Source organism: Leptopilina boulardi, unplaced genomic scaffold (assembly GCF_019393585.1).
Source record: "Leptopilina boulardi isolate dan_hultmark-lab unplaced genomic scaffold, ZJU_Lbou_2.1 LbouV2_123, whole genome shotgun sequence".
NCBI lineage: Eukaryota > Metazoa > Arthropoda > Insecta > Hymenoptera > Figitidae > Leptopilina > Leptopilina boulardi.
This window is the reverse complement of record NW_026137667.1, coordinates 3,587,056-4,624,811: the sequence shown is the minus strand read 5'-3', so window position 1 is coordinate 4,624,811 and position 1,037,756 is coordinate 3,587,056. Positions and strand designations below refer to the sequence as shown.

The window sequence follows — 1,037,756 nt, the reverse complement described above, 5'->3', positions numbered from 1 at the left end:
TTTTATTTATTTAGTTAAAAACATATATTATTATTATAATGTAGAACCTCTATTATATTATACCCTTGGCACTTTCTCCCTTTTTTTCACTTCAATAACACGCTGGCGTGCATTCTCCCTCCAACCTGTTGGAACCTGCACGGATTTCAACGTAGCGCTCTCGGGTTTCGGGTAACAGCTGCATCCTTGTTTTCTTATATGAACTTTGCCCTGCACATTTCAAACATGTTTTTTCTTTTTTTTTAAATTTGCTCTATTTTTTCGCAAGCAATTTGATTGTGTTTTCATCATATTTTGTTTTGGCGCTGTGTTTAGAAGGAATTTTTTTATATATACATGAAAGAAAGATTTATATACAAGTTTTTTTTCTGTACATTGAACAAAATTTTGCCATGTAATATTTTTGAAAATACTGTTATTGGTATTCAGCTATATTCACAAGTATAATGCTGACGCAAGTCAGTGTGAATAAGCCTTTACATAATTAACGTAACCTCACTTTATTGACAGTTTCCGACATCGTTATGATTTGATTATTTATTGATAAAAGTTGTTATTGTGGCATTTATTTATTTGAAAACATTTGTCTTTATTAAAAGACAACTTCAATACTCAAACATAGTGATATTTTTTATATCTTTGTATAAAATGTGGTTAAAAATGCCTTTAAAGTTCAGTCAACTATAATCGACAAATTTTGAGGTTAAGCAAATTTTTGAAGCATCAAATATTATTTCACAACGATTTAAAAAAGTTCCTTCTTATAGAAATAATTTACGTAAGTCGAATATTATAATAATAATAATTATTATCAATTTTATAATGATTTTTTCGAGATATTTTTAGTATCCAATAATTGGTAATATTTACAAATGGATGTTGAGAAAAATTTTCATTTAGCTTTCTCGATCAATTAAATTAAATCAAATATTATTAATTATTTATATAAATATAATTAAATATTTTTAAGTAAATTGAAAATAAATTTTTTGATAATTTTTGTGTTGAAATTTTAAAAACATTTTTGTAATACTCTTGCGTATAGTTTTTAATGTTATAAGAAAACATCTTTTGAGAGTGAAAAATTCTTTGTGATTCTTGGATGCTGCAGGTCTGAACACGAAAGTTTTTCTCTATTATGTGAATTTTCTTTTTTGTGTGAATTATCAATAATGACGATTTTTTATTATTAAATTATTATAATTTCTCGATGTATGTCATATATAATGAAAGAGAATTAATTAGCTTATCATTTTTCCAGGAATCATATTAACATTGCGCGCCTTTCGCTTATTGTTTATAATGTTCAGTTTCTGTATATACATATATATATAGGGAAGCTTATTATCAGCCCTTGACACACAAAACAATAAGTTACACAAGACGTGTTTTATAAAATTATTGTTGATAACGTTACGTCTCGTTGGACAAGTGCCGTGAAAAAAGTGAACGCTGAACTTGCCATCTTTGTGTGTGACAAATCACAGGGAATCACAGAAATGAATATACCATCGATGCCTGTATATATATATATAACATTCCCACGCTATACCCAATTCTCACGAGACCCTATTTCAGTTCAAACCTTATCAATAGTTCATTTTCTTTTACCATTCATTTTTTTTCTCTTCTTTTTTTTTAGTTCAAATGAATTTTAAATTTCATAATCGGAGAGACCATTGAAAAAAAAAATTGTCGATAGCTTTTTTTTATGTATATTTAAAAGAAAAAATAATTTAATTTCAAAATTAAAAATATTTCAGTTTTATAATTGATTCATTTAAATATGATTTAATTATTTTATTTTACTTATTCAATTTTTTTTTTTATTTCGTTCAATTTTTTGTTTACTATTTTAGTATTAAACAAATTGATTGAGATTAAGAATTTTATTTTAATGTTTATTAATATTTGTTTAAAATTAATTAATTTTATCTAGTTTACTAATATTGAGTTAATAGTTTTTAAAACAATTTTTTAAATTTTCTATAATTTAATTATTTATTATAAGTTATTATATAACTTATAATTGAAAGTTATAATAATTAATAATATAAATGACAAAAGTAAATAATATTTTTTTTTTAAATTTTTTAATAACCGGAAGTAATTTTAAATAGAATGAAGAATGAAATATTAAAAAATAGTGATTAGAGTTATTATTTATTTATTTTTTGCGAAAACTCAGGGATATTTAAATTGAAGATACGAGTCTGAAAGCACGCCGCGTAATGAGCAGCATCGGATGCCGCGCCCGATTTATACTATTCCATAATGTCGTTATTTATGCGAAATATGCGAATTTTTTATTCCCAATTTGGCCCCTTATGTTTTATGTCTCAATGGAAATGTGAAATTAACAAATTTCATAATTGTCGTTACGTACTTCGAGAGATTTTTAGAATTCCCATAGTTTGCAAGGAACTATATCGTGAAGGCGAATTAATTCAAGTTCTACGGTCGATAGTACGGCGGTAAGCCGGTCTCGTGAAGGGTATTCTCTCTCTTTCTTTTTCTTTCGTTCGTTTCAGTAGCCACAGCATTTGGACGAACAAAAGCATCACTTAATTTCATTCTCGCAGCTTCCTCGAAACACTTAATTTTTCCTACTAAATGCATTTATTAACTCTAATTTTTCTAATTCGTCCCCCCCCCCAAAAAAAAGAAAGAAAAATTATCCTGTCTATCAATAATTTATTTACAAATATTATTAATTTTTAATTATTTGAAAAATAAATAAAATTATTAAATTATGTTATTTAACGAAAGTTGTTTAATTATTTTTATTTAATTGAAAATTTGTAATTTGAATATATTGCACTTTTCTGGCGCAAATAAGTGCGGTTGACAGAAGAAAATGAATATATACATTTTACTATATATATATATAAAAGCGAACCTTTTTGCAATTAGTATCCGCAGCTAATTGAATTTCTTTAAATTATATAATCTTATTTGTCTGAAATTTATAACAGTCTTTTAATAACTTTCTAATCTTCTATTTGCGAAAATTTAATAGATAGTTATAATTAATTTATTATTAAATAATTTTTGATATAGAGATAATTGTATGGAACTTATATACACACTTATTATCTCTTTATGGAAAAAATAATTATTTTCTAATGAGGAAAATTAATTTAACAATTTTTTTTTTTTATTCTGTCTTTTAATATATATAGTATAATTTTTGAATAAAAAGTAATTTTTATAATTATAATAGTAATTATTATTAAACGCATTACTTTTTTTTAAATATTTTTTTAAAAATTATAAATTTCTTGTTGCAGATTTTCCGATAGTGAGATGTAAAATTGGAACAAAATTGTGCTCTATATTTGAAGTTAAGAAATCGAATGACCTGAATCAAGATTAATCTTCTTTTCTCAAGGTATAATATTGAGTTTTCTTTTTTTCGTTATTTTTAGAAACAACTTTTCAAACTCAATATTTTCCTTTAGTGAAAAAAATTTCGCATAAAAAAATTCTTCAATAATTTTTAAATTGATACTATTTGGAAAGCATTTTATAAAACTTTTTGTTTTTTTAATCGGATATAAGAGGCAAAAAATGAAAAAAAATTTTTTTTTAGTGAAAATCACAGGAATATAATAGTACTTGACATATTACACATGATTGCGCTTCTTTCGGAAGCAATAAAGGTAGTAGCATATCAGAAGCAAAAAATGAAATTTGATAGGTTTGTCGATTTATTTATTTCGAGATAAAAGGAAATAGTTGATGCATAAATGACTGACAAGAATATAAAGAAACTATTTTTTTTTATGTTTAAATAGCCAATAGAATCATTTTTGCATTTTTTTTATACCTGATTTTTTTTTTCATTTAATACCAAGAATGAAATACAATATATCTATATATATAGATTCACAAACATTTTTTAAGCTATATTTGTTTAAAAAATGTTTATTTAAATTAAATATATAACTGTCCAGTAGTAATTTGCTTGCAATTATTCGTAAAATTTTTTTTATAGATTTTTTTTATGGGTTAACAATTTCTTATTAAAAAAAATTGAGATAAGAAACAAAATTTAAAAAAAAATTTCCTTTATGATATTAAAATATTGTAAAAATACATTTTAAAATTACAAAATGCAAATCAATTTTAATGAAAGCAAAGTTTTTGCATTTATTATATATATATTTATGTATATATGTATATATAGTATAAATTATGTTCCAAAATGACATTTCAAATATTAGAAAAGAATTTTGTTTTTAAACTTTCATAACTGCGATAGAGTTTTATGAAAAAATTTGCAATCCAATTCTCACATGGCAATAATGTGATGAGTATGCAAAAATGAAAACAATCATTGACAGTGTAAACAAAACACAGGGAACAATATATATATATATATATATATATATATATATATATCAGCCTATTGAAGGATAAAAGACAAAAAAAATTTATATATTTCACACATTGCAAAACTAAATAGTTGAAATTCCTTAGTTTGATAATCGAATTTGAATTCAAAGCAAAACAAATTATTATCTTGAAAATTATCATTTTGAAAGTATAAATTATTTTTATTAAAAAATTATTATTATTATTATTATCAAGCTTATTTTTAAACTAACAAGTATTTTTAAAAACAAAAAAATCGGATTAATTTATTATTATTAATAATATAATAATAATTATATTTATTTCATTAATAAACAAATTTTAAACTAATGTTCGAATTAAAATTAAAAATTAATTAAATTTCATCAATGTATAATTAAAACTATAATTAAAGTCTACTAATTTACAGTATAGAAAAAGTAAAAGAATCAGACATAATTATAGTAACTAATTTTATATAGAATCACGTCTAGACGTATAATTTGCTTTATACTTTGTCAAGAACAAATATTGACTTGATCCTTTTATTGTAGAAAAGAGTAAAATATATATATATAGATATAAAGAGTAAAATATAGATTAATATACATTTACATTGCAATTATATTCACATTTGTCTGTCTATTGTTTGCTTATTAAACATTGAGAAATTTATTATTGCGGGATTCACAAATGCTATATATATATTATATTGTCCCTGATTTATAATTATTCATAAATATATAATATATAATTAACATGAGAAGTTGGAGAAAAGCTCAATGAACTTTATATTGAATGCTTAAATTATGTAAACTTTTCATAAATCAAATTAATTTGCATCAGTAATTGTATTTAATTGACGAATGATAATACGATGAAGCGATCAAAAAAAAAAAAAAAAAAAAAAAATGGTTAATCGATTTAGAATTTTTTTTTTTAATGAAATGAATGACAATTTTAAAAAATATTAAATAAGAATATAAAAATAAATATGTGTAAAAATCTTTTCTCAAATTTACACATTATATATTTGTCGGAAACGATTTATAGTAAAATTTGAAAAACATTCCACGTAAAAATAATTTCTGAAATATTTTAATTTTGTAACGAAATTTACGATGTGAGGATTATTTACATAGTTTTCATATGTGGAATGAATTCCAATTTCGAAATCATTAAAATATATATATATATATATATATATATAGGCAATTCTTTAAATTCTTTCTAATATAAGAATAACTTTATATAACTTAAAAGTAATTTAAAATTATTTAAAAAATTTTTTTTTGACGTTCTCGAAAATTATAAGTCATATTTTCAAGATTTTTGTGTTATTCGATTACTTTAGGTTTAGTTTCGATTTTTGTCAAATTTGGAAATAAATAAATGACATTGTATTTTAATTTTTCTTTTCGCAGATTTTATCCTGGATGGAACATACTTGAAAGATATGGGCGAAAGTAAAAAAGGATTATATTATTTTGAAAGGACATACAGAATTCTTCATATTCTTCAGTTGCTGAGACTTTTTAGAAATTGAAAGATCTCCTTTTAGCTGAAAATTCATTATCAAGGTAAATATTTGAATTTATTTTTTGAATTTATTTTCTAAATTAGAAGAAATTTTATTATTTTTTGTAATTATCAATTTTGATACAGGTACATATAATTATAATATTTTTAGAAAATTCTACAGTCTCTTTGTTTTAATTAAAATTAAATAATTTCCAAACATATTCGAAATAATATATATAATATATAATTTTATAAATAAAAATTCATTTTATTTTCTCTTAGAGGAAAAAAATAATGATAATGGAAAACTGAATTGTTTGCCAAAACAATGTTTTTACTTATATATATATATATATATATATACATCGTTTCACACTTTGCGGGGGCGAACATATATATTATTTTTGATGGAAAATTACAAGGAAAATTGTTGAGGAAAAGCAAGAAAGAATAGGTACACTAAGGAGGTAAAGACACACACATAGGAACAACATTTACCTCAACGACTTTACTGATGTGGAATGTCGTTACGGGACTGTCAAAGACACGAGTAGAATAATCCATCAAGTTAAAGTCACTAGATCGACCTTTCTTCTCTCAACTCCTTTTCCCATTCGTGTCACCACAAAATCTAGATTGTTAGATATTAAAAATATACACATAATTTCTTTGCATCCTTTAACACTCAAAAAAAAATGTGCTAGAATATATTTTTCTTTCGAGAAGTAAAAGAAAAAAAAAAACTTATTTTTCTTCTACTGTAACTAATATTTGACCATACAAACATCACCTTTTTCTATTTGTGTATATATATATAGATAAAAACTCAAAACCCCATGGAGATACTCTAGTTATAATACAATTTTCTTGGAAGTACTTTCAGTTTTTATATTTTTCTATTCTTGGCGCCTAGGCGCATAAACGTCACTTTTCTTATTTCTTTTGTATATATATTATATATTATATTCTAGAGGATCTTTTATGCCACTCACCTCATTAATGCCACATAAAATATAATAGTTAAAAAGGAAACACGAATATAAAGTTATATTGAATCACTTGTATATTGTAATTTGAAAAACATTTAAAAAAATAGAATAGTGCATAGAAATCGATATTTTTCGACTTTAAAAGTTCTTTAATAATAATGAGAAATTTTTTTCTATAGACTTATATTTAAAGAATTCTATATACAACGAATAAATAAATTTTTATTTGTATTAAATAATTATTATTTGAGGTGGTATTTGTTTTAAATACATAAATTATTATTGTTCTAAATACAGTTTATTTAATTCAAATAAAAATAATTTGGTTCAAGTAAATATTTATTTGATAATAGTATAAATTACCCACTTGGAAAGATTCCCCGGTAAAGTGCCCCCTGGAGGTTCTATCACACTGAAAAAAAAATTTATTTGATTCAAATACTCAATTACTTGACAATTATCAAATAAATATCTTTTTCTATCAAATAATTATTATTTGAGTCAATTAAATGATATTTGTTTCAAGTACAGAAATTATTAGTTCAAATACAATTTATTTAATTCAAATAAAAATTATTTGGTTCAAATAAATATTTATTTGTATCAAATAATTATTATTTGAGTCAATTAAATGATATTTGTTTCAAGTACAGAAATTATTAGTTCAAATACAATTTATTTAAGTCAAATAAAAATTATTTGGTTCAAATAAATATTTATTTGATAATACTCAAGTAATCGAGTATTTGAATCAAATAAATTTTTTTTTTAGTGCAGAATTCCGCCGGAACTCCCAACGTAATTCCGTCGGAATTCCATCGGAGTTCCAAAGAATTTCCTATGAGATTCCGACGGAATTCCGATTAATTTTTTTTCAAAATTTTTAGAGCCCTAATTCCGTCGGAATTCCATCGGAAATTCTTTGGAATTCCGACGGAATTACGTTGGAAGTTCCGGCGGAATTCTGATAGAACCTCCAGGGGGCACTTTCCGGGGAATCTTTCCAAGTGGGTAATCGATTATTTGAATCAAGTAAATTTTTTTCAGTTTATAAATTATTAGCTAACAATTAGCTATCCATAATTACAATTGGGGTTGGTTAAGGTTACTAAATATTAGCTGAGACAGCTAACTTTTTTTCTCCGCGTGGTATTAATTTTCAAAAGTGAATTAATAGTTCCCCAATTATATACAAAGTGATGCGCTCATATTCAACAATTCTCAGAATATTATTCTTTTAAATTGGCACTTTTTGTCTCTCGTTTTTTTTTTTTTTTTTTTTCAATGAGGCACATAGTTGAATAGTGATTTTTTTTTTAATGCCCGTTGGCCTTTTTCCTTGAAGCAACACATCTAGATTAGGTATTTTTGGGAAGGACAGGATAGTGAAAGGTGAATGAAAAGAAGGGGTTTCATATCAAAGAGTAGAGTTCGGAAAGATATAGGATATTTCTTTATCATCTTTCTCTCTTTTTTAACTCTCCTCTTATCTCTATTCAACTTTTTTTTTCTATTCTCGATCTCTCTCTCTCTCTCTCTTTTTTTCATACAATATACTTTGTATGTCGGCTTCGTTCTTTTTTCTCTCGTCTCTTTCACATATACGTATAACCAATACTTTATTATGCGCTTCTAAACTCTCGCACCGTGTGAATAAACGTATTGTCGATGACCGCGAATGCAAGGTCAGTTCTTGTCTGCAGCGATGAATTTTACCGCCGGTAGTGATGTCACGAGAAAACGTGACTAACGTTTGAAGACCCTTCAACGGATTTCCCGTGTTGGAATAGTGCAAAACGATGATGTACTTCACAGGGAGGAAACGGATATCGTGATTTTGCACATTCGATATATTTTATAAAAGGTTTAAATTCCGAAAAAATTTATTATTTATATTGTTTTATGGATAATTTAGTGTGATTCTTGGAAGGAAATTTTGGTATATTCATTGTATGAAAAGGGGTACAAGTAAACATATATTGATCTTTCAATTCGTCTTCATCAGTCAATTTTTTATTTGTGCGCTTTCACCACCTGTTTCTCTTTTCATTGTTATTTTCACAACTAGGAGAGGCTTTTTAAAAAAAAATTTACAGGTTTCATATAAAGACACAGAAAGCATTTGCTAGAATTTCTTTTTCTAATAATTTTTACTTAACGAAATTTTTAACTATCGAATTTTCATTTGTCCATAAACAAACAATCGACAGAAAGATTTTGGTGTAATTTTAAAAATTCTCCAATTAGAAATCAAGAAAAATCATGATTGGTCAATTTTTAAAATTGCACCGAAATTTTTCTGTCATTGTTTTGTGTTCAGCTCTATTCGTAATTTCGGACAAATGAAAATTCGACGTCTTTAAAATTCTATCAATAAAAGATTCGTATAAATTAAAATTCTGTTAAATAAAAATTTTCGCTTAAATTAAAATTCTTTTAAATAGTCATATAATAAAGAAAATGACTGTTAAATAAAAATTCGGTAGCTATATAGAGAAAGTTTGAAACATTTATATTGTATCACAATTTATTATGCGTGAAACTATTGTGAATACATATATTTTTGCAAGAATTTTTCGAAAAATAAAAATATTCAAATGCATGATGGGAAAATCCCATAATATTGTAAACAGCAGCTTTTGTTATTTTAAATATAATAGAAGTGGTTGTATACAACTGTATGGCGTTTATATATATGTATATACCTAAAGAGGAAATTCCAACCATATATTCATTTAAGTTGTTAGGATTAACTGCGCGGCATCGCATCCATTCCTATGAGTAAGAAAAATGCCCAATTTTGCGGTGCTACTATATAGCTTTAGGTTTTGACAATTTTGTTTTGTAAACTTGACGAATTTGGTGATTTAACAGCATGACACTTTCCAGGATAATACAATTTTAAGCCAGGAAATTTTTCAAAATAATTCCTCTTGGCAAGTAAAGAGTGGAATTACAGTACCAGCCGGAAGTTTTAGGCTTTATTTTCATATTAAAAATTTTATAAAAAATTCTAAAAAAGTTCTTATATAAAAAATAAAATTTTTTAAATATTTAATAATTTTTTTTTAATTTTTCAGATCAACAACAATGGACAGGAAGAATGTGTACGAAGAAAAGCGGTTCAGCATAAAAGTGCAATCTTCAGGAGTGATCCAGAAATCTCCTTCCAACGTGGGATTCAACGATCGGTGAGTCCTTTCTCATTCTCTGAAAAATAAGTTTCTACTTTTTAAACAAAATATTTTTCTATACTGCCTATTGTATATTTATCAAAATTTGGCTTAATAGCTGTATTTTATTAAATTTCGAGGTTATGTTTTGTTTCTTGACCTTCGATCTAACTCGAGTTTTGAGGTTAATTTTACCTGAGTTTAATTTTTGCGGTTATATTTGACAAAAATTCCTCATTTTTTTTATACATTCTAAATTTAAAATATTCGGCCTTATATACAGGTGAAAATAAATAAAACCCTTAGTAATCGTGCAGGGAAGTAAACAAATAATTGCATTATTATATATACACCTGATTTTATGATTGTTTGACAATAGGAAATAAAAGTGGTAAATTGTTCATAGAAATCCTATATTTTTTGTTTATTTACAAAAAAAAAAGATGAATGCCGAATTTGGAAAATTAAACAAACTTCTATACAGTGGATTTAGTTATCGTTGAAATATATATAACTTGGGAAAAATAAAGATTTCCTTAAAATCTGAGACCCTTAGAAATGATAACAGTTGGAATTTTAAGAAAGTAAAATTTTAGAACCACGTGTAGATTGACATAGAAGTTATCATTAACGAGCGATAGTAGTATTAACATAGGTTATCTCCATTTTGTTGTAGATGGGCTTTTATCTTCCCCAAAAAAAAAACCTTACGCAAATGATTTATCTCATCAATTATTTGGAGAGGGACTTTAATCCGAATCCTTGAAAAATATAAATTTCATAGAATTTTATTTTATGTCGAGCACTTTTTTAAATGTTTCTATAATTATTGTTTTTTTGGCCCCTTTTTCCTAGAAATAAAAATATGGTATATACAAATTTTAAATGATTTTTGGTAATTTTTGAGCAATAATTTTGTTCGATTCTTCAGTTTCCCTCTTGAGATTCGTCCTTAATAAATCTTTTTTTTAACTAGATTCTTCTTATAATAGGGCACGTGTTCTCTCGTAGAGTAAAAGAAAATGTATTAAAGAATATAAGTATAGGGGAACTTAATAGACTCGGATTGTCAAGCTAAGATCAAAAGTGTCACTTTCACCTAAGAACTCCATTCACATAATGTGGAAGAATCACACAAGGATTAGATTATAGCGTAAAGCAAGATAGGGAGAAAAGAAAGACAAGAACTAAAGGGTAAATTTATGGGGTTATGTTTATTCTAAAATTTGCTACACTTTCAGATTTTAAATTTATTTTTCTAAAGAATAGATACTCTGATTTTGCGACTTTGTTATACACTTTTGTTATATATATTTAAGTCAACTTTAAAGGTTAAAGATAGGAAGAGTAAAAGAATGTAAAGAAAGGAAGAAAGAAAAAAAGAAAGAAAGGAAGTAGAAAAGAATATTGTTTATGTGCCCATTTCTATAATTTACAAGATATTTAGTCCTTAAATCTATTCTCATATTATTTAAGTTTTATTTTCCGTAATATTCTTACTCAACAATTTATGAGAAAACAAAAGTAAACTATCGTAAATGAGTTTCAAGGAGGAAAACTCTTTTTCAAATTTATCCCTTATAAATCGTCGTAATTGGAAATAAATTCATGAAATATTTTTGAATAGGATCATGTTCAACTATCGCCGCAGGTAAAAGGAAATTTATCCTTAACCCTATATATAGACACCAAGAACCGCCCTTTATAAAATTTTATATAACATAAGCTGTTAGAATAGCAAAAAGGGTTTCTTCAAGTACATAGTTGACGGCGTTTTGAGAATTGAAAATTTAGGTGATGATATGTATACTATGAAACGAGAGATGCTAAAAAAAAAAAAATTGTGTGTATTCCACCATATTGAGCTCATTTTTTTTGTATATGTGGTTCCAAGATTTTTAGGGACGTTTCAGGTATAGAAATCATAGAATCATCGAATCATCGAATCCATTGAAAACCATTTTTATCCCAAGATCTTGTTTCCTATGTAAATTCTTTTCAAGATATATAAAATGTCTTCTATGTATATATGTATAGAAGAGGAGGGCTGGATATATAAGTTTCACGGGAAGAAAGGTTTAGGCGGAAGAGAGAGATATATTCTCATTTTGAAATTGTATTCGAATTCCTGAATTTCAATTCAATTTTTCTGAATTGTGAAATATTTTCTTATTTTTTTTAATTAGCTCTCTAAAAATCTCAATTAGCGAAAACAATCGGCAATAGATTTTAGAGAGGCTTTGGAAATTTTTCAAAATTATTAGAAGTTAAATTGTTTTTTGGTATTTGCGTAATTTCAAAATAGGTTTTTTCTGTGTTAAGGAATATAATTGGATATTCTTGTGCATTAGGTTTTCAAATATATATCCTTTATGGATGAAGGAGATTCAATTTTTTGAAACAATAGAAAGAATTCGGAGACATTTCCGGGAACGATCATCCCGAAACAAGTTAACTGGAATTTGCGGATTGTGTGCGCTAGTTAAAGAAGCAGGATTGGTGTACAAGGGGTCTATAAATTTTGCTACAACCCACTCGGTCCCGGAAACGCCCGAAGGGCCCGACAAAAGAACTTAACGATGAATAACACTGCAATGCGATGCTCGTGAACGTGAAATAAGAACGAGAATGAGAAACCTGAAATTCGAAGTCTTCCATCTGCTGTTAGTGTATTTAACTTTTTATATTCTTTTACTTCTGTATACTTTTTTTTTGCCCTCTTCTGGATGTTACTTCCTGAATTAGTATTTGGATTCTATATATTTTTGCACACATGATGTTTTCAATTATTCATGGAGGGATGTATAAATGCAAATGTATTTTGTACGCCCCCTCCCTCTCTCCTTTTATTGTCTATTAAGCCATAAATATTGTCTTTGATCCGACTCGGGGAAATTCGATTTTTAAAGAGATGATGGTTAGTAGACAAAAAAGGGAAGTAGCATTGGGGATTGCTTTAAAAAAAAAGTTGTGTGTGATGTTTGAGAAATGTCCCTTGGCTCCTTTTTTTTATTTTTCTATATATGTTTCCATAAATACATCTCCGATTACAAAAATAAATGTTCACGCTCAAATGGCGTATTCTGCGGATACGCATGACGAATTCCAGTTAATGCCCATGTGGGAGTGAAAAATTTTCCATTCAACTTATTTCAAGTATTGCTAATATTTTGAGATACACATATTTTTTTTCCCCACTTTCTCTCTTTCTCTATATGATCCATTGGCGATTCTTTGAAAATCTATCAGGTATTTTTTTTGTATTATACAATAATAGTCTTAGAAAAATTTTGTTTTTTTTTCAGCAAAATTTTAGTTGCTGTAACAAATTTTTTCGTTCATTTCTCTTCCATGTAGATTATATTTCATAGGTTAAACAATTTTTGATAATTTTCTTGCAGTAAAGCATTTAATATTCGAAATATTTCCATGGATTGCATTTTTATGCAGATCTATAATGAAAGGTATATTATATGTACCTCCATTATATGTTCTGAATTTGTACAAAGGAAAATAGTTGAGATAATATTGTTTTCAATATACAGGCATATCAGTAGGCCTGTAAAAAAAATTGTTTTTTCAAGACATGCATTATTATTAGCAATTAGGAGATAATTTAATATTATAGAAAAATTTATTTAGAACTTAGAAACTTTTCAAAATTTTTGAAATTTAAATGCCCTTTCGAAAAATTAAATTTCTAACCTATTCTAGGTTATACACATTTAAAAATTAAAGATCCATTTCTAGTTTTGATTGAAATAAATTTAGAAGGAAAGAAATACATTCATCTTTTTTTTTTTTTTTTGATGCTTTGTCGGTTTTTGTAAAGATTACATTTTTCGGGGGGGTGAGAAAAAAAAAAATTTATAACAGGTAGTAAACAGTTCCTTGTACGAATTATTACTTTTTTCCGCTGAGGACACGGAATACTATATATTCTTGAAATACCATTTCCTTAGAGAGAATTTTTCTAAACTTAACAATGAGGAACCTTACCTTATACCTTTTATATAATTGCATTACCTGTGTTAAAAATTTATGGGAATTTTAACATGAAAGATCTGATTGCAATATAGAAAAAAGTTTAGATTTAAATTACTCTATTTTTTGCCCAAAAAAAAATTGAGGTTTAGAAACTTGTAATAGAAAACCCATTTTCAATTTCTCTGACTAATTTTTTATTATAAATTTTTTTTTTTTAAATTAAGTTATTATATTTACGTAAATTATTTTTATTTACTATATATTCTTGAAATGACTAATTTTTTTTTTTCTGTTGCAAATTGCCAATTATTGCACATATTTTTTAAATTACCACATTTATTCTTTTACAACTCGTTCACCACGTGTTTAAAAAAAAAAAAAAAAAAAAAAAATGCCTACCTTTGCCAGGTATAAGTTAATTTAAAAAAGAAAATTTTACAACCTTTACAAATAATAAGTTCTACACTCTATATTTATTGGTTGTCAACGCTTTTGTGATTTGACTGTCAATATAAAGGAAAACATAATGAAGATGTTATCAATATAGAGAAAAAAAAAGGAACGATTTTTTTTTTACACACGCATATTTAACTTGTACATGCTCACTTAATTTGTTTAAGTGTTATTATTAACGAATGACCTCGGGTTATCATAGGATCAACCAGAATATAACTGAATAGATTATAACATAGGAAATCATTACGGAAATGCTGCAACGCTTGTAGTGACCTTCGCAACCGGAAATATGAGATATATTTCTTGGGCCGCGCCACTGGCCTTTTCTATAATATATAATATGTGGTCGTAAATTTTTACAGCAAAAATTATAATACGGATTATTAAATTGATATTTGAGAAAAAGAGAGAGAGAGAGAGAAAGTGAAATAATTATGCAATAAAAAATTATTAAAGGGTGCATGATTAATTGATAAATATAACCGTAGAGTGGGAACTTCACGGTAATTAGGCTTATAACTTGAAAAATAGGTAACTCGCAAAAATTCACCGTCAGTTTGGCGCCTTCAATATTCAACTGATAAAGGAAGGATAAATGTATCCTGATTTCTTTTTTTTTTTTTTTAATGTTTCCTTTCATTCGAAAGCAAATTAAAATTCAATTTTTCAACTAAAGGAAATTAAGTTTCTATCTTGAATAATTAATTAGTGTCGATAGAGTTTAACCTTGATCCTTCATTGCCCTTTGTATAATTTAACGGTTTATAAAATATTCGCGTTAGGTATTCCTTTTCTATTGTAAATGCGAAACTTGACTTTAAATATTTAAAAGAAATTATAAAAAAAAAGTATTTGGGTATATATATTGCAAGATACATAATGATTATTTTTAATGGATATTGTATATGAAATTTATTAAATGTCTGCCTTTATGCGACCCAAATTAACATTACTTAATATATATGAATATCATTGTAATCAATAAAAGCCATTAAATTTAACAGATGTAATTAAGGATGTATTCATAAAAATTAGTTTGTGATTGTTTCAAGTAAATCAGCATCTGCACCTCTTCGAAGTTGTTCCAATTAAAAGTGAATGCATCTCTTGACTCGAGATAAATAAAAGCATTTTGAATTAAAGAAAGGTTTAATGGACGCGATCGTTTTAAACGATTCGAATATTGGTATTACGAGACGGAAAGACAATAAGTGAACAATTTTTGACAGTGACACTTTTTCTTACTGCATACATATATTACAAAATTTATTTTATACATATGTTGTAAATAATTCATATATATATAGCACACAATGACCGACAGAGCATGACCCCGTGTTTTATATAACAAGCGAAGCTCCTAAAAACGGCGCCTCGTGCAATATAATTAGAGGTCTTTATGAATTATCCAATTAAGTACTTGACGATCTTGATCCTTGGTGCATCCTGCTGCGCTTCGTTAAAGGACGTGATTCGCGCTCACCCCTCGTATCGGAATGAGAAGGGAAGTTCACGAAGGTTACTATATATATATATATATATATATATAGGTGCAGGTGTATCGACAAGGAATTAATTTTCATTCTTCAGTGAAAGTGCCAATTTGAATAATATACATTTTAGTGTAGGGATATTCGCAATTTTATTTTTTATGCACACATATATATATACTCTTATAAAAGAAATAAATTCCTGGCAAACGTTTAAAGACATTGTAATTTACATTCGTTTTCTATTGAGATTAAAAAAGTATATATATATATATATATATATATATATATATATTGAATTAATATAGTAAACGGTTTTCAGAATTTAAATCAATTATATAGCTTTGCAAATTATAGTATATCCTCTTGATATTTTTAAATTTATTTCTTGTTAATATTTTTTTTCTGTATAAAAATAAAATTCTACTTGTTTATGTTGTTGTAATCTATAGTTTATGTTGTTATTCTTCTTAATATTTGTTTATGTTGTTCTAAACTAGTTTGTATTGTTGATCTTCTTCTTGTTTTTTGCTATTCTTTTTGTTCTAGTTGTTTATGTTGTTCCTCTCGTTTTTGTTTTCATAAAAAGGTACACCTTTTTATGTTTATCTTATTTTTCATTTTCTTCTTGTTATATATTTGCTTATGTTGTTTCTCATCTTGTATTTGTTATTGTTCTCGTGTTTTATTTTTATACACTGAGAAAAATATGCTATTGAATCAATAGCATTTCTGCCAAAGGTATAAAAATTATTGATTTAAAAGCAGCTATTGAATCTATAAAATATATTACAAATTTTATAGCATATGCTTTAGAATCAGTAATTTTTATACCTTTGGCAGAAATGCTGTTGATTCAATAGCATTTTTTTCTAAGTGTACTAATTGTTGTTGAAAGTATTCCTATAATTAAAAGTGAATAAAATTTTTTTACACGAATATTGTAAAGATTTTTTGTATAATATAGTTATATTAAAGAAATCTCATTTTCTATTCATTATAAGAATATTGCATTAAGAGTATTAATTATCTGCGCATTCTGCATACAGCTTTTTATTAGATGAAGTGTAGAGCCGCGCGCGCGTGTATAATTAGTGTTATTCTTAATCTTATATATACTTGAATTTGTCTTGAATCTTAATTATAACTATTACTTTCATAAATATGATTGCCATCATTGTGGTATATATATAAGCAGACGCATATAATGCAATTGTGTATAATAATTATAAAAGACACCTTTTTAACGACTCTATATAGTTTTACAATATTATTACTTTTCTTAGAAATTTTGTAATTCTACTATTGTCTTTAATAATTCTTTTGAAAGTCATAATAAATCTTTAGGTATATTAGGATTTACTATGCTTATTTTGTTGGTTATTCATTAAAAAATCAATTATAAAAAAATGAGAAATTTTGATGTTTTATCAATGTTAAGCTTCTAATTTGTATTATTTTCATTTGTTGCGAGTGTTTACCTTCAAAGATTGTGTAAGATATGTTTTTTTTTTAATATTCTTTAGTTTAAAACAAAAACAGTAAGAATGTATTTCTGCGATTGTATATATACAATAATTATGGCAATTGTAATCAGAAAAATGCATATATGTGTAATTATCTTTTTTTTTCATAATAATATATTAAAACATCGAATACATATTGTTGATGATTGGCAGTTTATTAAATAACAAAATTTTAAAAGTTATAAATTATGTTTAGGCTAATTTTGTCTTTCTTTGATTTTCGTAGTTTTAGTTAATTAACAACACAAAAAATTAAAAGGCATTAAAATAAGCTGCAAATTATTTTAATTCAATTTTGCTTATTTTAATATCAAAATGGATTAAAATAAGCAAAATTGGATTAAAATAATTTGCAGCTTATTTAAATGCCTTTTAATTTTCTGTGAAAAATTTTTTTTTTGAGAACAATATAGGACAAAAAAATGAAAAAAGCGAGTCGAATTTCTTTTTTTGTTGGAATAAAACATGAATTGAAATTTTATCATAATGAGCATATAGGCAGACGGTACTAAATTCATATACATATAGTCGTTTTAGATATATATTATGCTATATTGCAATGCAAAAGAAACGCCTTTATTCTTTTTATACATTGCACCAAAAAAAAAAAAAAGAAAAAGAAAGAGTACGGTTGCATATGAGCTAGGACGATGCACTTTATAAGAGGTAGTAAAATGTTTGAACTGAGAAGCATTTACGATATATATATATATATATATATATATACTATTGGTACGTGTCAACGTATTTTTGCAGGATATGCGACCTCGTCTGTGATGCAAAAAAAAAAAATCTCCTTCTTTCTCCGCACCTCGGTCGTATGTGCGTCTCTTCTTTTATATGCACGCGGGAACTTCTGGTCTGCCTCCTTTTTATCCCTTATCCTTTATATTCTTTATCCTTTATCCTAAACTAGTAGGTATACATATACATATATTTGGCGCGACGACGACGACGGTCCCGGGCGTTTCGGTCATAACACGCGGCCTTTCGAACTGGTTTTCGTGTCTTAGTTTTTCTCATTGGTCCAAATTGTGTTACCCTTCTTCTTCATCATCATCAGTTTCTTCTTCTTCTTCTTCTTTCTCTGTTTCACGTTCAAAACTACTCTCACATATATATATATATATGCTTCTCTCTTTATCACTCTCCCTGCATCCCGCGATGAAAAGAGTCTAGACCGGCACCTGTTCGTCCTGCTGCAGCCGGATTGCCATTTGTTTCTTCGCACAAGCACCTCTGACCACTGAACTGTTCAAAACTCAGGGTGCATGCCAATTTTTATTATTATTGTCCCTTTTTTTTTTAGTTTATTGTAATTTAATCTCTTTTCTATATACTCTATATATAGGGGTTGGATGTAACAAATTTTTGAGAAGAAATCTTTTTTGAGTGTTTTTTGTACTCTCTAAATTTGAATTAGTAAAAATTTTAACTAATTTGAATTACTTTTTGCTTTTGAATTAGTAAAATTTAACTCTTAGTTAAAATTTTTACTAATTGAAATTTAGAGAGTATGATAATTGATAAATTCATCATCAATAGATTTAAAAAAGATTTTTTTTTTTCTCTAATGAAATTGACAGAATTTTAAAGAAAATTTAGTTTTAGCAGTACTGTTTGCTTTAATAGATTGTCATCCACTTTATATTTGAAGTAAGATTTCACAAGAGAGAGAGAGAAAAAAAATAGGGTTGGGAGAATCACTTCGAATGAGATTGAAATTGCATTTTATCAAAACGAGTTTTCACTCGGAGTAATTGTGATGAAGGGATCTTATATATATATATTGAGTAAATAGGCAAATCAAGTAAAGTGTTGTAATTAAGTAAATTAAATCAAAAAAAGTGAAGTATAAAATTTGTAAATAATTTTTTTTATTTTTTATCTTTTAAAAAGCTTACAAAAATATATTATCTCTAAATTTAAATTAGTGAAAATTTCTACTAATTTTTAAACTAAAACTTTAATATAAAAAAATATTATTAAATCGCAAATATAATAATATACTTTACTAAAAATTAGTGAAAATTTTGAATTAATTCTCACTAATTCAAATTTGGAGATAAATTTATCAAACATAGTTTATAACCTGACAAATAGTTTTATGTTTCTTGAAATATATTAACAACTCTTACCTGACCTTAATGTGCGGACAAAAGTCAAGCGAGTTAGAGAATATTTTTTTAAAAATGAAATTTGAAAAGCAGAAAAATTCCATTTGCAAGACAATGTGAGAAAAATCCTAAAATTTTACACACATTTTCCGCAGTAAATACCTAAATAAAAATTATCATTTTTCTTTAAGACTTTAAAAAAAAAAATCCCAAATTTTTATGATCGTATATTTTGAAAAAAATATGGACGACGTTTATAGTGTTTCCATATGTTAAACAAAATATATAAAATAATAATTGCATTATAATTTCAATTGAACAATTTTGACAGTTGTAAATTAATAATATAATTTAATAATAATAACAATTATCAAATAATTAATTTTTCCTATATAATCTATATATATATATAGCTGTAATATTATTTAATAAAAGAGAGGAAACAGAAGTTAATTAAAATTTGTTTCCATATTTCTATTAATAATATAAAAGCTGCTTTATTATTATTATTATTTTTTTTTGTCAAGTTATGGTATAAATAAAATTCACTTTACCAGAAAAATAAAAAAAATATTAATCGCGTAAATTAAATTAATTTGACATAATAATAAATTAAAAAAATTATAAAAATATAATTTACTTCTTTTCTGACAGAAATATAATAATATAATTTAAACAGCAAATTTTTTTAATTGGATATCGCAGTAACGTTTAAAAGCAGCTGCTTCCTATTATTATTATTTTTTTTTAAATATATACTTTACATTTAATTTGATAAGATTTCTTTGCATATATTTTTTAAATTATGAAACAATAAGCTACGAAAAATAATGTTTAAAAAAAAAGATTTTTTTTACAACCGAAACATATGGATTTTCTGATGCTTTAAATTTCTCTACTAAAAAAAAAAATATCTCATCACACTTGTTTAAGCTCTCATGATGGCAAAGTTTTTGTGTTCATTAAGAAGCTTATATAGTCAGCCGTCAATATAGCAAAAGGATAAAACAGGGTCACAAAAGTGAGTACGTTATTTTAACTAAGTGTATGCGGCATTATGCACATGAGCAAACTTTTAAGAGAAGGTTACTTGTTTAAAATAGTGTGAGAGTGTGGGGTGTAACAAGACTGTCGAAACATTATAGCACAAGTACATATACTATAGGGAAAAGAAGTTAGGTGTCGAAAAAAAGGGGGGAGGGGAATCTCTCTCTCTCATAGTATGAGGGTCGTAAAACACTTGAAAGCCACGAAACAATATGGCATTGCTTGGAATAAACCCTTCGTTATATTATAAGTCAGGAAGAGAGAAACTTTTGCCTGGCAAAAAAAAAAAAAAAAAAGTTTACGTTATATATTTAACAAAAATGCGTATTTTTGACAAATAGAAGCAATTTTTCTCTTTATGTCACCTGTTGAAAAATGTTTAAGTCTCCTAAATTGTGGTTTAACGCATCATGGGGGGTTTTTCAAAATTTTCAATGCCTCTTGAAATGTTTTTCCTCGTTGTTATTCTTTTGAAATATGCATATAACCGATCTTCTTTTAAATATATATGTATACACTTTACTTTCTGACGCCTTTGTGTTATTATTTGAGAGAGTTAAAAGTGAAAAGTGTAGTAGTAGTATTTGTCAAACAGTGTATTATATCTATTTTCCGCATCCTTGAATTTCTCTCTCTCTCTCTCTCTATCTATCTTTCTCTGGGGTGAGAACCAGCTTTGTCCAAATGTTATTTTAGTATTACCATAATCGTTTGAGGACCTATCATATCACGCATAAAAATGTTGAACCCTTGAAGAGAAAAACAATTTTCCGCAGAATATAGAATTTTTTTCTTTACTTTATGATAATCCTAAATCAACTATATATTATAATTTCAATCGAATTCGATGAAGTAAGAAAAATAATTGTTTTTACTTTTGTATAAATAAATCTGTTTTGAAAATAATTAAAATCAGTTTTAAAAATTTTTTTCAGATAATTTTGAAATTTAAAATGTATTTTTCTTTTTTTGTTTTCTTCTTTATCAAAAGTTCATGAAATGTTGTGGTATTTCGTATGCATAAGGCGTTAAGTGATTTAAACTTAGACAATCAGAACTTCAGGAACATTATGTATATATATAGTTTCTCTTTATTAAATTGAAAACTCTCGCGATCTTGTTTAGCTGACTCTTCCTTCTCGTCTCTAGTATATTCTTGTTAGATATTCTCCTTTTGATATGCAATTCGTAATGTTGTATAAAAAAAAATTTATTTGATTCAAATAATCGAACTATTACTATATTTAGGTATTTGTATCAAATAATTATTTATTTAATAAAATAATAACTCTAAATTTTAATTAGTCAAAAATTATCAAGTAAATATTTATTTTAAATAATAATTATTAAGTCAATTAAATATTTTTTCAAATACAGAAATTATATATTGATTCAAATATATATAAATAAGTGTTTCAAATAAAAATTATTTGGTTCAAGTAATTATTTATTTGATAACACACTAATTTAAAAATATCAAATTGATACCAAAAATTTGTATCAATTTGATATTTTTGGTATCAATTTAATACTTTTAAATTTGTGTGAATAGTCGATTATATTTGAATCAAATAAATTTGTTTTCGGTGCGTATAAATAAATAATTATTATTCACTGTTTCATAATATATATTTATGTGAATTTAGTATAATATATATATACATTTTTTTACTTGTATTGAAATCTGTTTCTCTTTTTTCTCACAAAGCTTCCGACAGGTGCTATCCCACCTTATTAAAGTTTGAGGTTAAACACGAGGCACCTCGAAAAACTGACTCGTTCGGCAACTAATGAACGGCCGTGAAGGCACATAATTAGTATTCGCATATTTTAACGAAAAAGTCGCCGTCTCCCCCCTTTAAAAACGAACAAAATCACGAACAAGGAAAGAAAGAAGAAGACACTTATCCCTCTCATTAGATGTGTGTGCCCTAAATATTCTAAATCCTTGACCTACGCACCTCATAAGTCTTATATGGATGAGATTTGTGAGCCCTATGTCATTGTCTATTTGTGGCGTTGACAATATAATGATTTCTATTTTAATCTCCATCCCCAAAGAATTTTTTCGTTGCATTTGTTATACAGTTTCTTATATTCCATTTCATTTTTTTTTTTTGAGCCAAGGATTTTTGTGTACATGACGTGTTAAGCGGCGATTTTTTTTTTTATTGAAAATTCTTCGCATATGAATGGACGATAACCAGAATTATGTATATAGAGATTCGTATCATATATGTGAATGGCTATTATTTAAATTAGAGAAGATGAGTGGAAATTTTCGTGTCATTTTTGTCTCGTTGAAGAAATTTTTTTTTCTATAAATTTCTTTTTTTCTGTGTTAATAACTTCACTTAAAGGATAATTTTTGTAAATTGTATAATTATTATTATATTCTCTAAATCTAAATTAGTTAGCTACAAATTTAAATAACTATTTTTTCTAATTTTTAGTCACTTTTTACTAAAACTATAAATTAAACTATACTATATTATTATTAATTAATTATAAATTAATTAAATAATAATAATAATAATAATAATAATAATAATAATAATAATAATAATAATAAAATATAATTGTATTCTACTAAAATTTAGTAAAAATTCCTATACTAATGTGAATTAGTAGCTCACTTTTTACTAATTTAAATTAAGAGACATTAAATTTAAATTGTAATAAATTAAAATTTTTGTTTTATTCAAAATTTAAATATTTTAATTGAAATTAAATTAAAAATTGGTTTTTCAATAATGAAAGAACAATGAAGTGAAAAAAAAATCAGATTTCTTGTTAAAAACAGATGGCACAAGGTTGTTGAAAGGGGTGGGTTTTTGGATGTACCGTTATACATTCGCCTCATGCCACTGTTTGCAAACATGTATATATATATATATAGAATACACATGAATCAGAAGGAAGTTACAAGCAACAAGCCACTTAAAGGGCCGGCTGCAGAGCGCTAATTTGAGATGACTTTTTTGATCTTCCAGTACTTTGTAAAGACTTTTATATATATATATATATATATATACCTATATACCGATAAGAACTTGTGATTATACCTTTTTGAAATGTAAAAAGCAAATTTCGTAATGTGGGTCCTTAAATTTTAAAAAAGACATAAAACCCTTTTTTTATCATTAATATCGATCTGAAATTTTTGTATTTAGTTTCTTTTTCTTTTACAATACCCTAAAACCACAAAAAAAATTTAACAATTTCATATCACCTGGGCCACAAAATAATTACACTTTACATTATTATTATTATTATTATTATTATTAAAAAAATTATTAATAATTTATTAAACGATAATTTTAAATGTATATTACGAATAATAAGAATCATATCTACAACCAAAGAAATGATATATATTTGAATCAGAACCAATTAAATATTTATTTGATTCATATATAAATTTTATTTGTTTCAAATAAATTTTTATTTGATTTAAATAAAAAACTTTTTATGACAAAGAAAATTTTTATTTACGCCAAATAAATGCGGGCTAATAAGCTCTGAGACAAATATATACATTTATTTAATTCAAAAATAAAATTATTTGAATCAAATAAATTTTTTTTTTTTCAGTAGGATCACAGAAAATTATAAGGTATTAAAATAAGCTATTATTTTTATCCAATTTTCCTTATTTTAATACCAAAATGGATTAAAATAAGCAAAATTGGATTAAAATAATAAGCATTGCAGCTTATTTTAATGCCTTTTAATTTTCTGTGATAAAATTAATTTTTTTATGAATGATAATTTTTTAAAATGATTTCTATATTATTTGAGAATACGTAAATGTAAATTTACGTTAGTTATAATATTGAGAAATTTTTATTCGCGATAACTACAATATAATGTAATTTATATATCTAAATATGAGAGAGTGAGAGAAATTTCGAATACAGAGTATAGACTGTAGAGACTATAAAGTCTCCTTTTCAAACCCCAGAGACTGGTTCTTTTTTTCCTTCCCCTCGCGGATTCAGACGCACCTGGCCTCTGTGATGAGTCCTTAAGAGCAATTCTGACCAACGAACCTTAAATTTCGGTAGTAAAAATTCTTACGCGAAATTAATCCATTCTTATAACGACATATATATGTATAATATATATAGTATATGGTATATATAGTATATATGTGAATCATATACGATTGATGTGTGTTTACTTTTTTATATTTTCTGTCAATATTGTCCGACTGCTGGAATATAAGTATTTTATTATATGTATATGTTCAATATAAGATATATCATTAGAAAATCCCCGTGCACTTGGCATATATTGATTTTTATATTTTATCAGACACTTTCAAGATTATTAATCTTGTGTCTGAAAAAACATTATTCCTTTCTTTTTAGTTTTGAAATTTAAAAAAATTAAATTCTTTTATTTGAATTAAATATAATTTATTTGAATTATAATAATATATTTGCGTTTGTTTCTAGAGCTAAATAAATTTATTTGTTTTAAACAATTTAATAAATGATTTAAATAAATTTTTGTATATATTTGATCAAATTTAAATTTTAAAAAAATTTACCTTTAAAATCGAGTTTTTTTTTTTGCATATTAGTCGCTTTATTTTAAATAATTTCATCGGAATTTTAATTTCATTATGGAATTTTCCTTTAAACGAATTTTTTTTGTTCTTGCAAATTTCGAGGGATTTTTTTTTAATCGCAAATTTATGGGCAGAAATTGTATTAATTAAATATCCTTTTATAGTTAAATATATAATAAAGCTTTTTCTTATATGGAAGGAAGAATTGAGAAAATCTCGATATTGTATCGGGAAAAACAATAATTTATAATATATATGGAGAGTGCATTCACATTATTTGTATATAGGCACATGTCAAAACTCATATGTCATTATTACACCTCATTCTAAGGGTTGGATTTTCATATCATTTGCCATATGTTGTCCATGACGTTCAAGAGTAATAAAATGCTAAATAATGATAGGTTTCAGAAACCCGTTATTACTGTATATATATAGCGAGGGCGAATTGTATATATATTTATATATTTATAATTTAGAATTATTAAATACCTTTTTTTGCAAATTTTTTTATATATTTTTTTTTGTCAATAACATCTTTTTGACAGAAGATTATTTTTCTAATATTCACAGAAAATTAAAAGGCATTAAAATAAGCTGAAACGCTTATTTTAATGCCTTTTTAATTTTCTGTGTTGGATATAGTTTCAAAATTTTATTTGTTTTTTCCTCTGAAAGATTAGAATGTTTTCATTGAGGTTCTACTGTAAAATTACATCTATAGGGATATGACACATTTGCCCCCAGAGCTAAATAAATTTTATTTGTGCTATATATAAAATTTTTTATTTTAAGCAAATAAAAAGTTATTAGACTTTGAGACAAGTATATTCACAGAAAATTATAAGGTATTAAAATAAGCTGCAACGCTTATTATTTTAATGCCTTTTAATTTTCTGTTCTCTAAATCTGAATCAGTCATATTTTACTGATTAGCAGTAGAAATCTACTAATTGCCATAGCGAGAATTGAGCAACTGACAATTAGTATAGAAATTTACTGATTCAATTAGTGAATTATCAATTACTGATTGAATCAGTAATATAAATATATGGCGGCGGCCACAAAATCTACTGATTTAATAGTTTATTTTAAAGGTTATGTTATATACAAATTACTGATTTACATAAGTTATTTTCTATATTGCTTGCATATTCACTAATTATATTAGTAAATTTCAAAAAATAACTGAAAATTCAGTTAAAATGAAAAGTACTGATTGAATTAGTAAAATTTCTACTGATTCAGATTTAGAGAGTGTGTTTTTATTTGATTGAAATAAATGTTATTTGTCTGAAATAAATTATATTTCTCTGGGTATAATGAAATATTCGCACATGCACCCATTTTAGGAGGGCTTATTATCAAAAAAAGAAGAAGATTTAATATAATCCATTTATAATATTCTGATACCGATATAATGTATATGTTATAAAGAAAAGGCAAAGTCACACCGCAATCTTGTCAGAAATCTCAGTCTGGTTTTGATCCGGTCATTCCAGTGAGCTCGCGCGACCGAATGGCGGAAGAGTTAACACCGGACAGTCTTAGGTGCGGGTATGCAAATACAATGATAAGTTGGTTCGTATATATATATATGTGTGTGAGCAATGCGGTAAAGTGTACCTGTTATCTTGTGCACATACGCATCCGCAGGTATTTGCAGTTCAGTTGGTTCTCAGCGAGCTAAACTTTGCAACTGAAAGAGAGGGCTAATATCGTAGATAGTCTCAGATATAAATATATATATATATATATATATGCATAGCATTTGAAAAAAAAGAAAACAAAAGAAAAATTGTTCACTCTACACATGCACCTACACACAAGTTTTGCTCCAGATCGCCAGGGTCTCGGGTCAATAAACTTGGAGAGAATCCTGCTTTGCAAGATGACTCTCGAGTCCTGGGCCGATGAGGAGGCAAGTGCAATGCGAGCTGAAAACTTGACCAGGACGAAATCCTTGGGCCCTTGGGGAGGTGATATGCTCTTTACTCAACCACACAGCAGCTTCAGTTTTGCTATATATACAATAATGATTCAGCTTTTTGGAACCCCTCAAAAAAAAAAAAAAAAATTCGACTGTCGACAAATATTTTTTCATGTCACTTGGGTGTGAAAATGTTTTGTGTAAGTGTGCGTGGCACATGATGATTAATATATTTTTCGTCTTATAATCTCTTTCTCTAGGACTTTCAAATTGGGCATTTTCAAGAGGTGTTAACTTTATAACAACTGTTCTCTTCTTCCATCCATTAGGAAAATTATTCTATTAGAAAGGTGCTTTAGAAAAGTGGGTATAGAAATTCACACCTATATATAAATGAATAGACAAATCATCTACTGTGTATACTAATACATATATACTATATTTACTATATACTATATATTCACTATATACTATATATAATACATCTAGAGATAGAGTATTTTTAAAGTGTGCTCTGTGTCCACTTTTTAGTTCGCTAATTTTCACCATACTATTTCGTAGAAATTCTTTATTAAAGATCTTGGTTATTTTTTACTTTTTTTTTCTAAATTTGTTTATTCTATTTATTTGTATTTTTGACAGTTAAAATTTTGATATTTCAAAATTATTAAAATTATTTGATTCAAATAAAAATCGCCGCACAAAAGTTATTAAAAAGCACTGCAGATTTAAACTAATATACCATAAAGGATTAAATATTTTTTTTTTTGCATTAAGTAATTATAATTTGAGTCAAATAAATGGTATTTGTACCATGAAATAATTGGTATACAAATAAAATTTATTCAATTCAAATAGAGAAATTAATTGGTAGAAATAAAATTTATTTAATTCAAATACAGAAATAATTTTGTTCAAATAAAATTTATTTGATTCAAATAACAATTATTTCGTAAAAATTAATATTAATTTGAATGTTCTTAGTTTTTAATTGTTTTTAATTTTAACTGATTATTTGAATCAAATAAATTTTTTTCAGTTTTAATAATTATATCTATTCCTAAAAATTTTTAAAAAAGGATTAATAATTATAAAAAAATGAAATAATCAAGATCATAATATATTCGATAATTTTACATTATATCGCATTATATATATATATATATTATCAGTGTTATTATATCAGTATCATTATGTCAGTATATATTATATTGTATATATTTTACTGATGTGATTATAACGACGCGTATGAATTACATTTAAACCATATAATTAAATACGATATTTAATGAGACATAATAAATCATACTGTAATTATTCAAATATATATATATATATATATTAATTTTAAATATATCGTTACAAAATTTTATATATATCTAAAGTGACTAAAACATTGTATAAGGTCAGATATTGTAAAATCATTTTAAAAGGTGTTTAAGTAAATGGAAAATTAATTTTTGTTCCCAACAATGTAGAACTATTTTTAACATTGTTCTATTAAAATTCAAGAAAAGGTGAAAGTTGAAACATTTCTTATAATGGTCAAAAGGTTATAGATATTTAAATAATAATTTATCATATATCTTTTTGTCAAATAAGTATTTAACTAATCGCATTTAAAAAAAAATTATGATAATACAAATTGAGTTCGTAAAGTATTTTTTTAATTTTTATAAAATTTTTTAAAGGAAAAGTTTTTTTTTTATAAAATTAATTTTTTTATTTTTAGAGAACATTTGGGGGGTGGGGGAATTATATTTTATAAAATCTTATTTGGAAAAATAATATTCGTCCTTTTTTAAGTGCCTTTTTTTTTATAATCGTTCTTTTTCGATCCTGCTTTGACTGCAGTTAGACTTGTCTATATAATTTCTCTTTTCTTTTTCTTTACTGGCCTCTGTGGTTTTCCTCCGCAAAGTGGTCCATATATGTATGCGTGTGGATGTGATCGGATCGAATGTTTTACTCTTATTCTCATACATGGATCGTATTTTAATCGATATCCAACGCCCGCCTAATTTATTTCGAACATTCCGTTTCGCCTTTTTAATCTTGATCTATACCATTATATATATATATATATATATATATATATATATATATATATATATATATATATATATATATATATATATATATATATATATATATATATATTTATTCGCAAAATATACGAGGCTGAAAAAAAATTACGTCATTTTATTCCCGCAGTCGCTAATCACGTGCACGCATAGAAAAAATTAGTTGTGGCAGTGAATTTTTGGCAAACTTTATTCGTTAATTTAGATACAGCGAATAAGTTTACTGTGGGGTTTAAATTCTCGATTTTTTGTTTTTTTAAACGTCATAGCAAATTTTTAGGTATTGGAAACATATTTTATAATTGTTGGTAGTATCTGTAGTATCTGTTAGTATCTGTAGCTAATTTATTCTTTTTCATTTATGTGTGTTAGTCGCTACTTTTCACTGTATAATATAGTATACTGAAAAAATACCGAAATGATAATAATTGACTTTTAAGCATTCTTGAAACAAAATATCATATATTGTACAATTTTTTCAAAAATCGACAAATTAATTTTTACTTTGTATTATATATAATTATTACTATTATATTATTATTATTATATATATATTCTAAAATAAGAAAAGTATATATTCAAATGATAATTGTCTTTTAAGCATGTTAAAAATTAATTACTGCTACTTTGTATAATTTCCATAGAAATTAATTTTAATTACATTCCTCTGTCTGTACTAATTACTATAGTAATCGTATTATAAAAAGTATAATAATTCTTATTTGATTCTTATCAAGTAACCGATTATTTAAAATAATCTTTTTTCAATTTATATTATTAATATAATAATAATAATAATAATAATAATAATAATAATAATAATAATAATAATAATAATAATAATATAATAATAAAATGTTAATAAAAACATAAAGATAATTTTCTCTAATATGTACGATTGATAAAGAAAAAATTGAAATAATAATGAAATGAGAGTTTTTGTAAATATGGTATAAAAGTTATCTACTCTCTAAATCTGAATTAGTAAAAATGTTTACTAATTTGAATTAGTGACTCACTTTTTGCTTCTGAATTAGTAAAATTTTACTAATTTTTCGTAACTTTTACTAACAATTAGTAAAATTTTACTAATTCAGAAGCAAAAAGTGAGTCACTAATTCAAATTAGTAAATATTTTTACTAATTCAGATTTAGAGAGTACAAAGAATATTTTTGAATATTGAGAATAAGAATATTCTAGATTAAGATCATTGATGAGATTTAGTTTTAAAAATCTTTTTTCCCGAATTTTTTTTTCTCCAGACGTCTATAACCTAACTATAACTATATAGTAGTGGCGTCAGAGAGTTTGCACTTCCAGTTTGATTAAGTATATACATATATATATATATATATAGTAGTAAGCTCCAGACTGCAGAGGTTACGTGAATGGAACCTCTGTCTACCTGAAAAGGATTAGTCTGAGGATTCTTATTTCGGCTTGCGCCAATATTGAAAAATGCCAAAGAAACCGAGACAAAAAAAAAAAAAAAATCTTTACAAAAAAAAAAATATATGTGCAATGTGCGATGAAAATTGTTTTGTTAAGAAACTATGATCAAAAAGATAGAAAAAAAAAATACAAAAGCTTTATTTTAAAAATAATTTTTATTTTTCGCAAATATTTTGCTTAATTTATTTAAATTTTTTTTTTGCTTTTAAAAACTATTTTTTCGATTTTATGTATATCAAATTTTCATAATTCTCTGTTTTTTTTTTTAAAAAAGACAAAATCAATTATGAATTTTTATTTTTAGTTAATAATTTTTTTTCTCTGTTTTTTTTTGACAATGTGGTTGAAATAAAATTCACATATCCTTCCTTTAAAAGTGCACATTTCGGAATTATGACTATATGTGGGATCATGCGAAATTCATAAACTTTGAAATAGCGAAAGTTATTTAAAAACCGCACATATATAATATTTTATGGAAATTCTCCGTATATTTTAAATGCGTCCCCCCCCCCAAAAAAAAACTTATTTAGATAAAAATATAATTGAAAGACATTTTTTAAGTTTATCTTTTTTTCATTAACAATATTTGCTCAATTTTTTTTGTATACGATAATAAAAGATTTTTTTTTTTTTGAGAACAATTTTTTTTGCTTTCTAGAGTATATTTGAAGAGGGTGTGAAATTGTTTCTCTGAATTTTGTGAAGAGGTATGCTTTTATCTTCTCTCTCTCTCTCTCTCTCCTCGTTTGCTAAATAGAAAAATGAAAAGAAGTTATGAAATTGCCTTTTTACTTAGTCCCTAAAACGATAATCGAGAAGTGCGATGGAAAAGTAGAGAAAAAAGTGGGCCATGTCGAAGGTTTTCGACGTAAAACGACGCGTTCGCCTTGAACAGGTAGAGAGAGAGTCTTCTCGACCATTGAATTTTTTTATTTTTCACAGACGGGTTCGCTTATAACCTAACGGCAAATTTCTGCCCCCCCCCCCTTCTCTCTCTCTCTCTCTTTCTCTATGCTATTCGCTCTTTTATTCTAAAAAAAATCTCCCCTCTTTCTCTAATACATTTCATCTCACGCACTTCCTTTGTTCCGCCGCTCTAGGTCGAAGGGTCGATTCTCACTGTTAACGAAATATTTCTCAGTATCTATATACCTATACATATATATATAATATAGTTTCAAATCACTTCATATTTGCAAAAATTTAATTCATTCTCGTTTGTGTCAAACTTTTATCATAATTTTTCGATTTTTTTTTTGTCTCTTTTCAAAATCATATCGATGAAAAATTCACCCATTCAAATGTCACATACACAATAGGTAAATGTCAAATTTTTTTCTTTCACAGAAGGTCAAAATGACATGATCACTATATAGTATAATTTTTTTTTTCATATAAAAATTATAAGAAATGAATTTAACTTGTGATTTTTGACATAAGTATATTTTTTGAATTTAAATAAATAGTGATTGGCTTTTTTCAATATAGAGATTTTGAAAAGAAGCGTGCGCGTAAAGAAAAAAAAATAGATATTGTATATAGAGAAGAAAATAAAATTGCTTTTTCAGTTTATTTCTTTTGTGGTTGCTGGAGACTTTTATACATATATATACGCGAAACCAAGAATGAAACCACAAAGATTTTTGTGTAAAAATGAACAATAGAAGTAATTTTCTGACTAAATATTTATAAAAGAAACTCTTTGAAAATATCAATCTATATAAATTTTTGAAAAATGTCAAAAAAAAAAAAAAATTGACTGATACAGTTAATCAAAATGAATAAAAATTCACGGTTGTCAAATTTCAATATGTAGTAGGATACAAAAGAATTTTTCCCTATTTCTTATTTGGCCTAATCTTTATTTAATCTTTATTTGACCTAATTTTCATTTAATCTATTTGGCCTAATTTTTTATTGTGTCTAATTCTTATTTGGCCGAATATTTATTTAACTTAATCCTTATTCGTCAGTTTTATCATTTGACAACATTCTAATTTGGCCAAATTTTTAGGTAATCTAATTCTTATTTTTTCCTAATAAATATTAGGCTGAATATTGTAGATATAACCTATTTCTTATTTGACTTAATATTTAATAAACTATACTTCTTTTTTGGCCTAATTTTTTATTGGGTCAAATTCGTATTTGGCCAAATCTTTATTTAACTTTTCATTTTTGCATTATCATCATCTGGAATAATTTTCATTTGGCACAATCTTTAGCTAACCTAATTCTGATTTAGCCTAATTTTAATTTTATTTATTTTTAATCATTTAGCCTATTATTATTAAAATTATAGTTTTTAAAAATAAATTTTTTAATGAAAAAAAATTACTAAATAAATTTTCATTTCGTTCTATTTTTTTTTTGGGTATTTTTTTGAAGGGTAAATATTTTCCTTGTATTTTATAGTGTCATTTTTTTTTTCATTTTTCACTCATTCAGTCACTCCCTCTCTCTTATGTATGTATGTATATATATATATATATGGACAGGCCAACAGGTGCCCACCACGTGCCTTGGTCGTGATCCCTTATACCCTTTGACTTAATAAGATTGCAGTCTGCTCTCTCTCGCAAAGTGTGAATTCCTTGTAACTGTATCCCACCTCTGCGCAAGTTGAGCGCAGGGGTCTCAATGCAGATTGCAGATATTACAAGAGATATAGAGCTAAAGCAAACATACGAGATAAAAAAGAAAAAAAAATAAGAGTAGGCCTTCTATATCTCTGACGTCGAGATTTCTAAAGCCAATCCTGATATTTTTATTTCTTATTCAGGAGATATCTTCCTTTTCAAAGAATTTTTTTATATTTATATATATATATATATGTATATATATACTGGAAATAATCTGTAATCTGACTCTGTGAAATACGTTGTACATTATTTTTAATTGGATTTTTTAATTGAAATTCGTTTATTTTGATATTTTTTCGTTATTATGTATATTCATTGCAGTTTTTGGAAAAATAATATTGAGACGATATTTCGTTTTGCTAGCCTCTCAAATTTTTTAAAATTGGAAGATTTTATTTTTATTTTGAAAGCTAATAGAAAGATTATTAATTTTCGATTAAAAAATTTTTTTTAGTTATTTTATTCATTATTTTATTATTATTTATTATTAATATAAATTAATTATACCCATTTTAAAAAATCTATTTAAAAAAAGAAGTCAATGAACTTAATAAAATATTGAATACATTATTTAAAATTCGTATTGTGAATTTAAAAAAAAAAGTATCCATGATTAGATTATATATAGGCGCCAATTTTTTTTTCAAGTCTGCAAATAATTTTAGATTGCTTTATATATATATATATATATATATATATATATATATATATATATATAAATGTGTGTGTGTAAATAGATTAATACGATATTTGAGTGCGTTGACAATTGACAAATTAATGTTTTCATTAAAACTGGCACGTGTAAAAATAAAAAGTAAGAACATTTTTCACGCAAGGTGGCAATATATACTTATATATTTAAAATTTCCACAGGAATTTTGCTTTCTCATCAATATTTTACTGTAAAAATCTTTGTGTAATTTAATTTTTTTTGTCATCGCTGATGTGATCGTAAAAATTACTTAATTAAATTACTTTTTTTTTATATAATAATTATTTGTTATAAATATTTATTTGCTAATAGTCAAGTAATCGATTATTTGAATCAAATAAACTTTTTTTTTTTTTTTTGACTTTTATAACATGGGAGAAATGAAAAAAAATATAACATTATTCCTTTTTGTTTTCCGGTGTAAATTAATTGCTAATATAGTAAAACGTGTTTTTTTTTGCGTTATCATATATAAATGTAAATATATTCTTTCTAAAAATAAACGCTCGCCTCGCACTTGAGGATAAAAATGTAATTATTTCTAACATTGTTGAAGCGCGCACGTGCCATTTTTCATTGATGCATACGAGCATGGACCGTCCTAATTATTTTCCTTAAGGCTCTTTTCTAGTTCTATTGTTGAGGTATTATAACTATGGGGCCCCATTTTCTATATGTATAAGATTCGTGCAAGAAAAAGTCCCCTTCTTCTTCTTCTTCTTTAAAGCAATTTATGATTGTAGATGTGCAGCCGCCTTTCTTAAACGAGGGGGCCTGCTCTAAAAATTGAATAGCTATATAGCAATACGGTATATACGCAATGCACATTTCTTTGTCCTCAAAAATTTATTTGTCGAAATGTACCAAACCATTGCCCATTTATATATATAGGGTGATTTACTTTATTGCGTTACACGAGTTTAGTTTTAATAATAATTCACTTCGTAAAACTCGATAATTCTCCGTGAAAAATTGGAACAGGGGATATCATATAAATTTAACTATTTTTCCTTGTTTCTTTATTGGAAAAATTTCGAACAATTTTGGTGGTGGAAATTACATTTTGGTTTAGTGTCGATTCGGCTTAGTGGCAATTTGATACAATATGGATGTATTATTATTATTTCATTATTATAACAATAATTAAATAAATTATAAATTAAATATAGGGCGCACTTTTTAATTAACCAAAGGATTAAATTAAACAATTAACAATTAAATAAATTGTATATGCGTAAACAAATAGGTTACATAGAATAAAAATTCAAAAAAATATTATTCGGAGAATTTTCCTGATCCTTGCTTCTTACAGAGAATTCTTCAAAGAAAAAAAAATGCTAAAAGTATATATATATATATATATATATAATTATTTTGTGCGCCTTTTTTCTTTTTTTAAATCCACTGATAGGAATCTTTATTCATCACAAATTCGAATATTGTTCGCAATCAAAAAAAGAAGTACTCTTTTATGAGTTTAAAATTATGGATGATTTTGATACAGGAAAACTCATCTTAAAGATCGTTTCCCCTTTTTCTGTGTCGTGATCATATCATAGTTAGACCATAAAACACAACTTTGTGTTATGTGGTTTGCAAAAAAAAAATGAAATAGAATTTTCCAGGAACGAATTGCGCGAGGGCGTTTTCCCGCTCAAGAATATATATATATATATATATGATGCTCTTGTGTGACGAAACCGTTCGATGAGATCTCCATGGAGACAGACACCCCCATACCAATACACCCTCGTCCAGGAGATTCTCCCCATGAAAGTTACTCCTTGTCCCGCTGGTCCCATATATACACCAAAAACTTTCTCGCTCGTTTCTAGTCTCCCTTTCGTTGAACGCTTTGCGAGCGCGAAGGTCATTGTGCATTGAGCTAGGTCACTTTATACCATACCGAGAGATCACTGACTTTCAAGAAAAAAAAATACCCTCATTTCTGAATCTTACGGATGATTTTTCATTGACTTAAATATTGGTTCAATATTTAAAATTAGCATTGCAATGCTACCATGGTTTCTACACTCCCAGCTTTAGGCAAAATATTCACAACGAAAATTGGCCCAATATTAAATTTTTTTTAAAAAGGTAGTACATTTTTCCTTTAATTTTACGGACAGTTTTATCAAGCACTAAATATTTATATGAAAAATATAACTTTTGTGATTACAAGCAAAAAATAAATTAAATAAAAATATGGTTCTTTAAATGTGTTGGTATTTAATTTAGGTGACGTTAATCATGTTCAGTATATATATGTGTGAACAATAATTTGTTTGGAAAAGTGTATGAATTGCGTAACATCATTTATATGTGTGACTATATAACTTTGTTGAACATATAATGACAAAACATTAGTATAACTGATACTACAAAAGTTTTGTTTATTCAGTCAAATATTTGTAATTTACATCTACGTAATAATATACAATTTCTAATTTTTAGAAGCTAATTTACTTTCCTTGTTTTCCATGCATTTTATTACCATAGTTATTTGTAATAAAAATCTAATATAATTCAAAAATGTATAGGTATTAAATTTGTAAATCTTAATACCTTAAAGAATTCGAAAATTATTGGGAAAAAAAATTCCTTTTGACCTAGAGCAACATCCGTTGGTCCAATCCAAAAACACGCCATACATTTATTGTTCGAAACTTTTTCCTTATTTCTTTCGTAGTATTACGGAGCGGTTATATCGAAAATTTAATTTTTTGAAAATTTTTCGGAACTTTATTTGAGTGTAGCTCAGCATCCGCTGGACCAATCAAAAAGTACGCCATACATTTTTTGTTCGAAACTTTTTCCCTATTTTATTGGCGGTATTCCGGAACGATTATCTCGCAAATTTAATTTTTCTAAATTTTTTTCAAATTTATTTTCTAGTGTAGCTCAGCATCCGCTGGACCAATCAAAAAGTACGCCATACATTTTTCATTCAGAACTTTCTTCTAACTACTTTGGTGGTATTCCGAATCGATTATCTCGAAAATTTATTTTTTCGAAATTTTTTCCGAATTTATTTTCACTGTAGCTTAGCATCCGCTGGACCAATCAAAAAGTGCGCTATACATTTTTCGTTCAGAACTTTCTTCTAACTACTTTGGCGGTATTCCGGAACGATTATCTCGCAAATTTAATTTTTCTAAATATTTTCCAAATTTGTTTTCTAGTGTAGCTCAGCATCCGCTGGACCAATCAAAAAGTACGCCATACATTTTACATTCAGAACGTTCTTCTAACTACTTTGGTGGTATTCCGAATCGATTATCTCGAAAATTTATTTTTTCGAAATTTTTTCCGAATTTATTTTCACTGTAGCTCAGCATCCGCTAGACCAATCAAAAAGTGCGCCATACATTTTTTGTTCGAAACTTTTTCCCTATTTTATTGGCGGTATTCCGGAACGATTATCTCGCAAATTTAATTTTTCTAAATTTTTTTCAAATTTGTTTTCTAGTGTAGCTCAGCATCCGCTGGACCAATCAAAAAGTACGCCATACATTTTTCATTCAGAACTTTCTTCTAACTACTTTGGTGGTATTCCGAATCGATTATCTCGAAAATTTATTTTTTCGAAATTTTTTCCGAAATTATTTTCACTGTAGCTCAGCATCCGCTGGACCAATCAAAAAGTACGCCATACATTTTTTGTTCGAAACTTTTTCCCTATTTTATTGGCGGTATTCCGGAACCATTATCTCGCAAATTTAATTTTTTTAAATTTTTTTCAAATTTGTTTTCTAGTGTAGCTCAGCATCCGCTGGACCAATCAAAAAGTGCGCTATACATTTTTTGTTCGCTACTTTTTGCTAAAGAATTTGGCGGTATTCCCGAACGATTATCTATCGAATTTAATTTTTCGAAATTTTTTCCGAATTTATTTTCACTGTAGCTCAGCATCCGCTGGACCAATCAAAAAGTGCGCCATACATTTTTCGTTCAGAACTTTCTTCTAACTACTTTGGCGGTATTCCGGAACGATTATCTCGCAAATTTAATTTTTCTAAATATTTTCCAAATTTGTTTTCTAGTGTAGCTCAGCATCCGCTGGACCAATCAAAAAGTGCGCCATACATTTTTCGTTCAGAACTTTCTTCTAACTACTTTGGCGGTATTCCGGAACGATTATCTCGCAAATTTAATTTTTCTAAATATTTTCCAAATTTGTTTTCTAGTGTAGCTCAGCATCCGCTGGACCAATCAAAAAGTACGCCATACATTTTACATTCAGAACTTTCTTCTAACTACTTTGGTGGTATTCCGAATCGATTATCTCGAAAATTTATTTTTTCGAAATTTTTTCCGAATTTATTTTCACTGTAGCTCAGCATCCGCTAGACCAATCAAAAAGTGCGGCATACATTTTTTGTTCGAGACTCCCGGGTTAAGACTTTGACGGTATTCCCGATCAATTATCTGGCAAATTTAATTTTTCGTAATTTTTTAAAAAATTTATCTGAGTTTAGCTCAGCATCCGCTGGACCAATCAAAAAGTACGCCATACATTTTTTGTTCGAGACTCCCGGGTTAAGACTTTGGCGGTATTGCCGATCAATTATCTCCCAAATTTAATTTTTCGAAATTTTTTAAAAAATTTATCTGAGTGTAGCTCAGCATCCGCTGGACCAATCAAAAAGTACGCCATACATTTTTTGTTCGAAACTTTTTCCCTATTTTATTGGCGGTATTCCGGAACGATTATCTCGCAAATTTAATTTTTCTAAATTTTTTTCAAATTTGTTTTCTAGTGTAGCTCAGCATCCGCTGGACCAATCAAAAAGTGCGCCATACATTTTTTGTTCGAGACTCCCGGGTTAAGACTTTGGCGGTATTCCCGATCAATTATCTCGCAAATTTAATTTTTCGAAATTTTTTAAAAAATTTATCTGAGTGTAGCTCAGCATCCGCTGGACCAATCAAAAAGTGCGCCATACATTTTTTGTTCGAGACTCCCGGGTTAAGACTTTGGCGGTATTCCCGACCAATTATCTCGCAAATTTAATTTTTCGAAATTTTTTAAAAAATTTATCTGAGTGTAGCTCAGCATCCGCTGGACCAATCAAAAAGTACGCCATACATTTTTTGTTCGAAACTTTTTCCCTATTTTATTGGCGGTATTCCGGAACGATTATCTCGCAAATTTAATTTTTCTAAATTTTTTTCAAATTTGTTTTCTAGTGTAGCTCAGCATCCGCTGGACCAATCAAAAAGTACGCCATACATTTTTTGTTCGAAACTTTTTCCCTATTTTATTGGCGGTATTCCGGAACCATTATCTCGCAAATTTAATTTTTCGAAATTTTTTAAAAAATTTATCTGAGTGTAGCTCAGCATCCGCTGGACCAATCAAAAAGTGCGCTATACATTTTTTGTTCGAGACTCCCGGGTTAAGACTTTGACGGTATTCCCGATCAATTATCTGGCAAATTTAATTTTTCGTAATTTTTTAAAAAATTTATCTGAGTGTAGCTCAGCATCCGCTGGACCAATCAAAAAGTGCGCCATACATTTTTTGTTCGAGACTCCCGGGTTAAGACTTTGGCGGTATTCCCGATCAATTATCTCGCAAATTTAATTTTTCGAAATTTTTTAAAAAATTTATCTGAGTGTAGCTCAGCATCCGCTGCACCAATCAAAAAGTACGCCATACATTTTTCATTCAGAACTTTCTTCTAACTACTTTGGTGGTATTCCGAATCGATTATCTCGAAAATTTATTTTTTCGAAATTTTTTCAGAAATTATTTTCACTGTAGCTCAGCATCCGCTGGACCAATCAAAAAGTACGCCATACATTTTTTGTTCGAAACTTTTTCCCTATTTTATTGGCGGTATTCCGGAACCATTATCTCGCAAATTTAATTTTTTTAAATTTTTTTCAAATTTGTTTTCTAGTGTAGCTCAGCATCCGCTGGACCAATCAAAAAGTGCGCCATACATTTTTTGTTCGCTACTTTTTGCTAAAGAATTTGGCAATATTCCCGAACGATTATCTATCGAATTTAATTTTTCGAAATTTTTTCCGAATTTTTTTTCACTGTAGCTCAGCATCCGCTGGACCAATCAAAAAGTGCGCCATACATTTTTCGTTCAGAACTTTCTTCTAACTACTTTGGCGGTATTCCGGAACGATTATCTCGCAAATTTAATTTTTCTAAATATTTTCCAAATTTGTTTTCTAGTGTAGCTCAGCATCCGCTGGACCAATCAAAAAGTACGCCATACATTTTTTGTTCGCTACTTTTTGCTAAAGAATTTGGCGGTATTCCCGAACGATTATCTATCGAATTTAATTTTTCGAAATTTTTTCCGAATTTATTTTCACTGTAGCTCAGCATCCGCTGGACCAATCAAAAAGTGCGCCATACATTTTTCGTTCAGAACTTTCTTCTAACTACTTTGGCGGTATTCCGGAACGATTATCTCGCAAATTTAATTTTTCTAAATATTTTCCAAATTTGTTTTCTAGTGTAGCTCAGCATCCGCTGGACCAATCAAAAAGTACGCCATACATTTTTCATTCAGAACTTTCTTCTAACTACTTTGGTGGTATTCCGAATCGATTATCTCGAAAATTTATTTTTTCGAAATTTTTTAAGAAATTATTTTCACTGTAGCTCAGCATCCGCTGGACCAATCAAAAAGTACGCCATACATTTTTTGTTCGAAACTTTTTCCCTATTTTATTGGCGGTATTCCGGAACCATTATCTCGCAAATTTAATTTTTTTAAATTTTTTTCAAATTTGTTTTCTAGTGTAGCTCAGCATCCGCTGGACCAATCAAAAAGTGCGCCATACATTTTTCGTTCAGAACTTTTTGACTATTTTATTGGTGGTGTTCCAGATCGATTATCTCCCAAATTTAATTTTTCGAAATTTTTTAAAAAATTTATCTGAGTGTAGCTCAGCATCCGCTGGACCAATCAAAAAGTGCGCCATACATTTTTTGTTCGAGACTCCCGGGTTAAGACTTTGGCGGTATTCCCGACCAATTATCTCGCAAATTTAATTTTTCGAAATTTTTTAAAAAATTTATCTGAGTGTAGCTCAGCATCCGCTGGACCAATCAAAAAGTACGCCATACATTTTTTGTTCGAGACTCCCGGGTTAAGACTTTGACGGTATTCCCGATCAATTATCTGGCAAATTTAATTTTTCGTAATTTTTTAAAAAATTTATCTGAGTGTAGCTCAGCATCCGCTGGACCAATCAAAAAGTGCGCCATACATTTTTTGTTCGAGACTCCCGGGTTAAGACTTTGGCGGTATTCCCGATCAATTATCTCGCAAATTTAATTTTTCGAAATTTTTTAAAAAATTTATCTGAGTGTAGCTCAGCATCCGCTGCACCAATCAAAAAGTACGCCATACATTTTTCATTCAGAACTTTCTTCTAACTACTTTGGCGGTATTCCGGAACGATTATCTCGCAAATTTAATTTTTCGAAATTATTTCCGAATTTATTTTCACTGTAGCTCAGCATCCGCTGGACCAATCAAAAAGTGCGCCATACATTTTTTGTTTGAAACTTTTTCTCTATTTTATTGGCGGTATTCCGGAACGATTATCTCGCAAATTTAATTTTTCTAAATATTTTCCAAATTTGTTTTCTAGTGTAGCTCAGCATCCGCTGGACCAATCAAAAAGTACGCCATACATTTTTCATTCAGAACTTTCTTCTAACTACTTTGGTGGTATTCCGAATCGATTATCTCGAAAATTTATTTTTTCGAAATTTTTTCCGAAATTATTTTCACTGTAGCTCAGCATCCGCTGGACCAATCAAAAAGTACGCCATACATTTTTTGTTCGAAACTTTTTCCCTATTTTATTGGCGGTATTCCGGAACCATTATCTCGCAAATTTAATTTTTTTAAATTTTTTTCAAATTTGTTTTCTAGTGTAGCTCAGCATCCGCTGGACCAATCAAAAAGTGCGCCATACATTTTTTGTTCGCTACTTTTTGCTAAAGAATTTGGCGGTATTCCCGAACGATTATCTATCGAATTTAATTTTTCGAAATTTTTTCCGAATTTATTTTCACTGTAGCTCAGCATCCGTTGGACCAATCAAAAAGTGCGCCATACATTTTTCGTTCAGAACTTTCTTCTAACTACTTTGGCGGTATTCCGGAACGATTATCTCGCAAATTTAATTTTTCTAAATATTTTCCAAATTTGTTTTCTAGTGTAGCTCAGCATCCGCTGGACCAATCAAAAAGTACGCCATACATTTTTTGTTCGCTACTTTTTGCTAAAGAATTTGGCGGTATTCCCGAACGATTATCTATCGAATTTAATTTTTCGAAATTTTTTCCGAATTTATTTTCACTGTAGCTCAGCATCCGCTGGACCAATCAAAAAGTGCGCCATACATTTTTCGTTCAGAACTTTTTGACTATTTTATTGGTGGTGTTCCAGATCGATTATCTCCCAAATTTAATTTTTCGAAATTTTTTAAAAAATTTATCTGAGTGTAGCTCAGCATCCGCTGGACCAATCAAAAAGTGCGCCATACATTTTTTGTTCGAGACTCCCGGGTTAAGACTTTGACGGTATTCCCGATCAATTATCTGGCAAATTTAATTTTTCGTAATTTTTTAAAAAATTTATCTGAGTGTAGCTCAGCATCCGCTGGACCAATCAAAAAGTGCGATATACATTTTTTGTTCGAGACTCCCGGGTTAAGACTTTGACGGTATTCCCGATCAATTATCTCGCAAATTTAATTTTTCTAAATTTTTTAAAAAATTTATCTGAGTGTAGCTCAGCATCCGCTGGACCAATCAAAAAGTGCGCCATACATTTTTTGTTCGAGACTCCCGGGTTAAGACTTTGGCGGTATTCCCGACCAATTATCTCGCAAATTTAATTTTTCGAAATTTTTTAAAAAATTTATCTGAGTGTAGCTCAGCATCCGCTGGACCAATCAAAAAGTACGCCATACATTTTTTGTTCGAGACTCCCGGGTTAAGACTTTGGCGGTATTGCCGATCAATTATCTCCCAAATTTAATTTTTCGAAATTTTTTAAAAAATTTATCTGAGTGTAGCTCAGCATCCGCTGGACCAATCAAAAAGTACGCCATACATTTTTTGTTCGAAACTTTTTCCCTATTTTATTGGCGGTATTCCGGAACGATTATCTCGCAAATTTAATTTTTCTAAATTTTTTTCAAATTTGTTTTCTAGTGTAGCTCAGCATCCGCTGGACCAATCAAAAAGTGCGCCATACATTTTTTGTTCGAGACTCCCGGGTTAAGACTTTGGCGGTATTCCCGATCAATTATCTCGCAAATTTAATTTTTCGAAATTTTTTAAAAAATTTATCTGAGTGTAGCTCAGCATCCGCTGCACCAATCAAAAAGTACGCCATACATTTTTCATTCAGAACTTTCTTCTAACTACTTTGGCGGTATTCCGGAACGATTATCTCGCAAATTTAATTTTTCGAAATTATTTCCGAATTTATTTTCACTGTAGCTCAGCATCCGCTGGACCAATCAAAAAGTGCGCCATACATTTTTTGTTTGAAACTTTTTCTCTATTTTATTGGCGGTATTCCGGAACGATTATCTCGCAAATTTAATTTTTCTAAATATTTTCCAAATTTGTTTTCTAGTGTAGCTCAGCATCCGCTGGACCAATCAAAAAGTACGCCATACATTTTTCATTCAGAACTTTCTTCTAACTACTTTGGTGGTATTCCGAATCGATTATCTCGAAAATTTATTTTTTCGAAATTTTTTCCGAAATTATTTTCACTGTAGCTCAGCATCCGCTGGACCAATCAAAAAGTACGCCATACATTTTTTGTTCGAAACTTTTTCCCTATTTTATTGGCGGTATTCCGGAACCATTATCTCGCAAATTTAATTTTTTTAAATTTTTTTCAAATTTGTTTTCTAGTGTAGCTCAGCATCCGCTGGACCAATCAAAAAGTGCGCCATACATTTTTTGTTCGCTACTTTTTGCTAAAGAATTTGGCGGTATTCCCGAACGATTATCTATCGAATTTAATTTTTCGAAATTTTTTCCGAATTTATTTTCACTGTAGCTCAGCATCCGTTGGACCAATCAAAAAGTGCGCCATACATTTTTCGTTCAGAACTTTCTTCTAACTACTTTGGCGGTATTCCGGAACGATTATCTCGCAAATTTAATTTTTCTAAATATTTTCCAAATTTGTTTTCTAGTGTAGCTCAGCATCCGCTGGACCAATCAAAAAGTACGCCATACATTTTTTGTTCGCTACTTTTTGCTAAAGAATTTGGCGGTATTCCCGAACGATTATCTATCGAATTTAATTTTTCGAAATTTTTTCCGAATTTATTTTCACTGTAGCTCAGCATCCGCTGGACCAATCAAAAAGTGCGCCATACATTTTTCGTTCAGAACTTTTTGACTATTTTATTGGTGGTGTTCCAGATCGATTATCTCCCAAATTTAATTTTTCGAAATTTTTTAAAAAATTTATCTGAGTGTAGCTCAGCATCCGCTGGACCAATCAAAAAGTGCGCCATACATTTTTTGTTCGAGACTCCCGGGTTAAGACTTTGACGGTATTCCCGATCAATTATCTGGCAAATTTAATTTTTCGTAATTTTTTAAAAAATTTATCTGAGTGTAGCTCAGCATCCGCTGGACCAATCAAAAAGTGCGATATACATTTTTTGTTCGAGACTCCCGGGTTAAGACTTTGACGGTATTCCCGATCAATTATCTCGCAAATTTAATTTTTCTAAATTTTTTAAAAAATTTATCTGAGTGTAGCTCAGCATCCGCTGGACCAATCAAAAAGTGCGCCATACATTTTTTGTTCGAGACTCCCGGGTTAAGACTTTGGCGGTATTCCCGACCAATTATCTCGCAAATTTAATTTTTCGAAATTTTTTAAAAAATTTATCTGAGTGTAGCTCAGCATCCGCTGGACCAATCAAAAAGTACGCCATACATTTTTTGTTCGAGACTCCCGGGTTAAGACTTTGGCGGTATTGCCGATCAATTATCTCCCAAATTTAATTTTTCGAAATTTTTTAAAAAATTTATCTGAGTGTAGCTCAGCATCCGCTGGACCAATCAAAAAGTACGCCATACATTTTTTGTTCGAAACTTTTTCCCTATTTTATTGGCGGTATTCCGGAACGATTATCTCGCAAATTTAATTTTTCTAAATTTTTTTCAAATTTGTTTTCTAGTGTAGCTCAGCATCCGCTGGACCAATCAAAAAGTGCGCCATACATTTTTTGTTCGAGACTCCCGGGTTAAGACTTTGGCGGTATTCCCGATCAATTATCTCGCAAATTTAATTTTTCGAAATTTTTTAAAAAATTTATCTGAGTGTAGCTCAGCATCCGCTGGACCAATCAAAAAGTGCGCCATACATTTTTTGTTCGAGACTCCCGGGTTAAGACTTTGGCGGTATTCCCGATCAATTATCTCGCAAATTTAATTTTTCGAAATTTTTTAAAAAATTTATCTGAGTGTAGCTCAGCATCCGCTGCACCAATCAAAAAGTACGCCATACATTTTTCATTCAGAACTTTCTTCTAACTACTTTGGCGGTATTCCGGAACGATTATCTCGCAAATTTATTTTTTCGAAATTTTTTCCAAATTTGTTTTCTAGTGTAGCTCAGCATCCACTGAACCAATCAAAAAGCACGCCATACATTTTTTGTTCGCTACTTTTTGCTAAAGAATTTGGCGGTATTCCCGAACGATTATCTATCGAATTTAATTTTTCGAAATTTTTTCCGAATTTATTTTCACTGTAGCTCAGCATCCGCTGGACCAATCAAAAAGTGCGCCATACATTTTTTGTTCGAAACTTTTTCCCTATTTTATTGGCGGTATTCCGGAACGTTTATCTCGCAAATTTAATTTTTCTAAATTTTTTCCAAATTTGTTTTCTAGTGTAGCTCAGCATCCGCTGGACTAATCAAAAAGTGCGCCATACATTTTTTGTTCGAAACTTTTTCCCTATTTTATTGGCGGTATTCCGGAACGATTATCTCGCAAATTATATTTTTCTAAATTTTTTCCAAATTTGTTTTCTAGTGTAGCTCAGCATCCACTGGACCAATCAAAAAGCACGCCATACATTTTTTGTTCGCTACTTTTTGCTAAAGAATTTGGCGGTATTCCCGAACGATTATCTATCGAATTTAATTTTTCGAAATTTTTTCCGAATTTATTTTCACTGTAGCTCAGCATCCGCTGGACCAATCAAAAAATGCGCCATACATTTTTTGTTCGAAACTTTTTCCCTATTTTATTGGCGGTATTCCGGAACGATTATCTCGCAAATTTATTTTTTCGAAATATTTTCCAAATTTATTTTCACTGTAGCTCATCATCCGATGGACCAATCAAAAAGTGCGCCATACATTTTTCGATCAGAACTTTCTTCTAACTACTTTGGCGGTATTCCGGAACGATTATCTCGCAAATTTATTTTTTCTAAATATTTTCCAAATTTATTTTCACTGTAGCTCATCATCCGATGGACCAATCAAAAAGTACGCCATACATTTTTCGTTCAGAACTTTCTTCTAACTACTTTGGCGGTATTCCGGAACGATTATCTCGCAAATTTAATTTTTCTAAATATTTTCCAAATTTGTTTTCTAGTGTAGCTCAGCATCCGCTGGACCAATCAAAAAGTACGCCATACATTTTTTGTTCGCTACTTTTTGCTAAAGAATTTGGCGGTATTCCCGAACGATTATCTATCGAATTTAATTTTTCGAAATTTTTTCCGAATTTATTTTCACTGTAGCTCAGCATCCGCTGGACCAATCAAAAAGTGCGCCATACATTTTTTGTTCGAAACTTTTTCCCTATTTTATTGGCGGTATTCCGGAACGATTATCTCGCAAATTTATTTTTTCTAAATATTTTCCAAATTTATTTTCACTGTAGCTCATCATCCGATGGACCAATCAAAAAGTACGCCATACATTTTTCGTTCAGAACTTTCTTCTAACTACTTTGGCGGTATTCCGGAACGATTATCTCGCAAATTTAATTTTTCTAAATATTTTCCAAATTTGTTTTCTAGTGTAGCTCAGCATCCACTGGACCAATCAAAAAGCACGCCATACATTTTTTGTTCGCTACTTTTTGCTAAAGAATTTGGCGGTATTCCCGAACGATTATCTCTCAAATTTAATTTTTTGAAAATTTTTCCAAAATATTTTTAAGTGTAGCTCAGCATCCGCTGGACCAATCAAAAAGTGCGCCATACATTTTTCGATCAGAACTTTCTTCTAACTACTTTGGCGGTATTCCGAAACGATTATCTCGCAAATTTAATTTTTCGAAATATTTTCCAAATTTGTTTTCTAGTGTAGCTCAGCATCCGCTGGACCAATCAAAAAGTGCGCCATACATTTTTTGTTCCAGACTCCCGGGTTAAGACTTTGACGGTATTCCCGATCAATTATCTGGCAAATTTAATTTTTCGTAATTTTTTAAAAAATTTATCTGAGTGTAGCTCAGCATCCGCTGGACCAATCAAAAAGTACGCCATACATTTTTTGTTCGAAACTTTTTCCCTATTTTATTGGCGGTATTCCGGAACGATTATCTCGCAAATTTAATTTTTCTAAATTTTTTTCAAATTTGTTTTCTAGTGTAGCTCAGCATCCGCTGGACCAATCAAAAAGTACGCCATACATTTTTTGTTCGCTACTTTTTGCTAAAGAATTTGGCGGTATTTCCGAACGATTATCTATCGAATTTAATTTTTCGAAATTTTTTCCGAATTTATTTTCACTGTAGCTCAGCATCCGCTGGACCAATCAAAAAGTGCGCCATACATTTTTTGGTCGAAACTTTTTCCCTATTTTATTGGCGGTATTCCGGAACGATTATCTCGCAAATTTAATTTTTCTAAATTTTTTCCAAATTTGTTTTCTAGTGTAGCTCAGCATCCGCTGGACCAATCAAAAAGTACGCCATACATTTTTTGTTCGCTACTTTTTGCTAAAGAATTTGGCGGTATTCCGGAACGATTATCTCTCGAATTTAATTTTTTGAAAATTTTTCCAAAATATTTTTAAGGGGGGAACACCAGTTGTAACTTTCGAAAAATCGAATTTTTTTTTTGTGCATTTTCTTAAAGTATACATATTTAGAAATGTGTCTGTAAATTTCAAAGTTGATCCGGTGAAAAATAAATGAGATATACAGAACACTGCAGCGGCGCGTCCCGTGGCTTCATACAAGGTGGCCAGCCATACCTGACCCTAACGACACATGGCCTTTTCCTATGATTTAGAAACGGCAACCACTGCGGAAGAGTTATTATATGGTCCAGGAATCGATGACTCTTTGTAACTTGGAAACAAAATTTCTCCTGAACAAAAAAAAGTAAGTTGAAACTTTGAATGCGTTTTTCTCAAAATGACATTTTCCAAGTCGGTGACCACGATTACTCGAATACCATTAAACCGATTTATTTAAAATTTAGTGTGCTTCATTTACACATATAAGTCTAGTTCGTGATCGAAGGATTTTTTTTTTTATGCAAAACTTTTTTTTATATAGCTGAAAATCGACCGTATTTTTTTAACGAAAATCATACTTTTGACTTTGACAGGTCGACAATTTGTCAAATTTTTTTTTTTTTTTTAAATCCTTCGATCACGAACTAGATAATCTTATAATAAATGTAAATCAATTTCATTTTTGTATTTCAGACGAAGTATACTTGCAGAATGCTGGTCACCGCAATTCGCCTTTTTTCTTAAGGCGCCACTTCAATGGCTCATATCTCCAAAAGTTTTTGTTAAAAAAATTTTTTTTTTCTTTTAAATTACAGCTTTTTACATGTACTTTTAACTAATAAATAGTATTCTTTAAAAAGATTCATTGTTCTTTTGGAAAATATTCTTGTAAAAAGCATTATTTTTTGAGTTACAACTGGTGTTCCCCCCTTAAGTGTAGCTCAGCATCCGCTGGACCAATCAAAAAGTGCGCCATACATTTTTTGTTCGAGACTCCCGGGTTAAGACTTTGGCGGTATTCCCGATCAATTATCTCCCAAATTTAATTTTTCGAAATTTTTTAAAAAATTTATCTGAGTGTAGCTCAGCATCCGCTGGACCAATCAAAAAGTGCGCCATACATTTTTTGTTCGAAACTTTTTCCCTATTTTATTGGTGGTATTCCGGAGCGATTATCTCGCGAATTTAATTTTTCTAAATTTTTTCCAAATTTGTTTTTTGTCTACCTCAGCATACGCTGGACCAATCAAAAAGTGCGCTATACATTTTTTGTTTGATACTTTTTTTATATTTTGGATGATAGATAAATTTAAATCATGATTTAACATTTTTATTCCCTTTTGCATTAAATTGTGAAATAATGTCGTCATAGTTAGCAATTAAACGTAATGAATTTTTCAAGTATAACTTTATCATTATTTTCAATAATTATAGTACTTGTTCTATTAATAAGATGTGTGAAAGAAAAGTTACCTTTTATTTAAAAATTTATTTCTTGTATAATTTCCCCAAATAAATGTGATTTTTTTGGGTTCCTCTTTTATATATATATATATATATATATATATATATATATATATATATATATATATATAAATGTTTTAATTTTTTTTATTTTGTTTAATTCACCCTTAAATTATTACGGACTATATCCTAATAAAAGGTCCATATATACAACAGTATATAAAGGGAATAAATAACCCAGAACATATATTACCTAAAGTTGCTTAATATCATACAGGCTAATTTATTTAAGGGGTTTTTGTTTGCGTTATTACATTTATTATATTTCTTTCTTTAAGCGGATTAACGTCGTCTCTTTAAGAAATTATTGATTATTAACGAGCCACTTTAGTATACTTCTCTTATTCTTATATGACTCTTCTTAAATATACATATATATACACGGAGAGAAAAAACGAGCCTTTACAGCATGGACCTATATATGCTCTCTTCGTACGCGCCTCTACCGTCCATCTTCGGTACGACCTTATACTATATTTTCACTTCCCCGTACTAAAATAGTAAGGAGCCGAGCTACTACAGCAAGAGATGGTACCGAAGAAGGACGATAGAGGCGCGTACGAAGAGAGCATACATAGGTCCATGCTGTAAAGGCTCGTTTTTTCTCTCCGTGTATATATATATATATATATATATATATATATTTATTTTTTTCACATTCATTCCACGTTAAATTATATATTGTCTAATGAATAAGTTTTCAAGTTTTCCTAAAAACATATATGTATATATATATATATATATATATATATATATATACAAATACACAAATCAGGTAAAATTGTTTTTGAATTATAATGAACTTTCAATTATTTTTAAGAGGCAATAAAAGGAAAAAAAATTTCTTTTCACTTGAAATTGTGTAAGGCTTATTTGTCACATGTGCATATAATCTGTAATTAAAATGAACGCACATCTATTTGCAAGTAAACGGTATACATATACAATTGTGCAAAAAAAATAATAAATGTAAAATAAAGTGTGTATAAATATAGATGACTGAGTTCATGCCAATTTGAATCGGAAAGTTTTTCCGGTAATTTCCCGTTTTAAAATAGAGACATCGAACGTGACAGAAGCTTTCATTGTGTTAAATCGCGATCGCAATTACATTGCTTCACGTTGCATCATGTTGCACTAATTGTAAATTGAGAAAAAAAATAATAATAATAAAAAACAGCGGGAAAGCGGTTGTTACGGTCTCTCTCTCTCTCCATTGCTTTTTATAAAATGATCTTCATGCGCAAAAAAAGACGCAAGCGTTCTTCGCGCTTATTCCCGCAAGTGGTACTATTAATCTTCACGGTTTAAAGGTGATAAAATGTTCATTTTATTCAGTTTCTACTTATATATATATATTTTTTTTTTTCAAGTCTCCCCAGTATAATTACATTTCATACAAAAAAAGAAATATACTTTTTGCCAATAAAGTTATATTTTTGTCTGATATCTTTATGGGAAATTATTATTTTTTAAAAAGAAATATACATCTGTATAAATAACAGCTTTTGTTATAATATTCATTAAAAATTCATTAAGGTTTAAAGGATAATATATATATATAGGAAGAATTTATGCCCTCGTCCCACATATATATGTATATTATTCTCTCCCCGTGGATATATATAAGGAAGGAAATTAAACTACTTCTTATTCTCTTTTTAAATATTCCCTTCGCTTTCCATCTGCAGACCGGAAGAGAAGATTATATTCTAATGGGATCAGTTTATATACTTTAAGTATGATCGTTTCTATTTTTAATACATTTAATCAAATGTGTTTTTTCATTTCAATAAACGATGCATATATTTCTTTTCTTCTATATAATACTTTCTATAGTATTTAATAATACAATTATACTTCTTATATTTTTCAATATATTTTGGTAATTTTTTTCAATAAATAGGCGAATGAAAAAAAAATTAACCCAATTTTTTTGTTTTGGTTATTTTAAACAAAATTTTTGTTTAATTTAAATAAATATTTATTTGATCTAAATAAAAATTTTATTAATTGTATAGCAATTCATTTATTTGGTTGTTTCAAAGAAAAAATTTTCCCAGTGTAAATATACGAAAAAACGAAAAATAAACCACTTGTTAGGAGAATTTTCAATAAAATAGATAAATTACTTCTGAATGGGCATAAATTTGTTTCGGATCATTATAGAAATTATTTCCACATACTTTGATAAGATATAGAAAAAGAGAGTAAAAAAAAAAAATACCGAATGACCGTAACGCAGGAGGCGAAAAATAACACATTTCTCCTCGTCTCACATGAAGTTAAAGTTCAGAGTCCAGGGGATCATCTAATAAGCGCATCTGCTACCATCTTGTCGTTTGCACCCTGAGAAAAGTTTCTGGATAATTTCCAAAGTTTTTGACCCCCCCCCCTTTCTCTCTCTCTCTCTCTCTCTCTCTCTCTCTCTCTCTCTCTCTCTCTCTCTCTCTGTCTTCCAAGAAACTTGTGTTGTATATGAGGCGTGACACATGGGAAAAAAAAATTTTTGAGAACAAAAAAAAAATGCGTTAAAATCATCCATGAAAAGGAAAAATTAAAGGACCGAAAAAAACTGTCAAGCTAAAAGGTACTTTAATCACAAAAATTCCATTTTTCGTCTATTCAGTTTTAGGTGGATGTCAAATATTCCAAATTTTTAAATATTTAAAAATTTATATAACTGAATAGTTGATTTTTAAATTATTTATTTTTTATTACTTTTTATTTTATTTATTTATTTTTAATGGAGAAAAATCGTTTTTTTTTTTGTTTAAAAAATTTTCGATATTTAGAAATAGTTTTTTTTTTTTTTTGAGACAATTTTTGAATTGCATATTCTTTGTATAGGACAAAATAACCTATAGCGAATGCTACCTTATAATGAATTTCAAATGAACTCGAAGCTTTCACTTGTAACATTCAGAGTCTTTCTATATTCGTCCTTTATTTTCTATTTGTATAAATATATATATATACACAAAAGTCCATTTTTCTCTCAGGTGAATATTGACGGGGTATTGTCAAAATAAATAATTATATATATATGTAGTTTGAAAAATAAATGTGGTGCTCCTTTTGTGTGCATTTATTCACAGACACTTGTTGACTCTTATTAGTATATGTATATAAAAACCTGTCCTAATTTTATATTCTCTTTCATATACAATCAATAGAATTTGAAGGTAAAGGACGCACTCAAAAAAAAAGAAGAGCTAGTTCAAGTCTATTTTCATGAAAATTTTTCCCCAAAATTATCATGACAATAATAGGAGGAAAAAAAAAGTAAAAGTGAATTTTTCTTCGTTTGTCATGTTCCCTCAATATTATAATTTCCATAAAGATAAATTAGCTAAATATTTATTTGTTAGTCAATTTTTGTAAAAAAAAAATTTCCCAGAAAATATTTTGAATATTTTTTTGAAAAATTTTCTAATTTATTATAATTTTTGTATTTAAAAAATGATGGAAAATTCTCACGATGGACGTTTAAAATTATTTTTCAAATTAACAGTTTTTTTATCAAATTTTGTTTTTTTATTTGTAAATATATTTAATATATTCAGAGAAAATTATAAGGTATTAAAATAAGATGCAACGCGCTTATTATTTTAATCCAATTTTTTCTTATTTTAATACCAAAATGGATTAAAATAATAGCAAAATTGGATTAAAATAATAAGCGTTGCAGCTTATTTTAATTGCCTTTTTAATTTTCTGTGTTATTTAATATTCAATTTCGAATTTCTTTTGAAAATGATAAACGTAACATGTTTTTATAAAAGAATTTGCAGAATTCTTGAATGATATAAAGTTATGGGTTATATGTTATATGATATGCAATGGCTTCTTCTGTTGAAAAATACATTGACTATTAGAAATTAAAAATAAAAAAAAAAAAAAAAGTAAAGAATATACTTTCCCAAGGTAACCAACACATATATACAATTAATGTTTTTTTAAAAAACTATGTAACATTCGCGAACATACAGAGAGTTAGATATATATATATATGTTGGTGTACATCTTTCGCGGTGGTAGAATGAGGTCATGTGGAAAAATATCTATGAGCTGACGACGTTCAACTCTGACAGACACTTCAACGATCATGGGTTTGACCTGAATGGTACACAGTGAAAGGTTGCGAAAAGGTAGTTATACCTTTCCTGTATATAAGGGTCAACCTTTCAATATATACTCATTCCATCATTAAAATTTCCAATTTTATTTATTCAACAGTAATTCAAATTATCGTTAAATCGTTCCTTTTCATATATTTTACCACATTTAGAGATTAGTTTCTTTGATTTAAATATATTTTTTAGACACTTGTTTTTAAAATTATTATTATTATTATTATTATTACTATTATTATTATTATTTAATTATTAAAATTTAAAAATTGTTTTTTCAATACCGAAATTCGAACCCGGGTCGATGATTTACAAATCGGTTACCTTAACCTCGAGACCGTTTTTCAATTCCCAAAAAACGTGTTTCATTTAACTGAATATATATATTCTTATTAATTCTAATAATAATTATTAATAATAATTATTATTATTATTATTTATTACCAACTTAAAATCGTTTTTTTATAAAAGACTACACTCAGAGAAATGGTATATTTGTCTCCGAGCCTACTAACTCATTTATTTGTTGCAAATATATTTTATTTCATTGAAATAAAAAATTTATTTAAGCCAAAGAAAAATTTATTTCTGACAAATAATATTTTTATTTACGCCAAATAAATAAGTTAGTAGGCTCTGAGACAAATATACGTTTATTTAAATCAAATATATTTTATTTGGTTCAAATAAATCATTTCTCTGCGTGTATTTAGAGAAAAAAAAAATTCTAAAAATATTGAAAAAAATGTTATTATCGGAAAAAAGTAAATTTAATCTTTACCTGGTATAATATTACATAAGAGAAAATGTTATAGAAAACCGAGAAAAAAAAATGCAATCACTTCTATGATTCAAAATTCTCCTTAATCCTAATGCAAATAATTCGTATGAAATTGTGGTATAAAGAGATTTTTTTTTTTCATATATAAATGAAGAATTATATTTTTGATATCACCAAAGAGAAAATATTTGATCATTGTAAAATCCTGGTGTATATATATATAGCAACTTGGAAATTCCCGAGAAAGTGATAGTGTATGCAAATATTAAACATCAAGTTTTCGCCTTGTGAGTAACTCGTTCAAGAGAAGATAGTTAATATCTTTATGCAGAAGTCAAAATAACTTCTTTTTTTTCCTCTTTATTGAAAAAAAAAAAAAATTGAAAAGATAAATATATTTTGATTTATTATAGGTAATTACTACACTGAAAAAATGTTTATTTGATTCAAATAAATATCTATTTTGTTCAAAAAAAATATTTATTTTGTTCAAAAAAAAAAAAAATTTATTTGATACAAATAAATATAAATAATAAATTGAAATTTGTATCAAATAAATATTTTTTTGAATCAAATAGATATTTATTTGAAGGAAATAAATTTTGTTTTCAGTGTATGAATTAATTTTTATTCAATAAATTTAATAATTAATAATTTTCAAAGAAGAAAATAATTTTTTATTATATAAATAATACAAGATTACACGCAAATATATACAAAAGTTTTGAAAGGTTTAACGAGAAGCTTAAAAATCTTTCACGTATATATACAAAGTGTTTTCTGACGAGACATTTCGCTTATCTTACATATCTAGGACCAACTAAACATTTATCTGAATTTGTGTGTGTTAATGGCTGAATAAATTACAAGATAAAGCTGTTGTCTCCTTAGATGATTTTTCATTCAAAAAGTCTATAATAACAATAACACGTAGGAAAACTGAAAGATTTTTTTTGAAGATTCTTGTCTTGAATCCCTTCATTAGAAGAAAACTCATTAAAATAATGGTATACAAAATAAATAGAAAGAAGAACATTTTTAAAACAAATATATAAATAAATATTAATAAAAAAAAATATAAATAAAAATTACTATTAAATTTAAAAAAAATTAATATTAAATATATTTTTAAAAAAGGAAACTAGAAACAAAGAATGAACTTGACTTTGTCTATACGTGATTTCTGTGGATTTATTAGCCGCGAGTATAGAATTTGTGATTGTGATAAGTAATGTTTTTTTTTTTAGCAAGAGGACACAAAGTTGTTGCGTTAAAAAAAAAAAAGAATATATAAGGAAAGGAAAAAACTATCGATCGCTCGCATGACACGACTTGGCCACTTGCCATTCCATCCACCATTTCCTGTGGATATACGTGACGGAAATTACATCTTCCGCGTGTTACTTTAAAATTGCTATGGACTATCCGGTGCAATTAGAGAGATGAGCGTCGTGCGTGTTAAAAAAAAAAAAAAATTTACCAAGAAATTTGACCCACTTTTCACTTGCAAAACCATGATCTTGACCCTATTGTACTTGACATATAGTGAAAAAAAAAGTTTTATTTGAAATTTCAACTAAAAGCTTCATATTTTTTTTAAATGAAGATTGATTGAAAAAGAATTTTTTCGCATTAGGTGTCAAACGTTCACCCCTTAAGGGTGTTTTCTTTTTTAACATTCGCTTAATTGAGATCTAAGGAAAATGCCACAACTATTTTTTTCGAATTTGGAAAATTTTTAGTTTAATTTCTTCATTACCGACAAAATTTTTTTTAAATTCGCAACTAATTTAGAAAAATAAATTTCAGTTTCTTATACAGGATTTATTATTCCATCTTTTTGACAAATTTTGAATTATGGAAAAATTTACCCCAAAAATGGTGACAATATGTATACCACACTAACCCCCTAGCGAGAAAAGTGATTGATATATTTAAGTCAAAACGGAAATGAACTATTAGTCAAAAAAAAATAAAAGCAAGTGGATTTTGTTTTTCTCCTTTTTTTACCCCCAGGATAGGTCAAATTAGACGAAATTTTCGAAAATTTCTAAATATTGGTTTTTATGGTGTGCAAACAAAGAAATTGGATTTTGTTAATTGCAAAGGAGGAGGGGTGTTTTTTTTTTTTATATTGTTTTAGTCGATTAGTGTGGATTTCTTCACAAGCACGAGCCATAGGCGCACATGAAGAGAGCAAAGCACTTGACATGAAAGTAAATTCTCTTCGAAATCATGCGTCTGCGTTCTTCACCTGTTGGCTTAATTGCTGACTGCTGTGTGCAACCTGACCATCAATTGGTCGAAAATTTCTTTCGGTCTTCTTTTGCTTGCTGATCCCTGCGGGATCCTAATTTCGCATCGTGTGCATCCCCCCCCCCAAAAAAAAGAAAACATCAAAACGAATTTCATGAATCTGTGTGAACCAGTTTGTTTGAGGAAAAAAAAAAATTTTTTTGTCAGATCGTTGAATTTTAGAAAAAAACTTGTGAAAAAAAGAGATTATAGTAAAGAAAACAAATTTTCATCACCTTTCCATAGGCTCGAAATTTTTTATTTTTACTGTTATTTTAGATATATTTTCTTTGTAAATTTAATTTTAGAATACTTAAAAGGTTTGAAAATAAAGGAAAAATATTTTTCCAAAGTTGAAAATCTGTTTGTTCGCACTTCAGTTTCACATGGTGGGGAAATTTTTCATTTTCAAAGAGAACTTCAGAAGATATATTGAATTTCGAGAGTCAAGAATTTGTACTAATTTTAGAAAATACTTTTATATATTTAGAATCATTTAGAATCAGCTGTTAGCAGATGACCTTGTCCTTTTGTTGAGATGTCTGTCCAGGAGGTTCATTTTCTTAGAAACTTTATTTACAATAATACTATTTTAAGAAATTGTCCTTAAAAACGTGAAATTTAAATCCCCCCCCCCCCAAACAAATTGTCTTTTCAATTACCATTTTCATAAAAAAAATTTTTTGTTTTAACAGTTTCTGTTAAAATAAATTAATAGTTTGGAAAAATTTATTTTTGACGTAAAGAATTTTGCGAACACACACACACATATATACCTGAATGTCGAGAAATTTTAATACTTATTACCTTATGCTATGGGGCATTTTACTTCACTATATAATATTATGCTCGTAAAACTGACCCTAGGGAAATACAAACTTCCCGCACAATCTGTTGACCAGATCTCAAAAATTTTTCATCTGGACAAATATGTTAAGCTTCAATTTGCATTCTTTTGGCGTCTCTTAGCATTAAAAATCTCATGCGGAGTGTTCAAATTTATTTTTCATGTTGTAAATCAAATATTATATACTTTTAAGATTATATTTTAATTTACAATGTATATGAACATTGTATATGTATATAATGGGCATCTGCGTCTATTAGTTATACTTTTAAAATTCCCCTAATTATATATTTATATTCCCGCCTTAATTTTATATATTTATTATATAACTCTCCCCTGACTAATTATTGTTATTCTTGTTCGTAAGATTACTTTATTTAATAATAATATTAATAATAATAATAATAATAATAATAATAATAATAATAATAATAATCTTAATAATTAAGAAAAAAATTTAATAACCAAAAAAAAATTTCTTTGTTACACTGAAAAAAATTTATTTGATTCAAAATAATCAACTATTATCAAATAAATATTTACTTGAACCAAATAATTTTTATTTGAATTAAATAAACTGTATTTCTGTATTTGAAACAAATATGTACCATCTCGAATAATAATTATTTGATGCAAATAAATATTTATTTGATAATAATAAAGTATAACTGATTATTTGAATCAAATAAATTTGTACCTCTAAAAATTATTAAAATAAAATAAATATTTTTTTCTTCTATAAATACGTATGAGTTTATAAAAAAAAAAAAATATCAATAGAGAATTGAAAAATGGAGCAATTTTTTCATAGATTATACAATGTTTGCCGAAGATATTAATCTGGCCCATTTGAAAAGCGAGGATACGCATAATATAGTAAAAGAGATGATTTGTCAAAAAAAAAAAAAAAAAAAAAATGTTGCGTGAAAAAGGGACACCTTTTTCATTCATTATGTTTTCTTTGTTCGGGGTGGCTTTTTCCTCTTTTTTTTCGAAACCTAAAAAAAAAAATCTTTTTGCGGAAATTGAACTTAGAGATGATGAATAAACCGAGCGCCGCCTGTTGCTCCGATTTTATGTGATCGCAATCATCACGAAAGAGAGTCTTGCGCACATCGTGTAAATAAATTCGTGCATGCACTATATATATACTATATAAGCGAGGGGAATTTTTTTTTCCTTCAAGTCAATCGGGTATATATATATATATATATATAAGAGAAAGAAGACGAGGTAAGGTGGTGAGCATCTGCCCTCAGATTGCGCGTCCCTCCAGTTTCGCGCAACGAATAAAAATCGAGTTCGAAAGCATTACCAGCTGGCACGCGTCTACCTTGGCGCTATTATCGCTGAGGAGGATCACATCGCGGTGGAGTCGTCCGATTTTCTTATTCTTTCTTTCTTTCCTTCCCAATTCCTCTTTTCTCTCCTCTCTCTATATACTGCGCGTTCAATGTAATTTTTTTTTCTCTTATTCGCTTAAAGCACCTGCCGCCGCCGACGACGACGACGACCACGCAGTGTTTTGATTTTAAACCCTGAAGGAAAAGATTTCTTTCGAGGAAGGCGCAATGTACTTTTGAATCGTGTGCCACGTTCTTTTTAGTATATATATATATATACGATTTGTTGTTTGGCGAATTATTTCGACCGGACCAGCAACAAAGCCTTTTGTCTCCCAGTATTTCGACTTTGTCTTCGGGGATAAAGCTGCTCGTTGTTTAACTCGTTCAGTTATAAACGAAGTTCAAATCCTTAGAAGAAGAGAATACATATATATATATATAAACACGCGCACATGAATTAAAGAAAGAAATTTTTCCACCATAACCCTTTTGACAATTGAAATATTATATTAGTTTAAAATTCTAGGAACCAGTGCCTTAATCCCCAATTATTATGTAGAAAATTTTCATTTTTTGTAGTTTGAATATATTTTCTATAACTCAGACATTGTTTTTTTATCAATTCCAACATGTTTTAACAAGATCAGATGTGTTTTAATAAGTTCAAATATGTTTTAACTGATTTAAATATGTTTTAACTAGTTTAAATATTTCTCAACCCTTTTAAATCTGTTTTCAACTAGTTTAAATAGGTTCTAACTTGTTCTAAACATGTTTCAACTGATTGAAAAATGTTAAGTTTGGTTCAAGTATGTTTAGAATTAATTTAAATATGTTCTAACTAGTTCAAATGTGTCTTAGTTAGGTTCAAATATGTTTCAAATTACTTTAAATATGTTTTAACTAGTTCAAATAATTCTTAACCCTTTCAAATCTGTTTTCAACTGGTTTAAATAGGTTCTAACTTGTTCTAAACATGTTTCAACTGATTGAAAAATGTTAAGTTTGGTTCAAGTTTTGTTTAGAATTAATTTAAATATGTTTTAACTAGTTCAAATGTGTCTTAGTTAGGTTCAAATATGTTTCAAATTACTTTAAATATGATTTAACTAGTTGAAATATATCATAACCCTTTTAAATGCGTTTTAACAAGTTAAAACAGCTTCTAAATGGTTCTTTTATGTCTCAACTGGTTCGATTATGTTTAGTTTGGTTTACGTATGTTTAGAATTATGTAAATGATTAAAAAATTAACAATATGGTAAAAAATTTTGAAAAAAATATTTAAAAATACCGACACAGAAATCTACCTTACCGACTGATAGTAAAACAATTATTTTGAAAAATGAAGATATAAAAATTACCGACATAGAAATCTACCTTACCGACTGATGGTAAAACATTTTTTTTTGAAAAAATAAAAATTACCAACATAGAAATCTACCTTATCCACTGATGGTAAGTTTTTAAAAACAAAAATATAAAACATTACCGACATAGAAATCTACCTTACCTACTGATGGTAAAGCAGTTTTTTGAAAAATGAATATCTGAAATATTGCCGACACAGAAATCTACCTTACCGACTGCCGGTAAAAAATTCTTAAAATGTACACAAAAATTTTACCATCAGTCGGTTATGTAGATTTCTGTGTCGGTAAAATTTCAGATTTTCATTTTTCAAAAAACTGCTTTACCATCAGTCGGTAAGGTAGATTTCTATGTCGGTAATTTTTTATATTTTTGTTTTTAAAAAATTACCATTAGTGGGTAAGGCAGATTTCTATGTCGGTAGTTTTTTTATTTTTTATTATTGAAATTTTTTACCATCTTGTTAATTTTTTAACCATGTACATAATTCTAAACATACGTGAACCAAAGTAAATATTTTAATATATATATATATATATATATTTAGTTTGATTTAAGTTTATATTTTATTTGATTAAATTAAGTTTAAATTAGTTTAAAAATACGTTTTAACTAGTTAAAATATGTTTCGTTTATAGTGTCTCTTTAAACTTTTAAAAAATTAAATTTTATAATTATTTTACATTATATAAAACATTTATGTTTTTAAAATTAATTTGAATAAAAAAATTGTGAAGTTATTTTTTTTTTAAATAAAGATTCACCCAATTAGAGGTTATTAACACTATAGATTGGACTGAATATAAACGTGTAAATGAATATCAATAATAGAATTTCAGGCAATTGGACAGAGACAGTGTGAGGAGAAATATAATTTTAAGTTTGACAGCATCTGTTAAAACATGCCTGTATAGTTTATTGAATTATAGATGAGTTTTATTTACTTGCGTAGAACAAGAATATATTTTTTTTCGAATGAAACTTTTGTGTAAAGTAGAGGAAATTTTGTAATATACGAAAAGCTTGAGTTAGCAGAAAATCGATGTATATATATATATATATATATATATATATATAGTATGAACCTGGGGCTTAGATCGTTCTTTGTGCACTCCTCTCTTTTATGTCCTTTTCATCGAATCTACAATGTATGCACCTCTTTATATATATATAGAACCAACCCTCTATGTCAAGGAAGGAATCCTATTATAACTTTTTCATGTGTACGTATGCAATTCATAGCTACTTGTATTAATTCCTCAATGAAGAGCGACATACTGGAAATAGGCATTATTTTCAAAAAAGTCCTTGCCTTGTCCATGTCCAGTAATTCAGGCAATAGAAAGAATTAAATTTACGGCTATATATATATTATATATTATAACCTTTTAGAAGAAAGACTAAAAATTATTTGAAGAAACTTTTCATAGGAACAATGAATTTTATTTTTCTTCGGGAAACATAAAATATATTTGTTTATATAAAATTATATTCAAATAAGAATTTTTCATTAAAAGATAATTTTTAATTATTTTGCATTTAATAAAAATTATATATTATACATTAATTATAATTATATATATACCTAATATTATGCTTATTTATAATTTGTCCACTTGAAAAAATTTATTGGATAATAATAAGATTATTATATATTTGTATATAATATATAAAAGTATAATTTTAGGGATCATTAGCTCTCTAGGGCTCAAAACGATTTAATATATAGTAGTAGTAGTAGTAGTAGTCCTTGAAAGAAATTGATGAAGTTATATTTGGTATACATTTTATTTTGACTGATCTAATGTATTTTTTCGGAAATAATGAATAAGAAAATCCCCATGGAGATTATTTGATATTCATTCCATAGAATTTGACCATGGCTGAATTACAATCATTAGTCAACAATAACAACAAAATATTGTCACAAAAGTTTTCTTTTTTTCTTTATCTCCCAAGTGTGAATTTGATTGAAATCAATTTTTCTCACTTTTTTTTTTTTTTAAAAAAAGAATACCAGGAAGAGAAAATTGAACCACTTTTTGTACATTACGTACATAATAGTTATATTATCCTGACATGTGATCATATATAATTATTATCTTTTATTTTTTACATCAAAGTGGTAATTTAATAGGGTGTGCGATGTTATCGAACTTTGTGTATGCGCAACATGACTTTGGGTTGAATTTTTAAGAGGGAGAGTTCTAAACATTGCATCGCGCGTCCTTGTGCGGTTTTAAATTGAAGCCAATGTATATATATATACACACACACACATAATGATTATATATTCGAGAGAGAGAGAGAGTCGAAGGACATATACCTATCTCTTAAAACGACATCATTTGAGCATTATTGCGAGAAAGGGACGCGCGGACGACGCCTCGATGGGGTCCCGGGCAGAAGAGCTAAAGACGAACGGGTTAAGACCTTAGATCGTAAAGGAACACCGCGAATATATACGCGCAGCTGTCGTCCTTAGCACCTGCCTCCTGCGATCAATCTCACACACGCGCCTGATGTTTCATATATATATGTTGCACACAGCAAAAATGATTTTGCGCATTTACCGCTGCACGCACTCTTTTATATTCGTAAAACTACATACTTTCGACTCACGTTACTTTTTTTTTATTTTATTACTTCGCTTATATACTTCTTTTACTCTTTTATTTATTGTTTTTTTTGTTCTACTATGTTCTGTTCAGTTGAAACATGTTTTGACTATTTTAAATATGTTTCAACTAGTTTAAAAGTACTTATTTAACCAATTCAAACATGTTTTAACTGGTTTAAACTAGTTGAAACATATTTAAACTGGTTAAAACATGTTTGAACTGGATGAAACATATTTGTACTCAACAGAAACTAGTTGAAACAAATTATGACAAAACATATTTGAACAATTTAAAACATGTTTAAATTGGTTTAAGTGTTTTAACCAGTTTAAAAATGTTTTAACTGGTTCAAATATGTTTTGTCATTTGTTTCAACTAGTTTCTGTTGAGTACAAATATGTTTCACCCAGTTCAAACGTGTTTTAACTGGTTTAAACTAGTTGAAACATATTTAAACTGGTTAAAACATGTTTGAACTGGTTTAAACTAGTTGAAACATATTTAAACTGGTTAAAACATGTTTGAACTGGATGAAACATATTTGTACTCAACAGAAACTAGTTGAAACAAATTATGACAAAACATATTTGAACCATTTAAAACATGTTTAAACTGGTTAAAACACTTAAACCAATTTAAACATGTTTTAACTGGTTCAAATATGTTTTGTCATTTGTTTCAACTAGTTTCTGTTGAGTACAAATATGTTTCGCCCAGTTCAAACGTGTTTTAACTGATTTAAACTAGTTGAAACATATTTAAACTGGTTAAAACATGTTTGAACTGGATGAAACATATTTGTACTCAACAGAAACTAGTTGAAACAAATTATGACAAAACATATTTGAACCATTTAAAACATGTTTAAACTGGTTAAAACACTTAAACCAATTTAAACATGTTTTAACTGGTTCAAATATGTTTTGTCATTTGTTTCAACTAGTTTCTGTTGAGTACAAATATGTTTAACCCAGTTCAAACGTGTTTTAACTGGTTTAAATATGTTTTAACCAGTTCAAATATGTTTCAAATAGTTCAAACCTATTTCAACTGGTTCAAATCTGTTTTAATTGGTTCAAATGTTTTGTCATAATTGGTTACAACTTCTTTCTGTTGAGTATAAACATGTTTTAACTAATTTAAACATATTTTAACTGGTCCGAATATGTTTGATCTTTGTTCGTTCCACTGGTTTCTGTTAAATGCGCAAATATATTTTAACCATTTGAAATATGTTATAATTGGTTTAAATAGATTTTAACTCTAGTATTTCAATAAAATTGACAAGTGATTTCGTACAATCTGATAAAGTCGCTTTTACTAATAGGATTTTGGGCCATTGTGTTTGTCCTTTTTTTTTTTGCTTAGATATATTGCGTGCCGTTAAATGAATGTAGGAATGCTTTATTTCAGTATAACAGTTGGCGAATGTGAATAACTTCAATGCTATAGAGACCACTTACCAATACACGCAAAATATATTATAAAAGAAGAATCCAATTTTTATAGCTTGTTTTAATTTTATGTCATAACACTTAAAAGTCACAGAGTAGAGAAACCTATAGTCATAGACATAATTTTATTTTAATAATCTTTAAATCCCCTCGCTCTTCCAATGTTAATTTTTCCCTTAAAATTCAAACAAAAAAAAAAAAATTGTTAATTTGTTATCTGTTTTTGTAAGGACTGCGCAAAAAAAAGAGAAATGAGAAAGAACCGATATATTTGTGAAGTGCATCTTTTATCCTTTCTGAAAATTTCAATCGTTGTGCGACAGTCATCTCCAATAATAGTACTCAACTCCACAGACTCTACAAGTCATTCATATATTTCATATATATATATATATAACCACACACATTCTATAGTCTGTGAAGAGGCTGACTTAATTCTTCCCGAGTGGCTCGCGTCATAGTATATAATACACACACACACATATATGTATACAATACGCCCCCTTCTCTCTTGTGAATGAAAATGAAAGAGTGTGTGCGGTCTATATGGTGTTGAGATTTTCATTTTGACCAATGCGCACAGTGTGATCCAAATAAATGACTTTGCGAGTTTACAATGGAAAATATCCCTTTTTTTACCCACCTCAAGTTTAATGATTTGGCAAAATTAAAAAAAAAAATAATGTAACTATTCATTAAAATAGATCGCATATATCAATGAATTTTAATAATGAATAAGCTGTTCCTATAATAAGGTGAAGAAAAATAAAAGCGGCGTGAGCTATAAGAAAATTGTGTGTGACAATTAATCACTGGATTATCGTTGCGGTTACATGGGACACGTGGAGAGAAAAAGTGTCGGGATTCGCTTTGAATAAAAGAGGGTATATATATAGAAAAAGAAGAAGAAGGTTATACCAATCTTTTCTCTCCTCCAGCTGGATAAGCCGAGCGCAATCCCTGGCAATAGCACATTGCGGGATTCGCCCTTATACCACTGTGTTGCAAAAGCAGGGTCTTGGTCCTTTTGACTTGTTTCTTTTCACCTGCGAATGCGTTCACCAATTCACCTGGACGCAGTTTCCATTATATATCTTTCAGCTTCTTTCTCGTAAAAAAGTATCGACCTGGTTTCTATTCACAAAATATACTCTAAAAAGTAACTATCAAGAGAAAGAAAGATGAAAAATAATGATGCTAATATCAAAAATTTTTCAAAATTTTGCAGGTGCAAAAAATTGCTATATCATTTCTTTAACAGTAGATGCATCCATTTGTGTCTAATGACAAGTATGGTGAGATGCCATTATAACTGAAAGGGTGTTCATGTTCAATGAGCTACGTTGACGTTAAGACAAATTTATTGTGTAAATTAAATGTAAAGTGTGGTTTTCCTTCGTTAGTCCTGCTGGTCCGGCCTTCAATATTGCTTTCTTCTTCTTCTTCTTGTTTCTTTATCTGATTTTTTTTACCCTGTGGTGAACGATGCGGGCGCCACCTGCCATGCCCGTGTTCATGTGAATATATATACATATACATGTGCGGATGATTCGAGGACTCGTGCTGACGATGTACAAAGAAACGGAGACATCCCGTGTGTAGCAGTAAAGCACCCTCTATACATATATACATATGTTATGTATTATTACTCGCGTGAGTTTCGATGAATAAGCAGTATAAGCGCACTTGATGTGCGGGAGAGAGACTCTGTAAACGATATCCTTTGCATCAGCATGACAATTTCAATGTAATTAAAGCCCTTTGGCAAGCAAGGACCGACTCAATTTCCTCTTTCACTCATGTGCATATATATATATACATATATACACGTGCGACTCAACAAGCAGGTGCAACAGACTCACTTATTTGATTTGTAACACCGCTTTTTCTTATATTCTCTGCACTCTGCAATTTTCAAGATTTTTTTTATCGGTATTTGAAGTCTCTTAACTCTTCAACAACACAACTGCTCCGAAAAAAGTAGCTTTGATTCATTAATCATCCGTAGATTCGTTCTTGGCTTATATTACCCAAATAAAAGGCAGAGTTTCTATTAAAAAGGCCAGTTTTCCCCTTCTTCTTGAACTGTTATTTTTAATTTTTGACACATATGGTTTGGTAAATTAAAAAAAAATAATCATTTGTACCAACAAATTCAAATTTTCATACAATAAAACATAGTTAATCTACTTGAAACATGTTCAAAAAGCAAACAAATCTCGTTTGGACCAGTTGAAACATGTTAACAAGTAAATAAAATCAGTTTTGAAAAGTTAAAACATTTTAAAAAGTAAATAAAACCATTTAAAACAAGTTAAAATATGTTAAAAAATAAAAAAAAACAGTTTGGACTAGTTAAAATATGAAGAAAAGTAAATGAAACCATGTTGGACCAGTTAAAATATGTTGAAAAATAAATAAAACCAGTTTAAATAAGTTAAAACAAGTTAAAAAATAAATAAAACCGTTTTGGACTAGTTAAAACATGTAAAAAAATAAATAAAACGAGTTTAAATAAATTAAAACATGTTAAAACGAAAACAAAACCAGTACGGACTGGTTAAAACATGTTAGAAAGTAAATAAAATCATTTTGGACCCGTTAAAACCTGTTGAAAAATAAAGAAAACCAGTTTAAATAAGTTAAAACATGTTAAAACGAAAACGAAACCAGTACGGACTGGTTAAAACATGTTAGAAAGTAAATAAAACCGGTTTGGACTAGTTAAAACATGTTAAAAAATAAATAAAACCAGTTTAAATAAATTAAAACATGTTAAAACGAAAACAAAACCAGTACGGACTGGTTAAAACATGTTAGAAAGTAAATAAAACCATTTTGGACCAGTTAAAACCTGTTGAAAAATAAATAAAACCAGTTTAAATTAGTTAAAACAAGTTAAAAAATAAAGAAAACCGTTTTGGACTAGTTAAAACATGATGAAAAGTAAATGAAACCGTGTTGGACCAGTTAAAATATGTTGAAAAATAAATAAAACCAGTTTAAATAAGTTAAAAAATAAATAAAACCGTTTTGGACTAGTTAAAACATTTTAAAAAGTAAATAAAACCATTTAAAACAAGTTAAAATATATTAAAAAATAAAAAAAACAGTTTGGACTAGTTAAAACATAAAGAAAATAAATAAAACCATTTTGGACCAGTTAAAACCTGTTGAAAAATAAATAAAACCAGTTTAAATAAGTTAAAACAAGTTAAAAAATAAATAAAACCGTTTTGGATTAGTTAAAACATGTTAAAAAATAAATAAAATCACTTTAAATAAATTAAAACATGTTAAAACTTAAACGAAACCAGTACGGACTGGTTAAAACATGTTAGAAAGTAAATAAAACCATTTTGAACCAGTTAAAACCTGTTGAAAAATAAAGAAAACCAGTTTAAATAAGTTAAAAAATAAAAAAAACCCATTTTGGATCAGTTAAAACATGTTGAAAAATAAACAAAACCAGTTTGGACTGCTTAAAACATGTTAGAAAGTAAATAAAACCAGTTTGAAACAGTTAAAATCTGTTGAAAAATATATAAAACTAATTGAAATTTATTTAAACGAACGTATACGAATTAAAGCAAAAAAATTTTTTTTTATATATATGAATATTCTTTTTAGTAAATCTACTAAATAAGGCTATTTAGTAACTTACAAGTCGATTAGAAAATTTTCTAAAAGTAAATATGCAATTTTCTTTTAGTTTCTTTTCAATCGTTTAATTAAATGTACGTTAAAATTAATTAACTCTTTCACCACTTATACGTGTTGTATATTATTTAAGTAATGTCTATATGGAAAACCGGATTTACAACACGTGTGTCGATATTTTCAAATGAATGAGCGGTTGATGTCTGTTGAATGAATAAAAAATGTGTACCAAATGCTCTGTCATTATATAGAATGTTTTTTACCTGTGGAAAAATTCGATAAGGCATTTAATTTAGACATTAAATATGTGTATGTGTATACATGTCACACGGGAGATGTTTCTTTTTTAAAAAAATATTAAAAAAATATTAGCAATCGCAAACTATTTTTCAGAAAGCACCAATTTTGTAAATTATAGATCTTAAATAAATACAGGAGTTATGTGAAAGTGAATCTAATTGAATAAGTGGCTGTTTTCATGTTAAAAAATTTTCTACCTGTCCAATCATAAAATTTTCATATACATATATGAAAAATAACAAACTTTTTTTTTTTTTTGAAAAAAAGTTTCCTATTAAATTATAATCAAATTATTATAATTATGCTTCGCGTAACAACTAATTTATAAACTTTTCTTGTACGGGGAAAGTTACGATGTATTTGAAATTTTATTCTTTGAATGAAAAGTTCTTCGTGCTTCCCTCTATGATAAAACTGACGAACTTCGCAGAGTTTATTCAGATTATCACCCACAAGATTTTTAATTGTCAGTCGGTAAATAGGAATAACTGTTTATTTTAAATACTTTTTGTAAAATAATAGCAATTTCAATTATTTTATTAGATATTTTTTTTGTCAATTAAATTAATTTTTATTATTTACTTATTATAAATAACTATTTAATACTTTTTCTCAGTTCTTTGTGAATTATTTAATAAACTCTATGGCTTTTAGAAAATTCATAGATATAATTTATTATTTATTTAATAATTAATTAAAAACTAAACGTAGGGATGGGATTTTAAACAAAAACTAGGTTTTTTAAATCAATTTTTTTTGTATTAAACAAATTAATAATATAATTACATATATTTTGTGAATTTAATTTTTTCGGTTTTAACAATAATACAAAACCGTTTTGAATCATAAAAAATCAAATTCGTCGAAAATTTTTTTACATAAACAGTTTTCTATTTTAACAAAAAATCTTTCTTATTGCATTTGAAAAAATACAAATACACAATGTAATTGATGATGAATAAATGCAACGATTGGAGAAATCGTTTTATTAAAAATATCCATGAAGATAATATGTAACTCAAATAATTGAGTATATTAATTACAATGATTAAGATGAAATATTATTTATTAATTAATTAGTTAGCAATTTTTCTTTAATAATGGGTAAAAAGGTTTTTTTTATATTAATGATGAATAAACGTTGCGTTGAATTAAGTGAAAAAAGGAAGTGAACAATAGGTGAATGAATAAGTGAACAATATTTTGAAAAAATGTTCCATACTAGATGATGAATAAATTCAATGTTGAAAAGATTAATTGATAATTCGTACACTGTATAAAAAAAATTTTTAAATTGTTCCAATTTTGCCTTATAGCAATCTAAAATTTATGTTCAGTTAATAAAAATGTACGATCGAATTGGTTTTGAAAAAAGAAAATAATAAATTATTATGAATAATTATTAAATGAAACCAATAACAAAAAAAAACAATTTGATTTTTAATACGATCGAGTATTGTTGAAGGAAAAAGTTAATTTTTATATGATTTATAATTAGTAATGATTCTTTTATAAATTGAATTTTAAAAAAAGACTATTTTTATTTACACAATCGAATTATGTTCAGGAAGTATACGACAATCATATGTCGTTCTAAATAAATTTTATGAAAAATTCAAAAAGAAATTAAAAGGTATCTGACGCCCAGTCTTTGTAGTGACAACTGCTACACTAGCAAAAACATTAATAAGTTATTTTAATATGAAGAATATGACAGCCATTAAGACTGATGAAATATAATTGAATAAATTTAATAGCAATTAACACTACTATTAAATATTTGCGTCAATATTTATTTTAATATGACACAATATTAATTTTTAAGTTCGGAAGTTTTTTCTAAATCCTTTTTTAAGGAAGGAGGTGTTTTACCTTTTTGAATAAAATATTTCAAATTAAAGTGAAAATATACTTTGTTTGAAATTTTTATCTCTTTTCTCACCTCGAAGATTATAATTTATGAAGAGATTAGAAGTTCTGAGAATTCCTTTTCAAAAGTGTTATCCAGTGAAGCAGGAAAGTTGTTGATGGAAAAAAATCTCATTCTCGGAACTCCTCAGCACTGCCTTATATTGCTTTAATATGCAATGCATGATTCTCCTAAAGCAAAAAGAAATTATTATTATTATAAGTGTAATTATGTAAATTATAAATATATACAATAATTAGTATTATAAAATGTTCTGCAGTTGAAATTTGGTCAATTTTTTTATGAATAAAATAAACCATTAACACTACAATTCAGATGATAATTTAAACATTTACAGATTCCAAAATGGGTATCATAACCTTAAAGTTGACAAATGGTTTGAAATCTGAAATTTTTTAATTCTCACCTGAATTTTAATGTTGATTAATTTTATTCGTAACAAAATTGACCATGTTTCCACTATAAAACATTTTATAAAAACTAATTGTAGATTTTCAAAACAATTTTTTTTTATGGCGTCACTTTTTAGAATATTATTGTTCTAAATAAATAAAATATTTTGCAAAGTAGAAAAAAGAAAATGCTGACTCACCTTGATAAATTCCATTCATATTTTCATTTTAAACGTTGAAATATTGAAATTCAGTTTTCTATTTCAACAAAAAGTTTAGAAATGCTCCCATTCTGCAGAAGAAGCGAAATTGAGAAACTAAATGTTGATTTTCTCTCGAAACTTGATGATTCATTTGATGTAGAATATTCGACATATAAATGTCAAAAATGTATTTCTCAATACGTTTTTCTTCATTCTAATGATAAAATAAGAAAAAATTATTAATAATATTGTCCATTTCTTTTGAATTTGTGTAAGAAATTGTCGATTTAAAGAAAAAATGCCATGTCTATAACCTAACGAGCACGTTTTTTTCAGGAAGTGAATTTTATATTTTTAAAAAGGCAGAAAAATAATTGAAATAATTGAAATGCAATTATTTAAATGAAAAATAATTTTAAACAATTAGCTATTAAAAATATAATTAAATTACTTACGAATTTCGATGGGAATTAACGGCTTTTGAGAGGCACTTTCACTGCTGGACTGAGCGACGAATAATGGCGGAGCTAACGCAACTGGAAAGAACACGCCAAGCAATGACGCCAAAGATCAGTTTAGGGAGAGGGGAACGGAAAGAGAGAGTCACGCGCTTTCCCTTTCGAGCCAATTTGGGGGAAAATGTTTTCAAAAAAAAAAATCCCTATACTTTTCAATAAATTTTAATTGTAAATAAAAGAATTTTAATAATGAAAACTAAATTAAATGTACAGTCAACAAAATTGAAAAATATTTATATAATAAAACAAGATAATTTATTATTTAAAGGAAATTTAAAGAAAATTATTCGAATAATTATTTTAAGAATTAATGGTCACACTGTTAGCATTTCCGTGGGAAGAGAAGTACAACGAAAGTCAAATTATTTTTAATTTCATTCATAGTTGTAATTAACTTAGATAAATATATAATTTAGAAAGAATATATAATAAAATAATTTTAAAATAATAATTTCAATTAGGAATTATATATTTAAAAAGCATTTAAAGAAAAGATAATGGTACAGACTTTGGTGTCGAGATTAAAATATGCGCAGAACTGTACGTAAAGACTGACAAATTTTAGCGCGTTATATTTAAATTTAACCTATTGGTAAATAATATAATTTTTATTTTTCAGAATAGTGACAAAAATTGGAGTCCCTGAGAGATGAAGTGATTCCACAGCATCCAGAAATCATCAAAAATTGTAAGTCCCTCTTGTCTTCATAAAAAAATTAGCCGAAGGCAAGTTGTAACAAATTAGAAAAATTTCATAGTGACAGCAATTAAATCGATTAATGATATATAATTTGTTTTTTTCAAATTATTTTTAATCTATTTAATTAACTAGTGGATTTTTTGTAAAATATTTCTCAACTTTTCTAGGATTTATTTTATCACATTTAGTAAATTTAATTGCATAATTAATTTTTAACAATTACGAATTAATTTTCTTTTTATGTATATAGACTTTGATTCTTTTCTTTTTCCATTAACTTGAAACTTAATAATTTAAGACAAATATTAATTATTATTTATTTAGTAAATTAAATTCTCAAATTTTAATCTAGAGTAGGATGTTTTCTAATCTTATATTCTTTTAGGTTTTATAAAGGTATGTGCTGATTTATTTATATTATTGAAAATCAATTATTTAATAATTAATTATTATTTATTATTAATTTTCGTTATTTTTTATTATACAATAATTGATTTTTGATAAATAATTTATTCACTTTGTCACTATGTATTTTTCAGATTTTTTTTTTTTAATAATTAATTTTATGAATTAAGAGAATTAAAATAAACGATTTTTCGAAATAGAAATTTTTTTTTTCTCTTGTGAGCCATCTGTTTTGATTAAATACTGAGTGTTGAAAATAATTAAACAAAAATGCAAAATGAACGGCAGTCGACATTATCACAATAATATAACACATATATTGACTGCATAATGAGTGAGTCCATCGATCATTCCAGATTTGGACTCGGTACAGTCATTTTTTGTTTAAGGTTGCAATGGTATTTTATTCTTTACAATATGTGTACAAAAGCATTATATACAGGCAGAGATAATATAATACAGATTCGATTATTTGTATATCTATATAGCTATAGAATAGGTATTATTATTCTAATCTTTTGTCAAATTGAAGGTTACTTGAGATACAAAATAAAAACAAATCTATGACGATGAGAATAATTAAATTTCCGTTACAATTTCAAATTAATTAATTTTATTTATTAAAATTTATTAAATTATAATTTATATACAAATTTTTTTTAAAAATAAATTAAGATTATTTTGCACTGAAAAAAAGGTTTGGTATTAACAACTAAACGTTTGGTTGGTATTTAAGCAACCAAAATTTTTTTGTTGAATCAACAAAATTTTGGTTGTCTCAATTAAACTTTAGTTAGGACAACAAAAATCGTTTTTTTCTAATTTTGATTGTGTCAAACAAATTTTGGTTGAGACAATTAAAATTTTGTTGATTCAACAAAAAAATTTTGGTTGCTTAAATACCAACCAAACGTTTGGTTGTTAATACCAAACCCTTTTTTCAGTGTGAATAACAAAAAAATTTAATTTAAAAAACTAAAAATTACAAAAATAATTTGTTTAGTATAAAAAAAACTATAGATAAGTAAATAAATTTTGAACAGTTTCGGCTGATTCATCCACACATTCTGCGTTTAAACAGTACTGAAAAAAGGAATTTATAAAAAACAAAGCATTATTCAAAAAGAATGAATTTTTTTTTTTTTAAATTAAAAATACCTTCTTATATCCACATTTTGATCCTTCTGCTGCCGGTTCAAAAGCAGAACAAATTTCTTTATTATCTTTTATTTCTTTACAGTGTAACTGAACACAGTGTTTTTCGCCATACTAAAAAAAAAAATTTAATTAATATCAAAACTCTTTTCTATATATTTAAAAAATATTTTCATATTTACATCACAAGATGTATGTCCCGTTTTTTTCATACATTGTTCATCTAATGACATATATTTGCCTGGCAAAATTTTTGATATTGGTTCATTTGCAATTGGTGAATTTCGAAGACACAATGTTTTATCTGAACTGCAAAAAAAAAAAAATTATATTTTTATTCCTGGCAAAAATTAAATTTTTTCTAATTTCTGCTATGTAAAATATTATACTTAAGAAAATCACGCATTTGTTTTTGATTGCAACGATTTAATCTAACTCTTCTCTCAGATCCATTTACATAGCTCATCATATATCCTAAATCCCATTTACAATCATTGTCTGAATAATCAATGTCATGTGGTGCACCCAATCTAAAAAAAAAAAAATTTTTATTTTTTAATATTTTTTGATTTTTTGATATACATACAAATGACCAATTTCATGAGAACCGGAAGTTAAACCTTGAAAACCTCCATTATCATGAAAAACTCCTACAGCAATGGAATATGTGAAATTGCAAGCTCCTTGAAAATAAGCACCACCTAATAAATAAAATAAATCAGTGGAAAATTTATTTGTCTAAAACAATAAAAATGTTATAAATTTCTAATTAAATATATATTTTTTTTCTATTAATAATATAGAAAAGAAAATTCTACCTTCATCTTTTCGTGTCACGTTATTTTGAATTTGATTCAACAATTGGTATCTGTAATAGAAAATTTATTTCAACAAAAAAATATCCAATATAATTTTGGATAATTTTTTTAGAAAAATGGTGTAAAAAAAATTAACAAAAAAATATTTTATTTAAACATTAAAAAATGTATATAATAAAATTTTTTATGAAATAATTATTTACCCAGTGGTAAGAACGACCATATCGAAATATGCTTCATTGGCTGCGGCCCATCTATGAATAAAATAAAAGCCAGTTTGTGGTAAAAGTAAATTCAATATATAACTTTTATCTCCATTTTTCTCCAAATAACCATTGGAATATTCGAGGGATCCCTTTAAATTAAAAAGAAATTTTTAATTAAAAATTTTTAATATAAAAATAAATTTTCAATAAAAAAAAACGATTATTTACCTCCATTAAAACAATTCCTGCAATATTTAAACGCACTTTTGGACTATTGAGATTTCTATATCGTAAATCGACTGCATTCCAAAAAGTTAGAAGATAACTAACTGCATTCTTCACGTTTTTATCAAACTTACTAATAAAATTAATTTAAAAAAAACAAAATTATTATAAAAAAATTTTTAAAAAATAATTATAAAATAATTATAAAATGATTTTCAAAAAATATAACTTTAAAAAAGGAAATTAATAACAAAATTTAAAAAAAAAGGAAATTAATTAAAAATTAAATAATAATTTTAATAGATTTTATTTTTCGCTTAGTATTTTTTTTTTACCTGAAAAGTGCTTCGTCGACGACAACTAATATTTCGGGATAAACAACTGATGGTGGTCCAGAGTAAATTTCCATTGGGACATTATCTAATTTGGAAAAAAAAATTGCTAAAATTTTCTAAAAATAATATAATATATTTATTGTTCAAAGTAATTAGTAAAAACAAAAAATTGAACTTACAATATGGCGTCTCAAAATTTTCTTCTAAAATATTTTCTATTTTATAAATAATATGATGATACGTAGTCAAAAAATCATTTTTATCTTTTTCAAATGATGTAAAATTACATGGTACAAGAGTACAATTTTTTCTATGACGTTCAGGCAGAGAACGTATCATATGATCAGAACCAAATGTTCCATCCTATAATTAATTAATAATTTTAATTTATAGAACAATTAAAAATTAAGTTTTTTTTTTACATTTTGACAATGATTTCAAATATTTTTTTTTTTTTGCAAATGGAATAAAAAAAAAGAAGTAAAATAAAAATTTTCAATTTCTTTTTTTTCTATTTACTAATTAATATTAAAATATACCCAAAGTGTGTGACCATTTAAATCTCTTCTCATTCGTAGTGCCGCTCCATTATTTAAATCATGAAAAAATTCTCCCACATCATCCATTATCTGATTTAAAAAAATGAAAATGGTTTACAATTTTTTTTTATATTAAAAACAAAAAACTTATTTAATATTAAAAAATTTTATACTTACATTTGGAATTATTTTGAATTTAAGATCAGACAAAGAATCATCTTCAATTTTTTTTGTTTTACCAAGCCAAACTTTTGTATTTTTTCCCGCTAAAAAACCTTCAGTTGGATTCAAAAAGAGTGTTTTCTTTTGATTTGAAATTTGAGCTTCAATTATTTGTTTTTCACTTCTTTTGTTAATTTTATGTTTTACAGAAACTAGTTCATATTGTGGAATTTCTGAAAAAATTTAATCTCACAATATTATTTAAAAACAAAAACAAAAAAAAAATATTTATAAATAATTTAATATTTGTTAATTAACAATTATATTTGAAATTATATTAAAAATAATAGCATGAAAAATTATCTTAAATACCTGAAGTATGACTGATTTGAAAAATATCCTTTAATTCTACATCAGACATATGTTTGTGAACCTGAAAGAAATTTTTTTAATAAAATTAAAATTTTTTAATAATTTTAATATATTAAACTTACTTGATGGGCATGTATCGTTGAAATGAGTAATAAAATAAGGTAAACCATTTTTTTTTTTTTTGAAGAATTCCACAAATTCAGTCTAATAAAAATGTAAAAAAATAGGAATAAATAAATTTTTTATTTTGTAATTTTTTTTAATAATTAATTATATTAAAAAAAAAATTTCTCATTTTCCTTATATACAATAATAATGCAAAACTTGGAATGTGAATTTTCACTTGAAAATTTCTCTTTAAACACCTCTCGCGATGCAAATAAATATATGCACAATTTTTTTTTTTTTTTTTTAACGGGAAGTAAAATTATCTGTTATATATAATTCAATATTAAATGATTAACAATAAACTCGATACCTTATATGTGTTCAGTTGTTATCGTATGAAATCAGTAAAAAAAAAAATTTGCATAAATTTTTATTTATATATAAGTTTTCCCTCTCATGCAATTAAAAATTTAATTACATTATGTTGCAATGACTTTGTAAATAATTTTTTTTTTTAGCAAATTTTCATATATAGAATTTGGAGATAAATTTTTCTTTTCTGAATCAATCAAATTCAAATCAGTTTGAATTATAATTTATAAACAATAATAATATATAATAATTCAAAAAACGGAAAGTGATTATAATTTTAAATTTTTTTTTCAAGGAAATTAACAATGAGAAGGAATAAATGAATTTTTGACTTGAAATATACAATTTTTAATTCGAAATTTTTGAAAATATTCTTGACTTCTGATTCTGATAAAAAAGTGAATAAAAAAAAATTCTCGATAAAAAAAAAAAAATTAAAGAGAAATGGAGAAAATTTTTTGCACAACTGCACAAACATTTTTCTACTTTGATTTTTAAAGGAGAATCCTTATCTAGATTCAAAACGCGATATCAAACTGATTTATTATTGTGTTGACTTTTTCTGACACATATACCTAATTTCATACTTTATAATTCACATAGTTGACCCAATTTTTCTTTACTCTACGTGCAAAATTTTTTATTGAGTATAATATCATAAAAAAAAAATTGTTTAAAAAATATTGCTTTCTTTTTTCAAGGTGAATTTTTATTGTATTTACTATAAATATATGCAAATATTAAAGTTCCTCAAATATGATTATAATTATCAAGTGAATTTACTATATATATATATATAAAGGAAGAAAAAATCTTTCATGCTGTACTGACTTTTATTATTAATATTGTTTTAATCAATAATTTAGAATATTTTTTTTTAAATATTGGATTCTGTATCGTGCAGGAATTTTTTTTTTCATTTAACGAATAATTGGAGAAAGTTTTGATTATAAAATAAAAAGTTTTGAAAAAAATTTGCAATCTCTGAAAAATATAGGTATTCAATATTAAATAATTATAATTAAAGCGAGAAAATCCCTTGGAATTTACGAGTATGACTTTTTTTTAATAATCTTTCAATGTAATTAATTGATCTAAAGGAAAATCCCGTGGAATTTCCAGGTGACAATTTTTGCGATGAATATATTTTATTGAAAAAAAATTAAATACGTTTGATTTTTATTTTCTATTAAAATTCTTTTTTTTTAATTTTTCGAACTAAAAATTCTATAAAAATTAATTTCATTTAGGTCCGTTATATTTTCTCCCTATTTTACTTCTAGAAATACAAACAAAAACCAAATTTCAAATCCTTGGATCAAAAATTATAAAAAAATAAACACTTTTTTAGAAAATTTTTTTCGAACGCCTAAAACTATTAAAATTATTTTTAATCATAAATTTTTTTCCGTCTATTATTTAATTTTCAACTCTCTAAATTTTTGATGAAATATAATTTCAATAATTAAGATTATTTTTTGTTACATTTGATAATTTAATAATAAATTTCTATAGATGGCAAATTTTTCAAAACTAGAATTAGAACATTGTTGAGAAATTTGTTTATTTTTTGAATGTTTTATATAATTAAATATATTTAATTGTGAATATTGGATTTAAAAAAAAAAATATTAACTAAATAACGATTTTTTTGATCCGTTTTTGCTTGGATTACTAATGAATTGACTTTTTTTTTTTTTTAATTTTTCGAACTAAATGTCATCGAAGCAAAATGAATAAAAAAAAAGTTATTTAATTAATAATTTTTAAAAAATTAAATTATATATTTAAATAAATAAAACATTAAAAAAAATTTCTCAACAATGTTACACGGATAAATAAAATCTAAAAAGGAGATCGGTATTTCGAAACGTTAATATTTTTTAACGTATTATTTGTAAATATTATTTTTTTTTTTAAATTTGTTTTTAAATATTTTTTATTCTAGTAAAAAAAAAATTTGCCATTTACTAGAAATTTATTATAAAAAATACTTTAAAAATTACACATTAATTTAAAAAATATTTTTTCATTAAAATATTTTATTGGAAATCACTTATGAAAATTCCTTATAAGAAAATAATGTTAAAGCTGAAATGTTTTCAGTATAATGTTTTTTGTATAATATTTTCGCGATTATAGGTAATTTATTATAAGAAATTCATTATAAAATTTTTTTTTCGCAAATAATTATAAAAATATAATTATTAGAGACTCTGTAATGAAATCATTACAATTTTATAATTATGAAAATGTAATTATAGAAAATATAATTTTTCACGTGCAAAAATTAAAATGTCATAAAATTAAAATTATAAAAATTTAATTACAGAAATTAATTAATTTTGTATTTTACTGATAACTATATATAGTTTTGTAATTTTGTATTTTACTGATAACTATATATATAGTTATCAGATAACTATATATATAGTTATCAGTAAAATACAAAATTAATTAATTTCTGTAATTAAATTAAATTTTATAATTATGAAAATGTAATTATAGAAAATATAATTTTTCACGTGCAAAAATTAAAATGTCATAAAATTAAAATTATAAAAAATTAATTACAGAAATTAATTAATTTTGTATTTTACTGGATAACTATATATATAGTTATCGCAGTAAAGTACAAAATTACAAAATTATATATAGTTATCAGTAAAATAAAAAATTAATTAATTTCTGTAATTAAATTTTTATAATTTTAATTTTATAATATTTTAATTTTTGCACGTGAAAAATTATATTTTCAATATAATTACATTTTCATAATTATAAAATTGTAATAATTTCATTACAGAGTCTCTAAGAATTATATTTTTATAATTATTTGCGTAAAAAAAAATTTTATAATCAATTTCTTATAATAAATTGCCTATAATCGCGAAAATATTATACAAAAAAACATTATACTGAAAACATTTCAGCTTTAACATTATTTTCTTATAAGGAATTTTCATAAGGGATTATTATTATTTATTTATTTTTTTTTTTTAATTAAAAAGACTAAACTTTGCAGACGAAAGGGTGGCGAATCGTATGTGAAAATGCAAGTTTTGTTATATGTATACATTGAAACAGAAATCTTGCCTGTCTGTCTGTCCGTCTGTCTGTCTGTATATTATGTGTATGTACCTCGAGGATCGACCCTCCTCGTGGTAATATATGTATAGCAGAGGGGCGATCAGCTGACTTGCGAAGAGGGACTGTTGAGTTGGGGGCTCGAGTCTTTTCTATACCATGAAACCTACACCACACTTTGACAGTTAAACGTCAGCTGCCGAGCAGCGTGTTTCATAAAGCATTTATCAATTTTTCCATTTATTCCATTTAACATATTTTATAATATAAAAATATTATATAATATTATAAAAATAAAAAAAAAAAATCTATTTACAAAAAATGTTAATTAAAAAAAATTATTTAAATGTATTGTAACATTTAAAAAAAAGGGGAGTTTATAAACAATGTGTGTGTACGTTTTTTTTATCAATATATATACATACATAAGTACCCCGTTCTGATAACGTTATCACACGTGTTCCAAGTGCATCTTTTTTCAAAAAAAAAAAATAAAAAAAGGAACAATTAAATTTTTTTTTTCTTCAAATTTGTGATTGATGAAAGAAGAGAGAGAGAGAGAGAGAGAGAGAAAAAAAAAGGGTTCAATGATTTTTCATGAGACATTATGGATATAATACGTTGTTGTTAAATTCGACCGGAAGTTTAAATAAATGGCGTGGAGAGAACAATAGTGTGCAAAGATCTTTTGAATTCTACAGTAGTGTGTTGCACAATTAACCTTGTTTTGCCTCATCCTTGAAGTCAATTTGATGTTGAGTCATGTTACGGGACGTTCAGTTTCTTGAAAAGGTAAATAAACTTTACTTTCAGTATTCCGTTCATTCAGCATAAAAACTGTTTTATAATATATATTTATAGTTTTTTATGCTGAATAATAAGCAAAATTTTATATTTTCTTTTATATTCATTAAAAATTAATTTCAAATTTTATTTTTTTTTTATTTTTTATTTATTTTAAAATTTATATTATTATATTGTTTATTAATTAATTTGTTAATATATTATAATAATTATATATTAATTATAATATACAATTTATAATATTTATTATAGGAAATATACTTGAACTCGAGATATTGATTTATCTCACTTGTCTCATTAACTGAGGTTCTAGTGTATATCCATAATAAATAAAAAAAATGCTTCACGTTTCTCAGTGTGCATTTTAATATTTAAAAAATATATTTAAAAATTCTTTAAAAAAAAAGAACAGTTATTATTTATATAAAACTAATTTAATTGAATTTTTATATAAATTATTACGATTTTTTTTTATTAGTCACAGGTGTCACACTGCATTTCAATTGAAATTCTTTTACGTTGATTTGTCATTTTTTAAATAAAGCAAAGAGAAAAAAAAATAACCGCAGGCAAAATAATAGCAATTTCTATTAACAAAATATAAAGAAATAATTAAATTGTTTCTTGCACTCTGTTTTTTAATTATTTTCGTATTTTTCTATCACTTATCACTATTATCATTTTTTAAATTTTTATTAGCAATAATTAATTAACAAATTAAGTAACTAATTATTATTATTATTATATTATAATTAATAATTAATTTTATGATATTAATTATATAATTAATAAATTAAATAATATATTAATTATATAATTAATAAATTAAATAATATGTTAATAAATAATAATTAATTATATTTTATTATAAATATACAATATATTATAATACACTGGAACTCTAGTTAATGAGAATCTGTTTCAATAACTGAGGTTCCAGTGCATTACAAATATTATTTTTTCGTATATAAATATTTAATTTTTTTTTTTTAACACATATTTTAAGGTATGTACTTTTTAAAAGGTAAAAAGGAAATAAAAAGTACATACCGCCATACCGTAAAAAGTATATGTAAGAAATTTTTTAATTATTTCTTGAAAATCATTAAAAAGGAACTTGTGGAGCTTGTTGAATTTATGGTCAATGCTCCTTTTATAAAAATTGTTCAGAATCACGCGACCTATAAAAAGAAATATATATATATATATATATAATAAGTTTAGAGACTGCTCGCAAAAATACTTTGTATAGTCCGGGAAAAAAAAAATTTATATGAAGAGAGAATAAAAATTCGTTCCTGTAGACTAACTTTTTGTTTATATTTTAATTTATTATTGTATATGAATATATATATAAGTTACTAGTTTGGACGAAAGGAATTTTCACCCTAATTAATTGTCTGATGTTTATCTATTAGATGAGTCCCTGTGTGACTTGAAAAGGAAATTTTTAATCAAGCTTATTATGAAAAATATATATATATCCACTTGATACTTATCTTCTTTTTTTTTAAATTAACAACTTCATTTTCTTTCTATATATATATATATATATATATATATATATGTAAAGTTCTCTCTATATTTTAATTATTTTAATTAATTTTTTCTTATCTCATTATAATAATTGCTAAAGAAGCTATAGTACTTAACGTTTAATAATTATTTGATAGAAATAAATATTTATTTGATAATAGTCGATTATTTGAATCAAATAAATTTTTTTCAGTGTATCATATAAATATTACTTTTTAAAAACTTTATTTATTAAATAAATTTCAATAATTAAGATTCTTTATTGTTTTTTTAAAATTTTATTTATTAAATAATAAATAAATAATAATAGTAAATACTAATAAAATAATAATAAATAATTTAAAAATTTATTAATAATAAAAAATAAATAGTTTAAATAAATATAATTAATAATAAATAAAAAGAATAAAAAACAAATTGTTTAATAAAAATAAAAAGAGTAGAAAAAATGAAACAAATTTACAGAACAAATGATCATTTAATATTGTATGTATGTGTGTAATGATCGCGTAAGTGCTTAAAAGGTTAATGTATAGTGCTCAGATTACTCCAACTAGAAATAATAGCATTATTTTGTTACCGAGAATCAGGGCATGATGTAAACAAATTACTGTTAAATTAACAAATTTTTTAAATTAAAAGAAAAAAAAAATCTTAAAAAAAATATTGAAAGTTGCTTCTTGTATTGCGGATCAAAAAATTCTCCATCGACAGTTGCTCTAATGCATGTGGGAGTAATAACATGTTACCTAATTATTCGCGCTCATTACTATAATAAAGAGAATGTGGTATAGTTTAATATATAATTATATATATTAGTAATCAGGTTGCACGCCTCTTTGCAGATTTGGAGAACTAGAAAAGAAAAGGAAAGTCTCATAAATATTGTTATGAGATGCATATTTATCATTTTGCTATTATTCATCCATTTTAACGAACCCATTATATTGAAATATTACTTTTTTTTTTCTTCTAATGAGCTGTTCTTAAACTCGCGTTTTTCATTCAATTAAATTTAAAAAAAAAAATTATTCAGCTTTTATTTATTTTTTTATATAGGCAAATTTATTTCAAATGACAAAAAAAAAAATTAAACACCTTTTTTGTTGTTATTAAAGTTATATTAAACAATTTTTTTTTATAAATAAGAAATAATTATTATTTTTAAATTATGAAAACTATGAAATTATTTTTTTTTTTATTTTTATTCTTATTTATTTAGTTTAATAGTACTTCTGTACTATATTTTTTACATTGTTTTTTTTTATTAGAAAATAAAATATTTATTTATATTTTTAAAAAATTTCAAAAAAAAAATTGAAGCAAAATTTTGTAAAGTTAAAATTCAGTTTCATGTGATTTTTTGGTATATCCGTGTTTTTTATATAAAAGAGGATGAATATCAAATTTCACGTGTACCTGTACATATATCGATTACTGTTTGTAGTTGGTTCGAAATATCATCAACCCATCCCCTATTTTTTTTGCATGTGGTTGTGTTACAAAAGAAAAATATATGCATATATATATATATATATATATAGGGAGAGAAAAGTAAAACATTGACTATATAACGGATGCAAGGGGCTCACGTGTCGTGAGAAATTGTTTCACCACACGTGCATGTGTGAGATGCGTCCTTGTCCCCTTAACCGTGACGCAAATATACTTGGAAAATAAAGAAGGATTATTCTTTAAAAAAATAACCCCCAATTGACTTTTTTTTTGTCCTTTCTATATTCGCATTTATAAACAAAAATTTCCCTCCCTTTCAAATTTAACTAAATATTATGCAAAATTTTAAAAACAGTGACACGAGAGTCAAAAAATTTCGAATTCAAAAATAAAATAAAATTTGTCTGAGAGCTAAATGAATAGTTTATTTTTTTATTTATTTTATTATATTTATTTATTTTATATATAAATAAATAATATTTAAATAAAATATTTCGCGAAATGGTAAATTAAAATTTGCATTGTTTTTTTTGGTACATAATTAAATAATAATATAATAATAATATAATAATATAATAATAATATAATATAATTTTTTATAATCAATAATTAAAATTTTTTTGAGTGATAATATATTTTTGGGAAATTTTCGATTTTAAAATATAAAAGCGTTTCGTTGTCTATCGACTATATTATACGATTGAAATCGCGATTTTTCCATTATAAGATTGAAGTAGGTCTTGCTTTTCAAGTCGAACTGGAATAACGAGTTCCTTCTTCCGTATATCTCACATATATATACACTTTTTTTCCCATTTGTCACAAAATGTTTGCCTCTTTCCTTTTATTTGTACTCTTTCGGAAGTAGGCTAATCCCTCTGTCAGTTACAAAAAAAGAAAAAAAAATCGAAGAATATAAGTTTCAATTTTCTTGTCAAAAAAATTTATTTTTTATCATGCCGAATTTTTTTTTTACATTTTATCATACATATCTAAATAAATATTTGTTTCAAATTTTATTTCTTTTAAATAATTATTTATTTATTTCAAATTTTGTTTCAAATTTTATTTCTTTTAAATAATTATTTATTTATTTCAAATTTTGTTTCAATTTTTATTTTATTTTTTATTTATTTCAAATTTTGTTTCAAATTTTATTTTATTTCTTATTTATTTCAATTTTTTTTCAATTTTTATTTTATTTTTTATTTTTTTCAAATTTTGTTTCAATTTTTATTTTATTTTTTATTTATTTCAAAAAATAAAAAAAATTTTTGCTTACAATTGAAACAAAAATATTTTAGTTGATTGAATACATTTTTTTTGGGGGGTACATTAATTTTTTTTTTTTTTTTTTCTATGGGGTGATAAATGAAGGCGCGCATTTTTATTTGTTTTACATATTAATCCGCAGGCACGGGAGCACCATAAAGGGTCAAAAGGACAACAATGAATGTCAATTGATTCGCTGGAATTAAAGTATAAAAACGACTTTAATAGACGTTCATTATTGTCGCCTACGATTTCCGACAATTGTCCACATATATATTTTAATATAATATAAACTCGTTTTGTATTTTTTTGTTTTTATCTATTTTTTTTTTATTTTTTTTTTTCAATGTGCAAAAAATATTATTTTGAGATTGGAAATGTATATATCAAGTTTTATTTATAACCGTCCTGGTTTTTAACGCTTTGTGGCCAATAAGAGCACGAAACCATGAAATTTCCCTTGACGTTGAAAAAAAAAAAAATATATATATATATGTATACAGAGATTCCAGGACATATAACCCTTACCGCATCTAATTACGTCAGAAAACTCTTTAACTTTTCTCTATATAGTTGTTGGCTTTGTTTCCGGTTAAATGACCACCTGCCATATCATATCATTCCCACGGTAGACTGAATTTTGAAAGACAAGAATAATGGGGTGAATATATTTCAAAAAGTATATATACACACTTGCCCAATTTGAGTAAATCCTCCTCTCGTGCTTTAAACATCGACTAATTTTAAACCACAGGTCAACAGGAAATGGGTCGGAAATAATTCGCACATATATTTTTTATGGGGGACTATAACTATTTTGTTAACAAATTATAAACATTTTTTGTTTCTTTTATATTTTTTTAACTAAAAAAAATATTTAAAAAAAAAATCTTTTTATTTATTTATAATTTAAATACAAATATATGTTTTACAAAATTAAATTATTAATTATAATATTATCTATAATATTGTAATAATAATTTATAATTTTTAATTTTGTTTTTATTATTAATAAACTATTTTTGTAAATAAAATTTTTTCATTTATCGTAAAGAATCAATTTAATCTGAAACAAATATAAATTATACAAAATTAAATTATACTATTAATTATAATATTATCTATAATATTATAATAATAATTTTTAATTTTGTTTTAATTATTAATAAATTATTTTTGTAAATAAAATATTTTCATTTATCGTAAGGAATCAATTTAATCTAAATTAACACTTTAAATAATTGAATTTGTACTCGCAGACAAGAGTTAAAACAATAAAGTGGCTTTTTTTTCGAGACTGCTCGAAAAGAAGTATATATATGTTAATTGAGGTGTCAGATGTTGTCCGATTTGGTCCCCTAATCTAGATTATAAAAGCCCACATGAATCAGAAGCTATGACCTTGAGGCAATTCACTTTATGGAGGCAGGTCACTATCTTCAAAAAAAAGTAAAAATAAACTATTGTCTTTTTTTGATTTAGAAAATAATTTTATTTAGAAAATAAGAAATACAAATAATTTTAATAATAATTAAAAATAATTTGTATTTATAAAAAAATTTAATGAATTAATAATTAAAAATAATTTATTTACAAAATAATTAATAATTATTATTTTATAATAATAATTAATAATTATTATTTTCATCATAATTAAAAATAATTATTTGCAAAATAATATTCTAATAATACAATATAGTGAATAGCATTGAGTAATAATTACATTCTTCAATTATAAAAGAATAAAAAAAAAAAGCGGCGCACCTTGTCTTTAAATAAATTTGATGCGCCATGAAATTATGTTAATGGCACTGACATGTCAAATAGTTTAATGGCCCCAATCGAATTCAACTTTGATATCATCTATGCCATTATAGTTAATCCAAAATTTACTCCACTATATAAATATAATATCACACCCTAAATAAAGTGGTTTAAAAAAACTTGGAAAAATCTATCCCAAAATGTCTATTATTATCTCTTTCTACCAAAATTAAAATTATAATTATTATTAATTTTTTTAATTAGATTAATTTTTTTTTTCAATTAGAACCAAAAAAAATTTCTCAAATTCTAAAATTTAATTATATATATATAAAAAACCAGTATAATTTTAATTAATTTTTTTTTATTTAAAATTAATTAATAAAATTTTTTAAATATTTTTTTTATTATTTAAAATTAATTAATAACATTTTTTTAATATTTTTTTTCGAATTTGTAATTTTATGTTTTTTTTTTATGTTCATATGTGTTGAGATTAAATAATAAATGACAAGTTGTGAATTTACTATGTATAGAAAGTGATAATAATATATACGTGAGCGAACACGTTTACTTTTAAACTTTCATTCAATAATCGTAAATAAAATTTTGTAGTTTACTGATGCATTATATATGCATATCTGCATTTATTATCTTTTGTTTACATTGAAACACACACATATATATAATTTATATCGCGCTCACGCTGTTATAACTATATATAATATTTGATAAGCATATACGTGGTGTGAAATTCATATAAACATGCAATTATTTCTTGATTACATATATGTGCAAATTTTAATTGAATCAAAAAAAAAAATTAAATACAAAAAATTCTAAATTAAAATTTAATAAAATACAAGAAATTAATTGATAAAAAAAAAATTTATGTTTGGAAAATAATTATTATTTCGTATAAATAATTGTTTATAATATACCTATACGAAATAATAATTCATTTGTTAATTAATTTACTATTAATATTAATTTTATTATTATTAATAATTATTTTTATATTATTTTTATATTATTTTTATATTATTTTAATATTATTTTTATTTATTATTAATTACTTTTAATACTATTAATTAGTTAACATTTTTTTATATTTAATTAGTATTATTATTACACTAGTTGAAAAAAAAATTTGTGTGAAAACAATTTTTTTTTTTAAATTATTTAGGAAATTACATTTTTTTTTTTTAATTAAAAAAAAAATATTGGGGTCAAAAACTTTTTGGAAGATAAAAATCAAAGATTATAAAAGTCTGAGGGTACATTGGCGTATATAGTGTGTATAATATATCCACGTTGAGAGTGTTTGCCGCTCATTTTGGTAGACAATAACTTTTTACCCCCGGCGTGCTTGCTGAGTCAGACCTCCAGGGTCGTTCTCTAAAGCTTATGACGAAGAATTTTTTCTTTTTTTTTTTACGTAAAAGTTTTTAAAAATTTGGGTAAATTTCTCTCACGAATCCGTGTAAAATAAAAATTCCAACACTTAAAAAATTATTAATAACAAAATTGAAATTTTCATTTTATAAACAAAATAAATTTTTTTAATTTTTATTATTTAAAAAAAATAAAAAAATTACTGGAATAATTTTTTTTCAATTTATATTATAATTTTTATATTATAATTATGTATTAATATTTTTTTTGGGTAATTTTTATTATTTAAAAAAAAGAATATAAAAAAAAATTACTGGAATAATTTTTTTTCAATTTATATTATAATTTTTATATTATAATTATGTATTAATATTTTTTTTGGGTAATTTTTATTATTTAAAAAAAAGAATATAAAAAAAATTACTGGAATAATTTTTTTTCAATTTATATTATAATTTTTATATTATAATTATGTATTAATATATTTATTTTTGTAAATAATAAATTTTTTTTCCCCAAAAAATTTTAATAATTAACGCCTAAAAGTTTAGGTTGAAATTCTTGAACACATAAATGCTATTTTCGAAGTAAATTCACTTCCACTTTGCGGTTCTTTTTTTTTTCATTGCATATAGTCATATGGACTTTAGCCAATTTACATGGAGAGAGACAAACATGAAAATTCCACAAGAAAATTTCTAAAATTATCTAAAATTCCTATATAAGTAAAAAATAGTTCGGTTTTTACTAAATCAAAAAAATTTACATTTTTACTTTAAAAAAAATTAAATTTTAAATTTTTATTTTACTAAATAAAATATAAATTTTTAATATATAAAAATTTAGTATATATATACACTAAATTCAACAGTCATGAAAAATTTTTGAATTTTCACCGCCTTTCCCTGTAAATAATATACAGCGCTATCTGAACGAGGGGTTGACGAAGTAAAATCCATTGATTTTTCCCCTAACGGTATATAACGTATATTATACCCCCTCCCCCCCCTCGTTTGTCCTTTGACCAAATAAGGAAATCGCACGCCGCGATATTAATCGCGGCATTTCTCGTCATGATCGCGCGCTGAATAAAACCTTTCGATATTTTATAGAAAAAAAAAAAAATTTGTTTATATTAAATTCAATGATAATTATCAAATACAAAAATAATAATTTTTATTATTATAAAAAAATACAACAAACTTATCATGATAGTATTTTTTTGACAAATACAATTTAACATTGGTGCGGGGATATTTCTATTTCAATTTTGGAGTCTGCAATGCTGTGTATTATTTTCTTATAAGCTTCGTCTGCGGCGAAAGAACGTGAGTTTTTTTCTTTGTGATGAATTATTTATATTTATTTTTATTATTTTTATAATTTATGTATTTTTTTAGTGTTATAGAATTTTTATTATTTTATTACAATTTAAATCCGTTTGTTTACGAAAAATGATTGTAGCATTTTTTTCTATTAAGCTCAGATTTTTTTTTTTGTTATAATTGTGTTAGATCCGTAAAAATAAATAATTCTATTTTGTTTATTTTTTTTCTTACTATATTCTTAATTATTTAATCTATTTTTCTTTTCCAGTTATTTATATGTTTTTTACTTTCAAATTTTTATTTCGATAATTTTGATTCTGTGTTTGATATGTTTTTTAATTGAAACTTTAATATAAATTGAGATGATTAAAAATCAAACTTTATAGAAAGTGCAAACAACTCTTTAAGTTGCTCTATAATTTACTAATGTTTAAAATAAATTTAAAAAAAGGATATTTTTAAAAAATTTAATTAATCGTTTACAACTAGATTTTAATAGAAACCGGATAAACAACTTATTTCCTGTATTTCCAGATACAATTTCTATTTTTATTTCAGTTATGAATTTTATAATAATAATTTATATATTTTTATATAAAAAAAAATTTTTTTGCTTATTTTTTTGAAATTATTTACAATTTAAAGAAAATATAAATATTTGCTGATTTAATTATACACTAAAATTAAAATTTTTACAAAAAAAAAAAAATAATTAAAAAAAAATAAGGAAATTAAAGGAGAAAAAAATTGTAAAATAGTAATAAATAATAATAAATAATAATAAAAATAAAATAAAAATCGTGGATGAATGAATTAATTTTAAACGAATGGTGCAACGAAAAATTTATTTTTTCATATAGTTTTTATTTTTATTTTATTTTTTTAGAAGTTTTTTTTTAAGTTTAGTTATAAATAAAGAAAATTGAAAAATTTTTTTAATCAAGTATATAATTAAGAAGAAAAATGAAGAAAGCATGAAAATAAACCTTACCATTTCCTCATGTGTTTTCTCGCGAACTCATGAATTTTAGTTCACCTTTCTAATTTTAATTTTTTCTTTCAAATCAATGAAATCAGTGAATTTCTTTTATTTCAAATTCTAAATGAAAATAAAAATTCTCATTATATTCATATAAATTTATTGTCATATTGCGCTAGAGACAAATTATAATGTTCAGTCAGTTGGATATCCGCCTTGTTGTCACTTATCTAATAATATTATATAATTATCTGCTCAATCAATTCGATCAAAACTTAATGAATTAGTTGTTATTAAACGTTAATTTGAATATTATTCTTCAATTAACAATTTTTATAAAATTTTTTTTTATTTTTTCTATCAAAATAATAAATAGTAAAATGTAATCTAAAAATAATATAATATAATATAAAATAATGTTATATAATATAAAATAATGTAATATAATATAAAATAATATAAAATAATATAAAATAATATAAAATAATATAAAATAATGTAATATAATATAATTAGTAGAAAAAATTTTCATTAAAAATTTATAATATTATTTCTAATTATTAATTATAATAGAAAAAAAAGTTGTAAAAAATTCGATGAAAAGATAAAAAAAAATCTTTTGGAAAAATTTAATTGAATTTTTTTCTAATAAAAAAAGTAAATAAAATAACGCAATATAACATAATTAAATAATATAATTATATATATAAAAATAGAGATTATTAGGTAATTTGAGATCCGAATTATTTTGAAGGCGTAATAAATAAAGAGTATAAAAACGTCAAAGGGTTCCAAATAGAAACCTTACAAAGTATATCAAATCCCCTTTTATTTGAAGACTTTCGAATACTGTATTAATTTCATTAAATCGAGTAATCTAACATTATTGTGAGTTCAATGACACTCAATTTTCCGCAGTAGTAGAATCTACATTTTTAGATTTGTTGCACACTACTGTACTATTTCATTATATATTGAAATTAAATAATTGATAAATTTTCCATCGCGATAGCTCGAAATATATATATATATATATATATATATATATATATATTTCAAACAATTTTTCAATTTACTGACTTTTAAGTATTTTTGTTCAAATATATAAAATTCAATTTCAATTATTTATCACATAATTAAATAAATATAAATAATTACAAATAATAATAATAATTTTTATTTACATATTATTTTATTTTATTTTTTTTTTATTATATTATTTTTTTTATTATTTTCTCCATTGGTACTTATTACAAAGTTTTACAATTTTTTTACCCCCTCAAACTTAAAAAAAACTAATAGCGAATATAAATTAGATGGTTAAAAAATTAACAAGATAGTAGAATTTTTGAAAAAATATAAAAAATATCCAACATAGAAATCTACCTTACCGACTGATGGTAAAACAGTTTTTGAAAAATAGAAATATAAAAATACCGATACAGAAATCTACCTTGCCGACTGATAATAAAAATTTTCGGAGAAAATTCTAGAATGTTTAACCATCAGTCGTTAAGGTAGATATCTATGTCGGTAATTTTTGTACGTTCATTTTAAAAAACAACCATCAGTCGGCAAAGTAGATTTCTGTGTCGATAATTTTTTTATATTTTTATTTTTCAAATTTTGTTACAATTTTTTTTAACCATCTAATTTATATTCGTTATTAGTTTTTTTTTAAGTTTGAGAGGGTAATAATAAAAAAAATAAAAAAAAATAAATTGATTTCCTTTACTATTGTAAATATTTTTCATTGTCTTCAGAAAAGAATATCTTTGGCATTCTTTCAACAAAATAAAAGACCAACTTCACAATGAAAAATAAATGAAAAAAAAATGTAAAAATATAATACTTTATCAATACTGCGAGTATTATTTTTTCAAAATATATAAAATTAACTTTATATATTTAATGAAATTAAAAGTTAAATTTTTAAATTTAAAAATTAAATTAATATAATAATTAAAATAATAGAGAATGTAGAAAATTGTAAATTTGAAAAATAAGTAAAAAAAAATTATCTAATTTAATTTTTTTTTTGGTGTCCACAATTATTTTCGAGTATAAAAAATTAAAACTAAATTCATAGAATTAAGTTCGCGATTTATATACATAATATATACAGATACGACATTAATCCGTTGGACATGCTCTTCAGTCTCTTCATTTGCACGCATGAATTTAATGGTATGTGAGCATGACTATATATGCTTATATATACATGTATATATAATTGTCGTTCGCCTGGAATTGACTCTTCACCATATACCACACGTGAATATATAGGTTTAGCCACTCTGGCCTCGCGGTACATCGAATTCCATTGGCCAAGCAACTCTACTCTATCTCGAGCTTGAGTCGCGAAACCACGACCCAACTTCCTTCATCTTATATATATTTTAATATATTTTGTTATAAAAAAAATAAATCTCCAAAAATATTAAATTTTTTACCTTTTGATTACTAGAATATATATTTCAATTATAATTTTTATTATATTATAATTATTGCCTTTTAAATATTATAATTAATTATTATAACAAAATAACAATTATATATTATATAATAATAATAACTATTATATAAAAATAGTAATTATTATTATATTATATAATAAATATAAATAATATTATATATATATATATATTAATTATAATAATTATTATAATACATATATATATTTATATACAAAAATTGATAATCGAATCATTATCGTGCTAATTATTTTATCGTATTTTTATATTTATAATCAAGGTGAAACCTTGTCTTTTATTATCTATATACAGAGTGAGCGAGAGATTATTATTATTATTATTTTTTGATTTTAATTCGTGAACACGTTTTGAAATTATAAAACTTCATTGTGTTAATATTTCAATGAAAAAATAATTGCGAATTTTTCACGTGCACACGTTTTTTTACTTTTCTTTTTAATCAAATAGAAAAAAAAATTACCATTTAAAATTTTTATTACAGATACTTTTTGTCATGTGATTTAATCCTGTTGCTGAGGAATTTTCATATTGAAAAGAAAAAAGAATACAAAAAGAAAAAAAAATGGGCAAACTTCTCAGTCTTTTGGCTCGGGATGAATCGACTTGCTGCACTCCGCAAAAATACGATGTCTTCTTAGATTTTGAAAGTGAGTTTTTTGTTTTGAAAAAAAATTTTAACTCAATTTTTAATTTATTTATATTTATATTTATTTATTTATATTTATTTATATTTATTTATATTTATATTTATTTAGGTATATTTATTTATATTTATTTTATTTTTATCTTATTTTTATTTTATTCTTTTTTTTCAATTATTTTCTGTTTCTGTTTTTTCCAAAAATCAATGAATATTGAAATATTTTTAGATGCTCAACCATCGGAAAACGAGAGAGAAATCTTTGAAACGGTGCAAAGAGTTTTAAAAAATTCCGAATCAATTTTAGAAGACATTCAATGTTATAAAGGAGCTGGAAAGGAAATAAGAGAAGCCATTTCGGCACCAACTGAAGAATGTCAACGAAAGGCTTATCTAACAGTAGCACCATTGGTAGCGAAACTCAAAAGATTTTACGAATTTTCCCTCGAACTTGGTATGTATATTTATTTGCCCCAAAAAAAACTAAAAAAAAAAAATAGAATAATTTTATTTTAATAATATTTATTTAAGAATATTTATTTGTATCAAAAATAATTATTTGATACAACAATTTTTATTGAAAAAAAAATTAAAAAATAAATAGAAAATTAAAATAAATGGAAATTAAAATAATTTATTTTTTTATTTATTAATAAACGAAATAATATTAATAAAATTATTATTAAAAATAATTATTATAATTTAAATGAAATTTTACAGAGGGTGTTGTTCCAAAAATTTTGGGTCAACTTTGTTCGGGTAATATGTCACCAACTCAACATTTAGAAACTCAACAAGCACTTGTTAAGCAGCTTGCTGAAATTTTGGAATTTGTATTAAAATTCGATGAACACAAAATGAAAACGCCAGCAATACAAAATGATTTTAGTTATTATCGAAGAACATTAACGAGGGCATCATTGTCACATCAGGGTAGCACTGAGAAAGATCTTGTTGTTGGCAATGAATTAGCAAATCGTATGTCATTATTTTATGCACACGCAACACCAATGCTACGAGTTCTCAGTCATGCAACAATTGCTTTTCTAATGATGGTAAAATATAACAAAAAATATTTCAATCATAATTATTTATTTTATTTTTTTATTATAAAATATTTTTTATTTTATTTATTTAAACAAAATAATTTTTCAGCCAATAATCAGAAAAATATTATTTCATAAATTTAATAAAAAAAATTTAATAATTAATAATTTTTATAGAAAAAGTAAAAATAAATAAATAATAATAAAATAAATAATAATAATTATTATTATTATCGTTAATTTACAAAGAATTTTTTTTTCAAGAACAACGACATACCGAGAGAGAATATTACTGAAACATTGGGTACAATGGCCAAAGTGTGTCTTAGAATGCTAGAAAATCCGTGAGTATGAATAATTTTTTTTAAAAATTTTTTCTGTAATTTTTTTTTTTTAATTAATTAATAAAAAAATTCAATCTTTAATTTCTATTAATTCTATTAGCATTTATTAACATAAAAAATAAAATTTTTATTGTTCATTAAATGATAATAGAATGATACGAAAAATGATACGAATTTGAAAATTAAAAATTATTTTTAAATAATTTTGTGACAATTTTTTTTTTCTATTTTCACAGTAACTTATTGGCTCAATTTCAACGTGAGGAAACGCAACTCTTTGTTCTGAGGGTGATGGTTGGACTTGTCATTTTGTATGATCATGTTCATCCCCAAGGAGCATTTGTTAAGGGATCAAATGTTGACGTAAGTGCATTTTAAATCATATACAATATTTCTCAATATGAAATACAAAAAATATATCAGAAAAAATTTTTTTTTCTCCAATTCTTTTATTTTACCTTTTTTTTTAAAAAAAAAAAAATTTTAATATTCTCAAAAAAAAAAATATAAAAATTAAAATATTAAGGAAGGGAAATTGTTAAAAATAGAGGAAACAATATTCAAAAATAATTAATAAAAAGTTAAAAATTGTTTTTAAAAAGAATTTTAAAAAAATAATTTTAGAAAATATTTACAAAAATATAATAACAAAATTTTTTTAATTATTTTAAGGTGAAAGGCTGTGTAAAATTATTAAAGGACCAACCGCCTTGTAAAAGTGAGGGTCTTTTAAATGCACTGCGTTACACAACGAAACATCTAAACGAAGTGAATACCCCAAAAAATATAAAAAACTTATTAGCAGCATGATTACCAAAGCAACGTGGCTGCTGTATTAGAAGTTAAAAGCAAAATGCAGTAAGTAAAAAGAAAAAAAAAAATATATTGTCGCCGAAAGAAAATTTTGAAGGTTTTTTTTTTTATTTTTATTATTATTATTATTTAATTTAGAGTACTGCGCAATCAGTTGTTGATTTTGACGAAAAAAGAGCAATGCAAAATCCATGACTATTATATGCAAGGAATTGGAATTTTGATACCATGAGGTAGAAATTCGAATCTGTTATTTCCATTTTCGCTGCTATTACTGCAATATTCATATATAAATATTCTTACAAATAATTTTTTTTCTTTCATTTATTATTATTTTCTCTAAGATTATGCACTGTTCCATGACAATCAATAAATCAATCGTAATTAAAAAAAAAACAAATTTCGATCCATTACATTATAATTATTTTCTTGTTGGAGAAAAAAATTCTTGGAAATTATAATAACATTATTATTGACAATAATTTAATAATAATAATAATAATAATAATAATTATTATTATTATTATTATTATTATTATTATTATTAATATTATAATAAATTTATTATTCCTAAAGTACACTGATAGAGAAAATAATGTAATTTTTTTAAAATTAATTTAATTAAAGAATTATTATTTATTTCAAATAATTTTTATTAAAATCAGTGTCTATATTTTTATAATTTACTTTTTTTTTTACATAATAAATTACAAAAACCGGTAACAAAATTAAAAAAAAAAAAAATTAAATCAACATGGCGACTAAATCAGAATTTTTTCACAAATTTATTTCACAAAATGAAAAGCACATATAAAATAAAAAAGGCAAAGAAAATGCAAAAGAGATGTTTAATCGCACGTTGTAAATTTCACAGATGTTTAGCATCTTGTTTTCTCTGTTATTACCTGAGTAAGTTATTATAAATATATAAGTCAGTAATAGAAATTAAGAAAACTGCAAAAAAAAAAGAAAAAAAAAAGAAAAATTGTGAGATTAATGTTAGTCAAAAAAAAGAGAAGAAAAAAAAATATGAAAATTTGCAAAAAAAAAAAAATGTACATAAGTGCTCGAAAGTGTAAACATAATAGAATTTATATAAATATATATCTATTAAAATATATTTCGTCACAACTGCCGTAAAAAAAAAAATTGTAGTCGACGAATAAACGCGATTATTGTAATTTAAATTAAAAAAAAAAAAAAAAAAAAAAAAAAAATTGTGAATTTGTAAAATTTGCAAATCACTTATGTCAAGATATATAAAGTAATATGATGGGAGAAAAAAATCTAATCAAGTATTGACACAAGTACCAAAGATATTTTTAATTGTATATTACAAAATTATTATGTATTACCATTTTATTACTAAAAAAAAAAAAAAAATGTAACTAATGTTACTATAGTGTAACTATGTTGTAACTAAAGTTACCACAATTGTAACGGCGAATACTATTTAAAAAAAAAAACAAGTCTTGCTCGATTTTATGACCATATCCGCGCAGAATGGAGTAATAGTGTGTAATTTAAAAAGGAAGTCAATTTCCCTAGATAACGTAATTCAAACTCAATGATAAAAAAATACAGATTTTTTAAAAAAAAATAATGAAAGTACGTCTTTTAGACTTGCATTCTTTCAACTTTTGAAAAAAAAAAAACTATATTTAAAAAAAAAAACAATTTGTAAATGTTTTTACCAATATTTACGAGGACTGAATTCAAGACTGGCTGTAAACCAGGTTAAATATTCCTACTTTTATTATTATTATTATTATTATTATTATTATTTTTATTATTATTATTATTATTATTATTATTATTTTTTTTTTTATTATTATTTTTATTTCTATTATTGAACGATCAAAGCATGATCATGTTTTAAACAGAAAAATTTTTATGAATGTAAAATCAAACTCAAATTTAAAATTTTAAAAATAACAATCTGTTAAGGAACCATTTTTAAAAAATAATCACAAAAGGAATTAAATTTTTTGTCGATAAAGAACATTTTTTTATATTATTATTTTGTATTCAATTTTAAATATAAATCAAATAAATGTTTTTACGAATTTATTATAATGTAAGATAAAAAAAAAATTTGCAAAAGTAGTTCTTTTTTTAAATAAATAAATTTTTTTTATAAAATCATTTTTGAATTTTTTTTTTTTTTATATTGGAATTTTGTAGTTAATTTTTTAATATATTCACATTTCCAAATAAAAGAAAAAAAATAGGTATAAAAAAAAAAAATAAAAATACTGTCAATATTTGTATAAAAGACAGTTTTCTTTTCATTGAACGAAAAAAATATTTTTAATTCAATCACATTGTGTGGGATATTGAAAAAAAAGGGTGTTAATAAACAGTATACAATAATGCTTTTATTTAATTATAGAAAATAGTGTAAAAAGGGGAAAATATTTAAAAAAAAAAAAAAAAAAAAAAAATTGCAATTGTGCGAATAATATATTCCTGGTATTGTCTGATAACGAAAAAGGATTTTTTTTTTATCTTCAATACTTGTAAATTCTCTTCCAAGTACAAAGGGCAAAAATGTCCCATTTGATGCAATTAACAATAATAACAATTATACTCACACGTCTTTATATATATATATTATAAAATTAATAATATCTGCTCCGAAAAAAAATATCTTTGCACCAAAACAAAAAAATAATAACATCTTGCAAAAAAACATATGTGTAAGTTATAAGCTATAGAATTGTAACAAAAAAAAGAGGATGAAAGAAAAAAAATCTGTAATACTTCGAATTACACATTACTTATTAAAAAAAAAAAAAAAAAAAAATGGAATTTTTTATACACATCCCCAGGTTTTGTTGATATTTTTTTGTTTCATAAATAATAATACTCGGTCTGATTAAAACACTTTTACCACTTATGAACAAAAATTACAAGATTTTAAAAATAAAAGAATTAAAAAAATAAAATAATTCGGAAACCGATTTTGAATAATAAATGTTTTTTTGTTTTTTCTCTGACGAAAATTGATTTTTTTCTGTCAGAGTAGAAATTTTTTTGGAATTTTTATTATCAGTATAGAAAGTCAATTTTATCCAGACAGAAATTTATTAAATTTTTTGTTTGATACATTATTAATTGAAATAATTAAATTTTATTTATTAATTATGAAATTTCTTACACGGATTTTTTTTCTAGTAGAAAATGTGAATTTCCGTCAGACAGAATTTTTTTTACATTTTTATTATCAGTAGTGAAAGTCAATTTCAGCCAGACAGACCATTATCAAAATTATTTGTCTTTTACTAAATTTCATTAAAATAATTAGTCTAACTGAAATTAAATTTACTACTGATAATAAAATTGGCAAAAAAAAATTTTGCACTCTGACAAAAAATGGCATTTTCTACTAATATAAAAAAAAATTTTCTGTCAGGTAAAATAATTTTCTCTTATATTTCAACAAAATTTGAAATGTTATATTTGAAAAAAATACAATATAAAATAGATAAAATTTTGACAATTTTTTTTTTATTTTTTGAATTTTTAATGGAAAATTTTGTTTTTCTTAGTTAATGGAAATATCAAGAGATGGCAGCGTATGTACAACAGAGGGAGGAGTCTCTCTAGTTATACGACGGGGGTAGTTTATGTCGACTCTCCAAGCATAGTTCTTTAGTAATACACACGGAATTTTCAACTCACGCCAAAATGTATTTTTTCATCAAGACCGTGAGTGAAAATAATCTAATTGAAAATCAAAATTTAATTATCTAATTCAAATGGATAACGAGGAAAAATTGGAGAATCCGGCATCGGACTCTCCAGAAAGGAAGTAAGTGAATTCGTTTTTCTTCTTCTTCTTTTTTTTTTTTTTTTTGATTTAAAGAAAATAATAATGTGAAAAACACGAGGTATCACAGATCGATATGAAAGCATCAAGCTGAAACGGCCTTTTAGTATATATGTGTGATGTAAAATTCATCCCCTTGCACCCCCTTCAAATACCTTTTATTGTAAAAAAAATTGTTTTTTAAAAATAATTTTTTTTTCACATAGATATCACAGAAGGTATTATATAATTCACTGAGGTTTTTTTTTAATTCTTTAAAGTGGTTGTTTACAATTTATATATATATGTGCAAAAATTGCATTCTGGAAAAAATTGCCCAAGGTAATTTTTTAGCTTTCGTTTTGTTTTTTTAATAATAATTATAATAATAACTAAAATAAATTTTTAAAAAATTAAAAATTATTAAATGTAAATAAATATTTAATTAATAAAATATTATTATTAATAATATAAATAATAATAAAATTATTAATTTTATTATTTAATATTATTTATTTATAAATATCATTTTGAAAAATATTTTATTTAAAAGAAAAAGAAAATTAATTGAATAACACTTTCAGTAAAGTTTGTTTTATATGAATGAATATAATTATGTAAATGCATCCAATTAACAAAGAGTAGCTTTTTATAATTTCAAATGTTTTTTTTTTCTTTCTTTTTTGTGTATATATATGTAATTCACTGGTGGCATTCGAATTATAAATTGTGTAATTAATAATTTTTAAAAGAAGTGTATTTTATTTAAATTAAAAACAAATTTTTTTAATACATTCTGAAATTAATAATGTATTCTTTAATTTTTAAATGTATAAAGTAGTTGTTTTTTTTATTAAAGAATGAATGTAATTTAAAAAAAAAATGCAATGTGCACGGAAAGAACATTTTTAAATACATAGTTTATATTACGAGTATTTTTTTTAAAAAAAGGCAGAGAAGCATTGAGGATTTTCTTTTCTAATAAGAGTGATGTTTACATTCACACATTCAAAAAGTATATGAAGCCTTTTTCAGTCTTCAAAAGACACGTATATTTTATGAACTCTCAAAAAGCTTTAAGATTTTCTTCTTCAAGATGAATTGAACTTTTTTTTTTTTTTTTTAAATTTTATGCATACACACAAAATAAATATAGAAATTCCATATTAAAAATAAGATATTTTTTAAAATGTTTTCAAAAATCTGTAATAGCTTTCATGGTGCTAATAGGGGTCTTCCTCTACTCGGATCGGGATGTCAATTTTTTTCTACACTTTTAGGTGTATTTTGTGCCAGAATATGCAATAAAATTTTCTGCCTAAGAAAAATTGAATTTTTTTGGTAAGTTTTTTTGCTTTTGGATGCGTTTTTGGTCATAAAATTGGTGTTCCTCTACTCGGATCGGGCTGTCAATTTTTTTCTACACTTTTAGGTGTATTTTGTGCAAGAAATTGCAATAAAATAGTCCGCCTAAGAAAAATTGAATTTTTTTGAAAATTTTTTTTGACCAAAAACGTTTTAATGGTCATAAAATTGGTGTTCCTCTACTCGGATCGGGCTGTCAATTTTTTTCTACACTTTTAGGTGTATTTTGTGCCAGAATATGCAATAAAATCTTCTGCCTAAGAAAAATTGAAATTTTTTGGTAAGTTTTTTTGCTTTTGGATGCGTTTTTGGTCATAAAATTGGTGTTCCTCTACTCGGATCGGGCTGTCAATTTTTTTCTACACTTTTATGTGTATTTTGTGCAAGAAATTGCAATAAAATCTTCTGCCTAAGAAAAATTGAATTTTTTTGGAACGTTTTTTATGCTTTTGGATGCGTTTTTGGTCATAAAATTGGTGTTCCTCTACTCGGATCGGGCTGTCAATTTTTTTCTACACTTTTAGGTGTATTTTGTGCCAGAATATGCAATAAAATCTTCTGCCTAAGAAAAATTGAAATTTTTTGGTAAGTTTTTTTGCTTTTGGATGCGTTTTTGGTCATAAAATTGGTGTTCCTCTACTCGGATCGGGCTGTCAATTTTTTTCTACACTTTTAGGTGTATTTTGTGCCAGAATATGCAATAAAATCTTCTGCCTAAGAAAAATTGAAATTTTTTGGTAAGTTTTTTTGCTTTTGGATGCGTTTTTGGTCATAAAATTGGTGTTCCTCTACTCGGATCGGGCTGTCAATTTTTTTCTACACTTTTATGTGTATTTTGTGCAAGAAATTGCAATAAAATCTTCTGCCTAAGAAAAATTGAATTTTTTTGGAACGTTTTTTATGCTTTTGGATGCGTTTTTGGTCATAAAATTGGTGTTCCTCTACTCGGATCGGGCTGTCAATTTTTTTCTACACTTTTAGGTGTATTTTGTGCCAGAATATGCAATAAAATCTTCTGCCTAAGAAAAATTGAATTTTTTTGGAACGTTTTTTATGCTTTTGGATGCGTTTTTGGTCATAAAATTGGTGTTCCTCTACTCGGATCGGGCTGTCAATTTTTTTCTACACTTTTAGGTGTATTTTGTGCCAGAATATGCAATAAAATCTTCTGCCTAAGAAAAATTGAAATTTTTTGGTAAGTTTTTTTGCTTTTGGATGCGTTTTTGGTCATAAAATTGGTGTTCCTCTACTCGGATCGGGCTGTCAATTTTTTTCTACACTTTTATGTGTATTTTGTGCAAGAAATTGCAATAAAATCTTCTGCCTAAGAAAAATTGAATTTTTTTGGAACGTTTTTTATGCTTTTGGATGCGTTTTTGGTCATAAAATTGGTGTTCCTCTACTCGGATCGGGCTGTCAATTTTTTTCTACACTTTTAGGTGTATTTTGTGCCAGAATATGCAATAAAATCTTCTGCCTAAGAAAAATTGAAATTTTTTGGTAAGTTTTTTTGCTTTTGGATGCGTTTTTGGTCATAAAATTGGTGTTCCTCTACTCGGATCGGGCTGTCAATTTTTTTCTACACTTTTAGGTGTATTTTGTGCCAGAATATGCAATAAAATCTTCTGCCTAAGAAAAATTGAAATTTTTTGGAACGTTTTTTATGCTTTTGGATGCGTTTTTGGTCATAAAATTGGTGTTCCTCTACTCGGATCGGGCTGTCAATTTTTTTCTACACTTTTAGGTGTATTTTGTGCCAGAATATGCAATAAAATCTTCTGCCTAAGAAAAATTGAATTTTTTTGGAACGTTTTTTATGCTTTTGGATGCGTTTTTGGTCATAAAATTGGTGTTCCTCTACTCGGATCGGGCTGTCAATTTTTTTCTACACTTTTAGGTGTATTTTGTGCCAGAATATGCAATAAAATCTTCTGCCTAAGAAAAATTGAAATTTTTTGGTAAGTTTTTTTGCTTTTGGATGCGTTTTTGGTCATAAAATTGGTGTTCCTCTACTCGGATCGGGCTGTCAATTTTTTTCTACACTTTTAGGTGTATTTTGTGCCAGAATATGCAATAAAATCTTCTGCCTAAGAAAAATTGAAATTTTTTGGTAAGTTTTTTTGCTTTTGGATGCGTTTTTGGTCATAAAATTGGTGTTCCTCTACTCGGATCGGGCTGTCAATTTTTTTCTACACTTTTATGTGTATTTTGTGCAAGAAATTGCAATAAAATCTTCTGCCTAAGAAAAATTGAATTTTTTTGGAACGTTTTTTATGCTTTTGGATGCGTTTTTGGTCATAAAATTGGTGTTCCTCTACTCGGATCGGGCTGTCAATTTTTTTCTACACTTTTAGGTGTATTTTGTGCCAGAATATGCAATAAAATCTTCTGCCTAAGAAAAATTGAAATTTTTTGGTAAGTTTTTTTGCTTTTGGATGCGTTTTTGGTCATAAAATTGGTGTTCCTCTACTCGGATCGGGCTGTCAATTTTTTTCTACACTTTTAGGTGTATTTTGTGCAAGAAATTACAATAAAATAGTACGCCTAAGAAAAATTGAATTTTTTTGGAAAGTTTTTTTGCTTTTGGATGCGTTTTTGGTCATAAAATTGGTGTTCCTCTACTCGGATCGGGCTGTCAATTTTTTTCTACACTTTTAGGTGTATTTTGTGCCAGAAAATGCAATAAAATTTTCTGCCTAAGAAAAATTGAATTTTTTTGGTAAGTTTTTTTGCTTTTGGATGCGTTTTTGGTCATAAAATTGGTGTTCCTCTACTCGGATCGGGCTGTCAATTTTTTTCTACACTTTTAGGTGTATTTTGTGCAAGAAATTGCAATAAAATAGTCCGCCTAAGAAAAATTGAATTTTTTTGAAAATTTTTTTTGACCAAAAACGTTTTAATGGTCATAAAATTGGTGTTCCTCTACTCGGATCGGGCTGTCAATTTTTTTCTACACTTTTAGGTGTATTTTGTGCCAGAATATGCAATAAAATCTTCTGCCTAAGAAAAATTGAAATTTTTTGGTAAGTTTTTTTGCTTTTGGATGCGTTTTTGGTCATAAAATTGGTGTTCCTCTACTCGGATCGGGCTGTCAATTTTTTTCTACACTTTTAGGTGTATTTTGTGCCAGAATATGCAATAAAATCTTCTGCCTAAGAAAAATTGAAATTTTTTGGTAAGTTTTTTTGCTTTTGGATGCGTTTTTGGTCATAAAATTGGTGTTCCTCTACACGGATCGGGCTGTCAATTTTTTTCTACACTTTATGTGTATTTTGTGCAAGAAATTGCAATAAAATCTTCTGCCTAAGAAAAATTGAATTTTTTTGGAACGTTTTTTATGCTTTTGGATGCGTTTTTGGTCATAAAATTGGTGTTCCTCTACTCGGATCGGGCTGTCAATTTTTTTCTACACTTTTAGGTGTATTTTGTGCCAGAATATGCAATAAAATCTTCTGCCTAAGAAAAATTGAAATTTTTTGGTAAGTTTTTTTGCTTTTGGATGCGTTTTTGGTCATAAAATTGGTGTTCCTCTACTCGGATCGGGCTGTCAATTTTTTTCTACACTTTTAGGTGTATTTTGTGCCAGAATATGCAATAAAATCTTCTGCCTAAGAAAAATTGAAATTTTTTGGTAAGTTTTTTTGCTTTTGGATGCGTTTTTGGTCATAAAATTGGTGTTCCTCTACTCGGATCGGGCTGTCAATTTTTTTCTACACTTTTATGTGTATTTTGTGCAAGAAATTGCAATAAAATCTTCTGCCTAAGAAAAATTGAATTTTTTTGGAACGTTTTTTATGCTTTTGGATGCGTTTTTGGTCATAAAATTGGTGTTCCTCTACTCGGATCGGGCTGTCAATTTTTTTCTACACTTTTAGGTGTATTTTGTGCCAGAATATGCAATAAAATCTTCTGCCTAAGAAAAATTGAAATTTTTTGGTAAGTTTTTTTGCTTTTGGATGCGTTTTTGGTCATAAAATTGGTGTTCCTCTACTCGGATCGGGCTGTCAATTTTTTTCTACACTTTTAGGTGTATTTTGTGCAAGAAATTACAATAAAATAGTACGCCTAAGAAAAATTGAATTTTTTTGGAAAGTTTTTTTGCTTTTGGATGCGTTTTTGGTCATAAAATTGGTGTTCCTCTACTCGGATCGGGCTGTCAATTTTTTTCTACACTTTTATGTGTATTTTGTGCAAGAAATTGCAATAAAATCTTCTGCCTAAGAAAAATTGAATTTTTTTGGAACGTTTTTTATGCTTTTGGATGCGTTTTTGGTCATAAAATTGGTGTTCCTCTACTCGGATCGGGCTGTCAATTTTTTTCTACACTTTTAGGTGTATTTTGTGCCAGAATATGCAATAAAATCTTCTGCCTAAGAAAAATTGAAATTTTTTGGTAAGTTTTTTTGCTTTTGGATGCGTTTTTGGTCATAAAATTGGTGTTCCTCTACTCGGATCGGGCTGTCAATTTTTTTCTACACTTTTATGTGTATTTTGTGCAAGAAATTGCAATAAAATCTTCTGCCTAAGAAAAATTGAATTTTTTTGGAACGTTTTTTATGCTTTTGGATGCGTTTTTGGTCATAAAATTGGTGTTCCTCTACTCGGATCGGGCTGTCAATTTTTTTCTACACTTTTATGTGTATTTTGTGCAAGAAATTGCAATAAAATCTTCTGCCTAAGAAAAATTGAATTTTTTTGGAACGTTTTTTATGCTTTTGGATGCGTTTTTGGTCATAAAATTGGTGTTCCTCTACTCGGATCGGGCTGTCAATTTTTTTCTACACTTTTAGGTGTATTTTGTGCAAGAAATTGCAATAAAATAGTCCGCCTAAGAAAAATTGAATTTTTTTGAAAATTTTTTTTGACCAAAAACGTTTTAATGGTCATAAAATTGGTGTTCCTCTACTCGGATCGGGCTGTCAATTTTTTTCTACACTTTTAGGTGTATTTTGTGCCAGAATATGCAATAAAATCTTCTGCCTAAGAAAAATTGAAATTTTTTGGTAAGTTTTTTTGCTTTTGGATGCGTTTTTGGTCGTAAAATTGGTGTTCCTCTACACGGATCGGGCTGTCAATTTTTTTCTACACTTTTAGGTGTATTTTGTGCCAGAATATGCAATAAAATCTTCTGCCTAAGAAAAATTGAAATTTTTTGGTAAGTTTTTTTGCTTTTGGATGCGTTTTTGGTCATAAAATTGGTGTTCCTCTACTCGGATCGGGCTGTCAATTTTTTTCTACACTTTTAGGTGTATTTTGTGCCAGAATATGCAATAAAATCTTCTGCCTAAGAAAAATTGAAATTTTTTGGTAAGTTTTTTTGCTTTTGGATGCGTTTTTGGTCATAAAATTGGTGTTCCTCTACTCGGATCGGGCTGTCAATTTTTTTCTACACTTTTATGTGTATTTTGTGCAAGAAATTGCAATAAAATCTTCTGCCTAAGAAAAATTGAATTTTTTTGGAACGTTTTTTATGCTTTTGGATGCGTTTTTGGTCATAAAATTGGTGTTCCTCTACTCGGATCGGGCTGTCAATTTTTTTCTACACTTTTAGGTGTATTTTGTGCAAGAAATTACAATAAAATAGTCCGCCTAAGAAAAATTGAATTTTTTTGGAAAGTTTTTTTGCTTTTGGATGCGTTTTTGGTCATAAAATTGGTGTTCCTCTACTCGGATCGGGCTGTCAATTTTTTTCTACACTTTTAGGTGTATTTTGTGCCAGAATATGCAATAAAATCTTCTGCCTAAGAAAAATTGAAATTTTTTGGTAAGTTTTTTTGCTTTTGGATGCGTTTTTGGTCATAAAATTGGTGTTCCTCTACTCGGATCGGGCTGTCAATTTTTTTCTACACTTTTAGGTGTATTTTGTGCCAGAATATGCAATAAAATCTTCTGCCTAAGAAAAATTGAAATTTTTTGGTAAGTTTTTTTGCTTTTGGATGCGTTTTTGGTCATAAAATTGGTGTTCCTCTACTCGGATCGGGCTGTCAATTTTTTTCTACACTTTTAGGTGTATTTTGTGCCAGAATATGCAATAAAATCTTCTGCCTAAGAAAAATTGAAATTTTTTGGTAAGTTTTTTTGCTTTTGGATGCGTTTTTGGTCATAAAATTGGTGTTCCTCTACTCGGATCGGGCTGTCAATTTTTTTCTACACTTTTATGTGTATTTTGTGCAAGAAATTGCAATAAAATCTTCTGCCTAAGAAAAATTGAATTTTTTTGGAACGTTTTTTATGCTTTTGGATGCGTTTTTGGTCATAAAATTGGTGTTCCTCTACTCGGATCGGGCTGTCAATTTTTTTCTACACTTTTAGGTGTATTTTGTGCCAGAATATGCAATAAAATCTTCTGCCTAAGAAAAATTGAATTTTTTTGGAACGTTTTTTATGCTTTTGGATGCGTTTTTGGTCATAAAATTGGTGTTCCTCTACTCGGATCGGGCTGTCAATTTTTTTCTACACTTTTAGGTGTATTTTGTGCCAGAATATGCAATAAAATCTTCTGCCTAAGAAAAATTGAAATTTTTTGGTAAGTTTTTTTGCTTTTGGATGCGTTTTTGGTCATAAAATTGGTGTTCCTCTACTCGGATCGGGCTGTCAATTTTTTTCTACACTTTTATGTGTATTTTGTGCAAGAAATTGCAATAAAATCTTCTGCCTAAGAAAAATTGAATTTTTTTGGAACGTTTTTTATGCTTTTGGATGCGTTTTTGGTCATAAAATTGGTGTTCCTCTACTCGGATCGGGCTGTCAATTTTTTTCTACACTTTTAGGTGTATTTTGTGCCAGAATATGCAATAAAATCTTCTGCCTAAGAAAAATTGAAATTTTTTGGTAAGTTTTTTTGCTTTTGGATGCGTTTTTGGTCATAAAATTGGTGTTCCTCTACTCGGATCGGGCTGTCAATTTTTTTCTACACTTTTAGGTGTATTTTGTGCAAGAAATTACAATAAAATAGTCCGCCTAAGAAAAATTGAATTTTTTTGGAAAGTTTTTTTGCTTTTGGATGCGTTTTTGGTCATAAAATTGGTGTTCCTCTACTCGGATCGGGCTGTCAATTTTTTTCTACACTTTTAGGTGTATTTTGTGCCAGAAAATGCAATAAAATTTTCTGCCTAAGAAAAATTGAATTTTTTTGGTAAGTTTTTTTGCTTTTGGATGCGTTTTTGGTCATAAAATTGGTGTTCCTCTACTCGGATCGGGCTGTCAATTTTTTTCTACACTTTTAGGTGTATTTTGTGCAAGAAATTGCAATAAAATAGTCCGCCTAAGATAAATTGAATTTTTTTGAAAATTTTTTTTGACCAAAAACGTTTTAATGGTCATAAAATTGGTGTTCCTCTACTCGGATCGGGCTGTCAATTTTTTTCTACACTTTTAGGTGTATTTTGTGCCAGAATATGCAATAAAATCTTCTGCCTAAGAAAAATTGAAATTTTTTGGTAAGTTTTTTTGCTTTTGGATGCGTTTTTGGTCATAAAATTGGTGTTCCTCTACTCGGATCGGGCTGTCAATTTTTTCTACACTTTTAGGTGTATTTTGTGCCAGAATATGCAATAAAATCTTCTGCCTAAGAAAAATTGAATTTTTTTGGTAAGTTTTTTTGCTTTTGGATGCGTTTTTGGTCATAAAATTGGTGTTCCTCTACTCGGATCGGGCTGTCAATTTTTTTCTACACTTTTAGGTGTATTTTGTGCAAGAAATTGCAATAAAATCTTCTGCCTAAGAAAAATTGAATTTTTTTGGAACGTTTTTTATGCTTTTGGATGCGTTTTTGGTCATAAAATTGGTGTTCCTCTACTCGGATCGGGCTGTCAATTTTTTTCTACACTTTTAGGTGTATTTTGTGCCAGAATATGCAATAAAATCTTCTGCCTAAGAAAAATTGAAATTTTTTGGTAAGTTTTTTTGCTTTTGGATGCGTTTTTGGTCATAAAATTGGTGTTCCTCTACTCGGATCGGGCTGTCAATTTTTTTCTACACTTTTAGGTGTATTTTGTGCCAGAATATGCAATAAAATCTTCTGCCTAAGAAAAATTGAAATTTTTTGGTAAGTTTTTTTGCTTTTGGATGCGTTTTTGGTCATAAAATTGGTGTTCCTCTACTCAGATCGGGCTGTCAATTTTTTTCTACACTTTATGTGTATTTTGTGCAAGAAATTGCAATAAAATCTTCTGCCTAAGAAAAATTGAATTTTTTTGGAACGTTTTTTATGCTTTTGGATGCGTTTTTGGTGATAAAATTGGTGTTCCTCTACTCGGATCGGGCTGTCAATTTTTTTCTACACTTTTAGGTGTATTTTGTGCAAGAAATTGCAATAAAATCTTCTGCCTAAGAAAAATTGAATTTTTTTGGAACGTTTTTTATGCTTTTGGATGCGTTTTTGGTGATAAAATTGGTGTTCCTCTACTCGGATCGGGCTGTCAATTTTTTTCTACACTTTTAGGTGTATTTTGTGCAAGAAATTGCAATAAAATCTTCTGCCTAAGAAAAATTGAATTTTTTTGGAACGTTTTTTATGCTTTTGGATGCGTTTTTGGTGATAAAATTGGTGTTCCTCTACTCGGATCGGGCTGTCAATTTTTTTCTACACTTTTAGGTGTATTTTGTGCAAGAAATTACAATAAAATAGTCCGCCTATGAAAAATTGAATTTTTTTGTCGATTTTTCTATTTCGGTAAATGATTTAAAGATGGTAATAGGGTTCTTCCCCTACTTGTATTTATTTATTTACTTAAGCAAATTCTCCGCAAACAAACAAATTGTAAAACATATATTTGTAAATAAAAATAACAAAAAAAAAAAAATTTATGCACTTAACCCGTTTTTAAATGCACTTGCCAGAGTGCAACACCCGCAAGACAGTGAATTTCTGCATTGGAACGCGAATAATATGTGAATTTGGACAATTTCCAAAGATGTTGACCCTTGGCACAAACGGTAATATTGACCCTTCTGTCGGCTGAATTTCAATTCAAATGGAATAAATGAGAGACTTTATTGTGAAGGCCGCTGTGAAATGTTGAGAAGGTTGTGTGAAAATTTTCGATTCTTAAAGTGACAAAAGGACATTTTACAATATACTGATAGGAATTTTTTTCTATTAGTAGAAAATGTCATTTTTCGTCAGACCAGAATGCAAAATATTTTTTGCAATTTTATTATCAGTAGTAAAAGTCAAATTCAGTTTAGACAGACATTTATCATTAATTATTTTAATGATATTTAGTAAAAAGACCATTTTAATAATGATATGTCTGATTGAAATTGACTTTTACTACTGATAATAAAATTGTAAAAAAAAATCTGTCTGACAGAATTTGACACTTTTTACTAATAGAAAAAAATTCCTATCAAAAATTTAATAATTAAATAATGAAATTTAATTATTTTAATTAAATTTATTTAAAAAATCAATTTTGATAAATTTCTGTCTGACTGAAATTGACTTTCACTACTGATAATAGAAATTTTAAAAAAATGACTACTCTGACGGAAAGTTACATTTTTTGCTGACAGAAAAAAATCAATTTTCGTTAGACAAAAAACTGTTTTGTTTGGTAATTTTATAATTAGTAGTAAATGTCAATTTTAGTCAGACTGAAATTTTCAAAATATTCACGTGTATCAGTAGTAGAGGTTAATTTTAGCTAGACATTTTTAAATTTTCTTTTGTTTCTAATATTTGTAAAGAAGGACAAGTTTTGTCACACAAAAAAAATTTGTCAGTAGTAAAGGTTTGATTTTCGTCAGACATTTTTAAATTCTCTTTTATTTTCAATATTAGTAAGACAAAATATTCTTGAATCAGTAAAAAAAACGACAATAGTAGAAAATAGCCAAATTTTTTAAATTACCATTTTCACAATCAGTAGTAAAATACATTTGTAGTCAGACAAAAATTTATAAAATTATTTTAAAAAATAATTTTTATTTTTACCATTAGTAGTAAAAGTGTATTATAGTCAGACTTAAGCTATATATATATATATATAATAAATTAATATTTGTAATTAAAGAAATTATTTATAAAAATATTTGAATGTTTTTGATAATGTGAAAAAAAAGAAAAAAAAAGCCGTATGTACATACACACATTTATGTACATAAAAGTGTGATATCCTTGTCCTTTAAAAGTGCAAATCATAAAGGTGACATGCGAATATTGCCATTGTTTCGGACCAGTGATAGCTAAGTCAGCTGACCTCTATATTATATCCAAACCCTCGATGCTCGACTGTGAAAAACCACTTGTCCTCAAAGAACCTCCTTCTCGTTATCTTCTATCCCTATCGTATGCCAAAGTGTTGCTCGATACCTTCTTTTCTATCATGTATCAATTTTAGAAAAATTGCTTTTTTCCATATAATCAATAATATTTTTTTTATTTATAAAAATTATTTATTTAATTTATTTATTTATGTATAAGGAAAAAATTTTTTTTCTTGAACAGCAAAAAATTTCACTAAAAATAGGAAAATATTTAACTAAAACAATTCGAAATTTTGCTATTCTAGTGAAACCTTTCGTTGTTACAGATAAATTTTTATTTTCATGTAATTTATAATATTAATTTTTTTTTCAATTTAATTTTTATTTAAATTAATTTAAATACTGAAATTTAATTTAATTTAAAAATCAATAACTAATTTTTTCAAAACAAAAAAAAGAAAAAAAAAAGTTCAGTTTAGCAAAAGAGTGATATTATTTGTGTCAAGTATATACATAGAAGAAATACTTATTCCAAACAGGTCGTGATAAAGAGGATTATATTCACCCCTTTTACGGTTTCCTTTTATGGTTTATTTCTTCTCATTTTTTTTTTTTTTTGCCCTCGCGTGTTAATAAATGGGCAATACATATACATATTATATCTAAGTATTGTTCCTTTTAAAAACTTTCTGGGGAGAAAAAAAGAAAATTAGTATGAATAAGAAAAGGAAGTTCTTTTAATATAATTTAAATGTTAATTAAAAAAAAAAATAACACTAGTATAATAATATTATTTTATATAAAAATAAATTAAATAAATAAAATTTAAATTAAATAAATATTAAATACACAGAAAATTAAAAGGCATGAAAATAAGCTGCAACGCTTATTATTTTAATCCAATTTTAATTATTTTAATCCATTTTGGTATTTTTGATATTTTTGCAAATAAAAAAAAAAAAATAAAATAAGCAAAATTGGATTAAAATAATAAGCGTTGCAATTTATTTTAATACCTTATAATTTTCTGTGTATTGAAAAAAAATATTGACTTTGCAATTGTATTATTTTATTTTTAATAACTTAAATCAATTATTAATAATAATATCAATAATAATATTATTAATAATAATAGAAATAATTTATTTATTTATTAAAATAATATTAATAATAATAAAAATAATATAATAACAATATAATATGCGAAAGGGCATTTTTAATTTTGTAAATCTATGTACATTACTAAATAAATAAATAAATAATATTAATAATAATAATAATAATGGAATGACTGCAGGAAAAAAATAAACATAATTTTTTTCCTGGATACAAATTTATATTATAAAATTTCTTATAGCAAATAATTAGACTAATTAAAAATTAAATTATTATTATAATAATTAATTAATTATAATTAGGTATTTAATTTAATTTAATTTAATTTAATTCTTCAGTATTAATAAATTGCCTTTTTTCGTTTATTTTTGTAATAAATAAATAAAATTTTTCAATAGCTGTTAATTTTTGTTTTTTTATTTCATTTTTTTTTTTATTTATTGAAATCAAAAATTTTAGGATTACGATGATGATTTGAAATTTACTGGATACAATTCTGAGCGCAGCTCTTTAAATGTAAACCAATGAGAATTGAGGAATAACTTCACGTGGTGTATATCACGTGACTATAGAGAATCGCGAGGCGCGATGTCAAGGGTCGTTTTCTGCCGGCTGACACAGTTCGACTTGAATCTTTGCGGTGTATGTTTTGAGTTAAATTTTCCTTCTTTTTTTTTGAGTATAAATACATATATATATATAAATTACCTCCACACGTGTATAAAAAAAAATTTCCTTTTTTTAAAAATTAATCTTATAAATAATATTAAATAATAGAATTTTTTTTTTTGTCTTTCATGAAAAAAAATATATATATTTCTTTTTTTTTCCTAAACAAATCTACTCAATAATATTGAAAATTTTTTGCCAATATATGTGTTTCAAATTGAAGTGACAACAAAAAAGTGTACTTGTGTATGTGTACATATAATCACGTGGAATTGCATAATGCATTTCGGTAAAGAAAAAGACAAATGATTTTTCTTTATAGAGATGGAAAAATGATAATTGCAAGTGTTTTTTTAGATGTATGACAAAAAAAAAGAGCCGGTGAGTTCTTAAAATTTTTATTACACCTGAATGAAAAAACGATAATTAAAAATAAAAAAATAGCAAAGGAATAAATAAAATTAAAAAAAAAAAAGTAATAAAAATACAATTTATAAAAATAAAAAATTTATATATATAATTTAAAGATACTTTTTTCAACAGTAGGAATAAAAAAATTCGTAAATTATATAGAATATATTTTTTCAATGTTTTCTCATTTATATAATTTTTTTTTTGAAAAATAAAAAAATATGAATAAAGCGACGTGTAATATTTTAATGCAAAAAATTAAAAAATTCTTGTTAAACGCAGGTGGTGAAGCTCGGGGAGTTATTTTTGGCACTTTGCACAGTACTATTGTGTCACAGAAATATTCTTGTATTCTTATATATAATTTTTTTCAAAATTAATACAATTTTTAAATATACCTAATTTTTCTAAAATGAAAAAAAAATTATTCCATTATATATGTATATTTTAATATTATTATTAATACACTAAAAAGAAACGATATTCTAGATCGAAGATTATAATTTTAACTCTTATATAATAAAAAAATAATATTTTTTAATTTATTATTTATTTATTTATAATAATTTGTTTATTATTTTATTAATAATTAATAATTAATAAATAATAATTAATAATTAAGAAATTAATAATTAATAATTAATAATTATTATTATACCTAATGTTCTTAATATGAGAATAATTTTCGAAAAATTAAAGATTAGCCAATAATTGGAAAATAAATTTTTCACTATAAGCAAAAAAAAAAAAATGGGAAATACGAAAATTTTTGTTTTAAACTAAATGGATTCTAAATTGAACTAAATGAACATAGATTCTAACCGTGGAGGCGGTGAATGATTGTTTAAAACTGAAATTATCTGCTTAAAAATTGATATGAATAGAGTTTCACTTTCCCGCATATAAATGGTCATAAAATTATAATATCTTTTTTTTACATATGTATATTAATACATTGATAATTATTATCAACATATTATGGTAATTAATATACTATTGTATTCAAAAAGTATTTCACAAAAATAATTAGCATTAAAAAAGATTTTTATATTTGTAAAAATAATATTTTTGATTAGATTCGTAAATTTTGAATAAAAATTTTTTTTTATTAACATGCCTAACAGTATTAGTATAATTAAATTACATTTAGAAATTTAATTATTATTTTTATACATGAAATTTATTTATTAATAATACTTTTTTTTTATTTTTTTTTTTTTTTGTATTAAAAGTGATAAAAAATGACACGAGATTTTTGCGAGCTTAATTACGATGATATAATTAATTTAATTCAACCGAGAAAAATGAACTTATTGAGAGAGAGAGAGAGAAAGAGAGGTATATAAATCGAAATTGCTTTAAAACTTTTAATTAGAAGATATATATCTAAACTGAAATACTCGTCTCACTTTGATGCACTTTCAAACGGGAATGTGTGCCAAATTAGAAACACAATCTTACTCATTGGGTATCCCAAGCATACATACATACATTTCATTCTAATCGTAGATTATATCCGACACAAAGGAAGCCCAATTTAATTACGTTTACTGTGTAATTCAAAATCAAGATGGACAATCGAGAGAGGAGAATTTTTTTTTTATTCATTTACATTCCATTTTTTTTTAAATTCAAAAATCCAAAATTATTCTAAAATTGAGAATATATTTTCATATATTTGAGATTTTTTTTTTTATGCAATTTATCAGATATTATAAATTCCAGAATATACAATAAATCGATTTAATAAATATTTTCAATCTATATAAAGAATGTTTGAAATTGTTTTATTAAAAAGTTTATTAAAAATTTAATTAATAGTTTGTTTTTTTTTAATTCTTGAATATTAAAATTTTTATTGAAACTTGGTTTCATTGAATCCCAATATTCTTGAATAAAAGAATTATTAAATGTTTTTTTTTCCTTTTTAAACAAAAAATTATTATTTTATTTATTTCTTTATTTACGGGACTTCAAAATTAAAGTAAAATTAAAGAATTATTTGTTTATAATTTTTTAATTTAATTTTTGGCCAAAATAAATTATTTGCATTTTATATATTAGAATATTCTATTAATATTATTAGAAAAAATATATTAATAAATAAATTAATATTACAATAAAGAGAAAAATAAATTTTTCTTTAATTTAAACGAAAAAGAAAAGAAATAAAAAAAAAAGTTGAATAAAAATTATAAAGAAATTTAAAAAAATCGAAATTTGAAATTATAAGGAGAGAAAAAATACACATTGGACCATTTTATCGTTTTTAGAGTTGGCATCGTGCCAGTATGGCATATATGTAACATTAATATGAGTATTACATTATACTGTATGTTCTGGTTTTTTTATTTTTTTTTATTACAGACAACAAAATGAGGCGTTGGAATGAAAATATTCTAAATATTCCATTAAATTTGCTTCTCAACGCTATTTAATTCTGAATTTAGACTGAAAATTTCATCTCGAAAAACGAAATGTAAAATTATTATTTTCACCCGTGAAATGACAAAAACTTTTTATTAAACACAATGTAATTATTTAATGTATATTAAAATTATGCTCACTTATAATATTTTCCATTATTTCCATTTGTAATTATTCTCCTTAATAGTAATATTTTATAACGAATAAGCTTTTGATATATAAGTAATGAGAGAACGCTTTTGAAACAAGATCTTCCAAAAGTTTCGTTAATTAAAACTTTTGTAATTATAATTTTTTAATGAATAATAAACATTAGCTTAAAAAATTCAAGTTTTTATTCAATAATCTAAAATCAAATTATAGGAATTATTATTTAATAACTAATTTATAAAAATAATTTTTTAATTCTAAATAAAATTTCAAATTAATTTTTTCCGATAATGTAAATTTTTTATCACAAATTTTATTATTTTTTTTTGAAATTACTTTAAAATTATTTACAATTTAATTATTAATTAATTATTATTTATTTATAATTTTTTATAATTATTTATAATTAAGTGAAACGTAATAAAATATTGAAAAATTTATTTTTATAATTATAGTAAATGGAATATATATATAGTGATGTCTAAAAAAAAGTGAAGTTAAAAAAACTGTTTCAATATATCAAAGAGTAACTTTGGCTTCTTGGAAACTGGTCATTCACTCAAATAGAAAAAAATGGGTCGAATAAAAAAAAAAATGATCTTTTTTTTGGGTATTTTTCAGATTGGCGAAAAATGGATTATCCGGTGAACTATAATTCTCAACTGAGGTAAGTTTTGTTATAATTATAAACAATATAAATATTGTGTAATTGAAATTCAATTTTCAATTTAAATCATCGCTTTGATAAATGTCTTCTGCGAATCGTTTAAGAGCTTCATCTTAAATCTGTGTAATAAAGAATATGTTTCTTGGCACAACATTAATACAGTCAACATTCGTTTGCTTCATGAATATAATATTGAGAACTCTACTCGTAATTTTTAATAATTTAAAATCATATTTTTTTTATTAATAATCATTTTTTATTTATTAATTTATTTATTAATTAATTTATTAATTTATTTATTAATTAATTTATTTATTAATTTATTAATTTATTTATTAATTTCTTTATTAATTTATTTATATATTTAGTTAATTATTCATTAATTTAATTTATTTATTTACTAAAATTGATAAAAAAATTTTTTTTTCAAATTTCCATAATAATAATAATTGCTTGTCTTTTTTGTAATTAATTAATTTTTTAATATAATTGTTTTCTGTTCTAGAAAATTTACTTAGAGAGATGTCATTATGAGAGGTAAGTTGACATTTAAAATCCATATCATATAAAATATAAATAATTTTTTCTTTTTCAAAAATCTTTTGCCTCGAAACAAAAAAAAATATAACCATTTCTATTTCAAATTTTTTATATTCATTGTCATTCTTTAATATTCAAAAAATTTATTTCCCAATTTTAAGAATACACACGAAAAATACGATCCACTTTATCGCGAATAAAATTTATTCTTTTCTTTTTGAAAAAAAATTATGTCTCTCTTTCTACTTTAAAAGAAAAATTTTAATATTTCACTGAAAAAAAAAATTTATTTAAATTTTTTAATAAAAAAAAAATGCAATTTGGATTAAGAAACTTTTCTGTTGAATTTATTTTCCATAATTTTTTATATACACTGACATCCGTTTTAATATCTCCGACAAAATTTATCAGAGAGAAAATTATTATTATCATCATATCATTAACAGACGCATATAATACCACTTTAAATAATAATAGAGGATCAAAATTTATTATCAACTGTTAATAAAATTTTATCGCATATTTGTCATTAGAAACTAATAATAATAATAATAATATAATTTCACGTTAAAATTAATTAAAAAAATTTTTAATTATATTTATTGTTTAAATTACTATAACTAATTTAAAAAAAAATTTTTTATAAATTAAAAAAAGGGATATTTAAATTATTTTTTTTAACATTTTTAAAAATGGATCAATTTTCTCTCTCTTGTATTTTATATAAATATTTTAAAATACCTGCATAAATTCGTCAGTACTGGAAATAACTTTATAGCAAGAGTACATTTATGCTTAACTTGCATATATATATATATAAAATAGAGTTACAGATGTCGACATTTGCAATACACTTTCCTGAGCCTCACAAGAGTTTAAAGGAAGTGACGTGTTATATTTAGGCGCCTACTGATTTTTTGCGCATTTTTTACCCTCCCTCTAAAAAAAATAAATGTATTAACACAGTTTATTCATTAATTTTTTTTTCTTATTTTAATATTAATACTATATTGTGTAATTTATTATTATTATTATTATTTATAATAATTAAAATTAATTAAAAATTTAAAGAAATAAAATTTATAATATTAATAATAATATTTTTTTTTATAATTATAATATTAATCGATAAAAAATTCTTAAAATAGAAACAAATAAATTTGTTTTTTTTTCACTCTATGAATTTAGATATGACGACACACTGAATTATAAATTACAATTATCATGGACGATTTGAAATAACCAATAAATTGTCAAACACACGAAACAGAAATAACCCACCAGAGTATCATAATAAATCGATTATATTATTACATTTAATACGTGCCATATGACGAATAATAATTTTACTCTTGGAAGTTAATCAAGTTAAAAAATATTATCATTCAAAAAAATAATATTTAAAATTCCATATTCGAAACAAAAAAAAATTGTTTAATTAAAAATTATAAATTTGCCATCATTTATTTCAGTTTTAAATAATTTCTATAATTGAATATATGCATTTTATTATTCTTTAAAAAAAAATATGAAAATGCAATTTTTAAATTCCGTTTATTTTTATTTTATTTTAGCCTCGTCAATCATTGGAGTAGGCAAAACATATCGTGGGGCTCTCTCGAGAACTTTGGTCCTTGTGTTTTTAGCGACATTTTTATGGCTTCAAATTCACGTCATCAATCTCACAACTCGCGATTGGTCCAGTCAAACATCATCAAATGAAACTCTTTATTCACTAGTACCACAAGAATTACACAGGTAATTAATATAAACAATATACAATATTAGACAAAATTTTTTTTTCTTATTTTTTTTCAAATTATTTACAGATTTTTAAAAGAAAGACAAAACAACACAACAACAATAACAAATTTAACATCAGGAATTTTAACTAAAATTGAAATAAACGAAATACGTCGCAATATTGAGAAAATAAATGCCGAACAAAAAGTAATAAATGATGATGCTTTTGGTCCATTGGCATCGGATGCACCTGTAATTGTTGTTCAAGTTCATACAAGATTGACATATTTGAGACATTTAATTGTATCGCTTGCACAGGCAAAAGATATTGAACAAACATTAATTGTGTTTAGTCATGATGTTTGGAATCCGGATATTAATTATCTTGTGCAAAGTGTTGATTTTTGTCGTGTGATGCAAATATTTTATCCGCACAGTATACAAACGCATCCACGCACATTTCCTGGTGAAGATCCACACGATTGTCCAAGGAACATAAGAAAAGAGCAGTAAGTGTTTTCAAAAATTAGAAATTTATTAATAAAAATTATTTTTAAAAATGAATCCAACTTTGTGAATTTTGATAATTTAACAGCAAATTCGTAATCAGCGACCTCAAAAACCCCCAAGTGACAAGTTTCAGGCAAATTAATTGAAAAAAATTTTTCGTACCGCCATATTGAAGCCGCCATTTTGAATTTTGAAAATCGGACGTCAAATTCGTAATCAGCGACCCCGAGAACCCCCGGGTGACAAGTTTCAGGCAAATTAATTAAAAAAAAATATTTCGTACCGCCATATTGAAGCCGCCATTTTGAATTATGAAAAATTAACGTCAGATTTGTAATCAGCGACCCCAAAAACCCCCGAGTGACAAGTTTCAGGCAAATTAATTAAAAAAAAAAAATTTGGTACCGCCATATTGAAGCCGACATTTTGAATTTTGAAAATCGGACGTCAAATTCGTAATCAGCGACCCCGAAAACCCCCGAGTGACAAGTTTCAGGCAAATTAATAAAAAAAAATATTTGGTACCGCCATATTGAAGCCGCCATTTTGAATTTTGAAAAACTAACATCAGATTCGTAATCAGCGACCCCAAAAACCCCCGAGTACCAAGTTTCAGGCAAATTAATTAAAAAAAAAAATTTCATACCGCCATATTGAATCTGCCATTTTGAATTTTGAAAATCGGACGTCAAATTCGTAATCAGCGACCACAAAAACCCCCGAGTATCAAATTTCAGGCAAATTAATTAAAAAAAAAAATTTCGTACCGCCATATTGAAGCCGCCATTTTGAATTTTGAAAAACTAACATCAGATTCATAATCAGCGACCCCAAAAACCCCCGAGTATCAAGTTTCAGGCAAATTAATTAAAAAAATATATTTCGTACCGTCATATTGAAGCCGCCATTTTGAATTTTGAAAAACTAACATCAGATTCGTAATCAGCGATCCCAAAAACCCCCGAGTACCAAGTTTCAGGCAAATTAATTAAAAAAAAATATTTCGTACCGTCATATTGAAGCCGCCATTTTGAATTTTGAAAAACTAACATCAGATTCATAATCAGCGACCCCAAAAACCCCCGAGTACCAAGTTTCAGGCAATTTAATTAAAAAAAAATATTTCGTACCGTCATATTGGAGCCACCATTTTGAATTTTGTACGGTTTAATAAAAATTTGACTAAACAAGAATACGGCTTAATAAAAAAAAATCTTTGGTTTATAAAAATTGGGTTTAATATAAATTTTAATTTTTGAAATTAATTTGAATAGAAGTTCTGTTAAATGAAAGCTATGTAAAATGAAAATTCAGTTAAATAAAATTATGCCAAAAAGAATTCTATTTCTTCGGTTATGAAAATTCGATTTTATTAAAAAAATAAATCTACTTTCTAAAGTTCGGTTCAATTGACATTTGATCTTATAAATTTTTGAAATATTGAAAATTTGAACTAATAATTTTTATGAATTATTCATGCGTCCTTAATTTTTGAGCTATTAATATACTTCAATTGTGCCAATTTTTGAAACTATAGAGATAATATTGAAATAATGTTTCAAGTAATTTCTTTCTAATTTTTATAATATTCTATGAATAGAAAGAAAAAGTTATTATAAAATAAGAATAAAAAAAATACTGAGTTAAATAAAATAAATAATAAAATATTAAATAAATAAAAAAAAAAAATAAATAAAAATAAAAATTTAAAGATTATTAAAATTTGAAAAATAATACGAAGAGTAAAATTAAAAAAAATAAATTCTCCTTTTTCAGAGCATTATTGTTAAAATGTACAAACGCCCAGCATCCAGATTTGTATGGTCATTACAGAGAAGCAAAATTTACACAAACAAAACATCATTGGTGGTGGAAGGCAAATCGTGTTTTTGATCAATTGGAAGTGATGAAAAATCATACGGGAATGGTTCTTTTTCTCGAGGAGGATCACTATGTTGCTGAAGATTTTCTTCATGTTTTGAAATTAATGGAACGCACCAGTAAACATAGTTGTGAACGTTGTAATGTTCTTTCATTAGGCACATATCTGAAAACCTACAATTACTACGCGGACTTTAGTCGTAAAGTAAGTACCGTTTTTTTTTACAAAAAAAAAAAAAAAAAATCATTGAGACTCACATAATTATAATATTATCATTACCATCGCACTTTTAAAGAACATTATATTGATGTGGGAAATTTTTTTTATTTTTAAATCGCTCCTTTTTACTAATAAAAAAAAATTGATTTTTTTTTTACTATTATTTATAATATTATTTACAATATTATTTATAATATTAATTATAATATTAATTATAATATTAATTATATTATTAATTATAATATTATTTATAATAATATGTATAATAATATTTATAATAATAACATAGATAGTAATGTAGATTTTTCCTTTTCTTTTTCTATTAATAATTAGTTGTATTTTTTAATTATTAATAATTTAAAAAGTAATTAAAGTATATAAATTAATAATTCAATTCTTAAGAATAAAATGCGATAAAAATTCAAATTAATACTGTATATGTATATAAAAATGCTGGATATAATGAGTAAATTCCGCTTGAATTTCTTTTTATGGAGCACAATTTGAGCTATATAAATCATAGTCATCTGATTAGAGGCTGTAATGCACTAGTCCCTTATTATTTTATAAAATATAGTGATTACGTTTATATATATATATAGAAAAATCTATATATTATAAGAATTAAAATTCATTTTATATAAAAATCCTTCTATATCAATAGTAAACGTAAATATTTTATTCGAACAAAAACATTTTTTTTTCTATTACTATAAAAATAATTTTTGGTCGCAGATTGATTTATTGTAATTTTTCTAATTAGAATAAAAAAAAGTATAAAAAAAAATCAAATTTTGTCCTAAAAAAGAAGTTTTTTTAAATTTCGAATTTTTTTCTAACACTTAAAAGATGTGCTAAAAAGAACTATGTGTTGAAATTGCATGCTTTGTTATTTTTTTTTTTTTTTTGATTTAATAATATAATAATTGGTATGAAAAATTTCGTGAATTAAAAAAACGAAAAAAAAAACTGAATGTTTCACGTGTGCAACGCTATAATATAGCATCTGGGTATCAATGCTGCAATGCAAAAGGAGCTTCTTCGTGGAATAAAGAAGCGCGAGACACCTTCAATCAACTTGCCCACTACCTATCACAACGCACAGTCGGCACTTGCTGCTCCCAACTGGGCTTATCATCTTTTGCCCAGTCTCTACAATCATTATCAAAAGGTCTTTTTTTAAATGCTTTCTGCAACCAAGACCTTTTTTTCAATATTCGTTATTTTACAAATAAAAAAAAAATCAGAAAGATTCAGAATAAAAAATTGTTTACTTCTTTTATTTTTATAAATTAAAAAAAAATTTTATATAAATTAAATTTAAATATAAAAAAAATTTTGTAATTATTTTTTTTTGAGGAAAAAATTGCATGACTACTTTCTGATTTTTCTTTTAAAATTGTTCATTGAATTTTTTTTTTTTTGAGAAACAATTCCTGGGATGCATTATTAGAGTAAATAGTAGAAAATATTTATAGTAGATAAAAAATGTAGTATTTTTTTTTGCAATATGTAGAAATATTTATTATTTATATTTTTTTTTATTTAAAAAACTTATAAATTTTTTTATAACAATGAAACAAAATAATTAATAATTAAAATATAAATTTTTCAAAAAAGAATAACATATTTACTGAAAAGACTGTAAATACCAAAGATCTTAAAGAAAAAGTCACACGCAAGAAATGTTTTTTTTTCTGCCCCGGTATTATATCGTGCAAAATAACAACTATTTACGTTTTACTTACTCGTTCCCAAGATACTTCTTTAAATATATATATATATATATACTTTACTGTCGAGTAAATCGTGTGAATAGCCATATTTTACTCTGGGATGTTTCCTTCCGCGCTCACCTTTTTAAACGCATATATAAACACAACTAATTAAGTAGCACCTTGAAATTATAATTACCGTAAAATATTTAGTTGGCGAGCTGATTTTATCTCTGCACTAAATATTTCTCGTTAAATCGTATATAGATACATATAATGCATAAATATATAGAAAAAATTTTCAATATTCTTAATTTAGAAATTTTTACTTTAAAAATATTATTGCGCAATTATTGAATTTTTTTTTTAAATTGGTCATCTAATTAAAATTTCCATAATTATCGAAATAATTTTATTAAAAATTTATACATTAAAATGAATATATTTATTATCAATAATATATTAAACAAATTATTATTTACTGTTTAATATTATTATTAGTATTAAATAATTGTTTTTACTTAAATTTTATTAATCCTTAAAATAACATTAAGGTAAAAAATTTTTGAAAACAAATATAAAAATACCGACACAGAAATCTACCTTACCGACTGATGGTAAAACAGTTTTTTTAAAAATTAAAATTTAAAAATTACCAGCACAGAAATCTATCTTACCGACTGATGGTAAAACAGTTTTTTTTAAAAAAATACAATATAAAAAATTACCGACACAGAAATCTACCTTACCGACTGATGGTAAAACAGTTTTTTTAAAAATTAAAATTTAAAAATTACCAGCACAGAAATCTATCTTACCGACTGATGGTAAAACAGTTTTTTTTTAAAAAATACAATATAAAAAATTACCGACACAGAAATCTACCTTACCGACTGATGGGAAAACAGTTTTTTTAAAATTACAATATAAAAATTACCGTCACAGAAATCTACCTTACCGACTGATGGTAAAACAGTTTATTGAAAAATTAAAATATAAAAATTACCAGCACAGAAATCTATCTTACCGACTGATGGTAAAACAGTTTTTTTAAATACAATATAAAAAATTACCGACACAGAAATCTATCTTACCGACTGATGGTAAAACAGTTTTTATGAAAACAAAAATATAAAAAAATACCATCGGTCGGTAAGGCAGATTTCTATGTCGGTAATTTTTTATATTTTTATTTTCAAAAACTGTTTTACCATCAGTCGGTAAGGTATGTTTCTACGTCGGTAATTTTTTATATTTTTCCTTTTAAAAACTGTTTTACCATCAGTCGGCAAGGTAGATTTCTACGTCGGTAATTTTTTTATATTTTCCTTTTAAAAACTGTTTTACCATCAGTCGGCAAGGTAGATTCCTACGTCGGTAATTTTTATATTTTAATTTTTTTAATAAACTGTTTTACCATCAGTCGGTAAGGCAGATTTCTATCTTGGTAATTTTTTAGATTTTTATTTTTCAAAAACTGTTTTACCATCAGTCGGAGAGGTAGGTTTCTACGTCGGTAATTTTTTTATTTTTTCAAAATTTACCATCAATCGGTAAGGTAGATTTCTGTGTCGGTAATTTTTTATATTTTCTTTTTTCAAATTTTTTTTTAATTAATAGTTTTTTATAATTAATAATAATTTATTTATATTTATTTAGTATTATTATTTTATTGACTTTAAGTTGTAATTTAATAGGAAAAAAATACTTTTACGATATACGTAGGTTTCACTGTATATTATATTTTTTCAATAAAATATTTTTTTTGTATTGGGATCTGAAATACTGCGATACGCCATCTGGTGACGACCTCGTTGTGTCAGCCATTTTTCGTTTCATCTTTTTTAAAATATATGTAGAAGAAAGAGATAAAAAATCAAGATGGCTGACGCAACGAGGTCAGTTTCCCCATAATTCCCTATGATTTCAGATCCCAATATTATAATAATATTTATTTTCATTATATTTATTTATTATTGTTATAATTAATTAGAAGCATGCAAATTGCTTATACGTAGGTATATATGAATAGTGATATCTGTAATAAAATCTGGTCTGTAAATAACCACTTGTCTAGATGGATCCTTAACATTAAATGTTTGCCGCACGAGAGAGAAAAAGAGGGATATATATATATATATACATACATAGAAAAATGAATATTTATGTCTACATTTTAATGACATGTAAAATCGATTCTAAAGAATGTGGATAAAGTGACGTAGAAGAAATGAAACATTTTTTTTTACTTGACAAAATTAAAAAAAAAGAGAGAGAGAGAGATCGATAAATTGTAATTAAAATTATCATATATAATCATTCTCGCTAACACTTAAATATTATATACACATATTTATGCATGTGATTAAAATTATAATTTCCTAGAATATATTTATAAAAATATGTATTTTATATAGTTTTTTTAATGACTCATATAAAATTTATGAAATTACTTCCATTAATTTCTTTATCGAAATTATTTTCTATTTTTGATAAAATTCGTGCAAAAAATTATTTAATAAATTATTTTCTTTTTGGCCTGATTTAGCACGTTGCTTGAAAAGATATTTGCATTTTGAAATATTATTTTTTATTTTATAAATGGTTTTTTTTAATTTTCTTTTTTTTTTGTTATGAAAACTACATTTTCTATACGAAAGTTATTTTACATTTTTTATTTTTGAAAGAAAATAATATAATATTATTATTGTATATATATTATATTATTTAATATTTAATTGTTTTTTTTTCTTTTTTTAATGAAAAAAAAAATAAGTCTCTTATCGTTTTTTGTGATATAAAATAATAATTATATTGCGACAATTTCAGGCGGAAGTAACACCATGGATATCAAGTAAACACAATATGGGAATGGCATTTAATCGTGTGACATGGAATAAGCTGAGAAAATGTGCTAGTCAATTTTGTTCGTACGATGATTATAATTGGGATTGGAGTCTTCAACATGTGGCTCAAAGCTGTCTTCCACCGAGTAAAGGCGCTGGCACTATTCCTAGGGTTGAATCCGGCTTAATTGCTATGATGATGCGAGCTCCTCGTGTCTTTCACATTGGCGAATGGTGAGCCATAATTTTTTTTTTCGCCATATTAATTTTATTTATTAGCTTTGAAAATTTTTTTTATTAAATAGAATTTCTATATTTAATCAAGATAAAAAATTAATGAAATTAATTAATTAATGAAAATTCGATTCAAAATAGAGAATTCCAGACATTATAAAATTTGATAAAATAGAATTACGACTAAAAGAATTGAATAAATTTTCAAATTAAAATATATTATCTTGAAATGAAAAATTGTATTAATTTTTTTTTTATTATATAATTGAAATATTTGGAAATTATTATTGAAGAGAAATGACAAAAAATAATTCATCACACGAATGTTAATTTAAGTGATAACGTATGTGCTCTAAATTTCTGATGTTACCGCCCACTAGTGATTGTCGTAATTATTGTTCAATTCGAATGCTGTCATACACTAGTCCCTCAGATTGATTAAAACAATTCTAACTATCAATAAGTACCACTCAATTAATTCAATATCAAATTAACACTATATATTTATAAAAACTGTTTAAATATAAATAATATATTATATATATATAATATATATAATAAATTTAAAAATTAATTTTAATTGCACAAATAATAAAATTTAATAATTAAATTAAATTTTCAATAAAAAAATTCGTTTAACTGAATTTTGAATATATAGAAACTTTTTTATAAAAAAAAGTTCATTGTTCGATAAGAAAAAATTAAATCATAAATTATAAAAGAAGCTCGTGATTTGAAATTAATATATATATATTATTTGATATTTTCCAGTGGAGTTCATCACAAGAAGACAAATTGCGAATCGACAGCAGTGATAGCAAAAGTTCGTAATGTTCTTAAGTCTGCTCGAAATCATTTATATCCAACAAAACTCACATTGACTGTTGCTGGAGTGGCAAAAAAGACTAAATTAAAAAAAGGTAATGGAGGTTGGGGAGATATTCGTGATCATGAACTATGTCTGAATATCACTTTAAATACGGATCTGTTATTAAATTAAAATCAGTGAATTATTTATAATATTTAATTACTTTACGAATTCTCAATTTTGATATATTTTTTTTTTAATAATTTCTCATAGATCTGAATAAAAAAGAAAAGTTTTGAGCAGGGCTCAATTTTTTCTTTTTTTTTTTTTTTAATTTTTTTTCTATTCACTCTCAGTAAATTAATTAAATGAAAAAATTGAAGGGTTTTTCATCGGTGCAAAGAATTTTTTTTTTAATATTCATTTTTATATTCTCTTGTATTTTGTAAATGTATAGTAGTTTTCTATGTATTAATGTTATTTAAATTAATTTATTCTTATTTTCAATAATTTTCAATTCTAATTGAAAATATTGCTGTATGTAAATTTCATAATAATTTTTACAATAATTTAATTGTAATTGATTATGAAAATATAACCCTTCAGTTTTTTTTCAATTTTCTCTAATTTTTTTTTTTTTTTTTTTTTAATTTAAGGCGCACACGAAACATACTTTTTCCGTGCTCAAATATTTCCTTCCACTAAAATGCGTGTTGGAAAATGTTGAAATCTTATAAATGTATATTGTATACGTGTGAAAGAACTGATATATTATTATGATCAATTATTATAATTGATGAAAAATACTATAACGAATTCGTCCTTTCACTGCTCTAGCTTTTTACAAAAAAAAAAAAAAATAATAATAAATATTAATGGGCTACTTATAAAAAGAGATTTTTGTTTATAATATCATCATAGATTTAAAAAAAAAAATTGTTTTCAAAATTTAAATGGCGTAAATGACACGTTACATAATGCTCAATTTTTCAATATAGTTTTGAAATTTGTTTAAAACAAATATCGCTTGTAGAATAATAAATTAAATAATTAATAATTAGTTACTATATATAAATATATAGAACAAATTTTCGAATTAAGCCTAGTAAAAAGCTATGTGAATTGGTGAAAAATATTTCAGTATAATTTGGAATAAAATTTATCAATTTTTATTTTTTACAAGATGGTTTTTTTAAATTTTTGTTTTAAAGAATCTCAAAGAAATATTCTTCACCAAAAATGTGATTTTTAATGTGTGAATTAAAATGTGTACGATTTGTGACATAGTGATTGGTTTTCTTTTTCTTTTTAGAAGAACTCAAATGTATTTTTTAATGTCTTTTATCAAAAAATTGGAAAATTGAATTGTCTAAAAATTTTTTAAATTGCACCCGTATGTTATTTTCTAGTCACTATTTTAAAAAAAAAATGTATATCGTTAAAGAAATATTTGATATCAATTTGCCATAATTGTATATAATATTAAATTAAATAATTAGATATTCTACAAAATTATTTGTTAAATTGAGATTAATTTAGAAACTATATTATTTAAATGAAATGAAAAACTGCTAAAGTGTTTTTTTAACACTTTTAAATATCAGCTGCTGTAGAATCAATGTAATTATTAAACAAAAATTTTCTTTTCAAAAAGAAAAAAATATGTTTTATATTTTACAAAATGATTATAATTTCACAAAATAATTGTTATATATAAATGTTAGCAAATTTTAATTTTAAACAGAAAATAAGAAACTGATAGTTTAATAAATGTTCTATTTAATCATTATTAATAATGACATATATAAATGAAAATATCAATTGAAGAAAAATTTATTTTCTACTTTATATATATATATATATATGACTAATAATATAGAAAAATATAAACATGATGCTTTTATGTACATTGTGATCTCATGTTTTACTATATTAAAAAAAAAAGAAATTTAAACATATATGATTTTATCTCAAACGTATTTTATCGTTATTATTTTATTATTGAATATAGTAATTTCTATATAAATATATATGTACATTTAGAAAATTGAAATTTAAAAAAGTGAATGAGTGTTTTCTAAAGATCTATATGTTTTTTGCAAGAAATTTTTTCATATTATAATTGTTTAGACTATAGAATACACTTTTTTTTGAGAATGTGTGTATAGAAATTCATAAATATTAACTTTGTTAATATTTCATTATAAGTATAACATGGTGATATTCATTGCGATAGCGTAACAAAATAAGTGTTTTATATCAAAAAAAAAAAATAAAATAAAAGTGAATGTTCCTCAATTATTTTGTGTCTAAATATAATTCATTTGATTTTTTAAAAATTAAAAATATATCAAAGAAATTTAAAAAATACCCAATTGTTTGAGAGCAGTTGGTACATAATCATCATATTTTGCTCTCATAAAATTTCCGGCAATTGGTCCTTCCAAATTGTACTTTTCAGCGAATTTCTTTATCGAAAATCTATTTCTCATTTTGTCTCTGTTTTTTGAAAAAAAAAATTGAATTTGAATTTCAAGAGCAAATAAAAAATTTACAATTCTTTAGGATGATTTACAAAGAAAAAAAAAATTACCTGTTACTAAGACGCCTTTCGTCGAATGTGATGGCACCTTGATTTTGTTTAAAAAGTAAAAAAACGTATCTATGTGGTTTGGCATTTTTAGGCGGCGCTGGACCAAAATATTCTGTTAAAACTTCTCCTTTTGCCACACTATTTTCGGGAATGTTACCAACAAGCCAATGTTGCCATTCACGATTATAGCCCCTAACTGGCGCATCAAGATCTGCAAAATAATTTAAAATTATGTTTTAATTATTTAAAACAAAAATTTAGTTTATCAAATAAAGAAATTATTGTAAGTAAAAAGAAAATAACAAAAAATTGAGAAATCAAATAAATAAATGAAAAAAAACATCAGAAAACAGGTTTATTATATATATAATAGTGAAAGTTGACTCTTCATTCACAAAGATTGTGAAACGTAGATAAATTAACATTTCGGTGATGTTCTTTCTTTTCTTTTGTATTAAAAATAAAAATTAAATTCTCAAAATAAAAATAAATTTTGATATTATATTTCATTTTTCTCTAATTAATTAAATTTCAAGAAATATAATTTTTAATTTTTAAAAATTTCCAATTTTTAATTAATTATTATTTTTAAAACTGAATTTTTATTACCTGTCATTGACAAAGTATAGAGAAGACCTCCGTCATGCTTGTAATCAATATGAGGGATATTTTTTGTTTCCGTTGGTGTCAATTCATTTCCAAGGTCGACTGTTATATTCCCATATTTTACCTGAAAAGAAAAGAAAATTTTTTTTTATATTAACTGTTAATGATCGAAAAAAAAATTGAATTATACCTCAATTAAATCAGTCGGTGCTGAGTCCAAAATGTCCGAAACAATTTTTGCATCCTCAAATTTTGATTTTACGTCTGCCACTACGAGACTGACTCCAAAGAGGAGAAATCCTTGAAAAATTACATTTTCAAAAAAAATTATCATTAAATTAATATTTATTAATTCAAAAATTTATTTATTTTACAAATATAAAAAAAAATTTATATTAAATTTTCGTCCTTCTATAATTTAAATATTTCCTTATTTTTACATTTATTATACTTTAAATTTATTTTCATTATCTGATTTTTTTATTGGCCATGAAATTACATAAAAAAAAAAAAAATGAAACCTTCGACAAATTATAAACTTCCTGTGACCTCAGGAGAATTTTATATTTACAAACAATGTAATAAATTAAAGAAATTAAAAAATATTCATTAAAATAATTTAAAAAATTGTAGTTAATTTAAATTAATATGCAGAATTTTTAGTAAAAAAATGTTTTTTAACTCACCTGTGATAAAATACTTCATTCTTGTTTCCAACTTCAAAATAGACTGACACTTTTACTTTATATTCTCCCCTCCAATTAAAAATTATAAAAGTACATTCACCGTGCATTCTACATTCACACATTTTATAGTATTCAAAAAATAAAAATGCATTTTTTTTAATAATAAAAAAAGTTTTTTTAATCACTAAAAAAAGAAAATTATGAACTAAAATTAATTAAATATAAAGTACAAAAAATTAAAACTCAACTATTTATACAAATAGAAAGAAAATAAAAATTGACAAAAAAAGGGAGAATATAAAATATGACTTTTTTTTGATGTAAAAGATATTGTTTCTTTATTATATATACTCTTATGGATAAATATTACATTATTACAAACTTGATAGAAAAATATTTATAAATTCTAATTAAAAAGATTTACATTTTTGACAAAATTTGCATCTTATTTATAATAATTAAATATAGCATTGTGTTTATATTCTAAAAAAGCATGATTATGATAAAAGAAAAGATCTTTTATTTTAGAATGCATTTGTATGTGAAAAGTACTTTAAAAAAAAAGGATGTTTAATTAGAAACTGATTGATCCCATTCAGCTTGGAACATATTTCCAGCAATTGGATCGCCAAGATTATATTTTTCCACGAATTTTTTTGTGGAAAATTTACGACGACCTTCTTTTCCATTACTTGTGAGTTGAGATTCATTGAAATTTATTTTTCCCGATTGTTTATAAACTAAGAAAATGTATCTATGAAGACCCGTTCCTTTTGGTGGTCCAGAGCCCACATATGATGCCAAAATCTCACCCTTGGATACATCATCTTCAGGAATATTTCCCACAAGCCAATGTATGAATTCTCGATTTGTGGGATTTTGTCGACTTGGCGCATCGGGATCTATTTTTAATAATTTTTTTTTAAATTAATTGTGTGTTTATTTTATTTAAAAAAAAAATATTTTTTAAATTATTAACATTTTTTTTTATTTTGTGTGAAATAAATATAAATTTAAAAAAAAAAATGCATACCTGTCATAATCAAGGTGTATAATGCATTATCGTCATCTTTATAATCAATTTTTGGCATATTTTTCACTTCTGTTGGTGTCAATATTTCTCCAACACGTACTTTTTTCTTTCCATATTCGACCTGAAAGATAAATTTTTAATTTATCAGAATAAATATTCTTTAAAGAAAATGAATCATTATTCTCATTATCAAATTCCTTTTTATTGAGATAATGAGACTATAATAATGCTTCAAAAATGTAATCGAGGAAAAAAAAAATGTTCAAATTACCTCAATTTCATTCATAGGAGCTTTATTTACAACATCAGGAACAACTTGATTTTTCACTAATTCAGAAGAAATATCGGCCAATGAAATACCACTCATAAAGAGCAAAATACCTGTGAAAAATAAATTCAAAAAATTAAATTAATTAAAAATAAAATAAATAATAAATTTTATTTTTATTTATTTTTAAATTTATTATTTATTTATTAAAAAATTTAAATAAATATTATGAATATTATTTATTTTTATATAGAACGGAAAGAAAAATTTGAAAAGAAATTTAAATTAAAAATTGAAATAAAATGTGTAATTAAATTTCAAATAAAATATTTGTTCATACCTGTTACTAAAAGATTCATTCTGGCTGGTGTCGAAATTATTACTGTGGCCAAGCAGCTCATTCTCAGGATTAAGTAATTTACGTTCCTACTCTTACCAATTTCCACCACCACTTTTTTCATTCTTTTCCATTTACAGTTAACAAAGTAAAAAATCAATTTATGCTAATTATATAATTACCAGTAGGAGAAAAATTCATAATTTAAATACATTTTCTTTTGATTTAAAAAAAATCGCTTTAAAAGACAAAATGTCCCAAAAATTGCAATAAATCCAAAATGATTGTTTAAAAATACTAAAATTTAATTTTATAAAATTGTTTTCTTGCTAAAGAAAATTAAAAACTTAAAAGAAAATTGCAAAAAAAATTTAATTAATTCAGAAAAAGAAATATCTTTTCAGCAAAAGTTAAACGAAATAATAATTAAACGAGGCCAATTCCTTGAAATTAGAAAAACGGAAACTGGCATTAGTTACAATTTCAAGATAATCACGTAGACAATCATGTAATCACAGTAATTCTAAACCCGCGGAAAATACAATTATTTTCAGCCTACTTCGTTTAATTCAGTAAAAAAAACTATTTTTCTTACATATTTTATTATCAAATATTTTCAAATTATAATATTTATTACCAAATCACCATCAAAAAAAAAGATCTTTAACAAAAAATATAGATTAAAAATTTATTTAACTAGATTTTAACACAATATATAAGAATTATTACCCAAATAAATGATATTTTGAAAAAAAAAAAAAATCTATGCTCTAAATTGATGATATGCAATTGTTACATAATCATCCCATTGTGCTTGAAACATATTCCCTGACAATGGTTCACCAAGATTATATTTAATAGTGAATTTTCTTGTAGAAAATTTTTCATGTGTCGCTTCTTCATGATTTTTTAAATGTTTCTCATGAAATTCCATTGTACCATTAGGTTGTTTATAAATCAAAAATATATAACGATGAAAACCACTTCCTTGAAGGGGACGTGCACCAATATAATCAATTAATGATTCACCTTTAGAAATATCCTCCCCAGGAATATTGACCACAAGCCAATGAATCCATTCAGCCATAATTGGTGCCTTTCGTGTTGGTGCATCTGGATCTAGAAAAAAAAAATTTTTTTTTACATAATTAAAATTATAGAATAAAAAAAGGTTTTTATTATTTTTTTTACCTGTCATTATCAAAGTATAAAATTCATTGTCTTCATGTTTGTATTTTATATTTGGAACATTTTTAACTAAAGTAGGAGTCAATTCTTCTCCATAATGAAGTTTTCTGTCTCCATAAAAAACCTGAAAATTTAAATTTTATTTAAAAATATAAAAAAAATTGAATATAAATTTTCTATAAATACCTCAAGCTTTTCTTTTGGCGCTTTATCTAAAACATCAGGTACAACTCTTGTTTCTTGAAATTCGGATAAAATATTAGCGATCGAAAATCCGATCGAAAAAAGCAAAATGCCTGTTTGAAAAAAATATTTTCATAAAAAAAATGTAAAAATCGTTATTTAAAATCAATAAATTTACCTGTTAAGAAGAGATAAATTCTGAATTCTATCATATTTGATACTGAAGCTTATTAAATTATCCTAGGGAATAAATACTTTTCTTCTCTATTAAATTATACAAATTTCAAATCTCATTGTCATGAAAATTAATCATACATTTAGAAAGGAAACAATGTATTCTTTTTTTTTCGTTCACTTTACCATTATATTAAATTTTAATTTCGTTTTCTTAATATAAACATACCTTAAGTATTTAATTAAGAAAAAAAATATACTGTTAAGAGAAAAAAAAAATATAAAAAGCAAGGTCAATTCCTTGGGATTATGGAAAAGGAAATGCATTCGTTATCTCTACAATTATTTCATGTTTCTATTGAGCGTAAAAAAAAATTATACAATTAACTTGTTGTCAATTCAAGACTTAATTTCTTTTTTAAAAAAATAAAAAGTTATTATCTAAAAAAAAAGTAAGATTATGAAAAATTTATTCAAAAATCTTGAAAAATTACTTTCGTAATATACAGATATATTTTATAAAATATATAATTCTTATATAATTTATATATAAACACTGGGATAAGGAAGAACATTTTTATATTGATAAAAAAAAAAGGAAGTTTATCCATCAAGTTGTTTATAAAGAATTGGAACATAATCATCCCATTCAGCTTGAAATACATTTCCAGATATTGGTTCACCTAATTTATATTTAGCGGCAAATTTTCTAATAGCAAATCCTCCACGATTATCGCCACTTCGATTTGTTAAATGTTTTTCATCGAATACCAATTTTTCCGATTGTTTATACAAAAGAAAAACATAACGATGAAGACCTGTGCCTTTTGGTGGACCGGCGCCAATATATTCAGAAAGAATTTCTCCACTTTTAATATCATTTCCAGAAATATTTCCAACTAGCCAATGATGCCATTCGCGGAATTTTGGCTCCTTACGACTTGGAGCGTCAGGATCTTAAAAAAGAAAAAAAATTATTATTTTTTCTATATATATATATATATATAATTAAAAATAATTACATACCAGTCATGCAAAGAGTGTAAAATACACCAGCTTCAGCATTCCACTTAACAGACGGAGGATCTTTAACTTGTGTAGGTGTAAGAATTTTGCCAATTTCAACTTTTAAATTATTGGAATATGTCACATCAAGCACTGAATCGGGAACTTTATCAATAACATCAGGAATAACCTCATGAGTTTTTAAATCGGCTGCCATTGTTGACATTATTCGCGTTCCAATTTCAATTGTCGGTTTTTTGAAAAATAACTTTTGAACTAAAAAAAAAACCGAGAATAATATTTTCAAGTTGTGCGCATAAAAAAAATAATAATAATGACTCGTCAATAATAATTCTCAACAATAGACAAATCTACTTCCTATTGTTTTGCATAACACTTTGCGAATAGAATGAAATAAAATTCTAAAAAAAAAAAACAAAAGAATCAAGACAATTCTAGAGAAATTATATAAACTTTTATAGAAGAAAGTTGATTTAAGAAAAAAAAAAATAATTTATTTACTTGCTCCAAGTGTAATAGAGATCATGATCAATGGCGAAAGAAGCTTCGAGAACTGCTTATCAATTAACTGCAACAAACCGGATTGCCGGCACCCGAACCGGCATTTATTTTCGAAATTAATTTCATTTAGCCAAAAGTATTCTACCTAATTGATTTATATAAATAAAGTAGAAATTAATATATTAAGATTTTCACTTTTAAATTGAATTTTAAAAATAATTTTTTAAATAGTAGAAAACTAATACACCGACAGAAATATTTATTAGACAAAAATATGTTAGAGAATTAAAGAAGTTATATTAATTTTAAATTATAATCACTTTCTACTTATAAATAAATTGGTAAAATATACAAAAATGTGATACCTTATTTAGAATGTTTAGAATTTATATTTTAAGGTTATGTTTTCTTCTAAAGCGATAACTGACAGTAACTAATGTTTTTTTTTTACAAAAGTATTTTAAGATCTTTATATATTTATTAAATACTTACATGCACAAATTTCCTTTTATTTAATCCAAATAGATCAAAAAAAGGAAAGAATAACCTAAAAATTAAAATTAACGGAAACCGGAAAACGAGAATATATTATATATTTATAAATCAATAATAATTCCCAACCTTACCGACTAGATGTCGATGCTATCACTTTTACCTCCATTATATACATGTCTCTCTTCTACACAAGTATATTTCCATTGGTTTACCTTGTTTCATCTCTCGACTACAAAACAGCGCCACGGCCCCTCATGTAAACGACCGCCATCACCGCCATTATAGATCCCGTTGTGTGTGACCGAGTCACTTTGCTCTCTACAATTTTCACCGGAAAATAGTGCTTTTCATCAAGAAATTTCTCAATAAACGTGAACAATTTTTTAGCAGTGAAATGAAAACATACAGTAGAAAAAAGGGCGATAGCCCAAGCAATGTGATAATTCATGTAAATGAATTGTGCCGACTGTGTTTGGCTAAGGAAGAAGAAATGGTGCCGATTTACGACGATGACGCTATTCCCTTACCACTACGTATCATGGCTTGTGTTAATCTCGAGGTAAGTACATATACATATATATATATATATATTAAATAGAAAGAAAATTATAAAAATTCGCATAAATTTTCGTTAATACTTTTATAAGATAAAAAAAATGTAATTTCCCCTACTTTTTATAATCATTTATGACCGATTGAAAAATAGGAATCTAGTTTATCCCTAATTGTGTGCCCTTTCTCCTTTTCATTTCACTTGGTGTTGGTTTTTGTAAATATTCTCTAAGTTCAATTTTCCTTGTACATACATATATATATATACATAGACATATACAGCATAGAGAATCTCTTTACCGAGTTATCGACTTTGTGTGCGCGATGGCTGAAATTCTTGTTACAGGAATCTAGAATGAATTTCAACAAGAAATAAATAGATTTGACTCTGCAGATTTATAGAAATCTGCAATTGAATATTGCGAATATTTGTTTCTTGAATTATAGTTTTAATGTAATATATATATATATATTAATAAACAGGTGTTTGAAGAGGATGGTCTTCCCAATATGATTTGTTATCCGTGCAAATATCAATTGGAAAAATCGTATCAATTTAAAAAGAAATGCGAAGCAGCAGATGTGAAATTGCGTAAACATATGAGATTAATTAATCAAATGACTGGCGAAGAAGACGACGAAGAAAGTCAAGATAGTATGAGTATGGATCAACCATCGAGCAGTGGAAAATCAAAACAAGTGAAACAATTGTTAGCTGATTTAGTAGCGAGTAAAGAAGGTATTGAACTCGATACAGAACCAATTGAAGTCACTGAGGAAGAACTTGTCGGTGGATACATATTGGGTAAATTAAAAATTTTCAAAAAAAAAAAACTTTACAAATATTTTGAGAATTTACAATTTTTTTTTTCTTTTTTTTTCATTAAGGAATGTCTGCAGAAAATCCTGATGCTGATGAAAATTTTTCGGAAGGACCTGAAAATATAACATTAATGCCAGCTGAGGAAAGAACAGCGAAAGCAAGATGTACAATGCGTACAACACGCATAAAACAAGAACAAGAAACAGATGATGAAGCTGAGGAACATACACACACACTTCAAAGAACTGTTCCAAATCCAGATCACAAAAATGTCTACTTGATGGAACTGAGTAGTAACAGTGCTGGTGGTCAAATAATGAGTCAAACAATAGGTAAAAAAAAAAAATAAAATAGATTTAAAAAAAATAATTTTCCTAATGAGAAAATTTAAAATTTTAAATATTTTTCCAGTTGGTGAAGCTACAGAAGAATTGAAAGTATTCCAATGTGATAAATGTCCAAAAGCATTTACACGACGAATTATGTTGAAGAGTCATCAATCGGTTCATTCAACACAAAGAGGATTCACTTGTCAAGCATGTGAAAAATGGTTCCCAACACGATCAGCTTTAGTTAGACACGAGCGAACTCACACTGGTAAAAAAAATCAAATTTAAATTAAAATTGTAATGCTTTTTTTAATATATTAATTTTCTTTCTTTTTTCATTGCAGGAGAGAAACCATTTGGTTGTAATATTTGTCATCGTGCTTTTGCACAAAAAGAAATTTTACTTCGCCATTTAATGACACACTCGGGACAAAAACCCTTCCAATGTCAAAGTTGTGACAAGAGTTTTACTCAACGTGAAGCATTAAAAGTACACATGCGAAGACATCAGAAATTAAATCCCAATGATATTCAATTGCATCATTGTCAATTGTGCCCAAAGGCATTTTGTCATGCTTCCGGTTTAAGTAGGCATTTAGTTACTCACACTGGTAGGACATATAAATGTGTTGAATGTGAAAAATCATTTACTGATAAAAGTTCACTTCTCAGACACAGTAGAATTCATGCACCCAAAAAACTTGTTCTCAATTAAATTTTTTCAAAAAAAAAGATTTTCAGTTCTATACTTCATGTCAATATTAATTATTTTTCTTTAATGAGTATAATCGTGCAATTTTCATGTTCAACACATTTTAATCAAATACTTCCATTCCTGTAAATAAAACAAAAAAAAATAATGTTATTTCAATATTCGTGAAAAAAGGAATATTAACTCTTTTTCTGAATGTGTATGAGAACGTCAAAATTTTGATTTTTTTTTCTTCCAAAATGTATTCAGTTTCAAACTTTGTTTTTTTAAATTTCAGATATAAAAAAAATGTAAAATTGACGTTTTCATACTTTGAATTATTGTGTGTGGAAAAAAAAACTTAGTAATATTAGTTTACTAGATTTTTGAAATCCTTAAAAATTGACGATTTCTCTATTTTACATTAAAAAGAACGTATTTTCTAATTTTTAACTACAATTGAGTGATTTAGAAAAAAAAAATATATATATATTGATAGTAATAATTTTAAAAGTTTAAATTTTAGTACTGAGTGTACTATTCTTTATATATATATATATATATTATAGATCATTGGAAAAAATGAAATCATTAAAATTTTGTACATATAAAAAAAATGTATACCACAAATATTTTTTAGGAAGATCGTTTCGAATTATTTAAATTGAAAGAAAACTTTTTTTTCTTTTTTTTAACCAAAACATTGCATTTTGAAAAAAGAACCATTGTGTAAAAAAAACAAAACATTAAGTATTACAATAAAATTATTGTTCAAATTTGTAATTTACTTTTTTTATTTAATTTTCAATATTTTGAATGATTAAAAAAAAAAAAGTTGACAATTTTCTGTCAGATAATTTTTAATAATTCAAATTGTTGATAAAATTGCCCATTAAACTTTTTTTAATTACAAATTTTATTTTATTTAAAAATGTGAAAGTGGAATTAATTTTGTTCTGATTAAATTTCAATTAAATTGATTACTATTTTATATTGTTAATTAAATAAACTACAATTCACAGAAAACAATTTTAATGTGTACATACACAATATACAATATTCACAACATTCGTACAATAATATCTTTACATAACTCTTTGAAATTAATGATTATCTGACTTCACGTCAAAAAAATGATCTCTTTTTCTTTTTTTTTAATTAAAATATAGAAGAGTATATAAAGAATGTGTAACTACATTCATAAAAATATAAGGCTTTTGAGTGAAATAAAATAATCAATTTATTTAAAAAAAAAAAATGTTACAATGTTCACATGCATACGATGATTTTTCATATTTTTACATAGTCGTCCATTTTACGTATGATCATATGCACTTCAATCTGACAGAAGAAATAATTAATGTCTGTATAAACGGAATATCAAAATGTTGCATTACACCACAGACCAAAAATGAAAGCATTTCACAGAAATACTTAATTATTGTAAAAAGATAAAATCAATTCTCTAAAAATTAAAATAAAAATTAAAAAAATATATAATATCTTTGGTTATTTTCATTTAAACGTCACAATGATCTCTGTTCGTCATTATATTTTTCGTAATTTACAATTTAAAAATAAACGCTTTTCAGGCGTGATTTATTTTATTGACATAAATATTTCAAATGGATATAAAATTTGTATATATATATATATTATTATTTTTTTTTTTTTGCTCATTTGAATATTAAAACAATGAGAGATAAAATTTCTTACTGTCAGTATCACGAAATACAAATGTCACAAATAATATGTACGTTTTTCAGAAAACGAATGATAAACATTCTAGTTTTCACATTGGAAAAAACACTACTTTAGTGCAATTCCTAAAAAAAAAAAACAATCTTTATAAGGGTATCCTCAAATATCGCATAAAAGTATAAACAAAAAAAAAAAAATTTACAAGAGAAAATGCATTCCTGATTTCTTATAATATTCTCACTTTAACTATTTTTTACGCGATACTTGAAAACTACTGCAATAAATTCAATTTCTTGCCAATATATACACAGATTTAATTAGTTTAAAAAAAAACTCTTCTTAATAGAAGAATTTCTTTAACGCAAATGAAAAAAAAAAAAAAAAAATTTGAGACCCAAAGTAAGTCTTTCTACCCTTACTTCCGAGATTCTTTCCTATGCAATTTTTTTTTTCTTTATGATACTATTTTTCCATTACTCGTTTTTTTTAAAAAAACTCGTCGCTGATCCAATAACTGGGGTAGGGGGGGGGGAAGGATTAACATTATTTGGTGAAGAAAAAGATAAAAAAAAAAGAAACAAAACTTGCTCACACTCGCAACACGTTATTTACCAAATAATATTTGCTTTACAGTCGACAAAACTCATGTGTGACCACGTGAAAAAATAAAATGCCAGAAATTGGCATCCTTCGTAGCAAACATCGATTGAGGATTTCTGTTTTTTTTTTAATCGTTAATTTCCTAAAGGGGCTTCGAGGAAAATTAATCGAAAGTTTTAATAATAAAACTTTCTAAATTCGACGAAGGTCACATGAGGAATCTGTTAAAATTCAGAATGGTATAGGTTCATAGATTTTTTTTTCGGGGAGGGATTGATTTTTGTTTTGTTTTGTTTTTTTTTAAATAAGAAATGTTCAAAGGGATTTAGGCAAACTTTCTCATCAATCAAGATTTAGGGTCTTTGGTTGTTCCCAACTGAATCCATCACGACCAAAATGACCGTATGTGCTTGTCTGTTGATAAATTGGATTACGAAGATCTAATTCTTTGACAATTTTTCCTGGACGCAGGTCAAAGTTTTTCTTTACAATTTCCAAGAGTTCCATTTGCGAATGCTTTGAAGTACCATAGTCAAAAACAGTAATTGACAAAGGTTCTGCCACTCCAATTGCATATGAAACCTAAAAAAAAGAAAAATATCTCAATTTTATTATATTATTAATAATTAATTGATTAAAAATTTGAAAATTGAAGTATCATCTTCAGAATTTTGTTTTTAACATCATGGCAATCAAGAGTAGCAAATACATAAAGGACATCATTGAAAGATACTTCGTTGCATTTTAATAAGATATTTTATATTAAAAATTTCATGTTTACCTGTACTAGACAACGTCTGCAGAGACCAGCTTTTACCAATGATTTTGCAACCCATCTTGCTGCATAAGCTGCCGATCTATCGACTTTGGTGAAATCTTTTCCAGAAAATGCTCCACCCCCATGAGCACCCCAACCGCCATACGTATCGACAATTATTTTCCGACCAGTAAGACCAGCATCACTCTTAAATAAAAAATAATAATTAGAATATATTTTCTTTAATTTTAAAATATATTCTAATTCTAAAATATCGTCCTCAGAATTGTTGTTAACATCATAGCACTCAAGAGTAGCAAATACATAAAAAAAGACATCATTGAACGATAAGAAATTTTTATTTCTCTGTAAAAATAAAAAAAAATGTCTTTACCTGTGGACCACCAATGACAAAATCACCGCATGGATTAACGTGGAAAATAGTTTTATCGTCCAAATATTTTGCGGGAATAACTTTCTTGATTACTTTTTCCAAAACGTTTAAACGTAATTCATCTAACGTTACTTTCTCGCTATGTTGCACGGAAACAACAACTGTGTGAACTCGCCGTGGTACACAAGCTCCATTGTCCATGATATATTCACAGGTCACCTAAAAATATATATATTTTTTTTTTAAATTCAAATTTCAGTGCTTAAAAAATCTTTACAATTTACTCTTTATAATTTACATTTACGTCCTCAGAATTTGTTGTTAACATCATGGCACTCAAGAGTAGCAAATACACAAAAGACATCATTGAACGAGAATTTTTCAAGAGTTTATATCTTTCTTTCTTTTTTTTTTCTATTTTAAAATTGTTTTTCAAATATTTTTTACAATTGATATATTCAGAATAAAAAGTAAAAAAAATATAATTTCAATTTTTGGTACCTGCGTTTTAGAATCAGGACGTGCCCACCATAATTCACCGCTTCGTCTCAATTCTGCAATCTTCTGGTTTAGTTTGTGCGCCAAAACAACAGTAAGAGGCATACATTCGTCAGTTTCATCAGTCGCGTAGCCGAACATCAAACCCTATTTTATTTAGGAAAAAATTACATTATTTTCAAATAAAAAAAAATAAATATTATTGTAGAATAAAGAAAAATCTATTTAAAACTACAGTGGAAAATAATTTAATTTAAAAATTAAATTATAAAGATTTATAAATTTAATAATTTAAAAAAAAAAATCATTTTGAGTGTCTAAAAAAGTATTTTTTTTCAAAATAAATAAATTTATTTACTGGTCATTCCATTATATTTTCTCTAAATTTGGACAATTTTTAGAAAAATTTTTATATACTTTGTATAGGAATAATTCCAATTTTTCGATTGTCAAATAATTTTATTCTGTAAATGTAATAAATGCCAACAATGTATTATAAAGAGATTGTAAAATTATTCCAACAAAAAGAAAAAAAAAAATCGGAATTTTCTTAAAAATAGACCGCGATAACTTTGTTATTGAAATATAAATGAAATGACCCTGATTGAAATTTTAAATTTGAAAAAAATAAAAAAGAAAGAAAATAAATATTTCATCAACTAAAAAAATCATGCATAGCCTAATAGAACAGAGCAGCAATTGTAATGATGATATGTTATGAGTATTTACAACTATTTACTACAAATTTTAAGTTTCACTACTAGCCATTGCCAAATAAACTGCATACACTAAACAAATTACATAATTATTTTTCTACAAGGAGAACAGAGTTAGTTAACTACAGTTATCTACAAAATTATAATATACAAACTACTTGTTATTAATCTACAATATTTCATTACTCACAAGGTAAACATAAAACTATTAGATTAGAACCTACACAGATATAAAAAAAAACTTTTCCAAAAGAAGATAAATAAAAAAACATTCTTATCAATGAGTTACCGAATTTTTTCAATATACTTTATAATTAAATTAAATAAAAAAATTTCTAACAAATTTGTAAAATAAATACATTTAAATTATTCTGAAATACTTTTGGAAAAGTTTAAGGATGCAATCTATATTACAAATAAATTAACTACAAGAATTTTAAAGAAGAATTTAAAAAAATTAAAATCAACAAAATTAGATTAACAAAAAGAAGACAGGAACTGCTTTTTCTTTTTGTGGAAAAAAAAGCAAAAAAAGTAAATAAAATCAGTGCACTGCTATAAGAAAAGAATAGATAAATTAAAGTTAAACACAACGAGGAAGAGAAAAAAAGAAGACGAAGAATTTAAAAACCAGATTAAATTCTGGATTTACAAAATAACCTGATCGCCAGCACCAACATCTTCGTCATTACGATTCTCGTGTACACCTGCTGCAATATTTGGTGATTGAGCATCAAGTGCCAATAAAATGCTGCACAGCTTGTAGTCAAAACCTATGAAAATTATAATAACAAATTGTTGCTAAAATTGATTTGAATTGTTTTTTTCTCTCTTTTTTTTTTAATTAAAAATTAATTCCAAAACTATCATGTCCTTAAAAATTCTTTTTTTTTAGAGCTTTCAAACTGTCAATAGCGATCTAATTTCATCATTTATGTTGACTCTTGAGGAGATTCATATCAGGATTCCTAATCTATATTTGTTTTCTTTTATGTCCGCTCGTTTTTTTTTCCAAATATTATGATTTATTGTTCTAAAATGTTGTTATAATTGTCATTAAAATGAATAGAATAAAATTTTAAAAAAACGGGTACAACGAAATCAGTATATTTATCTTTTTTTGTTTCTTTTTGTATTTTTATAATTCCTACTATCCTAAAAACTTTCTTTTTTCAATTTTATTAATTCTTTTTATGTGGCAAATGACTATGATTTTTCATTTTTTGTTTGTTTTAAATTAATTTAAAAAGCATATATACCTGAAAAAATGGATTAGTGCGAGAGAAAAAAAAAGGTGAACAAAATATTTTGATATAGTCGATTTTGTTTTGTTCTTTTTTTTTTTTTGATAAAATTTTGTTGCTCTGAGCCATTTGGCTTGAGAATTTGGTTATGTACCTGATCACCTGCACCCAAATCCATTTCTTCCCTGCCGACATGGACGCCGCTAGCAATATGCGGACTTTGTTGTTCGACTGCCACCAAAAGGTTCAACGTACGCCAATCGAATCCTGCCACCACCATGATACGCTTACGTTACATATTCTTGTTATCTTGGATTTGATCGCTCGATTATTCATCCAAGAGTGACAATGGGCGGAATTCTAATGCTCCTCAGAGACCAAATAAAAATAAAGGACTTTTTCCAAACTAAATTTTCTCTTTCTTTATTTTTTTTTTGTTTTCTTTACTCAAATCGCCATAGTCAGTTTCATCAACTCGTTTTTCTTTTTCAATCAATAAACTCGATCAATTCAAACTTTCAATTGAAATTTGTTGCTTTAATAATATAATTTAAAAAAAAATTTAATCTTCATATTTATAAAAAAAATTTATCTTTGTTTAATTTCTTTTTTTGTTATTTTATTTCATTAAAAAAAATGTTCTGAATAAACGAACAAATGTTATATTTTTGAATAAAAAATTAAAATATTATCTTTCTGAATAAATTTTTTTTCCCTTCTGAATAAACAAAGGTAAATAAATTTTTTCCATCTTTAAATTAAACTGTTACTTTGAATTTAAATAAAAAAATTTATACTAATTTTATACAATATTGTCAACTTGAATTGTAGATAAAAAATAAAAAAAAAAAGCAACTTTCAAACGAAAGCAAATTGAAAGAAAATTTATTTAAAAATTGAAATTTTACCGTTCAAATTATTTTTTTCTACTTTAAAATTTTAAATTTCTGGTAATAATAATAGAATAGGGATTGGAAAATGAAATAGTTGTGATTTAAATAATTCTAACTCACCTTTCGAAGAATCGTCATAGCCTATGTGATTCACGGTGTCTCGTACAATTTTTTGATAATCCACAACTGCTTTTGATGTAATTTCTCCACACAGAAGAATCATTCCCGTCTTCGTTACCGTTTCTATATTAAAAAAAAAAGAAGATAAATTAATTTTTTTTTCAAACACAAAACGCATTCTTTTTACATTTAAATTCCTCTAATTTCTATTACTTAAAAAAAATAATCTTTCCCTCTCAAAGTGATTCTTACGTAATAAATTTTGTCGTATACAATTTTATGACATATGTATACGACAAATAAAATCAATTGTTATCTTAATGTTAGCATATTTGCACTATTCCAAAGTAGTTCAAAGTAACTCAAGGCTCAAATGACGAATTTATAAATAGAGACTACGTTGGATATATTCAAGTAAAGAAGAAATTAACAGATAAAGATGTAACTTACCACAGGCAACTTTAGCATCCGGATCTTGTTTCAAATGGGCATCTAATATGGCATCACTTATTTGGTCGCACATTTTATCTGTGTAAAAAAATTTAAATTAGTATACAAAAAAAAAAAAGAAATTATATAATTATTTGGAAAGTAATCAAATTTCTTTTTAATCATCTGATTTCAATAATTGTAAAAAAAAAAAATTGAAACCTTCAATACAACCATCTATGTCTATTTCTATAAATGTTAATTATTTTTTAATAAAATAGAAAAATAAAGATTTTCTATCACAGAAGTTTATAATTTGGATTAAGGAGACATTTGATTAATGACATTATTAGTCGGGAAAACAACTGATTTGTAATGAGTCATAAATGATTATTTTCCTTGGTAACATATCACAAAAGCTAATTTACAATTCTCATATTATTATTAATAATAATAATCTTCTGTTCAGGGACAATTTGCAATTACTATGAGCTCATCGAAATTATCGATAACAACTTGATAAACATATTTGTGTCCTAGTGTTTAATTTGTTTTAATTCAGCTAATTTTTTTAAGAATATTATCCCTACCGGTGTTTCTTGGCAAAACTCAGTGGCGCCAACGATATAACATTACAAATTAACCTCAAAAAAAGAAAAAAGAAAAGAACTTTATCTATTATAAAAGTAACAGAGAAAATTAACATAATTAATTTGAAAGGAAAATTTTCTCATTTTTTGGTTTATTTGTAAAAAAAATAGTGTTATTTTTTCGGATGATTAAAAATTTACAAAAAAAATTACTTCTTTTAGTTTCAAAATAACAAAAAAAAAAAACTATCATGAAAATGTAACAAAAGGCATGACTTTCAACATAGACTCCGAAAGGAAGATGATGCAAAAATGTAATCGGAAGTGGTGAGCACATGGCGACAAATATAATGCTTGGTAAAATAACCTAAAAAAAAAAAACGCCATGTAAATATGTTTTAATTATACAAATAAACTCCCGAATGAAAATTTAATTAAATAAAATTATTTTAAAAATATTTATCGAATTAACACTCTCTTAAAGTGTAAAATAATTCATATTCTTAAGAAAGTTAAATAAAAGCATGCGCATAATATTCATCGGCTTCAATGGAGGAACAGTGCACAAAAAGAGAAGAAAGAGAATACACACACGAGAAACTAATATGAAAATGAGTGAAAAATTAGATTTCTGAGTTGAAACCCATGTAATTTCAATTGTTTTAGATAAAACAACAACAATGATTAATATAAATAACAAAGAAATTGAAATGAAAATCAAAGAAATGTGTTGACTCGTGTTTTTTTTTCGGAGCTCAAGTTCGGCGAGCGTGTTCATGCATGTCCCAGTTTCAACGGTCCATTATAGAATTTGAAAAAAAAAAAACAACTCACCAGGATGACCCTCGCCAACGGATTCTGAGGTGAACAAAAAATTGGTATTTTGATGAAGTTCCGGTGGTGAGTGGCCATTTGCGTATCCATTCATATGATGTGCTGTCTCCGGCATTTTTCCTCTTTTAAAAATTGTCGACTTTTGTATTTCAATACTATTGAATTGTGCTAGCAACTTCAATCGTCTCACGAGTGTCGTTGAACAAAATCTATTGAGCGAGTACACGCTAGAACCGTATACTGCTCCTGTGTAGAAATGTCGAGCTGCGATGATTTCTGTTACACGTTGTTATCTTCGCGCGAGATGAGGCGCTATACACAATCACAAGTACACAAACGTTATGATAATAACGTTAAAAAAAAAGAGGGAATGCACCACTGAACAGTGTTAAGATGTAAAAGAGACTCCCCACTTGCTGACGCTTGATATTTATAAGCACCGTCAGTAACACTTCAACCTCGGGTATTTTCGTGTCACGTGATCAACAGTTTTCTAAGGGAAACTATTAGCAGCGCCAAATCCAATTTTAGCAGACAATTCAGCACTTTATCTGTAAGTTTATTTCACAAAATGTTAAATTATATCTTTTATTAATTAATTTTAATGTAAAAATCACAGAGAGGACTTGTTTAATTCCAAATCGAGTGGTGTTTTAACGTTATAGGTTAGGTTAGGATTAACCTATAAATTTTAGTGCGCGAAAAAAAAGTATTGGAGTGATAACAAATTGACTTTTAATTACATTTAACCTAAAAATAGACAAATTATTTGGAAAGAAATTTTTTTTTTTATTATTGAAAATATGTGTGCACTTTTTAGGTTAGGAATGTATATTATTTTTTATAGTTTTTCATCTGCTTAGTGAAAATAACCTAACTCAACTTGATTTTCGTGCAATCTTGACAGGGAAATTATAATTAATTTAAAAAATGTAATCAGTAAATTACGACTGAAATGATTGCTCAATTATATTAATAATCTTTATACTGAAGTGAACAAATAAACAATATTGAATTTATTGATAAATCTACGCGTAAATAACTGATGATAGTTATTTTCATTTAACGAAATAATCAATGATCTTGATTGAAATAATAGATTATGAAAATAATAGTGAAATTCCAATGTATTAGAAATTTACTATTTGAAATAATGAGAAAATTATTAAAAATATCTAAATAGTAAGTATAATTTATCTATAAACGTGTGTGGTTGAGAAAAAGATTATCATGCAAAAATGAATTAATTAAATAAAAAAAATGATGAAATTTGAAAGAAGAGAATTCACTCGTTATGTAATTTAACAATGCTATTCATATTACATTATTATTTTGTCTAAATAATATGCTGACAAAAAAAAATAAAAATTGAGTCTTATAATTGATGACTCAAAAAATTCTTATTCTAGAATATAAAACATCTAAAGTACATAATATTGAAAACAAGATTTAAAAAATTATCAACATTTTTTTATCTTTAAAGATTGGATTTTACATTTAATGTAACAAATGATTTTCATTAAAATGAAAAAAATTAATTAATTTCCATTAAAATACAACAATTAAAATATTTTTTTTGTTTTTATATTTTTTAATTTCAAAATATGACCATGATTTATTTTTTGCACAAAACTTTATCTAAACTGATTGCTAATATCATTTTTGTTTCATGTAAGACTTAAAGATAACAGACTGGGGTTTTGTAATTTGAAATTTGAAACAAAAAGAAAAGTAAAACTTAAAAAATTGGAGTCAACTGTCATTATTAAATTGATTTGTACACATATTGTGATTTATCATTATCCAGGCGAAGTTTCTAGAATAACAAAATCATTTTGAGAATAATAAATACAATAAGATTTAAATTTGTTGTTCTGTATATCTATATATATATATATATATGCGAGATAACTGTTTTTATTAAGATAAAAGTTCTACTTTATATAAAGCCTCATGTGATTTATTGATATTTATTAAATTTTTTTTACCGAATCACGAGTGTTGCCTAACAACTTCCAAAATTATGTTTAAAAACTTCTTTTTTTTTTTTTGAAACTTTTAGATACAAAATATTAAATTAGTTGAATATCATGAATTTTGGTTTATAAAAATAAAAATTTTGTGTAAGCAGATGTGAAAGAAATATGAATATATATATTTTTTTTAAATCTACGTCGCAAATAAATTGATTTTAATTAGCATTATAATAAATACATGAGAGTGTTAATTTTTTGATCCTAGAAATAATAATACAAGTTTGTAACACTTGTTTCAATAAACAATCAATGTCAAACAAAATTTCGTAAATTTCAAAACGTATATGTTGTTTTTAATAATAGAATAACAGTTTAGTTTTATATACTTAAATATTTATTTTGTTTCCTATATTTGTATTTCTAAATTCTTGTAACTTATAAAAAAAAAAAAAAATTGATAATTTATTATCTTTCAAAGACAATTCGTTTGGATTAGTTTCTCAGAATCATTATAATGATTTAAAGTTTATTTTTTCTTTTCCTTCTTTTTTTTTTTTTTTTTTTTTGGAAACAGATACGAGAGAATGATAGCAGAAAATTACGAAATATTTGTTCAGTGAATTAATATGAGAAAATGGAAGAAATTTCATCATATTATTCAATTAATATAGACGTATATATATATTTATAAATGTAAGCATGATTAGTCTGAAAATAATGTTGATATGTAATTAGAAAACTATAGTAACATTTTCCTCTTTTTAAGGAAAGAATATTAAATTCTTTCTCCAATAATTATTATAATACCAAATATATATATATATATAAATGCAAATCTTCCATTTCTCAAGGATAAGAAATAAATAATCAAAAATGTAATTAATAATTACAAATTAAGCTTGTCAATAATAATCAAATATTGCAAGTTTAATTTTAAACTTTCCGATGTTATTTATTCCACTAAATGTATAAATTATTTCCTTGACAATGAATTGTAATAAAAGTGGGATTATCAATTATAAATGACAATCGACTTAATTTTATATGAGAAAAGAAAAAATTTATTTTGATAAAATAATTAATTTTTTATTTTAGAGAAACTAATTTGTGAATTTTTTTTTTTATAGATCGCAACAATATATACAGATGCACTTTGAAACGAGTACAGGAAACAAAGATAATTAATAACAGCCTCTTGTGGGTTATCGATTCACTTTTAGTCTATACCACACTCACAACTGCAAAAGCACTGAACAGATTTTACTCATCTGCCAGTTTTATACGTAAGAATCGATAAATTATTTGATATGTGACTCCACCAGAAAAGCCACGATTTTAATTAATTAATTTTTTTTTATTTTTATTTTACTTTAAATTTCTAGGATCAACGCTTCTTTTTCTATTTTTGCATTATTACGCTTCATTTTCTCTAAAAAGAATTTTTCATATGAACCAAAATCTCACAATTAAATTATAAAAATTAATTAATATAAAGTACACTAATTGTTGATTATAAAAAATTTTTAATTCAGAATGAAATTGCAACTTTAAATTTAAAAAAAAATAAATCATATAAATATGAATATCATTGATCTACTGATATTCTGTGCTACTAACACAATGACTTTATTGATAACCTCAGTTGGAAATTTAAGTTCAATCATTACTTTTCCTCAATTTCATTTGAAAGAACAAGTCATGGTCATTTCTTTGCCAGAATTTAATACGAGGATTTTCATTTTTTTGCAATTTCTCAATAAAATGTAATAATAAAAATAAGATTGACCTAAAGAAGTTTCTTGACCTGCTCATCGTTGTTTTAGAATTCCGAATGTATAACAAAAAAAAAAATTCTTCATTAAGAATCAATAATTGTCAATCTTTGACTTGTTCAATATTAATCTGCATAGGAATAACAGATTAAATGTGACTATTTTATTATTATAACAATGAAACTTCGCCAGGAGAATGTAATAATAAATCATTTTCCGACTTCCGCGTGATAAACGATATTAATAATTAGAGTCATACAACTGTTACAGTTTTTTTAATCTCACATGGGAAAAATCTGCGATAATAATTGCAAAAAAATTTTTTTGATAACAATTAAACTATAAATATAATAAGAAAATTTCTTTGACTCATTGAAATTTTTGTTGATTTATTTCATTGGGAAAAATTTCTTTGACATAGAGTAATTTTTTTATTTTTCACAATAAACATTTTTTTTAATGATAAATAAAAATTTGATTAATAGAAAATATTAAAGTGAAATTCGGTTGAATAATTGAAGAATAATAAACAAAAATGTAAAAAAAAATATGAAGGAAACTTTTAAACGACAAAAGCATATATATATATAATTTTTTTTGAATGATTCTGACATTTCAAATATCATCGTTCAAAGGAAGAAAAGTTCGGTGACCGTTGACATATGTTTATAAAGAGCAAAAATCTCTTTTGACTTATAGTGACGCATCAACCTTGACCTCGTCACACATGACCCTTTCTCACACCTCTTTCTCATCATTTCTTTTGAAAAATTATTTCTGTCTCTTTTATTTTCTGCTACTTTAACCGCCTTTTCACTCATAAAAAAAATACATCAACTACATTCAATCGATATGCAAAGAGAGTATGAAAATAGATAGGTTATTTCTCTATTAATATTATTATTTTTGGATAAATGCGCGCATAAAAAAAATATATATATATATAAAAAATAATAAAAAATCTAATAGTCACTTTTATTTATCATTTCTCAATATATTAATTATGAAATTAAATACTCAGATGTCAATTATTTTTTTTCTACATAAAAAGAAAAATTAAAAAATAAATTTTTTTAAATTAAAAAAAAATAAATAATAACAAAAAGAAGTAGTCAGGGTTATGAAATAATCAGACATTGTCGGATGCAAGCGTAAATTCGACTACTTATGGCATTTGCAGCAAAGATAGAAAACTGCAAAATTAAAATTTGTATTCTATGAAAAACTATAAAAATTAAAACAACTTTATCAATGTTAAATGTGAAAGATATCTTTCTAATTTACGAAAAATTATTATTTATTTATGTAAATTATGTTGACAGTCATTTTTTTTCAAGATTTTGGACCCGTGTCACGGTATTTTACATAGAAAAACACATTACGTCACATTTGGTAAAAAACATTATTTGTGAACGTTCTATAAACAATACCTTGGCTTTGAATATGGTTTTTTTGTTTTTTTTGGAGTAAACTGGTTTTTTTCTCAATTTCAAAGTATTTAAGAGTTCAATAATGTCTTTAAGAACTCAGATGAAATTTTATTTTTGAAGAAGAATTAGATACTTTCTATAATAAAAAATGATCCAAATGCATAAAATTTTTTTAATGATAATTCCCTCTATTTTTGTGAATTGTGAACAAAATTTAGACAATCCCAATTACATTTATCTTTACAATTCTGCACGGACTCTGTACTCTCGATTTTTTAGTAAGTTTCATTATTAAAAACACAGAAACAATCCTTTCCAATTGTTTTTTTTTTCTATTTTAATTAAAATCCAAAAAAAAAAATTTTTTTATTTAATATAAAAAATTATTTACTAGATAAGATAATATAAATTTGAAATAATTTATTATTTTATTTATAATATAGTTAATAAAAATGAATTGGGAAGATATTACAAAGATGCTGAGAAAGCAGGAATTCTCCAGCCACGTATACCTGACAATGTACCTTTCCCCTGTAATCTTACAGGTGAATTTTTTCATATTTAATCTTAAAATTTTTTTTATAAAATTATTTTGCAAAAATTATATAATCAAATAATTGTCAATAATTTATATTAATATAATGTTATATTTTTAAGGTGCGAGGTCAAAAAAAGTGCCATCATCTATTCATAAATTGAGACCAGGTGATATTGACGTAATTGGAGCAATTGGAGATTCTATAACCGCAGGGATGGCTATGCTTTCAACAAATCCTATTCATTTATTTTTGGAAAATAGAGGATCAAGTGCGATAGGTGGAGGTCAAAATTCTTGGCGAAAATATTTAACACTTCCGAATATTCTCAAGGTAATATATAATTAAAGATAAGAAATTTTAAAATTATAATTTTTTTTATTAATTTTATAATTAATAATAAATTGAAAATTTTACAGGAATTTAATCCAAATTTAATTGGCTATTCACAATCGGATTCTTTTGAATTTGATGCATCGTCTGAATTTAATGTCGCTGAAGCAGCTGCATTTTCAATTAATTTACCAACAATGAGTCGAACATTGATAGAAAAAATGAAAAATCATTCAAAAGTTGTCATTAAAAAACATTGGAAGGTTAGTTAATTAAAATTACATTAAAGAAAATTTTATTCGTAGAGCATGAAAAATTATATATATATATATGCTTTATAGATGATTTCGATTTTTATTGGATCAAACGATTTTTGTACCTTGATGTGTTATTTACCATCACCGTGGTCAATTTTAAAAAATCACAAGAAAAATTTGATACAAGCTTTACGATTGCTTCGTGATAATTTACCAAGAACTTTTGTGAATTTAATTCTACCTCCTAATTTGAAAATCATAAGTTTTATGAGAGAAAGATTACTTTGTGATTTATATTCGAAAATTGTATGTTCTTGTCTATTTGGACAAAGATGGCTCAAAAGGAGAGAAGAATTTTTTGATATTATGACTAGGTATTGTTTTTTCAATAATATTTAATCTCAAAATTTTTCTTAAAAACTCTAATTCTTATGTTCAGTTCAATAAAAATTAATCAAAATATTTTGAAAATAATATGAGAGAAAAATAAAGATAATTTAATTAATTAATTTTCAATATTTTTTAGATATCAAGAGATAGAAAAAGAAGTAGCTCAATATTCAGAATTTCAAACTGAAAATTTTACTGTTGTAGCACAACCGTTTTTGGTAAATTTAACGTTACCTTCGAAAAAAAGTGGCTCTATTGATTTAAGTTTTCTTGCAAATGATTGCTTTCATCTCAGTCAAAAGTCAAATGCTCGAGGTAAAATTTAGACAATTATTAATTAATAAAAATAATTAATAATTTTAGTTATAATATTTCTAAAAAAAAAGGAAACAAAAATATTTTAAAAATATGTTTAAGCTGCTGTGGCTATTTGGAATAATTTAATGGAACAAGAAGGACAAAAGTCAATGAACTGGGGTGACACTTTTAAAAGATTTATTTGTCCAACTGTGAAAAGGCCTTATTTTGCCACATGGAAAAATAGTAGAAAATGAAAATTATAAATTTTCAAAAATAGGTACTTAAATTAAAATATAAAGTAATATATATTAATAAATTATTAAAATTGAAAAGTGATATAGTTCTTTCTTAAAATTACAAATTTATACTGCAATAGAGAAATTATTTTCTCATAAGAATAACAATTAAAAGTATTTTTTTTAACTCTTCAAAAAAAAAACTTCGCAAAGACAAGAAAATAAAAAATATTTTACCGAATTTTTATTTGCGGTTTTAAAATCAATATTCCCAGATACTGACAATATAAAACCAAATGCGTAACACGTGTGTTTTTATCCCTCTACTGAATTTTAATGTACAGAAAATTTGCCTTCTGCAAAACATTAAAATAATGTTTGACGTGTTGGTATTTTAATTATTCATGAAAACAAAGACAACGAACATGTGTTATTATTTTATTATTCTATTCTTCTATCATTTAAAGGAAGTTAAAATATTATTTCATCAAAAATGCTTTTTAAAAAAAGAATTATTTTATTTCTTCTTTAAAGAATTTTTGTTTTAAAATATTTAAAGTACTTTTTTTCCTTAAAGAAATTTTTTTTTTTTTTAAATATTAATAAACACTTGCGTTAACTCCAAATTTATAATCAGATATACAAAAATGCAGATAAATTAAATTTTTATACTGTTGTCACGATTCAACTTTTTTTTTTTAAACTTGTTATTGAAACTTTTTTTTTTATATTAAGGATAACAAAAATTTTTCTTGTTAATTAAAGTAAGTGTCATCTTCTAAAATAATTTAATTATAAATAATTTTTAATCGTTTTATGATTGCAATTTTTTATGTTTAAAAATTATATACCAATATTGAGTCTATAAGACTATTAAAATTCTATTAAAAGAATTTATTTACATTATGAAATGCAAATTAACATTCACTATAATATAAATTATAAATTGGCAAATTGTGAATGAAGAATATTTATACACACAAATTTCTGAAAAAATATTTATTAATTTATAAACAATAATTATTTTTAATGCGATAAATATTGACTTTTGTCTCAATATTCCTAGTATAAAGAAATAGTTATGAAATATTTAATTTTTTTATTATTTAATTATATGAAAAAAAAAAAATTTTAATTTGTTTATTTTTAAATCAAATTATTTTAACTTTTAAAATTAAATCCGCTCTATTTGAATGATTTAAAAAAAATCTTTATTTTAAAAGTGTGAAAATATAAAATTCATCACATAAAGAATGAGAATTTGCCGTGTGTATATATGTACAAGAAGTTGAAGTTTAGTTCTTTTTTAGCGTATGATCAATAATTAGTGGTTTCCTATAGAAAAATTTTAGCGCCATTCGAAGAACTGGTATTATAAGAAGCTTGTTTTATGATAATAAAGAATTTTGCCGGCCTTGGAATAAGGCTCAGTCAGTAGTGGTACAGCAGTGGTGGAACACATCAAGGTTCATGATCCTTTAATCCATCTGCATTTTATTTTTCCTTCTTGTGCTATGTATTTCGAAATAACCGCGATGTCAGAATACATCCTAAGCAACAGACTGAATTCAACCACCTTCCGATTTGGTGCATTCAAAGGGATTAATTATAATAATAATAATAATAATTTGTGTATTAAAAAAACTTAAAAAATTTAATTTTTATTATTATTATCATCATAATGAGAAAATTTATTATTGTGATTTTTTATCTAATTGTGCAAATTTTATATGTAACAAGTAGAACTCAAAAAACTGCACTCGATTCACAAGAAAATATTCGTACATGGCAAAATATTCGTGCCTTCTTTTCCAGTATTAATAGTGAGTATATATATATTTTTATTAATATAATTATAATATAATAATAGAATTAACAATTAAAATTTCATTGATTTTTATTTTGTCGATTAAAAAATTAATTGTTTATTGAAAAATTATTTTTCAATTAATTAATTGAATTAATTGATAGATTAATTTATAAAGTGTTAAATTTATTAATTAAAAATCATTTATAATTAGTTTCATTTGTATATTTTAATTATTTATTGAATTGATTTTCTTTGTAAATATATGAGTTACTTCAAATTCTAGATTACTAAATTATATAAATGTCCGGTTTTGCTTTTCTCAATGTAATTTAATCAAATTTAGGAATGTGCGCGAACTCACTTATTTTCTTTTGTATTAAAATCACAGCTTTCTATTTAATCCATTTAAAAATAAATCTTGACTTTTAAATGAATTTTTAATATCGAAAAAAAGTTAAAAATTTTTTTTTTTTGCAAATATTTTGTAATGATTATGAAATTATGATTTATAAAATATAAAGAGCAAATGCTTTTCCTTTTATTGAAAATATTTTCAAACAAATAAATGTAAACTATAATGAAATTTAATTTAATTTATGTTTCAATTATAATTTTTAATTAAAAACGTTTAAAGATTAAATTTTGAAAAAATTAAAGATATAGAAATAATTTGTTTGTTTGTTAGATTCTTCAATTAAATTAATAATTTATTTTTAATCTAATAAATGAATTTAAAAAAAAAAATTTATTTACAGCTCTTCCAGCAAGAAGCCAGAAAATACTGCAACGTGCACGGAATGCACGACGGCTACAGGATCGAGTTCCAGATTATGTACCATTTCCATGTGATGTAAAAGGTAATTTTTTTTTTTTTGTTTAATCAAATATCTTAATAATTTTGTAATACAGAAAGAAAAATGTTTTTTTCTTCTGTATTTTTAATTTTTTAATTAAAAAAATATAAATTATTATTACAGTAATTAATAATAATTTAATTATTAAAATAATATTTTTAATTAAAGAATTACAAAAAAAATTATTATTTATATTTAAAAAAAGAAAAGTAATTTTTCTTTTTATTTTTGAAGGTGGAAGATCTCCGGTTATACCAAATAGTGTTCATAAATTAAGGCCCGGTGATATTGACCTGATTGGATCATTGGGAGATTCATTAACAGCAGGATTAGGTATTTTCGCAACAAAACTTGTAGAATTACTCACCGAAAATCGTGGTGTGAGTGCCACTGGAGGGGGTCAAGGTTCTTGGCGTGAATTTCTTACAATTCCTAATATCCTTAAGGTTCGACAATTGATTTTTACCTGTAAAAAAAAAAATTTGCAAATATTTATTTAATTAACATTTTTCATTTCATTATATTTATTTTTATTTCAAATTAAATTATAACTACAATAAAAGTAGAATCTATAATTAATAATTAAATAATTGAATTCTTTAAATTTTAGGAATTTAATCCCAATTTAATAGGGTATGCCGTCTCGGATTCTTTATCATTTCAAAGTGGATCGAAATTTAATATAGCAGAATCTGGAGCTATATCCGGTGATATGCCCTTCATGACGGAACAACTAATTCGAAGAATAAAAAACGATTCAAGAGTTGATATTGAAAAACATTGGAAGGTAAGAAAAAAAAATGATTGAAAATTAAAATTAAAAAATTTTCTATTAGAAACACTTGTTCAATTTACACCTTAAAAAAAAATAATAACAATTTCTCCTTGTGACAATTTTTTTCTAAATTTAAAAAAAAGAAATAATCATATAGTTCTACGATTGTAAAATAAATATAGATCAGACAATTTTTTACTACCAAGTAAAGGATACACTTATTATATTTATTACAGTAAAAAAAAAGTTAAGTAATTAAAATACGAAACTAAAAGTTCTATTCTTGACCCCATTGTCAATAAAAAAAAAATAAATAATTCAAACTATTAAATTTTTTACTAAAAATAAAAAATCAACTAATATTCTAGATAAAAAAATTTATAATATGATAAAAATAAATATAATGAAAAAAATTCATTTTTTTTTTCCAGTTAATATCGCTGATGATTGGAGCAAATGATTTTTGTTCTGAAATGTGTTATCTCCAATCACCCTGGACAATAGTAAAAAATCATCGAGAGGATCTTTTAGAAACATTAAGAATTCTTCGTGACAATTTACCACGAACACTTGTCAATATTATTCCGCCACCACATTTAAAAACACTTTTTAATATTAATAATAAACCACCAATATGTGAATTAACAACAAGCTTCTCTTGTCCATGTATTTTTGGTTTAAGATGGCGAAATCAACACGAAGTCTTTTACGAAATAATGACAAGGTTGAAAAAAAAAAAATTATTTATTAGTTTATTAAATCAATATTCAAATCAATGGACAAATTTACTTATAAATATTTTTCTCTAACATAGATTTCAGAACATTGAAGAGGAAATTGCACAATACTCAGAATTTCAAAGAAACGATTTTGCTGTGATTGTTCAACCATTCACGACTAATTTATCATTTCCAATCGGAAAGGACGGTAATTTTGATCTCAGTTATTTATCAGCTGATTGTTTTCACATCAGCCAAAAGGCAAATGCCAGATGTAAGTTAAAAAATCACAATTTTATTTTTAACATATAATTTTTAACGAATTATAATATAAATTGAACATGATGTTTATATTTTTTTTTTCAAATTAAAAATATTTAATTTTTTTTTTTTATTCCCAATTTTGAATAATTTGAGTAAAATTGATTAAATAATTCATTTTTCATATTTATAGTTATTTGATAAAACAAATCTTTTTTTGAGGAAAATTATAAGAAAAAAATAAATTTTTATGAATTTTAGGTTTGACTTACTACTATTTGAAGTTTAAAATCACTTTTTCATATAAAAACAGATAAAAATGATTTTTTTTTTTTTTGTCAAGAAGAAAAAAAAATCAACTTTTTGAACTTGATGTAGGAAATGTAAAAAAAAAGTCACTTTTTCCTTGTCAGCTCTTTTATAATGTGTCAAGTTTCCTCAATTTTTGTTTATATTTTATACGTAAATTAAAAGCGTATATATTAATGAAAATATTGTTTTAGGCACAAATGCAATATGGAATAATATGTTTCTTCCGCCTGACGAAAAAATACGTGATTGGGATGAACTTTTTAAGAATTTTGCATGTCCAACAACAAAAACACCATATATAGCAACATGGCAAAATAGCCAAAAAAAATTTGGAAATTATTAATAGAAAAAAAATTTCTAGCTGCTTTTAAAATATCATCTTCATAATCATCATTTTTAGTATTTTATAATTTTTTTTTTTTTTTTTTATAAAAAAAACAATCATTTCATGTAAATACACTCATTATTTTCACTTAATTCATTATTCAATTTAATTGAGCTTCCGGATCCTAAAAGGGCACACCGCTCGTATTTGCATAAAAAATTTGCTTCCTGGTATTAAAATTTGGAAATTATTCAAATGTCAGATTTTAACTGTTGACTCTTATCATTGGAATTTGACATTGAAAATTTCAAAATTTTAAAAACAGAAGCAAAATGTTGTTATGCAAATTTGAAAATGTGTCCTTTTAAGATTTAGAACCTGAATTAATTGAATATAGTAATAATTAAATTATTAAATTCACAACTCGATTCTCAATAAACCGGATGTTTTTTTAGAGGTTTTCTGTAGTTTTCCTCTCCCCTGGCCAGGCAAATGCGAGTGTTTCTTATAAAAGTCGGTTTATAGCCGAAAAAATTTAACAGTTTGTCAATTACCTTTGTAAGGTTTAATAGAGTTGTGAGAAAATTGTAAAGACCCCTAAGGTATATACAATGAAATCAATATTAATTAATTAATTAATAAAAACCATTAGAAGTAAATTATTAAAATATCCAAAGTTCTTATATAAAAAAAAAAAATATTTAAAAACTAATTATTGCAAAAAATTATAATTGAAAAAAAAAAAATAAAGAAATTTGAAATATTTTTTGTTAATTTATTTCGTTACGAATCAATTAAAAAATTGAGTGCTTTCATATATAAAATTATAATTGTTTAAATTTGCACACTTTCGATTTTTGAAGTAGAAAAGAAATACCGCGCTCGTTGGAAAGAAAAAAAAAATTTTTTTCAATACACATCACGTTTAAATGCAATATGCACTCTCTTGAATCTTAATAAATTCTTTCTATATAGTTATATCGAGGAAGCTAATAGGTACTGTTATTTAAATCCAAATTATTTGCATAAAAAAAAAAGTCCGTAATATTACATATATAGAATACCGTAAAAGTAAAAGTTTAAAAAAAAAAAAAAAAAAAGAAACACCAAAATATTTGATTCAAAATTTTAAATCATATATTTTTTCATTATTTATTTAATTAAATTATATTATTATTTCTATTATTATTATTATTATTATTATTATTATTATTATTATTATTAACAATTTAATTAGTAAATTGTAATGGAATATTTAAAAAAAAAAACACAAGAAAATATCTTTCAAAAATTGGGAAATATAAGGAAGTCCTTTTAATTTTCAATGTTAAAAAAATATTTCATTATAGATATAATAAAAATAAATAAATAAATATTTATATATTCTATTTTGAATATATAAAGAACACATGAATTTTATCCGATTACGCAATTATCTCACAAACATATAAAGTGGGGGATCCCTTAAGAGAATCGATGTCTCTTCTTGTCGTCGATGCTTCATTCAGTTTTCTATCCAACAATCTCCCAGGCGGTTTATATAAATTGAATGAAACGTGACAATCAGTTTTTTTACTATAAAATAAATAATAATCTCGTAAATCGGAATCATTAATTAATCAAAAAAAACAATTACATACATAATTAATAATAAAAAATATTTAAAAAAGTGTTATAACAAATGAAAAAAAAATGTAACCACTTTTTTACAACGGAATCATATAAAAAAATTTCCTAACAAATAAAAACTGTAAGTGTAGAAAAAAATATATCTAATTTTTCTTTTCTTTAATAAATGGTCCTACAAATTATTTTGATTTTACAAAAATTGTAATTTTATTTTATAATTCAATTTTTTTAATTTAAAGTTTAAAATAACGTAGATTATAATTTTCCATTTCTTTTAAATTACTTTTTAATATTAAACTATAATTAATAGTTCAAAAATAATAAACTGTTTTTTCAATAATGTGGATTATTTTAATAATAATTTTGATAATTAATAATAATAATAATAATAATAAAAGAAATTATTTTTATTATGATAAATAATGAGGTAAATATTTAAATTATTATTGACATAAAAATGAAAAATTGAAAGCAGTGGGTCATTGTGCGCGTGTAAATGATGAGTGTTATATATTCAAATTCAAATTGTAAATTACGGAAGAATAGTTATTTCCTAGTTGTCGTTTGTGTTTATATGAATTATCGGCAATCACATCACACTTTGCATTTGGTACTTGACATCCGAACTTAGACTCAAGGGAAAGTGCATGGCCATATATAGAAAGACTTATAACATTATATATAGAATCTACCACGAGAAGGAATTGCAGTTTGTTTACACATAACATAAATTTCGAATCCTATTTTTTTATATATATATAAAATGTCAAAAACTTAAAATATAAACATATACAAAAATATTCATCTATTATTTATGAAAATATTTTCATATAATCCAACTTTTAATTTATTAATTGTAAATAAAAATTTCTAAAAAACAATTTGATAGTAAAAAAATTTTAATTTGTTAATTATAAAAAAAAATAAAATTTTTCATTCAATTATTTATTATAATAAACTTTCTTCGGTAAATAAATATTTGAAAGCCAAGAAGATAAAATGTGCAATTTTTTTTTTACACTAATCTGAAAATATATTTAATGTAAAATATAAAATGTAATTTAGAACGTATAAATTTTGTCTTTCGACATCTCATTCTCTTTTTTTTTCTCCTGAGATGACATTCTTTTTATAATTTACCTACATGTTACGAAATAATTACGAAATTTGAGGTTGAACGTTTTTTGCGATTCAAGGATGAAATATAGTATTATATATAGTGAGAGAGAGAAAGAAAGACGAAACAATGTATGTGTGTGCAAATTTCTAGCTTTTAAAATGTTATCGATATATTTCGGATCATATATATATATATATACTCGCCTCACTTGGAAAGTACACGTGTCGCGAATTATAATCATTAAAATGTCAAGTTTCAGATCGCCAAATTACAGTTTAGAAAGCAAATACAAGAAGTGATGCCAAAAAGAATCCCTGCCGGTTAGAAATTTGATGGAAAAAAAAATCGCGATTATTTGTACATAATATTATAATAATTTATTCATTTTTTATCTTGAAGATTGATATTTTATATGCGGAAAAAAAATATATTTTATACAACATTGTTAATGTTATATCATTCCTAGAAATATCCTTTTCTTTATATCAAATCATAAAATGCAAATAAAAAAAATTATAAAATAATAAAAATTTTAAATTAAAATTTTCTTTTTCTCAAATACTTCTAATATTCAAAGGCTTAATTTTTCTGTGATATTATTAAATCACAAAATTTAAGAAAAAAAAAAACATTTGAATATTAAAAAAATATTACGATTTAATAAAAATTAAATTATTCAAGGAGTATTTATAATTTCGCGAATTTATAATTGCGCGACAAGACTGAAATCGTATGAAATTTGTAATGAGGAAATGACCTTTAACCTTCTTTTATAATTACCAACTGTACAACTTTTAAATAAACTTTCTATTAAATTCTGTCTTTTAAGTTCAACTGGATTGCTTTGACAATTTAAACGTATATTTATTTTATCATTATTAACCAAATTTTTATTTGAAAAAAAAAAAATATATTTTTCGATTTAACATGAAAATAAATATTTTCTTTTTTTACACAGATTGAATATTTTAAAATGAGAGCAGTGGAAAAGTGAAGAAAAAAAAATATATATATTGGTACATTCATTAAATGGAGCGTTGTGGAAAGAAAAAAAGACGGAGAAGAAAACTTTTATGACAATACGATATGAGGAATCACATTTTTCAAATTTACTTAATAATAATTTTTCATTTTTATCAAAATCATGCAGCTACATTTTCCGACGTAATTTATCAATTATTTCAAACGGCCAGGGTAAGTGGATTTTTATTTTTTTTTTTTTTGAAAACTTGAATTTTCATTTACTATTTAATAATATAAAAAAAATTTTCAGGAGGATACTTTAGAAAATGGTATATTTTATCCTAAAGCTGAAAATGATTTACGAAGACAACCAAAAATTCCACGAGAAATTCCATTTCCCTGCGATTTACGAGCAGGAAGGTAAAAAAAAATTTTTTTTTGAATAAAAAAAAATAATTTTTAATATCAGTAATATTTTTTTTTTTAATTTTTTACGCAAGGTCCTCAACACCACCTTTAAGTGTTCATAAATTGAGACCAGGTGATATTGATGTTGTTGCTGGTTTAGGAGATTCTTTGATGTCCGCAAGTGGTGCAATGGAAGAATATGCAATTGGTGCTTTTATTGAAGCTCGGGGTGTAAGTTGGTGTATTGGTGGTCAGGGTGATTGGAGAAATTATTTAACAGTGCCAAATATTCTTAAGGTATTAAAAAAAAAAAAAAATTAAAAAATTTAATATACATTGAAAAAAAAATTTATTTGATTCAAATACTCGAGTATTATCAAATAAATATTTTTATTTGAACCAAATAATTTTTATTTGAATTAAATAAATTGTATTTGAACAAATAATTTTTGTATTTCAAACAAATACCATCTCAAATATTAATTATTTGATACAAATAAATATTTATTTGATAATAGTCAAATAATCGAGTATGTATTTGAATCAAATAAATTTTTTTTCAGTGTAATTAAATTCTTTAGAAAGAAAATAAAAAAATTTGAAATAAAAATTTAATTTAATTTACTTACAGGTTTTTAATCCAAATTTAACAGGATACTCCACGGGAACCGGTGAATTTATTTCAAATAAAGCGAGACTTAATGTTGCATTTCCTGTTGCTGCCACAATAGATAGTTTTCATCAAGCCAAAATTCTAGTTAACAGAATGAAGAACAATCCCAGTATTGATATTAAAAAGCATTGGAAGGTATCTGAAAAAAAAATAATTTGTAAAAACTTATTTTTTTTAAAAAATCAATTTTTTAAATATTTTATTTATATTTCTATTTTTACAGATGATAACAATATTTTTTGGAGCAAATGACATTTGTTCTGCTCAATGTTTTAATCCTAAGGATTTCTCGCCATTAAAATATTCACTATATTTAAGGAGAACTCTAGACTTTCTTAGAGAAACACTACCTCGTACTCTGGTGAATTTAATGCCAGCAATTGGTGGGAAAATAATTTTTTTAATTTTTTTGTTTTATTTTTACAAAAATAAAAATTTTTTCAATTTAATAAAAATAATTATTATTAAAATATAAAATAATTAAAATTTTTTTTTCTAGATGTTACCGTATCTCTTAGAACATATCGAAGTACAATGTGCAATATTTTACATCCTCTTTATTGCTCTTGTTTGCATCAAGGAAAACGTGCAGATATTTCCACTTCAAAAATGTCACAAATGTTTCAACAAACTGCTGAAGCTTTAATCGCATCTGGGAGGTATAATATTTTTAATAAAAATTGTTCAACAACTTCTTTTCAAAAAAAAAAAAAAAATTGAAATAAAATTTTTCCAGATACGACACAACTGATGATTTTACTGTGGTCTTGCAACCATTTATAAAATTGTTTAATTCCCCAAAATCAAATCCAAAAAATGCACCTCCAATTGATCCCTCTCTAATTACTCACGACTGCTTTCATTTTAGTCAAAAAGGACATGCACTTGGTAAGTTGTTTTTTTTTTTAATAATAAAAATAAATTTACTATTCTAATTATTTTTCCTAATTTAATGAAATTTAAGTTACAGCGCCTTTAAATATGCAACCAAACATACAACAGAATATTGAGAAGATGCATTCAGTTTAATTATAAAAATAATATAATAGAAATATTTTTTTAATCTGATAAATAAAAATTAAATATTATAATCTATTCAATAAATTGCTGTCAAATTACAATTAAAAATATATTCTAAATAAAATATTGTTTTTACTGACAAAAACTTTGCCGTGAAAATGGTTGCATATTACAGGCGTTTGATTTTAAATCTACATTAAAATATTTTGAAGAAAAAACAAGATAAATTATTTTCTAGCTGCAAATCTTCTTTGGAATAATATGTTGGAACCAGTTGGAAATAAAACAGAAATAGGATCACCGAAAATTTTTGAAACAGTATTGTGTCCTAGTAAAGAAAAGCCATATATCTTTACAAATATTAATTCGAAAGTTTATTTTTTACATGAAAATTAAGATAAGGCTTTCTAAATGTATAATTTATTTTTTTTACTTCTCTCTATGTTTGAAAATAAAATTTATATATAATATTTTAAAATATTAATTTAAAATTATTTTAACATGTCCGCTAATTTTTAAAAACTTAATCGAGAACAATCGATATATATCGAAAATATTAAATCAATAATAATTTCAAACTTTTTTCGCAAAAAAAATAAAAAAGAAAATAAGTTTTTAAGATTAATAAACACATAACTTTATTAAAACAATTTCAATGAGAAAGAAATAAATTAAGTATTAATCTATTTTTAATGAAAAAAGGGAAAAAGTATCAAAAATCTAACCTCTAAAAGTAAGAAACAACACTCGAATACAGAGATAACTAAAAAGAAAAGTTCTTGACTATTAAAATAATAATTATTAAATAAAACACTTTTTATTAATTTTATTCTACTACTATAATTATTTAATTATCACTATTAAATAATAATTTAGTACTATTTTTCACTTTTTTGTTTCTCTATTACGATATTTAAATTTAAATTTCGCGCTAGTTATCTGATCACATGACTAAACACGTGACTATTGCAGAAGAAAAGGTTCGACCTCAAGTGCAAGTAGTTTGTAATAAATTTCATTACATATTTTTTGGAATTTCAGTGATAATTCATTTATTAATTTATGATGTGACATGAAATTATAATACTCTAAATCTTTATAAATGAAATCTCTTGGAAAAATATTAAGAAATATGTGAAAATAAATTGTATGAACTAAAACTAACCTTAATACGGTGATAGTTTTTTTTTTGCCAAATGTTGAACCGTTTGAACACCAGTGAATTAACAACAAATTGAAATGTCTCTTGTCGATTTTTTTGTGCAATAAACCATGACCAATCAAGGAGGAAAAAAAAGTTTTTTATAATTTAAATGTGTTTCTAGTGTAAATACAAAAAATAGTTTTATTATTTTAAGAGATAGAAAAACTTTTAGTGATTTGCTTATATAGACACATGGTGAATCTTTTGCCTTTGCATTCTCCATGTTGCTTTTGAAGGGCTAGAGGGGAAAGTATCTAAGCATGAATCGGGGCAGTTGCCCGTGCGCGAAGCTACGTGTAAGAACAGAAGTGTCGTATGTCGTGCTCCTCTTCTTTCGTTTATTGTCCTCTTATCATTGATAAATACAAGCAGAGCCAAATCATGGCTTCATTAAAAACTCTTCGCATCAGGATCTTCCAATTAATACCAGAGTAACATTTAATTATTTTTTTTTGTGTGTGTGTCGTGTATAGCGTTTTTTGTGTGTATAGTGTGTTTAAAAAAAAAAAAAAGAAAAGGTGCGCCACCGTCCTTTCTACGAGGACGAATCATGGGATCTAAGTTTGATGGACACACTGCTTTTGAATCTCGTTTTGGGACATATCTACGAAAAGACATGAGCGAAAGGAGTGACTCGGATTTTCAATTTACAAGTCCACCGGAGGCTCCAGTCTTTGAGCCCACTGCCGAGGAGTTCCTGGATCCATTGGGATACATTGCCAAGATTCGTCCAATTGCTGAAAAATCGGGAATCTGCAAGATTAAACCTCCTCCTGTGAGTTTTCCCTTTAAAAAAAAAAAAAAAAAAAAAAAATTCAATGTTTTCAATTGATTTTATTTTTACTTTAAGTAAATGAAATCAATGTCTACTCCTTTAAGGGAAAGTGCACAGAGGGTCGACCAAAAAAAAAACTGTCGATCGTCTTTTTTCGTTCAACGACCTCAATATTCGTAACATTTACCACCGACGCACTGTAAAATTTAATCCAGGATTTTTTTTTTTTAATTTGTGACCTATCTTTTTGGAAATATATTCAATTTTTATATTGGCTAATTCAAGGGTTGCATTGCGTCTTATTCAGCGAAATTTGACAAAAATGATATTTGAATATTATTTCTAATTACATCATGAAGAATAATTGAGAAATTTGTAGCTTTTTAAAAGGCATTAAAAATATGAAACTCGTGGGTGTAAATCAATCATTGAAGTCTGTATATGTGACAATTTGTCACAAGTTGAAAGAATAGAAAAGAAATTTTTGAAAAATAAATATCAAAGAATTTTTTAGTGAATTAATTTTAAATTTATAAATTTTAAATAGTGTATATTTGGAGGGATTTTCATTTCTATTTCTAACAGTGAGAACTGTATATAGGCAATACTGGAAGGTACGCCATGCAGTTTGTCGTTGTTGAAACGATAAAATGGCCGGAACACTAAGAATTATATGTTATACGCTGATTGGGAAATGATTTTCCCGTTACTAATTTTGACATTTTGTCATAAATATTTTTTTTTTTTAAAATCCAATACATTCAATGATTTTATTTCTTCTAAATTGAATTTCAATGAAAAAAAAATTAATTTAAATTCCTGAAAATAATTGTCTAGATATTTAGGGAAAATTAAATTTACAAAAATTGTGTGACGTAAATAATAATATTGATGACACTTGTGTGTTTTACTTCTTTATAATTTCGTAACAGTTTTTTTTTTCTTTTGCAAAGTGTTAATTACAAAGAAAAAGAAATTACAGCCAATATAATATATAAAAAAGTCGCCATGTTTTTAGGATCATTCTTTTTTTTTCTTTTTTTTTATTAATAAATTGAAATTTTTAATTATTCATGAGATTCGTTATATTATGATGAAATAGTTTTGCCATAATCGAATCCATGATTATGTAATACATAAATAATTGCTATATCAAATAACGAGAACTAAAGTCATTGTGTTTGTAGGCAATGGATAGCGTCGTTTGCATGTACATCATATATACGCCATAAGTTTATATGATAGTAAATTTAATTATAAAAAAAAATAGTTAATTTCAAAAGTGTATATATATATTCTTTTAAAGTTTCACTAAAAAAAAACAAAAAAAGAAAAATATAACAAAAAAAATGACAAGATTTTATAGAATTCGTTTAATTATAAACAAATAGGCTAATGTCAGATAACAAAATTAAATAGTCTCATCGATCGTTTATATGAAAGTCTGTTCCAAAATACGTCAAAGCTTTAGTAAGAAAAGTGCACTCCATTATGAAACCTTTCAATTATTTCCATCATTTATTTTATTCTTAACAAATTTTTCTTACGATTGTTTAGAAATTATAAAATATTAGTGTAAAAAAAAGTTAATACTCTTTCGTTTATAAGGATACACTTTTATCAACCGATAATACCTTGACAGATTGGTTTTTTTAAATAATCTACTCTTTGATAAAACAACAATGCGTCTTAATAATTGTTAAAAAAAAAAAAATAATAATAATATCAATTTTCTTTTTTTTTTTTAAGAATAAATTTCCAAAGGTTAAAACGGAGTTTTATTATCTATTTTTTATAATATTGATTTCTATTTACCATGGGGAAATTTGAAAATGATTTTAATTTTTATTTACCTAATGTCATATGCATCTCATTTTAAAATCATTGATCTATAAATTAAATATTTAAAAATGATTTCTATTATGTTAGTTGAATTGAATATTTATTTGAATAATATTTTTTCGTTTTATATTAATTTTTTTTTCCAATTGTTTATGTGTATTTGTGTTAAATCTTAAGAGAAGGCTAAGCTACAATAAGTTTACGTAACACGTCACTACAATTAAAATGCATCACAATTCTTATATATATATAGTTTGTAAATTATTGCGAATTTTTGAAAGAAAAATCGTACCAACAATTAGTTGAATATTTTGGGAAATTTAAATAAAAATTATATTAACTAATTCGATTTAAAATTCGATTCGATAGTTTAATTCGATTCTTTAAAAAAAAATGGTATTACGTTTTTTTATTGATTTAATAAAAATGGCGAAAGTAAACTAAATTTTTTTTTTTTTTGTACTTTAGAATTGGCAACCCCCTTTTGCTGTTGACGTGGACAAATTTAAATTCGTCCCAAGGATACAAAGGCTAAATGAATTAGAGGCAAAAACAAGGATAAAACTAAATTTCTTAGATCAAATTGCTAAATTTTGGGAACTTCAAGGATCGTCATTAAAAATTCCACTAGTTGAGCGTAAAGCACTTGACTTGTATTCTCTACATAGAATAGTGACTAGTGAAGGTAGGCAAATAAACATTTATGAAAAAAAAAAATTTTATTCCAAAACAAAATTTAATAATATTTAATTTTAGGCGGAATAGAAAATGTGACTAAAGAAAGAAGATGGGCAAAAATAGCAAATAAACTTGGATATCCTTCTGGTCGAAGTGTTGGAAGTATTCTTAAAAATCATTATGAAAGAATATTATATCCCTTTGATGTTTTTAAACAAGGGAAAACTTTAAGTGATATTGTAAGTTGTGAATTTTTTTCTCTAATTGTATTTTTTTTTTTTTTTTGTTTTTAATAATTGTAATTTTTTGTAGAAAATTGAACCGGAAATCGAAGCTAATGAAAGAAAGGATCAGGATTATAAACCACATGGAATTATATCGCGACAACAAATTAAACCACCGAATGCAAAATTTTCAAGACGTTCGAAACGATTTACCGGTCAAGATGATAAACAAGATCCATTATCAATTAAACAAGAAGACTGTAAGGAAGAATGTGATTCTGATAATGAATGTAAAGAAGGCGTTAAAAGTAAAAATACATCGCCTGATAAAGTAGCGGAAAACAGTAAAGAATTGAAGAAACTTCAATTTTACGGTGCCGGTCCAAAAATGGCTGGATTTAATACCAAAGAAAGCAAAAAGTCTAACAAAACCAGAGGGATTAAACTTACCTACGAATTCGATCCGGTAAAATCAATTGATTTTTTGGAAGATAAAATTTTTGCAAAAGTAAATTGATAATAAAATAAAATTTTCATTTACAGCTGGCTAAATACATTTGTCATAATTGTGGGCGAGGAGACAATGAAGAGAATATGTTGCTGTGCGACGGATGTGATGATAGTTATCACACCTTTTGTCTTTTACCGCCTTTAACTGAAATTCCAAAAGGTGATTGGCGTTGTCCAAAATGTGTAGCTGAGGAAGTTTCAAAGCCAATGGAGGCATTTGGTTTTGAACAAGCTCAACGGGAATATACACTTCAACAATTTGGAGAAATGGCCGATCAATTTAAAAGTGATTATTTCAATATGCCTGTTCATGTACGTATTTACTTTTTTATTATTAAAAAACAAAATTTATCTCTATTTTAAATTTAATAATACATTTCTAATTTTTAAGATGGTACCAACCTCACTTGTTGAGAAAGAATTTTGGCGAATAGTATCGTCAATTGATGAGGATGTTACCGTTGAATATGGCGCTGATCTTCATACAATGGATCATGGTTCAGGATTTCCAACTAAAACAAGTGTCAATCTTTTTACATGCGATCAAGAATATGCTGAATCATCGTGGAATTTAAATAATCTTCCCGTTTTACAAGGAAGTATATTGGGTCATATTAATGCCGATATCAGTGGAATGAAAGTACCTTGGATGTATGTGGGAATGTGTTTTGCAACATTTTGTTGGCACAATGAAGATCATTGGAGTTATTCAATTAATTATTTACATTGGGGTGAACCAAAAACATGGTACGGTGTACCGGGCTCATTAGCTGAGAGATTTGAAGAATCAATGAAATCAGCGGCGCCTGAATTATTTCACAGTCAACCTGATTTGTTACATCAATTGGTGACAATTATGAATCCTAATATTTTGACAAATGAAGGTAAATATAACTTTTAATTACTTTAACTGGCTTAAGCAGAGATTAATTAATTATATATATTTAATTTAAAACAAAAGGTAAAGTGAATTAATTAATTTTTTTTTATGCAGGAGTGCCAGTATTTCGAACTGATCAACATGCGGGTGAATTCGTAGTCACTTTTCCCAGAGCGTATCACGCTGGTTTTAATCAAGGATATAATTTTGCCGAAGCAGTCAATTTCGCACCAGCCGATTGGGTATGTATTAATTTACAAAAATGGATGATTACAATTAAAAGGATTAAAAGGACAATTTATCTTTTATTTTCATTTTATCTAAAATTGTAATATGAAAACGATAGAAATTAATTTTTTGAAAAATCAAGAAAGAAAATTAACAAAATGATAAAAAAATTAATTATGAAAATTCCTTATAAGAAAATAATGTTAAAGCTGAAATGTTTTCGGTATAATGTTTTTTCTATAATATTTTCGCGATTATAGGTAATTTTTTATAAGAAATTCATTATAACATTTTTTTTTCTCAAATAATTATAAAAATATAATTATTAGAAACTCTGTAATGAAATCATTACAATTTTATAATTATGAAAATGTAATTATAGAAAATAAAATTTTTCACGTGCAAAAATTAAAATATTATAAAATTAAAATTACAAAAATTTAATTACAGAAATTAATTAATTTTGTATTTTACTGATAACTGTATATAGTTTTGTAATTTTGTATTTTACTGATAACTATGTATAGTTATCAGTAAAATACAAAATTAATTAATTTCTCTAATTAAATTTTTATAATTTTAATTTTATAATATTTTAATTTTTGCACGTGAAAAATTTTATTTTCTATAATTACATTTTCATAATTATAAAATTGTAATGATTTCATTACAGAGTCTCTAATAATTATATTTTTATAATTATTTGAGAAAAAAAAATGTTATAATGAATTTCTTATAAAAAATTACCAATAATCGCGAAAATATTATACAAAAAACATTATACTGAAAACATTTCAGCTTTAATATTATTTTCTTATAAGGAATTTTCATAAGGGAAAGTATAAATATTAAAACTAAAAAGTATTAATATTAAAAAAAAAAAAATAATTTTCATTGAAATGATAATTAATTTTCTGTTATTTTTTTTTTGTGTTTACAAAATAGTTAAAAGTGGGAAGAGAATGCATTTCACATTATTCGAATTTGAGAAGGTTCTGTGTTTTCTCACATGACGAATTGGTCTGCAAAATGTCTTTAGAACCCGATACATTAGATATTGGCGTTGCTACATCAACTTATCACGATATGTTACAAATGGTAGATGATGAGAAAAAATTGCGAAAAAATCTTCTTGAATGGGTAAGTTTAAAAAAAATTTAATAATTCAATTGATTTTTAAATTTAACATCAAATAAAATAATAAATAGTAACTACTTAATTATTATTATTAATTAACTTTTAAAAATTGCATTATTAGCTTCTATTATTTTTTTTACTTTGCTACAAGTATAAAATTTGTTTTCTTTTTCAATCGATCGACTTTTATTTAAAAATTAAAAGAAAAGAAAAAGAACGATAATAATTACTATTTTCGATTTAAGTGTTAATTTATCAATAATAAAGTATTAAAATACAAAAATGATTATTATTGGAATTTTCTGGTTGGCAATATAATTTTTCAAGTAAAAAAAAATATTTCTTGGCATTTTGTGTTTTTTTTTAAAAAAAAGAGTTCACTAAACTGTAGATTTTGAATACAATTCGCGGCGTTGTGATTGTGGAGAAATGGCGGGAGTTAGGATGAATAGACTGTAGCTTATAACATAAAAAGGGCAATATTTTTGAATCAAGTAGTATATAATTCTACTACGTCACACACATGTACGAGTTATACTTAAAGGCAAAGTGAGCATGTGTGAACATATTGCCAGTCCGCCGGATTTTATGGCTGTGTTGTCCACGTTTCCAACTTAATTCTATTCCATATTTGTTCATCTTTCTCATTTAATTGCAAAATAATTATATTTAGGGTAAATTTTCATTATTAATTTAATTATTCATTAATGCGGTACGCGTACGGTTAAGCATGCTTATAATTTTGATTATGTAACGTGTGTGTGAGAGATATCTAACAGTGATTAGAGGTTATGTTTTCCAATACTTATTTATTCTTTATAGTGTTGTGTGTTGTATATATTTCTTTCTTGAGAAAATATTATTCACTTTCTTTTATATAGTGATTCATTACGCACACTTTTTCACAATTATTCTTTTGATTAAAACGCAATTCTTTTTTTTTTCTTTTTTTTTTCTTTTTTTTTTTTTATTTCCGTTTATAATTTCCATTCGCAATATCGGTTCGCGATTGTGCGAAAATATATATAATGATGCCGCAGATTCTGAATATTGTAGTCCGTATGGCAACAATATTAAATGAAATAAAATTCTTATTGTTGACAAGTTGGCGTTAAATTAATAATAAAATTGATTTTCTTTAAATGCTTTCATTAATAATGAATTTTAAACTCGTTTATAAATTGTCTTTCAAATATCTGATAATTGTGCGTGTTGTAAACTGTTTACAAGCCATAATGAAATAATTGTGAATCATTTTGTGTGTATACAATTTTATTATTCTTTTAAAGTAAAGTTTTGAAGTCAAAGTTTTGAAAATATTTTTTTTTTTTTTGAAATATTGTTTTTCTATATTGTATATATTTTTTTAGTATCTATAAATAAACTGTGTATGAGTGATTTTTTTTTTTTTGTTTTAATGTATAGGGAGTGACAGAGGCAGAACGTGAAGCTTTTGAATTACTTCCCGATGATGAGAGACAGTGTGAAGCATGTAAAACGACCTGTTTTTTAAGTGCTGTTACTTGTTCGTGTCAAAGTTCGCAATTGGTTTGTCTAAGGCATTTCACTGATCTTTGTGAGTGTTTGCCTGAGAAGCATACATTAAGATATAGATATACGCTAGATGAATTACCCATCATGTTGCAAAAGTTGAAGCTTAAAGCCGAGTCTTTTGACTCGTGGGTTGCAAAAGTAAAAGAGGCAATGGATCCTGATGGAGAGAAAATTGAGCTTCATGAATTAAAGGAACTTTTAACCGAAGCCGAAGCTAAAAAATTTCCTGAAAGTGAACTTTTGACTGCACTTACAAATGCAATTCAGGATGCCGAAAAATGTGCTAGTGTCGCACAACAATTGTTAAGCACTAAACAACGCACGAGGTTAGTATATCTATTTTTTTTTATCTATTTTTTTTCCAACAAAAATCGAGTTCAAAATATTTATTTCAAAATTTTTTTTTAAATTTTCAGAACAAGACAATCAGTCGACAACAAGTACAAATTAACTGTGGAAGAATTAACATTGTTCTACAAAGAAATATCAAATTTGAGTTGTGAACTTAAAGAAGCAGAGGGCATTAAGTACATATTAGATCAAGTCACGCAATTTCAAAAAGATGCGGAAGATTTAGAAGCGGCTGAAGATGATTGTGATATTGATAAACTTGAGAATTGTATCGATTTTGGAGAGTCAATTTGCATTGATTTACCACAGCTCGTCCGATTGAAACAGGTAATTGAAAATAATAAAATTTGATTTTCTTCTCTTTTTTTTCGATTTTTTTGTATTAAATTGCTTAATTATAGATTAAAAAAAAAAATTGGGGAGTAAATTTTTTATTTAAACTCTATTAAATGATAAAAGGACAATATAATTATTGTATAGAAAATGTCGCAGATTCGTTGGTTGGAGGAAGTGAAGACAATACAAGAGGAGCCAAAGACAATTACACGTGAGGATCTAGGAAATTTAATTGAAAAAGGAATGACAATTCCGCCACATTTCAGTATTGAAAATACACTTTCTAAATTGCAAGGACTTTTAAACAGTATTGATAAATGGGAGGAGAAGGCAAAATTATTTATACACACCAAGGAACGACAATCAATAAAAATAGTTGAGGAATTTGTTATTGAAGCCGATGAAATTGATGCCTATTTACCAAGTTTAAATATATTACAAGAAGTTTTAAATAAAGCAAAAAGTTGGACAAAAATTGTTGAAGATATTCAAGGAAAGGATAATATTGCATATTATGATACACTTGATGAACTTGTTCGTAAAGGACGAAACATTCCACTACATTTGGACGCGTTACCAGTTCTTGAATCAATTCTTTCGCAAGCAAGATTATGGAAGGAAAGAACAGCGAGGACATTCCTGAGAAAAAATTCACATTATACATTAATGGAGGCATTATCGCCACGTGTTGGCGTTGGTGTACAATCAATGAAAACAAAGAAAAATCGTGGCGATGATACAATAAACGCTATTTATGTTTGTGATACAAAACTTGACGATTCAAGTAATTCGGCGGCGGTTGTTGCCGCTTTTAAACTCGCTGAACAACGTGAAATGGAAGCAATGAGAAATTTACGAAAGAAAAATGCAATGAAGGCACAACTTGATGATTCAAAATATTGTGTTTGTCGTAAATCAAGATTTGGCACAATGTTTCATTGTGAATTGTGCAGAGACTGGTTTCATTGTAAGTTTCCTTTTGTTTTGCAGTTTTAGATATTTATTAAGATAATAATGAATTTTTTTTTTAGATCACTGTGTACCACTTCCAAAATTGGCTGTCAAGGGAAAAACATCCGTATCGCCGGAAATGAAATTTCTCTGTCCTTGCTGTTTAAGATCACGAAGACCACGTTTGGAGACAATTTTATCGCTTTTGGTTAGTCTTCAAAAAATACCAGTACGTTTACCGGAAGGAGAAGCTTTACAATGTCTTACAGAACGTGCCATGAATTGGCAGGTAAGTTTTTTTTTTTTTAATTTCAAAATTCTGATTACTAATAATGTAAAATAAATAAAAAATTTTAATTACATTATTTTAATTTACTTTCAAATAGGATCGAGCAAGACAAGCATTGGCTACAGAGGAGGTTAGTTCGGCTTTGTCGAAATTATCGGTCCTATCACAAAAATTGGTGGAAGCTGCTGCTAGAGAAAAGACTGAGAAAATAATAAGCAGCGAATTGAAAAAGGCCGCGAATAATCCTGAACTTCATCAAAGGGTACAGGCAATTGCACCACTCAGTGGAGTACATTCGGATGATAGTGCTCTCAGCGCACAGGTAATTGAAAATAGTAAATTATAATTTTTTTTAAATTGTTCGATCCAAAAAGACTATAGTTTATTAATATTAAAAAAAAAGCTTGGTTCATATTTTCATGTTTGATAAAAAATTTTTTTTTTTTTAGGAGGATGACGACGATGTAATTCCACTCGAAGATGATGAACCTACATGCAGTACATTTAATAGTAATGAACACGCTTATTCCTATGGTTTGTAAAAATAAGCTAGATTCATAATTTTTATTTAAAAATTTTTTTTGTAGTGCATTTTTGATATTGTTATTTTTTAAAATAGATAATTTTCCAGGTATGTTTTTTTTTTGCTGATTTTATGTTTATATTTTTTTTCCCCTTATGTTATTTTTTTTTTGATTTATTTAAAAAAAAAGTAATTTAATTTTTATAAATTTTCGATTTTAGTTTCCAAATTCAATCCAAAAGGTGATGGAGTAAAAGATCCGGAATCATCGATTAATTTATCAGATACGGTTAAATCACATCTTGATGATTTAATGATGGAAGGTGATTTATTGGAAGTTGCATTAGATGAAACGCATCATATATGGCGAATTTTAAGTCATACGGCAAGTCCAAAAAGTGTACGTAAATATGCGGCATTAGATGAAACAAAAGGTAATCAAGATTTAGAAGTAAAGGAGGTGAAAAAACGTGGTCGTAAACGAAAATCAGATGAATTTGATCTTATGAAAATGAATCGTCAACGTTCGGAGGAGAAATTATTGTCGAAACAACAACGTAAGGGATTTAATAAGGAGAAAAAAATTACGTCTGTCACTGGACAAGTAAAACGTGGACCACGTAAGGTATGTGTATGGGAATTTTTATCATGTGGATTATTTTATTGGTCTCGAATTAAAATTGATTTTCCAATTTAAATTCTAGAGACAGTTTTTTTTTGTTTTTTTTGTGGGTAAAACGTAGGGGAACCACGACTATTTCGATTTCAGTTAAATGTGTATTGTAGATGAAACGAAAGGATGGGGAGGAAGTTGCGAAGAAGAGGGCAGGACGTAAGAAAACAAAACAGGATACTTCTGAAGATGAGGAAGATTGTGCTGCGTATAGCTGTTTACGACCCAGTGGTAAGAAAAAAAAAATTAAATTTTTTAAAAGTAAATTTTTAATTAAATTTTTCTCTCTAATGAAAGCTAAATATTTTTGTAATATTTTACAGGACATGAAGTCGATTGGGTTCAATGTGATGGTGGTTGTAATGGTTGGTTCCATATGCATTGTGTTGGTCTTGATCGAACTGAACTTGCTGAAGAAGATGACTATATCTGTGCTAATTGTAAAGACACGGATCAAAACACTACGGTATGATTAGTCAAACAGATGAAACTACGTTTTTTTTTTTCATACACACATACAATTTCTTTTAGTTTCTCGCATCTCGTTGTATATATCGCTATTGTTAGTCGATTCTTGCATGAAAAAAAAGCCTATAAGTCTCTTCAATTTGTATCTTTTTTTTTTCTTTCATTTTTTTTTAGAAAAAAAAATCATGCATACGAACACAACGATAGTGCCGTAAATTTCTTGAGTAGACGCATCATCTTTCATTTGTAAATTTTTTCCAGTACATATTATATAGAAACGCACTGTAAATACCAGTTAAAAAAAAAAAAAAAGAAAACTTATGTTTTTGATAAGAGATAGACGAAGAAAAAAAAGTATCTTAATGTTTAATTTTATGCTATTGTACAGGAAGAAAGAGAAGCTTTGTTTTTATTTTATTTTTTCATTGTAATATTTTTTTTTTTTTTGTCACGCATTTTACTTTTTTTTTGAAAACGTTCTTTAATGTAAATGTGTGTGCTATCTATAATATTAATTACAAATGCACTAATTAAAAAGTGCATTTGTAAACATCGGAACATGACGTAATTTTCAAATTTCTTTTTTTATTTATTTTTTTTTTTTTAATCGGATGTACCTTTTATTTCATTGACTATAGCTATTCCTCAAAGAGTAATAATCTGTGACTTTTGAAAGATGATGTTTCAACATTCATAAGTTATCAGAGAATATATCGGGGATTATGTCTGTTCCTATTTCATGGAATAATTGTCAAATTTTTAATAATGTTTATTTGAACAAAAAAAAAAAATTGAGACTTCTTTTTTCAAAAAATAATGATGAACACATGTTTATTTACTGTTTTTTCTGAAAATGTAGAATAAAATAGCAAAAAAAAAAAAAAGAATCAAATTTTTTCTTTATCTAAAAGGCATATCTATTTTGCACTATTTTTTTTTTTTTTTTTATTTTTTTTTTGTTAATATAATTAATGATATTTAAAAAAAAATCTATGATATTGACTTCCATCTTCGATTTTTATATAAAAATTATTATTTAAAAAAAAAATTTAATTTGCAATGTCCACAATTCTTATATGTTAATAAAAACTTTTTTTTTTGTTTTATCACAACAAATTTTTATAAATGTAAAAAATGGATTTTACTCTTTGTTAAGTTGTATTTTTTTTTTGTGATGAAACAATATGTCATAAAATATATTTTATTTTTTACTAAAAGAGAAAAAAGAAAACGAAAAAAAAAAACAAAAAAATTATAAAAAAAATTTGTGGACAGTGATTGAGAAATTTTGATAAAATTATTTCGTCAATTTGTAATGTTACTTTAATATTGTACATTACATTTTATTATGTAGCTCAATTATAAAGAAAAGAAATTATCTAACAAAAAGGGCTCGACAATATTATTAAATTGTTTTCATTTTCTTTATTATTCAGAATTTAGTTGATTCTTTTGCAGCGCTGTACTTTTTTTTTTTGTAGTTTAATATTCTGTATGATAGTTTTGGTGTATCAATTCAAATACTTTATATACTAAAATTGTAAAATATAGATGATAATACAAGCTCTGTAAACAATTCACGTTTTTTTTTTTTTTATTAGAATTTTGTACCTTGAAAATTTTCAGTTTTTCAATAATTTATTTTCAATTTTTTCTCAGTGGTGATTGTAATTTTGTTTCAAGTCGTAAATTTATTTTTATATTAATGGTATAAAATCTTTGGTTTATAGTTAGAAAACAATAGAAAAATATTCAATGTGCTTGCTTTAGAAGAATAGTATCTTCATTACACTATTTGATTATTTCGGCACGTATTTTTTATTTTTTGCAAGTCTAGAAAGATTTAGTGTCTCTTTTTGTACATCTTTTTGAGATATAAAAAAAAAGAAAGTAGTTAGAAATCCTGACGAATCTTGAGGTTTTGGATAAACTTCTATTCTCAGGGATACCAGAGTGCGGATGCTGACACAGATGCTGACAGTCAAGAGATGACATCTTTCGTCAGAACTTGTTAAATTGAAGGTCATATAGACACAACTATAAAATTGCACAAAGGAAACATTTCCCGTATACTGGAAAATCAATCGAAGGAAAAAGTGATTTGAATTTTTATTCAATTTTAGAAAATCTTTGTAAATTTCAAATACGCTGGGAAAAATTGGCAAAATTTTGTTTTTGAGAGAAAAAAAAAAAGTGAATGAAAACTTGAGATATAAAATGAATGTGTGAAGTAAAAAAAGGATCATTTCTTTTTTTTTCAATTAAAATGGCAAATGCAGTGAAAATAATAAAAAAAAAATAAGTGGTGGTTTATGGCCTTCGAAAATTCTTCGCGCCTTGCGTGGTGTGTAGAGATAGACTGAAAAATGATATATATGTACTAAAAACTTAAAAAAATAGATAATTATTATGTACACCCTTTAATATATTAATTATATTATCATCTCATACGCGACTTGACTCATTCAAGAGAGAAAAAAGAAAAAAAAAACCACTGAAATAATTATCTACAGAAAGTACAATTTTTTTTGAAATCTTAAAATAATTGTCAAAAAAAGAAATTCATAATCTTGAATGATTATTTTTTAAAATCACGTCACTTTCTTTTCTATAATTTACTGGAGTCACTTTTATAGATAAAAAAAAATAATAATAAGTAGAGGAGAGTCCTGTGTATATAATATTATATCATAGATCCTGTTTGATAGAATAATTTAAGAAAATCGTAGTTTTTTGTAAAATATATTATATATCATATTGTGCTACGAAATATCAATGTTTGTGCAGAAAGATTTTATTCCAATAAGTCAATGGCTAAGGTGGGTAATGATTTTTCTTTTTTTTTTTTTTTTTAACTTTTGTCGTTGACTACTTATGGCTTTTTTTAAAACGATCTTTGTGTGTTTATTGTATGCGTTACCGAGAGACATAAAGATCACACACAGTGTGTTTTAAATGTCTTCAATATTTAATAAATGTCTCATTTAAAACAGGCTGTGAAATATTCAAGAAGGATCGAGATGAAAAAAAAAAAAAAAAACACATATATGTATTTATATTTTTATATAGACACACAGCCTGTCGACTTTTTCCACCACATTTAAAAAAATTTTCGTTAAAAGTCGCATTGTTTTTTACTTTTCTTTTTAAATTTTTATTCTTTCATTTGAATCATTTTCTCCTGACAAGTGAAATAATTTGAAATTTATAATGTACATAAAAAAAATAGAATTATCATTATGTAATTTTAGTTTATGATTTTTTTTTAAAAAATAGATGCGTGACGTGTGTTTAATTTTAATGGAATTATCCAACAAAAAAAAAATTGTACTTCGATATTTTTAGCTTCCTATTATATACGTTTGTTGTAGCTTCGTTATTTTTTTTATATATTAACTTTTTTTTTTTTCTTTTTAATTATTTTAAATAATGAATTTTGTTACAAAAGCGTTCTGTTCCCTTTGATATGTTTAATATTTCATCCCATTGTTGTCGCAATCAGTTTGTTTTTAAAAAATCGATAATTTAAAAATTTTGTTTTATTCATATATAGAAATTATTGAAATACTGCGATGAAAAAAAAAAAAAAAAAAATGAATGGATTATGGTATATAATGAAAATTTGTATTAAATAATTATCTGGTACGAACAACTATTTTAATATGCCAATCAGAATATAGATTTGTTCATTGTACACCTAAAAATATTATGTAGACGATTTACAGATATTTATAAATCTTAAGAAGGAATTTAAAATATAAATGTAGTAAAAGAAACAAAAGAAAAAAACAAAAAAAAAAAAAAAAAAAAAATTTATTTGTAAGATTATAACATAACTCATTTGCAAAAAAGTATAATAAATACTATGCGTACAATGAAATGTGAATTGAAAATTTGTTTTTAAATTATATTTTTCTTTTATTTAATTGTTAATTAATAAATTAAAATAAGATTTTTTTATTATAAAAGGTATTTTCAAAGTAAGATCTAAAAATAGAAATCTCGTTCACTACAAAGAAGTGTCGTCAGCTAAAATAACAAATCTTTTGAATCTATTATTTAAAAAAAAAAAATCAAATGACAATATAGACTGACGAAAAAGGATAGAATATGATTCACTCGATTAATGACATGAATGCATTACTTGTTTAACGATTACTAATGTAATGATTCATTGGAATTTTTTTTAGTTTATTTGATTTTACAGTTTATCATTCCCTCTCGTGGTCAATGTAAAAAAAAAAAGTAAAAGAATGATTCATTTATTAGAAACACAATTGCCGCATCAATACTTTATCAAATACTGCAACTTTCATTTTTCTCTCTTTTTTTTTTACTAAACAAAAAATTGTCATTTTATTTCAATTTTCATGGAAATGAAAATAAAAAAAGAAATTAAATAAATAAAAATAATAAATTGATACGCATATTGTAAATAAATGTGTAGAAATTAAATGACATTTAATTTGTGATGAAAGGTAAATAAAAAAAGAAAATTGCATTCGATATCAATATTCACTTTTTAATTAACTTTTACCAATTAATTGTCATTTTATCAAAATTGTATTTTTTAATAATTACTCATTTTTTTCACAATTTATATCAATTTATTATATTTATGAATTTATAATGTTTATTTAACTAACATGAAAAATTTATTAACTATATATTTAATTAGAAAATTTATTATCATTAAACTAAAAAATTAAATAAATAATAAAAGAAAATAGTTTATTTAAGAATTTGAAAAATCACAAATACAATTGAATTTTTTTCTCATTAAATTAAAAAATTTAATTTAATTATTATAGGTTTCAGAAAAAAATTATTATTCAAATATATAATTTTTGTATACTGAAAAGATTGATCGAACATGAGTTTGACAATTTTTTTTTTTTTTTTTTTTTTCTTTATATATAAAAGAAGCCCCCCTCCGTTTGTGCATACTTGAGATAGTACCGTGAGAGCAGAGTTCATTCTATCCCGCATAATTATCTTTTTCGTGAAACTAACTCCTTTGCAAGTCGGGCTCTTTAAAGTTTCCCCTATATATATATATATGTACAGTTGTTTCCTGTCACAATAAAACAATGATGTTTTTAATTTGAAATTTCTCGTCTATTATAAATATTACACACTATGATTTTCAGAGAAAAAGGATATTTAATTTTTTAATATCAAATGAGGAAACTAATTAAATGAAAAATCAAACTAATAAATTAGGGAATTTTGAAAAAATCATAAAAAAAAATATCACATAAATTCTATAAAACACATATCTTTTTAGTTCTTTTGATGAAAAATTGACTGAGAATTTTTTTTTCCAATTTTCCATCAAATCAGTAAAAATATATATTATATTTTACAGATATTATGTTTCATTCATTATTAAATTTCTCATTAAATTTGGAAAAATCTGAATATTTTTAAGCTATCAAAGGTGATTTGTTTTAATAATTTCAATAATTCTGTAATATAACTTTTAATTAAATTATTCATTGTGAATACTTTCATTCCATTTTTGAGAAAAAAAAGGATCACAATTTTATTCCCTTTTATAAATAATTAATAAATTCACATTTAGAATAGTAAAAATTTAATATACTGAAATTTAAATCTATTGTTGAGATTAAAATAAAAGGGTACAATTAAAAATTCCCTTTAATAAAAAATTCATATTCAGAATAATAAAAATGTAATTGAAAATTAATCCATATAAAAAAAAATGTCAATTGTTGTATATTAAAAATTTAATTATCTTTAAATTTATAAAATTAAAAGACATTAAAATTGTATTTTAATTAAAAATTAATTTTTGCTTAATTAAGGAAAAATGTAAAGATTGCAGTATATAGAAAAGTTCTGTTTTATGTATTTTAAAACGGTTTTTAATTTAAATTGAATTGAATCTAAGTTTTTTTAATTTAATTTTTTGTTTCTTTTAATTAACATCTGTTTCTTATATATATTCTTCAAGATTCATACATATATACTCAAAAGGGATATGTTTCTCTTGACACCAAATGCTAATTACACATTGTACTACGTTTTTCTATTATTTTCAAACTAAAAGTTTAAACATTATTTATCCGTTTATTCTTAAATTAAAAAACACATTTTTCCAAATTTTTTTAAATTTGAAAAACTGTTCCTTACGATAATAAAATTTAACTTTATATTCTCCAAAAAAAAATTAGATATCAAAAGGTAAAATATTTTTTTGATTTTTTTTCAACAATTTTTAATTGATTTTTAAGAAATATTTCTTTATATAAATTTAAGTGAACTGAAAATTATTTTTTTCTTTAACTGAAAAATTTCAATATTGTACATATATATTTTACTAAAATATATTAAAAATATCAAAAATATTAATAATATTAAAAATATTAAAATATTATTAACAGAAATATTATTTAAAATTAAATTTCTGATTTAATTAATTTTTTACATAAGTCAAAAGAATATTTTAAATATTTTCAATTTATTATTATTTATTATAAAATTTCAGTCAAAATTATATTATGAAAACTTAACACTTGTTAATAAAATAAAAAAAATAGGTATAATACATAGAATGTCAGAAAATGAAAATTTATTTGAATATATATACTATATATATTAGTATTTATTTAGTATTTATTTAGTATTTATTTAGTAGTTATTTAGTAAGTAAGCTTACTAAATAACTTCTAAAAGCTAATTAATTATTAAATTCCAAAAGTTAATTAATTATTTCTCTATAATTAATTAATAATCTAATTAATTTTTTAAAATTTCAAATTTTCAGCTATTCTCATTTTTTTCCAAGTAAATTTTTAATTAATTTTAATTTTTTTTTTTAAATATAATTTTCAAACGAAAAAATAACAAAATTAATAATAATTAAAAATATATAACAAAATCCCAGGGTTCAATGAAGTTTGAAGTCATCCCTGGTTTTTCTCTCACACTCCACAAATGCTGTTTGCTACCTAAGAATTCGTCAGACTAGTGTTTCAGTCAGTGTTAGCTGAGCTCCACGAAAGTAGGGACTGTTTTTTTTTTAATCATCATCATAATCATCATTATTCTGACGTCGCGTATCAACGACGACGCGGATACTGGATGATTAAAGGATATCCTGTGTTTGTAGTTAAAAGAAGAAAAAAAAGGCCGGGAGTGTTTTTAATATTTAAATTTTATTGATCGTTCAAAATTCGATCATTTTCTCAAAAAAAAAAAAAAAAAAATTCTTTGAAAACAAACAAGAATAAAAATTAAAAAAAAAAAAAAAGTGTACTTATCCGGATTGTTTATAGAAGTATAAAAACCCTGTTATAGGAATTTGGGTGTGGGACAAAGTGATTTGGGAGAGTGTACAGGGAAGAATCCGGGCAACATGGCCACCGCCATTGACGACCGGCAAGAATTGTTGGAGCAATTTCAAACGGTGAGAAAAAGAAATAAATCATCATTATTAAATTTCATTGATAACAAAATTTTTCATGAAAAAAAAATTAAGTAACCTGCGGAAGGGAGGGGGGGGGGATAGAAAATAGAAAAAAAGAAAATTACATACTGTCTAAAAAGAAAAAGATTGTCCATGCCCTTTTATTGATTTACTTCATCTAAAACCCTCTCAACCCTATTTTGAGAGAGAGAGAGAGAGAAGTTCTCAACCCGCACCCTCGTGGTTTATTTTATATGCCGGGTGTCATCACCCCCTTATATAAATTTTTTTTTTTCATAAATTTATTCTCCGAATAAGAATAACCTGTTCTTTCCCCACAGAATGATAATTGAAAAAAAAGAAAGATTGAATTTGTTTATTGATTCAAATCACTTTTTTTCACTCAAAAAAAATAAATACATGCGAATTTAATAATTGGTACTTGAGAAAGAGATGATTTTATAAATTATTTGAATTTTCAAGTACTCTCTTCTTTTCAAGGATATATATATATATATATATATATATATATATATATATATATATATTGATGATTGAAAATTATATTTAATGGATACAATCAATGATTTATTGTAATCAATGTCTACAATAACATAAAAATTTATTACCAAAGACAGAGAACACTAAAATTTCTTTATACTTTTTTTTTTACTAAAACGAATCCTGAAGTATTTTCCATAAAAAAAATTGCTAATGATATATTGTTACTTTTGATAAGAATACAATAAAAAAAAAAATTTATTTGATTCAAATAATCGATTACTTGACTATTATTAAATAAATATTTTTAAATAAATAAATTTTGAAACCAAATAATTGAATTTTTTTTTTTTATTAATTAAGCTTCAGCCTTTCGGTTCAGAAGTGGAGTTGGTTTAATACAAAACCAAATAATTGAATTAAGTAAACTGTATTTGAACCAATAATTTCTGTATTTTAAATAAATACCATTTAATTGACTCAAATCTAATTATTTGATATAAATATTAATTATTCGATAGAAATAAATATTTATTTGATAATAGTCAAATATATAATTTATAATTTTTTATTTATTTTTATTTATTATTATTGTTATTATTATTATTTCTATTTATTATTATTATTATTATTATTATTAGTAGTAGTAGTAGTAGTAGTAGTAGTAGTAGTAGTATTTTTTTATTTAGATTTAGTATAATTAAATATCTAAAAAATTTTAATAAAATTTTAGTACATTTACAAGATTAAAGTCGCGAAATAAAATTTTATTTATCGGACAATGACATTTTCATAGAAATCGGGAAATATTTTTTTTATCATTACGAATTATATAATTAAGAGTTTATTTCTCGGAAAGGATGTGACAAATCAGTTACGAGTTAATTGATTTCATTTCAGATTCAATGTAAAAAAAAAAAAAAATTACGCATAGTTAAAAGTGACGTAGCACCGCTTTACAAGTCTCCAATAAACAGGTGTTTATAGAATAGTAAAATACAAAAAAACTATAGAATAGTAAAAATAGTAAAAATACTAAAAATACTAAAAATTCTAAAAAATACTAAAAATACTAAAAATACTAAAAATACTAAAAATACTAAAAATACTAAAAATACTAAAAATACTAAATATACTAAATATACTAAAAATACTAAATATACTAAAAATACTAAAAATTTAATAATTTATTTTCTTTCTTTTAATTTAATTTAAAATTTCAAAAGAGAAAAAAAGAAAAGTTAAATTATCAATTCTTTAAAAAATTAAAATTTCTATTTTTGACCAATTTTCTTATGGTTAAATTATTGAATTTATTATATACTAATAGTTATAATGTATGTACGTGCATCTTTTAGACAGGATTTAATTATTATTTATTTATTTTTTTTTGAAGTTTAGAAAAATACAAGTCACACTTTATAATAATTTAAATAACCGCAAAGTAGAGTCAATGAATCATTTCCTTTTATGGGACAAAATGATTTACTTATCTGTTTATAAATATATATTCTTTTATTTTTTTTTTCTTTTTATGAAAATGAAATTTTCTACCACTTATAAATTTATTTGTTCGATAATGAAGGTCTTTTTCTTTTATACATATATAAGTAGATTTTAACAGGTGATGAGATTCTAAAAAGTAGTTTAGAAATTATATTGCTTTCTACTCAATTTGGTATACAAAAAGTAATTTACCATATTGGGAGTTAATTTGCTTCTAAAGAAAAGTCGAATTGGGCTAATAAGGCCTTCCCTTGTGTTAATGATTTCTTTCGAATTCTAGTTTAATGACAAAGATGATGATAATATAAAAAATAAGAATTAGTAAAAATAATAAAAAAATATTTATAAAAAAAATTTTTTAAAGAAAATATTTAAAAAATATATTTATAAAAATATAATAATATAATAATATATAAAAATAAATAATAATAATATAAGAATATTATAATGATATAAAAATATAATAATCAAATTAGTGATATTAATAATAATAATCGAAAAATCAAGTAAAACTGGAAATTATAATTTATGTGGTAAAATTACTGAAATCTTGTTTTAGGCCTTAATGATATAATTTATGCCATAAAATCGTTATTAAGAAATAAAATACACCAGATTAAACATTTTTTTTTTTGAAACGTTATAAATAATTTCAAAATTTGAAAACCTTGGAGATGACACACTTCATAAAATGGTTAACAAACCTATTTACAACACTTGTAAAATTGAATAAAATTTTCCTCTGAATTGTTATCTCTCATAAAGATAGAATTATTATTTTATGATATGCGTATATATATATATATATTTTTTAAATGTGAATCAGTATAACGAGTGCGTTTAATAAATGAGGCCTCTTCGAACAAAAAATTAAGCATATATATATATACCTCCTCTCTTATATTTCTATATAACGGTACATATAACCAAGATCTGAAAACACAATCTCGTTCTCAAAATCCTCCAAATATCTTGGAACCACACCTTTGATTTCTCAGATTATACCGTTGGCATATATATATATATTTTAACATCAGCTCAAAGATATCGTTGCGTATGCGTAATTTTTTTTTTAATCATTTTTTCCAATTTGTGGATTGCAAAAAAAAATTGCGTTTTTTTTTTCATTAATTCGGATAACAAAAAAAAGGAACTTAAAATTTAACTGAAATTTTTTTTAAATATATCCCTTTCAGAGTAAAATTAAAAGGAAGTTAAAATTTGTGGAGTTAAAATTTTAATACACAGCATTTTATTTAAAAAATTAAAAAAATTTAAATTGTAGAAAAATTAAAAGAAAAAAAAAATTAACTCCTATTTTGGAGTTAAATTATAAAGGTGTAAAAATTTTAACTCCCAAATTTTATTCCCTTTGCTTCAATTTCCAAAGAAAATACAATTTTTATATATACAAATAAATAAACTTTAAACTTAAATTTGTACTTTACAAATTTTTTTCTATATATATTAATATGAATTTGCAAAATTACCTATATATAGCTGAATCAAGCTAAATCAACAGATTCATCATATAATTATATATAGGTATATATATATACGCTTATTTAAAATAAGTGGAACTCGTTTATTGCTGATTCAAATTTATAATAGACAGAAATTATTTTAATAAAACACATTGCATTTTTAAATTAAATTTTTCTTTTTCTTTAATATATAAAGAAAAATTAATTTTTTTTTAAAACTATGTTAAATTGAGCACTGCTAATGTTTTACCTTCATAAATTTTTATCTATAATACAAAAAGCCTTATCGGGATATTTAAATATATTGCGCGAACAATTTTAATTTATTTGCCATTTTTTGCACAATTTTAGAAAAGTATTTTCCTGTTTTTTTTAGAAGGATTATAATTTTATTATTATTACTTATTATTATTATTATTATTATTATTATTATTATTTATTATTATTATTATTATTATTTATTATTATTATTTGTACACTGAAAAAAAAATTTATTTAATTCAAATAAAAAATTATTTGGTTCAAATAAATATTTATTTGATAATACTGAAGTAATCGAGTATTTGAATGAAATAAATTTTTTTTTTCATTGTATATTAGTTATTTTTTTTTTACTATTATACGATTTTTATAATTATTTTTAATTAAAAATTTTTATATTTTACTATTATTACAATGAAAAATCGCAAATTCTTAATTTAAAAATAATAATATTGTTAAAACTGAGAATATGCTCTCTTAAACTGACCTTATTCTCATAATTGCAAAACAATAAATAACAAATAAATCGTCAGTACTGTAATAATTTAAGTGTAAAGTATCTTTTTTTATTTTTTTATTTTTTTTTATAAAAAGCGTCAATTATTTTTTGCCCTTCATGTTTTAAATGATACTTAAGATGAATTTATGGTTATGAGTGTGACATAATAATTGGTCTCTTTTTTCTCTCTCACTCTCGAGTATATTATATTTCTCCAATTTTATTCCATCAATGCAACAATTTATATATTTCAATAATTATATTCAACTTTTAATTATAAATTATAATTTTTTTTAAATTTATAATTAAGATTATCAATTTTGCAAAAATTTTGAATTTTGAATTTTTCTTTTTCAAATGGGACATTTCATGTGAAATTTTCCATAAATTATATTAATTTGTCGTATTGTGAAACGAGTGTAGTTTTTGTTATTTTATTATTGTCATATATCACTGTTCTTAACATAATGAGGAATATTTTTTTGCAATATTTACGTATATTCTCTGATAACTACTGGTATCATTTATATGATAGCGCGACCATATATATATATATATATATATATATATATATATATATATATATATATATATATATATATAGTTACGTAAGATTTTCTATTATTATTATTATTATTGGAAAACTCGAGTCTGTTCACTACATTCTATTGGCGTTTAATTGTATAATAATTATTATTGGCATTCCGTTGTGTGTGTCTTTACCATGGGAAACAATCTAATTTGAAACAAAAGGAATTGAGAGCGTATAAAATTCTTCTAATAAAGGGAATGGCGTTAAAATCGGTTTAAATTATCCTAGAAACAAGTGAAATTAATTATTTAGACTACGATGAATATACCAAAACTCAGAAATTCCTATATATATTATCGAAAACAATATTTTGAATTGAGAGAAATAAAAATGTAGAGAATTATATCTGAATTTAATGAAAATTATTGTCGAATTTGTCTCTAAAAGACAAAATTATAAATATTATTATTATTACCTATTATTAATAATATTTAATAAGATTTGCAAAAATTATAGTTCAATTAATTCTGAATATAGAGGAGCTGTTAATAACTAATTAATTGATATTAAAATTCAGAATTTTTTGAAACTGTATTTTTAAATAAAAAAAAATTAATAATCAATAATTATATTAAATTATTAATTATACGAGAGAATATAATTATTATTAAAAGAGAGGAAAAAAATAATTTTTTTTTCTCAAAGCTAAATAAATATTAAATCTATATTATAATCATAAAAAATAATAATAAAGTAATATTTGACTTACCATATAACACGTGTAGATTCTTGATTATTTAAAAGAAAATCTGTAACAGAAAGAAAAAATAAATTAAAAATTTTTTTTATCATTATTTCAATATTATAAAAAAGTGGATTATTTTTGATTATTTAAAAAAATAAAAATATATTACAAAAATTATCATGTTTTAAATCAATATTATAATAGAATTAATGATAAATTCTCTGTTATACGGTTCTATTAAAAGCTATTAAATCCTAAACAAAATGGTTTTTATTGTATAAAGACAACAGTTAGTCTCCTTATGTTTTTTATATACCAATGAAAGAATTGTATATATATATATAAAGCAAAGTCTCATAATTACATTTAATTATGTCTCTAAATCTATTAAGTAGAAATAATCCCAACAATTTGTGACAAAAAAAAAACAATAGAAATAATTTTTTAAATTTTCTGCAAGATTTTTCATAACAAAAATTTTACTAAATAAAAATATCTGCTAAATTAATTTAGCTAACAATGCAAATTAATTGGTACACTGTTTTCTTGAAAGGATAAAATTGCAAATTGATCCTTTCAAAATTAATAATTTAAAAAATTTTTTTTTTAGAAACAAAAGAACATTCTGGTTTTTTAAAATTAAAAACAGAATTTTTTCATTTGTTCTCTATTATTTCCTTTTCTGAATTAAAAAAAATATATCAAATTAATGATTTTTTTTTGAAAAAATACTTTGTTGGTTTATGAGCAATATGCATTCAAGTTATGCGTGACATAAGGTTTCAATATATTATATCACGGTCTATAATGGACGTTTATATACCATTGCACCAAGTATTCCTTTCGCGTGTGAGAGGTCACCGGGTGAACAACCTATATAATTTGCATTATGGCTAAGAAAATACACTTAAACCTCCTATATATATACATATTATAATAACAAATATAAAAAAAACATCTGTTCCCAAAACATTTCGTACAATCACATTTTGAGTTATAAAAAAAAAATATCTTCATTTTTATTCAATTTTTTTGGCAATAAAAAGTTTTTAAATTAGTTTTTTAAACTCAATAATATATAATAAAAGAAATAATATATAAAAAAATAAATAATAATATATTAAAAACTAAATAATAATATATACAAAAAACTAAAAAATAATATTAACAAAATTAATATTAATATAAAAAATAAAATAATTTTGATTATTTCAAATCAAAATTTGCTTGAGCATAAAAAATTGTTTATTTGTCAAAGAAAAATATTTTTTCTCCTTTTTATTATTAAAATATATATATATTGTTGGATGTGTGTATAGAAATTTTATCAAATTAATTTTTTTAAAACACGGAAATTATATCGTTGCGAGTGCATTAAGAAAAAATATAAACGTTGAACGTGACTTTTTTGATATTAAAATTTAATTTTGCAATTAAAAAATAATAATATAATTTTTCGAGATCATAATTTTTTTGTATATATAATTTCTTTGTTTTCTTGCAACAATTTTTTTTTTTTGTCAAAAATTATACGAACTGACTCTGTCAATGCCATTTCCTGAAATTTGTTTCATGGTTCAAGTCCTGTAACCAAGGTCAGAAACTTTCATTGTTCCTTATAGATTTTTTTCTTTTCATTTCTAAAAAAACATTGATTGGAATATTTTTTCATATTTAAAAAATTTTTTTTATCTTAAATATAAAAACTAATTTATTATTATTATTATTATTATTATTATATATTATATATTATTATTATATTATTATATATTAATTAATTAATTATTATTATTCTTTGAACAAAAATATGAATATTCAAATTATAAATAATTTTTTCTAAATTATAGAATGAATTTTATATAAATTTCTATATAAAATATATTCTGCCCTTGGGGACAATTGCAAAATAGGTGTAAAATAATTTTATGAATAATTCGGCGTTTTTTTTTTAAAATACGGAAATATTTTTTGCTTGAACTGCATAATTTTTTTATGACTTGACACATTTTCATGTTCAGTGCCTTTTACTGGCAATTTGATTGTATTGCTTCTCTTATATTTTATAATATTATATTTTTTTGCAAAAAAAAAAAAAAATTCAACTAAAATGGTTATTTTAAATTTAATGGTTATTTTAGTTTTAAACTAATTTAAGAGTATTTTGCTATTTTCTCAAGTGAAACAACAAGATGTACAACTCGACATTATAAAATATATATATATAAATGGCATACAGTTGAAGATTGAGGAAATAAACTACAGTTTGTCGCAATAAAGAAACGACCGCATTACAATTTACCTCTATGTCATCTATTTCAATGAACTTTTGTTCCGTTTCTATATATATATATATGCATGATTTCTATTGTTTTGAATATGTAATTAAATTTTTTGTTCAATTTTGATGTTTAAAAAAAAATTGCCAAGTTATTTTTAATAATTAATTAAATAATTTTTAAAAAAAATTATGGTATTTTACACGTTTTGTTAAAACTAAATATATATAATTTTTTTTTCCGTATATGGAAATTTTATTGCTCTTTGAAAATATTCATCTCGTCATATTACGAAAAAAAAAAAAAGACATTTTAGGGCTTCCGAAGATGACTCACACTTTTTCTGTTGTTAATCATATACTATTACAATCAATACAAACTATACTTTTATATTAAATGATGATGACGAATATCGAATAATAATTAACGTTTCTTAATTATATTCCTAAAAGAAAATTTTTTTCAATTTTATTTATTTAATTTTATAAACAATTTAATTGTTAAAAAAAAAAAATAAGGGAAAATAAATAGTAAAACTTCAAAAAGTGTAAAAAGAAATTTTAATTTCAAATTTTAGTTAAAAAAAAAAAAAAAAATTGAAAGTGAAAAGAATTATTTTTAATACTTCAGACTTTCGAGTTTTGTTTGGAAATATTACAGTCCAGGTGGTTAACCCCGCATGTGGTATATTATACCCCACGCTTGTAAATTTCTGCTTTCCATTTTCAAAGTCTCTTCGAGGCTCATATAAATATATACATATATATAACACTTGAATTGCCTCTGATTTCCAACACGTGTCCCCAAACCCCCTGGCTTGTAATTTTTTTTGCTTTTATTCGAAAAATCAATTCACTATATAAAAGCCAAAAAAAATTAATGAGCAAAAAATAAAATTCTAAAAAATCGATGTTAATTTTAAATAAAAAAAAAATAAAATTATTTACAACGAATCGTAAAAAGAAAAAAATTGGTTTAACAATAATTGTTTCGTGACTAAAAGATAAAATTTTTACGAGGATTATTGACCCGTAAAATAAAATGGTACCTTGGAGTTCATGACTCAGTACGGAAACATCCTTTTTACCCGTGTGTTGTAAAGAGTTGAACTTATTATCGAGTTGAGTCAACTTCCAGCAGTTATTTTTAACCCCATAAAGTGTTAATTATTTTAAGTGTCCAATTTTTCATTGAAATATATAAAACAACAAAAAATTTTGCCAATTGTCCCATTTTTTTTAAATGCTGCATATTTTTATTTATTTATTTTAACAAAAAAAAATTAATTTCTAATTTAATATTTAATAATACAAAATTTTATTAATATTAATATTAATAAATTAATTTTATTAATATTAATAAAATACTAATTAATTAATATTAATTAATAATATTTCAAATAATTTACAAATAAAAATTTGTTGATAATAATTTCAAAGTAAATAACCGATTATTTGAAATAATTTTTTTTTCTCTCCTAAAAAAAATTCAAACAAATACCGGAAATGTTTACCAGATATATATAATATTATAACTAAAAATAGATATATATGAGAAAAAAAAAAGATGGCTCATTTTCTATCAGATCAGTCAGACTTTTTCCTGTCTTTTAACGATAATTAGATATATACATATGTGTGGGTGAAATGAATCACAGTATTATCATAAAAAAATTCAAAGTATATAAACATTTCTTGAAAATTTTTTTTTGTCACTAAAAAAAAATAATAAAAGAAGATTTGCCAATATTAGAACGAATTAAATTAAATAATTTCCATTTCAAAATAATTGATTTTAATCTACATTTACTTTTACTTCATAAATACATAAAATGATTAACACCACAGGATAGCCGTTATATGGCGTTAAATTATCCGTTCATGCTAGAATGAAAACCCACAAGAATTAAAATGAATTATAGAGGACATTTGATATTTATCTAAACAAGATATTTTTTTTTTTTTGAAAAAAAGTGTTTGTTGAAGCTTTCGATTAATGTATAATTATAGAGTCATTGCATATTACAATTATATATAATATGTAAATAAAAAAATAGAATATTAAAAATATAAAATTTTTGTTATTATATTTTTTTTATATTAATATAATTATTATAATTATTATTATAATATAAAAAATATAATAATAATTTGATTTGCGATAAAATGAAGAATTTCAAGAATTTAACATTATTTCACTACCGGTATATAATATTATAATGATTCCATCATCATATAGTAAATTAATAACATAAAACGTCATATTCAAGAATGTATACTTCCATACAGTCACTCCTACGTATTTATACTATCAAAGAAAAATTGTGAATAAAAATTGCACGAGTCTATAAAGAAATCGCACATTAAAGTGCAAAAGTCTGATTCATCAGTTGAAATTGTTAGCAGAATAAAAAAAAAAAAAATAAAAAAAAAAATTTGATTCTTTTGTCTTGTTTTCACTTACGTGACATGGATTTTGAAAAGAAAATAATATGCGAGATGCACATCGCACGCCCTTGGCCACATTATATACAGTTCAACGTGATCCAAACGTTCTGAATTCTTAATCAACTTTCATTTTTATTTAGACTTTTTTTGTATTAAAATCTGATTTTTCTAATTTTTTTTTTCGTGACTATTTTTGGATTTTATAGAAATATTGGTTAATGTTATTCAAAATTTTCTTCCCACGCTTCTGACAAAATCAAAAACAGAAACATAATTTTTCTATTTCAAAATTGTTATTGTTTTAAAATTAAAAAAATGTCGTAACGAAAAAATAAAAAGTTGTTTAAAGCCAATATAAAAATAAAAACTAATTATTTTAACTGTGATATTGAATATTTATCTTCTAGGGCAAAAAATTAGAAAGTAAAATAAATTTCAAAAAAAGTATTAATGCAAAACCAGTTGCAATATCGCATCCAATATATAAAAGATTCATAGCAATGTAATGCGGTTGCATTACGTCATTACATCTATTAAGTGAGTGAAACAAGATTCTATTTCGAATTCATCCACGTTTATAATATTTTCAATGCAAAACTGCTTTCAATCAAAATTTTTTACTAAAAATTAAATTTTTAATTTACAATTTGCAAACAAAAAAAAAATATATATATAAAATTTTATATATTACTATAAATTAATAATATTATTACTGCTAATAATAATAATAGTACTAATAGTACTAATAATAATTTAATAATAATTTAATAATAATTTTATATAATTTTAAATATTAAAAAAATATAATCAAATTCAAAAGAATTTTTTTTCCTTTTTTTGCAAAAAGAATTCAAAGAAATCCTACCAAGTCAATATATAAACAACTTCCGTTGTACTTTCAACAAGGAGAAATATATTTTATAACCGATGATCATTATATTTATGCATGCTGGAAGTACCTATACCTAAATATAAGTCTTTTCGCTCTATCAATTCATCTACCTAGCGTAACGTTTTTCCGGATTCCAAAAACATAATATCTTATACACTAAGAATCAAAGAAAAAATCCCGTCATTTTTATTATTTTTTTTTTTAACAATAAAACAAAAATTTCTATGGCTTTTTAATTATAATTAAATTTACCTGCTATTTTATAATTAAAATTTTTATAAATTTTATTTCAAACTTTTTTTCGTAATTATTTTTCAATCTTTGCCTTTTTTATTTAATAATTATTAATACAATTATTAAAAACCTTTTAGAAAATATTTAGCAAATTAATATCAAAAAATTATGAAGAAAAATTACAATTGTTTTTATTAATTAAATTCTTGTAAGTTAAAAAAATTTCTGATTTTTTTTCTTTGATTTAATTTTAATTAATTAAATTTAAATTTTTTAATTTCAAATTTTTTTTAAATACAAAATCAAGAGGCAAGAGAAGAATTGATAACAACATGAGAGTAACTTATTGCTTTCTCTAATTTATAGTTTTATTGTTTAAAAAGTATGTCATTATATATATTTAATATAATATTCCCTTAAATTGTTTTAATGAAACTAAATTATTTTTCAATAATTTCTAAGTTTAAATCTTAAAATTTTAATTTTGAAATCTCATTGCTTATTTAGAATGCGTCATTCTTATCGCAATTAATATTTATAGTCATTATATTGTCTTTAAACGTTATCTAACTTTCTTTTCCATGGTCACGTTGAATTTTTATACGCGCGAATGTTGAGAAAAATGACGTCAGAATGTGACAAATAATTTTATAATAATAACCTACATTCTCAGACTTACATTGTTTTCCTAATAGGACAAAAAAAAAAAAAAAAAAATTTTACAAAAATATTTCAAAAGAAACAGCAACATTAAACAGGCAAACAAAACCATTGTTAAAATAATCATAAATACAATATCTAAATTCCCATGCTTTAAATCAGTATTTCTCAAATACAATTTGCAACTAAAAAGAAGAATTTTTTTTTATCAACCTTCGGGAGGAATATTTTGATTCGTGATTTTGGGTTTTTAAGCCAGAATTTGCATTGACTATGTCATGAAGAGAAAATTTTTGTAGTATCACTGAAAAACGGTTTTGGTTTTGACAAAAAAAAAAAACGTTTGGTTGGTATTTATAATTAAAATTTGTTTGTTGCATCAACAAAATTTTAATTGTCTTAATCAAAATTAAAGTTGTGTCAATTGAAGTTGAAACGATTTTACGGAAACTACTCCACGGAAATTCCACACGGAATTCCGTAAAACTTATATACGGAATTCCGCAAAATTTTTGAAAGAAGTTCTTTTGTAATTTTGCGAATTTTTTTATAAGAATTACACACATAATTTCTATACAGAATTGCACAAAATTTTTGTTAGAATTTCACAACTGTACACTGAAAAAAATTTAGCCGAAATCCTCAACTACCTTTAGTTAACTGACTTAAAAGTAGTAAAAGTAACTACTTTTTTGATTATTTTAACTATGTGCGTGTAGTCAATTTAACTATTTTTATGGAGTTAAGAATTAGTAGTTAATTGTACTTAACAAAAGTAGGATTTTCAAAAATTAGAACAATTACAAAATCTCCTTGACCCAACTAAATTCTTAGTTCTTTTATCTACTTTTTAATAGTCCATACAACATTTTAAATTCAGTTAAGGACCTATTGAACTATGAAGGGTAGTTAAAAAGTAGTCAAATCTACTAGTTTTTTTATTGGGTGTATTTTTTACTAATTTTTTTGTAATTTTAAAATAACTGCTGGTGGATACACTGAAAAAAATTAGTCGAGAAATTCAACTACCGTTAGTTAGTTAGTTGACTGAAAAATAGTAAATTTCTTTTGGAAAACGTTTTATTGACCTCTCAAATAAGTTCGACTAGATATTAATTAATCTATCATAAATTCTATATTATTATATCCACCAGGAACATCATCGTCGACTAGTTTTCGTTATAGTAGCAGCAGTTATTTTAAAATCACAAAAAAATCAGCAAAAAATAAAGTTGTGGAATTTTATTGAAAATTTTGTGCAATTCTGTATGGAATTCTTCCAAAAAAAATTCGCAAAATTACGAAAGGAATACTTACAAAATTTTGCGGAATTCCGTATAGAATTTTTGCGGAATTCCGTATGAAATTTCCGTAGAATCGTTTCACCTGGGTGACACAACCAAAATTTTGTTAACGCAACAGAAAAATTTTGGTTTAAATACCAACTAAACGTTTTGTTGTCAAAACCAAACCCTTTTTTCAGTGTAAATATGAAAACGTAGAAAGAAAATACAAGGTAAATGTAGAATCATTTGTGATGCTCCACTAGAGAAGGGACGTTATTTACATTTGAGTTAAAGTCCCTTTTCTCCTGGAGCGTTACATTTGATGATTTAGTAGAATTTAATTAGTATCCTTGTCAAACTTTTAGCAAATACTTACTATTTGTTTATTCAATATCAACGATTCTGTTTAACGATATACCCCTTTTCTCAGTGAAATCCTAACCTTTACCTTTCCTAAAGGTAAAACGCCATTTAAAAAATTTCTAATTCTGTTTTATAATGTTAAACATTCTTTTAAATAAATTTCGAGAAATAATTTTCAATTTTCAATTACAGATAGATGAAAATGGTGATGGATTCATTGACTTGGCAGAATTGCGAAATGCATTAGACGTCTGTGGTTTTAAAATGCCAGGCTATAAGGTTCGTCAAATGATTGAAGAGTACGATGATAAACAAAGAGTAGAGCACAAAGGTCGTCTTTCATTTGAGGAATTTGAGAAATTATGCAAAGAACTCAAGGCAAATGAACTTGGTTCAACATTTAAGCAAGTTGTTTCAAAAAAGGAAAATCTTGAAACTTTAGGTGGTATTTCCGAAGCGTCAAGTGAAGGTACAACACATTCCGTACGACTTGAGGAACAACTTGCTTTTAGTGATTGGATTAATACAAATTTGGCACACGATCCCGATTTAAAACATCTTCTTCCAATTGATGGCGAGGGTAAAGCACTTTACGATAAAGTCAAGGATGGTATACTCCTATGGTAAATTTAATAATTAAAAAAAAATTGCCTTTAATCTTTAATGGATCTAATTTGTTTTTTTTTCTCTCTTTCAGTAAAATCATTAATCACTCATGTCCGGACACAATTGATGAGCGCACAATCAACAAAAAGAACATGACCCTCTACAAGAAACATGAAAATTTAACACTAGCCCTATCATCAGCACAAGCAATTGGTTGCAATATTGTTAATATTGATGCACACGATCTCACCAAAGGTTCACCACATTTGGTTCTTGGTCTTCTTTGGCAAATCATTAGAATTGGTCTTTTTAATCAAATTACTTTAGAAAATTGTCCTGGTCTCGCTACATTACTTCAGGAAGGTGAACGAATTGAGGATCTATTGAAACTATCACCTGAAATGATTCTATTACGTTGGGTTAATCATCATTTGGAAAATGCTGGCATTGCAAGAAGATGTACTAATTTTATGTCAGATATTACCGATTCAGAAATATATTCCCATTTAATAAAACAAATAGCGCCAAATTCAGCTGAAGTAACACTAGAAGCACTAATGGAATCAAATCATATGACAAGAGCCGAGATAATGCTTCAACAAGCTGGAAAATTGGGTTGTCGTAGTTTTGTCACACCAAGTGATGTTGTTAATGGAATTTATAAATTAAATCTTGCCTTTGTAGCAAATATGTTTAATAATTATCCATGTTTAGATAAACCCGAAACGAATATTGAGGGTCTTGAAGCATTGGAAGAGACACGAGAGGAAAAGACTTATCGTAATTGGATGAATTCATTGGGTGTTTCGCCACATGTTAATTGGCTTTATTCTGATCTTGCCGATGGATTAGTTATTTTTCAGCTTTATGATATTATTAAACCAGGTTCAGTTAAATGGAACAAGGTTCATAGGAAATTTACAAAGCTTAGGAAATTTATGGAAAAATTGGAAAATTGTAATTATGCAGTAGAACTTGGTAAAAAGATGAATTATTCTTTAGTTGGTATTGCTGGTCAGGATATTAATGATGGTAATGCAACTTTAACATTGGCTTTAATCTGGCAGTTAATGAGATCTTATACATTGTCATTATTGACCTCTCTTGGTGGAACACAAAATAATACAAGTGTAGAAAAAGAAATTGTACAATGGGTTAATTCAAAATTACAAACTGCTGGTAAAACAAGTAGTATTAAGGGATTTCAGGATTATGCAATAGCTGATGGAAAAGTTTTACTCGATCTTATTGATGCAATTAAACCAGGAACTGTAAATTATGATCTTGTCAAAGAAGGAGGAAAAGATGAGGTAAATTAATTCTGTTTCTAAAAGAGTAAAATTTTTTAAATTCTTTGTCAAAAATAAATTTTCATTATCTGTTTTTCTTTTGTTTCTAAAGTGAAGGAAACTTTTAACTTTATTTTCTGTTCGCTACATTTCAGAATTATCCTTGGAATAACTAATCGATGGGGGGATTTCTTTTTTTTTTTTATAGGAAAACTTGGATAATGCAAAGTATGCGATATCCTTGGCTCGAAAATGTGGGGCAAGAGTCTATGCATTGCCTGAAGACATTACTGAAGTGAAACAAAAGATGGTGATGACAGTATTTGCCTGTCTAATGGCTATGGACTACATTCCAAATATGGATTCAAAATCGAACAACGTTAATAATGTTCAATAATGAAATATTGCTTCTGGTTTTTTTCTCTACACTCTCTTTTTATTATTCTATCATGTGTATACAAAATTATATTCTCTTCGCCGAACGTTTTTGTTTTAAACGTTATAATCTACATATGTAAATATTTTAGATTAAGGTAGCTGATTTACAAATTTAATGGAAAGATTCTCAAAAAAAGAGTCATGAAAAAAACTGCAATTTTTGACCATTACGTGCAATATCTAATAATCACAACTTGAAAAGTTGGAAAAATGAATTAAACAGAAAATATAAATAATTGCACGTTCTTGTCAGGAAAATTAACAACAAAGTTGTATTTGTTATTTTACAAGGGGGGTTTTTTTTTTGTTTTCAAAAACTTTTTAATATCGGTCTATTATTGTACTATTAAAATAGTATTCAAAATACAAAAATATAAAATATTACGTAAGTATCGGAAAACTTGCGTAGTTTTTTTTCTTCTACGCATTTATCATTTATTTAATGATATTTGTTTTGTGAATTAACTTTATGGTAATCTATAACTCGATTCGAGTTGAAAATTTTGCGCCTAATATATATATATACTAAGATAAAAAATAAACAAATAAATTTGTTTATACACAGTCATAAATTAAATAAATAAGAGTATAATATGCAATAAAGTATTTGGTAACTATATATATTATAATCAATCAAATTTTTGAATAATTCGTCAAAAAAATCAATTCATATAAAATCGATACATTCTCCTTTTTACAAGAGAATAATCGATTTTCATTTTTATACGGGATATATTTTTCAGCGAATATTGTGTATTTATAAAATATATAGTAATTATATTTGCGAATAAATTATCTACAACTATTTAATATCAATTTACGCACGTAATTTTATATATGTCATATTTCGATTTTTGAGAGAAAGAAAAACTGTCTCTTTTTTTTTTTTTTTTTATTTCTCAACAAAATTATATAATAATGTGAGAATTAAAAATGCAACGATAATATGGCTGAAATTCTATTGAATAGACGCACATCAGTAATTAATATTAATAATAATAATAGTGTGCCATTATCAATTGTTGGGACTGCATTAAGCATTTCAGTGAATGAATCTATTTTTTTTTTGTTAGTTTATTGAAACATACGTACTTACGTAATTTTGTGATTTGTTTTTAGTTAAAATTATTGGAAAAAAAAGACATTAGAATTTTTTAGAAGATAATAAATAAAGTTTAAAGAAAAATTAATAACGGACCAAATAATTTTCTCATTTTTTTTTGAAAATTGGGCTTAAAAATACAAAGAAAAAAGAAAGTAGACATAAGAAAATAAATCATTGAAAAATGATTTTATTGTAAAAGAAAAGAAAATTTTCTTATAATGGACAAGGACTTTACAAAGCCATGTCGATAAGATAATAAAACGTTATATATAAAAAAAAAAACTAGTTTATATTTAGTACATTTGCCAAGCAATTGTTTCTGTAACGATAATTTTAATGTATCGTTATTCGGTATTATAAAATCAGCTTCTACGAAGGCTTTATATTTTAAACTTTTTTTTTTCTCTATTCATTTGCTATTGCAAATTTAAAAAAAAAAAATTATTTTTTCGTTATATATAGATGAAATTTTTTTTTTTTAAGTGCTAATTATTGGAAATATTATTATAAACGCGCTTGAAATACGATATGTAGAATGTGTGAGTGTAAATAGAATTTGTATTTATGCAATAATTTTTTTTTTTTTTTTCTATAGGAAAATCGAGACATAAAGTGCAATCATTTATCAAGAGTAATTTCTAATTTTTTTGAAGAAATTCAAATATAATTGATTTATGTCCATATAGCCGGAAAATTAACTTCTCGAAAATATATGAAATATTTAATCAAAATTTATAGTAGTAATAAAATTTTATTACTATAAATATTTACGCAAAAAAAAATAATAATAATCGAGAAGTAAATATTATGGGCTATTTTAATTAAATAGCATTTTAAGTAAAAATTGTACCATTTTGTTTAAATAAAAGAATGGGTCATGATTCTGATTCTAATTTAATATACTGTAAGCTTGAAAATAAAAAAAAAAAATTTACCAAATTTAAATATTGAGAATATTTATTTTTTTTTGTTCCATTTAATTTTTAAGTTCATTTCCAAAAAAAGAAATAAAAGGTTTAAAAAGAATTTATTTTTTATAATAAATGAATGACAATTAAAAAAAAAAATTAATAGAAATAGAAGTTAAATATAATTTTCTTTTAATTTAACAAAATAGAACTAAACATTTTTGATAAAAAAATTTTCGACAAATTTTTTAATTAACAAAATTAATCTCTAACCTTAATCTGCAACCGATGTATCAGACGAGGAAGATGTGATGGAAACACACGCGATTTAAAAAATTTCGAACACTGAAAAAAGAAAACATGTTTACTAAATGAATAAAATACTTTTTTTTAAAAAAGATTTAAGAGATCGCGATTTTAAAAATTTCAATCACTCTTGGAACAAAAAAAAAAAAAAAAAAAAAAAAAAAAAAAAAAAAAAAAAAAAAAAAAGAACCAAAAAAAAATTTAGAAAATATATTTTTAACACAGATAGCAAAATAGCTTTGATATATATTTCAAATAAATTATAGAGCCAGCGTTAAAATATTTTTAAAATACCTGGTACAAAAAGAATTTAATTTAATTTTTAGTCGTTTCTCACTAAAACTTTAGTAAAAATAATATAACAAAAACTTATTTTTCTAAAAAAAAAAAAAATGTTACTAAAATAGTGATTTTTACTAAAAATTAGTTAATGGAAATTTCTACTAATTTTTAGTCATCTCTCACTAAAACTTTAGTAAAAATAATATTACAAAAACTTATTTTTATAAAAAAAATTACTATATGATTTAGTAATAGTTTTTTTTACTAAAGTTTTAGTGAAAAATAACTAAAACTTTAGTAAAAAAAAAATGTTACTAAAATAGTGATTTTTACTAAAAATTAGTTACTGAAAATTTCTACTAATTTTTAGTCATCTCTCACTAAAACTTTAGTAAAAATAATAATATTACAAAAACTTATTTTTATAAAAAAAATTACTATATGATTTAGTAATAGTTTTTTTTTTTTACTAAAGTTTTAGTGAAAAATAACTAAAACTTTAGTAAAAAAAAAATGTTACTAAAATAGTGATTTTTACTAAAAATTAGTTATTGAAAATTTCTACTAATTTTTAGTCATTTCTCACTAAAACTTTAGTAAAAAAAAATATTACTAAACCAAATTGTAATATTTTCCTAAAAATTTGTGAATATTAAAATTAAAATTGCAAACTTTCAATAAGTTGACTAAGAAAATTTTAATTTTAGCAAAACAAAAAAATGGATTATTTTATTTTTTTATAGAATTAATTTAATCTGCAACATTTTTTAATACATATATAGTATTTTACTGTGATGAATATTAATTCTTGAAAATATTCAATAAATTAGTTTTATAAAGTTACATATGAGTAATTTCGAAATTTAATAATTCTATTAAAGGTAAAATTTTGTAACGTAATTCTCAACCTATAATTAAATTATTTCTCGATGTATTATTAACCATTGGAATTTAATAATTAAGGGAAGAACGCATGATATAAAATACTCTTGATTTTTTTTTACGGTTTTGTAACGTAAATCTCACAATTAAATTATTTCCTGATTATATTAACTGCTAAAAAAAATTCAGTAATAAATGTAAAGGAGAAACCTTAATTATTAGCAAATTAATTAGATTGGAAAATTCATCATAAAAAATAAAAATTAGAGCAAAAATTTGTATTTTTCAATATAAAAAAAAGACAATAAGTAATATTTTTTTATATGGTTTTTATTTGTATCCAGGATAAACCTAGAAACATTACAAGTTAAACTTATATAAAAAAAAAACATTAGCGAGTAGATAAATTTTTTAGAAAAAAATAAAACTAAAATTTTTCGATGACTTATTTTCTAACTAATGTATAAGAAAAATATTTTTTTTTTAAAAATGAAATCAAAATTTTTGAAAGTTTACGAAACTTTTTTTACTTTATTTTTTTTTTTTGTTTTTAATTTATTACTATATTATTTTTTTCAGACTTTATACTTTGAGTTCTTGAACGTTCATTTTAATGAAAATTGGCGTCGTTCCAGGATTTGGAATAACAGGCAACTTATCCTTAGCAGCTTCAATAGTTTTAAGGGTAAGAATTATTTTTTCCGTAATTTTAAATTTCTTATTATCGGATTCAAAACTTTTTGTCGCTTCAGTATGTGTGCATGATGAAAAACTAGTATCGGTTATATTCATTCGTGCTGTCACTGAATCCTAAAATAAAAAAGAATTTTTTTTTTTAAACAAAATTAATAAAAATAGAAAAAAAAAAATTCAATTTTTTTTTGTTGAAAACTTACGAGTTGTGTATTTAATCCAACTTCAGTTGTATTTTCCTTTTCATCACCAAAATTTGCCCACAAATAATTAACAAAATTTGTGCATTCCTTTAAATTTCGTATTTTTTCAATTTCAATATTACCTTTTGATACTTTATCCGGCAATGGTAAAACATCCAATATAAATGGATTATCTTTACGGATATTTTGCTCTCTTGGAATGTGATTAATTTTAAAATTAACTTTACATTCACCAATTGTTGAATTTTCTTTATCATCGAAATTCGATTGATTTTGTTTTTCATTGAGATTTGCGCCAATATTTAATTGATTAATAAATGCCTTGATAATATTTAAATTCCAATTTGATATATTTTTTTCAACAATTAAATTATCAATACCTGATTTATTAAATTTTATTTCAAAATAATTGAAATTCAATGGAATGCATTTAATAACATTCGTTGTATTGATTTCTGATGCTTTGTCATAAGAGCTTTTACAAGTTTCTGGAATTTGAAGATGGCAGCTTAAGGCTTCGGAATTTTTAGGTCGACAACGAAGTAATGCCGTTGTATTTGACGATAATCGAATATAATTTTCAGAATTAGCTGTTAAATTTGCTGTCAATTGAAATGTATATTCGGGACCAAATTTCCAGGCATTTTCCTCGACTGGTATTTGAGCAACTAAAAATTTTATATTAAATTAAAAAATTAAGAAAATGATTTTTTTTTTAAAATAAGGAATTAAATTGTTATAGAAATTAATTTTTTGCAAAAAAAAAAAAATTTACGTTAAAAAATATTATTTTTCATGTATACGAGAAGCAATTTGGCACATTTCTTATAAAAGGTTTCAAAATACTCTATAAAAAGGGGCAATAAAAATTGATTTGAATTTCTTATTTTGGTATTATTCCAAAAATCGTTTACACGAATTATTTTCATATTTTGTATCTTCAAAAAACATTTATTCTAAATATTTTATAGTTTATTGATTTTTGATCAATTTTTTAAAGAAACTAAAATTCATTACACAGAAAATTATAAGTTATTAAAATAAGCTTATTTTAATGCCTTTTAATTTTCTGTGATATTTAAATTCTTAAAAAAAATTCTGAATGCAGCAATTACTTTTTTGATTTTATAATGAGAAAAGCAAAACGTCTGTTTTCTTTATTTATTATTATTCACTGTTAAAAAAAAACTCATTCAATTTTTAAAATAATTTATACTAAATTATTACTAGAATTTTTAATTTAAAAAAAACACAACTAAAATTTTAGAATAAAATAAAATTATTTTAAAATTTATTAGCTAAAAATCGCTTTGTAAAATTTGACAATAAAAAAAAAAATTGTTAACTAAGTTTAAAATTTAGAAGATAAAAAGAACAAATAAAAAAAATGAAAATAATAAAAGTATAAAAAATTTAAAAATTTATTTGAAATTTTAATTTTTAAATTAATGAGCCAGAAAAATAGTTTTGTAAAAATTTCCTAACTTTTATATAAATATGTGTCTGTATATAGTAATTGTTGGTTGTTAAGATTTATTTTGTTAATTTGTTCAATAAATCTAATAAAGTAAAATAAAAATCTCCTTTCGAGTGTAAACTTTTAATGGGTGGATTTAAATAAATGTAAATCTATTAGCTTCACGTAGAAAGCAAAGCTTGTGATATCAATTGATAAAAAACTCGGTATTCCCGTTGAATACAAAATAAGTAGACAAAAACTCATCAAACGTTATATCGGTTTTTAACTCTATACACATTTGAGAACATTTAATATGCATCTACTGCTTTTCCATTTCTCTTGTGAATAAAATTTTTTTATAAAAAAAAAAATATATTTTTTTTATAAAAAAAAAATATGTTTTTTTTATTACCATTATTTGTATAGAGAATTAAATACTCCATTTAAAAATTGTCAATATGCTTCTTTATTCATATGAATATTTTCCCGAAATATAATAAGTACATTTTATTTTCTTAAATAGAAAATAAAATTATATTTTCAAATAAATAATAATTTTTTAAAGCAAAAAATTCAATTTAAAACAAAATATTTTGCACACACATTTAATAATAATAAAATATTTTATAATTATTATTATTTTTTTTTGTACTTACCCAAAAAGAATGGTATAAGAATGACGATCATCTTGTCACTGTATGATGAAGAGATTTAATGTTGCTCCCGGTCACGACCGCTCTCTTATATCACTGATAATGTGTTCACAAACTGACCTCACCGTTGGTAGGTAATTTAAATAATTCACTTAATATCATTTCTACGTCGTTTGTGAGACTATTATTTCATGAATAGCAGCTTTTGACCTCTAAAGAATTAGGTGAAGTGCAACATATAGCGACAACATTTTAAGGAAATAAACACTCATCTCTCGAAAGTTTTTTTCCAGTCATCACAATTCATTAATATATTATAAGGGGGATGTGAATTTCAATCGCAATGGCACTTTCCATATTGAAATTTATTAAATCAACATTTCATATAAACATTAACGAAATAAAATTTCAATAAATGTTTATTAAAAATAAATATTAATCTTTTGACAAAATTAATTAAATTAAAATGTATACAAATAACAAATGTTAAAACAATGTTATTTAACCATGTCTTTTTTTAATTAATTAAATTGATTATTATTATTTACAATATATAATAATATTATATATATTATATAATAATATAATAATATATTAATATAATAATATAATAATATAATAATATAATAATATAATAATATAATAATATAATAATATAATAATATAATAATATAATAATATAATAATATAATAATATAATAATATACAGTTAATAATAATATTTATAATAAATAATATAAGTTAATATTATTTATATTTATATAATAAAAAAAATAGTTTTTTAACCGTTGCATAAAATATATAACAGGAATTGATAAGCAAAAGTTTCTAGCCTGTTATCATTTTATTCTATAACGGCATTTTATTAGATTAGTCACTTTAATACCATTGCACTTAAACGATTATTTAATCTCTGCTATTCTGACAATTAAATGAGTTCTTTAGAAATGCCATTAAATAATCTTTGGAACTGACCTGTAAGAAACTATAATAAATAAAATTTTTCAATATTTTTTTACTAAAAAAAATTATTTGATTCAAATAAACGACTATTATCAAATAAATATATAATTGTTTCAAATAATTATTATTTGAAATGGTATTTGTTTCAAATACAAAAATTATTAGTTCCAATATAGTTTATTTAATTCAATTATTAAAAATTATTCAGATTAAGTAAATATTTATTTGAAAAATAGTCAAGTAACAGATTATTTGAATCAAATATATTTTTTTTCAGTGTAAAAAAATGAATTTTCAATTTTATATATTAAATATCTAGTTTATTTTTATATTATTATATAACTTTTTTTAAATAAATAATTTATTTATAATTTATTAATAATAAATAAAAATTTATTAGAGAAATTTTTCTTCTAAAAGATAAATTTTTCATTTAACGAAGATAGAAAACTTATTTGTGATGTTCAGAGTCTTTTGAATGTTAAATATTAATATAATTTAATATTTAATCTGTTGATACTTAAAATGATTCAATTTAAAAATTCTTTGAAGTAGAAAATTTTCTTTTATATATTGAATATAGCTTACAACATATATTATAACATTTTCTTTTTTAATTAGTAAAAATTAGAAAAAAAATTCTTTTCAATTATTTCCTTATTAATTAATATTTTATTAATGTAATACCATAAAAGTTGATAATTTCAATTTTTTAGACTTGTTGGAAAATTTCCTTGTAAACAAAAAAATCTACTTTTGTCATGCGCGAAAAATTCAAAGATCTAGATTCTGAACGTGCCAAGTAGTAATATTCCAGTCGCGTCAGTCAGGCCGACGAAAGTAGTAGTGCTCTACTGATAAAATATCAAGAGCTTAAACATTATTCACTACGAAATATTTTTAAAACCAATAAAAAAATTTTAAAAACGATCTAATATAATTTAATAATAATAATAATAATTAATAATAATAATAATAATAATAATAATAATTAATAATAATAATTAATAATAATAATTAATAATAATAATAATAATAATAATAATAATAATAATAATAATAATCGTGATAACATTAATTATTATAATTAATAATATTTAAAAATTCAAGAATTTTTTTCAAATTTTCGTCCAATTTATAAAAAGAATTTACTTTTCGACAACAAAAGGAATGTTAATTTTTTATTTCAATTTTTTTTTTTTTTGAATACTAAAATTTAAAAAAAAACTTCGGCTACAATTTAAAAAAAATGGTTAAGTGGTGTTATTAAAAAAACAAAATAAAAATTGTGTTCAAGTGAGTATGTATTACGTTAAATAAATAAATTAATTTTTCTCTTAAATTTATTTCATTTTAATTTTTGCGTTTAGTTTTTTGATAAAACCGTTTTTAATATAATTCACATTATATATAAAAATAATTTTTTATCAAAGAGGTTAAAATTTAAAAAAAAAAAGTTTTTCTTTATATCATTTAAAATTTTCCTCAACTATATATATATAAACAGATTTCAAAGAAAAAGAAAACATTCTCTTGAAAAAGATATTAAAAAAAAATTATTCTCTTCCTTTGAAATTGTTTTATATATATGGTTGGAGGGTATTTTTTTTTTTTTAGAGCGAAAAGAAAAATAAAGTTAAAAATTACATTTTAACAAAAAAAAAATTATATCCAATTATTTTTATTTTAAACATCATCTAATTTAAATAAAAATAAAATTTATAATTTACAGATATATAAAAATTTTTGTAATTCGAATGATTTTATTATTTTGTATTATTTTTATATAAATTTATTATTTATTAAATTATTTTTCAAATTAATAAATGTATAAAATTATTGTCAGCGTTTAAAAAAAAAAAAAAAAAAAAAATATTTTTAGACATTCAACAATTTTTGGTGAGAAATTTTTTATTCGTAATAATTTTTTAAACTCACGTATTAATATGATTCGATTGGAAAAATATTTTTTTTCAATATAATATGTCTACCCACTCGAACGAGATAATGTATTGAAGGTTAGTGAAAGAGAAAATTTTTTAACAAATATGATTTGTCATTATTCTCCCCTTACACCATATATTTCTTTATAAGAAAGTTTTTTTTTTTCATTTTAATGATAAATATAATATAACAAATGAAAAATAATGATATCGATAAATCATTCATAGAAATTGAAAATATTATTTTAAACGAAACTAAAAAATTGAAATTTAATTTAAAAATTTCATTTTTCAAATAAAGAGAATATTTTTAAAAAATATAATTAATTTTATCCACGTTCTAAATTTCTTCTACGCAATATTTCAGGCATTTCCGATAGGGGCGAACCATTAAATTAAATCTAAAATAGAGAAAAAAAAATCTAACAAATCACACATGAAGATTTGACTTTAATGTAATTACGATAAAATCTTGAATTATTAATTTTTCGATAATTCAATTTTATAAACGGAGATTATTGGAAAATATGTCCGAAGAAGAAGATGAATCATCACCATATAAAGATCATTTTCTCTATAGGATCAATGAACGATTTAAAAATCCAGGAAATTATACAGAAGATTTTTCAAAACCATATTTAAGGCCAATTTTCTATAAAATTTATCCATTAATAATATTTATTTATGCAATATTAATAATTTCGGGAATTATCATGAATTTGTCAATGGCATATCATATATGTAAATTTAAATTATATAAAGATCCAACATATGCATATTTAATAAATATGATAATATCCGATATTGTAAAGTGTCTATTTTCACTACCATTGTCATTAGCTGTGATATTGATTGACAATTGGATATTTGGAAAATTTCTCTGTTATTTTCTTCCAATGTTACAGGTAATTAAAAAAAAAACATATATAACATATTTTTCAAATTTAAAAAATTTTTTAAATGTTTTGTCTGACATAAATCATTTTTTACTACTGTTAGTATATTTTTACATAAGAATTAAAAATAAAACAGCGTACTGAAAAAAAAAAATTATTTAGTCAAGTTATACTTGACTCAAGTAAATATTTACTTGAATTAAAAAAATTTATTTGATCTATAATCGGTTATACTTAACTCAAATAAATATTTCCTTGAATTAAGTATAATGACTCAAATAAAAATATTATTCGGTTCAAGTAAATATTTATTTTGATAACATAAATAGTAACGGATTATTTGAATCAAAAAATTTTTTTTCAGTGCAGTAAATTTTACTATTTTGAAAATAAAATCCTTATCATATGTTGTCTGCCTGTATCTGTTTTTTTCTACTGAAATACTGAATTGTAAAAAATCGATCCCACTTTGTCTGACTAAAATTTACTGTTTCTACTAATTTCTGTTATTTTTACTTTGTCTGACTAAAATGTACTTTTACTACTGATATTATAAAGAAGTCATTACATTTTGTCTGACTCGAACTTATTTTTCTACTAATGTCAAAAAAAAAGAATTTTTAATCTAAATTACACTTAAAATATTATATTTCCTTTAGATTTATTTAAATATTCTAGTAATGAAATGAAATAAATTAAAAGTTGTCTAATGATAACTTAAATTTTCTACTGACAATTATTTAAATCATGAACAATTTAATATATACTGTCTGACTAAAACTGCATTAAACTACTTATTATAAAGTTACAATAATTTAGAGTCATGTCTGTCTGAATTTTACCACTTATAGAACTTAAAATTATGACGTCTGACTGAAACCCCTCAGAGACTACTAATATCAAAACAATTTTTAATTTTTACTAAATTTTTACTAAAAATTGTTTTTATTTAAATACTAAAATTATAAAAATTCAAACCATTTTGATAACTTAATTTTAGTATTTTCTATACAATTATTAGAATTTAAAAAAACATCGTAAAAATAAAAATTTCCTAAAAAAAAAATTCACTTTTAAATAATCGGTTACTTAACTATTATTAAACAAATATTTTCTTGAATCAAATAATTTTTATTTGAATTAAATAAATTATATTTTCATCAATAATTTTTGTATTTGATTAAATGTAAATATATAAAGTAAATAATTAATTATTAAGTAATTATAATTAATTATTAATTAATTATAATTAATTATTAATTAATTATAATTAATTATTAATTAATTATAATTAATTATTAATTAATTATAAGTAATTATTAATTAATTAATAAATAGTGAAAAAAAATTTATTTAATTCAAATAATTGGTTAGGTACTTGACTATTATATTATCAAATAATTTTTATTTAAATGAAATAAACTATATATTTAAATCAATAATTTCTCTATTTGAAACAAATAAAAATTTAATTGACTTAAATAAAAATTATTTTAATCAAATACATATTAGACTAATTGATAATGCGGGGCAATTAATTGTTCCAATTAAATTTTATATAATAAAACAAAAATCTATAATAAAATAAAAAGTACAATAAAACAAATCATTATCTTATCAAAATATACGATTAATATACGAATATTGTTCAGATATAATGACTTTTTTGTTTTAATGCACTCATCGAATATTGAATAATTGTAATATATAATAATGGATTAATTATTAAAAATAAAAATTTCCAAATAGTTAATAAAAAAAATTTTTCAACATTATTTCGAGATATAAATGTGTAAAAAGAATTTAACAAATTTTTTTTATATTCAAGCTAATTGATAGGGATCACAGAAAATTGTTTTACAATATATATAGTTGATAGAATATTGGGATGAAAAATATGTGAAGTATCCAAGAAATATATGCACATCATTATATTTATGTGAAAACAATGACTATGTGTGCGAGTGAGGAATGTTGGAAAAAAAGCAATAAATTATTTTCCTAAGGGAAATATTATTTTCACAGATGAAAGCAATAAAATCGAGGTATTGTTGAAAAAGGGATATATTAATTGGACAAAATTCAATAATTTTGAAAACTGTTTTATACACTATAAATTCAATGAAAAAATGATGATATACAAAGATTTTGTTTCACCATATCTGACTTATTGTATATTAATATGGAATTAAATTAAATTAACTTTTTTTTATCGCGTCTTTAAATTTATTTATTAATAATGTTTTTATATAAAAAAAAAAAATTTTTTTTGTATGTTATAGGATATTCCATTTCATATATCGATGTTGACATACTTGTTAATAGCAATTGATAGATTAAAAATGATCAGTGAACCAGGAAAGCCAAGAATACCAGCATTTGTTTTTGCCTTAGGGACTTGGTTTTTTGCTGGATGCATCGTTTTACCATATCCAATTTACACTACTTATTTGGATTTAAGTGTAAATAAATAATTTAATTATTTAATTTATTTAAATTAAATAAATTTAATTTTAATTTAATTTTAATTTAATTTTAATTTAATTTTAATTTAATTTTAATACTAGTTTAAATCGATATTAGTTATAATCGATATTAATTACCAGCGATATTAACTATTAGCGATACTAGTTATCGATATTAATAATTTAATTTAAATAATAAAATTATTATTAAATAAGTAAATTTATTAAAATTACTTTTAATTATTTTTGTATAATTGTAATTATTATTACACTGTTAATTTGAATGTTTCATATTACAACGAATTAATACAGATATTTGTATTAAAACATATAATTTGATCCAAATATTAATATCAATTTCATCTAATTCGGTATCAAATTAAGGGGTGCATGATTATCCCATAAAAATTATTAGTGAGAATTTTCAACAATTTCATTACATATAATTATTTTTTACACGAATTTTCATTTTTTCAAATTAACATTTGTCAGAATTTCTTTTTTTTAATGAATTTTTAATTAACAGAATTCTTAGGCACCGAAATTTTATTTGTCAGAATTCCGAATTTTCATTTGTCCGAAATTGCAAATGTCCGAACAAACAATCGATTTTGGCGCGATTTTTAAAATCAACCAATCACAATTTTATGGATAATTTTTGATTGGTTGATTTTAAAAATCGCGCCAAAATCGATTGTTTGTTCGGGTATTTGCAATTTCGGACAAATAAAAATTCGTCGTTTTATAAGAATTCTGCCAAATAAAATTTCGATATATAAGAATTATGTTAAGTAAAGTTTAAAAAGTAATTCTGTCAAATGTTAATTGGAAAAATAAAAATTCGTCTAAAAAATAATTATATTTAATAAAATTCTTTAAAATGTAAATTTTAACTAATAATTTTTATGGGATAATCATGCGCCTCTCAAATTGATATACCTTCAAGAAAACAGTATAATTATTAATTTACTGTAATTATTGCAAATAAATTAATTACATATAAAATAAATAATTATTCATAAATAATAAATATTCCCTTTTGTAACGATCAAGTGAAACTCATTAATAATTTCAGATTACACTAAAAAGCCATTTTGAAGGATTGGAATTATGCTTCGCAAATTTGGTAGATGATATGAGGGATTATATGCGAGGCTTGTTTATTGGCACGTAAGTATATTATTTCTCAAAATATATTAAAAATAAAATTGTCACGTATATGAAATAAATATAAGAAAAAAAGTATTTAATAATAAAAACTAATAACGAAAATATAAAATAAAATCGTTATTCATGAATAATAAATAGGAAAAAAATATTTAATAATAAAAACTAATAATAAAATAATAAAAATTATTTCTTTTTTTTTAAATAAATTTTAGAATGTAGATATTTCAAAACATAAAATATAAATATTATTGCTTATATATGGAGAAAATATATTTGTGAACATTTCTTAATAAAAAATTGAAAAAAATTTTAATGGATTTTAAAAAATTTCGCGAACATTTTTTTTTTTTCAAAATGAATGAAACATAAAATAAAATCTGTGATAATCTTTTTATTTTCCATGCAAATTAATGGTTGAGAAGGTGGGTATTACCATGGGTGGGATTTAGAAAATAAAATAAAATGGAAATTTAAAGTAACTTCAAATGTTCGAAATCTCCTTCCTCTCTTGAGAGAAGGAGAGACATGAGAAGAAGCGAATAAAGTTGAGAACCATGGGGGTCACATAAAATAGAACAATTTATTTCTTTAGGGATAAAATAAATTATAGGTGTGTGTGTGTGTAAGACTTATTTAATGTTACCACAAATTTTTTTTATTTCTCATATTTCTATTATCATAATAATATTGAACTATATTTCTTTCTAAATTATAATTTAATTATCAAATCTAGAAAATTTAATTAATTTTCTCCTTTTTTTTGCAATAATATATTAAGCGATTTGTAAAAAATTTGTTCTAAATTTTTTTAAAAACACCCTAGAACTTTTTAAGTGCATATATATATATAAAAGTACAGTACTTTTAGACGGAAATGGGAGTTCTTTAACGTTACGGTTAGTGATTTGAAGACTAATGTCTTCGTATTGTTATCAGATAGATAAAAATTAAAGACATTAATCACAAAGTCTTTTAAGAAAAATGGTTTTTTTTGTATTATTTACACGATATTGATTACTATTTGTATAACTGTTTCATATTGTAAAAGTATTTTTTTAAAAAATGTTTCAATTATTTTCAAATCGCAATTCAAAAAAAAAAACTAACTTTAAAGTAATTTTATTTTTATAATGTTAAATATTCAACCATTCGGCGATAAAAATAAATTTTCAAATTTTCTTATAGTTTTTAATTGATTTAATTTTGTAATATTATCGAAAAAAATGAATTCAATGAATTTTTATAAATAACTTATAAATAATTAATTCTTTTTGAATATATATATACACAGAAAATTAAAAGGCATTAAAATAAGCTGCAACGCTTATTATTTTAATCCAATTTTGCTTATTTCAATAACAAAATCGATTAAAATAAGCAAAATTGGATTAAAATAATAAGCGTTGCAGCTTATTTTAATGCCTTTTAATTTTCTGTGTATATATATATATTTTCTTTAATCTCTCATGCATGTGAAATTTATTCTGAAATATTAAAAATTTCTTTATTATATAGAGTTCAACTTAAATATTTATCATTCTGAATTCATTTTTATTATCCAAATAAAAAAAATTATGTAAAATTCACTGAATTTACTTTTTCTGTGTAGAAAAAAGAAAATTGCACATTTAATTCAAGAAGAAATGAGGTCAATTTTTCTTTATTTAAAAAAAAAAAAAAAAAAATCCCATTCTCTGTTTTACAGATATGCAGCTCCTCTAGCAATAACAGCGTATTTGTATGTAAAAGCAAGCAAAGAATTGCAATATGCAGAAGATTCTTCAGGAATAGGCTTGTCAGAAATTCGAGATACTCGCTTGAGAGACAACAGTAATACAAGTAATGACAGTCCGTAAGTTTTGTTTTTTTTTTTAATTGAAAAAATTATTATAATTAAATCAAAGATATAAATTTTGTTTTTTAATTAATATAATTTCAAAAATATATATAATATATACTTCACAGAAAATTAAAAGGCATTAAAATAAGCTGCAACGCTTATTATTTTAATACCTTATAACTTTCTGTGTTATTACGATAAAAATATTTTTAAAATAAATTTTTTTTTTAAATTATTAACATATACTGAGAAAACAATCTATTTAACTTTAAAGTAGTCCTTTTATCCTAAACGAATTTTCCTTTTAATATTTATTTAAAAGGATTTAATTGTTTTTTGATAAAAGAAAAGTTCTTTAAATTACATTCTTTACTTACAAAACGAAATTATTTTACTAAAACTAAAAATTTTGTAAAAAAAACAAAAATAAATAATATATTATTAATTTTTTTATTAATTATTTAAGTAGGTAATTAATTCATTTATTATTATTATTATTATTATTATTATTAAAAATATTTTCTATTATTTTTTCAAACATTTTTAAATTTAAAAGATGACTTAATTTAAAAGAAAAACTTGTTAAGTTTAATAGATCATTTTTCTCAGTGCATATATAGTATATTTTTTATGTTATCAAAGTAAAAGAAAACTATTTTATCTAAAAAAAAAATCAAATATTCTCTTTGAAGAATCACCATAATTCCAGTTCCATTTACAAAAACAAAAAATAAATAAAATTCCACAGTTCTTTGTATATATTTTATAAAAAAAGATTTTAAAATTGGAAAAAAGAATATCAAATTCGTCAGTCTTGGACAATATAAATTTTCTTTTCATATTTTTATCACCGAATTTAAAAAACTTACAAAATTTCTTTTAATCTCAAATTTACAATAAATATAAAAATGAATCTAAATTTTTTTTAACTGAATAAAAAAAAATAATAAAATAAAAATATTTCCTTTATACAATTCAAATGTAATACGTAAAAATAAAAGAACAAGCGCAACTTTAAATTATTGTATCGAATTGATACAGAGTTTTAAATTGCATTGTCTTTCTATGTGAAATTGTACTTTTACAACACACACATGAAATATTTATATATATATATATATATACAACATGTTCTCAATAATTTACAACTCAAAATGTAATTTTGAAAAAGCAATTTGAGTGTTAATGGAATTGTCCGCCAATGAAAATTTGTTTTTTAGAAATACGCGAGATAGTAAACGTGAGAATATTGTGAGAAGAGATTCACTTGGTCTACCTATTGAATATGATGACATAGAATTGGATATTCCAAAAGAAACAAGAACACAAAAATATCTTATATTTATGGTATCAGTTTACGCTACTTGTCTCTGTCCTCTCATGATCCTAAGGTACAATAAATATATATATATACAATAATTAAACTAATTGCTTGTCAGAAATGCGATAAGTTGTAATATAAATAATTATATAGATGAGAAAAAAAATTAATTATCAATCAGATAAAATTTCATTACAGAAATATTTTTTTTTCGAAAACATAAAAAAATTTCTTAATTCAAATTATATTTTTTTTTTCAATAGAAAACAAAGTGTAAATAATTTATTTAAAAAGTATTTAAATTCTAAGTGAAATTTTTCAACATAAAGGAAAGAAAAAAAAATTGTAGCTTTAGAATTAGGAACGAATAAATGTTAAAAAAAAAAAAGGGAAATGCATAGAAATTGAACAAAAGAAATCCTCTGAATGGAGAACGACAAAAAACTTCATTTTGTCAGAAAGGAAATAATTCTATTTTATATACTTTTATAAGAAAGTTTGTCAATAAGTATTAATTAATGAAAATTTCGTCGCTTCACATATTCATAAAAGGTTTATTGAAATATACGATTATAAAATAATTCTAATTGAAGTTTATCCGTACAATAAGATTTCTATTTCTATGCAAAGTTGCTTGCAAAGTGATATGCGTATTTAATATTATTCCTATTGTTCTTATTATTATTATTATTTTGATTAATATTTTTATTATTATTATTAATTTTATTTTAAAATAAAAATTTTATTTGTCTTTAATTTTTTAGTTTTAATTTTTTACTGTGAAATTAATTAAAAAATGTCTGTTGTTTTTTTTTAAATTAAATATTAATTATATTATTATTTGTAAAAAAAAAACATATAAAAAAAAGTAATATTCTTTTATAAACCTATAAATGATATTATTTTGAGATGGAAAATTTTCTTTAAAAGTCAAAACGTTTAAGTGCACGTGCTTTTAAAATATATCTTATCACTTTAATAATAGTAGAACAGCTTCTAATATATAAAACCTCATAGAAATTTTCAACGCAATATTTACATAATTTTATAGCTTAATTCCTTTAATATTGCAGATTAGCAAAACTTGCTCTCTATGAAACTTACGAAAATAGTGGATATTTCGACATTTTGTATATTTTGTTCGTTTGGATTGCATTTTTACCCACTGTAACAACACCTGGATTTTATGCTTTTTGGCAAATGACAAGGTAAGTTCATTTTTTTCATTAGAGTCGAAAAAAAAAATATTCTCAAATTGAAAGACAAATATTTTTAAAGGGATTTTTTTTCTCTCTTTAACAGAAAAATATTTTTTTTATCGAAAAAATAAATTAAAAAATAAATTTTTTTTTAAAATTGTATAAAAAAATATTCCAAACAAATGTATAGAATCTGTTTTTTTTACAATAAATCGTTTCTTCATTGTTAGTTATAAAAAACAATATTTTAATTAAAAAAAAATGTCTATTAACGTTTGGGAAAATTTATTTTTTGAAACATATTTTACTCGATTTTTCATAGTATATATAAATATACATATATAAAGATATACGTTTAAAAATAATTGACAATCAAGTTAATTTGCCATGAAAAATGTTATACGCCTTTTCCAAGTATAATCTCCACCCTTGCATATAAAAAGAGGGTAATTCAAACAAAGAATAAAACTGAATAGTTATACGATTTTACATTATTATTATCTTTCTATATAAACGGTATAAAAAAAAGGAAAAAATTCGTGAAAATATTTAAAATAAATAAAAAAGAGAAACAACTGAGAGTCTATTGTACTTTATTAAAAAAAAAAAAAAAAAAAAAAAAAAAAAAAAAAAAAAAAAAAAAAAAAAAAAAAAAAAAAAAAAAAAAAAAAATACTGAGGTTGGCAAACTGATGTGTGTGAAAAGAAAAAGAAAAAATCACACGAAAAATCCTGTCTGAAACTATTACACAATCCTGAGAGTAGTGACCCACTTTTAGGAGCAGAGGACAAATTCGATGAATAATGTATATGTTACGTATATATATATATAGTGAGAATAGATTCATGTGATATTAGTCCTTTGACATGACTAATGATAACTATTGTTGAATATCCATACATACACGGAAAACAGTTTGGTCCAATCGAAAAAAAAATTTTCCCGTTATAATTAATCTATACAATTTAATTAATTTGTTTATTTTGTTTATTTTTTTATTTTATTTATATTCATTAATTTAATTAATTTAATCACTAGGTCTAAAATAGTCTTTTTTTAACACTTTCAAATTAATGAAACAAATAATGACCATTTTTAGCCTAAGGGATTAAAAAAACATTTTTTCTTAAACCGAGGAAGTAAAATGAATAAGTTCTAAAAAATCAGTTAGAATTTTCATTTATCAGATATATATATATATAATTTTCATTAACCGAATTTTTATTTGTACGAATTATTATTTTGCAAAAATTTTCATTAAATCAATTTTCTACCCCAGGGTGTCTACTAAAAATCTGAATTAAAATTCCAGGACTTTTCCAGGACTTTCCAGGACAAATTTCTTATTTTTCCAGGACATTAAATTAAATAACTTTAAGGATGAATAAAAATTTTTTTAGTTTAACTATTGTTTTTAGAAATTATTAAAAAATTAATTAATTACTTAAGTAAATTTTCATTTTACTTATTTAATAATTTTTTTTTAACTTGATTGACAAAATTAGAAATTTTTGAAAATTTAAAAGGTCTTTCAAGGTCATTCCAGGACATTTTTTCAAATTCTAGGACATTTCCAGGACTTTCAGGACTAATAGACACCCTGTACCCAATAAAAATTCATTAGTCTATATTATGTGAAATAAAAATACGAGAAAATAAAAATTATATTAAATAAAAATTTGAGCAAATAAAAATTCTGTAAAATGAATTTTCTGTTATATATAACAATTCTGTAAAATCGATTTAATGAAAAATCCAGCAAAATAATGATTCGAATAAATAAAAATTTGGTTAATAAAAATTATATTCAATTCTATTAAATGAAAATTGTAACAATTGATTTGTATAGAATCAAGTAAAATAATTTTTTTTTAACTCTATGAAATAAAAAAAAAAATTTAATTGAATCAAACTATTTTCAATCACAGAAAATTAAAAGACATTAAAATAAGCTGCAACGCTTATTATTTTAATCCAATTTTGCTTATTTTAATACCAAAATGGATTAATTCGTATTATTATTTTTCGCTTATTATTTTAATCCAATTTTGCTTATTTTAATACCAAAATGGATTAAAATAAGCAAAATTGAATTAAAATAATAAGCGTTGCAGCTTATTTTAATGCCTTTTTAATTTTCTGTAATATGATTATTAAAAAATATGTTGTTTTTAATAACAATTTTTCCTCAAAAAAAACAAATTAGAAAAATAAATGCATATATAAACCTCTTAATTATTAAAAATTATTAATGAATGCAAAATGTTCTCTCTAATGAATTACTAAACCAAGTTGTAAGTAGAGATTATTATTCTATATAACGAATGATGCTTTCATATAATTATACCGAAATTTGTTTTCGTTAATTTACTATATTTATATGTAAAAGTTTAATTATCTATATATAGATATAGTGAAATAGTAAGTTAGTGAATTTTGCTCATAACTTAACTTTGAAAAGCACTCAGCTGTAGTGGTTAATAATTTTATAAGTCGTTGTTAAAAGGAATTATTGATATTGAAAAATTTTAATATAGAAATATATTCTTCAATTAAGAATAAATTCTCATATAATTAATTTTGTCTTATTTTCAATTTAAAAATATTTTTTTCCCTAATGCTAAAATAATTCAATGTGAAATTAACATAAAAATAATTATTTTTTTGTTTATATAGAGCAAATAAGGAAAGTCTTCGCAACTATTTTCGTTCTTATTGTTGTAATACTAGAATAAATAACGAAAGTAATAGAATTCCTCAAAATGAATTAGAAACAGTGGATGAAGAGCAACACTGCCGAATAGCAAATATTACCGGAAATTATAGTGGTCATCATACAGGAAGTCAAAGAGGAAATGTCAGAGGAAGCTTCCAGACAAACAGTAACACAAATTGCTCAGATTTATAAAGTGCGCGAATATATATAAAAAAAAATAATAATAATAATTCAGTGTTCATTGTCTAAGTGTATATTTCTAAATTTCACACGATAAAAAAAAGAACATTTTTTTTTAAACAAAAAAGAAAATGTTTTGTTTAAAAAAAAAATATATATCAATCTGTTTTTTTGTAGAAGTTAAAATTATTTTTTAATATTCTATGTTTAATATAAATAAATGGCCCCTTTTTTATTATCTCATATGTAAAAATAAATTTCGATATATTTTTCATATTGTCGCATATTTTAACTTTAATTAAATAAATTTCTATATTTTAAACGTATTAAAAATGTAAATATAGATTTAATTTCATCGAATAAAAATTAAAAATCTTTTTTTTTAAAAAAAAACGTTTCAAATTAAATAAATTTTAATTATTTTAATTATTATTTTATTTTATTTTTATTTTTAATTTAAAAAAAAATTTTTTTTCTCATTCATTTTTCGCGTAACTAATTCTTCTTAATTTATATTCATTATATTATTTAATTTAAAAAAAAATAACATTATCAGAATAAATGTTGATAAAATATAATTTATATACATAAATATAGTAAAAAAATAAAACTAATTATACATATAAATAAAATAAAAACTCACCCCTCATTATTTCAGTATATAAAAAAAAGCCACCGGTGGAGGTTATATTTTTGCAAATTGTATTCCACCCCTCTCACATATATAACGAAGTATTGGATCTGAAACAAAAATTTATTATAATAATAAAAGTAGATAATTAAATTCGCATCTATTGTAAATTATATATATGTGGAAAACAAATAATCAATTCAATTGGTTTCATTATTCGTTAAAATTTAATATTATATATATGGGTGAAAATTCCTGAAGTGGCCCCCTATTTGCCAAAGGTCGAAATTTTTTATCGAAACTTCACAAAAATGTAGTTCCAATATATTTAAAAACATCCCCTAAATTTTTTTGAAAAATATCCATTTGTTTATTTTTTATAAACAATTGAAATTTTATGCATAACATTTTTCAAAATTGCATAACTTTGACAAATATTGACGAAATTTTATTTTTTTTTTTTAAATTACTGATGAAATTCTAAACTTTTTGAAAATAATTTTTACAATTTTGAAACTTTTCATTTGTTATAAAAAAAAACTTTTTTTTATAAACAAATTAAAAAATAAACGTGTTCTGGATGAGTATTTTCAATTTTATAAACATAGACTTGATAAGAATTTATTGAGGATTTATTTAAAAAAAAAAAAAAACGGTAATGTGGAATAGTTTAATAACAATGAATTTTTTTTTAAAGCGCGCTCGCACCCCGTGCAACGCGCCTGAACACGTTGCACACTGCACTGCCCGCGTATACCGTGACTTTAAGAAGCCGTGGTCTAAAATTAAAGTAATAAATTGAGTATTAGTAAATTATTTATTGTTTGTTACATATTGTTAAATAAAGTAATATAATTTTTTTACACAAACATTAATTTTAGATAATTTTTACAGTAACTGATTCATCATGTTTCCCAAATATTTTACATTTTATCTCGTTCTTTCCAGTGGGCACAAATTGATGAAATTGCCTAGTATTTTTTATTGTTTTTGCAGTTAAGTATCGCTGTTCAAGTTTTTTGGCATGAGTTTTGTGTTCTTCTTTAGAACAATAATCAAATTCAATAGATTTAAAATATGCCTTTGCCCACTTAAATAACGATAATGGTCCCGTAATTTTTTCCTCACTTCGGTTTTGTAAGGTTGAACGATAAGCATTTCTTTTTACAACCCCACCAATGCCGTCACATGCCCCTTTGCCATGTGCTGAAGCGAAAAAATTCCAATCGGCATCAATTTTAAAATCCTTCTTATGATATAAAAGGTTTATAAAATTATATTTATTTTTGTATTGCGAAGCGGCTCCGTCTGAGAAATAATGAATTTTTTTAATATTTCGCTTTCCAAAAGACTTCACCATGAAAAATATTAATTTGGTGTTGAATAAATTTACAGCAGAGCTGTCGTGTTCCAAGTCCTCAGAAATTATTACAAAACTTTTATGTTTTAATTCGCCATTTTTTTTATAATATGTAACGTATGGATGAATAGTTGCTTGCTTTGTACTCCAATATTCAGATTGCACCGAATTTTGAAGACGACAAGCATAATTTTCAGAAAAATCTAAACATACGATATACTCTTTGTCCCCTAAATTATTTTTAGTGTCAGAAAGAAATTGAGCTTGGACTTTTGAAAGAAAATCATGTTTTACGAGAACATGTAAATCGCGCGTCAAGTTTTTAATAAATTCTTCTGATGATTCTTCTTTGGCTTGTAGAGTACATCTGTTAGATAAAAAAATTATAATGAAATAAATATAATTTAATTTTATTTAAATGCGAACAAATATAAAAGCTAAAAATTTCAATTAAAAATATTATTAATAAAAAATTATTGAGCAGAGTTTTTTTTTATGAAATACTAATTTTGTTTACCTGTCAGTACTTTCCCATTGATCAAACCTTATAGACAAAATATTATTCTTCTGAAAAATTAATGTCATATTTTCTGAACTTTTTTTAATTCCAGGACAGTTTGGACATTTTAGTAAATAACAATCGGACTCCGGATTTGAACAAATCATTTTCTTCAAGGAATCATGATAATTTAACTCAATTTCCGTTCCGTTTAATATTTTTTTAATACCCGCAAATTTAAGGCGTACATTTTCGTGAATTTTACACACACACACATTGTGTGTTTCTTTTGGACCCGCAAAGATACACTGCGCTGGTCGAAGTTTTCTGAACTTTGATAAAGATATTTTTAAATTTGGAAATTTTTTTTCATATTCTTCATGCAATGTACGGATATTTCCTGATAATAATCTTTTTTGTTCTTGGTACCGAACTCCGTCTTTTTTGAACGATTTAAAATCTTTGATACCAGGTAGAATACGACTAACTTCGTCCGACAAGTAGAAATTTTGAACTTTTTGTTCAATGGCAGGATCCAAAGAACGACCTTTTTTTTTATTCGGGCGAGATCCAACACCTATTTTTTTTTGTTTTTTAGCATTTCTAGCCATACGTCGAGAAACATTAAAATATTCTCGAATTTTTTTAATACTCCAAGAATCAGGAATTAACGTAAGCACATATATTTTACCTTCACGGTTTGTTTGAATATTAAATAACTTTTTTATCTCTTCAATAAATTCACTGTCGGGGTTACTACTGCACTTTTGAGAATCACATACACTACCTATTGTGTCATTTTTTATTCGATTGAAACTCTCTTCCAGTTTTTTTTTCTCACTATCAGACACATTAGAAGTACGTCGTATTTTCACAGGAGTTTCACCAAATTCTTGAAGTACGCGATTCATGGTATCTATATTCAATGATTTATCAACAGCATCACAGACAAAAGTAGGATCTGATTTAAAATCGTCTTCAGAATCAGAGACAGTTTCTGAATTTTGAAATTCAAAATTTTGAGATATATTGATTTTTATATTATCTTCCATTCGATACAATTCACTTTTACAGGAAACACAAACGTAATCTCCTATAAGTTCCTTAAATCTTTCATTCCAATTTTCAGTAACTTTTATTAAATTTTTATAAATACACTTATGTTTCTTTTTCTGTAAAGGGTTACAACATTTATTTGGATTAGGCATTTTCACTACACTAAAAGACTTTTTCCTTCAAAAATTTATATAATTTGTTTCAAAATAAGGAAAACTCTGTTTTTGTACTATTTAGTCGTATGGACGTACTAGTTTCTGACCAGACAATACTGAAAATTAGTTTGAACAAGAAATAAAATAAATTTTATTAAAACTGTTTATTATCATTTAAAAGTATATTTTTCTAAACTTGACGTTTTAAGAAAAAAGTTCTCAAACGGTAGCTCGCGGGCTCAACGCGTTATCTCTCGAGTTACATTAAGCCTTATAATTATTACATTTAGTACCTTATAAATAAAAAATAATTGTTTTTTTTAAATAATACCATAAAATATCGAATATATAAAACTTAAATTTGTAACGCTTATTAAAAAGCATGGAATTTTTTAAAACAGTGTACTCACAGCAAAGGCGTAACAAAGCTGTGCAACGTGTTCAGACGCGTTGCACGGGGTGCGAGCGCGCTTTAAAAAAAATTCATTGTTATTAAACTATTCCACATTACCGTTTTTTTTTTTTTTTAAATAAATCCTCAATAAATTCTTATCAAGTCTATGTTTATAAAATTGAAAATACTCATCCAGAACACGTTTATTTTTTAATTTGTTTATAAAAAAAAGTTTTTTTTTATAACAAATGAAAAGTTTCAAAATTGTAAAAATTATTTTCAAAAAGTTTAGAATTTCATCAGTAATTTAAAAAAAAAAAAATAAAATTTCGTCAATATTTGTCAAAGTTATGCAATTTTGAAAAATGTTATGCATAAAATTTCAATTGTTTATAAAAAATAAACAAATGGATATTTTTCAAAAAAATTTAGGGGATGTTTTTAAATATATTGGAACTACATTTTTGTGAAGTTTCGATAAAAAATTTCGACCTTTGGCAAATAGGGGGCCACTTCAGGAATTTTCACCCATATCAGATATAGGGGAGATTGAGAATTTATTGCAGAAATAAAAAAAAAAAGTTTATATTAAAATATAATAGATTCTTTGTATATTTTCTCGTGGGAGATAAAAATAAATTGAAGCTATATTTTTTTAACAGTCAATATATATATATTATTAAATATCATTTACAATTTTGTTAATAAATTTTTTTTAATTTCAAATGTCCTTGAACAGGATATATTTTTTTTTTCTTTATAAAAGCTTTTATATATCTTTATCGCGTCACAAAAGCATTATTTTGCAATTTACGAGGAGCCTGCTTCGAGAGAGAGCTATTATCTATAACCATTCACTTTATATAATATACTAATAGAGACATTTAACTTGGTCGTGGTACACTAATCTACCTCCCAGTGTGATGATAATTTTTTAAGAAAAAAAATATCACAAGTTATTAATAATATAAAATATATTTTGCTGTGGAAATTATAAGAGTTTTAATAACAAATTTCTTTTTTTTTTTTAATCAATTTAATTATTTTTTATATTTCTCTTATGAAAAATAAATAAATTTAAATAAATAAATAAAATATAAATAAATATTTCCGGTAATTTTTAAATAAATAAATTTATTTTTAAATTTAATTTTAATTTTAAATATAAATAAATTTATTATTATTTATTATTCATTATTATATTATTCTATCAGTATTATATTCACACAAAATTAAAAGTATCAAATTGATACCAAAAATATCAAATTGATACAAATTTTTATATCAATTTGATATTTTTGGTATCAATTTGATACTTTTAAATTAGTGTGTATTAAATTCTATAATTATAGAATTTAATATATGTAATATTATGGTTTATTCAGAATAATTTATCAAAACCAAAACTTTATCGATGAATCTAATTATTAATTTAAATGGGACATATAAACTTTCCTTTGATATATTATTAGAATCATGATTGAAAGTCGAATAATAAGTTTGGGAACAAACAGTTGCGCGTGATTTAATTCACATTAGCCATACTTGACATATGCATTTAAATTCAATTCTCTTTATATACATTATAATTATAGCATAAAATATAATTTTGTTAATTAGAAAAAAAAAATTACAAAAAAAAACTGTTTCATAAAAAACAAATATGTTTATTTTCTGATGAATTTTTTTTTTTTACTTTCGACCTTTATTTTATTTCAATTTCAATTTATTTCAATAAATCCACTCAGAAAATGTAAGTAATTATTTTCATAACATTTTACTATATTTTAATTATTTTTCTTTTTATCCAAATAATAAAATTAAAACATTTTAAATTTCATTTATAAATTAAATTTAAAAACAATTTTAATTTTATTTAATAAAATAAATAATTAATAAAAAAAAAAATTTCATAATTCCGAAAAAAAAAATTCACGCAAAACAAATAAAAATAATTATTTCGAAACACTGTTTGATGATTGAATTTTAATTACTAATGTCAAAGGGAAAGTATATATATATAAATAATAATTTTCAATCTAAATATAATCTGGTCACGTTTTGAAGTAAACGCTTCCGTGGTATATAACTCCAGTAAGCGAAGTTTTAAAGTTGAAATACTGTTATGTTTTTGATCAGAGAGAGTGACAAACCGATATAAAAGTGTGATTATTTTTCTATTTCATTTACGTATACCGCAAAAAAATGCCGGTGAGTGATTGTGAATACAATTTTAAATTGCGTATACACAATAAATCGTGATTTTTTAAAAAAAAAAGAAAGTTTAAAAATAAAATAATGGTAAATAAAAAAAAAAATAAAAATCCTTTTTGCGCACATTAAAATGAAAAATAATTCAAGTATTTAAGAAATATCATTTTTAAACTATCACAGAGAATGTAAAATTAAAATAGCAGCATTCTTTTCACTTTATATTGTAATTTTTTTTTTTCTGCATTTTATTATTATATTCACAGTGAAAAATTAATTTACTTTCAACGGCAATTTAAAATGAAATTTTTTCCTTACTATATATTATTATTATTATTATTTTATAACATTTTTTTGCGTGTTTAAAAATTTTGTAATATTATATAAAAATATTTATAAAAAATATTTCTTGAACTTTATTGTTAATTGCACGTATGAAAAATTATTAAGTATTAAAATAAAATGCAATGTTTTTTTATTTTGAATCTTATTTTGAAATTAAAATTTTTTTTTAAAAATTAAATTAAAAAAATATAAAATAATTATTACATTAAAAATATATATGCAACAGATTCGCATCGTATTATGTTGCCTGATACTGACATTAGTATCAGGAGAAATTTCAGTAAATGGAATTAAACAAACAAATATTTTGGGTGGTGCTGAGCAACATGCGTCATTTAGTTTTGTGAGACCAGGATTAACGCAAACATCATTTGCCTTTCATGGACCAAGTTCTCATCAAACATTCAGTTCAAGTGTTGGAAATCCTCATTTAATCCACAAAGTCCAACCAAATGTGGCACAAGCACTTAAATATAAAAATCCTGGTTTAGGTATTTTTTTTTTAAGTTTTATTTAAAATTTAAATTTCTAAAAAATTTACTTTATATAAATTTTTTTCCTTATATTGAGATTTCAATGATTATATATAATAATATAATAATTATAGGAAAAAAAAATTTTCAACAAAAACAAATCGCGTATAAATTATTAATTTTCATATATATATTTTTTAAATATAGGATATTTGTCAAATGTTCCTATCTCAACAACTTCTATGCAACTACTATCTCCTTATTATTTGTCTCAAAATTTTGCTCCTATCGGATTATCACAACAAGTACAACAACAATTTCCATTTTCAATGGATACTCAAACTGATTCTATCTTTCAAGATCAATTTACCAAACATTTGGCTTTTAAACAAGCGCAATTACAGAATTTTCAGGTAAATAATTAAAAAATATATTCTAATGCAAAAAAAAGAGAAAACAATATTTACATATCAGTAAAAATTGTTTTTTTAATTTTTTTTTATTTTCCATTAAAAAAATGTTTCTAATTTAATTTTCTTAATCTATTAAATAATATTATTTTTACCTTTCTTTGAAATAAATAATATAATAAAAAACAAAAATTTATAATTATAATAATTTATATTTGTCTATATCGTTTGAATTAAATGATGTTTAATTAATTCAATTCAATTCAAAATATTAAATTTCTTTTTTTAATCTCTTTTCTGTATTCATTTTAATAACAATTTTGATTTTATTCTGCCTACATAAATTGAAATATTATTTCAAAAATGTGAATTCAGAATTTATGAATTGTATTTTAAATACTAAAGATTTTTGTTAAATATTTTGTTAAATTTATATATTTAAATATTTATTAAATAAAGATTTTTGTTAAATATTTTGTTAAATATTTTGTTAAATATTTTGTTAAATATATTTAAATATTTATTAAATAATGTTTTTTTTTTTTTTTTTTTTTTTTAATATTTTGTCATTTAAATCTTTTCACAGATTCCTGAGCAAATGCAATTACAACAAGAACAATCGTCACAAAATTTATTAGGAATTGCTTATTCCGTCGCTCCTTCTGTTGCTCGTGTAAAAGTTAGCGGAAATGGCTACAAATTCGATTTTTAATATATAAAAAAAAAAAAACTTATATGTATGGGTGTAAATACGTAAAAAAAAAATTAATAAAATAAAATTCTGAGTAAAATTTATTTTTATTATAAAACCAATTCTTTTTAACTTGATGAGATTCATGCGTCTAGAATTTCGAAAAGAATAAAAATAATTGTATGTACTTTCTGTCAGTGTTAGCGCAATAGTTCTCGAATTCTCAAAGGAATTTTTATATTGAACTTTTGTAAAAATATATTGACAGCTACTTTATTTGAAGTAAAAATAAAAAGAAATATATAAAATATACTTTAATCTTTGTTTACAATTGCTTTTTAACTTTTTTGCTGACACAAAATCAATATTAATCTATCTTTTATAAACTGTTTTTAATTAAAAGTTTATATCGGAATATTATTTTCATAAGCATCTTTATAAGTTTTACACACTTCGATCATTAATCTGTAAAATAAAGTTTCTATCTTCTTCTGTAAACTTTTAGATAAAATTTCAACAAATTATTATTATTATTATTATTAACAAAGTTAATTTAAATAAAAAGTACTGGTATTTTCCTGAATATTTTTTTTTTGGCAAAAAAAAAAAATATTGTACAATAAGTTTTCAGAGAATGTACATTTAAATAGTCATAAAAATATTAATTTATATCCGAAAAAATTATATTCTATTTTAAGAATATAAAATACAATTATTTACTCTTTTATTTCATTAATATATTATTGTTATTTTTTTTTTATTTAAATATTTAATTATTATATTTATTATATAGAAGTAAATATAATTATATTTAAATGACAATTAGCAAGCTATTCAATAATAATTTTGTGAAAATTATATCCTATATATTATTTTGTTGACATATTGAAAATGTTAATACGAGTTTAAATATTGTTTGACAAACATTAATTGAAACACATTTTCGAATTGAAAATTTTTCTCTTTTAATATTTTAGTCAAATACAACTGTTGCAAGATTAATGCAACGAGAGATGCAGTTTATTAATGACTCTCATAAATGTACTTCTTGGCAAGATGAAACTTCTTAAAAGAACTTTGAATCTTAAAGCACTCACTTGCAGAAGTTATATATATACCAGCGGAAATTAAAGTTAATTAGGATATATAATATTATCAAATGTCATCAAATCGATATTTTTGACTTGGATTAATAATTATTTTTTTTTATTTTTATATAAAAACCAATTTTCAAAATCAATAATAATAACAACAATATTAATATTAATAATAATAATAATAATAATAATAATAATAATAATAATAATAATAATAATAATAATAATAATAATAATAATAATACACGAATTTTCACACTTTTATAAAAAGTCACTATTGATACCAAATGAATTCTGACTTGAATTCGTATTATTGAACTTTCTTCAATAAAAATAATTAATTAATTAATTATTTTTTTAAAAAAAATATTTAATTTTTTTTTGTTATATTTAATAAAAATGAATGAAAAAAAAACGCTTTTCCCATCTGACACCTAGTGCTATATCATGAAAGTCCGGATATTTGCTGTCAAGAGTTAGCCATCTAGATTCATTAGTATATCAAAGATAAATGATAAATCATGTTGTAGCTCTACAATCATCATCAATAGTAATATACGCACAAAATATATAATTCAAATGCAAATTTTCCTTAATTTATAAAAATAATATAGAGAAAATTAATTAGAAAACAAAATAACAATGATAATTATAAATTATAAAAACTGAATTAAAAAAAAATTTTTTAAATAATTAAATTTTAATAATAATAAAATAATAATAAAATAATAATAAAATAATAATAAAATTAAGAAATAAAATTTTGTTACTAACAAAATAAAAAATAATTCTCAATATTTACATTATTTTTGCAAGTATTGACAAAAATTTTTTTCGCGATAAAAAAATTTTTTATTGTTTTTTTAAATTTTATAAATAATTTAAGGACAATAATTTTTCTACCACTACTCAAATAATTAACGCTTGGCTAACCAAGAAAATCGGGACCAACTATCATTTATACTTTGTTGTTATCGCCTTTCCTTCATGCAATAAACCTCGAGTTCTATTTTCCTTCTCTTATAATTATTATTTTCTCAAATACACATATATAAATATAGTTTATAATAACGCGATCAGTTGCTTTCTAATCATAGTAGCCAAAAGACATATTTTTCATTTGTGATATTAGTTGTTTAATTATTTATATAATTAAGAGTTTTAAGAATTTTTTTTTAAATATTGTGAAGTGTTTTTTTTGTATTTTAAAATATTTATTAATTAATAATTAATTAATTAATAAAATAAGTGAATATTTTAAAAAATAATAGAAATTAAAAAAAAAAATGTTTTCGCATATTTTTAATGAAGAGTATATTTGTAAATTATTATTATTTGAATTATTATCAGAGGATCTATAAAATTATATACGAATTATCTACATAGGATAACATATCTAGGAGATAATAGAATATAATTTTAGTAGAATTTTTTTTAGAATATAATATAGTGTACAAAAAAGAATATAATTATATAATAAATACAATAAAAAGTGTAAAATTTACAACAACAAAAAAATAAACTAAATGCTTGTGATATTTTTTTTAAAGTTCTCAAAAAGTTAAAAAAACAAAAATGTTTTTTTTAAGACGGAAAATTTATTTTAAAATAAGACATTTGATTTCACTTCGTGTTTCATTTTAAAAAAATTAAAGGTGACTCCATACATTTAAATGGGAAATGAACGATTGGTTCAATAATTGAATTATTAAAAATAAAATAATAATTATTAAAAAATAATAAAAATAAAATAATAATGATTAAAAAATAATAAAAATAAAATAATAATTATTAAAAAATAATAAAAATAAAATAATAATTATTAAAAAATAATAAAAATAAAATTATTTTTTTAATTATTCAAATTTTTAACATTGGCTTATTTATTGGTTGCCCGCATAATTTTGTCAATGATGATTGCCAATCATTGACCGATGAGTATATGAAAAAGTCTATTCGTTGATTTCAATAATTTCAAAAATCGAAAAAAATTAATAAAAAGTAAAAAATGAGATTGAGCTACGTCAAATTATTTAAAATTCTCTGTGCAATATGTATTGTAACATATATATTTCTAAAATTTAATTTAATTAAACAAAACACTAATCAAACTTCATCGCTTGATTTTAATTATGAACCTAAAGTTTCTACTAGTTTTGAAATGAAAAAAAACTTCACTACAGATGAGGTGAGCAAAATATATTAAAGTTATAATTAAAATTTTTATTTCTAACTCTGAGGAACTTTTTTTTTAATTTGTAAATAATGGATTTTTTTTTGTTAATTTACACTTTTCCCCAAAAAGTGTCAAATTATTATTTTTTTCAAAATTTTTCTCTTATTATTTTTTTTTTGTAGATTAATAAAATGTCTGAATTGGGAAAATGGTTAATTTCACCTGAAGGAAGTCCTCCACCAAATAAAAATACAAAAACAAAACTTCATTTAATTTTAATATGGAAACATGGACCATTTTTAGAAAATCGACATATCAAACGATTTTCATCAAAAAGGTAAAATTTCAAATTATTTTTTTTTTCGATTTTAATAATAAATTTCCTTTTTTTTCTTAGATTTTCACCTTGGGAAAATTGTTCCGTTCAATGTCGATTGTCATACAATTCAACAGATATAGAACAAGCAGATGCTGTGATATTTCATCTTCATCGTATTAAAAATGTTAATGAGTTACCAGTAATAAGAAAAAATTATAATCAAAGATGGATTTTTCTAACTGATGAATCACCATTGAATACCTTTATTTATAAATCACAAAAATTATCCAACTATAATAATCTTTTTAATTGGACAATGACTTATCGAATGGACAGTGATATTCCCGTACCATATGGAAGAACAATAAAATTATCAACGATATTAACAAATGAAACGTTTATCTATAAAAAATTATTAAAAAAAAAAAAACTCCTGGCAATATTGGCAAGTAATTGTGGTGGTAAAAATAATCGATGGAATTATATACGTGAATTAAAAAAAATACTTGCCAATAATTTTGATATTTTTGGTCATTGTTTAAATGGTAATAAAACAGTGTGTTTTTCTAATTTTAAAAATGATTGTCCAATATTAAAAAATTATAAATTTTATTTATCATTTGAAAATTCTAATTGTCGACAATATTTAACTGAAAAAGTATTTTGGAATGGTTATCAAAAATTTGCAATACCAATAATTATGGGAGCATCAATAAATGATTGTCAACAATTATTACCACCAAATTCATTTTTACATGTTAATAATTTTTCTAGTCCACTTTCATTAGTTAATTATTTATTATATTTAAATGAAAATGAAAAATATATTCAATATCATATGTGGCGTAAACAATATCGTGTTATTAATGAACATGGCTATTTTGGAAGTTCTTCAATACATTATTGTCGAGCATGTGAGGCTCTTAATTATAATTCAATGGAGAAAAAAATTTATAATAATATTGAAAATTTTTGGAATAAATCAAAAGATTGTAATTTATGACAAGAAAATAATATTATTTTGTAAAAAAAATATGTAAATAACTTTTACTTTTTAATAAATTCTAATTTTTAATATAAAAAAAAAAAAATTTATTTAAATAATAGAGAAAAAAAGAAAGATTAATATCTAATGCTGGAAAATCTAATGATAAAGAACGGTCATAGCGTTACGTAAAGAATTTATATACGCCAGTGAGAGACTGAATAGCGAATCGTAATGATTGTCATTGTGAACGTTATATATTGTTAACAAAATGTATGATCGAAATTTAATATTTAAAGTGAATTTTATGTGTTATAAACTTAATTGAGGTGAAAAATTTCATGTTTAAAATAACAACATTCATTCGTTGTACATTAAGTGAAATTGTACAGCAAACAATTTTATTAAAAAATTTAAGGTTCTATTCAATAAAAATGAATAAAGAATATTTTGAAGGTCAATTGGATCGTTATAATGGAATAATAGTTGATTCAACAAAAGAATCATGTAAAGGGGATATTTTTTCAAATCGACTTAAAGGTAAATATTCGTTTTAAAGACTTTTTTTTTTAAAAAAAATAAAATACACAATTTTTTTTCTACACTCTGGTTATTATACGTCACTATTTCTCTCTCCCTCTTGACTGTTTACAATCTATTTCACACAGTGCGCAGGCTTGTACATTGAGTCTAAAGGTTTAGCGCAAAATTTAATTTTTAAAAAATTATAAGCCAAAAGTAAAAACGAAATTCAATTAAATAAAATATAATTAGTTTTTGAAAAACAAATATTTTATTTTGTTTATTTATATTAACTATATTTCATTTCAATGTTAATATTTACTACAAACGAAAATTTAGTTTATATTTGACAAAAAAAAAACATCAAAGACAATGCTCAATAGGCAAATTACAGAAGAGAATAAAAATTTAATTGTGTATTTTATTTTTCATAAATGTTGAAAATTTATTGTAGAATAATATTTAAAAAAAAAATTGTCATTTAAATAATAATAATAATAATAATAATAATAATAATAATAATAAAAATAATAATAATAATAATAATAAAAATAATAATAATAATAAAAAATTTAAAGCTTCATTAAGCAAGTGGTTAGAGGAAAAAAGACGTACAATTTGGTTTCGTGTTAATTTGGCACAAGCAGAATGGGTACCAATTTTAACATTAGAAGGATTCAAATTCCATCATGCCAAAGAGGATTATGTGACATTATATCGATGGTTACCTAAAGATCAAGAATCAAATATTCCACCCTATTCTCATACTAATCTTGGAATTGGAGGATTTGTTTATAACGAAAGCAAAAATGAAATTCTCGTTATCAAAGAAAAATATATAAAACAACCAACTTGGAAATTACCTGGAGGATATGTAGAACCAGGTTTATTAAAAAAAAAGAAAATTATTTTAACAAAATACACTTTGCAAAATTAAACCATATATAAAAAAAAACGAGTCTTTTTTTTTAATTTCAGGAGAAAATATAAATGTTGCTGCCGAAAGAGAAGTTTTAGAAGAGACAGGAATTCAAACTAATTTCAAATGTCTTATTGCATTTAGACATGCACATCAATGTGCTTTTGATTCTTCTGATATTTATATGATTGCCTATTTAACTCCATTGACATTTGATATAAAAAAATGCGAAAGAGAAATTTCTGAATGCACCTGGATGAAGGTAAAAAAAAAAATAATAATAATAAAGAATTATTTTTATTTAATAGTCGAAAAAAAACAATTTTCTAATTTTCAGGTAGATGAATTTATAAATAATCCCATTGTTCACGAAAATAATCGATTTCTAGCGAAAAAAACTTTGGAATTTTTAAAAAAACGTGTAGGATTTGGAATACACAATGCTATTCATCCGATTACAAAAAATCCTGTATGTATTTATAGTCTTGAAAGCATAGAATAATTATTATTATAATATATTAATTCAAAAATTTTTCCTAAATTATAAACGAACAATGGATTCAAATTGTAATTATCGAATAATCGCCGCAATGTACGTCGTTAAAAAGAAAATCATTTCTTTGCACAAACGACTTTCTATTTGTACCTGTGATATATATACATAATTATATTAAACTTGTTAAATAAATAGCCAAAAATGTAAATTGTTTACGTAGTTTTTGCCCACTCACATAGATTAAATATTGTTATACTAAAATTGTATTTTTTTTTTAACAAAAATTAACTCCCAGCATGGTCACATAACCTCAAAATTTACATATTATTTTGTTAATAATTTGTAATCAACTTTTTATATCAATTTGCACTATTAAAAAGAATACAATTATTATTTGTCTATAACCTTAAAAATAAAGATACTTTGTAGTTCTATAACCTTTATAAAAAGTAACAACCAATAGAACATAATTTTGCACAAAATATATCAGTTTTTGGATAAAAAAATTACCAACTAAATTTCGTTATACATTAGCACTTAAAATTTCCCTCTCAAATTCCCGGCTTAAATCAAGAAACATGCAACAAAAATGTAAACAAAAAATTCTAACCTTGTTTAACAGGTTGCTCTTGAAAAAAAACGGAGTCCATCTTGGAGACATAAATCACATTTTAAACGAATTTTTTCACTCACTATTTATTTCACTGTAAAATCTAAACACTTTTTTTCACAAAATTTATTGAAAACATTTTACTTTTAAAGCACTGTAATCATTTGAAACTGTGTACACAAAAACACACTCCCGGTGACAATGACCTATCACCACAACTTTCAAAAGGAGAATGTTCTCGAGAGAGAATATTCTCGAGAACTTAAAAAAATTTGAATTTTGTTTTATTAATCACTTAACCACATGAATTAATGACACATTATTATATATATTCTAAAAACTTATATCAATTTATGTTTATAATTAAAGATTATCACTGATTATTTTTCGCAATGCAAGCACAAAACTGCAACTGTAAAATTTCCGTTTGCATAATGAACATAGCTGATTATGGTGAAGGGAATATGCATTAAAGGCGCATTTTCACGACACTATCGCGCTTATTGGCTAGTTATCTGCGCGCGCAAATTTAAAATAGCCAATGAACTATTTTAATTTAGTCCGATTTTTTGTGGCGCCACTTACGACCAAATTTGAAACTAAACGCTCGGATATAAACAAATACTATTTGACAAGTGTAACTTGAAGAATTTTATTTTGAATTAAAATACTAATTTTCTCTATATTTCTATAAATTTGGGTAATTAATTTTTGTGATATTAATAATCAGTGATTAAATTATTAAAAGAATTTTTATATAAACTTAAATAGATATATTATTACGTTGTTAATCTGTAAACATAACCTATAAATATTCTAATTTTAAGTTTATTAGAAATTTTTTTTTTGCCTATTAATTTTTAATGAAAACATATTTAATTAAATTTCTATTTAATTTTTACATATCCATGTACTAAAATAAGAAATGTATTATCAATATTGATTGTCAATAATAATTTCCAATGGAAGTAAAAACTGATTCGAAAATGACTATTGATCAACAAAATATTAAATTACCAACACTTTCAAATAAAAATAGTCAAGGATATATTCAGGATTTAAGAAAGCTTAAAAAGTTCGAATTAAAAGATCTCTTGGAAAGACAAGATAAATTACTTTCTAACAAGTAAGATAATATTCTTATTAATTTCTATATTGTTAATTTTATTATTAAAAATTTATCATCTTTTTACAGATTTGTTATTTCCAAACTATCTGATAAAGGTGAAAAGATAAGAAATTTAAAGGAAAAAATTTTAAAAGAACTTGATCATCGCAATGAAGTTGATGATGCAGCTCGTCTTTTATCAAAATTAAATATTGCTAAAGATGGCAAATCAGCAATGAATCAATTAGAATGGACTGGAAAGTATTCTGATGCAGATGTCGAGGAAAAAATTGTTGAATTAGACAGCGATGATGATGAGGATCCAATTAAAATTCTCGCTCAGGTTTATTTAAATTTCTAATATAGATTTAAAAAAAAAATTTCCTCTATACGGAAAGCAATAATTTTTTTTTGATTATCGTAACTAATTTACAGCCCACAGGAACTGGTGTTCATAAAAAGAAAATTATTCATTTACCAAAAGAAGAGGAAAGTTTAATAAAACCAGAAGATTTGAAAAGAATTGAATCATTCAATTTGAATAAATCAGATGATTTAGAACATGTGAAGCATATTATTAATATTGTTGAAAATCCTGATAATGAAAATACTAGAGTAAAATTTATGCCTTATAAAACAACAAAGACAAATGTCCACGATCCAATGAAGGAAAAAATACGTAAAAAAGGCGAACATTGGGAAGTTACAGCAGCTACACCACCACATATTATTCATGGAGCTGTTAAATGTCTAAGTATAAATGAATCTATGCAATTACAAAAGGAACAAGCTGAAAAACTTACCGTAAGTATGATATTAAATTTTTTTTTAGCTCTTGAATTTACATTAAGTTTGAAAAAATTTCAATTTTTTGCAGGTAATTCAATTGGAGCACGCAGCAAAACGTCTTGCGGAGAAATTTGAAATTCAAAATATTCCATCAGTGCCAACTAATTTGGAAAATTATCGCACAAAAGTGAATTCAGACTCCGAATCATCAGAAGCATCTGCAGATGAAGATGATGAAGTATACGATGAAGAAGCAATCGAAAAAGAACGAGCTGTCGTCTATTCTATTTCTAATTTTGATTAATTATAAAAAAATCACGTTTTAAATTTTAATTATCAATAAAATATATTTTTATTAAATCACATTTTTTTCCTCAATTAAAATAATTTTATTTTTAAATTTTTAAATAGGAAAAGGGAAAACTCACTTTGGCAATTTTTTTTTTTGTATAGAAAAAACAGAATTTGTTTAAAAGGCTTTATTATCCTCGTAATGTCTTAATTATATCCAAAACTGTTGATAATCTTAGTATAAGGTGCAACTTGTGGTGCGACTTTCTCTCCAGCTTGTTTCGTCAGTTTCTGTAACAAAAAAAAAAAATTGATTAACCATCTTGTTGAAAGTGAAAATTTTCCTTTTTTAATAAATTTGAAAATAATTTCTCAGCAAAAAACTGTCAACAATGCAAAAGTTTATCTTTTGCTCAGTCGCAAATTACCATAACCATCATTGAGTATTTAGAATTAAATTAGAAAAAAGAATCTTAATCTAAATTCTAGATAGAAAATAAAATTTACCTTTAGTTTATCCCTCTTTTTAACTTCAACAATAGACCTAACGCGTCTCTTGTTTTCAAGTGTACGTACAACAGACTTGTACTTCCAACCGACTTCGTGAGAAAGTCTTCCAACGTGACAGTACTGTAACAAAAAAGGAAAATTTATTAATTTATTTAAAAAAAGAACAGACTATTATAAAAAACAAAAAAAAAGGAAAGCAAATGCATTACCTTCCTTCCTGGTTTCAAGCACATAACTCTCATTGCACCAGGAACAACAACACGTTTTCTTCGGTCATAAGGTGGTGGACATCCTTCATAGACTTTCAGTCTTCTCAAAGCATCCTTTCCTCTTTGCGTTTTATGTGGAACCATTCCTATTTAAAAATAAAATCCAAATTTACTATTTTTCTTTCTTTCTAATTTCTTACAAGTATTTAATTATTAAACATCATTTACAATTGTTTTTTTTCACATTATTCTCAAATAATGTAGGTAAGAATATATTGTAATCATAGTCGAAAAAAAAATAAAATCTATTAACGATTTTTTTTTCTGTATGCATTTTACTCACCACGAACTGTTTTCCACAAAATTTTACTGGGTGCACGGAAGTGGAATGGTCCACGTGCTGGATTGACATTACATCTTTTGCGGAGGAATGACATAAACTTCAGTTTATTTCTGCAAAAAAAATAAATAAATGGAAAAATTAAATTCACATTCAAAGAAGATTTAAAAAAAAACATATTTTTAATTAAAAATATTCATAGCATAAGATTTGTTTCACAATACATCAAATAATGTAGGTAAGATTGATAATAATCATTTAATATAATAAATCGAAAATAAATTTATATTTATACGTTAAGAATAATCAATATATTTACCTGAAAAAGTTTCCAGAAATATTTAATTGTTCACTGCGAACAACAATAATTCTGTTGCCTTCAAGAGTTTTCTTGGCAATAATAGCTGCCAATCTGCCAAGGAGATGGCCACGGCCATCTATGAGAATAGGCTGTAAAAAAACGGGGTTTTAATAATCGAAATTATCAAAAATGCTTTTTGTACTCTACTTTTAATTCACAATATTAAACACAATATACCGGTCAAATTACAAAAGAATCCTTTTTTTAAACTAGGCAAAACATTCACAATTTTTAAAAAACAAATTAAATCCTATCCATAGAATTCTAAATAGCATCAACGCCTTTACATTAAAACGAATTCTAACCTCAAAATTAGTACACGTGTTAATTATCTTGTCAAAACAATTTTCTTCTTTAAAAAAACACTGAATTTAATTTAAAAAAAGAAATCTATAACATTAGAAAGTATCTTATTATATTAATAATAAAGGAAAAATAAAAATTTAAACAAAGAATAACATATAAACTAGAAAAATGAACACGTGTATGAAACAGCTTTTCTAAAGAGAATGTAAAATGTTGAAAAAATTATAAAAAATATAAAATAAAACAATTGACAATAAAGTGTAATGTTTAGAGAATATTGAAAATATAATTAATTTACCCATGTTTGCCTCTTTGAATTATAAAAACTATAATAAACTCAACACAAACCTTTTCACTGAAGCCCGTCATTTTGCGACCCGACCGGAAAAGAATCCATAAAGGTTTTACACCGGAAAATGCTGCGCCGAAAGTGGCTAAATGACGAACTAAAACAAGTGTTGCCAATGTGACAAAAAAAATGCGCTTCATTTAAAAGTCATAACTGTCACATTTTTTCACACTTTATCGTTTTTTGATACAATGCAATGATTTACGGTAATATAAATCAACTAATTATTGATTAGTTTATTATAACTACAGTGTTATATGAAAAAAAATTATATTATAGTACAACAAAAGTATTTTAAATATAAAAATTTGAAAATTTATTTATTTTTATTGATAAATATTTATTTATTAATTATTTATTAATTATTATTATTTTTTATTATTTTATTTTTATTTCTTTATTTTTATCTTTATTAATAAATATAAAATTAGGACAAATAAAAATTTAACTGAAAGTAAAAATAACAAAAAAATATCATTTTTTTTAATAAATTAAATAGAAATATGAGTATTGTATATACTTAATCGAACTCGGATGTAACTGTCAATTTTCACTAACAGTGGAAAAAAAATATGAGACGAATTTCCGGTAATTCCATTAAAACCAAAGCTCAACCATCTGCTCCTGAAGTCCTTGGCACGTGCGTCTTTTCTATCTGTATATACGCACCCAGAAAAAGAGGGGGGCCCATCCTATCGTTAATTTTTTAACGAGAAAGCATTGGAGCAGTAGAAATTTATTTTTCCTTTATGCTAAAGAATATAATTATCATAATGCTTCGAGAGCAAAAAAAAAGGGAAGGTACATAAGATACAATTTTTTTTTTTTCTTCAAAACCTAATTAAATTATGTGAATTACTAATTATTAACATAAAGAAAAAGAGTGCATAATTTTTTTAATTAAATAATTTTTAAAAAAAATAGTAACAAAATAAAAAGAATAAAAAAAAATATTTTTTTTTTAATTTTGAAAAAATAGTAATAATAAATAATATAATAATATTTATATAATATAATAAAATAAAATAAAATAATAAAAAAAAATTTTCTTTAAATTTAATTCAAACCGGTTCGTTATTTTGATATTATAGGGTCCTCTTGCTGCGCCATTGTCGTGAAGAAAGTATACAAAACATGTGTGATTCGACTAATAAAATACATTCGAAACACATAGGATTAACATTTCCAGTCACAGAAAAACAATATAGAAGATATATTCCTACATAAAAATGGTAAATATATTCTTTGTATTTTACATAATTAAATAGGACACTATAAAAAAAAATTTACCAACTCTGACTATTTTAAAAAATCATTTAAAATTTATTATAATTAAATAGATTTTCATAACTATTTATTTGTTTTTATAATATTATTATTATATTATTATAAATTAAAATTAATTTTTTTAATTAATAAAAATAAATAAGGTAATTAAAACTAATTTTTTTTAATCAAATAAATTAACTATTACTCTCTAAATCTGAATTAGTAAAAATGTTTACTAATTTGAATTAGTGACTCACTTTTTGCTTCTAAATTAGTAAAATTTTACTAATTACTAGTAACTTTTACTAACAATTAGTAAAATTATAAAATTGTAAAATTAATTAATAATAATAATAAAATTAATAATTAATTAATTATTAAAATATAAAATTAATAAAATTTTACTAATTATTAGTAACTTTTACTAACAATTAGTAAAATTATAAAATTTTAAAATTAATTAATAATTAATTAATTATTAAAATATAAAATTAATTAATAATAATAATAATAAAATTAATAATTATTAATAAAATTTTACTAATTATTAGTAACTTTTACTAACAATTAGTAAAATTATAAAATTTTAAAACTAATTAATAATAATAATAAAATTAATAATTAATTAATTATTAAAATATAAAATTAATAAAATTTTACTAATTATTAGTAACTTTTACTAACAATTAGTAAAATTTAACTAATTCAGAAGCAAAAAGTGTGTCACTAATTCAAATTAGTAAACATTTTTACTAATTCAGATTTAGAGGGTAATTAATTATTATAAATAATAATAATAATTAATGTAATAAATAATAATTAATTATAAATATTAATTAATTAAATATTAATTATAATTATTAATTATTATTAATATTAATTAATTTAACTATTAAAAATAAACTTATTTGATTTTGAAAATCTAGACAGAAAAAATAATTTCACTTTCAAAATATTAAATATTTTAAAGTGTACATAAAAAAAAAATGCAATTTCTTTAAAATATTTAATAATAATAATAATAATAATAGATTATTGGTGATATGCAAATGCAAGTATAAGAGTCTTTTATGCATTTCTAATATTCAACGGTTTATGAACATTAACCGTTTTATTCGTGACCTTTTCTTATTTCAAAGACCATTCGATAATATATCGAATTGAAAGGAATTTTATTACAGAACTATTTTATCGTTAATATGGAGAAAGTATATATAAAAAATTACAATAGAAATAATTCAAAAAAACAAAAATTCTATTGCAAAACATCATTTTTTTAAAAATTTAACTTAAATTTTTTTTTCCTTATGAAAATTTTTATATTCTAATATAAAATTTGATAGAAATTTTTTTATAATTTGAATAATTACCAATTGATAAATTTTGTTTATAATAATAATAAATAATAATAATAATTATTTATTTATTTAATTAATAAAGTATAAATAATAATAAAATTAATATTATAACAATTTATTTACATCTAATTTCTTTTGTAAATTTTTTTTTTTTTAATTTCAATGGAAAGGGAATAATTATTTTAAAAAAAATTAATGTGCGTGAATGTTCACATATAGTGTCCATGACCGTAAGACTTTCATATATATATGTACGTCCTCGACCTTGACGTTTTGTTGAAGAATTCTTCACATTGCATTTTTCCCTTATTATTTTATTGAAAAATTTTTTTTGTTTTTTTAAATTGAATGTAATTAGCAAAAAAATGTGCTGCAACTATTTATATACTTGTCTATGAAAATTGTTTTAAAATGAAACATACACATATGTAACTTTTATAAGGTAAGACGATATCTTATATTGAATATATATTAAGACGAATAGCTTATATAGAAGTAGAATAATTCCGTTTAAGAGGAAGGAATTTATTTCAACTCATATTCCTTAATGCTTTGAAACGAAACTCGAATCCAATGCTCTTCATATTATAACAAATATATGATGTTTCTAAAATGGAAATTATGAAAGTTTCACAGTAGCTTCAATAATATTAACATTTATTATTGAAGTGAAGTCATTGATTTCGTAAGGTGGAAATGATTTTTGTTTTATATATATATATATTTTTTTTTAAAGATATTTATTAAGTTATATATAACTTTCACATCACGGTGAAATGATTTTTTTCCAAGAATTAAAATTTTTTCAAAAAATTCTCACTAAATTGTATTGGTAATTTACAAATTATTTATTTATTAAATAATTATTAATTAAATTATTTATTAATAAATTATTAATTATTTATTTAAAAAAATATTTATTATTATTAAATTTTTATTTAATAAATACAATCCAAATTATTTATTCCAAAAAAATTTATTTATTTGTCATACACCCATCAAAGAAATGATTTATTTAAATCAAATAAAATATATTTGAATTAAATATAAACGTATATTTATCTCAAAGCCTATTAACTTATTTATTTGGCGTAAATAAAAATTTTATTTGTCATAAATAAATTTTTCTTTGGCTTAAATAAATATTTTTATTTAAATGAAATAAAATATATTTGCAGCAAATAAATGAGTTAGTAGGCTCAGAGACAAATATACCATTTCTCTGAGTGTAAGAAACAAAATTCTAAATTTAAGAATATTAATATTTGACTATTTGAAATAAATTTTTTATTTCAAATAAATATTTTATTTATAAATAAATTAGAGAATAAGTATAATCAATATGCAATTTATTCAATAACTATAATTTATAATTGTAGAATAAAAGTTATAAAGTTAAAAGTAAATGAATATGAAGATATAAAATTTAATTAATGATGAAGTGTAAAAACATGAACTAAAAAAAAAAACTAGTAGTTTTTGATGCGTGCAAAAAAAAAAAATCCGTACTTTTATGTGTTGTCATATCAAGGTTTAATGCTTCCTGTATGAAGGTCGTCTCGTAATCGAATTCTCATATACTTTTGCCTGTTTATGTGTATATAGATACACCTTATTTATTTTGACACAGATGTATGTTTTCATTTTACAATTCGTAACCATATGTCTCTGAATCATAGATGATTTTATATATCCACTGACACAGTTTACTCTAAAACTATATTATAATATATGAAAAAAAAAACTATGGGGAGAAAAAAAATAGTGTCAAGTTCTTTATATTACCAATCAGTTTTTTTTAAATAATTAAAAAAAGAGGGAAATTAAAATTTAATTCCCCAAAAAAAAGTTACAATCTATTGATGTTTATTTAAAGGAGTAGAAATTTTACTCCAAAAAAAGGAATTAAAAATCCCATACGGGGAGTTAAATTATTAAATAATTAATTATAATTATATTATTAAACAATTAATTATAATTATATTATTAAACAATTAATTATAATTATATTATTAAATAATTAATTATTAATTAACTCCCCAAATAGGAGTGAAATTAAAATTTTTCTCCAGCCGTTTAATGAAAAAAAAAAAAATTGTTTTTTCCAAGTGAAATTTTAATATAATTATTATATTAAAATAAAGGTTAAATATGAAAGACAATGTTCCCTTTTTTTCTTCCTATATATGGGCACAGACGAACCATGGGAATTGTGTATAGAATCGCGTTGACTTATATATATACAGCACCCTACAAAGTTTATTTTTTTTTGCACAGTATGAATTCTAAAACTTCCGGTTTGAAAAACCGTGTGATGGAAACTCATTACCACAATTGCATACACGAACTACCTCTAATGTATTATTTAATTTGCGCACTTGTTTTTAAATGCATATAGGGCAAAATTAAATAAAAAATATATGCCAAATTTATACTCTTTCAAGAATTAAAAAAAGAAGAGTGTAGAGTATTAAAAAAAAAAGAAGAGTGAAATTATATTTAATTCCCTTTGGTATTTTGAAATACAAAAATTTCACTCATTAACTCCATGAGGAGTTAAATACTACTCCCCAGTGGAGTAAAATATTTATTTGCACAAATTTGATAGTCAATTTTATTTATGAAAATTTTACTCCGAATTGTTAATTTTCCACAGAGGGGAAATTTTAGAAACATTCTATTGGGAGTTGTAATTTTAACTCCCTAGGTGTTAATCTCTGTGATTTAATTTCGAAAAGAGTGTCAATTTTAAGAAGAAATTCTGTCTGAAAATTAACTTGTATTCTGGGAGTGAAGATCGAATTTCTTTAATTTAATCTCTACTCTTTTGTGGAGTGAAAAAAAAACACTCTGTGGAGTGAATAAAACCCTAAACATGATAAATTCTTTTAAGATAGATTATATACTCTTTTGTGGAGTGAATAAAATACTTTTTTGGAGTAAACAGTGTGATAGATGCTTTTAAATTTATTATACTTTTTTTTGGAGTAAATAAAACTCTTTTGGTAGTGAATAATACACTCATGGGAGTGAAAAATGATGTGGAGAAAAGAAAATTTATGTATTTTAATTCAAAAATACCTTTTTGGAGTGAACAGTGTGATAGATGCTTTTAAATAAATTATATTCTTTTTTTGAAGTAAATAAAACTCTCTTGGGAGTGAATAAAACATTCATGGGAGTGAATAAAACACTCATGGGAGTGAAAAATGATGTGGACAAAAGAAAATTTATGTATTTTAATTCAAAAACACTTTTTTGAAGTGAACAGTGTGATAGATACTTCTAAATAAATTATACTCTTTTTTGGAGTAAATAAAACTCTCTTGGGAGTGAATAAAACACTCATGGGAGTGAAAAATGACGTGAACAAAAGAAAATTTATGTATTTTAATTCAAAAACACTTTTTTGAAGTGAACAGTGTGATAGATACTTCTAAATAAATTATACTCTTTTTTGGAGTAAATAAAACTCTCTTGGGAGTGAATAATACACTCATAAGAGTGAAAAATGATGCGAAGAAAAGAAAATTTATGTATTTTAATTCAAAAACACCTTTTTGGAGTGAACAGTGTGATAGATACTTTTAAATAAATTATACTCTTTTTTTGGAGTAAATAAAACTCTCTTGGTAGTGAATAATACACTCATGGGAGTGAAAAATGATGTGGACAAAAGAAAATTAATGTATTTTAATTTGAAAAATGCAAAATATGACAACCCTCGCTTAAGGAATTTTAGAGAGTGATTATTTCTCAATAAAAAAAAAGTTTCACTTATATTATTGAAGATGCTGGAGAGTATTATACTGTTCTCTTCTCTCTGACAATGACGTCATCTCCGGGACCAAGTGGAGAACGGAGGTCACATGACATTTCCAAAACTCAATACCAAACGAGAGAGACGTTCTCAGAGTTTAATACATATATATATATATACAAAACGGGCGGGGAGTTTCCAGAGACGTTGTCGCCGGTTCACATTGCTCGAGGGATCCAGTACAAGTGCCGCTATCGAAGCGTAAGCATCTCATATATATATGTTTCATTGAAAAAAAAATTCAGTGACGTTAACCACCTGCAAAAAAAAAATTTACAAAAAAAAAATTTTCTAGTGCTTGACCAAAAAAAAAAAAAAACAAAAATAAATTACAGTGCATTTGGAGAATCATGGCTTGTAATAGAGCTACCAAATCTGGATTTGCTGCTGAGGCGCAACGTAAAGTAAGGACCATTTTTGGTTTTTTTAATTTTTTTGCCAAAAAATTTGAACTGATAAATTTTCTTTAAAAAAAAGAAAATTTTCTTTCTCTTTTTTTTCCTATTTCCAAATATGGCTTTAACTTGCATTGGCATAAAATCAATGCAGGTCCATTTGCAAAAAAAAAAAAAATTTTTGCATTCTATTTTTTAAAATTATTTAATTAATTTAAAAATATAATTTGACAATTTTTTTTTCGGTAATTTATTCTTTTATTTTTATTAAAATTATAATTAGTGCAATTATATTATAATCATTAATTACTAAACCCATCAAGTGTGTGTGTGTGTGTGTAATGTATGAACTTTTGCGCGAGCGCCCTGACCCACATTTCCCGGAATTCAGGGATATTTTCCCGCGCTGATAAAAGGACTGCTGCTATTATAAAGGATTAATTTCGAAAAAAAAATTTCCTTTTTTTCTAAACAGAATTAAAAAATTTTTTAATATTACGTAATCGTCTAAGAAAAAACAAATGATTACGTTTCATAGTCTATATAGAGTTCAAAAAGGTAATTATTATGCACCTGTTGAATATATATATGTATAGGACAAACAAGAATGAATTAGCTGCATAATTGATTAAACTGTACATATGTGCGCACACACAGTTTGCTTATAAATAACGTTTAATTTTCTTCCGTGATGAAAATAAGAATTTTTGAAAAAAAAATCGCAAATTCGATTTAAAATTTCATATTAGGAAAATTTTTGAAAACAAACTTTTTTTTTTAAAGAAAAATTTTCATTTAAAAAATTGGTAAAAGAAAAAGATTTTTCAGCATTTTTTTCCTTTTTTTAGTCATTTGATGCTCAAAGGGTGGTTTTAAATATAGGTCAATAAAAGTTTTTTTTTTTAATTCACCCAGAGAAAAGATTTCTTTGATTTAAAGAAACCAATTTCATTGACTTGTTTATCTTTTATTCAAAATAAAATTTTCTTTGAAACAAAAAAAAAAAGGTTCTTACTGTCAAAAAAAATTTCTTTGTTTCAAAGAAATTTGTGAATTAAATCAAAGAAATTCTAACATTGATATAGGGTCAAAGAAACATTTATTTGAATTAAATAAAAAATTTTTTTGAAACGAAGATAATTTTTTTTTTTGAGAATTAAAGATAATTTGTTTTGAAACAAATAAATTTTTTTTTTTGTATCAAAGAAAAATTTGTCAATGAAATTGATTTCTTTGAATCAAAGAAATTGATTTCTTTGAATCAAAGAAATTGATTTCTTTGAATCAAAGAAATCATTGTTCTGGGTGTAGACTCGTTCAAAAAAAAAAGTTATTTATCTTTGAGACAAACATATTATATTATTTAATTCAAATTCAAATATGTAAGATTTGAATATTATTTATCATTTTTATTTATTTATTATTTATCGATTATTTATGTTTAAGACAAATATATTTTTATTACACTGAAAAAAAAAATTATTTGATTCAAATATTCGGTTACTTGATTATTATCAAATATAAATATTTACTTGAACCAAATAATTTTTATTTGACCCAATTAAATAGTATTTGTTTCAAATACAGAAATTATTGGTCCAATTTATTTAATTCAAATAAAAATTATTTTCTTCAAATAAATATTTATTTGATAATATTCGATTATTTGAATCAAATAAATTTTTTTCTCAGTGTACGTTTTTTGTATATTATTCATCATTATTATTTTTTGATTATTATTATTATTATTATTTTGATAAATAATAATTTATCGATTATTTATCTTTGAGAGAAATCAATTTTTATTTAATTCAAATTTGAATAAATAATTTGAATTGATATTGAATTGAATTAAAAAAAAATTTTCTCTTTGTAAATGATACAAGAATTTATCAAAAAAAAAAAAACAAAAAATAAATAAATAAATAAATAAAAAAAAAATCGATTTTGATAATGCAGGTCAAAACATGTAGCACATATATAGGTATATATAACAGCTGCTAAACCTTCCTCTTGGAGTCTTCTCTCTGTTTGGAAGAGAATTAAAATGAGACCCAGTTGCCAAGGAAGGGAGCGTCCTGCAAAACTGGCTGGCCATGGTATACTTCTCTGTTCTTTGACGTTCCTTTGCACCTTAATTCGTATTAGTATTCCAACATACATATATATGTTTCTTCTACATATATGCTTCCTCACGAAAATATATCAGAAGCTTATATATATATACAGTTCCCTGCTGCTCATACAGGGTGGTTTTTTAACCAGCATTGTGCATTATATTCTCTCTCTCTCTGCGCACGTGACTCTACATTTCTATTAAAATCCATTCTATTCATAAGAGATATAATAGACAAAATTATATACACAAAAAAATAATATATTTGTCTCAGAGTCTAAATTTAAATTATTTTAAATTTATTTCAATTTTTTATTAATTTATTTATTTCAATTTTTTTTCAAATTTATTTACATTAATTTTTTTTTCAATTTATTTACTTTAAAATAATTTAGGTAATTTATTTTAAATTTATTTAATTTAAAAAAATTTTTAATTTATTGTTTATTAATTATTTAAAAATTAATTTATTTCATACACTCAGAGAAATGGTATATTTGTCTCCGAGCCTACTAACTCATTTACTTGTTGCAAATATATATTTCATTTCATTGAAATAAAAAATTTATTTGAGCCAAAGAAAAATTTATTTCTGACAAATAAAATTTTTATTTACGCCAAATAAATAAGTTAGTAGGCTCTGAGACAAATATACGTTTATTTAACTCAAATATATTTTATTTGGTTCAAATAAATCATTTCTCTGGGTGTATAAAAAATGTACTATTTACAGTAAAATTAAAATTTTTTTCATTTTGAACCAAATTAAAATAATTTTTTTTTAGAATATATAAATAAATATTGTGTTTATTTTTTTTTTTATTAAAAACTATTGAAAATTTTTTGTAAAAAAAAAATGACAATAAATAAACCCAGAGAAAAGATATATTTTTTCTTAGAGCCAAATAAATATTTATTTGTTTCAAATAAATTTTGAGTTAAAAAAATTTTTTATTTGCTCTAAATAAAAATTTTATTTCCGCTAAATAAAATTTTATTTGTGTTAAATAAATTTTTTTTTTCATTAAAAAAAAAAAATAAAACATTATTAGGCTCTAATAGAAATATATTTTTATTTGCTTGAAATAAATTTTGTCTCAAATAAAACGGCAATAAAATATTATCTCTAAAATGCAATTCAATTTTTTGTGAATTTTCAAAAATAATTTTTTTTTTTTTTTTTTTGACGATTGTCAATAACAATTTAACAATTTTCTCATGGTATAAATATTTGTTATTTATGAAAGTGGAAAATATGAATTTTGCGATTCTATAAAGTTTGGAATGCGAAGTTTGAGATCTGGAATAGTGAAATGCATCATAAAATTCCCAGGGACGGCTTTTATCCAGTCAAACCAGAAAGAAAATAACAATTCAAATATATTACTTTTCTAGTTAATTTTCCTTTTGCGCGGATTACGGTAACAATATATATATATACCTTCTTCTTATGCTTCATTGCTTTCAAAGATGTTTTCCTAAATTGATCTTTTCTAGAACCTATACATTTTAGTTTTAAAGGCTGTAAAAATATTTATATGACGTGTATATTGTGCCGGGGAAAGTGCTTGAACATCGTTCAAATTCTTAGGCTTTGCTTATTAAAATAATGAACTTTAAAAAGCAAAAGTATAATAAAATTTCACTACATGTGACAAGGCACATTTTTCAAAACTTAATTTTTCACAATCTTTTAATATTTTATTTCAATATTTTTTTTATTTTATTAACCATGTGATAAATTGTATTATGAATCATCAATCATTTATCATATTTGTTATCAACGTAAAATTGTGATTGTTTACGTTTCTTTTTTTTTCATTTTTCAATTCTACTTTACCTCTGATTATTTTATCGACAATTAATTTATGCTTTTAGATTAATTTATCTTTAGTCGATTTGTCTTCAATCAATTTGTCTTTAATTAATTAATCTTCAATTAATATTGAAATATAAATTATATATCGAAAAAAAATTTTTTTTTTCGTTTACTTAACTATCATTTTTTTTGAACCTAATAATTTTTATTTCAGCCAATTAAATTTTATTTGTTTCAAATATACAGAAATTATTGGTTTAAATAAAGTTTATTTGATTTAAATAAAAATTATTTGATACAAATAAATATTTATTTGATAATAGTCAAGTGAACGATTATATTTGAATAATTTTTTTTTCAATATACCAACACGCAGAGAAATGATTTATTTGAACCAAATAAAATATATTTGAGTTAAATAAATGTATATTTGTCTCAGAACCTACTAACTTATTTATTTGGCGTAAATAAAAGTTTTATTTGTCAGAAATAAATTTTTCTTTGCCTCAAATAAATTTTTTATTTCAATGAAATAAAATATATTTGCAACAAATAAATGAGTTAGTAGGCTCAGAGACAAATATACCATTTCTCTGAGTGTATTAATTAATTTTAATTAATTATTATTTCAAATAATTATTAATTATTAACTAATTCATTTCGATTTCTATTAAATTCATAGAATAAAAATTTTAATTTGTAGGTTTCAATTTTCTTTCTTCATAAAAAAATAGGTTACAATATTTATTTAAAAAATATATATATATATGTTTAGGAAATTAAGTTTCGATGATAGAAAAAAAAAGGAAAAACTAGTACTTTGTGCAAAAAAAAAAAAAAAAAAAGTATACTACACTCGTCCATGACGAAAGAAGATATGGTTATCGCCTACTCTAGAAATGTAATACGTGCCTATTATATTTTCCTGACTCCTAAGTCGCGCTCATATTAATGAATTACATTATAACAAAAGTTTTACAATTTATATATACAATATATTCCGCTAACACGTTTTTGTCCATAAATTACTCAATTTTCATTTTATTGTCGTTTTACGATAATATTATTTTGCAAAAAGAAAAATATTTTACTTTTACATGTTTATTTCGCATATATAATATATATATATATACCGGAAATTATTACAAGATTAAAAAAAAAAATTTTTTAAATGTACCAACAATAAATAATAGTGAATAAACTAATTTTTTATTAATCATTTTATTTCACTATAGAAAATAATAATTGTATTTAAAAATTATTCGTAAATAGTAATTTAATTATTATTATTATTTATTACAGTAAATAATTTAAAGTTTTTTTAATTTATTTTTTTTTGTATAATATAAAAAAAAATCAAATATTTAAATAATCGGATAAAAAATGAAATTTTTGTTAAATATTTTCTTTTCGAAAAGAGGCAGAAAGTATTTGCGCTAATTTTCGTTTTTTTCTTTTTTTTACTGATAACAAACTGACTTTCTTTGTTTTACTTTCACTCGCCTAAATATTTCAATTCTTAATCATTCTTCCCCATATGCTATTATACCCACATGTTGAGGGCATGTCGATTTTATAAATTCAGTAAATTTAACTTTTAAAGCTTAGCTGATGAAAGATAAATTTATATTTGCACTCAGACATTTGAAATTGTGCTTCGTTATATTATTATATATTATATGAAGAGGAAATCAATCCCTAACGACCGGAAAGAAACTTGAAGAAACCACAAGCGCGCACTTTCCATTTCAAAATCATTTATTATAATCTCAGATAAAATCCAAGTGCTTTTTTTTTGTCTTTTGTCACCTTTGTATAATTTTTAACTAAAGGAAGTTATTATTATTTTAACAATCGAAAAATGCGAAAAAAAAAATTTTTTTTTTTTCAAATCTTATGACCTTCGTGATCATTAAGAGAATCTTTAGAGTATATATAATATTGGACGAATAAGGCAAACAGAAAGTGAAAATCGAGGGTCAAGTCAACCTTATACGGCAGCACTTTCTGGGTATAATTTGTATAGATTTTATGACTCATTCGCCAGCATATCTTCTTCCTTATGTCATTATATATATTTATTCAAACTGACGAATATGTGAATCGTATTTAAACTATAGTTAATTGTACATAGATTTAAAATACGTCATATTAAAAAATAGGTTTCCGTAAAAAAAAAACATAATATTTGGAAATTAATGAAATTCTTTCTCATTGCTTATGTACAAGTGTGTTATGTAAAATTTTATAACTATAATAAACATATATTTTCTGCAAGAAATTCTCCATAATTCTACAACCCTGGGGGAAGGGGCAAGTAACACTTTCTAATCTTTAATTATCTCCTTCACCTATGAGATTATGCGCTATTTTTGCTATATATATAATTTTATTGTCAATTTTTCAAAAATTGTTAATTTAATTTTTAAAATAATATAGAATCTATTTTTTTATACATTATATAAAACACAGTGAAAAAAAAATTCAAATAATCGATTACTTGACTATTACACGGAAAAAAAAGAAAAAGTAATTTTTACTATTTTCATAGTAAAACGGGAAGTTTCTGCGCATCTCTGGCAACTTTTTTACTCCAAAAATAGTAAAATTTACTTCAGAAATAGTAGAAATTACTATGGAACAGTAAAATTTACTACAAAAATAATAAATTTTACTATATTTTTGGAATAAAAGTTGCCAGAGATGCGCAGAAACTTGGGAAAGTTCCCGTTTTACTACACGCAGAGAAATGATTTATTTGAACCAAATAAAATATATTTGAGTTAAATAAACGTATATTTGTCTCAGAGACTACTAACTTATTTATTTGGTGTAAATAAAAGTTTTATTTGGCGTAAATAAAAGTTTTATTTGTCACAAATAAATTTTTCTTTGCCTCAAATAAATTTTTTATTTCAATGAAATAAAATATATTTGCAACAAATAAATGAGTTAGTAGGCTCGGAGACAAATATACCATTTCTCTGAGTGTATGAAAGTAGTAAAAATTACTTTTTCTTTTTTTCCATGTATCAAATAAATATTTACTTGAACCAAATAATTTTTTATTTAAATAATTCTGTATTTCTGCATTTAAAACAAATACCATTTAATTGATTCAAATAATAATTATTTGATACAAATAAATATATATTTATTTGTTTAATAGTCAAGTAACCAATTATTTGAATCAAATAAATTTTTTTTTTTACTGCAAATTAAATCAATTATTGAAAAACTACAAAAAATATATATAATTTAAGGATAATAACACGATAACTTGTCACGAGACATATTTTTAAGTAATAAAAATTTTTGTACATTGCACACAGAGAAAAAATATAATTTTGTCTTAGAGACAAATAAATATTTATTTCAAATAAATTTTATTTGAGTTAAATAAAAATTTTTTATTTGCGCTAAATAAAAATGTTTTATTTGCGCTAAATAAAAATTTTATTTATATACAAATAATCGTTTACTTAATTATTATCAAATAAATATTTTCTTGAACCAAATAATTTTTATTTGAGTCAATTAAATTTTATTAGAGTTATAAAAATTTTAAGTTAAATAAAAATTTTATTTCCGCTAAATAAAATTTTATTTGTGTTAAATAAAAAAAAAAAAAATTTTTTTTATTTAAAATAAATAAAGCATTATTAGGCTCTGAGAGACAAAATTATATTTTTATTTATATTAAATAAATTTTATTTGTCTCAATAAAATATTTCTCTGTGTGATGAAACTGAAAAATAAAAAAAAAAATTTTCATGTACAAAAAAAGGATTTCTTAATAAATTTATTTCGAATTTAATTTTTCGTACATTTTTTTTGGTTGATAATTTGATTAAGATGAAATTTTATCTCAATATTAAACTATTTTATAAAACTACCAATATAGAGAATAATTTACATTTGGATAAACGTGATCCAATGTTTCATGCCCTTAATTTAATGTGATTATTCAATTTGTCACTCTTGACATAAAGTCAATTGCGGTTAAATAAAATTTTTTTAAAATAAACAAAATTATTTATTTCCTTCGAATAGAATTATTCTACATTTATAATTTATAAATTATTTTTTTGTAAAAAAAAAAATTTTTTCAGCGAAAATGACCTTGAGTCTTTTTTTTGTATCATAAATATTATGACACATCATTATAATTGACGCATTGATTATATATTTACTCATTCATCAAATTTTCTATAAATATCCCAGACTAATTAATTAATTAATTAATAGTAACATTTTTGTACTAATCATCAATTCTTGACCTTATCAATACTTTTTTTTTTTGTCCTTCGAAACAATTCCCGATTTGGATTTGCAAAATCACTTCATTTCAGGCATTATTATATATATATCGCATTTTGAAACGTGATCACTACCGAAGGATTATCGAGAAATAAATATGGGTACAAACTTGTTGCTCTTTATGTATAGTGTCCATACATGGACAAACTGTTGAGCAGCCTTCAGAATTAGTATTTGAAAAAATAAAAAAAAAAAAAAAAAAAATGCCACGTTGCGGTATTACCTGTTCACCACAGTAAATTGGCTGACCATGCGAAAAAAAAGTGGGTCGGTCATCAAGAATCTCTTAATTCATCATTTTTTTTTTTTTTTCAAATATAATGCCTTTATAATTTTTTTTTTCAAATTTTTAATTAATTTTCTTCAATTTTTAAAATATTTTTTTTACTAAATATTCGAATTTGCGAATAAAAAATTTTTTCACACTTGAGTGTGAAATATTTTTTTTTTTTTATTATCAGTCTTATCTTATCTTTCGCAAAGTAATAATCATTAAATTTAAAAATGGAAATGCAACAGACACCTGGTTATCCTTGCGAAAAAAAAAATAATCGAAATCTGAGCAGACAAAAATATATAAAAAAAAAAAGAAGTCGATTTTCTATAATGTATAAAATCCGCTTTTATAATTCTAAACTTCTATACATCCGTTTTGGAATTGACCCAGTTTCTATTAAGTTTTATCGACATTGAATTTGATCGCTAAATAAATAGTATTTTAAAAAGCAAAAGTGCATATCGATGAAAGTGGTCAAACTACAACTTGAAACTTTTCCATTTATGATATAGAGTTTTATGGCTTCGTTAAACATCTCCGCGTGTGTTACGCAATATTAAATATTATATGCAATCAACGTTTATATAAACATGATTAATTTTCTTTTTTCTCCTTATGTCTAGAAACTTCTTTTTTTTCAAAAAATAAAATTTTAGATAATTAGAAAGATTTTCAAAAAGAAATTGAAAATAAATTGAGTAAACTGTGATTTTAGGGAGAAATGATTTTTTTTCCAAAAAAATATAAATTTCAGATAATTAGAAAGATTTTTAAAAAAATTGAAAATAAATTTAGTAAACTGTGAATTTAGGGAGAAATGATTTTTTTTCCAAAAAAATATAAATTTCAGATAATTAGAAAGATTTTCAAAAAAAAATTGAAAATAAATTTAGTAAACTGTGATTTTAGGGAGAACTTCTTTTTTTTCCAAAAAAATATAAATTTTAGATAATTAGAAAGATTTTCAAAAAAAAATTGAAAATAAATTTAGTAACCTGTGATTTTAGGGAGAAATGATATTTTTTTTGGAATATTTTTAATATGAAAGTGAATTGTTTCGCGCATTGAAGGTAAACTACGTGTTGGCCTTAACGTATTTTCTTTTTTAGTTTGGGGCGACATTGCACGGCTATGTCATCGAAGAAACTTTCGTTCATTGAATTTCAGTTTCAGGGTAGGGCATTTGGGTGCGACCCCACAATTTTTTTTTTTTTTTTTTTTCTCTTTTTTTTTACACAATAGCTTTCTTCACGTATCTATAGAAGATTATAAACGCGCAAAGACTTGAGATCTCGTGATAGATGTTGTTTATCGGTTTTTTTTTTCAAAACAATTTCATATATAGGAAAAGTCTGCGGATAATGACAATAAATTTTCATCTTCCCAAAGTCTCAAGGATCCGTTATAATATTTATAAATTTAAAAAAAAAGATTAAATAATTTTTAGTATAAAATAAATAATAAAAATAAAAATTACAAAAAATTTTTTAGAGGTACATTATTTAATATTCTAATTATCTAGTGGAAAAAAAAATGCGTCATAATGTATGACAACAGGTGATTTTACACGTCTATATTTTAATATGGAAAAAAATGATTCATCTATTCACTCAAAGAAAACCTTCGCTATGTTAGAATTATAACTGTAAACTTGCATTCTGCACAAGGAGAGGTCACAAGTTGACTATAGTAATCTAATTTGTTCCATTGGATCATCATCATTTAGTTTCAATAATCCCGCATAAAACAACCCCATTCTTTTTTCTGTTGCATTGTATATAGAAAAAAAATATATATTCTAAATCAATTAAGTATTAATTTCTGAATTTAAATTTAATTCTAATTTTTCAATTGAATAAATTAAATAATGTATAATTTTCGAAATGAAATAATTCTAAAAAAACATTAATTAAATTTTTTTTTTTATTATTTAATTCTAATTTTTATTTCAAGTAAATATAATAATCAATTAGTTAAGTAATCAAATTTCCCAAAAAAAATCGATTTCCAATAAAAATAGAATATTTAAAAAAGTCAATTCAATTACTAAATTATAATTTATCGATGATAAATACTTAACTGATGAATCATAAAAAAATCATAATTTGATAAAAAAAAATTTTTTTTAAAAATATACAAGAAAATTATTTGTTCGTATTTGCTCATTTCAATTCAAGAAAATTTTAAATACAATTTTCTTGGATGAAAAAAATATTAAATCAAATAAATTTTCTTGATACAATACTATTTTTTTTTCTTCTATATATGTAAAAGAATTTTAAAGTAAATGGTTCATTGCACAGTTTAAGAAACAATGAACTTGTATACCGTCCAAGGAGAGATTGGGTCGATGACTTTCATCGTATATAAGTACAACACTATTCGTTTTACAAACCCTATATATATATATATAAATAATATACAGGATGTGTTAGATGAAATATTATATATATTATAATTAATATATAGCAGCGCACAAACCAGAAACTAATTCGTATTTTTCGAGAGCTTAAGAATAATTGAAGCAAAAAAAAAAAAAAAGAGAAAAAAATACCTCACATTTTACCGATGACGTAACATTTATAAATTGACTCGCAAAACAATAATGTATATCTAGTGTAGATTTTTTTTTATTGGCAAAAACTGATTGATTCTGAGAATTTCTAATTAGATAATTATAACGAGAACGCGGTTATTGTAAGTCTTTAAACAATTTTATCTAATTTCTAATATTTTACTGTTTTCTTTTTTTTTTTCTCCTATTTCTCTCATGAGGAAAATAATTTTTCTTCTAAATTATATATTTACGTATATATTATTAATGTATAAATAATAATAATAATAATATTAATAATATTAATAATATTTAATTAATATCAATATAATTGAAAAAATAAATTATAATCTTTGCCTCTCAATATTTTTTCAAAGTATATATATACGTATACTTAATATGTATATTTTATTATATAATATGCTTAGGAATTTTGAAATTTATGTATTCGCTATTTATAAACGTGAAATCACCGGATAAGGAACTGATAGAGATGAAAGACTAGGAATAATATGAAAAAGTCTGAGAATGGAAAACCAACACAAGAAAACATTTTCATAATTTTTTTTCCTTTTTTTTTAATTTTTTTTTTTTTATATTGGCCTATAGTAATTATATCAACTGAATGGAATTTCGCACGTGATATAGAAATTTGATAGATTTATGTATTATTCAAGTGTACGTGACAATATTTCTTGCTTATCGAAGCACTTATCAGTTATAAAATATGTATATATATAAGATAAAAATAGTAATGTTTTCTGTCTTTTTTTCTTTTAAATTTATAAATTTCATAATATATAATTAATAATATAGAAAATAGAATTTGTAAAAATTCAATTTTTTTTTAAATCAAAATTCTATGAGAAAATAATTTTAATTCCTTTTTTTCTTGTTACAGATTAATAGTAAATACAGTGAGGAATTAGCTCAGGAATGTTTAGAATGGATAAAAACAATTACGGGAGAAAATATCAGTACAAATGGAGATATGGACAATTTTTACGAAATCTTAAAGGACGGTGTTCTTCTCTGCAGGTATATTTGTTTCTAATTAAAAATTTTTTTTATCAAAAACATTAAATATGTTACGATTATAAAAAAAAATTTTAATTTTTTAAACTTTTTTTTATTTTAATTTGAAAAAAATAGTTTCAATAAAATTGGAATTTAATAATTTTTTTTTTTTTCCTAAACAATAATGTTTTGTTAATAATTACAGGCTGGCTAATAACATTAAGCCCGATTCTGTTAAAAAAATTAACCAGACGACCATGTCTTTTAAATGCATGGAGAATATTAATGCATTCTTAGAAACGGCACGAGCACTTGGAGTTCCAGCTCAAGAAACATTTCAAACTGTCGATCTTTGGGAAAGACAAAATTTAAATTCAGTTGTAATTTGCTTACAATCCCTTGGCCGAAAGGTAAATATGAAATTTAAATTAATATCAGGGGAAAAATCACATTTTTTTAATTATAATTTTGAAGAATAAAATTAAACACAAAAATTTTTTTTTCTAGGCTGGAAATTATGGTAAGCCCAGTATTGGACCAAAAGAAGCTGACAAAAATGTACGCACATTTTCGGAAGAACAATTAAGAGCAGGTCAAGGAGTAATAAGCTTGCAATACGGTAGTAATAAGGGCGCAAATCAAAGTGGGATCAACTTTGGAAATACTCGACACATGTAAAATGATAAAAAAAAAAAAAAAATTTTCGTTTCATCTAACACAAGTTAAATATACTTAAATATATTTCATCGTTCTATTTTCCAAATTATCGCAATCAGAAATATAATGTTGAATAATTTCATAGAAAATATAACAACGAAATTAAGGGAAATATTTTTGCAAATTAAAAATCCAGATAATAATTTTACTAAATGTAATTATGTAAAATTTTCTTATTTTTAAATCAAAAAAAGAAATAGATTTAAAAAAAAAATCCCTTAATTTCGTGATGGTTGCTGAATAATAAATAATAAATGGCGTAAATTGAAAACACGGTCTAAGAACGTTACAAATTATATTATATATATATATATAATTATAGTAAGATAGAAATTTGATTATATTATCAAACTTAAGACTCAAAACATTTCACTCGATCCTTCACTAAATGATTATTCGACCAATATATAATAATTTAATGATTCTATATAAGGATTTAGTGATAATTTTGTAAATTTTATTTTTTTTTTTTGGTTATTGTACGACAAAGACTGTATTGTCATTATAAAAAGAGTAAAACGTTTATATATATATTTTGTTAGACGAAACCATTTAATTATATACGAAATCAAATATAGCGTATATTCTTTTTCATACAAAAAATAGAATATGTATGAAACATTCAAATATAGATATTTTATTATACTGTTATTATAATAATTCTATATTTTTTGGTGAAGTGTAACAGAATTGATTGAAAAAAAAATAAAAATTGTTACACGGGAAGTAATAATTTATGTTACTCTATATATTAAAAAGTTTCGAAAAATTTAGAGAGAAAAAAAAAATTATATTCCATATTTTGTACAAATGTATTTTGATTAAAATATTTGTAGGATCTTCAAGATACCAATGAAAAATAAAAAAAAAGAAAAAAAAATGAAGTGTCAACTAATAAAGAAAATTTATCTACACAAAAATTTAAAAATTTTCCTTTTTTTTTAAACCAAAAAAACATCTAATTAAGGTTTGTATTTTTATTTCATATCTAAATATTTCCTATTAATAATTTGTAAATTATTATTATTTTTTTTTTAAATATTTATTTTATTTTTATTATAAACAATATACTGTACTAATAACAAAATTAAAAGAGAATTACCTTTGGAAAGGATAGTACGAGAGTCCAGAATTATGTTTGAATTTATATTTTTCTTTCTTTTTTTCTTCTCTTTCATTAATTTTCATTAATTTTTGTACACTCGGTCTGTAAATAAAAAGAGATTATTAAATCCTATAATATTTGTTTTTTTTTCAATAATAAAAATTATTTTTTAAATTCCGAATCATAAAAAAGGAAAGAAAACTAATTACAATTAATATATATATTTAAGGTTATAGTTTATTTTAAAATACCTGTAAGGTGGTGGTAATAATTCTTCATTCAATGTGCAATCAAAAGGTGTTATTTCACCATGTTTAAGTATATTACTTCTGACAATGTCAATATCACGATTAAATTCATCTTGAAGTTGACAAGTTAACGAAGGTGGTACGTCAAAATAAAAAACAAAATAACTGCAATAAAAATGCTTTGTTAATGAAAATAAAATAAAATAATATTTACAATTTTTTTAATTAATTATTTAATAAAAAAAAACGAAACTTACTTTGCTTCTTTATGTACACGTTCATGTACTGACATTCTATAGGGTGTTGCTTTTTTGCCAAAATTTTCCATTTTTCTAATAAAACCACCTTTATCAAAAATCATTTGAGCAACTCTTTTTAAAGTAGTCGTGAGTTCTGGCTGTAAAATTTAAAAAATTATTTTGTATATTCACATATAAAAAACAAAATAAGTCTTTACAAATAATTTTAGAAAAACCAATTACCTTAGCCATAATACGTATTAACAGTGGCATTTCGTAGGTCGGCATTTTTGTAAATTATTAAATAACACTTTTATTAACAACAATTATTACCTATCTTGTTTGTTTATTTAAAAATCAGTAATAATTATTAGAAAAATATATTTCTAATAACACGTTACAAATTATACTTTGAATAACCTAACCTAAAAGTGGTTCTGGATTGTTTGCAGGGATGGGTAGTACATAGAATGTCCATTACGTTAAATGACGTAAAAGAAAATGCGCGCGACTAATTTAAAAATTTAAAATCTTGCAAATTTACTAAATTTTGCAAAATTACACCACAAATATATATTTCAGTTTTCATTTAAATTATCATTGAATATATTTATAATAAAACTAATGTAGAAAATTAAAATTTTGTAAAATAAATAAAACTAAAGGTAAATTCATATATATAAGATAAATCCAACCTCAAAAAATACATGTGTCCATGTGTCAAATTTTTTTTTTGTCTGCTACTGTTTTGTACATTAATTGTCGGTTATTATCAATTAAAATTGTCGCATAATGGTTGAATAATAAAAATTGTTTTTGTTAGTTAAAAACAATATTTTTTTTTAACAAAGAAGTATTTTTTTTTTTCATGGAATATTGTGAAATGTGAATTAGAGCTTAATTTTATGAGAAAAACAACGGCTGTCAGCTGTCAGTTATATGTATATACAAGCCTCTGTGATAAAGAGTGCGAATGTAAATAAATAATAATTGCTATAAATAATTTAACGTGATTAACCTATTATTATACAATATAGAATAGGTTAAGTCATCTAATAAAAAGCGCAAATGTGAATTCTGCATAAACCCCCAGGGAGAAAATCAATACTGAGCATATAAATTTGTTGTGCAACACAATATATCGTTTGTAGTGCTTCGTTAACTAAATTTTTATAATAATTTCATACATTATCATTGTCAGTGAATATTAAAATTATAATTATGAAGAATGGTAGTAGATTGTTGAGATCATTGTTAAAAGTATCAGAGAAAGCGGCAAATATTGCCCGTGCTTGTAGACAAAATGAATCTCTTTTTGAATTATTGATACAAGAAAAAACTAGTCATGAAAAAAATCCAAGATTTTTTCAAGATTTTAAAACACTTGCTGATGTTCTTATTCAAGAAACAATTAGACATGACATTGGCATTGAGGTATGTTTTTTTTTTTAATGAAAGAAATCATTTTTTAAATTCTTTTCTGTATTTTTATAAAAATAAAAATTTTTTTTATTATTTACTGTTGATGAGTTTTTTTTTTTCAAATTCTATACAATTGGATTTTTAATTGAAAACCTGTACAGAGAAAATTAGTTTCCAGAACTTGCAAAAATGATAAAAGGAGAGGAGAACAATACATTTAGTAATACTTTGGGTGAAACAATCACAGTTGAGGTCTGTTCAACATTAGCAGAAACAACAGAATTATTGGCAAAAGTATTAGATAACGATGATAAAACGGCTCACTTATTATCGACAGAAGTTCATCGTGATGTTATTTTAACTGACGTACCTATTAATATAGTTGATGTGCCAACTGATTTTGAAATTTCTATCGACGATCTCAGTATATGGGTAGATCCAATTGGTAATGTTTTCTTTTTTTTTAATTTTCTTTGAAATATTATTAAATCTTTAGAATTTTTTAAATATAATTCACGATGGTAATTGATTTTTAATAATCATTTCAGACAACACTGCTGATTATATTAATGGAAATGAATCTATAGATGAAGAATCAGGTATGCATTTAACAGGTTTACATTGTGTTACCGTTTTAATTGGAGCTTATTTACAAAGCACTGGATTACCTGTTATGGGAGTTGTTAATCAACCATTTTACGAAAAGCGAGATTTATTGTAAGTAAAAAAAAAAAATGTTCACAATTTATTTTATTAATTATGAAAAATTCTTTTAAAAATATATTTACAGATGGAAAGGATCTTGTTATTGGGGATTATTTGATAATGGTATCAAATATTGTTCGATTAAAACAAATGATGATAATGATGATATTAAAGAAAATTCAAAATGTAAAATTTTATTAAGTCGTTTTGAAAATCATGAAATAAAAGCAAAACTTATTGAAAAAGGTTTTACACCAATTGAAGCTGCTGGTGCTGGTTATAAAATTTTAAGCGTTGCCACTGGACAAGTTGATGCATATATTTTATCAAGAGGTTCCACATATCGTTGGGATACTTGTGGTCCACAGGCAATTTTACGTTCTTTAGGCGGTGGAATAATAGATTTTCAAAATTGTAAAGAAAATTTCAATTCAATGGATTTAGAGATAATTTATTCAAATTCTGAAATTGGAAATAAAGGTGGATTAATTGCTTACAGGGATTCAAAAACATTGAGTAATCTATGTTCAGCATTATTCCAATAGGTAACAAAAAAAAAAATTAATTAGCTGTCAAAGAAAAAAAGTTTTTCTGTTTTTTAATTTTTAAATACAAAAGTATAGATTTTTTTTTTTACTTCTGTGTGATATTTTTATCAGTGATTTTGATTTTATTGAAAGATTTTTAATTAATATACATGTATAAGTATATGTGATGTTAGATATCCGTATATAATTATAAAAAAAAAGTTCTAGGTGCTATAATTTACAAAAAAAAAATAATATCTTTTGAACAAGAATAATTCTACCTCGACAAATTGAAAACCAATTTTAAATCATGTCAATTTTTCAACCTATATATTTTATCGAAAAAAAAAGTGAAAAGAGAATTTTGAAAATATATTTTTCTATATTTAATAAAATGATAAACTTCCTGCGATATATGTTTATAATTAACATATACATGAAAGTACTTAAATATATTTATATATATATAATTTTATCCCATATGTGATATACAATACTGTGGTTAATATTATTATAAAATATATTCTTCATTTTATTATAATGTAGATTTTAGAAAAGAAATAGAAATTAATGTGAAACTGTTTCTAAATGTTAAAAACAATCGCCATATAATTGACTGTGCTTCCCCTTTTTCTCTAATTATTATATTTTTCCATGATTATTTTGGGTTATGAAAATATTTTTTTTTTTTTGAGATATATTATAAGTTATTTTGTGTTTAAATAAAACTTGTTTCTTCGGATAAAGTGTCTGAATAAAAAAGGTACTTATTGTTGAGAATAATGTTATTTATTATGAAAATCTGTATAATAGATTTTTTAATCCCATATTTAAGGAATTTAGGAGCTAAATAATTAGGCTAAAATTAAATTAAACAATTGAATTAAAAATTGAATAACTAATTAATAATAATCAACTTAAATAACAAATTAGCAAATATAAAATACTAGCTGTCGCACCCGTCTTCGACGGTTATAATGTTTAGATTTAATAAATTTTGAAATTTATAATTACATCCAACTATACGTGTTCTCCTGTATTAAAATATCTTTTTATAAATTTTTAATTATTATTTATTCAATTCAATTTAATTTTTTCACTGCTTTTAATAAAATTAAAATAATTTAAAATTGTATTTAATTTTATAGTATTGAAAATAAAAATTATTTTAATCAATACAATTTAAATTAAAATTTTAAAAAACTTTAAAAATTATTTGAAGAATAAATTTTTAATAGAAAAATTTCTTTTAAATAAAATGAAAATAATTTAATTTTATTATATTTATTATATTATATTTAAGTTTATTTAGTTTTATTATATTTAAAAATAATTTGTATCTATAATAATAATAATAATAATAATAATAATAATAATATTCAATAATAATAATAATAATTTAAATATAATAATTGTTAATTTCAAAGAGTAAAAAAGTAATTTTCGATTTTTTATTTTTACAATATCTGATTTCATATTCAGATTTGCAATTATTAATTTTAAAATTCTGCTAAAATTCTTAAATTAAAATTCTTAAAATTTCTTGTTAAAAGCATACTTAATTGGTCACAAAATTTTAAATAAAGAACGTTTAGTAAAGAATTATCAAAAAATAAAAAATGTTAAATTTTTTAAATTTTTTGAAAGTGTCATATTTTTGTTTAAATTAATATTTTTCATTGGTGTGCAGCTAAGATTGCGTTTAATACCCAACAGACTAAAAACATTATTGTTTTACTTATAAAAAGTTGAACATAACGAATTCTTATATTACAATGTTATTAAAAAAATTGGAAATTCAAAAATTTGATTTAGACTTTTAAATTCAGACTATTTACTTAATTTAATAAAAAAATTGATTGTATTTATGTGAAAAAATTAGGTACAAATAGTTTCAAATCAATCTGACAAAAAATAAAAAATTTGCATTTTTTTGATTTTTTTAAATTTTTTGAAAAAATGTCATAACTTTCGTTCATGTTAATATTTTTTAATCAAATATGGCTAAGATTTTAAGTTACGTTAAGACTGAATACACTGCCAAGTTTCACCTCAATCGGTTGAGCCGTTTTAAAGTTGTGCCGGTACAAAATATTGACGACAGACAGACAGACAGATAGACAGACAGAATTTTTATTTATGGCATATTTGTTATCTTTACTACTTAAAATGATAAACTATGCAAGAAAAAATTAATTTGGAGCAATGTACAGACAAAAGTCTGATTTTATTAATATAGATTTAGAATTTAGATAAAATAAATGAATTAATAAAATATATATTAATTAAATCAGAAGTTAATTAATATTTAAATAGTTGCTAATTTACAATTCAAATTTACATGGATTAGAGAAAGATTAATTATGACTTTGTCGCTTAATTACTTTTTGAGTAAGCATCTATTAAATTCTATATTGATAAATATAATTAAGGGATAATCTTCATTTTCTTGAAAGTGAATTTTAAATGCAAAACTTGAAAATAAGTTTCTGATATTATAAACTAGTTTAAATATTTATAACGCTCTTTAGTTGGAGAATAATTTTTTATTTCTAAATTATAATTTAAAAGATGCTTCAATTTTTAAGAATTTTTATATAAAATATTGAAATAAAAAAAAATTGAAAAGTATAAAATACAGTCGAACCTGGATAAGTGGGAATCCTTTGAGATTGTGGTCCGTAATGTAAAATATAAAAAAAAAAACCTCTATGAGTAGAAAAATGTTCCATCTTTTTCAAAATATTTCGACTTTTCTGAAAAAAAAAAGTTAATTTGTAATAAAGTAGAAAAATTGTTTAAATGAAAAATAAATTGCAAATAGATTTTTACATAAAATTCCTTTTTAATTCAATAATAATTCGCTTATTTTTTTTTTACACATACTTATATAATACATTCACTTTCAAATACGAACAGTTATTTTTTTTTTTCATTAATTAATATATAATTTTTAAAATTTTTTATTCAACTTTCATTGTCTTTTTCTTTTATATATATTATTATTCTATTTTATATATACTTTCCATTATACATTCACTTTTAAACGATTTTCATTCACAATTATATTTTATATATATCACATATTTATATTTACAATTTTAATAAATAAAAAAAAAGAAGAAAAAATCACAAAGTCTTTTTGGTATATAATTAAATGTAGATTAAAGATGATTATATAAAATGACATATAATTGCATTTTATATTTGTTCTTCAGGTTGTGATGTTATATTCAAAAAACGACGATGAGGTTGTTGATAGGTTGTTTGTAAAGAATCATTGTAGCGAAAACTTGCGCTTCTAGCGACAGGTGTTTCACTTCCATTTATCTTTCGTCGCATACTAATATATGTGGTACATGTGTTCATTCTTCTTAAACCAGGATAATATTGTCCATCAACACCTGAAATGTGAAAGGCCATTTTAAATATTAGAAAAATTTTTTCTATTTTTTAAAACAAAATTGTTTAAACAAATTTTTATTAATAAATTAATTTAATAAATTTTTTTTTTCTAAAATAAATTTATTTTTTCTTAAAATTGTTTGAAAATTATTTTTTATTTAGCAAAAAAAAATTTTTTTTTAAAATAATTTTTTCAAATGAATTTGGCGAATAAAAATGAGAAATGACTTTATATCTATGTCAATAATGTGTTCGTTAATTAACATTTGAATATACGTAAATTCACTGTAATTTGTGGCTTGTTCCAGAGGGTTAATTTCATTTAAGTCACTCGATATTTATGCAAATATAATAAAATTACAGAAAATTTGCGAAAAAAAGACTCTTTTAAATTATAATATCAAAAAAAGTATAAAATAATCAAAATGGCAAATATTTGGAAAATAGAAATAGAAAAAAAAATTTATTTTCTTAAATAAAATAATCATTTTTTTTATAGGAAATTAAATACTTTTTTTCTAAAGCAAAAATGTAGTATAATTTTTATTTTTGATTATTTTTTTTATAAATGTATGATTTTTTTGAAAAATGAATTATTTTTTTCCAAAGAAAAGAAATTGAGTGGTATTTTTTTTTTTTTGGTAATAATTTTTTGGATAAATTAAAATGTACCGGTTAATGGAATACCCGCTGTGCTGGTAAATGTTCTTTGCTCAGAGTCAGGAATGCAAAGTCCAACTCCTGGAAATCTGCTGAGAGCGGCCAGAAAACCTGCTCTAAATCTGGCGTTCATCCAACAATATATTACAGGATTGTAACAAGAATGTGACATTGCAAGCCAATGAAGTGCAGTGAACAGGAATGGAAAACCTTGCCATCTGGGTAGAGATTCGTTTCTTTCAACTGCCAACTATAAACAAATAATTAATTAAATACAGGTATTTATATTTTTTTTTTTTTATTTCTCTTTTTACCAAAATAAAAAATAAATTTATATATTTAAAAAAAAATGATTTTTTTTATTCTGCTGAATAATAATTATAAATAATAATAATATTAATAATAATAATAATAATATTAATATTTATAATTATTAATTTTCAAAAAAAAAAATTTTTTTTACATTTTCTACTAATTTATTTTGTAATATTTTTGTAAGACTACCTTTATTATTAATAAAAAAAAAAAATGTCTGACTATAACTGCTAGTAAAAATTTTACAGGATATTAAAATAAATTTTTATTAGATTTAAAACTTTGTTGTAAAAATAGAATATTAAAATTAATAATTTATTATATTATTTTTTTTCATCGATTCTATGTATAAAATAAATTTTTAAAAATTCAATATTTCATAAAAAGGAATGCACTCAATATATTAAAATTTTTTACTTATATATTTTTTATATCTAGTTTAGATTATATATATATATTTCTTATGTGATCATCTAGTTTATTTGCTGAAGAAATTTAGTGATAGAGTAAGGAATGTCATTTATTTCAAAATCTTGAGGGGATATTCTTTGTCTTCAATTGTTGACCTCATTTTTATAGATGACCCAGACTCAGATTATTTATTGAAATTTATTGACGACATTGATTAATTTCGTTTCAACCCCCATGTTTATAAATATACTCTCTTTTTATATTCATCTATTGAATGCATTTTTTGTCTCCCTTTTTTTTTTTTTTTAATTGAATAATAATAATAAATTTAAATAATTTCAAATTTTATTTTCAAATTTAAAAAAAAATCTATAATTATTTTTCATTGTAGAATTTCTTTTCAAATGAACCGAAGTAACTTTATTATAAATTTAAAAATCTAAATAAAAAACATTTATTTTATTTTTAGTTAGAAGTTAGAATATAATATTTTTAAAATAGAAAACAGAATTTAATAGAGATAAATTAAATAGAATGCTAAAATTATAGAAGAAATTAGAAATTATTTCTCTTTTGTGTAAAATTATTGATTAAAACCAAAAAAAATGACTTTTCTCTTTTAGGATCAAGTATCTCATTAAATTGTAAAGTGTTACACAATATTCACCTCGTTCTCTCATGAGGCGCATATAAGAGTACTTATCACTTTTTTTCAGAATTCATTATCGACTTAATATTGGATCATCAATGGGATATTATAAAACCTTTTATCAACTTCGAAAAAAATTATATAATGGCTTTTAAATCTCCCGTAAATTCAAAAGTGAATCAAAGTGTGACGAATTTTAAATATATATCGCGGATCATTGCACCGTAAAAACGATTTTATATAAATTTAATATAAAAAAAATCATCTTTACTAATTATATTAAAAATATTATATTATATTAAATAAAAAAAGGCAATTTTTATTAAATAAAGAAAAAACTAAATCAGTTTTTATTTTAATTTGAAAAATAAGTAAAAAAAAAAACTGTCGCTGACAAGAAATTTTTTTAATCAAATATTTAAATAAAATTCAGATTTAGAGGAGTAATAATGCTTTTTAGAAAATAAAAATTTATTTATTCATGAACAAAAAAGTTTTTGTTTCAAAAATTCAGGGTTGTTAATTTTTTTTTCTTCATTTGACTCTTGAAAAAAAAAAAAATTGTGTAATAAAAGTTTTTGTCATCAACAACTTTTTTTCCATCCACTTAACGTTCAATTTATTCTTATTATGAAACTTGCACCACTTTTATTTTTCAATAAAAATTAAATTTTTTCCCTCCACTGAGATTTAATTTTCTTTTTTTTTTCGAAATTTTTCTTTTTAGAAATTTTATATTCTTCAAAATGGTATTACATGCAATGTGAAATTAAAATAATTGGAGCAAATTTCAAAATGTACTTGGGGAAACATATATTCAACCGTGTCAGTCAGTTGAAGCTGGAACACGCGTTGAAACTTCGTAGACAAATTAAACTTAATTTCACTTACAGTAAAATAGAACTTAGATCTATATTATACACTTCATATAACTAATTTCAATAGAGTTTATCCTATATATATATATATATATATATATAAAGGTGTACTAAATATAATTTATCAAAAGACTTACAATCAAAACATTGAAGGGCAACCAACAAATTGTAAAGACCGTCACGACAGTCATCATCATTTTTACCATCTGAAAAATAGATTTTTTTTCATTAATTATTTTTTTTTTCTATTTTTGTTTTTTATTTTATAAATTAAATTTATTTTCTCCATTTTTTTTTTATTTAATATTTATTTAATATTTATTAATATTTAATTTATATTTTTAATTACTGTAACCAGAAATTAAAAATTAAATAATTTTTAAGCCTGACATAAACTGTCTTTTTACTACAATTTTTTGAATTTATTTATTTATAATAAAATTATAGTAAAAAAAAATTTACTGTTAGACTTTAATTTACTTTTTTATTATCGAATTTAATTGAAATATAATTGAATAACTTTAATTTTATATATTTAATTTTTCGATAATAAAATTTTTTTTTATGAATTTAAATAAATTAGATAAAAAAAAGAAAAAAAAATATTTATTTTTCTGATGAAATATTAATTTATTGTTAATTGTTTTTGGAATAATTAAGTTTTTATTATATATTTAAATATAAAATTATGAGCATAAAACAAAAATCGTTTAATTATAAAAAATTATGAAATAAAAATGATAAAAATATAATAATTATATTTTCAATTTTAATTATTAAAAACTGAAATTTTGTTTTTGAAAAGAATGAATTTTTGATAAATTGTGTCAGCTTTTAAGTATAGAAAACGTTTTCATTATTATATCTATCATATATAGTTTATACTTTCCTCGTATGTTCGTCAACGAAAATCAAAATTAAATTGCGCGCAATGTATTTTCTCATTTTATTCCCCAAGAGAAATGCATTCATCAAAATAATTTCTCTTATTTATTGTTGTGCGCAATCTTTTATTATTATATGGTCTCAAGCGAGTTTTCAAGTACTTTTCAATCTACTTTTTTTTTTTCTTTCTTTTTTAAAACTTTTGTTGAAAACTTTTTTTGTGTGATATTATTGTTTTGGAATTCACTTTAAGAAAAAAAAAATGCGACTCCACAAGAGTTAAAATGATAATTTACTATTCCTTTTCAAATAACAGAAAATGGAAAAAGTACTTAAACAAACTTCTACCTTTTTTCTTTTAATAGTTTTCAAACAATTCAAGAAGCATAATTTATTATCACCTTTTATATACATTAGGAAATGAAAAATTCCTTTCTTAATCTCATTTCTTTAATAAAACGTTTAATTAAAAATTTGCTTTTAAAAGACATGAATTCTTATATTATTTAATATAATTTTTCTAAATATATATGTTAATTTAGATTTTTAGAAGAATTCACCAAAAAAAACGATAATTATAAAAAATAAACTACTTTTTATTTCAATTAAAAATGAAATAAAATTTTATGGCTTTTTTTCATTTTAACTATGCATCAAAGAAAATTTTATTTTTTTATTTTTTTTTTAGTAAAAAATTTAAAAATAATTTTTTTTTAATTTTGATGCAAAAGTTATGTGAATGTTTAGTATCACGAAACACGCAGTTTTTTTTTTCATCATGGAACATAAAAAAAAGGGAATTTTTCTGGATCCTGTAGAATCTACTTAAAATATTTATCTTAATTTCTAACGTTGAGTTCCCGAGAGAAAAATTAAAGGGTAAAAAAAAATTCATTTTTTAAATATGTAAAAAAATTATAGCATTATATATACGTATATTAATTTTTCTTTGTAGGCATTTTTTCACCTTTATAAAAATGAAATTTTTTAGCCACAAAAAAAAAAAAAAAAAAAAAAATCAAAGAAAATATGATAAGGCTCTTATGAGAAAATATTGAACAAGTCATTTGAAACCGTAACGTGACAATATATGCAAAATATCTAAGGATTTTCTACTTTTTTTTTTTTTTTTTTTATTTCTTTCATTCCTTACAAAAATCCTCGACCTTATTTCTTTACCAATGACAAGTTGAGATGCGCTTCTTATTCTCAAAACTTGAATTAAAGGGTCTTGTGAAAATCTGGAGAGATATACGGAAAATTATCTTCAGTCGCATCAAAAAATTCATTCAAATATTTTTACAAATTTCCTTCAAGTATATAAAATTTATTTTTAAATAAAAGAAGAAGAAGAAAAAACAAAGAATGAATATTGTTGGCGAATATAAAATAGAAGACTTTTTTTTTTATTATACACTGAAAAAAAAATTTATTTGCTTCAAATACTCGATTACTTGACTATTATCAAATAAATATTTATTTGTATCAAATAATTATTATTTAAGTCAATTAAATGATTTTTGTTTCAAATAAAAAAATTATTGGTTCAAATACAATTTATTTAATTCAATTAAAAATTATTTGGTTCAAGTAAATATTTATTTAAAAATACTCAAGTAATCGAGTATTTGAATCAAATAAATTTTTTTTTCAGTGTAATATATATTTTCAGGGGAAAAAATAATTCAATGAAAAAATTTCACTAAATAATATTTAAACACAAAATAATTATTAAAAAATTATTTTAAAAAATTGAACAAAAAAATTATAAAATAATATAAAAAAAATTATGAAAAAATATTTTGAAAAAATTTGTTTATAGGTTTAAATTATTTAAATTCAAATTTTTTTAACAAAAAATATTGTTTATAGTTATATATATATGTATATTAGATTTATATAACTGATAAATGAGGAAAATTTCGTGTGACAAAATAAATGAAATTATTAGCATAAATTGATCTTTTATATGAAAATTAATGATATAGTTAATAGCCTAGTTTTATTATAAAACTAAATTAAGTTTATCTCACCTTTCTCTTTGATTTAGCCATCCTTTGATCTCTAGTATTTTCTGCCTCACCTGGAGGTCGTTTACCCCACACCATTATTGCAATACTTGTATATGTAAACATCATTACTAAAAGGGGTACCAGATATTGTAGTACGAGTAGGGAAATTGAATAATAATACCTAAAATAACGAAAAAACAATTAATTAAATTTCTTTTTTTCTTAATTAAATTATATTCCTTAATTTTTTTTCCTCTAAAAATTAATTAATTAACTAATTAATTAATTAACTAGTTAATTGATTAATTAAATGATTTACTAATTAATTTATAAATTAATTTTATCATGGAAATAATATTTTAAAAAAATATTATTTTTATTAATTTCTTTTTATTTTTATTTATTGAATAATTTTTTATTATTATTATTTTATTATAAAAGGGCTAACGACATTTCGCACATAAATATTTATATTACAATGTTTTTTTTTCTCGAAATATAGTAAATTAATTAGTAATAACAATAAAAAATTTTTTTATTAAAATTTTTTTATTTTATAATTTTATTTATAATTTTTATTAAATTTTTATTTTGAAATTTTTTTTTTTTTGACAATAATATTAATAATAATATTACCTTTGTTGTGGCGAGGGCCACATTTCCTCACACATGTAACGATCACAAGCAATATATCGATCAGCTGGCTGATCTAACTTTGAAACAACAGCGATTGGAAAAGAAACAATTAGAGCAAGCAGCCACACCGCAAGGATAAGTAGCTTAGCATGTGTTTTCGACATTCGTGGCCTCAATGGCCACATAATCGCTATATAACGATCTATACTTATGGCAACCAGTGTATAAGCACTGACTAAAACCGATACTGCCTGCAAAAAATAATAATTCAAAAATCAGGTAATAATAAATTTTTTTTTTAAATCTACAAAAAAATTCGTAATTTTTTTGTTTCAAAAAAAAAAAACAAACAAATTAAATTTTTCGCAATAATTTTTTTCCTCTTAAAAATTATTTAAAAAAAAAAATAAATCTTAAAAATTATCTTATTTGAATTAAAAAATAATATTGTGTAGATTTTTTCTCTACCGACAAAATGTAAAGATATAAATAAAAAGAAGAAAATTTTTTTTAAAAATACTTTTCTATTTTCCATAAAACTATATATATTGTACACTTGAGGAAAAAACATTTTCACTCTATGTAAAATTATAAATCAGAAAAATGTGTTTGAATTGAATTACACAAGAAAAAATACGCTTCAAAATCCTTTATAGAGAATAATAAACGAAAAAAAAAAAAAAAATTTACTGTCAGAAAGTATAAAAGATTTGCTTTCTGTTGGCTTTTATATTAAAAGGTATGAAGAAAATGCTTTTGACATATATAAATATTTTTAAATACTTTGTGAATTTTATTTAAACGACAAACAGAATCCTGATTTTTAAAAATCGCTTGTAAAAGCTTCTTTAATACCTCTCAGAAAAACGTTTTATTAATTATTTTTTTCCATTTTTTTTGTTGTTAAATATTAAAATTTATTGTAAATTTATTGTGTTTGATTCTTTGCGAAATTCGCAATTTGAATTAAAAAAGAATGAAAATAATTCAATTTTGAATAGTTAATATTATATAAAATAATAATAATAATATTTAAAAAAAACAAATACACCTTAGGGGATATAAATATTTTATTAATAATTTCATCAAGTTCTTGCTCAGCTAAATGTATATATTTCAAGTCAAATGCAAAATTCATGCAGTTGACAAGTAATATCATTATCATCAAAATATTGTATGCGCAAAACTTGAGACAATATTCTAAAGTTCATATATTAATTTCCCACTAATAGTAATAGTTTCATAATAATAATTAATTACATATTCAATTTAGGGTTGAATAAAAATTTTGCTATTTTGCTAAATCACAATTTTTACTAAATGATAATAATTTCATGAATTTCCCATAAAAATTAGTTAAAATTTTTATTTTAATTAATCTTATTAGAAAAAATTATTTTTGGAGCAAAATTTTCATTTTTTGAATTAGCATTTAAAAGAATTTTTTTTTAAACGAATATTTACTTAACAAAATTTTTATGCACCGAAAAAAAAATTTAGAATATTAATTTAGCAGAATTTTTATTTAATTTTAAATTATTCGAATTTTCAATTCACCGAATTTTCATTTGTTTAAATTTTTATTTGATCGAAATAATATTTGGTTCCCGATTTGGTTAAAATAGAATTTTTTTTTTAAATAAAAAATTGGCAAAGAGAAATTCAGTAAAATAAAAATTTTTGTTAAAAATTCGTTTATAAAAAGAAATTCAATTAAATGCTAATTTATATAAACTAAAAATTTCTTTAAAACATAAATAAAATTTGATATTTAAATAAAAATTATAATCAATTATTTCTTATACGGAATTTAAGAAATAAAATTAAACCAATTTTACAAAGTTTTGAATAGTAATAGAATTTGTTATAATTTAGTTAAAGGAGAATTAAATTAATATATGAAATTTATTGAACAAGTATATACAAGTTTATATACCTGAGAATAATTGACGCCTGGACAAAGTTTCGAACCAAAAGGCCAATATTGAAGTACCAAAGTGCTGATGAAAGTTGTTGGTACGCAAAATAAATCCATGAGTATATCTCCAACAGCCAAATTTACGATAAAATAATTTGTCACTGTTTTCATTCGTGGACTACTAATTACAACATAACATACAAGTCCATTGCCAACTAATGCAACGAAAAATATAGTTGTATATAAAAAATAAATTGTCATCTGAAACCATGTGACTGAAAGTACAGTTTTACTATTTGAAAATAGTTCCTCACATGAAATATTATTACTCCAATTTTGATATAATACATTTGTGATAATTTTATCATAATCATATTCCGTGAAGTTTGCCTCTGTGGTCGTTAACATTATGTCCTCCATTACATTTACACAACATTCATCTGAAAAATTAAATTAATTATTTTTTTTTTATTCTATTTAATTCTAAATTTTTGTTTTTTCAAATTTTCAATTATTATTATTATAAAAAAAACAAAAGTTAAATATTAATTTATTTTTCGAAACTTTTTTCCCTATACAAATTTAAATATATATAATAGTTCACAAAAATAAAAAATTTTCCAACTCCTTGACGTTTTCATGAAAAATACCTCAATTTTCACGAAACAACTTATCCGATTGTTTCAAGTATTCTTAATACTAAATATTGAAAGTTTGAAAGATTGAAACCTCAAGTTGAATTAATTAATTAAAAAGTTTTGTTTTTTTTTAATATCCAAAGAAGAAGAAGAAGAAGAAAAACAAAATTTTTTAATTCCAAGTTTTCGTCTTAGAATTAAATTTGAAATTAAATTTTCCCCAAGTTCTTAAAATATATTACATAAACATAACACGAACTGAGGAGTTTCACTTTAGTGGAGCGTGAATAAATAATACCACGAATGGGCAAGTCTGAAATATTCAATTTTTTTGTTTAAACTTTTAGAAAAAAAAAATTTTTTTTTAATAATTTTTTTATTTTAAATTTTAAAGAAAAAAAAATTAATTTTTTCTACGCAAAATAATTTTTTTTTCTGAAAATTGGACGGAACTTGAATATTTCAGAAAACCACTTACTTAAATTGTTTGTAATTATGTTTGAAATTCCGCAATGCAGTAGAAGAAAATAAGGAAGAAAGTTGGCAATAGAAAGAAGAAATCAAATGAGTCATAAAATTTCTGTCGCGGAAGATTAAAATATTATTGTAGATTACTTTTCTTAAAAGTATATATATATATAGAAAAATATGGTTATTATTTTATGTTTCTAATGGCATAGTTTTATTTAAAAAAAAAAAAAAATCCCACAACATTTATTGAGATAAAGGGAAAAAAAAAATATTTCAATTAAAAAAAACCGGGACATTTAATTAAAATTGTTTTTTTATTAGATGCTATAAATATTTTTCTTTTTAAAATAAAACAAATTGAAAATGATTTTTTAATTGAAATTTTTATTATTATTTGTTTTTTTATTTTAAATATTATTTATTCTTTTGTTTTTTATTGATAACATTTTTTTGAAAAATGTTTTAAATAATATTTTTTAAAATATAATTTGTTTAAATTATTTTTATAATATTTTTATAAATAAATAAATTTATTTATTTAAAATTAAAATACTATTTTCAAGTTTAAAAATCTAATATAAAAATTTTCATAAAGAATAAAAATATCTATATATGTATTTAGATTTTAGAAAATGTTGACTATGACATATATGACAATAAATAAACACTTAAATCTTTATAATTTTTCTATCTTACTCTCTCTCTCTCTCGTTTATATATTGATTAATAATTTATCAATTCGTAAAAAAAATGAAGGATGCGACAGCAGATTTATTATCGTCATGTTTTAGGCCACATATTTCATCACGGATTTTTTTTTAAGCAAATAATTTTTTTATTTTGTTAATTAAATATTTATTATCGTTAAATTTATCTAAGATATAAATAGACATTTTTCATTATTTATCAGTTAAAAAAAAAGTATTTTTTTTCATTGCAACTAAAATAATATAAAAAAAACAAGTATATAATATTTTTTTATAAAAATTATTGTTAAAATTATAATTATTTTTTTATACAAATTTTTGTAAATAACAAAAGATCAAAGATAAAATAATAATTTTTTTTTTTCTAAAGAAAATAAAGATATTTTTAAATTTTCAATCGATAAAAATGTTGAATAAAAAAAAAAAGAAATTTTTCAACTAATAAAAAGAAAAAAAAAATGTTTACCATTCTCATTTCTTTAAATAGATAAATTTTTTCTTTTTGTACAAAAATCATATGTAGTAAACTATGAATAATTGAGAAATCGATATTTACGGATGCATAAAATAATTTTTGAAAAAAGCAAAGAATCCATTTGAAAAGTAAATAAGGGGAAGAATTATTTTCTTTTTTTTTCTAGAGTTTTCTATAGTTGTGTAAAATATCCGATTGTTTGACAAAGGAAAAAAAAAAGTGTGGAAAAAACTTATCGAATTATTGACTTTTCTTGCATAATTGAGCCGCGACGAGAATCACCGCGGGCGTGTAAATAAAAACATATATATTTCTTTCTCGCGCGCATCAGTATTGCATCAAAAAAAAAAAAAAAAAAAAATTGGAACGTTAAAATTTTTAATTAAAAATATACAGATTATCTACCCTGTCTTTTTTTTTCTTTTTTCTACTTTTTTTTTACACCATAAATCACGATTTTCATATTTTTAGCGAAAAATTGAGAAATGTAAATTAGTAACTAAAATTCATTTTTGTAATTGGCAATCAACGCAAATGGATAATAATGAAAGGCAAAATAAATATTATGCATTCAATTATCTCAAATTATACGCATTTCTTCTTTTTTTTTTCGAAAAAAAACTTTCATATCTTCAAGTAAATTTAATATCCAAATGAGTGACTCTTCCTTTTGGTGAAAAATAAAAAAATGATAAAAAATAAAAATAATAAAAATAATAATAATAATAAAAAATTTAAACAACTTTTTAATTTCTCTTATAGAAAAATTGTTCTTCCGATGAAAAGAACATTTTTTCTTTATTAAAGTATTAATAAAATAAATTTTTAATTTTTAATAAAAAAAAATACCGATAATTAAAAAATTACCTATTTTCTCTTTTGTAATTTTATAAAACAGTTGAAAATTAAATATTTTCTTTTGAAAGTTTATTTTAACAATTTTTCTTTTTTCTGTTAATTAAAAAATTTTGTTATATTGATCTTGTATAATTTTTTCTATAATATTAAATATTTTTTTTAGAGTATCAGAATTACTTTTTTTTTAATATACAGTTTCCACTATGTTTGTGTATACATATATTTGAAAGGACGTATACAGAGCGAAAGCAATCAATGTTTTTGACTCTTAGAGTCTTCGATATTGAGACACATATATATAAACTTTAATTAAAATTTTCTTATAAAATATATATCTAACTTTTGTTTTTATAAATTTTTTTTTCTTCAAACAAAAAAAAGATAATTTTATCTGTAATAAAATTTTGTATTGCGCGCATACAGATTTCATTAAGGAAATAAGCTTTTTTACACTTGACATCACAAATTATTCAGAATCGCATAGAAAACAGAGAATCTTACACTGAATTTACTCTATCTCTCTGAATATTTGTTTCTGGCACTAGCAAATATGTTCAAGTAGACAAACTATTTCACAGTCTAATGGATTAAATTTACGAAATTGTTATAGTAAATTTTGTAATCTATATTTAATTTTTTTCTTTTACAAAATAATAAATGAATAAATTTAATTTTTAATACTCTCTAAATCTGAATTAGTAAAAATGTTTACTAATTTGAATTAGTGACTCACTTTTTGATTCTGAATTAGTAAAAGTTACTAATAATTAGTAAAATTTTACTAATTTTACACTAAGCAAAAAGTGAGTCACTAATTCAAATTAGTAAACATTTTTACTAATTGTTAGTAAAAATTCAATTTCAATTGTAATAATTGTTAGTAAAAGTTACTAATAATTAGTAAAATTTTACTAATTCAGAAGCAAAAAGTGAGTCACTAATTCAAATTAGTAAACATTTTTACCAATTGTTAGTAAAAATTCAATTTCAATTGTAATAATTGTTAGTAAAAGTTACTAATAATTAGTAAAATTTTACTAATTGAGAAGCAAAAAGTGAGTCACTAATTCAGATTAGTAAACATTTTTACTAATTCAGATTTAGAGAGTACAATGAAAAAAAATTTATTTAATTCAAATAAAAAATTAATAAATAAATATTTACTGGAACCCAATAATTTTTATTTGAATTAAATAAACTGTATTTGAAACAATTATTTCTTTATTTGAAACAAATATAATTTAATTGACTCAAATAATAATTTTTTTTAATCCAAATAAATATTTATTTGCTTATATTCAAGTAAACAATTATTTAAATTTAATTTAATTAAAAAATTATTATATTATTATTTAATTATTGATTAATTAATAATAAAATATAATATTAATAATACATTTTTTTAAAAATATTTATTTGAAAATAATTTTTAATTTCAATTGAAGTAAAAATGTGTCGACACTGCGTTGACTTTTGTGATATTAAATAATGATTAGAGTATATATATATATATATATATATAAGTGTGATAAGAATAAATGAATGGATATCCCCTCTTCTCATTGACAATCTGAGACACGATTTTCTCGTCTCTTGACTCAAGTCGACAGTACCTTTCAATGACATTCCTTTAAACTTAGAAAAAAAAAATTTACATACTTAAAAGTGAAATAATAATTGCCAATAAATTAATACTTATACTTTTTAAACAAAATAATTTAAAAAAAAAATATAATTTCTATTTTAAAATTATTTTGAAAATTTTTTTCAATTTTAAATAGTTTTTGTAAGAAATTATTTTTGTGCGATTTCTTATATAGAGACTGTTGATAATTATTGATTATAAATTTGAACTTTTAGGGTAAACATAAATATACCATTGAGAATCATATATATAAAATATTATGTGTGTATAGTGAAGTAAAGTAATAAATCTTTTTTTGAAAAGAGAGAAAAAAAAAAAAAAAAATTTATTATATGTCTTTCTTGAAGAGGTGCAGCAGCTCTTTTGAAAAGTTTGTTACATACCCCAGAAGTTTGTATGTACTTTTCCGGGAAGATGATACACAGTCTTGCAATTTTGTTTCTTCTTATACCATTCGCAGTCTTGGCAGACAGTAAACCGCATATCATTTTTATTCTCGCGGACGACTTGGTAAGTTTTACTATTTTTTTTCTTTTTTTTTTTAATTTACAAATTGAAAATACATTTTTTTTTTTAAATCGAGGAATTAATAATAGAAAAAATAGAATTTTTTTAAAGAAATCTTTTTCAAGTCTGAAAAAAATGAATATATACCCGTGTAGAAAAATCTTCTGGAACGCCTAGAGTCAAGTCTGGCGCAATCTTGAAAGCGTCTAGCATCGCTAGTCTGGAAGGTCTGGCTTGGTCCAGTTCTGGTACTACTCAGCCACTAGTCAGACTCTGAATAGCGTTGCTGGTCTGGAAAGTCTTGCCAGACCCAGCTCTGGTGCTAGACAGAAGGTCTAGATAACTAAAAAATTTTATTTTATAATTTCTAGACTGTGTCTAGCGATGCTAGACTAAAAGGTCTAGACAGACCCAGCTCTGGTGCTAGACAGAAGGTCTAGATGACTAAAAATTTTTATGTTATATTTTCTAGACTGTGTCTTGCGATGCTGAACTGAAAGGTCTAGCCAGACCCAGCTTTGGTGCTGGCTAGAAGTAATAGATAATTAAAATTTTTTGGTTTCTGGACCTTGGCAGCTTTCTAGAGCTAAGTATCTTTATCATGTTATTTTGAAACTTTACCATTTTATTTTACTTAATTAAAATTCAAAGTTTTAATTATTTCTAAAATTATGATTAAAAAGTTTATAATCATTAAAAATTTTTTTCGTTCTTTTTTATAAATTTTTAAAATTCATAAATATCAAGGATATATAAATAAAAATTTTAAACATTGAAAATTCTATGTGATGATTAATTTATTTTTATCTTCGTAAAGAGAAATATAATTATAACAAATACATAACTGAAATCTAGATCTTTACTACAAAAATATGATGTAATTAATATGGAAAAATAGTATTTTCCATCTTAGAAAAAGATATTTTGTAAAGTATCTTATAATAATTTTAACAATAATTAAAATATTTCTTTCATCTTAAAATAGTTAACCTAAAAATTTTTTTGATCAAAAATATGTGAAACACTTTGGTAAAGCTAATATAAACATTTTAAACTAAGATATTTCTGATAACTAAAAAATGACTACCAAAACATCTTATATTGAGATTCTTCTTTTTGCAGTGTTCATATTTAAATTATACATGAAGAAGAGGTATAACAAAAATTCGCTCATTTTCATTTTGTCGCATTTGAAGGCGAAGTTGAACAAATTTTTGTATAATTACATTTATCGGTATTTGAATGACACTCTCTAAAGGCGTTTTTTGTAACTCCCACATATTAATTTCACTAGACGGAAATGGATAATCAAAAATGGGTTGTTTTGGTTTCCAAATTCTACCCGTAAGAGTCACAGAGCGAAGAAATCCAGAAATTTTTTCAATTTTAAATATTTTCTTATTATTTAAAAGAATCACATTATCAGGAAATTTGGGTGATAGAATTTTTCCTTTGCATTTCACTTTCAAATGGTTTTCCCCTTCGGATTCCAATATTTCTATTTCAGATGGTATTTCCGGTTTTGTTGTTTTTATCATATACTCTTCGTGCAATCTCCTACATAATTGCGCAAGTGGCCGATTGTATGTACGCAGTTTTCTTTTAATTTTACCTAAAAGATTTTCAAATGGGAACGCCATAACATGGCTTAAACTGCAACCCATTTTTTGAACATCATCCGCTAAGTGAATCAGATGATGAAAGTTCAAAACTTGGGATTTTTTTCCGTAAAAGCTCGGCAAGGCTACAAAAAAAATCCTAAGGTATTGTTTTGCTTTGCTAGTGTATTTTAAGCAAAAAATGTCGCAACATAAAATCCGGCAAGCAACGTGAAGCAACAAAAAGTGCTGATATGTTCGTCTTTGTAAAATATACTTTAATACAACTGGACCGCAATATAACAAGAAAAAACGAAATTCAGTTGCTTTCCATTTTAGGAAATATTTTGTCGACCGCGTTTTCCTTTGAAATTCTGCAGGCACACAGCTTTTCAAAAGTTCCATTCGTTTCGACAATTCCTGGCGCAAAACAAATTGAAGACGTGCAGTTGATCCAACTGATAACCACCATTCTAACAATTTTTTCATTACTCCCAAAAAGCACAAATGCATCATGTCCAGTACAAAAGCGAAAATCATATCGATTGGTGGGGCTATTCGTGTTAATGGGGATGGTCCATGATGATGATCTTGTTGTTCCATATTTCTAAAAGATGCATCTGTTCTTTCAGCTGATCGAACAGATGGATAAACAGTGCTTGGAACGTTGACTTTTGAACCCATCACCGTGCATCTTTCGCATGCATACCTTCCTGTATGACCAATTGTACATTTTAAAAATGCCCTCGCTGGTGTATCGCAAGAAAAACATTTCAAAGATACATTCATGATTCTTCCAGATACTTCTAATCCATTTTGTAAAATGTTATTGAGATCGGTAATAAATTCTTCCATATATTCATCAACGTCAGCCGGTTTTCCATTTCCATAATAAATTCCTACTGGAAAAGGCTTATAAACATCAGAAGTTGAGTGAATTTTGCAGGCGTTTACCCACATCTGCTTTATACCAGATTTCGACACCGGTAACCCATCCACATCGATGATTAATTCAATAAGATTATTCGAGTGCAGATAAACATTAATACATCTTTCTAAACCGGGTTTCAGTCCAAAATGAACAAATTCACCTGTACCGCCATGACTGTCGCTCATAGCTGTTATTGTGTACTTAGCACTTGAAGTTTTCAAAAATGTCTTCGATGATTTTGGAAGTTCGGGAAGTAATCTTTGTCGCAAAATAAGCAACAACTTGTCCAAATGATTTTGCTGAATATTTGACTCAAGTGCCCATTCACGTAGTTCTTCAAATTCCCTCCTGACAGCAACATCATCAGAGATTTCACTGTCATTAGTCGAAGCACTCCATTCCGAAACTGATGTTAATGACAATTCTTCCTGAGCGCCAATTTCATTTGATGAGGAAAAATCACCTGTCAAATCATCACTATAAATAATTTTTAAAAAATGAGTTTTATTGTAGTGTGTAACTATCTAAATCTGTTTTACTAAGAAACTAATAATAATAATAAAAAATTATTACTTCAATTAATAAATTTTACAATAATAAATTAATACCTTTTTGTATAAAAATGTATAATTATTTAATATTAAATATTATTTATATTTTTAAGAAGTTGTTTTGCATTTTAAAATATTATTGCGTATTGAGAATATTTTGGTCCATTTATTAAAGTTACTTTTTTATTTAAATTCCAATTTAAAAAAATATTCACATACAATTTTACATTAAATGAATAATATATTGGTCAAATTCTCAACTACTTATTAAATAAGAATTAATTAGGTCCGTAAAATAAAAAAAATAAGTTAAAATTGTACTAATTTAAATTTGAGAGATATTATTATAGATAAATTTGTATTCTTACTTCTATCATGAACGATATTTATGTTGTCATCATTTGCCTGGACAACATTTATGTCATCGTTACTGGAAACAATATTTGCATCGTTATCCAATTCGGAAGTATTAGTGTGATTACTCACATTAGAATTACTTCTATTGAAGGTATCAGGATCAGATTCAATTTGTATTTGGTTCGCTATTAAAAAATTTTTTACTAAGTAATGAAAGTCAATTTTATTTATAAAATTCTGTAAACTTAAAAAATTAAAGAATATATATATAATATTACTTAAAAGTTAAGAATTGTTTTTACCTTCATTGTTTTGTGGTAAAGACTCATCGGATGTACTAGAACTCAGCGGTTTTGTTGAGTGAGATTGACAAAATCGCTTATGAGCTCGAAATTTTCGAACTCTCAGGGCAGTTAACCTTCGTTTTCTATGTTCCGAATCACCCATTATTTTGCACCAGGAGTGTCGAGACAATTGAAAATTTTCAAAGTTGGTCAAAATCACTTTAAACTTGTTACTCGACGCTTCTTATAGTGGCTGAAATCGGTTCTGACGTTAGATGTTTTATTGTTTGTTTTTGTACAGAAATAATTACAAATTTAATTCAATTTTTACTTGCCTTCTTTTCATGTATCGTTAAGCAAAAACTTTTCACATGTTATTAATAAACGTCTACTTATAGTAAAATTCTCTAAACAATATTTTTCAATTTTAACAAACATACAACTCACATAAGTTACTATAGTATACTTTATGCTACAGTCACAGAATAACACGAAAAGCAGGGAAACGCATGCGTGCTTGTAAGTAAGCAACGTAAGCAAATATTTCAAAACTTGAGTCCAATATCTAACCTTCACTTGTTCTGAGAGGTTTCTTTTGATGAATTTATGAAGAAAATTTTATTTTATAGTTTCAAAATTAAAAATTTTTTAAATTGTTTATGTACATTTTTAAAAATAAATATAATTCCTCAATTAACGGTCATAACAGAAATGCTAATATCTTATTGGTTTGAGGCAACGGAATCATCCAATGAGAGAATATCACGTGATGGAAGTCACGTGACTAACGCATGTTGAGGAACAGTGAAACCATGATCGCCATGATCCAACAGTGATTGCCGTGTTTGCAGTGGTGTGAATATAATATAAAGTGAATACATCGATTTAGAACGCGAATAAAAATGTCGACAAAAAAAAATAAGAAAGCAGGTAATTTTTATATTTCCTTTAAATATTTTATAATGACTTTTTTAACGATAATGCAGTTCTAGGTTATGTTAGGAAATACATTATTTTTAACAGTTTTTTTAAAATAGGTAATGTCTTCTATTTAATGTCGATAGGTATAAATTCATTCCCCACGTGGAAATATAAAATTAAATAAAATGAATATTAAATAATTTTAATATTCTCTTTTATATAAATTGACGATATACTTTTTTTTATATTGTTTTTTTTTATAAGAAGCAAAACATGTGTTTAAAACTTTATAATAACTTTTCTAACGATACTGCAGTTTTAGGTTATGTTGAGAAAAACTAACTAAAAAAGCGTTTGAATTTAATTTATGAATATGTAACACTTGTGCATTTTACATTATTTTTAACAGTGATTTTTTTAAATCGGTTAAGCCTTCCATTATTTTATCTTGACAAGGTTTTATCCCGATATGTATAAATTTATTCCTCACGTGGTCATCTTCAAATATAAAAAATTTTTTACGATTCTATTTTATATAAATTGACGATATATGTACTTTTTTTTATTTTGTTTATTTTATAAGAAGCAAAACATGTCTTTAAAACTTTATAATAACTTTTCTAACGATACTGCAGTTTTAGGTTATGTTAGGAAATATAAAATTTTTGAATGAGGCAAACGTTTAAAAGAATCTATTATCGTGTAAAAGTCGTGTATTTTAAATTAATTTAATGAGTGAACTTATCTATTTTTAATTTTCAAATTTGTATAAATTCAGTCTTAAAGAAAATTAATTGGTAAAAATTTAAGGTTACAACTTTTTAAAGCATTTTAATTAAAACAATATTTTCATATTAAATTTTTGCCATTTAGGTAATTCGAAGGCTGCTAAAAAAGTCCATGTCGAAAAAGAATATACTTACGACATTATTTTGTTTGTTGAACAAGACAATGAGTTCAGTAAAAGCAAAAAGTCGATTGATATTGTTCCTGGAATTTGGGTTAAATTTAATAAAGCTAGAAATTGTTTAGTAACTCGATTTCTTCCACCTCCATATACTGAGGTTAATCTTCGCGACTTTCATAAAATGGTTAAAAATTGCTCACAACCGTTAGAAATTTGGCCAGAATATGCTGTAGAATTAAGAGGAGGTGCTGGTATGTTATTATATTTATGATTTTTTTTTATTTTTCAATTCAGTTTTTGTAGGTACATATTTTTTAATAATTTTTTTTCTGTATAGATGTATACTCAGAAGCATTAAAAAGAATGGAATTTTTAAAAACCACTAAAGAATACGCATACACCACAGACATAGAAAAAACTGCAGAAACGATAGCAGATGAATTAACAAAGAAAAAAATGAAATATAAGAGAAGTAAAACTGATTCTGATACTCAGGAAAAATTACTAAGATCAGCACCTACATTAAATAATCAGAAGGAACTTTTGAGTAAAGACATAAATGAAAATCAATCGTCGCTTCATTTGTCAAAAGAATTAAATGTTGATGATAGTTTAAATTTTCAGGACATGTCGATATCGATTGAACATAGTGGTAAGATTAATCATAATATTTATAAATTTTTTTTTTCATTTCGTGAATTTTAATATTTATATTAAAAAAGTAAAAAAAATATTTATCTATGTAAAAATTAAGGTGTTTATTTAAATTTAATTTTTCAGTATCTAATGATTCTCTAATGTCAGTTGATGAAAGAGATAGTCTTTTAGAGAAAAACATACATTCAACGTTACAAAATGACGAAAATGAAGATAAATTAGGTTCAAATAATACTCAAAAAAAAAATGATGATGCTTTTGCAAAGAAAAGTACTGTAAATTTGAACGCGTTCGCTTTTAATCCGGAGACAACCGAAGAGGAACGGGGTATGTGCTTTAAATATTTAATTTTTGTTTTATAAATATTAATATAATTTTTTTTAATTACATTGTAATTATTATTCAATTTGTTTCAGATAATCCTATATTACTTTTTGAACGAATTGTAAAAGCCATTCATTTATTGTACCTTGAACAAAACGAGCTCAAAAGGCTGATTATTGACTTAACTCCTGTAAATGCTAACCAACCTTTACAAAAATCATTACCCGAACTATTGGAGGAAAAATATTGTTTGTATATACCAGTCAAAACTATGGAAGAATTTGAGAAATTAAACCAGTTGATTCTTCTCGAGAAACCATTTCGGAAAGAATTTGTAAGTAAAAAATTTGCTCTTAATATAATATATTCTCATAAATATAAATAATAGGGGGGCGCATGAAAATCTCATAAAAATCATTAGCTAGAATTTTCATTCGTATGAATTTCATTTGACAGAATTTTCTTGTAGACGAATTTTCATTTTTCGAATTAGCATTTGAGTTATCTTCTTTGTAAACGAAATTCCAACTTTGTGTTTTAAAGCATTATAATTTAAAGCAATTTTAATTTATCAAAATTTTAATTCAACAGAATTTTAGTTATTTAAATTGTTTAATGTTAGAATTTTTAATTTATCGAATCTCCATTTGTTTGAATTTTTATTTACACGAATTGTTATTTGATAGAATTTCTAAAACACTGAATTATCATTGGATAAAAATTACAAATGTCCGAACAAATAAAAGTCAGAAAGATTTCGGCGCAGTTTTTAAAATTGATCAATAAGAAATTATTAAGAAAATTGTGATTCATCTATTTTAAAAACTGCGTTGAAAACTTTCTGACGTTTGTTTGTTCAGTCAATTTGTAATTTCTATCAAATGATAATTCGGTGTTGTAGGAATTCTATCAAATAACAATTCGTGTAAATAAAAATTCGAACAAATGGAGATTCGATAAATTAAAAATTCTGACATTAAACAATTTGAATCACTAAAATTCTATAGAATTAGAATTTTGATAATTAATAAATTAATAAATAAAAAACAATAAATAAATAATTTTCTAATTTTTTTAGAAGTCTTCAGTGTTAGTTTTACTGAACAAAGATAATGTTTTGTCGAGAAGTTTGAGAAATGTTTTAAAACAATTCATCTCCCGAGATGTAATCATCAATTACACAGCTCAAAAACAAGTAGAAAATAAAGCCATATTCAAAAGTACAGAATTTTGCAAAGTGTTAAAAGGTAAGATCCTATATTTCCAAAGAAATTATTATTGTTATCATTATTACAATTTTCTAATTTTATTTCAGCTGTTTTGTTTGCGAAATATAATTCCGCGACAAACATACAAATTGATGAGCAAAAATTTTACAAGGAGCTTGGAAGTACGATTTCCAACGCAGTGGATTGGGACGGATTCCGTGCTTTCAGGAAACAAAAAAAAAGTGTTGGTAACACTTAGAAAGAGGAGTAACATTCAGAATTTACGTATCTTACCGTTTCGTTTGAATATTTATAAATTTTAAATTAAAATATGTTAAATATTTTATCATTTAAATATTTAAAAAACTTTTGTTAATATTGTTCTAACAAATGTTGTATTAAAATTATCAAGAATATGTTTATTTTTAAAGAATTTTAAATTGTAATAAAATTAATACCAAATGTACTAAATTTGAATTTAAATAATATTCCTTATCGCTCGCGTTATATTTATTGAAAATCGGTATCAGATTTTTGTTAAAAAATACTAAATGTTACTTAGATTTTTTCATCTGATTCGTGTGATATTTATTGTTTTTTTTTTGCTAATGGATAGTCAGAAGCCTGCTAGTTTCTTTCTAGCAATCAATTAATTTCTGACTAGCGGCTAAATAGCGTCTGATTAGACCGTCTGACTAGCTCGGCTGGCTAGCGTCTGGTCGCTTTCAGCGTTACACTTTTGGCCAGCCGCTGGCTAGAGTTTCTAGCCAGCCACTAGACTGGAATCTAGACTCTCTGGCCAGAATCAGGCCTGCCCCAGAAGATTTTTCTACACGGGTAGCAAAAAAAAAAAAATAATAATATTCTTAATTTAAGAATATATTTTTGTCACCTATAGTAAAATTTTTGCATTTTATTCTTACAATAAAACATAAAGTTCCGAAAATAAAAAAATAAAAGAATTATTTATTTGATATTTTTTGTTGATTCAAATATTTGATTATTATTAATTATTAATTTATTTGTTATTTATTATAATTATTATTAGATATACTGTTTTCGACCTAAATATTCCTTATAATTTTCGTTATAAAAAATTATTCTTATTTTGAGAATAATTTTTTTTTCCACTATTTTTATAAATAAATATTTTTTCAATAAATTTAAATATGAAAAATATTTGTTTAATATTTAATAAAAAATTTATATTGTTTCTAATAATTTAAAAAGGGATGGAATGACGTTGGATTTCATGGATCGGGTCAAATTTTAACACCCAATATTGATGCACTTGCATACACTGGACTTATGTTGCACAATTATTATGTTACGCCAATTTGTACACCTTCAAGAAGTGCCCTAATGACAGGCAAATATCCAATTCACACCGGTATGCAACACAGTGTAAGTTATCATTTTTTTTATTTTTTTTTTATTTTATTTTTTTAATAAATAATGCTTTCAATTTTTGTATAAAATAAAGGAAAATATTTGTATTGTCTCTTTTGGTTAAATTAATCAAAATATTTCTTTGTATGAAAATTTTATTGTTTATTTTAAACAATATTTGATAAAAGAAATAAATTTTTCCAAATTTCTATACAATTTCTGTCAATTAATTTTTTTAATTGGCAAAAAAAAGGAAATAATAAAATACAACCGTGACTGGCACTCATTATTATTATTTTTATTATTATTATTGGAAATCGATATAAATCGTTTTTTTTTGCTTTATTATTTAAGAACGCTAAATCCATGAAAAGTATCAGAAAATAGAAATTTGACAATTTTCACAGTATGTTACGTAATTTCAACCATCTGTGTCCCGGAAATCGCGAATAAATTTTCAACACATTCAATTCACATATGCAGTAAATATAAGAAAATATAAAAAAAAAATTTCTTTCTTTTTTTTAAATTAAAAAAAAAAAATTATAAATTTTCTGATTGAAATTAATTAAAAAAAAAAAAAATATTAAGATATATAAATTTTAAAATAATTTATTAATTTTATAAAATAGTGACTTATATATATATACTTTTTGAAATTTGTGCGCACGTACTTTATAGAACATCAGTAGAAAAGTCTCTGCAAGATCAGACATTCCCAAGCATTTGTCTTACCCATTTTATTCTCATATATATATATATATATATATATATATATATTTCCTTTTTTTTATGGATTCCCAGGGTGAACACATTTATATTATTCTTCGCACGGAATGTTGTTCATTTTTATGATTAATAAAAAAAATTTTATTTTCAATGGAAAATGTATATTTTTTTATACACAAACTTCATGAAAGTAAAAACTGATAATTTTTATATTGACTCATCTTATTAACCATATGTATTTTATTTTTTTACAGCATACTTAAAACGCACATAAATAATTTTAATATTAAAAGAAAATTTTTTTAAAATAAAAAAATATTCTTATTTTAAGATTAAATTTCAAAAAATGGTTTTCAATTTTTTTTTCATTTTTAGTTTGAAAATATTAAAAAAAAATATTCTCATTTAAAGATTATTTACTATAAATAGAGTAAATTAATTTTTACAAAATTTAAATATTAAAACAATAATATTATTTTTCAAAATTTTTGAAAATAATTTTCTTTCACACAATATTGTATTAAAAAAAAAAAATGTAGAGTGTATATAAAAAATTATTTTTATCTTCCTTTTTTTTTTTATTTGAGTTTGTGTTTTCTTTAAATATTAAGGTTCTTAAAGCCGCTGAACCCAGAGGACTGCCACTTAATGAAAAATTACTACCACAATATTTGAAAGAACTTGGCTATAGAACGCACATTGTTGGAAAATGGCACCTGGGACATTATAAAAAAGAATATACTCCACTGTATAGAGGATTTGACTCTCATCTTGGATTTTGGACTGGTCATCATGATTATTTTGATCATACAGCAGTCGAAGAGGTAAAAAAAACAATATTCTAAATTTAAGAAAATAATAATAATAATATTATTTTATTTTTTATTGTAAAATATTTTTTTAAAAAAATTTTTTTATCTTCCATTATTTTTTGATATAATAATTTTTGCTCATGTTATTCAAATGGGATGTAACAACATATAAATTTTATGCCGCGTATGTAACAAAAACATGAGAGGATATTTTACTATCTACATTAAATTGTGCAAGAAGAAGCGATTTAATATTCATTGAACTGAAACTGATAGCAAATTAAGTATCTTATTTTTTCCCTATAGAAGAAAATAAAATTTAGTTTTTATGATTAGAAACTAATTTGAGTATTTATTTTTTTTTTTGTTATTTACTTATACTCTAATATATATATAAGGTATATTTATTTTATTTTAATATATAGGCAATATTAAAATCTATTTTATGTCAAAATTAGTAATACACCGAGAAAAAAGATTTCTTTGATTCAAAGAAATCAATTTCTTTGACAAATTTTTCTTTGATTCAAAGAAAATTTATTTGTTTCAAACAAATTATCTTTGATTAAAAAAAAATTATCTTCGTTTCAAAGAATTTTGTTATTTAATTCAAATAAATGTTTCTTTGACACTAGATCAATGTTAGAATTTCTTTAATTTAATGCACAAATTTCTTTCATTCAAAGAAAATTTTTTTGAATCAAAGAAATTTTCTTTGAAACTAAAAAGCTTTATTTGTTTCAAAGAAAATTTTATTTTAAATGAAAGAAAATAAGTCAAAGAAACTGGTTTCTTTAAAGCAAAGAAATCTTTTCTCTGGATGTATATTAAAAATAGTATTAACTCTTTTTGAATAAATTAATTTTTAATTAAAAAGATTCTCTTTTATAATATAATTTATGTTTTTTTTTCTTCTCAGGTATAGTATATAAAGAAAAATATAATTAAATTAAATAATAATTCTCGCATCTTTTTTTTTTGGGGGGATATATGACTTTTATATTTTATCACTTTGTCCTTTATTTCTTAGCCCCAAAGGCTCTTTTCCCGTAGAATCTGTAAATAAAGGGTTTCATATGGATGATAAATAATTCATCTCACACGATTCTCGTTTGAAAATTATTAATCAAGATAAATATATATATATTTTTTTTTTACTTTTAATTTTTATTCTATTTATTATTATTATTATTATTATTATTATTATTATTTTATTATTATTATTATTTATTAATATTTATTTCTTTATTTTAATTTATAATTATACACACAGAAAAATATTTCTTTGAATCAAAGATACGTATTTCCCTGTATCAAGAAAACATTTTTTTGAGTGTAATTTTGTGTTTAGATTTTTTTTTAAATTTGATAAAAAAAATTTTTTTTTCAGGAACAATGGGGTTTCGATATGAGACGAGGATTAGATCCAGCGTGGGATCTTCATGGGAAATATTCAACTCGTATTTTTGGCACTGAAGCAGTGAAAATAATAAAGAATCATACGACAAGTCAACCTCTTTTTTTGTATATTGCTCATGCGGCAACACATTCTGCAAATCCATATAACCCATTGCCAGCACCAATAGAAACACTTTCGAAAAATATTGCCTGTGACACTGTTAGTCATCGTTGTAATTTTGCAGGTAACATTTTACAGTTTCATTCAATTCCATTTTTTTTTTTTTGATTATTATTTTATAATAATATAATAATTATTTTAAAATAATAATATAATAATTATTTTATAATAATAATATAATAATTATTTTAAAATAATAATATAATAATTATTTTATAATAATAATTTAATAATTATTTTATAATAATAATATAATTATTATTTTATAATAATTAAGAAAGATAAATTCCGTTTATATAAAGATACATTTTTTCATTATTCATTTCAGTATAGTAAGGGACAGTTATAGTCAAGACAGAAATTGAATTTTTTATTACTTTGACTTAACGAAATATCGCGAAAATTCGTAACAGTAGAAATAAGTAGAAAAAGTAAGGTTTTGGTAAGACAAAATAATAAATATAATTTTAAGTATTAAGGGACAGTTATAGTGAGACAAAAATTAAATTTTTTTTTAAATTAAAGAAGAATTATTGTAACTGTAGAAATCAGTAGAAAAAGAAAGTTTTGGTCAGACAAAAAATGTACGATTTTGTTTCCAGTGGTAATGGACAGTTATAGTCAGACGAAAAATAAATTATTTTTTTCTCGTCTAGTATCAACAGAATAGTAATAGTAAAAATCAGTAGAATAAATGATTTTTAGTCAGACGAGAAATGTTTTAAAATCCCTTGACATTATAATCAGTAGTAAAAGACAGTTTATGTCAGACAAAACGTGTTGAATTTTTCCAGTTTGTATTAAAATAGATACTCAATTTTTATGTATTCCTTGTTGAGTAGTAAAACCCACGTGTAGTCAGACAAAGAAAACTTTGACTCATTTTTTTCAGTAGTAAAATACAACTATAGTCAGACGAAACTTTTTTTTTTTTATTACTGAAAGTGGTATCAGAAGAGTATTAAAATTTAGTAGAAAAATTAGTTTACTATCAGACGCAGAAATTAGAAATTCTTTCAAAATACTGAAGAAAAAAAAATAATTTATTTTTAATTATATTTTTTTACATGTTAATTATTGTTTTCTTTGTTTTTCTTTTAAAGCCATGGCTCAAGAAATGGATACAACAGTTGGTCAAGTTATTAAAGCTTTGTACGATAAAAATATGCTAAATAATAGCATCATTGTATTTTCAACTGATAATGGTGGTCCAGCTGCTGGATTCAATTTAAATCACGCTTCTAATTGGCCTTTAAGAGGTGTAAAAAATACTCTATTTGAAGGTTAGTTATTTTATTGAATTAAAAAGTAAAATAATTTTTTTCTTTCTACTTTATTTTTTGTTTATTACTACTACAAGAAATATACAACAATATATGTCATAATAAATTTTTATTTTTTCCCTCCCTCTTTTATAAGATACTGAACTTTACGAGCTTATGGTTACATTATATTGTTGTAATATTCCTCTCATATATAGTTATTATATGACCATTACAACCAACATTAAGCAAGATTTAAGATTATAAACTAATCTATTATATATTATTATTATTATTATTATTATTATTATTATTATTATTATTATTAGAGAACATTATTTTCAAATTACATGTAAAATAATTGCTCCAATTCTATATATATCAATAATAATAATAACAACAAATGTTTTGTTAATATAAAATATTAATTATTTATTGATGTATTAAATTAATGATAATTTTTTTTATTAAGAAAATTATTTTTTAACTTAATTTAACGATAAAATAGATTACACAGAGCGAATTAAACTAATGGCTAATTGTTCAATAATAATTAAACTCTATTATTGTGTATTGTTGTCCAGGAGGTATTCGAGGTACTGGAATCCTTTGGTCGCCATTGTTAACTAGAACAGGACGTGTGACTAAGCAATTGATGCACATCAGTGATTGGTTACCAACTCTTTTAGCCGCTGCCAATAATACCGTAACTAATTTAAATATTGATGGAATTAATTTATGGAATTCATTAAAAGACGATCGCGAATCGCCAAGAAAATCTATACTTCACAATATCGATGATATTTATGGTAATTCAGCAATAACAATTGGAAATTTTAAGCTTCTCAAAGGTATATACATATTTTTTATTTTTTCATATATAATAAAGAAAATTTTCTTAAATTTTTAAATTTATTTAATTCAAAAAATTTTTTTTTTTCAAATTAATAAAGTAATATTGAAAATACAAATATTTATAGATATTTTTTACTAAAAACAAAGTCTTAGGGATAAAATTAATTATTAAAAAAATATTAAATTTTCTTTTTTAAGGATCAACGTACAATGGAACATATGATGGTTATTATGGACCAGATGGGAGAAAAATCCGTTACAATGAAGAATTAATTATAAACGATATGACGGGTAATTATCTTAAAAATATTGGAATGAACCTATCGGCGAAAGGAATATTAAGTTTGCGAGAAAAAGCAACTTTAAAACAATGTCCTGATAAAAATAACAATCTTCCACGATGTAATCCCATCAAAAAGCCATGTCTTGTGAATATTTCTGAAGATTATTGCGAGCAAAACGATCTATCTACTATGTAAGTATAATATACATTATGTCACTTACTATACTGAAAGGGGGAAAAAAAATAATGAAAATACAATATACATTGTGTCTGACATTAACTGACTTTTACTACTAATTAGAAAGTTGAAAGAATTTTTAATTTCTTGCCATTGCAAAATAATTTTTCCACTAAAATAGAAATTTTCTCCTAATACCACTTTTAGTACTAATTAACAAAAAAAGTTTTGTCTGACTATATTTGTCTTTTACTACTGAAAAATTATAAAATTCAATTTTTTTTTGTCTGACTACAAGTGGGTGTTACTACTTAACAAACAGAAGCGTAAACATTGAGTTTAGCCTTACATAAACTGTTTTTACAACCAAGTATAAAGTTGGAAAAGATTCAATACGTTTTGTCTGACATAAACTGTGTTTTACTACTGATTAAACTGTTACGGGATTGCAAAACACTTCTCGTCTAACCAAAACTCACTTTTTCTACTAATTTCTTATATAATAAAAAAATATATATTTCCCTTTTTAATTTAAAAAAAAATCTACTGTCTGACTATAACTGTTTCTTACTACTAAAAAAAAACAACGAAAAATCGTTCATATTTTTGTCCTACCAAAACTTACTTTTTCTACTGATTTACCTAATATTTTCTTTTAATTTTGTATGAACAAAAATTTAATTTCTGTCTGCCTATATAACTGTCACTTACTACTAAAATGAATAATATTTATTAAGAATAAATTATTTATTTAAATTAATATAAAAATGATTTAAAAATTCTTTGCTGTTACAATAATACTTGTAACAATATTTATATACAATTAAAACAACAAAACATTATTATATAAGAGATTCTTTAAAAAGGATTTTTCTTTATTTTATTATTTTTTTTTTAAAGAAAATATTTTTCTCTTGATCCTCAGGTATCCTGAAGTCTTAAAAGAGCTTACAGAAGAGTTGGAAAAATACCGAGCATCAGCATTACCGCCCGGAAATCTTCCACTAGACAAAAAAGCTGATCCAAATTTATGGGATCATACGTGGACCAATTTTGGAGATTACAATAGGACATCAAATAAAAATACACATATTTTAACATATTAAATATTATGTAAGTGCATAAATTATAATTTCTTTAATTATGTGAAATTTTTTTTATCAATTTAAAAATTATATCAACAATTAGTAATAATTTTTTTTTTTATTGGATTAAATAAATTATATTTTTTTCAAAAAAGATAAACAATATAGTCTATAATAATTATGTTAGAAAATATAATGTATAAAAATTTATTTATTAATTTTTTTTATATTTATGATTAATTAATTAATTAATTAATACTATTGAAATACTATATTTATTATTTATTAATCGAATAATTGAGTAATATTCTATTAATTTATTATGTTTATCAAATATTTATTTATTATATCAATATAATTTTTTTATAATAATTTTTTTGATATATTAGAGAAATATTTAACTATACATTAGTAAATGTTTAAAAAATTTGTTTTAGGTGCAAATTTTTTTTCAATTTTTATCGTTAAATTTTAAAATCATTTTTTATATTCTATATATGGCAAAAGTTACCATGCGAAATTTATTTATATAAATGGCTTAGTGTGAATCTAGACAAGTTGAAAAATAGAGGCGTTTAAAATCAGATTTCGAAGGACCATTTTTATCATTGAGCACATCGAGAGAATATACAGTATGTGAAGAAATTATAGTTATAAATTTCATCGAGCGGAAATACTATAAGCTTTTGTTTTTAGTGACCTGAATGATTTTTTTTTTTTACTTTTTTTTTTTTAAATATTTTTTTCTCCTTCGGGGAATCTTTTATATTTTGTTATATTTATACAATTATTATTAATAAATATTTATTTATAACATTTTTTTATAATAATTTTATTATAATTTTTAATAAATATATTTATTTATAACATTTTTTTATAATAATTTTATTATAATTTATAATAAATATATTTATTTATAACATTTTTTTCTAATAATTTGATTATAATTTATAATAATTATATTTATTTATAATAATAATTGTTAATATATATTAGATAATGGATTTTTTTCGCATTTTTTTAAATTAAATAATATAGTGTTATTTTATTGATCAGAGTAAATAATTAATATCAGGAATATTTTTTTTTTAATGTAATAATTTAGTTAAAAATAATTATTTAAAAAATTTCTCAAAATTTATAGAAATTCTTTTTTTTCATAGCTTTTTTTTTAATTAAAGCATTAACCTGAACTTTCTCTAAAGCATTACAGCTTTTTCTGTCATTAAAGAGGACTAAAAATGTAATATATAGCCGCGGTTACGTATAAATAATGTTGTATACAGTGTTTATTGTTTTCTTTCAAGATTTAACTTGCTTTAAACAAAGAACGCACTAATTGAAAAATATCTTCGTGTCAATAAGCTTTTTTTTTGGGAAAAATAAACAATCGCATAAGCCACGCTATTAAAAACTTCGTGTCGAAGAACTGATTCTTGTGGATTAAATATTCAATTCTTTATTTCTAAAAAAAAAGAAAAGTTCCTTGCATTTTCTTTTTTTTTTTATTATTATTTTTTAAATTAAATTAATCAATTTTTTTTTAAAAAAAAGGTAAGAAAAGAAAAATTGGTGTCAAGTTACTTATATAGCGAAGAAATGTTGAAGGATCGATTATGTACTAGTTTCGTGCATCTTAAAAACTGAAGAATACTTAATTTGATATTCAGATTAATTTTCCTTTTTACAAACCTTTATGTATATAACTATATAGTCATGATTTATATTCGGTAATTTGATGGGGGAAAAAAAAAATCATGTTTATATTATACTTTACTTTGTGTTTAAAAAAAAAAAATTTTTTTTCATATTCAATTTTATTTAAATTCTCCTATGTTATTATTAAATATAATATTTAAAAATAAATAAAATTTATAATCACAGATGTATTTTTTAAATTAATTAGAAAAAAAAATTCATTTTAATGCATTGTCGTGATTGAAATTCCATGATGTATGTATACTATTATAAGATTAATCGTTACACGCAAACCGTTTAGCAGTAAATAATTGATGACCGCAGGAGGAAAATTTTTTTATTTTTTTTTTTTAAATTTCGATGGGAAAAAAAAATAATCTCAGCTCAAAAGTTGAAATATTTTTTTTATTTTTACAAGAATTGGAAAAAGAAATTAAAATAGTAAATAAAGGAATAAAAATAAATAAAATAATGTAAAATTTAGAAGAAAAACAAATTTTCCATTTTATATCAAGAGACTAGTGAATGAAGCAAATTATAATCGCGAGTACAACGAGATGAAAATAGATAAGTAGTATATGAAAGTAACTTTATATCTTAAAAATATAAAGAATCGTATTTCAATTTTTCTTTACATATATACAAAAAAATCAAATTAAAATATTCGAAAACCTATTTTGAAATCTTTGAAAAACTTTGATATTTTTATTTCCTATTCTTTAGAATTTCCCAAGAGACTTTCACTTGCTACAAAGTAGGAAGTAACATGTGTATTTTCCTTCCATATATATATTTTTTATTTATGTCAATCCTCCATCGGATTTCTTCTTTTCATTTTGAAAATTTTTTTTTTTTTTTTCTTTCACTTTTATATTTGTTTCATCAAGAACAAAAACAATCAAATTTCTCTAATCGTGGATTTATCAAAAGATATATGACATAAAAATTTCTTTTGTAAGATTTATCATTTTTTTTTTTTTTCATTTCAGAAAAAAATATATCCTATTTTTCGTTAAAAATTTATTCCTTAATGAATATTAAAAAAAAAAATGTAGGTTTTGAAATATTTTTTTTTTAAAATAATTTACATGCTTCAATACACTGGTTTATTTTATACCGATGCATTTACTTAGCCTCTTTTTCTACACTAACATCTCATATTATTTATTATACATTTCCAACTCGATAAATCTATTTTTTTTTATTGATAAAATTATTGATTAAATATATATGAAATAAAAATATTTACTGTTATAAAAATTAAAAATTATTTTATTATATTATTTAATAAATTTAAAATTATTTTATTTTAATTTATATAATTTATTAAATAACAATAATGTTAAAATAAAAAAAAAAAAAATTCTGTCCTACAATGGAAAAACATACGTAAATGACATGTAAATATGTACGTGACACTTTACATATGTTTTTCCATTGTGGGTCAATATTAATAATAATAATAATTATTATTATTATTAATAATAATTTATAATTAATAATTATTAACATTGCCACTAATAATATCAGTTTTTGTACAATAATAATTATTATTATTATTATTATTAATAATAATTTATAATTATTAATTATTAACATTGCCAATAATAATATCAGTTTTTATACAATAATAATAATTATTATTATTATTATTATTAATAATAATTTATAATTATTAATTATTAACATTGCCTTTAATAATATCAGTTTTTATACAATAATAATAATAATAATAATAATAATAATAATAATAATAATAATAATAATAATAATAATAACAATAAATAATAAAAAATAATAAAAAAAATAATAATTACTAAGAGGCGAAAGATTTATTTACGATTTCTAAATATATGCAAAAAAGTCACAGCGAGTGCTTATAGGTATTTGAAAATTGTATTTCAACGATGTGGAATATATTATTGAAAAAAAAGAATATATTTATATATATATATATATATATATATATATATATATTCGTCCAATCGGCAAATATTTAATGGAAAATAGGGAAGAAAATGGAATTCCAGATTGGAAATATACTTGAAAAGGTGTATTTCTGTTTGATAGCAAAAGTTACTTATTGCATATCAATAGTATGGGTTCAAGTGAATTTTATGCTTCTTACTTTTATATAAGATTTTACTTTTCAAATACACATTTTTTCTTCATAAATATCAAGAAAAAAAAAAAATTTATTTTTTATAACACGCGAATATATAAAATATTATAATTAAAGCGCAAATGTATTTTTAATATTGAACGCAAAATTATTAATAAATCAATGAATTTTTAAATAATTTATTTACATTTTTAAATGTTTACTAATATTAATTTTCATTATTATTTTCAATAATAATAAAAAAAATTATTAATCCTACATTTGTCAAAAAAAAAAATTTCTTAATAAATAACTTGATTTTTTCAAATTAAAAATATAGAAAAAATTATTTTTTTCTCCGTTTCTTTTTTAAATATAGAATTTTTGATATTCTCTATTATAATTTTCTTTGCGAAATAAATAAACGCAAATTCGTTTTCAAACATAAGAACGTAGTTTGAGAGAAATAGTCTATCTTAAATAATCATTCGTTGAAATGCAAAAACTTGAATAATAGCGAAAGAAGCCAGCTGCGTGGAAATATATATATATATATATATATATATATATATATATATATATATATAAATGTATATATGTAAATCTATATAGCAATTGTCTTATAACGATCAATATTTTTATAATCAACGTTCAAACATTTCGTTCATATATGAATTTCTTTAATGTAAGGTATATATTCTACATATGTGTCTATATAATATATGGAAAAATAAGGAAGAAAAATTGTAAGTTTTATCATAAAGATGAAGTTTTTTTTTTCTTTTCTTATATATATTTGAATAAAAGGACCAATTTTATATTCCATCAGCATTTCAAATTGACTTTCTTGTTATTAGTATTATTATTATTATTATCATCATTATTATTATTTAAAACTTGAAAAGAATCAATGAACAAGGAAAAATCCTTTTATACAATTTCTTTTTATATCAAATACTTCTAACAATAGATTCATAAGAAATTACTTATCAGAGGTCCTCTATTTCATGTACCTTTATACGAATATACTTGAATTAAAATCCGTTATAGAGGGAAAGCTTTTTTGTGAAATAAAAATTTAAATGTATTTTCAAAGAATAGCATTAATTTGCAATATCTATATATATGTATATATATATAGAGAGAGAGAGGGGGGGGGTGGTTACTTATAGGTGTAAAAAAACTTTTATCGTATAATATTCCACTTTTGAATGAAATACATCTCATTTTATAGAACAACATTTTTATGCAAAAAGAAAGGTCAATTTTTATATATATATATTTACACATCCATTTACTTAACAAATTTATTTCAATGAAATTCCTTCCGAGTCATTTCATTTACAAGCATTAAAAATTTAATTTTATTGATACTAAAACAAAAAAAGATATTCTAAATATTTTTATTTCCATTTTTATAAGATAAATAATTATAAAATTAAGAAATATTCTTATACTTCAAGAATATTTATTTCAATAATTCGAGAATAAAAATAAAAAATTTAAGTGTTTAAAATAAAAAAATAATAAAATAATAAAAAATAGGAATATACAAAAAAGTAAAAAAGAATAAATAAATAAATTTTATAAATTTATAAATTGTGAAACAAAAATTCAATAATAAATTAACTTTTTGTACTTTGAAAAAATAATTATCTTTTGACTATTTGCACTATGGTTTAAACTGGATTAGCATTATTTCCATTTTTAATCTTTTTTTAATTTCTTTTCCACGCTTCTTCTTCTTCTTTTTTTTTTTACATATACAGCTTCCGGAAAAAAAACGTTCATTTTCGTTATATAATTCTCTTTGTTTACTTTCTTTTATATCCCGCGCCGCACATTCAAAGAACAATGCGAAATTTACAGAAAAAAAATAAAAATTAACAATAAAAAAAAATCTATCTATTTTTATTATACAATTTAATTGTGTTAATTGCTCTCTTTAAAAAAAATACAATTTAAAGAAATTCTCTTTTTTTATTAATCAATTTCTTTTTTTTTTTTTTTGCAAAAATCATAATTAATTTTTGTAAATTGGCAAATATAAAATTTAAAAAAAAAATTAGTGCAATAAATTAAAAGATTTAAAAGGATTTAAAGCTATATTTGGAAGAAGTTGTTAAAAGGAGAATTTGCCATAAAACATTTATTGTTATATTAATATATATTTTCATCAGGTGGTAAATCATTCTTTTATTAACGACATTATTAAACGCTCTTTTTATATACTATATGGAATTATTGGGATACGAAAACTATCTGCAATATATATCAGTCAAACAACCCCTTACACTAAGTAGGAAACTATAAATAATTCTCTTTGGGAGGAAAACAAAAAAAAAAAAAAAAAAAAAAAGTTTTATCTCGATCAACAAAAATAATGAATCTTACTTTTGTCTTTGTCTTGAACCGAAAATTAATTTCATCATATTATAACAATTACAATGATTCGCTTAAAGTATACCGTAAATAAACACGCATTTTATTATTCCATACTAATTTATTATAATCATTCAATTAATTTTGCTTTATTCTCTCAAGAAATTTATAGCCGCAAAATGTTTTCATTTATCTTTCATAATATTATTTTACACTAAATAAATTTATTATTTAAAAAAAAAATTATTAAATAAAATACAAATCAAATTCTATCAAAAAAAATTCTTTTAAAAAAATTTCTTTTATAAAATTATTTGAAATAAAATAATTTTTTTCTAAATTCAATTTTACCTGTTTCTAATTCCAAGTGATATAAATCTCTTGCATATCCTTTCTTGGGAATAAATCAAAAAAAAAAAATTTCTAAACTATACAAGTACTTTTCTCTAAAATTAATTTCACTGTTGTAATTGAAATCCATTTTCGTGATTGATTTAACTGATGAAAAAACACATTTTCACTGGAAATTTTTTTTTGACACACAAAACAAATAGATAAATACATATTTGTAAAATTTGAAGAAAAAGAAAAATTAAATATCAATTTTTCTCGAAATCATTTTTCGAATTTAAAAAAAAAAACAAAAGAAACGAAAATTCAAAAACAAAAAAAATGTTCTCTAATAAAAAAGAAGAAAATTATTTCTCATAACTTTCTAACAAAGTTTTATCTAAAAGGACGACTATCAACGACTGCGGCTCATCGCAAACTGAATGGAGCTTGCGAGCTTTTTCCTATATGTAAAGCTCCCTTGGAATGCGCGTGAGACGTTAAACTGTTTAGGCAAGTCTGTTTTCAGAATTTCAAGAAGGGGTTTCTTTTTTTTTTTTTTTTTTTTTTGATATTACCCACCAATGTCATATACACATATATAAAATATGTAAAATTCTTCTCTGACACAGAAGAAAATTTTTTTTTGTTTTTTTATAAATATAATTAGAAAATTCTTTTCCATCAACTTAATTACTTTTTTTTTTAAGGGTAGGAAAAAAAAATATTCTTTTATTCTGTTTCTTAATTCAAAATTAATATAATCAACTTCAATAAATATGTAAATTTTAATAATATAACTTTATTGGATAATAAAGAGAAAAAAAATCAAGTTATTTTTTTAGCCGTAAAATAATACTATTTCTTTTTCATATCTTGTCGTCACAAATATATAACTTTATGAAAGTATCATGAAAAAAAAATTTTTTTTTTTATATTCTTTTTTTTCACTTAACTAACAGAAAACATATAAAGAAAATTTATTTGAGAATTACAAGAGAACAGTAATAAATAAAAAAAACTGTTTTTTCAATAAAAGAATATTTTTTTTAGTAAAAAAAATAATTTCTAATTGATAAAGTTCTTTAATTCATGTATTTTATATTTCCCAATCTAAAATCTATCTCAACAAAGTATCTCTTATATTTTTATTTGCAAAGAGAGCATTTTTTTTTTTTTTTTTTTTTTACAAAAAATACCCTTGTCACTCAATCTTTGTCATTTGTGAAGAATTTAACCCTTAGAACCTTTATAAATATTTGCCTCCATTTTTCCCAATACTTGCGTATATATATATACATCGCACATATGTGTGATATAACACGTCATAATTTAATCCCTGTCTTTTAGTCAACATATTTTGATTTTACATCTGCAATTCAGTAAATCGAACGATAAATATAATATTCTGATAATAACGAATATCAAATTATAAATTTGCAAACAGAGACAACAATTTCAAATAATAAATTTTATAATTACACCAAATTGTGTCATTTTCATACTTTCACTAGATTATATAGAGTAATAAAATGAAAAATTTAGTAGAATCAATTTTTTTTTCTAATTGACAAAATTTTCTTTAAATTAAATTTTATAATTAACCAAATTGTCATCATTTAGAATTTTCATTTAATATCTATATAGAATTTCCATTATATCTAATTTATTTAGCCAAATTATCATTTAGCAAAATTTTCATCTAATCGAGTTTCCATTTAGCAGAATTTTAATTCAATAAAAACTTTTCAATCGATTTTATATTTAGCCGAATTATCATTTAGCAGAAGTTTTATTTAACTGAAAAATTAATTAGTGGAATTTCTATTTATCACAATTTTAATTTTAAAAAAAAATTTCTTTTAATCAAATTTTTACTTAGCCGAATTATCATTTAGCTGAATTTTCATTTAATCGAATTTCCATTTAGCAGAATTTTAATTCAACAAAAACTTTTCAATCAAATTTTTATTTAGCCGAATTATCATTTACCAGAAGTTTTATTTAACCGAAAAATCATTTAGTAGAATTTCTATTTAACACAATTTTCATTTAACAAAAATTTTCTTTAATCGAATTTTCATTTAGCCGAATTATCATTTAGCAGAAGTTTTATTTAACCGAAAAATCATTTAGTGGAATTTCTATTTAACACAATTTTCATTTAATAAAAATTTTCTTTAATCGAATTTTCATTTAGCCGAATTATCATTAAGCAGAATTTTCATTTAATCGAATTTCCATTTAGCAAAATTTTAATTCAACAAAAACTTTTCAATCGAATTTTTATTTTGCCGAATTATTATTTAGCAGAAGTTTTATTTAACCGAAAAATCATTTAGTGGAATTTCTATTTAGCACAATTTTCATTTAACAAAAATTTTCTTTAATCGAATTTTCATTTAGCCGAATTATCATTTAGCGGAATTGTCATTTAAACGATGTTCCATTTAGCAGAATTTTAATTTAACAAAAATTTTGCTTTTAATTAAATTTCCATTAAGCCAAATTATCATTTAGCAGAATTTCCATTTAAGTGAATTTTTATTTTTTAAAAATGTCCAATTAGCAGAATTTTTATTTAATTCTTTAATAAATAATATTGTGATGAAAGCTCAAGTTACTATGAAATTAGAGATAAGATGTTACCTCAATTATTCTTAACTATGTACTGAGTGAGAAAATCGATCAAGTTGACTCAGCGACAAATCCAAATCTCTCAGAATTACTGAATTCCACCGATTTCAGTCAGGTTCAAATAAAAAAGTTTACTTCTTATACAAATAGTTCGAATTTTTTTTTTGATAATTATAAGTTAGAAAAAAAATAACTAAATTTTGAAATTAAAACCATTTTAATAATTTAATTTAAAAGAAAAAATTTGACCGAAAAATTTCGCAGTAATTCTTTTTGTATAGTAATTAAATAGTAATTAAATTAAATTAAAATTATTAATATATATATATAATAGAAAATTTTAATTAATTTTTGTCTAAGCGATATTTTTAAAAACCGCTTTCAACCTATATATATATATACATATATTTTTTTTTAAGAAAGAGAGAGATGCTTTCGTGCAAAAGAAGAGAAGAAATTTGTTTCCAACGTTTCTAGACCAGGTAGCTATTTATCATCAAAGAGTAAAAACGAGGTTCCATAATCCACTAGTTCTCTTTTATATACCTCTAACCCAAAAAAAAAAAAAAAAAAAAATTGTCTTATATATGAAAATGATACTAATTGAAAAAAATTTTCTCTACCTTGCGCACTCTCATTATCATATTTAAATATGCGCGGGAAAAAAATTTATTCAAATTTCTTTTATTAAATATAATTAACAAAAATTTATTTCACGTAAAATAATATAATGAAATTCGCATTATAAAATTTTGTTTTCACATTAAACAAAATAAAAAAAAATTTAAACTGCCAAATAAAATAGCAAAAAACAAAATAAATGCAGTAACAAAATTTCTGGGACAATGTTTTATTTTAAAATTTCACTTTTTTTTTTTTTTTATAAAGTGAATTGAATACATTTTAGTATTCCGAAGAAAGAACTTTAAGTTTATATATAGAAAAGTTTGCGTGAAACATAAAATTCCTTTCAAGTTTGTCAGTCTCATGGAAAGAATCAATAGATATCGACGCAAAAAAAAAAATTTTAATTTATTTTTTAAAAATTACTTACTTTTTCTTATATAATTATTATTTAAATGGAATTTTTATAATAATTTTTACTATATATATACTTTTTTTTTATATGAGAGGAAGCGAAAATTATATATGATTTAGCATATTTTTTTTGAAACATAGGTATATATGTATCGAACGAACATTGACGTTTTTATAATCGAAAAAATATAAATTGAAGAATTTCACATTAAAAAAAAAATATATATATATATGTATAAATTTTTACGTAAACGTAAAAACATATATGTCAATCAACATCCCATAACTTTACTCTTCCTCTCTGGTAACTTATTGAATTTATTTTTTTACTATAGCAATCTAAATTATTTTCGAATCGCTAGTTTGATGAAATTTTTTTTTTTTTATTTTATTTTATATGAATGCAAATAACAGAAAATTTTCTGAGGCATTAATAACGAAAATCCGTTTCTAACAGTCAAATAATTCTGGAATTTCAAGATTTCATAATATATAAGCCTTCAAATATATGTCTACATACTGAATTGAACAAGTTTTGGTCTGATTTCGAAACCACTGAATCTTATATATATATATACATCTTCTCCAACGATGTATATAAGCAATAAATTTACATACTTGTAATGTATACGTCAAAGATAATATCAAAGAATTAAATGATATTCATATATATATATATATATATTAAAAAAAAAAAAATTTTCTTTATAAATAATAAAAAAAAATGTTTTTTTAATTTCCTAAATGAAAAATATAAATATAAACTAATAATAGATTATTTAAATATATAATAATTATAATATAAAAAAAATATATAATTAATATCGAAAATTTCGATTAATTTTTAAAATTAGAAAATTCTTTTTTAATGTCCAATATCACTATAGTATCATTTTCTTCACACGTTGGCAAAATTATAACAAAAATTAAATTATAAATAATAGTTTACTGATGGAAGTTTCAATTTCCCATAAAGTATAATTATATCGTATATAAAATTTTAATTTAAAAAGTTATTATAACGACAAACATGTTTAACTTTTAAATAATAAAATTACAGATTTCAAATAAAAATTACCTCTATCGAAACTTATATGAAAATTTCATTTAAAAATAATTTATACAATTTTATTAATTTATTTAAAATATTTAAATTTTTAACATTATATATTTATTTATTATTATTTAATTATATATTATTATTATTATTATTATTATTATTATTATTATTATTATTATTATTATTATTATTACTTAATTATAAATTATTATTTTAATAACAATTTAAAAAATATTTTTTCATATTTTTATTTCAATATTTATTTATAATTTATTAATTTATAAACAAGTATACAATTTTTACTTTTCTTTTTATAAAATTTGAAAAAGAATGTTTTTTTCGATCTTATATAAACTTAACTTATTTTAATAAAGAAAATTTTTTTCATATAATGAAGAATTTCGATATAATATAGTCTATCATTGGACTTGTTTGATCCCTTAATCCCTCGTGAATAGATTTCTACTTTTCACCCTACCTATACATTTTTGTCATGATGCGTATGATTAAATATAAGGTTTTTTTTTTCCTTTCCTTCTTTAACCCTGAATGCGACAAGTTGAACACAAATATTAATCATTTCGATAATTGATTTTTTACATTAATTCTCAAAAATTTCTTTTTTATTCTCACCTTTTCTGACCCATTTGCTTTCTTACAAATATTTATATAGAAAAAAAAAACAATTTCCTTTTTTTTTTATTAAATATAATTTAACAAAAGTATTTAAATTATTAAATTTTTTAATTATTAAAAAAAGTGTATAATTTTAAATAATTAGGATTTAAAAAAAAAATTTACCAATTTTTGATGAAATATTTGTATAAAAAAAAAAAAATATTCTTTATATAATAATTTTTGTGTACGATTATTTTTGCATAAAAATTTTGTAAAGAATTCTAAGCGAAAAAAAAAAATTTTTTTTCAATTGAATGTATAATAATTTTTTACTCTCTAGAAAAGGAATTATTTTCTTGGACAATAGCTTCATTATGATATTGGTCTATATATTTTTCGTATATTCACAAGAAAATCGGTAGTTGTACATTATAACAAAAGAAAAGTGATGGATAGTCAAGGTGAGCCAGAAAATAAATTGGTCCACTTCATTTTTATCGCAACTTTTTATTCTAAATTTACTTTATCGATAGACTCATTATTGTCGTTATACATATATATATATATATTGAAAGAATATTTTTCTCATTGTTTCTATAAACTTTAATAAGAAAATTTTTTTTCCCAAAAATAATATCAAATAATCCGTTACTTGATTATTATCAAATAAATATTTACTAGAACTAAACAATTTTTATTTGATTCATGTAAATCGTATTTGTTTTAAATACAGAAATTATTTGTTAAATATTTATTTGATAATAACTAACCGATTATTTGAATCAAATAAATTGTTTTTTTTCACTGTATAGAAAATTTTACTGCGCATAATTTCATTTAAAAAAAAATTTATTGACAAATTATATTTTCTTTTACATCTATTTATGTAGAAGGACTTTTTCTGCTTTTTTATTTAAAAAAAAAAAAAAAAATCCTTTGAAGAAAAAAAATTTAATTTACGGAAATGAATTTTAGTTCCAATTGAGGGAAAAAAATAATCTTTTATATTAAATAATCCACTTTAAATCGTTTCTATAAACATATTTGAAATACATAAAACCGAAGTAGAAGTATATAGAGGAGAACAGGAAATATATAAATGAAAAATAAAAATTTACAATTCTTATTCTCAAATATAAATTCTACATCAGAAATTAAGGAATCTATAAATTTTTTTTTTTTTATTACTTTGTCGCCAATTAACTATATTATAACAATTGAAATTATGCAATAAAAAAAAGAAATTGTCTTTATTTTCTTTCTTCGTCATCATTATTGCTATTAACTGTCTCTCTTTTTCACTGAACACAGCTGTGTGTCTCTGACGTCTAAAGAAAATACGATGTGACTTTGGATTTATGTCACAGATAAACTGAACTTGTGAACTTAAAAGATTTCATGTTATACATAGAATATCTATTAACCAAGACTTAAAAAAGGATAAAATATAAATTAAATATAGATTAGTCAGGCTTTTTTTTCTCTCGAAGACAGAATGAAAAAAAAAAAAAGAAAAACTTTCAACGTCACGCCACAAGAAAAATTTAGTCAGATTAATTGTCACACAAAGAGATAATGAAAATTTCCAAAGGAAAATAAATTGTTTCATAACAGAGTTGCAAATTCAATTAAATTCCCTGCGTTTGGAAAAAAAAAAAAAGAAGAAGAAATTTTCTTCGTTAAAGAAAATTTAAATTGTATTCGGTAACAAATTGTACATTATTAACAAAAATATATATAGATATACAGTAGGACAAGATTACAAGCAATTAAAGATTAACTTTGATTTCAGTCAAGTCATTGTCTAAAAAAGAAAAACGGATTTTTTATTTCAAAAATTTTTTTTTAAATCGTTTTTCCATTCAGTGCAAGAAAATACGAAAGTGATTGCAATTTAAAAAAAAAAGATTAAATTCAACAAAAGATGATCTAAAAACGTGATACTTTTTTTTTATTTATTTTCCTATATAGTGGCATTAAGGAAAAACATAAATGATTTATATGTGATCGTTATCCTGGAAATGCACCTGTTCAACAAAACCCTTCACTTATTTCAATTGTCGTTTTATTGAGCTGAAATAAATCATCTCACTTTAAGGTTGTCTGTTAACGTATACCATTAAAATAAATATATGATGACATGGATATTATAGTATAATTTTATCGACATTCAATGACCAAACCAATAAGAATCATTTCTAATTTTCCCCTAAATATATATATATACTGAGGGACTTGATTTTAATTGATAAAGCCATTGTCCAATAATTATTATTGACATTTCTTTTTTAAACTTTTAGTATTTCTCAAAAAGGAAAATAAGTAAAAAAAAAAATTTTTTTTCTTAAATTATAGTTTTAAATCCCCTAATTATATAATTTACAATTTATTATGTAAATTACAAAATAAATTTTACATAACTCTTAATTATTGACTGAAGCTGATAAAGTACGCAAATGCGCTTAATTATTAATTATCAATCTTATACAATCACAAAATTATACACGATATTTCGATGGAAAATCATTAGCAATCAAAAACTATAGATTTGTTTTAATAGTGAAACAGTAAATTAAGAGAATAATTAATAATTAACATATTATTGAGGTATTTGTCATAATTTACAATTTATTTCTAATTGTATCTATTTGCATGAAGGTTTGTTTTTTAATTAAAATATGAAATATAAATTTCATAAAATAGAAATAAAATTTTTTTTATATATATAAGGACAAATTCATATGGCTAGTTGCAAATTAATATTCAGCATACGTATACATCAAAATTGATAGAGCAGTTGATATGACTATTAGACTGTCATGTCGGTTGGTATTAGGACTATATGTAGTGAATTTTGACCTAAGGTCTGTTATTAATATGCACTTTGCCAGAAACGCTTACTCTGCTCTCAATATATTTATGATACCATTCTAATATAGTGAAAATGAACAAATAATATTATTTATCACCAAATTAATAAAGTCCAAGAATTGACGATATTAGAAAATATATTTATTAATTTTAAATATTTATCGATCAATCGACTATCATCAATACTTTTAATTCTATATATTGATTTAAAATTTATTATTTTTTCAAAATAAAAACGATTGTAAATATCGATTTTGATTTCTATTGATTTAAATTACCATTTATTCTAATTGCTATTGATCCAAACTACCGTCGATTCTATAATTTGATAATAATTCTAATTCTATTGATCTAAATTTTAATTTTTTCTTTATCCGAAATTTCTACCTGATCCAAAAATAACATCAATTTTGATTTATCCTAATTTCTATTTATTCTAATTATCACCAACTTTAATTCTATTTATCCTAAACTGCTATTGATCAAAAAATAAATAAAATATCATCGATTTTGATTTATCCTAATTTCTATTTATTCTAATTATTACCAAATTTAATTTTTATTGATTTAAATTATCATTTATCCAAATTATCTTTGTTTCAAATTTCTATTTATCCTAATTGCTATATTAATCCAAAATACAATCACGTTAAAATTTATATATTTATCCTTAATTGCCATTGATCTAAAAATATCATCGATTCTTATTTTCATGTACACAGAAAATTAAAAGGTATTAAAATAAGCTGCAACGCTTATTATTTTAATCCAATTTTGCTTATTTTAACCTATTTTGGTATTAAAATAAGCAAAATTGGATTAAAATAAAAAACGTTGCAGCTTATTTTAATGCCTTTTAATTTTCTGTGTATCCTAATTTCTATATTAATTATAATTACCATAAATTTTAATTTCTATTGATTATATTATCATTTATCCAAATTATCCTTATTTTAAATTTCCATTTATCTTAATTGCTATTCATCAAAAATACCATCGATTCTAATTTGATAATAGTTCTAATTATAATACTATTTGATCAAAATTTTAATTTTTTCTCTATTTTTTTTCTAATTTTTGTATTTTTTTGTAATATACACTGAAAAAAGGGTTTGGTATTGACAACCAAACGTTTGGTTGGTATTTAAGCAACCAAAATTTTTTTTATTGAATCAACAAAATTTTAATTGTCTCAATCAAAATTTGTTTGACACAACCAAAATTTGTTTGACACAACCAAAATTAGAAAAAAAGGATTTTTGTTATGTACTAACTAAAGTTTGATTGGGACAAACAAAATTTTGTTGATTCAATAAAAAAAAATTTGGTTTCTTAAATACCAACCAAACGTTTGGTTGTCAATACCAAACCCTTTTTTCAGTGTATATTTGACTACACTGAACAAAATTTATTTGATTCAAATAATCGGTTAGTTGACTATTATTGTGTCAATATTGAGTCAATTAAATGGTATTTGTTTCAAATACAAAAATTATTGGTTCAAATAAAGTTTATTAAGTTCAAATAAAAATTATTTGATAATAAGTAATCGATTATTTGAATCAAATAAATTGTTTTATATTTATTTTTTTTAAATAAACTAATAGTGAAGAATGATGGTCTATATTTCCTTTCAATATATATGTTTCTTATCAAATGAAAAACCCTTCATCTTCTTCTCACTATATAAAAAGATAAGTGTCCTTGTTAATATTGACAAACTGACAAAAAATTAAAAGCATCACATCGATCTTCGACTCGGCCATAATGATGAGTTTTCAAAATATTCAATGTTTAAAGAAGAATATTATATAAATATATTTATTTTCTGTCCTATTTTTCTTATTCCTTTAAAAAAAAAAAACTGTACAAGGAAATGCATATAAATTGTTTTATAAACGAATCATGTTAAATCTGTATTGAAAAATGAATATAAACCAATAAGCACCCCTAATAGATAGGGTCGTTCTTCATTATTCAATAAAGAGAGAGAGAGAGAGAGAGAGAGAAGAAGTCGTTGTTGAAATGTTTACATTGTTACAGTGCAGTAGAAGACAAAAGTTAAATTTTAGTCACGAAATCCATTAATCAATCTAAACTCGATTTAATAGAATGACTTTAGAAAAAAAAAGTCTCTGTATAAAAAAAAAGCGAGAGAAAAAATATTATGCATACTTTCTGAACTTCCAGCTTTTAAACTTTTATATCCTGATGTTTTTTTATGACTCGTACTTTATGTATGATCCTGCTGATTGTATTACTATCATTTCTTACTGAATTTTATTTACTATTTTTATTTTCATATTTATTTTTAGCTGATTAAATTTTTTTTAAATTTATTTTTTTTAAATATCATCATTTTGATAATTTAAAAAATTTAATTTATTTACTAAAAGAAAGATAAATAAATAATAAATAATAATAATAAATAATAAATAATAAATAATAAATTTCGTTCTATAACGAAAGATTTCGCTATTTAGTAATTTTTTTTTTTATATAAACTTGCGGAAAATTTGTAAAGCACTACTTATACGTAATGCAAAACCTATTTCTAAATTTATAGAAAGTTTATAACTTCCTATGTAATTACTATCGATTAACAGCTTCGAATTTCAGAATTAAACGGAAACTAATTAGGAGCATGAAAATCATATATATGCGAAAAATTTCAAAATTTCTTAAAAATTTTTATTTTCAAATTATTTTCTTTATATTAAATTTTAAAATTTTAATTAATTGTAATTCACTATTTTTAATTTCAATTAATTAATTGTAATTAATTAATAGTTTTAAAAAATATATTGAAAAGAATATTAACAAAATATTTTTGCAAAAAAAAAAGTCTACGAAAGAAATATAAACAATTCTTGGTTATATCAATCAGAAACTTTTTTTTTTTTTGTTCTGAATGAAAGTTAAAAGCCGATAACATTAAAAAGTCCTTTGGATTTGAAAATTGATTAAAAGCAAACCATTTCGTCTGCGTAAAATAGACTTTCTCATCGATTTGAAACTGGTATATTTACAAAAGTGTTGTGCATCGCAAATGCAAAATTTCGTGATTAAAGCTCCGTTGAAACGTCAAACATTGATCCTCGAATGTTATCCCTTTGCGATGGAATACTTGACGTTTGCGATATACAGGTATATATATATATTTAATTAAATAAGTAAAATTAAAATCAGATAAATGCAAAATTATATAAGACAAAAAAGGAATTTTTTTCAACGTCGTATTAAAATTATATTTAATTTAATATTATAAATTACATGTATATAATATAAGAAAATTAAAATTTTCATATTTACGTAAATTTATTATAAGCAATACAATCCATTAATTTAATTATTAGTCAATATAATAATTATAAACAATTTTATTTTTGATTCAAACTAATTAATCGTAATATCACATATAATTCAAATGGAATTTATTTATAATCATTAGTTTTTTTTTTCTTACATTTAAATACGCTATACAGTTGATAATTTTAAGATCATAGATTTTCTTTGAAACTGAAAAATATATTTAAAAAATAAAATATATTTTTTTTGAAAATAGTGATAATTTTTCGAAATTTCTTGCGCGATTCAACCTTCACAAATATTGAAATTTTTTTTTTTTTTAAAGCTGAACATTTACATAAATACTATATAGAAAATTATATATTAAATTGTACATAAAATTACAATTAAAAAAAAAAAAAAAACCTCAAAGAATGTTGAAAAAATTAATTAATTTTCAGGGATATTTACAAAATTAGAAACACTTAAAATTCGTCTTAAATATTCTCAAGAAAATTAACATAACTTTATATTTTTTCACAACTGAAAGTTTAAGAGAAAAAAATTTTATTTTTTTATATTTCTCACATTTATTCAGTCAAATAGTATAAATAAAAGAAAAGGGATGATCTCTCTCTTATTCTCGACGGTATAGTGTTTTTGAATGTACAATATTTTTTTTTTTCAATTTCACAAAACACAAAAAGCAGTATAACTATTTAGGATATCATTTATTTCAGGAAATTTTCTTTTTCTTTTACAAAAAAAATTCAAAATCTAATTTTTAAATATAATTTTCATGATAATAAATATAGAAAATTCACTTTTTCGCAATAGAAATATATAAATCTTTTATAAATTCAAAAAGAAATTTTTTTTTACAATAATTTTTTTTTTGTATATATATGTTTAGAAATATTGCACATAATATTATATATGAATATATATATATATATATATATATATATATAAAAATGATATCCTTTAACGCTCTACTTACGTTTCATGGATTGAATATTCGTCTTATCTCATTTGATATACAATATTTTTTTTCCCCTATTTCGATAAAAAGAGATTTCCCAAGAAAAAGAGATTCAAGAGTTTTCTGCATATGTTTTAGATACTTTTTGCTTATGATTTCCTATAAATATATAATATAGCATATATATGCCACGTTTGAAAATTTATTTACATTCAAATTTGCAATGTACTTAACTATTTTTCAAATAGTAAAACAAATTTTCAATAAAAAAAAAATTAATTACAAAATAATTACAAAATAATAAAAAATAAAAAAATAATTAAATAAAGATAATAAAAAAAATAAAATAAAAGAATAGTAATTGAAATGTCATTTTTTTGTAAATTTTTATGCATTATGGCATATTTCTATACACGCAAAAAATTTTTTACCTACAATAGCGATATGTTTCACTAAAACAGGGAAAGTTTTCGCTATTCTAGAGAAATATTTCGTTGTTCCAGAGAAAATTATCGCTGTTCCAGGTGAAGATTTTTTTGCGTGTAGTTTATTTTAAAATTTTTTTTTCTAGTTATATATATAAAATTATAATCTTCCAAGTTATACCAGATTCAATTTAAAAATTTCAATCACAATATTTTTTTTTTTTTTAATTAAAAAACAGAGCAATAAACAAAGTTCAATCTTTTGAGTATGCATGAAAATACATAAATTTTCTATATAAAGCCTGAAATTTCACTCTGTTTCTCTCAGATGTATATATAACATCCATAAATTCAGTACTATCAGGTATATCACCAGATTCAATTTCTTGTTTATGAGTAATTAAATACAAAATCTCGAGATTATCATACTTGTATAAATATCTATATATATACATATTAAAAAATAGAAAAAAAAACTTATTTTTTAAATAAAAAGAGAACATAATTATTTTAACCAAAATTATGTGCCTTGTGAAAAGATAATTTTTTTTTTTTCCTCTCCCAAAAACAAATAATTATAAAATATTCATCTTAATTAGTTATATATATATAATCATACATATATAAACGTATATACAATTCAAATTATATACATATAAATATCTACTCATAAAAATGTCAATTTTATAAAAAAAAAAAAAAGAAAAAAAAAGTAAATCTGGAATTTCTAGGAAATTAACAGTAATTTTTTTTTTTACTAAACAATTTTTTTTTGTCATGTTTATAAAAAAAAATTTTTTCTCACGTTTTTTTCGGCACTGGCGTAACATTTGATTTTGCTAAAGGAAATCCCATACGATCAAGTGTATGTCCCAAAAATTGACTATGACAGCAACAACTAGTTGGAAATCGAAATAATTCCTCTTCAATTGACTCACCATCGTGTGCAACTACAGCTAATTTTTGAACAATGTAATTTTGTTTACAAAATGTTTTATAACCATCTATAAAACTTGATCCAATTAAGTTACATCCACTTCCCTCGTCACTAAAAAAAAATTATTATTATTATCAATTTTTAAACATCGCAGTAATTCTCAAAAAAAAAAAATAATAATTACCTGCATGTTTCGACTCTTACACCTTGAGTAAAATTTTTTATATTTAGTATAAAATACCATTTATCATTTTGTGCTTCCGCTGCTCTAGGATAAATAATTCGTTCCTGAAAGAAAAAAAATTTCAATTGTTAATAAAAACGAATAAATAATAAAGATTTTTATTAATTTTAAAAAAAGAGGATAATTACGTTTGAATTGCAAAGTGAATAGTCCGCCTCAAAGTCAACTCTCTGCGCTATATCCAATTTCTGAGATCAATTAAAAAATTAATAGATATGAAAAATAATTTTTTTTTTCAGAAAAAATAATTTTATTAATTAAAAATGTAGAAAATACTCACAACTTCAGATCCTGTAAAAATTTTCAAATCTCCTGATTTTTTAATAATATTATTGAGCAAATCTTCTGGATAATTTGTGACATTTTCACAAAATGTTTTTTCCTTACAAACAGGAACAAGATTATTTGTCGCTGTTCGTACTGGAACATTTTCTTGACCAGGAAATATTATTCTCGAGCTTACATCATCATATGTATCCTTATTTATTGCTGTCAATTGAAAAGAGAAAACAAAAAAATTTTTTAGTAAAAGAAAAATGCTTTTTTTCAATTATGAAAACAATTTTTTTAAAGCGGTCAGGTTGGCAATAGGCACATTCAAAAATTTATTAATATTTAAAAAAAATCCTTTTTTCTAAATCAATGCCATAATTTTGTTTTTTAATGATTTAGAAAAATTCGAGAAAAATTTGATATTTTCAAACACTAAAAAAAAATTATTTCATTTTGCATTATTACCAGGAATTCTTTTTTGATTTGTTATTTTATGCCGATTGTTAATGCCCCAATTTAATCTTGGCCTTTGCGTTGTCGAGGATATTTCCTTACTTGAGAAATCATAACGAGAATTAAAATAAACGCTCAAGGGAGAGGCAAGAGTTTCCTCAAATTTAATCATGTTGTACCTATTATCACCTGATGATAAAAAGAAGAAAAAAAAGAAGCTTATTATAAAAAATTAAATGTTAATATTTCAATATTGTTTATTAATTTTTATTGTTATATACGAAAATAAAATACAAAAAAATACCATAAAAAAAAAAAATTTAATATACATGCAAACATTTATTTATTTTGTTAGTATAATTTTTTTTTTTTTTTTTTTTTTATTATTTTACCACGTTGCGTTTCATCACTTGTCAGTCTTCCCTGATTGGAATTATTTCCATTGAATGAAAAATTTTGTGTTCTTTGTTGAAATTGTTGATTCATTCGTCTATAATTATTATTATTAGATTGATACATGTATTCAGTCTTTTGGGGAAAATTCGAGACCCTTTGAATCATCTAAAAAAAAAATAAATAAATTTGAAAATAAATTAATTGAAATAATTATATATACACTCAGAAAAAAGATATGTTTGAACCAAATGTACCATTTTTTTTATATTTATTCAATTTTTTTTGGTTAGTTCAAACAAAATTTGTTTGAAAAATAAATATTTATCAAATAAATATTTATTTGATCTAATAAATAACTGTTTGGTTTATTTTAATAAATTTTTTGAACAAAGAAAAAAATTGAGCTAAATAAACGTTTGGTTTATGCAACCAAATATTTGGTTAACTGTATATCAATGCATTTATTTTGTTGATTTAACCAAAAATTTGGTTGCTTCAAACTAATTTTTTTCTGAGTGAATAAGAGAGAGAGAGAAAGAATATAATGCGCGCGAGTAATCGAGGAGAAAAACTTGTTGACATATTAATCAATAGTTCAATTTATTTTCAAAAGAATTCACTCTTCAAAGTAAAACTTTATAAATTTTGAACGACTTTTTCATTCACCGTTTAATTAATTATGAACTATATAATATAATCTTAATTGATTTTGCACTTAAATGAGAATATAAAGTTTTTCGAAATGAATTATTAAAATTAGGAACAATTTTTATTTTTGGAAAATAATATTACAAAAAAAAAAAAAAAAATGTATTTAAACATTAACTTTCATCAAATGATTTACTAATAATTTTGACTATTCATCGAGGTCACAATGTCTCAAAAGAAGCTTATATTAAACACACGTGAGAATTCGAAATGAAAATAGTTTTGCTCGTTCTGTCAAATCTTTCAAAATTCTATCGAATTAATAATAAGTATAAACTCATATATGACGTTTTATATACAAAATTTTTCTTTCAAAAAAAAATTTCTCAATTTTCTAAATTAGAACAATTTTTACAAATAATTTTTTTTTTTATCCTTGTAAAATAGAGGAAAAAGATTATTTTTCCAGAACGGGGAAAAAAAAGTTTTTTTTTTTTTTTTTTTCTTTATATGCTAATGAAAAATTTGAATATTAGATGAATGAGCAAACAAAAGTTCCATCATATATTTAAAGAGTCATTTAACTTATGTATAGAATTTAAAATATTCTTACTATGAAGTCATCTTTTTAACATATAATGATACATTTTCTCTCGCATTAGAATTCTAACAAAACTTTTTACTTAAATTTATTTTTTTCTAATCATTTTATGGAGAAATAAATATAAAAATTTTCCGTTATATCGATATGCAAAATCAATCAGACACTGCAGTTTAAAATTGAAATATATATTCATTTAAAATGTCATTGCGTTATACATACACGTTTAATAATGAGGAAAATAGTCGTTCTCAGCAAAAAAAAAAAAGAAAAAAAAAAATGTTTCAATCACAATTTTCAACCAATTTCATTAATCATGTTCTAAAAATGATTAATATTCATTTATATTATTGTTTATTTCTTCTTTTACTCCAATTCATTAAAATGCATTTATCTCTCTTTGTCCATAAGAATAATTTACATCACTGAATGACAAACTTGTTTCAACAGTATGTATATATATATATAATAAAGGAAGGTCAAGATGGTTGAAAACCGGTCAAAAATCCGGTTTTATTAAAATAATTAGCATTTTATAAATCTAGATATATTTTTGTTAGTTTTCAATAATTTAAAAATTTTACAGGAAAATGTATATTGAAACCGGTCATATTACGATAAAATTTATCATGGCATTCATTTACATAAAAATATATATATAATTTTCTTTCAAATTTCATTTTTATAAAAAAAATATTAAAAAAAATTAAAAAAATTAAAAAGAAATTTTGTTTTCATTGTACATAAATTTTTTTGTATGTTTGTAAATAATCATTTTTTATTTTCTAAAAAAATCTGCTCTAATTGTATTTTCATAAAAACATTTTATAATTTAAGAAAACGCAAATTTCGTTATATGAAGAGAAAAATGGAAAATCTAAAGAATAGGATATAATCTGGATTATACAATTTATGCATTCACATTGACTTTGAAACGGTTGAGGATTATTAGATTATAAATAATATGGTATATAATCAAAAGTATATCATTGACCTGCTTTTTTAATCGCATGTAAATTTTTGTCCATTTTTTCATCTTCACATCATTCGCTTAGACAAATATTAATTTTTTATACTATTATATTATATATTAATTATTAATTATTAATTATAAAAATAATTATATATTAATAAATGATTATTTCTCAAATAAAAAAATATATAAAATTTTTTTCAAAAATATTAAAGTTAATAAATTAAAAAAATTCGTTTCTTTTTTAAAATTAATAAATTTGAGTAAAATTCGAAAAAAAATTTAATGTTATTAAAAATATTGTAAAAAAAATTACAATATCTAAATCATTTAACTGTTGTAATATCAGTAATGATTTGCTATGCCAGTAATAAAATTTAAATTCCAGTCAATCGAGTGAGATATCATTTGCAAGTAATTCTAGTCCCGTTATTACTTTTTTCCTTCTTTTCGAAAAAAAATAAATAAATTTGTCTCTGCAATTAATTGCATTTAAATATATACATATATACAAATAATTATTTCATTCAACTTCAATGTAATATTTCTCTCACTTTATTATATAGATAATTAAAAGTAGAACAAAATTATTATTCGATTTTTAATTAAAACTTCTTTCCAATCAGAAATAACAATTAATATATTAAATTTCATTTAATAAAATATATTAATAAACAAATTTTCCAAGAAAGAAAATATATAATGTTTCTCTGAAATTCTAACTGGAAAACAATTTTCTTCTATGTATATATATATATATATTATCTTTACTCTTTTCCCAGGGTTGCTATATAAAGGTGCACCTGTGAAATTTAAACTCTTAATACCCTTTGTAACTGTAATTGCTACCTGAGAAGATGGGATAATTTTTGTCTTTAAATGCTATTCACATTTCTGAATTGAATGAACTTTACCTCTTGTCACTTTTACTTTATTTTACCTCTTTCACACAAGATTTACAAACTTTTTCATATATTTCCACTTTCCGTAATAAAATTACAATACAAAATAAATACGAGAAATTTTAGTTTTCAAAAATTGTATTTTTATAAATTACACATCTATTGTTAAAATTCAACAAAATTTTATACTTTATGATATTTTCCTTAAAATGAATGCAGAAATTCTTTGTATATTAAAAAATTTATGTCTATAATGAAATTTGAAAGAAAATTTTCTTAAAAACTCTATTTTATCATCCTTCATGAAATTTTAATTTGTTCCACTTTAACCTCTCTATTCATTTATGAAATATTCAAATTTTGATAATTAAAATTTTATATTAGAAAATTGAAAATTATCAAAAAAAAAAAATTATATGCAAAAAAGCAATGTAAAATGCGCCTTTTAATGGAAATAAAAACAAAATTATTTTGTTAGAAAAATTAAAAGAAGAAAAAAATACTTACCACTAAAATAAATAATGTCGTAAACAACGGTATCCTCAGAAAACAAACCAATTTTCCAAACATTTTTGTTTGTACGTACACAGTTTTCAAAATTTACAAATTTTGCTTATCGCAATTTTCACGAAAATCAATATATTTTAATTAAAATCAAAAAGATCCATTAACACAAAAACTGTTTTTCTTTTTGTTTTAGTAGAAAATAATATCACGCACCATATGATTAGAAAATATTCCTTATTATCACTATTATAGCACTCATCAGCCGGATGTTTTATATATATATATATATATATGTATATAAATACGCTCGCACTGAAGCACTTCTTCTTATTCACTGACTTACTTTTCTATAAATTTTATATCCCGTTTTTAAACCGGCTTTTTATATCTAGCGGTTTACTTGTCGTGTTGCGAAATATATATATATATATATATATATATATATATTTATAAATGAAAAATAAAAACATCAGGTGACAAAAATTAAAAACGATCTTATACGTACGGAAGATCGTACCTGATTGTACCTACGGACCCAACTGAGCATTCATGTTGTTGGTTTAAGTGTATATAAATTGTCTTTCGTAGTGGGGACTTGCTTTTGCTTTACCAGGGAACTCTTTATAATACCACACTTTGAAAAAGTTCAAGTGGGGAATACCAGGTATATAGTTGAATATTCCAAAACAAAATACAGTTTTGCAATATTACCAAAATAATTCAAATTTTTTTTTTTTTTTTTTTTTTAAACAAAAATATAGAATCATGCCAGAATAAATTAAAATGTTTTTATAAAAAAATTTTATACAATTTTTTTTTTTGTTCAAAAAGACAAATTTTTCGCAAACATTTTCAATTTTTAAAACATAATAATAATATTCAAAGCTATGGTTTCATTTTTAGAATTATTATATTTAAATAATAAATTATTAATAACAAATTATTATTATTATTATTACTATAAAGTAATTATAATAATAATAATAATTTGTCAAATTAACAATTAAATGCATTTTTTTTAATTAACAAATTTTTAGATAAATCCTTTTTTTTAAACAATGTGGTGACATTAATTATAAATAAGTAAATTTTTCACTGAAACCGTTAATAACAATAACGAATTATTCATACTTAGACATAAAATTTTTGTCTCCTTCATAGAAAGACATTTCCTGAATTTACGGTGAAAATCAGATTTAACACTCAAATGTCACACAATTCAGAAACTATTCTCTATATTACAACGCAAGTGCTGAACATTTTCCTACATGCACTGCATATAAAGTGAAATTGTACAGCACTAGTAAAACGATATATAATAATAATAATATTCATTTTTTTCGTTAAATACTTTAATTTTAATTTATTTTTAATTATATAATGTTAAAATAAAATACCTATTTTCATATTGAAATATATTGTTAAAAAGCCAAAAGCATATAAATTTGTGTCTTATGAATATTGTTAGTTTCAATTTAACATTCGTGTATACATAAGTATAAAACTTATAAATTTATCCACCCAACATTAATCATATTCCAGATGTGTATTGCTAAAAATAAATTTGACTTCATCAGTATGGAAAATCTGTTTAATATAGATACAGTACGTATATTGGAACCGCATAATTCGGAAATTTTGAAAAATAAAAATATAAAAAATTACCGACCTAGAAATCTACTTTACCGACTGATGGTAAAAAATTTGAAAAATAAAAATATAAAAAATTGTTGCCACAGAAATCTACCTTACCGACTGATGGTAATTTTTGATATAATAAATTACCGTCATATAAATCTACTTTATCGACTGACGGTAAAACAGTTTTCGCAAAAATACCAGCACAGAAGTTATTTACCATCAGTCGATAATGTAGATTTTTATGTCGGTAATTTTTTTATTTTCATATTTCGAAAAGTTGTTTTACCATCAGTCGGTAAGGTAGATTTCTGTGTCGGTATTTTAAAAAATATTTTTATTTATAATATATGTCAAATAAATTTCTATTTATACACTGAATAAAATTTATTTGGTTCAAATAATCGGTTAGTAGCCTATTTTCGAATAAATATTTACTTGTATCAAATTATTATTATTTATTTCAAATACAAAAATTATTGGTCCAAATACAGTTTATTTAATTCAAATAAAAATTATTTGGTTCAAGTAAATATTTATTTGATAGTCAAATAACCGATTAATTGAATCAAATAATTTTTTTTTAGTGTATCGCGCAAATAATTATTATTTATTCCTATATAATTCTCTAAAATTTCAATTAGGTTAAAAATAAAAGTTAAAATAAAAATTCGCTAAAATATTATTTGTTTCAATGTATTTGCAATTGAAATAATATGTAATGATAATGAAAAAAAAAATGTTCAACAAATACAAATCTCCGAAAGGAAGTATAAAGATGAACTTCAAATCAATTTTCACACAAAATATTTGCACTAAAGAAATGAAAATAATCCCGCGTTTTCAAACCCACGCGACTAAAACTCCGCACGGAAATAGTTGTTGTCAGTGTATAAAGATAAAGCTTCATGACCTAGAAATTTTTTTTCTTTTTTTTTTATAAGTTGCAAAAGTTATATACTAATATATAGTAATTAAGAAAAAAAAACTAATAAAGAAAAAAAAGTGTTATCAAAATATAACATTTTTTCATTAAGTAGGTGTGTGTTACAAAAAACGGAAATATTAATACAGAAAAAAATTATTTTCTACTTTTTTATAAAATGTAATTACAAGTTTATAATTAGTTTATATAAACTAATAAGCTGTTTTGCTTAATAAGCCACGCAAAGCAGTAAATAACAACTTTGAGTTTATACTTATAAAATCTTTATAATAATATATATAAAATAATTTGTCTTTATTGATTTTGTAAAAAAAAATAGTTTTCTTTTTAAATATACCATATGTACATATTTGAAATATCAAATCCGTTGTTCCACGATCTCGAATTATATATTATATGCAACGCCGTATGAAATCTCTTCCTTCCTTTCTTTGAAAAATCTCTCAACGGAATATCAAGTACTGCAGTTTTTTTTTTTTTTTTATTTCATTTGCAAAGAAGCCATTTGAAACTTTATTTTATGTTTCTCAGAATGAACAGTAATTTAAAAAATTTTTTTTTTCTACAGACGTGTAATTTATTTTTTTATAAACAATGATGTCTATAAATAACAACAATGTCTATATAAAAAATATCAAAAAAAAAAAAATTAAAACATTATTTAAGAAAAATAGTTTCACATTTTTAATCATAATAAAGAATTTTCAACATATTCAAATCATTATAATTTATAGTAAAATTCAGAAATAATCACGCCTATTAAAAAATAATCATATAGATATAACAATAAAAACTTATATAAGTAGAAATAAAATTCCCATTCGCTCGTTTGCTTTTGTCTCTGTATATTTTCTATATATATACTAATTTCTGCGCAATACAATACGTATCGTACTAAATTTTTTTTTTCACACTTAAACTTTATATTTATTTTCACAATTAATAAAAAGTTATAATAATAACTAATAATTGTTATTTTTCAATTATTCGATTATTTATTATTTTTTTATATAAGAAAAATGTATTTGATATTAAATTATGAACTATAAAATAGTTATAATTTGGTTTAAACTACCATTAATTGCTACAAAGTTTGAAACAATCAAAAACTTGAACTGCTTGAGAAACCCGTCTCTATAGACTTAGACTATATAGAAGTTTCTTATTATGCAATATTCAAGAACAATACGTTATTAATAGCATATAGACTAACATAAAGCACTTAATAGACTCAAATCCGATTTACATGCTTTTATTTTAAATTACTGATAGTTAAATATACGTAATATTGTAAATAATAATGTTACAATTTAAAAAAAAATCGTTTTTTCATGTTTCAAATTATGTTAAAATATCACCAATAAAAAAAATACTGTGATTAAATTAACCAAATATTTGATTGAATTAGCAAAATATTTAATTATGAATTGAACAAACATTTGGTTCAGTTAGACAAACATTTGGTTGAATTAATCAAATATTAACTTGGTTTAGCCAAATAGTTGATTGTGTTCGTCAAATTTTCGGTTAAATTAAAATTAATATTAATAATAATAACAAATAATAATTAATAATTTTTTTTCGGTTTATTAATCAAATATTTTGTTAGCCAAAAACGTTTGATTCCTTCAGTAAAATATTTGATTTAATTAATCAAATATGTATAGTTAAAATAGCTAATTATTTGATTACATTATAGTCATTAACTAAACATTTTGGTCATATTAATCAAATATTTAGTTGAATTAACCAAATAATTGAAATCGATTAGCTAAATGTTTGACTAAATCAACTAAACAAAACAATGAAAAATTTATTTCATTCAATTAAACTGATGAAATCAAACCAAAAATTTTCGTGCTTTTGATATGATTTACAGTCAAACATTGTTCACGGTATTAATAATTTATCAGGATATACAATCAATAAAATGTAATTATACATTATTAAAAAAAAAGTCAATATCAAAAAGAAACAATTATTGATTACTTATACCCGCTTTTTTTTCTTATTTGAACAATAACTTCAACGAAGTCATAAACAAGTCTTAAATAAAAGAAAAAATATAGTTATATAGAAACTATTCTACATCATTCGTGATGCTGGAGAAAAAACTTGAAATTTATTATGAGAAAAATTTTTTAAATTAAAAAGAAAAGGAGTTATATATATGAAGGAAATAAAACTATATTAAATGAATAATTATTATAACATCAAATACAATTATGTACAAGTGTACAAATATTTGCGTATAATAAATTTATATATGAATGTTATATAATTATTAGAATATAAATAATATAAAAATTGTAATAAAAGAAATTTAATTTATTTTTATATTGTTATCGACTAAACAAATAGATGTAAAAAGTTCAAGAATTTCTCGTTGACAGCGTTACTAGTTAAGATGATTGTAAATATAAATCCATTCACTTTTTTATATATATATATATATATATAATATATGTAACGTAAATAAATTGTATTAAGTACATTTTAATTTCAATACGATAAATCAAATGGATTATTAAATATATTTAAAATTTTATTCAAATTAAATTAAAACTCGATAATTTTTTTAAATAATAATTTTGATAGATAAACATTAAAGTTTTTTTTATCCGCCGAAAAAAATTATTCTCAATTTGAGAATATATCCTTATCACACCTGTTTCAAAAATACTTAAATGTAATATATTATTCTCAAACTCAGAATAAAAATAAATTAGAATAAAATAAAATACATTATATTCTAAAATTTAGATTATCGTTTTTTATTGTAAAGATTGATAAAATTTTTTTTTTAATTCGTTATTGTAGTAGAATGTTTCTTAAAATTTTCAAAGAAATTTTTTTCTTATTTTCAAATATAAATTTTGTACTTTTTTTTTTTAAAGGAATTGCTATTTATTTATATACAATATAAGATAATCAACTTTACGAGAATATTATCCTCTAAAAAATCATTTTTATATTTATTTCGTACATTTTCTTTTTTGAATTTATATGATAATACAAGGATTGATTATTCGATTATCGTTGAATTTATTTGGTACATAAAATATAGACTGTATATATTGTATATAAGCAAAAAAAAAAAAAAAAAAAAAACAAATTCCACATGATAGAAAAACTGTCATATATAGTGATTGTTTCTGAAATACGTTGTAAATTTGATATTAAGAGAGACTGCTTTATATTCCAATTACTCCGAAACCCTTATATTATTTTACTCTATATATTGCTATAAAACTGGAAATATTCAAAAAAGAAATTTTTGCAAAATAAATGTAAAAGTAAAAAAAAAATCAAAAATATTTTAGAATATTTTTAGGATTTTAATTATTTATAATTTTTCTTGATATGCGATTAATATTTACAGAATATTATTCTCTTATTAAGATTATTATTCTCAATTTAAGAAAATGTTATAAAAAAAGGCTATTATATTTTGAAAATAAGTGCCAAAATAATATTCTCAAATTGAGAATATTTTGAAATACTTCCGGGGTGTAAAATAAATTTTTAATACCTATCTATTTTTACATTTTTTTTTTCTATTTTTTTCTTTTCTTTTTTCTTATATGGGCTTTATTTTTTCCGAGACTATATATTAATATTCTTTAACATTGTTAAGCTGTATATATAAAATGTAATCAATAATTTTTAAATTGATTTTTGAAACCACCGATTATCATCATTATGGTATATATATATATATATATATATATATATAAAGAAAGCTTTCGCTGACAAATATAGGTATATAATTAAAGTATATAATTGAAAGTATCAGGAAGTAATAAGATCAAGTTAAACTTTCAAAGAATTCAGAAATATGTTTGAAAGTGGAGATTTCATTGAAAAAAAAAATATATATATAGATGAATGCGCCCGTGACGAGGTCGCATCCATATAACGTTTCTAAAAGGAGAGCTAATTATATTGGTGTATAATCAGATTTCAAATATAAATTACGGAATACTTAACTAGACAAAAATCGAGAAATCGAATTATAAACAGAAAAATATACATTATAACGAGTATTATTATAACTATCATTAATATACAGAAAAACGCCTCTGTGTTTTAAATAATATAATACTCACAATATATTAATGTCATTATCAATATAATATTAATTTAAAAATGAAAATCACTTTCTTTTTTTATTTCCTGCCGAAAAAAATAACGTTTACGCAATTTTTTGACTAACAAAAAAAAAAAAAAAGAATTTTTTTCGCCATTGACATGAAAAAGTGTCTTTTTTGTGCCTGTTTTGGGCAGATAAAGTAGCACTTTTTAAGGCAGTTTGGGCCAACTGCCTAAAAAAGACTTTTTTAGGCAGCAAACTGCCGTATAAAGTCTTTTTTAGGCAGTAAACTGCCCTATAAAGTCTTTTTTAGGCAGTTGTTAATTTTTGCATAATTTTTTTTTTTGCTTTTATTTTATTTATCAATTTTTATTATTTTTTTTCTTTAAAATTGTTTCACTTTTTCATAACAATGGCGAAAAAAATAGCGTATGTGGCTCGCACGTAGTAATTTTTAGGTTCGGATGATTTCAATACTCGCTGTCTGTGCGACTTCGGTTCGACTCGGCTCGCTTTCGGCTCGACTCGACTCGCCTTCGGCTCGTCTTCATCTCACCTACAGCTCGCCTTCGTCTCACCTACGTCGCACTAACGACAGCTCGTACTGAAAATTACATCCTCACCTAAAAAGTACTACTTTACGTGCTTGCCACATAATATACTATTTAAAGAAATTTAAAAAATCTTTAATCTTTAAGTAAAATAAAAAAGTGAAGAAACTAAATAAAGAAATATGAAATTAATTTTTAAAAAACAAATATTTATTTGTATTAAAATAATATCAATTTATGTTTTTTTGTATACCTCGCATAAAAACAAGAAATTTAATATCATTTTAATGGCATCAAAAGAAAAACTGGTATTTGAATAAATTTCCAACATTAAGATTTTTTTTCATAACATTTTTCTCTTCCCATATTTTTTATTATTATTATTTTTTTTTTGTATACCAGTGAATAATAAATAATAATATTTTGATGAAAATTCTTGCAAAACGTCTAAAAATGCGAATAATGAAAAATAGAAAAATTTCCATAAGTCATTTTTTTCACGTATCAGAAAAAAAGGAAAATTAACTTGGCCTACGAATGAGATTTAATAAAGTAGATAAAATAAAAAAAAACTTCTTTTCGCGAATACATAAAACGACATTTCACCCGCGCTCGTACTTTCATTTTATAAGCTCTCCACAATGCTTTGCATTGAGAATTTCAATGGGAACTTATATTCTTGTCATGTAAAACAAAAAGATGATTATCAAAGGCATTTAATAGTCACTGAATTAATTTTACACTTGAATATATCACTATCATTACGAGACTTAATTATTTCTAAAAGTTTCTTCATTAACCATAATAATAAATAATTTCATTTAATTTTATTAAATAATCTTTATAAAAAAATTATTTTAATAATTTAATTACTAATTAAATTATTGTAATTATTCAACTAATGTCTAATAATAATTTTAATTATTAATAAATAATTACAATAATTCCTAATTATTAATTAAAGTATTGAAAATATTAATGAAAAATTTCAATTATATTAAATAATAATAAGGAGAGAATTGTATTTTTACCAAAAGAGTTTAGGATAACCTAATTATTTTGCTTGGTGATGTAATTAAGTTTATTAAGGAAAAGCAATATATTAATTGCCAAAGATAATTTCTTTTTATATAGTAAATTAAGAAAAATTAAAAAAAAAAAAAATTTCGATTAGATCACTAAAAGCCACGTGATTTAAAATTTTCAAGAGTGGGAATCGGTATATAGTGAGAGGAAATAGTCTTTAGCGACAGTCAGTGAGTTCAGTGAGAGTGCTGAGAGGTTTCAACTGATCTGCGAAAGTTTATACCATGAAGTTTCATGTACACACGTTTAACCATCGATTAATGTGTCTTTTTTTTTTAATTCGTGAGTGAAGTGTCAAAAAAAAAAATAAATAAATAAATAAAAAATTGAGGATTTAACAACAAAATATCACTGGAGAAAATTAATTTACCGCTGTCGTCATATTTTTTTTTAAAAAACATTTTTTCCACCTTCATTACACGGAAATGGAGAGAAAATTCAAGGCAAAATTTATCATTTTTCCAATATACTTTTTTTTTATTGACCAGTTAAAATCAAAAATTTATTATAGTCAATAAATAAATTCTTTTTAAAAAAAACTTGTAATCAAAAAATTATAAATTTTCAAAAACTAATTTATAAACTAAATTTAACAAACTAGGAAATTAATTAATTGAAAAAAATTCTAAAATATGAAGTTTGCAACAACCTGTTTGCAACAACTTTCGTTATGAAAATCAAGTGGAGAAATTGTAGAAAGAATTTTTTTTACATTTTTTTTGTTATTTATCCAAAAGATCAAAGTCGATTAACTGACATGTTTAAATGAGAATATATTCCATCAAGAATCTGTGACTTTCGACCGCAAATCAATTCCGCTCAATTTATTCCAAGAATGAATTAAATTTTTTTTTTTTTATATATATATATATATTTATTTATATAAACGATTCAAGAGCAAAATGCGTCAACATGATCGTCTTTTATATATGTGAAAGTTACATTCATCTGCCCGTAACCTTTTTTTTTTCTTCCTTATTGCAATATGACTCTGATTTTGTGTGTGCGAATTTCTCACACAAATTGCACAAAAGAAAAATTATTAATTTTAATTATATACCCGCGACACCGCAAATATTGTCTCTTTTAATGACAATGAGAAGAAAAAAATTAGTATTCATTGCTTCGTTAACAAACAAAATATTATCTTTTCCGTTATATACCTACATATATATATGTATAACCGGAAGTTTTTCGAACGTTGCATCATTTCTTTTATAATTTACATATATTGATGCGATTAGTCCACTTTCGTTCAAAAAAAAGAAAGTTCTTCTAAAATCGAAGATTTTTCTCTTTTTTAATTAAAGTTTACAAATTTTATTTAATTTAAATTTAATTCAACAAAAATCGGTAAACAAGAAACAATTTTTAAATTAAAAAAAAAATTTTAATCGATATCATTTTTTTAATTATAAAATAAAAATTATTTGGTTCAAATAAATATATTTATTTTCAAGTAACCGATTATTTGAATCAAATAAATTTTTTTATTTATTCTTAATTTGAAAACCTTTTTTTAAAATCATATTAATTTAATTAACAAAATTCTAGTGAAAATTTTAATATTTTCTAACCGCGGCATAAACAAATAAAATTGTATGGACCAATAGAAATATTTATTTCATAATAGTTGAAAAATATTTACTTCAAACAACTAAACTATTCACTTTCGCTATTTTAAAGAAAAGTATTTATTTATTCACAGTATAAATATTTTTTTTTTAAGCCTGTTTTAGGAATATAAAATGTAATTTCACTTTCTAATATTACTGTATATATTGGCAATGTTAAATATTCGATTTTGAAATTTTGAGAAAATAAATGTATTGTAAAAATTTCTCTTTAATGCGCGCCTGAAGAAAGGATTTGGGTCACGTGTCAAACCCCGCGTGGTAATACAAGATCAAGGACGCTTTGAGCAATGACTTTCGTTTCTTGAGCTATGAACCTTTGTCTTATAATAATGAAAGTATATAAAATAATAAAGGAAATAGAATTTTATCGATGGAATTAATTAAATTAACATTTTTTTTTTTTTTACTAATCCACGCAATAAATTATTATTATAAATTGATGAAAAATTATTAAATTAAAAATATTTAGAGTAGAAAAAAAATAATAATTAAAAAATCATTTTTTTCAAATTTGTAATTCATTTAATAATTAAAAAAATTATTATCAATTAATTTAATTTTTCTTTTAGAAAATAAAAATGATAAATATTATATAATATTTTTTCAAGGGAGCTTTTTTCATCAATTTATTTTACGAGATTATTTTAATTTCTGATTTTTAATCTCGTTTCTCGTTTATTCGTGTGAATAAAAAAAATTTGTCTGTTACATGCTTTAATGTATTAAGCCATGTGCGTAGATCTTTTGTCATAAAATATTTAAAAAAAATATACGTATATGATTTTATTTTGTGTTTAACTTTCACCAGTTTTGCTCCACTTGTTTTAAAATGCACTTTAAGTGCTTATAACGTCAAAGAAATTATATATATATATATATACCCCCTATATAATGTTTATTTCCGTCATTATAATATATAATAATTATCAAATTATTAAATGACCCTATAACATGATTACAAAGTTTGTAAAAATAATTTAAAACAATAAAAGTTAATAACATGATCATAAAAAAACAAAGAAAAATTAAAATAATATAATTTTAATTAGAAAATTGGGGGAAAAAAATATTCTGCAATTAAAAATAATGGGAATATATTAATTAATGTAATAATAATTTATTCTTAAATTATTTCTCTTATTAAAAACATAGATATATATTCTTATTTTAAGAGTATTATATAATACTAAATTTAAGAATAAATAAATTATTAATTAATAATATTTTTTTTCAAAAACTTATTGTAATTGAGAAAACTTTTTTCTAGAAGTAAAAAATTAATATTATATAATGTTGCAGTTTGCCCTATTGTTGACATTAACATGTACAAGTGTAAGATCATTGGATGAGAAAATTTTAAAGGAAGAATTATTAGAATCGGCAGCAGCACAATTGGAAAGACTTGCACCATTTCGTCAAGCTAAACAATTCACAACTAATGATTTAATCGATAATTCGAGAAATCATTTTTTTTATCATTCCAATAAAACAAGAAATCGTGAAAAAGAAAAAGAAATGATAAATGAAAAAAATGAAAAATTAGATGAATTTCAATTTCCTCTTCAACTTTTAAAAATACTTGGTGGTGACATTAATAATAATAATAAAAATAATAACAATAATAGTCCAATAAAAGAACCAATGGGTTTTCAATTTGAAAGAAGAGGCGACAGCAATACATTTGATGCAAATCCAAATTCCCTACAGGATGCAAATTTCGATTTATTTTTACAAGAAAGAATCAAACGTTCCGGATCCAATTCGGGAAGTTTCATTTCCGGCATTGCTTCCAAAGTTATTGGCGGCATTGCCGGTGCATCATCAGGTCTCTCTAAAGGTTCATCAAGTTCATCTGATTCATCTCATTCATATGGTAACACTGCCTATGGACCACCAGTTTATTCAGTAAGTATCACAAAAGTCAAATTAAAAAAAGAAAAATATTAAAATTTTAAAAAACAATAAAATGTAATTTTATTTCAAAATGAAATTTTAAAAAATTGACCTTTTAGCAAAAATAACTAGAAGAATATTTTTTCTTTTTTTTTTTTTTTTAATTTAACGCATGAAAGAATAACAATATACAAAGCTTGATATTGCCATTTGCAGATCATGCTCTACATTCTAGTATGTATGTAGAAACATTTTGCTATTATGGAGGGAAATCCGGGCAAGTTTTTTTTTTAACTTGCTCACCTTGCAAGCAGATTCCCTCTATATATACAAATAGGTAACTGCAAACGTCAATTACAGGTTTAAGTCGTAATGAAAAAAAAAAAAAAAAAACTACATCAGTTTAAAAAAGGAAAGGCTTTCTTGTAATTCTTATAAAAATTGCCTGTTACATTACAAACTCATTAAAAAAAAAATGTTATCTAATTTTTTTTCCAGAAAAAAAAAATGCTCTACGAAATCTATTATAGAACAATTTTTACATATCTAATTCAAAAAAATGAATTAAATTATTCTTAATTTTTATCAAAAATTTATTTTCTTTTTTCCTAAAAAGTACGAGCAACAATCGTTCAATGCCTGGGACTTTAAGAAAGCAATTTTGAATACTGTTTTTCAAGCAATCAAAGCCATTAGTGGAGGTGTTCTCGCACTAAAAGGGCAATTAATTAAAGGAGGTGGATTTCTTATTTCAACAAAGGGACGTCTTATCAGTAGTACAGGGGAAGCTATTTCAAATTTAGGACGTAATATTGCAAGCAGTACTTATGTGGTTGCACCAAAACCAGTTTACACTCAAACTGGATACGCCTATAATCCACCCTCAAGTCAAAGTTACAGTAAGTCACATTTTTTATTACATTATTATTATTATTAATATTTTTTATCATTATTTTCTTATTATTATTATTTTTATATTTTATTTTTATTATTATATTTATTATTTTTTTTCACCTCATTTGATTTATTATATTTAATTTTTTTTTTTTTTTATAAATGGAATTTTCAATAACTGCATATATATATTTAAAATAAAATATAATTCATTTTCAATATATTGGAATTTTTAATAAATGAATGAAATATTAAACTTTAGGGGGGAAAATATCATAATCGAATTTTTATATACTTATATGGTATTTTTTTTAACTAGGTCACACTGATTCTTTCGAGGGACCACCCCCAAGTTCCCACGATTATTCATCTGCTGCATTTGAAGACAGCTATCATCCTCAAAACACCTTTGGAGCAGCATCCGATGGTATGCATTTTTTATTTTTATAAAAATTTCATTAGTTCAATAAAATAATAATAGTAATAATAATAATAATAATAATAATAATAATAATAATAATATCAATAAAACAATAATAACATTAATATAATAATTTGTAGTTTTGTAGTTGTAGGTTTTTCGTATTTTATAAAATTAAAATTTTTCAGTTATAATTTATATAATTTTTAAATTTGGATTTCTAACGCATTAAATGGGAATTTTTCACTGTTAAAAATGTATTGCTGTACCATTTTTTACTTTATTTATTATTTATTTATTATTTATTTATTTATTTATTTAAATGAGTAATTTTCTTTTAAATCGTAAAAAATTATTGAAAGATTTAGCGTGAAAATATATACAATTTATGTTAACATAGAACATATTATATGAAGAATAAAATTAAGGGATAAAAATTAGGTTCGTGAAAATATTTTCATGTCTCATATTCACACCCAACCCTCTTCTGTATATATATATAAAAAAAGTGGAGATGATAAATATGATAGGTCATAAAAGAAATGTATATGCCAGTCCCTCAATTTGCTCCCACATTAATTTACCGATGACGTGAACTAACTTTTTTTTTCAATATATATACTTTATTCTTATTCGACTTTTATTTTTAATGCATATTATACGCTTTTATTGATCTCAAAAAATATTTATAAATTATAATAATTTTTTTAAACATTTATAGATAATTGTTGATTTATTTATTAATTTATTTATTATTCAAAGAAAATAAACGTGACAAAATTTCTATAAAAAAAAGTAAGAGAAATTTAATAGATATTCCGTTATTTATTTTTTAAAAAAAAAGATTTTATTATTATTTGATTTTTATTATTATTGAAAGTAATTATTATGAAATATAAATGAACAGCAATTAAAAAGTATGGAGTTATGTTTTGTATTTTTTTTTATCATTTTTAAAGTAATTTAATTTTTTTTTATTTTTTATATTGGCTTCATTTTTTCATTGTTGAAAAATATAATATATTGAATAACGCGATATATTTCTAACAGAGAAATGGAAAAAAGTTTGTTTTTTTTTTTTTAATTATTCCAAATTCATTAGGAAAGAAATTTTAATTTTGATTTCGTCATTTTTATAAATTTAGCGTATCAATATATATATATATAGTATCGAATGGAAATCCTCACTAAACTTTCTATTTAGTTTACTACCTTTCTTCCAAGAGGTTGTTGCTTTCAAACAACCGGATATGATAAATTAGATACTGAAAAAATTTTTTCTCTTTCTTTTTCAAAAAAAAAAAGCTAATATTTTTTACATTAATTAATTATTATATTTGCGACAATATTAACAATTATTAATTTCAATATATATATAATTGAAAATAATTTTATAATGGTGTTTGTATTTATCGAATATTTTTATTTTGTATATATAACATATTTGACAAAACTAACTTTATTCTATAATATTTCAGGACATGTACTGTAGAAACTTAAAATTTACCATACATGTATGTTGGGTATGGTAAAAATTACTCAAACGAAACATTAATTTATGATTAATAGAATCGTTACTTTTTCCAAAAGAGTAATTTAAAAAAAAATTAATTTAAAAATAAATTATTCTATTTATATAATTAAATTTCAAAATTCAATTTCTAGTACTATTTTTAAAAATTTTCTAAAATATTGATAAAAAAATATTTTTTCCAATAAATTATATATTAAAAGTTTTTTTTATCAATTTAAAATTAAGAAGTTTTTAAATAATTATTATTTTTGAACCGATTTTAAAAGAGTAAAGCTTATCCAACATTACATGTCACATTTAACATTAACAAAAGGAAAAAAAAAGAAAAAATACTATACATATACTAACAAAATACAGTTGACAGGACCTGACAGACGTTACATTTACAGACGATGTACAAGCTGGCCTGGTGATAATGACTCCAAGTCAATCTAATCAACTTCATCATGATGATTTTTCAACTGAATTGGATCCCCGTCATCCAAATATTCAACAAGCACTCGAGGAGAGTTTTGGAGGTTCACTAAAAGGCTCATCAACATCTGATATCATTGTGAACAACAACAACAACAACAATCTCCATTCAACTGATGATCAATTTTCACTTCAAGAATTACAACAATTTCAATTGCCAACAACAAAACCACATTTACCATTTGTCACATCGTTGAAGCAACATAATGAATTATTACCTGACAATAATAAACATTCATTGGAATATGATTTGAAAAATCAAAATTCCAATTATAATGTGGAAATTCCAAAAATTTCACCATTACCAATTTCACCAACAAATCCTAGCAATAGTTTACACATTGATTATCCACCTCACAATAATCATAATTCAAATCAAAAGCCAATAATTAATTTTGCAAATAAATTTCAAGAAATTGATTTTTCAAAATTTAATCAATTAATTATGAAAAATCAAGGATTTTCTTTGGATAATTATCCACAATTGATTAATGATATTAAAGCAGAGCCACTTGTTTCTGGAATACCAATTACATTAAATCATCAAGAATCATTGAAAATACCAATTCTTAATAATGAACTACCAAAGGAACATCGTTTCTATGAATATCAAGATATTGGAAATGGACCATTTCCATTGGAAATGTTTGAAACTCTCGATACGAAGAAGCAAAATGAAATATTTGGAGGAAAATTAATTTCACAGAGCCTTCAAGTTCAACCGGCTATTGGATATACTCTACAGAACACTGGACTACATAGGATATAGAATTTGAGACTGAGATTTTGAGACTAAGGTATAACTTACGATATAGACCTTTGACGTTGACATAATATCGAAAAAGATGATATTCTAAAATTAAGAATATTTTTTAACTTTTATTTCTGAGAATATACATCCAAATGAAGTTTTATTCTCCAAAATATATATTCTTTGAATAAAAAAAAAAAAACAGTATTAAATATTCTTATTTTAAGAATATTTTCTTTTCTTTAATTTATTTATTTTAAGAGTATTATTCTACTTTAAAAATATTATTCTTATTTTAAGAATATTATCTACTCTCTAAATCTAAATTAGTAAAAATGTTTACTAATTTGAATTAGTGGCTCACTTTTTGCTTCTGAATTAGTAAAATTTTACTAATTATAAGTAACATTTAACTAATTCTAAAGCAAAAAGTGAGTCACTAATTTAAATTAGTAAAGATTTTTTCTAATTCAGATTTAGAGAGTAAGAATATTTCTATTTTTTAATAGAAGAATTAAATACCTAATTAGATAATTACACGCAAAAAAATTTTCACCTAGAACAGCGATATGTTCCACTAAAACAGCGAAAGTTTTCGCTATTCTAGAGAAATATATCTTTGTTCCAGAGAAACTTATCGTTGTTTCAGGTGAAGATTTTTTTGCGTGTATAATTTAAATTTGGAATATTGTTTTCGCAGTGTATCTTTTGCTATAAATTATTAAAAAATTAACTAAAAATTTTGTAAAAAAAAAAATTGTTTTACTAGTTACCTATATGAAAATAATTTATTAGTCTTAAGTAATTCATAGCAAGAGTTAGTTAATTAATAAATCTACTAATTAACTCACTCTCTAAATATGAATTAGTAAAAATGTTTACTAATTTGAATTAGTGACTCACTTTTTTCTTCTGAATTAGTAAAATTTTACTAACAATTAGTAAACTAATTTACTAATTAGTCTAACTAATTTAGAAGCAAAAAGTGAGTCACTAATTCAAATTAGTAAACATTTTCACTAACTCAGATTTAGAGAGCACTTTTTGCTATTAAAAATAAAAAAATATTTAAATAAAAATAGTTTTGCTAATTAAGTTTGACTAATAAATTAATCAAAAAAAATTTGTTCTGTTAATTTATTAATTAAACTTTTGTAATTTATAGCAAATAGTTAGTTAATTAGCAAATCTATTAACTAACTTTTTTTTGCTATGAATTACTTAATTTACTAAAAAAAAATTTTACTAATTGACTGGATTAGTTAAAATGATTTTTATTATTATTACTATTATTATTGCATAAACGATTGCTTTTTTTCTATTATCTTCTTAAACGATATATATATATTTATAAAAAAAAAACTTTTACTAAATTCAATAAAAAAAATTTTTTTCGTGAAAAAAAAATGCATTTAATAACAAAGAAACAGTCTTTACGCCCGTGACACCTGTTGTAGAACATTTAACTTTCGTTTTTCATTGCCAACCATCTAAATATTTAAAAACAGTAATCAAGCGCAGTTCACTGAATTTGTCGGTTAAATTCTTATTAAAAACACTTTGGGTCCATCGCAGGAGGCGAAAGTGAGAAATTTTTCTTTATGAAAAAAAAAACTAAACATCTTCTGCGCGTAATAAAAAGAGAGTTTCGTAATCAAATTATTATTTTTTTTTTTTTTAATGAAAATTATACCATAGTTTCTGTAATAATAAATTAATTTACATATATTATTTCACTCGACTGCCACCTGATAAAGCATATGTATAAGACGTCATTTTTAAAGGATTATACTTTCACGAAAGCTCGACAACAAATTTTTTTTTTTTTTTATTTTCATTAAGCGCGTACATAAATTAATAACAAGACAGTTTTCTAATTGCTTGCAATTAATTTAATCTACATTTACTGCGGAGAAAGTATTTCGTATAAACATTTTAATCAATTAAAAAAAATTCAAAATTTTATCATTTTTATTACCTAAAATGTTAAAATTTTAAGCGTAAAAAAATTTAAAAAAAAAATTTTATAGAATAATTTTAAAAAGTAATAAACAATAATAAAAAAAAATTATAAATCAAAATATATAATTAAAAATTATTATATTATAATTATTTCTAATAAAATTTCTCTAATTTTCAGTGGTCTATGCTTACGCTTTTTATCCAACCCAACCGAAGTTTTGGATAGGAAAGAAATAATATTTATTCCATCACTATATGAGGATCAACGAAAGAAAAAATGTTTTCAGTCTTTTGCAGAAATAATATTATATATATTTTTCTGTAACAATTTCTGTTTTACGAAAAAAAAAACAAAACAAAAACTCTTAGTTAATTATGTGTGCACTAAGTGTTGCGTATTTTTAAAAGTATTTTATTAAATTTAAAAATATGTGTTTCAACATTGTTAATAAAGCATTTTTCAAATTTTTCAAATGTAATTAAAAACGAAAAATTCAAGTATACGCTACTTGAAATAAATTAAAAAGTTAAACTCATTAAAATTAAAACAGTTTCACAGAAAATTAAAAGGCATTAAAATAAGCTGCAACGCTTATTATTTTAATTCAATTTTGCTTATTTTAATACCAAAATGGATTAAAATAAGCAAAATTGGATTAAAATAATAAGCGTTGCAGCTTATTTTAATGCCTTTTAATTTTCTGTGTTCATATAATATTTAAACCTTATATAATGCTTTTATTACCGACACACGTTTTATTTTACTTGTAAATATAATTTTCTTGATTTTGTAAAAATTTATTTTTTAGATATTTGTTTCTTCTTTTTTTATAAATAAAAAAAAAATATTTCAATCAAGAAACATTTATAAGTAAAAACAATATTATATTGTGACGGATAAAACTGCGCCTCAAATGTTTAGTTAAACTAGAATAATAATAATAATTTATAAATGTGAAAATACATTAGAATAGTATTATTATTTTCTTTATAAATATGTTATTTTTAATTAATTATATCATTTCGTTACGTTATAATTATTGTTATTGCTATATATTATATTTCCTAAAATTTCACCAGATATTTATTATTAATATTATTATTTAATTAAGAGTTTTGAGTTACTGTACAAAGATTTAATATGATGTTAAATTAATTTACGCGTTGATTACGAATTTTAATTAGTAATATTTCGTCGATAATTAACTTTATGTTTTATAATCTTTTTTTTATTGTATACATGTAATTATTATTAATTCAAAGTGATAAAATTTTGTAAAAAAAAAATGTATAAAACATTGTTATATTTGTTAGATAAATAATTTTATAAATTGACGATTAATTATTTTCACCTTCAATTTTATGAATGTTCTCTATAATATGTATATTAATTATTTATAATTGTATAAATAATAATATAAAAACTATAAATAAATTTTTTTCTAATTTATAGAATTATATAAAAATTATTTAAGAATATATTTTGGCTTCTAATTAAAAATAAAATTATAAATTATTCTCCAAATAGTTAGAGTATATTTTTTTAAATTAAAAAAATAATTAATTAATATATTATAATTTATTAATAAATTTAATTGAATAAATGTTATTTCTGTAAGTATCAGAAGCTAAGAGAATTGAGAATAAAATTTTTCCACTTTTTAAAAAATAAGTAATAATAATAATTCATTATTATAATGAAATTAAAGAATTAGAAAATCTATAAATTATATGTGTACTATTAAATCATTATTGGGATCAATGATCCTTCTTGGAGCAAATGAAATCAATTACAGAGATTAAGCGGAAAGTTTCACAAAAGTCAAGTCGGTCAACCGGACTTTAAAGGTACATTGCTTCAATATCAAGGCTTTCATATAAAAGTTGAAACTCTGGGGTATTCTTTAGTATATATATCCATTCACCTGATACACATTGATGATTAAAGTGCTTGTTCATTATTAAATCTTTCAAAGTACAATGATTCTATTTTTCATGTCATTTGAAAAAAAAAAAAAATGTCCCGTCATTTTTATCCGTGAGATTATAATACATATATATATATATATTTATACGTCATTTCTTCATCATTTATTATTATAACAAACGTTAGTTTTTTTTCGTCTCAAAAAAATTAAATTTGTTCAAAAATATATAGCACAGAATATTCCCAAAGAAAAATTGTGGAATATTTCTTAGGAATATTCCACAATAATTCTTGTGAAATATTTCAAGAAGATTTATTTTTTACTATTAATATGTTTAATATAAAGCAAAATTAATTTAATAAATTAATTTAGAAAAAAAATTCTATTTTATTTAGAGGTTCAAAAAAAAAATTTTTTTTTCTATATCTAAAAAGTTTAGAGATAAGTGAGATGTAGCTCTTTAAGGGATATTAAATAAGCCGTTCCATTTAATTGTGGTTTCACTTAATTAAGTTTGATTGTACTAGATTTTTTTTATTTATATAAAAACACAAAATACCAAAACATGAAAAAAATAAATAATAATTTTTTTTTTTCTGTCAATTTCAAGTTTTTTCTAAAGAATACCGCGAAATAATTCTCTTTTAAGAATTAAGATTCATTTTTCGGATTAAAATCACTTTTCAGCGAAAAAGAAAAACTTTATATATTTAAAAATTATTATTTGCAACTAAAACAATAATTTGTCTAGAAGAATGACAAGTGTAAAAAAAAAAGTTATAAAAGAAAGGAAAAATAATGAATGAATGAAAAAATTAAGAAAAAAAAAAAATATATAATGAGATGCAAGGAAAGTTTAATAAAGTGTTAGACATTGTTATAGTTGTAATTATAGTACAAAAGAGAGCACCTGCAAATGAATTCAATATAAAAGACAGCGAAGAAAGTATAATGTGAATAATAAATGATTAAACTACTTCCGTGACTTTGAAGGAGGTATTAAACGATTATTTTGTCATTAGACACGAGGACATTTTCATTTTGGAGACACCAATTAAAAAAAGGAAAAAAAAATTATTATTATTATTATTATAATAATTCGCAAAGCCATTACTTCCTTACGCACTTAAGATGCTTTATATATATATAAAACAGAGATGGTGAATAAAAACCTTTCTCTGGCTATATATATATATATTTCGGAACCATTGAATAGGTAAATGGTGTATACATATATATACAAGGTAGGAGGCATTGCTTCGGACTTGAAAGAAACATACCAACATTCCCCAGTCGAGAGTATAAATGAAGGACAATGACCTAATTGCGTGCAGAACAGTCAGTGCTTCCTTACCGGTCAATCTTCATAGGCTATAGATTCAAGTAACGCGTTTTTGCCCGCCTTCCGGTTTTTTGTCACAGTGTGCGATACAAAAAAAAAAAAAAAAATAATCCGCGGATAACGAATTCAAAATCATTTATCATTATTATCACGGAAACATGAAGGTATGCTATTTAATTTTTTTTTTAAATTTCTCTTAAAAATAAAAATAAAAAAAATTATACGCAATCACTGAAAAAACGATATTCTTAAAATAAGAATATTTCTATAATATTTTATAATGTTCTTTATAAGAACAAAAAATTATATGTATTTTTAAATTTATAATACAAAAAGTACGAAAAAGATTTTTTTTTAACTTGACTACAGTGAACAAATATCGTTTATTTTAGTGCAAAACTAAAAAAAAAAAAAAAAAAAAAAGTAAGACCAAAACAAACGTATATTTGTTTTATTAGAAAAATATTTCACTTTTCTGAATTTGTTTGTTTTACAAATAAAAACTAGGAATAAAAATGTGTGTTTCTGTTATAAAAGGAAAAAAAAATGAAATAATTATTGCATTATATTATTAAATAAAAATATATATTTATTGAAAAAAAAAATTCCTCATATTTGTGGGATTCAATTAATTAAAATTTCCACTTCGTAAATTACTTTGACATCTTATCTCATGAATTTCAAATTTATTAAATCATTGAATTCGATCCTTTTTCAAATGCAAGGATTTCTTTTTCAATAAACTTGGCACAGTGAGAGTTTTCTTCTCGACTGATAAAAAGAAAACTTATTTAAAAGCATCGGGATTCCTGTCTATGTTAATTCTCAGAATCAGTAGAAATGCCTCTTTATAGTCAGACAATTCATTGCAATTCTTTATATATCGTGGAAAAATTGAATAAATTTCAAAATTTATATATGTTTATTAAAAAAAAAATTATATTTAAATAAATTATTTAAAATTTATAATAAAATATAATGTTACTAATATTAGAAATTAATTAAATTTTACCAACGAATTAGTGAAATAATTTTTTTTTTTTTGAAAAATAAATAATTAATAACACTGCTTGATTAGTAAAATTTAACTAATTGTAAAACGAATTTAATACCGACTTTAGGTACTAAATTGTTATTTGGTTCTATTTTGATACCTAAAATCGGTACTGTTTTAACACCTTCATTTGCAGTCTAAAAATTGTTTAAAATTTTTTTTTAATTCAAATTTACATTATAATTTTTTGTTTATAAATTAATAAATACATTATTTTTACAGTATATATAATATTCTTAAAATAAGATTATTTCTCAATACTACCATTATTATTAAAATAAAGAAATATTCCTATTATTTTTAGAATAAAATAAAAAAAAAAAAATTTTAAAGCAATATTATTTTAAAAATATTATACTCTGATTTGAAATAAAATCAATTATATTTTTAGAATATCATTCTTTCAGTGAATAAAAAATTTTGTAATTTATTTCTAAAAAAAAAGTTATAGTTTAATATTTTTTCTACTATTTTTTATAAAATAGTTTTGTTTTAATTATTTTTTTTTTTTTAATAGCTCCAGTTTCTTTTGAAGTAGATTTTTATTCATATTGCCTGATTAATATATGCAAGTGGTTCGCTTTCAATTTTCAATGTAAGAAAGTTCTTAGATATTATAATTTAACCGAGAAGAAAAAAAAAAGAACACAACTTATTTAATTGGTTTCTGATTGCAATTTAAAGACCTTATTGAATGGACGATATATATATAGAAAGCAGTTGATGCATGTAATATACATGTTTGCACTTCTAATTCATTATAAATCTACAAACGGATACTGCTTTCGTATTCATGAATAATCATTATACCGATCACTTTGTATATAAAGAATATACGATTTTCGCTTATAGTGTGTATATATATATATAATTCTACATGAGCAGTTTTGATGAGAATCCTGTTTTCTTTTCTCGAAAATCTAGGTGAACTGGTCCGCGATATATACACACATCGTCTTTGACTCTTTTGCAAAACTTATATATACATACTTTCCTCATATATTTCAAATTACATTAGGCTCTTATTTTTCATTCCTGTCTTTTCAAATATATATTCCTTCAAAAAAAAAAAAAAAAGAAAAGTTTTTTTTTCTTTTCTAACATTATAGTTTCTAAAGAATATTCTATATATTTTTTTTTAATCTTACTTTTCAATGGAAATTTCTATTTTGCATATCACAATATTTAATAAAGGTTTTATTTTTTATTAGATTTTACTTTTTACTTATAGCGTAGAAAAATGATAGCAAAATCTTGTTTTATAAGTCTCAAAATTATTTGAAAGTAAAGTTTAATGAAAATTTTAAAAAAGAAAAAATCAAATTTTTATATAATATAAAAAGTGAAAAAAAAATTTTAAAAACGAATACGTGTAATGACATTGTTTTATAAATTACCATATATGAATCAAGGAAATAGAAATTGTCGTACAATTATAATATAATTTCAAACGTGGGTAATAAATCACAATGGTCCCTTAAAGTCAAACATTCTGCGAAGCGTAATTTAACAAAAAAAGATTTATTCATGACTGGGTTGGAAATCGAGAATAATAAACCCAGAAAAGTAAATTTCTAAGCAAAAAACAAGTTCACTCGTTATATATGTATATTTCAAAAAGGGGGGTAACTCTCTTATTCTAATAGTGACTTTTTTTTATCTATACATCATACACTCAGAAAAAAGATATGTTTGAACCAAATGTACCAATTTTTTGGTTAGTTCAAACAAAATTTGTTTAATTCAAATAAATATTTATTTGATCTAAATAACTGTTTGGTTTATTTTAATAAATTTTTTGAACAAAGAAAAAATTTGGTAAAAACTTTGGTATATGCAACCAAATGTTCGGTTAACTGTATTTATTTTGTTGATTTAACCAAAATTTGGTTGCTTCAAACGAATTTTTTTTTGAGTGTAGTTTTGACAAATCGAACTTTCATATTTTGACAATTCCGCAATTTTATTTCTATTTATAATTTTTTTCAAAGTTTTGTATTCCTTTTTTATTAATATTTCAAAAATTAATTCGTTTTATATTAGAAGAAAAAAAAATTTGTTTTGATAAAAGTTATTCTAACTGTATAAAAATAGAGCGTGTTGAATGGTGAGTAATTAATAAAAACCGTTCATTTAGAAAGGATAGGTAAATATAGAAATATTAGTGTTAAAAAGTGATTTATAAAGTAGCTAACAAAAGGCGTGTTTGATGCGTTAATTTCGATCTTACACGTCCTCTAAAGATCGGTCAAGGTTTTCTAATCCGTTTTGAACGAGAGGTAATTTCTTGGGACTTCCTTCTTCTCGCCACATAATCTCTATTACTGTATCTTTAACAATTTATATACACTATACAACTATTGGCGGGTTATCCTCGCTTTTCCCCGTGTGTCGATGTGGCACAATGTTCCACTTTATATCCACGACTGAAACATGCTTCTTTGCAAGACATATGTATAACTATACAGACTGATACTTGACCAGTTTGTTTGGCATTACCACGTGGTTAACTTGTAACACATTACAATGCTATATGAAACCACAAAGATAAACGAACTCGAAAAAAAATGTATATTTCTCCATACGTGAGAATATGCAGTACCGTAAAGTCACCCACACAAAATTTTACTAAAAAACTATTATTCTTTTTTCTTTTCTATTTGTTTCCCTCAAAGAAAGTTTTTTTTTTTGACTTTATTTAATTTTCACACATGGTATTTTATTAACTTTCATTTTCACACGCGCATTCAAATAAATCCATTTAACACTAATTAAATAGACTATAATGAAGTTACTATTTTATTTTCACTTTTTTTTTTTATTTTATATTTGATTATGCAAAATTCATTCATTGACATAATAAAAGAAAAAAAAATTGTGATAATTTATCAAATCAGAGAGAAACTTGTATATATTTAATAAAAATTTGTCATTAAATTTCTAGAAAATGTTAAATTAGCCATAACGAAAAATACATAAGAATATTTTGACCATTGTTTCTTTCATTTGGTAAAATTAGGTTTTATATAATCCACAAATGTCTTTCTATCAATCAAGATGAATCTCTTTAGAATGTGAAACAATACGTAATTTTTTTTTTTCTTTATAAAACAGGAAATACTTAAATTTTTCAAATATGATTTATTTAATCAATTATTTTATTTTCTATTTAATTGAATTTTGTAGAAAAGTCAAAATATTATTTTTTCAGAATTTTTTAATTAGCAATATTACAGAATTCGTATTTAATTAAATTTTTTTATTTCTTTGTTTTTTATTTATTTGAATTTTTATTTAGTAGATTTTTCTTTTAATTAAATTTTTTATTTAGCCAAATTGTCATATATTTATTATTTTAATTTAATTCCCCCCTTATTTGTACAATACGATTTTAATTTTCAAAAAATTTTTATATAGATAAATTAATTTATTGAAAACGTTATATATATCTCGATTGAAGTTATAACTTCATTTTTCTTTAAAAAAAAAAAAATTTATATCGTCCTATAAAAAGTGCCACAGCAAATGATAATTGATTTTCAAATGACAAAGATACCAATTTTGAAAATCAAATTCTTGTAGCTTATTGATTAGATATTGCATCACAGACAGCGAACTTTTAATTCATTTACATTTTGTTCGAGAAATTATTGCCCAAGGGGTTTTGCAATAATTGGAAGTTTTTTTTTTTTTTTTTGTCTCTATATCACTTTGACTAATGAAAAAGACATTCTTTTTTGAACTTTATGTATTTTTTGGGAAATCCACTTTCGTGTCATAAACAAACATTGTGTGCGAATTATTTAATGAATTGTATTACTAACTCTATTTAAAGTACGATTAATGAAAAAAAAATTTTTTTGAATATTTCATTGTTAATTTCTGGAAATTATAATAATCTAAAGTCATTCAACATAAAAAGACAATCAATTTGCTTTCACAATAAGATTTCTGACTTTTCCACGTCACCATGAAACGTCTAATTTGACAGTCATGGATAATAAATATGCGTTTTGATCAACGGAATTTTAATTTCGTTCCACTTTCTATGAAATGATTGGTATAGGTATATATATATAATGAAAACGCAACATAATGCGTATATCAATTTAAAGCTAAAATTAAATATATTGTGAGCGGGTGAGAGATTCTTAATTTAAAGTGCGTAAGATTGACCTAAATTGTATATTCATTCATCATAATTTTCTCTAGATTACTCTCTCCAATCATTTTTGGCATATTATAACTTGAAAACTTTTTTAATTAAATTCTTTTCTTTTTAATTTCAGGTAATTAGATGGATTGGCTGTATAGTAGCATTGTGCATTTGCCTTTCAGAAGCGAGATATAAAATTCGAAGACCACTACCGGCACCACCACCACAAATTTATAAAAAATCATGGCCAATTGGCTCAAGAATTTCCATGGGAAATACCATTCATATAAATTCAAATTTCCCACCAAAAAGATCACCACCACCACCACCTCCTTATAAAACAAATAATTATAGGTAAGTGCGTAATAATTAACTAAAAAAATTTCCAGAAAAAAAAAAATTTTCTTTTTCTTCCTATCGCTAGAATCAGAAGGCCTCCTGTTTTTAATGTTGTACCAAACGGATGGAAGTCTCATCAGATTCCAGTTATTTTAAATAATCATGCAGTTTTACCACAACGACAATCAATGAAAGAATTTCATTCATTGAATAAAGCACCTGAATACAGTCCCGAATATAGGCCAGAAAATGTTATAATTCCATCCGCCCATCGTGGAGCTATTGATGATGATAAAGGACCAATTCACACAATTCCCGCGCCGAATTTAAGTCTCGCGGATAAACCCTACAATTTAATTAAAGCAAAGGCTGCTGAAAAAATTCACGATGACAATCAACAACGACATCACTATGAAACCAAATACAATATCAATTTTCCAGGTAAAAATTTATTATAAATCCATTTTTTTTGGGAAATTAAAAAAAAATTCAATTATTTAGGTACAAGTGTAACTCCTCAAAGACAAGTGACAAGTGCAACACCAACACAACATCAATATGAAGTAACAGAAGCAAATGATATCAATATAAAAGACTATCATACAATATCACCAAATTATTTTACACCTGAATTTGAATCAACAAGAATTTCCTCTGCTCACAATCCTGAAGTTCAAGCAAATGAAATTTATTTAAGTCATACACCAATTTCAAATAGTGTCAATCAAATTGGAACAAATAATAATAATAATAATCCCTTTGGACAAGGAAATATTCCAATGCAAACAAATTTACATAGTTCACTTGCAGTTGGTTTCCCAGGTACGGCAAGTCAAGCAACATCAATTGGTGGTGGCCATCAACAATTGCCTGATCTTCATGTTGGTCATCCAGCACCAATTGGTCCACCATTGTCAGCGCCACAATTATACGATTTATTAAATTCCCTTCCACAACAATTATCCGAACAATATACAAATGGCCAACAACCACAATTACAACAACATTTACTACAACAACAATTGGGACAATATTTTCAAACTGATGTCAATGGAGTGACACGTTTCTCACAACCACAAATGCATTCATTTAATTATGATGAGCAGGCAAATAAAAATCAACAACAAATTCTTATTGGACAAAATTATGGTTCTGGTAAAGTGACAGCTGATTATAATTTAGAACCAGAATCATCTGATGATACAATTAAAAATATTGTCCGTCCCAATGAGGAATTAAATTATCCACCCGAAGTATCTGAACAACAGGAAAATAATATTGAATTTGAACAAACATTAAATCAAAAGGGCCAAACGACACATTTTCAAAAAGTAATTATTTAAAAAAAAAACTTGGTTAATTAAATTTTTGTTAAAATTTTAATTAACTTTCTCTTTTTCTTTTTTTTTTGAAGGTAAAAAATCCCGGTAGTATATCGAGTCAATTTTACACAACACTTCCTAATAGAGAGGCAGCTGAAAAACTGGCCGCTCTCGCTGCAGCCGGTAATGTCAATAGTCATCTTATAGATCAATTAAAAAAGCAACAAGAAATTCAACAAGACGAACCATTGCCAGAGAATCATAAAGATGAAGATTTTCCAAAACCTGAACAACAACAAGAAACAGAAGAGGAATTACAACAAAAACAACGTTTAGGTGAAAAACGAAAGCAAATATATCAACAACAAAGATTTAGAGAACAGCAAATAAAAAAAGAACAGGTAATCATTCACTTTTATTTTATTAATTTAAAATTTTAAATTTTTAATTTTAAATTTAAATTTAAATTTCTTTTCCACAGGAAAACGAACAATATGAACAGAGATATAGACAACAGCAACGTTATAAAAAACAACGACAAAATAATCAAGAAGAAAATGAAAATAATAAACAATTGAGAATATTTGTTCCCGATGTGGATAATAAGGAAATTAAAAATCAATCAGCTACCGAAAAAGAAACATTCGAAGAATACGAATATGAAAATGATGAACCCGAAAGTACGGATACAAATCAAAATAATGATGATGTCTCATATGGTCAAAGTGGTAAATCCGAATTTGGTTCGCGATTAAAAAAAACAGGCAAATAATTTCCTAGATTCATATTTTTTTTTTTTTTGTAAATACAGTTCATAAGCATTTATTAAATAAGAGAAAAACTTTTTTTTTATCAAACTATAAAAACAAAATTCTAATAATACAATAAATTAAATATTGAATTATTATTATAATTATGTTCATATTACCGAAAGACTGTAAAAATGAAGAAAAAAAAATTCCTCTATATTTATTTAAACATATTTGCTTTAGATATAATATTATTTATTTTCAATATTGTTAATAAAGTATTTTTTCTATGAAGAAAAAAATATTTTCTATATTTTTTATTTTTGCTTTTTATTTCACGTTATTTTCTTTCCTTTAACGTGTTATTTACACGAGAATTAGTGCTTTTGGAAGGATAAATCAATTATATATGATATTAATTAAAAATCTTACCGGATTAGAATTTTTATAGTCTATGAAATCCTTCTTTCACACAAATACACACGAAAAAAAAAATGGTAAGTCCTATTCCGATTAAATTTTATCCATAAACCATGGTTTTCCATCGTGGGTACGTCGTTTTGTTAGAATATCACATCCTGTTTCTGTGACCAATAAAGTTTGTTCAAATTGTGCAGACCATAAGCCATCGGTTGTAACAGCTGTCCAATTATCCGGCCACGTATCACTTTTCCATGTTCCTTGTGAAATCATCGGTTCAATTGTAAAACAATGTCCCGCTTTCATTACACCAACCGCTTTATTTTCTAGAAATCAAATTTCAATGTTCGATTACATTTTTAAATTTTAAGACTATTAATAAAATTTTAATATTTCTTTCTATTTACTTGCGTAATGAGGAACATTTGGTGCAGTATGAAAAAGACGATGAATTCCATGGCCGCAATAACTTCTAACAACACTAAATCCATGTGCTTGTGCATGTTTTTGAATAATATTACCAATTTCTCTATATTTTTCGCCAGGTCGCACAATGTCAATTGCTTTCGAAAGACACTCGTGTGTGACCTCAACAAGTTTTTTCACCTCTGGCTTAACGTTACCAACGAAAAATGTTTCATTCAAATCGCCATGAAATCCATTATGATAAACTGTTACATCAACTGAAATTGAAAAATAAATACATTAAATAAAGATTTGGAATTTAATTTTTATTAATAAAATAAAAAAAAATAATATACCATTGCAAATATCACCATCTTTTAATGGTCTATTATCAGGAATACCATGACAAATTACTTCATTAACAGAAGTACAACAACTAGCGGGAAATTCATAATAATTAAGAGGCGAAGGATAGCAATCTCTTTCGAGGCATGCTTCATGCACAATTCTATCGATCTCTGCTGTTGTAACTCCAACTTCAATAGCTTTTGCCGCTTCGTCAAGAACTTCCCTACCAAGCTGTAAATAACAAAATTATTATAATATAAATAAAAAATTTATATTTTAAATTAAATCTAATATTTAACGTAAATTTAATAATTTATTCTAAAACATCCAAAAGCTGGGAGAAAGTAATTTTTTTTTAAATTACCTTACAGGAAATGCGCATTCCCTCAATTTCCTCATCATCTAAAACTTTAATTAAAGATGAACCTCTAACTTCTTGTTCACCTAGAGGAATTCCTTCAGGATGTGTAGCATAATCTGGACGTGCAATTGATGGAGGTACTAAACGACGTGATTCTTTTTTAAAAGGGCGTAATTCCCCAGTAAAACGATAATGAGGCCATGGATTATAATCACCAGATTTATTTGTTCCTTCTCCCTCTATAATAGCATATACATTAAAATTAAAAACAAAATCTTAAAATAGAATTTAATTTATGTATCTTACTTACTTGCAAGTTTATGTAAAATTTTATGTTCTTTCCAATTGGCCTTGAAACAATCCTACGAAAAAAAAAAAAATTATTTATTTAAAATACAATTTTTCCAATTAAAATAAAAATTAGAATAAAGATATTTTTAGCTTCAAAAAATTCAAGCAAAACATACTTTTTTTTTCATTAAGTTTTAACAGTAAGAAATATAAGAAAAAAATTTATTTTTGTTTTTTAGTAATAAGATTAAAAAGTAAACTATTTAATAAGTAAAGCTAAATTAGAATCTTATTTAGAAAAATTTTTCTCTTTTTAATAAAAAAGAAAATTTAAACATGGCATGTTATCTAACCTCAAATTTTTTTTAAAAATTCTCACCTGAGTACAAAAAAATGAATCTTTTATGCCAATTTTTATACAAGTTGGACATTGCAAAGTTCCAAGTTGATTGCAATTTATTGAATTACACGGACTAAAACCAAATGACATTATTTAAACAAAAATTAATATTTTTTTTCTTAATAAACAGTAGTAGAAGTTTGCAAATTTTACAGTGATGAGAAGGTAAGTTTTCAAGGATTTAACGTATTTTTACCGATTATTTACGTCACTATTTACGATAGATGCGATTTTTTGGCGGAGAATTTAAAATTAGATTTTTTTTTTAATATTTCTGAAAAATACAATGGTATGAAGTATAAATATAAATAAATTAAAATTATAACATATAATAAATTTAAAATTAATTTATACTTCCAACCATTTAATTTTTCAAAACTAAAATCTAATTTTAAGGTGTGCAATTTACTTAATTTACAATAAATAATCTGAAAATTGTACTTACTCAATATTAATTACACTCACAGAAAAAAACTAAAACAGCTGCGATTTAAACGATCGCAACGCTGAATAAAAAAATTTACAGAAAAAAATACCCGAAAAATATGCAATAATAATTTGCAATAAAATAAAACAAAAAATTTTCAATAGCAGATAAATAAAAAAATTCGAAAGTATTCTCTAAATTCTCAAATAGTTAACATTTTGATATAATTTAATTTCAATTTATACTAAAAATGTTTTAAAAAAATAAATTAAATTAATTAAAATGTTAACTAATTTAAGTAGAAATAGTAGGACATAATTTAATTTTTTGTAATAGTAATAAAATTTTCATATATGATAAATATAGATTAATAGATTAATAATTATAGATTAATGATAAAGAATATATTAAATTTCCCATTTCCTGAAAAAATATGTGATTATCAAAAATGAAAAGAAATATTATTTCTCACCACGTTGATTCATCTGAAAATAATAAACAATTAAACAAAACATGCACAAAACACTTACAAAACATACACAAAACATGCACAAAACATTAAAATATAAAAGACAACATAGTGACAAAAAAAATTAAAGATTAAAATAAAATAAATTTTCACTGGTACTCCAGTTACTTATTTTTTTACTTACATTTTTTTTTAAACCGATTTCCCTACCTATTGCTATATTTGAAACGAACAAAAATGTCTATTTTTCCCGAATTTCCTACCTATATTTATATTCTAAACGAAACTAATACCGCCCAGGTGCAAAATGACCTACACTAGGGTTAACGTCCCGGGACGCAACCGTCACCTGAGCGATCTTTTCTGAAAAGAAAATATTTAATTAATTCATTATTAAAAAAATTATCAAAAAATTTTAATTTTTAATTCTACATGCATTAATTTTTAACTTTTAAAAATTAAATATAAAATTTACTATGCAAAATTGAAAAATAGTTAACAAAATTAATTAATTGAATTATTTAAATTAATTAATAAAATTTTATAAATTTAATTTAAATTATTTTTTTTATGATAAAAAAAATATTAAACATACAGTAAATAACATATATAAGAGAAACATTTTTTCAAAACTTGATAAATCCATTTTCAAACATTTTTTTAGCAAACATAATTTCTATTCAAAATTCAACATATTATTGATAAAAATTTGTTTAAAAAAAAATTTCAAAAATGAATATATCAAGTTTTTGATATAAACAATAAAAAAAACATTGACAATTATATTAATTTCATAGTATTAAGGTAGTAATCTACAAAACATATTATACTTTAGGATATGGGGAGTGTTAGAAATGTTGAGAACTTAAATTTCCAAAAATATAACATGCTTAACATGCTTATAGATTACCCTTAAAAAATACTAGAAATTAATAAATTTTGTCAATGGTGTCACCATGTTGTCACAATTCCTTCCCTGTTTTTTTTTTTAATTTTAATATTTTATTTTAAATTAATATTATATATTTACTTTTTTAAAATAAAAAAAAATTTCAAAATTTATAAATTAAGAATATCTAAAAAAAACATTTAATTTTCAATTTATGAATCTATTTTAATTGAATTTATAAATAAATAACTTTTTTAAACAGGGAAGGGTTTAAATAAAAAATGACTCACCGACCGGCGAATCCCTCGTCGGGGCAATAACGTCATCGCCACTTCTCGAGCGCTTCAGGCCAACTCCCGAGGATCCCTCTTTCTTGCTCGCACTTCTGCGCGAGGCCGGGAGCGTTAAAAAAAATTTTATAAAAAAAAGAAAAACGAAAACAAAAAATTTTATTAAAAAAAAATATGCAGGGACCACTTTTCTTCTTCCACATCCTTCCTGTCCTTCAGGTTGTTTATTGGGAATGGACTGAAAAACACTGAAAAAATAAAAATTAATTAAAACTTAAATAATTTACAACTATATTCTAAAATCCTACTAAAAATATTGACAATATCCTACAATATTTACATTATTGTAATAATGTTTAAAATTAATCAACTTACCTATTGCGAATTTTTTCGTCGTGTTAAAGATATGATGACACCATACTCTCTCTGTATCTTTAAATAGAGGAAAGTTTCTTCCCTGGAATAGACTGAAAATAAAAAAAACGTCTTGTAAAATAAAGGATTCCTAATTTGATTGTACAGTTAATTATTACAATTGATCCCAAAATTATTTATTTAAAATAACAAATAAAATCATCAATCAATTAATTTTATTTATTTTTATCACAATTAATATTTCTAAAAAGATTTTAAAGTATTAAAAACTATATTTCTAATTTTTTAAATTTTGTTCAAAATTAACCAATGAAAAAGAATACTTACAATTTGCGATTTTTCGCGATGTGTTAAAGGTACGATGACTGATAAATCTTCCTGATACTGGACCAACTGCCTGAAAAAAATAATTCATTATATTATATGTGTAATATAAAATAAAAAAAAAATTCTGAATATTGTCAATTGTACTAATCGTCATTTACAAATACTAAAATAAATTTTTATTATACATATTGTTATTTCTAAACATTTTAAAAAAATAATTTTGTTAATAACATTCATCAGTAAAATATACATCTTAAAATATACATAAATTAAGAGAAAAAATTTAACAACATACATTGAACTGCGACTCAGCAAGACCAGATCTCCTCCAGGAGCAGCTCCGCAACAAACACCCATCCTTCATGATTGGACACCTATAAATTGAGAAAAAAAAACAATTTTATTAAAAAATTTAAAATAAGATTTTTAAGAAAAAATTAATTTAATTATTTCTTAGGTCAATTTTATAAAAATTAAAACATTTCTTATTCTCAGTTTTTTTAAATAAATATTAATTAACGATATGAAACTATGAACTATGTAATTAATTAATAATTAAGTACCTAAAATAATAATTTTCTCTATCAAGGGAAGGAAATTCTTGCGCTAAAAAAAGTAAACAAAAAAAATACAAAAGAGACTCACTTGTTCGTAGATTTAGTAGAAACTGCCATTGTCATCTCAGTTATGGAAATCTCATCCAATTTTTCTCCTCGTCTGAATTCTGTAAAGACAAATAATAAACAAAAATTGTCTAAATAAAAATCGAGACTTTATTTTTAAAAATAGATATTAAATAATTTACTGTAAACTTAATACTTTAATGTAAAACTGCTACTTTCGAATGTTAAAAAACTGTGTAATTCAAAAAATTGCTAATAAAATGCAAAATATAATTTTTAAATAATAAAATTTTATTTATGCAAAATATATTTTTTTATAATTTTTTTTTTATTTAATTTTCAAAAAATGTTGAAAAATTCTGTAAAATCTTAGTTTTTATAAACAAATATATTCACCTGAGTTGAAAAGGGTTGATACTCCGAAAGGATAAACATTTTTGGCCTTTTTTCCTGAGATGTCATTATTCTTATATTTTTTTGGCCCTGTAAATAAATAAACAAAAGTTAAATAAACGTAGAATACAAATTTTAATATTAATGAAATTTTGCTTTTAAATTTCGTCTCTAATTTACGAAGGACAAGTATCAACCGATGTAGGATAGAAATACGAAAATGGTTGTGTAGTAATTTTTAGGTTAAATACCAAAGCGTCATCAAATTTGCCAAAATATGAAAAATTCTGATATTTACCAACAAAAATTAATTGAAATCTGGAAAATTTATATCACACTGAACATAATTATTAACATATATTTTTAATTTGTATTAAGATTAAACGATGTTCTTTCTTATTCACAAAATTTTCCATCACTTTCAACCGCTCTTTTTACAATGTCTACTATAGTGAGCAGTGATACCAACTTGAACGACAAAAAATTACCAACCAATTACACTCCTACCAACATAATTAAACTTTTTTTAAACTACTATTTTTTAAATGTAGTAACCTTCTTTTTTATTAATTTTAATTTTATTAATAATAATTAAACTATTAATCTAATAATTATTAATAAATTTTTTTTCTAATAATTTTTTTTATATCAGTTTAAAAAAATAATTCAAATATCGTGAAAGAATGCCACCTAGCGTCGGTAATGTGAAGTCATAATACATTCAACAAGTCGCAACAAGTTGTAATGTCAAAATTTTTAGGTTATGATTTTAGTCGAAAATATTTTACCTGAATTTATTATTTTTCTTTTTAGTTGCCATGAAACTTTCATACGTTTTCAATTATTCATATATTACTGAACTTAATTATCACAAAGAATATATAATTAACGCTATGATGCTAATAATATCACAAGATTAAAATTTTGACGAACGACATGGGTTTCTTCTACTTTCTGACGCCATTTGCAATGAGGCGTAATGCCAACCCAAGATAACAAAAAACTAAACTTTTCTACCAACATAAAAATTTTCTTTGGACAAAAACCTAATTTTTATTTGTTATTAATTTCTTTTTCCAAAATCATATTAAATATTAATAAAATAAAATTTTAATATTATTTAAGATTCGAAATATACAATTATCTTTATATCTTTGTTTAATATTAAACGATGCTAAACTTTTTAGGTTATATTTTTTGTCAAAAATGTTTTACCTAAATTAATTATTTTTCTTTAAACCTGCCACGAAAATTATATGTATTTTCAATTATTTATATAAAACTGAACTTGTGTAACATAAAATATATATAATTACCGATATAATGCTAATAAAAACACAATATTAAATTCTCTCCTACAAAAAATTGTTCTTCTACTTTCGACGACGCAATTTGCAATGAGCAGTAATGCCAACCCAGGGTTACAAAAAACCTTGTTTATTATTTTCAATTTTATTAATAAAATTTGTAATTATTTTTTTAAATATTTCATTAATATATATGTATAATAATAATATTTAATGGTTTAAAAAAATTCAAGTCAATTTAATTAATTTTAATGACTATATTAACAATTTAATTTTATTTATAATCTTTAGCTTTAAAAAATTGGACAGATTAATGACGCCAGGCTAGTTTTTTTTTAACCAATCAAAATAATCTTAGACATTACAGTACGCATTACTTCCGTCATGTGAACTTTGCAAAATGGTGTTTGACTTTTCAGATTGTTTACAAGCAGTTTGTAAAGCAAATAATTACGATTTTAGTGGTTCCTGCCTGTTTGTGTGTTATTGGATTAGTGTTAAATTTAGTGAAAATGTAAAAACTCACATTATTCAATGTGTTTTTTAATGCAAAACAACGAAATTAGACCTTTTCATGACCCACTTGTTGCGTTTAGGTTATGATGTTATAAACAAAGCTACGATGTTTCTAAAAGTACGCTTTATCTCATAAAATTGTTTTTCTGATCAAAAAAGGAATGGAGGCTCCTGGATTGAGCCTTTTCCAGGCCTCAGACATTATACAAATAGGTACAAATAGTAATCCTGGTCAGGAAGAAGAGGAGGAGCAAGAAGATTTTAAACGACGTAATGAAGAGGTAAGCGAGAGTTTTTTTTTGTTGCCAAATTCTATTGTATTTTAGACACAAATGAATTGAAATGATTTATCATAAGTAAATGTTTATTTTATTGATTTTGCCTTTATTCAATGATTATCTGCTTTTGAATTTTACCAAAACCTGTATTTAAAAGAAATTATTGAACAGGTTTTAAAGATTGGCAAATAAGTGTATATTTCAGTAGAAACAAGCTTTTATATATCAAAAATATTGAATTTAATTAATTTATTATTTTGAATAATTGTACTTAAAATATAAGCTTTTGTATTGCAATGATTATAGATAGTTTTCTTTTCTTGTAATACTTGGACATTTTATAGTCTTTTGTTTTTCGTTTCGTAAAAAAATTATTCAGAAAACTTGAAGAAGAATTGTTCTTAGTCTAATCAAGTTTTCATTCTTAGATTTCATACAATATTTGATTTCTAATAAATTATTACAAGCATGTATTTTTGAATAAATGGCAATATAAAAATTCGTGTATTTGTTAAAATATAAATTTTTCTTTAATAAATATTCAAATTCAAATATTGGGAAAATTTGATTTTTAATTGAATTTTTATTTTGCAAATTAAATTTAACAGATAAAAGATCTTTTAACGGGTGCATTTGACGATTTGGAGGAAGATGATGCTAGTTCGATTAACAGTAGTCATTATCATGATAATTCTCACTATAGTGATAATACAAATTCGGTAATAAATTCATCATACCAACCAAATTCCAATGAAAAAGGTCCAACTGTTTCACAATTACAAAAAGATTTTGGTGTTTATGCACATAATGATGAATCTTATAATCATGAAGCTTCTTCATTTCATGAAACAACACAAGACGAGATACGAAAAAATTTACCCGATATTCAAAAAGAATTTACCTTACGTGATACATCTTCAACTCCATTTGTGAAAAATAATCGAATTAACAGTACGGAAAAAAAGACAGTAGATTCCCCATATGATTTGCCACTTCCAACAAATGTTGGCTTCAATCATGAACGTCGTGCTCAAATTAATGACGAATATTCATTTCGAAATAATTATCCCTACAATTATGACACACCATCGAATCATTATGATGAGGACAATAATTTCCCGAATAATGGTTATATCGATGGATACGATGAAATACATCATCAAACAAATCAAATAAGTGAATATGGCGGTGGTGGTGATAATGAAAGAGCTTCTGATCATTTTAATCATTGTTATGAAACAAGTCCTAATGGAAGACCCGTGGACGATCGTAGTGCATACAAGACTGCCGAGTACAATAGTAAAGAACAATTGGAGGTTTTGTATTCTGTGAGAATGAGAGAAATTCAAAGATTGACAGAAGATTTACAACAGTTACGCTTGGAGAAGGAAGAGGAGAAAAATCAGCTGAATAGGAGATTAGCCTTGGCGCAAGCTGAAACCGAGAGATCAAATTTATCACGAAATCAGGCTCAAAATGCTCTTGGTAAGTGATAATATATTTTCTTTCGTAATTTTAATTTTATTTAACGTATTATTTTATTTAAAAAAATGTTTTTTTTTTTTTTTAATGTTTAGTTGATGCAAAAGCTGAAATTGCCAGCCTTCAAGGACAGGTGAAATCCTTAAAGGAAAGAACTACTATTTTAGAGAAAACCAACGAAAAGGTGAGAATTTTTATTTAATTAAAAATTTTTGAAAATTTAATAAAAAAAAAATTTATTTGTTTATAATTTTATAATATTTTTAGCTTAATGATGATTTATCAGAAGCGAGGAGTTTGGTTTTTGATCTACAACAAAAGATTTCCGTTCTCGAGAGAGTTCAATCACTTCAAGCTAATGATAAAGCCGAGGCAAAATTTCTTGAGCAGGCTCAAGAGAAACATGCCATCGAGGTGAAAAATATGCAAACTCAAATCGATGTACTTACAGAAAAATTAAAAACAAAGGTATTCTTCTTTTCATTTAATTTATTTTTAAATTTATTTATTTTTAATATTATTAATATACCTTATTCGATTATTAGAATTGTTTTGTGAAATATTAAATATCTGATTGCAATTGAAATTTATTAATTAATGAATAATAATTTACAGGAAGAGGCTTATAAGTCTTTCGAATATAAATTAGAGGACATGAGGAGAGCTCATGAACAACTTATGGTAGACAAAGCAGATACAATGAATCGTTTGACGCAAGCATTGGAAGAAAGTCAAGCTCAATGTCATAATTTAATGGCAAATAATAAGGGTCAAGAGTCATTAAAATTGCAAGCTGAATTAAATTTAGTTAATCGACAAAAAGAACAACTTGAGAAAATTATTGACGATTTAAAGGTAAATAATTTTATTATATAAAAATATAGAATAAATTAATTTAAAAAAAAATGAAATTAAAAAAATACGATTTATCAATTTCCAGCATAAATTAGAATTAGCCAAAAGTGATGCGGTGCAATACGATTCATTGCTCAGTCTAACAATGGAAGATGAAACTGATTCCATGAGACAATTGAAATTAGGCGAAATTCACAATAAATCAAAGAGCAAACCTTGTGACGACGTGACAAATAAACTAAGAAGCGAATTGCAAAGGTAATTTTTCTAGCAAATTTTTCTTTTTAAACAATTCTTTAAATAGTTTATCTTATAAAAATATCGAAAAATAAATTTTTTAGATGCATAGCTGGACAAGCAGTGAAAAGAAAGGAGATTAATCGACTGGAAAATACACTTTCTCAAAAGGAAAAAGAACTCGATAGAGCAACAACTGTCGCTGAAACTTGTCGTCAAGAAGCTGCACGTTTTGCAAAAAGAGTTAATGAACTAGAAATTGAACTCAAGTCATTATTAACAGAACAAGCAGCAAAGGCAAATACTGAAATAAAAAAATTATCCACACATTTAAGTGATGTTCGAAAACAATATGAAACGTTAAAAACCGAAAAATATGAAGTTGACAAGAGATTAAATGAAGCATTAAAAGACAATGAAGAGATTATTTCGAAAATTCGTCAAGACACTTTAGCGCAATGTGAAAAAGAAGCTGTTGATGAATTCAATAAGGAATATCTTGAAATTCACGATAAAGCTGTAGAAAGAGTTAGACAAGAGGCACAAGTTGAAATAGTGCAATTAACGTAAGTTTATAATTATTCAAAAATATAAATTTTTTTATTAATTAAATTTATTGAAAGCCAAATTTGAAATAAATTCTATATATATATTTGTTTGTTTAATTCTATTTAGAGTGCAATTGGAACAAACACAAAAGGAATTAGATCGAGTCAAAGAATTGTACATAGATGTTTGTGGTACAAAAGAGCAACTTATAACAGATCATAAAAATGAAATAGAAACCCTCAGAGAGGAATATAGTAGTATAGAAATGCGTAAACAAGAATTTGAAAAGACAATTAAGGATTTAGAAACGCAGACGAAAGTTACCGAGAGATTGACAAAGGAGTCTGAAAGCTTTAGAAACAGAGTTACCGAATTAGAAAAAGATTTGGCTTGCGAGAGAAAAAGAAGAGATGAACACGTTAAAAAAATACATGTCGAAATTGAGCGTGGTAAGTTTTTTTTTTTTTTTTCTAATTAAATTTAATTACAAATTGTATTTTTAAATAATTTAAAAATTAATTCACAGCAAAAGAAGAGGCTTTGAAAGAACTTCGAAATTCTCATCCCGATCATCAGATTAGCCTTCTTCTTCCTGATTGTTCGGAACATTTGGATAAAATAACACAGGTAGAATCATTTTTTCACAATGAAAAAAGTATTTTTTTTTTTTTTAATTAATTCAAAAATAATGAAATTTTATTATTGACATAGCTCGAAAATGATTGCAAACGATTGGAGGAGAAATTATCAGCAGCCATGGAGGAGCAAAAAAGAATGACAGATTTACAAACGGAATTGGAGAATCTAAGACTGAAGCTCGCACAAATGGAAATTTCACAAGAATCATGGAGACAAAAGTACGAAAAAACATTGTCCGATCATAGTCAATATCGATCAAAAATAACAAAATTAGAAAATGCATTGTCAAATTCAAGAAAAAATTCAACTCTAGAAGATTCAAATGACAAAATCCTCACGAGTATGTTACAAACAGAAAATGAAACTTTAAAAAATGAAAAAGGCACATATAAGGAAAATATTACAAAACTCGAACTCGATTTATCGGAGGCAAAGAAAACAATTTTAAATCTCGAATGTAAATTAAGAAGAAGTAGTGACATTTCAAAAAGTGAATTAAAAAAAGAATTAGCCAGATATAAAGAAATAGTTGCCCAAACAACAATAACAAATAAATCAAATAATTCCCGTGACGAGAAAAATAATGATTCACCCCTCGAACAACGTGTAAAGCAACTTGAAAAAAGTTTAGAAATTAAAGAACAAAAATTACAACGATTAAAAGATTTGGAGAAAATAAAAGAAGACAGAGATTATCTTATTGTGAAATTAAAAAATCAAGCACAACAATTTGAACAATTTATCAAAAATCAAAAACAAGTATCAGCTGAATTAAATCTTTCACCACGTAGTTCTAATGACTATACAGATATGCAAAAAATTAAAGAAATAACAACAAAAGAAGTACGCGAAGAAATGGAACAACGTGTTGCTGAAGAATTAAAAGCAATTGAACAAAAACAACGACAAAATTTAAAAGAAATTGATGAGAAAAATCGACAAAAACAAAAAGAAATCGATGATAAATATAATCATTCACTTCTTGATTTACGAATGAAATTGCGTGATAAAACGAAAGAAACAGAAACATTACGTGAAATGATGCTTGCTGAAAAAATGAAATTACACAATTCATTTAAAGTACAAGAGCAAAAAATTACTCAAATGATTGAGGTAAAATTGGAAAAATTTAATCAAGAACTATTATCGCGTAAATGGCAAATACAAGAATTACAAGAAAAATTGAAATCAAAAGAAAATGATGTTGAAGAAGAACGAAATACAATGGCGCAAGTTATGACTGAATGGGCTGCAGAAATACGTCAAGTTAAAGCAAAAGAAGTTGAAGCAACGGAAGAATTACGTAAAATGAAAGAACGTGAAGATCAATTAAGTGTCGAAATTAAAGAATTGAAAGAAAAAGAAAAAGAATTGCAAATAAGTGTAAAAAATTGGAATAAAAAATATCAGTCGGCTAAAGAAAGTGCAAATAATTATAAGGTATGTCGGAAAACAAAATTTTTTATTCAAATTTCTATTTCTGAAGAAAAATAAAGAAAATTTCATTTATTTTTTTTTCAGGAATATGCGGCAAGGAAAGAAAAATATTTTCACGATGAATGCAGACGTTTAGATGAGGGCTACAATAAAGCAATGAAAGAAGTGGAACGAAAAGTCGAGGCAAAAGTGGCGTTACAGGAAGAACAGGTAGCATTAAAGGTAAAAGAACTCGAGAGTCAATACGAGGAGGAAGTAGAAAAATTGCAACTTAAAATGAAGTACAAATATAAATGTTAAATAATGTATGAAAAAGAAAAACAATTAGCATGCAATATAGCTTTTGTAGTTTAGGGTAAATTGTAGTTAGAAGAGGCTGTTGAGGCTAGTTACGTTATTAATTTAAAAAGCACTTCATTGTACAACACTTGAAATAGGCGGTTTTTATTCTCATCGGGACCAGTGAGTCAAAAAAAAAAAAAAAAATCTAGAAATACTTTCGATTTTACTCTTATATGAGCTCTCTAATTTTGTAGATAAAAACAATCGTATTATCGAAAGTGAGATTTTAATGTACAAGTTTTTCTGTATAAATATTCCAGTAGAATTAAAGCTCGGTGTTAATCTATAATTAGAATTTTATCTGAGGGAAAATATATATTTGAAGTAACTTTTCTCAACACGTTATTTGTAGAGATCTGACATTTGAAGAAAGAAATTACAATTTATTTTTCTTTTTGTTTTAAGCAAATTGCTGTTGATAAACTATTGAATGAAAGAAGAAAATAAGTTATATATATAATAATTGACACGGCTAATGTGGCTATTAATTTTGTATATATATATACATATTATTTAAAGAAAAATCAAAAGAAGTTTTAAATTATATTAGTCTTTTTTTTTTTAGTTGAAAAAGAGTTAATCGAATTTTCTATTTCGCAGTGTTCTTAAGTATATGTAATCATTAATTATATTAATATTGAGAGAAACATTATTTATGCATACTTCATTTTGACAGTATGTGACTCTCGAAGATCTCCATTTTGTATTTTATATACATAGTTTTATCACTTAACATGACATAGAAATAATTGTCATTTAACCATCAAGATTATCATTCATTTTAATTGATCAGTAATTAAACATTAAATACTCGAGTCATTTTTGATTTACATAATTATTATTTTTAATAATCTAAACAGTGCTAAAATACTCATAATATTGCTAAAATTCTCTTTGAGATTTGTCCACAAAAATGTGTGTATAGAAAGAAAAAAAAAAAAGTAACAAACGAAAAAGACTAATGACGATTTTAAGAAAAGTAAAGCAAGTACAAAATAGATTTTAGACTTTAATGAAGAAGAAGAAAAAAATGTCGTTACCTCGAAAATTATTATTCGTCGTCGAGATAAAAAAAATTATTGTTAAAAAAGACCAAAAAAGATTTTACAAAATTTATATTTTCGGGAGATAAACAAATTTTCGAAATAAGAAATTTTAGCAAAGAAAAAATATATAGAATATATTTCCTTTTTTTTTATAAATAAGGTAATGATACCAATAGTGAGTTACCCATATTTTTTTTAAATGACTATAATAACTTTCATTGTACAATGGACAATTTGTAATTTAAGAATTATTCAAAAGTCTGTTACATACTAAATTTATATTTACTGTCTATTTCGAGTGTTTTTTTTTTATTAATTCTTTTTTAACAAAAAAACAAAAATTGTGCATAATTATGTAATATATAGTCATTAATTAAGTTGCTATTAATCGAATTCAGGTAAACATTTAAAATTTTATATTTCGCAAATTTTATAAAAATTTTATTTTTGTTAGACATACACCTGAAGAGTTTAATTTACTCATTAATTTATGCCATAATTTATTTTAATTTTTTCTCTTTTTTAAGTTTCCACATATATTGTAAAATGTATAGTTATGAAAAATTTATTTTTTAATCAAATTATTTTTACAAAAAGAAATTATTATTTTTGTCTTCTCAATTTCTAATATAATCAATTCCATTTTCCGATGAAATAACGATGATTAATTTTGAAATAGTAACTCGCTATTGCTGACTTTCCCTAATTTATTTTCTGTTTTTTTGATGATGATGAAAAAAAAAAAAAAAAAAAAAAATGTTTTTGTAAATATTAGATGAGAATTTCAATACATTTCAGTCATTAAAAAAAAAAGTATATTACACGTTTTAATCTGTAATTTTATAGAGAACTTCCAATTCCAAGAAGATTTATATTATAGTATAGTAGATGTGACATATAGTATTAATTAATTCAATAACTGAACACTTTGATTAATTTCGTCGATTATAATTGCAATAATTTTTTTTTTATATAATTTAGAAAATCTCTTTATGGGCGAGTAATCAAAGTGTTTAGAAAAAAATAATTCATGTACTCAAAAAAAGAAAAAAGTAAATTTTCAGTAATTTGTACAAAGTATAATTCTATAAATAAGCTCTATATATATCCAGATATATATATAAATATATGAACATGTATTTTATTTTTACGTACAAAAAATTGTACAAAAATGAGAAAAAAAGCTCTCTAATTTTTTGATTGTACGCGGTCATGTTTCGTTTCATTTTATAATTTATGGAAAAACTCTAAATTTTTACAATTATTATATTTTCTTTAAAAATTAATTTTTATCTTCGAAATTTCAAATTTAATTTTCCTTTTATAATTTTTAGTTTAATTTAAATTTATCATGAAAAATTTATTTCTGACAGAATATATTTGTTTCATTAAAAAAAAAAAAAAAAATAGTCGATTACATTTTCTAATATAAAATTTAAAAGCAGGATAAATATATAAATTCTGAAATATTGTACAATATTTAAGATCTCTGACATTGAATTGTATTTTAATTTTAATTATAATAGTGTATAAAGTCATTTACATTATCCAAATCTATCAAAAAGATAAAAAGAACTCATTTCATTTAATTTAAAGTGCATTTTAAATTTCCTTATTAGCAGTATTTCTTGATGTATGTGACAGTAAAATGGACTTAAATGAACAAAATATTTATATATTACATTTTATCACTGAAAAAACACACAAAAAAAGTTATTCAATTGATTTTTGCAATTTATAATTTTTTATTTATAAATTAGAAACTTTTCTTTACTCTTGATTTTTCATACCATTATTATTATATTATAATAATAAAACGTAATAAGATGTATTTTTATCATATTTGAAAATATTAAAAATCTTACATCTTATTGCTAAATATTATTCTCTATACTCTTATTTATATATATATCTATCTAAATAAAATCATCATTTGATAGAGAGTATTATTATGTAATAATTAGTTAGTTGTGTATTTTTGTACGTAGATTAATTTATTTTTTTGTAATAAAGATTATCTTGCCGAAATATTTACGATTATTTTTTCCTTTATGTTTAACAGAAGAAAATAAAAAAAAAAATATCAAATTCTTTTTTGGTATACATATATATATTATATCAAGTATTGTATTATTTTTATTGTCATCAAAATATATATGGTTATAATAATGGAAAAAATATATTGAATTGTAAATTGAATTTCAAATGTTAAATTATTTAAAAACCTTTCAAAAAAAAATTTTTTTTGAGAATTTAATTTATTTTTCATTATTAAGTAAAAAAAAAAATTAAATCAAATTAGTTATTTAAATAAAAAAATAATAAAATGTATTTATTTTTATTATATAAAGTATCCGGTATAATTAACATTTTTAAAATCTAATTTGCATGAGTTGATGTAATTCTACTTTAAAATATCTGGTCTAAGCAAACAAGTGCTTAGGTATTTCATAATAAAATGACGTACAAAAATTTTTTTATGAATTTTATTAAATTTTTATTATTTTATGAAAATAAATATAAAATTTAAAAATCAGTCTCATATATTAATCATAAAAACAAAAATATAAATCTACGTCATTGGAACAGACCTGATTGAAGGACTTGGATGAAACAATGCCCTTGCGTAACACGCATTCCCTAAAAGGCCGAATGACTTTCTCGAGTGTGTATCCCATTGACTTGATCTTTATTTTTTTTTTTGTTTTATTTGTTATTTAAAACTTGTACACTTCCATTTTTGGATGAGCTGCCGTTAAAGGTCATCCACATCTGAGCTTAGTTTCAATGACGCGTTGAATCAATTTAATTACATTAGAACTTTATTTTTTATTTAATTTAATAACTATCAGAATAAATAACTAAAAAAAAATTAATCGAATTTGATTTTAATCAGAAAAAAATTTAATGGAACTACAATATTATAAAATTGGATAAATTTTAATTATCGTTTATGTAATAAAATAATAATTTATTTAACATTTAGATAAAAAAAAAATTTCTCTGCTTTAAATTTAGAGACGGACGATTCTTAAATTTTGCGAAATTTTTGCTGACATTTTCAATTTGAAGGGTACCATTGACATTTGACATTCGACATTCTTCTTAAAAGAAATTTAGTATAAAGAATTTAATTTGAAAATTTATTTGTAATATTCTTTAAAAACAATAATTAATATTAACAAATTAAAATAAAAATAACACAATAGCTTCTATAAATTAAAATTTAAAATTTTAATTTTTGATTCTAATTTTTAAAAAGATAATTCCAAACAATTTGAGAAAAATGTTTGAAAAACTTTTTTTTGGAATATTTTATAATTTAGATAATCAGTATAATATATCAGTCTTCTCTTGACGTCATTAAAAAAACGATTCTATAGTAGAAACTTGTCGCATTCCGATAACTTTTTTTTCCCCATTTTTATATAGATATATATTTTTTTTTACAGTTGTTCCCAACTCATTAAAGAATAAATTAAAATAAAGTTTGAGATTTTAGAATATTAGGATTAAATTTATAAATTCTAGTTCCTACAACTTCTTCAGAAGAAATAATATCTATTGCTAATTTTTAATAAAACAATAATTTTAGTAATTTTTAATTACTGAAAAAAAAAAATAATGTAAATTCTTTAACGGTGATATCAATATCAGAATTGATTGCAAAAGTCCTGTGTGCATTAAGGTCGTCGTCGCTGATGTCATAAGCCTGACATATTTAAATGAGCGAGTATATGTCTAGATGATATATCTTTAATAAACACGAAAAATAAAATCAGATAAAAATCACCAATTCTCACAAATCCTGAAAATTTCAAATTTTTTTTTTTTTCGTTTTTAATTTTATGGACAAGGTGGACAGCACTGACTATTTGAATATTCAAATATTTCGTTTATGAAATTATAAATTATTCTATATTATAAAAGAAGAAAAATCGGAGAACCTATTCGCAAATGAAATTTTATTTAAAATTTGAATCTATAATTGAAGATAAAAATAAAAATTGTTTATTTCACTGTATATGATAATTAATCTTGGTAATAAAAATTCGAATTAATTAAAATTATCATCGAAATAATTAACGATAAAAAATGGAAAGGTCTATCGATAATCTTTTAAATAATAAATTTAATTTTTTTTAGACTTCCTTTTTACTATAAAAGAAGATTAATGAAAAATTACAAAAATTTAGAATTTATTTCAAGTGAATATCGAAATATTTTTGATGAAATGTATAAAGAATGGAAATAATAAACAAAATATGATTTAGAAATAAAAAAAAAAAATCAAGATTGAACCTTGCTTGATGAAGAAAAAGAACCTTACACTTGACCTTGCAACAAAAACTCCCTACTTGTCTATCTCACCTTGTGTCAGCGCGAAGAATTCTTGGAGTAAAAAAAATTAGAAATGATCATGAACAAGTGGGATCAAAATCGATATTCACCCAATCGATTTAATCAAAGTAGGCGAATTCTACAATTTCCTGACTGATTAATCAAGGTTGTGCGTGGGTTATTTCCAAAGTAGGGAATCGAAGGCTTTATAAAGAAAAAAGGTGGGATTTTACTGCTCTCCGCGTTTGATTTTGCTTTCATCATCATCTCAGTTCGCTTTGCAAACTGATCAGTTTATTTTGTCCCTCGACACTATTTACATCTTCGTTAAAAAAAAGAAGGTATAAGAAAATTAAAAATTTTTAAATAATAAACAATTACTTTCACTACGATTATTAATCATTAATTGGATAAAAATATCTTATTTCAATTTTTAAAAATTTGATTTAATTTAAAAAATAATGTTTAAAAAATGTATTTGAATTAAATTAGTTTTTAAAAATTAAATTTTTAAATTAATTTATATTTAAAAATATATTAATTAACAAAAAATTAAATTCTTTAAATAGTCAAATTATGATTTAAGTTTTAATATCAAAATTAATAAAATGTGTTTATGTGTGAATTGCAGAATTTAAAAAGATGAAAATTAAGCAGACAACAGTTCTGCTGTTAGCAGTGTTATTTTGTAGTTTAATTGAAAATGGTTTTGGAATAACTCTAACAGGTGAGTGAATTTAAATTAAAAGATATTGTATATTGTAAATAATTTTTAAATAATTAATAGTAATTTAATATGTGGAAAGGAAAAATTTTCTTTTTAAAATAAAAATTGATTAAATTTAAATATTTTAAAATTTTGCTAAAGTGTTTTTGTTTATCAGAGAGATCTTGAAAATTAATAACATGATAATTATAAAATTTATGTAGGTGGATGCGATGCTCATAAATGTGGTTATAATGCAAAGTGCACATTAAGCGAAGGACGAGCCGTATGTTCTTGTATTAATTTACACATGGGAGACCCATTGGTACGATGTACAAAAGTCGAATGTTTAGGTATATAAAATTTTCTTTTTTCTAATTTTTAAAAACCATTTTTTTTTCTAATTAATATTTCTTTTCTTTGAAAGGAAATTTTTTGAATTTTAATGTAAATTTTTTTTTTCACAGTGAATGAAGATTGTTCATCAAATACAGCTTGCATTAACAATCGATGTGTTGATGCTTGTGCCGGTACTTGTGCATCAAATGCATTATGCAAAACAATTAATCACGTACCTGTTTGTTATTGTCCACAAGGATATACAGGTGATCCTTTCACGCGTTGTGAACTTGAAGATCCATGTAAAAAATCACCATGTGGTGTAAATACAAAATGTGAAGTTATCAATACGGTACCAACATGTTCCTGTTTACCCGGTTATATTGGTCAGCCATTGAGTGGTTGTCGACATGAATGCGAAAATGATAATGAATGTCCTCAAAATAAAGCATGTTCAACTTCTTTTCGTTGCGAAAATCCATGCAAGTGCGGCGATAATGCAAATTGTGAAGTCATCAATCATCAAGCCAAATGCACCTGTCCACCTGTAAGTCAATTTTCTCAATTATATAAAGCAAAAAAGGATAATATTGTATGCAAATTAAATATAAATAAAATTATATTTTTTATAGATAGAAAAATGTTACTGTTTTTTGTTTCAGAATTGGCAAGGAAATCCTTATATCTCATGTCGAGCAGAATGCACATATGATTCAGATTGTTCCAGAGGTAAACCAGTTTGCTATTACTCAAAATGTGTAAATCCTTGTGAGGGTGCTTGTGGTGTTAATGCCAATTGCGAATTACGTGGTACAACCCCAGTTTGCAGTTGTCCCAAGGATATGACTGGCGATCCATTTACATCCTGTAGACCTTTTACACCAGGTAATATAATAATTTATTTTTTTTTTAAATCTTAATAATAATTTTTTAAATAATAAAAATATTTACCTTTTTTAACAGAGGATCTTTGTGAACCAAATCCTTGTGGTGTGAATGCAAAATGTACTCCTGGACACGATAATACAGGAAAAGAGAGACCAGTATGTACTTGTCCTCAAGGATATATTGGCAATGCTCTATCCAGTTGTCAACGAGGTGAATGTTTCACGGATAATGAATGTCCAAATAATAGAGCTTGTATCGATTATTCCTGTCAAAATCCTTGCCGAGGTCATGAATGTGCAACTTCAGCTATTTGCGAACCAAGAAATCATATTGCCGTTTGTACTTGTCCTGATGGAACTCGAGGTGATGCTGTAGTAACATGTAATCCAATTGTTGGCACTCGATCAAGAAATTATAGATTAGGATAAATATATTCCTATTGATATTTCCTGCAAAAAAAAAAAATTATTAAATTAACTTCTTTTACAAAATTATACAAAATTTAACTTTGATTTTAAACTAATAGTTGTTTTTTTTTATTTAGAATTATCTTCGATGTTATAGCTCCTAACTTATTTATAAAATATAAATTCATATTACCTGTTATGTTACACAATATCTTGTCATTATTTATATATTCTATAAAATGACATAATGCTAGACTGTGTTAAATTAAAAATAAATTTTTTATTGTGTGAAAGTGTGAAAAATCTGCGGATGTACTCTGAAATATTTACATTTTAAATTTATTTATATCACCATCAAACCACTAGATTTGTACAAAGTAAATAATTAATTACTTTATAGAATAAAAATCCTTATAAACATATTTAACTTATTTTAATATTAACTAATTTAACTTACCTTAAACATTTTTCTGCTCTTCAATTTAATTCAAAAAGCAGGAAAAAAAAGAGTAAGTAAAAATAATATTCAATTTGCAAAACAATTTATTGATTTGATATTTTCATTATACCTGTGTTTATAATAGTGACATATAATTAATTGTAAAATGTTATTAGCTTTAATGCAACAATAATAACAATGTTTAATATCTGTGAAATCGAGTCTAGGTATGCTTTGTCATCTTTTCGCAACAATTCACAATCCCACAATCAAAAAAAAAAAAAATAATCTAATAATCCATTTTCATTTTATTAATTATACTATAAATAATAATTATTACAATAACGATGTTAAAATCTCTATAAAGTTGCTACCCTTGCTTGCTATACATCAACATAAAAGTACATAATATATATTTTTTTAAGAAGGTAACAAAAAAAAAAGTGTCATACACAAAATGACCCAATTTCCATTAAACACCAGTTTATATAATAATTTGTTATTTCTTAAACAAAAACAAACAAAAAAGAAGAAGAAAATTGCTCTTGTTAGACTTAACATTAGTCGTGAGCAAAAAATTAAAAAAAACAATTCACAATTTACAAATAAACTAATTCGATGCCACCTATATCTCGATTTTGAAATTGGCGAAATTCAAAATTTATATTTTACATATTTTACAGGCCTAGCAAAGAACATTTATATTAACATACGTAATATAATTGTCAGTTTTATATTAAATAAGCTCAGTTCTCGTTAAAAATGCAATTAATCCGCCTAAATATCGAGACAATGGTTAAAAAAATTATGCAGGAGTTTGTCGATACAATTATCCTTAATTAATAATTTCATTATTATATCTACACTGATAACAAAAAATTGTCAATTTTATAAATGAATTAAAATAAAAATCTAAGAATTTGAATGAATTCTTGATTTAAAAAAAATTATTATTCACAATAGAGCACTTTCTTTTACAATTACAATATAATTCTTAAATTAAATTAACAAAATTATAATTTCATCATGAAAAATTGTTCTTCAGTGTAAATATATATATTTCGCATATAAATAAAACAATGGACTTAAAAATCCAGCAAATACAATTTGCTCGGTAAGAAATTTTTCACATAATCGACAGAATACGCCATTTACTTGTCGCTTCGCCATAAATCTAGCAAAAATTTACAAAAAAAAAAAAAAGAAAAAAAATACGTTTTAAAAACAATACATTTTACAACATATCAATTTGGTATCATCTATTTAATTTGATTATAAAAAAAAAATCAATTCAATTCAAACTCCTGAAAGAATTATGTACACAATATATAAGTAAAAAAAAAAAGACTAAAAAAAATCCATGAAAATAAATTTTTCCATCATTTTACAAAATTAAAAACCTAAATTTGATTTACAATTTACTAAAAACTAGGGATCTCATGCATCCTGACAATATGAACACACTTGGACTTTTAATTTCACAAACAGACTCAAGACTTTGGTTTTTTTTTTACGGTATTTTAACCAGTCGCTTTTTTAAATTAAAAAGTGCTCCCACTTGTCGCAATTATATCGGAGTGAAATATTTAAAGTACAGTAGTTTCTTTTTTTTTTACGTGTCAATAATCAATACTGAAATAACGGGAGCGTCCTATACGAGTACAATAATAATCAATATATACCAATCATCTATTATTGAGCAATCCGTTAAGTTCGATTTATTAATTCTATATATTTGTAAGTACTTCATCGCTCGCTTAAAACGCAAAATATTGAACATTGGCCCTTTCGACTGTCTTTGAATTTTTTTTTTTTTTTTGGTTTTTTTACCATTTTTTTTTACATATATGATTTAAAAAGACAGAATAAAAAATTTATTCATAAGACTTGCCAAAAATTGTTTTGGTCCAACATTCACCTATTAAATATCTTTATAAATTACGATAATAATTATTTTCTTTTTTTTTCTTGAAGAATTTGTTTTTTTTTGTTATTAATATTATTTTAGATAATCTTTATTTTGACATGAATTTAAAAATGAAAAAAGTATGGGATCCCTAAAATGTTATCACTAAATTAAAAAAAAAAAATTTTTTCTTAAGAGACGTAAAATTGGATACTAAAAAACAATAATGCAAAATAAATAGTTGAAAGTAAATAGAAGCTAGAATAATATGTAAAGACACGAGTAAATGTGTAACAACTATTCGAGTTTTTTTCTATTAAATAGACTTGAATCAATATTGTTATATAATATTATACAGATAATGAACACTTGATAATATATATTTATATATATATAATTTCAAAATGTACTTAACAATTTTACGTATATGTTTATTATTGAAAAATGAACGCAATTGGGCCTCGATGTTTGACAAGAAAAAAATTCTTTCTCATTGTCCACATCGTCTCGAAAAAGTCGGATTAAAATTATTTTTAAAAATTCTATTACAAAAATTTGATTTATTAAATATGAAAGCGATATATCGTATTCTATAAATTTAAAGAATTATCATGGCCCAGATTTATTTGACTTTACATCTAGAAATTACACGTCTGATTAAATATATACTCTATAACGTTAAATATTTAGCAGATACTTATTATTTTATTCATAATTAAATTGAAATGAAAAAAAAAATTAATAAATCACAATTTTTTTCATTTTCCAAAAATAGTGTAAAAAAGAAAAAGAAGAATAATTATTTATATGAAGGACATCAAGATTTGAAGAAACCCAGAAATATTGTAAATAATAATGAATACTTGAATCAAGGTGATAATGATTCAGAATCATTAATTAAAAAGAAAAAAGGCATAGAAGCGTTCGTCGTTGTCTTCATACTCTAATAGCAATTATCAAGTCTCAAGGGAGAAAAATAAAAAAGAAGATACAATTTTTTTTGCCTATTGATAGACTTTTTATAAAGAAGATATCAAAAATAGGATTAACAAGAAGCTGCTACAAGTGAAGGACCTACGTTTGAAATTAGTGGCAAAAATTTAAATGCAGAGGTACAGGAAAAATCTACGTTCCCAATTTTTATTTCCGAGACTTAAGACGTTTAGAAAAAAAAAAGTTATAATAAAAGAATGAGAAAAAACATTAATGAGCAACTGATAAAAATAAGAGGATTATAATCAAAAAGTACAAGAATTAATAAAATCTTCTCACAAACAGAAAAACGAAAAAAAAAAAATAGTTGACAAAGTGATCGAAGATCTTTCGCAAAAAAAAAAAAAAAAATCTACAAATCTCATATATAAAAGACAGAAATGCTTATTGTGCGACATTTAAATAAATTCAAACCATTTCAAAATGAGTACCACTATCACATCGTCTCGAAAAAGTCGGATTAAAATTATTTTTAAAAATTCTTTTACCAAAAAATTGATTTATTAAATGTGAAAGCGATATATCGTATTCTATAAATTCAAGGAATTATCATGGCCCAGATTATTTGATTTTACATATCTAGAAATTACACGTCTGATTAAATATATATAGTCTATAACGTTAAATATTTAGCGGATACGAGAAAGGAAACAAAAAAAAAAAAAAATAAAAAAATAAATGTGAAACTTATCGACTGATACGATGAAAAGTTAAATTCGCTTCGTCAATATTAATGAATTGTATTTTGTGAATATTTACAATACAAGAGTGTTATATACAAATATTTTGATCCTTCAATTCTTTATTTTAAAGCGTGGAAAGTGCATAACGCCAAGAACAAATATATCGTTGAAAAAAAAAATGTATTTCTTTACAAAAATTTGCGTTGCACTCAAATATTTATTTATATATTCTGATTAGTAATTAAAAAAAAAAAAAAAAAAAAAAAGAGAAAACTAACAATCTGGCAAAGGATCACGTAATCACTAAGATTAATCAGTCGATTAAGAACTTAATACAAAGCTATTACGAGTCAGCAATGTTCTTGCATATTATTGCAGGAGATGCATAACATGTCTAACAAGCGATTAGTACTTTTGGTTAAACATTTAAAAATTAATAATTAATAATAATAATAATAATAATAATAAAGAACAATACATCGATTAGCAAACAGAGAGCTTATAAACTCCTAAAAGTGGGCATGAAAAATATTACACAGTAAAATAGAAAAAAAAGAATACCCCTAACAAGAATTTTTTTTAACGTATATTTATATTATAAAATTCAACAGATTTAAATTTCATTAATTTGAAAATCTAAAAAGATATTCAAATTTAAATTTTACTGAAAATAAATATCTAGAGATTTAAATTTTATTTGGAATTATTTTATATTGATTCCATTGTAATTAAATGTCAAATATTGTACGAGAATAAAAATTCAATTTAAATATTACATATAACAGTTCATATAGTCGTACATAGGAAAAAAATTTTTGAATTAGAAAAATAAAATATTTATTTTGAAAAAATGTCTAAAACTCTAATTTATTGCAAAAAAAAAACGAAAAAAAAACAACGAAATTCGCAAAAAAATTGATATTCAACATATTGTGTAAATAAAACATTATTAATTCTCTTCAAATATATACGTATATAACAATATAATAAACTCTACATTATAAAATGCAAATGCTTCTATACAATTTGCATTCTTTGTATACAGTTAAATAAATTTCTATTTCATGCAACACTATATGTAACATACAATAATACATATAGTAAATTCATCATTAAATATTAAGATCAGAAGAATTCTCTTTGCAGAGATATAATTAATCAATTAATCGTTATTGTTTTATTTTTATATATATAAAAGTAGAGAAATCTGGACCTAATGTTAAATGTTTCTGTTTTTTTTAGCATATATATGTTTCTTTATTTTTTTTTTTATATTTTAGAAACATCTAATTTCAAGGTTTATGAATATTTTAAATCTGTTGATTTATTTTTTGACAGCTAATAAGAAAATTGTTTCTAATATATTAAATAGTGAATCGTTTAACCATTAAAACTAGAGGAAAAATTTGTCAAAAAGTTTTTTCGTTCTCTTGACGTAATTTCTTTTTTTTTTGATTAATTAATTTTTTTATTAATCAATTGAATTGATTTGATTTAGAACGAGCGATGTGCGAATTTTTTTGTTATTAGGAACAGATTTCATTTTTAGTGGGTCGGCATTGTTCTTTTAAACTTTAAGGGTTGCTTTTGGTGACCAATGATGAAATCTAGCGGGTCCAGTGGGATAAGAGGGGCCCCATTTATTTCCTCGATGGCCCATAAAAGGTGGCGGTGATGGGCCACCCAAAAAATGTGGGGGCATAATATTATACCATTGATTCATTGGATGTGGACCGTAACCCATATTAAAAGAATGATTGAACCATGAACGATTTCGATTTAAATGTAACCTTGGGCTGTTTAAATTGCGTTTCCTACCTGAACCACCACCACCGCCGTTGTTGTTGTTGTTGTTGGAGTGCTGTTGATTTTGGTTTGTTGAACTTAGAGGTTTTGATTTTGTTTGTTGTTCCGAAGTTGGAGTCAAGGGACGTTTCTAGAAAGTCGTAAAAAAAAATGTTACTTCACAAAAACCACAAACACGTGCATATTCACGAAGTAAGAAAAAAACCACAAACACACTAAAGAAAATATTAAAAAAAAAATTCGAAAAAATATTTGTTTTACGATAAAAATTCAAACAATTGCTGAAAATGAAATTAAAAATTAATACAAAAAAATTTTTTTGGATAATTAAAAAAAAGTCTTATTTTAATGTGAAAGAAATGAAATTTGAGAAATAAACGAACCTGAACGCCTGAATCGTTATCTTTTTCTTCCTTTTCCTCGGATTTTTTATTCGATTTAATAATGGGAACGGTGTTTTCTTTCTCATCGAAGGAAGCGAGTGTACAAAATGAACCTTTACTCTCACCAAAACGACAGCATACTTCATTTGGATCAACCCATAATGTTAATTCTATTGGTAATGTAAGATCTTCATATTTAACACCAGCAGCGGTTGCAGCACTCTCTAAAGTTTCATCTCTACGATTATTACCATTAACACGTATACAACGATATCCTTGGCCCTTAAATGGTTTATCGGGGAACCAATGATTTTTAAAACGTTCCGTCAATAATTCAACCAAATGACGCCTAAAACATTCCAATTGATCAGGACTAAATTTTTCGTTTTTTTCTATCAGCTGCACTAAGAACAGAACTGCGGCTGTGATCTCGTTGCGCATATTGACGTTTAAATAATTTTCGAAATTTATTTTTTTCTAATTTACTCTTTTCAGAGTATTCAATTATGACGTTCTTGAAAACTAGGATATCGTTGAAAATCGCCGATTTGGAGCACATAGAGCCCTTCTGCACTTTAGCAGCCTCAGGACAATTATTTGAAAGACGTAAAACTGATAAAAAGTTATTTTCAATCGTAATTCTTTTTTTCGTTTATCTAAATTATTAATAACAGTCGTTATAGTTTCGTTTCCAATCTGTAAATAAATATATTAATAAATTGTTTGCAATTCATAATTATTAAATCAAAATAAAATTTTAATCAGAATTTATTTTAAAAATAAGTCCTATTTGTTTAATTACCATAATTTTTAAATATATATTTGTTTACAACTTGAGTTCAATGGAAAATTTTGAAAGAGTAAGCGAATTTATAGTACAAAGTTCGTAAATAATTTTTTTACAATTTTTCAATTGTAGATATTAACTATTAATTAATTTGGAGAAATGCTTTAAATTCTCAACTAGACTAATAACGAAATTAAAAATAAAATTCTTTTAAGATACTTTTTAGATAATTATCTGGAAATTACGCACAATGTGTAATTTTTTTTTTTTTTTAAATTCTAATGAAAATATATACAAATTTGTTTTTAAAAGAATTACTCATGTTTAAAATGTATCTTAATGCGTACTATATTGGAATGATGAAATATTTGTAAATGAACGACACATATTGTAATCTGTTTACTTGACTTTCCATACAGATTTGTTTAATATTTTTCTAAAAGCAATAATCACTAAAGCAAGACAGCACTTTACTGCGACGAGTGCACTATTAAATTATTCAAAACTAACTAATGAAAGTTCAAAATGCTATTTATGAATGTTTTACGATAACAATATGTTGTTTCATTCACAAATGAGGTTATGATGTGTGTTATATTAGGAAAATCTAGAGCAAAACGAAACAAAATACGAGAACAATTTACAAATTATCAACACAATTGAGGATAAATTGAACGATATTAAACGATAAAGCAAATATTGCTGGGTTATTTTCATGCCAAATTCTTTAAAAGAAAAAAAGAAAAAAAAAAAAAAAAAACTGCCAGCTCATTCTTGAAATATCGCAACCTCAATTTTTTTTCTTTATGAAAATATACATGAAAAGATGAAAATTTACAATTGAATTTCTGATGAAATCAAAGATTAACATTCATATATTTAGACTAAATGAATTTTTCTTACGTTTAATGACGAATCTTGCGAATGAAAATAACTTCTACTCCGTTTTTTGTAAAATAAATTGTACGTATATAAAAGACTAACACGTGACCCCTTGTGACGTCGCAATGGCTCTTGATGGCTCTTCTGAAAGCATAAATTTATTTATAAATAGATAAGAAACTCGAAAATTAATTCTAACTATGAATAATACTCACCAGATGGCTTTAAGTCACGTTCACAATCTCTTTTTTGAATTTCAATTTTCTTATATAAAAAAGATATGTAATTATAAAAAATTAATATAATGTAATAAAAAAAGACTTTTAATATTAAGAAGTTTGAATTTATTATCACTCTGCACAAAATGTTAAATTACATTCTGTAAGTATAATTAGATTGCTAAAATAAATAAGTAAATTGAAAAATAGGAATGTCACAGAAGGAACGTGATCGTCGATTAACAAAATAAACATGTGATTAACTCAGTATTAATTTAAATTATGATTTACTTGCCTTACATATTTTTCATACCTATTTTTTTTCATTATTTATGTTCGCTAAAGTAAAAATATTGTTGAATTTTTATTTCACAACTTTTTATTAAAATAATTGTAATATTTTATATATAAACTTGTATGCAAAATCCCTGAGATAAAAATTTGTTTTGTCGGAAAATTTTTAACTGAGCCAATCACAATTTTTTTTTTTTTTTTTGAGACATTCAAGCTTAATTAATTGTGCGATAGAAATGCGGAAGACTTAATTAATAATAAACAGACACACGCTTGATAAAAAAAAAATTAATATTCGAGTGGTAAAATTTTTAAAATTATGAAATTTTTTTTGTTATTCAAATGATATTGTACGAGAGCGTACAAAAGTTTATTTACACAAACACTCTTTAATATTATCGAGTTATATTATAAAAATTGTATTAAAATGAAATTAGTAATTATTTCTCCATAAAAGACGTCATATTTTAAACATTTTTTTTTTTAAATCCTTTCCCTTTTTTTTTTTTTTTAATAAATTGTTATGAGTTTATCAAAATTTTAAACGTCCATCACTATTTATCATTTAAGGGAAATCCCGTATCATTAACATCATCTTATCTTAAAATCTCAATTTGTGAAAAAAAACGTGTAGTTTTCTTTAATTTTGAAAATTCCTGTAAAGTTGTTTTTTAAAAAATAATATTTATATCTGTAATTTAAAAAAAAACTTTACTTCAGAAATAAATTCAGAAAATGAAGAAAAAAAAATTCCTAAGGCACTACATTTATATATTTAAAAAAAATGAATTTTTTATACTGTAGAAAAAAAAGGAAGAAACAATTAAAAAACCTGAAATCTTAAAAATTGATCTAATATAAAAAAAAAAAGGTTAATGCTATCCAGTCTTTTCAATTGGACAAAGAATATAGATGAAGTTTCGAGCAACAATTGTTGAACGTTATTAAAAAAATAAACGGAAGAAATGCTCTGATATCTTTAAAATTTGTTTGTGCTTTAAAATTCCTCTGTTCAAAATGTCAAACGTGAATTTATCACCGTGTATTTATGTGTGTGTGTGAGAAAGAAAGAGATGAAATTGAATAGAGAAAAAATCTATCAGAGCAATTCAAATTTTATAGCCTATATCAAAACCTTAATCAGCCTTTCTTGGTTTACGTTTGCGAACATTGGGACTACTTGTATTTGTTTTTGTTTCTTTGTCTTCCTCGGATTTTTCAGATTCACTGCCCTCTTCATCAACAAGATCGTCTTTAACATTTTCCACCAATTCTTCATCGCCCGTTGTCTTTCCTTGTGTACTGTCACCAGAACCATCCTTTGTTTTCTTTTTAGATTGTGTTTGTACATCTTTCGGTGGATAAAAGAAGTCAATAAGACAAACAATTATCTGTAATAAAATCAAGAAAATTAAACCTCTTTTTCGTTATTTAGTGTTTAGTAAAATTGACAGAAAAAAAATACTTACGAGACCAATAATAGCGCCCAAAACAATTGTAGCGATTGCGAAAATTAAATAAGTTCCCCATGTTGGCATTCCAAAATCTTCCATCAATTTATTGTGAATTCCCTAAAAAATTAAAAAATATTTTTTTACTAAAATTCTAAAATAACTCAATTAATTATTAAATATGAAATCATTTTCACTTACTCTCAAAACTTGAGACATTCGGAAAAATTGACTAATAATCGACATTTGAATGGAAGTTGGACTCTTCCAACTTGAAATTGGTTCTATTTTCTTCCAAGTTTTTTTAGCTACAAATTCTATTAGCGAATCCCTATCTCTAGGACTCTTATATTGACGAAATACTCCATCCTTAACGCTGAAAATTTAAATTTAAAAATAAAGAAAACTGTCAATTGTAAATAAAAAATAAAAAATTGTAATTCAATTTAAAAACAAACTGATAAATTGTAATTAAATAAGTTATATACTTACTGATAAATTGTCGGTAGAGCAGTTACCATAAATCGTCCACTGAGTCCTGGAGCATCAGTAACATCAACTTTACCCACATTTATGTTAAGATCCTTTTTTCGTGACGCCAAAATTTCCCAAACTGGTTCAAGAGACTGACACGCAGGACACCAAGGTGCATAACTACAAATTGTTTGTAACAAATATAAATTAATAGTTTTTTCTCTAATAATAAATATTTACTTCTATACTATAAAATAATCAATTTTATTAAAAAGTAACTTATTCAATAATCTAAAAATTGGTTATATTTAAATTAACCATTCAGTTGAAAAAAATTCCTAATATAAAATATTTAAATTTTAGGACCACGAGGAAAAAAATCGAATAAAACATATTTTTACGAATAATGCAAGAAAATGTGAAAAAGAAACATATTTTCTTGAATGGAAAATTTTCTCTCCATTCAATTGGAAATAATTTTGAAATACTTTCGTAAACTTGAGTGGGAAGATGGTATAGATTTATGAGGCATTGCACCATAAAATTTGCAAAGTTGACTATAATTATTGCATGAGTTTATACACTTACAATTCCACCATCCATTCGCCTGTCAACATCCGATCCCAATTATCTTCATTTAATGGTTCCACCGATGATGCTTTTGATCGGACTAAATTGGCATTTGAAAGAGTGAAAAATAAGCAAAAATATGCAATATTCAAAAACATTTTGGCTTTAAATGAAATTTTATTTAACTAAAAAACTGCCGGTAACTTTATTTCTTACGCTTACTACCGGTCAACACACAAGCGGGGTTGCCATATTTTTTTATTTACGTGGAAAATGATGGCGCCACATTCGCGCGCCATTTTGTTTGAAATTTTCAAATAAAGGTGATAATAATTTTCACTTAATAAATTTTATTTTTAATATTTGAGAAAATTATTTTTGTCAGTAATATTTTTTATAGTTTAAACTTATTATATTCAATGTGATTAATAATTAAAATTTATTACAATATTTTATATCATTGCTTTTGTTTTCCCGCCTTTAAAAAAACACAACTGTTGCGCCACCAAGAGTTTAAATTTAAAAACACATGGAATTTACAGTAACATAGAAAGAATTAATAGAACCCTGTAGTTTTAATAATTATTTCATAATAGCTAAATTTGAAATATAAATTTCATAAAAAGAATGTGTTTTTATTACTTCTTGAATCTTATTTATAAATAGTTTTGATAATTTTAAGAGTATGAGATTTTTTTGTTAAAATTTCCACTTTTTTTTTAGGTGTTGTATTTTGGTTACGTACCTGTAGTTTAATATCGACTGCTAAATTTGGTACATATGCGACGTGTATTCAAATAAATGATTATAGAATGTAGTGAATTAAAATAATTGTTTTCTATACAGAAAGAAGATCAAAATAAAACGTGAATTTTCATTTTCATATCTCATCAGGAATAAATAATTATTTTCGTAAGGAAAAAAATCACCTAACCTCTATTGTTTATATTCTCTTTTTTTCGTTTCTATTGTTTATCTGTCACTTTTTACATATATAGCTTTTTTTCAATAATTTTATTTATTTTTAACTACTTGTTACTGTTTATTAATAGATAAATTTTTTGTTTTTATAATGCTTAACATTTTTCAGACAATGCCGAACTTGCAAAATAAATTACCACGGCTTGCTGTTCGAGACAGTTTTGATGATGAGGATTTAAGCGATATAGACGATGAAGTTTTTATTCGCGATGGAAAGAATGGAATTTTAAAAATAGATGACGATTGTGTTGTTAAAAGACCATTAATGGCGCCTCGGCGAAAATTTAGAAATGTTCATGAAAAGGTTGTTTTGCCTTATAGAGCATTATTAGTTCCAATTTGTTATGGATTAATAGCATTATTAATTTTACTTGGACTTATTTTCCTTTGTGCATTAACTGTCAATTTATTTCCCATGCCATTAACAATAATAAGAAAATTTTTATCGCATGGCACAAAAAATCATATTAACAAAACAACAACAATTCCATGTACTTCATTGTCTTCGAAAATTGTTTGGACGAAAACATTACCAAAATTAACATCAGAAGCACCATTGAGAAATAATGATGTGAATGGTGATAATATTGATGATATCATTGCAGGATTTAGCACAGGTTTTTAAAAAATTTTCTATAATGAATGCATTTTTTTTTTATGATTTAATTAAATTATTATTCTTTTGCAGATTTTTATTTCATCTTCTTATTTGTTATTATATTTGGTTTACTATTATTGAGGTGATTATTTTATTCTTTTATTTATAGGCATTATTTTTTTTGGCTTTTTATAAATTGATTTTAATTTATTTATTATTTTAATATTCAATTTTATTGTTTAGGATTGGACGCAACGGATTCACCGGATTATGTTTGCAATTTATATTTCAAAGATCAAAAACCCTGTTTTGGTGGTGTTATTGCATTAAATGGAAAATCAGGCGACATTATTTGGACCCATTGGACGAGTCATGCAATATTTTCCGTTGATTGTAATCTCGATTTAACAGGTGATTCAACAAAAGATTGTATTATATCAGGACGTGGTGGAATTTTGCATGCCGTGAATGGTCGTGATGGAATTAGTATTTGGGAAATACCAAGAGCCGATAAAGGACAATTGACATCTGATAATCCAGATATTTATGATGCAAAATATATTGTTGATATTGATAATGATAAAATTGGTGATGTTATAGCATCGCATATTCTTCAAATGGATGAGAAACTTGTTTCTGAAATTGTAATAGTCTCGGGAAAGAGTGGCAAAATTATTCGCAATGTACAATTACCCGATACAGAAGAATTATTCGTTGCTCCTCAGGTTCTTGTTCATCCAGATGGGGAAAATATTTTCGTTATTGTCACCAATAGTCAAAAACAATCCGGTGGACTTTATGTTATTCGTCAAGCTCAATTAATGCAAGGAGAATTGGTAATTATAATTGAATTTTTTTATAAAAAAATTTTTTAATTATTTTCTAATAGATTTAATTTTTTTTTTAGAAATTGCGCAAGTTACATCACAGTGCAGGGAAGGGTGTTCTTTTGGCACCAATTTTAGTTGATATTAATTTAGATGGAACGGAGGATATTGTCGCTGCAATGTTTAATTCGACAATAGTTGCATATGATGGAAAATCGTTTCAACAAATTTGGAATTACACAATACCTGATTCGGAAGTGATAAGTATTCCAATTCCGGGTTATTATGATGACGATAATATTCCTGATTTTATGGTGAAACATCAAATTGGTGCTGGATTTCCAGTGTATTATTATACAGAGGCGACAATTATCAGTGGAAAAACAGGAAAACCATTAATTGACGAGCCAATGAGGGATAGTATGAGTGGACAAATGTCAGGATTGTCAATATCGGTACAAGGTTATGGAAACGATTGGTTTTTACATTGGTCAGCTGATTGTTTGAATCATGAAGGCTCGCGGGATAAATATCAATTTTTTAAAGGACAAAATGACAATACACAAACACGTGCCGATCTTTGTAAATTGCGATTTAATTCGACATTGATTACCTCGTTATTTGCTTTTAGTCAACATGTTGCACCACCAGGTATTCCATTGTATAAGTCTGAGGATTGGAAAAAATTGGAATTTAACAATTCATTTGATCCGCGACAAGCTGCGGAGAATTATTTTGAAACTCATCCACTCGATGAAATGATAGAACCTTTAATTGAAAATGACGATGTATCGGAACGTTCGCCAAAAATACGTAAAAATTCACAATTAAGTGATAAATTTGAATTAGATGATGAGAAATATGATATTGAAGATTATAAAGATGAAGAGCGGCAAATAATAGGTTTTGATGATAAAGTACCAGATGATATGAGTATTGCTGAAGAATTAAGAGATTTAGATGAGGAAATGAGACCGAAAAAAATTTACGACGTTCTTTATGACGATGGCAGTGAACGTTTCTCGACAAATGAAATGCGTGCACAACGCAGTGATAAATTAATTGCAAGAATAAATAATGATACAAATGATGTGCAAAATAAACTCGATCCAAATTTAGATTACACTAATGGACAATCAAAATATTCATTTGAACCAGTGAACAGAACAAATTCCCTTGATGAGAATTCTGATTATTTTAATATGCCCGATATTGATTTCACTGATGATTCTGAGGAAATAACTAAAATTTTGGAGAGAAGAGATACTCAAAATGTGAAAGAGAAAATTCCAACAAAAAAATATAAAACTGTAAAGAAGAAAATTAATATTGAAAATAATGATGATAAAACACTTTTTCGATCTAAACGAATTCGCAAACGATCGACAATTGATTTGAAAAGAAATGTGAATTTTAAAAATTCTGGAATTCAACGACAACCACCAACTGGAATTTTACTACCTTCTTTAAAATCGACACAAAAACGATCAATTGATCTTATTTTTTCGACATATTGGCTTCCAGCGACTGAAACACCGATTATTCTTCTTGAACAGGATTTGAATTGTATACGAGGAAAACAAAACAATCAAGCAAGAAATGTAGATCTTTCAACATATGAGGATATAGTGAAAGAATGCCTCGCAGAGCGTGGTGTTGATTACAAATATTTCGAAGAAGTTAGTGATCGAGAAAATATGAAAATTTCCCTTGGACAAATGACAATTTATCGAATGCAACTTCAATGTTCTTGTCCTAAGGATATTTTACCAGGTGACACATGTAAAGATATTTTACGTCGTCAGAGTTGGCCTGCGCATCTTGGCGCAGCTGGAAATGGTTACTTTCGACCATAACGATTTTAAAAGAAAGAAAACAAAAAAAAAACTAATATTTGAAAGGAATGCTCAGAATTTGGTAATCAATGGGAGGGATATTTAGTAATTGAAAGTCGGGGAAAAATTGATTTAAAGTTATATGTTAATTAGAATTTTATTTATTTAAAGATCAATTAATTAACGAGATTTGAAATTATATTTATTTGTTTCGTTCCAGATTTTTTGTTGTTAAAATTTAAAATTTTAATTTTCAAATTTGATTGTAAAGAACATTTTATTGATTGTTAAAACAAATTGAATGTTCATAAGCAGACTCCTCGCGAGACAATAAATCCGAAGGGCCTTTTTAACAATTGATTGAAAATTATTATTTTTTTGTTATTCAAATATTTTCTTTTTGGCTCTTAGACGAGTTGAGAAAAATGTGATTTGTCCCAAATACAATTGAAAAAAGACTAACTTGATCATTATGCGAAAAATTAAAATCAAAATCTAGAAGGCTTATCAGTTTAAAACTATATAGCCAATAAAAAATGTGTTCAAGATTAATTTTTCTTAATATTTAAAAGAAAATATCAAATTTTACACAGTTCGATTTTAAAGTACAAAAATCATTTTCGTAATATAGTTTATAAATGGTGCACGCATTAAGACTTGTTAGATCAATATTTTACACTCTTCTGTATAATACACTCCCGTGCACAATTCGTTTGATTGCTATTTATAAAATAAATATTTTTTGTCAATAATTTTATATTAAATAAATAAATTTTTAATATTTTAAAGGTAGATCATCATCTGTTTTAAGTGGACACTTCACATTTGTCTCGTAAAAAAAAAATATAACTGTATATATATAATAATATATATTCTCTGATAATATAATTCTACTCTCTTTAAGAAATAAAAAAAAATGTGTAATTTCTAATTGTGAAATATTGTCAGTGATTATCTGTCGAAAAAAAACGTGGTTTTAAAGGTAATAGAAAAAATGGCAAATGTGGTGGTCCAGTGCATACAATTGCAAAAGGTTAGCCAAATGCATATTGTATAAAACAAAAAATATTGTATATCAAAGTTTCATATCAAGTGATTTAACATTTTTTTATTGCACTTGTCACAAAAGAATTGTTACTTCGTTTCAGAAATTCTTTTACAAAACTGTACAGCCAACGTTTTATTATAATTAATATCTTTGTTTCACCATATAATATATTGAATAAAAATGTATCACATTTAATTAAGTGTTTACATTTTTTTTTTAATTTGTAAATTATAATTTTATTTTGCAATTAAGACGCTGTGCTTTTTTTTTAATGTGAGTATAAGTTTTTATTTCAGAATGAATTATATAGAATCAATCCAAAATTAAGACTCTCTAGTCATCGAAGCCAGGATTTCGTTGGAAATGAAGAAATTGAAAATGGGGAAAATTTTTCTCACGCATTACCATCTAGACTGGAATATGTTCAAGATCGAGGAACTCAAACAGATTTCAGGGAAAGCGAATGTCAAACTTCTCCCTGGGAACCGCCTTATAAAATAGTTTCAGGCATTTATTTTTTTTTTCATTTTCTTTGATTAATTCAATAATTGAATATTTAATTTGACTAATTAATTGTTGTAAATAGGTCATAATCCAGAGGTACTGAATTTAACATGGAAACATGGTTCATCTATTGGAATGCATGATATCGAAATTATCAATAGAATGAGAATAAGACGAGCTTGGGAGAAAATTCTTCCACCTATGGATACTGAAGCTAATATTAAATTAAGAACAAATATTGTCGCAGCTTTGGAAGCTGACGAATGGGCTTATCGAGAATCGGTAATTTTTGTTTTTCTTTTTTAATTTTATGAATTTAAATAACTTTTGGTTTTTCTCTAATAGGAAATTGAATTTATAATGAAGATAAGAATGGATTTAGCTGAAAAAGTGATGAAAACTAGGAATGACGAATGGAATAAGAAGAAAAAGAATCGTTTCATGAGACTTGGAAGTAGTTTAGAAGAGAAACGGGATAAGGAAATAAAAAAAATAAGGCACAAATTTGGACGTGAACTTCGTAAATTAACAATGAAGCATAGAATTGGAAATCGATATAAACATCATGATATTATAAATAAACATGAGGATCGAGTATCTGAATTTTTTTCTTCACAAATGCAATATAGACAAAAATTTTACAAACAAGGACATTTTGAAGAGAGTATGTTTAAAAGTTTATAATTTTCTTTACCCTGAAAGTCTGATTTATTACAAAGATTAAGCTTATTTTATTGAAAACCTTTTCATTTATAGAAAAAATGAAAGAATTGTGCGTTCGAGAAACAAAATGGAACAATGAAAAATTGGAAGAGCTTTATGAAGAATTGAAAAAAATTCGTTTAAATGTACAAACGTCAGGTTCCATTTGTAATGTGGAACAAAAATCAAAACCAATTGTTTTGCCATCGACGCCAAATGTGAGGGATGATAATTTGATATCGAATATTGAAGATGAATCTGCCACACTAATTCAAAATGCAATAAGAGGAAGAGCAATTCAGTATATGGTAATTTTCAATTCTTAAATATAGTTGAGATTATTTTTTTAAAATAACTATTGTTTTAGATGTTCGAAGGTCGTGAGAAATGTAGAGATTTAATTAAAGAACTTCAAACGGTTTATGCTATTCATGATGAAGATAAGGAAAAAATTGAAAAGAGAAAAGCGGAAATTTTAAGCAAACAACAAGAGGAACAATTAAAACGTCAACAAGAATGTAGATTAAATGAAATTCTCTCATCTTTAGAAGGAATGACTGTTTCTGGAATGATGGATTTTTTGAGCAAAGTTAGTTATTTTAATTACAATACTCTTCAAATTTCGTTAATATTCTTTTAATTTTTTAGAATTCATTAGAAAATAAAAAATTAATTAAATTTTTCAGGAATTAATAAGACTTGAAGATGAGCGAAAAGCTCATGCTTTTGCTTTACTTGCTGAAAGAGAAAGAAGTAAACGAGAAGCAGCTGAAATTGGACGAAGACAAGATGAATTTCAACGTCGAAAAGAATTAGATCAAGTTTTTCGACAAATTGTGAAATTAAATCAAAATACTGTTGAAGCTTATCTTGAAGATATTGTAAAGGAGGGTATTGATTGGGTTTCAGAAAAAGAAGCTAAAGAATACGTTTTGGCATTAGCTGATAAAATAGACAGTGTTTCAAAATATGCAGCTGAAAAGTAAGTTACAATATATGATTTAAATTATGTAATTAATTTATTTTGATTAATTGAAATGAGAATTTAATTTTAAAAAATGTATCGCTTATTTAGTGCTGCAGAGATAGATGAAGAAGAAATGGTCTCGGATATGGTTTACAATTTTGTATTACCGGAAGTTGAGAGGGAAATCATGAGAAAGAAAATAAAAGTGAAAGAACATGAATATTTAAATACTGCACACGATGAATTATTAAATTTTTCATTAACCAACGAATCAGAACATCAAAAAGAAGTTGAAATTTTAGATATTAATTTACCAACAACATCGGTATTTAATTTTTTTTTTTCAAATTACAGATTTTAAAAAAGAAAAAAAATATATTAATATAATCCGTTTTTGGGAAACCTTTTTTTTTATAGACTCAATTATCATTCAGCGAATCAAAAATTATTCAGGAAGATTACAGGAATATAATTGACACTATTATTGATAAAATTATGTCTTTTGTCATTCCAAATGGTAATTTTAATTTTTTTTGTAAATTCTATAAATATTTTACAATTGAAAAATAATTACAGTTAATTTTTAGAAAATGAAAATACTATTCGTGAAATATTAAACGATGTAGTAGTGGAAATTGTTCAGGATTTTCAAGATAAATTAATACACGAAACTTCATATTCATCTTCTTCAAGTTGGTCAGGTATATAAAAAATTCATATTTTAATTCATTTTGAAAATAAAATTTATGAATTCAATTAAAAAAACAAAATTAAATAAAAGAAATTTAATAACAGTTAAAAAAACATTAGTTGTAAGATTATACCAAAAATAAAAGAACAGCAATAATAAGTGGATTTCCTTTATTATTATTTTCATAATTATTTCTTACAAGAGAGTAAAATTTATTTTTAATCAATTTCTAAGTGTTAAAGCGTAACTAATGTATATACAAACAATTTAGTAAAAGCTATTTTAATTTAATGATTTAAAATAAAAACCCATCTATAAATGATCTAAGTTACTAAATCTGTATCTTAATCACTTGTTTAGATAATTCCAGAAATTGTGTAATACTTATCAATTTTTGGCTTATTTCTTAATACTTATATCAAATTGAAAATTCTTTTTTTTTTTTATCTCATTTCTAAGTTGCCCTTTTTATCAATGTAAATAGATATGAAAATTAGCACAAATCAGACTTTTTTTTTGCTTATAGTATTACGTTAGTGAAATACATTTATGAGTATTAACGTGTTTTTGTTTTATCTATTACAAAGACATGTATTTAATTTTAAAATTAATTTTTTTTCAGTAATCTCGAATTTAAAGTGAACACGATATAATTATTTTATTTTTTACAAAAACAAATAATTGATTATAAATTTATATAATATAAATATATAATTAGAAAACTGTATAGTAAATCCTTAAAAAGATCTCCATATATAAAGAGAATGAGAAATTTGAAACAGTTTTTTTTTTTTCTACTTTAGAGATGTGAATAATGTTTTTCAACAATAAACTTTTAAATTTAAAAAAATTGTTATATTTAATATGATGTTGATTCCTCAGAAAGAAGAGATGACATAAATTTTTTGAATTTAACATCTTTTGCATCGTTTGATGGTTTTCGTTCAACAATTAATTTTCTTTTTTTTGATTGTAGATCTTTATTTGAATCACGGCCAATAACATCAATATGTTTTCGTTTACAACCATCGATATTGTCTGGTTTTTGTGTTTCTTCACGTGCTCGACTTAATTCAGCAGTGAGATCACCAATTTTTTGTTCCCATTCTTCTAAATGTTTTTTTAATTCCGCAATTTGTGTATCTTGTTCACTAATTTTTTTAACTTGCTCATGTAATTTTGAACTTTGCAATTGCATTTGAAGACCCTGTCTATTCATTCGCTGTTTCATTTTTCGCATTTGACTTTGTACTGTTACAACTAAAGTTTTATTTTTTCTAGTACGACTGTAAATTCTTTTGAATGTTTGATTTAATCGATTACTATTAAAACCATGTGATAAAACTGAACTTGAACTTGAATGCGCCAATTTTAAATTACCAGTGGGCAATTCATATGAACTTACATTATTAACCACAGAAGAACAAATGCTGTGCTTTAAATCGGGTAATATTTTTTCATCAAAATGTTCCATTGCCATACTACTAATATCACGAAGTTCTTGAAGAATTTCATGAGCACGTGGTGGTGATTTTGAGTCTGTTACCAATCGAATAACACGAAATATCTCGTCAATTACCTACGAAAAAGAAATTAATTAGTTAAAAAATAAATGATATTGAGAAGTTAAGAAAATCTTACCTTTCCGGGAATGAAGCAACAGAGATTAAGATCCACGTATTTAATAAAAGTCATATTTAACATTGAAATTCTTGTTTCAATAGCTGTTAAAATATCACAATGACGTGCCAAAGGATGACTTCGTCTTTCTGATTCTCTTCGTGGTAATTGACTTTTTACAGAGCGCAAACATTGAGCGTGATATTTTTCAATTAAATTAAAACCACGATTTAATAATTTCTTACAAATTCTATCAAATTGTTTACAAACCTAAAAGATATTTTAACAATATAATTAATTAACGAACAATTTTTTTTCGCAACAAAAATTGTTTAAATATAAAATTAAATTGTTGAATTAGAATTTTTATTTATAAAACATAAACAAAAGAAAACTAAAGGCTTTGTTATATTTTCTAGATGACTAATAATAAATGGATATCAAAGACAAAAAAAAAATCTTGTCAATTTAAAGGGAAAAAAGAGATTCCGGGTAAAACAAACTGATATCATAATTGTAGAAAATTTTCAAATATTTAAAGAAAATTGGAGCAAATTATATACAAATGTTAAAAGTAAACAGAAAAATGCACAAAAGTCAAAGACGATGACGTTTTTTTTTTAAATTATAAAAACTTGTAATATTAAATTTAGTAAAAAAATAAATGTTCTTTTATATTTGGAAGGGTAAATTATCAATTTTTCAATTACTTACAATTCGATTTTTCGCAATTTCATCAAAGGTGAGGTTAGAAAAAATCGCCTCCAAAACAACATCTGGTAGAAGAGCTAAATTTAATTCTTCATTCGAAATGTAAGACATTTTTAATAACTTATTTCTTTCGCGAATCTATCACAAAAAACTACAGCTCACTGATTGTTTTTAATCAATTGTTTTAAACGAATTAACATTTGCGTATTATGCCATGAAATATTAGAAGAAAACAATAACAAAGGCCAACAACGCCATTTTTAATTGTACTACGCACGCGTTTAAAAAGCAACTCTATTGGTCGTTCATTTTCCGCCATTAATTTTAAATATTTAAAAATAATAAAATTGAATATATATTTTCGAAAATTTTTATTGAAAGCCTTTGTTAAATTACAATGTAATGCCTATTGTCTGTCTCCTTCAGTTTTGCTTTTTATGAATCAAAATCATATACTTATGTGTACAATAATCGTGAAATCTGAGGATCATATACATTTAAATACTTTTTTTCTTTTTTTTTTTTTAAAGAAATACTTTTCATTTTTCCCTGGTAATATCGCGCGATGAAATAACATTTGCATATACGTTTAATTTTAATCAATTACTTTTCATTAACTGTACAAGATTTACCAGTTTAGGTGAAAAATGATTGCAAATAAAAAAAAAATAAATAAAATGAACAATTTAATTAATGAACGTCGATTATTGTTCTCTGAATGAATTACTATCAATAATATTAACTTCTAACAATCATTCAATTTAATAGATTCACACACATCATTCAAATTTTTTTTTTTTTACACTTGGCCAATAATTTCTAGTGAAATGCTTTCCTAACCGAAGAATAAGAATTTTATCGTGGAAATTGATATCCTCCAGTTGCATAACCAAGTCCTACGCCACGTTGCGTATGAGTTGTTGCTCTTGCTACTTCATATTGTTGCTCCATATTTGTAAACATTTCTTCTTGTTTTTTTAGAATATCAGGTTTTGAACCTTCTGTGTTTGCCGCTGGCATATCACCTTTGATACCCATTAGTCGTTTAAATTTAGCCGTTACCTTTCCATCTTGATCGTGCGTAAATGTCGTGCCCACCCACGTGTTTGATGTTGCTGTCGTTGTTGTAGAAGTTTTACTTTCATCTGGTTTCTGAAAAAAAATTAATTGTTAATACTTTTTTTTTTTTAAATAAATATTGCAAATTTCTTACCTTATTAGCCCAAAGTAATTTTCTCTTTTGTATTTGCTCGGCATATTTTCCTTGAGTTGCTGTTGTAAGAGGATTATAAAAATGTTGTTCTTGTGGATTATTGACACCACTTTCATCCTCGGGAGTTTTTAATTCAATTCCTAATTTCTCCAATTGAGCGAGTTTGCTTCTATTTTTTTCCTCTCTATAGCTCAACGATCTATAACTCGATTGATTTTTGTCTCTTGATCTCGATCTCGATTTTGTTCGATCTCTGTCCTTATTGTGATGACTCGATTTTTCATCGCGATGCCGATCCTTTGAACGATCATCTCTTGAACGACGACGATGATGATCACGATCACGATCTCTTTCTCTTCGTTTCTCTCTACCACGATCACGATCCCGGTCTCGATCTCTGTCTCTATCCCTTCGATCATCTCGATGATGACTTTTATCACGTTCATCTCGACTTGATGATACCCTGTCCCTTCTTCTTTCATCGTCGCGTGACCTTCGATCATCGTCACGTGATGATTTTTTATAATCTTTACTATCTTTATAATCGCTCCCTCTTCGATCATCGTGAGAGGATTTACGACTTTTCTCAGTAGAATGTTTACCTTTTCCATAACGATCACTTCGTTTTGATTCTTCTTGAGTATTTAAAGTGTGCTTCTCATGTTCTGGTTGCCTGTAAAAGGATTACGTTCTGCAGGGGTATACCACACAGATTTTGCATTATTATTCAGCTCGAAAGCAAGAATACTTTTTTTTGTGACTTTTTTTTGAAACATTTGGAAAACTTTAGAAAGTAAATTTAGTTTCTAAAGTTTTCTAAAAGTTCTAAACTATTTAATTTTTTAAAAAGATTGAAAAATTTGTCTCTTTAATGACAAATAAATTAAGATAAAACCCCCACGGATATTAAATGAATTTGCCACTTATAATTATATTCTCAAATCTGTATTTGAAAATAAATTAATAGTGAAAAAAAAAAAAATTTGATAGTAGTGTTATACCTCAATGGTGGAGATCTTGTAGGAGTATCTCTTTTTGGTACATTTGCATCTCGTCTATTTGGTGGAGAATGGTTTCCACGCTCGCTATTTGATTCGTCCGATGAATTATTATTGTTGCTTTCCTAAAGAATGAAAATAAAAGTTATTTAATATGTTCCTCTTTTAAAGAAAAATCGTAATTTAAATTATGTCACTTTCAAATCTGTTTTATTTTTCAATTTCTTATTATTTCTTCTCTATTTACACATTTGAAAATTCTGTCATTATTAATGAGGTCACGTAACTTTAGTAATTTTCTTAATGTTATGTAATATATAAAGAATTAAATGTTAATGTTTGTATTTAAAAAAAAAAAAATTGAATAAAGAACATTCATTACGAGATACATGCAACGTGTAGACTGCAATTTTGCAATTTCTGAATTAAGAATAATTTTATGTAATTCTTGAATTAAAATAATAAAGTTAAATTATTCAAAATAAATCCACCTTGGGAAAATATAAAAAAAAAATTCAAGGGTCTGTCAATTTAGCTCCGAATCGAGCAAAAATTTGCGTGTCACTTTATTTCAGGCTTAGCGGTTTTTTTTTTTTTTTTCATGTTAGTGTTACCTTTTTCCAGATTCCTCTACTCACCTCAGTCTTCAGGTTAGGACTTGGGGGGTAGTCTTGAAAGACCCTCGCACAGCATTGACCTTGCCGAGGTGCGTAGATGTATTATCATGTATTACCAACAGAGCTACGTGTTAATATTTTCTCACGAAATGGCACTAATCCCATTTACTTATAGTTTAAATTTTTATAATAATTCCTGTCCTAGTTATGTCAATTGTCTTTATAAAGTCATAAATTTTTTTAAGGCCACATTTCTTTTCAATCATTACCAAGACATTAGATGTCATTTGTTTTTAACTAAAATTTGGAATTTGAACCTTCTATTTTAAAAAATAAATTACATTCTTTCGAAATTTAATAAAAAAAAATTTGTCTCTAATCTAAATGATTAAAACAAGTAAAAAAAAACTCGTCATTTCTTTTGGTAATCACGAAAAAAAAATCATTAGTACAGCCCAAAAAAATGCCGAAATGGGTAGAGGAAAATCCTAATCATCATTTATATTATATTGACTTGGTCAAGGTCCAAAATATTATTCCATTATTTATAAACTAAGTATAGAGAAAAAAAGAAAACTTGTATACTCGTTATACCTCACTCATGTCCATTTGTACTGGATCGTAATTTGCATCACTAGCCCTTCTGTTCGTTAGACTGCCACTTTCTTCAGCAAACATCTTGAAAACAGAATAAATACTATCCAATCAGCCTGTAACTTGATCTCCTTTACCAAAATTAGATTGTCTAAATAAAAAAAATTTCTTTATAAATATTAAAAAATAAAATTTGCAAAATTTAATTAAAACTTACACAACTCAATCAAAAATCAGTATAAGATAAAATTATCGATGATACTTTATACCATTATTAAATAAATTTTATGTATACAATATTGATTTTGCGTAACATAATGTAAATATTCAAAAAAAAAAAATTACCTAAAACTAATCTGAAATAACATATTTAAGGTTATGGAACGATATATATTTAATTTGAATTATTTTTGATTCATTAAGAAACTTGAGAAAATTAATTAAATAATGACATTTATATATATATAGGTGTGTAGTGAAAATATACAATTTACTTACTCCATGTCATTCATGATTTTAAATTGACAAATTCATTAAATACTTCAGTTGTATAAACATAAAACAATTTGATCCTACTAATTTAGATATTGTTTTGATATTAAAAAATACAATTTTTTAATGAGCTTACCTTTCCATCGATAGAATTATTACTTTTTTCACCGTCACTAGCATAATTTAATAAAGAATCCATAATGGCGTATGTTATAACAGCAAAAAAAAAAACAGGAAGTACTAGGATGATGAGAGGACATGCGCAGTATATAGCGTGCGCAGTTACTAGTGCGCAATATCGATTGTGTTTATCGAATATCGTAAATTTAAATTTAAAAAAAGTTTTCATTGTATAATTTTTGAAAAACATAATTGTTAAAATATGTTAAATAAAATTTTCTTATATTGAAGGAAAAAAGAAAGAACAAACAAAATTAAGGTTAAATTATTGTGTATGAGACGAATATTACTTAAATATTAGTAAAAACTTATTTTTTTCATTGACGAAAATAAATTAATCGTTTAAAAAATGATTGAGAAAATGAAAGGAAAATTAATAAGTTTTTCAATCAGATCAACTTTTTACTGACATTTCTAAGAAATATTAATTTTTACTTATTTTTACTCAGAAAAATTAAATTATAAATATTATAATGTCCAGTACTTTATAGGTAATTTTATTACCTTTTTATTACCAAAATATAAATTTTGTATTTAATAATCATAATTACTATTAATATGATTAATTAATAATTAATAATTAATTATTATAAGAATGTGAAATTAAAATTTTAAGGAAATATATTGTAATTTAAATATTTAGAATATCAAATATTATTTAAAAAAAAAAAATAATATAATTTTTCTATAAAGATTTGTTGCCATCGACTTTTAGATGCAGAGAAGAACGACTCAGTAAAAGCCGGGACGCAACAGTCTTGCGGTAGATTTGCTACAGTACACATCGTTTCTCGTTGCTTTCGCAGTGTTTATTATATCAAAGTGCGCGTTTTCAAACTTTTGCCACAGCTGATTTTAATAATTAGTGCATGAAGACATTAAATTATTTAAATACAGTGCAATCAAATTTTTGGATTATTTTTTATTTATTCACATTCTCAATATCCAAGTAAGTCATATATTATTTTTAACTTTTATAATTTTATTACTTACTTCCGTATTTAATTTTTGACCATATTGTTTATGGGTTTGATTTCTTTTAATATAAACAACCATTATTTTTTTTTAAATATAATTAATTAATTTTTTTAAAAGATTTGATTTAGTTTTGAAATTTTAAATTCAACGTATTTAATGTTTTCATTTTCGTTCTCTTTACATTATTTATTATATATGATTAATTAGTTTCAATTAATTATTAATATTAATTATTTATTTTAATTATTATTCTTTTAAATGTTTTATTTTTATTATTGCATTATACATTTTGAGATTTTTTTTCTTATGAATTAATTTTGTATTAAAATTTCTCCAAAATTATGCAATATTCTAATTTTAAATGTAAAAAAATTTTTACTGACCAAATAATAAGAAAGCAATATTTTGCAATATATAACTAGATTGAGAAAAATGTTTTATACTTCTATTACAAAAGGGCAGAAAAAATCCACTATACATATATGTATAGGTTTATCGTTTATATATAAATATTAGAAATGTATAACTTTCGTTCGAATTTAAAATTCAAATTCAATGTCGCAAACTGTTTTTTTTTTTTTTTTAGCATTCTTAATGCTTTCTTTTCACGAAACAGTATATGTATAAAATGGAAAAAGCGATTCACTGAATATCTTTATCATTTTCTTAAAAGTCCTTTCCCCTATTTGAATCTACTTTGACACGCAAAGTTCTATACGTGCAACGACGACGGTTTTTGCGAGTCTACAAGCGTCGAAATTCCGGAAGCACATACACAACCCCTCCAAACAGTGGCAGCAGTTGTATTATTGCACGAGGGGTAGTTTTATTGGATTCTAGATTGTGTCGAAATGAACTTCAAAGAGAATTGTATGAAATTTATTATTATTCAACAATGGATTCTCATACTTGTAATTTTAGAGTCGAGTCTCACACGTCGTTTTATCAGATGTGATTATAGTGAAAAAAGTTCTCAGGTCCATTCAAACCACTGATTGACAGTAATGTGATGATCACAATCTCACGAATTATTATCAATTTATAACTATTTTAAACTCTCTGTTTGTCTTTTTCTATTTATAATAATTACAAAAAATACATTTTTCACAATTTTTTTTCAATCATTTTACAATTTTTAATTATTAATTATTAATTAATTTAGATTTAAAGAAGAACGATTCTTTTGTTCATGAAACATTTAAAGTTGTTATTTTAATTTCCATTATGAGTGATAATTTTATAAGTGACCTCTTTTATATTTATGAATTTAATATGAAGCGATATGCATCAGATTAATTATAAAATTATCTTCCTTTTAAATGTGACGATTTATTTTTTAAAAAATAAATCAAATTTGAGTGTCAAGTAAAATAATTAATTTTTTGGTTCTTCTTTTTTTCTCGAGATTTCGAGTCAGAAACTTGAGACAGTGTTATCTTTTGTTTTTAAGCTCGCTTCAAGATTTTCATCAAACTGCATTTTAATTTACAACCCCTCTTTTTTTTTTTTGCGCAATTCAAAGGGTTCTTTGCCCGTCGTCAACGACGACATTCACTCGTGTAATAAAAGTTTTCGCACAAATGCGCCGTTTTTACGTTCTCTGAGTTCGAGTAAAACATTTAACCATCAACATTTGTGTAAGCATTTTTGTGGCCTATGAATTTCTTGAAAATTTTCAAATTGAAATTTCAAATCAGAAATATTTGTATATACATAATATTATAGAGAGCAAAATAGAGCGATATAGTTTCTGTAGTAACGAAGCGAATATTGTAGAGTAGCGGGCGCACATGTTGCTGGCTTTTATTATTATCTACTCTATCTAACTATATACAAATGTCGAATACCATTGTAGACCTCAAAAGGGGGACGAATTCTAATTGTAAAATGTCACGGTGTTCTCTCAACTAATTTGTCATTTGGCTTTTTTTTTTTTTGAAAATGATCCCTGAAATAAAAAACAAATTTCATTTAAATGAAATAATATCTTTTATATATTTCTTTCTTTAATTAAATTAAAAATTTTAAATTAAAATTTTAATTTAAAAAAAATTTTTTGATAATAAAATTATTTACTTTACAATTAGAATAAAAAAAGTTACCATTTAAATGAGACTGGTGAGAGAAATTTTCCAAATTGTTTTTCTTGTTCTATTGTGGACGAATGGGAGCTTCTTCGGTATGATGTAAAAAATTGTAAACGCAAAGCTTTATTCAAAATGTAAATGTAGTAGCATATTGTAAAAACACGGAAGAGACGGTTAGAGATCTTGAAATGTTGTTAAGCCATTTCCCAGAGGTTCTTTCTCAGTTGCTCTACCTCCATAATTCTTTGTCCTTTTTTTATTCTCTTTCCTGGTCACTTGCCCTCGCGGTACCTTTCGCGTATGTAGACCTCTCACCATATATATATATATATATATATATAAAACGCATCACCAATTTACAGCAGATAATCGCATCGTTCAAAACATAATTTTTTATTTTTTTTTTTTATTTTATTTTCATCTGTAAGTTTATTTGTTACGCTTGAATTAAAATTTCCGAAGAGATAATAGAAAGAAGAAAAAGGATGAAATTTTTTTTTCTTATTTCTTTTTCTATTATTATTTCTTTCTCTGATTATTCCTCTTCTTCTTCTTCTTCTTCGTTACTCTGCAATTAAAAAATTCAACTATAATTATTTTTTTTAATTGTTTTTATAATCTCATTAAAAACACCTTAATGTCTAAAAATAAAAAATTAAATAATAAAATCAGTTTTAAGATTACAAAAGGAGAAAATTTGTCATGGCTCAGCTAGGGGATAAAATTTATGAATTGGATGAATTTCATTTTATATATACCGGAAGGGTTTACGCAAAGAATTCAGACGAGTTTAAATTCATGGATTCCCCTCGAAAGAAAGAAAGATTGTATTGCTGAGGACGTTTTAACGGTTGAACAAAGATGACGTGAGCACATTTATGGTAGATAAAAAAAAAAAAAAATTCAAATAATTTCGTTTACGATCTCGAAAATTACACTGATACGAATTGTTTCAAAACGAAAAAGGGTTTAGTCACAAGTATATAATAATAATAATAATAATAATAATTGCTTCGAAAACAATAGACGGAAAAGAAATAAATAGTACGATTTTTAAATATCTACATCCTCACTGCTATATAATTTTTTCATTTGTTCAGTGATATTTTTATTATTCACTTAAAAAAAATAATTTACCATTTTAGGACTTTTTAATTATATGAATTAATATAATTAACTATTTTTAATAATTAATTTTTAATTAATTTTTAATAATTATTATTAAATATAGTAAATAATATTAATTAAAAATGTAAAATTTTTCTAATTGATTTTGCATAGGAAAAAAAAAGAATTTTATTTTTTCAAGACTATTTGAGTGTTATAGTGCGATTTGTCCAGCCCTGTATATATATATTTCTCTTTTACTCTTGCCAGGAAACTCTTGAGTATTCGCGATTCCGTTATAGTATATCCACGAGTGTTTATGTCTGAAGTAACTTTAATGTTCTTACATATATATTCATTGAAAAGGGCATAAGAAAGGGCGATTCCTGCGGGAATTATCCTTTTTATTTCCCTAAAGAGCAAAAAAAAGCGGAATTATAAAATTTTTAAGCTCAGCTATTTTATGGACGTAGAATATAATAAAATAAATAATAGTAATAAAAAAATTTTACTTTCTTTTCGCAATAATGAAAGAAAATGATATAATAATTTATTGATAAATACCGTTATTTATATTGTACATATATGAATTCATCTCTCAAATTCTGATTTCAATCAATGAGGTAACAAATTTAATTAGGTCATGGTCTGTAGATGTAGAAAAGCCTTGATGGCAATAGTTTCATTAAAGTCTTCCTGGGAGGCGCGCAGAATGATGGTTCATTAGAATCTAATCATTTGCAAGTCACCACAGCATTTGTGTTTCTTATTTTTGTTAATTAATTTTTATTTACTCTCTATCGTAGAAACTTTTTCATTAAATTTTCATAATGAATACCATCCAAACTAGAATTCAAAAATAATGATGATAGATTTATATTTGAGTGAACATTTCCGCGCGCCTTTTAACCCGCATGTGTTCGTCAAACATGATGATATCGTCATCCGGCTAACGGAATGAGCTTGTGTCTCATTGTCAGGATTTATACTCCAGAGAATACATCGTGTCCCAACAAAGAAAGCATTAGCTCAAAAAGCTGCAACTGAAGGCCTCCTTTTTCAATTTAATGTTGCCTATATTCTATTGTGGCGGACAACTTTTCTCTCTCAAAAAAAAAGATATTGATGGTCTCGTGCGTGCCCACTAAAAAAGAAAAACATTAAATTCGCATTATTTTCTTTGCACATTTTTCATTAGACTAAATAATAATTATATTTGAATTATAAATATAATTTGCAAATAAATTTAAAAAATAAAAGAGAAATTGAAAAATTATTTTCTGAAAAAAATTTTCGGATAAAAGGAAACAATTATTATAAAAGATTAAACCGAATCGCGAAGCAAAAAGAATAAAGAGAAAAAGGAACGTGATCAAAAAAATGTGTAAAAAACGAGTCTCTAAAGACCCTAAAAGAGGGGCATAGAAATTGAAGGTATTGTATTTATAACTTGGTGCATAATCAAAAACTGCAACTCGTATATTGTCCAAATTCACGGTTTGAATGAAGGATCAATATACAAATTGAGCAAATGTGTGTATATATAGCCCCATTGAATAAGAAACTGGTTTTCTTTGAAAAAATTCTCTTCATCACAAAGCGACATTATTGCAGAATGAATTTTATTTTTCTATATATATATATATATATAAAGAGATGTATTTAATCTCTGAGAAAATATTTTATTTAAAAAATTAATTCAATTATTTATTAATTTTAATTTTTATTATTATTTCTCAATTTTAATTTTAATTATAAATTTCTGACTCCAGACTCTACTCCTTGTTCAGGGTATAATATGTCTTCGTGTTTTTGACTTATTGTTTTTTATTTTTTATTTTTTATTTGTATTATATTTTATTTGGTTTTGTATATTTTTTTTATAGACTCCCTGAAGAGGAAATCATTTCGATTTCGAAACTTTGGAGTAAATTAAAAAATTTTTTATTCTTTGTCCGAATGTTTTCATTTTATTTGCCCTATTTAATAAAAAATATTAATTTAAAATTAGAAATAGGCGATAAAAAAATTTTGTAATTAGAAAAAATTGCAAAATTCTTAAGAATATTTTCTATTTTTCATTTCTTTTATATTCATTCCTTTTTTTCAAAAAAGGAAAATAATATTTTCTATACAAATTTTTTTGTTTTCTATACATCTTTACGCATGACGTGAAAAGTTGAAGGAGATTTTTTTAAACTTGAATGAAGCTTTAGAAATCAGAAGAATATCTTCTACTTTTGCTTTTGCGGTTGCTCACACCTGGCAAATCTATACTTCTATTTCTTCTAGTATCAATAAAATTTATCCACAAGGCATTCACAAAAAACTAAATAAAGATCTAAAAATTTTTTTTTAAATGTTTATAAAAAAAAAATGAAATATTTTTATATTTTCAAAAAAAAGAGTGTAAAATTAATTATTTAATTATATTATTAAAAATATATATTACATATAGTTATAGTATAATATTTGTAATAAACTAGTTGTATATTTTTCTTACAAACAGTAATAGTTTGCATGCAGTTTACACTATCTAAGAACTAGAATAATTACGTATTTATGGGTTTTTTTTTCAAACCGAGAATGAATAAATATGGAAATTTAACTATCTATGTAACGTCATCGCTGGGTTTAAACTACTCGAGTTTGATATTTTGCACTCACCGAAAATCGCGAGTAAATATTCACTTTCAGACCAAATATTATCGCCTTGCTTATTTAATATTTCAACTAAAAATAATTTTTATGAATTTTTTTTTTAAAGTCTACTTTTTAAGTAAGATTTGAAAATTTTAATTTAATATTAATTAAATTGCATATATCTATAGTTTTAGAAAAAGTGAATAAGGAATTTAAAATTCTAATAATGTTGAAGTATGTGCTCTCTTTTCATAAACAATTACTCTGTAATGTAAATAATCATATTGCCTTTCACAATTTTTTTTTCTTACGGTTCTACAACGAAAAATGGAATATGACATATATATTTAATCGTTCTCAGAAAATCAAGAGAAATTACTTAATTTAAAATTTTTTTATGTCAGCATAATTGTACTTCTGACGATAAAATATATCGTTTGGATTATTGTTTAAAGACACATTTTTGTGAAAAAAAATTTACATTTATAAAAATTTTGAAAATATCTTCAAAATTGCTAATTGAGATCAAAATAATGAAAAAAAATTGTTATCTTTTTTTTGTTCAAAATTCTAAATTTTAATAATAATATAATCGGAATTTTAATTTGGGAAAATTTGAAATTCACAGTAATCTATAATATTTGATGAAAGCACGCATTTCGGTAATAAATTTACTTTTTTCACGCACAATAACGTGACATAAAAGATATCTTTCAGAATCGTGTATTTTTGTGAGATGTTTATCTTTGATTTCTTACTATAGACCACGCAAATCCCCCAACCGAATTGGGTTAATGAGTAAAACTGAATTTCTAAATGGATCATCCAATTTAATATTAAATTTATTTACTGATAAATCAATATATTTAATATTTTAATTTATGTTCAATTTAGAATATTTATTTTTTTTTGAAATTAAAAAATGAAATTTATTACGATAAATAAATTTTTGTTTTTACCTCAATTTTTATCGGTTCATTATTTTTTTAAAATTAAGTTAAAATTGCAATTTTACTCAGGAAAAAAAAAGTAATGAGGCTTCCATACACAACATCGTTAACCTATTTAGTTAATTCTTGTTCGTATGGAGGTAATATTTTCTTTTATCTGACATTTAAAAATAAATGTATAAAATTATTTGCCCAATAAATAAAAAAAAAAAAAAAAAAAATGTTACGTTATTTTTATTGTGATTTATTGCATTCCAATTGATTAATATGAATTTCCTTTCCCTTTGTGAATGTGAATGTTAATCGTTGTAAATGACTTTTAACCAGATCGTCTGTTCATGTTGATTGAATAAAAGAGGCGGACATTTAATTGTAAATAGAGAAGAGATGAGACAAAAAAAAAAAATAGTGATCTCGTATGTCAATTATGTCGCTTCTGATTCTTATCTCAGTACCAATCACATCCTTGATGAAATTGGATACTAAAGGATTCAAAAGATAACTTTTCATAGCAAATTATTTAAATATTATTCAAATAAATAATTATTTAAAAATTTTTTCAATTATTTACATTAATTGTTACTAATTAAATTTTTCCAATGAATTTTTTTTTTCATTTTACTTTTCAATTTATATGTTATACAATTCAATTTAGTTCTTTGAAAGAGATTGCATTGAAAATCAATTAGGAATTCTGCCATCAGACATTTTCAAACATTTGATTATAAATTTTCCAATTTCTTTTTCTATTATTATTTTAAATTTCTGTTAGTATGGATGGATTTGTCAATATGTTATTTGGATTTTTAACGAAATCTCCACTTTTTCCCCCCGAGGAGAAAAAAAAAGATCAAAATTTTCTTTCGCAAAATTAAAATGAAATTAATTTTGCAAATATTTACCTCTTTTTTTTTAGTGAAAGTAATTCCATACTTGAAAATAAAGCCTAAGCTGAATGACAAGCAATACTGCTTTTTAAGAGAGAGACACAGAGACGTTCTCAAGTTTCTTCTTCGCAATTTCGAGATTCATTTTGAAATGTTTACCCTATCCTTCCATTCAACGTGAAAAGATAGATAGTCTAGAGCCATATTCATCTATTTCGATATATTTTAGATTCTTTAAGGTACTGTGTGTACTCACGTCTTCACGTGTTCGCCTTGGCTTCTATATTGTGTACAAAAGCCAATGTGATTCAAAAGAAAGTGGGTTACATAGTAATTTCATTTACCTAGTCAGTATCAGTGCTTAAGTCTTAAGCCAATTTTTCCATCGACGTTCAGTATATTTTTTCTTTCTTCCTGTAATCAATTGACGAAACTTTAATGAAAATTAATACAAAAATTAACATAGAAAAGTCATTATTTGAATAAATAAAAATACGAAAAAAAATAAATTTGTATTCAAATTATTTTTAAAAAATTATTGCATTTGAAATATAAATTAATTAACAATGAACAACAAAAACAGATTGTTTAAAAAATATTAATAATGTTACCTTAAAGCTTTCATGATCATTACGGAGAAATTAAAAAGTGGAATCGAGAACTGGTTTGACAAGTTGAACCAACAAAGTGATACAATTGTATATGTTTGTTAGTTCCAGTCGATTACAGACCAGTTGTGAGTTTGATTCGAAAGAAGAGAAAAATTCACTCTTTCATTTTTGGCCTCTCTTGCAAAAATGAATGGTGAAAGTTGATTATTTTTTCGGAAAAATATTAGATAATAGATTTGAATTAAAATATTTCCAATTTCTTGTATATATATTTATATCTTTTATTATTATTATTTTCCTGTAATTTTTATTACTAATCACGGATACATCAACAAGAAAATCAAGTTTTCTTCTTTTTCTTTCTGGTTGAATAACTCTTTTCTGACCTGAAAATTATTGAATTATTCTTGTTGTTTAATAATAGTGTCAACATTTCAATTTAATATCTTGGAAAATAGTCCACATCATTTATGTTTTTTACCTCAATTTACACAATTATGTCTGTGAACTACTTGTTTCATTAATAAAAGTGCATTATAGAAAAAGTTTATCTTTATTAAATGAAAAATTTAATTTAATTAATATTGAATTAAAAAATTTAAATAATTTCAAATCGATTTATTTTCAAAATAAAGTTTAAATCACTCTAAGGACATTAAAATTTTTTACTTACCTTTTTGTATGGCATATAAAAACTTTTACAGCTTTCTTACCGGAAAATAATTATAAAATGATTTCAATAGAAGAAAAAGAACTTTACACTTTCTTTGAAAAAATTGTGAGAAGTTGAGTTTTCTCAACAAATAAAATGAATCTTCAGATGTAGGAAATAAAATTGTCGTTAGTTAAAAATGATAATAAATTTAATAAAAAAATTAATGATCCATTTTGTTCATCTTGTCATCGACCTCTTTCACTTCCTTTATTTCTAGTTCATATAACGCTTCGTTGCTTCTTCTTCCCTCTGATACTTCATAATACAAAAAAAAAAATCTATAATGTCCAACAATTCTCTTTAAAGTTTCATATTTTGAGATTTAAAAAACAAACAAAAAGAATTTTTTGAATTCAATAAAAGTACGGAAGATTAATCAACAGATTCTTTTTTTTTATACCTTTTGCTTTTTATTCTCCTCCTTGGAAGTGTATATATCTCCTTTCATTCTTATTTCTATCCAAGTAAACTTACACTTGTGCTTTCTATATCAAAAGCCCTGTGAGAGGAAATCTCGTCTTGCAATTCAAGAAGAGCGTGCTAAAATATTGAAGAGCTGCGACAAAATAAGGGATGGATCAACTGGTCGTCCCTTTATTGTTTCGAATTCTATAAGCACTTAAAGACCTTAAAGCAGAAAAGACACTGTATATAAGCGTAAGAATTTTTTTTTTCAATTATTTTTACAAATAATTTTATTAGAAAGTTTATTATAATAATATAAAACATTTTTTAATAAAAAAATGTTTTTATCAGAAAAATTATTTCCGAAAAAGAACGTTTGTATTTTTTTGCAAATATTTTTTTTTTTTTTTATCAGGCAAAATATAATTGTGAGAAATTTGAGAAAGGTATAAAAATGTTGGAAAATATAGTGTAGGATGTAAGCTTGTTAAGATCAACACTTACCCGTTATGTTGCGTACTTCCCCTCAGTTGTTAAAATTTATGAAGCACTGTCCAATTTGTATAACAATGCGAACGACTCTTAATTGGAGCAGAAATTCTGGGTAAAATTTAATAAAACAAAAAATCCCTTTAAGAGATTTTATTATTTTCTACCTGCGCCTGTAAAATTAAAAAATTAATTATTTTTTCAAAAATATAAAATTTATATTAAAAAAAAAACTGCATTTTGAAATGAAAGTTTTATAACGAGTTTTATAATGAATAAAATGAACATAATGTAGGATATTAAATGTTTATTATATTCACGTGTTTATTAAAAGGCTAGTTTTATAATTAATGACATAATAATCATTTTAAGTTTGTGATCATTTAAATATAATGACAGGTATCATAATTTCTTCTCATAAAATTATAAAAGTCATACATCCGACTATAAAAAGAATCAAAAGTGTTATTCGGTGATTACGTAATTCGCAAGTTTCGTCATCTTTATTCAGAAGTCGCTATTAATAAATTCAATGATATTATAGAATACTTATAGAAATCAAAATGTCAAAATCAATTACTTTATTGAATATTCAAATGCTTTAAATTGTGTTTTAATTTTGAAATTAAATTAATTTTTTTTTATATGACAATTTTGTTTTTTTACAATTAAAAGAAAATAATGTCAATGATGATAATTATTTTACAAAAAACAATTTTTTTTTTATTACAGATAAGCAGTTCAACTGTGAAGATGGAAAAAAGAGAAAAATCGTCAAGAAAATTAATAATGAATTAATTCGATCAATTTGAATTGTTTTAAGTAATATTGTATTGGGATATTTAAAAAATGACGTCGACTACAGATTTACCTAAGGAGCCAATTACACGCAAGAAAATATTCAATCCAAATCTGATATCATTAAAATGTCTTCTCTTCCTTTTTTTCGGAGGTAAAATTTTTCAAAATATACCGCAAATAATTTTTATTTAAAATGAGAAAAAAATATGTTCTTAATTTTCTTTTTAAAAAGTTTAATAATAATATTAATAATTTAATAATAATTTAATGATTTTTTCTAAAAAATTGCATACATAATTTTAAACGCTTTTTTTTTATTTCCTAGTACATTGTAGTGTATTATTTATGAAGAACATTCTTCTTCGAGTTTATGAAGTAGTAATAAAAATTATTTCCCTTTAACACACACTTACTTAATGTATTACAGCATTGTGTTCTCTTTATGGTTTGAAGTTTCAACACCCCTCGATTATTAGTTTCTAATGGATTACTTCCATATTTAGCACCCACTTCAAATCAATAATTAATTAATTACAGTAGCGTTATGAAAAAATTTAAAAACTCATCAATCAACATTGATTTTGGCGAGAAAAATAAAAAATATTTCTTTACATTTACAAAATTATTCAAATATTCAAAATATGTTTATAATATTAATTTTTTACAATAAAATAATAAATTCTGTTTAAAAAAAAAATAATAATTCTTTAAAAATGAAATTTTTTAAAATTCAATTAAATTTCATAGAACAAAATTCGAAACTTACAGGAATGGGATGCCTTTTTCCTTTTCTTCCACTGCACATGACAGAGGTGGGCCTAACGAGAAATAAAATAGGAATAGTTTCAATGGCCTCAGCAGTGGTAGCAATTTTGGGACCATTAATTGCAGGACCATTGGCTGACAAAATGGCAGGTCATCAGGGTTCAAATGACAAATCATCAACTGGTCGTTATCTTCGTGTAATGATAGCAGTTGTTTGTGTTTTTTCAGCACTTTTTTATTCCCTTCTATTATTAGTGCCAGCAACAAAAATTGAACTCTCACAAGAGCGTAGTCCATCATTAAATTTTTCTTGCGATCAAAATGGAGCAATTGTCTATCAGGAGAGATGTAAAGACACAAAAGATTGTCATCGTTGGATTGAAGAACGTCTTGGAACAATTGTCTTAACAAAATGTCAATATGTCTGTCATTCAAAAAAATTAAAAACTTCTTATCGACAATTCTCTCATTCATCGGATAGTAACACAGAATATTCACTCGACGACGGAAGTGGCGATATCACTGTTGCACCGCTCATTGTTCCCGAATCTTTGTTACAGGTCTGAAAAATAATTCACACATAAATTAATAAATAATAAAAAATATTAAAATATAAATAATAATATAATAATTATTTTTTGTAAAAAAAAACTGAATTCTTTTTGAGATTGTAGAAAATAAAATTAATGTTAAGTAAACTTGGCAAATGATAACATTTTACAGGAACAATATGATAAAAAGTCGCTACTATCTGTCAACATGGATAGAACTCCACCTCATATATGTTATAAAAATGCTGAAGAGGGAAAACTTTGCCATGCTTTTACCAATAATACAGAGAGAATTGCAGTTAATGCTACCCTTGGGCAACCGACCAACACTGAAGAAGTTGACGAGTGGTGTGCTTATCCGGTTTCTGATTACTTCAGTTGTCGAATTCCTTCCAGTCTACAAACTATGGAAATTAACAAGTCTTGCTCAGTTCAATGCAAATTGGAAAATCCTTACACAACACCTGGTAAATTATTACAATTATAGTATACTTATAAAATTCCAAAAAAAAATTTTTGAATTTAAAATATATATTTTTTCGAAAACTATCAATTTTTCAGGAAACGTACTTGAAGAGAGTTTATGTGGTCAAATAATAGGAAATCCACAGTTAACTTTTTGGATGTATCTGGTGATTCGTTCAGTGGCTGATATTTTTCCAACAGCTGCAGTTGTTCTTCTTGATGCGGCGGTTGTTATAGCAACACGAGAAACGTCTTGTGGAAGAGGCGATGTCGGTCGTCAACTTGCTTTTGGATCATTGGGTTTTGCTCTTTTTGGTCCATTAACAGGATATTTGACCACTATTGTTCCAAAAAGCTCAGTCTATTATTTGCCAATTGTTCTTCATTGTTTGATGGTTCTCCTAGCAGCATGCGTGGCCCTTTCTGCAAATGGTGTGTATAAAAATTAAATATAATTATAAAAAATAAAAATTTAAAAAAAAAATCTTCTTTCATTTTTAGGAATGCCATTGAGTCCTCCCGAATGGTGGTGGCAAACAAGATGTGGAATGCTTGCTCTTCCAATGAGTGCAGTCAAAAGATATGGTAGCGAAACAGCAGCTCTTGTTTTTGTCCTCATCATTATGGGAATATTCTGGAGTGCAATGGACACCTATCTTCCTTTGTAAGTAATAAAAAAAAATTCCAATTCCCTAGAAAATTAATTTTTATTTAATGAAAATTTAAAAAAAAATTGGTTCTTTCATGTCATTTTGAAAATTTTCAGACAAAAAAATAATTATCTATTTGTTACGATTAGATACCTTACACAACTCAATGGCGATGAACTCTCAATAGGAATTGTCCTAACAGTTGGCGCCTTACCAACTTTACTTTTTCTTTGGAAGTCAGAACACCTGGTTGATTATTGTGGACATAGCAATCTTTTTATTTTAGCATTTACCATTTACATAGTCAGGTAATTTAATTATTTTAAATATTCTCTAATATTTTACGCTATTATAAAAACAAAAGAATGGGAAATTAATTCATATAAAAGTAATTTAAGACAAAAATTTCAGATTCACTGGTTTAAGTCTGGTACCTGATCCTTGGTGGGCCTTGATCTCAGAAGCATTGGAACTTTTCACCTTGGGCATTATGTGGGTGACTGCAATTCTCTATTTAAGACACTTAGTACCTCGCAATATGACAGTTACTGCACAAGCATTGCCTGTGATCGCCCATTTTTGTATTGGTAAATTTTTTTATTGTACTTCTTTTTTTTATTTTTTATTTTTAAATAATAAAATTTTAATTTCTCACAGGTCGTGCACTTGGAGCTGTAATTGGTGCATACGTCGATATTAACGAAACAAATATCGTTGAATCTTTGAAGTATGTTTATCGTTGTATGGCTGGATCTGCAGCTATAATAGCAATAATTTATTTTATTCTTTATCATGGACTATTGAAACCAAAATGTCATGCCCAAAATGTTCAAGGAACGCGTCAACAACCTTCTGTTGTTCAAGGTACTGAAAAATTAAACAATTATTATTAATTCACTATTCATTTCATTCAAATTATCATTTTTTCTCATTTTTTTACCATTCAAGCTGCAATTGAAGAATATGAACAGAGTAAGTTAACATAAAAGAAAATGATTCTATTAAAATAAAAATCGATATACAAATTAATTGATAATGAACGAAAAACTTTTAAATTAAAAGAAATTTTTTTTTAATTAATTAACTAATTATAATTTTTTTTTTTTAGCAATGAATGGAAATGGAAGTTACACACCATTGAGAGTTTATCATAATGGTATGGCGAAAAAAGGAGAATTTCGATACTGAAGAGGCAATTAATTTTAGTTGGTGCTAAAGCTTTTTCTTAATTTACTTCTTTAAAATATTGCAACAAGTGATCAGTATACCAACGATTTATAAATTATGTATTAAAAAAAAAGTTAAACTGTGTGTAATTTTTTTCGAAAAATGATCTTTTTAAGTTTGCGTTTATTGAAAAAAATTGCAATTTTCAAATTTGCACGATTTTTTTTTTTTTTTTTAATAAAATAGGTACATTTTTTTTTTTTTTCAATAAGTGCATTATTTATAACAGAGTCATAAACATAAAGTGCTATTTTGCAAGAGAAAGAATGAATGTTTCAATGCGGAATGAATGGAAAATTTGTGAACGAATAGATAGTTATTTTCTTACTTGAACAATTAGATTTCATACAGTTTTGTATACGTATAAAAGAAAAAAAGAATCTCATAATATATTGACCGTAAAAGTATAGTTTAAAAGGCTCGTATTCTAATTTATTATAAATGTTTTCATTTAATTTTTTTTTTTTTAATTTAAAAACAATTTTATAAAAAAATACGAAAATTTTAAATTGTAAGCCTTTCCTTATAGAATTTTTATAAACATTTTCTTGCCCCTTATTTGTTTTCGTTAAAATGCATTTACATAGTAAAAAAAAGCGTTAATATATTAATGATTAATATATATATATATATTATTAATTATACATTAAGTCAGGTACATATCTATGTATTTATTGTATGCTTTAATATTTTTATACTTTCCACTTTCCAAAGATGGAGAAGATAGCACTGCTACTTGATGTCGATTATTGGATATGTACTTGAATATCTCAGTGTGCCTGAATGAATTTTAAATCTAAAGTAATATCATGAAAAAAAGTTTTCCATTACAAAAAAAATCTTGAATCCTATAATTAGTTTTAAAATTTATTTAGTTACACTGCATAAAATTGTCAACATTATCAAAATGATGACTTTGGTGCATTCACAACGAATTTAATGTACTTGATTCTTCAGTGTGTAAAAAATTGTGTTCAATAAAGAAGATTTCAAGAAAAAAAAAATTAAAAATTGAAATCTAAATTTTTAAATTATCCAAATTTTAATTTTTAATTTTAATTTTTTTTTTATTTTAAATTAAAAATTCAAGCATTTGTAGTCTTTTTTTTCTAAAAAAAAGTAATGAATAACACATTCATTTAATTCATAGTAAATTTATTAAAGAAGAGCAAGATTCTAATATTTCTATAGGCCTAAATTTAAAAAAAAAAATTTTTTTTTTTGAAACTAACAAAAACAACCTCTTGCTTTTACTATATATATATATAGGCCTGCTTTATTTCTCATGCAGACTTGCAACACATATCCTCCATTATTATTTGACAATGTAACTAAGAAAACAAAATAAATTTAAATATTTTTATCAATACTAAACACTCTCTCATTTTTTTTGTATTCATACACTTTTTTGTTGATGAAGAGAATTAATTCTCAACTTTATTTTTACACGTTCCAGGTATGAAATATCGTGTGCATACCATCTCATTTTATATATAATTCTCCTTACGCACATATATAATAATGTATATTTCTAATTATGTATATATTTATATATATATGTTTATATATTTAGACAGAAAAAATTATCCTTTTTAATAAGTTGCACATTATCAATATTTTTCATTAAAATAGTGAAATGGAGGGCAGTGAAATATGAATTAATTTTACGTTATATTAATAATATGTATAGAATGCAGTAATGAAAAAAAAAAAATTCACATTATTTACAAAACGAAATTAATATAATATAAGAAAAATTGAAACGAATGAGTGCATTGACTCATGACTGCGAATAATTTACAGCGATTTTAAAATCTTACTTTTTATGCACAAACAGAATGTCAAAAAAAAAAAACAATATTTGGAGTAGAAAAGTGTGAAATATTTTAAGGCTATAAATATTTTTTTTTAATTCATTTTACATCATTCATCTTAACTCACAATTATTATTTATAAAATTGTAAATTCTGCGAATGAAATTATTCATGTCCGACATTCAATTTTTATACGTACAAATTCAAAACGATTCTTTTTTAAACAACTTGTTTTAATAATACATACATGTTACCAATTCTCTTTTTTACTTCCCAGACAAATATTTTCTTCAATACCAAAATTCAAATATGAAAAATAGTATTAAATTTAAATTAGATTTTAAATTAAAAACAAACCTTTCCCGATTATTTGTAATTGTTATTTTTTAGTTTCCTTGTTATTTGATGAACATTAAAATAAAGAAATCGATATTATTGAATTTATAAAGAAATGGTTTTATAAACATAAATTTAATTATTTCCAATAATAAATTTTTAATTATTATAAACGTAAATAAAACGTCAAGGAAAGTTGTCATTATGATAAAGTATCGTTGGTTATGCAAAAAATACAGCAAAAGAGAAGCTAATTTAAAAATAATAATGAGTTCTCAACGTTTCTTTTTTCCGCAATAACTTGTGCAACTTTCCTATGCAAACAAAATTTTCAATAAACTTAAAATAACGACAACATATAAAAATATTTAATATTCATAATTTTTTCTACAGTAACATTATTAATGAAAATTGAAAACTTAAGTTTTTTTTTATTTCATGAAAGTTTTACTTTACTAATAATATGTTATTTTATAATTGTAGCATTTGATAAAAATATTATACTTCTATTTTTATTTTCTTTCTCTATGTACATGTTTTTTGATTTTCTTCTTTCATTGTCCACGAAATATTTTTTTTTTTTTTTATGTACAAATTACTTATTTCGTGGAATAATTTTCCTATGAAATGTATTAAAAATCACAATTTTAATTAAGGAACAATAAATTTTCGTTTGCATTAGAAAGATTACTCTGATATTTTAGATTTAAATTTTTATTTTATCATAAAAAAAAAAAAATAGAATCTAAAAATTCTATTCGAATATTTACAATCATTTATTTATATTTTTCAAAATTTTATTATTATTCATTTTTAAATTAACTCCTTATTGCTGATTCATATACCAGAGTTTTGTCAGTTTAAAAAAGTGCGTTTTTTTTAATTTTCAAGGAATTTTTTTTTTACAATTCAGATAATTATCGCAAAAAATCTGAAAAAATAACAGATATCGGAAATTTTTATTTTCGTATAAGATGAAAATTTATTCACACATTTATTTTATTTATGAATGTTAATCTGGTATTTTTTCAAATTTTACGTTAATCCATATGACGATAAAAATATCCTTTAATATTAAATGTACGTACATTTTTTGTTAGACAGTTTTTTTTTAGAATAAAAAAAAAAAACTTTTAAATGTAATACTTTTTAATGAAAGTGTGAAGAATATTTTTAAAACTTTAAACACTTTTCATAACGTACTTTCAATTGAAAGAGAAAAATATGAAGCCAAACTTTTTTGTTTAGACTGTGTCCAGTTTCTTACAGTTGGTTCGATAAAATTTGTGTGTGTGTGTGTGTGTGTTTATGCTAAGGATTGATTAGCATTCGATTCAAGTCGAAAAACTGGTAAATCATTTATTACCAAAAAAAAATCAATAATCACTTAGATATCTTAACATGTTTTAAGAGACATAAAAATTCTTTTATATATAAATTTTACGACTATTTTTTTGTTTATAAATCACTTTCTTAAATTAAATTTTCGTTTAATGTCATCAATAATTAATTTAGAAAGTTACATTCCTTAATCGCACTGGTTTCTGTTGGTGATTTATTATAGTTGTTATCACTACTGTTTTCTTCTTCAATAAGTGTTCTAACAGCAAGAACAGTTTCCTCATCTTTTTCATGCTCGACTTTTCTCGTATTTTCCGTTTTATTATTAATCTCCTCATCATTTTTTTCAATTACCGAACTGAGAGTTGTATTTTCCGGGGAATTATTACTCGATTTCAATTCATCCGAGAGTTTTGTCACCATTTTCACTAATTCTTCAACAGCTTTTGAAGTTGCGGCTGTTGAATCTGTATGTGTAAATTCACGATTTTCATTCTCACACTTTTCTTCTTCTTCATCTTCTTCTTCGTCTCCTTCGGATAATTCTTTTTCTCGACTTACATCCTTGGTAAATTCTTTCTCTCGAACTATCTCATTGGAGAATTCTTTTTCAGGAATTTCTTCCATCGGCATTTCCTCATCAGAATTATTATCCTTATCTCTTGATGTTTCTGTTTCCATTGTTTCCGATTCGGTGGCTGTTCCATTAATAACCGTTGGTGGTGGAATGTTTTCCAACATTTCGGCAATAAAAGGTGAATTCGCATCAATGAGATCCTTAAGTGGAGTTTCATTTGGATCGGGAAGATTTTCTAAATCTTCAGTAGTTTTAATTCCATTTTCCTCAATATATTGCAAATGAAAAATATATTGCTCCTGAAATTTGCCAAAATGTTCATTTAGCACTTCAACAGGTTTTAAAACTTCTTTCTCAGTCTTTGGATCGTATTCGGCTTTCATAAGCAGAGAATAACCAATTGATTTTTCATAATCTCGAGTTCGAACATCATAAGCTTGTATCGCTTTATCTATTTTTTCTATTGAATCATCACCAACGCCCTGTTCGACTGTACGTTTTTTTCTAAATAGCGTGAGATTACTGTAACAATTTAATTGATTTGCCTCAAAATTACTCGCCTCAAGAATAGTCCCCTCGTTTGATGTTTCATTGTCACTTTCTTCATTTTCCGATTCAGAATCACGAACACATAACATTTCAAGTGTAACATCGGGATTTTTTGTTGGGAAATAATCGACATCTGTCGATTCATTATTTTCATCTTCGGGAGTTGCTTTCTTCCAACTGTGATATTCCCTCACAACTCTATCATTAATTTGTGCTAATCTATATAATGTTTTTCGCATAACTTGCTGGAATTTTTTCATCTTCAATGATGCTTCATCGTTTGTTACTTGAGGTGTTTTACTCGTTGAATCGGATAAAACATAATTGAACTTTTTCCTGAGCGATTGTAATTCAATATCAATATCATGCTTTTGATTCAAAATTAATTGTTCGAAATTTTTATTTGTTTTTTGATCTTCTTTATTCATTTGTGCACTTTTATTTCGTGTCACTCTATCACTAGCACCAATAACTTCGACACCTTCATCGGAATCACTTTCTAAATCGATAATATTTGGAGCTGTGGAAATATTGGACGTTCGGGATTTTGGTAATAAAATTCGAGGTTTATTTTGTATTGGAGCTGGTGTTCGGGGTTGTGGTATTGATACCATTGGTCGATTTGCACGTTTTTGAATTAACATTGTTCTTGGTTGTAGATGAGTGATAGGACGTATTACATTTGGTCTTATCTGAATTTGTGATGTTGGACCTATTATATTTGGTCTCAAATGTTGTTGAGACAATGGATTTATAAGGGTTGTTCTCAATTGAGGTACAGGTGATATTGCAGTTAATCTGCGTATTTTCATTGGTTTGAGTAAATTTAATGTGTGTGATTGATTAAGTTTCGAATTGTTAGTAAGAATTTGCGTTTTAAGTTTGTCAGTTGTTATAACTTTAGAAGGTTGTGTTTGTACCTTTGTTGGACTTCCAAATGGTAATGCAGTATCACCTTCAGTCATTGTTTGTTCACAGGGTATCATTGAAGGGAGTAAATCATTATCACCAGCGAGAAGTGAACTTTCATCGTCTGATTGATTATTCAAAGAACCATTGGTATGTATATTTGTGACCTGACCACTTTTTCTCGTGCGACGTCTTTTAACTTGTGGCATTTCACTGAGTATAGGATTATACGTTTCATCGTCTTCGTCCTCGGAACCCGATCCAGTTTTTCGTCTCTTGCGTTTTCTTTTACGACTGCAGCATCGAGATTCATCCAAATTCATTTTCTCATCAATTTCATCCTGCGTCATTGTCTTGTCATTTTGTAGAATTCTAAAATTCATTAAATTTAATTTAAAAAAAGAAGAATTTTTGTGGAAAAAAGAAAATATAAATTTATCGACTCACCTGCACACAGTTTGTACATGTTGAATAATTGCTCGACAAAGTGATCTCGCTGGATAAACGTCAGTTGGATCGCAAACGAAACATTTCCATGATTCGTCATCCTCTATTTTCTTTGCTATTACTGCGTCAAAATTTCTTTTGACACATTTTGAACAAAATGTGTTACTACAGTCAGAACAACAGTATAAATTGCCACCATTGGCACACCATCGACAAAACATATCGGTCTGATCATCTCCTGTGACATAATATTTTGACATGAAAAAAATATAAATTATTTCAAATGTAATATTTAAAAAGATTGTAACCTTGCTCAAAGTCTCCATCGCCGTAAAATTCATAGCATTTTAAGCATAAAAGAGTTCTTAATTTTGGATGTTCGAACATATTGGTAACTTGTGCGGGAGCTGAACCAAGATGAATATCACAGCCTGTGCAATGAATTCTCGAAAACCTGACCGATGATATGTCTGTGAATAAACAGGTGAAATTAATATTTTTTTAAATAATTATATTGTTTATAAAAATTATTAAAAATGTTTTAAAATAGAAACATTGTTGATTTCATGTTTTTTTATTCGTTTTATTTTTACAAAATATCAAGACGTACAAATTTTTCCTATCAGTAAATTTCTAAATCAATATTTTTATTCACATTTTCTTACCACTTGATGCACTTAAATTATTTGTATTTCTTGCTTCGTTCTCAAGTGTTTCCTTTTCATTTTGAGTATTTTTTGACGATTCATCAGATTCCTTTATTAATTCAGAATTATTAGATTCCTCCTTTGGTTTAGAATTAGATTCTTTTAGCCTAGTTTCAGCACTAGAATCTTCTTTCTTTTGTTTATAAGCTTCTATTTCAGTTAAACATTCCTCAGAATCATCATCATCATCAGTAGAAGTTTCTGGTTCTTCGAATAAATTTTCATTTTTCTTTAACATATCATTATCCATTACTCCTATAAATGAATTAAAAAACAAACTTTTATTTAAAGGCCAAATACCACCGTCTTTAAAACAATGAGAAGCAGTTTGATTTGCACTTAGTTCCTCGTAAGCTTCAAGTAATAAATCCGTAGAGGTTTTCAATGACAATGGCTGTTGAGTGTTTTCATAACACCAAATTTTCACATTTTTAGCATATTGAGTGATAAAAGATTTTATAAGCTCCATCAAAAGTGGCTGTAAATGCATTGTTTTATAAGTGGGAACTTGTATTAAAAAAATTCCATTATTTTTAGCTAATTGTATAGTTTTAAAGTATTTACACTTTGAATTATTTTCATCGATATATAAAACAATTCTCTTGTCAAGTGTCACTTTAAAATTTACTATGAAATTTTCTAACCAAATTGTAAATAATTCTTGTGTCAAGTGACCTGATGAAGATATTGTTATACAACATTTTTGCGATAATTCGAAATTTTGTTTTAAATCTTCAGCTTCTTGTGATTCTTTCAAAATAATCATTGGATTCTGTATATAACAACCAGCAGCATTTACACAATAAATAATCATAATTTGCGCGGCAACTTTTGTAGCTTCCAAATAATAAATTCTTGTAGAATCAATATTATGAGTATTGTAAATATTTGTGAATGTATCAAAATAATCATTCATTTTTTTAAATAAATATTCTTTTGTCATGGGAATATTTGTGGGAGTTGGTTTTATACTTTTATTTTGTTTAAAAAATGTTTTTTCCCAAATTTTTCCCACTTCTCCTTTCACAGAGGACTTGACGAGAAGATTGTATTCTGAAAGCATTTGATATGCTAATCTTTTAATATCCACAACTTTCACATCAAACATACCCTTTTGTAAATATTTTATACAGGCAATCAATTCCTTATCAGGTTTTGTATTCTTTAAATCCATTTCGTTATTTTCTTTCTCTATACTAGTTACAAATTTTTTTCCAAACATTTATTTGCAATTCCACTTAAAGCATGAGCTTCTTCCTTTTTTAGTTATATCGTAATTATTTTTAAAAAATTCCTTTTTTTTAATTAAATCCATTTTTGAAAAACTTGTAGTTTAAATTAACTATTTCATATTTTTCACTTTCACTGTTTCACTTTTAGTTTTATTACATATTCAACAACGTTCTTCTAGAATTTTCTAGTTTTATTCTCTTATTCTTTCCTTTATTTTTGTTTCAATGTAGTATTTAATGAAAAAATCTTGAAAATCCATTTACTGCTTCTAAAAAATAAATAACAATAAATTTATTATTTTCACTCAACAAAGATTAAGAGCTAATTAATTCTTTTGTCACGTTTGTCATTCAAACATACCTGTTTTTTAAACACTCATTGTAATTTAGAAATAATAAAAACCAATTTTTTTGAACATTCTTTAATTCACTTTATAATTTCTATTAGTTCTTTGTAAACAAATCTCATGATGAAAGAACATTGACAGAATTCAAACAAATTTTCATAGATACGAAAAGATATAACTAAGTTTTTTTTTCAATTTTGAGGTTAGAAACCCAATTGGAAGAAATGAAATTAACCGCAAGGCGTTGAAAAGCCTATAGGGTTATATAGTGACGCGTCACTTGAGTTTTTATGCAAAATAAATTATTTTTCTATTTAAAATCAAAAAGAAAACTCATTAAATATATATATATATAAAACAATTACTCGAGTTAAATTTACATTTGTTATAAAATCTTTGACAAAAATCCACACATAACAGAAATTAAAAGTTGATAAAAATTTGTTTGTTTAATAATGAAAATTCAAAACAATAAAACAATTATTAACATTGGATTAACAATAAAATTAAATTTTTTTATTACTTACCTGGTGTTTAAATATTCACTTTTGAAAAAATATTCAAATATCAATAGTCACTTTCTAAATTTATTTCTTTGCATATTTTTAGTATAATTGACAAAAATATATCCGATGTCAAAACAACTGATTTCACAATTATTAAATAACTGCAAATTTTATGAAAAAAAAATAACTACAATTGAAATGATTAACATATTTTGTTAAATTATTTCCGATCTAAAATATTATTCCCGAAAAAACTTAAATTTCTCTAGCTATTAAAGGGTTAAAATAAATCATAATGATTACAATAATTTCATATTGTTTGGAAATAATCAAATGTGTAGCTATTATTCAATTGTAAATTTATATCCTCTTTAATTATTGAATAAAATTAATACATATTTTATTAATATAACAAGATTTGAAATCAATTTAATCCTATTAAAAAATAGGATGTATATCACAAGTACCTAAGAATTGAGTTCATTAAATTTGTTTATGAATATCCTTATCACTCTAATTGATGTAAATAAAATATTTTTAAATATTCTTTCTGAAACTGTTATCATTTTAATTTATTTGAATCAATTACTTTTGATTGAAAAGCTATTTGGCAAATTAATCATTCTAAATTGAACAATGTCTATTGAAGTGTAAATAAATTTTTTGATAATGATTATCCCATTTAAACAATAATATTAAATCATAAATATAAATTAGGTACCACCTGGCGGATGTGGTTATCATCGAACAAAGAAATTCATTTTATCATTAAAAATAAAAATTTTAATGGTAAATTAAAATATGAACCCACCTAGACCATACATCATATTGAAATAGTTGTTTTCTTCTTCAGAATAAGGTTTCAAGGGAGGTGATGGAGCCCTTGAAAATGTCGCACTGGGTGTTACTGTAAAAAAATAAAGGTTAGGTTTTTTGTCTTGATGTTATTTGATTGTGTATTTTAGAAAAACTTACAATTTTCCTTGATATCGGGCTCGTTCACCTCATTCACTTGCACTTCAAGCATACTCGCGATATCCATGATGATGATGATTTAAAGTAAATTAACACGAAAAGAACCTTTCAAAATAGAGAACACACCGCCATTGCCGAGGAGACTGACCGGTCGAGAGTATGTGCAACTTGCACAAAATCAAGACGTCTAGATTTAAGGCACATTTATGTTTTTCTCATAAATCATAGCACACAATTGAATGGTCATATTACACATATTTATCCTCGATTATAGTGGTTCAAATGAACCGATAAAAACCATTAAATTCTACTAAACTTCTGCTTTGAAGCGCGAAACGGATTTTCGCTGAAATCTCACAATGCAACTGCGCATTCAAGAGAGTTTGCGCGAGAAAGACGCGCGAACTAAAATGTTTGAAACTTGTATACGTTTTTTTAAAAAATATAATTAAGAATTTAAAGACTATTAATTATTATACAGACAAAACGTGATTTTCACTAATTCCATGGCAGTTTTCAGTAATTTTTTCATCATAGATGGCAAACGTGTCAATGGCTTCCAATTCTAAACTTCTGCGCATTTACTTGCGCATAATTAACTTTTCTTAGTAACAGCGGGAAGAAAATTTATTTACAAATGGCTTCTGATTTATTTACATTAAAAATTTGGTAAATTCGATTAAAATGCACAATACAGAAGATAATTTGGATAAAAGTGACAAAAAATTAACTGAAGATATTCAAAATATGGAGAATTATAAAAGTCTCTATAAAGAATTACAGGTAATTATTAGAAAATATTTATTTATTTAATAATAATTTATATTTAATTGATAGAAATTGGTAGCATCAAAATCGGTGCAAAAGGAAGATTTCAGAAATTCATTATTAGATGCAATTAAAACAAATGGACTCGAATCAGAAATACGAAATACCGTTTTTCATTGGGCTAGATCTAAAGTAAGTCTTTCTTTATTATTAAAAAAAAAAAAAGTGTACAATATATTTGCGATCTAAATTCCTTGATTAAAAATCCCAAATAAGAGTTTAAAAGATGTTTAAAGAATTTTTGAAAAATATATTAAAATGTAAAAATTCCAAGTGGAGGAAAATTTATAATTTCAAAATGGCGTAAAATTTTTGGAGAAAAGTTTTATTTTTTTTGAATATAGCTTGACTGTAACGTAATTAAAAATATAATAAGAAAAACGATTTAAAAGTGCGGTAAATTTAAAAGAAAAAAAAAAATAACTAAATGTTGATTTGACTCATCGGAATTTGGCAAATTTGCAGTGAACGCGAATAATTCCCCCCCCCCATTACCTATTTGGAAATTGCGCGTCACTTGGAGTGCGCAACGACCCCAGCCGGAGGGTCTATAGTAAACGAGGGCATAAACGTGGCATCAAAAATGGCGGAAAATGGAGAAGTTTGTTGGTGAAACGACGCTGTAGCCACTTTGCGTGAATGGACGCCATGATTGGCATGATGACTAGCAAGTTTTAACAATTGCGCAAGCGTACATTATTATAGGCGCCAAATTAGTTGCGCATAATTGAAACTCAAAAGGAGATTAGTTTTTTTTTTTTAATTGCTTATACAGTAATTGGAAAAAATATCACAAAAACTTTCTTCAAAAATTATCGATTTTAAATAAGGAAAATTAAATTTTTGCCACGATAAAGATTATTTTAATCTTGGAATTAAAAGAAATAATCAAATATTGTAAATTTTGTTTAAAAATAAAATTTTCAAGTGGGACATATTACTTTTAAAAATGGTAATCGTAATATTCTCATTAAATTATGATAATATATATTTTTTAATTATAAATAGAAAATAATTGTTTTTAAAGGGGCCATTACAGCCAAAAATAGAGACACCAATTGGCGATGCTGATTTAAGTTATTTGAAGAAAACTCAAATACAGTGGGAACGTAGAATACAAAAATCTTTAAATTCTATGTGCAATGAACTTAATGTACCATTGGCGCGAATTCGACCCAATTCAGAAAGGGAACAATTGTTGGAAAAATGGAATGAACTCAGTACCTATGACATTGGTATAACAAATTTTCTATTTTTAAACATTAGAGAACTAATTTTATTTTTTTTTAGATTTATCGCAATATAGACCTCTATATGCTCCAAAAGATTTTTTAGAAGTTTTATATTCAATTAGGGATCCGGCTTTTAAAAAGCAGTTGTAAGATTTTTAAATAATTAATTTTTTGGGTATAATTAATTTGTGTATATTAAAAAAAAGATTTCTATTTATAGAAATGAGCCTAATTGGGAATTTAGTCATATACAAATTAGAGTTAAGAATTTGGAGGAATTGGTGAGTATTATAAAGGAAACAAAATTCTAGAAAGTTATAATTTGCAAAGTAAATTTGCATAAATTATATAATGAATACAGAGAGCGATATATACGGATATATCCGATGGGGCACCTTTGTTGGGTGTCAATCCAAATATGCCGGCTATTGGAAATTATGCAACTTATGAAGATGAAAGGACTGAATTGGGAGAAAAAATTTTAAAATCAAATCACTCGCCACTTGCTCAAGAATTTTTAAAACGCGGTTGTCCCATTGCATTGAGAAGTCGAATTTGGTCCCTTATTTTGGGGACAATTATCAAAGATAATGTATATTTTTTATAAATTAATTTTATTCATTTTTTTTAAATGTTACTTGAATTTTTACAGGACATTGAATATTATAATGAATTAAAAGGATTGGTTGCGCAATATGATATAATGGTGGATAAATTAATAATTAAGGACGTTCAATTGACAGCAAGAAATGATGATCAATATTTTGTATTTGAAGATATTCTTTATCAAACAATGTTGTGTTTCTCAAGGGATTCAGAAGTCTTGGCACCTGTAACAACGGATCGAAGTGCAGGTGGTCAAGTGATTCATGCCGTTTTACAAGGGAAACCCACCACTCTTGAAAATACTTTAGTTTTCCCGCCTAGTGGAGTTATTCCATTTCATGGTTTCACTATGTATGGTTAGTGTATAAAAATTCTCGAAATTTTAAATTATCTAATTTGAAATTAATTTTAAATAATTCTTTTGTTATTATTAATAAAGAATTAAAAATTAAATTTTCACAGGAAGTCCTTTCTGTTATTTATACGACGATCCTTGTGCAATGTATTATACATTTCGTGCATTTTATTTGCGATATTGGTTTCGCCTTCACACTGTATCATGTCATGGACAGGGTATTGTGGCTCTTTGTCTTCTCTTTGAACGTCTTTTACAATGTCACGAGCCTCAACTTTGGTCACATTTCAAAAATATACACATTCATCCGTAAATTATATTTTTTTTAGTACCTAAATAAATAAAATCTAAATATTTTGAATTTTCATTTTTTTTTTCATTTACAGAGTTAAAATTGTATTCAAATGGTTAATGAGAGGATTCAGTGGTTACTTACCACCGGAACAACTTTTATATTTATGGGACTTGATTCTGGGCTATGATTCCTTGGAAATTATTCCACTATTTGCAGTAACAATTCTCAGTTTCCGGAAAGAAAATATAATGCAAGTTAATACATTAAGCAATGTTGAGGTAATGTTAAACTTTTTTCCGAAAGTCAAAACCCCTATTGAATGTTTTAACGTCATACTGATTAATTCCAATTTTTTTTCTCTCTAAATCTGAAAAATAATAAATTATTATAAAAATTTTCACTAACTTTTAATTATTAATTGACATTGTAATTATTAATATAAAATAACCCAAATTAGTACAAAATAACTCAATAATCAGTCAAATTAACAAGAATGAAATGTCAGTTATTTCAAATATAGCCTAAAAATGAATTTAACTTTGATTATAAAAAAAAGGGTGAAATCATATAATTTAAATAATTTTTTTTTCAATTACAGGCAATTTTAGCTGATCTTTCATCTTTAAAAGTGATGCCCTTGCTGCAGTTAGTTCTTCTGAAAGAATAATAGTGTACCAAACAGAAAAATGTTTAATTCAAAATAACCTATATAATTAAATGTTTTATAACCTTAAAAAAATAAATAAATTCACCTATTCATCACTAAATTCACCTTCCTCAAGATTTATATTATTTAAAACTATTTTTAATTTATTGTAAACACATTTTCATCGATAGGTTACCAATCTTATTACCAACCAACTGTCGATAAAAATGAAATGCATTTAATCATTGTTACCAACGTAGTTTTGACAGAAAATGAAAATAATATTGTGATTTATAAATATGTTCACGTGTCGGTGATTTTCCTTCCGAGTAAGGTTCGAAACTATGATTCGAGGGTGGGGTTTATCGCACGTGGGACAAGGAGAGTTGCGATTTTCCCATTGTTTTAAACGAGGATAGAATATGTCTCTAAAGAAGGGGAGGTTTCCCGTTTCCGGCTGTCATCCCGATAGACGCCTGCCACTACCCGTGTGTTTATACTCGATTTTTTTTACTGAATTTCCAAATAATTTGTACAAGTTTTGTCAATAGTGTGCCATTATTGTGTATAATTAATAAATTGTGAGTAATATTATTAATTAAATATGATTAATTGCATGAAAATTTCTTGTTACCAAGTTTATGTTTAAATTGGTTGTCAGTGTAAGAAATTTAAGGGTGGGGTGCACCCTCACCCCAAAATTATTAGTCATGCAGTTTTTCCTGCTGCCGGCTCTGTATTTTATAAGCTTCACTAGTTTTATTAGATTTTATATTATAACAATAAATTTTTTAATTATTTTCATTATTACCATTACTTTGTTTTTAAATAAAGTTTTTGTTTGTAAAAATCTAAAATATCTGCTTGAAAAACGGTTTTATTTTTTGATATATAAAAATTTATTTTTATAAAATATTGATTCATTTTTGTGTTTGCAAAATATTGCATGTATTTTGCATAAATAAAGGTTGTTTATAATTATTACAAGGTTTTTTTTACTTATATTGGAAAATTCTTTTTTTAAAATTCATTGGCCTGTATATGTGTATAATGACAATAAATTAAAACTTGTACAAGAAAAAGATTAAGAAACAGGTTTTTTATATTACAAAAAAGAATAAAAAATTTATGTTTGATGAAAATAAAGAAATTATTCCAGTGTAAAAAAAAAAGTTAAAAGAAAATTTTATTTTACATAATAATTAAAGGAAATAAATTGAAGGTCATGGTCACTAAAAGGATTAAAGTGAACTTATTCACGTGTAAATTTACTTACATAATAATATCGATTTCTTTTGTGTTATCGAAGAAAAAAAATTAAGCTGTGAACTAAAGATGTTAATTATCAGACTTGGAATTTAACTATCGTGCTGTTTATTATTAATTTTGTTCATTAATTTAATTTCTTTTTCATTTTTTTTTGTATTATATTTTGTTTTTAATATATTTTGAATTAAATGGTTTTAAAATTTTATTCTATTTTCACAGATTACATGAGTCAAGAAGAGAGTGTTAGGTTGTAAAAAAAAAGTGGAAATCGCAACATGGCTTGGCGATTTAAGGCATCCAAATATAAAAATGCTGCGCCTATTGTACCTAAATCGGAATCTTGGATCCGCGATATTTTCGTCGGATCATATCAAACTTATGGCAATAATATTGCAGCATCTGCCGCTTTTATGGCATTTAATGTCGATCACAATGGTAAGACTTTTTTCAATTTTTTAATTAACATTTTTTTTTTTTTTTTTTTCATTTTAAATTTATGTAATTATTAAATTTTCTTTTTAACAGGATCTAGTTTAGCAGTGTTGCCGTTAGAAGATTGCGGTAGAAAAAGTAAGACGATGCCTTTATTACATGCCCATGCGGATACAGTAACTGACATGGATTTCTCACCATTTCATGATGGTTTACTTGCAACTGGTTCACAGGATTGTCTTGTAAGTGATAGAAAAATTTCTTATAAAACGAACAAAAATTAAGTCTTTTTTTTTTAAATTTAATTTTATATAATATAGGTAAAATTATGGCACATTCCGGAAAGTGGATTAGAGGAATCACTTTGTAATCCGGAATGTACATTTTCTCATCGACAACGACGAGTTGAAGTGGTTCGTTGGCATCCTACAGCAGAACATTTATTAACGACTGTTTCATACACAAATCTTTCACTTTGGGATGTTCTTTCACAAAAAGAACTTTTCTGTAGGTTTTCAAAAGAATTTTATTATATAAATGGAATGAAAGATAATTTTGTAAATTAAATTTTTGATATCATTTTATAGCCACTAATGAGCATTCAGATGTAATTCAATCTGTAAGTTGGAAGCAAGACGGTACAATGCTTGCAACATCTTGCAAAGATAAACAGATAAGAATTATTGATCCTCGAGCTCCTAAAAATGTTGTTAATTCATCACCGAGTCATCAAAGTATAAAAGATTCAAGAATCGTTTGGTTAGGCAACGGCGATCGTTTATTAACAACTGGTTTTGATTCAGCACGACTTCGTCAAGTTTGCATAAGAGATTTGAGAAATCTCAATGATCCAATCAAGACTTTAGAGCTCGATTGTAGTACAGGGTAAAATTTTTCTTTTTTTTTAATATACAATTTCCTTGTTTTAAATATCAATATTTCATTAAAAGAGAAAGATTTTTCAATTTGAGAAATATAAATTTATGATTAACAGAATTTTAATGCCTCTCTTCGATCCGGACACAAATATGCTTTTCCTGGCTGGCAAAGGTGACACGACTATTATTTATATGGAAGTAACGGAAAAAGATCCTTACCTTGTGGAGGGAATTCGTCACAGTGGAGAACAAACGAAAGGTGTTTGCTTAGTGCCAAAACGTGCATTGAATGTGATGCAGGCAGAAGTTAACAGATTATTGCAGTTAACGTCCAATATGGTTATTCCCATCATGTATCAAGTTCCACGAAAAGTAAGCCTATTGTCAAAGAATTTAATTGTTTAAATAATTTTGTATAATTAAATAATTAAAGTTATTAAATACTAATTAAAAATTTTGTAGACATACCGAGATTTCCACGCAGATATTTATCCAGATACGACTGGATGTGTTAGTAATAATACCGCAGCTGCATGGATTAAGGGAAATGATGAACCAGTTCCAAAAATTTCACTCGATCCTTCCAAGAGAACAAAAGGCGAAGAAGCAATCACGGTAAGTTAATTTGACCTGTTGTAAAAAAAAAATTGATATTTTTGTTTGTGTAAAATTACAATTTTTAGTGAATAGTTTATTTTTGAAGCAAATATACAATCTTTTTTTCTATAAGATTCCTTTTAGCTCGTATTCAATAAAATTTAGTGGTTTTGTCGCATAATAATCTCTTTTTTTTAAGGAAATTATCTTAATTTTCACATTTTGCATGTTTATTTTTTAAATTCAGCTTAAATGTATATAAGATTTTCTCTTTTTCATTAATTTTCCATTTTTAATTTATTTCGTGTGGGTAATTGGTTGTACGTATCTGATTAGTGTTATTTTATGTGCATAACTAATTATATAAAACTGATATTTTTGAAAATATGCATTAAGATAAATTACATTCAAAAATATCTTCATCTAAAAATTATCTTATCAATAATGTAATTTATGTTTATTTCTCGACACATTTTATTTGCTTTCATTATGTTTTAGATTTTAAGAAACTTAAGAATCGTGAAATTTGTGACTATTATAATTTGTAAATATTTATTGTACATATTGTTTTTATGATTTTTTTAGTTTTATGATTTTGTAAATGTTGTGTGATTTTGTTTTATGTCATAACTATTTCCTCTATAAATTGTGTGAAAGTTAAGTATTTAAAAAAAAAAAAGAAAAATTTGTTGCCGCCAAATCATTGAGGAACTTAATTACGTTCAGGTACACAAAGGGAATTTATCATCGCTGAAAGATAATCAAATGGAAATCAAAATGGAGATGACACGACAACAAAAATCAATAGCAATTACTGCACCAAAGGGTTATTCAAAAGTACAAGCCATCATTCAAGAAAAGGATTCAAAAATTGAAAAATTTTCTGAAGAAATGGATGAAGCAATTATAAAAATGGAAAAACAGGAAAAAACTGAAAAACCAGAGAAGCCGGAAAAATTGGAGAAATCTGACAAGGAAGATGAAAAATTTAAATTACAAAATGGAGCTTCTCATCCGACTCCACCGAAACCACTACCTCGTGCTTCCAGAGCAAATAGTCTTTCTGAAGAGGAACCAAAACCCGTTGCACGTCCTCGAACAACTCCAAGTCCTGGATCGGTGGTAACATCCGTAAATCCAAACATTGTTGGAGGATACAAGGTTCGACTGAGGACAAAATTGATTTTGTATAATTGTAGTAGGAAATTGAATTTTGTGTGTATGTGAATGAGTGATAATTTAATAAAATAATTCGTCCGATAATTATATTTATAAATATAAATTATTAATTTGATAACGTTTTTGTTAAGAGAATTTTTTTTTTTTTCATTTTGTCACAGCCTCGTCTTGGACCAAAACCATTTCAAGCGAAATCTGGTAATCAGGAATTTTCATTTGACAAAGTATTTTCCGTGCCAGTTGCACCAACGAATGAAAATAATGGCTATTTAAACGACTGTAATATACAGACGGAAGCCAATTCAGAGAAGACTGATGCCGAAAAATCTCCAACACAGGAAAATGATCGTGTCAAGGAGGCTGAAAATGGAAAAAGTGATTCAAGTTCCATAGAAGAAGATGCGAATTCCAGTGATTCTGGATATAAGCCAAAAACACCGAGCACTGCCGAGAGACGTAAATTGTTTGAATCTAAAGTCAAGGATGAATCGCCAGAGAATGAGGATTCGGGAAATTTTGAAAGAGGAAATGTTAATAGAAATTCAATCGCCGAGAGAAGGAGATTATATGAGAGTCGTTCAGTGTCGGTAACAGATGGTAATTTGGCGGAGAAAGCAATGGGATCACCAACACCATTGAGACGAAGGGATTCATTTAAAACGAAAAATGAAATTATCAAAGAGGAGGAAGTTAAGAAAAATGTACCAATTTTACGACAACAAAGCATGGATCCAAGGTTAGAGAAACCTGAACCAACGCCTACTCCAAAAAGAACATCTACTGTTTTTGGTAAGTTGAAAATTTCAACTATTTTCTTTATATCTCGTTTAATTTTTAATAACTTTAAATTATAAACTTATTTTTAGGTCGAGTTTCGAAATTTAGACACTTGAAAGGTACTCCTGGTCATAAATCTACTCACATTGAAAACATTCGAAATATCAGTCGACAAATATCTGGAGAGTGCGATGGATTTCATGGTCAGTAATATATTTAAAATTCATAATTAATTTTTATTATTGCAATTTATTTATTTTATAAACAATTAGAAAACTAGTAATAAAATTGGTGTTTTAATTTTTTCAGCAAATGCAGATCGGGTGGCGGTACCTTTAAGTGGACCAGGTGGAAAAATAGCAGTTTTAGAATTAAAAAAAACCGGAAGACTACCAGATGGTGTTATGCCTGCATTAGTGCATGGTGCAACTGTTATGGATTTCCAATGGGATCCGTTTAATAATCAACGACTTGCAGTCGGTAAGTGATTTTCTTCTATAATAATTATGAAATTGAATTTTTTTTTCTAACGAATTATTTAATAAAATTGTTTTTTTTTTTGCAGCTTGTGACGATGGAATGATTCGATTGTGGGAAATACCAGCAACAGGTTTAACGGAGCCAACTAACGAGCCGGCTTTTACTGTTGAAGCACACACAGACAAAATTTATCTTATTAAATACCATCCGTTAGCACTGAATATTCTAGCTTCTGCTTCCTATGACATGAGTGTAAAAATTTGGGATTTGGAACCATTATCTTCCGGTGAATTTGTTAAGGCAAAAATTACTTTAATGGGACATACAGATCAAATTTTTAGTCTCGCGTGGTCTCCATGTGGTCAATATCTTGCGAGTACTTGCAAAGATGGAAAAATTCGAATATATAAGCCGCGAAGCAATGACACTCCAATTCGTGAGGGAAAAGGACCGGTGGGCACAAGAGGAGCACGAATTGTTTGGGCACTCGATGGTCGATATTTAGTTGTGATGGGTTTTGATAAGTATGTACAACAAATTTTTTTAATTTTTAAAACTATAATTTTCACCGCTAAAAAATTGAATCATGTTGGAATTTTTAAAAATAATTTAAATAATTACAGAGTTTCAGAAAGACAAATCATGGTTTTCAAAGCGGATAATCTTAATTCTTCATTGAATACAGTTGGTTTAGACGTTTCGCCGGCAATTTTAATGCCATTTTATGATGAGGATAGTTCAACATTATTCCTGACTGGTCGGGTATGTGTGATGTATTTAATATTTTATCAAATAAAGTCAATTATGTAAATGATTAAAAATTATTTTCAAATTTTCAGGGGGATTCGACAATTTATGCATTCGAAGTGACTGAGGAAGCTCCGTATTGTTGTCCTCTGAGTCATCATCGATGTGCAACTTTACATCAGGGATTATCATTTCTCCCAAAAAATAAATGTGATGTTGCAAGTGTTGAATTCGCTTCTGCTTTGAGGCTTACAAATAATACTATTGAGCCATTGAGTTTTACGGTGCCACGAATCAAAGTAAGCACTGATTTTAAAATTAGAAAATTTTTCATCTATAATTATTTTAAATGAAAACTTATTTATTCTTATTTTCAACAGAGTGAACTTTTCCAAGATGATCTTTTCCCACCAACGAAAATTACTTGGAAATATACAATGACTTCCGGTGAATGGTTTGAAGGAGGAAATAAACAACCAACAAGAATCAGCCTCAAACCACCGGGAATGGATTGTTGTTAGTATTTTATTTTTAGTTTTCTAGAGTTTTTTTTTCATATTTATAAATGAGAATTTATTGAATATGTTTAAAATTTGTTTGTGTAGCCTTTTAATTTTATATATTTTAATTTATGTTTGGGTTCTCATTTTTTCACTAGTGACTGAAAATCAAGGACAAGCTGTTGTCACAGCTCCTGTAGCTGCAAAACAAAATTTTCATAATTCATCTCAGCCGTACAATAGGTCAGGATGGAACCAAGATAACACTAGTCACTCTAAAACAAATGAGGTTTGTTAATTAAAAAATATTCAAATTTTTCTTTTTTTCGTAATTTTTTTCTTATTTTTCAAATGTATACAATTTTTTTGTATTAGATTCAAAAAACTTTGAGCAATCTTTTGGGAGAAGTTATTCAGTGTCCTTTGGAGCAAGATCAAATGGATGGTGTGGATGAACACGAATGGGTACACCACTCTTTTTTTTAAAATAATAATAATTTTCACAGAAAAAAGAATTTCAATTAAAATTTATTTTACAGGATGATTGAATGCAGCATGAATTCTAGAGAGCAAGTCACGAAATTCGGTGATAGATTAATTTATCTTCGATTAAATTGATTGACACTTAATTATAGTAGAAATTACTATATTGAATAATCTAATTTTTTTTATGCTAATGAATGGTTCTGTTTTTTGGGCCATGCCATAAATGTATTTTTCTATTTATTCTGCTTTTTTGTGAATATTATTTTCAAATGATTTGTGTGTAATGTAAATGTATTTTTTTTTTAATTTACATTTGTTCCATATTGATTGTGTTATTTCCGAAATAGCTAATGATGATTTTTATGCCTAATTGAATTGTAAAACTACCAACGTAATTATAGCTTAAGAAGTTTAGTTAAAATATTTATTAATTTAGGTATATTCAACTGTTAGCAAATAATTATATACATGTCCAAGACAAACTTTTTATTATTGACAATTTGTTGCTCAATGATTGAAAATTATATTAGACAAAAGTATAATTTTTCTTTATATACATTTTTTTCGGCGTATTTTTTTATTTATTATTATTATTTTGTTTTTTGTTTTTTTTTTTTTTTTTTTATGTAACGGACGAAGTTTTGAAAATGAATCATGCGTGATTATAGCTCTAGTCTGGAGGTGATTTTTTAGTATTTTCCATTATGCCTAATCTTAAAAAAAAAAAAAAAAAACCAGTAACTCATTAATATAGTGTACGAATCTTATACACTAGTATATTGGACTTTTTAGATTATAAAAATCAAATGATATTATTTAAAATAAAAAAAGGCGACTCATAATCTGAATTAATACATTAGAAACAAAAAAGTTTACATTTTCAGGTCTTTCAAATCGATTATTCTCGTCTTTCATATGTAAAAATTCAAACAGGAATTGGAATCAGTTTTGTAATGATATAAATTAGTAAAACTAATGTCATAAAATAATAAAACAAAAAAAATGGATTTGAATTAAAAATTTAAATATGTAATTTAAAAAATCAGAATGTGGAAATATTTAAAGAATTAAAAAGGTATGTGTGCAATTGAAAACGCAATTTTAATTCTTAAAAAAAAAAAAAATTTTCTCCATATTTATTATTAATTTGTCAATCGTCGAATAAATGACAAATAGTTTTGTTTTTTTATCAAATTGATATTTAAGTTAGTTTTTTTATATTAAAATACAAAATGTGCATCATTGCAATCACATTGATGTAAAAAAAAAACGTTATATCAAATGTGTGATATTAATAATTGTTACTGGATGATGAAAATCTTTATACCATTATTATGAACTCTCCACGCACATACTGAACTAAAAATTAATTATTATAAGAAGGGAAGATATCGATAAATAAGATAATAAACGAGAAATATTAAAAATTATCAATAATTAAGGAAATACTGATAAAAATATTAGAGATAATATGCTTTAAAAAAAAAAAAAAATAATCATAAACTGTACCACAATATACAATTAAGAATATAGATAAAGAGTGGACCGAGTCAAGAGTCGCGTCTATTTTCCACTTTTTTATATTGTTTCAAAACAATACATTTTTGAAAACATGTAACCATATATAAGATAAAAAAATTTTTGCTACGAAGTATTTTATTATAAAAAAAAAAATAATTTGATTTTCATGCATTTGATAGTTATAGCGGTATACCGTATAACATAAAACAAGTGCCAAAATTTGATGGTACTCAGATCTGAGAAAGTATTTCATTTTATTGTATAACTTTTAATGCAATACATTAATAATTAATAATTTCTAATAGAAATTATCTCAATTCTATAATATTATGTAAAACGTAAGATTTTTCACTATATTCCTTATTTATTGTAATTTTTTGAAATCAAAATAACAGATGAAAATTTAGAAATGCAAAAAATAGATTTTGAAATATTGATTATAATTTGAAAAGGCTTCGTAAGCTAAAAAAACATAATTTATAAAAAAAGACACTACATTTAATAATATTCTCATTAATATTAGTGTCTTAAATCGTAATTAAAGAAAGACATATTTTATACCTTTTTTTCCAAATAAGGAACAATTTCCTTCTGTAAAGACTCATATTGTCTAATAATAATTGCATAATCCAGCACCAACTTTATAAAGGCAATGCTGAATTATTACCTGATTCAACTTTTTATATAAAGTTATGTATTTGTATTGACTTTGTACCCTAAATGTATTTCATCTATAAAGTATTCCTACCACTATATTTGTCTTCTAATTTTTTTTCCCTTCATATAATTTTAAAAAAATATATTTATAATTTAATTATAATATTAGTTAAAAAAATTTATAAATATGAATGATTTAAAAAAAATACAATAGTTTAAAAAATGAATAGATATTTATTTTAAGTTTTTAGTAAATAATAAATTTAATGGAATATTAAAATAAAATTATTTCATTTATTTATTATAATTATTTAAATAATTTCTATAGTCAACTAATTCCACCAACACGATCTCTGGGTATTAATCTAAGTTCTGAGCCATGCTTCAAAAAGATGTTTCCTGCAATAAATGGAAACAATTTTTTATAAAATTTTAATTATGAATTCTATTGTTTCTTTTCTTTTAAATTTTTTACATACCCGCTGTTTGCTGTGGATTAATTCCCACACCATCGTCAGTTATTATTGCTGACGTAGCTGGGGTTACTTTGAACTCCTCAGCAGCAAACTTTAACACCGCTGTGAAAGGTGTATTTTCTGGCACGCTCAGTCTGTAACAAATACCCAATGATTGCTCAAAAAAAACTCGGTTATTGTAAAAAAAAAATTTTTTTTTTTATTTAATTAAATAACATTATATGTTATTAAATAATTTTATAATAAATGTTTAAAGATAAGTTTAAAAATTATCAAATATAATAATTATTAACTGTCAAGGAAAAAAATATATATAATTTTTTAATTAAATATTTAAGAATTATTCAAATATCTTGAGGTATTTTTGCAGTAATTATTCTTTGTATACATGAAACTTAATCGACATTATTTTTTACACTATATAAACGAATACAGTCTCTTTCAATTTCCTCCCAAAAATCTCCGTCCTCCATTTCCTTAGCAATATTTAATTGTCTTTGTGTCCGACAGCTAATGTCATTTGATTCCGTTAAAAGGGTTCGAAAAATTTGCGCAATATCTTCATACTGAATACCTTCCTCAGAAATCCAATAACCGTCCTTATAAATCATAGAACGTCCAAAATAAAAGACAGTATCTAAAAAATTGTCACAAAATTTGGAATTCTCGCTGAGAATTTGAATAAGTGATTGTGAATGAATTTTTATAATTTCTTGAAAAAATTTGACATTATTCTCAAAGGCTCTCAATGTAAATCTTTCCATAATTAATTTCTTTGTTTTTGATTTCATTTTAATGTTTAAAATGGCATTAACGAGTTTTAAAATTTGATGATCGTCTAACATATTATCTATATATTCAGTAACCTCAATTAATTTTCCATTACAAATTTGTTTGTCCCAAGTGAAAAAAATTGCTTCGTCGTGTAATTCTGAAATGGGAATTTGTTGTTCCACTAAAGAATTTAGAATTAAATTAAAACACATTGCATCTTTTATAGTAGTGTTGAGAAATTTTTTAAATCTTTCCTGTCCAAAACGACGGATATAGATGTTAAATAATAAATCAATTTTTTTTGTTGAAATACGAGAATCTTTCATAAAGATTTCAAGCATTTTGTCACAAGCTTTCTCAAAATCTGAACACTCGTATGTAGTGGATAGTCGGTAATTTAAATATTTTTCAAAATCTACTTCTTTTTTTTGTTCATGAACATTTGATATAAAGCTTTCAATAAATGTACAATAATCATAAGCTTTATTTAAGTCTTTTTCTTCCATACTTTCAGCTAAATAGGGCTTTTCAAGTATTTGCTTGTATGCCATAAATACTGTCACAACTTGATCAAATTCAGAATCACTCATGATTAATTAGAATTTTTGTTCCAAATTTTAATTCAGTTAACAATTAATTACAATATTAAACGTGTAAAAATCCAACTTACACTTTAAATGGCAATTTAGGATCGGACGTCAAAGTAATTTTAAAAGTGACTTTTGATCTGTAAATAAAACAAATAAAATAAATTTCAACGTCGGTATTATATTTATAGTAAAATTTGTAACACAGCATATCGTTTTAAAAAATATCTATTTACAAAAGCATAAATTTGAAAAATCACATGTCCAAAAACATATGTTTCCAATTCAATGTATCAAATGTAAGTATTTAAAAACAATATTTTAAGTATTTTAAATTATAAAAAGAGTCAAGAAAAAAAGTGCTATTACTTACGCCATGATTTACTAACAAAATGGTAAATAATTGTTCAAATTGAATAAACTTGTTTTCTTTTAACAAGAATACAGAACAAAGTTAACCTCGATTCGCCTCAATTTTTACCAGCTGTCAGATTAGTAAATCTGCGCGTTGTATCTGCGCATGTTGCAGAGGTTAAGTTTCTACTCCGTTTTAAAACGTTAAATAAAATTATCTCATTCAGCAAAAATAATATAAAAATACTTTAAAAATTAAAGCATTAAACTTTAATATTTATTAAATGATTGATTTCAGTGACGACAGTGTTATTATGAATTGATTTTATTGAAAAAGAAATTGTCTGCTCGTCACGTGACCTTTGGAATCGCCATGCGTGTTTTAACTAACATGGCTACCGGTAAAGGACTAACGGCGATTTTTAATCCGAAAAATGTGAATTTAATAACGTGCTCCAAATCAAATAAATTAGGAAGTGGTATTTTACAACGTTGCAATTCCTGTCAACGATATTTTGCTACTATAGCATTGGGTGACGATGTCTGGAATCGTCAAAAACTAGAAAAATGTAATCACTACTATACGTCGTGTCAATGCACGAGTTTTTTTTAGATTACATCATATTTAGTGAATGTTTCCTATTTTCTTTAATTAAATATAATTAAAAGTTTTAAATTAATTTGCATTCTTTTATACGATTATTTTGTTAACAAAGAAAAATGTTGACATTTTTTTTGCATGTCTAACCTTATACCACGTTTCTTGCATGATTGTGAAATTTAAGATAATTACTTGCAAAACAGAAAAGAATACTCCAGAATAAATATAAAAAAGCTCTGGATTATAATTCACTTTTGTTTAATAATATTAATAAGTTAAATTATTATTTAATGTGAAAATTTATGCACATAACCTTAAATTCTTCTTCTATATGATTTTTTTCGCTATTAATAGTTTTGTTTAAATTTTGTTTCAGATCCAATAGGAAAATTTACACAACAAAAAAGAGAATTTCATGTAACTAATAGACTTTTAAAGAAACGTGACTATTATGAAATTTTGGGTGTATCTCGAAATTCTTCAGCAAAGGACATAAAGAAAGCTTATTATCAATTGGCAAAAAAATATCATCCTGATACAAATAAAGATGATCCAAATGCGAGTAAAAAATTTCAAGAAGTTTCTGTGGCCTATGAAGTATTGAGTGATGACGCTAAAAGAAAAGAATACGATGCTTGGGGTGCAACATCAGAGCAAATGGGAATGGGATCTAGTGGAGGGCATCAAGCAAATCAAAATACCCGTGATTTTAATTGGCAATTTAAATCATCAACAATTAATGCCGAGGAATTGTTTAGAAAAATATTTGGTGAAGGTGGTTTTAATAGTTCAGCATTTAATGATTATGAGGATTTAGCGGATTCAAGATATGGTTATGGAGCAGCGCAAGAGGTAAATTTTGATTAATTAAAAATTTGATTTTTTGAATGAATTTTAAATTTAAAAGAAATCTTTTTTTCTTTTCAGGTAATAATGAATCTTACCTTCTCTCAAGCAGCTCGAGGAATTAATAAAGACATAGAACTAAATGTAGTTGATACTTGTCCAAAATGTCAAGGTTCTCGTTGTGAATTAGGAACAAAGGCGATTAAATGCCATTACTGTAATGGAACGGGAATGGAAACTATCAGTACCGGTCCTTTTGTAATGCGTTCTACTTGTCGTTATTGTCATGGTTCTAGAGTATATATAAAATATCCTTGCAATAATTGTGAGGGTAAAGGACAGGCGGTAATTATTTTTTTTTTTTCTACAATAATTATCTCATTTTTTTTATTAAATTGATTTTTTTTCTTTATAGATTCAACGAAAAAAAGTTACAGTACCGGTACCAGCTGGCGTTGAAGATGGACAAACAATTCGAATGGCTGTGGGAAATAAGGAAGTTTTTGTAACATTCCGCGTGGAAAAATCGAGATATTTTCGAAGGGACGGCGCCGATTTACATACAGACGCTCAAGTTTCTCTTTCACAAGCAATTCTTGGTGGTACAATAAGAATTGAGGGTATTTATGAGGATCAAACAATTTTAATTAAACCAGGAACTTCGTCTCATACGCAAATTCGATTAACCGGAAAGGGTTTGAAGAAAGTAAATTCTCTAGGATATGGTGATCATTATGTTCATATAAAAATTACAATACCAACGAAATTGTCAACAAAGCAGAAAGCACTTTTACAAGCGTACGCTGAACTTGAAAGTGATACGCCTGGAACAATTCAGGGTGTGGCATCAAAGAAGGATGGTAAGAAAAATAAATAATACAATTTTGTGGTTACGAACATTGTATAGCTGAAAGAAAAATTGATTTTTTTTTTAGTTTGTTATTATGATTAACAGCGATGCAATGATCGTTACTTTTACGAGATCTTTCAAATATATATTAGAGCATCGCTTGAGTTTCCCAACGTGTATGTTTTTTTTTTGCTTTGAAATAAAGCAGTTTTTTGAAAAAAAATGTATCTGTGCCTTTAATCTCATCAATCTTTTTTTAATAAAAAAAAAAAAAAGAAATACGAACTTTAAAACGAAAAAAAAAAAAAAAATAGACAAAATCGATCACAAATTGCTTTTTTTAGGCACGTCGGAGAAAACTCAAGCGAATCGCCCTGAAGGTCTACTCGATAAGGTCAAGAAGGCAATATTCGGATAAAATTTTATAGTAGGTGAGTGTTTATTTCCGGTGCAGGTACAATTTGTTAGTCAACGTGTTTCCCGAGAGTTTACTGCTTTTTAATTTTATCCCTCATTGAAGAAATCAAAAGAAAGATTTATGGTTAGAAAAATTTCGACTTTGAGAAATAGGAAGTAGACGTTTTGAGAACCGGAGATGCAAGTGATTTTTTTTTTAAACTCATATTTTTTAAATTCTTTTTAAATTTTAATATATAAATGGAAAAATTTTTTCTTTAGGAACAAAAGAAATTTTTGAAGGACCTATTGAACTTGTGAAGGCTTTAAGGGCAGCTTTAGACGATAAGACAATTTCAAAAAAACCCTTGGAATCATTACCAAATGGTCCTGGAGATAAACCGCAGGGTACATTTTCGGAAGCTCAAAATAACAGAGAGGACGCCATGAAGAAGGAACGACGAAAGATGCCCTGATTGTAGATACATTTAAAAAGCAATTAATTTGAGAATTTTCCAGTGAATCAAGAAAGCATTAAGTATGTTAGAATTTACATTATTATCAACATTTATATATCGTTCGTGCTATTTGTAAATGGTTTTATTCTTGTTTTTCGATTATTTTTTTTCTTCAAATTAAGAGTTAAATTTAAAAAAAGAAAATTTTGCTAAAATAAATTAAATTAGATATATAAATTTTTGCAAGACGGCATTTTTCATCTGGTCCTTTTTATTAGACTCTTCTAGTTATTATTGTTTTTAGAAAAATTCTCTTTTTAATAGAAAATAACTGATAGAATGTTACCAAAAAAAAAAAAAAATGTCTCTGAAAAATAAAATCCAGAGTTTTTATGAAAAAATATTTTTCAATTCAAAATACCGTTCTTTCAACAAAAAGCACATTTTTATTTATAATGCAACTTTACTTAATATCTACATCTTTTACAATTATTTCTGTTTGTTCTATTTTTTTTCACGTTTAATTGCGTTATAAAATAATAAATTCGCTATATTTGAGTCAAAGCAGCTGAAAAAAAAAAAAAAAAAATGTGATTCTTTGTGTCAAAATTTTTTTCAAAAATTACAGAAATTGGTCTTTTTGAAACAGTCTTGTGTTTACAGAAAATTCTTGACTTGGAATTATTTTGAATTTTGTCAAGTCATGATTTTGTGTAATTATTATTTTTTTTTTTTTTGGTGAAATATCGGGAGATATTTTAATATACATTTATGTGGAAAATTTTTATATTCTAAAAACACTTTTCTATGCATGAGTTAACAGGCCATATTTCAGTCCAATATTGGTTAAACTTTGTGTAGCTGAAACTTTTAGAATAGCCACTGCTACAGCTGCTATCGTCACGGCACCTTCAAGATAGAGAGCATATAATATTCTAACATGACCGGAAGTTGTTGCTAATCCACCGGCCGCTGTGAAATCCAAAGGAAATAGAAGACTGGCGGCAACCGGTCTCATTCTTGCCGCTCCAAAGCATATTATCCCCATTAAATAATACAGAGCTGACAATTAATCATTCGTCATTAAATGTGAAATTTAAATATTTAGGGGGGGAAAAAAAAGGAAATTTTCTCACCTATACAACAAAATGGTACTGCTTTTACCCATCTTGGAATTGATAATGTGTCCATTATTTCTACATCTTTTTCTTTATTTTTTCGTCTTATTGCATATCTTTGAAGTCGTATTGCCAATAAAAGGCCAAGATTTAATACTAATAGGAAGTGAGCTGGAATACCAATAGCGGCAAAAATCACTGCCACCGTACGACCTGCAGTTGTACGTGGAACTGGTGCTCCAAAACCTATTATCAAAATCTACTTTTACTAAATTTAACAATTAAATGTGAGAATATTGTCGCTTATTTCAAAATTAAGAAAAAAAATGTGACCAAGATAAATTACCGAGCGTTGTAATAAGTGCAATTGCAAATAGCACACAACCGGAAAAATTCCAAAGTTGTCCACTTTGACCACCCTCACCATAGCCGGCATTAACAGCGAGCAATAAAACTTTTTCATGTTTATTCACATATTGTTTAACTTTGTTACTCCAAAGTGGCTCCATTTCTTCTTCCTTTGCTTTCAATTGTCTTAATTCAGTCGCTAAACCAACTGCCAGGTCACGTTGAATATTTTTCAATTTTAAAACTTGCTCTCGTTCACGTGGTCCCTCTGTGGTGTAAAATGCCGCTGCTCCAGCGACTACCCAAAATGTCAAAAGCCAAGCTAAACCTTTACCAAAAAAAAAAATACTTTTTATTTTATTAGTTTAACATTTTTTCTTGTTTTTTAAAAAAAATCAGTTTTCAACATTAATTTTACAAATGTGATAAATTTATTTATATATATTTAAAAAACAATTATTTCAATTGAAAAAATTGTTTTTAAAAAGAAAAACATTTCCAATTCTAAAATGAAATCTTAATTCCGTTGTTTTTTTTCAAGTTAAAAAGTAGAGTACAATTTTTATGAAGAACGTTTAATGTTCGAGCGGGTAAAACAAGTTTTAAAAAAATTATTAATATTGATTGACACGAGCAGTTTGAAACTATACCTGACTCATCATTGTCAATCAATTGAATATAATATATATAAAGAAACTATCCCATTTTTCAAGATGTAATCAATTTTATTACCTAGTAAAAAAAAAAAATAATAAAATCCCAGCGATTTTTAAATATATATATATATTTTTAAATAATAATTGAATTTACCAAATTGCGATAGAGAGAGTCTCCCCAAAAATCTGAGATGCCTACATAGTATCGAGGATTTTTTTGGATCCGCCGAATTTTCTTCATCGACAATATCTTTCACTTTTGGCAGGACTCGTAGCATGTAAGGTAATCCATGAATTGTTTGAACTCCTGTTGATTTTGTCGCAGATGATTGAAAATGATTAGCTTCACAATCTAATCGTGAGGAAATTTCTTCGGAAATTGTTGTAGGTGTGACTAAATAAAAATATTTTTCTTTTTATAAAAAAAAAAATAAATAAATAAATTCTTTCCTTTAAAAATAATGAAAAAAAAATTTTTCTTTTGGTCTTTGAAAAACCAAGAAAAAAAAAGAATCCATAATTTTATTGATTGAACATAAATTTCTTTCAATAAAAGTATTAATTGAAAAAAATCTTTTTTTTTCTTGCTTAAAAAGAACAAAAAACTTTCGTGATTTTAATTACACTCTTAAAAATAAGAAATATGCGCGGTCTAATTAAAACATGTAAATTGCATTAGTATTTTGTATATATTTATAGTGTGTATAAATATATATATATATAGTTATGTACTCATACAAATAGAATTGTTGATATGCACGTGGTGCGAGAAAATAATTGCACATATAAAAAAAAATTGCACAAAAAGAATGTTGCTTCAGTAAACTTTATTAAATTTCAGTTTCATAATTGAATAATAAGTAGAAGATGTTTTTAAACTTTGTTTTTGCTTCTAATTCTTAAAATATCTTCTACTTAATATTTTATCTCTTATTTACTAATTAAATAATTGAATATTGAAAAAAAACAAAAAAAAATTCTAATCAAATTAAAGCAGTGATTAGTGAGAGAAAATATAAAATTATCATTGCATTATGTGCCATCATCGAGAATTTCAATAATGGGTCCTAAATATTTTTACCTTCTAATATGTTTGGTTGACGATCAAGCTCCAATGTAACATGATCTTTATCGATAATGCTAATAGTTACTAAAATATATTAAAACATAAGAGAAATTAATTGCAAATCAAATAAAATTGAAATAAATTTAATTTACAAATTAAATTTAATTTGAAATAAATTTAAATTAAGAAACAAAATTTGAAAATTGTATAATACAATTGAATTTTTATAAAAATTAAATTATTCAGTTTCGCAAATTTATTTTAGAAAAAATTTTCTTTCGTACAAAAATAAAATTTATTGATTTTTCCTTTGTACTCTATCAAACAAAATCCATATAAAAGGATTCATATTTTTTATATTGAACAGATAAAAATGTTGGTACAAAATTGACAAAAAAAAAAAAAACAATTTCCAAAAACAAAAATATTAATTTTAATTAGCAAATAAAATTGAAACCTTCAAAATAAAATATTAGTTTTTGTATTTTACAAATCGTATTTACAAGAAATTCTATTTAATTATAGTATTCTATATATATATGACGTTACATAACACTCTATTATTTAAAGTTATTTTACTATATGTAAACTTTGTCTCTTAAATGATGATTACATATCAGCTGTTCAACACTTGTTGCTAACTTTGACGAATGCTTTTTTTTTTTTTTCCATAAAATTGAACATAAAATGTTACAAAATACATTCGTCATATTTCCTTAGTACATTTTTGTATCTAAATTCTGCTTTTTTTTGCAATTAATTAATAATTTTTTATTAATTACATTAATAATTAATTTTTTTTATTCCAACGAATAAAAATACACCAAAAATTTGGTTTTCAATTTTTGTAATTTTAATTCTTTACTAAAAAAATTCCTCCAAATAAAAGAAGAATGTTTTTTTTATGTTTATTTAATGATATACGTTTTTTAATATTTTTATTTAATTTATTTTCTATTTAATAAACATTAGTATGGGGAAATTTTTCTTCTTCTTTTTTGATATACTGAGTGATAATATAATTATTTTTATTATTCAATTCAAATATCGTTTATAAACCTGTATTGAAATATTTCTTCATTTTCTATTCAATCGAACTCAATCAATAATATAATAACAAAAGCAAATAACAATTTTTTTTTTTCTAATCCCTTGAAATTTTTACTGTTCAAACACACAATTCGTTTTATATAAAAAATTCTTAGCAGTTTAAATAATAAGAAATAAAAAAAAACTTTTGTAATTATATTTAAAAATAATTTATTTTATTTGCATTATTGTAAATGATTTTTATTAAATTGTAGATATTTTTATTATTATAATTATTAAAAAAAAAATTAAAATTAAAATAGTAATTTAAAAAAAAAAAATTTTAAAAGAAAATATGTAATTATAAAATTGTTTTTTTTGGGAAAAATTAATTAAATTTGTAGTTGTAATTTAAAAAAAAAATAATAATAATAACTTGCGATATTATCTACCTGTGGCACATATGACATCAGCATCATCTTCATCGTCTTCTTTACTTCTTCGTTCCGTCATTGTAAGATGAAATTCCGTTACACGTCGTCGTAAATTTTTTTTTCCACTTTCCTTCGACACTTGCCGGGGATGTACAAGATTTTTTCGAAAGTAACAACGTTTTTTTCGTGTAAAATTCGTGGATACCGGTTTTGTTCTTTCGATGAGAGCATGACGTCTGCGCGATACAAATTCACGCGGCAGAGTTTCTCTGGACGTCAGGACGTCCAAAACGTCTCTGCGCGTCAGCGTCGAGACGTCCCGCGTTGGCGGTGCCGGAAAAAGGGGGACGTTCATATACTACCCCTCTTTTATTTATTTTTTTTTCTCTATATACGTATTTAAAATTGAAAAATTAAATTTTTTCTTTCTCTAAAAATATGATTTTGTAAACATTTAATTTTTCAAAAATCCTTCAATGATTTTTCGGTTTTAATTGAATTTTCTTCTTTATTTCCCAAAGGTATATAATATTTCCGTTACGTAAGATTAATCTGCGTGAATAAATTTCTAATTTAACATTTTTTTTTTGAGGTAAATTTTTCTAATTTAGTTGAATTATTTTTATATTATACTTTTTATTTACAATTTCTATCAGAAAAATAATTCAAACTTTAAATTGAGAAAATTTTATTAGATACGTAAATTAAATTTCTATATTGAAAAAAATATTTAATACAAATTAATCTGTTACACTTTAATTGTTATCAAAATATATTTATTTGTATAAAATAATTTTTTAATTGGATCAAATAAATTTTATTCGAATCAAATAATTTCTGTATTTGAAACAAATACAGTTTTTGTATATTTATATTTGATATAAGTAAACATTTATTTGATACAAGTAAATATTTATTTGATACAAATAAATATTTATTTATAGTAACCAATTTTTTTAATTAAATTTTTTTTCTCATTGCATATGGAAAAAGTAAACTTTATCTGGAACGGCGAAAAAATTTCTCTAGAATAGCGAAAAGTTTCTCTGTTTTAGTGAAATATATCTTTGTTCCAGTGAAACTTATCGCTATTATATACAGGTGAATATTTTTTTTCCATGTGGCTAAATACAGTTAATCAAATTTTTGTTTGAATCAATAAAAAAGTTTATTTGTCACAATCAAATTATTCTTTGTTCGTAATATTTATTACAATAAAAACATTTATTTAGATCAAATAAATATTTAATTGAATCAATTAAATTTTATTTAAAATAATAAAAAAAAAAAAAAATTGGGTTAATATTAAGAAAATTATATATATTTGTAAAAGCAATTTTTTTCTGAGTGGTTTAATTAAAATTTGTAATTATTTTTTTGAATTTAATAAAAATTATATGTGTAAAATTTTAAATTACCGGTATAATTAATAAGAAAATGAATTTTCTATTTTTAGTTTTTCAATTTCATAAATATACGATAACAAAATACACGTGTCAGAAGAAACTTTTATCAGGTATTGTGACACGCGTGGATCGAACAATGTACCTCATCATCTCATCTCACAATGTGCAATTGGTACTTGTAATATATATTTCTTTATAAAAAAAATCGTTTTTTTAATAATTAATTTTCTAAATTATAAATTATATACTTGGAAATTATTTTTGTACTTTATTTCTTATTTTTTCATATAATTTTATTGAAAAATTTATTATTTATTGTTATTATTATTATTATTATTATTATTATTATTTAATACTTTCTACGTTTAAAGAGATTTTAAATTAAAAGCATATTTTAGTACAAAAAAAATATTATAATTAAATAAAAAAAAAATAATTATTTTTTTTTAAATTAAAAGAAAATATTTGAATGGTAATTGTAAATAGTGACTAAAATATATGATAATATAATACCATTCATGAATGTTTTGTATGCACTGACTAAAATAATATTTGAAAACATGAAAGAAAAAAAAAAGAAAAAGATTTATGGAAACAGTGATAATATAATGATTTTTTTTTTTTTAAAAAAAGTATAAAAATAGAGTGTTATGAGAAAGTGAGAGAGGAGATAAAAAGAGTGAGAAAGAATAAAGGAAAAAAGTGTGCGGAAAGTCCGCAAAACGCGTTAATTCAAATGGCTCGCGATTTAACGACTGGCATCAGTGAATTCGAAGTTTATGCTTTTGGCGCGTGATATGAAGGAGGGAGTCAGCTTTTCTCCTCCTATCGGCTTACTATAATTAGCTGCGGACTTATAATCAATGCAATGGAACAACGCTCGGTCTTTAGACTATATGCAACTATATATAAAATGCATATATATATATATATATATATATATATATATATATATATATACATATATATATATATATATATATATATATATATATATATATATATATCTTCTAATCTTTTATACATAGAAACATTTTATTCACAATTTTTCAATGACAGAGTTAGAACCCCTGTGTGCGGTCACTTGTCCAAGGTTTCATATTTTGTCATTGAGGAAAATTAATTTTTTTTTTTTTTTTTTTTTTTTATAAAAATTAAGTTTAATTTTTTTTAAAGAATTTAATTAAATTTTTAAAAAAATTTAATTAATTTTTTTACTATATTTATTGTAACCTCGTTCAATTAATTTATTAATTATTGTCATAATTCATTATATTTTAGATAAAAATATTGAAAATAAAAAAAAAATTTTCTTTTAATTATGGAAAAAAAAAATTTATTTCGATACCGCACAATTGTGGGAGAATTTGTTGTTCGTTTTCCTTGTCAAGTTTCTTGACACTAGAGTCGTGATTGCGTCAATTTTTTTTTCTTCTTTTTTTCTTTATCGATTCCCGTTTCTCTGATAATTACTTTTCTCCGCGTATACAATATATATATATATATATATATATATATATATATATATATATATATATATATATATATATATATATATATATATATATATATATATATATATATATATATACGCGGGTAAAAATGCAATAGACCATAAAAATATGTTTTTTTAAAAATTTTATTATTAGACATACTTTGAAATTCAAAATTTCAACTATTTAAAAATAAGCGAAGAAGAATAAATTCTAGTGAAACAATTATTAATATTTACTTAATTTATTTAAATAATATTGAATTATTATTTTGAATATTATATAAATTATTATTTACAATTATTGAATCGGTAATTTGATAATTTTTTTTTTTTTTGAAAAATAGCGACACAGAAAATTAAAAGGCATTAAAATAAGCTTATTATTTTAATCCAATTTTGCTTATTTTAATCCATTTTAGTAGTAAAATAAGCAAAATTTGGATTAAAATAATCAGCTTATTTTAATGCCTTTTAATTTTTTGTGGAGATATTATTAATGTTTAGTTGGAAACCTTTAGAGTTTATAAATTATTTCTAAATTTTCGTTGCTGACCTTTGGAACCAGTAATGAGCTTGATTTATTGATCGTCGGGCAAAGACCTCAGATCAATGAAATAGTATTTATAAACCTCTTACAAGTCATAATCTCTTGCACATATATATATATATATATATTTTTATAATATATTTAATTACAATTACAATTTATAAATTTGAAAAAAACAGTAAAGTTTTTAACTAATTTGAATTTAATTAATTAGTGACTTTTTCGCTTTTTAATTAGTAAAATTGAACTAATTTGAAAACAAAATGTGAGTCACTAATTTAAATTAGTTAACATTTTTACTAATTCTTTAGATAGTAGGTTGTTTTATATATATATAAATAATATTATATTTTGTAATTGTAATTAAGAACAAATAAAATACTGAAATTATGTAAAAGAAATTGAATAACTCTCTAAATCTGAATTAGTAAAAATTTTTACTAATTTGAATTAGTGACTCACTTTTTGCTTCTGAATTAGTAAAATCACAGAAAATTAAAAGGTATTAAAATAAGCTGCAACGCTTATTATTTTAATCCAATTTTGCTTATTTTAATCCATTTTGGTATTAAAATAAGCAAAATTGGATTAAAATAATAAGCGTTGCAGCTTATTTTAATGCCTTTTCATTTTCTGTGATTTTACTAATTATTAGTAACTTTTACTGACAATTAGTAAAATTTAACAATTAGTAACTTTTACTAACAATTAGTAAAATTTAACTAATTCAGAAGCAAAAGGTGAGTCGCTAATTCAAATTAGTAAACATTTTTACTAATTCAGATTTAGAGAGAACTTAAATAATTAAATAATTAAATAAATTTAATAATTTTTGCTTTATTAAATTATTATACAAAATATAGTATAGCTTTGTTATAATGACTATATGCTTCCCTTTGAATAAATTTGATTGATTAGTTTCTTCATTAAAAATTGAACAATATCACTTTGACTTTCTTTAATTACATTTAATTACATTTAATTACATTTAATTACATTTAGTTACATTTATACTAAAAAGACTTTTTTCCAAAAATTTGAATAAATTGTCAAATAAATATTTATTTGTATCAAATAATTATTATGTGAGATGGTATTTGTTTCAAATACAAAAATTATTTGATTCAAGTAAATATTTATTTGATAATAATCAAGTAAACAATTATTTGAATGAAATAAATTTTTTTTTTTCAATGTAAATTAAAGAAATATAAATAAAACATGCGAGTTTATGTAGATATTTATTGTTTAGGTAATAATTATAATTATTAATAATAGTAATTAATAACTAATAATCAATAATAATAATAATATTAATAAAAAATAGTAATAAAAAATAGTAATAAAAAATAGTAATAAAAAATAGTAATAAAATAAAAAATAATAATAAATAATAGTAATTGTAAATACATTATTAATTTTAATATAATAAAAAGTAAATTAAAAAATTTGGTACAAAATCAAAATTTTTTTTTTTTAAAAGACACAATGTGAAGAGTTTATTTCCACGTCCCTGAAGGCAAATTGATAGGAGCATGCGCAAATTAGTATAAATGTAAAGTTTCTTAAGAGAGGATTTAATATTTTTTTTTATTTTTTATTTGCGTACGCGACAGTGAAATGATAAGAAAAACTTTAATGGATTGACACATTACACAGCATCATCTTATCATAATATACATGATTCTGATGATGTGGGAATCTGTAATAATCTCAGGACATAAAGTCACATAGGACATGCGCAAACGATGGTACAGATTGTTCATTTGGTTTGTTTTTATTTTTTCCATTTTCCTGTCAACTCGATTGCTTCTTGGTAAAGGCCTCAGTCGATCTATTCCAATTTTCTTCGATGGTGAACATTTAGAGAGATCGGAAAATGCGCATCTGCAACAGGAACTACCGACTGGTGCGCGCTTCAGAAATATATGTTAAATTACCGTAGTTAATAGACCACCCCCCCTCCACCCCTAATTACCGCAGTAATTACCAAACGCTTATAAGATTTATCGCAATTTAATATATTAGATAGCAATCAATATGCATGGCAAATTAAAAAAAAAAAAAAATTTTTTTGCACCATTTTTTTTCGCAAAAAAAAAATAATTAAATTATATGACTGAATTAATTACAATTAGTTATAAAAATTAAAAAAAAAAAAATTTTTAGCAACAATTTGGTGTATTTTTATTTCGAAAAAAAGAATTTAAAAATTTTCACATTGCTTGTCTGACCTAACTCAAACTTTTTCTACTGAGAATAATAAATGGAGAAATCGTTTTTGAAATATTGTTTATTTTTTTTTATATATATATATATATATTAAAAGATTTAATAAATTATTATATAATATAATATAATTGATAATCGTTTTATTTGAATTATATATTGTCTGACCAAACTTGGATCTTTCTACTTAAAGGGACTGTGTTACATAAAATAACATGAGACCATCTTTGCAATGTTTTGTCTGACTATAATTAGATTTATCTACTGAGGGGCACTCTCCTTAGATAATATTAAACCATCTTCACTGTATATTTTGTCTGACGACACTTCAATTTTTCTACTTCAAATTCGATATTGGCAAAATTAAAGATTGTGTAGAAAAAACAGAGTTGTCAGAAAAAAATTTATTAATTATTATTATTATTATTAAAATAGGTTAAATAACAAAAAACCTTCGTACAATATGATTTTTAGTAAAAAAATTTTTTTTTTAATAAAATCCATTTATCTAAATGTTTTCGCATTTTGTTATTTAATCTATTTTAATATATATTTTGCGCAAAAAAATCTTTACCTAGATCAGCGATACATTTCACTAAAATAGTGAAAGTTTTCGTTATTCTAGAGAAATATATCGCTGTTCCAGAGAAACTTATCGCTGCACTGAAAAAAAAATTTATTTGATTCAAATATCGGTGTATTTGGTTAATTAGCAAATAAATATTTACTTAAATTAAATATTTCTTATTTGAATCAAATAAATAGTATTTGATTCAAATACTGAAATATTTGATACAAATATTATATATTTGATTCAAAATAAGAAATATTTGATTCAAGTAAATATTTATTTGATAATAACCAAATACACCGGTATTTGAATCAAATAAATTTTTTTTTTTCAGTGTAATATTTATTTGTATCAAATAATTATTATTTGACACAATTAAATGGTATTTGTTTCAAATACAGAAATTATTGACACAGAAAATTAAAAGGCATTAAAATCAGCTGCAACGCTTCTTATTTTAATCCATTTTGGTATTAAAATAAGCAAAATTGTATTAAAATAATAAGCGTTGCAGTTTATTTTAATGCCTTTTAATTTTCTGTGGATTCAAATACAATTTGTTGAATTTAAATAAAAATTATTTGGTTCAAGTAAATAATTATTTAAAAATAATTAAGTGTTCTAGATTAAGATTTTTTTGCCTGCGTACTCGGACGTTAAAATTATTTATTTATTATCAAATTAATATTTTAAATATAATTATCATTTGAGATGGTATTTTTTTTTAATAAAATAAAGTTTATTTAATTCAAATAAATATTTATTTAATATAAGTTGTAACGTTTGTAATTTAAAGAATCAATGTTTTAGCTCGCCGAGCCAGGGTTCGTTTTGATTCCAAAAAAACAATGATAACAATAATAACTGGTTAATTACAAACTGATAACAAATTATTTATTTACAAAGGTATTTACAATGTCCAAGTTGTACGAAGATTAAAGTAAATCGCGAAAGTCGGTTTCGAGTAACGATTTTTCGGCGTCTATCAAAATAAATGTTGAGCCGCGGAAATCGAAAATCGGCATCAATCGGGAACGTCGTATATTTGAGCCGCGCATTAACAAAATCGGCTTCAACTCGCTATGATGAGCCATAAATCAGTTACTTTACTGCCTAAAAATTCGCGATACACCGGTGAACCACGAGTAAAACTCGTGTTCCATTATACAAAGAGTAACACTCTAAGTATATCTAAGAACGGAGATTAAAACGGTAATAAAACAAAAGATCTACTTAAAACTTCGAGATTCAAATTTACGTTACTATACATTTCATTATTTTCCTATACATTTCATTATTTTACTATACATTTTGTTACGTTATATTACAAATCGTTACTATACACTATATACATTAAAACCGATATATGTTCGACAGGTAAAACCCGACGAACGAGAGTAAAACTCTCCACAAAGATTCTCGGAGTAAAACTCCTAGTCAGGTGGGTAAGACCCACCCGGACTCCGTGTAGCACGAGAGTGACGGTCCTCGCCGAGAGCGCAGCTTATATAGCCGCTGGGTGGGCTGAGCGCACGCGAGTGAGCTTTGGCGATGCGGCCCGCGCGGCGAAATCGGGTACTACGTCTTTAAGCTCTGCGGTCGGTAACTTGTTTATCGACGCGCGATAATATTTAGTACAAATATTTACCGGCCGATTTCTAACTATCATTACACCCCCCTTTCTTTAAAGGAAGAAAACTTTCGGTGTAGTTTTCTTCATACACTCGTCCGATTTTACTTACAAGATACAATACAAAATATTGGCAGAAAATACGTTACAAAACAAAGTTTAGACATACGATATAAAACGGTATTCATGACATCTTTGTTGAACTGGAACTGACTGGACTGGATGTAGCTTCTCTGGATTCTTCTTCGTTTTTTTCTTTTTACGATTTACAACGACGGTACTTATTTACAACTAAACGAATTATGTACAAAACTTTCGAACGATACGACGATACTAAGAAAAGACAGATAATGAACCAGTGTTGTTCATTCGGTTAAACGGTTACTGTGGACTATATATTTACAAATAAAAACGGTGATAATTACATAAGACGACGTACTTATGGAATTTTCTTGACGGCGACAGGGTTTCCATTTCATGAGCGACGAACAATGTCAGTGAGTATGTAATTCAAACGGAATGTTGCAAGTTTCTTAACAAAATGGTCAGAACTAGGACCAAATGTTTCTTGATACAATTCAACAAACTCAGATGTATGTTTAGGCTTCATGAAACGAAACGAAACAAAACGTTGAAGACGTGTTAAAGGAAATGTCTGTAACGACGACCAGACATTCCTTTTTCGTAACGTGCAAACAACTTCGGTGGTGCACTATGGCACCCGGGATGTACTAATTATATCAAGCACTTCTGATAACAAATTTGATAGACTCGTTCGGTATGTGTTCGATTATTTCGAGTTTAGACACACGAGTTATCACAGGATACGGAACTGATCATTCTAAGATGCACGCATAGTTCTCCTTATGCACTACATTGCATTTCTCGAGTAACAAGAAGGCTATCTTAGAATCGACGGTATGGGTTAACGAAATTTCTATCGTAACAAAAAAAATTATATAACGGGGTCTATTTACATGAATGTATGAAAACGAAAAACGTATATTACGGTGCGCGTGACAATTTCTCGGATAGTCGACCGGTTTACAAATTTACATAGACGTTACACGGATACAATAAATCAAAAGCGAAAAATGACGTTAATTTTACGATATGCTAATATACTATGGAATTTACAATTTTTAAATTAACGGTTGTAACAATTTCAAATGAATTTAACTTTAAAGGTACGAGGAAACATTTCTAAAACGCGATCGGATAAACGGAGGTGACAATTAATCGAAAGAAAACGCGATACATCGGTAAAAATGAAATTACTACGATCGTTTTTTGATTAACTGTCCCTGTTCGGGCGCCAAAATCTGTAACGTTTGTAATTTAAAGAATCAATGTTTTAGCTCGCCGAGCCAGGGTTCGTTTTGATTCCAAAAAAACAATGATAACAATAATAACTGGTTAATTACAAACTGATAACAAATTATTTATTTACAAAGGTATTTACAATGTCCAAGTTGTACGAAGATTAAAGTAAATCGCGAAAGTCGGTTTCGAGTAACGATTTTTCGGCGTCTATCAAAATAAATGTTGAGCCGCGGAAATCGAAAATCGGCATCAATCGGGAACGTCGTATATTTGAGCCGCGCATTAACAAAATCGGCTTCAACTCGCTATGATGAGCCATAAATCAGTTACTTTACTGCCTAAAAATTCGCGATACACCGGTGAACCACGAGTAAAACTCGTGTTCCATTATACAAAGAGTAACACTCTAAGTATATCTAAGAACGGAGATTAAAACGGTAATAAAACAAAAGATCTACTTAAAACTTCGAGATTCAAATTTACGTTACTATACATTTCATTATTTTCCTATACATTTCATTATTTTACTATACATTTTGTTACGTTATATTACAAATCGTTACTATACACTATATACATTAAAACCGATATATGTTCGACAGGTAAAACCCGACGAACGAGAGTAAAACTCTCCACAAAGATTCTCGGAGTAAAACTCCTAGTCAGGTGGGTAAGACCCACCCGGACTCCGTGTAGCACGAGAGTGACGGTCCTCGCCGAGAGCGCAGCTTATATAGCCGCTGGGTGGGCTGAGCGCACGCGAGTGAGCTTTGGCGATGCGGCCCGCGCGGCGAAATCGGGTACTACGTCTTTAAGCTCTGCGGTCGGTAACTTGTTTATCGACGCGCGATAATATTTAGTACAAATATTTACCGGCCGATTTCTAACTATCATTACAAAGTAAATATATTTATTTGATTCGAGTAAATATTTATTTGGATCAAATAAAAATTTTTTTTTTTTTTCAATGGCTTTCTCTATATATAGGTGCGCCTCTTTACGCTGCTGGTTCCTATATGGCAGGAAAACAGATGAAAAATTTGAGTTTCTGCAATTGGCATTACAGTCTACCTCATGAATTTTTCTATTCATCGTCAGAAATTATTTTTAGTCCTGAGGCTGGTGATAAAGGGCCTTATAGAATTCTTCCATTAATTATTGCCTATAAATCAAAAATAATTGAACAACTTCCTCAAATTACATTATGTACCCATTCGACTGCCGATCAAGTTTATTCAATTGTTGAACTTGCAAGACGATGGGAAGGACCTTTAAGTTTTTCAATATTTGCACCTGGCCTCGATGCCGGTTTAGCAGTGGCACTTTTGGATCGAGCCTGCCATTGCGAACCAACAATGTTCAAGGTTGTTTTTTCTATTTCAATTTATAATAATAATTATAATTTTTATTATTATCATTATTTTTTAAATTTTTATTATCATTTTTATTATTACTATTATTATTATTATTATTATTATTATTATTATTATTATTTATTTTATTAAATATTCTTATTTTGTTGCTTTTATTATTATTATTATGGGAAATATTTAATAGGTTTCAGTTCATCTAATATTCCCAACTGGTCGTCCACCGGCTTTAGGCGACTTTAGTCAATACAATAAGGATGATTGTGCGGCTTCAGATCTTCAATGGAGGGAAGCTGATACTGAAAGAAAACAAAGAAAAATGACGTATCCAATAAATGTTGCTAGAAATATTGCACGATTAAAATCAAAAACTGAACGTGTACTTGTCTCTGATATAGAATTATTGCCAAGTTTAAATTTAGCATCAGGATTTGAGGAAATGTTAAAAGAACGTATAACAAAAATTAATGTTGTTTTTGTATTACCTGTTTTTGAAATTGAAGCAAATCAAATGCCGCCCGTAAATAAAAATCAATTACTCGATGCAATTAAAGACGGTTCAGCTGTTTATTTTCACAGGCATGTATATATATATATATATATATATATATTATTTTTATAAGCAATATAATTGAGGAAATAATAATATTTATTATATTTTTTTTTTTATTTTATAATATTTACTTATTTCTTTGTAATAAATACACAATGGAGAAATAAATCCAAAAATAAAATCTACAAAAAAAATATATATATTATTTATATAATAATAATAATAATAATAATAATTTTTGTGAATATATAGATATGTGTGTCCGCACTGTCAAAGATTTCCGGGACTTACACGTAAATGGCTACTTCGACCCAATTCTGGTAAAGTAAAGCCTCTTATTGTGACAAGAGAATTTCCTAATCACAGATGGGAGCCAGTTTTTATTGGAACTAAAAATGATCCACTTTATACGGAAGATATGACATGGGAGGGTCGTCAAGATAAAATGGCTCAGGTATAATTTTAATTTTTAATTAATTTATTATTTTATTTAACAATTAAATTTTTTTTTTTTCAATAAAAAATTAACTATTTTTTTTTTATTTTTAATTAAACAAAAAAATTTGTTTTCTTTATTCAAATTATATTGTTTATATAATATAGATTTTTGAAATGTGCCTCATGAATTATCGTCTTATTATTCTGGATGGTGCTTTTTTGGTACATACACCTGGAATTAAACGTAAAATAATTTCAAATAATAATAAAACACCATTAATTCGTGCTCAGGAGAGAAGAAATGGGAGAATTTATCAAAATGTTATAAAACGTTTACTTAAACAATTTCATTCAAATCGAAAATGCAAACAATAATTACTGAAAAGAAGAAATTAAGAAAAAAAAATAGTGGATATAATTAATTGACAATATATCGAAAAATAATGGTAAAAAAAACAAACTTTTATATAATTGAAAATAAAATGCTTTTCGTATTTTTTGCATAGTCTATTTCTATATATAAAATATCTATTGTTATAGAGTTAAAAAAAAAAAAATGAAAATTTTCTTCCTGATAGGAAAAAAATTAAATAGATTTTTAAATAAATTTTCTTAAAATACAGTTTAATGAAATATATTTAATTATTCAATTTTCAAATTTAGAAATAATAATACAACAACTTTAGATTTAAAAATGTACAATATATTTTTCTTTTGCCGAAATAAAAAATTGCCTTATAAAAATTCTCTGTTTAATTCCAAAATCGAATAATTATCAAATTTTTCTTAATTATTGTTATTTTTTGCCTGTTAATAGGTTTTTTTTTTTTAAACGATTTATTAATTCAATTCAATTATTATCTATTAGTTAATTTATATATTTTTAATAATTTAAATATTTTTAAATTTTTTTTTAAATTTTTTGATTTAAAAAAATTTAATGATACTTCTTTATTTGTATAAAATTATTCGATATTAAAGGATTCTTTATTATCAACTGGGGTGAGTTCAGTTTATAATTCAACCCCTCTATATAGGTGTCACTAAAATACTCAATTTTTTAATAAAAAAAAAAAAAAAAAAAAATTTCAGCCGAGGGAAGAAGGGTTACACTATTTCCAAAAATTTGGATTTTAAGTCCCTATTTTTTGGAAAAGATTTTAATCTAGAAAATTGCATAATATCACAGGAAATTAAAAGGCATTAAAATAAGTTGCAATGCTTATTATTTTAATTCAATTTTGCTTATTTTAATACCAAAATGGATTGAAATAAGCAAAATTGGATTAAAATAATAAACGTTGCAGCTTATTTTAATGCCTTTTAATTTTCAGTGATTTTTTTTAAGTTTCTTTTTTATACGGTATAATTTTTAATTTTTTAGTATTTTAATATTTTAATATTTTAATTTAGGTACTTAATTTATCAAAATAAATTTATTAATATTAATTCATTAAAAATTTTAAAAATATTTATAAATTATATATAAACAGTTTTTATTAAAAAAAATTTTTCGTATTTATAAATGATACGAGGATTTGGTAAAAAAATGGAATCCTGCAAATAATTTTTAATTTCTTAATATTTTAATTTAGGTACTTAATTTATCAAAATAAATTTATTAATTTTAAATTCATTAATTTTAATTAATTCATTAAAAATTTTAAAAATATTTATAAATTATATATAAACAGTTTTTATTAAAAAAAAAATTTCGTATTTATAAATGATACGAGGATTTGGTAAAAAAATGGAATCCTGCAAATAATTTTTTAATTTTTTAATATTTTAATATTTTAATTTAGGTACTTAATTTATCAAAATAAATTTATTAATTTTAAATTCATTAATTTTAATTAATTCATTAAAAATTTTAAAAATATTTATAAATTATATATAAACAGTTTTTATTAAAAAAAAATTTTCGTATTTATAAATGATACGAGGATTTAGTAAAAAAAATGGAATCCTAAAAATGTAAATGAGATTCTGAAAATTTGTCACAATTTTTTATTCGTTTCTCATAATATATATATATATATATATATATATATATATATATATATATATACGGATTGCTGTGTGACTTTAATAATGTAAGGGAACGAAAAATCTCATGAATAATAAATATTTGCCAAAGTTTTTTTTTTGAACAAATTTTGCTGAATATACAAGAAAATTTGTCCTTAGGGACAGATGAAAAATTTCTTTATTGTGTATATTATTTCTATAGAATTAAAAAAAAAAACTATAAAGTATTTATTAATTAGTTTAAAAAAAAAAATTGCCAAAAATAATAAAAATTTACAGCAATGAATTTTAGTTTGAAAATTTTTAATCAAATGAAAAATTTTAATAAATGTAATTTTTTAGATAAAAGCATAAAATTGGCGACATGTTAATAAGTAGCTAAAATGCTTTTAACATCCTGGTGGTGATGCATTAAATTCAAAAAATCTATTATAAAAAAATGTGAATTAAAGAACGTAATTCATAGTGCAATAAAAAATTATATATAATTATTAATTAAATATGAGAAATTTATTTATTTGCTTTCTCCAATAAGAGGTCAATGAAATGAAAATTTTCAAAAAATTTCCTCTTTACCAAAAAAAAAAAAAAAAGAGTGAAAAAAAATAAAAATTGAAACAGGATTTTTTTTATTTCCCACTGCTTGAAATGCAAATAAGATTTTATGATACTTGCAAATATGAAGAAACAATAGGAGGCCAACCGACAGGAGATATTCGCTTTAATCTGCTGCTGGCATTAGGGGACGTTCTGAGCTTGCGCGGAGCTTTTGAAAGGCGCGTTCTAGGCTCTTCTTGTCCGGATCGAGACGAATTTACTCGTCCCTAAACTTCCGAGAGGGACAGAACGCGCACAAAAGGGGGGGCTAGTGTTGGGAATTGTAAATTAAAACCAAAAAAAAAAAAAAAAAAAAACAAACAAAACCAAATAAACAAAACGGAAATAAAATACAAAATAAGGACAAAAAAAAATAATAATAATCCCAATTTCCCTTTTTTTAACGTGTGACAAAAAAAGTTCCTTAGATATTTAAAAAAAAGAAAAAAATATTGTTTATTGTTCCAAAATCGAACTAAGAATTATAAAATTTGGTTCAATGCGAAAAATACCGGTTAACGTGGAAATGTAAATTTCATTTGCGAAAAAAAGGCGTTCGTTCTACGCAGTGGTGATTTTTTTTGTTTTTTTTTGTTTTTTTCTTGAAGCTCATGGCTTGAAATCAAGAAAACGCAAGAGCCAAGTTTTTAAGTGCCAAGTTTATCGTTAACAGCCAGGTGAGAATGTTTATCAAAAAAAAAAAAAATAAAAATTTTGTTTCGGAGATGAATATATTCTTTTTCTTATCAGTTGGAATAAAATTTATCAGAAGAAAATTTTCAAAACGTTTAACGTCGTTTATGAAAGAAAAAAAAAAAAAATTTCAATGATTTGAAAGACGAAATAATATTTTGAAAATAATTTTTTTCATAATATTTTTTGTAAATTTTACATATTTATTTATTTATTACATATGAAAAATTTATCAAAATTTTTGGTCTGAACAATAAAAAAAAATACAATTATAATAAAATGTTAAAAAAATTTAAAATTTTTTTCAATTTTTCCTATCTTTAGGAAATAAATAAATACTAAATAAATAAATAAATAAATCTTTAATAAGATTTTTAAAGAGAAATATTTTTCCTCTGCAAAATTTCTTTGAAATTTCCAATTTATTTTTCATAAACAGTAATTTGTTAAAAAAAGAAATATTATATGGACATTCTTCGTATAATGAAATGTGAAGTTTTTGTATTGATATCTCAACTCCGAAGCAAACTTCTATTATTTATTTGTCTGTTATAAATGGAATGAGTGAATGTTTCATAGTGTTTATGACGTTTTTCGCAAAACAAAAAAAGAAGAAAAATTATTTAATCGATTCTTTCTTCATAGGAAATTTAAAGTTAAATAAAAAAAAAATAAAAAAAAATTTTAATAATTTATGGGAGACATTTTTTTTTTGCAAATTGAAAAAATTCTTTACAATAAGAAAAAAATTGGAATTTAAAAAGAGAATTTGAAAATTAATTACTACAGTTTGGAATTTATAAACTTTGTACGTCTAATGAAAGTAAACAAAACGCAGGAATGATAGCTATAAATTCTTAAATCAGTTTCCGCACCGTTTCACAAAACGTTTAACATTTTAGTGAATTCCATTTAACGTAATTAATTCACGTTAATTTGATTGTACTTTTTTTTTTAAAGAATTTTAATTTTGATAATTTTTATTATTATTTTACTATTTGTTTCATTATTATTATTATTATTACATTATTTGTTTTATTATTATTATTATTATTATTTCATTATTTGTTTTATTATTATTATTATTATTATTATTATTAACGAATTATTTACAATAAATTGATTGATATTTTATCTCCTTAATTAATTAAATAAAAAAATATATATTTGTGAAACTTTCGATATCAGAGCTAAAGTGATTTAGAAACTATTCATTAAACACCAAGGAGAGATAATTGAATATCATAACAAGCTTTAGTTTCAAGTTTCTGAAAAGTTCTTTAATGTATTGTTCAAACTTGTTAGATATAATAAAATGATAATATTCCAATTAAATTCCAATTATAATTAGAAAATTATTCGTTTTTAAATTATATATTATGCATATTCTGCTATTAAATTTGATTTCTATAATAAAATTTTTTTTTTATAGTGACTGTATTAATCTTTGAAATTAGAAAAAAAAAATTACTGCGTTTTTTCAAACATTTATAACGTCTAAATTTATAAATTAAAAATTCTAATTTTAATTAAATTTTAATTAAAATGAAAATTACTAAACAAAAAATAATTATCCAAAAAAAAAAAAAAAAAAACAATTAAGAATAATTTTCTCCTGATAATTTATTGTTGGTATTTGAATTTTTTTTCGCGTTTAATTTTTATCATTATCACACCACCCTAAGAGAGAATTATCAATTTTAGTTAAATTTATTATCGTTCTTCAAAATTTTTTTATTTATTTATTTTTTTTTTATTTTATTTTATTTTTTTTTCTATAAACTAAAATGTATGAAAAAAAAAGAAATGAAAATTTTAATTTGTGTTTATTAAAAAAAAAAAAAAACACATGAAAGTGAACTTAGTTTTAATAGACAGGAAAATGCAATTTGTCTCGTAAATAAGGGAATGTAATATGTTTTTTAAAAATTAAAATTGACTTTAATTAAAATTCACATTTTTCAAGTATTCATTATTTGAGAAAAGTAAATTTTTTAATACATATGCAATTAATTTTGTATAACTATATTTAAAAATTAAATATCAAAAAGTATAGAGAATATAAAATGTATATCAGAGGGAAATTATAATATGTTCTGAAGGGTTTTAAAAACAACCAAACAGACTTTGTCTTACTTACTTTACACAGTTTCCAAGTTTAAATTTAACGTCATTCTTGGAGAAAATTGTGTGAGGTCAACTTTACTTAGTGCTCAAGTTACAATTGTGTCAAACCTCACATTTTTTTTTTTTTTTTTTTTTTTTTTTTTTGTTTTTTAATAATATAACCGTCATTACACACTCTAATTATCTTGAAAAATTTTAATTTCCTTTTTTGCAATGAGAATAAGTCGTTTGAGTGGGAACTTTTTAAAATTCCATTCGAGTCAGTTTCATATAGAGTCATAAAAATGGAACTTCATTTCAACTCACTAAACTTTTCATTTTGAATTTTTTTTTTATACGACGTAGTATTTTTAATTTTTAGGTCAAACAGTATTTTTATTTGAAATTTTGACAAATAATATTAAGTTATTTAGGAACCTCAAAAAAAGAAATTATAATTATTTGTAAAAAAAAGTCTTTTCATAGAATTTATTTTTCAAAACCCAACTAACAATTTAGCTTCTAAATTTTAGTGTGTATTTTTGAAAAAATTTAGAAAAATTATCTATCAATAAAAATGAAATTTTTTGACGAGTTTTTTTCAAACTCTTATTTTTGATCTTATATTTTTGATAATAATAATAATAATGCGAAGCTTTTGCCAAGCAATCTTCTTCTCTTCAAGAACACTCAACTTTTAACCAGGCCCGAGTATCACCTCTTTATGACATTAAAAACAAGTGGCTAATTAAATTTTCTAAAATTACGGATTTAAAAAGGAAAATTTTTTTTTAATTAATTGTAAAAAAAATCTATTTATAATTATTTAGTAACGGATGTATTAAAAAAAAAATTTCGTCTGAAAAATTTAAATTCCAAAAAAAAAAAAAAAATTTCATTTTTATTTCGAAAAACGTTAACAATTAATAATGATGGGATTTCTGCGATATGTGATGGAATTGGCGAATTATATGTTAATTAGGTTTTTGGAATTGAAATTGGAAAGGTCAATCGCATGACCTATTTATGCCGGGCAAACATGTCTAGAGAGATACATCTTCCGGTGCCAGTTTTCATAGTGTTAATTGAATTGATTATAGAAGCTAGAAACACTTTATGGATTTTGAATCAAAGTTCTGTTTACAGAAAATTTATTTTCAATCTGATATCACCGGAGATATTGCACACACAGAGACACATTTAAATAGAAAATAGAAAATTTCTTCGTGAAAAGAAATCGATATTTAATTCTGAAACCAACTGTATTTCTTCTTTATTTTTTTTTACATTAGTAAATAAATATAAATAAATATAAAAAAAATATATATATATAATAAATATAATACAATTAACATAAATATTATTATTATTATTTTTTTTTTTGAGAAAATATTTCATCCAATGTTTACTGTATACGTTTTAATAAAACCAAATTTTATTTTACATTTTTTATTCTACCTTTCAATATTCATTAATGGTGTCTATAAAAATTAAATGGAATATATAAAGTTTAGTAAAAAAAAAGATTTATGAATATTTGATAAAAAATTTACATTTTATAACATTCAACTATATATAGTTTTCACTAAAATGAAAAAAAAATTTATTTGATTCAAATACTCGATTACTTGAGTATTTTCAAATAAATATTTACTTGAAGCAAATAATTTTTAATTGAATTAAATAATAATTATTTAATTAATTTAATTTAATTAATTAATTAAATTTAATTTAAATAATAATTATCTGAGACATTTGTCTCAGTGCCAAATAAATATATTTGTTTCAAATAAATTTTTCTTTTCGCCTAAATAAATTTTAATTTGTGCTGAATTTTTTCATTTAAAACAAAAATAAAAAAGAAATAAAGAAACAATTTCTAATAAACTAAAAATAATTAAATTATTAATAAATATTTCAATTATATCTTTAGGTGGAAAAAAAAGAAAGGGGAATAAATTAAAAATAAGACCCTTATCACTAAAATGAATTAATAAATGAAATAGATTTTATGATACATATATAATTTCAACTACTGCGTCTGACTAAAAATTACTTTTACTACTGATGACAAACTCCAACACACAATATAATTTTTGTCTAACTGTAATTTACTTTTTCTACTTTTATCTTTATTGGCTAAAACTTATTTTAACTACTAATATGAAATCTATATAATTTAAAATATTTTGTCTGACTTAAAATATTTTTTACTACTGGAAATTAAGAGGAGTGTTAAAAAAATTTTCTTTTTTTTTTATCATAAAATAAAATTAGAATTTTTTTATACGAGCATTATTAAATTCAATTTTCCAGCCTTTATTTTTTATCATAAGAATATTTTCATATCAGTTATACGTCATATACATATTATATTGGATCGAAATAAAAAAAAAAAAAAAAATCTAACATTTACTGAAGAGGAAGAGAATAACGAGAAGGAATTGCTCGACAATAACCTTTGATCTCTGTAACGTATTTTCCGGGCATATTGTATAAAAGTTTTCATGGATGGAAAACTATAGCGGAATTCGAAATAAAGTTAATTTTTTTTTTTCAATAAAAACTAATCATTATTTCATTTTTTTATTATTAGATTATATAATAAAAAAAAATTAAAAACAAAAAAAATATTTAATTTTATAAATAAAAATATTTTTCGATTAATTTTTGGAATATTAGATTTTTTTGTTTGATTTTTTCCATGCGGAAATTTTAGTGATAAATTATTATTTTTTCAACGAAAATAGTAGTAAAATTCTATTTTAAAAATAATACTCTTAATATGGAAAAAATGAATTATAAAAAAAATACTTGCTAACAAAATTTTAATGTTTTTGTTATTCATTTACTTTTTTTTTTTTAATTTATATTGTTGCGTACAAATCACTCTCAACAGGTTGCTTTGTACAAACAGTTCAGTTTATTTTACCTATATGCAACATTTACCTCTTCAAGTGTCATCTTCACAAAAATACCTCAAAAGCTCTCATACAAAATAAACTTTGTTCTATTTTTGTAATAAAAAAAAAAAAACTTTCGAAAAAGTATTGCAAAAAAAATTTCGCTCACTTTTTATAAAAAAAAAAAAAAAAAAATTCTTATAAATCCTCTCAAAAATTAACTAAAACTACACGCAGAGAAATGATTTATTTGAACCAAATAAAATATATTTGAGTTAAATAAACGTATATTTGTCTCAGAGCCTACTAACTTATTTATTTAGCGTAAATAAAAGTTTTATTTGTCAGAAATAAATTTTTCTTTGCCTCAAATAAATTTTTTATTTCAATGAAATAAAATATATTTGCAACAAATAAATGAGTTAGTAGGCTCGGAGACAAATATACCATTTCTCTGAGTGTAGAAAAAAAATATACAATTTTTATCTTTCAAACGAGAGAATAAAATTTTCTTTAAATATTTTCTTATTTCGAAAATAGAAATAGAAAAAAAGAAATTTTCCTCTTAAAAGTATAACGATATGAAATAAATTTTATCTTAATAGATCCTGGATTTGAGAAAAAAAAAATCACCTACAAGTTCTGATATAGAATGTCGCTTTTGGCATCAGTTCAAAAAATTTCTTCACTTAGTAAAAAGGTTTTAAAATTAATTATCCCTTATAATATACTCTATAGTAGTATAATAATAATAATAATAATAATAATAATAATAATAATAATAATAATAATAATCTCAGAAATCTTTTTTACGAGGAATTTTTTATGTGCAGAGAAAATTTCTAAGCCTTCAAATAAATCCTCAAGAGATATCAGACGACATTTATCTTAAAGAAATTCTAAATAAATTGCGTTGAAAGAATCTTTCAAGGGCTTTTTAAAGCATAAGTGTTCGTTAGCTTTCATTTCTCGCGAGTAAATATAGGATAAATTTAAAAGGAAGGTAATTACAATTTAATTAATAATCCTATAAAAAATTTATTCTGCAATTATTATTATTAATTATAATAATAATAATAATAATTATAATTATTAATATTAAATTTAATAATAAATTAATATTAAATTATTAATAATAATATTATTAATAAATAATAAATTATTATTATTATTAAATAATAATAATAATAATGATAATAATAATTATTATTATTATTATTATTATTAATTATTGATATTATTATTTTATTATTATTAGTATTATTATCAGTATTAATTGTTAAGAATAAATAAATTTAATAAATATTTTGAAATAAGGGTTAAAATTTAATGAAAGTATGAAAAAGATTTTATACGTTTTTCATTGTAACCTATATATGCAAGGACTTTATAACAAGTTCACTATTGTGTTCCCATTTCTTGGCGTCCTGCCGTCGTTATGCTCATTTTTTTTTTTCACGCATGCGACGGAAAAACGATGCGTCTTGGCGCCGTGCAAGCTCGATACACATAAAAGTCAACATTGTCATAGTCTATATAGATATATATATATATATATATATATATATATAGTATTACATTGCACGTGCTGCTTGCGTTCTTTGAAAAAGGACGGGATAGGAAAAAGGTTATTGATCAGGCTCGCACCAGTAAAACTTTTTCAAATGGTGATTGGGGTAGTGTCCGCAGGTGTGTTGAAAAATTTATTTCTCTCGCCTTTAATATAATTTCCAATTTATCATAATAATTAATTATTTAAATTATTATAATTATAAATTAATAATTTAATTGTTCTAATTAATAAATAATTATTAATTAATTATTTAAATAAATAAATTTAATTTAAATAAATTAATAATTTAATTGTTATAATAATTAATAATTATTAATTAATTATTTAATTGTTATAATTAATTAATAATTATTAATTAATTATTTAAATAAATAAATTTAAATTTAATTTAAATAAATTAATAATTTAATTGTTATAATAATTAATAATTATTAATTAATTATTTAATTGTTATAATAATAATGGAAAGAAATATTAAAATATTTTTTTATAATTAATTTTTTTTTTTTTTTTTTTTTTAATAATAAAACTATTATGTTTTGACTCAGCTGCTATTTAAGTCATTATAATGCTTTCATATTATTCGTTATTGAAATAAATTATAAAAATTTTGTCAGTTTAAGTTAAAGGAAACTGTTTTTTTTTTTTTTTTTTTAATTAAAGATGTAGAAGTAAAAAGGTATGGCTCATAAACAACTCATCATAAAATGGGTTGTAAAATAAAGTGGGGCAATTTTACTTTAATTTTCATATGAATCAATAAAATTTCATATCACGTTTCAGATTTCTTTTTAAATAATATAAAAATTCTTTGATAAATTCGAACTATATAGAAAAATGGTATATTTGTCTCCGAGCCTACTAAATCATTTATTTGTTGCAAATATATTTCATTTCATTGAAATAAAAAATTTATTTGAGCCAAAGAAAAATTTATTTCTAACAAATAAAATTTTTATTTACGTCAAATAAATAAGTTAGTATAGGCTCTGAGATAAATATACGCGTTTATTTAACTCAAATATATTTTATTTGGTTCAAATAAATCATTTCTCTGATAATACTTGGACTTTATATTATAAACAATTAAATTGTTATAAATAAGGGAGAAATTTCAAATCTTTAAATTACTTATTAAAAAAAAAATTAACGAAATTAACAATAATGATAAATAAAGATAAATATGAATTAAATTATTCGTAATGAATTGTAAAATTGCAGGTTTTTTTTTGAAATAGACTTTTTTTTTTTGAAAGACAGATAATTACTCATGTTGGACAATGAAGCAAGAGTCGACACGTGTCGACATAAAAAACATCACAGTATAACTGAACAACAATGAGTCTTTTGATGAACGAGTTCGTGGTCCTCCTCTCTTATATTTTATATATATATAATATGGCAAAAAAGAGCTAAAATGTGGCTGGAGACAGATTATTATTCCCCAATATAAGAAAAGAAAAAAAATGAATAGAACAGTCTCATTATAAAAAAGAGACTCGACCCATTTTTTCTATAGATGATGGACACTCTTTTTTTTCTACCATTTGGGACGTTATCTCAATTTCAAATTTTCTTTCACATTTTCCCAAAAGTGCGTTTGATAATTCTCAAAAGAAACTTTTCAAGATATAAAAAAAAAAAATTCATTTTTTCTTTTACTTTTTTTAAAAATCAGAAAATTAGTGTAATTTATTTTTCCTACAAAAAATTAAAAAAAAAAATAAATTGTCCAAATGAAACTTTCCTCGCAACAGTTTTAATCAGATAAATTTTCATTCACATAACTCCATTGTGATATATTAAATAGAAAATTTGAACTTAATTTTTTTTTTTTTATTAATAAAAGTTGTAAATCTGATGCATGAATTTGTGTGTATATTTCTCATGTAAAAAGTGTAATTATGTGTGAAAGAGAAATAAAAGATTTTAATGAATAAATATTAAATTCATATATATATATATATATGCGTGATGTATATAGAAATTAAAAATTTACTACTAATCGTTGCAGAAACAGCATAATCAATTACATCGCAGTGCATCCTGTAAACGCCGAGAACAGGGCAAAAACAATTCATATTCTTAAAACTTGACATTTTTACAAGTCCCTATCAAAAAAATAATTCAAATTTAAATTTTGTTCTTTAATATATTTCAAATATATTAGAATTATTTCTATTTTATCTTAATTCTCATTTTTAATAAGCATGACAATTTTCGCCACAAACAAAGAATTAAAATAATTATAAATAATAATAATAATAATAATAATAATGAAAAAAACAACAGAAACTGAGAAATGTATAAAGTTGTCATTATTAAAACAATTGGTACATAATTAAAAATAAGAAAAAATTTCTTAATTAAAAAAAATATCGAAAATTTAAAATAATGTTTTTAATAATTTTAAAAATTAAAATAAATTAATTATAGAATTGTAAAATTATACCACATATACAAAATATCTGGGAGAATATTAATCAATGTTTCAATATGCATTTGGCAGTTTCTAGATTGAGTCTCACTTAAAATGTTTTAGTGGCACTTGATGGATATGTGCAGTTCTAAATTAATATTTTAGTAAGAGAGAACAAAATTGGAACTCAGTCTCAATATTAAATGAAAATTCATATTATTGTAATAGGAAAACAAAAATTTTAAAAATTAAATATATTATATTTGTTAAGGGAATAAATTCTTTCCAAAAAAAAAAATTAAAACCTAAAAATATAATTCTTATATAAAAAGATATTGTTATATAAAAAAAATTATTAAAGTTTTTTAATAATTAAATTTTTTATTTTAATTTTAATCCATTAAAACTAATTAATTTTTAACAAAATTTTATCAATGGTAAATATTAAAAATAATAAAATAAATGTTTAGCTGTAGCAATATTTATAATTAAATTAAGTAAACTTTCAAGTATACAAAAATGTACTCAAACCATGAAGATTCTATTTTTTACTTTTATTAATAGTTTCACCATAAAAATCGATCACCCTGTGCAAAAAATTATATTTATAAATATTTTATTGTAGAAATTGAAAAATAGAATTCCTTACAGCAGAATATTAAAAAAAAATTTTTTCCCAATTATTAGTCTCTATGATTAATAATTTAATTACTAAAAAAATTTTTGAATACTTTTTTATAGAATAAAAATATAAATTCAAATCTATAATAACAATTTCAACCCAATTATGGTGATCTTAACATGATCGTGAAAAATACATATTAGAAATAAAAAAAAAGGAGAAAAGAGAATATTTCTAACAGACAAAAAGAAATGTAGAAGCAAATTTTTTTTTTAGTGGAAATTTCACTCTTTTGTATATAAAAAAAGCGAAGATGTTCTTTTTTTCACTTGACATATTGTCAAAAATCAAGTGAATGAGAATCGATAAAAACGATTCTTTTATGATAAAAAAAAATCTTCTATTCTTTTTTTTTATTCTTTAATATATTTAGAAATTTAAAATTTATTTAAATATATTAAAAAGAAAATTTCTCTCTCTTTTAATTTCAATTATATGCAATATGGAAATTACGGAATTCTAAAATTCATAACACGATTTCTCATCATGATAAAACTTGATTTTAATATCGTAAATATTGACTCAATAATTTAATATTCATTTTCTTCTTGTTTTTTTTTCAAATAAAAATTCACATTTCATTAAAAGTTTAATCAACAATAAAAATAAAAATCCTAATAAATTATTAACTCTTCCTTTACATTATTGAAAAAAAATGAAAAAATTTTTAATTACAAATTTTTTTTTTATTATAAATTTATTATTATAAGAAATAATAAAAAAAATAGAATTAATAATTTGCAACTTCTAAACAAATCGAAAGCGTGGCAATTTATATTGACTTTTTATATATAATATAGAAAGCTTGAAATTCTTTACATTCGTAAAAAGGAATTCCTTCGCTTATAAATTCTAGTCTGTGGCTATTCAGAAAAATTCAATTTCAAATACCTGACCATTTATTTCATTTCAAATTCCTGTAACTGAAGTTTTGAAATAGCTCGCAGTTTGAAAAATAATTTGAAAATTTCAACATTTCCTGAATCATACATAATAAAAATTGAAAATTACGTCTTTGAAATTATTATTCTCTTTTTTTGAATGAAAACTGTCAAAGATAAACGAAATTGTCAAAGATCACCATAATTTTGTTAATATTACATCATTTTTGTCTCAAATTTACAAAACAAAAAAAAAATAGGGGACGCATGAATAAGTTCTAAAAATAATTAAAATTTTCATTGAATAGAATTTTTTTTCAGAAAAAATTTTTCCAAGTATTTTCAAGATTTTTTATATAACCGAAAAAATTAACATCACAGAATTTTTATTTATTCGAATTTTCAGTCGTAATAATAAAAGAAATAAATAAAAATTTGCCTAAAAATAGTTCTATCAAATGAAAATTGTAAATATTTTTTAAAACTTATTCATGTGTACCAAAAATAGAGATAAAATGATGCGCATGATTATTCTATAAAAATCATTAGTTAGAAATTTCATTTTAAAAAATTCTATTAAAGTATAGTTTTTAATTTTAGACGAATTTTCATTTTTCAAATAAAAAATTTGATAGAATCTTTTTTTTAAACGAATTTTTAGAATTTTATTTGTCCAAAATTGCAAATGGCCGAACGAACAATGGACAAATATTTCGGCGGTATTTTTAAAATTCACCAATCACAATTTTCTTGTGGAAATTTTAAAATTGGCGCCAAAATCATTGTTTTTTTCGGTCGTTTGCAATTTCGGACAAATATATAAAAATTCGGCGTTTTAAGAATTTGTTTAAATAGAAATTCTATTTGGAAAAATGTAATTTCGGCTGAAAAATAATTATATCTGATGATTTTTATGGGATAATCATGAGGAACAATAAAATTGATAAATTAGTCTATTTCCCTGGGGAGATTTGGAATTGAAAAAAGAAAATTAAAAATGACCAAAAAAAAAAAAGTGGAATATCCGCGAAAACCCTGAGATTAGATACACTGGATTACAAGTTTGACTGAGAAGACTGTGTTTCCGGTGTTGCAGGATGCACGCGGTGGGATTGCATTCGGCCTTGGCCATCAAGCGTCAACGAAAGCGTCGTGATGAGCAGCGTCGCGCTCGAGAACGTCGTTTCAGCATTCAATCAGGCGAAAGTGGTTTAACATCACCAAGAGCGTCGACCGGTTCACTGGATCATCATCCAAGACATCAGAAAATTGCCAATTCACATCGTGCGGCCGGACAAAGTATGGTTGACTCAAAGGTTGTCACGTCAATTGGCATGCTTCACATTGGCGTTGTTTTCGTTGTTCTTGGAGCATTTCTCTTAGCCAGTGGACTACTACCAGGTGATCTGTCCTCCTGGGGTACAAAAACAACTGGCAACTGGTGGAACGAATTGGTAGCAACTGGTCTCTTTGCCGTGTTTATTGGCATTTTTCTCATCATTTTGAATCGCGTGATTGCCCGCCGCGAGGAAAATGATCTCGAAGAATATGTCCAACGACAATTGACAAGATCAAGATCGGGTCATCGTCTCGAAAGAGACGTTGAAACTGGTGGTCTCACCACACGACACGCACGTCGTGCTAAGCAAATGCGAAGCACCACATCGTCGGGATCAATTCAAACCCAAGACGATGATAAGAGTTCAATGTCATTGCCAAGAAGTCCACCGCCAGCATATTCGCCAACATCGCCATCAGTCTCAAATGGGGACCATCAAATTCCAATACAATCAAACTTATTTCTCGAGCAAATCACCGAGGAGGAGGCAATCAGCGATCGTTTTGAGACATCGACGACAAATAGCATTAGTCCCGGTTCTCCCAGCGAAACAAGGGAGCTTATACAGGCAAACTCGAAGCATTGCAGGCAGAATGGCACTCACAATCCACAGCGGCAGTCTACGGAGCATTTGCCACTTTATGTACACGTTTCTAGAATTTAAATTATTGACAATGGTGAATGTGAATTAAAAAAAAAAAAAAAAAACCACTTGGGGCCGGTTTTATCAACTCGCTGATCTCATTCACTGAAATATATATAGTGCCTGTTCCAGTAGTATCGGCAAAATTCGAATTGCATAGGCATTTCGGGTTTTGCCTATGATTTTAGGAAATACCCGAATTTCCTAAAGATTTCCTAGACATTTTTAGAATTGCCTAGGTAATACCCGAATTTCCTAAAGATTTCCTAGACATTTTTAGAATTGCCTAGGCGTTTCGGTGTTTGCCTGGGTAATTCGGATTTTGCCGAGGCCGTTTTAGTATACAAATATACAAAATAAATGGCTAATGGTTTCAACCGAACTAGTACATACTTGCAAATGAAAAAGTTTTTCTGTTATTATATGACCAAACATATGCATTTGTGTAGTAAATTTTAATCATTTTCAATTTGCCTAAAACGGCCTCGGCAAAACCCGAAACGCATAGGAAATATTTCTTAAAATCATAAGCAAAACCCGAAACGCCTAGGCAACTCGGGTTTTGACGGTAATATATGTTCCTAAAATCATAGGCAAAACCCGAAATGCCTAAGCAATTCGGGTTTTGCTTGATCTTCGAGTTTTGCCGGTAACTTATGCTTCTAAAATCATAGACAAAATCCGAAATGCCTAATCAATTCGGGTTTTGCCTTGTCTTCGGGTTTTGCCGGTAACATAAGCTCCTAAAATCATAGAAAAAATCCGAAATGTCTAAGGAATTCGGGTTTTGCCGGTAATATATATTCCTAAAATCATAAGCAAAACCCGAAATGTCTAAGCAATTAGTGTTTTGCCTGGTTTTCGGGTTTTGCCGGTAATATAAGTTCCTAAAACCATAGGCAAAACCCGAAATGCCTAAGCAATTAGGATTTTGCCTGGTTTTCGGGTTTTGCCGGTAATATAAGTTCCTAAAACCATAGGCAAAACCCGAAATGCCTAAGCAATTAGGATTTTGCCTGGTCTTCGGGTTTTGCCGGTAACATATGCTCCTAAAATCATAGACAAAATCCGAAATGCCTAAGCAATTCGGGTTTTGCCCGTAATATATATTCCTAAAATCATAAGCAAAACCCGAAATGCATAGGCAATTCGGGTTTTGCCTGGTTTTCCGGTTTCGCCTGGTAACAAATATATTTCAGTGGATCCCATCATCATTATTCACACATTCCTATAGTTAATCATTCTGTTCGCAGTAATACTATTTTCTTTTTATTCCGCTATTTTAATTGTACACTTCAGAACAGATGAATAAAATTGCGCGCGCTGGTGAGATTAAGTTAATTCAAAGATGGTGGGACATAAAAGACTGATTAAATTACATCGGGAATTAACTATAATTGGAGTTGGTGAAACAGGCCCTTAATATTTCCCTCTTTTGATGTATATCTCTAACAACGAATGTCTTCAAAAAGCGTCACTTTCATAATACATATAATAAAATATATTTCTCTCTCGATGCTGGTGAATTTCTAAAAAACAAAAAAAAACATGGGAGGATTTTAAATTCTTTATGTCACAAAATATCGAGGTGCACAACTGCCATAATGTTAGAATTTGTCTAAGCTATATAATGTCTCATCACTATTGTGATAAGCTGTAATAGGAGATATGAATTGACGATTTTTTTTCGAGATTGACAATGAAAAAAAAAAAAAAAAAAGATTCTGATCGTAAAAAGGCTGAAAATTTCGTCCAATTAGGGGCTTTCGGTTTAAGATTATTAATAGGGATAATAAATTACAGACTTTATTTCGTTTTAAGAACGAACTTTTTTTTTCGAATATGGAATTGTATTGAGAAACTATATTGCTTCAATTAAAAAAAAAAAAATCATAATTCGTAAATTTTGATTTTGATAGAGAAACGCCGAATAACGCATTAATCGGTTACTTAATTATAAATATTTACGAATAATTTTTATTTGAATTAAATAAATTGTATTTGGACCAATAATTTTTTGTATTTGAAACAAATACCATCTCAAATAATAATTATTCAGAATATTTATTTGATATAATAGAAAAGTAATCAATTATTTGATTTTTTTTTTTTTTAATTAAAATCAAGATTTTTTTATGAATTAACGGCAAGTTTATGGAATGATTCGGATTTGATAATTCTATTCTAAATATTTTATTCTATTTTGATAAATAAAAATAAAAGAATCGATAAAAAAAAAATTAAATAATAATTTTAATATTGGAGAATTTTTTAATAATAATCTTCCAAGTATCATAAGTAGCCTTCTCGTTTTATTATATGTAATATCCATTTTCTTAGATTAATGTAGGAAATCTAATGCAAATTGAAATTTGTGCCTTGCCGTTAATTAACCATTATTAAAACTACATGCAATAGCGTTTTAGATACGTACATTAATTATTAAAAGCGACAAAGGGGATTTAATAGAGTTTAACCGATTTATGTTGCAATGCTTTTTAAATTAAATTACAAACAAAAATTTATAATTATAATAAAATTATTATTATTATAGAAGACGATATTCGGCGCTTTTCCACTTTCAAATTAATGCGTGTGTTTAATTTAATTAAATTATTAATTAAAATTTCAATTCTACTCACAATCATTTTTATAATTACATTTACAATTTTTTTTTTTTTTTTTTTTTTTTATAAAAGAGAAAAATAAATGTTTTCTCTTTTCTTTTCTTCTTCAACTTTCAATTAATTTTATATTCATATCATCATAATAATAAAACTTTTTCTCCCTGTTATTTGTATAATGTCCAGGTGTATAACTGAACTTTGGAAAAAAAAAGTTTCGTCAACAGAGCTTTTTAAGTTTACGTCGAGTTTTGTAATAAAAATAAAAAATAAAACTCTGTAGCCTGTAATTTGATTAAAGTTATATATGTATAAAGTAATGGAAAAAGATTCCATAAAGCTTTATAATTTACATGTTGAACGATGAAATTATGCTTATTTACTCCGCGAGGGGGATAAAAATAAAAAAAAAGAAGAAGAGAAAATTCTTTAGGAAGTGATATAGGAGTAATATTGAAAAATAAATCGCGTTTTGCTCTATTAGGGTTGAGAGAGAAGCAATCGTGCGCTGTAACGAGAGGCAATCAAGGACCAAGACTAATTAGTTTCTGAACGATGATTGAATGATAGTTTACAAAATTCAAAGAGTTAAGCAAAGAATAGTATCTCGAGGGCCATTCCATGTTATATATATATATATATATATATATAGTGTTTCTATCAGAATATTTCTCACTTTTTAAAAAACAATATGTAAGTTTTTAATTTAATTAATTAATTAATCTACCTTAATAATTTAAATAATTAATTATTAAAATAATCAGAAAATTAATTATATAATTGTGTAGATAATTAAAATTATTAATTATATATTTAATTAATATATTAACTATTAATATTATAATTGTTAATAAATTAATTAATAATAATTTCACATGTGCATTTTTTTTTTGTAGAATCGATTACTTTTTCATTCACGATTTTCAAATGATTTAAAGTATTAGGATGTCTCAAAACTTTTAACTTTCACCAATATTTTAAATACTTAAATTAAAAATAATTTAATTTAACGTCAAAATATTGATAAATTATTGTTTTGTTATTATTTGTAAAATAAATTGAAAATAATTATTTTTTTCGATTTATTCCACTTTGGGGTAGTAGTATAAATGTATAATATCGTATATAATTTTGTTTAATTATATTTATTATATAAAATATTTATAATATTATTTTCTTTGTAGTTTTGCGCCAGAAGCCGAAAAAATGTCTGTGATAAATTACAAAGTATTAAATTTAATTACATTATTCATAAAACTAGACTTAGGTTTTTAAAATACAACAAAAAAAAAAAAATAGTAAACTGTCTTTTTTTGGTGCATTTTAAAAAATAAAACAGAATTTCTTTGAGACATTCTAACTTTTATCAAAAAAAAAAAAAAAAAAAGAAAAAAAATACACTCGTGGTGTACATACACAAGAAAAGGGACCTTAAAGGCAAAAAAAATTTAGGTTATGTCAAGTGAAAGTTTTCGTTTTGATTAATTTTTTTTTTTTTAATTATATGTAAAATCAAAATCATTATTGAATATCTTTTCCAGTGATTTGTATTAAGATTTAGCTTTCTTTATTTTCTATTTAAAAATTATACAAACATAATCTAAAAATTTTTTTGCCTCTAAAGTCCCTTTTCTCGTGGAGAGTCACAATTAATAAAACTTATTAAAATAAGAATTCTTCACTGCGTAATAATTACCATTTAGAATTATATTCCAAACATTTTCGATTATATATTTAACTATAATACCAGTATTTTAAGAAAAATTTGCCAAAACATACGAATCGCTTCCTATTTAATTAATTTAATAATTGTGTCACATTTTTTTTTTTAATTTGTCTTCCATACCCTTATAAAAATTAATATTGCTTAATCGAAACGGACATATTCTATGCTTAATAATTTGCTTCTTCGAAACATATTTCAGGGTTCGAAAATGAAAATGCAAAATAATCACAATACCAAATATTCTTGTACGCATTTATCATTCAAATTTATATAATGTAGGCGTATATACATAAATTGTATATAATCCTTATTCCTTCTTATAAAGAAGGCATGGTTAAACCATGTTTAATATATAGATCACATAATATTATGTAATAATTATATTATTAAAAAAAATCAAATCTCACTTAGCAAAAAAAAAAAAAAAAATCACTATCTTTTTTCTTGTTATCAATTTTTTTTTTTTTTTGATAAAAAAAAATAAAACAAAAGCATTTTTATCAAACAAAAAAATACTATTCTAAATTTTAAAAGAACAATGAAAAAAAATTTTTTAAAATGGAAAAAAAATTTAGTGAGGTTTTTTCAAAGGTTTTGAATTTCACATACTTTTTATGAGATTTTCTGCGATATTGTTATAGCTTACAAATTTTCGAGTAAAAATTTTTTAAAAAAATTTTATTGTGCTCTTTAGTGTTTTATTGTATATTCAAAAAAAAAAACGAATTATTTTATTCTTTTGAAAATTTTTAACACAAAGAATTAAAAAAGAAAAATCACCTTTCAATATAGAAAATATATACGTATTGCAGTGCTTTTATATGAAAAAAAAAATTCAAAAGTATTATATTATATAATAAGAGCACAGTAAAAAAAAAATATACGAAAAAAAAATAATTGAATTTAGAACTTTCGAAACGAATTTTTACTGCATCTGACTTATTTGAATCAGAGAAAATTTTGCGCATTTTCCCCTTTTCTCCTATTATATATACGAACTAAAATTATTTATATAAATTAATGTAAGATGTATATTAGACTATTTCTAATAACATTATTATATAATCTACAATCTCTTTCTATATATACAAATTATGTATACTTATATTGAACTAGAAATTTTTTACATTTAATAAATTGTTAAACATTATTATTAAATTGAATTGCTATAATATTATATATATATATAAATTAAATTAAGAATTGTACATTCCTTTGACATTTGCGAGCACATTGTACATAAACTTCTGTTCATGAACTAATTAAACTTTCTCAAAACGTATATCTTGAAGTAGATTCACATGAAAACGAGATTTTGTCTATTATATCTTTCACTCGTATTTTCTTCACAATAAGTGAAAAAAATTTTCATAAATAATTTTTAATACAAAAATTTTAATAAACAATTTTTTTAATAAAAAAATGATTTATAATTTTTATTTTCAACTTGCAAATTTAAAACTATTTTATTTAATAATTTTTAATTATTATTATATTTTTGAATTTTATTTATTTTTAATTAAAATAAATAATGAGAGATAATTTGTTCATCAGACAGAATCGTCTTCGAAAATCTGGAATAATTAAAGAAAAAGAAAAAAAAAATAATAATAATAATCATGCTCGAGCGCTACAATTCTGTGATCCAAAAAAAGTTAACTCGCACCAATTAATAGTGTATTATACAAAATGAGTAAAACTCGAAATATTATAAAGAAATTCGCTTCAATTGGTCGAGAGCAAATTTTTCTTAATAATTATATTTGCTTGACCAAATTTAAGCATCAATTTTATTAGATTTTTTTTTTTTTGTAGGTATATAATTCACAAAAGGATCTCTATAATATTTTTAAGATAACCGGCAAATAATGATAATTAAATGATGAAAGTTTTTTCTATAAAGAAGACAATTTTTATTTATTAACTCAATTTCATTCATTAACACATAAGATTTTCTCAAAGTTTTTCTTTTATTTTACTTTTAAAAAAAAATTTTTTTTAACTTTAATCATTGGACTAAAGAAATATATATTTAAAATATATAAAATTTATTAAAGAATTAATGAATAAGACAAAAAAAATTTTTTTTTAAAGAAATTCTATTGCTATTTAAGACTGTGAATTTCAACAAAAACAATCAACACATTTTAACTTGTGTTTAATGAAGTTTTCAATGAGCAATTTTAGCAATTACTTTTGCATCAACAAGCCAATAATCAGTTGATACTTATTTTGTGTTTTAATAATCAAAGGTAAAATGCGTTGATACACCTGTTGCATATGACATTATATATATTCTTATTTTCTTTAAATGAAAAATTTAGAAAAAAAAGTTAATTAACTAAATATTTACTTTTTATTTTAATCAAATAAATTATAAAACTAAAAATAACAATGTGAAATAATTATTTAAATTATTTTAAATTTTAGAAATAAATTATTTTTCTATTATTTTTGGTTTATTATTTTGAGATGATGTTCAAATAAAAAAAAAAAAAAAAAAAAAAAAAACAAGCAGATTTAGTGCCAGAAATATAAGATCTAAAATTTACCATATCATAGGTGAATTTCATTCTGGATCGGACAGTCAAGTCCATTATTAGAATCAGTTTTCATATATGTTTCTATTCATGAGGGAATTTAAGTTTCTCACATATGTCTATCTGATTTAACAATTCACTGATTTCACTATATATTCATAAGTCAGTGCATCACAAAAAACACATATTACAAATGTTGTATAAACTCAAACTTGAGTATAATATAGTTTCAAAAAATTAAATAAATATTTTTAAAGTCAAAAGTTTTTTTAATTGAAAAAAAATTATTCTTATTAAATTAATTCAATATTGACTATTTACATGATAATACCCGCCTATTAAAAAAAAATTATTATAATAATTATATTATTATAATTATAATAAAAAAAACCCAAATTTTCAAAAAAGAAAAAAATAATTTGTTAGCAAAAAAAAACTAAAAATATTTACGAATTTTATTAAATTTTTAAAATTTTATTTAAAATTTTATTCGCTAAATTTATTTCAAATAATTTAATTTTTACAATAAACATTAACAAAAAAAAATTTATAATTTAATTTGCAAACAAAACAGTTTCTTTATAAAATACGATTGATAATAAAAACAAAATCGTTTAATCAGACTGTGAAAGAAAGAAACGAAAAAAAAAATTGAAAAATCTTATTTTATGATCAACAGCTAATTATTATAATTGTGATTCTAAAATTTCATTTTAATTAAGAAGCTCTATCCTTAGTAATTAGTTTAATGTTAATTTAACATAATTTGTCATCAAAAACCTATTTAATAAACTTCACGCTCATTTGAATTAAATGGTCATTAGTTAATAACGATGCAGGAATTATAAATGACCAACTCTATATTTGCATAATTACATAAATGTAAACATGTTAAAAAAAAAAAAAAAATATATACTTCTGTGCAAAAATGATTAAAAATCATAGATCTGTGCAGTTAACTGCTTTTCGTTTTATCAAAATAAAAAAAAATGAGAGAAAAATTATCAAAACTAATATTTAAAAAAAAAGGGGTCATAATTATTTTATTATTTTACTGTTATATCTATATAAACATGTAAATAACAATAAAAAAAAATTTATTCTACGACTTAGTGTATAAATTACTCGCGAATAGTTTTATGATTTTTTCAACCGGATTCTATCATAAAAATCGAAATTTGTGGTAAACAAGTTTTTTTTAAGTTATAAATAAAAAAAAATGCGTTTTTAAAAAATAAATTATAAAAGCAAAAGAACAAAAAAAAAAATACAAAAACGTAAATGAAACAAAACTTTATTATTTACAATAAAAGATATTTTATTAAAAAATAAAAAAAAATTGCTCTCTATAAATTAATTTTGTTAATTGTTAATTTCAATTTCTAAATGATAATTTTAATATCCTTTTTTGTAATACAGAATAAAATTAATTTTTCATAATAATGTTTTGTTTCGTCAACAATTTTCGCATCATATCATATACACGTTATCATTATAAAATAAAAATATTATCAGAGCATATATATATATAATATTTAAAATATAAATAATAATATCGAAATTGCGATAGCTGTTAATAGTTTATTTTCCCATGATATCTATTTAAATTATATATCATTATTATAAATATTTATTAACGTATATAAATATATATAATTCTTCATAAATGTACAAAGAGTTAAATTGTTATATCTATAAGATTAAATTACAATTAAAAAAAAAAAAAAAAAAAAAAAAAAAATGTATTACAATTTCCAGAAAAAAAATACACACATAGCTGTAAGCTTTCTGATGCCATTTCTCTATTGTACCACCGATATACATCTGACGCACGAATTTTCGAGAATAAAGATTTATGATACGCTCTAAATAATTGTCTCCTTGTTGATTTATTCTAATTGAGAAGCGTGAATTTACATTCTCTCTTCACCCACTTAAAAACTACTTCCACATATGAAATACTCTGGAAATTAATACACAAGTATATATACCCCCTATATGTGTACTAATTGATTTTGAAATTTATCATAACTTTTATATATTTTCATTATGGAAATTTAATTCCTGTCAATTCCAATTCATTGACTATTTTCATTTCAAGAAAAAAAAATTACAAAATTAATCGATTTTAATAATAATATATTCAATCAAAATGTATATTTTAATTTATTGAAAAAATTATTTTTTCAAACCTATATTATTTGTATTTTTGTAAACATTTTTGATTTATAAAACTGTGATCTCCGTTAAAAAAAAAAACAATTTTGAATTCAATCAATTTTAAATTCGAAACATCTGAATTTGACAATTACAAAAAACCATTAAAAATTTTCGAGAGAGCGTTCTATTTTCTGAAAAACAAATTAATCGATATAAAATTTTTGTATTGAAAAAAAAAAAAATTAATAAACTGAAAAATTATATACATTTAGAGTAATGATATATATCACAATGCGTCAGAAGGAGGTTTAAATAAAAATGAATTGGCACTTAAAAATTCTTTTTAATTATGGTTCTAAGATGAATAAAAAACTTTTCTCAATAGGTTTTAAAATCAGCTTACATGCCCAATTTAAAACAAATTGAGTTTTAAATATTTAAAAATAGTATTTTATGAGGAACCAGAATTTATTTAATGTATACTTATATATGCGAATAGATGTATTAGATTTGGGTTCATATAAATTTATTAACAATGAAGTTATTTTCTTGTTTTGTTTTTATATTTATGCATTAAGAGTGTCGAACGGTATCTGAAATTCTTTGACAAGAAGAGAGCTTTAATAATCGCTCTGAACGTGAAATAGTTTTGATTTTAAAATACTTTTTCTCTCGAAACACGAACACTTTTATCAAAATCAGCCAAAATCCTCATTTTATAAATTTCCTAAATCCAAAAGACTGCGTACGAATCCATAGAAAAACATGGTTGCAAAACAAAAAAGTAGAAAAGTAATCTAATAACAGCTGCGACTTTGTGCGCCCTGAATGCTGCTGCCATCTGACGGCGGCAGGAGGTAATGAACCCCTCATTATATTACTTTTCGTTTTGCAATCGTGTTTTTGTATGCGGATTCGTATAATCTTTCGGATTTAGGAAATTTATATAAGATAAGGATCTCCAGCTGCTTTTGTAAAAAGTGTCCGTCTTTCGAGAAGAAAGTATTTTAAAATCAATTTTTATCATTTTCACGTTTAGTGCCGTTTTTATAGAGCGATAATTAAAGGTCTCTTCTTGCCAAAAAAAAATTCAGAGGCCATTCGACTCTCTTATATAAATTTTGTCACTCTTTAAATTGTTCTTTTAACATTATAATTTAATTTTTTAAAATCGGACACAAACACTACAGCAATATAATTATTTATATGTAAAATTGAAAATAATTAATTATTTTATCATTTATTACAGTATTTATTAGATTAAATAAATTCTGATGCCCCATAAAACACTGTTTTTATATAAAAACACAATTTTATTTAAATCGGGCACGTAAACTGATTTTAAAAACTATTGAGAAATGTTTTTTTATTCATCTAAGAATCATAATCAAAAAGAATTTTTAAGTTCCAATTTATTTTTATTTAAACCACCTTCTGGTGCACCGTGATATATTTTTCTCAGAGGCAAATAAATATTTATTTTGTTTAAATAAATTTTATTTACGTTAAATAAAATTTTATTTGTACTATCATATAAAAATTAGAAAGAAATAAAAAAAAAACTAACTCTGGGACAAATATATTTTTATTTGATTCAAATAAATGTAAATAAAATATTTCTCTAGGTGTAGATTTCTCTCAAAATTATAATTTTTTTCTCTTGATCATAAAGTTTCTAATTTTTTTTTTTTTTTATGTTCATTAAAAAAAGTTGGCTGATAATCATTACTGTTACTGATTTAGTAGAGGAAACACATATAAAGATCGTATAACTAGAACTTCTCAACTTTTTTCGAGTCGTATTTATTTCGTTCGGAAGTTTCTTTTTTTCTCACAAAAAAAGCTTAAGTGATTTAGTTCGTCAAAACTTGATTCATAAGGGTTGTTTTTTTCTTCTATATGTGTGACGCACAATTACAAAACACGTGTGTCACATTTTGGAGAATTAATTCTATAGAATATATTCTCCAATTCGTTTTTTTTTTTTTTTTTTTGAAATATTGAAAAAAATAAATTTTTAGTGAGTTGTTTGGTTTGTTTATTTAAAAATCCATTTATTATCATAACTTGCCTTATGAGCTTTCGCCTGCCAACGGTAGGCCTCTTCAGACATATTATCTAAATGTAATTATAAAATTTTTATTTTACATAAAGGAAACAGTGTGTGACTTAGTATTTTATTATATAAAAAGGTAGAATTGATTTTCAGTTAAAAGTAATTTCGTTTGAAATTTGAAAGGTTAACCTCAAAAATATTTATGTATAATTTTTATTATTATCGAAAAATAAACTTACCAAGAGGGTTTCCTCATTAATATTTTTTAATTATCCTTATTTATAAATAAATTATTAATTATCAAGAACATGATTGTTCTTGATAATATTTATAATATTTTAATGGAGATAAGTGAGTGGAAATGAGTTTGTCACATTTTTAAAGGTACAATTAGAGAATTAGAGAATTACTAATATATATTAATCGTTATATGATTAAGAAGGTATCTATATGACCGGCTTAAATTGAACGAAAATTTAAATTTGAAAATTTCTTTATTAATCAGTGCTGAGAATCAGGGAGTGATAAATTTCATTTAAATTATTTAAATCAGTGTGTTTATTCACGGAATTTTGAGTTTTAAGAATGTAAAACATTTCTCTGAATTTTCTACGTTTAAGTTTTGTTTCATTACATATAATGCTTGTATCATCGAATTTAAAAATATGATCATTTTCATGTGAATGAATTACAAGGGCGGATTTTCTATTGTCATACCTGCAATCTCTTTTATGTTCATTTATTCTGTCTTTAATATATCTTTCTGTCTCACCAATGTAGGATGCTCCACATTGGCATGGAATGTGATAAACTACGTGATTTTTGAATAAAAAAGGTGTAGGATCTTTATTTTTTATGAAGATTTTAAAGGGGTCCTTATCATAAGTGAAAACGACTCTAATATTATGTTCATTATATAATTTTTTAAAGGAAGAATGTAACTCATTTACGTAAGGTAAAACTACTAAATTAGAAGAATCAAATGGTATTTTATTAGTATTATTATCATCATTAATAAATAAATTTTCAAAACGTTTATTAATATATTTTGTTAAGAAATTTTGTGGATAATCATTTTCTATTAAGATATTGTATATAAAATTTAGGTTATCAGTATAGAATTTAATATCTGAAAGTTTAATTGCTCTATCTACTAAACCATAAATTATAGAAATTTTGTCTTTAATAGAAGCATTAGAATTAAAATTTAAGTATTTACCAGAGAAAGTATCTTTATGGTGCCAATTTGTAATAATAGAATCGTTCTCCCTAATGAGAAGGGTATCTAAAAAACTAATTTGTCCATTGTTTTCAATTTCAATGGTGAATTGTAAATTCTCATTATATCCGTTAAAGGTGTTTAATAGTTTATTGACATTGTTTTTATGAATGCATATAATAATGTCATCCACATATCTAAAATAAAAGATATAACGAAAGTCCAACTTCTTCAGAACATCATTTTCAAGTTTCTCCATTACTAAGTCGGCAATAACACCAGACAATGGAGAACCCATTGGGGTTCCAAAAGTTTGTTTATAAAACACATCATTGAAACAACAATAAGCATTTTCAATACAGAAATCCAAAATGTCTAAAAAAATATTTAACAAAAAATAAATTTTTACACACAAGGATAAAAATAAAAAAAAAAATAAAATAAAATAAAAAAATATATAAGAGAATATTTTGAAAAAAAAATGGAACAAAATTGAAAAGTTCGTGATAAAAGCACATAAAGTAGGCAATATAATATTTAAAAGTACATTAATATTGTTTGCCATTATATAGGGAGGATAAGATCGAATGCATTTTAACTATTAATGCAGGAAAGTTTGCAACGTCTTGTGATACAGATTAAGGGACAAAACATAACTTTTACAAGAGTTTAAATTTACGACATATAAAATGTCAACTTGCAAAGAATAACGATTTTCAAAATGAAAAATTCAAATTATTTTTTCAATTTTGTTTTTTAATTTCAATTTGTTCAATTTTATTATCGATTTTTTTGTTAGAAAAACTTTTGATTTTTTTAATTTTTTATTTCGTTTAGTCGATTAAACTATTTGGAAACAAATTTCCCCTCAAATAAGAAAAGTTGGACGTAAAATCATTAATAATTATAATGAGCTTTTCCAAACAAAATTAAAAGTGTATTTATTTTTTGAAATATATATTTATTTTGTTGAAAATTAAATAATCCCAATTGTAATAACAAAAAATAGTCTATCTCTCTCTCAAAAAAAAAAATAATAATATTAAAAGAAATTTTTTACCTGAAATTTTCATCTCTTTTTTTTACCTTAGTAACAAGTATATTATTCAAGTATAAAAAGAATGTGCATTTTTCATATGTACATAATCAAATAGAAAGCAGAATATTAAAAATAGAAAACAAAATATTTTTTTTTTTTTTGTAAATGCAAGTTTTTGTTTCAATGGAAGTAAAATTATTCTCTCTAAATTTGAATTATATAGTGAAAAGTGAGCACAGTAAAAATTTTTTTTACTAATTTTGAATAAAATATTACTATTTGATTTAGTAATTAAAATTTTTTTGTTTACTAAAATTTTAGTTAAATGTGACTAAAAATTAGTGAAAATTCTTACAAATTTAAATTAGTAGCTCACTTTTCCCTACTTTCTAAATCTGAATTACTCTCTAAATCTGAATTAGTAAAAATGTTTACTAAATTAGTGACTCACTTTTTGCTTTAGAATTAGTTAAATTTTACTAATCGATAGTAAAAGTTACTAATAATTAGTAAAATTTTACTAATTGAGAAGAAAAAAGTGAGTCACTAATTCAAATTAGTAAACTTTTTTACTAATTCAGATTTAGAGAGTAGTAAAAATGTTTACTAATTTGAATTAGTAACTCACTTTTTGCTTCTGAATTAGTAAAATTTTTACTAATTATTAGTAACTTTTACTAACAATTAGTAAAATTTAACTAATTCTAAAGCAAAAAGTAAGTCACTAATTTAAATTAGTAAACATTTTTACTAATTCAGATTTAGAGAGTAATTTAGATTTAGAGAGTTTATTTCTTATTTTTATTTATTTTATTATTTTATTTATTATTTATATTTATTTATTATTTTTTAGTTATTTTATTCTTTATTAGAAAAAATGAAAACATTTTTTTTTGTCTCAAGTAAAATTAAAACTTTATTAAAGTAAACTCTCTAAATTTGAATTAGTGAAAAGTGAGCTACTAATTCACATTAGTAAGAATTTTTATACTAATTTTTAGTAAAATATTACTATTTGAATTAGTAGTTTAAAATTTTTTTTACTAAAGGTTTAGTAAATAGTGACTAAAGATTAGTTAAAATTCTTACTAATTTAAATTAGTAGCTCACTTTTCGCTAATTCAAATTTAAAGAGAAATATTTTATAAATATTTTTTTATATTAATTTTTTTTTTTATTTTTTTTACTGATCTAAAATTTTTTTTTGTGGTTTTCAAAATCATCGAACAATATACGTCTAAATAAAATAATATATGAAAAACAATTGAAAGATTGTGAATGAAGATTATGCGGTATCCATGGGATTTATTGCAAGAATCCTCCAGGTGATGTTCCATGGGAGTGTCGAGGAGGGGTGCCTAGAATCGTATCGACCGACGGGGTCACGCGAGGTCACTAAAGTTCATAGCGTCTCCTGGTTCCCGAACCCTCCGAGTTTTGCTTTTCCCCTCCAATCCCCAACTGTTTTCCTTTTTTTTTTTGTTTTCCATTTTAATTCTCAATAATATTCAAGAATTTTTATTGCAATAAAATTAATCAATTTTTTGCTCTAGAAAATTAATATTTTTTTTCATGGAAAAAAAAACTATTTTTTTTTTTATCGAAAAAGAAAAGAAAAGTTACTCTCTTTTTTTTCCCCAGTAATAGTAACACTTTTCATCAGTTTATAAAACGACGAACAAATAAGTAATAGTACAATGTTTCTCTGTACTTCAATATGGATTTTTCAATTCTCGTTTCGAGGGAAGCTTGAATGAACATAAGTAAAATTTACGAGAGCTTTAGAAAATAATGGAAAAAGAGGTAATTCCTGGATATATATATATATATGAAACACATTTGGAAAAAAATTTCAACTTAAGTATTTTTCACATGAATGATTTTTTTTTTATTTATTTTTTTTTAATAAAAATTCGAAAAGATTTGATGGGTGAAAAAAAAATTCTCGAATCGACGATTTTTTATCGTAAAAGAGAAAACTTTCGTTATTCTTTATAGATGTAAATTATAAATAAAAGTATTATTAAAACTTTAAAGACATAATTTTTCGAAATACTTACAATAATTGCAATTAAATTACAATAATTAATAATTATTATGCAACTTTGAGAAAACAAAAAATTAATTTTTCTTTTGCAATTATATTTTTTTATTTATATAAATAAAAAAAAAATATTTTTATATAAAATATTATTGAATAAATTTTTTTTTACATTAAAAAATTATTTTTATTTAAGAATTTAGAAATTAGAATGAAAAAATGAGTAATTGAATAAGTAGAATAAAAACGGAATCAGTGTTTAAAGGTGGATTTTTTTTTTTTCATAATTTAGGATGATCGGAGCAATGCCAGCTGTGGCTGTTCGCCATGAGAGGAGAAGACAAGAGAAAAGATTGAAGCGACCTAGCCAACTTTACATAGGGGGCCAGTGGATGCCACCCCTTCAGGGATCACCACCTACCCCAAGTCCGCACAGTCATAATGCTCACCTTGATCCAATGCCTGAGCTTTATCTATGTGGCAAGGTAAATTTTTTATAGCACAACATCTAACACACTTTGTCCCTTTTTTTTCTCTCTAATATAACAAAAATCATTTATTCATTTGGTACTATAAAAATCATTTATTCATTTGGTAATATAAAAATTAAAATTTTCCCTTTAGAAAAATAAACATCTTTTTTTTTTAAATCCTCTCCTTAAAGATTATTAAATTTAATTCAGAAAAATAAATCAACACAGAAAATTAAAAGGCATTAAAATAAGCTACAACGCTTATTATTTTAATCCAATTTTGCTTATTTTAATACCAAAATGGATTAAAATAAGCAAAATTGAATTAAAATAATAAGTGTTGCAGCTTATTTTAATGCCTTTTAATTTTCTGTGGAATAAATACTGAATTGAAAGAAAATTTTTACTTTTCTTTGTATGATTGAGAAAACATTTTTTTTTTAAAATAATTTTACTAATAATGCAATTTCTTAATATTAAAATGTAGAGACTCGTTATAAAAATATATTTTTTTTTAATCGAATATCTGTGTGCAATTGACAAAAAAATTGTGTCAGCAAATAAATTTTTAGTATTGCAAGCAGAGTATGTGCGCGTATAATGGAAAATATATGCATATATATATATATATATAATAAATGTGTGTACTTGAAAAACCTCAGGAGGGATGTGAGAAAGCTTTCAACCCTTATATACATTAACTTGTGAACACTTTCAAGCGGCAAATGTTTCCAGAAGAGTGCACTAAAATGAAGTAAAATTACAATATATAGTATATATATCTATCTAAAAGCTTGAAAATACACAAATTTGAATAATTTAAAAAATTATATAATTATGTAAAGTTGATGTCAAAAAATTATTTTCGTTTCATAGAAATTTTTTATTTTATTCAAAATAAATGTTATTCTTTGATCCTATATTAGAATTTCTTTGGATTTAATATGCCACAAATTTATTTAATTCAAAGAATTCTTTAATTCAAATTTGTTTCAATCAAAGAAATTTGAAACTAAAAATCTTTTTTGTTTTTTGTTTCAAAGAAAATTTTATTTCGAATGATAGAAAAAAAAAGTCAAATTGGTTTCTTTAAATCAAAAAAAAAAAAACTGGATGCGAAACAGTGAAAAAAATATTTTTTTAAAAAATGATCTCCCTCAAAGATTTTAATAAACAGATTTTTTGGTTTTTTTAGATATCGGGCTTGCAAGCGGTGGTATCTTGTCTTCTGTTAGGTGCTATAGTTCTTGTGGTTGGTTTGGTTCAGCTTGCTCCAGGAGCAACAACAACCGATCATCGACTTGCTTTACTCATAGCTGGAGCAACTTTGCTTCTTATGGGTAATTAATTTTTTTTTTTTGTATTTTATAAATAATTTTCAAAAATTCACGCGAAAAAAATTAAATTTAAAAATATTGTTTTTTTGGGGAAAAAAAAAAATTTTTTTTTTTTTGCAGGCATTCTATTGGCAGGTATAAGGTGTTACGTTTTACACTGTATACCATTGTCAAGTGAATCACCATTGGCCACGCCGTTGCCACAAACTGTTTCCGAGGAATCACCAGAAACACGAGCCACATTGGACCTTCTGGTAGGTCACGAAAATCAACCAGAAACTGATACTCCAACGAATGGAGACCGCGTTCGTCAACACCAGAATCATCACCGCCATCATCAACATCATCATCATCATCATCATGACAACCATAAGAAAAAACGTAGCTCTCAAAGCTCTCATTCAGAAGAAGCTTAACTTTCTCAACATAATAATAATAATAATAATAATAATAATAACAATTATTATTATTACTGAGAGTACCATTTTAGATTCAATGAATAATGTCGTGCCTAATCGATGTACACTTAAAAAAAAGGGAGATCAAGAAAAAAAAGAAGATTTTTTCCTACATTTATTTTAAAAAGAATTTTTACAAAATTTTCAAAAAAAAAAATGCATTCTCAATCTTTATTAAAGTTGAGAAATAAAAAAGAAAATCAACAAAAATTAATAGAAAATTATGTTCAAATTCTGCCATTCAAAAAAACATAAAAGAAAAAAAAAATTTCCTTCTCTTTTTCTCCAAAAATTTCTTAATCTTTCCTACATGAAAAATATTTATTAAAAAGGAAATGAAAATAAAAAAAAAAAAATTGGCACTAAAAAAAGATCTGACTAAAAAACCTGATTTAATTCGATAAAAAAAAAAGGGTGGCTAAATTCTATTTAAATGCCAAAAATAATATTTTTTACTCGAAATTTGTTTTTGTAAGTTCTTTTTTATTATTATCAATTTCTTACTATTAATATTAAAATAACTATAATTAAAAAAACATTATTTCCAAATAAATATTTGACTGATGCAATAAGCGAATAAGAAATATGATTTTTTTTTTTTTTTTAATGAAAAAAAACTCTTATTCTTTCCATAAAAAATAAATTTAAGACAATTTTGTAGTGTTTTATTGCAGATCAAGTGCATAGAACAAATTAATATTGACATGTATGTTATACATATGATATTATTTATCCTGCACTTGCACAAGCTTTGATACTGTTGAACTATTATATACATATATATATATATATATATTATAATAAAAAGTATTATAAAAGTAGATGAATAAAAATAAATTAGTCAAGTGTTAGTAATTAGCAAAAAAAAAAAAAAAAAAAAAATGATTTGATTGCACAACAGTAGTGTCTGATATATGTGACCTCTAAAACTAATGTAAACAATTTAATTTTTAATATAATGAAGATCTTCCAATATACATTTTTCTTTTTTAAAAAAGTAGAGGTCAGTGTAAAAATAAAATTTGTCTTCCTTCATTTTCAACGATTTTTAAATTTATTATTTTTGACTTCTCTTTTTTTTTAAAATAGAATTATAATAATCTATAAAGAACTGTAAAACAAAGTGAATTTAAATCACTTTGTATCTTATCACGGGTCGATGGAAAATGTTTAGGCTTACTACTATACAGTAAATTTTTCCATCTTATAAATATAAGATCTTTTAATCTATTGTTATAAATACCATATTTGGGTCCACTTGAAATTATTTTTAATTATACTCTAACCCTGGTGACAAAAAAAAAGGATAAATTTTTTAAAACAGAATTTTAAGGCCAAATTACAATTTTTACTAAATATATATAAAAATAATTTATATATATATAAACAAGTGGAAAAACTTTTAGAGGCCAAATAAAAATTTTAAGATTCAAAAAAGATATATAATAATTTATCGGAAAACTTTATCATTTTTGAAATAAACTGAATTTTATTTATCCCCTTTTTATACGATAATACAGATATATACATAATATAATTTATTTATATTTTGAATATTTAAATATCCGATAAATTTTATTGAAATGACGAGATGCGAATTAATGGTTAAATATAATCTAGAAAATAATCTTTCTCTCTCTCTCTATCTATATATATATACCAAAAAAAAGATGTATTATATATTTATGTGAAATCACTATATTACAGTAGTTGAATCAAGAAAAGAAAATCCGTAAAAAAAAAATATTGTTTTTAGAAATTAAATATTTTAATCAATGCGACTGTATCTAATCTCTCGCTAGTTCTCGACTAGAAAGATTCTTATCAAAATTATTGTAAAAGAAAATATTGATTCTACTTACATTGTCTTTTATAATTTTTTTTTTTTCCAAACTTATAGTGTTATTTTTTTTTCTATATTTAGATTGGTTTATCAAAATATTTCATTTATACAATTAAATATATAATGAATAATATCAATGTGCAAAATTTCATCAAGATAAACCAAAAATAATCAATAATATTAATTGCCCCGTCCAATTTTTCAATTCAATTTATGATTACACTAAAACATAATCGTAAAAATATTTTTTTTTTGTTAATAAATAAATATAAAAAATTATTTTATTTAAAATTATTATTGTAATATTAATTAACAGATTATATTTTATATTATTAAAACCAAGAAAGTATAAATAATTGGTAGAACAATTTCATTGAGACTGAAAACTGCAAATTAATATTAAAAAAAAAAAAAAAAATACTTTTTATATCTATAATGTAATTTAACTTATTTTTTCTTAAAATTTTGTGCTCAAATTTTCAAAATTTTTTTTAATCAGTTTTTTTAAAATATTAACATTATCAAAAGTTCAAAAACAAATAAATAAAATAGAAAATTATTTTCACATATTTAAAATGTGAATTTTTAAAAATTAAACGCAAATTTAAAAAATAAAATATATATATATATAAATTATTCATTAATTGTAATAATAATTTATATTGTTATATTGAGTATAAAAAATGTATTTAAAAATTAAGAAATTTTAAATATACAGGACCAAGACAAATAAAAAATACAGAATTTACATAAAAAAAAAATTAAATACAACAAAACAAATTAACATATACTACAAATTGTCATTATTTACTATTTAAAAAAAAAATTAATTTATTTATTAATTAATTGTAAATGAAAAATTAAAAAAAAAATTAGAATTCAAATCTTTGAAATTTTAAAATAATTGAGCATAAAATGATTAAAAATAAGTGATTTAAAAAATTATTTCAAATAACGGGAAAAAATCATTTAGAATATCTTTTTGAATGCTGATTAAAAAATAAGTAATTTAAGACTGTGATTTGAAAAAAAAAAGAAAACAAATTGCCAAAAAATATAATTTTACACGCCCGTTCTTAAAGCACGATTATAAAAAAAAAAATATAAACATTATCATAAAAACAATTGACAAGAAATTTTTCTTGCTATATATTGTATAAAAGGAAATACTACTGTGAAAACACACAAATTATTAATTGTTGCTACGTGATATATATTATTAAATAACATATATATATAAAAAAAAATATTTACTAACTTTATCATTGTTAAATATTTAAAAGAAAATAAACTTTATTATGACGTTAATTTTTCTGTAAACCTAAAAGAAAAAAAAAGGAATGGTGCTATACGTAAAAAAAAAAATTGAAAGAATAAGATTTTTAAAAAATATTTCTCAAAAAATTATTTATAAAAAACCCTCAAGCATAAAAATTGTATTTTTAAGATATTTATATATTAAACACAATATTTCTATAATTGCACATAAAAATAGAAACATTGAATTTAAAAAAATATTTTCTTACTCTAGTTTAAAAATTTTTTTTAATTATACTAAACAATATTCATTAATAAAAAATAATTTTACATATATATTAAAATAAAGAGAATTAAATATTTTTTGTTCAATGTTGTTTATAATAAAAAATTGTCATATTTATAAACTAAATATCTAAAAATATATATGTAAACAATAAAATTGCTAAAAAAAAAATCTTATCTTGAGGGTTACTGATCTTTGTTTTTCGTGAGAAAATTGTAATTTAAAAAAATTATACTAAAAAGAAAAATAAGTTTTCATAAAATTTTAAAAAATATTTTCATCACTCAAAGTGTAACTACATTCTAAATTCTTCCCACGTGACTTAATAAGTTTTTTACTATTTCCTATATAAAAAAAAAAAAAAAATATATAAGATTTCGAATAAAATAACTGAAATGTACAAAAACTATTGAAAAATATTATTGTCCAGATTTTAAATAATAATTTACTAAGGAATAATTCAATGGAATTATATTTATAATATAGCAATATATTATTAGAATAAAAAATTGAATATATTTAAAAAATTTTGCAAAAAGACATAATTTAAAATCGGGACAATATTTTATTTATAATTAAATCAGATTTTATCTAATACTCCTCTATAATAAAGATCTTATAAATCTTTCTCTTTCTCTCTTTCTCTTTTATTCTCCTTTTATCTTTCAGCTTCAGATTTTAGAGAATTTATAGAATTTTAAACAGTTAAAAAAAAAAGTAGAAAAATTAATTAAGGCTCTTGTATTACTATTAGAATAATGTAAGGCACCCCCTTCCCTATACTAATGTATGATATTTCATTAAATTGTTGTACAAGAAAAACGTATTATATTCCAATATATTTAATATCGAAAATTAATATCTGTAATTACAGATGTTAAGATTAATTAATTAATAATTATTATTAATAATTTTTAAATTAAATATACAATACACTCGGTTATTAATAATAAAAATAAGATTTTAAAAAACAGGAATTAATTAATTTAAAGCGCCTAAAGCATTATTTTATATATTATTATATTATATAAATATATACGTAATATGCACAATATTGTAAAACAATAAAATATAAAAAGAAAAATTAATAAAAGAAGCTTTCTTTTTTAATATAATAATAATAATTATTAATTATTATCGTTATTATTGCAAATTTTCCATAATTTATGAATAATTTACAAATTTTCATTATTATGTTAAAATTATAATAATTTACAGACTAATATTAATTTTATAAAAATAAATAATTTATAATAATGTTTTATTAATATTATAAGAATATAATAATTTATAGATCCGATTATAAGAAAATATAAGTCTGCCATTTTCGCAAACATAAAAGTGATCGACAGTCTGGCGACACAATGAGACCAAGAAACTTAAATAAGTAAAAAAAAAAAAAAAAAATTAGAAATATCGTTCTAATAAAATGTATATCAGAATAAGAAAATAAAACGCATCGTTCCATTAATTGCACTCTGTATATAGTAATAATTAATATATAAGTTTATATATGTGTGCATAATTATATGTAAAATAACAAAATAATTAGCATTTACATGGAAGCTATATGGTGTTTAAAAATTTTATATAGTATTTATTTACGAATTCATTTATTTGTAAAATTATTATATATTTAATGTAAAATTATGGCATTGTATCATTTTTATTAATTATCTGTGATTAATTACGATATAATCATTTTGTAATTATCTTTTTTTATTCATTTGTCTCTATAAAAAGCAGGATTAATTATATTTTTGTAATTCAAATTTTAATTAATTAATAACTTTTTATAAATTATTAGAAAAAAAACAACACAAAATGACGAAAATTGAATGATTTTACGATAAACTCTTTTCCAAGGTGTGAATGTTAAAATAATTTTTAATATATAGAAAGATTGACTTTTGCGTAAATTATAAATTCTTGATTCATTTAGCGATTGTGAATCTTATACAGGTAGTTATGTGATTCTGTATTGCTGAAAAATTATTCTATCGCTGAAATCTGAAAGTTTAATAAAATGTTTTCACTAACAAAAATACTTTTGTTTTAATTATATTTTTTTTAAAAAAAGTTTAAAAAATATTTTTAAAAAACTTTAATTAAAAAAAAGTAATTTAAAAATTTGGGAATAATTAAAAAAAAAATTTTTTTATCATTAATCGGTGCTTTAAATTTAAATATTTTGTAAATTAACATTTTTTAAATAATTTTTTTAATTATTAATCAGAATTATATTGTCATCGGTCAATGATTTAAATCATGTCAGTCTGATTACATAACTTACAATGCAGACAATTAAGGAGATTTTTCAACTCTCTAAATTAAACTTTGGACCCAGTTCTCAAAAGGATAAAAAATAGAAAAAATTTTCTTACATCCGTGATGAGAATTTTAATTTCTTCCAAAAATTAAATTTAATATCCGCACTTAAAAAATAATTATTCGTGAGAATTTTAAATTAATTATTTATTTAATGAAAATATAAATTAATAATTTATTACAAAAGTCCAAATATGAAATTTTTATCAATGAAACGAACATTGTTTTTATTCAATCTTATCATTAACTAAAACGAACTCCAAATCATAACTTCAGATAAAAGAAAGTTAAAATTTAGAAAAATTGGATTTTATAAAAAAAAAAATTGATTTTGTATAATTACATTATAATTATAAAATTTTAAAAAATTTTGAATGAAGAAACTTATTAAAGCTTTTTTTTATATATATATAGGAACTTCTAAATTTTTGTTTCGCAATTAAAAATACTTTTTTATGATTTAATTTTGCGATAAGATAAAAAAAAAATTCAGATAAAGTTAAAGAAAAAGATTTTTTTTTAATTAACAAAGCTTTTAATCAGAACCTGAATTTTTTATACTCATTCGAAAATCATTCATGTTATCATTCAGGTATTTATCACGAAATTCATGCGAAAAAATATTTGAAAGTTTTTTTAAAAAAATCTTAAAAAAAAATTTTTTGAACTAATTTTTGAAAAAAGTGTTTTTTTTTTTTAAAAAAGTGTTTTGAAAAAAATATTTCAGAATCAAAAATAAATTTACGAATGGCACATGAAAAAATTCGATTGTTAAAAAAAATCATCGAATGCAATATGGATTTCGAATTTACTGAAAATTAGTTAAATAGTGAAAATTTAGAAACAAAAAAAAAAAATGGCATTAATTTTTAGTGAATTCACATTAAAACTTTTTGGTGTTTTATTTATTATTTTAAGTGGTTTTTATATTTACTTTAAATTTGTTTTATATACATATTGGCGAAAACAAGGAATTCCATATTTAGAGCCTGTGATACCTGTTGGTAATTTTTTGAATCTTGTGAGAAAAAAATGTCACATAGGCGAAACATTTGCCGATGGTTATGAAAAAATGAAAAATAATAAAATTTTTGGAATGTATACATTTCATAAACCATGTTTATTAATTGTTGATCCCAATTTAATTCGTTGTGTTTTAACAAAGGAATTTACAAGTTTTCACGATCGCGGTGTTTATTGTAATGAACAAGTTGATCCATTATCGGGAAATTTATTTTTTCTACCTGGAAAAAAGTGGAAAAATTTAAGGACAAAAGTGAGTCCAGCAATAACGCCAGGAAAGATAAAACTTATGTTTTGTTGTTTAAAGGATCGTGGAATAATATTGAATCAATTTTTACAAGAAAAATCACAAAATGGATCTATTGTTGAGGTACAAGAATTATTTGCAAGGTTCGTAGTTACATAATATAATATTCCACGTCAAGACACCATTTTACACATCTTCGATTTTATGGAAATTTTTTTTTCAATTTTACAAATTTTTTTTTTAAATACCTTTTGCGATTTTCGTCAATTTTTCGAAAATTCGTTGCAAAAAATTCTAGAAAAATAATTTTTTGCTAAAAATGAAAATTTTATTTTTAAAACTATTCAATTTTTTTCATTTTTATAAAAGTAGTTTTTTTTTTTTTGAAAATTAAAAACAGTTTTTAAATAAAATTTTAATTAAATTGCAAAATCTAGAATTTTTTTTTGCACCGTATTTTTATGAGCATTTAAAAATAAAAATTCAAAAATTTTGAAATTATAAGAATTTTTTTGCAATTATTTCATTTTTTCCTCATTTTTTTTTTTGTTTTTTTTCTGTATTTGAAGATTCACTACTGATGTGATAATGAACACGGTGTTTGGAGTGAATTGCAATACATTGCAAAATAAAGATAATGAATATCGTTATTGGGGAAAACAAGTTTTTGAGCCACACACCTTTAAAAATGCAATTGGATTTTTTGCGCCACAAATTTTGCATTTTTTTTCAATACCATTTAACGATGTGGGAGTGCAAAAATTTTTTATAACAGTTTTCGAAAATACAGTTAAACATCGATTAAATAATAATATCAAATGTAATGACTTTATGGATCTTATTATTCAATTAATGAAAAATGGACGTGTTAATGATGATAATGAATTACCTACTCAAAATAATTCAGGTAAAAAAAAGAAAAAAAAAAAAAAAAGAATTTTTTAACTGAAAAAAAATTAAGAACGATGATGAATGTTTTATAAAAAAAATTATTGAATATATATTTATATATATTAAATATAGAATTTTTCCCAGACGACAATAAGGATAATATAACAATGGCCGAAGGGGCAGCACAGGCTTATATTTTTTTTTTGGCTGGTTTTGAGACGTCATCAACAACGGCTGCTTTTTGCTTATATGAATTAGCAATTAATCAAGAAATGCAAGAAAAAGTGAGAGATGAAATTTTTTCCAAATTAGGAGAAACCAATCAACTTAGTTATGATAGTCTCAATGAAATGACATATCTTCATAAAGTTATTTTAGGTATAAAAAATAATTTTTATTGTTAAAAAATTAATTTTTTTTTTCAGTTTTATATAAATTTTTTTTTTTTTTCAATAAATTATTTACAGAAACATTGAGGAAATATCCACCGGTCTCATTATTAAATCGCGTATGCACTGAGACAATTAAATTGCCCAATACGGATATAATTATTAATAAAGGAATTGATCTTGTTATTCCAGTTCTTGGAATTCACAGGGATCCTAATATATATCCTAATCCAATGAAATTTGATCCCGAAAGATTTAATGAAGAAAATATTGCATCAAGACATCCATATGAATTTTTACCATTTGGTGAAGGACCAAGAATATGTATTGGTAATTATTTAAGAATTTAAAAAAAAAAAAAAAATTATTTATTTTCCCCAAAAATAAAAAAATGGATTTTTTTTTCCAGGAATGAAACTTGGATTAATACAAGTGAAAGTAGCGATTATCAATTCATTAAGAAATTGTCGTGTTTCAGTAGGACCAAATACACCGATACCAATGCCAATTAATAATGAAAAAATGGCATATGCACCAAAAGTTGGTGTTCATCTTAAAGTTGAAATGTTATAATATTTAAGAATCTGAATAGTTATATATATATATATATATATATATATATATATATATATATATATATATATATATATATATATATATATATATATATATATATATATATCTACGTCTTTTAATTTTCATTATTTTCTTTTAAATAAAAATAAAAATTTTCTAAACAATTTCATTTTTCCAATTAATGCAATTACAAAAATAATTTTCATAAAATAAATATTAAAGACTATTTGTCAAAAAAATTAAAGATTTTTTTTTTTTTTTTAATGAAAATAAAAATGATATTATATAACGAGGAAAATATCCGAATAATACTGCAATTAACAATATGACTTGCTCCAATCTTATATTTATCAAAATAACATAGTTTCTATGAAGAAAATTTTCAATAAACTATTATTTTGTAAATACAAAAAATAAATTGAATTTTATATAAATAATTATTAAATTAATAATTAGTAATTTATAATTAGTAATTTATAATTAATAATTTTTCTTAAATTTATAGTTTAATGACGAAAAATTTTTTAAGAAAAAGTCATGATGAAGTGTACATTTTATTTTGCACTGTCATAAGTGTAGGTTTATTCTCTATTATTAAATAGTCGATTAGTATTTCAAATGAAATCTATAAAAGTTCAAGAAATTTAAAATTTTCTCTCATTTTTCACAAAGTTTCTTTATAATCAAAATTAAATTCAAATCAAATTTTCCCAAAAAAAAAAAAAAAAAAAAAAATTGAAAAATGGCAATTATTTCCATTTATATTGTTATGAAAATCATGGGAGCATTAATTTTGGCTCTAGGTGGATTATATTTGTATTTTAAATTGTTTTTGTATAATTTTTGGCGAAAACACAATATACCCTATTTAGAGCCATCGGTACCAATGGGAAATCTAGCTCCAGTTGTTACGGGAAAAATAAACGTGGGTAAGTATTTATTTACTGTACAATAGAAAAATTTTACATTCGAATCAAAATTTATTTAAAATTAAAATAATAATTAATTTTTTTAATTTAAATATATATATATATATATTTTTTTATTATTTTTATATATATTTCTTCTCTGAATGTATTTTATAATATAACACCGTTTGACAAAATTCAACTTTTTTTTTGACCCACAAAAAAATCCAACATTTTTGGAATACGAGGAAGCAAAATTATTAATATTTTATAAAACTTGGTATCTGAGGGTTTTCGGTGTCGCTGATTATTAATCTGATGTCAGATTTTCAAAATTCAAAATGGCGGTCAAAATTTTAAAAAGTTATTAAATTTTTTTTAAACCTTGATATCTAGGGGGTTTTTTTGGGTCGCTGATGACGAATCTAATGTTAAATTGTCAAAATTCAAAATGGCGGATATAAAATAAAAAATTAATAACTTTTTAAAAATTTGATCGACATTTTGAATTTTGAAAATCTGATATCAGATTAATAATCAGTGACCCCGAAAACCCCCAGATACCGAGGTTTTATAAAATATTAATAATTTTTAAAAAATATCTTTTAGGGGTTGTTTTCACCCCTAATAACCACAAACGACTTGATCTAGCAAAACGGCCAGATACGGGTATTTTTTTTTTTTTTTTTTTTGGTTCCTAATTTCCGAAAATGTTAAATTTTTTTGTTGGTCAAAAATTGTTTTAGACGGTGTAAATAAAGAGAGGGAATTTAAAAAAAAAATTTTTTTTGTTAGCATTTTGTTATCAGGATGCCTATGAGAAATTCAAGAAAAATCGATTATTTGGAATGTATACATTTCACAAACCTAGTTTAGTTGTTGTTGATCTTGATATTGTGAGGACAATATTGACCAAGGAATTTGCACATTTTCACGATCGTGGACTTTATTGTCATGAAAAAGTTGATCCTCTCACTGGACACATTTTCTCCTTACCTGGACAAAAATGGAGAAATTTACGTGTTAAAATGACACCAACATTTACATCGGGTAAAATGAAACAAATGTTTGACGCCGTTAAAGAGAGAGGTGAAATTTTAAATAAATTTTTGAATAATAAAGCACATGATAAGTCAATTATTGAAATTAAAGATATTTTTGCAAGGTAAACATTTTTACGCACTATTTTTATATTTTATACTCGATTTTATATAATAAACTATACATATGTTTTTTTTTTTTTTTTTTTTTTTAAATATTTCTTTAAGATTTGCAACTGATGTAATAATGAGCACATCGTTTGGAGTAAATTGTGATAGTTTAACAAATCCTGATTGTGAATTTCGTTATTGGGGTAAAAAAATTTTTGATCCAGCGCCAGTAAAAAATACACTTTCCTTTTTTGCTCCACATGTTTTGTATTTTTTGAATATTCCTTTTTTCTCCATGGATGTGAGAAATTTTTTTATGTCTATTTTTAAAAAAAATACCGAATATCGAACAAAGAATAATGAGAGAAGAAAAGATTTTATGGATCTTTTGGTGCAATTGATGAATAAAGGATGCGTTGAGGGAGATGATGGTGCGCCACCAACTCACATTTCAGGTATTTGTTAAAATTTCTTTTAATTTTCCCCTTTTTTTAAAAATTTTTTTTTTAACTTCATTTTTTTCAGATTCAATGGATGGTAAAATAACATTTGAAGAAGCTGCAGCTCAAGCATTTGTATTTTATCTTGCTGGTTTTGAAACGTCATCAACAACAGCAACAAATTGTATTTATGAATTAGCTCAATATCCGGAAATACAAAATAAAGTTCGTGAAGAAATTAATTCAAAGATAAAAAATGACAGCGATCTTACGTACGAGTGTCTAAATGATATGCCGTATTTGAATAAAGTTGTTTGCGGTAAGTATTATTTAGAAAAAAAAAACTCTTTTTTGAAAAATAAATTAAAATAAGAATTGCCTTAAAAAATATTAATTTACATTTATTTTTGTCTAAAGAAACTTTAAGGAAACATCCACCAGTGGCAATTTTAAATCGAGTCTGCACTAAGGATATTGATCTACCAACAACTAATTTGCATATTAGCAAGGGTGTAGATGTAGTAATTCCAGTTCTTGCAATTCAACGAGATCCAAATATTTATCCAGATCCAATGAAATTTGATCCCGAAAGATTTAGCGAGAAAAATATTGCCAATCGACATCCATATGCATATCTTCCTTTTGGAGAAGGACCGAGAATATGCATTGGTATGTTTTTCAATTGCAAACTAGTTTCTTTAAATATTTATTATTGATGAAATTTAATTTCTTTTTTTTTTATCTTAGGAATGAGATTTGGCTTAGCGCAAACAAAAGTTGCTTTAATTAATGCCTTGAAAAATTATCGATACACTTTAGGACCAAATCAACCAGTACCTTATTCTGTCGATCCAGGAAGTCTTGTTTTTGGAGCAGACACTTTACACGTGAAAATTGAAAAATTGTAAAAAAACCAAAAAAAAAAAAAATAAAACAAAGGAAATTTAAACAATTTACAAATTTGTAAAAAACATCTAAAAATTATTATTTCTATAAATTGACATAAATAAAGAAAATGAATCGAATTTACATCATTCTTTGTATTTATTTTTATCATTCTTTTTATTCATTTATAAATTATATTTAATTATTTATTTATTATAAATAATAAATAAATAATAAATTATAAATAATAAAATAATTTAAATCCTAAAAATTATATTTTTTAAAAATAATTTTAATGCACGAATAAATGTTTTTCCGTGTTTAACTAAAAAGATTTATAATCTGATAAAATAAAATTCTAATTATTCGTTGTTTTACTCTTAAAAGAAAAAAAAATAACAGAAAGGTCATTGAAAAATGAAAAAAAAAAAAAAAAAAAAAAAACTACTATGCAATAAGGACATAATACCTATGACAGCTACTTATTATTTAATTGTGCAAATAAGTCAATATTATGTCGATTCATGTAATGCTAAGTGCATAAAGAATAAAGACAGTTGTAAACATGTCATTATTTGTTATCAGGAACGGCGCAATTGAACTTGGTGCCCTAATTTTGTACCGCCTCCTCTCCCCCACCCCTCTACCCACTATGTTATATTAAATTATTTTTATAACTCATACAGTTCATTTTCATCGGTTGCAATAACGACAAGTTTTTCTTTTATCTCTCTTGTACTATGAGTCACGAAATGCGCAGATATTATTTTAAGATATCTATTCAAAAAGATTTTCTTTACAATTTGCTTATATCACTTTAATTAATAGTTTAGTGCCGTTACTGTGTGTAATTTGATTTTTCAACCTAAACGCAAGTTACAATCGTATAAAGCTAAAATAGTTTAATAAAAAAAAAAAATATTTAATATATAAAATATTAAAAATAATAGTTAATTTTTTATTTCAAACATTTTTAATTAATATAATCGTGAATGTAAAAAACGAAAGTAATATGGCGGTATTTTTAAATAATTTTACTATAGAATTTATTGGTGCTGTGATAGTAATACTCTTCGGTGTTTATTTATATTTTAAATTATTTTTATACAATTATTGGCAAAAAAATGGAGTTCACTATATAAAACCAATAGTACCAGTGGGAAATATTTTAAGGGCAGTTATTGGAAAGGATCATATTGGTAATTTATCAAAATCGATGAAAAATTTTTGAAAAAAAATAAAATTAATTTAATATATTTTCAGGTGTTTGCTTTAAGCAAGCCTATGAAAAAATGAAGAAATATAGATTAATTGGACTCTATACATTTCACAAGCCAAGTTTGTTAATAGCCGATCTTGATTTAATAAAAATAGTGTTAACCAAAGAATTTACACATTTTCATGATCGTGGACTTTATTGTAATGAAGTATTTGATCCTCTTTCGGGACATCTTTTTTTAATAGGGGGACAAAAGTGGAAAAATTTACGCTCTAAATTAACGCCAACTTTTACTTCAGGAAAATTGAAAAAAATGTTTGGAATTATAAAAGAAAAGGGTGATGACTTGTGTGAAATTTTAGAAAGTGACGCTCAAAATCGAGAAATTATTGAAGTGAGAGAAATGATGGCAAGGTAATTAAATATTTTAATTAATTGTAATTGAATTCACTGAATGATTTCAATTTATTTCTATTTATTTTCATATATAGATTTGCGACTGATGTAATATTTTCAACAGCATTTGGAGTAAATTCACAAAGTCTTGAAAATCCAAAAAGTGAATTTCGTTATTATGCAAAAAAAATTTTAGAAGTAAGTCCAGTAAAAATTGCTCTTGCATTTTTTGCGCCACAAATTTTGGATCTTCTTAAAATTCCCCTTATCGAAAGATCTAGTAGCAAATTTTTTATCAAAGTTTTCACAGAAGCATTTGAACGTAGAGTAAAGAATAATGTAAGAAAAACAGATTTCTTAGATCTTCTAATACAACTTGTTAACACTGGCCATTTAGAAGAAGATGATGAATCAGAAACTGCAACTATTTCCGGTATAAATTTATTTTTAAGTACAATTAATAAATATTCCTTATATAAAATAAATTTATAATTTTTTATTTTCAGATTCATTACAGGGTAAAATTACAATGTTAGAAGCAGCTGCACAAGCATTTGTTTTTTTTATCGCTGGTTTCGAAACATCATCAACAACAGCTTCACATTGTTTATATGAATTGGCTGTTCATCAGGAAATACAAGAGAAAGTTCGCGAAGAAATTAAATCAGTTTTGGAAGAATATGGCCAACTTAATTATGAAAGTTTGAATAGAATGACATATCTTCATCAATGTGTTTCTGGTACGTAAGGAAAGATTCGCGAATCTCGTGATTCAATTTCGCGAATTCTGCGACCTAGTTTCGCGAATATCGTGATTTTCTTTCGCGAATTCCGCGACCTAGATATTCACGAATCTCGTGATCTAATTCCACGACCTAGTTTTACGAATATCGTGATTTAATTTCATGACCTAATTTCGCGAATTCCGCGACCTAGATTCGCAATTCTTGTGATCTAATTCAGTAACCTAATTTCGCGAATATCGTAATCTAATTTCGCGAATTTAATTAATTTTTTGCTTTTAATTTAGAAACTATGAGACTATATCCAGGATTGGCCTTCTTGAATCGAGTCTGTACAAAGGATATTGATTTACCAACAACTAATTTACATGTGAAAAAAGGTGTCGATGTTGTTATTCCAGTTTTGGGAATTCATTTAGATTCGGACATTTATCCGGATCCCTTGAAATTTGATCCTGAAAGATTTACAGAAGAAAATATTGCAGCTAGACATTCATATGCTTATTTGCCATTTGGTGAAGGTCCAAGAATTTGTATTGGTAATGTTTATTTGATTTATTTTTATTATATCCAATAAATTTATTTTAAAATTGAATTTTTTAATATTAAAATGTACTAATTCAATTTAATAAATTGAATAATTCGGTAATTTTTAAAAAAAATGAATATATAAAAAATTACCGACATAGAAATCTACATTACCGACAGATAGTAAAACAGTTTTTTTTGGAAAATTAAAAATACCGACATAGAAATCTACCTTACCGACTGATGGTAAGGTAGATTTCTATGTCGGCATTTTTATATTTTCATTTTGCAATAAACTGTTTTACCATCAGTCGGCAAGGTAGATTTCTATGTCGGTAATTATATATATTTATTTTTCAAAATTTTCTTTTTACAACTATAATTTAATTAAAATTAAAAAACATTTAATTGGTGTATTTTTTCAGGAATGAGATTTGGTTATGCGCAAACAAAAGTAGCGTTGATCAGTATTTTAAATAAATTTCGAGTCACTCTGGGACCAAACACACCTGTACCACTTGTAATTGATCCACTTTCAAGTATCACGTATTCATCGAAAAAAATACATTTGCGCATTGAACCCTTGTAAATAGTAATTAGAAAATTGACAAAAATTTCATAAACTTGTAATTATTTGCAAATCACGATATTGTATAATATTCTGATATTAAACGCTTTCATAATTGGTGATGAAAAATAAGAAAATTAATTTATTACGTAATGTCTAAACGATGATATAAACTGATTATTATAAACACATCTACAAATATGAATATTGTGATATAATTTATAATAATTATAATTTGTTATTATATATACATTTAATAATTCTTTTTTTATATTTTTTCATTTATATAAATTTTATTATTTTTGAAATTTTCAAAATGTACATATAAGAATCTATTTAATATACAAAAATATATTATTAATAAACAATAAATATTAATTAAGTTTACTTATTTCATTTATTAATGTCTCGATTAATATTTTTCTTTTTTTTTAATGTTAAAATTAAAAGTTGTAGATTTTATCAAGAGTAATGGTCGCGCATATTAGATCTAGAGAGATACTTTTATTTCTATATTGTTTTTATCTCATTTACTTTCACTTGTTTGAGGATAAAATGGCAACAATACTTTATTTTTTATTTGCATTAAATCGATAAAAACAAATTTCTAATTTACTTCAAAATCAATGTAAATTATTAAATAATTAAAAAAAATGTTTTTTGATCTTATTTTAATTTTGATTAGGAACGCATAACAAAAAATGTTCCACTATCAAATAAAACCGATAAACTTATATTTATTCGGTAAAATTAAAATTTTTTCAAATGAATTCAATGGAGAGGAAATAAATAAATATTGTAAAATTTAGATTAGATTTTTTGTGAATGATTGATGATAATTGGGATTAAATTTAATATCCATAGTCTAATACTCTTGGTGAGCTTTTATAATCATAGTCCAATGATGTCGATGATGATGATGATGGATAGGACGAGGAGGATATTGCTGATGTGGTGTAGGGACTGGCTGATTCATAAGAATTTGTAGAGTAATTTTCTTCACTGCCATTTGGTCCATTGATGGCACCATCCTGTACTTGAATTGATTCTTGAGGAATAGTTGAGGGCTGTTGTAAATTGGCGGAATCACGAATGATAAATTTACCAAAGGGATAAATTTTCGCTGAATTTTGAATGCTATTTTGAAGTGCTTCATGATCATTTTTGGTTGCAACAGCATGGGCTGCAGCTTCGCTTGCCGCTTGTGCAGCATGAGCTGCAGCAGCTGCGGCATTGCTTTGAGCTTTTTGAGCAAGTGCAGCTGCTTTTTGTGCGGCAGCTTGCGTTGCTTCAAAATCAATTCTAGCTGCTTCTAATTGTTCATCAATTGCTCGTGCATTGGCTTTTGCTTGGCCAACCATTGTTGTTTGTGCTGCCAATTCGGCTGCAGATTCAGCAGCAGCTTGAGCAGCGTGTTCCGATGTTACCTGAGCCGCATTCAATGCTGTTGTTATTACTTGTACCTGCAAAAAAGTACAGCATTCTAAAACAACACTGTATAAATTATTTATAAAAATCCTATTAAAATTCTAGCAAAACAAACCTGATGCATTGCTTGTTGAGCAGAATTTTGTGCAGCAGTGGCAGCACGTTGCGCCTGTTGTAATTGTTGTTTCTCCGAATTGACAGCCTGATGAGCATTATAGGATTGTTGTTCCAGGCCCATTAGAATAATTTGCTTTCCTGCTAAAGCTGCGGCTGCTGTTGCAGCAGATTGTGCAGCAGATTGTGCCAAAGTATTTTTGGCAACGTACGCTGCTTGACCGGCAGCCGAGGGTTGATTAACAACTGAATTGTGAGCGGCATTAGCTGCACCCTGTGCAATACTCACTAAACCACCACCAACGCTGAAACCAGTCTTTGGCTTTAATTGCGGTGCCAATGGTGCTTCAGCGTATTCACCTGAATAGCCAGGATCTTGTTTAATTGTATAATCAAAATCTAAACCATCGACAAGCTGATCAATTTGCTTCTTATCCAATATATGGGACTGCTTTGCCGGACCCGCCAGTGCCAAGGTCACGCAAACGGAAATCAACAATAACCTCATTTTTCTTATTCTTAATTTCTCTGGAAAATTTTATTTCATTAATGTTATTGATTACGTTAAAGAAAATTCTTCATCTATTCAATTTTTTTTTAATTTTCACCATTGTAAAAATATGCAATTAACGATTACATGACTCAATTATACAATGAGATTAAATACGCGAAATATAATACGTAATTAAAATTACGTATATAGTTGAAATAAATTGAAAATAAACTTCCAATTGTTATATGCCAAATGATTGTACAATAATTTTTTATTCGCGTAACTTTTTTCTTATGGCCTTGCCAATTTCTCTTATAAAAATATACTCGGTTGATTACTGATCGATTTTTGAAGAAAAAGAGAATCTGCGATATAATTTTCCGCTCCCGTCATCGATTGACGGCTTTAATTTTCCTTATAGAATTTCCTGAGATTGTGTGTAAACTATTTTTAGCAAAAAAAGATCACTTTCTAATTTATTTGCAATCAAGTGCAGTAATTATAATGTTATCTCAGAGAGAGAGAGAGAGAGAGAGAGACGATTTTGATATTGTATAACTATTACAGAATCATTTTTTTTTTATCAAGTATTAGAAAATTTACATATAGAAAATAATTTTTTTTTCATTTATTGAATAAATGAAAAGTTTATTCAAAGAGAATAAATAAAGAAAATGATTTATCGTAACTTTATTTTCAACAATAAGAACGGTTCGTGCTATTCGATAAATATATTTTTTTAAACGTAATCTTTAAAGGATTGGTCACACAACATGTCTCTCGCGGCAAAAATGTTAAAAGCCAAAGAGTTTTGAACGTGACTATTTCTTTCGCAAGGATTATTGCAATTGTTGAAATTCAAAAATTCCGACTATATATATATAAATATATACTAAACGTAATCGCTTTACGTACTGTTATATATTAATAGTTTGTAGTTGCGGATTTTTATCAAATGTATATGTATTTGTTTATAATGTATCGGTGTGTCAATTCTGTGTTGGAAAGTGTATATAATGAAACTTTTTCAGGCACCGCCCTTTCAAATCAACGACTATATGACTTATAAAAGTATTGGTATAGCGAGTTGCTTTTACAATTACCATAGGTTATACTTTTATGAGAAATAATCTACATCAATATAGAAAATCGACAAGGCGTAAAGCAGTTCTCATAGACGAAGGTCTGTTTCAAGAACTATTAGATTTCAATCTATATATTTAAACTTGATATGCGAGTGGGTACTGATGAAAATTGTCGCGTGTTCATAAAAAAATAATTCACAATTTCTGACGTAAGATATTATTAGAAAAACAGAAAAAAAATTTTAAACGCATACGATTAACAGTAATTTTCTTCTTTGCGCATATTATTTATAAAATTGAAATTCGATATACAATTTTTAAAATATCTTTTTATTTAGGTATTTTTTTTTTTATTAATTTAAAGCATTTTTTTATTTCACCGATTTTATGTATAAATTTTATAGTAATACTTTCGTTTAATAATTTTTATTAAAAAAAAAAAATTTGTTTTTAAAAAACAATTTAAGGAACAAGTTCTGTTTTACCTATTTTAAAATTCACAAACGAGTAAACAATTATTCCAATTATTTTAGGAATATTTATTCAATAATAACAAAATATGAATTTACCAATAGCAGAATTAATTGTTATTTCAAATAAACAAGTAATTTACAATGAATAAAAATTTCTAAACGAAAGTTTTCTATAAAAAATAAATAATTTGTTAGAATTTTTATTTTTCTTTTTATTTCAATTAAAATAGAAAATATTTTATAGAAAAGTAAATTTTAAATATAAATCAGTGGAACCTCAATAAGAGATTTCAAATTTTTATTAAGCGTCGTGATAACTAAGTATTTAAATTTTTTAAAATCGATTAAAATTTTTTTAATTTATAAAATATAAATTAAAAAATTATTAAAAAAGTAAATTCTAAAAGTTTAAAAAATAACCAACGATTAAAAAATTCATATTCTAAATTTTATTGTAAATGAGAAAATAAACATTTTAAGAGATTTATACAGGTTCAACTGTATTTGTATACGAAAACAAATTTCTATAATTTTTAAAAATTGAAGAATAATTTAAATAAAGCACAAACATTGAAGAAAAGACACTCGCGATAAAAATGATATTTAAATTTTTTTTTTTCCTATTTAAAACACTTAGAAAAAGAAAAGATCACTCGTTCACATTTTTTTTTTCTAATTTGCTTCCGCATATAGAGGAAGTATAATAATATTTCTATATATTTGACGCAATCACTGAGAAAACGAAAGAAGAAAATCGCGGTTGATCTCTATTTATGACTTTGAACTTGAACCCCCGATCGATGTCGTTTAATAAATAAATCACAGAAGAAGAATTTTCCATTTTTTTTTTTTTTTCTAATCTATTAATTTTTTTTTATACTTACAAAAATTAAATACACCAGAATTTCGCTTGAAATTTAGAGCTGTCCTTTGCTCTGGGTATAGACGTTAAGAACTGGTATCACTTTGTTCACTCATTGAAGTTCTTATAGTCTTGCTGGTCCAGAGAGTTTGATCCTTTCAGACGAAAGGGATTGTATATACATTCGAAATAGGCGTGTGCATAACATTTGTTTATTGTATATATAATTTATGTTCAAAAAAACAAAAAAAAAATTTACAAATTTTTTAATTGAAAATTTAAATAATAAATAAATTAAATTAATTCTTCAATTCAAAAAAGTTATGCATCACACTCAGAGAAATGATATATATTTATCTCACAGACTAATAAATATTTCATTGAAATAAATTTTTTTATTTGATTTATATAAAAAAAATTTATTTACACCAAATAAATAGGCGTGAGACAAATATACATTTATTTAATTCAAATATATATTTTTGGTTCAAATTTCTCTGGATGCAACTGTAACATTTCTTAGATTTAATAAAATCATCCCTAATTCAATTATTTATTATTCTAATTTCAGAAATTTGTAAAAAAAAAAGATTTTCTTTTAAAAAAAATTGGAATACAAATTCGTATAATATGTTAAAATCTGAATCTAAATTATAACAATAATTAAATATTCATTAAAGGGTGATTTTCAAGTACACTATGAACTTGATAAATCAAAAGATTTTAAAATATTAAAAAATATATTATTTTAATACTTATTGAATTATAAATAATTGTCATATAAATGACAATTATCGTTGAAGTTTAGTAATGATTATTTCGTGTGAAACGAAATGATTGCTGTTCAAACAAAGTAAAAGTCAAACTATTTCCTACTAGATCATTAGAAGCGATATTGTCTACTACCATTTTAAGTATGTATAAGCTACTAACACTATGATCTGCTTTAAAGAAATGTACCGTAACGAATTTTTATATTTCATTCGTCTATCGATGCGTTAATACTTATCCACAAATTTTTTTCCATTCTTTTAAAAAAAAAATTTTTAAAAAATTAAAAAATTTATATTAAGATACATATCAAAATTAAATTCGAAGAATTAGTATTAATTTATAAATTGAAACTTGTGTTCAATAATAAATTTTTGTCTTTTTAAATGCATTAAAAATTTTAATAAAAAAATTTGCAAATTTAAAACTGATTAATATATATTATATCACGTGGTTTAAATTTCATGCATAGGTGAAATTTAAGATACACTGGTCTAATAATTCTAATTTTCTATATGCAACATAGTTGAAATTTAATATTTAAAACGCATATATAGGAAAATATAAATAATTTCAAGAGGCATTTTAAAATGAACAGAGTAAATAATTCGTGATATTCAATGAAACGACTTTTAGCCCTATATTATTTTCTCACGGTCACAGGAGAAATGAAAGTGTGCACTACATATATATAAAACTTTATCAATCACAAAGATATAAATTTATAGATTTAACCGGATATGTATATTATTAAGAATCAAAGTGTTAAGATTTAAATAAATTATAATTTTCATTATCAAAATAACTATTACTAAACATAGTTTGCTAAAACGGCGATTTTTTTTTATTATTATTATTAATTAATCAATTTTTGTTAGCAGTGGTAAAAATATTGATTCAATAGTTGAAATTATATAATAAAGATGAAATAAATAAACCATAATTTATCAAGAATTAATTTATTATAGAAATATGTAATTCGTAAATCATTTCTCATAATTGTTACGAAAGTACAATATAAAATTTTTCACAAGTATTTTACAAAATGGCGAACATGGATATCCATAACTGAAAATAAACAAAATTTTTGTAAGATTACATTTAGTAATTATAAATTTAATTAATTTTTTTAAAATTAAAATTCAGAAATAAGTTAATTTCATAGAAATTCATTGCGTATATTAAAAAAGACATCACTAGAAAATTATTCAGTTGCAACATTTTTAAATTACATAAATTAAACTTACATTTATCAGAAAAAATTAATTTAGAATATTCTTCCCAGTTTGAAAAAGAAATATTCCTTCCCTTGAGTATAAATGTTGAGCTAAAACAAAAAAAAAAAAAGAAAAATTGTCATAAATAAATTTTTTTAAAAATAGAAAAAATAAAATAAATATTTTCTATTGATAATCAGTGAGGGCAAGTACGAATCATATGGTAATCATAATAGCGTATAATTTTGTAACATCATTTTGGAAAAAAAAACTATAAATAAAATCATTGCAATAATTTAATAAGCTTGGAAAATTACCTTGTTTATTGCCATTTGAATTGAAAAATATTTTCCACAGCTAGAGAACAATCTGAAAAGAAAAGTAACATAAAATCTTTGAAATAATTTTGTAAATATAATTTTATTTAAAAAAAAAATAGATCAGTTAAAAGAGTGACATCAAATATGTTCAGTCATATGCTTGTCAATTGAAATTACATCATGAATTGCCAAGAAAAATAAAAAAATAAATGAAATACAAAACTAACCATTTTCTGTTTTTTGGACTTTCATGAATGATTTGCTATTTGACTCAACAAATCTGAAATAAAAATACTCATTAGTGAAATTTGTTTTAACAATAAAAATAAATTTTAAAATAATAATAAATTTCAGATAAATGTATCACCACATTTATGTATGACAGGGATAACTAAATAGATCATCATGTAAAAAAATTAAAAATACTCGCTAATTAAAAATTTATAATTTTGGTAGGTTTTTTACCTTTTTCGTTAAACTTCGATATTCCTTGATATTTGGATCGTAGTTAAGGAATTTTAAACTCCATATCAGCTACCTGAGAAAAATTACTATTTGTTAATAATAATAATAATAATAATATATTAAAATAATAAAAAAAATATTAATAATTTTTTTCAGAATATTTCCAAACAGTCACAGAATTCAGACTGGGGCGGATGTTCTAACATCATTTAAAAAATTTCTTTTTTAATTCTGAATATATTTAACAATTTTAAAATTGTTTTTCATAATACACACCTTTTATTCTTCATGAAAATTCTCTTCATTTTCTTCTAGACTTCCATTTTGCGTAAGATTCTGAAATAAATACATTCGATTAATAAATCGTTGTTAAAAATTAAATTAAAATTATATAAAACAAAATTCTATCAGAAATTTACCAATCAGTCATAGAATTCAGACTGGGGCGGTTATTATAACATCATTTAAAAAAGAATTTAACAAGATCAAAAAAATATTACTATTTCTATTAGAAATTGAGTTTTTTTTCGATTATTGAAAGTAAGAAATGAAACAATTATTTCTAATTTTATTTACTATTGTATATGAAAGATTAACTATATATTTTTAAGGTTTTATTATAAAAAAAATCACCTTTTAAGTTTATCTTCAATAGAAATGGGGACATCCTTGCGAATTACCTTTAAAAAAAAGACAAATTTCCTTTAATTAAAAAAAACCCCCAACTATTTATCACAATAAAATAGAATCAACGATTAAATCAGAAAATGTATGTAATCATAAATTCATACGAACGAGACAAGTTTTTCATCATTAAAATTCAAATTAAAAAAAAAAATATTAAACTTTTTTTAATATTTCAATTATTTACAATTGATATTTAATATTATTTTATTAAAAAGTTATTATTTCACAAGGATGTTTATGGATTTTAATTGTTGTTGATAATGAAATTTTCTTACCTTACACGTGGTTAAAGAAAGCAAATCAATAGATTCTTAAATTTTCTTTTTTAAAACTAAATAAATTATTTTTCAAAATAAAACACTGCTGTTTAATTAAATCACTGGTTTTTATAAAAATATTATTACTTTTTAGAAAATACATTGTTTAAAAAAAAAAAAAATGTTAACACACAAAAAAAGAGAATGATGCTTTCAGCTCGAAATCCAGAAATAAAATGGACGAGAGACGCGCTTCTCTTGTATTTAAAAGGAAGTTAGTCAATATTGCCAATATAGCAACACAAAAATTACTAGAAATGTAATAGTAGCGGGAAATTTTATAAGTAATTTTTTTTTAAATGCCCCAACTGTTTTTAAATATTTCCTAGATAATAATACTTTATTATTAATTCAATAGAAATCAATTTTTTATAAATTAAGTTACAAAATTACAATTACAATTTATAATTACAATTACATAATTTATACTTACTATATTTTAAAAATTATGATCTATAATCGATTCGACTGTGAGAACTATAAACAATTTTTCATTAAAAATCTTACGAAATTCTAATTTTTTTTTATGGTTAATTTTAATAACTTCATTAATGAAACAATAATTAATTAATGGTTCTGTAATATAAATTATTAAAAATATAATATTTTTATTATATTATATTATATTATATTTTATTTAATTGTCATTATTTTTATTAAACAATTATTATTGTCTAAAGAAGATCTCCATTTTTTAGAAATAATTTAAGAATTCACATATCGTACTCGTAAAATTAAAACTATGTCACAAATTATTAGCGCGCATATAAATTTCAACTGAAAGTAATTATAATTATATTATATTTAAAATTATTAAAGCGCAAAAAAAAAAAAAAAAAATGGGGACATTGAACAGTAATTGTACCAATCAGCCCTAATATCTATTCGCATTATTTACCGTTGATCGAACGGAAATGCTTTTAGTTGAAAATATAAAGAAGTCATTAGCATGCTGCACAACAGGTAACATAAAAAACAAACCTCACTGTAAAAAATCTCACATTTCTTTTTATGTCATTCATAATAATTTTTAAATATTTTATATTAAATACAATATAATTAAAAAAAAAAAACAAGAACAATTATTGAAAAATAATCATTATCTCATTAAAGGTAATTAATCATAATTTCTTTTCTTATTAAAAAAATCTTTTACAAAAAAATAACTGTAAATTTAATAGGTTTTTGGGTCTTTTTCAAGAGGGTTACATACAATATATTATAATATCGTAAAGAGGGAGGGGGGAAGAAAACCAGGTAGTGGGAAAAAAAGAAGGGAGGGGGGATTGGGCCCCACCTGATCTAACCAGACTAAGAACCATGGTTTTCTATATGGCTGCCGTGATCTTAAGAATATAAACGTCGATCGTTCTTTCAACGCGTTTACATAAATTTAAAAAAAAATAATCATTTCTTATTGTACAATAAGAAAAAAATAAATAAATAAAAAAACGTTCACAGAGGTTGGAAAAAATGTGGTCAAAATTAAAAATTTTTAAAACTGATTTAAAATGTGATTGTGTAAATATCGCGAAATTAAAGTTTTTAATTTCCCAGTGTAAAATTATAAGTGTGCATAGTGCATAATGCAGAAATTCCTTTGTCACTTTCTGATAACATAATCTTTCAAACGACACAATTTCCTGTCTCATCATATATTGTAAAATCGATTTTTATTTTTTATGAAAAAAAAAGGAATGAGAATATCGAAGGGAAAGGATTTCAGAGAAAGAATAGAAAAGAATATAGAAAAAGGATAAGGATTTAGATAAAGGAGGAGGTTTAGAAGAGGATTGAAAAGAAAAAAAATGGTACAAAAAAAAAGGATTAAATAGAAAAAAAATTGAAAGAGTACAAAAATAATAATTTTGCTAACTTTTGTATTGAAAAACAAGATTAAGAAACTGAACTGATTCTAAATAGAAAATTTCCCCAAAAAGAAGAAAATTAAGAAACGAAATTTTTTTTTTCGAAAATAATGAAAAAGAATAATAAGAGTTAAATAGATACAAAATTGAGAAAAAAAAAGTAATAAAAATTTTGATTTTTATTAAAAAATTTCAAATGCTAATGAAAATAAAGTGGAAAAAATTGTTGAGAAACAGGGAATGTAAACATTTAAAGTTGAGCGACCCTGTACGGTGCAACAAGTGGTACTCGTTAACTATATATATATATATATAGCGGAGTAAAAAAAGCTCTAGATATAATTTAACGTTGAATAATAGCCTCCTCACATCGTCGACGATTGGCACTTGGGAAACAAGAGAGAAGTGACGAGAAGAGCAATTGTGCCAAAACGTCAAAAGGTCGTCGAGCAGATGATATTTGCTGTCGCGTCACGCCAACGCGCGCGTGTGATTCACACACAATTTCCGCACCTGTATAATTTTTATTATTATTCTTTTCTTTTATCCCAGTGAACAAATACTCATTAAATATCTAAAGAGACAATTTTGAAAAAATGCATCATTTTTTTTTTTTTTTTTTTGTAAATATTGTAAGACAAAAAGTTTCCAAGACTGAGACATTTTTCAATAGTTCATAATTATTAATCTACCAAAAAAAAAAACCCTTCGCCTCTGATACAAAGAAATTGAAGAAAAAAATATAGAAATTTAAACACAAAAAGAAGCGAACCAAAAAAAGAAATAGAAAAAACTACTTAAAAACTTTTACTTTAATAATTATATTGTAAATAAAAATTGGATAATAAATTCTCAATCTTTGTTGAATTGAATGAGGCATCGTAGCGTGAATGGGGAGAGCATGCGTAACGTTATAATACTTTCGTTTTTTCCAGTTCTTCCCAAGAGCCGTACTCGAAAAGCGCGCGATAGTCTTTTATTCCTCCTAATAATAACCGGTCAAGGCTGATTTTTATACAAGAATTTAGAAAACAAAAAAAAAACTAAATTGAAAAAATTTGAATATAAAAAAAAATTATGATAAAATAAAAAATGATATAAAAATATTGAAGAATATTTCAAATGCTGAAGAAGATTGGAATTTTTTTTTCCAATGAGAACAATTTCTAGTCCAGTAGGAAGTTTATGATCCTTGACAAAAAAATATTACAAAAAAAAAAAAAAAAAAAATTCGAAGAATGGAGAGTGAAACAGGCCCACCACCGTGGTATTCAAAATGCTTTGAATATTTACGTAATCGAAATCGTATTAGTCCTGGAAATGTGGAATTATCTGATTGTGATTTTTTTATAGTTGAATCTAAAAGAACATTAAGAATATTGAGACCCACATTGAAAAGTGGTAAATTTTATGAAAATACCGATCATGAACGACCTGAATCGTTGAATGATAATTTTTTTTCCCGTTGGTCAAGAAGACCACATCCATCAGGAAATTGTCGATGTTCATTTCGACAACAATGGAATAATCGAGTGAGCACCACTGAGGAAGAAATAATATCTGCTGAAATTAATCGAATTAGAACAAGTCTTTGTGAGGCAAAAACTGGTGAGGAAATTGCCGAAATTGAAAAACGTGTTTCATTAACATTGGAAAATTTACGTGTCACCAATGATGAACAACAACAAAAAATTAGAGATGAAAAAATTTTCGATAAAGATGTGTCTGTTAAAAATAAAATTGTCCGCGATTTAGAAAGGTAATTTAAATTTTCATTTATTTTTTTCTAATAAAAACTCAATTTAGAGACCATTATGTTTATGACCCGTATGTAAATTATGTAATATTTATGTAATTGCATATTCAGTGTAATAAAATTGTATATACAAAAATATTTCTTATGCTATAAAGAATTTTTTAATTTTATTTTAAAAATAATCCATTTTTTTTTTACAATTTTCAGTTACATAAATGACCTTCTGGAGGAGATTATGAGCGACACGATCAAGTTCATATCCGAGGCTGGGAATTCTCTTGACAGGAAATTAAGATCTAATGAAGATAAACATTGTGAAAAAAAAACAATGGTACAAAATTCTCAGACAAAAATAATCAATAATTTTGAGATCAATTTTGCGTTTCCTGATGAAAAAATGGAAATAACAACATCTAATGATGGTTACGTGAATCCGGCATTTGATGGCACAACACGTGAACCCGATGCTTTAAATTTTTATCTACGTCGTCAACTTGGCACGGAAATTATTCTCGAACAATTGGATTGCATTGATTCGGGAATAAATAGCGTTGAAACTGTGGAATTGCAACAGGAACAGGAACCAAGCTTAGAGGAATCTCTATTGGAAATTATTGACGCAAAATTGGGAAGAACATCAATAAATGGCAATAAAAATTGGGACGAATTGGAAAATATTACAAATTTAAAAGATTCGGAGAATTTAGAAAAAAATAGAGAAACTTTTATAAAAGATGAAAAAACCCAAAGTATTGAAAAGGAAATTTCCGCAATAAAAAAGACTGAAATCTTAGAAAAATCAATTGATAATGTAGATTCACTACAAGAGGATTTTCGCGAATTTGAAGATCATGTGGATGATGAAAGTTTTGAGAGGCTTCGATTAGAATTTAAGGAAAGTACAAGTACTCCAAAGGCAAAAACAAAACGAATTACAGCATTCAAGGATAAATTAATAAGTCATTTAAATAGTTCAAATAAAAATAATCAATCACTAAAGAATTCATCGTCAAATCTTTCACTTGAATTAAAAGACTATAATAAAAATTGGTCCAACTTTGAAGTGCCGTCAAATTCATTTTGTCAAGATCCAAATGATTTTGTTGTTTTTCGAAGAAATCGAAAACCAACAATTGTTTTTATTCATGGTTTTGGTTCATCAGCGGAAATTTTTTCACATCAATTGGAATATTTTTCAAATTTAGGTTATCCTTGTATAGCACCCGATCTATTGGGTCATGGTATGAGTTCTGCATCTAATCGATCTGGAGATTATCATTTTGAAAAATTATTACAAGATTTGGATTTAGTTTTACATCATTATGCATTTAAACCTGAACAAAAATGCGTATTAGTTGCACACAACTATGGGTGAGTTTCAAATTATTATTTATTTATTCAATAAAAAAAAAATAAAATGCTTGTTATAATAATTAAAAACAATCAATTTTGTTCCAAGTCATAAATTGCTTATAAAAAAAAAAATGAATTTTTGAAGAATAGAAAAATGTGCTCTATTAAACGTATATTTAATTAAAAAAGAAGAAATATAATATTATCTTTGGTATACAATATTGAATCTGAATTTTGCGGAAAAAGAAAAAGTTTAAAGAATTTTTAAAGCATAATGCACAGATAATAGTAAATTATTCCAAAAGATAAAAATCTACTCGTAAAACTAATTATTTTGACGTCATGGTAAAAATTTCCACTTTCGCGAGTTTCAAGCGTAAAAAGTTACACGTAAACTCACTTTAAAATTGATACAAAGACGGATAATGAAATTGTAACCCATTTCTATTTGTAAATTTATTTTTCCAAGAAGTGCAATTCACTATATATATGTATAAAATATTATTTTTACATGCTTTCTATTTTCAAGAAAATTGCAAAAATATCAAACAAATTTTAATTAAATTAATTTTTAAATTGATTTACAATTGAGATGTTATATTAAAAAATATTCTTTTTCGATTGAATTTTTAAAACCGGTATTCCAAACTGGCTATATAAGGTTAAATTTTTTCTACTGTGAATTAAAATAAAAATATCCAAATTTACTATCAACTATTTTATACATGTATATCTATTAATAATTGAAAATATTATTTTTGAATATTAATAATAATTATTTAAAAGTCGAGTTATAAAAATATTTATCTTACTAAATTTTTGATATTCATTAATTTAATATTTGAAAAAATTTAAAAATCTCTTATTGCTAAATTTAAAAAAAAGAAATGTCAAACCAGTTGTTTAATGTTAAAAGAACTGGTTTGAAAGTTATAAGCTGTTTATGTAAATTAAGTCATAATTTTCATGAAAATAAACTGCCATCAACAATTTATGATTATATCAATAATATACTTTCTCTTTAAAATATATACTGATATCAATGAAAGTGTTTTTCTTTTTTTTTTCTCACACAATTTGACATTTTTCCAAAAAAAAAAGAAAAAAATCTATTCGCATATTCATTTGTTCAAAAATTGAAGGTGTAATTTAATTTGTAGTAATTTTAAATTTTTTGCGAGAGTTGACAATCTTATCTAGGAGAAAAGAAAAAAAAAATTTGCAATGAGTTTCTAACGAAGGTGTGTCTGTTATACATATAAATATTCAATAAAAGAGAAAATTTTCTCTCATTATTCAGAATAAAAATTATTTCTATTTATTAATAAATAGAAACAGATTTTGAAAAAATATTTAATTATTTTTTCTAATGTTAAAAAAAGAATTTTATGAAAATGGAACATTGAAACCTTATTGAAAAAAAATGATGAATTAAAATACTGTTTTAGAAATTACTTTGCTAGATGAGACCTACGCTTCTTGTAATTTCAATGAAAGAGACAATGAATCCTATTTATTCTCAATTAATTATTGCAACATAAATGTCTTGTGGGTCGAAGCAGTAGTCATGTGATTAATAAAATGATACTCACGCGCAAACATTTTTTTTTTTTTTCTAGATGTAGCTTTGCAACGGCCTTGGCCTGTAAATATGAGAGCAGCATTCATCAATTGGTGTTAATATCTGGTGGTGGACCAACACCATTGGCACCACCAAGTAATGAAACTGCTGGACATTGTTGTCTAAGGGCAATGCTCACACCATTTCTTGTTTGTGGACTTCATCGTGATATTTTGTATTCAGCAAGGGGACGTCAACATCCTTATTGTGGTTTTGAAGAATCAGAGGAACAATGGCCCTCACATATGAAATACGTATTAAAAGGAATGTCATGGCCGGAAGGTGACTACGTATTCCATAGAAGGATATGTACGCCAACTCTTTTGATACATGGACTCAGGGATAATAAAGTGTCACTCGTTCAAGAATGTCAAATGGAACGAGTAAGTTATTAATTATTCTTCAAAAAAATTATTGTCAAATTAAAATCCAAAAAAATTTTTTTTTTTCAGACCATGATCAAGGCATTTCTCGAAGCATTGCCATCGGCCGGACATATACCAATGACTGACTGTCCAAATCAAATAAATCACATGATCCACTGTTTCATAGACCTCTGGAAGAATAAAAGATGGTGACAAAAGTGCAATGAAAAAAAAAAGTGAAAAAGAACAATTTAAAATTAAGTACTTGATAAATTATTTTTTTTAAAAGACTTTTCATCGAAAGAAAATCCTTGTAGATAGATAGATTGTAGACATTTTTTTTGTACATTCTGATATAATACTCTTTTTTTAATTTTCTTTACAAGCGCTCTGAGTCCATTTTTCCACTGCCAAATTTCCACAATTTTTGAATTTGTTAAAAAAAAGAAATCTAGTGCGCACGGTTGTACCAAAGTGTATATTGACTTTACAGCACCGAGTAATAAATTATTAATTTACAAAAGAAAAAAAAAAAATGAGTTTAAATTATTTAAAAATTACTCCCTTAGGATAATATAACCTGAGTCAATATAATAATTTCAAAATAAGAAAATTCAGTCGTTTTTATATGCACAATAGTTAGCTATTAATAAGTCTTTGATTAAGTGGATTTTCCGGAGATTTCATCCATTCTTTTCTTAATATTTGTTTTAATTGGCTAAGTCTTAATGTTGGATTTTGATCTTTTATTATTGGCATCATTTTCTCTTCAAAAGCAGTGTATGCTGCTTTCATTCTTCTTTCGGGATGTTTATCCACTTCGGGGGATTTTACACTGTAAATTATTTTTTTTTTAATATTAAATTCTTGATAATTAATAATTTAATTAAGAAATTTGAATTTTTTTTTTTTTTCATTTACCTCAATACAGAAAGTGCTTCGTCAATTCCATGTGCTGTTTCACCCTCAAGAATAATTCTATTCAAATTTTCTTCAATTGGTTTTTCCTCTTCTTTTTTCTTCATTACCACTTGATTACGTTTTTCAGTTTCTGCCATTATTTCAGCTCGAGTGACTTTTGCCAAAGGTTGTTTTCCACCGACTTTAATGGAAGATATTTCCTTTTCTAAAAGCGCTTTGACCTCTGCTTTCTTTTGTAACTGTTCTTGACGTTTTTTCTCTGTTTCTTCCTAATGATAAAAACGATAAAATAATTTTAAAATAATTTTGTTTCAGTATTTCAAAAATTCGCACTATTAATTCTTCGATAATTTAAAATTTTTTTTTAAATTTTTATACCTGTTTTTGTTTCTTTTTTAATAATTGTTTATCGTCATCTTTCCATGCTCTATCTTCAGCTTCTTGAGCTTTTCTTGTATTTTCAGCTTCTTTAACAGCAGCTTTTCGAGCGCGAGCTACTACAGCTTTGCTGTTTTCGCCAACAAATTTTTTAGGCATGATTAGTCTAAAAAAATATTAATTTTTTAATTTAAATATAGCCACCACTAAAATCATAAATAAATTTACAAAATCTATTTTTTTTTTTAATTTAAAGTTTATGAAAATGTATTTATTTAAAATAAAAATAAATAAAATATTTAAAATTGAAAAATTTTCGCGCTCAAAATGATGTGTTGGTAACACTGGTGTACATGCGAAGTAGTAAAAAAAATATGTTGAAGAGGTTAAGACAAAATAATAAATACAATTTTCCCTTTAATACACTTTAAAGGCATAAAGAAAATATGATTGTATGAGAAAAAAAAATGACTCAATGTTAATTTTAAGAAAACAATTAATTTTTAATGTAAAAAAAGTTTCAAATTTTCAAATAGTGAAAGAAATGTCAAAGATGGGAGCAAAGAAAAATAGAAAGCCTGAATCAACAAAAATTGAGGTATATCAAAAATTAATTTTTCTACTTACAAGTAATAATTTTTTTTTAATGTCGATTATAATATTATTTTCAATTATAATCATCTATTTAAATAAAAATTTTGCATTTTCCACAAAATACTATATATCTTTTCTCAGGAATATGATGACTTGAGATTGAGAAACATTACCAACAATTGTCAGGCGTACCAATATCTTAAAATTAAATTTCACTTTCGTGAGCGGGGGGCTTATATTGATTTAATAAAAATGTATTTAAATTCTATTTTTAAAATAATTTTATTTTTATAAAATATTATAGAGAAAATAAATGATTTTAATGAAAAAAACAACTTTTTTCAATAGAAATACTTTTTTTTTTTTAAATAAATAGATTATTTCATTTAATTTTTAAAATATTTTATTTTAAAATTGAAAAAAATTTTCAGACAATACCTCAAGGACCAATTTCTCTCGAAAAAGATGGAACAATATCAATTAAAATTAAAGCGAAACCAGGTGCGAAACATAATGGTATAACAGGTGAGTGGTAAAATTAAAAATTAATTTCCCTTAGTTGAAAAAAATTGCAATATTAATATTAATATTAAATTAAATAATTAATAAATAATTAATTATTAATTAATATTAATTAAATTAATAAAAAAAAATTGCAATATTATTATTACAGATATATCCGAAGAAGGTGTGGGAGTTTCCATATCAGCTCCACCAGTTGAAGGTAGTGCGAATACTGAACTCGTAAAATATATGGCATCTATTTTGAATTTAAAAAAATCAGATGTTTCCCTCGATAAGGTAGAATTTTTAATTAAATTTTAATTCCTCAAATTCTTTTTTTAAAATCAAATTTTTGTTTTTTTAGGGATGTCGAAGTCGTCAAAAGAAGATTCTCATTTCCGGTTCTAATATAGAAAATATAATGGAAAAATTAAAGGAAGAAATGAAAAGTTAATTTTTAATTAATAACTTCTCATTAATGTACAATTATTTTATTATTATTATTAATCACATTGACATTTAGAATTCACATTTTCTTGCATACAATTTAAAGAGCATTTGTCACATAAATTCTAGGGACACTCATTTATCCACTAATTATATGGCAGTTTTTTGTTCATTTTTTTATAAACAAATATAAATGAGGTATAAACATTAAAAATTCAATATTGGTTCAATAAAAAGATTAACCTTTTATAAAGGAGCCACAGAAAATTATAAGGTATTAAAATAAGCTGCAATGTTTATTATTTTAATCCAATTTTGTTTATTTTAATACCAAAATGGATTAAAATAATAAGCGTTGCAGCTTATTTTAATGCCTTTTAATTTTCTGTGAGAATATTATTTTATGAAATCTTATCATCTATAAAAGACGCGAGTACAATTGACTTTGCTGAAGCTTTTATAATGTCGAGTATAGTAATTTTTTTTTTTTATTCTTGAATTTCAAAAGCCTTGTCATCGAGCCAAGGTCTAAAAATTGGTAGAGTCGATGGATAATGAGCTCCTCTTTTTGATGGAGCTGTTCCCGCTGGAGCTCCCTCCTGTCTCAAAGGATATGTGGCAAGGACAATGGGAATCTGCAGTTTTATTTCCTTATCCAGACTCTTTGGACTTATAACGAACTGCGAATACATTTTTTTTTTTTTTTAAATTAATATTTTTATATTATTCGCTAAATTGTTTATTTTACTCACATAAACGTGATAAAGAATGTTAATTAGATGGCAGCCTCTTAAATTTGTGGGTGGCAAAGGTGGAACGTACATTTGTTCATTTAACCATTCTTCACCCTCACCTGGACGAATTTTCCCTCTGGAAACACTGGCGAGTTCACGTGTTTCACTCGCTAGTACTTTACCCCTACATAAATATTGAATTGTTTCAGTGAGCGACGCTTTCGTTGACTTCATTGTCACCTGAGGAAATGATCATTTCTTTTTTATATACACACTGAGAAAAATATGCTATTGAATCAACAGCAATTCTGCCAAAGGTATAAAAATTATTGATTCAAAAGCATATGCTTTAAAAATTGGAAAAAATATTTTATAGATTCTATAGCATGCTTTTGAATCAATAATTTTTATACCTTTGGCAAAAATGCTATTGATTCAATTGCATATTTTTCTCAATAAATTATAATGAAAAATAAAGGAAATGATTTATGAATTATTTTGACATTATTTTGCCAAGAATGTAAATATTGTGAGAGGTGTGTGTATAATAGATGAACACACACACACCTTGCTGCGATTGCTGACAGTAGCTGAAATACCAATGGTTTCACCAGGGACATATCCACCTCTATCTAAGCTCACTCTACAGAATACAGGTCCACTTGAGACACAAGATACACCTACGCGTTGTTCAACCTCTAATCTTGCCGGTTGCTGCACATAAATATTACACAATGAATATAATATGTATACTCTCTAACTATACATCATCTTTCACTCGTTATATAATTCAACAAATTTTTTTTTCCCAACCATTCTTTTTTTTTAGAAAGGAATTTTTTTCGGAAAATTGAAAAACTAAATAATTAAAAAAAATAACTCACGGCTAAAATTGGTGGTTCGAGATTTAGATCAATTGGATTCATGACAATGAACACCTGTTGATTTTTGTGAGTCAATCCACCGGGTTCTCTGAGAGCGGCTTTACAATAATACTGAACCCAACCATTTTTCCCAAGAAATGTTGAAGGTAATCCTAATGGTAATCCTAATTTAAAAGGAAAACTGTGAATTCCAGGTGACAATATAGAAGGTCCCTCACCTGTATCATGTTAATAAGAAAAAGTTGCATCATTATGCTGCTCGCGTCACGCTTTTCCTATATACAATAACCGAGATTAATTACCGCAAGAGGTATATTGAAAGTAAACTTTGGAATTCCAGTTGGAAAAAAAATTCAATAAAATAACAAATTTATTGTTTTCATTAGAATTAATTAATTATTAATTATTAATTAAATAACTGCTTTTAATAATAAGAAAAGATTTTTTATTTTTTAATTACCTGGGTCTCCCAAAAGTCTCATTCGAAAGTCAATATAATTTTCCTTATCGTAAATTCTTTCGGAGCGATGACTTCGAACTCTGACAACTCCTTCTCCGATAACGTGAAAATGCAAACCCGATACACTAAAAAAAAAATTCCAATAAATATTGTACCTAATTTTACGATTTTAAAATTATTTTCGAAATTTAATGCAATTCTGCACTGAAAAAAAAAAGAAAAATAATTATTCTATTCAAATACCCGATTAATTATGACTATTAGCAAATAAATATTTAATTGAATAAAATAATTTTTATTTCAATTAAATAAATTATATTTCAACCAATAATTTCTTTATTTGAAATAAATATCATCTCAAATAATAATTATTTGATACAAAATAATGGACAACCCAAATAATATTTATTTGATACAAGTAAATATTTATTTGATACAAGTAAATATTTCTTTGATACAAGTAAATATTTATTTGATACAAGTAAATATTTCTTTGATACAAGTAAATATTTATTTGATACAAGTAAATATTTCTTTGATACAAGTAAATATTTATTTGATACAAGTAAATATTTATTTGATACAAGTAAATATTTATTTGATACAAATAAATATTTATTTGATAATAGTCAAAGTAATCGAGTATTTGAATCAAATAAAAAAAAATTTTTTTTCCAGTGTGATAAAATGTAATTATTACTACTGCAAAGCCAATCCTTCAAATATAAATTCTCTAAATTTCCCAGCATCTCCGATATCTAATAACTATATAATAATTATACATTCTTCATTTCAAGAATTTTTAAAATACATTTAAAAAGTTTTTAAACGTTTTAAAACGTTGTAAATTTGAAGAGAGCTGATTTTTTTTATAATATTGTTATAAATAATAAAATAAATAAATTAATAAACTCATAAAATATTGAAAAATAATAATAAAAAGGAGAATTGAAAAAATTCAGCATTTGAATATATGAGAGGAATACAAATGTCATAATTTTGCGTTTCCTTTCGCTCACATTTACATATTTGAGACAATGAAATTTGTTTTTAAATTTTTTAACCTCGAAAACAAACTTAAATTGAATCACTTAAAATAAATAATAATAATAATAATAATAATAATAATAATAATAATAATAATAATAATAATAATAATAATAATAATAATAATAATAATAATAATAATAATAATAATAATAATAATAATATATACACGCAATAAAAATCTTCACCTAGAACAGCGATATATTTAACTAAAACAGGGAAAGTTTTCGCTATTCTAGAGAAATATTTCATTGTTCCAGAGAAACTTATCGCTGTTTCAGCTGAAGATTTTTTTTTGCGTTTATCATAATAATTTTACGTGGAAAAAAAAAATTCTTCTAATTCATATATAGTTATAAACAAATAGCTGTATACAATAAACATTAATTATTCGAAATAATTAAACGTATTGTATGTTATAAACAAATTTATTAATATTTAATAAAGAATTTTTCAATTAGAATTTCAAATAATATTATCTTTTATATTTATAATTAATTCTGGTGACCTCATGAAACTATTTTTATTGAAATAAAATATTCATATCTTATTCTCGCAAATAGAAAAATCAATGACAGACATCAATTAAGTTTGCATACAATCAGATGAAAATTCGCTAGTAAAATTATATGAAATGAATCTTGATTAAAAAAAAAAAAAAAAGAAAAGGCTTATTATAAATTATAATTTTTTTTCTCATTAAAAGAAAATAAATTTTGATGCTTCAAAAAAAAAATCGAATTTTTTTTTTTAAAGAAAAATCTCCATCTGTTCTATTTTAATTGAATTCTATACATAAAGAGATTTTTCAATTTTTCAAGGTCTCAAGATGTAACAAAATGTGGGAGGCATATATCCAAAATAGAATTAATTTAAAATTTAACTGGTCCGATAACTTTCTAAATATTACATACAATTTATCAGCTTTCATTTATATAAACTTTTTTTAAAAAAAAAAAAATAATATCGGAAAATGCTATTTTATTACATAACAAATTTATTTGAAATATATTTAAATATCGATTTTTAATTTAGAAAATAAAAAAATTAAAATTTTTTTTATAAAAAAATAAATATTTTTTATAAAAGGAGGAAAAAAAAAATTCTTTTTGACAATAAAGAACTTACTATGCTTCATCGTCCAATTCGATGAGGACTCTCCCAGACAAAAAATGTCCCGGGAAATAAAGTAAATTTGTATTGTCGAAGAGAATAAGAAATTTACTCAACTTGCGAGTCATTTTAAAACTGAATAAACTTTTTTTTTTTTTTTTTTTGCCTATTTTGAAGCAATGATGATGTTGTAATCGTTACGAGGTTTGACCACTTGATGTTGCATCAAGGATGTACCCGCATGCAACTATATGAAGAGAGAGAGAATCACACTTTGAATCTAGTTAAACATGGCAATACTGTTTATTCTTTTATCTTCACTTCTTCTTTTTTTTTTTTTTTTTTTCTTTTCCTTTTTAACAGAGATGAGGAATGTGTTATATATTATTTCTGTTTTTCCTTTTCCTTTCTCTTACTTTTGACAATGTCTTTTTTCTTTTCGTTTTGTCATTGTGGATTTTTTCTTCAACGATAAAAAAAAAATGAACTCACGAGCGATAATTTCTATTAAAATTATTAATCGAATGAAAATTCGTGATATACATGCTTATGTCAAAAGGCAACTGCATCGGCGCGTGAAACTTTCTGCTGGAGACCAGTACACACATCAAGGACCCTACCTCTTCCTGCCCATTCTTGGTGCTGAGTTCACTTTCGCTCCCCTACCACATTTTTACTCTCTTGGTTCTCCAATCGTTGATGTTACCTGATATACCTGTGGTCTCAAGTTGGGACAATCCTAGGAATTCTTCATTGATTTGTTATACTGCATTTTTTATTTTATTTTATTCATCATTGACGCAAAGTTATTTGGCACACTGAACATGCAATTCAATGAGATAATAAAACGCGAACGAGACGCAATTTATTTAAATCAAGAAAATTAAATTACTTGATTTTACATAATTTTAACAAGATTCTCTTCTAATTTAACTCTCTTCATTCAACAAAGTAAAAAAGAACATAAATTTTATTCTTTATGATTTTTTATTTTAAAAATTAATTGATTTTGAAAATGTTTGATTCAGGAATTTAATTTGAAATTTATATAAAAAAAATTTATATATTTATATAAATAATTAATTGACAAAAATTGATTTAAATTATATTCAATTCTTTAATTAAATAATTAAATCTTCAATTAATATATTGTTATCCTTAATGTAATAATAATATAAAAATTTAATTAAATTATTTAATTTAAATGTTATTTAAAAAGTAATGGTAAATAGCGAACAATTTAATATTTGAAATTTCCCGCTACATTCAGTGCTACCACCACACGAGTCATACAAACAATAAACGTCAGTAGCGTGTCACTGTTTGTATAAAATCATTATGTCAACTACAAAAATCAATCAAAAAGAATATCTGAAGAAGTATCTCTCTGGCGATGACAAAAAGAAAAAGAAAAAAAAGAAGCGAATTGGTGTACAAACGTAAGTTATATTTTCTATGCTCCATAAACACTTTTTACTTGGATTACAGTTGTCTCTTACATTTTTAGGTTATCTTGATAATTTCATTAAAAAAAAAATAAATAAAAAACATCCACTTGGGACGTGAAATAAATGGAATATTATGTGAATTATTCATAAAATTTCACTTCCATGAAGTCAATGAATGGATATTACAATAATATTAAAAAAAATGGAATTGGAGTAGTAGAAATTGTTAAGAATTTTTGTATATAGCCAATCCTAAATTATATTATTTTTTTCGAAAATTACATATTAAAAATGTAATTTTATTTCAACAATTGTAATTTTTAAGTATCTGTTTTCTAGAGTAAAAATCATTGACGATGACGTTGACCTGCAGAAAATTAGACCTCTTGACGACGATGAATTTGAAATTCTAAACACTACAGAGGATGCTCCACAAATTGTTGGTATTGTTGATGAACGAGGACCTGCGGATTTTTCCGACAAGAGCAAATGGAGAATTATTGCTGACGATGGAATGGGTGACATTAGCATTAGGGAACAGAAGGAAAATAAAAGAGACGATGACAATGAATTCGATGAGATTTCAAAGGAAATTCCCCAAAAAAGCAAAATAGAAAATGATGATTTTAGTCCATCAAGACAGAAAAAAACCAATAAACATAGAGATTCTGATTCAAATTCAAGTCCAGAGGGAAGAAATGATTCCGATTTAAGTCCACCAAGAAAATCTAAAAATAAAAATTACGATTCCGATTTAAGTCCACCAAGAAAATCCAAAAATAAAAATTACGATTCCGATTTAAGTCCTCCGCGAAGAACCAAAGCAAAAGGTAATGATTCTGATTTATCACCACCTAGAAAATCAAAGAAAACAAAATATGATTCAGATGTAAGCCCACCGAGAAATGAAAGACGAAGAGGAAAAAATGATTCCAATTTAAGTCCAACAAGAAAATCGAAAGGAAGATCAAAAAATTACGATTCTGATTTAAGTCCACCAAGAAAATCCAAAAATAAAAATTACGATTCCGATTTAAGTCCACCGAGAAAATCCAAAAACAAAAATTACGATTCCGATTTAAGTCCTCCGCGAAGATCTGAAGCAAAAGGTAATGATTCTGATTTATCACCACCTAGAAAATCAAAGAAAACAAAATATGATTCAGATGCAAGCCCACCGAGAAATGAGAGACGAAGAGAAAAAAAGAAAAATTTCGATTTGAGCCCACCAAGAAAATCAAAAAATTACGATTCCGATTTAAGTCCACCGCGAAAATTTAGAAATAAAAATTATAAATCAAGTCCATCGAGAGAGGACAATAGAAATAAATATGAAAAATCAAATTTAAATCGTCGAAAATATCGAAATTCGGAAAGTCCTAAACATTCTAGAAATAGAGACAGAAGATATGATAAAAATGAGAGAATTGATGAACGTTCATTTAAAAGAGGTGAAACAAGACGTGATTTTGAAAGGAATTCACCAGAACGAAGAAATAGAAAACGATCAGAATCACCATCAAGACAGAGAAAATCGAGATGGAATCGTGAGAGCAAATCAATAAGTCCAGAAATTTCCAAGGATAAGCGAATGAAGAAAACGTTGGATGGTAAACAAGCAGGATTACAAGATGCGAAAGCGTTAAGAGAAGAAACAGCGGCTCACAAAAAGAGGGAAACTGAAATGTTCGAAAAGGTTAGAAAAATAATTGCAAATGGAAAATTTATATTGGAATAAATTTGTTTTTTTTTAAATAATATAGTTAGGACAGTAACGAACTTGAGTAATTAATTTTAGTTAACTTTCTACAATAATTTTTAATTTTCAAACGTTTATTACAGCTAAGTGCAGAAGTGAGTGGACAGGGTCAATCGGTTGTTATTCGAGATAGAAAAACTGGAAGAAGACGAGATTTGCAAGCAGAAGCTGCCATTGAACGTGAAAAGGAGGAAAGACAACAAGAAGTAAATGAACAGTACGCAAAATGGGGAAGAGGGTAAGATAAATAACAATAAATTATTGTAATTATAAAATTGAAATTTAATTTAATTTTTTTTTAAGGCTCAAACAAGAAGAAGATCGTGAAGAGAAATTAAAGGATGATTTACACGAAATGAAAAAGCCTTTGGCAAGATATGAAGATGATGAGGATTTGGTAAAATTACAAAAGAATGCAATTCGCGATGATGATCCAATGTTGCAATTTGGTAGGGAAAAATTAGAAGAGCAAGGTTTAATTAAAACAGGTACTTTTTGCTATATATTTTTTTTTATAATTGAAAGAAATCAAAACAAATTTTGATTTTTTATTTGAATAATTTTATTTTCAGCCAGTAAAAAGCAATTATCAGCGCCACCTAATCGATTTGGTATTATGCCTGATGAAAAATGGGATGGCGTGGATCGTAGCAATGGTTATGAGAAAAAATGGTTTGATTCGCAAAATGCAAAAAAAGCGAGAAAAGAAGAAGCTTATAAATACAGTACTTCGGATATGTGAGAATATTTGGTTGATTTTTTTTTCTACAAAACTTGTATAAAAATCTAATTTTAGTAATATTATTATATATATATATATTAATTATTATATATAATAAAGCAAAATTCTGTAAAGTCATTTGCATGTTTAAACAATTAATTAGTGTAATCGAAAATGGAGATTTCCCATTCAGATTGAAAATGATGGAAGAAGCGTTTATTTCTTAATGTTCCAGAACCTTTAGACTAACGAGAAATGACTATAGGTAGATTAAATGATCGCTAGTGGAATTTCGATCGGTGTACTTGGAACAACGTGGCTGCTATTTAATGTAGTAAGTTTTAAAGTGTTGGTGCTATACGTTAAACAAATACATTCAAAGTGCCTTTGTATTTATATATTTATGTAATATAGGAGCTATCCTATATATGAGTGAGTCAATAGAGACTTGGAAATAGGGTATATAGTTTGTTAGCAAGCAATAGAGACTAATTAACATTTTCCATCATGAATGAGAAAACTTTCAAAACTACAATTAAACTATAGCATCAATTTTTTTTTTTCAAATATTTTTTTCCATTTTTTTTTTAAATTACTATAAATTTATTTTATGATTATTATTTTGAATTTAATTTTTTTGTTCCTTTTAACTTCAGGGACATGAAATTTTCAAGTTCCCTTGATCAATTTGGAAGTTTCCATTTTATTAATTTATTCATAAGCATACATAAAATAAAGTTATTGAATAAATAAAATTCTAAACTAAATTATTATTGTTAGAAAAATATTTACTTTAATAAGTTTCAAAAATATATTACGTGCAATATTTTTAAAGAAATTGTCGAAGTAAAGTAAAATAGGATACTGTTGTACTCATGACCTGAAAATTAAAGATTACCTTTTTACATTTCGAAAAATCAGTAAAAAAAAAAAAAAAGACAGAAGATAAAGCTTTTTTTTTTACCGACATAAAGCTGGCTAAAGACACGGGAAAAAAACCTCCAGCTGATATATAGCATGATCTTTGAGATCTCATGATTATTGTTCCAACAGCTTGTCGAATTGATTTTCCATGTTTATCAAAAGGAATGCAATACCAAAGCATTTCATATGCAGAATATGCAACTTGATTACTTTCAGTAATGATATTATTTCCATTATATGTTGTTATATATGTTTGTAAAAGACTACATGACAAATGAAATTTAAATAGCATTCCTTTAATATATGAAGTTTCAATCTGAATTATCATATGCAATGTTATTGGGGAAATTAAATATTTATTTTTATACGAAATATTTTTTATATATACACTAACCAAAAATACTTGAATACCAGTGACGCAAATCATAACTGTTGCTACAAATATTAGAAAAAAAAGATGAAAAGAAAAAATGTCTTCCATTTTAGAGATATAAATAGTCAATGATTTATGATATTCTATTAATTCTTTTAGTTTATCCCTTAATTCTTGACTATTTTTTTCACTGTTTAAATTAAGAGAATCACAAATAATTTTTAAACGACGTTGAAGAATTTTAAATTGTCCAACAAGAAATGATGAGAGAAGATAAAATAAATTGTCAAAACAACATACCAATATACCTGTATGAAGCAAAGGCAATACCTATATTGGAATTAATTGCTATTAGTATAACAATATTCTTAAAATAATTAAACCTTTTTTTTTCAACAATTTAACAATACCTGAATAACATAAGTTATTTCAAATTTAGGTGATTTTTTTGCATCAGAATCAAGAAACTTAGATATTCCATTGAAAGGAAATTTTCTATCCTCTTCCGATTGTCCTATGTTTTCTGAAAATTTGTAAAGATATAAATAAAATTTGACCATTTTTTTCAAAGTAAATGAAATATTCAAAACTGACCAATTATTGGAACGAAAGTGTATAACATTATAGTAAAATAAAGTGTAATAATAAAAGCGCCAATTGAATACATTGCTTCTTTATTGGAAGCATCCATAATTTCTCGATCATATTTGTTATATATTTTAAACCAAATGTGTTTTTTCGTATAGCGAATTAAAGCAATTAATTTGTGTCTCTTATAAAAGTAAAGTGAAAACTTTATTATTACTAAAGATAATGGTAACCCAGCGCACAACCAGTATGTTATATCCTGAAATGTTACTTTTTAGTAAGTGAAAAGCAAAAAAAAAAAAAGTTACTGGGGCATTCTTTGGGAAATTTTCATTGAAAAATTTTTTTTTGTCCGAAACATTTTTTTTTCGAAATCTATATGAAAAATAAGGAAATAGGGTAAATGCATTAATTGCGGCGAGATTCGAGTCAAAACACCTTTGAAATAGAAAATTCGACATTTCTATTGTATAAACTCAATTTAAGACTTATTAAACTTAAAGCTTATGTTATTAAGATATGAAAAAAAAATTTTAACTCTATAAAAATCGATTATTTAAACAAATATGAGAATTTAAACTAATACCGTAATTTTCTATTGCGGCGAGTTTGTATCAGTTTCGGTGTATCAATTTCGGTGACCAAAATTACGTGTATTTTGAAGATACTTTGCCCGCCGAAATTGAAGCCAATGGAAATCTTAAAAATGTTTCAATTGCGGCGCGGAAAAAAATTTGATCTCAAATAATTAAATTAATAATTGTTTAAATGTGCATCTTTATAAGTATTTGTATCAAAAAAAGATTGAAATAATTTTTTTTAATCATTTGGCAACAGTTATATTAAATATAATAGTAATAATAGTTATTTTTTATGAACGCGCCGTAATTAGTGCACTCGCCGTAATTAGTACACTTACCCTACGTATTTTTTTATTTTTTTATTTGATGAAAATGATTTTTTGAAATTTAACGTCAACAAAGAAAGTGTGTTTTTGGAACATTTTTTAATCTATTGTACTAATAAATTGAAAATTATCCTATATATGAAATTTGTTCATTTTTTCTCAAATTTTTCAAATATGTCCTCAAAAATAACGTACCTATAACAGAAACAACAAAAAAAGTTGTAATTAAACTTATAAAGTGAGTTTTCTCAAAAGAGACACTTTCGATTTTTAATTTTTTTTTCTTTTGCATTACAATATCTGATGATTGAAGAATTTTTTCCCCTATCTGCGAAAGTGGTACTTTTAGTTTTTAAATTACTATTTACAATTTTTAAGCTTGACGCAACGATTTTTAGTATGTTTTTATGAAATTTAAAAAAAAAACAAATATATGGAAATTATATTTGTAGAAAAAATGCTTAAATTCTGTGAGCCGTACTAAAAAATAATTATAAATAGTAATTTAAAAACGAAAAGTACCACTTTCGCAGATAGGGGGAAAAATTCTTCAATCATCAGATATTGTAATGCAAAAAAAAAAAAAAAATTAAAAATCGAAAGTGTCTCTTTTGAGAAAACTCACTTTATAAGTTTAATTTCAACTCTTTTGTTGCCTCTGTTATAGGTACGTTATTTTTGAGCACATATTTGAAAAATTTGAGAAAAAATGAACAAATTTCATATATAGCATAATTTTTAATTTATTAGTACAATAGATTAAAAAATGTTCCAAACACTTTCTTCGTTGAAGTTAAATTTCAAGAAATCATAACTTCCTTCATTTTCATCAAATTAAAAAAATAAAAAAATACGTATTTCCTTATTTTTCATATAGATTTCGAAAAAAAAAATGTTTCGGAAAAAAAAAAAATTTTCAATGAAAATTTCCCATATAATGCCCCTACTCTTTTCAGTGCGGAGAAAACTTACAGATAAACTCCCAAGAGATATTGTTACTTCCATTGCTTGAGTTATTATAGCACCAATTATCGCTTGTAATGAATAGATTTTACAAAATTTTAATATAATTTTCTCTTTCTTATTTTCTCCATCCCAAAAACCTGCAATTGTCAATATAATTCGAGTTATTTTTATTGAAATATATTCATCTTTTTTTGACATTTTTGTTCTATTATTATTATTATTATTATTATAATTATAAAAATAATTATTATTATTTTATAAAAATATAATTTTTTTTCTATAATAGAAAAAATAATTCTTCTTTGGAGTTACAATGTAATACTAAATAAAAATACAATTTTTTATAAAGAAAAATTTCTATCGATTAATATAGACAATTTTTGTAATTTTCTCTTCAAAGTATAGTCTCTTGAAATATGTAACATAATTACAGAAAATTGCATTTTAGGAAAAAAAAAAAAAAAAGAAAGTCCGTTATTATGATAATGTTCGAGTATCATTTTTGATGATAGATAATAGTAGAGGGGACAAATCAAACTTGATATAATTCCAAGAATACCTTATACTTTATGATCGATACAAGAAATGACACCTGACCTGCGATTTTTTTCATAATATTCGGAGTGTCAGTCGCGGTTCAACTACTCAGAGAAGAGGATTGTAAATTCATTCATATTCCAACGATAACTGATGGAAAATAACTATTAATAATATAAAATTCAATTTTTACAAAATTATATATAAAGGAATGTGTGATAAAAATTAAAAAAAAAAAAAAAAAACCTTTGAAATAAGTTCAATTTTTTCTACCCCCATGTGAAAAGGTTTTGGTTACCTAAAAGCTAAGTATAACTCAAGTTTTCACAGAAAATTAAAAGGCATTAAAATAAGCTGCAACGCTTATTATTTTAATCCAATTTTGCTTATTTTAATCTATTTTGGTATTAAAATAAGCAAAATTGGATTAAAATAATACACGTTGCAGCTTATTTTAATGCCTTTTAATTTTCTGTGATTTTTTTTAAGTTTCTTTTTTACGGTATAATTTTTAATATTTTAATATTTTAATTTAGGTACTTAATTTATCAAAATAAATTTATTAATATTAATTCATTAAAAATTTTTAAAATATTTATAAATTATATAAACAGTTTTTATTAGAAACACAGAAAATTAAAAGGTATTAAAATAAGCTTCAACGCTTATTATTTTAATCCAATTTTGCTTATTTTAATACCAAAATGGATTAAAATAAGAAAAATTGGATTAAAATAATACGCGTTGCAGCTTATTTTAATACCTTATAATTTTCTGTATAATTCAAATTAGTAAACTTTTTTACTAATTCAGATTTAGAGAGAAATAATAAATTTAAATAATAAAATTATAAATTAATAATAATTTTATAATAATTGTGTAAATTGTTTTGAATTTCGCGCCATTATCGTTGTTTTCCAAGCGCCGTTAATTTTTTTTAACGTCTGCACAGAAAATTAAAAGGCATTAAAATAAGCTGCAACGCTTATTATTTTAATCCAATTTTGCTTATTTTAATACCAAAATGGATTAAAATAATAGTTGCAGCTTATTTTAATGCCTTTTAATTTTCTGTGTTATTTATTTATTTTTTAAATTAATATTACATAAAAAATTATATTTAATATTAATTTAATACTGTCTTTGTATTTTATATTATTATTTATGCAAAAAAAATTTTGTAAATTTTTTTTAAACCATCTGACGAGGTGGCCGAGTGGTTAAGGCGTTGGACTGCTAATCCAATGTGCTCTGCACGCGTGGGTTCGAATCCCATCCTCGTCGGTTATTTATTATTTTTAAAGAAATTTTTTACTTTTGAAAATAAAATAATTTTTATGCTAATAAATTTTAAATAATATTTATTCTAATTATGTTTGAAAATTTCTAGATTTTGCATTGTATCGAAGACATATATTTTATCCTGAAAAGATATTTTTCAAAAGTTTCCTAATGTCTTATATAATATGACGTTTAAAAAGACATTCGTTTTTGCAGTGACTGTGGAAAAATATATATATACATTTTTTTCCTATCTATAAAGGAAGTTTCCTTAATGTACAAGGCTATTTACTATCACGAAGCTTGTGCCACTTGCACTGTCCAAAGTAATTAAGTAATTATTGACACTATAAATACAATTCTCTGTATATCTAGGTCTAAAGTTAAACAATTAAATATAGTTTCTGTTTTAGAATTAACATTGATTTCAATTTTATTTAAAAAAAAAAAAAAAAAAAAGATTTATTGCCATTGAATTTGTTTTATTAAAAAAAAAATTTTTTATCAATTTTCCGTCTGATTTTTAGTTTACTAAGTTTTTTAATCAAAACTGTTTTTTTTTCTTCCGTTTAGTTTAAAAGTTATAAAAATATATGTTTTTAACAGAAATAAAATTGACTTATCGCAATGCATGAATTTTCTATAAAAATAAATTAAAATTTTTATTTTAAAGAATTTTATTTATATAATTATTTTTTGAATTAACCAAAATTATTTTTTTGCAAATTTTTACTTAACAAAATTTTTAGATAATAAATTTTTATTTGGACAAATTTTTATTTTTGCAAAATTTTTCTTTAGATAGTTTTTTATTTAAAAAATCCGAATTTAACCGAATAGTAATAATTCTCGTTCAACAGACGGTAAAATTTTCGGTAATTTACAATTTCGGACTAAAAAATCGGAAAATTCGGCGTTTTAAAAATTTGTATCAAATAAAAATTCGGACAAATGAAAATTCGATGAATTGTAAATTCTGTCATTTAAAAAAATTGAATTTGAATCATTTATTATTTTATTGAATGAGAATTCGGTTAAATTAATATTCGGTTAAAATAGAAAAAAAATGGGTTAAGAAAAATTGTGTAGAATAAAATAAAAATTCTGTACAAAAAAAGATTCGAATTTTTTATTTGTCCGAATTTTTTCATTACACGAATTTTTATTTGATAAAATTTCTAAAATGCCGAATTTTTATTTGTCCAAAATTGCCAATAGCCGAATATAAAATCAAATTGGTAGGATTTTTAAAATTGACCAATCATAAATTATCGAAAAAAAAATCGTGATTCGTTAATTTTGTAAATTCGCGCCGAAATTTTTTGGTCCGCGCGCTATTTGTTCGGTAACGGTAATTTACAATTTCGGACTTAAAATTCGAAAAATTCGAAGAATTCGGCGTTTTAAAAATTGTATCAAATAAAAATTCGGACAAATGAAGATTCGATGAATTGGAAATTCTGTTAATTAAAAAAATTGAATTTGAATCATTTATTATTTTATTGAATGAGAATTCGGCTAAATTAATATTCGGTTAAAATAGAAAAAAAAATGGTTTAAGAAAAATTGTGTATAAAATAAAAATTCTGTACAAAAACAAATTCAGTAGCTGAAAAAGGGGTCTAAAAAAGAAATTTTGTAGAAAGCAGGGAAAAAAATCTTTATCAGGAACAGTGATATGTTTCTCTAGAATAACAAAAACTATCACTGTTTTAGTGAAATATATCGCTCCTTCAGGGAAATATATCGCTGTTTCAGGTAAAAAAAAATTTTTTCCTGTATTATTTACGAACAATTAATAAAAATAAAAATTTCAAATCTAACTACATTAAAAATTAGAAAAATTAACCAAAGACTAGTTTAAATTTAGATAAGTACATTAAGTAAAAATTACAAATAAATATTGCTTTTTTAGTCTAGTGACAATCAATCATAATTTTTTTTTTTTTTTTTAAATAAACGAAAGAATCACGCGACAAGTGACTATATTGATTATAGCCAACAATATTAATTTAAGATTTACATCGAATATATGAAAATTCCCTCTTATCTGAAATTATCATCAACTCAATTCATATATTTTCAGTATGGGTACAAGCCTCGTTAACGACTATGCTACGTCATCCAATAATCTTTTGTTCAGGGTTGCTTTTCCCTTATTCACCCTGTGTGTGCAAATAGATATATATATATATCGACGTTAGCAGTCGCGACGCAAGGGCAGGGTCGGCGAATAGTCTTCAGTATGGCCCGCGAACCACGACGGGCATGTTCTATCTCGTCTAGTTTTAGCCTCTATATTTAATTTTTTCACCGGTAATAGTGAAATCAATTCTACCGAAAAAAGTAAATAAATAAAATCTCTCCGAAATGTGTGTGTGTGTGCGTGAGGCCTAATCAAAAAGCACAATAAAAAAAAAATTTATTGAATTAACACGTCGTCGTGTTTAAAGCGCACAAGCTGCCGGCATTTTACCAATAAAAAATTATTTCTAAAGTTAATATAAAAAAAATAATAATTATTATAAATTAATTAAAATAAATCAAATAACAAAAAAAAAATAAAAAAATAAAAAAATTCTAGATAATATTTATTGAAAGTGTTTCGTAATAATTGGAAAAACTCGATAATCAAATATAAACAAAAATAGATAATTTACAGACAGCTATACAATTTTTTTTTTTATAAATGAATTTTTTTGTTCGAAAATTTGAGATAAAAAAGTGATATCTAATATAAAAGTGGAATCTGTGATTTTTCTCTTTGACTCCAAATAATTGTGGAATTGCATTTTCCGAGAGTATATATACTTTTTCGTAAAATCAAACAATATATATACTATATATATTTTTCTACTCGACGCCAGACGAATCGTCGCCTTTCCTCCCACGCAACAGGAAAAAGGTTGTCACGAATTTCAATTATAAAGCGAGTATTTAATAATATTATATATATATATATATATATATATAGCAATATTGATAAGAAAACAGAAAGTTAAAACGCATAAGATAATTGCTTGCATTTTATAAATAACAAAACTTTAATTTAGTCGTCTTTTTAATTATTGTGGTGTAACAGTAAAAAAAAAAAAAGATCAGCTTTTTATTGCCAAAATGGGATGTAACACAAGTAAGGAAACCGTTCAGCCGGCAGCGGAAGATGCGAAAGAGGACGTTAAGAATGGCGGTAAGGATACATGCGTTTTATTTTTAAAATCGATTTTTTTTTCATTTCCTTTTTTGTCGATTATTATCATAATTGTAATTTTCATTTGTTTGGAAATTAAATTAACAAATCAAATGGCGAAAATCAAAAACGAAAATTTCACTTATTAAAGAACTGTAATTAAAATTAAATTAAAAAAAAATTAAAATTTCTACGAAAAATATTTGTACACATTTTTCTATACTATAAAAATATATAAAATAAATATAATGTAAAAATGTATAAATATATATATTTTTATAAATATAGAAAGAGAAGAAACTACAATAAAGAATAAAAATGAAGCTGAAGTACGCAACGTTTATGATAAACAATTTTTAAAGAAATAATTTTTTAAAATGGAAAATTCTATAATTTTTTTCCTATAAAAAGTATTTTTTGTAGTTTTTATTAATCAACAAATTATAAAAAAATATTTTTTAGGGAAAAAATTATAGAATTTTTCATTTTAAATAATTATTTCTCTAAAAGCGTTTATCATAAACGTTGCGTACTTCAGCTTCGTAGATATAAAGATAATAAAGAAATTATTTATATACCATTTTAAAGTGTATAAAATATTTAAACATATTTACAATATCAATTTAAATGGAAATGTGAACAAATAATTAATTCATTGTAAATTAGGTATATTTATTTATTTATTTAGGAAAATATATTATTTTCCAATAATCTTTAGTTAAAATTTTTGTGATCTGCTTTAAGATATTATTGTGAGTTAAATTTATTCCACTTGACAAGGGCAAAAGGCAAACACTGATAAACGATTAGTTATTGATCAATGAAATAAAATACTCCAAATTATTCCTCTCTATAATTAATAATTATAATACAATAATAAAATAATAGTGAAAAAATGAACAAAATTAAGATTTAGAAATTAATTTAAAAATTACTTTTTTTTTCACGTACATTATTATTTTTATAATTAAAGAAAATTAAATTAAAATCATATTTTATAACACACACATTTTAAATGGAAAATTTATATAACATTTTGAGCTTTGCAGATTTTTTAATCTTCAAAGGATTGAAATCTAAAGTAGAATCTACATGAAGAGGATAGTGTTCACAAAAGAAAATTCATTCCTTTGTTTTTTAAAAGCGATTTTTTTTTTTTTTTTATTCATTTACCCGAGATAAAATTCAGTAACAAATCCTCTATTTCATGTTAAAAAAATATTTTATATTTTTTACGATCATTTCAATATTGAAGGCTCTTTTAAAATTTTGCTTATTTCAAGTTAAAAATGATTATTTATGATTTTCATATATTTATTTTTGGAAAATTAAAAAAATTTTTTTTTTAAAAGTAAAAAATTGTTATATACAGAAAATTAGGCTTAATTATTTTATATATATATATTTATAAAGACAGAATTATCAGTGCAAAATGGCATTAAGTTTTAGTTAAATTAATATGATGGATTCTACGAATGAATAATTCTTCTCCTAATTATCTCGTACTAGACTTGTAACTCTATAAGCTTTATGCAACGAGACTGCCAGTCATAAACTATATATAGTTTCAAACATGTAGTTCGTGTATAATTCAAAAGAGGACTAAATCAAATGAAATCCAATGGTATTTAAATAATATTTAAAAAAGAAAATTTTTAAATTAAAAAATATAAAAAAAGAAAAAAAAATGAATTATTTAATGAATGAAAAAATTATGAATAAAAAATAAATTATTAAATAATGAATAAGTTTAAATTTCATGGTTCTGTATAATATATCTGACAATTTAATGTGAAATCGAATAATTAACTTGAAAATCAAACAGATATGCGCTATTCGTGTCGAACAATTTCTCATATAGGGAATTGGTACGTGCACTACTTGCAGCTAAGTTAATGTGTTGATTTGTTATCGTGATAATGCACATTTATTGAAGTGAGAAAAACTTTCTGCGAAGTCACACTTTAAGATGGCACAAATAATAAAGAATTACATTGTTTTTCTTTTAGAACACCTCAGAGAAAAAAAATATATATATATATATTTCTCTCAGTAGAGCTAAATAAATACTTATTTGTTTCAAATAAACTTTTCTTTGAATCAAATAAATATTTATACTTGAATCAGATAATTTTTACTCGAATTAAATAAATATTTATACTTGAATCAAATTATTTTTACTTGAATTAAATAAACTGTATTTGAATTAATCATTTCTGTATTTATTATTAAACTAATATTTATTATTATTATTATTATTATTATTATTATTATAAATACCTAATAATCGTTTATTAACTATTATTTATTATTTTTGATTTATTATTTGATAGAAATAAATATTAATTTGATATAATAGTCACACAGAAAATTAAAAGGCATTAAAATAAGCTGCAACGCTTATTATTTTAATCCAATTTTGCTTATTTTAATCCATTTTGGTATTAAAATAAGCAAAATTGGATTAAAATAATAAGCGTTGCAGCTTATTTTAATGCCTTTTAATTTTCTGTGCAAGTAACCGATTACTTGAATCAAATAAATTTTTTTTTTGTAAATTTAATGTTATATCAAGAATTTTTTAAATCAGAGACAAAAGTGCAATCAATATTTGTTTATTCTTTATAATTGCCGAAAAAAGTTTTTAGTAGATTCTATATACTTGAAATTTCAAACCACTTTGGTTGCATATATAAAAAGTTGACATTCTTTACTACTTGACAAATATAATACAAGACTATAAAAAATTTAATCTTTTTAAACCACTTGAAGTAACATTGTTTTCTTCCATAAAGAAATAGCTTCAATTTTATGTAACATTATATTTTGCTGAGTTACAAATAATTTTTCGTTCATATTCTTTAAATTTTAGTATAATAAAAATTTTTCAATTTCAAATTAGAAATATTTTAAATTTAGTTCAATTCTATTATTATATTACATGACATTTTTTTTTTTTTTTTTTCTATTAACCAATATCCAGTGTAAAAGTAAAATTGGTGAAATTACATGATAGTTAGAGAGAATAAAAAGTTTATATCTATCGTTTATTTTCAAAGTGCAAGCAGATTTTATTTTCTATTCAAAGCTCTCTGAAAAGCTGCAATTTTATGTCGTGTTGTAAAAATTGTCGAACATTTTGAATATATACGATTTTACGATTCTAAACTTCGCAATATATATGTATTTGCGGTTTACTAAAAAATCAATTCTTGAAAAACATATTTACTCAAAATATTCATATTATATAATTTCAATGTAAAAAGCATAAAAATCTTTTGTAAATTCAGATTGGTTTAAAATCAAAACTTTTTTCTCCAAGTTTTTTTTTTTTTTTGGAAAAGTTTAATACCGCGATATCGAATTTCTTTCATTTGAAAGTTCTATAAAATGTCTAAGTAGAAAACTTTATCGAACATATATTTGTTCCGAGCTGAGTTCAAAACTTGTATATATTTTTTTTGTAATTCAAAGCTTAATAATAATTACAGAAATATATTTCTCGAATGTTAATAAAATACTAAGTAAACATTTTTGTTTGTTTAATTTTTATTTGAATTAAATAAATTGTATTTGAACCAATAATTTCTGTATTATAAAATAAATATAAATTAATTGATATACAAATAATAATTATTTGATACAAATAAATATTTAATTGATATAATAGTCGATTATTTGAATCAAATAAATTTTAATTGTATAATAAAATTATATTGCTTTAATTTTTCCGCGATAATATATAATCGCGTATCATAAATATAAATTCATATATCATTTTAAAAATTGCGTGCAAGATTGGCCTTCTTGTAGATAGGTTACTGTGTTTATGAAACTAACAAAACCATTTCATCAAATTCTATATATGACTTATATGTTGGCGAAACCAACTGTATCGTTTTTTTTTTATTTCCCTTCAATAATAGCCGCTAGCGATAAAAGATTAAAGTGAGATAGAAATTCAATACTTAGAAATAACCCCCAAGAATATTGAAAGTATTAATAAAAAAATAAAAAAATTGAAAGAATACAAATTGTATAAATAAATATTAGTGTAAAATTAATTCTTCATATTTTAATTATTTAAAAATAAACAATTCAAATGTATTTATAAAATATTTAATTAAAAAATCAGAAACAAATTAAGGTATTATTTTAAACTTTGAAATAATACACTAATTAAATTTGAAATCGCGAGCAAATGAAACTCTGCTAATTTACATTGCTGTTGAGAAAATAATCGTTTTATTTAATAAAACTTTTTTGTAATTTGAAAATTAAAACTAAAAATTCATTATTATTTGAAACAAAGAGGAAATTAATAATAAAAAAAAAATTACTTCCCGATTCTATAAATAAGTAAAATTATATATGAAATAATAATTCCGTATAGACAAAAGTGTAAACTACATTAAAAATGTAAAAGTGATTCTAAGGCTAAATATTTCAAAGTCAAGGGAACTTTAAAACAAGGAAATATATATTTTTAATCTATATATAAAAAAAAGTTACTTTTACAACTCATGTAAAATTGGTCTCATTAATTTTTACAAGTCACGGGTTTCCTTGAAGTCATATTTTTTCCGCTAAGTAAAAGGTCTCCTGTGGTGCGTATATATATATATATATATAAAATAAGAAATTTTTACCACGAGAATAAATTCGGATGACTTAACATGATTTTACGAGGAGCAAGTGCAATGAATTTAGTTAGTCACTGTCCTGGGGGGTAGCTTCCGAGGTCTTTGACCGGGGATCGATTTTCCCTTAGTATAACTCTTTCAGCTTGTTTTCATTCGATCGATATGATGATTCGACAAATATCAAGACCGCACCCTCTCTCTCTCTTTCTCTCTTTCTATAGATATTAAAGCTTTATGAGTTTTTCTTCAATTTAAAAAAAAAAAAGTCATAAATAATTTATCATATATTTACTCTCTAATCGAGTCTTGGAGGAAATTTAATAAATTTCGTGCCTACGCATTTGGAAAAAATCTCACCTGGACCCGTAACAGGTTTTTGTCACGCGAAGTTATGTGAATAATAAACATAATCGACCTGCGAACTATCCTTAATAACATGATTGACTTTTGATAATAGTCGTTGTGTGTTCCACTTTTTTTCATTATATTATATGAACTTTTTGTGGATCACGATTTCTAAATCACGCAAAAGTTATAGGACATTTCTTCGTGTGGTTTTACTGAAAAAAAAAAAAAAAAAAAAAATGAAGGGTTGGGGGGAGTGAAAAAAAAAGGTGTGGAGAAAGTGGAGCGCGAGAGTCAAAGACTGGAAAAATGTGCAAGTGCAAATTGAGCCATTAAGCCTGGCGACTGAAAACTATAGAGAGCGTTTACTTTTACAATTAACGCCCAGCAAAATAGAAACATTTTGTTTCTTCTATACAAATAATTTTTTTTTTATTTTAAAATCGATTTTTTGAAAATTTGTCTTTTCACACAAAAATTCGAAATAAAAGATAAAAAAAAAAGAAAAATTAATTGAGAGAAGACATCTTCTTTTTAATTAAAAACGTCAAAGATTAAAAGGCTTTGAAGAATTCAAATAAATGAGTCTTATTTTAATATAACTTTTCTTTTGATATCTCAAAGCGAACAGCATGATACAAACTGAAAAGAGGCAACTTTAGTTTCAATTTCCTATGGTACATTAAATTTGAAAAAACTCTAATAATATGAAAATTTCAACTATATATGTTAGTTAATCTTTGGCTAAGTTTGTATATTAAAATTTTTCAAATTATTTACATGTTTGTGTAAATAAATGTAAAAAAATTTTGCTAAAAATAATCCTTACACCACGCAGTGATCCAAGAATTTTGACTTGACGTTTGATCGATGAATGGCGTCACTACATCCTAGACCTCATTCATATATATGTGTGGAAAATGGAGAAAAAAAATACATCTAGCAAGCGCAATAGACACAAATTAATCATAAACTGTTGCTCGTTTATCAAAAGCTATAAACAAATTAGAAATATGTCATCGTAGGAAATTCTCCTTTCTGACTTTTGAAATATATGAAGGCCAAAGATTCGAATAATATTTCACAAATCCTATCCAAAATATATAACCATATATCGATGAAAGCATAAATATTCAAAATTAAGTCGAAGAAATGTGATTTCATTTTCAAAATATTTTCAGCCCTATATATTTTGTCAAATATAAATATTCAAAAGTACTTCAACTACAGAATTCGAATTATCCGAGTCCGATATGGATTTCACTGTGTTAAATTAGGTTTTAATCCTTAAAATACCATTTTTTTACCAAGTAATTAAAAAAAAACTCTCTTACAATTAGATCTGATGGTAAAAAATTTGAAAAATGAAAATACAAAAAATTACCGACATAGAAATCTACATTACCGACTGATGATAAAACAGGTTTTTTGAAAAATGAAAATACAAAAATTACCGACATAGAAATCTACATTACAATCAGTCGGTAAGGTAGATTTCTATGTCGGTATTTTTCATGTTTCAAAAAATATGTTTACCATCAGTTGGTAAAGTAGATTTCTATGTCGGTAATTTTTTGTATTTTCATTTTTCAAAAAAACTGTTGTACAATTAGTCGGTAAGGTAGATTTCTATGTCGGTACTTTCATTTTTCAAAAAAACCTGTTTTACCATCAGGTGGTAATGTAGATTTCTTTCTCGGTAATTTTTTGTATTTTTCAAAAACCTGTTGTACAATTAGTCGGTAAGGTAGATTTCTATGTCGGTAATTTTTTATATTTTCACTTTTCAAAAAATCTGTTTTACCATTGGTCGGTAAGGTAGATTTCTAAGTCTGTAATTTTTTTGTATTTTTCAAAAAAAACTGTTGTACAATTAGTCGGTAAGGTAGATTTCTATGTCGGTATTTTCATTTTTCAAAAAACCTGTTTTACCATCAGTCGGTAATGTAGATTTCTTTCTCGGTTATTTTTTGTATTTTTCAAAACCTGTTGTACAATTAGTAGGTAAGGTAGATTTCTATGACGGTAATTTTTTTATAATTTCATTTTTCAAAAAAAAACTGTTCTACCATCAGTCGGTAAGGTAGATTTTTATGTCGGTAATTTTTAATTTTTCAAAAAAAATATTTTACTGGAACAGCAATATGTTTTACTAGAAAGTTTTCGCTATTCTAGAGAGACATAAAGAATAAAGATTTTTTTCCATATACAAAAAGAAAACTTGAAATTATTTTTTATATTTAAAAAATTTCTTATTAAACTTAAATTGATCCTTTCTAATATACGTAATAAGAAAATCAATCTTAAATGAAACACAATGAGGTACAAGGAATCAGAAAATTGAATTGATTCTTAATAAATTCTAAATTACATAGGTATCAATTGAACTTTTTACGACCTACAGAGAAGTTATGATTATTTTTTGTATTCTTGGAAATAATCGATAGATTTATATGCTCTAACTCTAAGCTTTTTCGCAGTGGTTCAAACCTAAAGGCATAGAGTCGAGCCATGCAAGACATTGGCCTATTTCATCAATGTCATCTCATTCACGATTCTTGGCGTTTTTAAATATAGCCAGACACACTAATAAGCTTCATACTTTAACAAACTATTTAAACTTGAAATGAGATTTCAAGTTCCTATTAAACTATATATATATATAATATAATATATATATATATATATATATATATATATATATATATATATATATATAATGCGGAAATTGCAAAAATTTTAAAATTATTCCATCAAAAAAAAAGAAAAAAAAACGTTATTAAATAAATGTTTACTTGAACCAAATAATTTTTATTTAAATTAAATAAACTGTATATTTGGATCAACAATTTCTGTATTTGAAACAAATATCATTTCAAATAATAAGTATTTAAAATATTTATTTGACAATAGACCCAGTGCCAAATAAATTTTTGTTTCAAATAAATATTTTTCTGATTGCAAATAAATTTTATTTGATTTAAATAAAACGTTTATTTAATTTTTTTTTTCAAAAAAAGAAATTGTGAGGAAGAATAATTATTAGATGCTTGTATATTTATGGAAAACAAGCATTAAACACGAAAGTGTCAACTCTGTGCGATGTACGCTTCAATTATTGATCTCTATACTTTTGTCGGCGAGTGACAGAATATTACTGGAATTTTTAGGTGAACGTCCTTCATGAACGAATAGATTAAAAAAAAAATGGTTTTAGTTTCAGACTAAATCAATTCGCTTGATTGCTTTCAAAATTCAACAAAAAAGGAATATAATTCTTTTCAGACGTATAAATCATTTCATTAATCTACGATAAATTTTTAAGATTAATTCGTTAGTGTGTGTGTGTGTGTTTTTTCTTTTGCACACACGAGATTTAAAATATTATATTTTTGGAATAAAAATATAAGAACAATGTATAAATTTGAATTTAAAATGAGATTTGAAAAAAATACATTCGAATGAATGAATTTTTTAGACTAAAGAATAGATTATCTGATTAATAATATTTGAGACAAGGGGTTTTATGTAAATGTATATAATTTCGACCATATAATTATCAAAAATTCTTTGTAAGAATTAATTTGAAAATTAAAGGTTTTTTTTATTAATAATTTACTGTTATTTTTATAAAATATTTATAATAAAAACAAAAGTATGAATAATTTAAAGTAGACTTTTAAATTATTCCCAAGAAGGTCAATAACAAGTTCAAGTTTTATAAACTGTCGAATGCTTACATATATAAAATCGAATAAGAAATTGATTTTAATATTTTTTTTAATTATTTAAATTTATAAAAAAAAAATTTAAAGTAAAATTTCATAAACATATCTATTAACTAGAAGACTTTTTGCTTAATTAAAGAAAAAAATGATTTTTTTATTAATGGAACGTCTACTAAAAAAGTTGCTGACACCTGTTCGAGCTTTCTTATATATATAGAAGGTAAAGACAGCTCTGTAATTTATACAAAATCGATATACTCTTGAATTAGTTATTATCATCGCAGTTGTATTAATCTTAATTGATTAACTATAATAAACAAATATTTCAATTACAATTCCAAACATTACAATTACTGTAATATTGTTTAATTAAAAATTAAGGAAAATATTTTTTTTCTCACTTTCTATTTTCTATTTTTAATTTTCGAAATTTAATTCTTTTTAATAACATTTCCCTTGTCAAAAATATTATTAAACTTAAAATGTGAAAACTTCTAATTATATTTTTTGCCTCCAGAAATATGAAATCTTTTAATCTAGAAGTTTTATATATATATAAAGTTGTTATTACTTTTATTTATCACTCACGATGCAATTTCATTTCTTGAAAGCCGTGTGTGTATTGCACGTTCAAATCCCTTCTGACATAGGAAATAATTTCACGTACCTGAAATCAAAAAAGGAAAAAAAAATGGAAAATTTAATAAAAATAGAATCGAAATAAAGAAACAATGAAGTAATCTGCATTATCATTCGCATATGTAACTAGAATTTCAGTGAATGATAAAGCTTCCACTGTCGGTAAATTGAAAGCTGATAAAAAGCTCGACAAGCTTTTTCTTCTTTATCGACAGTGTTGAGCTCAAAATGTTTAAGGGAAAGCTTCTATAGGTGACAGTAGTAGAGTTGAATTTAAAATTACCAACATGTAAGTTCAAGTGAACTATATACTATATAGATTGATTAAGTTAAAATAATATTGACACAAGTAGATTGCCCGAGTAGTACTTTTAAAGTCTCTAATACATAATTTCAACTACCTCTGAACATATAAATTTTACTTTGACTGTCAGTCTTTTTGCATTTCTCAATTAGAATACGTTTCTCTCAATTTTCACGAATGTTGATTTTTATCAAATATTTGGACTCTTTTTCCTCTTCAATTTGTACCAAAAAAAATAACTCGATTGTAAATTAATTTTCTAATAAAAAAAATTGCAATAAATAAAATAATAAATATAATACAAAAAAAAAAATTCTCAGCATTGTTTTTTTGAAAAAAAATTTTTCTGTGCCAAGAAAAACTACCAAAGAAAAAAAGAAAAACTTGTTTTGCTAAAAAAAGCACAAGATGTTAAAATCCGAGAGAGCATAAGCTCTTTTACCATCTCCTTAACAGCACTACTTTTAAGTAGAAAAAAAGTTACACTTCACCGACCAGAGAAACTTTTTGCATTCTAAATTTTCATTTTTCTTTTAAAAATATTTCATATAAAAGGGCATTTAAAAAAAATATATTTGTTTTATGAATAATGTTGCTAAATTATAGTATATAGAAATAGAAAATAAAATTAAAAATTACGTTTTCATGTGAATGTATATGTCCATTTAATTTATTATATTATAATAGCAAATAATTAAATACAATATATGAATATTAAATTCAAGTTTCTCTCTATTACCCGTTGAAGTCAAATTAATATTTGTTTCAGACTATATGCTTCGAGAATGCGAAATTTAATACGGAATTTAATATATATAGAAAGTTTATATTTATTCCCATTAAATTAGAGAAAAATTATTTACATATAGTGCAGTATAATCTCGATAAGTTGAACAATTTTTGAAAAAATACTTTTTAAAATCTAAATATAAACAAAAATTATTATAATTATAAAATTATAATTAGATATTAAAATCCATATAGAATTTTAATTTATATTGCTCAAGTTTCATATAGCGAATCATATAACAAGGAGTCTATATAATGATTTTCTAAGTGATTTTAGCTTCTTAATACATGCATGAGAGATTATAATGAATAAGTGATGAGAAGGGGCAATATTCTGTAAAACTTTATTAACATTTGAATAATTTACAATATTAATCAGAAGTTCCTTTATTAGAGCATAAAATTTTCAATATATTTTAAATTTTTTATATAAAAATATATTGTATTTTTTATTGAAGTTAAATTATATATATGAACGGTTTTTATATATACTCTTGAAAACTTTATGAATAATTCATATCGCTCGTCTGGGTCAGAAAAAAAATTGTATATTATTATGACATATGTAATGAGGTTTGAGTCCTATCACAACTACACAATTGTTGCAAAAAAAAAGCACACTTTAAGTCATATCTACTTCTTGTCTTCAAAACTTGATATCAAAGGTCATTGTGGTTTTTATGATAACATTTCAAATATACAACTAAACGCAAATTGTAATAATAATAATAATAATAATAATAATAATAATAATAATAATAAAAATAAATAATAATAATAAAAACAAATAATAATAATAAAAATAATAATAGAAATAATAATAAATTATAGTAAATGTGATAAAAATTAAAATCTAAGATTTAGGATAATGCGATAAAAATAAATTCCCATTACGAAATTTGAATTTTTCTCTTTTTTGGGGTAAAAAAAAATTGGTTTATAAAAATTTTCTTAGGGAGAATTTTCACAGGTAGGTTCTCACAGGTTGTGCAGGATTTTTTGATCAAGTTTCTAAATCTATAGGTCTCCTCTACATTGAGACTGCGTGGTTTTGCCGCGCAGGGTCGCGGAGCTACTATATGGTTATAAAAGGGATCGCAAAGCGCGAAGACCTGTCAGTTAGATATTGAAAGTGGTGGCGTGGTTACAAAGTCTGTGAAACAATTTATATATATATATTATACTTGACAAAAGCTCGAGGTGAGTAAACGACGAGTGAGAATGGCGATGCGAATGCACATCGACCCCGTACCGGGGTATCGACCCATTGAGAAAAAAAAAAAAAAATCCCAAGTTATATTTTTACAGCGTCGCGATGTTTACGGATTTATTGAATAATCAAAATTTACCACATCACAGAATTGTTAACCTCTAAACCTTTATAGCTGGAAAAAGAAACTAATCAATTAAATTATTCAACAAAATCAATATATTCTCTAACCAAAATTAATGCCAAAGATCAAACTTTTTAATAATTCTTTTGTTTTTCAAATTCAAGACTCGTAAAAGAGCATTAAAGTCACTATAAATTTTCTCATTAGATAACTACGTACTTTAGTTTCATTTAATTTCTGGTCAAATATCCTTTTTTTTTTTTTGCTCCTTTCAGCACTTTCTTGTTCCCTTTTAATGTTATTCTTAGTTGCACACAATTTCCCTGGAGAAGAATTTAATTTAAAAAGTCATGAGTAGGGTTCTTTTTTTTTTATTAAGTGAGACTATTTTTAAATTTCAGTTAATAAATTAAATTTTTAATATTTTCTTTTTTTTGCGATATTTCATTTTACATTTTAAGGACAAAAAAAAACTTTTTTTTTTTGCTTAATTAAAAGTTTTATGAAAAGTTTTTTAAAATATAAAAGGCTATAGGTATATATCTTAACAAAATTTAATTTAAGTATTAACTTTTATTTATGCCAACAGTGTGTGTGTAGCGTCTTGTGCCATTTTTTTACCCCCCAGATCAATATATTATGATCAAAAGAGAAACTTATCTATAAGTGTAGAAATAAGACATTTTTTTTATGTTTCATAAACAGAGCATTAAAATCTCTGGCTTTTTGACATTTTTTTTTTTTTTTCAAAGAAATCTAATTTTTTTTTATATTTACTGAATCTTTACTGCAGCTGTTAAAAAAAAAAAAAATGAGGAAATTGTGCAAATTACGAAAAAGAAATATTTTCTCATAGTTTGAAAAAATATGAATTACCTCTTTCTATATATATATATTGGACCAGTATAAAAACGGCGTAAGTGGGCTCATCCGGTTTGCAATTCAAATAGGGAAGTAGAATTTTCGCAAAACCGCTCCAATCAAAGTTGTGAAAAAATGTGTATTTTATGCCTCAGTGTATGTGTGTATATATATATACATATTTTACGTAACTGTTCAGAAAAATTGCCTTTTAACGTATTTGCGTAAATGTAGTTCACACAAATAGAAATATACGTGCGGTTTTAATATAAACGCAGATATCTTCCCGCGGGAATTCCGTTTGCGTCAAATAAATTTTCCTTCCGCTGCAATAAAATCATATACCAACACCTCAAATATAAAAAGAGAGAGAAAAAAACTAGAAAATAAAAATTGTATTAAATTCTAAATTAATAATTCAATTTTTTTTTTGTTAGAAAAATTTTTTTTTTTAACAATTCGAGATTTTTTAGAATGTAAAAGTTTTTTTTTTTTTTTGTTCACTACTGTCATAAAAATTTTTTTTTTTCCTTTTTAAACGTAAAAGCTTCAAATCGATTTCACATCATTCTTGGTGACAAAGAAAATCTCTTAGTGCGTAAGCACAGATCTAGTAGCAGATACTCTAAAAGCGTAACTAACTGAAACCTTTAATATGCAAAAGTCAACTGAAGCGATTTCAGGTTGCAATATAAGGTGATTCAATTGAGACATCAGAGACAATATATATATATTATTTCGTTATGCAATCAAAACAAAAACATGTTTAAAAATAAGAAATAACAGGTTTGCTTGAAAATAATTTAGAGAAACTATTTTATAACCATTGAAATAAATAAATATTATTTTCATTAAAAAAAAAAATGTTGAATTTTAATATAATTTTGTTTTATATTTTAATAGATTTTTGTTCCTTACAATATTGGTATCAAGTAGTAAAAGTAAATTTCGGTCAGACTCTTCAACATTTTTTTTAAATGGGGTTTTAAGTAGTACAAGTACATTTAAGTCAATATAAGTAGTAAACGGCGGTTTTAGTCAGGCAAAAAAAATCAAAATTCTTGTAATTTCAATATTAGCAGAACTAGAAAGTTCAAATTTTGGTAATTTTAAAATTAGTAGTACAAGTATGTTTACGTCAGACTCTTAAGAAAACTTTATAATGGTTTTTAAGTAGTACAAGTAAATTATAGTCCGAATAAGTAGTAAAATGCGTTTTTAGTAAGACAAAAAATTCCAAATTCTTGTAATTTCGATATTTGTAGAACTAGAAAGTTCAAATTTTGGTAATTTTAAAATCAGTAGTAAAAGTCAATTTCTGTCAGACTCTTCAAAAAATTTTGCAATGTTTTTTAAGTAGTACAAGTAAATTTGAATCAATATAAGTAGTAAACGGCGGTTTTAGTCAGGCAAAAAAATCAAAATTCTTGTAATTTCAATATTAACAGAACTAGAATGTTCAAATTTTGGTAATTTTAAAATCAGAAGTAAAAGTATATTTACGTTAGAATAAAAAAATTTTATAATGGTTATTAAGTAGTACAAGTAAATTATAGTCAGAATAAGTAGTAAAATGCGGTTTAAATCAGACAAAAAATTCCAAATTCTTGTAATTTCGATATTAGTAGAAATAGAAAATTAAAATTTTGATAATTTTAAAATCAGTAGTAAAAGTAAATTTCTGTCAGACTCTTTAAAAAATTTTGCAACGTTTTTTAAGTAGTACAAGTAAATTATAGTCATTAGTAGTAAAAGGCGGTTATAGTCGGACAAAAAAATCAAAATTCTTGTAATTTCAATATTAGTTGAACTAGAAAGATCAAATTTTGGTAATTTTAAAATCAGTAGTAAAAGTATGTTTCCGTCAGACTCTTAAGAAATCTTTATATTGCTTTTTAAGTAGTACAAGTAAATTATGGTCAGAATAAGTAGTAAAATGCGTTTTTAGTCAGACAAAAAATTCCAAATTCTTGTAATTTCGATATTAATAGAACTAGAAAGTTAAAATTTTGGTAATTTTAAAATCAGTAGTAAAAGTCTCGTCAGTCTCTTCCAATTTTTCAAATTGGTTTTTAAGTAGTACAAGTAAATTATAGTCACAATAAGTAGTAAAATGCGTTTTTAGTCAGACAAAAATTCCAAATTCTTGTTATTTCGATATTTGTAGAATTAGAAAATTTAAATTTTTGTAATTTTAAAATCAGTAGTAAAAGTAAATTTCTGTCAGACTCTTCAAAATAATTTGCAAAGTTTTTTAAGTAGTACAAGTAAATTTGAGTCAATATAAGTAGTAAACGGTGGTTTTAGTCAGACAAAAATACCAAAATTCTTGTAATTTCAATATTAGCAGAACTAGAAAGTTCATATTTTGGTAATTTTAAAATCAGTAGTAAAAGTATGTTTACGTCAGACTCTAAAAAAATTTTATAATGGTTATTAAGTAGTACAAGTAAATTACAGTCAGAATAAGTAGTAAAATGCGTTTTTAGTCAGACAAAAAATTCCAAATTCTTGTAATTTCGATATTAGTAGAACTAGAAAATTAAAATTTTGGTAATTTTAAAATCAGTAGTAAAAGTCAATTTCTGTCAGATTCTCAAAAAATTTTGTAACGTTTTTTAAGTAGTACAAGTAAATTTGAGTCAATATAAATAGTAAAAGGCGGTTTTAGTCGGACAAAAGATTCAAAATTCTTGTAATTTCATTATTAATTCAAAATGCAGTTATTTAAAATCCAAAAAAAAAATTTGTACTTTAAAATCAGTAGTAACAATAATTTTAAGTCAGACAAAACGTTTTAAATTCCTGCCGATTATGTATCAATGGTAAAAAAAATAGTTTCGTCAGACAAAAAAAATATTTTTATCTTAATTTTTCAATTCTTGTATATAATTAAAAATTTCACTCCTGTAAATTACGATTTACAATTTGCATTATATTATTATTACATTATATCGAATTCAAATTTCTCGGAGTTAAGGATTTGGAATTTTTCGGTCATTCAAATATACAGAACAGAACATCCACTCTGATAAACTTTCATACTAAATAATTTACTTCCGTACTGAACTCTCTCTCTCTCTCGCATAGAATATGTGCAGTAACTTTATTTTGTGGGTGAAACTCTATATAGTGGTTTGAGGAAAATGAGACCAAATCGTGTTTAGAACAAAGACTGTCCGAGTTTATCTTTTCACCTGATATAGTTTGAGGCAAACAAGAATGAAACAATCAAGAAAATTAGATTACCACAAAACAATATAAAAGTAAATCGAGTTTGAAAATTTCATAATTAACTAATTCAATTACTTATTTTTATAAAAAATGTCTTTTCCAAAACATGAAGAAAACAATTCCTTTTTTGAGATTTAAAATTACGTGTGACAAAAACAAGTTTAATTTTATTTAGTTTCAAATAATTTTTATTCTAACTGACATCCAGTCATATATAAGCTTGAAAATTTTTTTTATCAGCGCGACATCAATAAAAAATTCAACAAGATTTGCAATTTTCCAGCATCACCTGAGGTACTCTTCTGGGATGATGTTGGTATAGGAAAAATCTGAGAAGAAGTCTCATCTATTATGACTAATGTCGTGTATAGTTAAGAAATCTCTTTCCAAGTTGAGAATTTTTTTGCACTTGCAAAAGTATATACTATCATAGGTATTACGTCAAGTGCATTGAAATTTTAGTTACGCTTTCAGAACAAACTTTTATATTCCGTTGTGAAAAAAAAATGAATTTTAAACTCACACATTGAAAATAGAAAAAAGAAATCGCACAATGAATAAATAATTCTTTTATGAATATAAAAAATATAAACGTATTATTTATATATTAAGTTTTTAAAATTTATTGGAACTTTATTTTTCTATTGATAAATAATTCGATTTTTATTATTTAGTTAACTGATGCGAATGAATATTATATTTTTCTGTGAGAGATTCTTTTTCGAAACGAATTGACACGATCATGTTGATAATAATGAAAGTTAAATTGAAGAAACCCCGTCGTGTGTGTGTTACGCATTGGAACTTGATTAAAATCACTTCCATTTGATTGCAAAAAGTATTTTTATAATATATAATTGAAAATTATCAAAAAAAATTTTCGATTTTTAAATTCCACTTTCAATGAAAAAATTCGTGATGCATAATCAACTTAAGAGCAACAAATTACAGTAAATTAACAGTCCCTGTGGCTTATTTGCAATGAACTTAATTGGCTCATTAAATAATACAAATTATACTTTAAATTTTCAAATTACCTTAAAAAATGAGCTTCATACATATGGGGTAACATGATATACGATCCCCAAGGAACTTCATTTATATTACAGAATGTTAAAACTTTGTTTTATGTCTAAAATATTGTAATACCATGAAAAAAAAATGGTATTCTATATTTTATATAAAAACTATCATATTTTCTGTTAATTAATATTTTTTTTCTATTTCTTAATTGATACTTATTATTTTTTTTACTACTCTCTAAATCTTAATTAGTAAAAATTTTAACTAATTAGCAATTCACGCTTTTTGCTTTGGAATTAGTTGAATACTAAGTAGAAAAATTAACATTACTAACGTTACTAATATTACTAACATTACTAACGTTACTAATATTACTAACGTTACTAATGTTACTAATGTTACTAACGTTACTAATGTTACTAACGTTAGTACCTATAAAAAAATTAAGAAAATGTTTCTCATTCGCATTTCCATTCCCACTTCCACTCTTTCTAATTCTCATTTCCACTTTCACTTCCACTTTTTTATTTTCATTACCACTTCCACTTTTTCTAATTTTTATTCCCACTTCCCTTTTTCTAATTTTCATTCCCACTTCTACTCCCATTTTTTCCACTTCTAATTTTCATTAGCTGTTGCCATTTCGACTAAAACTCTTTCTAATTTCCATTTGCACAACCAGTTCCACTTTTTTTTTAATTACCATGTATGGAAATTAGAAAAAGTGAAAGTGATAATGAAAATTTAAAAAATTAGGAATGTAATTGGGACTGAAAATATAAAAAAATTGTAATGAAAATAAAAAAGTGGAAGATGAAATGGGAATGAAAATTGGAACAAGTGGAAGTGAAAGTGTGAATGAGAATTAGAAAAAGTGGTAGTGGCAATGAATATAAAAAACTGGAAGTGGAAATAGAAATGGGAATGAAAAGTAGAAAAAATGGAAGTGGAAATGGGAATGAAAATTAGAAAAAGTGGAAGTGAAGTGGGAATGAGAATTAAAAAGAGTAGAAGTGAGAATGGAAGTGCGAATGAGAATTAGAAAAAGTATAAGTGGAAATGGGAATGAAAATTATAAAAAGCTTAAGTGGAAGTGAAAGTGAAAGTGGTAATGGGAAAGTAGTGGCAAAGTTTCTGTGAAAATATATTTTAGAAACTCTTAATTTTTTTATAGGTACTAAAGTTAGTAACATTAGTAACGTTAGTAACGTTAATTTTTTCACCTGGGGATTTAGTTATGATAATCCAAATTTAGAAATTTATTTATTTCGGTTAGAAAAAAAAAACATAGTTTATTTTATTATATATAAATAAATCATTGCAGTCAAATTGATAAAATTTTATTTATTGGAAAAATGTCTCTTCTTCTTTAATTGAGGTTTATAAATAGAAATAACGAGCTGATTCGTATAACGAGTCAATAATAATAAAAAAAAATTCTAAATAAAGAACAAAAATCGCTTTCCCGAGTGGGACATTTAGAAATATATATATATATTTATATAAATCGTCCGATATGAAATAAACGATTTTTTTTTTTTTGCATATCTGCAATATCAAATCAAAAATCATACAATATCTATATATATGAAGGAAATATAATATGAAGTTTATTGTTTGTGAAGAGCATTCATGAATATAACCTAAATAAATTGTATTCATGTGTAATAAACTTTTCATGTTTGACGAAACCATATATATTCATTATTTTTGCAAATAATGTTTAAAAGGTTAATATATAATTTATTTTCAATTGCACAAGCAATTTCCTGTCACTTTTGTATTTGCGGAAATAATCATAGGTATATTCACATATTAGTATATTTTTCATTCCCATAACGAGTTTTTTTAAAAAATCAATTTAAAAAAAAAAATAAAGGTAATATACCAAATTTCGTAAGGAAATTTGAAAAAAATATTTAGAATCACAAAGATCGTTTGGTAAATTTAAAAAATGAAGAAAAAATTATCCTAAAAATAGTTTGGGATGACTAGAAGTCAATTTGATAAAAAAAAAAAAAAAATGAGCGATAAAAGAGTAAAAAGCACAAAACCTTGTGTCATGGCTTTTATTTTTATACAACCAAAATTCATTGTCATCATGTTTCACTAATACACCAATTTATTCCTTCACCTAAAAAATCGATTCTAATTTCAGGCCATAAATCGCAGGAGATTATCGATTATGCCTCGAGGCTTCTCTCTTTGACACTCTTTTCATTCTTTTTTTTTCTTTTTTTTTTAATTCCATTTGAACGCACAATGTTTTAATTGGCACAAAAAGAAACAGAGTATTCCAATAACACAAATTGCTGGAATTAATTTCTGTTTCCCAGCTATTGCAGTTACCGCGTGATGGTTTCTAATTAAGAATAGTATTTTGCTTTTAGTTTTCGAATCTTTGTAAATTTTGCCAAACAATTTTCTATTCTATTTCTCATCATTATGAAATTATTTTGAATTTAAAATTCAATTGAACAAAAAAAAAAAATTCTTTTCAGCCCAAATAGAAAAAAATGCTCGCCAAAAAAATTCAGGAAATAATAATAATTAAAAAAATCCCTACAATTATAATGCAATATAAATTAATTATTCAAAAAATAAAAGTACTTTCGCATAATTGTCTCAACAATAAAATGGACAATTAGAAAATAATTTTTTTTGTGCTGGAAAATTTTTTTTTTCGTTTCTTGTGTTCTATGATTGAAATAGCCTTCACGTCAAACTTTTTTGTCCTACTTGGAAAGGTTCTTGTGACCTTTTGAAGCACTTGGACTTTGGCGAATAAAAGTAAAAAATGAGATGCTTGATAGATGGTTGTTAGAAAAGACGGAAAAAGGTTCTACATTTTGAGCAGGTTTTTGTGAATATTTTCCATTTATAAAAAAGAAGAGCGATGATGTCGCATAAAAGTGCATTACACTTGTCACAATAATATAATGTAATTAACATTTTCTATTTGAAAAAAAAAAATCTGAATTAGTTAAAAATAACTAAAATACATTTTAAAAAAAAAAAACTTAAATTAACTTTTTAGATAAACTCTTTGGTATATAGATGACGCGATTTTTCTTTCACATTTCAATTTGTCAGAACTTCTTTTGCAACTTTAATTACGTACCTTCTTGAACTCATTTCAAATTTGTTATATATTTATTCTCTCCATTATAGAGGTTTCTCAAAATAAGGAAACATTTTTATAAAATCTACATCATTAATTCTGATTTAATTTAGTTGGAAAAATATTTTTTTTAAATTAAATTTTTATTTAGATTTACCTGAAGCAGTGAAAGATTTGACTAGAAAAGGGAAAAGTTATTTAATTAGTTTAACTTTTATTATTCCAGTGAAACATTTCGCTGTTCCAAAGAAAAGTTTTTCTTTTTTAATTTTGTTTATAACACACTATTTTTTTTTTCATCAAAGAAGCAAATAAGTATAGAATGAGTGTACGTTGAAAAACGAATAATGTATTTTCACAGTCATAATAGTATATGGCAATGATTCAGCATCTCTTTGTGTCCTAAACAACTCGAGCCTTTTTAGAATCTTCCTCAAATGTCTCTTCAGTTACACAATATATAATATATTCGTGCTTTTTGAACTATGTTTACATTGTCCCTTGTCATCTAATTATATACCTATTCTGCAAATAGCAGTCCTTTTATTCTGTTTCTATTATAAATTTTATAAATGAGAATTTTTAGCAGATAATACTTTAGGTCAGGGGAAAAAAATTGGGTTATCTACACCGAAAAAAAAAAGTTCTCAAATTTAGAGGATTCCTCTTCTTTTGCAGCAACTATTCCTTTTATATATGGGCACTAAAGTTTTCATATCTAATTGAGAGGATTTTCCTCTTTTATATTTTGAGAGGAATAATTTCAAATAAAGATTTATTCATCTTGTTTCAAACTTACGTCAAATTCAAAAATGTCAACCTTCTTTACAGGGTTAAAAGAAATTAATGATTTAATTTACTCGTTATTACTCGGATTAAGTAATTTATAATGAAAGAAACCATTTTTGGAGAAAAAATATAGACGGCGAAAACACGAGCTGAGTTTTTATACAATAAAATACCAAAGATTTTCAGGTTGTTAAAAATGTTTTTAGTTTTTGTTCATTTTAAAATAAAGTGCTCAGTATTCAAGTGAAAAAAAGTTAATGAATTATTTAAATCAAAGTAAATATATTTTTAAAATAGTGTAGAGGTCAAATTGATGAAAAAATCAATTCTGATTTGAATATTATTAAATTCTAACCCTAGAAAAAATAGTGGTTAAACAGATCGCATTGTTGATAAATTATAATAAATTTATCACAGTTTTTAATATGAATAGAAATAATTTTTTATACATTAAAACCTTAATTTTCAGTGAAAAATTTGTTAATTAAATAATTAATGTAGAAAGTACAATTTCAGATAACAGATTTTTCAGCTCGTTGTCCATTTTATTTTGAACTGTCACTTTTCAAACAGTTTGAAGATGCGCACAACAAAACAAAATGAAACTATAAAAATCTTTTTTACAGCATAAATTTGTTTCACTTTTGAGAGGAATAATTTCAATTATAGAAAAAAAATCTTAAATGCAAATGAATAAATTCAATCAAAGAGAAAATATTAAAAGTTATCATTTAATAAAAATATTCTCAAATAAAGAAGAAAAATCCTCCTTTTTGTAGATGAATATTCGTATATTAAAAATAAAATGTAAAAGTAATTTATGAGCGGAATTTTCTTCTCATTTGGAGATTTTATTTTTTTCGGTGTACAGAAACTCATGTGTTATCTACAAAATGCAGTTGTAGTCTCTACAAAACATTTTGGGAAATACACAAAATGAACAAAACTAAATTTGTGAAAAAAATAGATTATTTTGTAAGATGCGACTATTTTCTTTTTTTGTCTATTCTAAATTTTTTTTTTCCGTGTAAAAGAAAAGAATAAAATTTTGGTTACGAATTTTCTTCATAGGAAAATATTCTAGAAAGTAAAATAATTTTTTTTTTAAAAAAAAAGTAAAAAGCGCTTCTGTGAACAATGTTGAGATTGATGAATTTTTTACGTGTATACATTTCTGTTTATGTTAGATATACCGAAGACAGCTGAGGGCGACAGGAGCGTGGTGTCGTCTAAAGAAAGTAGACAAACGGAACAAAAGGAAGAGGACAAGACAGTAGACGAGGAGGGAGAAGAAGAAAAAGAAGAAGAAGAAGAAGACAAGACAACAAATAAAGAAGAGGAAGCTGCAACGAGAATACAAGCAGCTTTCCGTGGCCATCACGCCAGGAAGAGTATGAAAGATACGGAAACTTCAACGAAACAGACAGAATCCAAATCAGATTCAGAACCAACCAAGGAACAATTACTGAACGAGTTTCGCGAGGACGATAAGGGTGAGTTTTCCCTAAGGACCTATATATATATTTTAAGAGGAAAAGTGCCAGTAAATGACCGTTGAGAAAACGATTTTTCCAAAAAAAAAAAAAAAAAAAAACTCGACCTACATTTCTTTCCAATTCTTTTTTCAGACAAAAACTATATTGCAGTGAAAAAAAGACCAATTTTTTTACTAATTTAATTTTATAATTTAAATTCAAAAATTTAGTTTTTTTTCACAGAAAATTAAAAGGCGTTAAAATAAGCTGTAACGCTTATTATTTTAATCCATTTTGGTATTTTAAAATAAGCAAAATTGGATTAAAATAATAAGCGTTGCAGCTTATTTTAATGCCTTTTAATTTTCTGTGTTTTTTTTATTAATTCAATATTTTTGAGAGAAATTTTATTATTAAGCTTACGTGTTCTTGATAAAATATCAGAACATAAAGGGGGAGATTGACAGATTGCAATATACATTTTTAATATAGATTAAAAGAACGTATAATTTTCGAAAGTTCTATTTATAACTATTTTAATCTTTTAAAATGAAATTTTTTTAAAAATTCGAATATTAATTTTTTTGCCCTCATTAATATTAATTAAAATCATTAATATAAAGTCTTTTTTTACTTAATGTCAACAAAAAAAACCAAAATTTAGTGGTATTAATAGATATTTAAGAGTAAACAGCGATTGAATAAGTCACAACAGAATGGAAGAACTCAATCGTTTAATGTGGACGAAAAGTAATTGAATATCGATTACAAGTATTGTGACGAAAAACAAATTTTTATTTCCATTTTTTTCTTTTAAAAATTTTTTTTCGTTTTTTTTTTTTTTAATAGTTTTATTCTCTTTCAAACTGTTTTATTAAAAAAAGGGGAGAATTTTTTAAAAAAAATATAAACTCGAGACTTTTTCAAAAATGTTGATCTTTGGAATTTTTATAATTAGAAGAAGTCTCGTCTCTCATATATAAAAGAGCTCTCGAAAAAAAAAGAAATGTAAAAATGACAGAAAGTTGATAATTAATGTCGAAATTTTTTTTTTTAGAGCTTTGCGAAGCAGCTACTAGAATTCAAGCTTCATTCCGTGGCCACATGTCGAGAAAGGTAGCAGCAATTGGCGAAGCAGCCAAAACTGCTGGGGATATGGTGGAGAATGTAGTTAATAAAGTCGAAAAAACGGTGAGTAGAATTTTCAAAAATATAGAAATCAATTTTTTTCCCCTTTTTGTCATTGAAATATATAATATATAATAAAACATGTAATTTACATATATAAATTAATATTTATACTATGTATTTCTTTCTATATATTTTTTTTTCTATAAATATATTTTTTCTCCATATAGAACTATTTTTAATCAAAATTTATTTACATTCAAATTCTTTTTTAATAAAAAATATTTTTCATTACCTTTTTTTTTAATATATGCAAAAAATTCGTTTTCAAATAAAACATATTGGTTTTTTTTTTTTTTTTTTTGAAATATAATTTTAAACATTTATAAAGAGATTGAGGTTTTTTTTTTAAATCTTATTATAAACAGAATAAAAGATGAGCTTTGCAGTTAAATTTCTTTTGCAAAGCAACTTCCCATGGGCTTTCTCGTGAACATAAACAGAAAAGTTATTTGAGTTGTGGAACTATCTCCAGGCTCTATTTTCTACAAAGAAATATATATATATATGTACCGCGAAGTGTAGATTTTAATTAAAGATTGAGCGTTTCAAGGGAAATCAATAGAAATTTTCAACTACAAGCGTTAAATCAACTCAAATTTGAATTTCTCAATATATAGAATAAACAATGAATTTTTTTATTCTGTATAATAGATGAGGGAAAAAATTTTTTTTACTTCTCTATATAAAGTAATGTAAATAAAAAAGGAAATTTTGATTGTAATATAAGTTGGAGAGTTTTTTTTTTGCTATGTTTGTACACATTTGCGTTGGTTACGTGATAGGCAGAATTAGATATCAGATAACATTCAATGTGCAAATTACAAAGGGAATGTTAAAGTTTATGAATAATTTATAAATTCTTTTGGCTACATGTGCGCATTTTCAGAATTCGTGAGGTTTCATTTTGATTTGTTAAGTAAACTAATTTTGACCAAAAGAGAATTTTAGAAATTTAATAGAAAAAGAAAAAAAGTCTTAATAATTTTTCAAAAAATTTTTATTTTCTATTTCCTGGCCTGTAAATTGGATACTCAGATTTAAGTTTGCTCGCAAACAATATTTCTCAAAATGAATTCTAGTTCTTTCTAGAAGGTTAAAAAAGAGACGAAACTCTGCAATTTACAATGACAATAAAACGGAAGCAAACAAAATTGTTCTATTTCTCAAAAAAAAAATGATTCCATTAAGAAACATGTCAGTAAGAAAAAATAATTTAATAAAAATAGTATTATAAAATATAAATTATTAGAAAATAATGAAAAAAGAAAATAGAATTTTGCAGTATTTAACTGGAATATTGTGAACTCAATAAACCGACTTAATCCAATGTCGATTACTATTAATTATAATTTACTTTTAGTACAGCTTAATCCAGACAATTTCTAAATACTACGTTGATATATTTATCACTTTTTTCTTTTTAATTTATTTAAAAAAAATTCTTAATTTTTGACATTATTTTTTTTTTTATTATCAATATTGTAAAGTTATAATAATTTTACACAAAAAGTTATCATAAAAGCCTTCAATAAATCATGCTTCTAGAAGTTCATAAAAGTAGTTTTAATACTTTGAAACACTCAAAAATATATATTTTCTCAACTTTGTTACGTTGCATTATAAGTTTAAACTATTATACCTTGAAGAAAGAGTTTCCTGATCTAAAATAGATTATTATTATTTACACTAAAATTGTTATATTTGAAACTAAAAATAAACTTTTTGTAATAAATTGTTAATTTTGCCAGAAAATATAAAGAAATAAAAATTAATTTGAACTTTAAAATTTTTTAAACGCATTTATAGAATTTTTGTTCATAGACTCAAATATATTTTATTTGGTTCAAATAAATCATTTCTCTGGGTGTAATCCATTTTGGTATTAAAATAAGCAAAATTGGACTAAAATAATAAGCTTATTTTAATACCTTATAATTTTCTGTGTTTCCATTTTCCTAAATTATTATTTATTTTTCACCCATTGTTTAAGAGAATATAATTTTGTCTTTCTTCTTGATTAAACATTACGACTGTAACAAACATGGTTATACCAAGCATTGTAATATTTTGCTGACAAAATACTCATATATCAAGCCACTTTAACATCCGAGAATGGAACTTGTCAACTCTAACCTCGTATATAAACTAAATTTCGCCTCGTCCACAGTTAATGTTAACTAATTACATAAGCTTACTAAATTAAATCAGTTTCTAAGCAACAACTGTACGAAACATTATATATATTTATCTGAGAGAAATATAATATATATACACAGGAATACAGGATCTTGTCAATACTGTCGCATTGTTCTCTTGCATGAGAGAATGTTATATCCATATACCCACATAAACTCACGTAATCGATAAGATCGAGAACAGTGTACAGAATTCAGTGACAGAATTCAAAGGACAAGATGTGTCCCCTAAGGTTATGCCTAAATGCACTCAAGCGGATTGCTCAATTATATATAGAAACCTATATATTTGAAATCAAATTTTATTATATTAATTTAGTATAAAAATAATTAAAAAATTAATATATCCCGCAATTTTAAAATTTTCCAACACTTTCGAACTTTTGGGTTTTGGATAGCATTCACTTGAGGTATATATATATATATATTCCTAGGCAATCATGGACCAATCACAGCCTAAGTAATTTGCTCCAGTGTAAACTTTGAGTGAATGTCGTAATATAAACACAACCTTCGAAACCGAACATTAAACACACATACACCCACAAATGACAATAAATGAACAAATTTGAGTGTACGTCAATATCTAAATTGATGAAAATAGTTTAAAATAAATATCGATGTAAATCAAGTCTACTGCCTTAAGGGTTCTTAAAATATAACCTCAAACTAAAAAGTTTTTTAACAAATAAAACTGTAAATACAATTAATTTTTTTCTCCCTTCGTTTAAAGTTTACACAGAAAAAAAGGGGGAGGCATGATTATGATCTAAAAATCATTAGTCATAATTTACATTTTATTGAATTTTATTTGTCCTAATTAGTTTTGAGCCGAATTTTTATTTGTTCGAATTAGTATTTTGCATAATTTTCATCAATCCGATTTTCTATATTGCAGAATTTTTATATAACCGAAAATTCACTCCACAGAATTTTTATTTCTTCGAATTTTTATTTGTCAGAATTTGTATTTGCTCGAATTTTCATTGAACATAATAGGCATTTTAAAGGATTTTTATTGGGTAGAATTTCATTGAATAGAATTTTCATTCAGATGAATTTTCATTTGTTCGAATTATTATTTGATATAATTTCCATATAATCGATTTTTCATACTACAGAATTTTTACTTAACCGACAAATCATTTAATAGAATTTCTAATTGATAGAATTTTCATTTGTCCGAATTTGCAAATGGCCGAACAAACAATCAACAGAAAGATTTCGGCGCGATTTTCAAAATCAACCAATCACAATTTTATGGATAATTTTTTATTGGTTTATTTTAAAAATCGCGCCGAAATCTTTCTGTCGATTGTTTTTTCGGCCATTTGCAAATTCGGACAAATGAAAATTCTATCAATTAGAAATTCTATTAAATGATTTTTCGGTTAAGTAAAAATTCTGTAGTATGAAAATTCGATTATATGGAAATTATATAAAATAATAATTCGAACAAATGAAAATTCATCTGAATGAAAATTCTATTCAATGAAATTCTACCCAATAAAAATTCTTTTAAATGCCTATTATATGTTAAATGAAAATTCGAGCAAATAAAAATTGTGACAAATAAAAATTTGAAGAAATAAAAATTCTGTGGAGTGAATTTTCGGTTATATAAAAATTCTGCAATATAGAAAATCGGATTGATGAAAATTAAGCAAAATACTAATTCGAACAAATAAAAATTCAGCTCAAAACTAATTAGGACAAATAAAATTCGATAAAATGTAAATTATGACTAATAATTTTTAGAACATAATCATGCGTCCTGAAAAAAGGGTTTGGTATTGACAACCAAACGTTTGGTTGCACAGAAAATTAAAAGGCATTAAAATAAGCTGCAACGCTTATTATTTTAATCCAATTTTGCTTATTTTAATCCATTTTGGTATTAAAATAAGCAAAATTGGATTAAAATAATAAGCGTTGCAGCTTATTTCAACGCCTTTTAATTTTCTGTGTTGTATTTAAGCAACCAAATTTTTTTGGTTGAATCAACAAAATTTTGCTTGTCCCAATTAAACTTTAGTTAGGACAACAAAAATCCTTTTCTTCTAATTTTGATTGTGTCAAACAAATTTTGATTGGGACAATTAAAATTTTGTTGATTCAACAAAAAAAATTTTTGCTTTCTTAAATACCAACCAAACGTTTAGTTGTCAATACCAAAACTTTTTTTCAGTGTATATTTTTCCAAAGAGTTGAATTTCTCATTTCTAGATTAATTTAAAAAAAAATTCCATTTAAACATTGTTTGTAGTTCCAGGATTAGAAATCCCAAATTGAAATCTGGGTAAAAGTTTGTTGAAACAATTTAAAAAGAAAATGTTTTTTCTTTGAAAAGAAAGAAATGACATTTTAAAGAAATACAACAAACGCGTATATTTGCGAGCGAAACATGAAATAAATTGCGTTCTTGAAGTAAAATAGAAATATGGTTTCAAGCAAATGAGACTTTAATTATATTACACTGAGAAAAAGAATTATTTGTTTTAAATATAAAGATCAGTTTAAAAGTTTTTGTTTAACCCAACACAGTTTTTATGTTTAATTTTAATATATAGAAAATATTTTCTACTTTGGCTTAAAATTATTATTTGTTTGAATAATTATGTTTGATTCAAACATATTTTCTGTTTGGCTTAAACTGAAAATATGTTTAAAATTTTTATGTTTGATTTAAACATAAAAATTTATTATGAATAAATTGAAATCAACCATAATTTATGTTTAAATTAAATATATTTTCACATTGAATCAACCAGAGAATATATTAAATTTAAACATAAATATGTTTGACTGTATAACAAAGCTATTTTAAGTTTGGGTTAAACATATTATGTTTGAATCAAACATATCGTTTTCTCAGTGTAGCATAAGAGGAAAATATAGTAATTTTCATAATATCTTACCTTTTTCTGTATAGACGACGACGGCAAACAGCTCCAGAACCTGTAACAAAAAAAATAATTATTATATTTAATTATCCAATATTAAAAAAATATGTAAATTAAAAAAAAATTTTCTCATTTTCTTAAATGAAACTTTTGTTTAATTAAAATTTCAATATTTTTTTTCTCCTTGAAAGAGCTTAAATTATATCAAATAGAATTGCAAATTTGTCTTCATCACTCTAACAGCAATAGCTTTGCTTTCTATGGCAGAATTTAATCCTGCTTTATATATATAAAGTCAGAACAAAATTCAAAAGGGAGAAAAAAAAACGGAAACGAAAAGCCTGGTATTTAAATTCTTTTTGAATATATGTATATATCGATAAAGTATGATTATACCTTTGAAATATTACAAAAAAAATATTAACCTTTTTTTTATTTGCAAATATATTTTAAAATATGAAAAAAATAAAGTAAAAATCGATATTTAAACAAACATTTTTATAATAATTTTGAAATCAATAAAATGTCGATATGAATCGGAAATTTTCACATGAATATTTGACCGGAAATGTTTCTTTAAAAAGTTAAGAGTAGGTCAAAGTTCGAGTGTCATATTGTTGGAAGATTGGGGAGACTTTTCTGTTATTCCGAACACGACCCACAAAAAGAGTAAGATATTATAGGCCAACAAACTTTGTTTACAACTTTTTTTTTCTTGTTTCTTCCACACTACAAAATGATATTCTCTTGCTTTTTCACATCATAAATTTTTTTTCTCTCAACTCTTTTATTTGTATGCAACAATTTACTTTTTTTGCTCGCTTATCGAATAAGTAAAAAAAAAAGAAATTAAGATTTTAGAAAAGAGAATTTTACAAGGTCTTATTCATAGAAATGCTACTGCGGATTTAAGGGTAAATTTAGAATTCAGACTTTTATATTATGCTCACAAACACGTAGTAAAAGAATTTTTATGTCACAAGATGAAAAGCATGTAAGATATACACGGGATTATTTTATCTCAAAAAAAAAGGTATAAAATTTTTCTATGATACAAGTATATAATTTTATCTTTAAGTAAGAAATTTTGCAAAACTCTTGAAAAATATTTTTTTATTTTATTTTGTGTTCCAATTTTTCAAATTTCAAAAATATCACAGAAAATTAAAAGGCATTAAAATAAGCTGCAACGCTTCTTATTTTAATCCAATTTTGCTTATTTTAATCCATTTTGGTATTAAAATAAGCAAAATTGGATTAAAATAAGAAGCATTGCAGCTAATTTTAATGCCTTTTAATTTTCTGTGATTTGAACCTTATAAACTTGTATCAAAGACAAATATAGTTTACAAAAAATTGTACAAAGTAAACTTTTAATTAAAGATTCTCATGTATCGATTTTAACTTTCTTTTTTTATGGAAATTTCATCGGAAGATAAAAACGGTTAGAAATTTTGGTAAAGTCGGAAGTGCTCGACGTATTCGTTATAGATAAAAGAGATAAGCTTCTAAAATTTGGCACGGATGAATTCAATGGTAATATTTATGTCGGTATTTGGCTCGTACGCCTGTCTGAGTTTCCATTAGTTTTCGGGTCAATTTTAGGTCAAGGAGAGAGGTAAATACAATTCTATGACAAGAATTTGAAAAATCAAAGTGAAGTATGATTGTGTCACACTTGTCAATAATTTGATTTTCAACTGGGTATATATATAGAAACGAAATTCTCGATTTCAAGTTCTCAATTTCTCAATTCCAACTCTACGTGATTCTACTCTCAATGAACTTTTTTAGAAGGACTAATTTCTCTAAATATGGACTCTTGCCAAAAATATATTTTTTCCAAATCGTTTACTAAAAACAAAATAAGTATTAAAAGTTTTACTATATAACCAAATTAAATTCACAATTTTTCAAAATAAATAAAATTTTCTAATAGATTTTCTTTTATTATGAAAAAAAAATTAGGAAAAATTATTTGAAATTTATACCTATATAAAGTAAAGGTAATCTTACTCAAGAATTGTTGGTTCAATCATATGATTTATGTTTACGTGATGCACGAACACCTTCTCAGAAAAGAACACGAATCGGTAATTTGGTTTTTTTTTTTATTAGTTTTTAAAAAACGCATAATTATTTAATAAAAGTTTAAAATTTTTTAACATTTGTATTCAAAGTAGAAAAAAAATTGTACTAAAGGGAAAAAACTTTTTAGTGGCAATAATTCCAATTCTAAAATAGATAAATTGTAAAAACAGAGGTTTGGGCAATCTGTTTCATTCACGAAAAAAATTTGTTCACAAATCCGAATTGTGTATTTCCGAAAATTTTTTGTGAAGACTACAATTGCATTTTGTGGATAACACAAGAAATTTGTTTCATTGTATCTAAACTATTTTTTAATCAATAAAAAAAAAGGATATCAGAAAAGTAATACTATTTAGCAAACTCCTTAAAAGACCTCCTTTTTCATTTCTTATACCATATATTTTCCCATTTCTCGTTTGAAATTCCATCTCCTCTATTCCAAAAAACGAATTCCTGCCAAAAATTGAAATTTCCCACTTGGAGCGGAGTTCGCGGAGTGGTGACATATTTCATTGCTTTTGGCACAACCGTGAAAAATCTTTGTTTTAAAAAAAGAATGGTAATGGGGGAGGGGATTGTAATGCGACGTTACTGCGGAGGAAACTTTCAAAGTTCACGCAGTATACCTTCTCTCGTAAGATGAATATAAAAATGCAACTATAGTAAAGAAAATAATGCATTCAAGTTTGAAATTTTAAATCTACCCTTAGACACAACAATTGTTTTGCGGCAAAGTAAATTTTCTCTGCTTATATTTTGAAATTTATCGATTTGACACAAAACTTTGCACTTTGTGGCCTTCACAACTTCGCGTGTGTTTATACTCAACAAAAGGAAGACACGTCACATTTCCGGTGTATTCATTTCCCCCAGAATTTTCTTATCAAAATTTTCATCCCCACCGCAAAGATTAACGAAATATTTATATAAATAAAAATTTCGTTTTTCATAAGAAAAATCTTTTTTTTTCTAGAAATTTAAAGAAAAAATTTCCAAACGTTTTTGAAATGGCTTTCATTAAAGTCGAAACGAACAAAAGTCATTTAACAAAGTCGTTCAATTTGTCTTGACGCCTTTTTCCCATAAATATATAGAATTTTTTCCTTTTCTTTTCTCGACATTTAAAAAATGTCTAAACATTTTTCTGTCTAATATTACTAACAATTTCAGTTATTTCATTATTAATAGCACACAAAAAACAAATACTGAAACCATTAACATCTCAAAAATATAAAAATGCCTTAAAACTAGTGTAATCACAGAAAATTAAAAGGCATTAAAATAAGCTGCAACGCTTATTAATTTAATCCAATTTTGCTTATTTTAATACCAAAATGGATTAAAATAAGCAAAATTGGATTAAAATAATAAGCGTTGCAGCTTATTTTAATGCCTTTTAATTTTCTATGATTTTAATCTTAAAACTAGATTAAGTCAATTTTAGGACTTAAAATCAAACACTCAAGGCTGAAATTCAGTAAAAATGGTTCTAATGTTAACGGTTTTAGTCAAAAGTGAACTGAAAGTAAGTATTATTTTTTAGTGTGAAATTTATAGATGATTTTTTTCAAAATTAATGTAAAACTAGAACTACGATAATAAATACTGAACATATATATTTTTCCTCGGGATTAAGAATTCATGAAAATTTAGTCTCGTTGATATAAAACAAGGAATTTATTTCGGAAACAATTTCTTTGATTTATATTCAGTAGACAGAGAGGGAAAGGGAGAGAGAGAGCTTAAATAAATGATAGATAGGAACTTTCGTGTTCCATTTACAGTTTTCGATCGATGTTATTACTTTGAATTACAAGAAGATCGCGTCGTCTCTCTTCTCAAATCGGATTCTTCAATTTCTTTTCTAGAGATATTGCAATTCTGACGGATAAAATGAATGAAAAAAAAAGAAAGAGACCAAAATTCACGAAAAACGACAATATTCCTTCTGTTCAAATAAGAATATTGATTAAATTTTTTTTTTAAATTCCATCCACGAAACATTTATACACTGAAAAGTAGTGAATTGACCAAGTTTGAGAATATACAAGAAAAGAGGTCACAAGATTAATGAACTTTAATATATGTTTTATTTTTAATTTACTTTTAGATAATAAAAATATACACAAAACAAGAAATTTTTAAGAAATTAATTAACTTTTTTTCAAGAATTAAGAATAAATTGTAATTGTCAGAAGCAGAGCTTTTAACTTGAAAATCTAAGGGAGATTGTATCAATGCTTATAAACTGTCAGAAACTGCAGTATATAAAGCGAAATACCTCATTCAAGTTTTGTTTAGTTTCAAGGAACCTTGAAAATTCACGTAATTTATGTATTTTCATTGTTGAAACATCAAAAGATAAATATCCCAAATTTAATATTAACGAAACAGAAATGAAAAAATTATATAAAAAATAATTATTTCTATTATGCAATTTTTCGAGTTTTTTTAATAAAAAAAAAAAAAACTCGAAATTTAATTAAAATTACATTTGTCGTAAGACATGAACAAAGTTTGCCTTTAGATGACAAATAAGTTATTTTCCTCTTTTGAAGTAATGTTATTCAAAGTAACATTAATTAGATGTATAATTAATTCTGTACACGCCAGGTTTACTTAAAAAGAAATTAAAGTCAAAACAGCGAAGAAACTCACAGAATAGAAATTATTACATCAAAAAATAACTACAATGAAAAAAAAAATTTATTTCATTCAAATATACTTGATTATTTGACTATTATCAAATAAATATTTATTTTTATTAAATAATTATTATTCGAATCATGATATTTAATTTAAATACAAAAATTATTGGTTCAAATATAGTTCAATTATATATTTGGAAAATATTTATTTGATAAGTAATCGAGTATTTGAATCAAAAATTTTTTCAGTCATAAAAAAATGTTATTTTTAGTAATTATTCTGTTATTAATTTATATATTAATTAGAAATTATAAATTTAAAAGAAACGTGAAAAAAAGGCAATAATTTTCTCTCACGAACAAAAACTTGAGAAGATAAATCAATTATCGAAATCACTTATTCAATTACCAAAGTGCTCAAAAACTAAAACTTGCCACTCTCCAGACACTCAAGTTAATTATCTTTAGAAAATTGTAGCAAAACTTTTCAATCTTTAAATACTTTATAAATCCACTATGATGCATATATTAGAGTTAATTATTCATTAATAAATTTTAATGCGAAATGGTAATTATATTCTATTTTAAAATTTACTTCGGAGTGAAAATATTGATAGTCTACTATATAGTTTTTGTTGGAAACAAAAATTTACTAGGGTTAAGTCTTCTCAACTTTTTTTTTATTTTTTTTTTTTATCAAGGTCTGATGATAATACAGATGAGGTTGCAAGGGTGTCGAGCGGTTACACTTAAGATTTCTTGAGGTCAAGGTGTAATATAAAATTCAATAAAGCACACACTACACACAAAGTCAATTTATTTTATATATAAAAGGTGGAAAGTGGATATGAACATCTCTAATGTCATTTGGTATCAGATGTTTCTATTCCCTATGTGAAAAATTTTATTAAATTTCCCGAAAATTGTATCCAAAATAAAAAAAAATTCCACAAGAAAAAGAACAAAAGTAGCTAAGTGGAAAACTTAATTTTATTAAGAAGCCATTTAAAAATTGTAACACTTTATTTTTATTGGCAGAGGTTAAAGAAAAGGATTAAATAAAAAAAAATGAAAGAAGAATTAATCATCGTTAAAAATGAATGAAAAATTACATTAGAATTAGAAGTTAAGAGATTAGAAAGATTTGTCTCAGTTAACCCCTTTTGGATAATCTTTTCCGTTTCGGATTACGTCAATGGATGAATTATCCTGATTGAAAAGAAAAGAAAAAACATTTCACACCTCCATTGAAAAAAAAAATAGAACAATAAAAACTATTTTTATATTTCTAAAGTTCAAATGAATTTTTTTTTCTATTTTTTGTGACAATATTTATGGATAAAAAATACAATCACATTGTGTATATATTTTTAAATATGAGAGGCGAAAGCTTATGTATTTCTTTATAAAAGAGTTCAAATACTATTATATGTCTCCTTATTGAAAGAATGAAAAAGTCAAAGGAAAATGTCAGAGGAATTTGGTTGGTATGGTACAAAAGAAGGAAAAGTAGATGGGGTTAAAAAAAAAAAGAAGAATGAATAAACAAGAAGGATTTTGCTCGGGGAATTTCCGAGACCAAAGGTATGTCTTGAGAATTTCCTGCGAATATACAGAGACATATATATATATATACTTGGAACAATGTGGGTCAACATGAGTTGTACTCATGGGCGTTAAATCTTAAACTCTCCGAGACTATATGGGAAACTTAGATGAAATGTCTGGTACAATGCAATCGAGAAACATGACAACGGAAATGTTAGTTCGACAGGATTACAATTGTAATGTTTAAATTAACAATTACCCCTTCTATTCCTTCTTCAGTGATTGAGATAAACAAATTTTGTTACAAACTTTCAAAAAGCTATTTGTAAAATTAAAAGTGTCAAAAACATTAAATTGCGCTAAAGTTTTGCAAGTGTGTCAAAGCTTCTCAGAGCTGTATACTTAGCTTTGAATTTTGAAGGCTTCTCCATGTAAGTCATTATGGATCAACGAACTCATTCGATTAATACTGCATTAAAACTTTCAACTTTAAAATGTAACGAGCACAGAAGAGTTTTATTTTTATTTACCAATTTTTTTTTTTTTTTTGGTTAATCTATTTTTTTTTTAAATTCTTCAAAAAAAAAAGATATAAATCTTGGGATTTAAATATTGGCAAATTTAAAGTCTTGAAGAAAATAAATTTTCTTTTTTGGGATAAAAACGAATTTAGAATCGGCAAAAAGGTCATCGTGAGGGGAAAATAAATCGATCGGATATCCATTTTGTTCTCTTCTTTCTAAAGTTATTTAACTCTTTCTTTTTAGAGAAGCTCTCATCCAACTTTTCTTCTTTCTCTATTTCATTTTCTAGGATATATATATATGTCTCTTCCAGGTTTGTGAAAACAATGACTCGAAGATACAGTACTGCAAAAGGGAAACTTCACTTCCGGTTTTGTGCAAGATCGGAGATACTATCGGCTAGATATCTAGGCTGCTGTCGAGCAAAAGAGTGAAAACTGAAGCTTATTCGCTTGAAGCCACTAAGCGGCTTTATATTTTCTTCCCTTTTTTTAATATAAATTGCTCGGAAGTAATGAGCGTGCATTTTCTTGAAAATTTTTTGAACATTTTAATTCTCTTTAAACTGCTTTAAATTATTTAATGTTATAAATTTTACTATACTTTTTTTTTGTATTTTTTCACTAAAATTCACAAAATTTTTTGAGAAAAAATTAGCAATTTTTTTATTTCCCCTATAAAAGAAATCCTATTTCAAACGATGAAATACGAATTGGATTTTTAAATAATTTTTTAAACGAAGATAAGAAATTTAAGTGGAATAAAAGAATCACTGATTCGTGAAAAATAGCTTTTAAAATCATATTTCCAGCTTTTATCATCCATTATTTTTTCCTATATATATATATATGAAAAGAAAATTCTTTTAGACAATTCCCAATAGCGAAAGATTCCTTATCAAATAGCATCATTTACTCGATATAGAATCCAAACATTTCAGAAACATATTTTCTCATTTTTCACCAACTCTATAGAGAAAAGTGCAATATTTCAAAAGTAATAAATTATATTTCAGATGAAGCTCAATAACTTCGTCAGCGGATAATAAAAATAAAAAAAAAAACCTATTTCTTCAAAGTAAAAAAAAAAATATATTTTTCATATCAAAAATCAAAATTAAATTTTGAAAAAAAATTATCAACTTAAAAATCCTAAATTCGATCGAAATTTTGGAAAATAAATTTTGAAAGAGCGAATGTGTAAATAATAGAGATGATGTGGAATATAAAAATTCCAATCGATCGATTATTGAATCATTTTACATTTTTTGTATTCGTTTATATCTTCCTAACATAAAAATCATATACATGATTTCCCAGAACAATATACCTATTTCCAGGAAAAAAAAAAAAATTATTAAATAACAATTTTTATTTTTTCGTCATTGAAAGTATATAAGAGAAAATAAACGATATAAATGTAAACGATGATTTAGTAAAAGTAATAAACTACAGTCAAAAATAATAAAAAAAATTGCTCTCTGACCTTTTTGAATGAACTGCGGCGAAAAATGGAAAGTTATGCTTTTAAATCAATAAATTGTTATCAACTTAAAAAATATTGAAAATTGTGTAAAAAAATTCTTTCAACTGAAAATGGAATTTTTATTTTAAAATAAATTTGGTATTTAAATTTTCTTGCCTAAAGAAAAAAAAAAATTCGGCAGCTGAACAATTGAAATTAATTTCATAGATATTAATTATTACTTTGATATTTATGAAATAGAATTGGGAAATAATAAATAGATATGTTCAGAAAAGAGAGCCCCGTAAGGACATTTAATTCTAAAGTGTCGAAGAAAAGAGACGCTATAACAAATAGATCGATGCCATTAAGTTTGAAATTCAAATCTCAAGAGGAATGTTGAGAGGTAGATATATAGATGCCTTAGTTCGCTTTTCATTGCAGTTTGTTAATGAAACATCAGTACTAATGTCACGATTTTCAAATATATATGTATATATATATATATGTATACTTATATACAAGTATAGGTAATAATCAATAATTTCACAGGAGGCAGTCAATAGCTATTGTTATCTTCGCCTGATATATTGATTCAAGAAAATGACACCCAATAATCGTAATACTGAAACGATACTCTTATCCGATTGTTTCAAGGATCTGTTCGCTTATTACAAGGAAAATTTTCTTCTATATATAGAAAAAGAAATGGGATTACTTCCTGTTTGCGGAAACTCCTATAACAAAATCTCCAGTGTCGCATTTTACAAAATGACAAATTTCAATTTTTCGATAAAAAAAAAGATTATTTAATTCAATTATTTGCTACACTGAAAAAAGGGTTTGGTATTGACAACCAAACGTTTGGTTGGTATTTAAGCAACCAAATTTTTTTTACTGAATCAACTAAATTTTAGTTAAATTTAGTTATTTTCAAACTTTAGTTAGGACAACAAAAATCCTTTTTTTCTAATTTTTGGTTGTGTCAAATAAATTTTGATTGAGACAATTAAAATTTTGTTGATTCAACAAAAAAAAATGTTGGTTCCTTAAATACCAATGAAACGTTTGGTTGTCAATACCAAACCCTTTTTTTAGTGTAATATTTGATAATAGTCGATTATTTGAAAAACAATTTTTTTTCAATTAGAACCTCATAGAAAAATGGGTCAAACAAAAATGAAAATTTCTTTTAAGAAATAAATATTTTAACATAGTCTTGAAATTTATAAATCCAAATATATATATAAACGACTGTTTGTCGAAGAATTGAAAGCTCGAAACAAATATTTAAATGATACGACTGACCAAACTTGAACCTAAACTACTTGAGGTCGTGTTCGATGACATATATATATGCAGTATAGCGAATTCCCGAGAGAATCCATAGTTTGGTGAATTTCTAGAAAGCACACATCACATTGCAAATCCTTTGATGATTATTTCCGGTAACCGATTTCCGAAAATTGCAAATGGAATGAATAATGAGAAATCATGTGTTTCACGAGCAGTTTATTATAATTGCACCTCATATTATCATTTAATTCTAATATTCAAAACTAAATATTAGATTTCCATTTTAAAATTCAATTTTTTTTTTAAATTAAACAACAGAAAAAATTAATAATTTAAATAGTTAACTATAGTTTTGGCAATGGATTAAATTTACGTGCAATTGATATAGTATTAAACCTTCAAATGCCAAGATAACAGCTAAAGCTAAGTTTCCGATAGGGATAAACCAACAAACTTAGACTGTAAAGTAGGTACATTGTATATACAAATTCCGTAATACTGACCCAAATTCTTGTCTTCATTCTACACGTTCTTGAAATTATTATACCTCTATATATTTCACAAAATCCTATTTTTCAAATTTTCACTATATTTTCTTTTTTCAAATTTTTTTTTCTATTCATAAAATTATTTTTACATACAAAAAAAAATACTGAAACCATTAACATCTTAAAATCAAAATACCTTAAAACTAGTGTAATTTTAATCTTAAAACAATTTTAGGACTTAAAATCATACACTCAAGGCTGAAATTCAGTAAAAATGGTTCTGTTAACGGTTTTAGTCAAAAGTGAACTGAAAGTAAGTATTATTTTTTAGTGTGTAAAAATAAATTTCTAACGAATCAAATGAGACATTTCTATACTACATTTTTATAATACCATAAAGTGCCTCTTTTATTAAAATTGCATATGACGTTTCTGATAAAATGGGTAGGATACAAAGTCTTTTGGATTTTAATGTTATATATATATCGGATGACAAGACCAAAGAAAATCCTCCTCTACGTTAAAAGTAAAGAGAAAACCTATAATCCTTTCGCGTCGCCAAAGGCTGAAAAGTTTTCCCAGTTGGTTTTCAAAAACGTTATAAAACGAAAGAGTCACTTTGGGTTTCTCAAGACGAAGATAAACGACCTTAGAAAGAAAAATAGAAAAATTAAACTCAAAATTCTGTTTTACAATGAAAATTCACATAAAAATTTTCAACACTATTACGAAAAATTTATAATAAAATTATGCATTAAAATTGTAATAAATTATTATGAAATTTCATATCGTAAACTAAATATTTTTTTTGTTTTGAAAAAATCCCTCTACAGTTTCGTAACACTTTTTTTTTTTTGTCATTTTTATACCTTGTTTTTATGACCAGAGAAAATAAAAGAAAAATAAAACAATGTGCAAGGAAGTGAAAACATTGTTTATAGCACATTTTTTTTCTCCTAAATGTAAAATTATAGTTGCAAAAAAAAAATATTTATATGAAAAAAATTATGATCTGTACTAATTAACAATATGCAAAATTCTCTCTTGATATTTATCACAAATCACGAGAGAGAGAGATTCTCTAAATGGAAAAGTTAATTAATCTCTCGGGAAGTTGGAACTAATTGTTAATCAAAACCTGGCTTCCTTCATGAGTATATGGAACTTTCAGTAAGGCAGTTTCGTGACTCGATCGAAGCAAGATCTATTGTACGCTGAAGATTATTAATACTATTATGTGAATTTGTGGGTATATACATATATATATATATACACTTCACAAGAGTTGTACTAAAGTTTATCTTGTTCATGCGCTATTAAAACAAAAACATATTTGCCACTTGATTGATTTATAGACATCTATTACCAAAATTGTAATTTATTATGTCAGAAGAAGGGGTGTGTTATGCAGTAAAAGCGATGAGGTTGTCTTTTTTTGATTTACGAGGGTTAATAAATTTATGAAAGTTTATCAAAAGTCACGTTACAAAATTCAAACAATACATCATATGTGTCAAATAAAATTTGTTTACACCCTTAAAAAAAAATTATTTCATTACTTGAATATCAAATAAATATTAAACTAAATAATTTTTATTTGATAATAATATTTGAATCAAAACTTTTTTTTCACTGTGTTAGCGTCAAAATGTACTAAAAATTATTATTTCTTTCAGTGTATAGAATTTATTTTTTTTTAAAATTATACTTATTATATTATAATGTAAATTGATTATTCATAATAAATTTTTCTTGCAATAAACTTTTCTTTAAAAAAAAGAAAAATTGCATCCAACAAAAAAAAGACAATCTGAGTTAAATCAGTCAGTATATGAAGTACAATTAGATCCCATTTTGAAATGTAAATTTTGACAACCAGGCTGTTCATTATATTGCAAATTTATGCAGCTCGTTTCCTAGTGAAATGAAGATTTGTCAGGATTGTTCAATGTTTTATAAGCGCCCTGCGAGATGAACAATAATCACATAATAAAAATTTGTAATTTTTTTTTTTTTTTAATAAGAAGCTTAACAAAAGAGACATTTAAGTATAATTACAGGGTGTCTAACAAAGATTGAGAAAAAAATTCCCTGACTTTTCCCTGACATTTTTTGATTTTTCCCTGACTTTTTAATAACCTTATTTCTGCTTTTTTTGGACAAAAATATAATTACTGACATATTTAACAATAAATTAATTTCTAATGGTAGTAACAAATGGTAATTAAAACCATTCAAGTTTTTTTAGATTTAAAAATTTTTAAATTCACAAAAAATTTTAATTTTTGTAGAAATTTACAGAAATTTCCCTGACTTTGAATGAAATTTTCTGAAATTCCCTGACATTTCCCTGACTTTTCCCTGAATTATAGAAAGTTTTTAATTTAAAAAAAAAAAAAAAACACTTTCCTTGATTTACAGATAAAGATTTTAAAAACCGTGATTTTTCTATGTGATAAAATTTTATTTAACAAACTTTTTTTTTTACTACCATTAATTAAATAATTATTTAAATAACTGGGCACGTTTATCGTCGTGACCTTGAATACAAAAATTGTTCTAAGTCACTAAAAAAACAGTTTAATTTATTTAAATGAATAATTATCAATTGAAATATTGATTATGAGGTCAAATATCGATTTTGTTAAAGTCTTAAGAGTTTTTTTAAGTAGAAAAGGGAGCACATGCTAAACATCATACATCATGCATGACAGCTTCCAAACATGATAATTTCATCACGTTCACGTCGACCACAGAAATGTAATTGTCACAAATTAACGCATCCTTGTACCTATAGAATCGAGAGTTCACATATATATATATACATATATGCGAAATATGCAAATATATATATAGTAAACGAAAATTTCCAACCCTGGAAACGAACAGCGGTTTTGAAGGGTATAGCACACAAAATATAAGAGAAGGTTAGGAAGGCGATGAAATTCAAATGCGCAAGTGTAATTACAATTTACATGTTCTTAATCCACTTATTTGCATGTGAGAGGGTAGGTTTTTCTATAATGGTACTTGAAACTATGTTCATTCACGCGAGGAAGAAAACATAGCTTTACTTCACTCGATTCTAATTAAACTTAAAAGTCGATAAAAAATTCTTTGCATAATTTCGATGACGGCATTTTACATAACCAATTTTATTTTTTCATTCGCAAATTTTATTTTTTTTCGTCACCCCAATAATAACCCTTATTTAAAAATGCATCAAAAATAGCAAAATTTTTTTTAACAAAAGAATTATATATTTTTAAAGAAGGTAGAATATTTAAAAAAAGGAGTTCTCGAGGTTTTTCTTCGCTAATGTAGACAAAAGAAGTCTAGAGAAATTTACTCCCGGCAACTTCGTCGAAAACCGTTGGAATATGATTCTAGTCTGTTACAGACAAAGCCACGTATTTTCGCAACGCTTCTTTTTCTCTCCTGCGCGCGACCTGATTTGCATGGACTTTATAAAGTCGGTGGACGATAATTTTCATGGAACTTTTGAAAGCTAGCCTCGCAAAACTTGGCCTGTTTTTCTTTCTGAAAAAAAAGATCCTTTTTTCAAATCATGCTAATGGTACGCAGCCAATAAAGTTTTGTAAAAATGCAAAAACTTTACTTTTTATTTTAAAAATAAAATTTTCTATTTTAGAAAATAATATTTTTAATGAAGAAAAATTTATAGTAAATTAAAAATTTTTTTACTTTGGTTTTATTAAAATTTCCCTTATTATACGAACATATGGTTTAAAATTCAAGACGACAAATCCAATAAGGTAGACGAAAATTTTTAAATTGACCAAAGTTTTCGATGTCACTAATTACGAACCCAAAATTAGCAGATGACAAATTCAATATTTTACAAAAGTCTTAAAAATTTTCAAAATCAGAATTTAAATTTGTAATAGGTTTTTATTTCACTTGAAAATAACTATAAAATTCGGACCTAAATTTTCCACCAAATGTCACACTTTTATGTTTACTGCGACTAATTTAAACGATTTCAGAGAAAAATATACGAGATATTTTTTTTAACTTCGAAAACTTTATCGTCATTCTTGGTCTCTAGGGAATTTTAAACTTACGGAAGTTGAAATTAAACTTTTAAACTCTCCACATGGCTTTGGAAGCGGATATTAAAATGAATTTTCAAATTACAAAAGTTAATATTAAATGACAGATACAGGTTATTAGAAATTGTACGGAAAATTTTCTATTGCGATTAAAAAAATAAAATCGATCTTAAATTTTGGCAATTAGTAAAAATAGAGTAAATTATTTATGTTCCAGGTGGATGATGCCGTTAACGAGCTGGAAGGAATTGACCTATCAGATCCTGATCTAAACAAGGCGGCAACGAAAATTCAAGCTAGTTTCCGAGGACACAAAGTACGCCAAGAAGTGCCCAATGCTGGACCAGAAGTGAAGAAGTAAAAAAAAAAATGCAATAACACAGCCAAACGGGCACCAAAAAAAAAAACCAGGGAGCACGCGTAACCCACATGACTTTTATGCGGGGTTACAAAAAAAAAATTACCTTTTTTTAAAATTTCTTGCTGAGTTTCTCTCTCTTCAACAACTGTGTTCGATTTTCACTTTATTTTTGTAAACGAAAAAAAAAATTTCCTATCGCGCCATTATATAGTTTAAAAATCTTTTCAAATAAAAATTCACCAAAAAAATAAACATACGAAACTCAGCAAATTTTCTAACAAATCTATATATATACACTGAAAATAATAAAGTAGTTGCATTTTTATTATTTTATTAGTAAAAATAAAATCTATTAAAATAAATTCATGTTTCTAAATATTAATTTATCTATTGTCAATTAAACTATTTTTTATTAAAAAAAAATTACATAAATTAATTTAATATAAAAAAAAATTTACTAATAAAGTAATAAAAACAGATTTAATATTTTTTTCAGTAAATAATATCTAATATCAATTTTAGAATGTAGTTATGTCTATGCTTCATATACAGTTATATTATATAGAAGTAATATAACTATTTTGCAAACGGTCCATTAAAAAACATAAATACGTAAATTATTTTATGTTAAATACCCAGTCTTGCATTTCCGTTTAATGAAATAGTTATAAAACTGTTATATAACAGAGGTAGAACTGATACGAAATATGACTCAAAAATGAGAAGCACTATATATATATATAGATAAAGAAAAAAAAACCACATATTTCATTAATAATAATTACATTCCCGACTTTAATATAAGAATAAATAAAAATGAAAATTATGGTTCATTTAAAGAAAACCAATTACTTAAGACCACAGCTGTGATTGAATGCTCTTGAAATTATTATTATTTTTGAATAATATTTATTTTAAGTTATTATTATGAAGGTAATAATTATCGATTTTTAGAATTAACTTATTTCACTTTGTTATGAAACTCGACTGTGCGTTGCCAAGGGAAAAAAAAAGTTGACAGTATAAAAAAGTCTTTTCTTTCTCCTACATTAAGCTTTCACATTGATCGTTAAAAAAAAAAAAAAGCGATGAGATAACTTATAAACGTCCAACAGAAGAAAATACTTCGTTTCATGTAACGCGCCAATATATGCAAAACAAAAGAATTGATCAACCGTATTTACATCGGGGGAATTGCACTTTAATATATAATGATTCCAAAAATAGATATAAAAGTCTTCTTTTTAATTACAAATAAAAAAGGCAAAAATTATTTATTTCTCTTTTTTTTTTTTTAATTTTTTAAAATTATCAATGATGCACAGATTATTATAAAAAAAGAAAATAAAAAAACGCGTGCAAAATTTATTATAAAAAGAGAACATAAAATTTGAAAGCTGCACTGTAAGGAAGAAAACAGCAACTAAGATAAGAAAAAAAAAAACGTACGTAAAATAAGTGATCGCATAAACAATTTTCATTCCATTATTAAATTCCTAGATGTCATAGATTTTTAACAAAATTATACACTTTTTTTGTTTGTTTAATTTTTAACAAAAATGAATATATTTTAAATCGTGAATTTTCCCACGAAAACTACGAATCTAGTCAAATCAGAAAAATTTTTGGAAAACACAATATTGCACGAACCGTAACTGTTATATAACATTTTGACGCAGTTTGTTATAACCACCATTTTTGTTAATCAATAAACGTTATGTAATTGTTAAGTTGCAAAAAAAAAAAAAATATAAATATATATATATATTGCTGTTAAAACTTTGTTTCAAGAATGACAAATAAATTTTATCTTCGAATTATTTTTAGGATTATTTATAGAAAATAAGAAACATCATATTTATATAACGGTTATGTAACTAATGCAATGAAAAAACAAGGTTTGCCGAAAGTATACTAAATCATTGTCAAAATAATGATTTAGATAATGCAATTATAATTTTTCAAGAATATTATAAACATAAATTAATTATTAATTCTATATAAACTCATTAGCAAATCTTGTTCAAGAATTATAACTGAAAAATCGAACTTTTCAAGTATATTATTAAAAAGTTAAAACCCGCCAGAACTAGCGCATGCTATTAAAAAAAAAAAAAAAAAAAAAAAGCCGATACTTTTAACAAATTAATTATTCATGTACCAAAAGCATCGTTCTGATGCAATGATGTAATAATAAAGAATTTCATTCCGCCGTAATTAATGACGATTTATTTTTTAACAAAATAATATATATTTTTCTGCGTTAGATTCTACAAAAAATGATAATTGTAAACATCCAGAGAAAAAAAGAAAATGAAAAATAATTATTTAGAGCGTAATTTTCGCGTTTTTTTTTAAAAAGCACTGCATTTATCGCTGATTCAAATTTAGAGAGTATATATATTAAAAAAAATATATATAAAATAGTGATGCTGCCAAGCGACAAATATCGTGTCTTTTCCTGACTTTATATAGTCAATTCAACTTTAAGTCGTTTTCCGATAAAAAAAAAAGACACGTTGTTTTTAGCAGGCCTAAAAACTATATGTAACATATACCCATTATCATTATTATTGATTTTTTCCAATGGATTTGAAAATTTTTTACAGCAAAAAAATATATATTTTTTTTAATTCTTAAAATTAGTAATTTAAAAATTATTATAAAGTAAAAAAAATACTTTTTTTTTTAATGGTTGACTGTTCATTTACTCAGGAGGGTAAAAATCAAAGAGGAAAATTGAATTGAAGAAAAATGAGGAAGCATCTTGCTAGAAAATGAAGAGTGAACGAATTTTGCGAAAGTTTACCCAAGAAGGCGAAATGCTTTTAAAGTTGAAAAGGAAGTTTTCCGCGTCCTTGATTTATTACATATTGCTTCAAAGGAATGCGCGGCAATGAAGTTCCGTGTGTACCCGTATGTACAAAAATTTTCTTTTTCTAATAAATAATTATTATTGTCTTCTTCAAGATCCTTATTATTAATTTTTATCGTTTTCTGTAATATATAGTAGTTATAGACTAAGTCCCAACAATTTTGAAATTTATAATCTTCTATGTGTCTAAATTTTTTATACTATTCTACACCATAATACACCAGGAAGTGATTGTACTTTTTTCAAATATGTAATGGTAAGCTGAAGACCAAAAATTTCAATAATTAATATTTTATCCGTCAACTTCACCAGAATTTTTAATATAAAAAATATAAATTTTAAAGGATTGATTAAAAAAAAAAAAGTGTTTAACAGACACCAATTTAATAAACCATAATAAACCATAATACTAAAAAGATTTGTTACGAAAATAAAATTTTCTGGTTGTTTACGATGAAATAATTTTTAGAGAAAAATATAATAATTATAGAAACAATTCCAATATAAAAATCTTATATATATAGAATACAAAACTTGCACGCCGAGCAAAAGTAGAGTTCACTTTAATAATAAATGAAAAACTAAAAAAAATCCTATAAGGATAGCGAAAGAAATATTAAATGTGAAAAATTGTTAATCGTGAAGAATAAAAATATTGCTTATAAAAAAAATAGCCACACATTTTCTTGGAGGAAAAATAAATTAAAAAAAAATAAATATTCGCAACTAAAAACATAATAATTTTCCATGGAAACAAGTCCACTTTATATATATTATATTTCATTTAGGTTACAATTTACGGGTATGCTTTTAATTCTCATGTACTCTCTCATTTATACAAACTATCGCGGAAAAAGTCAGCTTTTATGAATAAAAAATGTCAACCTAAAATTTAATTTTAATACGAAATTTTTTTTTTTTAATCAAATATCGTGTTTATATTAAATCGAAATATATTCTATATTTTGTTAATGTCTTTGCAACGTCTTATATATTGACACTTTATTATTTTTATAATATTATAATTTAATATAAGAATTTTTATATTTTAAATTTTACATTAAATCACGAAGTTTATTTCTTTAAGAAAATCTTGTTTCATGACGCTTTACAGCGCATGTTGTAAAATTCATGAAAGGCGCCATCAAATAATTTTTTCACTTCGATCGATGCACATGGTGCAGAAAATATGTTTCTTCTCAAAACGCTCGATTTAAGGACTAGATTTACATTTCTTTTAAAAATCTAGCCCTTAATAAATAATTTTTTCCAAATAATTTCCCGCACGAGAAATAAAAAAAAAAAAAAACTAAAAAACTGTGTATTTTATTCCCAATAAAAAAAAAACAGAAAATTAAAATTTGAAAAAAATTGAATAAATCCATGTATGTACAAAGTTAAGTATTTAAAAAAAAATATAAAACTGTTAAAGTTATTTGGATGAGTGATAACGTTTACTGATATAAAAAAGTTAGTAATTAGCAATTTTTATGTAAATAATACTGACTTAAAAGACAATTTTTTGTTTTTAATTTTACCACTCGAAACGTAACTACTTTATTGAAGAAAGAAGAATAATTTAAAATTATTTTTAAAATTTAAAATTTATGTTTATATTGCCTAACGAAAAAAAAATTGGGAATAAAATAATTACAAAAATAACTTCAATTATGTAATCAACAAATATTTTCCCCCGATACAACGTAGGAATAAAAAAAAAATCTAGATAACAAATAACAACTGTAACATTCAATACTGAGCAGTATCATGTGTGTATTCTGTTTTATTTAAAATAAAATAATCACTAAATGTAACCAAGTTTTTTTTTCATTAAATAAATAAAAAAATTTATTAAGTTCACTTTATGATTATTTATTAATTTTCAATTAATATTTAAAATTACCGCGCTTTAAATTAGTTGTGCATTTTAACTCGAGATGGCATACCTTTTTAAGTCAGCTGATTCTTGGTAAACAGAAACTGACATAATCAATATGAATTTACACTCATTTTCCTTAAGAAATTTAATATTTCTCCAATAATTGATTTTTAAAAATGGTTAAACGTTATTATTGTGATTATTGTGATAGAAGCTTTAAAGACAATCCGGAAGCGAGAAAAAAACATTTGACGAGTTTGTTGCACGTTAATGCACGAACGGAGCATTACCGATTGTTCAAGGGTATATTATTCAAAAAAATTAAATTATTTAACATAATTTAACTAAATAAATTAATGTTCTTTTATGATTTAATTAAATATTATTTTTTTTTTTATATTAGAAAATAATTCTAAAAACTTTTTTTATGAAATCTTTTTAGGACCCGAGGAGATTTTAAAAGAAGAAATGTCAAAAATCACATGCAAGAAATTTCACCAAACTGGAGAATGTTCATTTGGAAATAATTGTAGATTTTCTCATTACACGCCTAATATGATGTGGGAACTAAGACAAATTGGTAAAAAAAATTTGAAATCCAAATAGATTCAAATAGAAAGAAATTTTTTCATAAAATTTAAATAAAAATTTCAGTTGCTATGAAGAATCACTCGGAAGGCATAAAAAATGAATGGCCAAATCCTAATGAAATTGTTGAGGAATTTTTTGAAAATACAACAAATAATGATAATGAAATAAAAAGTATAGAGGAACCATGGAAATTACCTATAGAATTACAAAACATTCCTAATTTACCACCTTCTCTATGGCCATTAAATTCACAAACAATAAATGATCCAATTTTAACACAATGGACGTAAAACATTAATATTATGTAAAAAGTATAAATAAATTACTAATTTTCACACCAAAAAAAAGTAATTACTAGAAACCTAAAAAAAAAGTGATTCAAATAAACGTTAAAAAAAACAAAATTTGGCGGCATATTTAAATTAAAGTTTTGTTTTTCTAAGAGCCATCTATATAGAACAAGTTCGGCTGGTTTCGCAGCTGATCGGTAAGAATCGAGAACATCTGCCCTGCTCCCCTCACTTTCTGTTATAGCAAACTGAATGCGGACACACACGTAAAACTTGTACTATAGCGCGCGCCCCGTTGCCACGGCATCGTGTGTTCAACGCGATTCGATTCTTTTATATACATATATATATGACGGAAATCTGTTCCGTCATTTTTTTTTTGAAAAAAAAAATTATCAAAAAATTTCTCCTTTATATTTGATAAGGACGAATTTGCGCGCGCAAAATCGTAAACATGAGTTTTCCCGCCTTTTCATGGGGTTTCTTTCGAAAAGTTTTGTGTGCTATTTAGAATTCAATATACAACAAGAGTGCCTCATTCGATGGGAATATAGTTTTTCTTCATCTCAGGACGCCGGGTTTTGATATCCTGATATTGGATTTCAATACATCACATTCAAAACTTATATACGAGTGAGTTTTCATTTTTTTTTTTTGGTTTTTTAATAATAAAATATTTGGATTTTGAAATTTTTCATGTACGCATGCGAATAACTTGTTAAAAGAAAAAGACTTGAATGACTCAATGCGACGAATCTATGTGTGTGTGTGTGTGTGTGTGAAAAAAAGAGAGAAAAAGTACTTGATGAAAGGAAAGACGGACAAAAACATTTCATTGAGTCATGCATTTGGTCCACTTGAAAAATATTTTTAAAAATATTAGAATATGAAGAAAATTATTAATTACAAGTACTTTTAATAACACTTTTATGCACTTGTATATTTATTACTTATTGTACATGTTTATGTATATATATATAAAAGAATTATAAACTTTTTCAGAAACTTAAATAAATCCTTAATTCGGAGAATTAAATAAGATTTATAAAATAAATCTCACGTATAGGAAATGAAAAAAAAAAATAAAATAATTACCAAAAAAATCTTATTTTAAAACATTCGATGTAAGAAGATTTCATCTATTTCTATCTATTAAATTAATTACCAATTTTTAAGTACACGGAGAAAAAAGATTTCTTTTATAAAGTAACTTTTACTACTTTCAGAGTAAAACTGGACCAACTCGAAGTTTCTGCGCATCTCTGGCAATTTTTACTCCAAAAATAGTAAAATTTATTATTTCTGTAGTAAATTTTACTGTTTCCGTAGTAAGTTTTACTATTTCTAGAGTAAATTTTACTATTTTTGGAGTAAAAATTGCCAGAGATGCGCAGAAACTTCGAGTTGGTCCAGTTTTACTCTGAAAGTAGTAAAAATTACTTTTTCTTTTTCTCCGTGTACATATCTTAAAATAAAATTTTAATTTCTCTTGCAATTAATTAAAATTTTCTTTTATAATTATAAATAAATGTTAATTAATTAATCAAACAGAATCAATGATATTGCTATTGTGAAATCGTGTCGCATTTTGTACAGTCGGAATAAATAAATGTCAATGGCCGTTGTAACACATACGCGTGCTTTGAATTTCCAACTCTGAACTCGCACTTTCGTAGGTGGACCATTCACGCGAAACGAAAAAGAAATGCATTCATATTATGTATTTTCAAAAAAAAAATACACGCGTTCCTTTATATTTATAGAGATATAACCATGGATTTGAAAGACCAGGAAAATAATGAATAACGTCGAGTCATTTTCCCCCTTCCAACATAATGGAAATCAAAACAAACATTAAACCATCAATGAGAATTTGCACCATAATTCCCATTTGTAATAAAACGACTCCTGATAATTTATCAATTATTCGCTTCACTAATTTTCAAAAGCAAAAAAAGAAATTTAACTTTGTTTTTAAAAAAAAGTATTTAGTCCTTTAAAATTAAAATCATTTACTGATTTACTAATAATGAATTTCGATTTAAAGAACAATTTAATTGAGAGAGAGAAATCTAAGTTGAATTGAAAAAACTTGCAAATTGATTCGGAAAGTACGTTCGTTACGTATGCATTACGTATATATTGTCAGATGTATATCTCTCTCTCTATAGTAGTGGTTTGTCTATTTTCTGAACAGCTGCAATGTCCATTAACAATGCTTAAAAGTACAGACACGAACTAAACACCAGAAACTGCGTGATAAACTGCTAGATGGGAAAAAAAGTATAATAAATGTGATTTTTGAATGGATGTATGCACCCTCTGAATTTTGCGAAAAACAGGGGAAATCCACATACACAAACACATTTTTCATTCATTCGAACGCTTAATTGCATCTCTATATTCCCAAACCTATACCAATCCTCTAATTTATACACAACTGCACTGGGAAATCAAACATCGAATTGCTCTTCACATGTCAATTCTAGAAACAAGCTTATTATTAAACTTCCAACAATTTTCAAAATTGGAAACAAAATACGTTTGTATTTGAAAATTCAAATTGTCCGACAACACAGAAAATTAAAAGGCATTAAAATTATTATTTTAATCCAATTTTGATTATTTTATACCAAAATGGATTAAAATAAGCAAAATTGGATTAAAATAATAAAAAGAAGGTACCAAAACAGTACTGATTTTAGGTATCAAAATAGAACCAAATAACAATTTAGTACCTAAAGTTGGTATTAAATTAATACCAATTTTACAGTGAAGCATTGCAGCTTATTGCCTTTTAATTTTCTGTGAATAAACTAAAATTAAATTTTTAGAAAGTTAATGAATTCGTTAAATACACAGAAAATTAAAAGGCATTAAAATAAGCTGCAACGCTTCTTATTTTAATCCAATTTTGCTTATTTTAATACCAAAATGGATTAAAATAAGCAAAATTGGATTAAAATAATAAAAAGAAGGTACTAAAACAATACCGATTTTAGGTATCAAAATAGAACCAAATAACAATTTAGTACCTAAAGTTGGTATTAAATTAATACCTTTCGTTTTACAGTGAAGCATTGCAGCTTATTGCCTTTTAATTTTCTGTGAATAAACTAAAATTAAATTTTTAGAAAATTAATGAATTCGTTAAATACTAAAGAATAAAAATATTTTTTTCACTAATTCAGCAAAAAATAAATTACCAATTTAAAATTTTGACACTACTACATTTATCTAATTAAAAAGAACATTTGTATAAAATCGAAAGTGTTTCTCGCGTGTTTTTTTTTTATCTAACGTTTCTGTTATCGTCATCCAACTAAACCACAGCTCATTTAGGATAATTGTCTATATACGGGCGCATTACGTCATGCGATTTCTCCACCCCACATTTTGCTAACAATCACAATATACATATATGTGCCTCTATTATAAATTCGAATTCGGGGGAAAAAAAATTATTCTGCACCAACAGAGAAGAGTCAAATAAATATTTATTTCCTACAAAAAAATATTTGTAAATAAATTTTAATTTAAATATAAAAGGGCTGAGACAAATATAGATTTATTTAACTAAAATATTTATTATATTTGTCTCAAATAAAACATTTATCTGGAATCATGTGAATGAGAAGATCAAGTTCGAGCGACGATGTAGCCTTTTGTTCTATAATTTAATGTTCTCCATTCTCTCAAGAGAGTTTCCTTGAATTTAACAGCAAAAAAAAAAAATAACTAATTTATCCTTCCATCATGTTTGCGCACAAACTGGAACTTACGCAACAAGTATATATATATATGTTTATATTGTCAGACAATATCATCGATGCCCATTTCATTCAATTGCTATACTTTATCAAACATATCGTTTTATGGTTTATTGATTGACTCGCTTTGAAGAATAGGGAATTATCACAGAAAAATTTTTTTAAAAATTGATTTATCAATATAGATATATACAAAAGGCTAACGATCGATAATTAAAAAGTAATTTCTTATTGTTACTTGTAAGTATATATAGTAGAAATAGATTTTTGTATTCAATCATAAAGTGTCAAATACAATGTTATACTTTAACCTAAGGTTAGAAATTACAATAAATCTTTTCTTCTGTATACTATTTTTTACCATACTGACGTAATTCTCTTATCTTTAGACCTACAATTATATTACAAATACTTCTTTAGGAAAAAAAACAGTGAAATTAAAAAAAAAAAATAGAATCTAATTTAACAAGTTATTGAAAAAAACTGACGCATACTCTATTCTTTGGAAATACCTATTTATATATATACATAATATGATACTAATTTTTAAAAATAAAAAACCCGACCTTGGAAATGAATTACATATCGATTGTGCATTCACACTTTTTGGAGGTATCTAATTTCAATCTTTCTGGTGTAAACTTACAGTCCGATTTCTAACAGTGTACGAACAGGTTTTAATATGAGAGGCCTGTAAGGGTTAAGGTATGTAACTTGTACAGGTACGAAGCTCGAAAGAAAAATTTATAAATTTCTATTCAAAAATTCATTCATTTAATTAACATTTTAATGAAAATTATACCATTAAAGAAAATTGCTTTCAATTTATGAGATTTTTAATTATAATATAAATACAAATTTAAAATACTAATATATAATCTATAATTAGAATTTTAAAAAAATAAATTTACAAATTATTACAATATAATAATAGTTATTAATAAATAATAACAATAATATTACGTTTGTAAATTTAAAAAATATTTTAAATACTTCTTTAACCTTTTTACCGTTACATTTTTTTTACTCCTTGTCTACCTACACAATTTTAAATTTTTTCCAAAGATTTTAAGGCTCTCGAATATGAAACAAGATTTTCTTTGTCGTCAGAGAAGAAAAGAGAATTGACCACGACCTTTTGTATTTTCTAAAACCTCGCTAAACTATACTCTATAAACGATCTATGACTTTCTAAAAAAATATCTGCACCTTTATTTTTTTTATCAGAATTTAAAAAATATGTTGGAAATATATACATATTAGTTTTGCAATGAATTCTAATACTAAGAAGATGAAATTTAAAAATTTTCTAAGAGAAAGTAACCATATCATCTTTCTTATATATCTTGAATCTGTCAATCAAAGTTCCTTAATCTATTTAATTCAAATTTAAAAAATTAGCATACAACCATGGCAAAGAAATTCATATATGCATTTAATCGAATATATTACGATACCGACACAGAAAATTAAAAGGCTTTAAAATAAGCTGCAATGCTTATTATTTTAATCCAATTTGGCTTATTTTAATCCATTTTGGTATTAAAATAAGCAAAATTGGATTAAAATAATAAGCGTTGCAGCTTATTTTAATACCTTTTAATTTTCTGTGGATTCATAAATCAGTTTTTTTAAAAAAGACAATATTTTACGTATTGAACGCATGATTGAAATTTTTCTATTACACAATGATCATGACCAAGAAAGTCAGTCGTGTAAGACAGGTCAAGATTTTGCGAGCAGAGAATCAATAAAACGACATTCTAAAGAGTTTGTCTGGTCAAAGTTTTATACTCTCTTGTATATCAACTACTTTTTTTGCTTCTATATACATAAGATCCAGTTTCACTTTTCTGTTAATGCTTCAGCTCAGAGCACCATTTACGGAATGTATCAACATTTTAATTACAATACCGGTTCAGTTAAGTAAAATCTGTCAAATAGTGAATGAATTCCCTTTCATATTAACATGAGTAATGGAGCTTAATTAGTCAAAATTGAGGATTACAATAAAAAAGCTATACAGGAACACAATAGATGCAAATTTTCACATTTAAATATTTTCCATTTTCTTTAGAAATGTGACTTTAGTGTTTCTATATATCACTATAAACAAACAATTGTTTATACCCTACGCTTTATTAAGTCACGCTGTGATTCTTTTTTGTCTTTATCAAACAAAGATAAGAGTCGTCATTGTAAGACGAAGCTTGAGATAAAACGAATATCCTATATACATTATACAGAAACAACGATTTGTAAAATTGTTCAACCAGTTTCATATATTAATCACTATAAATCATTTCCGCTGTATAAAACTACTCTATTTTATATACATACTTCTAATTCTCATATATATGATTGAAACTCAAGATGTTAATCCGGCTTCGATGAATCAGAGAGCGAATCATTTTTAATGTTCAATTTCTAATACGGTTGATAAAACTATATACTTTAGAGAAATTAGAAATTATTTCTTCAAGCGTGACGAATATCCTTTTAGGAAATAGTTTTTATAACCAAAGAATTTTAGAGATATAATTTTTAATAAAAAAAAAAAACTAGTTCGTATCATTTAAAGATATTATTTTCTGTGCCATAAATATTGATCTTATCATTGCAAAGAATCCTAGTGTTAATTTCCACAATTGGAGCTTGCATACATATATATAGTTAATTGCACCATCTGTGTCTTATATTTCATTCTCATATCATTCAACTTGATGTATTTTATATTTGCGCGCACAATCAAATTTATAACGCGTTATTTAGATTTTTCTTAGAACTCTTGATATTAGATAATAATTTTAAAACGAACGTTTTCTAGGTTTGAGTTTGCAAATAAAAAAAAAAGTATCACATTATCATAAGAAATTATAAAGTTACATAAAACTATTTAAAATGCAAATTCTTAAGACCCTTAAAATTCTGAAGGGTTCAGAAAATTTTTAATGTTTTTTTTTTTGAAGATTACGAAAGCCCATCTAATTAAATGTACTTTCTGAATTATTCATCGAACGATAAGTACGGGCTTCACGGAGAAAATTCCCCTGTGGTCTTCTCGTGACTCATACATCAACGAGCAGGATGAGCATTGAATTCCGAAATCCGTCAGACAATCACGTCTATGGCATGCCTATCGTTTCAACTCTAAGACCTAACAAGATCCACCCAGGTGTTTATTTACTCTCCGCAATTGTAAACACTCAAAAAAAAAAATTTTTTTTAATTCTACTCATTTTGTTAATTTTTTTAATTCGCCAATTTTGAATATTAATTAAATTATATCTTTCAAACAGATTTCTAATTCTGTTAGAATTACCCTACCAAAAAAAAGGATATTAGAAAATAATTACACTGGATTGTGATGAACTAAAGTGTAAAGATACTATGAAAATATTATTGGACTGCCAACATTTTTTTTTCTTGGAACTAATGTTTGTTTTTACTAGTCTCCCTATATAGTGGACTAGAGATCATCAAGATTTTCTATCAAAGGTTGCGATCTCTAACCAAAACATTTAATTTTATTCGCGTCAAATCAGAAAATACATTTGGCACGAACTTTGTATTTTGAAGGTATATACAAATGTATATATATATATATATATAAGAATAACAGTTTAAAAAAACGCATTTCAAATACTTTTTTTTTAAGTTTCGAAAGATTGTGTATAAAAAAAGATTAAACTGAAAATAGAATTTGACCTAAATATATGACAAAATGACAGGTATTAATTGATTTAAGAATTCATATTTATAATGAAAATTTATAGGAATCTCGGTTTTTTTTATTCAAAACGGTGTAAATTTCTCTTGACAATTTGTATGAAGAATAAAAATTAACGTGGGACTATAATTGACTTAAACAAAAGTGTGACATCAGTTCTCCAAATAAAGCGCCTACAAAAAAAAAAAGTGCTACCACGTATAAAACCCACTCTTCAATTTCTGAAGAAACAAGATTTTACGGTTCTTTCATTCTAGTCAATCTTCGATCATACTCATTCGACAAACAATCAACATTTCCAGAATTTTGCTCCCCCTTGCGGGTCCTCATTGCGCAGCTATAACCGCGAGTCTATTATTAGAAACAGGGGAAAAAAGAAAAAGACTGAACTGTCTTGCAGTTGAAAACAAAAATCAACCTTAAAAATATATTTTCAATTTCTAATTTTCGATCAAGTTATATAATCGCAATTTTTGAATATTTAAAACACATTTTTTGTGTTTAAATTATATATCAAAGTTAATTGGAGAGTTATTTCATTGGAATGTGAAACTGATGCGTTCATTTATCCGTAAAATCGTAAAAGCTCCTGGCAATATATATATATGTGTACAAGTTTCATGGTCGATTCAGGCCAAGAGCCTAATTGATGGCAATATCAAAAGACGGCGAGTAACTCTTCGAAAAGTAATAAATTATGTATTCATTGAGAACTACAAGGACGCGATAATAATCCGGTACAAGAATGTTGCGGTTCTATAGCCACAATTATGCAGAGCAATGTACCAAACGTCACTTTTATCTATCTCATGTGGATTCTATTCCTAGCGATGTCTGGAACTGTCAACTATAAAGAAAAGCAAAATTTGCAGATTTTTAGATTCTCAAATTTTCAACTTTCAAAAATTGATCAATAAATTTATAATAACAGAGCCAAAACTAAATATTTTAAATACTAATAGTTATTTAAAAAAATATTAGATATTTCATATATATGGCGGTAAAGGTTTCAAAGAAAGTGAACTCTGAATTTTTTATTTTCAAAACTCGTTTGAAAGTCTTTAACCTCTCTTACAGTTTTAACACCAAAGTCAAAGGTGCTGAAAGCGTTGTCACGAAGAAGGTAGTTGCCGTTTTACAACTTCTAGCAAACAAACTACTTTTACAAGCGCATATATTTTATTCATAACTTCAAAGTATCAATATAGCATTAGAATTTTAAAAATTTATATCAATCATTAGCATAATAAGAAATTTTCAAATTTATAATGCCATAAAAATTATTTAACGATTCCCAGAAAGAACTAGTTGTATAATAAGTTGAATTTGTATACATAAACTAATAGAATATATTAAAAATTTTATTTTTAAAATTTTTTGGCATTTGTACAAATTTTTTTAAGAATTGTAATAAATTCTTAAAGTTGAAGCAATCATAAAAATATAGAACGCAGGAAAAGACAAAGAAGAATTTTAAAAAGGATTTTTCGAATATAAAGCAATGTCACAAAATAAATGAAATAATAAATTTCTCTTACGAATCATTTCTATAAAAAATTTTGTGTAAATGTTTACTAATGACGCAATTGTCACTGCTCACTGCATAAATTATAATTATCTTCGACTCGGCACACATGGCCTGTAAGTTTGCACACTTGCATTCATCAATTAATACGCATTCTAGAAATGTTTTAAAATATTCTCTTCATAATATTTTCAAAAAAAAATATTCTCTAAAACTAATTCAACCACATCTATGCAAAATACATATTCAATACGTGATAATGAGAAAAAAATATATTGTCAATCATTCATATATGATACCCTCATCTACTGTGAATCTATTTAAAAAAAAAAAACAATGTGGATTACAAATAACTTTACATAATTCACATATTTATATTTATGCAGCAATAAATTAACACGTAAATTATTTAAAGTTTCGCGGGTCAAGGCAATTATCCTTAATTGATTTTGATAAAAATAAACAAAAATCAATGAGATTATAATTAACACTCAAGAATAAATTTCTCAATATCTCAAATATTGCACAAAATTAATTAAATACCATTCTTGTTTGCTGAGATTTTAAAAAAAATTGTGAACCTTTTATCTATACATTAATAATATATTGACTATTTGGCTTTAAATTAAGAAAATTTAATGTGAAAAGTTTGGAAATAAAACAATTTTCTTTTTTTTATTATTTAAAAAGAAACTAATCGAATGAAAAAATGCAAAAAGAATTATCTGAAAAATTCTGGCTGTGTGACAAAATCGCACAGTATGCAGTTGTTGCAAAAAACGAAAAAGAATAATACAATTACAGAATTTTTTTTTTCTTTTATATTAAAACCATAAAACCTACTATATAGTTAGTAAAGCCTTTCTTTTTAGAAAAAAAAAAAAACGCGAAAAACTGAATATTTTTCCACCACACGTGTGGAGAGAAGATTAAAACGAAATTGGAAAAATAAGAAAAAAAAAGAAAATTCAGGAATTATAAAATATAACGTTATAAACTGTTTCTATTTGTCAATTTCATTTTTTCTTTAATTTCTATAATTCACTATTATATCAGAACACAGAAAATTAAAAGGCATTAAAATAAGCTGCAACGCTTATTATTTTAATCCAATTTTGCTTATTTTAATCCATTTTGGTATTAAAATAAGCAACATTGGATTAAAATAATAAGTGTTGCAGCTTATTTTAATGCCTTTTAATTTTCTGTGAATTTATTGAAAATTTTAAAAACGAATTACAATAAAAAATTATTTCAGAAAAAATATAATTCTTTAAGTAAAGAAAAACTAATTTTTTGATAAAGTAAAAAATTATTTTTTTATCAGCCCCAAAAACGGTATGAAAATATTGCTCGTGTAAAAAAAAAGGTGTCATCCCTGCGTTTCTGTATCTATCAATCAGCTGCGTCCGGTGTATAGGCACATACATCCGCTTTCACAAGTAAATCGAGTAATTTTATACATGTTTAAATCCTCTCACGATCAACCTCTAACGTCTATACGAATTTCTTGGACCACCATTACGTTTTTTCACACGATCAAAAAATATTTTTTACTTTTTGAATAATTAGACAAGTAAATTGGTTTTCTTAATTTTTTCAGTAGACGAAAAAAGTTTAATTTTTTTTCTCTACAATAAAAGATACAAAGTAAAACTGAACTTAATTTGAAACTTGTATATAAAAACAAAATTTTTGTTTCAAATGAAATAACTCTTTATTTTATCAACGTAGGTAAAACTTTTAGTTCCATTTTCATCAACTGTAAAGCAATGCTAGTGTAAATGCAATGCTCGCACGTAACCGGATGTAATGATAAATGGATTATGAATGGGTTTGTAAATCCGTGTGATATAGACGCACGCAGAAGCTGAACGCGACGTTTTGCTAAATCAAAATCTAATTTGAATGCTAGATTTAGCACCCGTAAACTGTGTTTAATGTTCCTATGGTTTTTTTTAAAATTCTGTAATTAATCAACCAAAAAATTCTTAAAAGTAAAGTAAACCTGATACTTTCAATTCAATTTGCATGTCACAAAATTTGAAGAATTCAATTATTTCCCAAAACAGGATAAAATTACAAAAGAAAAAAGTAGGCGATGGTATTTTTCGCTTATACAATAATAATGAAAATGAAAGGATATATAAAACTAAAGAACAGTTATAGCATCGCGTGACAAGAGTTGTTCGTGCGAAACTTGATGGTTCATCCGAGGAGCTACTGCAAATGTGAATCGGTCAGCATCTGGCTGGCAGAGTTCTTTTATAATATATATATTCTCAGACTTTAAGTTTCAAGATAGGTTAAATTTCTTTTTCCCTATTACAAAAATTTACGTCACACACGTCACTTGTTAGCATTCGCAAAGATATACCCAAAGGGGTTAAAACTTGAAAGTCACACGCCCACTCGAATATAAGAGAAGCTAGTATAATAAACGCCAAGGAGTATCCCAGAAGCTTATACAAAAAGAAAAAAAAAAGAAACTTGCACTTTGTCTTTATTCTCGCTGACTTCCGTCATGGTAGAAAGCCCTCTCTTATTCTCATATGTGTTCATGCGTAAAGAATTCCCGTGTGAATAAATTTTCTCAGTAAACGAATATTAAGAAGAACTACCATTATATTTTATCTAATAAAAAAATAGTAATTACACAGAAAATTAAAAGGCATTAAAATAAGCTGCAACGCTTCTTATTTTAATCTAATTTTGCTTATTTTAATCCATTTTGATATTAAAATAAGCAAAATTGGATTAAAATAAGAAGCGTTGCAGCTTATTTTAATGCCTTTTAATTTTCTGTGTATTTCTTTTATCTAAAATTCAAGAAGAGTTTTTAATCATAAAGTGGTTTTTAAATCATCAGACTTTTTGCTTATGCCATGTGTAGAATCGTTTATTAGACTCGCAGTTACTGAAAAGAACTTGCACATCACTTACTTGAAGAGAGAACTTTAAAATTCTACACTTGGCACTTAATAATCTTACCACTTAAGAAGAATCTTCAAAGACCACTATATTAGTTTCGCAACAGGGTGTCATGCTTTGAATTCGCAAGGATTCGTTTGTCAAACTAATTAACGAGAGAGAAAAAAATATATTCTTTTTCCTATAGAATATATTTAAAGTAATATAATCGAAGAATATATCTTTTTTTTTGAAATTATAATTTAATATAAAATTATTGCTGCAACTGCGTATTATATATAGGCTAGCATAGTTATCTCATTTTGTGTCTGATAAACCAATAATTCCTAAATGATAAATGGAAATTCCTTCTAAAATTCCTCAATCTATTCTAATCATCATTCCTATATCGAAAGTGGCAAATTTAATTTTACGAGAAATTGAAAAATTAATTTAGTGATGAAATTTAAAATAGTTTAGAAAATAAAACAGAAAAATATAAGACAATTATGTGATAACAGTTTTAAATAAAAAAATTATAATTATATACTAGAATTCATACTTTTTTAGATTCATGGAAGAATATTATCCTTTTTTTTTTTAACGGGCGTAAAAAAAAGTTTATTTCTTTCTTTATGCAATTATATACGATTCGTATTCTTCAAAATGACGCACATTAAAGCTCAAATTTAAAAATTCTTTTTGATTGTATTACACTTATTTTGTAATTACGAAATAAATTACGAGGATTGAATTATTCATTAGTTCTTGAAACTGATATCGATATATGCGTAAGGTATATATAAACCTGTTTTCCTGTAAAATGAGTTTAAAAAAAAATAGACGAAAAAACAAAAGTATCCATTAATTTTTCAGCCTAGATTATACTTGCGATAAAAATAGTTTTTTTTATTCATTTTTCATTATTATTATCATCGCGCTTTACAAAAGATATCTGATCAAGGTGGAATTCACTGTAAATAATTTATCAATAAATTGTTATTTATACAAAATTTATTAATTATTATCATAGATAATAGAAATAATTTCTCGATGATAAATAAATTTAGTTTTCTACTTTAAAAAGCTAAAAAAAAAAATTAGCGGAAATTTCTATTTATCTACATGTTCTATAATTGTCTTATATTTTTCTTCACACTAACATCTTCCAACCGATTATTATCTTGGTAATTTCCTCTTATATGAGTCGAAAACCAATATGGCTTATCAATTTACATAAGCGCGTAATCACACTTAACTAATCGGCAGTAAATCTTTCTTCCGACCTTTTCTTGAATCTGTGCCAATGAATTAACGCAAAATCATTCATGGATAATTTAAAATTTTTTAAATAATCAACAATGAAACAAATATATTTTTAAACTATGATTCATAAAATGTATAAATACATTGTTATTTGAAGAAATAATAATAAGAATTTATTTTTAATTTTTAGAAACTGCAAGTAAATTTTCTATAACCAAATGAAAACTATAAAATAGTAAAAAAAAAAAAAAAAAAAAAAAAAAAAAAGAAGAACTAAAGGAGAAATATTACAAATATAAAGAGTGAGTTTTTTCAACTCGTATGTCGACACAATAAAGCTATACTATAAAAGGGTTGTTCACTGTGCGAATATATCTTAACAAGTTGAAACAACTTTAATTAAGCCGATTAACTTTGTCTAGTTCACTGAACGCGAGAGAAGACAATGCTAACACCAATATTCAGATCTCCATTGTCATAAAAGACAATTGTCAACAAAAATAAAAATAGAAAAATTATTGATAAATATAATATGTTGGAATTTTCTTAATTTAATACAAAAATTTTTTAATTTCAAATATATTATAAATAAGCAAACACAGAAAATTAAAAGGCATTAAAATAAGCTGCAACGCTTCTTATTTTAATCAAATTTTACTTATTTTAATACCAAAATAGATTAAAATAAGCAAAATTGGATTAAAATAAGAAGCGTTGCAGCTTATTTTAATGCCTTTTCATTTTCTGTGAAAAAAAATGGTTTGGATTCAGTAAAAAAAACGTGGCTAATTTGAATTCTAAATTGAAAATGTTCTATGTGTAGCTTAATTAATGCGTCGCGAGTAGAGTAATAATTTGTTCAATTACTCAATGTAGAAAAGTCGCATGTGAGACAAACTTTCTATATGGCGATCTGCTTTTCTCGCACTGTTCGCGCATAAACATGAACATAAAGTTCAATTTAGATTTTGATCTCTGGGAATAAAAAAAAAATAATGTTCTCCCGTGAAAGTTTTTAACTCTTTCCGGTAGGCCAGGAAGTATATTCGAGTAAATTTACATTTGGCATTTGGCACGCGGCCTAACGAGAGGTGGAGAGATGTGCGCCTTCGGCAATTCGTTCAATGATCAGAGAGTAAAAGCTTATCTCACGCTCTCTAATAAGACCAGAAACAAGATCTTATCTGACAAGAAAAAAAATCTTCCTCTAACATTGACATCGCAACTATTGAGTGATAATTGTTGATAATTGTCGATTAACAGATATATACCTTTTAACATCACAAGTCTCTGGCCTTCATTTCTCTAACAAGAATAAATTAATTCCAAAAGAAATTAAAATTAAATCTTCAAATTTTCTCACTATTCGAAGGTGAAATATATATTTTGATTAATTTATAACAATAAAATCATAAATAAGTTTTAATATTTATAACGATAACTAATCTCCAATTGCTGTTGGTTGACTCATACCAATGGATTTTCAAAGGAAACTCAAGAAAGTGTAATTTAATTTTTTGACATTAATAAAATTTATCGAAATATTAAATTTCAATTTAAGAAAGACAGAAAAATTAAAAAGACATTAAAAATAATAATTGATGATTTCGGAATTTATATATATTTAAATTCGAAATTTCTTAAATTTAAGTACTCAATAAAAAAATAAAACCCCTATGGGATTTTTTTTTTTCAAATATAAAAAGTAAAACTCAAATTTTTTCCGATTTAGATTTGGAGAGTAGATATTTTTAATGTCAATAAAAAAAAAAAAAAAAAATTATATTACTTATTTCCCAATGCAAGCGACACTATATATTTTTTGATACATATCCTCAGGCGTTTCCTCTCAGAATCCGTAAATTAAGTATTCATCAGATTTCGTATGTGTTTTACGTTATTGTGATATATCATATCCGTATACAGTCTACAAACGTTGTACAGATTTTACCATGAACCGTGTGGGTACAACATGAAGTTAAAGTACAAAATAAAAAAATTGATTAAAAATTACTGAGAAAATACTCAGGTCAAAAAGAGAGAAATACCGGTTTTTAAATATATTTCACCTTGAATATATATATATACTTCTTTCACACATGTGTTTTTTTTAAAGACATAATCTACCTAAGAAACGATTTTTTTTCTATCAATGTGCGAAATTCTCAACTTTCAACAAGAAAAATTGTTAACTTCTTCTATTCTAAAAAATCTTTTTCTATCCAAATTTTTTTTTTTTGGCCAAAAAAATTAATTCAAAACTTCCAGATTTTTATTATGAAAAAATGAAGAAAATTTCTAATATATAACCCTCTTTTTATATATCTTGTAACGAGCATTCTCAAATGAAATACGAACCAGTTCAAGGAACTAAAATGATGAGCAAACAAAACTTTTATTTCATTTGAATATATATATTGTCATAATACGTGTGTACGTTTATCAAGCACTTTATCAGTAACACATACTAATGTTGGAAGAAAAAGTCTTACGTGACAAGTCTCGGTATTTTAGAATTTTTTTCGTTTTCTTAAAAGATTTATCTTTTTTTTTTTTTTTTTGCAGAAATGACTTCTGCGGATTTGCAAGTACGCGAGGCTGGGCGAGCATTGCGTGTGCAAACTGAAGCGCCCCATCTCGTAATGTGTGGCAGTGGAAGACTCTCAACTTCAGTGACATTACACCCTATTCCAGAAGGTAAAAAAAAATTACTTTTACTCAAAAAAAAAGTTATTTAAACAAAAATCAAATTTTTCTAATTATTTTATATTCCCCGTAGAAATTCATTAGCGACCACACGCGACCTGCGAACATATACCTATGTCCTGAAATAATCGTTCCCCGAATAGCTTAGACACTATACATTTAAGTGGATTTGACTTTAAAAATACACTTGTGCCGTTTGCTGCAATACGTTTTGTAATCGAAATGAAGCTAAAACTCCAGACAATTAATGATAAAACAAATTTTGCAATTCAGATGTGAAATTTGCATTTCAATAAAAGAAATTAATTTGATTCAAAAATTAATAAATTGATCTCTCAATGAGGGTTTTATTATATTTTAATATGAAGATTTTGAATCGAAGAAAATTTTAATATTACAATTTTTTACAATATTGTAAAAGATATAACTTTTGATTCAATAATTTTATTATAGACTACTGAAAATGTGAACCTAATCAGTTATTTCGAGAGAGAGAAAAAGAGAATGAAAGAATATGTGCGAAAAGAACGGTAAAATAAAGATTGTTTAAGAGCAAGTGGTCCATTTGAAAGGAGAATGCTTTTCCACACATGCAAATATTGCATATTCACACAGGAGAGCTTATTGCGTGGGACGTAGATGAAATAAAATTTATTGCGAGCAAAGAATAGAGGACAATAACCCGAAGTATGGTGTCCCTTAAGCACATACTTAAATTCAGTCAACAACATTAGCTTTTACATCGCACCCGCAATATATATAAAAAATTATTTTATGCAAATGTATTTTCATTCGTCTTTCAAGTTTTGTTTCACGTAACTAGTAGCAAATTTACTAAAAATTACAAGTAATTTTTGAAATTAATAAATTATTTATATTAATTACGTCATAATAAATTATAAATTAATTATTAATACTAAATTTGCTAATTTAAATTAATGCACATATGTATTATATTTTAAGTTAAAGCTTGCAACAACAGGCATTCTTTAAGCATCTGCTGCACAAACCGCTTGTTATTTATATTCGTCTCTCTAGAGAAATAACGGAGATAACTTTCTCCATATGACTGACATGATATGCAAGTTATAAGAACGAAAAATTGAATTCTTTTCATATTCGGAATTTCCTTCGATTATACATGTTTTGAATATGTAAAATTTTACAAAAAAAAAAATTCTTAAACACAATAATTTCAACTGACACTCAAAAAGAACTGAATTAGCGAAATAAAACATTTTCTTTCAATTTAATGAATATATATATATATATATATCTGAGCCTTTGAGATAAACAGGAAGTGTTCATTCAACGTTAATAACACTTAAAGGAGTAAGACCACCCGCTTACTGTAAAGATAATTTTATGCATTAGAACAAACTTGTTGCTGTATACAGAAAGTATATACAATATATAATATATGTATTTTGTTGGAGAGCAGCTGCCTTCCAGCAGTAAATGTTCCATTATGGAAAATAACCACAAAAGAAAACATGTATAGTAGTGCACATATGCATTTTGCAAAATAAAGATAAAAAAATGAAAAAGCCTGTTTAGAAGTATATTTTCAAAATAAAAAGAATGTTTAATTATATTAATTAAACTAATAAAATAAAGAATCTTTATAAAATAACTATAAAGTTTTTTCTATATTCAAAATTTTCACTATAATAAAATCAATTTTCTAACATAAATTTAGATAAAATTTGACCAATTCAGAAAGATAGTTCCACTAATATTTTGGATATGGCGCGGCCTGCAGACACATTTCCAAAAAGACTGAAAATTGTTCCGAGGCACAACCGCGCCAAAAATAAACCCTTGAGTCTCGTGAGAGAGAATACTCTCCGTGAATTTTCTTGCTTGCCAGTGTAGTAAACGTCGAGCTATTCTACATATTCGATTACTCCAATACTGATTCACATAATTGCTATTTAAATCAGAGGTAAGCGACTTCACCCACGTGATGAATGTTATTGATTCGACTTTTATATACCATTCACTATGACAACACCAAAAAAATTTTCTATTCCAAATAAAATTTATTACCTTGTCAATTTATAATAAATAGAAATTTATACGAAAAACTTGATAATTTATTTATTTTTATTAAAAAAAAAAATTCAATATTGATAAATGAAAGAGGAGCTTTTATAAAACATGAAAATTTTTTTCAAACTTTATTTAATCAATAATCTTCTTTACGACTCACGAAATAGAAAGTTATTATTTTCATAATGAAAAATTTAACAAGATAAATAATAAAGTAATTTGCAAGCAAAATTTCTTTGTTGTATTTAAAAAAAGGGGGAAAAAAAAAATTGTAATAAGAGTGCAGATTGTGACCGATATTTACAACCTGGAGGCTGTAAAATCACGAGTTAAATAAATGAAGAAAAAAGAGACGAGGTAACTCGATATTGTCGAGAGTAAGCGTTTTAAGCATATACGTGCTTGGATTTTTTGCAAAAATTATTATTCTTCATTATAAAATACTATTCAGTGAATTTTTTTTGCTTATCAAAATTCCATTGCATTTTTAATTCCAAGAAAAACTATTTTTAAATTTTATATATGCTTCATAAAAATATATATAAAATTACAAATTGAAATAATAAATTTTTTTTCAAATTTAAAAAAACTAATACACAATTTTTTATTCTACAGGTAGAATTATTCTGGGATGCAATCGAGATGCTGATATACCACTCTCTGGTACCGGAGTCGAACCTATTCATTGCATGATCGAAAACAATAACGGCGTTGTCACACTTCATCCCATAAATGGGAACACGTCCATCGATGGAATTCCAGTTACTTCTCCTGTTCGCCTCAGCCAAGGTAATAATAAAAAAGAAACATTTGAAAATATCGCAAATTAATAAAAAAATCTTTTTCCAATTTCTAATTAAAACCAGTTTACTTCACAAAATATTGATTTTCCAGGTTGTATGCTCTCAATAGGAAGATCAAATTACATGAGGTTTAATCATCCAGCCGAAGCGAAACAATTAAGATCTGTCCTGCCAAATTCAAGAATATCAATGGCGCCGATTTCGTTCTCTCTCTCTGAAACTTTAGAGAGTCATTTAGAACGTAAACCGCCAGTGCCACCGCGAAAATCACCACGAAATTCATGTTCAGATGAGGAAATTGGTTTTCTGAGTAAATTAACAAAATTTGAAATGTTAGCTAGACAAAATGGAAATTGTGTTTCACCAAAAGTATTTCCAGCCGGTGGTCTCACGACAAATGTACCAGCTGATCAAATTCTTGGTCATTCACGATCATCGAGTCTAGCATCGCTATCAAAACATACTGTAAGTCCTCTACAAAATCTCACGAATTTTGATCGAAGTCGATCAAATACACCATCATTAAATAACAGTCCCGGTAATCTTCATCGTCTAGATGATTGCAAGAAAATAGAAATTACACCCAATCAACAATCATATCAAATACCATCACCAAATCATAATCACATACAAATTATATCAGCAGCTGAATCCTATTTAAATGCCTATAAATCAAATTTAAATTATAATAATAATGAAAATCAAGATCTAATGACAAGAAGTTTAATTTGTCAAAGAAGTGGTGATTTAGAAAGACTTAGCAGTGATTTTGATATGAGCCAAAGTCTCATTGTTGCTAAAACAACAACTGAATATGTTCAAGTTGAAAAATTTGGTTCTAATCCAAATCTCTATAATCGAACAGGTGATATTAATGGTTCGTGTAATAAATATTTACAAGAATATTGTTTTAATTCAAATATGAGAAAAGTTCAACCAATGAGTCCGGCATTTAATCGAAATCCAAGATATGAGAGTAAAAAAAATGTTGTTCGTGTTAAGAGTCCCACGCCAAGTACAGGAAGCGGATGTTCTTTAGAAGAACTTAGGGAGAGGCAGGTTGATGCAGAGAACAAGAGAAGAGAGGCTGAAAATAGACGGAAGCAAGCTCAGGAAGAGAGATTGAGAGAACAAGAGATGGAGAAGCAAGAGAAACTTAGACTGGAAGAGATTCTGGCAATGTGTGCAGAATACGAGAGACAGACCACTATTGATAAACCCAGACAACCTAACAGGTAATTTAGATTCTGCTATCTTTTAAAGTTCAAATTCCTAAAATATTTTTTTTTCATCACTTTCATATTATTGATAAAAATTGAAAAAAAATCTGAATTTTAATAAACGAAATGAATTTTTAATTATAATAAAAAATTAAATTTATATTTTTCAGAATAATGACAAATGGTTCGTTAACAAGGGACAAAAGATCCGGTCACAATTCGCCATTTGGAAGTCCAAAGAGCACTTCAAAAATTCAGCCACACTTTGCGTTTGAATCATCAAAAGAAAACAAATCAATGGTCTATGAGAATATAAATGTACAAAATTCAAATATGACCTTTCAAAATGGAGAAACGTCAAATATCTCGAATATTGTTCATAATGAAAATGGAAATAAATTTACAGTCAAAGATTCTCAACCAACTACACCAAACAATAATCAAACTACAAAATGGCCTAATTTTTATAACAAAGAACAATCCAATTATTTTACATCAACGTCTAATTTCGAAAGTCCTAATTATGAAAATATTAAAATTAAAAATAGTATTCATCCTAAAGAAACACTAATTGTTCACGAAAGGTCTAAAAGTGAATCTCCATCGATCTACGGTAATATCATTTTCTCAGTTTATTTTTTAATTTTCTTCAGAATTAAAAATTTTTTTTTTTAATAAATTATCAAATACTCGTGATAGAAATTATTTATTAATCAGAAATCTTGTTTACAGCTAAGATAAATGGAACAAAATTAGATAGTCAAAATGTTGTATCTCAAAATTATGAAAATTTTCTACCATTAAATGGAAATATTAGTATTTATGAGAATGTTGTAATGCCACGAAATAATACACAAGTAATGTCAAATACTTTGCCAAGGAGAAAAAGTATAAAATCCAATAAAATCTGTGACATTACTGATAATAATAAATTGATAGTTTCCGATGATGATCTATTAGATGCGATTGAACAGCTGAAAATGTTGCCAAAGTGTAATGACACAGTACGAAACAACATACCCAAGAGGATCAACACGGAAAAAGATAATGTCAAATCAAAAGAAATAAAGACTGACAAGGATAAAAAAGTACACGAGGAGGAAGATCGAAAAAAGTATATGGAATTTTTGGAAAATGAAAAACGCCACATTCTTGGGAATATGGAAGTTTTTAAAAGAAGTATTGCTGATATAGAAAATCAAGAGGAGGAAATAAATAGAGAGGTAAATTTACCATTAATTAAAGAATCCTAAAAATTAAACATAATTTTAAAAACAAAATTAAGAAAAATAATAATATAATTCGTTTCTTAAATTTACTATTTATTTTAGCTCGAATTGGAAAAAGCTCTTTTATCTGCCGAATATGAATCAGAATCTTTGAAACTCACTCAGGATGAGAGTGAAAAAATAAAAATTCAGATGCGTATAAATGAATTGGAAAGAGAAATGTCGCAGGATAGTACATCTCAAGCAAATTTACAAGGAGAAGCAAGACAACGAGTTCAAAATGCGCAACAGCTTTGCAATGAATTTGAAGATGAACTTTCAAATTGCATAAATGTCGAGATTCGAGAAGAGCTTGCTAACAAATTAAGCACGCAGCAGGATATTTTTGAAACTGAGAGAAAAGCTTTTGAAGATTTAGAATTTCATCATCTAGAAGAAGAAGCAAGTAAATTGGCTACAAGAGAAGAATTACAAAGGTAATAAATTTTATTTATACAAAATGAATACTTATAAGAAATATGCAAATTCAACATTAGAATTAGTATTCAAAAAGGTCAAAAAGTCAAGGTAATTAGAGCAAACGCTGTAATTTTTACAAAAATTAATTTCTAATAATAATTTATGAAACCAAAAAAATTTTTTTATAAAAGTCTAAACAATTCAATAAGATTTAAGTTTGATTTGTTTCAGGTATCTCAGTGAACTGTCAACGAGAATAGAAAGCAGAAAAGTTCAACTTACACATTTGGAATCACAAAAGTCTGAAATTAAAAACTCAGCTACCAAAGATACGAAAAATCTAGAAAGACAAAAATTAGGTCACCTGAGAAGATTGGAGGAAGTATGTAAATGATGATTAAAATTAATTTATAAAAAACAAATTATTTTACATAAATTAGAATTATAAATTATTTTTTTTTCTCCATTTAATCAGGGACGAAATCGATTACGAGCGATTGAAGACGAATTGGAAAATCTAGCTAGAAATGCACCAGAATGTGATGAAAAACGATCTCCCAGTAGAGAGGATTTTGATAGAATATCAAGAGTCACAACTGATTCTCCAATAGTCAACAATCAGGGTAGTTTGGGAAGAAAAACAATAGAGTCACTAAAGGAAATAGAGAGAAATCGACAACTTCATCTAGCAAAACAAGGTTCTATATTTTTTTTAATTATCCCAATTTCTAACTTTTTCAATTAGCTAATTTTTAATTATCTGATTATGTATAATATTTTTTGTTTTTTAGGTAGCCAAGTGATTTCCGAGGAACGACGAAGGGTAGAAGAATTAAAAAGAAGAGTTCAAGATGAAGTCCGTTCACAATGGGAAGAAAGAAAAATGAATTGCACTTCATTCAACAGTGTGGAATCCGGAGAGGAATCCAGTTATGGTCCTACTGAAAGGTAAGAATCTTTAAATTCAAATTTTTCATCAAAATAATTTACGATTTTTTTTTTTTTAATTATTTTTTTGAAAAACTCTTTTAGAATAGCAAAAAAAAAAAAAAGTCGAAAAATTAGACAAGTAATAAAATTATTGTCTTAAAACTGACAAGGCAATAGAATTTAATGGTCTTGGGACAATATTCAGTTCACGTTTACTGAATAACGGAATTCTTATTCTGCTGCTGAAAAAGGTAGTTTTATGATCGACATTGGAGTGGGTTATCTACTGTTGAAAGCGATATAGAGGAATTGTCATAGCTACCCACGTTATTTAAGTTATAAAGGTGCCGCAAGAGAACATTGTTATCTCAGTGCGTTTAAATGAATCTAAAGGATCGATAAAAGTGTCTGTTAAAATTGTCAGTTTCGATTTAAAAAAAAGAAAAAGCCTTTTGTCTCTAAAATTATTTTTTCGTGCCAAAAATCAGATTCCCACATTTCGTTTCAATTTTGAGAGAAAATTTTTAATCTATACAATTATATTTTTATTTATTATTAAATTACTAATTTGTGAATAACAAAAGAATTTTTTGCATTTCCAAACATATATAAATAAAGGAGAAAGTGTATTATTTTTACGACACTGTCACGCCTTTTTTTTTATAAAAGTGGAATTCCCTTCTTTTTGTGTGACAAATTTGCATTTCTCTTTTCTTTAAAAAAAAAAAGATTAATTACGTTTTAAATATATTTTTAACAATAATAATAATAATTATTATTTCACTTTCTCTAAATGTCTAATAATACATTGTAACAACAGAAAACTCGATGAAATTTAAGTCAAGTGTTATCAGTAGATATGATATCTTAAGAAACGTTTTCCCATCAATGCTCTGATTGGCTATGATTTTTAACTAATCAGTATCTTTAATTACTGCAATATTTTGAAAAGTTTCAGTCATTTGGTGAATGATGAGTCGAATTTTTTAAACTCTAAATTTTTAATATACCGGAAATTATCCCGTATAAATTGAATTTATCGGAAAAAAAATTTTTGTCCTACATAATTAAAAAATTTATAATTAAAAAATAATTCAAGTAAACTTATTCAGAAAGTTGAATTAGATGAGAAGAAATCTAACTACAGTGTGAACTCATAACGTAAAAGAAATAAAATGAAACTTAAACGTACAATGTTCACTTTCAGTTTAAAATAAGCGAGGATTGATTCATCATCCGTTATCTGCTTATATGTATGACATGAAAAAGTGAAAATAATTGGAATTAAAAAATCCTTATTAAAAATTTATATTATTATTGTTATTATAATTTCAAAAAAAAAAAATTCAAATATGACATCATTTTTTTAATTTTATCTATAAAGGATGTGCTATAATTTCGTTGCAGAATTTATTTAACCAGTGTATGATAAAGTTACGTGTACGACAGTGGTAATGGGCAATATACAAAGCATGTCATTAAATTCATAAGGTCCGATCTTTGTACATATATGTATATAGAGATCGAGCGAGCAATTATTGCACTCAGTAAGAACCGTGACGCGATGACGGAAATATTCAAGACTTCCTTACATTTCTTTTAAAACAACTTTCCTTGATGAAAATTATCAATAAAAAAAAAAAAAAAAAAAATACAAAGTGAAGTGATATGATTAACAAGTTATTGATATTTTTAAATGTAACGAAATGGAAAATGAAATCAATTTATGTGAATCATGATAACAAATAAAGAAAATTTAGTTTGTTTGTTTGTAAATCAAAATAAATTTAATATTTAATTAATAATATAAAAAAAAAATGAACTGGAATATTTTTTAAATTATAAAAAAATTTTTTTTTCCTTTTGAAATAAATACTAAATATACTTTTTTACTTTCACGTGTATCGCTAAAACGAAAGTCAATAATACTTGAATATTTTCGTCCAAGTTTAATAGTGTAAATAAACTTTTAAAAAAAATAATTTCTAATTGAAATTTATAAATAGTCTTTTGTCATAATTTTTATTTCATCGAATGTAGAAAAGCTGATAATAATTTAAGATAAAAATTTATTCACAAGAACATTTATTGATTTTAACGACAGTGATCAATTAAATTTAAAAGAGGAATTTTTAAAAAGTAATAAAAATGTCATTGTTAAAGGAAAATTAGTCCTTGATCCTGACGTGAATGATATCATGAAATAAAATGAAATCTTAGTGTGTGAAGGGAGTGATGACAAAGCATCGTTAAAATTTCAAGTCCTGACAGACACTATTTCTTGTGGCACACGTACGCTTTTTTGTGTGTGATTTTTTTTTTTAATATCGTGTGGAAAAATGATAGCAATGATTAAAAAAATTTATTAGAAAAAATTTTTGAAAAAAAAGTGATGCGTTAAAAAATGAATCGAATGGGAATTAGAGATGAGATTAGACTCAGAGGATGTTGCCTAATAACTTTAATCACAAGTAATAAATGTTACTTAACGAGCAAGGATTGGCTAAATAAAAATTGCTATAGGCCCGTGGAAAGATGCCTCAGAGATTTACATCGACGATATTTGTGAGTTGAGTCTCTTTAATCTATCACCGACCGGTTTTCTTGGCGGGAGGTTACTTTTTTATTTTTTAAATGCGTTTTTTTTATATACGTTTGAATAATACTTGTAAGAGAGTTTCTCCTTATATATTATACTCTCGACCTGTTGATCCAAGAACCTCGATCTTATGGAAATATAGAGGAATACAATTTTTTTTTTTTTTAATAGAGAAATTAAGATGACCAATGTGAGAAAGAATTTTTATAAACAATTGTTTATTAATTTAAAAGAAAATTAAAATCGAATTTTCGATTAAATATTTCTATGTAAAAAATTAAATGCCCTATGATGATTTCAGTGGGAGCGGCAGTGATGGTGCTGAAGGAGCAACCAGTGATAAATTATCGCCAAGTAAACTTTCAGAATTTACCTCCCCAAGTCCTGGACCATCAAATAATTCATATTCACTTCTTTCTACTGAAAATGTAAGTTCCTTGAAATTTTTCTTTAAAGAGACTTTAATTTAAAATAATAAATTTTCCACCGTATAGAAAAATGCCAGTCACGAAATGTTAGTTTTTGAAATAATTGTAGTTTTTTTTTTTAATTTGTAAACTATAATTAAATATTAACCTTTGTTAACAATTACTAGAGCGTAAAATACTAACTAGAGCATACAAAATGAATTTAAATTATATGTAACTATAAATAAATAAATAGCAATCATTCAGAATTTCTCATTTACTTGGCGTTTATTGATAGTTGGCATAAGTAACGTCTGCTTTTGAAGTCACGTGTGAAGTATTCAATTTTTCAAAAACTTTAACATTTCGTAATTCATAGCATATGAAAGAATTTATTGAGTGGCATTAAATTCTAAGGTTTTTTTTTTACAATTTTGATTCATAATGAATATTTTGACTGCTCTACCGGTAAATTTTAAAAAATATTCTATACGAATAAAATGGATTTTCAACGGTCTATTAAAATTTCAAAACAAGTTCATTACTTTAAATTTTATGATGACACGAAGGTGATTTTCAAAATATTCAAGTTTTGAAAATAAGTCAGTATTTGAATATCTTCCTGGTCAGGCAAAGAATAACATAATCCTTCAATAATTTTTTACTAAATAAGCTTTTTCCGTGATAAATTTTACTGAATATATCTCTAAAATATTCGATGTTTTAGCGAAATATTTTTTAAAACCACTAGTGTATATCATTTAAAAATAATATAAATTTAATTTTCTTCCTTAATTTTATGTTTTGATTTTTTTTTTTCAATGAGATTAATTTTATAAAATATGTATAGATAATTGTATTTCACAAATGCCCTGATTCTAGGGCAAACATTTTCGTCATTCGGCATACTTTTTCGCAAGCGGGTCGCATCTGGACTGTATCCGCGTCATGTCTACATTTTGCAGACAACCCTGCACATAGTATTAGGAAGGTCAATTTTTGACACTCAAAGACACACTTGCTTTTAAATTCATTTACAGCATCTAACGACAGTCAATCAAAATATAAATAATTTCAATATAATTATAACTTCACTTTAATATCACGCCAACAATTTACTAACTAATGGCAAAAAATTACAAGTAATTTCAAATTAGTTAAAATTTTTACAAATTTAGATTAAAGAATACTATTTTTATTTTGCCATAAAATATTTCAAATATTGTTTAATGAAATTTAAATTTCGTCGTAGATTGCTATGAATGAATTTGTTATAGGCGGGGGCGAGTTTTCACGCGCATAAAGAGGTGGACGAAATTTTTGCAGAATAATAACAGGGAAACTAACGTCGCGCAGTTCAGTCCCCGCTATACATTCGACTTGTTAACTATCTATCAATAATTGATATTATTTTAACAGAAATAATTAATCATTAGTGTCTTTTAAAAATTACCTTTACAACACACTAATTTATATATTTTTTTATTTATTCTTTAAAACCCCTTTTTTTAAAAATTATGTCCTTAATGTGGATAAATTATGTCAAGACAAGGAATAAAAATAAGCACATTAAAAAGAAACGAGTAAGTTTCTCATAAATTTTTAAATAACTTTTGTTTAATTATAAAATTATAAAAATTGTATTTTTATAAAATGCTATTAACACTGCATGAGTTTACGAAACGATTGAGCCTACTTAAGAAACGGTGCTCGTACGGGTGCTTTAATTGTCGGGTTGGAGTGTTAATTTTTGAGACACGCATTAAATTTAAGAAATTGTTTCTTATTAGATAAAAAATTAATATTTAGAATGAATGTACTCACCGTTGATGACTTCCGTCCTGGAACTGCGTCTCCTATTTGCTCTCGATTCAGCCTTCTTAAGGTTCTCTTCATTGAACTTCACTTAGGTCGCACAATTTATTTGCACTTTTTATACATACCACGCACTTAACACTTTTCACAATGGGGACACTATTTCACTTCACATGACACTTCCTATCGCTGGGCACACTCACACAACACCTGGGTTCATCTAAGAATTTACTGATTCTTATAATATTTTACTTTTCACAGTATATAGGTCACCTATGGTGCTAGTGACATTTATATACACACTATATCACTGTTGATTTGGTCTTCGTTATCACTAATTTCACATCACAATAAAAAGTGCGTTCGTTAAAAAGTTCACATAAACACTGCAACTGGTACTAACAAAGTTCGTTTACATCAAAATTGAGTCTAGATAACACTTATCTTATTGCAACTGCGAGTTTAATGTTTTAATACCGCACATGGAAGGTCCTTAAAAGATTATTGCTTTCACGTTTGATCTGATCTATTCCATTGTATGATGCACATGGAACACTAAAACTTCTGCTACGTATTTAGGAGGCGAAAATTTTTATATTTCACATCACATTTCCGTCAGCATTTAAAAATCCATTTACTGCTGCTTAAAATTTTGTTAGTTTACAGAATTAGGTCTCTTCTTTCCTTTACTATTGGTATTAAAATTTTTATACATAGAAGAACATAAGTTCTTAAAAGATTATTGTTTGTACTAGCGTACTCTATTGATTCTGACTTCTTGACTATCACTGTAGAATGTTTGAAAAAAATTTTATACTCCATTTATGTTACAACTTGTATTTTCTTGTTGGAGTGTCACTAAACAAATCTGTTGACCTTCAGCATTCTATAACAAAGAAACCGTAAAATGTAATTAATAACAATGATGAACATGATATCAACATAATTTAATCGTCAAAATATTATTTTTTGAGTTCTGGGGTCATGGGAAAGTTAATTTATAATTCTTCTACCCAGTACAGAATTATTAGCAAATTAACGAATGCATTCTAATGCTTATGAAGTATTTTATTTTCTGTATTCATTGACTATCTACTTCTGCAACAGAATTGCTGTACTGTACTTTACGAAAAGCAGTACAAAATTTTTAGAATTTGACAAAAATTATAACTAAAGGGTTAATAAGTACATAATAAAAGAGCTCTTGTCAAAAATTCTGTTCAAAAATTCCAAAGGTAATTGCGAACTTATGATTGTGAAGTGCCTTTACCCTTGCACTGATTCGAGAGTACGACATCCAAAAAGAAATTACATAATACTTGACTGACCCAGATTTCACAGAAGACAACTTTACTAATTAATTAAATCAAATGCGAGAAAACTTTTTTTCAAAAAATTATGTGCAAAATACTATCTGTATGACTTCAAATAGGTGTAAATTTCCAACACATAAAAGTATTAGTTTACTCGTGTTTATTAACATTTTCTGGCAAAATTATTGTAGACAGGTGTTTAGTGACAATTGCTCTGTGAATCATTACAATCTCATGCGTCAGAAAACCATTTTTGAAATAAATATATATATTTTTTTTTTTTAACGAAGTAAACATTAAAAAGTGGTAAACATATTTTGTTCAATTTAAAGTAACTTATTACAGATTTACACTAAATGAAAAGTAATAAGTCAATAATTATTTCGTATTGAAATTTTTGCCTAAAAATCTGTTTTCGTTTTCGTTTTCTTTTTCTCGTGTCATTAAAAGTTAAAACTATGTATTGACAGCGTAGTGTCTATTTTCATCGAGGATGTCTTAAAATTTTAGTGCGTTGACGTGAATGAGGACTTATGTATTAACTCAACTATACAGTTGCTCAAAATTTGACTAACACGCTGCATTCTTGCACGATGTGCAACAAAAATAAAGAACACTAACCGGGGAACTCCCTCCTGAAGAATTAATCTTGCTATAGAACATTTAACTAAAAATATCATTTCTGAGAAACAGTGAGTGAGTGAGTGAGAAGCTCAAACTAAAGAACTGAAAATCTAACGTGCAAAATAGTGAGTGGGATTTTAGCATTCATGTCTGACGATCTTATCTTCTTTTAGATATTGTTCTCTTTTTTTTCCTCAAATACAAAGATTTTTAAAAATATATGAAAAAACGAAAAAATTTTATTATTGCAATAAAAGTATAAAGCAGTTCTCTATTGTTAAAAATGGGGAAAAACCCATTCTGACCTTGTAAAAATCAATTCGCTAGATTTTGAAATTTTCTATAGTACAACTGAAGGATTATTGTAATTAGGATAAGCTTCAGAACATCTGGTACAGACTAAATAAAACTGGTCAATTGTCACATCTGCCTCATTGTCTACATAATCATTAATTTGAATATACCTGGAAGTATCTATTGTACAAGTATTACTAGGATTTATTTTGAATTTAAAACTGATTTTCAGAAGTAAGGCTCAATTCATAAGCATATGAACCCATTTCCGCCACCTACATCTTTTCTTCTCTTGGTTAAATAATCTTTTTTATTAATCCTAATAAAAACCGTAACTCTATATGTCAACGAACTTAAAATACTTAACTTTTTTAAACTCCGTTAATTATAATTATGATCTTCCTATTTAATGAATTTCACCTTTCTTAATGAACTATTTTATTTTCTTTGAATCGCGTTAATAAGCTCTTTATATGTAAATACAATTGACACCGTTAAAGCCTTTAAAGGATTAATCTAAAATAAATTAATACCAGATACTGTGGATTTGGACAATAAATTCTCCAAAAGATTTAAAATACGATGTTCAGGGCTAAATAAAAAATTAAATTTGACACTGAATTCCGTGTGTGTGGGTTTTTGATAAAACATTCATGAATTTAATGGATCGTTATTCTTTGAATGCACAGAACATTTTATTATATATACGATTGTATGTTGACTTATATATTTCTGGACTTTGGGAAACTTATAAAAAGAATATATTATTCAATTTTAACTCGTCAAAAAAGATAATACTTTCAGTCAGATGTAACAATTTTCAAGGTTGAAGAATGAACCTTACATTCATACAAAAATTATCTGGCAATGCGCATAAGAATTTTTGTTATGTGAATAGTCACCAAGAAAAACAATTCGTCCGCGAAGATGAATAAGATGAAATACTAAAAACAATAAAGTTAATTTTAAAATTCAAGAAACTTATATACCAATCCAATTTTAGTATCTGCATTTTATTTCAAAAAAACGTTCTCTCTAGAGGAAAAAAAAATAACTTTTTCAGATCTAGAATTTAGTTTACAATTAAAAAAAAATTCTACTTATAGTGAAAGTGAATTTTTTTAAAACAAATACCATTTAATTGACTAAAATTATAATTATTTGATTAATTATTTATGATAATAATCTAAATTAAAATTAATAATTTTCAAAACGAAATGCCAAGAATTGTGGTGGACCAGTTAATTATAACAATTCTTGAACAGAGGACATTTTTCTGACTGTCCTAGACCTCGGAGTAAAATATTGTCATGTCAAAAAATACAACTAAATTTTTGTAATAAAATTTTTATAATAAATTAAAATATTTACCTTAATAACAAATTTTCAGCATCAAGGAGATTATTTCAAACTAAATAGCCCTCGGAGATCCCTACTTTCAAGTTAAATTTTCCATTCAGAAAATGTGAAAAATAACCGTAAAAATAGACCGAGTTCTAAAAAGTCTGTGTGAATTTTTGTACGTCATTCGGGATAGAATCTGCAAAAAGAAAAATTAAAATACTATCAGCGCTGTACTAACATGTAGTTAAATATTTTTTTAAATATTCTAAGACATAAATAATTTCTTTCTATAGATGAGGGATGACAGAAGAACATCATTGGAAAATGAACGCTACAGTACAACGAGTGTTGGAATTCTAGATGGAAATGGAAGTCGTCCTTTATCACAGACCTCAAGTGAAATGGATACATTAGGAAATTCGCAAACTATCAAACACCGAGAAAAAGCTAAATTACAGGTACATTATAAATTTTATTTGTTTCTATATGTACTTAAGCAACAACTTAATGAACTAGCTCGCACAAACTTTTGTAACAGAATATTTTAGTCTCAAAGTACACACAAAGTTACTTAGATGTTAAATAATACCTTTGTTATTCTTTTTCATTTTATTTTAATTAAACATCAAACACGAATAAAATAAAGTATTCTTTTTTGACTTTATTAAAAAAAACATTATTTTTCACTTTTTAAATAAAATAAAAATTTTTTATTTTCTTTTATTTTACAGAGACCGCTCACAAGGTATCTTCCCATAAAATCAGAATCCCTTGATTTGAGATTACATATTGAAACGGCAGGACATCAACTACCACTTATTCATGATGTTTCTGTTGATACAACAAATTGTTGTGGATATTTATCAAAAATGAGTAAAAAATTTCATCATTGGAATAAACGATGGTTTGTTTTCGATAGAAAAAGAAAAACACTAGCATATTACAGTGATAATAATTCTAAAAAACCTCGTGGTGTCATTTATTTTCAGGTAAGTAGACAATATAAAAGTAAAATTTCATATGATAAAATAAATATAAATTATAAAACATTTTTTTTCAGTCTATTGAAGAAGTCTACGTGGATCATATGAATTCGGTAAAATCACCACAACCATCACTGACTTTTATCATCAAAACAACAACGCGACTTTATCATCTAATGGCACCAAGTTCAGAAGCAATGCGTGTTTGGGTCGATGTAGTTTTTACTGGAGCTGAAGGTTACCATGAATTTGATCATGGAGTTTGAAAAAAAAATTCCAATTTTTTTAATGTAAAAGTCATAAAAGGCCATTGCGTTCCTTTTTTTGAATTTGTTCATACTTGTCAAAGACGGCACTTGAAGATTTGTTGTTGAATAATTAGCATAAAATGCTAATTATTAAAAATATAAAAAAAGGAGGAAACTAAGATTACTTTGATCTTGATTTAAAATCAAAAAAAGAGATCATTGTAGATCACTGTAGAATGCTACCTATAGTGAAAAAAAAAATAACTCAAGTAGAGTATAAATTCGAGAATCACTTTTTCAAAAATTATTCGCTTCAATTTCCAAAGGTGCTAAATTATTGATAATCTAACAAAAGCTATTGTTTGGATTATTATAAACAATTTAAATTATACCTTTTAATATCATGTTTTTTTTTTGTTATACATATAGTAATATCTATAAGAAAAATTCTCTTTACGAATAAATATACGATTCTCGTAAATGATAAAGAATTGATTTTAAATAAATGATTGCAAAACCTTTTTTTTTTCGAAAAATTGCATTACACTGCCATTAGACATAAAAAAAAAATTGTCTATAGATTTTACAATCTAGCAGTTAAAGTTAATATTTTTAGATTGATTTATTGGTAATTATTATAAATATATTAAAATCAGGGCATTAGCGAGAAGTTATACAAGTATTACTCGTCGATACCTAAATATATACAAGTCTGTTAGTATATAGAAATATTAATCTAGTCTTCCAATTTAGGAAAACGTAAATGCAGGCAGAATCGTAATCTCGTTAATGAGTCTTGTTTTTATAATCAAGGCCCTTCTAATTTTTTATCGAGAAAATGCCATTTTAAGTTTTTTCGAGGAAAAACTATAAACACGTAATATACGAAATTTGTAAATATATTCTACTTCTTTTAAGCCTAGCTTAATATTTTCCTTTTACAAATTTTCTCAAATCATGGACAAAAAAAAAAAAGTATTTTTATCACAAATATATATTGTAGAAATTTTGAACATCATCATTTTCTACAAATAGTGCCAATCAGAATGACAAAGTATTAAAAAAAAAAAAAAAAAAATAGTTAATTGAAAAGTCGTAAAAAATAATAATAGGAAAGAATTCTTACAATTTTTATAAAATTTAAATTAAATTACTTTTAATTTTAAAAAAAAAAATTTTAATTATTTTATAAATATTCTAATTGGCTCTAGAAATTTGATATACGACTTCAAGTTATTTTAACCGTTAAGAAAACTTTTAAAACATCTTGTCACTATAAATTAAAATATGTAAAAAAATAGAGATAAAAATGCTTGGGAAAAATACTACATTTGACTGCTCAAGTCAAATCAAATAATTAATAAAAAAAAACTAATTCTTGCTTCCCTATTATATTTTTTGAAAACTTATACTTTATTAAAGTATTATGTATATTATATAATCCGATGCAGAATTTTATTGCGTAACATAAATCAAATTCCAATTTTATAATGGAATCTATAACTAATTATTATATGTTAATCTTGCCTGTGTGCAAGATTAAAAGTTCGCACAAAAAAATGGACAATTTTCATCATTTCTATCAAAATAATGATTTTTTTTTTTTGAATTTTTAAGGATGAATGCTTTGTTAATAAATGACTGTTTATTTACTTATGGATAAACGTTATATTTTCGTAAGTAACTATATAATGTATATTTTTAATTTTTATTCAATCACACAATGAAAATATAAAATCGAATGTCTGATAAAACAAAATTAATTATTCCTTTCTACCAATATTAAAAAAAATAAATACATTTAAAATATACTAAATAAACTGAAGTTATTATTTACCTTTAAATTAAAAATTTAATTAATTATTTTTTTGAAAAATGCTTTAATTTTTCATTAACTATTTTGAATATTATTTTGTGTCAGTAATTTTAAATTTTAGAACTAGAATCGTTTGAAGGAATCGAGAGTCGAAACTCGAAAAAACTGTCATGGCCGCGTTGTAAACATTGTACCAAAATATATTTGATTGATTTTAGTATTTTTATTAAAATTTTTATATTAAAAATTACTAAAAAAAATATATAAAATGAATCTCCTTAGGAGACAATGTTTAAAAATGTTTAGTAATGCGATAATTGTCCAAAACAATTGCAATATAATTGCACGATTGTCTTCTTTCAAAAGTGCATTTTCTCTTGAAAATATATATCCAACAAGTAATATGCAATTACATACACCCAATTTTGTAAGTATCTGAATATTAATTTTAAAAATTAGAAATTAATATTAAAAATATACGATAGGATTTTAATTTATCTAACGAATAACATAACCTCACTTTCTAGCATAAAGCTCTAAATACTCTTTATTTATATTTACAGAATTATTTATTATTTATTAAAATTTTAAATTTAATTAAAAATATTCGTATTTTTAGGTCCCTGAAGATCCAAAAGAAAAATTTAGTGGTTATATACCCATGGATAAAATAAAAATTACCCATTGTCGAAGCAGTGGACCAGGAGGTCAAAATGTTAATAAAGTTAACACAAAAGTTGATGTAAGATTTCATTTAAAAGAAGCAACGTGGCTTGATGAAGAAATTAAACAAAAATTATCAGAACAGGTAATAATTTTCTATGTAAAATCTATAATGAAGAAAATTTTAAAAAAGTATTAATTAAAAATAATTTGGTTTTTTTAGTGTAAAAATTCCATAAACAAGGAAGGTTATCTAATCATTAAATCAGAGCTAACAAGTTCACAACAACTTAACATTGTTGATGCTCTTTCTAAACTACGGAATTTAATTAGAAAAGCATTAGAAAAACCCAAGGAAACATCAGAAGAAACAAAAGAGTTCCATAGAAAAAAACAAATTGCAGCCTCTCAAAAGAGATTATATGTAAAACGAGAAAAATCACAAACTCTTCACAACAGACGAGCAACAGATTTCTAATTTGTTCTAATTATTAAAAATTTATACTGTAAATGATAATGTACAAATAAATGTTAATTATATCTAAATATACGAATTTTAATTAATTAAAATTGATAGTCAGTCGATTTTTAAATGAAAATTTATTTTTCTTTTAGTTTTAAATCCATTTCAAGAGAAAGAAAATTTTTTTTTTTTGTTTTAAAATATTCTAAACATGAAAGATTTAAAAAAAATTTTATTCAGAATGTAACTTAAAAAGATTTTTGTTAGATTGGAAACTCAGGAATTTATTTTAAATTTAAAAAATGCATTCACAAAAAAATAAATTTTTTGTAGTACTCTTGATTTAAAAAAATCAACCAAAAAAAAAAAACATTTTATCAAATTACTTATTTGAAAAAAATAATTTATCATAACCTTTGCTGAAAATAAAAATGCGTCACACGCGACCACGTGTTTACCTTGCGCACCTTATTTCTATAGCAACGCTAGATTCACAACAATTCACAATAAATCCTAAAAGGTGTAAGCAAGTGGAAATCAAATATTTTGTTTTTCTTAAGTTAATATAATAATTTTTAACTAATTTATAACAACAAAATGTCATTTCGTGATTTACGAAGTAAGTACACATTTGATAATTTTCTAAAAATCAGAAATAAGCGATTTTTTACTCACCCCCTTTTTTTGTAGACTTCACGGAGATGCTGAGGGTACTTGGATATCCTAGGTTAGTGTCCTTATCCAATTTTCGATCTCCAAATTTTCCTCTGGTTGCAGAAATACTAGTTTGGTTGGTGAAAAGATTCGATCCAGACTCAAGCATCTCAGGTGACTACGCAACCGAACAAGATCGTGTGACTTTAATTCGTCAAGTAGCAGAATTTATGGTATATAATGGAATTATTTTCACTATTGGAATATTTTCTATCTTTGTACAGCACTTTTGTCTTGAATCACGCCATTAAACACGATACAATCATGAAAAAAAATGTCACATCCCGATGACGATCCCGACTTGCAAATCTTGACATTTTACATACATAACCTCAATATTTTTCCACCATATTCACAAAATAACCCGATTTACTATTAAATATTATCACTTAGAATGTTATACTTCGAAAAAGTTGTGAAAAAATAAATTATTTATAGGCAATCACAGCAAATATAAAACTGAATACAAAGAAACTTTATCAAGCTGATGGCTACGCTGTGCAAGAGCTTCTAAAGGTCACTACACTACTGTACGAAGCTCAACTGAAAAGCTCTGAAAATTCTTCACACACAGAAACACTTCACGACTTGAAATTCGACATTTCGGATAAAATAAATGAATTAAAAAGTACAAGACAATTGGCAAGTGAACTCACAATAAACGGCGCAACACTGTTCGATCTCCTCGGGCGGGAAGCTGAACTTCGTGAAATTCGTAATTCGAAGGCTTCCCGGCAATTTGATACTTCTGAAATTGAGATGGCGCTTAAGGAAACAATTGACAATGCCAAAAGAGAAATTGACGACACAAGAAAACAAATAAATAATGTTAAGGTATGAAAAAAGCGAATTATTTATTCTCACATCCGGTCGCAGTGTGTCACTTTGTTTAACAATAACGGTTTGTTAAGTTGGAATATTCAACTGACAACTTAGTTCCGTTTACGGTCGGCAGGTGGCGCTGCATATTATATTTAAAAATTTAAAAATGCAAAAGGCGGTAATGTTATTAAAATCAATTAATTTATTTATTTAAATTAATTTATTTAAATAAATTAATTTTAATTTTAATAAATTATATAAGAAAATTTATTTCAGGTTAAATTTGATTTTCAGACATGTTTTCAAATTAAAAAAATTATTTAATTTATATTAAAAAAAAAATTAATTAATTGTAATTATATAATTCAACTTTTAGGAAACGGAACAAAATTTAGATGCTAAAATTGAAAGAAGACGAACTGAACTCGATAGGAATCAAAAGAGATTACAGACTTTAAAAAAAGTTAGACCAGCATTTATGGAAGAATTTGAAAGACTTGAAGTTGAATTAAAAAATCTTTATGAAGATTATCTTCAAAAATTTCGTTATCTGGCGTACTTAGAGCATCTTCAGGAAGATACAACAAAAGTAGAACAAGAAAGATTCGAAAGAAGGTAATTGTTATGATAATTTTTTTAAAATTAAAATTTTAATTATTAATTTTATAATTAATTTTTACAATTAATTTAATAATTTTATTTTTATGTATATATATTTTTAATTTTATTTATAATATTAAATATTATATTATTTTATGATTAACTGAATTGAAAATTATTATTTAAATAGACAAGCAGCAACTAAAAAACAATTGGAACAATTGAGAGCTGAGGATGTGAGTTTTGAAACTCTTCTCGAAGGAAATGATTCTATTTTCACTAATAATAATCTTCAGGATCCATTGGCACTTGGAGAAGTGGAAAAACGTGTTCCTGAAAATACTGCGCGAGGTAGAAAATAATTTTCGAATTTTCAATAAAAAAAAAAAAAATTAATTATATTAATTAATTTAATTTATTTTGAATTAATGAATTTGGAATTTATTTATTTATTATTTAATTATAAATATTAATTGAGAAATCAATTTTAGAAACTGGAAGAGCTTCAAAAATGCGAATTCCACAACGTAGAATTTATGGAAGTATGTCAGGAAGACAACGTGGAGTTGTTCATGAAGCAAACGAAAGTGGAGATTCTTTAGACAGCGATAGTGATTTATTGATTGATGGTGATTTAGACGATGAAGATGATGACGATGACGATGACGATATGCTTTTAAATTCTGTTCATCCAACGGGAATGACTGAATTTGATGTAAAACCAAATCAAGAAAAACGTGCTGTCAGCAAAATTGCTCATTCTGATGAAGACTTTTAAAAATCAATATTATTCGTGTACTAAAAATTGTACACTATTAAAATAAAAAAAAAATTTAATTTAATTATAGATAACAATATCAAATAATTATTGGAAATTATTTTTTATTCAAAAAGTTTATATACAATAACAATAATCATATATATATTAAAATTGTTCACTTGTAAAAATAATAATTGTGCACTATTTATAATATATATATATAGATATATACATTAAATAGATTAATATTTTTAAAAATGATTGTATACAATTTTTATGCCATTTTATTTGCTAAAAATAACTAAAGACAAAACATAATTATTATAAAAACTAATAATATCTATAATAATACTGCAAAATAAAAATTAATATCACAAATATGCAAATAATATTAAAAAATTATAATACATAATTCTAAATAAATAATAATGATAAATAAATAGAAAATATTTAAAGTTTTAAATAATCTTTCAAAAAAATTAGCGAATAAATATGACATGAATTTTTTTTTTAGTTGACCAATTAGAAAAATGTGATTGCTTTTTAGGCATTAAATTATTCTACAATTTACATACAATTATAGTATTTTTAAAAAGTTTTTCACAATTTTTAAAGCGGATCTAAATTTTCTTAAAAACTAATTAAATTACAGTTTTGTTAAGTCTAAATTTATACATATATATATTTACACATAAACACTGAAAAAAATTTATTCTCAAAATAAGAATATAATTTTTTCTGTGAATATACTACGCTTAAAAAAAACCCTATGGATATGCATAATGTTGACAGATAATAATTATTTTACAAATTCTTTTTTTTTACAAAATGCACCATATATAGACCAAATTTTAGGCCATAGGCCCTATACATATATATGTGTATAGTAATCTCTCTCAGAATATTTAATATTCTCAAAAAAAAAAAACAACTGGGAGAAATTATTTTATTTTTTTCTTATAAAAATCTTAAAGAAGCACCACAGTGAAAAGTGTAACAGCTTTATTTGGAACTTGAATATTTCGTCCCAGAATCCGCTTTTTGTATAAAAATAGTCTCAATTTTTTTTTTTTTTTTTTTGTGTTTTACGAGTTATTTTCAAAAAATTTCTTTCGGAAAATTACATCGAAATTTTACTCTTGTTGTTTTTAATAGAGTATTTTTATATGGAAAGACTAGAAATAAATTTATAAAAAATTGATGAAATATAAACATTATTTTTTATGTGGATTGGATATTTAATAATAAAATTTCTATCAATGTGATAAAATTTAAAAATCCTAATTGATAAAAAAAAAAAAAATTGTATTAGCACCATTTTAAATAATTCAAAATCCATTTTAATTTGATGACAACTGCGATGACAATAATAATTACAATTAAAATATTATTATAAAATTTATCATCATCATTAATATTATTTTTATAATGATCTTTATCAATTGTTTTTGCTAATTTTTGTAAAAGAATTTTTCTATCATTCTCTATTCTATTATTATCATTATCATCATCATCGTCTACAATATTCTTTTTTTTATTTCTATTATTATTATTATTATAATTGTTGTTCATATTTTTACTATTGTAATTGAAATTAGATTTTTTCATGAAAATATTAGAATTATTTTTTTTTGAAATATTTAATGTTATTTTAAGTTCTGGTATTGAACATTCGCTACTTAATTCTTTAAACGTTCTATGTACATTTTTTGTTAATTTCTCAATATATTTATAGGCCGTTTTATCAACAACTGATTGTGTTTTAACACAATCATCGCCACCAAATTCACAAACTCGATAATGTTGCAAAATTGCAGCATCCGGTGGGACATTCACTGTACCATGACCTGGTATAAATTCCCAGACAAAATGATTTCCCGCTTCAACAACTTCTTTTGGTTTACAAACATATTTCGATCGTTGCTTATGTGGATGAAGTTTTGATCGACGTCTCGTTTTTCTCAATGTTATGAGATTTTTCTCAGTGGGATTTCGACTTGTTCCAATATACGGATCATCGGCCCATTGAAGATAAAAAAATGCATTTTGAAATGAAAATGCTCCTGTTGATTTTGTGCTGATTCGTGTACCCATCCATCTAAAAAAAAAATTTTTTTTTAGAAAAATAATAGTAAAATAAAATTATTTGAATGGATTATACAAATTATGTTTATAGAAAATCAATGACAAACCGTATAAGCTCAATTATTGTATTATCATGTCGGGGAATTATGAATTCATCCAAATCCACCAATGCGACATATTCAAAATTATACATCGATCGATATAGGCAGTCATTTAATGCAGCAAATAATCCTTCGGTACGAATTTCCCTCTGTGAAATCATATCGAGATGATGCCAAGGGAGAAGTGTAACGTAACCCTTTCGCTCGTAATATCTCAATACACAGCCAGCATCAGGACCAACCGTATCATTGTAAAGAGTGACATGAGTGGCACCTAAGAGTCTGTACAGTTCAATAAACTCCACTAATTGCAAAACCTGCACAGATTTAATGTCCCTTTTTTTTATTATTATATTCTGTCTCGTGTGCGCGAGAGTGCTTGATGAAGGAGTGGAAAAAAAAGAATCTCTCTTAATTGTAGAATTTTAAAAGCTTTTCATAATTAAAGAACGCGTGGTATATAAAAACCCTCAGACTTTTATATATATTTTTTTCAAACAAAAATATTAATTGCAATCCATTTTTTTTTTTTATAAAATCTCTTTTAAATTTTATATTTATATAATTTATCTGACTAAAATTTATTTAGTAAAATTTGTATTTTTTTCGTTTGGGGAAAAAAATATTATTTTGCAATACTTGCCCTATTATAATCGTAGTGTAATGGCTTGACGCAAATAGCAAGATTATTTTTATTCACAGATCTTGCGAATGGTCGATTTTGCACTAAAATACGATTTGAAGGAGATGCTCGAAGTTTGGCAACAATACTGACTGTCTCTGGTATTTTTTCATTCGTTGGAGAATCTTTTGGAATTGGACATATTACAAAGCAAGCACTATATTTCAAATTCCAATTTTCTCTAATCACCTGAAAATTATTTTTCATTTTGAATTTTCAACTTATAAGTTTTCGAAGAAATTAAAATTTTTTTTTTTTTTTACCTTCACTTTGGCAGGTACTGTGATGGAAGAAGTGAGATTTGCATTTTGATCTTGATACCAAAGACGACACCAAACTCGTTCAGGACTTTTTGTTTTTGTTGCACCAATTACACGAATTAATCCTGGACTTTTTCGATTTGCCGATCCACCCACTATTCTGTCGTCAAAATAGGCCGAATAGATGAAAAATTTAAATCTGTAAAAAATAAGAAAAATTTATCTGGTTTAGATTATATTTGATTTATTGTAAAATGAAAATTTTTTTTTTACACAAACCTGGTGTTAGTAACTGCAAGCCATTCAGCATGCGTGACTCGAAGCTTTTGATCGAGCTGAGGGAGACGAGCTTCTAAGCTGGGGGGTAAGCTGGGCAAAGCTCGTGGATCTGGTGAAATCTTGTGGACTAACAAGCCAACGTGATCATCGAAGCTACCCTTATAATCTTCGGCCTGCAGGCAAGAAAATGTCAATTTAGTTTTCGAGAAAGTATCAAAGGACGTGCATTAAGCTTCGATTATATATATACGAGCAGTCTATATATACAATTGGGAGATAAACTTGATTCATCTCCTCCTACTTGACTATATTAACTCATTGGATTTTCGTCTACTATTTTTATTCTATTATTTTATTAATAATTAAGGGGAATCACACAGCCTTCATTTTGAATCCTTTACATTTTCATGATCGTAGAAAGATATTTTTTTTTCTTGCATCATTTTGGTCCTAAAAACATACATGATGGTCAAAAAAATAAAATTTTAATTTTTGACCATTTTAGAAATTAATTTCTTAAAAAAAATTAATATTTTAAATATATCTATCTTCTTTCTCAATTTTTTGACTATTTTTCATCGCTAATTTTTTTCCACGCTTTTTTTCAATGATTTTTAAGAATCTCTCGCATGGATTTTCAAAAATTTTAATTTTTTTAAAAAAAGAAAGAAAAATATAAGTTAAAACATCATTGCACTCTTTTATTAAAATGTATCTTCTATCACGATTTTAAGTATTTTTTATCGTTAAATTTTTTCCACATTTTTTTAATAATTCTCTAGAATCTCTCGCATGGATTTTCAAAAATATTAATTTTTTTAAAAAATAAAAATTCTAAAATGGTCAAAAAATAAAATTTTCTTTTTTTGACTACCTTATATGTTTTTAGGACCCAAATGATGCAAGAAAAAAAAAACCTCGTTTAATAATTTAAATTTAAGTGGGTCAAAATAAAAATTGTGACTCCCCTTAATAATAATTAATAATTGATAATAATAATAATAATAATAATAATAATAATAATAATAATAATAATAATAATAATTTGTTAATTACATTAAATGTTAAAAAAAACATATTGATAGAAAATATAAATTATTAAAAATTCTATCGACAGTAGTTTAAAATTTATTATTTGTCATGTTGGAATGAGACACGCGTAATTGGTAGCGTAGCTGTCACGCGAGATAAATTCGAATCGAGATCCATTTTTTTTTTTTTTTTGCCAGAATATCACGAAATAGTAAACACAAACATAAAATGCAGACACGCTGAAGAGGATTTCCGTGCGAATTCATTCCTCAAATTTGTCCTCTCTTCGCACGTATATATATATATATATATTGTACTCATATATACAAAATAAAAATTTGTACAAGGGGAGAAAAAAAAAGTTGACATTTACTCTCGACATATGAAACGGTATTACTCAGGATCTAAAAAATTAGATGAGAAATATTTTCTCGTGTTTTCATACAGCGCTTTTATTTCTTTGTCATTTTTTTTTTTTCAAACAGTCATATCGATTTTTTATAATAAAATTTTTTATTTAAATTAAAATTAATTTAAATTTAAATTTAAATTTTTAATTTAAATTACTAGAAAAAATAGAGAATTAAATAAAAAATTTTAATTTAAATTAATAATTGAAAAATTTTTTTTTTTTTTTTTTTTTGAAAAACTCACTCCAACTTCTTCGTAATCTGGACGATCTGGTGCCGCTGCTAATCGATGGCCATTTCGGTGTGCAATTGCTCCACTATTTGCCGCATTGGTCCCATGTCTTTCGTCAATGAGAAATATTTCTGTGAAAACTATAAGTCCGAAGACAGCAAAAAACATGACCACAAGCATAAAGGACATATTTGCCCGATCCTTGAGAATTCCTGCATTGCCACGTCCTCCTCCACTTCCGGATTTTCGAGAACCCATTTCTGAAAGCAATTTTATTCAATAATTCATTTATTATTATTATTATTATTATTTAATAAAAAATAATAATTATTTATTTACTCACCTAAATTAATCCCAAGTCCAATGTTAAAAGATCCATCTGAAAATTGTAATTTTAATATTTAATAATTTAAAAAAAAAATTCTAATATTATTAAAATATATAATTTTTCGCCTAATTTAGTTTTTTTTTCATAGTAAGTTTAAGATTTATTTTTCTTTTTCATTGAAGTTAGATTTTATTTTATTTTTTTTTCTTTCTAAAAAACAAAAAAAAAAAGCCCAACGAAAGTTTGTCAGTAAAATAACTGGTTTCAAAGTGAAAGTATTAAAAAATTGTATATAAAAGTTGTTCAATTTTCCCACTGTTACTTTCAACTTTCAACCATAAAGTTTCAACGTTTCAACTTTTAATGCGAAAAGTATATATATATATTGTATAATATAACACGTATACCTTTATATTTTGATTCTAAATTCAAAAATTAAGATTCTATATGAAATTTTGATTTTTGGCAAATTAAATTTTGTCTAAAAATTTCTACAACATTATGATTTTTACACGTGTTTCTTTTAAAAAAAAATTCTTTAAAAAAATATTTTAATATTTATTAAAAATTTTAGTTTTTTTTTGAATTAAAAAAATTGTTATATAATAAAATTGGGGTTTATCTAAAATTAAGTTCATACTTTCTTTTTCTCTCTTTTTTTTTGCCTTTTTCCCCTGACATTTTTTTTTTTTTTTTTTTCTGAAACTATCCTGCGGGGCAGTTTATAACCCATGCACATTTTCTCTCACAAGTTTTCCTCTTGAATTCAACTCATGTAAAGATGTCTTTTTCTTATATATGTATATGTATATAATAGTCGTATTCTAAATAAAATAATCCTACTCTTAATCTACCCCCTTCAGAGGAGTTCTTGTAAACTCCTGGTCGGTACAAATTATTTTTACGTGCAAGACACATTAATTTGAATAAAACATTTATTAAAATAACTTCTGTCCAGATTATTATTTTAATAAGTTTCACATAGTAAATTTTCCACCTCCGGCAAGACATTTAAATTGAAATAAAGTTTATTTTATTCAAAATTGTAATTTTCTGCTTTTTATTATTTTTTTTTTTTTATTGTAATTTTTATTGTATTTCTAATTATTCAATAATAATTCTGAAAATTTTATTTAATTTTGTCATTTATAATATTTATTTCATTTACATAAAGTAAATTTGAAATTGAATTCTAAAAATTGCGGGATCAACGCAAAATCTACGGCTTCGACATAAAATTTATTGCAGTTGTAAGATAAGATTAGATTAAGTTATCATTTTGCATGGAAGGTAGTTCTCCATTAATATCAGTTCATCCAATTAAAACACTATTCGATTCAAATTCACAGTGGCGAGTGCATATTCCATTCATTTATGAAGTAGGCTCCTATATATTAATTTAATCGTTAAATAGTAATAAATGCATGTCACTTAAAATATAAATAAAAATAAATTTAAGGAATAACGTAAAATTTATTGAAAAATGAATTTTTTTAATTAGCCCTATTTTTTTGTATACACATATATTACAATGACTTATATAAATAGATTTTTAAATAGATAATTTCCATGAAAGAAAATTCACCCTCTGAACTAAAAACAGAGTCATTATTATTTTTTTTCTACTTTTTAAATCCTTTAATGGAAATGTAGAATGCAAAACAAAATATACGTATTAATTTTTGAAAATAATTTTTTTAAATAATAAAATATTAATTAAAATATTATTTTTTTTAAATAATAAAATATTAATTAAAAAATTATTTTAATAAAAATCAAATTTAGTAAAAATAAATAATTAAAAAAAAAAATACATTTGAAAATACATTTGAAAATAAATTTGATTACCTCAAATAAAATATTCTTTGATCTTGAGTTTCAAATTTGGACAATGTGGCTGCAAATGAAACGTCTATAGGCACATTTTCATGAAATGCAGTTTTTCACAAAGTGTCTATGACAAGTACACTATATTTTGTAAGATAAGAAAATGACTAATGAAACTTTTATCTAATACAATGGGCATTCAATTACTGCTAACACGCGTCGTACTTTGCGAGTTTGCATATTATTTTTCTCCCTTCATTTTTCAACACTGTTTTTATAATTCTATAGTTTAAATATTTGTGTGTCAACTGTAGGTTACATAAACAAATTTTCTTATGTTAATTGAAAATAAAACTTTTCGCGCATCGATAAGAGAAAATGATTTAAAGTTTATGTTTTTTTTTATGATGGAAAATCATTTTCAATTTTTTGAAAGAATTATTTTCCATTTTTATTTTTTTTTATTTTTCTTTATTTCTAAAATGAAATAAAAAAAAATTTTTTTTGAAAGCATACAAATATCAAATACAATTTGTTGATATATTATTATAATGGTATTATAATAGCGGTCCGGACATTATATTATATTTACCAATATTGAAAATATTTTCCAATTTATTTCAGTGTTTTTTATTACATTTTTTTCCATCTGTGATATAATTCGTTTTCTTTTCAAATTTCAATATTATAATACCAGGGTAAATTACAGAAAACTGTAAATTTTAATTTAGTTAAGTGACAATAAAATTGGATTCTCCCCTCGGTTCGTTCTATTAAATTATCATATATAGTTTACTTGGATTTTATAAAATATAATATATTTAATATATTATAGAAAAAAAAATAAAATAGAATATATAATATTCTATATAATAAATATAAAATAATAGTTATATTTATATTAAATTAAAAATTCATGTCAAATTGATTAATAATCTGTTAATTTAATATTAAAAGGTAATAAATTCAGTTTATTAATCGCGATATACGTGCAATTTTCGATTTAAATTGATAAATATTGAATAACTCATTTGACTATGACTAATAGATGTTCACTTTATTATCAAATACTGTATCCTATAATCTACGGTTTTCAAATCTACATAATTTACAAAGTACATTTCATGATAATATCTTGTATCTTCATATATGTCATATTATTTAATAAAATCCATAACATTTAATATTAAATTTTTATCTTTCTTTCTGCTTGACGTATATAATGAAATTTAAAACTCATATAATAATTTTTATCAAATATTGCATATTTAATAAATTAACGTTCAAGATAATAGTGTTCTCCATATTATATATATAATTAAAAAGTAAAACTTTTGAAACCACAATATATTGATTAAAATATTCCAACTCTGTTAAATTTATAAATTTTACAAATTCTCTTTGAGTTCAATGAACTCCCCTCTTGCAGCATCGCACACACTTGAATATTTTGAGATGATAATTAATATCACTCTTATATGCAAAAATTTCTCCTATAATTACAATTTTAAAAAAAATTTCTTTTTTAGATATTTAAAAAAAAATTGTATTAAAATTAAAATAATATATAGAAAGAGTCAAAAATTGTTCAGTCAGAATTGGAATTTTTTTTTTAAGTCTAGAAACTTGTGGATTAATAATTTATGACATTTCCAAGTACACTGTACACATGAAAAAATGGCTTCTTTTCCATAAATAAATAGTTGACGCGACTTGTCATTGATGTACACAAAAAGAAATTTTTTATTCAAACGAAATATAATTTTTATTTAAATTAAATAAAAATATTTTTATTTCTTTCAAATCATATACAATTTATTTAGGAAAAAAAAGGGATTGACTAAAAAAATTTTTTTTTTTTAATAATTTCAACGATTTACTTAAAAATTGATAAAGTTATTACGATATTTATCAAATTTCAATATTATTACGTAATTTAATTCTTATTCATTGCAATTAATTTTATCGACTAAATTCGATTTTTAATTAACGTGATAATTTTCGAAAACAAATTTCATGCACTGTTAATAACCCCAATTTCATTAAAAGTGAATCCAATAAAATTTGATGGAGTAACTAAAGCTACAATAAATATTAAATTAATTCTTTTGATTTTAATATAATTTAAAATGTAAAATAGATGAAATCAGATAATAAGCTACTTTTTTCTCTATTTGCCCTTGTATCTCTTATGAAACATAAATACATTAAATTTAAATACAAACTATAAGAATTTTTTTTTAATTATTTATGATTGAATAGAACAAATACTTTTGAATCAGCATAATTAGAAAGAAACAAAATTTATTTTATTCAAATAAGTCACTTGACTATTATCAAATAAATATTTATTTGTATCAAGTAAATATTTATTTGTATCAAATAATTATTATTTGAGTCAAATAATATTTATTTCAAATACAGAAATTATTGGTTCAAATACAGTTTATTTAATTCAAATAAAAATTATTCCATTCAAATAAATATTTATTTGATAATAGTCAAATATAACTGATTACAATAATTTTTTTTTCATTCTTTGTTTTATATATTGTATATTAATTTATATTTTTCTGAAAATTTTTTTTTTTTTAAACAAAAACTTTGGTAAAAAGTAAAACATATCATTTTGTTTAACAATTGAAATTATCCCGCCCTTGACATTTTAAAATGAGAGACTTACTGTAAAAATGAGCTATTATAATAAATAAGGGAGAAAAAGTAATTAAAATACTTTGAGAGGAAAATTAAGTCAACAATATTAAATTATTTGTTTGTTTTGGAGAAAAAAAAAAATGTTAACAAAATAATGAAATTGAAAAAAAAATTTAGTTCATTTTTGCTCCGAATGTTTTTAATCCACTTTTGCTCGAATAACTTTTATAACCCATTTTTTATTACATATGAGACTTTCTCCATTATTATTTCATAGCTAGAAAAAAATATATATTTCAATTTTGTCTTATCGAAATAATTTTATTTATGACAAACAAAATAAAAACAAAAAAAATAATTCTATTATTCATTTGATTTGTGAAAAAAAAGATTCAATACAAAATCTCAATAAATAAATAAATTAAAATAATTATAACGAAATAAAAAATTATTTCATGAGAATAAAAATAATAAATATCAACAGACGATAAATTGTACTAATTTTTTTTAATATAAGAATATCTAAATAAAAAAAAAAAATAATAAATATATACTCACAATTAGGAAAATTTGAGGGATGAGTGGATCCCAAATTTGGGATAGTACACCGGTATTTTTTTCACCGATGTCAGTAGGACAGCATTGCTTCATATTGTCCAATTGGAATTCATTCATTTGCCTCGTTTGAATTTATTTTATCGTGATTGAGCCGTAAATGAAAAAATTTTCATGTTATATCACTCGACCGCATTATCGAGGAAATCAAATGATTTCCTCCATTTTTCTTTTTTTTACAAATAATACCTGGGAATTATAAAAAAATTAATGAATGAACTTTAATGATAATTTTATGACCGCATTCGCGGAAAAATTGAACTTTTTGATACGGACGCAAACCGCTTTCTGTATTCCATATATTGCTGCTCACAATTCTTATACATATTATCAAAGGGAGTCGAGAGAGTCGCGACGGTCGCCATCTGCGATGCGCACACGCTGTAGGGGATGATCGATCAACCCCCTGTGTGAATGCAACTTCATTCCTCAGACTTATCTCCTATTGAACCTGCATTTATTGAATATATCTTCAAAAAATCAAAGAAAAAAAAAAAAATGTCCTCAATTTTTTTTTTTAGGTCAAATATTTATTTAAAATTTTTACTGAAAAAATATTTTCCCTACATTTGATATTAAAACGTTTGGAATTTAGTAGCATTCTCTACTGAAATTCAAACATCTACTTTACTCAAAAAAAAAATTACTAATTTAAACATATATCTGTTTTATCAACTATTAATAAAACAGATTTGCCAAATCGGTGAAAATTCTATTTTTCTTTTCCTTCAATTAATTATAATTTAATTATAAATGATAAAAAATAAAAAAGCTTCAAAATTAATAATTCTCATATTTTTGTAAAAATTTAATAAATATATTTAAAAAAATATTTAATGATATTTTATATATAATACAAGAAAACAGCGATATTTTAACAAATAAAAATATCTTTTAACGAATAATATTTACATGCAATTGAGAAAATAATTTTCAATTATTATTATATTATAACGTCAACTCTATCAGGAAGAATCGTGTTGTTGTCTTCTGAAAACAAAACAAAAATCATTTGTTTGCATGACTTTTAAACATGATTATAATTATTATAATCCTTTTTTTTTATTGACTTTAGGTTTTTTCCATTTAGGGTTTTTCCATTTTTCAAAATAGATAAATATTGTAAAACTAATAAAGGACTAAAAATTTTTTCTAGTGGGCCTTTTTTTGGGTTCGGATATGAAAAGTTATAAAAACGTAAATCAATGTAGTAATAAAAATGTAAGGGTTCAAAACTAAAAGTTCAAAACCTACTTTTATATTCCCATTATTATCGGGGGGATTTTTATGAGAGTTAAAATTTAGTCATTTTACCTGAAAATATTTGTGATAGAGTACAGGACCTAAAGAGGCTGGCTGTTTCTGAATCGTAGCATGTCAATGTTTTTTTCGCCTCATCGCACCATTTCCATAAAATAAGTTTTTGCCTCCTCGCTTCTAAATCCATATTTAATAATGTTAAATTTTTTGCTACTGTCGTATCAATACGAGTTACATTTCTACCATCCAAAACAACAGGAATTGTTTCTTGTCTTCCATCACACCTAAAAAAAATTTATTTATATTCAATCTCTCTTTTTCTTACGATAAAAATAATGTTAACCGAAAAAAAAAAATTGTTTTGAAATTTTTATTAAAAGAAGGAGACAATTTAAAAAGAAAAAAAAAAAATATCCAAACGAACTAAAATTAACTCACCAAGACATGACTTGCTCTCTCAAATATTCAGCAGCTGGAAAGCTCAATGATTGCTTTGGCGATACAAAAAGAATGATTAAACCGTCGTCAACTGTTCTCTCCTCAATAATTAATCCTGGCCTTGCGGTAAAATAAAGCAGTAACATTAAATTTATCGTGATTCCAGCCAGCATTCCATATTCAGGACCAAATATCAAAGAGCACACCAATGTGACCGTCAATGGAATTATGTCTATCTCTGTGAGAAAAGAAAAATTAATTTTTTATGAAAATTCTCTTTCTGGTTTGATTGTGATTGATTGGGAATTTTTTATATAGATTTTAGTATCAAAATATTTTTTTTTTTACTCTTTGTCTTCCATAGAACGGAGAATATGTTAAATTCCAACATATTGTACATAGCGACAATTATAATTGCAGCTAATGTGGCTTTTGGTATGAATTTAAAAGCTGACGTTAATAAACCACAAGCAAGAAGAACCACACATCCAGTGACTATTCCACCCATAGGTGTCTTTACACCTGAGGTAAAATTAACAGCTGTCCTCGTAAAACTTCCAGTTACAGGCATCGATTTTACAAAACTACCCATAATATTACAAAGACCCAGTGCAATCATTTCTTGTGTTGCATCCAAAGATCTGCCTTTAGCTGCAAAAAAAAAAAAAAAAAAATTCAAAATTTCGAAATAATTTTCCCAAAAATTCTTTTTACAAAAATTAATCTTACCAAACGCTTTTGCAATGGCAATACTTTCCAAAATTGCAATAAATGGCACTGAAGCAATACTACTGCCAAGTTTAGTTGTCATATCCAAAAATGAATAGGTTTTATTATTGTAAATTGTTGAAAATGGTGGTGATGAAAATGGTGGCAGGCCCTCTGTTATATTTCCAGTTATTTTAAATGGTATCGGTTGATCGCTCAATGAAAATGAATAAGCTAAAATTGTCCCTGTTATCACAACTATGGCATTTCGACTCAAACTTAAAAGCCACAATGTCTTTTCAAATGGTGAGCCAAATTTTTTTCCCGGTAAATTCTTAAAAAAAAAAACAATATTATTTTAATTTAATAAATTTTAATTAATAATTAATTAATAATAATTAAAATAAATTTTAATTTAATAACTAATTATACAACAATGATTTTATCTGCTAAATCAAATTCACGATCGATTTGATCAATTAAATTGCAAACATATTTTTCTTTTGTCACAATGAAACAGCAATTTTTTTTTTTTATGCTGACAGTAATCATTAATTACTGCTGAGTTAGAATGATTTACAAAAAAAAAAGAATGCACTGTCCGAAAAAATGAACTTTTTTCCTATCTCCCTATTAATTAATTCTTATCATTTTTTGATAAATTTCTTTCATCTTTTAATTTTAAGAGGCAAATAAAAAAAAAGGTTTACCTTTAGACAAAATAGCGCTATAATACACAAGACTCCTAAAATTGTATCCCACAATTTTATTTCTAAAAAATTATTTATTAATTTCATCATAGCATCGTAGACGGAATCACTTCTTCCACTTAGACCAAAAAGTGTGCCAACTTGTGAGAAACCAATTATTACTGCTGCTGCATTTGTAAATCCACAAATTACTGGCATACTAATGAAATCGACAAGAAATCCCAAATGAAAAATACCCATTAGTGTTATTACACAACCAGTTAAAAAACATAGAAGAACCTAAGAAACATATAAATAATTTTTGAATATCAACATTTTTTATTTTACTATTTTTTATTAACCAAAAAAAAAAATTTTTCACAGAAAATTAAAATGCATTAAAATAAGCTGCAACACTTATTATTTTAATCCAATTTTGCTTATTTTAATCCATTTTGGTATTAAAATAAGCAAAATTGGATTAAAATAATAAGCGTTGCAGTTTATTTTAATACCTTATAACTTTTTGTGAAAGATATAATTTTTGGATAAAATCCATAGTTTGGAATTGAAAAATTATTATTGATTTGGGACGCATGATTATGTTCTAAAAATCATTAGTCATAATTTAAATTTTATCGAATTTTATTTGTCCTAATTAGTTTTGAGCCGAATTTTTATTTGTTCGAATTAGTATTTTGCATAATTTTCATCAATCCGATTTTCTATATTGCAGAATTTTTATATAACCGAAAATTCACTCCACAGAATTTTTATTTCTTCGAATTTTTATTTGTCAGAATTTTTATTTGCTCGAATTTTCATTTAACATAATAGGCATTTTAAAGAATTTTTATTGGGTAGAATTTCATTGAATAGAATTTTCATTCAGATGAATTTTCATTTGTTCGAATTATTATTTGATATAATTTCCATATAATCGATTTTTCATACTACAGAATTTTTACTTAATCGAAAAATCATTTAATAGAATTTCTAATTGATAGAATTTTCATTTGTCCGAATTTTTAAATGGCCGAACAAACAATCGACAGAAAGATTTCGGCGCAATTTTGAAAATCAACCAATCACAATTTTATGGATAATTTTTGATTGGTTTATTTTAAAAATTGCGCCGAAATCTTTCTGTCGATTGTTTGTTCGGACATTTAAAAATTCGGACAAATGAAAATTCTATCAATTAGAAATTTTATTAAATGATTTTTCGGTTAAGTAAAAATTCTGTAGTATGAAAAATCGATTATATGGAAATTATATCAAATAATAATTCGAACAAATGAAAATTCATCTGAATGAAAATTCTATTCAATGAAATTCTACCCAATAAAAATTCTTTAAAATGCCTATTATGTTAAATGAAAATTCGAGCAAATAAAAATTCTGACAAATAAAAATTCGAAGAAATAAAAATTCTATGGAGTGAATTTTCGGTTATATAAAAATTCTGCAATATAGAAAATCGGATTGATGAAAATTATGCAAAATACTAATTCGAACAAATAAAAATTCGGCTCAAAACTAATTAGGACAAATAAAATTCGATAAAATTTAAATTATGAATAATGATTTTTAGAACATAATCATGCGTCCCATTTGATTTGATATTCTTTTAAAAATTTATTAATTAGTTACATACAGCAATATCCGGTCCCATTGCCTTTACGTATGGAAAAGAAAGAAGAGCCATTATTGCAGTTGGTCCTACAGTAATATCCTTACTGCTTCCAAAAAATAGATAAATGAAACACCCCATAAAACTGCTATACAGTCCATACTGAAACGTTTCATATATTTAATTTAATTTTCATTATTTATTTACTGGCAAAAAGTCAGCTAAAATTTAACTCCGAAAAAGTTTTAATTAATAACACTTAATAATTTAATATTAAGTTAATTATAATTAATTTCTCTTCTAAATAAAATGGCTAAATATTCTCATAATGACAAATATTAATATTGAAAAAAAAAAACAAAATATTCATCGATATTGAAAATACACACCTGAGCAGGTAAACCCGCAACTATGGCGTATGCGATTCCTTGAGGAATAACTGTCAGACCAACAGTAAATCCTGCGAGACTGTCCTGAAGGAATTTATTGATGGAATAATTGGGAAGCCATGCAATAATTGGTATCCTTCTTCGAAGGACATCTTTCACGTCACAACGTGAGGATGTTTTCATTTCTCTTCCTGAACAGAATATTTGTCAATATTTAATTATAATTTTTCAATAAATTTTTAATGTTAAAATCATTATTATAAATATGATTAGGTTAACATTTTTTAAGATTCTGAAATTTCCAAAAAAAAAATTTTCTTATCGATTGAAATTATATATAAATATTTAATAATTACAAAAGAATTTTATAAAAATAAAAAATATATCTCATTTTTATATTGAAAATGTAAATTTTGGTCTGATGATGAAATGAAGACTACAGATGTCAATTATATTTTAGTAAAAGAGAAATTTACATATTTACTGTACATTGAACTAATACTATCACAGAAAATTAAAAGGCATTAAAATAATAAGCGTTGTAACTTATTTTAATGCCTTTTAATTTTTTGTGATTTAAATATTATATTTTATAAAAATTATCTACCAAAAATTAATATTTATTTCTGTTTACAAACAAGTAAATTTTTTTCGGTAATAATAAAAAATTTTCAGTATGAACAATGAAATCAGGAAAAAAATATAAATAATATAACTTACAAAGAAGCTTCAAAATCAAAATTATTTGATGAAAATTGTATTATTTTTAACGCCCATAATCCTCAGAGCTAATTTTTTTTTTTTTTTATACAAATTTTAATTTATATACTTTTAAAGTCACTTTATTTTTGATAGATGTACACTATATAATAGAGTTCGTGAGCGATTAACGACTCGACTTTTCTCAACGAAAGTTAATTTCCTACTAATTCGATAACAGAAATAAACCAAAACTGATAATGTTAAATTATCTACAGCGAGATTCGTGTATATATACAATCTCAGAGATAAAAATTCAATTTTGAAAAATTAATGAAGTCGAAAATATTTTTTTTGAATTTCGCCTTACTTTAAATTAAATAAAAAAAAAGAAATCATTAAAAAGAAATTAACTTTGAAAATTTAAAATCAGAAAAGGACATTTTTCAGAAAAAAATACTTTCCTCCCATTGTTCCGTGGTTCGGCAAGGCTAAAACCTCAAGAGTGGGGGCAATGAATCTAAGAGAGATATTTCCCTATTCTCTCTTTCTTTCCCATTATCCCCACTTATGGCTCAATTTTCAAACTATATGAACCGAATAAATATGTTCATGATTTCAAGTTAAATTATTTGTCTTTTAGAAAAAAAATAAGGTATTTCCAATCTTCCTTAAGAGAAAATTTGTCCGTATCTAAAAAAAAGTATCTCCTATTTCGAACCTCAACTTGATAATAGATGCAGGCATTTGAAAAGGTATTTTCGATTTTATGGTGCCATAAAGTGGCGACTTTTTACCTACACCAGCATCTGTTGAGCAGTTGGTTTTTGTACACATAAAATTATTTTTAAAGACGAATAATAAAATTTTTTTAGTTTCTGTAATTTTTTTTTTTCATTCTATATATTCGTGAAATATTAATAATAGAAGGAAATTTTCCGAAATATTAATTTAATTCTCTTTTTTTTTAATTTTTATAATAAAAAAATAGAAGAAAAACATCTTTTAAGAAAGATTTTTGACTTTTAAGAAAGCTCATCTGTAACGTATAAAGATATCTTAGTTTTGCATTCTTTTTTCTAAATAAATATACGATGTTTATATATATACGTATACAAAAATCAAATAAAATGTTTACAGCATTTTTTATGCATCATAATATGATAAATTTTCTCCATTTACAACAATATAGTATTCTTTTTATTCAACACTTGGAAAGTGAAGGAAACTTTTTTACAGTTCGACAATAAAGAATTTGTTTTAAAATAGTTGAGTGCTTTTTCTGCAAATGAAACGTAAAGCTACTTTTTCCTTTATTAAAAATAAAAGTTCAAATCGAGGGTAAAAAATTGAAAATTTATTTCAATTATATGAATTGGAAAATTTTTCAACTATTTTTGAAAATTTCGAAAATTACGTTGTTCTTTTGTTCGGTTGTCCTTTGCAGATCAGGGGACTCACGAACAAATATTTTATATAATATTTTCTTTCATAAAACTTCATTTAATGTCTAAAGATATAATAACTAAAGTATTATATACAAATTGTTATTTTAGGATTATCAGCATTCAGTTTCTTGGAATAATAAGTTCAATAATAAGTTCAGTTAAATTAGGTTACCTGAGCTTTCTTAGGTATATTGAAAAGTTTCTAGCAGTAATATAGTAGCAGGTAAAAACAATTACAAGAGTATCATCAAGTTGATTTCAAAAAAGACAGATTTTTCTTGTCTAAAAATCAACAACAAATTATTTTAAATTATAATTTATTAAAAATAATAATATTGTTATTAAAAAAATTTTCTCTTTTTCTGATTTTGAAATAAAAATAAGAAAAAAAATTGTGTGTTATTGGAACCAATGCAACTTGATAATAATTACTTTCAACTTAAAGCTTTTTGAAACACGTTCGAGTCTGTCATTGATATTTCAACGCTAGTCTTTCAACTTTTGTAAAGTGGTTTTCGTTTCTAAAGATTTTAAATACAACAGTGTGTGTCATTTTAAACATAAATACGAGCATAAATATAAAGGGTCTATTGAAAAAGGACCATTCTGCTTTCTCTCATTTTTCAAAATTCATGCAAATTTGGAGCACAAAATTGCCTTTTATTTTCTGACAAATAATTAATTGTAGTTTCCTTAAAAACAAATTGTTTCTTAATAATTGCATTATTTTAATTATTTTCTATATATTCAATTTGAAATAATAATTGAATAAAAACATTTAAAATAATATGTAATTAAGTGCTTATTGTCAGTGATTATATTAAAAAAAAATGTTACCGAAAAATAAGAAATTCGGGTTAAGACTCTCAAGTCCTCACACGTAACCCTTATTCTGTTTTTTTCTCTCTCTTTCTGTTATATAACATTCATCTCCTAATAGTTGGTCGATGAAAGCTTCACTTCTTACTACGGACCTGAAAAAGACCCCCCTATTATAAAACTGGAGAATTTATAACGACACTTTTGTTCTTCATATATAGAGTTACGCCCTTTTAAATTTTTCAATCGATGGTCACAATTTTTGGGTTTGAAGATATATTTTCCTAGAAATTTTCTTTTTACAATTCTCTTCAGAGCCATGTGGTCAGGGTTGGTTGTATAGTCTATGAGGGTACCCTTGAAAGTAACCATCTCATGGGTAAGAATGTTTAGAAGCAGCAGGATCAGTTTCATGGTAGATCTCGAGAGATTAAGATCGGTCCTCGAGACGTCGTCGTAGCAGCTTTCAAAAGCATTTCAAAATATTTTTAAAGAATTTTGTGATTTCTTTCTTTTTTTTAAAAAAATAAAAATTAGTGAAAATGTGTTTTACAAATTTTAATTTTTTTTAAAAAAACAAAATCATTTGTTTTACAATAGCCAAAAAGTGTTAATTATTGTGATACTGGTTTAATTGTTGATTCTTAATGTTGAGAGTAAGTATAACATTTCTTTCATATAGACAATATTTTTTATCATAAAAAATTTATAAAATAATATAATTTTCGCAAATTGCTACTCCTTTTTATATTATTAATCGTTTTTAAAAATAAAACAAATCACGTTTTCTTTATTCTGCAATAAAATTATCAATTATCTTTCATATTGTTGGCAAATTATAATTTTAAAATTTTCTTTTTATATCCTTGTAAAAAAGGGATACTTTTTAAAAATAATATATTGTAAATATATATTATAATTAAATAACAATAAAGATAACATTTATAATAGTAATTTTTAAATATTCGAGCATATCAGATTTTTTGCAGAAAGGTACATCATGCGCATGAAACATGAGACGATGATAGATAAAAAAATGCAGATTAAGAATATTGCGCATGCAGAAAAAATTTCATCTGAAGGAATAATTAAAAAATTTTTTTTTCAAAAAATTGTTATCTAAAGACAATGTTATAATAAATCTTGTAATTTTTAAAAATGATTCTTTTTTGAAAATCAAGTTTTATTTTGTAAACAATTTTTTTCAGATCTTTTTTATTTATATTAATTTTGTTTCGAAAGAAATTGAAAAAAAAAATAGAAATTACATTTTGAGCATCATGTTAAAGAAGACGATAACATTTTTCTCTATAATGAAAATTATATATGTATACCTTTCTAGGAATATATATTACGCAGTCCCAACCATTGAAAGCCATAAAATATGAAATGAATAACACTTCTGACACATTGAAGACTAAACATACTAAACAGCCATGAGCTCTATATATGGTGTCTTAATTAAAATTGACTTAATTTTATAATTAATTAAAATGACAATATTTAATTTCATTTAAAAATTTAATTTAAATTGACAAATCTTTATTTTAAATTAAAATCAAATTGATTATTTTTTTTGAAATTAATTAATTATAAAAAATACTTGCAGAATTTCTTTTAAAAAAATAAATGTTTCGACCCAGTATATTTATATTTATTTTTTACATTTGCGCATTCGCAAATTAAAATCAATAAAGTGCTGAAATATATATTTATTATCAGTTTATATAAAAATTTATAACTAATTTTAGTATACCGTCTTATAATTATTCTATAATTTTAGCTATGGTTCTGTACGACGAGAATGGTGCACGTTTCGCTGAAACACCTTTAAATACAAACGAATCGAAACACATACAATATAATAACGAAAGAAAAGATAACTTTGGTTCTCCGGCATTAGCATCTGAGGCTATCGTGGGATCGCACAGTGCAGTTGTCTCATCTCCTAATCTTAATTCGTTAAGTAACCAAGTTTCAAGATCGCATTTAAGAGGACTTACGGACAAAGGGATTATGGGCTACGAGAACAATTTCCAGACATCTGAAAATCAAACTTCACTATCTTTTAGTGACAATTGTCTAAATTACTCTCAGGAAATAAGTCAACATCCCAAGGTAATTAAATGTTACAAATTTTTTCTATAAAAAGAATGTTACACTATTTTGACAATTTCATTATTAAATTGAATTTATTGTTTTAATTAGGAAAATATTACCACATTTGATTTGAAAGAACAAATGCAGAAGTTGAACAATTCTTCTTATCAAGAAAATGAAATATTTATGGATATGTACCAGGAGCCGGTTCAACAAAAAGAACAACAAGATTCACTTTCATTTGAAAATGATTTCTTGTTGCCACCTACTTCATACAGTGATGAAAACAAAAATATAGATAATCTTAATTATCAGCCACTGAATTACAGTATTAATTCTTTTGTAAATACATCGAATTCCTGCAATGAAAGAAGTACCAATGTAGAAACATCTCAAGCCAATTTATTTAAATCTTCAACGTCATCCAGTGACAGGAATCTTCAACAAAATTCAACGCCAAATGAACAAGGGGATTTACAAATATTACTGGATTTATTGGAAGCTCCACCTAAAAAGCGTCGAGGAAGACCTCTTGGTTCAAAGAATTCTGATAAGAAAAAGCAACCTTTCAACAATGAGAAAAAGGCTCCCAAGAGGAAAAATAATACTTCTAACCCAAAACCAACATTAAATAGTAAACATCCTCGAGTTGATCTACCATCGCAACATCAAACCTTATCACCATATTCACAAATTAGACCTGAGAATTTTTCACAAACAAAGGGATATTCTGTCCTATCTCAACAAAATGAATTTACTCAACAATCCACTGGATTTATTCCTCCTCTTAATTCTTCCCAACAATCTTCTCAATTTATTCAACAACCATCTAGTTCCAAATCTTCTGGTTCATCTCTAGTTTCTCAATCCCCTGGTTTTTCTCAACTTCTTCCTAGTTCACACGAATTTTCCAATACGCAAATTTCTAATTTTTCTCAACAACAACATTCTTATCCAGATTATTCTCAACAATTACCAAAGTTTTCTCAACTTTCTGCATCTTTAAAAAGTCCCCCACAATATTCCGAACACTTAGGACAACAGTCTGTTAATATCAGATCTCAATATGGACCACAACCAAACAATCCTTATTTACAATCGCTACCTGATTATTCCGATCATATTTATAAATATTCCCAATCATATACAGATTATGTTAAACATTTACAATACTATCAAAATTATCCTCAATTTTACGATCAATCTGAAAGTGAACTTCAAAATTTTCCTCGATTAATTGATGATTATAATCAAACCAATAATCAGATACACTTTCAAAATCAACGATTTCCAATTCAAAATCAACAAATACAAAATCATGTGCCATTTCAAAAACAAACATATATTCCAAATTCAATGTATAATCAAATTTCACCTCAAAATCAAATGCCTCAATACAAACCACCACAAAACAAACAATCTTCATATGAATCGAATCAATCGGCTGAAAATCATCAATCTTTTCAAAAATCCATCAAACATTATCAATTTCCTGGACAAATTCCATATGAAACTAAAGGAATTTATGAACAAATGAAAAGAATTTCCGAATATGATCAAAGAATTGGAAAAAATATGCATTTCATCAATGGCGAATCATATCCAATGAATTATCCTGCAAATGATTCACAATTTTTTCCCCCTTATAATCAGATGTTAAATCAACAATTACCTGAAAGTCATTCTGAACCTAAATTTTTTCGTTCTTGGCATACACCTGAAAATATGTCACAAAATAATATCGCTAAATTCTCAAAAAATACCAACAATAATAGTAATAGTACAAAATTCTCGACAACTGACTTTTTAACATCAAAAATAGATCAATTAAAAAATAATTCCTTTTTCCCAACTAACAATAATGGAGAATTTATGACAACAAATTTTTTAAAAGATAATAATTTCTCATCAATTAAATCTTCTACTATTGATAATACAACAAATTATCCAAAATTTGTCAGTAACAGTGAAAATCTTCTACAGGAAAAGAATTCAAATTTTTATGAAGTCGGAGCAATGCAGTATACAAAAAACATTGGTACCCTACCAATTCAACAGAATTTTGCAGATCCACTTAATTTTTTAGACAATAAAATTATAGAAGAAGAAGAAGAAAAATTACCACCTTCAATAAATAATTCTTCAAGAAGAACATCGAAGAAAAACCTCGAGAAACATAATCACAATAATTGTCAAGAAAAAATTATTCCATCAAATGATAATTGTGTTTTATCAATTACAGATTCAAAGTCAAAAAATTCTGAAAACAATTTGGATACTAGAGATTGGTTATTAAAATCACCGGCGCCACTTGAAATTGACTGTCCTGAAAATCAAAAAAGAAAACGAAGAAAGTATCGAACTGAATATAGACCACATAAAGGAATTGAACACGCTGTTAGAAGATACAGAGCCAAAGGTTTTTCAACAAGATCGCCTTTGCCAAAAAAAATTGAATTTAACCCTCTTGCTGATAATAATGACAATGAATTTGATGATGATGATGAAGATGATATTTATGATGATGATGATATTGAAGAAATTAAAGAAGAAAACATAGGAAAAAGAAAAGATGAAGAAAAGAAAGAAGAAAAAGAAGAAATAAAAAAAGAAGAACTAAAAAAAGAAGAAAGTGATGATAAAAAAGAAACCAATTTTTCTCAAAATAATTCTAATCTTGTTATTAAAAACACAAATTCTGAAAACAGTGAGAAAAATCTCCCTACTGCATTTGATATTATCTCAGGTCGTTGGACAAAAAAGAATGGATTTAAAAAAAGTGAAATACATCATCAAGGTCTTCCTGATTTACAACAATTATATGAATTCAATAAAACAGCTAATTCCAAACAATGTAATTTAGGGAAAAAAAACAAAAGCAATTGAATAGTCAATCACTTATATTGTCATAGAGTAAGAAAAATTCTTAAAAATATTATTGTATTTTTTTATGATTTTAATTTATAAACAATTATTTTGTAATCTTGAGTAGATTAGAAACAAATGACTTTCATTTTAAGTTTTTTTTTTTTTTTAATGAAAAAAAAAATGATCAAAATGAATCTGATATCAATTACTATATTACTATTGTCATTATTTCCAATGAACAGAAGTCGAATTTTATTTTGTTTCAATATTTAGAAACAAAAATGTTTTGTTTTTGATTCAGAATCAAAATAAAAGAAAATCTTCCGATTTGAAAACAAAAGGAAAGTCGAATTTAATTATTAAAATGCATTAAAATTAAAAGTTGTTTAATATGAAACTAAAAAGTTGATTTTTTATAGACAGAAAATTAAAAAGGCATTAAAATAAGCGTTGCAGATTATTTTAATGCCTTTTACTCTCTAAATCTGAATTAGTAAAAAAGTTTACTAATTTAAATTAGTAACTCACTTTTTTCTTCTCAATTAGTAAAATTTAACTAATTATTAGTAACTTTTACTAATAATTAGTCAAATTTAACTAATTATTAGTAACTTTTACTAATAATTAGTAAAATTTAACTAATTCTAAAGCAAAAAGTGAGTCACTAATTTAAATTAGTAAACATTTTTACTAATTCAGATTTAGAGACTAATTTTCTGTGTTATTATTTTAATCCAATATTGCTCTCTAAATCTGAATTAGTAAAAAAGTTTACTAATTTGAATTAGTGACTCACTTTTTGCTTCTCAATTAGTAAAATTTTACTAATTATTAGTAACTTTTACTAACAATTAGTAAATTAGTAAATAACTTTTACTAACAATTAGTAAATTTTTACTAATTGTTAGTAAAAGTTACTAATAATTAGTAAAATATTACTAATTGAGAAGCAAAAAGTGAGTTACGAATTCAAATTAGTAAACTTTTTTACTAATTCAGATTCAGAGAGTGCTTATTTTAATCCATTTTGGTATTAAAATAAGCAAAATTGGGATTAAAATAATAACCGTTGCAGCTTATTTTAATGCCTTTTAATTTTCTGTGTGGTATTTAAGCAATCAAATTTTTTTTTGTTGAATCAACAAAATTTTGGTTGTGTCAAACAAATTTTGATTGAGACAATTAAAATTTTATTGATTCCACAGAAAATTAAAAGGCATTAAAATAAGCTGCAACGCTTATTATTTTAATCCCAATTTTGTTTATTTTAATACCCTAATGGATTAAAATAAACAAAATTGGTTTAAAATAATAAGCGTTGCAGATTATTTTAATGCCTTTTAATTTTCTATGTATAGCATCAAAACTAGTAAGGAAAGTTTACTTTTCATTACGATAAACTTATTTGAAAACAAAAGTATTCTTTAAATTTTGTTCCTTTTTTTATATTATTATTATTATTTTTATTATTATTATTATTATTATTATTATTATCATAAGTATTATTATTACTATAATTAGTTTATATTATTTTGTGAATAAGTTTTTGAAATTGTGCGCAGTTAAAAATAATATTAATTTTTGAATGTTCTGTTGAAAAATTAATGTCATTTTAATACATCAATTTAAAAAACTGAAAAAAATTGATATATTATATAGTATTATGACAAAAATGTGACAGTAGAAATAAAAAACTAGATAATAAATTGTATAAATAACCAAAGATAACATATATAGACAGATGTATATATATTTTAAAATATTCTATTTTAATAATTCGACTATATATTAGTATATATAATGATAAAAGATGTAATACGTTTTTTTTTTTGTCTGCAAAAAATGTATTAAACAAAGAGAAAAAAAAAATATATTTGTTAATTTTACACTTGAATGATTTAATAAATAAAATTTTATAAAATAAACCCCTTGTTCTTCTCTTCTATATATTTTATATGAAATAAAAGAATAAATTTTTTTTTTGACAAATTAAAATCATTTTAATTTCTTTGTAAAATATTATTAATTTAATTTTGCACCAAAAAAAGGAGATATTTTTGTGGTTAAATTAAATTTTAAAATAAACATTAGATGTTAAACATTTAATTCATATACACAAAGCTTAAGAGGATTATATTGTGGAATTATCAGTCACGAGTAGTCACGAGACCGTAGCGGTTTCTTTTATTTTTACTCATCCATGAGAGTGATAATAATAATAATAATAATAAAAAAAAAGGAATCATTCTTCATATAAATTATAAGAGATAATAAATAATATGGTTTTTGCTCTGTAATAATTAATAAGTTCATTTTTTACCGCAAGGCAATTAACACTGTATACATTTTTTTTAAAATCAGTATAAAAAAAAAATTGACTTTTTCAAAATTACAAATTTATTTTTCTATTATTAGAAAAGAATATTTATTTGGAACAACGATATGTTTCTCTTATAAATTTTCCGTTTTAGTGAAACATTTAGTATTTAATAGAAAATTAAAAAAAAATATAAATTTTTTTTCATACAGAGTACTATTTAATTTTTTGAAATTGTAATAAATAAAAAATTTTCGCAGTCGGTAGGACTCGAACCTACGCTCCCAGAGGGAATCTGATTTCTAGTCAGACGCCTTAACCACTCGGCCACGACTGCTATTATTTATATAAATTTGAAGGAATTTGAGATAACATATGAATCTTTGTTGAAAAAAAAATTAATGATTCATTTACCTTTGTTCGCGCACTATCTTTACGTTAAAATTACTTCAATTCAAATTATTCGCTTCACTTAATTTATAGTCATTATCATCGTTAATTCATTATTTATCAGTTCTCTAAATGTCAATCATCGATAAAGTAAATAAAAAAATTAGAAAAAAAACTCGTTTCAAACGAATAAATATTTACATTATTAATACAAATATAATTCTTCTATTTCCAAAATAAAAAAAAGTCGATAAAAATACAAAAAATAATTCTTTAATTAATTTTTATATTAATAATAAATATAGTTTTTAAGTACTTACTTAAAAGTGGAGTTATTTCACTGCAAGTTGATAAATTCATGATTATAAATACAAGTGAATAAAACAATTGTTATTGTTTATCCAGGAACTCTGACATATAAAGCCACTTATTAGAATGCAACATAATGACATCCAGTTACTTCGAAACTTATATGCAAGTTGTCGGTAAAGTAGATATTAATAACTTCTTCTTGAAAAATTAATTATCAAAAATCACTGCTAAATCAAGTTTAATATTTCTCAATTTCAATCTTTGATATATTTAACAAATATTTGTTTAATATTAAATTAAAATATTTATTTATATAAAAAAAAAAAGTATTGCAATGTTCAGGTAATATTTACATGCAATGTTGAGTTAATATTGCAAATACCTAATAAAATGAATAATAAAATAATATATTAACAATAATTAATTATTTTTTAAATAGTGATAAAGAAATAATTTGTTTAAAACAAAAAAAATATACGACGAGGATGGGATTCGAACCCACGCGTGCAGAGCACATTGGATTAGCAGTCCAACGCCTTAACCACTCGGCCACCTCGTCCGATGTTCAATTATTTTTTTAGGAACGACGCAGTTTTTAAAAAAAAATTATTTTATTTATTATGATTGAATTTAATAAATTTTTCTTATTTTAGACAACAATGTACTAGAGAATTATGGACTGATAGAAAATATTATGTAGTTGATTTGATTACTTACGCAAATGTTGCAAAAAATAAAAATTGATGAAATTCTTGTCTGGAAGCAGAAAGAAACGCTTTTAAATTACAAACTAATATAAAAATTGTTTTAAGAATCACTTTCACTATACTGAAATACAAAATTAGAATTTCGAAATATTAGAAATTTATTTACATTGCAATTCACTTCTTCCTAATTAAAAACTTATTTAGAAACTGTTGTCTGACCAAAACTGTACTCTACTACTGAAAATTGTCTTCTGCTCTGTGTTTACTTTTAAGGTAATATCGTTAACGTACTTTTTTCTTTTTTATATATTTTAAAGAATATAATAAATAGTGAAGTTTAAATAATTGATACATACCTTTTTTTTAATATGTAAGAAAATGTATGAAACGTGAATAATATTTACAATAATAATAATTATAGTTATCTGCATCCTGTTATCATTGGAAATCGAATCAGGAATGTGTGACATACTTTCACACATTGTATACAAATTATAAAATACATAAATGGTATGTATAAGAAAGATTAAAATTATTTTAATTGTTTTTGAGTATTAAATTTTTATATTCTCTTCTGTCCAGATTCGCTGTGTGTGGTTAAATCGCGACTGTCATTATGAAAAAAATCGCAGGACGCAAATATCGATCATATAAAATATTCATATAGGATTCTATAAAATTTAACCTACTATTATGTATATCATAAAAAATGTATAACAGGAACATTATCGTAATGATATACTTCAATTTTCTAATACAAAAAAAATTTCATTCAAATAATCGACTATTATTTCAAATAAATATTTCAATTATTATTTTGTTATTTGTTGCAAACAGAGAAATTATTGGTTCAAATATACAATTTAAATAAAAATTATTTAAAATATTTATTTGATAATAGTCAAATCGAGTATTTGAATCGTAAATAAATTTTATTGTACTAATTTTTAAAATAAAATTTGTACTAAAAAAATTTATTTGCAAATTAAAAATTTATTTTTTTAAAAAATTATTTTAAAAAATAAATTCGCTTTTCCCGAAAGCTACACATAAGACAAGAATGATATACAGTTAAAAACGAAAATCTTTCATCGATTGAATATAATTTTTTTCATCGCAAATCATAATATATTATGTGAGTCACGAATATTCTGTACGATATTGCATACACTGAAAAAATACGTGACGCGAATGCTTTTCGATATTTAAATATATATTTAAATATATAGGTATTATAATATCGAAAGTTATATTTAAAAAAAAAGTATAGTATTTGCGACAAAGAACAAAATCGCAAAGGTACAAATTGTAAAAGCCAAAAGTACATATATTATATATGATACTATGTAGCAAAATTGCTTTTCTTCCCTTTATAAAAAATTCATTACTTCATCATTGCTAGTCTTTGGTATAAAGATAATTATATAGTTGATATATATATATATACTATCTAAGTTCAATTCGATTCGATCTACACTTTAAATCAAGATGCTTGTCAACAATTATATTTCAATAAAATTAATTCGATTTTTTATGCAACTTATTGGCATGTGGCCATCGAAAAATAAGAGTCAAATTTTATTTTCAAATTTTATATTATTTTACACATTATTTACAATGATTTTTGCAACAATGATTGAGGGAATGGATCTCTATTATTCTTGGGGTGATATAAAGGTATTTTTTTAAAACAAAAAAAATTTTATAAATATTAAAAAAAAAAAATTATTTAGGCTATTACATTTTGTGCTCCTTGTGCAAGTGTTGTTTTTTCAACATTGGGACAATTATTATCATTCGTTTATTCACGAAATGAAGTATTGAATTTTAATTCTTACACAGAAGAAACATTTTGGAAAATTAAATACAATAATAAGGATTTGTTTATTTTAAAAAAATGTAATAAAATTTGTATTTTTTCTTGCCTTGGTCTTACTATTTTACTGCAAATAATTGCATGGCATTACGTGACTTTGCCAATACTGGGTATTTATTAAATTAAAAATATACTAAACTTTAAATTTTTATAAAATTTTTACAAATTTATTTTTCTAGAATACAAAGGAAATATATCTGAAAGAATTTTACCTTTTAATCTATGGTTTAATATTCCATATAAGGAAACTCCTTTTTATGAAATTATCTATATTTTACAGGTATTTTTCCCTAATATAAAAATTTTAAATTTTGCCATAAATTAGCTAAGTAATAAAAATTTTTTAATTACTTAAAATTAACAAATAAATCAAAATATTAATAAAATATTGAATAAAAGTCAATTTCCACATTCAGCGTATGCATTTGTTGTACGACATTTGCAAATTTTCTTTTCTTAATCAACATATTTACTGCGGGACAATTTCAAATTTTACAAAAAAAATTACAACACACCTGCAATTCATTAAATAATTATGAAAATCACAAATTAAATAACAATAATAGTTATGAGAAATTAAAAAATTGTATTCAATTTCATCAGTTATTGATAAAATATATTGAAAGAATTGAAAATCTTTATTCATATTGTGTATTGGGACAAGTTTTTACTTCGGTGATGCAAATTTGTTTTTCTGGATTTCAAATTATTTTGGTGTGTATAATTTTATGTTTTATTAAATAATTATTAATAATTTTAAAAAAAAATTTTATATTAATAATAATTAAAAAAAAATTATTATATTAATAATAATTAAAAAAAAAATTATTATATTAATAATAAATTAATAAATCTACTTCTTCTTTTTTTTAAGGGCGTGGGAAATTCTTTTAATCGAACAATATTGAGCGTTGAATATTTTATTGGCAGTTTTCTTCAATTATATTTTTTTGCCTGGTCCTCACATCAAATAATTTTGGAAAGTGAATCTGTCCTTTATGCAATTTATAAATCACAATGGTATAGTGAAGGAAAACATTTTCGTCAAGCTATTAATATTCTTATGTTAAAATCGCATCGTCCTTGCGTTTTGAGTGTTGGAAAATTTACTCCATTATCATTAAATACTTTTACTGCGGTAAAAATATTTTTTAATATATAATATTACATTCGAAAAAAAAAAAAAAAAATAGAAATAATTCAAAATATATTTCAATAAAATTTTACAAATACAAAAATTGCTTCCACGATAAATTTTTCCTCATTATTAAACTCAAATTACAATTTTTTATTAATTTGATTTTTTATCAGGTGGCAAAAACTGGACTTTCTTATTTCACTGTTTTACGACAAATGAGTGAAGAATAATATATTTTAATTATTATATTAATTTAATTGTTTATTAATTATTATTAGTGACCTGACGAATTAATTATTATTATTGATTTTTTAAAAAAAAAAAAAAAAAAAAAAAAACTCGCTGAAAATGTATTTAATTTTTATACACTTAATAAATTATTATTTAATATTATTCATGTATTGTTATAATTTTATTATTATTTATTTTGTTTAATTTTTGTACTCGCAAAAATGTTTAATACAGAAAAATATAAAATTGTTCTTCTAAGAAAAAGCATTTGTATAAAGAATATAATTTAATGAAATTCATTTACCTTTCATAAACGTATCAAAAGAAAATTCTATAGCTTTTCTATTAAAATTATAGTATGAAAAATTATTAGGTATATATGGGTTTTGCATATCATATCAATTTCTATATCACATTTTGTATATAATTTACTAAGCAAAAAATTTTGTCTCTAAGTTCATTGATTCTCATAAAAGTAATTTTTATTTTAAATTATATTTTAAATATATTATTATTAAATACATAAAAAAAAAAATTTTAATTTCCCGCAAATTATTTAAATTTTATAAGTAGTAGGTAAATTATCGACTGAAAGGTGCATTGTCTACTTACCGACAGAGGTTGCATATTTACGTCAACTCGTCAACTGACTGTCATTAAACACATTAAACGTTAAACATATATAGTTCTTTATAACCTCAATTCCTTGTCTCTTCAATCATTTTTTGTCTTTTTTTTCCAAATCATTAGTCTTTCTTTATTAATAATATAATGACAAAAAAAAATTTCCCATCTAATAATTGCATTTGATGTTTAAAAGTTTGTAAAAGTGTATTATTTATAACCATTTTTTGTCAAGTGGATATTTTTGTGTCAAATATTAAAGATACATCTGTCAAGAAACTGATGCAAAAAGCTAAATTAGTACCTCAGCAACATATAGGTAAGTGACAGGGTTTTAAAGTTGGATAGGTCAAAAATTCCCGTTCCCTTTGGTTACACCATCTTTGTATACATTCATACTATTCTCATTTGTGCAAGTGTAAATATACATATATGTATAAGTATACATATATAAATGTACAATAGTCGACGAGTAAATTTCCCTGTGTTGCTCTGTTGTTGCCGAGTGAAAATGTAAGAAAATAGTGCGGTTGAAGTAAACATATTTGAGAAAAAAAGAATTGAAATTTAGTATAGGGAATAAAAAAGTGAATATTAAAAGAAGGAAATAAATAACGTGAAGAATAGAAAAAGAAAAAGGAAGCTGGAGAAAAACGAAAAAAAAAAAATAAAGAAACGAGAAAGCAACCATCGCGTTGCGTTGGACTTGGGAAGGGGCATCGTCAAAATGTCGCTGAAACTAACGCAGATGCAGTGATATATTTGGGTATGAGGGATTAAGATTTTCAAATTTTACCCTTCATTGTTTTTTTTTGACGCGTGTTTTATTGAAATTGAATTTAATTATTTTCATTATCTATTTGTTTATTAGATAAAAAAAAAAAAAAAAAAAGTTGAAAATTGTATTTTTTCACCAACAACAAAAATCATTCTCTCGCGACGTCAACAGCAATACGGTCGCATCGATTACAGCTTGTATGTTTTTCTTGCGTAAAAATTTAATTTCTTCGCGTGTGTTTTTTCAATCACAAGGCAAGTCCCTTTTCATCTTTTCTAATAACATTCAAGAAATACCTATGACTACTAATCAATTCACTGAATCACATTTGTACTTGTATTTTTCCTTATTTGTACTTTTTTCATTGCTTTGCCTATATTTATTTATTGTGTGATTAATATTGATACTATCCAAATTTAGTTTTGAACTATATTTTAATAAAAGAAAAAGATTTAATTAATTTTTTTTTTAAATGGCAATTTAATTATTAATTTTATTTTATTTATTTGAAACAATAACTAGAGAGAGTATGGATATTTAAATATTTGGTTTTTTTTTTTTGTAAATTATATTTTTTATATTTACAGCTGATTATTAGAAGAAAGAAAAAAATGGTGTCCACACGCCAATCAAGTAATATGGGAGGAAGCAGTGCTGGTGGTTCTGTTTGCGATACAGTTGGAGAAGTACAACCACGCAAACAACCAACAAATATACAACCGAGCACTTCAACTGGACTACAAGTTGTAGAATGTCCAGTTCCATGTCAAATAAATATTTTACAATTACCTGAAGAGATTCAGGATAAAATTTTTAGTTATTTGAGCTTCAATACAATCGCTGGCTTACGACCTGTAAGTATTATAAAATATTTTTTTTTCAATTTTTATTTAGTATTTTTAATAAAAATGAATTTTTTTTACAATAGGTATGCCATCAAATGGATCGCAAATGTGGCTCATTACTTAATAAAACTTTTCAACGACTTCAAGCACAAATGCTAAGTCGTTTTCAAGCGATCAAAGCACAGATGCCTCGAAGGGAATCAGCACGGCGAAATCATCCCTTGGCTTGCGAGTCTGATATTATAGAAACCTTGCACATGCGACTTACTTTATTGCAAATGAGTTTCGGTAAACATATCGAACGAAAACATTGCTGCTTTTTTCCCGGAGAAGTATGATTTTTTAATCTCAATTTTTTTTCATTGTTTTAATAAAAAATTAAAAATATTTTTTTTTTTTCTAGATTCTTGACGAAGTATATCGCATTCTTCATTATATAAAAGTAACTCCAAAACTCGCCAGGCCTTATAAGGTGACTGACGAATTGTTCGATTTAAGTACCATGGCTATGGAATATTTTAAAGAACGCATCGAACCAACTCTTCCAGAAATTCCTTATTTTGGAGCTGATTTTTTGGATTTTGCAGGAACATTATCTTGTAAGTTATACCTTGGAAAATGAGTCTTTCTAAATTCTTTATAATTTTAAATATAATTTATCCTTTTTTTAGCCTCTAATACTGTAAATAAGCCTTTCTTGTGCCTGGACACAGCACCATTGAGTGTAGGAGGAAAATCAGGAAGCGGAGAAGAAGGATCGCCAGTTCATTCTTCGGATGAACCTGGTATTTTGGAGTCGAATGTTGCTCCACCACAATCGAATATGGTATTACGAAAACGAATTCGTAAAATTAAACAAGGCATGAAGAGGTACAATAGTCAGTTGACATTAATGCGCAGAGATTTGCGAAATTGTAAAACGAAAATTGCTGAACAACAGAAGCAAATTGTCGAATATGCAACACGTTTGGATGAAAATGATAAGAAAAATGAAGAGACATCCAGAAAATTTAGTACACTCTTACAGGTATTTACCAAGGTACACTTTCTCGTTTTTACCGCAATACGTTGTTGAGGATCAACAAAATTCCATTTCGGTAGTTGATTTATTGCAAATTTTCTTCTCTCTCTTTTTTTTTAATACGTTTTATTGACTATTTTTTACACAATATACATAAATATTAAATCGATTATGTCTGCAGGAATTAAACAAATGCAAGACAGAGCTACAATATTGGCGTTCAAGATCACCAGCAATTCCAGTTTGCGGAGGATGTGGACAATCTATTCCTCTGCCAATTGACGATCTTCAAACGCTTGCCAATCAAGGTGTTTTACCTGAGGGAGCATTCGGTGAGGGTTTTGATTTTATACCAATACCAGAAGGTGATAGTCCAATAGATACAATTTCACCGTCAACAACTGCAACACAAGTAAGCACTGCTCCAATAGAAATGGCACCACCAAAAGCGCCCATATCAGTTATATCAAAAAGAAAAGCATCTTCAGATGAGTCGTCAAACGATGGTTGCAAAAAACCACGTCGCACTGCCAAATCTCGTCAGACTAAGCGTTCAAAGATTTAAACTAATTCTGAATATGGTACAAAAAAAAAAAAAATAATTGTACCATCATCCTTTAAGGGTCTCTTGGGATAGGTCTTATTTTGCAAACGCTGTAAGTTTCACGTGTGGCAATGAATAGGCGATCATCAAAAAAGTACAAAAAAAAATAATTTTTTTTCCTCGTCCTGCATTTTTGCAACGAAGTTTTACAAAAAATAATTGTAAAACAAAACTTTAGGCTCTATAGATAGATGAGAATCCAAGTGATTTTTTTCTCAGATATAAAAATATGAATGAAAATGTTTGCATGGTGAAAAAGATGAAGTTATTGCACAGCTCCAAGGAACTTTTTTTTTTCCTGCTGTGGTCTAAATAATATTTTGTGCAAAGAAAAAAAAGCAAATATCATATTTTTTTTCACAGCTCTATTACTTAAAAGAGAATGTGAATTTATTTTACTGACCGTATGATATTTAAATTTTTGAAAAAAATTACGGTCTCAAATTTGTGAATTTAAAAAGAAGTTCACATTAATCTATTTCAACTAATTTGTACAAAAACTGCAATGTTTGGTTATTAAAGCAGTTTTCAGATTAATGTACCTAAAATATTCTTCTAAATCATTAAATAACAAGAAACTGATTTGTATAGAATTTTAAGGGGTTTAATGTTTGTTTGGTTATTATATATAATATTTTTGTGTTTTTTTCTTTTTTTCTTTAAAGTGCATATATTTAGTTCTGTCTTTTTTAATAATGCAAGGGCAAAAAAGATTGATAAAAATCTTTGGTTAAAGAAAATAATAATTTTTAATAAGCAATATTTCATTGAAAAATGAATGTCTCGGATATTTCGATCGCCATTTATAAGTACACGAAAGAAACATAGAACATATTTAACATAGTTTAATTTTATAGAATGATTTGTAGTTAATACTCGAATGGTAGCGAAGTATCATGTACCTGAAAGAATCATTGATTCGTGTAGGTACTTTTTTTCGCACTAATTAATTAATAATCATATCAACTTTTCAGTTACCTACTGACTTTACAAGACACACTACCGTTTTTTTTTCTCTCTCTCTTAGGAAATTTCTGCAACACATCGCGTCTCTGGTTAGTAGCAAATAAATGTTTAGTCAATTTTTTTTTTGTGAATAATAAAATTTCAATATTCACATTTTATTTTAATCTTATAATAATTTTATTGCATTTTAGAATAAATAATATCTTTAATTCAAATCAAACTGAATTATTAATGAGTGGATACGTATATATGTATATTTAATTATTAATGGGTTGGAATATATTTTTTTTACATTCAAGCTAAAGTTTCTTTACATGTAATTTTGAACGTGATTGAAACTGCTCGAATTCTTAAAAAAAAATAAAAGGGAAAAAAAAAGAAAAATAGAAATTTTATGCCTGTTTTTCTCCTGACAAAAAAATTATTTAATAATCTTTTCAATGTTGTACGCGTAAAATGACATTTGAAAAGAATTTTGAGACTACGCGGAAATCTTTTTTGTTTTTAAAGAAGACAGAATGCAGGTCTGATTTTTAAATAAAGGGGCTGTTAATTCTCGAATTACATTAACAAGTAATTCGATTTTAAGGTACTACTTTTTCTGTGGAATCACATTGATATTCAATTTAAAGTGTATGTCACCTTGTTTGAAAAGTATAACATCAAAAATATTTAAGTGTCTCTTAGAAAAATATAGATTGCAATATTAAGTAAAAAAAAAAAATAATAATAATAATAATAAAGATTCCTATAATCTAGGAAGGGTAATTAATATTATTTTGATAATGAATCTGACAACTGTATCTCTTTCTAAATGAAAAAAAAAAAAAAATTATAAGCACTTCACTTTGTCTTCGTTACACGGACACAATAGAATAAAAACAATTAATTTTCCAGTAACGAATTTTTAACTCTGTGCAATGCTCGATAGCAGGACGATGAAACAATACTACATTCTCTGCACCAATCACTGACGAGGTAGTTAATTATATTGTTATCCACGATTATTATTATAAAATTAAAAGAAAGGATACAGATAAAAATAATACTTTATTATATATAAATAAAAAAATATATATAAATATATATAAATGAATTTAAGTGGAGTACATGTCGAGTAGGCCAACTGCCACAGAATTTTAGTTTAAAATCTAATTGAACAATAAGATATATTAATAACATTAATAATAAAATAATTATTGAAATATATATAAATATATATAAATAAATCAATATATATATATATATATAAATATATATATAATTTTATATCGAGTCAAACAGGAATTACCAGAAAAAAAAGGGAAGAAAGAATAAGAAAAGAAAAATTTTGTGTAATAAGAGATACATATACTAAATTCAGACACATTATTGATTCCAATCATAAGTAAGTGACCTTTGTAATTCTTGTGGGATATTTCTAGAAATAAAAATCCGAATTTAAAAATCCGATTATGTTTCAAGTGTCTGGATAAAAAAAAACTTTTTTTTTTCTTCAAAAAGCGAAAAACTATTAGAAATTCTAAACAAGTTTTTTTTTTTTTATTATTATTTTCCAATGAGAATAACATTTTTGTGCGAAGGAAAAAAAAATATATCTAAAAATTCCACGACTCAAAATGATATCACAAAATAGAATATTTTCTTTTTGTAATTAAAGATGTTAAAATTCATCAAAGGAAAAGCTTGTTTTTAGAATATGAAACTTGAATTAGAAATGATCGTTAACATCACTAGCAATGTAAACGTTACTAAAAAAAAAATAAAAAATAAAAACACATTATAAAGTCGTGCATAATGCTCACATTTTTATTGCATTCATGGCTTTTATAATAATAAGTGGTTACACTTATTTTTAATTTATTTAAAAAAAAAAAAAAAAACGTCGTTTATATATATGTATATGTCGATATTTTGCTGCGACAGTTTAAAATATCTCACAAATTCCCATATGTCGTTTGAATGCATTCAAATGTATAAAGATATAAACAAAAATAAATAAATTTTGTCAGGTACTAAAGTTGATAGTTTTATTTGACCTAATTTTAATTTTTTTTTTTAATATTATTAATTTCCTATAATTTTAGAATATTAATTAATATTCTAATTTAAAAGAAAATATATTTTTAAAAATTTTATAAATATTTAAATTTATAAAAGAGAAATAAAAAACTTATTTAGGAGTCCAGATGTCAAAATGACCACGTGTAAATGTATTTACATCATCTAGTTCATATGAAGGTCGAGTGTCGCTAGTATCGTATAAAAAGAGACAGAAAAGAGAAAGGTTAGGTTTGGTTGGGTTACTGGTTATTGTGCGTCACTTGAATGATAATTTTATCTTCTTTTTGAGATGAGAAAAAAATGAGCATATCTAATGATCTTTTTTATTGCGACATGTACTTAATGTGGCATTAGTTTTTCCATATTTATTTTATTGATAACTAACATATTGGTTTGTGAAACAATGTCTTGAAGATTATCACAAAAACTTTTCAAAAACCTGTAAGTATTTTTTTTTTCTTTATATGAAAATCAGCTGATCTTTTGTCGAATACACACATACACACACACATTTTATATACTTAATATTTTTTTTTAGTTTTTAATAATAGACTTTCTAATTTTCTTCATTAAATTAGGCATTCGAGAAACATTTCACATAATGGCCGATGGACAAAATAAAGAAGTATATGAAGCTAGTAAGTCGAAAAATTTTTCTTATACACTAAAAGATGATGGGTATTTAAAATATACCAAAAAAAAAAATATATATTTTTAAAAACAATTATAGAATAAGATTAAAATTTTTTTTGTATATTTATTAAACGATAAATTTTTTAAAGAATCAGCGAGAAATACAGCATCTAATTCAACACCTGATGGGGACATGAAACTGGAACCTTCAAGTCCTACAGAAAGATATGCTTTTACACGATGTAATAGTACAGGATCAATTAATACACCTTCTTCATCAGCTCATAATACTGGTGAGTCACAATAAACATTTTTTTTAATTACACTACAATTTAAGAAATAATTTAGAATTTTGTTTTTATTATTTAAATGATTTTTGTTTTTTGTCAGAGGATGAAGATAGTGACAATAAAAATTCCACCGTTAGTTATAAAGAGCGAAGAAGAGAAGCTCATACGCAAGCAGAACAAAAACGAAGAGACGCCATTAAAAAGGGATACGATTCCCTGCAAGATTTAGTGCCAACGTGTCAACATACAGATTCATCTGGCTATAAACTTTCAAAGGCAACTGTTTTACAAAAGTCTATAGACTATATTCAATTTCTTCTACAACAAAAAAAGAAACAGGAAGAGGAGAGAAATGCCCTTCGTAAGGAAGTTGTTGCACTTCGTATAATGCAAAATAATTATGAGCAAATTGTAAAAGCACATCAAACACAACCGGGACATTCGGAAATGCGAGTTTCAGATGAAACAAAATTTCAAGTGGTATGTAAATTGAAAAAATAAAAAAAAACTTTCTTTTTAATCGAATTTTAAAAAGTAGAAATTAAATAATTTTTATTAAATAAAAATTAGAAAATTTTAATACAGTTTCAGGCAATTATGGATCGTTTATTTCTCACATTTGAGAATATATCTGTGGCAAATTTTGCGGAATTATCAGCGTGTGTATTCAGTTGGTTGGAGGAACATTGTAAACCTCAGGTAAATAATTGAAATTCACTAATAATATTAATTTAAGAGATAAATTATTGAATATAAAAATTCAATTTACTTCTAGACACTTCACGAGGTTGTTCTTTCCGTTTTACATCAATTGAACGACCAAATGAACTGCCAGACAGGTAATATTTGATTAAGGGATTGTGTCATAATTAAAATAGTCATAGAGCAGTTACCAACATAATTAAAATTTCTACCCAGTAGAACTTGGGTAGATTAATAATAAGAAATTTATTTTTTTATACATTCATTAAAATGTGGGTGTAATAAATTCGAATGTCCAATGTTCAGTACCTTATGACAAAGACACTTTTATACATTTACTGTCATGAGTATATATATATATCTATATATTTGTAAATATATAATACGTTTTGTATAATTACTTCTTTATATAAAGAATAGTAAGACTAGATACGTTGTCTCTTAGAGAGAAATTCGATTTTCATTTATTTACAAAAGTAAAATTAGTTTATGTTATATATATTAAAAAAATTTCTATTGTATTTGATTTTATTATTAATGGAATTATAAAATTCTAAACTTTCTCAGATTCAGTAGGCATACTTTCTCCTTGTGTTAAATCATTCATTGCTATTGCGTCTGATAAATTTTGTTTATTATTATTTGGTGAACCACGAATACTTCTTTGCATATTTGCTCTTCTTTTGAGACGTTGATTTTGTTTACAACATAAATCCCGAAAAATGCAAGCATAACAACTGAGTAAAAGTGTCATCAATGTTGCTCCTCCAATTGCTAAAATTACTATTAGTAAAATGGAAAGTTCGTCCTGCATCTGAAAGAGAAAATTTTTTTGAAAAAAAAAAAAAATTGTAAGAATTAGAAATGTTTAATTAATTTAGCTGTTAGTTATAAATTTCTATAAATTTTAATTAATTTACTAATTCAATCGCTTTAATGAAATTTTTTCTTATAAATTACTTATGTAAATTAGCGATAAACTTTTTATTTTAGTTTCTGAAGCAAATAATATAAATAAATATTTGTAGAGTTTATTTTAATGACATTTTTTTTTTTTTTTATTATTATTCTTCGTGGAAAATTGTTTTTGAATGCAAATGAAATGCAATAAATATGCAGTTTTATTAAACGTCGAACTTATAGATCCTTATTATAGTAGAAAAAAAACAATTTCCTTGAAAATAATTCAATTACATTTTCATGAAAATCTAAAGGGAACTATTTTATTTTTTCTAATCAATATTACAGGGATTTTTTTTTTGAATTATATTATATTTTTAATATCTTTAAAATTATTTAAAAACTTACATTTTTAAAAAATATATCTTCATTTCATTTTCGATAAATTTTCTTAAATTGAAATAAAATGTTCTTTTTTTTAGCAATTACAGTACGGCGGTAAAAAATATGATTTCATTTTTTCTTTTGTAATACAAAAATTAAATACTACATATTATTTGAATAAAATTTTTGGAAAAACTATATTTCACTGAATAATATAAGATTTTAAAGTAAAATTTCACATTTAACACCGCGAAAGCCGCGTGCAAACTGAGACAGCGCGGGAGTAGATTCGTCCTTCCGCCAGGATATGTTATCGGAATGCGCATATTCTCAAAAATATCAGTGTAGTTGAACACATGAACTGAGAACTCATACATTTTCCAATATTAAAAAGCATGAAAATTTTTTATATTAAATCGTAAAAATTACTATTTGGAATTGAGATTTATTTTTCTGAAACTAAAATTCATGATTGAAATTCAATTTCAAATGAAAATAAAAATATATTTTTATAACTTCAAAAGAAACGCAGTTTTTTTTTTTTATTGATCAATATCATTTGAGATAAGAATATTCGAAGGAAGTTATTTAAAATTGAAAATTATATTTTTTGCAAAAAGAAAAATTATTAACAATTTATTGTATTTTATTGCTTCCTCATAGAATAAATATTTAATATATCGCGAAAATACATTAATAAAGGATATGTCTGACTAAGCGCAGTTTTTACTACTTGTTAAAGTACAATTTTTCATAGTGAATTTAATACTTGAATATTCATAGATATTTTAAATATTTATAAAGACTTTATTTATTATAAAATTTTAATTTTAAAAATACGATTAATCGTAATTAATTTTAAACGCAAAAAAAGGAATAAATTTTGTTCAAAATTTAAATTAAACCTTTATCTTTTCTTTCTTATCATTTCATTTACATGTTCCTTTTTTCTATGAAAATTTTTTTCGAGTCAAGAAAAAGATTCGAGATTGAGTATAGGTATACGCATGTTGATACTGAACAAAAGATTGCGAAAGAGAAAAAAAAATTGATGTTCTACTTTCAAGATTTTTTTTATAGATAATATGTAAATAATATTATTATAATATTAAGTTATTATTTATTTACTATAATTGGCATATGTTATAAAATAATCAGAATTAGTAAAATTTTTGTTTAATTTATATCAGTAATTGACTTTACTATACTAAATTGAAATTTAAAATTTTTAATAATTCGAATTTAGAGATTATAGATTATCTTAAAATTAAATTTACATTTTGGATGTTATGTCAGGAATTTTTTTCATCATACATTATGATTAAGTATTTAAATCAGAACTATGTGATTTACAACTTCTAAAAAATGTCTTTCATTTTTCATATAGGACACACAAATTTGTCAAGGGGATTGTATGAATAAAAGTATCATAATAAAGAAATACATTTTTTGTTATACATATGTATATACATATATATATAAAGTAAATAAAATATTAGTTACTTTTTGAAAAATAAATATTTATGAAATTATTGTGCTTAATATAAAACAAAGTATTTATTTTATATCTTTATTTTATTCAGGGAATTGTCTCGCGTAAAATTTAAAGTAAAAAGCTTTCTGGTTGAAATTTTTTTTTTTTTTTCAAGGCACATAATATATAATACCATTTATCTTTCTCGAGAGGCTTTTAAGAAAGTAACAAGATTTGAAAAACGTTTTTATAATGTTTCATGATCCTCTCTTCGTCGCAAAAGAAAGAGAATAAATTATTCAAAAAAAAATTTTCTTTAGTTTTTTTTTTTAACTTTATTAATTGATAATAATATTAATAAGAATAATTTATGTCAGCAATACAATTATAATTTTCAATGAGATACAATAATGCCCTGTCTATTCTTGTCATCTGCTATTGATCATTAAATCAAAACCCTTGTCTCTGTGTAATTGAATATTTTAATTATTCACGCTCTACTGAAATAAAATTTTCAATAATTTATTTTAGATATTGAAAAAAAGAGTTTCTGACGCTATTTTAAATTTAATATTTTTAAAATTTTTCTTATTTATTGTTTTTTTTTAACCAATACTGATTTATTAATTTATTTCTTTTTAATAAATTTTAACAGTACAAAATATCAATTTCATAAATATAATTATTATATTTTTATTATTATTTTTATAACATTTTTTAAAGCTATAATTAATGGAAGGTGTGATAACGTTTGTACATATAATATTCCTATTTATTGAAGATAAACATGTAATAAACAAACATGTGTGCATACATTGCTTGCATTTCACGATATAATCACAATTCATATTCGAAAATTTATACCTTCGGAAATTATTTTGAATATGATTTGCAAATTTAATAAAATGCATATATATTTATTTATGATGGCGTAAAAGACTACGTAATTCTTGCATTTCTTTTCGAAGACCGTCAACTTCAGATGCAGTTGTTTCCGTCTCTTTTTTTTTAAAGTAACGCAAAATTAATTGAGACATTATTACTTGGAACTCCTTTCTATTCTTCCCTGAATCCATTTCCTCCTATAACGGAAACATAAATGAAATTGTATTATATAGCAGGGTATTTTTAGTCTTATGGAAAAATTAATGAAAAATAATTTTTGAAATTAAAAAAAAAAATTGATTACTATACAAAATTTTTAGTTAATATCATCAAAGTGCGACTAATTTCATAACGGGGTCTTGCGTATTTCACGTAATCATTTAATTAGTGCGCGGTTTAATGCAATTTACTATGTATCTAGGAAAGATACTAACTATGTAACAGCAGTGCTTGATGCTCCATCGGGCACATTTATTGGAAGGTGGTCTAACTAGTACCTTGATATATTCAACAACCGAGTGAATTCCCCCCGGTGTCGGAAATAGATTGAAAGGGGGTGGTAATGTAGTTTGTTCCATAAAATCGATATATAGCTAAAAATGTTACTTTAATTAATATTAATTCAATAAAAGTAATAATCTAAAATCTAAATTATGAAATTAAAAAAAAAAATATTTATCACATGTAACAAAAAGCTTTGAGAAAAAAAAAATTTTCGCTTTATATTTTAAAATCAATATTACGAATTAAATTTCATCTTCGATGTTAAAATTTTTAAATATTTCAATACAACATTTTCCATTTGGTGAAATGTATTTTTTTCATATATAAAAAATATCAGTTTTTTTTTATTTTTAATTAATCAAGTACCTCCGTTCTAGCAAAAGTCCATTCGACTCCAATATTTTCCGTCACTCTCGTGAATGTATTTGCCATACAAGCAATCAACATATTCAATACAACAATAACGGAAATAAACTCGAAAGCTGAAATACAATATATGAAAATATAGTTTTTTTTCAGAGAAAAAAAAAGTTGAATAATAAAAAAAATTACTTGCAAAAGAAATATATCCTATAAACTCGGTAAAAGTGTGCTTATTGACAATAGTTCCATTTTCCGATTCGCTTGGAAGATTTTCGATAATCACATCAGCACTTTCAATTGCACTCAGACAAAAAATAGACCAGAACAATGTTTTTAAAGTTGACATGAAACTAACGAAAGAATCGACTTGCTGTACTTTTATTTCCGAGTCATCAATCAATACCATACCCTCATAGTATTGATAAAATTTCGCCAATCCTAAAATTGCAGAATTTAAAATTCAATTATTTATTTTATTTTTTTTTATTATATTAATTAATTAAATTAATTTTTTTTAAACGAGTTACTAACCAATCGTGAATGACATTATGATTATAGAAAAAATAATCATAAACTTGGCAACATCTGTTACCATTTTTCCCAAAGAAATTTGAAGATGTCCCAAATGATAATCAAGTTGGCATACAAAAAGTAATTTAAAAAAGGCCATGATAGTGGCGATACAAAAAATCCCTTCTGCTATCAGAGTTGGATCAAATTCGTGCCAATATTTTCTCTGTAGATCACGATGACCATTCATTTGCACGTCCATTTCAGACGCAATCCAAAATAAAAACGCCAAAGAAAATAGAGCGAGCATCGACAATTTATACCTGACAAAAAAAAAAAATTGTTTAGAGTGTTTTATTATGAAATTTAGTTTTTAAATTAAAATTCAATTTACCAATTTCTAGGCGATCGGAAAAATCTCTTTGAACCTTGTATCATACACAATCGAAATGCTGACAGCATATACGAAATGACAAAAACGACTAATGCAGTTTCATATCCTAAAACAATTTTTTAAATTAAATTGTGAAAACAAAATTAATTATTTATATTAATCCAAACCTGTGTTCGGAGGTCCTCGTAATTGATTTTTCCGGTCCCAATTTGATTGTAAAAAAACAAAGAATAAAAAAACTGCATAACTAGCGCAAGACGAGAGAAATTTATTCACTGGAATTTTGTAATATTTTGTTGTTTTCCATTTTGGAGCAATAACAACAATTACTGCAATAATAGGCAACATTAATATTCGCGGGATGATCATTAAAGTTTTTTTAAAAGAAGATTTAATTTTCCACTCGTACCAATCGCCAATCCATTTTCTCTCAATCACCTATAAATCGTAAATTATTATTATACAAAATTGAAATTAATTAAAATTCAATGCTCTATAGAAAAAAAGAAAAAAAAATTAGATACCTGCTGAACATTTGGATGAGCAACAAATGTTTTTTGATCACAATCTATTGCGAGCAGTAAGCGAGGATATATGAAATGGGTCGAAAAACATAAACCACAATTTTGCTTTAAAATAAGTTCTACTTCCTCGACGGTGCGACAACATCCCACTAATTCCGTTGCAAACTGATTAACTTTCTGGACATATAAAAATTTTATATAAAACACAGTAAAAAAAAAACATAAATAAAATTTTTCTCTCAAAGCTAAATAAATATTTAAATTTTATTTCTGCAAAATAGAATCTTGACAAATTTCTTTTAGAATTTTTAAAATTTGAAAAAAAAAATTAGTGATTAAATTGTTATTAAAAAGTTACTTTAGCAAGACTTTTGTAGAAATAGAAATATTCCTTTTCAAAATGGGCAGAGGCGTTTAATTCTCTGGATAACAAAAAAGCTTCAAGAATAGGATCGTCGGATGTCTGACAAATAAATGCTGGGTTTGACACAGCTTCATATAAAGAAAATCTCATTTTTTGCACTGTCAATGGATCGTCGCTGCTTCTTTCACTCCTGCAAAAAGCGGACAATTTATTTTTAATAAAAAAAACAAATTCTAATTTTTCCTATAACTTTTTTTCTCATCTTATTCAAAGAGTTTTTTCTATAAAGAAAACTTTTTCATCATATTTGCAAATAAATTGGAATTATTAGATAAAATTAACTTTAGTCAATAAAAATTATAAAAATGGTAATTATATATATAATATTGGTATAAATATATTTGCCAAAGAAAAATATATAATTATATACTTGCAATCACTGCATTGGCAAATTGGTGGATGTGGTTTTTTTAATGTATGTCCACGTTTTAATAAAGTGGCAATAATTTCAAAATGTCCATATTGTGCAGCAACACAAAGTGGTGTTGTTTCATCAGGAAAATCGAAACTTTCTGTAATACCAATACGCTCTAATCCCGGTGAAATTTCTTCCAATTTATTTAATAACATCAAAGCTATTTTATGTTCATTTTTTCTAATTGCATGTAGAACAGTGTCACCAATTTCAATATCTTCCTGTGAAAGTAGAAATTCTACCATGACTATATTTCCATCCATTACCGCTAGATACAGTGCCGTTACACCCTATAAAAAATTAAAAAAATTTTAGAAATTTTAATATAAAAAATATTACAAGTTGTAAAAGTTTTGTTGCGACTAATTTTAATCACAATATACCAAATTTGGTATAGACTTTAATATTTAAGTATCCACTTTAAGAACATAAAGTCATTTTAATTTCCTCAGTGGCAATTTTTTTTTTTCTTATATTAAAATTTAGAGTTATTAATTCGAATAAAATTTTACACGCTCATCATTTTTTAAAAATTAAATATTTAAATTGTAAATTAAATTCATCGAATTTAAAAATTTTTGCTACTGCGAGATACGGAAATCTCACGCCTATATTACTTTTTTGGTATTTCCGGTGTGGAGACGATCCCTAGGTGTGTCTATATAGGGACAAGATATCGAGGTCATCGAAGGGATATCGATCAGTGAGATCTTGGTTAGAGCTTTTTTTTTTTTTTTTCTAACCCAATAATATATACCATATATAGTTGCGACAAAAAAAAAATTGTGTCAGTGTACATCACACACACCGCAACGACTTCCATCCAAAATATCCTGCTGAGGGACGCGTGTATCCATTTGTCGGTACCGATTTAAGTCTACAAAAGTGAAGCACAGCATGCTGAGACTTGCACAGTGTTACACTGTAGATTCATGTATTTTGTATCCTTTTAAAAAAGGCGACAGTCTCCCGATATAAAATGAATGGACACCTTTAGTGGTTTATATGCTACTTAAACTTCAACCTCTTTTAACTCGTCAACAATCGAGCGAATATGTATAGGAAAAGTCAATATTTTCTAATAAAAAGCCAACAAGCAGCTGAAATAACATTTACAGTGAAAAAGTATGGTTCCCTTAAACTTTAAATCCTTAAGAAATTACATAAATATACATTTGTATTTACATTTATAAATTCTTTACCTATTAACTTCCTATTAACTATTGCAACAATTTCATTTCACATAATATTTATGGAAAAAATTACTTTCAATTCTATTTTATTCATATTTATTATTTCTTAACCCAGTATTTTCAGTATATTTGTTGTGATATCTGTCATTTACTGCATTAGAGTGCATTTACATATATCGAATGTAGACAAAATAATTACAGAACAAATTTGATTGGTTGTAATTAGTCCAAATCTATTGGAAGAGCCAATCAAATATTTTTGGACAGTATATTTTTTATTCACACGGGGTTGTGAATACGTTTACTGCGCAACTCGCAAACTTAACCTCTAAATTGTTTAAAAGCGCGCAAAATTATCAGTCGTAAATTATTTTTCGCGGGATGTGTGAAAAAGTGTGAAGAATAGAAAAAGAAAATCAAAGTCAATTAAAAAGAAGAAAAGACGTTTATTGTTATTTTCGGGATGAAATAAGCTTTTTGCAATTGGTTAAAAAAAAACTATTTTTTATTGCACAAAAAAAGTTAATTTGCGTAAAAAATCGCTATTATTGAAAAGAAATAGTAAAAGTAAAAGACACTTTTTTTTTCTCTCGTGACGTAATTTTCCGCGAAGAATGTGACAAGATTTTTTTTTTTTTTGGGGATATTTTGAGTGTGGAGGAGAATATTATTCTCTTGGGCGGTTTTGAGTCAATTTTCAAAGGGCGTGCGCCATGGTTATATACTATCTTTTCTAAATGGGACAAGGGCCTTTTGTCACTCACCGTGTGGCGACCCATCACAAAAACCAAACTCGACAATAAACACCCGATGTCGGCATTGTCATTGACACAACAGCAGTCACAATATTCTACAATCTATACGGTGGATATACACACTCTTCTCTTATGGCTTTTCGGTGAGAGTCTCTGGAGACTTAACGCAGTATCTATCTTCAACATCCATGATATATGTAGGAGACCCTGTGGTTAACGGACCAGCAGCTGTCGGGCGCCTTCATCAATGAAATATCCCGCATACCATGCTTGCGCATTTGAATGAAACATATTTTCAAAGTGGGAATTTGCAAACAACACAACACCATTCAAATTTTAATACATGTTTCAGAAAGAAAAAGATTTTATGTGTTTTTAAAATACATTATATAGCAAAACTAAATCGCTCGACTATTGAAAGACATTATATAGAAGAAAGAAGGAAGAAAATTAGAGGTTAAGTTACATTTTATAAGGAAGAAAAAGTAATCATTTATTAATTAAAAATATTTAGTGAAAAAAAGACAGAAATAATTAAATGAAAATTGTCTTAATAAACATAAAAGTGAAATCTATTTGTGTGCAGGTAGAAAAATATTCCTTTGTGTTAGTCTTTTGTTGACAATAAAAGTCTCTTCAAAAGCATCAGTAATTATCTGCCCTCTACATTTATTATTATGCAGAGTTGACCTCTTCTTGAAAGTGAAAATTTCATAGTAATATTAAACTATATTTAAAAGTGCGTGCGTTGGGAGTGTTTGTTAAATTTTATAATCGCGATCGTAATTTCGGGAGTGAAGTGAGTGAATTTTCTTCGTTAGTGAACAAAAGTGTTTTCAAGCAAAAAATCAAAGATCTCAAGTGTATTCCGAAAACATGTGCTTGTTACTTTTGGCAGTTTACAATTTCACACATCAATTGGTCCAGAATAGTGGTGAGTCAATTATTTAATTTATTTACTTTCCGGATTTAGAAATTCATAATATATTTGAAATATTTGAAAATGAGAGCAATGAGAGATTGGTTAAACGCTGATTTGAATTCTCAATGGAATTTACAGCGGCACGTTCATTTGAATAATTTTTATCGTTGCTTTCTTGAAACCATTGTCTTGTAAAGTGCGGACTGAATTATAGCCAGAGATATACACGGAAAGAAGCTCTCTCTCTCTCTTTTTTTTTCTTCTCTCGCGAACGAAGGGATTTTGGGAACTCTGTTGGGAGTATAGTTTGCTTAAAGAAAACATGCCAGCTTTTATCCGCACGTGTGTATTCTTTTACAATTAGAGAGAGGGTGAAGATCCTAAAAGATGCGTATCGATTTGCTTTCACTTTTCGTTTACTTTTTTCAACTCTAAATTTTATTTATTTTATTATCTCTCCACGATTTGCAAATTGATTTTTTTTTGTTTCTCATATAATGAAATAATTTTTATCTATATACTTTAATATTAAAAAAATTTCTTTTTATTCTCACTAAAATTGACAGTATTTTTTTTTTTTTTTAATTTTACGTTATGTATAAAATATTACAATTTAAGAATAATAAATTGTTTGTATTTAAATGAAATATTTATGAAAAATCTTCAGTAAATATCGGTTTTTTTTCTCGAAAAATTATTCTCAAATATTACGTGACAATTTTATCTCTAAAAACATTTTTTTTTTTTTTTTTTTTGCAATAAATTTGTAATTATAAGTTTGGTAACTTTTAATTTCATAACAATTTTATAAAATTGGATTTTCTAAAAAAAAGTCGCACGAAAATATTTCTTCTCAAACTAAAAGAATTTTTTTTCGGTTAAAGTTTTATAAGAAAAAAAAAAGAAAGAACATACTTGAAAATTTACTGCGTTGATATTAAAATTGTTATGGTCCTGTAAAAATTTTTGAGCTTTTTCCACATTTCCACTGGTAACAATTTTAAAAAATTGCTTTTCGGTTTCTTGAAGAATTTGTGTTAAAACTATATTAAAAGGCTGAAAAGTAAAAGATTCGAGATAAAAAAATTTTTTTATATTTATTTATAACCAATATTTCATTTTTTTTTCTGAAAATGATAAAATATTTGATATAATTACCCTTCCGAATTCATCTTCTTTTCTGCTCCCAATTTCTGACATTTTATATATAATTAATAAATTTTTAAAAACAATATTTTTATAAACATTAAAATAATCGTGACATAGAAACAAAAGAAAATCGCATAATTTTTTATATAATTAAAATTTTTTAATTTAACTAAATTAATAATTATTTCATAAATACGAAATTTGAAATATTTCATCATTAGCTGATTCTTTATAAGTGTATTTTTATTTTGATAAAAAAAAAATATTTCAAAAATTATGAAAAAATTGAAAAGCCGAGGAAAAAAGATTAAATTTTTTTTTAGAGACTGAATATTATGAGAAGTAGAAAAATTTTAATAAAACGCATTTTATAATAAGGTATATATGAGCTACAAAGTTAAAGTATGAAAAGAATTAAAAATATATGGAATTTCTCTTGGGATAAAATGTTTTTAATAAAATATTAAAGTGAAATAAAAAATGCAAATAATTTTTCTTTTGTTAATGCAATTCTATTTTCGATGATATATACATAAATTTCAATTTGTTTGAGCTACGTACAAATATAATAATTATAATTACGGCAATAATATAATATATATAATAATAGATAATATTTTGGGATAACTAATGCATCGATATACAATAATCGGGCACAGTTAATTCGTGAATTAATAATGAAGGCGTAGATTCTCAACGATTAATAAACAAAAAAAAAAAAAAAAAAAAATGATGCGCGATATCTTAATAATTACTGTACAACGACAAGAATTCACATTTGCAGTCTATCATGTCGATAAAAATATAATATTAAGGATATTAAAGAAGAAGAAAATTAATATTTAAATTAAATTTTTATATCCGGAAATACAATTTTAATTTTTTTTTAATTTTACAAAAATCGTGATTTACAAATATTTAGAAAAAAATTATTATTACAAAATTACGGGAATAATATGCAGTTTCTAAAATTATTAATTTTTCTTCTTTAATTTACATGAAATATTTTTTTTTTTTTTTGAAATCATACACTTGAGACGAGGCGAAATTGTTAAATGATAAAAAAAATAATACTGTTTTTTCGCCTATATATGCTTTTCTTAAGCTCATTTGAGCCATACGTCTCAATTGTCGAAGCATTGATAAATATATTTTTTCTTTTGCAAATCAGTAAAAAAAAAAAAAAAATCCTAAAATGACAAATGGAAAAAAATTAATTGAATATCTTCACTGAAAATTGAGTCCAATTCGATTCATGTATATCCCAAAGCGAATTACAATAAATATTATAGGAATATATATATTTACATGTTGTGTATATAACTATAAATGACGACTATATGTAAAAATATATTTTTCAGCACTGTCATGCACAAATATTTATAATTTATAAAAAAAAAAAAAAAAATGTACATTCATTTTCAATGAAGTCATACATTCTAAAATAAATCAAATATTAGGGGATTTAAAAAATGTTGCACCGGTTTTCAATAGTCATTGAACACATTAAAAAAAATTTATTTTATTAATGATTCATTAAGTCAGAAATTATATAAGTTTGCAAAAAAGAAAAGAAAGTCTTAAAATTTTATCTTATTGTTCTGCTAAAGGAAGATTCACTTTTCTTTTTGTGCCATATCCGATTTATAATTAATTAATTAATAATATAATAAAAATAATAATAATAATAATAATAATAATAATAAATAACGTACACACCCTAAGGACTCAGTACTCGGAACTTTTGAAGATCGAAAAAAAATCAATGCTTTATTTTTATGAAGTATGTTTTTTTTCGTTTCACAAGACGAGTATATATACATATATATAAATATATATATATATATGTATATATATATGTGTGTGAACCTTGAACGTTTTGAACGTTTCTTGTTCATTTGTGGGATATTTAAAAAATTATACACAATTACTATACTTGCGATTAAATTTTATTTGCCTCAAAGAGACAAAATTTTTAGGTTCGAAAAAACCTTTGAAATATTGAATAATTTTTTTTTTTTACTACCCACAATGTTTCCTTTGATCGACCAGATTAAACAAAGCATTTGATTCCTACACTCTTATCATACATCACACATTTCATTCTCAGGCAAACTTTGATAAAGCTTCTTGGTTTTTTTTTTTTTTTTCTTTTTTTTTTGCATTCGGTACATCCATAAGTAAATTATTTATACACGCATCACGCACGTCACTCGGTGAACGGGGGCACTGGCCAACTTAAATATCATATACACTCATTCGCAATACACGCAAAAAAAAAAAAAAAAAAAATTGTCCACAGATGGGGTGAAAGGCATTTTTAAAAATGCACTTTACAGCGCACTTTTATGTATTTATTAATTGCCCGACATAAGCGAACGCGATCCACTCCCAAAAGAAAAATTTTCACATGGACGAATGAAAGCAGATAAATATAATATATCATTTTTTTTTTTTTTTATTTTATTTATCCGCATCAGTCAAATCACAAGTGATCTTTTAAAAACATACGTCCTGCGTCTGAATTTTGGAAATTATATAAAACTTGACTAATTTAAATAAAAAAAAAAAAAAAAAGAAAAAAAAATGTATTTACAAAATTATCTTCGATTATATATATATATAGAGAAATCTTAAAAAATATATATAAATCTACCTGTGCAACACACTTTTGACGACTAGCTCAATAATTTAGAATCGAAATAAATTTCTTTGACTTTCTTTCTAAATTCATATTCGTGACAAGAAATTTAGAAAAGAATATTGCATAATTTTCATCCAACGTACAAAAAATTAATTAGAATTTTTAAATTCTCTTTAAAAATCGGGTCAATTATTTATTGTTATTTTTTTTTCTAAATATTTATTTACGGTATTGAATTTTCTAAATGTGAATATATTGAAACACTGAAAAAAAATTCTAGTTAGAATAACCAGAATTCTAGTTAGAATAACCAGAATTCTAGTTAGAATAACCAGAATTCTGGTTAGAATAACCAGAATTCTAGTTAGAATAACCAGAATTCTAGTTAGAATAACCAGAATTCTAGTTAGAATAACCAGAATTCTAGTTAGAATAACCAGAATTCTAGTTAGAATAACCAGAATTCTGGTTAGAATAACCAGAATTCTAGTTAGAATAACCAGAATTCTGGTTAGAATAACCAGAATTCTAGTTAGAATAACCAGAATTCTAGTTAGAATAACCAGAATTCTAGTTAGAATAACCAGAATTCTAGTTAGAATAACCAGAATTCTAGTTAGAATAACCAGAATTCTAGTTAGAATAACCAGAATTCTAGTTATAGAATATCCAGAATTATGGTTAGGGTATATTTAACATTTTGATTCTGGTTAGGTTAACCAGAATTCTGGTTATTGTAACGAGAATTCTAGTTAATTCAACTAGAATTCTGGTTAACATAACTAGAAAGTAATGTTAAATATAGCCAAACCAGAATTTTTTTTTCAGTGAAAAAAAGTTTTGTAAAATTTAACTTTGATACACACATTAAAAGCAGAATCTTATTTTAAGATACTTTTTTGAAATTAAATTAGCATATTGAATTAAGATTATAATCTCGGTTTAAAATAATAAAAAAAAATAGAATTGAGCTGCTGGTTTTTTAAAAAATAAAAAAATTGTTGCAACTGAAAATAAGACACCCTTTTCACTGTGTATATATTTCCATATAAGAAAAAAGATTGAGCGATTTGTATATTATATAGGGCCAATTTAAATAACATCACATAAAATAATGTATATATATAATAATAATAATAATATTAATAATAATAAACAGAAATTTCTGTTTAGGAAGAGGTCGTGTTCACCATTTTTTCTTTTTTTTTTTCTTTTCTATAAAATATCTAACAGTCTTTCACGTTTCTAAAATTTACATACGTTGGAATCAATAATATTCTTCAGTACATCATATTTGAAGGAACTACATATGCGGACAATGAATATAGCATAGAAGCGTACCAAAGAACACCTTCCGGTTGTTGTTGTAGTTGCCTATTCGAATCAAGTTCCGTAATTTCGGACTCTCCCGTTACAAATTCAGTGATGAATTTGGAAAACCTACTGACTCCGGATATTAAATTTCTCCAGAGTCTATAAGGTATAAATGAATAATGGGCTATAGTTTGGCTTTCGATTATGGCATAACACGAAGCAACAACATCATCAATGAGAACTGTTCCCTCGTTGGTTAGTGGGGCATAAACACCATCCTCAAGGACAAGTTTTGCCTCAATTATCCTATCGTATCGAAGACCATCATGATTGATTAAATCAGAATCCCTCACCAAAATACGATCACCAATTTCAACTTTCGCGGCAAAAATAATCGATTTTCCCTCAACTGGTAGAAGGTGTGATGGTGTTAAAGTTAAAACTTTACCCGTTGCTGTTGTCAGTCGAATGAATTGTCTCTTCTCAGATGGTTGACGATCCATGAAGCTTATTACTTCACTGAAGACAATGTCACCCTTTGAATTAAGCGACGCAATTTCATCTCCAATTATCAGTTCGTCTAGTCTCTTTTTGGTACCCTCCTTCGTTCTCACTATACTCTTGCCAGGGAAGCAACCTCCCGATTTACCCGCTGACGATGATTCTGAAAAAAGAAAAAACATTTTCGAATTTTATATTTGCAGTGCGAATATATATATATGAGAGAAATTGAAGCCAATCGGTTTCTCGATCAGGTAATTGGATCCGGGAGTTGTCGTTTTGACCACGTGTAAGGTGTGACGCAAACACGAAAAGACAAGTATAAGGCCCGGTTACCGTGGGAAATCATAATATAAATGCTTTGGAAACCGATAGCTGGAACAAATGAATTCTAATCGCGCTATGATCCAACATTCCAAAATTCCTATTATAGAGGTCACACTGAAAAAAAATTCTGGTTAGGCTATATTTAACATTACTTTCTAGTTATGTTAACCAGAATTCTAGCTGAATTAACTAGAATTCTCGTTAAAATAAACCTGGTTAACCTAACCAGAATCAAAATGTTAAATATACCCTAACCAGAATTCTGGTTATTCTAACTAGAATTTTTTTTCAGTGCAGCTAACTTGATCGAAATTATATTTCATTCAGATAAATTTTTATATTTTAATTTTTCTTCTTTTTTTAATCCTTACGACCAAAGATACTCGAATTATTAATTATCTCGCGAGAAAATAATAATAAAATTAAATTGCAAAATTCTACTTTTTTTTTTTTTTTTTGAATTATGAAGCGTGAAAAAAATAAAAATCCAAAATACGGCGCGAATAAAAATTGGTCACACACGTGTTAAAATTGACGCGTGTATCGCACCCGTCAAGCACATTTGTGAATGATGCCCATTGGATCGTATCAATTTCGCGCTAATGTGGCGCTCAATTTTAATTCGAGCCGACAGGGCCAAGCCTCGATTTATATTGGCATTTATTTTGAAATCGGAGACGCTGGGTCCAAAATGAACATGGTCCGCGTTGATTGTGTGCACGCATATACAAGAACAAAAATCATAGAAATTGACGTGATCTAAAAAAAATATGAATGAAAAGAGAACAAAGCGCAAATTAAAAATAAGTTATACCAACGTTGATTCGACGAATCAATGAACGAATTTTTCGTTTTCAGATTAGTTTAAAGGCCAAGACACGGTGCGCCAGAAGGAGGTTTAAATAAAAAAATAGTATTTATTTTAAAATACTTTTTTCTCGAAACACGAACACTTTTAACAAAATCAGCCAAAATCCTCATCTGATAAATTTCCTAAATCCAAAAGACGGTACGAATCCATAGAAAAAAAAGTTGCAAAACAAAAAGTAGAAAAGTAATTTAATAACAGTTGCGACTTTGTGCGCCCTGCATGCTGCTGCCATCTGACGGCGGCAGGAGGTAATGAACCTGTCATTATATTACTTTTCGTTTTCCATTCGTGTTTTTGTATATGGATTCGCATAATCTTTCGGATTTAGGAAATTCTGTTTCCCCATAAAATTACTGTTTTTTATATAAAAACTAAATTTTTTTTAAATCGGGCACGTAAACTGATTTTAAAAACTATTAAGAAATGTTTTTTATTCATCTAAGAAACATAGTCAAAAAGAATTTTTCAGTGCCAATTCATTTTTATTTAAATCACCTTCTGGTGCACCGTGAAGAAGCAATTTTTTTATTTTTTTTTATTGAAACTTCTTTATTTTTGTCTCACATACATTCTCAAACAGTTAAAATCCTTAACCAAAGCGAGGAAATATTTAATCTTAGGGAAAAAAAAAAAAAATTATTTTCGTCGAATCAACGTTGGTAACTCCAGTGTCATATAATTAAAAAAGAATTTTTGCACAGACAGAGACATCTAATGAAATAAATGATCTTTAAAAAATAAAACTCGTTTCTAAAAGTTAGAAAGAAATCAATTGTTTAGCAAAATCTATAGTATCAAAGTATGATATATGTACTTCAATGTCGGTAAAAAAGGGAGCTTTTATTTTATAATTATGTTCTAGAAAGTAGCGCTACACATTGAACAATTGCGAAACCAGAGAAAAAGTATATAATTTTAAATCCCAATTCAATTTGAAATGAAATTTAAAATTTTTACTGATTTGAAAACACAAAACATTTTTAAGGGGAAATTGTTTTATTTAAAGATTATGTGATTACTAGTTATGGATTTGAAGATAATTTTGCAATAATTTTTCTTGTTAGGTACTTGAAATCTAATCAATTAATCGTGCATTTTATCAATTATTTACTCATTTCTTAAGTATATAAAGACAAAATTTTTTTTTTTTATACCGATGAAATCGTAATCATTTTTAAATCTACTTTTAATATAAGAATTTAAAAATAACAAATCAAAAATTATACCAATAAATTTTTATCAAATAAAATAATTAAATCATTTTACAACAATTTGTTGTACATTTTATACGATTATATTCAAGTGCTCACGATTTTGTGATTAAATAATATTTATCAATGGATTTTATTTCCATATTGATTTATTGAAAACGATAAAAGATTATTTGGAAATGATATTTGAAGATTTGACGTCATAAATATTTTCTATTAACCTTCATTTTTAATGAGTAATTAAGATTATCGATTTTCTGATAAATTTTGAATTGTTTACAATTTTTTTTTTTTTTATATATAACGATTGATTCATTTTTTAAGAAAAATTTTAATGTGATAATCATAAAAGATATGAGGATAATTTAATTTTACATAAGTGATATATAGAAAAGTATGACCAATTTAATTTTACATAAGTGATAATTATTCGGTAAAGTATATCGTCAATTTAATTTTCTAACAAGTTTTAAAACGCTTAAAGAAATTATATATAATTATTCATAAAGAAACATCTGCAATTAAATTTTTATTGATCATTTATTTTATTATTCTTACTGACGAACTTTTACAATCATTTTTTTTTTTTATAACAAAATTTTGAAAAGTAAATTTTTTGTTTTTAAAACTATTCCAATATTCATTTCGATGTTATTAGCTTCTTTTATATAAATGAGATTTATTTTGTGATGAAAAAAATTTAAGAATAAAAAATGTTCTTGAGTCTCCGCTTTCATAATGTAACCAATTTCGATCATGGCTTCCTCCGTTTTTTTCACTTAAATCAAACAACTTCTTAACTCAAAAAGGCCATTCTCTTTCCAAAAGCAAGCGCGGGGAGGGTCTTTTATCGCATTCTTATATACATATGAACCCTCCTTTCTATTTTCAGCATACAGAATCGTATAATATAAAAGCACACACCTTTAAGTTTCTCACGGCAGAGGGATCTTTACCCGCAAGATTCTTTGCCATTTCGCCGTGATTTCGCTCGTTAAGAGTTTACGATTATTTTTTACGAACTGGAATTTTCACGAAAACAAGTATAGCAACACGATTATTCATATATAAATTTTACAATTTTATCCTTGAGGTGTGCGCTTATCTTTTTTTTTTTTGCGTTCCAATAGGTCAATTATATAATATTGTTATAGGCGCGTTAAAATTATTTACATGGTAATTTTTTTTCGATTTTTTATACAATATATGAAATTAGAAAAATAATTGCGGGTTTTTTTAAAAAATATTTTCGAAATTGTATATAAAATATCAAAGATAACTTACCAGATTTAACAGAACAGTGGATGTGTGATCTGGATTCATAGTATACCCAATCGAATCCAGCTTCCACAGCCAGCCTTGCCAACATTCCGTATTTGGAACGATCACGATCACTGGTGGTAACGTCGACTGCTCGTCCTTCGTAATGAAGAGAGTCCGTTGCATGTTTGTCCTCTTCGTCCCAACCCTCTGTTACACGCAATTTTACTCCCGGCCACTGGTTCATCACTGATATTGCTAATGTGTTCAGCTTCTCTTTGCACCTCTGGAAAAAAAATTACAAAAATTCTCCATTAACATTTATTTTCCTTTTTTTATTTTGTTTTTACTCTCTAAATCTGAATTAGTTATTTTCTACTAATAAAAGAGTGCGTATTTGTTTACTAATTGACTAATTTTTAGTAAAAAAAATTGCTAGGTAGAAAACTACTAATTCATGGGAGTAAATCGGCTTACTAATTTGAAATAGTAAAATATACGACTTACTCCATGAATTAGTATAGTTTTCTACTACACTGAAAAAAGGGTTTGGTATTGACAACCAAACGTTTGGTTGGTATTTATACCAAAAATTTTTTGTTGAATCAACAAAATTTTAATTGTCTCGATCAAAATTTGTTTGACACAAGCAAAATTAGAAAAAAAGGATTTTTGTTGAACTAAAGATTGGGACAACCAAAATTTTGGTTGATTCAACAAAAAAATTTGGTTGCTTAAATACCAACCAAACGTTTGGTTGTCAATACCAAACCCTTTTTTCAGTGTAGCAATTAGTAGCTGTTTTTTATACTAAAAATTAGTCAAAACTGTTACTCAATTGGTAAACAAATATACGCATTCTTTCATTAGTAGAAAACTATTCAGGTTTAGGTATATTTATTTTAATAGGTCTCACGTGAAAAAGTTACCGAGAATAAAACTTTTATTGTTTAATTCACATAGGTATGACATAACCTAAAAATTTTGTTCAAAATAGTATTTGTATCAAATAATTTTTATTTGGTTCAAGAAAATATTTATTTGATAATAGCAGTCAAGTAACTGATGATTATATACTTGCAGCAAATAAATTTTTTTTCCATATAATAAAATTTTCTTAAAAAATTATATTCCAAAAGAAATTTTCAGAGTTTTCATTTGTCAATTCCAGGGAAATTTTTCACAAGCGCGCGGTTTACAAAAAAAGAAATATTTGGCCCTTGTTTAAAATTTTTTTTTCTTCAATTGAACATAAAATAAAATATTTTCAAAAATCTTAATTTTTTTTTCACAAAAGCATTTTCTGCGTTTTTGAAAATAGTATTTTTCGGTTGATTTACAAAGTAAAAAAAAAAAATTATAATAATCATTCAAACGTCATTAATAATAATAATAAAAATAATTTTTTTTTTGAAGGTTTTTAAACCTTAATTTGGTACGTCTACTTAAAGAAAAATAATGGTTTCGCTTGAGAAGTTGAACACAGTTACATAATTTGACCTCAAATATATGTATATATATATATAGTAGAAAAGAATATATATATATGTATATTGAAATCCAAGGGAGGAAAGCGAAACCAGAGGGTGGTCCAACAGGTAAAAGACAGCCGGTGGAAAGTAAATGCGTGTTTTGACCGGTGTGACAGGCGAACCGACAGACTTTTAAAGGTGAGTCCGTGGCGAATCAAGGGGCAAACAAGAGTATAAATATACAAGCGTCGAGGATCCGGTCACGGCGATCGACTAATATTTTTCCTTCTTTCGTTGCTACCTGTATAGTGTGAGATTGTATTAGAATAGTCTCCATATTGAACATATGCGAGAATGATGACCGAATTAAAGAGATGTATAGTCAAGCTAGCAATACACATTTTCATAGGCTTTTTGACTCGAAAAAAAGAGCTTTAGAGCTCACAAAAATCATAGGCGTAGGAGTCCAATTTTTCCATATCTTGTCCCTTATATAAATTACATATTAAATTTTTTTAATTATTATATTAAAGAAAGAAAAGTGTCTTATTTTCTCTCTAATTCTGAATTAGTGAAAATGTTTACTAATTTGAATTAGTGACTCACTTTTTGCTTCTGACTTAGTTAAATTTTACTATTGTTAGTAAAATTTTACTAATTCAGAAGCAAAAAGTGAGTCACTAATTCGAAGTAGTAAACATTTTTACTAATTCAGATTTAGAGAGTTCAGTTGCAATTTTAAAACGAACGAATGTTCATCAGGAATTTAATTTTTTTTTAAATTGAAGCTGAGTTTAGTTTCAGACACTTGAAACAAGATTTTTTTTTTACTGTGTACCAAAGTTAAAATTATCGTTCAAAATTTCTAACTCTGTCGGGGATCGAACACCTTAACCTGGCGCACCAAAGTTCAATGCACTATTATTATTCTAAATAAAAAAAAAATCTGTCCTAAAAACTATAAACTTTTTTATAAAGAAAACACAAAAAATGTTAATTATTTATTTTAATTAAAAATCTTTTATGAATTAATTTGTTTCTACAAATACTTATTAAATTGAAAATATTTTTTATAATTTAAATTTCCCTGCATTCCTACACCATTGAACAAAACTTGCATATGAAACCTTGTCTAATCTGGAATGCGATGCAATGTATCGAGGGCACGAGAGTGAAACCCCTTGAGTTTCTTCTGCTTCCTCTCTAGTGCAGCGTAGCATATTATGTATATATTGTGGCTTTCATTCACAAAAGTTATTGCTAGACTTGAGTTTCATTTTCTAACTCTCTAAAGGATAATCGTGTTTCAAAATGCTTTTTTACCCTTATGAATACGCAGACAAATGTTTTGTAACTTTTTTTTTAAAAAAAAATTGATTGCTCGTGGATGCGAAAAAAGGCAATTTTTTTATGCCTGTATGAATTTCACGAATCGCAAAGCTTAACCGAAAATTCTATTATATTCATATTATAAACCCTCGTTTCATAGAATCAATATATGATTCTTCGAGCATTGAAAAAACTTTTTTATAAACAAATTTTTTAAAACGTAAAACACAAAAAAAATATACAAATATTTAAAATTTTGCGCTAATCAGATTCGTTATTCTCACGCGTGTGATGAGAATAGAAAGAAAATTTTTTTATAACGATTTGAATTGTCTGAAAACATAGTTAACAGCTGTTTGTAAATATACTTAAAAAGTGAATTGGCTTTCTCTGACATGGGAAGTTGTTTTGTATAAATATATTTTTTCTTTTCTTTTTGGTTCTTTGAAATTTTGAATGGGAGAAAAGAGATGGACGCGCAACGGTGTAAAAGCGGCCGCGCGGCGGCGATTTGTTCCTCACGTCCAAAAGGATGGTTTGTGTAAAAGCAATTAGGTCCTATTGACTGCCAGGACAAGCATTCGACCGGTCTTTCCTTTTATCCAGACTCGAATAACCTCCTAAGGGAAACGGATAGCCGTCTGCTCGTTCAAGTTATACGCGCCACACATATGTAAAAAAAAAATAATTCGAGAATTTCTTATACGCGAATATGTGAATCGCGCGGTACATAACGTCCCAAGGGCAAGGATTTCCTTGTGAATGGGTTACACTCGACAGGTAACAATTAGCTTTACAGTGACACGTACATTCAGCGCGACACTCTATACCGGTTCGATTTTCAATGTTAACCCTATATTCCCTCGAGAGTGATCCTTTGACCGAATTTGTACAAACCGGATTATAACTTTGGGGCGTGAATTTTGCTTCAAAAAATACAAATTAATAAATTTGAGAACGAAATATCTAGGAAAGTATAAAATTATAACGAAGTTTTCGGATTTAAAATTAGAGTCAAAGGTTATGAGATGACCGAAATGAGAGGATCGTTTAGTAATAAATAGAGCGGCATTTTTCGTTTCAAGTCAAAAAGTCGGTGATTCCTGCTTCCTGGGGTATATCTTTTTAGTGAAAGAGAAAAGGGATGTTCTCGCGCACGGTAGTAGGCCACCATCGAGGATATATGTACCTTTTTTTCCCTAATGGATTACAAGCTTGGCCATTTTTCACTCGAAATGGATTTTCATAAGGGCCGACGGAGATTCTTGGCCTTTGCTTGACCGCCTCTTTCTTTTTTTTCTCCTTCTTTCTTTTTCTGTTTTTTTTTTTTTCTTTTTTTAGTATGTGCTTCTTCGTTTTGCTCCTTCCCCTTTCTCACGCGAACGCGACTCTCTGCCAAAATGTTTGTAAATACATGTAAAGTTTTTGGGAGGGGCTCGCGGATATCCCGCTGAGCGAACAGGACGCCCCATCGAGTGTTCATTTGGCCCCCAGCTCACATTGGATTCCTTCAAGCGATCTTAACTTTTTTAACATTAACCACATTGACTACTCCCTCTTCTTTTCTCTTCATTCCCACAATAATCACAAATTCTCCAAATTGATTTTTCTGTTCGTTTTAAGAGAATGTCAGTTGTGTATTAACAAATTTAATTTTTTGATTTGGTTAATTTTATTTCGACTTTTTCTTGGGAAAATTTCATTCATAGACAGGAAGTATAACTGTGAATGAGCGACTCTTGTAAAGATTAATCGGTCTCAAGAGATATTTTCGCAACTGAATGAGATCACCATTCAAATAAATACTTAAATACTCAGGAGAATAATCCCTTTAGTACCTACAAATTCTCTCATTGACTGTATGTCATTCACGTTTTGACACATGACTATGCAGAAATTTATTTCAAATGACAACACTTGTTTCGGTTAATTTCTTTATTCACGCACTGGAAAAAAATTTATGATTCAAATCATCACTACTATTTATCAAATAAATATTTGTCTCAAATATTCAAATGGGTTTTTTCTTCTTTGCTCCATTAGCTATTTATTTCGAAATTATTGTTTCAAATATACCAATTACTATTTGGTTTTCAAAAATTCGGTAAATATCCCGAGTCAAAATTAAAATTAAGAAAAAATTCCAAAACCTCTTTTCAACCTCTAAACATGCAGATTTGGAAATAAGCGCATATGATTTCAGGCTGAAAAGAGGCTGAGAAAATCGAAGGTGAAAAGAGGGAAAAATTTCGACTCGGGATTTGTTTGATAATATCCTATTAATTGAATCGAACTGAATTAATTTTTCATTCAAGATTTTTACATTTTTATCCTAAACAAATTTTTTCCGAATTAAAATTTGTATGGTAATTTGAAACCATATTAAATATCTCGAGTGATTTTAGAGATTTTGCACACACGAGAGCAGAGGTCCATATAACTGTAATAAAGTTTCGCGCTAGTCTCGTTAAATTGATTCAGCGTTTATATACATCTCGCGAGATTATCATGCATAAAACCCATAAATTTCTGCTTCATTATATTCCTTATAGCTTTTGGAGACTTAGTTATATATTGTGCGCGCACGCGGGGAGAATGGTTAGATCGGTGGAGGATAATAATTCACCGCGAACTGACTTTAAAGGGTGTTGTAAGGCCATAACGTATAACAAGTATTTTTTATTTTACTGTGGGAACAGACATTCTTATTCTTTTTTTTTAATATGAAAATAATAAACCAAAAATAACAATTAACTTGTGAAAATTTATTAAATTATTTATGTTATTGAGTTTCACATGAAATGTAGATCTAAGTGGAATTCTTATTGTGGTAGCTATCTTTGTATATATATCACGTGTGGTGTGAAGAGTATGTCTATGAAAAGGCGAAGAAAGGGAAGAAGGCACGAGTGGAAAAAAAAGACTATAATGTGCAGAAGGAGGGCCAGTTGAAGGGGGTTGGGTTCGAGGACCCACGAGATAAAGGAAGATGGAGAAGCAATGCTGGTTGCCTGGCTCCATTCCAGTATCCAGCCCCGCCCCCGCCACCTTGGCTCTCTTCTGGTTCCTCCCTCCTTCGTCCTTGCTTCTTCCCTCCCTCTCTCTATCTCTCTCTCTCTCAGGGTCTAACCTTCCACTTGGTTCTTCTTTCGACCTTTCGACTCCCTCCCACCTGGTTCTCATCTCCTCTGATCTTCACTGGCCCAGTACCAGATCTTCTTTTCGTTCTTTGGCACCATTCACTCTGGTCTCTCTCTCTTTTGAACGATCCGCCCTACTGCGATCAGCTGATTAAAAGCAGGAAGTCATTCTTCCACTTTTCTTCCTTCTAATTAATCATTTGTTTTAAATTTCATCTTTTTTATATATATATAAAACCTGAAGCCGTACAAGAACTTCCGGTGTCAGAAAACCCACATTGAGATCGATGATATATTCACAAGACAACTGAGATGACGTGGCAACAATGGCACCAGTGGTTTTTAAAGAGAATCAAGCGAGACTTTTGAGTGTTTGTGGAGCTCTCATGAGGTCCGGCTTGGTAAGATGCGATCCAAGTACCGGATGACCTATCTCACGCTTCGTTCCTCCTTCCTTGTCTTTCATTTACTATCCATTTTCATCTTATGTTCTCGCCACTCTTTAAAATAAACTGCATTAATATTTCTCAGCTTCTTTCCTCGGTCCAAAGTCAAAGTCCTTTTGGAACTCAAACAAATGATTTGTTGGATCAAGAATTATATACTTTTTTTTTTTAAAAAAAAAAAAGGTGCGATTTCGAGGAAAATTGATCGCGAGCCTGATCAGGATTCGTTTGAGGTAGTAGGCGATCGAGAGGATGTTTGGAAAGCTCAAGTTACATCCTTATTACCTGCATCGAAGACGACGACGACGAAGAAGAAGAAGAAGATTGGACGCGACGGGCCACGAATCTCTTTTGTCTGTGGGAACGGATTATCGGAGGCCCCCGAGCGTGTTGTTTTGCCCCCTGGGCACGTCACTCCCGTCGCGTCGTCAACGAGACCACGAGAAAGAGAGAGAGAGATGAGCTTCGAAATGTACGGGTGATGACGCACGGTCAAAGCCGATCAGCAACACTTGGATGCACCCAGACTCAAAATGTAACACACCTCCGTTGTCATGCTTCGCAAAAAAAAGAGAATCTTATCTTTTAGATTGGGTCAAGAAAAAAAAAGATTTTCTTCTAATGAAGTATTTTTCTTGTAAAAGATAGTATATTCAACAAAAACATTTTTTCTGTGTTCTTCAAAACAGATTAGTTATTTGAAAGAAAATGCCAGGGATTAGTATATATACCGGCAAACTTCATGGTTCGTGTTTTCTTTTCTGGAGAAAATAATAATGCTTTTTTTAAAAAAAAAAGAATTTATATTCAGAGATAACATGTTTCTTTTATAATAGCGACAAAAATCGGATCTGCCGATTTGAATCCAGAAAGATCCCGCCAAGATTCTATATATCATAAATTTTCTTCAACTTCCCACGCACTACTTTATGCAGTGATTAATAATTCTATTTGGTCCATGTTTGCAGCACGCCTCTTGTCTGCTTTTTCCTTCTCACATTTCATTCATATACCTGACGACAATCAAAATTATTGTTTTTTATTAAAGAAGAAAGAATTGATTTTTGAAATGGACTCTATTGTAAAACGAAAGGTATTAATTTAATATCGACTTTAGGTATACAAAATTGTTATTTGGTTCTATTTTGGTAAAATCGGTACTGTTTTAGTATACCTTCTTTTAGTGTATATTTCGAAAGTTTCGGATTTTGAAAAGGACAAATGAAAACAAATTATATGCTAATTAAATAACTGCTAATCTGTAAAATTTTGGCAGACGTTGAAGTCGGCAGATCAGTTTTGGAAAAAAAAGGTGTGAGAGACTATATATATAGAGAGAATATATCCATATCGTGTTCGAAATCGCAGTGAAGATCAGGGATCGGGTTATTAGGTTCGAAATGAATGTAAATCCCCTTAACACGATCCCTGGGCAAAACACGGCTACCCGCGAGACCCAAAGTGGACAGATTAGATATATACCTATATATATATATGTATGGGGTATCTCTCTTTCTCTTCTTGAGGGTTTTCGTAATATTCTATTTTTCTCTCTTACACGCACTGGAGTAAAAGAATGAATCTTAAATCTCACGGGCGTAACATCAGGAATGCGATGTCGGTGTGCTTGGACTTAACAAGGATTTAATCGCTGTTTATTTGAGGCGGTCGAGCAAGAAAGATAGAATTATGCCTTGAGTACTCATGCACGAATGCGTCACTCGTGTACCAACGTCTTAAAGTGTCGATTCGATAAGGATTAAGCCGATCGCCACGCCGAAAACGATTTTCGATGTTCGAGTATAAAAAGATGCTGATACTCAACAATTTCAATCTATACCTGATTGCTTTTCTTGCTTCCATATAGTGAATAATTATCGATTCCTTTTTTTTATCTCGTTGCGAGAGTTTAAGGAATTAAAATGTAAATTGAAAATCGTGTCCTTCGGTTCTTTTTTGTTTTAAAATAATAATTTTGATTTTTAAGAAATAAATCAAGATTAAAATCAGAATATAATAATAAGTGAATCGTTTCTTTCGTGGGTGTTGGTGGAAAAATCACCTCGTTACGGTAGCTGCCCACTTGCATTACTTGCTACCACTCTCAGCAAATGCGATTGCCTTGAGCAATTAAGATGTCAAGCCGCCCCGCGGGGCAGTTACTGTCGGGAGAGTTTTGCGCCAGTCGCGCATGAGCGCACTGTGTACAGGTAATTGACGCCGGATACTAATTAATTGCTTGGAATAATCGCTCATTAATTCCACTGTAAATCATCGCAAGAGAACAAATCTTGATATTTCATATAATAAATCAACCCCCCGAGCAATAATATAAAAAAAAAAATACGGAAGGTATGATAAGAAAAACCAGTTATGTTTTTAAAGGTGTTTAATGTAAATTTTGAAGAGTGTCGAATAATAAAATACAATGAGAATGAAGAAGGAAGGTAATATTTTTGTGTCAAGTAGTAGAACCTAATGTAATTTACATGACTATTACCATTTTTTGTCGATTTTTAAAGGCGTCTTAAAAATTGTTGAAAGGACCCGAATATGTGTGTGTATATGTGTGGTGCAGTCGGCGCGACAGAAACGCCGCTTTTGGCGTGGGTCGACGGCTATCTATTTATCTTTTGAGTCGTGTAATTGCCCCGAGACACACCGCGTTAGAAACATATAGCGATTCTAAGGCCACGCGTCTCACAAGACCATTTCTTTCTCGAGAGTCACGTTTCTCCCACGAGAAGTTTCTCCCATGTGCTTTTAAAATCGCAGATTCGAGCGACGGCATGTCAGGTAAATCAATCAAGCGCGACATATAGGAAGCCATGCTAATTAGCGCTAATTGAATGCGACTCGAGGCGAGGGACCGTTAAAGATGAGATACGATTTAGGGAGTGGTGGAAAGGGGGAAAGACGAAGAGGGGTAAAAGAGAGAGATTGTTCGCTTCGTGCCGACATTGCAAGACGGGGCTTCTTTCCGCTTCCTGCATCTTATAACGCACATACAAAACTATATATACAAAAAACAAGTTTTCAAAAAGCCATAAAACATGCAACATTCATGTCTACTTTCCAATCATGTAATTCGACACCCAAAATTGGGGAGGGTGTATCAAATGTTAACACTCTTTTCTTTCTTTTTTTTTTTTTTTAAATCCAAATTACTTTTAAGATTATCATTCAGAGATAAAAATTATGTATCGATTTGGATTTACATTCTCATTGTTAGAACAATGATGATAATTGATTTTTATTATACAATGACTTTGAAAAAACAATAGTGACTGGTATAAATGAAAGTTGATTTTGGTCCAAGAGAGAAAAAGTATAAAATAATTATTATTGCTATCGTGTGTGTACAAGACAATTAACGCCGGAATATTGCATAGATCTCGCGACACGTTAATTAAGAGACTCATTAAGAATGGAATCTGAAACAATTTTATATCCCCAATCCTCCTCATATAAGCCGCGTGTCCGTTTTAAATTTTATGAGTATTAGAATGGATACAAGCATCCTATTAAGAGGATTTATCACGATTTTTATCATTATTTTACAACATATAACGAGAGTGTGAAATTGAATTTATATTTTATTTCGAGGATTAAAAAGAGAAAATAAAATTATATCTCGCGGGGAGAAAATATATAATAGGGGTTGGGGTGATGAAAACTGACGGTTCTCCTGATGGACGAGATAGCGGTGATCGAGAACTTTAATTATAGCGAGTCAAGATCATGTTACAAGAAGCCTGACTACATCAAGCACATTGACCATAAACTATACACTACTACCGTATATTGCAGGGAGAGTATTTTTTTTTTTTATTCATATTTAAAAAAAGATTCTGAAACAAATTAGATTTTTAATTCTTTATTTAAAAAGAATTTCGCTATTTTTATTACCAGATGTAATAAAAAAAAATTTGTCATGACATACGAGACACATTACGAATCTTGACATAGCACATTTATTAAAATCCGTTTAACAATACCGTTATTAATTGCCGTTACGCTTAGATGTATACACCTTCAAAGGTCAACGAGAGAAGAATTCAAGTATATATTCACAAGAGGCGTAAATGCGGCTGCTGCATGGCGTTTTGTGAGTCATGAATAAAATTGTATAAATAAGTGTTTATATTCAAGAGAGGTTCCCAAAGGGTACCTGGCACCTGTCATGTCGCTTTCTCAGAGAGTTTACAGGAAAAATAATATCCGCTTCTTTCGCGTGGCAATATTTCGTTAGCAAAAATTATGCATATACCGATTCATAATCCGCACTAATAAGCGTTTTTATTACCCAATATCAATAATCTTTAAATCCGAATAGAATTGACAACAATAGATATAAGAGAATCGGTAGCACGTTGATGAATCAAATAATAGAATTAGAAAAAGAAAGTTGGATAAAAAGAAAATTCGTATAAAAGGGGAATGAAAATATAATAAGTCTCTTGGTAAGAGAAAAAGCGTGAGAGAAAAAGAGAGCTAATCGAGCCGCAGCAGGTTGCGCAGAGAAGTATTGGCTGGGCAAAGTGTTTAAGAGCGTTATCTTCCCAGCTATTAGTCTTTCTTGGTGTGTGGCCTCCGGTCTCACAGGTCCTCCTGGTTGGATCTGCTTCGAGAAGAGCACGAGCTCGAAGCAAGGGTTAAGTTAAGTAGCTCCTTATCTTTGCTCACCATCTATCCCCGACCCCTAAAACTGAAATTCACGGCAGAATGAAAAAGGATTCCTCATCCTCTCTCTCTGTTGTGAAGAAAGAGAGAGGACATATACATATATCCTTAAAGGGAGCTGAACTCTCGAAAAGCCAACTTCGATTATTGATTTCTTCTTTTTTCTTATTCCTTATATCCCATCGATATATATTCTCTCCTGGGTCTCTCTTATCTCTTAGATTTCAATGAATATTCCAAGACACCAATTTTTGAAAGACTCACATTTATCAACCTCCAGCGACCGTGTGTCATAACATTTGTCTTTCGACTCATATATAAAAAGAAAAATGGTTTTTAAATTACCGATCGATATAAAAAAAAAAATTCTCACGAAAATTAAGTGAGTCTATAATGAAGAGAGTGAATCGGAAATAAATATAGAATCGGTCTATTGGGAGTTTTGCCCAAGAGTGTTATTGAGGTAATAAACAACCTGGTTATGACAGCTATAAAACTTCTCTAAGAGCCTAACGTGATCATGATGAATATAGCACCTTCACCTACTACGTTTCTTTTCATCCATATTTGTCCGTGCGTGGGTTCCATTAAGGAAACAAGAAAACCAAAACTTATATTGTCAAATCCCATTCACAAGTGATAAGAGAAGATAAAACATCTTAAATCGAAGTTTATTTTAAAACAACAGATCCTTCTCTGAAACGATTGTGAAAAAAAACTATATTTATCATAAATTTTTTGAAACTAAGGAATTTTGTTGAGCCACTGTTTAGAGAGACTATATTTGAAAAAGATAGAAGGCTCATTTGTTTGAGCGCACCTGCAAGAGAAAACTTGTTTTCAAGGAAAACTTTTTGAATCCTTCATTTTTAAATATATATATATATATATATATATATATATATATATGAAAACGTAAGTCCTTCGGACATGAGTCGTCATGGAATTTAAAGAATTTTCGTTGATGGGAAAAAGTGACTCTATATATAACTAGGAAATGGAAGACCACTATCAAACTGTGCAATTTTTTATGGTATCCCCCCGAAGGTATAAGGCAATGCCTTTTTCAACCGTCATACAACTTATTTCGAGTAAATAGAAAAAGAGGGAGAACGATCTCTTTCCAGATTGGACCAAAAACCTTTTTTCCAGAAAATGGAAACCCCAAATATTTGTTCGGATTGATTAGTCGCGCACAACAAATACCAGTCTGTTGCACCCACTGGGGATTTTACATTTGATTTTTAAATACCTTCTTCAGTCCCACATTTTAACGCATCGAAATATTTTCAAAATTTTTCTTTCTTATAATACTCAGAAAAATGTTATTCAAAATTATATTTACAATTTTTCATCTTGTTTATTTGATTTCCCGAGTCGAAATTTAGACTCTCTATAAGTTCTCTAAAAACCTCCTTTTAATCTCTCCAACACTTTCATACCCTCTTTTCGACCTCGAATTTGCAAAAGTGGAAATATCTGCTATATTGGAGGCTGAAAGGAGGGTTTAAAGATGACTAGAGAGGCGTAAAAGAGGTTAAAAAAACAAAAAAAATTTAAAAATTGGATTTTTTTCTTATGGACATTATTTATTGACCCTATTGAAGATATATTTATTGGTCTTTGTCGTAATACTATAAAACTTTTAGGAGGAATAAAACTTGGAAAAATTCAAATTAAGAAAAAATTCCAAGACCTCTTTTCAACCTCTAAACATGCAGATTTGGAAATAATGATTTCAGACTGAAAAGAGGCTGAGAAAATCGAGGGTGAAAAGAGGGAAAAATTTCGACTCGGGTTATTATAAGTATTTGATACCATTATTGAAATTTGTAGAATCATTCAAATTTTAAGATAATATCAAAAAAAAATTTTATTTCCAAATGGGGAAAACAGTTTTTGTACCAATAGTAAAAATTAATCCATACTAATTTTCAGTATACGACTTTAGTACAAAAACAGTTTTCCCCATTATTAATTTTGGAAAAAGAAAAGTTTTTCAATAGTTCTGAGTAATTAATTAATATAAAAAGTTATTGTAGATTTGGATTATTATTAGTACCATAAAAATTCTTTAAGTCAAACTGAAAGTAATAAAGAAAAATAGAAAAATTAAAGAATATAATTGAATAAATTCAAATTAGTGCGGTGTTCAGAAAATGAGAAACGAGCATAAAGATGTGTGGATGACGAAGGTGAGACTAAATTTTAGTTATTTTCAAACGTATTCTGTAAGAATATATTTATTTATTTTTTTTTGAAAAATAGAGGGTGCTTTTCAACACGATTAGGTGTTTCATGGTGTCGCTGTTGTTTTTGCCGTAGCTAATCGCGTATTATTGGAGGCTACAGGTAGTGATTTAATACAGTAGGCAGCAGCCAGCTTTGAGGAGGACCTTTTCCAATGGTGTTGGGGGACAAAGAATAACCACCAAGAATTCTGAAACGGAAGCCTATGCCTTGGCGCCCCTTTTGCTGCCTTCCGGCCCTGCCGAGAACTACAATAGACGCCCTGAAGCTATAATCGTAAACAAACACGATGTTCAAGCGACAATTCTTAGTTTGAACTAAATCTTTTCGAAATAAAAAAAAAGAAAAAAAAAAAAAAAAGAGTCACTGAACAACAAACGTGCCATGTTTTTAGAGGTGTGCCGACACGCTTGTTTTCATCTTGAAAAGTCACATATATTTATATCCTCAAAAGACGTTCCGCTCAAAATTGCATTTTCCGTTTTAAATTTCTCGAGTGTGTTGAATTTTCGAAAGACATGGGATATTCTCAGAAGAACTTTCCAATTTAATGCTCATGTTGTAAAATAGCGACAGATAAAAATCACATTTTTTTTCTCGAAAAAAAAACGGAAGTATAGTTCACGGTCTATTTAACACCATATGTATATGATACTTTTCATTGAAGTTCACATTCTTTTATATATATACATAAAAATTTTATTTCTCTGAAGAATTTATAAGCTATATAAATTCTATATGTCCTCTTGCTTTCTAATACCAAATTCTAATCTAAGTGATGAAATTTCGCTCATTTAGGTTTACTGTAAATTTAAAAAAAAAAAAAAAAAAAAAAATCGAAATTGATTTTAAGTGAACGCGCAAGTATCAACACTTCCGGTCAATCGCCTCGATAGCACCAACGTGTTTCCACTTGGCGAACGATAACCACTCGTTAACGGCGATTAAACGGCCAGCTAAACATCGTGTGTGCGCGAGACGAAACAATCTCGAAGCTGGTGAATGCCGATTAAAATAAACAAGGTGCCATGCCGGTCGCCACTGCGGTCCCATACCACCTAACGTCATCACCGTCACACATCTAAGTCTTTTTTTTTTCTTTCCCCTTACCACACAAGCTGGTCCAGAATATATGCTGTTCTTTTCCCAGAGTTAAATAAGAATTGAATTTGATATTGTGTTTAGACTATATATATATATAACGATCCCTTTGATTTAATTTGTTCTCAGCAAATTTTTATAATGAAGCAAGAAAAATATGTTTCCTTTTGAGGGTGATATTTATATTTTCACAGAGCATCTAAATTTGCAGTAATTTTTTTTAACATTGAGGAAATTTTAGAGGTACTACTCTCTAAATTTGAATCAGCGGAATCTCGCTGATTCTCAGCTATAAGTATACCACTGATTCTAATCAGCTTATATGTACTGATGAATTAGTGGAATTTCACTGATTTTTCAGCTGATTGGTACCAATGGTATACTTATCGCTGATTCAAATTTAGAGAATATATGGGGATTTATATCTGAATTAGTGCCATTTAATGATTTTGTAAACTTTTATTTGTACGTTTTTAGGGTTTCGTGGCCTAGGCCCGAAAGCCTTATAGTTTCGCTTTGGCGCGTCATCCGTACGTCCGTCTTATACTCGTATGGTTTCCATGGTAACAGTTACTATAGCAACCGTAACCATAGCAACCGTTTCAATGACTGTTTTTTTCCTTAGCAACGGTAATATATTAATATTGGCCACGAAACCCTGCGCCTGCTTTTTAGAATTTTGATTGTACTAATTTTTGTTTTCAATTTACAGATGCTGCGATTTGTTGAGGAAAAGGTGCGTTTGTTGCAGAGAGGTTCTTCATGGAGGAGATCTAGCATAGCTGAGCACAATTAAAGGTATGTTGATTATCATTTGAATATTTGGAAATAGTAAAATACTAAAAATGGAAGTTAGATTTTAACTCTAAACGGGATTTTGTAAAAATTGCGCACCTTTTCGAAACAGAAAGAGAAAATGCTAACGGATTTAAAACTGCCTTACGAAACAAAAACTCAGTTTGTCGTAACACCAGAATTGGTGTTAAAAACCCGCAACAAATTTTACCCTATAAATCTGGGTTAAATCTTATGGGTTTTAGCATTGGAGAAAATTACCCGCAACAAAAATAACACCAGCTTTTTTCTGTGTAAGTTTTTGTTTCGTACGGCAGAATAGTTTATACTCATTTTTAGAGTTGATTTTTAATCACAACTCCAGTTGCTATTAACTTCTTCAAAAATTTATAACAATTGTTACGAAAAATTTTGTTTGCAAAATAATTATTACTAAGGGAAATAGCATATATATCTAAAGAAACACAGAAAATTAAAAGGCATTAAAATAAGCTGCAACGCTTATTAATTTAATCCAATTTTGCTTATTTTAATACCAAAATGGATTAAAATAAGCAAAATTGGATTAAAATAATAAGCGTTGCAGCTTATTTTAATGCCTTTTAATTTTCTGTGAATGTAATTAAAATTTTTGAAAATAAACATTATCAACGTGCATGCATCGAATATATGAATAAACGGAAAGGGGTTGAAAAAATGGTTGCGCGCGGTGCAACTCATAAAGCAAAGCAATCGGATTGAATGTGTGTGGCGCCCTGGGCATTCGATAATTTGGTGATTTTCGATGTTATTTATGATCTTGAATAACCGCTATTCGCGCACACTGGAATCGTGTGCAATCTTATAAGAAGAGTTGAACTCGCGCGGCGTGAGAGATGCCAACTTGGAACTGGGGATCTTCATAAGGCATAGGAGGAACGAGTACTTTCCTTCCCTTAGGGTATATATATACTAATAGCCAGTATTCATATATGCACATTCATACACTTGAAAGAGTAAAAGGTGTGTGAGAAGGTCGGCAAAATTCACACCTTTGGAAAGAATCTTTCGTCTCTCTCTTTCTCTCGCTTTGAATCTTCTTTTTCTTTTTATCTTCTTCTTCTTCGTTTTCTTCTTATTTTCATGAATCTCCACTTGTTCCTTCTTTATTCTCACTTTGCTCGGTTCGTTAACGCAATATGCACCAGGCTATTTTACAAGACTCTTTCAATGCTATTTTCTCTTTTGATATCGGCAAAATGGCAATAAAAGGGAAAACAAAGATGATTAGGGTCGTAGGCCAAGCCATCTTGCAGGTTGATCATGACCATGCAGTCAAGATAAAATAAATGATTATTTTTAATATAGTGATTTTGACCAGAAGCCGTCTAAAATTAAATGTCCTTCACATATATATTTGATTATTATTCTCTATGATGCTCATCATCATTATCATCGTCTCTCTCGGTTTTCTCCCATAATAAAAGTTGGAAAGAATCTTCCTACAAAATTTTATTCTTTTATATCAATTCATATTTTCATTTTAGATTTTTATTATAAAAAAAATGTTCAAGTGTACAGGTGTGTGTCTAAGGTAGAATGATATACAAGAAAATCATTAGTAGCCATTGTAAGAGCAAGAAGTTAAATTAATTATTGTCGTCCCGGTGAAATGATGGGAACCCGGTGGCATGGCATTCCAAAACGTCCGCGGGCCGCGAGCCAATGACGTTTTAAATTAGAAGGATAAATAAAGGGTTCGAGTTCTTCGCGGGGTTGTTTTTCAACGCGCGTGTTCCCCCCCATTATGGCATCGTCGCGGAATCTCATCCATGGCTCCGCCGGGGGTTTTTTTTTTTCACGAGAGTGTTTCGAAAGTTTGTGTGTCCTTCGAATTTCTCAAGGACTGCATTTGAAAATATTTTGCGAACAATTATTATTATTATTATTTTAGAAAACAATTTTTTTGCGTAGAAAAGTGAAAAGAAAAAGGATTAGAGTGAAATAATGAAGAGGAGTCGAAGAATTCATAAAGGACGATAGGTGCCGCCCCATTAATTAGGCCTCTTCTCACGTCTCAACCCTTTGCTCATATATGTATCAAGGGCGCAGCCATTCACAGCTTACGAAATATCTTTTTTTTTCACTCATCGCCATATATTCTCATTGCATAGTTTGCCAATGATTCCTCGAAATCCGCACTGACCAATTATTTGTTCACGGATCGTAAAAGGAATTTAATTACGCATCATGACGATAATTGTCCTGTTAGCTCGTATACAAAATGTATTATACACAGCAGCTGTTCCCCTCTCTAACATTGTTTAAACCCCTTCGAAAAAAATTATTCCTCTCTCATTTAAAAAAGAAATAAATACTTTTATAATTTTGAAAACATTTTTAATTGAAAAAAATTGGCGATTTAAAAATTATTCAATATAAAATTACTTTAGAAGATCCAGATGAGATGAGATATATCCAAATGTTTTAAGATATATAAAAATATTTGCAAAACATATAAAGAATGTAGAAAAGAAAAATGCACACGTGTGGTCCTGTTTGTCAGTAAATCACACGCGTGCCTAGGTTGTAAAACGAAGGTATGGCTTTATAATTGAATTTCATCTCCGCGCGGTAAAAGCAAAATATACGGTGAATCAAACGCTAGGATAGGACACGTGTTTGTAAAATTCACCCTCGTCGAAACGCCGGCATTTCAATTGCCCGCGATGAGACCAGGAAGATTTGTCATTCCCTCCTCTCTCTCTTCAGAATTATATATAATAACAATACACTTCTTTTGATCGTAATGTCCCCGCGTGGATAAATATTTGTTCACCTTTAGATTTCATATGCTGTATAAATTTGTCTCTGAAAGACGAAAAAAATCAACCTGTCAAATAAATTATCGCCAAGAAAGCATTCTAAGAAATGCCCTTCTGTTAGATTTTTTTTTTTTTTTTTTTGAAATAACGTGTGTGAAACTACTATTGTTGAGACTTTCTAAATAACATAATTCGGTTAGGAGAAATTAAGGCAAAGTCAAATAATTGCCGCGGCATAAGGAATATATATAAAAGAAAAAAATCGAAAAATAGAGAGACAATAGCATGTCTGGAATGAAAATTTTGTAATTATATTTTGAGATATACATATATATAGAACAAAAAGGGGGATTGTCTTTGCAAAAAGATACACGCCAGGGAGCTATTGTTATCGGACTATGGAAATTAATTGAATGTATTTGAATAAACGCGTTGTTCGCTGCTTGTTCCTATATATATATACTATATGCCCACCTACGCAGTACACGTAAGATCTCTACTCTCGCAGATGCGCGATCACTCTCGCGTATCATTTCATATATATTCATTCAGGACAATAATCAACGTTCACTGATCCCAAATACTTATAATTTAAAATGATTGATCGAAAGGCGAGATACGTGCGAGAAAACAGTAATCACAACACCTGACAAATTATATACATATCCCTTATAAATAAAAACGGAAAATTAATTTTTTTTCTTGTAATGTAAAGGTTTTTTTAAAAATTAATTATAACAAAATATTTTTTTGTTCATTACGTTCGGCATTAGAGAAAAAATACATTTTTTTTGTAAAGTAAAAATATTAAAAGAAAAAACAGAATTATTTATAGTTGATCAGCATTTGTGTTTGCCAATACATGACATCGGGCAATCATTCGATAATAATTACATTACTAGTCCCGTCCCTCTTAACAAGGCGGTTCTCATGTTCGACAGAGAAATCAGTAGTTCATCTGTCACTGTAATGTCATTTTTAACAGGTGACAAACAACATATTTGAAGGTCGTCGATATAATAAATTGATTTCTCTATTTTCACACTACACTGTAAATCGAAAGGTATTAATTTAATACCGACTTTGGGTATATACTAAATTGTCATTTGGTTCTATTTTGATACCTCAAATCGGTACTATTTTAGTACCTTCTTTTTACAGTGTATTTTTTATATATAGCTCCTTTATAGTAAATCTCAATATTAATTCTCCTGATGGACACATTTGACTTATTTTTCATGAAGAGAAAAAGGGAAAGTAATTTTTTCAGCCTACCGTTTTAGGGCACTAAAATTGGATGCAAATATTAACCAGAAGGAATGTGTATCGAACACGTTTCTTGGGACCATATAATAATGCATTGTAACATAAACGACATTGTATTCTCATATATATACGTACTCGCCTTTCTACAATGCACAATGGAATCCATTAAAAGAATTATTTATTTATTAAAAATCGATCTTATTCAAATAATACACCAGCGAGTATTAATTATATGTAAATTTAATTTAGGATTCCGAATAGTTTTAATTATTAATATAGCAAGAAAATTTATTTCTGTACATGAAATACACACACAGACAACGATTCTGCGAAAGCTGACGCGAGTATAAATAATGGTTTACTCGAGATAAGGAGGAAATAAATTATTTAAAATTTGCGGGGGATGTGTATGTGTGTAAAAAATAAAAGAAGCAAAAAAGAAGAAAAGTCGTATAACGATCGTTTCCCACGTCAGTCATCGTCGACCTCAAACTATGGTCATCGGATCCCCTCTGTTAGGTCGCCCCAAAGGCAGGAAGTGGTCGCGAAGATCACTTTACAAGAACTGTATCCACAATTGCAACACTTTCTGTGTTTTAAATTTTAAAAAATTTATTTATTTTTCGACTTTTATCTTTTGGATAAGATATAGAAAAAAAAATTAATTTTTGTCTGGGGAGGAAAATTTTAGAGAACAAAAGGCAAAGCCGCGGGATAACAGCGCTTTTGCAAAGATAAGAAATTTTTTTTTTTTTCATCGATACTCCTCGCGCGCACACACAGTTGCCGTGAGGGTGAAGGCAAAGGAAGGTGCATAAGAGACGATGCGGGCTCTCTCGTGAAGCCGCCATGACGTTCCTTTGACCCGTTTGACCCCGTGCGCACTTCTTACCATGCATTATGGCGGCTCTCCAAGAGAGGCCCTCTCGGCCCTTCCTTCATCCTTTCCCCGTTCGCAAGTCTTCCACACACACGGACCAACCAGATTACGTTCTTCTTCTTCTTCTTTTCCTCTCTTTCTCTTATGTTCTCATCGCGCGCATTTATCCCACACATAATCGAACTCGCGAGATGATGATGCCGGCCATTCTATATAATGCCTATATATATATGCAAGTTATTATATACAAACCGAAAATATATTATTTTTCTTCAATTGGCTTAGGGCAAATAAATATCTTTTTATTGACAAATACAAAGGGAGAATTATAAAAATTTATAAATTGGACTCATTTTTGTTGCAATATATTTTGAATTGTAAGCGAACACACGAAAAAAAAGTAGAATTTTTACCCTAAAATCGGTATAAAAATTACCTGCAACAAATTTTATCCTAGTTGAGGGCGCCACCGTTTATGTAAATTAGCATTGGTGAAAATTACTCGCAACAAAATTTACCCAGCGTTTTTTCTGTGAATTTAAAAAAAGCAACCTGTGAGTAAAATCGAAGTTAAAATTCAACTCCAAAAGTGAGTAAACAGAGTATTAAATCCGTAGGCATAAAATTGACCAAAAAATATGGTTTTGTTACATTAGAAGCAGATTAAAAAGGGTGGAAAAATATTCGAAATAAAGTAAAAAAAAATTGATTTCTATGTAAGATTATATTTTAAAGAAAAAAAGACAAATGTCGAAAGAAACAGTCCGAAGACAATTTTTAGTATAAACGCAGAGAGTCGTCATTTCAGGTAATAGGCTCTAACACGGTGTAAAAGTGTTTTCGACCTAAAAAAAACTCGAACAGCCATATCCCCTCTCCTTAATTAACAGTCTGGCGCGGCTCAGTTAGACAAAGGAAAGCCGATTAACGATTTTGAACTTGGTTTATTGTTCCGGTGTGTTTATAATACAAAACGAGTTCTCTCAAAATTAATTCAATTTGCTTTTTTTTTTTTGAAGAGACACTTTTTTAGTTTCTTGTTTCTCTAAATAAGGATCGAAAGGATGAGCTAGGATTCTCTAATATTGATCGTTTATGAATATGGATAATGTATTTTGATGAATAAATCAGATGCGTCCAAATCGAGCAATCTTGAAAGTGGAATATATATATATATATATACAATCCAATAAAGGTAGCACACTTAGAACAAATGAGTACAACTAGTCAGTAAGACAGGCAAATAATTCTCCTTGGGCAAAAAAGGTGTAATTTTTCACGGGATGTGAATGAACAACAACGAAAATAGAAAGATGTATGTGCAGAAATAGTTTCGAAGGATTTATCTCTGGGCTCTTTTTCAGCAAGATAAACAGCGACACGTCGTCTGTCATTTCTTTAACTGGCGACTTGTCTGACCAAACACGACATTTTTCTACTACCGCCACCATACACAGTCAAAATCAAGAGTGACAAATAGACGCGAGTGAGCTCGCATATGAATAACAATATCTACTTTTCTATGTCGTGTCTCTCATCTAGAAATGGAAGATATTGTGCAAAAAAGGGGAGTAAAAATGAAATTTTCCATTTAGTTGAGAATAAATATGCGATTTGTTACATTGTAACCCTAAATGCCCCCGGTGGCTTTTATATATGTATGCTGCGAAATATTGTAATATTTGTTGGGGAAAAAATATACATAGTGTAATTTTAATGCCCCCATGGAGTCATGACGTAAGGTCAGCGTTAATCCCGCGCTCATTAGTAACACGTCACGGACAGGCACCCATAAGTAACCTCGACGTGTGCTGTTGCACGCTGCGGCTCCCTCTCGAGTCTCAGGATTTCTTCTTTTTTAACGACTCTCGCAAGAGCTGCGCGCGATTTATTTTCGATATCTTCGCTATATATGCTCGCATTGAAATGGCCGACGATAAAAACGCTTCTTCTTCTTCTTCGTCTTCTTCTTCTTCTTCTCCTAATCGCCTATCGAAATCTAAACCCAAATTTATGACTGGCATCAACTTTCATACAAAAATATGTAATTATCAAATTTTATACCATTTAGGATCAAAGAAGGAAAAGAAATTTTCTGCTATTTAATGTTTAAAAACATTTCTTAGTATCTTTTTCCTGTGCATTGGATTTGATTAAAAAAAATCAGAAAGATAACCGAGAATTTCGAGAATTACATATATATCCAAGAAAAGTTTTTTTTCTATTTTCCTGTAAGGCAACGATTTCTATGAAATCTTTTTTTTCTGAAGGAGAATAGTGTATACACAATTAATAAGTTATAGTTGGAGTTCTCTTAAGATGACGTTGTTAATGATTCACTTTTTTTCCTTCCTTATAGACCTTACTCGGAAAAAACAAAGTCTGACTACGTTTATATACATTATTAATTTTTTTTTTTTTTTTCAAATTTTTTGGGCTCAAAATAAAGTTCAGTATACTTTTTTGGGTTTAAAATTGCTACATTGGAAAAAAATTTATTTTATTGAAATAAACAAATAATTTTTGAAACCAAATAAATGAACTGTATTTGAATCAATAAATTTTGTATTTAATAAACCATTTAATTGATTAAAAAATTATTTGGTTAATATTTATTTGATAATAGTCAAATTATTTGAATCAAATAAATTTTTTCTGATAAGGGCTTTAAAATTCAGTCTTATCTATATAAACGATTTTAGTTCAAATTGAATTAAAATCAAAATTTATTTTTTTACAGTTCGTAAATAATTTTATTTTTTTTATATTATTTAAAATGATTAATTAATAAAAACTGAGATTGATGACGTGTCATTACAGAGAAGAACGACGCGAAAAGAAAAAAAAAGTTACTTATTGTGCTGCTGCGTATATAATCTAATTTAAACTGTTACTTCATTTCATGTTTAGAGTTTTGAGTCACGCCAATAACCTGTTGAAGCTTGTCGAAATTGATAAGCGAATTTCAATTTTTTTTTAGTTAGCATAATTTAATATTTTATTGATAAAAAGTACTAAAATTTTGTTCAATTTTTTTATTAAAAAATAAAAAATAGTAAAATTATGTTTTTCTAAAATAGCAAAAACTATATCTCTGTTACAGTAAAACAGCTAAAAATTTTTTTCAGTTATAATTTTCATGCAATAATCATTCACCCCTAAAAATTCACTGAAACTTATTTTAAGCCAAAAAATAGTAAATATAAATAAAATAAATATTGCTGCAGCAATAAAATGTTTTGTCAGTATACAACCAAACTGTTTAGGCATATAAATAATTCGATTGGCAGAATCAAAATTTGGTTGTTAATTCTTTTTTTCACAGAAAATTAAAAGGCATTAAAATAAGCTGCAACGCTTATTATTTTAATCCAATTTTGCTTATTTTAATACATTTTGCACTGCAAAAAAAAAATTTATTTGATTCAAATACTCGATTACTTGAGTATTATCAAATAAATATTTATATTTGAACCAAATAATTTTTATTTGAATTAAATAAATTGTATTTGAACCAATAATTTCTGTATTTGAAAAAAATACCATCTCAAATAATAATTATTTGATACAAATAAATATTTATTTGATAATAGTCAAGTAATGGAGTATTTGAATCAAATAAATTTTTTTTCAGTGTGGTATTAAAATAAGCAAAATTGGATTAGAAAAATAAGCGTTGCAGCTTATTTTAATGCCTTTTAATTTTCTGTGTTTCTGTGATAAAATCGCAAAAGAAGAATATTCTACTGAGAAGATTAGGGTATTAAGAAACAGCCTCTAAAAATGAGAGTAAATTATTTCTGGATGTTTAGTAGGATATTTATATATGGTATATATATAAATTGGCGTATAGTTTCGAATTAAGTATATATTTTTAATGGTGTGTTTTTGAACGTTGTTAAAGAATTCATGACCAGGAAAATACAGACGTCTTATTACCGCGTATCTTTCGTGTTGCTCCGATCTGTTGGTTAAAGTCGCGTAATACAGCGCGTGCAATAAACCTCGTGTTGGACAGGTGTAAGGTGCAGGCGTTTACGACATTGTACTCGCTCTCACCAAGATTGTATATTGAGAGAGCAACCAAGTGCGAGTCAGTGCGGATTATACGATTGGTTGATGTTAGATAACGAGTTGATAGAGCTGGGGATAGTTCGTTAACAATGTATATTCGAAGTATATATATATATATGTAATGCCGTCGGTAACCTGATAATGCCATATACGCACGTGGCGCCACGTGATACCAAATGTACTATTATTATAACCTCATATCATTATAATATTCAACAAGTCATCAAGAATCGTTGTTTCGATTCTCCCTTATCTAATTACTATATGAAAATGAATCTTGTCCATAACTTAAATCTTGAAAATACTATATTCAAGGTCATTTTCATATTTATATAGAATTTATCCTAAGAAAGAATTGGTTGCGACACTTTGAAATTCGATACTATTATTTTCGACAAATATTTTAAAAATTATCGCAATTGGAAATAAACAATGGAGGAAAAAAGTAAAGGCAATAAAAGATAGATAGCTTTAAGGCTCTCGATATAAGAAAATCTGCAAAATGTATATAAAACCTTAATGTTTGAAAAAAATAAGATTTGTAATAGCGAGGGATGCGATTCCTCAGAATTTCTCAGAAGAATTTTACAATTGCACATAGCGAAAATACTTTGGAATTGGCATTATTTTCTGTACGCGAGTAGGGCATATATATAGTATATTGCTCGGTCTGCAATAACTTTCTGTTGCTTGGAGATTTTTCCGCAAGGTTATAATGTACATATATATATAGTTAGAAAACGAGGAAAATGATCCTTAGAGGAAAATACGTCAACGAAAAGAATATGAAAAGGACAACTCGCCATTATCTTTATTTGCCATAATTGGAGGAGCTTTAACTCCGTCAAAACCAAATACCAGTTATGACTGCCATAAACCTACCCACAATCACTTAGAGCGTCGCACTTTTTCCTCTCTCTATTTATTGCAAAAGTAAAACTATTGAAAGCGTCATTGATTCTGTTTTAAGGATATAAAATATAATCTAATTCCTTTTTCCCCAAAGAGGAGTAGATTCTCTTGAGTTGTTTTGCTTGCCCTTTTGCTCTTTTAGAAAATACGATATGCGGCTTATTTCTTGTCCTTTATTCCTCTCCTTATCTCTTTGTTTTAAGTAGTGCAATTTTCATTCCAAGGTTTTGCCTTTGTAAATACTTTTCCGCAATTATCTAAATAAATAGTACCCATTTTATTGTCTTATATTACGCTTTAATATATGTAAAACTAAAAAATTGTACGTACACTGTAAAACGAAAGGTATTAATTTAATACCAACTTTAGGTACTAAATTGTTATTTGGTTCTATTTTGATACCTAAAATCGGTACTGTTTTAGTACCTTCTTTTCACAGTGTATTCTCGCTAGAATTCCTTTATTCTTTAACTTTAATCAAATAATTACCAATTAATATGGTCCATATACTAATTTTCAGTATTCAGAATTATTTTTATTATTATTATTTCAGAAACTAGCACACGTTTCATATACGAGTAGAATAGTATAAAAAAACAGTTTTTTTCTATTTTGAAATATTAATTTTTGAAACGAAATGTCTGAATTGAAAAATTAATATATCTCACAGCAAATCGCTATATTTTTTCCGCTATTTAATTTTTTCCCCGATTTATATATATATATAAATCGGGGAATAACAGAGGAATGCATTTTTCGCCCAGAAGGCAGATAAAATATATATATATAGTCTCTGCGATTAGCCGCCAATCATATTCGATTGATATCTATTCTGATATCAATTTATAAAAACTTCAAAAAAATCCAGAAAAATAAAAATATATCCGACATTTGTTTCCTTATATATATATATATAGCAAATCTTGAAATTTTATTTTAGAAAAAAATCCTTATCTTTAAAATGCACTACAGTTTGAATATTATTTGTTCAAGCATATATATCCGGCGCCGTTCGAGGTTCATATATATATTTTTTGAATCACCTGATAAAAGACCCAACTTTCTCAATAACCGTTTTTGTCCCTGATATTGAAACCGATAAGATTGAATCAGAAATAAATTTACTTTATATAAGAAATTTAAATTAATTTTGGACAAAAAAAAAAAAAAAAAACTATTCGAGTAAATTTTTTTGTCATTAAAAATCAACCTTTGTATATATATATATATATATATAGCCAAAGGAACTACCTTGGCATTGTCTCGAGTCATTTTATTTCCGTTGCGAATTTGCGTCTGTCACTCTCTCTGTACATATTTTCATTGTTACAACAATGACTTTTGAAATAGAATTGTTTTTTAAACATCCCCCTTTTAGATATATATAATAGAAAAAAAAAGGTTGTTCACAATGGATGTGAATTAAATATTATGTGAAAATATTACCGTGTAAATAATAAATCACAAATGTGTGTGTTTGAAAGCTTTTCTTGTCCTAAATAAATTTTAAAATATACTTTTTTTTCTGTTTACGAAAGGTTATATATGTTTGTCTGGTGTTTTCTCAATAGAATTCCAGTGATAGGAGAAAATATGCGTGAATTATAAAATTTGGTACAATAAATACATATAGAATTTGTCATCTTAATAGCAAATCTCAACGCTCGGTTATGTAACATTCCAGATTAAATGCAGTTCATTGGACTGCAGTTACTCTTTTATTCTAAGAACGTTGTCTACACCCCGGGACTTGTAATCTCTGTGGTCATTCGCCTCAAATTTCCATTGTTTCGTCTGAATTTGACCAGAAGGAATTTACAAAAATACCGTGAAAAATATCGAATTTCTTTTTGTATGATACTTTTTCATTTCAATTTTGAAATTTGCTCTAATATTTAGAAAAAAAAAAGCTTTGATCTAGTGTAACCGTCAATATTTGAACGAAAAGCTTTCTCTCTCTCCGTTTAACTAATTCATATATATACACCTTTCCGACACATATGTCATAATATTTCCGCATAAATTTACTTTTCACAAAGACAAGTTTAAAGACGTTTTAGACATTAACGTGTGTTCTTTGAATGGAAGAGTCTTTTTTAGAAATTGGCGCCCCTTTTTGATGGATAAACAAATAAAACGATTTCGTTGGCGAAAAAAAAAAAAAAAAGATTTCCAAAACGTTTACTCTCGAACGTATATGCGAAATGAAGGGTAAACATCGATGAAAGCAATGTGAACGAAGTACCAAATGGACGCTGTTTAAATACTCCATTAATGTATGTGTGCGTCTAAGTACCTACACATATATATATATAAAAAAAGACTCGCGTGGAATGTGGCCGACGTTACTCGAATGTTCCAGGTTTCACACACAGGTGGAAGGCATACGAGAATCGAAGAAGCGACGGAAGTCAAATCGATTGCTTTCAACCGATACTTCCATGCCGATCAAATTTCGAAAAGAATTTTCCCCCTTCCCTCTGTATATTTTATAAGCAAAAGAAAAAAAGTTGACATACTTTTTTTTTTTTTATTTATTTATAAGAGAGGAAAAAATTCTTGAATCAACATCGAACGATGCCAATTATATTTTACGACTCACATAAATCTCATTTCAAAAAAAAAAAAAAAAAAAAATTAAAAAAAAAAATTGCAAACATTTCATAAAATTCACTTGCGCGCAGAAAATAATGAGGAATGGGAAGGCACAAATCATTGCAAGTCGTTTTTTTTAAAATGCAGACACTTGACACGCGTTCATTAACTGATTTAAATCAAATTTACTGTAACGACAGGTAATAACAGTCAACAGTGGTAATTAATTTCAGGATCGTTTAAATTATTAATGATTTAAAAGTCCTTAATCATTAAAGAGCCTTTCAAAACATTTGAGTTTTTTTTAGCTTTTATTTATTTTATTTGGTCATAAGAGACTTTTTATTTCAAAAATTAATATTTCAAAATTGGTAAAACAGTTTTTTTTACTATTTAGTCGTATAAAAGTAAAAGTACAAAGTAAAAAGATATACATATATTGTTGTTTACGCCTTTTTTACTTTGGACGGTAGTACCAAATAATACTGAAAAAAAATTTATTTAATGCAAATAGGTAACTTTACTATTATCAAACAAATATTTATTTGAACCAAATAATTTTTATTCAATGAACTGTATTTGAACCAAAATAATTTCTGTATTTGAAATTTAATTGACTCAAAATAATAATTATTTGAAACAAATTAAAATTTATTTCATAATAGTCGATTATTTGAATCAATTAAATTTTTTTCACTCACAGAAAATTAAAAGGCATTAAAATAAGCAAAATTGGATTAAAATAATAAGCTTATCACAGAAAATTAAAAGGCATTAAAATAAGCTGCAACGCTTCTTATTTTAATCCATTTTGGTATTAAAATAAGCAAAATTGGATTAAAATAAGAAGCGTTGCAGCTTATTTTAATGCCTTTTAATTTTCTGTGATTTTAATGCCTTTTAATTTTTTGTGCTGTATGGACCATATTAAGTTTTGGTATTATGATTAGAAACTAGTAAGTTTCATATAGAGAGTTTTCCCCATTTTGAAATTTAAATAATTTGAAAGCAAAATTAAAATTCACTTTTAATTTATTTACAAATTATTTATTTGAATATATTGATTTTTGTCATTCTTTAAATAGATAAGCTACAGATAAATTATCCGTTGAGTTGTAAAATGTTTTCAACTATTTATTCCTACTACTTTGTGAGAAACCGTGTACGTACATATTACGTTATAATACAAAATCAACAAACTTGATAATATCGTATACATAATCTCTCTCTCGGTGACAAGATATTATACAAAAAGTTTACTCACGCCAGTGTTAAATAAACGATTTGCGTTAAACTGTAAATAAAAAATTTTTGCAAAATATATTTTTCTGAAAAAAAAGAAATTAAGACCTCTGGATTAAAAGATATGAGAAACTCTCATTATTCACCTGTGTCATGAGACGATCAGCCCCAGTGCCCTCCTCATCCTTGAAGATAATGTCGGTGTTATAGTTTGGCACTAAATCCCGAAACCTGGAATCGTGCCTTGACACGCGACCTTCGCTGAGCCCACTTGCGGGAAGGGTGTTTTCACTAACATTGGGCACATGTTGCTTAAAAACAAGGGGCGTGAGTTTGCGAAGGGTTGGCCTGCGACCTCCACCCCTGCCGGGACCGCAGGCCAAAACAAGATTATTCCCAGGACTTGGTATACCAAGAATAATTAACACAAGCACAATTCTCAGATAACGCGGAAACTGTAGCCTAGTGCTATTACTCACCTGGTGCAAGTACGCCGGTCTTGCTACCAGGACACGATTGCACACCATAATCACGGACCTCGTGGTGGTACCGCGACGTTAAGGGCCGGGTACAATGACAATGATGACGATGATCCTGCCGCTACCAGCTTCTTATTCTTTCTCCAATCGCGGTCCGTCGACCACCTCCTCCTCTTGCCACTGACCTCACTCACGCCTAACCATAACCAGGGCATCACACCCTTGCGCACTCTAAACTCCCGAGCTCGTTAATTTCAACCCCCCAAAACAACACAAATTCACCTCCCACTTATATTGTTCCTCAATAATCCTTTCTTGTCTACATAATTCACATATCACATCACAGTAATACACATGTTTATCCAAAAATTTGTTGTAATCCTGAAAAATTACCAAAAAAAAAAACTACCGATCGCGATTACATATTATTGATAAAAAAAAAAAAAAATTGAAAATAAATAAACAATTGAGCGAAATTGAAACGTTTTCCCGCAACGACCCAGTGGTGGGAAATGCGAGGATGGTTTTGGTGTTCCTCAAGCTGAGTAGAAACGATTCGGACCGGGTGCCCCTTTTTCTGCCACCACCACAACAACTTCCACCCCCACCCCCGCCTCTTTTGTGTACCAACGTGGTCCGCAACTCCTGGTTACTTTTACCCCACCACCGGTTAGTGTTGGTGCCCAACAACTACGTCACATATCGGTCGACTGGCTATTGGTCGGGGCGGGGCAAACCAGGTAAACGAGGACAGGTGTATACGAGGAAACATGCAACAACTTCTATAGCTTTCTCTTCGTTCAATTTTATTTCATCTCCTTCTTTTTCTCCCTCTTTCGTATATACCCTCTTCACTCACTTTTTTAACCATTTTTCTCTCTCTTTCTCTCTGATTTCTAACCTCCTCGCGTTTCTTTCCATCAATTTTTCCTTATCTATCCCCCTTTTTCGCCTTTCATTTTTATGTTCATAATTGTTCATAATTTGTCATAATTAATCTACATATTATTTTTATTTAATATTGATTTTTTTGGTTGTTTTTTGTTCGAATTTATACACTGTGAAAATTAGAGAAAAGAGAAAATTTTTAATTTACTTCAAATGGGAGTAAATTTAATACTAAATTATACTAAATAATACCTCCAGGAGTTAAAAAAGCGGAGTTAAATTATTGAGTCACTCTGATTTTACTCCAAAAAAGTTTTATACATACATAGAAATATTTTGAGAGAAATAAAATTTATTTCAATTAAAAATATATTTGTCTCAAGAGCCCCAATAAACTTTTTATTTTTTTCAATTAGCAAATTTTTTTTTAGGGCAAAAAAAAATTTTTACTTGAAACAAATAAAATTCATTTCAAACAAATAAAATTCATTTCAAACAAATAAAATTTATTTAAATCAAATATAATGTATTTGAAACAAAAAAAGTTATTTAAATTAAATAAAATTTGAAGAGCTCGACGGAATAACGATCTATGGCACAATTGAAAAGTTTGGTTATGAGCTTTCAAAAAACGTAAATTTTCATGAAATTGGTAATAAGTATATGTAAATTGTTATATATTACACACTTAGTAACTATTTTTAATTCTATTAGTAATAATAATTCGCTTACAGTTGTTATCAATTTAATAAAAAATTTACGTTTTTTGAAAGCTCATAACCAAACTTTTCAATTGTGCCATAGATCGTTATTCCGTCGAGCTCTTCATTTATTTAAACCGAATAAAATTTATTTGAAACAAATAAAATTCATTTCAAACAAATAAAATTTTTTTTGAATCAAATAAAATATATTTGAAACAAATAATAAGTATTATTTAAAACAAATAAAATTTATTTGAAACAAAAAAAATTTATTTATACCAAATAAAATTTATTTAAAATAAAATAAAAATGTATTTGAAACAAACAAATTTTATTCAAATCAAATTAAATTTATTTAAACCAAATAAAATGTATTTTTAATACAAATAAAATTTATTTGAAACAAAAAAATTTATTTAAACTAAATAAAATTTAATTGAAACAAAAAAAAATTATTTAAAACAAATAAAATTTATTTGAACAAAAAAAATTTATTTAAACCAAATAAAATTTATTTAAAATAAAATAAAAATGTATTTGAAACAAAAAACTTTATTTGAAACAAACAAATTTTATTCAAATCAAATAAAATTTATTTGAACAAAAAAAATTTATTTAAACCAAATAAAATTTATTTAAACCAAATAAAATTTATTTAAAATAAATTAAAAATGTATTTGAAACAAACAAATTTTATTCAAAATAAATTAAATTTATTTAAACCAAATAAAATGTATTTTTGATACAAATAAAATTTATTTGAAACAAAAAAATTTATTTAAACCAAATAAAAATAATCGGTTTTTATGAAATAAATATTCATTTGTATGAATAATTATTATTTGAGATAGTATTTTGTTTCAAATATACCAAAATTATTAGTCCAAATACAATTTATTTAATGGAAATAATAAAAATTATATTTGGTTTAAGTAAATATTTATTTGATATGTCAAGTAAACGACTATTTGCTCTCTAGATTTGAATTTCTAAAAAATTTAATTAATTTGAATTAGTTAAAAAAAAAATTTTAAATTAGTTAAAATTCCGATTTAGAGAGTTAAACTTTTTTTCAATTTAACACTTTTTTAATTATATTAAAATAGTAACACTTTCTCGTTTATATTTGGCGACGAGAGTGTGCAAACTAAATAAATAATAAATTATTGTTTATTCTTTGAAAATGCAGAAGTGAAAAGATAAGCTTTTTTTATGACTAGCCGCGGTACTTAACAAAATGCATTTATCAGATAAACTATAAACTGATATCAAATACGATTTGATAAGAAATTTAAAAAAAACGAAAGAAATTTTCTGAATTTGATTATCGCAAATCGTCTCGCGATTTTTTGGTATATCCATTGAAATTTTTTCTTCTAAATATCATGAAAGAAATCTTTTTTTTTTTGTGTCTCCTCAAAAGAAATGAGGATTGTCTGCGAATGGAAAGGTTAAATTGATGGAACAAAGACTCTTCTTTGTTAATGAGTATTAGACAACCGAATATATTCATGTATGAATCAATAGTCAAAGAAAGTCGCACCTTCACCATTCACGGAGAAACACACACCCACTGGGAGTTCATATAAGAGTCGGAATCTATGCGTGATTCATCCAACACAGAAGGAAGTGACGTAGGTGTCGAGCACTAAATGTGCAAAAAATGCACATAGATAAGTTTTTTTTTTTTTTTTTCGTTAACAGTGACAAATTATGTATAAAAAATTGTTTTTTTTTATGAATTACTTTTAATCGTGATAAATTTTGCTCTTTTTTTATATATTATAAAATTTATAAGAAATTTTACATGGAGTTATGTCATATATATATATATATATATATATATATATATATATATATATATATATATAGCAACAGGAAATGAAACTATAACTTTTCCTTTATGGCTGTTTAAAGTCTGCCTTATTCTCCTGTTAAACAAATCATAAATAAGTCACGTTCGAAGCGAGGTAGATTGAATTCAGCGCGAGTTAAATTATAGACAAGCAATTCACTTTAGTGAAATTTATGTACACTGAAAATTAAACACAAAGTTTACACCAAATATTATATATATTATTGGCGAATAGGTTTTGCAAGGTTGTGCGAAACATAAATTATTTATGATAATTATATATATATATATATTTGTTTGAAGATAATTAAATAAATGTAAAAGTCGTGTTCTTCAATATAGAATTTAAATATATATTTTAAGAAATAGAATATTAAATCCGTATCTGAAAAAATATACATCATTAAAAAATCATTAAATTTTACTCATCATTTTGTTTTTAATTTTTAATTAAATATCAAAAACCAAATAATACCAAAAAATTAAAATGCTCCATGCTAATTTTTAGTTAGTCATAAAACCTACTAATTTCTGACAAAATAATACTGAAGATTAGTAACCACATTTATTTTTGGTATCATTTGGTTAGAAACAATGTTTTTGTTTTGTTTCACAATTTCAATTTGTGTATCTCTCAAAATCAGCTGTTTTGTGGAGACTACAACAGCATTTTGCAGATAACACAAAAAATTCTGTATAGATAAAACAAATTTTTTCCCCTGTGCTATATTAAATTCATCTCTATTTCTGCCAAAAGAAAAAAAATATCTATAAAAATGGAATTCTACGGATTTGTATATCAAAAATTTTTATGCCTTACGGATAATGCTGATCAAAATTATATCCAACCGAAAGTTGATTGTACAAAAGGTGTATGATAAATTCATAGTTGTACAAATTTTTTCCCCTGTGCTATTAAATTCATCTCTATTTCTGCCAAAAGAAAAAAAATATCTAAAAAGTGGAATTCTACGGATTTATGTATATCAAAAATTTTTATGCCTTACGGATAATGCTGATCAAAATTATATCCAACCGAAAGTTGATTGTACAAAAGGTGTATGATAAATTCATAGTTGTACAAATTTTTTCCCCTGTGCTATTAAATTCATCTCTATTTCTGCCAAAAGAAAAAAAATATCTAAAAAGTGGAATTCTACGGATTTGTATATCAAAAATTTTTATGCCTTACGGATAATGCTGATCAAAATTATATCCAACCGAAAGTTGATTGTACAAAAGGTGTATGATAAATTTATAGTTGTATTGAACAAATAAAATTAGTTAGGACATTAACGGAAAAGTATATAGTTTTTTGGGACAAAAGTTTACAAAAAGGATTATATAACCAAAGGAAAACATGAAGGGCTTTTAACGACACAAATTTTCCAAAGAAATTAATAGGGGTCTGTGCAAACTCAACTTTTGCTCGATTATCTTCAAAAGGATTCGCGCACGATGATGATGAGCAGTTGAGAGTGCGATTAGCGCCAACGGAAACCTCCTTTTGCTCTAAAGAGAAGCTCAACTGATTGACTGGATGATGTACCTTTTCAAGGTAACGCGATCTTAAAGGAGACGAAGAAAGGCGGAACCCGCCACCGAGAGGAACAGAGGTGTTCGAACCAAACAAGGGGGGGGTTCTCTTTCCCCCCTCTCTATATATATACGCGTCAGTAATGGACAGGGCAAATATTTATCATTGGCTGCGTAAAACTAAGGTGCGTTTAGCAAACGGAAGATGCGAGGAAAAACAAACAAGTCAAGCAAAAGACAGAGATAGACGTTCATATAGTGAAAGAAGGCGAAAAGAGTCGTTCAAAGGGGCCGCCATAGGGCCCAGAGAGAAGAAGGCACAAACCCCAATAATAGCACCAGAATTTATATACCTGCACGAACCAACTCTTCAGCGATGGAGTGGGCCCTGGGGCCAGGGATGAACCATCCAGGGGCACGCAAGGCGACGATCGATTTAAAACCGGCCATTATATTTTGCCATTCCTTCTTCTTCTTGTATTCTCAATTTCTGTCTATCATCGCGAGTTCCAATATAATAATTTTGATCAATTGGAAAATACTAATTTTCAATCCGGTTCTGTTTATATTGGACCCATTTGTATTTCTTGAAAAAAAAATGAAGAATGCACTTTTTTTTGCGCGATGGTTATTTAAATAGATCTCTTTGGAGTCGCATTCTTCGAGAATGTTATACACGCGTTGTGGTGGAGGGAGGTGGACATGATTGACTTTTCTTTGGAAGAGTACGGCGGCCCTGGAGTCGGCGAGGTCTATACCTATAGGAGCAGTTCTCCTGGGCCAGAGGGAACCATCCATCACTGACGACTCAAAGCCGTATCTAGTGACTGAGGCTGCCGCATCGCGATCTCACAGGATATGCCAAACTACACCCAAATATTGTGAAAGGTCTAGAAATGTAAAATAAATTTCGCCGAGAGAAAGAAAGAAAGAATATATGTATAAAAATTCAAACATATTGGAAATCAAACCAAACCTTTGGATTAATTTTATTTATTTTTGAAATAAAAAAAAAATTGTATATATAGAACAAACTCTAAATCTGAATTAGTAAAAAGCTTTAGAATTAGTTAAATTTTACTAATTGTTAGCACTGAAAAAAAAATTCTGGTTAGGCTATATTTAACATCTAGTTATGTTAACCAGAATTCTAGTTGCTCTCTAAATCTGAATTAGTAAAAATGTTTACTAATTTGAATTAGTGACTCACTTTTTGCTTCTCAATTAGTAAAATTTTACTAATTGTTAGTAAAAGTTACTAATAATTAGTAGAATTTTACTAATTGAGAAACAAAAAGTGAGTCACTAATTCAAATTAGTAAACATTTTTACTAATTCAGATTTAGAGAGTGAATTAACTAGAATTCTCGTTAAAATAACCAGAATTCTGGTTAACCTAACCAGAATCAAAATGTTAAATATACCCTAACCAGAATTCTGGTTATTCTAACCAGAATTCTGGTTATTCTAACTAGAATTTTTTTTCAGTGAGTAAAAGTTACTAATGATTAGTAAAATTTTACTAATTCAGAAGCAAAAAGTGAGTCACTAATTCAAATTAGTAAACTTTTTTACTAATTCAGATTTAGAGAGAAGCATATACAAAAATTATATGAGTAACATTTTATTGCTCTTATAATGATTCATCATTGAATATATATATATATTTGAAATTTATTGTTTGAGTAAAGAATCAACAAATATTTAGTTACGGACATTTTATAAATGAGGGTTCCTATTTTTTTTTTCATTATATGGAGCGATAAACGTATATGTGTATTGAAGGAGAGCTTGTTTCGTAACCAAAAGTATGATAATTTTTGACCGCAGAGTGTGAAATAATACATAAAAGAGAAAAAAAAGGCGCTTTTTTTACGAGTTCCATACGTCGATATATTTCCTTTTTCTAATTTTAAATGAAATCAATGCTTACGTAATTTTCCGGTATATAATGAGCGAATGTTTTACATATATATTCAAACAAAAGATATATAATTAATTTTTCTTTGAAATTTACTTTTAATTTTTCTGTTTTATTCAATGTGCTACCGCATTAAAATTAAATTTAATTATTAAAATAATTAATTATACAATATATAATAATAATAATAATAATAATAATAATAATAATAATGATTTTTATAAATGTTCTTTTTGTCTGTTCCAGGTATGTGAAGTTTTCTATATACAAATTCCCATTTTGCATATTCAAAAATAAGGTAGGAAAATTTTGCTGATAAACATATTTTTAAAAATTTTTTCGAATTAACATTTAACAGAATTCAATTTTTTAAACGAATAATAAAAATTGCTTCGAATTTTTATTTGTCCGAAACTTTTAAAACAACCGAATTTTTATTTGTCCGAAATTGTGCAAATGTCCGAATAAACGTAGAAAGATTTCGGCACGATTTTTTTTTTTTGCCAATTTCTGATTGGTCAATTTTAAAAATCGCGTCGAAATCTTTCTGTTTGCGTTTTTTTGGCCGTTTGTCATTTCGGACAAATAGAAATTTGCGGCGTTTTAAGAATTCTGTACAATAAAAAAAAATGATTTTTGGAGGATAATCATGCGCCCTAGAAAGAATTTGATTGCGAAAAAACTTGGAACCACTGCGCACGCATAAATGTGGCGCCACCTACGAAATTAATTTTCGTTTCAATTTAAAATCCAAGTTTTTACAGTGTATACCAAAATCGATTTAGAGAATTCAAATTTTTTTTTTCCAAACTCGAAACAAATTATTTTTAACAAAAAAAAAAAGCCGCTACTTTTCTTATCAAAACGACAGTATTCAATTTCAGAAACCTTTACGGTAGGAAATGTGATTCGAAATATTGGTAAAAGTAAAAAAAAAAAAATAATAATAATAAATAAAGAAAGGTGATTTGCTTAATCATAAGTGATATTTTAAATTTGTTTTAGTCAGTCTTAAGTGTGCATGTAAGCTTGTCATGAAAAAGAGAAAGAGAGAAAGAGAGAGAGAGAAACGAGGTGAAGGGTAAAAAAAAAAGGAAAGAAAGAAAAGAGTGAAGCTGAAATGGTTCTGGTAACCATTGGCGGCTCTTTGAACTTGGATCTCTCGATCCTTGTCTCACATTGGACTCTCTCTCTCTCTCTCTCTTCTTTTTTTTCAACCCAAGAGAGAAGAAGAGAGCGTCATTTACATTTTACACGCGAAAATACGGTTTATAGACCGGGCCAATCATCGCGCCCGCTTCTGCCTCGTTTCGCGCTCACACGCGCTCCTCGTGTTATATTCTTCTCCTATACTCGTTCATGTTCGAGTTTACACACCGTATAATCGGCAGCATCAGATTCGACTTTTGAGACATTATAACTTGACTTTGATTTATATGACCTTTTTATTAAGTAGGTGGTCACACAAAAACTCGTTAAATCGCTTCCTTGAGACAAATATCAGGTTCAGCATTATTATAAATTATCTCCCCCTCCCCCTTCTTTTACTTGCATAATTAATATTTGGAATTTAAAATAGGTTTAATTAAAAAATAAAAAAAATTTGATAGTTTTTTTTTTTTCAATATAAGGACTGTCGTCGTAAAGAACAAAAGAATAACGAGCCGAGAGAGAAAGAGAGAGAGAGAGTATAGTCTTGAAAAAAGAGGATCGAAAGAGAAGCGGCGAGAGTGATGAAGGGCGAGGAGGTGGTTGGGAAGAGTTCGGATACAACGATCGTGGCTCGTAAGTTAGCACGTGGTCGCACCGGGCCAGGCGGCGCGAAAGAAACCGAGAAGCGCGAGTCAAGAGGCGGAACAAGTCAAGAGGGTTTTGATAGAGCGAACGAGAGAGAGAGAAGGGGGGGAAAAAAATTCATATTTAAACCTCATCCCCTTTTTTTTATTAAATTTTTAATAAACATTCATTGTTAATTAGAAAAAAAAAATTGGCGAGAACCAAAATGAATACGGCCCTGCATTGAATTTTGCGGGGCACGTACGCAGGAGCGGACCACACAAGACGCGGCACGCGCGCGCTCTACCGGGTGGCCCAGGACACGTTCCCTTCGGACTTGATCGTCATGAACCGCCGTTGTTCGGATGAATTCGGTTCGGCCCGGTGGTCGATTTCACCCGAGCCCACACAGATTGCGCACGCGCGAAAGCTTCCTGGGTGGCATTCGCTGGCAGGACAGCAAGCCGAACGAACCTCACAGGAGTGCAAGCCTGTTAGCGTCGGACGTCCTCGCATATTATCGCGAGACCCTGATTCTCTCCCTTTCTACTGTACTCTTTTTTTTTCTTTTTTTTTTCCCCCCTCTTCTTTTTTTGTGTATTCGTTTTTTTTTTCTTCTCCTGAACTTCTCTCGCTTTCTCTCAACTCCTTAGCTTGTTTCATTCTCTGCGGGGCCGGTTTGGGGCCCGACTTCTTTAATGAGATTCCAATTTGTCAATTAGGGGGAGGACGACGATACCAGATCCTCCCCCCCTCCCCTCCCGCCCTAACACCTAACTTGATTCCTACTCAGGGTGCCAACCTGTTTCGTGTTGAGAGTGATCTTTTCACATTATAAAATTTAAGTTAATTTTATGACAAAGAAGGGGGAGGGGGGGGCGAGTAAATTATTTCACGCTTTTTTCCGATTGTTTCAAAAAAATTGGATTTTTAAATTATAGGAACGTATTAAAAACGAAAAATTAGGTTTCTTAAAAAAATTCTTATTCCTAAATATTGCAAATAAACTTTTCTCTTTAGAATCACTGAAAAAAAATTCTAGTTAGAATAACCAGAATTCTGGTTAGGGTATATTTAACATTTTGGTTAGGTTAACCAGAATTCTGGTTATTTTAACGAGAATTCTGGTTAACATAACTAGAAAGTAATGTTAAATATAGCCTAACCAGAATTTTTTTCCAGTGATTATAAATGTGACGCGAAGGGACATTAAAAGCAAACAATTCCCAAGAATCACGTAATATAACCTCAATATCAAGGTAATATTACATGTAAGATTCGTAATATAACGTTGTAATATTACAGTAATCTTACAGTGATCTTAAAATGTCCGCCTCAAGGTAATATTACCGGTAATGTTATTGTAATATTATGCGCTAATATTAAGGTAATATTACAGTAATATTGCAGTAATATTATACCGTAATATTAAGGTAATGTTACAAGAGAATATTACAGTAATATTATGGGAACATTTCTTTACGAAAAAAATCTACCCATCCAGGGAATCGAACCCCGAACTCAAAGCACACGAGTCCAGAGTTTTACCAACAAGCCAAATTGACTCATAATATATTTATGTATTTTATGCTTTATGAATAACTCAAATCAGTCTGTAATATTACTGTAATATTACCGTTAATATTACAGTAATATTACCTTGAGGCGGACATTTTAAGATCACTGTAAGATTACTGTAATATTACAGCGTTATATTACGAATCTCACGTGTAATATTACCTTGATATTGAGGATATATTACGTGCTTCTTGGGTTTTATAGGTTATGTTTCAATTTAGAAGAATATTTCTTTTTATTTCTATAATTTGGAATTTTTTTTTTATCATTTTTGTTACAATGAAGATTGCATTGTTTTCACAACATAACCTATATAATTTTTTGCCTCTATAGGGTCCTTTCGCAAAATTATTTTGATTTTTATAAAAAATATCCATCAGAAGAAGTGAAAAATTCCATTCAAATTTATATAGAAAAAGGTAATTTTGTGAACGGAATTGTCGCACTTTGAGTATTAGATGAAGGAAAAAAAAAAAATTACCGACAAGAAGACTTTTTGAAGGCGTTATATAGTCGCGGAGGTTCGCTTGAACATCATTGAAAGTGGTTGCACCCGGGCCCGCAGGCGGACTATAAAGTTTCATTTCTACCAGGCGAATGTCTTCGAATTAGCAATAAAGCAGCGATTCTCTCCGGACAACGAGGCTACGCCGCACCGCCGCGCGGCGTTGGCTCCTTCTCGTTTTTTGTTTACTCACCCGCGAACTGGTTTTGCGGTATATACCCTCTGCTTCTTCTTCTATACTTCTTCTTCTTTTGCGCCTCTTCCTCACCTTCTCGATCTCGTCGTCGTCGTCCTCTTCTTGTCTCGGGGGGGGGGGAGGGGGGACCCTAGCTTATTTCGGGGTACGCAAATATCGAATCCAAATTATTTCACAAAACGTTCTACTATAAACTGATACCACATATATAAATATACATAGTTTCTTTCTCTCAATTAATTAATATTTTACCAGTAAAAATTTTCGACTCAAACTCATTTTGCGGCTATATATAAAAATCGATAATCGTCATACTTCAAGTGACTCAAAATTATCCTCGTCAGAATTATATATTTTCTAAGAATTAGTAAAAATGTTTACTAATTTAAATTAGTGACTCACTTTTTGCTTTGGAATTAGTTAAATTTTACTAATTGTTAGTAAAAGTTACTAATAATTAGTAAAATTTTACTATAATTGACTCACTTTTTGCTTTGGAGTTAGTTAAATTTTACTAATTGTTAGTATAAGTTACTAATAATTAGTAAAATGTTACTATATAATTGACTCACTTTTTGCTTTGGAATTAGTTAAATTTTACTAATTGTTAGTATAAGTTACTAATAATTAGTAAAATTTTACTATAATTGAGAAGCAAAAAGTGAGTCACTACACAGAAAAATAAAAGGCATTAAAATAAGCTGCAACGATTATTATTTTAATCCAATTTTGCTTATTTTAATCCATTTTGGTACTCTCTAAATCTGAATCAGTAGAAATTTTACTAATTCAATCAGTACTTTTCATTTTAACTGAAGTTTCAGTTATTTTTTTCAAATTTACTAATAAAATTAGTGAATATGCAAGCAATAGAAAATAACTTATGTAAATCAGTAATTTGTATATAACATAACCTTTAAAATTAACTATTAACACAGAAAATTAAAAGGCATTAAAATAAGCTGCAACGCTTCTTATTTTAATCCAATTTTGCTTATTTTAATACCAAAATGGATTAAAATAAGCAACATTGGATTAAAATAATAAGCGTTGCAGCTTATTTTAATATCTTATAATTTTTTGTGTAATTCAAATTAGTAAACTTTTTTACTAATTCAGATTTAGCGAGTAATAATAAATTTAAATAATAAAATTATAAATTAATAATAATTTTATAATAATTGTGTAAATTGTTTTAAATTTCGCGCCATTATCGTTGTTTTCCAAGCGCCGTTAATTTTTTTTTTTTAACGTCTGAAAGTTGGCTTATTCATAGAAAATTAAAAGGCATTAAAATAAGCTGCAACTCTTATTATTTTAATCCAATTTCACTTATTTTAATCCATTTTGGTATTAAAATAAGCAAAATTGGATTAAAATACTAAGCGCTGCAGCTTATTTTAATGCCTTTTAATTTTTTGTGTTCCTATACAAAAATCTTTATTTAATTCAATAAATATACAAGAAATCGGCATTAATAAAAAAAAATTTTCCAAAATGTGTTTGTTCATATTTTAAATTCACATTTTCAGGAATTTATTTTTGACTGAAAATAATCGAAATCAGGAAAACTTTACTAAATTTAACTACAATTATATAGTTAAAATTAGTAAAAAGTTTTCCTGATTCCAAATTTAGAGAGTTGCTGCGATATAAGTTATTTTCAGAAAAGACCGGTATACCTTTTTTTACATATACAGTTGCGCGAGAGATTTCCTGGCAAGACTTGTCCAATAAAACAAGGTCCTGAGAACCTGAATGATCCGATTGGCAACTGATGTCCCAATGTCGTACTTTTACCTCTTTGGGAAAAAATTTAGTTGAACAATAATTAATAATTAATAATAACAATAATAATAATGAAAAGCAGAATAATTTGGAATTTTGGATTATTAACAAGGGAAAGAATAGTATATATATATATATATATTGTATGTACATGCAATTGTTATATATATATATAAGAAAATGTATGCACATATGATCTAGGTTTGTACGGTCAGAGACAAAGGAATGCTACCTTCCTCTCTCTCTCCTTCGACCTTCCCTTGGTCCTGCAGTACCCTAGTGAAGGGGGTATAAGAGAGGAGTTGCATGGCGCGGGATGGGGAGGAACGCAGGAAGAAAGAAGAGAATAAGAGGAGCGGGACTTATACGCTGCTCGGATTCAATTAACTCTCCTCTTTCTTCATCTATACAGGGTGTCCGACACAATCTTCCTTTAGCTACTTTCGCGCCTTTTGCACTGTAATTTTCACTTTTATTTCTCATTTTTCTCCATTTCGTATAAATCTCAGCAAAATTTTTTTTTTTTTGCAAAAGTTGGTTTGTTTCAAAAAAAAAATAATAATGTCTGTCAGCGAGTGAATTACCGGCTTGTTACGCGCGTCACTTTAATTAGATTATACAGAAAATGGGATCGGCAATATATTTCTCTTCAATTATTATTATTATTATTATTGTGTAGGAGGAAACCTACAACATATATAGTGATTTATGTGAATTTATCATTGCAAAAGAAAATGATTTTTAGTAAATATTTTTGATAAAAAATCATTTAAAAGTAACATGTCATCTCTAATAACAGTTTAGAAAATGAATTTTTAAATCATATAAATCGAGAGAACGAGAGAGGTTCGCGCTCAGCCTCTTCTCTTTTCTCTTCGAGACGATCTCTCTCCTCTCTTTCTCTCTCTCTCTTTGGTTTCCCACGAGAACCGCCGCCGCCGCCTTCTGGAATGTCGCTCTCCCCTCCACCCTCTCATCCTCCTGAACCACCACCACCTTTGCCCCATTCTCCTCACGTCCCTTGAACAATCGTCCATCCACCCTCTCTGTCTCTCTCTCTTTCTCGCTCTCTTGTTCTTTTTTTTCTCTCTTACTCTCATATTAACAGGGCTTCTCTCTTTTTCTTTTCCTTCCTTTTTGCGATTTTCTTTCCTTCCTTCTCTTTTCTCTGTCCTTCTTTTTCTCGATTTTTGTTCTCTGTCCTCTTTTCTCATCAGACTTAACGGGGTGCTTCATGAACTGTACGTGAATTTATGTTCATTGTACATTATATCCACAACGGGGTGTACTAGAGACATATATATATATATATATATATATATATATATATATATCTTATTGGAAATTCCAAAAATATCAATAAATTTTTTTTCATATATTCTTTTGGAAAAAAGTTCAAATTTTGAAAAAAAAAATTGAATTTTAAATAGCCAATTAATAATTTAATTTTCAAATGAATTTCAATAATTCGTATAAAATAAATTTTCCTATGATAATTTTTTAATTCCATAAACGTTTTGCTAATGTTTTACATTCTCATATTAATTTATCAATTTAGATAGTAAAATATTTACATAACAATTAATAATTCTTTCATTCAGTGTAATAAAAGAAATTTATTTTTTGGTTCAATTAATCAAATAAACATTAATAAATAAAAAAAAATCTTTACCTGAAGCAACGATAAATTTCACTGCGGCACAGCGATATGTTTCACTAAAAGAGTGAAAGTTTTCGCAATTCTAGAGAAACATATCGCTGTTCCAGATAAAGATTTTTTATCACTGAAAAAAACAATTTTATTTTATTCAATTGGTTACTTGATCGAATAAATATTTCCTTAAACCAAATAATTATTATTCGAGTCAATTAAATTTCAAATACGAAAATTATTCGTTTATTTAATTCAAATAAAAATTATTTGGTTCAAAGTAAATATTTATTTGATAATATTAGTCGAGTAACCAATTATTTTTTATATTTAAAAAAAATAATTTTTCTTTTTCAGTTTACCAAATTAAAATTCTTGATTAAAAAATGGTATATTTGTCTCTGAGCCTACTAACTCATTTATTTGTTGGAAATATATTTCATTTCATTGAAATAAAAAATTTATTTGAGCCAAAGAAAAATTTATTTCTGACAAATAAAATTTTTATTTACGCCAAATAAATAAGTTAGTAGGCTTTGAGACAAATATACGTTTATTTAATTCAAATATATTTTATTTGGTTCAAATAAATCATTTCTCTGGGTGTACATTGGAAAAAAATATTATTGAATCAAGAAAACCCATTTACTTGTTCGTATATTTAATATTTTCTTGATTCAAGAAAATTTTACAAGTTTGAAGTAAATTTTCTTCAAATAAAAAATATTATTGAATCAAGAAAATCCATTTACTTGTTCGTATTTAATATTTTCTTGATTCAAGAAAATTTTTTCAAGTTTGAAGTAAATTTTCTTGAATTAAGAAAATTATGTACCAAATACGAAAAATTAAATGATTTTCTTGAATGAATGATACTTTTTTTAGTGTACCAAACATTTATTAAAATCGAAATAATTATAAAAAAAAAAATTTTTTTTTAAAATAACAAAAGAAATTATAAATGAAAAAGTTAAAACTGAATTTTAACTAAAAAATTTGATTTGAATTTTTTAAATTAAAAAAAAAAGTAAATTTGAAGTGTAAAAATATTTGAAAGTGGAAAGTGATGATTAAGGAACAGAAAGGTTTATATAGTACTTGTTTGGAGAAATTGAAGGGCATATATATATATATATATGCTATAAGTGAATAATATACTTTAAATGTATTCACGCGTGTTATGCATAAACAGGATAAATCATTTTACATCCTATTGTACTCAATGTGTGTACTGTTTGTAAAGGGGCACTTTATTTGCCTATGTCAACATTTATTCCGTTTCTTCTCCTTCTATCTCATTTCATATGCATTTATATATATATATACACATACACGAAAGAATATAATTATAAAAATTAAAATTTTTTTTTTATTTCTATTCGTCTTCAGATTTTCTCTTTTAATTTCCCAACTTTTGCGCGCTTCTTTTTTTTTACTCTTAAATCAGTCCTTCTTCTCGGCAATATACTCTTTTTTAGAAAGGAATTTTAACTTTTCACATTATTCATCGAGCATTTATTAATACTTGTCGATCCTTATGGTTCATTATCAGAATTATTTATTTGCATATATGATTATTTATGATACGCTGTAAAATACCTCTTGTCAGCTTTAAATAATAATGCTAACAAATATATTTAATGGAGACATTGCAAATATATTTTTAAATTCACGAGTTTTTTTTTAGGTTCAATTATATTATTATTATAATATATTGAACAAATGTCATAATTCTTTTAACGAGACAAGTTTTATAATTTTAATATTGAATTCATCTAAATCGAATAATGATAAGATTTTAATTTAAAGAACGTGATTTTAACGTCCCAAGTTATTTCAAAAAAATGATAAAAATGCTAATAAAGTAATTGAATTTTATCTAAAACATTTAAAATTCAAGTTATAAATCCATATAGAAAAATGCATTCAGTAGTAAAAAAATAAATCATTTTTTAATTTTAATATATAATTAAATGAAAAATTTTAACTGTCATTTTTATAATTAATTAGTTTCCAATTATATAGTTGCGTGTTTTTTTTGAATTAAATAAGCGTATGATTCCAATTAAAAAGGTGTAATTGTTTTCTCACTTGTATCCGAGAATTATAGATTAAAGGTATAACATTACTTCAATATAACAAGTTGATTAAACGAGTTAAAATTGTTTTGCACACTGTTCCATTGTGTTTCGTTGGTTTTTTAAACTGTTCTCTAATTACATACATAATAATAGTGGTTTACAATTTGCTATATATATATATATATATAGGGTGTCGCTTGAAATTGCTTAACTATCTCGAAAAACATTTTTATATTAATTTGAATATCTCAACAAGAAAATCTTTACAAAATTCAAATGAATGAGTATAATTTTAAATTTATCTTCAAATTCAAATAATCTGATTTAAAACACTTTAGATTATTCGACATTCTCAAACACATTCCAGTCTTTCTTTTTTTTTTCTCTTTATTCCCAAAAAATGTTAATTTGGAAATTTAAAAAAAACAAACGATCGTTTTTTAAGGGTAAATTTAAAAAAAAAATTTCAATAAGAGAAAAAAATTTTACTTTCTAAATTTCCCTAATTTTTTTTTTTTTAAACTTATTTTTCAAGCTGCGCTTTAAATGGTAAAGTAAAATGTAAACTTTTTTTTTCGATTAACTTTTATTTAATATGGCAGAACTTTTTATAAAATATGAAAAAAATTTTCAAATTTTTTTGAAAATTTGTAAATTCTCACCTGGTGAGAATACAATAAACGAATTTCTTATTTCACAATCAAGAGCTGCTGACCTGGTAACTGAAACAAGTTAAATATTTCGAAAATTTATTCTTAGACACTAATTCACTAAAATGCTTTAACAATTTAAATCCGTTTTTCATTTATAATTAAATATTCAGAAATAAAAAATAAATAAAAAAAAAAAATTATAATTACTGTGTGAAAATAAACGCAACCCGACTTACAGCAATGTATTAAACAAGCATCTTCAAAGATAACTTTATCATTAATATTCTTAAAATCTGCACAAGAAAAACAAAAACATATACACAATTTAAATATTTTTTCAATTAGTACAATGCAATTAAATTTCAAAAAATCAGTTACTAATTTAAATTCGTTAAAAATTTTCATATCAATAATTGTAAAAAAAATGTTTTGCATAAAAAAAAATTTTTAATTTTATTTAAAAAAATATTTATTTTACCGAGCGGGTTGCTAATACATTAATTTAACTTCAAAGAAGTTTTCTATTTTGATAGAGGTCGATAAAACAGTTTTTAGCGTTTTATAATTTCAGTGGTAAATTACAAACAAAAATGATTTGAACACAAGAATTTAAAAGGAAAAAAAAAAGACTGCCATAAAAAAAACGTAAAAATGTCAATAAATTATAATACTTGTATTTTTTTTAGCATATAAATAAAAAGCCGAGTTTTAAATATTTATGCGTTACCACATTCTAAACTGATATTGTCTTATATTCAACACAAAAGAATTTTTAACAAATATTTCGAAATATTTCTATAATAATTATTTTCTTTTTGAATATATTTTCATCTTTAAAGGAATGGTATTTATTTACATTTGACGAAATGTGAAACTTAAAAAGACAGACAAAAATATTTGCAAAAAAAAAAAAAAGAAAAAAAAAAAAAACTAAACGCATTTAATGGTAAAGTTTATATAATATATCGTTAAACAATACTTGAGTTAGAAATATAACTTATAAAAGTGCCAAATTTACTAATAAACAATAACTTAAGTGAAAAAAGCGTTGGATTCTTGAAATTTTTTTTTTTTTCTACTATTATTCCAAATTATGTTTTCTTCTTAGTTTTTCTTGTGCTCTTAGAGGGCGATTTAGCTGGGCTTTTCGAAGCTGTCCTTTTTGATGATTTTTTATTAGCCTTTGTCGAATATTTTTCAATTAGAGAATCGAAAAAATTTTCAGCTTGAGCGCTACGATCTTTATTACGATTTTGAATTGCAAGCACTAAATTGTCCATTGAATTATTTTTTTCATCATCCTTTTCCAATTGTAACATTTTATCCAATCTTTCCGATTCTTTTGCTTCCTTGGCCCACTAAAAAATAAAAAAACAAAATTCAATTTTAAAATTATTTATAAAAATTAGTAAAATTTTTTTTTTTCAAAAATAAAAATCTAGAAAACCTTTTTGAAAAACAAATAAATAAATTCATGACATAGTTATACAAACAAGAGACTTTTTTTTAACTTTTTATGACGTCAGACAATCTTTAATTTTTTTTTTTTTCAACGAAAATAGTTTGTTTTGGAATTAATGGAAAAATTATTAAAATATATAAAGGAAGTATTTTACTTCAAGGATCTAATAATTATATGTTATAAAAAATGTTTTATTATGGAATAATAAAAAATGTTTTATTTATTGTATAATAAAATAAATTAGAAAAATATGCTATTCTTGAAAATTTACCATGTGCTCACACTTGATATTATCGTATGTACATGCAGGCAAATATTTCTAAGAGGATCAAATTAAATTTATTATTTATAGACTTAAAGTTAAAATTATAACACGACAGGTCATCGATTTGTTCTGTTGTCTATACCGGATATTTTCACTGCGTTGATTCGCAGCAGGAAAGATAAAAGATGACAGATGTAAATGTAAATGTTTGCAATGATTTTTGTTATTTATAGAAAACCTTAAATTTCCTCTTTGAAAAGCGATCCATTGCTTAATTTTAACTTTGATATAAAATCTTCTTATTGCAGAAAATCTCTTTACTGCGGTTTTTATATTATTTCCACAAGCATTCTAAGAATATTTAAACTTCAACAAAATTAAAATCAACCACCCATAAATAAATAATTAATTATAAAATTGTGAAAATAATTTATTTGATTCAAATAATCGAACTATTATCAAATAAATGTTTATTTGTATTACTGTTAAATAATTAATATTTTTAATTTTTAATTTAATAATCGAGAAATTATTATTTAATATACAGTTTATTTAATTCTAGAAAATTATTTGTAAATATTTATTGGATAATAGTAAAGTGATAAATTATATTTGAATGAAATAAATTTCTCTTTCAGTGTAACAAATTGAAAATTGGCTATTGAGAAAATAAGTCAAGAAATCAAAATGGAAATGGGTCGTGGTCGAAGTTAACAACATCCTTAAATGTTAAGTTTTCAGATTATTGGTAATTTTACTATCACACATTTTACAAGTAACGTTCTTTTGCACAATAATAATTGAAAAGCGGAAACATTATATCTTCATATATATATATTTTGCAATCTAGCAGAGCAAAAGGATCGAGTATTTAATCCTTAAAAATTTTTCTCAAGGATTTATAAAATTGTATATAATAGAAACATATTTAGAATATTATATATGTAATATAAGAACATTAATAATGGGAATTATTATTACAAACTGTAAATTAACATTTATTATATCAACTCAGCATAACGTGATTATGAAGTAGGGCATAATTCAGGGTATATATATATATATATATATATATATATATATATTATAATAAACGTTCGAAGAATATATATGACGCAAAAAACTATGTCAATGTTAATCCTCAGCATCCATTTTATAATTATCACTTAGAGTATATGAATTCTTTATAAAATGTTTACTATGCAAAGCACGTAGCAATATATATATATATATATATATATATATATAAAAAATAAAATTCGCTGCGAAATCATATTTCTTTCCTGGTATAAAAAAACACTTCAATTTTTTTGCGAAAAAAAAAAATTTATCAACAAAAGAATTTTTTTAAAGATTTATTTATACTTTAGTTACGGTTAGTTGAAGCCGATCAAGATTTTATATTGACATTGACACTTATGTTATTCAAAATGTTACGCATCATAAAATTTGCCTAGTGAAGAAAAAAATTTATTTGATTTAAAAAATCGATTACTTGACTAATTATCAAATAAATATATTTATTTGATTCAAATGATTTTTTTTTTTTTTATTAAAATTAAATGAATCAATAATTTTTTTTGAAACAAAAATTATTTAATACAATTAAATATTACACTGAAAAAAAAATTTATCTGATTCAAATACCGGTGTATTTGGTTATTATCAAATAAATATTTACTTGAATCAAATATTTCTTATTTGAATCAAATAAATGGTATTTGCTTCAAATACTGAAATATTTGATTCAAATACTATATATATTTGATTCAAATAAGAAATATTTGATTCAAGTAAATATTTATTTGATAATAACCAAATACACCGGTATTTGAATCAAATAAATTTTCTTTTCAGTGCACTGAGAAAAATATACTATTGATTTAAGAAGCTGAAGTACGCAACGTTTATGATAAACGATTTTAAAGAATTAATTTTTTAAATTGAAAAATTCTATAATTTTTCGCCTAAAAAATATTTCTTGTACACAGAAAATTAAAAGGCATTAAAATAAGCTGCAACGCTTATTATTTTAATCCAATTTTGCTTATTTTAATACCAAAATGGATTAAAATAAGCAAAATTGAATTAAAATAATAAGCGTTGCAGCTTATTTTAATGCCTTTTAATTTTCTGTGTAGTTTTCATTAATTAACAAATTATAAAAAAAATATTTTTTCGGCAAAACATTATAGAATTTTTTCATTTTAAAAAATTATTTCTTTAAAAATCGTTTATCATATAAACGTTGCGTATACTTCAGCCTCGTATTGATTTAACAGATTTTCTATTCATTCAAAAGCATATATATATGCTAGAAAAATTTTTTAAATTATAGATTCTATAGCATATATATGCTTTTGAATAAATAAATTTTTATTTCTGACAAATAAAATTTGTATTTACGCCAAATAAATAATTTAGTAGGCTCTGAGACAAATATACGTTTATTTAATTTAAATATATTTTATTTGGTTCAAATAAATTATTTCCCTGGGTGTACCTTTGGCAGAAATGCTATTGATGCAATAGCATATTTTTCTCAGTATATATACATAAAAAATATAAATTTATTTTATGAAACACTCGAAATTATTATTTAATCGAATTTTCTTTTCTATGGAATTTTTATACAGGAGGAGAAATAAAATTCAATTCAGGGGAAAATTAAAATGAGTTTTTTTTTTTAATTAAAAACTTTTAATGAATTTTCAAATTCTGCGTGTCTAGACAGTGGATTAAAATTCGTTTAAATGAACTTATTCACAAAATAAAGAGTTTACGGTATTTAGAGAGAGAGAGCCATAAAGTCTATTCCGAGATGACGATGAAGTCATCTTGTTACTATTGTTTTCATAAGTGTTATGAAGTAAACTGAAGGCCAGAGTGTACAAAATGAAAAAGAAAAATGCGTCCCAAATAGCGAATTGCTTCATATGTCGTACATGACCTGCTCCAAAAATCATAGCTACGCAAATTCCGGTATTTATAAATTCTGGCAACTCTTACCTATTTGCTGATCTAATGTTAGAGGCAAAGAATTACACAACGGGTATATATACGGAGAATTCGATTGGCGAGACAGGATGGTGTCAGTGACTGACACTCTTAAGAAAAATAAGGAAGCGTCATAGTCAAAAATGATCTCGGTCAATTTCATTTCAGTTGAAAATTATTATTACGTCAACTCTATATAGCAATATTCTCGAAGTCAATGATTCCAGTGTCTCACAAAGTAATTGCGTGGGCACTATATGAACAACCAATAAACCATTTCATCTTGCGAAAATCAAGATGAATTATTACAACGCAACAATTTTTTTTATTTTTAGAAATCCATTTTCAGAAATTAGTAATGTGCGATTTAATTAAAAAAAATATTAATCTCACATCAAGAGTTTCGTCATTTTTTAAATAGAATAAAAATTTTTTCAAAAAAGAAACCTTGTGTTATTAAGTCATATATGTATGAACGCATTTCATGTTTTGTGACGCGTGAAATATTTAATAATTTGCATTTTAAATGTAAATTTTTATTATTTTAAAGGAGAACTGTTAACCTTGTTTTTTTCGCGTTTTTTACATAAAAATTCTGAAGGTTTGAGTCTTTGAGTAAATCACTAATGAAAAAAAAAAATCCCTGTCCATATTTGGTGCCGAAGAGACAAAAGTGGGATCATATCTGGTGTGTTTTATACACGCATGAATATCCATCTCAAAGGAGAAACGGCGATATTGCTTGGAAATATATAAACGTTCACCCATTTACGATTGACAGCGTATGGAATATATAATTTTATTTATAACATTTATATGTGACGCGGAAAAAGTTAGAATTATCTTCTAACCGTAGGAGAGACTCCAAGGACATATGTCCAATGTATATAATTTTTGCAGAACATTACAAAAAAATATGAAAACGCAAAAAAAAATAAAAAATAATTTTTCAATAATAATTTTGAAAAAATTATGGATGAAATGGAAAAATATTCGCGTTCTAAATACCGCGTATGTTATGACATAAGTTTTGATATATAGTATGAGCTGTTTCATTCCTCCATAGAAGAACGATACATAGTGAATATAAAGACAGAAATTCCAACTCATCATATTCACCACTGTAATACGTAGATTTACCGTACATCCTGCAATTACTTTTAACCTTTTCTCACATGACAATCAAAAGTAAACATTATCAAACAATCATATATTTAATAACATTACTCAAAATGTCAACTTTAAAATCGCGATATTTTTTACAAAGAGAATTTTGGTGATTTTATTTTTGTATTTAATTCCTCCACTTTGGCAAAATTAAAATTTCTCTCTCTCTCTAATTAATATTTACACTCAGAGAAATGGTATATTTGTCTCCGAGCCTACAAACTCATTTATTTGTTGCAAATATATTTTATTTCATTGAAATAAAAAATTTATTTGCGAGGCAAAGAAAAATTTATTTCTGACAAATAAAACTTTTATTTACGCCAAATAAATAAGTTAGTATAGGCTCTGAGACAAATATACGTTTATTTAACTCAAATATATTTTATTTGGTTCAAATAAATCATTTCTCTGCGTGTATAGATAATTGAAAATGCAATTTCGAAAGTTAAAAAAAAAATGAATTTAAAAATTAAAAATTCTCGAGCAGTTACGTCATATTACTGTAAGACCTTTTATAAAGTCTAGTTATAATGATTATCGAGCAAGCATATCATAACTCGGATTGTTTCTAATTCATCGCAACCGGCTTTATAAAGTACCCTCAACTCAAATAAGCAAAAAGCACGCGAACATCTGCAACGCGTTGTCGCGTCCCAGATAGCACGTGTTCTCTTCAATTACTTGCAGTGTGTCTTGTTTCGCGACTGTGACATTGAGGAGTCGCGGGTATACTCAACACACAGATTTGGCCATGAGCCTGAAAATCCGGAAGATGAAAATTATAATAATGAAAAATCACGCAAAATCTAAAATATAAAAGCTCGCACACAATTTGTTGATAAAAACCTCTCATCATTATGGTATTTAGAGCAAATTCTAAACTGCATTTGATTGAATATAAGCCTTAATGCTGAGAGGTGTATGCGTTGTATTAAGAACGAACATTTATCGAGATAAAGATAAACCTTGCTGCTCATTACAATAGTTCCGTTCAATGAGTGCTAGAGAGGAAGTCAAGGATACATAATATGCCTAGAGAGAAAAAAAAAAATCTTGAAGGCGTATCTTCGTCTCGGGTGCAAGTTTCGCTTGCGAAATCATTAAATTAATATTCATCTTAAAATTCGAATTTCTAAATATCTTATTTTTTGATAATAGAGGTGAATTTAAAAAAAAATAATTCAAATAATCGTTTACTATTATCAAATATAAATTATAATTCGATTGAATTTAATGGTATATTTGTTTCAAATATACAAATTATTGATTCAAATACAAATTATTCGCACTTTTAAAAATTGTGCTTTAACTTTTTCAGGGTTAACAAGGATTGAGAAAAAAATTCCCTGACTCCTCCCAGACATTTTTTTATTTTTCCCTGACTTTTTACACTGAAAAAAAAATTTATTTGATCCAAATACCAGTGTATTTGGTTATTATCAAATAAATATTTACTTGAATCAAATATTTCTTATTTGAATCAAATAAATGGTATTTGCTTCAAATACTGAAATATTTGATTCAAATATTATATATTTGATTCAAATATTATATATTTGATTCAAATATTATATATTTGATTCAAATAAGAAATATTTTATTCAAGTAAATATTTATTTGATAATAACCAAATACACCGGAATTTGAATGAAATAAATTTTTTTTTCAGTGTAATAACTTTATTTCTGCTTTCTTTGGACAAAAATATGGTTATTGACATATTTAACAATAAATTAATTTCTAATGGTAGTAACAAATGGTAATAAAAACCATTCAAATTGTTTTAGATTAAAAAATTTTTAAATTCACAAAAAAAATTTTAATTTTTGTAGAAATTTACAGAAATTTCCCTGATTTTGAATGAAATTTTCTAAAATTCCCCTGAAATTTCCCTGCGACCAACAAAATTCCCTGATTTTTCCCTGACTTTCCTGACCGTTAGACACCCTGCTTTTTATTAAAAAGATTGAAATACAGTAAAACCCCGTTTATCCGAGGTCTCGCTTTATCCGAGGTGGTGTCTCAGTAGGAAATTCTGCATTATCCGAGTCTAGTCCGCGTCATCCGAGTTATTTTTAATTTTAGTTTTTTATAAATATGAGTTTATTTTTAATAAATTCAAATTGTTTAAATTATTATTATTATTATTATTATTATTATTAATTATTAATTATTAATTACTATTAATATTATTTTCCCGTTTGCATTAAATAATAATTTTTTAAACAATAATAATGTTAAATTGTAATAAATATTTAACAATTCGGATTATCCGAGTTTTCGCCTTATCCGAGGTAGGTCCGGTCCACATTAGCTCGGATAATCGGAGTCCTACTGTAATATATTTTCAATCTCGAAAAGTGTAAATGTTTGCATCTCATATATTGGTTGGACAAAAAAACTTTAAGCCAAATGAAATAAAAACATTCGCACTTTTCGAGATTAAAAAAAAACATATAATTTCAGTCTTTTTAGTGTAAAGTTGAAGCCCAATTTTTAACAGTGCGGTTTGAAATAATAATTATAATAGTCGATTGAACCAAATAATTTTTTTTAAAATTAAATTTAACAAATTCAGTCAAAATTTGCAATAAAAAATTGAAATTCGTGGAACAATTTTTGTAATTCAGAGATATTTGTGTACTTTCAAATAAAATGTGTGTTTTTCTCTTTCTCTCTCTCTCGCGAAATTCATGGTTTTCTGGACAGTCATCTGGCATCGCGAACTTGACTGTGTGGTCTCGTTTTTGAGCCTTTATATTTATAGTTACTGCGATGAGTGAAGAATTTTGAGAAAACATTAATTCACACCAAGTGTTGCCAAATGAGAATAGTCCTTATATAATTATTATTATTACGCCGATGTGGTGCGGCATTTCTAATTATTCCATTACCACTCCCGATGGAAGACGCGACCCTCGTTGTTCATTAATTTCAATTTAGTGGGACTCGTAACAACACGATACTGACACCTCCTTTGTAAAATTCGAGAAAAAATTTTCCATAATAAAATAATAACAAAATAATAATAAAATAATATTAAAATAATAAAATAGTAATAAAATAATAATAATAAAAAATTACTATAATAAAATTGACAAATTCTTCATCGGGTTTTATTTAACTAATTAAAATTAATTAGAAATTAAATACCCGATTATTCAAATTCTTAATTAATTGACAATTGACATTTTTCAATTAGTAATAATTTCAATAAAAACATAAATAAAAATGTTTTTTTCAAATAACTCAACAACTAAAATAAAGTGGAGATCAAGTTTTGCGATTATAATCAGAATAAGCTAAATTTAAGTCATGACAATTAGAGTAGACAATGTATAGTTACAGTCATCAATAAAAATTCTCTTAAAATTTTATTTCTTTATATTAAAAATATTTTTTTTGAAACTGTAAAAATATAAAAAATAATTAATATTTGAAAAAAAAAAAATTTTCTCGTCACATTTAAATTATAAATTTTATTTCTTCTGTGTGTTCTTGTTGTTTACATTGCATGCATTATTCATTCGCACAATGACTTTTGCTCAGCATCAATCGAATCGAATAAGATTCATCTCACGTCGAAGGTCTGTGCAATGACTAGAAGTTAGTAAAGAACATAAGAGTGCGTTCTACACAACAATACTTTTATAGATCGTTATGTTAAGAGAGGGCACTGCTCTTTTCAGTATTACTTTTTTTTGCCGGGACGAGAATTTTTTTTTTTAGTTCCAATTTTCAAAATTTTTATTTTAATTTCATTTCTAATAGAAATATTTAATACTTTATTTATTATTACTATTATTATTATTATTATTATTTATTTATTATTATTATTTTATTTATTATTTTATTTAATAAAAAAATATAATTTAATAAAATTCCTAATATAAAAATTCGCTTTTGTATATTTTTTAAAAGTCTAAAAATTAGATTTTTCTAAAATATACATGCGCCCCTTTATATATGGTTAATGTATTTCATTTAAAGAGAGACGTCAAATATAATTGGAAATAGTTAAAAAGTGATATAATACATTCACAACTCGTGTAGATAAACACTGTATAAAATGTTCAGATGCCTTTTAGACAGGTCAATACTTTGTTTAGACGTAACAAAGCTTGAAGGATTTCAATTTGGACACTGTCCAAATTTTATTAAAATTCTCTGAATTTTTTCTTTGAAAAAATAACGGATTTTTCTTTACAATAAATATACATAGCGTAAAAAAAAATTATTGTCGTTAAATATTTAAATGTTATTCAATTATAATTATCCAATTATAATTATTCAATTAATTGAAAAAAATATAAATAAACGAAATTTTAATAATTGAATAAAAATAAGAAGAAGAATTAATTTAATAATAAATTAATAAAAATTATTAATTTATTTATTAATAAATATAATTTATTAATAAGAAAAAAATTTGTGATATACCTACAAATTAAAATGCATGGGTCCCTCAGCTATTTGAAATATTCTCGTCCGAGGATAAAAAAATTCTAACAATTCTTCAATTTTTAGAAGGTCACGAAATGCATGCATAATTTTTTTTTCTCTCACAAATTTATGCCCTCTAAATGGTTAATTGCTTTCATTAGATGTGTCGTTAAAATTAACGTGTGTTATTGTTATAGTTAATAGTCACAAAGAATCATAAAAAGTTTCACTATAAATGCCCGCACAGGTTTATTATGACAATGTCATCCTATGGTCAATCGATTCTTCAAATCACATCAGAAAATTATGCTAAATCACTCACGATGTTGAAATTTTGTTTTTTTTTCTTTTGCTAATCTTCTTTTTTTTAAATTGTTAAAAAATTGTCGAATTTGTCTGTTTCTCTATAAACGATCAATGAAGAAAGTTTTAGAAACAAATAGAAGAATCGCGAGAAAAATAATTTCTCTCTTGAAATAGATAATTGATGATGAATTTTCACAATCTGGTAATGGTTTCTCGGTTTCCAAACGCTCTAAATTAGAAACTGTTGATGTCTCATCAGTTTGACGATAGTTATCGACTTCCTGGGATATTGTAACACGAGGAACATATTCTGGTTGTTGATAAACACCTTTGGAATTTGTCGAATGAATTGTTTCAGTTGGAACAAATGGCGGTGATGTTATTTCTTCGGGACGTGTTCTTGGATAATGTTCAGTGGGCCAGTATCTTGGTGTTTGTGTTGTCATCCAATTTCGATCCATGGAAGGTGTGTGAGTTTCATGAAAATGATGATCGCCACTTCGAGAAAGAAACATATCCTCGCGAGCAATATCAGATTCAGTGGTGGTGGTGGTAGGTCGCGATTGAGTCCAAGTGATTATGGGTCGATGAGTTGATGTATAAGTGGTCCATTGAGTTTCAATATCAGGTCTTCTGGTGTCTGTTATTCTTTCACGATAAACAGGTGTCGTGGTGATTGGATAGGGTCTCGTTGATCTCCAATCTTGTTGATCGTTTCGACTAGCTGGAATTAGATCGTGAATTATTTCCTTCCAAGATTCGTCTTCCTGAAAAGTGACATTACGATCCTCGAGGAATTTTGTCACAGCATTTGGACACTGGAAATTTGGATTGTCGTTTAAAAATATTCTCTTTAGATTTCCCATTTGAGACATTGCGTCTAAATTAAGACACTTGAGTCGATTACCAGAAAGTCGTAGGTCAGTAACTTCGCCAAGATATTGAAAAGCGTCGTCTTCAATTTCTTCAATTTGATTGTAAGTCAGATCCAAGTAGTTGAGATCTCGTAGACCCTCTATCCAAGAAGCTTTCACCGAAGATAGTCGATTATTGTCTAAACTCAATTGCTGAAGATATGTCATACTACCAAAAGCATTTGGTTCAATTTCCGATATCTCGCATTCCGAACACTTGAGAACCAATAAAGATTCGCTGAATCGAGAAAATGTATGAGGAGTGATGATGGGAATTCGCATTCTTGATATTTTGAGTCGTTCAACTCCTTCTGGAATACCATTCAAATCGGTGACGTAACCACCATTACATGAGTATTCCATCAAATCTCTTGTATCCACATGAAAACATGCTCCTGTCGCGTAATTAAATACAAGAGGAAGAATAAAAAGAATCATTCGAGCCATTTTTTTTTTTTCAAAAACTCTTTTTTTTCTAATCTTTCGATTTGTTTAATTCCTTTTTGCAAGTGAATAAATTTCACATGATTAGAAATAAGGGAAAAAATAATTTAAATACTACTGGATCATAAAATAAAAAATGATAAATAAATCAATCGAGAGCTACCCGCATAGGACTGAACTCTGTTCTAGCGTTACTGAGATATTTATTTACTGCTTCATCCCCTCCCGCCCTACTTCCACCTTCTGACTCTCCCTCTCTTTCTCTATCGTTTGAATCTATCTTTTATTCTCCTCCTACTGCATTTCTGATCATCAAGAGGTACTATTAGTAAAAATAGAGAAGCTGGAAAATAGCACTATTAGTAGACGTATATACTTGTTCAAACTGACGGAAGTTACATATTTGTTGATCACGATTGAAATAGAAACCTATCACGACATTACTCATATTATCGTGTATACCTTATAAGATTTTCAAATTAAAACTCATTTTCTATGAGACAAAATTTTAATAGATGTCGAAAAAATTTAATTAAAAATTTTCGTTTTTAAACTTACCTTTCGCTGACGTCTTTGCTTTTTCTTTTCATCTTCCTGAAAGAATTCTTTGTATTCTGGTACTTCTTTTTGAGCGATAAGATTTTGAATAATATCGTGAAGACGAGGTTCTTCTTCACAATTTGTAAAAGGAACGGCTTCAAGAATATAGTCCATGTTACCTTTGCCTAAAAATTTTAGAAAATTAAAATAAAATAGATTATGTTTTGACACAAATACGTGAAAATAAAATCTTACTATCCATATAAGCTCTCTTTAAATCCTTTATCTCAGCTTCTGAGCCCTTATAAGTTATTTCATAATCCTTGATATCTTTGACGGTAATTGGTTTAAAAAGTGAACGCCAATAGTCTGCCCAATTACGCATGACAAATTCATCACTCTCTTCATCAAATTGTCCTGTTTCATCGTAAATTTTACGTTTGTCATTATCGCTGAGAATTGAATGAATTCTACCAAGAACTTTAAATTTTTCTGTAGCTTCAATTTTTACAGATTCCTCAACACGATCAGGATGTACGAGTAATGATAGTTTGTGATACGCTTTCTTAACTGTAAAAATTAATAAATATTTTCATAACATTTCTAAATTGAATTCAAATAATTGGATATGACCTTCAAAAAATAAATATAATTTATAAAAATAGTAGACAAGAATACTAGTTTGAACATGTATAAATAAAAACTAAGTACTAAATACATAAAAATCAAATATTCAATATTGAAGAACGTATTCATGATTTTTTAATTATTTCTAAGTAACAAATTGATATAAAGAAATGTAAACTAATTATTTATTATAAACATGAAGAGGTTATGTTTGAAGTGAAATTTATTTACCTTGCTTTTCATTTGCTGTTTTAGGTATTTTCAATACTTCATAAAACTCACGAGCACCAAAGTACTTCTCGCATAAATCTAAGAGACTTGCCATTTTCCAATTGTAAGTAAAAAACTATAAATTTTCAATTTACTGACGCTAATGAAACAAATTGCCATTGACAGAAACAATTGTTACACACTTAGATTGGCGGCAAAAATTCTCTCTATATCTGTTGGTAAACCTTAGAATCTTTCTTACCAACGAAAATTTAAATTTTTCGCGGGAAATAAAAATTAATTAATTCAAATAAATTTGAAATTATAAAAAATTTAGTAAAATTTTGAAATTGTATTTTTTTTTTTTTTTATAAAAATATTTTTTCAATTATTAATTTCAAGGAACATGCCAAGGAAGAAAGAAAAATTATTTTAATAAATTTAGTGTTTTTTTTGTATTCAAAAAGAAAATATACATGACAGATTTAGTAATTCCCGATACATTAATTAAGAAATTAAACTTAATTGTTATCGTTAATAATAAGGAAGGTGACCCACACCCAATAAATCAAGGCTTTTTTTTTAAAAAAAAAAAATCCTTTTTGTGGCTATCTACTATTTACAATATTTATCATTTAAAACGTTAAACGTTTTTAATGTCAATTATTTTCCCATTATACTTTAAACTAGTATTAAATTTGGTTTTAGAGGGTATAAAGAGTGTGTAGAGGCAATAATTTTTTTATAATTTGTCGTTATAAACAAATTTCTAAGATCAAAATTATAAACAATTAAATTTCATAATAGTTTAAATTTAAATTTAATTTAAATTTAAATATATATATAAATCGGATTAGTTATCAATTCGCTATAAACAATTAAGGTAAAATATACAATCAGTACAATAATTGTATAACAATAGTTTCAGTGTAACAATTCTTTTTTTTTTTTTTTTTATAAGATTTATCAAAATAAAAATTTGATTGTACAATTAAAGAATGAATAGTTTTGATTTTCTAAATTACAATAAAATCTTTTGTGTGTTTCAACTGTAAAGAATCGTTGAGGCACATTCAACAATTGTCCTACTATTTTCAAAGTATTTTCAGAAAATTTCTAAAGCATTGAAGATTAAAATAATTAATTTTTATTTTACAATTAATTTACAAATTACTAGTAACGATAGTTAATTGTTTTTTTAAATGATAAATTAAGAATAGTAATTTTAAATATTTTTAATGAATTTACGGGAAAAAGTTAGTTACATGACATGCTTTTGAAATTATTTTTAATATTTTATATAAAAATTACCTAGTATTATTTCTTCAGTGCTTTATCTTTGCATTCGTTTCTGAAATTATTGACTTAAAATATTACAGTGCCTCGCTTGTCGATATTTATATGTACACTATTAAAATTCTATTATAAATATAAGTTATTAGATTATTGTACATCATATACAAACATATTTATATTTATATATATATATGTTCGTTTCTTTATACACACATCGGATGATTCTCTTTTAATAGTATTGAACATGGTATAACAATATTAAAATTTGTGAATTAAAATTTTCAATTCTTAAACAATATTTTACTTATATTTTATTTTTAGACATTCACGTTTATGCTCTTGTTTTAATTTTAAATTTTCTTATAAATAATTCTCTGTTTTCATTTTCTTTTGGTAAAAAATTTTTTTTTTTTTTTTAATCGACATTTAAAATTTCATAAATCTGCAAGTCAAAATATTGACAAAAGAGCTTGATAATATTTTCCAAACAAATTTGATTTTTTATTTCCTAATTTTCTTATACTTTCGTTAATTATATTAAAGTCAACCAAAAAAAAAAGAATTTCTTTTTCTAAGAATTAGAGCGCGTCGTTTACTTTCGAAAAAGTAATATTTAAAGAGAGAGAGAATCGTTCCGCGCGTTGATATACATATACACGAAATCATACAACCATGAATAATTTGAGCATTTAGTCTGTCCAGTTTATAACGGTAGAGAATGCATAATCAAGATTAAAAAAAAAAGAATATTTGCCCAGATCAAAAATATTGTTTTATATTTATTAATTTTTAATTTACACAAATCAATTTATTTTTCTTATTAATTTTTTAGGGCTTAAATCGTGTTCGCTTTTACAATTTTTGTTTATTACAGGAAGACATTTTTTTTAATCTTTATTTTAACATAATATAACAATTTCTACCGATGACAGACTCCTAGAGCGTGAACGCAATTAACTTACTACATTTATTATTTTAAATAATTAGCACTCGTTTTCCATAAAGTTAGATTAATACATAACAAATGTCTTCTTAAATCATTATAAAGAAAAAAATTTTAAATATGTAAAAAAATAAAAAAAATTGGACGAAATTTTTATTAATTTACAATTGAATATATCAAATTTGCAAACACGTATATTTTTTTTTTTTTATTTTCAAATTTGTTCAGAAAACGAACGCCTTTTTTAAAAAATCAATTATTATTATTATTAAATCTATAAGTTAATTTATTTACAATTGAGATTAACTATCGATGTTATGAACAAAACTCAGGTAATATGTATAATATATCGAGTGTTTTTTTTTTTTTATATATAAAACTCAAAAATGCTTTTCTTTAAAAGAAAAGATGATGAAAATTATCGGGTGGGTTTTTTTTTCCCCCTTTCTGAGTCTCTTCCTCACGTAGAAAAACTACGCAACTTGTGTATTTTATTATAATGTTCTTCTTGGAAGAAAACAGATTATCGGGTGCAAAAAAACTAAATGTTCAAGGCCTTTATATAATCGTCGTAAAAATTCTATAAACTTTCATTATTCAGAAAAAAAAAAAATTATTCCACACCCTCTCATTCATTCACAATTGAAAGTTTTCATTACTAAATTTAAAAAAATAAAATTACACAATTTAATGGTACTATTGCAGTTCGACGACAGTTTCGAGCGGCAAGAAAACCGGTTTTTTTTTTTTTTTAAATGAGACGCGTTTAAAATAGATAACATAATGATATTTTTTTTATAGTTTTTCATTTTACTATTATATTCTATTAGTTATTATTAAAATATTTATTTCGATTTTTTCGAATTGAGTTAATTTTCACAAAAGAACAATCTCAAGTATTTTTTCAATTAGAGAAAAGAAGAATCCTTCGAGATGGATTGTGAAAATGAAAAAAAAGATTTAGTTACAAAACGATTATTGAAAAATGTTTTGAATTTTACAAACAATTAAAAAACGCGTTTGAAATAATTAATATTAAAAAAAAAGTAAATACAATCAAACTCGTTGCACCTAACTGAGTTTAAAATTACGAGCCGTAATCTCATTCACAACAACATTCATATCATTCTTTTCTATTTGATTCATTCACACATATAATATTTCGTATGCTCTTTGAAAAGCGTTTCGTATTCTCCTGCACACTTTCAGTTCTCTTTATATGTTACGTGGCAAAAAAAAAAAGAAAAAAAAAGTTCCACTTTTTTTCTTCTTTTTTTTAAACAAATGTTTTAACTCAATATTTTTTCGAGTTTTTTTCTCTTCAAATTATAAATGTTAATTTTTTGCTCACTATCGTTACTGTGAATTTAGAACGATCAAAATTCAATCCAACGAAGTTGCAATTAATAAAAAAAAAAAAAAAATCTCGTGACTTTAGTGCTACTTCATACGATTAAGTACTAAGTCACTGACAACAAGTAAACCTTTCTGGTAAGGGCTCTCGGCTAACGTGTTTGCAAAACGTGCAGCTTCAACGCAGTGTTTTTTTGCTAAAAATCTGGTTTGTTCGAGACCCTGAGATTTGTGAACCAATTCAAAAGCTTTTTCAACGTCGCCCGGTTCTTGAAATCGGCGCATTATCATGGAATTCAGCTCTGGATACTGAAACGAAAATTAATTATCAGAAAATAACAAAAAACAGTAGACAATGAAATTTAAAAAAAAATTAATGAATTTTCATGAAGATTTTTAAACAAAAGTTTAAATTTTCAAGTTCGAAAGTATAATTAATTAAATGAATATATTTTTTTTTAAATAAAATATTATTCTTTCTTACTCTTTCACAAGCAAACAAAACTGGTGCAGTAGCCAATCCAAGTTTAAGATCTGCCGCTGTTGGTTTTCCCATTGCATCCGACGATGAAACAAAATCTAAAAGATCATCCACTAATTGAAAGGCCAATCCAATATTTCTACCGTATTGAAATGCTAATTCAATGAGTTGATCGTCTGAATCAGATAGGATCGCAACCTAATAAAAAAGAAAACATAAGTCAGATAAAAAAAAATTTTTTTACCTTTAGAATTTGGAAAAAATTTTTTTAAAAAAATTAAATTGAGAAAAAAACAAATTCTTACCGATTTCAATGAATTTGCAATTAAACTTGCTGTCTTTCGATACGTCTTCGTGAGGTAGTGTGCAAATCGTTCATTTTCCGTTTCTTTTGAACCTAGTTGCATAAATTCACCCTGCACTAAGTCGGTCAATACCTAACAAACATATATATATGTAAATTTAAATTAATATTCTTCAACGATGATTATAATGTTTCTTTATAGAAAGAAATAACTCATTAATTAAAAATAATTGAGAATATACCTGACTGAGACTGAGGGTGACTCTATCATTTCGACATCGCGCTATCATCATTCCCGACACACCAACAATATAATCACCAGCCATTGTCACCTGAAATTTGAAAAAAAAAAAATTAATTTCAATCCGATAAGAAATTAAAATATGAAAAAATTTTTACTTTATAAAAGTATCAGTTTTGAAGAGTGTAAACTAATTCTACTTTCCAATTTTCTTAGAAAAGAGATTTCGCTTTAAAAATTACAGAATGAAGACGTCTTTTGCGACGTTTTGTACTTGGTATATTTTATAAAGATCGGTAAAAGTAGAAAAGCAAAAGGAAGCGTGAACACATGATTACGATATTATATATACAAACTGAGAAAGAGAGAGAGAGAGAGAATGGAATTTCGATTTACGAGCCTTCGTTGCACTTAACCGACTAGTCATTAAATGCATTGACCGTTAACGAAGCAAGTGCACCTATTCGATTCCAATCCAAGTTTTCCTTTCACTGGACATCCTTTAAAACGATGTCAGTGAGTTGTAGAAACATTGTTGGATATTAAAATAAGTGGCAGAAGCGTTTCATATCAATTAATATTAGTTTCTAATTATTTTAAAAAAAAAATTTTTTTTTTTATTTTTTTAAAACTGATTTTCGAAAAAAAATTTATTTTTTGTAAGACAATAAAAATTATTACAACTGTCGTGCAAGGCCAATAGAAAAAAAAGGAAATTATCAATTATAAAACCGAAATCAAAAAAAAAAAAATAAATAAATGTTAATGATCGTGGCGTAAATAAATGTTAACACACGCGATCTTCACTCACGAGTTTCAAAAAAATGATTTTTCGTCACTAAATGCAAAGTTAAGAAGCGAAATACCGGCATTGCCAAACACTTCAAGTATGTCACCAGAAAAATAAAAAGCTAGACAAATCAAATTTTAGTCAAATTTTTATAATGTAACATAATAAGAAAAATTATGAAATAACACATATTTATAAGTCTTACAACATTAAAAATTTTTTTTCTTTTTAGAAAAAAGATTTCTCAATTTTTATTTTTTTCCCATAAAATTTATGACGACATTTTTAATATAAAAATTTTGGTATTTTTATATTTTCATTAGCAAAAAAAATTTTTTTTTAGGCATTCTATGGGAAATTTTCATTGAAAATTTTTTTTTGTCCGAAACATTTTTTTTCGAAATCTATATGAAAAATAAGGAAATACGTATTTTTTTTATTGATTTATTTGATGAAAATGAAGGAAGTTATGATTTTTTGAAATTTTACGTCAACGAAGAATTTTTGGAACATTTTTTAATCTATTGTACTGAAGAAATTAAAAATTATGCTATATATGAAATTTGTTCATTTTTTCTCAAATTTTTCAAATATATGCTCAAAAATAAGCAACAAAAAAGTTGAAATTAAACTTATAAAGTGAGTTTTCTCAAAAGAGACTTCGATTTTTAATTTTTTTTTGCATTACAATATCTGATGATTGAAGAATTTTTTCCCCTATCTGCGAAAGTGGTATTTTTAGTTTTTAAATTACTATTTATAATTTTTTTTAGTACGGCTCACAGAATTTAAGCATTTTTTCTACAAATATAACCTTTTTCCATTAACATTCATTTGTTTTTTTTTAATTTTCATAAAAACATACTAAATTGACGTTAAATTTCAAAAAATCATTTTCATCAAATAAAAAAATTAAAAAAAAACATATTTCCTTATTTTTCATATAGATTTCGAAAAAAAATGTTTCGGACAAAAAAAAATTTTCAATGAAAATTTCCCATAGAATGCCCCAATTAAAAAAATATTTTTCATCATTCTTATTAGGAATTGATTTTAGTTGCAATATTTTTTCTCTTTCAAATAAAAAAAAAAAAAAAAAAGACATTTTTCGTAAGAGTCATTTTAAATAAACACTTTAGGAATGTAAAATTTTTGATGGGAATAGGTATATATATATGAGCATATATAAGTGGCGAATAATGTTTGTTATAATCAATTAGAAGATGCGCCACTGGCCTTGTTTGTTAAGTCTTTAACGAGAGACATTACTTGAGCAAGAGTTGCTTGTTTAGCGACGCGTTAATGCATTACTGTTACACAATTGATTAGTGAGTTCGCGAGGATTGTGCACACATACCCCTCGCGAGAATATTATTTAAATGTGCTTTTTTTTTTTGCATTATAAATGATGGTTCATCAGGTTTTTTTTTTTTTTTTTACATCAACTGCTAACTAAATTTCAAGGACTTTTTTTTTACACATAACTTTGGCTATGCATTGCACTTAAAACAAAAAATTTTAATTTTTATGAACGCGCGCGCAAGCTTCGTTGCGAAACACAAGGGACTTTCAATTTTTCATGTCACATTAGAAAACATTTAACATATATAAAAATATCCATGAAATATTTTATTACAACTGGAAAAAAAGGTCAAGAAAAAATATACCTCAATTATATATAATAATACATGGATTATGTATTTTTAAATTGAATCTAAAAATTATTGTCTATTACTGGAGGATCAATTTTTCATTTATTTTCTGCGTTTCTATTTAGAAATTTCTAATTTTTTAAATAAACGAAATTTTTTTTAACCAGTAAAAAAAAGTAGTTTTTGAAAATTAAAAAAAAGATGAAATTGTTTTCATTTTACAAAATTATGTATCCTTTCTATTTGTTATGAGTCTCTGCAAAAATGTATACCAATATTTATGATTTTTGCTAAAAAAAAAAAAAAAAACAGTACTAACATTGGGAGCATGTGAATTTTACGATCTTTTAGTGTGGCTTTTACAATCTTTTATTGACATTAACGAAATGCAATATATTTTTATCTAAACCACAATAATAGTTTATATATTTAAAAAAAAAATGAGGAATATATTTCTCAACTGTAACGCAAACTTACATCAAATATTCTATGAATTATCTGATTAGTCATAAATGTCACGAATTACATAACGTGACCTGTGAATTTTCAACGTGCGGCCTAGTAATGAAATTGAAAAGCAAAATAACAAATACTTTGAAGAAATTTAAAACGAATTTTATATAAAAATAATTTTTGTAAAATAATTATTATTAGAAATCTATAAAAAAAATTTATTAGTATTAGGAAAAAATTTTTTCTTCAAAAAAAATTAAATTTAGAAAATTCATTTCTTAAAAAAAAATATTCTTCTGTTTTGATAAAATGTGTTTGTAGAAATTAATAAAGCTTTCATTTTTTTTTGTCCGGGAAAGTGATGAAGAGTAAAATTTGAAAAATTTTCACGTGAGTCTTAATAAAAATGTTCGAAGCGAATCGCGTACTTGACCTAGCGTTTTGAATGCACTACCTTTCACTTGCACGATTTCGTGCGTGAGTATACATGAATATGATCATACTTAACATGTATGTAATCATAGGTTGTGTGAATTATATCTGTATCACGTTCATTTCTGTTTTACATGTAATGCCGGTAAAGTGCAGTGGTCAAGTTTATTGCATGTTTCCGTTCATTGAATCCCTCAATGAAATTTGCGTTTCTTTCATTTTTTTTTTTTCTTCGAATTATAGTCTCATAATTTTTTTTTTTTTTAATCATTTATATAATCAACTATAAAATATATAAATTAAATTATATATGCCACATAATTTTTGCCAAATTATACTTTTAATTTAAAATTATTTAATTCATTAAATATTGAAAGTAAATAATTTCGCAATGCGAAAAGGGGGAAAAAAAAATGAAAATCTGATTCATAGATTTTAATTAACAGAAGTTACGAAAACTAGACGCTATATGGGATATCCTTTCGTTTGTATGCAAAATCCTAATCAAAATTCATTTTAATACTTTATCTTGCAACATGCAAGCAATTAGTCTTAATATTATATATATATTTTTCACTAATTAACGATAAAATGATTAATTAAAATCTCTTTATTCACAATTGGGGAATGTTTATCATGAGAAATTACTGACCGAAACCATTATTATTTTTCATACGAGAGAAACTAAAATAAAAATTGATATATGTATTTTTTTTTGTAACCTAAACATTATTTCATAATTTATAAATATGTTTAAGAAATCAATTAAAAAATTACTCAATTTATGTATTAAAATTCATTTGTGACGATATGATTTTTTATAGATTCCCTTTTCACGTTAATGTGTGAAAAATAATTATTAATTATTATTATTATTATTAATAATTATTCCAAATAGTCATTTTTTTTTTTTTTTTTTTACTAATATTTAGTTACGAAAAATAAAGTTATTTTTAACGAATTCAGTATTAACATATCTTAATTTCAATTAAAAATTACATGCATGCGGCAATGTTAAAAAAAAAGTCTCTTAATACAAAATTCATAGAATATGATAATTGTGACATCAATCATTATATATCGCAGACATAAGGAAATTTTTTTTTTTTCCAAATTCCAAGAAACAAACAAAAACAGAAAAAAATTTTTTTTTTTTGAAGAATTGGAATAAACTTGCCATTACTTTGCAAGAAATGAATTTCTTTTTTATGCGTGCGGTCGCGTCTCCAAATGCAAAGAAGCGATTTACGATTCGAGAGAGTGAAGTGCTACCAAGTTACCATTCACTTCCGGATCCACAAAGAAAGTGCAAACGCGAGCTTGTATATATATATATAGGCTTCGCGACCGTGATTCACGTATATATATATATATGTTTGGTTCACATGTACTCGAATCACATTAACCTCCTTCTCTGTCGCGCATTCCGGACGGGCGAGAGAGTTCGCATTTCATCAAGATTTCATCGATCACTTATTCAGCATCGACATTAGTGCCGTTTATATGCGCCAATGTCAAACAAGAACTTGAATCCTGACAGTTAAATAGAAAAAAATTTAATTTTTTTTGTATTTTTAATTTCTATTTGATATTAGAGGCGTTTTTAATTTACAAAAAATTTAGTTGAGAATTTCTCACCTTTTTTTGACTCCAAAGTGCGTTAACTGATGGCTTTCCGCGGCGAAAATCTGATTGATCGATCACATCGTCATGAATTAGGGATGCGCTGTGAATCATTTCAGCTATCATTGCCACCTGTCGCTGTGACGGCAAGAGATCACTAAAAAAAAAAAAGAAAAATAAGTAAAAAATTAGAGACAAAAAACATTTCTTAATTAAAATAAACTGAAAAAAAATTGATTCAAATACTCGACACTATTACAGGCCTCGGATCGACTTAAAGGCACAAAAAAAAGTCGTTTTAGTCGATTTATATTCTAAAAAAAGTCGATTTTTTTTTATTTTAACAAAAATATTTTACAGATTTTTAAATCAAATTTTTTTTTAAAATAATAATACTTTTGGAAGGGTGTAAAATTGAAATTTTTAGAAATAATTGAATTTTAAAAGACTTTGTTAATTTTCAGACAATAATTAAATTTTACAAAAGTAAAAATAATTTATCAAATATAATTTCGGATAACATTTTTTAAATGTAATTGAATTTTCAAAGATTTACAATTGAGATTTTTAAAATTAATTGAACTTCAAGTGATTTTTAATTAACAATTTTTGATGATTTCACTAAAAAAAAATTGATTAGAAATTGCGGACAAAAATACAATAATTTGAAAACCATTTTTAATTGAAAAATGGTTTCAGATTTCCATAGAGTTATAATTGAAATATTATTAAATTTCAAAAAATTTTCGATGGAAAATTTTAGAATTAATTAAAGTTTAGAAGCTTTTAAATTCAAATTTTTGAAAATAATTGAATTTTAATTGCAAAATGGTTTCAGAAAGTTGAATTTTTAAAGAATATTATAAAAATTGTTAAAAATAATTAAATTTCCGGAGAGTTATAATTGAAATTATTAAATTTCAAAAATTTTTCGATAGAAAATTTTTGAAGCTTTTAAATTAAAATTTTTGAAAATAATTGAATTTCAATTAAAATTTTTGGATAATAATTTAATTTTAGTTGATTTTTGGTTGAAAATTTTTTATAATAATTAATTTTGAATTGAAATTTTGGATAATTATTGATTTTGAATTGAAATTTCGGGCAATAATTGAATTTTAGTTGATTTTGAATTAAAAATTTTTGGTAATTTTATTTGATATTTTTTCAAAATTATAAACAGGTGTTAAATTTCATAAAAATTTTAATTGAAAAATAATTTAAAATAATTGAATTTGTGATGAATTTCATTAAAATTATTAAAAATAATTAATTTAGTGAAGAATTTTAGTTAAAAATTTGGTTAAATAATTGAAATAAAGAAGATCTGAAGAAGATCTGCATTTTATACTAAAAAAAATATATTTTATTTAAAAATTTGTTTAAAAAATGTAAAAAAAAAAAGTCGAAATAGTCGCATTTTATTAAAATAAGTCTAAAAAAGTCGTATTTTTGAAAAAAAGTCGAAAAAGTCGTATAATCCGAGGCCTGCTATTATCAAATAAATATTTACTTGAACTAAATAATTTTTATTTGAATTAAACTGTATTTGAACCAATAATTTCTGTATTTGGAAACAAATATCATTTAATTGATTCAAATAGTAATTATTTGATACAAATAAATATTTATTTGATAATAGTCGAGTATTTGAATCAAATAAAATTTTTTTCTCAATGTAACGATGTTAAGAAATAAATTTTTCTTTTAAAACAAATTTTTTACAAAAAAAAAATAATTTTTCCCCAATTTTCAAATATTTTCTTAATTTTGAAATTAATAATAACTTTCACTGTATTCTTTGGCTATGATAAAAAATATATCAAGATTGAATTCTTCGAATTACGTTCATCAATGAAAATTATACTATATTATGTTTTACTTTCACTTTATAAAGTGGACCTGTTTAAAATTCAATTTCGTTGAGTTATGAAAAACAAAAATAAAAATTTTTTTACAACTGTGCAATAATATCGGTAACACTATATTCAATATTTTTTGTAAAATAATTGAAATTTAAGTCCAAATTGAATTTTTCTTAAAATAATCTTGATATAGACTGGATGACTAGACAAAAATTCACAATGTCGTTGACCGTAGAAAGGATACAAATATATAATAGTTTGAAAAAAAAAAAAAGAAGAAATGATTATGAAATATCTTGCAATGATATCAATTACGGTGCATAGTCTTGTTTATAATGCTTATGTAAGTATGGAGACTGTTCGTTCACAGCATCCATTACGTTAAGAGTTATTTGAACCGTAAACTCATTTGGTAATGTCTTCATACCGGCAATAAATTATCAATAATTACGTGTGCCATCGTAAAGCTTTTAAATAATTTTCTTCTTCATCCTTTATATCTTCAACTTGACACTTGAGTATCCGTCAAATATATTGTATTGCCCTTTCACTTAAAGTCCATCTTTACTATTGTCTAATAATCATAAAACTCGCGCCTACAATATTTTTCTTTCGTTATATCAAGCAAAAAAAAAAAAAAAAAAAAATTTCATCTGACATAATTTTATCGAATCATTTAATGATTTTTCCATTTTCTTTCAAAACTGAGAAATAATTTTCTTAATTCAAGAAAAAATTATACAATTTTCCTGTATGAAAAAAAATCAAATACAAACAAAAATGAATTTTCTTGATTCAATACTATTTTTTGTTGAAAAAATAATGAGGAATATTTATATCAAGAAAAAAAATTAATTTTTATATAAATATCAAACTATGTTTGCTCTCGTAATTGAAAAAAAAAAAAACCGTGTAAAATTTACGGTTCAAGTTTAAAACGAAGAATTCCTTGAGTGTCAATTGAAGGCAATGCCCGCACGACTCACTTTCTTTCCTTGTGGTAATTGATAGCCCGTGCCATGAGGATTGAAACCATCGGCCGCAAAGCTTTTCCCTGACCGCTAAAGTAGTACGTCGCTATGGTCCTCAGCTCCTCCAATGTCGTGTTTTCTGCAAGTATCTGAAACACAGTTGACCTTGACTCTAATTGAACAAATAACAAAAAATTCATAACAAATATATAAATATTTTTTTCAAAAAAAAAAAAAATTTTTTTTTCAATATTATCAAAAAAAAAAAAAAATAATAATAAAATTGATTTGTAACAAAATTTATTTTATTCAAACAATTAAATATTTACTTGAGCCAAATAATGTTTATTTGAACCAAATAATATTTATTTGAGCCAAACTATATATTTATTTGAGCCAAATAATATTTATTTGAATTAAATAATATTTATTTGAATTAAATAATATTTATTTGAATTAAATAATATTTATTTGAATTAAATAAACTGTAGAAACGAATATTTGAAAAAAATACCATCTTAAATAATAATTTTTACCAAATCAATTATATATTTGGGGCGCATGATTATTCCAAAAAAATAATTGGTTACAATTTTCATTTAAAAGTATTTATTATTTTATTATTATTATTATTATTTATTAGCCTTTGATTTCTTTTTATTATTTTATTATATTTTTGACTAATTTTTAGTTTTCGAATTAGCATTTGACAAAATTAATTTTAAAACGAATTTTTACTTTACAGAATGATTACAGAATGATAGCGCATGATTATTCTATAAAAATAATTGGTTACAATTTTCATTTTAAAGTATTTATTATTTTATTATTATTATTATTATTATTATTATTATTATTATTATTATTATTATTATTATTATTATTTATTAGCCTTTGATTTCTTTTTATTATTTTATTATATTTTTGACGAATTTTTAGTTTTTGAATTAGCATTTGACAAAATTAATTTTAAAACGAATTTTTTACTTTACAGAATCAGGTAACTTTTTTATTTGATAGGATTTTTATTTTACAAAATTTTTCTTTACACAATTTTTTATTTAAAAGAATTCTAAATTTAATCGAATTTTAATTTTAGTAGAATTCTTATTTAACAGAATTTTAACTGCTTTAAATTTTTAAATACTGGAATTTCCATAATTAATCGAATCTTAATTTGTCAAAATTTTTCTTTTATACAAAACATTTTGACGCTAATTTTTCCAAAAATTTACCAAAATAATTACGCTAAATTAAAATTCGTTTAATTTAGAATTTCTCTAAATAAAAAGTTGAGTTAAAAAAAAATTCTATGAAATAAAAATCCTATCAAATAAAAATTCCAGTAAAAATTGTAATTGAAAATTCGTTTAAAAAAAAATCAAAGACAAATTCGAAAAACTAACTTAAAAATTGAAAATTTAAATTCTCTAAATTGAAAATTCTAATTATTTTTAAAGGAATAATAATCAGTGTGAAAAAGAAATATAAAAAATGGTAAATTTCCTTCTTTTCCATAATACACACTTTTGAGTGTAAATCTTGTGAAAAACAATTCATTAATGGTTGATTTCTTTGATTCGAAGGATATGGAAAGAGAGCGTGACGCATCTCATTTCTGAGGAATTAGTTTATAATTATAAAATAGTTGTGTCGACACGAATCAATAAAACTAGGTGCTTCCAGAAGGTTACTTTACTCACACTCGATTACACCCATTTGTCATATATACATTGTATATAATTTTTCATCAATATGGAAAATTTAATTATATAGAAAAAAAAAAATTTGAATTCTTTATGAAAAGATGACGATTAGTTGTAATTTAATTTACTTATCAATAACAGATACATATATAGAAAATCATACATTTATAATGAAGAAAGTGAAAACTGTAGTTTCTGCGATTTATTTATGAATAAAGGAAAGGAGGTGATTGTAGTTTCTAATAAAATCAAGTTTCAATTGACGATTTGAATCGAAACCAATCATTGTATACGGCCCTGGTACGTGACACACGCAATGTTTCACTTATTGCAACAGTTGGAGAAGAAAACGATATGGAGAATCGTCGTACTTCGAATTCCAGTCGTATAGCACTGTCTGAAAGTCCACGCTGGAATTCGGCCAAACTCAAAAGAAACGCCTGCTTTTTTTTTTTTTTTTTCATGAACTAATTGCAAATATTCTATTCATTCATGTCGACGTAATCCTTTCTCACATATATTTATTTCCGTATTCTCTTTATCTTTTTTTTTTTTAATTTTTATTCATCTGCTAAAAACGTGATTCCATTATTCTCACTTGAAAGAGAAATTCTCCTTCCAAACAAGTATTTGTAATTAAGTTTCACAAAATGCTTGTACTACAATAATTTAACGATATTTTAAAAAAAAATCGATTCATTAGTTAAATATACTTTTGAATTTAAAAAATTATAAAATAAAAATAAAAATATTTATTACATATATAAAATTGTAATAGAAATATAAATTCACAGGATTCTAATGGTAAATAAATTACTTATGTAATTGTTAGCTTTATTTACTGTAAATGTGAATAGGAAAAAAAATAAAGAATTGAGAAAATGGAAATAAATTTAGTCATTGCGACGTAAATAATTATTATTGTATATAGAGACAAATTCTTATGGTGCAAGGTGCTTTCTACGCGTTTACATGCGTGTATGCATATATATATATAGATATAGGATTGAACGACCGTGAGTAAAAGTTTTCGTCCATATGCAGACCGTGAAGCTGAATCCACGCTTCTGTGGCTTTCGTTCGAAAGCGAAATGCGCCTTCCAATCCGAGAAACCACGCACACTGATCATTTTGCTCATAAAAAAAAAATAATAATAATTTCTGACGTTGTGTACAATACTCTGCTTCTTTAACTCTAATTATTCAATATAAATTTAATTCAATTGCTGTCAAATTGATAAATCTCATTCTTAACCAAATAAGATAAATTAACAATGTGAAAAAAAGTAATTCATTATGGTTATTGACTTTTATATATATATATATACAGAGAAAAGATTTATATTTGTTTCAGAGCCAAATAATGAGCCAAAAGTTTTGAACGTTCATACACCCAGAAAAATGATTTATTTGAACCAAATAAAATATATTTGAGTTAAATAAACGTATATTTGTATCAGAGCCTACTAACTTATTTATTTGGCGTAAATAAAAATTTTATTTGGCGTAAATAAAAATTTTATTTGGCAGAAATAAATTTTTCTTTGGCTCAAATAAATTTTTTATTTCAATGAAATAAAATATATTTGCAACAAATAAATGAGTTATAGTAGGCTCGGAGACAAATATACCATTTCTCTGAGTGTATGAACGAAATTTTTTTTGCAACTTCTTTAAGTAAAAATTTTATTACAAAATATTGTTTAAAATATCTAAAAAGATGTTATTAATTTAATAATTGTTTAATTTACTGTTTTATTTTACATGGTCATCGCATAATATTTTTAATAATTTATAGATTGAAAAAAATATTTCGTTGAATGTTCAAAACTTTCGGCTCATAGCCAAATAAATATTTATTTCAAATAAATTTTATTTGTGCTAAATAAATTTTTTTTTTATTTAAAACAAATAAAAAATTATTGCGTTCTGAGACAAATTTATTTGTTATTAATAAATTTTATTTATCTCAAATAAATGGCAATAAAATATTTCTCTAGTACAGAACCGAAAGAAAAATTATAAATCATCTTTGAATTTAAATCAGAATTTAAATTTTTCTCATCTCTAAATTTCTCACACTTGAAAAAAAATTTATTTTTATTCAAATAATCGGTTATTTGACAATTAACAAATAAATATTTATTTGTACAAAATAAATATTTATTTGTACAAAATAAAAACATTTATTTGTTTGAAATAAATATTCATTTGTAAGAAATAAATATTTATTTGTATCAAATAATTATTATTTGAAATTATTTTTATATTTCAAAATACAAAAATTATTGGTTCAAATATAGAATTTATTTAATTCAAATAAAAATTATTTGGTTCAAGTAAATATTTTTTTTAGTACTAAGTAACCGATTATTTGAATCAAAAAATTTTTTTTTTTCAGTTCACTGATTTTAATTAACAATATATAATTAGCGCCTGTTAAATTAGTCAAAAAGAACAAAAAAAAAAAAATCTGTAACAATTTTTTTTTTTTTTTTTTTTTGCATATTATACAAGAAAAATACTGTCTCCTTTCTGAAGTCATGATGTTTCGTTGGTGTCACTTAAGAATAGAATTCATTAATAATTCATAAACCTATAGCGTAATTTAAATTTTGTCTCTTTTAGGTGACGCATGTTACAACACTTTTAGTACGGGAAGATATAGAAATTTCTCTAGAAATATTTGTACTACACGCGTTTTGTTTATTTAATAAAACATATATAATTTATCAAAAAAAAAGAGAAATAGAAAGAATAGTACAAATAATGTGAGTACTTGGATTTTTTTTTTTTGTTTAATGAAAAAAGAAACTAATTTCTCTATGAAAAAAAATGATTATTTTCTTATATAATGACAAATATAGATTTTTTTGTATAATTAAAAAAACTGATCATTCACCTGTCGTATATCGTGGTAAAGTAGCTTGAGATCGTCATCGAGGAGCTGATAAGGATCGACTTGATAATCTGGTAATGATCCTGGTTGTTGTGTTTGCATTGAACTCATTGCTCGTGCAACACCAAACCTGTGATTTCGCGAGCATGTTTCTTTCTGGAAAAAAAAAATAATTTTCATTATAAAAATAATTTATTTTTTTCTCTCCCTTGAAGGGAAAAATTTATTAGTGAAAAAATTCACTAATTTAAAGAGAAATTAAAAAACAAATATACAATATTAATTAATAATCACAGAAAATTAAAAGGCATTAAAATAAGCTGCAACGCTTATTACTCTCTAAATTTGAATTAGTAAAAAAGTTTACTAATTTGAATTAGTGACTCACTTTTTGCTTCTCAATTAGTAAAATTTTACTAATTATTAGTAACTTTTACTAACAATTAGTAAAATTTAACTAATTCTAAAGCAAAAAGTGAGTCACTAATTTCAATTAGTAAACATTTTTACTAATTCAGATTTAGAGAGTATTTTAATCCAATTTTGCTTCTCTCTAAATCTGAATTAGTGAAAATGTTTACTAATTTGAATTAGTGACTCACTTTTTGCTTCTGAATTAGTTAAATTTTACTAATTGTTAGTAAAATTTTACTAATTCAGAAGCAAAAAGTACTACACATATATAATAAATGAATACTAAATACTAAATAAATACTAAGTAACCGATTATTAAAATAAGTTAAATTTTACTAATTGTTAGTAAAATTTTACTAATTCAGAAGCAAAAAGTGGGTCACTAATTCAAATTAGTAAACATTTTTACTAATTAGTAAAAGTTACTAATAATTAGTTAAATTTTACTAATAATTAGTTAAATTTTACTAATTCAGAAGCAAAAAGTGAGTCACTAATTCAAATTAGTAAACATTTTTACTAATTCCGATTTAGAGCGTTATTTTAATCCATTTTGGTATTAAAATAAGCAAAATTGAATTATAAAATAATAAGCGTTGCAGCTTATTTTAATGCCTTTTAATTTTCTTGTGAAATTTATAAATATTTTCTTTTATTAAAAATAGTTCAGGCAGAACTCAAGTTATTTGAGTTATACTACTGATGCTTGTCTGACGTAACGTGAGTTGTACTACTTAAAAGTTTCCCCAGTGATTCTTTTTCAATCACTCTTGTTATATATATAGTATTTTCAACATTTTTGCCGCAAGCATAAAATTTATTAGTCAATAAAAAAAAAAGTTTCTAACAAATACAATATAAAAAATGATAATTAAGAAATATTAATGAATAATTTTTGGAAAAACTTTCTTTTTTTTTTTTTTTCTTACAAATAATCTTTTTGGAAAAATATTGTAATACTAAATTTAAAAAAAATTTAATTGAGGGCACACATTCCCTTAGAGAAACCAGTTTGATATATTGATATAGGAAAGAAGATATTTTGACAAGATTTCAATATTGTGAAACTTTCATATATATATATACCTTATTATATAAATTTTGTATTCTGTATATAAACGATAACGAAAGTGATTTCATAATTAGTGACTTTTAGTTAAGATAACGGGGTATTTTGTAACTTAGTTATTCTCATAATTATCATCTTTTTTTTTTTTTTTTATTTATTGACAATTGAGGTCACAGTGAGAATACCTATACACTTGGTGTGCTCGGACATGTAAAATGAAATGAAACAGTAATACATCGTTTGAGATTGAAATTGCTCCTAATTATGTTGATTTAAAATCGAATTTTCATATTATTTTTTTATTTTTCTATTTACAGAAAAAAAATATTTATAACACTGGAACAAAAATTTATTTGATTCAAATAATCGAATATTTGAATTTTTGAAACCAAATAATTAAATAAACCATTCTCTAAATCTGAATTAGTAAAAATATTTACTAATTTGAATTAGTGACTCATTTTTTGCTTCTGAATTAGTAAAATTTTACTAATTATTAGTAACTTTTACTAACAATTAGTAAAATTTAACTAATTCTAAAGCAAAAAGTGAGTCACTAATTCAAATTAGTAAACATTTTTACTAATTCAGATTTAGAGAGCATGCACTGAAAAAAAAATTTATTTGATTCAAATACCGGTGTATTTGGTTATTATCAAATAAATATTTACTTGAATCAAATAAATGGTGTTTGCTTCAAATACTGAAATATTTGATTCAAATAAGAAATATTTGATTCAAGTAAATATTTATTTGATAATAACCAAATACGCCGGTATTTGAATGAAATAAATTTTTTTTTCAGTGTGTGAACTAAAGTTTTATTTTTGAAATTTAATTGACTGAAATATATATATTTTTTTTTTCGATAATATTTTAATCAAAAAATTTTTTTTTCACTGCAGTGAAAAATAATTAGTAAAAAATTTATTTATAATAGCTATAATTTTTCCGAGTGATATATAATAAATTATGAATTTTTTTTCGAAAATTCTTGTCATTGTCTTAATTATGCACTTTCTCGCAACAAGTTAAGTTTATAATGATCTTAGAGGTTAACAAAGTAACCACAAACTAAAAGATGATTTGAATGCAATACACGTGCTTCCGCATATTATAAATAAATTTAAGCTTTAAAAGGCAAAGTATACAATGAGGATAAACATTGTTCGTTAAAAAAAAAAAAAAAAAAAAAAAATTTAAACACTTGCGACAATGAAAGTATATGACTTGAAAATTTAATTCTTTTTTTTTTTTTACTTTTTATAGGATTCCTAGGTTTGTTATTAAATTGCAATAATCTTGATTTCCTTGAATTATAAAATTCTTGTGTTGTGGTATATAAATTTCAACCATGATCTCGTTTTTGCGGTTATAAGGTTTAAATTATCGGTATATGTATACATTTAGGATGAATATTGAGAAATTATACCATTTTAAATGTCTGTCCATGCGTATCATTTCTACATCAATGTTTTTAAACCATCTAAACTCATACATTCTCTGTAGTATATATATATATAAAACTAGTTCTCGATAAGAGGCAAGTTCACTACCCAACTTTTACTTTGCGCAAAAACAATTCTCATCGCGTCTGCAAGGACGTTTATGATATGAGAAAAATTCGTGAAAACACGCGAACCCATTCATTGACAAAATATATATATTTCTTTTCATGAAATTAACTTTGTTGTAAAATTTGAAACGAGCCAATTATGAATAAAATTTTCTTCAACTTTCTAATGTGATATTAGTATTTACGATATTACAAATATGTGTACACTTCTGGCGCGTTAATTCTGCAATTATTTTCAAATTAATAAATAATAAATAATAAATAATAAATAGCAAAATTTACTTTCAACTAAACGATAATATCGCGTGATATTATTCCATTTTTTTCATTAATGAATGGAACATTTTTTTTTAAATATTTGTTAATAATAATTAATTCGTGTAAAAAAATGTTATTTCTTTATAAAAATAAATAATCAAAAAATTTACTTGAACCAAATAATTTTTATTTGAATTCAAATAAATTTTTTATACCAATAATTTATGTATTTAAAAGTAATTCATTTAAAAAAACCAATTTTATAAAAAAAAAAAAATTGTAAGTGAAGCAATAAATTTTGATTTATAGTTTATCACATACGTGACTAGAAAAAAAAAGTATCCGATGAATAAGCGGTTTGAAAGCATGATTTGTCATTTGGAAAAGTTATGTGTTTTTAATTTTAATTTTTTTTTTCTAAACACTCGCGATATATAGTGAAACAGCAAATTTCGAATAACCTTCAATTATTTATTTTGAGGTTTTTCACCTGGCATTGATTATAGATAACGACCGCACCCAATAATTTAATCACGTAATTATCTCTATATACTTTCATGAAAACCCACGTGGTCGCGGCAATACAAAAAATAATTGACGCTTTTTTCTTATTATTAAAAGCAAATTTAATTTAACACCTAGTTTACCATTTTGTAATTGAAATTTTTCAAAAAAAATAATTTAAAAAAATTAAATTTTAAAAAATTTTAAATTATAAAATTTTTAATAATTTTAAATTTTAATTATTTATTAAATTTTTAATTATTGTGGGGAAAAATACAGAAATTAGTATATATATTTTTAAAAAAAAAGCGTTTCTCAGTTATGAAAGTTGCTAATTAAAATTCATATTTGTGAATGTTTATTACATTTGAATTATCATAGAATTTAAAAAAAAAAAAAAAACTCTCGGTAGGTACATATGAATGACAATATACATGCGTATTTTTAATTTGAGAAAAGCAAAGACAGTAGCCGCAATTGGCGCAGAAAAAAAAAATATGCCAGTCTCAGTGTCGGACATGAGCGTTAGCACGTAGTAAAATGTGGTTGAAAAGTGGTTACACGAGTCTCTTATTTCCTGAGGCTTCATTTTCGTAATTATCTTACGTCTCATATATGTGTATAATATTTTTTTAAGAAAGTGCCGCAAACATCAGCGGCACACCCAAGTCTGACAAAAGAAATGTCAGGAAAATATATATATATATTTCGATATTTATGCTCATTTTCTTTAAAATAAATTGTTTTTTTTGTAAATAATATTTTTTTTCAAAAAATTAAATTCAAAAATTAAAGTCAAATACAATAAAATAGAAATTTACAATTCTTAAAAATGAAAAATGTAAATATTAAAGCAAATATTTACAAAAAAAAAAAACGAATGATTTGAGAATAAAATATATAAGTTTACATAAGTCGTGGTAAAATTCCAAAAAAAAAAAATTTTTCTGTAACCTGGAACAGGAAATCTGTGTGACTAAAAATATATTAGGCAATTCTTAACGTTTGGCCTTTAAAATGGCGAATGCACGTGATCAAATTTGCATTTTCATTGCAAGATTCCCGTTTTAATGAACCAAATCTATAAATATTACAAAATCATTTTTTTTTTGAAGATGACTTTTATTTTTATATTTTATTTTTAGCAACACTTTGATTAATTACCCTCCCCCCTACGAGTTTCAAATTATTAATTTCTAATTTAAAAAGAAAAAGTACACAGAAAATTAAAAGGCATTAAAATAAGCTGCAACGCTTATTATTTTAATCCAATTTTGCTTATTTTAATCCATTTTGGTATTAAAAAAAATTGGATAAAAAAAAAAATTAAAAATTGGATTAAAATAATAATTTTAATGCCTTTTAATTTTCTGTGATATTTCAAATTTTTATATTGACCCTCTTTTTTTTTTTTTAAAGAAAGAAAAATATTTTATTATATTGTGGAACTGACTCAAACGACCTTGCTTTTATTTATGTGCGTAGAAAGTAACAATCAGAGCAAGTAATAATCCATTGATTACTCCTGGTAAATTGTAGTCTGTTGAAATTGGTCTTTAACCTATGACTGACTATAATGTTACAAGTAAATAAAAATAATGTTCAACGGCAATTTGTCCTTCAATAAGGCACGAGGGGGTCCATTAACGTTGACGATCCAAAGAAGTACGATAGATTTTGCAATAATAGTGCATGCTTAGTGGAAGTGTTCTGTTGCAATAAACTTGACTTGCACTTGCTTGAAAGTTAATGAAGTGAATATAATAGACTGATAGTAGTCAATTATTATATATTTTTCTCGTTGAGTATTTTACGATTTAATTTAAATAATTTATTTATTTCCAAAATAATTATTTATACAATGTAATAATAAAAAAAAAATTGTTTTAGCTAAAAGGGATGATAATAATTATGTTAAATCATTATATATAATTAAATGAAAATATGAGTGATGCATGAAAATATTCAAAATAAAGATAATCTACTTTCACCCAGAAGAAAGTATTTTTTTTTTTTTCGCGGCACTTGAACAACATTAGAGCAAATTAAATTGTTATGGGAAGAAGATCGAAACTGAAGGTGAGTAGAGTAATCATGGGAGTCAAGTTGAGTTAATGTCCAGTCGTGTGTAAGAGGAGAAAGTGAGGTTACATGGTCGAAGCGTCTGCGATGCCGCAAGGTGGATTATAACAGAGAAATGTCAACTTTTTGGTTTAAAGACTGATAAAAAAAAAACAAGAAGAAGAAGAATAAAATGATAAGAAAAATTTAGGGGAAAAAAAAAGAGGCTCATTTACAAAGCAGTAAATCGCGAATTAAATCATTCAATTTATGAGAATTATTGTATGAAAATTGCATTTACAATTCTAAAAAGAAGTGCGATAAACTTGATAAAATTTTTGCATAAAAATTCTTTGAGATAGTGATGCACAAGTGTCACGATTCTAGGGTCAATGGTTCAAAGTAATATCTAAAATATTTGCTTATCATTGTCAAGTTCAACTATATAGAAAAATAGATTTAATAAATCCGATATAATAAACATTTTTGAACCTGTATCTTTGAACTATGTCTCACTTGAAGAAATTCAATAAAAAATTATATTACTAAAATTTTAAAAAAAATTATTTGATTCAAATATACTCGATTATTAACAAATAAATATTTACTTGAACCAAATAATTTTTATTTGAATTCAAATAATCATTTTTGATACAAATAAATATTTATTTGAGTCAAATATAATTGAGTATTAATACAAATACAGAATTCTTTGTTGGGACATTTACGAATGACTTTAAACCAAACAGAATACATTTGTATGAAAGACCTTTACGTAAGTTGCATAATCACAATCCATCAAGATCTTGATAAACGAGCTCCACTTACGTTAGCGCAGGATTTTCATCTTCTACAATTGACAGTTTTCTAAACAAACCGCACATTTTCTTTTAAAATGAGCCAAAAATTTTGAACGTTCAAATGAATTTTTTTTTTGCAACTTCTTTAAGTACGAATTTTATTACAAAATTTTGTTTTAAATATCTAAAAAGAAATTATTATTTCAATAATTGTTTAATTTACTGTTTTATTTTACATTGACATCATAATTTTTCATAAATTGAAAAAAATATTTCGTTCATAGAACTTTTGGTTCATCTTTTAAAAGTATATATATATAAATAAATATGTCAGGTTCATACGAAATCATATTATATCCAATTAGTAATAAAAATAATAATAATATTAGCCAATAGAATTAGGCCAGAATTTTATAAAAATTTCATAATGCACATCCTTTTGCTTGTCAATATATATATAATATATATACTTTTGAAAATGCGAATGGTCGATACTTTCACTGTCTCAGTCCTATTCTTCCGACTGTATTTGTTTACGTGTCGGGTCGACATTTTTATATCTTACGCAATAATAATTAGGCGTATGTCGTTATTTAAAGAAAGTCTTCAATGCTCCTCACCACAGATGGTATGGTGAAAAAAAAAAAAAAAACTTTCTTTTTCCCGGACACTTAAAATTATGGAAACACACATATTTTTTTTTCAAGAATATTCACATATAAATTCTTTCGATTGAATACAGATTTATTATTATTGGAATTTTTCTTTGAAAGAGAGAAAAAAAAAAATCATAAAATTGGTCGCAAAGAAAGTGAAAATCGAATTTTTTTTTTTTAAAGATTCGTATATGAATTTTTTTAATGAAAAGCATCGACCTTTGAAGAATTTACAAATAATATCAAAAATGTCTACCGCATTAAATACGGAGAGGGAAAATATACACTTTCTCCACAGGTCTGTACGACCCACATTCTGGAATTGACCAGCGGCATTCTCTCGTGGATGCTGTTTGGCCATGGTGAACGTACCATGCTCTTCGCCACTGAATCAAGGTCGCTCTCACGATCTCACTCTCCCTCTTACAATTTCCTTCTCTTTTCGATTGATCCACAATGACTTTAAAGTTTTAACGCTTTGCAATCTTCCATATGTACCTCAGAAATACGCGGAAAAAATTTATTTCAAAAAAAAAATGTTATACTTATCAAATAAATTTCGAAAATTTGAATTAAATAATTATATTCCAGTTTAAGTTGTCATGATAATATTTAAATATAATAATTTTTAATTGTAAATTTTTTTTTAGAACTTTTATGTGTATCTCGTATGTGAGAAAAATTTTTTTCGATTGCTCTGCATTTTAAATGTTCGCGGTCTTCGTAAAACCTTCTTCTACACTCAGAGAAATGGTATATTTGTCTCCGAGCCTACTAACTCATTTATTTGTTGCAAATATATTTTATTTCATTGAAATAAAAAATTTATTTGAGGCAAAGAAAAATTTATTTCTGACAAATAAAACTTTTATTTACGCCAAATAAATAAGTTAGTATAGGCTCTGAGACAAATATACGTTTATTTAACTCAAATATATTTTATTTGGTTCAAATAAATCATTTCTCTGCGTGTATACAAGTTTTGAAGTAAAATTTTTTAAATTAAAAACAATCATGTAATTAATTATTTTAACATGTTCCATTAGAGGGAACATGTTTTTGTTATTTTTCATTATCAAAATTTTTAAATATAGTAAGTAGTTTCTTTTTAATTTTTATGTATTTTAGTTTTAAAATTTTTGAGATTATAATTTTGAAAATTTTGTTTCAACAGTTATTTTTATTTTAATCACTGAAGAGGACACTAACGTTGGTGTCGAAACGTTTTGTTTTTCATAATAATAAATCAAAATTTTGATCAAGAAATTTTCTGAAATTTATTTAAATAATTATAATAATAATAATTCATCAAATATTTACAATTTGAAAGAAATAAATTATTTCATTTTTGTTTTGTTAATTTACCCAATTTTTTTTTTTTGGATAAAAAATAATTATTTAACCAAAGGTTTTGGTTTAAAAAAACATTTCTTTTTTAATCCCGCAATAAAAAATTTTAAAATACGAAAAATTTGCAAATTTAGCTAGTTTTAGATCTAACAGTATTTTAATTTGAAAAAAAAAATGGGATTATTCATATGCAAATCATTAGACATTAAAGGTCATTGACTTGAAATCATCTCACACGTGGTGTTTCAAAATTTAAAATTGTTTCTAATTTTCAAGGCTGAAATTTTTAAGGTCGTAATTTATTCTACGAATCAGGATTTGCGGTCCATCGATAAAAAACCCAAGATATCGTAAAATGTCTTTTTTTTCTAATGGAAAAAAAATTAAATTCTATGTTTTTAATTAAAAATTTGGAAAAAAAATTATAAATGAAATCCAGGATTTTCTTATAGTATTTTTCTTTTATAAAAAAAAAAAGTTTTCACAAGTTAGAAACATACGAGAAATTATCATCTATAATAGGGCATGTGAATCGGCTCTTGTTTCTGGTTTTATAGCACTTTTAAAGGTTTTTCTATTTTAGTAACAACTCCTTGATTCGCTTTTTTTTTTTTTTCATGAATTCCAGAAACTGTTGGAGTAATTTTACAATTTTTTCCTATTGATCTTAATTTTATGGTCCCCCACAAAAAAAATGTATAAAATTCATTATTTAAATATAAAATAATTAATAATTTATTAAATAATTGAAAAATAATAACAAAAATTCTACCGAACTTTTCGAAAAATAATAATTTAATAAATTGACGATAAGAAGAGTTTCAATATATATTATATATGGAAAGTGTCGTCAAGACTCTAGACTTTTACTTTCCTCTGCGATACATGTATTCATTAAGACTAATACTTATTTGAAAAAGGGTGAGTTTCTTCCGCGAGAAAGTCACTCTAACTTTTATTACCAATTCTTAAAAAAAAAAAAAATTGACTATTCAAAAGTAAATATATTTTACATAGCAGAAAATAGAGCGAATCGTTTCTAAAAATTATTTAATATAAAAATTTGTTTTTTCTACAGTAAATAAATAATTTATTAAAATAATGATATAAAAAAAAAATATATATATTTTGTGGTAATTTTCTAACGTTAAAGAAGGCTCTAAAATGACTCACGCGAGCTTTAAAGAATGACATCAAAGAACCCGAGTGGACGTGATGAGTTCAACTTTTACTATATACCAACTCTCGTTTGGATATCGAGGACACACCGATCTAATGTTGTATATATATATACATATAGGTGAAACGTGCCTTCCATTCTATATAGCGATGGGTGCGAAAAATAAAAAGTTTGTCAATGATAATCACCCTGAGCACATGTCTCTAAACCTCATTTCATCAAACATTCCCTTTTCAGTTTCCTCTATATATTCTATTCGAAAAATCACAAGTCATCATTGTATAAGAAATTCAATTTTCCCATTAATTCAAAAATAAATTATAAATTTAATATTGATAAAATTTTTTCTAAAATCGTTAAATATAAAAGAATTTTATCGAATTTTTTTTAAAAACTATTTTTTTTCCAACATCCTTTGTAATTTATTTGATTCCTTTAAAATATTCTATTGGCTTTTAGATATATATTTATACACACACATCTCTTCTTAATAACAGGTTATAAAATATATTAAATGTTTAACAAAATCCCTTCTGAATATTTGACAAGCATAGAATTTGGAATTTGGAATATATTAAAACTAGTATTAGCATTTGACTATTTAATATCCATGTCGTGGGTTAATTCAAGAATGTTTTCCGCCTATAACTCTATTTTTCGAATCCTTTAATTTAATTATTTAATTAAATATTTGATTAATTTTTTCCCAAATTTGGATGAGAAATGACGATAAAGATTAGAAAAAAAAAATTCATGATTTACAGTTGGAGTACCCAGTAAACCCGAAATGACTTCCGTATATAAATTTGTACGTGAGAGGCAAAATGGTCCTTGAATAAAAGAAGCTTGGCGATGACTGCGAATTAAATTTTATCACATGCACGATACGTTTTTGCCTTCGCGCATATATATAATAATATATAGAAAGATTACTAAACAGGCTCAACACTTTTTTTTTTTAGAGTACTTGTCCTCTTATAGTATAACTGCTATTTACATACGAAATGTACAGATGAAAAAAGAAAATATGTATATACAACAAACTCTCGACATGTCAAGGTTTTCAAATATCAGATTTTACTTTCAATTTATAACATTTTTTTTTTTCCCAAAAGAAAAAGATGAAATTTTTCTTTTTTAATCTTTTCAAAACATATTTGCGTCATTTGACCTTTGTTAGTTTGACACTTTTTTTTAAGTAAAATCTTTTTATTTATTTTTTCACGACATTGATTTTTCTTATTAATAATTTATCACTTTTCTGTAACATTTATCCGACTTTTTTTTGTGGGATTTAAATCAAATATTGATTTTCATGAGGCAAAAGTTTTGAACGTTCAAATGAACGAAATTTTTTTTTGCAACTTCTTTAAATACGAATTTTATTACAAAATATTGTTTTAAATATCTAAAAAGAAGTTATTAATTTAATGTTTTATTTTACATTGCCATTATAATTTTTAATAATTTATAGATTGAAAAAAATATTTTGTTCATTTGAACGCGTTCAAAACTTTTGGCTCATTGATTTTCAATGATTTTGAGTATATATAATTTTATAATAAGTGAAACACAGAAAATTAAAAGGCATTAAAATAAGCTGCAACGCTTATTATTTTAATCCAATTTTGCTTATTTTAATACCAAAATGAATTAAAATAAGCAAAATTGGATTAAAATAATAAGCGTTGCAGCTTATTTTAATGCCTTTTAATTTTCTGTGAATACAATGGGATTATTTATTTTCCTCATGGGATTTCCCTGCTTATCTATCTTTTTATATTGTCATACATTAAAAAAAAAATCCATACTCATTAATGCAACTTGCGTTTTAGCGATTGACGCACTTGAATAAGCTTTAAATGATTCAGAATTCTTAAGAAGTACTTCACAAATGGAGACGTCCTGCGTACCTTTCTGTAATTTTTTTATACATATACCCTCGAGATAAATTTTTTTTTTTTTTTGAAAAAAATTTCATTTATATTTCAAGTATAAATAGAATAATTTTCTCATAATTTTGATCATAGTAAATTTTATTTTTATATATTGATGATAAACATAATTATTTCATAAAAATCGCAATTAGTTAGAATTTTTATTTTAAAGAATTTAATTTTTTTTTTTTTTACGAATTTTCATTTTTCGAATTAGCATTTGACAAAATTTATTTTAAAACGAATTTTTACTTTATACCAAACAAATAATTGAGAGAAAGATTTTTTTAAGAATTATGAAATATATAATTCGTGCACTTAAAAAAATATTTATTTCATTCATAAAAATTATTATTCGATGAATAAAAAATTTTGAAATTTAAAAATTCGTATCACTTAAAATTATAATTCGGTTAAATTAGAATTCTTTTAAATAAAAAGTTGGGTAGAAATAAATTCGGTGAAATAAAACTTTTTTGCCAAATAAAAGTTCGGTAGCTAAAAAAATTATAAAATTATAAAAAATTATTTTTAAATTATAAAAATTTGTTTAAAAATATTATAATTAGAAAAATAAAAATTCGTCTAAAAAATAATTATATCTAATTAAAAAATTTTTAAATTGAAAATTTCTAATTATTTTTATGGAATAATCAATCAGAAATTTTTTTTTTAAATTTCTTTTAAATAAAATTTTGTTATTGGTTTCACTTTTTAATTAAAAGTTACTTAATTTTCTCAAATAAATTAACAAAGTACAAAATGCAAAATTTATGTTATACAGGATATTATTGTAAGAGAGTAATTTTTAATGGTATTGCTTAATTCACTTCGAAAACAATGAACTATAAAATGTTGATTGATTCCGTCACGCTATCATTCTCTCCATCGTTATAAGGGAAATTATTATTATAAACCTTTTTGAAATTTCGCAAGAATCAGCATTTTTACATTAATCTATTCATTTAACGATAATCTACCTGGATTAAAGAGGCGTTCGCAAGATTTGATATCTCATATATAAGATGAGTTCTTCATATATAGAAAACGGAGATTTTAAATAAAAGATAAGATATATAATAGCAATAATATACTCTGTGAAATTACTTTTGCGAATATAATTTAATATACCATTTATCATGAATAAATCGTAAAAAAATTTTTTTTTTTTTTTTTTTTTTTCAAAGTATTATCAACGAAGACGTCATACCCAGGCATTAAAATCTCTGGAATGTCGCCAGTGTAAATCCGGTATTTATTTCGAAGCATTAAACTGCGTTAGGGAGTAATCAAAGGCAATTATTTTGTTCATTGTGGAAACGCATAATCTCACGTCGATTAGTTTATAAACATTGTTTCAACAAATTAAAAAGGAGAAGATGTTAATTGTACATTGGCTTTTTTCCTTCTTCAATTGCGTCCGTGGCTCGCTTTTTCTCGAGGACACAATCAAATGTATTTTTTTCTAATCTGGTTTTTTTTCCCCCTTCAAGTTTAGTTTTTATAAAATTGTCTAACACAGAAAATTAAATGGGCATTAAAATAAGCTGATTATTTTAATCCAATTTTGCTTATTTTAATCCATTTTGGTATAAAAATAAGCAAAATTGGATTAAAATAATAAGCTTATTTTAAATGCCTTTTAATTTTCTGTGTACTTATTGTATAAAAAGAATCAAAAAATTTTTTTTAATAAAACAACTGAGAAAATTGCAAAATACTGAGCTGAAACTTTCTTTTCTTAATTACTTCATAATAATAATTATAACTTGCTTTGACCGGTAGTGGAAATGAAGCGGAAAAGAGGTGTATAGGATAAATTTATGGAAAATTCCGCGTTTAATGAATTATATTTTTTAATAATTTGTATATAAAGTATAATATGGACTACCTTTGATTTTGTTCAGGAAATGAAAAATTATGCAACACAGATAAGACAATAGATCAATGATTTGATCTTGACTTGAGTAGATTTGGTATTTATGTTTACATATATGTAATCTCAGTCATCCAACTTTCTCCATTGAAAAAATCTATCTTCACAGAAAATTAAAAGGCATTAAAATAAGCTTATTATTTTAATCCAATTTTGCTTATTTTAATACCAAAATGGATTAAAATAAGAAAAATTGGATTAAAATAATAGCAGCTTATTTTAATGCCTTTTAATTTTCTGTTATCCCTTATTTTTTGTAGCAAAATCTTTAAATAATTTCAATTTATAAATATCATAATCATAAAATTTATTTTCTTGTATCAAAAAATTATTTCTTCTATAAACTCGGAATATTTCTTCAGCATTTATTGAAAATCAATTTCAAAAGGGAAGTGAAAAAAATTATACTTTAGATTATATAGTTCAATGTACCACATAAAAATTATATTCAAGGTCGTCAAGTAATTCTTCAAAACTGGAATTCCATATAAAAAGAAATAATTACTTTCCTCGTATTTATATAAATATGAGTAAATCCTTTTGGAAATTGCACTAATAATAATATAATAATGTCATCTTTATAGGAAAGTCTCAAGGTTTCAGAAAATTGAAGGTTATTTATATATTACTTCATTTTTTTTTTTTTCATGAAATTCAACCTTGGAAGTGTAAAAGATAGGAGGGAAATTATAATAACATAAATTATTATTTGAGACAAAGAAAATAATGAAATATTTGTTAAGGAGCTATATTTCGCTCAAAATAACCATTTTCTGATGAAATACCGCAAGAACAACAAAAAAAAGAAAATAAGAATAAATTCTTTGGAACTTTCTGTTTTGAAAAGTTTTTTTTTTTTTTTTTTTTTTTAAATGTGTTAAATTTACCTTGTACGTTTATTGTATTACGCTAACTGTTACGCAGGACTTAGAAAAGAATTTCCAGACTATATATATATATTCGCAGACTTATTTGACTAACACAATACCCTTTTACATATGAATAATTAACGCATTTTTCACGGTGCTATTATAACATTTTAGTTTCCAACTTAAAATATAATATGTATAAATAGTGAGAGAAACAAATCTCTTTGTTTTTAATTGTATAATTAATTAAGAGTCGTTAGAGATATCCTAATAAACACGCTCCGTGAGTTGAATAGCCTAACCTCTTTCTCTCTCTCTCTCTCTCCATTATTATTATTATTAACAATTATATCTCACACTGAGATCTTTCTTTTCGCAACCTTTCACATTATAATTTTCATATAATACGCACATTTAATACTCGCAGTTAAATGATTTTCTGTTAATTAAATATTTCCCTGCGTTAATTGCGAAATTTTAAAAAAAAATTCAATAGGAAAATTATTCTCAATTAAAATTAGTAAAAACAAGTCTTACTAATTTAGATTTTAGTATAAAAGTTAATTTGAAAGACGAAAAAAAAAAATGACAAGAGATCCTTTTTGAGACTTCAATTGCTAATAATTTAACAAATAGTATATCCGTATGTGCTCGTGATAATTTGTTGCGTTAATATATAATTACATTGTGAAAATATTCATGCGTTCTTCAGCGTACTTGCATGCGTATATATACAGTCATACGAGACCAGAATACTGTGAATCGAGACTTTTTGCGTCAGACCTGACACCTGTGACACGTTTGTCAATTCAAGATAAAAGATTTTTTTTTTCAAAGAAAGAAGATGTCGACAGAATCTGATAGTAATTTTCATTTTGACTTTAGGATTAATATATATATATATATATATATATATATATATATATATATATATATATATGTAATTATAATGGGAATAATATATTATCTAATAATTATTGTTATATAATAATAATTATTATAATTTGGTAACAATATGCAATAACCAAAACTAATTATATAATATAATTGAAATATAATCGTATTCAAATTAGGAGTTAGAAATACTTTTAAATTAATTTTTTTTTTCAGATAAATTAGCCCCATAAGTTTTTTTCTTGAATGTTTCTAAAATTTATCTCAATTCAAAGAAAATTAAAAAAAAAAAAACTAAAAAGAAAATTCTTTCTTTAATTTTTTCTTATTATTATTCTTAAAAACAAAATGGAAAATAAAAAATAAAATAATAATTGCCAGTTGGAATATAATCAAAAGAAATTAAGGAAAATTTATGTTTTATATCGTCGAGAATATGAAAAAGATTTATGTGGGTGCATTTGTCGAGGATCAGAATTACCAACATAAAAATACATGAGAAGGAATGTTAGGAGCGGCTTTTCCTTGCCATTAATTCATAATTCTTGACAAGTATTTCTTTTTAATTTTCAACCATATTCAAAGGGAAATAAATAAAATGAACTTTTGGTCATTTTTCGCATTCAAATATAATAATTTGATTTCAATCACACATATAAATACCTGATCTATTGAAATAAATCGATATATGCATAAAAGACTTTCACCAATTCAGTGTTTAGAACATTTTTTTTTTTTTTTAATGAAACTTTTTTTTAGGACAATCATTTGAAATTTATTTAATGTTTGATTATGGATTTTTTTTTTACCAAAAAACCTTATTGCTAATATTATTATAATTATAAATTCCTAAAAATTTAAAATATTCAATTTTACACTATTTGGCGTGTGCAATATTGTACAATCTGTCCTGCTTTTAAACATGTGCATGAAGAGAAAAGAGATTGAATGGGTCAATCAGATATACTTACATGAAAAAAGAATATTGCTCGTTTTTAGAGTTACTTCAATATATAAAAGAATATGGAAGAGGTAAAAATTCGACACGTGTACTTCGACATTATTATAATAATAATAATATTATACTCTCTAAGTCAGTAAAATTTCTCTAAACATCTATTTTGAAAAAAAAATTATTTCGAATTATCAAAAATATGATTAAAATCATTAATTTTCTCCATAGAAAAATATATATATATGTTTTTAATTTCTACTTTAGGAGAGAAAGAAGACTAGTTTATAAAGTGTAAAACTATCGAAAGATTCAAACTGATCGAAAGTCTAATGGAATTCACTGCGACATTCTCAACTAACAGTGCGGGCCGGTTTCATTTCGTACTATATATTTCTATAAGATTTTACTCTCACGCGCTCATAGAAGAAAGCGAGAACTCGTCTCTTCTATTTAGGAATTCAGAAACAAGAAAAAATTTTTTTAAAAAAAGCAAGAAATTATTAAAATAAAAAAATTTATAGAAACTAAACTAAAAAAATTACCACAATTTTTAAATTGAATTATTAATTCAAAAACTGACTTTTTCGAGTCAAAAAAAATTCATTTTTTTGTATGATTTTGAAAATGAAAAAATTGAGAATTTATAATATTTTGATTGGAAAATAAAAATTTTTCCAATAAAAATGCGAGAATAAATATATATATATATATATATATATATATATAATCAACAGGTAAGGTAAGAGTAGACACAGAAATGAAGGTAACTATATAGTGAAGCAAGTTGTGATCGAGAAAGTCAAGAGCGCCAGCGGACGTTCCAAACAGACTTGAGTAAAGATCTATGCCATTTAGCCTACTTATGTTTAACTTATAGAGTTAAAATTCGCTCGACCGGTTTCTCGTCAATTATACATCAAAATTGAAGAAAATGGAAAGTTTTGTCTATATTGTTTCAATATAAAAATCTTAAGAACACTCCAAGAACATCGAAACAACAATTTTACTATAACAAATTTTAATCAAGATTACAATCCTCTATTGTTTTCTATCTTCGAATAATTAAAAAAAAAAATTTACAATTAAAAATATCACTTTTATATTATAATAAATTAAAATAACTTTTTTTTCCCCTCATTTATAGAAAATTCAAGTTAAATAATTGATGGGATAATTTCAAAAAAAAAAAAAAAAAGAAAAGTAAAAGAGTATTATATAATATTGACCAGGTGTGAGGCAACGGCAAAAAGAGGAAGGAGGACCAGATTTAAGGTCAGAGTATTTAACACCAGGTCGCATTTACTTAGGAATTACGTAATATGTATGATGATTAGTACTAAGCCTATCGGTTACTATGAACTCGCCGATGGAAATTTAAAGTCCGCCCATTGAGTGAAATAAGTCAAAACAGGTGCGGCTATATATTTTTAAAGAATTTCAAAAATTGCACCATCACACTATTTCTTGATATCAAAAAAATGACATAATTTCCTTTTTAATAATGATCAATAAATATTAATGTTTTTTTTAATCATCAATAACAAACTTTCTAAATTTAATTCCTTTATGCTAATTAGTAAATTAATAATAATTTTAAATTCAAAAATTAGCGGTAAAAAATTAAAGAAAGCTTGCACATGCGCACTTTTTTTGAAATTAAAGAGAAAATTTTAAATTAAGAGAATAATTAATCATAAATAGATAATTATTTTCTATATTAATAAATATCATTTGATCAACAATTATATATTATGTAGAAATTAGATTTATAGCAGAAAAGATAATAAATGATAGAGAGCAGACGACACTGCATTTTATTGGCGTCTGCTAGAAATAAACAGCTGATGCTACTGTGTAGATTATTCTCGCCGGATTTCACTCGTTTTCTAACAGAATAATTACTATAAACACCTTGGCTTTCACATGAGATCATCGGACTAAGAAAAGAGAGTTCCATCATTAATTTTCTGCCAAAATATACAAACTGCCAATGAAGTTTTTAATTCAAAATTTTGTCAAAAACGTCAAGTGTCTGACAGGTTATTTTTCGTTATGTAACTTATCTTTTTTTTTAACACCAAAACAGATCAAGAAATTTTATCAACTTTTATGTATATGCAATTTGTTGAAGGTTGCCAACTATTTATATAACTGAAAAATACCACGTGACATAATTGCCAAAAATATATAACAAAATCTATAATATTGACGGTTCTCGATATATTTTAGGTTAGAACACCACATAAAAAATTTGCATGAACTTTGTGATTTCAAATCAGAGATTCTTTTCTTTTTGTATATTAATAAAATGTTTAAAAATACAATTAATTATTATTTAAATTATCTTAAAAAAAAAATATTGATTAATTTAATGAATTTCAGTTGAGGAAATGTGTGACAGAAGGGGTCGTTGAAGAATGTTCCTTTTGTAATCAAGGTTAAATTGATTAATTGATTATCAAGTACCTGGCAGTGCTGAAGAAGAGTATTGGCAGGTCGCTCGACATCCTGTCGAAACTTAACACAAGCAGTAGAAACTTTCCTTCGAAACTGGGCAAAATGTCCGAATTGGCACAGTTTCTCCGCACGAGCACAGAACCGAGTCGACCCTATACAAGCCATAGCCAAAACTGTAATGAGCCGCCGACTCGGCCGATCGCCGATGTCGACCGCAAAGTCTTTCAAGATAGTTCCATTATTCCCCACATTGTCATGTCAAAATCAATCTCCACAACCACATCCCCACTTTATACAACCACCTTCTCTTCATTTTCCACCTTTTCCACTTCCTCCTCTATACTATCTTTTGGCGCAAAAAAGATACTTTCAAGAACTGTACAATTAATGTAATTTACTGTACAATCGTTCTACATTATCGATATTCGATATATCGCTTTTCACTGCGAGAACTGCATTACCAACTTTCAGTTTTACCAACATACAAAATATACAAGTCGTTTATAAGGTTATGTTTGTTATTCTTTAATTTAGAAGTGTTTCAAGCACTTAATAATTTTATTTACAACAAATGACACTGAAGAGTTTATTTTATTTAACTAGTTTAAATATTTACTGTTAAGAAGAATTAATCATTTTTCTAAAACAATGGCCGGTCTTTTAACAACAAGAATTTCATTAATAAAAACTATTCAGGTAAGTGGAAATTTTATAACAATAGACCTTTTAATGCTGATCATTCTGTCCTCTTCCAACTCATTCGTCATTGTATGCGCTAGATAAGGACAGAACGATCAGCATGAAAAGGTCTATTGTTAATATTTATCAAAAATAATTTAAATAATGTTTGGATAATTTTTTCAGAAAACACCAACTTGTTTTTTAGCTCCTACACAAGTGGAAGTAATTAGAAATAAAAATGCAAAACATTGGAATCCAAAATTTAAGAAAGAACGAGGACAAAAATTTATTAAAGTTGAACTTCCTGACAGAAGGAGGTTGAATAACTCGAGTGATTTTACAGAAGAAGAGCAACGTTCTTATATGAAAAAATTTGGCATAAAACCTCTTAAATCTGATTTTGAAAGAGGCATTGTTTTAAATTGTACCACTGATATATTCGAGGCTTATGTTCCACCAGAGGGAGATGGAAAATTTTCAGTTGCATCTAAATCTGTAATATTTTTTAATTATTTAATATTTTAATATATAATACATTGACAAGAGTAATTTGATAATAATAATTAAAATAAACAATCTTATTTTAGGGAATACAACAAACTGCAACTACAATTGGAAAGAAAACAACTTCTATGATGTCTATAAGAAAAATTAAGGGCTATATAGATGATTTTTCAACCGATGATTTTGTAGATGAAGCCAGAGATATTTATATTAAAGCACACACTACTTTAGCTGAGTAAGAAATTTTTTTATCAAATATTTTTATCCATCTTTGTTATATGACTTTTTTCGTTTTTTAATTTACAGAAAAGATTTTGATAAACTCACGGATTATGTTACGGAAAAAGCACATATGGTAAATTCATTAATGTTTCATATTGAAAATTTATAATTACTTTTCAGACTTTAAATATTTTCAATTAATTATTTCAGGCAATGACTCATAATATTAAAAACAAGCAAATTCGATGGAAATTTATTGAATCGTTAGAACCTGCACGATTAGTTCGTGCTAGAACACAAGGTGATAGTAGTCAATTATTTGCTCAACTCACAATGAGATTTCATACCAAACAGGTTAGTTGAAAATATTTATTTATTTCATTAAAAATATCACAATTACATTTTTATTTCAGTCTTTGGCCGTTTACGATCGATTCGGACGCTTAATGCATGGAAGTGAATTTGTTGGAAAAGATGTTCTAGAGTATATTGTATTTGAAAGATATTTAACACTATCACACAGCATATGGCGCATTCATGGAAAAATTATTCCAACTTGGCAAGCACCAAGAGAACCAATAGCAACAACTGTTGTTAAACCAGAAATAGAAGCAAAAGAAGAAGAAGAATCAAAGCCAGCTACTAAATACAAAGAAGTTACTAAAGTTCCTCATTTAGATAATCATTAACAGTAAACCAGTATCAATATAATTTGTTTACAAAATTTTGTTAATAAAAAAACAAATTCCAGATATATAGTATGAAAGACGAGGAAGCTAATTTCAAAATCTATTAATTAAGTTTAAAACTTATAGGTATTTAATTAAATTTTATTATTAACAAACTAAAGAATCGAATTTTCAAATTAGAAATAATTCTTTTCAATATATCAAAGTAATTAAACTTATAGTTTAAATTAAAATTCAAATACATTTTTTATACAATGTGTTCATTTTATAATTTTTGGAAGGAAGAATGTGGTTTTACCATAAAATGTTAACGAGTGCGCAAGTCATCGCAAAAGACGCAGTTTAGATTCTTGCATTGAAACGCATGCACGTCTAAATATTGCATTCGAATGAAAATTTGAATTTTATTCCAAAATACAAATATATAGACGCAATTCATTACAATAGAAGCAATCTTTAAAAAAAGTATTTTATTCCTTAACATTTTGGATAACATTAATTCAAATTAGGAAAATATTTGCAATTAATGAAAGAGATCCGCTCTATATAGCGGAAGTCAAGTACTTGACAACTTTTTTAAAAAAATTGGTAAATTTGTCTATCCATTTTTAATAATAATTAAATTTATAATTTTTTATTTTACTGTACACTATAAATTTAAACTGAATTTATTTATTTTAGATTATCATATTCTTAAGTGATAAAAGTGTATTAGAAGATTTTTCAAAAATGTAGTGGAAAAATTGTTGGCGCAAAATTATGTTTTCAAGAAATAAAACAAATATGCAAAATTCTGATAAATCAAATTTTGGTAAGTAAATATTTTCAAAAATATAAATTTGATAAAATTTTAAAATTAAATTTTTAAAATTTTTTCTTCATATGGAAAATTTATTTTTTAGTTCTCAATATTAACGAGTTAAATTTAAATAAAATTAAAAAAAAAAAATAATGCAATGCAACAAAAAACAATTAAAATGTGCATTATATTAATTTATAGAATTAATTAACGTTTTTAAATGAGAGGAACATCCTACGTTGAAAAACGCACAGCTCACTGTGACCTCGAACCTTCAAATGCCCTCGTAGTTTCTATGCCCGCCCAACTTTCTGTTCAAACTACGTTGTAAACACTAAAATGCCCTTATTATTTTTAAAAAAATCTAAAAATTATTATAATGATTTTTCTACTACTAGAATTTTTTTTTGCAAATTTTTACCTTTTTAAAAAAGGTGGAAGATCACCTATATTTCATTGTTTCAAAATATAACAGGAATTTAATTTCTTTTAATAATAATCTAAATATGATAAAATCAATAATTACAATTATTATAAAATGTCCAAAAAATAAAATTAATATTAATTAAAAAAACAATTGATAATTATTTATAAAAATTATCATTGTAAATTTAAAAAAAAAAACTATTTAATTTCTAAAGGAGTGAAATTTTTTTCCTAATTAATTGTAAATAAAATATACAATTATTACAATTACATTATTATGATTCGAAAATTTTTAAAAATTTTGCATTTTTTTACGGGGGAAAAAAGATGTAAAAATGAACTACATACAAAAACATAATTCGCGCCGCCTCCACAAGTTGGCAGCACTGTGTAGCTCGCTTACTTGCGGCCACCATTGCTTTGGTTGATGCCTTGACGATTTTTTGGCCGAAAAAAATCGTATACTTCGACGGACTCTTACGAAAGGTGTGTAATCACGAAGAATCGAATCGCAGGATTTGCTTGTTCTTTTGTGCTTATTAAAATAGTGTCAGGTGTATTCCACTTGGATTTTACCTGAATAAAAGCCTAGTGAAATCAAGTGTAGCCATTGATTTACGCGAAAGAAAGAGGTACCCAATGTCCGTCGGCTATGTCGTCGGGGTGTTGGTGCGTTTGAATCGTTGATTATACCGTGTGCGTAAACAAGTGCCGGTAACACGCGTGTCTGTGTCTTTCGCGATACTAAATCACATAAGCTGTCCAGATCAAAAAACATAGAAAACCGATGACAAAGCTGTTGGATTTTAACGACATCGAAAAACTCATCGTTGCCCTCTATGGCGATATTTTGTAAATCAAAATACAATTTTCTCATCGTTAAAGACTAATTTATAAATTCGTGTTTTAAATTTTATAATTAATTTATTATCATGTAATGAAAAGTCCCGTGTTCTTTGGATAGTTTTTCCTTACGTGGCCCTTTTGCCCGCGTGTAAGCGTACCTTTATGCACGCCTGCATGTGTGCGCCTGTCGCACCTACACTTGATTTCTGAACATTGCAATTTATAAATTTCTATATAATTTACGAATTATTCATTTTCACTTGTGTAAATTCATCTAAATTATGTGCATTTTTTGCTCCGTCACCTTCATCACGTATATACTCTTCCTCTCGACAAGTCTGTTAACGTCACCCGCCACGCCGAATTTTCCGCCCTTGTTTTTTCCACGATTTTGCACCTGTTCGCGTCTAACGGAATTTGCATTTATACCCTTTTTGTATTTACACGTAAATTTATTTAAGTGGTGAGATGAAGTTTTGAATTGTTAAATGACTTTGTTTATGTAAATCTTAAGGGCTTTGTATAAATTAAAGGATTCAAATTTAAGATGGAAGTGTTATGACCTTAATTAGATGTTTAGTGATTTTCAAAATTTATTATTTAAAATTAATGCATATATTGCAAAAAAAAAAAAAAAATGTTCCACTTATTTGGATGTATTGTTAATTTAAACAATGCTGATAATTTTTTAATACTATCACACTTTGGTTAATTGTTTTTCAAATTAAGCATTAGTTTTTTAATTGTTCGTGTATGTAATTGACACCTTACGAACTAGGAAATGGTAGCATATGTCAACCCACACAAATGTGTTCTTTAAAAGTAACTTGTATTTTTATCTTTACTAGAGCGTAGGATTTAGCAAATCCTTATTAACTAAAAGCATTCAATGTTTACACATTTAATAGTAATATTTTTACATTTTTTCAATCTCTCTATTTTCTAAACAGCTAACTTTTTTAAAGATTAATTTCAATAAAATGCTAATTTTTTTTAAATTTATTAATTCAAAACAATATACAAAAATTTTCAACTTTGTCATTCTTGCACTATAAAATACAACTGTGTAAACATTTAATAATAATATTTCACAAGAATGAAAAGCCGTTCCTTTTACTTTATTTGTGTACATTTCCTTGTAATTTTTTAAATATTTTACTTAATGAGAATTAGAAAACATTTGTGTGCTTTTTAAACATGAAAAAATGTGACAAAAGTAAATAAAAGAAAATTTCTTTACAGAATTAGATAAAGCACACAATCAAGAATTGATTAGAGACGAGCCTCAAAATTGGAATTGTTCATTCTGTACTGGACAGAGTAATAGGAACATTTTAAACACTAATGAACATTTGCTGAGACCTTCAACATCGTTTCAGCATGGTGTGACTTTGTTCGAACCTGATGCTGCTTTCAGCAATGGTAATTTTTATTTATAAATTAATTTTATAAAATTAATTTTCCTAAGATTTAAAGAATTTTTTGTTTTTTCTAATTTTTCAGGGTTTTCGATACAGGGAAATGCGCCTTATGGGGCGCTGCCAACAAACTTCTACTGGAACAATAATCAAGAATTATTGCTAACACATAAGGACTTACTGAAACCAAATACATACAACACAGTAAATCCAATTTCAAGCATTGTCACAAATTCTTGTGGTATCAACGACGGCTTTGCGGAACAAGCTTACAATTATCGAACAAGATCTGACTTAGTCCCTAATCAAGCAGAGGAAGCAAATTTTTCTCATTCCATTACGCCATTTTATTCTAATTCAAAATATATTCTAGAAAAGAAAAGTGAAAAATCTATTTCACCAATTGCTACGTCTTCGACAAAAAGTCAAAATATACAAGAAATTTGTATTTTAAATTCTCCTAATTGGATTAATATTTCCCCTAAAGCTCAAGAAGTTGAGAAAAATTTAAGTTTATCAAAATTTTATGACTATTCAGACAACATTATTTCCAGCAACGATAAAAATTCAAAAAATCAGAAATTCACAATTAGTGAATCAAATCAAAACGAAATTAATAAAAAATTGACGTTAAATTTACTCAAAGGCACTGCAGATTTTAATGTTACGAATTGTGACATTGACAAAATACTGAAATTAGACACTCAAACATTAAACAATTTATTTACTGACAATACGGAAAGAAGGATTTTTGAGGCATTCGAAATGTCGGGACAATATCCTGGTCACAGTCGGCCACCAGTTGGCACACCTCCTCCGCAAACTGTCTGGAATCATCTTACAATGACTCAAGGACAAGGTATTTATTCTCTGATAGTTTTTTTTTAAAATATTTTTCAAAAATATTATAATTAAGCTATTAAAAAAAAAATTATCAGAAATTAATATTGTAGCTTATCTTATCTCATTTAATTTTGATAAGGAAACGTAGTTAAAAAACTTCAAAATTGTTTGCACAACTTTTTATCTTCAATTAAATTTACTTTAGGTTATTCAATCAATACACATGAACTACAAAAGTTTTTCTTCTATTTTTTTTTTTTTTTTTATTATCATAAATTATAGGTTGTCATCTATTGATCTTTTTTCACTCATTTTGAAATTTGTATTCTATTTTTCTTTCCTTTTTCAATTTACAAATTGAAATTCTAATTTTACAAAAATTAGGGTTTCTACAGAAATTGACAATCATAGAATAGTAGAATTTTTAAAAATTTTCTGGAAATCATGAAAAAGGCCTGGAATTTTTAAAATTTAATTTTTTTTATTTCAGATTTCTTGTAGAAATCCTGAATTTAATAATTATAAATGTTATTTAGAAACAAATTGAAAATATTTTAATATTTGAAATTACAATTTCAGGATTGAATATACATCCAACAGCATTGTCCGGTGCATCGTTAAATCCAGCGGGATTTTATACACATCCATCTATGGCACGAGCGTCTCATTTAACACCTCAACTTACGCCTCAATTGGCGCATACTCAGGCTCCACCTACGTGGCATACACCAACAGTACCAGCAAAAACAATGACACCATCAAATACAGCTGGCAATCCTTTATTCAGCCTTCAAATGTTAGTTGACAATCGACAAAATCAAAATCAGTACAGAAATGCACCAGGCGTTCAAAGTACACTTGATCTATCGGCAACATCTGAAATGGCAGAAAATTATTCTCGAATACCTCAAGATATTCCCATTAGCTTAACTGCCCGCAGTATAGATAAGGGCAGTCGAAATGGTAATATAATTTCACCACCAATACCATTGAATGGTGACACATCATGTGACAGTGGTATTAGTTCCTCAGTTCCAACACCTAATTCACTTATTGAGCCAGTATCACTATCGACAAAGGAAATAATTACACCTAAAATAACAGTTAAAAATTTCGAAAGTAATCTTAAGGGCGTCTCGAATCTTCATGATAAAATAAAGGAGAGCAGTATTGACAGTTTTGTGCAAAAAGTTATCAATCTACCTCCAAATGTGACAATTGAGAGAGTAACGTCGGATAATAAAAAAGATACAGAAGTGACAAAATGTAAAGACACATTAAGCGTTATTGCACAAGTGCCAAGAAACGTAATGCCAGTTATTGTCAATCTTACTTCAAAAGATAAAGATGTAATTGATAGTCCTAATAGAGAATTATCGTTGGATTGTGATAGAAGAATGGAGGATATGAGTGTGAGATCACCAAAAACATCATTGAAACGTAGTGGAAAGAAAGGTGTTGATTCACTTTTGGAGAAATTGGAAAGTGGTAATAAAAAGCTTGGCACGGAAAATATTGGTTCTGTTATTGTTACTCCATTAGAGGAAAAGGATACGGGTAGTGTAAAGAGTATGTCGCCGGAACGACAAATATCAAGGTCACCAAATCGTGATGAAGATGTTATTTCACCATTTAGTAATGAAGACTCTAATGATAATACTAAACAGCGAAGGAAACGAAAATTAGAAAAGCCAGTAAGACTTAGTAAGGATTCAAAAACAGAAGTTGAAGATATGGAATTAGAGCCAACAGAACCCACGGAATCAAGGAGTTGTGAGATTAATTTGCCAATGGATCATACTCCATTATTGATTAATGAACGAATTGTTAATAGAACAGAACAAAAAATTGATGAAAAAACAGAAACACCAATAATGGATAATAAAATTGAGGAGAGTGTGAAAAATGTTGTTGAGAAAGTTGATAAAAATTTAGAACAAAGAGTAGATGAGAAATTAGGTGAGCGAATGGATGTAGATTTAGATGAAAAAAATGAAGAAAATCAACCAGTTAGAAGGCGGAGATGTAGTGAGGGACCAACGCTAAGTCCAGTTGTTAATCAAAGAGTTAGGAGAAAATCAAGTGATGATGTTACAGATTTTTCAAAAGTAACAAGTCCAAAAGTAACTGGCAATGCGAATCCTTTTAATGAAGTTGAATCAGAATTGGAAAAAATGTTTGCAGGTATTGTTGAGACAAGTGAAAAACAAGAACCGAAACTTGAAGATGAAGAGAAATCGGACAATATTCTAAAGTCGGAGAATGCAGATAATATTGTGTCTACAAGTAATATGCAAAGTACAAGTTTAGCTGATGTATCATCATCAGTGGAGACAAAATCAACACCCAAGAAAACTAAGAAAGGTAGAGTTCGAGCTGGTAAGAGAAAAGCTGTCAAATCCGATAATGTTGGTCAAGGTGGTGGTGAATTGAAAGACGGTAAAAGAGGCAAGGCAACGAAGGGAAATAAAAAACAAGAGAGTTCCAAGAAAAATGTGAAAAAGACTACAAAAGTTGAGGGCTTAAGAGAAGTGACATATGATTCTGGATCTAATGCAAGTTCGATTAGATCACGTGGACCTGTTGTTCATGTCGAGGGACCACGAGACAGTCCATTAAGTATTCAAGTTGTTAATGTTCCTCGCGAAGAAGAAGAAGAGAAAAGTAAAGAAAAACGAAAAAATTTGGGAAATGGAAACGCAGGTCGAAGTAAGAGGCTCAGTCATCAAAATGATCTTGACTATCGGGGTAGGTGGATCATTTTTTTTTTTATTTGTCGATCATTTTATGATTTTTACAATTTAATTGTATTTTTTCAATTTTCAGGGAAGGTTAACAAAGCCGGTCTTTTTAGTTCTACACTATCATCAAGATACGACGCACATACAACAGATTCAACATGGGTTTGTGTATTTTGCAAACAGGGTCCACATTCTGTTGTTCCTGGTGATCCTTCAAGGCCACACCCCAATTTAGCAGGTCCTCACATAGCACCTGGATCGTATATTGTAAGTAAAAATAATTTTACAATTAGCACTCGTGTAAAAAAATGGAATACATGGCACCGTGTGCTAATTATGAAAAGATATAAAAATTCTAAAAAAAAACTTTACAAAATCACGTCCTAATTTAAAAAATTTCATTTAAAGAAAGACACTTAAAATGTAGTCAATTAATGGGAAGCTTCTTTGATTATTATAGGTTCCAGCTGGTGTTTTGAGTGATTTATTTGGTCCATATTTGATTGGCAAAGAACGTTTGGAGGATGGAATTTTATCTGCAGATGAGCAGGAAATTATGATTGAGCAAAAGAAAGGTGGGAAAAATAAACGGAGTTTAAGGCACGCAGGACTGGCTGATCAATTTACTGCTAAAATGAGTAAGAAAAAAAGAAACTCAATAGAAAATAGTAATGCTAATACTGTGTTTACGGGCATGACATTAATTCCTGGTGAAGAACAACGTTGGGAAGTTTGGCTTCATGAACAATGTGCAGTTTGGACAGCTGGTGTTTATTTAGCAGGTAAAAGAAATACTTTAGAAAAAAATATGAATATTATATTTAATTTTTTATTTTTTAAACATGTCAAAAAATATTTTTTTTTATAAAGGCGGACGAGTCACAGGTTTACAAGAAGCAGTTTGGGATGCTGCAAAGTCAGTTTGTGAAGCTTGCGGTTTGACTGGAGCAAACATTGGTTGTGTAAAACGTGGTTGCAAGGCTGTTATACATTATCCTTGCGCCTTAACAAAAAGCTGGCTTCTCGATACTAGTGACTACATACCTAAATGTAATATTCATCGAGTAACGTGAAATTTCGGTGAGTTTCTAATCAATTTTTAATTTGAGGAGAAAGGAAAAAATCATACTTGCTGCACACAAGGCTTTTGATGGATTTTGTTGTTTTGATGAAGAGTAAGAGATTTAAGAAACGTATAATAAGGTCGAGAATTACGTTTTGACTGAAAATCGCCTTACAAAAAGAGGTAGGGGTGGGGATCGTTTAAACCAGCGACGTTTAATTTAAAAAATCCATTAAAAAAAAAAAAAATAAAATTCGTACTTCACGTTTAGTGTACACACAAAAACAAAATTTTGTTTGTTTTTGTAATTATGTCACTCATGAAATTGTGTAACATATTTCTCATTGATCGTGATCACGTCGTGTAGAATGTCAAAATTATGCGTCGTAAGAAATAATTGATGATTTTTCAATTTGGCATAGGCCTCGTTGTAAGATAAAGTGAAAAACAAGAAATCTTCAATTTTTTTTTTTGAAGGAAAGTTGTATACATTTTGAAAATAGTTTCTGAGATCAGTTTTTTGGTAATCAGCAAATGTTAAATGTACACTAGTTCTAGGTCTTTATTTTGAAAAAATTTTGAAAAAATTTTTGAAAAGTTTTAAGTAAAATAAAATTTAATACAATCGTTTAGAAATTGTTTTACATATATTAAAATATAAACTTTTCAAAATTAGACACCATTAATTTTTAATAATTATTAAATGAAAACGCCTATAAAACGATTATTTTTCATTTTATAATTATTAATGCAAAAAAAAAAATATAACATTATTTTTTGTCGCTTTGTGGCCTTGAACAGTGTGGCCTTTTGAGAAATCATAAAAATTTATACTTTGTTGAAAGTATGAACCAATCAATGAAAATTTTTTAAATTTTCAACAATTTATTTTGTTTAATCCATACAATATATCTTAAAATAAAAAACTTATAAATACAAAGAACAGTGTATATAATGTTTGTAAGAAAGAAATGATCTCAGAAATTTGAATACAAAATTTTGAGCATGTAATATTTATTTTGTAAATACGGTCAGATATTGGACAAATTTAGCTTGAAATACTCTATAGATTTTTTTTTTAAATTGATTATATCTGCATATAAAAAAATTTTTTAAATCACAAGTGAAAACAAAATTTACATTTCACTAGATTTTTTTTTTTTTTTGCATAACTGTATCTTATGTTGTTTTCATCTTAAGGTACAGAATTTTTTATATATATTTTAAAAGTGTTTTTGTTTAAAGAAATTGTCTTTTTGTCCGAAGAAAATTGATATATATATTTTTATTTTTCAAGCGATTAATTCTCAGAATATACAATTGATTTTTTTTTTCAAATAGTTTACCAATTTTTTTTTTTTTTTTATTTTGTAGCCTTTTAAAGACCAGTGAATCACATAATAATTAGATTAGTTATTGTTGATTTAATCATTCATATCATTATGGTAGATTTTGCGAGTGTGTAAGATGATTTTTTTTCTGCAAACAAAATTGTATGCAATTGCCTAGGAACATATATGATTAAAATATAGCTAAGAAAAGGAAAAATTGTAAAAAACAAACATAAAATCCTAATGTACATATTGCGTAGACAGAAAAATATATATAAATATGAAAGGTATATGTTACAGTTTTTCCAAGAGCACACAGAGTATGATGATTTCTGTTTTTTGACTTTTGAAGTGAAACACTATCACCTTTGATTTCTTCTAATTATAACTTATTTTCTTATTTCTATTTAAAAAAAAAAAACTCTTATACGTAGAAATCGAGGTAGTGCTTTTGGGAAATATTCTTCTTCAAAAAATAAAGGCGTCCGAAAATTACGCTTGAGGGGTTAAATTTTAGATTTAAGAATCGCGAGTATGAAATATTAAAAGTACGATGAACTTTTTTGTACATATGATACGTACATAGCAACAAATTTATGTATAAAAGATTAACGAGGAAGCGTAAATTTAGATGCATAATATCAGTTTTAAATGTAGAGAAAAAAAAGAAACAAGGTGTACTTCGACGAGGGGGGGGGAAGATGTAAAAGATTTTCTATTTGCAAGACATATGATTATGAATTATGTGTTCTTAATTATTTAATTTTCCCAATTAACAAAACAAACAGCAGCCAAAAAAAAGAAAACATTACTGTTAGAATTATTAAGTAAAACAAGAAGTAACCAAACGTTTACATTCTTTGGTCATGTGTGAAAGGGAATAAAATTCTATTTTAAAAGTAACATTGTAATTTTAATTAATAATTGTGATAAAAATGGGAAAACTATCTGATCAAAAGTGACATGTCTATAAAATTTTGCGTTCGGTTAACTGTGTTATCGAAAAATTTTCTTTCTTTACATATTAACAATAAAAAAATTTTCAATTGTTAAGAAAAAAAAGTTAAGGTTGTTTTTCACATGCATTGTAAATCATCAAAAATAGAATTATATTTTTACTTTTTTCTGAAAATTAGTAAACCAAACGAATTTGGCTTGTAAATTGCTGTGGCCCAAATAGCTAAATAATTAGAAAGCCTTATTTATTTGTAAAAAAAAAAAAAAGTGTCATGAAAATTTGTAAAATAATAAGCATCGAAAGTCAGATAGGTGAAGAAAAAAAAAATTATCTAACGACGCTGACCAAGACGATAGATGAGACGTGAAACAAAACAAAATTAATCCTATATTGTGAATAAATAGTAGAACAATTTTATTTCCATCAGTCACACTTGACTTTAGGAAAAGGTTTTTTTCTGTCCTTTACACTCTGCAGATTTATTAAAGCATCATACGCATTTTCGTGACCTGGTTTAATATTAAAACGATCAGTAAAGATGTTGCAAGATGTTGCTTTCTCTCTATCTGTTTAATTACATATGTGGAATGATAGGTCCTTGTGGATCATATCGAGATTTATACAAAAAAAAAAAACGATACCACTACGTATACATCTTTGTGTAAAATAAACATAAAAAATAATAAAACGATATAAATCGAAAAACTTGTCTGAGTATTTCTTTTCTTCTCCATGAATTAGATTAATGAATAATTAATTAATTCTATTTAAAAAATAATAGATAAAATAAATATAAATGTATTTATATTATTGTCATATATATTTAAATCGATTTAATTTAAAAAGCCCGCCAAAGGAAAATTAAAACTTTCGCCCGCATCAGCGCCGCCAAGTGGTGAAAACTGGCGTCAAACTCCCCACCTACACACAAACATATTCAGTGTGTCACCGATCGTCGCGAAGTTCGGTTATGTTTTTTCCGCGAGTTATATTATGTACGTTAAGAAAAATAAGGGGTGAAAAAATGCCACGTTAGAACAATGTGGACCATGAAATAATGGGTAATTTAGCAACAGTGGGTGTTGTTCTTATACCCTGCATTGTGGATTACGTTTGGGGCAAGGAGGCAATACAAGGTTATTGTTTTTACATTTACTTAATATTATCATTGTGTTAAAAGCACGTGTGTCATATATATTAACGGTTAAAATAATTATTTTATTTTCAATACAATTATGTGCTTTGAATGTGGTTGCATGTTGTTTATTTTTACCTTGTATAAGGTCAGGGTAACTGTTGTTTTTTTTACTTGGAAAGCAACTTGAAACTTTTGGAGCGTCCTTTCTAAGCGACGTGAAGTTGGCACCGCAAACTCATTAAATCATTATTAAACTATATCAAATCGTTTGGTAATCGTATGGTAGTGTATGGTAATCAGTTTTAATTGTTTGGTAGTAAATATTAAAAAAGTTATTTAAATTTTAAGTTCAAAGTGCTAACTTCACGGTAGCACTACACTATACAATTTTTTAAGATAATTCAAAGTGGTAACGTTTGGTAGTTGTTTGGTAGTGATTGGTATCTACTTTCTGATGTTTGGTAGTAAAAAAAAACTAAAATATAACATAAAAATAAATGTACAATGATGAACAGGACTGTCATGCTATTCAACATTACGCATGCGCATGACGGTCAGCCATTATGAATTGCCGGCAAAATTTAAATGCAGAACAATTTGTTTAACACCACTTTGGTTAAATCAAATACATGTATAAAGATAAAAATTAAATAAATTCAATTCTCTTAATAAAAAAAAAATATTTTGTATAATTCGTCACATTAAGTTCTTAAAAAAATAAAAATATTTTCTTTAAGTGCTGCAAGAGAAATTATCGTTTTTCAAAATTTCTTTTTTCCCTACAATCCCTGACTGACACAGACGTTTGGTATTGCTTTTTCATCGTTTGGTATTAAAAAATTAAATTGTTAATTAATTAACTATTAAAAAAAATTTTTTTTTCTTTGAGTGCTGCAAGAGAAATTATCGTTTTTCAAAATTTCTTTTTTCCCTACAATCCCTGACTGACACAGACGTTTGGTATTGCTTTTTCATCGTTTGGTATTAAAAAATTAAATTGTTAATTAATTAACTATTAAAAAAATTTTTTTTTTCTTTGAGTGCTGCAAGAGAAATTATCGTTTTTCAAAATTTCTTTTTTCCCTACAATCCCTGACTGACACAGACGTTTGGTATTGCATTTTCATCGTTTGGTATTAAAAAATTAAATTGTTAATTAACTAAAAATGAGAAAAAATTTTTTTTCTTTGAGTGCTGCAAGAGAAATTATCGGTTTTCAAAATTTCTTTTTTCCCTACAATCCCTGACTGACACAGACGTTTGGTATTGCTTTTTCATCGTTTGGTATTAAATAATGAAATTGTCAATTAATTAAATATTAAAAAAAAATTTTTTTCTTTGAGTGCTGCAAGAGAAATTATCGTTTTTCAAAATTTCTTTTTTCCCTACAATCCCTGACTGACATAGACGTTTGGTATTGCTTTTTCATCGTTTGGTATTAAAAAATGAAATTGTTAATTAATTAACTAGTAAAAAAATTTTTTTTTTCTTTGAGTGCTGCAAGAGAAATTATCGTTTTTCAAAATTTCTTTTTTCCCTACAATCCCTGACTGACACAGACGTTTGGTATTGCTTTTTCATCGTTTGGTATTAAAAAATTAAATTGTTAATTAATTAACTATTAAAAAAATTTTTTTTTTCTTTGAGTGCTGCAAGAGAAATTATCGTTTTTCAAAATTTCTTTTTTCCCTACAATCCCTGACTGACACAGACGTTTGGTATTGCTTTTTCATCGTTTGGTATTAAAAAATTAAATTGTTAATTAATTAACTATTAAAAAAATTTTTTTTTTCTTTGAGTGCTGCAAGAGAAATTATCGTTTTTCAAAATTTCTTTTTTCCCTACAATCCCTGACTGACACAGACGTTTGGTATTGAATTTTCATCGTTTGGTATTAAAAAATTAAATTGTTAATTAATTAACTATTAAAAAAAATTTTTTTTTCTTTGAGTGCTGCAAGAGAAATTATCGGTTTTCAAAATTTCTTTTTTCCCTACAATCCCTGACTGACACAGACGTTTGGTATTGCAATTTCATCGTTTGATATTAAAAAATTAAATTGTTAATTAATTAACTATTAAAAAAAAAGAAATTTTGAAAACCGATAATTTCTCTTGCAGCACTCAAAGAAAAAAAAATTTTTCTCATTTTTAGTTAATTAACAATTTAATTTTTTAATACCAAACGATGAAAATTCAATACCAAACGTCTGTGTCAGTCAGGGATTGTAGGGAAAAAAGAAATTTTGAAAAACGATAATTTCTCTTGCAGCACTCAAAGAAAAAAAAAATTTTTTTAATAGTTAATTAATTAACAATTTAATTTTTTAATACCAAACGATGAAAATTCAATACCAAACGTCTGTGTCAGTCAGGGATTGTAGGGAAAAAAGAAATTTTGAAAAACGATAATTTCTCTTGCAGCACTCAAAGAAAAAAAAAATTTTTTTACTAGTTAATTAATTAACAATTTCATTTTTTAATACCAAACGATGAAAAAGCAATACCAAACGTCTATGTCAGTCAGGGATTGTAGGGAAAAAAGAAATTTTGAAAACCGATAATTTCTCTTGCAGCACTCAAAGAAAAAAAAATTTTTTTTAATAGTTAATTAATTAACAATTTAATTTTTTAATACCAAACGATGAAAATTCAATACCAAACGTCTGTGTCAGTCAGGGATTGTAGGGAAAAAAGAAATTTTGAAAAACGATAATTTCTCTTGCAGCACTCAAAGAAAAAAAAAATTTTTTTAATAGTTAATTAATTAACAATTTAATTTTTTAATACCAAACGATGAAAAAGCAATACCAAACGTCTGTGTCAGTCAGGGATTGTAGGGAAAAAAGAAATTTTGAAAAACGATAATTTCTCTTGCAGCACTCAAAGAAAAAAAAAATTTTTTTAATAGTTAATTAATTAACAATTTAATTTTTTAATACCAAACGATGAAAAAGCAATACCAAACGTCTGTGTCAGTCAGGGATTGTAGGGAAAAAAGAAATTTTGAAAAACGATAATTTCTCTTGCAGCACTCAAAGAAAAAAAAAATTTTTTTACTAGTTAATTAATTAACAATTTCATTTTTTAATACCAAACGATGAAAAAGCAATACCAAACGTCTATGTCAGTCAGGGATTGTAGGGAAAAAAGAAATTTTGAAAAACGATAATTTCTCTTGCAGCACTCAAAGAAAAAAATTTTTTTTTAATATTTAATTAATTGACAATTTCATTATTTAATACCAAACGATGAAAAAGCAATACCAAACGTCTGTGTCAGTCAGGGATTGTAGGGAAAAAAGAAATTTTGAAAACCGATAATTTCTCTTGCAGCACTCAAAGAAAAAAAATTTTTTCTCATTTTTAGTTAATTAACAATTTAATTTTTTAATACCAAACGATGAAAATGCAATACCAAACGTCTGTGTCAGTCAGGGATTGTAGGGAAAAAAGAAATTTTGAAAAACGATAATTTCTCTTGCAGCACTCAAAGAAAAAAAAAATTTTTTTAATAGTTAATTAATTAACAATTTAATTTTTTAATACCAAACGATGAAAAAGCAATACCAAACGTCTGTGTCAGTCAGGGATTGTAGGGAAAAAAGAAATTTTGAAAAACGATAATTTCTCTTGCAGCACTCAAAGAAAAAAAAATTTTTTTTAATAGTTAATTAATTAACAATTTAATTTTTTAATACCAAACGATGAAAAAGCAATACCAAACGTCTGTGTCAGTCAGGGATTGTAGGGAAAAAAGAAATTTTGAAAAACGATAATTTCTCTTGCAGCACTTAAAGAAAATATTTTTATTTTTTTAAGAACTTAATGTGACGAATTATACAAAATATTTTTTTTTTATTAAGAGAATTGAATTTATTTAATTTTTATCTTTATACATGTATTTGATTTAACCAAAGTGGTGTTAAACAAATTGTTCTGCATTTAAATTTTGCCGGCAATTCATAATGGCTGACCGTCATGCGCATGCGTAATGTTGAATAGCATGACAGTCCTGTTCATCATTGTACATTTATTTTTATGTTATATTTTAGTTTTTTTTTACTACCAAACATCAGAAAGTAGATACCAATCACTACCAAACAACTACCAAACGTTACCACTTTGAATTATCTTAAAAAATTGTATAGTGTAGTGCTACCGTGAAGTTAGCACTTTGAACTTAAAATTTAAATAACTTTTTTAATATTTACTACCAAACAATTAAAACTGATTACCATACACTACCATACGATTACCAAACGATTTGATATAGTTTAATAATGATTTAATGAGTTTGCGGTGCCAACTTCACGTCGCTTCCTTTCTATTCTTGCTGGTAACCTAACGACACGTTATTATTTGAATGCGTTTTATAAGTATAACATTAATTTATTTATATTTTTACATGTGAATAGAGAAAAATTTTTGATAGCTAGTAATTAAAAAAATAGGTAGAAAGTTAATTTCCATCTTTATGGTTTAGTTTTAACGTTTTTTTTATTTAAAGTTTGAAGTTTAACGTATTTTTAACTGTTTGATGTTTGTGTATATTATGTACTTTCGTTGGATTACTTAAATTAGATAAATTTTTTGGAATTGTGTTTCAAAACAATTGGTTTTGATTACTATTGAAAATAAAATTGTAATTGAATGCAATATAGATTTTTTTAATATAATTTTTTCAAAATGATCCTATTTCTTAATTATCAATGTCTTCAGTGAAAGTTTAAGTTTGAAGTTTTAAAAGGTGTGTCGTGAATATAAAGTATTGACTATTTTCCCAGTGAACGTTGAATGTAACAATTTACTTAATGCTCCGGTAGAAAAGTCACGAGATTAACAAAGGGTTAAATTAACAATTAAATTTTTGAAAAGATGTCTTAATTTACATTGATCTTTTTTTATTTGGATTAATTAAATTATATTTTAATAAGTAGTTTAATGAAGTGAATTAATAAAAATATGATTTTACTTCCGCTTGGGAAACTCATTGTCAGTATATCGCGAAAACAATGCATGAGAAAAAGAAACATTAGAAGAAATAGTGTTTGCTCAACATTAGAGGAAAGTGAATAGAGTTAAACCTCCAAAGTTTCGTATATATAATGCAGTCGAGTTTACAGGTGTTAAAACATCCGCTAAAGTAAGCACCGAGACGCTATTCAAAGCAAATATGCATTCTGTTTACTAATTTCGTATATTTAATCGTCTCTATATAGAATGATATAAAATTGTCCATAATATATTTACATAATGATAATTACTTTAAGGACTGTGAAAAAAATTTTGTTATTTATTTATATTTTTAATTAATAAATTGCTTACTTCAAAGCATTAAAGTGTTAATTAAAATCAATTACTATATTCATCACTTGAAAAACATTCATTCAGTAGTCAATTATCATTAAAAGCACAAACGATGTATGCTCTCGGGACATATGTTGAATGATCACGTATATAGGACATTAATGTGTACTTTGATAAGCGTCAGCATCCTGCATCCAGAATAAAATTGTCTTGTCAAAGAATTATATTCCCATTTAAAACTTATTTGTCCGCGATAAAAAACGGATTATTTAAAATTTTTTTTTAAGTTTACTATCGTGATTTTTATATTAGGAAATTATTTGATAGTTTATAGTTATCAGGTGTGTATATATAATCGGATATAAAGAAAAATAAACTGAAAAATTCATGAGGTGACTTTTAAAGCGTTTAAAACCATGGGTTTCGTTTAAAAGGTGATTTCTATTCCTTCGAAGGACGACAAAACAACCTACAAAGAGGAAAATAAACCATAAATCCGAAGATAAAATAAAATTCTCCGATGTTGAGAATCGAGAGAGAGGAAAGGTCTTTTCTTTTTTGTTTGAATCGCAGTTGAATCTTGTATGGTCTTTAAGCGGAACTCATATTTTTCTGCTATTGGTCGAGAAAAGCGCGTCGGATAGCAATGCGCGTTAGATTCTTTATTTAATTTTCTGTACCGTTTCCCATCTATCATTATTTTTATTTACCAAGAACTGTGTTTCTCTTATATATATATATATATATATTAAATTATAAAATGTTTAAAATACGATGAATTGACTCGATTCATATATATGAATAGTGTGTCTTGTAGTATATTTTATATATCAGAAAAAGAAAGTGAATTTTTTTTTTGTTTCAATAATTCGCAATTTATATCTGTTTACGTAATGAAAAACAATAGTTTATGGATTAGGATTTGTAAGGTAAATATCGCATGTTGATAAAAAGGGAATGGAATATGAAAATTACCATAGGAAATAAAAAAAAAAAAAAAAAAAAAATTGAATGACAGATTACAAGTCAATAGAACACAGGCATTGGCGAGCAATGTTGTTGCATGCATCGTAATTGTGGATAACCTTTCCTGCGGTCGGATTCGTGAAATTCTTGAGACTTATATACACTTTAGCTAGACGTCTGCCAATGTCATCGAACTCGCGTTCCGTAAACGACCTCGTAAAATGAATGGAAAGGGACAAAACATTCCAGATGTTTTACACATTTCAAATCATATTCTTCTTTTGAGAATAATTGTCCGGAAATATTAATATATATATATATATATATACCTTGAAAGAGAGAGAGAGAAAAAACGTCTGACATTCACCTGCTCTCGCGCTATTTCCACAACAATTCACATCCTGCATTTTACTTATGTACCAGAAAATAATAATGGTGCACGCGCGTATATTCTTTTATTATAACGCGATTTCTCTTAATAGAATTCCAATCTGCTTTAAACTCTGATTTGTCAATAGATAAAAAGAAAATTATGCCGATGAAAAATTGATTTCTTTGTTTAGAATTTTATAACTTGCGATTAATTTCTTTGTAGGCATTTGTAAAAAAAAATTTAAATTCTCTTCACATTTTTCTTTATATTTAAATCTTTTTTACTTTTTTTTTATACGACGAGAAAATATATTTTTTTTCTCATTTCCATTTCTGGGAAAAATGTTTTTTTGACTTGAATTTTATGATCACGTCTTTAAAAAAAAATAATAATCCTTGCTCCATGTCAGTGAAAGATCTGATGAACCCTTTATCTTTTCTTTGTATCCAAGGAGAGAAAAGAAATGTGACTCATTTATCTTCTGATAATATTCATGAGATAATTTATTGCTTTTTTTATAATTAAATAGCGCATGAAACTAATTTACATATTTTTATATATTAATTTAGATTTGTAAAATATTGCAACAATTTTGAAAATTTAATTAAATATAGTCTATTCAAATATTTAAGCAATAAATATCATATATTCGTGCACAAGAAAGTTTAAATTGTTATAATAGTTGCGTTCACAACGGTAATTGGAATATTACTCGTTGTTAGGAATCATCTGCCTGAATTTATTAGAGCCTTGAATGAAGCGAGTTGCTGTATTGATTGTATGTGTATTTTTTTTTTATGTGAATGGCACACTTATATCCTTACAACTTCCGCCTTTTGCGTATAGACCTTTTTCCATATAGAAAACACCTGTCTCTCTTCGTCCTTTGTTATGTTTTTTTTTTTTTATTTTCTTCTTCCTTAAAGCTTGGTCACTGGTGCAAAAATGTTTATTCAAAAGGTCATATGGAAAAAAAAAATGTTTTTCCTTTTTATGCCTTTCACTATTAGAGACGTAACGGGTAACATCAATATTTTCATATATTATATGTTACCAAGTTCTCACGTAAAATGCGTGGAATTACGAAACTTTTAAGAACTACATTTATGAGTGTTTATATTTCAGGAGAGAAAAAAAAATTGCGCGTTGTATTAGAAAGATTTAAAAGCTAACGAGATAAAAATTCTATTTTTATAATTTTCATCATTAGAGAAACTGATATTATTTACAATTGACAATTATTTTACGATAAAATTAGAAATTAATAATTTAATGCCTTAAAAAGGTGTACGCAGGAAATCTAATTAAAAAAAAATAATTAGATCATTTTTTTTCTTCTCTTTATATATATATAAAATTTAGTAATTGATTCTCTAAAAAGTTGACAACTTTTCTTAACATGAGATTTATTTCACTTTAAATAGTGCATTGAGTGAAAGGTATTTGGTTTATTTATCAGTTTAATGATTTTATTTTTGAAACAAGCGGAGACTTGCATGATTTATTTGTCACACTATATAGGTTCATTAACCTAAACAGCTTTCATTTCAAGTTAATTCACTAAAAATTAAAAATATAACTTTCGTTATTCACGCCGACTTTAATTTTTGTGTCATTATAATTTGTAAAAATTTCGCCCACAAAGAGGAAAATTTACAATGTAAATATGAATGAATGAATAAATAATAGAGATATAGAATCAAAATATATTCTTACAACTCTCGTCAGTTCATATTCCAATCGAGCAATGAACAAAGAAAGTATTTACCGTTAAAATCGTATCTTTCGGTCAAACGAGAGAATCGAAGCATTGAACTGTATGGTGTACTATGAGGAATCATATTTTATTATTCTCTAATTTTAAAATAGTTCATTGTTACTTTATCTGTATCATTAATGATATTGTTACGTCAATGTGTCAAATTATGACTTTTTTTATGGGGAAGGGGGAGATTTTGCGATTCTCTTTCTGATTTGTATATATATATATATATCGGGTTATACATAACTGTACCAAGTCCTGGCCACTCGGGGTAAACCCCGCATTAACTAAGTTACGTAATGACTGGTTTTCTCAGAGAACAAATCCTGATATCTATACCTCTCTCTTTCCGTCGTGTTGTACTATAACCTCCTACTCCACAAGTTCTCTATCCTTCCTCTTTATTCCCCAACCTACCTCCTGGCCAGAGAGTAATTGCGAAGTACAGTTATTTCTTTGTAGCCCTACTATATCTCAAGTCTGCTAAAAAGATAGATAGATCCATTTTTTTGATGACATTCAATTCAATAATAAAAATCAATTTTGTATAATTTAAAGTGAAACCTATAAATAATATTTTTATTTTTGAAAAATATATAATTCTAATTTATGAAAAATTGAAAGTGTATTTGAAATATTCAAAAAGCCTTTCTTATATATAGTATAGATTTAATTAGTTGAATGGACTATGTAACAGGATGACAAGTAAACGTGGAATCTAGGTCTGAAAGAAAAGACAGTGATAGAAAAAAAAAAAAATTTTTTTTTTCCTTTATATATTAGAGTTGCCTCGTTACACAACTACATCCAGTTGTTCTGTAATTTATAGTTCTTCATGGGATCAAAAGTTTTTGCTCTCAAGTTGGTTCCATTTCACTATTATCGCCTTCTTATCTTTATTTACAATTGTTGTTTATTTATTTCAACTAGCAAAATTAAACGCTTATTTTAATAAAATGAGACATTTTTTTTTACATTTGAAAAAAAATGTAAATAAAATACATTTTTTTAGTATAAAATTTATATCTTCTTCAGATCTTTTTCAATTCAATTATTTAACAAAATTTTGAACTAAAATGATTCTTCACTAAATTAATTATTTTTAATAATTTTAATGAAATACATCACAAATTCAATTATATCAAAATTATTTTTCGATTAAAATTTTTATGAAATTTAAAAATTGTTTATAATTTAAAAAAAATATATCACAATAAAATTGAATTATTTTTTAAAAATTTCAATTCAAAATAAACATTATTACCCGAAATTTTAATTCAAAATCAATTAAAAATCCAATAATTATCAAAAATTTTTTAATTTAAAATTTAATTATTTACCAAGTTTTCAATTTAAAATGAAATAAAATTCAATTATTTTCTAAAATTTCTATTCAAAATTAATTATCCAAATTTTCAATCAAAAATGAACTTAAATTAAATTATTATCAAAAATTTCAATTAAAATTCAATTATTTCCCAAAATTTTCAATTTAAAATCAACTGAAATTCAATTATTTTCCAAATTTAAAATAAAATAAAATTTCATTATTCTGAAAAATTTGAATTCAAAATTAATTGAATTTTCAATAATTTGTATTTAAAAGCATCTAAAATTTAATTATTTCTAAAATTTTCCATCGAAAAATTTTTTTTTGAAATTTAATCATTTCAATTATAACTCTAAGGAAATTTAATTATTTTTAACTATTTTAATAATATTCTTTGAAATTTCAACTATCTGAAACCATTTTTCAATTAAAAATGATTTTCAAATTATTTTATTTTGTCCGCATTTTCAAATAAATTTTTAGTGAAATCATCTAAAATTTTAATTACAAAACACTTAAAGTTTTAATTAATTTCAAAAATGTCAATTTTAAATCTTTGAAAATTCAATTAAATTTAAAAAATGTTTTTCAAAAATTATTTGATAAATTATTTTTAGTTCTGTAAAATTTAATAATTGTTTGAAAATTAACAATATCTTTTGAAATTTAATTATTTCTAAAAATTTCAACTTTAACCCTTCGAAAAGGATTATTATTAAAAAAAAAAATTTTTTTATTTAAAAATCTGTAAAATATTTTTGTTAACATAAAAAACAAATCCACTTTTTTTTGGAATATAAATCGACTAAAACGACTTTTTTGTGTCTTTAAGTTGATTCGAGGCCTGTGTTTTTATAATTAATATTTAATAGGTATTCGTTGGCCCCTGGTACCTTAAAAATGAATTTTTAAAAATAAATTTTTTTCAAATTACTATTTTGTACGAAATTTCCTGGCGCATCTTTTTTCTCATCATAAATTTTTTGTATTTGTATACAATTTTTGAATCAATATACAACTTTAAAAAAAAATTTCGTTGGTAAACGAATTTTCGAATTTGGAATTTTAAAGAAACTTATTCCGAAATTTGGAAACACAATTATACAACTTTGGCAATAATGAGAAAAAGAATTGTCAAAATTTGACACGTCATAAAATTACTATTCAAAAAAACACGTGAAATCAAAAAAAGCTAACTTCAAGTTAGGACAGAAGGACAGACCAAGCATTTTATTATTATATAATTTTTGAAATTAAAATTATTTTCTTTGACTATTTTCAAAATTTTCATTTTCTAATTTTAAAAAAAATTAAATTTCGATTTTTATTGAAATTACTTTTTGTCATGAAGCGTAAAAAATAAACCCAATCACTTGGAACGGTTGTCCTTTTTTTTTAAAATTATCTAATTTTTTTCTTATTAGACTGGAAATTTATTTGAAAAACACAACTGGTTTTGGCAAATTCAATAGTAGAAAGTTTTGAAATCCAATGAATCGCGCAATGAACAAATGTTAGAAGATCAATTTTACTGAACAATACTGACGACCTTTCACAAAGTCGTTTTTCTATCGAGCAAAGCAGGAAGAAGTGTTTTAGATTCATATATGTCTTTTGAACGCGTAGATTATTGTTCCAGTTATTTAGTTAAATTGACCGTGGGCTTATTAAAACTCCACATATACGTGTCTCGACTCCCAATGTAGCCTTGACAAAGCGTGGAAAAATTCTTTTTTTACATATATATATGAACCTTTATTGTTGTTTTCATATTCAAAAATTCTTCATTTTTTACAACACTTTTTATCTCTTGTCGATACGTTTTCTCTCTTTCTCCTCTTTAAAAAAAAAAATAAAACGAATTTTATTTTTTTACCAAGTTTTGGACTTTCATGATTTTTTTTTTTAAATTTATTAATACTAAAAGGGAAACAAATTTTACGAGACAAATAATAATATACGAGCAAAGTAAAATATTGTCTTCAGACACAAATAATACAGTTGTCAGTTGTATTTTTTCACAAGGGAAACTTTAATGGCTCAAAACCTGTTCGAATCCAGAATTCATATAAGGATAGTCTATTTTTTTGTGTTCATATACCTCACCGAACAGTTAAGTTTTCAGAAAGAAAATTGAATTTATATAAAATCTTATTTTCGAAAAAAGTTAATTTGTTCTAAAAAAAAATTTGTTTTTTATTTCATAATAGTTATTCAATTTGTCTTGATCGAGTCCAGAAGTGTGTATATATACTCGTTCTCCAATTACATATACTCTGGCCCTTCGTAACTTGCAACAGAGGCGGATATTAACCCTTCTCTACCTTTAGCTCTTCCTACACACGAGGCTAGCACAACGGACATTCATTTCCTGCTTGGCAGCACCCAGTTGCCCCAAGTTGAAAATTACGAAACGGTTTTTCGCACACTTGTACCCTTTTTACTAATTTCCATAAAAAAAAAAAAAATTAAAATTATTACTTTACAGATGAAAAAAAATTATATTTTTGACATTTATAATAATTCAAAGATTTAAACAAGTCGTGGTATTTAAAATGTTTCCATATTCGAGACTAAAAGTTCACATAAACATTTTTTCTAAAATGTCATACTTTGAAAGTTAAAAATTTTTAAATTTACGAGTGGTAATAATCTAATCGTGAATTTTTCTTTTTTTTAATAGAGGGACCAAGTTCATCATTAATTCCCTTGAATTAACTGCCTTGTTAAACTGTCATATGAATATAAAACCGGCCGTCCTTAATTAAATTCTCAAGAAGAATGTTTTTAAATGCACACACATATATATATATACTTTCTCACTATATATATTCTCTGACTTTGTTACAAAGTTATGCGATTCCGTCGAAATATTGGAAAGCGAGTCTGTTGTTCGTTCGTGCATGTTAGACTTGTCGATACAATTTAAATTGGAAACTCTGCTCCGCAACGATTTACAATCAGAATATCGTAAACTTGATCTCGTAAACTTTGTGATTATCAAACAATAATAATTTACATAAAATAATTCCAATTTTTCAAATTTAAATTGTTTTAAAATTATTTTTAAAAGTATATAATTTTTCCTTTTTTTTCCTAAGTGGATCAGTTATTCTATATATATATTTAAAAACCGTTAGAGCTTAGTAATGCTTTAATTATAATATTAAAAAAATAATTTATTAATTTAACAGTAAATGCATTTTTTTCTAAAACATTGTTTTCATTTATTAAATGTACGGTAAAAAAAACATGATAGATGAAAAATCGTTTCATCACCTCGTAAAAAACTATATAAACTTTCAAATAAAATCACGACTTATTTTCATATTTTCCTCTTAATCTAACTGTAAAATATTAAAAAAAAAAAAAATAATAATTTCTTTTCTTTTTATTTATTATATTCTCAATTATTTCTGTTTAAAAATTTGTCTTAAAAGCAACTTATTTAGATGTACATAAAAAAAAGTATAAAATATATTTTACAATACTCTTTGAAAATATATTAAACTTAATGTCTCGAAATTTACATTTTCTACACAAAAAAAATATATTCGTCAGATTCGTTCTCTTTTTTTTAACAATCTACAATAAACTATTATATTTTATGATGGTTTTGAGAAAAAAAAATTTAAATAATCTAGTCAATTTCTAGGCTAATATTATATAAAGAAAGCACAATAATTACAAAAACGAATTAGAAAATTTTTGCGGAATTCTCGTTAATATTAGAGAAATAATAATTATAAAAATTTTCTATTAATCTTATAGCCTTTTAAAGTAAATATAAAATTTTTTTTTTTAAATATAGTCACTTTTGGCTCTGTCCGTTAATACGTCAAATATTAATTTTTTTTTTTATGGATAAGGGCTTGGTTTTAAAAAGCAAATTTACAACATAAAGTAAAATCCTCCGTTACTCTGAAAAACTGGGTTAATTACAGTCTTTATTATTTACGCTATTTTCTTTCATATATATACATGCGCAAAAAAAAGTATATAAAAATATTTTAACAAAAGAACAAGTTTCTTTTTCTAAGTCATAGTATTTTTCTCTTTTTAAACTTTTACCACTTTCGATTTTTTTTTTTTTTTCTTGGAATAAAAAAAAAATTGATAGCTCGCATTATGCAAAATTCACTTTTAACCATAAAATATAAAATAATTAATAGTTATTGTAATATTTTGTTAATTTTAAATTTTATTTACAAACATTAAAATTTATATCCATTAAAAAATTTTCTATTACAAATTTCTTATAACAAAAAGGATGTTTTAATGGAAGAAAACTTTTAACTTACATCTATATATATATAGCGATATTCACTTGGTCAGAACAAAGTTTCTCCTGGGCTAATTAACAAGTACGATTTCTATAACGAAGGCGTAATAAGGAAAGAGATGAAATTAAAATGAAATAAGGATTAAAACTTTATTTCATCTCCATAGCAGATTTTCTCAACTTTTTTTTTTTTTTTTCTTCTTTTCAAAGAAAATACGATGGAAAACTAAAGAATTTAACTTCTAGAACAGATTCAGAATGACTAATATACTTTAATTTAAAAAAAAAAAAACGTGCTGATAATTAGTACAAAAAAACAGTGACGCATCTTTAGTTAGAACTTTAATAAAATATAATTATAAAATGCTTGGTCTGTCCTTCTGTCCTAACTTGAAGTTGGCATTTTCTGATTTCAGTTGTTTTTTTGAATAGTAATCTTATGACGTGTCAAATTTTGACAATTCTTTTTCTCATTTTTGCCAAAGTTGTATAATTGTGTTTCCAAATTTCGGAATAAGTTTCTTTAAAATTCCAAATTCGAAAATTCAATTCACGAAGCTGAAGTACACAACGTTTACCAACGAAATTTTTTTAAAAGTTGTATATTGATTCAAAAATTGTATACAAATACAAAAAATTTATGATGAGAAAAAAGATGCGCCAGGAAATTTCGTACAAGATAGTACTTTGAAAAAAATTAATTTTTAAGGTACCAGGGGCCAACAAATACCTATTAAATATTAATTATAAAAACACAGGCCTCGAATCAACTTAAAGACACAAAAAAGTCGTTTTAGTCGATTTATATTCCAAAAAAAAGTGGATTTGTTTTTTATTTTAACAAAAATATTTTATAGATTTTTAAATAAAAAATTTTTTTTCAATAATAATCCTTTTCGAAGGGTTAAAGTTAAAATTTTTAGAAATAATTAAATTTCAAAAGATATTGTTAATTTTCAAACAATTATTAAATTTTACAGAACTGAAAATAATTTATCAAACAATTTTTGGAAAACATTTTTTAAATTTAATTGAATTTTCAAAGATTTAAAACTAATTGAAACTTTAAGTGATTTTTAATTAAAATTTTAGATGATTTCACTAAAAATTTATTAGAAAATGCGGACAAAATACAATAATTTGAAAATCATTTTTAATTGAAAAACGGTTTCAGATAGTTGAATTTTCAAAGAATATCATTAAAATAGTTAAAAATAATTGAATTTCCTTAGAGTTATAATTGAAATTGAGGGCCTCCATGCAATAAGGGGACGAGCGCGCCAGTAGAAGTCCCCACGGACGGCGCGCGGCCGGCTGCGCAAGGAGACAACGAAAATCACGTTCGTCCCCTTATTGCATGGAGGCCCTCAATTATTAAATTTCAAAAAAAAAATTTTCGATGAAAAATTTTAGAAATAATTAAATTTTAGATGCTTTTAAATACAAATTATTGAAAATTCAATTAATTTTGAATTCAAATTTTTCAGAATAATGAAATTTTATTTTATTTTAAATTTGGAAAATAATTGAATTTCAGTTGATTTTAAATTGAAAATTTTGGGAAATAATTGAATTTTAATTGAAATTTTTGATAATAATTTAATTTAAGTTCATTTTTGATTGAAAATTTGGATAATTAATTTTGTATAGAAATTTTAGAAAATAATTGAATTTTATTTCAATTTAAATTTAAAACTTGGTAAATAATAAAATTTTAAATTGAAAATTTTTGATAATTATTGGATTTTTAATTAATTTTGAATTAAAATTGCGGGTAATAATTGAATTTTAGTTTATTTTGAATTGAATTTTTTAAAAAATAATTCAATTTTATTGTGATATTTTTTTTTTGAATTATAAACAATTGTTAAGTTTCATAAAAATTTTAATTGAAAAATAATTTTGATATAATTGAATTTGTGATGTATTTCATTAAAATTATTAAAAATAATTGAATTGAAGTCGTATAATCCGAGGCCCGTAAACATATAATTTTCATTATTATCATTTAATATGTAATAATATTCTAATAAATTAAATTATTATTAATAATATTAATCTTCAATTTCTTTATAATTGTAGAGATAAACAGTTTTTAATTTTGTTTTTTACTATTTTTATTTCAATATTTAGTTAAAAATTCTGTTTTTGTTAAAAATTATTTATGTAACAACGTGCCATATAATAAAAGTTTAGTAACACTGGTTTGAAGTAAACACGTTTTCTGATCCCACGCAATCGTAATTGTCTCAACGTGTTTGATGACAATGCGTGACAGATCTGATAATACTTTATCAAGACCTTGTGACATAAAGAGTTTCAGAATAAAGGGAGAGATCATGCCACTCAAATTCCTCTTTTAATATACCATTTTTTTTTCTTTCAACACTTGAAAATTCAAAAAAGAATTTCCATTGTCATGTTTCCAAATTATGAATATTTGAACTTGATCTTCAACTATTGACTTTTATTTAAATTTCATTTTTTTTTTTGAAAAAAAGAAATAAATATCAATAGTATAATATTATAATAAAAAAATTCGATTTTGAAATACTGAAAAAATTCGTACTGATAATTTTTAGTGAGTATTATTATAAATTGTAGGTATTTAAAAGTACCATATATATATGAATAATATATGGTTTCTGTTGCATGGGAAAATTTTCCTTTAAGACGAGAGTGTTAATATTTATCTTTTAACACACATGCCCCTTCATAGTTTTAAATATACGTGTATTTTAAAGTCACGTATATTGTAGTAGAACATCTGCCTTCCATCCGGTCCGCCTACAATTTATACCCGCGTTTATCTCTCGTAAGTTTTGGTTACTTGAAGTTAATTATTATTTAACTTGTTGCTTTCAAAAGATGAAATTTTTCATTCAATTTTGAAATTTTTTTTTATTATTTTTAATTTTTATTTTTAAAAAATAAATTTTTTACTTTTATTAGAATATTAATATTAATTAAAAAATTGAAATATTAAAAAAAGTAAGGATCTTGATTTTTGTTGAAATTTATATATATATTATTTTATGCTGATTAATTCGCTTAGATTCTAAGAAAAAATATAGTTACTCCGAATGAAAAAGAATGTGGCGCGGTTTAAATGGGTGCAAATGTCAAGTGTGCATAAAACCTGCTTCTTCGGCGGTTGCCTATCGTTTTTATCAACTTTCAAAGACATTGTTTTTTTTTTTCTCTCTCTGGTGACTCAATTCATTTTTATAAATAGGAATTAAATTATTTACATTTTTCGAAGCAAAAATGGATTTTCATTAAAATTTTATTTGATTTCTTTTAATATGTTGGTTTATTTATTTTTTTTTTTAAATCAAAGATTGATGCAGCTCAACATATAGACTTCCGTTATTAATCATTTAATTATGATCGATTGCATCTATAATTATTGTTTTTATTCTATCACTTGTCAAGTAGAGGAGAAATGAAATGTTGTGTATGGTGTAATTCAGTTTTTTCTGACCTTTCCCTTTCATGATATATACGTGTGTATTTTCTTTTAATGCAAATTCCCAACGATCAATTGACCGAGGATCAAATGCATATATATATAGTCTAATCGATCGCTATAAGAAAATTTTTTTTTTATATATATATAGAAAGCCCGAAGCTGATCGCAACAATCTTGAGTACAAAATTACTATGATTACTGATCAATGGTCTAATTTGATTTTTTTACACATTTGTTTTATAGTTGCTCAATTTTACATTTTCCCTGAAAGAATAAGAAAATAATTTAAAATTTTATTTTCAAATTCTATAGAAATAAAAAAAAAAAAAATTAAATTGCAATTAGTAAACATAAAAAATACCTTTCACTTTCATAAATGACTTAAACTTAGTTTACTTTTTTTTTTTTATGTTGCTGGGTAATAACTGTCGGCAAATAAATGAATGAACTTGTTAAAAAAAAATTTTTTTTTAACCTCGCGCACAAGATGAGGAATCGTCCCTTCTCATTAATTTAGCCGAGGATACTTTGGCCTTGATCCTTTTTTGTTTCATGTATATAATATATAATTTTTATTTTGAAATGAAAGAAAATACTTTTTTTTTTTCTTTATACATTTAAATACAAAATTTTATTATACAAAAAATATTAAAATTTTATAAAGGATCAATAAAAAACACAATGAATTTAAATATAAACTATAATTTCATAAATATGGATAAAGATATTATAAATTGTTATAAAAGATTGTTATAAGTATGTTCATATATATTGTAGATAAAGTTTTCTGAACCCGCTCTATATTTCATGTTGTCCATTCTTTTGCATTCACCGCGACCATGCAAACGTGAACTTAACTACATATTATATGCATATATTATCAAGAACGATGAAAACTATAATTATATATGAAAATTCTGACTCACACTTCCGCCAAAGTGCATTTTACAGAGAGAGAGAGAAAATTCCAAAAAAAAAAACTTTAATTCATCTCGCACACTTTCCCCCATATACTATATAAAACAGTAGGAAATTATTTTTAAATCGGTTTTTTAGGAGTCCCGCAATGACCATTTTTTTTTTTACGATGAGGCTCGATTTCAGTTTACGATCGTTAAGAATATATCTCTTTTAATTTAAAAACTATTTATCACTCGTCAAGTGAAACTAATGGATGATTTCTTATAATCCATTTCTCTTTAGAGAAATGGTTCACGTGGAAAAGTCATATATAGCTTTTTATTATTTTTCTTTACGATAAAAAATTATTGTCCTAAAATTTTGCGTTTCAAATAAATATTTTTTCAACAAAAATTCATATTTTTTTCTGCTTTTTTAAATATTATGTAATAATGAAAATTCGAATAATAATATTAATAACAATAATAATAATAATAATAATAACAATAATAACAATAATAACAATAATAATAATAATAGTAATAATAATAATAATAATAAAAAAAAATTAACTTGAATTTAACAAAACGAAAAATGCCATTAGAAATTTGAATTTTATTAACGATTAGTTTTACAAAAAGGTATATATTTGTTGCAAATATGTTTTTTTTTTCCTCTAAGTTTGTGATTTATTTCACCTGCTATTTTATACAGATTGTCTAGTTTAAAGCCTTTAACACAGTGCTTGAGCACACAATGTATGCGTTAGAATGAGTTAACGTGTTAACTTCCTTCCAGTCTGAAAAATCAACGAACGGAAAACTTGTTCACAAAGATGATTTACTATTTCATTGATTTTACAGAAAATTATAATTCTAAAGAAAAAATAATTTTTTTTAATAATAATTATTAAAGTTAAAATTAAATAATATTTATTGCAAATATTGAGAATAAATATTACAGTGAAAAACAAAAATTTATTTGATTCAAATAATCTTGACTATTACGAAATAAATATATTTATACATGAACTAAATAATTTTTTATTTTATAATTAAATAAATTCTATTTGAATTAAATTCTATTATGACACTGAAGTTACCAACGTTGATTCGACGAATCAACGAACGAATTTTCCGTTTTCTGATTAGTTTAAAGGTCAAGAACCAATTTTTTTATATTGAAACTTCTTTATTTTGGTCCCAAATACATCCTTAAACACTAAAAATCTTTAACCAAGGCGGGGAAATATTCAATCTGAGGAAAAAAAAATTCTTTTCGTCGATTCAACGTTGGTAACTTCAGTGTCATATTCTATTTCATTATTTGATTCAAATAATCTTGACTATTATTAAATAAATATTTATAAATGAACTAAATAATTTTTTTATTTTAATTAAATAAATTCTATTTGAACCAATAATTTCTGTATTTGAAAGAAATAATAATTCTTTAATCGAATAATTTTTGTATTTGAAAGAAATAAATATTTATTTGATAATATTCGATTATTTGAATCAAATAAACTTTTTTATAAATATAATTTTTATATTAGACTTGAATATATTAAAATTAGAAAAAATATAAAATAAATTTATTTATATATTGTATTTATGTCGATTGAGTATAGATAAAATAATTTTCATTGTCTAAGCAAATAGGCTTGAAAAAATTATAACGGGCTTATAATAGTGCGCCTTATTTGGTCTTGAGATTGAGGTCTCTATAAAAGATTTCGACTATTATATATATATACACGCTTCTTCAAAGGAGCAAAGAGTTAAGTATAACTGTAATAATGTAGACTAATAAGACCCCGCGTGAATGCCTTGATCTCGTTTTTTTTTTTCTTGTGTGACAATGAGAAAGAAGAAGAACCCGTTGACAAAGAAATCGTCACATTAAATTCTTCTTATTGAAAGCTACATAATCAAATGATTTATAATACAATCCTTATGAAATATATTGCATCGCATATATTTTAAATATGATTTATGATGATGCATTTTTTAACTAATTTTAATCAGATTATGTAAGAAAAATTATTTTTTAACGATAGAAATCATTTCTTTTTTATAGTTTAAAATACAATTGGAAATGTATAACAATATATGAAAAATAAATTACAGTTCCGTGTTTATGAGAATTGGAATTTATGAGAAAACAATGTGTCGTGTATTTTCTGAATTAATTCAGAAATAAAAAATATATTACAAGATTCGAGATTATTATAGAAAAGAAAAGAATATTTATTTTTCTAAATAGAAAAAAAGTGAGAAATTAAATTGTAAAATTAAATTCTAAAATATTAATTTTAAAAAATTATAAATAAATTATAAATAAATAAAAATTTGTTATTGATAATTTTCTATTTTTTTTATTTAAATAATATCTGCTGACGATGCAACCATGACCTTTTCTCATATTATATATCGTGTGTGTGTATATATATAAAACGCGGAAGTTTACGCGAAAACTCTATCCGATGTAATCAAAATAGGTGTCTTGTAAGTCTCGAGGTCTATCTGACAGGCTATACAGAACGTATGGCAATTTTCGTCTCAGATGCGATTCCATAATGCTGGACGAAGCGTATATATGTTCTCAACTTGGAGAATGTAACATTACTATTGCAAGTGACTTGACTTAACTCGAAAGAGACCCACATAATCGCGAAACCGGCAACCACATTCCTCATACACACTTCGTTTTATAGGCTCAGATTTCTGTTTCTCACCTTAACGTTCTATACTTTAATTTGCAGTATAGAGTTTTCGCGAAACAGCTTTCTTCAATTTTCTCGCGCGCATGAAAAATCAAATTTATCAATTTTTCTTCAAACTGATTCTGCACTTTCGAAATTAGCAATAATTTTTTTATTTAATATAACTAAAAAAAAATTTACTTTTGTTTTTGATTTTCGAAACGTTCATAAATCAAATACGGTCCAGAAATGGCCTTAGGCTGTAGATTAAAAATTTTAAAAATTTTTTGAGATTAGAAACAAAAATTTCTGTCTCAGTAAAATATTTATTAATATTTTTCTTCACTTTTTTTAATTTGGAAAATTTCTTTTTTTTTTAGGATGCATCAAAGGAGAAGCTGGTTGCGATACGTGTCGAGGTGATTTTTGCTTACGATGTAAGTTTCTTTTTCATGAGGGTTCTTGTGTTGACTCGTGTCCACCAGGTCACACTGAAGTTTGGTCCACACGAGAAGATTACATGGGTAAAGTCTGCAAGGAAACAATAAGAAAATTTATATTTGGCCTCTCAGGAAGTGAAATAGCAATTCTTGTTGGTGTTGCCTCCGGTGCCACAATATGCATCTTTATTATTCTCTGTGGAGTTATTGTTGTACATCGAAGAAAGAAAAAAGCAGCCAAAATGATTCAGCATTTTGAAGACAGGTAAAATTTTCTAATTTTCATTATTCAAAATTATATAGTAGAAAAAAAAATTATTTTATTCGAATAGTCTATTATCAAATTATACGTTAATAAATATTTATAAAATTTTTTTTTCAGTGCTGAGAGAAGAGAATTTTTAAAGCATCTTGCAACCCTCAGAGGAGAGGGAAATACATTCCTCTCTATGCTCAACGACACCCGAAGACAAGTCAGAGAGTTGCACTACTCGGGAAATAATGGGGATGGAGCTGTTGGTATTCAAGCTTACAGGTAAATTTACCTTTAATTTACTTTTTTTTAAATATTTAATTATTAAATAATTAATTTCTTTTTTTTTGTCATTTTCTTTAATTTACTTTTTTTAAATATTTAATTATTAAATAATTAATTTCTTTTTTTTTGTCATTTTCTTTAATTTACTTTTTTTTAATATTTAATTATTAAATAATTAATTTCTTTTATTGTCATTTTAGGCCCGTTCTCCGTGATCTTGCCAGAATTCTAGTATTGATAAATAGGAGAGACGATGAAATACCAAGACCCCCAGATGACTGGCAAAGACTGCTCTCCTGGGCTGAACGACTTCTTCGAAGATATAAACGACACACATCACCACAAGTGAGTCAATCTTTTTCTTGGAGATTAATTAAAAATAATCTTCAATTCACATTTTGACCGTTAAATTCTTTTTCTCGCTTCTTACACGCTAGTCTGTAAAAGAACATGGTGAGTTAAAAATAAATATTTTGAACCCTCAAACTTCTTTTCTCATTAAAGTGATAATTTCAAAGAAAAATATTCTCATAGTCAGGAAAAATAGAAAATTAATCAAAAAAAGGTAGCAAAATTTTCCGTGTCATAAAAAAAGCAAATATATATATTAGCATTTAGCAATATAATTATTAAGAAATTAAAATTAATTAATTTAAATAGGTTGCGCAACTGGTGACATTTCTCCAGCAGCCAGCAACATCCGTCCAAATAGGAACAAATCCACAACAAATATCGATATCGCAAACATTTCAAAATTATGAACCACGAGCAACACCAACGAATCTCACAACGTTTCAAGCGAATGCACCACTCACGACATTCCAAGCCAGTGATAAATCAAGCATTAGTCCAGCAAGTTCAAGTATTGGTTATACAAAAGACAACAGTCCTGTGGGTTCAAGTCTTGGTCAAAATAGCTCGAGTATTTATAATGAGAAACTCAGTCCTAATGGATCCACTATTGGACAATCAACGCCTTTGGTGTCAACAAAGGATAAACGTGTGAAACAAGTGGGTTCACATCATCATCATCATTTACAAGAACTCGCCATTTCACCATTCAATCATCACACTTACAGTCCCGACAGTAATTTAGCTCATAATAAACATTTAGTTGGTAATAATAAACAATTAGGTGAACTCGATCATGAATTAAATCCACAGTGGGAGTTTGAGAGTACAATAGAAGCTGCCAATTTCACCATTTTATCAGAATGGGCACCTGGTCGTGATTATCTTGATGATTTCACGATTTTAGGATTTCGACCACAAGACGAAATTACCACGGAATTGTAATAGTAGTCGTTGATTTTTTTTTTTTTTTGCTGTATTATAATAATGCATTCATTTTCATTTTCGAAAATGAGACGAAAAATTAATTCAAAAACTTTTTTTTTCTATGATTTTGTTCGTGCTGAAAATACTGCCTGATTGCATAATAATTAATGCAAAATATTTCAGTTTTGCTCAGGCCTTAAAAAAATTGAATTTATGCAAATTCATTTATTTTATAAATTATATAGAATTAAAAATTAATTTTTAATTTGCTTAGATAAGCAGACAATATTTCAGTTTTTTTTTTTCTTTAAATATTATTTTTTGTTAAATTATTTTGAAAAATTAATTTTTTTCTTATTTTTTTATAATAAAAAATTTTTCAAATCTATTTTTTTTTTTTTTTTTGGTAATGACAAAATTATTATTTGCTGTTTAATGTTTGTGGATTAAAACATTAGATAGCATTTAGAAAATGAACGAATTTTTTTTTGCATTTAAAAAGCCTTACAAAGAAACCAATTGTGAGTCACTAAAAAATTCTTATAAATAGTATCTACATATAGCATATCTTTCATTGTAGAAGAATAGAACGAGATTATAAGAACACCAAATAAGAATGAATTTTTGTATAATATATATATTTGATTATTTATATAAACTTGTCAAAATAGAGTCGCAATATAGCTGGCTTCTATCTATGTTCTCGTACATATGGCCACTTTGTACCTTTCAAACTAATAATTGTTATGTCCCCTTCACTACAATTTCATTGTTTTCCTTTTACCTCTATTGCTGCTCTCTTTTTCTACATTGCAAATAAAAAAATCTTATTTTAAGGGTAGAAATAAAAAAAAAAAGTTAGTCAAACTTCATATTTTGTTATTTTTAAATAAAAAAACAATGTACAGTATTTTTAAATTAATTAATATAATTGTTTTTTTAAATTTAAAAACACTTAAATGTAGAGTTGAACTAACTTTTCTTTTGACCCTATTTTGCAATTGAAAAATAATTCTTCAAATCTATTGGCTCCACGTTTTTTCAATTCGAAATTATCAACTAATTTTGATTGGCTATTATTAACTAAACAGTTTAATTTCTTTAGACATATTAAAGTCCCTTATACATAAAAAGAAAAAAATTTGTTACACTTAAAAGAAGTAACATTTTTAATTTTATACATTTTTATATATTTTTTTTATTTTTTTTTTTGGTATAAAATGTTACTTTTTTGACACTCGCCGAGTTGCACATTCAAACAGTATTTTTTCTATACTTATTTTTTATTATGTGCAATCAAATAGAGATACACTGAGAAATACAAAATCTTTCTACAAAAAAATGCAAGAACGATTTTAAAATGAAAAGAAGAAATATAAAAAAAAAAGATGTTGTATCGCTTTTTCGAAAAAACTTTGACATAATAATATTGTATTGTGTACACTAAATTTGTACACACATTTTTTGACCAAATAGGTCGTTTGTACATATCGTTGTAAATAGTGGTTATAATTTTTAATATAAATTACAGCGACTGTCGAAAATAATATATATGATTAAAATAAAAGAAAAGAAAAACAAATGATTGTTTCTATTTCCTTTATTTATGATTATAGAAAATTAATTAAAAAAAATACATTTTTTAAAAGTGTAAAAATATATTATATTAAATTATTTTACAAAAATTTTATTCCTTGAAAAAAGTAGGTTTAAATTTTCGCGCCAACTGCGCACTAACAACGGAGTCGATGCGCGCGCAACATCCGGTTGCGTGCGCACTTTTGTAATCTAAAAAAATCTTATTTTCTGCTATTTAGCCATTAAATTCACAAAATTTTCTATATTTTTCATAATCAAGAGTCTTAAAGTGATTGTTTTAATCTATTACAAACTAATAATAGACTTAGCGAAACATTAAGTCATCCAAAGGGACCCGCGCCTCATGCGGGTGGGCGAGCTACGCCATTTTGCATCGTATTTTCTCTAAACCGTCAGTGCGTTGCTACATCCAACAGTTTTTACAAAATTAAAGGGGTTAAAGACATTTTGCAAGTGGAAAAAGAACTTATTGTGGTGCGGTCTGCACGCGTTTTTGTTTGGTGTTATTTTAAAAGAAGTCAGTGAGGGTGCGGGGCCATTATTAAGAGGCAAGAGGCGTCCCCCCTTGCGTCGATACCTCCTCCATCTTGTCCCCGTTCCACAATAACCAGTGATAATATGTGCGCGAAACCAGAAGATGGTGTCCAATTTCGGCCGTCTTATTTTACACGAGGCTCATAAATCACGTACCATTTAAAGTTCATCATCGAGAACGTCAATTTAGTTTAAATTTGAATAATTTCGTGGTGGCCTTCGGCGGCCCCGGAAGATGCTCTGATGAGTCACCCTTCCCCGCCTATACTGTAAGGAATATTTTCATATAATCATCTTTTAGAAAAATTATTTCAATACCTTTTGTTTCTTTTATTTTGTTTAAAATATTTATTGTTAAAAAAAAAAAATAAATTGTGTCGTTTCTTGTAAAAATGTGAAAAACAATTTGCAATCTACACATTTTTTTTTATTGTTCCATAAGAGCTGTTGTAAAACGTAGATAGGTAATTTCCAGTAATACTTGTGGCATGAATGTTAAAATACATAGATAATAAATATTTATTTCTTTTATTTCTTTTTAATTTTAAATGTATCTGACCTTGAATTTCAAATTGAATCAATTATGAAGTTAATTAATCCTTTTTTTTTCGTTTAGAGGAGAAAATGAAGACCACCGCGAAGGATTGACAGGTGTTTATCATTGAACAAAAATGAATAGTGATCAACATTCGCTGCCAGCGACTACGCAGGCACAGCAAGAGGTGAGAATAATTCGATTTTTCACAGGCTACTTGTCTTCAGGCAAATGCGCATTATTATTATTATATATTTCATTCTGAAAAATGTTACCAAGTCGAAAGAAAGATTTATTTTTTAATAATCGACTTTGTAACATTGCGCTTTAAACACTATTTTCATAATGTATTAATATGAGCACACTTTTATGATTATTAAAAAAAATTATAAAAGTTCTTTATCTATTTTCTCGTTTTCTCTACAGTGAAGTTGCTTTTTGCACTTTTTTTTTTGGTAATTTTGTGAATTCTAAAATATGATATTAAAAATTTCTATAATTACATAATAGAATTTATAGTGTGTTTAGTCTTGTTTTTGCTTAGTAAAATTTGTAATTTTGATAAAAAAAATAGAATTAAATTGTGAATAATAATATTAAAAGCAGCAAATGATTTAGCGCATTTGTTAATTAGACTAGTGCCTTATTGCATGCTGCCGCATGCCATATCGATGTTGTACAAATGTCTGAATGTATATCGATAGGAAGTAAACACTGGTCAAAGTGGTCGTCCTTCGTATCCGGGTGGTTTGCCTGCAACAACCAGCCTTGGAAATGTAGGAAGTACACCGCATTCATCTGCGGACCTTCGTGTAGGTACAGCAGTAGCATTAGCTTCCTCGGTAGCTAAATATTGGGTCCTCACCAATCTATTCCCAGGACCAATACCTCAGGTCTCTGTTTATCACCATCCCCACCATAACGCCTCACATAGAGGTGGTGGAGGAGGAGGAGGTGGCAGTGAAACTCCCTCAAAGGAGTCACCATCGGCTCTCAATCAAGAAATGGCATTGACAACAAGTTCTCATCATCAGAATACATCTTCACATCATCATCAATCTCCCGTTAGTACCAGCAGTCATCACAGTTCGTTGCAGTCAAATACCCAGGTTTGTTTACGTAGATTGCACGTTATTATCTTGCACTGTAGAAAAAATTGCTAGTTGACACCGAGACTCGATCATTTCTGCATTTGAACAATTAACATCTATTCCCAAAAGAGTACCATTATTTCAAAATGCAGATGTGACGTGTACTGGCATGGCTGCTGATTACAATAATTATTTTTTTTTTTTATATTTTTGTAAAAAAAAATTTCAATCAAGTGCAAGTAAAAAAGAGAAAAAATTAGTAATGCAATTTACATAATTTAAATATCTTTGAATAGATTCCTGTTTCTCTTCCCGGATTGAATTTGGATGGAAATCATATACCCACGAGTCATTTACAAGCAGCGCACGCTCAAATGCAACAACAGATGCAATCTCAACAACAACAAATGCATCAACAACAGCAACAATCCCAACAGCAGCAGCAAACGCATCATCAAATGCAAAATCATCAAAATGCCCAAAATAATGTACAAGCAGTCCAAAATCAGAATTCCCAAAGAGACGATAAAGTGAAAGATGAAAATGGAAGTTGTACAACCGAAAGATGTAGTGACAATCAAGTTCATTGTCAAGTTCAATGTGATCTTCAATTACAAGCACCACAAGATTTACAACAAAGTCTAATGCAACAACATATTGGTGTTAATATAACTGGTAATTCAGGTGATAATGGAAATCCAAATAATTCCGAGAAATCAGAAAAAAAGGAAGATATGAGACAAATTAACATGGCACAGTAAGTTTCATTTTTTTTTCTTTGATTTTATCAAACTAATTTAAAATTATTATCAGATTTCAAGTTCCGGATTTAAAACCCGGTGGTCATATGATGGATGTAAGAACTGCCGATGGATCAGTCGTGAAAATCAGTGCTGGAAATGAACAAGATTTAGCTAAAAGTTTGGGTGTCGAAATGGTGCAAAATATGTATAAAGTAAGAAACATTTTTATTTGCTTTAATTAGCATAATTGAAAGTTTATTTATAAATTTTGTGTTTCATCTAGGTGAATGTAGAGGATATTAATCAGCTTTTAACGTATCATGAAATTTTCGGTAAGCTACAAAGTGAAATAGCTGCAGGAACAACATTAGTCGGTGGAACCGTACCCACACAGACAGTTACCACAATTCAAAATGGTGCACCAATAGTGCAACAAGTTCAGTTAAATAAATTTGACATTAAAACCAGTGATGGAGAAGCAACGCCAGGACCAAGTGCATCTCCAGTTTCTGTTGGCAGTCATAATTGTGACGTTTGTGGAAAAATATTCCAATTTCGCTATCAATTGATTGTACATCGAAGGTATCATACTGAAAGAAAACCATTTACATGCCAGGTGATTATAATTAATTAAAATTATTCTTATTAGTATGAAATTTAAAAATAATTTATTTTTATTTTCCAGGTGTGCGGAAAAGCTTTTTCCAATGCAAACGATTTGACTCGTCATGGTAAATGTCATTTGGGAGGATCAATGTTCACGTGCGCTGTATGCTTCCACGTTTTTGCTAATGCTCCATCTTTGGAACGCCATATGAAACGTCACGCAACAGATAAGCCATACAATTGTACAGTTTGTGGCAAAAGTTTCGCTCGAAAAGAACATCTTGACAATCATACTCGTTGCCATACTGGAGAAACGCCATATAGGTACAAAAATCATATAATTTGTAAATAACTCTTTTGCTAATCTCTTTTTTTTTTTTTTGTTTCAGATGTCAATATTGCGCTAAAACATTCACACGCAAAGAACACATGGTGAATCATGTGCGCAAACACACTGGTGAAACTCCCCATCGTTGTGACATTTGCAAGAAAAGTTTTACGAGAAAAGAACATTTCATGAATCACGTGATGTGGCATACAGGAGAGACTCCACATCATTGCCAAGTTTGCGGTAAAAAATATACTCGCAAAGAACACTTGGCTAACCACATGCGCTCTCATACCAATGACACTCCCTTCCGATGCGAGATATGCGGTAAGTTATTTTCGAACAAAAAAGGAAAATTTTTAGCAATTATTAATTTTTTTTCGAAACGAATATTAAAAACAAATGAATAAAAAAAAAAAAATGTTTTTTTTCGATTTTGTTAATGTGAATGCAGGTAAGTCGTTTACAAGGAAGGAACACTTTACGAATCACATTATGTGGCATACGGGCGAAACACCACATCGTTGTGACTTCTGTTCAAAAACATTCACACGAAAGGAGCATCTTCTGAATCACGTTCGACAGCACACGGGTGAGTCTCCACATCGATGCGGCTTCTGCTCCAAATCGTTCACCAGAAAGGAACACCTTGTTAATCACATCCGCCAACACACAGGTGAGAGCGGTTGGCAGATGTTCATTTCACGGACAAACCGACTTGAACGTTTTTTTCTTAATCACTCTTGTGATTTCTTTTTTTTTTTTTTTAGAGATTATGAAAATAATTCTTGGGGCTGTGATATTTAAAATTATTTTTAGTAAATAATGCACGTCTCTTGTTTTAATTCAAAAATGAAAAAAAAAACAAATATAAATTGTGCCGTCCTGTTTAAAATTGGCATTTGCATGCTGAAAAAATCATTTCTATCAATAATGATTAATGGGATGTTATAAACGTGTGTGCCTCATCATCATTTAAAATGCCTCGTCATTCAGTTCATAGTGTTTTCCATATTGATTCTCTAACTTAACATTTGTTTACACTTTAACCTCTGCGATTTCATTGAAACACAAGAGACATATTCATTGTTCTGCCTAATACACCGCTCTCATACATGCTTACCACCAACTTTTTTTTTCAAAAATTTTTCATACAAAATATTTATTTTCTTTTTTTTTTGTATTATTTTTATATTGTTATAATTTTTCAATATTGGAACATCAAACAACTTCCGTCATTTTATTAATTAAAAAAAAAAGTATTTTATCTACCGGGATCAATATTTTAAATTATTAAAAATTTAAAGTGATTTTTATTTTAATATATCAAATTAAATTTCGAATTTTTTTTAATGGTGATTCATTTTTAAATGATTAAAAGCTTTCTTTTAATTAAATTCTTAATTGAAATTTTTTACTAATTCAAAAAAGTGTTTTCATGTAAATATCAATTATTAACTAACTAGTCATAAAACACTGATTGCATAAGTTGCATTTTCTTAAATACAATGATTTATTTAATATTTAATATATTTTTAAGTTTTTATATCATTTATTGTATTTAGCAAAATTCAACTCGTGCAAATTAGCTGAATCTAATAAAAAATAATTATGTCTTTATAAATTTAGGCGAGACACCCTTCCGTTGTCAATACTGTCCGAAAGCATTCACGCGCAAGGATCATCTGGTAAATCATGTTCGCCAACATACGGGTGAGTCACCGCACAAGTGTCAGTATTGCACCAAATCATTCACGCGGAAGGAACATTTGACCAATCACGTGCGTCAACATACAGGAGAATCACCACATCGATGCCACTTTTGCTCTAAATCCTTCACCCGTAAGGAGCATTTGACGAATCATGTACGCATTCATACCGGAGAATCACCACACAGATGTGAATTTTGTCAACGAACATTCACCAGGAAAGAGCATCTCAATAATCATCTTCGTCAGCATACCGGAGATTCATCTCACTGCTGCAACGTCTGCTCCAAGCCCTTCACACGAAAGGTACACAAAAATCTGATTTTTTTTTTCTTTTATTTCAATTAGAATCGGATAAATTAACATTTGATTTCTTTCAGGAACACCTTGTAAATCACATGCGTTGCCACACTGGTGAGCGTCCATTCGTTTGCACTGAATGTGGAAAGAGTTTCCCATTGAAGGGCAACTTATTGTTCCACATGCGATCGCACAATAAAGGAAGTAATGCCGAGAGACCGTTCCGTTGTGATCTATGTCCCAAGGATTTCATGTGCAAAGGACACTTGGTATCACATAGAAGATCACATTCTGATGAGCGTCCACACAGTTGTCCTGATTGTGGCAAGACATTTGTCGAGAAAGGTAATATGCTTCGACATTTACGAAAACATGCCGCTGAAGGACCACCAACACAAGTAAGCACTCCCTCGGCTATTCCACAACCTGGAGTATTGCCAATTCCAACAGCTGCTGCTGCTGTTCTTGTTGGGCATCCCCTTGCGCCACCGGCGCCTTCCGTTGTACCTCAACATACCGTTGTTGTACCCACTCCTCCCGGTGTACTTGCTTCTTACTAATCAAACTTTTTTTAGTAAGCCATTTTTCTTTTATTTTTTAAGAAAAAGAAATTATCAACAATTTTTATACTGTAAAAAATTCCAATTATAACAAAAAAAAGAATTTATATTCAATATCCGATAATTTGCAGTATAATGCAAAATTATACCTGATATTCTCTTTAGTTTTTTCACTTTGAATTTTTTACAGTATAAATTTCAAATTTTAATTTTAAGACAGAATTTTTTTTTCTCAAGATATCAAAGTGATTTTAATTTTGTTGAGCTTCTAATTTTCAATTTGTTTTTTCTTTTATTTTAATTTCAAAATTAAATTCTAATTTTGTTTCATATTATAATTTATCAAAGTAGAAGAGATATACTTTGTAGCTTCCCTGTAGTAGAAGAGAAAAACATTTTTAAATGCGAGATTATTGTTTGCTGTTATTCTTAAAAAGTAAGGCAATCAATTTAAAGTCGAGACCTTGTAACCAAATACTATATATCAATCAAGAAAATCCTCGGCTTTTAGTTTTCACTATAACCGGGATTTGTTAGATGCTTTATTAAGAATTATGAAAAAAAAACTTTGTAAGAAACCTTTTTACAGCTAAGAGTCCAATTTCAAATAGAAAGAAAAAAAAAAGAGTTCTTTGTTGAGACTTTTAAGATGACAGTGATCGCGCACTGATGACTGATTTTTACGTCAATAAGATTTTTAGATAAAAAAAAAAAAAAAACATCTTATGCACAATCTCTTGCTTCCAGGAAACCCGATCGAAATCTTTAAACCTAATTGTTATTCTTTTACTTTAAAAATAATTTTTCTCATATTTAAATTTTTGAAATAGATTTCGATCGATGTTTCGATTGGTTCTTTTTTTTTAATCAACGTTTAACCAGTTAACTTTTTAAAGAAAAAATCGCTTTTATTCTATGGTGTCTTTAGATTTAACCAAAAAAAAAAAAAGAAAGAATAAAAAACAAATGTAAATCGTAGAATAAGTGTCACGTGTTTCCACGTGAATTTACTTTTACACTTTTTGATTAGCGCGAAAAAATACCGTGCGTTATTATAAATGCTAAAAAGTAATAATAATTTTTGAAGAAGTGTAATAATTAAAAAGTGGTAAATGATGTCAAAAAAAGAAAAAAAAATACAATTTCCTCTCTAATTGACCGGCTGGCTTGATGGTGTAGATATTTAGATACCAATTGTCAGATTAAGTGTATAATGGAAAAAAAGAACACTTTCTCTAGACGTATATAAATGTTCGAGTGCAATACGGCTCCAGCCGCTTTCGCGTTTTTACCACAAATCTGGTAAATTTAACCAGTTCCGATACCCGTGATTAACCAGCACTCGGCTCCGATTTTGTGTATCGGTAATTTATTGAGATTTCAAGTTTTCGCAGTTTAAAAAATTAGTTCTTATTACAATTTTAGTTGTTTTAAATTATGTATACAGATTGGGTAATTAATTGATCAGATTTGAACAAAAAAAAAAAAATGAAATTTTTATAAAGTAAAAGTCAAATAATAAATAACTTTGTTTAAACAAGTTTAAAAAAAAAATTGTCAAGTAATTAATTTTATTTTAATTTTACCAATTGCACGTATTTTTTTATAAACATAATTATGATTTCGTTTCTTGCTTGAAAAAAGTTTTACTTTTTAAAAAAACTGCGAAAAACAAGAACTCAACACAACAACTGTAGAAAACATATTAAGGCCATGTATTTCATATACAATAGAGTATAAGAAAAACCAGTAATGAAATGCATATACGATATGCTTGATAGAGAACATTTTTATGATATCCAATAAGATTGTGATTGTCACACTATTCAGTTATGTATAGGTATATTATAACAATCAAATAATGTACGATAATTTTATGAATAATTCTGAAAATAGATGTGGGGCTGATTTTATTATCGATATGTATGTGGGTGTGTGTGTATGTACACATCACATGGGATTTGCGTGCGTTTACGATGTTCAACACCCAATAGACGTCTAGGTTCAATATAAATATATATATCAATGAATATTACTAAATATATTCGGAAAAAAGTAGCAACAGTGTACGCCTTAGCGGTATTTTTAAGTGATTGACTAAAAAAAAAAAAGAAAGAAAAAAACTTAATACCGCCAAGGCGAACAAAATGTAGTTAACACCGACTGTGTTACATATAATGGGGAACACGTAAATCCTTATTACGTTCTAGGAAAAGAGGAATTACACGGGCACGTAGAACATTGTATTCAGACAAATATTATATAAATAAAAAAAAAAGAGAGATATATTATATATAAATATATATAAAAATATGTATACGCTTGTATACATTACGCATATACCGCATTATACAGATTGAAATAAAAAAAAAGCTCTTGCAGCGATTAACACAAGAAAAGGGAATAAATAAAGTTTATATGAATTATTATTATTATATTATGAATAATATAAGTTACGAGAGTAACATTTAAGAGTTGGTTTTATGCTTTTAAAAAAGAAAGATTTTGTTTCAAAGCTTGTTTTTTTTAAAAAAAAAACAAGTTTTAAATCAAATCCTTATTAATTCTAAGTCAAAGCGATTTTTTGTCAATATAAAATTTTTGTTTCTTGTGAATTTCTAAATTTAATTCAATATTTTTGAATGTTTCATTGCAATGAAATGATAAAAAGAGGAGAATTTATAAAACGCTTTGACTCAGAATCAAAACAGCAAGGGACAGATACAAAATATGATTTACCTATAGATAGAAAAAGATATGTATAGAATTTTATTATGCACCATTGTAATATTATGTATCCCAGTTTTGACACAATATACACTGGTGTTATGTTATATGTGAGAAAAATGTGTTATTTATTAATCCTTATCCCTATTTTCAAATTAAATTCTCTATTGTTAATGCATAAATGGTTAAAAAATTAACAAGATGGTAAAAATTTTGAAAAATAAAAATGTAAAAAATTACCGACATAGAAATCTACCTTACCGACTGATCGTAAAACAGGTTTTTTGAAAAATGAAAATATAAAAAATTACCGACACAGAAATCTACCTTACCGACTGATGGTAAAACAGTTTTTTTGAAAAATGAAAATATAAAAAATTACCGACACAGAAATCTACCTTACCGACTGATGGTAAAACAGTTTTTTTGAAAAATGAAAATATAAAAAATTACCGACACAGAAATCTACCTTACCGACTGATGGTAAAACAGTTTTTTTTGAAAAATGAAAATATAAAAAATTACCGACACAGAAATCTACCTTACCGACTGATGGTAAAACAGTTTTTTGAAAAATGAAAATATAAAAAATTACCGACACAGAAATCTACATTACCGACTGATGGTAAATTTTTTTTATGAATTTTTAAAACTGCTTTACCATCAGTCGGTAAGGTAGATTTCTGTGTCGGTAATTTTTTATATTTTCATTTTTCAAAAAAACCTGTTTTACCATCAGTCGGTAAGGTAGATTTCTGTGTCGGTAATTTTTTATATTTTCATTTTTCAAAAAACCTGTTTTACCATCAGTCGGTAATGTAGATTTCTGTGTCGGTAATTTTTTATATTTTCATTTTTCAAAAAAACTTTTACCAGCAGTCGGTAAGGTAGATTTCTGTGTCGGTAATTTTTTATATTTTCATTTTTCAAAAAACCTGTTTTACCATCAGTCGGTAAGGTAGATTTCTGTGTCGGTAATTTTTTATATTTTCATTTTTCAAAAAAACTGTTTTACCAGCAGTCGGTAAGGTAGATTTCTATGTCGGTAATTTTTTATATTTTCAAAAAAAAACTGTTTTACCATCAGTCGGTAAGGTAGATTTCTGTGTCGGTAATTTTTTATATTTTCATTTTCAAAAAAAACTGTTTTACCATCAGTCGGTAAGGTAGATTTCTGTGTCGGTAATTTTTTATATTTTCATTTTTCAAAAAACCTGTTTTACCATCAGTCGGTAATGTAGATTTCTGTGTCGGTAATTTTTTATATTTTAATTTTTCTAAAAACCTGTTTTAGCATCAGTCGGTAAGGTAGATTTCTATGTCGATAATTTTTATATTTTCGTTTTTCTGAAAAATGTGTCTCATTAAATGTTTTTCTAATTTTAAATATGTAAAATTTTCTAATATACATAAAAATTATACTATAAAATTTTATTCATCTGAATTACTTGAAAAAGGAGTACAGGATTTAATTATTAAAAACTAACTTAAAACTATAATTTTACAAAAGTGTTTTTGTAATTTGGACATTTTATTAAAATATACATTTTCATCCAAAATACAAAAAAAAAGGAGACGTATATATGTACAATTGATGTTACCCGAATTGTTTTAAACGATTACCATAACTGTTATTAAAAAATATATAATTATATTATATAACCTGTTATTATAAAATTAAAATGTATTTCTAATAACAGATGAGATTTCAATAACATAAAGCAATATACCGCTTTTGACGAGTCACTGGATTGTGTTGACAATCTTTTTTTTTAAAAAAAACAACTTATATGAACACAAAATCGAGAAATCTTTAATTTCTACATTTTACTAATGTTTAAAAAAATTTTTTAATATAATTTTTCATTTTTTATACTTTAAATTAAAATATTAGATATGCTCAAGTTTATCGTAATAAATAATGTTTCTTATAATTTTTAAAAATATATTTATAAATAAATGAATACAGTCATTGCTGAAAGACCTTTTGTAATAAGGTTAATTATAATATTTGTCTAGAATAAAAATTGTTGCAGTAAAAAGTCGAATTTCTATAATTGACATTTTTTGTTTCTAAATAACAACTTTTATGTAATAAATCATTAATATAAATGAAATAAAAACAATTTATAATTTTTTTTATGTGTGCGAGTATCGACTTTTTACGTTAAAACGACAAATTTTAAATCTCAACATTAGATAATAAACAATTAAAAAAAACAATTGATCGTATTTCAGTTTACAGGATTTTATGAACATTTTACATAATACTAATAAATAATATTGTTACAATTTACTACCTAATTTAATATATTCGTGCAGTGACAATACAATTTGTTTCTAATTTTTATTTGGCGATAATTTTTTTGTGTGATAAATTTGAAGAGTAAATAAACATTTATGGATATACCTTTTTAAACTTGGGGTATAGTAATTTTTTTTTTTTGCAATCAGATATTTACAAAAGTTTACAATTAAATTTATCTATTGCAGATAGGGCGCTTTATTTTGTACTGGTTGCAATTTTTTTTTTTCTAAGGCACTCTTCAGGCATTCAACAAATGTATGTCCAAAAGAGTTAATTTTCTCTTAACGTATATGACAAAAAAGAAAAACCTACACAATTCAATCTTAAACATCTAACCGATTACATTTGTTTCACGTTAATTAAAATTAATAAAAATGTAACATTTTTAAGGACTCTGTAATTCGAATTTAAAAAATTGGCACAAATCTGTGATCGACAATTTTATTTCAAAAATAAGAATTAATTCCTGTTAAACATTTATTCAAATTTTAATTATTATCTAAAAGAAAATTTTAATTATGCATATTGTTGACTAATTCTGAAAAATATCGAATCCAGCAAATATCAGTCTTTATTTAGAATTTGTTTTTTAAAATGTTTTTTTTTTCGATTTAAAAAATTTTAACACCCGCCTTTTATTTAATCGAATCAATAACATAAAACTAAACTAACTTTATTTATTGTAAATTCATTAATATTGCCAATCGCAATTGTTACGAAAGATTTATTTCAGTGAAAAGTACATTATTCACTGAATAATACATAAAAACTAGAAAAATTCACCTAACAATTTGTGTCAGGTATATATAATATTTATCTTACGTATTCTTGCGATATGATTGATCACAGTTCTGGGCGCGATATAATTTTAGATTTATGACATGTAACAAATAAAAGACGATAAATTTTTTTTTTTTTTTTGTTAATTGATCAGCCTTGATAAAACCCCATTAACGCACGGAACACAAAAATAATATTTTATTTAATTGATCCAATTGAGCCGACTCTATCTATATCTAATTGTAAGTTCCTATTTTTCATTCAATAGAATCTTTTTATTAAATAATTACGGTTTAAATTAATATTAATTTACACGTTTATTTATAATTATCAGCTCAAAGAAGAGCATTTCCAACAAATCTTAGACCTAAAAGCGGACTATAATTCAAAAAAGAAAAAATGATCCGCATCACTCCATTATGAAATGACTTTAATTATTATTCATAAAAATTTGTATTTGTCGTGGCATAGTTCGCTGTGCACTTTTGTATAATCATGCTCATTACAAAAGTTTCTAATTTTATTCAATATTTTTGCAAAAATTCTAAAGCGAATTGTGTTAATTTTTTAAATTGTAAATTTTTATTATTTTTTTCCTTCAAAATAATTTACGAGAAATTTTTGTTGCTTTAAAAAAAAGTAGTCACAAGGTGATAGTTAAAGATTATTTCAGATTTCAACATTTTCAATTTCTAACAACCACCCTGAGACAATAGAATTATATTTTTGAAAGCAGATTAACGCGAAGCGACAAGTGCAATCGAACCGTAAGCATATTTTACGGTCATTTTCATGTTTTTTTTTTTTTTTATTTCTCCATTTAAGCCTGGTGCTTGTGTAAACATTCATTAGAGGCACGTAAAGTATTACTCCTTGAGTAAGAAAGGCAATGCTATGATATTCGTTGCGATATGGTATAGTATTTTTTTTTTAAACATTACGATTCCCGTAAGAATTCGATTGTTTTTTTTTCCGAAAATCGTTGGAAAGAGTTGATATGTTATTTTCCTGTATTTCTTTTATTGTCAATAAACTCTCTTTTATTATCATTCGAATTCTCATTATTACTGCTTCGATTCATATATATATTTATCGCTTTTGTCAATGATGTCGATCAAAAAAAAACTGATCTCTAAAACACCTGACAATATTATGCGAAAATCTTGTTTCATTAAATTTTTTGCACCGAGAGCACGTTTTTTTAATCCAAAATAAAAAAAACAAATATAACATTTACTTTAAAAACATGTTAAAAAAAAATAAATAGAAAAAAAAATTGAATATAAAACGGAAATAACTTTTTACAAATCGTATTCAACAGTAATTCATTCATGTACAAATACGCCAATAAACAGAGAGCTTTAAAAATTAAATATTTACCTAAGACAATACAACATATTATTGAAATATTAAAAAATTTCTATTATTTTTCCTCAATAATGAAATTGATCTCATATTATTAGCGTCAAAGTACATAAGAAATAACTTTTATAAAAATGTTCAATTCGTGACTGTTATTTTGTTTAAACTAAAAGAAAAATTTTTTTAAAATTGCAGCGCCATTAACAGTCGAAATTATTTAATTTTTAACGCAATTTCTATTTTGCATGTAATGAAATGCAGATACGTACCCAAGTAAGCAGAAAAATTTCCATATTCCTTTCCATTGTACGTATGATTTCAAATTTACCAATTTATGATTGAAATCTATTTTCAGAAAATATTAATTATTTTCTATTAATTTACTATATAGATTAAAAAAATATTTTTTTTGATAATTTTAAGATCGATGAAAATGCTTAACTAATTATAGATTATATTACAAAATATAAAATTTTCATTAAAGAATAAAAAGTACAAACCTATTCAACGGCAAATCCACATGTTTCTTCAACTGCCTGTGTAAGTTTGTCGAGCATCTTTTGATAACATGGATAACTCTGGGGAATATCGATTCGATTGAAACAAGTGTGTGCTTTCGGTAAATTTTCACTAGGTGCGTCTACCGCGTGAATTGTGAAAAGACGGGGTCCAGCGGCTCCAGTAGATCCTTCAAAAAATAAAGATACATAACCCATTAGTTACTAAATTATTAGAATTTTGTATCATAAGTTTTTAGAAAAATCAAATTAGAATTAAAAACATTTTATCAAAATTAATTAAAAAAAAAAATATTACCTTGTAAAGCCTTGAAGCCTTGGAGTGGAACTCGTGAGCTTCCAGTGACAAATTGCAACAGTCTTGCTCTCATTTCCTCGCTGTAGGATTCGACTATTTGCCAAAACCATTTAACAACAGGTGTATCGGGCGTACAATGCTTTAGTCTTGTATGAGTTTTCCAATCATTAATATCGATAGTACCTAATCCACCAATAACCAATTCAAGTTCCCTTTCATCAAACGGTCTTAATAATTGTGGCGGTATTAATTCATGAAATCCTTTATGCAAAGCTAAAAATTGCTGCTCGATTCCTCTCATAAAACGATAATTCACATATAAACGAACGTATTCTTTTTTATTGTCCTCTGTCACCGTCATCTCTTTACCACCAGGTTTTAGCTCGTGATTTCGTAAAACTCCAAAACTACTGTGCTCAACAGAAAATGACGCGTCCAAAACACCGTCAATACTGTTTTCTCTGTAAATGATAAACAATTTAAAAATAAATTTGAATTAGAATTAATTTTTTCTATAAGAATTAAACTTACAGCATCCAAGTGAGACTTCTGTGAAGATCAGGATCAACGCCTTCAATATCACTGAGTGTGATTGCTTTGTTAAGCAGCATTTTATAAAAAGGCGTTGTAAATCCTCCGTCTATATGATGACCGTGAAAAACAGCGATACCAATTATTCTCCCGGCAAAATGAAAATAAGACAAATGCTCCGGATTAATACCCGAGTCAGCATTAATTTGCAATGTATAATTATCATCTCTTGAATATTGAAAGAGTCCATATTGTGGATTTAACATTTCATGAGAGAGTAAATATAGCCATTCACGGGCAACACCACCATAATCAAGACCCTCTTCACCGCGAAATTTCACCATAAGTCTTTTTCTCATATCTTTGGGACGCATCTTCATTATTAACCTGTAGGACTCTTCAAATATTTCATTCCTTGATACTTCCAATCTACAGTGACCGCTTTGTGGTTGTAAAGCATTTAATTCAGCTCTTAAACACTTTAATTTTGCTACAAGATCTCTTTTATACTTGGGTAATAATTCACTTTCCATTAATTCTTTCGGTAAATCGGATATTGTCTGTTGTACCGGTAAACTTTCAGTAATGGAATTATTATTGCTCACTGGTTCAACTCTTGGTCTTGGTTGATTTGTATTTGGTGGTGATGTTGTTTGTGTGGGTGATGAATTACCAACTGTTTCAGTTCTTGTGCTTGAATTACTCGTATTGTTAACTTGTGTTGTTCCAACATTCAGCCTTTTTAATATATTATTAATTATCTGAGTTGAGAGTCTAGGGTCTGTGAACTGTGTTGTTCTATTGTTATGATCGACAAAATAGACTCTTCCGCTTTGTGTTTGGCGCATTTCCCAACCGCTTGGGAGAGGGCCGAGATCCAATTCGTTGGCTGATAAATCGCGAGGAATCCGTGGATCATGCCATGTTGATGATCCGGTTGGTACGTGATAGAAATAAACTTGTCCTTGTTGCGTTTTTCTCATTTCTGTGAAAAGAAGTTTCATTAAACTCTTGAAGAATTTAAAAAATAAAATTAAAAGTACATACCATATCCACGGGGTAAATCTAATGGTTGCACGTCACTTCTCCTTTCACCGTTAATAAATCCACTGTTACGATTACGATTAGTTCGATTAGGCCTTCGGGGTTGATTTGTATTTGTGGAAGGACGTTCAACTCTTACATTTCCATTTGGATTTCCATTTTGTTCATCATTAGGTCGAGGTGGCGGTGGTCTTCTTTCTCTAACCGAAGAAGAAGGTGGCGTGTTTCGTGTATTCTGTTGACTCGGAGTTTGCTGTTGCGTTGGCGTATTTTGTGCAGAATTTTCTCTACTCGGAGTTCTGTTTGGAGTTCCTTCTCGATTTGGAGTTGTATTCCACTCGGCTGATTGCCTTGAAGGACTCTCGCTGTGGGCGTTTAAAGGACTGCTTGTACTGCCGCCAGAGAATGTTTCAGAGCAAATTACAGGCGGTGGTTCAGGTGTTGTTGGTATAATATTATTGCTAGCTCTGAAAAATTATAAATTATAATTATAATTATTAAATTTTATAAACTATAAAAAAAAAAAAATTACCTGGCTGTTGGACGAATCCACTGTGTAGTTCTCGTGTAATGATTAACGTAATAGAGTCTACCAGTTGGAGTTCGTTGTTCTTCCCATCCATCGGGAAGATCTGTGGGACAACTCAAATCGCCAAGTACATCTACAACTGCATTATGCCCGACAGTATTACTCACTGCGCCATTGTGACCATCGCGCGACAACAGTGAAACTACAATTTGACCTTTGACGACGTCAGTGTCATCAACATGAGCTTTGCAAAGATCCAATCGTTGATCTAAAGTTACAAAATTAGAAAGAGATTTTAATACCAATGAAATAATATTTAAAAATAGAAAATATATATATATAAATAATAATTACATCCTGTATCTTTGAGCCTCTGAATAGTATTGCATAATATTCGAACACATCCAAGAAATCCACCACCTTGTTTTTTGTGTATTTTTCTGTGATTCCATACTGAGATGGTGATTCCATCATTTTTACCCAAGTATCTGCATTGTAAAAAATCATTTTTAATTTATTTTTATTTATTATAAAAAAAAATTTTTAAATGAGAAAAAGTTTAAATCACTTACAAATCGTAATGTTGATTCCATTTTGGATCGAGAGTAGCTTTGCACGTATCGGTACTGTGGCATTGTCCAGAACCATCGACTGTGATTTTGGCAAAAGGATCAGGGAGACCTAAAAAAAAAAAGAAAATTCAATAATTGTTTTTAATATTATATTCTAAATATTCAACTGATATTGAAAATATGTGTCTAAATTTATAATTACAATTTACATAATAAAATTGTGAATTTATAATTACAATTTACATAATAAAATTGTAAATTTTGAATAAACAATTTATGCGTAATGTATAAAAAAAAATAGAGACAATTCACTCATTATAAATATTATCTTATTTAAATGGACTTAATCTGACATTCCTTCGTGAAAAACACAAGAAAATGCAATTATTTATGTATGTAAAAGCAATAGATTTTTTTCATTGATATATATTCAAACAATATATGTATAATAAATGTATAAGATAAAAAAAAAATATTTTTGTATAAAAATATAAAATAACATAAAAAATGTTCTCTTATTATTAGTTAGGCTTTTCACGTTATCTAATTTAAACATTTAAATTGTTAAATATTGATAATACTTACGAAAGAGATCTTTCCTTGCGAGATTACGGGCACACAATACTGAAAAAAAAGAAATAAAAATATATTTTTATACAATACAATTTAAATCTATATTTAAAATGACAAATCTAATGAATAGAATTTACATTTTCAGTAAACAATAATTCGTTTTGAATGAAAGATTCTTTAAATGACTAATTGTTTTCAATAAACAAGGTTTAATATATGATTCCTTCCCCAAGTGATTTTAATCTAAATGAAAATAATTAAAATTTGCATAAATCTTTAATTTAATTTATCGAATTCAAATGAACTCATTTATTTTTAAATATTAAATAATTAATCGGAGTGAGATAAACATAATTATCATATATAGGAAAAAATAAATGCCAAGAAAAGACAATATTTTGTTTTTTTAATTTCAAAAAAACAATTCTTTCTAAATAAAATAAAAATCAAGAATCAAACTCTAAACTACTTTTGGTCTTTTATTTGTCTTGCCAAGTAACAATTGAAACAAAATCTAAATATGCGGGTACTTAGTTATGTTAATTATTGTCAGTGTCAAACCGAACATAAATTTTATTAACACTTGAAATAACAAAAATTCTAACAAAAAAAATATAACTATTTATATTTTGTACTCAATATATATGTATATATATATACATATATATTCAATGTTCCTAATCCTTTTTTAGTTGTACTTTCCAAACGCCTTTTTTTAATTGCACAATTCCATAAATGTATATGGAGAATAGGAATTATGTCTTTACAAAATACCGAATAATGAGAAATTATACAACTATGCGAGAGTACAGTAATTTTTAAGATGAAAACTGTATCATAATTGTCTAAGATTATTTTTGATGTAAAGTCTAAAGTGCTGTCAGGGAGTTGCCATAACCAACGGACGGTGTCCATAGGCGGCCATTAAGGAATCTCTTGAGACTTGCTCAGAATTTTTACAAGTCCAAATGAAATGTATACCTGATCTCAAACAATGGACAGGTAAAGGGATTTCTATTGTGGTGATAATAATGAGGCCATATTAAATAATAAGTAGCTATAAATGGTATATTGTGCTTAATGATTACGATGCTTTTGCCAACTTTCACGGTTCAGTAATGTTACAATTTTTTCGGTTTACTTACTTGTTAATCGGATCTTCATCGACCCAATCCTCCTACTACCGCCAGGATTCGACATTTTTCACAAACATTTAACAATTTGATTAACACATCGGCTTTTTTAATTAGTAAATAAATGTGTCTCTTTAACTGCGATGTGCCCCCATACATGCAAATACGATTGACTACAATCCCCCCACTCACGCATACAAACATAATAAATAAATAATCGTCTCTGTCGGTAATGTCGAATGAATTATCGACTGCTAAATCGTGGCGCGAAATTTCAAACGAAGTCTTCACAAATCTGAAAAGAAATAAAAACATAAATAAATAATTTGAGGAATAGTTATCTATAATAAAAATAATATTATTTTAAAATACGACTAAATAAGAAAATTAATTACGTTACTGAACAAAGAAATTTTATTAAATTAGATTTTTCTTCAAAAAATACACAAGATATTAAATATTCTAATTATGTTTCTTAAATATAACAGCAATACAAAATTTATAAATAAGATAAATAAATTTCACGATTTTTTAATGTGTATAACAGTCATAAGCTAAGTCATCTTCTATTTCTACACATTTATTTATATATATATATATGTGCGCAGTAGAAAAAAAATTCTGCTTTGTAAGCAGAGAGTGTTAAGCAAACAGTTACTGAACTGAATGATATTCCGCAGAGGCATATTAATGTTGAACTTTCACAAAAATGTTACAATTTATAATGACAAATGAATTCGTGAAATTAGCCTAAATATACGAACATTATATTATTTATCTTAACTTAATAAAAAGGGACTCTCTCAATATTATATAAGGCATTTTTTTTTTTTTTTTTTTGAGTATTTTGTACTTTTGACGTATTTTGTCTCAGGTAAATTCTTAACAATTAAGAAACATTAGAAAAATATAATAAATATTTTATCAAATATACGCGTGTACAAAAAAAAATATCTGTGCAAATTTAACGATATTTAAACATGAATCTCAATTGACAATATTGTAATTAAATATTTGTAAAGTGCAAAACTTTTTTTTCTAAGCACCATTAAGTAATTAATTTTCATTTTGTCGTTCGCAAATATAGAATAGAGTATTAAGTCTTCTTTTTTTTTTAATAGTAGAAAAATTAATAAATATAAAATATACATTTTTGTTAACATAATGTAAAGTTGGACTTGATGGCAATTTATACAGAGTGCAATGAAAAGAAACTTACAATTGATTTAAATAATCAGTTACTTGATTAATTGATCAAATTATTATATTTATAAAACAAAGTTTATTTGTAATATAATTTAATGTGAACTGATTATTTGAATCGAATTAATTTTTTCAATTTATATATATATATTTTTTGCAACTCTAAATGAGTTTAACGACTTGTTTTTAAATAGTCTCGAGCAGTCCCTTATGAGAAATAAAAAAAAAATTATTTAAGCTTCTCCTCTAAATGTGAGGAATGCATCAAAAAGGAACAAAACACCTTCAACGATTGCCATTGATCCTTTAGCAATGCCTGTATCTTTGTGAGATTTGCTGAAGCCAAAGATATTAGAGAATGCATTGATATTTAAAATTCCAATCACCATGAATAGTGCACATCCAATGACACTATAAAATAAATCCTGGAAGAAAAATTAAAAATTAATTAAAATTTTTTTTTTTTTATTGAAATAAAGCAATATTTACCACTCGGCGATTGACTGGAGTGCTCATAAGACCTCCAGCGAATAATCCGACTAAAATTATAAGATAGCCTCCTATGGTGCCCATTGTTAAGAAGCGAATATGCTGTTGGAATCCAACATCGTCAGAATAACAATGCAATATCAAGAGGATAATTACCACTGCCTAAAAAAAATTAAAATCAATAGTTAATGTTATAAAAAAAAAAAGTTTTTTTTTCTCTTTAAAAATATAATAAAATTGATTTATTAATGAATAATTCATTGATTAAAATTTAATTTTATTATTTTTATAAAAAAAAAAAAATGTAAACAGTGGGTAAAAATGAAAGAGGTCAATAAAACGAGAACATCTACTTTACTAATATTCGCATATAATGAATAATCAATTACAATAGGTGAGTGCTCTAGTTGTAAATAGTTCGTCTTTCAAGTAATCTATTGACCCAAGTTAAGGTATAAGTGGTTTTAATCGATTTGAGTAATAATCGTATATACATTGTAATAATAAAAATATTTTAAGTAACATAAAGTCATTTCTTTTTTTTTATTTCAATTTTACACTTTGTAGAAATATATATTTTGCAATTAACATCCTTGAGTAAGCTTTATACAATTTGTATAATTAAGACATATATGATATGTGAGTAGCATTTCATAATATGGACAAGGATTATATCATGTCCATTTTTAAAAATCATTCTCTGCAATAGTCAACTATGTGACATATCTTATCTTATTTTCAATGTTAAATTTCTTTGAAATTCAGATGATTCACTAATTTTTTTTTTAAAATTGTAATTGTGTAAATGAATCTCTACAATTTTAATTATAGATTTATTTTTTAAAAATTTATTTTTTAATTTATTTTTTTTTTTACATTTTTAAATATGCATAATTTGCAAAAATTAAATTTCTACTTTTTTAAATAAGATTTTTTATACTCACAAGTTCTAGAAATTTAATTAACGAGAGCCTCGAAACAGACACCATTTTCAATTATCTGTAAAAAAAAATAATTAATTATTATTTAAAATGAAGGAAAAAATTTAAATGCAATAACAATGATTTAAATATAAGAAACAATCAGAATGTATGTTTTTATTAAAAAATAGAATTATCTTCCCCGCAAGTAAAATGCTTTCAAGACCCCTGCAGGAAGTAATAACTCTTTATTACAAGGGTATAAAAGAAAAAAATTTAATGAAGCACAAAGTCATAACTTGCAATTACTAAAAATTTTATTTTAAATTAAAATTTACGGAGTATGATTAATCAAAATGAAATTCATATTTAAAAAAATTTTTTTGTAAATTTCAATTTTTTAAAATCTTTTTATAAATAAATGAATATACAAAAAGGGATAAAAGAAACTTATAATTGAATAAATTTGATTAAATCGCGCCATTTGAATAAAGTTCCTTAAAATCTATTCTATAAAATTCCAAAGAATAATTACAATCATGATAAGTAATAAGAAATTATGTCAGCAGAATCGTCACTGTTTTTATTTTTAACAAAATGACGAATCGCGTGCATGATTAAATTTATGAATAAATTATTCTGGATTTTTTTTTTATCATGAAAGGTTTCGACCTTTCATTCGAAGATCGAGAGATTTTTAACTTTTTTTGCCTTCAAAAAAAAAAATTTCCATTTTTCAGGGAAAATCGATACTAGCGAGTTTAATTTAATGGAATAAACAGATGTTTTGCGTGAGATCAGCATCTAACACTAATTTTATATTTTATAGTTTCTTTTGAATATAGTTTTCAATTATTCGAGAAAACTGAATTTAGTTTTCTATGAAAAAAAATTTTTTTTATTTAATTCAAAATTAAAAATTTCTTTAAGTATATAATTATTTAAGAGTAGGAAATTACTCTAAAAGTGTGCTGTAATTCACAATGTGCATCATATTATTGTAATAATCAATGAATGTGTAAACGCTATAAGAAATTGAAGGCTAGATCAATTTAATGTTTGCTATTTGACTAAAATAAGTGATCAATGTTATTTTCACTCCCAATGAGTCAGAGAAACAGGCTTACAAAGTGCAGGTTTAGTTTTGACCCAGATTTCTTTTTTATTCACCATGCCATCTTCTTCCGATCCTAACTTTTTATATATAAATCTAAGAAAACCAAAAAAAAAAAAAAAAAAAAATTAATAAAATTTACGATGAAAGAAAAACTCAATTTTTTCCCTACATTGTTGTAATTTTATAGTTTTTAATTAATAAAATTTAACGATTATTAAATTAAATATCACACTAATTTAAAAGTATCCAATTGATACCAAAAATATTAAATTGATATTAATTTAATATTTTCAATTTCAATTTAATATTTCAATTTGATAATTTTAAAAATGAATTTCTTTTTTTTAATTTGAATTGTAAAAATAATTTAATTTGTAATTGGAGAAGTTGGGTCAATAGGACGGATAAAAAAATTGACCATGGGATAACCAAACATAGAAAATGTGTACAAATTCTCAAATGATGTTGAATATGATATTTTTTGTTTTTCATTCGATGTAATCGTTTAAATGAAACCCACACTGGGATTAATAAACGATAGCAAAAGTACACATATTATCGCAAGCAAATATGATTCATTGAGAATTTAAAATCCACATTATGAAACAAATTGTATATATATACTTTTAGCGAAAAAAAAAAAAAATATTTTCATTTTTTTTTAAATCAAGGTCTATATATGTCATCCCGCGATGAAAATCACAAACATCTTTAACATCAATCAATTCGTAGTTAAACCTTGAAATTTAATTTGTTCTCCTTTCAAGGAGCAATGATAACTACCGGAACTACTATATTTAAGTATGTGATAATACAACGCACCTATTTCATTCGATTTTATAATATTAATGACATTTTATCACGGAATTGAAAATTAAGAGGCTTTCATTAAAAAAATATTAATATTCTAAATATAATTTATTCTTTATGGATTTTCATTTTTAGATTTGAAAAGAACTTTTTTTTGACGCACAATACGGATATTCAAAATTCAAATTATTTCTATAATATTTTCTAGAAAATTAATTTATTGTAAAAATATTTTTTTTACTCAAAATATTCTCTAAAAAAATATAATTCCTCCTTCCAAGAGGAAAAATGAGAAATTAACAAAAAGTTACGGGAAAACTATATATATACAAGAAAATGACGCTTCAAATTTGTAAATTGAATCTGGCGTCCTAATTTTTCTGCGTCGTACATGTGTGTATATGTCTACGCCCTGTTTTCTTTATGGAGATAAATGTAAAAATATGAAATCTTGAAAAAAAAAAATTTTTTTCATTCAACAATTGTGTAATAAAATTGAAACTTTAAAATTCATTACTGAATTATTGAAGGAATAGAAAATCGTAAAATACACCGGCCAGTGATAAAAACAACTTTTGTTTACATGTTTCATAAATGGGAAATTCAACAAGTACATTAAACATTAAAAAAAAAGAACTATTTGCGATAAGAAAAAATTACAATTTAAATTATTAAATTTTAATTAGTTATTTTATTATTGTTAACTTACGTTATTTGAATTTTTTTTTGTTTTTGAATGAATGAATGCGTAAATACGTCCTGCGCTGATAGTACTCTGCGTTCAACACAAAAGCACGATCGCAACTGAAAGACTACTAACGGCGTCCCCACTTTCCAACTGAATTCTGTTTCCATTCTATAAAAGATCTTTTTACGAGGGGCATAAAAATACAACTTGATTATAATAAATTAATTTCTAAAGATACAATTAAATTATATTTAAATTAAATGAATTAAAATTTAATTAAAATTTAATTAAAATTAAAAATTATAGTAACTATAATAATTTTTTTATATATAGTATTAAAAAAAGAAATTTTTTTCTGGTCCATTGATCTTTCTTTAAAGACTTAAAACTTTATCTTAGTTCCTACGCCATTGAGTCGATTGAAAATATCATATACCTTTTGTACTACTGTGTATATTGTTAGAAGCTACCATTCATATAACATACATCAACAATTACAAAAATATGTCCCTGGCTATAATTCTCAAAAAAAATTAATTTAGTTTATAAAATAGAATAATTTTAATTATATTATTAATTTTTTTTTTTAATTTAAGAAAAATCTCTTAATTTGAGAGGAATACTTTACTGATTCCTACGCAAGTGAAAATAACTATTATTTTTGTACTGCTATAATAATAGAATTTATTTGTTTCCTTGAATGTACAAAAAAAACCAGCCCAGTTGGTAAAAATAAATATATTTTTTAAAATGAAAATCTAAAATTTTTGGAATTAAATAAATTTTTTGAATAAAAATTAGATATTTTTTTGTGTTGAAAATTTGTAATAATAATGTTATTAATAATGTTTTGTCAATAAATGATTGCATCTACTGATTAAATAATAATTAGTAATACCACTATTTATACCAAATGATAATATTTCTCGAAATTGACTATTTAAAAAAAAGAATTATTCTCTACAATATTGCTATATGACACAAAGATGATTTCATTAAAATACAATATACACGAAAAAAAAAAAATGTATACCGTCAACAATTTATAATGTGTCAGGTATAAATTACGTCACTTTTGTTAATAAATATTACTCTCGCATTAATTATTCCCATGTTTATACATTCCCAGAATTCACATATTTCAACTTTTGCCTTACAGAAACAACCAAAACTTCTCTTTAATTTACAGATTGCCCGTTATTCTCAAAAAAAAAAAATTGTTTCCGGTAGTATATAAAGACACTTCAAAAGAACCGCATTTTACAAATGCTCTTTATTTACACAGTTCTATAAAAATTATATTCTCTCTTTCTTATAGAAAAAAATATAATTTTTTCTTAATTATTTTTCCCTACGAAAAAAATTTTTTTTTTCTATTATCAGAGATGAAAAAATTAAATCAGAATCAATTTTGCAAACTGATTTTTTTTTGCAAAATTGAATTAGTATGTAAAATTCTGTGATAATTAATACACTGAAAAAAAAATTTATTTGATTCAAATAAAATTGATTTGGTTATTATCAAATAAATATTTACTTGAATCAAATATTTCTTATTTGAAGCAAATATATACAGTATTTGAATCAATTATTTCAGTATTTGAAGCAAATACCATTTATTTGATTCAAATTAAGAAATATTTGATTCAAGTAAATATTTATTTGATAATACCTGTATTTGAATAAAATAAATAATTTTTTTTTTTTAATAATTTTTTTTCAGTGTATTGTCAAATTATATATAATTTAATATTAATAAATTTAGTTTTTATACTTTTATTTCGATCTTGAAAGAATTTCCCTTTAAATAATTATTCTAAATATACTTTATTTGAGGACAAAAAAAGATTTGCGCCTGTTGAATTTAAAACGATATTTTTGTATGCAGTTACTTAAGTTGGATAAAAATAATATATATACTACACAGAAGAACATCCACTTCCTGAATATCATTTTTCAAGTGCATTCTTGATACTATCATACTATATAGTTATCAAATATTAAAATGTGAAAAATTCTCTTCTCTCTTCACATTACGTGTATAATTTGAAATTCGTGATTTGGCCTTTTTGATTTGTGTTTATTTTTCCAATAATTGTAACAATCAACAAAACAACAATAAAGAATTATTGAATCTTTATCCGAATTAAAATTTTGATTCTAAAAATTAAAAAAAAGTAATTTAATTTTTTAACAATAATTAAATAACTATTTTTGTTAATATTTAAAAAAAACATTCATTTTTTTAAATTATGGGAAAAAATGATAGATTTCTATTTTATCAAGAAATGGTAATCAACAGAGTAAAATAATTCCTCGTCGAATCATCAACAGATGGCAGAAGAGTTCAAAAAATTTGAAATTTATAAGATAAATATGTTAATTTTTTTTTTTAAGTGTTGTGAACATTGAGAAAATTATTTCTCAATATTTTTAAAAATTCAGTTAACTGTATATAGCTAATTATAATAAAATTACTTGTAAAGCGGCTTCGAAACGAGATGGTAAATTCTCTAGGGCGGCAATAGAATAAGACATTTCAATACTTTCCATTTCTTGTTTTTCACTTTCTTCCTCAGATTTGTTAGATTGACTTGAATTTAATTCTGAAGACGAGGAAGATTTGTTGCTCACGGAATAAGATAACTCATTTATTTCTTCTTTCCTTATCTTTGAAATTAGAAATAAAAAACAGAAATGCTACTATTAATATTTCAAAAATTTGTCTTAAATTTTTTTTTTAAATCTTTTAATTTAATTTTATTAATTATAATAATCAAAATTTACCATTTTCCAATAATCAAATAATATCCAAAATTGAATAAAATAAATAATCATGCCTAATATTGAAATAATACAAAGAACAAAATTATGAATAAAAATTGGATGATTCAATAATTCTTCATCAGATACTTCATTGAGATTAATATGATTTTCGGCATGTCGCATAGCAGAAATCCCGCCTAGTAACATCAAAACTCCTCCAATGCCGCAACCGACAATAGCCTTTAAAGGTTTTATGACACTAAAATATAACAACTAAAAAAAACATTTCATCTCTTTGTTAGAAAAAAAAAAAAAAAAACAAAGATTTGACATTCAATTTATTTTATACTGATATTGAAATTGAAAAAATAGGTTTTATTTGGAAAATAAAATTGCGGAAAATAAATGGCAAAACTCACGATTAATGAATGTCGAGTGAAAAATTTTGTAAAAAACCACAAGAAACTGAAGACAAAACTAATAATCATGCAAATAATATAAATGAAGAAAATTGGATTTCTCTCTCCCGGTAAATCTGCAAGTGTCGGATCATTTTTTTGACGAATATGATGAATTGCGTGATGCACGTGATGAAAAGTCTCATCCATTAAAGCTATGATCTAATTATTGTAAAAATTGTTTATAAAAATCTCTCATTTAAAAAAAAATTTGAAGACGATGACGATTCAAAATCGTATTTTTTTTCTTCTGAAAATGCGACCTAATTTCGAAATTGTCTTATAATTTTTTTTCTCGAATAAAAATTATTTATCTTATCTTTAATTTAAAGTTTATTTATTTTTCATTAATGTATTCGGTTACAAATTCCTCTTTTCTACATATTCTGATTTTATAAACAAAAAAAAAAACAAAAGAATTCACTATTTAAATAAGCACTTATGAATAAAGAAAGAAAAAACATTTTGTTCTAGTTTTTAATCTCTTATTAAATTTCAACAAAATGTAAAACTGTGTCAGATTGAAGCAAAAAAAAAAAAAAAAATTGAAGAATATTTTATTACTTTTTTCTTTTAATTAATTAACCGTTATTGATATTGAAAAATTAAAAAAAGATAGAGAAAAAATTTTTCTTACAAATTGTGCAAAATTGAAAGTGCCATGTACAATGTGAGATAGATTTGTATTTCTAGTGAACAGTGGATCTCCTTTATGATAAATGTTGGCAATTTTAGCTGCTTCTTGCAGCTGAAGAAGTTCCACGGCCGACGCATCAGCGATTGAAGGCCTTCTATTTTCTTCAACTTTCATTTATAGGTCCATAAAGATTGTTGATCTTTTATGTGAAAAGTTAACAGTTTCAAACACACTTAACCTTGCCAACTGACATGAGAGAATGCGAACAGAATTTGTTTTTGTTTGTTTTTAAATATGCATTTCTTTTCTTTAGTTGAAATTTCAATTACATACAAAATCAATTATAATACCGCAAACTTTCGAACCGGATAAGAAAATTTTCCTAAATAAAATCAAAAAAAAAATCAATAACCGATTAAAAACCTGAAGTTTGCTTTAAGTTGTTTTTTTTAAATTTTTGGTTATTATTTAGTAGAGGGACATATTTTTATTTAAAATACCAAGTAGTTATATATGCTTCAAAGTTTAAATCAATGCAGATGTTTGCAACTAAAATAACGACCCTAATAAGTAAGTCGTCTTGAGATTGCCTTTCTCTTTTGCAGTGCTTAATTAATTACACTCGCTTTAAAGCATCACACATCTAGAAGGAATCATGAATATTATATTTCTGACGCCAATTCCTTTTTAATATCACCCAAGAATTATAAATCCACTCCAAGTTGGTTTAAACCAAAAAAAAAAATAGCTTTATCAAGATTAAAAGAAAAATTCAGTGGCGAATCTTAATCTTCATTTTGAAAGAAAATAAAATAATATACCAATAAAAAAATTTTTTAAATTTTACATAAAAAAATATTTCAACATTTCCCTGTTTATTTGAAAATTTTTTATAATATATAAAAAAAAAATTGAATAACAAAATTTTTAGAGAAAGGAAATACTGAAAAAAAATTGATCAATCATTTGATTTTTCTTGTATATATATGAAAGCAACATTTATAACGTGCTGGGTTTAGCTTCGCCATCAGAGATACTCGCACACATCATCTAGCTTCCTCGATACCTATCTTATTCGCACATTCCAACTTCATTGCCTCTGATGCTAACTCATATACAATTTCCCCTATATATATATATGTATATATAGAAATCACAAATATTTAATTTCCTCTCTTGAACAATGTCACGTTTTCATATGTGTGTCCTTGTTATCTTTTATTTACTGTTTTGCAATAAAATTAATAAACATTTTTATTGTAAAAAAAACACGATTCTTCCTGCATACGAATAAATTTTATCGCAAATTAATTATAATCTCTTCTTTTTTTTTATTTTGTCCCATAAAAATCATTAATTAGAATTTTCACTATTAAAAAATAATTATTTTTTAGATGAATTTTCATTTTTTTTTATTATAGCATTTGACAGAATATGTTTTATTTTTACTTTAAAGAATTTTTGAAACATGAATTTTCATTTGTCAGAATTCATATTTTACAAAATTCCTCTTTATTTATTTTTTTTTAAAGAATTCTAATTTAACTGATATTTAATTTAGCATAATTCTCATTCAGTTGAATTTTAAGTGATTCGAATTTTTTAATATTAGCAATTTCCATTTATACCCGAATTGTCATCTTGTCCGAATTTTTTTTATTGTATAAATTTTTATTTGATTGAATTTTTAAAACGACTCATTTTTGTTTATCTGAATTTGCGTTTGAAAAATTCGTACAAATCAAAATTTGGACAAATGCGAATTTGAAATCATAAAAATTCGTACAAATGACAATTCGGTGTCTTAAAAATCCCATCAATTACAAATTCGGATAAATGAGAATTCGGCATCTTAAAAATTCGTAAAAATCAAAATTTGGACAAATGAGAATTTGGAATCATAAAAATTCTATCAATTAAAAATTCGTACAAATCAAAATTCGGACAAATGACAATTTGGCGTCTTAAAAATTCATACAAAACAAAATTTGGACAAATGAGAATTTGGAATCATAAAAATTCTATCAATTGAAAATTCCTACAAAACAAAATTCGAACAAATGACAATTTGGCGTCTCAAAAATTCCATCAATTAAAAATTTGGATAAATGAGAATTCGTCGTCTTAAAAATTCGGACAAATGACAATTCGGCATCTTAAAAATCCCATCAATTAAAAATTCGGATAAATGAGAATTCGGCGTCTTTAAAATTCGGACAAATGACAATTCTGAGACTTGAAAATTCGTACAAATGACAATTCGGCGTCTTAAAAATCCCATCAATTAAAAATTCGGATAAATGAGAATTCGGCGTCTTAAAAATTCGGACAAATGACAATTCTGAGACTTGAAAATTCGTTCAAATCAAAATTCGGACAAATGACAATTCGGCGTCTTAAAAATCCCATCTATTAAAAATTCGGATAAATGAGAATTCGGCGTCTTAAAAATTCGGACAAATGAAGATTCGGTCAATTCGATAAGATTAAAATTTATTTAAATTAGAATTATTTTCAATAAAAAAAAGAAGATAAATCCTGTGAAATATAAATTCTGTCAAATAAAAATTCGGTAACTAAAAATTGTGTTATTTTGATCAAAAATAAATATTAAATGCTAGTTCGAAAAATAAAAATGCATCTAAAAAATAATTATAGGTATCTAGAAAAATTCTCTAAAATAAAAATTCCAATAAAATATTTCGGATAATCATACGCCCGAATATATAAAAAAAAAAAAAAAAATTTTATTTATTTTTGACGTGCATTTATAATTAAGAAACAGTTTTTGAAAACATTTTAAAAATACGACTATATACAGGAAGTGTCTTTATAAAATGAAGATTTCCCTTCTTCAATGCTCGCTAAAATATTCGAAAATTTTTCACTTCCGTATTTACAATGATGCAAGAGAAGGTGTTTGTCATATATATATATATATATATATATATAAGTTTTTGTTGATATATAATAGATTATACATTTGTTGAGAATTATATAACATAAATACAATCATCATTTATGAGGATGAGGATGCATCATGAGGATGCATAATTGCACTGTTTGCAATGGCGCCTCTGTCGCCTTTCTCTGGCACATCGACCTTGAGAAAACGATCAGTTATAAAAATCTGGCGCCAGTCGATCGATTTTTTTTTTTTTGTCAATCGCGATTCTTGAATTCTCCAACATTTTTTTCATTTTGCATCATTGCATAAGGTATATATATATATATGTACAAACACATACAAATAAATTGCAGCTCATAAATTTTCTTCACCCATATGATTTATAGGCTGCTGTTACTCTCGTTACATGAAGTTGAAACTTCCTGCAATAGTAATATGTATTTTCCCATAAAGAACATCTTTGTACGTATATATATATATTGAAATAGAAAAACCCTTTTAATGAAAAACACATTTTTGTCTATGAAAAAGTAATAATAAAAATAATAATTTTTTTTTTTCATCATCTTCAGTGAAAAATTTAATGATTTTAGCGAGCGCAGTTAAAGAAAAACTGTTAATTTAGTATATGCTATTAGAAATAGAAATAAAGTTGAAGAAAATAAATATGTTTCGTGTTTTTCCCCAGGGCGAGTATACATATTAGATTATAATTTACTACTTTACGTTTAATAGTTAACAAGACTGTAAGCTATGTTCTCATTATATGCAACTACTTTGCACACACTATGTTACAAACGCCTCTCTTTGGAAAACTTGTTATTTTACAAACTTTACTTGTTAATAATATATACAGGTTTTTACCTCACACATATATATATATATATATATATATATACTTAAATGAAAGTGTGACAAGATAATCGTAAGTATATTATTAATTTTTTAATATTTCAAAGTTAAAAGAAGGCGATAATTCTTTATCTCATTATTTGGAAGAATAAAACTAAATATAATTTAGAAAATTCAAATAAAAATTCTCTTTGAGTCGATCTTTGCGCTAGGAAAAAATATGAAAATTTAAAATTCCGGAGTTAAATGAATTTAAAAAAGGAATGTATTTCCGGTGTCGTGAACATGCTGCATTGCATATATATATATTTGAATCATTTTCGTATCATCTTATTACGGCAGCCATTAACCCAATTACGACATACACAACTATTGCATGCTTGTACAAATGATTGCGTTAAACACTGAATTCTTTGTCGGCGTCAATTATTACATATCATCAAGACATAGATTATACAAGTCAGAAAATAATACGGTCAGAAAATTTAGCGCCTGATGAATACACATTTGGCGTCGCATGAGGATCTCGAAAGATTAAATTCCACAATTTTCCTTCTATTAATTAATGCCATCATTTTCTATGATAATTTTTCATTAAAAATATCTTAGATTTTTAATACAATTAGTCAACAAAAAAAAACTATAATTGTAATGGAAAATACGTCAATTAGTTAATTATTTTCTGATTCATTGAATTCTGACTCATATTTATTTCAATTTTCAACTTTTAAATTTTCAGAATATTCTTCTTAATTTGAATTTCCCAAAAAATTGAGTTATATTTTGCGAAATTGCCCTTTAAAGAATGAATTCAAATGAAATTTGTTTTATACTTCCGTTCTGTTTTTCATTGCATTACACTCTTAGTGTTAAAATGCCATTTTTTTTTTGCCACTATATATGGAGACTAATTTCGTGGAATAAATGTTTGTTTCAATTGGCCGCTTCTTCCTTCCTCCATTATCCATATTGGACTTGGTAAACTCAATAAATAAACGATGTTCATTTACATCGAGAAAGTCAAGTGTTATTCTCAGCATGCTGCTCATTGAAGGGAAGAGAACGCTTCAAGTGAGAAGTAATTTGCACCGCAAAAGATATATATATATATAAATACAACCTTTTTATTCAAAGTAAAAATAATATATTTTCCCTACTCTCACAATTCATATAGAAAATTTGAATTATAATAAAAAAAGAGAGTAAAATTTTAATTTGAAAGAAAATTCGATAAGATTTGTCTTCCAATTTTTATGAGACCATACATATATAACAGTATAGTGTAAAATGCGTATTTTCAGTACGTTGCAGGAAACAGGAAATCCTGAGAATTAAACCAACAGTGTCTTCACTGTTCGAGAATATTATTCTCTCTTGGGAGAGAGAAAGAGAGAGAGACAAGAAATCATTGGAATTATTTCTCTATACTTCATTTTTAACTGAGCGCATATGATTCTTGACCTTTAGAATTTATTGAAAGAAAAACATTTCCTGATTTAGAAAAGGAGGCAAATAGAAAAAATGTATAAAATTTTTAATTTAAAATCCTTTTTTAAAATTTCGTTATAATTTAATAAAAAGATGTTAGTTTATGACTAACTGAGAATTCAATATTTCTAGTCCCCTACAGGCAATCAAGTTTTCGATAACGGTCCGGTCGTTAGGCAGATGGTTAATTTCGATCTAATTTTTTTCTTTTCCTAAATTTCAAGCTATTTAAAATTTTTAAAAAAAGGAACCTAAAAAGCCGGAAATGTATCACAAAAAGAAGCGTTATTCAATTTAGTACCGAAAATATAGAAATACACTGTTAAAAATTGGGCTTCAACTTTACATTAAAAAGATTGAAAATATATATTTTCAATCTCGACAAGTGCGAATGTTTTTATTTCATTGGCTTAAAGTTTTTTGTCCAACCAATCACATGCAAACACTTACACTTTTCGGATTGAAAATATATTATTTCAATCTTTTTAGTGAAAAGTTGAAGCACGATTTTTAACAGAGTGTAAAGTAACCGTTGCTAAGGAAAAAAAAATCCTTAGTAACCGTCGCTAAGGAAAGAAAAATCCTTAGCATTCCGTTATTAAGGAATGAAAATCCTTTCGGGCCTGGACCACGAAACCCTAAAAAGCCGGAAATATATCAAAAAAGCGTTATTCAATTTAGAACCGAAAATATAGAAATAAAGTAACCGTTGCTAAGGAAAGAAAAACCTTAGCAACCGTCGCTAAGGAAAGAAAAATCCTTAGCAACCGTCTCTAAGGAAATAAAAATCCTTAGCAACCGTTACTAAGGAATGAAAATCCTTTCGGGCCTGGGCCACGAAACCCCAAATAGCCGGAAATATATCAAAAAAGCGTTATTCAATTTAGTACCGAAAATATAGAAATAAAGTAACCGTTGTTAAGGAAAAAAAATCCTTAGTAACCGTCTCTAAGGAAAGAAAAATCCTTAGTAACCGTTACTAAGGAATGAAAATCTTTCGGGGCCTGGGCCACGAAACCCTAAAAAGCCGGAAATATATAAAAAAAAGCGTTATTCAATTTAGTACCGAAAATATAGAAATAAAGTAACCGTTGCTAAGGAAAAACAATCCTTAGTAACCGTTGCTAAGGAAAGAAAAACCTTAGCAACCGTCGCTAAGGAATGAAAAATCCTTAGCAACCGTTACTAAGGAACAAAAATCCTTTCGGGCCTGGGCCGCACGAAACCCTAAAAAGCCGGAAATATATCAAAAAAAGCGTTATTCAATTTAGTATCAAAAATATAAAAACAAAGTATAACGTAATTTTGAAAAATTAAATTTAGAAAAGAGAGCGTTTTCGTCCAAACGACGCAATTAATATAACCTGGGCCATTATCGCAAATTAAAGTGGTCACTATATACTTCATCCAAATTCCCATATATATATGTAACGCACTCAATTTTGCGAGGCGTATGCGAAAAGGTTCTCTTCCTTTTCCCCTTAAGGGTCGAGAGCAAAATACACAAACGCGCTTATGTGTGTCAGAGGGAGAGATAAAAACAGAAAGAAAGGGATGAAAACATGTTATATAACGAGAGAGAAAGAGAGAGAAAGAGAGAGAGAGAGAGAGAGAGAAGGGAGGGACACATTCAGAGACTGATGGCGCAAACCTTTTAGGCAAAACTAATGCACTGAACTTGTAACATTGGAGGCATACTAGGATTCATTACGGGAAGAGAGAGAGAGAGTAGTATGCAAAACATGGAACACCACGACACTGACTCGCGGATGTAATTATACCTGCTTCGCTTCGTATACTTGAGCGGAATGTTTTATGAACTACTACTGTGTTTGCGAAAGAGCACTCACACATTCATCAACATAATATACAGAAAAGTGGACGCCCAACGCTAAAATCTATAATAATCTATTAATAATGAAAGAGCAATTCGCGAATGCTAACACACACACTCTCGACGGTTTTTTTGTCTGATGAAACCAGACCGCAATTTTTGTTTTATCAAACTGAATTTCAAATTTTATTTATATAGATGAAAAATCTTACCTTATTATCGGAATATTTGAAACAGAAGAAAATAATCGAACCCCATGTTGAAAATTCAGAACGGAAGCCATCTCACGAGGACTGAAAGTAATAAATTGATATTAATTGCTAAAAAAAATAATTTTAAAAATTAATAAAAATTTTGTTTGATTCTCTTTTGTACAGACAATTTTCAAATCTGATTTGACTGACGTACACATACATATATATAAATAAATAGGATGTAAGACAAATGATGCTGAGCCTAATTACAATGTAGGGCCAGCCAATCCCTTTGCTTCTATGAATACTCTATTAAATCTCCGATTTAATGTGGTGAAGAGGGGTAACTAAAATTAATACAATGTTGACTTGACCCTCTCTGTTTCCGGAGCTACATTCAAGATCTGAATACTGAGTATATGGAATTGTAAAAGTTTTCTTTTTGTCTACTAAAATTTTTGTTTACTGTCTACGGTAAATAAAGGGTGTTTTTTTTCTCAAACAGAGAATTTTTAAAAGCAAATACAAAAGTATCGTTCGGATCACGTTTTATATATCTTTGAAATAATACATTTGATATGTTAAACACATTCAATGTATATAGACATAAATTCAATGTATAGTATAAAAATTGAAATTTTGTTTTATAAAGTATTCAGAACAGATCCGGTTGAAAATGATAGTAGAGAATGGGTATAACATGATGCATTGAGAAAAAGAAAGAAGACATTTTTTTGAACAACCATATAAACAACCATAATGGAACTAAAAAAATAGTTTTGTAAACGCGATAAATGATTTATTCCTTTTAAAAACAATAATTTGTAACAATTTTTTCATAATAAGTAATTTACGACTTTAATTATTATTTTCTATTTACAGAACCCAATTTCAAAACTACAATATATAATTGCGTGACAGTGATTTACCTCTGATTTGTAATATTTTTTTTTTTTTTATAGATGGATCACCAAACGTAGTGAAAAAGTGTGTCACATTTGACAAAAATTATATCGTGGGAACCAATGTCGATCATTCATCTCAGTAGTGAATGCAGGCAATATAGTCATTCAAGAAACGTGCGAAATAATAAAAGGAAAACAATATAATACTTTCTGCTTTCAACTATATATATATATATATACATACATCTGCAATTTATGTGCATATAAAGATTTTCCAATGTGTCACTAGGTTATACCATATTTAATTCTAACGAGCGAATAAATTTTTTTTTTTTTACTTCTTTATGACATGCGAGTCCTTATTTATATAGTAAAAAGATATCTCTCTTTTACTTGATAAAAATAAAATTATTAACGAGGCAAATTTGTAATCAGTTAAAAATTAACTGGTCTACTTAATCAAAAGCTTAAACTTCGTTTTACAATTTCAACTTGTTTTAATTCTTTTCACTTGTTTAAAATTTTTTTTGTATTTAAATATAAACTTTGTACATTAATTGTTTATAAATTAGTTTTTAAATTACTTTTCTAATTACTTTTTAAAATACTTTTTACAATACTTTTTAAAATACTTTTTAAAATACTTTTTAAAATACTTTTCTTTAAAAGTAAAAACTGGTTTTTAATTTTTATCTCAAATTTCATAGAAGCTATCAGTAAATATTAATCACTGTATCGATTGTCCATGTCCCTCTCTATATACCTACATTATTTCTTTAGACAAAGAGAGTAATATATTACTACAAGGAAAAGATGAGTAGACCACCAGCCGCTTTCTCACGATTTTCGTTCCTTCCTTGTATATAAGAAATTTATATTCTCCCTTGAATGTTTCTTTTTTTTTTTTTTCTTAAAACATTAAAGAAACATGAAAATACAATTCAGAAAACTTAAGAGGAAAATTATATTATTTCTTTTTGTAATAATTTTTTATACGAATTTTTACTTATAACTTTTTAGCTATTCGAATTTTTCTTTCGCAGAATTTTTAATTGTTAGCCCATTTTTATATTTTATAGTCATTTAATTTATATAGGATTTTTTTTTAATTAAAAGAATTTTTGATTTTAATTTAATTTAGCAGAATTTTCAATCAATCGAATTTTTAAATGACAAACTCCAATTCACCGAAATTTATATTTGTACAAATTTTTTAGGACGCCGCGTATTTTCATTTGTCCGAAATTATAAATGATTAAACAAATAATCGACAGAAAAATTTCGACGCAATTTGTTCGGACATTTGCAATTTCGAACAAATGAAAATTCGGGCAAATTCGAATTCGGACAAACAAAAATGTGGCGTCTCAATAATTCGTACAAACTAAAATTCGGGCAAATTCGAATTCGGACAAACTAAAATACGGCGTCTTAATAATTCGGTCAAATTAAAATTCAGACAAATGAAAATACGGCATCTTAATAATTCGGTCAAATAAAAATTCAGACAAATGAAAATAAGGCATCTTAATAATTCGAACAAATGAAAATACGGCGTCTTAATAATTCGCTCAAATTAAAATTCGGACAAATGATAATACGACGTCTTAATAATTTGGACAAATAAAAATTCGGGCAAATTCGAATTCGGAAAAACTAAAATGTGGCGTCTTAATTATTCGGTCAAATTAAAATTCGGGCAAATTCGAATTCGGACAAATGAAAATTCGGCGTCTTAATAATTCGGACAAATGAAAATACGGCGTTTTAATAATTCGGTCAAAATAATGATAATACGGCGTCTTAATAATTTGGACAAATGAAAATTCTGGCAAATTCGAATTCGGATAAATGAAAATACGGTGTATTAATAATTCGGTCAAATGAAAATACGGCATCTTAATAATTCGGACAAATGAAAATACGGCGTCTTAATAATTTGGTCAAATTCGAATTCGGACAAATGAAAATCCGTCTAAAAAATAAGAGAACAGATTAAAATTCGAATCACAAAATTCAATTGAATCAGAAATGGAAACTGCTCTTTTACAGTATATTTAATTTTTCTCAAATTTATATCGCACAGGTGAACACTTTTATATATTCAGAAATGATATAAATGAATGGTAAATCGCACGTACTAAACAAATTATGTTACCAGTAATAAACTGGAAAAGAATAAACATATATAAACAAGTCGACATCAGTTTGTAAAAGAGAAAAACGTGTCTCACATATAGAAGGTGCACGCAGAGCAAGATGAGGAAAAGCGGACGTTTGTATATACATATATATATAGGATACGAAATGTTTGTTGTGAAGTGATAACACAATTAGTCTGTCTCTTCATGCGCGACCTCTGATAAGGGATTCTCTTGTCGTGCATAACACGAACATGAGAACGTTCGTCAGCGTAAATCCGGCGGATAGAAGATCCCAAGGGAAAATAGAGGAGCGTTTCAGGGGCAGCACCCGATAAGGGTGGTTAACCCTCTCTAGAGAATGTGTGTGTGTGTGTGTATGTGTATATATTCGGTCCAAAGGTGGGGGAGGTAATGCCTTCCGGCACGTTTTCTTTGCTTGATTTATTCTATAAGGGTCTCTCTCCGAAACGCCGTAACATGACATATTTATGCGCGCATCAGGTGCGCGCTCACTTTCGCAAAGTACAAACATTCTGTGTGGCTTTTATGTATTTGAATTACTTTTATTCGAATCTTTACTTGATATTCATAAACGTGAACTTTATTATTTTCTTATAAAAACAAATGCAATAAATAAATAAACAAGTCTCGTCAAGGTAAACGATAATTAAATATAATTTGTTGCTTGTTTTTCGCAATTGTAATGAAATCTTATTAGTAAAATTATAATTTGTTATAATTATTATAAAGATTGTATCTTTTTGTCGAATTTTTGTATATTATTTCTTGTCATTCGACTTTTGATGTCATTACATTTACATATATATTTGCATTTTACATTGAAAAAACAGGTGAAAGACATAGTTCCCCTTTTAAGATATTGTTTTTGTTGTCTTATTAAATTCTTTTTTTTTCGTTTGCGACAGCTACTGCTGCGCTCAAAATTTTTTCACAGTTATTAATTAATTATTATTTATCAATTTTATAGACAAAATTAAATTAAATAATTAAAAATTATTAATTAGTTAATAAATATTTTTTTAATAAAACTCATTCAATTGAAATGTATATGTATACCTCGGAATTTTATGATGCTGAAGTCTGCAACGTTTTCAAAAACAAAAAATTAAAATATGTAGAATTATTTTTTCATGTCAATTTATATCTAATTTTGATTTGTACAAACTTTTAAGAAATTAACACTTTTATAAAAACCAGTTACCTCCGAATAACTATAATTTTAACCCAAAGTAATAGATATATTGTCTAATTATTTTTTCGTTTTCGTTTATAAAAACGTTGCGAACTTCACAGCATCATCAAATTTTTAAATGGCAGAAATTCCAAATCACCGAATTTTCATTTGCCCAAATTTTAATTTGTACAAATTATTAAGACGTCGCAATTTCGTTTGTCCGAATTCGAATTTGCCCGAATTTTAATTTGTACGAATTATTAGGACGTCGTATTTTCATTTGTCCGAATTTTAATTTTCCCGAATTATTAAAACGCTGTATTTTCATTTGTCCAAATTTGAATTTTCCCGAATTATTACGACGCCGTATTTTCATTTGTCCGAATTCGAATTTTCCCGAATTTTAATTAGACCGAATTATTAAGATGCCGCATTTTCATTTGTCCGAATTTGAATTTACCCGAATTATTAAGACGCTGTATTTTAATTTGCCCAAATTTTAATTTGTACGAATTATTAAGACGTCGTATTTTCATTTGTCCAAATTTGAATTTGCCTGAATTATTAAGACGCCGTATTTTCATTTGTCCGAATTATTAAGACGCCGTATTTTCATTTGGCCGAATTCGAATTTGCCCGAATTTTAATTAGACCGAATTATTAAAACGCTGTATTTTCATTTGTCCAAATTTGAATTTTCCCGAATTATTACGACGCCGTATTTTCATTTGTCCGAATTCGAATTTTCCCGAATTTTAATTAGACCGAATTATTAAGATGCCGTATCTTCATTTGTCCGAATTTGAATTTGCCCGAATTATTAAGACGCTGTATTTTAATTTGCCCAAAATTTTAATTTGTACGAATCATTAAGACGTCGCAATTTCGTTTGTCCGAATTCGAATTTGCCCGAATTTTAATTTGTACGAATTATTAAGACGTCACATTTTTGTTTGTTCCAATTTTCATTTGCCCGAATTTTTATTTGTCCAAGCAAATTGCACTGAAATTTTTCTGTCGATTGTTTATTTTGGCCAATTGTAATTTCGGACAAATTGGAAATTCGGCGTCTTAAAAATTCGGACAAATAATAATTCGGCGAATTAAAATTTTTGTCATTCGAAAATTTCAAATCACATAAAATTCGATTGAATGCACGCAAAAAAATATTCACCTAGAATAGCGATATGTTTCATTAAAACAGTGAAAATTTTCGCTATTGTAGACAAATATATATCGCTATTCCAGAGAAACTTATCATTGTTTCAGGTAAAATTTGGTTAAAAAATAATTATTTCTTATAAAATACTTCAAAATAATAATTCTAATTAATGATATTTTTTTGTAGGAAATTTTGAAATTATCTTATTTCAGTTCTCGGTAAGTTTGAAATTAAATAAAAGTCTATTATACCCTCTTTTTACACTCTGTGAAAGCTTTCTTCCAATTCCAATCCATATCCATTATCTCCGCGAAATGTATCTCTATCACTTGGGAATAATAAAAAGATCGAAAAAAAAAAAAAAAAAAAAAAACTTTGGGAAACATGCTCTAAGGTAGGGCGGAGCGGAATGAACCATAAGGGGTGGTTCGGTGTGGTAATAGCATAAATCGGTGTGCCGTCGGTAAAAGGGGAAGGGGAAGGGACAGCACCAGCAGCAGCAGCAGCAGCAGTAGACACTGGTGTTGGAAAGACAGTCGCCACTCGACGTCCGCACAGAACGGAAAGGAGTTCAACACAATCGTGTGTATCTAATTTTTCGAAAGTTTTTTTTATTTTTTTGAATTTTTAATACATATTTAATATGTAGAAAGAGAAAATTTTTTTGAAAATTTGCAAAAAAAATTGAGAAAACTAATTTTTTTATTGGTGAGAAAAAAAAAGAGTGCACGTGACAGTGTACCTCTCACTGTGAAGACAACGACCCTGGGTGATCGTGTTTGCTTCGCTAAAGTGCAAGGACTGTGGGGTGATAGTGCTTCTGTAGTACACTGACACGGAATCAGCGCTTACTTTGATTTCAACAAAAGAAGTAGATTTTTTCTTCTCTATTTTTCTTCAATTTAAAGTGTCAAGGTCGTTACTTTGAACTGATTTTCAGGTGATTAAAGTGCAAATCTAGAAGTATTTCTCGCCTTTTTCAGTAACTGAAAAACAAGATATTATGAGATAATTTTTTTTTTTTTCGAAGAAAATAAAACAACTGTCACTGGAGAATTAAAAGCTCTTCAAACACGTGCGACGACAATAACGGCACATGTAAGCACCGGTGCGAGATTAGCGACTTGATGGAACTAGCGAAGAACCAATCGCGTACAAGCTGTTTGGCACGAGCCATCGGCGAAATGAGATGGGTTGGGGTGAAGTGAAATGGAAGGGAAAATTAAAACCAAGTGAAATGAACTGATGAGAGAAAGTGTATAACTCGTCGCAGGTACGAGTTGAGCACGTGTAAATTATTTATTTATTATTTTTTTTTTTTTGAAAATTAAAAATCATAAAAGTGATTTTAAAAAGTGAAAATTATTTGTTCGATGAATAAAACTTGGCGAGGTGTTTAGCCGTGCGCGATATTTGTAAATAGCCACGGAAAGGGAAACGATTTTGCAATAATTTATTATAAACGAACGAAGAAGTTATATTACAAGGCAGGAAAAATTGATGACAGTGACGAGAGGAGACAGTTCACGCTACTACCATATTATTTTATTGGATATCGCTCTTACTGACTTCCTTCACGATAACGGTAAGTTTAAATGTACGCGCTCTCTTGGCACTGTAACGCTTCTCATATATATATATATGTCTAACGTGAGTCTGCATCATATTTGCAATGACAGTTTATCTTCCTTTCATCTCAATTAAAAAATTAAATAACCAAAAGATTCACCAAATCAAATTCTAAAACATTTAAATTTATAAGCTAAAATGACCGCTTTTAATGAACGAAAAAATTGAAAAATTATATCTTTTAAAAATTAAATAAACTCGTTAACTAAGTGATAACTCATGTTTTGACGCATCATGCAGGAAAAAGTATTCTTTTTTTTTCTTATTAATTGTATGTAGAAAAAAACAAGTTCTTCAACTTTAAAATGATTTTTTAATGTTTCTATCAGTTTTCTATTACAATCACTACGATAATTTCCTCTGTAAATCATTTTTCATTATTAAACGATTAACCATTTATATGGCCAATGACAGACTTGTATATATATACCTAGATTATTATACTCTAGTGTATTCAATGATGATAGTGACTATGACTTTGAAAAAAATAAAAAAGCAAATTGTGTCATGTGCACTCCGTTAGTAAAAATGTCAAAGAATTTCCAAGTTTATGTTAAATAAAACTACTCTTATAAAGTGACACGCGATTTAATATTACGTATAATAATTTTATACTTTGAATAAACTAATTATGAAAAAAAAAACATTAATTAAATGATAGAATATTATTATTATTTTTTATAAATCTTTTAAAAATATGAATATTTCAAGGAACCGAAAGAAAAGACAAAAAATATATATGTTTCTTTCGTGACAGTTTTACACCGAAAGGTGGATTTTTTTTTTTTTTTTAAATAAATGTACCATAAAGAAGATGAAAATTTTATCTCAAAAAGAGAGAATAAAAAGAGATATTGCTCAATTATTGATAAAGCAATAAAGATTTATTGATTTCTGTCTATATTCAACGTTATATAGTGAATATAATTATTGAAAATTACGGATATATTTATACTATAATAAAGCAAAACGCTAAAAACACTAAAAACCCAAAAATATATAAAAATAAAGTATAAATGAAATTTAAAAAAAAATCATTTTATATATATATTAGGAACAAGTTTTGGTGATTAAATTTACAACATAATTACAATGGCCTTCACTTTCATAAATAATTTAGGGTAAACTAATATTTTATGGCAAATATTTGTTCAAACATTAAAAAAGATAAAAATGTTACAATGATAAACTATAAATGATAATTTTTCTTTTTTTCATAATCCGTATTATTTATTTAATTAAAAAAGAAACGAAATTTTTAATCTTTTTATTAGTATTACTGCCTATTATTATTATTATTATTATTATTATTATTATTATTATTATTGTCATTATTATTATTTTTATACTTTTTATAATAACATGTAATTGAGATATGGATTAATAATAATTGTTTTTATATTGATTAAAAATACAATTTTTAGTCATGTAAATCAAAGATAATACTTTATGGTTTTCAATAAATGAAACTAACAATAAAATCTAAATACTAACCAGACATTCAAGGAATTTTTTTTTTTTTTAATGACTTCATAATGAAAGAATAATTAAACGCGTAGACAACAATATAAATTTGCTTAATAAAAAAAAAAAAAAAAAAAAAATTAATGAATAATGTTGAGTTCAAAGATGCAATTATTTTTATATTTGATTACAGTTAATTTGTCGCAGATATATATATATAAAACTCCCAATATTTTTTTCACTTATTGATTCGTATATTTATATATATATTATTAATATTGATTCTTATTATTATTATTGAGGGTAATTATTTTTCGATTAATATACCTATAACGCTATACGGAAGTTTTCCAAATTTTTGATTATTATTATTTGTTTAGTATCATCATTATTAGTGAAAAAAAAAATTTTATTCAAAGGTTTTAAAATGGAAATGTCAACAGTTTTCTTATTTATGATAGAATTAATTCAATATTACTATTTACAGTTAAATTAATTATTTCGGTATTTTTGAAGCAATTATAAAAAAAATGTTTTTTTTTGGAAGAAATACACTGAAAAAAGGGTTTGGCATTGACAACCAAACGTTTGGTTGGTATATTTAAGCAACCAATTTTTTTTTGTTGTATCAACAAAATTTTAATTGACTCAATGAAAATTTGTTTGACACGACCAAAATTAGAAAAAAAGGATTTTTATTGTCCTCACAGAAAATTAAAAGGCATTAAAATAAGCTGCAACGCGCTTATTATTTTCATCCAATTTTGCTTATTTTAATACCAAAATGAATTAAAATAAGCAAAATTGGATTAAAATAATAAGCGTTGCATTAGCTTATTTTTATACCTTATAATTTTCTGTGCTAACTAAAGTTTGATTGGAACAACCAAAATTTTGTTAATTCAACAAAAAAAAAAATTGGTTGCGTTGCAGCTTATTTTAATACCTTATAATTTTCTGTGCTAACTAAAGTTTGATTGGAACAACCAAAATTTTGTTAATTCAACAAAAAAAAATTGGTTGCTTAAATACCAACCAAACGTTTGGTTGTCAATACCAAACCCTTTTTTCAGTGTAGCTCTTTTTACTAATGAGATGGTACTTTCAATTAAAGTATTATCAAAACTTCTAAATATAGAATAAGTAAAAAAATAAGTAAAAAAATTAGAGCTGTGCAAGTATTTAAAATTCGAACCGCTCCAAAAGAATTATCATGGGCTCGAATCGAATATTCGATCCGAGCCTATACAAAATTCGAACTTTTGCACAGCTCTAAAAAAAATATAAGTTCTTTAATATATACTTATGTAAATAAATTATATTAATTGATTTAAAAGAAATACGGAAAATTATTTAAAGAAAAGTTTTTTCGAAACCGAAAGCCATGAACAAATAAATATAGAAAAGCCTAATTGAAGTTAAAAGGTTAGACAAATAATGTCTGCTCTAGAACTTTATAGTGCAACATGATTCCAGTATAGGTTAAAGGAGGTCGGAATCCGCGATCAGGTTGAGATCTTGGAAGGAAATCGAGATCAAAGTGGTTTTGCGACGGTTGTTTGCCTGGGTTATGCTGTTTCCACGTACATATACATATATATATATATAGTTAAAGGCCTGGACGCAGGTGCAGCAGTTATGACAATATTATGAGTGCTACCGTACTTTGCCGCGGCCGATCCTGTTTTAATCTCACCAGGGCAGTTGCTCTCAGTGTCTCTATTTCTACATTCGAATGCGTTCAACATATTTGAAAAATATATGTGCAAATAAACGAGAAATATAGACGCAAATAGAGAGTATATATATATAGATTATAAATATATATAATATTATAACGTAACAGGTATATACCTGCAACACTTTCTAACGAGAGAGACAGAGAGAATAATATTCGATCCGGTATAGATCTTGAAACGACGACAACGACGGCGGCAATATAATCCCATTAAGACCAAGATTCATCTCACGTTTGTGGCCTGATCCTCGAAAGTGTGTCCGACCGCAAAGTGGGTCGACCATGACACTCTTTTTCAAGTCCCCCGTGTGAATGAATTTATCACTTGACCACTGGCTCCTGAAGCCTCACAGGAAGAACAAAGAATGACCGCACAGGTTGGAAAGGAACTCATTTGTCTTTTTAGAAAGACAAAAAAAAGAAACTGCTTCCTAATATATCTATTTTCCCAGAGTTTTTTTTTTTTGGTCAAAAACTTTAAAAGCATTTCTCAATGCAATTTTTATTGGAGATCTCCTTTAAAGATATTTTTCTTCAGATGAGGGTTGACATGAAGGTTTTATTTTTGACAAGCGTCTTTTTTTTTAGATAAATATAAAATAAGATTGTTATGTTCCTTTTGAAAATAAATAAAAAATAATTAGTTAATCCTTAAAAAGTGTTGAATCATGCGAACTTGATTTGGAGGGGGAATATAGAAAAATTAGCTACGCCTAAATTGCGTTCGAATTTTGAGGGTGACTAATTAGCTACTGGGGAATAGGGTTGGCACCCGTTTGCTTTTTAACCATTAAGAGAGCTGATATTTTAAGACAGTTTGTGAGGGCTTTGACCGGCTTTTCGAAACTTATAATAGAACATAACATATGCACTAAAAGACTTAATTCTCAATATTCGTTGTGAAATATATAAATATATATACAAGAGAAGAAAAACATATATTTTCAGTTACAAAAATAATCAAAAGAAACTATTGGAGAGGAAATATTTTATAAGTAAATTATATTGAATTGAATCGACTTTGCTCATATTGTGTAAAGGATTTGCACGACGACGACAGAAGCGGGATCTGAAGTGAAAGAGAAGGGTCGGTAAATTGCTATATAGGAATTTAATCCTTTGGATGTTGGAAGAGAGATCTAATACTGTCAGTGGTCACAGGTTCAATCAAGTACTGAACCAATTCGCGTTTTCGAAACGAGAATTTAGCCATTGATGGGGTATATATCAGCACAGTCAAACTGTATATATATATATATAGAGAGAGAATGGGAATGAAATAAAGTGCGGTGAAACGCGCTGCATGCAAATAATACACATTGGAATCGGAATCTTTCACCAGAACGAAATTCAATAGCAATTTGACCATGGATCCCATTAATCCCAACTGACTCGAATTTCATTAAAAACAACAAAATTACCCTCATCCTTTCAACTATTTTGGAAATAGAAATCATTTTATTAATTTTCCTAAATATTACCACAATATTGTTAATGAAAATGAAACTGATATTAGAAATTAAAACCGGTTTACGAAAACGAATTGATTATTAAAAATTTTCATGGTCTAAAATGCTCTGATACGTGTCCAAGAAAGCGTAGTGCGTGAAAAACCAGATTTATACCAGGAAATTATGCTGCAACTATACCTAAATATAATTTTTAATGAATAATTTAGACGCAAGTTTGTAAATTAAATTCGATAATTTTAACAATTTAAAAAATGAATAATGAAAATTATTGCGGTGAAGAGTATAGTTTCCCATCAGGAATAAAGTGGATTGTTGTTAACCGCGAACCACTTCCGATCTGACCCTAAATTACAAAGCTTCCTCTTGCTCCTCAAGCATCATCATCCGCATCGTTCCGCACGTAGTGAGTGCAGATTGGAAATGAGAAGTAAAGAGACGATGTAAAAGCCATCTGATGAATGTCTTATGAAGCAAAAGAGACGAGACCCCCAGACAGGCGGATATCCTGGCATTATGTAACGTTGCCCTCGCGGTAGTCTTCTCTCTAGACGACGACACCTTTCTCTTTATAATACATACATAGTTCTACTTGGCGAGAAAGAGAGAGAGAGAGAAGTATAGTAAATGAAAAAAAAAGAAGAAGGGCGAACGGGGTCAGTCACATGCTTCGCGCCAAATTCACCGGTATATTGCTAACTCTCCTTAACCCAACCTACGCAATCTTCTGCTCTCCCGCATTCATTACACAATAGCCCGTCAGGCCTTGATCATGAAATCCTCACACACTGACTGTGTTCTCATCTCACCTTGCCCTGTCTTCAACCTTTTAATTATCGCGCCTTCCAAGAATTACCTTCAAAATCATCATTTTCTTTTCTTTCTTCACTTGTCAAAAAATTTGCACAAAAAAAAAAGAATTACTCAAGAATCCAAAAGACGAAATTAGTCTACAAAGATAAAAAACTTCTTTGCAATTCCGAAATTAAGGAAATACTTTCACAACATAAAATTTCCAAATAATTTAGAAATTTTCTAGTGGATAAAAAGTTTATCTATTATATAAAAAACCTTTTGATTAGAATTTTATATTTTTAGAAATTTATGATTTTTGTTAAAAATTTTGTTACACTACTGCTTGTATTGTCATAAGCTATATTATGATTTATATCGTGTATTTATACACCGCAATGTTCATTGTCAATATGATTCTTCGTTAAAATGCTTTTTATGTTTTACAAAATCACAAACAGTCGTTAATAAACAAATTTAATCTCTTATTTTTAAATATCAGCGAACAAAACAAAATTAGAATTTTAATAAATCCTACTAAAGTTCAGAATTATATATAGTAAAAATATCCAATAATCGAAAAATCAACTATACATTTATTAGAGATGAATTTTATTTGTTCAAATTATTATTCTGCACAATTTTCATTAAACCGATTTTCCATATTACAAAATTTTTATATATAACCAAAAATTCATTTCACAGAATTTTCATTTGTCCGAATTATCAAGACGCCGTATTTTTATTTCTCCGAATTCGAATTTTCCCGAATTATTAAGACGCTGTATTTTTATTTGCCCGAATTATTAAGACGCCGTATTTTCATTTGTCCGAATTCGAATTTGACCCAATTATTAAGACACTGTATTTTCATTTGTCCGAATTTGAATTTGCCCGAATTATTAAGACGATGTATTTTCATTTGTCTGAATTTTAATTTGCCCAAATTATTAAGACGCCGTATTTTCATTTTTCCGAATTATTAAGACGCTGCATTTTCATTTGTCCGAATTTGAATTTGCCCAAATTATTAAAAAGCAGTATTTTCATTTGTCCGAATTATTAAGACGCCGTATTTTCATTTGTTCGAATTCGAATTTGACCCAATTATTAAGACGCTGTATTTTCATTTGTCCGAATTTGCCCAAATTATTAAAACGTAGTATTTTCATTTCTCCGAATTTGAATTTGCCCGAATTATTAAGACGCCGTATTTTCATTTGCCCGAATTTGAATTTGCCCAAATTATTAAAAAGCAGTATTTTCATTTTTCCGAATTCGGATTTAGCAGAATTTTAATTTGTCCGAATTATTAAGACGCCGTATTTTCATTTGTTCGAATTCGAATTTGCCCAAATTTTTAAGACGCCGTATTTTCATTTGCCCGAATTTTAATTAGACCCAATTATTAAGATGCCGTATTTTCATTTGTCCGAATTATTAAGACGCTGCATTTTCATTTGTCCGAATTTGAATTTGCCCAAATTATTAAAACGCAGTATTTTCATTTGTCCGAATTATTAAGACGCCGTATTTTCATTTGGCCGAATTCGAATTTGCCCGAATTATTAAGACGGCGCATTTTAATTTGTCCGAATTCGAATTTTCCCGAATTTTCATTTGTCCAAAATTGCAAATTGTACCAAAATCTTTCTGTCGATTATTTAATCGATCATTTGCAATTTCGGAAAAATGAAAATTCTGTAATATAAAAAATCGATTTAGTGAAAATTCAGCAAAATTCGGCTGAATGAAAATTGTATCCCTCTGAAATTCTATTAAATGAAAATTGGAGAAATAATAAATAAAAAGAAATGTCGATTATAGATACATATTATTGGAAAGTATATATAAATAAAAATTTATTCAGTGTCAAGTTTAGTGTCAGTTAACGTGGGAACTTTACTGTGTAATATTTCCCGAGAAACAATATAATGAAGATAGGACAAGAAGGGTCGAGTATATAGTAGATTTAATGATCCAGGTATTAAATCTGTTTCGCAATAGGCGGTCTACTGCAAATGAGTCACGTTTAAAGGAAGCTCACGAACGTACATGCTTTTTTTTTGAGAAAAATATATTCTTAACACAGACTTGCTGCGAGAAATTCAAACTCAGAATACGTGTTTGGGCATTTATGTCTCAGCAAATTTTTTTTTTTTTCTTTTTTTTTTTTAAAGTAAACTTCTCAATTCCCAGTCTCTGTTGCACCTCGCACTCTCTAAAAGCACCTGACCGCGCGCTCAGATTCATTTTCACGAAGAATGACTAACGCCCCTCTCTTCTATAAAGACAAAGGAATATATTACCTGGGACACAGTTTTATATTGAAAATCCAATGGATTTTATACTAAAACTTCTTCCCGAGAGAATTCTCTTGGAAAAATTTTTCCAATTTTTATTTTTTCATTACTTTTTAAAATAATAAAAAAAAAAAAAAAAATGTTGAATAAATATTGAAGTATCTTGTAGGTCATTGCCAAATTGTGATTTCAATCGAAGTCTCATGGTCACAGTCAATTGACATTGTTTTTTCTTTATTCATTGGCGAATTTATTTCGGAAAAGTATTTCGCAATTTTTAACAATAATTTTCTATTGACATCATTTTTACAAATATGTAATATTAACAAATATTAATTTTTTTACTATCAACAATGCGATTTAATTTTACGTTTTCTGTCGTTGTATTAATTAATTACATGATTAAACTTTGTGAAACTATCTTTAATTAAGAGCATGTTAATTAGAGTCGTAATTACACGTCAATTACCAAGTGCCTCAAATTAGTTTCCCACAGAAATAGTATAAATGTGTATCAAATGAAGGACATGTTTTTTAAATTACTATTATAACATTTTATATTTCTCTTTTTAGAATTTAGTATCTTTTTTCTTTTTTTTTTTTGATAAACAGAAAATTACACCTGGCTTTCATATATCTCTCTGTTCGGAAACACATTTAAGCAAACTGTGTCAAAAAAGAAAACTTTAAACCGTTATTGTATATGCTTATTGTAATTGATATTATGAGAATATTTTTGTTAGCATAAGTATTTTATTTCATTTATAAAAATATTCTTTCATCTTATTCCCTTATTAAGTTGTAAAAATTTAACCATAAAAATAACTTAGCTCAAGATAAATAAGTTTGAGATTAGAAGGGAGAATATGAAGAATAAATGCAGTAAAAGGATTATAGCAGTTTATACAAGTCTTGTAAAGTAATAAAAAATTATGTAAAAAAAAAAAATTAATTTTTTTTTTTTTTAAATTGCAACTAGGAAACAGAAACACTTTCTCGATTATAATCAGCCCTGGAGGGTTAAGATTAGATCCATCGCATCATGGATCGTAGATTATCGAAGACCTGAGGATAAGTGATGAAACTGGATTACTAGAGAGCGCAGGTAGCTCGAGGAGAGAGAGAGAGAGAAGTATGAAATTACAACAAGAACAAGAGTCAAATCGTTCAAAAGTAACCTAAAGGTTCATTCATCCGAAACAGAAAGTTTGCAAAAAAAAAAAAAAAGATGTTTGGAAAAATTTTATTTTTTATACATGAAACTTGATTGACAATTATGTGGGTGAATAAACCATAATTATATCAATTTTGCTCCAGTATATGCTATACATAACTCGCTAAACCGGATTGAAGCATACAATACATTCTCTGCCGCACCCCCATCTTTTGCTCTAAAGTTACGATTCATTTCAATATAATATTATATTGAATTCTATATCGAAAAATTTACAACAAAAAAAAAAATAGATCAGTCATTTTGAAAAAAACCTCGGTATGTTTAATTCGTGCCAAATGATATATATTCAAGTGAAAGTTATCAGAGAATTTAGTACACTAAAAAATTTAGTGGTATAAAAATTTACAAATCGTAAAATCAAGTATATAAACAATTAGAAAATTAATTTTTTAAAAATAGATATACAAAAATAAAGAATATGATATTTTATTTGTATCGTGTGAACGGTACTTAAGACAGTGTGGCCTTAGGCACTCGGTCACTGACACTGTTTCCCAACCTGTGCGACGGGGTCCTCGTGTATCACGTGACCATATTGCAAATAAAAAAAAAAACAAGTCATTTAACACTGTTAAACTGACGAGGAAATGAAAAACTATTCTATTAAAATATCTATCAGCTATCAAAAACTTATACTAAAACTAATCAGATACTAATTTTAGGAAGTTGATTAATTTTTAATGACATAAAATATATTACGTACAAGTTATAATTTTTGGAACGTGAATATTTTTCAAGTCATTATACATTCGTATTTAGAAATTTTATAGCACTCTTTAATTTTTTTTGGAAAAATTTGTCAAAATAAAATTAAACCGATTTTAGTGAAATTGATATAGCGTCGCAATATAGAAATTGTGACTTTTATTGCTCGGCTTTAAGGGAAACATTTACCGGATGCACGTGCGAACTGTATAAAAGGGGAACTTTTACGAACTCATAATTTATATATTTCTCCGTCGAATGTTCAAGATTTGAGAAAATGGTTATTTACCCCTCGAATAATGAAAAATGCCACGCGTTTCTTTAATTAATGTTTTGTGATTTTAACACACATAAATATAAACATTGAAACACGCGCTTAATTGAAAATTTTCTTTTAATTTCAATTAGTTTTCTCTAAAATCGAAAATTAAATTATTTCTACCGCACACTGAGAAAAATATGCTATTGAATCAATAACATTTCTGCCAAAGGTATAAAAATTATTGATTCAAAAGCATATGCTATATAATCTATAAAATATTTTAAAAATTTTATAGCATATGCTTTTGAATCAATAATTTTTATACCTTTGGCAGAAATGATGTTGATTCAATGGCATATTTTTCTCAGTGCACTAATTTTAATTCTATAAAAAAAAAAAATGTTTCACACAAAAACAATGGACAAAAATAAATGTTATAGAATCAGAATTTTTAAAAGAAGAATTAAATGCCAAAGATCACGATTCGCATTTCTTTATTCTAATTCCACCTTTTTCGAAGAAAGACCAATTAATGGTGAACACGGCGTTGAAGCTGCGTTCTTGAACCCTTTTTTTTACGATCTTGAGTTAATCTTTCTGTCTATTATTTGTTTGGCAATTTGCAATTTCGGATAAATTCGGCGTTTTAAGAATTTTATCAAATAAAAATATGGATAAATTAAGATTCGGTGAATTGGAAATATTAAAAAATTCGTATCACTTAAAATACTATTAAGAATTCGGTTAAATTAGAATTTTTTTACATAAAACGTTGGTGTAAAGAGAAATAAAAAAAAATCTAAAAATTCACTTTAAAATGAATTTTGTGACTTTTATATGGAATAATTCGCCCCGATGTTTATAACAAAAAGGGGAGTCTTTTTTTTCTGTATTCTGTGAATGTGCGAATAAGCCTTATGATTCTGTTCGCAATTTGCTAACAGAATATATCTACAATAAATTGTGCAATCAACCTTCTAATCAAGTGATCTTTCTCTATACATGCATATATATGCAGTATTAACATCACCAAGAGTATATATATATATAAGAGAATTATATGCATTATTATTATAATACTAGACAGTTATTTTTATCTTTAATTATACCGTATACCTATTTCTTTCACTTCCACGTTTTTTTTAATAACTATTGTTATGTTGTAAGATTTAGTAATTTTATAGTAATCACTTACCATTTTTATTGTTTGCCAGTTGTTCGCGCAGCAGGAATTTCCTGAAAAATTAAAAGTTGCATCAATATTATTACGCAATAGTAATTTTAAATTGAATATATATGTTTTTTTTTAAATTCCTATTAAACTAATATATTTGTGTCGAAATATTTTATTATTATAACTAAAAGTATGTCACTGAATCCAAGAACATTAAAATTTGATTCAAATTAGATTTTACAAATTCTATATATCTTTTTTTTGCAAAGAAATATTGACATAGTTTTTAGAGAATAAACCAAAAATATAAAATGACAATTAATAATTCAAGTTTTATCCTGGATAAAATGCGCACGTGCTCAACAGTGGATATGCAACCGTATGCAGTAATATTATCGGTGTAGAAAAAAAAAAAAAGTGGCAAAGAATGTGTGTAATTATCATGAAATACCTAATAAATGTTTGACTTCATTATGAAATAGTCGATCGAGAAATTAAAATTATTTTCTGTATATATATGCAAGTGTGACATTATTTATCAGGTCTAGACATTTGTATATATATATATATATATATATATATATATATATATATATATATATATATATATATATATATATATATATATATATATATATATATATATATATATATATAAATTCAATTCGTTGAATTTGTCAAAATTGATTTAATTAAAATCTTTTTTTCGCAAAATATATTTATTACACGTAGCGAATGAGGAGAAAATATTTAATTATTAAATATCGTAAAATATAATATAAATGTTCCTATATAGATATATTTGCATAATGTTGGAAAATTGCGATCAATAAGTTTATTTTGAGAGAGGAAACAAGACCCTCTAGCCCGGGGCCCTGAATTAATCAATGCCGACTCTGCTACCGTTGAGATGAGAGGGGTTATCGATAATCGAGAAAACTTTACAGACTCTCTCTCCGATATTCGAGAGAGAATCATCTCTCTTTTCAGAGACTAAATTTTCTTATGTAATTTCTCGAGAGCCATTTTTAGAGAAAATTATAATTATAATTATTATTATTATCATTATTATTATCATTATTATCATTATCATTATTATTATTATTAGTATTATTATTATTATTATTATCATTATTATTATTATTATTATTATTATTATGGGTTCGAGCTAGCCTAGAGACGGTCCTGATAATAATGGTATAAAAGAAGGACAAAAAGAGGAGGTTCTCGTGACTGGCTTCCAACGTTGGCTATAGTATAACTGATCTTCTCTTTCTCTCTATCCTTGTGTATAATGTAACCTGGTTGATTTAATGATGCATTCGGTTAATTCGAAAAGAAGACTCACAAGAGGCATGAAAATAGCAACCGGTTGCTTTTTAATGACTTCATCCCCTGCTTCAAGTTCGTAGAACGATAATAGAAAGGCGCTCGCAGACTCGGGCTCGCATTTAAATTGAAATGAATAAACAACAAACCAATTGTCGAGAAGCTGCGTATATATATATATGTTATCAACCCCGGGAGAGAAAAAGGCAAAAAAAAAACTATTATTTATTTAAAAGCACTTGCTAAGAAAAGAATCGAAATAGTTATCTACTATACGCGGGTTAACGATATACAGAGGGGTCAAATCATCAAACCAGATCAGATTAAACAGATGTCGTATAAAATATAATTCAAAGAAGAAATTTTTGTTTTAAAATTTCGATAATCGAAGGATGGATGATATTACTATATATTTATAAAGATATAGGTATATATAGGGGTAACGAAAATTATGGTGATTTTTTAAAAAATCAGTCAAATGACGCTAAATTACTATGGGGAGCGCTGTTGAAATTACTAGAATCAAATACTGTAATATTGTAGAGAGATGATAAAGTACAGGCGAACGTTATAGGTTAAGGCGGAAACATTTTTTACGGTTATGAAAGTTTTCCTAATCCTTCTTTTTTTTTTTTCATGAAGAGAAACGAATGAGATATATATAGATATAAGTATATTATAAAAGGGAATTTATATTTCCTGTATAACAATTACGTAAATTTCGAAGAAGAAATTTTTTTTTTTTTTCGTATATCAAGAATAATTATTGTGATTTGATTTATAAAATGTATATGACAAATATATTTAAAAATATGATAATATTAGATTATATTTTTCTGTTATGCAATATAATATATACTCTCAAGAAAGATATATATAAATCTTCTTAAATGATTTTTTTTCGACAAAAGAAATTATGTAATTTTAGTTTATTTATCAAGTTTTCTCTCAAGAAATAAATTTAATTTTCAACAACCAATAAACGACGCATCATGGAAAATTCGAAACTAATGGACAAGACTATATATATATAATCTAAAAGTCATTGTTGAAACTTTGTTGGATTTTTTTGCTTTGACTTTTTGAAGGCGCAATTTAAAATGCAAAGCGGTCAACAAGAGGACGAAAGGGATGCTTTAAAAAAATCTTTTTTAATATACCTTAACTAAAACTTCAAAGGAGGACAATGTTTTTCCTATAGGGAGTAGAATTTTCGTCTTTTTTTTTACGCAGCATTTTAGTGTAGTTACCACGTGCGTAATGTAAACTTTGGATATGAGCCAAAACTTTCCAGACAGTTGGGCGCATAACTTGCACGCTTCTATAACATAAAAAGAGCTCCTTGATAATAACAATATTTACAGTAATAAATGTCAATGCTCTATAACATGGAAAAAAAGAAAATTTGATTTCACCTTTGACACTGCATCAAATCAAAAAAACCACAATTTATGCAATAATTAAGGCAAAAATTAATTTTAATTATTTGAGAAAGGTATATTATAACCTATTTTTGGATAGTGTGTCTTGTCAAAATATACAATTAGAGTATTCGACATTGAGACCTAGCAGATGGATCGCGCTTCTGTTATTCTCTAACGTTCTCTTCCTGTCAATTGTTACATATTAAACATCGACCGGAAATTTTCTATGGCGAAAAATAATTGAAGATTTTTGATTTATTTCAGGAATAATAAATATAAAATCCGTAAGATTTTGACTATTAGCCAAAAAAGTTAAAATATGTTTAAACATCTGGTAATATATTTAAAATACTTTTGATATAGTTAATTTCCGCTTTAGATTGTATGAGGAATATTATTTTTTTTTTTTAAATCTTTTAATAGATATAAGTTATTATTTGTTTGAAGATTATTTTAAATTGACCAGAGGAGAGTTGAATGGAGAATAATTAAATGAATGAATGAAAATGCTGGTCATTTCACATATGCGCGTCTTTGCTCACTCGTGTGTACACACATTTGTTGATGACGACGACGGCACATGATGATTGTGTTTATTTGGTGCAGAACATACAGTGCAGTTGTTCGGTCAGTTATATATGTTATAGTGTTGACTGCGGAGTTATGGATGAGACTTTTGTATATTGAATAACAAACTATTGATCGTTAACCCAAATTCAGAGTTGTTCCAATTCCACAATTCTTTTTGAGCCAGTAAATATGGATAACAAGACAAGGTTCTTTCCATTCATATATATCCCATTTTTATTTATTGTATACCATACGATGAATCACATCGTTTATGGAATTGCATGACAATTTTATAACTTTCATAAATATAAAAGCGCAAAGAATTATAGAGAATTTTTTATCTAATCAAGTTAAAAAACGCATTATTGGGAAAAATTTTTAACGATTGAACATATCAAACTTCATTGTTCTTTTTATCAAATTTATAAACATTTTCATTGAACGAAATACGTTCAATTTCATAAAGCACTCTGATCATTATCGTTATTTTCTGTGTGTGTGTGTGAGTTTAATCCGGAAAAAAAGTTTCGCTTTATTCTCACATAACGGTTATATGGACTAAGTCTCAACATAAATTCATACCACTATGTGGCTAATCAGATGAAGTGAATCCGACGCACGCAGAAGTGCGAAATAAGAATTAGTGTGTGAATTTTGAAATAATTACTTTTTTTTTCTTTATAAGAAAATTACCTTTTTTTAATAATTTAATTTTTCTTTAAATTGTAATAACAGGTATATTGTCAAAGTTTGTAAACGTAAAAAGTCCTCGCACTTGTGGAAACAAAATAAGACTTTATAGAAGAGAGAGAAAGAGAGCGATAAAGCGAAAAAACTTGAGCACTCGCGAACCCCTCGAGTGCTCTATTGTCGTTGTCACCTTTTGTAATCGTCTGGTCTCAACTCGATTCGGCACGTCTTTTGGACGTTCGCCAACTTTAGTTTCAGAGAGAAACTTTGCACGTTTGCTTTTGAAATGATACAACGTGAAAAAAAAAAAAGATTTCTTCTCAAGATTAAAATAATATTATCGACTCTCTTTAGTTGCTTTTTTTTAATATCAAAAATCAAAATCATCATGATATAACGAATAAAAATTGAAAATATATTTTTTATAATCAATTTTGATTTTTTAAATTAACTCTCTGGATGAGAGATGAAGATACATATAATTTTATCTACAGCGCGGGAAGAACGGACCGGAAATAAATGCAACGGAAGTGAGACTGATTACACTCTTGGTGAACACAATTTCATTCATTATTTAATATATAGGAAAAACGTGTCTTATAAAAAAACTTTTCAATTATATTTATTTTTAAAAATAAGTAGTTTCAATGGCAGACATAAAAATGATAAATTGATATATTCGTACTAATTTTATATATATGTTTATATTTGTCATCATATATATACAAATTGTAATATGATTAATTGATATACTTGTTCCCTATTTTCCAATATATTGATGTTTACTCATCGACCCTGATATTTACAAAGTATATTTAATTACATGGACAATTTATGCTAACAGACAAAGATATTGCGCTATCTACAGTGTTCTATATTTTACATCCTACATCTTTCATTCATATAATTCAAGATTCGTTTAGTGCACTTCTTTTATATATATATATATAGAAGATTATAACCATTTCGTGGAAACAATTATGTCACTAGCATTGATGTTTCAACTAAAGTTGTTTTTAATTAGCTACATACTGGAATAAAAATACCATATACAAAATGGCATATAGAGAAAGACTGAAACCAACAATTAACGAGCAATTATTTATTGCAATTTTTTTTATGATTAATTAATCTTTACCTCTTTTCAAAAATATTTCATTTTTACGATCATTCAGAGAGCTTTGTGAAATTTTTATATCTTTATTAATAACTATTATTTAAAAGTATTAATAAAGTAAAATAATTTAGAAAAATCTTAAGAAATTTCTATAATATAAGAAAATGTTTGATTTTCTTGGTCAACTTGAAAATTATTGAGATAGGTCTCGAGGTACTCTAGTGGAAAAAGTTTCTAAAAAAAAATTGCACCCGAGTTTGCCTGTCTTTGTATATATACTTTTAGTCATTCTTGATTTACAATAGGATTCCTCTCAAGGACGCAAAGTGAAGAGAAAGAAAGTGAAACTCGATCTTAAAGAAGACAAAGAAGATTATTGAGTACAGTATATATAGAGAATGTTACTGTCCCACCTTCACCTTTCCTATCGTCGACAAGAAGAGATAACCATACAGCGCAGTGCAATGACTCTTTTAAGGCCATGTTATAGAGACATAAACTACCACAATATATATATATATAAAGATAAAAGGATGCAAAATTACTTTTTTTTTATAACAAATTATTAGTCAATATGATAAAAGCACAAACATAAAATCAATTCACAAGTCGTTTTGATTATGCAAACGAGAGAGAACTATTCAATATTTTTTTTTTTTTTTGCTAAACAAGATTATTCTTATCGAATTTGTGACTATTTGGAGAAATAAATTATTTACTGCTTTAGAGAATTAAAAAAGAAGATTTAGAGAGTATAATTAAATTAAAGGCGCATTTCCTTGTTTGTTTTTGATCAAGAGGAATTTGAAATTTGTTTCTCCTCTTGATCGAAGTTTCCTTTTGAGTCTGATAGAATTTCTACTTAATTTGCTATTTACGAAATCCTTTTGCATCAAGAGGATTATTTACTCAGTTTAGATAGTATGTATTCGGATCAGAACATAAATGTTCAATCCTACAAATCAGTACCAACATGAAAGTCAATTTTGTATATATATAACGTGCGTATAACCTCAGCAGAAAAGAATGTTTTTGTTGGACCCGAGGAAGGTGCAGCCTCCAACATTCATCTCATTTCGTTTTATAAGGTCTACTTTATCTTATATTCACAAAATAATCACGAAATTTAGGGTGTAAAGGTCCAAGGGTAAATATTTGAATAACAGGTTGTAAAGATTCAGAACTCGGAATAAGAAACAGGAGTGTCAAGCATGATTCAAAATTATCACTTCAGTTGCTAAAAAAAAAGAATTTTTTTCAAGAAAAAAAAATTGATTTTTCAAATAATGATAATAATATAATTAGTATTCAGGAAATTTTTCTTTCATAATATCAATAATTACAGATATTAAAATTCTATTTCTTTATAAAAACAATTTTATTCGATTTTTAATCATTCCCACTGATTTTCTAATGTTATTTTTCTCGATTTGTCTTCTTTTATATATACAATTAATGATTTCCAAGACTCGTTTTGTGAGGGTCGTATAACTGTGTTTTCATACATATATAAATAAAAGAGAAGATCCTGAAAATCGATGCGACAAGAAAAAATTAGTTACAAGAAGGTAAGGTAATCTTTCTTTTGTTGAAGATCAGTTTATAGAGTCACGTGTATTAAAGGTGGATTTCAAGACTTGAAGTCAGTCCAACCCACTGTGTCGATCCCTTATATACTTACTCAGAGAGAAAGAGAGACCGGCTCGAAAAATAAAGCTACATAATAAACATTCGAACAGAAAAGAGAAGTCACACCAAAAAGAAAAAAAAAATAATGCTACTAAATATAGCTCGATTTAGGAGTACGACTTTCTTTATTTCTGGAATATATGAAAAAACGAAAACCAGTATATCTATTTTCAAACTCATCTTTTAAAAAATCTTTCCTTCTAAAATCAATTAAAATTTTCTTGAATTTTAATTAATAATTTTTATTTGATAGAAAAATTTTATAATTTCACGCTAGTTGTAAAATGTAACTTTTTCCATGAAGTAATTTAGAAATACAATACTTCCTCTACAGAGGAAGCAATAAATTATACAAGTATATAAAATGGAATTTAAATTGCAGGTGCATCTCAAAAAGTGAATGAACTCACATTTTTTTTTCAACAATGTAGGAATTTTCGTCTAAAGTAAAAACTGCGTTTCTAATCAAATTTCTTAGTTTTCTTAAAATACACACAAGAGACAGAAAAAAAATATCCAATAAATTAGTGAAGATAGAAAAAACAAGTATATCGAAAAATCAAGAGAGTTTTTTGGAAACACTAAATATCATTTCTTTATGTAAATTTATGATGTATTCAAGGTTTTGATTTTTTTTTTTTATTTTTCACTGACCGACCGGGAAAAGTGAACTAAATAATCAAATAAAGCGTATAGTGCTTACGTCAGCTTTGAAGTCGATTTAAAATTACGTTTCTTGAAACGGTACTGCGCGCTCCCACGTACACATATATTACGCATACAAAGATATCTACTGTTTTCGAAATAAAAAAAATTGCATCGGCACGTATATAGAGGTGTGCAACGAAAGAAATTAAAGGCGCTATAAGGGCGAACACGGAGTAATATATCCGTTATATGGGGGATTCCAGAACATGTTTGCAACATGATTGGCCCTTCGCCAAGAAGATTGGAAAGAGCATAATAATCTGCCTTAAAGTTCGTCTGGGTCGTCTCTCGGTATAAGAATTAAAGTCTCTGGCGTACGTCCAGAAAATACTCTCAAAGACTATACTGCTCGCTTGACAATTTTGATACTCTTAATCATCAGCACCTGCGAAGCCTTCAGACTAATTTGTCTAGATGACTGGAACATTATTTTTTTTTTTTATTAGAAATTCAATTTTCATTTGATATTTAGTTTTTTTAAATCGAAAATGAGTTAGGTAAGTTCAAAATGTTATGTATCAAATTGATATACGGTAACATATAGATTAATTTAAATAGTGAAAGTTTTTCAATGAATACATAATGATTTTTTCTGATCTACTTTTTCTATTTTTCAAAATAATAAATTAAAATCTATTTTTGATAAAATTGAATTTAAGAAGAAATTACTATACCGCAAGAGTAAATAAACGGTAATATGGACCTTGACTTTGTGATCTCAGGATTGATTAACAAAAACTTAAAATAAAAAAAGAAATTTATCAAATGCGTAGTTACGAGAATTATGTCCATCACTTTTCATATATCAGATTCATTGACCCCTTGTGTGAATCTTGTGAGAACACTTCTCTCTGAAGCGTACCGCTCCCTTTTTTTTTCTCATAAGTCGTGTACCGCTCACCAGACACTTGATAAAAAAGAAAAAATAATAATAGTAAAAAAAAAACTAATTTTTTGGTATACACGACTACATAATAACTCAGAATACATTATATGTCTCACTTTCTCTATTTCGTGAGACTATTATTCAAAATCATATCCTGTAAACTTATAGGGAAAGAAATTAGAATCCTCTAAAACGGGGAAAACGTTAGACCACTAATAACAGATAATTTCATCCAATCATAAAAAAAAATAACCTCATTATAGACCCAAATTTTTTAACGACGTGATAAAATTATGATGATTAACACTGACGTTAAAGACTGATAATTTTATGTATCGTTTCAATATACCTAAAAAAAAAATTTTAAAAACTCCTCACGTCCTTTATTGTCAACTACACATAATACGTAATAGAAGGGGGTATGAAAAACTTTCACTGCTTTCCATACATAAGAATATTGATTCATGACTTTCCCGCAATACATGGTTCTTTAATAGCAGTTTTATCATTCTCAAACGAACCATAAACTCAAGGATTTGATTATCTTCGCGCACATTAAGTCAAATTGAAAGTAAAAACTTTTTTTTTTCCTCATTATATATATGTCGTTTCCCTTTTTGTTTTAGAAATTCCAACTGTCAAGATATGGTACGATTCTCTCAGCAAAGTATGTCATTTTGTTCATCAATTAGCGTTCAAAGAAATCACTTCTAAGGTTCGCATTTACGTCAAAGGATTCCTTTTTCGGTATATACGTCTTAACTCGAGGTTGTAAAAAAAAAATTGACTCATTTATAAAATAGAAAAACTTCACTGAAAAAAAAATTCTGTTTCGGCTATATTTAACATTACTTTCTAGTTATGTTAACCAGAATTCTGGTTGAATTAACTAGAATTCTCGTTAAAATAACCAGAATTCTGGTTAACCTAACCAGAATCAAAATGTTAAATATACCCTAACCAGAATTCTGGTTATTCTAACTAGAATAATTCTAACTGCTAACCAGAATTCTGGTTATTCTAACTAGAATTCTGATTATTCTAACTAGAATTCTGGTTATTCTAACTAGAATAATTCTAACTGCTAACCAGAATTCTGGTTATTCTAACTAAAATTCTGGTTATTCTAACTAGAATTCTAGTTATTCTAACTAGAATTCTGGTTATTCTAACTAGAATTCTGGTTATTCTAACTAGAATAATTCTAACTGCTAACCAGAATTCTGGTTATTCTAACTAAAATTCTGGTTATTCTAACTAGAATTCTAGTTATTCTAACTAGAATTCTGGTTATTCTAACTAGAATTCTGGTTATTCTAACTAGAATAATTCTAACTGCTAACCAGAATTCTGGTTATTCTAACTAGAATAATTCTAACTGCTAACCAGAATTCTGGTTATTCTAACTAGAATTCTGGTTATTCTAACTAGAATTCTGGTTATTCTAACTAGAATAATTCTAACTGCTAACCAGAATTCTGGTTATTCTAACTAGAATTCTGGTTATTCTAACTAGAATTCTAGTTATTCTAACTAGAATTCTGGTTATTCTAACTAGAATAATTCTAACTGCTAACCAGAATTCTGGTTATTCTAACTAGAATTCTGGTTATTCTAACTAGAATTTTTTTTCAGTGTTCTTCAATTGGAAGTTGAAGTTTATTTTTAATATAATTATTTATTATCCAAAAAATTAACAAAAAAAAATAAAATTGTCTAACTGTTATTTTTTGTATTTCAAAACTTATTGCTTCAGTTTTGAAAGTTTCGAACTGGTTCTAAAATACTCCCGATTCTATACCTTAATATTTTCAAATTACCCTATAATTCGAGGTAAATTAACAAAAAAAAAAAATAAACACTAACTGTGAAGAAAAACTAGAAATCCTGTTATGCGATTCAATTTGTCTGAAAATTTGTTATTATTTCAATGGACTTTTATTATAGAAAAAGTATATTATGACAAATTACATTGATTTGTCTATAGTTTATATTAAAAAAAAAATGGAACTTATTTCTTATAATTTATATAATTCAAGGTCGTATTTGTTAATAGAATTTTTCATATTAACATAAGACTTTCTCGATGTAGTTTTTAGATTACACCACATATGGAGAAAGTAAAATATGAAGCAGAAGGGCGCTTGATTAATGAAAATTCCCATAACTAGAGCACATCGGTCAGAGAGTCGGTCTCTTGGCAATTGGCCACACTGTCGCTCTGTGCAAGAGATAGGTAATCAGCCGAGAAAAGGCCACGATTACAATCCCGCGGAATGCGCTTAGAGCTGTCGTTTCGAAAGGCTTCTAACTCTCGGGTTCCATACGCGGTTTGCATGTACATATATATATATATATATATATATTCATGTTATTCACACGAGAAAACTGTATTAGTCTCGCATAATTTGTGCTAATATGCGCGACTCTAGTTCACTGGTCTTGTTATCAGTAAAATATCTTAAAAATCCGGAAGTATTTTGCATTTTTAATTTTAAAAATTTCATATTCCGAAAATATTTCATTCAAAAATTATAAGCAAACTTGAATTTAAAAAATTCTAGGCCTTTAATTTTTCTATTCTAATCCGAACTTATGACAACATTATATAGATATTGTGTAATTTTAAAAGGAAATTATGACTATATGAAAGAAGTGAATATTCTTTAATGGGATTAGTAGCTAAATCATTTTGATGGATTTTATGAGTTGACAATATGTTCCGGGATTGACGTCACTTTCAACGTCAACAAAAAAAACCATAAAAAAAACTTATTAAATACCGTTGAATTTTTTTAATTAACAATTCTTTAAAAATTAACTTTAAAAAACCAATAATATAATTAAAAAGTAATATAAAAAAAAAAAATAAATCTTGATTGATCAATTAACTAATTATTTGAAAATATATATATATGAGCTCAGTTTATTATTAGTAAGGAATTTTGATGTAATTATTCATATTACTCTGGGGTTGACACAAATTTCTCTCATCGGACATTAAAATAGCCCTTCGTTTCCTTAATGCAATGTCTCATCTCTAATTTATTATTCAGTTTTGCCAGAGAAATTCTAAAATTTCAAATTTAACTTTTTACGACTCGAAAACATTATAATTCTAATAGGCTCATTGATCTTTCTAAAACTTATGCTTATATTTCTTTTAATGACAATTTATCTCACATGATTTGATATTAAATTTTACTCACATTTGACGAAACACATCACATAGGATTCATGTCAATCTGAAAAAGAGAAATGTAGTTTTTAATATTTTTTTTTCCTTTCACAATTTCTAAATACTAATATTTATAATAAAGGTCGCTTATGAATTAAATATTCAATATTATATATTATAGATTCATGTAATAAAAGAAATGTATTAGAGTTGACATTAATATATTTTGTAATTTCTTTTGCACACAAGTTACTAATACTTAGCATAATACATATAAATGCTCTCTTATTAGCAACATACTCAACTCTCTCTGTGTAAATACATTTTATGTACATAAATATATATATATAAAGAATATAAATAATGTTTCAGTAAATATATGCTTTATGCAACATTCAGGTCGTATATCATCCTCTGAACACCTATGACATTCACTGGATATTGGCAACTCGATAATTTTATTATATCGATAGGATTACGAAGGTTAAAGGCAAGCTACTTTATTAACGAAGGCTGCAACGATTTCTTTAAGGTCTTTATCTCTCACGATTATTGAGCTCTTATGCACGAGTAAATAGCGCAAATTGAAAATTTCTGTCATGAACGTGATTCTTAAATTATTAAAAATCCATTTACCACATAGTAAATGCGGTAATAAAAAATTTATTAAAAGAAAATATCGTCAGCAAAAATTAATTAAATATCAAACAAAAAAAAATAAGGAAACGCTAATCTAAATTAGTTATAAATTTTCAATTTTTTTTTTTCATGAAATAAATAAATAATTTAAGATAATTTCTGTTATACATCCTCGAAAGGACATAAAATCTCTTTCTACTTTGAAAGAAAATTGTACTACTACTATCATTTGGCTTCCAATACTTTTACATACGCACCGAGAGACATAAGCAGTTGAAATTTTATAGCGAACCCTGCGATAAAGATTATTTCCCTTTATCAAGATCAGAGATCGTACGTCACGACCGGTTTTCTCAAAAAAAAAGATATATCCCTCTTGGGAAACTATATGGTTCTTTCGTGCGTTGGTTAAAAAGGATCTCTTTTTTTTTTAATTATTACCGACAACTTGAGTTGAGCACTCAATAAAATATCAAGTTACCAGCGACTTTTATCACAAATTTATATTAGTTGTAAATCGAAATAAATATATATTTCACTTGGTATATATATATATATATATAAAGTGAATGATACGAAACGTTTGGAAACAGGATAGAGGTGTATTTTTATTGTATACGCGCGGCGCTACCGCAAGGCCACATTAACGGACGTCTGCTGGCGCCGCAGAATCAGGCAAATGCCAAAGACCTAATTCTTTTTTATTTTCTGCCTCCCTAGCATATATAAGATTTATTCGGATTAAATTATTTACGATTTATTCAACACACAGGAATATAAAACTGTTTCTTCTTCTTCTTCTAATATATTTTTTATTTTTCAAAATAAAGTTTTGGGATTTAATATTTTTGAGACAATTTGATATTCTATATAGTGAACATTCATTTTATTTTCTTTCACAAAGAAAGAAACAAAGATTTATGAAATATCAAATACTGAGAAGGTGATTAATACAATTTTCTTGATGAAAGAAACAAGAAATGATTACGTGTTTTTAACAACGTATGTTTCACATTAGAAATATTTTTTTTTTGAACAACTGTTTTAGAAATTGTATTAATTTTTAATAAAACTTTATTTTTTCCGTTGTCAATAACAATTAAAATAACCTCTATATAATATTGTTTTGTTCATTATGAGTTTAACTTGTAGACATGTCTGATAACCCGATAACCTTCCAATTTTCTTTTAGGGTCATTGCACATTGCCTTGAAATGCAACATTTGTCGAAAATTACTTTTCTTATTGTTTAAACCTGATAATTCATAATAATAATAATAATTTTTTTGTTTAAAATTTTCACGCATAAAAATTTTATTAGTTGAAAAAATAAATCCCTATACTTGTAAATTTCATCTTTTACAACTCAAGCACACTGATCCCTTGAAAGCAAGAGCGTGAAACAATTGATGTTGTATTTTATTTACAAGCTGATTTATGACTTTGTCTTTTTCATCTTTTCTGTTCGTTTACTTCATTTTTAGCATTTACTTTCACCACTCAATACAAAAGAATTTTGAAATTGGAATTCACAAGAGTTTATTGCTCCTGTTTTTTTTTCAAATTTCAATGTTTTCTTTAACAATAATTTTAATTTACAAAATAGATTTTTTAAATTAAATAAACTAAATATTTTTCTTTATTTTCAGGCACTATCAATGCGTCGTCTAATAGAGGGAAGGTGACCTAAATCTAAAGCCTACGATCAACGTCCGAGAGGGAAAAATGATCAAAATCAATTTGAAACGTTCCGCCAAACATTGGAGGATTACTTTGTTTTTCCTGGGTTTTCTGGGATCATTGGAACTTATTGATTCAGCTCCAGTGAATCCAGAAAGATTAAAGGAAAATATAACGTCACTGTCATTACATAGAAGATCATTGGGACAGGATTTTGATTCACCGGTTAATTTAGCCTGGCAGGCTTGGCTTTTACAAAGTTCTCAACCTGGTTCTGATTCTGATCAAAATTCATCAACCGCTAATAAAAGAATAACGCCAAAAAGTGTATTTATAGCACCACAACTTGAATTGGAACCCTGTGCCGAAGGCTATAAAGCAGACAGTATGGGAAGGTGTCAAAAAATTGTCAACATTGATCAGGAGGCCTATGATAATTTTGTATTACAACAATTAAATAAATTATTAGGCAAGGGACAATCATCGGAAACAAGTTCTTCTAATGAGAAAAAACAATCGTCGATACCAACAGGTCCAATTCAAGTAAATATTCCACTTCTTTTAGAAACAAACAAAGGCGAAACAAATTCACAGGAGGAGGAAATTCCCCTTGAAGCAATACCTCTGGAAACAAAGAAAGAGGAATCATTCATTGACTATAATGTGAGGAATGAAACAATTTCCAATGAAGATGAAAATGAAGAAGAAGAAGAAGAATCATTGTTTCTTGATTCGAATTTCACAGTTCAGAAGGACAAGGAATCACCTGTTGTACCCGTAGCAATATTTAATGACGAGTCAAACGAAACGTTCACCGACATTGTTGATTACAAGATTCCATTGGGAGTAAAAAAAATTGTTAATCGTACAGATTTAAAGGAAGAATCAATACAAACGGAAGATTCTTGGAATGAGGAGGAAAATTCCACAAAAGATGAATTTTTAACGAAGGAAGAATATTTAACAACTAAATTAGATGAGGACTCACAGGAAAGCACAACTATGGCACGTGACACTAGAATAGAGAACATGACCGAGAGTCCAATTCGAAAGGAGATCATAAATGTTGATATTGATTCAGAAATGGAAACTTGGAAGAACGAGAGCGACGCGTCACCAATTCGAGGTACAAAGAAGAATGAGACGATTGAAACTACTGACGTTGTTTATGAGGAAGAATTTGAACCGGATCTTGAGGACCAGGATTACTTGGACACAACTCAAGTATCAGAGGAAGACTCCGGGGAATCCGAGGACGAGATCCTCAAACATGGGGAGACAGGCATGACAATTCCAATTGAGAATCAAACCCTGATTCGATCTGGTAAGAAAAAGAAGAAGAAAAATACAACAACAACAACGCAAGTACCAAAAGATGACTATCCAATGGAAACAACAACTTTTTTTAACATCGAAAGCGATTCCATTGCGACCACCGAGAGAGGTGGTGAGGACCTCGAGAGTAACGTATCGAGTGAAGTCAGCATCAACAAAGACTTCATCGTGGAAACGACTCTTCTCGACGTAAATAGTGGAAAGGTGAAAAATTCCACGGAACCTGTTTCTGCAAATAGCACCACAGCCATCAGCCAACAGAACAGAGACGATTTGAAAGCACTCTTTGAGCCCGAAAAAAAACTCATTACGGAACCAGAGGTCGTCTTCTCGCCACAGGATAATCGTGGCTCGGACCTTTATGGCAGGAAACGAGATGGGCAGCTTCTTAAGACTAATTTTCAGTCAATCAAGGAATCATACAATTTGACTACCACTGAACCACCACCTGTGGTTTCAAAGCCACTTCCACACTCGGCTCGTCTTCGTGATCCCGTCGTTCGTCCAACAGAAGAAGAACAAGAAGGAAACTTTCATAGCAAGAGAATTCTACCATTAAACATCGAAAGCAAGTTTCCATTACAGTCAGCCAACCTTGACCCAAAGCCATCGTCTGACTTTGGAAATTACAGACCAACTTCAAATCGCAATGGTCAAAATTTTGTCAAATTTCCCAATAACGAAAGAACACGTCAAAGTTACGTTCGATTTCCCTCCGATGACGTTAATAGTATTCACAGTCCCGAATTTAAAGATAGATTCACCTTTTCACGTGAGGAATATCCCAATTCATCGGGTAATACAAAAAATAATCTCCCATTTAATCAGAAACAACTTGGATGGCGATTTCCATCAGCAAGAGATCAAGCCTCTTCATCCTCAAATCAAAATCTCTTGAGATTCTGGAAAAGAATGCCTCTCCTTAGGGATCCAAGTTTAGATCCAAGGTATCCTCAAGAAAAAGAAGCGAGTTCCAGGTCATCCAGAGTTTCTCCCTCGAGAAGAATAAATTTCTACTCGGAAAAATTGCCACCGCATGAAGTAAAGAGAGTCTTCTCTCAGAATATGCGTTCATCTATTGAAGGATAAAAGAAACATAAAAGCTGGGATGCTTTTCTTTAATCGAAAATAAAGTGTGGATAACCGCTCCGACGTCTTTCAGAACGGTGCCAAATAAGTATGAGCTATTCCTCGAAGCTGGAACACGTGAGAGAGAGAGGGTCTGCTTCGATAATTTGCGATTGCGCAAGAACGGAGTTTAGGAATTCATACTGTCCGGTCTTCTTCTCGCCACGAAAGCGAGAAATAAAGACACGAAAAAAAAAGTCTCATAATTTTTCTGTGATTTCAGAAAGATTTCATGCAAATTTTTTTTTATAAAGAAAACTAATTGTAGTTTTCGAAAGAAATAATAAAAAAAACACACACACACACACGCGTGCGCGCGTAAAAGTCAATCTACAATGATCGAGTGAAAACTTGAATCGGAGAAAGTGGAGACGACGAAAGTTGCGAGGACATTGCACAACATTGATGTTATTCAGTTCTATCACGGATATCCTTTCGAGAGAAAGAATATATGGCTGAAGAAGAGAGAATGGATTCAACAATAAAATGCACATGGAAGCCAATTTATTTGGACATTTAGGAGATTGTTGTTACTACTTGAATGCTTCCATAATAATATATAAAAAAAAAAAAATCCAATTTTTTACTAAGCATAAATTTAAAATAACGCTTCATCATGTAAGAGTAATTATTTGTATATTCCAAATTTTATAAAAGCTAACAATCTTTTTGTAAGTTTAATACAAATATTCATACAGGTAGACTAAACTGCGTTTAAGTAGTTATAGCAATTCTAAATGATTTTTTTAAAAATATTTATTCATATTTGGAACTTATGAATATTCTCCACAATCTTTTGAATTTCAAGAGGGATAAATAAAATTCCGTCAAATCAAAAAATGAAAATTTTATCAAATAAAAATTCATTCGACTAAATAAAAATTTGACCACATAAAATTCAGCCCCCTGAAAATTTTTGAATTAATTAATTACAGGAAATATTCATACGTCTCATTCATGTACATTGTTACATGAGAAAATATATTTAAAAAAAAAGGAAAGAAATATTCGACCTTCTACAGAGAGTCCATAAACAAAATTAACAAACAAAAATTATATTTTTCCATTGAAAAAAAGTTTGAAAAACTTATTAATTTTTATATTATAATAAAAAAAATCTAAAAATACTTTGAAAACAAAGTATAAATAATTGATTCAAAATTCTAAAATTAAAAAAAAATTATAAAATACAATTTTTGAAAAAATGAGAATAACCAGAATCGATTGCGAGGAAGGTCTTTTTATATAAAATTTTCTAAATCAAATGTTTAAAACAAAAAAAAAAACAAAAATCGTCGAAATTTTGTATACTAACAAAATTTAAATATTGCATGATTACCGCTTCTTTAATACGTTTTCTATTTGAATATATTGTAGTAAATTTCTATCTTATATCAATGTGCTCTTACGATATATTCTATATAGTGAAATAAATTATTATATAAAGAGTAATTATTCGTAAAATTGTAGCTACTCTTATAAATTTTGGCATAATAATTATTATTAAAAATGTGACAAAATTTCAAGAATTGTGACTGTATCTAATAAATTTTTACAGTTTGATAGTCATTTTATTATATGCATTTAAAATAAAGAGCACAGATTATTGTATAATGTATTCAGTGCGGTAGGTGCATGCATTGTCGAGATGTACGAGAATCCACTAAATTTAATATGGATATCGATGTTAGGCGTAGATTACTGTCAAATTAATTGACAAGTACATAACAAAATAAAAACAGAAAAAAAAGAAAAAAAAAAAAAAAAAAGCTACCCCCTGAAGAGAAAAGGACGAGTGTGCGTTTGGTACAAAAAAAAAAATAGTACCTTGATAGACTGAATGTAGTGTATTATTTTATTTATATGATCATCATGATCCTATTTTGCAATATAAATCCCAATGAAAAGATTACTGCGATTTTTCCTCAAGCGTCTCAAAATTGTACTATATATTATTTTTCGATTTAATTTTCTAATTATTAAAATTCGTCTAATTAATCAAACAAGAGGTGGCGAAAAATTGACCTACATGATCATTTGTAAAATTGATCAGTAATATTGTTACTAGAGATTAATGTGTGTTTTTTGAAATAAAAAAAAAAAAAAAAAAAAAAGAATGTGTCTGTATTAATGTATCGATTCACAAGTAATCTTCGTCCTTCGTTTGTGACGTTCCAAAGAATTATGGCCTCTGCAAATTGTAAAATATTCAATTTTGTTTTTTTTTTAATCTTCTATTTGTTTTGCGTCGAAAAAAAAATTATTTAAAATTTTTAGAAATTTTGCTGAAATGCAAGATATTAATTTTAAAATGTCTATTTTTTCATTTGTATTAAATAATTGTAAATTTTCAATAAATTATTTAGTACATACTTGACATTGCGGCCAGTAACTTTATATTTCATTTTTGTTTTAACGTCAAGTGCGTTAATTTATGTACATATTAATTTTATTAAAGAAAAAAAAAAATGTATATACAGCGTAAAAAGCGATGCAAGTGTTAACTCTGTCGTAAAGATGTATTGATTGTATTGTATTAAATACTATTGTATTATTTATAGCTAAATATATTGATGTACATTGCATATATATTATATACGCGATTTTGTATTTTTTTTCTTCTTCTCCAATTTCACAAATAATCACTTTTATATTACTAAATCACAAAAGACTAGACAATTTGTTTTCAACTGGACTTTAGTCCTTTAAAATCTCTAGCTAATAAAAATTGTTCAGTGGAATCAATTCTTGTTGCTTTAGGTCTAATAAATTTTACAGTTTTATAAAATTTCATTAAATCATTTTGCAATTGAGATGTTTTTTCACCATCCCAAAGTTTTGTTAAAAAAGATGAACCTGGTTTTGAAAATTGCAATGCAAATTTCATCGCCGAATAAGATAGATCAATTATAATATCATGATCTAATTTTTTAACACCTGTAGCATTTGGTGCCATATCAGACATAACTAAATCCACTAATGATTCTTTTAACAATAATCGAAGTTTATTGTGTGTATCAGGATGTGTAAAATCACTATTTCCAAGAATTTCTGCTCCCTCAATTGATTGGAAAATTCGTTTATCTATAGAAAAAACTAAACCTTTTGGACATTCATTTAGAGCTCCATTGGCATTTGTTAATTTTACAGCAACCTGCGTCCAACTTCCAGGAGCAGCACCACAATCTACTACAACCATACCAGGATACAAAATGTTGAACCTGACAAAAAGTCAACTTTTTTTTAAATCTACTTTGTATATCGCATTTTACAGAATATTTTATAAGTTATTAAAATAAATTATTTTCAATTTAATAAATCTTAATAGAAGAACGAAAAGTGTTTGAAAACAGAAAGACGAAGATTACTTGTATTACGAAAAATGTTTGTAACCTAACTAAAAATTTAACCTATTTCAAAAATGTAATTTTCAAATTTTTCCGAAAATAAACATAAATAATTAACAATTATGTTTAAAAAATTAATTTTTTATTACCTTTCATTTATTTCCAAAAGTTTAAATGCACTTCGACAACGATAATTCTCTTGTTTTGATTTTTCAACATAAGGATCTTTCATTTGTCTTGCTAACCATAAATTTGAGCTGTGTTTTTTTCCTTTTACATTAATTGCTCTTTCTTTTAAAACAGTGCAACAAGTATGCAGTCGTTTAAAATGCATATTTTTATATATAAAACTTTTACAAATATTCTCACAAAATTCTAACCTAAAAATGGAACAAATTCTGTTACATTCCAATCTTCCAACTATTTCACTTTTTTTTATATATTGAACTTAAATAAAAAGTAAAATACGTACGTTTTTTTTACATTATTAAAACACTATATTTATTATTTAACTTGAAAACTTATTCAACACATGCGGTAATTGCAACCTCTGTTAAAAACTTTACATCAACCATTTTTAAAAGCAAAATTCACACGCATGCGCATTTAACTCATTCCGTTTATTCCTCCAATTAGAAGAAAATATACAAAGAATACTCCAATTAAAATTCAAATACAAAAGAATACTATCAGCTGGAGTTTTTACAATAATAATGTAACCAATGAGAAAACATTAAATTTTGGATAGGTGTTTAATGTCCAATCAAAAAAATCATTTTAAAATTAATTTCTATTGTATCCATTTTGTTGACAGTTTGTCAAGAATGACAAGATGCCAAGTTATTTTGTACGCACGCAAAAAATAAAGATTAAATATAAACCGGTGAAAATGTGATAAAATCTTCAATAAAATAAATTTAATGTTGAATGTGAAACGTACATTTTAATAAAATGAACTTAACTGCGGGAAATCCGTATGAAAATGGCTTACTATATGCCGGTTTTAACCAAGATCAAGGTAAATTATATCGGGGTATAAAAAATTTGACAGTATGCCATAATATAATATTTATATTCATATAATTTTAGTAACTATATTGGAAAAATGATAATTTTCCTTAAAATGTTTCATTGTATAATTTTGAACAACAGCTGAATTTTACCTGAGAAAACTTAGAAACTTGTTTTGCTTGTGCCATAACCTCTAATTATAAATTCAATTTGTTTTTTTTTCTTCTCTGTTAATAATTAATTACAGAGTTTTACTCTTTTAGTGTTATATAATTTTTATTTTCAATAAAAGTAGAATTTTTAATTTGAATAATTAAAAACATTTTATTGAAAATGAACGATTTTTTAGATTGTAATTTATTGTTTGTTTCTTCCGTTTAATTTTAATTTAAGAAGTCATTAAATATGACTTACGTACTAGTTTGTAGTAAACAGATAAATGTTATCATTTAAGTCTCAGTATTTAATGTTCATGTGTGAATATTGATAGGTTGTTTCGCTTGTGGTATGGAAAATGGCTACAGAGTTTACAACTGTGACCCACTGAAGGAGAAAGAAAGACACGATTTCACAGATGGAGGATTAGGATATGTTGAAATGCTTTTTAGATGCAATTATTTAGCATTAGTAGGCGGAGGATCAAAATCTTTATATCCCAATAATAGAGGTGAAAGAAAAACTAATTTTTTTAAGAATATAATTTCAAGTACCGAAAAATTATATTATTTAATATTTAGTTTTTTTTGTTTAAAATCGTTTTAATAATAATAATTATTATTATTTTACATATTTTCAGTAACGATTTGGGATGATTTAAAGAAATCACCGGCAATAACTTTAGATTTCAATGCTCCTGTAAAAGGAGTAAAATTAAGAAGAGACAGAATAGTAGTAATTTTGGAAGGAGTTATTAAAGTTTACACTTTCACACAAAATCCCCAACAATTACATGTGTTCGAAACAAATCCTAATCCTAAAGGTTTGTGTGTTTTATGTCCGAATAGTAATAATTCTTTACTCGCATTTCCTGGTCGAAAAAATGGACACGTTCAAGGTAAGAATTTGAAGAATATAAATAATTTTTCAAATGTAAATTTTATTTGTAATTTGCAGTTGTCGATCTAGCGAATACAGAAAAACAACCATTGAATATTGAAGCACATGAAACGCCTTTATCGTGTATAGCATTAAACTTACAAGGAACAAGATTAGCTACTGCTTCTGAAAAGGGTACTTTAATTAGAGTTTTCGACACACAAAGTGGAATGAAAATTAATGAATTAAGAAGAGGTACAAATCACGCGAATATTTATTGGTGAGTGCAAAAGTGAATGATATTACTTTTTTGTTTTAAATATTTAACATTTATATAATATATGTTGAATTTATAGTATAAATTTTAATCACGACTCAACATGGATGTGCGTTGCAAGCGATCATGGCACGGTGCATGTTTTTGCTGTTGAGGATTCAAAACTTAATCGACAGTCTAGCTTAGCATCTGCAACTTTCTTGCCAAAGTATTTCAGCTCTAGTTGGAGTTTTTGTAAATTCCAAGTTCCCGATGGACCTCAATGCATGTGTGCATTTGGAAAAGATAGCAATAGTATCATAGGTCAGTAATATTAATTACCCTTTCAAGATTTATCTTATAAAATAAGCAAAAATTTAATTGATAATAAATAACTAAAAATTAAATTTTATTTCAGTTATATGCGCAGATGGTAGTTACTACAAATTTGTGTTTAATAATAAAGGGGAGTGTACAAGAGACTTTTACGCGCAGTTTCTTGAGATGACTGACGACAAAATGTGATTGGAATTATGTTAAAAAAGAAGAGAAGAAAATGCACTTTTAATTTGGACAATCTATCCGTGAATCCCTTATATATGCTTTGTCACTATTTTTGTTTAATGTGACAAAATTACCGATTTTAAAAATACGCACTACAATGTCAGTGCAATTACGAGAAGTCACGCCGCATAATAAGTAAGTTCGATTGTCTGTGAATTCAGTGATCCAAGTTTTCGAGTTATTAAATCAAGAACTCAAAAAAAAAAATTGTGATCAAAAAATAAATTCAATGAAACTGAATATACGACTTAAAAGTCGAAAGAAAACGATGAAGTTTCGTATGATGAAAAGATTGAATGTTTAGAGACTGAGTACAACAACAAATCGCACATTAACTCATATATATATATATACAAATAATTTACGAAAATTATTATCTAATTGAAGAATTTAAAAAAAAAATGACGCAAAAAAATAATTTTAGCATAAAGTGCCAACGAATTTTTTGTACAAATTATGAAAAATTAGAAAATCTGACATGCATGTCATATACATATAATTTATTTTACTCGATAATCGAGATATAATATTGACAACCAATTAAATTCGGTATCTAATGAATTTTTAAAATTCATTATATTTTAAGTTTTGTAAATTAATTAAATTTAAATTATTAACATTTAAAATTATATTAAACATTCATATTTAATATGATATAAATTATTCAATTAACTATTACATTATATTAAATATTTGTATTTAATATAATTATATATATATATATTTTTTTTTCTTTCAAAAAAATTGACAAATTTTATAAATATAATCCATAATGATGTTTATGACAGAATTAGTAAGCAGGTATTTAATTTTTAAAGACGTTTCCGTACATTTATTATACACGTGTATACACTGAACTTTGCCATAAAATAGCAAGATTGTAATTTCACAGAACGTTGTGTTTTTTGAAATATAAAATACAAACCATTATGCCTTAATTGTTATTTTACTGATTAAATCAATTTTAATAGATAGTGTATTTTACAAGTTTACTAAAGGTATATATTGGAGATATAAATTTCATAATCTAGTGAAATATAACGCTTGTTTAAAAAATAATTAACTAATTTCCATTTTTTTTTCTTTCGATGTACGGATTTAATATCCTATCACGATTATATGTAGTTTTATTTATAGTTAATTTGATTTAGGAGTTGAAATATTTTTTTTTTTTATTTTGGTAACGTTGCAATATAAGCTGTGTGATTACTGCATTTTGGTATAGTTTCCATCACTTTGTTTTTTCTATATGAAACTCAGTTCATAAAATATAAATTTTTTTAATAATAATAAAAATCTTCATTTTTAAGAGTCTATTTTAAAGTTTTTTTGTTCACAGCGCAAAGTCATTTTAAAAATTCATATCCTCTGACTTAAATTTTTACTAGGCAAGTGAGAAGGAGCAATAGTAAATATTTATGAGTTATTTTAAACAAAATTGGCCCATCATCATCAGAACACAGGCCCAGCACCATTTTTTTTTTTTTAAAGTCGTTAGAAATAATCAAACCAAAATGATTCTTTTTCTAAATCACTAAATTGTCAATTGACATTGAATGATAAGGGGTTTTTTCTCTTTTCCATGTTTTTTAAATTTTACCTTCTCATCAGTGAAATCGTTTTTTATTAGTATATTTCACTATATATATATATTTAAACGTCATATGGTTGTGGAATTCCATTACTGTTATGCATCTTCTTCTCTTGAGTAGAAACAGGGAGCGCATACTTTATTTGCGACTCATGAACTTCGTGAATTATACCCTTCTTAATCACGAGACTGTTGAATGTACTATAAACTACATACCACATATAAATAGAGATTACAGCACAAAATAATACAACGAGCCCTGAAAAAAGAAAGTTCATTGTCAACCAAACATCAAACTATGTATTTTAATTTTTTACAAAAATTTTATTATAAAGTTTTTTAAAAAAAAATTTCTAATTGAAGGAAAATATTTTTTAAAAAAAACTTTAAAATAACATACGATCGGTTATGTCAGATTTCCCTCCTATTAAAACAAGAAAAGGACAATCGTCCTTTATTTGAAATAATGCTATAAATAATGAAACGATTATTGTCATCATCATCATCATCCACGGAGTCATTAAAAATCGATTGTTCTGTAAACATAAGTAATTATAATTTAATAATTGGATTATATTTATATTTCTTAAATAAATAAATACAAGAATAAATTTTACCATGAGAGCACCATATAGCAATAATAATGCTGATATGAAATGAATGACTGTTAATACAAGTGCAAAATACATTGCAAACATTTCGTCTGTAAAAAAAAGGAATATCAAGAAATTAAATGAAATTTTTTTTTCTGTATAATTTTTCCTTTTTTCAAAATACCTATTGCTTTTTTGTGCGCTAGTTCCAATTTTTGGCTATTAAGACGTTTGGACGTAATTTCCTCAAGTGCTTCTCTTTCTAAAGCATCCTCAGTATCTCTGACAATCATTACTTCGATTCCCGTCACATGTGACAAACCCAAGACAAGAAATATTATGATATATCCAGAAACTAACTGTAAAACAAATATATTAAAAAAAAATAATTTTATATATTAGCAAAAGAAGGCGAAATTTTGAAAATTTATTTATTTTATAACTTACCAATTGTAATTTGGCAATAATAACTGTGCCTTGTCTAAGTGTAAAGAAGTGTAAAAAATTCTTTAAAAGTCCCACCTTCATTTTGACTTTTGAATGGATTATTCTAAAAGGAATCAACAAAATATCTTGAAACCTGTTGAGAAAAACAAAATTTAAAGTTTCTTTTATTTCTCATTTTATTTTCATAAATTTATAATAAATAATAATGGAAATAAATAAATATAGGTAATAAAAGGACAATTGTCATTAAATAATTAAAAAAAAATATATTAACTTACGAAAGTAGTATATCACTCGACCGATGAGAATCAATAATTCACTTCTGTTAAAACATTCTTGAAAATTAAACTGATCACACCACAAATTGTTGATTCATTAGATGAAAAAAAAAAACTTTATTTGCTTATTGAAATAAATAATATCTTTCACAAAACACTTGGGGCAAAAAAAAAAAATTTGTGCGATTTTACATGAAAAGAATCACAAAATTTTCCAACCCGGGGTCAACCCCTGTCTGTAGGCCGTCAGACATGCGCATTTTCGTTTAATTTTCTAGAACCGGAGCAAATATATACATAAAGTTGGAAAACTAGATACAAATAATTTATATATAGGTATATAAATGATAAAAATAGATACAAAATCAGTTAATTTCATTTCATAAAGAAATTTAATAAAACAAAAAATTTTGCAAAAAATTTGTAAAAAAAAAAAAAAAAGTATTTATTTTTGTTGCTAAGGACTGTGTTTTTGTGCAAAAAAAAATATTATTGATAGAATCAAATAATTTTCATTTGAATTGAATTCAAATTTTGTTAATTATTAATAATTGATTTTATTATATTGATGAAATTTTAAAATTATTTTTAAGATTCTATTTATCATTTAAAACATTTATTCGATTTAAATAAATTTTTGATTCAAAGAGCTAAAATTGAATTAATTTTTATTTTTTGAGTTAATTTTTGTTATTATTTTTAATTGTTAAAAAGTTAATTTTTTTTAAACAATTAAAAAAATTAAATTAAAAAAAAACTCAATGATTAATTTAATCAAAATTTGTTTATTTCAAATTTAATTAAATAATTAATTAATTTTAATTAATTTAATTTAATTTTTAAATAATTAATTAAAATTAATTAGTTAATTTTTTTTAAACAATTAAAAAAATTAAATTTAAAAAAAACTCAATGATTAATTTAATCAAAATTTGTTTATTTCAAATTTTTTTTTTCTGTGTGGGAGAAAGTTTTTTCAATTATCGCATGTAGTCATAGAAACCTAGTCAGATTGATATAACCCCCTTTTTCTTAAACATACATTCTGTTTTATTTTTTCATCAATTCTTCTAACATTAATTGAAATTGCAATTTTAGTTTTCATTCTAAAAGGGAAACAAATATGACACAAAGAGTTGGTATTGGAATTGGAGCAATTCACAATCCACCAAGAGCAAAATATAGTCAAGAAACGAGAAATTTAATTAAAGGTACGAGATATTTTTATTATTACGGAACAATTTATGAAGCAGATACTATTATCTAATTTTTGTTTATTATATCTAATTTAATATTTTATTTATTTATTAATTTTTTTTAGAATTAATTTTAGATTAATGATTTTAGAATTAATGGAAGAATCGAAGCTTAGTATGATGCAAAGAAAATCTATTCAAAAAGCTGTGGATCGTGGAGAATCTTTACCTCATCCAAAATCGGCGAAAGATAAGAAAAAAGAAAAGGAACCCCAGGTAATATTCTACGTAATTATAGTAATAATTAATTATTAATTATTAATTAATTTATAATTTTCCTTATAGGTAATATATCCAAGTGTATGGAGAAAACGATCGCAAAATTTGATAATTAACAATGAGAGAGAACAATTTAGAAGAACTGAACCATTACGTATGAATTTTGTAATATTTTTTCAATATCACACGCGCACTTGAGAATTAAATTTTTCTTTTTACAGCTGATATGGAAAAACAAAAACGTCATCTAGCGCACATGATGGCGTATGGTAAGGATATGCCGCCAACTCCTAATGGACCATTAAATTTACACAGAGCTAAAAAACTACCCCCTACTCCTAATGATGATGAAATTTTTGAGGAACGTGAGTATATATGAATCTCATCTCAATTGCACTATGATTATATAAATATAAAACAAAATTATATAAAAATACACTGAAAAAAAAATTTATTTGGTTCAAATACTCGATTACTTGACTATTATCAAATAAATATTTATTTGTATCAAATAATTATTATTTGAGTCAATTAAATGATATTTGTTTCAAATACAGAAATTATTGGTTCAAATACAATTTATTTAATTCAAATAAATATTTATTTGATAATATAGTCAAGTAATCGAGTATTTGAACCAAATAAATTTTTTTTCAGTGTACAAAATTCAAAGAATTTATTATCAAAATATAAATCGTTTTCAGTTGTCCAAGGTATTCGCGAAAGAATCGAATTTCTAAAGGATATGGAAGCCTTGGGACAAGGGAAGAAATATCGGATAATAATACAACAGGAAGTTGCTGAAAAACTTCGTCTTATTCAATCATTGAATAAAAAACGGCCAACAGGACTTGAAAAAGAATTAGAAAAATTGAGACAAACACCAAATCCTTATCCTATGGGAGAACTTTCCTGTTAAAAAAAAAAATCGAGAAAATTTTGATTTTCTAAAGTATGAATAAGTTTAATATCATTAAAATACTATAAAACGATAGTATACCTCAATCGTATAAAAATAAAATTTTCTAAAATATATATATAAATCTTTTAATAACCTTCGTCGCTCAATTTTTAATTTTTGATGAAATCCTTTTTTTTCTATATATTGTTAAACAATATTTTTGAAAGGGAATATAAAATTAAAAAAATTAATTTGGAAAGCAATATTAGCGGAAAAAAATCCGGTATCCCCTTTAGTAATAGTTTGTATCTTATAATTTTTTACATGAAAAAGACATAAATTTTTTCACTTTCACAACAATTTAGTCTAAACAGAAACCACGAGAGGCCGTAATGCATCAAAAGAAACAGGTTTTACTGTCAGTAGTTCTTAATTCAGTTCTGCGCCATACGGCAATGGCATGCGACGTTCGATTTGTCGACGTTCCCATTTGTAAAGTAACGTCAAAACTTGTTAGTGTAATTGAAAAAAAAGTGTTATCAAAATCGTATATATTAAAAAAAAAAAAAATTTAACAGTGTTAAAAGGAACTTTTATCCTTAAAATCAAATAATCCTGGAACGATCCTCCAGGATCTTAAAAGTGCACCAATATGGCGTCAACCGATCTATCGTCAGGTAAATAAAATCTACAAATGTCCCTTTTTTTCTATATTATTTTACTTTGAATATAAATGAATAATTTTTCCTCTTTTTTAGAATATTCTTTAATAATGAATTTAAAACATATAATTAAAACTGGTTTCAGCAATATGAAAGAGAATAATTAAATAATCATTTTATTTTGGTACCGGTGTTTATACAGGTGAAAATATTGTATAAACATCAAATTATAAAGAAATTGTTGCGTATATGAATTCGTAATAAAATATTTTAATAAATTTGATAAAAAAAGTTAGCAAAAAATATAAATTAAAAAAAAAAAATTGTTTAACTATTTTTAAAAAAATTTTTTTCATTCTGTATACATTTTGATGCATTACGTCAAAGTGTAAAATACGTTTTAAAAAATATTAAAACATTTATTGAAGCAGGAAGAATGAAAATAAATTATTTCCTGTCACATTTTGATATTGCCATTTGTACTTATAGAAGATAATATGCGTCATATATGGCAGCATAATTTAGAAGCCTATTTCGTGATCAAATTTTTCAATAAGAGATGCAAAAAATTTATAATAGAAAATTACATTATTTTTTTTTAATGTTGCTTTTATTACGAAATATGTAATTATTACATGTTATCACTTATCATCCTTTGATACGATTATGACTCGGTTTATTAAATATTTCATTTTTGATTTAGATGAAGAAAAAAAAATATGCAAAATTATAATAATTAATAATTAAATTAAGCGAAAACAATGGAATAGTTAAATTTTTGTTGCAAGTAAAAAATGATTATATAATATTATTACAACAAATTTCAAATATCTGTCATTATTGAATTATTATTTCATTGTTTATAACTCTTTATCGTGTCATTTATTAAAATATTAATATAATTGAAATATAACTAATTAATAATAATAATAATAATAATTAATTGAAATAAATTTAATTACAGGTTCGATACCAGCATTTTATCGAGATGTGTATCAAAAAATTTGTTCACCAACTAGTGGAAATGTGGAAAAAGAAGTGTTTAAATCGCTTCTTGTCAAATCACAATTAAGCAGCTCTATTCTTAGTCAGGTAAAATAGATACATATACTACAGTATATGCAATAAGAAGAGAAAAAAGTACAGTTTTAAGGCACTATGGCACCTGTAATTCAAAAGCCATACGTGATTCGACCGTGCGAACAGGAATATAGCGGTCTCAAGAAATTAGGACATCGCGTCATAATACTAACAACATTTTATCTTTCACTACTCACAGAAAGTTCATAATAACCAAATTCACAACATTTATGCATTAGTTAATAACTTATGTCACACACAAGTTCTTTGAACTAATAATATATGGAAAATATTAAAAAGAAAAAGACAAATCGAAAAGTTATTTTTTAAACTTAGCACAGAAAATTAAAAGGCATTAAAATAAGTTACAACGCTTATTATTTTAATTCAATTTTGCTTATTTTAATACCAAAATGGATTAAAATAATAAGCGTTGCCTTTTAATTTTCTGTGACGTCAATCTAAATTAAAATTGAAAAATCGAAAATATTTTCCTAAACTTTGAAACTAATTTTTTTCTATTTCTCATTCTACTTTATCGATTTTACTCTGGGAAATTTTTATAATTGATTATAATTGAACTTTGAATATCTTGAGGCATGTTTGTTTTTCAATGTAATTTTGAGATTGTCGAGGTTAAGTAAAAATAAAAAATTTTTTATTTTTTTTTTTCATTTTTTGATCTCTTTGCAGAATATATAAACCGGTTTTGACTCAAGGTTCCTTTAGGCGTGAATTGAGATCGACTCATATAATTTTGTCTCTTCTTTTATTGATTGACAATTTTTTTTTTTTTAACGATATTTTTAACAAACATTATATGCGCATTTAATTTATACTTTGTAAAATTTACTCCTGAAGATAACAATATTAATAAAATGAAGACTGAATAAATTTTTTTGCATATATAATATTCGAATAATTAATAATCATTGAAATGATTATTAAAAAATGTTTAAATAAACTGCGCGAGAAAATTAAATACAGAATCACTGGAGTGAAACTTGAGAACTTGTCCTAAATATAACATATATTTGTTAAGAATTGAAATATTTTGCATTTGAATGAAGTTCATTCACCTTGGGCGATATATACACTCAGGGGAATATCTTATTTGGAAAAAAAAAGTCTTTACTTCGGTTCATAGACGATATATTTCTCTGGCTTTGAGTTAATATCTTCTATTTTACCTTTCACTTTTGACTGCATCTCATTCTATAGCAAGGTCACATTTTATTCACTAGGAATTCAATGTAAAGCTCTAATTTTAAAATTATTAAATAATAATAATATACAATTATAAACTATTTTTAGAAATGAAATGAAATCTTAAAAAAAAAAATTCAAGCCTTTATAAAAAATGAAATTTAGAAGATATATTTTAAAAATATCTAAGACTAAAGATTGGTATCCATAAAAGGATAAAATCGAAGGTATAATTAAAAGATTAAATGTCCACTTCAGGACAAATAGATTCTATTGAAGAAACGAAAAATGGCAAAAAGTGTTGAGAAAGCTAATCTCTAACATTCCGAATAATTTCATATAATATTATAAAAATTAAAATAAAATTAAGTAAAATTTAATTTGTAAAAATTTATTTTAATATATAGTAAAGAATAGAAATTTTGTAATTTAGAAGAATTAAATTTAACTTTCACCAGAATAAAAGATTGTTTATTTTGTTTAAAAATAACGAAAGACGGTAAATAATTAAGCGGTATTTTATAATCGGTGTAAAAAAAAACAAGTTATCGGGAAATATTTATCATTGAAACGCCCGTTGATGATATAAAAAAGCTGACATACTATGAATAAGAATTTTATATAAAACTAACTTTTATAAATTTTATTTAACTATATAGAAAAATTTTAACAATTTTTTCCTCCTAATTCTAATTGCTCCTTCAATAATTATTTTCAATTGTGTATTTTTAATTATAAATTATAAATGATAAAAATATTAAAAAAAAAAAAATTTTTAAAAATGTAATATTTTTTTTAATCACTTATATTAATTAAATTTAATAAAGACAAGTGGTTGACAATATTATAATGAGGGAAGTTAGTAATCATTTTAATATATTAATAATAGTTATTATTGCATAGTGATAAGGGACGGATATACAAGTAGACGTAATTGATACCTAGTGCACTTGTACTGCCTAACAATGTGAATGTGTTCATAGACTCACACTCTTTTAAATTTATTGAGTCAGTATTTGTGGTACCAGCTCTCGTCATCTCGAATCTTTTTAAAGAAGAAATGTTTATTTTGTAATTGCCATAAAGCGGAAGAAGAACAAACAATAAATCACTGATCTTAATCGTAAATGCATAATCACAATCTTTTCATTTTCAAAGATTTATATTTTTGTAGTTTCAATTAATTTCAATTAACTCTCTAGTCTATTGCTGCGAGAAAAATAGACATTTTCACTATTTTTAAAAGAAAAAAAAAATTCTAAATTCTATTTTTGTTTAAAAAGGAAGTTTTTGTTTTTACTTCTTAATTTTCTAAAAAAAAAGTATGTAATTTCCACTCACTTGGTTAATTAATTCAGTCAGGTAAAAACCACTTCTTGGCCGAAAGTATATGAAGTCAATAAATCAGCCAGGTAAATCCATCCATAATTCTGTAATTAAATAAAAAAAATTATTAAAATCTTACTTATTGTATTATTTTTTTAATTATTAATACAAAGTACATTAATTAGTTTGTTATCTTTTAGTTTTTTTCCCATTTTTTATTTTTTTTTGGAGGTCTCAAGAGAATGACCATTGAGATAAAAAAAGAAGTTTTAATTGGACTTTAGATGATTTTCAAACTTTGCTCAACTATAATTCAACTTGAATAATTCATTTTGTTAAATGATTTTTAACGAAATGAATGATTCAACACAGTGGAAACAAATCTGGTTTTCTCGAATTATTTAAAATAATTTTTTTTTTGCAAACGGATATTTTTAAAATTAGAAATGATTGTAAGAATCATGACACATATATGCGAATAAATTAATCTTCAATGAAATTATATATCTATATATATAGTTACTTTCTTCTAAGTATGTATGAAAGTTTAGAGGTCAAGGCTTGAGTATCATCAATGTCTGATCTTTATGTTTCTAATTGAGATTCGCTTCAATTATTTCTCATCTATTCTTATGCAATCATTAATTGTAAATTATTAAGGTCTTTTAATTTTAATATATATTACATATCTTTCCAAGTTTTATTTGACTTCTCTATTTTTATACAAAAGAAGAGACATTATTATATAGTAACCCTGAATTCCCTCTTACTTCCGTTGTCACGCGGACGCGAATAATTTTACTTAAATATTTTTATTAAATTTTACGCTTCACTTCATGTACCAACAATTATGAATTTTTATTATTAAACGCGATTTCACTAAAATTATTAAGAAATTCTCGTAAAAATCAGAAACAATGGAAATCGAAGGCTGCAAATAAAATATTGAAAAATTTCTCTAAATCAAATTGTGGAAAATTAATTTTTTAATTAATATTTATAAAACGATTAATAAAAATAATTAAAAAATTAATTAAAATTAATTTAATTTTAAATTTATAAAAAAATTCTTTATTTTAGATATGGGAACTGGTTGACAGTAAAATAGGATACTTGACACGAAGTGGATTGTATAAAGGTCTGGCTTTAGTTGGATTTGCTCAACAAGGAAAACAACCAAGTGACAAACTTTTGGAAAATTCCGAAACACAAGGTTAATATAATCAAACAAAAAAAAAAAAAAAAAAATAATAATAATAATAAATAAAATTATTTATACATTTTTTAATTTTAGAATTACCTGTGCCAACTCTGGGTGATTTGGCAGAAGTGACACTTTTGGCCCAACGATTACACAGAGGATATAATCCATCAAAATTAAATCTCACCTATTCTGATATTTGTAATATAGACACAATTGAAGTCAATTTAGTACCAGAGAAAAAAGGAATATTTCTCAAACACGTGGAATATCAAGTTACAAGCAAGGTAATTTTAATATACATGAAAAAAAAATTTATTTGATTCAAATACTCGATTACTTGAATATTATCAAAATAAATATTTATTTATATCAAATAATTATTATTTGAGTCAAATACAGAAATTATTGGTTCAAATAAAATTTATTTAATTCAAATAAAAATTATTTGGTTCAAGTATAAATATTTATTTGATAATAGTCAAGTAATCGAGTATTTGAATCAAATAAAATTTTTTTTCAGTGACGAAGCTGAAGTACTCAACGTTTATGATAAACGATTTTTAAAGAAATAATTTTTTAAAATGAAAAATTCTATAATTTTTTGCTTAAAAAATATTTTTTTATAATTTATTAATTAATGAAAACTACAAAAAATATTTTTTAGGCGAAAAATTATAGAATTTTTCATTTTAAAAAATTATTTCTTTAAAAATTGTTTATCATAAACGTTGCGTACTTCAGCTTCGTTTTCAGTGTACCAAATATATAATCCTAAAGCAATAAAATTAATATTAAATCTCTTTTTAGAGATTCAATTCCATGGTTTACAGGCGATACAATGATTTTGTTTCATTACATGAACTTCTTTTAACAAGATTTCCCTACAGATTAATACCAAAATTGCCTCCAAAGAAAATTGTCGGTGGTAAGTCAATTATCGTATTATATTTTAAAGAAAAATAATAATAATAATTATTTTCTCATTACTCGCTTATTCAATTTTTCACAGCTGATTCACAATTTTTGGAAGAACGAAGAAGATCTCTATTAAGATTTCTCACTTTAATTGCACGACATCCAGTTGTAAATAAAGATCCAATTGTACAATTTTTTTTCACCTACACTGGCGAGGAAACACAACATAAAATACGTGAAGTCTTTCGAAGAGTACCTGATGAATTTGGCACATCAGAATTATCATCAAGAGCTAAGGAATTAGTACCACCTGAGGCATTAACTGAATTTGCCAATAGTAGAGATCAAATACGTGTGATACTTTTGGGAATTTCACGATTAAAAACTATTGCCGATTGTTTGGCTATTAGATCGCATAGTTATGCTGTTGATATGGTGGAAATGGGAACGCAATTAAATAATTTAGCATCACAATCACATGAAACGAGTCCATGGTCCACGGGAGGTTTGACAATTTGGGAGGACATGAAAAAAGGATTTCACACTATTTCAAAGTGAGAGAATAATTTAAAATAAATATTTTTAAATATTTAAATATTTTTTTAAATTATTTAATTAATAATTTTATTAATTATAGAGAATTTGTAACAATAAAATATTTCTATTATAGAGAAATTAATTTACTATCAACAAGAGCTTTACAACAAGCGGTGAGAGAAGAAACTGTTGTTTGCGAGCGTTTAAATGTATTGTTGGACATTCTTATTGCTCATAGAAGTTTATGTGAAAGACATGAAAGAGGAGTCAGTGCTGATCATCAACGAGCATTGTCAACAATGTTATCTTTAAAAAAGCGACAAATGCAAGGAGTAATACGAGGAACTGATGTAAGTTTATCAATTTAAAAATTAAAATAATTATAAAAATTAATATAAAATTACTTTTTAAAAAAATTTCTATTTTATTCACAGGCGGATACTGTCGAATATTTAGAAAATAAAATGGTTGCTCAAGAATCAGTAATTGCCAATGTTGAATTAAGAAATTTGTTCTCCTTACATTGTCTTCATATGGAAACACAATTGGTTCATGCTCATTTAGAAATTCTCGCAACTGTTTTACAAAGTCTTGTAAGCGTTCAAATTCGTGGTCACTCAGAGGTATTATTTAATAACAAAAATATATGGTACCAAAAAAAAAAAAGGTTTCTATAAATATTTCATTATTTTAAAAAAAATTATCCATTTTTCAGTTGGCGGAAGTCTGGAAGTCGATAGAGCCTACAATAACAAAATGTTTGCCAGAAAAATCGGCAGATGGTTCAAATGGATTTTCATAGCGAAAAAAAAATCATATTTATGGATTAAAACAAACTAAAACAATATGTATGGGAGGAGAGAGTAAAGACTATGTTATGAAAAGCTTTCAAAGTTGTTTGCAAAATATGTAAAAGGATGATTTACTCGAACAGATATTATTAAAATTCCATTAATTCGGAATGAAACAATATAATGAATACTAAAATATTGGAATATATAGTGAGAGAGATTTTATTGTTATAGTTAGTGCAATATAAATTTTATATTATTCATTTATATAATACGAAACTCAAGAAAATATTACATCTTTGTACTTAATACATATTTTATTTGTTAAAAAAGTTAAATTTGTAAATGTTTTATAATATACTATATACTTGTACAAAATTTTTTTTAGATGTACATATATATGCATTTATAGATATATATAACGATAATATATTATGTGTATTTAAAAGAATTTATTTTTATGAAATATTTGACGTTGTATATATATATATATATATTTCTATTTAATGAAATTTTTGGACAATAATAAAATCGGATCATAAATAAGCTATAAAGTGAACATTTTTTGTTTAACCTCTCTTTATAGGTGCAATTTTGGATCATTGCCAAAAGATACACATGGCATTAGTTGAAATGAGGTTAGGATTGTCAAACAATGTGATAACAGTAGAAACGAATAAATAACGTAATTAATTAATACAAATAAATGTATAAATGATAAAAACAAAGTATATTTACCAAATTCCATCCGGAAGAGTAGTTTACTATTTTCCACGCACGTTCCAAAACGAAAAGATAACATGATCCTCACTATGACGATTATTTACACAAAACTTTTGTATATTTTCACTTTTTTCTCAAAACAAACAACACTTTTTGCATATAACACTTTTTAACACTGATTTTACAAGAAAAACTAACGAACAAATGAGCGAAACTGAATTCAATTCGAATTGATAAAAGTTCCTAACGTTTTTTTCAAGATGGCAGCACATTCCGTTTAAACAGCTAGCGACATCTGTCAAATAATAAATTAACTACAACAAATTGATGAGAATTCTGCAAGTGTGGAACTTGTATTGGGTGGAAAGGGAAGGAACGTATGTGCTGTCGTACGTTCGTATCTATTTTATTTTGTTCGCGTGTGTCGACAATCTTTTGCTGTAGCAGTTTCATGAATCCGAGGTTAAATCGTAATGGCTGCGACTTGACTCGGAAGGAAGTGAGTGGTTGTGGTGCATTCAAAAAGCTGCGAAGTTTACTTGTTCTCGCGAGTTCAAGTGGGTGTGTGAAGTGTAAGCCATGAGTGACGATAGAAGCGAGGAGGATCCTATAATGGATCTTTGGTACTCAAACTGGGAACAGCAATGTGTTGAGGCGATCGAGGCCGAGCCCGACTATGAAAATCAGCTGCACAACCAAAAGGAATTTTACGCGCAACAAATTTGGTCCGGATTTCATTCTACGGCAACAGCCATAGCCCAACTTTATAAAGGCAGGCTGCGTCATATATTGTGTTGTTTTTTTTTTTTAACATCAGCAATCCTGCCTCAAAGTATCCTGAAAAAGTGATTAACCCCCTTGCTTTTAAGTTCAGTATTCTGTTGCCATTTTGAGTGACATCCATTTTGTGAGAAGAGGCACGATTGCTCGCTAGTGAATTCTGTGTCTATCGATTTTCTAACGTGGAATTTATTCTCTCTTTTTGCAGATCGCTCCCAGGGTGCATCCCTTTGGTTGCCCTTTCAGACTGCTGCGGGTACGGTTACCTCGTTGTACAAAGGTGCGTGTCTGCGTCGTTACCTTCGCTGTCAACAGTGCTGGTTGCAAGGCTAACCTCTCCCTCTTTTTACCTACAACATCCCCCACTTAAAAATATTTCATCCTTTCTCCAGTATTGTGATTTAAAACCCTTTTTGTTTTTATTTATACCTGTCACACCACTTTTGTGCATTTTCTAAAATTTGCATGCATTTAGATCATTAGACGAAAACAGCTGACCTTTGACACTGATCAGCTGTTTCAACATTTGTATTTTTCACAATCATTTTCAAAGACTTTTTTTTACATTTTTATTTTATAACATATAAATTCTTTCTTGTTGGCTAAAAAAAAAGTGAAACTAAAAAGAGTAAATTCTTTCTTTTTCAGAGACAGAATTAAGAAAAACGAATTTATTTTTATTCTAGAAATAACTATTGTCGTGTAACTTGAGCTCAAATAATTTCGTCACTATTGGAACATGTTTACGAGTTCTTTTTCTTTGTGTATTTAAATTTTTCAAGTTTTTTTTTTTTTTTTTGAAATGCCTTTTGCTTCAAATAACAAAACAGGATAAAATTTAATATTTTGATCCTAAAATGAAAATTTATACGACTTTCCAGATTTTTTTTTACTCATAAATTTTAATTATGAAATCTCAAATTTTCTATTGAAAAATTAATTTGATATACTTACAGAATCGGTGGAAGGCATGAAGAAGTGTTGTGAATTGGGCACTGAATCGGGAAAGCAAAAACGTAGCAAAGAAATAATGAATTGGGCTAGAAAAAAGAGGCGCATGATTCGCAGGGAAGACCTGTTAGCATATCTCGCTGGTAAACCACCTCCTTCAAGGCCACACTCGCACAGGTAACGTTGCAACAATTTTAACCTTTCTCTCAAGCTTTTATGCTATATATTTAAAAACAATAAATATTTAAATAGTTTCAATGTTTATATTTTTTATTAACTTCTTTAATTATTTTTTATTTAATAAATTAATAATAGTTTGAATTATAAAAAATAACAAATGTTAATTATATTGAAATCGTTCGATAGAAGTTCGCCAAAACCACGAATGATGGTTTGTGGTTCACCACCTCAAAGTCCAACGGCAAGCATGGTTGTAACACCAACTCCAACACCAGGAAGTGATGTAGATCCAGAATTACACACTTTTCGGGAAGCAATTGCTCTTTCTGGTATGTTCTTTATTTCTCTCTTTCTCTTTTTGTAACAAGAGTTAACTTTTTTTTTTAATTTGAAACTTGAATTTTAGGTTCACCAATGTCACGACGAATGGGTCGACAAACAGAATTATCCGCTTTTATAAGCAGTGAATTTGCCCGTCATCATAAAAGACCAGCCTCTCACGATGTGGACATGGGATCTCCAACGCACAAACGATCGCGTTTCATGTAACGGCGCGCGAACTGTAAAGTAGCAACACACGCCTTTTTTTCCTACTGATTAGTTATTAACTATATCCAATATCCAATTTTGAAAAATGATTTTTTTCTACTGTTTATAATCATCTTGCAAAATTGGATTATAAAAAAAAAAAAAAACCTAATAGTTAACCAAAAGAGAGCACGTTCGTCGGCCCTTTTTGAAGAAAAAAAATATTGGGTTCTTCCCTTTCTTTTCTTTCTTTTCTTTTTTAGACTAACCTCTGCGTCTATCGCTATTAAGCAGCGATTGCACCAAAGAAATCCGTGAGCATGACATACATACCCCCATTAAAAGAAAAAAAAAAAAAATTACTCGACTGTCAAAAGTTCGCAGAAATTATCGCAATTTTCATTTGAGAAAAATTTTCTGATGAAGAAGAAGTCAAGTGCCGATCTGTAAAAGAAGATTTCTGTATACGAAGTTTTGAGCAAGCGAGATAATGAGAAGTTTTTGGTGTTTCTGGGCGTGCAACCAACTTATTATCATATTAAGTACCTTATAATCTTTTTCCCTGTTGTCGTGTGCTCGGATAAATTTAAAAACGTGCCGATTTTGAAAAATTAGGTATTTTGTAGCTATTTTACTGTCAAAAAAAAACAAATACCGAGTAAGTACGAAAGTACATTTATATTTGTGAAAAAAAAGTCCTTTCGTAATTTAAAAATTGTTGTTTTTTTTTTCTTTACTTATTATAACGTTGTTATATTACGTAATTATAGAGAATTTGATATTTCTAAATCTTTACGAATAAAAATGTCTTTTTTTTACAAAGTTTTTTGTTGCCCTATAAGGTACAAACAATTGAAAGAACAAGTTGCACGCAAAAAGAAATAATTAGAAATTAATTACAAAAAAAAAAAGATAACTCACTGCATTTCTTTTTAGTTAAATATTTATCTTATCTATCTTTGTCTTGAACATTTGGTAAAAAAAAAAAAAAAATTTCTTTGTCAGTGCATAATCTATTTGTAAAAATCAATTTTGTTATACATTATTTCCAGAAATAATACTTAAAAGTTGTACTGTTTGTTTATGTATAACTAGAGTCGTTTTCATCATGTGCAATCTTTTTTCAGGGAAACAAAGAACAATTAAGTTCTTGTTCATGTATTTTTCATATTTTGTCGTAGTGATTTAATTCTCTTTATTCTAGACGAAGATTTATTCTCTTATTCTAGGCGGAGATTTAGTCTCTTTAATTCTATACGAAGATTTATTCTTCTCTGATTTTAGGTAGAAAAATTCTCTTCAAAATTCATTGCTCTTAGTGGAGAACAATTAAAAGAAAAAAGGAAATTAGTTTTGCTTTCCGTTGTACAGGTCATACAGTGAGGGAAAAGAAAATTTTGAAATTTTCTTTGTTTTTGTATAAATGTGTTTAAATCAGAGCTCAAACAAAAAAAAAAAAATCGGAACTAAAAATCGAAATCTGTCTAGACTTTTTACAGGAGCAACAATTACACCTCATTGTAGTCGAAAAATGCTAGAACAAAATTCACTATCATTATTCTTAATTCATAAATGTGATGATTAATTAATGAAAGAAGTTATTGTTATGGACTAGATAAAAATTAAGTAAATTTTAATTAGAAATGTATTAAGAAATGCATTAAGTGATAACATTTTTTGATATTTATACTGAAACAAAAAAAAAAAATTGTCAAAAAAAAAAAAACAAAAATTGGTATAGTGAATTTTGTTCAAGCTTTGTTTTAATTGTATATAGGTGACAACTTATATCTAGGATGTATCAAAGTTGTGAATGGCAATGCGATCATTATATTTTTGGAAAAACGAATGTTCGCAATGTTTTTGGCTTCGAAAAAAAAAGGATCAGTTCTCTGAATATTATAATGCACGTATGAATTAACATTTTTAATAACTTATGTCAGACGTAAACGAGGTACAGCAATTCTCGTAGATTTTTTTTTTTTTTTTTGTAAAGGGAATAAATAGAATTTCGAAAATTTTTTCATTCAATTTGAATACAATATTTTTGAATATTATCGTCTATTAATAATTTTTAATAAAAATAATGTTAGTAAAATTAAATTAATTAATTCTAGCTGAATAGTTAGTGAATGTTATTCACTAGTCAATTTTTTTAAAATAAATATTGAATTTTTTTTTTTCTTGTAAAGTTAACACCACACATTTACATTTTTTCGAATTTCCCATTTTTATTTTAAAAAAAAAAATCAAAGAGTTTTGCATTTGTTTTCTCTATATATTTGAGACTTCCGAACGAGCTTTTGTCTCGTGTGTAAGCCAGAATTGTTGTTCAGTTGTAAATATAGTGTACGCTAATAATCATAAAGTGTATGAATAATGCTAATATTGATAAAACTAATAATTATTGACTCTATTCGATAGCTTTAATTAAAATATTTATCAAACAGTCAGCACTTATAAATATATTAACAAACACAAAAAAATATTTCAAGTCTGACTCAATATTTGGAATACTTGAAAGGAAACAAAATTAAGATAGATTTTGTTTTTTAAAAAAAAACTGAAAAAATTATCTTTAATGTACAGACATTATCTTGTAAAAGGGAAGGAAAATTCTCTTGAAGAAGAGATATTTACAAAGATGCCATACTTAGGTGCATTTTGTAAAGAAAAAAAAAAAAGAAGAACATTCTTGATTTTGTAGATATACGCTATCGATTAGTTTTTTGTCTTGTCTGGTATATATAGAAATAACTATTGTTACAGAAAATAATTGCGCATAGATTAAAAATTGTATACATGCATGCACAGTACGTTTACTGATGATGCCAAAATCGTTGCACTGTCCTTATTTTATTAGTTTGATTAATTTAAAATTATTGAAACATATTTAATTAATTTAATTAATTAATTTCAAATTGCAATTCGATGACAAAAAAAAGAAGTTGTAATATTTGAAATGTTTCAATATATGTTTATATATATATATAATATACATTCAAAATTTTTTGGTAAAAATTATGTATATTTTTATCATTTTAATGTAAAAAGTAATTTTCATTTGTGCATTAATAGGAGAAAAAAATGTGTTACCGAATTCAAAGTATAATGAATTACTTTGCAACATAATTTCCAGTCAAAATAAATTACTTGCAAAATTTAGCAGATAGACTGTAAAATGTCTCTTTAGAATATCAATATAGCTTTACCGTTTTTATTAATTTTAAGATATGAATATAATAAAGTAAACAGAAATACTCGATTTGTCTTCAATTTACGAAAGACGATAAACAGAGTAAGAAAGTTTCATCAACGCAACAATTTTTTTATTTTTTAAATTATATTTTTCTTTTTTTTTTTGTATAGGAAGAAAAACAAAAAAAAGTTGACCGTGCAACTGGCAAACAAGATTTCTATTTCGCTCAAAATGAATTACATATAATCAAACTACTCTCCTTAAAAAAAATTACAATGCAAAAGGTCACAATCGAGGAAAATTGAATATGACAGATTAATTAAAAATTAATAAACCGATGTAATAAATTATATTAATAAAGGTATTTAATTTTCTGTTTAATCTGCCATGTTCAAAATATGTAAAGTCAAAAATTTATTTGTTTTATTTTTTTAAAAATACCTTTGCTTTCTTCGATATTGTTCGTTGCATTCATCTCCATTATTCGTAATTGGAAAATTAATGATTTTATGAAAACAAATCGAAGCGTGTTGATGGAGAATGTGAGAGAAATAATTATTTCTGCATCAAAAGTCATCCTCAGACTCTGGACACGCAGAAAATAATTAAGTAGGTAATCTATAAAAAATAGTATATACGGACAAAAACGTCTATTATTGTTAAAAACTTTTTTTCTTTAAAAAAGAAAAATTTTTTTCTTTTTTTTTTTAATATAAAAATAAAAAAAAAATTTTTAAGAATAAATAAATTAAAAATCATTGTATTTTTAGTTGACAACTTCGTTATTTGGAAGTTTTTGAATATTTTTAGTTTTAAAAAATAATATTAATCACCTATGTATTTTAATTGATGAATTTTACAAACAACGAAGAATGTTACTTAGAAAAGAAAATGAATCTTTTTAGTTTAAATTTGAAAATAATTAATTGTTATACTTCGAAATTATTTAACAATAGGTCACTTTGTTTTTGTTCGTTGTATACATGTTATACCGTGAACGATTGTATGGGGAAGAAAGTTATATAAGATCCGCATTATCTGGTAAAAAAAAAAAGAACGTATGGTGCTGTTATTTTCTTGCGAACATAAAAAAAAGCTTGTATATTTTTGCCTCTTGTTTGTATGATAATTATTTACAAATAAAATTAAGAAAATGTACAACACGTCTTACAATAATTTGCGAATTATTATTAATATAAACTATATTTACAATTTTTTTTTTTTTTTACTAACACAATACAAATATCACGTAAACAAATGGTAATTTGTGTTTTTAAAATAAGTAAATAAACTATGCGTGCTGTTATTTTCTTATTCTAATTAGATATTTTCTAAAAGCTAATTATTAAAATATTTTATCTAAATTTTTAAAGCTTTATAAAAATTTAAAGTTTTTTAAACTGCAAATTGTTTTCTAATTTTAATGAAAAATTTACTCTGAAAAGTAGATAACTATTTTTTTTGTAATATTAAAGTATAAATTATAATTATAAAATATGTTTTTTAGTTTATAATCTACTATCTATGATGGCATTTTGACTGTCGAGGGTCTCTTTGTGATTTGCGATTGCAACTAATAATTTTCTTCTAGGACCGAGTGGAAGTTTCAATGCTGTAATATCGGTTTCTGTTAAAAGTAGTAGTGCTTCTAAATCAATTTGTTCTGCTTCTAGAATTGAATGAATCGATGATAAATTATTGACTGCCAAAAATCTCTGTAAAGCCGTCCAGTCCGCTTCTTCATCATCATCTATTTAAGAAGGTAATTACTTTTTTTTTTTTACTGAACATTTTTGTTATATATTTTAAATTTATATTCAAATATAAATTAAAATTTTTTATATTATATTATTTTACTCAAATTTAATATTATAATTGTTCATTTAGAAAAATAAATTTTTAATCATTTTTTTTTTTCAATTACCAGACAATAGTTCATCATCCCACATGTTTTGTCTTCTAGCCAAGCTTCCCGCGCTTCCGATGCTGATATCTTCGTTGTGAATATTATTCGTTCCATTTTTTTGACTATTTATTGACCCTTTTGTCGAACCATTACGAACTCTTTCTCCACTCGGCTCGTGATGAATTTCTACTTGAGTGACAGGAATATTTTCAAGTGTTGCAGTCACCTAGAATAAAAAAAAAACGAAAGTGAGTGTTACTAACGCTTTTATTAATTTTATTCTTATACTTAATTTATTAAAATAAATTTCCAATAAATTTATTATTTTACTTTATATAATTTAACAATTTTTATATATTTTATTTTTCTAATTTATTGAAAAATTGATTCATGAATTCGTTTCAATAGAAATTGTTTTATTTCAAAAGTCGAGAAAAAGAGAGTTAATGTTTGAAATGCTTGAGAAGGACTTTTTTTGTGGAAGCTGAAAGTGTTTTTGCTAGTACCACTTCCTTTCTCTTGAAAAGAGTTTATATTCTGAAACGTTACCGATCTACGGAAGGCCACCGATCCAAAACCTGGTCGATTGAAAATACTGGCTGGTTCTTGAAGAAGAAATGTCTCTCCCACAATGTTCGTTGATTCTTCGTCATCATCTTCTCCATCCGCTTCGTATTTTCTATCACCAAGTAAATCTGGTGTACTTTGTGCTTTACTCAATGTACCCCAAACATCAGAAATTTTCCCTCTTCTACCAATTTGTTGTTGTGAATTAGTTTCATATGTTCCTACATACATTACTTCTGAATCTCGTCTAAGACCAGTGAGACTTCTCACTGATTTCTTTCCGTCCACTTCAATCTGAATAATTTAATTAATATTTAATAATAAAATTATTTAATTCCATAGTCGAAAAAATTTTATAATTTACCTCAACGACTTTAAAATCATCTACAGCCTTTCTTGCTAAGGCTTTTCTATGAACAGCGCTTCCTTGTCTCTTGGTTCCAGTTCCTGTACCTACAATATCACTGTAAGTTGGTGATGGCTTTACTCGCCCTTTAAAAGTCAAAATACTCGGTCTGTGAGGAAGAATATTATCATTCGTTGATTCTGTATCAATTTTTGCTCGATCTTTCAATAACTTTTTTTGCTCCTTTTCCGCTTTAATTTCTGCAATTTTTTGCCTCTTTAAGTATTCTTTTAATCTAAAAAAAAAAAAAAAATTACTTTCACTTTATATTTCTCTCGATCTTAAAATAAAATAAAAAATTAAATCAATAGAATATTTGAAATTATTTTCAAAACACCTTTTTTCTGCATCTTTTTCTGCTTTTGCTTTTAATATTTTACTCTTTTTATTCATTTCCTGATCGGCTTGTGCAAGATCGAGAAATTGTAAAATTTTTTCCCAACCATTTATTGCTGCCAATTCACGTGCCGAGTGCCTATCAATGTCCAATGACCAAATATTGCATCCAAATTTAACTAAAAATCGAACGCAAAATTCATGACCACGAGCTGCTGCCAGATGGAGGGCAGTATTTCCAAAATAATCAGCTTTGTCGGGATCACCCCTGAAAAAATGATATGTCGATTTGAAAAGAAATTTCGAAATAAGTTGAGCCCAACCCCTATAATGTATTGGTCGCTTGTTTCCTGTCACGCGATGGCCATAGAAGTTTTTCAACTGGAAAATCATGAAGGTTATTACGCGCTTTGTAATTTTGATAAAAAAAAAAAGTTTCGACAATTTCATGAATAGCTAATATATTTGCAACTTTTTATATTTTACACAAAAACATTGCTTTTTTTTTTTATTTTAAAATCCGGAAAGTATTTGATTAAAATCTATATCGAGTTCCGGGAAAGTATATTTATTTTTTATTATTTCCCTATATCAGATCTAAAAATAAATAAAACTAATACATGTTTCATTTTTTCAAGAATAAACAAATTTAACATAAATAAAAAAAAAAATTTTTTTTGTTTTATCAAGGAAATGAAAATTGTTATTCAGTAAAATAAAAGCAATCGTTACGTTTTTAAAAGAAACAGGAAGGAAAGATGTAGTCCTGAAACATAACGCGTTTTAAAATGAGAACAAAAAATAAAATAATATTCATTGCTTCCTATAATAAAAAGACAAGTAATAATTTTTAAGTTTAACAAATGTAATATATAAACATATTTACTTTACTATCTTCTTTTTTTTATTATCTTCCATTAATATTAATATCTAATTATATTCCTTGGGATAATTTTTTGGACAGTTCTTTTGTTTACCAATTGATAAGATAATAGGTGCTTCACTTGATATTAATTGTCATAAATGACATATTTAGTTTGAATTATTTTACTCACACTTCATTTTTACAAATCACACATATATATAATTATATTTATAATAAATGAGTAATTTAATATATTAATACACTCAAAAAAATTTGTTTTGTTATTGTTGACAATCCGTCATTATGAGGTTATGTTAATTTAACTGCTTGAATCAATAACAATAACCAATTTAACTATAACAATTAGTAATTTCTCTACATATTAATAATTATTCATTTTTTTATTCTTAAAAATTAAAATTAAATTTTTTTTTAATTATTTCTAATGAGAATAGACTATTAAAAAAAGAATTAAATTAAATGATTTAATTAATAATTTGCAAATTTTGAATTTCCCTCTCTTTTGCATTAGTGGCGGGAACCCCAGAAATGCGCGCCCTTTAAGACGCCATCTTTGATTTTTGTCATTTTGCATTCAGTGCATTCATATGTGAAAAGTGTGTCTCCAAAAAAGTTATTAATTTATTAATTGTTTATTGAAAATAATTGAAAGTTTTATTCCAAGTGCTCAAATATTCAGTCTGTTAGTTTTATTTTTTCCTCTTTTGTGTTTTATATGTTGTATTTATGTCTTATAGTTCCCGTATATAGTTCCCCACAACTTCCGCCGGTTCCCGGTACACCCGGTCGCCGGTCAATTCAATAAATACAGATTATGTGGTGTATATCCGGTGTATTTAACATTTATTTATCTGTTCATTTGTATATCCGTCTTATATTAAAAGAGAGTGAAAGTGCGGTTAAGGGGAAAATAAACTCATTCAAAGATGTGCCACGAAAAGTTTTGACGAGGTTAGAGGTTAACGACTCAATATCAATACAACAGTTCAGGTAAGTTTCTTTTGTTTAAATATATTATTGTTTTGTGCCATTTCTTTTATCCTTTTAAAATTCTTCTCTTCAATTATGATTGAATAATTTTTTCTAACCTATAAATGATAGCTTTGTAATGATTGTAATCTTTAGCACAATTATTTTCACATTACTTTCAAGGTCATGTTGAAATCGATAGATTACTAAATATTGTATTGATAATTGATCTAATTTCAATGTCCATTCTTATTGATGATTAAATCTTTTTATTTGTATTTTTAATATTTGTATAAAAATATATTTTAATGCTATTGTCATAGTTTTTGAACGTGATTAGAAATTTGTTGTTTTTAAGTTATATACATTTTTTTCGGAACATTTATCGTGACTTTTTAAACTTATCATTCTTGATCAATTCTATTTGCTATCACAGATTCTTTTTTCTATATAAAGAAGTATCTTATTCCTTTTTGTCCACTTTTAACTAGACTGTAACGATCGTAAAAATTATTCAAGTGTATACCTTTCGAGCTGCAGTGTTTAAAGTATAATAATAATAATAATGATAATATTATAATAATAATATTAATAATAATTTTTATTTTTTTAAATTAAAAGACAAGTTTCCGTTAAAATTTTTTAATTTATTGCTACGGTAATTATGATTTCAATTATCGTTATCGCTTAATTTTCATAATTATTTATTAATTAATAATTTGAAAATCCTTGTATTAGTATATAGTCAGTTAAAAAATTGTTTCGAAGACTTTGAATTTTTTTTGCAAACAATGAAAACCTTTTTTAAGTTCTTTATACGATTATTATTTTTATAAAATAAACATTTCCGGTAGTTTTCACTTTTAGAAGAAGTTGAAATTTCATTAATATGTAATAAATGTACAGTTTTAATAGAAAAAGGATTTGTCCCCCAAAGATGGTAGTTGATCGATTGAAGGTGAATAATAATTCTTTTGACAATGAACTCAATATAGACGGATATATGGGATTTAATAATATATTATATGAAGTAAATTTTCTTACTTTGTTATCTTTGAAAAAAAAAAAAAATTCATATAATGTAATTTTTATTTCTAACGGTTATTTAAATAATGAAAAAAAGTTTTTATAGTTTAGAGACTCTGCAAGGCATTCAATTTTTTTTTTTATATAATAATTGTAGATAAAGTTCTTACCCTCTGGCAACAAGAAGACGTAATGCATCTATATTTCCTTCAAAAGCTGCCCATAATGTAGGTGTCATTCCCCCATCATCTCTGGCATTGCAATCTTTTCGTGTTGACTCTTTTAATATTTCTAGATTATTATCTCGAGCTGCCCTTTAAATATTAAAGTCACTAAATAGTCTAATTATTAGTAATTTAGTTATTTAGATTAATAAATTAAATAATTAAATTATTAATTAATTTTTAAATTAAATAATTAAATTATTAATTATTTTTTAAATTAAATAATTAAATTATCAATTAATTTTTAAATTAAATAATTAAATTATTAATTAATTTTTAAATTAAATAATTAAATTATTAATTAATTTTTAAATTAAATAGTCTTTTTTCAAAAATTTTCAAATCTTTTTCCAAATTACGTTTATGTTTCTTTTTTTTTTTATAGAAGCAAAACAATGAATAAAAAGAGAAAAGAAAGTTTTGTTCATAAAATATAAAGTTATTACATCGTATCTGTGTAATGATTTCGTGTTTCCGAGTAAATTCCAGTTATTTAGCGTGATGAAATGACGCGAAACTTCATTCAATATAGTAACTTTATTTTTTCCGTCACGTGTCATGAATTCGGACTTACAGTTTGCACAATTTACTATCATCTCATTACATTTATATCATTACATACATATTATTAACGATTTAAAAATGCATTTAAAAGTTATGCTATTATTTTTTTTTAGTTCCTTATTTTCTAAAAAAAAATCCAGGTGATTTATTTGGTAAAAATTTTTTTTTTGAAATTATGATCAAACGGATTTCATTTCAATATAATGAACACATTTTCTCCTTTTCTCGTGATTTTACTTTCCATAATTATATGTCACTAATTAACCCAACAGTGTCACGTGAGCTGTCGTTTCCGGTACTTTAACAAAGCCAATTTAATGGTACGGAAATCATGAATAGACTCAGTGCATTTGACAATATTCGTTTTTTTTCAAGCAAGCAAGTTTCAATATTTTTACATAGGTGTTCAGTAAAATTTTTCCATAATAAAAAAGTTTGTAATAACTTTATGTCTCGTTTATATGTTGATTTAATGTGTCATTTAGTGTGAAATAATAACTGTTTTCGCATTTTCTGTTCATATTCTGATATCGAAAGATTAAACGATTTTTGATAAATGCTTATCAAGTATAGTATATATATATATATATATCTATTGACAAGTGTTAAAAAATTTTTTTTATTGAAATGTTGAAATGTCTTATCATGATATTTAGGTATAAAACTATTTTGAAATAGTATTTAAAAATAATCTTATTAGAACATTTGTCTATTTTTTTTTTTTTACTATTTATTAAGACAATCACAAGAGTTAATGGGGGGAGTTTTTTTTTTTAGTTTCGCAAACAATGTAATGATCTCTTCAAACATGGCGCAGTGTTATAATGAGTTTCTTAGGAGACGTTTCATTTCCGGGTAACGATCGTTCAAATGAAAGGTATTCTGACATTTTCGTGTAGGTATCATCGATTTTCTGTAGCAAACTGTACTCTTATTACAGACATGATTCCCACTTTTTATAAATTTTTTTCATCGCATATATATATATTTATATATTAAAGAAAGTAACTTTATAATTAAAAATTACTTTCATTAGAAAACTAATTTATTTTATATTAATGTTCTAAAATAACAAAATTTTATTAAATTAAAATTGTTATAGTCTTATATATATATATATATATATATATATATATATATATATACAAATATCTAAATTAATAATTAAAACCTGATCTTTCAATATTCTATAATTATATCAATTTATTTCTTTTCTCAAAGTGAATCATTTCCCAAAAGGAAACTTGAAATATATATAGTTTTACTTGAGGTAAAAGCGTAATTATATAGGTTACTAATTTTGTTTAACCAGTCATTCAACTAGAAAAAAAATAAATCAAATATTTACTTTTCATCAATAAATAAAAATTTAATTATAATAAACTTGTTAAAAATTATATGATTTAAATTATGTTTTATATAAATATTAAACAAATTTTATTAGTAAATAAAAAATAATTCTAATAATATAAAAATATTAGAAATTTTTAATTAAAATTTTTATTAAATATAATTGTTAATTGAATATTTAAAAAAAAAATTCAGATGAGTAGTCTATGTATAAAAATTTAATGAAAATCGCAGAAGTCGGGTTAATTAGAGTCAGATTTATTAGGACGATCGTCATTCGGAAAAGTGGCAAGTGTGTTACAAATTTAAAAATTAATTTAATAAGGTGATTATTTTTTTTTTAAACTCACTTGTGATATCGTTCTGATGTCATTTTTTTTTTTATTAATAATTTTTCCTTTTTTTAAATCACTACAATTTTTATAGTTTCATAAATAAGGGAGAAAAAATAATTTCATAATGTTATAAATAATAGAATTGCATGTTTTTTTTTTTTTTTGGCGTAAACGAACACAATGGCGATCGGCAAGTTACTAAAGGTTTCACTGCCCGCAACTTTGCTGTCTGTTTATTTGATAAGCCCCCCTCTTAGTTACCTGTTCGTTACCCTTGTTACTCCCACCTGCTTATTACACCTGTCATTCACTTCCTTATTACCGACGAGTTTTACCGATTATTTTAAACTTTATCGACTGATGATACTTTTTTTTTAAATTAAAAACTATATTATTTTTATTATTATTATTATTATTGTTATTATTATTATTATTATTATTAATATTAATATTATTATTATTATTATTATATTTTTTAACAAATAAAAGATTCTTTTTTTTAATAAAGAATTTAGTAAAAATTTTGATACAATTTGTTTATTGATATGTCACAACAATTAGCATGCAAAGGTTACATTAATACATTTACATGAACTTATTACAACACTTTTTTTTGTCCAGTTAATAGCGCATAATTTTTTTTTTTATTTTTTATTTGAATTTTCTATCGATTATATTAGAATATTATTATTACGATGCTTTTAGCCAACAGTTTAAAAATTCTACGATAACAGACAATGCAACTTTGTTTTTTTTTTTTTTTTTTTCATATAACATTTAATACGATCCGGTAAAAAAAAAATTGCAAAACGTGAATTTTATTAACAACAATAATTGTATATATATATATATTATATTAGAATCGAAGAATCGGAAAATGATTTAAATTTAGGTCTTTAATTCACGTCTTACATTTTTCAATAGATCGTGTCGTTTACAAATTAATCACAGTTTGTTTTATGTTTGTCTTTTTTTTTTTTATTCTTTCGCAAACATTGATTATATATATATATGTATATTGCCATGGCGTGCTTTTTTTATAGTTCATTGCACTATTCATTTTTATATTTAATATATTAAATAGATAACGTATAGAAGGATATGCCAAAATAAATTGTTTTTTCAATATATTATAGTTTTACATTTAAATATGCTCAACAATATAAAGATTTTTTTTAAAATATCCTGTTTTTATTTTTAATTTAAAGAAATAAATTTTTTCTAAATAATAAAATTCAGTTTTAAAAATTGATCTTTTGAAAAGAATTTAAAAATTTGATATATCTTTATATAGATCAGAAATATTCGTTTTGGCTTATCCCATTTGAACAAATTTTATTATTTTGACAATTAGGTCAAGGTATATTTAAAGATTAAAGATGTGTATAAAGTCTTGTCGTAAAATCGACGGATAAAAATCAACAATATTGTTAGTTAACATTTTTTTTTTTTTTTGAACTTGGTTCGCGCTCAAAAGTTTAAAAAAAAAATTTGTACATTTCTCTAATTTTTTTATTTATTTATTGACACCTTATATCACATAAGGGATAAAGACTAAAATTTACTACAAAAATATATATAGTCAGAGTCGCGTTAATCACTACTTTTAAAATAAATTTGAATAAAAAAATATCTACCAAAAAAATATACATTTTATGTTTATTTTTTTTTAAATTAATTATTTGCCTTATGACTCACGTTTCTTAAAAATTTATATATTTTTTTATCATTCACGATAAACTCTTTCCTTTATACTTTTTTTATTTTTACTATTCTCGAGAAAAAGAGATAAGAATTCGAATTTTTTTCGAAGTAATTAATTAATTACCTAATTAATTATTATTGAAGTAATTAATTAATTACCTAATAAATTATTATTGAAGTAATTAATTAATTATAGAGAATAATTTATTAAAACTGAAAGGTCACTTTTTGACATTAAAAAAAAAACTCATGAGGAAAGAATTAGAGTTTATTATAGTTTTAGAAATTGTGAGGCCACTCTTTAAATATTATTATACTAGTTACCTATAGAGCCAACTTTCTAATAATCTTATCTGTTATTGCCGTCAGGTAACGCCACGAGAAAGATTGTCTCGATACAAAACGCAATTCAAAAATTTCATTTTTTATAATTGAGCTACCAGCATTATTGTTTTTCCATTGAGCAGTAAATGATGGAAATTCTATCTTGTTCCGCTGCTATAAATTTATTATACATATAGTATTTTATAATTGACGAAAATGATATATTTAATAAATTTTCAATCATCATTTTTTTTTTTTTTGGTTAGAGCACCAAAATTAGAATTGACTCATATTTAATTGTCAATATTATTTCAAATATTGTTTTTTACTTGCGCAATAAATGTAGAAAACGAATATTAGGCTCGTTGTTTTTTTTATGCTTTATTATTATATAATTATTTACTTGTGTAAATAAATGAAATATAAAAAATTCAAATTTAAAAATTTTTATAATTATTTTATCATTTTATATTTTTTGAAGTAAAAAATTCTAATTTGAATAATTAACAACGGAAAAACAAAATCATTTTTCAAATTATATCATTGACGTCATAGATTTCAAGTAGTGTCACGAACACTGGTTTCACTTTCATTATCATCGGCGTAAATTTCAATTTCATTTGCTGCTTCTTCTAAATTTCTAATATTCTCATTCATTTTTTGTGTGTCAATAATTGAAAATTTTCTACTTTCCTCTGTTGTTTCGGTTAAATTCTCAAGTTCTGGTTCCTCAACAAGTGCACTTGGTATCGCATCAGGTGATAAATTGCATCCTTCCTGTTCTTCAAAATCAATTATTCGACTATCGTCTGATGCATCAGTGTCAAGGGATGAAGCAAAATATTTTAATTCGTTTTCAGGTGCATTTAGAGAATATCTACTACATTGAGATTCACCATGAAATTTATCAAAAGACCTCCTTCTATCGTCTGATCTTGAATAATGGAGTTTCATCATTTTTTGTTTTCGTAAATTTTCACCGCTAGCTGTTATTGCTCGATTTTCTGATTCCTCTTGCAAATATCTCGCACAATCTGCTGTGAATCTTTCAATCGAGTATTTTCTGAAAAAAAAAAATTATTGTATAACAAAAAAATAAATTCCTAATAAGAAGCAAAAAAAAAAAATAATTTACCTGTAATCATGCTTTCGAAAATCTGGACTTCTTTTAAAATCTAAACTAGCCTTTCGCGAACCTAAAGATCTTTCCGATCGACGATCACTTCCTAATCTATCGAAAGACATTTTACGAAAATTTGGTGATGAAACTTTACGAAAATCACGCGGTGAAGTTTTAAGGGAATCCTTTATATTTAATTCATCCAATGTTTTCAAGTCTATCGAGTTTCGTTTTCTAGGCACAAAATCTTCAGGAAATCTACTGTAAACACCTGTGGAAAATAAATTTGAATGAATAATATATTCAATAAAAATATTTTTTTAGTTGACAAAAAAAGTAATTACTAGGTAATTGTGGTGAATGAATTCCTTCTGTTTTTCTAGCTTCGCTGACCTCTTCGAGGTCTTCGATCTTTGTCTGACGTTCCAATTGCCGCCTACGGTCCTTCACCTTTAACGTAACTGGACCTTTATTTGGAAAATGTAAATCCATTGCCATTGACACTTGACTACCGTTCATTTTTTGTTGATCTAAATTTTCTTTCATTGTCTACGAAAATTAATAATTAAATATAATATTTAAATAATTGATTTATTTCAATAATAATAAGTAATGTCTGGAATATATTGTATATATATATATATTTTATTGATTAACTGGTTATCATTTTTTATCTTTATTTGATGAAACTATTTTCGGCCAGACGATCTGAATAATAATTAATGAAATTGATAAATTATTAAAAATACTAGCAAAATTAAACGCGCGCAATCGCGCCAAATTGAGTATTTAATTGTTTGTTATAAAGAAATTAAAGATTAATATTATCAAAAATAATTTAATTTATTAGAATATTATTACATATTAAATGATAATAATGAAAATTATATACAGGCCTCGGATTATACGACATTTTCCGACTTTTTTCAAAAATACGACTTTTATCGACTTCTTTTAATAAAATGCGACATTTTTTTTTACATTTGAAAAAAAAATTTAAATAAAATACATTTTTTTTAGTATAAAATGTAGATCTTCTTCAGATCTTCTTCAATTCAATTATTTAACAAATTTTGAACTAAAATGATTCTTCACTAAATTAATTATTTTTAATAATTTTAATTAAATACATCAAAAATTCAATTATTTCAAAATTATTTTTCAATTAAAATTTTTATGAAATTTAACAATTGTTTATAATTTAAAAAAAAATCACAATAAAATTGAATTATTTTTTAAAAATTACAATTCAACATAAACTAAAATTCAATTATTACCCGAAATTTTAATTCAAAATCAATTAATTATCCAATAATTATCCAACATTTTCAATTTAAAATTTAATTATTTACCAAGTTTTCAATTTGAAATGAAATAAAATTCAATTATTTTCTAAAATTTCTATTCAAAATTAATTATCCAAATTTTCAATTAAAAATGAACCTAAATTAAATTATGATCCAAAATTTCAATTCAAATTCAATTATTTCCCAAAATTTTCAATTCAAAATGAACTGAAATTCAATTATTTGCCAAATTTAAAATCAAAATTAAATTTCATTATTCTCAAAAATTTGAATTTAAAATTAATTGAATTTTCAATAATTTGAATTTAAAAGCATCTAAAATTTAATTATTTCTAAAATTTTCCATCGAAAATTTTTTTTTTTTAATTTAATAATTTCAATTATAACTCTAAGGAAATTTAATTATTTTTAACTATTTTAATAATATTCTTTGAAATTTCAACTATCTGAAACCATTTTTCAATTAAAAATTATTTTCAAATTATTGTATTTTGTCCGCATTTTCTAATAAATTTTTAGTGAAATCATCTAAAATTTTAATTACAAAACACTTAAAGTTTCAATTAATTTCAAAAATCTCAATTTTAAATCTTTGAAAATTCAATTAAATTTAAAAAATGTTTTCCAAAAATTGTTTGATAAATTATTTTTAGTTCTGTAAAATTTAATAATTGTTTGAAAATTAACAATATCTTTTGAAATTTAATTATTTCTAAAAATTTCAACTTTAACCCTTCGTAAAGGATTATTATTAAAACAAAATTTTTATTTAAAAATCTGTAAAATATTTTTGTTAAAATAAAAAATAAATCTACTTTTTTTGGAATATAAATCGACTACATCGACTTTTTTGTGTCTTTAAGTTGATTCGAGGCCTGTGTTTTTATAATTAATATTTAATAGGTATTCGTTGGCCCCTGGTACATTAAAAATTAATTTTTAAAAATACATTTTTTTTAAATTACTAACTTGTACGAAATTTCCTGGCGCACCTTTTTTCTCATCATAAATTTTTTGTATTTATATACAATTTTTGAATCAATATACAATTTTAAAAAAAAATTTCGTTGGTAAACGTTGTGTACTTCAGCTTCGTGAATTGAATTTTCGAATTTGGAATTTTAAAGAAACTTATTCCGAAATTTGGAAACACAATTACACAACTTTGACAAAAATGAGAAAAAGAATTGTCAAAATTTGACACGTCATAAGATTACTATTCAAAAAAACACGTGAAATCAGAAAAGGCCAACTTCAAGTTAAGACAGAAGGACAGACCAAGCATTTTATTATATTATATAATTTTTACCTGAGAATTATAGGTAGGATTATCAACTGAGGCAGCGTATCTTTGTAATAATTCTGGATTAAGAAGAGCGCAACCAGAAAATTTTGGTGCTCTTTGTCGTGGTGATTTTTTTTCAACAAGAGTCGGTGCACTAGGACTTTTTTTAATTATTGTATGTGAATTTTCATTGTTGTTGGAATTATTTGAAAATTCAATAACTCCTCCTGATGTTGTGAATTGTTTTTTTGTTGCATCTTGTGAACTTGGACTGGGAGTTCGAAAAAGACCTGGTTGTTGGTCCCATTTTGAAGTTTGGCAGGGAATTGATTTATTGATATTTCTTTGACTTTTTGTTGTTTGTTTTATTGATGATGTTTGATTTAATCGCAAACGTGCAGGTCCAACTTTTGCTGCACTGTCACGTGCTTCAAATGTCATTACACAAGCAGCAACAACGATAAATCCTATTTAAAAACAAAAAAAAACCAATTTATTTTATCTAAACATTATTGTACTTTTATAATATTTTTTCTATTTTTTATAGTTATTTATTAACTATTTATAAAATAAAAAATAAATATTTATTTATTTTATTATAAATAAATATTAAATATTTATAAATAATATTTAATATATAATAATTAATTATACTCAAAATAGTATCTTTTATAATATTTTTTCTATTTTTTATAGTTATTTATTAACTATTTATAATAAAATAAATATTTATTTTATTATAAATAAATATTAAATATTTATAAATAATATATAATATATAATAATTAATTATATTCAAAATAGTAAAAAAGTGATTTTCAATTTGTGAAAGAAATTAATAAATTTGATTTAAATAATTAATAATTATTTTTTATTTATTAACAAAGTTTTGATTATTTATTTACTTTTATTTATTGGTTTTAATAGAATTTTTTTGAATAAAAAATTAATAGTCTATTGATCAGTGGTAATTTCGGAAAAACTTCCAAGAAGCCTCCATAGCTCAGGGGTTAGAGCACTGGTCTTGTAAACCAGGGGTCGAGAGTTCAAATCTCTCTGGGGGCAACTTTTTTTTTTTCTTTCAGATACAATTTAATAAATTAAATTTACAATAGTTTTTTAATAAAATAATAATGGTTAGTTGAAAAATGCAAAAAAATTTTTTTTGAGAAATTAAATTATAATCAATGTTTGGCCTAGTTTCAATATATGGGTAGGGATTTTACTCGAGAGCATAGAGAGAGAGAGGGGGGGGGGAGATTATTCGACTATTGTCTGGTGAGTGCAATTTTCATCTCTGATGTCGAGTTCGCATTTTGCATTTAACCTCTTTTTTTTCATAACGATTGGAAATTTAATTTTTCTTGAGTAACTCTCTACCTATTCATTGTTTCACTGAAATTGTGAAACTGAAAAAAAAAATGTTAAAATATTTCGCTTTTGAAAAAATTGCGAAAAATATTTAAAAAATATATACTTTTTTTAATTCTATAATTATATAATTATAATAATTATAATTTATTTTCTTACCTCCAACTCCCATTACAATTGGACCAGCGTAACTTAAATTATTAAGATGGAAACCACGTGATTCATTTTTTACTTTGATGGTGCGATTGCCTCTGATTTCTTGTGCTTCAGAGAGTTGATCAGCAAAGTAACCTGATGAAAATTTAAAAGTAACAATTTCCACAATAAATAATATTAAAAAAACATGGAATACATTAATAAAACAGACATTAAAGAAAAATCAATTGTTATTCTCTAAATTCGTGTTATAGTAAAAATTAATTTTAAATTAGTGACTGATTTTGTCAGGAATAAAATTTTAGTGCTTATATTTAAAATGCTTAGTGTTTATTTATATTAAAAAAAAAAATATATGTTCTAAATCAGAAAAAAAATTGAATTTCAATCGATAAATCTAATATTTACCTATTGTAGCCATGCAAGCTCCTAAAAGCATTAGAAGAAGACCTATGCCGAGAGCTTTACAGGCGTGCCATAAGCAACGAGTAGTCTTTTTGCTTCTCACCACCTGCTTAATTTATATAATTACCCATTGTTAATGTTCGATCATCGTGGAACAGAAAACAATTTTCTGATAGATTATTTAAATGACCCTTAAATTCTCTAATTATTTTAATTAATTAAAGGAAAGAAGATTAATTTTTTTAAAGTTTCTGATAAATATTTTTAAAAGAAGTGCAATAAAAAAATAGTGATAATTTGTTAGCATATACAAAAGTCAAAGCGAGCAAAAGTGTCGCAGAAATTAGATTTTAAAAATTCAAAAACTTGAATAAATATTCTTGGCCTTCAATATAGACGGCTTTCAAGGTCCAATTGTTTTAAAATATAAAATAAAAGAAAAAAAGTGAATTATAAAAGTATTGCATTATAAAAATTGTATAGATAAAAGGATAAATCAAAAAATTTTCATGTTTATAATAAGCATTATTTAAAGTGCAAAATTGCTTTAAAAAAAGTTACCTGTACGTTCCAATTAGCTCCAGGAGCGCAAGATCTTCTCTGCGTTCCTTGACATTGGATACTTCCTTGATTCATACTGCGACTGTTATAAAAAAAAAATTTACGAAATTCTACAATTATTAATTATCAGTAGATTTCAAATATACTAGATTTTAAAAATTATAATAATGATTTTTATATACATTTTTTCATGATTATTATTTGTCTGTTTCAGTTTTCAGTCTGGTGCGAGTCAACAGAGGATTTAATCAACAGAAATATGTAAGTCATTTTATTAATTAATTTTAATTACATATAATTTCTAAAAATTGAAGATTTACATCATATTTTTTATAACACAGAAAATTAAAAGGCATTAAAATAAGCTGATTATTTCAACCCAATTTTGCTTATTTTAATCCATTTTGGTATTAAAATAAGCAAAATTGGATTAAAATAATAAACCTTGCAGCTTATTTTAATGCCTTTTAATTTTCTGTGAATTCATATTATTTTTTAAACGTTACGCATTTAAGAAAACATCCATTTCTGCCATCCAATGTAAAAAAGTATATAATTAACAATAAAAACATTGTTGTTTACGGCTTTTTTTACTTTGGACGGCAGATTTATTGTAAATAATTTTTCTTTGATATTTTAATTTATTATATAGTTAAGTGAATCTGTGTCATTCAATTTTTTTTCGAAATACTTTTATATCAATTAACACATATCAAAATAAATTAAAAATATTTAAAAATGTATTTTAAAACTGTTTCTCTTGAAGTGTCTGTTGAAGAGAAAAATTTGAAATTATATTGTTCGTTAGATATCTTTAAAATTAAATGCATATTAATTAACTCACAAGATGCGTCTATGTTATCCATGAAATCAAACAGAAGGAAAATGGCAAGGGTGATAATATATATATTTATCTGAAAAATACTTTTTCTCGTATCTTCTAATAAAGGTCACATTATTTTAGATTTGAATGATAATTTTTTAGATGAACATTGTGTTTTCACTTCCGATAGTCGCGACACGGTTTGGTTAGGTTTCATTGAATAGCAAAGAACGAGGGTGAATGATGCATTATTGCAAAAATCAAGGTAGAATCTTGCCGCTCCCAGCATCACCTGTTGTACCCTGCGAAAGTACATTTCAAATTGCGCAAACGCAAACGCAAATCAATGTGTTATATTACACACTTTAAACGTGTGCAAAATCTATTAAAATATATTTTTTTAAAATTATTCCATTTTTCCAAGATTTAAAAAAAAAAAAATTTTAAACTGAATTTCAATTTATTTAGTAAAAAAAAAGGGAAGGAAAGTGAATAAAAATTGAATGCGTGATGTTTAATTAATTTATTAAAATTTCCTAATCTTATATTTATTTCTCTGTACTTCTGTACATTCGTACTTCATATGTCTTTATTTCACATCTTGATTGAGAAGTCAACACGTATTTTTTTTTACGTATTTTAAAGAGATCTCTCGAAGGAAACGAAACAATTTCCATATACAATTTCACAAAATGCGACTTAAACATCCCGCGAGTTCTCTTCCATTCGCTTTTTATTAAAACTTCATATAACACATTGCTTTGATAATATTGTTCTTCCAGTGCCTTTTTTTTCAACTTTCATCATATAATATATATATATATATATATTTATTTATTTATATATTTATAAATTTTTTTTTTTTATATTAACTTTATTTCTCGGTTACAATTTTCTATAAAGAATAAAAATTATTACTGATTCAGAAAAATTAATATACTAATTTATCTAATTTGTTGCTAAAGAATAAAATTTTTCTGAATCAGTCAAGAAAATAGTTGTGTAAATTGAGATAGCGCAGATAAATAATTTAGGTATTGAAAAATTTTTCTTTTTTTATAACAAAAATGATAGATAATCTATATATGAAATTTTAATAATTTATTCTTATTTCTCTTTATGTTTCTATTTTTTATTCTCTTTCTCCATTTTCTTCTCGAGACATTTCACATTAAATACACACATACAGTCTAAATTAAAAAAACATTTTGAGAGTCAAAAATAAAATTTAAAAAAAAATTCAATTAGATAACAATTTGAAGTTTATATTAACATTTTGGAATTTACAATAAATTATTACAATCTTTTTTTTACATTTGTTTTACTAAAAAAAAAACGTTTTGATAACAAATCATTTGATTAATATTTATGTAACAAAACTTTTTTTGATTGGTCCAAGAAAATGTTTCATTGTTTCTCAATTGAATTTAAATGATGAACAAAAAAAAATTTTCTTTTGTCTAATCAAAAAATGTTTGTAAAAATATTGACCAAAAAAATGTTTTTATTGATAAAAGCCAAATATTGTTTCTCTGCGCTTGATCGTTTTTCCCTTCGGTGTATGTATAGTTTTCCAAACATGTTTTTTTGTGCGTTTGGACCTAATATATTATAATCAATATATTATAATAGTTATTAATCTGAGATCTAGGCAGTTGTGTGTTATTAAAATTATGTTTGAGGTTATTCTAAAGGTTTTTTTTTATTCTTCTCTCGTTTTAATAATAATTCACTCTTACAGTATGTGCTTATTTAAAAAAATTTTTTTTCTGGAACACATAACCCGATGATATTATGTAATTTAAAAAATTGAACACGGGTTTTTCTCGAAAATATTGTTTGAGCCTTCGAGAATTTCGCATATAGGTGTATATTATGTGATTGGTTGTTTTCACTTTGGCACTGCACATTATTGATTCACTTTCACAATATTGTTTCATTTTTTATGATAATAAATTATTTTTCGAGATATTCATTTTTTTTTTTTTTTTTTTTTTTTTGAGAGCCAATTTTTTTTTTCTTTGCAATCAAGTATTTTTTTTCTATTATACATTTTCTATAAATCTTTTCTCTCTTTTTCATACATTCATCCATTCACGTGCAAACGAGCAATACATTCAATATAATGATTATCCAGTTATTTTTCACGAATTGTATCGAATTTTTTTTTTTTTTTTAAATTTTTCATAAACATTAATCGCAACATTGTTTTTTTTAAAACACATGTATGGTACACAAAAAATTTATCGAAATGTTACCAACAATTTTGTTTTAACAAGATCGCATTTTTATCAATATTGCTTGTAACCTTTTAATTTTTTAACATTTTAAAGAAAATATATATTTTTTAAACGATTAGAAAATCATTGGTATAGTAATAAATTTAACGATTATAAATAATTTAATATTTAATAAATTATAGATGAATTAACATTTTTAATATGTACAAAAAAAAATGTTTGAAACAAAATTTCGCGTGTACATTTTGCGATTAGTTGTTGATGAAAATTAATTTTGATTGATCAGTGCAAGTACCAAAAGCATTAACGTCTTATTTATCGAATGGTATAAGAATTTTTTTTTTATTGCAAATTTTATGAATGTTTTTTTGCTGCGTACTTGAGAAAAATTCGCTTTTTCAGTTAAAAAAAAAATATATATATTTTGTAGTTCAGTTGAAATAATTAGTTAAAAGAAAATTTTACTCAATCTTTTTGTAATTTTGCATAAAAGATAACAATTTTTTTTTTCAATTAGAATAGATGCAAAATTTTTTAATTTTGCCTTTAATTTATTTTCTTCTCGCAATAATTTTTGTTAATTATTACACGTTGCTTAACAAAATTTAATGAATCGTTATTATAAATTAATTGTACTTTCTCTTTTGATATGAAGTAAAAAAAATAGTTTATCCAATTAAATACGCCAAAAATTTAATTTATAATTTGCATATTTAGAATTTAATTTTTTTTATCGGCATAAAAATTTTAGTCTCATTTTTTATAAAGGAAGAAATTACAAATTTATTCCGCATCGTTTTAAATATTTTAGTATATTTTTGATTTTCTCGGATAGATCTTTTTTATAATTAATAAAATGCAAATCAATGATAAAAAATCATTATTGAGATAAAATTGTTAGTGACAAATATCAATAGTTTAATTTTATGCCTAAAAAGATTGAGTAAAATTTTGCTTTGAATATTTTTTACAATTTTCTCAAATTTATTTTTATTGAAATTAAAATGATGATTTTTTTTTAAATAAGACATTAAAAAGAGCTTTTTTAAAAAAAAATTGCTTCGATATTTTTTTGAAAATAAAAATATTTCAATTTAACTGTAACGATAATGTAATATTAGATTTTTATCGCATGCACTGTAGAGATGAATAGCAATATTTTACTTTGTTTTTCAACAGATCGCACTGTACACAAAAGCTGATTGTAAAAATGGTAATAGTGCTTTGTTAAAACTACTGAGATAATTTTTTTCTATATTTCTTTTTTTTTTTTTTTATCAATATTCTAATTTCATTCGGTGCTTTTTTTATAAGCAGTATTTCTACTTTTAAAAATTCTCTTTATAAAAACAATAAGTTTTTAAAAGTGTTTTTGGCGAAAAGATAATATTTTTTGAGAATATTTCGCAGGAAAAAATGCGAAGATTAATAATGAAATGCTGTTCATTTTTTTTAATATTGTTATCTAAATATGCTACAGTCAAGTTTTTCATTTCTAGTTTTTTTTTTTTTTGTTTTTTTTTTTTAATAATACTGTCGGTTTTAAAACGATTTAACATTTGGCACTCGTAGCCCTGAATTTTGAATCTTTTTATATTCCTTGTATATATAATGTTGATCTTGTTTTTAAGAACTTGCGATTGGTCTCTTTCGTGTATATATTTAATCTATCTAAAAATTAAGAAATTTTTAGGAATGCGTGTTAATTTTAAGAGCCGTGTGTTAAAATATGAAATTTCAAGACTCGACATCTTTGTAATTAAATTTTTCTAATTCCGAATTTTATAATTGAAAGTATCCTGTACATTCGGAACAATATTTAATTCTTTTTCTTAAAATATTATGAAAATCTTCAAAAAAAATCCAGTATTATCTTTTTTTATTTTTTTAATATAGTATGTTAACTTATGTTCTATAAAAAGTGAAATATTAAATTATTATTTTTTTTTTCACTAGTAATAAAATGTGTAAAATTGTTTTAAAAAATCATCTTAGAAAATATTAAGGTTTTTTTTTTGTTATAAAAAGGAGGACTTAATTTATGGGAAACGTCGATTCTTGTTATTTCTAATTATGCTATAATTATAAATTCGCAAGATGATAAGTCGCACGCTTTTGGGAAATTTGAAATAATTTTTGATACTAGAGTCTATTATGAAAAATTGTTACTCAGACTTATATAAGTCTCCCATTTTTTTTTCTTTTTAAACACTCGTTACGCAAAGACACACTGATTGCATTAATGTCGGTCACGCGAGTCATTCCTATATTTTTTTCATATATTTGTCGAATGAGTCTAATCCAAATTTGTTAACATTTCTTGAGATCAGGACGCTCTATATGCACAAGCTGAATTTTCCGGTGGGCTAATTTTTTCAACTGGTAGTACAGCTGCCCTCTGCCATTCGTCTCGTATCTGAAATTTTTTTTTTTTTTAATTTAGATTTTTTGGAAATTTGAAAAAAAAAAATATGATTAACATACTTGTTCAACTTTGGCGAATACTCGAAGTAGATTAAGACCAGCTAATTTTTTAATATCTTCCTCCGTCCATAAAGGATCTTCTAACAAAGTTGCGAATAGTTGAGGATATCTGGAAACATCCTCCAGGCCAGTAGGTGTGCTAAAATTGAGAATAGTTGTAATTTACGTGTTGAATCGATTTCTCATATGTATAATGGTAGAGAAGATTAGTTCAGTGATAGTTACTAATTTATTCCATCGAATCCTGCTCCTATGCCGACGTGATCGATGCCCGCCACGTTCCTTACGTGATTGATGTGCGCTGAAATGTAACATTCCCAGTTAAAATTTATATATTATATATAAACATGCAATTTTTCATCTGTTCAATTTTTTATTTTTAAAAAGTAATGTCTTATAATTTTTTTTTAAAAAAAAAAGAAAAATTCACAGAAAATTAAAAGGCATTAAAATAAGCTGATTATTTTAATCCATTTTGGTATTAAAATAAGCAAAATAGGATTAAAATAATCAGCTTATTTTAATGCCATTTAATTTTATGTGTTAGGATAGAAAATATTTACCAATCACGTCTTTGATGGTTGCTGTGCTGTTGCATGTTATGAAATACGTATAAAAGGGAATCATAGCTACACCTCCATTCTTTGCCTGAAAAAGAAATTTTTTTTTGTCTTTTATCGAAAATATATTTCTATATAGGAAAATATTATTTTTGAGTAAAAGCTGATAGATTAAAAATAAAAATGATATTTTATTCTCTTTTTTTCGAAATATCGCGTCTTCGTTAAAATTTTTTGAAGTTAAGAAAATTTTGCTCATGAAAAAAATCAGATCAAGTTCGTTGGGACGAATACCATTTGATAGACTTGATCTCCGTGGAGTTAATTGGGACGGAAGGATGACATGGTTAATAATAGATTATGAAAACCTATTATCGTGCCCTGGCACACAGCTCGTTGTCGCATCGACATAATTAAGAGGTTATCGGCTGTTCCGATAAAATTCAACTCTCCTTCCTGTTTGTTGTTCATAACTGGTGCAGATATCTATTTTTTTTTTGTTTGTTTAAAAAATACACAAAGTTATTATACCGCGAATTTTTACTAGAGATGGTATTCATAAAGAAATTAATAATTTTCCCAATGCTTTTTGTATTTATTTAAAATTCTATAAAAGTTACATTAAAGGTCTTAAATATTAATTTTCCGAAAAATTTTCTTTTTCCCTCTGACTTGAAAAGTAGTCTATAAAAAATTCCCGTTAAAAACTATGAATACAAATTTTTAAGAAACTCGAGAACTTATTCCATATTCTTTATATTATAATGGAAAACAAATTATTAGCTATTTATGTGACTGAAAAATTGATCATAGAAAAAATTTAGCATTTAAAAATATGTTAAAAATTTAAATTGGTATATTTTATCACTGTTTTTTTTTTGAAGTGCTCTTTAATTCTTTTATTCAACATTTCTCTTTTATTCGGTTCAAATAGTTTTCGATTTGCAGGTGTATGTTTACTGGTCCAAAACGGTGTAATTTCACTTGACCAAATCGTTTTCAAGTGGCGGGGGTGAAACTTTCGGTTTTGTTGTTTTCGGAGGGGGGGGGCATGGGTTAGGTTGCAGGAGAGATATAGGTTTTCTATTATGGAAGGGTCCAGTGTGCCAACAGGGAATATATATATACACACACTGTTAGAGAGGGCGGGCAATAGTATAGTGCGATAGTGAATAGTAGCTGTTGGCCAAATGGTAAAGTGCAATGCATTATAGGAGAGAAAGCAGGATATATGTATGTGTTGACTGTATGTGCAACTTTGCGTGGTACTCTGATCCCATTTCGCGCGCAGTGATATAGGGCGCGCCATTTTTTCCGCCTTTTTCATCTTCTTCTCTGCTTTTTTTTTTTCTTTCTCGCTTGCGGACTCTTCATTTCGATTCTAGTTTTTTTTTTTTTTTTGCTTTCAAAGCTACGATTCAGAGACTTCCATTTGCTAATTGACCCACGAGTCGCGCAGAACCTTACATTTTTACCTTACAACCAGTTTGTTTATAAATTCATGTTGCACACATGCTTTCTACTTTATTGTATATTTTTCAGATTTTCATTATCTGATGAATGGATTTAATTACACAGGCCAAAACTGATTTTGGTGCGGCAAATGTTAGACCTGTTTTTGATATGGTTTTTTTCATGCTGAACACAAATCCGTAAACGAAAAGTTTCTATCAGCTCTAGTTTTTGAGAAAAACGGGTTTTAAATGTTCAAAAATTGCGTTTTTGGCTAACTTTGAGTACCTCTAGCACTGAAATAAAAGGTCGTAGAACCTTCCACTTGGGCTTAAATTGAGGCTTAATGTTTCAACTATTATCCCCAAAAATGTTGCACCATAATCTCAAAGTCATTTGTTATCATTTTTGATTCGCAAATATTAATTTTGTAAAAGTTTGAGCGCGTACCTCTAGCAAAGAAAAAAGGTTCATAGAACCTTTTATTTGAACTTAAAATAAAGTTTGAACTTTAGACTACAAGCCCTAAAAATTATATTATTCACTAATAACCTCAAAATTGTTGGTAACACAGAAAATTAAAAGGCATTAAAATAAGCTGCGAACCAGTATTTAACTACAGAACTTATTTGGTAATATTTGAATAACTCTAGTCAATAAAACCAAAGGTGAGTGAACCTTCTTGTTGAGCTTCAATTCAATTTATCCCTTGACTGTAGTTCATAAAAATTACATTGCTGCACCTTAACTTCAAGGACTAGATGTACGCGCTCAAACTTTTACAAAATTAATATTTCGGTATCAAAAATGGATAACAAATGACTTTGAGCTTATGGTGCAAGATAGGTCATTTTTGGGGATAATAGTTAAAACATTAAGCTTCAAATTAAACCCAAGTGGAAGGTTCCACGACCTTTTGTTTCAGTGTTAGAGGTACTCAAAGTTAGCCAAAACATTTTTGAACATTTTAAACCCGTTTTTCTCAAAAACTAGAGCTGATAGCAAATTTTCGTTTACCGATTCGTGTTCGGCTTGAAAAAACCTATCAGAAACAGGTCTGACATTTGCTGCACCAAAAAAGTTTGCTAATTTTGTTGGCCTGTGTTATTAAGGAATGATGATTTGAAAAATATGTATTACAAGGGAAAATAGAAAAAATTTAGAAAATTGTATATCTACCAAAATGATTGATTCAAAAGCATATGCTTTTAGCATAAAAATTGTTGATCCAATAGGATATTTTTTCTGGAGGGAGAAAAAAATAAAAGATGAATAGTTTATAAGTAAAGTCTGATAGGTTGTACTTGACATGTGTGTAGACTACACACATATAAGTATAAAGCTTAAATTTCAAATGCACGCGTTGCACGTTTACTATCGTGTATGCTCTCCATACTCTATATAAGAGATCGTTCTCAATTCACCATTTCTTCGAAAATTGTTTCCCCCTCGACTTTGTAGAATGAAAGTAGTATGGAAAAATGAATAAGTGGAGAAGTGAAATATGCTTGAGTACGCTTAGCGCAGCTAGATTAAAGATTTCTAGTACTCAAATTTTAGACACACTTTCTTTCCTTTAGCCATAAATCTTGTGTGAAATAGGTATATAAGGTATAAAATATCCCATGTCAAAAGAAACTGATTTAATAAAATTTTCATATAAAAATTTGATTTAATTTTTCTTAAAATTTTTTTCCATTCCAATTAAAGTAATGAATAAAGGAAGGAGAGAAACAGTTTTTGTTTCTTCACACTGTGTGACAACGATGCTTTATTTTCGTGATTTTACTTGATAACTCACCAGATTTCTGAGCACGTCGTCTGGCACGTTCCTGCTAGAATTACAGAGCGCTCTTGCTGCGCTGTGCGAGAAAATCACCGGCGCTCTTGTCGTTTGCAGGGCTGCTCTCATCGTTCTTGTTGAAACGTGAGACAGGTCCACCAACATCCCAAGTCTGTTTAGTTCTCTAACGACGGCCTGTAAATTTACATCATTTGTCAGTATGCATACCGTACTGTAATTATAGCAAGTATACAATATCTTGAGAAAATCCTAAACAAATCTTTTTTTTTTTTCAAGACATGAATATTTATTTTGGAAAATACTCCTCTTTTTTAGAATTCATTTATATACAACAATCATTATAATTTAAATTAAAAATTTATGAGTGAAAGAAGACACCAATTATACTCAACGTTATTGTTTTTATATAGAGAATGAGTTATGGATTATATTTCCGATACGAGCGACCCCGCAAGTAGAGAAAGGTTTAGCAAAAAAAAAAAAAAAAACAAGGAAAAAATTCTGAATGTTCGCCTTAACCAATAGAAACCAATGGCTGACGTGAGAGTAAAAAAAAAAAAGCTACGATATAAACGGCACGTCGATACGAATGGGTAGGACAATGGCCGCGTTTCGAGCTGTGCACGCTTAACGAATGTTCTGTTCGTTTTTTACATACGTGTCACACTGATGCTTGTTCTAGATGCTTCGAGGAAAAAAAAACCCGAGGAAACAAAGAAGCTGCACGGTTATTAAAATCACAAAAGCCAAGTTAAACTTTGAATTGTCATTCTTTTGAAAAGTCTTTAAATTACATTACACATTATATTCTTTTTTCCATATTTATTTATTTTAAAGTACTTTAAAAAAAAAGAGAAAAAAATTGTAGCCATAGTATTTTTGGTACTTTTTTGCTTATTGATCATCGTTTATTTTAATAATTAAATTTTGTTTACACTTTACAAAGTAAAATTAATTATTAATATACATTAAATTAACAGTGGCCAGTTTCTACGTTAATATTCCTTTTACATATATTAATTATCCTTTGGTATTAATTATCCTTTGATGTAAATTTTTGATTCTATATGTATATTACAATTATATATACATATTCGAATTCCATTATATTTATCTAGATATGAGTTATGGCAAAATTGAAATTGAAGTACTAAATAATAACCATTTTTCGATTCTGGTATAGTCTTTCAAAAATGATACTTTAAAATAGTTTTAACTATAAAGTCAGTCTTGGAAGCGATAAAAGATTTAGGTCGATTGCAATGTTCACTCGCGTTTCGAATACATGATTTACATCCCTTAGTTTCATTTCCTTTTTTTTTTGTCCCTATTCGTTATATCCAATTGCAAAAGTTTTCAAAATTTACCTAACGTACGTGCGTAACCCACAACTTGTGTGTAGAATTTTTTTGTATTTATTGTTTTTTTTTTTTAATACTTTTTTTCTATTTTGAAAATATTCAATATTGCGACATATGTATATTTGTGCATCCTGCATATATAGTGAACGCTAGCGGAATATTTTATTTACGATCTTGTTTTCTTCACCTCTCAAAACTTTAAAGGAAGGGCGGATCCGTGAGTTAAATTAAATACTTTGCTCATATATTTTACCATGAGATAGATAGTAATTGTTTAAACTTGGACGGAGATTTATATTTGAAATTTTCTATATAGAAAATTTATTTGAAAGCAATGTTCTGAAAATGCTTTTGTATATATAATAACGATAATTTGTATAAAAGTTCCTTTTCATGAAAATTGAATATATAGTGCGAAAATACAATAATAGTTTCGTGATTGACATGAATTCATTGTAAATTACAAAATTGTTCATTTCGCTTACCTTTCCAAATTCACTGAGGCCTGGCGCCGATGTTTCAGTACTATTTGTTTCACCCAACGAACAAACTGCCCTGCCGGGAAAATTTTTGTTAAAAATTTATATATAATTTTTTTTTAATCTTATTTTTACAAGAAATTTTTTTATTATATGAAAAACGTATTAAAAATGTTAACGTTTTTTTCTTTTTACAATACATGACAGATAAAGACAGTTGGAGAAATAAAATTCTCAATATAAATTGGATCTTTCTTTTATTTTTTTTCTTATAAGTTTACCATGGTTATCGATGTAGAATATGGCTTATGACATAAACTTCAATTGATATGCGTATCGAGAATTTTATAGACTATACGGATTTATTTTTATTTACCTATCGATTTGCGGAGTTTTTATAGTTTGAAACTAATTTTTTTTGCTTCTTTCACTGAATTCGCTAAATTAAATCCAACAAAAATGAGTCGAGGTTTTTTTTTTTCCTCAATAGTACAATTGGTAAAAATTGGAAATGCAGAATTCTTGAAATACTTATCGCGTGTGAGGCAACAACCGCAAAAAAAAAATTCAATCTTTGGAAATCGCGCGAGTAGGACATTAGACTTTGGGAACACGTTCGAAAGCAATTTCGATATTGTCCTAATAAAAGCTTTGGGGCTGTAAGTTGGGTAACACGAGGAGCGAGTCCTGGGGGATTGACCCTGACTTTTATGACGTTTCTCTATCGGCACAGTTGCACATTACCTAAGGTATAGCAAAGCAGACACCGCAAAAACCACGTTGCATCAAAGTATAGGCATTGTAACATTGTGTGCCAAAGAACAAATCCCTCCCTTATTTACAACCGCGCAATGTCGGCGCCGAGGGACGCGTAAAGCAAATTCAAGCGAGGATTGAAAACCACAAGAAACTCACACGAGTTACATATACATATATATATACATATGCCTTGTATTGCCAACCTGCTGCAAACGACACTAGTGTTGGTGGATTTAATTTAGCGAATTCAGTGAAAGAAGCAAAAAAAAAACAAAAAAGAAAGCAAGGGAAAGAATTATTGTAATTGAGAGTATCAGTTTCTTTAGAAAAGAAATTTTAATTGCGAATCATCATAATTGTAGCAAAAAAAAAATTTTACATTCTTTCGAACTTAATTATCTATATTAGTTTATTTTAACTATACATATATCATCCTTTGTCTTTTATACTTTTCACCTCTAATTACTTTTTTTTCCCCCTTACTTTCCTACAGGTTTTTTCTATTTATCTTTCACCTTTAGCTCCATTTTTCCTCTCGTAAAAGGATTCCGTTTTTTTTCTTTTCGATAAAAAAAAAATCCCCTTCATTTTTATGCAATTTTTCTTAAGCTTCTGGTCACTAGTATATTCAGTAGAGTAAATCTTGTTCAAATAAAAAAAAAAAAAAAATTAGAATAGGTTAAATAACAAAACGATAACATTCGGACAAATGGATTTTTTAATAAAATTTTTATTTATTGTAATAATTAAAAAGCAAAAATGATTTCAAAGATAAAAATTTTCTAATTAAGTTTAGTTCTAATTAATTTCTGTATTATTTTGTTGTAGATTTCATATGATATACACATGGGGATGACACATGTTGCAAATATATTAAAAGGTAAGACATTATATATATATATATTTCTCAAACTTTAATAATAATTTATGACAAGTAATATTTAATGTGCCCACAAAGTAATAGCACTTTATTTCATAATGTTGACACGATTTTATACACAGTTTCTTTTGCAAATAAGGGGAGGGGTGAATAAGGCATTACACTTGGGAATTCTTTGAATTTTAACGACCCATCACATACAAAACAGGCATCGTAGAAGTGTTTGTTTGCGATTTAAATAAAAGTACTGACACTTTCTAGAAGGTTTAAACGTGTTAGATATTTATATGTTCGCTTTACATTTTTTTTGCGGGAAAATTGTTTCGAGGAAAGTAACTTTTATTAGTCATTGTCTCTTCAATATAATGTATTTTCTGAATCATTTATTGAAAAAAAAAAAAAAAAATATCGTAAAAAAGCAATAGTTTAAAAGATCCCTTTTAATAGATAATATGAAATCTACATTTTTATCAAATATAACATAAATTTTTGATATCTTAATTTCTAAAGGAAATCTACTCACCAGGAAGTGTCACAGGCATGCGTTAGGGTGAGGTAACGGGCTCCCAAACCATAAAATGTTCTTAACACTCCTAGAGAATTCCCGAGGGAATGACCACCCTCGACCCCGATCAAACTCGCTATTTTTCCCTCGCGATGAGTCTCGATCAGACCTGCACAAAAGAATAATAATTTAAAGCAATTATTTTATTTTTCTATATAAATATTTTTTGCTTTTTTTCTAGAATCTGTTTCTAAAACTGTGGTACATATCTTAATATCCTACCAAGGAAGATGTCATATTCTTCAAAATGTAAGTTTCTTTTTCATTTCATATTGTAATTTTCTCAATTGTCCCATATTTATAACTGTAGGGAAATAAAAAATAATCTAAATAGCAATTTTGTATGAAAAAAAAACTTATATTTGCACTTATGTAATACTCAAACGACTTTATATAGGCGAAATTGTTAGAAACTACAATAAGGAACTTGTTTTTCCTTTAATTTATTTTCGTAGTGTAGTATAAGAACTAGCGTTTTCACTTCAACAAGAGTTTACATGTACATGCGCTGAAATTGTTTGTTCTGTAACCGCTTTTATTACCTTCCTCTTTTCCAGCTTCTAGTTTCTCGCATCTTTTCTCCCTTGTTTTATTCCTTTTGTAACCCCATTTTCGCGCACTACTTTGCAAGTTGCGAGTTTATAGAAACAACTGATGGCTTATAGCATTATTTCTTCAACTATATATGCGAGATCGATAAAGCTATGACGATGTATCAAGCAAATAAATATTGAAAGTGAATTCAAAATCTATTAGTATTTAGGGTTTTATTATTATTAGAAAAAGAGTAGGAACTCTCTAAATCTGAATCAGTTATATTTTACTGATTAGCAGTAGAAATCTACTAATTGCTAATTTTATCTACTAATTTTACTAATTCAATTAGTAAAATATCAATTACTGATTGAATCAGTACTATAAATATATGACGGCGGCTACAAAATCTATTGATTTAATAGTTAATTTTAAAGGTTATGTTATATACAAATTACTGATTTACATAAGTTATTTTCTATTGCTTGCATATTCACTAATTATATTAGTAAAGAATCCCGCACCATTTACATGGGAATTTGGGGTCCGGTAAAATTTTCTGCAACTTTATAATTTTGTAGTTTTTGACCTCCTGAACAAAAAATGTAAATGGCAAAATTCAAAAAAATGGACAGATTTTTTAAAAATTGAGGTTTAAGTTTAAAAAATAGTGTTACAAGCGAAAAAAAATCAAAAATGAGTAAAACCAAAACAAGTAAACAAACTGTCTTAAAACTCGCTACTCGAGGGTTTTCGGGGTCGCTCATTACGAATTCGATGTTAATTTTTGGAAATTCAAAATGGCGGATCCAAAATGGCCGACGATTTTTTCAAATACATTGAATTCGGGGTCGCTAATTACGAATTCGATGATAGTTTTTCAAAATTCAAAATACCGGATGCAGACTGGCGAAAAAAGGTTTAAAAATTATTTTTTTAACGAGTTTTAAGAAAGTTTGTTTAGTTCTTTTGGTTTTAATCATTTTTGAATTTTTTTCGCATTTAACACTATTTTTTAAACTTAAACCTCAATTTTTAAAAAATCTGTCCATTTTTTGGAATTTTGCCATTTACATTTTTTTGCCATTTACATTTTTTGTTCAGGAGGTCAAAAACTACAAGAGTACAAAGTTGCAGAAAATTTCACCGGACCCCAAATTCTCATGTAAATGGTGCGGGGTTCTTTCAAAAAAATAACTGAAACTTCAGTTAAAATGAAAAGTACTGATTGAATTAGTAAAATTTCTACTAATTCAGATTTAAAGAGAATATTAAAAAATAAAACTAGAATTTTTAAATGTTGATATAGTATTTTCGTAGGCTTGCGTGTTTTCAATTAAAAATAATTCAATAAGTGCAGAAAAATGTCAACAAAGTAATTTATTTAAGTACCATTTGAAAAAAGTTAAAAGGAATTAATCATTTTCTATATATACAGTGTGATATAAAAACATTTTATATCAAATTTTTTCCCCCTGAAAAGCAACTTCTTTTCGAGTACAAATGTCGAGAAATATTTTTACCCTTTTTTTGTGAAGAATTTTATTTATTTAAAAAATGATAAATGAAGGTAAAAGTTAATTTATATTTTTGTTTTCTCCAAACATGTATTGTTATTCGATAGACGCGCGATAACAAAAAGTAAATTACAAATAATTATCTAGTTAGAATAGAAAATGAAGAGAATTTTGTATGTGTGTAGGAAATCAAGAGTCAGAAGAGGAAATATTTGTTAGAATTGGAAGATTTAGGATAGAGCTATGTTTAACAAATGGGCAACTGCAGCTGCCTATTGTTCTCTTCGGCTTTCGCAGAAATGCTTGCCGCCTCGACTATAAATTTGCGCGACTGGAAAAGTCGTGCATAAATTTATACGTTGCTTTTCCTTTACAACGACTTTTCTTTTTAATATTTCATAAGACTTTAAAATAAAAGAAGATTTATTAAAATATACACATTTCGAGATAATTCTACTTTTAATAATTCAAAAAAGGATTATTGTAATTTATTTATATAGCAAAAAAAAAAAGAAAGCGTGTTTTTAAAGGATTTTTTTTTAACACCTTTTAAGTATTTTAATTTATAATTTAAAGAGTGTACTCTATGTATAATGTAGCTTTATTAGCTTGGAAAATGAAATTTTTTTTTGATATAGGTAATTAAAAATTTTTTTTTCATACTCTTACCTTTGACGCTAGTAACCAAAGTTAAATGTTGAGCATTCATTTCTGCTAGTCGCCGAATTACGTCGATTTGTTCCAAAGAAAGTTGAACTGCATTAAGTTGTGCCGCCCCACAAGGAACATAAGCCGACCAAAACTAAAAATTTGATAACGTTCTTTATTTTAATGGTGGATCTTTGTAACTAGGTTGCATTAGTTTCTAAAACTTTTATCAAAATCTCCCAATCAGAATTTATAATGATTTTAAGTTTGAAATCTCACTTTTCTTTTTAAAGTTTGAAAAATTCCTGATAAAAATATCAAAATTTGTTTTGATATTCTTTTTTTTTATTAGGATATTGAAATTTTAGAATTTTGCATAGTACGGGAATATTGCAAGTGATTAGCATAATATCGCTGGCGAGAAAGGAGCACGTGAGGGATGGGGGGGAAAGGGGGGTTGCCAATCATGTTAGGCTGAAGCCAAAATTCAATATTTACGCTAGCGCAGAAACTCGAAGTAATTAGACCGCGTGGTTAATTGGTAGCACGGTCTTCAAAGCCACCGTGAATACACATACGGCCAATAATACTGTACATCAAGCTTTACACAGGTGCTCCTGAATCATTGTTAGGATAAGTCATTTTAGTTTGCTTCGATAATACATTTTGGTACTTTAGTATATACAAACAAATTTTCGTAACACCATTATAGTTAATGCTTTTTCAAAGAACAATTATTTCGATCCAATTAGAATTTGTTTGATGTTGTGTTGTTTTTTTTTGATATCATCTTCTCTTCATTAAATTTTTGCTTTAAACATAGTAAGACACAGATTTTTGCATTAGTTTCATTCGTTCTATGCAAATCCACCAGTTGCTGTTGGATTATTCAACACGTGTTTATATCAAGTGGTATGAAGACTCATGCCTCTTTTTTTTCAAATATATTTCTATTTCTATTTCTAATTTTTGAGAAATTTAGAATTCGTTGTGAAATTTTTAAATTTATTTTGTCTTTGAAAATTGTTAAATTTATTAACTTTATAAAATGGTATTAAAAAAATTTTTAATTTTAATTTAAAATATATTTCATACTCTGCTATTTTAGTTTCTCGGGTTTCTTCATAAAATCAATTTTTAAAACTCCTATTTGCTGTGAAATAACTAACGAACCAACTGACCAATGTGAAGTCGTTTTTTTACTTTTTTTTTGCTTTCATCCAAAAGGTAGAAAAGCGTTAGTCGTTAAGTGTTACCTCGCTCGCGCGGAGAAGCCCAGTCTGACCTGCAATTTAATTTAATTTCCGAATGCTCAATGCAATTCAATTTCACACGAAACTAATTGCCACAAAGATATAGGTTGAGCAATATCAATAGATAATAATGAAAATACAAAATTGAATTTTCCACAAAAAAAAGTAGTACATTTTCTTTTTCTCGCTTTAAGATTACAAATTCGATATAATTGAATTGCAATTGAGAATTAAATGAAGGGTGTCTCCATTTTCAAGTTTACGACGTTAAACGCGCGATAGGAATTTCAAATCGATCCCTCTCGCGCTTGCTGTGCGTTTCTGTCACATCAAGTCCTCCTCCTTTGTTTCTTTAAATTTCATTTGCATTTTAGTGGTCGTTTGTTTTCGGTTTTTCTTACTTTTATTTTATCTTGCCAGAGTATAAATTTCACTTATTCCATGATGGTAAATCGAATTAAAAATTCTTTTGATTTTTAAATATAGTAAATTATATAAAACTGTATATAGAAGAAGGAAAAAAAAAATTTTCCTTCTTTTGACAATAAATTTTCACGAGCGTTAAAATTTTTACGTTTGCATGAACATTAAAAATCTGCATACAAATTCACATTCAACTTTGATGTTTACCTCATTTGCACGTTTTATAAATATTTAAAATACAACATTTTTTTTTTATCAAAAGGTGAGCAAAAGAAATAGAGACGCATTGTGTCAGTTAAATGTTATAGCTATACGCTAAGTTTAATTCACTGTTAGAGCCATTATTTTTTATCTCCAAAAGTAAACTGATATCCGCCCAGGGGAAAAATTTCACTGCCACTGTCACTCAGTGACTTTTATTACCCATCACACTGCGTCAACTTTTTTTTTCTCATATAAATATATATATATTTTTTTTTTGCAAAAAATTCATGATGCGTTGAAAAACATTATCCGTTTTCAAAAGTATCGTCTCTTGTAACGATGTAACGTAACAATTTAGTTTTGAACAAAAGTAGATAAAAAAGGAAAAAACAGATTTAATGGGTTTTTATATATCTTTTAAAAAGAAACTTTTCAACCAGAATCAAGAGTCATTTAGAGAAAAATATAGAGGATTAACTTTAAAGAATGAAAAGTGAAAACTCTAGTTAAAAAGAAAAAAATAGCAATTTTATTATTTTATTATTTTTGTTTTTCTTATGTTTTCTTTCTGCGAAACAACTTTAACAGTAAATTCCATTTTTTTCATATGGAAAAAATTTATCATGGAATAGAAAAAAAAAGTTTAAAAGACTAAAAGAGATTTTAATATTTTTAAGAGATAAATTATATTAAAATAATAATTGAAAGTGATTTTATAAAATTAAATTATTATTCATTGAAATTGCTTAGCATAACAGAAAATTGTACTGTATTTTCGATTGCCACTATACTTGAGCTTCCATAGAATTTTTATATCACATATAACTGTAGTAGGAGCTTGGTTCGTGAATTCGTAACGAATCATTGAGTTCTCTATATGAATGGCATTTTTCTGCAGACATAAACGAGAATCCTATGCATCTGTGAGTAGTTGGCGCACTATTTTCGTAATGCGCTTATATAAAATTCACATACATTTATACTATATAGATATGATTTTCTCTATATGTATTGTGAAAAATGCATTTAAACATCAAACCGTGAAAAACAGTTTTGTCCGTTCCACATCATGAGTCGATTTTATTACAAATCCTACTCTACGCCAGTAAAACCGTATCAGAATCAACGAAATAAGCTGGCGCGAATACATCGAAGCTTTCTGTTTTCAACATTTAATGTTTTCATTTATATTAAACGATACACGAGGATTCAAATCCTGCGTGTGACAATTCATCAATCGTCAAAATAGACTATCATGTATTTGAAAAAAAAAAATCTTTATTTATTTTTATTAAACAAGTAGATCATATATTATTTTATATTAAATTCTATACAATTTAAATAAAATAAAATTCAACTATTGTTGCGCAAACGTTTTCATGTGACATATTTTGTCTCGTTGAAGATATATCTTGACAGTTTTTCATGAATAGATGGAAACTCTATATACAATGTATATATAAAGATCTTGTTTCTGAAAATCTAGACATTTTTTTTTTTAAATGAAAAGAGGATAAAGAAATAGTAAATTTGAAAGCAGAAACCGAGTTTGAAATTGGTTAGACGTTTCATTTTTGTATCTATTTCGCTTGTGGATTGTTTTTGTAAAAGATGATAAAAATGAGATGAAGTGTGAAAATTCGCTTTGGGCTAATTTTTTAGGGAACTGGTCGATTCTTTAATTTTCCTTTCTTCTAAATTAAATGGATCATTTGAAAAAATGTCTCGGATTGTTTATATTATTTCGTAACTCATGTGGAATTTAAAGAGTTTGAAATGTGTACTGAATTTTATGATTTAGCTACTCTTTCCAGACATGCGGGCGTCATGGAGATTTTTATTTTAATCGATAACTTGATGCAGCATAGTTTTCACACACGTTTTTAGTATGTATATACGAGGGAATGTAATAAAAGCGCAGGTTCTAAAATAAACGTTTGCGGTATTACATAGAGATGAACAGTTAGAATTATTATTTATGCTATATACAGTCGAAATTGTGCCTTTTGTTTCCGTTTCGTGTGCGGCCTTAAGGGAACGCTAAACTTGCGCATAGGAATCTTCTCTTTGCTGCAATCAGTTAAGCTCTTTGTTGATAAGCGTGTTTAGGTGACCAATGTAAATCCACAGAGATTATTCAGAAATGTTGATATTAATGGCTCTCGTGGGTGGTATGACATAGGCAAGCCAATTTTCGATCTGGATCAATGACGATATGACCATAATCAGCAGAGTTCTCAGTAGAGCCATTCACTTAGGCATTGAGTGGTCCCAACTAGTCACTGCTATAATAAGCAATATATATAGTTACTTGAGTGAGAGAATTAGACGTCTCTGATTCTCGGTTTAATCTCGAGTTCAGAAAGCAGGAGTGTAAGTACATGTGTACCCTGTGACACGTTCGTTCAAGAACCAAGCACGTAAAGGGTCATACTCTAACACTCCATTTACCACTGGATAATCTCGACACAGAATCGCCTTCCAGAATGCTATTGATAATTGCCTTTTGAGCAATAAATGTCAAATTGATAAGCTTAATTTTTATTTTTTTGTTGACATTTTTGCATTCGAGTGTAAAGATGATGAATTTTGTGTGTATAAAGTTCAATTTTCACGATTATCGATTTGATGCCAAGTGCACGTGAAGCCGAAGCACATCCTTCAATGGCTCCATTCAGATATCGTGTAAGTAAATCATATTGAAAGGAATCAATTCAAAATCTTGGAGATTATATTACGTACAGTTGAATGAGTTCTATATATATAGAGAGGAATTTCAAACTAGCAATGTTCGATGTCGACGTCATCCACGTGACTATGAAAACCATTAGGGATACTCTCTCTCTCTCTCACTCGCTTTAGAGATTAGGCTAAAGTCCATGTCATTATGTATTCTGTGTGTGGTATAAGGTTCATATCTGGAACTTAGTGGATACTTGGACAAGTCGCTTTGGGACCGTTTCCAACTATTTAGACTTTGAAATAGACCAATTCAAGATTTTGACAGTCGAATGTTACCGAACAGCAATAACAGAAACTTTAGGTGAACTAGTTCCATATCATTGGTTATATAACTTGAAAGAAGAATCAAATTTTAAAACTCTTAATCAATTAAGACAAGTCGGACAATTAGTGTTGTATGTGTATTTTATACTATGTTCTATATTTGTAACTTGAAATTTATCTTTAAAGGAGTGTCCACAAACAAGTCCCGAGGCTGTCAAATACTATCTACTATCGTCTCTTTGAAGAGTATTGTACATTGCACATTATCCTTTGTGATGCTGCAGGCTTTGATCAGTACCCTGTTAGAATTCTCGGATCGACTTTTGTGGAAAATAGGGCTCGGTCTATTACAAAATTGACAGGGTTATAAGTGTAAAAATTTTTGATATGTGACAGAGGCAATATTGGAAAATTTTGATTTTTGACATTACATACCTGCGCTCCAACTAATCCAGCTCGTAACCTTGGTATATCAGTGTGACTCCAGTCTGATCTGGCCCAAGGATCAACTCTCCCTAAGTCGCTGCTCAAATTTACCTCACCCAATTGATTATGAACGAACTTTCTGACATTCCAGGGCAAATCATTGTGCCTAAAAATTATTATCAGATTATTCCATTGTTTCTAGAAAAAAATAAGAAAAATATGTACCCGTCGATCAGAGGCACTTCAGTAAGAATCCTCCTAATCACATCCAATCGTTGTTGATGCGTGACAGGGGAGGATTGTAGTAACAATGGTAGACAGAGGCCTCCGAGTAGCAAGGCTGCCACCAAAAGCAAGATAGGTGCTAGAACTCGACATTTCCGCCGAGGACTCTCATCTCTGCGTTCCTTGCTACTTCCGCTACTAGGAGATTCCTCGCATGTTGGTGGAAGCCGCACAGTACCATTGCACGGCGCCACATCCGGCAGTTCTGTTAGGCACGTTGTCTGTAAAAACCAAAAAAATTTTAATTTAAATTTTCTTTTTTATAAATATTTGAAAAAAGCATTTTTTTTTTGAAAAGAAACAGGGTTTTTTTTTTGGAGTAACATAACATGTAAGCAGAGCACGAAGTCCCAGCAATTCGCCAACTTTTTCAATCGAGTGCCCCTGAATCTTTTAAGCGTCCCCCCTCACCCCCTCACCCCCCTTCTTACTTAGTCGCAATGGGAAGAGAAGACCTACGGCTTTTCAGGTTTAGGTGGATGATCACGTAATCTCGAGAGACACCGTGAAGTGCATAATAACCGTATTAAACTATCACCATATAATGTCACTTTCCCGATGTATAAACTTTTAAACTTTCTTTATTTCTTTTTCTCCTTTTTCATCTAAGTTTTTTTAATTAAAAAAAATTTTAAAAAATTTTTTTTAAAATCATTGTTTATAATTGTGCAAATTAGAGAAGGAATTACTTGTTTTGTTTTCTTTTTTGAATTATAACTTTTTTTTTTTCCTGTTTATTTCTCTTGTTTCTCTTCGTATATCTTTTGTTCAAATATATGTTTTTCATAGCCTCGAGGTAGAACATGTATTGTAAATGAACGCTTGGTTTTCCTCGAACACGAAACAATGTTTACGAAACATTGTCATATAGTGAGTTTTAGCCGCAAAATTGATTTTAAAAAAATAAACTAACAATTTTTTTTATTCTTTTGTAAATTGTGTTTAAAAATTGCATTTATATAAAACAATTATTAATTGTTTAAATATAAATTATTTTATTTACTTACTTAAAACTAAGGAATTTTTATAAAATTAAAATTTTGTATATATTATTAAATCGAGAGAAATAATATATGGATTTTTTTTTTACATTTTTCTATTCTTTCTGCTCGCTTTCCAACCTACGACTATTGTAATTAAGGAATGGTCGTTAGGTGAGTCGTATTACTGTTTTTAATTAAAAATTCTTTAACCAATTTCCACTAGCATATGGTGGCTTTTGAGAGACTTTCTAGAGAATAAATTTCTTAACACTATAAAGAGATACTCAAGTGTTTTTTTTTCAGAAAAAAAACTTATTATTGTCAAATTTAGAAATGAAATTTTTTACAGCTTTCTATATTACAAATATGTAGCACCGTTCGACACACTTTTTGACTCACAAAAAAATTTAACATTTTCGGAAATTAGGACCCAAATCTAATATGGCGTATCTAATATGGCCGATAGAAGTCCATGTTGGATATGCCATTTTGAATTTTTGAAATCTGACATCAGATTCGTAATCTGCGACCCAAAAAACCCCCAGATACACTATTGCACATTAATTTTTAAAAAATTTCGTAAAATAATGTCCCCCTACCAAAAAAAAAATTCAAGGGGTAGTTCCCCCCCATAAATCAGCTTTTGGGGAAAAACAAAACATACGTGTCAAATTGTTTTCAAAAAACTACAAAACTGCCAAGTTTCAGAAAAATCGGCTTATGGCACTTCCCTAGTGTTACTTGTCAGCAACTTAGAAAACCTGTAGATACCAAATTTCATAATAATCTGACAATTTTTTAAAAATAATTCCCTAATATTGAATCAGACATATCGAATTTCGGAAATCTGACATCAGATTCGTAATCAGCGACCCAAAAAACCCCTAGATACCAAGTTTGAAGTAAATCTTAAAATTTTTTCAAAATTCGTCCGCCATATTGGATCCGCCATTTTGGATTTTGAAAATCTAACTTCAGATTCGTAATCAGCGACACAAAAAACCCCCATATACCAAGTTTAAAGTTAATACATCAATTTTTAAAAAAATCGCCTACTTCTCAAAATCCGACATGTTTTTTGAGGTTAGAAAAAAATCCTGACGTGATGGAGCAAAACGGACATCGGATTCGTGTTCAGCGCGTCAAAATACATAGGGTTAGGGTATTACGGTCAAAAGTACATGACACTTTTTTTTTGTGGGGCTGTGTTATTAATCTGATGTCAGATTTTCAAAATTCAAAATGGCGGATCCAATATGGCGGTCCCATAGATACCAAGGTTTAAAAAAAAATTTAATAACTTTTTAAAATTTTGACTGCCATATTGATTCCGCCATTTTGAATTTTGAAAATCTGACATCAGATTAATAATCAGCGACCCCGAAAACCCTAAGATACCAAGTTTTATAAAATATTAATAATTTTTAAAAGATATATTGTCACTTTTTATTTAGGGTCTGTTTTCACCCCTAAAAACCACAAATGACTTGATGTAGCAAAACGGTCAGACACGGGTATTTTTTTTTGGGTCCTAGTTTTCAAAAATGTTGGATTTTTTTGTGGGTCAAAAAAAAGTTGAATTTTGTCGGACGGTGTAGTACAGCACTGATAGTAATTTTAATTTTTCTTTTTGCAGATTCTATCCTTGGCTTGTGGTGGTGTCACATACTTCAAAAACAAGGGCAAAAATAAAAAAGGATTTCTTATCTTTCAAGGACATAGAATTCTTCATATTCAGACTTTTTAGAACTCGGTCTATTTTGACGGTTATTTTTCAAATTTTCTAAATGGAAATTTAACTTGAAAGTAGGGATCTCCGAGAGCTATTTAGTTTGAAAGAATCTCCTCGATGCTGAAAATTCGTTATTAAGGTAAATAGTTTAATTTATTATAATTTATTTATAATCAATAAAAAAACGTATAAAAATTTTCTTAATACAAAAAAAATTAGATTGAGAGGTATAGATATTTGAAGTGAAAGATTAAGTTTTAAAATCAAGTTTTTAAAAAAAAAATATAAAATAGATTATAATAACACCTGATTATCGGATAAACGTCTTAATCCTCGTCTATAGTCGACGTGAAAATAGTGTTGGAAAAAAAGCATCAGCTTAATATATAAAAAATGCCGTCAATTTGTTCAGGTACTAAAGAGATCTTCACTTTGATGCTGGCGCAAGGGTTTCTCTTTTACGCCTTTGACCGTTTAAAAAGCGTTTTAAATCAATAGACGGTGTTTTCTTCGCGACGTCTGTTCTTAAAGTTGTCTCGAATTGCACAATGCTTTTTCCGAGTATCAGCTTTCGAAGTATTTAGTTCGCGAGATGAGTACAAAAAAAAAAAGCAAAAAATTCCCCTCTTGTTATTTATATAAAATAAAAATCGATAGTAAATTATATATTTTTTGAGTATATTTTTCATATAATAATATAATTTTTTTTATTTACAGGATTTTTACAAGTACCAACAGGGGGTAATTTAATTCGCATCGACTGCAGAAACTAAGGTTAGTGTTATATTTTGTTTTTCGTAACTAATAATTTGATAATAAATTGAAAAAAATATTTCTAATTAGAAAATTTAAAAATCGAAAGAAAGATGGCATATTATTTAAGCGCGATACGTGATGAGTAATTGCTATCACGATTCGAGGGAGCAATATTTCCTAAGATATTCCTCCTTTTCTCGAGATTTTCGTCCTTAGAGACAAAACAAACAAGGACTACTAATTTCTCATACTTGTGAAGCGTTAACCTCAGTAAACTCAACAAGAGAGAAGGAGGAGGAGGAGGAAATGCGAGGGAGTGATGAAGGGTTGCGCAGGGGGATGCAGAGGTTGCAGAGATTGCATCCCACCATTTCTCTCTCCTCTTTTCTCTCTATAGACGAAAAGGATGTTCGAGCCTACTAACTCCTTACACACACTCTCTCTCTCTCTTTCTCTTTCAAAGCAATTGTATTGTAGAACTGCGGCTTTTGAATTTACGTCGAGGAGAAATTTATACGAAAACTTGACAATGCTTGCTTGGATGAACATTTCCATCGCTGTTATTCCTCCCCTCTCTCTCTCTTCTCCTCCCCTCTCTCTCTATGTGTTTCAAATTGTGCACTTTATAGAGGACCAGGTTTGGTTGAATTGTTGGAAACAGTTAAGCTGGACAAACTCTGAGCAATGTAAATCACTGCGATCGTTGAGCCTCAACGTTTCAACGATACTGGAAATCTCAATTCTCTGACGCATCTAGAATGCACTCCTCCTTCTATCTGCATCTCTGTTGGAAACCTTGGGTCATTGACATAGTCCCGCTTATCGGGTTACTAGTTTACCGCAAACTTCATGGCGGACACCCAAGTAAACTCTGTTGAGGGTCTGTGATGGGTTTCGAACCCGTCATTTACAACACGTTAACCCACAACTCGTCCTTGATTCCCCTCCCTCTCTCTCTCTGTTTGGCAAGTTGCATAATCGCTATACTTGAGATGGAACGTAAATGAATCATTTACTCCCTGAAATTACTTAGGAGATCAAGTACAAATTGCCTCGGCAAAACTCAAATTCCCTGTGAGCTAAGGTGACATCTATTAAGAAATTTCAACTTTGATCCGAGTTATATTACCTTTCAAAACGAGACGAATTTTCTTCGGTTTACAAACTTTCGAAACTAGAAATGTCAAAGTTTCTTTGAATGCTTTAAATACTCTCTTTCTCTTATATATATATTTCAAAAGAACTTTCTCTTAATCGCTTTCAAATTGCCTTCAATTCTTTTCATTAAGTGGATGAAAATTACAAAAATTGATTTCCCCAAAAAAAAAAAGAATTCATTTTTGTTGACAACTCATTTTAAATTCGAGTACTCTAATTTTTTTTTTCTATATACTGACAATTTGATGCATATAATTTTGAATTCGAAAATATTTTTTTCCTCAAACTTTATGTATATAATCATAATATTATGTGACTGATTATTCTTATAGGTATTATCATAATCATAAAAAGAGTAGGTATTTTAATGCTCAGTAGGAGCTTTTTTCTCAAGAAAGTCAGACCTATTCGGGGAAACGTAAACTCGCGAGCTTGAAAAACTCGCGGGGGTAAAGTATACCAATTACAAAAGCTCTCTCGCAAGGGATATAAAAAAAAAACTGAAATGGAAATTTCTTTTTTTTTTATGAAAAGCGAGCAGTGCTCGATTCTATACACACCCGACGGAGGTTCATTACTCTCATGTATCAATTTGGTCAGAATTCCATGTTTCAAAACCCAGCGCGTCAAATGAAGCAGATATTCATTAGCATTTCCGGACAAAAGGCGGGAAAAATACAAGTTAGTATTTTTCAAATTAAAGGTTTGAAAAAGGCATTATTTAGAATATACCCAACCAAAAATTTCAGTATTATACCAGAGTTGACTACTGGCGCAGTACTGGTTCAGTATTGGCTGCCGAGGCTGGGCAGTCTGTACTGAACCAGTACTGGTATGTTCATTGTATCAGTACTGTTGCAGTACCACTCTCCCGGTACTGGCAAACCAGTACTGAGCCGATATTGAGTCAGTAATGACTCAAATAGATTTTCTTTTTGATTAATACTAGTTTACAAAAAGTTCTAGAGTGAACCCAATGAATCTTTTTGTTTAAATAAATTTGTTTATAAAAAAATAATATTTTTTAAAATACTCTCTAAATCTGAATTAGTAAAAATGTTCACTAATTTAAATTCGTGACTCACTTTTTGCTTCTAAATTAGTAAAATTTTACTAATTATTAGTAACTTTTACTAACAATTAGTAAAATTTAACTAATTCTAAAGCAAAAAGTGAGTCACTAATTTCAATTAGTAAACATTTTTACTAATTCAGATTTAGAGAGTAAAATAAATATAAATTTAATTTAAAACCTTAAATACAATCGCAAGTAAAATTGCACAAATGTTATATTATCAATAATATAAAAAATATAATTAACCTTTTTTAATAGAACCCAGGTAGAATAATTAACATTACTAACGTTACTAATATTACTAATGTTACTAATGTTAGTACCTATAAAAAAAAATAAGAAAATGTTTCTAAATTGTATTTTTGCAGAAACTTGTTGAAAATCGATCACCAGGAAGTATTTAATGTTCTTACCCGCACTTTTTATAATTTTCATTTCTATTATCACTTCCACTTTTTCTAATTCTCATTCGCACTTTCATTCTCGCTTCTATTCTTTCTAATTCTCATTCCCACTTCACTTCCACTTTTTCTAATTTTCATTCCCATTTCCACGTCCACTTTTTTATTTTCATTACTACTTCCACTTCCACTTTTTTTAATTTTTATTCCCACTTCCCTTTTTCTAATTTTCATTCCAACTTCTACTCCCATTTTCTCCACTTGTAATTTTCATTAGCTGTTGCCATTTCGACTAAAACTTTTTCTAATTTCCATTTACACAACCATTTCCACTTTTTTTAATTACCATGGATGGAAATTAGAAAAAGTGAAAGTGATAATGAAAATTTAAAAAATTAGGAATGGAAGTGGGAGTGAAAATATAAAAAAGTTGTAATGAAAATAAAAAAAGTGGAAGATGAAATGGGAATGAAAATTGGAACAAGTGGAAGTGAAAGTGTGAATGAGAATTAGAAAAAGTGGAAGTGGCAATGAATATAAAAAAGTGGAAGTGGAAATGGGAATGAAAATTAGACAAAGTGGAAGTGAAGTGGGTATGAGAATTAGAAAGAGTAAAAGTGAGAATGGAAGTGCGAATGAGAATTTGAAAAAGTAGAAGTGGAAATGGGAATGAAAATTATAAAAAGTTTAAGTGGAAGTGAAAGTGAAAGTGGTAATGGGAAAGTAGTGGCAAAGTTTCTGTGAAAATATATTTTAGAAACTCTTAATTTTTTTATAGGTACTAACGTTAGTAACATTAGTAATGTTAGTAACATAAGTAACGTTAGTAACGTTAATTTTTTCACCTGGGAAATTCTAAAAAATAGTTAAACCTACAAACTTATATATTTCTATGGTCAATAAAATTATTGTAATTTGTTTCTAGATGTTATTCTTCAGTTTTTTTTTCCAAAAAAAGAATTATAAACAAAAATTTAATGTTAATTTAAAAATAATTTAGATAATTTTTTTAATAATTACCTAATTTCAGAAATTTAATATTCATTATTTATTAAATAATTATATTTGTGATGAGTTAATTTGTAAACTAATATTGTTTTATGTAAATTGAATTGAATTCAATGTTAATTTATTTATATTTGATATAATAATTAATAAATTAAAGTGAATAATAAAATAATTAAATAGTTAATTGCATAATTATATACATTATAATTAGTTTATAAACATTTTTATTTTTACTGAACTGTTTTTATATATTATAAAAACTTTGGTTTTATAATAAATATATTTTTATATTTATTTTTTGATATTTGAAAATAATAATTTGCAATATATATTATAAGAATGAATGAAAATTCTTTGTATTTTCGATTTTATATAATAAAGTATTAATTAGTTAGTTGACTAATTTAATTAATATTTAATTTGTTTTGGGTTACTAAAAATTTCAGACACTTTTTCCTAAGTATACCAAAAAAGTTACAGTTAAAGCTTTTTTTTCGTATACAATAAATTACAAAACTGCCAGTACTCTGCCAGTACTGAACCAGTAGTGGTTACCAATACTGGTGCCAACTCTAGTAGCCAATACTGGTAAAATGTTATCATTCCAAAGTTACGCCAACTCTGGCGCCAATACTGGGTGCCAGTACTGCGCCAGTATTTGTCAGTACTGTGCCAGTATTTGCCAGTACTGTGCCAGTACTGCGCCATTAGTAAATTTTTGATTGTGTAAAGGAAAATAGAATTTTGAAAGGATGAGAGAATTTAAAAATTAATTTTGTTGGAAAATTTATTTATTTTCCTTTTGGACAAGAGGCGTTTTCAAAAGCGAGAAAGAAGTTCATCAGTCAACCATAAGCCTTGTGAGCAACTTCCTCGTTCGCGCCTTAAAGCCCGTACAATTACTCGGGCTCTAACAAGATTAGTCGACCGATTTCCTGGTGTTGCCAATAGATGTTCCAATAGAGGTTAGAAGGCTTTTCTTAGAGTGAAGAAAGACGCTATATTTACGGCACGCACGCAATCTCCACTATAGTGCTTCCAAGACCTATGTGTCAAGTCAGACTATTTACCAATATAAAACTTTTCAAATTTCCGTTAACAAAATTCTTTTCTTTTTCCAATCTATTTTTTGATTTTATTATAGAAATTTTAATTTTGTAAAATACACTTTAATATATCTAACGATTTAAGTTCAATTAGTGTGGGAATGAAGGGGGTGTGAAGGGCCGATAACTAGAGTATGGAATCGATCCCTCAAAGAGCGAAAGGAAAGGAAAACTTGTTTTCGATAAATAAGATAACTTTGATGCAGTAATATAACTAAATATAAAACTCCTATTAAATTCAATCGTTATTATAGCAAAATTAAAAAATATAGAAAATTCTCCACTTCTTCTTTTATATATATATATACTTTTTCTCGTATCTTTTTTTTCCGATCAATTTTATCCTCTCGAATGTTATTGGACATATTTCAAATCTGATATAATCACTTTCTTTCTCGAATAATTTTTTTTTTTTTTTACAAATAATCTATATCTTTCTAAAAAAAAGTTTCATATATAAAAGAATGGAAAAAAAGTGCCTGACATCTGGTTCATCGGAAATGAAACTGGGATACCCTCGACTAAATGCGTTAAAAATCGGTTTACATTGGGAAATCTATAGGGTTGATTTTCTTCGTTTTGACAGAAATGAAATATGCATAAAACATTATCGGTATTCTGTTAGACTTGCGCAAATCCATGGAAAAAAATCTATCCTTCTTGCATGGGAAAATTCTCACAATGAAGAAATGAAAGGGAGAAAAAAAAAGATGTGATGCATCATTTTTGAAAAATGATTGTAGAAAATGGATTTTTTTTTTCTTTTTAAATCACCAATATCCAACAAATTCTCCTATACCGCGAGAGTCAGGAAACCGCGAATCAAGGTTCGACGAATCGTACACCATTATATTGAAGGCGAGTGTAACTTGAAAGTATATATACGAGAAATATATCGGCTTGAGAAACGTAAACGTCTGACCCACAATATTACTTTGTGTCTCAATATATTAAAAATAATGGTTTACACAGAAGCTTGTTGAAAAAAATAAAATAAAACGTATTTTTCAATGAAATATATTTTATATATAGCAAATAGGTAAAAATAGAAAAACATTTTATATATATAAAAATAGTGGATAATTTTTATATTAAATTCTGATTTTATAAAATTTATATAAAATATAATAATTCGGAAAATTTACGACTGAAACTTTAAAAAAAATTAGAATTTAATTACGAAATTACGATTAGAAAATTATGTTGACTTTTACTATTTTTGTTTAAAATTTCGAAAATGTCTGACTAAAATCCACTTTTACTACTGAATTTATTACAGTTTCTTTTTATTACAATCTATTTTTATTATTGTTACCTAAATAAAGTGAACTTTTCAAGCATTCTGTCCTAAAACCAATCTTCCATTAAGTGATTATTAAATTATAAGAATTTCTATTGAAGAAACTATAAATCAAATATGAGAATTTTATATAAAGAGAGAATTTAAATCATTTATTACAGTTAGAAAAAAATAGAAAGACTTCTTGTCTGACCTAAATTGACTTCCACTACTGATTGCGATAAATTACAAGAATTCAGATCATTAATGTCTGACTGAAACTCACTTTTACTACTGTTGACAGAATTAATAACAATTTTCTAATTATCATTGAACAGAATTTTTTTTTAAATAAATTTTACTTTAGAGAATTTTTAGATACTAAATTTTTATTTTGTAAAATTTTATTTGGTAAAATTTTTATTTGACAAAATTTTTCATTACACAATTTTTCATTCAAACAAATTCTTATTTAATCGAATTTTCATTTAGCGGAATTTTAATTTAATAGAAGGTTTGGATTTTTAAAGAATTTCCAATTCACCGAATTTGAATTTATTCAAATTTTTATTTCTACGAATTGTTACTTGATAGAATTTTTAAAACGACGAATTTTCATTTATCCAAAATTACAAAAATGGTCAGGCAAAAAGAATTTGGCGCGATTTTCAAAAATGGACCAATCACGATTTTCTCGATAATTTCTGATTGGTCAATTTTAAAAATCGCACCGATTTTGTAGGTTATGTTCGGACATTTGCAATTTCGGTCAATTCGTCTTTTTAATAATTCTATCAATTTGAGAAATTCGTGAAAATAAAAATTCGAAGAAAGGAAAATTTGATGTAATGGAAATTTAGAAATTTAAAAATTCATATCACTTATAATTCTGTTGACTGAGAATTATGCTAAATTAAAATTAGAATTCTTTTGAATAAAAAGTTTGGATAAAAAGAAAGTTACCTAATTGTTAAGTAAAAATTCGTTTTAATTCTAAACACACTAATTTAAAAGTATCAAATTGATACCAAAAATATCAAATTGATACAAATTTTTATATCAATATGATATTTTTGGTATCAATTTGATACTTTTAAATTAGTGTGAATGTGTTAATTCGAAAAATGAAAATTCCGAAAAAAAAATAATCTAATAAAATTCTTTGAAATGAAAATGCTATTTTTAGAGAAAAAGTACTCCATATGAGAAACAAATAAAATCATTACTGAAATAATATGATATCGAGAAAAATTGAATTATGTTGACAAGACATATATATATATAAGTTCGTTTGCCATTGGACAACATGAAAGATTTGTTAAAAGAGGGGAATTTTTTTGAATTACTCTTTAGGCGTGTAGCCAGGTTATAGACTCATTTACGCCTCGTCGCCTACGAATGTCGTTACACAATGTTGGCAGAAGCTCTGGATTATTGACGGTCTTGTGAGCAAACCTTTGTCGGCAATTCCAGAGAGGTATAGAGACACTCTAACGTCGAACGTTTCGTCAGTCTAGCCACCCGATATGTGAACGTGTTAACGTCGCACATGGTTACTAACAGGAATTTGTTTTCATTCAGAACGGCCAACGAACGATTTAGCAGTAAATTATTCAAGCGATTAACGAGAGGAAAAGGTTTTCAGTTGGGACAAAATACATACCTAAAAAGGTGTCATAATTAACATCAATATTTATTTTTCAATTAAAATTGCATTAAAATAGATTATTAAAATCAAATAAATATTGAAATCGAGAAATAAAATTGACAAGGGAAATTTTACAAAAGACAATATAAGGAAAATAATGTAAACTTTTAGCATTATTATCAAAGTGCTCAATTTATAATTAAGATGTCTTTTTATGAGAGAGAGAGAGAAAGAGAGAGAGAACTAAGTTTCGTAACGAAGCGGTTACATAATGCAGCGTGCTTTTAATTCTTTTGTCCTGAATTCTTGCATGAAAGAGGATGCCGAAGACTTGACATTACGCTTCGGCTATTTTCACCGTCTGCCAAACTGTTTCCTTGCCGATTCAAGGAAATGGAACGGGATGACGAGTCGTGGATAGAATCTGACTGTGAGTAAAAGGAAAAGGAAAGAAGTCAAACGAATAAAAGATAAAGAAAAGATGAAGGAGAGATACACACGAAAAAAGATTGGAGACAGCAACTTCCGCGCAGTATTCTCACTATATATAGATAAGGGAAAACTTAGTTCTTCGCGCGATTTGACGTCCCGTTTCTTTTTCCATTTCTAAACATTTTTTTTTTTTGTTTTTCTTTTTGACATTCACAGATTTTATTCTAATATTAATTTTTTTCAATAATAATTTAATAATTATTAATATATCAGGGAAAAAAATCTTCATTAGGAGCAACGATATATTTCTCTAGAGCAACGAAAACTTTTCCTATTTTAGTGAAACATATCGCTGTTCCAGTAAAACTTATCGCTGTTCGAAAATAATTATTGAAAACATATTTGGAAAATATTTATTTAACAGTCGATTATTTCAATTAAATAAATTTTTTTTTTCAGTGTATAATTAATAATATAATTTAATATATATATAATCTCTAAATTGAAGAGTTGTATAGATTCCACTTTCTCCCCTGGGATATTAAACTATTCTATTAGGAAAAGCCTATTGTGAGTAAATGATTTTTCAAACTGATTCGTTTTTGTCGAAAACCGAAATTAATTTAAAACTCTCAAAGGACTTTGAAAGAGAATTTCACATTGGTAGAAAATTTCTATTCTGTTTTGTAATTTGTTTAAAATTTTATATACAAATATATTTATTTGAGATTTTAGGTAATCAAATTAATTTATTTAACTTAATAAAAAAAAAAATTGTAAACTAAAAATCAATTTATTTTACATTTTTTGAGATTTTTCTTTGTAAATAAAATAATAAATTTCAAAATTGATTTTCATTTTTCACAATATCGTATATTAAATTCAAATTTGAAAAATCCAACCATTGTAATGTTTACAAAATTCTCTTTCTAAATCCTTTATTTGATTTTAAATTAGATTTATGCAGTTTTTACAAAAAAAAAAAAAAAATTTTTCGAAAGAGAAAATTCAATTGAAATCTACTTTACGCTCAAGTCTTTTGTTGTTGAAATAGTTTGACATAGAATACTTCTATATTTGAAAAATGTTGTGTAAATAAAATAGAATTTTTTATATAGAAAAAAATTCGTTGATTTAATTATTAAAATTTTTCCAAAGCAATTATTTTTCTGTTTTTTTTTTTTTTGGAAACAGTCAGTAGTAGAAGACGGTTTTAGTCAGACATAATTTATTTTCAATCTATTTTTCTATTGTTAAAATGACATTGTTTATTAATTATTATTGTCAGTAATTTTATTTTTTTGTAAAATGAATCTCGAAAATTATCAGAAAAAATAATTTATAGGATTAAATCAAGTTTCACTTTTGTTTTAAATATGGAATTATTAATATATATATATATATTTCCTCTATATATAATGGAAACAGATGTATTTGTGTTCATTATAAAATTTACTGTTTCGAATATCCTCAGTTTTACTGCTATACTTCAGAGTAAATGAGATCCGCAATAAATTGCAACAGTTTTTGGTATTTCAACTGGGAATTTATGACTCAGTATGGTATTAAATTTATCCGAATCATTTCAACTCTAATTTACATGAAATGCAGAAAATGTTATATAATACACTGCGCGCACTATACAATAATTACAAAAGTCCAATTTCAATTGCATATTGGAATTAAATTATTTCCTTTCAAGAACATATAGAGAGGAGGTTAAAATTTGAATTCGATTTGGTACTCTATCCACACTATAAATTTCATGATTAATTTTAAATATCTGTTGAATATCTCTGAAATGGAAAATAATTTTTTTATTAAAAAAATATACAAATAAATTATAGATTATATAAAAAATCATTTATATATATACATGTATTGGAAGATTGAAACCAGAGTAGAAAATCCTGTTCCATTTGTGACAACTTTGGCACAGCCCTGAGGGTATCAAAGCATTTTACTTGTTCCATTTTTGCCAAGAAAGGCCTGAAATCCTCTTTTCGTTCTATTTTACTTACAACTTATATATAGAAAGAATATTCTATATTAATAATTAAAATATGTCTTTTTTAATATTCTTTTATAAGTAAAATTTTAATATTAAATTTTTGTGGCATTAAAATAGTTTATTTATTTAATAAAATATTTTTAAATTGTTTTTGTAGATATTTAAAAACATTTTTAAAAAAAAAAATATATAAACATAATATTTCTTGGGAAATATTTATTTCTTTTTTGCTTCTGTCAGCTATTTTTGCTTTTTCTTCATAGTTTACGAACAGAAGTCATAAAGTTGCTGAGTATCGGAATATATTTTAGTCATGAACGACCCAATAACTTGAATTTTATCGCATTTAAAATATAATGGATGTTCGGGTTTATCGTAAGGTTACGCTATGATGGAAATCTTGTATTCCACGAAGGTAATTTCAAAGTAAATTATTCTTATAAATTGGTTTTAAATAAATAAAGAAAATTTTAGTAAGAAATTGTAGATTTTCAATGTGAGCATAGTTTTCCTTTTTTCTTTTGGGTAGAGAAAGAAGTATTGATTGGCAAATTTTTTTTTTTTAATTTTCTGTTGCTATATATATATATATATATATAGTTCATCAAAATACTTGGTCCTTGAAATGAAAGCAAGGATCCCAGCTGGGAATAATAGATCTCGTTATCTCACAGCACTTTCTTACTGAGATAATTATTTCACCCTTACAAACTAATTTTCAACTTTTTAAAAAGTAGCCGTCTTCTTAACGTGGCTTCAACGTTATATATGTTGGCGTAAAGAAATACTTGACTCCGCAAGAAATTCTTTTTAATTCTTCTTAATTACCTGAGCAAAAATGTGGACACAAAAGAGATTCGCTCGTATCCGTGGCACACAACGTTGGCGAGTTCATAACGTTAATTCGCCATCTTGACTTGTTAAGTACAAAAATTGTGGAATTGACATTTAACATTATTTCCTTTTTTCCCTTAAATTAATTACTTTATTTGAAATTTTTTCTACATGTTTAGGGAATTTTTTTTTTTTTTTTTTCGGAAAGAAATTTTTTATCGATTTATTCCAGTAACGCCACCTTTATTAACCTATTTGGCTAGAAGACAAGGGCTTACGGCTTTAGAATTCACAAAGTGTTTGGTTTGATCGAAAATATGTTTTTATATTATAAAAAGACTTTATCGGGGAATAATAATACCTCTGATATGAAGTACTTACTATGCGAAGTATTTTCCTTTTTTTTTTTGTTATACAAATATGCGGTTTTTATATCGCATTTTTTTTCAATTTGTACACTATATTTAAATATTTAAAAAAAAGTTAGATTCTATTATAGATGCTTTAAACATTTTAAAATCACGTATCATTGTGACAATATTTTATTAAACTTTTTTTTATTTGTAACTCAAAAGATAAGTTCGCGATCTCGATAGACGATTTTTTACGACTGTAAACTAATCCACTTTAGGATCTGAAGGCTATAAAAATAAAGATTGTATACAAGTGTAAACATTTTTATGTCAAAGTGAACTTTGACTATATTTGTAGTGGAAAATCTTTTTAAAAAAAATAGAAAACAAAATTTAATGCGAAAGTTTTTTTTTTAAATAAACTTTTGTTTTATTTTTGGATAAATTTTACTATTTAAAAGGAACTTTTTTTCCCAGTTATAACTTCACACCCTTAAAGTCAATTTCCATTAAAAATTCGTTTATTCCATGGCCCAGGGGAGTAGCCGTTAAACATTCGAGAAACTTTTGCAAATTTCCGTACGCCGGCATTTGCCCGATAATCCGAGAATGAGTGGCTCATGAATTTTTAATTCGCGTTCAGCAAGGCCTGAAGGGCGCGTATAACGTGTATGTCAGAGATGAGTGTGGCGAGTCAATAATTGTTATCGCTCTTATGCCCTCCACAAAATTTGTTTGCTCCTACGCGATCGTGAGATGCGTCTATTTCAACGACAATTGTGCAAAATTCAATGACAGTTGACAGCCTCATTTTCAATATATGTATATATATATATATATTGATCCAATTAATTCATCAATTTATTGAATTCCAATTTAATTACGTCTATTAATAATAATAATAATAATCAAGAGGAATTCAACTATAATCAGATTCGTAATAGAGGAGAGTGGGGCGAAACCGGTTACCTTTTTGGAATTCTCGGTTTACAAAGATTCTATCAAATAAATTTGTTCAAATCTCGTTGAAAATTCTTCCCTGAATATTAGAGAATGAGAAAATAAGTTTGATTGCATGAAAAAAAATTTTTTTTGATCAATTTAAACCAGGTTTTTCAAAAAAATGAAAAGTATTCGGTTTTGCCCCGATGGTGGGGCAAAACCGGGTACTATCAAGAAAATATGTAAATTATGGAATATTCTTTAACTCTTTGTTCAATTATTATTATATATCACTTACATTATAGAAAATAATTAATATTCAATAAATTTAATCTAAATATATTATATTAATAATAATGAATAACAGCAGTTAAATCTTTTAAAACGAAATTTTTCATATTTTTATTAATTTTTTATCGTTTATTTATCGATATGGTAAATAATTGATATATCGAAAGTTAAACATCGATTTCGAAACATACATGTCGATTTTTTTGGGATAAAATTTACTTTCTAAATCTGAATTAGTAAAAAAGTTTACTAATTTTGAATTAGTGACTCACTTTTTGCTTCTCAATTAGTAAAATTTTACTAATTATTAGTAACTTTTACTAATGAGTTTTTACTAGTGAGTCACTAATTCAAATTAGTAAACTTTTTTACTAATTCAGATTTAGAGAGTAAATATGTATAGTGTAATGTATTTAAAAATATTCGATTTTGCCCCACCGATTGGTACCCGGTTTTACCCCGCACTGCATTTTTTAACAAAATATAAAATTCTCAGCTTATTGTAAATAATTTAACAATTACTTTTAATGAAAATTACTCGTAAATAAATACTGAAAAATATGTTATACATGCCGAAACGAATATATCGACACAAAAAGTTTTATAAGTGATTTAATTTCGATAAAAAATGGATTTTCTTTTGACCTAAAATTTAAAAGTCGCATAAAATATAATAAATAAATTTTTATATAGTGATTATACAATTAAAATGATGTTAGTTGTAATATAAAAGATATATGTAATAAAATATCTTACTGAAAAAAATTTACTTGATTCAAATAATCGCTTACTTTATTAGCAAATAAATATTTATTTTTTATCAAATAGTTATTATTTGAGTTAATTTAATTTCGAATACAAAAATTATTGGTTCAAATACAGTTATATTATTTAATTCAATTATTTGGTTTCAAAAATTATTTGGTAAATATTTATTTGATATTTTAGTGAATTATTTGTATCAAATAAATATATTCTTGTGTTTACGATCTTTTGATTTTCTTTAATCTCCCCCTCTTGTAAAGAAAATAATTATATTTCCGCAAAGATAGTTTTTCTTTCGCGCATGAATTTGTTATAAATTAGGAAAATTGCTCAAACTACCCTCTAAGTTGAAAGTTTCAAGTCATCTTACACTTGATTGACATATTATTCACTCATCCAAAAGCATTGTTGATTTTGTTACTTCCCTGCGTTTCGAAGTAGAATTTTTTCTAAAAAGATTCCGAATGAGGAATGTTTAATTTTTTCTTTTTTTGGGGGAAAAGTTAATCGAATTTTTCAGGAATATTTTTAAAAGAATGCAAAATTAAATAACTTTTAATTAGATTGATTTTTGATTTTCTTTTTAATAACTTAAAAAAAAAAAATTTGTATTAGTGAACTGTATAGGTGCCGATGAGTTTGCATAATTTTCACTGAACACATTTATTCTATTTTTTCAACTGGAAAATTCCATTTGTTTATGGATGACTAAGTTTCAGTTAACACAATTTTCTATTAAATGATTCTGTTATTTCTTATAACACCTAATTCTTGTATAAATATATTTTCGCTATTTATGCTTTATTTCAACTGAAAATTATTAAAAAAAAACGTTTAATTTTTTGTGGATATATTTGAAAATGTATTCGTTTTGTAGAATATAAAAAAAAAAATAAATTACTCCATTTTTCTTTGTATTCATTGAATGGAAACTTTTTCAATGTTCATATGACTATTGAGATGTGGGTAATACACAACTTGTGGTAAATATTATTGTGGTCAATTTCTCACTATTGTGAAGAGACACATACATACAGAATTGAGTAAAATCCAATGAATTCACCTGCTCATTGATTCCAGTGAGCATCCCCAAGGGCTGCTTCGAGAGGGTAAAGTGGTTTGTGAGGGATGAGATATAGGAGTTAGCACTCCACATTTTAGTTTGCGTGTTGTGCATCATGTATGCAATATATAATATTTCATACTTCGATTTTAAAAATAAAATATTTCGATTTTACATTTAATGATTTCGATTCACAAAAAAGGTAAATAAAAATTGTTAAATTCAGATTTAGGTTTGTTTTTTAAATTTATATTTTGAATCGTCTCTCAGCGATATCGAAGGAATTTTTTGGAAAATTTCCAATGTCAATATAAATACCCCAAAAAAAAAAAAATTCTATTGAATTTATTTTTTCGTCGTTCCATTTTTATTTTTCCTATATATATTTATTTACATATTATTTACCCAAAACATGACATTTCCTATATACGATAAATGAAGTATCGTTTTAATAAAAGTCTTGTTGGAAAATATACAACCACTAAAATATCAAGGTTTATGTGAATATCGTAATATTGGCCCTAAAAATATAAATATTGCTCGACTTTATTTTCTTGAAAGAAGTTTTTGTATTGAATGCGCTCTTGTCTTATGACTTTGTATTCGTTAAAAAGTTGTAAAACATTTTTTTTCCTTTTTTTTACTAAAATATAATTTTAAAAAGTTGTATTATTATTTTACGAGCACGCTCTGGGTTTTAAATTTTATTTCAAGCTTATCGTCGATCCGATAAGAAGAGGTCGAAAAATCCAAAATTACGAGAGAAACGCGGGGTCGAGCAAATTTTGCAAATGAGCTTTTCATTTACGCAAACACGAGATAATGAAAAGTTGGAGTATGATAAATAGCCTGGCCCATTTGCACACTGTACGTGTGTGTGTGTGTTAAAGCTAGGTTTTATTGGTTAGGCGTTTAGGAGCGATACGAGAATTCTGTTTTTTTTATTTTATTTCACTTTTTTTGCTATATTCTCCTGTATATGCCATTTGTGAAAATAAAATGAGAATTCAATGGAAATTCAATAATAATCATTCGTTTTTCGAGTTGGAGGGGAAAAAAAAAATTCATAATTTTTGGCATCATATTTTATGCCACTGCGATCCGAGTAGAGACTGTCTTCCATAATTTTCTCGGATATTGAACGAAGAGCGCTCCTCACGATTAAATCATTTCTCTCATAGCGAGAGTGATAGGCAATTTTCTCCTCTTAATAACACTTTTGAACCTTACACAAGATTTTTAGATTCTTTCGTTATTGAACAAATTAAAATATGGGAAAAAAAAATTATTGTATTAAATAATTTATTATTTGAAATGGTATTTGTATATCAAATAGAGAAATTATTGATTCAAATAGAATTTATTTAATTCAAAAAAAAATTATTTGGTTCAAGTAAATATTATTATTTGGTTCAAGTAAATATTATTGTTTAATGTCAAGTAATTATTTGAATTAAATAAATTTTTCTGGATACTAAACCAATTAAAGTGAAAAAATATTTTAGATAAGTATTTTTAAAAACTATAAATGAATTCAGATTATATAAAAATTTGCAAAATAAATATATAAAAAAAAAGTTTAACATTACCCGTAGTGAGAATTTAAATCTCTCTCTCTCTCTCTCTCTCATATCTAAAACTTGATGATTTAGTTAGCCGCACTTTTAATGGAGTTAGAAACTTTGACCGGATCGACCACGAAATTAATCAAGCTTGCTGGGTTATAAAAACAAGTTTTAAATCTTTACCATTTTTCTACTCAGCTAGGATTTAAATTATTTTACAGAAAAAGTATATATTATATATTTTTATTATTCTGAAAATTAAATTTTTTTACTCTGCAATTTTTAGTTTTATAGAAATAAAAAAATTTTTTTTTTTTTATTTGAAATTTTCCTCCACGAGATTTATTAATATGAAATCTTTTTTTTTTTTGTTACAGATCGAGAGTTAATGAGATGATAAAGAGCCGTTTAATCGACACAAGGAAATATTGACAAAAAATAAACATAAAATGAAGCTGGGTGTTACTATATATATATGTATATATCTATGGAGGAATGAAGGTAATTAATATTGAATTGATATTTTAGAAAATTTATGGTAAAATTATCACTAAAAGTATATAATATATAGAGAGACGCGCACACCGTTTTATATTTGTTGTGTGTTGTTGATACTGAAAACGTTACCGCGTTGCCACTGCAGCAGTACAGCCTTGTGTAAAGCTTGGCACGACAGTAAATTAATTGCTCGTTCGATACTTTGTCAGGATTTTACGAAGCTCTTGTCTACCTTGAACGCATTTTGGTGACCGAGGTCTACTTTTTTTTACCCTTTTTTTCTTCTTTTTTTTTTTTGTTTTGTTTTTTTGTTTCATTTAAAGTGAAAAAGATGCGTCCTCGTTAAGGCGTATTCTTTCGTTATTTACTTGTCTTCGTTTTTCTCTGACTGGAAAACCAAACTATCGTCAACTTTGCCAATAAGCTTAAGGGATTTACACAAAGTTATAATTATTCCCCTTTGCAAGGTTATATATATATATATATATATATATATATATATATATATAATATAGAAAGTTCGTTTCTCATTGTTATTTAGAAATTTAGTTTTGTCTAAAATATTATTAAAGTTCTCTGAAAAATTGAAAATTATTAAAAAAATCAATTTTAATAAAATCATAAGATTTTTTTGATCTAATACAGAATATTTCTGTATTAGTGCATAAAAGTTATGAAGGAAAAGCAAAATAAATAACTTTTAATAGTTTATTACACAACTTTTAATGAGTTGAAATATAATTTTACCTTTATTAAAATGACATTATCTTGCTCATTTTGTTTACAGTAAAAGTAAACCGGTAATAGGATGTGAAGTTTTATTTATAGGGCCCACAAGTTTCATAAAACAGCAAACTTGAAAAGGTTGTTAAAAATATTATTCTTTTCTTATAAAAAAAAAAAAAATATTAAGAGGCTTTTAATTTAATAACATGAAGCGTCAAAAATACGTTTTATTACACTGGTAAAAAAAATTATTTGATTCAAATATAATCGATTACTGTATTACCAAATATTTATTTTTATCAAAATAATTATTATTTGCATCAATTAATTTAAAGAAAGTTCGTATATACAAAAAAATTTTTTTTTTAATTCTTTAACCAATTTTTGGTAGAAAGTAAATATTTTTGGATTATGGCTTCTTTTCCCCAATATATTGAAGAGTTCAATAAGGAAAATTGAGTTTTCTTAGAGTGTCTAAAAATGCGCTTCCTCTTGAAGTAGATAGTGATGCTGTACCAAAGTTTGCGAGTGACTTTTGACTATACATATATATATATATAGTGTAAGACGTAGCAGGCAAAGTGGTGATTATTTAAATATTCGTCGGTACTCTCATCCCCGGTGAGCGGGGAATATTTCACGGACCCGAGCATATTACGCCAGTAACTTACACCAGACGTGTTCCAAGCCAGATGTTTCTGTGCCACGATCAAGCAGAGGTAAAGGCCCGAGGGGTTACCGAGTGACTTCGGGTTACTTCGCTATATATATATATATATATATATATATATATATATATATACTGAGTTGAATGATAAGAGAAGGGGTTGCAGAGAAAGCGAGCAAGTACTTCTCTCGCGAGAACGAGCGTGTACCAATATGCTATAGAGGTGGATTGTAGATTGTTGTACTCAGCGCGCGGCATTCATGTCAAGGTTTGGGTCGTCTCGAAGCGTGGGAAGCACGAAATCAATAGAATAAAATCGTTGTCGACAAAGTCACCCTCCGTGTCTTCCACCTTTTTTTTTTTTATCCCCGTGGCTTCTCTCATCTCACCCCTCCCCCCCCCATTCCAATCGTCATAATTCTCGTTCGGGTCGATTTGGGTTTATATTCATACATGTGTAAATAATATTGGTTTGGAATTTCATTTAACCGCTCATTAGAATTTTATAAAGATATGATTTATTTATAATGAGACTAGACGGTCTCAAGTAGTGTAGGAAAGTTTTTGTCAGACTTGAAATTCTAAGTTTTGCATTAGTAATGAAAGTGAGTTTTATTTAGAGAGTGCATTACTCTTCCAGTTCCACTTTTTCTGATTTTCAATCCCATTTCATTTTTTCTAATTTTTACTTTCACTTTCATTTTCACTTTTTCCAATTTTCATTTCCGCTTTCATTTTCTTTTCTTTTTAATTTTCAGTCCTACTTCCATTTCCACTTTCACTTTTTCAATTTCAATTCCAACTTACATTCCCACTTTCATTTCCACTTCCACTTTATTCCATTTCTTCTCCTACTTTCAATTCCTCTTACACTTTTCCAATTATCATTCCCACTTACACTTTATCCAATTTCCACTGCCATAATTTTCTTGATAATTTCTGATTGGTTAATATCAAAATTCGTGCCGAAATGTATAAGTGGAAATAGAAATCAGAAAAAATGGTAGTGGAAATGGAAATTAGAAAAGTAGAAGTGAAAGTGAAAGTTAGAAAAAGTGGTAGAGGGAGTGGAAATTAGAAAAGTGGAAGTGAAAATTAAAAAAAGTGTTAGTGGAAATGGAAGTGGAAATGGAAATTAGAAAAGTGGAAGTGAAAGCGAAAGTTAGAAAAAAGTGGTAGTGGAAATGGAAATTAGAAAAGTGGAAGTGAAAATTAGAAAAAGTGGTAGTGGAAATGGAAGTGGGAATAGAAATTAGAAAAGTGGAAGTGAAAATTAGAAAAAGTGGTAGTGGAAATGGAAGTGGGAATGGAAATTAGAAAAGTGGAAGTGAAAGCGAATGTTAGAAAAAAGTGGTAGTGGAAATGGAAGTGGGAATGGAAATTAGAAAAGTGGAAGTGAAAGCGAAAGTTAGTAAAAAGTGGTAGTGGAAGTGGAAATTAGAAAAGTGGAAGTGAAAATCAGAAAAAGTGGTAGTTGAAATGGAAGTGGGAATGGAAATTAAAAAAGTGGAAGTGAAAGCGAAAGTTAGAAAAAAGTGATAGTGGAAACTGAAACGGAAATGGAAATTAGAAAAAGTAGAAGTAAAAATAGAAGCGAAAATGAAAATACATTTACATAATCGACTCCCAGTAGTAAAAAAATACTATTAATTGAAAATAATTTAAAATTCCAAACAGTAGTACAAAACATTTTAGTCAGACGAAACACTAAATTTAAAAAAAAAAACATTATTTCACATGAAATATAATTTAAAATACATTCACTGAATCAAATTTAGAGATTATAATTATTTTATTAAAAATCGCAAATGAATGAAAACAATTCTATTATAAATTATAAGCAAAAATAAAAAAAAAAAAGAAAACCTCTCTCTCTCATTAGTCAGATGCTTTTATTCAAACAAAACATCCAAAACATACAATTTTATTGGTAAAACAAAATTTAAAAATCATTCCAAATATTGTTCATGTACGTAATATTGGAGGATTCAATTTCATTATTCTCACAGGTATTTCGATTTTACGCAAGCACAATTAAAAAGATAACTTATTTTATTTGCCAGTTCAACTAATTTTTCACTTTATTATTATTTTATTTTTTTTTATTTTTATTTCTTTATATCTATTTTTATATGAAAAAAAATGTATTTAATTTAAAATTGTTATAAAATTCAAATATTTTTTTAAAAATAAATTTCTATTCGTTTTATTTATTCAATCAGTTTTAATGAAAAAAAAAAAAAAATCTTGGTAAAAAGAAACATCAGATATTTTTTGAGAAATATTAAAGGATTATAGAAAATGATAGAAAAATTTATAGATTTTATCCTCTTGTATTATTTATAATGTTTCTATATATTTCATGTGCGGTTTTGCTATAAATCAAAAAGAAGAAAAATCTCTAAAGATCCTGTTTGAGTTTTTCGTTGAGAGTTTTCCACTAACTACGAGAGTCAACAACTCTCTTGCCGCGATTTCCTTGAGTCTTACTGTAGCCGCGCGCCAAACGAGAAAAGTCCTTGAAACTTTTGAGCATTTCAAAAATTGAGTTTGTGAAACAAAAAAAATATATATATATACATATATATATATATATTCGACTTGCGTAAAGCCGCTAAAAGTTACAAAACTTTAGAAAACATTTTGAAGCAATGTGAAAACTTGCTGCAAAATGAACTATATATATTTTTTTTTTTCGCAAATTTTCACCCGAGAAATGTATGCGGTGAAAAATAGAAGGCATCGAATTTTAGGATTGTTATAAATAGCTAATTTATTATTCATGATTGCATAATTGTTCATTTCCGTAGAATAGGAATAACTAATTTGCACTTGAAATTGAATCGTTTTCGAATATGCATTAGCCTGAAGCTACAGTTCCAGATTATAGATGCCTAACGATGCACGACAGCGTGCTTTGTATCAAGGCTGTGGTATTTATCGGCTCCGTAATTACCGGATTCTATTTAGATAAGTAGTAGATCCGGTTTCATCAAACATTGTGTTTTGAGATCATGCCGTTGAGGGTAATCTAGCAGAAAACTAGCTTAGAAATAGATGTAAACATTAATTATAAACTTTTTCTTTGAAAATGAAATTGAAAACAAATAATCAACATCAAATATAAATAAATATTTATTTTGTGTTGAATAATTATTGAGTCAATTTGTTTCAAAAAATTTTTCGTTCAAATATAGTTCAATTATAAGCTTTTTGTTTGGCAAAATTAAATTTAAGATACTATAAAGAAATAAGAGTATTTTTTCTATAGTTGGTACATCGCCAAGCAAATCCAATTAACTGTACAGTAAAAATAGGATCGATCAAATCAGCTGCTGAGGATTTAAAAAAAAAAAAATTCAATTAACCCCCAACAATTGTCGAGTCCTTCAACTTTTAACTACATTTTCTTCTTTTTTCAAGCCCATTTTTCTTTTTCTTTTCCGAAAAATTCTTTATACGCGCCTCGTTTTTCATTCGTTTTTGTTTGTTTTGTTTACTATTCGCAATGACATATGTCTCGAGCTGAAAAACATTTAACAAAAGAAAAAGCAGAAAAAAAAATATATATATATAGAAGAGAAAATGAAAGTAGAGAATGAGACAAAATATAGAAATGTGAGTTTTTTTTTTTTTTTTTTAGAGAGAAAGTAAAATTGTGTGTATGAGAAGGGTGCGAAATCAAATGTACCCTTCATATCAGAGACTACTTCAAGCGCGTTCGTGACGAAATAAAAGGATAAAAAGACTAAAACAGAATTCAAAGGTTAATTTAAACATGAGAGGAAGCTTTTTCAGTCAATGACAGATTAATTTACTGTGTTGATTCTAAACGAACTAGAGAGAGAGAGAGACAGAGAGTAAAATAGCTGAAAAATATAAAATCAAATAATTTTTTTTTTTTTTTTTTAATTAATTCATGCGCATCAATCATTTTGGCAGTTATCAATTCAGTTTTCGACGTCTTTTGAGCGAGATATTACTAACATAAATCTTAATGAGTTTTCGAACAATTGGAACAATCTGCATGAACTTGAAGATCAGTGATAGGTCTCTGGCTTTTCGAAGCCAGTGTACGCCTTCCATATAATATTCAACGTGAGTTCACTAAGTGGATCATGATATCTGTGAATAGCGCGAATTAATCGCAAATCTCCCACGAGTTCTAGACCGCTGCGAATGACAGGAAGAAATAACGACGTTTATTGCGCTTCTCTATTCCGGCATTCGAGTGTAACGCAATATAATCGAATTTTGAAAGAGAAGGGGAATACTGTCATTTTTCTTTTATTAATTTCGAAACAAAAAAAAATCCCCTCTAATAGTGTTCCAAAATATTTTCTTTTTATGTTAACAGAGTGCTAATTCATTTAGTTTATTACTTTAAAATGTTATAATGGCTTTATATAATATATATAGAGGGGAAGTTCATCAAGTATATATGGCTTATTATTAGAGAATATTAAAACTTGAATTAAATCGCAAATATCTTTGAAAATCCTTTCAGCTGGTTACATTTTCCTCGAAAATTAATTACTTTCTCATAGATGAGAGACTTCAAATTTTGCTTTTGTAATTAATTTCATAATTAATGAAAGAATGTGGAATGAGAGTAGTCGTTTGCTATTCGGACGCTATATATTAATTGCAAAGGGATTATAATTTAGACTCCATAATTGGAAATCGAACAGTTCGATAGTAATTAGTCAAAAAGTTTAAAGATGTATCAACTTTTAAGATTATAAAAAATTAAGTATATTTTTTTGTTCTTTTTTTTTAGTTTTTAATACGCTAAAGTCAGCGTCTTTTCACGGCGTGTGAAAATAAAAAGTTGGCTAAAGTCACGGAGTGAAAATAGAAAATTGACTACAGTCACGACTTTTTCTGGCGTAAAAATAAACAGTTGGCTAAAGTCACGTCTTTTCACGGAGTGAAAATAGACAATTGGCTAAAGTCACGACTTTTTACGGAGTGAAAATAGACAATTGGCTAAAGTCACGTTCTTCTTCGGCGTTAAAATAGACAATTGGCTAAAGTCACGACTTTTTACGGCGTAAAAATAAACAGTTGGCTAAAGTCACGTTTATTCACGGAGTGAAAATAGACAATAGCCTAAAGTCACGTTATTTTACGGCGTGGAAGTAGACAATCGGCTAAAAATAACGACGGTTAAAGGCGTGAAAGTAGAAAATAGCCTAAAGTCACGTCATTTTACGACGTGAAAATAGAGAACCGGTTAAATTCACGTCATTTGCGCGGCGTCGAAGTAGACAATTGGCTAAAAATAACGCCTGTTAGCGGCTTGAAAATATAAAATCGGCTAAAACCACGCCTGTTAACGACGTGAAAATAAGCAACCGGCTAAAGTCACGTCATTATATGGTGTGGAAATAGACAATTGGCTAAAAATAACGCCTGTTAACGGCGTGAGAATAGACAATAGCCTAAAGTCACATTTTTTTTCGGCGTAAAAATAGACAATTGGCTAAAAATAACGCCTGTTAACGGCGTGAGAATAGACAATAGCCTAAAGTTACGTTATTTTTCGGCGTCAAATTAGACAATTGGCTAAAGTCACGACTTTTTACGGCGTAAAAATAAACAGTTGGCTAAAGTCACGTCTTTTCACGGAGTGAAAATACACAATGGGCTAAAGTCACGCCTTTTTACGGAGTGAAAATAGACAATTGGCTAAAGTCACACCTTTTTACGGCGTAAAAATAAACAGTTGACTAATGTAACGTTTTTCACGGAGTAAAAATAGACAGTTGACAAAAGTAACGTCTTTTCACCGAGTGAAAATAGACAATTGGCTAAAGTCCCGCCTTTTTACGGCGTTAAAATAAACAGTTGGTTAAAGTCACGTCTTTTCACGGAGTGAAAATAGACAATTGGCTAAAGTCACGACTTTTTACGGAGTGAAAATAGACAATTGGCTAAAGTCACGTTCTTCTTCGGCGTTAAAATAGACAATTGGCTAAAGTCACGACTTTTTACGGCGTAAAAATAAACAGTTGGCTAAAGTCACGTTTATTCACGGAGTGAAAATAGACAATAGCCTAAAGTCACGTTATTTTACGGCGTGGAAGTAGACAATCGGCTAAAAATAACGACGGTTAAAGGCGTGAAAGTAGACAATAGCCTAAAGTCACGTCATTTTACGACGTGAAAATAGAGAACCGGTTAAATTCACGTCATTTGCGCGGCGTCGAAGTAGACAATTGGCTAAAAATGGTGCCTGTTAGCGGCTTGAAAATATAAAATCGACTAAAACCACGCCTGTTAACGACGTGAAAATAAGCAACCGGCTAAAGTCATGTCATTATATGGCGTGGAAATAGACAATTGGCTAAAAATAACGCCTGTTAACGGCGTGAGAATAGACAATAGCCTAAAGTCACGTTATTTTTCGGCGTGAAAATAGACAATTGGCTAAAAATAACGCCTGTTAACGGCGTGAGAATAGACAATAGCCTAAAGTCACGTTATTTTTTGGCGTCAAATTAGACAATTGGCTAAAGTCACGACTTTTTACGGCGTAAAAATAAACAGTTGGCTAAAGTCACGTCTTTTCACGGAGTGAAAATACATAATGGGCTAAAGTCACGCCTTATTACGGAGTGAAAATAGACAATTGGCTAAAGTCACACCTTTTTACGGCGTAAAAATAAACAGTTGACTAATGTAACGTTTTTCACGGAGTAAAAATAGACAGTTGACTAAAGTCACGTCTTTTCTCACCGAGTGAAAATAGACAATTGGCTAAAGTCTCGCCTTTTTACGGCGTAAAAATAAACAGTTGACTAATGTAACGTTTTTCACGGAGTGAAAATACACAATGGGCTAAAGTCACGCCTTTTTACGGAGTGAAAATAGACAGTTGGTTAAAGTCACGTTCTTTTTCGGCGTGAAAGTAGACAATAGACTAAAGTCACGTCATTTTACGGCGTAAAAATAGATTCAAATATAAATTCAAAATTCAATGACATAGGTCAAAAGAACCGTTGAGTTATGAAACGAACATAACCTCAAAAATTTTAATACTTTTAATATTTGCAATTCTTTAAAAAAAAAAAATTAACCAATAAAGTGAAAAATAACAGGGGTTAGGGAAATATATATTAAAAGATATAATTTTTTTTTAAAAGATCGTAATAAGTTGATAGAAGAAAATTGAGTTGGTAGTTTTACGTGAAGGTCATGGAAAAAAAAGAAGAAATTGTCATCAAAGACCTGCGTGTGAAAGTAATAAAGAGAGGGTGAAACTTTGGCCACTTGTCTAGGCCAATGTCGAGACTCAAAATGACGAGGGATGAGCTCGTTGCATATAAATCGTTCTGAATCTTTAGAAAGGGATGCTGCGTCCTAATGGAACGTCGGAGATCGTGTTTGCTCAAGTATTTTATGGTCGTGGCTAGTATAGTAACGTTCACTTCACTATATTCTGAAGTAGAGTTTATTTCCTCCAATTCTTTCAATTTTTCTCTCAATAATTATTATATGTTTAATTTTTCAATACGAAATTTTTTTTTTTCTTCAATAATTCAGATTAGGAAATTTTTTTTCGTAATCTAAAAAAAATACTTCCAAAATCTTTTTTCTACACAAATAAAAAATAGTTTATTAATGTTATAAATTATATTCTAATATTTATTGGTCGTAATGTTGAAGTATGTTTATATATATAAAAAAAAAAGGTTGGAGATTAAAGAGAGAAGGAGAGGGACATTTATGCTTATGGGTTGCTGCGTGAACCCAAGATGTACCTCAATGTGTTTTGGCTTATTAAGCTTGAACGTTAACTTAAGCGGCAATACGACCATTTCAGCGTCGCAAGCTTCGTTTCGCTTTAATAGCATTAGACTGGGAAGAGTATTAGACCTTCCCTGTCACTATTAAACTTCCCTTTTCTCTCTTGAATCCAACGTCTTGCTGTGTATACGTGTGTGTGTGTGTGGGGGGGGTCTTAACGCTTTCTCCTCGATTGTTATACAGCACTACCTTTCAAACTACCTCGGTGGAGAATTAAATTAGGCAAAAGTAAATACTTGATATATATTTACATAAGAGTTGAGCTTACTTAAGATCTCACATAGTAATGATTTTATATTGTCTTGTAAAATCAAGTTGCAATCATTTGCTTTTAGAAATAGGAAATTCAGGTAAAAAATTTTATGGACAATTTTTAAATTACTAATATCAGTATAGTAAAAATATTTTGGAAAAATTTGATTTTTGCGATAATTATAGTAATAAAGTCCAGTTGAAGTCGTATAAAGTAAATTTTAGTTTAGAATAGTTTCACGTTGCAAATTGAGTATTCCGGTTTAATTCCATTGTACTTTTTAGTATCAGTGATAACAGTGAGTCGGACATTCTACTTTTTTTTCTTGATTTGGAATTAGTAGTAAAAGAGACAGTTTCCAGTAAAGAAATTATTTTCCTAGTAATTAGATGTTTTTTTTAGTAAAATTTGAAGAAAAAAATTATCTCTTAAAAATCGTTCATGAGGGCTCAAAATGAGAAAAATAACAAAACCAATTTGGAATTAAAAAGAATGCATATATTATTCAATGGAATGTAAACGAAAACTGGTTAAAGTTGTTATTGGCAATGTGAATCCATTGTATGAAGCGTGTACATTCACAAATGGTGCACGTTGTTGAGAAAAAAAAAAAAAAAAAAAAAAAAAAAGTCGTTGATTCGTAGGCTGTTTGTTCCTGTAATCATTTATTTATTTTGTAACTAATCTATTCTCATTTGCAAAAGCGAATGTGGAAACGAGTGACAGGTGTGTTTACACATTTACATATATTAGCCCATCTGTCTCGCATTCATGTATTCTGGTTCACATGTATACATATTGCACTCACAAATACCGAGAAAGTTTGCTTGGTGCGCACTGCAGCAATTCGAATTCTGTTTGGCACAAATGGTTTTCAAAAGTTTCGCCCGCTAGGTTTACCTCGTTTGGTTTTGGTGAGTTGGCTCACCTGTTCACCTGCGATATATATGTATATATATATACATACAGAAAAACACATATTTCTTTTTTGTATCCTCAGCTTCCTGGCATTACTCCAGGATTGCCAATACAGAGACAGAGGGGCCACTGCCCTGGAGTTCGGCAAATAGTGGAGTTTGAAAATGGATCTTTCGGGAGGGGAATAAAAAGAGGTGGAGTCGTTTGCTCGCCTCCCGTTTTTCTCGGGTCAAATGAAAACAGAGATGGAAAGATATCACACAGGGGTTTTGGCCCTACTTTTTTTTTTTTTATTGTAAATTCCGTTCAATTCCATTTTCCTCATCAATGAACGAAAATGAAATTAAAAAAAAAAAAAATTATCCTAATATATAGAAAAGTATTTTGCCATTTTCAAGGGTGAATTGATGTACTATAGAGATAAAATCTTTGACCTAAAAAATTATTTATGAAATGCATTTGGCTCTCTATCAAAATGTTCTTCTAAATTGCAATATTTTTCACACATTTCTCATATATAGGGGTAAAAATGTTTTAACATTTTTAAATGATTGGGTCTTGAAAATTTCATCCTTTGCAAAAAAAAATATTTATAAATTTCTTCTAATATATTGAAACAATTTTAACATAACTCTGAAAATCGATGTTCACGATGAGCAGTTGATGAGCTTTAATCAAAGTTTGACGTGACCTGCAAAATTTCGAGAATGAAGCTTTATAACTAAGCTCTTATGAAGTAGGAAAAGCCGTTTCAAGCTACAAAATACTAAACTGACATGTCATGACAGTGAAAAGCAAATCACTTTTGATATTTTCATATAGCCTAGTTTTTTTTTTTTTTTTTAAAGAAATATCGTGTCGTAAAATATAGAATAGTTTTTTAGCTCCTCTGATGGATAGAGAGTGACATAATTTTTCTCCTGATTTTCAGAACACACTGGAAAAAGAATATATATGTGAACTTGATAAAACGTGTATTGAGGCTTGTCTATTGGTGTTATAATTGACTTTCTCAAATGACACTTTGTCGATAAAGAGAGAAACTTTCAAGATTTTTATTTTATAAACTCGAAAACTAATTAGGTTCATAAAGTATAGGAAACTGTCGTTCAACTCTTATCTTTCAAATATCACACACATATTTATAATATTATTAATATTGCCTTTGCCCGTATATACATATTTTGAAGCATCATTAAATATATTTAGCACAGGAAATTATCATCCTTATTTCTCGAAATTAATTTCTAAATTTACTAAATGAATGGAGAAATATATTTCAATGTTGAGTTTATACATATTCGTTTTTCCGAAAAAGAAGATCGTGATTCGAATTTTAAGAGCAGTAAATTGAGTTTTCGCTCGAAGGAGACCTTTAAAATAGAAGTGAGTGTTTCCATTAAATGGAAGAGCTTGAACCCGCTAGTGTAGTTGAATTATCCACTTTCCGAAAACCGCTATAGCCTCAAACCTCATAAAATCGGATGCAGGTAGACGTCTAGCCAACAATAAAGTGAAATGAGAAAGTAGGTACTGAAAATTCACTAACAATATAAGTTCCATGTCAAATCTTCCAAAAGGGTACAAATCGAGACGAATTGGAAAAAAAGCTGACTGAAAAAATACTAAAAAATAATCAAATTGACTAGAAAAAAGAAACAGTTTGGCAAAAAAGAATTTTAACCAACTTTTAGAGGCAGTCAAAATGTGTATATGAATATTTACAAATGAATGTAACTCCAAAACTTTTAAGGTCCTTCATATTTTATTAGACATTTTATAAAGTATAAGAACGTAAAATGAAATTACCTTGGGAAATGTATAATTTTGCAATGTTATAAAATTAAATTGTAGATGAAATGAAAGAGCAGTTTTGCAATTTATAAATAACAGTTCATGAAAATAAATTGTGAAAATTTAATATACATATTTTCATATATGAAAAGAGGATATATAAATTAACATTTAATAACCGCATGTTGAATATAATAACAGGATTGTTTTTGTTATGCAAACTTTCTCAACAACAAACTCGCGCGCATGTGTCATATACATATATTGGTATGTCATTCCTAAGAGTTTATATTTAATATTCAGTTTGGACAGCATACATGAAGACAAAGGAAAAGTAAACACGAATTTATTATTATAAACACCGTCCGACACAATTTTTGACACACAAAAAAAAATTTAACTTTTTCGGAAACTAGGACCCAAAAAAAAATATCCGTGTCTGACCGTTTTGCTAGATCAAGTCGTTTTTGGTTTTTAGGGGTGAAAACTATTCCTAAATGAAAAGTGACAAGATATCTTTTAAAAATTATTAATATTTTATAAAACTTGGTATCTGGGGGTTTTCGGGGTCACTGATTATTAATCTGATGTCAGATTTTCAAAATTCAAAATGGCGGATCCAATATGTCGATCAAATTTTTAAAAAGTTATAAATTTTTTATTTTATATCCACCATTTTGAATTTTGAAAATTTAGTATCAGATTCGTCATCAGCGACCCAAAAAACCCCTAGATACCAAGGTTTAAAAAAAATTTAATAACTTTTTAAAATTTTGACCGCCATATTGAATCCGCCATTTTGAATTTTGAAAATCTGACATCAGATTAATATACAGAAAATTAAAAGGCCTTAAAATAAGCTGCAACGCTTATTTTAATGTCTTTCAATTTTCTGTGTAATCAGCGACCCTGAAAACCCCCAGATACCGAGTTTTATAAAATATTAATAATTTTTAAAAGATATCCAGACACGGGTACTTTTTTTTGGGTCCTAGTTTCCGAAAATGTTAAATTTTTTTGTGGGTCAAAAAAAAAGTTGAATTTTGTCAAACGGTGTAACAAAAAATAAAAAAGAATTTAAAAAAACTAATTTTATATATCTATTTTAGGTTAAAGCATATTGAATCGCGTGGATTTAAGTGAATGCCATGTCGGCTTGTCTTTTTTATATTTTCTCCTCTTTATTAGACTACACGCCAACACTCTTTTTCCAACTTGTATCACGCGGACTAGCTTCTTCCTCACTTCTTCTTCTTCTTCTTTTTAAATCAACCCTCTGGTGGTTTTCTAACTTTATATAGAAGATTTTTCGAGCACGTCAAAGCCAAGCGTAAAATATAAAAGATGAAATACACGAATCGACCAGAAGAGAGAGAGACTTTTGCGCAGTCAAGTTTTGTGAGTCTTTCCACCCACAAGAGTAATGCGATCATCATGAATGTTTTAATTGCAAAGAATTATATTCCGTTTCTGCTTTTCCGAATAGTGTTTTAATTCACATATATATATTATATATAGCAAAAGTGGTTTCACCTAGAAATTAAGCAAATATTTGGCACGCTAAATTTTGTCAAGTATAGTACTAAAACAGAAATATTATATAATTTTCATTCATTATATATAAGAATATGAAAATTGCATTTTCCTTTTTCTTTTGTTGCAAAAAATGAAAAATGTGTTATGACTTTTTTGCATCTGATGAATAAGTTTAACACTTCTAAATAAAGCAGCAACTTTACTACTATGCAAAAGAGTTTTTGTGGTAGAATTTGAAATTCTTTCAAAAAAAAATTCCTTTTTTTAATTAATTGAAAAAATTAAAATTAATTTATAAACTTTTAATTTTCATTTAATTCTGAATGTAGAAATTTCGGTCAATTGTGTTGTTCCATTATCAAGGAGTTTGGAAACTGTAGAAAACTCGTTCAAAAACGAATTATATAAATTAACATGCTCTCTAAATCAGTGTTTCTCTAATTGGATATATAATTTAAAGAGGATAAATGCATTAATTAAAATAAAAAATTCATTATTTTATTTAAATTTTCGATACGAAATTAGTTTCAAGTTTTGAAAATAGGTTTTTCAAAATTTATTTATTTTTATTAAATTATATTTCTATTTGTTTTTCTGTTCTCATGAAATTTTCATATATCTATCGATTTTTTAGCTATATCAATTTACACCGCACAATTGCAAATTCGTATTATTTATTTAAATTAGATTCTGTTATTTTAATATATCAAACACGACAATAAAGGAAAAGAAATAAGTTCAAAACAAAGATTTTTTTTATTAACTCATCAGAGTAGAAAAAATATGATGACGCCATTTTTTTATATATAGCAACAAAAGCTTCAAAATCTATTTCTTATTTGCAGGAGAAATTTTATTAAATGTAATGGAATATATACAGCTATTTTTAATCAGAAAGAAAAACTTAATAAGGCTCATCATTTTTTTTTTTTTCAAATTCCTCTTAAGTTGAAAAGAAAAAAATTCCCATTTTTTTCTATAGAAAAATATTCTTATTTTTTTATATAGAAAAAATATTCTTATTATTAAAATTTTCATTAGAGAAAAAAATAATATAAAAGAACTTTATAGAAGCGAAATACACTTCTTACGAGTTGAGAATATTTTTTAGGAATAATAAACGAGAAAATTAAAAAAAAAAATTTTTTTGAATTAAAATAAAATTCTAAAGAAGATTATGTATTATATATTAAAAAATACTAAGTAGTTTGTGTTTATTACAAATTGCATTGGAAAAAAGTAAAAAAAAAATATTATTTTAAAAATATTTTTTTGTATAGAAAAATACGATTTTTTTTAAAAATATAAAATCCTTTATTTTCGTGGGTGGAAAATATTGAAAGTGCTAAAATAATTGAATAAATAATAAACGAGAGGTGGGTTTTTTTTTTTTTTTTTTTAGAGTGAATTGATGCGTGTGTGTGTGTGTCTCTCACCTGATAGTCCATGTAATTTCCGTAACCCATGTGGTTGCAGGTGCAAGCGCAAGCTTGAATATGCCTCTGCATGTCGAGCTCAACATCCTCGCCACAAACTCCCCTTGTCGCCATCATCGTATCACCCATGCAATAACCTCCCGTGCAATACATTCTCGGATCACTTTGGTCCAGGTAGCCACCTCTTGTCTCATCGTAACCAAGTCTACTGGTGCACCTGGAATCCGCAGTGAATCCCACTCGAGATTGGTCCTCATATCCCAATCTGGACTGTGGTCTCTGTAATACATAGAAATATCCCCTTTAATATCTCAACAACTTTCTATTAAGTAATAATATCGATCCATCACTAACACACACACACACACTCAGACTATCAACTACAAATTCCTTTCCTAGTTCATATGAGACAAAACTTTTTTTTGATAAACATCATAAATCATTTTTCCAAGATAGGGATCATAACACATGTATAATCACTTTTAATCCAATTTTACGAGGGGGAGAAAAAAAAACAACCTTTCGAAAATATGTCAATTATATTTCATCTCTAAAATTCACATTCTAATTAGAAAATTAAAATCTATTTTTAATGAGCAATATATTGTAGAATATATATATATATACATTTATTGATCTCTTTCGGTTGACCTAAATCGATCAAATTCTAATCTGCTCTCCTTACAGACGAATGACCTCATAGCCTAGAAACATTCGAATTAAGGGGTTCTTTATCATTTCCGCTTTTCTCTCCTTTACGAAAGGATATTATACAAAAAAAACACATTTCCTGTGCGTGAAATATTGAAAATTAATACTAATACAATAAATTAAAGAAATTATATTATTATTTTGATTGAAATTTAATTGAATTACAATTCATTGCTATTTGCACGAAACCTTTCAATTCTATCATAAATTAGCATATTCCATTTTCTAGATTTGGAAAATCAGATTTTTAGTAATATACAATAATTTCATTGAATATATGGTTCGTTGCTTTTCAATTCTATTACATCTGTTCACACAGTTTCGAATTTTAAACATTCAGTGAACAACTGCAAAATAAAACTATTTTACCAAGATGTCACGTCTCTAACGTAACTTAAATCTTTGAATTCAGGTGTGTATACCAGTATTGCCGGAGCGACGATACCTCCTTAAACCTTAAAGAGAGTGTCGATGGAAAAGATCCTCTAAAGAGGATCGTGATGCTAAGATTCAATAAGACGTCTTCCTTTTCAATTCTGGTGAGTGTTTTGTTTTAGATTCTCTATTTTTACAAAAATATATATATATATACTCAAGTCAAAAAAAAAAAAAAAATTATAAAAAGTACTCAATATTAAAAAAATGGTTAAAATGGAAATAATTCTAAACGTTTAATTTAACGAAATAATTTTTTTAAACTATAATTTTTTTTTAAAATTACCACAATAAAAAAAAATTTTATTTGATTCAAATAATCGGTTACTTGACTGTTTTTAAATAAATATTTACTTGAACCAAATAATTTTTATTTGCTCTCTAAATCTGAATTAGTAAAAATGTTTACTAATTTAAATTAGTGACTCACTTTTTGCTTTAGAATTAGTAAAATTTTACTAATTGAGAAGCAAAAAGTAAGTCACTAATTCAAATTAGTAAACTTTTTTACTAATTCAGATTTAGAGTTAATTTTTAAATTAATTTACTAATTATTAGTAAAATTTAACTAATTCTAAAGCAAAAAGTGGGTCACTAATTTAAATTAGTAAACATTTTTACTAATTCAGATTTAGAGAGTGAATCAATAATTTCTCTATTTAAAACAAATACAATTTATTTTTGTATTTATTTCTTTTTTTACAATTGCCTTAAATACTAAGTATTCAATACAAATAAATATTTACTTCCCGAGTCGAAATTTTTCCCTCTTTTCACCCTCGATTTTCTCAGCCTCTCTTTTCAGCCTGAAATCATTATTTCCAAATCTGCATGTTTAGAGGTTGAAAAGAGGTCTTGGAATTTTTTCTTAATTTGAATTTTTCCAAGTTTTATTCCTCCTAAAAATTTTATAGTATTACGACAAAGACCAATAAATATATCTTCAATGGGGTCAATAAATAATGTCCATAAGAAAAAAAATCCAATTTTTACATTTTTTTAATTTTATTTTTTCGTTTTTTTTTTGTTTTAACCTCTTTTACGCCTCTCTAGTCATCTTTAAACCCTCCTTTCAGCCTCCAATATTGCAGATATTTCCACTTTTGCAAATTCGAGGTCGAAAGTGTTGGAGAGAATAAAAGGAGGATAAAAGGAGGTTTTTAGAGAACTTATAGAGAGTCTAAATTTCGACTCGGGTTGAATCAAATAATTTTTATTTGAATCAATAATTTCTCTATTTGAAACAAATACAATTTAATTGCGACTCAAATAATAATTAAATAAATATTTATTTGCTAATAGTCAAATAACAGATTATTTCTACAAATAAATTTTTTTAATCAGTTAAAAACAATAAAAAACCAAAAATAATATATTATTTTATTTATTTTTGGATATAGAAAGAAATATTTTATAATAAAATTCCAAGTTCGAACAGTTTTTTTTGTAAAATTTTAAACAGACAAAAATTTAATTAATTTTTACCAAATTAAAAAAGGGAATTTTAACATTTAAAATACTTGAAAAAGTTTAATTGATTATGCTCAACCCTTTGTGTAAGCGCAATTGAATTAAAGAGTCACTTTTCGAAATAGTTTAATTCAAAGCGTCAAGGGAGCAATTGATTTTTTCAAGTGTCCTCAAGACTTCAAAGGGGTGAAAAGTATCATCTAGTTAGACAACAATACAAATCAATTTTTTTTTTTTTTTTATATATTTTTCTTATAAGAATAGTTAATTTTATCACTATATTATTGTTAAATTATTATTAAATCAGTGCTTTTTAGATAAGATACGAGTTTATCTTGATAATAATACTATATTATATGTCAGTATAGCTAAAATTGTCAATCCAGTTAGTATTCAAGACAGGCTTAAGGATAGAAACCCCATGTTAGAAAAATGTGAGTTTTATGGGGTTTAATCCGCTTACACAAACCCCCCGAAAAAAAAAGAAAGTCAGTGTCATTATTTATATACTTAAGAAAAAATTTTTTTTAGAAACGAATTCTTTGAAACCTGCTTTGAATAACTATTGTCAACTATTATATATTGCAAATTTTTTCTATTGCACAAAAATTGAAATGATTTATCATAAAAAAAAAAATTTGTTGTTTCTATCCAGAGAAGAGTTTCTATTTCGTGAAAAAAGAGGAAATATTTGTCATCCTTAAACATTTGTTTTTAGAATCCCTTTGAAAATTCCTACGCAAAGAAGTAAAACCTCAAAAGCAATTTTTATAAATCGTTTATTTGAAGATTTTGTAAATATAAATGAATATGGAAAAAAATGAATGGAAAATTTTGAATATAGGTTAACTGACTCAGATGAACTATCTTTAATAGAATATGATTTAAAGATTATATATACTTTTATATATCAGATAACAGTTTAATGTGTTTAGCCATGTTATTCCAGATGAGTATTCACAGCTTGTGATATTTGAGCTGTGCGTAATGCATGCAATTTCTCGTCGTAATTACAGTAAAGGATCTTAGGATGGGTTAGCTCTTATTGCTAAACACCTAAGTAATTAGTCTCTGCACTTTAAGAACGCTCGGGGAGCTCGGCACTTTCAATAAGATTAGAGTTTGTAATTAAAACTTGTCACGTACGAAAATTATAAACAATTGGCGCACTATATAAATACGTCTTTATTCTTCAGTTAAATTTTATAATTAACATTACACAATGAAAAAAAAAAAAAAATTTAATATTTCAAAATGGAAAAAACTGTTTTTGTACTATTTACAAGAAAAAAAAAAATTTATTGTGTCAACAATTTTAATTCAAGAATAGTAAATTACAAAACCATTTTTTTTTACAAAAAATTTTCGCATATGTCAAAAAATTTTGTTTTATTTTAAGTTCGATTTGTGTATTTCCCAAAATCAGCTGTTTTGTGGAAGCTATTCTCTAAATCTGAATCAGTCATATTTTACTGATTAGCAGTAGGAATCTACTAATTGCCATAGCGAGAATTGAGCAACTGACAATTAGTAGAAATTTACTGATTCAATTAGTAAAATATCAATTACTGATTGCTCTCTAAATGTGAATTAGTAAAAATGCTTACTAATTTGAATTAGTGACTCACTTTTTGCTTCTAAATTAGTAGTAACTTTTACTAATAATTAGTAAAATTTAACTAATTCAAAAAGTGAGTCACAAATTTAAATTAGTAAATATTTTTACTAATTCCCATGTAGAGAGTGAATCAGTAATATAAATATATGGCGGCGGCTACAAAATCTACTGATTTAATAGTTAATTTTAAAGGTTATGTTATATACAAATTACTGATTTACATAAGTTATTTTCTATTGCTTGTATTCACTAATTATATTAGTAAATTTCAAAAAATAACTAAAACTCCAGTTAAAATGAAAAGTACTGATTGAATTAGTAAAATTTCTACTGATTCAGATTTAGAGAGAATATCATGTTATCTACAAACTGTGATTGTACTCTCTAAATCTGAATCAGTAGAAATTTTACTAATTCAATCAGTACTTTTTATTTTAACTGAAGTTTCAGTTATTTTTTTTAAATTTACTAATATAATTAGTGAATATGCAAGCAATAGAAAATAACTTATGAGCCTCCGGAAAGTAAAATAACACATAAAATTTGTCTGTACTTTTGAGTTGAACTCTGGTAACCTAAAAATTGATATTAAAAAAATGAATTTTATTTATTTCCAACCTAATTCCAATGACTTTGTAATAAATACAATTTATTTCTTGAAAATTGATTTTTTCTGTACTTGGGGAGCCAACTAAAAATTATTAAAAAATTTTATGTGTGGTTTTACTTTCCGGAGGCTCTTATGTAAATCAGTAATTTGTATATAAAACATAACCTTTAAAATTAACTATTAAATCAGTAGATTTTGTAGCCGCCGCCATATATTTATATTACTGATTCACTCTCTACATGGGAATTAGTAAAAATATTTACTAATTTAAATTTGTGACTCACTTTTTGAATTAGTTAAATTTTACTAATTATTAGTAAAAGTTACTAATAATTAATAAAATTTCACTAATTTAGAAGCAAAAAGTGAGTCACTAATTCAAATAAGTAAACATTTTTACTAATTCACATTTAGAGAGCAATCAGTAATTGATATTTTACTAATTGAATCAGTAAATTTCTACTAATTGTCAATTGCTCAATTCTCGCTATGTCAATTAGTAGATTTCCACTGCTAATCAGTAAAATATGACTGATTCAGATTTAGAGAGTTTTTTTCCAGTCGTACCAAATAATACCAATTATTATGAATTAATTTTTGTTGTTGTTTAGAAACCGATTTTGAAATAAAAAGGCTATATTTTTAATCACATTATATAATATAAACCGAGAAAGGGTTAAAAAGCTTCTTTTAATTGTAAAAGAACCATTATGTATATTTAAAATTCAAATTGAAGGCATAAATTTTCTTTCCTAAGAAAGATGTTACCTCTCCTGCTCTAGATATATATATATATATAAATTGTTGACTCAAGCGTTATAGTGACTAAAAAAAAAAAAAATTAAATTTTTGATATATAACAAGTTTTAATGCTAAAAGAGCGTAATTACATGTTTAATTCAATAAAAGGTCCCTTTTAATGGACCATAATTGAGTGGAAATTAAAAGCTTTCTGAGAGGACTTGATTAATCTAAAGCGAGGGAGGGAAAAGGGTCGCGTCCTCAGAAAAAAAAAAAAAAAAAATCGATTCATTTCTCCGAGACTTCTTTTTTAAGATTACTATCACGTTCTTCTTACCTGGGAATAGGAATCTTCCTGATAAGGCGTTCTGCGATGACAGTCGTCGAAACACCTTCCATCGTAGCTACTGGGTGGGCGGGGATAGGGATCCTGGGCAGCAACTGCAGCTGCCGCTGCACAGCAATCCGGGATTTGTGTCGTGTAAGTTTCATAGGGACATTTTTCTGATATAATCCCAGTCCGGGCCGCCTGCTGATGTACCCTTTCTTGGGGCCCGGTTCCATAATTTGACCCGTGATGCATAATTCGTCCTCCGCGCCCCCAAACACACCCCCTTTGATCTCATTCACAATATCACTGCATATTTAAATATATATGTGTACATTATATGTGGCGGAGAAATCACGAAACCACGTCACACGTCCCGACGATAAATCGTACGCTAACTTTGTCTCTGTTGGATGAAAGTCACAGTCCTCGAATTCGTCCATCCTTACACCGTGCTTGAGGAAAATGGCCTCGAGCAACTTCTGGCTCCTGTGGTGGCACCCCCGGGGTCAAAAAATATATTCGCTTTAGGTCGTGTATGCTTGGATCGTTATTTGAGTCTTTTCACCATTTTCTACTTCCAATTTTCAATTCTTTGTCGATTCTTACATTCAAGATAATTTTTTCTTGATTCTCCATTTGATTTCCCCCTTTTTTTTTTATTTTCTGCTTTTCCGAAAAAAAGAAAGATAGGTTCAAATAATAGTTTTGTTAAAAAGAAAATCTTATTTCAAGATAATTCTCGAGAGTCGGAAATAAATTATAGTCAATTTTTCAAGGAATTTTTTTTTTTTCAGATAAATAACATTTTTTGTATTAGATTAGTGTTGATTTCTGTTTAATTCCCAGTTGAAAAAAATTCTATAAAATAAATTCTAGTGAAAACTCTAAAATTTCTACATGATTTCCCAAAAAAAACCTTTTATAGAAAAATAATATTTATCCGAATTGGAAAATTATGGACTGATAAATAATTTTATTTTAATTATGCGAAAGGTGGAAGAAATATTTATTAATAATTTCACGAAATCATCATAATTGTATTTACAAACTTCATTTATTTATTTTATTTATTTACTTATTTATAATACATTGAAAAAAATGTTCAATTAATCGGTTATTTGACAATTATTAAATATTTACTTGGACCAAATAATTTTTATTTAAATTAAATAATAACTGTATTTGAACGAATAATTTCTGTATTTAAATTAAATTTTATTTAATTGATTCAAATAATAATTAAATAAATATTTATTTTATAAGTAAAGTAACCGATTAATTGAATCAAATAAATTTTTTTTCAGTATATTATGTATAATAAAAAATATACAGGGTGATTTTTATGTTCCGGACCGCATAAATTTTTTTTCAATTCCTCTTTAAAAAAAAAAAAAAACGAAAAAAATGAGATTAAAAAAATTTTAGGAGATCCGGAACATAAAAATCACCCTTTATAAATAAAATATAAATAACAATAATAAATATAAAAATTAAAAACAAATCATAAAATTTAGAAGTGATTCCTCAAAAATAAACGTTTTTTTTTTCTATTAATTAGGGAAAATATTATTTAAATACTCTCTAAATGTGAATTAGTAAAAATGTTTACTAATTTGAATTAGTGACTCACTTTTTGCTTCTAAATTAGTAAAATTTAACTAATTATTAGTAACTTTTACTAAAAATTAGTAACATTGAACTAATTATTAGTAACTTTTACTAACAATTAGTAAAATTTAACTAATTATTAGTAACTTTTACTAAAAATTAGTAAAATTTATCTAATTATTAGTAACTTTTACTAAAAATTAGTAAAATTTAACTAATTATTAGTAACTTTTACTAAAAATTAGTAAAATTTAACTAATTATTAGTAACTTTTACTAACAATTAGTAAAATTTAACTAATTCAGAAGCAAAAAGTGAGTCACTAATTCAAATTAGTAAACATTTTTACTAATTCATAGAGAGTAAATAAATTATTAAACGAAAAAAATAAAAATGAATAATTTTATGAATATAATTATTATTTTATTTTTACTTTATTTACTGAATTTTTATGGAATTCTAGATTAGAATTTCAAATAGATTTAGAATCGTTCTAGAGAAATTGTTATATAGAACTTTTCCAATTGGGATTATATTTAATTCTGTCATTGTGAATCGGAACAAAAGATGTATTAAAAAAAAACTCACTTATTGTTAGCTCGTTTAAAAAAGATTTTGTTTAATAAAAGTAGAAAATATTAGAAAAAATTCTCGAAACTCATATATACATAGTTTAAAAAACATATTTCTATATATGATTTCTACAAGATATATACGATCATAAAATGCTTTCTTTGCAAGAAAGTTTCCTTCATTTAATAACATTTTTCTGATTTGGTAAAATAGTTTCCGTTGAAAGGAATGTCTTTTGAATACAAAATATGAAAATATAAATTGATATAAAATTTAAATAGAAACGATTCCTTTTATTGAAATATTTTTTTTTTTGCTGATTAGACAAAATTTTCGTACATGGAATAACAAAATTTTTCGTATATTTTTTTTTGTCAAATATTGATAATTTCTATATTAAAAGTAATTGCTAAATCAATTTATTTGTACATACTTGAATTTCTGGTTTATTTCAAAAAATTAGAATGAAAAAATTGATTCTAAAATTTTCACGAGAATCAAATGGCATTGAATGCTAATTCCCTAGGCATATTCAGGCATATGTAGAGGAAAACTAATTTCTGTTTGTCTATGTAATAGTGAAGTAGATGGTGAATACATCCAATAATCCATTCATCAGTAACCATTTATGCATCCATCCATAACAAAGCCATTTCTCCAGGGTGATATTTCCTTATTTCTAATGGTGCTGAACTAATTCACATAGTATACTCGAATTATTTACTATATATATTCAAATATTATATATTTACCTGTAAACAAATATATATATTCTTCCAATATTTACTTAATAAAATTTGATTTAAAATTCAAATATCATATATTGTTCCTGAGCTTCCAAAATATAATATACTGAATGGGTAATTATATCAAAAGTTTTCGTATATTTGAAAGGGAGAGAGTGCGCACAAAGTTGTACAGGGGAGTTTTCAGTCGACATGAGAATTTCACGACATTTGCATAGAAGATAGCCCCCCCTACTGCATGTGTACACCTGAATACATATATATGTTATCCTCTTATTAATGTCCTCGTATTACTACAGTCACACGAGTTGCATTAGTTACGATTAAGTGGACATATCTTATTTGCGTTTATGTTTGTTGTCCGTGTTTCACCAAAAGCATATTATTTATGTACATAAGTAGTTGTGAAAAGCATATATAGAAGATTTATTTTTCTCCCATTAAGATCAATAGAGTCATCATTCTTTTGCATGCTCCCAACAAATGGTTTAGGATTTCAAGAATGACATTAAAATATTTTCCAATAGGGTGAGAGACACAAATAGACATATATATATGAATCTCCTCTAGAATTGTGTGTGGACAAATTCGATGGTAGCCATAAAAGGGCTTAGAATAATTCATGTGAAGTGCACCCTCTCTCTCTGTCCCTTCAGATTCTTCATGATGCTCTTTGGGATTTGGGGATGACTACTTTCATTTTTTTTTTTTTTTCTTCTCTCAGATTCTTCTCAGTACTCTCGATTTTATGATTTTGATTTTATGGGCACTTTGAATTTTTATTATTCTTTTTATGGGTACCTTTAAATTATTATTGAATTTATTATTGAATTTTAGATAAAAGTTGCTTTAATCCCAATTGATATAATTTATAAAAAGAAAAAGCAATAAAAGGGAGAATTCAATTGTTTAGGAAATATTTATACAAAAAAAAGAAATTCAGATTTAGAAAGTTTTTCTCTCTCTTTTTTTTTGTTTTCTCCACCCCCCCTCGCAAGCTTTATCTGCTTTTGGAAATGCTTTAACTCGTCCCTTTTCTTTTCAGCTCAATTCTCCAAGCCTCCCATCTCGTTCTCGTTCACTTCCGATCTCGCGTACGTGTCCTTATTCAGCCCACTTTCTTCTTCCTTCTCTTTGCTAAGGAGGAATCTCCTTCCTCCTTAGTACTTCAAGACCAAAGCTTTTCCGGGCTTTCAATGATCAGGTAGAGAGACTCGTCAGTGCGATTTTTCCAGCTGTCTGTGCTGTTTTATTCATTCGACGATCTCGCCAAAAAAGTTGTGAGGATATTTTAGGAATATATTTCCTTTTATCGTTTATATTGTTAGAAAATAGTTTATTTTTTTATTTGCAAACTGCTTTGTTAGAATAAATAATTAATTGAATTTTTTAGTTCTTTTTTTTTGAAATTTCGTTAAATTTCTCTTTATTCTGAAACGAATTTATCCACTTGTGCAAAGTAAGTTGTCATCGATTCAAGGCTTGTCTAGAATTCCAAGATCCAATCCTACAAGAGAATCTTTCACGGACAGACGTCCTTTAGTGGATATAAATTCTTCCTTTGGAATAGACGTATTGAACTTGCGTGAAGAAGCTATCGATTGATTTTATAGTCACTCTGTCTATCAAGCTCAAGTGTCTTTTCAAGACCCTCTTTTCTTACTTTACTCGCTTGTCTTATCTTTTCCTCCTTTTTTTTTCTTTTTTTCTTCTTGTATCGTTTTTCCAAGACAATTTACACTCTTTTCTCCTATACACCAACTCTCGAGTATTCACCCTCCATAATATAAGGTTTCGGAGTTTAACCTCTTGGCCAAGCCCTGGTTATAGCAAAAGAACTCTTGTTCTACATTGATTGTTATTCCCACTGAATTTCTCAAAAATAAAATAAAATTCAATCATAATATTGAAGTGGAATATATACGTTTTTATTTTTTTGCTCTTCCTTTGTTTGAACAATAATACAGTTTGTGTGTGGTCTTTATACAGATGGATTATATTTCATTGAAACTTGCTAATGGGTTTTTCTTTTCATTTTTTTATCTCTTTTATCCCTTAAATGTAAATATCAAATGTACAATTCGAATGATTTATGAATGAAAAAAATTAACCATTAATAAAAGAATAAACATGTTTGTAGCGATAAAATCTAGAGTAGGGAAAAGAGAAATTTCAACAACTTTGAAAAAAAAAAAATGATGAGCAGACTTTTTTTTATACAGAGGCTAGAGAGGTGATATTTCTCAAAAGTTGTGAATGCAAAATTCGTAACTCGTTAAGAGAGAGAGAGAGAGAGAGAGAGATCAGAAAAATCGCGAGTGAATTTCAAACTCGCGTTACTCTTCGCGGAGCCGCATTGCCGCAAAAGAAAAATGTGAATACATTAAACGATAATAAAACAGAATTCAATAAAAAAAAAAAGAATATCACTTTGAAACTTTGATCCAAGATCTTTCAGACGTATAAATAGGAGTTATATATGATTCTCGTTTGTTCCCTCCTTCTTATAAATTACTTTAAAACTTCATTTGAAAATCTTTTTTTTGAAAAATAATAATTTAAATTTCAATACTGATTGATCTCTCTAAATTATTCAATTTTTAAGAAATTAAATTGATTTCATCTTTTTATGAAATCAATTTCTTTTTTGATAATTTGATACAAAAAGAGATTTTGGGAAAGATTTTTTTTCTGTACTGACAAACGATCAGAGTCAACCGCACAACAAACCCTTCGGGCTCCCTATTCAATCTTATATGGAATTCATAAGAACACGGAACAATTTTTTTTTTTCCTCATTGTAATCACAAACACATATATACACAATCTTCGAGACTAGTTCAGAGAATCAAAATACCGAGATAAAAAAAAAGTATTTAACGCTAAAAAAAAATTTCATAGAAAAAAATTTATTTATTATAATTAAATTATTTAATGAGAATCTAATTAATTAATAATCAAGTTGGATTTCATTTTCCATGTTTGTTAAAGTGACTCAAATTTCAGTAACTTTACATTATTATTAAATACAAATTTATAACGTATAGATTACATAATAAAATATTTACTATTCACATTATATGTAATTAATAAAACAATGAAATGATATTTTCCCATTATATGAGCTTTTAATCAATATAATAAAATAATTGAATTAAATTTCTGCATGAATTTTTTTTATTTGTACTTTTTTAACAATTGATATTGTTTTAATAAGTTAAACCTATATCAAAAACTAATTGATTCGAATAATCTGCAGTGAGAGGAAAATGTCGTTATTTTGAAAATAAAATTGTTTAAAAATTTAATCAAGTATGACGAAATATTTTTTTTTATTATTCAATTTAAATTATAAAAAATATTCGGAATTTAGATTTTAAAAGGTCAGTTTAAATTTTAAATATTTTTTCGATGTATATATTTAAAAATAAACTTATTTTTATATTTTTTTATCTTAATCTAATTGATAATTATTATCTAGTGTTGACAAACTGACAATTTTCAAAAAATGGTAAAAAAAAATTACTTTTAAAAACAAAATACTTTAGAAAAAGAAAAATAAATTTTTTCTGAAAATTAACTTTCAATTTTACAACTTCTTTCTTATTGAGTGAAACACGCTGTGGGTAACAAAATCGTTATAGAATTTCCACATGGAATATTTTGAAATGTAGTGTCATTCGACAATATTGCAAGGCAGAATTACGATCTCCTCGCGGCTATTGGACACGTTTGATAGAAATGTATAGACTCGTTCTTGAACTGGAAACTCGTTTCTGCTGAGTCAAGTTGAAATAAAAAAAAAAAAAAATAAATAAAGAAGCAATCATCTGATTTTATTTTTGTTTACAAAAGTTTATTTAAACTTATATTTTCAATTATAAATCAATTTAAAATTTTAATTTTTTTTTAATTCACGAAATTAGTTTTAAAAATAATTAATTTTTAAATTAAAATTAAAGAAAAAAAAAAAGAAAAGAAAAAAGTGTGGAATAATTTAAATTCCCACTTTACTTAAAATGTTCCGCTTGACTGACTTAAATTCTACAAGATTTTCAATTTGGTAAATTGAAAGTAGAGTTTCGCATCTCTTAAGGCTATCATCGCCTACCCCATGACCTCTTCGTCATCTTCCGTATTTGGATTCTGATTGGAGAACTTATATTAAACTTAGAATTTACAATTAATTAATTCCATTCAAATCAGCATATAAAACAATTAAAGCAATAAAATTGATTTTTTACCTCTATAAAAATTGTAAAAAAAAAGTAAACAAATACAAATAGGAAAAATTTTTGATGCAGCAGCTGTTTCAATTGAAAAATTTCTATGTTCAGTTAACTTCATTCATATAAAAACTAATGGTAAATTTTTCGTTTTTGAATAACTGCTGCAGAATATTTTTTTATTTAGTAACAATTTAGATATTCAACAATTGACAAATTGGTAACAATAATGTTTATACTGTAATAAAAAATGTTTGTTTACTAAAAAAAAAAAAAATTAAGTTCAATAGAAATTGAACTTTGAACCATTGGTTAATTATCATCTATTCTCCATTCTCTAACCTACATTTTCGAAACAATGATGGTCTACACGTTGAAACTATTTCAATTGTTCCCAAATTAATTTCCTCGTTCAGGTCTGAACTAAAGGATACAACAGACCCCCAATCGGAAAGGCAATTAGATCTCAAAATCGTTCCAATACAATAAATGCCATCAGCATAAAAAACAAACCCTTTGTTTGTAATGATTCCTCCATTAAAAAAAGGCCTCCATTCTTTTTATCATTAATCCTAATTTTCTCAATCAGAAAATATCAAGATTTCTTTTTTTTTTGTATACCAAAAATGCTGCATAATCCTCTGTGTTTTTTTTTTCTATGAAGAACAAATTTTTTTTTTTTTAACACTTATTTCCATATTCACAATGACAGAAAAATAAAATTAGTATAATTTTTTCAAAAAAAAAAAAAAATTAAAAACAATTTATTTGTGAAAAATATTTTATAACTTACGTAATTATTTGTGGGAAATTAATTTTAGAAATTAAAAAAAAAAATTATATTTTAAAAAAAATTTTTTTTTTTTGTTGATATACGAAAAAGCCGGATATATATCACAGGGTTTTGTTATATACACACTGTATTTTCTTTTTCGCGACTGAATATGTGCAGTCGGCAACCGCCGCGACACGACTGGGGTCTGCTGCCCGGCCGGGAAGCTGCCATGGCAACCCGACAAGCCCCGAAAACTCCCCTAACCTCAGTGTTCGGCTCGCTCCACCCCCTCCGCAGAAAAGCACGCGCAAGCTCCGGATTCCGCGAGGAAAAGTCGCAGAAAGCTCGTGGCCACCCGGAAGTTCTCCCCGTCTGTCCATTCGTCCGTCCGTCCGTCCGGCTGAACTTTCTTCCTCCCCTTTCTCTCATCATCGTTTTGTCCTGCATCCACTTTTGCTCCCTTTCTCATCTCACTCATTCTCTCTCAGATTTTCCGCCAAATCCGTCAAAAAAAAAAAAACCCCTTTTTTTCATTTAATTAAGTACATTTTTTAAACTACATTAAATTATATAATTTTTATTTTAGTTATCACAAATAAAAAAAAATTTCAGTGATATGTTTCACTGAAACAGAGAAAGTTTTCACTATTCTAGAGAAACATATCGCTGTTATAGATAAAACTTTTTATTCCATGTAATTATTCTAATCGAATTTTTAAATGACTGAAATTTCAATTCAACGAATTTTTATTTTGTTCTAATTTTAATATGAATTTTTTATTTTTTCTTTAACTTTCATTTGTCCGAAATTACAATTGCCCGAACAAAAAATCAACTGAAAGATTTGGGTGCAATTTTTAAAATTGAATAACGATTTTCTTGATATAATTTCTAATTGGTCAATTTTTAAAATTACGCCAAATTCTTTTTGTCAATTTTTTGTTCGGACAATTGTAATTTCGGAAATGTAAAAGTTCGGCGTCTAAAAAAATTCGGACAAATTAAAATTCATTGAATTAAAATTTCGGTCATTTAAAAATTCGAATCACATGAAAATTCCATAAAATGAAAATTCTGCTAAATTAAAATTTTCATAAATAAAAACTCATGTGAATTAAATTCAAATTAAAACAAAAATTCGGTAACTAAAAATTTTGTTACCCTAAAATTCGTATAGAATTCGTAGAAATTCTGTCAAATGCTATAGATAAAATTTTTTATTCCATGTAATTATTCTAATCGAATTTTTAAATGACTGAAATTTCAATTCAACGAATTTTTATTTTGTTCTAATTTTAATATGAATTTTTTATTTATACGAATTTTTAACTTTCATTTATTCGAAATTACAATTGCCCGAACAAAAAATCGACTGAAAGATTTGGACGCAATTTTTAAAATTGAATAACGATTTTCTTGATATAATTTCTAATTGGTTAATTTTTAAAATTACGCCAAATTCTTTTTGTCGATTTTTTGTTCGGACAATTGTAATATCGAAAATGTAAAAGTTCGGCGTCTAAAAAATGCGGACAAATTGAAATTCATTGAATTAAAATTTCGGTCATTTAAAAATTTGAATCACATGAAAATTCGATTAAATGAAAATTCTGCTAAATTAAAATTTTCATAAATCATCATGTGAATTAAATTCAAATTAAAACAAAAATTCGGTAACTAAAAATTTTGTTACACAAAAATTGGTATAGAATTCGTAGAAATTCTGTCAAATGCTAATTTGAAAATAAAATTTGGTCGAAAAATATGTATAATTATTTCTAATAAAATATCTACTTAAAAATTGTAATTAATGATTTTTATGGGAAATTCATGAGCGCACTTTTTAAAATAAAAAAACTAATTAAAAAAGTTTTTAAAAAAATAGATAATTAGCGAATTATTAAAGGATTTTATAATTAAATCCTCTAGTGATATTTCTATATAATTTTAAAAGTAACAACTTATTTCAACACCCCCCTTGCGCTTTGTGCTCTTTATTTTTATTCAGTATAGGTTCAAAGCTGTTGATGTAGAGCATTATAAATATTTTATCATGTTACAAGGCACTGCACTGCAGTATATACACGCAGAAAGCTTGAGTCCCCGGTGAATTCATTTTTTTTTACAAGCATAGCACATGATACGATTAAGTCACTCATTAAATGAAAATACTTTTTGTGAATTAATAATCAAAGAAATATAAATTAAAATCTCTCAGTTATATATATATTTTACAATTTCAATAAATTATAGATGGAGTTTATAATTATTATAATATATATATATATATATATATATATATATATATATATATATATATATATATATATATATTTTAATATTATAATAAATTTTTATAAATTTCTTATTCACATTTATTTATATTTATATATTAAAATAATAGAATCAAGTTGACCTAGATAGAGTAAATTTAAATGCAGAACAAATTTAATGCATATTCATTATATATTTAAACGTCACAATGGAATTAAATATATTTTATTAATATTATATTTAAAAATCTCTCTCAAGTAAAATTTTACTTATTTAAAATTATCACTAAAATTTAAGTAATTTTAAAGTTACTTTCGCGAGATAAGATATTTAATTTTTAGTCTTTGTCAAAAAAAAAAAATGCAGAAAAAAATTTTTCTAATTAAAAATATAAAATAAATAAAAAAAAAAAAACATGAAATAAGAGGAAATGATAGTCGATAGCGATATCGGGAAAAAATATTTTTTAGTTAAAGGAAAAACATTGGAAATTTGTAATTCTTTAGCTTTCGATGAAAGTTGTAATTCCTTTGGTTCTTAAGTGTAATAGTGTAAAAAAAAAGTCTATTACAAATTGCGAACCAGAATGTTCAACGACACAAGATTTACGATTAGTTCTTTTCAGACGTGAAAAAATATCCCATTACTGTTCGTCTTTATAAAATACAGCTCTATGCCTCGGAAACTCGGAGTGTTTCCATACTCTTCTTTTCCACAAGAGTCTTTTTCAAAAACTTTCGAATCACTTTCAACAAAGTTTTAACAATAATCCTTGGGATCAGTAAATTCATATTTCTTTTTTTTTTTGCTCGCCAAAAAATATATGTATTTCTCTGTATACTCTAAATTTGTAATGTATAATTAATTTTTCTTTTTCCAACCGAAAAATTTCTGAATCAGCCTCTCTAAATCTGAATCAGTGGAAATTTTACTAATTCAATGAGTACTTTTCATTTTAACTGAAGTTTCAGTTATTTTTTGAAATTTACTAATTATAATTAGTGAATATGCAAGCAATAGAAAATAACTTATGTAAATCAGTAATTTGTATATAACATAACCTTTAAAATTAACTATTAAATCAGTAGATTTTGTGGCCGCCGTCATATATTTATATTACTGATTCAATCAGAAATTGATATTTTACTAATTGAATCAGTAAATTTCTACTAATTGTCAGTTGCTCAATTCTCGCTATGGCAATTAGTAGATTTCTACTCCTAATCAGTAAAATATGACTGATTCAGATTCCCAGGTGGAAAAGTAGTGACTACCGGTAGTCATTACCGCTCCCGCTACCGGAATATTCACTACCGGTAATTTTTCCTAGACTACCAATAGCCACTAACGGTAGGCACTACCGGTAATTTTTCCGGGACTACCGGTAGCCACTACCGATAATTTTTCCGGAACTACCGGTAGTCACTACCGGTAATTCTTCCGGTATTTCCGGTAGTTACTACCGGTAGCCACTACCGGTAATTTTTCCGGAACTAACGGTAGTCACTACCGGTAATTCTTCCGGTACTTCCGGTAGTTACTACCGGTAGCCACTACCGGTAAATTTTCCGGGACTACCGGTAGCCACTACCAGTAATTTTTCCGGGACTACCGGTAATTCTTCCAGTACTACCTGTAGGCACTACCGGTAATTTTTTCGGGACTACCGGTAGCCACTACCGGTAATTTTTCCAGAACTAACGGAAGTCACTACCGGTAGCCACTACCGGTAATTTTTTCGTTACTACCGGTAGGCACTACCGGTAATTTTTCCGGGACTACCGGTAGTTATTACCGGTAATTTTTCCGCTACTACCGGTAGTCACTACCGGTAATTCTTCCGGTACTTCCGGTAGTTACTACCGGTAGCCACTACCGGTAATTTTTTCGTTACTACCGGTAATTTTTCCGGTACTACCGGTAGGCACTACCGGTAATTTTTCCGGGACTACCGGTAGTTATTACCGGTAATTTTACGGCTACTACCGGTAGTCACTACCGGTAATTCTTCCGGTACTTCCGGTAGTTACTACCGGTAGCCACTACCGGTAATTTTTTCGTTACTACCGGTAATTTTTCCGGTACTATCGGTAGTCACTACCGGTAATTTTTTTGTTACTACTGGTAGTCACTATCGGTAATTTTTCCGGTACTACCGGTAGTTACTACCGGTAATTTTTTCGTTACTACCGGCAGGCACTACCGGTAATTTTTCCGGGACTACCGGTAGCCACTACCGATAATTTTTCCGGAACTACCGGTAGTCACTACCGGTAATTCTTCCGGTATTTCCGGTAGTTACTACCGGTAGCCACTACCGGTAATTTTTCCGGAACTAACGGTAGTCACTACCGGTAATTCTTCCGGTACTTCCGGTAGTTACTACCGGTAGCCACTACCGGTAATTTTTCCGGGACTACCGGTAGCCACTACCAGTAATTTTTCCGGGACTACCGGTAGTCACTACCGGTAATTCTTCCGGTACTTCCGGTAGTTACTACCGGTAGCCACTACCGGTAATTTTTTCGTTACTACCGGTAATTTTTCCGGTACTATCGGTAGTCACTACCGGTAATTTTTTTGTTACTACTGGTAGTCACTATCGGTAATTTTTCCGGTACTACCGGTAGTTACTACCGGTAATTTTTTCGTTACTACCGGTAGGCACTACCGGTAATTTTTCCGGGACTACCGGTAGTTATTACCGGTAATTTTTCCGCTACTACCGGTAGTCACTACCGGTAATTCTTCCGGTACTTCCGGTAGTTACTACCGGTAGCCACTACCGGTAATTTTTTCGTTACTACCGGTAATTTTTCCGGTACTATCGGTAGTCACTACCGGTAATTTTTTTGTTACTACTGGTAGTCACTATCGGTAATTTTTCCGGTACTACCGGTAGTTACTACCGGTAATTTTTTCGTTACTACCGGTAGTCATTACCGGTAATTTTTTCGTTACTACCGGTAGTTACTATCGGTAATTTTTCCGGGAGTTACAATCAAAATTTGTTATTTGGTAATAAATTTTGATTGTAATTCCTGGAAAAATTACCGGTAAGGACTACCGGTAAGGACTACCGGTACTGACTACCGGGAACTTTTCCACTTAGAGAGAGATTTTAATTTCTATTAGGTAATTAAAAAATGTTCTTTAGGATATATTTGTTTTCGAGAAAATCAAAGTTAGTTTTCGAATTTAGAATAGAATTTACAACATTTACCTGAAATGCAGACATCGTTTATTATTCGGAGACAAAATCTCTTGAGAATATATATATATGTATATACCGAAATCGACACAACTTGGCTTAAAATTACTGAATTGATAATATAGTAAACTGAGGTTAAAATGTTTCATCTGGTAAAATATTAATTTATTTAAAATTTTGAAAATTACATTTTTACAGATAAAAATATAGAAAAATTAAATAATAGTATTTAGACTAAAATATCTTCTTAATTATTAACTTGTAAGGTTAAGGAACATTTTGTGAATTTCTGTTGTAAGACGCCCGATAAAATGTGTTGCAAATTTTGCACCTCTCGTGAATTCAGTAGAACATGTTGCGTTTAGTCAGACATACCTTGAATTTAAAGGGGTGGTGCTTTTTTTCTTATATTTTTCGTGTTCCTTTTAACATATTTGGCATTTTTTTTCTTTATTATATTATATATTTTGATTCGAATTAAATATTTTCATCAAGAAACACAATTTTTTTTTATATTCTCCTAATTAAATCTTTTTATTTATTATTATTCGGAGTTTAATACAGAAATAACAATTTTTCATACTTTACTTTGTAATATTTTCTTCTCTCTGAATTTTCTTAATGTAATACATAATGCCTCCGAGGGAATTGATATTTTAAAACGAAATTCGCTTTATTTTTAGATACAATTTATTTTTAATAAAATAAAATTACTAAATATATTTTTTGTTATAAATAGAAAAAAATTAGCAGTTGAGTAACAATGAAAAAAAATTTTTTTTTTGGCAAAATTTTAATAAAATTATTTAAATAAATAAAAAAATAATTGTAGGGAAAAATTTTGAAATTATAGATTTATTTGCAATTGACTCTAACAACAGTTGAATTAGGCGATTCGAAAAGCACAGTGAGCTTTTCTGGCGCCCGTTATATCCATATAGCAATAAATAAATCTCTACTGATAAGCTGTCGGCTTTAATATTACTTTTTCCCCGGTCTACTCGTTGAATATGAGTACTGTACGTACACATGTCCGGGTAGTTTGCATGACTGATGAACGGGGTCTCTCTAATGGATTATATATTATTGGTCTCGCAAGCTTTGAGATTTACGAACCAAACATCAGAATAGGTAAACTGTGTCAAATATATATGTTTTGCTTTCGAAACATAAATTATCCTTACATGAAAAAATATTTTTTTCTATAATTACAAAATTTTATAAAAATATAATAATAATAATAAAGTAATAATAGCACCGGCGAGTACATTGTACATCTTCTTTGCAATAGTATATATTTCTAATAATATCTCAAGTTCCCTTGAGTCCGTGTAAAACCATATTTCACAGAGACTTGGAAATATGTTCAAATGCAAAAAGTTTCCTTAACAGTTTCAAACTTCATTATAAATACTTTATGAAAATATTAATTTAAAAACGATTATTTAATTCTACAATTAATAAAATTTTATTTAAAATTCTAATCTAAAAAAAGGAGGGGGGAGGGAGAAAATTGATCTTATTTAGAAGACCATTATCTCGAGTATAATGGGATCGATATATACGGTAACTTAAATATGTAGTTCGCGTTCATGCTTCGTATTCTGTATAAGAAAATGGATTATTGATTGATTGACTATAATTTAATCGACTATATATAGGGGTGTGATAGAAATACAGCTCACGTGTTTGGAAAATAAATTTTTTTGCAAATAAAAAAATAAATCTGTAATTAAAATAAAATATTTGTAAATTATTTTCTTTTTTTGGAAAAATTTTGATGAAAAAATGAATCTAGTAAATTGAGCCAATTTTATCACATGTAAAACAAAAAAAAAAGATGGGTCGAATAATTTTTTTTGCGAGTTATCATGTCAACAAGTTATTGCGTCCAGGGAACAGATATACAGACAGACCTACTGTTATGAACATGAATGTCGATTTTATTTTAAAAAAAAAAAGTTAAACTCATCTGACCGTGTTGTATAAATGAAAAACAAATAACGGAAAATTGTTCCACATCGTCTCTCTCTCTCTCTCTCTCTCTCTCTCTCTTATGATATAACACATTTCACTTAAATACTGGACTTTATCACCCAAAAATGGAGGATATGATTCTCCGAGGGTAGTGTGGAAAAAGAGAGACAGAGAAAGAGGCTTGAGAGTGATATATTTTTCTGCAGCAAGGTTTTTACGTGAAACTCTCTCTCTCCCTCTCTCTCTCTTTCTCTCTTTCCCACGAGAATCACTTTTCTTAGTTTCACGTGTACTTTTCGAGCATTCGATCGACATTGGCTTGCCAACTCACATAAACAAACGGCTTTGTCAGCAGGATCTTTCTTGTATTGCTATTAACCCACGTTATGTGTGTTATTCAACTTTTGCGTCTTCTTTCCAAAAATTTATATTAGCAGATTTTTTCACTTTTCTTCAAAAACTAAACCTTATTCGCTTTTAGATTTTGAAAAAATAATTAATTCTCTGAAGAATACAGAAAATTAAAAGGCATTAAAATAAGCTGCAACGCTTATCTTTCTATATTATAAAAAGATTTCGCCGCCGCCGCTGTTTCAGAAACTTTAACCTAGGAGGGGGGGGGGACTCCCCCCTCCAAAATTTTGAGGTTATGTTCGTTTCAAGGCTCTGAATATAGCCGCAAGTCCCCCCCTCCCTCCTCTCATTTCCCCTCCACGGCCAAAAATGACCTAAATTTTGAGGTTATGTTCGTTTCAAGGCTCTGAATATAGCCGCAAGTCCCCTTTCCCTCCACTCATTTCCCCTCCACGGCCAAAAATGACCTAAATTTTGAGGTTATGTTTGTTTTAGGACTCTAAATAAAGCAGTAAGTCCTTCCCCCTTCCCTCATCTCTCTCCGTATTTCCCTCCAAAAATGACATAAATTTTGAGGTTATGTAAATTTCAAGACTTTCAATATAGCCGCAAGTTGAAGTGGAGTTCCCGCCAAAAATGACTTGAATTTAAAGGTTATTTTCGTTTCAAGACTTTTTAATAATTTATTGGTTTTGAAGCAATTTCATTGAAATTATATTTAAAAAAAAATTTCTTAATGTCAATTTTAATTTATTTAATTATTTATTTAGTGTTAATTTAATTAATTTATTAATTAAAATTTAATTATTTTAATTTTAATAATATTTATTCAGATTTTAATGAATTTGTAATAATAATTCTTTGAAATAGGTGGTTCATTTGGAAAAATAAGATCAATAGAAAATTAAATAAAAAATGATTAAAACAGGGGGGTTGGCGCGCGAAGCGTGCAGGGGGTCGAAGCTCCCCTAGTATTATTTTAATTCAATTTTGCTTATTTTAATCCATTTTGGTATTAAAATAAGCAAAATTGGATTAAAATTTAAAATAATAAGCGTTGCAGCTTATTTTAATGCCTTTTAATTTTCTGTGCCTAAATGCTGCATCAACTAAAAAAAAGAATTGATTGAAGAAAATCATTTACTTATCCCTATTAGATCCACTAATTTTCACGATTACAGAATGAAAAAAAAAATTATTTTATTCAAATAATCGGTTACTTGACTACTATAAAAAAAAATTTAATTGACTCAAATAAATATTTGTACCAAATAATTTAAAGGGACCTTCACTGTAAAAAGAAAGATATTAATTTAATACCGACTTCAGGTACTAAATTGTAATTTGGTTCTATTTTGATACCTAAAATCGGTACTATTTTAGTACTTTCTTTTTACAGTGTTAGAAGCAAAAAAAAAAAAATAATATAGGTTATGTTCGGAAATTTTGAAGTGAAAATACTGATTTTTAATTTACACAAAATAAAAAGAAACTTTTAATCAAAGTAAAACTCTTGTAAACATAACCTATAATTCGTTTGCTTATACGGTCCCTCTCTTCAGAGCGCATCACAAAAATTAGAATTATTTTAAATAAAAAATTACATAAAGAGAAATTCTGTATAAAAATCGTAATAAATAAAAATTACCATATTCTGTAAAATAAAAATTCGTTTTAAAATGGATTTGTGAAAAAAAATAAAAAGAAATAATGATTTTTATCATAGCTAAAATTTTAACCATTTGTGACCTGGACAGTTAAAAGGGACCTCTGGTTCGAAAAAATTAATTTTTTATTGATTGGTGATTCTGATAAAAAAAAGTTTTCTCTATCAGAATCACCAATCAATAAAAAATTAATTTTTTCGGACAAAAGGTCCCTTTTAACTGTCCAGGTCACATTTAATGATATGAATAGTATGGGCCTTGGAGAATATAAAAGATTTGTTTTGTACATTTATTCCTTATGCGACCAATGGCTGACATCATTATCCATTGTAGTTATTCTAATGCTCGATATTTTATTCATTCATTTGTTAACGTATTTGAAAAATACTGCAAGGAAATAAGATCTTATTTCTTTTCACTATTTTTTTTTGCATTTTTTCCCCTTTTTTGCATCTCTCTTTTTTTCTCAACCATCACCAACAGCTATGCGCGCCTTATTGGCAAGTTCGCGAGAAATTTTTCCCGAGGATAGGGAAATTTCCAAGAGCATGCTATACTACCGCCTCAGGGAATACATTTCAATCCGTGTCTTACTTCAATGTATATATATACACATTCGCTTTCCTTTTGCAAGTCTCTCGGCCATCTCGCCCAATTCCGTCAAGATTCCTTCTTTTTTTTCCGGCTCTTAGATTGTCCTCGGTTTTGTGCGCGCAAGAGTTTTTCTTGATTGGATTTTCATCGCGGTCGCTTGCATAAAACATTCTCCATCCTTTATTCATTCGCCCTTTTCTCTACTGTCATTCCCATATAGTCTTTCTTTCTCTCGTCTTTCAACTTTTTCATCTTCTATGTGTGTTCAACTATATTTTTGTCCTATCAACTTTTACCGCTTTTGCACCAGTCACCAAATGTTTATATCACTTTGAAAAGTAGATAGAATTTTTCAAGTTTTCAATGGACTCCCTTTACACAAATGCAAAATGAATATTATTTCCCTTTTCCTTTTTTTTTTCTTTTTTTTGTCTTTGGAGGAAAAAAATAGTATATTTTTCTAATTTGAAAAAATTCTTTAAAAAATAGTTTAATTAAAATTCTCATTTATTTTACAACTTTTTTTTTTCTTTTTATGATTGTAATTTTACTTTGGAATATAATATATGCTTTGAAAAATAGTTTCTCAAGTTTCTTGGCTTGAAAAATATATGCAAAGCTGTATATTTTTGATGCAAATTGAAAAAGGTAGGAAGTTAATAAGTTCGATCTTGCTGTTTCCATGAGAAGAGATAGAGTTTCTGTTAGACTTTTTTTCTTCTTCTTCTTCTTCTTTTTCTTTCATGTCAGATTAACATTTTCAGGATTATCTTGACCGTACAGGGCAACTAAAATATTTCTTTTATTGATAAGATAAAAGAACTTTATTCCTTTTTTTAAATGTAAGAAATAAAATATCAAATTTTGATCAATTTTCTATTTTTTTTAAGAGAATAAATTGTTTTTAGTCATACACAGTGAATAAATTAAAAAATTATTAATAAATGTTTAGTCAGAGGTAAAATAAATTTTTTCAGTAGTACAATTCAATTTAAGTTGAAAAATAATGAATAAAATAGTTTGACAAAAAAATCAGTAGTACAAGTAAATATTTAGTCAGACTTTAAATTTTTTTTACTCTATCAGTAGTATAAATCTTGTTTCGTCAGACATAGTATCGCAAAAACAGTGATACAAGTAAATTATTCAGACATTGTTAATTTTAGTAATTTTTTTCAGTACTACAAATTGGTTTTAGTCAGACATTCTGGAGTATAATATATAAAACAGTAGTACAAGTAAATATTCAGTCAGGCATTTGAATGACCTTGACGTGACCTCCAAATGACCTTGAATGACCTTGACTTGACCTTCAAATGACCTTGAATGACCTTGATTTGACCTTCAAGTAACCTTGGATGACCTTGACTTAAAGTTGACTTAGCATTGACTTAATATTAATTCTACTTGAACTTGACGTTAATCAGTAGTATAAATCGTTTTCAGTCAGACACGGTGAATAAATTAGAAAATTAGTAGTAAATATAAATGTATAGTCAGACATAGAGCAAATTTTCTCAGTAGTATAACTCAATTTAAGTTGAAAAATAATGTATAAAATAGTTTGACAAAAAATCAGTAGTACAAGTAAATATTTAGTTAGACTTTTTAAATTTTTCTACTCTAACAGTAGTATAAATCATGTTTCGTCAGACATAGTATCGCAAAAACAGTGATACAAGTAAATTATTCAGACATTGTTAATTTTAGTAATTTTTTCAGTAGTACAAATTGGTTTTAGTCAGACATTCTGAAGTATAATATATAAAACAGTAGTACAAGTAAATATTCAATCAGACATTTGGATAACCTTAACCTTCAAGTGACCTTGACTTGACCTTCAAGTGACCTTGAATGACCTTGGCGTGACCTTCAAATGACCTTGAATGACCTTGACTTGACCTTCAAGTAACCTTGGATGACCTTGACTTGAAGTTGACTTAGCGTTGACTTAATATTAATTCTACTTGAATTTTATGTTAATCAGTAGTATAAATCGTTTTTAGTCAGACACGGTAATTAAATTAGAAAAATAGTAGTAAATATAAACGTATAGTCAGACATAGAGTAAATTTTCTCAGTAGTATAATTCAATTTAAGTTGAAAAATAATTAATAAAATAGTTTGACAAAAAATCAGTAGTACAAGTAAATATTTACTCAGACTTTTTAAATTTTTCTACTCTATCAGTAGTATAAATCATGTTTAGTCAGACATAGTATCGCAAAAACAGTGATACAAATAAATTATTCAGACATGCTTAATTTTAGTAATTTTTTCAGTAGTACAAATTGGTTTTAGTCAGACATTCTGTAGTATAATATATAAAACAGTAGTACAAGTAAATATTCAGTCAGGCATTTGGATAACCTTAACCTTCAAGTGACCTTGAATGACCTTGGCGTGACCTTCAAATGACCTTGAATGACCTTGACTTGAAGTTGACTTAGCATTGACTTAATATTAATTCTACTTGAACTTGACGTTAATCAGTAGTATAAATCGTTTTCAGTCAGACACGGTAAATATATTAGAAAATTAGTAGTAAATATAAATGTGTAGTCAGACATAGAGTAAATTTTCTCAGTAGTATAACTCAATTTAAGTCAGGCGAAGAATAAAATTTTTTTTTCTTTTGATAAAAACAGTAGTACAAGTAAATATTTAGTCAAACATATTAACTATTAGTAATGTCTATAGCTTTTTCAATGATTCTATTGACATTTTTCAGACGAAATTTTAATAATTAAACATTTAAAATTGTTATAATTTCCTCGAATAAGAATAAAAAAGAAAGAGAGAAACGAGTTAATAAATCTGAATGGTTTACAATACATTTTAGCATGGTATTCAACAAATATACACCATTATCACATTCCTTGAAGGTTATACTTCAAGAAGTCTGCATAATGTAATTTAATTTAATATTTTGCAGCAGCTGAGAATATCAGTACATACCTTGGAGCATCAACTCATACACATCTCTCTCTCTCTCTCTCTCCCCTTCCTCTTAACACGAGAACTATTTCATCAACGTTTCGTAATTTAAGCACCGTGCCAAATAGCATGCTTCATCTTCCTCCTTCTCTTCTTCTTCTTCTTCTTATGGAGAGTGGGAGTGACGAGTCAAGTCTGAATTTAGGCAAATTTCGTATAGCACGTGAAATCAATATTCATCGAGGTCTCCATTTGCTAAAGCACATCAGAAATATCATTTCACAAACTCTCTTATTCCTTTCTCTCTCTATATATATAAAGAATGTTTCTGGCTCTTATTTCTTTTTTTTACCTCTATTTTTACCGTCTGCTTTTTGTCCCTCTCCAATTCTTTGTGTATTGCCTTTGCCGAATAATTTTCCATTTACGTTTTGCTTGGTCCTTCCGTCCATGATAACAACAATAATAATGTAAATACAACCAGAGAGAGTATACAAGAGAGAAGAGAACGAACCGAGTTGCAGTCATCGAATTGGAAGAATTCAAGAACTTTGCCAGAATCGACGATCTTGCTTACCAACCAGACAACTGGTTATTTTCAACAAGAGAAAAATATACACATTTGGCTGCGAGGCCATTTAATATTGTACCATACATGTTGACAAAAATTTTAATGAAACCACACACTCTAAACGGATTGTTTTCTCTATTTAAAGAGAAAAAAATATATATATATAAAGAAAGTAGATGCTTGTCTTTTTTCCAAATATAATAAAAGTTACATTATTTCCAATGGGAAGATCAAAAAAGATTCTTTTGATACAAGATATTTGCTGGAAGGTATTTAAAATAAATTCTTTTTATTTTGAGTGTTTTTTTTTTAAGGGTAGGGAAATATTTAACTGATTCATTGAAAGAGATACTATTATGAAATATTTCAAATGGAAATGATTCTTTGAGAGATATTATCAAAAGTGGAGGTTTTAGTATTTTTACTGTTTTTTTTTTAAATATTTCAATTAAATTAAAAATTCTGTTAAGAATTTTGTGAATGTTTATTATGTAAAAATATTAAGAATTTCTTGTATGACTAACTTTTTACTATTTTTTCTGTTCCAGGTGATGTTAGTTAACAACGTCTCACTTCGACCGATGAAACTACATCTACAATCATTTTTGAAAAAGGGTAAGTCTCACTACAAATTTTTTATTATTTTTATCTTTTGCAAAATTTGAGTTTTGCCTAAAATAATTTTTACTACACTGAAATAATTTTGATTCATTCCCTAACTTGACTATTATCAAGTAAATATTTCATTGAACCAAATAATTTTTATTTAAATCAATTAAAAAATTTATTTTATCTCAAAAACAGAAATTATTGAAAAGTACTAAAAAAAAAAAATTTCCCACTATAACTGACTCATAAATAATAAATAATTCAAAGTAAAACATAAAATAAATGAAATTTTAAATCAATGGGGCAAATGAAATGTGAAGAATACTTTTTGAGTATAATTTAACTTAATGACTTTAATTTTATTTGCCATTTACATAATTCCTTTTCAAATAACAAACGAATATAAAAAAACAATGAAATTAAACTTACGCTTGCGGAAGGCACAACTATATGATTTCCATCACAGCCACAGCCAATAAAGACTTAATTGCTCGTAATAAAGAGATAGTGTGTAAAGCATGCCCACCGAACCGAATATAATGAGGGTGCTTTTAATGTTCGATTGCCAAGTTTCGAACAAAAATTATTCTCTTCTCTTCTTTTCTCACATCATTTCCTAAGGAATGTTTTTTTTTTTTCCCAAAAAAAATTCCCCCATATGAAAAATGCATTTTCTGTCTCATAAAAAGTGATAAAGCAATAGTCTTTTTTACCATATCACATATTTTCAAAATTCTTAGTTACAAGCTCCATAAAGAATGAAAGTTGCTGAAACTGGAGTTTTAATGGAAAGTGAATTCAAGTGTGAGAAAATACAACTCTTACGCCAAAGAGTTTGTTGTATTTTTTTTTCTCCTCTTTTATACGAGAAAAACTTGAGCAATTTTTTATATAAAAAAGAAATCTTTGACATTTATTTGCAATGTTGTGTTTTTTTTTCGTTATTTTGTATCTGAAATTGAAGAGTGCAGTTGCACAAATCCGGCTTAAGTGATCTCTCTGTATTTTCCGATTTGCCTCAAAAAAAAAAAAAAATCTGTACTTTATTCTGATTTACCTTTTTGCTCCATTTCTCAATATGTATAGTGTGTATATATACATTTTATTCAAAGTGTAAGGGAAAAAAAAAGTATTCTACCAATGGGCAAAAGTTCAAGCCCTGATAACGCAAAAGATCGATGAACGAGTGCCAATATTAGAAGACTAAAAAACTATATATGCCTGAATTGTTCTATTTTTCATGAATATTTATATATTTGTATACATTTTTTTTTTTACCACCACTGCGTAAACTGTATATATATTCAAATTGCAAACCATTAAGAGAATGAACGAACGCAGTACAAAAAGTTAATATTAGTATAACAAACAATCTCTTTAATATATTCCAGAGGATTTTTTTTTTAAATTTCAATCTGAAAAATATACAGAAAATTTTTTTATTTTCTTAAAGAAGAGAGAACTATATTATTTTCAACACTGCTCTCTTGTTACGATTTTAATTTTCTAATGGAACATTCGTTTTGTGTTGAAATTTTATATTTTTCTCATTTTTACAAAATGAAAAATAATAATCTTTCTAAATAAAATACAAGATTAGAAATAAAATTTGTTTTTGGCCGATTGGAAAATTTTTTTATTTCTTTTTTTTTATTATTGATTAAAAATTAAAACAATATTTCGATGCAAAACGAATGTTTTATTAGAAAATTACGTATTTTCTATATCATTTTTAGGATTTCGTGACACAGGGCCGAAAGCCTTATAGTTTCGCTTTGGCGTCCGTCCGTCCGTTCTTCGGACATGGTAACCGTTTTCATGACAAAAGTTACTTACTATGGCAAAAGTTACTATCGCAATAGTTATTATGGCAAAAGTTACTATGGCAAAAGTTAGTTTCTGGGGCAAAAGTTACTATAGCAAAAGTTACTATGGCAAAAGTTAGTTTCTGGGGCAAAAGTTACTATAGCAAAAGTTACTATGGCAAAAGTTACTATGGCAAAAGTTACTATGGCAAAAGTTAGTTTCTGGGGCAAAAGTTACTATAGCAAAAGTTACTATGGCAAAAGTTAGTTTCTGGGGCAAAAGTTACTATAGCAAAAGTTACTATGGCAAAAGTTAGTTTCTGGGGCAAAAGTTACTATAGCAAAAGTTACTATGGCAAAAGTTACTATGGCAAAAGTTACTATGGCAAAAGTTAGTTTCTGGGGCAAAAGTTACTATAGCAAAAGTTACTATGGCAAAAGTTACTATGGCAAAAGTTAGTTACTATGGCAAAAGTTACTATGGCAAAAGTTACTATGGCAAAAGTTAGTTTCTGGGGCAAAAGTTACTATAGCAAAAGTTACTATGGCAAAAGTTACTATGGCAAAAGTTACTATGGCAAAAGTTAGTTTCTGGGGCAAAAGTTACTATGGCAAAAGTTACTATAGCAACAGTTACTATGGCAAAAGTTACTATGGCGCTACTATGTAGGCGCTTTGCGCCTGCTTTTTTTCCTAATGTTTAAAATGCGAAATAATATTTTTTAATTTTTTTTTTTTATTATGGATTAAAAGAAAGATATTTTTCACAATTTAAAAATGATAGAAAGTAGGTGAAAAAGTATATAACATGAGAGAAAGAAATGTGGAATAAAACTGGCCACTGGCCAGTGGGCGTTTGAAGATATTATTTTTTGGCGAGAGCGTTGTGTAAATATGAAGGCATATAAGTATTCTCGTGTGATAAATTATTTATGTTAGATGTATTTCTTCCTAGTTTCAATGACCACTTGTAAAAAAAAAACTGAAAAAAATTTTTTAAGAAATATTTGCTGACATAAAAGGTTTTTTTTATATATATATAGAAAAAACAGAGGTTTCAAATTATATATATATATATATAGAATGAATTTTAAAATAAACAAAATTGAAAAACTTTGAAGGAAAATTTTTGTGCTTCTTGAAAGGTTTTTCAAATTGACCAAACTTTCTTAATTTTTCATGAGCCAAGAAGGCAAGTAGTAGTAGTAGTAGTAGTAAGAAAAAAGTTGGATCTCTCTTTCTCTCCAAATGTAACTTGTTCGCACCAACGAGTGTTCTTTCTCTCAGGCTCGCTGAGAGATATAGAGGAGAAACCTTTCCCAAGGTCTTTGCTTCAGTTTACTGTTTGTTTAGCATTCACTTAAAACTCTTGTACTTTTTTTTTTTTTTTTTTTTTTTTTTTGTGGACACTTCTTTTTTTTTATCGCAATGTTATTCTCCTTTCTCGCGATGAAGAATCTGGCTCTCTTCATATTCTTTTTTTCCAGACTCAACCCTCTCGTGTCCTTGGTAAAATCTCAAGCTTCGCAAAGCCTCATTACACTGACAGAGTGTGCGTCGAGCATCACATTGGGGAGGGAGGGGGGGAGGCTTTGGGTTTCTTATATGCTTGGTCTTGAAGGGTTGGTCTCTGTGAGAAGAGGGATAAAATGAAGGGGATGGGGTCACTGACAACAGGTCACAGAATTTTTTTTTTTTTCAAAAGAATAAAGGATTTTTGACACAAAGAAGTTTTTGCAAAAAATTATTTAACATGTATGACTATTTTCTGGTTATGAATAGCATAAGAAAATAACACGAAATTAGTATATCCATTCGTTCCCCTTATCTGATGGTATTTGAAATATTAAAATACTTATTACGTTTTGGGATTGTCAAAAAATTGTTTTTAATTTCTAAAAGTGTTTCACTTTTTTTTCTCTTTCGTTAGTAAAATTATTTATTCATTTTTTTTTGAGGATGAATTCATTATCCGCCTTCTAAGAATATTTACGTAATGAATATAATATCTAAATGCAAAATAGATTTGTTATATTATTAAACATGTTTTTAGAAAAACGAACTACGTATCAAGTAACACGCGCTTCTAACTTTGAGCCATGTCTAACCGAATTTCCAAGTCATATACCAAATGAACACCTGTCAGCAACATATTATACTGACAATATAAAGGCAGATTTGCACGAGAATATCTTATTATCATGTTAAATGTCTAGAAATCGATGCTACACGTACTGGTTGATAATATTTAAAAGTAAGAAAAAAAACTGGTTAGCAAGTACCTTTTTCACAAAACAATTTATTTTTCATCACTCAATTTAGAGTTTAAAGTACTAAAAACAATTTTTTTAAATCACCCAGAGCTGAGAAAACTAACCTTAGCTTAAAAAAAAAACCGCTTAAAATTAAATCCATATATTTTCGAAAATCCTTTCCGTAGGATAATTTTCAAATTTTTAACGTCCAAGTAGAATAGATTAAATAACGAAATTATAAAAGGAAAGTAGCAAAATAAATACAAAAAATAGAAAAATTATACATACATATAAATACAAAAATTATATAATTATACAAAAATTATACTGCCGTCCAAAGTAAAAAAAGCCGTAAACAATAATGTTTTTATTGTTAATTATATACTTTTTTACATTGGAAGGCACATTTCCTACAATATATACGAAAATGATAAAACAAATTAAGAGTACTCCAAATTAATATATACAAAAAACAATAAAATAATTTATAAAAACAATCAAAATAAATAAATAAAAAAAAAACAATTTACCAAATAATACGATGAAACAATAATTAGCAATCAGTCATTCTCACAAACGTCATTAAAAAATTGTGTCAAAATTGAAATTTTAATAAATAAAATAAAAAATAATAATAAATAAAAATAAAATAAAAAAAATGAAATTAAAGTTTTAAAAAAATAAAATAAAAAAAAACGTATACCACAAAAATAATCCATTGTAGGCCGGAGGATTATAAAAATCTAAATTTTTGAATACAGTACTAAATTCGCACTAAATTCTGTCATAAAAAATAAAATTTCCGAAAATGGTACTTCCATTTAAAATGGTACCTGTAAAAAAAGTTTCCTTTTAAAAAAAACAAGAAATTGAGGAGCAAACACTTTAATAATTATTATTCTAATCAATGTACCGTGTGTGAGAGAGAGAGATGATGTAAAATATGTATGCGTTGGGAATTGTTAATATTCATCGTCACATATGGAGTGTGAAACTGGACAGAAAAGGGTTGGTTGAGGCCAAAGTCGATGACTGTCAGAAAATTTTGTTACTAGTTCCGCTTGCTAAATATAGGAGAGAATTTTACATACTTTTCTCTTTTTTTTCATTGTCTTTCTCTCATTTTTGTGTGATGCCCTTTACTCTCTTGCACTGTACCTGTGCCTGGATTGAATGTGCACCCCCCCTTATATATATATATACTTTTACCCACGATGCCTGTCCTCGCGGTCGAGTGGCTTTTAATGAAGCTCGAGCTAGCGCCAAGTCACCACAAACTCAACTAAAATAACAAGTTCGCAGAACCTCCGCATAATATGTATATACATGTTTGATTTTATTTTTTTTTTATTTTCAAACAAAGATTTAGTTACATTTTTTTTTTATGTGTCAGTATTCATTATTTGGAGTTCTCTCAATAAATCTAAAATTTCAATGACAAATTGTGCCTATTATAAATCTGTCCGTATATTTAAATTTAACGGAATTTTAAAAATAAAATAAATAAAAAATATTTCTATAATCATAAATATTATTAATTAAAACAAGTTGTAAATTCAGATGTTCATTACATGAACATTTTGCTTCCTCTTTAACAAAAAAATTCAATTTTTCTTAGGCAGAAGATTTTATTGCATATTCTTGCACAAAATACACCGAAAAGTGTAGAAAAAAATTGACACCCAGATCCGAGTAGAGGAACACCATTTTTATGACCAAAAACGCATCAAAAACGTAAAAAACTAACCAAAAAAATTCAATTTTTCTTAGGCAGAAGATTTTATTGCATATTCTTGCACAAAATACACCGAAAAGTGTAGAAAAAAATTGACACCCAGATCCGAGTAGAGGAACACCATTTTTATGACCAAAAACGCATCAAGAAAATAAAAAACTTACCAAAAAAATTCAATTTTTCTTAGGCAGACGATTTTATTGCATATTCTTGCACAAAATACACCGAAAAGTGTAGAAAAAAATTGACACCCAGATCCGAGTAGAGGAACACCATTTTTATGACCAAAAACGCATCAAAAACGTAAAAAACTAACCAAAAAAATTCAATTTTTCTTAGGCAGAAGATTTTATTGCATATTCTTGCACAAAATACACCGAAAAGTGTAGAAAAAAATTGACACCCAGATCCGAGTAGAGGAACACCATTTTTATGACCAAAAACGCATCAAGAAAATAAAAAACTTACCAAAAAAATTCAATTTTTCTTAGGCAGACGATTTTATTGCATATTCTTGCACAAAATACACCGAAAAGTGTAGAAAAAAATTGACACCCAGATCCGAGTAGAGGAACACCATTTTTATGACCAAAAACGCATCAAAAACGTAAAAAACTAACCAAAAAAATTCAATTTTTCTTAGGCAGAAGATTTTATTGCATATTCTTGCACAAAATACACCGAAAAGTGTAGAAAAAAATTGACACCCAGATCCGAGTAGAGGAACACCATTTTTATGACCAAAAACGCATCAAAAACATAAAAAACTTACCAAAAAAATTCAATTTTTCTTAGGCAGACGATTTTATTGCATATTCTTGCACAAAATACACCGAAAAGTGTAGAAAAAAATTGACACCCAGATCCGAGTAGAGGAACACCATTTTTATGACCAAAAACGCATCAAAAACGTAAAAAACTAACCAAAAAAATTCAATTTTTCTTAGGCAGACGATTTTATTGCATATTCTTGCACAAAATACACCGAAAAGTGTAGAAAAAAATTGACACCTAGATCCGAGTAGAGGAAGACCATTTTTATGACCAAAAACGCATCAAAAACATAAAAAACTTTCCAAAAATTTGTAAATTTAGATGTTCATTACATGAACATTTTGCTTTCTCTTTACGATCAGCAAAATAATTTGCTTCCTCGTGGAGAAAGCAAAATTTTATTGACAAAATGTGATTTTTTGATTTTTTAACTTTCATTAATTCTTTAAATTTACCTCAAATGAATACTTTATATATATCGATCGATTCGTCTTGACGTAAAGAATACGATTTTATTATATATAACCTTAAATTTTTCTATTTAAAAATTTTTTCGATTAAAAAAAAATTTTTGGAAAAAAGACCATAAAATTTTTTTTGGTAGTATTTTTCAAAATCCTTTGGTCAGATTTGAGATATTAATATGATAAATGAGCCTACTAAATTTTATCTAAATCCATTAAAACCTGTTAAAGTTATCTTCTAAACAAAAAAGGGATCCACACACACACACACACACACACACATACATACATACATCCGGACAATCGATCAGGATCTCATATAACATGTTTCTATAAAGAAAAAAATTTGTTTCCGCCACTTTGAAAAGTTTTATAAACGAAAGGACTACAAAGCTTCCTCAACGAGGAAGAAAAAGGCCGTATAATTAACAGTTGTGAAATAAAGTTTGTTATTTATTTAACAATATCGATAAATTTGGACAAAATAATTCGGAAAATTCAGTTTACACATTTTAACAATTTTAGTTGGAAAAAAAAAATATTCTATATCGAATCGTAAATAAAAAAAGAATGAAAAATAAACTTTTATTTAAAAAAAAAACACAAAAAAAGAGAGAGAGGGGGCTTTTGTTCGTAAGAAATAATTTAAATGCACTTCTTTGAAAATAAATTCATGCGACTAACGGATATTAAAGTTTGTTCTATTAAAGTCTCTCAGTCAGTACAAAGTTACAGTCTTCTTTGTTCACTTGTAAAACAAACTTACTTTTTTCTCTTCCGCTTTCTCACACCGTAACCACCACTACATCAAACAGATTATTCTTGTCGTTCACGCAAAAAATAATTTCAATGGTAATGAGAGAAAGAAAAAGTGCTCTTTTCAAAAAAAAAAAAAAACGGTGTATCAGAAAAAAAACCTCATTTTTTAATAACCTAAATTCATCTTTTTCTGATAATTATTTTTCATGCGTTTTTAAAATAATGTAAACATTCGAAAAAAAAATTGTTTTTTGCCGATTTCTCTCTCTCTCTCTAAAATTTTTCTCTTTGAAATGAATGAGTAAACAGTTTATAAATATTCGTTCTATTAACGAACTCCATAACCATTTAGTTTTATTCGTGTATGTATGGAAAAATATGAGTTAATTTCCTACACAATATTCTTTGCGTTACTTTGAGCGCGCGCAGACAATTTCCATCTCGAATATATAGTAGCAAGAAACGTTCATTGAATAAATAACATTACGAAAAAAAAGGCAATATGCAAAAGAGATTCAGAATTTCAAATAGGGAATGAAGCGTGTAACAAACTTTTATGTAACTTAATCTGCAAATTTAATTGTCTTTTATTTTAACTGTCAGAAAAGTCTTCTTCTTCTTCTTCATTTTCTTCATTTTCTTTTTTTCTAATTTGAAAAAAAGCTTTTAATATCCTGTCATTTGTCGATGCCGCGAGTTGGCAACAGTGAAAAGAATATTATATATATATATATATATAAAAATATCACTGGTTATTCCTTAAAATTTAATGTCTTCTGGGAAAATGCATTTTTCAAAGGGATTTTTGATTTCATTTCTTTTATATGAAAACACTATAAATTACAAAAAGAATTTACAATTGCACTTTTCATAAATAATTTATAATCAAAAAATTACAAAAATTATGTAAAATTCATAAAAACTTTAAATTAATTAACTCTGCGGTTGGCATGGAATCATTAAATTTTTTTTTGCACAAAAAAAAATTTATTTCATTCAAATAATCAGTTACTTTTATTATCAAATAAATATTTACAAAAATATATTTTTTGAGTCAATTAAATGTTTCAAATACAAAAATTATTGGTCCAAATAAAATTAATTGATTCAATTCAATTAAAACTAATTAATTCAAATAAAAATTATTTGTCTCAAGTAAATATTTATTTGATAATAGTTGATTCATTTGAATCAAATAAATTTTTTTTCAGTGTAACAATTTCTTTTTTTTTAATTTTGTTATTAAATTATCTATTTTAATTAATAATTTTAATTAATATAGTAGATAATAAAATTTATATAGTAGAAAATAGTAATAAAAAATGATATATAAATACATGATAAAAATTTGATTTATATATATATCAGTTACATGAAATATTCATGGTACAAATTAAAAAGTATTCATTTTGTCGTTATATCAAATAAAAGTTTAATTTATCGATTTTCAACTTTATAAATTAAACCTTTGATATGATCCCAATAAAATAGATATTCTAATAAATTTTATGGATACGTTGGAGCTTTATTTATTTTTACTCTGCAATTAATAAAAAATCAGAGAAAAATCTTTTAATATTAAAAAAAAATAAAAAAAAAAATTATTTAAATCAATACTGAATTCATATATACGGTCAAAGAAAATATTTTTCATCGATATAAAAATGGAATAAATAAAGTTTACATTAGTATGAAATTTTAAACATATTTTACTATATTTAAATTTATAACAATAATACAAGAGAGCGTTTATTACAAAGGGTAATTCTTGTAATAATAACAATCGATGTTTCTTCATTCACTACAAGTTTCTGACGTCATCAGCTTATAATTCAATAATAGCCTGTGAATAGTTTGAATAGTTTACAGTTAAATTAGTTGCATAAACTATTATTAAATCATATCTGAAACTATGTATCAATATTTCAGTTATGTTTCAAAAAAAAAATTTATATGACAAAAATTATATTTTCAATATATTATTATTTATTATTAATTACAATGAAAATAAAATATTTTTCATTGTTTTAATATACATATTATTAATTATTAAAAATTTAAAAAATATATTGTAAAAATATATATTAATATGCCTTTCATATATGAGTAAAATGAAAAAAATGTTCTTTTTGGAAAAAAAAGGAAATAAATTTTTATATATATATAGTGAAGACATGAGGATTTAAGAACGATGCACTGAGTAGTGATAACAGCTCAGGGCGTCGCGACGCCTCGCGACATTCATCCCAGCCCAAAGCTTCGAAAAATCTTGTTCCCTTGTGTCCTTTCTTTATCGTATTTTCCTTCAACATTTACACTCACACATGTCCATAAAGAGATGTTTACGCGAACGGCTCCTTTTACTAAATCGTTATACTTGTTGCTTTCGAATTCTCCCCTGTCTTTCAATCATTTTTCCCATTAATCACTTTTTTAATTAATTACACTGCAAAAAAAAAATATTTTTTTTTTATTATTTCTATCAAAATATAATTTTGACTTTTATCGAAATGAAATGAAAATTAATATTACTTTTTTTATACTATTATTATTGAAACAAAATTATTAAATAAAATAATTAATTACAATAAAATAAATAATATTTATTATTACCAATTTTTTTTTATTAAATATATAATTTTTAATAAATGTTTTGGAAAATTTTAAAATTAGTTTTCAAGCATATCCGTTTAATTTGCTTTTCATTTAATTTTAAAAAGGTTTTAAGTACAAAGGGTTTTTAATTGAACGAAGGAGAAAAATTAAGTATAGAAGAAAAAGGAAAAGTAAACTTTTTTTTTGCATAGAATATTTCGTTTGCTTACAAAAAAAAGGCATCAATGAAAAAAATTAAGTTAAACAAGATGAATAGGACGCTGTATAGAAATAAAATCTTTGCAAGAAGGAGAAAATAAATTTAAAAAAAACAATTCAAGAGTGTATGTGTCAATCAATTTAATTATTTGAGAAAATCTAAAGAAGCCACGGAATAAACGCAAAAGAATTTGTAAGAAAAAAAAAGGAATAAAAAAAAAAGAGAATAGAGACAAGTTAATGTTCGATCAGTTTTCTCTCGTAAAACTTCATAATTGGCAATTAGCGAGGCAAGCTTCGCTTCGCGGCTGCTTTTCAATGCAGTGGAAAGGATTATACTCCCCCATGGATTACGTTTGGATCTACATTAACGCATATCGTACAGTTGATAATTAGATAAATGTTAGTTTATGATCTTAAGCTCTCGATCGATTAGAACTATTCTTTTTAAAAAAAAAAAAAAAAAAAAAGAAAAATTGATGGAAATAATTTTTTTTAAAACTTAAGAAAGATCTTGAAAGATCAACCCAAGGTAAAAATTAAAAGCATTCCAAATAATTGCATTGCTTTTCAAGACTCAGTTCTGGATTAAATTGTAATTTAAAAGCTCTTCACTTCAACCTCTTAATTTTCAACCTTTTTACAAAAAGTACTAATTTTAATTTTCATTGTATTAAACAGCTTTATTTTAATACACTTGAAAAAAATTTGATGAGATTTCTTTTATGCTAAAAGTAAACCTATCACTAATTCGGTGAGGAATGTTCTTGGTATAGTTATATATATATATTGTATATATATATATGTAGCACAACTAGCGACATTAATTACCACATATGTGAATTCCATTCAAGTTACATTCTCAACAAACAACTCACTTTCCTGCTCCCTTAGGAATTTGAGCTTCGACTGTATCCAGTAATGCCATTTATGATTATACACAGTCGAAGAATTTCGAAAATTACAATTGCATTGTTTGACGTGTGTATATATGTACATACAATATCGTCATTGGAAAAAAAGTATCAATTAAAACTTTAGTTAATTATCTCAATTTCTATTGTTCAACATATTGTAATAGTAGTAAAAAAAAAAAAAAATCTACAGCAAAAAAAGAAACAAAAGATTTGTCCAATTCCGAGTTAAAAATTTTCTACGAAAAAAAGGAAAAATATATTCTCATAGGACAAAAAAAAAAGATTAGCTGAAAAAATAAAAGTTAAATATCTTTTGTTTCATTATAAAGTTTAAAGAAGTGTTCCTACACCCTGAAAAAAGTAATCTCATATTTAGAGGAAAAATCCTCTCAATTTTTCCTCTTAAAACAAAAGTATTCCACTTGAATGTAGAATATTTTTATTCTTTGGTGACTAATAATAAAAGAAAACAATTTTTTTGTCAAATTATATGCGAGAGGAAAATCCTCTCAAGTGAAGATTATTAGTTTTGATACAATATATAAGAGGAAAATATGCATCAAATTAAGAGGAATTCGCTAGAATTAAGATTACTTTTTTTAGGGTGATATAAAGTTTGTTAATGTTCAAATGAACGAGATCTTTTTTTTTTATCTAAATATATTTTTATTACAATACCGCGTAATGAAAACTAAATATTAAATTTATTTATTTTTAGTTTTTTAATTTTTTTCCAATGAAAAAATTTGGTTTATACAAATTTATTTTTTCTAAATTTGCAATTTTTCAGTAAAATATTGAATTACATCCGAAGAAATAATAATTAAAATATAATAGTACATTTATCTCAGAGCCAACTAGTCCATTTATTTGGCGTAAATAAAAATTTTAATTATTTTATTTGTCTCTGAGAGACGAATATACCTTATTTCTGAGTGTATATTTAATTATTAATTTTTAGTCGGTATAATTATATAAGGAAAAAAAAATTTTTTTTTAATTAAAATACTTCGAAATAGCAAAAAAAAAAAAATTCATCGAATTGGAATTAGTTTAATTAAATAAATTTTGTATTGGATTTACATTTATGTAATGCATTGAAAAAGCATATAATCATTAGCTTCTTCTATGGTTAAAATATATACATATATATATAGGTGTTTTCCGATAACCGAATGTGTCGCGTTAGGTGCATATATGTGGTATTCCAGGTTCTCAGGCATTTCGCTTATTTCGTAGGTAAACCGCACAAGTCCTAATTTGAATTTTTACATTTCAAAAATATAACTTCTTTCCTGCTAAATTTTTTTCCATGGAAAAAATTGTATATTTAAATTTTATCCGATTTTATTAAATTATTCAATTTAAATAAAAAAAAATGTAAATAAATTTAAAATAACAAATTATTTTCCGATAAAGAAATTATTTAATTCAAATAATCGGTTACTTGACTTCAATCAAGTAAATATTTACTTGAACCAAATAATTTTTGAAAATCAAATAATTGAAATGTATTTGAACCAATAATTTTTGTATTTGAAATAAATTCAGTTTATTTAATTCAATTATTTGGTTTTAAAAATTATTTAATGTAAATATTTATTTGATACAAATAAATATTTATTTGATAATAGACAACGAAATAAATTGAAAGATAAAAGATATTAAGATAAAAATTAAGATAAAAATAAAATTATTTTATATTTTCTTAACTCTACTGTCGACCATAACTACTTGGTCTGACCATAAGGATTGTGTACTACTGTAGATTGCTTGAGTATACGAAACAAGTGGAAGTAGTAACAGTTAGTATCGTTCAGACTTAGTTCTCTTGGAAGGGAAATCAACAATTACATTGTCACCTGGGCAACCGGCAATTGGCCCTTTAGTTCCAAGAACCATTATGAAAATTGAGAAACTTTTCCTTTTAGAAGAACAATAAGGATAATTTATTTGCAAAACTTAATGCATCGTAATTACATGAAGAAAAAAAATTTATTCATTTCATACTTTACATTTTACAATGTTGTATTGTGTAAATTTTCACGTTAATCGCAATTAAAAAATTTATTTACATTCCACTCTCAAGTGCCACTATAAAAAATTATGAATAAAATTTTAATTGAATATTTTTTTTAATTTTAAGTATTTTAATAGCATTTTTTTTCTTTTTTTTTAAAATTCAATCAGCTTTGTTTAATTCAACTCTCTATCGGTTTTTATATCATGTAAAACTATTTTAAGTATTCTTTTTTTTTTATACTGTGATTCTCTTTTTATACTGTGAAGTTTGAAAGCATCGTAATTTTCAAATTTCATTTGTCCATCACCATTTACATATCGACAGCTGTCAAGAATTAATTGACGAGGTTGGTACTTCATCCCCCCCCCTCTCTCTCTCTCTCTCTCTTATCAACTTTGTGCCTGAACGATGAATGTTTTTTAAATTTTGCAAAATTTTTTCTTAAAATTGCATATATAGAAAAAAAAAGGAATCTAAATTAAAAAATTTTTTTCGATAAACAATACACCGTCCGACAAAATTCAACATTTTTTTTGACCCACAAAAAAATCCAACATTTTTGGAAACTAGGACCCTAAAAAAAAAATACCCGTGTCTGATCGTTTTGCTAGATCAAGTTATTTGTGGTTTTTTGGGGTGAAAACACAGGGTGTCTATACTAGTCCTGGAAGTCCTGGAAATGTCCTGGAATGTCCTTGAAAGTCCTGGAATTTTAATTTTTGTCCTTGAATTTTTTATATTTTTCTTTTAAATTTTCAAAAATTTCTAATTTTGTCAATTAAGTAAAAAAAAATTCATTAAATAAGTAAAATGAAAATTTACTTAAGTAATTAATTAATTTTTTAATAATTTCTAAAAACAATAGTTAAACTAAAAATTTTTTTATTCCTTAAAGTCATCCAATTTAATGTCCTAGAAAAATAAGAAATTTGTCCTGGAAAGTCCTGGAAAAGTCCTGGAATTTTAATTCAGATTTTTAGTAGACACCCTGTAAAACAACCCCTAAATAAAAAGTGACAAGATATCTTTTAAAAATTATTAATATTTTATAAAACCTCGGTATCTGAGGGTTTTCGGTGTCGCTGATTATTAATCTGATGTCAGATTTTCAAAATTCAAAATGGCGGATTCAATATGGCGGTCAAAATTTTAAAAAGTTATAAAATTTTTTTTAAACCTTGATATCTAGGGATTTTTTTGGGTCGCTGATGACGAATCTAATGTTAAATTGTCAAAATTAAAAATGGCGGATATAAAATAAAAAATTAATTACTTTTAAAATTTTTTTTGACCGCCATATTGGATCCGCCATTTTGAATTTTGAAAATCTGACATCAGATTAATAATCAGTGACCCCGAAAACCCCCAGATACCAAGTTTTATAAAATATTAATAATTTTTAAAAGATATCTTGTCATTTTTCATTTAGGGGTTGTTTTCACCCCTAAAAACCACAAACGACTTGATCTAGCAAAAAGGGCCAGATACGGGTATTTTTTTTTTTTTGGCTCCTAGTTTCCGAAAATTTTAAATTTTTTTGTGGGTCAAAAATTGTGTCGAACGGTGATATACATAATTAAAAATAAACAGTAAAATATTAAAAGAGAAAAAATTTGTTTTGAAGAGAATTCAAGTATATATTGAAAGAATTTTTTTTTACCCTATATGGAAACAATTCAGTGAGTGTTTTTAAATCAATGAGAAAAGTCCTTTTGTGTATCTGTTGTGTATATAAAGCGCAAAGAAGAGAGAGGGAGAGAGAGAAGATTGAAAAAAACTAGAGTCGTTAACCTGAATACCACGTTTACACGAGGGGAACATGAGACTCTCATAGAATTTGTACCGTTCGAGTTTGTCAATAGCCATATCTTGAAACCGATCGGATCCTGAACTTATCTTCCCATTCTGCTTTGTAGACTGAAAAACTTTTTCTTTTCCCTCTTAGCTTTTCTCCATATATATATTTTTTTTTTACTTTCCATGAATTTACCACGGGTCATCATTGACCATATCAAATATATTAAAAATGAATTTTTTTATATTTATTTATATGAAATTTTGTTTATTTTTTGTTTTTTCTATATATATATATGTTTTTTTTATAATAGCCTTTACATTAACAAAATGCCAATCGATGTAATTTTATATCCTCATGACCTGGTTCGAAATAAAATGTCAACTGCGGTAAAAAATAGAAGGTAGAATTGAGATGATAATTAAATTAATTATTATACTTTCACAGTAGATGATATACAGTAAGATTATTTGACTATGAATCACCCCCAATATAGTGTTAAAGTTTATGAAGACTTTAGTATATTTTACTTCAGAAATATGCAACCCGGTTTACAGAGAAGTTTGAAAAAAACATTGAACAGGAGTCATTTTTAAATTTGCCGCTTGAAATTGGATGCGCGCGATGATTTAAGTCATCACGTGATAGCAGAAAAGGCAAGTTGGAAACCATTTTGGTTATACGAAATCAAAACATAACCCCAAATAATCATCGTATTTGACATTATTAATAAAAAACAAATAGAAATAAGAAATAAATAGTCATTAAAAGATTATAATAATGATAAAAAAGTTAAAATAAAAATTTAGTGAAAAAGTGTTTGGCAATTTTATCTACATAGTGTGATGTGGAAGAGAAATATTATGTGTCTGATGAAACAATGTTTGTCGGAATTATTTATTGAAAAAAAATTTTTTAATTGAAAAATGGATAAACTCTAAAGAATTTGATTAAAAATTAGTATAAAGTGAACAGTGTCACAAGGTATTCTACAAGAAATTTTGACCTAATTCACAATAAATTATTTATTTATTCGAAAACAACGAAAAAAATACGGTTAGAAACTACACAACTGAAATTATGAATTAATCATTTACTTGCTGATTTGAAAGAATACAATCGGACTCTATTTTATGATAAATAAATAAATAAATAATTCCGACAAACATTGTTTCAGACACATAATATTTCTCTTCCACATCACACTATGTAGATAAAATTGCCAAACACTTTTTCACTAAATTTTTATTTTAACTTTTTTATCATTATTATAATCTTTTAATGACTATTTTTTTTATTTCTATTTGTTTTTTATTAATAATGTCAAATACGATGATTATTTGGGGTTATGTTTTGATTTCGTATAACCAAAATGGTTTCCAACTTGCCTTTTCTGCTATCACGTGATGACTTAAATCATCGCGCGCATCCAATTTCAAGCGGCAAATTTAAAAATGACTCCTGTTCAATGTTTTTTTCAAACTTCTCTGTAAACCGGGTTGCATATTTCTAAAGTAAAATATACTAAAGTCTTCATAAACTTTAACACTATATTGGGGGTGATTCATAGTCAAATAACCTTACTGTATACCTATCGAGTAATAGCAGCTGATAATCACGATATTCTACTTTCTATTTGCGTCAGATTTTTTTTTTTTTTTAAATAAAACTATTTTACAACACAGGTACAATTAAGTTCTATTGAAAAATACAAGAAGGTCAAAAAGTGATCTTTTTGATTAATTTATAAATATA

The 1,037,756-nt window shown here is 25.6% G+C and overlaps 89 protein-coding genes, 8 long non-coding RNA genes and 6 other non-coding genes across 153 annotated transcripts; 55 read left to right on the top strand and 48 right to left on the bottom strand.

Annotated features, from left to right (window-relative positions):
- The first annotated feature begins 5,790 nt into the window (after positions 1 to 5,790).
- LOC127288737 (CYFIP-related Rac1 interactor B) lies at positions 5,791 to 99,515 on the top strand. Of its 5 annotated transcripts, XM_051316395.1 has the most exons (9): positions 5,791 to 5,936; positions 9,947 to 10,057; positions 72,078 to 72,146; positions 93,452 to 93,617; positions 93,840 to 94,064; positions 94,331 to 94,665; positions 94,921 to 95,000; positions 95,237 to 95,363; positions 95,673 to 96,258. In XM_051316395.1, exons 4-9 carry the CDS (start codon positions 93,533 to 93,535, stop codon positions 95,808 to 95,810), a joined length of 990 nt encoding a protein of 329 aa, XP_051172352.1. In that variant the 5' UTR covers positions 5,791 to 5,936; positions 9,947 to 10,057; positions 72,078 to 72,146; positions 93,452 to 93,532; the 3' UTR covers positions 95,811 to 96,258. The 5 variants fall into 5 exon arrangements, with proteins under 5 accessions (XP_051172352.1, XP_051172341.1, XP_051172348.1 ...); XM_051316384.1 differs by lacking the exons at positions 5,791 to 5,936; positions 9,947 to 10,057; positions 72,078 to 72,146 and adding exons at positions 80,236 to 80,734; positions 99,365 to 99,515 and having other exon boundaries at positions 95,673 to 95,858; XM_051316391.1 differs by lacking the exons at positions 5,791 to 5,936; positions 9,947 to 10,057; positions 72,078 to 72,146 and adding an exon at positions 80,236 to 80,734 and having other exon boundaries at positions 95,673 to 95,858; positions 95,952 to 96,258.
- Positions 69,973 to 71,545, bottom strand: LOC127288769 (uncharacterized). The gene is made up of 3 exons (XR_007844086.1): positions 71,396 to 71,545; positions 70,938 to 71,154; positions 69,973 to 70,515 (listed from the first exon to the last, which is right to left on the bottom strand). It is a non-coding gene; the product is annotated as an uncharacterized LOC127288769 (long non-coding RNA).
- Positions 73,284 to 76,989, bottom strand: LOC127288715 (venom metalloproteinase 3-like). 2 transcript variants are annotated; one of them, XM_051316348.1, is made up of 15 exons: positions 76,854 to 76,989; positions 76,498 to 76,579; positions 76,376 to 76,436; positions 76,019 to 76,236; positions 75,842 to 75,931; positions 75,482 to 75,665; positions 75,303 to 75,387; positions 74,971 to 75,100; positions 74,740 to 74,891; positions 74,537 to 74,586; positions 74,305 to 74,419; positions 74,108 to 74,248; positions 73,901 to 74,027; positions 73,722 to 73,832; positions 73,284 to 73,646 (listed from the first exon to the last, which is right to left on the bottom strand). In XM_051316348.1, the coding sequence occupies exons 2-15, from the start codon at positions 76,543 to 76,545 to the stop codon at positions 73,578 to 73,580; spliced, it is 1,581 nt and encodes a 526-aa protein (XP_051172305.1). In that variant the 5' UTR covers positions 76,546 to 76,579; positions 76,854 to 76,989; the 3' UTR covers positions 73,284 to 73,577. The 2 variants fall into 2 exon arrangements, with proteins under 2 accessions (XP_051172305.1, XP_051172294.1); XM_051316337.1 differs by lacking the exon at positions 76,854 to 76,989 and having other exon boundaries at positions 76,498 to 76,691.
- A 17,075-nt stretch (positions 99,516 to 116,590) lies between the features above and the next one.
- Positions 116,591 to 127,465, top strand: LOC127288724 (alpha-1,6-mannosyl-glycoprotein 2-beta-N-acetylglucosaminyltransferase). 2 transcript variants are annotated; one of them, XM_051316360.1, is made up of 8 exons: positions 116,591 to 116,638; positions 117,144 to 117,175; positions 118,753 to 118,936; positions 119,008 to 119,430; positions 121,208 to 121,517; positions 122,536 to 122,703; positions 126,077 to 126,327; positions 127,099 to 127,465. In XM_051316360.1, the coding sequence occupies exons 2-8, from the start codon at positions 117,169 to 117,171 to the stop codon at positions 127,325 to 127,327; spliced, it is 1,572 nt and encodes a 523-aa protein (XP_051172317.1). In that variant the 5' UTR covers positions 116,591 to 116,638; positions 117,144 to 117,168; the 3' UTR covers positions 127,328 to 127,465. The 2 variants fall into 2 exon arrangements, with proteins under 2 accessions (XP_051172317.1, XP_051172324.1); XM_051316367.1 differs by lacking the exon at positions 122,536 to 122,703.
- Positions 127,466 to 129,163: 1,698 nt separating this feature from the next.
- Positions 129,164 to 131,124, bottom strand: LOC127288760 (protein D1-like). Its single transcript, XM_051316401.1, has 5 exons — positions 131,021 to 131,124; positions 130,525 to 130,634; positions 130,338 to 130,458; positions 129,729 to 129,939; positions 129,164 to 129,634 (listed from the first exon to the last, which is right to left on the bottom strand). The coding sequence occupies exons 1-5, from the start codon at positions 131,037 to 131,039 to the stop codon at positions 129,496 to 129,498; spliced, it is 600 nt and encodes a 199-aa protein (XP_051172358.1). The 5' UTR covers positions 131,040 to 131,124; the 3' UTR covers positions 129,164 to 129,495.
- Positions 131,125 to 131,329: 205 nt separating this feature from the next.
- LOC127288665 (protein D3-like) lies at positions 131,330 to 132,810 on the bottom strand. The gene is made up of 4 exons (XM_051316273.1): positions 132,662 to 132,810; positions 132,325 to 132,434; positions 132,054 to 132,174; positions 131,330 to 131,922 (listed from the first exon to the last, which is right to left on the bottom strand). The coding sequence occupies exons 1-4, from the start codon at positions 132,780 to 132,782 to the stop codon at positions 131,591 to 131,593; spliced, it is 684 nt and encodes a 227-aa protein (XP_051172230.1). The 5' UTR covers positions 132,783 to 132,810; the 3' UTR covers positions 131,330 to 131,590.
- Positions 132,811 to 133,241: 431 nt separating this feature from the next.
- LOC127288685 (protein D2-like) lies at positions 133,242 to 134,311 on the bottom strand. The gene is made up of 4 exons (XM_051316299.1): positions 134,208 to 134,311; positions 134,033 to 134,142; positions 133,850 to 133,970; positions 133,242 to 133,777 (listed from the first exon to the last, which is right to left on the bottom strand). Exons 1-4 carry the CDS (start codon positions 134,239 to 134,241, stop codon positions 133,422 to 133,424), a joined length of 621 nt encoding a protein of 206 aa, XP_051172256.1. The 5' UTR covers positions 134,242 to 134,311; the 3' UTR covers positions 133,242 to 133,421.
- A 345-nt stretch (positions 134,312 to 134,656) lies between these two features.
- LOC127288670 (phosphatidylethanolamine-binding protein homolog F40A3.3-like) lies at positions 134,657 to 136,375 on the bottom strand. 3 transcript variants are annotated; one of them, XM_051316276.1, is made up of 4 exons: positions 136,223 to 136,370; positions 135,731 to 135,797; positions 135,230 to 135,484; positions 134,657 to 135,159 (listed from the first exon to the last, which is right to left on the bottom strand). In XM_051316276.1, the coding sequence occupies exons 2-4, from the start codon at positions 135,753 to 135,755 to the stop codon at positions 134,807 to 134,809; spliced, it is 633 nt and encodes a 210-aa protein (XP_051172233.1). In that variant the 5' UTR covers positions 135,756 to 135,797; positions 136,223 to 136,370; the 3' UTR covers positions 134,657 to 134,806. The 3 variants fall into 3 exon arrangements, with proteins under 3 accessions (XP_051172233.1, XP_051172243.1, XP_051172237.1); XM_051316286.1 differs by lacking the exon at positions 135,731 to 135,797 and having other exon boundaries at positions 136,223 to 136,375; XM_051316280.1 differs by lacking the exon at positions 136,223 to 136,370 and having other exon boundaries at positions 135,731 to 135,815.
- A 103-nt stretch (positions 136,376 to 136,478) lies between these two features.
- Positions 136,479 to 140,904, top strand: LOC127288581 (zinc finger protein with KRAB and SCAN domains 8-like). The gene is made up of 5 exons (XM_051316123.1): positions 136,479 to 136,784; positions 137,261 to 137,582; positions 137,666 to 137,932; positions 138,012 to 138,197; positions 138,274 to 140,904. Exons 1-5 carry the CDS (start codon positions 136,620 to 136,622, stop codon positions 138,642 to 138,644), a joined length of 1,311 nt encoding a protein of 436 aa, XP_051172080.1. The 5' UTR covers positions 136,479 to 136,619; the 3' UTR covers positions 138,645 to 140,904.
- Positions 140,905 to 141,198: 294 nt separating this feature from the next.
- LOC127288622 (S-adenosylmethionine synthase) lies at positions 141,199 to 147,878 on the bottom strand. 2 transcript variants are annotated; one of them, XM_051316205.1, is made up of 8 exons: positions 147,397 to 147,878; positions 145,994 to 146,071; positions 145,544 to 145,666; positions 144,685 to 144,797; positions 142,574 to 142,717; positions 142,073 to 142,291; positions 141,703 to 141,885; positions 141,199 to 141,503 (listed from the first exon to the last, which is right to left on the bottom strand). In XM_051316205.1, the coding sequence occupies exons 1-8, from the start codon at positions 147,509 to 147,511 to the stop codon at positions 141,264 to 141,266; spliced, it is 1,215 nt and encodes a 404-aa protein (XP_051172162.1). In that variant the 5' UTR covers positions 147,512 to 147,878; the 3' UTR covers positions 141,199 to 141,263. The 2 variants fall into 2 exon arrangements, with proteins under 2 accessions (XP_051172162.1, XP_051172156.1); XM_051316199.1 differs by lacking the exon at positions 144,685 to 144,797 and adding an exon at positions 143,947 to 144,059 and having other exon boundaries at positions 147,397 to 147,845.
- A 2,193-nt stretch (positions 147,879 to 150,071) lies between these two features.
- LOC127288065 (phospholipase B1, membrane-associated-like) lies at positions 150,072 to 154,722 on the top strand. The gene is made up of 8 exons (XM_051315295.1): positions 150,072 to 150,099; positions 150,500 to 150,655; positions 153,018 to 153,119; positions 153,232 to 153,443; positions 153,530 to 153,706; positions 153,785 to 154,074; positions 154,227 to 154,405; positions 154,508 to 154,722. Exons 1-8 carry the CDS (start codon positions 150,072 to 150,074, stop codon positions 154,642 to 154,644), a joined length of 1,281 nt encoding a protein of 426 aa, XP_051171252.1. The 3' UTR covers positions 154,645 to 154,722.
- Positions 154,723 to 156,223: 1,501 nt separating this feature from the next.
- LOC127288597 (phospholipase B1, membrane-associated-like) lies at positions 156,224 to 159,702 on the top strand. Its single transcript, XM_051316146.1, has 7 exons — positions 156,224 to 156,449; positions 157,192 to 157,293; positions 157,525 to 157,736; positions 157,901 to 158,077; positions 158,497 to 158,789; positions 158,880 to 159,058; positions 159,549 to 159,702. Exons 1-7 carry the CDS (start codon positions 156,308 to 156,310, stop codon positions 159,698 to 159,700), a joined length of 1,257 nt encoding a protein of 418 aa, XP_051172103.1. The 5' UTR covers positions 156,224 to 156,307; the 3' UTR covers positions 159,701 to 159,702.
- Positions 157,658 to 166,807, bottom strand: LOC127288708 (uncharacterized). The gene is made up of 3 exons (XR_007844076.1): positions 166,661 to 166,807; positions 164,432 to 164,614; positions 157,658 to 157,756 (listed from the first exon to the last, which is right to left on the bottom strand). It is a non-coding gene; the product is annotated as an uncharacterized LOC127288708 (long non-coding RNA).
- On the top strand, positions 160,181 to 165,973 carry LOC127288604 (phospholipase B1, membrane-associated-like). Of its 4 annotated transcripts, none has more exons than XM_051316159.1 (9): positions 160,181 to 160,284; positions 163,390 to 163,625; positions 163,705 to 163,814; positions 163,895 to 164,099; positions 164,434 to 164,610; positions 164,699 to 164,858; positions 164,975 to 165,134; positions 165,212 to 165,363; positions 165,734 to 165,973. In XM_051316159.1, exons 2-9 carry the CDS (start codon positions 163,518 to 163,520, stop codon positions 165,889 to 165,891), a joined length of 1,230 nt encoding a protein of 409 aa, XP_051172116.1. In that variant the 5' UTR covers positions 160,181 to 160,284; positions 163,390 to 163,517; the 3' UTR covers positions 165,892 to 165,973. The 4 variants fall into 4 exon arrangements, with proteins under 4 accessions (XP_051172116.1, XP_051172141.1, XP_051172132.1 ...); XM_051316184.1 differs by lacking the exon at positions 165,734 to 165,973 and adding an exon at positions 165,440 to 165,526; XM_051316175.1 differs by lacking the exon at positions 160,181 to 160,284 and adding an exon at positions 160,458 to 160,678.
- A 136-nt stretch (positions 166,808 to 166,943) lies between the features above and the next one.
- LOC127288541 (lysine-specific demethylase lid) lies at positions 166,944 to 180,485 on the top strand. 3 transcript variants are annotated; one of them, XM_051316062.1, is made up of 18 exons: positions 166,944 to 167,474; positions 169,785 to 170,001; positions 170,073 to 170,233; positions 170,307 to 170,684; positions 170,762 to 171,040; positions 171,120 to 171,612; positions 171,723 to 171,850; positions 172,782 to 172,976; positions 174,399 to 174,853; positions 174,944 to 175,205; positions 175,371 to 176,181; positions 176,246 to 176,454; positions 176,552 to 176,776; positions 176,904 to 176,988; positions 177,199 to 177,602; positions 177,764 to 177,881; positions 177,974 to 178,116; positions 180,062 to 180,485. In XM_051316062.1, the coding sequence occupies exons 1-18, from the start codon at positions 167,250 to 167,252 to the stop codon at positions 180,131 to 180,133; spliced, it is 4,860 nt and encodes a 1,619-aa protein (XP_051172019.1). In that variant the 5' UTR covers positions 166,944 to 167,249; the 3' UTR covers positions 180,134 to 180,485. The 3 variants fall into 3 exon arrangements, with proteins under 3 accessions (XP_051172019.1, XP_051172026.1, XP_051172010.1); XM_051316069.1 differs by having other exon boundaries at positions 175,359 to 176,181; positions 176,904 to 176,964; XM_051316053.1 differs by having other exon boundaries at positions 175,359 to 176,181.
- A 4,621-nt stretch (positions 180,486 to 185,106) lies between these two features.
- On the top strand, positions 185,107 to 203,555 carry LOC127288559 (plastin-2). The gene is made up of 4 exons (XM_051316081.1): positions 185,107 to 185,550; positions 199,429 to 199,859; positions 199,934 to 201,152; positions 201,340 to 203,555. The coding sequence occupies exons 1-4, from the start codon at positions 185,500 to 185,502 to the stop codon at positions 201,526 to 201,528; spliced, it is 1,890 nt and encodes a 629-aa protein (XP_051172038.1). The 5' UTR covers positions 185,107 to 185,499; the 3' UTR covers positions 201,529 to 203,555.
- Positions 203,556 to 205,364: 1,809 nt separating this feature from the next.
- LOC127288638 (uncharacterized) lies at positions 205,365 to 208,230 on the bottom strand. Its single transcript, XM_051316227.1, has 3 exons — positions 208,064 to 208,230; positions 205,949 to 206,616; positions 205,365 to 205,862 (listed from the first exon to the last, which is right to left on the bottom strand). The coding sequence occupies exons 1-3, from the start codon at positions 208,092 to 208,094 to the stop codon at positions 205,635 to 205,637; spliced, it is 927 nt and encodes a 308-aa protein (XP_051172184.1). The 5' UTR covers positions 208,095 to 208,230; the 3' UTR covers positions 205,365 to 205,634.
- A 1,940-nt stretch (positions 208,231 to 210,170) lies between these two features.
- LOC127288567 (prolactin-releasing peptide receptor) lies at positions 210,171 to 222,975 on the top strand. 3 transcript variants are annotated; one of them, XM_051316094.1, is made up of 8 exons: positions 210,171 to 210,319; positions 211,334 to 211,871; positions 214,145 to 214,324; positions 215,403 to 215,497; positions 217,203 to 217,349; positions 218,558 to 218,728; positions 219,732 to 219,866; positions 222,534 to 222,975. In XM_051316094.1, exons 2-8 carry the CDS (start codon positions 211,494 to 211,496, stop codon positions 222,763 to 222,765), a joined length of 1,338 nt encoding a protein of 445 aa, XP_051172051.1. In that variant the 5' UTR covers positions 210,171 to 210,319; positions 211,334 to 211,493; the 3' UTR covers positions 222,766 to 222,975. The 3 variants fall into 3 exon arrangements, with proteins under 3 accessions (XP_051172051.1, XP_051172069.1, XP_051172061.1); XM_051316112.1 differs by having other exon boundaries at positions 210,279 to 210,323; XM_051316104.1 differs by lacking the exon at positions 210,171 to 210,319 and adding an exon at positions 210,951 to 211,041.
- Positions 222,976 to 228,917: 5,942 nt separating this feature from the next.
- Positions 228,918 to 231,078, top strand: LOC127288693 (uncharacterized). Of its 2 annotated transcripts, none has more exons than XM_051316317.1 (4): positions 228,918 to 229,149; positions 229,631 to 229,895; positions 230,085 to 230,290; positions 230,874 to 231,078. In XM_051316317.1, exons 1-4 carry the CDS (start codon positions 229,147 to 229,149, stop codon positions 230,997 to 230,999), a joined length of 600 nt encoding a protein of 199 aa, XP_051172274.1. In that variant the 5' UTR covers positions 228,918 to 229,146; the 3' UTR covers positions 231,000 to 231,078. The 2 variants fall into 2 exon arrangements, with proteins under 2 accessions (XP_051172274.1, XP_051172266.1); XM_051316309.1 differs by having other exon boundaries at positions 228,919 to 229,059.
- Positions 231,079 to 233,664: 2,586 nt separating this feature from the next.
- LOC127288590 (4-galactosyl-N-acetylglucosaminide 3-alpha-L-fucosyltransferase 9-like) lies at positions 233,665 to 235,644 on the top strand. Its single transcript, XM_051316132.1, has 3 exons — positions 233,665 to 234,263; positions 234,434 to 234,588; positions 234,649 to 235,644. Exons 1-3 carry the CDS (start codon positions 234,084 to 234,086, stop codon positions 235,571 to 235,573), a joined length of 1,260 nt encoding a protein of 419 aa, XP_051172089.1. The 5' UTR covers positions 233,665 to 234,083; the 3' UTR covers positions 235,574 to 235,644.
- Positions 235,645 to 235,744: 100 nt separating this feature from the next.
- LOC127288644 (uncharacterized) lies at positions 235,745 to 237,700 on the top strand. Its single transcript, XM_051316241.1, has 4 exons — positions 235,745 to 236,095; positions 236,656 to 236,961; positions 237,056 to 237,258; positions 237,334 to 237,700. The coding sequence occupies exons 1-4, from the start codon at positions 235,897 to 235,899 to the stop codon at positions 237,496 to 237,498; spliced, it is 873 nt and encodes a 290-aa protein (XP_051172198.1). The 5' UTR covers positions 235,745 to 235,896; the 3' UTR covers positions 237,499 to 237,700.
- Positions 237,701 to 238,683: 983 nt separating this feature from the next.
- On the top strand, positions 238,684 to 240,359 carry LOC127288630 (uncharacterized). Its single transcript, XM_051316216.1, has 5 exons — positions 238,684 to 238,802; positions 239,026 to 239,228; positions 239,298 to 239,553; positions 239,646 to 240,014; positions 240,088 to 240,359. The coding sequence occupies exons 2-5, from the start codon at positions 239,065 to 239,067 to the stop codon at positions 240,301 to 240,303; spliced, it is 1,005 nt and encodes a 334-aa protein (XP_051172173.1). The 5' UTR covers positions 238,684 to 238,802; positions 239,026 to 239,064; the 3' UTR covers positions 240,304 to 240,359.
- A 104-nt stretch (positions 240,360 to 240,463) lies between these two features.
- Positions 240,464 to 242,978, bottom strand: LOC127288653 (60S ribosomal protein L13a). Of its 2 annotated transcripts, XM_051316261.1 has the most exons (7): positions 242,924 to 242,978; positions 242,365 to 242,462; positions 241,669 to 241,799; positions 241,353 to 241,462; positions 241,010 to 241,155; positions 240,798 to 240,920; positions 240,464 to 240,581 (listed from the first exon to the last, which is right to left on the bottom strand). In XM_051316261.1, the coding sequence occupies exons 1-7, from the start codon at positions 242,961 to 242,963 to the stop codon at positions 240,498 to 240,500; spliced, it is 732 nt and encodes a 243-aa protein (XP_051172218.1). In that variant the 5' UTR covers positions 242,964 to 242,978; the 3' UTR covers positions 240,464 to 240,497. The 2 variants fall into 2 exon arrangements, with proteins under 2 accessions (XP_051172218.1, XP_051172210.1); XM_051316253.1 differs by lacking the exon at positions 242,924 to 242,978 and having other exon boundaries at positions 242,365 to 242,520.
- A 6,003-nt stretch (positions 242,979 to 248,981) lies between these two features.
- On the top strand, positions 248,982 to 262,022 carry LOC127288526 (myophilin). The gene is made up of 4 exons (XM_051316028.1): positions 248,982 to 249,216; positions 261,195 to 261,331; positions 261,516 to 261,720; positions 261,818 to 262,022. The coding sequence occupies exons 1-4, from the start codon at positions 249,163 to 249,165 to the stop codon at positions 261,986 to 261,988; spliced, it is 567 nt and encodes a 188-aa protein (XP_051171985.1). The 5' UTR covers positions 248,982 to 249,162; the 3' UTR covers positions 261,989 to 262,022.
- A 458-nt stretch (positions 262,023 to 262,480) lies between these two features.
- LOC127288532 (probable 28S ribosomal protein S6, mitochondrial) lies at positions 262,481 to 264,071 on the bottom strand. Its single transcript, XM_051316041.1, has 4 exons — positions 263,863 to 264,071; positions 263,638 to 263,777; positions 263,384 to 263,545; positions 262,481 to 263,234 (listed from the first exon to the last, which is right to left on the bottom strand). Exons 1-4 carry the CDS (start codon positions 263,905 to 263,907, stop codon positions 263,126 to 263,128), a joined length of 456 nt encoding a protein of 151 aa, XP_051171998.1. The 5' UTR covers positions 263,908 to 264,071; the 3' UTR covers positions 262,481 to 263,125.
- A 282-nt stretch (positions 264,072 to 264,353) lies between these two features.
- On the top strand, positions 264,354 to 266,983 carry LOC127288519 (inositol polyphosphate 1-phosphatase). Its single transcript, XM_051316015.1, has 4 exons — positions 264,354 to 265,053; positions 265,213 to 265,486; positions 265,590 to 265,758; positions 265,832 to 266,983. The coding sequence occupies exons 1-4, from the start codon at positions 264,841 to 264,843 to the stop codon at positions 266,289 to 266,291; spliced, it is 1,116 nt and encodes a 371-aa protein (XP_051171972.1). The 5' UTR covers positions 264,354 to 264,840; the 3' UTR covers positions 266,292 to 266,983.
- Positions 266,984 to 269,149: 2,166 nt separating this feature from the next.
- LOC127287968 (RYamide receptor) lies at positions 269,150 to 319,659 on the bottom strand. Of its 2 annotated transcripts, none has more exons than XM_051315135.1 (7): positions 319,489 to 319,659; positions 278,061 to 278,482; positions 276,125 to 276,375; positions 275,510 to 275,669; positions 272,729 to 272,797; positions 270,351 to 270,588; positions 269,150 to 269,677 (listed from the first exon to the last, which is right to left on the bottom strand). In XM_051315135.1, the coding sequence occupies exons 1-7, from the start codon at positions 319,511 to 319,513 to the stop codon at positions 269,475 to 269,477; spliced, it is 1,368 nt and encodes a 455-aa protein (XP_051171092.1). In that variant the 5' UTR covers positions 319,514 to 319,659; the 3' UTR covers positions 269,150 to 269,474. The 2 variants fall into 2 exon arrangements, with proteins under 2 accessions (XP_051171092.1, XP_051171097.1); XM_051315140.1 differs by lacking the exon at positions 319,489 to 319,659 and adding an exon at positions 305,786 to 306,218 and having other exon boundaries at positions 269,151 to 269,677.
- On the top strand, positions 270,486 to 299,939 carry LOC127287940 (arylsulfatase B-like). Of its 2 annotated transcripts, none has more exons than XM_051315096.1 (9): positions 270,486 to 270,616; positions 283,184 to 283,346; positions 292,312 to 292,485; positions 293,811 to 294,023; positions 295,402 to 295,654; positions 296,694 to 296,873; positions 297,437 to 297,703; positions 297,906 to 298,182; positions 299,094 to 299,416. In XM_051315096.1, the coding sequence occupies exons 2-9, from the start codon at positions 283,233 to 283,235 to the stop codon at positions 299,272 to 299,274; spliced, it is 1,659 nt and encodes a 552-aa protein (XP_051171053.1). In that variant the 5' UTR covers positions 270,486 to 270,616; positions 283,184 to 283,232; the 3' UTR covers positions 299,275 to 299,416. The 2 variants fall into 2 exon arrangements, with proteins under 2 accessions (XP_051171053.1, XP_051171062.1); XM_051315105.1 differs by lacking the exon at positions 270,486 to 270,616 and adding an exon at positions 299,691 to 299,939 and having other exon boundaries at positions 283,107 to 283,346; positions 299,094 to 299,281.
- Positions 284,335 to 287,227, bottom strand: LOC127287930 (uncharacterized). Its single transcript, XM_051315083.1, has 3 exons — positions 287,083 to 287,227; positions 286,792 to 286,965; positions 284,335 to 286,335 (listed from the first exon to the last, which is right to left on the bottom strand). Exons 1-3 carry the CDS (start codon positions 287,225 to 287,227, stop codon positions 284,480 to 284,482), a joined length of 2,175 nt encoding a protein of 724 aa, XP_051171040.1. The 3' UTR covers positions 284,335 to 284,479.
- Positions 287,860 to 291,552, top strand: LOC127287953 (uncharacterized). Of its 2 annotated transcripts, none has more exons than XM_051315124.1 (7): positions 287,860 to 287,994; positions 288,859 to 289,137; positions 289,230 to 289,544; positions 289,673 to 289,876; positions 289,966 to 290,207; positions 290,952 to 291,120; positions 291,189 to 291,552. In XM_051315124.1, exons 1-7 carry the CDS (start codon positions 287,967 to 287,969, stop codon positions 291,338 to 291,340), a joined length of 1,389 nt encoding a protein of 462 aa, XP_051171081.1. In that variant the 5' UTR covers positions 287,860 to 287,966; the 3' UTR covers positions 291,341 to 291,552. The 2 variants fall into 2 exon arrangements, with proteins under 2 accessions (XP_051171081.1, XP_051171073.1); XM_051315116.1 differs by having other exon boundaries at positions 288,859 to 289,143.
- A 13,425-nt stretch (positions 319,660 to 333,084) lies between the features above and the next one.
- Positions 333,085 to 342,780, top strand: LOC127289623 (uncharacterized). Its single transcript, XM_051317687.1, has 6 exons — positions 333,085 to 333,374; positions 335,868 to 336,473; positions 337,078 to 337,360; positions 337,675 to 337,782; positions 339,700 to 340,581; positions 342,676 to 342,780. The coding sequence occupies exons 1-5, from the start codon at positions 333,357 to 333,359 to the stop codon at positions 340,551 to 340,553; spliced, it is 1,869 nt and encodes a 622-aa protein (XP_051173644.1). The 5' UTR covers positions 333,085 to 333,356; the 3' UTR covers positions 340,554 to 340,581; positions 342,676 to 342,780.
- Positions 342,781 to 345,746: 2,966 nt separating this feature from the next.
- Positions 345,747 to 353,689, top strand: LOC127290994 (putative uncharacterized protein DDB_G0271606). The gene is made up of 6 exons (XM_051319861.1): positions 345,747 to 345,931; positions 351,111 to 351,331; positions 351,402 to 351,757; positions 351,818 to 352,647; positions 352,731 to 353,039; positions 353,120 to 353,689. Exons 1-6 carry the CDS (start codon positions 345,926 to 345,928, stop codon positions 353,408 to 353,410), a joined length of 2,013 nt encoding a protein of 670 aa, XP_051175818.1. The 5' UTR covers positions 345,747 to 345,925; the 3' UTR covers positions 353,411 to 353,689.
- LOC127290995 (methionine aminopeptidase 1) lies at positions 353,690 to 355,784 on the bottom strand. The gene is made up of 6 exons (XM_051319862.1): positions 355,592 to 355,784; positions 355,232 to 355,283; positions 354,925 to 355,160; positions 354,569 to 354,791; positions 354,215 to 354,490; positions 353,690 to 354,133 (listed from the first exon to the last, which is right to left on the bottom strand). Exons 1-6 carry the CDS (start codon positions 355,700 to 355,702, stop codon positions 353,901 to 353,903), a joined length of 1,131 nt encoding a protein of 376 aa, XP_051175819.1. The 5' UTR covers positions 355,703 to 355,784; the 3' UTR covers positions 353,690 to 353,900.
- A 5,320-nt stretch (positions 355,785 to 361,104) lies between these two features.
- On the top strand, positions 361,105 to 369,786 carry LOC127290992 (desmoplakin-like). Its single transcript, XM_051319860.1, has 11 exons — positions 361,105 to 361,509; positions 362,115 to 362,991; positions 363,084 to 363,172; positions 363,256 to 363,456; positions 363,604 to 363,843; positions 363,929 to 364,101; positions 364,185 to 364,646; positions 364,756 to 365,078; positions 365,156 to 365,256; positions 365,341 to 366,708; positions 366,790 to 369,786. Exons 1-11 carry the CDS (start codon positions 361,390 to 361,392, stop codon positions 367,003 to 367,005), a joined length of 4,170 nt encoding a protein of 1,389 aa, XP_051175817.1. The 5' UTR covers positions 361,105 to 361,389; the 3' UTR covers positions 367,006 to 369,786.
- A 2,834-nt stretch (positions 369,787 to 372,620) lies between these two features.
- LOC127290990 (neurogenic locus notch homolog protein 1) lies at positions 372,621 to 375,196 on the top strand. The gene is made up of 6 exons (XM_051319858.1): positions 372,621 to 372,775; positions 373,066 to 373,161; positions 373,365 to 373,493; positions 373,608 to 374,026; positions 374,142 to 374,364; positions 374,443 to 375,196. Exons 2-6 carry the CDS (start codon positions 373,077 to 373,079, stop codon positions 374,793 to 374,795), a joined length of 1,209 nt encoding a protein of 402 aa, XP_051175815.1. The 5' UTR covers positions 372,621 to 372,775; positions 373,066 to 373,076; the 3' UTR covers positions 374,796 to 375,196.
- Positions 375,197 to 375,299: 103 nt separating this feature from the next.
- LOC127290991 (protein BTG3-like) lies at positions 375,300 to 382,794 on the bottom strand. Its single transcript, XM_051319859.1, has 3 exons — positions 382,675 to 382,794; positions 380,985 to 381,680; positions 375,300 to 380,731 (listed from the first exon to the last, which is right to left on the bottom strand). The coding sequence occupies exons 2-3, from the start codon at positions 381,423 to 381,425 to the stop codon at positions 380,363 to 380,365; spliced, it is 810 nt and encodes a 269-aa protein (XP_051175816.1). The 5' UTR covers positions 381,426 to 381,680; positions 382,675 to 382,794; the 3' UTR covers positions 375,300 to 380,362.
- A 1,125-nt stretch (positions 382,795 to 383,919) lies between these two features.
- LOC127289176 (thioredoxin-related transmembrane protein 1-like) lies at positions 383,920 to 385,912 on the bottom strand. The gene is made up of 5 exons (XM_051316977.1): positions 385,679 to 385,912; positions 385,109 to 385,270; positions 384,818 to 384,992; positions 384,635 to 384,736; positions 383,920 to 384,556 (listed from the first exon to the last, which is right to left on the bottom strand). Exons 1-5 carry the CDS (start codon positions 385,816 to 385,818, stop codon positions 384,302 to 384,304), a joined length of 834 nt encoding a protein of 277 aa, XP_051172934.1. The 5' UTR covers positions 385,819 to 385,912; the 3' UTR covers positions 383,920 to 384,301.
- Positions 385,913 to 386,396: 484 nt separating this feature from the next.
- LOC127291062 (uncharacterized) lies at positions 386,397 to 391,144 on the top strand. The gene is made up of 4 exons (XM_051319974.1): positions 386,397 to 386,572; positions 386,751 to 387,258; positions 387,483 to 388,075; positions 388,147 to 391,144. The coding sequence occupies exons 2-4, from the start codon at positions 386,754 to 386,756 to the stop codon at positions 389,920 to 389,922; spliced, it is 2,874 nt and encodes a 957-aa protein (XP_051175931.1). The 5' UTR covers positions 386,397 to 386,572; positions 386,751 to 386,753; the 3' UTR covers positions 389,923 to 391,144.
- A 73-nt stretch (positions 391,145 to 391,217) lies between these two features.
- LOC127291063 (cilia- and flagella-associated protein 91-like) lies at positions 391,218 to 393,924 on the top strand. The gene is made up of 9 exons (XM_051319975.1): positions 391,218 to 391,456; positions 391,536 to 391,735; positions 391,799 to 392,117; positions 392,210 to 392,463; positions 392,523 to 392,744; positions 392,842 to 393,137; positions 393,231 to 393,447; positions 393,540 to 393,639; positions 393,710 to 393,924. The coding sequence occupies exons 2-9, from the start codon at positions 391,589 to 391,591 to the stop codon at positions 393,829 to 393,831; spliced, it is 1,677 nt and encodes a 558-aa protein (XP_051175932.1). The 5' UTR covers positions 391,218 to 391,456; positions 391,536 to 391,588; the 3' UTR covers positions 393,832 to 393,924.
- Positions 393,925 to 393,966: 42 nt separating this feature from the next.
- On the bottom strand, positions 393,967 to 396,398 carry LOC127291065 (F-box only protein 28). The gene is made up of 3 exons (XM_051319979.1): positions 396,148 to 396,398; positions 395,455 to 395,703; positions 393,967 to 395,392 (listed from the first exon to the last, which is right to left on the bottom strand). Exons 1-3 carry the CDS (start codon positions 396,253 to 396,255, stop codon positions 394,673 to 394,675), a joined length of 1,077 nt encoding a protein of 358 aa, XP_051175936.1. The 5' UTR covers positions 396,256 to 396,398; the 3' UTR covers positions 393,967 to 394,672.
- Positions 396,399 to 396,498: 100 nt separating this feature from the next.
- LOC127291064 (serine/threonine-protein kinase fray2) lies at positions 396,499 to 400,326 on the bottom strand. 2 transcript variants are annotated; one of them, XM_051319978.1, is made up of 5 exons: positions 400,195 to 400,326; positions 399,567 to 399,717; positions 398,359 to 398,480; positions 397,358 to 398,030; positions 396,499 to 397,296 (listed from the first exon to the last, which is right to left on the bottom strand). In XM_051319978.1, the coding sequence occupies exons 2-5, from the start codon at positions 399,648 to 399,650 to the stop codon at positions 397,000 to 397,002; spliced, it is 1,176 nt and encodes a 391-aa protein (XP_051175935.1). In that variant the 5' UTR covers positions 399,651 to 399,717; positions 400,195 to 400,326; the 3' UTR covers positions 396,499 to 396,999. The 2 variants fall into 2 exon arrangements, with proteins under 2 accessions (XP_051175935.1, XP_051175933.1); XM_051319976.1 differs by having other exon boundaries at positions 399,567 to 399,650; positions 400,195 to 400,305.
- Positions 400,327 to 400,992: 666 nt separating this feature from the next.
- Positions 400,993 to 417,427, top strand: LOC127291081 (uncharacterized). 3 transcript variants are annotated; one of them, XM_051320002.1, is made up of 11 exons: positions 400,993 to 401,187; positions 411,843 to 412,062; positions 412,680 to 413,236; positions 413,400 to 413,694; positions 413,789 to 414,124; positions 414,194 to 414,356; positions 414,492 to 414,650; positions 414,754 to 414,929; positions 415,000 to 415,206; positions 415,291 to 415,314; positions 415,451 to 417,427. In XM_051320002.1, the coding sequence occupies exons 2-11, from the start codon at positions 411,960 to 411,962 to the stop codon at positions 415,528 to 415,530; spliced, it is 2,100 nt and encodes a 699-aa protein (XP_051175959.1). In that variant the 5' UTR covers positions 400,993 to 401,187; positions 411,843 to 411,959; the 3' UTR covers positions 415,531 to 417,427. The 3 variants fall into 3 exon arrangements, with proteins under 3 accessions (XP_051175959.1, XP_051175961.1, XP_051175960.1); XM_051320003.1 differs by lacking the exon at positions 400,993 to 401,187 and adding an exon at positions 410,852 to 410,873; XM_051320004.1 differs by lacking the exon at positions 415,291 to 415,314.
- Positions 402,085 to 410,029, bottom strand: LOC127291102 (uncharacterized). The gene is made up of 5 exons (XR_007844535.1): positions 409,502 to 410,029; positions 408,906 to 409,304; positions 404,975 to 405,554; positions 403,319 to 403,871; positions 402,085 to 403,164 (listed from the first exon to the last, which is right to left on the bottom strand). It is a non-coding gene; the product is annotated as an uncharacterized LOC127291102 (long non-coding RNA).
- On the bottom strand, positions 410,172 to 412,635 carry LOC127291103 (uncharacterized). 2 transcript variants are annotated; one of them, XR_007844536.1, is made up of 4 exons: positions 412,325 to 412,635; positions 411,126 to 411,283; positions 410,617 to 410,843; positions 410,172 to 410,471 (listed from the first exon to the last, which is right to left on the bottom strand). It is a non-coding gene; the product is annotated as an uncharacterized LOC127291103 (long non-coding RNA). The 2 variants fall into 2 exon arrangements; XR_007844537.1 differs by lacking the exon at positions 412,325 to 412,635 and adding an exon at positions 411,431 to 411,633.
- A 1,342-nt stretch (positions 417,428 to 418,769) lies between the features above and the next one.
- On the bottom strand, positions 418,770 to 425,824 carry LOC127291079 (uncharacterized). The gene is made up of 5 exons (XM_051319999.1): positions 425,310 to 425,824; positions 425,146 to 425,241; positions 421,851 to 422,012; positions 421,543 to 421,780; positions 418,770 to 421,467 (listed from the first exon to the last, which is right to left on the bottom strand). The coding sequence occupies exons 1-5, from the start codon at positions 425,374 to 425,376 to the stop codon at positions 419,226 to 419,228; spliced, it is 2,805 nt and encodes a 934-aa protein (XP_051175956.1). The 5' UTR covers positions 425,377 to 425,824; the 3' UTR covers positions 418,770 to 419,225.
- A 135-nt stretch (positions 425,825 to 425,959) lies between these two features.
- LOC127291084 (TBC1 domain family member 19) lies at positions 425,960 to 429,392 on the top strand. Its single transcript, XM_051320008.1, has 10 exons — positions 425,960 to 426,092; positions 426,147 to 426,269; positions 427,165 to 427,372; positions 427,428 to 427,515; positions 427,590 to 427,650; positions 427,731 to 427,961; positions 428,022 to 428,331; positions 428,438 to 428,639; positions 428,717 to 428,903; positions 429,224 to 429,392. The coding sequence occupies exons 1-10, from the start codon at positions 425,994 to 425,996 to the stop codon at positions 429,290 to 429,292; spliced, it is 1,578 nt and encodes a 525-aa protein (XP_051175965.1). The 5' UTR covers positions 425,960 to 425,993; the 3' UTR covers positions 429,293 to 429,392.
- LOC127291104 (uncharacterized) lies at positions 428,518 to 429,476 on the bottom strand. The gene is made up of 4 exons (XR_007844538.1): positions 429,378 to 429,476; positions 429,222 to 429,280; positions 428,767 to 428,992; positions 428,518 to 428,662 (listed from the first exon to the last, which is right to left on the bottom strand). It is a non-coding gene; the product is annotated as an uncharacterized LOC127291104 (long non-coding RNA).
- A 230-nt stretch (positions 429,477 to 429,706) lies between these two features.
- Positions 429,707 to 437,357, top strand: LOC127291077 (coronin-7). 3 transcript variants are annotated; one of them, XM_051319996.1, is made up of 18 exons: positions 429,707 to 429,852; positions 430,760 to 430,975; positions 431,066 to 431,214; positions 431,293 to 431,479; positions 431,560 to 431,857; positions 431,967 to 432,222; positions 432,313 to 432,465; positions 433,174 to 433,608; positions 433,788 to 434,415; positions 434,493 to 434,606; positions 434,713 to 434,883; positions 434,969 to 435,407; positions 435,507 to 435,645; positions 435,723 to 435,929; positions 436,011 to 436,146; positions 436,289 to 436,419; positions 436,506 to 436,595; positions 436,670 to 437,357. In XM_051319996.1, the coding sequence occupies exons 2-18, from the start codon at positions 430,816 to 430,818 to the stop codon at positions 436,676 to 436,678; spliced, it is 3,702 nt and encodes a 1,233-aa protein (XP_051175953.1). In that variant the 5' UTR covers positions 429,707 to 429,852; positions 430,760 to 430,815; the 3' UTR covers positions 436,679 to 437,357. The 3 variants fall into 3 exon arrangements, with proteins under 3 accessions (XP_051175953.1, XP_051175955.1, XP_051175954.1); XM_051319997.1 differs by lacking the exon at positions 429,707 to 429,852 and adding an exon at positions 430,621 to 430,638; XM_051319998.1 differs by lacking the exon at positions 433,174 to 433,608 and having other exon boundaries at positions 429,708 to 429,852.
- Positions 437,358 to 439,008: 1,651 nt separating this feature from the next.
- Positions 439,009 to 441,152, bottom strand: LOC127291093 (ubiquitin-fold modifier 1). Of its 2 annotated transcripts, none has more exons than XR_007844532.1 (4): positions 441,005 to 441,096; positions 439,687 to 440,771; positions 439,274 to 439,404; positions 439,009 to 439,193 (listed from the first exon to the last, which is right to left on the bottom strand). XR_007844532.1 is itself a non-coding variant. In XM_051320024.1 (4 exons), exons 1-4 carry the CDS (start codon positions 441,007 to 441,009, stop codon positions 439,123 to 439,125), a joined length of 264 nt encoding a protein of 87 aa, XP_051175981.1. In that variant the 5' UTR covers positions 441,010 to 441,152; the 3' UTR covers positions 439,009 to 439,122. The 2 variants fall into 2 exon arrangements, 1 of the variants encoding a protein (XP_051175981.1); XM_051320024.1 differs by having other exon boundaries at positions 440,715 to 440,771; positions 441,005 to 441,152.
- A 199-nt stretch (positions 441,153 to 441,351) lies between these two features.
- On the top strand, positions 441,352 to 444,373 carry LOC127291085 (protein tumorous imaginal discs, mitochondrial-like). 2 transcript variants are annotated; one of them, XM_051320011.1, is made up of 6 exons: positions 441,352 to 441,554; positions 441,963 to 442,438; positions 442,514 to 442,777; positions 442,848 to 443,292; positions 443,627 to 443,713; positions 443,961 to 444,173. In XM_051320011.1, exons 1-5 carry the CDS (start codon positions 441,359 to 441,361, stop codon positions 443,698 to 443,700), a joined length of 1,455 nt encoding a protein of 484 aa, XP_051175968.1. In that variant the 5' UTR covers positions 441,352 to 441,358; the 3' UTR covers positions 443,701 to 443,713; positions 443,961 to 444,173. The 2 variants fall into 2 exon arrangements, with proteins under 2 accessions (XP_051175968.1, XP_051175966.1); XM_051320009.1 differs by lacking the exon at positions 443,627 to 443,713 and having other exon boundaries at positions 443,961 to 444,373.
- Positions 444,374 to 444,890: 517 nt separating this feature from the next.
- On the bottom strand, positions 444,891 to 450,957 carry LOC127291086 (TWiK family of potassium channels protein 7-like). Of its 5 annotated transcripts, XM_051320013.1 has the most exons (8): positions 450,707 to 450,957; positions 450,206 to 450,384; positions 448,806 to 449,339; positions 447,340 to 447,408; positions 446,413 to 446,652; positions 445,601 to 445,930; positions 445,273 to 445,500; positions 444,891 to 445,198 (listed from the first exon to the last, which is right to left on the bottom strand). In XM_051320013.1, exons 3-8 carry the CDS (start codon positions 449,140 to 449,142, stop codon positions 444,942 to 444,944), a joined length of 1,461 nt encoding a protein of 486 aa, XP_051175970.1. In that variant the 5' UTR covers positions 449,143 to 449,339; positions 450,206 to 450,384; positions 450,707 to 450,957; the 3' UTR covers positions 444,891 to 444,941. The 5 variants fall into 5 exon arrangements, with proteins under 5 accessions (XP_051175970.1, XP_051175971.1, XP_051175969.1 ...); XM_051320014.1 differs by lacking the exon at positions 450,206 to 450,384; XM_051320012.1 differs by lacking the exon at positions 450,707 to 450,957 and having other exon boundaries at positions 450,206 to 450,472.
- Positions 450,958 to 453,972: 3,015 nt separating this feature from the next.
- LOC127288039 (beta-1,4-glucuronyltransferase 1-like) lies at positions 453,973 to 460,876 on the top strand. Its single transcript, XM_051315247.1, has 6 exons — positions 453,973 to 454,144; positions 458,591 to 458,788; positions 458,976 to 459,352; positions 459,546 to 459,937; positions 460,164 to 460,365; positions 460,515 to 460,876. Exons 1-6 carry the CDS (start codon positions 453,973 to 453,975, stop codon positions 460,722 to 460,724), a joined length of 1,551 nt encoding a protein of 516 aa, XP_051171204.1. The 3' UTR covers positions 460,725 to 460,876.
- Positions 460,877 to 463,209: 2,333 nt separating this feature from the next.
- On the top strand, positions 463,210 to 479,715 carry LOC127291094 (uncharacterized). The gene is made up of 2 exons (XM_051320025.1): positions 463,210 to 463,654; positions 475,331 to 479,715. The coding sequence occupies exon 2, from the start codon at positions 475,332 to 475,334 to the stop codon at positions 476,235 to 476,237; it is 906 nt and encodes a 301-aa protein (XP_051175982.1). The 5' UTR covers positions 463,210 to 463,654; position 475,331; the 3' UTR covers positions 476,238 to 479,715.
- A 7,622-nt stretch (positions 479,716 to 487,337) lies between these two features.
- Positions 487,338 to 489,145, bottom strand: LOC127291089 (uncharacterized). The gene is made up of 2 exons (XM_051320018.1): positions 487,562 to 489,145; positions 487,338 to 487,384 (listed from the first exon to the last, which is right to left on the bottom strand). Exon 1 carries the CDS (start codon positions 489,104 to 489,106, stop codon positions 487,820 to 487,822), a length of 1,287 nt encoding a protein of 428 aa, XP_051175975.1. The 5' UTR covers positions 489,107 to 489,145; the 3' UTR covers positions 487,338 to 487,384; positions 487,562 to 487,819.
- An 11,299-nt stretch (positions 489,146 to 500,444) lies between these two features.
- On the top strand, positions 500,445 to 509,759 carry LOC127288033 (uncharacterized). Its single transcript, XM_051315237.1, has 18 exons — positions 500,445 to 501,016; positions 501,443 to 501,780; positions 501,897 to 502,142; positions 502,232 to 502,483; positions 502,563 to 502,719; positions 503,471 to 503,658; positions 504,433 to 504,802; positions 504,906 to 505,243; positions 505,314 to 505,547; positions 505,646 to 505,897; positions 505,976 to 506,132; positions 506,942 to 506,960; positions 507,015 to 507,312; positions 507,377 to 507,746; positions 507,824 to 508,161; positions 508,235 to 508,468; positions 508,759 to 509,010; positions 509,425 to 509,759. The coding sequence occupies exons 1-18, from the start codon at positions 500,460 to 500,462 to the stop codon at positions 509,586 to 509,588; spliced, it is 4,764 nt and encodes a 1,587-aa protein (XP_051171194.1). The 5' UTR covers positions 500,445 to 500,459; the 3' UTR covers positions 509,589 to 509,759.
- A 186-nt stretch (positions 509,760 to 509,945) lies between these two features.
- On the bottom strand, positions 509,946 to 514,195 carry LOC127291091 (uncharacterized). The gene is made up of 3 exons (XM_051320021.1): positions 514,045 to 514,195; positions 511,111 to 511,637; positions 509,946 to 511,030 (listed from the first exon to the last, which is right to left on the bottom strand). The coding sequence occupies exons 2-3, from the start codon at positions 511,615 to 511,617 to the stop codon at positions 510,419 to 510,421; spliced, it is 1,119 nt and encodes a 372-aa protein (XP_051175978.1). The 5' UTR covers positions 511,618 to 511,637; positions 514,045 to 514,195; the 3' UTR covers positions 509,946 to 510,418.
- A 1,541-nt stretch (positions 514,196 to 515,736) lies between these two features.
- On the bottom strand, positions 515,737 to 517,994 carry LOC127291101 (uncharacterized). 2 transcript variants are annotated; one of them, XR_007844533.1, is made up of 8 exons: positions 517,758 to 517,994; positions 517,429 to 517,475; positions 517,072 to 517,131; positions 516,796 to 516,868; positions 516,558 to 516,610; positions 516,328 to 516,379; positions 516,041 to 516,120; positions 515,737 to 515,861 (listed from the first exon to the last, which is right to left on the bottom strand). It is a non-coding gene; the product is annotated as an uncharacterized LOC127291101 (long non-coding RNA). The 2 variants fall into 2 exon arrangements; XR_007844534.1 differs by lacking the exon at positions 517,429 to 517,475.
- Positions 516,942 to 517,011, bottom strand: LOC127291111 (small nucleolar RNA SNORD31). The gene has a single exon (XR_007844541.1). It is a non-coding gene; the product is annotated as a small nucleolar RNA SNORD31 (small nucleolar RNA).
- Positions 517,197 to 517,266, bottom strand: LOC127291110 (small nucleolar RNA SNORD31). Its single transcript, XR_007844540.1, has one exon. It is a non-coding gene; the product is annotated as a small nucleolar RNA SNORD31 (small nucleolar RNA).
- A 975-nt stretch (positions 517,995 to 518,969) lies between the features above and the next one.
- On the top strand, positions 518,970 to 525,298 carry LOC127291080 (uncharacterized). The gene is made up of 4 exons (XM_051320000.1): positions 518,970 to 521,426; positions 521,631 to 522,794; positions 524,396 to 524,780; positions 524,850 to 525,298. Exons 1-4 carry the CDS (start codon positions 520,906 to 520,908, stop codon positions 524,973 to 524,975), a joined length of 2,196 nt encoding a protein of 731 aa, XP_051175957.1. The 5' UTR covers positions 518,970 to 520,905; the 3' UTR covers positions 524,976 to 525,298.
- On the bottom strand, positions 525,222 to 526,856 carry LOC127291097 (coiled-coil domain-containing protein 124). Its single transcript, XM_051320027.1, has 4 exons — positions 526,689 to 526,856; positions 526,062 to 526,227; positions 525,684 to 525,952; positions 525,222 to 525,597 (listed from the first exon to the last, which is right to left on the bottom strand). Exons 2-4 carry the CDS (start codon positions 526,218 to 526,220, stop codon positions 525,402 to 525,404), a joined length of 624 nt encoding a protein of 207 aa, XP_051175984.1. The 5' UTR covers positions 526,221 to 526,227; positions 526,689 to 526,856; the 3' UTR covers positions 525,222 to 525,401.
- LOC127291100 (UPF0235 protein C15orf40 homolog) lies at positions 526,423 to 527,684 on the top strand. The gene is made up of 4 exons (XM_051320031.1): positions 526,423 to 526,659; positions 527,087 to 527,180; positions 527,329 to 527,456; positions 527,524 to 527,684. Exons 1-4 carry the CDS (start codon positions 526,516 to 526,518, stop codon positions 527,611 to 527,613), a joined length of 456 nt encoding a protein of 151 aa, XP_051175988.1. The 5' UTR covers positions 526,423 to 526,515; the 3' UTR covers positions 527,614 to 527,684.
- LOC127291092 (arrestin domain-containing protein 4) lies at positions 527,635 to 621,371 on the bottom strand. 2 transcript variants are annotated; one of them, XM_051320023.1, is made up of 7 exons: positions 620,671 to 621,371; positions 573,128 to 573,167; positions 529,685 to 529,809; positions 529,225 to 529,442; positions 528,908 to 529,054; positions 528,359 to 528,580; positions 527,635 to 528,286 (listed from the first exon to the last, which is right to left on the bottom strand). In XM_051320023.1, the coding sequence occupies exons 3-7, from the start codon at positions 529,704 to 529,706 to the stop codon at positions 528,095 to 528,097; spliced, it is 801 nt and encodes a 266-aa protein (XP_051175980.1). In that variant the 5' UTR covers positions 529,707 to 529,809; positions 573,128 to 573,167; positions 620,671 to 621,371; the 3' UTR covers positions 527,635 to 528,094. The 2 variants fall into 2 exon arrangements, with proteins under 2 accessions (XP_051175980.1, XP_051175979.1); XM_051320022.1 differs by lacking the exons at positions 573,128 to 573,167; positions 620,671 to 621,371 and adding an exon at positions 531,860 to 532,449.
- LOC127291082 (BUD13 homolog) lies at positions 533,141 to 535,910 on the top strand. The gene is made up of 5 exons (XM_051320005.1): positions 533,141 to 533,283; positions 533,632 to 534,988; positions 535,135 to 535,289; positions 535,355 to 535,539; positions 535,624 to 535,910. The coding sequence occupies exons 1-5, from the start codon at positions 533,183 to 533,185 to the stop codon at positions 535,791 to 535,793; spliced, it is 1,968 nt and encodes a 655-aa protein (XP_051175962.1). The 5' UTR covers positions 533,141 to 533,182; the 3' UTR covers positions 535,794 to 535,910.
- On the bottom strand, positions 536,456 to 539,760 carry LOC127291090 (odorant receptor 13a-like). The gene is made up of 5 exons (XM_051320020.1): positions 539,537 to 539,760; positions 537,664 to 537,916; positions 537,480 to 537,592; positions 536,737 to 537,399; positions 536,456 to 536,652 (listed from the first exon to the last, which is right to left on the bottom strand). The coding sequence occupies exons 1-5, from the start codon at positions 539,726 to 539,728 to the stop codon at positions 536,602 to 536,604; spliced, it is 1,272 nt and encodes a 423-aa protein (XP_051175977.1). The 5' UTR covers positions 539,729 to 539,760; the 3' UTR covers positions 536,456 to 536,601.
- On the top strand, positions 541,270 to 541,351 carry Trnas-gcu (transfer RNA serine (anticodon GCU)). Its single transcript has one exon. It is a non-coding gene; the product is annotated as a tRNA-Ser (tRNA).
- Positions 544,058 to 592,294, top strand: LOC127291095 (uncharacterized). Its single transcript, XM_051320026.1, has 4 exons — positions 544,058 to 544,538; positions 566,536 to 566,841; positions 567,881 to 568,014; positions 587,462 to 592,294. Exons 1-4 carry the CDS (start codon positions 544,466 to 544,468, stop codon positions 587,603 to 587,605), a joined length of 657 nt encoding a protein of 218 aa, XP_051175983.1. The 5' UTR covers positions 544,058 to 544,465; the 3' UTR covers positions 587,606 to 592,294.
- Positions 592,426 to 593,873, top strand: LOC127291099 (zinc finger matrin-type protein 5-like). The gene is made up of 3 exons (XM_051320029.1): positions 592,426 to 592,662; positions 592,802 to 592,939; positions 593,014 to 593,873. The coding sequence occupies exons 1-3, from the start codon at positions 592,536 to 592,538 to the stop codon at positions 593,238 to 593,240; spliced, it is 492 nt and encodes a 163-aa protein (XP_051175986.1). The 5' UTR covers positions 592,426 to 592,535; the 3' UTR covers positions 593,241 to 593,873.
- On the top strand, positions 593,725 to 627,224 carry LOC127291076 (pleckstrin homology-like domain family B member 1). The gene is made up of 14 exons (XM_051319995.1): positions 593,725 to 593,873; positions 609,007 to 609,138; positions 611,815 to 611,988; positions 612,094 to 613,237; positions 613,393 to 613,835; positions 613,955 to 614,445; positions 614,554 to 614,927; positions 615,142 to 615,292; positions 615,386 to 615,608; positions 615,702 to 615,858; positions 618,741 to 618,867; positions 624,530 to 624,694; positions 624,968 to 625,225; positions 625,297 to 627,224. The coding sequence occupies exons 2-14, from the start codon at positions 609,009 to 609,011 to the stop codon at positions 625,483 to 625,485; spliced, it is 4,026 nt and encodes a 1,341-aa protein (XP_051175952.1). The 5' UTR covers positions 593,725 to 593,873; positions 609,007 to 609,008; the 3' UTR covers positions 625,486 to 627,224.
- Positions 627,225 to 627,437: 213 nt separating this feature from the next.
- LOC127291098 (peptidyl-tRNA hydrolase ICT1, mitochondrial) lies at positions 627,438 to 628,492 on the top strand. Its single transcript, XM_051320028.1, has 3 exons — positions 627,438 to 627,710; positions 627,903 to 628,091; positions 628,170 to 628,492. Exons 1-3 carry the CDS (start codon positions 627,552 to 627,554, stop codon positions 628,422 to 628,424), a joined length of 603 nt encoding a protein of 200 aa, XP_051175985.1. The 5' UTR covers positions 627,438 to 627,551; the 3' UTR covers positions 628,425 to 628,492.
- A 397-nt stretch (positions 628,493 to 628,889) lies between these two features.
- Positions 628,890 to 631,520, top strand: LOC127291088 (clusterin-associated protein 1). The gene is made up of 6 exons (XM_051320017.1): positions 628,890 to 629,028; positions 629,100 to 629,296; positions 629,562 to 629,957; positions 630,322 to 630,560; positions 630,736 to 630,896; positions 631,037 to 631,520. The coding sequence occupies exons 1-6, from the start codon at positions 629,007 to 629,009 to the stop codon at positions 631,321 to 631,323; spliced, it is 1,302 nt and encodes a 433-aa protein (XP_051175974.1). The 5' UTR covers positions 628,890 to 629,006; the 3' UTR covers positions 631,324 to 631,520.
- Positions 631,521 to 631,775: 255 nt separating this feature from the next.
- On the bottom strand, positions 631,776 to 642,242 carry LOC127291083 (glycosyltransferase family 92 protein F49C12.5-like). 2 transcript variants are annotated; one of them, XM_051320006.1, is made up of 8 exons: positions 641,755 to 642,242; positions 636,730 to 636,765; positions 636,399 to 636,646; positions 634,713 to 634,885; positions 634,437 to 634,632; positions 634,135 to 634,362; positions 633,498 to 633,808; positions 631,777 to 633,403 (listed from the first exon to the last, which is right to left on the bottom strand). In XM_051320006.1, exons 3-8 carry the CDS (start codon positions 636,642 to 636,644, stop codon positions 632,614 to 632,616), a joined length of 1,944 nt encoding a protein of 647 aa, XP_051175963.1. In that variant the 5' UTR covers positions 636,645 to 636,646; positions 636,730 to 636,765; positions 641,755 to 642,242; the 3' UTR covers positions 631,777 to 632,613. The 2 variants fall into 2 exon arrangements, with proteins under 2 accessions (XP_051175964.1, XP_051175963.1); XM_051320007.1 differs by lacking the exon at positions 641,755 to 642,242 and having other exon boundaries at positions 631,776 to 633,403.
- Positions 642,243 to 642,598: 356 nt separating this feature from the next.
- On the bottom strand, positions 642,599 to 658,617 carry LOC127291074 (sodium-independent sulfate anion transporter-like). 4 transcript variants are annotated; one of them, XM_051319994.1, is made up of 9 exons: positions 658,599 to 658,617; positions 646,929 to 647,119; positions 646,564 to 646,701; positions 644,928 to 645,206; positions 644,239 to 644,551; positions 643,858 to 644,160; positions 643,510 to 643,747; positions 643,126 to 643,355; positions 642,599 to 642,801 (listed from the first exon to the last, which is right to left on the bottom strand). In XM_051319994.1, exons 2-9 carry the CDS (start codon positions 647,109 to 647,111, stop codon positions 642,755 to 642,757), a joined length of 1,731 nt encoding a protein of 576 aa, XP_051175951.1. In that variant the 5' UTR covers positions 647,112 to 647,119; positions 658,599 to 658,617; the 3' UTR covers positions 642,599 to 642,754. The 4 variants fall into 4 exon arrangements, with proteins under 4 accessions (XP_051175951.1, XP_051175948.1, XP_051175949.1 ...); XM_051319991.1 differs by lacking the exon at positions 658,599 to 658,617 and adding an exon at positions 657,890 to 658,050; XM_051319992.1 differs by lacking the exon at positions 658,599 to 658,617 and adding an exon at positions 657,890 to 658,050 and having other exon boundaries at positions 642,599 to 642,798.
- On the top strand, positions 650,005 to 654,917 carry LOC127291073 (uncharacterized protein DDB_G0283357-like). Its single transcript, XM_051319990.1, has 3 exons — positions 650,005 to 650,550; positions 651,678 to 652,012; positions 652,103 to 654,917. The coding sequence occupies exons 2-3, from the start codon at positions 651,680 to 651,682 to the stop codon at positions 654,878 to 654,880; spliced, it is 3,111 nt and encodes a 1,036-aa protein (XP_051175947.1). The 5' UTR covers positions 650,005 to 650,550; positions 651,678 to 651,679; the 3' UTR covers positions 654,881 to 654,917.
- On the bottom strand, positions 657,435 to 657,516 carry Trnas-aga (transfer RNA serine (anticodon AGA)). Its single transcript has one exon. It is a non-coding gene; the product is annotated as a tRNA-Ser (tRNA).
- On the bottom strand, positions 658,359 to 658,440 carry Trnas-gcu (transfer RNA serine (anticodon GCU)). Its single transcript has one exon. It is a non-coding gene; the product is annotated as a tRNA-Ser (tRNA).
- Positions 658,618 to 658,726: 109 nt separating the features above from the next.
- On the top strand, positions 658,727 to 659,421 carry LOC127291075 (uncharacterized). Its single transcript, XR_007844531.1, has 3 exons — positions 658,727 to 658,861; positions 659,010 to 659,098; positions 659,171 to 659,421. It is a non-coding gene; the product is annotated as an uncharacterized LOC127291075 (long non-coding RNA).
- Positions 659,422 to 659,574: 153 nt separating this feature from the next.
- Positions 659,575 to 661,890, top strand: LOC127291072 (odorant receptor 13a-like). Its single transcript, XM_051319988.1, has 6 exons — positions 659,575 to 660,265; positions 660,322 to 660,574; positions 660,644 to 660,744; positions 660,864 to 661,178; positions 661,339 to 661,602; positions 661,776 to 661,890. Exons 1-6 carry the CDS (start codon positions 660,077 to 660,079, stop codon positions 661,830 to 661,832), a joined length of 1,179 nt encoding a protein of 392 aa, XP_051175945.1. The 5' UTR covers positions 659,575 to 660,076; the 3' UTR covers positions 661,833 to 661,890.
- A 592-nt stretch (positions 661,891 to 662,482) lies between these two features.
- On the top strand, positions 662,483 to 667,037 carry LOC127291070 (F-box only protein 28). Of its 4 annotated transcripts, none has more exons than XM_051319985.1 (6): positions 662,483 to 662,776; positions 663,823 to 664,089; positions 664,164 to 664,412; positions 664,484 to 664,679; positions 664,752 to 665,119; positions 665,283 to 667,037. In XM_051319985.1, the coding sequence occupies exons 2-6, from the start codon at positions 663,847 to 663,849 to the stop codon at positions 665,664 to 665,666; spliced, it is 1,440 nt and encodes a 479-aa protein (XP_051175942.1). In that variant the 5' UTR covers positions 662,483 to 662,776; positions 663,823 to 663,846; the 3' UTR covers positions 665,667 to 667,037. The 4 variants fall into 4 exon arrangements, with proteins under 4 accessions (XP_051175942.1, XP_051175941.1, XP_051175944.1 ...); XM_051319984.1 differs by lacking the exon at positions 662,483 to 662,776 and adding an exon at positions 662,836 to 663,223; XM_051319987.1 differs by lacking the exon at positions 662,483 to 662,776 and adding an exon at positions 662,845 to 663,223 and having other exon boundaries at positions 664,752 to 665,107.
- A 1,911-nt stretch (positions 667,038 to 668,948) lies between these two features.
- Positions 668,949 to 670,790, top strand: LOC127289186 (max-like protein X). The gene is made up of 6 exons (XM_051316987.1): positions 668,949 to 669,176; positions 669,314 to 669,373; positions 669,518 to 669,661; positions 669,759 to 670,138; positions 670,244 to 670,357; positions 670,434 to 670,790. The coding sequence occupies exons 2-6, from the start codon at positions 669,337 to 669,339 to the stop codon at positions 670,506 to 670,508; spliced, it is 750 nt and encodes a 249-aa protein (XP_051172944.1). The 5' UTR covers positions 668,949 to 669,176; positions 669,314 to 669,336; the 3' UTR covers positions 670,509 to 670,790.
- A 3,057-nt stretch (positions 670,791 to 673,847) lies between these two features.
- LOC127287793 (short transient receptor potential channel 4-like) lies at positions 673,848 to 681,245 on the bottom strand. Of its 2 annotated transcripts, XM_051314924.1 has the most exons (12): positions 681,166 to 681,245; positions 680,923 to 681,063; positions 677,093 to 677,427; positions 676,657 to 676,852; positions 676,299 to 676,475; positions 675,942 to 676,212; positions 675,775 to 675,880; positions 675,402 to 675,703; positions 675,060 to 675,308; positions 674,874 to 674,989; positions 674,438 to 674,596; positions 673,848 to 674,200 (listed from the first exon to the last, which is right to left on the bottom strand). In XM_051314924.1, exons 1-12 carry the CDS (start codon positions 681,205 to 681,207, stop codon positions 674,036 to 674,038), a joined length of 2,259 nt encoding a protein of 752 aa, XP_051170881.1. In that variant the 5' UTR covers positions 681,208 to 681,245; the 3' UTR covers positions 673,848 to 674,035. The 2 variants fall into 2 exon arrangements, with proteins under 2 accessions (XP_051170881.1, XP_051170888.1); XM_051314931.1 differs by lacking the exons at positions 680,923 to 681,063; positions 681,166 to 681,245 and adding an exon at positions 678,340 to 678,462.
- Positions 678,673 to 785,251, top strand: LOC127287849 (uncharacterized). Its single transcript, XR_007843941.1, has 3 exons — positions 678,673 to 680,019; positions 704,418 to 704,503; positions 785,113 to 785,251. It is a non-coding gene; the product is annotated as an uncharacterized LOC127287849 (long non-coding RNA).
- On the bottom strand, positions 684,458 to 719,312 carry LOC127287803 (sonic hedgehog protein). Its single transcript, XM_051314935.1, has 3 exons — positions 718,420 to 719,312; positions 689,309 to 689,570; positions 684,458 to 685,778 (listed from the first exon to the last, which is right to left on the bottom strand). The coding sequence occupies exons 1-3, from the start codon at positions 718,798 to 718,800 to the stop codon at positions 685,081 to 685,083; spliced, it is 1,341 nt and encodes a 446-aa protein (XP_051170892.1). The 5' UTR covers positions 718,801 to 719,312; the 3' UTR covers positions 684,458 to 685,080.
- On the bottom strand, positions 736,824 to 749,462 carry LOC127287816 (dnaJ homolog subfamily C member 9). Of its 3 annotated transcripts, XM_051314953.1 has the most exons (4): positions 749,284 to 749,462; positions 748,681 to 748,995; positions 748,444 to 748,610; positions 736,824 to 737,242 (listed from the first exon to the last, which is right to left on the bottom strand). In XM_051314953.1, exons 1-4 carry the CDS (start codon positions 749,375 to 749,377, stop codon positions 736,976 to 736,978), a joined length of 843 nt encoding a protein of 280 aa, XP_051170910.1. In that variant the 5' UTR covers positions 749,378 to 749,462; the 3' UTR covers positions 736,824 to 736,975. The 3 variants fall into 3 exon arrangements, with proteins under 3 accessions (XP_051170910.1, XP_051170903.1, XP_051170896.1); XM_051314946.1 differs by lacking the exons at positions 748,444 to 748,610; positions 748,681 to 748,995; positions 749,284 to 749,462 and adding an exon at positions 746,219 to 748,077 and having other exon boundaries at positions 737,169 to 737,242; XM_051314939.1 differs by lacking the exons at positions 748,444 to 748,610; positions 748,681 to 748,995; positions 749,284 to 749,462 and adding an exon at positions 746,223 to 748,077 and having other exon boundaries at positions 737,169 to 737,242.
- On the bottom strand, positions 751,308 to 785,519 carry LOC127287836 (all trans-polyprenyl-diphosphate synthase PDSS1). Its single transcript, XM_051314959.1, has 8 exons — positions 785,197 to 785,519; positions 766,275 to 766,427; positions 761,682 to 761,815; positions 758,846 to 758,987; positions 753,882 to 753,971; positions 753,641 to 753,772; positions 753,339 to 753,533; positions 751,308 to 753,163 (listed from the first exon to the last, which is right to left on the bottom strand). Exons 1-8 carry the CDS (start codon positions 785,350 to 785,352, stop codon positions 752,942 to 752,944), a joined length of 1,224 nt encoding a protein of 407 aa, XP_051170916.1. The 5' UTR covers positions 785,353 to 785,519; the 3' UTR covers positions 751,308 to 752,941.
- Positions 785,520 to 785,694: 175 nt separating this feature from the next.
- On the top strand, positions 785,695 to 787,348 carry LOC127287841 (probable 39S ribosomal protein L45, mitochondrial). The gene is made up of 6 exons (XM_051314965.1): positions 785,695 to 785,883; positions 786,052 to 786,363; positions 786,456 to 786,607; positions 786,679 to 786,727; positions 786,805 to 786,948; positions 787,008 to 787,348. The coding sequence occupies exons 1-6, from the start codon at positions 785,836 to 785,838 to the stop codon at positions 787,281 to 787,283; spliced, it is 981 nt and encodes a 326-aa protein (XP_051170922.1). The 5' UTR covers positions 785,695 to 785,835; the 3' UTR covers positions 787,284 to 787,348.
- Positions 787,349 to 787,485: 137 nt separating this feature from the next.
- LOC127287784 (uncharacterized) lies at positions 787,486 to 798,413 on the top strand. Its single transcript, XM_051314912.1, has 8 exons — positions 787,486 to 787,871; positions 787,965 to 788,094; positions 790,597 to 790,776; positions 790,858 to 791,631; positions 792,195 to 794,363; positions 794,442 to 794,623; positions 794,817 to 795,138; positions 795,227 to 798,413. Exons 2-8 carry the CDS (start codon positions 788,043 to 788,045, stop codon positions 795,427 to 795,429), a joined length of 3,882 nt encoding a protein of 1,293 aa, XP_051170869.1. The 5' UTR covers positions 787,486 to 787,871; positions 787,965 to 788,042; the 3' UTR covers positions 795,430 to 798,413.
- A 240-nt stretch (positions 798,414 to 798,653) lies between these two features.
- Positions 798,654 to 823,781, top strand: LOC127287782 (uncharacterized). Its single transcript, XM_051314898.1, has 5 exons — positions 798,654 to 798,844; positions 820,324 to 820,648; positions 820,766 to 820,918; positions 821,122 to 821,266; positions 821,582 to 823,781. The coding sequence occupies exons 1-5, from the start codon at positions 798,766 to 798,768 to the stop codon at positions 822,215 to 822,217; spliced, it is 1,338 nt and encodes a 445-aa protein (XP_051170855.1). The 5' UTR covers positions 798,654 to 798,765; the 3' UTR covers positions 822,218 to 823,781.
- Positions 823,782 to 824,110: 329 nt separating this feature from the next.
- LOC127287764 (zinc finger protein 271-like) lies at positions 824,111 to 833,051 on the top strand. Of its 3 annotated transcripts, none has more exons than XM_051314879.1 (11): positions 824,111 to 824,601; positions 824,949 to 825,054; positions 825,572 to 825,976; positions 826,255 to 826,715; positions 826,772 to 826,913; positions 826,985 to 827,317; positions 827,387 to 827,631; positions 827,697 to 827,962; positions 828,090 to 828,227; positions 829,265 to 829,650; positions 829,725 to 833,051. In XM_051314879.1, the coding sequence occupies exons 2-11, from the start codon at positions 825,004 to 825,006 to the stop codon at positions 830,202 to 830,204; spliced, it is 2,907 nt and encodes a 968-aa protein (XP_051170836.1). In that variant the 5' UTR covers positions 824,111 to 824,601; positions 824,949 to 825,003; the 3' UTR covers positions 830,205 to 833,051. The 3 variants fall into 3 exon arrangements, with proteins under 3 accessions (XP_051170836.1, XP_051170828.1, XP_051170843.1); XM_051314871.1 differs by having other exon boundaries at positions 824,112 to 824,601; positions 828,090 to 828,311; XM_051314886.1 differs by lacking the exon at positions 825,572 to 825,976 and having other exon boundaries at positions 824,114 to 824,601; positions 828,090 to 828,311.
- A 945-nt stretch (positions 833,052 to 833,996) lies between these two features.
- Positions 833,997 to 842,773, bottom strand: LOC127287647 (E3 ubiquitin-protein ligase SMURF2). The gene is made up of 10 exons (XM_051314691.1): positions 842,592 to 842,773; positions 841,459 to 841,497; positions 840,874 to 840,982; positions 840,656 to 840,789; positions 840,305 to 840,569; positions 839,776 to 840,239; positions 838,729 to 839,713; positions 838,198 to 838,658; positions 837,882 to 838,069; positions 833,997 to 837,726 (listed from the first exon to the last, which is right to left on the bottom strand). Exons 1-9 carry the CDS (start codon positions 842,644 to 842,646, stop codon positions 837,882 to 837,884), a joined length of 2,700 nt encoding a protein of 899 aa, XP_051170648.1. The 5' UTR covers positions 842,647 to 842,773; the 3' UTR covers positions 833,997 to 837,726.
- Positions 842,774 to 842,970: 197 nt separating this feature from the next.
- Positions 842,971 to 847,984, bottom strand: LOC127287745 (uncharacterized). Its single transcript, XM_051314844.1, has 4 exons — positions 847,828 to 847,984; positions 845,216 to 845,270; positions 844,272 to 844,433; positions 842,971 to 844,207 (listed from the first exon to the last, which is right to left on the bottom strand). The coding sequence occupies exons 2-4, from the start codon at positions 845,258 to 845,260 to the stop codon at positions 844,016 to 844,018; spliced, it is 399 nt and encodes a 132-aa protein (XP_051170801.1). The 5' UTR covers positions 845,261 to 845,270; positions 847,828 to 847,984; the 3' UTR covers positions 842,971 to 844,015.
- Positions 847,985 to 849,593: 1,609 nt separating this feature from the next.
- Positions 849,594 to 913,655, bottom strand: LOC127287704 (uncharacterized). Of its 3 annotated transcripts, none has more exons than XR_007843910.1 (6): positions 913,453 to 913,655; positions 909,283 to 909,371; positions 888,745 to 888,780; positions 877,144 to 877,184; positions 858,962 to 859,042; positions 850,352 to 850,476 (listed from the first exon to the last, which is right to left on the bottom strand). XR_007843910.1 is itself a non-coding variant. In XM_051314781.1 (5 exons), the coding sequence occupies exons 1-5, from the start codon at positions 851,839 to 851,841 to the stop codon at positions 849,835 to 849,837; spliced, it is 918 nt and encodes a 305-aa protein (XP_051170738.1). In that variant the 5' UTR covers positions 851,842 to 852,353; the 3' UTR covers positions 849,594 to 849,834. The 3 variants fall into 3 exon arrangements, 1 of the variants encoding a protein (XP_051170738.1); XR_007843909.1 differs by lacking the exon at positions 850,352 to 850,476 and adding an exon at positions 854,435 to 854,997 and having other exon boundaries at positions 913,453 to 913,654; XM_051314781.1 differs by lacking the exons at positions 858,962 to 859,042; positions 877,144 to 877,184; positions 888,745 to 888,780; positions 909,283 to 909,371; positions 913,453 to 913,655 and adding exons at positions 849,594 to 849,966; positions 850,594 to 850,812; positions 850,992 to 851,192; positions 851,668 to 852,353 and having other exon boundaries at positions 850,285 to 850,476.
- LOC127287652 (uncharacterized) lies at positions 864,861 to 896,089 on the top strand. Its single transcript, XM_051314705.1, has 2 exons — positions 864,861 to 865,934; positions 891,002 to 896,089. Exon 2 carries the CDS (start codon positions 891,078 to 891,080, stop codon positions 893,454 to 893,456), a length of 2,379 nt encoding a protein of 792 aa, XP_051170662.1. The 5' UTR covers positions 864,861 to 865,934; positions 891,002 to 891,077; the 3' UTR covers positions 893,457 to 896,089.
- LOC127287723 (rRNA methyltransferase 2, mitochondrial) lies at positions 895,589 to 897,434 on the bottom strand. The gene is made up of 3 exons (XM_051314811.1): positions 897,315 to 897,434; positions 896,992 to 897,222; positions 895,589 to 896,716 (listed from the first exon to the last, which is right to left on the bottom strand). Exons 2-3 carry the CDS (start codon positions 897,174 to 897,176, stop codon positions 896,182 to 896,184), a joined length of 720 nt encoding a protein of 239 aa, XP_051170768.1. The 5' UTR covers positions 897,177 to 897,222; positions 897,315 to 897,434; the 3' UTR covers positions 895,589 to 896,181.
- On the top strand, positions 897,651 to 899,915 carry LOC127287702 (WD repeat domain phosphoinositide-interacting protein 3). The gene is made up of 6 exons (XM_051314769.1): positions 897,651 to 897,860; positions 898,344 to 898,520; positions 898,650 to 898,907; positions 898,967 to 899,168; positions 899,245 to 899,468; positions 899,563 to 899,915. Exons 1-6 carry the CDS (start codon positions 897,794 to 897,796, stop codon positions 899,667 to 899,669), a joined length of 1,035 nt encoding a protein of 344 aa, XP_051170726.1. The 5' UTR covers positions 897,651 to 897,793; the 3' UTR covers positions 899,670 to 899,915.
- LOC127287730 (uncharacterized) lies at positions 900,513 to 902,870 on the bottom strand. Its single transcript, XM_051314820.1, has 6 exons — positions 902,618 to 902,870; positions 902,340 to 902,472; positions 902,077 to 902,251; positions 901,917 to 902,002; positions 901,700 to 901,835; positions 900,513 to 901,558 (listed from the first exon to the last, which is right to left on the bottom strand). The coding sequence occupies exons 2-6, from the start codon at positions 902,418 to 902,420 to the stop codon at positions 901,362 to 901,364; spliced, it is 675 nt and encodes a 224-aa protein (XP_051170777.1). The 5' UTR covers positions 902,421 to 902,472; positions 902,618 to 902,870; the 3' UTR covers positions 900,513 to 901,361.
- LOC127287736 (UPF0193 protein EVG1) lies at positions 903,606 to 905,085 on the top strand. The gene is made up of 5 exons (XM_051314833.1): positions 903,606 to 903,828; positions 903,965 to 904,089; positions 904,159 to 904,246; positions 904,314 to 904,457; positions 904,797 to 905,085. The coding sequence occupies exons 1-5, from the start codon at positions 903,741 to 903,743 to the stop codon at positions 905,009 to 905,011; spliced, it is 660 nt and encodes a 219-aa protein (XP_051170790.1). The 5' UTR covers positions 903,606 to 903,740; the 3' UTR covers positions 905,012 to 905,085.
- On the top strand, positions 905,428 to 913,125 carry LOC127287684 (sorting nexin-8-like). Its single transcript, XM_051314748.1, has 9 exons — positions 905,428 to 905,670; positions 906,620 to 906,747; positions 910,348 to 910,480; positions 910,562 to 910,755; positions 911,279 to 911,396; positions 911,481 to 911,940; positions 912,057 to 912,273; positions 912,358 to 912,546; positions 912,639 to 913,125. The coding sequence occupies exons 1-9, from the start codon at positions 905,646 to 905,648 to the stop codon at positions 912,723 to 912,725; spliced, it is 1,551 nt and encodes a 516-aa protein (XP_051170705.1). The 5' UTR covers positions 905,428 to 905,645; the 3' UTR covers positions 912,726 to 913,125.
- A 124-nt stretch (positions 913,656 to 913,779) lies between the features above and the next one.
- On the top strand, positions 913,780 to 916,528 carry LOC127287714 (telomere attrition and p53 response 1 protein). The gene is made up of 5 exons (XM_051314800.1): positions 913,780 to 914,209; positions 914,426 to 914,497; positions 915,174 to 915,345; positions 915,535 to 915,677; positions 915,755 to 916,528. Exons 1-5 carry the CDS (start codon positions 914,017 to 914,019, stop codon positions 915,895 to 915,897), a joined length of 723 nt encoding a protein of 240 aa, XP_051170757.1. The 5' UTR covers positions 913,780 to 914,016; the 3' UTR covers positions 915,898 to 916,528.
- Positions 916,529 to 918,550: 2,022 nt separating this feature from the next.
- On the bottom strand, positions 918,551 to 927,854 carry LOC127287693 (pre-mRNA splicing regulator USH1G). Its single transcript, XM_051314760.1, has 7 exons — positions 927,660 to 927,854; positions 925,342 to 925,485; positions 922,292 to 922,558; positions 921,913 to 922,189; positions 921,531 to 921,842; positions 921,000 to 921,207; positions 918,551 to 920,825 (listed from the first exon to the last, which is right to left on the bottom strand). Exons 1-7 carry the CDS (start codon positions 927,680 to 927,682, stop codon positions 920,584 to 920,586), a joined length of 1,473 nt encoding a protein of 490 aa, XP_051170717.1. The 5' UTR covers positions 927,683 to 927,854; the 3' UTR covers positions 918,551 to 920,583.
- A 1,700-nt stretch (positions 927,855 to 929,554) lies between these two features.
- LOC127287669 (uncharacterized) lies at positions 929,555 to 937,000 on the bottom strand. Of its 2 annotated transcripts, none has more exons than XM_051314730.1 (8): positions 936,722 to 937,000; positions 935,878 to 935,959; positions 935,320 to 935,425; positions 934,915 to 935,046; positions 933,409 to 933,851; positions 931,137 to 931,341; positions 930,808 to 931,063; positions 929,555 to 930,735 (listed from the first exon to the last, which is right to left on the bottom strand). In XM_051314730.1, the coding sequence occupies exons 2-8, from the start codon at positions 935,950 to 935,952 to the stop codon at positions 930,231 to 930,233; spliced, it is 1,722 nt and encodes a 573-aa protein (XP_051170687.1). In that variant the 5' UTR covers positions 935,953 to 935,959; positions 936,722 to 937,000; the 3' UTR covers positions 929,555 to 930,230. The 2 variants fall into 2 exon arrangements, with proteins under 2 accessions (XP_051170687.1, XP_051170693.1); XM_051314736.1 differs by having other exon boundaries at positions 935,320 to 935,422.
- On the top strand, positions 934,377 to 934,449 carry Trnat-ugu (transfer RNA threonine (anticodon UGU)). Its single transcript has one exon. It is a non-coding gene; the product is annotated as a tRNA-Thr (tRNA).
- A 208-nt stretch (positions 937,001 to 937,208) lies between the features above and the next one.
- On the bottom strand, positions 937,209 to 1,006,691 carry LOC127287659 (dipeptidase 1-like). The gene is made up of 13 exons (XM_051314718.1): positions 1,006,485 to 1,006,691; positions 998,545 to 999,201; positions 992,623 to 992,901; positions 957,521 to 957,801; positions 957,305 to 957,461; positions 952,005 to 952,137; positions 949,243 to 949,393; positions 947,087 to 947,156; positions 945,238 to 945,414; positions 941,988 to 942,072; positions 941,650 to 941,725; positions 941,425 to 941,563; positions 937,209 to 941,356 (listed from the first exon to the last, which is right to left on the bottom strand). The coding sequence occupies exons 2-13, from the start codon at positions 998,788 to 998,790 to the stop codon at positions 941,267 to 941,269; spliced, it is 1,884 nt and encodes a 627-aa protein (XP_051170675.1). The 5' UTR covers positions 998,791 to 999,201; positions 1,006,485 to 1,006,691; the 3' UTR covers positions 937,209 to 941,266.
- Positions 1,006,692 to 1,037,756: the final 31,065 nt, after the last annotated feature.

Coding starts and splice junctions, on each gene's coding strand:
- LOC127288715 (XM_051316348.1), bottom strand. CDS start 76,545: ATGGTTTACCTTATTTTATTACTCATTTCAACGATACATGCCCATCAA. Junction 75,388..75,481: donor AAATTTTGAGACGCCATATT/GTAAGTTCAATT, acceptor TTTCCAAATTAG/ATAATGTCCCAATGGAAATT. Junction 75,101..75,302: donor GTCGACGAAGCACTTTTCAG/GTAAAAAAAAAA, acceptor TAATTTTATTAG/TAAGTTTGATAAAAACGTGA.
- LOC127288737 (XM_051316384.1), top strand. CDS start 93,533: ATGGGCAAACTTCTCAGTCTTTTGGCTCGGGATGAATCGACTTGCTGC. Junction 94,065..94,330: donor CGAATTTTCCCTCGAACTTG/GTATGTATATTT, acceptor GAAATTTTACAG/AGGGTGTTGTTCCAAAAATT. Junction 94,666..94,920: donor CAATTGCTTTTCTAATGATG/GTAAAATATAAC, acceptor TTTTTTTTCAAG/AACAACGACATACCGAGAGA.
- LOC127288724 (XM_051316360.1), top strand. Junction 121,518..122,535: donor ACGCGGACTTTAGTCGTAAA/GTAAGTACCGTT, acceptor GCTATAATATAG/CATCTGGGTATCAATGCTGC. Junction 122,704..126,076: donor TCTACAATCATTATCAAAAG/GTCTTTTTTTAA, acceptor CGACAATTTCAG/GCGGAAGTAACACCATGGAT.
- LOC127288760 (XM_051316401.1), bottom strand. Junction 130,459..130,524: donor CACCGACTGATTTAATTGAG/GTATAATTCAAT, acceptor TTTTCTTTTCAG/GTAAAATATGGGAATATAAC. Junction 129,940..130,337: donor CTATACTTTGTCAATGACAG/GTAATAAAAATT, acceptor ATTATTTTGCAG/ATCTTGATGCGCCAGTTAGG.
- LOC127288665 (XM_051316273.1), bottom strand. CDS start 132,782: ATGAAAAAAGTGGTGGTGGAAATTGGTAAGAGTAGGAACGTAAATTAC. Junction 132,435..132,661: donor AATGAATCTTTTAGTAACAG/GTATGAACAAAT, acceptor TATTTTTCACAG/GTATTTTGCTCTTTATGAGT. Junction 131,923..132,053: donor ATACACCTTGATTATGACAG/GTATGCATTTTT, acceptor TATTAAAAATAG/ATCCCGATGCGCCAAGTCGA.
- LOC127288685 (XM_051316299.1), bottom strand. CDS start 134,241: ATGATAGAATTCAGAATTTATCTCTTCTTAACAG. Junction 134,143..134,207: donor AATTTATCTCTTCTTAACAG/GTAAATTTATTG, acceptor TTTTTCAAACAG/GCATTTTGCTTTTTTCGATC. Junction 133,971..134,032: donor CGCCAAAAGAAAAGCTTGAG/GTATTTATAGAA, acceptor TTAAATTTTCAG/GTTTTTTATGGAGACAGAAA.
- LOC127288670 (XM_051316276.1), bottom strand. CDS start 135,755: ATGATCTCTATTACACTTGGAGCAA. Junction 135,485..135,730: donor CTCTATTACACTTGGAGCAA/GTAAATAAATTA, acceptor TTTTTTTTTTAG/TTCAAAAGTTATTTTTCAAA. Junction 135,160..135,229: donor TTACACTCTTTGCATGACTG/GTATGTAATTAT, acceptor TTCTTTTTTAAG/ATCCTGACGCTCCAAGTCGT.
- LOC127288581 (XM_051316123.1), top strand. CDS start 136,620: ATGAAAACATACAGTAGAAAAAAGGGCGATAGCCCAAGCAATGTGATA. Junction 136,785..137,260: donor TGGCTTGTGTTAATCTCGAG/GTAAGTACATAT, acceptor ATTAATAAACAG/GTGTTTGAAGAGGATGGTCT. Junction 138,198..138,273: donor ACACGAGCGAACTCACACTG/GTAAAAAAAATC, acceptor TTTTCATTGCAG/GAGAGAAACCATTTGGTTGT.
- LOC127288622 (XM_051316205.1), bottom strand. CDS start 147,511: ATGCCGGAGACAGCACATCATATGAATGGATACGCAAATGGCCACTCA. Junction 145,667..145,993: donor GGATGCTAAAGTTGCCTGTG/GTAAGTTACATC, acceptor TTTTTAATATAG/AAACGGTAACGAAGACGGGA. Junction 142,718..144,684: donor ATTTGGGTGCAGGTGATCAG/GTACATAACCAA, acceptor TAAATAAAATAG/GGTTTGATGTTCGGCTACGC.
- LOC127288065 (XM_051315295.1), top strand. CDS start 150,072: ATGATTAGTCTGAAAATAATGTTGATAT. Junction 153,707..153,784: donor TCATTAAAAAACATTGGAAG/GTTAGTTAATTA, acceptor TATGCTTTATAG/ATGATTTCGATTTTTATTGG. Junction 154,406..154,507: donor TCAAAAGTCAAATGCTCGAG/GTAAAATTTAGA, acceptor AATATGTTTAAG/CTGCTGTGGCTATTTGGAAT.
- LOC127288597 (XM_051316146.1), top strand. CDS start 156,308: ATGAGAAAATTTATTATTGTGATTTTTTATCTAATTGTGCAAATTTTA. Junction 156,450..157,191: donor CTTCTTTTCCAGTATTAATA/GTGAGTATATAT, acceptor ATTTATTTACAG/CTCTTCCAGCAAGAAGCCAG. Junction 157,737..157,900: donor CAATTCCTAATATCCTTAAG/GTTCGACAATTG, acceptor TTTAAATTTTAG/GAATTTAATCCCAATTTAAT.
- LOC127288604 (XM_051316159.1), top strand. CDS start 163,518: ATGAGGAATCACATTTTTCAAATTTACTTAATAATAATTTTTCATTTT. Junction 164,859..164,974: donor GAATTTAATGCCAGCAATTG/GTGGGAAAATAA, acceptor TTTTTTTTCTAG/ATGTTACCGTATCTCTTAGA. Junction 165,364..165,733: donor TCAAAAAGGACATGCACTTG/GTAAGTTGTTTT, acceptor ATTATTTTCTAG/CTGCAAATCTTCTTTGGAAT.
- LOC127288541 (XM_051316053.1), top strand. CDS start 167,250: ATGGGATCTAAGTTTGATGGACACACTGCTTTTGAATCTCGTTTTGGG. Junction 167,475..169,784: donor GCAAGATTAAACCTCCTCCT/GTGAGTTTTCCC, acceptor TTTGTACTTTAG/AATTGGCAACCCCCTTTTGC. Junction 177,882..177,973: donor TAGCTGTTTACGACCCAGTG/GTAAGAAAAAAA, acceptor AATATTTTACAG/GACATGAAGTCGATTGGGTT.
- LOC127288559 (XM_051316081.1), top strand. CDS start 185,500: ATGGCCACCGCCATTGACGACCGGCAAGAATTGTTGGAGCAATTTCAA. Junction 199,860..199,933: donor AAGGATGGTATACTCCTATG/GTAAATTTAATA, acceptor TCTCTCTTTCAG/TAAAATCATTAATCACTCAT. Junction 201,153..201,339: donor AAGAAGGAGGAAAAGATGAG/GTAAATTAATTC, acceptor TTTTTTTTATAG/GAAAACTTGGATAATGCAAA.
- LOC127288638 (XM_051316227.1), bottom strand. CDS start 208,094: ATGATCGTCATTCTTATACCATTCTTTTTGG. Junction 206,617..208,063: donor TCTTATACCATTCTTTTTGG/GTAAGTACAAAA, acceptor TAAAATTTTTAG/TTGCTCAAATACCAGTCGAG. Junction 205,863..205,948: donor TTGGATTAAATACACAACTC/GTAAGTTTTCAA, acceptor TTTTTATTTTAG/GATTCAGTGACAGCACGAAT.
- LOC127288567 (XM_051316094.1), top strand. CDS start 211,494: ATGTCCGAAGAAGAAGATGAATCATCACCATATAAAGATCATTTTCTC. Junction 215,498..217,202: donor CGAGGCTTGTTTATTGGCAC/GTAAGTATATTA, acceptor TCTGTTTTACAG/ATATGCAGCTCCTCTAGCAA. Junction 217,350..218,557: donor AATACAAGTAATGACAGTCC/GTAAGTTTTGTT, acceptor TTTGTTTTTTAG/AAATACGCGAGATAGTAAAC.
- LOC127288693 (XM_051316309.1), top strand. Junction 229,896..230,084: donor ATATAAAAATCCTGGTTTAG/GTATTTTTTTTT, acceptor TTTTAAATATAG/GATATTTGTCAAATGTTCCT. Junction 230,291..230,873: donor CGCAATTACAGAATTTTCAG/GTAAATAATTAA, acceptor ATCTTTTCACAG/ATTCCTGAGCAAATGCAATT.
- LOC127288590 (XM_051316132.1), top strand. CDS start 234,084: ATGAGATTGAGCTACGTCAAATTATTTAAAATTCTCTGTGCAATATGT. Junction 234,264..234,433: donor AAAACTTCACTACAGATGAG/GTGAGCAAAATA, acceptor TTTTTTTTGTAG/ATTAATAAAATGTCTGAATT. Junction 234,589..234,648: donor AAACGATTTTCATCAAAAAG/GTAAAATTTCAA, acceptor TTTTTTTCTTAG/ATTTTCACCTTGGGAAAATT.
- LOC127288644 (XM_051316241.1), top strand. CDS start 235,897: ATGTTTAAAATAACAACATTCATTCGTTGTACATTAAGTGAAATTGTA. Junction 236,096..236,655: donor TTTTTCAAATCGACTTAAAG/GTAAATATTCGT, acceptor AAAAATTTAAAG/CTTCATTAAGCAAGTGGTTA. Junction 236,962..237,055: donor TGGAGGATATGTAGAACCAG/GTTTATTAAAAA, acceptor TTTTAATTTCAG/GAGAAAATATAAATGTTGCT.
- LOC127288630 (XM_051316216.1), top strand. CDS start 239,065: ATGGAAGTAAAAACTGATTCGAAAATGACTATTGATCAACAAAATATT. Junction 239,229..239,297: donor GATAAATTACTTTCTAACAA/GTAAGATAATAT, acceptor ATCTTTTTACAG/ATTTGTTATTTCCAAACTAT. Junction 239,554..239,645: donor CAATTAAAATTCTCGCTCAG/GTTTATTTAAAT, acceptor ACTAATTTACAG/CCCACAGGAACTGGTGTTCA.
- LOC127288653 (XM_051316253.1), bottom strand. CDS start 242,505: ATGAAGCGCATTTTTTTTGTCACATTGGCAACACTTGTTTTAGTTCGT. Junction 241,800..242,364: donor TGACGGGCTTCAGTGAAAAG/GTTTGTGTTGAG, acceptor GTTTTTTTACAG/CCTATTCTCATAGATGGCCG. Junction 241,463..241,668: donor ATTTCTGGAAACTTTTTCAG/GTAAATATATTG, acceptor TTTTTTTTGCAG/AAATAAACTGAAGTTTATGT.
- LOC127288526 (XM_051316028.1), top strand. CDS start 249,163: ATGGCTTGTAATAGAGCTACCAAATCTGGATTTGCTGCTGAGGCGCAA. Junction 249,217..261,194: donor CTGCTGAGGCGCAACGTAAA/GTAAGGACCATT, acceptor TTCTTGTTACAG/ATTAATAGTAAATACAGTGA. Junction 261,332..261,515: donor GACGGTGTTCTTCTCTGCAG/GTATATTTGTTT, acceptor TAATAATTACAG/GCTGGCTAATAACATTAAGC.
- LOC127288532 (XM_051316041.1), bottom strand. CDS start 263,907: ATGCCGACCTACGAAATGCCACTGTTAATACGTATTATGGCTAAG. Junction 263,778..263,862: donor TAATACGTATTATGGCTAAG/GTAATTGGTTTT, acceptor TAAATTTTACAG/CCAGAACTCACGACTACTTT. Junction 263,546..263,637: donor CGTGTACATAAAGAAGCAAA/GTAAGTTTCGTT, acceptor TTTTTATTGCAG/TTATTTTGTTTTTTATTTTG.
- LOC127288519 (XM_051316015.1), top strand. CDS start 264,841: ATGAAGAATGGTAGTAGATTGTTGAGATCATTGTTAAAAGTATCAGAG. Junction 265,054..265,212: donor GACATGACATTGGCATTGAG/GTATGTTTTTTT, acceptor AGAGAAAATTAG/TTTCCAGAACTTGCAAAAAT. Junction 265,487..265,589: donor TATATGGGTAGATCCAATTG/GTAATGTTTTCT, acceptor TAATCATTTCAG/ACAACACTGCTGATTATATT.
- LOC127287940 (XM_051315105.1), top strand. CDS start 283,233: ATGTACTTTTCCGGGAAGATGATACACAGTCTTGCAATTTTGTTTCTT. Junction 292,486..293,810: donor ACACCGGTATGCAACACAGT/GTAAGTTATCAT, acceptor TTAAATATTAAG/GTTCTTAAAGCCGCTGAACC. Junction 294,024..295,401: donor ATCATACAGCAGTCGAAGAG/GTAAAAAAAACA, acceptor TTTTTTTTTCAG/GAACAATGGGGTTTCGATAT.
- LOC127287930 (XM_051315083.1), bottom strand. CDS start 287,227: ATGGGTGATTCGGAACATAGAAAACGAAGGTTAACTGCCCTGAGAGTT. Junction 286,966..287,082: donor TTTACCACAAAACAATGAAG/GTAAAAACAATT, acceptor ATTTTTTAATAG/CGAACCAAATACAAATTGAA. Junction 286,336..286,791: donor AAATATCGTTCATGATAGAA/GTAAGAATACAA, acceptor ATGATTTGACAG/GTGATTTTTCCTCATCAAAT.
- LOC127287953 (XM_051315116.1), top strand. CDS start 287,967: ATGTCGACAAAAAAAAATAAGAAAGCAG. Junction 289,545..289,672: donor GATATCGATTGAACATAGTG/GTAAGATTAATC, acceptor TTAATTTTTCAG/TATCTAATGATTCTCTAATG. Junction 289,877..289,965: donor GACAACCGAAGAGGAACGGG/GTATGTGCTTTA, acceptor AATTTGTTTCAG/ATAATCCTATATTACTTTTT.
- LOC127287968 (XM_051315135.1), bottom strand. CDS start 319,513: ATGTTACGCCAGTGCCGAAAAAAAC. Junction 276,376..278,060: donor CAGGCGTCAATTATTCTCAG/GTATATAAACTT, acceptor TATTTTTTGCAG/GCAGTATCGGTTTTAGTCAG. Junction 269,678..270,350: donor AGCGGGTATTCCATTAACCG/GTACATTTTAAT, acceptor TTCACATTTCAG/GTGTTGATGGACAATATTAT.
- LOC127289623 (XM_051317687.1), top strand. Junction 336,474..337,077: donor ATGGACCACCAGTTTATTCA/GTAAGTATCACA, acceptor TTTCCTAAAAAG/TACGAGCAACAATCGTTCAA. Junction 337,783..339,699: donor CTTTGGAGCAGCATCCGATG/GTATGCATTTTT, acceptor TTACATTTACAG/ACGATGTACAAGCTGGCCTG.
- LOC127290994 (XM_051319861.1), top strand. Junction 351,758..351,817: donor ATACAATATCAATTTTCCAG/GTAAAAATTTAT, acceptor TCAATTATTTAG/GTACAAGTGTAACTCCTCAA. Junction 353,040..353,119: donor AGCAAATAAAAAAAGAACAG/GTAATCATTCAC, acceptor TCTTTTCCACAG/GAAAACGAACAATATGAACA.
- LOC127290995 (XM_051319862.1), bottom strand. CDS start 355,702: ATGTCATTTGGTTTTAGTCCGTGTAATTCAATAAATTGCAATCAACTT. Junction 355,161..355,231: donor AATTTTACATAAACTTGCAA/GTAAGTAAGATA, acceptor ATGCTATTATAG/AGGGAGAAGGAACAAATAAA. Junction 354,134..354,214: donor AAATGTTCCTCATTACGCAA/GTAAATAGAAAG, acceptor TTTGATTTCTAG/AAAATAAAGCGGTTGGTGTA.
- LOC127290992 (XM_051319860.1), top strand. CDS start 361,390: ATGGAGGCTCCTGGATTGAGCCTTTTCCAGGCCTCAGACATTATACAA. Junction 363,457..363,603: donor CAGAAAAATTAAAAACAAAG/GTATTCTTCTTT, acceptor AATAATTTACAG/GAAGAGGCTTATAAGTCTTT. Junction 364,102..364,184: donor CTAAGAAGCGAATTGCAAAG/GTAATTTTTCTA, acceptor TAAATTTTTTAG/ATGCATAGCTGGACAAGCAG.
- LOC127290990 (XM_051319858.1), top strand. CDS start 373,077: ATGAAAATTAAGCAGACAACAGTTCTGCTGTTAGCAGTGTTATTTTGT. Junction 373,494..373,607: donor TACAAAAGTCGAATGTTTAG/GTATATAAAATT, acceptor TTTTTTTCACAG/TGAATGAAGATTGTTCATCA. Junction 374,027..374,141: donor CCAAATGCACCTGTCCACCT/GTAAGTCAATTT, acceptor TTTTTGTTTCAG/AATTGGCAAGGAAATCCTTA.
- LOC127290991 (XM_051319859.1), bottom strand. CDS start 381,425: ATGCGCAACGAGATCACAGCCGCAGTTCTGTTCTTAGTGCAGCTGATA. Junction 380,732..380,984: donor ATAACGATTCAGGCGTTCAG/GTTCGTTTATTT, acceptor ACGACTTTCTAG/AAACGTCCCTTGACTCCAAC.
- LOC127289176 (XM_051316977.1), bottom strand. CDS start 385,818: ATGTTTTTGAATATTGCATATTTTTGCTTATTTTTCACTCTTTCAAAT. Junction 384,737..384,817: donor GAATGTCTCAAGTTTTGAGA/GTAAGTGAAAAT, acceptor TTAATTTTTTAG/GGAATTCACAATAAATTGAT. Junction 384,557..384,634: donor TGGGCGCTATTATTGGTCTC/GTAAGTATTTTT, acceptor ATTTTATTACAG/ATAATTGTTTGTCTTATTGA.
- LOC127291062 (XM_051319974.1), top strand. CDS start 386,754: ATGCCGAACTTGCAAAATAAATTACCACGGCTTGCTGTTCGAGACAGT. Junction 387,259..387,482: donor CATTGCAGGATTTAGCACAG/GTTTTTAAAAAA, acceptor TTTATTGTTTAG/GATTGGACGCAACGGATTCA. Junction 388,076..388,146: donor AATTAATGCAAGGAGAATTG/GTAATTATAATT, acceptor TTTTTTTTTTAG/AAATTGCGCAAGTTACATCA.
- LOC127291063 (XM_051319975.1), top strand. CDS start 391,589: ATGCATGATATCGAAATTATCAATAGAATGAGAATAAGACGAGCTTGG. Junction 391,736..391,798: donor AATGGGCTTATCGAGAATCG/GTAATTTTTGTT, acceptor TTTCTCTAATAG/GAAATTGAATTTATAATGAA. Junction 392,464..392,522: donor GAAGAGCAATTCAGTATATG/GTAATTTTCAAT, acceptor CTATTGTTTTAG/ATGTTCGAAGGTCGTGAGAA.
- LOC127291065 (XM_051319979.1), bottom strand. CDS start 396,255: ATGTCTTACATTTCGAATGAAGAATTAAATTTAGCTCTTCTACCAGAT. Junction 395,704..396,147: donor AAATTGCGAAAAATCGAATT/GTAAGTAATTGA, acceptor AATATCTTTTAG/GTTTGTAAACAATTTGATAG. Junction 395,393..395,454: donor GTTGCTTCATTCCCGGAAAG/GTAAGATTTTCT, acceptor TCTTTTTCGTAG/GTAATTGACGAGATATTTCG.
- LOC127291064 (XM_051319976.1), bottom strand. CDS start 400,257: ATGGATTCTTTATTAAATTATGCTAGTGACGGTGAAAAAAGTAATAAT. Junction 399,651..400,194: donor ATAATTCTATCGATGGAAAG/GTAAGCTCATTA, acceptor TCTGTTTTCAAG/ATGTTTGCTGAAGAAAGTGG. Junction 397,297..397,357: donor AATTACTTTGGGCTAATAAG/GTAAGAAATTTG, acceptor ATTTTTTTTCAG/AAACCAGATGAAAGTAAAAC.
- LOC127291081 (XM_051320002.1), top strand. CDS start 411,960: ATGACGTCGACTACAGATTTACCTAAGGAGCCAATTACACGCAAGAAA. Junction 415,207..415,290: donor ACAACCTTCTGTTGTTCAAG/GTACTGAAAAAT, acceptor TTACCATTCAAG/CTGCAATTGAAGAATATGAA. Junction 415,315..415,450: donor AATTGAAGAATATGAACAGA/GTAAGTTAACAT, acceptor TTTTTTTTTTAG/CAATGAATGGAAATGGAAGT.
- LOC127291079 (XM_051319999.1), bottom strand. CDS start 425,376: ATGGATATCGCGAGTATGCTTGAAGTGCAAGTGAATGAGGTGAACGAG. Junction 421,781..421,850: donor CGATGGAGACTTTGAGCAAG/GTTACAATCTTT, acceptor ATTATGTCACAG/GAGATGATCAGACCGATATG. Junction 421,468..421,542: donor CATGTACAAACTGTGTGCAG/GTGAGTCGATAA, acceptor AATGAATTTTAG/AATTCTACAAAATGACAAGA.
- LOC127291084 (XM_051320008.1), top strand. CDS start 425,994: ATGCACAATACAGAAGATAATTTGGATAAAAGTGACAAAAAATTAACT. Junction 426,270..427,164: donor TTCATTGGGCTAGATCTAAA/GTAAGTCTTTCT, acceptor TTGTTTTTAAAG/GGGCCATTACAGCCAAAAAT. Junction 427,516..427,589: donor CCGGCTTTTAAAAAGCAGTT/GTAAGATTTTTA, acceptor TTCTATTTATAG/AAATGAGCCTAATTGGGAAT.
- LOC127291077 (XM_051319996.1), top strand. CDS start 430,816: ATGGCTTGGCGATTTAAGGCATCCAAATATAAAAATGCTGCGCCTATT. Junction 431,858..431,966: donor GAGCTCGATTGTAGTACAGG/GTAAAATTTTTC, acceptor TATGATTAACAG/AATTTTAATGCCTCTCTTCG. Junction 434,607..434,712: donor AGAGTGCGATGGATTTCATG/GTCAGTAATATA, acceptor TAATTTTTTCAG/CAAATGCAGATCGGGTGGCG.
- LOC127291093 (XM_051320024.1), bottom strand. Junction 439,405..440,714: donor CCTAAATTGCCATTTAAAGT/GTAAGTTGGATT, acceptor TATTTGTTACAG/ACTGAGCGTGCCAGAAAATA. Junction 439,194..439,273: donor TAATCCACAGCAAACAGCGG/GTATGTAAAAAA, acceptor CATTTATTGCAG/GAAACATCTTTTTGAAGCAT.
- LOC127291085 (XM_051320009.1), top strand. CDS start 441,359: ATGCGTGTTTTAACTAACATGGCTACCGGTAAAGGACTAACGGCGATT. Junction 441,555..441,962: donor TCGTCAAAAACTAGAAAAAT/GTAATCACTACT, acceptor ATTTTGTTTCAG/ATCCAATAGGAAAATTTACA. Junction 442,778..442,847: donor GTGAGGGTAAAGGACAGGCG/GTAATTATTTTT, acceptor TTTTCTTTATAG/ATTCAACGAAAAAAAGTTAC.
- LOC127291086 (XM_051320013.1), bottom strand. CDS start 449,142: ATGAACGTCCCCCTTTTTCCGGCACCGCCAACGCGGGACGTCTCGACG. Junction 445,501..445,600: donor TGCACTTATTACAACGCTCG/GTAATTTATCTT, acceptor TTTTGATAATAG/GTTTTGGAGCACCAGTTCCA. Junction 445,199..445,272: donor AGTACCATTTTGTTGTATAG/GTGAGAAAATTT, acceptor ATTAATTGTCAG/CTCTGTATTATTTAATGGGG.
- LOC127288039 (XM_051315247.1), top strand. CDS start 453,973: ATGCGCAAACGATGGTACAGATTGTTCATTTGGTTTGTTTTTATTTTT. Junction 458,789..458,975: donor GGCCCGCGCGGCGAAATCGG/GTACTACGTCTT, acceptor CTCTATATATAG/GTGCGCCTCTTTACGCTGCT. Junction 459,938..460,163: donor TCAGCTGTTTATTTTCACAG/GCATGTATATAT, acceptor GTGAATATATAG/ATATGTGTGTCCGCACTGTC.
- LOC127291094 (XM_051320025.1), top strand. CDS start 475,332: ATGCACGCGGTGGGATTGCATTCGGCCTTGGCCATCAAGCGTCAACGA.
- LOC127291089 (XM_051320018.1), bottom strand. CDS start 489,106: ATGGCAAACAATATTAATGTACTTTTAAATATTATATTGCCTACTTTA.
- LOC127288033 (XM_051315237.1), top strand. CDS start 500,460: ATGGCATTAATTTTTAGTGAATTCACATTAAAACTTTTTGGTGTTTTA. Junction 502,484..502,562: donor AGGACCAAGAATATGTATTG/GTAATTATTTAA, acceptor TTTTTTTTCCAG/GAATGAAACTTGGATTAATA. Junction 507,747..507,823: donor GTGAGAGAAATGATGGCAAG/GTAATTAAATAT, acceptor TTTCATATATAG/ATTTGCGACTGATGTAATAT.
- LOC127291091 (XM_051320021.1), bottom strand. CDS start 511,617: ATGAGGTTATTGTTGATTTCCGTTTGCGTGACCTTGGCACTGGCGGGT. Junction 511,031..511,110: donor CTCAACAAGCAATGCATCAG/GTTTGTTTTGCT, acceptor ACTTTTTTGCAG/GTACAAGTAATAACAACAGC.
- LOC127291080 (XM_051320000.1), top strand. CDS start 520,906: ATGGAGAGTGAAACAGGCCCACCACCGTGGTATTCAAAATGCTTTGAA. Junction 521,427..521,630: donor ATTGTCCGCGATTTAGAAAG/GTAATTTAAATT, acceptor TACAATTTTCAG/TTACATAAATGACCTTCTGG. Junction 524,781..524,849: donor AAGAATGTCAAATGGAACGA/GTAAGTTATTAA, acceptor TTTTTTTTTCAG/ACCATGATCAAGGCATTTCT.
- LOC127291097 (XM_051320027.1), bottom strand. CDS start 526,220: ATGCCTAAAAAATTTGTTGGCGAAAACAGCAAAGCTGTAGTAGCTCGC. Junction 525,953..526,061: donor TAAAAAAGAAACAAAAACAG/GTATAAAAATTT, acceptor TTTTATCATTAG/GAAGAAACAGAGAAAAAACG. Junction 525,598..525,683: donor GAAGCACTTTCTGTATTGAG/GTAAATGAAAAA, acceptor AATAATTTACAG/TGTAAAATCCCCCGAAGTGG.
- LOC127291100 (XM_051320031.1), top strand. CDS start 526,516: ATGAGAAAAAAAAATGACTCAATGTTAATTTTAAGAAAACAATTAATT. Junction 527,181..527,328: donor GAAACATAATGGTATAACAG/GTGAGTGGTAAA, acceptor TTATTATTACAG/ATATATCCGAAGAAGGTGTG. Junction 527,457..527,523: donor CAGATGTTTCCCTCGATAAG/GTAGAATTTTTA, acceptor TTGTTTTTTTAG/GGATGTCGAAGTCGTCAAAA.
- LOC127291092 (XM_051320022.1), bottom strand. CDS start 531,972: ATGACTCGCAAGTTGAGTAAATTTCTTATTCTCTTCGACAATACAAAT. Junction 529,055..529,224: donor TCGAACCACCAATTTTAGCC/GTGAGTTATTTT, acceptor ATTTATGTGCAG/CAACCGGCAAGATTAGAGGT. Junction 528,581..528,907: donor CTGTCAGCAATCGCAGCAAG/GTGTGTGTGTGT, acceptor TCATTTCCTCAG/GTGACAATGAAGTCAACGAA.
- LOC127291082 (XM_051320005.1), top strand. CDS start 533,183: ATGTCAACTACAAAAATCAATCAAAAAGAATATCTGAAGAAGTATCTC. Junction 534,989..535,134: donor AAACTGAAATGTTCGAAAAG/GTTAGAAAAATA, acceptor CGTTTATTACAG/CTAAGTGCAGAAGTGAGTGG. Junction 535,290..535,354: donor TACGCAAAATGGGGAAGAGG/GTAAGATAAATA, acceptor TTTTTTTTTAAG/GCTCAAACAAGAAGAAGATC.
- LOC127291090 (XM_051320020.1), bottom strand. CDS start 539,728: ATGTCAAAAAAAGATGAATATATTTCAATAAAAATAACTCGAATTATA. Junction 537,593..537,663: donor CACTTTCGTTCCAATAATTG/GTCAGTTTTGAA, acceptor ACAAATTTTCAG/AAAACATAGGACAATCGGAA. Junction 537,400..537,479: donor AAATAACTTATGTTATTCAG/GTATTGTTAAAT, acceptor ATTCCAATATAG/GTATTGCCTTTGCTTCATAC.
- LOC127291095 (XM_051320026.1), top strand. CDS start 544,466: ATGGGATGTAACACAAGTAAGGAAACCGTTCAGCCGGCAGCGGAAGAT. Junction 544,539..566,535: donor AGAGGACGTTAAGAATGGCG/GTAAGGATACAT, acceptor TGTTTATGTTAG/ATATACCGAAGACAGCTGAG. Junction 566,842..567,880: donor GTTTCGCGAGGACGATAAGG/GTGAGTTTTCCC, acceptor TTTTTTTTTTAG/AGCTTTGCGAAGCAGCTACT.
- LOC127291099 (XM_051320029.1), top strand. CDS start 592,536: ATGGTTAAACGTTATTATTGTGATTATTGTGATAGAAGCTTTAAAGAC. Junction 592,663..592,801: donor GCATTACCGATTGTTCAAGG/GTATATTATTCA, acceptor AAATCTTTTTAG/GACCCGAGGAGATTTTAAAA. Junction 592,940..593,013: donor GTGGGAACTAAGACAAATTG/GTAAAAAAAATT, acceptor TAAAAATTTCAG/TTGCTATGAAGAATCACTCG.
- LOC127291076 (XM_051319995.1), top strand. CDS start 609,009: ATGACTTCTGCGGATTTGCAAGTACGCGAGGCTGGGCGAGCATTGCGT. Junction 611,989..612,093: donor TCCTGTTCGCCTCAGCCAAG/GTAATAATAAAA, acceptor TTGATTTTCCAG/GTTGTATGCTCTCAATAGGA. Junction 615,293..615,385: donor ACCTGAGAAGATTGGAGGAA/GTATGTAAATGA, acceptor CCATTTAATCAG/GGACGAAATCGATTACGAGC.
- LOC127291098 (XM_051320028.1), top strand. CDS start 627,552: ATGAATCTCCTTAGGAGACAATGTTTAAAAATGTTTAGTAATGCGATA. Junction 627,711..627,902: donor AATTACATACACCCAATTTT/GTAAGTATCTGA, acceptor TCGTATTTTTAG/GTCCCTGAAGATCCAAAAGA. Junction 628,092..628,169: donor AACAAAAATTATCAGAACAG/GTAATAATTTTC, acceptor TGGTTTTTTTAG/TGTAAAAATTCCATAAACAA.
- LOC127291088 (XM_051320017.1), top strand. CDS start 629,007: ATGTCATTTCGTGATTTACGAA. Junction 629,297..629,561: donor GTCAAGTAGCAGAATTTATG/GTATATAATGGA, acceptor AATTATTTATAG/GCAATCACAGCAAATATAAA. Junction 629,958..630,321: donor AACAAATAAATAATGTTAAG/GTATGAAAAAAG, acceptor TTCAACTTTTAG/GAAACGGAACAAAATTTAGA.
- LOC127291083 (XM_051320006.1), bottom strand. CDS start 636,644: ATGGGTTCTCGAAAATCCGGAAGTGGAGGAGGACGTGGCAATGCAGGA. Junction 634,886..636,398: donor CAGATTACGAAGAAGTTGGA/GTGAGTTTTTCA, acceptor TCTTGCCTGCAG/GCCGAAGATTATAAGGGTAG. Junction 633,809..634,134: donor TACACTACGATTATAATAGG/GCAAGTATTGCA, acceptor AAATCTGTGCAG/GTTTTGCAATTAGTGGAGTT.
- LOC127291073 (XM_051319990.1), top strand. CDS start 651,680: ATGGTTCTGTACGACGAGAATGGTGCACGTTTCGCTGAAACACCTTTA. Junction 652,013..652,102: donor AAATAAGTCAACATCCCAAG/GTAATTAAATGT, acceptor TGTTTTAATTAG/GAAAATATTACCACATTTGA.
- LOC127291074 (XM_051319991.1), bottom strand. CDS start 657,929: ATGAATTTATCAACTTGCAGTGAAATAACTCCACTTTTAA. Junction 647,120..657,889: donor TGAAATAACTCCACTTTTAA/GTAAGTACTTAA, acceptor TATTCTGTTCAG/GAAGAGAAATGAAAACATCC. Junction 642,802..643,125: donor TCTATCACAAATATTTTCAG/GTAAAATGACTA, acceptor TTTTGTTTTCAG/AAGACAACAACACGATTCTT.
- LOC127291072 (XM_051319988.1), top strand. CDS start 660,077: ATGCTTGTCAACAATTATATTTCAATAAAATTAATTCGATTTTTTATG. Junction 660,266..660,321: donor ATTCTTGGGGTGATATAAAG/GTATTTTTTTAA, acceptor AAAATTATTTAG/GCTATTACATTTTGTGCTCC. Junction 660,575..660,643: donor CGTGACTTTGCCAATACTGG/GTATTTATTAAA, acceptor TTATTTTTCTAG/AATACAAAGGAAATATATCT.
- LOC127291070 (XM_051319985.1), top strand. CDS start 663,847: ATGGTGTCCACACGCCAATCAAGTAATATGGGAGGAAGCAGTGCTGGT. Junction 664,090..664,163: donor CAATCGCTGGCTTACGACCT/GTAAGTATTATA, acceptor TTTTTACAATAG/GTATGCCATCAAATGGATCG. Junction 664,680..664,751: donor TTTTGCAGGAACATTATCTT/GTAAGTTATACC, acceptor TCCTTTTTTTAG/CCTCTAATACTGTAAATAAG.
- LOC127289186 (XM_051316987.1), top strand. CDS start 669,337: ATGGCCGATGGACAAAATAAAGAAGTATATGAAGCTA. Junction 669,374..669,517: donor TAAAGAAGTATATGAAGCTA/GTAAGTCGAAAA, acceptor AATTTTTTAAAG/AATCAGCGAGAAATACAGCA. Junction 670,139..670,243: donor ATGAAACAAAATTTCAAGTG/GTATGTAAATTG, acceptor ATTTTAATACAG/TTTCAGGCAATTATGGATCG.
- LOC127287793 (XM_051314924.1), bottom strand. CDS start 681,207: ATGTCAGAAATTGGGAGCAGAAAAGAAGATGAATTCGGAAGG. Junction 677,428..680,922: donor TCAACGCAGTAAATTTTCAA/GTATGTTCTTTC, acceptor AATTTTTTATAG/GGTGTAACGGCACTGTATCT. Junction 676,213..676,298: donor CTCATCCAAATGTTCAGCAG/GTATCTAATTTT, acceptor TACGATTTATAG/GTGATTGAGAGAAAATGGAT.
- LOC127287803 (XM_051314935.1), bottom strand. CDS start 718,800: ATGGTGTGCAATCGTGTCCTGGTAGCAAGACCGGCGTACTTGCACCAG. Junction 689,571..718,419: donor CTGATCGTCTCATGACACAG/GTGAATAATGAG, acceptor TTTTTTTTCCAG/AGGTGCAAAGAGAAGCTGAA. Junction 685,779..689,308: donor CCACTGTTCTGTTAAATCTG/GTAAGTTATCTT, acceptor TTCTTTTTTCAG/AATCATCGTCAGCGGGTAAA.
- LOC127287816 (XM_051314946.1), bottom strand. CDS start 747,888: ATGGCTCGAATGATTCTTTTTATTCTTCCTCTTGTATTTAATTACGCG.
- LOC127287836 (XM_051314959.1), bottom strand. CDS start 785,352: ATGGCTTGTATAGGGTCGACTCGGTTCTGTGCTCGTGCGGAGAAACTG. Junction 753,773..753,881: donor TCACCCTCAGTCTCAGTCAG/GTATATTCTCAA, acceptor TATGTTTGTTAG/GTATTGACCGACTTAGTGCA. Junction 753,164..753,338: donor TTTTGTTTGCTTGTGAAAGA/GTAAGAAAGAAT, acceptor TTTTCGTTTCAG/TATCCAGAGCTGAATTCCAT.
- LOC127287841 (XM_051314965.1), top strand. CDS start 785,836: ATGGCCGGTCTTTTAACAACAAGAATTTCATTAATAAAAACTATTCAG. Junction 785,884..786,051: donor CATTAATAAAAACTATTCAG/GTAAGTGGAAAT, acceptor TAATTTTTTCAG/AAAACACCAACTTGTTTTTT. Junction 786,364..786,455: donor TTTCAGTTGCATCTAAATCT/GTAATATTTTTT, acceptor ATCTTATTTTAG/GGAATACAACAAACTGCAAC.
- LOC127287784 (XM_051314912.1), top strand. CDS start 788,043: ATGTTTTCAAGAAATAAAACAAATATGCAAAATTCTGATAAATCAAAT. Junction 788,095..790,596: donor TTCTGATAAATCAAATTTTG/GTAAGTAAATAT, acceptor ATTTCTTTACAG/AATTAGATAAAGCACACAAT. Junction 794,624..794,816: donor TAGCACCTGGATCGTATATT/GTAAGTAAAAAT, acceptor TGATTATTATAG/GTTCCAGCTGGTGTTTTGAG.
- LOC127287782 (XM_051314898.1), top strand. CDS start 798,766: ATGGGTAATTTAGCAACAGTGGGTGTTGTTCTTATACCCTGCATTGTG. Junction 820,919..821,121: donor GTTGGTATTCAAGCTTACAG/GTAAATTTACCT, acceptor TTGTCATTTTAG/GCCCGTTCTCCGTGATCTTG. Junction 821,267..821,581: donor AACGACACACATCACCACAA/GTGAGTCAATCT, acceptor TAATTTAAATAG/GTTGCGCAACTGGTGACATT.
- LOC127287764 (XM_051314871.1), top strand. CDS start 825,004: ATGAATAGTGATCAACATTCGCTGCCAGCGACTACGCAGGCACAGCAA. Junction 826,716..826,771: donor AGACAAATTAACATGGCACA/GTAAGTTTCATT, acceptor AATTATTATCAG/ATTTCAAGTTCCGGATTTAA. Junction 828,312..829,264: donor TCACATCCGCCAACACACAG/GTGAGAGCGGTT, acceptor TTATAAATTTAG/GCGAGACACCCTTCCGTTGT.
- LOC127287647 (XM_051314691.1), bottom strand. CDS start 842,646: ATGTCGAATCCTGGCGGTAGTAGGAGGATTGGGTCGATGAAGATCCGA. Junction 841,498..842,591: donor GATGAAGATCCGATTAACAA/GTAAGTAAACCG, acceptor CTTTTTTTTCAG/TATTGTGTGCCCGTAATCTC. Junction 840,240..840,304: donor TGGATTCGTCCAACAGCCAG/GTAATTTTTTTT, acceptor ATAATTTTTCAG/AGCTAGCAATAATATTATAC.
- LOC127287745 (XM_051314844.1), bottom strand. CDS start 845,260: ATGGTGTCTGTTTCGAGGCTCTCGTTAATTAAATTTCTAGAACTT. Junction 844,434..845,215: donor TAATTAAATTTCTAGAACTT/GTGAGTATAAAA, acceptor AATTTTTTTTAG/GCAGTGGTAATTATCCTCTT. Junction 844,208..844,271: donor CTCCAGTCAATCGCCGAGTG/GTAAATATTGCT, acceptor TTTTTCTTCCAG/GATTTATTTTATAGTGTCAT.
- LOC127287704 (XM_051314781.1), bottom strand. CDS start 851,841: ATGAAAGTTGAAGAAAATAGAAGGCCTTCAATCGCTGATGCGTCGGCC. Junction 850,813..850,991: donor TCACTCGACATTCATTAATC/GTGAGTTTTGCC, acceptor AAACCTTTAAAG/GCTATTGTCGGTTGCGGCAT. Junction 850,477..850,593: donor TATTTGATTATTGGAAAATG/GTAAATTTTGAT, acceptor CTAATTTCAAAG/ATAAGGAAAGAAGAAATAAA.
- LOC127287652 (XM_051314705.1), top strand. CDS start 891,078: ATGATCAAAATCAATTTGAAACGTTCCGCCAAACATTGGAGGATTACT.
- LOC127287723 (XM_051314811.1), bottom strand. CDS start 897,176: ATGCATTTTAAACGACTGCATACTTGTTGCACTGTTTTAAAAGAAAGA. Junction 896,717..896,991: donor CTTTTGGAAATAAATGAAAG/GTAATAAAAAAT, acceptor ACTTTTTGTCAG/GTTCAACATTTTGTATCCTG.
- LOC127287702 (XM_051314769.1), top strand. CDS start 897,794: ATGAACTTAACTGCGGGAAATCCGTATGAAAATGGCTTACTATATGCC. Junction 897,861..898,343: donor CGGTTTTAACCAAGATCAAG/GTAAATTATATC, acceptor GAATATTGATAG/GTTGTTTCGCTTGTGGTATG. Junction 898,521..898,649: donor TTTATATCCCAATAATAGAG/GTGAAAGAAAAA, acceptor ACATATTTTCAG/TAACGATTTGGGATGATTTA.
- LOC127287730 (XM_051314820.1), bottom strand. CDS start 902,420: ATGAAGGTGGGACTTTTAAAGAATTTTTTACACTTCTTTACACTTAGA. Junction 902,252..902,339: donor TTATTGCCAAATTACAATTG/GTAAGTTATAAA, acceptor TTTGTTTTACAG/TTAGTTTCTGGATATATCAT. Junction 902,003..902,076: donor AGCGCACAAAAAAGCAATAG/GTATTTTGAAAA, acceptor TTTTTTTTACAG/ACGAAATGTTTGCAATGTAT.
- LOC127287736 (XM_051314833.1), top strand. CDS start 903,741: ATGACACAAAGAGTTGGTATTGGAATTGGAGCAATTCACAATCCACCA. Junction 904,247..904,313: donor TAGAAGAACTGAACCATTAC/GTATGAATTTTG, acceptor TTCTTTTTACAG/CTGATATGGAAAAACAAAAA. Junction 904,458..904,796: donor TGATGAAATTTTTGAGGAAC/GTGAGTATATAT, acceptor AATCGTTTTCAG/TTGTCCAAGGTATTCGCGAA.
- LOC127287684 (XM_051314748.1), top strand. CDS start 905,646: ATGGCGTCAACCGATCTATCGTCAG. Junction 906,748..910,347: donor GCAGCTCTATTCTTAGTCAG/GTAAAATAGATA, acceptor TCTTTATTTTAG/ATATGGGAACTGGTTGACAG. Junction 910,481..910,561: donor GGAAAATTCCGAAACACAAG/GTTAATATAATC, acceptor TTTTAATTTTAG/AATTACCTGTGCCAACTCTG.
- LOC127287714 (XM_051314800.1), top strand. CDS start 914,017: ATGAGTGACGATAGAAGCGAGGAGGATCCTATAATGGATCTTTGGTAC. Junction 914,498..915,173: donor GGTTACCTCGTTGTACAAAG/GTGCGTGTCTGC, acceptor ATATACTTACAG/AATCGGTGGAAGGCATGAAG. Junction 915,678..915,754: donor GGAAGCAATTGCTCTTTCTG/GTATGTTCTTTA, acceptor CTTGAATTTTAG/GTTCACCAATGTCACGACGA.
- LOC127287693 (XM_051314760.1), bottom strand. CDS start 927,682: ATGACATCAGAACGATATCACAA. Junction 922,190..922,291: donor GAAAAAGATGCAGAAAAAAG/GTGTTTTGAAAA, acceptor TTTTTTTTTTAG/ATTAAAAGAATACTTAAAGA. Junction 920,826..920,999: donor GGATGATGAACTATTGTCTG/GTAATTGAAAAA, acceptor CTTCTTAAATAG/ATGATGATGAAGAAGCGGAC.
- LOC127287669 (XM_051314730.1), bottom strand. CDS start 935,952: ATGAATCAAGGAAGTATCCAATGTCAAGGAACGCAGAGAAGATCTTGC. Junction 935,426..935,877: donor GAGCTAATTGGAACGTACAG/GTAACTTTTTTT, acceptor ATATAAATTAAG/CAGGTGGTGAGAAGCAAAAA. Junction 931,064..931,136: donor TCATTCACCACAATTACCTA/GTAATTACTTTT, acceptor TATTTTCCACAG/GTGTTTACAGTAGATTTCCT.
- LOC127287659 (XM_051314718.1), bottom strand. CDS start 998,790: ATGCATCACGGGTCAAATTATGGAACCGGGCCCCAAGAAAGGGTACAT. Junction 941,726..941,987: donor AACCATCAAAGACGTGATTG/GTAAATATTTTC, acceptor GTTACATTTCAG/CGCACATCAATCACGTAAGG. Junction 941,564..941,649: donor GGATTCGATGGAATAAATTA/GTAACTATCACT, acceptor TCTCAATTTTAG/CACACCTACTGGCCTGGAGG.